We start from the raw sequence: 1,153,433 nt of genomic DNA, 5'->3' as shown, positions 1-1,153,433 counted from the left end.
GCCAAGAATGCTGTTTTTGTTTCAGGCCCTCCAGATCGTGGACAGAGTGGAATGTTTTGGAAAGTGGCAGAGGGACATTATGAAGTTTGTCTGGCAGGGCAAAAAGCCCCGAATAAAATTTAAAATATTAACTGATGCAAAGGAAAGAGGGGGATTTGCCCTGCCGGACCTAAGGCTGTATTATGAAGCTGCATCCTTCTGCTGGATGAAAGACTGGTTTCTGTTAGAAAACACTGATGTCCTAGATCTGGAAGGGTTTAACAATGCTTTTGGGTGGCATGCATATTTGTGGTACGACAAGGTAAAGCTTCACAAGCTATTTAAAAACCATATTGTAAGGAAATCTCTGTTTAATGTCTGGATTAAATACAAGGACTTATTCGAAAACAAGACCCCGAGGTGGCTATCACCGATGGAGGCTAAGGCCATAAAAATACTCAATATGGGGGGTGGCTGGGCAAAATATTGCGAAATAATAGAAAAAGTAGGTGACACTTGGAGGCTGCAGAGTTTTGAAAAATTGAAAGGAAAGGTGCGAGACTGGTTTCATTATGCCCAAATTCTAGAGATCTTTAAAAAAGATAAAAAAATTGGCTTCCAGGTGGAAAAATCAAAACTAGAGTCAGAACTACTTGAACCTAAGACGAAAGTGCTTTCAAGAATGTACAACTTGTTGCTTAAATGGAACACTCAAGATGAGTTAGTTAAATCAGCCATGATAAAATGGGCACAAGATATTGGATACAACATTATGTTTGAAGACTGGGAAAGGTTATGGACCACCGGTATGAAATTTACGGCATGTAGTGCCTTAAAAGAAAACATTATGAAAATGATGTACAGGTGGTACATGACCCCAGTCAAACTTGCAAAGATATACCATTTGTCCGATAATAAATGTTGGAAATGCAAAGAGGCTGAAGGAACGTTCTTTCACCTCTGGTGGACATGCCCGAGGGTGAGGGCCTTTTGGGAAATGATTTACAACGAATTGAAAAAGGTATTTAGGTATACCTTTCAGAAGAAACCAGAGGCCTTCCTCCTGGGCATTGTGGGCCAGAGAGTGTTAAAGAAAGATAGAACTTTCTTTTTATATGCAACTACAGCAGCAAGAATCCTCTTAGCTAAATACTGGAAGGCACAGGAGTTACCCACACTGGAAGAGTGGCACACGCAACTGATGGACTATATGGAACTGGCTGAAATGACCGGCAGAATTCGAGATCTGGGAGAAGAGGCAGTGGAAGAGGATTGGAGAAAATTTAAAGACTATTTACAAAAACACTATAAGATATTTGAATGTTGAGAATTTGCTAAGTTCTGAAAAAAACATGCTTCAATATTGAAATTTGGACATGATTGTGACCGAGTTATGATTGAGAAAAGTTTAAATTTTAAAGCAATTAATTAGATGTAAATACAAAAACACACGAAACAAGGTAATAATTTGCTATTTAACTTTATTCTAAAAAACACAGGGACGGAGGAGGTGGGGAAGTCCAGAGGATAATGAAAAAAGATTTGGAAAAATGAATTTTTCTTCTGTTTCTGTCTGTTCTCTTTTTTCTTTCTGTAAAACAGCTTTTGTTGGATTATTCATGATGTATTTTGACCTTGGAAAACAAAGCAATAAAAAATATTTATAAAAAAAAATAAAAACAAGGTGCTGTACCTTATGCAATGCTATTCATATTCTCACAAAGTGGTCTATCTGGCACAGCATAAGTATCTTTCTTCTGCGACATGTGTAGTCTTAGAAAAATAGAGGAGGAGGCAGCAGCCTAACCACGTAACTGAACTAAGGCTTTGCGCTGGGAATGCAGGATGAAATGTGTCCCGCTGTGCACAAAACTGCATTCATTTATGGTGCTTTGATCCTTCCTTTGCTGTCTATATTTGAAAAGTTCAGGGTTACATTGAGCTGGATGTCTGGTCACGGTGATCAAGAGACTTTCTGCAGTCAAGAAGATGGCTAGCTGGCTCTTCTCCCAGGGTTAGAGAAATTGAGAAGGCTGCCTGCTTTTCACAATGAATCGAATCAGAGTGGCTCAGACTTGCCACTCAGCAAGCGCCAACATGACTGCAGTTATGTAGCTGTTTGAAAAATGAGGCTGGGTCTCCCTATTTCTTTGCAACAAGTTTCACCTTCACCATGTCTGTTGGGATAATCTGGATCTCAAATGAGAGACCATCTTGGTCAGCTATGGTAAGCTGCTTGAAATTGCAGAGCAGAGAAACTATTCATCCAGGCCCCAGGATGTTCAGTCATGCCGGATGAAAAGGAGACTAACATTGACTATGAATCATAGAATCATAGAATCATAGAGTTGGAATAGACCACAAGGGCCATCGAGTCCAACCCTCTGCCAAGCAGGAAACACCATCAGAGCACTACTGACATATGGTTGCCAAGCCTCTGCTTGAGTTACCTTAGGTTATACCTTATGTATAACTGCAAGTTAAGCTGGTCATCTGTGATTTCTTGCACACAACCATGATGAGAAATTAAGCTTGTGCACATCCTCCACATTTTGAACAGAAGAGAACATGTTGTAGGCAGCAAGGGGTGACTTTCCCTGCTTTGACTGGACTGGCAGCTACAACCTTTTCAAATGAAAGTGGACTTTTAGCATAGCCATTCAGGCACTATTTTCCTCCAGTTTAAACTATGGTAGCATGTACTATGTGGGACCACCAGTGAAAAGCATCCCAGAACCACAACTGTTGCAAAATGCAGGATTGTATCCAACTGAGTCCTGAAATTAATGAGTCTAGGTCAATTCCTTTCATTTCAATGGGTCTACTCTGAGTAGTACCAATATTAGATACAGCCTACAGTGACTAGGGTGTTGATTTGAGTCAGATGTTTTGACCGAAATGTGCCTGTTTCATTTTATTTTGCTGGTTGCAAGTTTCTTTGTGGACTCAACTCAAGATGTTGTAACAAGCTTTAAATCCATAAACAACTTGGGACCTGGGTCTCTTAAGAACCCCTCTTTTCCATACGCTCTACTCATCATCAGAAGCTCTGTTTCAGATTCTGCAACTTAGGGGGGGGGGGGATAGGTTTAACAGAGGAAGAACTTTTCCTGTAGTGGCCTTTAACCCATGGAATGCTCTGCCAGACTCCTTCTCTTTACAGTAGGGGTATCCAATGTGATGGACTTCAGAAGTTCTTGGACTCCAATTTCCATCTTTGATACTTGTTGGAACTAAAGTGGAATATAGTTATTTTTAAAACAAACCAATTAGACCTCCATGGCATAGGTGTAAGTTCTCATAGGTGAGAATGTGGGATCAATATTTATCTTGGTCCTCCTTCTACAACTGGCGGATCAGATCCGAAAACCAGGTCATAGCCTGATCTAAGGTGGGTTGCAACATCAGCACTATCACCATACAAATGGGTCCCTAATGGGTTTCAAGTCTGAAAAGGTTAAGGCTGCTGTTCTATATTAGAGGAATCATACTGCTGGCTTTTGGAACAGAGCTGTTACTATGATTGATGAGATTATCTTTATGAATTTCTTTCATCATTTAGATGAAAAAATAATCTATGAATTCTTAAATAGGATTGTGTCTTGGGATACACAAAATGCGATAGATTCTCAATGTATAAAATTAAATCCCTACTTTGCTCTAGATAGTGCTGTCCTTGATTCAGGCTTTTGCCATTAAAATTAGAATCACACTGTAAAGGTAACAATTAAATTATACTGCATGTAAAATGTTCCCACATTTCAAGTGATTTGCATTTTAAATAGTGATGCAGGATTGCTTCATAAACGGACTACACTCACATTTGGACCGTTGCTGTTTTGTTCTGTAAATAGAAAATCAAATTTGCTATGGAACCTAAAAGAAAAGCAGACATTTATAGCAAGGGATAGCTTGAGAAGTACTGTTTAAAACTGACCTTTTAAATACAACACACAATTTCACTTGGAAGCAGCTTCTTCTTGTTGTTTAGTCATTTAGTCGTGTCCGGCTCTTCATGACCCCATGGACCAGAGCAAACCAGGCACTCTTGTCTTCCACTGCCTCCTGCAGTTTGGTCAAATTCATGTTGGTTACTTCGAGAACACTGTCCAATCATCTCATCCTCTGTCGTCCCTTTCTCCTTGTACCCTCCATCTTTCCCAACATCAGGGTCTTTTCCAGGGAGTCTTCTCTTCTCATGAGGTGGCCAAAGTATTGGAGCCTCAGCTTCAGGACCTGTCCTTCCAGTGAGCACTCAGGGCTAATTTCCTTAAGAATGGATCGGTTTGATCGGTTTGCAGTCCATGGGACTCTCAATAGTCTCCTCCAGCACCATAATTCAAAAGCATCTAGGAAAGAAGCTGTTGTTGTTTAGTCGTTTAGTCGTGTCCGACTCTTCGTGACCCCATAGACCAGAGCACGCCAGGCACTCCTGTCTTCCACTGCCTCCCGCAGTTTGGTCAGACTCATGTTTGTAACTTCGAGGATACTGTCCAACCATCTCGTCCTCTGTCGTCCCCTTCTCCTTGTGCCCTCAATCTTTCCCAACATCAGAGTCTTTTCCAGGGAGTCTTCTCTTCTCATGAGGTGGCCAAAGTATTGGAGCCTCAGCTTCAGGATCTGTCCTTCCAGTGAGCACTCAGGGCTGATTTTCTTAAGAATGGATAGGTTTGATCTTCTTGCAGTCCATGGGACTCTCAAGAGTCTTCTCCAGCACCATAATTCAAAAGCATCAAGCAGCTAGGTTCCTGCAATTGTTTTAGGACTTGATTTGGTACTAACTGATGCCTCTTTTCGAGTTAGTAGTGGGATATGATATATACTTTAAAACTATCTGCTTAATTCCAAATTATGTTATATAGGATAGTTGAGTTTAAATTTATGAGGACAAAGAACAGTTTTGGCCCAACACAATCTATGTCTTGAACACAAGCACATTGGGCTGCCTCTGAAGATGGTTTGGACATTTCAGCTGGTGCAGAAATCACTGGCCATGTTGTTCATTGGGGCAAGATGGGTTGATCACTTAAGAGCTAAAACAGTTTTACATGGCCCAAATAACTGTGAATCTGTTCTGCCCATCTTGTATCAGGCACCAAGTGCTATAAACTCTGACAAAATAAAGAAGGGACTTAAGTTTAAGGTGGTAATACTTGTTTTCCTATTCTTCCTATCATATGACATGCCCCCCCTTTATGCAGCCTGCCCTACAGCTTATCTCTTTTGCACAGATCTAGGCATGGGATGGGGTGTCTCTCATTTGTCATTTTTTTGCAATGTTAAGCTCATTTACACATCGGTTTGTTTTACTATTATATTTTATTATTTTTAAAAAAGGTTCTGGTGAAAATTCACCAGTATTTTAGTGTAAATTTCTCAAAATATGTACATCTTTGTATGCATTTTTGCCTAATATATACAATTTTGCGAAGCAATTCCCCTCTAACATAAAGCTTAGTTTCACTAATAGGCACTTTATTATCTGCATTTTTGTACATCTTATTTATCTGGAGTAGTGCATTGCAGAATTTGAAGAAGAGCAAATTTTAAAGGAAGGGTGCATTTTTGTTCGTTTATTGTTTCAGAAGATGTAAATAAGGTAGGTTTGATTTAAATGTTAAATGTGACCCGAATTGATTTTTCTTCCCCACTCCTGGGTAAGAGAGACAATTTCCACCCCTCCTATCTGCATCAGACCCTGTTCCCTTCCAAACCTGCTCTTGGGACAAGGTCTTCCACAACTGAGTAAAACTGGGCTCAGGTTGCTGACCTAGGAGGGGAGAAGTAGTGGAATTCAGGAATTCTAGCACCAGTTTCCTACAACAACAAAAATAACAACACAAACATTCAGGGCAGCACTATTTAAAAGGCTGGTGATTAATCACCACAGACATTCTTAAATTAGTAGATAACACTGGATAAGCCAGTGCTTAAACCACTTTAAACCCATTGATCTGAATCTCAGCAAACTGGCTTTAATAATTTGTGGACTGAGCTGTTTACTTTGCTAAACTATTTGATGGTTTTAGAAGCATAGTTCTTTAAATAAATACAATTTTCCATGAACCATTTTAACCACTGGAGGGCAATGGCACATTGCAGTTTGTTAGAATGAAACATTTCTCTATATAGAAGGGATACAATTCTTAAATTTGTGCCTATTTTTTTCTCCTTTTAAACTGTATCTATCTAATATAGGAAAGATGAAAATATCTTAAAAGATGTTGAAGTAAGTAGCTATTTTAAAAGCTGGAAGGGGGGGGGGGAAACATCTCTTTTTAAAAAAATGAATTTAGCTTCCAATCCAAGTGGCAGCATACTACAGTCTTTGAAACTCAATGACAATGGATTTTCTTTTCTTTTCTTTTTTGGCATTTCCACTCATTAAAAACTATGTCAAAATGATGGATTAATTTGTGGGCACTTTATGTCCTTGGTATAATCTTCGTCAAAAGGATGAAGTATTGGAATTATAATGCCTTTTGTAGTGCATGAATTATGTAAGCACGCTAGGAGAACTTTGACTCTTTTGGGTGGGGGGGAACGATACCCAAAAAAATTGGCCTGGTGTGTGTGTGTGAGTGCTTATGCACACAGTTTTTGAATGTCATGGCACACAGAGTTGCAAAAAAATGATCATAATGAGAAAAAGGAGTAAAATAATTAATCATAGCAAGGCAATATGGATGAAACATACAAACCAAAGGAAGCCTCATCCCAAATTAGACCATTGCTCCATATAGCTCAGTATTGTTCATTCTGATTGGCATAAACTCTTCTGGGTTTCACGTGGGGTCTTTCCAAATCCTACCTGGAAATGACAGGGATTGGACCTTGATACATTTTAATTTTAGGAATGTACTCTGTCTACAATCCACGACTTCCAGGATTAGCAAGGAGAGGAAGCTGGCGTGATCCTGACATCAGTGTACTTTTGTTATTTTAATCAGATGTAGAGATTGATGAATCTGTTGAACTTTCTTTCTTTCAGTTTCTCATTTTCAGCTCAGATTGCTGAATTTTCACTTTGGCTTTTCATTTTTAAAAGAAAAAGCACAAAACATCATCATTATAGTGCACACTTCTCTAAATATGCATATTTTATATGCAAATTTCTTCAAGAAAAAAATTCAAATATACTGCATTTGTAACCTTTGTTGTTGTTGGAGAACTGAATCATATAATTTAGAGAACTGCAGATTTTGAAGGATAGGTGTGTTTCAGTTCGCATATTGTTTTGGGAAATGTGAATTAGGCAGAATTTCAACTTGTAGAATGGAATGTGTAGTTTCCCCAAAGTAAAGCATATTCAGAGATTATGAGCTGGAATGTCATTCCTGCAAGCTTTCGCTGGTGTGTGTGGCAAAAGGATCCCAAATGAGAGGACTAGTTTTGCTGTGTGGAAAATCAATAAAAAGGTTAGTGAGGTGGCAGATAGTTGTGATATAATGCCGATTCCTCTTTAAATGTTACTAGTTATGTTGCATAGCTAAACTATGGAACTTACTCCCACAGGAGGCAGTGATGGCCACCAACTTATATGGCTTTAAAAGAGGATGAGACAAATTCATGGAGGACAGGGCTGTCAATGGCTACTAGCCATATTGGCGGCAGCAATGCTTCTGAGCACTTTTGTGCTCAAATCCTGCTTGAAGGTTTCCCATAGGCATCTGATGAGCCACTGTGAGAATGGGATGCTGGACAAGATGGGCCATTGTTCTGATCCAGCAGGCTCTACTTACGTTCGTATGTTTCTCTTGTTCTGGTGCCTCCCTACTTGTCATTGTCATTTCTACCTTCAGAACACCTCTGGAACAGTGTCACTTCATTATAAGCCTATGATGACCCTCATGTGAAAATGCCTGCTTGGTAGCAGCAGCTTCTGAGGCCAGGGTTACCAATAGTGTGCTTATGAGTGCAATGGTGTCCATGAGGACTTCCCCTGGCACCAGTGAAGTGCCTGAGTTCTTCTACCAGCCCCCAGTCATGGTGAATACAGTTTTCTCCTGTGGAAAACAGGTGTGGCTGGCCCATTAGCACAAATGTGGCACTGACCCATCAACTTCAGTCTGGCCTCAGACATCACCCAGCAGCCTTCCTGCCTACTTACAACCGGTCCGCTGGGTGGCACTGTTTGACAGCTTCCTCATTCTCAGTGTTGTCCCTGCAGAACTCGGCAGTGAGAAGGAGGAGAAGAACTGGAATTAGTTGGCTCTGCTTATCATTGTTGTTCCCAGTAGTGATGTATGGAAGTGAGAGCTGGACCACAAAGAAGGCTGATCGCCGAAGAATTGATGCTTTTGAATTATGGTGCTGGAGGAGACTCTTGAGAGTCCCATGGACTGCAAAAAGATCAAACCTATCAATTCTTAAGGAAATCAGCCCTGAGTGCTCACTGGAAGGACAGATCCTGAAGCTGAGGCTCCAACACTTTGGCCACCTCATGAGAAGAGAAGACACCCTGGAAAAGACCCTGATTTTGGGAAAGATGGAGGGCACAAGGAGAAGGGGACGACAGAGGACGAGATGGCTGGACAGTGTTCTTGAAGCTACCAACATGAGTTTGACCAAACTGCGAGAGGCAGTGGAAGACAGGAGTGCCTAGCGTGCTCTGGTCCATGGGGTCACGAAGAGTCGGACACCACTAAACGACTAAACAACAATCATTGTTGGCAGCTCCACCTACTTGCCTCCATGTGTTCTGCCCTATCAGTCTCAAGGGACACCAGCCACCACTACTGAAAAGTTCTACGAACTAAAGGAGAAAGTTTAAAGTGACATTCCTGTGATATACAGTGGTACCTCGGGTTACAGATGTTTTTGGTTAAAGACGTTTCAGGTTACAGACTCCGCTAACCCAGAAATAGTACCTTGGGTTAAGAACTTTGCTTCAGGATGAGAACAGAAATCGTGCAGCGGCGGGGCAGCGGGAGGCCCCATTAGCTAAAGTGGTACCTCAGGTTGAGAACAGTTTCAGGTTAAGAACAGACCTCCAGAACGAATTAAGTTCTTAACCCGAGGTACCACTGTAATTGCAAGTAATTATATATCATTAAAAAAAAAATATTTGTACTATTTCTTTTTAAAAATGAAAATATTTATAAAATAAATGAAAATATAGATGTGGCATCATTCTGTAGAAATGACTGAAGATTGTTTGTGATCACTTCAGTGGAACAGAGGGGGAAACACTACGTATTTTCCTATTTGTTTTAAGGTGGTGAACTGTCTGGTCAAAGCCATCCCCGCTTCAATGGGCACCATGTCACTAACCTGATCTATACCTGATACAGAAAGCCTGCTGAGACCTGACATTGTCATCTGCCATGACGACAGGAAGAAAATCATAAAGGCTGACATCACCATGCCCTTTGAGAACAGAAAAAACTATGAAAACTATGAAAGAAGCCAGTGAATGTAAGCTCCACAAAGATGCCATAATGACAAGCTCACTCTGGGGAGAGGAGTTTGACATCTCTATCAACCATCTCCTTGTCAGCCCCTAGGAAGCTGGGACCACAGTGAGCCCTTACTGAGAGCTTGGGGCAGGGATAAATGCTGTGCTGAACTCATGTACAAACTGATGATGATAGACACCATCCGGTGGTCCTGGCACATATATGTGGAACATATAACAGGCCACTGCCAGTATGAGGAGCCTCCCTAACCCCTGGGAGGCACAAAGAGTCCACCCCCAGAATTGCCATAAGGATGGATCATCAAGACCTGGAATAAATGGTTTGCTTTTCTAACCCAGAGAAGAGGCTTTGCAACAAGTGAACAAACACGGTGAACAAATTATGAAGGTAAGCAAACCTCTTCCTTAAGCTTTTGTAGGCAGCTGCTTCTTTTTTCTTCTTCTTCTTTTTTTAAAAACAAATCAGCTTGCTGGATTGAAAGCACAGAACAATGTACACACACACACACACACACACACACACACACACATATCTTGGATAAATATCCAAGGTAACAGAATGAAATAGCAGTAGTAATAGTATGCTTATTTTAAGTAAATTCATTGGCTTGTTGTGGAAGCTGTTAACAAACAAGTGCATGAGATGAAAATATGAAATAATGAGAGAGAGTTTTGCTTCTGAAGATGAGGATAAAAATGCTTCAATATTTATAGATGACAAAAACCATTTAAAACAGATGCAAGTAAGAGTGGAATAATGAGGATTTTGATGGGTCCATAACACAGCTTCTGTATCATAAATGATGAAGAATCAAACTGTCTATAAGACTCGGAAGACAACTCTCAGTGTGTCATTGATGAATGATGAGAAAAAAGGAAGACAAAGAGAAGTCTTGATGCATAGAATAACGATGTCTCCGGGTCTCTAGTACACTCATCTTGGAGCTGCCAAATACACAGAGAATAATAAATTGGGTGGAAGGTGGATAGATAGATCTTGTAGGTTTCATAAACTAGGAGGAAGCTGGTGCAGTTAGTAATTTTACCAAAGGCAAGAATGTGACCCAGCTGGTTGAAACATCAAGGGTGCATGGTATAGGTTTAACAGATAAATCTCAAAGGAAAGATACTACATTTTACAATCACTTGGGGTTGGGGAAACCTGCAGCTGTTTTGATGCTTGTTGGAATGACAGCAGATGATGCTTATAAAGTCAACATTCTATATCTGCCTTTACATTGATTCCAAACACTAGACACACATCCGTCTGGGGAAGAGGTAAAGCTGTATTCTTACAGGGACCATCAAGAAGTTTCAATAAAACATCATTCATTCTTTGTGGCTAGAGAAAAGTTTGTTACAAGAGAAAACTTTCTAGCTGCTGACTGCATAGCACTGTACAGATCAGATCCAGCACCCATCTCTGGTGGTAGAAGTGCAAGAAATGGTGTTCTGCCACCGCTGCCGCCACAAATGGAATGCCTCCCTCTTGCTGGCGAGCAGGAGGTATTTCTGTGCTCACTGCAGCCCCCCAGGGTGGAGAAAATGATTGTCAATGCATTGAGGGACATCCTGCTTCTCTCCAAACTTGGCAAAAGACAGGGTGTTCTTGTGTGTAGTGTTGTCATTTCTCTCCCCTCGCCCTCTGGGCAATGTCTTAAGAACTGCCCCCTCTCTCGTTGAACTTGGCACACAGCCCTGGCCCTCTTCCCCTTGGGGTGGAGAAGACAAGGCACAAAGCTTTGAGGAGCACCCCAGCTATTGCAACACCAGAAGTGGGGGAAGGCAGGGCATGGGGTTTTCAGAGAACAGCACATTCCCATTTTGTCTCAGATAGCAAAACAGGATGGGTCACCCTGATATAGATCTTAGTCTACATGCCTACATATACATATTTCCTTATGTATATTTCCTTATGCATGTGCCTGGAATGCACATTTTGCCTAAATCTTTGAATGTATTTTAAAACATTAATCAGACACTAGCAAGACCCCTGGTCCAATCTCTAGATTGTTTACATGGGTGCAAAGCTTTTCTGAGTGTGCTCAAAGGCACATTCAGAATTCTTAGAGTACAGTAGACACCATCGCTGCTGGGGGCACATGCTCATTCAAAAAGGGCTCCTTTGGGCACTGCCGCTCACAAAACACCCATTTTATGGAACCTAATAATGAGATTGGGGCTGGCGTGCAACTGTAATAATTGCAAACTGATGCAAAAATGTGAAGAACTGAAGACTGGAAGCGTGAGGAATGAGCGAAAGCAAAATTGACAGATTCATCCCTCTCTACTGTTAGCCAGCTTAGCATGATGCTGGCAGCCATGGAGTGCCTTGCTGGAGCTGCCACCATTCACTTTATCTTTTGTCTGAAGTGCAAAAACTTCCCACCAAGCAGCTTCCAGCAATAGAGGCTCCAGTGGTCTGGTAACAGTGCTATCCAGAGCAGCAAAGAGCTGGTTTGGCTGTGGAATGTACAGCCAGGTGTATCCCACAGCAGCAGAAGTTGGAGCAGTGATGGTGTGGGTGGACATTTGACAGTGGCAAGGGGTTCAGGCAGGCATCCACCCATCCCAGTCAAGCTCCTGAGAGAAATTTAGTGTGCCTAAGGTTTAAAAAATGACATGAAAAGAAAATGGGTTGGACTGAAAGAGGGGGAAAGAAGCATCAGCAAAACTCTGCTTGAAACTCAGGAGATGTGTAAAATTGTACTAAAGGTAAAGGTTAAGGGGCCCCTCACCATTAGGTCCAGTTGTGGCCGACTCTGGGGTTGCGGCGCTCATCTCACTTTATTGGCCGAGGGAGCTGGCGTACAGCTTCCGGGTCATGTGGCCAGCATGACTAAGCCGCTTCTGGAGAACCAGAGCAGCGCACAGAAACGCCATTTACCTTCCCACCAGAGTGGTACCTATTTATCTACTTCCACTTTTACGTGCTTTCGAACTGCTAGGTTGGCAGGAGCAGGGACCGAGCAACGGGATCTCACCCCGTTGCGGGGATTCGAACCACCGACCTTCTGATCGGCAAGCCCCAGGCTCCGTGGTTTAACCCACAGCGCCACCCGCGTCCCTACTCAGGAGATGTGTAAAATTGTACTAGTCTCAATCAAACTATTGAATATCAGTTAACAATTACAGTTTTTAACCTGTATATTTATTTTGCATGAATGCTCCAAATTTCATTACACTTGTCCATGCAAAGTCTACTATACTATTTCCTATTTATTTTATTTTAATAATTTATTATTTGTTAAAATTGCATACCACCCTATACCCATAGATCTCAGGGTGGTTCACAACATAAAATTACAAATTAACTGAAATTACAAATTCATAATAAATTATTCATTATCAGCTGAAGCAATTCAGAAGACTCAAGGATCTGTAGGTGCTTCACATTTGCCATACATTTTGCTTTGCATGGCCAGGCGTGACAACCCCAGCCTCCAGGGATCACAAGAAAGGAATAAAGACTCTGACATGTGTTATGGAATTAAAATTAGGCCACAACTTTATTTAAACTTCTGAATGTAGGAAGACCTTAGCTTAGGCCCTGGGCCTGTATCCCTCCCAGCCCCCCAACCTGGGGAACTGGGGTAAATGGGATATGAGGGTGCTCTGTGAGACGTAAGTGTAGCATGCAGCCAAGCCCATATCCCCACACGTAGGGTAGTTCACTGATGACCTTTCAGTGTATGGCCAGTGATACCCATATATATATAACCCCTTTAAGAGGGGACCCTGGAATCACCGCTGCAGGTGGGTGAATCGTCACTTCACGCCCATGCCCCCCATTATAGGGAAGAAAAGACTAAAAGATTCCACCCAAGGCCAAAAGCGCCAAAGTTGTGAAGCATTGCTAGAGGGAAGACAAAACCTGCCAATGCAGGAAAATTTATTCCTGATCCTTCAATAGCAACCAGCCAAAGACCACAGCAGTGCCTGCTAAACAGGAAGAAAAAGTTAACCTGCAAACAAGAACACTTTCAACAAAGGGAGGGTAGGGAGGGTGAATCTCCAGAGCCGACTGGCTGTTGTCGGCTCCACCCCCTATTTATAAATGGGGCTGGCCCCACCTCCCAGCAAAAAACTTGATTACTGAGGCTGGGTGTGAACCTCCAAATAATAACACTGAGAAGCAAGCCAGCCCCCTATTTCTAGTAAGTTCCCTGGGAACTGTAGCCCCACGTGTGATCCCGCAAAGGGCACCCACATATAAAGTGTGAGTGCTCATTAGGACAACATTTTGGGGACATATTTAGCTTATTAAGTTTTCTAACCCTGTTTTGGCACATCTTGGGATGTCCATCCTGACACTTGGGCATGACTATATCTCAGTGAATGGTCTCTATCCAATATCTGCTTTAATATCATGAGCAAGCACAAAAGAGGAAGATTTCCCTTTCTTGAAAATTAGATTGCTTACTAAGACACTACTGTTAAGAAATCCTGTGAATCACAACTGAGAAATAATAGCTAAGATAATATATGGTTTATATTCATTTGTACCAAATACCACAACAGTTTGATAGCATTTCCCCACCCTGCTTCAATAATGTTTTGGAAGTATCTGTTTCACCATTTCCAGTTGCTTTGATCCACAGCTATAATTTTCCAACATTGCGAGTCAATATCTTTTCCTCCTAAAAATGTCTTAACAGAAAACAGAACACTGAAGATTCAGTTTGAACACACACATACATACAGAATCACAAGCATGCACTACAATCATAGTTAACTGCACAACGCTGCTTTCAACCTAATGGGGATATCTTTGCTAAACCTTAAAGGTAAAGGTAAAGGGACCCCTGACCATTAGGTCCAGTCTTGACCAACTCTGGGGTTGCGGCGCTCATCTCGCTTTATTGGCCAAGGGAGCTGGCGTACAGCTTCTGGGTCATGTGGCCAGCAGGACTAAGCCACTTCTGCGAACCAGAGCAGCGCACGGAAACGCCGTTTACCTTCCCGCCAGAGCGGTACCTATTTATCTACTTGCACTTTGATGTGCTTTTGAACTTCTAGGTTGGCAGGAGCAGGGACTGTGCAACGGGAGCTCACCCCATTGCGGGGATTCGAACCGCTGATCTGCTGATCAGCAAGCCCTAGGCTCTGTGGTTTAACCCACAGCGCCACCCGCATCCCCTTGCCAAACCTTGGGTTCCCCTAAAAAAGACTGTAGTATTGCCCAGAGGAGGAGGCAACGGCAGGTGGGTCCTAATGGGCCAAAACTGAGAGGCAGTTGTTGTTGTTGTTGTTTGGTCGTTTAGTCGTGTCTGACTCTTCTTGATCCCATGGACCAGAGCGCGCCAGGCACTCCTGTCTTCCACTGCCTCCCACATTTTGGTCAAACTCATGCTGGTAGCCTCGAGAACACTGCCCAACCATCTCGTCCTCTGTTGTCCCCTTCTCCTCTTTCCCAACATCAGGGTCTTTTCCAGGGAGTCTTCTCTTCTCATGAGGTGGCCAAAGTATTGGAGTCTCAGCTTCAGGATCTGTCCTTCCAGTGAGCACTCAGGGCTGATTTCCTTAAGAATGTCTAGGTTTGATCTTCTTGCAGTCCATGGGACTCTCAAGAGTTTCCTCCAGCACCATAATTCAAAAGCATCAATTCTTCAGCGATCAGCCTTCTTTATGGTCCAGCTTTCACTTCCATACATCACTACTGGGAAAACCATAGCTTTAACTATCCGGACCTTTGTCGTCAAGGTGATATCTTTGCTTTTTAAGATGCTGTCTAGGTTACCCACATTTTATTAGGCGGCACCTCACTTCATGCCAATTCTTGTGCCCTCCATCCCTCCCTAGGCTGTATGGGCTTTTCTACTTGCCTATTTATGGGAGCTGAGTAGGAATTTTTGAGGAGCCCCAAATTGGACTAGGAACTCTTCTTTTTGCCTACTCCATACTCCAGTGAATTTTCTTGTTCTGGAGTGAAGTAATTTCTAATTAGTATAATTGGCTGATAGTCTGGACAGCAATATATTTAACAAGTTTTTTTGGGGGGGTATCTATGGCATTATTGGGTTTGTGGCACTTGGGTCACCCATTAGCAGCTTGGCCCACGCATCTGGGTGAATGCGAAACTGGTCAACTTCCATTCCTAAGACTACCATTGCAAGGAGGAATAATTGCTTCCAATCCCTTGTGGCTGGGCCACAGAATGAGCCTGTAGACATGCCTAGAAGTGGGAAAAGAAACTCATCCCTCCTACGTTAGGGAACTTCCCTGCCCAGATTATGTATTGTTTCAGTTGATCTGGTTAATTCAATTGCAGATCCTCCAAAGCCTTATATTAAATAAAATAACATCTTTCCCTCTGGGTTTGAGGTCACCTGAGCCTTCTTTGAGGTGTGATGGCAATGGCCAGCCATATCCTCAATGCAGGTGCAAAGACCCCAGCAGTTTCATTTTCTTTAAGAAATAGCCCACCTTGCACCAAAGATGCAGAGTTGAGTCATCTACTGCTACCTGAGCTAGCTAATATTTGTTTTGTAAATAAAAGGGCCATAGCTCCATGGTAGAGCCTCTGCCTTGCATGCAGAAGTTCCTTAGTTCAATCCCTGGCATCTCCAGACAGGAAGAGACCACCATATCCAAACCCCTGCCAGCAAATGTAAAGAATACTGAGCAAGAAAGACCAATATAGGCAGCTTTCTATGTTTCTATAGGTAGCGCACGCGCACACAGACACACCTTTTTAAAAGCATTGAAAGCACTGTACAAATACGGAGAGTTTAAAATATATGAGACCCTTTTCAAAAATGTGCATTTAAATAATGTTGTTGAGTAGGGATGAATGAATACATTTCCAGCCAGAGTTGTCCCCCCCCCCCATAAATCCATTCTATCCCATTTCCACATTAATCTGATTTTTAAAAATCACGTTATGGTGTACAGTCACTTCCTGGAAGCATTTTCAAAAGCATTTTTACTGCATAGCTGGCTACGGAGTTCTAAGCAGCTTACAACATTTTTAAAAGTACAGTATGAACCCACATGCTGCTTGATCCATTGATTATGCAGCTTAATTCACAACTCAGAATTCTGATCCATGCTTGGGTCCTAAGGGAGAAGAATGGGTAAGTTCCCTGCAAAATGTGGAGTGAACCAGGATTCTCCTCAACTCTAATTGTAATAATGGGTGTTTTAGGCATTTATTACTGTTAGCAGTAGTGGTGGTAGTACATAGAAGAATGCTTCCAAGACCAGTTATACATTTTTTTATGTTCTTATCAAGGGAAAATAAACCATTAAAAAGGAAGAAAGCATAGGACACATATGCAGCAATACAGGCGAGTTATTATTGGGAGCATTTGATGGAATTTGATTTAAAGTACCCTATTAATTATAATTAATAATTCAAAATATTCTAAACTCATACATCCCCGCTGAGCTACTTGACAAGCCAAACAAGCAATTAACACGGAATAAGTTAACTGTAATGAAGGAAGCTAACCTAATAAGATTGTTTTAAAAAATAGAAATGGCATTGAAATTTGAGCTCAAATTTCTCAGGACACTTTAAAATAAAAAGATGAAACATTTCTTTCTCTGTCTTAGAAAAGAAGCTCACAGTGTCATTTTCTCTCTCTAAATATTCTGCATTATATACTGTTTGATTGACTAATAAAAATCCTGACTGAAATTGAGAATGTTCTGCATTTTTGGTGTGTGGCGGCCATCATTTCTCTCCTCCCTCCCTCCCTCCCTCTCTCTCTCTCTCTCTCTCTCTCTCTCTCTCTAACACACACACACACTGGAATGACACTATGACTGCATTCAGAGAGCAGAGCACCTGGTTTCATCCTTGTGATGTTTCATTGCGTGCTCATTTCCACATTTTATGTGATCTTTCATATGATGTAAAATCCACTTCTGGGAATCTAGTAGAATCTAGTAGAAGTTTAGTGGTGACTTCCATGTTAATTGCTTCCAGAAAAATGTCTGTTTGCAACCCCATTAATCTGGAAAACCACAGGCGTTTTAAGATGACAAAACTTGGGGCAGTGTACTGGCAGACGATTCTTTAGCTCAGCATGCCAGTACATTGATCAAAAAGCCACAATTCCAGAACAATATTAGGCATTGCAGTGTAAAAGGAACGTTGAAAGCCAGGACAAAAGTGCTAGCGTTATTACCAGTAAAACTAACAAACTAAACCCAATGTCTGAATGTAATCTTTGGCTGAGACATTGTGGAGAATACAAAATGGTGGCCAGACTGCCAACACAGTTGCTGCTGCACCTTGCAGGGAGGGATGGGCAAATATGTCAATTTTTGTGTATCTTTGTTTTTCATGGAAGAGAAATTGTTCCATTCCATAAGAGACTGTGAAACAAGAGACTTAAGTTATGGGGTCAGAGAAAGTGAGAGAATGAAAATGCATTTCCAAATGCTCCTCAACATCACAATTATGCCCAGTGTTAGAGCATTTCACTTGAATGCAGACGGTCTGAGGTTCCCTGGTGTTTCCAGGTAGGACTGGGGAAAGTTCATGCCCGAATCCCTGGAGAAATGCTGTGAGTCAGAGCAACTAGTGACCTGACTCTGGATAAGGTAGCTTCCCATGTTTCTACATTCCAGCCTATGGCCCCATCTATTTTATACTGTACATTTAAAGTAGTATCATACCACTTTAGACTGTCATAGCTTCGTCTGAAGAATCCTGGGAACTGTAGCTAGTTAAGAGTGCTGAGAATAGTTAGGAGACCCCCTAGTCCCCTCACACACCTGCAATTCCCCTTTCCATGGAACTCTGGGAATTTTAGCTCTGACAGGGAATGTGCACAAGAGCTAGGTCTGTTATTGCTTCATTTGTTTTGGTTTCTTCCTTTTTCTCCCTTCTTTTCTTTTCATTCTTCTTGTATTGCTAATGGCATTACTCCACCTGTAACCAAAGGCCTTCTAAAATACATTAAATTCAAACAAGATATGTGCAATCTTCTCACTTGGTTGTTAAGCATCTTAAAAAGAAAACTGCATTTGCTTTCACTTATGGTTATTAAACATGTCAACCTGTGTTACATAACAGTTCTTTGAAGTACTCTGAGTTAGGTATGTCAAATTGCTTCGGCTCATCCATTACAAATGCAATGCGCAAGCTTCATACATCATGGAAACGAAAGGTGGCATTTAATCTTAACAGCAGTTCTGAAGTGTGGGGATGAAACGGAACAACTGTTTAACGCACCCAAACAAGATTTGGATGCTTTTGCTGTGCACACTTGGGGCTGGCTCATATTGCCAACAGCCCTCATACAATTGCCTCTGAGAACCTCTGGGGCCAATGTCCACGAAGCAGTCCTGATATATGTGCTGATATTAGGGTGGGCACTTATGCATAACCAGGGGGAAAGAAAAAGATTAAATGCATTGCCAAAAAAGAGAAGAGAAAATAGGAGGGCAATTTGCATAACATTTGCATGCACTGATTTATTGCATAGATTTCAATTTAGAAATAATTACTGTACTTTAAACAGAAACATAATACATCTCCACTGTGGTGGGGGAGACTGTGATCAGTTGACCTGTGTGCTCACTGACTCTGCAGTCTAGGTGCTAACTGTTACACTTATTATTTTCCCTTCTGGTGTGATCAGTGAAAGAAACCTTGCCCCACCCCCCACCCACAGGAGGAGGAGGAGGAGGAGGAGGAGAAGAAGAAGAAGAAGAAGAAGAAGAAGAAGAAGAAGAAGAAGAAGAAGAGAAAGAAGAAGAGGAAGAAGAATTAATGCCCCCCCCCCCCAGCAACATTCACTATTTGTGTTGTGGCATATGTTTCCAATAATATCTTCAGCCTCGGGTGGTTAACCTTTCTTAGCATCTCCCTCTCTGTCCTCCATCAAGGCAAATGAGAATCATAAGCAGAGTTCAAGGACATATTCCAACCATTCCAACACATTCTGCACGTGTCATCTAGGATCCTGAGAGCCAGACAGAGAAGACTAGAGGGCCACATTTGGCCCCCACTCCTGCGATTCCCCAATATTGCTTTAACCAAAAGTACAAATACATTTTTAATGTTTAACACAGTGCAAGAAAAGTGATTGCAGGGAAAGTATACAGTTAAGGAGAATAAACATTTCTGCAATTTGTTACCTGGTAGTGAGGCAGTGATCCTTGGTATGAGGGTAGGACAATTACCGGGATATTTTCCTTTATGAAATACTGTAGGATATGTGATCATTTACCAGGGGGCAGGTATCTGGAAAGTGCATACTATCCAGTGTTAATGAAGACCACAGGAGCATATGAAATTGCCCACCCTAGATGGTGAAAGATAATATCCATCTACTTTATTATGCACAGAAAAGTAGTTAGATTTCACATAAAATACCCTAGTGCTGTTTACTAAAAGAGTTCTACTTGACCTTTCTTTGTTCGTTCTTCTCTGTTCTTATATGTGCAGTTACATAAAATTCCCAGTGGGTTGAAATTACAAAGAATCACCACTTCCAAAAGGCTTTGCTGCTTCTTAACTGCTTTCACAGGGGGAAAGAGATGTTATTGTTAAACACAATCAAACTGAACTATAGTCTGAATACACATGCACACACACACACATACAGACTTCCACTTCTTGCTAAATGCAAAGTTTGGGGTTGTATTAAGCAATTAAGTAGTGCAGAGGGGGAGAAATCCTTTTACTTCTAAGCTGGAAATGTAACAAAGCATTAGCGTGAAACAAACCTTTTTAGTAACAAAATAGACCCTTTATTGCTGCAACAGCCAACCCTCTCATTTCTCCTGCTGAGACAGTGAATATTTGTCGCCCACCACGAGCCTTACCTGTGTTTGACAATGTTTTGCAATGTTATTGGTTCATAACTGGAAATAGGAGTCTATACATAACATTCCTATAGGATTTCAAGAGGCTCTGTTCAATGGCAGTTTTGCAGGCTGCAGTCTCATTTAAATCTTAAGTAAAAGCAGACATTTCATTTAAGCTTTTCTCCGTCTCTAGCAACACTAGAGCTCAGCAAAGTCAAATGAAGTTGAACATTAGAAGATTAAAGATGGACAGAATAAAGTATTTCTTCACACAGCACATACTTAAACTATAGAATTCTCCCTCACAAGATGGAGTAATGGTCACCAACTTGGGTGTCTTTAAAAGAGGATTAGACTATTAGTCACAATGGCTATGTTCTACCTCCACTGCTAGAAGCGTGGGACATTATTACAGTCAAACCAACAGTTCATGTTTTGCCAGATAGACACATGAACCTCCTTTGTCTGCCTTGACAGGAAGCTGTAATACTACATATTTCCATCCTGTCTTTCTTCACCATGCCTCTAATATGACCCCCCATGGGCTCTAGGAGGGCAAATCTGGACCCAGCTGAGAGCTGGGGGAGAGATGATGCACGTGGGCCATAATTCAACATTAAGAATGCTGTCCAAAGCATGTGGAAAAAATCAGATGCGTTCTAGAGTCTATTTAATGATGTGTGTATAATCTTATATTTAAAATAAACAATAAACTGAAAGTTAATTTTCTAAATATTTCTGTCATTTTTGCCCAGCCTGACAGAAGTAAAAGTTATTAAGAACGTAACACAAGTTAAAGGTTAAGTACTGAAACCCGGGGGTGGGGGGGACTGACTAGATGGACAGGACCACTCCATAAAGCAGGGGTGGGGAACACGCGGCCCTGAAATCCTCTTTCACAGGCCACACATCTTACTGGCTCTGCTTCATGCCTTCCTTGAATGCTTCTGGTCAGCTGGAATATGCAGCTGAAGTGTGATAATGCCTCTTGCTTGTCTGGATGCAGAGGTGTGTACATATGTGTAGAAACAGCTGGTTACTACATAGCTAGAATGTACCTTTTTTCCAAAGGGAAAGGCTACATTTGTTGCTCCACCCACTTTTGCCTCTGGCCCCACCCACCACTGGCATATGGCTGTGGAAATATTTCCTATGAACGAATGCTGTCTTTGAGTTGAAAAATCACCCCATTCTGGCCACCATTTAAATATAAGTAGGTAGGATAGAGCTTCTTGGGATTTTTTCTGAATTCCACCCCTAGAATCATAGAATCATAGAATCCTAGAGTTGGAAGGGTCCCCCCACGATGCAGCCTAGAATAGCATTAGCTTTTTAATTTCCTTTTTTTTCTTTTTTCTTTCTTTTTTGTTGCTACATTGCACTGTTGACTGCTGTCTGAAGGGAGAACTGAACATGGGTATGCTGGCTTAGACATGTGGACTTGGCTGGCAGAGACCAGTTTTCTTTCAGTTTCATCAAAAGGCCCAACATACTCAGGATAGTGTAATTTGGCAAATCTCCTACTTTTTTATAGTTTTAAATTAGAATTACTAACTGGGAGAGATGCTTCTAAAAAGAGTGTAATCTTGCTAGCAGTGCAGGTGTTCATGCAAACTAATAATGAGACCATTACAAAATAAATATAAAAATCCTGAAACAAACAGACTGTTCTGCAAATTACCACCTTGATGCATAAGGGAAATATGCATGGGAAGGGAAATTAGCAGTTTAGGTTAAATTTAAATGATCTCAAAAAACCAGGAATAGATTAGCAGATGAGTCTGTGGAATAAGAACAAAAATCAAAGGCTGCACTAGATCACAAAGCAAATGAGCAAAACGAAGAAAGAAAATGGATGAGCATCCTTTAGTTTAATCAAGGCATACAATTATACCAGTCAAAGCCTCCATCCTCAGCTTAGCCGCTTCAGCTGAGCCCTGTGGGGGGAAAGCTGGCGGAAGCCCTGAAAAGAGTGTTCTGCATGTGTAGTGATGGAGAACTGAATTGCATCCTTCTGTATAGGATTACCTGTAAAACTTAAAGTTATACAGAGGTACAAAATAGGCATAATTCATATGTGTGAGTCGCATTAGCATGCAATGTCACATACCCTTCTTGCCATTCATGATTATGAATAGTCAAAGCATATATCCATTTATTTATTGTCCATCCCTTCCAGTTTTTAAATTGGCCAAAGTGGCAGGATACTAAATCAACATTTGCGATCTAGCCCAGGAAACAGGTATCTTTGGCAACAAAGCAAAATGCCAATTGAATTACCGCCCTTCAAAAATCATTTCTACTGAAATGAATGTGTTAGGTAATAGCATGTTAGACACATTGTTTGTGTGGCCCTGAAGAGTGGGATCTGCATTCAAGTTATCTCTCCAAAGATTTGGGAATATTTTAGGCAATGCTGTCACTAAACAGTAACACAGAGGCAAGCAAGCAGGCAGACAGACAGGGACACACACACACACACACACACACACACACACTGTCCAATGAGACATCTCAGATAGTGCTTAGAACTTATTGCAAAACAGTATAACAAAATTTGGTGTCAGCATGTTTTAGGTGGATATGAAATGACTCCGATCCCCGTGTTAACCCACCTTCCGAACAGCTAGTATCTCCTGTCATCCTTCATTAACATTCTCCTTTCTCCCCTGTATCTTATTTGCTCAGATTGTTTCTATATAGTGTTAAGTTCTCCCCCGTATAAATTTGAAAGGATAGGTTGCTTTCAATATTGCTTATCCTCTGACTGCATCACTTCAGACTATGCTTCTGTCAGGTTGTTCAATCCAGGTAGGGCTGGGCTACAATGGTACTTGGGTGGCAAGTTTCTCTGGGAAGTGGAAAGTGCTTCAGTGAAGGAGAATAGCACTCGTGAGGAATGTATAGAACTTGGAAAGGGTTGTAGCTCAATAGTAATGAACATGCTTTGCATGCAGGAAGTTCCAAGGTAAATCCAGCACCTTCAGGATTCACTGAGAAAGACCCTTGCAGTGGTTGGTTTTTTTATTTGTTTTTCGGGGGGGGACGCAGGGGTACACATACCCCTAAACATTTTGTGAATCTAACAGGACAAGAAAATATATATATATATTTAAAAAATAGTTTCTTCTCTAGCACGATGAATCGTCAGTTCTGTTGCTACCCGCGATAGTGGCCTCATTTCCTGTCAGGTGTTTCCTGAGTCTCATATAGAAGCAAGCTTTTCATGGTGAGTGTTTAATGGCGATGGACACCAACAGCAAGCAGAGGAATTGGGAAGATGTTAGTGCACACAACCTCATGCAAATGTGGAAGTTACTGTGAGCTGTCATCTATGTAATATGAGGTAATGCATGTTCTTTGTACTTTTGTCCGTTTACTGTATTTATTTCCCCCGATTTGAACAATAAAATGGTGATTTTCTTGAGTCAAAATGAGAGTACCTCTAAACATTCTTTTAGAAAAAAAGCACTGCTTGTCTGTAAATCTGAAGAACTATTGCCAGTCAGTTTTGACCAGGGGTCAGAAAAGTTTTTGTGACTTGGGCCAGTTCACAGTCCTGTAGACGCCATGCCACCAGAGTGCATGCGCACGCATGCACAAACGCTATTTCCGGTGCTCCTTCCAATGCGGAGGAGGTGTGCACAGCTTCCCATTGGCTGCAGGAGCTTCCTGCAGCCAATGGGAAGCTGGTCAGCATCGCAGAAGGTGGTTCCCGCTCTGCTCCACACTGGTTTAGCAAGGCGCATGGGAGCTGACCGAGCTGGCAGCGGGGGTCCATGGGCCAGTTAAACAACCCCTATGGGCTGCTTGTGGCCCATGGGCCTTAGGTTGCCGACCCCTGGTTTTGACAGTACTAGGTGGACCCATTTTCTGCCTTGGTATAAGGCTGCTTCCTATCTTCTTGTTTTTGCTCTCATGAGAACAGCCTTCTTCCATTCATGGAGCAAGTACATTGGATCCCACCCAGTGACTAACATTTATATTCCTAAGTGATTTTTTCCCTTCACTTTTAAAATTTAAAGCTGTGGTCTGAAAACATTTCTTCCAGAACTTCTTGTCTGCAACAGTGGATGTTGCCATTTTGTACATTGTAAAGATATCCATGTCTGACAAATGAGCACAAATTATTACCTAGTTTCCCTAGTCCCTGTAACAGACCAACAAATATTTCTACCACCTGCAGTCTGAAATTATACAGATGCAGGAATTTTTTGCCAAAAGTGCCCCCCCCCATGCGAATGAATAGATAAGCATTCAGACTCATACCTAATAACTTGTCCATTACAAAGTTATGGATGTAGGGCTGTTTTATGTTCTCTTCTCTGTATACAGTGACAGGTGGAAGAATGTAAAAATAAAGTCATACACAGGTCTGGGTATTTTTTTGGGGGAGACTAATGTATTAGAATTCTCATTAGGCTGTTAAGACCACACAGCATATGGGAAATGGGTTATGATGTGATTAAGATACTATGGCAGTTTAATTTCATTTTTTCTCTATTTAATCAAGCCTTTTACTAGGTATAAATTGTATTTTACATACTACGAGGTACCTGCTTTGAAGTGGGAAGATCACTTAATTCACCAGGCAACTTATTTAATTAAACACTGCAGTAGTCTTTGCTTGAATTTCATTGGGGTACTTACGAGAGAGAACAACTCAAAGGGGAGCAATTACTCCTCATTAAAATTTTCCCCCTAGATTTTGGGGCTCTGAATAATGTGGTCTTATTTGCTGAGCAGCACCAGTGTGCCACAATCTGCTACCCATCCATTTTTTGTTATCCAGACAAGAGCACTTGTGCATCGCTACCGCTTTCAGTTAATTCTGTTCATTCGTGTATCCCTCCCCATCACCACACACACACACAAATCAGTTTATCAAAGCATACAAGCATGGGAAAACTTTGATAAAACACAATGCAAAAAGGAATATTGAGGTTCTGATGGAAAATATTTGTTTATTTTTCCCCCCATTGGGGCTTGTCAATTGTACATTTGGCCAGCCCAGATGCATAAAGCAACAAGAGTATCAATGGATACTTAGCCACAATGGCTATGTTCTGCCTCCACTGTTGCTGTGAACTGGGAATTCTTGAAATATTCAAAGCATACAAGGTAGCAGCATTTGCTTCCCCTATTTTTAAAAACAAGCTAGAAGCTGTCTCTTATCCTAAGACGTCCCCCAACCCCCCCAACCCCACATTCAAGTATCTCCCCAAAAAATGCTTTATATTTTTGCTTTTTGCTCCTCTCCAGTTTTTGAAGAAAAGTTTCATGATGGAACTTTCAACTTAGCTCTTATTGGAAGAAGGCGGACCAGAACCACAGAGGAGAGCAAATCCATTGTGCAATAACAGAATGGAAAATTACTATCATCACCAAAATCACATTTACCGTATATTCCGCCTTTCCTCCAAGTAGCTCAGCATGGCATACATGGTTCTCCCCTTTCCATTATTGACACGAGTATCTGTGAGGCTGGTTAGATTGAGGGCTTATCCATAGTTCTGTTTACCCAGCTGCTTGTCCCCAGAAAAAACCCAATCTTTAGTGCTGAATTGGAGCAAATATCAGATGGGTTTTGTCCATATTGACATTTCCTCTAATTTAGAACTGAAGAGCATGCTTTCCTGGGGAAAGCAGTGGGGCAAAGGCAAAACTGCTCTGACCCATGCCTAGAGAGCATGGGAAAAGCAGAAAACCACTCAGACCCATAATTTCTAAGCATGGCACAAGCAGAAGTGTGAGTGAGCCCTGAGAGCCAGTGACTGGCTCAAGTTTATCCGGTGACTGAGTTTGAATCTGAACCCTGGTCTTCTAGGTTTCAGACCAACACTCTAACCACTACACCGCACTGGCTCTCTTTACTTATCCCTAGAAATTAGTTATAGTTTTCTTCAGAAATGAGATGGACATCGCTGAGCCAAACGACTAAAAATGCAATTTATATGCTTTCAATGAAAATGATTTTGTACCATAGTCTATACAGAATAATAGAAGGAGTCATGGTGAAGCAAGACTGGCTAGTGAATACATGCAAGTCTCCAGAAAGCAAATCCTTTAATAAACTATGAAGATTATTAGGCCACACCGACTTCAGTGGTTTCCACTCTGTTGATTCAGTCCCATTTAAGAATTTGCAAAACATGGTTTTAATTATACTATGATAGTTGTTACTGCATGAGCAGTTTACTTTCAACAAATGAAAGATTTTGAAAGGCAGTGGTTTAAGCTGCTTAGAGAACCCACACATCCAGATTTAGCTGCTAATTTAATTTCTCATTGATTTCATACACAGAGAGTGATTGAAACATTTCTTCAAGAGCTAATTCTGTAACACTTAGGAAGCTACACACATACCAAATTCATTCTATGCAAGAGACATTCAGATTTTTTAAAATGAGGGTCTCATAAGTATTTATCAACGTAGTGTGGAAGACTGTGCCTGTCAAGTCTGCTCTCCAGATAGTAACTGGTGGTGGGCATCTTCAAGTCCAACCTCTCTGCTCTTTTGGTTTGCACTAGCCTTGTGTCATACACCCATTCAAATAGATGACTCTATCAAATAGAGGACTGTTATTTATACTGTAGGGCACACAGGGTGGTAGACACAACCAGGGAAAACTTCTGTATGCTCACTCCCTTTCATGGGTTGGGCTGAACATTGTCTGAACCATACTTGCATTGTTTCTCAATGCCAGCACAGTTCAATCATTGTCACTACCTTCCAAGGAGGCTTGCTGGTCTGGAGTCCAGTGTCCAAGGGATATGCAATGCTTTTGCAACTTGCACAAAATGCAGTGTTGATTGAGTCTTTCTTGAGCTCAGTCTCTTCAGAAAACTGATCTGTCCTGCTTTATCGTCACTGCTCATGACAGCAAATGTCATTGGGAAAGATTTTTCCACCACTGAATGCATTCTATAATGGCTTCAGTCCAAATGTTCATAAGCTGCTATAATGATACGATTCAGTGACTTAAATCCAAGCTGAATTTGATTGTGGATTATTCTATCATTAGGTCAGGCCTTCCCAACTTAGGATCAACTAAGCAGAACACAGCTCAAAAGACAAGTACTGAGTCTGCTAGGGCCTTGACAAATCTTTTATTATTTATCTATCTATCCCAACTTTCCTCTGAGGAGTTCAAGGCATCTGACATATTTCTCTCTCCCTGCCTTATTTTATCCTTAGACTGTGAGGTAGCTTAGTTGAAAGAAAACGTTCACACCAAGATCAGTCAGAAAGCTTCATGGCCGAAGATAGATCTGTAGCTGGATCTGCTACACAATTACTCTGTGACACCAAAGACAAGTTTATCATGCACAAGAAAAGTGTAGCAATACATTTTCACGTGTGTGCACTCATTATAACCATATCCCCAAGGACAATCCAGTTGTGTTTAGTTGTGTTGATCAATTAAACAACTCTTTCCCCAAAAAACATTGTGTGTTGGAAGTAAGATCCATTGAACTCAGTGGTGCTTACTTCTTACTGCAGAGGTTCAACATATAAAACACATTAAGCTTTGTCCAAAGATCTTCAGCAAGCTGAAATGCAACCGTTAACTGTTAATTAGAAATGCAAACCATATTGAAATGAAAAGTCACCATTTAAAAAAACTGCTAGTGTGCCCATGAGGCAGCATGAGGCAGACACCTCCAGTGGCAGATCTGGCCTCCGGGGAGCATACCCCTTGCTGCTTTCTGAGCTTGTTGGTGACCTACTCCTCCTTCTCTGCTGCCACCCACTGTTGCTTGCCGCCACCTGTTCCTCTCTGACCTTCTTTTACTCCCCTGCCACCTTCAGCATGTGTGTGTGAGGGTGCAGAGTATGTGGAGGTGATGTCAACAGTGGGGCTGTGAAGGAGGAGGAGGAGGCAGGGTTGGCATTTTCTGTTTTGCCTCAAGTGGCAAAATGCCCCAGGCTGGTCCTGCTATATTCTAATAACAAGGAAAGCTGAAAGCCATAATATCACCCCATTAGCTGCCAGAGCTTTTGAATTCCATCAGTTTCCCTGGCACTCCAGCAGATGACATAATCACTCCTGCTCTGAAGAAAAAGAAGAAGAAGAAGAAGAAGAAGAAGAAGAAGAAGAAGAAGAAGAAGAAGAAGAAGAAGAAGAAGAAATAAGGACTAGACCGTTACTTTTCTACTAAGCCACTTCCCAAGAATGGCTGTCATTTAGACCTGCATTTCACAAAGTGGAAAGATGTTATGCAGATGGTGAAGGATTGGTTATTGTTCTTTAATAGGTGTACTTTACAAAATAATAATCCATTTTTTGGGTGGTGGATATCCAATTGACATAGCTCAGTTCATATAATTGTTTTGAAATAAATACACACACACACACACACACACACACACACTACTTTACAATGTGCTTTACACATCATTTTATTTCACACTCAAGCATGCAACTTTTTCACAGCATCCACTTGTCACAGACTGGCATTTTTCCCACCCCTTTCATGAGATGCCTGGGATTGAACCTGGAACGTTCTGCATGTAAAGCAGATGCTCTACAACTAAGCTACAATACTTCCCCAAACTTTGGAAATCAGACCATTGGTCCATCTAGCTTAATATTGTGTATATTGACTGACAACCGCACTCCAGGGTTTCATATGGAAGACATTCCCAGCTCTACCTTGAGCTGCCAGAGATTGAACTTGGGACCTCTGCATGAAAAACAATATGATCTATTAAAAACTTACAGAAAACCACAACCAAAAGAGCATGGCACCTGCCCCCTCATTAAAGGCAGCCAGTTCCCCAAAGCCTGTTGGAACAATATATTCACCTACTGGCAGAAGGACAGTAAGGAGGGAACCAGCCTAACTTCTCTAGGGAAGGAGTTTCAAAGTCTTGAAGCAGTCACTGATAAGGCCCTTTCCCACATCCCTACCAAGCCTTTGAGGGTGTTGGGATTTAGAGAAGGGTTTTCCCCAAAGATCTTAGAACCCAAGCAGGTTCATATGAGGGAATACAGTCTATTAGCTAGCAAAAAATGCACTCAAACTGCAAAACCTCCGAGTGAATTAACACACATCAGGATAAAATATCTAAAACCCAGTTTAGAAATGTTATGCAGAAAAAACATCACTTGTGAAATACTGCTGTAAGTTCAGACAAATTGTCTTAGTGGATCCCATGAAAGGAAGACCCTTTTTTAGTTTCCCACCCACACTTAATCCTTCCTTCTAAAATGCTTTTTGCTAACACATTCATCTTCACAAGCTTTCTCCCCTCTCTGTGGTTAGTCCTTTTCACTGCAAAATTTATGTGTTTCTTCCTAATGCAGTTTCTTTCTGCTCCTTATCTTATTACCCTGCCAGAAAATAGGGGCGGGACTCTGGAGGAAGACTAATTGATCACTATTAAGAGGGTTTTCAAGAATTAACCACTATATACATGGAAAAGAAAACTAGAATTAAACAACAAACATTTCATAGCTTCACATGCTATAGATTTTTTTACATCCTCAGAATTGTAGAGATGGGGGAGAAATTCAGTTCATTTCGGAATTAAATGTAAATCTACCTAATGCTCATTTTCTGAAACACTATGTGAAATGAAACTGCCTTGCCCTTCAAAATTAACACTTATCTGAATGTTGTAATGCAGCCAAGTAATATGCATGAAAATACATATGCTGGGATGAAATGTGCATTAAAATGCATATCATAGAGGAAATTACATACAAAATGCATTTTTAGGTAATATTGCTTTCCAAAAATGTATTTATTAAACAAAATTGCTTTAAAATGTTATATTAGGAGAAATTTACACTAATGATGATAAATTCATGAAGACTTTTTTTTAAACCAAAAAAAATCTGTGGTGGAAATGTGAAAAACTGAAGATTGGATAAATGAGAAACTAAGATAAATCTAAAATGACAAAAAGTCCTCCCTACAAAATGGTGTGTTAACGAAAACAATGGGCCTTTTCTTCCTGTAATGTTAAGAAGCATTTCCCTCCACCCAACGCTGAAAGCTTGTTTTTTAAAAAGCAGCAACTCATAAAACTACTCTGGCAAATAACAATAAGTCTATGTCACTGCAAGTCCTGTCATTGAACAAACCTTTAAAAACATTACCGTAATGGCTCTGAAATAGGAATGGTTGAGGAATTTCATTTATGTGAATCATGATGTGAAGGCTCTTCTAATTTAGTATCTACCTCCCCAAAAAATCTTGTTTAGTATTGTTTTTAATCAATAGTCTGGCATGGACCCATGACAGGGCCATATTGGTGGTGGTTCCGTTAATGGAATGCCATCCCTGGTGAGGTGTAATAGTCTCTCTTGTTGTTAATGTTCAGGAAGAACTTAAAACGACATTGATGCTTACACAAGCATTTAATGGCTAGAAGATACTGTTCCTGGAAACCTTGAAATTATTAGTTCTTTGTGATTGCTATAAAATGTTTTTGTTTTTAATTGTGTAAACCTGTTTTACTTTTACTTGTTACTGTATTGTTCTAACATTCTTGTGTTTGCAACCTCCTGTCATGCTTTAGGATAGAAATTTAATAAATAAATAAATTCTAAATATGAAATTTGTTTTGTTATGCTTTTTCTTCTTCTTTTTAACAAAGTTTTATGTAAAGTTAAATGAAATAAATAAATGTGTGTCAATAAGCCACATTTCCCAAACTAATGTGTGGATCAGAACATAATTATTCTTCAGAGTTCATGCATCTTCAAATTGTGTGATACAATTCTTGGTTCAAAAAACACAAAACATGTTGCGACAAGAAACACATTTAACTACACTTGTTGCATTCCTATACTGTAAGTATGCCCTATTAAGTTCAGTTGGATTGCACTGTGACAAGCTAGTTTTGAACACTTGAAATTGAACTTTAGGTATCTAGTCTTCCTCCTGTGCTGCTCAATTCACCTTTGTTAACTAGCGGCAGACATACGTAATTGCTGAAGTAACTCTTTTTTTCCCCCATTGCAGAAATTGGCAGAGTTGACTAATTTCATTGCCCATCAAAGTTTACTTTGCATTGGCAGCATCCCGTTTTTCTTGGCCTTCATTTACAGTTTAATAGGGTCAGGGTGGCATTAATAGCTCTTTAGATGTGCTGCACAATTTCTGTAATTAATGTGTCTGAATGCCACATTATTACCAAATGAATACTGTTTAAAACGCAGTGAACCTTGGAGTAGAATGGAAGTCTGAAAAAGTGGGACTCTGCTGACATATGACTGCTTATAATCACACACACACACACACACACACACACACACACAATTCCATGATTATTTATTCTGGTCTAAACATCCACATCTCAAACAAATCACCAGGCTCCTCCACACATCATGCTGTTCTTTACCTTACCTTAACAAGTATGTGTACCATTTCAGTTTTGGATTAAGAGGATGAGGTTGATAACTAGATTAGAAGTTTCAAGGACACACCAAGTGATTTACAGCATTAACAGAATAATGATACTATTTAAAGATATCTAGTATATTTTAAGAGCATTGCATTGTATGATTGCACCGAAGGAGCAATCTGTAACTGGGAGTGGAGGGGCTGACTGGAGCAGTGGGGTCACTTCCATATCCCAAGGCCTACTGCTCTCACCACCAGAGTGGAAGTTTTCATGATGATGATGATGATGATGATGATGATGCAAACCACAAGTTTGTGCAGCACAGAGGCCTAGATCAGTCCAATTTCCAGTAGTAAGATCAGCTTAGGATCCAGTGGTCCAGCTCTGCCCCTTCCATCTTCACTACATGCACTCAATAAATATGGTCATTGGGGGTGGAATTGGATAAAGTTCTGTAAACACACATACCTATTGCTGGCATGGCGTTGTATGCAATTACAGTGGTACCTTGTTACTTGAACGGCTTGGCTTCCAAACAAATCAGCTCCCGAAAGTCACAAACGTGGAAGTAAGTGTTCCAGTTTGCAAACTTTTTTGGAAGCCGAATGTCCGACGCACCTTCCATTTGAGTGCAGTAAGCTCCTGCAGCCAATCGGAAGCCACGCCTTGGTTTTCGAACGGCTCCAGGAGTCAAACAGACTCCTGGAACGGATTAAGTTCGAGAACCAAGGTACCACTGTAAGTCATTGCATAAGCAGAACACTTGATGGAATTTCTCCTTTTTCCCATCCCTCCAGGACAGATTTTGGGATGGAAACGGGGAAAGGCATGGGAGGAGGCATTGTGCTGTGTGAGTGGATGTTATCCTGCCAAGCCTAAGAGTGGCCTCTCTTTGAAGGTCTGTAGCTCATCTGCCCTGCATGCTGAAGGGCCCAGGTTTAATCCCAGGCATCTCCAGGTAGAGTTGGTAGACTCTGGTAGAAATCCAGAAAAGCCACTGCTAGTCAGTGTAGCCAATGGGTCTGATTTAGTATATGGCAGCTTCCAATGGTCTGATGTTCGATAATTTAGAGGGATTTGACCTATGGTAGATGGAGAGATGAAATAGACCTAAAGTTCCAAGGAAAGGAACATGCACCTATTCCAGAATTAATCTATTAAATTCTCCTGGTGATACTGGATTTCAGGAGGAGTGGAGTATAGAACAGAATGAGCCTATGGATCAGTAAAGGGACAGTATGGTGGCAACCTTCCAATTCCTGAACAACCATGCAGGGAATCATAAACAGATGAAGTCCCTTCCCCTGATAATAATATAAAAATGCCGATATTTTGCTTTTCCCACCTCCCATCTACTCCCTCTCCAATTCCCATCTGGATTGCCTTCTGAAGTCTAAACTTCCACTGAGTGTTAGGGCAATTCAGAGAAGCAGGCGTCTGCTGTTTGCAGTACTTGACATCATCCAAAGAATGCATTAAAGCACTTTATACAAAGAGACAGGCAGCAGAGCCAGAAAGAGAGGCACTGCAGATATAAACCGACATTCCACATTTTATGAAGTGACAAAAGGAAATGGAGGCTGAGTAAAATTTAATAAATAAATAAACAAATCACCAGACAACTCAGGCAATTTCAGAAGATCACCCGTTTCACAGCAAATAAGATTATTTTGGCTTCTGTTGTTGCTGCTGTTGGCAGAGGGAATAACAGTTTGTCATTGTTCTTTGCTGGTAAAGCATCCTGGAAAAAATGAAAATGGGTGGAAAGCATCCTTCTACCAAATCACTAATGCTGTTGACGGGCGTGTCCACCCACCCACCATACCCCAAAGGAATACACTGCAGCACAGTTATTACGTCTGTTAAAACGTGCCCTTGGGGGGGGGGGTGATCCATCCAAAATGTGGGCTTACCAAATCCAATTGCTTATATGCAGTTATGTGTGGCTGCTGTTGCCTTTATGCAGGTAACAACATAAAGTAGGGGAATGGATTCAGTTCAGGTCACATTCTAGTTCGAACAAACCTAATTCTCACTTCCTGAAACAATACGCAAACTGAAACACAGCCATCCATTGAAACCCACACATCCCCAAAGTTTGCAATGCCTTTCTCCAATACTCTCCATTTCTGCCTCGTAGGAGGAGCTATCTGACGTGTTTCCCTTGTGTGGGCATCCAAGAAAGCTGCAGAGTGTGAATCGCTTAGTTGCATGATGAAATAACCTCTGCATGTCACCCATGAGAATTTCACCAGATGTTTATCTCCCCTTTGATAATGTTCTATGGCAATTTCATATAATGACAAAGAAAGAGAGAAGGTGTGTGTTTTCCTACTAACAGGAATACAGAAAACTGCCTTATGACAAGTTGGACCATTGCCAGAACTAACTCAGTGTTGTCTGCACTGACAGGCAGTGGCTCTGTTATTTCAGAAAGGACTCATTTCCTTGAAGATGGTTGGACCAGAGACCTTCTGAATGTCTACCACTGAGATGCAGGGCCCTTTCCCTCAATCTATAACATGAATTGGGGGAAACTGAAGTAACTGGAAGTTTCACCAAACTATATAAAGTATGCTGTAAACCTGGGCGAGGCATAGACTTAACAGCCTGCAGAACAATATAGGAATGGTACGTGAAAATCCACTTATTCCTACCTTCCAATGATATATTATAATACTGTTTAAAAACATGTATTAAAATTAAATGGAATTTCTAGTAAAGGAGACTCAATGAAATGAAAGGCATCAATAGAGGGAGCACTTGTAATATCTAAGTTTAAGGATTTTTTAAAGGGGGTGGGGGGAGGATCACACATACCATTTTCCAACAGTGTCAAAGCTATGACTTAGGGTGTGATGGGCAAATTACTCAATAGCCCTCCAAGGGAAATTGTTTTACTATCCATCTTGCTTTTTTCAGTTCTACTGTGTCTTATACATTATGAATTTAGTGGACATCATTTGATTTACTTCTATTTATGGAAAAATCTGAATCCCACTCTTCATTAACAGGCTCCCAGGGCAACTAACAGTCAGTGAAAACAGTAAAACAAATAAAACAAAATAATACAACAGCAAAAAAAAAAAAAAAAAGGATCAAAGGAGCAGAAGTTAAAGCATACACGCACACACATTAGCAGCACGAAGCTGGAATAAAAACAAATTCATCTACCATTTCAAAAGGCCTGGGGATAGAGAGAAAAAATGTCTTCATGCAGCAACAAAAAGACTTAAGACTGGGGGCGTTGTTGTTGTTGTGGTTTTTACTATGGGCCAAATTCCCTGCTGGATAACAATTTGAGGGCTCATGTCCATAGCAGATGGGCCCAGAGGATGGAGCGATGATTGTAAGTTTTACCTCTGTACAGTAGAGTAGTTTTTACATGCACTCATAAGCATGTACCCCTTTCTATCACATCCAGGCAAGTAAGAGACAACATGAGAGTTAAAGGACACATTCTAGCCAGGAAAAACAGTCAGGGTGTAAAGCAGGGCCAGTGAGATGTGTAGCCTGGGGAAAATTCTGAGGATCAGTAGAAAAAGTTGGAGGACCACATTAAGCCCCTGAGCCTAAGGATCACACTCCTGACTTAAGAGCAGGACTGTGGCACAGTGGCATAGCATGGGTTGCCAGTATCTGGGGCAAGTCAAATAGACTGGAACAAAGGGGCAATAGCTTGGCAACCTACCCGAGTGACAGCCACGGTGTCAGGAGCATCCTACTCTCGTGTAGGACCCTGGCAGAGACACATGCCCGACTGGCATGTCCTTTCCCTCCTGGTTGATCGTTTGGGAGCTTCAAAAGCTTTCTTCTGCCCGAACATCACAGTGACTAATGCCAAAAAGCATTAGCACACTTAGGGATCTGCAGAGTATTCACAGTTTGCGTAACAGAACTCAGTAGCTCAGTATTTTGGCTAATCTACATTATTTACATATAATACACTCAGAGCATTCTGACTTAGCTCCTGCCTCTTTCTCATCAGACAGCAAAGAGAGAAAAGAACAAAGGACAATAGTCCCACTTCACGGAACACAGTAACACAAACATCCTGTCTCCGTCACTTCCTACACTGTAGAATGAAAACATACACTGTCATGTGATAGACAACAATCTCAGGACTGATGATGCAATCACAGAGCAGGAATCCTTAACACATGGTGCCCCCTGAGTGTTGAGCATGGCGGAAAGCAGGATAGGAGATTGGTCTTGAGTGGGTATCTTTCTAAAGTCCATGCAGAGGGCCCTCTAGCAACCAGCCATCACCTAGATTTGCTCCACAGTCCACCCGCACAAACATTGGGAGGTTTTCTGTGTGATGGAGAGGGCACAATATTTGTAATTTATTATAACTACTACTTTTTTCTTTTGAATTTTTTTGCTCTTAATAATTTTGTGCCCAGGGCAACTGCTACTCCACTGCTTTTTTAAACTTTCTTGGTGAGAGCATTATGAAGACCAAGCTCCCCTAGACAAAAAAGCCCCTGTGACAGTTGCCAGCCACCTAATCTCAGAAGGGGGAAAGCTGCCAATGATTTTCTCAATCCATGGGCAATCCCACATATGGGGAAATGTGGTATTTTATGTACTCAGGTCTCAATTTACATAGGGCTTTAAAGGGGCTACTAGCATTTGAAAGTGTTGGAAACAGATTTTTTTGGTGTCTTTATATTGTAAACTGCCCTGTGATCTTTGAATGAAAGGCAGTACAGTGGTACCTCAGGTTACACACGCTTCAGGTTACATACACTTCAGGTTACAGACTATGGTAACCAAGAAATAGTGCTTCAGGTTAAGAACTTTGCTTCAGGATGAAAACAGAAATTGGGCTCTGGCTGTGCGGCAGCAGCAGGAGGCCCCATTAGCTAAAGTAGTACTTCAGGTTAAGAACAGTTTCAGGTTAAGAATGGACCTCCAGAACGAATTAAGTACCTAACCCGAGGTACCACTGTATAGAAATTTAATAAACAAACAAATTGGTCTTGTCCTAGTTTCTGTAGAAATAGACCAGTAGCAACAGATATTTCAAAGCCAGCAGGATGCATTCCCTCTACCTCAAAGATAGCTTTCAACCTGACAGCCATGTACATTCCTTACTCTAATTTCATGGGTGTCAGGGCAGGGGAAATGAAAAGGGAGTGGTCGTAAGTGAAATTAAAAGAAAAGTGGGAGAGATAGATGAAAAAAGAGAAAGACAGAGGTGGCAGAAAGAGAGAAAGAGAGAAAAAGATTGCCCCACCCACATTAGCTCCAGCCTCCCTATTGTTGACATCGGTCCCAATTCTTGTGGGATAGTGCCATGCCCTGAAGGACTGGTTTCAAAGTTTAGGGTGCTGATACAAGCAGCTCTGTCACCAGAGGCACAAGTCACACAACACCATAGAGCTACTATATCATGCCTCTTTGAACAAACATGTCTTAGTCACAGCTCTCTGTGTCTACCTGTCTGGTAACCTCCCAATTAGATGACTGCAATGTGTTGTATATTGTATATATGTGTTGCCTCTGAAGATTCATTGGAAACTGACATTAAGGCAGTCACTTTCACTATACTGTTTTAAATGTCTGCTGAATACATTCCTCTCTCAACAAGTTGGGGGCTACTCCAATTCTCCCTGTGTAAGGGAATGTCTTCTGTGGCACTACCAAACCTACAGAGGTTGGAAGGGGTAAATTTCCCTCCCTGCTCCCACCATCATTTAAATGTTGTATTGTAAACTGCCCTGTGATCTTCAGATGAAGGGCAGTATAGACATGTAAATAAAACAAATAAATGAAATGAAATGTTGCCAGGTTTTGGTAGGGGTTATGAATATGGATGAAATTGCAATGAGTGTGAATGAAACAAAGCAGTGTGCTAGGAAATGTATGATTTTGTTAAATTGAAGTGTGAATTTAATTGAGTATAATATAAAATGATTGAAGTTATAAGTAATATCTGAAGGAAATTACCCCGTAATGTTATAAATGTGTAAATGCTTGACCTGTGTCAATGTATTGCAACCCACTGAGTTTTATAGTCACTCCTCCTACCTGTTTGAACTAAGAATATTCCTCCTCACAGTTATAGATGGGAAGACATGCATAGACATTTAGATCATGCATTGATATGAATGCTTTATCTGACTTGGTATTATTGTGATATTCGGTTGATGGCAAATTCACTGTGTGAATGCTGAGGATCACGGCCTTTGCACACATCATACGAAATTCCCGGAGCGGAGATAGTGCTGGTAAAAATATTTGCCTAATTAAGGACACACTATAAACCCTTCCTTATTATAATGTGCCAACTAAGTGGCATACCAAGTCAATGACTATAAAGCATATTATGTCTTGCATTTGCGATTGATGTAATTATGTACACTGATTGTGACAATTGTTGTTTCATTTCATCCTTATGAATGCAGCTGTGGCTACTTCTCGCCACAGCAGGGGCTTACCCCAACCAGCTGACTGCATTTTTCAATCTGAATTAGCAAGTGACCACAAACCTCCATAGAGGACAATGCCACGACTCTTTCCGAGTGTGAAAGCCCTGCATTGTAACATACTCATTGCATCCTAAGCTCTAAATGGTACTTGCATTTGGGCAAAGGGTTTATCTGGCAAAAAGTTGCATTTGTCTGTTGCTTGGAATCAACCAGTGTGTACTGCTGTATGGTATGCTGTTTTGCAATGTTTGTCAGGGAAGAAGTGCCACTAGGCAAAATGTTAATGTATGGAATAGGGATAGGGATATCCCCCAGATAGGGAAACTAGGGGGGGGGGGGAGATGCAGGAAGGGGACCATTTTATAGTGTTTTCTATATTAAGTTGATTTGCACACACATGATAAAAAGTTTGATTGTGTGCATACAATTTCACTTGCGCTACATGTATCTGGGGCCAGTTACCAACAACACGGTTAAAAATACATATATAGCTATATGTTTATCTTTTTAAAAAAAGAAATGCAGCTTAATCAAAGAAAGGGATGGAATGAATTTATGAACATATGCCAAAAAAATTAAACTGATCTGCCCATGCCTACTGGGATGGAACCATTGCAGAACCCCATTGCAGCCCCCAGCACCATGACAGAAACTAAAATCAAAGTTACTCAGCTTCATCTCTTCCCATCTAACCTTCAGAATGAATACTTTGTCTTATCTCAAGTGACACGTCAAAAAAATCAATATCAACATGTAATGTGGTATGATATGGTAGGATTTAATTTGTCTATCTGATAAGAGATGAGAGCAACATACTTTTTTTTCCATTTTCCCTCACAATTTTCTACACACACACACCTGATGAGTTTAAGATCTGAAAGCCCAAAACGGTAAGTTTATCCTATTCATAAAATTTGTAGGGCCTTTTCCCCTGACCTGGTATTTATCTAATTGCACAGAAAGCATCTTAGCAGGGGCATCAGGTGGTGACCTTCTTGCTAAGAAGTCACACAGAAACTTCTGTCCTGTGGATTTAATATGGTGGCAGCAGGAAATTTGAGGCCATTGTTAATAGCAACTAACAGAAACACATGAAAAAAGCCTCTGGCACTCATGACGCAGATCAGAAAGCACAAACATTGTATTAGCCCAGCTCTGTTTACAGCTGGTTTCTGTCACAGTCCTTATTATTTATCTTGTGTGCCTGAGAGAGTTCTGCAACTGAATGTTAGCTGCCACCTCAAAGCACTATGGGTATTTTCACAACTGTTGGGAGGTCTACAATAAATGAGAAAAGTTGCTATTTCAAATTGGATCTGTTGATGTCTCCAAATCCAGTATCTGGGAGAAGGAAAACATCAGGAAAAATAAATTTATCCTTTTGGTGAGGGACTGTAGTTGACTGGTAGGCAGAGTGTGTACTTTGTTTGCAAAAGGTTATTATAGGTTCAATTAATGGCATCTATAGTTGAAAGCATCATGTACCAGATGATGAGAAAGTCCCCTTTTTGCAACTCTAGAGAGCTGCTGTTAGTCAAAATAGACAGAACTGGGAGAAATGGACAGCTAGTCTTTCCTATTTTCAGACAGCTTCCTATATTAATTTACAAGACCCTTAACAAGGGTCCTGGATAACCTTGCCCAATCACTTAGATATTAGGGGAAGTCTCTGTTATTGGCTCCCCATGGGTCTGATGTTCAGCATGTATCCACCATAAGCTGTGCATTCGGTATCGCAGGCCCAGTTCTGTGATACCCTTCCCAAGTGAGATCAGATAGGCCTCTTCCTATTTGAACTTCAACTGCATGATGAACAACTTTCTATTTCAGCAGGCATTTTAAGTATTCTGTATCTATGGTTCATTCTAATTGACTTCCCTACACAATGCTCTGGGCCTAATGCCATTTTAAGGCATTGTGGGACGTTTAAAGAGTGGCTAGGCAAAGCTACCCAGGGCCAATTGGAGCACTGCCACAGCTGGCAGAAAATCATGGCAGGGTCCACTGACAGATGGTGGGACTCACCAGAGGACACTTTTCTGTAAATCCTCAGGGCACCCTCAAACCCAGCCCTGCATATGATCTCAGTGTTATATGAAGTCATATTGTAAGACAGAAAACAGAGATCTTGAGTTGTATGAATCCCAATATACATGCATTGAATTTTGGATATTAGTATAGCATCAAGATGCATTTCACACAAAAGTCATGTGTCAGGCTGCAGCGTGAAGTAGATAGTTCAGAAATCAGCAATGCAAACCAAATGCTACATTGCTGTGGGGGTGGAACTGAGTGAGAAGAAAATTGATCTGTGATAGGATCTGAAACAGCCGATGATCACTGTGTGAAACCCAGGACAAAATAAATGGAACCTTCAGAAGAAACTGTATCAGATCATTCAAGCCTGTGATGTGACACAGGCAGAATTGATAATATGAGGTGTTAAACGATGAGCTAATCCAGGGGAATTAAACCCTGTGTGCTTGTGTGCAGATATTGCAGAGAGAACAGATGTTCCATTGCTTATATTACCTATATATGTACTCTTTATGAATTCTCATTATTAACAGACCAAAATCTACACATCACAATGAGCAGCACAAATGTGGTGGGTGGGTGTTTGTGTGTGTGGCCTTTGCATTTTTGAATTCAAATGGGGAAAGGAATAGATATTCATGCCTAGATAATGGGAAATCCATACACTTACTGGAGACATATTAGAGCAATTCACAGACCTGATTTTTTAAAAAAGAAATATTCATTGCAATCCTTTCATATTTTATTAAGCCTTCACCTCTTGAGCATCACTAAATGAAAAGTCTGCTTAAGATTTAGATTTAGGCTCATACTGCCCAGTTCCCTTTACCTCACTTCTGCTTCCACTGAAAACCAATGGAGAAATAAGTGGGGAGTCCTACTTTTCTTCCTTGCCTAAGGATACCTTTGCTAAGGCTGGATATAAACTGGAGATACATGGATCAAATCTGCACTCATTCACAAAGCTGTTTCTCCTTCTCCTTCAGTTAAGGTTATCAGTTGCAATTTTTAATGCAGTTTGGCCTAACAAGTACATTTCTGCCAGGAATTTCCCCCGATATAAAGTAGTTTTGTATATTCTTTTCACTAATATCGGCATTTTTCTGCACACTATTCAATTGTAGAACTGCATCACAAAATCTGGAGAAATGTGAATTTCCAAGGATAGCTGTGTTTCAGTTTGCTGATTGGTTCAGGAAGTGCAAAGAACCGTATTTTTCGCTCCATAAGACACACTTTTCCTCCTAAAAAGTAAGGGGAAATGTCTGTGTGTCTTATGGACTGAATGCATGTTCCCTGGAGCTGAATTTTCCAGGGGCAAAAAGCAGATCATGCTCCCCCCCTCTTTTTTTGAAAGAGGGAAGGGGGTGTTCAAACAAAGCCGCTGATCAGCAAGTGATTGGGAGGGGAGATAAGGGAATCTAGCAATAAAGGAGGCTACCTGGGAGCGGGGAGGTAAAAGCACATGGATCCTCAGGATTTTTGCATTGGCTCACCCCAAATTCACCATCAGATCACATAGCATGTCCATGGCTACAGCCTGCACCAAAAAAAACAACAAAAAAACCCCCCACGCATCCATTGTTCCGTGGGGCCACATTGGCACAAAAACGTGGTTACAAAGCACGGATCCACATGGATCCTCAGGATTTTTGCATTGGGCTACCCCAAACTCACCATCAAATCACATATCACGTCTGTGGCCGCAGCATGAACCAAAAAAATCATACATCCACTGTTTCATTCAGAATATTTTTTTTCTTGTTTTCCGCCTCCAAAAACTAGGTGCGTCTTATGGTCAGTTGCATCTTATGGAGTGAAAAATGTGGTAAGTAGGTTTCCATGTGCCTTGGACAAATATCTCCCACATCTGTAGCCCTGAGCTCTTTGGAGCAGGATTGGAATAAAAATATGATCATTATCTGGAGCTGATATTGCAATATACCATCTAGAAATTGTGGTTGTTTATCCCCCCCCCCCTTTTCCTGAAGTGATAGGACAACCATGTTCTTTTGCAGAACAGTTTTCTTTAAAGAAGAGAGTGCTGGAAAAGGGGTTGGGGTTGGGGGGCTTGCTAAACAGCTTAGAGGTTTTGCTACAATCAAGAGGTATATAAAATTAGTTAAATAAAATAAATAAATCTTTTATTATTCATCTAGTTTTTGCTTCTCTTATAATTCCACAGATGCTTCACTTGGCGTCGTGCTGATGCCACACAATTCTCCTGGCTCAGCTCTATGGCAAGAGTGTGTCTCATAACCCTGCTCAATATGCTGGTCAATGATTTATTAAAACTGAATGCAAATTATGTAAACTTATCACAGAGTCATCGTTAAGCCCTCTGCTTTCTTTTTTTCAAATAAATCTACCAAGAAAATTATTTCAGCAATTTACGGCGAACATAAAGTGAAAAAACCACACACAACTGAATAAAACTGATCACAGCAGAAGTACTGAATGGTAAAAACAGCTGTTACTATAAATACAGTGTAAACACCTTAGCAAAAATGTCCTACTGGGACAATAAAAGCAATATACTGTGAGGAAGATTGCTCACTACCCCTGTAACATAGATGCAATAAGCGCTTTAATTTTATAAAGTTAAAATGACAGCAAAGTGGTCTGGAACAACTTGCAATTACAGATCTGATACTCTCCTTCTGTACAATTACAACAAATTCATTTTACTCTTTATGTATATAGCAATTTCTATGCCACCCTTCAAATGCTGTGCCCTATTCAGGATGGCTTAATCTACAATATGTTTTGGAAAACGGTCAGTCTGTCTATCTTTCTATCTTCTGTATGCCGAGATGCCTCCTAACATATTATCACCCAATTTGGTGTGACAGTTCCTGGAGAAGCAAGTTTTAGATTGAAGAATGAGTTTTGGTCTGCACACAGGTCCTACTATCTGAATGCTCGTTATCTGAAATTTCAGTTATCCGAACACAAAGAGTTACACCCAAAGCTTGCTACACAAATGGCTGATTCAGATATCCAAGCAGTTGGAGTTTGCCCACTTCCTTATTTTGTGTTTTGCTGGTTGGTGCCAGACATTTTGGGTAGAAACCAGGGAGGGAGGGAGGAACTGAGGGAGGGAGGGAGATCGGACAAATCAGGGAGCAGGAGAGATCAGACACAGAGAACAGTTTTTCCTTTGTTTGTCTTTTGCTGGTTGACTGCAGCAATTTGGGGTGGAAACCATGAAGGGAGGGAGGGAGATTGAACAAATCATGAATGAGAAGCATCCCCATAGGAAATAATAGAAATCACCAGCTCATTATGTGAACGCTTGCCTAACCAATGATTTCCTGGGGACACATTCTACTCAGATAGCAAGACGTGTGTGTATATTTGGATACTGTTAGAAGCCATTTTGAAACAAGATGGTGGATCAAACCACTCCAAACTGCACTGTATATAAGTGTTTCTACCAGTCAGACTATTTAAATGTACATACAGTGGTACCTCGGGTTAAGTACTTAATTCGTTCTGGAGGTCTGTTCTTAACCTGAAACTGTTCTCAACCTGAGGCACCACTTTAGCTAATGGGGCCTCCCGCTGCCGCCGCTGCACAATTTCTGTTTTCATCCTGAAGCAAAGTTCTTAACCTGAGGTACTATTTCTGGGTTAGCGGAGTCTGTAACCTGAAGCATATGTAATCTGAAGCATATGTAACCCGAGGTACCACTGTATATACTTCAGCTTGGTTTACTGCAGTCTTTCAGTTCCCATCCTTAGCAACAGGCTGCCTCAAGGGTGCAATTCTATGCTCCCTTAAATTGGGGCTTGTACTATTAGGATCAGTAACACTTGCTTTTGAATGGACACATGTGGGATTGCTGTGTGGACATCTACCTGCATCAGTTTCATTGCTCAAATGACATTTGGCTTTAATATTTGTCTTTTGGAAGTGACATTGTGTTACACTTTGCAAGAAAAGCAACTAATTAAAAATAATAAATAATACTCTCTAGCATATAGTTTAAATATCATATAATAACAGCTATTTAGGTTTTTTTTTTTTCCTTATTGCCTTTCTCTTGGCAGTTGCTGGCATATACAATACTACTCCATGAGCTTTGAAGAAAAAAAATTAGTCCTGGACAGATTTCAAAGAACATTTGAGAAAAGCTCCAAAAGCCTAATTGGAAAGAAGGTCAGTCTTCTTTAGTTTGCTTCATTAGGGTGCCAGGAAAAAAACCTATAAGATTATTTAAAGACTGGGGAGAGAAAAAAGACTAAATATTTACAGGGGGACATTTCCTTTGAATGTATAAAAAAGCAAGTCAAAGCTGTACATGCATTCATCTTCATAAAAAAATACTTTGCACATGTTTCCCATGTATGTTGGTCAATTTTGGATGTTTGGTCAGTTTAATATATGTTTATTTATTCCTTATTCAACTATTTCATAAAATTTACACAACACTTGATTTTTTAAAAATGAAAAGACCTCAAGTAGTTGTAGTAGTTCTTCCTCCTGGATCTGAATGAGATTCTGGCTCTTTGGTAGCCCTTTGGAGACAAGCATTAACTGAAATCATAGGCATCAAATAGGGTTATGCTACCTAGCCAACAGTACATATATCTGACCAAACCCCCACTGTCGGCACATTTATTTAACCATTCATGATATTTATCCTATGTAAAAGGGATCCCCTACAAGGGCATACTTCCATGCAATCAGAAACCCAGAGCCATTGATGCTCCCAATCATGTGGAAGCCCATATGCACATTCAACTGAATACGCAGATGCTGGGAAGCTATTGCATCAGTGGAACAGCTGAGTGAACAAGTGAAAGGTTTAATTTGAAAAGTGCTAGATTTCCCCTGGAATGCTTCCCTGGAATGCTCCAAAAGTTCTTATCTTCAAGCAGATATAGAATTCAATTTGATTCAGTTTGTTTTTAAGAATTATCCTACCTTATTTGCATTTCTGAAACAATACTGGAACTGAAAGCCGGGCTCCCTTTGAATTTCACACTTGCCCAAATTGTGCAGTGCAGCTCTCTGGTCGAATGTACCAAGATGCATATACTATGGTAAAGTGTGCATAAAAATGAACATATTGGGGAAATGATTGTATTAGGCAAAATTCCATATAAAGGCGGAGAAATAAGCACTAAGGGACTTCCGGGTTATCGCCATCGCCTAATGGCGGATTCCCTCCGAGCTCCGGAGGGAATCAGCTCAGCAGGGGTTGGGTCCTGCCGCGGCGGCGACGCGGGGACCCCTAGAAACCACAGGCACGAAAGCCTGTGGACTTGGTGACTCAGTGGGCACCTTTGCGCCCCCCGACCCGCGAAGGAGCCTTTTTAAAGGCTACGGAACGGGGGACGGGGAGCGGCACGGTGCTGAGAGTCCTCTGCTTCCCCTGCTGAGTGAAGCCGCATGCCATGGACGGAGAGCGCTGACTTCTTCCTTTGAACATCTGGATTAAAAGTAACAACCCGTGAGTAATACGGAAATTGGACTTAAAAGGGAATTATTATTTTTCCGGATTTGGAATGAACGGGGTAGGCGCAAAGAGGAAGTCCGTCTCCCTGCCTTGTAAACAACTTAAAACAAGGACTAGCTAACTAAGGTTGAGAGAATATCTTCTTCTTCACTGGATAAAAGTTATTAATTTCACGATTTGGCAGTATAAGTAACGTGCTGGAGGATAAGAGTTGTTTTTGAGAGTTGAAGTGCAACCCCCCCGGGATCCGGGAGTGATCCGCGAGAGAGCCTGTTCAAGAGACACAGAAGATTTTGACAGCTGTCAAATTAGCTGTCAAAGTTGGGAAAGAAAGAGAACATTGTTTCTGTTGTCTCTGCTGGATATATTTGTTACAATTTGGTTATAAACTATTGGAAACAAGGAAGAATTGATACAAACTAACTTGACTTTTGGTTTTTGAACTAGAAGGAATACTAAGTAACCAGAATCCCTCTAGAGGGGGTTCTGGGACATTACAATGGCTGCAAGTGGAAAAATACTGATGGAGCTAAACAGGACTTTCTTTCTCCTGGGAAAGTTACAGGAACAAAACGATGTTTTGGCTATAAGGGTCAAAACACTGAATGAAACAGCAAACAAATTCACTGAATCTGGAAGGGACTTGACTTGCAGCGGAACAAAAAGTTTTTGTAACTGAACAGGAAAAGAAATTTGAGAAATTTGAGAAAGTGGGAAAAGAAATATATGATGATCTGGAGAGTAAGGAAGGAGGAGCAACAATGCCGCAGATGAAGGAAAGCCAGAGGCCTGTCAAGAAGGGTATAAAGGAAAATAAGAACTGGATGATGAAAATTTGGTTTGAATTGGAGAATGAAGAATGGAGAGATCTCCTTATGTGGAGATCTGAAGACTCTTGGATTACAAATCTGATCAAGATGGAAGTTGGAGCTTTTGGGACATTTGGACTTAAAAGGATTAAGAAACAAGATTTGAGCTCCACTTTTAAATATGGAGATCTGGCTGGAAGAAAAACGGACATTACTGAGACAGAGCTTCTCCGAGATTTGGTGTTTGATATAAAGGACTATAAAAAAAACCGGCAGAGAGGAACTGAGAGAGAATTACGAGCCTCGGACGTGAGGTCTCCAGGCTGACTGCAGATAGACTGATGGACATTTGAGGGGGATCAAAACCGGGAAAGGGGGGGGTGGGGATTGGGAATCCAAAGGGTGTATAATTATATTTTGATCTTTTTTATTTTATTTTGTTAGGGGTATTAAAATGGGGAATTCGTGGAAGGGTATTGGGGTCGACCTTAGAAAAAGACTTTAAGAATGGGTACTGAGGTACAAAGATTGATGTTTATAAGTTAAAATTGGTTATATAAAATGAACTAAATATAATAATGAACTTACAATAAGGTCAAAATTTGGGGATAAGAACTTGTTGAACTAATAATTGGAATTGGAATACAAGAGAGGGAGGTGTGGGGAAGTCATGGAAATATGTTATTGAAAATAAGGTTGTAAACGGGGAATGTTTTTGTTTTTGTTTTTAATCTTTTTTGTCTTTTCTTTTTCTTTCTTTTTTGGGGGGGGATTTTTGGAAAATTTTAATAAACATTTTTGAGGAAAAAAAGAGAGAAATAAGCACTAAAACACTACTGAGTTGTCATGAGGACTTTCCCATTTCATAGCAGACTACTGGGAAATGTTGAGAACTGGAACATTCCCCTCCCCAAGGATGCACACCTGGCAAGATCATCATCTGTTTTAGGCTCCATTGTTGGTATTGGTCTGTCTCGGGACACAATGGAGGAGTATGCATTTGGGGGAAAATCTGTTGCCTGCTATGGCTGTAGGGACCGATGCGGGAGAGACATGCTTTGTTGCAGCTGGGGCAGATGAAGGTGTCCAGTTGCACTGTTACAGATGCACTATGGCTTCTCTTTGCACTCCTCCCAGCAGTCATTGCTCAACTGGTTGCTGCTATGAAAACATGACTTAACTATCTGTTTCCAGGCACTTGTTGTCCTTGGAGATCCTGCAATCTTCCATTTTGTGAATGTGACCAAACCACTGTAGATATCACTGAGACAAGAGTGCTAACATGCTGGGAATGTGGGCTTGAGAGAGCACATAATCATTTGGAATACTATCCTGCCATGTGATCCCCCAAATCCTCCTGATGCAGTGCCTATGGAAGGCATTGATCTGTCACTTCTGATGGTTGTGGGTTACCCATGACTCACTTCCATAAAACAGCATGCTCAGCACACAAGCCTGGTAGCCCTTCATCTTGGTATTGGACTATGTTCACATATCACATTCTCCCATGCCCTTTTGGAGAGGTGAGCCATTGCCATAGCTGCCTTGCCAATAACTCCTAGTCTATGACTCCATGCATGCAATTTTTTTTCTTTGCAAAAGAAAAAAAAAGAGGGAAATGTGTCTGCAGAGGGAGAAGACTCTACATTGATTTCCAAGTGAAAATAAGTTTCTTCAGCCACCCAACATTTGATTTTCTTATCATTCTTGTTTCGTTTCATCCCCCCCCCCCCAGCTATCAGTGTCAACATACTATAGACTTTTGATAGTGGAATCCACCTACATGAGTTTCCATCTAAAGGTCCCAGCTGGGGTGCTACATATATTTAATACTTTATTAATGTTTTCAAAATTCATTTCCTGTATTCCTGCTGAGGAAGAAAAGAAAACATGCAAGGGAGCATTTTTGCAGACTATTAAAAATGAGGCTACAATGAAGCCAAAGTATCCAATTTTTGCTTTCAAATTTTGTAAGCTAGGTATATAAAAAAGCAACTGATTACTTTGTGCAAGTGCCCTAATCCCTACCACCACCACCCCCAATATATTATCCCTATCTTGAATACACTACTATAGTTATAATGGCCTAAAGAAAAGGCAGGTTCTTTATGTAAGGGAAAAACTATGGGTTCACTTATCTTTTTTCTGGAAGATACTTTCTTGTTTGAGATGGTCAAGGAATTTGATGTGTCTAAATTCCAAAGCAGATACACCTGATCTGCACCTTCCAGTGGATGTGGCTCTGATTCAGAATCTGCACTCCTTTGGACAAGATTGTTTGAGCGATGACTCTTTCTTTCTTTCTTTCTTTCTTTCTTTCTTTCTTTCTTTCTTTCCCAACTGGAGCAGGTAGAGTATGTGTGAGCCCAGCCATGTATATTATAACACTGGGCAACAATTTTTTACTTTTTGAATGTTGTCTAGATTTCTACAACTGCTTTGGGGTATTTTTGCACTGCTGAATTAGGAAATGGCATCCGTTTCTCTCCATCAGGTCAGGTTTTTGTGCTATGTTGATTTGAAAAAAAACCAGATCTTGTGACAAAATCGTTTACATTTTTGTGGCATTATCAGCTGATTTTTGTCAACACATATCATCCTAAATATGTTTTTAAGGGGAAAAAATGTTTTTCCAACAACATATATTGATTACCTGATAGAAACATTGATTACTGTAAACTGAATGGTGGGCATTGATAAAGGTAAGTACGCGTAAATTGCATGTTGCTTCACCATTTTTCAAACTTCAGGGTTTGAACTCCCGTTTCTTGGAACTCCTGGAATGCTCAGCGGCAGGGAGGTCTCTCTTCAGAGTCCAACAGTAGTCAGCCATCATGACTGCGTCCCAGCGACCCTGATACCTGGTCTCCATCTCTTTCATGTCCTGATGGAATCTCTCCCCCTGCTCGTCACTCATTGAACCCAAGTTCTCAGGAAACCAGTCCATATGTGAAAATAGGTAGTGCATCTTGACGCTCATGTTGCAGCCCAGGTTTCTGAAAGCAGTCAGCATGTTGTTGACAAGTTCTGCGTAGTTTCTGGCCTTATTGTTGCCAAGAAAGTTCTTCACTACCAGAACAAATGCCTTCCACGCTTCCAGTTCCACTTCGTTCATTGAGTTTCCAAACTCTGGATCTCTGATGAGCTGACGGATCTGAGGACCGTCAAAGATGCCAGCTTTCAACTTCTCCATGGTCAATCCTGGAAAAGCCTGGCACAAGTAAGTGAAGCAGTCACCATCCTTGTCCAGAGCCTTGGTGAACTGCTTGATTAAGCCGAGCTTGATGTGCAGCGGTGGGAAGAGTATTCTGTCTCTGTCCACCAGAGGGTCATTGATGACGTTCCTTTCTTTGCAAGGCACCAATTCCTCCCGCACAGGTCAGTCCTTCATGTAATGCTGAGCACAGTCCCTACTATGCCACATGCACAGAAAACATGGGTACTTGGTGAAGCCAGACTGTTGTCCCAACAAAAAGTTCACCATCTTCAGGTCAACACAAATAAACCACTTATGCTGATCATAACAAATTTTCTCCAGCACATACTTCACCGCTTCATAGTTCTCCTTCAGTGTAGTCGAGTGAGCCAGGGGTATAGAGGCAAACTGGTTTCCGTTGTGTAGCAGAACACATTTCAGTGATCGCTTGCTGCTGTCAATGAACAGTCTCCAATCTTTGGGTTCGTACTGTGGCACTCCAAGCTTGAACAGAAGCTGCACAATATCTGCACAGTACACCAAGTCCTTCTCTTCCGAGAAAAAACAGAGGTACTCTTGATGCCTGTTGCGGAAGAAGCTGATGCGAGCACTGTCAGAGAGGAAGTTTTTTCCCTTTAATCTGGATGCCAACAGTTCGGCAGAGTCCTTTGACAAGCTGAGGTCACAAACTAGATCATTCAACTCCTTTTGGGAAAATGGATGTGGAGCATCATCTTCAAGAACCACTTCTTCTTCTTCATGTCCTTCAACACTGGGGGCATCTTCGTCACTAATGTCAGGAAGTTCTCTGAAGATAGGCACTGGAATTTCATCACAATGAGCTCAGGACGACGTGCTGATTGAAGATCAGGATACTTGAGGCTGCTCTGGTTCTTTCTGTTGATCCCAGTCACATTAACAGAGCAGAAGTAGCAGTCAGTGACATGGTTTGTCAGCTCCCTCCAAACCATGGGAATTCCAAAGTTCAGACTCCTCTTGCCATTGGTCCACCCACGTAGAGCCTTGATGCATGCCTTGCACACCATGTGTGGCACCCAAGCTTTATCCTGGTCACCAAGTTTAATACCAAAATAACTTTATGCTTTGCCGCACCAATTTATGGAAGATTTCGAGGTTTTATGACTTCAAACTGATCCCTTTTCGACATAATCACCCAGAACTATCTGACCTGAATACTTCTTGTCATTAAAATAATCATTTCCAATCAAAACAATTATTCAACATGGCATTTTACCCCCACCAACTTCTTCTAAAATGCTCCACACAAGCATACATGTGAACAAAAACGTAAAAAAATGACATGTGGCCATAGCTCAAAAACTTGACCTGATTGAGCAAAACCAATGTGATTTTTTGATTCAGCACATCAGATTCATCCTAAATCATCTGAAAAAACGCAGACAACAATTTTTTTGTTGACCAGTGTAATCTTTCTACTTGCTACGTTGTACAAGGGAAACAATGAGACTAAGGAGGAAGCTGACAGGCAGTGTCAACCTTTGGAAGGTGGTTGTAAGTAAGAAGGCAGGCAGGCGGGCGCTGGCATAGAGCATGCTGATATTTGTGGGGCAATGCCCCATTAGCATTGCATGTAGAGCAGAGAATTTATCTGAAGTGCTCACAACAATTATTATATACAGGGTGAGTAGAATTTAATGGGTGAGATTCATCATACCACAGTTTACAGTGCAGATGGACAAATCAGCGTACAAAAACAAAGCAAAACTCCAAATCACCCATTCCTGGCATCAGCACCCCACCCCACAGTGGCTGGGTCTTTCTCTAAATTATAATAAAGTAGCACCAACCAAGAGGCAGAGATGGGACTGCAGAGCCTCTCCACAGAATTTACTAGCAGACCAGCTCCACCAGTCTTCTCCCTCAAGTAGCTATTCCAGCAGGCTATAGGGCGAAAAGTCCTCCCATCACTCTTAATTTCTGAAAACAGTACATGAACTAAAACAAAAACAAAAAAACCCTGGCCTTTGTAAACAGCACTGCTCTGAATGATGCAACAACAACAATAAAATGTATACAGTAGGAATAGTTTGCACAAAATGCCTTTATTAGTACAAACTAGTATGCAAAAATGCATTATATTAGGGGAAATTGCTTGCATTTAAAAAAAAAATACATGCAAAATGTGTATCTTTAGAAAAATCTGCACAAATATGCTAAGAAATTTTCAAGAGCTCTTAATTACTACACATTTGCTGCTTGATCTGCAGCAATGAATAAGGACTAGGGCTTGCCTCCACATCCCCAATATATTAACTACTGCCCCGTCATCTGAGAAAATATGGTTGGGTTCCTGCTTTTGCTTTTATTGCAACAACAAAAGCATCAGCAAAGCAAATTTTGATGTGCAGAACTAAACTGAAGCAAAACATGTGCACCATCTCATTATTAAACGGCGATGGATTGGCATAGTTCACGGAGCAGAAGAGGTCTAGTTGCTGGCAGCAATTGCCAATTAGGCATCAGCTAAGAATAATTGTGTGTAATTGAACTTTATAAAGTAAAAGACTGTAAAGAAAGGGAAGCAAAGACATTTTGAGGTTGACATTTTGGGGTTAGGGGGCAATAAGATTAGAGAAGAAGCAGCTCTCTCTATATTCGCTATAACCTGGTGAGAGAGAGAGAGAGAGCGCTCTGTGATAGAGCATAAGCATAGCATGCATGAAGTCTCACATTCAATCTCTGACATCCCCACTTTAAAGGATAAGGTAGAAGCTCTGGGGAACAATGTCTCATTACAGTAGACTAGATTGGGAACATGGGAATCTGGTCCACTAGTCCATCTAGCTCAGTATTGTCTACACCAGAGATGGGATATTAGTCATGCTGGCTAGGGCTGATGGGAGTAGGAGTCTAGCAACATCTGAAGGACCACAAGTTATTCATCCCTGGTTGAACTCAGTGATAGAGCACATACTGTATATTACACAGGTAGCCTGTCTAAATGCTGTCAGTGTAGACAGTACTGAGCAAGATGAACCAATATTATAACTTGGTATAAGGTGACATTTCTGTGTATCAGCAACTTGTCATTTGCACCTTTGATAATTCTGAAAGAGAAACAAGTGTCTCCAGTCACATGCAGGGCTAAGAAAAACTTCCCTGGAAACTGTGGGGAATGGGAGGCTATTGAAACTAAAGAACAGATTGTAAGGGAGGGGGGCAGATCTTTGAAGACAGGAAATGGGAGAGCAGTTGCTTCTGTTTTAGGAACCTAGAAATGACAGCATGTGATAACAAGCTCTAAATGGGGGCCATATGCTTTAGGGATGCAATAGGTTCCTTTTCTCTCAGATATCACAGCAGTATCTTAATAATTTTTGCTCCTGCATCTATTCACACACAATCACACACTAAGTATAGTCAAAGATCCCAGCTGGAAAAAAACAACAACCTAGAAGCCGAAGAGCTGGAAAGGAAATGCATTTACCAAAATTTGCTGGATAGAATTCCAAAGAATAATCTCTGGGCCACAGGAAAAGGTAGCACAGTAGAGTGGAGTGAGTGTAGGCAAGAGATAAGTATCTGTCTGCCCCAGAAAGGAATGCCTCTTTTAATATAATGTGAACTTTGTAGCTTTGTAAGTTCTTTAAAAGAATTAAGCATAAAAATATACTGCCTGATTAATTGGGGCAGATGTTTAATGTATCATAGGAACATAGGAAGCTATGTCAGATTATTGGTCCATACACTGACTGGCAGCAGTTCTCCAGGATTTCAGGCAGGAGTCTCTCACAGATCAAGATACTGGGATTGAATCTGGGATCTTCTGCTTGCAAGGCAGATTCTCTGGCCTTCCCTGAGGCTATGGCCTTCCCTGAAACTGTTATCAAAATGCCTTCAATTGATTAATACACTAAATGTTTGCAAACAGTAACCTGATTGATTGCTATTTAAACAAAAGCAATAATACTCAATAGTCATGAAGGCTGTAATTGGACATTTTTATATTCAGTGCTTTATAAACCAAGATGAAAGATTGAGAGATCAAATTCTCATTTTGCCCTTTTAAAAATTAGGAACAAGGACATGCTAGGTACATTAGTATTCAGTAATCCTCTCCTGATTAATTGAAAATGGGATCGGAGCCAGATTCAGCTTGTGAGCAAGGCATGGGTTTTGTCCAAGCTCCCTCCATGGCAGCAGTGGTCAGCTGTAAGCTGCCATTTTAAATTCCCCACATTCCCCCGGAATACTGGCATGCCTTAGGAAATTTAAATTATGTATGTCTGTAGGGGGCAGGCAGGACTCAACATTGATGGCCCCTGATGGCCCAAGAGTGCTAGGGAGTGATGCTCAATGGGGTACTTTACTATTTATTTATTATTTATATATCACTTAATGATAAAATAGCCATTTAAGCTGCATGCAATGTATAAAATCCTGTTGCACAAAAATTAAAATTATGAACAACCATAATTAAAATGCACAAGAAAACAATCCCATGGAAACATTAAAATATGATTAAATGTAATTTCTACAGACTGCCTTCTCTCATTATACCTCTCTTGACTCTAATCTACATAGCAAAAGCAATGGTAGTGCTATTCCCACCCCCCACCCTTAGTATTCTCCAAATAGGAGCTATTCATGTCAAAGTATACATAGATAGCTTCAAAGTTAATAGTTCAGGTAATGAGTGCAAAACCATTGAAAATATGACCTTCAATGCCTTGGGGCTATAGCCAATCCAATGATGTCTTTTGTTTCACAGTAATCACCCTTGACAGTACATACTTCTGTAGTGCCATTAAAGTATCTCTTCATCATTTTATTAAACTTTTATAAAATGCTCACAAAGAGCAACTCTGCAAAGAGTAACCTCAAAACTCTAGCAAGATTACAATTATGCAGATGCATACTGGCAAGGAACAAAATCCATTGGCAGCCAATGGACTTTAATTAAGATTTGCTCCAAGGTTTTGCTCATCATTTCTCTTCCAAATTTAAACTAAATCTATATTTTAATATATAAAGCTAATTGCTCAGGATCTAAATGGACTTAAATATTGAATTTCAATTAACACTTGTAAAAAAAGATATGAGACATTTCCTCTCCCTTTTTTGGTCTTTTGAGTCTTGGCAACCCCTCCCCCCCAAATCAGCACATTGGGAGGGGGGACGGCACAGGAACAGTGCTAATGAGCACATTATCGTTTTGCTCATATTAATTACTGCTATTCTTCTTGCTTTAACTTCAAAGTATTTTTAAAAACATCAATCGTAATTAATTCAAAAGGCCACTACAATTCATCTTTTAAAAGGCCAAAAAATAGCATTCTGGAGCCGAGTTCAGCCCGCAAGGAGATATTTGCATTGGCGCATGTTGTGCAATTTATTAAAAATAGCATCTTTGCCATTCATGTTCTCACAATTTTATGAGTTGCCATCATGAAACTATAGCATGTGGGACTGGGTATGAGCATTTCTGTACAAGTAAAAATTTGTTGGTTCCTAGGAAGACCAAAGGGACACGGGTGGCGCTGTGGGTTAAACCACAGAGCCTAGGACTTGCCGATCAGAAGGTCGGCGGTTCGAATCCCCGTGATGGGGTGAGCTCCTATTGCTAGGTCCCTGCTTCTGCCAACCTAGCAGTTTGAAAGCACGTCAATGTGCAAGTAGATAAATAGGTACCACTCTGGTGGGAAGCTAAACGGCGTTTCTGTGCGCTGCTCTGGTTCACCAGAAGTGGCTTAGTCATACTGGCCACATGACCCGGAAGCTGTACGCCGGCTCCCTCGGCCAATAAAGTGAGATGAGCGCCGCAACCTCAGAGTCAGCCACAACTGGACCTAATAGTCAGGGGTCCCTTTACCTTTACCTAGGAAGACCAAGTCAGACCATTGGTCCAGTATTTTCTGCACTGAAGTATAGAAATAGAATTTTAGAGTTGGGAGAGATCCCAAGAGTCATCTAGTCTAACCCCCTCTAATGCAGATATCACAGCTAAAATATCTCTGCAGGATAGCCATCTAGCCTCTATTTAAATATCACCAAAAAAGGAGAGTCTACCACCTTCTGAGGTAGCCTGTTCCACTGTCAAACAGCTGTTACTGTTGAAAAGCTCTTCCTAATGTTCAGTTGAAATCTCCTTTCTTGTGATTTGAATCCATTGTTTTCAGTCCTCTTTTCACAATTCCAGGCAGGGTTTTTTCTCAGCTCTACGTGGAGATGCCAGAGGTTGAATCCGGGACATTCTGCATGCAAAGCAAATGCTCTACTATGAAGCTACAGGTTTTTCCCCAATGAAGGAAGTGGGATCCCACAGGCTGCAGCACTGCTGTTCTCTGCATGCTGTATTTCACATAGAGCAGGTCGGAAGAATGCTGTTGCACTCAGGTTTGGCTTGTGGGCTTCCCACGGGTATCTGGTTGTCCACTGTGAGAACAGGATGCTGAAGAAGATGGGACATTGGTCTGATCCAGCAAGCTGTTCTTGTGTTCTTAAGTGTGTGTGATTTTGTATTTGCATGTCCCTGAGCAGTTCTGGAATGTGTCCCCTGAAGGTTTTCTATCTTAAAGATCCACACTGCTATCTTTGCAGTCTGTTCAATGCCTTCCTGTATTCAAGGTGCATGGTGTGTTTGCACAGGTGTTCTGTTGTTTATATGGACATCTCACATCATGTCTCCTGAGAGGTAGCTTCCGATACAGCATGAAATTTCATATTCTCAGGATTTTATTTTAGCAAGCTAAACTTGAAACACAGGTGCTCTTTGTTTGTTTTAATTCAAGACAATGGAAAGTATTTACTTCCATATTTCAAATGACCTGCTGTGTGTGCTGTGGGAGTTTTGCGCTTGTTTCACACAGATCTGAGTCCTTGCATAATGTTATGAGACTTAGGGAGAGGAAATAGGCAGAATGTTAGGTCCTTCTAACCCCTGGATCCAGCAAGTGCTAAAGTATAAGCCAGGCAAGCTTCCTATGTTGAGGTGATCACCTGGGTGATGGGCAATTAAGAGTACAAAGGAAAGGTTTTTTGTGTGCAAGACAGTAAGTGGGTGAAGCCCCTCCCTCAACTCAGATAATTAGAAGAACAAAGCTGAGTTGAGAGTTGAGAGTTTGCAGTAATTTGACCTAGAAGCAAAGCAGCAAGTTGAAGAGAGAGTCGGAGCAATGTTTCATTCATATTTGAACCCAAGGTTACAGCTATGGGGTAAGCAAGACCCTTTTGGAGTATTAATGCTGTGACACCCCCCCCCATCAAAGGCTCAGGTTATATATTTGTGTAAATAAACCATATATCATAAGGACATCACAGTCACAGCTGTGCCTCATTTCTAAAAGGAAACACAAACCCTGGGTAAGCACCTGGAACCCCTGAAATCCTGCACCACTCGCAGATTAGGTCGGTGTGCCATCTAGGAGGGATTTTGAAACATTGGCAGCCTACTTTAGTATCGATATCTGGGGTGCAAATTAATTGGAAAGACATGATTGGCACAGCTCTGACTCATCTAAAACATGAATTACTTTTGATGATTTGTTTCTATAAACAAATAGGTTTAAAGAGATGTGATTCAACAAGTTATGATGATGGAGATGATAGTGATGATGGAAAAGAATGAACTTAGGACTGAGCTATGGCACACGTGGTAGCAGATATGAAATTTCCACATCAGTATGGCCCCTCTGCAAAAAACAACAACAACTATTTCTTAGTGTAGTTGCATAAAAAGCAAATGAACTCTTAGTCACTCCATTCTTCATTTGATGAAACTTCGATAGCTACAACAGTACCATCCACATACAAGACAAAGGGAGATATAAGGAGGCTTGAGGGACCTTCAGTGTTTGTAGAAGTATTAAGACTTTCATGGGGAAAATCCTAAGGGGAAGGATTCCCAGGAGAGCAAATCAGGACTAAACATGTTCAGCAGTCACAGCTCATTGTGCATTAGAGGGGAAATCAAATAACAAGGAGGAAATTGAATAACATAACCTGAAAATGAGCATGACTAGCGGGACAAAATTTTGAACAAGACCATGCCACACTACAACACAGCAAACTACAACATTTTGTTGCATATCTCACTTGTCTTCATTTACCATCAAAATATAAAAATGATATTTTAAAAGAATTTCCCTTGCATGAACTCTGATCATTCAAATTTGTTGCAGAATGGTTGCAAAGACCAATAATTTGTATGAGTGGTTAAGTTGCATAGGCTTTGCTCTTTGCTAATGTTAGACTTTCTTCTTTTATGGCAACACTAACATTCTAGGCCATCACAGTAATATTTTGTATTGGAAAAGGAAAAAAGGCACATGACGCATAGCAATTTCTGGGTATCAGAGAGCATCTAAATCAGACTTTGACCAGATAACCCTTAAAAAAATACTACCATAGCTTTTGATCTGGAACCTGTCTTCTGGTGGCTGAGAGTGTCCACTACTAGCTTCACATAGTTTTTAGACCTTTGCAGTTGAGTGGAAGGGCAAAAAAAGAGGGGTTCATGCATAATCAAGTCAAGTCCAGCTTGTTTTCAGGATGCTTCTGTGCCCATCTTAACACTGCTCATCAGAATTCAAACAGTGATACTCACAGCCCCCTTAGCAGAAACTAGACTAATTACAGTTCAATTTTACAGATGTTTCTTAGACACAAGCCTCACTGTGTTCAGTCGGGTTCACTCCCTAGAAGGGAGGGAAGAGAATTTCAATTCAGTTCACATTTAAAATAAAACCTACCTAATTCATACTTACCTAAACAATACGTGAACTTAAACAAAGCCACCTTTGAAATTTGCATTTGTATGAATATTGAAAGCAGATTTCCAGCCAAATAATGTATACAAAAATGCATATACTACATTAAAGTGTGCATAAACATGCCTATAGGCATATGGGCATATATAGGCATATGGCAATATTCATGAAAATAACATGCAAAAATGTGCTATATAATGGAATGCTGTGTTGAAAAAGTGTGTATATGCAGCAAAATTGTATATACACATGTGTATATTGGAAGAAAAATGCACTAAAATGCAGATGAATTTTCATGAGGTTTTTTTAAGAAAAGAATTTGCAAATTAATGTGGAAATGCTGATATCTGAAGTCTAAGATTAGAAAAATGAAAAACTGAGGGAAACCAAAATTGACAGTTTTGTCCATCTGTACTTGCCAGAGAATGTGATTAGGGGACTTCTTGGGAGGAGCTTATCAAGGTTGGTCACAGCTCTCAGGAGTTCCTGATAGAGTTCTAAAAGTTGCTATTAAGTGGTGTTCAACAGCAGATTCATTTATCCACCGTCTTATTTCTGCAGTCAGAGATAACAGAAGATTAATCTCCATAAACTCTGGAGTGTATTGACGATAATGAGGGATATAGAGAATGTGATTAGGATTCTAGCCTTTCAATGAAATGCTATTCAGAAGTAGTAGTCAATGTTCAATGGGACTAAGTATACATAGGATTGTAGCTTTAGTCTGTAAAAAGGACTAATCTTCAAATCATTTTAAAACACCTTGTAGTTGAGGTTTCCATGGGCAACATTTCTTTTGTTCTTTCCTTCCAATAAACCTTAAAGACAGTTTGACAAAATTCCATTAAAAAAAATAATCCTGCAAAACTAAAAAAAATAAATAAATAGCTGACTGCTTTGTGATTTTAGTTGGTCTGTATCAGGATATTTTATTATACTTTTCCAGTTAATGAAATAATGTGATCAAGATCAGGTTCTTCTACTTTGTGTGCTGATTATAATTTCCTATTAATAGTTACCAATTAGATTTTTTTATACAAAGAAATAAACACAACAGATGCTTTGCAGATGGACACACCTATTTCCCCCCTCTTTCAATACAACAAAATGTCACAATGCATTTGTCAAGATCTGAATACCTTATGCAAATATAAAGAGTGGGCAGGTGCAAGAACATTATAAAAAGTCAGTTACTCATAACCTCTCTCTTCCATGTAAAAATTCTTGCCTTAACAGTATTTCACACACTTTTGTTTGAGCCTTCTGAACACCTTCTGTATGCAGCAAATAAATTTGGCCTTGTGGTTGTATGTGAAACATTTTCCTCTGGAAAAGTAGTTTCTTTTTCTCTGTGCTCATCATTACAAAAAAATAATAATCAATTTACTTGTTTTCTTCTTTGGTGAGACCAGCAAGTGTTTTTGACAACAAAGGACAGAAACTGATTACAGCAGACATTCTGAATGGCCAGAGAGATAGTGAAATAGTTGCATAATAAATAACTTTTTTAGAGATATGCAAGCACAAGCCTCAATCATAGGTCTGCTCTTTAAATGAACTTTCCTCATGTCAAAACAACAAGAAACAATGAAAAACATAGCTGAATGCTAACGACACAGAACAGCATCACCTATTCCTTTCTCTTTCTCCCCTCCTTCTCTCCCACATACACCTGCAGTGCTCAAATTATGGTGAGAGAATTAGTGGTACCCAAATAAAACCCACTAGCCTGAAGCCCACCAATTTTAGCCAAAATTTACTTCTGCAGTCTTCTACAAACAGTAGCTAATGTAGAGAATGGGCTCCTCTGTTCTTTGTATTTAATACCCATGTTTTGCTTATTTATGTACGTGGATAGATGAAATTTATTTCTCCCTCTCTCATAACACTAGAAGTCATTGTCATCCAATGAAGCTGAATGCTGGAAGATTCAGGACAGATAAGGGAAAATAGTTTTTCACACATTACATAGTTATATTATAGAATTCATTCCCACAGGAGGCTGTAATGGTTGTCAACTAGGATAGTTTTTAAAAAAGACCAGACACATTTATGGAGGACAAATCCATCAGTGGCTAATACAGTGGTACCTTGGGTTAAGAACTTAATTCATTCTGGAGGTCCGTTCTTAACCTGAAACTGTTCTTAACCTGAGGTACCACTTTAGCTAATGGGGCGTCTTGTTGCCGCCACACTATTTCTGTTCTCCTGAAGCAAAGTTCTTAACCCAAGGTACTATTTCTGGGTTAGCGGTGTTAGGATATTTCCGTTCCACCTTAAGAGGGAGCAGGCTTTGAGAGTCACAGAGTCTGCGCATGTCCTAGTCACAGGATGTTTATGCTTGCTGTTTCCTTTCGATTTCAGTCGGTCAGAGACACTGACACAGAACGGTCATGTTTTCTCTTTGTTCTGTTCAACGCTAAATAAAGTCTGTAAATTATGCTCTCTTCTACGGTGCAAGCTTTCTGGCTGTGGTTCTGCTGATAAAGAACAGTGTGCACAAGCCTGGAATGTGGCAATCTATTTCTGAGGCTTCGTGTCGCTAACCGCTGGATCTGCCTGGCTACGGGAGATCGATGGAAGTCCGGCAGCCGGCTTGGGGCCATGATGGACTATATCTCCCTGGCAGTTTCCCAACAACAAGGTTATGGGCCCAGATTCACAGCACCTACAGGAGAGTAAAGCTGCAACAGACTGCGTTTGAGAGGTATGTGAAAAGCGAAAGCAGCGAGAGCGGAGGCTTTTCTGTTTACCTCAACAAGGAGCCTTTGAACTCCGGCAAGGCTTAATTGGCCTGGGAGCCAAGCCAGGGAGTTCGTGATTAATGGGCTGCCGAGATAATAAGTCTTTGAAGGCATAAAGACTTGGGCTCACGTAAAGACCTGAGATGGATCTTTTACAATCCTCAGAAGTAGCTCCGTGTCCACCGAAGTTACATGGGCAGAATTATGAAACCTGGGCAAAATGGTGTGAGAGTTTGCTGCGTCAGTTTAGGGTGTGGCATACCGTGAGTGAGGCCCCCCCAGTTCCTCTGACAGAGAGATGGAAAGCCGTTGATTCGAAGGCGATTGACGTAATAGTCTTATCCGTATCTCTTGAGGAAATTAAGACGCTGGCTGGCAACACCACTGCACGTGGAATGTGGTATGCTTTGATGAAAGCTCACAACTCAGTTGTCCCAGCCCAGAGTTTGACTGCATCGGAGGTCCAAGCTGTTTCCCAGAATACGAGTGAATGCAGGGATGCTGAGGGCACCGGTTGCAAGCTGCAGGGGGAGCTGACCGTCACGTCATCCCAGGCAGCATTCCAGCCTCCAGAGGGAGCCAAGGAGTCGGCAGCTGAGAGCTCTGGTTCTCGTGAGAACCAAGGTCATCGCCTTTGCAGAGGCCGGAAAGGCAAAGGTAAACAGGCGTCTGCAGATGGCCAGGAGCGAAGGGAGGGTGAAGAGCCCACGCCAGTGGAAAACAATGCTTTGTTAGCTGGCACTGCTTCACCAAAGGCTAAAGGCACGTCTGCTGACCAGAAGCAGGGGGGCAAGCTGCAAAAGCCCACGCCAGTGGAAGACAAGGCTATGTCTGCTGGCACAGCTTCACCAAAGGCTAAAGGCACGTCTGCTGGCCAGGAGCAGCAGGGGGGCAAGCTGCAAAAGCCCAAGTCAGTGGAAAACAAGGGTTTGCTTGCTGTAAAGACTGCTCCAACAGCCAAAGGCAGGTTTATTATCGATTCAGGTGCCAGCCGCCATATTTCTAAGGATCGCCACCTGTTTATCTCCTTCAAGCCTCAGGAAGGTGAGATCCACCTGGCTGATGGAAGGACGTTGCAAATTGCAGGAGAAGGGACTGTGAAACTTGCAAGTTTGCACACAACCATCAGCGGGGTACTATATGTTCCTGGAGCTGCAAGCAATTTATTGAGCGTCCCGCAGCTTACTGGACGTGGTTTTCAGATTTCCTTCAAGAGGAGCGTCTGTGTCATCAGTAAAGGCAAAGAGGACTATTTGCATGCAAAGTTTATGGATGGTTTGTTCCATATAACTTATGATGACACTGCTGTTGTATCTAATGCTGATTCTTGTTGTGTTGCACAAACTAACAAAGTTCTTCATGCAGGTTGCATTCATGAAGCGCATCGAAGGTTTGGTCACCTCTCTTGGAAGGCACTGGCCAAGATGCCAGAGGTGGTTGAGGGTTTGAACATCAAACCCTGTAAATTTCACATGAAATGTGTATCTTGTGCAGAGAACAAGGTGAAGGTTGCTCCAAAAGGCAAGGAGTCTAGCAGGCAGGCTTCCAAACCCTACCAGCTAGTGCATGTGGACCTGGTTGGGCCACTTACGCCCTCTTTAGGAGGAGCAAGGTTCTTCATGGTTCTAATTGATTCTTTTTCTAGGTACATTCATGTGTTTATGCTCGAGCAGAAATCGCAAGCGTTTCCGAAGTTTAAGGCATTCTGTGCTTGGTTGGAGAATGTGCACGGTAAACGTATTTCCTGTCTTTTTACCGATCGGGGCGGGGAATTCACTTCTCAGCAGTTTGAAGCTTTCCTGACTGAGAAGGGAATCCAGCATGACATGTCAACCCCCAGATCGCCATGGATGAATGGGCTTGCGGAGAGAGCAAATCAAACATTGCTGCAAGGAATGAAAACCTTGTTGCATGATGCCAATCTCCCTGATAAGTTTTGGGGGGAGGCTTTAGGGAATCTGGTTTACTCCGTTAATCGCAGATTGTCATCACCCATTGGTTGTACCCCCTATGAGAAGATGTTTGGCAAGAAACCCAACACCAAACACATGAGAATTTTTGGTTCTGACATGTGGGTACGCACCCCACAAACCAACAAGCTTGGGAAGCGTGGGGCACATGGTTTGTTCATGGGGTACGAAAAAGGTGCATACAGGGTATGGATGACTGACTCTAAATCCATTAAGTTCACAAGGAGTGTTGAGTACAATCCAAAGTGGGGGGAAAATGTGGGAATTTTCCAGAGTTACCCAGAGGAGGATGAAGGTGATATCAAGCAAGCAGCTAAAGCTGAGGAAGCTGCTGAGGATGATGAGGATGATGATGATGATGATGATGATGATGATCAGAGTTCGGATTCCAGTTCAGTGGGCGGCGCGGCTGCTGGTGTCAGTGACAGTGATGACACAGCAGACTACCAGAGTGCAAAGGCCTCAGTCAGACCATCTGATGTGTCTGACAATGAACTGGAAGAACCACTGTTCACCATTGGTCATTTTTCTCCTAAGAAAGAGGAGATGAGTCCAGAAGACTTGCGTCTAGTACGCAGGTCTGAAAGGGCGACCAAAGGCAGACCTCCAAAGAGATTTGCTGATGAGTTTGCTGAGACTGCAACTGTTGTTCTTAGTAGCTCAGAGAAGGTGTGGGAACCTTCAAGCTTCAAAGAGGTTCAGGAGTTAACCTCTAAAGATGCTGAGCCTTGGCTAAATGCCATGAAGGCTGAAGTTGATTCCTTGAACAGGAACCAAACTTGGGAGCTGGTACCGGTAGTCCCAGGTATGAGACTGGTTGGCAGCAAATGGGTCTTCAAGGCTAAGACAGACCAGAATGGCAAGGTAGTCAGACACAAAGCCAGATTGGTTGCCAGAGGTTTTTCACAGGTACCAGGACAGGATTACCACGAGACCTACTCACCCACCGTCAAATATGAGAGCATTCGGCTGATGCTCAAGATCGCTGCGGAGGAGAAACTGCATGTTTCCCACCACGACATTAATACAGCTTTTTTGTACGGGATTTTGAACGAAGAGCTGTTTATGCTTCCACCTGATGGGATGCAGATACAGAAGGGAATGGTCTGTAAACTGCGGAAATCCTTATATGGTCTCAAGCAGAGTGCCAGGTGTTGGAACACAAAACTCACTGAAACGTTGCTTTCTCTAGGTTTTCACCAGGGCAAAGCTGATCCATGTGTGTTTGTCAAGGAGGAGGGGCAAAACAAACTGTATTGTTTATGTTTTGTTGATGATCTTCTGATGTTTTGGAAGAATCAGGCTTTCTACCAAAGCACCCTAGCTCAGCTGAAGGAGCACTTTGACATGAAGGATCTTGGTGAGGTATCCAACTATCTTTCTCTGCAGGTGGAGAAGGACCAAGCAGGTAATTTTCTGGTACACCAAACACAGAAAATTGCTGATGTATTAACCAGGTTGAATTTGGTTGATGCAAACCCAGCAGACACACCGATGGTGACAGGTTACCAGGTAGACAGTACTGCTGAAGCGTTTTCTGACACAACGCTGTACAGATGCATTCTAGGCAAGCTGAATTTCATTGCCAGATGTTCAAGACCTGACATAGCTGTAAGCTGTAATCTGCTTAGCAGACATGCCAACAATCCTACGGTTCAGGATTGGAAAGCTCTGAAGCGCATAGCCCGCTATTTGAAAGGGACTATGCACTACAGGCTGAGGTTCACCAGTCAGAAGACTGGAGGTCTTGAAATCTTTGCAGATGCAAGTTTTGGAAGTGACACCACAGATGGTACAAGCACTTCTGGAGTATGCTACATGTACAACCACTGCCTGTTTGACTGGTTGTGCAAGAAGCAAACAACAGTGAGCCTAAGTTCCTGTGAAGCAGAACTCAATGCTCTGTCATTTTCACTCATGGATTGTGAATGGTTGATGCAACTGTTTAAGGACATCGGGGTTTCTGTGAAATGTCCTATACAAGTGTATCAAGACAATAGATCGTGTTTGGCTTTGCTGAACTCCGAGAGTTGCAAGCAAAGAACCAAGTACTTGCAGATTAAGCTACATCGTGCAAGAGAGTGTATTCAGAAAGGACTGATTCGGGTGTCCTACATGGCAGGAAATGAAATTCCTGCTGATCTGTTGTCTAAGGTTGTTAACAAAGAACAACTTAAGGTTTATGTACAAAGGTTGCAATTGAGTGAACCACAGGTACTGCAGGTTACACGGAAAGGGGGAGGATGTTAGGATATTTCCGTTCCACCTTAAGAGGGAGCAGGCTTTGAGAGTCACAGAGTCTGCGCATGTCCTAGTCACAGGATGTTTATGCTTGCTGTTTCCTTTCGATTTCAGTCGGTCAGAGACACTGACACAGAACGGTCATGTTTTCTCTTTGTTCTGTTCAACGCTAAATAAAGTCTGTAAATTATGCTCTCTTCTACGGTGCAAGCTTTCTGGCTGTGGTTCTGCTGATAAAGAACAGTGTGCACAAGCCTGGAATGTGGCAATCTATTTCTGAGGCTTCGTGTCGCTAACTGCTGGATCTGCCTGGCTACGGGAGATCGATGGAAGTCCGGCAGCCGGCTTGGGGCCATGATGGACTATATCTCCCTGGCAGTTTCCCAACAAGCGGAGTCTTTAACCCGAAGCGTCTGTAACCTGAAGCATCTGTAACCTGAGGTACCACTGTATCTACAATGGCTATGATCTGTCTCCACAGTTGGAGACAGTAATGCTTTTGAATACCAGTTGCTCAAAGCTGCAGGAGGGGAGAGTATTTCTGTGCTTACGCCCTGCTTGCATAGGTTTCCCATGGGCATCTGGTTGGCCACCGTATAAACAGGATACTGGACATTTTTATAGACAGGACAGGACTGGAGAACTGCATTGCAAATTTTGGCATAGATCAAATTTCAGAGGATGGCTGTGTTTCAGTTTGTGTTTCTTTTAGAAAGTGCAAATTTGGTAGATTCACTTTTAAATGCCAAGTACAACAAATGGCCTTCTTCATTGTGACTTTTGGACATCTCAAAGAGTGAGAGGGCTTTTACATCTTCCTTTGATTCTCTTCCCATCGAGTCCACATGCAGACTGAAATGTTGTCCCTGTTCTACTGAGTTACATCCAGATATCCAAGTTCTACTTTTCACCCCACTGTGGTTTGCAAAGTGTACTCCATCAATCACCTATTTGGTCTACTTGCCAATGTTTCAGAATAGCATTCATTTCCCTTGATTAAATAATACATGCAGCCTCTTCAATGCAATATGTTGTCTTCAGTGGTTGCCAAATTTCCTAAGATATAATTCAGTTAATTGTGGCTTCAAGCAACTTCCAACTGAGCCAAAATGTCCATATACAATTCCCAAACAGAGCACCATTAACATACATTGGATTATCACTGATAATTCATTGTAGTATTACTTTATCAGAGCTGAGGGCAAAACAGGGCTAGAATCCTACTTATGACTGATAACTTTTAATAAAATGACCCTTAACAAGTCCAAACAAAAGTGTAACTCTATTTGGTACAGATTGTGTTGAACCCTTTCTCTCACGTATCTAATTTGAGAATGAAAAAGGGAATGCACTTTGGGCTTCACTTTTAGTCTTTGTGGAACAATGCAGAGTGATGCAGGGCTTTAAATAAACAAGCAAAAGCCAAAAAAGCAAAATGAAAATGAAAAACCATTGGCTGAAACAGAAGATTAAGTAAAGCAAATGGAAAGTCTTCCTGGAGGTTTCAGAGAATTTTCTCTTGACCTATGTTATTAACTGGTGGGTTCCATTTCATACCTTTCCATTGATGTGGAGGAACAGGGGAATGAAATTATTGCCATTGCTTGAAATACACATGGCACAATAGCGAGTCTCCCTATGTTAATGTTCTTTGAATGTATTCTAAGTAGGTGCAAATCTCATACTGAGTTCCAATTCACACAGAGAGAAATAATGTAGATAAACATATGGGTGCTTTAGCTCTGATTACAAGTGATGCAGAACTTGTAGAAGGGAGGAAAAGTGACTGCTCTTCTTCTGTGCTTTCAATAGCCCTAAATACTGACAATGAAAAGAGAGCTACTGATTAACTACTGATATTAGCAATTAAATTGACTATGCACATGCTGAAGGCACAAATTGTTATTTAACAAGAGTTATATATCACATAATCAACAAAAGCCTCTAAGCAGTTCACATAAAACAATATAAAATGTACATATAAAAATACCAATAAAATCAAACTCTGCAAACAAGTGAATGTAACATTTCGCAAAACCAGCCGCATCGTCATATCTATCTCATAAAATGGCATATGATTTTGTACTCTTTGTTGAACATTGCTATAGTTACACAGTATTTAAAAAGCAACATAAGCAAATGCTGTGCAATGACACAATTTTTCTTTTCTTTTACAATTTAATCTTTAATATAGCCAATTCCGCAGTGGATTCTTCTCTGCCTTTTAAAACTTCTTTGATCTGACATGGCACCATTGGTTATGATATAACTCTAGGCTACACCTCAGTATCTCATTCCACATGTGAGTGTTGAAGAAGACAGGGGCTTCATTTATTTTGATTTATTTGAAATGAGGCATCGTTTCAGGAGAAAAGATAAAGAGGGAAAAATGTCCGTGCTATACAAGTGAAAACAGAAGGCCAAACAGCATCTCACTGGAAATAATTAAGAGCTTTTGAGACTCTAGGACAGGGGTGGGAAACTAGATCTGCCCCCATTTCCCTCCACCCACCCACAGCTGATGTCACAACTGCTGATGTCACAATGTCAGGTGACCTGCTTTACTTTGTGTGTATAATTTTGAAAACAAACTGCACAAGGGATAGTCACAGCAATTTGCAGGCAGGAACAATCAACTGATTTGTGGTGCTTGCAAAGCTGTGTCCCTCTGCAAGTTCCAGTGATCATAACAAATCCTGTTTTCAGCCCAGCCATGGCTTTGCCTGCCCCACACCTCATGCCATGTATTAATAAGCAGACCTATGGACTGAAAGTTATCCATCACTGCTCTGGGTATATAAAGAACTTGGGGGGTTGTTCTGATCTCCCCATGGCTGGAGTAAGTAGGAAAGATGGAAAGGACAGTACAACAGATGGGACCAGAGACATCATTCCTAAAGCAAGACTTGCAATTCCCAACCCTTTCTGCAAAGCTATTGAAAATATTATTCCTATAGCCCATCATGCAGCCATCACTCTGATCATAGCATGGGAACATTACTCTTCTTAACCAATGACCTCTGAACATCTTGTAAGGTGAGCCTCCATCATGACTCATTGTTTTTAATATTCATAGGAAGTGAAACTATAGTATTGATTAGCTATTTTCATCTTCTCTGCATTAATCATGAATGCATTTGGAATGGATCATAAATGCAATTCCCCCTAATATCAGACTTGGTGGTCCTGTGCCAATGAGCAGGGTGGAAAATGAAGCCACCCATATGCCCAATAACTCCCTGGGCATGGAAAAAATATATAGAGGCTCCCTCACACACAAAAATGCTCTTCTGATGAGGGATGTGCATGGTGCACAAAGCATTCTGATAGGAATAGGAAACAGCTCATCAATATTTCTAATTTTGATCTAATTTTGTGTATTTAAAATGAGTGTATTTGAATTGATCATCAATTCCCCCTAATATCAAACCTGGTGAACATGTGCCAAGTAGGGCAGTGAATGGGATGATCTACACCTCCAAACAACAACAACAACACAACCCCTAGGCATGGAGAAAAGGAAGGGCACTCCCCCACACCTCTAAAAGAAACTCTTCTGCTGAGTTGAGAAAGGGGTGTAGTTCAGTGATACAGCATTTCCAGATAGGGCTGGGGAAGACTCCTGTCTGAAATCCTGGAGAGCTTTCCTTGTGTAGACAGTACTGAGCTAGATTCACCAATGGTCTGACTCAGCACAAGGCAGTTAGCTTCCCATGTTCCTTGTAGATGTACATGGTGCATGAAGACATCTAACAGGAATACAGAAGATTAGAAATTGCTTGCTTGTTTAAAAGCAATGTGATATTTTGTTTTTTGCAACATTTATTTGTAACTATTTAAAGACTGTTCTGCAGGAAAGCTTTGAAACTCATTCTTGTGGTGGAGAGCAAATTCATTTCTGCTCTGCACAAGGTCCAGATCAGGGATTCTGGTTGCAGTGACTAACACACTTTGAGGTCTTAGTGAATAGCTAAGTGAATATGTCAACCCAGTGTATGGCAGCTGTGAAAAAGACAAATTCCATGCTAGGGAACATTAGGAAAGGAATTGAAAATACAACTGCCAGTATCATGGTGCCATTGTACAAATCTATGGTGTGGCCTCGCTTGGAACTTTTCCATGTTCTGAATCTTATGGAATGTAATTCCTTTATATTTTAAATTATTTGTTTTCTATCTCTGGTAATTCTTATTCATTTTGTATGATTTTTGTGTGTTTTCCCATTGCAGAAGGGCAGTGGTCTTTTCAGCTGTGCACATGCATAATCTGCAGGCAATTCTTCAATTAGATGTGCTTGGATGAATTGATTTGATGCTAAATTACACTTTCTCAGGCTGAGAGAAATTGATAACCATCTATTATGTCTGTGAATTTCCATCTATACCAATCTGTTTCTTTCCTTTCAATTTTGTGTACATTTTTTAAAGAACTCAGATAATATTATTCACTTGACTTTACAAGTGCCTTGTTTTCCACCTTGTTTAGTGTTCAATGAAAATAGAGGTATAGCTAAACATGGGTAATCCCACACAATAACCAACACATTCTCTGAGTACCGATCCTTATGAGGCCTTATGCAGTAGCATCATTCACATACAGTGTCTGGCCATATGCTTCCATCAAACCCACCCCCAGCAAGTCATACAAGCAACAACCCCTTCCTATTGTGGCCTTTCTCCACAACTACTGGTATTCAGTGATCTGCAGCCTGTCAACATGGTGGTTCAATCCGACATCACAACTGGCAGCTGCTGATGACCCAACCTCACTGAATGTTGAGGCATGATCAGATGGTCCCAGCTTAGATCAGATACATCCAGAGTGATTCAGGGCTGTCAAAAAGGGGGAGCATTAGGTAGCAAGGAGAGAGGAGAAGAATGAGAAACAGAATGCCTGTGTCTCCTTCCCCTTCTCCCGACTTAATGTTTAATAAGCACACAAAACCTAATATTTTAGGTGTTTTCAAATGTGCTAGATCATGACTGTATCAGCCTGAGGTCATCCCATGTTGGATCAGTGCCACTCAAAGCACTGAATGATTTCCCAAATCAGGTTGGGGTGTGCGCACAGCCTGAGCAATTACTAAGTTGCTCCTTCCTGTATTAGTCAAGTTTATCATTTGGACCACATCCCATATTCTTAAAATCCAGTCTTCAAGTGTTAGAGCATTAATTTTTTTCCTAGTTAATGCTGCATGAGCAGATGCTACTAGATGTATTTTAATATCCCTGTCATCTAAGAAGACTAGATCTTTTATAAAACTGTAGAATTATAACTGGGGGCTCTGCTGGTGAGTCATACTCTGTTATACTCCCTATTTCTCTTACAATGGTTGTCCAGAAAGTTCTTACTTTGTATCACCCACACACCCAAACCCAAATAAGCTGTATATTGTCATACATTGATTTATGGACCAGCCACTACACCTGTCATGGGCCCCATGAAGATGTCACAGAGGGGATGGTGGGATCGTGAGGAGGAATAGGATAAGTTCTTGGAGTTAGAGCCTGAGCTGGATACAGGAAGTGGCCAAAAACTCTGTCTCTGGGAAGCATCTTTCTCTGGGAAGGGAGGCAGTAGTTTAGGGAATAGGGGCGTAGATCCAAGGGAGAGACAAAGCAGAGGGGGCAGAAAGTGTTCCACCCCCATGACATTGAACACCCCTGGTTAGACACCTCCTACTGTAGAGCTGCCACAGATTCCTCCTTTAGGGAAGGAGACACGTTAAACTGGATTCTGAAAAGGCACCAGCATTGCCTCCCTCTTCAAGGTTTAAGAAAGGGAGGGAAGGTATTTCCATCAGAATTGTGGGAGGAGAATAGAAGGTATTCATTTTCTTCTCCCTGAAATCTCCCTTGTGCTTCTCAAGTGACTGGGAAATAGCTAAGAGGGGTTAATGTAGGGTTGAACTGAAGGGGGAAAGGCTCCTTTGGAGGAAGGGTGGGATATAAGAATAAATTAATGATCTGTATTTCGAGTTGTCCCTTTTGCCTGCTTCTTGGTGTGTGGGGGAGGTGGATGTTTTGGGCCATGTGAGATTAGGCAGTAGGTCAGCAGCAACCTGGGAGCACAGATTGCACACTTCTGAATTTGCTGGAATTTGCTGGAATTTGCTGCCAAGGAGTGTGGTGGAGTCTCCTTCTTTGGAGGTCTTTAAGCAGAGGCTTGACAACCATATGTCAGGAGTGCTCTGATGGTGTTTCCTGCTTGGCAGGGGGTTGGACTCGATGGCCCTTGTGGTCTCTTCCAACTCTATGATTCTATGATTCTATGAAGAAGAAATAGAAAAAAGGCAAGTTTCCTAGAGACTATGCATAGTGACTGGTGAATGTGCATATTGCCCAAAGGATGTACAACATACAGCCGAGATATGGACATATAGCTTTTAGTTGATTTTAATTATTTATTAAATATTTTAAATTGCTGTTGTTGTTTTTTACTGTTTTCACTGATCATTTTATTGTTTTATTCTTTTGTAAACCACTTTGAGGTTTGTTTGTTTGTTTGTTTGGTTGGTTTGGTTGTTTGTTTGTTTGTTTGTTTTACAATCAAGTAGTCTGTATTAATTTTATGAAATACATGAATTAAAAAAATTCCTAAAGCCTGGTAGAGATTATGCATAATGGCCAGAGAATGTACAAAATTCGGCTGAGATAAGCAATTCTCCAAGCCTGCTGGGGATTATGTATTGACTGGCAAATTTGCATAATTCCCTGTTCATGGAAGGATTATGTGTACATTTTCCATGAGGCCTGGTGAATGTGCATTAGGAATGGTTATTATGCACATTAACTACTCAGATTACATTCCCTTTCTGACACACACAAATACACATATATCCACTTAAAAAGGTTGTTTGTTTAAGGTTTTTAATAGCCATCAGAAAGATGACAGAGACAACAGTATTATGGAGCAGAACAATCTTTGGAGTTCTATCCCTTGTCAGGATGGACTGTTTGTATGATTTTAAGATGAAACCTCCCTTTCCCAATTACTATGGTTTCTAAATGTCTACCACTGTATAATTTAGAGGATTTAAAAATGGTTTAAAATGTATCACAAAAGATCTTCCTTGACATTTTAATGAGCAATTTCTAAATTATGATGATGGTAATAAAACTTTTTAATGCCCCCTGGGAGAGAATTATGGTTACTTTCTTTCTTTACAAAAAAGAAAATTGTTTCAATACTGTTTTCTTGTGGATTATTTTAAAAAACCACATTTGCCTCCAAAACTCTTTTGCATGTGAGCGTATTAAAAATATCAAGAGGAACAATGCTGTCAAAATAAATTTATTTCAGTGCAGTAGGAAAGGCATTGCTTAGGTGTAAAAGAAGTTTTAAAATACGAATTGTTCACATTTTACATTGCTTGTATAGCTTTAAGAGCTGAAGTAGAGTCAGCGATGGAGAATTGGAGACATCACTCTAAACCAGAGTGTAGACTAGGCTTCTTCACCCTCAGCTTGACCACAACTCCCATAATTCCTAACCAGGTTAGCCAATGTATAGGAATGGTAGAAATTGCAATCCGACAACATTTTATCACTAACATAGCAGCTTCACCCCACCAATCAATAATACTTCTACTGGTTGCTACCCAAATGTTAGCTTGTTTCTGCATCTGTTGGGGTGTGTGTTTGTGACTTGTGTTACATATGTGATTGTGTGTAGCCAGAACTGTCTTTGTTTGGGGTTCAGTTTCTCCCATGAGTCTCAAGCAGAGTGGGAGTAGATGGTAGTTGTATTAGAAATAAGGCCTCATGTTGTGCACAGCCTGCCATTTTACTTGCTACAGCTGCTGAGGTTAATTTTGAACCGTGTGATAACGGAGTGCAAGGCAATTAATTATTTCCCCCTCCCTTTTAACTTAAAATAACAAGCTTTGACTTAAAGAACACAACACTTCCTTGGTTTTTAAAACAAGATGAGATGAAATATTGCAAAGTAAATTAATGCAGTACATGGTAGATGGGGCAAAGCTCTTAGCAATCAGTGGTGCCTAAACAGTGAGAAGTTGCAATGTGCAATGAGCAAGGTTTGGGCAGTTTAAGATGTTGCAAGGACAGCCATATTTTTCCCTTGTCAATTCCTGGAGAGTATGGAGGAGGCGAGAAGCTAACAAATTCTCTTGACTTGAATTTGCTTGCAAAAGTAATAATAATGAACTTTTGTGCACTCTTTATGAGGCTTTCTTCACCTTTTCCAATTATGCAAGTTGATGGATTTAGCCGTTTCAGAGGGGCAAAAAGGTGGGAAAGTACTGGATTTAACAGCCTGATACTTCAAATGGAAGGCTAGGGAGGAATTTCAACCCCCGCTGACATTTCTATCAATCTCTCGTTCTCTGGCCAATCAGCTATCTGCACTGCTCAGCCAATTCCAAGCCAATGCTATGGCCAGGTGGTCTTTCCTAGCAACTTCTAGGGCACCCCCAGGCAAATTGACTGTCCCCCTTCAGTCTAGCCAATCAAGGAACAAAGGGTTGCTCCAGATAAGTGTGTACCAGACCACAGTCTTAAAGGTGCTGGCACTGTGTGTGTGTATGTGTGTGCATGCGTGCGCATACACCCACGCCCCACATATATATGAATGAGAAAATTCCTGTATGCAAAGATTCAGTACTCTATGGTGAGAAAACCCCAAGAGAGATTTAAGGTCACAAAATATGCAGCAAAGTAAAGCATGGAAATATAGGTTAATAGGGCTTTACAATATGGCCTTCCAAGTGAGTTCCAAAATTACCCTCTTCACCCAGCATAGGAAGTTTGGTAAGTTAAGAAATTGTTTACTTACAAATTCTCCAAGGGTCACATGTGTTTCAGAAAAGCAATAAAATACAGCTTTCTAACAAAGTGGTAGAAGTTCCTAGATCATTAGTGTAGGAGCTCAAGCATGGCTGCTGAGAACCATAGGGCTGAGCTGGAGAAACCAGCTCAGACCTCTTCACACACTGAGTTTCTCAGGTAGACTGGGTTGGAACATGAAGCTTGATTACCTATTTCCTCACAAGGTAAGGGAGCCAAGCCTGACAGGACAGCTTACTCTCTGGCTGTAACCCATTCATGCATTAATTAGACTTAAGTATGTTATCCCACAAAAAGCCTTTGCAGGACTGTTAACAAGAATCTCCATAAGCCTTACTGTATTAAATGAAAATAAAACTTCTCTTCCAGTCCGTTTTTCTTCTTGTTGTCTCCTTTCCTACTTGCAACTCCTGTTGACATACAGTCTCAAAATTTCAATTCTTGAGGTCTCCAGGTTGGGATGGGAAGCCCCATGTCTGAACCTCTGGAGAGCCGCTGGTAGAATCTACACACACACACAACACAAAAATGTTCTGCAAATGCTTTTTAAAAGCATTTTTTAAAAATACATTGAATTTTCCATAAGGCTCACCATCACATTCACATTGTATATTGCACTTAAAACACACTTAAAACTTTTTATTTGCAGCTGTATATCAGTCGTTGGTGGCAATGGATGAACAAATGGTATAACTCAGTATAATGCAACTTTCACTACTCTAAAATATCCTTTCTCAGAGCCAAGTTTCCTATTTGATCTATGTGACTAAAAAAATCACAAGGTGCATGAGCTCATTCATTGTTCCTTCTCAGCAAGGAGACTACAGAAACCTGTTGAGGTTGATCAGCCATAGAACTCTTGGCATGGGAGACTCCCCTACAACCGGCATTTTGTCATTTAACTTTAGCACCATGCCAAATGAGGGATTTTAAGAATGTGCAGTATTATGATTATGATTATTCAAATCTTCTTCAGGGGTACAAGTGATCCAGTGGTGGGTAGCCTAATTGCATGGCTGAGGCAATATTGATTGCTATGTTTTATGGTGCCAATTAATCTCAAGCTCTTTTAACCAATGAGTATGTCAATATTTATGATTGTATGTCTTTGCATTAAACGGGGAGGATGGTGGGAGCAACCTGATTAAGCATCAGCAGTTCTGTGGCTTCTCTACATTTGTACATGATCTCTCTCTCTCTCTCTCTCTCTCTCTCTCTCTCTCAATATCATACACCTAGCCAGAAAAGCTGCCCATGAGGACCTCTTTATTTGCTGTCAACTTTCTCCCCTTGATGAGGGATAATGTGAGCTCTTTTCTACTGACCTTTACAGTAAGTAGTCACGTTGACTGCTGAACACTGATACATTTGCTCCATTACCTAGAAAGGTTTTAGCTTAAAGCATTGCCCTTGCTTCCTCTGCTGAAGAAGGGAAAAGTCTTTTGAAACAAATGACTGATCACATACTCCAACTTAAAGATTTTTCAGTCTTTGGTCTGAAACACTCTTTCAGTCTCGTCAAGCAAGTATTTGAAGCCTATAATTAAATGTTGTTTAAAAATATTCTGTACCTTTGGGAGCTAAAATTATTTTAATATATGGGATTTGTGTATGTGTGTGTGTGTTTAACTCACAGCGATAATTTTGCTTTAAAAAGTAATAATAATCAGGCGTTCTGTTAAGTTCACAGCCATGCATTCAATATTGCCTCAGCCAAATGACTGCTATCCTGAAAACCAGCCCACATATATGTAGAATCATCAAAGAAATAACAATAAAGTTTTTTTTTAAAAAAAATGTAGGACTATTTCTCAGGGAGGAAGTCAAAATCCCCCATACATTTAGGAAGTGTGTGGCCTACTTAGCTTGTTTTGAATTAAATACAAAATAAAAAAAAATAGATGAGGTAGTTTAAGCTACTTCCCGCAAGCTGAAAAAGTTAAGAGAGCAGCTTAGAAGGTGCAGGTCAGGCCACAAGGCACACACAGCTCTTTCCTCTACCATTTTCCCACTGTTCCCCACTGCCTAGCCCCAAATCTTCATTTTGAGACATTCTGTCTCATTCTTCCTAATGGTAGGGCTTGAACTGGTCAACTGGCAAATGAGAAGTTGCCCAAGAGGTATCAGCATTATTGGAGACACCTCAGGAACAGTCTCCCATTCCTCAGTGGAAAGCACCAGGTGAAAAAAGGCATTTAAAAAAAAATGCTCTATGCCACTACTACCAATATAAGAATGCCTTTCATTGTTGTAGTGGAAGGAAATTTAATTTCAGGTGTATCAATAAGTTAAAAAAAATTATCAGGGCACTAAGTCTGTATTTAAACACACAAGTTTTTTTTCTCCCAGGTTTACAAGCTTTAGGAATATTTTAACAACACTTCCTTTTTAGCTGAGGTCAAAGCTTAAATTTGCAACTTCCAAATCCTCTTGCATTAGTGGAAATGCTAAAGAAAAGCTTGCCAATTGTGGGACCTTTGCTGAACACAGGCAGCTCTGACTGCAGATAGTTTTAAGAGCTAAGTGATAGGACTGTTTGTCTCAGGATGCAAACTATAATGCAGCTATTAGTGATATGAAATACTAGCTATTAGTATAATCCAGAGGTAGCTGCTTTAATCTTCTTAGCAAAAGGCCACTGTTATTCATTAAGGCCAGAATGTGGAGAGAAGATCTAGATTATACTTATATGAAATGATTAAATATTCATTTCATTTTATGTATATAAAGCTAAAAGAATGCCCCATTTTACTCCATTATTACCTCTAACCTCCTAAAGCAATTTTAAAACTATATTATTCACAAGATACATAACTATAAGTAGAAAAGTTGGTATAGCACAGTTGGGGTGTGTGGGTATAGAAGATTTCTACCCTACAGAGATGTAGGGGACGCGTTCCCTTCTGGGCAATTTTCTGGATATCACTTGCATGTGGTGGGAGGGTCGGATGCAAAATGGATGGAGCAACAAATATAAATGCTACCTTTGCTAAATTAGCTTAGTTTCTACACATGTCCCTTTCTATTCTCAATCCAGGAAGCAATATGCATGAGGAAGACTTCAGATGCAAAATGTATGGTAAAATGATTGTCTTTATTACATATAACACATTAAAAAATCTGCACAAACCAGTTAACCATAACAGCTAGATCAAAGGAGTCTGGGCAGGTGAGTGATCTAATAAGGAGGGACCTGATCCCTCACATCTCTTGTTTGCAACCCCAATCTGTGGCCACATGGTAAAGAATTTAGAGGAAATTCTCCTTCACTGCTGTGTGAACCTTGGGTATGTGGCCCTGACACACATTCCCTGGCCACACTGTCCAGTATTCACTATACGTACAGGGACCCTCCAGGACAGAGAAAGTAGAAAGGGACTAAATTGCGCCTTTAACCCAACATTGCCTCAGGTGCTTCATCCATCAGTCCTTAAAATTCTCTCATCTACCCAGACTAAATGCTAATTAAATCCAATTCACAAAGCACAACTGCAATAGAAGGCCAGCCAACAGTCTGAAGTAGGTAAAACAGAGGAGTCCAAAGGGACAATCATGGATGTTATGTACTGAAGTTCTCACCCTGGGCCAGCAGGGGGATATTGTAGATAGTTTTCACTCAGGTCCACATATGCAAATAAGGGATTGAAAGTGACGTTCAGTGATTGGATAGTTACAGAAAGTTGTTACAGTTGCGCTGTACTGGAGCTCTATATAAGCAGGCTGGCGGAACCCTTCAGTTCAGTTCTGTTCTGGCCTGTGAATAAACAAGAGCTGTTTGAAGAATTGCTGTGTCGTCTGATATGTTCACCCACAACTTAACACTGGACTTGCCCACAAAATACTTCTCAGTCCCTACAAGGGGCAACTACTGTATGTTGAGAGCTGCAGTCTTAAACATGCTTATCAGGGAGTAAGTATTAATGCACTCAATGAGGCTTACATCTAAGTAGACATGTGTAGGTTGCCTGGGGAAACATCTACCCATGTTGTAAGGAAAATCAATGACTTCTAATAATCAGTGTACCTCAAAGATTCAACACTAACAGAATCACATGTCAAAAATCATTTTAATGCAAGTTCACTAAAGGTAACTTGACAAAGAAGATTAATTATGCCCTGTTTTGTTCCAGTTTAATTAAAGTCTGGGTGTATTCTGTGTTAATGTCTGCTATTCATTGTTTTCTTTTATTGTTTGATCTCAGAAGTTGTTATTACATCTAATTTAGGCATTTCCAATTAACTCCCGATCATTCTCCCTATTTTCAGATACAATGATTTCATGGTCTTTAAGCCATTCTGTGGTGTTCCATTCTTATTCAAGAACATATAAAAGATTGGTTTAAAATGTTAGCTGTGTGTCAAGCTCTTATTTTACAGCTGAACACTACATTTCACCATCTTTTTCTGCTTGACAGTTCTCTTTTAGCAAGCAGTACCAGAATCCTTTCATAATAGGCTTTTAGAGCCTTTCCCCAACCTGTAGGAAAGTCTATTAGATTGTCTTTCTACTGACTTAATGAGCTGAAGCACAGGTTTTGGGGTTTTTTTTTAATTATAAAAAAAGCAAAGCATTCCACAGCTCAGTCATAGACTTCCTCCTGGTAAACAAAGCAGGAGAAGAGACATGCAAATAAAGCCAGATTCAGCAAGAAATCTGAATTTCAAACATGCTGTACTTAAAACTTTTCCCTGCTGAGCACAGGATGCTCTGGGATGCATTAGAAATTCTAATTCCGGGAGGAGAGCTAATTCAAAAAAAAATCTGCTATAGTTCATAGATGCATAATCCTTCCTGTGCTACAAAAAACATGTAAATTAAAGCCTGTCATTTCCCATGTGGCTCATATCAGCTATGTAACAGCCTTTATTTTCTTATTTTAGTGTGACATATTTATTAATTTAAAGCAGGGGTGGCTAACCTATGCTCTCCAGGTGTTGTTAGGCTTCAGCTTCCATTAACCTCGACCAGTCTGGTAACCAGGTAAGGGTAAATTAGAGAGGGAATCAATGCAAAAATATAGATTTCAAAAGTGCACTGAAACTGAATTATTGGCCCAAAGCTCTTAAAACTCACAGCTGTTAAAGCAAAATTATGTTTGATTGATTTAGCATTTTCTCCTCAGCCATGCATAGCACCATGTAGTTCCATTTTCCCCATTAATGATAATGCTATTCTTATCTAAGAGGGAGCAACACTTCCTCTACACCTAGAGTGGCCATTCTGGTGCCCCATCATATGTTGCTGCACTTCAAATCCCATCAGCATTAACCAGCATAGCCAATGGTGAAGAATGATAGATGTTTTAGTCAGGAAGGAACTACCTTAGCTACCTTGGCCTACAGTCTGGTTCATGCATACAAATTCACCCACCTACCTACCTCATTTTGCCACACACCACACAGCAGCTATTTTGTGACTAGCAGCCATGACAGTCTCAAAATCCCTAATGTGTTCATTGGCCAAAAAAGCTTGGCAGTCCCTGATCTCCTTTATTTCAGAAGGGGCCCAGCTCATTCAATAATGTAGGCTGAGGGCCTTGTCCTGGTGGCAAGACACTGTCCCCCACACCAATAGGTGTTTGTTGTGTGTGGAGCCCAGCCCCAGCTTAGTATATGAATGAGTTTAGAACTCAGATCTACAACTTGAAGGTGCGTAGACTCCTTATAAATGGTCAGGGACCCTGCTTTGTCTACAAGGTGTATGTACTCAAGTTCTGTACAGAGGTTACTGAATTCAGGCAGGGTCCCCCCACCCCCCCTGAAGTTCTCACCTGTCCATGTGTTAATTCCACCCTGTTGGTTGTCTGAATAAGACTCTAGTTGTCTGACTGGGGAGACCCCATTGTAGAAGCCATTCTGGTTCTGCTTCAGCAAGTCTTAGTCTTCTACAGGCTTGGTAATTGTATCTTCAACAATACTTTCCAGTATGTTTCCCCAAACAGGCATTATGCTAACCTGCCTGTAATTTCCAGTAACACCCCCTGATCTCCTTTTTTTCTTCATTTTTTAAACTGTGTAACATTGGCCACTCTCATGTTCTCAGGGATAAAGGTTTGTCTTGGGGACAAATTGCATATTTTTGTTAGAATATCGGCAATTTCACAACTGAATTCTTTAAGAACTCGCAGGTGGATGCCATATGGGACTGGTGATATTGACAGATTGATCAATTGTCTATAAGGCCTGGAACTTTACTTCTTCTCACTCTTAGTTGCCTCAGTTCCTCAGAATCCCTATGTGTGAAATTTAGTTCTGGCAGAGGTATCATTCCACTATCCTCTTCTGTGAAGACAGACACAAATAATATATCCAGCTTCTCTACAATCACTTCTTTTTTCCATTGACAAGGATGTTCTTTGATAACTTTGCTTCCATTGTCACCCAAAGGTCCAACTACCTTCCTAGCCAGTCTCCTGCTACTAACGAATTCGATTCTTATTATTTGTTGTTGCTGTTTTTTATGTTACTAGCAATTTTCTCCTCAAATACCTTACTTCCATTTAGAAAATACAAAGCTGAGAGCAATTGAAAAATTGCATTATTCTCATGAATTAGGCTTACCTGAGCTGTTCTAACCTTCATGACAGTTTTGGAAATACTAAACTGAACAGATGGTGGTAGTTTTACACAATCACCTCAGAACAGATTTTGACACAGTATCCTATTGTTTAATCAGTGGTGTATGAAACGTTTAGCAGAAACATCAAGCAGCTCTAGAGTCTTTAGTCTTTTTTCATCAACAAAGCTATAGAAAAATATATTAGGGAAAGATTGACTAAATATATATTTCTAGTGAATTTGAAGCAGTTATAAAAAGTGATATTGATTACTCTTTCAGACATTAGACCAATGATGCAGTCTTCAAATATACTCTCACAGTGAAGTACTATGCAAGTCTACTCAGAAGAAACTGCCAGCTGTCTTCAATGGGACTCACAGTGTAATCCTAACTTTATCTACTCAGAAGTAGGGATGAATGAATTTCTCTTTTGGTTTCTCATTTTTCCAATCTTAAATTCAGTCCTCCACATGTAGTCTTCATGAAAATTGGTCAGCATTTTTCTCCTTATAAACCATTTTAGTATATAGTTCTAATTTGCATATTTTGCCTAATAGTTTCTTTTTTTTCTTTATTGAATTTGTATGACTGCTCTACATCTGAAGACCACAGGGCAGCTGACAATATTCAAAATAAAAAATGAGAACAGAAAATACATAATAAAACAAAAGCAAACCAATAACCACTAGCATTTTTAAGAAGGCCATAGAATGTTAATTAGTCAAAGGCCTGGTTATAGCGAAATGTTTTCCCCAAGCACCTAAAGATATGTAATGAAGGTGCTAGGCAAGCCTCCCTGGGGAGAGCATTCCACAAACAGGGAGTCACCACAGAAAAGACACATTCTTGTGTTGCCACCCTCTGGACTTCTTGTGGAGGAGATATACAGAGAAGGGCCTCTGATGATGATTGCAGGCTCCAGTTCAACTCATATAATACATGTTGTATATTTTTGAGATTCATTTTAATTAATGATATGCCTTTAAAAAATAAAAATAAAAAATGTACACTGCTTATAAATCTGAGATTAAGTTGTATATAAATAGCTCAGGGGATGCAGGTGGCACTGTGGTCTAAACCACTAAGCCTCTTAGCCTTGCTGATTGGAAGGTTGGCAGTTTGAATCCCTGCAATGGGGTGAGCTCCCATTGCTCTGTCCCAGCTCCTGCCAACCTAGCAGTTTGAAAGCACACCAGTGCAAGTAGATAAAAAGGCACCACTATGGTGGGAAGGTAAATGACATTTCTGTGCCTTCTGGCACTCATCAAAGTTCTCCATGTGCCCATAGCGGTTTAGTCATGCTGGCCACATGACCCAAAAAGCGATCTGTGGGCAAACACCGGCTCACTTGGCCTGAAGTGAGGTGAGGGGCGCACCTATGACTGGACTTAACTGTCCAGGGGTCCTTTACCTTTTTTAACCTTTTAAATAGTTCAATCAATCAATCAATCAATCAATAAAGGCATGCATATATTCATTCCAACACTAGTAAAGCAAAACCACATAGGCTCTGATATGGTAGGAGTAGGTAAAATGCCATCCCAGTACTAACTGTGTACTAGTAATACCAGATCATCACATCTGACATAAGTGGATGTAGCAAGAGTGAAATAGTTTGTTCCCATCATGGAAAGGTGGCAGGAACTTTTCTTGCGGCTGTTTCCACTTCTGTCTTCTGCAAGCTGTTCAATAATAAGTTTTTTATCACCAAATTCACATTATGTTTATTCCTGTAATATATCTTAACTTCAAGTGTAGCTGTGGTTAATTGCTAATCCATATTCACTGAACAGAACAAATGAGGGCAGGAAAAGTGGCGGTTTCATGTTCTGTCTCATCAAATGTGTGAACTTATGGTCTCCCCTTCCCCCCTCTTTTGAACTGAGACATTGACGTGGCTTCTTATCCACCAATTTAGGAAACCCTTCAGGAACGATAGTAGCATTTTTAAGAGTGAGGTTAGGAGGCAGAGTTTTCAAAGACGGAGATGAATCATATTAGAGAACGTAGTTGCTGACTGGGTATGCTGCTTATTCGTTAATGTTTTCATTTTCTCTCTCTCTCCCTTAAATGTTCTCTAATGGTAATTTAGTAATTGCATTATGAGCTTTAACCTCAACCTGACTTTCTTCTGCTAGAGAAGCAGTTCTAATGAGGACCTCCAGCTGTGATGTATGACCTACTGTGGAATTGGGTGCAAAGAAGGTAGATGAGGAGCTACGAGTAGATTTCTCAGTGATTTGTAGAAGATTAAAAAAAAATGGCTCTGACTCCCAGCTGTTTAACAATAATGACAAAAAATAAATAAATTTCCCACATTAAATCAGGCTAGGAAAATGTAGGCAGTAATCAGATGTGGAGTTTTATGTGGATAGACTTCATACGCAGTTCAGTTATGGTATTAAAAACCAAATCCTAAGCTCAGAAAGTGTTCAAATGCATCTGTGTGTGTGTGTGTGTGTGCACGCACGCACGCACGCACGCGCACACACACTAGTAGATCTTGGATTTCAGGTAAAACAAACAAACAGGACATCCAACAAGCCTGCCATTTGTCCATCTGAAATTATTATTATGAAATGTGCTCTTCTAAGTAGCTAATCAGCACAACCACAGTTATTCAGTACTAGCCAACATGTATTAAAATGTCGCTACTCATTGTGGTGGTTGCTGCTGCTGTTACTAAGAATGTAAGATGATAAGAAGAGCCCAATTGGATCAGAAAATGTCTCTATCTTGTTGCAATGATTGAAGAAAATCATTCTTTGTGAATTCCATCAGAAATTCATGGAGGAGGCGGCTATCAATGGCTACAAGGCACAATGGCTATGTTGTATCTCCACTATTAGATGTAGTATTCCTCTGAAGACAAATTACCGGGGATCATAGGTATGTGGAATGCTCTTGTACTGAGATCATGCCTTCAGTCTTCCCATAGGCCTCAGTTTAGCCACTGTGAGAAGAGGCCGCTGGACTAGATGGGCATTTGGTCTGATCCAGAAGACTCTTCTAATGTTCTTATCTAATTTCTGCATTAATCTGCAACTAATCCACATACCAATAATCATATTTAATAGATATTTTTGGACATTCAGCCAAAGTATGCATTTCTAAGACTTCACTCTTAAAGGAGAAATGAAGAGAGAACAAATTGTGGTCGAATTGCCACATTCAATAAATTACAGGTTGAATGAATTTGCTTTCCAAATTGTGCATTTTTATTTTTAAAAGTTTTTACATGCCCTTGGGGCCTTGGTGGGAGAATCACAAAGAGGAGCACAAAACATGAAAGATTACTGCATTCTGCGGTAAGCTTGGCTAGCCCAGAGTGATCCAGTACTGTCAGGCATCATCAAGGAAGCAGGAGAGGCAAACATTAGGCTGGAAACTGTGAAAAAGCTGAGAGAGGGGGACCTACTGTACTTGACTGGCCATGTCTTCTGAAAAGACAGTAGGGGTTCTTGCCCCATCTGCTTCCTCCCAGGCCTCACCTGCCTTTCATCCCCACAAGTAGAATAGCACAGAATGGAATCTGTTTACCAGCAGATAAGCAGAGGATTCAATCCTCCCTGATGCAGATTGCTGCTCATTTGCAAGGAGTTTATCTGCAGGGAAAGAGTTTATCTGCAGGGAAAGCAGTCACAAACAAGCAGAACCATGCAGAATGGAATCTCCTTCTTACCAGATTCCATCCTTTGGAGAGCTATTTTAGGGGACAAGGATTCAGGTTGCTGCTTACTTTTTCAGGGTTTCACTGCAGGGAAGCAACCCACAGGATAAAACTCTCCTGCTTCCAGTAGGGAGAGGGCAGCATCCCCTCCTTCCCCTTTGACCATAAACCCTTATTAGAGTTTTTTAAAAAAACCCTACTTAAACATTAGCCCCTCACCTTGTATATACAAAGTGGGGTAGGTGGACCCCAGTGTTGCACAGGATTTCCCTGGCTGATCCAGGGCCACCACATTCTGGGTTGTTTGCACAAATCTAGCCAACACTTTTCACTTTAAAAGGCTACCCCCCAAAAAAAACAACAACAAACAAACAAACCTTTTTTGGATTGGAGTATATTTGTTTTGAAAGCCAATTGGCAATTTTAATTCTGCATGCCCCCCAATTATATAAATAAATGTTAGGAAAGGTGCTAGGGGTGTCAAAAAGCCAAGAAGCAAGCTTCCTTTTATCTATGTTGGGTGAGAGCCATTTTGCTCAGTTCTGTTTGCAGTCTTCTCAGCTGCAGTCCTCTTTGTACAAATATCCCTCATTAGTGGCTATCAGGAGACAGTGCACTTGCCAGCATTAACTGTGGCTTTGGGCGGCATGTGCTTCTAGGTCATAACATTAAAAAAGAAAAGTAGAAAAGTACTGAGACTGTACATCAGTACCAGAATCTGCCTCTTAGGGAACCTGGAAGGATTTCTGGGATTGCATCAATTAAAACATGTGATGCCCTTGGTAGTTCCCTGGAAGGATGAATGTGAATTCTGTTGCCTGGCTAATTTGGAGGAGGCAATTGCAGGCAGGAATGCTGAGCAGTGAAGATAAACAGGGCTCCAAAATGGGTAGTTAATATTTTTTTCTGGGAAGTTCAAGCCTGGAGATTAAGATATCCAGCTCCCTCAACTGTTCCTCATAAGCAGGCTTCCTCAACCTCAGCCCTCCAGATGTCTTAAGACTACAATTCCCATCATCCCTGACTACTGGTCCTGCTAGCTAGGGATCATGGGAGTTGTAGGCTAAAAACATCTGGAGGGCCAAGGTTGAGGAAGCCTGCTCATAAGGCTTGATTTCTAGGTCTTTTTCATCTTGGTTGCCCTCCTCTACACACATTCCAACTACTCAATATCTTCTTGCACACACTGATTTTTTCCCAGGAAAGCATGCAGCCTTCTTGACATTTAGCCCCATGAAACTCAGCAAGACCTACTTCCAAGGAAGCATGCAAAGACTAAAGCTGCATAAAGGTAAAGGGACCCCTGACCATTAGGTCCAGTTGTTGCTGACTCTGGGGTTGCGGCACTCATCTCGCTTTATTGGACAAGGGAGCTGGCGTACAGCTTCTGGGTCATGTGGCCAGCATGACTAAGCCACTTCTGGTGAACCAGAGGAGCACACCTTCCCGCTGGAGTAGTACCTATTTATCTATTTGCACTTTGACGTGCTTTCAGACTGCTAGGTTGGCAGGAGCAGGGACCGAGCAATGGGAGCTCACCCCATCATGGGGATTCAAACCGCCGACCATCTGATCAGCAAGTCCTAGGCTCTGTGGTTTAACCCACAGTGCCACCTGTGTCCCTAAAGCTGCTTAACATATGCCTAAATTCCTAACACTGAAATTGCACAATGCATTTTTTTAACCCAATGGAAATCCAGATTATTCTACCCTGTGCCTGCTAACTTGTGTGTAAAAGATGCAGCACAGAAAGCACACAAACAGAAGCCAGTGTCCTATTTGTATATATGTGAAATATGTCCAAGGAAAATGGATCCATTTCTATATGTGCTACACTGACCTTGATTGGAGTTATTGGTACAATGAAACTCTTACTATATAATAGCAATGAGCCACCAACACATTAAAAAAAAGATCACAGTACATTTATTGCACAGTCCGATTGCAGCATGTTGTCAACACAAAGGAAATTGCCATGTCCACATCTAGATTTAGTATGTCAATTTGCACACCATCTAATTTCATAGATTCACTCATGCATACCCACATGCAAAGCCGTTTCTGAGTTTCAACATAAAGCAAATTTAAAAACAAAACAAAAAAATTAACTCGACTACATTTCCTGGTGCTCTTGGACTAATGTAAGAGGAAGGGTAATTACATAATACATCTTGTATGTCCATGACAAGGTACACATGAGGTGCCAAAGGCAAAGGGACTCTGATGAAGCGCAGATCCTTGGAGCGAGAACACAAATGGCCAGCTTCCATTGAAGATGGCTATTTCACAGGAAACCATTCCATCCATTAGGAAACCCGCAGGGGAAAAGAATGGTACAGGCTACAGCTGAATACTTGCAGCGGAACAGCTTTTAATGTATTTGCTCAAAGGCATGCTAGAGATTTAAACTGGTCTTTCTCCATTCATTTTTCTACAATTTGCTTAAGCAAAACTTGATGAAGCAAGCCAGTTATAGCACAGCCATTCACTCAATGTCAGCTCCAGATTTTGGGTGGCCCAAGTGGACGGGAGAGGTGTCCTTGTGGCTTCTGTCCCTTAGTAGGAATACCTCCTCGTTACCATCACCACTTGCCCTCTCCAGCCTGGTCCAATCCACACCACATCCCAGCAGGTGTTTGAAGGGAAAGGAAGGCTCATGCTTCTCCTAGTCTCTGCATGCTTTGAAGGAGGTCAAAGAGGAGGGGTAGCATTAGACCCCCTGATGGGATGTGGGCCTCAACAGATCCCTGATGATGCCAACTTCTGATGCTTGGCCTGAAATTCACATTTCAGTTATATTATCCCCAAAATGAAATGTAGGGTTTCTGAAGTTACTGGATTCCTACGATTTATCCCTAAAATGTTATCAGTATGGCATTTGTTGCACATCCTTACCATTTAATTCTATGTATAATTTGCTCTGATTCATATAATATTTAGAATTGTTTTTCTTTTTAAAAAGAGATAGAACTAGAAGTCAACTTGCACAGTAAGTCCTGGAGGCTGGCTACTGAGGGTTATATCTAGCGAAGTTCCACTCAAAGTAAGCCCATTGAAATTAGAGGACCTAACTTAGCTGTGGCCATTAATTTTAATGAATCTGATCTCTGTAAGGCTTATTTGGATACAACCCGGGGTACCTGGGCTTGGTGTGCTCACTGATTTTCTGCTTGAGGGAAGTGTGTCCTTTTAGCTTAAAAAATCCAACAAAACAAAACTGTACCTGATTTCAGTGACAGAAACATGTCACTGGGGGGAAAGTGGCGGGGGGACAACTTTCAGTTAGCCTCCCCACTTTCCTATGTTTATGAGAAAACTCAGATGAAGACAACATGAGGTTTCCAGGAAACTCAGGCACCCAGGAAGGCTGCTAGCCACACTGGAGGGATGATTTGTAGAATGAAAGAAAGGACACCTACAAACACCCCTTGATCACCGTGATAGTAAGGCGAATGCAACAAAAACCCTGCACCACCAGCTTTTCCCTTTCCTTTCATATTTTTGGAATGCTATTTACTTTTGGTTAATTGCTGGAGAACAGTTGGATGTGCAGGGGGAAATTTTGGTATAGCACTGCATATGAAAAAGTCAGGCCAACCCCCCCCCCCCAATAATGTTTAAGCTGGCAAATAAAAATAATGTCAAGAGGTCATGGACAGTTACATGCCATTCCCTCCTATATGCAAAACTTTTATCTTCTTTTTTGGGCATGCACACAAGATGTTGAGATTCTGCATACATACTTTTCCGCATGAAATATAAATAGGTCAGAGTCATTTCTTCACTTAAGTGAATCTCACTGTTGTATGTCACAGAGGTAACAGAGAATATACACCAAATAAATGGAGGTGAGAAATGAAATTATGTGAAACTAATAATGCTGGTGAGACATGTTTTGTGATAGCTGAAGATCAGTCAGAGTTATTCTTTTTGCATCAAGGCTAGCAGCAACAGCTTAAGTGGGAACACAAATTTAGTTGGGTTTTTTTTGGATGAGATGATAGAATTTTTTTTTTTATAGTTGAAGTATGTGAGGTAGAACTTAAACCTTTGTGTGGATGAGGAATGGGGAACACTTCTCAGCCCAAGGACCACTTTCAGTCATGGGCAACCTACCAGGGGGCACAGTCCATTGGTGGGAGGAACAAAAGGGAAATGTGGGTGTGATGGATGTGACTTTTAAACTCTCCACAGTAGGCTACATTTCAACCACAAGTCTGAGGGCTCTATGTACAGAAACACTTCATCCTCCATTCAGACAAGCAAGAGGCATCATCAGAGTTCAAAGACGCATTCCAGGCATTCAAAAGCACTCAAGGAGAGTGTGAAGCTGGACTGCTGAGGGATTTGGCTTTGGGAGAGGAAGGAGCTAGGGTGAGGTCTGGGAAGAGACCTGGGAGGACTGAAGGGCCACATTTAGCCCCCAACCTTTTTCTAAACCCTAGGTACTTTCAAAATGGATGTGGCTTTTCAGTTAGTAATTGCCATCATCCTTATTCACCTACATTGACAGTAAAAAGTTCTAGGAGAGTAGGCCAGGCCTATCTGACCAGCTGCATCTTTTCAGGAAAAGGTATGCGGGCAGATGCCTTTAGATGCAGGAGGTGGGGTACCCCTTTTCAAGCAACCTTCCCTGCCCAACCTGTCCTCCTTCCCCCCTGACACCCAGCTGTCCTTCCTGTCCATCCCTTGCCCTCTCAAGCAGAACCTCACAGGGTCATGTGGGGTTTAGGGTGCTCCTTAGCAAGCTGCTTCCCCATAGGGAAGCTGTCTGTGAAGGATCAGCCTGCAGGATTGATCCTTGCCTCCCGCACCCTAGGTTGGGAGGTGGTAAATGAGACACAGTATCTCCTTCCCCACACCACCTGACCATATATTTAATTAAACATGACCCCCCACCTCCCAAACTGAGCTTGGGCAGGATCTATGGCAGATGGTCTCCAGTTGGGTCAGGCCAACCTGGGATCCCTGGATTGGAGGACCAGGTTGCTAGGGCAGTCTATAGCCCTAATTTTCAGTCATCTACATGCCTTCCCTTGTGGTTCTATGTTTAAAAATTAATTGACTCCAAAATTTCTGCATTGAGACAACAAATTAATTGATGAATGTATCTAACATATGTCAGCTACTTAGGACATTATGCAGAAATTCCCACCACCACCCCCAGAAATATTGAAGCAAGCACATTAACACTGTATTTATCTGATAATTTGGAATTACAATCATTTACAAAGCAACTGCAGGGAAAGCAATATGCTTTGTATAAGACTTGACAGCAACCAGTGACTTATCCACCTGCACAATTATAGATAATAGATTGACTTCAACCATCTCCTGTAACTCAACATGCTCCATAAACTGATTAAAAGGATTCAGATTAGATAGACTGAAGTTTCTGAAGCAGCAATGCCAATGAAATATAGAAGAAACAAGATAATCTGGTTTCATGCCAATTAATAGTTCATCAAGCTTAACAAGCATATTTATAAAATGTTGATGGTTGGTTGGCTTATATAAAATCAAAGATAATCTTAAGGAAACGTGTTTTGTACCACAACGATTTCTTTTAAGAACAAATATTAACATAAGTATGCATGATTCATTTGGCAAATAGCATCTTTAACATGTATATGTAGCCTACCCTCCAAAATGAATGCAAATATAGAATAAAAAGACTTAGGGAAGCCTTGAAAATGTATGGTGGCCCTTCCAATGCTTGGCATCCTCCCTGCGTCTGCATCCCAAAGTAGGTCCTCATCTCTCCACCTAGTCTGTTTCAAAGGGTTGTTGTTGCTACCACTGTTGTGACAACTTCCCAAAGCTCCTTGAAACCAAAGTGGGATTTAATGCACGAAGAGAGCCCTCAAAAATGTGTAAAATCAGTATTTTCACTACTGCTAATCCATTGCACTTTTCACACCTATCGAAAACATTTGCAGAAATGCAGCCCACTCATTTTTATACTGTCTTTGTCCCTCTTTTCAATGTTACTTTTCTAATACGTTTCCCAAGGACATTTGTATACGCTGGACAGCTATGCTTAATGCTTTCATCTTCTGTGAGGTTACAAAGCACAGCGATCCATCTCTCACACAGTTATGGTATAACAATATTCACCTACCAGTCAATTTTACTGATTCACATTGAAAAGCTTAAGTTTTATTAGGCTCAGGAACAATTTTGATACAACTGTTGAAGTCAGATTCTTATTTAATCAGGGTCAGAGCCAAGATGCAGGTTCTATACAACTGAAAGTGTGTGTGTCGTGGGGATTCGAACCGCCAACCTTCCGATCGGCAAGCCGTAGGCTCAGTGCTTTAGACCACAGCGCCACCCACATCCCATAAATTTGATTTAGTTTGCATTTAAAGGCTAACATATCTAATTTGCACTTTCTGAAATGATACACAAACAGAAACATAGCAATCCTTCGAAATTTGCACTGAATTTTGCAATCTTGTTTCCCAGACAAGAGTTTTAATCTTTCCATCAGCATCTCCATAAGATGGATGCCATTTTGTTTTTCTTCTGATGACTCCATGGTTATGGAATTCCCTTCCAATGGACCTGCATAGCATTTCTGTGTTGCATTGTTTTTAGATGGTTCTGAAGACCGTTTTTGTTTTAATAAAGTTGATGGTTTAGAAATATTCTTATAAATAAAAACTGGAAAAAATTATTGGTCTTCTAGACATGATGTTTATTAGCTGAGTGGCATGATGGTCTGGTGGGATTAAGTTTACCACCAGCCCTGTTAAAATAGATAAATAGAGATGGTAGCTTCAAGTTTTTATTTTTTTATTTTAAAAATGTGGCATTGATCTTTTCATCTTTTCTAAGCTGATTAGGATGGGTATTTGCACAGAAAAGCACTCTGAAACATTTTAAACAAATAAACTAAAAATAAAACACTCCTATTCAGCCTTCAATAATTCATGCAGGCTAGATTTCCACACTTTGCTCTTCTGATTCCTTTCTATATTCAATAAGAGGGTGAACTTTCTCATGCTTCCATTCTGGAATTTATGTATATATTCTCATTTCATATTGAAGCATTTTATATTTATGTTGACTTTCAACTGCAGGAATATCTCCCACTGTTTGTCCTCATTTCTCACCCGTCAGCACATTTCACCTTGGTCTTGATTTTCTTTTTCTACCAGGTCATCGATTAAGTAAAGCATTCTGAACTGTCTTCGTATTGATCAGCATGTTACTCTACTAGACCCCTGCTCCCTTCTATGCTGAACCAAGTTCACTTATAGGCATTTGCTTTAATAACCAAGTCTGTCCATTAATTCACTCAAGCAACTCAGCAGCACCCATGACATGTTGACTTCCCCTTATGCGAGATGGATCAGATTTCCCCAAAGATGAAGAGAATGATGTGTCATCTTCTAAGGTTTCATTAAAAAAAAGAACATCAGCACTGCAAAATGTTTTCCACTGAAGAAAAAGAAACATCTAATGTACACTCAGTTCCAATTAGTGAGGAATCAGAAGCGTTATGGGAAGAGACCTGATGCTTGTCTTTGGAAAGAAGCTGCCTACAAGAACATAAGAAGGGAGTTGCTGGATAACATAAGAACATAAGAAGGGAGGCTGCTGTTGCTTTGCCGGTGAGTCTTGGGGAGGACCGCTCCCCCTTAAAGCCCATTTTCCACCTTGGGCCTAGGGGCGGGCCCCATACTCCACCACAGCATATAAGGCTCCAAGGAGGACTCGGGACATTGCTGCTGCTGCTTTGCCGTGAGTTTGTGGGGAGGACCGCTCCCCCTGGAAGCCCTTTTTGCACCTTGGGCCTGGGGGTGGGCCCCATACTCCACCACAGCATATAAGGCTCCAAGGAGGCCCAGGACATTGCTGCTGTTGCTTTGCCGGTGAGTCTTGGGGAGGACCGCTCCCCGTGGAAGCCCTTTTTCCACCTTGGGCCTAGGGGCGGGCCCCATACTCACCTCTGCAGCCTATGGGGCTCCAGGGAGGCCTCGGGTGTGTGGGGTGGGGTGGGTGTTTAGTTGGGTGTGAGAATTTGTTTAATTTAATTATGTTGTGTTTGTAACTTTGTTTTTTGTTTTTATACTTTTATTGTTCTGTTAGTTTGTTTTCTGTATAGGTTTTAATTTGATTTTAAGGGGAGGGGTTAGGGCTGCCCAGGAGTGGGTCCCAGCAAACAAAATGGCTGGGGCAGGTTCCACAGGGGGGCAAACGATCTCAGTGATCATGGGTAGGAGGAGGAGTTACGCTAAGACCAGACATGTCATTACCGAGGAAGCAGGCTTAGTCGTTGTCTGAGGACTATCCCTGCCTCCAGGTCTGGTCCTGACCGGACAGATACTGGAATCAGCAAGGGATACCCACACGACCTGAAGCTGCTGCTGTGCAATGCCAGGTCAATGATCCATAAAACCATTGTGATCCATGATTTGATCGTGGATGGAGGATTTGACCTGGCATGTGTAACAGAAACTTGGTTGGATGAAGCAGATGGACCTGTCCTTGCCGCTGCTTGTCCACCAGGTTTCTCTTACGCACAGCAACCCAGGCCTTGTGGGCGGGGAGGGGGGTTGCAGTGATTTTTAGGAAGTCATTAGTTTGCACCAGGCGTTCTATTGGAAAGACCCAGTTCTCTGAGTGCATGTTCTGGAATTTGGGCAATAGGGGCAGTACAGGATTCCTATTGGTGTAACAACCTCTCCGCTGCACCAAGGATTCCCTGCCTGAGCTGCTTCAGGTCGTGGCAGATGTCCTCCTGGAGACACCTAGTTTGGTTGTCCTAGGGGATTTTAACATCCATGCTGACACGACCTTACAAGGGGCCGCTTGGAACTTCGTGGAAAGCAGGGCCTCCATGGGGCTGTCCCTGAATAAGTCTGGCCCAACTCATAGCCACGGGCATGCCTTAGACCTGGTGTTCACCTCTATGGATGTTGGTGATCTGACACTAAGTAAAAGCGAAACCAAAGAAGTGCCATGGTCAGATCAATTCCTGGTGCAACTGGACTTCTCCATGACCCTTCCCCTCTGCAGGGAGGTGGGACCGATTCAGATGGTCCGCCCCCGCCACTTAATGGATCCAAATGGTTTCCAGAGAGTGGTAGGGGATGTTTTATCCCATGTTGATGGCCTTTCAGCTGATTCCCTGGTGGCCCGCTGAATGTGGAGTTAACCAGGGCTATTGACTGTTTGGCTCCAAAGCGCCCTCTCCGATTGCATGGGGCCCAGAAAGCCCCATGGTTTTCCATGGATCTGAGGGCAATGAAACAATCGTTGAGATGGCTAGAGCGCCGGTGGCGGATAGCCCATTCTGAATCTGACCGGACACGGGTTAGAGCTCAATGTCGAGCCAACCAAGTGGCGATAGCGACAGCAAAGAAGACTTTCTTCACCACCTCTATTGCATCTGTGGAAAACAGCAGCAGGAGACTCTTTCAGGTGGTTCGCAATTTAGTGGAACCACCTGCTCCATCAGGGCCCAGTACGGGCCACATGATCTCCTGCAATGACTTTGCAAAGTTTTTTGCAGATAAAGTCGCTCAGATTCGAGAAGAGGTAGACTCCACCGTGGGAGCAGGGCCGGGGCGGGAGAGTGCTAGTGTCCTGTTTAGTCAAGTTGTGTGGGATCAATTCCAATCTGTTACCCCCGAGGATGTGGACAGGCTGCTTGGACGAGTGAAACCAACCACTTGTCTCCTTGATCCTTGCCCATCCTGGCTTATAAAAGCTAGCCGGGAAGGACTGGGCGATAGGCCTCGTGGGGTGGTGAATGCTTCCCTCCGTGAGGGAGCCTTCCCAGACCTGCTGAAAGAGGCGGTTATTAAACCGCTTCTTAAAAAAACCATCTTTAGATGCGGCCACGATGGCCAACTATCACCCAGTCTCAAATCTTCCATTCTTGGGCAAGGTGATTGAGCGAGTGGTTGCTAAGCAACTCCAGGCACGCCTGGAAGAAGCGGACCATTTGGATCCCTTCCAATTTGGATCTGGCCTCATCATGGGACTGAAACTGCCTTGGTCGCACTGGTTGATGATCTCTGGCGGGCTAGGGACAAAGGTGAGAGCTGTTTCCTAGTTCTGCTGGATCTCTCAGCGGCGTTTGATACCATCAACCATAACATCCTTCTGGACCGTCTTGAGGGGCTGGGAGCTGGGGGCACTGTCATACAGTGGTTCCGCTCCTTCCTCCTGGACCGTGTTCAGAAAGTGGTGGTGGGGGATGAGAGTTCAGACCCCTGGGCTCTCACTTGTGGGGTGCCTCAGGGTTTTGTCCTCTCCCCCATGCTTTTCAACATCTACATGAAGCCGCTGGGAGAGATCATCAGGGAAATACAATAAATATATCCATAGTTTGGATTAATGTGACCAAGGCTGCTCTGCAAATGCTAACTGTTGATGGGCCACTTCAAGGCCTCTGCTCTTCTTTCTTGAAATTATTATTTTTTAAACCATACATGAACTTGGCAAAGCATGAAACAGAAGACTTATTTCTGTGAAGGTGGGTGCATGGCCACTGTGGATACAACCTGAATTCCTATCTGGCTGACCCCCCCCCCAAAAAATAAAAAAAACCCCAGCACCAGTTTTGATTAACATATGTTAAACAGTTTGGACCACGTCATAAATGTGTGGTTAAGTCATAGAACTACAGCAAATCTGTTCGCTTGCTAATTGAGTATATCAGCATATGCTGATATAAGTACAAAATAATCAAAACTGCACATTAGTCCAGGAACTGTAGGTCAGCTCAGTTTGTATTGGAGTTAACAAAGGCCAAATTTCACTGTAGCAGAAAGAAAGAATTGCCAGTGGTTCTCAAATGTTTTTCTCTGGGCCACACTTTCATAATAAAAATTTGCTCACATCACACTGATTACTTTATTGATAAGAAATACATTTGAAAAGAAAAAAAGAAAAGAAAAGAAACAACTCCTGCTTGTGCTTGATTAATAAGGCCTCTTCTCCTTCTGGAGGGGAGGTGTTGTGGGCGGGAGACGACTCCCGTGTCACGCAGGGGGCGTTAAGCCCCCCGCCCCATCCACATGGCTGGCGCGCCACGCCCCCCCCAGTTGAGCACCCAATCGGGCGGCTTGGTGGGGGCGTGGAACACAGAACATGGAAACTTTAGAATATGATCACGGGTCATCCAGAAAGTATAAAACAATGCAGTGATTTATAAGAACATAAATCACTTCCAAAATATAATATTGGTTGGGTTTTTGGGTTTTTTTGGTGCACCATTCCTGGAGGTACTGCAATCCCAGATCGATGCATGGAGTGGATGGAGCAAGCCCCTATTCCATCTCCCAATTCCAAAAATCCATTTAATATATAGTTCTCAAATAGAGGACATATCAGATATTAAACTGATAAGAACAGATACTACACTTGATCCTAGCCAAAAGGCCGAGAAGTGATCCAAAATATAATATTGATTATCCTTGAATCTTCCTCCTGCACTGCCACACCAGTGTGGTGTGCAGCACCCTTTGAGAACTCCTGGGCTATGCAATATATGAGGTAGATGCCTCTGAGGGCTTATCTTGTCCCATTGCTTACCCTCAGGGAAAACCACCCTTTACTGCTCAATCGGAGCAAATGACAATTCTGTGGATAGTCGTCTATTCCAATTTACAGTGGTGCCTCGGGTGACGCTGCCTCCGGCTTACGTAACCCTCGCCTTGAGACCAGCGCAAACCCAGAAGTACCGAAACGGGTTACTTCCGGGTTCATGCCGTTCATGCACACACAGAAGCGTTAAATCATGTATGCATGTGCACAGACACGACCCTTTGGGTTGCATCATTTTGGGGTTGTGGCGGGGCCCAGAACGGATCCCCACCGTAACCCAAGGTTCCACTATATTGCTACAGTGACCGCTACCCGCATAAAACCGGGGGCGCCCTTTGCGTGGAAGCGTGCAGCCCCTAGATCCGGAGCGGCTCCAACAGCATAGGCTTGGCTTTGCCTTCCCTCAGGTGGGATACCTGGAGGTCTCCGCCTACCTCAGTCAGTTGTCCAATCCCACCTGGGGGAAGCATTGCCAAGGAGACCAGGCCAGGTAGGGGAGGGATCACCTGCCCACACAATAGAGGGAGGATCTTACCTGGGAATCCTCAGGTCTCTTAATATGCACTCATATTTTTATGCAGGAGCAGCTCTATTTTAAAAACAAGCAGGCAAACTGAGAATAGAACCCAGATCTGGCAACAAGAGCACCATTTATGGCCTATATAATTCTAACACTTACCTCAGGCATAGGCAAACTCGGCCCTCCAGATGTTTTGGGACTACAATTCCCATCATCCCTGACCACTGGTCCTGTTAGCTAGGGATCATGGGCGTTGTAGTTCCAAAACATCTGGAGGGCCGAGTTTGTCTGCCTTACCTGTTAATATATGAAACATGCTGTCCACCCAGCTACTTAGGATTTGCCATTAAATACATTCCTATCTTAATTATCCAGTGCATGACACAATTGGAAACTATATCTTCTAGGGTAAAACGAGAATGTCTGCATCTGACCTGGTAGTTATAGCACTACTATCAGTATTATAAATGTGGTTTACTAACTAGCACAGATTGGCTTTCAGGAAAAATAATTTCCTTGCACCATTTTCTATTGCTTGCCAGGTATCGTATTCTTCTCACTTTTGTGTAGCTGATTTTATGAAATGGAAAGATTTGCTGTCTACTGCAGCAATAGAAATCATATTACAGAAGGCAGAATGCAGTTAAACAGTGGCTCAATTACTTTAAAATGACTGAGCTACCTTCAGTGATGCGATGAGGCTAATATATTTCTTACTTCCACAGGATCTTTAATAGTAGGGCTGTGCACACACTACCCAATCCAATTTGTGGCTCTGCTCTGTAAATCCAGATCAGACCCAATCTGATCTGGACTGATCTGCACCCATTCCAACCCCGCCCAGATCCAGATCATGTATCAGAAATAGCAAATTGCTTTGACTTGCATTGCAAAATAAAAATGTCTATAAGTTTCTTCTTCTTCTTTTCTCATGCTGCCACCCTCTGGACCTCTTTTGGAGGGGCACATGAAGAAGAGCCACAGATGATAATCACGGGATCTGGGGTGGTTAATATGGGGAGAGGAGGTCCTTGAGGTATTGAAGTCCTAGGCTTTATAGGTCAAATCCAGCACTTTTCATTGGATCCAGAAACTAATTGGGTCGCATTCAGTGTTATATGCTCAAACCCTCTTGCCCAAGTAAGCAATCTGGCCACTAAATTCTGCACCAGCTGAAGTTTCTGAACTGTCTTCAGAGGCAGCTTCAGAGGCTTAAATTTCATTTTACTAGTCCAACGAGTATCTTGAAACTTCTGGAGAAGCAGTATTGTTTGGCTCAGACAGGAGAGAATGGATTTTTCTCATACCAGGCTACCAGGTGAACAAGTCAAAATGTTAATGTCTGCATGCAGGAAGAACATAGAGAAACCCTTGAAAGAGAAGTTGAAAGTAGAATTGTTTTTATTTACCAAGCCTGGAATGCTAGCTTAGTTTTGGAAGCTTCAGTTCTGGAAGTGCCCCTGTCTTATTTCCATATCTTGTATATGGCATCTTCAGATGGGGTTCCAAAATAATCAGATGGGGGTCTAAAATAAGTATGAAACTCAGAAGAACATCTCCTGTTCAATGTAAATGGGATCATTCTGGCCCTCCAGATGATGTTGGGCTATGACTGACATAATCCCTGGCCACTGGCCATGTTGGGTGGGGCTGATGGGAGTTATAGGCCAACAACATTGGTTGTGGGGAGACAAAGGTTTTCTATGCCTGGTGTAGCCAACACTGACTCAATTATCTCACTCTGCGTAGGGCAGCTTTCTATGCTTCCTAATAAGACTGATGCAAAGCAGCCGGTACTTAACACTGTGCATGCCTAAAACTTCATCTTGGTGAGGAGCACAAATGTTAAAGATTAAACAGGCAAATGTTTGGAAATGCTTATTAACCTGCCTGAAGCAGCAGCAAAGCAGGAGCTGAGCGGTGCCACAATTAAACTGTCATCCACCCTGATCTTTAAACTGACCATGATTAATGGTCCAATATAAGCACACTTAATTAATTCTACTCAATTTGCATTTTTGAAATAAAGAAAAGAATTTAGATTAATTTTTTTTTGCTTACAAATAAAATGCAAAATGTTCTGCGGTAAAGACATTTTGAAAACCTTTCTACCGTTTCTTTTAACTGACTGCTACATAATAGATCAGGGATGGATGAACATTTCCAGCCTGAGGGCCACATTCCATTCTAGGCAAATTTCCAAGGGCCACATGTCAGTGGTGTTGGGGGGGGCAGATGCAAACGTGGACAGAGCAAGGAATGCAAATTTTACTTTTTTAAAGTAGACTAGTTCCTACACACATTTGCACATCCCCTTCATCTAGGTGAGCAAATGCATTAAAGGACGCATTCTGACCAATCAAAACACCAAGGGTGGAAAGCAGGGTCAGTGAGGGGTGTGACCTGGAGAAGATTTTGAGGGCCAGAGAGAGAGAGAGAAAAGCCTAGAGGGATCCATTCAGCCCCTGGACCAGAAACTTCCCAGCCATGTGATAAGTGAATCCAGCAAGCCTTGATTTGTATTGGAGAAGCTGATAAAGAGCAAAAGTGCAGGAAGTCTGACAAAACCAATTCTTCACAAATTAAAATCAACCACTCCACCTTCATTGTGTCTTATGTTTGCTGGATGTGTTGATGTCACTCTGTACCTTGCTTTTCTCCTAATTCTCCTTTTCCGTAGTAGCTATTTTCCTCTCTCCTTTGCAGTGGCAATGCACAGGGAGGTTCTCATTGGCACTGGTCACATGAAGGGATCTCAGAGAGTTCCAGCAAAACCAGGAGCAGAAGTGACCTTGGGCCACTTATTCATCCCACATCAGGAATGGATATCAATCTAATGAATACAATCAGTATTCCTGCTGTAGTTGTTGGTTTCAGTTTGCAAATGATACATAACCACATGTTATTTGATTCTGACCCCCACCCCAACACACACTTTGCATTGAGTTTCCTTTGCAGTGAGATGAATAGGATGAGATGATGTAATGATAGTGTAATTAATGACAAAATAATTTGGTAGAATTTCTCTGTAGCAGAGAGAGGAACAAAATCATTTTTTGTGAAAATGAAAGGCAGTTCAGTAGCCTTAATGCTAGTCTTAATATTGAAGTATTGTGAGCCACTGAAGTTTGTATTTTAAGCCATGGACATTTGAACACCAACAGCACACATGTTTTCTCAAAAATAAGCCCACTGAATTCAAAAGGATGTGCGCACAGGTAAATGACTGCAACCTAAGTCTGTTATTTGCTGAAAGATTCTATAGGCCTTACTCCCCACTGCCCAAACTCAGGATTGCAAAACCTGATGCATAATTTCAGCCTGTACTCTGGAATGAAGGAATGCTGAATCTGCTTTCACATTCCTGATCCAATTTCAGATTGGGAAGGGAGATTTTGCAGCAGAAATGTATTTTGTATGCAAGGCACAATTGTAGTTATTAATTGTTGCGATAACTTTTTTTTTAAAAAAGTGGACTGGGTGACTGTTCTACCTTTGAAAACAAGCATGGTTTTAATAAGAAAATCATTCAGTTAAAAGCACAAACTTCCAAAGTTCTTGCTGTAGATGTAATTCTGTAATTTTATCAGACAAGAAATCTACTTCTGAAAGAAATGACTGCATATTATTGTTTCTGGTACAGATTGATTCTCTTCTTCACATGAAAATTAGAGTCAGGAGATAAAAGAAAAGAAGCTTTAATGGAAACACATGTTTCTCATTCTTTTAAATAGTCCTCTTCAGATTTCTGCCCAGTTATGATTGATACATTCTACATTCTTCCACCACTCAATTTGCTGGCACGCAACAGCATTAGCTGATGCAAATGCTGTAGCCTAATCTTTGATTCATCCAAAGGGAACATGTTATAATATTTGATTGACCTGAGGACAAAAGTAGATGCTATGAGAGACACAAAGAAGATTATGGCACAGAGGAAGCAAGGGTAACAGGGCATAAATGCCATAGTGCACCTCCATATGCACAACCAGACACCTTAATCTGCCTCAGCTGCAAGAAACCATGTCTTTCCCATATTGGTCTCTACAGCCACAGCAGGTGCTTTAACTCCAAGCGTTTGACTTCACTTGCAAAGGCACACTCTTCCATCATCTCCTGAGACAGATGGATGCAGTGGCACCATCTAGAGGAGGCCATGGGGCCAAGGGCCCCCCAAAAAATCAAGGAAGGGGGCAGGCCCCTTCAAGATTAAGTGGCAAGCATGCACACATTCTGCAAGAGAGACGTCAGCACATCAAATGTGTACACATCAAACGACCCTGGCCCCCTCATTGTGGGGACAAGCCAGCGCACTTGGATGGGAGGATAGATGTGGTTAAATGCAGTTTCATGGACTTAGGAGCTGTATCTAATCTTCTCTATCCATTAGTGCTCAGCAGTTTAAAGGTTCTACAACAAAGAAATCCATTTCAACAGTTGCACTACTATTAGTTCAGGGCGAAACAAGGAAATATCCGGAAACCTTGTTCTACCCATCCTAGCTGCCTGAGCCAACCTGCTTGTGTCTACTACCTATGCTAGCAAGCCTCATCAGCTGGATTGTCTGTGACATTCCAAGGACCTTTCCTTAACCACATTTGAGGACTGTTTAATATATGAACTCAAACAAGAATGTATTAAGAAAGGAAGAAATATATCTGCATTGGATTTAATTAAATAGGTTATATACCTTGCTTAAGGATTGCATATGGTGCACATCCTGGACTTGATTCTTATGTTAGGAAGTAACCAGTAAAGAAATTTGTTACAAACATTACCATTCAGCCTGTTGCACTCTATATGTTGTAACTATTGCATCTGCGTAACAAGGTATTTTATTTGTTTTGACTACTATTAGTCCTCAACTGCAAGATGCAGTTTCCATTTAAATTTGAACCCAATTTTCACTTTTTGAAACAACATGCAAACCAAAACACAGCTAACCTTTACAATTCCTCATATTTTGCAATGCATCTCTCTAGTCATTTGTGCTAAAAGGCATATATTATGGCAAAATATGCATTTAAATGCATGTGGGTTAAACCACAAAGCTTAGGACTTGCTGAACAGAAGGTCGGTGGTTCGAATACCTGTGACAGGGTGAGCTCCTGTTGCTCGGTCCCTGTTCCTGCCAACCTAGCAGTTCAAAAGCACGTCAAAGGGCAAGTAGATAAACAGGTACCACTCCGGTGGGAAGGTAAACAGCGTTTCCGTGCACTGCTCTAGTTCGCCAGAAGTGGCTTAGTCATGCTGGCCACATGACCCGGAAGCTGTACGCTGGATCCCTCAGCCAATGAAGCGAGATGAGCGCTGCAACCCCAGAGTCGGTCACAACTGGACCTAATGGTCAGGGGTCCTTTTACCTTTACCTTATTGATTTAAAAACATACAAATGCATTATGCTAGAGTGTCTCTCCTCTCCTCACCACCCACCCCACCCCTGATTTTGATGGTGCCAAGTGGAGCCAACCCCAGGTAATATGAAACTGTTTTGAATTGGTTCACATAAATACTAGATTGGCCATAAAATTGATTTGGGGGTCTGAGATTTGTTCAGACCAGATGCACCCTAGAGGTTGTGTGCTTAATATCTGTATCTTCCAATGGATTGTTATGCAAACAAAAAATAAAGTATGATGTTCTCTCCATAATTTTTCTCTTAATGGTAATTTTGGCATGCTATCTGGCAGATATTAACCCACGTACAAAAAGCTAGGGAGTTCTATTTTTCTGATTCCAAGTGAGCAGTTAAATCCAGGTGGCACAGATTATGTGTAAGTATAGTATTATGGGGGTTGCCAATGAGAAATGTGCCTTTTGTTGCAATCCATAAGTTGTTATCATTTGACTCCCAAATGGCAACTCAAACGGTAAACAAACAACTGTTCCCCCGTGTCTCCCCTGGAGTCTGCAGAGTCTCAGCCATTGATTTCAATCCAGGTGGTAGGCAGCATGATAAATATGGGTTCTCTCCACATGATTACTGACACAAGACCCTCCCACAGAGAAGAAAACCTGCCGTGTTTTGCTGATTCCGATATTGAAGACCACACAGTTATATACAGAAGATTGTATTATTATTATTTGTCTGGGAGAGATTTTGTCTGTAGCTTCTGATAGAAGTGGTGCACTGTCCTATGTCAGCTAACAGACTAACCTGTGAAACAGGAAGCCCCTGGTTCAAATCTCACCTCTCTATCATAGATGCATTAGCTAATATTATATCCCTTAGAAAGAAAATTAAAAGAGATTATATACCGGTATTCTAAATAAAACTAGCCATTTTGAAGGAAAGCAACAGCAATTAAAAGGCATCATTTATCAAGAATGCTGTATCTTTTCCAGATGTTACCAATAAACGTTTAGCTCCAATAAAAAATTACACTCTTGGCAAAAATTACTAGAAATACACACACACACACACACACACACACACACACACAGACTATGTTGGGGACAGAGTAGTACCTCTGGTTGGGGACGTGTCATGGTTCTCACCCTGTATTCAGTTCTCCCCTGTGGCTCCTGGTATCTGTGAGCATGCAACAGTGGCTACACCCCAGGAAATGGCTTTGACTGGCCGGCTAAACCAGGTGAGGGGAGCCAATGGGTCTCAAATCCTTAGTGAGTTAGGGACAAGCTCTGGCAGATTGAGTGGACGAGACCAATAGTGGGTCCAACAGTCAAGAAGGTGGTTTCTATATGTGCTGAAGAAGGGGCAGCTGGGGCTCATCAACCTGGGAAGGTATGAGAATCCTGGACATAAACCCATATTTGTGCCCTGCAATACAGATTCTTTAAACTTGGTAGTCAATGAAGCTGCTAAGTGTTGTCTGGAAGCAACTAGATTCTTCAGTTTGGTTGAACAGAGCTATAACCCTTTCTCTGTATCAACTCAGTGCTGGCAAATTCTAGCTTGCCATGTATCAAACATAGGCACAACTATTAAACCATTGAGCAAAATAAGATGGAAATGTCAGACTGATGCTTTGAAACCACTGAGATGTTATCTTGGTTGTATATATATGATGCTTTAATAGAGATCTTTGATGACACAAGCCTAAAAGGTTTATCTGGAAATATTTCCTGAATTGAAGCGAAGACCCTTGCTGATACAATTTGTAAGTTCAAGTATGTAGTATCCCTTGTTACATGGTACATCTTTTTTGAAGTCAATCCTACAAGCAAAGGGAGATTCTAACAGCTACAACAATATAATTCCCTATTTGGTTTCTATCCTATTTGGTTTGATATATACTGTACCAACAGAAAAGCTACTGGAGTGTACTTACAGCCTCCAAGAATTACTCTCTGTTAATTCTCTTCAAACTCTCAGCAGCTTTCAATAGCATCATCCATGGTATCCTTCTGGAACAGTAGTCTGAGTTTGGAGTGGGTGACACCACATTGAGGTCTTACTTGGATGGTCACTCCCAGAGTGTAATGCTTGGGGAGTGCTGTTCAGCCCTGTGGAACCTTCAATGTGGAGTTCCTCAGGGTTCAAGTTTATCCCCTATGCTGTTTAATGAAACCACTGCGTGGGATTATCTGGAGCTTTGGAGTATGCTGTCAGCAATATGCTGTTGACACATAGCTCTACTACTCCTTTACATCTGCAGATCTAGCAGTGGATGTCCTGGATCATTGTCTTGCCTCTGTAACAGACTGGATGAGAGCCAGAAAACTGAAACTCAATCCAGATAAGGCTGAGGCACTGTTAGTGTGTGGTTCCCTAGATTATATGTAAGTAAATAAGCTTTATTGTACTAGCCAAAGGCCAGGACAAAACTATCCAAACACTATATATATGAAAAGAAATACCCTAGACCAGGGGGATGGGAGGTTGCTTTCTCTTGATAGGGTTACAGTCCCTCTGAAGGAGTAGGTACATAGGTTGGGGGTACTTCTGGACCCTTTGCTGTCACTTGAGGCTCAGTTGGCCTCAGTGGTGCAGAGTGCCTTCCATCAGCTTCAGCTGGTGGCCCAGCTGCACTCCTATCCGGACAGGGACAGTCTAATAAATGTTGTCTATGTTCTGGTTAGATTACTGCTACACATAATATGTAGGGCTGCCTCTGTATTTTTCCAATTTTAGTATATGTGCTGCCAAAGCGAGCACTATGTAGGGCTGCCTCTGAACATGGTTTGGAAACTTCATCTGGTGTAGAATTTAGTGGCCAGGTTGCTCACAAGAGCAAGACAGTTTAATCATATTACAACAATCCTGGTTTGGCTGTATTGGCTGTCAATTAGTTGATGGGCCCATAAACTATATAAAGCCCTAAAAAGCTCAGTACTGCAATATCTCAAGGACTGCCTCTCCCAATATACCTCCCAACCCATACCTGCTATCATCATCTGAGTCCCTTCTTTGTGTGCCTCCTCCATAAGACGTCCATATGGTGGCAACATGAGAACAGGCCATTTCTGTGGAGGATCCCTATTTGTGGAATGCCCTCCCAAGAGAGGCTTGCCTGGCACCTTCATCACGTATCTTCTGTTTCTCTTCAACCAGTTATTTGGCTGATTAACATTCTGTGACATTTAAAATGTTTTTGTGGGAGTTGGGTTATTGGTTTAGTTTTGTTTTATTATATATTTTGTATTCTGATCTTGTATTTTTCTGTTTTGAACCACCCTGGAATCTTCAGTTGAAGAGAGGTATACAAACCATAATAATAATAATAATAATAATAATAATAATAATAATAATAATAATACTGTAATAAAGAATGAACTGTTATCCGTTTTTGCAGATATTTTGCAGATGTCTAGAATTCACCAGACACAAATACCAAGTAATGCAAGATACTTAGCAAATGACAATGTTCTATAGTGCCAGTTGTGGTATAAGGTTATTCTTAACAAGGAGAAACATATGTTCAGTGGGCTAAAAAAATCTATTCAAATAAACACATCCTAATACCGCTGATGGTATAAAAATAGCAAACAGGTGTTTGTTAACTTCAGAAGCTCTTAAGTCAGTCTCTCTCTCTCTCTCTCTCTCTCTCTCTCTCTCTCTCTTACACACACACACACACACACACACACACACACAAAATAAGTAACTGGAAAAACCAGACAGTATATAACTTAAATTTATGATACAAGTTATACTAGGATCTCTCCAAATCAAATGTTATGTGTTTACCATGTACAGTATAGTCTGATGAGTATCCATGGGTTTATACTCTGTGTCAGCCTTCCTCATCCTGGCACCCTCCAAAACATAGGCAGGGGAAGGCTGGGGAAGGCTGATCTACATGATGCCAGGAGTCCCTCCAGTCTTGCAGCCAACACCCATCCAGTCATTGAAATATCTGCAAAAGGAACCTTGCAGGCTTATAGCTTCCACAGCTTGTTCAGTCTAAAGTAATGGTGGAGGTTGTCATATTTATGGATGGGATGCGGGTGGTGCTGTGGTCTAAACCACTGAGCCTCTTGGGCTGGCCGATTGAAAGGTCAGCAGTTTGAATCTCCATTACAGGGTGAGCTCCCATTGCTCTGTCCCAGCTCCTGCCAACCTAGCTGTTTGAAAGCACACCAGTGCAAGTAGATAAATAGACACTGCTGCGTCAGAAAGGTAAACAGCGTTTCCGTGCACTCTGGCTTCCATCACGGCGTCCTGTTGCACCAGAAGCGATTTTGTCATGCTGGCCACATGACCCAGAAAGCTGTCTGTGGACGAGCACTGGCCTGAAAGCAAGATAAGTGCTGCACCCCATAGTCACCTTTGACTGGATTTAACCGTCCAAGGGTCCTTTACCTTTACCTTTTTACCCATATTTATTTCTCAGAGTTGGATAGATAGGATCATTCTTGGCAAAGGCTATACAGATCAATTGACTAAACTTAACATAACGAGACTCCTTTGGTCTTAAGGGTACCAGCAGGAGGCCTTAAAATCCCTAGGTCTATGGGTAAATCAATATGGCTGACTAAAGAGCAGCCAACCAATTGGATTATGTCTTTCTAAAATGAAACCTTTCCGAAGATCCTCTCAAGAAGCTTCCCCTCCCGCTGAAACTGTATTTTATCAGTTGCTTCTATTACTCTTATCCATTATTCATATGCTTTTTCTTTCTTTCTTTTTTCTGTTGTCCAATTACTATTTCAATGTGGTTCAATAAGTGTTCATTTCCTTTTGGACATTTTCCCATTTAGTGCAGAAAGCATGTATAGCTATTACCCCCCCCCCCTAAAGTATGTTGTTAAAAATTCTATTTATATGAATATTTTATATGGGTATTCTGTTTCTGTAAAAATGGGCAATATGAAATCTGACTTTATTGTATTCAGTATTTTTACCTTTCAGGATGACTTATTTTATTACATATCTGGCTGTTTAAAGGAGACAGTAGAAAAACATGTCAAACACACACAACTTTTACAAGCCTTCTCAAACTTAGTGTTCTTCTGATGCTTTGGACTACATCTCTATCACACCTGATCATTGACCATTCTGGCTGGAGCTGATGGGCATTCTAGTCAAAAATGTTTGGAGGGCACCTAGTTGGTTTTCACCAATCTCAGAGATCTTTCCGAAGTCCCTTTTGCCTCCAAATGTTCAGAGAAACTGGTTCAGAGAGTCCTGGCTAAGTGGCGACGAAAGGTCTTCCTGCACCTAGTCTGACATTCTAGTCACTGCAGCTGGCATAGACCTAGCATAGCCCTTACAATAGTTAAAATGCCACATGATGATCTTAAAAAGAAGTGGTGTTTTATTGGACCTGGAATTACAGTATTGCCGCAACACATTAACCCTTGTTATTACATTTCAGAACCTTCAAGGTTAATTACATTTTCATAAAAGTGTGCCATATTCAGTGGGCTATTGGAATTCAGCTGTTTGCAAATGATCCCTAAGCTCTACATATTTCTACACATTGTTCATATCTGTGCAGTGAAATTCTGCATTTTGGAAGATCTTCTCATAATAGGAAAGGTTGCTAGCAATCAATAAATGTGAAAGAGTAATCAAAAGCACTGAAGGATAAAATTGCAAATCCAGGGTCCAACCGCATGGCTAGGAACAGGATTAAACCTTTGCAGATAGACTACGAGGCAGCCTTCCCCTTTAAAATTAATTTTCACAGGCAGAGCCAACCTAGAATGTGTAAACCATTAGCTTCCCTGTATACAGCACTTACATTAGCCACATGAGCTATTTTGATTACCAATAAATATGTTCTTTTAACCTCATGCTTGCTAGTATTTCAGGGTGTTCTTCAAATATTCATGAGCACAAAATTGTTATTTAAAAACAAGAAAAAGTAACCTGCAAACAACTCTGTATTATTAATAGAACCAAAATCTTCTAAAAACTTGAGAGAAGACATGCTTTTTCCTTTTCTTTCTTTACTATGTGGACAAATGGGACAACATATCCATTGTAATTCAGTTCATGTTAAACTAGGAAGTTCTGTGCAAAATGTCTGCTGAACTGGATTGCTCCACAGTATTGCAGTTTTAAGGGATGCGGGTGGCGCTGTGGTCTAAACCACTGACCCTCTTGGGCTTGCCAATCAGAAGGTCAGCGGTTCGAATCCCTGCGATGGGGTGAGCTTCTGTTGCTGAGTCCCAGCTCTTGCCAACCTAGCAGTTTGAAAGCACGCCAAAAAAGTGCACGTAGATAAATAGGTACTGCTCCAGCGAGAAGGCAAATGGTGTTTCCATGTGCTGCTCTGGTTTCAGTGTTCCATTGCACCAGAAGCGGGTTAGTCATGCTGGACACATGACCTGGAAAAACTGTCTGCAGACAAACGCTGGCTCCCTCAGCCAGTAAGGCGAGATGAGCACCGCAACCCGAGTCGTCTGCGACTGGACTTAACTGTCAGGGATCCTTTACCTTTTTTATTGCAGTTTTAAGACTGCTCAGAGTCAGACCTTGCCTAGTGCTTCAAGTGCTACCAGCATGGTCCTTGTGATATCTGAACCATCCAACATTGAAAGGGATTCAGAGGGGCTTCCTGCCACTACAACTGAACCCTCATCCACGGCTGCGCCCATGACACAGTGGCAGTGATGAGGATGTGGCATTAGTGGTGAGGGTGGGGGCACTTAGGTGGGGCTGGTAGCAACACAACAGGGTGCTGCCATGGGCCATTGAATAGGCAGGGTGGGAGCTGGATCTGCCACCTGAGGCAAATCGCTTCAGCCTGCTTCATGCAAGTGCTGGCAGCCTTGCCTCTCTTTCTGGGATCTGGCATTGGACCAGAATATACTTCGTAGGATGAAGAAGCTTCCTCTAAAGTTCCCTCTTCATATAAATGGAATTTCTCTGGATCTAACAAATTATGTCCTTCAGTTCTGCGAATGTATCTTGTGTCATACTGTACGAGTAGAACCACAAAAAAAAAATTGTTTCACCAGTAAACAAACCTTGTATTTAGCAACTTACCTGGTAACTGTAGGTGATCAGGAATTTCTAACATGGGCACAGAACCTATTGGTATCTTAGCAGCTGAATAATAATAAAATGCATCTTAGTAACTTTTGTGTGCTTATTAACAAGGCTATAGTAGGCTATTCAGCTTTGAAGGCAGATATTAGTTTTCTTGGAAACAGGAACTATGCATCAGTGGGTCTGAAAAACTGAAGGAACAATGAGCTTTTATAATATATATTTTTGTTCTGGGGTGAACAGAACAAGGGAACAGAAAATAAGGAGGGTAGCCAGTCACCCTAGCAATGAGCAACAGCTGTTGTTAAATTGTGAGCTTTTGATTCAGCCTCACAAAAGACCTTATATTGAAATTTATATGGCTTTCACATTTGTTTCAATTTCAAAGCTCAGTTGATTCATTTAATGAATCAATCATAAGGTTTTAATTAGTAGATAGCCATAAATCTGAGTGGTACCATAGATTTCTTTAGCTGTAAAGAAAAACTGCTTGAGAGGGGTTTATTGATTGATTGATTGATTGATTGATCTTATATTTGCACTCAGGTGCCTCAAGGTGACTTACAGCATAAAAATGAAAATAGCAAAGATGTTAAAATAAGATAAAACCTGTAATAAACAAAAACTAAAATACTCATTCCCATTTCACTTAAAGGATGAGCACAACAAAGGCCACTGAGATATCTAGCCACGCTCCAAATTGAAAACCATAACCCTGAGTAAATATGAATGTTTTTGTTTGGTGCCTAAAAGCAGACAGTGACGGCTGTAAGCTTGCTTTATGAGGCTAGCTTGGCTTATTGCCTAAAATAACTTTACAAGTAATTCATACTTTAACAGGTGAATTGACATGGATAAAATGAAATGCATACATCAGTTATCAAATGATGGTGATGGTGGTAATGATGATGATAATGCTGATATCAGAGAGGACAGTTGTCTCCCTGATTTGTCTAGTTATTAGAACAGTTAGAATTACATAAAAGTCAAGTAGACTCCCACCCTCATATTTTCTTTTTGGGAGTCTGGGTTTTACCTTTCTCTCTGGACCTAAAACACAGAAGTGTGCAAAATTTCCCAGATGTATTTTGCTAATCTTATTGAAATTATTTATCAAAAAACAGAATCATAGAATTGTACAGTTGGAAGGGGCCCAAAGGGTCATGTAGTTCAACTATGCACCAGTGTGCAGTGTGGTGTAGCCAGTGTGGTGTAGTGGTAAAGAGCGGCAGTCTCGTAATCTGGGGAACCGGGTTCGCGTCCTCGCTCCTCCACATGCAGCTGCTGGGTGACCTTGGGCCAGTCACACTTCTTTGAAGTCTCTCAGCCCCACTCACCTCACAGAGTGTTTGTTGTGGGGGAGGAAGGGAAAGGAGAATGTTAGCCACTTTGAGACTCCTTAAAAGGGGAGTGAAAGGCGGGATATCAAATCCAAACTCTTCTTCTTCTTCTTCCCTGAATGTGAGTTAGTACATTTATCTTCAATTTCCCTTTTGGGAAACTTTAGCAAAATAGTAAGAACAGCAAAAACTTATCCCATTTATACACATTAAAATTTTACATATTAAAATCTCCATCCCCTAAAAAGAATCAACTCTCAAATTTCAGGTGAAATTTGGTAGCTCATCCTCTTCAAATGTGTATCCTTTGGTACCATTTTTAAAAATTTCTATTTTAATCACTTTGAAGACTCATGTGAACAGCAAGAATGAAACATTCTTACAGCTCAGATGACAGCATAGCAAAGGAGCTAGCCATGTTTCAAGACCAATTTCCGTCAAAAAATAGAATACAATACCCCCCCACACACACACACAGTTGCCCACATGCAATACAAACAACAAGACAAGCACATTACTACTCTAGATATCGATAGTCAGAAATTTTATGAATTCCCATTTTTTCCTTATTCACTCCATTGAAATACATTAAGTATGTGAGTTGTCTATGGAATGCTTTTTCAAGACATACAGTCTGGCACTCTCTTCATTTTTACAGAGATCAAATCATAATCCTGTGCTGTTCCCCCTTACAAAAAAAGATCATCCATATTTTTAATGTATCGTGCATTTTTCTTCATTTGAGCTTTCAAAAATAAAATTTAGAAAATGGCAGGCACTATTTGTTTTCTTATTACCCTAGCTTTACCATGCTTTTCGAAAGGTCAATTAGAAGACAACTTCAATGGTCCATGAGGCACTGTAATTTATGCATACCTCTAACTGGGAAACGTTCCAAGCAGAATTTTAAAGATTCTTCCCCCCTTCTCTCAACTTGAATTATTTCTCTCAACTTGAATTATTTCAATTGCAACGCTTGTTGGCTAAGTCTACCCCTTTTGATTTGCAAAGATCTGAACTCTTTTATAAAAATCCCATTCTGCTAGAGCCAAATGCATGCTTCTTCATACTGTATAATATTTCTGTAAAGAAAATGTTGGCACACTGTAATTTGCATGACTGCTGATAGGTACTGCTGCAAAACGCAGCATGAAGACAAACAGAGGGTCTCTGTCTATTACCTTGGCCTGCCAGGGGTGGAGGAAATAAAGATCTGACCCTCCAGCCAGTAAACATTCCGCACCCCTGCTGTAATATATAGGGAAAGTGGGTTTGGGTGAGCTGTAAGACAGGAGGGGGGTTGGTGAGGTCGAGGGTGGCATGTGGGGTTGGCAAGCAATATGAGCAGTGGAAACAATGCTTAGTATCATATATTTGTGGAGGTAGGTACTTCAGAAGAGTAACAAAGGGTTTAATGCTATAGGTTAGTGGCAGTGCTTTTCTTCCTGGGGGGATGCAGGGGTATGCATACCCCTAAACATTTTGCAAATCTTTATACTTTTGTCCATTTACTGTATTTATTTGTCCCAATTTGAATTATAAAATGGTGATTTTCTTGAGTCAAAATGTGGGTACCCCTACACTTTTTTTTTAAAAGCACTGGTTAGTGGTTCCTGAATTGATTGGCTCAAAGTCACCCAATGCGTGTCATGGCTGAGTGGGGATTCAAACTCTGGTCTTCCAGGATATAGTCCAACTGTCTAACCACTACACCATACATTGAAAACACATGCCTTCACCAAAAGAATCCTGGGAGTTGTTGTTCACCAGAGCTACATTTCCCTGCACCCTTAACAAGTTACAGTTCCTAGGATTATTTGGGGGAAGTCATGAACTTTAAATGTGCCTTAAATGTATGGTGTGTACACAGATTGAATCACAACTGCTCTTCAATGTTTCCTCAACTGAGGCTCGTTCAACACAAAACTTGTGGCTCTTATCTTGATTGTAATTCTGTAAGTTTCTTATTTCCCAATGAAGTCAATGAGAGTTAAGAAGCCAAAGAGAAAGCAACAGGGAAACCGTGTGTGTGTGTGTGTGTGTGTGTGTGTGTGTTGCCTTTCTACTGTACAGTTCAACAGCCACTTACTTGAGCCAATTGTTAACATTTCTACATTTTCTTTTGTCGCTTTGTCATGTATTATTGCACTCTGACTACGTGTAATTTAATCACCCTGCATTCCTTTAAAGTCATTTCTTAAAAGGCGTATATTCTTTCTCTCAACTGGAGGTACATCACTATCACCCCACTCTTCTTTACTACATGGTGCAAGATAAGGCTGAGTATTTGGAAATTGCTGGCATGCTGCACTGATTCTTAGCTGTGAGGTAACAGCATGCCTTGTTGGTATGTTTATTCTCTTGGTTAACAAAAGCAGTTCTGTTTTATATTGCCTTTACAATATCCTCAGCATGATCACTATTACTGTTTTAATGCACATAAAAAGACAAATATCCTATAAAGGTTGCGCAGTAATTCGTTACTGAAATTTCATTATATTAGGATTCAATAGTTTTATTTCTTCAAAGCGATACATTCTTAACTATCAAGTGCTCCCTATTATTAAACGCATTTGTGAGTTGATTAATTTTTTTAAGACATTACCTGTCCCCTAATCTGTGCAAAAAACCATGAACACCTGCTCTTTGCAAGCCATGTGGTGGGGAGAGGCAAATTTGATGCATAGTAACACAAACTCTATGTGGATATTTTGACGAACACATGGAGCAAGGTAATCCAATTTGTGCAATCTCCCAGCTTTTGACCTCCACATGTTCATATCTGAAGAAAGGAGCAGATGTTTTGTATTAGTTTTATTTGATTTGATTCCATTTATGTAGCTCCTTATAAAACAAATTACAGCAGTTTAACAATAAAATTATCAGCAGAAATAACATATAATTATCTTGATTCATTTCAAGATGGATGACCTTTATTGGGAGAATAACAGGGGGAAAGCCACCCTATTTTCTAAGTTGATATTTTCATGGCTTTTGATACCATTGACCATAATCCTTCTGAAACCAACTTAGTGGGAGTGGTATTGGAGGCACTGTTTTGCAGTGCTCCCAATACTATCTGCAGGATTGGTTTCACAGAATAGCATTGGGTGATTGTCTTTCAGCCCCATGGCAGTTGTTCAGTGGGGTGCTGCAGAGTACTATCTTGTACCCAATGCTGTTTACCTCGTATATGAACCATTTGGGACAAGGTGTCATCAGTATGCTGATGATATCCACCCCTACTTCATTGTAACATCTGAATTAGAAGAGGCTGTGCAAGTCATGAACCAATGCCTAGACTTGGTGGTAGAGTGGATGAGGGCCAATGAATTGTCTCTGATTTCTAGCAAGAAAGATGTGCTGTAGGTGGGTGGTTCCCGAGTCCAGCCTATTGGTCACTTGTGTGCATTAGAAGGGGTTGTTCTCTCCTGAAAGAGCTAGTCTGTAGTCTGAGGGTGCTTCTGGGTCCATCTTTGTGGCTAGAGGTCTAGGTGACCTCAACAGTTAGGAATGTCAACTGGTAAGATAGATATTGTCAGTTCTGGATGGGAATCGCTTGAGTACTGTCATCCATTCACCGGTAACTTCCAGGCTGGATTAGTGCAATGCACTCTATTTGCCCTTGAGGTTGGTCGGTCCAGAAGCTGCAGATGGTGCAAAATGCAGTGGCTTGACTGCTCACTGGGACAGGATATTGCCAACACATTGATTTTCTATTGAAAGAATTGCACTGGCTGTCAATTTGCTGGCACAGCTTCCTTGCCCTAAAGGATGGATGGGGAACATTCTTCAGCCTGAGGGCTATATTCTCAACTAGGAAAACTTATGAAAGTTGCATGGGAGTGGTGGGTGGGGTTAGAGGCAATGGGTGTAAATTTTAACTTTATAAGTAAGATTCTTTTCACACATGCCAACACACTGCTCTGTGTCCAGGGAAACAAGAGGCATTATCCAAGTTCAATGGCACATTCCAGCCAAGCAAAAACACAAAGGGTTCGAGCAGAGTGAGTTGGGGTGGCCTGGGGAGAGCTCTGAGGGACAAGCAGAGAAGTTTGGAGAGCCACATCCAACCCCTGGCTCTGACGTTCCACAGCTCTGTCCTCAAGGAAACACCAGGAGGGGCTTTAACAAAACCACCAATGAGTTCTGAAGGTTTCTTTCTTTCTTTTTTTAAAAATGACTTTTATCAGCCTTTAACTAGAACACTTTAAGGGTGTCAAGGATGGTAAATTCAGTGAGTAACCCTCAAATTCCAAGTTTCCTGAATCAGCAGAAAAAGATATGACAGCGCTGACCTGTAAATCCTTTTATCAGTTCATAGCCAGCAAGCTGTTAAGATAGAGAATTAAATGGGCTGCGGTTTCATCAGTTCTAGCACAACTCCTGATTTTTGATTGGAAGGATGTGAGGACGGCGAGCACATTCCCGTCTCCCTTGCATGGTCCCTGCACTTCTTTCTAAAGATGAAAATATAATGAGGGCCTGAAAGTTAATTAAACTCTCGTACAAGGACAGGGATGAGAAAATGAATCAAAAATGCTGTTGCAGTGCTCTGAGCAATATTCCTCCTTTTTTATTATGACAGTGTACTGTACATATGGCTCTGGGACCTGCTGATGTTACATTGTTATTGCACAGTGTTTTATTGACAATAAAATTGCCAGGATGTCTTAGACATAAAAAGGTCAAATAAATATTACTCCCCTCCCTGTTTGTTACCTTCTCCTACAATATACAAGTGAGTGCACATGCAGGGCCAGTTCACACATGTACTGGCTGATGAACATGTGGCCCTCCAGATGCAGGTGGATTCCAACTCCTATTGGCTCCAGCTAGATTGTCCAGTGGTGAGAGGTGAAGCCCAACAACAACTGTAAGGCCACCTGTTTCCTTCCTATCTATCATCTATTTATTTATTTATCTATCTTTCTATCTTTAGAATTGATGCTTTTGAATTATGGTGCTGGAGGAGACTCTTGGGAGTCCCATGGACTGCAAGAAGATCAAACCTATGCATTCTTAAGGAAATCAGCCCTGAGTGCTCACTGGAAGGACAGATCGTGAAGCTGAGGCTCCAATACTTTGGCCACCTCATGAGAAGAGAAGACTCCCTGGAAAAGACCCTGATGTTGGGAAAGATGGAGGGCACAAGGAGAAGGGGACGACAGAGGATGAGATGGTTGGACAGTGTTCTCGAAGGTACCAGCATGAGTTTGACCAAACTGCGGGAGGCAGTGGAAGACAGAAGTGCCTGGTGTGCTCTGGTCCATGGGGTCATGAAGAGTCGGACACGACTAAACGACTAAACAACAACAATCTTTATTACGATTATGATTACATTGATATCTCATCTTTCCTTCAACGTGGCATCATGGTTTCCCCCATTATATCTTCACGACAACCCAGTGAGGTAGGTTAGGCTGAGAGACAGTGATTAGCCCAAGGTCACTGAGTGAGCTTCATTGCAGTCCTACAGAACAATCCTAATCAAAACTGTTGAGAAATAAATCCTATTGAATTCAATCCAGCTTGTTTCCAGCCAGGTAGGTGGCGATAGGATTGCATCATCTATGAATTATTTAACTGTTAAATGTGGCTGTATTTTATTCAACCTTGTAAGCCACCTTAGGAGCCCTTTTGTGGGAAATGTAGGATCAACAGAAAGGTAGAGGGAGAAAAGGAGTGAGAGGGTGTTTTGCATAGGCTCTCTGTGTAAGGCCCAAACTGTCAAATGTCCTTGCCAATACACCCTAGATAAAAGACTCAAGAGAAAGACTAATGATGGAAAAGTCATATTTATTCAAATAGGACAATAGAGGTTCTTCCAAACAATAACCAGATTATTGCTGGTGGGATTGAATTAGTGTAGGAGGGAAGCATCTGTGGCTCCCCAGCCAAGGATTCCTCTCTCTGGTTTCTACTGGGAGGGAATCCCATAAATCTGAACTCACTACACTGAAAGCTCTTCATTCACATGAGTTGTGCTTCTGGTCCATGGGAGAATGTGCCCCCCACCATTGTCTCAGTGATTGGCTTCAGACATATGGGTTAAAGTTGTTCAAGGCTTTGTACAAGAACCTTAAACTGTGTTTGGTAGCAGATGGGAAGCCAGTGCAGGTGTTGGTGGTAGAATGTATTGGCAGTAGACTGCATGTGGAATTGAGGGGAAGACATCTTGATCTGGTCCTGGTGTCAGCTGATTCACTTTTATCTGATGTGAAGGCTCATTTTTTATTTTGTGTTATTTTTTGAATTCTCTGCTTCTTCCATACAGAGCATCCAATGCCCCACTCCAGTGGTCCTTAATCTCTCCCTCCCTTGGTGAAACACTTAATTTCCCTCTCCCATCCTTTCAAGTTGCTTCCACCTGTTCTGTCTTTTTAGCACCTAATCTTTTTCACTCTGTTCAAGTCACTTCCTCTTGCTCTGTCTTTTGAGCTCTAATCATCACCACTCACCAAATACGTTCTGTCCTGCACACTTTCTGGATGGAACTTCCAGATTTTTAGAATGATAGAACAGCCATGGCACACACCATTCACAGCTGCTGCTCCTGCCATTCTTCATAGACACAGAACAGACCACTTGAGTGAAGCTGAAATACCACAGTTTGGGAGTCCCTGTCCTACTCTTATATCTAGCAAATAACTACCCAGTGCACCTACTAAACATTACCAGGTTATCTCAGGGATCATGAGAAAGATAACAACATTGACCTTTCACACAGTGTATATAAGATGTCCTAGCAAAGCCCGACGGTCTACAAATCAGACATTTTTGAATTTAGAAGCAGGTAGGGGATATAAATTAATTTTGCATGCATGTATGAGAAGCAAGAACTAACAGATAACAGAATCTTTTGGTCGGTGCGTGCCTGGGCTGGATTTCTCTGACATTGTTGAGGGGAAAGGTTCAATATCCTATTAACAGTTATCTCTGCTATCAGGCCTCTGAAGATTTCTAATCAGATGGTGTTTGCCTGCATGTTTTTTCTTTAGGTACATTTCTTTAAAACCTTAAATAGAACTTCATTGAAATATCTTACATGATACTTGGAGAATATAAGAAATTACCTGGATGTTATTTTGTGTACAAATTTATAAAGCAATAAATAATATCTTTAAAGAATGCAAATAATATTTTTTTGAAAATGTACACATATGCATGCATCACATCTAACAGTTCAATTCACACCCCCCCTATATCCTGAGAATTATCAGACTCTCACATGGTCCTGTGCTTGCATGCATGCTTGAATTAAAGCAGGGGTGAGAAACAGTTTTTCAGACCACATTCCCTCTGGGAAACCTTTCAAGAGCCACATGCCAGTGGCTAGCAGGGCTGGAGGCAAAAGTAGGCAGAGCAAATGATGTACATTTTACCAATGTGCAATATACTAGCTTCTACACACATTCACATGCCTTGCTCTACCATCCATTCAGGCAAGAGTTCAAGGACAATTCCAACCAAGCAAAAATACTCAAAGAAGTTGTAAATCAGAGCTGGTAAAATGTGTGGCCTGAGGAGATGGGAATGTTAAGGATAGTAGGAAAGGGTATATTGAATAAGTATTATCCTTCCTTCTCTCACTCTAGTAAGTGATGTAGCAGAGCAGATTCCCCTCAATATAGCTGGAAGCTAGTTTGCATATTCATTTGAATCTCTTAGTTAAGATTATTTCCTGGTGTTCCCTTTAATCCCTCTTAAAAGAATAAAGGCACAAGAGTCTTTCTGAGTAAAGTAACAAAAAGTTTACTCACATTTCAGTTCATGATTTGATCCCTGAAAAGCAGGCTTTACTTAGTGGTTACATAAAGAAACTGAGTTCATCTCATATGGAGACTGAACTCATGTGCTGCTGGCTGAGAGCCAGCAGACAGCAAAATTACATTAAGATAACAAAATGGCTGCAGGAGAGCAGCATGGCAGCAAAAGATCAACAAGACAATAGAAAGACGAAACTAGACTGAGAAAATGGTTGCATGACTCGGCTCTATTATAGAGTCAGCCAGAGCCACGCCCATCTCCCAGATCACATGCAGGGGGAGGAAACTCCAGACAAGTGGAACAGGAAGTGCCCACTCTAGGGAAATTAGGAATGTTGGGGGGAGTCTGGGGAGCGCAGATAGAGAGACCTGGATGGTTTCCCATCCCTGAATTAAACTTGCTGATTTAACCTGAAGTGAAATTTGAAACAAATTTATTATGATCAGTTCAGTTGAATTATTCGATCCTCAGGAGTTCAGGAACCATAACCCAGCAGCAGAGTACATGCTTTTCATGCAGGAGGTCCGAAGTTCAATCCCCAGCAGCCGTAGATTTGAATGCCTCCTGTCTGAAATCCTAGAAAGCCCCTGTGCCAGTCAGTTCAGAAAATACTGAGCTAGATATACCCATTACCCATGGTCTCCCTCGTGGTCTCAAAGCAGCATCCCACAATTAAGGCACCACCATGAAAAATGCCTTTTCTTTGGTAACCAACCCTCATACCTCATTTGGCAGGGATAACCACAGAAGGGCCTCTGATGGAGATCTTAAGTTCTGGGTAGACTTTTCTCACCCGGTCCTGGTAATATTTTGACTGTTTGCTTATTGAATAGCATTATAAATTGCTCAATATTTAAAGACTATCTAAGACACATACAATATATCAAAAAGAATATCATTAAAACAAAAATACGACCAATACAACCATAGTACAGAAGCCTCTAAAAACAAAGCAGGTGCCAATCTTATAGGTCAGGGAAAGCCTGGGGAATAAGCTATACAAGGTGTGGCCGGAAAGTTTGGTGAATGGTCACAGAAATCAGACAGCGAGAAATAGTCAAACTTACATACCTTACAGGCCTTCAAAGTAGGACCCCTCTGATACAATGCACTATTGACAATGTTCACAGAACTGTTGAAAAATTATGGAGAAGTTCTCTTATCATACTGCTTTCAGTTCCCACGTCACCGCAGCTTGGACGTGTGTTGGAAAATCTGTGCCATTTCAGTGCAGATTTCAGTTTTGGAAAAAGAAACAAATCCGGTGGAGCCAGATCGGGAGGAGGGTGGGACAACTCAGAAACTTCAGTTATGATTTCATGTGGAATATGCAATTCTTCCGCCCTCATTCAGACAGACAAACACCGATCCCGCATCAATAACTCATGAATTCTGTTGACATTTGCCGCCATTCTGCTCGTCAACGGTCTGCCAGACCGAGGGTCATCGTTGATGGTTTGCCACACTTCACAGAAATGTTTAAACCACTCATACACTGTCTTTCAAGTTACAGCTTCATCTCCATACACAATTGTGAGCATTTTGTGGGTTTCCGGTGCCGATTGTATGTTCAAATATTGCTCGCTGTCCGATTTCTGTGAACATTCACCAAACTTTCCGGTCACACCTTGTATATAGCATTTGAAACAATAGGTGACTGCTGCTTTGTGTATGGCAGAAGCAACAGCATTCCACAGAATAGGGACAACTGCAGAAAATGTCCATGCTTAGGTCATTTTCCTATTACATGTCCTATAAGATCCAGTGTAGTATAGTGTAATATAGGATCGGATAGGTTAGAGTGTTGAACTAGGACTTAGGAGACCAGGGTTTAAATCCCCACTCAGCCATGAAGCTCACTGCATGACCTTGAGCCATTCACTGCCCCTCAGCCTAACTTACCTCACAGGATTGTTGGGGGGGGGGGTTAAATGAGGAGAAGGAGAACCATGTAAGATACTTGGAGCTCCTTGGGAAATAAGCTGGGATATAAATGCATGATATAAATAAAATAAATATATTCTGTAGGATGTGGCACCATGAATAGAATTCCCCCAGGTGATCTAAGAGATCTTATGGGCCAATACACAGGAAGGTGGCCTTTCATCTAACCTGGTCCCAAGTTGCCCAGGGCTTTATGTGTTAACATCAAGTTCAAAAAGAGTGTGCTTTCCAACAATTGCTTGGGTGACCTTTGATTTTGTATTACCGGCAGCTTTCTGTTCTATTTGCCTATGGCCCTATATTTAAGCAAAAGGATGTGTTTCCATACATAATCACCTGAGTTTCATTTGAATATTTCTCCCAAGATCATTGACTGCTCTCACTGTATGAGGTTTTCTGCTTCAAATTTAGTGCTGACTCCAGCAGAGCATAAAATAGATTTGAAGACAATAAAAAATGCACTGCCTTATTTCCCCAAGGCATGTACTATATGATGGTTCTTCAGCAAAACTAATTTTATAAGGAGAGACAAGCAACAAAGGTAATCTCCAAGTACAACAATTTATCTATTGTTTTCTAAGTTATTTTACTAAATATTGATTGACTCTCTTGTTTGGTAGGCTTTTGCCATACATGCTACAATGAAGTTGTGGGAGTTTAAAAAAACATATAAATACTCATACTTTTTATTTGTAAGGGCTTAACAGACAAAATTCATTCCAGTCAAACTGGCGTGCTGTCCTAGCTTTCACTAGCCCCACCTTTAAAAGTGGGGATGGTTCATTTAATTGAAACCAACATGTCTACAAACACAGAATAAAGTCATTTCAGAATATGGGAATGACCCCAGTTGTTTCTAACGGGCCAGAGGTATTTGATCTCTATCTTACTAATTAGTGTGGCTCAGTAATGACTATGCCTGACTGCTACCTGGAGCACTATTTTCGTACTGGTGCACTCTGTGAGCAATCAATGACCAATGAATTGAGGATACACTGGGCTCAAAATAGGTTAAAACACATTTAATGACATCACCCACAGATCTGTTTTCACTTTTCTTGAGCTCTTCAAATAGCCCACCAGCTTAACTCCCCATACCGTCAATACAGCCAGTTCCCAGCTGATTTTTGTTTCATTTTTTTACTTCATCTTGGATGAATATATTTTGTCATTTTCTTTGTGATTATTGGTTACACATCTACCCTTTTCTTCCTACAAATAACTTAGTTTGGGTGAAGGACCAAAGCTCAGTGTTAGAGCAGCATTTCATGAAAATGGAGAAACTCTCCTATGTGATTTTTTTTACAGAGAATCATAGGATTATAGAAATCAAAGGGTCCTCTAGCCCCCTGCAATGCAGGAATCTCAACCAAAGCATCCACGACAGATGACCAGCCAACCTCTGCTTTAAAACCTCCAATGAAGGAGGCACCTTCTGAGGGAGTCTGTTCTATTGTTGGGCAGCTCTTACTATCAGAAAGTTCTTCCTGATGTTTAGTTGGACTCTTTTTTCATCTAACTTGAATCCAACCCTCTAGAGCAGGAGAAAACAAGCTTGATCCATCTTTCATATGAAAGCCCTAGGGATAGCTGAAGATGGCAGTGTTTGGTTGTGGGCATCCCAGTCACTGTTATCAGGCATGACCTGCAGGTGTTGGGGGTGCCCTTTGGCCTACGGACACATGGGGTGAACATTGACCAATGGGGCCAATGTTGGGCTCTTACAGCCAAGGTCCACAGAGCAGGGAGGGAGGAATCTTAGGAAACCTAGCTGCGTGTCAATGAACACCTGCCCGGACTTAATTTGATTTGGTTACATTGGTTGAATTGGACTAGTTAATTTGTTATGTGGATCCTAAAGTTGTTATATTTAATAAATATAACCTATTTATCCACAATTGCTTGACTTGACTCTTCTTCCTGATGTGCTGGCAATATTGCAGCATTTGTTCTTACTTGAGCTTTGACACTCTAGTCACACCCCAACCCATCACTGGAGGCTGACACAAGCCAGGGCGAGTGCAAGGATACACCACAAAACACAAAGCGCACACTGGAATAATAAAGGAAAGACAATCCAAAATCTCAATGGCCCCTGAATTATTATTTTTTTGAAACCAGCAAAACATCTAAATTCTTTTGTGAAGAAAAAGGTGAATGAGGCCTTGATTTCTATTGACCCTGAAGAAGCAGCTTAGCCAGGTCAGGGAATGGAGTTTATGAAAAGTGACTGCAACAGATGCTGTGCTTCCAAAGGTGATTTATAGATAGCTCTCCAGTTAATGACTTAATTTACTCTGTATAAAGAGCAGGTCTCCAAAGCGCTTGCGGTCAGGTGGACATCCTCCCTTACTTCTTCGTTTGAGTAATTAAAAGGAAAGGAGAGAAGCGGATGTCAAAAACCTCGGAGCAAAGTGAAAGAAGTCACAGAGTTCCAATTCCCTTGGTGAAGAAGAGCAGGGGAAAGTAATGACTTGGTGTGACCCAATTTTGCATAGGGCTTGTTTCCTCCTGAAGCACTCTTTTTCTTTAGCATTTCCCACACATTTATAGTTAGCAGGGCTTATTTGTTCTGAGGTTTGCTGGCAACAATTCCCTTTTCTGGCTATTTCCTTTTGATGTTTTGTTTTCTCTTTTTAAAGTATTTCAGCAAACCAAAACAGTAGCAGCACCAGGGGGTATGGGGGCAGGGGGCACACAAACAGAAACATCCATTTCAAGGGAGCAGAGATATTTCATGTGTTGGATTTCTGAGGAAGAAATAACCGTGCATTTCACATCAGTTTTCCCATCCGAAATGTATTTTCTTTGAAGTCATGTTGATTTTTTATTTATTTTTTAGTTGAAGACGCTTAATGTTTCAGTTGTTGATTATCTAGCAAACTTAAGGTAGTGCTATTCAAATAAAAGGAAAAAGTTATGTGTTCTGTTTTTGTCAGTTGTGTGTGTGTGTGTGTGTGTGTGAGAGAGAGAGAGAGAGAGAGAGAGAGATTACCAAAATCAGAAAAAGAGCTTGCAAATACATGCAAAGCATAAAAAATTTGTACACATGAATTCCAACCTAAGGCTTCAGCTGAAACCATTTGCCCTGTGAGGAGGAAGAAGAGGGTGAGTGAGGCAGACAAAGGAACTAAGTTAATTGTATATACAGGTAATGAATGATTAACGTGTGGTCTAGAAGTGACCTAGAAACAACACTCGGCACATCTTGAAAAGGGCATAGCAGGAGTATAACAGCGGTGGGGTGTAACAGGGTGGGGCATGTTTATACACACAAAATGGTCATTGACTGTAGAAAGCCCACAAAAACAGAACAAAACAAAAAGTCGAAGCAGTTCATATTGAATTTGTTCTCCTTTCCCCCCATTTTTTAAAGCCTATCACTTTTCAAAGGCTCATGGGGAAAGGTTGAATTCCAGTGAACTGTTAGTGGTGCTTGCCAGCAGACAAAATACTGTTGAAAAGCTTGCAGCTTGTAGACCTGCATGAATTCAGCTCTGACCTGGAAGAAGGCTTGGAGATCAAGTGTGTTGTGGAGTTTAGAGTGTTGGACTAGGACCTGGGAGACCAGTATTCAAGTCCTATCTCATCCACGAAGCTCAATAAGATGACGCTGGGCCAGCACTCTGGCCTAACCCGTGGAGAGGGAGAGAACTAAGTCTGGCACCTTGAGCTCCTTGGAGAAAAGGTGGAATGCAAATCTTATAAATAAATATAGAAATACATAATTGCCTGCGTAGGAGCCTTTTCACAGGTACAATAATGTCCGCCTACTCACAAATGAACCCAGATGATTGGGTTCAATTTCAGGCTTATGGTACAAAATCATACGTACTAATTAAAAAGCTTTGTCAAAACATATGCATGTGCAATTCATAAAAATACTTATGTGCAGACTTTTTTTTATGGGGATGGGGGAAGATGATGGAAAATTATGACCACCAGCTGCTGGTTCTTGGTGGAACAACTGCTAATGTTCCTGCTGCAAATCAGGTAGCCATGGCAATGCATGGCTTGTAGCGGCATGTGTTAACCCAGAAGGTAGTGGTTTCAGCATCCTGTTTGCCTCTTTCTCCACCACCCTGCATTTCATCTGAAAGTTCGCTTTGGATAACTGTTTATTCAGGCCAAAAGGCTTCTTTTTAAGGCTTAGAACTTTGGACAAGCCCAATGAAATCCCAAGCCTTGGAAAATGGAGAATTGTGAAATATTTTGTTGGAAGCCACCCAGAGTGGCTGGGGAAACCCAGCCAGATGAGTGGGGTATAAGTAAATAATAATAATAATAATAATAATAATAATAATAATAATAATAATAATAATAATAATTAACAACCAAACAGTATATAAATTTCATTAAATAATTAAATGAAATCCCCAACCTTGTTGAAAGAGTATGGGGAAGCTCCCTACCCTGAATGCTCCTTTGGAGGCTCACATACAGCAGTGGGTTGGGAACCTCAGGCTTAGTACCTGCCAGATTTCTATATCTAGACTTTGGGACTCACCCCAGATCTCACCCCTCACCACCATTGCTTCACATATCCCTTGAGGACATTCAGTTTGAAGGAGATTTTGGATGCCCTGTAGGCCATTTGGAAAACCTGGTCATACAGCATCCTTTATCAATTTGTGTCTTTTAAACAAGGCACAACTTTGCATTTGTGAGTATGAGAACACACTGTGCCCTGGATGTTTGCAGCTGTTTCACCTTAACAGCACATTAAGATATTTTCATTTTATTTACTGCTACATAAAGGAAGCACCAAGGACATTCAATAGTGAATCTGTTGCTAAAAGATGTAAGAATAATAGTAATTGAAATCAGCAGCATGAAAACCATGGGAGGCTCAGTGCTTTAGTGGTTTGTCTTAAGTTGATATTACCCAGTGCAAGGTGCTAATGCATTTTGAATGAATGTTAATGGGACTCCAGCAATTGTGGCAATCTATTTAAATTAAAAGGGGGAACTTCTCCAGGTTCCTCTGCAGCTTGAATAAGAGTAATACTGACTTCAGGGGTGATGGTGCATATGAATTATCTACCTACAGTATAACATGCTTGCCATTTCTGGGGTAGTTTTGTTATATTCAGCTCACAGCCTGCTGTGCAACATATCATGCACTAATTGGTGAATTCAATTGCAAGAATTGTTTATGAATATGTCAACAGGCAGTCAGCACCCAAGTCATAGATTTGGGAATTGTGAAATGAGTTTTGATCATTGTCAGCTTTAATTGATTTGGATGGTTTGAAGGTAAACCTTGTATGCAGATAGGCTGTATTTGGATATAAATATTTATGCAGTGCATTATTATTTCATGGGAAGAATTGTGTGGCATTTTGGGAAGGGTGTCTTCACACGTAAATATATGCAAAATCTTCTAGGAATCAAAGAGCCTAGGTGAGATGAGAACAAAGGAATGTGCCTAAAGCCAGGTCAGATGATTGTTCATGTAACCTGGTATAGCCTACTCTGACATTGGGATGTAGAAAAGATTTGGTTTGGTCTCTGTTTTAAGAGCATCAGAAGATCCTGCTGGATCAGGCCAATGGTCCATGTAGTTCAGCATCTTGTCAACACAGTGGATAACCAGATGCTGTTGGAAAGCTCAAAAGTAGAACCTGAGTACAACAGCACTCTCCCCACTTGTGATTCCCAGAAACTGGTATGCAGAGGCATACTGCCTCCAACAGCAGATGTAGAATATTGCCATTGTGGGTGTGTTGAGAATTGTGTTGGAAAAATGGAGACATACTGGTTAAGAGAAATCAGCTGAAGCAGAAATGCTGGGACAAGCTAGAGTGGGGACACTGGCAACTGGGTGACATGGGAGCTGTTAGAAGCAATTATGTATGCATCAGGCTGCTTGTCGAGAACTATAAAAGTATGCATATAACCTGTAAGTGGGGTCTCTTGTCTGCACTGCAAGTTGGATGAGAAACAATCCTTGTACAAAAATAAATCTTTTTCTTCTTCTTTGCTGCCCATTGCCTGATTATTGGTCTCCACTAGATGTGAAACGTCAAAGTAGAGAGATCCAAGCTAGTTGCTTTATTTTCAATGAATTTGTCTGATCCTCTTCTGAAGCATTAAAAATGCACAATAACCCCACAAAACTGCCAACACGTTAAAAAACAACAACACAATGGCAAAGATCCATTTATCCTGCTGAGAAAACTGTAACAACAAATATGTCTTCAAATGTTTCCAGAAAATACAGATACAGTTATATCTCAATAGGAATGTTATTTCACGGAACTGGGAAAACGATGCTGAAAGAGTTACTGCAGGGTGAGCTTCCAAAATCTTTGGAAGTTTCAAAGCAGACATTTTCTGATAGACTGCAGGAATCTATTGAGTATATAGGAGATAAGGCAGTCTCTTAAGTAACCAGGTCCCAAGCTGTATAAAGCCTTCTTCTGTGAATGAATTCCATAATTTACTTCATTTTGTCAGTCCTGAATCTTTCAACATCATGCTTCATTAGATGTCACCATTTATGAATCAAAGTCATGGTAGAATAATGAACCAGATCCTTAGTTGCTTGGGATCAATGTGTCCAGGGCTTTTTTTCAGGTGGAACTCACCAGAACTCAGTTCTGGCACCTCTCAGGTGTGCACCATTGTCATTATAAGAGGACAAGGGAGGTGTTCATGGTGAGTTCTGGCACATCTTTTTCTAGAAAAATAGTACTGAATATGCCCCAATACAAATATAAGTTTGCAGTACAGTGGAAAGTCGTTCTTAATAGTTTGGTAAAAGAAATGGCTTGTTATTAAATGTGTAAGTGCCTTGTGTTAAGATGGGACACCTCTTTAACTGACTCAATGCCCTCACTCTCAAAATTGGTATAAGCAACAATCTTTTATGCTGTTACTCCCATTTCCTTATTTCTTCTGAAGAGTCCAATAAAAAACCATTCTTGCAACAAGAAGGTGATTTCACTTCTTGGGTACATGAGTGCATGTGCAGAAATTAGCCTACTGTGCATTAATTGCTTCACCCACTTTTGCCTCTGGCCCCAACCACAGCCTATAGCTTTCAGAAACTAATGTGGTAACCGGGGTGAAAAAGGTTTCCTAGTGCTATGCTGTAGTAATGTCCAAGGTACCAGGCAGGGGTAGAAAGATGAAGGGAGAAGTATGCCAGAGCAGCACCAGATGGATAAAAATGTTGAGCAGATGTGAGAAAGAACCTAGGTTCTCATGGAACACCATGGAGTTTCCAATAATCAGCTATTATTTATTTAATGCATTTTTGCCTAGTAATCTGGTTGCTGACTTTGGGGCTAGTTATAGTTTCCAAGTTGACTTCCAGGGCAGCCCTATATAGAGTGAGCTGCAATAATCCAGTCTGGAAGCTACCAAAGCATGGAATACAATGACTATGAGTACAGTTTAGGAGTTAGCAGTTTGGGAGATGCCAGTCTGCGTACGTGAAGAATGTGTTTGGTAGTGTTTGTGTGTTTCCTTGTTAAAACCAAGGCTTTGGGTAATGGTTTGCTCCCTCAACTTCACAAAATCCCCTTTCTAGCCACACTAGTAAACTTTTTGCATTTCTTTAAGCAATGATTTTCTGTCATGTTTCAGTGTTTTCTATCATCTTTCTCTTATTATAGGATTTTCAGATACAGACTATAATTTACTGATATTGATGTGTTTATTTTCTCAATTGTATGTATGCTTTTAGGACCAAGAAATGGTGTATTTTATATAAGTCTCCCTCTAAACTTACGTGGCCTAGCATATCACAGTCAGGATGGATTTTTAATTTGGATCCTGTGGTCAAAAGTGCATTCTTGAGCTGCGTTGGGACAAGGGATAGGATTTTCTGAAAATATTGATGTCTTGATATCCTCAATGTTTTCCCGCCCCCTCTAATTCTCATCTCATTGAGCTTGACAAAAAGTAAGTTGTTTTTACCAATTGATAAAAGTGTGAACCATTCTTACATCTCTCTCTCTCTCTCTCTCTCTCTCTCTCTCTCTCTCTCTCTCTCTCTCTCTCTCACACACACACACACACACACACACACACACACGTATTATGTATAAATGTTCTCCTACTATCCTAATATAACCAACAAAAAATAGATATATACAATACCTAGAACTGTGTAAAAATGCATGGGGTTTGACATATTATGGGTTCTGACCAATGTTAGGTCCTTTCCACACTTACAATTTATAGTGGTATAGGTGCTGTTTGATCTGACTTTTTAAACCATGAGTTTGCAGCTAATTATCTGCACCTTTGGTCACATGTCACTGTTATTAGACAGTGACTAAGGGGTTTCCCGTTCCATACTAATGGCGGATTGTACCCAAAATGAGAAATGTTCCATGTCTGGAATCACACACACCCTACATACGCTTACATTCCTCAAGCCAGTAAATGTCAGAGTTATCGACAGGAACATGAGGTAGCCATAGTTTTTAAAGTGTGCAGCTGCTTTCATCTGCTGCTTTGAAAACTGTGTTCTGGAGTATAACATTCATGATAAGGGCTTGCTCTGGAACAACAACAAAATGGTGTCAAAACTCTCAACAAATTTATCTGTTTGTTTCTAGGCATATTCTAGTAATGGATAAAAATTCTATCTATACAGTGAACCAAGATCACCAATTTACAAGAAATAAGCCATTTTTATTAGCACTGTAATCTCCAGAATCCTCTCAGAAATATATTTTTGTAATCTTTTAATTTCTTGGAGACGTCTTAACATAATAATTCAGTACATAAGCGATGTCCCTGGACATGGCAGCCTAACACAGCAGCACAGTGACTTATCCGTTTTTCTCCCATGAATTCTGAAACAAGTCACTTTTTTTTCCATGGCTTTCATTATTTTCTTAAAGGAGTGTTGTTTGAAGATAATAATCTCTTACTACTTAAGCCTCCCCTGAGGCCCCATTTCAATGATTTTTCTTATTCACATAATCCTCCATCAAAGCTTCATTTTATTTGAAGAGGCAGATGTGATCATCATTGCAAATTTAAATCCCATTATGCCAGTCTGATGGTGTTCAGTCCAAATAAAATAATAAAATAAAATAAAATAAATGCTTAGTACTGGAAGATGCGGGCGATTGATACTCATCCTTAGATCGAACTGATCTCTAATGAGTTAAAATTATTCGTAAATCCAGTGAGAGCAATCAAAAGGGTATTGACGGAAGTTTAGGATGCTGAATAGTACAGGCTTCTTAAGCAATCACACAACATAACCTGTTTATTGGGTGTACTTGGAAAGTTCAGGCCAAGAGCTGCAGGAATTCTGTCTCTGAACAGACTGCTTGACACACATATGAACTTCTGTTGTGAATTACAGCAAGACCCATATCATTCAGTATCCAGTTACCACAAGGGTCAACATTGATACCAAAATCCAGCATCGCCTGAGCTCTGCGAGTGCGGCTTTCTCCCGATTGAAGTGCAGAGTGTTTGAGGACATTTGCAGGGAAACCAAAATGCTTGTTTACAAAGCTATTGTACTACCAACCTTCAGGGGCAAAGGAAGGCGTCGTGACACCTGGGGCGGTCACCATGGTGTAGGGCGCATGTGCGGCATCACTACATATGAAGCATGCGCTGTATGTAGCGACGCCACACATGCACTGTATAGCGGTTTGCTGGTGCCACTCTAGCGCTGTACGGATGGTGCCGGGATCCCTCTGGCGCCACTACAGCTGCGAACGGAGGATCCTCTGTTTGCGGATGCAGCTGCAAGCAGAGGATCCCGGCACTGTCTGTAGGGTGCTGGAGTGGCACCGCCGGCAAACCACTAAGTACAGCGCATGTGTGACATTGCTACATACAGCGCATGTGTGCGACACTGCACATGCACTGTACTTAGTGGTTTGCTGCCGGTGCTGGGATCCTCTGCTTGCAGCTGCAGTCACGAAGAGAGGATCCTCCAAAGGCAGCTAAGGCGGCACAATGTCTGCTCGCACTGCCACGAGCCCCCGTAGGGTGACTTCTTGTCACCCCCGCAGGCATGGAACCCGGGGCATACCACCCCCACGCGCCCCCCCATTGGGACACCACTGCCAACCTTACTGTATGCTTGTGAAACATGGACCACTTACAAACGCCATCTCCAACTTCTCGAAAGATTCCATCAATGGTGTCTCCAAAAAATCTTACACATCACTTGGGAAGACAGGCGAACTAATATCAGTGTACTGGATGAAGCAAAGATCACCAGTGTTGAAGCAATGGTTCTTCAACATCAACTTTGTTGGACTGGTCATGTTGTGCGGATGCCTGATGATCGTCTTCCAAAGCAACTACTCTATTCTGAACTTAAAAATGGAAAGCGTAATGCTGGTGGTCAACAAAAGAGGTTTAAAGACTGTCTCAAGGCAAATCTTAAAAAATGTAGTATAAACACTGACAACTGGGAAACACTGGCCTGCGAGCACTCCAGTTGGAGAACAGCCTTTACCAAAGGTGTCATGGACTTTGAAGACACTCAAACTCAGGACCCAAGGGAAAAACGTGCTAAGAGAAAGGCTAAGAGAAATCCACACCGTGATCAACTCCTGTTCGGGAACTAATGTCTCCACTGTGGAAGGACGTGTGGGTCCAGAATTGGCCTCCACAGTCACTTATGAACTCATTGTTAAAACCGTGTTTATGGAAGACAATCTTACTCGGCTACGAGTGATCGCCAAAGAAGAAGAAGACCCACAATGGCCAAGCAGGTACCCCTATCCCCACCCTTCAATCTGGCTGACTGTTTGGTGCATCATCACCATACAGGTGCATCAAGGCATTCACTACTGCAGTTCATTGCGTTTTCCCTGCTGTAGTCAAAACTAAATGTCAGCCAAGCAATGCCAATACATCCGAGATCAGAGCTTTTGGAATTGGTGAAGACAAGAAGCTCCCATGGCCAGTCATGAGATATACCCCATCAACCTTGCATTTGACAGGTCAACTCCTAGTTTCATACTACTTGAAGGGACAGGCAAGTGGATGCTGTGCAGATCAGGAAGTAGAGGTGTTCAGGATAGGGGGCACTTTTTCAAGGAGGCATTAACCTGAACTTCTGGCCACATCCATGCCTTCAAGCCAGCATGCTTGGATGAGACAAGCATAAATTCATGCTCTCAAGCATTTTTTTGTATATTACAGGGGTGAGTCTAAGAATGTGATTTCCCCCACCTACAATCTGAAGTGGTACAATCAATTATATCACCCAAGAATGCTTCACATATCACGTTGTGATGTGTTTCGTATACAACAGGCCTCTGACATAATTTCTGCTTCACTCCAGAGACTGGCTGTCCACAACCTAAATTCATGAGCAGCCTGTATTTTGCCATTTAAATTATTCATGCATTAGTTCATTTACCAGTGGTGGCATTAAAAAGAAAGAAAGAAAGAACTTTAACAACCTCTAGATACTTTACTTGTGGTCTATGCATTTGGGAATATACCACCACAACTGGCTTCATTATCTATGCTACTTCACTGAAAAGAAAATGGGAATTAAAAGGTAATAGCCTGACACATTTTTGAGATTTGCCTTCAAAACCACAGCATATTTCATTAGTTCCACTCGTGTTCTTTGGTGCAGTGTTTGGAGGATCTTATAATGAAGTTTTCAGCTCTTGCTTCTGCTAAATATGCTTTAGTGTTAAGCATAATGCTAAACCTGATATGTGAAAATCAAATCAATTCTGCAGCTGAGAACATCAGCAGAAAGGGAAGAGGCATGGAGATTCTTTTAATGGCTAGAAAACACACACAAAAGGGATAATATCTCAGTGACAGAAGTAATGCATTAAAATGAATTTCAGGAGGCATTGATAGCAATATCTATTTGCAACTCTCTTTCTCTCTCTCTCCCTCTCTCTCTCTCTCTCTCTCTCTCTCTCTCACACACACACACACAGAGAGAGAGAGAGAGAGAGAGAGAGAGAGAGAGATTGCAGCACAATGAAGTCTGTGTCATGGCCAACATTAAAACCAACTCCCACATGCAACATCAAGCATCACACTTAAGAAATGGGATGGGGGTGTTGGGGGTTGGAGTGGTTGTAGGGTTGATGGTAGCAAAAGCAGGTATTGGGGTGGAGTGGCGTTACTACACTACTTTCCCAGCTGGTGGTTTCCTGTTGCTTACTGAGACGAAGAGGTGGCAGCAGCAAGGAAATCAGTGAAGTGCAAATGCACCAGCGGAGCCCCCCAGAGCTCCTGCCATTGTATTTGCACCACACTTCCCAATTTTCAAGATGTGGTACTACATGTCCTTGCTGATTAGTAACATACATTTTATTAATTCCAAATCATTTTGTAATAGTGCTCCACTCAAATGTCCTAAAGGTACATTTCTGGAATTATTTGGAACATCCTAACCAGGAGGTCTCAATAGCTAGACACCAAATTATCTCTAAGACATTTACTTCTAATGCCAAAGGCCTTCCAGCAGTAATTGGTGGTTAAATCTGTTTCAAGGATATCGGATATCCTTGAATCATCTGGCACACTTGTGTGCCTCCTCCATGAGAGGTCCAGAGGGTGGCAACATGAGAACGGGCCTTTTCAGCAGTGGCTCCCAGTTTGTGGAATGCTCTGACCAAGGAAGGCATCAGGCATAAACATTCCTTAGCTCCTAGGCCTTTGGCTAATTAAACAATCTACTGCATTTTAAACTTTGTGTGTGCGGGGTTTTTAGTTTTTGGTTTGCTACTATGTTATGTATTTTTGTGTTTTTTCTGTTGTAAACTTCCCTGTGATCCTTGAATGAAGTGTTATAGAAATTTAATAAATCATAATAATAAGGCCCATGAGGACACCAATGCCAGCTCTGCTCCCAGTAATCTCATCTCCACCCACATGACCCCTGACCTTATGGTGTTGAGAAGGAGGGTCTAAGCCAGCCTTTCTCAACCTGTAGGTCCCCAGATGTTGTTGGACTGCAACTCCCATCACCCCTAGCTAGCAAGGCCAGAGCTCAGGGATGATGGGAGTTGTAGTCCAACAATATCTGGGGACCCACAGGTTGAGAACCACTGTAAGCACATTCTAAGGAGGCTTCTGATAGTTTTCAGCTGAACATGCTTAGCATCCCCTTTGAGATATTCCTGTTCTACATAGGAAGGTAGGGCAGCCAGAGTTGGCATGTGCAGGGAAATTGGGGGTCAGGTTAGTACACATGGAGGCATGGACTCCATGGCCCCTAGTCATTCTGGCATTCTCTGCTTAGCCATATGTCCTGACTAGGACTCATACATTATAATAATCATACAGATAATAGCTTTTTGTATTCCATATGCAGCTGAATTCTTCCTTCCTTCAGAATACATTCACCTAACTCTAATACCATCTTATGCTGGAAATTCTAGGAAGTCAAATCTGCTCTCAGGAGAAAAGATCACTTCCCTATCAGACTCTTATATCTGGGGACATCTGTAGACACTGGGATTCTTCCTCGTCCCCCCTCCCCCCCCCCAAAAAAAATGATTCCAAATTTCTGAATCAAAGTATTCATTGTTTATCACCTGAGAATACTGGAATGCTTGTTTTAAAAAAATAAAAACAAACAAACAAGCCAATTATTTGAAATGTTTCTAAACTTGCAGTTCATCAAACTCAGTGTTGCATTTTTGTCTGATTTTATGACAAATCAGCAGGCATGTTGTTGTTTAGTTTGTGTCAAAATATTCACAGGGAGTTTGTAAAGCTATAGGCTCTACATATTCTATATCCGTGGAGGCACTCACTGAATTATAATTATGAATGCATTAGAATATATAGCACCAATAAAGTCTTGGTGACTGGGATTCATTATGGAAATAGAGGAAATGAACTGCTATGTAAAAAATTGGAAGTGGATTTCTTTATTTATATATATAAAAAATTCTATATTGTTGGATCACAACACATCAGTGTACAATGTGAAAGTACAAAACACAATTAAAATATTAACAACAACAACAACAACAACAACAACAACATTAATAAAATGATCATTAAGGTGACTGGCTAAACAAAAATAATATTAAACAGCTGGAAAGATCTGTCAGCATAAAAAGATCTGGAAGAGATGCTTGAAAGTTAAAAGTAGGGATGCCTTCTAAATCTATGTGATGATGTTTGTGGAATATTGATTGTGATGCCACAAAGCTAATGCTCATGGGAGCGGAATCCTCTTCTTGTTGCAAGAATTATTTGTAATTTATTACTTCAGAAGAAATAAGGAAAAGAGAAGAAGAGACTAAAAGTTTGTTGTTTATACCAATATTGAGAGTAAGTAGTTAGCAATTTGGGGGGGGGGGCACATTAAGTCAATTAAAAAGGTTTCCTCTCTTGACACAAGGCACTTATGCATTTAATATCAAGTTATTTCATTTATTAAACTGTTAAGAAAATCTTTCCCCTTCACTGCAAGCTCTGCCTTTGCATCCAGGCACACTGATCTGAAGTACGGTAACTCAGGATCTGGTTCATTATTCTACCAGGGCTTTGATTCACAAATGGTTTAAAAGCATACATTTCAGAATCAATTATCTAATTGCTCTTGCTGTTAGCTTGGATTGATTTGTATTTTGTAACTGAAGGCAAGCAAGCACTTTCTGTGTGTTTCTGATACTTTATTAGGGGTAGGGGGAGATAAATTGCTGTATAAAGCCTGCAGAGGAAAATTCAAGAGAAGAGGGTCTTGTCCAAAATGAAGCATCAGGGTTGACAGAGAGGCTCAAGAATTTCCTGGGGTTCAGTGCTCGACTGATTCATTGCCACCACTCTCTCTCTCACCCACCCCCTGCCCCAAATGCTGAAATGTCATATTAACTTGGATAAAAACAGTGCTGGCACCAGGGAAACAAAATTGTGGTGGGACACAGAAGAGACAAACTATATTTTGAGGTGAGTAAGTTGTGTCACATATATGGTCTCTGAAAAAAGACAGCATATGTGAATGACAGGAGCTCAGTAATGGGAAGAGCAAGTGGGGTGGCCAGCTCCTTGTTTGGAGAGGGTCTTTTTTCCCTGCCCCCTACGGTGCCACCCATGGATGAATTATTTATTTAACTCATGAGAAGGATCTGCAGCAAAGCAAATAAAATAAGGATACACGCAGGCACCATCAAAACGCAGGAGTTTTGGAGAAAGTGTTCCCTTTTGCTTCCACCTAGGTGAAGCCACCATAGCTCAAGGAGTCAACCTGGCGGAGCACATCAGCACCCAACTATTAAAAGTGCAGCAGCAGGAATCATCCATTGGCAACTCAGGGGTTAATCCTGTTAGTGTGAAAGTAAGCTAGCCAAGAATGGGGCCGGTGGAGGTGTTGCTTAGCAACCAAGCAGAGTGGCAGGATGTCTACTGAGGTACTACAGTGCTATGATTGGCTGTGTAATTCTGAGAGTGGAAAACCTGGGTGTGGCATGCACTCATAGGAAACTGCAGGAGGGGAGATTGTTGTTGTACACAGGTGCTGTTTGTGGGTTTTCCCTTGTCATCTAGTTGCCACTGTGAGAACAGGATGGCAGTTTAGATGGGCCATTGGCCAGATCCAGCAGGGCTTTCTTTTGTTCTTCTCAGTGCATGAGGAAATAATCCTCCAGTTGAGATAAAAAGCTAACTAACTTAGATGGTCCATGAAAAGAAACATTAAGATGACTACATTTCAGAAAACTGTAAAGTACTAATGAAGAGAAGCCAGCATATATATATTTTGGTTAAAAATAATCTAAATTAAAATGGAAAGCACTTGAAAATTATTGTAGAGTCTCAGGGAAATGTATTAGCAATCAAAATGCAAACCTTCAGAACCTGAATAGTGTATGGTGAAAGTATTGCAATCGCTATAATTTTATCTGATGGAAAATGGTAATATATTCCTTGGTACAGAACTAAAGCATTTTGAAATCCATTCAGGGATAGAATCTTTGTTAAATAATATTAGCTAGTATTAACATAATTAAAATGAACCCTTTGAAATGGTAGGCAGCTCATAAGTTGAGTAGTAACATAATTAGTTGAAGATGAGTGACTGATTTGAGACAAGAAATTCTATTTGCTATAAACTACAATTCCCTAGAATTATATGCATATATATAATCAAGGAATACGAAAACTAAGATGAAATATATGTCTCAAATAGATCTCCATTTTTCCTCAAATGTCATAACCACTGTGCAAAAGTTGTATTCTGAGACTTGAATGAACTAACTCGCAATCTGTGACAGACTGAACTTATTAAGCTAGCATGGACTGTGAGCATGTTGGTGTGAAAGTCTTCTTTCTGGAGGGATATCAGAAACCTTTGCATGTCTCCCTGTGTTCTGTACTTGGACCAATGCTTTTCAAGTTGTTTATAAATCATCTGGAGTCAATGGAGAGCAGTGAGGTGGCCAAGTTTTCAAATAACACCAAATTGTTCAGGGTGGTAAAAACAAAACAGGATTGCATGGAGCTCCAAAAAGATTTTGTTAAGTTGTGGGTGAACATATCAGACGACACAGCGATTCTTCAAACAGCTCTTGTTTATTCACAGGCCAGAACAGAACTGAACTAAAGGGTTCAGCCAGCCTGCTTATATAGAGCTCCACTAGAACGCAACAGTAAAAAAATTCTGTAACTATCCAATCACTGAATGTCACTTTCAATTCCTTATTTGCATAAGTGGACCTGAGTGAAAACTATCAACAGTATCCCCCTGCTGGCCCAGGGTGAGAACTTCAGTACATAACAGATTTCTCCAAGTTCTATGAGCTAAGCATAAAAATGGAAATGCAGGTTTTAAGTTTAAAGAAAAGGCAAATAGGGTGGAGCATGGTAGAGGTGGATAACATTATGCAGGGTGTGGAGGAAGTGCTAGAATCCAGGCCCATCCAATGCTGTAAGATTGAGAACAGATGAAAGATCAATGGAAATGTCAACTCATTGTGGGGGGAAATGGTGATTCCAATGCTATGGAGCATTAGAAAAGGGACTGGAAATGAACCTGCCAATATCATAAAGCTGTTGTACATAATACTGCTAATTTATGGTGCAGCCCCACTTAGAATGTTCTGTGCAGAAGATGGAAACCAAGATGATCAAGAAATGGGAGAGGTTTATGACACTCACACCTCCTTCCCATTGGCATATAGCTGGTAACTACAAAAACAGAATTTTGAACTCATTTGGCCTTTATTCTGTTCCCACAGGTCTCTTCCTATGTTCTTAGTTCTCTTGGTTAATGCATAACGTGTGTGTGCGGATGTGTGTGCACGCTGTATAGGTTCTGACACTTGTTGTCAGGAATCCAGACCACAAAAGCAAATAAAACAATCAGCCACAATGTCCTGTACAACAGACGTGATACACACTGAACTATGATAAATCTTCTACAAAGCTCCAAACAAAACAGGAGATCATCATCAAACAACAGTTGCTCACAAGTACTCTTGCACTAGCTCAAAGCTAGTAAACCACTCCCTCCAAATCTTTTCTGGTCTGCCCAGAGCAAATATTTATTGATGAATTCAAATTAATCAACTAGGAGTCCTTGTTGAAGTCTGACCTGCCAATTCGTATTTGCTGCTCATCAAAGGACAATCAGTGATGTAGGCCAGGCTAACTTCTTTGGTAGGATCTTCTTTAGACTTGGGGTCACAAGTGGGAAGGGAACATGGACCAGGGCCATATTATGAATATACTCTGGCCCCAGATTATTTAGGGCTTGATGTCTCAAAGCTACTGAAAATATGAATGACGTTTTTGCTTAATTGTGCAACAGATTGCCTGATCAGCTAGCTCATCCTTTCCCCTCTACTATTACGGATGTGGCATCAATATTCTCTGTGGGTGGAATTGTGGTATATTTGGAGGGAGTCCCCAATTGGCCTTTGAGAATCTTCGCACTGTTGAATAATTTTTGAGTCTGAACACTTGACTTCTTCCGCATTTAGACCAGGCAGGTGAGGGAATAACTGGATTGTTAAAAACCTGAGGTGTTATTGTGTTAAGGTACCCTTTAGTCACCTCCCACTGCCTTTAGCTTGGAGTTGTGGGGTCTCTGAGTGTGCCTTTTAGGTTTGGTATGCACACCTTGCTAAACATTGAGGACAATGTGTGTGTATCAGGTTCTCATACCCAATTTCCACATAGCAAGGAGGGACTGTTTAGTTCCAGTCCTTTGCTGCATGGCCACAGCTTGTAGCTGTAAACATGCCCAAGATATGGGAGAAATGAGATCCTTTCTTATTATATAAACCCATCTGCTTGAACTCCTATGATTTGGTTAATTAGTTTTGCAGATCTTCTTATTTGTTGCTTTTAATAAATATAGACATTTTACCAATAATTTTGCATCTTAAGTCTTCCTTATGGATGTTCTGGCAAATGTGCAATTTTTGAAATGGAAGAGAATTTCATGAATATTCATGATGTCCATATGAAGAACCACAAACATCCAGTTGATATATCTCCTACCCCTTCCCTGAACATACAAGGAGAGAGGGGTGGCAGTGGCTGGCAATAATAGCTTCAAATCAGCTACCTGATCAAGCTACTCAGTTGCAACACTGAATATTCAGGTTTCACAATGGGAATTGAAGAGCATAGCCGATCATGACAAGTGAAGGAAGAGCTGTGGAGAGGGAATTATGAAAACTTGCAGTAATGTATCCTGAGTATTCTTAAAAGGCAAGGCTCAGTCTGTGTTTTTAATTTTTTAAAAAACATTAACTTCCAGCTCAACTGGAGTTTTAGGCAAAAGGAAACTTTCACACCCCTCCCCTTTTATCCTAACTTTTGTCCCTCACCCACAGAGAAATGCTTGCAGAAGAAGGTGGCATGCATTTTCAGTGTTATCTGCTGGATTACAGGGTCCTCATTCTCTTCCCCCGAGATCCCCTGTGGCAACAAAAACAAAGCATCTCTCTCACTTAAATGGGGGGGGGGGGGATGATTAAAGCTATCCTAAACACAGTGCCACTTCTGTGGGTCTATTGCTGCAGGCCTTCCTCCTAGTGATAGAATTATGTGAGTGCCTTCGTTGAACAAGTATTTGCCCTTTATCAAATGGACACTTGTGCCTTTCTGCACTATGGAGATAGCCAAAAATATATTGGGAAACTCCTCAGTTCTAATGAAGGGTTTTTGTTTTGTATACTGCAATGCTCTGAATTTGCTAGAGGTTTTGAAATGGTTGTGGGGTGAGGGCTCATTATTGATGAAGGGGATGAAGGGGAACATTTGGCTGTGTTGCATTGTTCTTTTGTCTTGTCTATAGGAACAAAATTGGTGAGGGGACAATGCAACTTATTCTCCTCTCCATAGTTCTGCATTTGGTATGAAATATCAGTTGCACAGTCTCTAGGGCTGTACATTTGTTTTCAAGTGAATGAAGAATTGTCATGAAGGAGGGCCATCCAGTTCCGTTTTCATCTATTCCAAAATTAATGCAAGAAGCACTGCATTGTTAACCATGAACACATTTTCCATTGCTCACATGTCTCCATTCATCCCATTCATTCCTCTTAGATTAGGACTGACAACCCTCAGGCCCAGGGCCTGAATGCGACCTTCCATGCCTCCATATCTTAATTTTGGGAATCTCCCCAAGCCAGACCCCTTGAATGGCTGGAATGTGTCCTCTGAACTATGACCATGTGCTCTTCTAGTGAGTTTCCCCAGTCAAGAACAGGACATGTTGGGAAACTGTGTACGTGCAGCTACTCACACAGAGTCAATTAAGGTTTGGCAGACAGCCAGAAGGTCATGTGAAGCAGTAAGTCTGCCTGGTGATAACAGAGGCATGGAGACAGCTCCCTGATTGGTCAAGCTCTCTCAAGGGAGTGATAATTAATGGCCTACTAACTGGAATGTGTTAGTTCAGTGTTTGGAGTTCAGCGGTTCAGAATTCTGTGTCAGTGTAGGAGTTGTGAGTCATGTATGAGAGAGCTAGCTAAAAATCCGTGTTCTGTTCCTGTAAATAGTCCACTGTATATAATAAACACCTAACTACAAGTTCCTGGTTCCTACTTCATCTATCCTGTCTGCAGCCAAGTCGCCAATTGCTTCCGTGGATTCTGCGTATACTCTGCTAGGTCTGGCTAAGGTCCTGCAACTAGTCAGAAAGTTGCAAAACACCAATAGGTTTTGCCAATAGGACATTCTGCTAATTCCCCCTTCTCCAGCACCTCTGTTTCCCCTGAATTCAGCCTCAATATATTGGTCCACATCCAGTCCATTACCACCTTCAGACACTAATTTGAGATGTTTAATTCCTAAACATACCCTGCCCCCAGTTTTGGTATTTCAGTAGCCTGTGACCATGGCATGGACTGGTGTAATATTATTTTTTTCCTATCCAATTTGTATCTATTATGACTTTTGTGTTGTAGGATCATAGTCCCATTCAAAAGGTCCATATTCTGGGAGATTCCAATAATATCCATCATCACAGTATTTATGCGTGCTCCGTTTTGTTTTTCTGCACACTTGCATATGATCAATTTCACTATGGTTTTCTGTACCACACAGTAATAGAAGCAATTCCCTATGCTGATTTGGATTCACTCAAGGGAGTAAAAAAGAAACAAAGAAATAAAATCACATTTATTTGAATGATACAGAAGGCTGCTGTGGGTTAAAACAGTGCTTACAACCAGTACAAACAGCTAGTCTCTGTGAAATTTCATCCTAAATTGAAAAGCATATTCCTGCAGACTTAGTTGTGGAATTTCTGTCTAAATTGCCGGGTAATTTTCTCCGCTCTCAGTGAGCTATATAATCAAAGATGGTCAAAACACGGTGCTAGGAAGCATAATGGAAAATGCATTCAGCAGAACTACAGCTCCCTGAGCCTCAAGCTGTTTCACTGGGTCAGGAATTAAAATGACATATTTATAGACTGAGGTTTAGCTGCTTGAAAAGGCAGTGCAAGAGGCCCTCAGTACCCTTTCTCAATAGATGCAGATGGTCTGTGTCAAAATAATTTGCACAAACTGTAATCCACAAAGCAATTATTCCAGGGCACTCATGTTTAAACAGATTTGCATTTCCATTCATTGCAAGTTGATCTGATGTTTTTCCATTCAGTGGTATCAAAATCGTAACCCATGTTCTGCCTGACACAGGAGTCCTGTTGGGATAGTATGTGGTTGTGTGTTCCTGAGTCTGTAAGTTAGCTAGATGACCTGTTCCCAATGGGATTGCTCTCTGCATAAGAGAACAGGTGCAGCCTGAGGATGCTTCCTTTTTTCTTTCTTTTTTACTCAAAAAGTAAAAGCCAGGACACCCCAAAGGTTGTTGAGCTTTTACAAACCCTAAAGTTGTTGAGATTTTTTTACAATGCCATAAGAATGTGAATATTCAATTGACTTGTCTAATATCCACCTTATGGGAATTCCCCCTTTGAAATCCCAGTAATGTCCAGGAAAATCCAGATGTATGGCAGCCCTGTCTAGATTCTGCTTCGTTGCAGGAAGCTCAAGTACTTGCAGTGGTTGTGAGTGCCATTTGACAACTTTGTTCACCAGATATAGTTGGCCCTGGATAGAGATAGCCATTTTATAGTGATCCAAGCTCTGATCACACTGACTTAGATAACTGCATTGTGCTTTGTGTAAGATTACCCCTGGATAAAATTTAGAAATTCTAGCTAGTACAAAACGTGGTAGCCAAGTTGTTAAGTGGATCAACCAGTTGCAGCTGCTACCCCAGATCTGATGGAGACACACTTGCTGCTAGTGTTTCCAGTCTGAATTGAAGGTGTTGGTGATGACCCAAAGCTTGTTCATATGTTACCCTGAACATAGGTACAAATTGTCCCAACACATGCAAAAGTGCTTGTGTGGAATAGTGAAGACTTGTTGTTTTCTACTGCTCAACTAATGTGTACAGAGACTGAACACTCGATGAATTTAATGTGTGAACAGTCTTGAATGATTTGGAACCTGAATACTTGTGTCTAGAATATTGCTTTGTATACAAACGTTTTCAGGTTCAATACCTGGTATATCCAGGAGAGTATGGGGAAGACTGCTGCTAGAAACTCTCGAGAAACTCTGCCACTCATGATTAATAGCACTAAGCTGGATGGACTGATGGTCTGACCAAATCTAAGATAGTTTCCTGTGTTCCTGTGGGGAAAACAAATTCCACATTTTGAGGACTTTGAATGGCATTGCATTAGTGCAAATTGAATGATCAGTTTCAGAGTCCTTCAGAAACAGAAGCATTGACTGTGCATGTATAGATTTAATCTTTAAGTTTTGAAAGCTGCGTATCTTTTCTGTATTCCACCCCCAAATTTGTATATCATATTTAATTTATTTTTTTCTGGTTTTCTTTGCTGTGAAGTGGGGGGATAGAATGCAAAACTCAGTGGAACTCAGGATACAGATGAAAAAAGAGAATCTGATTAATCATAGTGAAAGGAATCATTTCAAGCTTTGCTTACAGGTAGAACTCTAGGAAAAGAGGATAGTGGAACATTAGAGGTGGCAGCACATCAGCTCCTTTGATGCAAACATGAAGAAGAAATTCCCCAGCAACATGGGTTAAAAATAGCCAGCTTTAATTACACCCAAAAAATATTTGTCATTAATAGATATATTTACATACAAATTTCATTGCTGCTAATTGGAGTGGGGCTATTTTAGATGCTACATGTTTTGACATTTAAAAGGTTGGTGCTGTTTAGAATACCTCTTTTTTATAATTGCAAGAAGCTGTTTCAGATTGTGCAGTCGTGTTGATTAATGAACACCTGGGGGATGGTGGAGGAGATCATGACACATTCCTATAGTCTGAGCCTGATTGCTTAATTAAAGATGAGCTTGACAGGAAACCTGGGCTCCATGCCTATAAAGGATACAAGATCACAGAATGAAGGTATACTTGCCTGTTCTAAATTTCCATTCATTATTTAAAGAGCATGTTTCTCACCCTTAGCCAGGGAGATCCATGTCAAAGCCACCACTACATCCAGAGCCATGTTGGCTTCCTGCAGCCAAAGAGGAAGCTGGTGTGCCTGTGTACATCTTTTTTCATTTTATTTTCTTCTGTGCCCCTCTCCACCCCCAAAATCCCTCCTCTCATTGACTGCAATGGCAGAGCATGAAATATGTCAGCTCAGAGGCTGGTGTTTTTCTGGGGCTTCTTTGTCTTTTTTTTTTTAAATAATTTTTATTAACCGACCAATCAAATCAAATCAAATCACATGACATAAATTCCGAATTACAAAGCCAAATTTTAATTTTTTTGTTGGGGGGACCCATATTTCAAGTTTCGAAGGGGATTCCAATCATCTTCTTGCTGCTGCGTTAATATCCACAAATCTGTCCAAATAATGTTCATAATTCAATCCAGTCCTATCTTGCTGTTCTCATATCTCGTCTTGTTTGTATATTTTCCTTTTTTTCTTTATGATCTCTTCTGATAATCTCCTTAAGCAGGTAAACACCAGTTGTAATCCTGTGTGAATTTTCCGTTCGTCCAATCATCATGTCGAGATGGTTTCCATATATGATCACTTTCATAAATAAAGCACTCTTTCCATCATCAGTCTCGCACATCTGTCGCCTTCTTTAGTCCCTCTGAGGAGGCTCACCCACAATATGAAAACAGATCTGTTCCTTCTCCCAGATGTAAGTCTTTCGACAGAACTTGCCAAAATGGTGACGCTATTTTTTGCTGCGTCATTCCAAAGCTCTTATACTTTCCACAGTTTTCTTAAAACATGCTTTGTTTAGAAAATTATCTCCACAGTCTTAAATCCTCAGCTTAAGTCATTTAAACGGCATTTCTGACTTGTGACTTGTGGGGGGGGGATTTTTAGTTAATCACATAGAGAAAAGAAATGAAAGTCCCCCCCCCATCCAGCCCTGTTGCCGAACATACCAAGCCTTGGTGTGTCTTCTCATGATTTATTCCTGTTCCTCCGACCCGTCTTGTTTCTCAGAGATCTCTTCGGTTAGCAGTCTTTACTCCCCCTTCTTCCTTGAAATATGTGCATTAGCTTCCTCCTAATTATTTCTTTTGAAGTTGCTGCAGCTAGAGGCACGAATCAGAGACAGCGTCCAGGAGCGCCGAAGTCCGCACAAGGGCCCCCACCCCCTCAAATTCAGGGGTGGTATAGGGCACAGCATGCAAGGGCAGTCCCCCCCCCACTTGGGGGGGGGGCGGGAGGCTGTTTACTCCCATCACAGCCTCTAAATTACCTCATGTGGGTCAGAGAGATGTTATTGTCAGCCATCTTCCGATGCACCCCTAGTGCCCCCCCCCGGGGCTTCTTTGTCAGCAGACTTGGGATCCTACAGATACACAGGTTCCCCTGAGACTCTTTTGACACATGTCATTCCCGCCCCCACTACTCAGAGCACCAGTAGCAGGTCAGCAACAATGGTAGAGGATTATAATTTCAGCAAAGTCTTTAAAGGGAATTCTACATTTCATTGTAGGATTAATTTCTGTCCCACCGCCACCTGACTTGTTGGCTTTTAGATGTCAGGCTAAAATTCAGTGCAAAGTACATATTATAGGCAGGATCCTATGAAAATTAAGCCATTTTCAACCCTGTTTATTTCAGTGAAAGAGATTACATAAGTATTTGAGTTCCTTATTGACATAAAAGAGAATCAAATGTGACCAGTGGATTGTATGGCACGTCTTTTATCAATATTTACACCTTTAATGTCATAATTCTATGGAATCAATAGAAATTTTCCACTGCCTTCTATAAAGCCATGACAACTGAACCCAAAGAAACCAATTTGTTTATTCTTCCAGTGAGCACTGCTACTGCTTAATAATAATATTTTTTGCAGTGTTACTTTTTAACAATGTGAAACTGTAAGGTTTTTCTATGTCTAATTTAATTGCACCAATAGCCACTTATTAAATTAAACAACAGGTTCTTATTGTAAGAAATGTAGGTTCAGGTGACTTACTAGATAGTAAATATCTGAACATGGATCCAGGTAGTAATGGTATAATCATTTGCTAATTGCTCTATGACTACATTTACCTTTGGCTGTCAAAATGAAAATGGTATCCTAATTAAATCTCAAATAATTGTGTTCTTTTATCATGATAGCTTGTGCTCAACTGCATGGAAAATCAAGGCAAGTTAATTGCTTCCAAGTGTAAACCAGCTGACTCTGGTCACTATAGGAAGAACTGGTGAAAGAGAGATAAAAACAAGACTCACCACCCATTGCAAGAAGTTATATTTAAGGTTGAGCCAAAATACTATGCAGACTACATGGGTTTTGCAATCTCGCTCCCTAGAAAATGTGGGGTTTGACATCACTCTCCCCCAAAGCCATCCCCCCCCCCCACAGTTTCATTTATTCTGTGGCTGGTCACTGCCATGATGAACTGTGCATTTTTTGTGTGCAAAGGCCATAGCTCAATAGTAGATTATTCATTTTTTGTACAGAATATTCCAAGCTGAATCTTCAGGTAGTGTTGGGAATGTCTCTGACTACCGGTCAGTGTACAGTACAGACAATATTCAACCAGACAGACCAGTGGTCAGACTCTATGTGAAGCAACTTCCTATGCAAGAATGGGGAATTACCCAGGTGCATATGCAATTTGGGGACACTACTATTTTTCAGTACTATGTCCTGCACCACAACATAAGGAGACAGAGAAGCGTTTTCACCTTGTCAAGCAATTGTTTTCTCTGGCAGCACAACACTGGAATATCAAAATGGCAACAATCATTGTAGCTCTGAACAGGCACAGAGGGGAAATAATTTTGAAAGTAAATGGCAGAAGGGGGGTTGCCAAACCAAAATACCATACCCCATTTTTTTAAGAAGCACAAAATTCAAGTAGGAGTGGGCTTCAGGTGGGGGGGGGGGACAAAAACAGGAGGAAAGTGGGAGTGATTTAACTGCCCTTTTCTATGCCTGAGCTCCTCAATTTTAAGCTCAGAACTTTTAGCTCAACACTAGTACAAAAAGTACATTGCGAAAAATGGGGTGCAGCCTCTCAGCAAGCAAGCAAGGCTGCAAATTCTAAAGATTTGCTTTGGCTCAGGTCTATATTTGCAACTGCCAGATACTTCCAATCAACTTTGGGTGCTCTCTCAGCCCATGGGCAATGTAATGTAGGAATTGAATGAACATCCATCATTGGCTCATGTTGCTGATAATGTTTTGAATTTCCCCACCAGTCTCATTTAGAAGCCCATCATAATGTTTCCTACGTAACGGAAATGGATGTGAACCTAATGGTATAAATGGCAGGACCCCGGGGAAGCACTAAGTGTGCAGTAAAGCTTTTCTACCTGGAGCTTGCAACTGCTTTCTCCATTCCAAGGGGCTATCCCTAAAGATATATACGTTTCCCCTCTGAGATGCACTGGCACTCAAACTCTTATTTTTTACATTTTCTTTCCTCTTCAGTTTCAAGACTAATGGATGTTTGCATTCCAGATCCCATCTGGGAATACCTGATGGTGTGTGCAACTGCTAATGCTCAGCCCTTGGAAACTCTGAGCTCTGATATGCTCACATGTGGAAATTGAACTTCTTCTGCTGTTCTTGTTTCTTTCTGCTATGAGAATTAAGTTCTATTGTCTTCCAAATTCACCTGCATTAGCCTTCAAGAATAAGTTCAGAAAATAAGGCTGGAATGAGTTCCACTGCATTGAATAATTAGGGAGAGAGAAATCTGTTGATTCAGATTTCTCTAAGTTCATCGTATTTCCTATATTAATTTCAGTTTGCCACATTTCCACATATGTTTTCTTTCTTTCTTTCTTTCTTTCTTTCTTTCTTTCTTTCTTTCTTTCTTTCTTTCAAATATATATCAGCATTTATTGTGCACTTGTCCTAATATATTTTTGCATGGAATTCTGCTGAATACATTTCGTTTTTCTTAGTGGTAAGCTAACAAACATAATCTGGGACAGGAAAGATAAACAACAGGATAAATAGTGAAAAGTGAAGGGTTTTTTAAATTTCTCATTGGAATGAAAGAATGCAATATGCAGTCAGTCCACATGTATTATTAAGGAAGATTCAGACAGAAAAATAGAGATTTCTTTCAAAGTGTGAAATCCATTTGATCTAATTGATTTGACTGTGACTCATTAATCTTTAATTATAATAGTAAATTGATAGATTATGTTTAATTGCAGATAAATATTTATACATTATATATACATCACACACACACACAATCTATCAATTTGCTACATGATATTACCTGAAATGTATACTTATTGAGAGATAATTTTATATATTTAACTTTAAAAATTCAAAAGAATAATATTGCATCTCTGTGTTATTTTAAACTAATATATGCATTTTATGCAACGTTTTCCCCAAATACAGGAATTTTTGTAAATGTAAAAATGAATAATAAAATTCAGAAAAATGAGATTTTCTAAGGATAGCTGTACTTCAGTATGTTAGTAGTTTCAGAAAGTGCAAATTTGGTATGCCCACATTAAAATCTGAAAGAAGCAGAATTCTGTCCCCTGTATCCCTAGAGATAGTGAGCTTGCCACCACTATTGCTTACATGGTCTTTATTGCTAACAGACGAGAAAGAAACACTGAGATATGGTTGCTACTGTAGCCCTACTCTTTTTCTTAAAATAATGTGAAAAGTGGGGGTTTGCAGCAGAGATCACTTTCTAGCTCTGTAGGTTCTTTGTGCATTTGGGGGGGGGGGGGGTCTGGTTTTCCAGGATTCTACAGTCACAACCACACCATACATTTAAAGCATATTTATACCACTTTAACAGTCAGGGCTTCTCCCACTGAATGCCTGGAACTGTTGTTTACTACAATTCCCAGTATTCTTTGCAGGGAGGGACCATGGCTGCGAAAGTAGTATAAGAGTACTTTAAATGTATGTTGTGGGTGTGACCTAAATCATGTGGAGAGCCTACATGTGCTTGCCTTTTCAGAAGTTATCCATAAAACTCATGGATCAAGCGGGAACAAGCATGTTAGCTTTGTCTGCTATTCCCACCACACTCCCTGAGTTGCAGAGACAACTTCTGAACTGGGGAGCCTGGTCTCTGATGCAAATGTATCTAAAGCAAACACTTAAAACATTGAAAATTGTGCATCTAAAATGCATCTGTAAACCTGATGGGAAGACCAAGTTGGCAGAGGATGTAAAGTATAGACACAGCATAAACTGTGTGTGAATTTATAACATGTTTCTGTTCTTAGTTTATGGTTGGTTTTTATTGGTTAAAAATGTTTTAAATAGTTGTTTTCAATTGTTTTTACTGATAATCTTCTTGTTTTATTCCAATTTGAGGGAATTATTATTATCATTATTACCATTCAGGGCTGTGTAAATTTTATGAAATAAATCAGTAAAGAGGACATGTGATTCCCAACACAAAATTTGCATCTTGTTGGTTCTACAATGTGTGTAAAGCAGCAGCACTCTAATTCCATCATTCGAAACCGTAGCTGAATTCAAGGTTTGTGTGTTTTCATCATTAATGGCTCATTTAATGGACTAACCAAAAGAGCAGGATCCAATTTGCCAGTGCAGACTCCATTGCCCTTAATTAGTTACCTCCATTCTCCATAACCAGTTAACTAAATTGCCCTCTTTACTTCTCTTTCGTCTCCGCTCCTGTCCGAGAACAATACTCATTTTACAACATGTCTGAGTTACCCGTTAAGAAAGTAAGCACTGATGTAACCTTTAATGAACTGGGCGCTGCTATGCTGCTAAAATAATGTGTCTTTCTGCTCCCCTGAATACATATCCTTTCACTCAAATCTTAGTTAAATCAGGAAAATGTTTGAAGTTGCTTTATTTTTCCCAGACAATAATTTGAAAAGCTCCCACTTCTCTTTATTTCTAGAACTGCCACTGAACTCATTCTTCTTACCCTTCATCCACTCTGACTCATTCTCCTCTCTGTTCCCTAATGGCTTTCTGTTGGCCTATCCCTGAGTAATGTACCATTTTTGAAATGATTCACGACAGCACATTTTTAGTGTTTCTTTTTGTTTTTAAGCCAAAAAAGAAAAATGGGCTGCATTTCACTCTGGGCCGATAGGGGTGCAGGGCAGTGAGACGCAGATGGACCTTCAGCCATGGCTAGAGATGGATGAGAAATTCAACAGTTTGCATTTAAAGCCTACCTAATTCATGCTTTCTGAAACTATGCAAGAACTGAAATGCAGTCATCCCATGAAATTTGATGAATTTTGCGATGCAATTCTTCAGCCAAATAATGTGTACAAAATGCATATATTAGTGAAAATAACATTCAGAAATGATTTCTATTAGGGAAAATTGTTCTGCAAAAATTGTTTATTAGGCAAAGTTGCATACAACCCTGTATATTAGTAGAAATCTGCGCTAAGATACTAATTTTTAAAAAATTGCAAACTGATGTGGAAATGCAGAGAATCAAACAGAAGATTAAAAACAAATGAGAAACTGAAATTGACGGAATCACCCATCCATAGCACTCTGCTTAATGAGCTGCTCCAGGCAACTTCCTAGTCCCATAATGAATGCAAAAAGGCTGGTATCCCACTCATTCAACTTTAAATAGCCATGCCTTCCCCGAAAGAATCCTGGAAAGTGTAGTTTGTTGAAGGTGCTAAGAGTTGTTAGGAGACCCTTATTCCCCACACAGAGCTACAATTACAGCATTCCCTGAGAAGAGGAACTGATCATTAAACTATTGTGGAATTGCACCTCTGGGAGTGGAACAAGGGTCTCTTAACAACCCTCATCCTCCTCAACAAGCTATAGTTCCCAAGATTCTTTGAGGGGAGCCATGATTGTTTAAGGTTGTATAATAGAGCTTCAAATGTATAGTGAAGACTGGGGCTACAGGAAACTGAAACTGACATATTTGTTCATCCCTATTCAGAAGTAAGCCCCCTTGAGTTCAGTTATGCTTACTTCCAGGTAAGTGGGTATAGGATTGCAGCCTGTGTGTGTTTTTCATCAGTGCACTCCATTCTGTGGAGGGAAAACCTCGTTTGAACTAGTTCTGAGCAGAAACCTAAATCACACAGACATTGTAAATAATTTAGAAAAATGTGCATGCTTGGAAGAATTGGTACAGGTGGACTTTCCTCCTGGGTTTTGCACTCACTGATGCTCAAGGCAATTCAATATCACAGGAGAGAGCTGGTTACCCTTTTGCAGCTGAAAAAACACAAATTATAGCATTTTTTTAATACTGAAAGAGCACCGTGTGCTTGCTGTTTTATCACCAGTGTTTCATTCCTTCAGCCAATTGCTACAGGCCAATTCTGTGTAGTGAGTGATTCTTCCTCTCTCCTGGCTCTTTTCGAGCAAAGTTATTAATCTAGGAAAAGAAATGAGAGTAAACTGAAGTTTACTAAGCGAGAGACGAAGCTGGTGTAGCAAAGCCTAGAGGAGAAGGAGGAGGAGGAGGGAAAGGAGGAGAAGGAGGGTGTGTGAAGATGTGTGTGTGCATGTATGACAGCTAGGATAGCTCAGTCGGTAGAGCATGAGACTCTTTATCTCAGGGTCACAGGTTCAAGCTCCACCATGTTGGGCAAAATATTCCTGCATTGCAGGGGGTTGGATCCAAATAGTCTCCAGTATACTCTGTGCCTCTATGGATACTGGAAAGACTTGTTTCATGCTTTCATTCTGTTCCCAGACTTACCTGTCCTTGCTTTCGAAGTAAAACTGTTCAGTGGTGACATCAGGACAGGACTTTTTGACAGAAGTCCAGGGCCTCACTCATAATTTCCAGATCAGGCCAAAGGCCCATCTAGTCTAGTGTCCTGTTTGTACTGCAGCCAACCAGATGCCAATGGGAAACACAAAAGCAGGACCTTAGTACAATAGCACTCTCCCAACTTGTGATTCCCAGCAACTGGTATTCAGAGGCATTTGTTGTTGTTGTTTAGTCGTTTAGTCGTGTCCGACTCTTCGTGACCCCATGGACCAGAGCACGCCAGGCACTCCTGTCTTCCACTGCATCCCACAGTTTGGTCAGACTTACATTTGTAGCTTCGAGAACACTGTCCAACCATCTCGTCCTCTGTTGTCTCCTTCTCCTTGTGCCCTCCATCTTTCCCAACATCAGGTTCTTTTCCAGGGAGTCTTCTCTTCTCATGAGGTGGCCAAAGTATTGGAGTCTCAGCTTCATGATCTGTCCTTCCAGTGAGCACTCAGGGCTGATTTCCTTAAGAATGGATACGTTTGATCTTCTTGCAGTCCATGGGACTCTCAAGAGTCTTCTCCAGCACCATAATTCAAAAGCCTCAATTCTTCAGCGATCAGCCTTCTTTATGGTCCAGCTCTCACTTCTTTATGGTCCAGCTTCTCACTTCACCCCTTCATGGATCACTGCCTTGCCGTGGCGAAGGGGCTTGAATAACTCAGAGAAGCTATGAGCTATGCTGTGCAGGGCCACCCAAGATGGACAGGTCATAGTGGAGAGTTTTGACCAAACGTGATCCACCTGGAGCAGGAACTGGCAAGCCACTCCAGTATCCCTGCCAAGAAAACTCCATGGACAAAGGCAACAGGCATTCAGAGGCATACTGCCTCCGATAGTGGCAGCCATCATAGAGCCATTTATACCCTTATGTTTTATTAATTTTATTCTTAACCTATATTAAGCTTATCCAAATTGGTAGCTGCTAATGCATCTAGTGGGGACAAGTTCCATAGTGTAAAGAAATACTATCTCTTGACTATCCTCAATCTTCCAATAACCAGTGTCACAGGGTGACCCTGCATTCTAGTATTATGAAAGCATGAGGAGGGGAAAAACTTTATCTGTCTATCTGCTTTTTCCACACCATAAATAATTCTCCACACTCTTCAGAATGAGCAAGCAGGCCCTGAAGCAAGATAATGGCTACCACATTTTGAAGAAAGTGAAGAAATTGAAGTAATACACATTCAATATCTAAATTGCCCACTCTCCAATAAGAAAAGTCCACAATCTGAGAAGTACCGGTAAGTCACATAATGTACATTAGCACCTAAAGAAAGTATGTATATGTACAGCCATTATATCCCAAACCTAAAACTGCCGAACTGCACTACTGAGTGCATTGGGAATTATTGGTTGTTCCAATGTAATTGGTGATGCATTTTTAAGATGTAGGTGGTTATTCAACATGCAAACAGGAGAAGGAACTGAAAGCTGTTGTGTACTGTGTATGCTCAACTTCCATAATTTTAGAACGATAATTCAAGAGGCGGTGTGAACCTACAGCACATTAAAGAAACAGAGCAAAGGAAATCTACTTATCCATAATGCAAATTCTTTGACCTGTTCTTCTGTACCAGCAATGGGGAAGCATTTTCAACTCATGGGCCACATTATCTCCTTTGCACCATGAGCCACTGGCAATTGGGGCTAGAAGGAAAAGTGAGAAGAGCAATGAATGCTGTGGCCCGGGGAGGAGATGTGGCCATGGTAGTCCTGTGGGCCAGCTAGAGAGAGGACCTGCAGTTCCTTACACCTGCTATAATGCAACTATTTACTCAAAGCAACACCTCTCTCTGTGTGTTGTCTTCATTGCTGACTTCAGTCCATTATTTTAATCTCCAAGTACATGTGCAGCCATCATAAATTACACACTTTTCTCCTATAGCAGGGTGGATGGGAACTTTGTTAACTTAGCAGTAACATAATCCTGTTTTATTATGGCCTGTTCTTTCAAGGTTTATAAGCACTACTGAGAATACTTCTCTTTGAAGGTAAACAAATTCCTCACATGGACTTTTCTTACTCAGGCATTAGTGTTGCTTGGATACAGCTGGCATTATTCAGCAAACCAACAGCAAAGGCTGTCAGTGAGGCCATTTTGTTTCCCTGATTTATAAATGCATTATCTGTAAAACAAACAGCTCAGCCTTTTGCATGAACAAACCCCAGAGACAAACAAAATGTCACCTAATTAGCTTTTTACAATAGGTCCTGCTTTTCACTATTTTTCACATAACCGACAGGCACTTAACAACTTATAGCAGTTGTCAGCTCTTAACTATTAATTCATTTTAATAATAATACTCTACCAGTAACCTAATATAACTGGTAGCTTGTCTCCTACAATCAATTATTTCCAATTTCTATTGTGTGTTAATGCTGCAAAATATGAAGTGTTTCAGGATTCTAACATCCATTCAAAGATCAGGGAGCAGGCTTTTGTCTAGGTTTAGATACAATTGGACATCATTTTGAATCAATTGGACATCAATTGGATACAATTGGACATCATTTTGGTGAACTGAACCCTTCACAGCTAAACTTTTTAACCACTGGTGTCAAATCTTTTGGTGTATAAATTTTACCAAATAAATAAAATTACTTGGCTGGAGAACTGCACTACAAAAAATTTGTGTGAATTTCAAAGGAGGTTGTTTCCTGATTCATGTGCTGCTTAAGAAGGTGTGAATCAGATAGGTTCACCTTTAACTGCAAACTGAATTGAATTTCTCTCCCATTTCTACCCAAACATTTGCTTTCCCTCCATGTATTCACCTTACATCTTTTCAGATCAGGTGCCAGGGATCTTCAGATCTGCAACTTTTTTGTGTTCTCACATTGCTTACAATTTCAAACACAATCTGTGGCAATCACAGTAAAAAATATCATAGTACTTCAGTAATTTGGTACATTCCTGGATTTCTTATTTTTTTTCAAACAACAACAACAACTCACTACACAAATCTATGGGATACTTCAAAATGCAAAAACAGGTATTTCTCACACCAACAGCTAGGAACATATTTCTCAAGAGATGCTTTGTTGTAATCAAAGAGCTTTTTGTATCAAAAGAAAAGGTATCTACTTTCCTTTACCTAGCAGTTGTCATCTTTCTTAGAGTGGCTTACTTCTTCTCAGTCATTGCTCTTGAACATTTAGACAGAAAATGATCATGGAGATAGTTTGCTCATGTATTTTACTTTTTGTTAGAATAGTGCTAATGTTGCTGGAATGTTTTCAAACATCGAACTCATTTTAGAAACCATTTTATTTAAACCTGTGTTTTTCTCAATTTGTCAGTGTAGTATAAGCTTGCTTGCAAAGTATACCACACACCTCATATCATCTAATTGTGTAGCTATACTGAGTCAGGCCATTGGTCCATTTAACTCAGTATTGTCTTAACAGAGTGGCAGCAGTTCTCCAGGATTTCAGATTGAAGTCTCTCCCAGCCCTACTTTGAGATGGCAGGAATTGAACCTGGGATCTTCTGGACACAAAGCAGATAATGTATTAATTTTATATCCCTCCCTCCCTCCCTCCCTCCCTCCCTCCCTCCCTCCAAAAGGAGCCCTGGCTACCTTGAGCCATAGCTCAGTGTGTTCTCACAGTATACAGAGGGCATAGAAGAGCATTGGAGTGTGATGACAAGGAAGAAAATAGCAATTGGAAAAGAGTGGTAAAATGGAACTCACAACAAATGAAAAGAGTGCTGAGAGAAAGCAAAGGTCCCAGCCTCTAGTCTTAGGACACATGCTGCAGCTACACTACCGAAGCCATGCTGGGAACAACATGTATGCTGTCTTCAAGTCCATGATAAAAGAAAGTATTGTGAATTCCCTTTAAAATGTATTAAGTAAATAACAGCTATGGGTACGAATTCAAAATGACATGTTAAATGACTGTCCTGGGGGGGGGGGGAAACATGAATATGCATCACATTCTAGCCCTAGGATAGCCAGCCTGCTACTCTTCAGATGTTTTGGACTACAAATCCCATCATCCCTAATCACTGGCCTTCAGGCTGATGCTGATAGAGCTGTAGTCCAAATTGTTTGGAGGACACTAGCTGGCTACCCCTCTGCTAGTCAATAGTTCCTCACTACCACAGTCTTCCTAACACATTGGTTTTCAGCAAGCTGATCTCATCACCATTTCTTTTTGCCATAGTTTGAGGTGTTTTTCCCCCTTCCTTCTTCCTAAGAAGGACTAAGATTTATAGAGAAAGAAAAAATAAGTGACAATGGGAGAAGTCGGAGAAAACAAGAGGAGAAAGATAGATTTTTTTTTTTCATTGATTTACTGGAGGATTTCTATTCCACTTTTCCAGCTCAAAATGACTTATCAAAGTGGAGAACAATACTTTAAAAAAGCACACCCCAAAATGCATTGGACCATCAAAGCAAAAAATATAAATTGAATTCAGCTGCATTATCTTAACAGCAGGGAGATTTAATGCAAACCAGACTAAACTGCATCACAGTTAAAGGTCAAAAGACTGCTTAAATGTGAGGGGGGATTTGCTGGGCAATGCTCCCAGCTCTGATTATTCAATTGCTGTGCCATCCACTTTGCTACCTGAGCGGCTTTTTCACAAAAGGAGTAAGGTCTCAGACACGCGGTTAAGATCCCTCCGGCATTTGTGGGATTGAAAAGCCATCAGGGATATCCCAAAGCTGTCAGGGGTGGTCCAGAATTCCTGAGCCAATATACTATAGCTGTGGTAGCCTTGTTGATTTATAGGCATCTATAGCCTATGCGTCACCTTGTGGGGCTCTTAGTTTAGATAATTAATGAATATAATTTTTATATTCCACAAGAAATATATTTGGCACTTTAGAGCAGCAGATCCCTACCCTGAGACGCTTACAATGAGGAGGGTGGAAGAGATAGTGGAGGGCAAAGACTAAGATTATTATTCTCTATGTTCTATGTTTGTTGGTTCATTTGTCCCTTGTAATTGTGGTGGTAGGGTCCTTTCCTGGGAGGTGTGTGTGTGTGTGTGTGTGTGTGTGTGTAAATTCCACATGTCTTTCAGGTGCAGGGGTTGTTGAAAAAACATGGGTGGTTTTCTTTTCTTAAAAATAAAAATAAAGCAAGCTAAGTTGATATTTTAAGCAGCTGTGGCTGCTAAGCCCTTTACAAATGACAGATAAAAGGTCTCTCAAAGCAATATCACATGATGATCTTTCCTTGACCTTCCTGGGGGGAAAGAGACTGGGGTCAGGCATTCAGAATCCTTAACTGCCTGAAGCAAATGTCTATCCATAACTTGGGTAGATCTGGGCCTCTCCATCACTTGGAATTCCTTCAGATCATGCCCGTTTTCCCAAGCCACACCCCCAACCACCCCTGCTCCACACCCTCCCTGTGTGCTTTTGCCTAACTGGATTTTGTCATTGAACTATGATAATGCCTCTCGCTTACCTAGGAGGATGAAAAGGTGCATGTGTGTAAACCTATTCTTTGTCATGGCTGGAATGTAGCCAACTGTAAGTTCCTCAACCCTGCCCTAGGTGGACCCTGAAAATAGATCAAAACATGCAGACCCATCTCATCTCATTTATGTTTACTCTGAAAAAGGCATTCTTGAGTTTAGTGGGGCTTACTCCCAAATAAGATTACAGACTCAGTGGAGGGTTCGTGTAAATACTGTGTGAACATTCAGCTGAGTTGTGCTATATATTATCATTAAAATTATCTAGCTGTACCACTATTTAATGTCTTATTCCAAGCACATTTCTGAGTTTGAGGCTGTTTTGGTTGGTAACTGGTTACTCCACACACACCCACACCCACCCACACCCACACACACCCCAGTTCTCATTGAGAACTAATCACATCTTGCCTTGGTAATTGTACAACTCCCTTTCTGTTACCTTGGCTCATCTGCTGTATTTTCTGAGTTCTGATATCCAATTCATTTCATCTCTAACTCATGTTAGGAACAAATCCCCTGTCAATAAAGGCTTGCTTTTGTTTATAACCTCTCAGGCTGCAAAGTCCTCCCAGCAGCGACCTCCTTTCCTTTCAAAAAGCGTTTTGTCAGAATTCTCCATTGCCCCCTCACTGGCAGATTGCTCTTCCCTTGTCAGTAGGCTCACCTCTTTCCATGTCTCTTAATCAGACACAAAGCAGGCTGAGTGCTGTGTGGCTTTGCTACCGAACCATGCCGTTATATGTTCCCCTCACCCCTCTTCTTTCAGGCAACAGTGCTGAGCCCATCTGTGAACTGCTGGCATATGTGAATATTATAGCACCCTGTGTATCTTTTTTTAATCTTTACACTTGGAAGAAATCCGTTAATTTGTGAAAGAAGAATTTAAAATTAAAGCTGTTAACACGTGGGGGGCAATCCCACCTGCTGAACAAGAAGAACAAGAAAGAGAAGGGGGAGTCTTTAAACATATTGCATGGCATTTGATTTCTGTTTTTGATTGATTTAGGCCTTTGTGTTCTTTCCCGCTGATAGCTTGCTGTCTCCAAACATGTTCTTTTTCTTTTTCTCAACCAACCAGATGCTTTACAGATGATTGCTAGGATCACCTAGGCCTAAGTATTGAGAGTCCTCTCCTACCACCTGACCATATTAAAGAGAAATATAGGGGCCAAATGCTTATAGCTGCTCAACAATACCTACTGGGGTGACTAACCTGTGGCTGCTACAGGAATTGTGGGACTCCAACTGTTGTCAGCTCCAGCCAGCATAGCCAATGGAGATGGAGGGTGGGCATACTCAATCACAACACCAGGAACACAGTAGGATGTGCATGGCTCCAAACCCAGAAGCAGTCCCAGAATGTCATAAGGACGTCATGAAAGAAGTGGAATGGAGCTGAACAAGGGTGGAGCACACTTACGTGTTCTCCACCGACGTGTGGGTGGGCGGGGTCTGGAATGGTACATGGAAAATGTATCCTTCTACAGCTACATGCTACCTTAAAATTTGTTGCTGCTTTTCTCCTCCCCCAGTCCTGTTGCTGTTGATCTATCAGGAATTAAGCCATGGTTTTGCTTAGCATTGCATCCAAAACTGGGGCCACAGTTTGCCTCATCTAAACCATATGCTATAGCTTGTTCTCAGCTTACCACTCATGCTTTGTTTGAGGAAGACAAAACATAAGCCCTGGTTTGGACGTACCATTATGTGTGAATCAGGGCAATGTGGCCCACTGCTGTATTTAAATTCCTGTGCTTATAACTATGATGAGCTATATTTTCTTAATCTTATTAGATAAATGTTGTATTTCACAGCACTGTGTTACTTTGTAATGCAGATCTAACAAGTCTTAACATGTAAAATAAATCAATAGTGACATTCTAATGAGACAAAAATAAGTTATCCAAATTCCTTTGAATTGTGCTTTTAAAAACACTAACTTAGCTTTTCTGATTTTAAAAAAGCACATTTATGAGCTTTGTCATTAAGGATAGGCAAATCTGTCACTTTGCTTTCTCTCTGTTTGCGTGCTGAGGTCCCCCAAATCATCCCTACCCCAATAACTCACACATCACACATAATTTTTGTTTAAGGTTTTTGGCATAATTTTTGGCCACAACTTTTATTATCATACAAAATTGTGAGTGGTTGCGTAGGCATTGGTTATGACTAGCTATCCCCCCCGCCTTGGGGGATAGCACTGACTCCCGGATTCCAGCGTAAGTCAGTGTGGAGGAACAAGCAGGGCAACTGGGGCTGCGTTACAGACCCTTCAGTTCCTCCCTGCATGCGCCTTGGGGTCTTACACGGCCCGCACCCGATTCCAGGGGTTTGGACAAGGGAATGGTAAGTCCCAGAATTCCTTTAACGGAATTCCCATTCCGCAGCAGCATTGGAGGGGTAGGCACAGCCAATCCATACCCCTCCACCAACCAATTTAACCAATGCCTAACCGCCAACCTTACAAGTTGTGACGATTTGCTATGTAGTAGGCAAAACCCAATTGGCACACACTAATCAGCCAAAAGGAAAAATTCCTACTAGGCCCCCGCACCAAGGCGGACGACCCCATGACAGGCAATAGCAAGGTCAGAGCGAAGCCCAACAAGGGAGGGCGGGCGGGTGATCCGGTGTCCACAGCGAAAGAGAAAGGAACAAGCTGTGGACCCAGTATAAATAACCTCTGACTCCACCCCTTAATTGGCAACATCAAATTTACCCCAGTAACAACCATCACCAATCCATTCAAATTCCCTTGCAACAGCCTGGCTGGCAACTGAGGATGTTTTGTCTGGCCCCATCCGCAACACGTGCTCTCTCTTTAATGAGAACACGCTTTCTTGTTTTTCCAGTTTTGAGATCAGTTCTTCAAATTTGCACATCAATTTGCACTTTTTAGCAAAAATAAAATAATAGGCCCTTGTGGAATCCATTCACATTTATTCTCTGCCTCCCAAAAAGTGTTATTTCTGCCACCAGGCTTTTCAGTGAGCTGGCAAAAAGAAGGAAGGAAGGAAGGAAGGAAGGGCATCATTTTTGTCAACCGGCCTTCAAAGCCTGTGGTCTGAATTTGCAGAAAAAAATCAGAGCACTGCTGTGAGGTCACTGTATTTTAGGTCACTTGTTTCAGCGAGGAAGCTTGTTATCTAATAGCCAAGCCCTTCTTGTTTGTCTTCTAAGCGAAATCCAGCTGTGATGTTCCTTGGAAGCGCATCATATTTATAAAATAAACAGGTAAATGAACAGCATAGGCATTTAGCTCATTTGAATCCTTGTTCTCAGGATGTGAAAGACTTTGACTCTGTCAGCAATATGTAGTGCTTTGCTGCTGAAGTCAATGCCCAGATGTGTGTATGTGTGCATGTATCTATATCTATATTAGGAGTGCATTGCATCTGCTTTTCTGAAAAAAATTCTGATCTGTTTTTGAGTCACTCCACTTTGTTCTGTCTTTCAGGTGCCAAGTTTATTTCATAAAACAAAACTCTGTGTCTTCCACTCTAGTATATATTTTAGAAAGTGGCTTGTTCATCTGTTTGTCCATTTTTTTTCTTATACATTCAGATGCCTCTTGAGATATTGTCAAACTTGGCCCAAGGGTTCCCAGAGCTTTGGCAGCAGACTTTGCCACCATTTGGATGCAAAATGTCAGACTAAAACATCTTTTTGATATGACCTGCCCATGTTTTGGCCTCCTCTCCAGATATCATCACCAAAATTTTCACTAGGATTCCCAAGGTAGGGGTAGTAATCTCAATCACTATTTAGATGCAAGGTGCCATTTTGAATCAAGATGGCAAACTAAAATGTTACTTTGGCATGACTTCACCCGATTTTTGTTGTGATGGGTCCAAACTCACAAATTTGAGGATGTATTTAAAAAAGCAAAATATATTTTTATTTCTTAAAAAAAACCATTGGCAGCACAGGGGACTTGCTACTAGTTGGCTATCAGATCCTCAAGAGGGCCCTAACCTGTGGTTGCTCAGATGTTGTTGGACTCCAACGCCCATTAGCCTGATCCAGCTGTTCAGCCCCATCTAGAATGCTACAAATTAGGCACCACTATTTTTGGCAGAATGATTATGGGCCAGTCAGTCCCCAAGTTGTATGATGAGGCACAGTGGGAAATGTGTGCTGAACAATTTTTTCTAACCATGTTAGATTGTATAGGAATGACCCCTGCTCATTTTCCCTGCTCTCTGCAGCTGACAACATCTGAAGAGTCACGGGTTAGCAACCCCCTGACACTGAAGGAGGAGTCAAGACCAGGACCAAAATCAGTTCAGAACTTAATGTTTTAGTGATGTGCCTTTGTGCATTGTTAAAACATTTGTTCAATAACATTCATTTGGGTCTGAATAGAGAAAATGGTTTCCTTTCCACTGCACGTATCAGTTAACTCATCACACAAGCCTGATCGTTTTATCACCTAGCATTCCCATTTTAAATCTACACTGTCCTTATTTTGCCTATACTATCTCTAACTGAATTGCCATTAACAGTTGATTGATTAGTCACAGAGGATTATACCTTATGCATATGATAAAGTTGACTTTAGTTCAGGAAAGCTTATGCCATAGTCAAATTATATAGACTTTATGGTGCTGCAACTCTTTGGTGGTTTTCATTTTTTTTGTTGGGGGGGGGGTTGCAACAACAATGAAAACATAGTGCTGATTGCTGCTTTCCCCCCAATGTTTACCAGAGCATATCTATGCACAGATAAATGCAGAAGTAAAATTTAAAAAATTAAAAAGTGCAAACAAACTGGAGGAACTCGATAGTGAGGCAAACCCTACAAATTCTTCTAGTCAGTAGTGGCTGATGTGATGGGGCAGTATCATTCACCTGATACTGGCATCACTGCTGCTTACCTGGATGGCATAGTGGCAGGGCAGTGGCAAGTTCATGGATGCCCTGGCAGGAGCACTGGATTGGCATCTGCACTGGCTCAACCTCTCTGTCACCTGGCCCCACCCTATTCAGGAACTCTTCAGTGATGTTATGGCTGCCAGGAGAGAGGCTCCACAGCTCTGACCACCATATTGATTGCTCCTGCTCCTAAGTTAAAGCAAAATCCCAGGGGAATTGAGAATAGGCAGAGTGAACTGGAGAAACAATAGCATCATGGAGCAAGCAAAATCCTGATTCGCAATATTGCGGTTACAACTGTGCAGAGCCAGTCACATGTATCATCTACTGGCATAGTAAATCAAGCATGCTCACAGTCCCACAATTGCATATATATGGGAAGCTAGTGAGGGAAACTATAATAAAGCATATTGCTTTATGTGGATGGATGTACAATCATTTCTTCATGTGGCTTCACCTCCTTCATCAGGGATGGATACCTCAGACAGACCCAGGGACAGTCCTAAGTCACAAACCCCATTTCCCAACCCACACACCTCATTGGTTCTGCTTCACACCCCACTTTTTTTTGCCTGGCTGGTACTCCTTGAACTCTAATGATGCCTCTTGCTTGTCTGGGTGGAAGATAGTGAGGTGTGTTTATAGAAACTAGCCAGCTGTACAAAGGTACATTTGTCGATCCACCCACTATTACCTCTGTCCCTTCTCATCACTGGCAGGTAACCCTCAGGAATGTTGCCTAGAAAGGAATGTTCCCCACTGCGGCTGAAATATATTTCCCACCCCTGCTCTATCATTATGAGTTTATAAGCTGGCAGCTTGCCACAGAAGTTCTCCTGAATCCTCTGAAGTAATCCTGTTTTTTAAAGAGACCATTGTATTGATTCTGTGCATTTTATTTAGGAATTTAGCACCCGTGTGCAAATTTAATTTGTTCAAACTAATATTGGCCTTTCATTTGAATTTCCTTATGGTTAATCATACATTTATTTCCCTTGTTATTTTCGCTATATTTTCTAAACATCTGTCTCATTAAGTGAGCTTTTGGCCACCAACTTGCTGAAATCCCTGCTGAGGACACAATGCTTCTGGAGGACTATGTAATTCTACCCACTGTGTAAATGAAAGATTAACATAATTTTGGTTTCTTGTGTGGCTATAGTTTGCTGCTTTTGAACAATGTAGTTTAATATCCTCAGAACATTTAATTAGCTGAAAGAGCCTGCCGTGCTGCAACGACATATGATTCTTGGACTCAGCATTGCACAGCTGAATTTGATGACATTTCTTCCATAGCATACACTGATTTATTAAGGGATGTGATTGGCGCTGTGGTCTAAACCACTGAGCCTCTTGGGCTTGCTGATCAAAAGGTCTGCAGTTTGAATCCACGTGATGGGGTGAGCTCACATTGCTCTGACCCAGTTTCTGCCAACCTAGCAGTTTGGAAGCATACCCATGCAAGTAGATAAATAGGTACTGCTGGGGTGGGAAGGTAAATGGCATTTCTATGTGCTCTGGCACTCGTCATGGTCCTCTGTGTTCCAGAAGCAGTTTCGCCATGCTGGTCACATGACCCGGAAAGCTGTCTGTGGACAAACACCGGCTCCCTCGGCCTGAAGCAAGATGAGCGCCACACCCCATAGTTGCCTTTGACTGGACTTAACAGTCCAGAGGTCATTTACCTTTACCTTTACTGATGTACTATAACCTAGAATGTGTGTGCCTGTATGTGTGTTTGTGTGTGTAAAATACTTAATTGTATTTTATTATTCATTTAAGCTATTTATATGCCACTTTAATTACCAAGCTTCAAAGCAGTGCATGTAAAAGCATAAAACTGATATTGCTATGAAGTGAAAACATCCTTAAAATGCCTCTTGAGATAGAAATGTCTTTGTCAAGAACCTGAAGTTCAACGGCATGAAGTATGAATCTTGTCACAGAAAAGGAAAGAACTATTTAGTCTCTGGCTGATTATTTCCTCATTCTCTTATTTTGTTTAAGGTAATGGAGAAACTCACGAGGTAATGTCGCCTCATTCAGGTACCAGAGCCAGCAAAGTTTGTTGGACAACATTGTTGATCTCAGTATAGAAATAAAGTTCTGGAGCTGTGCTACTCTGCGTTCTCGCTCTACTGCATCACTGCATGAAACTTCATAAAAGTTGGCATCAACAGTCCTTAGATGCAAGAACACAGGGATTTCCAGTGGCTGAGAGGAATGTATCTGTGCAAGCTGTATTACCAGCTTAACACCACATTATTATTATTTTTTAAAAGAAAAACTAGTGGTTTTTCTTTGTGTGCATATGTAAAAGCATATGCATGCCTTAGGCATCTTTCTTTTTAGATATTAATTGTTTGACCTTGTCTGTACCATCTTAAATTCAGCTGGATAATTATTCTATGTGATATTTTTAATTCTTCATATTTTTAAACAAATAGCTTGGAAAAAAATCCATTATCTCCCTCCCCCCTCCAACACTGCTTAACAATTATGGATATGACTCATACACATCAACCTTTCAAATATCTTGTCATAAAATAAAGGTCAACCCATGAAATAGTTTAACAAGAAGTGCTTAAGGAATATAAAGGAATAATGTTGTATCTTCCATTAGAGTTTTATCTTTAAATGCTCAGAACTTATTATTAAAGTTAATTTTCAGATGACTGTTTTTTAAAAATGTCTATTTTTGACCTGATTATCTATCCCACAAGGCTTAAACTAAATGATGAACGGGGGGGGGGGGGCTTTATGATGTACTCTAAAAAGTTTATGGCACTGTTGTAATTTTAATCAGTAGCTATCAATCATCAATATGAGATAAGTTCTATGGGTTTTATACACTAGTATTTTATAATCTTGGCTCTGACTTTCAGTATCTGAATATTCTGGTATTCTGCAAAATGGAATAGAATTCGATATAGAGAATATCATTTCATCTGCATTTTGGGGGGGAAGCCACCTAATTTTCCAGACTCACCAGACTCATGCAACTATCAGAACATGTTTAGCCCTCCTAGTTCCCACTTCTCTGAATTTTGCAATATCATTCTTGGTTCAAAAAGTATACTAAAATCTGTGTTCTTAAAATGGATATTTTAGGGTAAAGGTAAAGCGACCCCTGACCATTAGGTCCAGTCGCGGACGACTCTGGGGTTGAGGTGCTCATCTCGCTTTATTGGCCAAGGGAGCCAGCATACAGCTTCTGGGTCATGTGGCCAGCATGACTAAGCCGCTATTGGCGAACCAGAGCAGCACACGGAAATGCCGTTTACCTTCCTGCCAGACGGCTACCTATTTATCTACTTGCACTTTTTGGCATGCTTTCAAACTGCTAGGTTGGCAGGAGCAGGGACCGAGGAACAGGAGCTCACCCCGTCACGGGGATTCAAACCGCTGACCTTCTGATTGGCAAGCTCTAGGCTCTGTGGTTTAGACTACAGTGCCACCCACGTCCCTTATTTTTTATTTTAGGATAAACTATGATTTAAAATGTGCATGTTGAGATAAAATATTGTTTGAATATGATTTGAATTTGGGTATGGGCTCTCTCTTTTTAATTGCAAAAGATCAGTGCATAAATAGGCTGGAACAGACATGAATAAAGGCATGTGAAACTGACAAGGCTAGATTTAGACTGACTCTGTCTATCCTGAAAAAAAATGCACAATAAAAATGACACCAAATCAATCCAGCATTAATCATTTGTACATAATTCATTAATGCAGTAGATTTGACTTTGAAAGGATACGTAGTCTTATGAGGAATGGTTGAGGGAGATGGGTATGAGGGAGTTGGGCCTTTGAAAAGAGGAGACTGAGAGGAGATATGATAGCCATCTTCAACTATCTAAAAGGCTGTCACATGAAAGATGGAGCATGCTTGTTTTCTCCTGCTCCAGAGGGTAGGATGCAAACCAATGTCTTTAAGTTACAAGAAAGATTCTGCCTAAACATCAGGAAGGACTTTATTACAGTAAAAGCTGTTCAGCAGTGGAATAAGAGTCCACAAGAGGTAGTGGACTCTCCTTCCTTGGTGGTTTTTAAGCAGAGGTTGGATAGCTACCTGTAGTGGATACTTTAGCTGAGATTCCTGCATTGCAGGGGGTTGGACTAGATGACCCACAGGTCCCTTCCAACTCTACAATTCTGTGATTCTATTCTATGACACACACACCCCCCCATTGTGTCCTGCATGATTGATGGCTGGAAGAGGTTGGCGTCTGTCCTGTGCACACCCAGCCAAGGAAGACAATTTAAGCAAGAATGCGTTCAGAATAATTACACTGAAAGTATATGCGAAGATGAACCCTCAATTTAATAAGCAGCATATTAGTTTTAGTTTTGAATCAGTCTAGGGGAGGCTGGTGGAAGAAAGCCATAAAATGATCCAGAATTATTTTACTCAATGGCTCTTATTGCTTTAAAACATAAACCTTTCAATAAGACTAATGATACAAGGTACACAAGTTCCTCTTTTAGGTAAAAGATGTCAGTGTAAGCAACATTTATGAGACAGAATCCAAGGGATTTCTTATATGTATATAATTTGCGGCACCGCTGCACTCCTCTTGGTTCATAAATCTGCAAAATGTAATTCTGGAGGGTCATACTGTCTCTTCAGAAAGATCATTGCTGCTGCTTGTGCTGAAGTAAATCATTAAGAAGAAGCTAGAAGTGAGCGGCACTGGGGTGGAAGCATCAGCTGAGAAGATTTCTTACCTCCTTGAATTCTGGGGGCAAAAACCAACATCCTTAGGAGATTTTGTGGTTATGTCCTGAAAAGCTTTCTGGAAATCTACATCACCATACCCATCTCCTATATGGAGATTTTCATAATTTAAAAAGTGAAAGCAAATGAGAGTTAAGAACAGCACTATAGCAGGATTAGTGACAAAATAAAAACATAAACAATAGGCCCAACAGAGCATTATGATTTACATATTTATTACTTCTTTTATTTATTTCTATTCTGCCTTTTTATTGGCTAAAATGGCTTTAAAAGCAAATTATTCTCCTGTAGATCATTTTTTGTCTGCTCATCCATATTTTTTACTAAATTTTTAGTTTTACTTTTGTTTATTTTAAGTCCTACAACTTACCTCATGGCTTAGATTAGACAGGCTGCCTTCCTGTTGAACACATTGTAAGAAAGGTTTCTGTTTTTATGATCAATAATAATTGAACTTATTATGCTTTTTAAAATTAATTTATATAATTTAGAAACTTTGACAATAAAGTGGTATGTTGCTGTTGTTGTCATCTGTTTATCACGAGAGACAATGGTAGAGTTCATCTTTGGGGGGAGAAGTCAAGCTGTGAAGAGATATAGCGCCTGCTGTGGCTGTAGAGACTGATACAATAGAGATATGTTTTGTTGCAGCGGGGCAGATGAAGGCGTCCGGTTGTGCTGATGCAGATGCACGATGCTGATACTTCTCTGTGCAGAAATAACAGAGCTGACTGACTGATTCATTGGACTTCTTACTTGTCATTCACCATAATGTCTCAAGGCAGGTTAAAGCAATAAAATACGCAGTTATATTGAAAAGTTAAAACAGTTATGATTGTGAAAACAAATAAAACTGTTCAACTTGCTAAGGCCCAGTTTAGTTAAAAGTAAATATATGTGTGTGGGTCTGAAGAAAAGAAACTTCAAATGCTGTTTACAAATGTGTAGGGGTGAGGATGAAATCACAATTAAATGCTCTTTCCATTCACAATTTCTGAAACAATATGAATGCCAAAACACAGCCATTGTTTGAAACTCGCACTTCTCCTGATTTTTCAGTGCAGTACTCCAGCCAAATAATGTGTTCAGAAATGCATATTCTAGGGTAAGTGTGCATAACAATGCATATATTGGTGAAACTAACATTGAAAATGCATTATAATAGGGGAAATTCCTTTGCGAAACTGTACATATTATGCAAAATTGCATACAAAGATGTCTGTGTCAAAATAAATTTGTTTAAAATGCAATTTAATTTTCATCAGGATTATTTTTTTAAAGAAATCTGCAAACAAATGTCAAAATGTGGAGAATTGAATTTAAGATTGGAAAAATGAAAGAAAGAGAGAAACTGCAATTTAGAAATTTCCCCATCTCTAGACAAGTTGGGGGGGGGGAAATGAATGAATTATACATTTCTTAGATATTTTGCTTCAACAGGAACCATCTAAATTGGTTTTGCTTTAAATTTAAATTCTTTCCAGATTTACCATATGCAATATTTTGGATAAATATTACAACTGATTAATTCCCATCTTAAAAAGAGGAAGCCAGAAATGTCTTAGAAACTGTTGCCCCCAAATAGTAGCCAACACATAAGCAGTAGAAGGCACATTATTGACTATAATGAAATATATTGGAGGTCCATCAGTGACATACCAAATGACTGAGAATTGTGGCCAGTCAATATAGAATAGCTTCCAAGGATTCTAGATCCACAAAACACAACAAACAGCCCCAACCATGAGTTCAGTCAATGAGATTAGCATTGACTTAAAGACTAGTACTTCAACCTAACTGGCTTTTTCTTCCAGGCTGCTAGTTTTCAGTTTAAGAGCTCAGCAGCAAAAGTAAGACTTTCCCCCCATTTCTGAGAAGTGTGGATGGGAAGAGTGACTAGTATTTCTGACAGTGAGGCTGTCATCATAAAAATTAGGTTATAATGAATATGGGCTACAAGAGAAGGCTGGGGAGGAAGCCCCATCTGTTCATCTCTGTGTTACAGCATTAAAGGGAGCAGATGGACACAAACGATGCCAAGATTGGGGCTAAGAGAGACGTGCAGCTTTGCAGTTTTATCCCTTGGTAGAGAGACCCCTATTGTCAACTCTTAATCCCCTACACACAACTCAGTGTAAAGCTATCCTACCTCAGTGTTAAGTGGAGGAATTGGAGAACATTCTTAATGCTAGTACTTTATAATTGCACATTCCCTTGATAATTTGGGTTGCCTCACTACAGAAGCTGGCACCAGCACTAAAGCAGATTATTCCAGATTATTTCTCTGTGTGTTTTTCCTCAATCTGAGTAGAGATGAAACACACTTGAAAAAATTCCATGTTTAATACTCCAAATGTCTTGGATGTTTTCCCAAGCAGGATTTGTCTCCAGTTGTTCTTTAGGCCAGATCCACTGGCAATTTGGGGATATAGTAAAATCCTCTGAGATCTTCTTCCAAAATGAGGTAGTGGAAACTATTTAGAATGGATATTCAGAGATTTGAGAGGGCAAGAGAATTAGGGATTTGTAGAACCATTTGGAGACTTTCATTAGCTAGATGAAAATTTGCTTTTACTTTCCTTAAAGAATTCACTTCACATTGTATTTTAAGGTCAAATTTGATAGCAAGTCACATATCATATATATCATTTTAATACAGCTATTGCACAATATAATATCCATACAGCAAATTTATGTGCTGTATGGAAAATGAATTTCCCCTAAAATAGACCCAAATTTTTTGTATATGAGATTCCCCTGCCACAGCAAATGTGTTCATGGAAATGGTAAATGTCATATGGTAGTGAGTGTCATAGGGGATAGATTTGTTCAGTTCACATTTTAATGTGAAACTACCTAATTTGCATTTGCTGGATCAATATACAAACCAAAATGTAGTTACCCTTCAAAATATGTTCTCCTCTGAATTTTGTGACACAGTTCTCCAAACAAACAAAAGAGCCCACGGTTAGGTCAATTCAGTCTTATCTAGGGTTAGTTCAACTGAATGCATACATCTGTAATAATACAAAGGCATCTAATAGGAGAGAATGAGAAAAAAGAAACTTTTTACAGTCACTTTACATGTGATCGGTCAGACCATCAGTGTATCTAACCTGCTTTGTTCTTCACTTAGGTGGGTTATTCAGTTACATATCTCTTCCAACTGAAAATATGTCACATGGTCTCTATTCCAAAAGCATCTTCCCTGAAATCTAACTTCCATTGTTTCCTCCCCTGTTCTCTGAGTACATTGCTGAGTGCACACTTAGCGATGCAATCTGCATGACTGACTCAGCCTGCATTGAGCCACTGCTCTTAGCAACAGCCAGAAAAGATAAGGGAGAGCCTATCAACCCGTTCTTCACCCCTTTCTAACAAACTGTTTGCTAAAGGCAGCAGGGATTGGTGTGCAATGTTTCTTATTTGACCTCCCATCACCACTGTTGCTGTGGCATACGAGGAGGAGTGGGGCAGCAGAAGGCTCAGTGTGATGAAAGGGCACCAGCAGGAGTGCTGGATTGGTTCTGCCAGGGCATTTGCCTTGCTGCTGCATCACCCTGCCCCCTCCTGTTACATCACAGTGGCATCAGTGATGGGAGATGAGGGAAGCAGCAGCACCTTGCCAACCACTCCTGCCTCAACGAGCTAGGACCACCTGAATGCTGTAGAAGGAAGGGGAAGCAGTGGAGATAAAACCTTCTGCTCTCACCACTTTAATGCAGCTCAAGCACTGCACAGCTTCTTTGTTTCCCCCCTAAGAGCTTTGCTTTCCCTACTGTTGAAAGTGACTACAGTAGCAACTGTGTTGTTTGTTTGCTTGCTTCATAAAATTTATGCACCACTTGCTTGTAAAAAAAAAGTGCTTTACAAAAAGATAAATCAATAAAACCGAAAAAAATTACAGTCATACTTTAAAACACACAACATTTAAAAAGATTAAAACTACCTTAACTTTATAAGTATCTAGGTAGGCTTGCCTAAACAAGACTGTTTTAAGCAAGTGCCAAAGAAGAGTACAGTGAATACGCCTTCTTGATCTCAATAAGCAGGGAGTTCCAAAGTACAGGTGCTACCAAACCAAATTATCGAGTTCTTACAAATGTGGAATGGGTACAGTGGCGTAGCGTGGGTTGTCAGCACCCGGGGCAAGGCAAGTAATTTGCGCCCCCTAACCCGTGGATTTTAGCACTCGAGTGCGAGTGCGCCCCCCCCCCAGATGTTGCACCCGGTGCGGCCGGCCCCCCCCCTGCACCCCCCACGCTACGCCACTGAATGGGTATCAATCCCACTTAGTTGCTGTTTTGTATCCTCCACAACGTCCCCAGACCCAGCAGAGTTCCCTTCAGAGGTCCTCATTTCAGTACAGGGTTTTTCAGAAGGATCCTGCATTGGTCTGGACAAGCCCTGAACCCATCCAAACTGCCCCCCTTAATCTTAATCCCATGCACACCTCTTAAATTAAACATTTGCCTGGTTTAAAGGAGAGCTTATTGAGCACATTCATTTTAAGAATATTGCTGTATTCCTTCTTTTTCCATTGCTATCCAAATGTTTGATGTGTTCTCCTTTTCTCCATTTGCACTGCTGATCTATGTGATTGGAAGGAAGTCTTATTCTTTAAGTGGCACTGAAAAGATAGTCTCTTTTGTTGAAAGGTTTATGGGATAACAAGCAGATAAATGTCACCCAGAGAGTTTACTGAAATATCCATGTTCCTCCTCTCTCTACTGACATGTCTCGTGTAGCCAGTGAAATACAACACTGCCCATCGCAGTTCCTGGCTGCTACATCCTAATGAATGCACACAGAAAAAAATGATCCACAATACATTAAGATCCCTTAGCATATTTTGGCCTGGTTTTTTTGTATTAGCCCTCAGTTCTGTATACTTTATGCCTAACCTAAAATAGTGGCGTATACCAAGTACTAGAAAGTAGCAATTTGCAGGTGTTCACAACTGCAGGGAGGCTTCTAAGTGCATCACCCTCCAGAAGCTGGTGCATGCACCTTGCGGTTACCATCCTTATCCCCAAATTTAAGCTCATACATGTTCACCTCAAAATGCCTGGATAGGATTACTATCCAATTCACCCTTCTCAATGGTTCAAAAGAAACGTTTCCTGATGGGAGGAGACAGCCCAGTGACAGCAACAGTCGCATACCCTCAAACTTTTCAGAAGGGCAAATCAGGGAGGCCCCCCCCCCCATTATGCCACTGCCGCCCACACCACCCTTCCCCACGCCTTCCCACCTTACCTTTTCTGGCTTGTGCCATGGCAACCTGAGGCCTCCCCACATGGCACCAACAGTGTCCCCTCTCTCTCTGCCATGGCCTCCATCTCCACTTCCAATGTTGAGGCCGCTGTCATACTTCCAGAAGCTGGCACTGCACTTCTGGAAGCCAGTGTTTGGATAAGTGTGGCATCCGCTTCTGGAAGTATGGTGGTGGTAGTGGCGGAGGCCACAGAGGAGGAAGACAAGGAAGAGGAGGGAGCCCAAACTGGACACCTGGGCTTGTGATCAGAAGCTGGGGTGGCTTCTGTCAATCTGGGATTTTGCACTTAAAATGGGGCACTAATAATAATAATAAAAATGACTTTTATTTATACCCCACCCATCTGGCTGGGTTTCCCCAGCTACTCTGAGCTGCTTCCAACAAAATATTAAAATACAATAGTCTATTAAACATTAAAAGCTTCCCTAAACAGGGCTGCCTTCAAATGTCTTCCAAAAGTCTGGTAGTTGTTTTTCTCTTTGACATCTGGTAGGAAGGCGTTCCACAGGGCGGGTGCCACTACGGAGAAGGCCCTCTGCCTGATTCCCTGTAACTTGGCTTCTCGCAGCGAGGGAACTGCCAGAAGGCCCTGGGTGCTGGACCTCAGTGTCCAGGCAGAATGATGGGGGTGGAGACGCTCCTTCAGGTATACTGGATGAGGCCATTTAGGGCTTTAAAGGTCAGCACCAACACTTTGAATTGTGCTCGGAAACGTACTGGGAGCCAATGTAGATCTTTCAAGACCGGTGTTATGTGGTCTTGGTGGCCGCTCCCAGTCACCAGTCTAGCTGCTGCATTCTGGATTAGTTGTAGTTTCCAGGTCACCTTCAAAGGTAGCCCCACATAGAGTGCATTGCAGTAGTCCAAGCGGGAGATAACTAGAGCATGCACCACTCTGGCGAGACAGTCTGAGGGCAGATAGGGTCTCAGCCTGCGTACCAGATGGAGCTGGTAAACAGCTGCCCTGGACACAGAATTGAACTGTGACTCCATGGACAGCTGTGAGTCCAAAATGACTCCCAGGCTGCACACCTGGTACTTCAGGGGCACAGTTACCCCATTCAGGACCAGGGAGTCCTCCACACCTGCCTGCCTTCTGTCCCCCAAAAACAGTACTTCTGTCTTTTCAGGATTCAACCTCAATCTGTTAGCCACCATCCACCCTCCAACCACCTCCAGACACTCACACAGGACCTTCACCGCCTTCACTGGTTCTGATTTGAAAGAGAGGTAGACCTGGGTATCATCTGCATACTGATGAACACCCAGCCCAAACCCCCTGATGATCTCTCCCAGTGGCTGCACCACTGTTAAGAAGGAAGGATCCTTCTTAAAGGAAGGAGCTGCGTCCATTTGCATTAATCATTTAAAGCAGTAACATACCACTTTAAACATTCATGGCTTCTGTCATAGAATCCTGGGATCTGTAGTTTGGCAAGGGTGCTGAGCCATGTTAGGAGACTCCTTTTCCCCTAAGAGAGCTACACCTCTCAGAGTGGTTTAACAATCCACATCTCTTCCCAGGAACTCTGGAAGTTATAGCTCGGTGGAAGGAATGGTGGTCTCCTAACCAGCAAAGGGGCAGGGAGGCAAGTGGAAAAAAACAAACCCAGACATGCCATCCTTCAGCAGAGCTCTATTCCCACATCTTCCACTGAGGGAGCTTGTTGGCATTGCTGCTGCAGGTTGACAGACAAAGGAAGAGGCCCGAGGCAGCTGGTGTACCAGAGAAAGGGAGATTCTGCTGAAGCAGTGGTGGTGAAGAAGGGCTTGTGTACACTTACACAGTAGTAAATCCCATTGAAATCACTTGGGGCTTACTTCTGAGAAGATATGTGCAGGATTGCACTGCTAATTAGATTTGTGCAGATTCCAGAAGCCAGCACAGTAAAGAGGTTTTGGCTTTGATCCTGCAGTTGGTTGGGAAGGAGGGCACTTGCTTCCGTGGGAATCTATACAGGGAAGAATGAACATCTCTGAATATCTTCTCCTTTAGAGTTGTCTATGCAGTTCAGGTATTCATTTGCAAGCATAATATATTCAAAATTCAGATGAGATGGTCTGTGTCACGAGCAGAGTGAGGGGGAGACAGGTATCCAAGTGACTGATTGCTAAAAATCCACCTCAAGAGCTGTATGATTACAACAATATGGAAAATGGCAACACCTTTGTAACATGTTTTATTTCAGCTAAAAATAACAAAATCCTGCATCTGTGTGTGTGCATTTACAGCAAAAAAAACATGGAGGCAAATCAGCACCTTGCAACTCACTACTGAATATATTCATTACTGCACAACCCCTTGCCTGAGACTGTGTGACATAAATAAAGCTGCCCAAGGCTTCTGTTTTCCCATTGAGCCTTCTAGAATTTAAAGATGGCTTTCTGAGTCTGTGAACTGGGAAGGGGTAATTTCAGCCATACCCCAATTTGCATTAAAATCAGTACATGCAGTAATAATTCAGTTACATACGAAGGAGTCTAAGGATCCATGCTGCTAAGAATCGTTGACATGTATGAAATTCTCACAGTTAGGGATGTAGGAGGATTTGATTCAGTTCAAATTTAAAAGCAGATCTACCTAATCTGCACTTTCCAAAACAATATGAGAACCAAAACACAGTGCTCTTTTGAAATTGCCTAATTTTATAATGCAGTTTTCCAGCAATACAAATGCATAAATGTGAATCAAATGTGCATAAAAATACATATAATATGGATAAAATGTACATATAATGCATATGTTAGCCTAAATAACATACAAAAATACATTAATTTAGGGGAAATTGCTTTGCAGAAATGTGTGCTATGCAAAAATGTGTATATTAGGAGAAAATGCTGATGAATTCAAAGGGCTGGACCTCATTGGGGAGGAGGGATTATGCTGTCTATGGCCATGCTACCCTGAACATGCCAGATCATGTCTGATCTTGGAAGCTAAGCAGGGTCAGGCCTGGCTAGTACCTGGATGGGAAAGAGGGCATATGCGGACCTGCCAGTGGAAGTGGCTGAGCAAGAGTTGGAGTCAGAGGGGCAGGACAAAATCTTGTCACCAAGAACCACGTGCCTCCTCCATAGGTTAAATCGATGCCCTTGTCTGATGCAGCTGGAATTTGCCTGGGCAGCGGTCACTTTAAAAGGTGGGCAGAGGGCATGACAATAGTCCAGACATCTTTGAAGCTTCCATTTGGTTTTAAATCTCTTGCCTTGTTTGTGTATCTTGGAATCATGATGCTGTGCTGGCAACTGAGCCTCTTATTGGCCAGAATAAAGGCATCTTTCTAACTCACTGTGGTTTGGGATGGCAACCTGACACCTGGAACCTTTGCATTTATTTTTAGCTATTACATTTCTATATTGCCTCTTTGTCCAAGGAGCTGAAGGTGGTGTACTCAGTTTTCCTCCTCCTTTTATCTTCATAACAAGCCTGTGAGGTAGTTTAGGCTGAGAGGCAGGGACTGGCACCAGATAGGCTTCGTGGTTGAGTGAGGAATCAAACCCTGGTCTCTCAGATAATAGTCCAACACTCTAGCCATTATGCCACACTGGTCCTCTGCACAGCAAATGCTCTATCATGGAGCTATATCCTTCCACAGAACCCACTCTGAAAAATCATGGAAGGGGCCTGGCATGAGATGTCAAGCTGCTAAAAATATGGAAGTTGGGATGCGTACAGTTTGGCACAGTCTTGCTCTTTTGCTATGTTTTCTGCATATGCATGATTGTCAAATAAGGAGCTAAAGACTAGATAAATGTATCCGACAGGGAAGGAGGGTGGATTTGATGGTAATACACCCCTGAATTTTTAATGCAATAGTTTATTCTCTGGAACTCATGAGAAAAGGCATTTTTGCGTCCCCCACCCCACCCTTGTCCCTATAGCTGATTGTGGGAACTAAGCTCTCTTTTTTGCATTTTTTCCCTGAGTGTGTTAATACAAGATCACTGGACACTGACTGAAGCTTTTAAATGCAAATTCTTCAAATTGCTGAAGTAGGAAAGGCTTTCTTCTGCTCTCAGTTAATCAGAATAAGGCTCATCCCCTCCTCAGCTTCTTCTATCAGGAAAGTCAAATGGTTCAAGTTAATGTGCCCTTGGCATATGCAATGTGCTGAGCACTCTTACTGAAATAACATGGAGTTTAGAGACATAAATATTCATAGTCAAAGTTACTGTTGATTTTATCACTGCAAATTGTCTTATCCTGCTGCTACAGGACATGACTACAAGAACTATCCAAATGCTGCTTCAGAAAGCATTATGGGGGGATGGGGGGAGAAGAGATTATGAATGCTACAGATTTGCTAGATACAGAAAACGGATGTGAGTTAAGGCACCGAAATGTCTGGTAAAGAGGCTGTATGAAAGCATCTCGTAGCCTTCTTAGAGCAAATGGTGTCCTAGTTTATGCTTTCAATCTGCCTTATCCCACAAAGAAGCAGTGTGTGTGATGGGACAGAGGGAAGAGCACAAACAAACATTTTTTAAAAAAAGTTTACTCTTGTTTATTTACACAAACACAAACACACACACACACCACTTGATGGTCAACGTGGTTTATGAAGAGAATAATACAATACAATTTTCAGTAACAACAGCTGAAAAACAGCTATTTAGAAAATTAATAGTCAATAGTCATGGAGTTCCATATATTGGTTTCTTACAATGCAGAATGGCTATTTTGTGGCACCTGTGAGAGTTGACATTCTGCAGATAGAAGAAATCAAGCGGGCATATATGGGGTAAGGCAATCTTGCAGGTACACTGGTCCCAAGTTGTAAAGCGCTTTATATGCTAATATCTTGAATGGCCTAGTAGCAAATTGGCAACCAGTTCAGATCTCTGAGCACAGGTAGTACATGCCAACATGGTCTAACTCTTGTCGCCAATCCTGCCACAGCAATCAACACTAACTGATTGGTTAGGTTGTGTTTATTGAATTTGTATGTTGCTTCCCATTAAAATGTCCAAAGAAATTTACAAGCAAGTAAATAAGACAAAAATGTGCAAGAGATTGTTTAAAAAATAAAATAAAAAGCTATTTCCTATTTATTTCTTAGTGTCATTTCACAGAATTGTGTATTAGTGCAAATCTGTAATTGTGCAATTGAGTAATAATAATAATATTTAAAAAAAAAAATTAAGGAAGGGGGGTAGTTACCACTATTCATGGATGCATTGTCCAAAAGAAAGCTTTGCAGAAGTGTGTTTGCATACGACTGAATCTTCGCTGAACATACTAGTTTCATATTTACTGCCACCTCTGCTTGATTAGCATAATAAATAGGATGCTACATTAATCAATGAGTGACTCCAATGCAGTCTTGCTAATGTCCTTGCACTCAATAGATCTTGTCTGTTATTCCTTTGGATGCAGACTCCCATGTCAGACAAATTAAATGGAAAAGAACAACAACCAGAAAAATGTGATGGATGTAGACTGAACAATGCCAGTTTGGGCGTGTACTTCTAATTTCGCTAAGTATTATTTCCTCACTTCACCCACACCTTCAGGGATGTAATTCACCCAATTGTTGGGACTTCAATTCTTTCCTTATTTCATTTAATAAAGCCTTTGTCTTGCCTGACTTCATGAAGAGATGTTAGCCTTAAATCAGATTGACTTTACCCTACCCAATTTACATATGCTGAAGAAATAAAAGCCTTTTCGAGAGTTGCCAAGGGCCTTCCAGCAGCCTCAAAAGAGTATTAAGACCTTGAGTTTAATGTGAACTGCCTCTGACACAAAACACAAAGCTTCCCTTCCGAATGCTAATGGATTCATGTACAACGAGGTATTCTCTGCAAGTTTTAAAAGCAAATGATGCTTCATTCGTTCAGAGCCTTGCCAAGACCACAAGGCTACGAAGCCTCGCTTTTTCCCATTCAGTAGCAGAACTTGTTCATCTTTGTGGCCATAGGCTAGTGAGAATTTTTCTTTGGTTTATATTATTAACTGACCTGATTAGCACTTCCAGGATGGATATGAACATTGTTGTTGTTTAGCCATTTAGTCGTGTTCGACTCTTCGTGACCCCATGGACCAGAGCTTGCCAGCACTACTGTCTTCCACTGCCTCCCGCAGTTTGGTCAGACTCATGTTTGTAGCTTCGAGAACACTGTCCAACCATCTCGTCCTCTGTCGTCCCCTTCTCCTTGTGCCCTCAATCTTTCCCAACATCAGGGTCGTTTCCAGGGAATCTTCTCATGAGGACACAGTTACCCACTGGTTTATACATGGCTGGGAACACATCAAAAGCATGTCTTAGGTTAAAAAAATCGAACTGGATATGGAATAACTGATTGGTTCAAAATTGAGAAAGAAGTACGACAAGGCTGTATATTGTCTCCCTGCTTATTTAACTTATATGCAGAATTCATCATGTGAAAGGTTGGACTGGATGAATCCCAAATTGGATTTAAGATATCAACAACCTCAGATATGCAGATGACACAACCTTGATGGCAAAAAGTGAGGAGGAATTAAAGAACCCTTTAGTGAGGGTGAAAGAGGAGAGTGCAAAATATGGTCTGAAGCTCAACATCAAAAAAACTAAGATCATGGCCACTGGTCCCTCCTGGCAAATAGAAGGGGAAGAAATGGAGGCAGTGAGAGATTTTACTTTTTTGGGTTCCATGATCACTGCAGATGGTGACAGCAGACACGAAATTAAAAGACGCCTGTTTCTTGGGCGAAAAGCAATGACAAATCTAGACAGCATCTTAAAAAGCAGAGATAGCACCTTGCCAACAAAGGTCTGTATAGTTAAAGTCATGGTTTTCCCAGTAGTGATGTATGGAAGTGAGAGTTAGACCATAAAGAAGGCTGATCGCTGAAGAATTGATGCTTTTGAATTATGGTGCTGGAGGAGACTCTTGAGAGTCCCATGGACTGCAAGAAGATCGAACCTATCCATTCCAAAAGAAATCAGCCCTGACTGGAAAGACAGATCGTAAAGCTGAGGCTCCAATACTTTGGCCACCTCATGAGAAGAGAAGACTCCCTGGAAAAGACCTGATGTTGGGAAAGATGGAGGGCACAAGGAGAAGGGGACAACAGAGGGCGAGATGGCTGGACAGTGTTCTTGAAGTTACAAACATGAGTCTGACCAAACTGCGGGAAGCAGAGGAAGACAGGCGTGCCTGGCATGCTCTGGTCCATGGGGTAATGAATAGTCGGACACGACTAAACAATAACAAGGTTAAAAAATACATACAAAAATGTGCATGTTACAAAAATGCATATTTTGTGGAAAAATACATTTTAAAAATGCAAATGTTGTTGTTGTTGTTGTTGTTGTTGTTGTTGTTGTTGTTGTTGTTGTTGTTGTTGCGTGTCAAGGTCCCCAGGTCCACCCGAATAACTCACACATCACACAGAAATTTTTTGGCATAATTTTGGCCACAACTTTATTAAAATACAAATTTGTGAGTGGTAGCGTAGGCATTGGTTGCGACTATCTGCCCCCACCATGGGGGACAGACTGACATTCCGCACGATGCGAAAGTCAGAATAGGGGAATACACTTGGGGGTTACGCGGAACAGGGAACCTGCCCTCACCCCAAATGCAACCAGGAGCTCATTCCTATGGCCCGAGCCCCCTTGACAGAGTGGACAAGCAATAGTTAGCTCCCAATTCCTTTAACAGAATCCCTTGCAGCAGCAGCATTAGAGGGGCAGGCACAGCCAATCCATGCCCCTCAACCAACCAAACCATAAACCAATGCCTAACCACAAACCTTACAAGTTGTGACGATTTGCTACGCAGTATGCAAAAACCAAATGGCCCCAGCCAATCAGCCAGATGGACAAAATTCCTACCAGGCCCCCGCTCCAAAGCAGACGACCCCATGACAGGCATAGCAAGGTCAAAGCGAACAACCCTATTCTAGGGAGGGAAGGACGGGCAATCCGATGCACGGGCGAAAAGAGGAAGCCCTAGCCTCGTGCAAGGAGTTTTAGTATTTCTGGCTGCCAATCAATAAATGGCAACATTAACTTCTTCCCAACAACAAGGGAAGCCCCCATCGCATCAGTGGCCATCGATCAATTAGCCCGCCCCCCCAACTTTGGAGTGTCCTGGCGGCCCCCAACGCAACACGTGCTCTCCATGAAGGAGAACACGCTTTGTTGTTGTTGTTGTTGTTGTGTGTTATTAGTCACATATTCCTAAGGTATTTGAAGCCCCAGGCAGTGTCTGACATTCCTTGCTAGTATATGTGTAGAAATTGAGACTGTATGGAATAGCAATGGATGTAATTAAATAGGCACATTAATAACAATTTTATATTACTTTGAGTGGGGAGAGGATGGAACTGGGAAATGAGGAGTAAAGCTAATTACCAAAAGGAGCCAATGTAATTAATGAGAATTTCCAGTGAAGGAATCTCAAATTCAAAGTCATTACATCTTAATAGCACATTTAAGTGCACATGCAGTGCAGTGGGAGTCAAATGTAAACAGCCTCTTGTTGTTATCCACTGAAAGATTTGCTTCTCAGCAGCAGAAGAAAGGGACATTTGCTGCTGATGACAAGACACACTAATTTCTGACCATCCATCTCATTGACTTTATCAAAATTGCCAAGCTAATGAGCCTTATTTATAAACATCAGTCCTATTAAACTTCATTTGCATTCAGAGATGTTTGCAGGATCAGTAAATACACAGAAGGTGTAGGCTATATTCTCCTATGACCCTGATTAGTCAACCATCAATCTGATGGTTTTAAATACTCAAGAAAGAGGATTGCTGGATGAGAAATATATAAAAGGATACACAATGAAATGGCTTTGCATGGTCTGGGAGTGCCAAAATATTGCATAAAATCTTGGAATGGCACCTGGTGTCCAAACATTGATTAAGACCACAGCCCCCACCTCAGGAACCCTATGTTGAGTTTGGCTACAATATCACAAGACAGAGCTGAACCTATGTGAAAAAAATGAGCAAATGAAACCAAAGAGATGTTTCAGTCTGCCATCTTGATTCAAAATGGTGCCCAGTGTCCGAATGATTAAAAAGTCTGCTGCCCCACTTCAACAACCCTTGTGCCAAGTTTGGTGATGATATCTCAAGAAGCGTCCAAACTTTTGCCAAAAACAAAAAACCATGCCAAAGTGATATTTGGTCTGCCATCTTGACTCAAAATGGTGCCTGGTGTCCAAACATTAACAAAGACTACCACCCCCAACTTCAGGAGTGCTAACTTGAAAACAATATTTAGGGGAACATAAGCCCTGCGCAATGTAATAGTGGCATATGCACATCATTTGAATGACAATGCCCATCAACTGGAAGCGGAGTTGTACCACTCAAATATTTTATTTGGGGGACTGAAGTGACCTCAACCCCTAAGAGTTGACTCCTATGTCCACCTGGGTAACCCTCATGTCTTGTCATTGGTGCTAACGTGAATAAAATATGGGGGGGGCATGTAAGACCTGCCTCACAAGGTGTTGGACACACACACCATTTGAATGTCAATGCTGAGCAATTTGGGGGGTGGCCCCCTCAAATATTTTATTTGGGGGACTGAAGGTACCTTGGCCCCTAGGTGTTGGCTTCTATGTGCCTTGGCAACCCTTGAGAGGCGTCTGAACATGTAGAAAACAAAGAGATAATTGCTTTACAAAATATATAGTAGATAATCCCAAATTATTATTATTTTAAATTCCAAAGCAGCAAGCTGGAAAAATCACACACACACACACACACACACACACACACACACATAACTGAACAACTAACAGCTCCAAAGCAGTCAGCAAAATAATGTTGTTTTCCCTAATACACTCTAATGTTTAACTTTCCTTGTTTTCTGGTTACAAAAGTTGCTGGACAGATGCCACAAGCATCTCTCAAGCAGTAAATGATGGATGATTAGTTTCAATGGGAAACACTTTGGATATCAGTTATTCTCCTACTTGCTGCCTTATTTTCTAAATTCAGTAGAGTGAATATATATATTTGACCCTTTTCTATCATGTGACTTGAATATTTGATTTGTGATGAGCAAAGTCCCCATCTCTCTGATTCGATTCAGAAGTGAGCTCAATGAAAGAGTTATTAAGCAAACCAGGTAATAGGTTTATTTATCCTGAGTCCAAATCTGAGTCCAAATTGCATGCAATCACTCTGACAATGATATCACTTGGGACCAAGCACTTAACCTTCACACACACCCCATGAAACATCCCCAGGTTTTCTTAGGCCTTCCCACTTACTTTGCCTGGCCACAGTGAATTCTGACAGTAGCAGCAAGAGAAGTATATCTCCTTGGCATCTTCTGGTGCATTGCTACAGCTTCACGCTAGGTGTCAGTGGGCATGGGAAATGACATTTCCCCCAGGGCACCTGACATTGATACAAATAACATAGGTGTCCTAGTGAAATTATATTTTTCCAGGTTCAGTGACTCCTGGGAGGCTTGAAACATTCAAGGGCAAAGGAAGAAAAGGTGATGTGAACTAGTTTCCATACTTCTGCTTCCTTCATGTTTGAGGTCACTGCAACTTTCAGGTAAATTCATAGTTACTTGTTGATGGGCAGAGCATTTCTTCTCTGTCTTGCATAACAGCTCTTACATTGTTATGCTCAAGTAAGGTGTGTAAAAGATATGTTTACTGTGCATAAAATACGATGTTTGAGTGTATTGTGTATGGAATTTGGTAGAAGCTTGCATTTGCAGAGAAATGTCACAAGCGCAGAAGGTGTTTGTGCAGCTAAAGCTGCAAAGAGGGTAGAGTTTGTGTTTTAATGTTATGTTAATTGATGACTCATAACTGGGAGTCTGGGTCTCTCTCAGAAGCTGCCAGCATATGAAGCAAGCAATTTGCTTATCTGAATCTGTCTCTGGAACCAGAAAGAGAATAGTTATTGGACTATACAGGCAGCAACTGTTCTAGGCACGTCCAATATGTGCACAACCATGACAGTGTGCATTGCACCAAACCCAGAAGTGACCCAAAAACATCACAAAAATGTCACAAAAAGGAGTGGAATGGGGTGCTTGTAGGCTTTTTCAATGGTGTTTCAAATATACGTGATTTCACTTAAATGTGCAGTGCCTTGGAATGTAGCCCCACATAATTTGGGAATAGCCTGCATTGCGTGACCAGGCGGAGTCCCCCCCCCTCCGGCCCCCAGTAACCACCAGAATGAATAATGACCCATGACAATATGTTATGGAATTAAAATTTTGGCCACAACTTTATTAAACTTTCAAATATAGGAAGACCTTGGCTTAGGCATTGGGTGTGTATCCTTCCCAGCCCCGCAGCTGGGGGAACTGGGGCTCCTCAGGGTGAATGGTGTATGGAAGGTGCACTGCAAGATGCATGCGTACGCAGGCAGCCCACCCCATATCCCCACACACAGGGTATTTCACTGGCAACCTTTCAGTGTATGGCCAGAGACACCTATTTACAACCCCTTTAAGAAGACACCCCAGAATCGCTGCCGCTGGAGGGGGGGTGAGTCACCACATCACGCCCCCACAAAAAAAAAAAATAGGAAAGAAAAGACTAAAGGATTCCACCCAAGGCCTTAAACTGCCAAAGTTGTGACAAATTGCTATGGGGAAGACAAAACCTGCCAATGCAGGAAAATTTATTCCTGTCTCTTCAACAGCAACCAGTCAAAAGACTGTAGCAGCACCCGCTAAACAGGAAGACAAAGGTTAACCTGCAAAAAGAACATTAAACTAAGGGATGGTTGGCCGGGTGAAGCTCCTGAGCCAACTGCCTGGCTGCTGCCGGCTCTACCTCCTATTTATGAGACTGGCCCCACCTCCAGCAGCGCTAAATGACTAACTAAGGTTTGGCGGGAACCTCCAAAGAATAGCACTGAGAGGCAGGCCAGCCCAACCAGCCACTAGGTCCCTAGGAGCCCGAGGTGCCACGCGTGATCCCGCAAAGGGCACCCACAGTGTAAGATGTGAGCGCTCATTAGAAAATAAGAACTTAAAGAAAACTGGACTGTATTGCAAGTTGTTTAAGAGCAATGTGTTGATTGTATTTACAATTTTTTGTAACAAGTTTAAAGACAGCAGTAAAACTTTGGCACTCTTTCCTTGGTGTGGAGAGCTTATTGATTCATACTGTGCACAAGATCCAAATCAGAGAATTCCACTTGCATAACTCTAAAAAGGTGGCCATTAGAAGCCACCATGATTTGTATATCAAACCAAGAAATGGTTATGTTTTATGACATCACTATATTTGACAGCTATGATGACACAAAGATTTGTGTTCTAGAATAGCCCATGTGTTGTATGTATGAAGGGGGTTCAATGTAAATAACAGGAAGCTGGAGTGTGCTACTAACCTCATCCCCAGCCAGTGGCGGACCTACATTTTGAGGGCCCTGAAGTTTGAACTGTTATAGGGGGCCCTTCGCAAGGGCTGGATAACCACTTTTTTCTTTTCCGTAGGGTTATTCCACAACAGATCACCACATTTTTCCCCCCTTAAAATGTAGCTACTACATCTCAGATTTTGACTAAAACTGCTCTACTGAATTATCACATTTTAGTCCTACTCCACAACATCCATGCATTGAGCAAGGGCATCTTAAAAGGGACAACTATACACTATCAGGCAAGATTTTGCTCTGTCCTTAATCACTAAAGCATTGACAAGAACCGCAAAGCATATTTTTAGTAGCACAATTTAACTTACTATTTGTCATGTTACTGCCTCCTACCATGGGTTAAATGTCTTCTAATTCACTTGCATTGCTAATTTAAATGCCCTGTGTATACTAGGGTGTAATTACATTGATTCAATAGAAATGCCAGAGGCAGCAAATTATCTAGCTATTAATCATTGTGCATATTCTAAAATACTGGCCTGCACAATATACACTGATGGCTAAAAGAGAATGTCTTCCAAAGAGAGCAGAAAGTTAAAAGCAAAGAATACAAATCCGTTTATGTGCTTTCAGGGAAAATAGAGGGTGAATGCTCTGGTGTGCACTGTGTAATGTATAACGCCAATCTCTCTGCACCACTGGTGGAATTCAAGGATTTGTTTATAGTTTAACTGACATTGCTGTGTGTTGGAAGCTAAGTGGTTTTATCTTGTTGACCTGTAAGACGTTCTTGAGTTAATTCACATATTATGGGAAGAATTATCACACCTCATGCCACTAGTGGGGAATCTCTGGACCATAGGCCTAATTTGACTTGTCAAAGGTCTCATTTTGGCCCACAAGGCTGGTTTTCCCCAAGCCAGATCCACCTGCCCAAAGGAACCATCAGGAGTGTCAAGTGAATTCTCAATTGTTCCATGACAAACGGGGATCACTGTCAGTGTCTATCAGCTGATAGACACTGATAGCAAACACTTTTCAAGTTGCCCATTATCAGGTATGGTTTGGATTCAAATCACACCTCAAAATTGACATTTTCCCTCTGCAAACCTGCTTTGCAGACAGCTTTTCCCATCTGCAGAGGAAAGGTGCCAGCTTTCAGGCACAAAAAGAATCCCAACTGTGCCTGCTAATAGAGAAAATGGGACTGTCAGAACCAATCAGTGCTGACAAGGAGCCCTTTGTCACCTGATGCAATGATGTCAGGTGACTGACAGGTGAGCAGTCCTGCCCACCTGTCAAAGTGGGCTGCAGGAGTAGGAAAGGATAGGATCTGGCTTACTGCCCGGGACCAGTTTCTCATTTCTGTTTAAAACCATCATTTTCAACTCTGTGTTCCTCCATCACCGCTTTACTCAAACCTCTGCTATTGATTTAGCAAAAGCTAGATATTATAGAAAGATACACATTTTTCTATTAACAAATATTGATACAAACAAGCTTTTCAAACTAGCAATTACATGCTTTTCCAGGCTTGCTACAAAGAATGTGATTAGAGGTGTGGTATCATGGGCATCAAGGCAGTCCCCAAGCCCAATACTGTGAATGCTGGTTAGCCATCATAGCAACAGATGGAGTGCAGGGCTCCAAACTGGGGCTGCTTTGAAGGGCAGTCTGATCAATCATATGGTTTTTGTGCTTTGAGACACATGGGAAGGACTCTTTGCCATAGCTGGAATTTTGCATTAGGAATGACTGAGTGCTGCAGATACCTGGTTGGCCAGAAAAAAGTAAATAGAAATGTTTGCAGAATTTCCTGGAAGTCAAAAAATGGAAAGACTACATGGCTTTGAGATGTGTGGGGAATTTTTTAATTACTTGACAATCTCCTTGGGAGGGCTCTGCCCCTATTGTCTGAGGGAACCAGGTTCTGCTGAGTCAGGGGCTTTTGGATCTCTGTTTGGTTGTCTCATGTGGTGAACCAGTGACCTATAGGTGATAACCTTCTCAGTGAGGAACCTTCTAGGGTTGGACTCAGTTCATCAACTGAAGCTGGCCATTGGATCTTTCCAAGCAGGAAGGAATAAAAGAGCTTCCTATTCAATGTGAGCTTTGCTTTAGTTCTTCCACACTCTGAGAGTAGACAATTTTGTTCGGGCCGTCTGATAATGGCTTTTCCCACAAGCCTTGCCCCACCCTCCAGCCCTAGGAGCCTTCATAGGGAAGCTGTTTCCAGAGGAAAAACTGTGAAGGATGAGAGACTGGCTTTCCCAGTGCTGCCCTACCTCCAGCCCAAGTAACCTTCAGAAGGGAGTTGCTGCCACAGGCATTATGTGTTTATGTATTTTAATGAGCTGAATAAAGTGAAAGATTATGAGTTATGGGGATGTGGAGTGTGTGTGTGTTTGAATTCCACAGTGCTAAGCTTATTTTTTAGTTTGATACTTTGTTAAAGGTGTTTTATATATTATGAACACAGTAGTACTTTGTGGATCCTGTTATACAATTTTTGTTGCAATTGTGCAGCTTAGCTGCTTCTTATTGTTTTGTTAATAGCGTTTTATAAATTCTAATTGTTTTACTGATGATTTGTAAGTTTTTTATTGATGATTTGTTAATGGTTCTATATGATTTATATTGTATTTGTTATGTTCTATTACATTATTGTTATTTATTTGTATTAAAGTGGCATTCTTGTATTCTTGGTATATCTATAATGATTCTAGGCCTGGGACATTTTGCTGCTGCTAGTGGTTAGTTCCACTCCCAAGTAAATGTTTGAGAATTTGTACTGCCCTTGGGGACCATGGGTGAAATCACACACACTCACAAACACACAACCAGTTTCTCTGTCCACAACTAGGTGGAACATGTGGAGAGATCGTTTGCACACAGCTTGAGTTTGCACTTGGGAAGCCACTTCTGCATTTATCTGTTTTCTCCTTACAGTGAATGGACTAACAACAAGGGATATAATTCAGGCTTCCTCAGCCTCGGCCTTCCAAATGTTTTTTGGCCTACAACTCCCATGATCCCTAGCTAGCAGGACCAGTGGTCAGGGATGATGGGAATTGTAGTCTCAAAAACATCGGGAGGGCCAAGGTTGAGGAAGCCTGGGGTATATAAATGCAACAACAGTTGGATGACATCCCCAATGGAACTTTTTTTCTTACTTAATTGAAAGGAGGGGTTTATGGCTCTCTGTAGAATGTTATTTGTTTATGCATTAATTATTAGTAAGTTGCCTTGCATAATAGTGCTGTGGTAAGGAAGCCCTACAATATTTAAAACAGCTAAAATAGATAGGGGGAAGTGCTTATGAAAAACTGATAGATATTATGACCTTTGGTCCTCCCTGCCCCAGTCCTGTGCTGTTAATCATGTGAAAGCAATCTCCAAGCATATCACTCATGTATTTTGTTTTTGCTGTTGATGTTTCCTAGAAGTAGCTCCCATGGGTTTCCATATCAATCACATTTCAATCACTCATCATGGCCCTGACAAGTAAAGAGAACCTTTTGCTTATGTAGCATACATAAAACCTCCAAGTAATACTCATCTGTGAAGAATGCTATGATTAACTCGGCTGTGATTGAAACTCTTATATGGGCTGTTGCCAGATGGTGTAGTCTTAATATATTATCAGAGTACTGTTCATGCTGGCCAGTCCAACATTAATGTATCATGTAAGCCATAATCCTGCCGGCCATTACTATGTTAATGCAACACTTAGTATCATTTGTTTGATTCATTGATATTGCAAGAGCTACCAGGAACCCATTATAAAGAGCCGAAGTCCCTGTATTTCATCACGAATAAAAAGCACTTTTTCCGTAGAGAAAATTGTTGGAGCTACAATAAAAAAATGACAAATCTATGGTGCAAAATTGGATGGTATGAATAAATGGCATCACTTTAGGGGTGCTTCTAAAATTGTATTTATCTGCTCCAGATCTTGAGTTCAGAATTACCTGGTCTTGTTTGAAAAGAAAACATAATACATTAGGCACCCTCTACTGTTTTGTTTTGTTTTTAATGTCTGAATCTTGTAAAACATGCTATGCATGCACAGTTAGCTCCTTTCAATTCATTCAGTCTGCTTTTGCCTTCTGCAGCCTTCTATATTTCTAACTATATTCCCCCTCCACATTTTATCATTGTGCACCTGCACATGGGTAATGTGGAGAAAGAGAAAATAAAACATGAACAGAAAGCTTCTATAAATCAAGCATCCTCCTCTTCAGGTATTAATTTTAGAAATCTCTTAGATCAGGGATGGGAAATCTGTTGCTGAACTACAACTCCTATCACTCTTGACTGTTGAACTACAACTCCTATTACCCTTGACCATTGGCCATGCTGGATGAGGCTGATGGCAGTTGAAAATCATGGTTCAGCAGGCTCCGCCATAAGAGGAGGAGTGGCATGTATCAGAGCCCTTAACTGTGATGGTAGTAAGCATAGGAGAACTGGTGGCTTCACTGATGGTTTGGGAAGAAGGAAATAGAAGAGAACAGCTGAAGCAAACTCTGTGAAAGAGGTCTTAATCGAGTTGGGAGATAGTGGTTTGTGGGGTGTGATGCTACAGTCAGAATCTTTTGCTTCCTTTCACTTGGAATACTCAGTCTAAGTCTAAGGCAAGGTTTACCAAAACTTTCTTTGGGAAGGGAGGATTTGTTTTTAAAAAGTTGGGGGGAGATGCTACTTAACTTACTGGGCTTTGCTAGGAACTGTGGCTGTCAGGAAGTTGTGGAGAATGTTGACCATACTTTGCAAAATTCATTGGGATTGATGTGACCTTGCAGGACTGTGAATCAGTATGGGGATTTTTTAAGGTGAAAAAGCTGGAAAACAATGGAAAACTCTTGTTTGTGTTGTAAGGCTAAATAAAGTAAGACACAGCCCACTCCTAAAATTTCCGGGACATTTCTTCCTTTTTCTTACATGATTTCTTGGGAGGGTTTCATTTTGTTTCCTACCCATCAAATGGTGAAAAAAGCAAAAGAGATAAAACATCTCTGGTTAAATCTGTTACTCTGCATCTCCACTGATGCACACATGCGCACATGCATATACACAAAAACAATATGCACATTCCAAAGGGATATTCATATATTAGCATCCAAAATGTATTCATCAATTAATTTAATATAAAAGTTATGGTAATTTATAATCAAAAGAAGATCCTACATGGAATGCCACAGTCATAAGGGTAAATAATTCTGTGCTTTCCATCGCACAGAGTTACTTAAACAGCAGGGTTAGGCAATAATGTTTGTTATGATTATGTTTCCATTAACCACCCACAGATGTTCCCAGATGGGTTTTTATAAATTCTAAGACATGATTGTTGGCAGAGATCAGTCGGCAAGCATAGTAACATTTCACCATGGGTATCCCATAAGTGCCCAAGTTCCCGCAGCAACCATGACCTCTTCATTCTGGTGTTTCTTGCAGTTTTCAACGCAGCAATGTTACACAAGAGGCTAATCTATTTACATGGTGGTATCATTTCATGGGTAAATTTGCTCAACTTGACAGAGAAGCAATAGCATAAACAGCAATATCCATTAAATTATGCCCTATCAAACTTTAACTAGGGATTGTTATAACCACAAAGTCTTGCGGCATCTTAAAAACTAACAGATTTATGATAGTATAAACTTTTGTGCATGAAAGTCCACTTCATCAGATGCATGGAGTGCTATTCCCTGTTGGCTATGCTTACTGAAAAGGAAGGGGAATGGGAGGTGCAAACACTGGCAAACAAATGACCATGACCATGAAATGCAGAGAGTATCATGTGGCTGTTTTTGCTCCTACACAAATTATATTTTTTAAAAGCACACACACAATTTGCACTCCTATAGAAGCTGTTTTTAAAAATGGGAAAGCAAGGGGGGAGAAGATAAACATAATTCATTGGTTTTAAAGTATAACTTAACAACTCTGCCATTGCAAAGGTGTGAAACTGCACAGTTTCAGAATAATGAAATTGTGAAATATGGAGAGCGAGGGAGTGGTTGGGCTGCAATCATATTGTGTCTGCAAGGGTATCCCAGGGGGTCATAAGATGTTTGGGAACTTTAGCTCCATTGGTGGACACACACCCACCCACCCTTGAAGAAGGATATCTGATCTCATGAGCTCCAATGTTGGTAGGGGTATGCAGAGGGAAAGGATCCATGGCCATCCCATTCCCTTGACACTCTCTAACATCTGGAGGGGTGTGGAACCTATGACCCACTAGATGTTGCTATATTATAGGCTGTATCCCATGTTAATCCAACTCAGAGTAGACCCACTGGAATAAATGGGATTGTTTAATGAATTTCAGTAGGTCTACTCTGGGTAAACCTACTGAAATTCATTAAACATGCCCAGGTCTACTCTGGGTAACCAGTAGTGATGTATGGAAGTGAGAGCTGGACAATAAAGAAGGCTGATTGCCGAAGAATTGATGCTTTTGAATTATGGTGCTGGAGGAGACTCTTGAGAGTCCCATGGACTGCAAGAAGATCAAACCTCTCCATTCTTAAGGAAATCAGCCCTGAGTGCTCACTGGAACGACAGATCGTGAAGCTGAGGCTCCAATACTTTGGCCACCTCATGAGAAGAGAAGACTCCCTGGAAAAGTCCCTGATGTTGGGAAAGATGGAGGGCACAAGGAGAAGGGGACGACAGAGGACGGAATGGTTGGATAGTGTTCGCGAAGCTATCAGCATGAGTTTGACCAAACTGCGGGAGGCAGTGGAAGACAGGAGTGCCTGGCGTGCTCTGGTCCATGGGGTCACGAAGAGTCGGACACGGCTAAATGACTAAACAACAACAACAACTCTGGGTAAAACTTTGTTAGTGCAAAACTACAATTTCCATCCTCCCAGAGTATTGGCTATGCAGGTTGGGGCAGAAAGGAATGCTGCAACATCTGAAGGGCCACAGCTTCCTAGCCCCTGGAATAGGTGACCTTCCCATTCTATGATTCAGTGTGTGTTATAGGATCACAGCCTTTTCATTTATTGATGTGCTCTTGACTTGGTGTTACAAAGAGTATGCAAAATAAATAAGATGCCATTATCAAGTTTCTGTTCCTGTCCTCAAAATTGTGTTGCCTTTGTATCTAATAATGAAGACGGGCGATGGAAAGCAGCAGGTAATCTTCATTTGGTGCAATAGAGGTCAGCAATTAATCCGAATATAAAGCGTTCCTCTTTCTATGGCATTCAAGCTTGCACATCAATGAGGTCTTCATAAAAAGAGAACAGAACAATAGTTTGACAGTTAACGCTTTTCTTAACGATTGGCACTAAAGCAGTGTTTCTGATTAGATTCTTTGCTAATTGCTCTCTGCTACTCCTATTGGGTGGTGTGTGTTGTGTGGGTTTTCTTTTCTAGCAAACCACGCAAACATTTATAGACAACCAGTGTTGTTTTCAAGACGCTTCTAAAATGCTTGATACCTGTTAAGTTCAACTGAGAACAGATTAAAACCTCCAAGGCTGCTTCTGTGAATTTTAAAAAGGGTACCTTTTTGTTAGAATGTCAAGGGCTGTGCAATAAAAGTGAATGGAAAGTGCCTAGTGCGAATAACACTATTTTGCGCTTTCTCTAGTAATGATATCACAGTTACATAATTGTAGCCATTCTATGCTTGCATAGCCAAAAAAAGAGGTAGTTTTGCCAAAGGAAAATGTGAAGTCTAATGTCCTCTATCCATTCTATTTCTTAGGCGAGGTATCATAGTTGAGGCATGCACAACGTCTTAATCTAATTTCTGGCATGGCACATGTACGCACACACAAACATCCTAAACAGAAATGGAGGGAAGAGAGGCTTTGTGGGGTAAATGGGCAACTGCTTCATTAATTTAGAAGAACTGCAGTGAGTACAAACATGTTAGCAAGGGGCTAACCACCGTTTAGTGCAGGTCCCAAACCTCAGGTTACCTCTCCTGCTGTCTACCACCATGGATTCAAGCCACAAGCCATTTTGCTTACTGGTCTAGGGTTCTCCCCAGCTGCTCACCTTAAAGGTATGTTGGGGAGGCAGCAGGCCACCCCATGGCAGAACAGCTGGACAGCTGACACATGCTATGAGGCCTGGTGATGCCCATGACACAGCAAGGTCTTGCGAGGGCCACCCCTGCCATGAGGGCCAGCCCCTCAAGATTGGGGGGCAAAACCCATCGCAAAAAACTGGGGGGGGGGGGGGCTGAAGACACCTCAGCCCTGTGGAGTTGGCGTCTATGCCACCAGGTTAGACTTGTTTAGCTGACTTGTTAGCTGTTTAAAAAAAGTTATTTGACTGATTTGGAGGCAAAGCCATGACAGGCAGATAGGCAGGACTAGGTAAAGCTACGTGGGCCGATGTAAAGGCAGATATGCAGACTGAGAGTTGATCACCTGAAGGTTGCAAACAGCACAGGCAGTCTGATAGTTTCTTGGTCTTTGCAGTAAACATGAATTACTTGATTAAGAAGGGATGTAGGTTAGTGGTAGAGCATCTATTTCACATGCAGGAAGGTCCCAGGAACAATCCCTGGTATTTCTATGCAGGACACCCCTTTCTCTCCTCCATCTCAGGCTGCCAGGGGGAGGGGACACATTGGACAGAGGTCCAGACTGACTACTTGAAGTATTTGGGGATGAGGTTGAGGGCCATAAAGATTTAGGCGGAAGGCCACAAGTTGCCAACCTGTGCTTCATTGGGCCAGCTGACACTTTTCAGAAATGAACTAGACCTGGTCCCATCCAATCAGAGAGGAGAGCAGTCCAGTGGCTAAAGCTGTGATGCTTAGGTGTGGCTGCCAAAGTCTCTGGTTCAATAGACGACAACACTTCCCACTGTTATTGGTGTAGTCAATGCTCTGCACACAACAACAGGCTTCTGTTTGTGCAATGGAACTTTTGTTCCCTGCAGCCCCCTATGCACCTTCAAAATCTGTGCCAGGGAGTTGGGGTACACTCCGGAGCAGATTCTGGGGGCGTACGGGGAAAGGAGCCGAAGAGGAAGTCTTGCTTCATGAGTGGAACTCTCTTATCAGCATTGGTTAAAACCCATAGAGCTTTTGGCCTATTAAACATTCATATGTGGCATATTAAACATTCACATGTACCATTAGCTCTTGGAACCTTCATAATATGCCCTTTTACGAACTACCTAACCATTGTATACTAACCAGTATCACAGGGCTTTTACCCCTTTTTTAATTCCAATGTAGGACAATCAATCTTACAGGAAACCACTCTTCTGAATCTGTGCAGGCTTGCTATAAAGACCTATTATGTCAATCTCTATTGTAAGTTAACACACAATACATAGTGAACAGCTTGCAGGAAATCTGCTAAAACTATGGGGGTATATATTGATTGAGAGACAGAAGGCAGGCTAGTATGTTTTCTGTCTTCTTATAAAAGGAGTCAGACAGGAAAAGCTTTCCCACAGCTGACCTTCCCCCAAGACAGAGAACTTTCAATAACCTTCTTATATTATTAGTACATGTGAGGCGAGCCAATTGTTTTCAGAAACACCAGCCATCAAAAAGAAGTGCCACATTTTGGGGAAATTAAACTGAAGGAAAAAGCTCCTTTGCTGGAGATGCAGCCTGAATCAAAGACCTGCCAAATAAATGTCCATAAGGAGAGGGACTCCAGGCATCCACCAAAATTTCTGCCTGCATTTCTCAGCTATCTTCCACAATTATCTGCTTAATTAAAGAATAATCAATAATTAGCCATCACCAAGACAGATGAGAGATTTTAAGGCTACAAATCAGAAAAGGGCCTAGTTTTAAGAGTCCAAGATCCTAACTGAAAAAAGAGAAATAGAAATAAAACAGTGGGCACAAATTAAAATGGTAACAACTCAAAGCAATGTTTATTAGTTTCCCCAGTTTTTTTAAAAAATATTATTATTGCTATATAAAATGGGTGCACAAAATATATGCATATGTTATTAATGTTGTGAACTGCCCTTTACATTGTGAACCGCCCTGAGATAGGTGGTATACAAATTAAGTAAATAAATAAATATTGTTAATATGAACAAGAAATTCTGCATATTCAATATATAAACCACTTACATAACTTGCTAATTTATATATTGTTCATTTATCACCTTTAAAATCACACTATTTTCCCCTACATTCAAATAAGTGTGTTTGTGTGTTAACACATTATCATATACATAAATGATGACTATATATAATTTTTGTTGTTATCTATTTTTCCCAACGCTATTGAAATTGTGTGTGAATGTATGCTATATTTAAGTGTACATCCATATTTATATTTGTAGGTGCATATTTTAGTGATATGATATTGTTATATCACATTACATCTTTTGCTTTGTTATTATATTTCACCTGGGAGTATATAATGGGTGCATTCAGAATATTGTGTTAGTTTTCCTGATTATGATGCTGGTGCTTCTGTCGTGCTTGATAGCATACCTTTTGCACTGAGCAGGCACTGAGTCCTAGGGAGCTCAGGATCCTAATGGCTCAGCTGGCTGCCAAAGAACAAGGACTCTTCCGGAGTAAAGGAATACTTATGAATAAGGTACTGCTCAAGAGGAAACCAAATCAGGATGGAACACGGATGGCTCACAGCTGTGTTCTAGGTAGAGCTCTGAAGATTCAGCTTCAAGAGTCTTCAGTTCCAGGCACAGGGTGCTGGAACAACATATTTGTATGAGTTTCCTGGTGTGTCACCTAGTTGCTCATGAGCTCTCCTGTGTTTCAACTTCATTAGTCATATTGCCCCGGCTTCAAACTGCTCCTTGACCATGCTTCTTCTGCTACCCCTCTGTTTGGACTTTGGAGTGCTGTAAATCTGTGATTCTAGGTCGTCCCCTGCTAACTCTTAGCTACTCTGCCAGTGTACCAACTGGAGCAGGACACTGGACATGTGTACTCAAATCTAGACTTGAACTGTAAATTCAGCAATCAAGGGTTAGTGGAGGTGAAGACTGGGGGTGAGGAATGGGGCAGCAGCCAAAAGATGGGCTTGAAGAGGTACTGTTGTTGTGAGCACAAAAGATCAGAATTTATATTTATTCTGTTTGCCCATTACAGGATGCAATACTGCACGTTTGCATTCCCTTCTGTGCCCAGTGCCATGTACACTTGATCTCAGGGTATGAATAGGGGTTCTGGTTCGAGCTCTCTGACTCCCTTATAAACTTACAAAGTGTGTTCTCATTAAAAGAGAGCATGTGTTGCGGTGGGGGCCAGTCAAGACACCCCTCTGTTGCCAGGCAGTTTGGGATGGTATGGCTGGTACCATTTGGTTTTTGCCTACTGCATAGCAAATCGTCACAACTTGTAAGGTTGCAGTTAGGCATTGGTTAAAATTGGTTGGAGAAGGGGTAAGGGTTGGCTGGGCCTGCCCCTCCAATGCTGCTGCTGCAAGGGAATACCATTAAAGGAATTCAGGGGCTTGCCATCCTTTCGTCCAAACCCCTGGAATCAGGTTCAGGCCGCGTAAGCCCCTGGGAGCATGCGGGGAGAAGCTGAGGGCCTGTGGCGCAACTCCAGTTCTCCCCAACATTGTTTCCCCTCACTGACTTTCGCTGGAATCCGGAAGTCAGTTCTGTCCTCAGGCGGGGGGACAGATAGTCCTAACCAATGCCTAAGCAACCACTCACATCCATGTATGTTAATAAAGTTGTGGCCAAAATTATGCCAAAAACCTTAAACAAAAATTCTGTGTGAAGTGTGTGTTATTGGGGTGGGGATGTCTTGGGGACCTTGACACACAACAGTTTCTGCAGAAATACTTTCTATATTTAGGGGAAGCAGTGCAAATTCCACATGCATTTGTTTGCATTTCTATATGTTTTGTGGCAAGATTTATTGGGTGGTATTCAACTATGTCATACTCAGAGTAGACCCATTGAGATGAATGAACCTACATTTGTCATGTCCATTCATTTCAGTGGGTCTATGCTAGAAGTGAATACCACCCATAGAAGGGAAATGGATGGATTTGCCCTAATGTTCCAAACAGAGTTTCAAATCTAATTGATAATTACATCATTATGAATTCCTTGAATGAACAGATGGGATGCTTCTTGATGCTAATAGCACTATAACTATGTAACACCTTTAAGTCCGTGGAGAGGTCTACAAGTCTGCCACCCAGCAAGAGAACAGATGGACATACCTTGCCTGCAAAACTGCTTCCTTTATTAAGGCTCACCTCTGTCTTTAAAAAGGCCAGATATCCTACTGTAAAAACATCTGGAGGACATTACATAGTACCTCCCCTTGTGCAGCCATTCCTGACATTAAATTTCATAGAACACAGGTTTGTAAATAAACCATGTTATGCTTTTCATTTCCTTTTCTGTCCTTAATATTCATAGAGATAAAACTGGTGCATGCACATATTGTCATTGCGTTGACACAATGTTTACTAGTTGCGAAAATTGTATAAAAGGCTTGGAGATTTCTTTGTCTGGGGCAGTGCCTTTGGGTTCTGACCTGGAGGTACCAACCTACTGCAATATAATTAACTAATTGATTAATTGATTAAAGTATTACCTACTGGATGCCTTGTCTATCTGTGGTCTTGCCTATTCATTTAAGTTAACTAAAATTTAAGATAACTACATAGGATGTGCTGCTTTTCCATGACAGTGGAAATTTTAAAATGGCAGACAGTTCGCTGCCATCTGCCTGAGATTGCAACAGCATCTGTCCTTATAAGCCCAATGGGTGCTTGTGGGGACAGCAGACAGGATTTCCAGGTAGCCCAAGCCTTTAGAATGATCCTGAACTTCTTTTAACCAAAGCTTCTTTGTCTCCTGGAATGAAAAGACATTCATTCTTCATATACCTTCTTTCTTCTTTCAGGAGTTTTGCAAAAAAATTCTGGGGCTAAAAGCTGATGAGTCATGGCTCAAATAAAGCCCTCCCTCTATTCTTATGAAGCTTGGTACATTTCACAAAAAAGGAATAACTCTCTGACCTCTTCTGCAGTGGAGTGATAGATTGTCCTTGCTAAAATTATTACCATTAAGAGCAGAACAGAATGCAGTTTGATATGATTGATGCCTCCTTTTCCTGTTTAGCAGAAGGCTGTCAAGAGCACTAGCTCTGCGACTGCAGGTGGTCAGTCAGCTATTATTTGCTGGCAAGAATCCCTGTCAGAAGTGCTTGCAAAACTGTTATAGCAATCAGCTTTGTTTCCATTAAGATGAGCTCATTACTTTCTTTTGCCTTCCCATCAGTGTTGGAATGATTCATGGAACACAAAGCAAAATACCTCAGAGCAGAGATAAGATTTTGGGGAGCACGACCAATTTGGTTGCATGGGGCACAGAGCCTTGAGGGTGTTGCTGGGGACACCACAACTATGATTCAGAATGGAGCGACAGAGGCAGAGGGGTGCCAAATGTTGTCATTGCACAGAGCGCTGCTGAAATTAGAGACCCCAAGGTCTGCCACTGCTCAGAGCTGCCCTGGATCATTGTTCTGAGACATATTCTATTCTGAAGTTCCATCCACTGCCCTTTGCAAATAGAACCCCAAAAGCTCAGCAGAAGTGTTAAACGTATATCCAGTTATGTGGCTTGCAAATTGCAAAACAGAAGTTGGACTTGATCATTGGAAGAAGGAATTTGGTGAAGTTTCCATTATTGCAGAAATGGGGAACATCTGGCCCTCCAGATGTTGCTGGACTACAACTCCCACATACCTCAGCCAGCATGGCTAATGGTCAGAGATGATGGGAGTTTTAGTATAACAACATCTGGATTTGGTCCAAGCTGGTGAAAAGTCCTATGGAAGTCCATAAAATAAACATGTATTTTCATGCAAACTTGTGCCTCTGCCACTGAAGAAGTGCAAACTGAGCAAATGTTATAACATAACATTCCAGTTATAAGATAAACAGATTTCTTTTTACCTTCTTTGATATGAATAGTAAACTAATTAGTTTCGGTAGCAAGCTTTTGCATGTTTATTTCCTGTTTAATAAAAGCTGATGCAGCGGTCATTAGCGTCTTCGAAGACACTTGGTTTAATATGCAAGGCACACAAAAATTAACATAGTAATTATGCTAGAACAAACAGGAAACAAAATGCCTAAATGCATTTAACTGATTAAATAATTCCATTGCTTATGTTGTCCCTCCATCTCTCACAGATGGTTGCAATATTTCCTAATGTGCACCATATTTTCTAAACACGAACGGTGATGCCAGCATAGATTCTTGCTTTCTTTCTCACACAGATATATATCGAAATGTGACCCTGAGAAAATGTCATCTAGGATTGTTGCTATGTTAGTGACAATAGGAATGGTGGTGACTGTGGTGTTGTATTGTCTAGTGTTTCACGAGATGCTGTCACACAAAAAGGTTAATAAGATAACATAATAAGCATTACAATAACCCTTTCTTGAAACACATTTTGCGACTGGAAATATGCAAAGTTTTAAAGTTAGACAGAAATTATCACCCACTAAGAACAAAAATTTATTGTGATACCTTTCCATTCTCTTTAGCATCATTCTTCCTAAAATATACTCTCTAAATGCTTAACTGGTTCTAATCTGATGACCAATATGTGGTGCTGTGCAAGGAAGTTAGAGGTTGTATGTACAAAAACGTTGATTATAGTTTACTCCTTCCAATGTGACATCTGTGCTCTCTTTAAATCCTACATGGTGTCAGAATGGAGACTACCTACGTAAGTCTCTGACGGCCTCACAAAACAGAAAGCGGGAAACAGATGAACACTCAAGGAATTCTAGAAAGCCCACTTTTTGCAGCCAGTGTTTATTACTGCTACAAGTAACAGGCAATGAAGAAGCCTAGAGCTGAGAGAGCCTGTAGGAAGATTCAACTGCTGCAGCTACAGAGAGCATGCTGCTACTTCAGGAAAGGAAAAGGAAAAAGAGAGGAGACTGCAAATTATACAATAGATTCTGGAATCTTAAGCACTACAGACTAGGCCACCTTCTTGAAAAATCTATTTCCGTTTTCCAGCAGGTTAATTTAATAGCTAAACTAACACCAGCATAACAATTAAGATAAGTGCCTTATTGGATTGTCGTACAATCATAGCCATTAAGAATGTACTCGCATAACTATCTAGTTTTGTGGTTAAATATATTGGATCAGCAGGTGCACTTAAGTCAGATATATTTGTTCCTAATAGTTCTGTCTTACAAGGTGTTGAGTGAATTGTAATTTCCTTCTCTGCTTCTCCCTCCTCCCCTTCTCCATTCTTTCACAAGCCAGTCACAGGCACAATTAGTGATGCTCAGGATGTGTCCCTTATTTCAGCAGAGATTTCTATTTTGTCCCTTATATTTCATGCTTTCAAACATTCACATAAAGTTTGTAGAGTCCCTCAGATAGCCTTGCTTTTCTAAACCACTTCTTGTCCCCATCCCTGAAAATGCTGTTGGAAATATTATAGCAGCCCATGAATGGTTAATTTTACCTGTTGAAATGCATGTGCAATATCAATTACTGGAACAGGAATTGCATGAATTGCCTTGGAAGAGTGCCTGAATTTCCAGTTTATTCGACATGGGAAAGACGGGAGTATTGACTGGAGACTCTCAGAGCATATAGCTCCCAAATTGAACCATATTCATTGGTTGGTTTCAGTTCAAGGTGTTGGCTCTGACTTTTAAAGCCCTAAATGGTTTAGGAATAGGCTCTTTCAATACTTGCCTTTCCCTGCATGAAAACACCCACGTACTCAGGTCTTTCTTAGAGACTCTGCTCTCTGTTCCTTTGCTATTTGAGGTGCTGTTGGTAGTATGGTAGGCATGTGCCATACTGTAAAGGGGGCAGTTCTGTACTTGAATAAATCCTTTGTTTAAAGGGACATCTGGTCCAAGTCCAGTTTAAAGATGAAAAACCAGAAGAAGGCCATGAACTGGATGGAGAAACTTTTTCAGCCCAAGGTCCACATTCTAAGGGTTGTGTGCAAATGGTGGGCAGAGCCAGAGGTAGAAAGAAGGGAGTGGAGCCATGGATGTAACTCTTTTGGTCAAATAGGCTACATTTGAGCCATGCAAAGCAACAACAGGATGCACCCGTCCATCTAGAAAGATCCATTATCATAGTTCTAGGATACATTCCAGCCACTCAAAAGCACTCATGGGGGACACAGAGCAAGGCTAGAGAGTTGTGTAGCCTGTGGAGAGTCCTGATGGAGATGGATGGTCAGATGGAGAGGCTTCCAGGCCTTGGAGTTGTCCACCAGCTGTTAGGACCTGGCCAGTGGGCAGAGCAGGTGTGTGGGTCACCCAATCACAGTCTTCCCCACTATGGTGAGATGCACTCTTATTAAAGGGCTTGAGCCTTCCCCTTCAGTTAAAGCAAATAGTCACTATTAGCCCACCATTAGAAGCCTTAATATTCTAAACCTTATTAAAATGCAGCTACTGAGCCATAGCTTGAAACTTGGCAAACATGAGCTACCTGTTGAGATCTACAAATATCCCACAGTGCAAAAAAAGCTTCCAACTGACATATCAACCCTTTCTAGTCCAATTTTCAGATATGCCTATCATATATTTCTTCTCAATTTTGGTGAAAACACTTGCTATACTTTATTCAGGCTTTTTGAGGAAAAAGTTTGGAAAAGCTCTGAGTAGTGGTTTAAGAGTTATTAAGGTTCTCCAGTCCTACTAAACTTTGTAGGCAATTAGTGAGCAATTAGTGGCATACTATGATATGTGACAGATTAATTTTGCTTTGTTTATTAGACTAAAATGTTCATGGTGAGAGACACCTAGTAAAAGCTACGTGAAACTATTCCTTAAGCTATGGAATATAACTGTGTAGCGCAGTGGTTGGACTAGGGGGTTGCCAATATTTTTGAAACATGGGTCACATTTGGAAACTTGGGAGACCATTGTGGGCACTGCAGAAACTCACATCACACAAACACATACTCACTAGCCATACATACCACACAACTACACACACACATAATCATACAACCGCCCACATAACATGCAACCTACACACACTTACTGCAATGGCACCTACAACTATACATAAAACCCACAAAAACACAACCACACACCAGGAGCTTTTGTTTGGCCCTTTATCCACTGGCCTTGAGACTTGAGACTAAGATATCTCATCCATGCATCCACATGTTCACATCTGATGGGGCAAGTGGACTATGTGCAAAAAACTTGTTTCAGCTCAGCCATCGTGTTAAATTTTCATATTGATGATTTCCATGAAGGACCATTTTGAAGGACACAATCCCAGTGTGCATTCTGAGCTCTTTCCGTGCTGTGGAGAATGATAGCATGTGCTGAATGTTAGAATTGCTTCCAATTCAGTTTAAATTCAAACATTTCGATATATAGGTCACTGTTGAAATGTCTTAATTTCCAACTGTTCTTCTCTTCCTTTTGCAATGCTGCACAACTGCTTGCAATTCTAGAGTTCAACCCCTCTTCAAAAGATTAAACATTTTTATTACCACTTCATTATTTATTCAAATCATTAAATTAATGTTGTATGCTAATGTTTTTATTAGTACCATTTATTTTGCAAATGCACTTGTATTTTTCTTCTGTGATTTCATGCCCGGGCAAATACAAAGTCTTTTATTACTATTACTATTATTATTTGCCAAGATATATAGGAAAATATTGTAGGGTGCTTTAATGAGAATCAGTCTAAAAAAAAAAAAAGCTTACTGATATAGTTGATAGCTGAAACAAGTGGAAACATTTACAGGCATTCCGCAAGGTTGGATAGCATGGGAGATGACGTGGAGGGCTATAGGAGGAAGCATCAATCTTCTTTCTACTTAGGGAAGCCTCTCTTGAATTCCAGCCTCTTCTGCAAATGGAAGGAACCCTTCCAGTTATGGAAGGACAAATTCATTTGCAGAAGACCTGTGCTAGATCCAACCCCTACTTTGGACTCTGAAATATATTTTGGATATGGTGTCTGGCAGAAATGAATCTATTTTCCCCTAACATTTTGGTTTATGGGGATTGAATTTCTCCAGCCAAGCAATGTGTCCAAAAATACACACACACACACACACACACACACACACACACACACACGGGGAAAAGGAGTGGGGTAGGGGCTCAAAACATGAAGTGGTCACAGAATCTATAACTCTGGACTTACTGCTTTTTATTTTATTTTGTTTTTTAATTTTATTTTATTAAAAAAACCAACCACCTTGTATATCTATAAGCAATACCCATAAAAGTTACAAAGTACAAAACATAATGGGGAAAACCTGTAGCTCAGTGGCTTTGTGTGCAGAAAGATCCAGGTTCAATCTCCAACACGGTTGGGTAAGGATGGTAATGTCTCATCTGAAACCCTCCACAGCTGCTGCCAGTCAGTGTAAGCAATACTGAACTAGATTATGGTCTGATTAAATATAATAAAACTTCATCTGTTCCTAAAGTATAAAGCAGGCTTCCTCAAACTTGGCCCTCCAGATGTTTTTTGGCCTACAACTCCCATGATCCCTAGCTAGCAGGACCAGTGGTCAGGGATGATGGAAACTGTAGTCTCAAAACATCTGGAGGGCCGGGTTTGAGGAAGCCTGGTATAAAGGCTGTAGCTCAGTTGGGTAGGACTGGAAAAGACTCCTTTCCAAAAACATAGCGAGCCACAGCCAATTAGTATAGATAATAAGGAATTTGATGGACCAATGATCTGATTCAGTGTAAAGAAGCTTCCCATGTTCCAAATGTAACATTTTGTTCCATCTTTTGCCTGTTCAGTCTACACCACTCATTATGTATATGAGTGCTATTCTTTTGTGTCGATGTTAGCCTCTTACATATAGGCTTCTGTAATATGCCAGAGGTAGAACTTTTATGTTAGTTCCATTGAAATTTCTTGATGGCCTCATAAAACTCTAAATGTTAAAGGAACAATATTAATAAGTCATCTACCTCCTTTTGTGCTCACATATATTTCTTGGCAGTAAAATGATATTGCATTGCACCATCTGTGCAGAGCACAATTTCAATGCTGGTTGTGGGTCACTTATAATGTTCCTTTAACCAAAAGGGGGAAAAACTGTCTAAGTTACAATGGGAGTGTTGAAATCTTTGTGTGCTTTTCTAGAATTTAAGGAGCTCATATTAACTGCGAGCAGTTTGTTCATGCTGCAGAATCAAGGGGAAATACTGTTTCTTGTAATATACAGTGGTACCTCAGGTTACAGACACTTCAGGTTACAGACTCCACTAACCCAGAAATAGTACCTCGGGTTAAGAACTTTGCTTCAGGATGAGAACAGAAATCACGCGGTGGCGGCAGCGGGACGCCCCATTAGCTAAAGTGGTACCTCAGGTTAAGAACAGTTTCAGGTTAAGAACAGACCTCTGGAACGAATTAAGTTCTTAACCCGAGGTACCACTGTATTGCTTCAAGCTACATATGGAAGGGGAGATAAGGATCAGCATCACCCTGGGAACTGTAGTTTGTTAAAGGGAAAGAGAGTTGTTAGGAGACCCCTCACAGAGCTACAATTCCCAGAGTTCCCTGGGAAGAGGCGTTTAGTGTTCAGTCACTTTGAGGATTATAGCTCTATGAGGGGATGGGGGGGGTGTCTCCTAACAACTCTCATCAACCTTAACAATCTGCAGTTCCCAGGATGCATTGTGGGACTCCATGACTGCTCAAAGTGAAATGATACTTCTTTAAATTTAAGGTATTTATGGGATTTCATAAACCTTTCCACACCTAAAATGCTTTGCACAAGGAAATAAAGAGACAAGACACAAAGATTAGATGAATGGGGCCCTATTCATTTATTTATAAACATAGCACAGGGGAACCAAGTTGCAGAATCCAACTAAGAATCATCTTCTTTGTGACTGGTTTTTCAAGGTGATCTTTGGTGAATTTGTTTTCCCTCCCTTTTTTTAAACCAGGGATCAGTATTGTTTTGAAGCGTTTTCCATCTACATGTGAACAGCATGACTACATTCATGTTGTTCTCCACAACCAAATTCAGGGAATGACCTGTACAAGGCACACATGCAGTATGTTTTTTTTGTGAGTTTGCAATATTGACCACTTCACCTTAAAAATTGGAAGGGGGGGGAGAAAAAAATACCCGAATATAAGCCACTCCATTCCTTGCTGCTCCTGGCTGCATGCTGGGGGGGGGGGGGGAGCCGTGCTGAGTTGCCAGCAGCCTTTTCCCTTTCCTTCACTCTTTCCTTTCCTGGCCTTGGGGGAGAGAATGGGGGACTGCATGTGGGGCAGGTGCCGCTTTGCTGCTCTCCTGCCCCACGCTCCTGGCTGCATACCGCTAGGTTGTGAATATAAGCCACACTTTAATATTTCATGGTCGGAATTTGGGGGGGAAGTGAGGCTTATATCCAGGCCAATACAGTATGTCAATACTATACCATACTTCTGGAGGATTCTGGTGATGGTTTCACAAATGTTTTCTCCGTGTGTCTGTCAGTTGGCACAAAGCATGAAAAATGTTCCTTCACTTCTCTATTGAAGCACTACTGGAAAATAATGCATAGGTGATCTGCATGAGAAACATGGTATAGAGTCAACAACAAGAGAAAGTGCTTTGCTTCTTTAATCGGGATGATATTCTTTTTTCATTCCACATTAGCTCAATCAGTCCACTACATATCTGTGAGGAAATGTATAAAACATGACTCTTCCTTTTATTTCCATGATTTCTCAAGTGCTCCTCAGAAAAGGATCAAACTTCACAATAAATTCCAATGTTTCAAGGTAATTTCAATTCTTGGATGGTTCTGGTGGCCACTGTAGAGTGGAAGTCTTCTTTCTAAAATAAATAAAATAGTAATAACAGTATGCTTCTGTATTTAATTCCAGTGCTGGATTTCTTCAGACATCCAGCTTTGAAAATGTTCCTTCATTGTGTTTGTTGTGTTCTTTAAAATCCAGGCCATAATACAGTTTTGGTGTGCAATGCTGTTTTCATGCTCCTTGATTTCCTTTCTTCACGTCCTCCCCCCCCCCTGCAATTTTGAGAAACGTCCTTCACATCCCCCCCCCCCTTTCCTGGATAAGTGGGGGGGGGGAATGCAGACAAAAGAGAAAACATTTCATGTTGTCACAAAATAAAACAGCCACTCCTGATTATTTTTCTGCCCGTTTCCTAATAGTTGCTCACATGTAGAGGGTGACAAATAGCGCATTGGTTTTAAATAAACTCATGCTGAAGCTTCAAATTTTCCATCAAAATTCTGAAAGTATTCAGGCCCTTTGCTGATGCAGAATTTCTGGAGTTCATTTAGCAGGATCTCTGTCCACATAAGAAAGGATAACAAGGATGAGATATTGTACTAGTAGATTAGACTCAGGAATACCATCTTCAATGGTTTTGGAATTTGTGAGTTCTGGGCCACCAACACATAACATTCCTTCTTCCACTGAGGCTCAGATACAACTACTTAATTGCTATCTCCATACCTCTTCTCTCCTTGGAATTAAGAATCCACATGCTCTCCTGCTGGTTGTATCCGGCTAGAATTGTTTACTCTCTTCTCTCTGCTGGTCCCATCTAGTTAGAACTGTTCTCTCAATTTTAATTAGTGTTCTCATTGGAGAAGAGAGGGAACAGTTTTAGCTTCTCTCTCTTCTCTTTGCTGGTAGCGTCAATTTCCGATTTTGTGGCCAATTAAAATGGCCATTTATAAGTCATTTATAATTGTGCAATGAAGGGAGTAGAGACCTGAAGGGCACTCTGGTAGGTCTCTTTGGGCACACTGATACCTCTAGACCAGGAGTAGTCAACATTTTTATACCTACTGCCCACTAATGCATCTTTCTTGATGGTAAAATCTCCTTACTGCCCATCAGTTCTGCAGTAACATGTGCCATAGAACCCCCTACCAACCACCTGGAATACTGAAGTGCCCACTAGTGGGCGGTAGGGACCAGGTTGACTACCCCTGCTCTAGACATTGCACTGATGACCCCGTTGTGTATATGGGGTCAGCCTTGGTTAGAGTGTTGGACTGAGACTTGGGGTATACAACTTCTAGTCCTCACTCAGCCTCCAAGTTCACTAGATGACTTCGGGCCATTTACTGATTCTCAGCCAAACCAACCTCAGAGGGCTTTTGTGAGGATTAAATGGAGAAAAGGAGGATGGGGTAAACTGCCTTGGGTTCCTTGGAGGAAAAGTAGGGGGGTATAAATATAATAATAGAAACATAATCCCATGGTTGGCTGAGTTACTGCTAATAGCACTGCCTGCGACAGCTGATTAACAGGTAGCCATGGTTTTGGGAAAATGGCATTATGCCAAATCAGACTCCCTGGAGTGCCAAGATTGACCTGAGGACTAAATGTTCCCCATCACATATCTGTTCTAATACTGATTGCTCTGCCAAGTTGTGGTTCCCCAGGGTTTTATCTCCTAACTAATCTGCCATAGATGCTTTAGCTGAGATTCATGCATTGCATGGGTGTCGGACTCGATGACCCTTGGGATCCCTTCCAACCCTATAATTCTATGATTCTATTATTTAACTGGAGGTGGCAAGACTTGAGCCCAGAAGCAAAGCATGTCCTGAACCACTGACCTATGGGGCTACTGAGATATGACGCTGATACCTAGGTCTAGAGTCATAAATGCCCTATCAATGAGGCTAATAAATGTTGTTCCTTTTATGTCTTCTTAAAAATAATAATGATGATAAAGCTTGGTGAAGAGTTAACTGTTTAATTTTGTAATGGAATGTTCCCTTACATTTCCTTTTTAAACCAAACCAAACATCAACAACAAAAACCAATATATATTTTAGTACAATTGATACATAGCAGCTGTTTTTTTTGAAAAGGATAGGAAAGTAAAATCTTATCTACCTTTTAAAAAACCTGGCCTATCAATTTATTTTTTTATTTTTTGCGGGATAAAATGTTAAAGAACTGAAATTTTCATGGACATATTATCCTAGTGAAGATTATTCTTTTATTGTGATTTTTATAGAGCTTTTATCACATCCAACTTTTATATCAAATAATTAATTTGCATTAAACATCTGCAGTGTTAAGCACATAAAAAGTGCCCACCACTTTTATAATATACATAGAACCTTCTGCAATGTGGGAACATTTTGATGCACATATATAGATATCCCTTTAAATTATACAGTACACTTAACACTTTCCCTTACAGTTGATATTCCCAAATCATAAGAGCTTGGGGCCTTTCAACAAATGGAACCACTCAGACAAGCAAGTGCCTAACTCTTCCTTTGCTGTACAGCTGCTGCAATGTTCAAATGGGATCTTGGGGACCTAAGAGATCTGTGGGGGACCTCAGGTCTGCAGGTTGAATATGGCCCTTCAAGACACCCTATCTGGCCCTTGGAACTGTTTCCTGACCACACTCCTCAGCCACACTCCCTACTTGTCTTGCTTCACACCCTCTTTGAGTACTTTTGCCCAATTGTGATGTATCCTTGCTCTCTGATAATGACTCTTGCTTGCCTCTATGGAAGATAGGGAAGGGTGTGAGAGTGTGTGTGGAAACCAGCCTAGTGTACTAAGATAAAATTCACATTCATTGCTATACCCACTTTTGCCTCTACCCTTGTCCACCCATAGTATGTACCCCCTAGAAACCATTTTGAGCCTGTGCAGTGGGCTTGTGCTAGACTTCTCTGCACTCTCCAAGGCTGCCTTATACTCAGTATGGTCTACACAGACTGACAGTTGTTCTGTTATGGTTTCTGTCAAGACTCTTTGTAAGCCCTGTGTGGAGTGCAAAGGGACTGAACCTGGGACTGGTTGGGAGCACCGTATCACTGATCCATGACACTTCCCTTGGAAAAAATCGTTGAGGATATGGATCTTTTGGGACAAATGCATGTTGGGTTGAATTGAAGCCAGGTGTCAGTAAAGGTATGCTAGCATATCAGAATGGGATACCAAGTGCTGTGAAAAACAGGGATATCACTGCGTCACTGCAATCAAAGTGTTCACAACTGAAATGCATGTGACTGTATGTATCGACCAACATCTATACAACCATGTTCCAAGAGCAGGAATTCAGTTCAGGTTTGATATTTCATTTGCTTTTGCTTGCGTGACATATGTGGGGGTGGTAAGACAGGAAGTTCCATCTTTTCCTCAGAGAACAGGTGACATCCCTATATTCAGCAATAGGTACACACACAAATTATGCTCCTTCAAGAATCACTTCTTATGCAGAACCCCCTCCCTCTCCAACAGTCTTGCAGAGGGCTGGCATCTGTACATGTGCTACCTATGAAGGAACAACATTAAGGAACCTATGAAGGAACAACATAACCTAAACTAGTTAATATTGATTTGTTTTGCCTTAGTTATAAATATTCTTTTAAGTGGTTTTCTGAATAACAAGCCACCAAAGTAATTTTGTATGAAATACAGTTGTATAGAGCCATAGAGATGGAACCAACAGTACTTTCCAGATTTGCAATTCAAATGACTTATCTGACAAATACTCAAATTGGAATTTGCTCCATGTGAATCTATGCAATTAGTTTATTTCAAGTTTGCTGCTGATCTTTTATATTACGCCTAAGGTCATGATTTTTAAAAGTAACCATTTCTGGTCTTGAGAGTAATGAAAACAGTCAATGGTTTGGAAAATATTAATGTGGAGTTGTTTCTTGTATGTGCATATTGATAGATTTAACTTAATTTTTATCACTTGATTACATTGGCTATCTCACAGTTTACATGTTTGAACTGATTCTGTCGACAATAATTGTGTTTGAATTATAAAAGGTGAATGCATGAGATATTATGTCTTGATCACACTTCTAAATGAGTCTACAGGGATTCATCAATGGTTTTCCTCAAGCCTTCATGGAATTTGGATTCATTATCAGTCTGATAAACGCCAGCATCCCGGGTCAGGACATTACCAGCACTCCATGCTTCATCTTGAAGTGATAGACAATTTTGTCTACCTGGGCTCCACCAGAACCAGTAACCTTTCCATCAGTGCTAAACTGGACAGGCATATTGGCAAGGCAGCTACGGTAATGGTTCACCTTTCCAAAAGGGTATGGAAGAATGTAGTGCTAATGACCAATACCAAGATGAAGGTCTAGCAGGCTTGCATGCTGAGCATGCTGAGTCATGGGCAACTTACACCAGCCAGGAGCCTATTGGCAGACCTTCTCTGCATTACCAAGTTTTCTACAAACATGACACGACGGTTGGCAACATCAACCATGCTGTCCTGGAACCCCTTGCAGATTATCATAGTGCCTGGAGACAGACAGACAGTTTTTGTTTCCACAACAGTAGAGAACTAATGACTGCTGGGAGGACCACAGAGGGGGGGGAAACACTTGGAACATCTGCAGCAGCACAATTGGATGCCTTCATCTTCCCCAGCTGCAATGAAATCTATCTCTCCCATATTGGTCTCTGCAGCTGCAGCAGACGTTGTAACTCTCCAATGGTTTGACTCTTACCCCCAAAGTCTCACTTTTCCATTATCTCCTGAGATGAATGCCAACAGGAACAGGATTTGTGCATTCAGAAATGATTGCAGCCAAAGTCATTCCACTATTGCTTTAAAAAGATAAAGAAAAGAAAAAACCTCTCCTTCGTACTGACATAGTATATCTTCTCTCTATGATATGCTCCTTGGAGAATTTCTGAAGGAAGAAGGATCTAAAGTAAAGACTTTAAAATGCTGGTTGTCATTTCCCAGGTCACAAAGCCTTTTAACACAACAAATGCTGGTTCTCTTAAAAGAGTGCCTTAGAACATTCTGAGTCAGAGAATAGATCTGATACATCAAAGATGGCCTTGGCTCTCTATTCCTTTTGTAGCTTCAACAAGCCCAAAGTCTCTGTGCTCTTAATCTCAGCTCCCTTCCTCATACAAATCCTTCATTGACCTTTGGCAAGTGTTGCCACCACCATAGTTAACTCTTGAAGGACAAATGATTTTAGCAGATCACTGAATGGATAGGAAGAGAGCAGATTTTTTCATAAATGCATGTTTAGTGCATTGCTTTTACTACCACCTTTTTACTCCACCCAAGGCTGAGCCTAGAAATTACACCCAATATCTCCCCACCCACCTCTTTTTGTATGACAAATTTCCTCACCTTTTTCACTGGTGCCAGCATTTCAGGATAGCTGCATTTCAGTTCACATACAGTGGCACCTCGGGTTAAGTACTTAATTCGTTCCGGAGGTCCGTTCTTAACCTGAAACTGTTCTTAACCTGAAGCACCACTTTAGCTCATGGGGCCTCCCGCTGCCGCCGCGCCGCCGGGGCACGATTTCTGTTCTCATCCTGAAGCAAAGTTCTTAACCTGAAGCACTATTTCTGGGTTAGCGGAGTATGTAACCTGAAGCATATGTAACCTGAGGTACCACTGTATTGGCTCAATGAGTGTGAATTAGGTCCCCCCCCCCATTAAAATGCATCCTCATCCCTACTGTCCCCATTTGGTTGACCAGGAAATGAATAGTCACAGGGGTCTTAACCCCATGCTAGAAATAACATTCTGCTCTAGCAACCAGGATCCCTGATGCCGCAGAACCAAGAGAAATGTAACTCAGCAAGAGGAAGAAAAGGCACTGGTTAAATGCACTGAATGTAGTGGGAATTGTTTCTGAATACAAGCATACCTCAGAGATATTCTGGGTTTGGTTCCAGACCACTGCAATAAAGTGAGTCGCACTTTTTTGGGGGGGGATGGGATTCCCAGTGCATATAAAAGTTATGTTTACACTATACTTTTGTCTATTAAGCCAGCTCCCTGTAGCTGCAGGGACAGGAGGGGGAAACCCCAGCTCCAGCCCTAGCCAGCTCCAACCCATGGCTAGAAGTGCCTTTATGGAACAGCAAAAGCAATACATTTCTGAAATTTAATTTTTGTTTATTGCGTCCCTATTTTTGGCATTAAGGAATGGAATGAGATTACATGCACTCCCCAATCTAAGGTGCAAATGGAATGAATCAAAAATATCATGGTTGACATGTTCCCACTTGTTAAGTCTTCCCAGCTGGATCCTCCATTTTTTAATTATGTCTTAACACAATTTCCTCACCTAAGTTTTTATTCATTTCGCTATGGTTTCACCTAATCTAAAATTCCCATAGTTTTACTACTTGGAACATTTGATAAACTGTGACCTTTTCCCCCATTGCATGTTATTACTTCTCGATGTGGAAACATCTGTAACATAAAGCAATTAAAAGCCCATGTGACTTGATAGCCACTGCCTCACTCCTCCCCCTCCTGGCACACCACTGTGATCACAGTGATGAGAGGTCAGGTGAGCAGAACCACCCTGCCGGCTACTGCCGCTTGGTCCTGCACTTCCAAAAGCACATGAGAGCAGACAAGAGCTGTGAACTGCTCCCAGGATAATACAAGCAGTGCCTATTGCTTCAGAGGACCCCAGAAGCACTGCAAAAGACCAGAATTTCTGGGAGAGTGCTTTGCTCACCTTTATCTGCCCCAACTACCCTTAGGAAAAAGTCATATCTAAATTCTTGAACATGGAGAGTGCTTGACCTCCTGATCAAGTGATGGGGAAGGGGTGCCATTTTCACAGGACGGATGGCTGAGCAGCATTGGGGTGCATATCTGTGCATGTGTGTGTTGGTCTCTGTGCGCGGCTTTTTCTGTGTTAAGTTTTTCTGTGTGTTTGCGTGAATGGGGTAAGTTTTGGCATTGCCATCTTTGGGCCTACCCATTATCAATATGCAGCCACCAACCACTTGTATTTTATATGCAGAAGGCTCCAGGTTCAGTCTCCATCGTCTACAGGTAACACTGGGAAAGACCCCATCTGCAACCTTAGAGGCTTTGCAGTCAGTGTGGACAGTGCTGAGCTATGTGGACCATTGTTCTGACACTGTGTAAGTCAGCTTCCTGCGAAACACAGCCCTTGAAGGGGGGGGGGAGTACTTGAAGTGCCTTTAATGCTCAATATTTTTACAATTTGTCTCTCGCTGCTGCGTCCATTAAGTGTTAAAAACATTAACAAGCTGAAGCACCACAACAACACACAGAATGAAGCAAAAAGCTGCCATTATTTTTTTGAACATTCTGCCTTCTTGCCAGGTCGAGACATCCAGCTGTTAAGGTTTGTGCTCATTATAGTTATCTGCAATAACATTCATCATGTTATGGTAATCAGATTAGATAGGTAGGTGTAGGTGATAAGTGCAGGACTGAGCATAATCAAAATAAATGAACCTCTCCACTTAATGAAAAATATTTCTTGAACTGGGGGGGAAAGCTCTCCAAGAACAAAATTAAAAGCCTGAAATTAGGCACAATCAAGGAATGGTGTGGTTTTGTCGACACTCTCTTTATTTCTAGGTAATGATGTTTAAAATTACAAATGTCCGTAATTTGCAAAGCTTTTAAGGTTGCCATCATGAAGTTGCTGTTTTTCTCCCCTAAGTGTGCACTTATATCTGTTATATTTATATCAATGTGTCTATAAATATGTACATTTAGAGCTAAACTCTGTGCTATGCAGGAGACCCAAGCTTTTCTTTTTCCCTTTTAAAAACTGAAATACAGTCTCTTCAAATCTGACCAATTTTTATTTTTTTTAAATGGGTAGGGGAACTTAACTCTCCTTCCATTTTTCAAAGACCACATTGCTTCCAGCAATGGTGGGGAGAATACAGGGCCTGAATGTCTCATGAAAATGTTGTGGAGAGGGTAGGTGGACAAAGAAGAGGAACAGGAAGGGCTTGGGGGACTGGAAGAGGGCAACTCCAAGGAAGGTCCTAGCAAGTTGGGGGATAAGAACATGGGAACCCTAGGATGACTCTGACCCAGGGGAGGGTCCTAGAAGATTGGGAGGTGAGGATCTGGATTCAGGGTAGGGGGGTCTAGTGACCTGTCGGAGGAACGGCTCACTTCTGTGGTACCGGGCACCTCAAGCAATATGTCACCAGCTGTGGAGGTGCCTTGCCAAATGCAAGATGGCTCTTTTCCAATTAGATTCAGAAGCAATACAAACAAAAGTAGGTGAGAAGGTTAAAGATTTTATTCCATACAGCAAGCAAACTATACATTACCAAGCAAGCACTTCAATCTGCCATGGAGAAGCCCTGAAGGAGTGGCGAAGTGTCCCCCAGATAGTCTTGGTGCACAACTCTATGGCCGATAGACTGTGCTGAGCTTCTGCCTGACATGCCCCTAAACCAGATGTTTTATAGACCTGGGTCCTGTTAGGATAATGTAGGCTCGACTACGAGGTGTTCTACATCAAAAGACAAAAAGCCAGGCCATACATCAAAGGCTTTCCTGACCAGTGTCATCAACACATCAAAGACCTTATTACAAGGAATATAGAAAACAATAAAACACAGATAGGAGAGTTAGGTAGGTAACCAGAGACAGGAAGAGTTGACCATGTCAGATCATTATCCCCTTGAAATTTCAATAATCTTCTGCATTATCCACACCACAGGAGGTGGCACTGGTGGCTTCTTCTGTCAGTGAAGAGTCTCCACCTTCAGGGATAAGTCTGGCTGTGAGTTGGCTATGTGAACTCGACCTTCATCTTCAAGGATGTGGAGGCTAAAGTGCTGGAGTGAGCAGACCAGTCATGCCAAGCTTTGAGGGAGGAGTTCCTGTTTCCTTTACCCAGTCCTGAGGTTCAAGATGTCAACTGTGTGAAGACGCCACAGCGCCACCCACATCCCATCTGTAGTACCCATAATATTATGCTCATTGACAAGCAGGGACAGAGAAAGGGGGTGCGGTGGGGGCGGATCACCCCGGGTGTCACCAGTGGGGGGGGTTGACAAAATGGTGGTGGCACACACCGCAGGGCCTACAGTACGCCCGAGCCAGGCATCTCTCCTGGGAGTGACGCAGTGGCTTCGGTGCCCACAGGCTCCGCACTGCCACAAATGGTCCGTCTCCCGCCTCTCCCTCAGCAGTAGGGTGGCTGAGTGGAAGGAAGCAGGCAGACTCCTCGGAGGTCCTGCGGAGTATCCTGCCCTGGCTGGCCCAGCCCCATGGTGCAGGGGACATGCACCACCCAAGGTGCCTGATCGGCTTACTCCACCGCTGTTGACAGGTCAACATTCTTATATGCTATGGAATGAACATTATGAAATTTTTAAGGCTCATAGGGTGTTTATTAAGTAGAAAGTGCCTATCATACATATGTTATATAAATAAATGAAAACAGACAAATGGATTTCTTGTCAATTCATAGCATTCATTTCTACCCACTTTTTCTTCAACTCTGCTTCTGAAAACTGGGTTTGTGAAATAGATATTCTACTTTAGACTGATCACGAAAATTTGGCATACAGATCAAATTTCCTTCTAGGCATAGTTTGGGTGAGACAATATAAATGAATGTCATAATCCTCTAATGTCTACGATCCCCATATGCATAATTGCTTATGTAATGGAACCTTATGGTGGCACATACTGATAAATTGCAAGGGCATTGTTTGAAATCTTAATGCTGAAATAGCTGTATGCAGGGAGCTCAAAGTAGATCATGAAATTATTTTTCTAATGCTAACTTATCACCAATGTGGTTCTTGGTTTAAATAATGGGGTGCTTAGGGGTTGTTTTTTATGTGAAAGTTAAGCAAACAAGAAACATCATGTTTGAAAAGAATAAATGCATCAGAGAGTCAAATTCCCTAGCTTGCCATCTTTGGTGGCAGGTATATGTGGAAATTCACCAGTCAGGTTAAGTAAAAACCCTTAGGTACCTTTTAGGGTAAATGGCTTAGTCAGAGACGTGTGTGAGAGAGAAAGGGGGGGGGGAGAGAGATTTTCCATGCAGTTATTGACATAAGCATATACAAAATGCAGTAAGAATGATGAGTGTAACAAATAAAAAAATAGAAACAGAAAATGAGAATACAGAGGGGAGGAGGAAACCAGGAAACAACTGAGAATGCAATGCTACATACAATGCTACATACTAGCACCTATCCCATAAGAAGAAAAAGTTGAGTCAATTTAGTTCTCAATAAAGTCTCACCACATATTTATCTGCAAAGCAGGGGGTTTAGTTGCCTGTGCAGTTGAGTTAAAATAGGAGAAAAACTTATACCATGTCAAATTGAAGTGGTCTGTTTTTGACAAACTGTTAACTCTCCGTTTGTGTGTCAGGTGTTTTGACAATGCCACATCCCATACTTTTGCCATTCTTCTTGGGAAGGAGGATTCCCGATGGGAAAGCCTCTCCTCCTCACGGAGGGGAGGGGTTGTGAGCGGGAACCGTGCCATGCCCCCCCCCCCAGGTGGCCAGCCAATCGGGTGAAGGCTTGGGGGCAGGGTTTAGCCGCTGAAGGGGTGGAGTCACGCTCTGTTGTTTTATCCAATGCCTCAGCCACTACCTCTCACATGCTGTAATCAATAAAGTTGTGGTCTTTTTTAGCCCATTAACCTAATATACTGTGTCCATGTGTCTTTCTTATCCTCAAGCGGGTGGCGGGTCCTTGAATCACAAACTGCTTACATTCTGGCTATGGCAAGAAGCATTAACACAAAAGATTTATGCATGATTTTCTATACTAAGAGATAAGAGGAAGTATAAGTGAGTTGAACTATATCATGGTTCAGACTCACATGCTCTAAATAACAGCTTTACACACACTATAACTTCAAAGCATATTCAAAGTGGATTCTTTCCTTGGAATAATTCTGGGCACTCTAGTTTTTCTGAGGGTTGCCACATATTGCAAATCTGTAAGGGGTAAACTACAGTGTCCAGATTTTTTTTTTTTTTTGGGGGGGTGTTATTTGGATGTGCTCTAAATGTTTGCTTTGTATACAGCCAGGATCACAATTTACTTGTGTTTCCTTAACCTTTATTGAGTACACGGTGGAAGCTGCTCAGAGATGAACTGGGCAGTCATCTCCCCACCTTCCCACACACAATGAAGCCCTTCTCAAAGTGTTCAGCTACCTCCTCAAGCAGTGTTGGGTGGGAGAGAAAACCTTTCCCTCCTCATCTTTCCTGGGACTTGCCTAGTTCTTAGAATTTGTCTATCCCATGCCTATGCCCCAACATTTTCCCAATATTCAAAAGAGGCCAAATTCATACCATCCTAAAACTGACCAAATAAACCCCTCCTTCAAATGTTCAACAGAAATACCCTACAAGTGCAAATAGTCTTCAGGGTGAGACAAAGGGGCGCAGAAACCACAGGGACAATGGGTGGAAGAGCAATAAAACTCTGTCAAGTTTTATGCAAACTATATATCTTTGTGCCATAAATCACCAGCATCATCAGTGATTGTGATTAATATTAAATAATATCAATACTATCACCAATACTATCACATTACTGATTGGTGATCACTGCGCTCTTCAGCAGAGGGCCTTCTGCAGATACCATCTCATTCCATTCTGTAGGAATCAGGCCTTTAATATGGGGGCAGCTACACATCTCTATTGCCCTTTCAGTGCCCATTGGAGACCTTCCTTTTCCAACAACACTTTTAAGTGGATATTCTTATCCCAGTCTGCATTTGTATTTTGTATTGGATTTGAAATTGTGTATAACGTGTTTGTGCAAATATGTGTGTGTGTGTGTGTGTGTATGTCTATGTATATTTAAATATATATGTTTGTGTGTGTGTGTATTTTATAGAAAGTGATTCATAAATGCATCAAAAATCCTAACAAACATTGCTTCCTCCTGTCCCTTTCAACAATTTTGCATTCTCTTACATGCATCCTACAATTGGCTGCTGCTGCTTCAACAGAAATCAGTCTGCATGGGATAAAAATAAAATAAAGAGTTTGCAAAGTATTCTCAACTAGTAGGACAAAAAGAATAAGCTGTAATCATCTTCAAATCACCGTTTTCATTCGTAAATGCTATGCACCTCCTTTTGTTATGGTAAAGAGTAAAATCCTGGCAAGCCAATATGCAAGATTTCTGTATTCATAACAGCATCTGCAAAGATGTTGGAGCCATTTGTTAAAGTCAAGTCAGCAAAAGGACCACCTGGAGGAAGGCAATACAAAGACGCAGGAAGAAGTGGAAAATATTGCAGCATTTGGGGCTGGCAAACATTATTGCATCTGTTCCCCCACTCCTGCATATACATTTATTGAATACTTTTGTGACATCTTTAAGTGAATTATGGCCCCAATAATTTCTAAAATTGTTGGTTGACAATGAACTTGGATCTTAAAAAACAACTGTATTACAACGTTGTTGTACTTGACAAATAAATTGAAATGGATTTTGAATACTGTTGCTACTGAATTTTGTCCAAATGAAGATTTGGAGGTGAACTTGGAGGCTTGGAAGGATTTTCGGGATGCAGAAAAAGAGCTATGATAAGCCTAGCACAATTTCTCGAGGGAGATCCTTCAGTGCATGAATTAAGGCTGTCAGATTCAACTGCAGAAACATCATCTATTTGGCCCTGGTGCTTTAGAAGAGGTGTGTGAAACATTTATCCCTCCAGATGCTGCTAAACTACAGCTCCCACCATCCCTAATCAGTGACCTTGCTTTCTAGGGCAGATGGGAGTTGTAGTTCAGTAGCACATGAGGTGACAAAGGCTCCCAACAGTTGCTTTCAAATAAATTCATTATGGAGGGCTGTGGATGTCTCGTCCTCACTGGTGTCTTGAATCTTGATAGGGTATGAAACTCATTTATTCATATGGAGGGGCTTCATTCATTTAAAAACAAGTGGAACTGAATGGAGCCCATTTGGCTCCATTTCCATTCATTCCAAAATCAATTAACATAGAAGCCATTTGGGGTGGAGCTTACCATTCTCTGGCTTTAGTATAACCAGAGCTGTTGTGAGTGGCAGCCACCTTGTGATTTACCATCAGTGTTCTGGCCATGGCATGGTTCTCGGGCATCCTTGGAAAGATGCCAGCCATCACTCTCCCCAGAGAAAATCACATGCCTCCTGGAAGGCTGCAGAATACAGACCACAGGAGGGATGGTTTGAGGTTGAAAGGACACTCCCCAAATCTCTTGTCCATTCCAAAATTAAGGCAAGCATGACTAAAGCCCCCCACTCATGAAAATTTTACTGATCTGATAATTTCCTAATGAAATTTCTTTTCTGATTTATTGAGAGAGAATGGTTGGGGAATGGTGGGGGACAAAAAAGGAATTTTCACTAATTATTACTGCCAACAGCAGCATAGCGTCAAGAATTTTAGTCCCCTGCTCCAATTGACTTTGAAAAACACACCCATGAGTAAAATTAAGGAAAATCCAGGGGCAGAAAGTCAATCTGAATAATGCCAGATTCTCCATGGCATGTCTTTTTTGGATGTAAACAATAATGACACAACATGATATGTGCAGCTTGGCCCCCCTGTGAGACAATTACAAACAGCACATTTTTTGACATGTTGTACCATATGTTGGAAACATTTGCTTTCCTCAAGCAAGGCGTCTGACCTGATCCCTGCCATGAAACAGCACCAAGGGTAGAAGTCTGGTGTCATTTGAATATCAAGAGACCTAAGATATATATTAAATGAAGCAGTTGACAACTTCAAGTAAAATGTAATCTCATTTTTCCCCTTCATCTGGTCAATAATAAATGAGTTTTAGAGCTTAAATCAAGACACAAAGGGTTTCTCATGGTACATTATTGATAGAGCACACTTAGTCTAACAACATTTTTCCAAGGGAAAAAATGTATTATTTACTGCCTCTGTTAATACAAAGCCCAACATAAATAAATAGATTGCCTTTATCTTTTAAAGGAAGAAATCACTTTGAATATTCTGTAGGGTGTATTTTAGGAAGGTTGCAGAAGAGAATTACATTTTTTAAAACCTGATTTACTACCCTAATAACTGAAATACGGAGTTTGGCTTTCTGTTTGTGTGTTTGCTTTCTACACTTGGCAGTCAAATGTAGCTCTTGATATGGTCTCAGTGTCAATAATGGATGCAGCAAGTAACAAGCAAGGTTGCTTTTTGCAAAGCACTGGGAAAAAAATACATTTCTTTGTTGTAAGAAAATTATCTGGACATTGTAGTAGAAATTGCAATCGTCAGATATAGTGTTATGAAAGTGCATTGGCAGGATTTCTTGAAATAAACCACAGATATCGATACACTTACACTTGAATATTATTTTCTTTGTGGCTTCCTCTTATTTTCTAATAATGACTTTGCAGGGTGGGTCAGACACAAACCATGTTTAAATGACACAGTTATTGTCATCTCCATGCCTACATCTGCACCTCTAGAAATATGTATTGATTTGTTTTGGATGTTGTATGTGATGTCAATAAAGGTTTTACGATATAAGCTCTTACTCTTACATCAGAAACAGGAAACTGGTCCTTGGATCTGTCCTCAGGCCACACATTCTCCAAAACCATGCCCATTACAGTTCTTCCTTTGCATACTCCTTGTTTTTGCTTGGCTGGAATCTGACCTTGAAGTTAGCTGAGGTTTCTTGTCTGTCTGTCTGGAGGCTAGAGAGGGATATGTGAGTATGAAAAAAGCAGTCCAATGTTCAAAAGTAAGATTCACATTGATTGTTCCTCCCACTTGTTCTTCTGTCCTTGCCCAGCACTGGAATGTGCCCCCCCAACAGTTTGCCTAGAGGAGAATTTGGCCTTTGGGCTAAAAAAAGGTCCCCCGACCCCTAAATAATGTGATATATCTTTGGGTCTGGTTCACATTTTTTAAAAAAGCTTCATAATTCATACTTTTTGGACTGAAGAAGAGTTTGGATTTGATATCCCGCTTTATCACTACCCGAAGGAGTCTCAAAGCCGCTAACAATCTCCTTTCCCTTCCTCCCCCACAACAAACACTCTGTGAGGTGAGTGGGGCTGAGATACTTCAAAGAAGTGTGACTAGCCCAAGGTGACCCAGCAGCTGCATGTGGAGGAGCGGGGAATCGAACCCAGTTCACCAGATTATGAGTCCACCGCTCTTAACCACTACACCACACTGGCACTCTGAAGTGCAGCTATCCTTTGAAATTCACACTTCTCTAAATTTGGTAATGCTGTTTTTCTACTTCAACAACAGCAGCAGCAGTGTCAACAGCAAAACTGTGTAAGCATGCATATATTAGAGAAAATTGTGTGAAAGCAAGATATAGTCAATGAAAATGACAATAATGCACTGTACTGGGAAAAACAGCTAGCAAACTTTTATATTAGGCAAAAATTCATATAAAATACAGTGATCCCTTGGTTAACAACCATAATCCGTTCCGGAGGTCTGTTTGTAAACCAAAACAGGTTGTAACCCAAGGTGTGCTTTCGCCAATGGGGCCTCCCCCAAAAAATTGTTCGTAACCCCCCCCCCAAAAGGGTTATAGTCCAAAAAAAGGTTGCAAACTGGGACACATACTTCTGGGTTTGACGTGTTTGTTATCCAAAATGTAAGCATACCAAGACGTATGCAAACCAAGGTACCAATGTATGAATATTAGATGAATTGTGCATTAAAATGCTGGTAAATTATTGTGGGTCCTTTTAATAAAAAAATCACAAACTGATGCGAAATTGTGGCAAACTGAAAATTGGAAAAATGAGAAACTGAGAGAAACTGAAAATGACAGATTTATCCATCCCTAATCTTAATTCCCTCCCCCACCCCTGATTTTTACAGTCCAAAACCCCCTTTAACCCAGCCATCAATTCCTCCCCACATGTGCCTCTACATTTGCCACCCTAGTGCTCTCCATATATTTTGAAATATAGCACACATGCTGATGGGCTGATGAGAGTTGTAGCCCAAAACATCTGGAAAGCACCAAGCTGGCAAACACTGCTCAAGAGACATAGGAGCAGCCATGGGGATTGTATCAACTGCAGCACTATAGATCCTTTTCCAAGTGCAGTTCTGTTTTTGCTAGTGAGGTGGATAACACATGGAGGTATGTCCTCCTCAGTGGTGGTACCCTATTTTCAGAATACCTCTATAGAAAGGTTTGACAGGTCTGTTATTTAGATAGTCTTTTTTTAAAATCAGCAAGGCTTTGTAATGGAAAACTAAAGCTGCTATGGGTGCTCTCTTCTGGCTTATACGACATGGTTTCATTTCAGGTTGTTTGCTGCATTGTTATAATTGTGGGTTGTGTGCTTTTTTGTGGGTGTTTTTTGGTATATTTATGCTTTACTGCTGTATTGATAATACCGCGAGCCATTCTTTAATACCTTACATATTTTAAAAAAAAAATCTGATATAGAATATTACACACATGCATTTAAGGGAGTTATAGAATTTGAAGGATGCACTTTGTATTACTCCATATTTACCTTCTAGGATTTGAGTGTTTGATTTACTTGCATATCTATTCCCAATTGTCAGTGCGGGCAAACCTTTCAAAACTCTCTTCCAAAGTGTGTACAATAAATATCAATCTTCTCTTTCTACAATCACATATAATGTTTGCTGGGTCTCCAAAGACATTCCCATACTTTCCTAGCCTGCTTTCACTACTATATTTCCCCCCAAGTTGCTGCAATACTGAGCAAGTAAATCTACCATTATTTGTAGAACATTTCACCCCATCAGATAGCTGCCTTTACTGTGCACAATAGGTAGGAATATACACTCAAACAGGGATTTGGTCATTCCTGTATTAAGCATTGCACCATTTTTGATCTAACCATTGTTCAACTTGGTTTTTTTTTTTATTATTTTCTTCAGCTTCCCAAGGAGCAATGCAGTTTTCTCCAGACTAAAGAGAGCTCACAGAAGCAATTGTGTCATTCATACTCAGCATCTCACCATTCCAAGGTTAGATTAAAGCTGCAGCAGTTCTTTCTCCTGAGAATGCTCCAGAGCATTCAGGAACCCATTGGATTCCCGAAATCTTCAAGGACAGACCATATTATGGGTCCCCCACCTTTACAAAGGAAAACTGCCACTGTAAAGCCAAAACTCACCAGAAAGTGGTCTGACAGAAGTAAGCCATGTCCTGTGTGCGTGTCTGGAGGCGCTTGGAGGATGGATGGCGTCTAACAGATTGAGGTTGAATTCTGACAAGGCAGAAGTACTTTTCTTGGGGGGCAGGGTGTGGGCGGATGTGAGGGACTCCCTGGTCCTGAATATGATAATTGTGCCACTGAAGGACCAGGTGTGGAGCCTGGGAGTCATTTTGGACTCACAGCTGTCCATGGAGTCATAGTTCAATTCTGGGTCTAGGGCAGCTGTCTACCAGCTCCATTTGGTATGCCCTACATGTTTGTAGACCAGGGGTTGTTAGCCTCATCCCTACCATCCACTAGTTGGTGTTTCAGGATTCTAGGTGAGCAGTAGGGGGTTCTACTGCACAAGTTGAATCCTCCTCCATCAAGCACTGGTGGGCGGTAAGGAAATTTTACCATCAAGAAAGATGCATTAGTGGCGGTAGGTATAAAAAGGTTGACTACCCCTGCTGTAGACTGTCTCGCCAGAGTGGTTATCTGTTTATCTCCCACTTACATTACTGCAATGTGCTCTATGTGAGGCTAACTTTGAAGGTGACTTGGAAACTACAACTAATCCAAAATGTAGCAGCTAGACTGGTGACTGGGAGTGGCTGCCGAGACCATATAATACCAGTCCTAAAGGATCTTCACTGACTCCCAGTACTTTTCAGAGCACAATTCAAAATGTTGGTACTGACCTTTAAAGTCCTAAATGGCCTTGATGCAGTATACCTGAAGGAGCATCTCCACCTCCATCATTCCGCCCAGACACTGAGGTCTACTTCTGGCAGTTCCCTCACTGCAAGAAGTACAGTTACAGGGAACCAGGGAAGGGGCCTTCTCAGCAGTGGAACGCCATCCCGTCAGATGTCAGGGAAATAAAGAATTACACAACTTTTAGAAAACATCTGAAGGCAGCCCTGTTTAGGGAAGTTTTAAATGTCTGACATTTTATTATTTTTTAATATTTTGCTGGAAGCCACCCAGTGTGGCTGAGGAAACCCAGCCAGATGGGTGGGGTATAAAAAATTAAATTAATTATTATTATTATTATTATTATTATTAAGTTACGTGGATAGAGCGACAGTCCTTATCATATCTCTCCTACAGTCCTGAAAATATGAATCTGCCTGATACTGAACCATCTAGTCCAGGGATGTTTATGCTGAATAGGAGCACCTCTCCAAGACTTCAGGTAAAGGTATTCCACAGTTCAGCTTTTAAAAATACTTTTAACTGGATTTTCCAGGAATTGAACGTGGATCCTTCTATGTGCAAAGCAAATGCCCTGTCATCATAGCTTTCTATAGTCACATTATCCTATCTTGTGGGAGAACATACATACATGAACATTGAGATCTTCTTCAGAAGCCTGTCTCTGGGTAATCCCACCAAGTGAAATGGGGTGGGTGCATACCAAGGAAAGGGCCTTCTCAGTGGTGACTCCCTGGTTGTGGAATGCTTCTTCAGAAAGGCTCACCTCACACCTTCTTCATGATAATTCTGTTGCTAGGTGGACTTTTTTTAAAAAATAAAATAAAAACCTCACGGCTTTTGGTTGTTTTATGAAATTGTTGCTTTGTGACATTGGGTTTTAACTGTTGTTGTTTTCAGTTTGCAACCAGCCCAGTGAATAGTGTTGGGGGTGTGAGAGATATGTCGTGCGGGTTATGGGATGGAGTAGTTCCTTGCTGTGATGCATTGTTGCAGTTGCTGCCATACACATGGTCCCCCTCACAGAACTGGAGTGGGAGGTCAGTCCTGGGGTGGGGGGTCAGTTTGGGTATGGCTTGTGTTTCAGGAGGCTGGGTTGTTTATGAAGAGGGGTCAGGGTTAGGCAGTGTGGTTTACGGCTGAACAAGGTGTGTGAGGGAGTTGGGTTGTGAGAGAGTTGCAGTAGAGTAGACACATTCATGTATGTGAGGTGTGTGGCCCACCAGGTTTCAGGATTCCCAGTGTGCCGAAAGACCCTAAACATTTGGTGACCTCTTAACTAACCACTGCACCACAGCGGAGTGGGCATGCATGTGTGCATGATTATGAGTTGTGGCCTCCCAGGAGAGTTTCTCAGGATTCCAGATGTGCCTTCCAGAGTTGATGAGTCCTCATCTAACCACTGCACCACACTGTGATCTTTCATAACTAAAGGAATAGCCATTGTACATAGCATCCACTAGGTGGCTTCCTCTGCAAACACCTCATTCCTGGCAAAGCATTGGCTTCATTTTTGCATCCAGTCATGGTTAACACTGTTTTCCAGTACAGTATTTGTTTTCCAAAAGCATTAATGGGGCAATGAAACCTTAATAGCTTTTGAACCACTGATCGGAACTTCACCAGACGGAGGCAAGAAACCTGAATAATGTGAATCTGTAGGTTTTGGGGTTTTTTAAACCAAAATTGGAAAATAATTATCTGATAATTTTTATGAATGACAGAAAATAAAGGGGCTAGTATCCATTTCAAGCACTTTTTCACTTACTGGATAAACTTGAGTTTTAGCACTTTCATAGATCTCATCAATTGATCACTATGTCAATTTTCAAGTTATTACCCCAGCAGATGTCAATTTTATAAACTATATAATTTTAAGGTTCACGGGACCTCATGTTCTCCTATAATGGGGTGGTAGCCAGCTCAGTGTAGAGCCACTGAAATCAATTCTCCGACTATGACAAACTTTGAATGTCACCTCAAATAAATTAATTTTTTTCCTTAGAAGATAGATAGAAAAGGCTGGCTCTAGCAAGCCTAAAGCTCTCTTTATGTGTGCTTAATTGACAGGCACTTCTTGACACCCACGAGCTTTTCAGCTAGTTAGTACTAAAACCCTGGCTGCCTTCAGAGTTATCTAAATGGATAAATGTGGGTCTGTTAATATCAAATCATATCCCATTATATTTACAGGGATAAGTAGGACATGGATGGATGGCTGCTGCAGCTTAAGAACTCCATTATGTTTCGGTATGCTTATTGGTGGTTAAAATGTTAATGGGTAGCATTCTGAAATGGCTCTTGCAAAGCTAAGGAAATCTACTTGACATGTGGGTTGCTGGGGAGGGGAGGAGCTGGGGGGGAAAACAAATAAACTAATTTAGGCCTTGCCTCATTAATCAGATGTGCCTACAGCTAAGAAAGTGTCACCTAAGTATGCTTTTGCTTTTTGCTGTATACTGCTGATGAAGATACTGACATACAAAAGAGCAGTAATTGGATTTCTGATTGTAGGCAGTGGTGTATTTCTTTAAAAAAAAAACACCACAAAGCAATGAATTAGAATGTGCATTTTGACTGACCTTCGGGAAGAATGCCTACGGCATTTCCCCTGTGGTAGCTGTCATACAATACAAATTAGCTATACAATCCACTTTGCTAAACTGTTTGCAGTTGTATGCTGCCCCCCAGAAATGCTTTCTAAAACTACTTGCCACGTTATATCAATCTGGGGGCTCTGGTCTTGTTCATCCCTAAGACAGAGGTGGGGAACATGTGGCTTTCTAGCTGTTGCTGAACTCCAGCTTCCACCAGACTCGGACACCACAGTCAAAGGGAAGGGAAGCAGAGAAGCAGGACATGTGGGTGATGAAAAAGTTTCCATGTTCTTTGGAAAGGTAGAAAATGGTGGGTTCTCTGTTGGTGGAGCATGCTAGTAGTGCTGCCCCTCACACATAGCAGAGAAGATTGGGAGTTTAGATTGCACACAAATTTGTAGCTCTGAAACACACAACCCACAATATTTCCTCTATTTTTCTTCTCTTATCTTTTATTCACAAAATCATATAGAAAGGCAAAACAATGGTGGTCATATTGCTTGTATATTGGGTTGTCATATTTCAAAAAGTGAAAATCCGGACAGAAAAGTTGTCGAGCTTCTTTAGGCAAAATTGTTGAACTTGGGGGGGGGGGGCGCAAAGCTGTTGAGGTTTTTTAAGTTTTGCACAAAGTTCTTGAGTTTTTTAAAATGGGAAATTGGCAAAACTGGCACTGCCATACTTACAGATTTTCCTGGACATTTGAACAATTTCCGCCCAGACACTGCTGTTGACTTCAGTATTTCAGATATGTCCGGGGAATTCCGGACATATGGCAACCGAATTGGAAGGTGGTTCATCTGTAGATCATAACCAGGCAGGACAAGGCAGAGAAGCCCAGATGTACACATTCAGCCTCTACGCATAAGGTTCCCCATCAATAGAACCATAGATTTGGAGGGTTAGGAGGGACCCCAAGGGATAGCTAGTTCAACTGCCTAAAAACACCTTGTCTTAGGACAGGCAGGCAGGGATAGCAGGGTCAAGGCTAACAATATACAACAGACTTCTAAGCTTTATATCATGAAGTGTTTCCAAATTACAGTTGATAGACTAGCCTTTGGTATCACATTTCTAGGCCTGAATGGTTATGAAATATTAAGAAAGGGTAGAAGAAACTTTACAACCTGTCCTCTTTGAAAACCAAAGATACCTTGCCGACAATTTGAATAAAACATTTGTAGGTGCTGCAAGGGAAATTCTCAGTGGAATGCGAATCAGCCTTTCAACAAACATTAATGGAGGAAAAGTGAGACTGAGATTATTATGAAGTGCTAAAAGCACTGCCTGGCAGTTTAGATAAACAAAAATTAGAGCCCCCACAAATAACAGCTGAGAAGACTGACATTTCCTATGCTTTTAGGAGATGCTAAATTAAGAAGGCAAAATCCTAAGCAAGAGGAATCAACTAAGGATGTGTCATAGAAAGGCAAGGTTTTCTGTTTTCTCTTGAAGTGTTTGAAGATAATCAAGACAAATTTGTTCACAGTTGTTTTCAACACTGAGTGCAAATCAGAAACCAGAGCTATGTGAATGAACTCATGGGGCACAGCTACACTGAAACTGGTTTGATTGTATTTTCCCTATGGAAACTCAAATGAGAATTACAGGTTTATGTTGCTGGTGAAGAATTATTTGTAGAGTATTAACCTTTTTCACAGATTTGCAGTTTCCAGGGATCCTTGGCTGAGAGCCGTAGAAGTAGGGTTGCAATCTTAAGTCCCTAAGGAGCTTTCCAAGTAAGCATTTATAAGGATGGCACTTGGAAGTCAGTTTTACTGCAGGGATTGGGTTGGTTTTCAGCTGCTGTGCCAGATGCTTGGGTCTCCCAACCCTCATGGGCCATTTTGACAGTCAGGCAAGGCCACCCAACTGTCAATCACTTGATGCTGCCAGGTGAAATAGTTTGCATTCAGCTAACTTCTACTCAAAGTAGACCATTTAGCATAGTCATGTTCATTAACTTCAATGGGTCTGCTCTGAGTAGGAGTAGCATTGAATTCCACTTGGTGTTTTCAGCTAATCACTGGTGCTTCCAAATCCATGTGCTTTTGCACATGGTGATCTTCTGAAACAAAGTGATATAGCCCACACTTCCTGGAATGGTGTGCAAACCTTAGCATATGCATCCACAAGCTTTTGCAATCCCCAAATGCTCTGATGTAGCTGTCAGCTCAAAATACAAATAAAAGTGTGTTTGAAACACTTATTTTGAAGAAAAAAGTACTTTTAGAAATGTGTGGTTTGAGATGTAACACATTTTAAAATATGCATTTAAAGACATACTTCAGTTTCAAATGCAGGTTATTTTTTATTTTTGTTTTAGAGCTGATTAATGTGGAAACAGGACAGAACAGACTTACAGGTGAGCACACATGAAAGTGGCCTGAAGGCAAATTAGACTGAGTCATCCAACCCTAAAGGTAAAGGTACCCCTGCCCGTACGGGCCAGTCTTGCCAGACTCTAGGGTTGTGCGCCCATCTCACTCAAGAGGCCGGGGGCCAGCGCTGTCCGGAGACACTTCCAGGTCACGTGGCCAGCATGACATCGCTGCTCTGGCGAGCCAGAGCCGCACATGGAAACGCTGTTTACCTTCCCGCTAGTAAGCGGTCCCTATTTATCTACTTGCACCCGGGGGTGCTTTCGAACTGCTAGGTTGGCTGGCGCTGGGACCGAGCAGCGGGAGCGCACCCCGCTGCAGGGATTCGAACCGCCGACCTTTCGATCGGCAAGCCCTAGGCGCTGAGGCTTTTACCCACAGCGCCACCCGCGTCCCAACCCTACAGTTGCCTAAATTTTGCAGACATATTTTAAATTTGTAACTTGGACACCAGACTGTCATTTTTCCAGTGCTGCATGGGGAAGGCATGGAACATCCTTTCATCAAATGTCTGGTCAGGTGCTCCCTGGGTAGGAGTGGGGATGGTTTGGTGTGGAAGTCACTGCCATGCATATGCATTAGCAAAGCCAGTTGGTAGACATGCCAGCCTCCCTGCCAGCTCCTGCCTCCCATTTCCATCCCACTAAGCATCAGGCGACTTGGGATAGCGTTGGGATAGCAGGTGAGCACCACTGCCCTACTACAGCATCCATTGCTTTCTGGGATGTTTCTGACCCACAAGCAGAGTTGTGTGTGTATATCACTTAATATAATGAAAATCAATAAGCAATAAAAACATGAGAATATTCAATAAAACATCCTAAAAGCCAGTTAAAACTAAGACAAAAGCAAAACACCACTGCATTTCACAAGCAAAGCTGATAAAACAAATAAGGTATTTGCAACGCCAAGAGAAAGAAGACATGCTCTGGGTGAAGTTCCTTCAGGCCTGTTCCAAGACCTTTTGTTGTCTGAGATGAAGCACAAGATGGCAGCCTCTCCCATTCCATGGACAAAAGGCAATTGGATTAGCAGTTGAAACTTATTCTGCTGGCAATGGGACAGCATCCTCCACTGCATCTAAGGTCAGCAGGTTGCCTTGTGGGTGCAAGGCTGGCCACATGACACACACAATGACCTGTTTGATCCCCACCTGGCAGCATTTGCCTCCTAAAGTGGGTGCCTCACTCTGACTTATAGTAGGGCTGGGCCTGGACCACTTCATGAAAAATGAGGTCTCTAACATCCTAGCATCCATTCTTCTCTATAGCAGAAGGGAGGGTAAACTTACTTCTGCTATGCAGAGGGAATTAATTGCATTCTTCTGCTTTGGTTTCACAAACTTGTGTAAAGCAAGATTTGAGATTTCATGGCACAGAATTAATGTAATTTACTAGTCATGCAGCTGCACAGTAAAGGCCTGGAATTCCTGTCCATTAAAAGGTTGATAACCCTCCTAGGAACTCATGGGGGGGGGGGGTTTTAAAGCAGTGAAACTTTGAAATGTGGCAGGGGATTCTGGACTTTGAAAGCCAACCTGCAGTACTCTGAACAGGTGACTGTCTTCTCTCTGGGATAACTGAAGCAACACATGATCAGTGAGTGACAGCAATTAAGCATTCCCTTTTTGCAAAAGCTATTATTTGGCATTCATTTTATGTCTTTTGCAATCTTGTGTGACAGATCCCAGCTTGATGTCTACATGCCAATCACTCCTTCTCTTTAATTAGGTTTGCATACAAACCAAGCAAACTTGAGGAGAACCTTCCTTGCATTTATGAATTCTTGAGGTGTATAAAATGTTTACATCACATTTATTGATATAGCTCTGCTGGGTATACTTAAAGTAATGCTCAATTTCCTCCTCTTTAGTGCAGAAATAATAGACCTGATCACAGCTGAGAGCTTCATCGGCTGTTATGGGATAAGGTGAGATATTTATTTGTGCCTGGAGACATTTGGAGGTCTTGTGAGACAGTGCGACCAGCTTTTGTTTTGTGTTTGAAGAGAATTTTTAAATATTTTCTCAGAATGAAGAATGTTTTCTCAGTAAATATTTCCCTAATGATATGGCGCCAAACACTGAAGTGGATATATATATATATATATAGCAGATTCCTCAAAAAGAAACAGGTGCATGGGCCAAGAATTAGTAGTTTTAGAGGTGAGCAAACCATCTTAATGGAACAATCTCTTGATTGCATGAGGGATCTTCTCTGTTCAAATGGTCTACCACCATGGGGAATTTGTATGTCCTCCACATGCTGTTGGTCTACAAATCCCATTAACTTTGACTATGGGTCAGGTTGGCTGGAGCTGATGGGAGCTGGAATCTGAATAGTTGGTTCCCTAACTCTATCCATAATGACTTCCTCATTTGCTTGGGGTGTTTATGCATATGTGAACTAACTTGTCAACTTTACTGAAAAATAGATGGGGAGGCCCTTGCGATCCACCAGAGCATGCATGAGACACTGGATCCGTGTGTTCATGTATGCCAGGAATTCCAGGAACTTGATCTAGAAACAATGCAGGCTGATGAAAGGTAACAGTAACAGAAAAGAATAAGCATATGCTACAACAGCTCCTGTGATTAGTTAGCAGTAGGGTGCCTTGGGATAGACTGTGCCTGGCGGGAAGGGCTGCAGCTCAGCAGTAGAGCATCTGCTTTGAATGAAGATTCAAACTCAGCATTGGGCTGAGAAATATTCCCTGTCTGAAACACCGGAGAACTACTACCATTCATTGTAGACAACACTGGACTAGATGGATCAGTGGTCTGAGTTGGAATAAGGCACCATCCTACGGTTCTGAATGCCAGGTACTGGCCTGCCGCTGTCCTTAGCCAGACAATCCCATCTGCTCTTCCAAGCAACAGGCAGTTAGAAAGAAATCACTGTGGATTGTGCATGACCACCCCCTGTCTCGTCTGCACAGAAGTAGGAAAGGACATGGTGTTTGCGCCATAGAATGGATTCTTCAGGCCCTCTTCTTGCATCAAAGGGGAAATTATTTGCCCCTATACCCTCATGTATGGATCTGTCAATTTCAGAAAGTTATATTCGACCATTGAAATTAGCGAGCCTGAGCTAGTCATGTCCATTAACTTCAGTGAGTCTACTTTAAATAGGACTTGGTTTATCACAGTTTCTCATTTTTCTAGTCTTACATTCAGTTTGCAATTATTTTTATTTTTTTAAAGCCCTCATGAAAATTTAGGAGCATTTCAGTGCACGTTCATTCTTATTTACACATTCTTGTTTGCAATTTTGCCATATATACAAATCACTGCAAGGGATTTTTACTAATATAATGCATTTTTATAAGTTATTTGCACAAACACACTGCATTTTAATGCACATTTCCATTCAGCACATATATTTTCTACACCTTATTTGGAGAAGTGCAAATTTTGAAGCGTGTCTCTCTTTCACTTTGAATATTGTTTCTGAAAGTGCAAATTAGGTTGGTTTGCAATTAACATTCAAAATGAAGCAAATTTCCTTTCCTCCTTGTCAGGCCTTCTGCCAGAAGCAGAAGAAAATCAAAAAACTGGTGATGTTCAGAGATTTGAAACCAACAGAAAAAAGAATATATTGTGTAATCTCCTGAGAAGTTTCTACCTGATGAGCCATGGAACTGAAAAATCTCCCAACGAAGTTTCCCAGAATCATTTCCTTTGATTGTATTCCAGTTTTAATTAGGTTCTTAGCATATGCATGCAATGCACTTGAAGGCAGGTCATGGCAGGAGACAGGTTTTAAACAAAAGGAACTCGGAGATCAACAGTGAACACAGCTATTATTCTTTGGCAGGAGGTTCATCCTTTCTTCTCTCCCTTTTGTCTTTGTTTCACCCCTTAGCAAGTAACAAAGGAAAGTGGGTGAGAGAGAGAGAGAGAGTGAAAGAGAGAAATAGTGTTGATGGAGATGCTTCATAAGTGACACAGTTGCTGGGGATTTAGGATTAAGCCATGAATTTACATAATGTCAGATAGTTACAACAAACGGAGGCAGATTAAATTCTGAACTCAAAAAAGCTACCCCAAAGTTGTTGTGATTCAGCTTCTGAAATGAACATCATGGCTGTATTATAACAGATTTGGAATGTGTTGTTGTTGTTGTTGTTGTTGCAACTCGCTCTTCAGCAACACAGATAGTAGAGTGGGTTACAAAAAAACAACAACAAGCAACCAAATCATCAAGTAACAATGATGCCAACAAAAATAGACCACCAAACAGATACAATTTATAAAATATACCAGACTTAACATTTCTCAAGTTAGAAAACTTTAAATACCTCGGAAAAGAAAAGCAAAGTATATCAACCTGGTACAAAAATAACACAATCAGCACTGGTCATACCTGAAAGATAGGCAGGGGTGACTTCTGCTCTGTGGACAGAATCAGGCCTGCCAGAGGTGCTAATGTGGCCTTTGAAGCCATTTTCCCTCAGCTTCATCCACTTGCCCAACAACTGACATCACACTGGAACAACTGGGAACATTAGAGTGCAAACAAGGCTTGTACTCACCATATTTTGAAATTGGGGAAAAACACACCTTTCTGGGACCAGCTCCTCTTGGAAACATCTGATCATATATATTTAGAGGTCACTAAATCTAAGCAGTGTAGATAATATAACAGTTGATAAATACAGCTAAAATCCTCAAAAACAATTAATAAAAATTTACTTATATAAGAAGCAATTATTTTTTTAAAAAAACACCACACACATTAAGATCATTAAAACTTTTAAAATAAATATGGGTAACTAAATTGTATGAGCTGTATCCACTGTTAGTTCTATGCAGGATAGACCCATTGAAATTAATAAAGCTATGTTGGTCATGTCCATTAACTTCAACGGGTCTCCTTTGTGCATTGGATACTGTCAACCTACATATTAGTATTGGGAGGATACTGAATAACATCTAAGGTCTATTTTTGGATACCTGCAAGGTGATATTGTAATCGTGTGGGGAGAAGGAAGCTATGTATTTTTAAGAGCATTTGTTGTACTTTTTTTTTTAAGTACAGGGTTATTGCTATATACAGGAACAGAGACTTTATTTTTAAGCAAAAGAATTTGTGCCTTCGGCATGCATTGCCACTTCTAGGGGCCCATTGACTTCCTTATCACAATCATCACTGAAGATGCAGGGCTGATAAGTGGGCTGGAGGTAGAAGTGCTTCTGAGACACAATCCCAAGGAATCTCAAACAGGGTGGGCAAACAGTCTCCCTGCTTTCCCTAAATAATGCACCTGCTCTGGCTGATTCCTGCTACCTGTGTCAGAAAACAGGCTCTCCCTCTAGAGAAACCCTAGTATCTTCTAGCTAAGAAGTTTCCAGGTGCTCAGTTAGGCTGCCAATTGGACAATTATTCTTCCAATATAGCTTTTCCTCATTAGTTTGCAACTCTATTTCCCAGGTGCTGTGAAGAAGGCTTTCAAAACACACCCTGACAGAATAATGCTTAAACACTTGGCAAATTTAGGAAAGACAAATCGCCCCCTCCCCCTTTTCACTTCAGAGCCCAGTACATTATGCAAGGAAACCTACCCATGTTACTCCACACTGCTTCACTGCCATTTGAGTAGGCTTCTGCCATACAAGATACTTGGCAGTATCACAGTTGGCAAGGTAATCTTATATTATTGAGACATCCATCTTCCAACTAATTGTTACCCCTTCTTCTCAATAAGCACAAATTTGAGGCTGGGGCTTGGTTTAAGGAAAATACATCTCTATAGTTCCTAGTCTGCTCTAGCACATGACTTTGTTGCAAAACACTGTTGAATCTCTGTTTTTCCTAGGCTTAATGACAACAACTTATTTGGCTTGCTGTGAAGGAGTTGAAGCCCACAGGATTAGATTTAAGGGTCCCTCTGTTGGTGAAAAGCTACAGCAGTAATTGTTCCATCAGGAATCCCTCCAACTTGGGTCACATCCACACTGCAAATTTAAATTACAATTAACACACATTTAAAACACATGACTCACCCCAAATAATTCTGGGAACTGTGGCTTACCCTTCGTAGAACTACAAACCCTGGCACACTTAACAAGCTACCATTTCCATATTTCATCTGTGTGTGTTGGGGGGGGGGTAGGCAGCCTGGGTGGCAGAGTAGCTAGCTAGTGCTTACAATCAAGGGTGCCAACTTGAATAAAATATAGGAGGGGGAATAAGCCCCGCTTCACATATTTGACTACAAGATGTGGCACACACACCATTTGAATGGCAATACCCATCAACTTAGTGGGGAGCCCCCTCAAATCTTTTATTGGGTGGTCCAAAGGGACCTCAGACCCTAGGAGTTGGCTCCTAGGCAACTCTTTCACTTTCCGCAGCAGGACTTTGGCTTTGCTGTGCTTCTTCAGGAAAGCTGTTTTCTCCAAGGGCATTCATGAACCCAGACACCCACCCACACCTCCATGTGGTGTTTTCATGTTCTCATCACTTGCTGCATTTGCTTACAAAGCTCAGTGGTGCTCATTAACATTCACTGGATCTTTCTTCATGTTCCATACTGCTGCCTACAATTAGTGCATGCAATAACGTGCAATGTACAGGAGGTGTCATTCTGTTCAAACAGACGTATTGGGAGACAAGGGACATTTCAAGGGAAAATTTAGTTGCCATGCCTTAATTTGCATGCTAATTCTTTATGCAGATGGAACCAAGTTATTTCATTTCATTTCAATGAAAGATGATGTACAAGTGAATATGAAGAGTGTCCTGCTTAACCTTCTGATATTTTGAAATCAAGAGCACCAAGTTCTTGGGGTATAGGGCATGAACTATCTGTTCATGAATCCAGTCTACCATAGTTTGGGTTGAATTGAGATTTAGTTTTAGGTTACAATCCTAAAGCCATTTAGGAAGGTGCCTTCTACTGAGCCAGACTATTGGACAATCAGTGGTCCAACACTATCGTCTACACTCACTGATTCATGGCCACTGGGCCCATCACCTCCTGGCAAATAGAAGGGGAAGAAATGGAGGCAGTGAGAGATTTTACTTTCTTGGGCTCCCTGATCACTGCAGATGGCAACAGCAGTCACGAAATTAAAAGACGCCTGCTCCTTGGGAGAAAGGCAATGGCAAACCTAGACAGCATCTTAAAAAGCAGAGACATCACCTTGCCAACAAAGGTCCGTATAGTTAAAGCCATGGTTTTCCCAGTAGTGATGTATGGAAGTGAAAGCTGGACCATAAAGAAGGCTGATCGCCAAAGAATTGATGCTTTTGAACTATGGTGCTGGAGGAGACTCTTGAGAGTCCCATGGACTGCAAGAAGATCAAACGCATCCATTCTTAAGGAAATTAGCCCTGAGTGCTCACTGGAAGGACAGATCATGAAGCTGAGACTCCAATACTTTGGCCACCTCATGAGAAGAGAAGACTCCCTGGAAAAGACTCTGATGTTGGGAAAGATTGAGGGCACAAGAAGAAGGGGATGACAGAGGATGAGATGGTTGGACAGTGTTCTCGAAGCTACAAACATGAGTCTGACCAAACTGCAGGAGGCAGTAGAAGACAGAAGTGCCTGGTGTGCTCTGGTCCATGGGGTCACGAAGAGTCGGACACGACTAAATGACTAAACAACAACAACACTCACTGATAGTGGTTGAAGACTGAACCCAGGACCTTCCAGATGCTCTACCACTTAACCAAATTTAAACAGATTTACATCTCTGTAGACATAGTTAGGATTTTACTGTAAGACTCCAATCAGACTTTTAAGATCACTTGGAAAGCTCTCTGCACTGACCCATGTAGCCTGCAAAATATTAACTATATTGCTGCTGTTTTTAATTTGTAGATTAGAGTTGCACCATCAGTGCTATTTAGCAAATGGTATGTTAGTGATTGTGAGCAAATCCATCCATGTAGATTCATTATCTTGCATGACAGTAAAAACCATAACAAACAAACAAAAATCCTTCCAGTAGCACCTTAAAGACCAACTAAGTTAGTTCTTGGTATGAGCTTCCGTGTGCATGCACACTTCTTCAGAATTTTGTTTTGTTTTGACTATGGCAGACCAACACGGCTACCTATCTGTAACAGTAAAAACCATGCATGTGAATCATGTACCAAAGTCATGAAATGGGTGACCAATGTAATAAAAATAGGCTAATCGGGATGCATTCGAAATGGCTGTGACGCAATGCTTTAGGTGAAATTCATTTGTAACTGCAGACTAGGTGTAGGGAGCCTGTTTTTGTTTAAATAATAGTAATTTGGGGTAGAAATTAGACAAAAGTGACTTATGAGTAAGGATGGGGCATAATTTTAGTTCAGTTTATATTTAAAGCAAAACCTATCTAATTCACACTTCCCAAAACAATATGTGAGCCAAAAAGCAGCCATCCTTTGAAATTCACACTTCTCTGAATTTTGCAGTGCAGGTCTCCAACCAAGAAATGTGTACAAAGATGCATTCACTAGGGTAAAACGTGCATTAAAATACATATTTATGTTAGTGAAAACAACTTTCAATGTGCATTATTTTAAGCAAAACTTATATTAGGAAAAGTGATACTAAAATGATAACCAATTTTCATGAGGACTTTTTAAAATGCAAAGTGATGTAGAAATGTGGATAACTGAATTTAAATTGGGGTGGGGAGTGAGAAACTGAGAGAAAACAAAATTAACAGGTTCCCCACTCCTATTTATGAGTTAATACATACTAAATGACCCAGACCAGAAATAAACTGCTCCATCTACCCCTAATCTTACTCGACTGCATCCAGTGCTAGTTCTACTCAGAGTAGATTCAACACATTTAACTTCAGTTCATTAATTTCAACAGGACTTCTCTGAGTAGGACTAGCATTGGATACCCAGACTGGAAACCTCTGAGTGAAATTTGACAACCACTTGACTTTCATATGTTGGTGCCACATTCAAATGAGAAAGCAGAAACTTGAAATCCCTTCAAACATGTTGTCCCATGTGACATTAAATCTTTTATCTCTATGTTAGCATCTACATTGATTACTTAGGGAGTTTGATGCTCTCTCATATTCAAATTATGAGAGATTCCTCTTTGAAAGGAAAATTAAAAGTGAGTTTCTGAAATTTATCGAAGGAAGGGGATACAGCGACAAGAGTCCCTCACAGAGTCATTATGTTTATATTATTTTGCATTCTCATTACAATCACTGTCAAAATAATAGGTTTGCATTTGTGTTATGTTCTCATTACAACCTTGAATGAGGCATCAGAATGTTAATGTCTCATATATTCAAAGAATTAGAGCAGCCTGCTGCTTCGCGTTGACCTTTTCAGTATTCTGTAAATGGAGGCTGCTATCCTCCCCCATCCCACCCCAATTCTATATTTACAACTACTCTTTTCACCTTCATTAATTGGTGGGGAAGAGGAAAGGACCAGCCAATGAAAGCACTATATTCAGTAAAGGTCAGACCAGCACAATGCAATCATTGTTATTGCAAATAATAACCCCACCCAATAATTTTGTTTTGGTTATGAACATTTGTCAAGTTAATAAAAGCAATATTGATGCAATAATTTTGATACACAATTATAAAACAACAAAAAACTAATGTCGTACAAAATCTCTCCCCCCCCATACACACATCCTTTTTTATTGTACTCTTTATCATGGTGTCAGGATTAGATGGCAATTAAACACTGATATAAAATTAATTAACTGTAATTATACATATGTGTAAAAGTGTCTGCTTCCTTTCCCCTATTTCTGATTTTCCATTTTTGTGTGGATATGTGTCCGTGCAAAGGTTTGAATCCCAATTTCATCTCCAATGGTCCACTTGGATGCTGGACAGTCCCATCCTACTTCTTGCAGCCATGAGACAGCCTATTAAAAAAGGAGGCTTAATAAACCTTCCATGGTCCATTATGCATGTTCGGTGGGGTACAATCAGCTGGACTGGTGATAGGAATTGCTGAGTACTGCACATAAAACAATGAACAGTGTTTCCTAACACCTTTATGGTCTTCAGCAGCTTCTCACAAAGTCCTGATCATCACAACAGGTGGTCAGCTAAGCCATTACAGCATCTCAGTGAAGAAGCTTCAAGACTACTTCCATCCAGACTGGCCAGAACAGAGTATAGAAGAGGTTCTTTTTTCAGTGGAAATGACCTCTGTCCCTGTTTTAAGCTAGATTTAGCATAGCTCTCTGGAATGTGTCTCCTCCATGTTCCTTTCATTCTGCAAAGGACATTTCTGCTCTCTCTTCGGAGGGCCTGATCTGCTCATAACTATACTCCTACCTTAAAGGATAGACAGAACACTGAACAGGAATACTGAGCAATAGGATGGAGAAAATGTGTATGTCTCTTTCCATCCCTTCACCAGTGACAATACTTACCTTGTATCTTATCAGTTATTTTCTCATGCCTTTTCAAAAATCAGGTTTATAAAATACAGATCTAAGGATACATTTAAGCAGCACACTTTATATACAAACACCAAAACGTAACAGACATTCACATCTTACTATAGGTCTAAAAGACTGAATTTCCAGTCAACTTCTTTGTCATTTTTTATAAAGACTTAATTACTGTGTCACGGTTTTGCTTATCAGAAAGCACTGAAAGCTTTAATTACTTTGTACTTCGGTTGGTTTTGAATGCATGCAAAATTTAACTGTTTCCCCAGAAGCAAATAAAGTCCACATTTATTATGTTACATAAAAGTTATGGAATGATTTAGAATAATTAAGTTAAAGGCTGCCTTATTCGGGGTTCCACTTATTTAAATGGTGCATAAAATTAATTTCAGAAATTTAATTCTTATTAAAATTGAGTATTAGGCAGAAGAAGAGTTGTGTGTGTGTGTGTGTGTGTGTGTGAGAGAGAGAGAGAGAGAGAGAGAGAGAGAGAGAGAGAGAGAGAGAGAGAAAGCGCATCTCATCCTTTGTTCTCTGTTTCATGTGATTCTTAATTATTCCTCAGGAACACCTATTTCTCTTGCTAGTCCACCCTACTTAGAGTCAGTTTGGCCTTTTTATTTTAATTTTAAAAAGCAAAATAAGTCATAGGGTCGTTGGTCAAGTGTACAGAGTAGAGATGAGGAATATTAATCACATTTTAATACAAACCTATCCAATTCACACTTCCCAAACCAATATGTGAACACAACTATTCTACAAAATACACAGTTATCCTGCTTTTTAAAAAAGATATATTAGGAAAAATATGTACACAAAATATGTACATTAGTAAAAGCAAGGAACAAAAAATAGTCTTCACGAAATAAATGAGCCTAAGTTAAGCATACAGTGGTACCTCGGGTTAAGTACTTAATTTGTTCTGGAGGTCCGTTCTTAACCTGAAACTGTTCTTAACCTGAAGCACCACTTTAGCTAATGGGGCCTCCTGCTGCTGCCGCGCCACCGGAGCACGATTTCTGTTCTCATCCTGAAGCAAAGTTCTTAACCTGAAGCACTATTTCTGGGTTAGCAGAGTCTGTAACCTGAAGCGTATGTAACCCGAGGTACCACTGTATTCATTAAACTCAATGGATCTACTCTGCCTAGCGCTTAGTGGCACACCATCAGAAAGGTTGTATCCAATGTTAGTCCTACACAGAGTAGGCCCATTGAAATTAATTGAAAGGGCTAATTTAGGCTTATGAATTTCATTGGGTCTATTTTGAGTAGAATTAAGATTGAATATAACCAAATGTATGTATTAGGGGGGGAAATTGCATGAAAATGCATGACTTTTTGTGTGGACTCTTTCAAAACAGATCACAAACTGATGAGGAAATGGGGCAAACTGAATTGAAGTCGGGGGGTGTGAGAAACTGAGAAAACTCAATATTTTCTGGTATGTCCAGCCCTAGTATTATTTAGATCAAGGGAAGTAATAGTGCCACTGTATTCTGCTCTGGTCAGACCTCACCTGGAGTACTGTGTCCAGTTCTGGGCACCACAGTTCAAGAAGGACACTGACAAACAGGAATGTGTCCAGAGGAGGGCAACCAAAATGGTCAAAGGCCTGGAAACGATGCCTTATGAGGAACGGCTAAGGGAGCTGGGCATGTTTAGCCTGGAGAAGAGGAGGTTAAGGGGTGATATGATAGCCATGTTCAAATATATAAAAGGATGTCATATAGAGGAGGGAGAAAGGTTGTTTTCTGCTGCTCCAGAGAAGCGGACACGGAGCAATGGATCCAAACTACAAGAAAGAAGATTCCACCTAAACATTAGGAAGAACTTCCTGACAGTAAGAGCTGTTCGACAGTGGAATTTGCTGCCAAGGAGTGTGGTGGAGTCTCCTTCTTTGGAGGTCTTTAAGCAAAGGCTTGACAACCATATGTCAGGAGTGCTCTGATGGTGTTTCCTGCTTGGCAGGGGGTTGGACTCAATGGCCCTTGTGGTCTATTCCAACTCTATGATTCTATGAGTACAAAGCATATTCTCCTTTAGATCAATGTGTAGCTCAGGAGTGGAAAACAGAAAGTGCAATCATTGATTATCCACAGCTCATGAATGTCATAATAAGAATTATTTTAATTAGCACTGGGGGAAATGACTCTCGGCTCAGTTTAGAATGTGCTTGGAATTTGGCTTGCTTGGAGAGACCTTTTAAAGAAAAAAAAGCTCACATGTTCTCTGCTCATAATTTTGACACATGCATGCTGATATACTATGAACGTTAATCACTGCTGGGGCAGTGTTGGAGAAGAACTCCTTGGGGAAACATTATTTGCTTCATAATACATCCAAGCATTATGAGCCAGACACATTCATATTGTAAACCAAGTCATTATGAACTTCGTCAGCACAACTAATCATTAGAGTGTTTGCAATGATCCCTAATGCCCAATGAAAAGCCTAGCCTTGTGATGAGTGTCTAACACTGTGTAGGATCAGATTGTTTATCCAACTTGGTTGACTTCAACATGTAGAAATGGCCAAGCATCAGAGCATAAGTTGACAAAAGTAGGGTAGAAACTTTGCCTTCCTGTCTGTAATTACACAGTGACTGTATGTTACAAATTGATGCTGACAGTATTCACATGGTTGAGTAGGACTTAAATGAGGAATCAGTCAGACTGTTGAAGGTTAAACTATTCTGATTTTCTTTAATGAAGGTAGTATGTCCCATTTGTATTTATGCACCCACAGGCCCTATTCAGCGCTCACCCCCTTGCCATCAGAAGGGGAGAATCCTGGTGACCCCATGTGTTCTTGCCTGTCACAGCGGTATATTGACAGTGCAGAATATATCTGTCTGTCTTCTCAACCGGGTGTTATTAATTAATATCTTGCTGCCTAATTAGATTTCTTTTTCCCCTTCTCATTTGAATTTGATCTCTCAAGCACACCGTCACATTGTCGACATGCACTGTGTTCCAGAGGAGCAGAACATCTGGTAGCATATTAAGTTACTGTAGGGAAGTCAACTTTCCTGGGAGGCTCAGCACATTCAATGTGACTGCTACAAACTTTGTGAGGTGTCAGAATTTCAATCAGGCGTACAATTTGCATATAACCAGAAAATGTGGAGGAAACATGTCCAATGCTGTTGAACATCAGTGGGGAAAACATCCGTTATGCACACTGGGGAAGAGTTCTCCCCTGTAGGATTCATCTGAATGAAAAAAGCATGAATGTGATATCATGGAATTAAATTTCGGAATGCAGGTCAGGATGAAAGGCTCCTCCCATTCAATTGATTTGTTCAAAATGTTTCCACGAGAGCCTATAGGGCATGCATACAAAAATCTGAAGCTTACATTGAAAAACTGGTACTTCATTCCAATAAAGTGCAATAATTTAAAACTGAAGTTTGAAACATTTCACAGTTCAACAACACACTAAAATTAAAGATCAAATCTTTAAATAAGGAGCAATAGCAGCTCTTAAAACTCAGATATTCAGCTCAGCATCTCAGCTCAATATAAACTGGATTTCAAGGCCAGATTATGGGGGGCATCACTGAAAAGGGGGTCCATAAGCAGAGCCTAGGAGCTATTCCTAAGGCTTGGCAAGGTTGATACAGGTTAAGGAAGGCCTATAGATGAAGGCCAGTCCCTATACCCACTTAGGGGTTTAAAATGTAATATAAGCATTTCAAGTTTGTTCCAAAATGCACTGACACCCCCTGTGCAATATATCAATTTTCAAGTTTGGATTTGATATCCCGCCTTTCACTCCCTTTAAAGAGTCTCAAAGTGGCTAACATTCTCCTTTCCCTTCCTCCCCCACAACAAACACTCTGTGAGGTGAGTGGGGCTGAGAGACTTCAAAGAAGTGTGACTGGCCCAAGGTCACCCAGCAGCTGCATGTGGAGGAGCGGAGACGCGAACCCGGTTTCCCAGATTACGAGACTACCACTCTTAACCACTACACCACACTGGCTCTTCAATAAGTTATCTTCTGTGCTACAGGAAGTTTCCAAATAGGGTTCCCAATGTCCTCTTCTTCCAGGACACATCCTCTTTTTCACGGGTATGTAAAATGAAAGTTGTCATAGCGATCCATTGTCAAAAGTAGAAGTCTGCAAATGCTCCCTCTTTTTTTCTCTTCAAAATATGGCAACCTTACAAAGGGAGCCCCACGTAGAGTGCATTGCGTGGTCTAGTTTGGATATATCTGAACAGCTGTCTCTGAATAGGATCACAGCCGGTATATCACGCCCAGACAATAAAAGGCATATTTAGACACTACCACCTGCACCATCACAGATAAGGCTGACTTCAAGAGAATTCCCAGTATTTGAACGTGGTCCTTCTGGTGGAATGCAACCCCTTTCAAGACCTGTCACCCCATAGGGGAAAAACATCAGGATAGTACACACTTCCTTCTATGGGGCAGATAGCACTTTTTAGGGAAAGATTTTCATCAAAACAGCATAGGGAAAGGGTTAACCATCCTGCCCCAGTGTTGTGGTTCAGATCCAAATGACCCCTGCCCTGTGGATGTGATTCCTTTGGGTTATTTAAAAATCCCCGAAGGAGATTCATTCGCAGTTCTGCTGTTTGTCTGGCCTTGTGATCATAATCTTGGCCTGCTCTTGTCCCTCCACAAAATTTAATTCTATAATGTGGTTGTTGTTGTTTTGGTCATTAGAAGATGGCAAAGAACATATTTACTCTACCAATATTTTATGGTCTAGCACTAAACTAATCTATGTTCCCTTTAAATAAAGCTGCAAGGTGCTTTTTTTTTTTTTTTTTTTTTTGCATCTTGCCGTTGCTCAATTTTAGTCCAGAAAGCAGATGCAGAGAGAAGAACATTAAGGAACCACCCATGTGGATATGTTTAGCTGAATAATGAGAAAAGTATGCAAATAGTTGGTTAATGTTTGCACTCAACTTTATCCATGTTTTCTTTTTAAGTCCTACATATGGAAACTCTTTGAAGTAATAGTGACAAAATTAATTGCTTGATCAAAATACATGCACAGAGTACACATGCAAGGGAAGAGAGAACATGATCTGGTAGCCACATAAATCCTTTTATGTCTTGCTAATTTCAGTTGAAGAGTTAAGCCTAGGGTTTTAGGATGAGGAGATTTATTTCAGTTCACATTTAAAGGTGAACCTACCTAATTCACACTTCGAGCTGAACATTGAAATCCCAGCTTCTCTGAATTTTGTATGCCGATCTCCAACCAAGCTGTGTTTACAAAAAAATCTATATACTACGGTGAAATATAAATATAAATGCATATATTGAGTGTATGTTGCAAAAATGCATGATATTTGGAAGAAACTGCTTTGCAGAAGTGTGTATATTAGGCAACATTGCATACAAAGATGTGTATACTCTATTCTGTCTTAGATTCCAACAGTAGTCAGACTACTGTTTCCAGTTCTGGGCACTACAGTTTAAGGAAGATATTTACAAGCTGGAACATGTACAGAGGAGGGTGACCAGGATGATTAAAGGTCTGGAAACCAAGCCTTATGAGGAACAGTTGAGGGAGTTTGATATATCTAGCCTGGAGAAGAGAAGCCTAAGAGATGATATCACAGCCACCTTCAAATATCTGAAGGGCTGTCACATGGAAGCTTCTTTTCTACTGCTCTAAAGAGTAGGACCTGAACCAATGGATTCAAGTCACAAGAAAGGAAATTCTGACTTAACATTAGGAAGAACTTTCTAATGGTAAGAGATGTCGGATAGTGGTAAGGTGGTGGAATCTCCTTCACTGAAGGTTTTTAAACAGAGGTTGGATGGTCACATTTCAGGGATTCGTTAGCTGTAATTCCCGCATTGCAGGTAATTGTGTTAGATGACCCCTGAGGTCACTGCCAGCTCTACAATTCTATGATCCTATGTATTGTAGAAGAAATTTACTCTGAAATGTTAGTGAATTTTGATGCGGACTTTTTTCTTTCTTTCTTTTGAATTGTAGACTGATGGGGAATTATGGAGAACTGAACAGATTCTCAGAAAATGAGATATGGAAATTGACAGATTTGTACATCCCTACTTAAGCATATGGTTAAACTGTTTCCACAGAAATGTGCAGGAAATCCAGGAAGGCCATTGATCCTTGTAACTCAGCATTTCTGATGGACGTAATTTTCAGCCTAAACTGGAGATGCCAATGAATGGACCTAGGGCTCTCCTGCATGTAAAGCATGCACCACTGACTTACAGTCTTAGGCCACTTGAGAATGAAAAATGTTTCACATCAACATGATTGTGGCCATAATTCATTTCCAGCAATTTATAATGCAACTTGGAAAATGTGAAGGGGAAATCTTTATAAAGGGTACAACAAATAAGCTGAGTAACAGCGGAAGGTGCCTTTTCTCGCCTGGCAAGATTAAACACGTGCTTATGGATACACAGCATCTGACCTTACAACAGCCATTCTTGTAAATGTTACTGAGATGCTAATATTGTTTCAATTAAATAAAAATTAAAGCTCAGAAAATATCACAAAAGGGTAATCTAATATTTGATCATTAATAGGCTTATGCAAAGGAATATTTGCACAAGCATTTTCAGAAATGGTCAATTCCAATGTTTTATTCTGCTTTTCATGCCTTTTCTTTTTCGGCTTTTCCCTGTCAGGGGTTTTACATTTTCTTGGTCTATAATTTTCAGGGAGTTTTTGAGAAGTTGGGGGGGGGGGAACCAAAGGTGCACCCAAATGACAACCAGTGTGTACTAAACAAACAAACAAACAAACAAACAAACAAACAGGCCTAATCCAGGCATAGGCAAACTTGGCCCTCCAGATGTTTTGGGACTACAACTCCCATCATCCCTAGCTAACAGGACCAATGGTCAGGGATGATGGGAATTGTAGTCCCAAAACATCTAGAGGGCTGAGTTTGCCTATGCCTGGCCTAATCAATCCTAAAGAGCCCATACTGATCAAAAGGAAAACAAAGGGGAAGGGCCACCATTTATAGGCAACTCATTCCCTCAACTCTGTTGGTCAGTCTCAGCCATGTGAGTGGCCCCTTGGAATGAAGTCATGTGAGTTTATGCTTGGGAATGATGTTAACTCTTGGGTTTGTCAGTTAAATGACATCAGAATATCCCAGGAACTGCTCCATCCATGCCTTTGCCACACTATGCTGGTGCCACACCACCCTGGTTTCTTGCTAGACTTCCTGCCTGCAACTACCATCCCTTGTTCCTTTGCTGACTTTACCTGCCTGGCAGAGGAAACTATCAGTGCATAAATTGTCATTTGTCTGTTAGCTGGCAGATAATTTGTTTTAAAAGAATTGCAAAGTTCAAGACACAGAATTCCAGCTGTTTTGCCTTTCTTATTACTGTTTCCTGTCAATTCCAATCATTAATTGTCCCTCTGGAAGTACTGCTGGCATTGCTTTGCTTGAGCCAGAAAAAGTTTTGAAAAGAACTTTCAGCTCAGTCCTAATTTTGGAAAGATGAGAATTAATTATTGGGGTGGTCCTGCACTTCCCATTTATGTTGCCTTACAATTGAGATTGCAAAAGGGATCCTTGTTTCAAAGAAACTGGTTTTCTAAACTTTGTAAAATACTAACAGTGTGACGAGCTTTAGAATTAAGATAGCAATGTAGTAACCTCTGAATTGTTTTGCTGAGCTTCCCAATTGTAAAATGTGCTTGGAAAATTATGAGACTAGACATATTAGTTTACAGGTCCCAGTGCTTAAGTGCACATACATCCCATGAAGATAAGTTGCCTTCAATGTTGTCAACAAAGTAACCGGGTAATTTTGAAAATAGACATTACAGATGATTTATGGTATTTACCAACTTTCATAAATTCACCAGAAAATGCTTTTGTTTCATGTTTTTTTATTGCTTTTTTATAGACCTATGTAGATATCAAAATTTGATGCAGACATAAAAATGTCAAGGAAAGCAAGGGGCATAAGGGAGTCCTCAGATCTTAAATTATTAACTTTTCAATCTTGCAGGTATATGATAACCCTAAATTACATGCTAAAGCTCACAAGAAGGAAAAGAGACATTTCATAAAACAGAAATGTATACTATCTACCTGCAGATCCTTGTTTCTTTAAAGTGGACATCCTGAATGCATTGAGAAGGTTGCGGGGGGGGGGGGGGGCAGGGGAAGCAACAATAAGAATAAAGTAGAAGTGGTAGAATCAGATTAAATTTGTAGGCATAGTAGCATCTTCTGATGTGATAAATTCCACAAAATTTTAGAAGGATGGCTACAGTTGTTTTCATTTAAGTATAGCCTTTACAATTCTGGAGTGTTTTTTTTTGTTTTGTTTTTTTTTAAAGACAATTCACTTAATCTCTTCTATTGCTTTATGGGCAATTTGTAGGAATTTATATGGAAATGGCAAACATCACAGAGGTCCGTCTATTTTTGTTTGTTTGTTTTTCAAGGGAGGGGAAACTGCTAAATCACAAAAGAAACAAACCTTGGGACTTTGGGACTAGACACCTTTAAAATTGGGCTAGACATTTTTAAAGTGCATTTTTGAGGATGAAGAAAAACTAAAAGAAATTCATTTATTGCCATGTGTGTTTGTGGGTAATGATTTTATACAAACATTGGATGCATTGTAGAGGTGTTACTAGGAAATTAACCTGCCAAATTTCAGAAGGAGGGGTACAGGAGCTAAGGTGTTATGATGAATGTTGGGAGGGATCAGCTTTAGGCCTGTGCTCTGTTCAATTGGCACTGAAAGTCACAAAAAGTTACTGCAAATATTATTTGACAGAAGTGGATGTGTAAGAATGTGGCAGAGGCAGAAGAGCTTGAATGTCCAGCATTTTCCCGAGCAAACACTACTAAAAGAATTACTAACATTACATATTGTAAAATGTTTTTAAAAAATGAGCGATCAAACTTCCCAGTTTCTCCTTTAGCATACAAGCTAGAATAAATAATAATATCTTTCTCAAATTGTCTTTGCTGCTAGTATCGGAATCTATGGCACTATATGTGCATCAAATCTCAGCTTTCTAGGTCAAGTGGAAGGACCCATACTATTTTGATGCTCCATCGAGGGAATTGATGAATGAGGCTCAACCATCTTGATAAAGATAATTGTTCTCATTATCTGTTACAAAACAAAGAAACCCCAAAGCACAAAGATTGGCTTCTAGCTACCCCATGTGGGAGCACACACATTGTCCCCAAGTTACACAAATACATTTGCAGCTACGCTGATTTGATTCGTGATTTTTGGCCAACTGCAAACCAGGTGTCTGCCTCTGGGATATGATATTTTTTAAAAGAAAGATTGGCTCAATCAAACCAATTAAAATCTAGGCAAAGCAGAAAATTGCATGTTTATCTATTCTGTTGCAGAGCAGGTTCCATCTGCCTGCAGACTTCATTCAGGCGACCTCTGTGTGGGCATGTGTCATATTTTTTTTTAATATACATTGCATCGAGGCAGTGTCCATTTCGACTACATCGAATTGTCTCCATCCCCACCTCCTTTGGATTCAGCCAGGGGTTTTCGAGCATTATGAAAACCCAGTGATTGTTTGTTGGAACACATCCTGCCACAATTTATTCAGTTGAAAATCCATTTTTCATCTATGACTTGGACAAAAGAAGGCATGTCAAAATGAACCAAGAAACACATCAACCAGTCATTTTGAAACAATGCAGGATGTATACAAATGGGAGAGAGAGAGAGAGAGAGAGAGCCTGCTCATCTGTATGCCCTGTCCTTTTTATCCAAGATGTTTGAGAACTGGCTTGGTTTCCCCTTTCTCATTCAATGGGCCCTGTGCCATTTTGCCACCTGAAACAAAATGTGCTCCCTCCATGCTGGGGCCAACACTCTTAAAAGTCATGTTGTATTACTCAAACACTAGCTTCTGCCTTCATACTGTATATCCCACTACCACCACAATGCCCTGGGTGCAAAAGGTGGGACTCTGTTACAATGTTTTAGTTTATCATGAATTTAGTTCGTAACACAGCTTTCTGTATATAGCATCTAAGCGGGACTATTTGAACAGGGGCAGGCAGGTCAGGAGATATGGAGCAGGTGTACAATACATTGTTTTGTTGCCCCACTATTTTGTTGCAACCTACCCAGTACAGGATTAGCCAGTTGCAATCAGGGCTGAGTAGGATTTTTTTAGGCATCCCTGATTAGCACCTTGGGATGACTCCTCCCACCTTGCCTGCCTATTCTGCACTGTTCTGGAGTGTATAATTATTTTAGCTTAATTTGCTGTTACAGTGGTGCCTCGCAAGACGAAATTAATCCGTTCCGCGAGTCTCTTCGTCTTGTGGTTTTTTCGTCTTGCGAAGCACGGCTATTAGCGGCTTAGCGGCTATTAACGGCTTAGCGGCTTTAAGAAAAAGGAAACAAACTTGCAAGAACTTGCAAGACGTTTCGTCTTGCGAAGCAAGCCCATAGGGAAATTCGTCTTGCGGAACGACTCAAAAAACGGAAAACCCTTTCGTCTAGCGAGTTTTTCGTCTTGCGAGGCATTCGTCTTGCGGGGCACCACTGTACTGGAGAGCATCAAGTTGGCTATCCTTGATCTTGTCTAAAATGGGAAAAAAATAGATGCCTGTAACTATGCAATGGAAAAGCAAAGTATTGTTTATTTTTTATCCTATTTTTGATGTCACCATGCAAATCCTAAAGTAGAAAGTTCCCCTTGCACTTCAGTGATTTTTTAAAATGTTTCTTTATCTGACAATAGTTGCTGTTGTTAATAGCCAAGAGAATTGCAGGCAAAGTGTAAGAAATAATGCATGGGTTTCTTGCATGTACCAGTTAATCTTATGTCTTGTGGGGAAAGCAGCGTCTTAACCCTTTTATAACTCAAAGTCTAAGAAGACTGCCACTTAAGTTTGTACTATGTTTTGACTCCACAGTTTCTTTTGGCTGAAATCCTATGCGTATTTACATAGAAGTATGTCTCACTGAACTCAATGGAGCTTACCCCTGAGTAGACATGTATAACTCATTGCTCTGTCAGTTTACAATGGCCATATTCACACCCTCTGCTCTCTTCCCTCGTTTTCAAAGACTTTTTAAAAAAATGCTGTCTACCTTAGCTCTTCTATGCCAGATTTCTGCCTAAAGCAAAATTGTAAGGCTGATTTATAAATACATTGATGAATCCAGCTGCAAACGTCTTGTGTAATTTAATATGCAAAAACTAATCTGACTCATGCATGTCGACAGCCTTCCCTGGGTTACCAGCAAGTCAGTCAGCTTTAAGTTTTGATTTTCCTTCTGCTTTAAAGTCTCCTCTCCTGAAGGAGCAAGACTTATGCCCTGAAGCTAAATAGGTTTGGCATAGATCTATACACCTTATATTTCCACTTATCTCTCGAGCTGGCTCTCCAACTGACTTAGCTCCCTTAAAATAATATGTGTGTTTTCCCAGAAAGATACATATAAAATAATATCATGGGTAGTTTCTTAGAGCAAAGGGAATCTGTAATATTTCTTATATGTTATGAAGGGATGGGAAAGTAAATTGGATAATGTTTCATTGGAAGAAATGTTATCATTCCTTCACAGGGGACAATAGAATGGGTCTCTCCCTTGGAAAGCATTGACATTGCCTTGAAATCAATTGTGATGGCACCACCACAATCCTAAAACATTTAGCATTTTTATCCCTGTTAGCTTGGTAAATTCTTCATGTTTAAAGCTAATAATGTGTAGTAGCATGACTAATATCATCCTTTAATTGGATATCTCTCTTCTTTTTGACAGTAGAGAATGAAAATCCTTGAACATCTTATTTAGTTTGTATTAGCAAATATGGAAGTTGCACAGAGATATGGTGAGTTTACATGTTGCTGTCATTAAACATTTCCCAGTGCATTCCAGATATATTTCGGCATGTTGAACAATCTGCTTCCACATGAGCTTGCTGCAAGAGACAGGGCTTTTTCAGCGGTAGCACCTGACTTTAGAACCACCACCTTAGGAAAGTTGGCCTCGAATCGTAGACAGTGTCACTTAGGTGACAAAGACTGTCTTGTTTTCTCAAGCTTTCAATGAATAGCAGTTGCTTTTACACCTTTATAGGGTTTTGCTGGACATAAGAAGAGTCTGCTGGACCAGTGGAAGTCTGTTTCCAGAAACAGAAGACATTCCTGTATGAGAAATGGCTTCCAGCTTTCCCTAACTAGACATCTCTAAGCTCACAATTTGCAGGCCTCCCTTCCCCTTTCTACAGCCTGGCAGAGTATCATGCTTGGTTGAGATTCAGCCTGATCAGCCTTTCTTGAATCAGGTACCTTTGGGCTATGTGACTCCCTGGTATGCCAGTCCACAAACCTCAAGGAAGAAGGAAGGAAGAAGTCTTAATCCCAGCTACAGCCATTGCCTATGTATAATCTGTACCTTTGTCAGTGATCTTCCTGTTTCCCAGTTTGATCCTCAGATGGGCATGTTTTAACAAGTTATCCCCTTAACTCTCAAACTACATCAGGATTTTTATTACCGGTATATACATATACATAAACTAGTCCATTATACATATACTAGTCCATTTCATTCACCTCTATATTTTTTAACTGTCTAAAATGCATATTCCAGGCACACCCACCAATCCATGCAGATATTCATACTGAGCATACATAAAAAGCTCATGCTTCCATCAAGACAGACTGAATGTCTGCAAAGCAAAATCACAGATGTCTGTGTAACCACACATGCTGACTGTATAAGCACAGAGATTAGAGTTCCACAATATTTCTTCCTCTATAAAAGGTAAAGGTAAAGGTACCCCTGCCCGTACGGGCCAGTCTTGACAGACTCTGGGGTTGTGCGCCCATCTCACTCAAGAGGCCGGGGGCCAGCGCTGTCCGCAGACACTTCCGGGTCACGTGGCCAGCGTGACAAAGCTGCATCTGGCGAGCCAGCGCAGCACACGGAACGCTGTTTACCTTCCCGCTGGTAAGCGGTCCCTATTTATCTACTTGCACCCGGGGGTGCTTTCGAGCTGCTAGGTTGGCAGGTGCTGGGACCGAGCAGCGGGAGCGCACCCCACCGCGGGGATTCGAACCGCCGACCTTTCAATCGGCAAGCCCTAGGCGCTGAGGCTTTTACCCACAGTGCCACCCGCGTCCCTTCTTCTTCCTATATACATTTTCCCATATAGATACAAAAATGTAAGGCTGTCATTCCACTGTCCCCACTGAATGATTTGTAGTACCTCATCACAATCTCGGTTTGTGTTTTATATTTCAGTTGCTATATATTTTAATTTGCCATGCAAATTTGCTAAATTGCAACTCACTTCTTGTAATCTGTAGATTTGTTATAGTTTTACTTAGACTGTCTTAATGATCCGGGTGGCAGGTGATGTTTCACAGTTGCCTATGCAGTGATGGCTGCCATCTTCCTAGTTGGAAGCAATCTATTCACGTCTCTTGATTAAAATGTTTGGCTCCAGGTGACTTGTCCTCTGTCAGGAATGCAAACCAGACTTGTTTATTTCTGTTCTTTCTGACCTTCTTGGCATCATGATACGTGTGGGAGTAAACAAATAGTAAAATCCAACTTTGGTAAAGAAAGTCAGCAGAATTTTGACTCTTCGGTACATAAACAGCTTTGTTGAGTGAGACTGTACAGCTGTACAATGTTGCACTTGTGGTAGAATTGCACTTCAGAGTCCACCAAATAACAACTTTCCATGGAGTATTTTAAATCAACTTGACTTCAGGAAGTACATGAAGTAAACAATACACCTGCCTCAGGTTTTTCTCTCTTTTATTGCAGAAAAGTGAATATGGAAAAAGTGCAAGAGGAAAAACTGAGCTGCTCAGGAAATATCAGACTCCCATTGCTTTCAACAGAACATGCAGAGGAGAATTCCCTCATAGATTGTGTCCCAAATCAGATGTGTGACAGATTTGGAAGTAGCCTACCATGTGATACAGCTCTTTCAGGGCTTTGTTACTTACTGCAAAAAAAGGGAAATAACATATCTGAGTGCTTTCTGAATTTCTAAAAATTCCCTACACTTGATAAAACTGAAATACATTGTAATATTATTTATCCTCTGTTAATCACTGTAGAAATATAGTGTGCTGCCTTATATCAGGGCAGACCACTGGTTCATATAACTCAGTGTTGTCTACTCTGAATGGCAGCACCTTTGTACAGTTTCAAGCAGTTGACAATCCCAGCCCTACTTTGAGATGCTGAGAATGGAACCTGGGACTGTTTGCACACAAGGCAGATGCTGTACCACTGAGCTATATAGTCTTTCCTGTAAAATAAGTATGTACATGTGTAACAATGCATTTAAAAAAGTAAAGAAAATCAGAAACTCATTAAACTTTGAAAGAGAGAAGAGAAAGGGATAACAGACTCATGTTCTTAAGAAAGAAGCTGAAGAAGGCAGAAGCTGAAATGTTTTGCTTCAGCACTTTTGTCTATCTACCTGTATATCTTCCTGATTCCCATTTGCAGTCTGAAGTGCTGTAGGCCAGTAACCTTATGGCCATTTATCAGATATGCTTTTGTAGACTAGGAACACACAAATCAACAAAAATCCTAATGATTTGTATAGTTCCATTTCTAAATCCTACTGAAATCAATGTTGGAATTCCGGCTCCGTGATTGCAGTCATGGGTTCTTTGTCTTTCACATGACGGTATGTTTTGACTCCATAGAGTGGGAAGTGACAGAGGCAGGATGTTTGTGTTACTGTGTTCCATGAAGTGGGACTATTGTCCTTTGTTCTTTTTCTCTGTGGTGTCTGATGCTAGAGAGAGAGGGAGCCATGTTGCAGTGCTCCGTGTGTGTTTATATGTAAATAAAATAGATTAGCCAAAATGCTGAGTTGCTGAGGTCTGTCATGCAAACTGTGAACACTCTGTGGATCCCTAAAGTGTGCCAGTGTCTGTTGGCATCAGTCGCTGTGATGTTCGGGCTGAAGAAAGCTTTTGAAGCTCCTGAACAATTGACCAGGAGGGAGAGAACATGCCAGTTGAGTATGTGTCTCTGCCAGGGTCCTACTAGAGTGTAGGACGAGCTCCTGACAATCAACACCACTGATTTCAGCAGGATTTAGAGATTGATGAATTTGCACTTGGTCTCTCATCACTTCATTACTTGTTGAATCATAACTGAACTACTGTCTTGCAAAAGTTAGAAAAGTCAGGATATTAAAAGATACCTTCATTTTGGTTTGCCTAATTTGGAGTGGGGAAAATACACGCTAGGTAGATTTTGAATTTTCTCCACAATAACTATCTATCCAGGGAGGGGGAATCAGAAACAAGATTTTGTCACTCTGAAAAACACAGTGTAAGAAATCACATTCAAACTTTCATGTCTACCCTTTTCCTGTTTATAAGGAATGAAAAATTGTTCCGACAGGGACAACGCTACAATCTCTTCAAGGCTTGCTCTCCATCACTTATGTTTTGCCAGACTTGTCAGTATAAACATGAATGTGTCTGACATTAATGGGACATTGTTCCATGTGAAAAGAATCTCTGCATGCGAAAGGGATGGCTTCCTGAGTTCAAAAGAAAGTGAAAAACTGAAGAAAGTGATGATGGTGGGAGAGATATCGAGAATATCTGTTCTTGAGACTGTTAGATATTTCCTGCCATTTGCCACAAAATTTCATTGAACTGCATAATTCAAATACTTCACTAGTTAACAAGGAGGAACCTTTTTATGAACCTGAAATTCTCCTCCTAGAATCAGAACTTGCATGACCTCCATTCGACCACTCCAGTCTGGGGAATTAGTACTGTTGCAGATGCCACATAATATTCATTCTGCACTTGCAAGAAATCAATCTTTTAGTGTGGCAGCACCTATACTTTGGAACTCCCTGCTTATTGACACCCAGCAGCAGCCGTTACTGTACACCTTTTGGCATCTGCTTAAAACTGTTTTGTTTAGGGAAGCCTAACAGACATGTAGAATGCTGATATGTGTTTTAACCTTTTTGCTTACTGCTGCTTTTAATTATTTCTTAATAATTTTTAAATATTTGTTTTTACCTGAGCTTTATGGATAATTTAAATATTTTAAATATATTTTTTTTAAAAAATATATATTTTTAAAAAACAATTACAATCAAGTGGCTACCCAAACTCTGTTTAAAAGCCTCCAATGAAGGAGAGACCACCACCTTCTGTCACACAGATCTTAATGTCATAAAGTTCCTCCTAATGTTTAGTTGGAATATCAATTCTTGTGATTTGAATCTATTGGTTCGGTTCCATCTCCCATGTGGCAGTTAGATATATGAAGATGGCCATCGTATCACCTCATGCTTTTAACTTATCCTGGAAACCAGCAATAAAGAAGCTAGATGTGTCTTAATTTGATATGCTACCAAATCCAAACTATTATTATGCCAGTGATGCAAAACCTGGCCAGCTGTTGGTGCCCATTATGCTTAGATTCAATTTCAATCAAGAAACTGAACCTGCATTTTCTGTCCCAAATGCAGCAGGCCAGTTCTGGTCTTCCCATTTCTTCTCTTTGATCTATTTCTTCCTAGTTGAAGCCTTATACGCTTCCTCTCCAAGTGCAAAGTATGAGACATTCTGTCTTATGACTAATCTTTTGGTTGGAGGCCAGGGTTGTGCGAGTCATAAGTAATAGCCCCCATTAATCTGCTTTGACAACTAACTACAGCAGTCAATCATGTTTTCCATCTGCCCATCTGGAATAGTCTGTGTCAACTCATGGTTCACCTTCAGAGATGAGTCTGGATATTATTACAAATTACCACAATAGTCTAGTCCCATTGTTTTAGCTCCCTGCCATCTTCAGTCTCAGTTTCTCTGGCACATAAAAATTATTTGTCAGACAGCAGGGTAGACACTCATCAATAGCTTTTTGAGGTGGATGGAATTAAGTTTTACTTAGAGTAGAATCACTTAATCTAATAAACATTACTCATTTAAGTCCATCAATGTCAATGAACCTACTATGAGTAAAACTAGTTGAATACCACCCTATGCAACAGGATAAACCAGGTGCATAGATAATGAAATCTAGCATAGAAATGTAACACAATAACAGATGGCACAATTTTGTTCTTGTCTATTCAGAAGTGAGGCCCACTGAGTTCAAATGGACTCATTCCACAATGGTGTGTATAAGGTTGCACATTAAGACTTTAGTCTTATGCACACTTACTTGGAATTATAGGATTTGCTCTGTAAGAAATTCATTTTGATATCGCACATCTAACAGATATTTGGAGCATGATTCCGTGCATGTCTACTCAGAAGCAAGCACCATGGAGTTCCCTGGGACTTATTCTCATTGGAGAATACCTGATGGTGCAGTGCTGCATCACATGCTCTGCAGGCAAACAGTTTGAGTTTTAATCACCAGCATCTCTAGGTAGGGCTGGGAAAGAGTCTTATCTGAAACCCCAGAGAGCTGCTCCCAGTTCTTGGAGATGAAACTTTCAGATACCTGTGTATATAGAACTGCAACTATCAGCCTGGACACTTAGACACCATTTCATTTGAAACAATGTTTTGCCCAGTAACTGCTATTTTTTTGCTGTAATCCTAAACCCATTTACCACAGAGAAAGCTTCATTGAATTAAATGGGACTTAGTTTTGAGCAGACCTGGTTAGAATTGCTCTGTGGGAATCCCCCCCCCCACCTCAAAAGTTCAGAGCTTTTAGTTTACAATAAAGTTATATATGTGTCTTTTTTGTTTTTATATTTTCTATCTGGCCTGTGCAGCATTGCTAATTTTTGAATTATGGCACTATGTTGTTTATAATTGTTACAGCAACCAGCAAGTGTCCAGGAAATATGCAAATAAATAAAACTGGCAACTTGATTTAAAAGGACAATTTGAACTAGCCTTTTATCTTGGTAGCTTATGTCAGCTTGCTTTATCCACTCTTCTGGATTCAGAATACTGAGTAACTGTTCCACAGCACATGCTTGGAGGGGAAGTACTCAATGAAGTGTGCTCCATGAACTTTTAAAGTGGACAAATGATTTCAGTGTAAGGCTGAAGTCCAATACACATTTACTCTTAAGTAACTCAGCAGGACTTCCTTCTTATTATTCATAAATAAGATCATACTGTTAGGTTGAAAACTGGTAGGGATGGCAAAGTGGACTTAAAGACAACACCATGGTTGCAGGAACAGAAAAACCCACAACTGGTTCCATCCCATTTCTGACACAACTTCCAAAGTTTGTTGCCTTGATGCCTTGTCCATTAGATGCTGATCAGGATCAGGACTTCCTGCTACTGTCCTGCACAGTTCTCTTGTCAAATCTTGTCAGTATCCAATTGATGTAGCCTTTGGATTCAACAAATAACATAAGCATAAAACTGTGAAACATATATATCTAAAGAAAAATCACTGTACAAGCAAACCGGTATATCAAATGACGAAGACTGAATGTTTGTTTCTTTGTAGCTACATGCAGAACTAGGCACTAATTCATAGACTAGCAACCTGCTCCCTTATTATTTATAGTTGTTAGACCATTTAAGGATTTCAGTCTTGAAGCAGATAAACAGCTTTAATATGGTGTCTTCTGCTCTTGTTGTCACTCATAAGAATAATAAGAAAAGTGACTCAAACAATGGAATGCCCCTCTTAGCTTTCAACATCTGGTCATCAATGTGCAAAGATAAGAATAAGTGACATTGTTAGTGAATCAGACTTTGAATGTTTCAACATTATTAAAATGTTGCATCAATATTCATGCAGTATGAATCTGGAACCATTTTGCCTTATGGCTTGGTTTTCTTTAAAATATATAGGCGTTTAGAGTCTATTGCAGTGGTCTTTTCCTTTAACAAAAAGGGAGGGGGCTGTTTGTTAGTAACACTGAATAGTTATGAGATATTAAAAAATAAAGAACCACAAGAAATGCTCTTAAGATATATTACCATTTTGAATTTTAACCTTGAACACATCCACCCAACAGCAAGTGAACCTTGCTATAAATCTCACTACTCATCACTGAAAAATCTCCCCCCCTCCTCACCACCAAAACCCCCACCCCACATTACCAAATTTACTATATTTATAAATCTGTAGCAAAGCACAGATTTGGATATATTTCTATTGATGGACAAAGGTCGTAGTTCAGCAGCAGAGCACATGCTTTCCATGCACCAGGTCCCAGGTTCACTTCCTGGTGCCTCCAGGTAGGACAGAGACTCCAGCCTGATACTCTGGAGAGCCATTGTCAGTCACTGCCCCAGTTTCCTATGTTCCTATCTTTAAGGAGGTTCCCTATGTAATATAAGAATTACTTCCTTTTAAAAAGGAAAAGAAGTAGACAGAAACAAACAGTACAACCAACTGAAAATTTTGCAGTGCAGCTCAAAATGAATAGCCCATATATTTACCATGTGGCTGTCCTGAGCACAATAAAACAGCTGAAAGCTTGAGGAATGACTGCCACGTTTCCCTGTTCTGGGGAGAGCAATAAACATTATTGAGCACAACTGAGAGGGAAACAGTAAAACCAAATGCAGATTTCTAGCCCATAGCCTGCTGACCACATTGTCCTTCCCAAGGTGAGTAGCAGAGTAGAAGGAAAAATCTGTTCCTGAAGCATCTTCTTCCATTGCATGTGGATTTCTTTGTGTCAGGATGCACACGTGTACATGTAAAACAGCATAGCAGACTCGAGCTTCATGGGGTACAGAAGAACATGAGGTTGGGTTTTAAGCACATACACACTCATCCCTCCATGGTGTGGAGCCATTTTCAATTATCTGCTGACCACACCCTAATATCAGAACATTCAGTTGAATGCATACAGCTTATGAACATAAGATACTTCCAGTGTAGGCTGGTCCATTAGAGCAGGCGAGGCTCTGCCTTCAGCCATTCCCACCTCCTTATCTCCTTATTTCCATCCAGCCTAGGGTGTGGCACTAGCTGTCAGCCTCCTCCTCTTTAGTCTTAGTATTGCTTTTGTGGAATTCAAACTGGAGGAGGATGGCGACAAAAGCAGAGTTCATTGGCTCCACTTATCATTGACTGTAGGTCTGCCAGGTATTTGCTCCACTCCACCTACTGTTGGACTCCCTGTCTCATGCCCTACCAGGCCTAATGAGCACAAGACTCCACTAGGTACTTCCATGTGATGACATGTTAGAGGTCCCTTTCATGTATTCATCTGACGTGTCAGGGGTGTGGTCAGAGGGTCACACCAATGTTAGTGTTCCTCCCCTCTCTCATATGTTCAGTAAACCTGTGATTGTGAGGAGGTTTTCTGTGAAGGGCTTTGTACAACAGGCAAAGTGTGTGGCAAAGTATTCCATATACCAGGAGGCAGAAAGAAAGGTCACAAATCAGACATCATGGAGAGATTTGGAGTTCTTAGTTCATTGACCTGTTCCCTGCTTGTCTGGTCCATTTCCATCTTTATTGCTTGGACAAGATTTAGTTTTGGCAATGCATAGTTTTTGCTGTAAATCTGTGCTATGTTCTTGCATTTTTAATGTTCAGCTGTCAATGGATTGTTTAATTCTATTGTATATTTATCAATGTGACATCATTGGGGATGTCACTAATGTGACTATCATTAGTTTATTATTTATATGACTATTTACATTTTTAATGTCTTATTAGTGTTAGTGAACTATGTATTTTGATATTTTGATGTTGGGAGCTGGCTTGAAAAGGTGGCATACAGATAAGCAATGATGATGCTATTTGGATGAGCCTTGAAGGGATGGGAGTGCATGGAGATTTGCAGTGGCAGCTATTAATGTTAGTCTGAAAGTCAGACAATCCACAAATTCAACCAAATGCTGGGTTCTGAGAGTCTTCCTCATCCCCCTTCTCAACCTCCCTCCTTCCCCAAGGGACTCAGAGACACATACACATACACAACATAAAGGAAAAGAAAATTCAAAACAAAGTTGTTTGGCATCCATCTGTCTCAGGAGACAATGGAGGAGTGTGCCTTTGGGTGTAAAGACAAACCATTGGATAATTATGTCTGCTGTGACTGTAGAGGCTAAAACAGGAGAGACATGTTTTGTTGCAGCTGGGGCACATGAAGGCATCTGGTTGTGCTGATGCAAGTGTACCATGGCATTTCTTCTTTCTGTGCTCCTCTCAGCAGTAATAAAAATTAAAACAAAAACCTTCAAACAAAAATATCAGAGCTAAAACCCTTCAACTATATATATATATATAGAGAGAGAGAGAGAGAGAGAGAGCGCCACATAGAATAAAGAATGTTTTTGCCGCTTGCCTAAATGCCATCAGAGGAGTTTGAAAATCATCATATGAATGGGGGAGATATATATGCTTGTGAAGTACAAGTGACATTTCCTGATGTGTATAATTATTTAGAGCTGTGTACACACTGAAACATACACAAAGGGATTAATTTGTGTATATCACAGGTGTGTAACATTTACCAGATTTGGAGGCTACTACTGAATTTCAGGTGCAGATTTATATGGCAGACCCATTTTCATTTCATCTGTCATATTTTATATTACAGCACTCTGAAATTCTAGATTTACAACTCAAGGCATTGACTGTTGAATTATAGGTGGCAAAATAAAGGTAGCTTTCTTTTACAAATGATGATTTAAGGAACACTTTGAAGCACCATTGAGCTTGATTGCTGACAGTATATCTTATTAATGAAATTCCACAAGCTGCCACACTAATTATAACTTTTTCATAGACTGAATATGACCATCCAGAATCATTTCCTGTTGCTTAATCTACATGAATCACAATTAGAGCAGCAACCAGTCTTCCATGAGGGGGTGCAGAGAAGTTAGGATATCTAGAAATGGCTAGCTAAGAACTTGAAGCCCAGGGGAGCAGCCATTTTGAGAATATAGAACTATAGAGGTAATGTCCTTTATCTGCAACCAGAATGCAACCACAGAACCACTGAGTGATGGCTATCTCATCTCTATTTTAATACTTCCAGCGAAGGAGAGCTGACCATTTCCCAAGGCAATCTGATCCACAGCTCATTCTGTTAGACTCTCCTAGTGTTAAGCCAAAATCTTCTTCACAGTGATTTCCATCTATTGATTTTTATCCTACCCTGCAGAGCCAAAGAAAACAGGCCTGCTCTGTGTTCCATCAAAACCTCTCCCCCCCCCCAGCAAAACACCCCCTGAAATTTCTTGTACATTTTACCCAACATTGATTCTCCAGATTCTGCCCTAGAATTTTATCATGGGTGAAACAGATTTCAGCATTGTTGCATATGTGAAAAGCAGTATACAGTCCCAGTAGTCGAATGCAGCCCTCCACACCTCTGTCTCCGAGACTGCCTAAGCCACGCCTCTTTCTGTGGCCAAACATCCCTCTTTTCAGGCCTTATTGCTCACTGGCCTGCTCCATATCCTCTCCAAGTTCTTTTGCCTCTTGTTTGCCTGAAAGAAGAATAGAAGTCTGCCTGCCTATCTCTCAGACTCTGAGTTTTCAACTATAGCCTACTGCACAATGGTAAGAGTTACAGCTGTTGCTCCACCTACATTTGCCTCTATCCTCACCCACCATTAGTACATGGCACCCAGATGGTTGCCCAGGAGGGAATATGGCCCTCTAGAACATGAACCTCCTAAAATGTGATCCTTCTTCTTTAGAACGGCATTTCTTAAGTCTTTGTGGAGTTTAAATTCAATTACAGCACACAGATCTTTGTGATTATGGCAGTGTTCTGTCATTAAGATAATAGCAGAATGGCACACCATTGTTGTGACTACTGAAATGACACCAAATTGTCTCACTTTGAAATCTGATCAATTGTCCTGTGCTTCCTGTACAATGATAGCACCCAACAACCCAGTTTGTTTTGATTATCATGCTTAAGGCAATTAACAGGAGATAATGAACCTGTCACAGACAAATATGCAAACAACTGAATATGTTGTGAAGCAATGAGAATGAGGAACATACTGGCTGGAATCTAGAATATGCATGCAGTGTTATTATTGTAATGTGAACCCCCAGGTCTCAACTGGTGGTAGTGGTGTACCACTTCATGTGTATGGACCGTACCACTTTAGACTGTAGGTTGGGATTGGCATGTTCCTGCAAACAAAATCATTGCCTGCACATGAAGAACTTGGTGCTGCAAGTTGATGCCACAACTAATTAAGCCCTGGCCACTTCTTGACTTTAAGCCCACAACCACTCAAACACATGAATGAGGTTCTAATCTAATTCTGAAGTATCCCAAGCTCGAGAACAAGAATGTAGTGCCTCTGGTGCTTCAGATTTTGTTGGATCCCAACTCCTACAAGCCCCAACCAGCATGAACAATGGTCAGGGGTGATGGGAGTCAGAGTTCAGCAGCATTGGGGATTGGCACAGCTTTCCTGTACTTCTTGAAGTGGGTGCCTCTATTGTAGTGGCTTTGCTGTATCCACTGAACTTCACATGCAACGCCTTCCCTGAGACTGAAGTGAATCTCAATTTCACGTGAAACACTCTTTATTGTCCCACATGCAACTTTGAGTTCCAGTGCTCATCCCTAACTCCCCACGCCCCAATGAATCTCATGCTCTGCTAATGCAGTTCCCCAAATGCATTTAAAAGAGAGAGAAAATCAATCTCAATATCACATTGTCGTCCTTAAGGTCAGAATAAATTTCACTAGAAAGTTTACACCATCTGTGTGGAAGGGAGTGGAAGACACCATCAATAATGCAACCATGAGAGAGAGAGAGAGAGAGAGAGAGAGAGAGAGAGAGAGAGAGAGAGTTGAAGCAATTTCTGCTCTGAGAGATGCTTCTTCTCTTCCCTTTGATTGGTTATTATTTGATCTCTTCTATAATAAACAGTTTCCTGTTACTGCATTTCCCAGAAACATTGAGTCATCCCTTCTATAGCATCTGCAAATGGAAAAAGATGAATTGCTCTTCGCTATCCCCTACCTTTGCCACACAAAAACTCTCACGCACACATCAAGCTGGCATTATCCAGAGAGCATTTTAATAATGGGCTTTCTTCTCCTGTAAACATGTTCTAAAACCTTATTGATCTGCATCCCACTGCTATATCTCTCCCCCCCCCCCAGTGATCAAGCCCATCTCTCTCTCTCTCTCTCTCTCTCTCTCTCTCTCTCTCTCTCACACACACACACACACACACACACACACGAGAGAGAGAGAGAGAGAGAAAGAGAGACAGACAGACAGACAGACAGACAGACAGAAGGGGGAGGGAGCTGACACATTAATTCAAACAGGACTCTGTGGTTTGTGCCCTGATACTATGTTTCAGTCCTCAAAGCAGCTGCGTGGTAGAATCTGTTCTACTGACTGTGTAACAGGTTGGTATTTTAAACCTGTGGAACCTGAAGCTGACATCTCTCCCCAACTAACTACAGCAGAAAGTAATTGCTGAGGCCATTGCTGTGATAGTATAAGGACTTATATATTGGCATGCTTGTTGTGTTATTGGGGTCCATGATCATGAGCAGGCTTCTAAGCATCTCCTATTGGTATTTTTACAAAGCAGTTTGGCAACTGAAAGACCATAAGGACAGCCTCACAGTGACTAACCCGATTCCTGTGGAAAGCCCCATGGCAGGACATAAGTACAATTGCATTCTCCCCACCTGTGATCCTCAGAAACTGTTATTCAGGGGCAGAGGAAGGGGGTGCAGTTGGTGTGGTCCCCCCAGGTGTCACCACTGGGGGAGGGATGACAAAATGCCGGGCGACACTCACCGTGGGGCCTGCAGTGCGCCCGAGCCATGTGTCTCTCCTGGGAGAGACACGGTGGCTAGGGTGCACACAGGCTCCACACTGCCCAAACGGTCTGCCTGTTGCTTCCTCCCCTCCCCCCAGCTGTAGTGGGAGGAGGCAGGCAAACTCCAGAGGCCCCAGGCGCCTGAGCGGCTTCCTCCACTGCTGCTGTTATCCATACTGGATCTGATGGTGGAGGTAGAGCATAGTCATCACAGCTAGCTGTGAGTAGCCACTGTTACCCTTATGAATTTGTCTAATCCTCTTTTAATGTCATATAATTTGGTGGTCATCATCTTGGGGGACTGAATTCCAAAGTTTAACCATGTGATTATTTTCTTTTATCTGTTCTGAATATTCCAACATTCATCAGCTTTATCAGATGGTCCCAAGTTCTAGTTTTACGGAAGAGAGAAGCTGTTCCATTCCCTTGATCATTTGATGGGTAGCTCAATTGGTAGCACTTAATCTCAGGGTCCTGGGTTTGAGCCTCATGTTGGGTGAAAGATTCTTCCATTGCCAGGAGTGGGGCTAGATAACCCTCGTGGTCCCTTCCAACTCTACAAGTCTGTGATTCTGTGATTATGGTTGCTCTTTTCTTAACTTTGGGGGGGGGGTTCTTTTTTGAAAAGTTGTGTCCCCAGGTATAGACGAAACCAGGCCAATGTTCACTACATTGCACCATGGCACTATGACATACAAATTGTGATCCTTGGTTGACTGGAATCTAGGATGCATAATATAGGGAGAAACAGTATTGTGCCAAAACAGCAGCAGAGAGACGACAGCCATTGCAAACAATGATGAGAAAGCTAGGATGTGAGGAAATCAATCCTGAGCTGGGAGATAGGCAAGTTATGTGGGATGTAATCCATTGGTGCAGTCAAAAGCAAAATTCCTTATTTCCCTAGAGTGGGCACAGGCAGGGGGACATCCAGTCAATGTAACTTCTTGTTCCACTGGATCTTCTCCCCCTGCATGTGACCTGGGAGATAGGTATGGCTGACTCCACAAAAGAGCCGAGTCACACAGACATTTTGCCAGTCTTTTTTTTTTCTTGTCTTGTTTGCTGTTCTTTTGCTGCCATGCTGCTCTCCTGCAGCCATTTTGTATTCTTACTGTAATTTTGCTGTCTGCTGGCTCTCAGCCAGCAGCACATGAGTTCAGGCTCCATATGAGATCAATTCACTGTTTATTGTGTAACTACCCAGTAAAGCCTACATTTCAGGGATCTTTTCGTGAACTGAAATGTGAGTAAACTTTTTGTTACTTTACTCAGAAAGACTCTTGTGTCTTTATTCTTTTGAGAGGGATCAAAGGGGACACCAGGAATAAATTTAACTAAGAGATTCAAATGAACCTGCAAACTAGCTTCCAGGTATATTGAGGAGGATTTGCTCTGCTACATCACTCACTAGCATGAGAGAAGGAAGGATAATACTTATCCAATATATCCTTCCCTACTATCCTTAACATTCCCACAGGTTACATGATCTGGATGGAGACGCTCTCCCCCTGAAGGAGCAAGTGTGTACCTTGCAGGTACTCTTAGATACATCTTTGTCACTAGATACCCTCGAGGGATGCGGGTGGCACTGTGGGTTAAACCACAGAGCCTAGGACTTGCCGATCAGAAGGTCGGCAGTTTGAATCCCCGTGACAGAGTGAGCTCCCGTTGCTCAGTCCGAGCTCCTGCCAACCTAGCAGTTCGAAAGCACATGAAAGTGCAAGTAGATAAATAGGTACCACTCTGGCGGGAAGGTAAACGGCGTTTCCGTGTGCTGCTCTGGTTCACCAGAAGCGGCTTAGTCATGCTGGCCACATGACCTGGAAGCTGTACGCCGGCTCCCTTGGCCAATAAAGTGAGATGAGCGCCGCAACCCCAGAGTCGGCCACGCTGGACCTAATGGTCAGGGGTCCCTTTACCTTTACCTTTACCCTCTGTGCCCTTTTACGAGCTCCATCTGGTTCACTAAATATGGCTGTTCCTGGACAGGGATAGCCAGACTACAGTAGTCCATGCATTGGTAACATTAAAACTGGATTACAGTAATGTGCTTTATGTGGGGCTGCCCCTAGATCTGCTTTGGAGGCTTCAGTTGGTGTAGAATGTGGTAGCCAGATGTCTGATGGAAGCATCTAGCCAAGAACATGTGGCATCATTATTTAAAAAAAAGGCTGTGCCAGCAGCCCGTCTATGACTGAGCCACATTCAAGATGCTTACATTGATATACAAAGCACTGAACAAGTTAGGTCCAGGGTACCTCAAGGATCTTCTGAACCCTTATATCCCAGTTTGATCACTCAGATCACCTGCAGGACCATCACTGGTGGTCATTCTTGAGCTGATAAGGCTCATTTGATAGTAACAAGAAATAGAGCTTTCAGTGTCATTGTCCCAGTATTGTGGAAGACTCTGCCAACAGAAATTAAGCAGGCACCTTCTGTTTCAATATCCACTGGAAATGTTCCTTTTCCTCCAAACCTATGCAGGCAAATCTTTCCACAATGGTAAATTGATGCCTGTTTTTATCTTTTATGTAGTTTTAGCAGTATGGTTTTATGTATTTTTGTTGTAAACCACTTTGGCACTTTTTAAATGACATAGTGGTGAATAAATATTTTTTTATAAATAAGATAAACAAAAATAAATAAGAAATATTTCTTGCTAAATCAATGTTATTATTTTACTGTTTTTACTTAGCTTCATGAAATACCGTAATCTGCGTTGGCTTTTTCTTTTTAACTGAAACTGATGAGGATATGTGATGGATTGAATTATGATTTTTAAAAAATTAGAAACAGAGGGAACAGAAACTAACAGATATGTACATTCCTACATGTTAGTGAGGTTTGGAGACAGATTTGGGTTATGAATGCCAATATGCAAATCATCCCAATCTCTGAAGGGTGCAAGATTCCAGGGGTTCCAGGAACTTACCCAGGGTTCGGTTTCCTCGGAATGAGGAATAGCAGAGACTGTGGTGTATTTGTGATATATGGTTTATTTTCACATTTATACTACCTGAGCCCATGATGGAGGGACTCAGAGCATTAACACCCCAAGAATGTCTTGCTTCTCTCATAACCATAACCTTGAATTCCAAAAGAAATCAAGCATGGCTCTGTCTCTTAGCTGCCCACCCTGCAGCTTGCAGCTTTTAGCTTGTACACACAACTCAACTCTTTGTCTTTCTAATCAACAGACAGCAGAGGAGGGGAGGCACCCATTTGTCCTCTGGCAACGAGCCATTTCCTTTGTTACCTTAACAACCCATACTTAGGCTATTACCTCACCAAGACATTAGCCTATTCCAGCAATTGAATGCATTCTGGATTTAGGAATCAGAAAGGGGATCAGGCATAGATCCTAACCCCAGAAACTCACAACAGTACTTTAGGGCTAAGATTTTCAAACTTTATAGCGCAACTGTGCGATTACAGGTGAAATGTAAGATTAAAAGAAACTATCTATTAAATCTCTGCTGGTGCTTCATGCCCTGTGTAAACGGTAAATAAAACACCTGATTTTACTTTCTGATACCTTATATTTGACCTTGAACAAAGTTCTTGCTTGCAGGCAGATTTCATCTTAATATGTTATGTGGCAGAATAATGACGCTTTCTAGGGAGAAAATATGTGCTTGAAGAATAGAAATAATTTGCCAGTAACTTACCTTGTTATTGTGCCCTCAGCAGTATCTTAAACATTGCTGTGTTCATCTGTATTTGTGATGGTTGGTGTAAACATAGGTGACTGCATGGGGTCTGAGGTAGTGTTCTGTCTTAGAGCATTCCTATACAATTTGATAAACATAGACTTTTGGAATGATACAGTCAAAATGAAGGGATGGGGCATAAAAAGAGCAAGAGACGGGAAGAGGAAACAATGAATGATCCAGTCTGTGCTTTAAAACATCACTCTGTAGATGAAGGAAGAATGATATGACTATTTTAATAAATAAAAAAGAACTGCAGTTAACTATGCCCCAGTTCACAAATTTGTTGGATAGATGATCCAATTCACCCCTCACTGAAATTATTACATATGTAATTGGCATGTCCACTTTTTCAGGCCAATGACTCATCTAGTCCAATTTTCTGTTCTCAAAGTGGCCAACCAGATGCCTATGGGAAGCCAACCTGAGTGTGATAGTTCTCTCCCTGCTTGTTATTCCCAAAACTGGTATCCCGAAACATCTAGTGGAGGTAGAACATAAGGTTGTGTCCGATGTTGCTTCTGCTGACCATAGACCCATTGGGAGACAGTCAACATCGTAGTTGTTCCATCAATACAAGCATTTTTACCTCCCACACAGAACAATCTCTCCTCTTGTTTCTACCACATGTTGTTCTGGAGGTTCTCCTGACCACTCAGAGCCAACTGGAGGAGGTATGGAGCAGGGACAGGGGTGGTGAAGTCACATTGCAGTAGTGGGACTCATTGTGTCAGCAATGCTGGTGCACCCATGTACTTTAATCCAACCCTCTGCCATTATAAATTTAAGTCTATTATTTCAGTTGATCTACTCTGGGTAGAACTTAGTTGAATATAACCCTCAGTCATCTTAGCTAGCAAGTGGTTACTGATACGTTTGTCCTCTGTAAAAGAATCCTATTTTAAAAACATTTAAGTTAATTGTCATCACTACTTATGGTGGGAGTGAATTCCAGAGTTTAACTGTGCTGTGTTGAGAAGTGCAATCGTACCTTGGAAGTCAAATGGAATCTGTTCTGGAAGTCTGTTCGACCTCCAAAACGTTTGGAATCCACAGAAGCCCTGCTGGACATTCGGGTACCAAAGAATATTCGCAAACTGCAACACTCACTTCTGGGTTTGTGGTGTTCAGGAGTCAAAATGTTCGACTTGCAAGGTATTTGGGATCCCAGATACGACTGTACTTCCTTTTGCTTTTCCCAAATGTTTCAACATTCAGCTTCTTTTGCTTGCCCCAACCACTTCTCTCTATCCAGGTTTCTTCACACCATGCCTAAATTTATATACCTCTGTTGTGTTGTCTCTTATGTGCTCCCCCCACGCCTAAATTAAAAAGCCTCAGATGTTTCAACCTTTCCTCATTGCTCCAACCGCTTGATCATTTTGGTTCCCCTTTTGGTTGCATAATCTTAAAATGTTTGCCATTTGAATTGGTTCCAAAAGCAACCACCCCCACCCCCTGCATCAGCAGCTCTCCCATCTACTCATCCCACACTCTGACATGCATGACCACGCATGTGACCTCAGTGAAAGAACTGACAACTAGCCAAACAGACAGATGGTAAGTGATGCAGAAGGGGAAGAAAAGCCACTGGCGTTTATCTGACCTCTCTGGAATCATCACAACTTGATGCTGCTGACGCCTGGTTAATCGGTGATTTATAAAATTGTTCCCGTTATAGCTCAAAAGGTGCCAGTTCCAGAGAATTTTGCCTGTGAGAATTTGGCTTCTGCTTCAATTCCATTTTGAGACAGAATACATGCATAAAATGGACTTTGTTTTGGGTTAGGTGGCTTAGGGAAGAGATGGGCAGAAGTAGATTGGAATCTACTGGTGGACATCTGGGTGACTTAAAGGTAAAGGTAAAGGTACCCCTGCCCATACGGGCCAGTCTTGACAGACTCTGGGGTTGTGCGCCCATCTCACTTAAGAGGCCAGGGGCCAGCGCTGTCCGCAGACACTTCCGGGTCACGTGGCCAGCGTGACAAAGCTGCATCTGGCGAGCCAGCGCAGCACACGGAAACGCCATTTACCTTCCCGCCAGTAAGCGGTCCCTATTTATCTACTTGCACCTGGGGGTGCTTTCGAACTGCTAGGTTGGCAGGCGCTGGGACCGAGCAACGGGAGCGCACCCCGCCACGGGGATTCGAACCACCGACCTTTCGATCGGCAAGCCCTAGGCGCTGAGGCTTAAAAAAGATTCATAATTTCCAGCTCTAGGGATCAGGGAGAAATTGGATTTAGTTTACATTTCAGTGTGAACCTTCCTAATTTGCACTTCCTGAAGCAATTATGTGAATTGAAAAACATCTATGATTTTAAATTCTCATGTTTCCATTAATTTGTTAAGTCCATTAATTTCAGTGGGTCTACTCTGAGTATCACTAGCATTGAATACGGAATATAACAATAGAGCCAGCCCTGGGTGGGCGTGGGTGTGATTGTTTAAGGCTGACATCTACCCATGACTGACTTAGAGAGGCAAGTTCTAGGGAACATTTTTGTATGAACACCCCCCCCCCCCAAAAAAAAATTCCAGTTTGAAGGCAAATTGGTCTCCAGCATGAATCATGGCAGCTGTAAGTGCATAACCATACTCTAAATTTGAGCTGGATTAATAGTCATTTTGGTTGGTGTTTTTGAAACAGGATCCCTGATCAGGAGCTTGTGTAGAGTAGAAAAGAATTTGCTCTCCATCACAAAGAATGTTTCAAAGCTTTATTGCAGAACAGTCTTAAGATAGTTACAAATAATTGCAACAAGATACAAAGTAACAAATAAATGTTACAAGATACAAAGTGACCCCTTGCTCTTAAACCAACAAACACTGTAATCCTGTCTGGTTTAAGTCGTTAATACTGATCAGTAACTTTCCTCGCTCTCTCCCAGAGAGACATCTATCCAAGCATCTTGCCTCATCATCATCCTGGAGTTTAGCCTCTCCTCCAACATGTTGGGAGCTCCCTCTCCTGACATGAGTTCTCAGGTTTCATCTTCCTTCTGACAGAGAGACCACTTGGATCTCTAGCAACAAGTCATCAATTAGCCTAAACCCTCAAACAGGAAACATCCACCTTTTTCTGCAGAATTTGCTAGAGAAAAACCTCCTAGCTAGTGATTCAAAAACAGTGCATGCAAGCATAACTTTTATGTTACGTTATTTTTATGTATATTTAACTATTCTACCTCCTGTAGGAAACTCTGGGAATTGTAGTTTGGGCCCACCAGGAATCTACTTATTTATTTAAATTTATTTATTAAGTGGTTTCCCATCTCACCCTTCTTATTTTTTTGTTCAGGATGGAATTAGAAGCAAAAAAATCCAATCATCAAAGAGGGTTCAGAAATATAAAAAACTAGCACAATCAATAAAAACCTATCAGCATAAAAAAAAACCCCACCCCAAAATCCTCATTCAGTAAAAGCAGCAGATAAAAGCAGTATAAAATTAATTCCAACCAGGATTAAGTATGAATTAAAATGCCCAGGAGAATAAAAACTAGAATTCCCCATAGTCTTTGGGAGAAGCCCTGATAGTTAAGTTGGCATAAAATGTATATGAGCATGTAATGCAGAAATATACTGGTGCTGCAGAATTATCTCCTAAGGTGCATAAGCCTACTATAAAACAGCATTTCATTAATCTTGCATTTTATTTCTCGGATTATTCCAAAGTTAAGGAGTTCTCTTTGCCACTTTAAAATCACAGGAGACTTGTATGTAATAAGCATCCTTAAATCCCCCCACCCCCATCAAAAGCCTCCATATAACTGTTAATAGCTTTATTTCAAGAGGTTGGACAGTCCAGTATTGTTAAATTAAACAAGACAGCTATCATATGCACTTGGTAGTAAATCTCATTAAACTTGGCAGTAGGGTTTTTCAGTAAAGTTGCATAGTTCCTGCTGTAAAATTCAAATCACTCCATATTTACTCAAAATGCTTCAGAAAACACTGATACCTTCAGGCAATTAAAAAATGCCCTTAATCAAAGGGGGGGGACATTACTCAAGCACAATAAAGGAAAGAATAACAACTAAAAAGAAATGAATGACTAGCTATCTTCAGCTAAGATATCATTCAGACCTCCTTTTGTGCTGTATTTTCCAGACACAACTCTTTGCTTTCCAAGTCCATGTCAGAGTTGTTGTGGTTTTTGTGGTTGTCCTGCTGCTTTCCCTGGGAAAACCTGCTGTTACTGCTGAATTGGAACAAACAACAATTGGGTTTTCTGCATGTTATTTGCTTCCGGGGGGGGGGGGGGGGACTGTTTCAAACTTGGAATCTGCTTTCAGGCCTAGACATTTTTATATAGCTGTGCATGGTGCTTCACAAACAGGGTGCAGGGTGCTTCACAAACACCTTTCCTTTAGGAGAGTGAGTTGTGGAGCTTCCCTTCCATGCCCAATTAACCCCTCTCCTCAACAGGTTATCCTTCAGGGTCCAGGAAAGGCTCTCCTTAAGGAAAACCTTTGCAGAACCTCACTACCACCCCCAAGATCACCCACTCCCCTCCACAGCTGTTATCCTATGGCATCCAGGTAAGGCTCTGCAAGTAGATATCCTTCACCCACCCACCTCAGAATCAACAGTTGTGATCAAGGTGTCTCCCCTGCCAGGTGTGTATTGTTGTGAAGTTGATGGAGTACGCAGAATTAGACAAACTAACGGGGAGAATTCGGAACCGGCAAGACCAAAGATTTACCGAAGACTGGAATAATTTTACAGGGTATATCGAAAATATATGTGAAGGACAATTAACATTTGTAGGCTTTCAAGAAGCTCTGTGATAATAATGGAAATAAATATTGTTTTATAATAATTGTTAAGATGAATATGGTTTAAAAAAAACCCAATACAGATGGAAGAAATGTGAATAATTGTGATAATGTGGAAATTTCCAGATAGACTGAAGGAAGTCTGAAAGTGGAAAGATTAGAATTGGATGTATATTTTGAACGGAATGTTTTTCCTTTATTGTTATTGTGATGGGATAATGAGCTGCTTGTGCGTAAATTCGCAGTCCCTCAGAGTTTGTTCAAGCCCACAAACTTCTGTCTGTGACAGAGCCCCTCAGACATGGCTGCTCTAATCACTTGCAGATTCCGACAGTGGTTGCTTTCGGAATCGTTTCCAGCATAAAAGCTCCTTAACGGAAACACGTCTTCTGGACTCACGGCGTGACAGTTTCCGGCGAGGAGTGGGTCTCCCTATGGGAGCTTCAGATACCCCCCCACTGCTCTCGCTGGAAGAGTCCCTGAGCCCTCCCCCCTGCTCGCTTTCCCTCGGAGATCCACCTCTCCCCTTGCTAGTTCCTGCTTCAGCTGCTGAGTCTCTCCCAGCCTGCGTGACCCCTTCCACCAGAGACCCACCTCTCCCTCTGCTGGTTCCTGCTTCCGCTGCTGAGTCTCTCCCAGCCTGCGTGATCCCTTTCACCACCGGTTCCTCCGATGGCAGTTCCCTGACATCCACCTCCCCTCCAGGGCCCCCTTCACCCCCTCCCGTTCCCTCTCCTCTGGGTGGTGAGGAGGTAAAACCCTGAAAAGACTCCTCTTCATCTTCAGACGTCTCGAACATTTCCCTCCATCGGTCTCCGTTCTGGCTCGCTGACTCCTCCTCCTCCTCGGAATCTGTGAACCCCTCCAACTCCTCTTCTTCGTCGGTGGTGGCAAAGTATTCCCTCCTGAACCTCGCCACTGGCTGAGGTTTACTTGGGAACCTCTGATGAAAAGTTTCTATTAAAACCTCGTCATTGACATCCTCCGCCATGACCCAGGTGTTTTCCGACTCCGGTTCCCCTTCCCACATTACCAAATACTCTACTTGATCTCCCTTCCACCTGGAATCGAGGATCTCCGCTACATGGTAGCTTTGTTCCCTTTCCTCCATTGCTGGTCCCCGAGTCACCCTCCCTTCTCTGTCCCCTTTATACGGTGACAGCAACGACCTGTGGAAAACTGAGTGCAGCTTCATGTGGTTCGGTAACCGGAGTCTGAAAGCCACTGGGTTGACCTGTTGCATGACTTCAAATGGGCCCAGTCTTTTGGGTCTTAACTTCTTACAACCCCCTTTGAAGGGTAACCCTTTGGTTGACAGCCACACCTGGTCCCCCACCCTAATGGTTTCACCTTCTCTTCGGTTTTTGTCTGCCTGCCTCTTATATTCCTCCTTGGCCCTGTCTAAATTTAGCTGTAGCTGGCGATGGATCGCTTCCATTTCTTCTACGAACTGTTCGGCAGCTGGAACACTCCATCTCTCCCCCTCCCCTCCTGGGAAAGCCCTGGGATGACACCCGTAATTAGCCAAAAAGGGGCTCATCCCCGTGGACACGTTCTCTGCATTGTTGTAGGCAAATTCCGCCAACGCCAGCTTCTCCACCCAATCATTCTCTCTGTCATTGACATAACACCTCAAATATTGCTGGAGGATGCCATTGGCTCTTTCTGCCTGCCCGTTGGTTTTAGGATGCCGGGCAGTCGAAAAATTGACCTCTACATGCAGTAAGCTCATGAGCTTCCTCCAGAACCTGGAAGTAAATTGTTTCCCTCGGTCTGAAACCACCCTCAAGGGGGCGCCATGCAACCTAAACACATTTTCTACAAACAATTTAGCTGTTTCTTCTGCCGTGACAGCATGTGAGCAGGCTATAAAGTGGGCCATTTTGGTTAACAGGTCTACCACAACCATGATGGCTGTTTTCCCTCTGGACTTTGGCAGATCAGTCATAAAATCTATTGCCACTGCTTCCCATGGTCTTTTAGGTGTGGGTAGCGGTTCTAATAACCCTGCCGGCGCCCGCCTCTCCCCTTTGGCTCGCTGGCATTGGTCACACCCTCTCACATACTCCCGCACATCTTCCCTGACCTTGGGCCACCAAAATTCCCTGGTAACCAGCCACATGGTTTTGTGTTGCCCAAAATGCCCTGCTGTGGGGCTATCGTGCAGCTGCTTGAGTACCTTCTCTCTCAAATCTCCTTCAGGTATATATAACGCTCCCTTGTAATACAACGCCCCGTTTTTCTCCTCAAAACCTCCGGGTTTGTCTCCCTCCCTCCTGAGACCCCTGAGTTTGTCCTGGGCGTATTCATCATTCTCCGTTCCCTCTACCAGTTCTCTTTGCCCCACCAATGCCGCCACACACACCCAGCGGTCCTCTGGAATGACATGTCTTTCTTCGGGTGCTCCCTCCCCCTCCAAATATTCAGGTTTGCGTGAGAGAGCGTCCGCCCTAACGTTCTCTGGGCCTGGCACGTAACAAATCTCAAAGTTAAATTTGGAGAACTCCTGAGCCCATCTCAACTGCCGTTGGTTGAGCACTCGTGCCGTTCTCCAATACTCTAGATTCTTGTGGTCAGTGCACACTTGCACCTTATGTTGTGCGCCAATTAGCAGGTGCCTCCATTTCCGGAAGGCCTCATGAATAGCAAGAAGTTCTCGGTCATACACCGTGTAATTCCTCTCGGATTTGTTCAGTTTCCGCGAAAAAAAGGCACACGGTCTCCACTCTGACTCCTCCTTCCCTGGCTGCAGAAGAAGCACAGCCCCTATGGCTCTGTCTGATGCGTCTGTTTCGACCCTCATCTTTTTTTGTAAGTCCACATGCAGAAGTTGCTCCTCCGAGGCGAAGGCCCTTTTCAGTTCCTCAAAGGCTCGCTCCGCCTCCTCAGTCCAAACGAATTTCTTTTTACTGCTGAGACAGTCCGTAATGGGCGCCGTCAGGTGGGCAAAGTTTCGAATGAACTTACGATAAAAGTTCCCAAACCCTAGGAACCTCTGCACATCCTTCTTTGTTTTGGGTGTTTTCCATTCCAGCACTGCCTGGACCTTGCCGGGGTCCATGGCCAATCCCTTGTCTGACAGGTGGTACCCCAGAAACTCCACCTCCTTGGTATGAAACTGACACTTCTCCAGTTTCACCCACAGCCGGTTGGCCTGCAGCCTGCTCAACACTTCTCTGACGTCTCTTACATGCTGCTCCTCATTCTCAGAGTACACCAACACGTCATCTAGGAAGGCCACACAATTCTTGTACAGCAAAGGCCCCAGTACGTGGTTCATAAAAGCTTGGAAGCACGCGGACCCTGCTTGTAATCCAAATGGCATAACTAAATATTCAAATGCCCCTAAAGGGGTGAACATGGTGGTTTTCCATTCATCCCCTTTCCTTATACGTATCAGATTGTACGCCCCCCTTAGGTCCAGCTTTGTAAAAATCTTTCCCTTCCGTACCCTGGTCAAAATGTCATCAATCCTGGGCATTGGAAAGGCCAAAGGTTCTGACACTGCGTTTAACCCCCTGAAGTCACACACCAGTCTCGGCTTATCCGTGTTTCCCCCCCCCACAAAAAACACTGGGCTACCTCCCACCGCTCTGGACTCTCTGATGAAACCTCTCTTCAGGTTCTTGTCAATGAACTCCCTTAGCTCCTGCATTTCTCTGTCTGACATGGCGTACAACTTGCCTACAGGAAGCTGTGCCCCAGGGAGTAAATTGATTTGACAGTCAAAGGGTCTATGCGGGGGTAGTTGGTCAGCTTCCTTCTCGCTGAACACGTCGCTGAGATCTGCGTATTGTCGTGGTACCTTCACTTTCTCCATTACTTCCGTCCCTGCTAGGGTGGCATGGACCCCTGCTGAACCCTTTCCCCCTTTGCAGTGTTCTAAGCAATGTGCTGAACTAAAGGAAACCACTCTCTGATGCCAGCTCACCAGCGGATCATGTAACGCTAGCCAGCTCATCCCCAAAATAATAGGGGCTCCTCCCAAGGTGGCCACATTAAAAGCTATCAGTTCGGTGTGCCTTGCCACCTTCATTATCATTGGGACGGTCTGCAAGCTGACTTCTCCTCCCAACAACTCCCTGCCATCGATCGTGGTCACCTGCAGGGGGTTGCTTAAAGGGATAGTCTGTATCTGGTGTTCGGCTGCAAACTCCTTGCTTATGAAATTGCAGGAGCTGCCTGAATCCAACAGCGCCTTTGTCTTTAAGGGGTATCTGTTTTGCAGCTCTAGCGACACTTCTATCACTAAGGCAGGTTTAGGAGGTTCTGGCGTGGGCACTTTCACTGCTCTTTGGCCTGGTTGCTGTGCCCCGACGGTGGCAACCAGGCGTTGGCTTTTACTTGCTCCGGTTTCTCCTCCTCTCTACCCTCAACAGCTCCCACCATCCCTTGCCATTCCTTCCTCTGGGGGCAGACTCTGGCAAAGTGACCTGGCTGTTGGCAGAGATAGCATTTCCGGGCGCCTTTTCCCTCCTTCTTTCCCCCTTCACTGGGCTTTGAAACTGCGCGCGCGCGCGCTGTTTTGATTTCCATCGGCTCTGCCGGCGGGAAAGTTGTTTCTGGAATGTCTGGAATGCAGAACTCCTTCCAACGTTCCCCCTTCCCTTCCCGCCTCTCCAAAGCTCTCGCCTCCTGGCGCGCTCCTATGGTCAGCGCAGATTTGCTCAGCTGATCCATAGAATCCGCCCTGGGACCCCTGGCCAGTTCATCTTTCACCACCGGAGCCAGACCTTCTTCAAAAAGCATCTGAATGGGTTCCGCCGATAAGTCCCACCCCAATCTGTGAACCAGCATGGTGAACTCAGTCCAGTACTCACGGACAGATCGGCTCCCCTGTTTGCAAGCCATGAGCTGCCTGCGCACCACTCCCTGCTCAATATCGCTGGAAAACATCAGATCCATGGCACGAAAGAACTTCATTGTGTCCTTTAGGACGGCACTATTCGTTGCCATCATGGGTCTCACCCAATCCCGTGCTCCCTTTTCAAGATGCCCAATCACGAAAGCCACTCGTGATTCCTCGTCAGGGAATTCATCAAACTGCACATTGAGGGCATATTGCATCTCTGTTCTAAAGGCATGGTAGTCCTTGGGGTCCCCCCCAAACTTCTGCACCAATCCTGGTACCTTTCTGGGGAACTGGGTGCCTTTTCCCCTTTTGTCTGCATCCTGCGCCCTTCTCTCCTCAAGCCTTGCCGTCTGCAGCGCTAGCTGGATCTCCAACGCCCGGTAGCTCTCCTCCAGGCTTGGCCCTGCTCCAGCCCCTGCCTGCCCAGTGCCGGCTGGGTCGCTCATGATGCCTTCTCCTGCACAAACAGCTTACAAAGACTGTCGGAATGCTGTGATGGGATAATGAGCTGCTTGTGCGTAAATTCGCAGTCCCTCAGAGTTTGTTCAAGCCCACAAACTTCTGTCTGTGACAGAGCCCCTTAGACATGGCTGCTCTAATCACTTGCAGATTCCGACAGTGGTTGCTTTCGGAATCGTTTCCAGCATAAAAGCTCCTTAACGGAAACACGTCTTCTGGACTCACGGCGTGACAGTTTCCGGCGAGGAGTGGGTCTCCCTATGGGAGCTTCAGATACCCCCCCACTGCTCTCGCTGGAAGAGTCCCTGAGCCCTCCCCCCTGCTCGCTTTCCCTCGGAGATCCACCTCTCCCCTTGCTAGTTCCTGCTTCAGCTGCTGAGTCTCTCCCAGCCTGCGTGACCCCTTCCACCAGAGACCCACCTCTCCCTCTGCTGGTTCCTGCTTCCGCTGCTGAGTCTCTCCCAGCCTGCGTGATCCCTTTCACCACCGGTTCCTCCGATGGCAGTTCCCTGACAGTTATATTTGAAAAAAATTATAAATAACAAAAAAAAAGAAAGAATCAACAGTTGTGGTGGATCTTGCGATCTCAGTTTCCAGCAGCACCCTGTGCTACACCAAAATTTGCCTCCCCCCATGTCTTGCGCGGGATGCGGGTGGCGCTGTGGGTAAAACCTCAGTGCCTAGGACTTGCCGATCGTATGGTCGGCAGTTCGAATCCCCACGGCGGGGTGAGCTCCCTTCATTCGGTCCCAGCTCCTGCCCACCTAGCAGTTCGAAAGCACCCTTAAGTGCAAGTAGATAAATAGGTACCACTTTATAGCGGGAAGGTAAACGGCATTTCCGTGTGCTGCGCTGGTGCTGGCTCGCCAGAGCAGCTTCGTCATGCTGGCCACGTGACCCGGAAGTGTCTCCGGACAGCGCTGGCCCCCGGCCTCTTAAGAGTGATGGGCGCGCAACGCCAGAGTCGGACACGACTGGCCCGTACGGGCAGGGGTACCTTTACCTTTTATGTCTTGCGCTCCATTCTAAATCATTCTTGCAGTGTCACCTGCAGCGCCTCCAAGGCTCCACACCCAGTGCAACAGAACCAGTTGCTCTCTCCTAAATTTATCTCTGTCAAGAGCTGTGAAGTGGAGGAGGCAATCCTACAGGCCCTGAGTGAGGTTCCGCAAATGGCATTTGTTAAAGAAAGCAGCTTGTGGAGCTTCAACCCCTCCCAGATTGACTTTTCAACTATTGGTTGGGTCCTCTGTGCATGCGTGATGCTTCACAAGCACCTTTCCTTTGAGAAAGCGTGTTCTCCCTAACAGAGAGCACTTGTTGTGGTGGGGTCTAGCAGGCCACCCCACTGTTGCTGGGTAGATCTGTCTGGATGGCCACAGGCAGTCATTGGGCAATTGAGTTGTTGGGGAGATTTCAATGTTGCCAATTTGGGGGTGGGACACAAAGGTTTTAAATACAGGACACGCAGCTTTGGGCGTTCTCTTTTGCTGTGTGCAATGCATCACCCACCTACCCTCCCTGAACTGGGGATCTTATCGCTTTGACCTTGCTATGCCTGTCATGGGGTTGTCTGCTTTTGGGGCAGGGGCCTGGTAGGAATTTTGTCCATTTGGCTGATTGGCTGGTGCAATTTGGTTTTTGGTTTTTGCCTACTGCGTAGCAAATCGTCACAACTTGTAAGGTTTGAGGTTAGGCATTGGTTAAAAAATTGGTTGGTGGAGGGGTACGTGCCTACCCCTCCAATGCTGGTGCTGCAAGGGAATTCAGTTAAAGGAATCCAGGGGCTTGCCATGCTTTCATCCAAATCCCTGGCATCCGGTTTGGGCCGCGCAAGCCCCTGAGAGCATGCTGGGAGAGGTGAGGGTCTGTTCCCCAGCTTCATTTATCCCCAATATTGTTTTCCCTGACTGGCTTCCGCTGGAATCCGGAAGTCAGTTCTGTCCCTGGGGCAAGGACAGATAGTCGTAACCAATGCCTATTCAACCACTCACATTTGTGTATTTAAATAAAGTTGTGGCCAAAATTATGCCAAAAACCATAAACAAAAATTTTGTGTGAAGTGTGAGTTATTGGGGTGGCTTGGGGACCTCGACACACAAAACTGCTTGCAGAGCATCACACACACACACTCCAGGATCAATCCCTCTGCTCATCAACCCTTGATAGGAGGGGCATTCCTGCAGCATGTAGGGAATGTTCTGCAAACGGCTTTCTCAAAGGAAAGCTGCTTCCAGAGCATCATTCCCACCTTTCACACTGCAGTACCTACTGGTGTGAATAAAATTTAGCGCGGCATGGCAGTGTGAAAGGAACATTAGAAAACGGGACAGAAGCACTATCCTCTTAATCAGTAAAGCTAACACAATAACCCCCATGTGTGAATGCTGCCTGAGTTCAATACTGGAAGGCAGTGATCTTGCTTAAATTGTTGCCTTGAGTTACCTCACTTTGTCCCCTCGACAAGTGTGTTTCTTTCTCAATTTTGATCAAAGGTTCGAGTTGGAGCTCAACAAAGCTCCCTGGGTTTGCTTTCCCCTTGTTGCTTAGTTTTACATATATTACTTCTAACAAGTTTAGCTGTTAAGCTCTTGCATAATACATTGGGAGCTCGGAATGAGAATGCCATTCCTTATTTTCTGTGGAAGATACTTAATCAAAAGTGACCCACAATTTCAAGCATGAATGCATAACATCTCATTATTAACCACTAGCTGAGACATTATATGGCAGGCCCACTATGGACTAGGATGTAACCGATGCATTCAAGGGAAGCCACTTGCTCGGCAGCTGAGGTTGCATTGAGTTCTGTCATTTGGTTTGATGCAGGTAACCTGGCGATATAGGAAGCATTCTTCTTTCCACCACCCACCCACAATTTCTTTTCCTTGTCATGCATATTTGTATACCTTTGTTTCAGTTTCAAACCAGTCTATTCAGTTTCTCCCCATAGTGCCATGAGAATCAATACAGCAGCTCTATGGGTATAGCTATTGGTTTTCCCCCCCTGATTTCTGTACCATTGAGAGAGCCAGGCAGAGGAGGCAGCTCTAGACAGTTACTACCTCTGTTCATGTGATATATCCATGGACATGAATGTGAGGACAGGGGGATAGGAATCATGCAGGCAGGCCTCACTCCTGACTAAAGATCTAGATAGAGCTTGGTACCACAAATACTACTCTCTCTGTGTCTGGGAGAACTTGTTGAATGAATTCTATTTATTTGATGCAATGAATAAAATAGATTTCAGGAACCCTAGACTGGAGATAAATAGTTACAAAGGTGTATCTACCTGCAATACTTAGTTGCAAAGTAATTATACCAATACCATTTTCAAAAATAATGGTGCTGTTAAAGATGGAAGATGGGTAATGAGAGATGGCATATTTTAAATCTGCCAGCTGTTAATTGGGAGCCATTTACCAGAACCAGATAAAAATTCTCCTCCCCCATGCCCTCCAGAGACACTTTAGCCCTTTGCTGCTCAACTTTCAGCCCAAGACATTTCATGCAGATTCACATCTTTTTGTGACGTTTCTTTATTTAACTCCTGTAGCATGAATCAAGGGAAGATTTCATACATTGTGATATCCGGATTTTCCTCCCATAAAGTTTGAGGGGAGGTTAGATGACATTGGCTATTTATTGAGCCTTCATTTGATTTGTTTACAGGGAGGTTAGATGAGCTTGTGTTATGGAAATCTTACCCCACACTTTTCCAGTGCATTTTCCCATCACTTTCCTGATCGCAAAAAAGGGAGTGGGGTGGATTTGTTGTGCAGGAGCTCCAAATCAATTTTAACTGTGCAATTTGTCAGTATGTGATTTAGTCCCTCTGGAAAATAGCACCAGTCTGGAAGTGCCCGTGAAGTAGAAATAGACTAATTCATCCATTCCTAATTGAGTCCCAGGATCTACCTTTCATTCTTTAGGGATTTTACAGAGAAAACTTCTGACCAATCATGAAGAAATGCATCTCCTTCCCTCCTGTTCTGGACATGAGAGGGGGGAGGGGAGACAACACCTATAAATAAAGTACCTCCAGGTTTTATTGGGCTTTTGTGAAAACCTATGAATTACTGGCCAAATGTGGAATGCTGTTCCCTTGGCCCAACAACAGTCAGCCATGCAAATTGCTAATATGGAACCTACAAGTCAGCACTGTGGGATTTTCCTACAGAGATGCAAAATCAATGCAGGCCTCTGTAAATATGTGCTGCCATGGCAATAAAACCGCAAGCAGTATTGATACAAATGTGGATCATAATTATACAAGGCTTGTGTCTCAGCTCCCTTAATCCCCATGCTCTAACAAAATCATTTCAAACAATCCACACTTTGAATTGAGGTTAAAGCCAGCTGAATGTTGTTTTTCCAGGACCCAAACCACCACCCTCCCCATATAGTATAATGATTCTAGTGAATGGAAGGATTATCGTTTTTAAAACCTTTTGATTGTGACTGTCTCAAGTTTTTAAAAATCAGACTCCTTGACAGACTTGAGAGTTCCATTATAAGAACATTTCTTATAAAGACTGCATTCTTGGGGTTCAAAAGTTTGATTGCTTTCTTCTGAATTTGTAAATGTGTTTCAGATAAAAAAACCAGCTTCATCATCTCTCTCAAAACTATGTTTATGTCAGGAAGATATTTCTTTCTTTTCCCTTGCCTTCTGCTTTGTATCTGTAAATCTATATCTTACAGCCTGTCCAATGCGATTGCGAGATGCAAAGACAAATTGTCAAAAGTCAACACTCGAAGAACAAATGGCACCCAAGTGCTGATAATGGGCCATTTGCAGCAGTGTCAGATAGAACTCAGCTCTTTAACCCTTAGGCATATGGTGAAACAGCTTGGATACCAAGCCAGCTGAGGAATAGCTAAATACTTTCAATTTTTAATCACAACAATGTTGTGTGACCATTTTGCTAAGGCAATTTTGCTAAGGCAAATCAAGTCCCATTTTGGGATGGTTGCCAAGACTTTGATGAGTCTTTTATCAGTAACAGGATCCTGTCCTTCTAGCCAGCTCTTCACCTCTCCTTTCACCCTAGTCTTCTCCATAAGTTTCAGTTTATAACACTCTCATCAGGAACCATGACACTACAATGGTTAGTAGAAAGCCAATGATACTATCTGTGCCAAATAAACATTGTCGACTACTTCACATTGGAATGCCCCTTCCCACCATGTCGAGAAGCCTCTGGCTACTTGTAGCAGCTATCCATTTTGACAATTGTGGCAGATGGAGAGCTTACTTACCCTCCTTGGCAGCAATAAGGCCAGCAGTGAAGAAATATGCAATCTAAGAACATCAGAAGAGTCTGCAGTATCAGGCTAATGGCCTGTCTAGTCCAGTATTCTGTTCTCACAACAGCTAACCAAATGCCTATGGGAAGCCCAAAAGCAGAACCCGAGCTCAATCACACTCTTCCCACTCAAGATTCCCAGCAACTGGGGCAGGTCCTGATGTTGCTTTGCTTGCCTCCCTTGCTCTCTTCTTCCTCCACATACGGCCTACTTCATAAATCCGCATCAGCCTTCAACCTCTCTGACCATTTGGGTCAGATTTTACTAGAATTTGATGTAACTTTGACATGCAGCATGACTTGCAGTGATTTTGATGGTATATTGGCTGTCTCTGAGTGCAGATTCAGGTCACTGAGCCTGAGCTTCCACAACCAATGCCCAGTAGATAAGTTCTATGCGTATGATAATATTTTATTCTCTTTTAAATGCGCATTTTACACTTGACTTTCTTTAGTAATGTTTTCTTTTGCTTTTTGGGGTAAACTTTGCTGTGTTAAATGTGCATTCTGTAGCTGACCTCCTTTGAAATGTTTTGTTTCGAAATATTTAAGATAATATTTTGTTTCCTGTTAATTATGTTGCCTTGAATGTAAACTTTGATGTTTTAATGTGCTGTCAATCGCTTTGAGATTCCCCCCCCCCTAAAAATATAAAGTGGCATAAACATAAAATGAATAAGAAAATTGAATCAGAACTTCGACACCAATCATTTAGAACCTCTGCTTTGTTTTACCACTAGCTCAAACGCTGATATTTGTCTAGAAACAGTTTCCTATATTAGCCTGTTGTTCAAAAAGGCCATGGTACCAGTATACTTCCCAGTTTATTCCTCAAGACCGCTTCTAAAATGAGAATTATATTATTGTAAAAAAATCAAACAAATGGTTTAGTCCCTTGTTGTCTCACACACTGGCATTTGATTCCCATTTGTAACAACTTAGCCACTGAGGAATCTTCTTCAGTTTTCTCATTTATAAAATCAATCATAATAAAAGTGACTCAGGTGTATAGTGAATATATATTAATAAAATAGGGACAATTAGTTGCCCATTATCCCTTGAGGGGCTTTTTACAGCTCTGTTAATTAGTGTTTACAAAGTACCTTAGCCTACATAGATTAAGACATCATCCAAGTGTAGAGTGTTCTATTAGGCTTCCATCTTCTACATACGTTTGAAGGTGTGATCCTGAGGATGGGATAGAAATTTGATGCAGTTCACATTTAAATATGAGCCTATGTAATGAACTCTTTTCAAAACAATATGTGAACTGAAATGTAGACATCCCATGAAATTCAAACTTTTTTGAATTTTGCAATGCAGTACTCCAGCTAAGTAATGTATATATAAAAAACTGCCTATGCTTAGGTAAAGTGTGGATTAAACATTTGTATAGAAATATTCATTATATATTATATTTGGGGGAAAATGTGTATATTAAGCAAAATTGCACATACAACTGTGTATATTGGGGGAAATGTCCGTTAAAACACTGGTGACTTTGCGTGAAAAGTATTTTAATTAAAAAATGCAAACTGGTGTGCTTATGAGGAAAATTGAATTTAAGACTGGAAAAATTAGAAACTGAGAAAAGCCAGAATTGACAGATTTGCGTATACCAAAGTGAGCTCCACTGAACACCATTGGACTTAACGTCTGAATAGCCATGCATATGATTGCATAGTTAGTTACTCCAAAAGAACACGAGGACTTCCATAGAGTATAAAATGTAATCTGCTCACAGTGGGATGTATCATGTGAAGAAGAAGAAAATCTCACTGAAAGGGTAAAGCACTTTTTAAAGAAATGTTTGAGTTATACTATTCATCTGTTGAGAATTTGGACAGTACATCAATAAGTGGACACAGCAGGAAAAACTAATCTCACTGAGAATTGTGTCTCATGAAAGCTTGAAAACTGTCACTGTAATAAAGAACTCACTGGGAGAATAACCACCCTTGCTTATTGCAGTGGGGAATAGGATGGGTGAACTAAGATGACTTATCCTATTTAAAAGGAAAACATGGGTTTTTAATCTTTCTTTTCAGATGTTTGTTCTTGCTATGGCCACCTCATCTTTCTTTTCATAATCCTCTGTCAGGAATCAGAAGCAGTATCTTAGACTGATTAGAAAATCCTGAAAGTAATTTGCATGCATTAAATTAGGTGTTTACAGGGTTCAACCTAATTTAAAGCCCTCTGAAATGACTATCTGCAAAGCCTTCTTTGTGCATTCAAAACAATGTTTGTGAGCAGGAAGTGGGCACATGTGCTGAAGCTTCTGGAGTCTGAAGCTTCTCAATATATTCAGCAAACAATGGTTGCCTCCAATAGAGGATGGCCTAGTAGGGCAAATGGGGTGCTGCCCCGCCAACTTTCATACAACCTGTTGAGAGGTTGGCCTTGGTGGCTGCCTGCCTCCTCCTTTGGCTCAGTGATGTCCTTGTAGAACTCAGCAGAGAGTAGGATGGGGAAAGAACTAGAATGAGTTGGCTCTGCCTGTCATTGTCTCTGGAGCCACCTACTGTTGGGCCTCACTGTCTTCTGCCCTTTCAAGTCCAATGGACACCAGCCTCCACTTGTTACCTCTAGGAAGGCCTTGTATAAACACTTCCTGACCATCCTGCAAGACACTCATAGTAGTGCCTTATGCTCCAGAGGTTCACCTTATATCCACTAAGAGTATCTGCCCTTTGGAATGCACACCCAATGAACATTAGGCAGGCACCTATAATATTGGTATTTCAACACCTACTGGTACTTAAAACTCATAGGCTTTCCCTGAGGATTGGTCCAGCTATGTTTGATGTATTAAGCTACTCTAATAATTTGTGATGCATATTTTGTATTGTTTTATAAATGCAGTTTTATTGTTGCTCTTATGCTGCACACACACCCACACACACCCAATACATAAAATAAAGAAATGTGTTTGAATACATGCACTTGATCACACAGTGTTCCTGATTGCCAGCAGGCTTCTAGGAAAGTTACCTGCTTAGAACACATGAAGAGGGCTTAAGAAAATCAACATGATCCATTTTAATCATGAATGAGACATCCTCGGCTATATTTTTGAGTCCACCCCTCAAAAAATAAAAATCTTTAAATGTGGAAAGTTTACAAAGGTAATGGAGGTACAACCCCAAAAGAGGACTAAGAATATAAGTCAAATCAAAAAAAAAAATTCCTTCCAGTAGCACCTTAAAGACCAACTAAGTTAGTTCTTGGTATGAGCTTTCGTGTGCATGCACACTTCTTCAGATACCACACTTCTTCAGATACCTTCAGATGGTATCTGAAGTGTGCATGCACACGAAAGCTCATACCAAGAACTAACTTAGTTGGTCTTTAAGGTGCTACTGGAAGGAATTTTTTTTGTTTTGACTATGGCAGACCAACACGGCTACCTATCTGTAACTAAGAATATAAGAACGCTGATGGATTAGACAATGTGTAGCCAACATGGTGCTTCTAGATGTTGTTGGGTATATCTTCCATCAGCCCAGGCAGCATAGCCAGTGTCAGGGACTATAGGAACTGTAGTCCATCAACATCTGGAGGACACTGTGTTGTCTCTCCATGGATTAGGCTGAAAGTCCATCTGGTCCAGCAACCTGTTTCACATAGTGGCCAGCTGGATGCTTCTAGGAATTCCAGCAGCAGAGCTGGAAGGAAACAGCCCTTCTTGCTATTGCCTCCCTTCCTCCTCCCCCTCATACATAACTGGTGTGCATAACTATCTTTCATGGATTTACAAAATTCCCCTTTAAAAAGATCTGAAATGGAAGAAGTGGTCATGACCCACATCTTGTAGTACCAAATTCCATCAACTGTATTACATGAAGAAGAAGAAACACATAGGAACAAGAAAGCTTCCTTATGTTGACCATCTAGTTCAGTATTGTCTACATTGACTGGCAGTATCTGTCCAGGGCTTCAGGTTGGACACTTATCCAGCCCTGACCGCAGATGCCAGGAATGGAATCAGGGACCATTGGACAGCCCTGAGTTGGTTCCAAGATTATGAGAAGGAGGGTCTGGGTGTGAATGCGGGTCATTTTTTCTACATCAACTAAAATTGCATACACCTAATAATATTTCTCTTTCTCTTTCCCCCTCTTCTAAGGGCAGCTCCATGCTTGACTGGTGTCCTGAACAAAGTGCCTCTGGCAGAACTCCTCTTATGTTGATGGGTTCCTTCATACACACCTGGCCATGGTAGAAGCACCCATGGTGCCCCAAATATGGTGGGAGCTACCATTTTCCCTAGGATGTCCAACATAATGTTGCAGTAAGATGTTCTGGGAAAATTCAATTTCAATATGCAGACTCAGCCAGGTCCTGCTGCAATGTTTGCAGTTGGCCTAGTATGTCAAGTGCTGAAGTCCCCCTCTCTCCTTCCCTCCCTCCCTGCCCTGTCGTTTCCCATCCCACCATTTATTTCTTATTTCAGAAACAAGTGTTCATGCCTATAAATAGCAAGGAATATGCTATTTACATAACAAACAAGTAAATAATAAATGTGGAACCATATAAATGGGGACCAAAGTACCACCAGAAACCCCCAAAGGGGGGACTTTTCTAAGGTAGCGCTGCAGCGACATAATTTATCCCTTAGGCATGCCTGAAGGATGACTAAGGTCAGCTATTTTCTTTTGTGTATTGTGTAGAAAATGGAAGTAAGCAGTGTTTAAAGAGTACTTGAGAAAGTTATGGCAGTTTTCACCAATGTGGCGCTCTGCAGATTTTTTGGACTGCAATTCCCAGCCAGAACTGAAATGGTAGTCCAAAACATGTTTGGAGAGCTCTATGTTGGTGAAGGCTAAGTTATTAAGTCTGCAATCCTCTCTCTATATTGACCTGGGAGTAAGTACCACTGGATCCAGTAGACGTCTCAGGTGGAATCTACACAAATATATATAAAAAAAACAACGCTGTGAAAATGCTTTTTAAAAAAATGTTTTGAAAAATACATTGAATCTGGCATAGCTCACTGTTGCCATCTGGTGTCACATTTGTATAGCGCACTTTACAATACATTTAAAATACTTTATTTGCAGCTGTATTGCTGAGTCCTCAGTAGATATGTTTAAGTTTGCACTGCACAATAAGTGCGGGAATTTATGATCTTCCCTATTTACTGTTTTCATACATCAGGTTTCTTTCATTGTTACCAAGCTGTTTTATAGCTGTTCTTTGCTGATGCCTTTAGCATAGTTTTTGTTGTTGTTGTTTTCACTTCCTTAAATGTACTTGTTAGAAGGACAAGGTAAAAATATCTCAAATACATGCCAAAAACCACATGTCAAAAATACCCATATACCAAATATGAGAAACCAGAATAGCATCCAAAAATGGTTTGGACTTCCTGTTACAATAATAAAAAAATGTCGTCTGCAAAATTTCATCTCAGCCATAGACTCAACTGTGGATGTTCCTAGAATACTCTTCATCTGAAATTCTCCCTAAAGTCTGCAGTTCCAAATTGTATACTATTTTTTAAAAGGTGGATGGGGTCATATTTGGAACTCATCATAGGTGCAAATCACAAAATGGACACTGTAGGGGCATGGCATCAACACAAAATGGTTGCCACTTTCCAAAGAGCGGAAACAGCCACAAAGTGATATTAACTGGCACATCAGAAGAAGGAAAAGTACCTACATCAGCTGCCACCATACTCACTCACAGTGAGAAACTATTTGCACCATTTCTTTCAGAACAGGTGGGTGCATGTCGAATCCTGGAATCCTATGAAATGTAAGCATGTTTTATGTAAAAGTGAAAACTGAGCAGAAAACAGCAAGCAGTCTCCCAGGCATCGTGGATTTTTGAAATACTATTTACTGAAACCTTTTGTGGGTGCCAGAGCAGGTTCTGGTGGGGACATAATCACTGAGGAATTATTTCTTGTTGTGTTGTACCAAGCCTCCCACATGCAATTTCCAGCTTTAATGCCTTTTGCTTCATTCATATCCCAGCCATCCTCTCAAAACAGCCATAGGGTGAGTCAGGTGGGCTCATCATGGCCTAAACTGTCATACTATCAGTGCAGCCATACTGCAACTCCTTCTTTTGCATTGCTGTTCCGGAATGGCTATGAAAACACCCCATGGCACAGTTATATGCATACCTAAGTGCTGGCAGAGCAAATTTCAGGGTCAGGCTATTGCTCTACTAATGACTAGCAGAATAATATTAGAACCATTACTAATAGCCCCAGCAATTTATCCATTAAAATGTCAACAACAAAACTTTTAAGATGTTTCTCCTTGCGGGAGAATGGTCTGCTGGAGACATTTAATTGGCAATGTTGCTTCAGGTTGTGATTAAAGTATCAAAGTGATACAAACAATTAAGTTTTGCTTGACTTTATAGCACTGACTTGTACACACTGAGTCCATATTAATGGACAGTTACAGCTCCTACCTCAGATATATAATTATGCAATGCCCATCTTCAGCTGTAATAATCAAAACTGTGCAAAGTGCTAGCATAAGAGGATAATACCTTTCTCCTGGGTTGAATGTTTTGAAGAGATGTACTCCTCCCACACATTACTCAATGGTTACCAAGTAACAATAGTTTGATCAGATATTTCTAAAGGTTTTTTCTTTAAAAGGGGCCAACATGCTTCAATAACCTCTCCAAAATGAAAATGAAGCCTGTGCACTTGCAGCCTTCTTAAAAATGTTTCAGTTATTAATGAGCAAAAAAAAGTTTAAAAACAGAACTTAACAATTGGATAAGTTACTAACTGGCTAAACTACCAAAGCTTTTTTTTAAAAAAAGTAAACATAATTTAGAGATATAAGTGATTTGGCTTCGGTATGAGGTGATTTACAAATCAGTCAGCCTGCCTGATACCTACCTAGGATTGCCCTTTGATAGATATCAAATATGAGCAGCCTTCAGAACGGCAGCCCTCAGCCCCCAACAGCTTATGGGTGGAAACACTTCCCCTAGAATCCCTTTAACAGGATACCCCAACTTCCTGTAGGAGGAAGGCAAAGCTGTACAACACCCTCTCTGATACCTTAGTAAGAATCCTACCCAATGCCACTGGCCTTGTTATTAGCAGTCCTACCCAATGCATTGTCTCCTAAAGTTGTGGTAGGCAAAGAAAAGGCAGGTACCACCACCATCACCCCAACCAACCAATTTGTCTCGAGAAGACCCTGGACAATATAGCAGTGAACTGTAAGGGAGATGCACAGATCTAAATAGAGACTATTATTTGTGGCATGACACCCTTTTTTTGCTTGTATTTATTTTTGATACAGATTTGTACAATGGCTAGTAAAATAAAGTTATTTGGATTGGATTGTTCTATTCTAAGCACTTTTAAGCAGCTTCCTTCATTCCTATACTTCCTGGAAAAGAAAGTTCTGTAATTCCATTCCACTTCCAAGTGGAACCATCTTGTCATCTTGGAGTGATGGTGTATTGTGTCAAGATGTATTTTATTCTGTGATTCCCCCACCCAATGTTTTCCTCATATAAAACCAATCAGCCTCCCTTCTCAAGTAAGTCAATTTGCATTGGAGAAGTGTAGCTGTCCACCTTCAAACCAGACTGCTATCGTGAAGCTTCTGAAAATATCTCATACAAATACCAAAGCTTTTGTCATCTTGATTTCCCGTGACAAAATGTGACACTGAATCATCATCAACCTTCTATGATGCCACTGTCAGCATTGTGTCAGTTGGTTTGTGATGCACTCCTGCTCAGGAGGTGTGATGTGATTCTGACTCTCTGCAAAATGTCATTCTTTCACAATTCTAATTTTAATAGGCAAGTGAAGAAATAAGAAAGGCATGATGAAGTTCGGCAAGAATTCTCTTTAAGGACCATGTCATTTGAATAGAAATGAACTAACTGTATTATGAAGGAAGGAGCCATGCTTGACATATTGCAAAATGAAACTGCTCACACTTGTATGACATTGGGCCCATTAAAATGTTCTCTCAGAGGAATGAATGAAGTTTGATTTTGGCTGACAAGAAAACAGAATTTTCATGGAGAGGGTCCCCCTCATTAAATTAGGGGTATTTAAGACATTCCTCCCATTTTGTTACTTTGTTTTTTTGTTAATAAGCTCTGGTTTTGCTTCATAATATATGTCATAAAATCACGTTCATTTCATAAACATTCCATTTTACAAATATGGAATTTCCTCCCACAAAATGCTGTGATGACCACCAACTTGGATAGCTTTAAAAGTCATGGATGATCAGGCTTTCAGCAGCTATTAACCACGATGGCAATGTCCTCCCTCCACTGTTGGACACAGTGTACCTCTGAATGCCAGTTGTAGGGAATCAGAGGTAAGGAGAATGCTGCTGCACTCAGGATTTGTTTGTGGTCTTTCCATAGACGTCTAGTTGGCCACTGTATGAACAGGATGCAGAATTAGGTGGTCTGATCCACCAGACTCTTATACACATTCATTTGAATGGTCTTACTTTTTTGTAATTCCCCCCAAAAACATTTCTGTGGGTTTTTGTAGTGTAAGTGGTGGCAGCAGCATTTCTCAACCCTACTTTTGGCTGCCATTTTACCTCCTCAGCAGGCTACACTCCCCAGCATGCTACAATTATGTGGGGAGTTTCTAGATCACGATGTGGAGGCTCCCAGCAGTGCTGCAGTGTACCGGAGTAATGTTTACCAGCAAGAAAAACACACCACCCTTGGCTACCTTACACTAATACAGCAAATGCAAAACCCTGCGCTCAGTGAATTCTAAAGAAATTCCAAGGAAAATAAAACAAAACTCCTTCTCAGAGAAAGCAAGCAAGCTTTAGAGAAACTGAAGGATAGATTTCAGTGCAGCACTAGATGCATCAGGCAACAGATGCTCCAATGGCCAAGAGGAGGTAACACACTGGCTTTGTATGAACTAATCCTCCTAAACCACATAGTCCGAGGGGGGGGGGGGCAAATTTCAAGGGAAGAACACCAAAGGTTTCAGGAGGATGCTGGCATACATACAACAGCTTCCATCTGATAGACAAGTAAGGTCTTCCACCATGAGTTCAGTGCCTTTGCCCTGTATGTGGATGAGCTGGTGGTACAGATGGCCAGAAATTTACAAAGGTGTTCACAATGATGCCCTATTTGTATTTTATTAACCTTTGAGTCACGGCTATGAAACTTGAAGCAAACATGACAGCATTAGCAGTTCTTTTCTCCCACTCAATTTATTTTTGAACTTTCTGTGACCTGCCATGTGACGTGTCTTTGTATCCCTGTGGCTGATATTAGTCATGGTTGGTTTAGGGTTCACCACACATTGAGGATGTTGTATTTACCTTCTAGGTGAGTGTATAAAAATAAAGATCCACTGATTTTTGTTGAAGTGACTTTTAATAACTCTCCTGTGGCTGCAATCCTATACATGTCTATTTGGGAGCAAGTCTCGGTGAATGTAATACAGCTTACTTCTGAGTAGTCCTTACAGGATTATACTCTAGGTTTATGTTAACTGAACATTCTTTACTTTTTTCTTTTCTTTTCTTTTCTTTTTTTGGTTGGGAAATTAGGTGATATTGGCTATTTCTTTGTGGAGAGGCTAGATGATGTTGCATCAAAGCAAGTGTTATCCTACATTTTCCAGTGCATTTTCCTCACTGCAAAAAGTCCTGCCTCTCAAGGAAGTGGGTTTGTTGTACAAGAGCACCAAAGCAGCTTTAATTGCATAACATAAATTTGTGGGTTTGTAATTGAATCCCATCTGGAAAGAGATATAGTCTGGAAGTGCCCTTAATCTGCTTCCCTTGCAGAGCAAATATCACCTTGTGGTGTGATTTTGATTGGGAATATAACATGAGAGGAAAGGGCTAAACACCTCAAACACCAACAATGCCTCTATGATTTTCAAAGCAGCCGCTGGCGATTGCTAATTAGAAGGCTTTTAATCACAGTTATCCGGCTTCATTTCTAACTTGACCCTAAGTAAGCTCTACAAGAAGGTGAAAAACAGAAAGTTAAGGGAAATAACATATCTTGAAAGTAGCAAAATAACAGGATGGTAGATAAAGGAAGCGAGATTAAGAATAATTGATTTGCAACTAGGTGACAAAATAAAGAGCAGGTGGGTATCTGCCTTATAAAAACAATGCTAACAGTCTTACTTACTCACTTATTTCATAAAATTTATAAACCATTTGATTGTTAAAAGAACCCTCAATGTTGTTTACAAAGTGAATAGAACAATAAAATTGCCAGGAAAAATGCCTATAAAAAACTCTCTGTAAATCATTCAAAACCTAAAATCAACAATAAACTAAAAACAGATTAAAAAATACATCTTGGAATAACAATCCCATGCTGAAAACTGTCTCCAACCCCCTCCCCTTGAAATGTATATGGCAACTTTATTTGAGATTCTACTCTATGAAGAGGGGCAAGGGAACTTCATTTCAAGTGTAGCAAATCACCAATGAAATGGAGTGCTGCACATTTAAATCTAAATGATTTATCCATTTTCATAATGTCATAAGAATTTGCTTTGATTCCCGTAGTGCAATGCTCAACATATTAAATGTTCTTGAGGAATTACTGTCACCAGTTTATATTTTATCAGATTTGAATGGCTGTTCAAGAGTTCATCTTCCACAATAGCACAGTGTGGAATTGCATTAATATGTGAGATGTGATATTGCATTATGACGAGTAATGCACAACACCGTAATTCTTCTTTATGTTCATCTTTGTGTGTGTGATAGCTTGTCTACACCATGGCATAAAGTTAGTGAGCCTGAAATAACATTTACTTATTATAAATCCAAAATGATTTTGTTACGAATGGGAATCAGCTATGATTTGTAGAACATCCTTGAAACTTAGTTTTCTTTTTGCTCCATTTACCCAACAATCCTATGCTTTTTAGGAGGGCATCCCAGGTGCCAGCATCATATCTCCTGAAATATCCAATGTGAACGTCAGTAAGACCTGCACTAGTATCTGCAACTTCCATGCTGGGGAGGCTGGTTCATGGGGGCAAATGGAGCATTGCCTCATCAACGCCAGTCTGCCATCAACCAGCCCTCACCTGCCTTTCTTCTTACAATCAGCCCAGCAGTTTGGCCCTGGCTGCCAGCTTCCTCCTTCATAATATCATTTTTGCCCTTGAAGAATTCAGGGAGAAGAATGGGGACAACACTAGATTTATTTTCCTCTGCTTCTCATTGGCCTCTCCACCTTCTGCCCTACCAATCCCAATGGGCAGCAGCCACCAGTGGGAAGAGAACTTACTATCATTGACCTTCCCTTGTCTGCTGTCAGCCTTTTCTGGAAGATTGATGAGGGAGGCGAATCATCTAGCCTGGTGATAAGACTCCTCCTCTCTGAATTGTCTTATGCCAGGCTGCTGAGACTGCCATGATGACTGAGAGTTAATTAGCACAACAACAGAAGTATATAAATGGAAAGGTGACTCTCTCACTAAGACAAGTGCTGCTGCCACTGGCGGAGGCAAAAACAACCATAGCAGTTGAGGGCAAACTCATTGGCTGGAGGGCAGTTGGAAATCTGTACATGATAAGCACCATGGGGGCATCAGTGGTCATCAACAAATAACAACACCCAACTTGAAATGAACACCCATTCATATTGTGTTGTCATTTCAAGCCTCCACCCATTACACTCAATGCAGAACAGCAGCTGTCTCACCTGGACCATAGGATTGCAGTGACATTTAGCAGCTGCCCAGATAATGAGAATGTTGACCTCAACTTTAGGGGTGTTATTCACATTGCCCCATGGTCTTGGCTTTTTGGGTTTTATTTTACAGTGTGTGCCATCTTGTTAGATTGACATTAATACCTGAAGAGCTGGATAATATATTTCTCCCCCCTCTTGCTTGGATAGAATCAAATATTAAGTACCACTTGTAGAACTGATGCTTATCTGCTGGGATTTCCCCAGAGCCCCGTGAAACTTCAATTTCCTAAGGGCACGTTTCTATCATGTGGTCCTCCTGGGCAGAAACAATTTTATACTCTCACAACAAGAGAACCCAAAAGTTGCTGTTTTAGCCTAAGAAACTAGGGCAAAGAGAAGGAATGAGCAAGAAAGTCTGGCATATAATTGTGTCTAGTAGGCAAATCTAAATATAAAATTGCAATAAATATATCCATGAAACAACATGTTTGTGTGTGTGCTGGGGGCGAGGGAGAAGAGCCAAGCCAAATCAAATTAATATCTATAGTGGTGAATATAAGATAAATCCAATACTGTATTCCATTTGCACCAGAAGTGAGATAGCGAGAGCTATGCCACAGCTACACTGGTGGAATGGCTGTCATACCTTATGAGTACACAGGCTGGGAGGGGGAAACACAAAACACACAGTTATAGGTTCATGGGGATATTCGGGAGGGACAAGGAAGGACATTGGATTCACATTTAAAGGCAAATTTAGCTCATTTTCACTTTCTCCAAATTTTGCTGTGCAGTTCTCCAGCTAAGTGATGTGTACAAAAATGCACGCAGTAGGGCAAAGTGTGCATTTAAATGCATATATTTGTGAAATTAACATTTAAAATATTTGGTGTACTGTGTCCAATTCTGGGCACTACAGTTTAAGAAGGATATTGACTGGCTGGAATGCAGAGGAGGGAGACCAAGATGATAAAAGGTCTCAAAACCAAGCCTTATGAGGAACAGTTGAAGGAGTTGGGTATGTTTAGCCTGCAGAAGAGAGTACTGAGAAGTGATATGATAACAGTTTTCAAATATTTGAAGGTCTTCCACATGGAAGCAAGCTTGTTTTCTGGTGCTCCAGAAGGTAGGACCCAAACCAATGGATTCAAATTACAAGTAACAAGATTCCAACTAAACATTAGGAAGAACTTCCTGACATTAAGGCAGTGGAATGGACTGCCTTGGAAGGTGGTGCTCCGGTTCAATGGAGGTTATTAAAAGGAGGCTGGATAGTCATTTATCTTTAGCTGTGATTCTTGCATTGTAGGGGTTTGAACTAGTTGATCCTTATGGTCCCAACTCTACAATTCTTTGATTCTATGAATACATTATATTAGGGAAAATGTTTACAAAATATGTGTGTATTATGAGGAATCTGCACTAGAATGCAGAAGAATTTTCATGAGGACTTTAAAAAATTTCCCTGCAAACTAATGCAGAGATTCAAACTTCAGAATGGAAAAATGAGAAACTGGGGAAAACCAAAACCAGTATATTTACCCATCCATAGCCTGGATGTTGTCTCAGGATCAATTTTTTAACAGGAAAATGTCTGTGTGAAGTGATAAAACCCAACACTTTCCTTAAAATAACAAACAGAAAGCTTTTCGACTGTCTAATAAGAGTTCAGAAGGAATTTGTTCAGTCCATTTTCAGACTGACCCAATTCTATGCTCCCTAATTTGCTTTCAGAAAGCAACTCCAAGTCCAACCACTTCTCCAGATTTTGCAAGGCAGTTTCAGCGCGCAAAAAGAGTGCAGAAAATATGCATATCATGTTTTAAAACTGCATTCATAGAGCATGTTTTGTGGAAAGTGTGCTGTTAAAAGTGTGATCACATTTATGCAATTCAACTGCAGACTTTTCATGCATTCCTTAAAAAAAAAATCTGCACAAAACTGGATAGGAAGGGCATTTGATGGAGTGTCTGTGAATCTATAATAGGATGGATCCATCCCTAGAGGCAGCCCTGTTGTGGCACAGCAACTCCTTTTAGATGGCACAATGAGGCAGGGATTGGTAAAGATGGGAACTGTTGTCTGAATGGTGCTGCAAAACATTTTAAAGTGCTGCCTCTGTTGGGGAAGGGTACTCAAGGCACAAAATGACTTCAGCATATGTGATTGACATCTTACCTCTCACACATAACATAATAGTGAAGGGATATGGCAGTGCCAACAGCAGAAACAAAGGGAATGAAAACAAGTCTATTTTCCATGAGGTGTTTGGCATGCTATCCCCATATGCAGCCACCCCTCTCCAATCTGCCACTACAGGTGTGCTGCTAGTCTTGTGTAACAGACAACATGAATTTTCACTCAGGTTTCTTGTGCAGTAAAAGTGTTTTATATACCATTATCCATGACTAAATATCAAATCAGGGAAAGATGGTCAGTTAAAAAATGATTAGGAGTGCTCCATCTTTTCTTTGAAAAGGAGATGAGATTCCCCTCATGCCATAAACCTGAAATGAAATTCTTTTTTCCCCTTTTTTTTAAAGGAACATTTGGTTTAATCTTCTGAAAAGGAAGTATGCAGAAAAAGCATTGTGGCTTTCAGATCAGAGCCCTCTCCTCACTGGATGCAGCCCTCAAATGCCAATCCCTTTTGTCGTTCCTCTATATATGCTCATAACCAAATTGGTTCCTTTAGTTCTATTAGATATTTCCTTTTGATATTTTGTTATTGCATTTTATGATGGCTTGCATATTCCAGGGAAGCAAACCACCGTAGTTGAAAATGTCAAAATGCATCAACATGAATTATGCTAAAGTCATGATTCTCTGTAGGCATTAGAATGAAAATTAGACACACTCGGGCATTAAGTCAGAAATAATTGAAACCTAGAATTATTCACTTAGCTGGCTGAATTCATAAAATTTAATCTGTTCTTTTCTTTATTATGGACCACTGACAAAATGGGGTAAAGCATGGGGGAGTTTGATAGCCATGAAGCAAGGTTTTCAGAATGAAAAATAGCACTTTCTTTCTATGTGTATATTTTTCTTCTTCTTGAGATGAATATCAAAGCCTCATTGCCTCCAGGTCAATGGTAATTGTTTTAAATGGGATATGAGCAGCATCAATAACCTAAATAGAGTACTTTTTTTCTCCAATCATTGCATTTTGGGCAGATCTGGGTACTGAAATTTGCACCCAGCTTGTTGCACCTCAGTAGTCTTGAAGCCAATAAAATTGTTTTACTGGCATTACATTTCCTTTCATGTTTTAGGGAAGGGATAGATAGAGCTAGATAGATCAGGGTGGTCCAGCATGTGGCATGCAAGGCCCTGTTTGGTTGCCCTTCCTACTAAGTGGGTGCTTGGATTGCAACCTAAAAGTTAGCCCATTGAACTTGGCAGACTCTCATTGCCGGTCATTGACATGCACTTGAGTGTCAAGTTTGCCCCAAGTGATTGTGCAATCTATCTCCCCCATATTTTTTCCTATGGTCTAAAATCCTGGGTGGGAAAGTAGCTGCTTGGCAGCTCCCTCACAGCCTTGCAGCTACTTGGTGGCCTGCAACAGTGGCCATGGTGGTGGAGGCGGTGGTAGCCAAGGCAGCAGGAGTGGGAACACCACAGAAATTGAGGTCAGGGATTGAGTGGGACCTGGCCCGCCTCCTCTGCCAAATCTGGACTGGCCCAGTTTGGTTCTCTCCCTCTACAGTTTGTTTTGTGGTTTGTGCTTTGATTGGTCCAATGCAGTGGCACTCTTAGTCTGAGAGGTTGAACTGCCCTGAGATAGATAAAGGTAAAGGGACCCCTGACCACTAGGTCCAGTCATGACCGACTCTGGGGTTGCAGCACTCATCTTGCTTTATTGGCCGAGGGAGCCAGTGTACAGCTTCCGGGTCATGTGGCCAGCAGGACTAAGCCACTTCTGGCAAACCAGAGCAGTGCACGGAAATGCCGTTTACCTTCCCGCTGGAGCCAGTGTGGTGTAGTGGTTAAGAGCGGAAGTCTCGTAATCTGGGGAACCAGGTTCGCGTCTCCGCTCCTCCACATGCAGCTGCTGGGTGACCTTGGGCCAGTCACACTTCTTTGAAGTCTCTCAGCCCCACTCACCTCACAGAGTGTTTGTTGTGGGGGAGGAAGGGAAAGGAGAGTGTTAGCCGCTTTGAGACTCCTTAAAGGGAGTGAAAGGCGGGGTATCAAATCCAAACTCTTTTTCTTGTTCTTCAGCTGTACCTATTTATCTACTTGCACTTGACGTGCTTTCAAACTGCTAGGTTGGCAGGAGCAGGGACTAAGCAACGGGAGCTCACCCTGTTGCAGGGCCACCCGCATCCCTCTGAGATAGATAGATAGCTACATATACAGACAAACCAATATGGCTGTGGCAGTACATGAATATATACCAGGGGTGGGCAAGAATATTTTCCAACACACCCATGAACAAGATTCAAGAGACAAAAGGAATGGTGAAAAAGCTATATTTAGTAAGTAAAGCAATAGAAGAGCTACAAAACCAATTAACCAAATTATGAAAGTACAGGGAGGTGGGTTTCACTGAACATCTATGTCTGGGACCAGCTGGATGAGGAGGAGTGGTAAGAGCCACCAGCCCAAGAGCACTTCAGCAAGGGCTCCAAAGATGACACCTTAGAGCCCGGAGCCTGGTGGTGGGACACTGAGGAGCAACCAGCAGAATGAATGAGCTGGGAGCTGATAGAAGCCGGAGACTTGCAGGGTCAGGAGAAGGAGAGCCTTCCAGGACAGGATCAGAAGCTGAGAGTCACAGTATGTGTGTAAACAGTTCCAATCTAACCCCCCCTGCTCCAGGAAAGTCCTGCACATTGCTGAGCAATGAGGCAGACAGACCCAGAGGAGGAGCAAACTCCCTCAACACAGACTTCGTCTGCTTGGGAGGTATCCAGAGTGAGAGACTAGAGGGGAAGGACATTCCTAGAACTTAGTTTCAGCAATGCCATCATTGAGTTAAGGCAAACATTGCTGTGCTGTTGTTTTCTGCTAATAAAAAGCTAATTGCATTCCATGCCTTCCATGCATGTGCCTGCCCTATGGATGATGGTGTTGAAGAAGAAGAAGAAGAAGAAGAAGAAGAAGAAGAAGAAGAAGAAGAAGAAGAAGAAGAAGAAGAAGAAGAAGAAGAATTTATTATTTGTACCCCGCCCATCTGGCTGGGTTTCCCCAGCCACTCTGGGCAGCTTCCAACATAGATTAAAAATACATTAAAATGTTACACATTAAAAACTTCCCTTCAGATGTCTTCTAAATGTCAGGTAGTTGTTTATCTCTTTGACATCTGATGGGAGGGCGTTCCACAGGGTGGGCGCCACTACTGAGAAGGCCCTCTGTAGAAAGCGACTCAGGAGTGCCATTAACTCCATAATACCTCAGGATGTCTGCCAACTACGTTCTAAAAGTCCTGCCTGCACTGAATACCAAACAAACCTATAGCAAAAGGCCAAAGGGTCATGTTCATTTCAGTTATATTCAGAGTAGACCCACTGAAATTCATGAACTCAAGCTAGTCACGTCAATAAATTCAGCAGGTATACTCTGAGCAGAATGGGTGTTAATGGTTGAGGTATTTATTAAAACATGTATTTTATGAATGAAGCAAAATGTTGCTCTCAAATTTGCTACCCCACGTTCAAGTGATGGGGGAGGTATTTTGGTGGTTGTTTGAGAGGCACAATGTTTAGGAGGACAGGGGTATGGTAAGTTTAACAGTTTTGAAACTGCCATCTTTGCTGGCTGCAAATGCAATGCTGCCAGCATGGTTCTTTTCCAGAGCAAACCTGGAGCAATAGCAGCAGCACTCAGTCTCCACTGTGGCACCCACCTTCTCACTTCTGTATAGTCTAAACTGTTTAGGCCTCTAACAACCCACATTGCAGCCTTTTCTCAGGGAGGAGGCAAAAGGCCACCCCTGTCTAATTGGTTGAACCATTTTGTTGTTGAGGGGTGAACTTAATTAAACGTCTATATTATACTGCCCCATTGTATAATGAATCAAGCAATAACAAGCTGTATTAAAATAGTGTATCTGCATATCTTTCACTGAACTGCCTGTTACTTAAGACCACATTTTATCCAATTAACCACTGGAAAAGTTAATTTATTGGAGTGACTTGAATCATGAATATGATTCATTACCATTTTACTGAGATAATTAAATAATTTGAAAATGAGGATTAATAAATCATTAAAGCAACTTAAGTTTCAATTAGCATTATAGGTGTAAATATTTTAGCAAGTAATTGGAGCCTGATTAGTATGTTTCAAGATATAGCTGTTTTGATATCAATCAAAGCTTTAGATTTTGCTTACAAATTTAACACGCAAAGACTGAAAGGGGAAATGTAATTTTGCTTTATTGAATGAAAAGACAGCAGATCCTTTCCACTTCTTAGCTGAGAGATACTTCTAGCCAATATTGGGCATTATTATTATTTATTGCATTTATTGGATTGGATCTTGACAATAGGATAAAACAGCTGCCTCTACAGCAGTGCAGAGTCGCTTGTTATTTTGACTGGTTGCCAATTTCTAAGCTTTATTTTCCATTTCATTTCCCCCAAGGGAATATTGTTAAAATATTATCAATATTTTATTCCTATAAAAAAGGTGCTGTCTGTATAAGATCCCCTTACAGTTAGCTTACTCCCAGTTAATCAAAAGTCAAAATAGCTTCCAGTCAATAGCTTTTATGTGAATAAGGGTATAATCACAATACCAGCATAAGGCTAGCTGAAGGACTGTTGGATGTGGAATAATGCCACTCTGCCAGCTGGGATGGCATGCAAGTAGACCCCACCTGCACCCGGAATGGCCCAATGGATTGCAATTGAAAGAATGGAATACTCAGCATAAAAATGTCTCCCACCCCTCCTCTAAAGCACAGGTGGGGAACCCTTTTCAGCACAAGGACCACCCTTGTCATTAGACAACCTTTGGGGGGGGCACCTGATAACTATGGCCAAACACATACAACCTTCCATCTGGGTAAGGAAGAGATACCATCATAGCTCAAGGACATATTTCATCCAAGTATAAAATCACTAGAGCAGGGCATGAAGAAGGGCCAGTGATGGGTGTGTCCCGGGAAGGTGTGTATTGGGGGCAGTTTAAAGAACTGGAGAGAAAGAGGCCTAAATGGCATAACAGAAGAAGAGGAGGAGAAAGAGTTTGGACTTGACATCCCGCCTTTCACTCCCCTTAAGGAGTCTCAAAGTGGCTCACAATCTCCTTTCCCTTCCTCCTTTCCCACAACAAACACTCTGTGGGGTGAGTGAGGCTGAGAGACTTCAGAGAAGTGTGACTAGCCCAAGGTCACCCAGCAGCTGCATGTGGAGGAGTGGGGATGCGAACCCGGTTCACCAGATTACGAGTCTACTGCTCTTAACCACTACATCACACAGACACCAATAGTGGGTCTGTTGGTTATAGATTAGTATGAGGGATTTGGGGGGGGGGATCAGTCCAGGTGATACCCCTGGATCCCTTCCAAGCCTGTGATGCTCTATTTCACAAGGGCTTGAAACTAGTAAAAGAGGTTGATGAACTGGTTAGACCTGTTTCTTTGTAAGACAAGGACCTTATCTGGCACTCTGTGTGTGTGTGTGTGTGTGTGTGTGTGTGCGCGCGCACACACACACACACACACACAGCCCTTAGTATGTTTGCATTCCTTCTCTTGGTGCTTGGTGGGGTTGCTCGTGTGACACTTTTCCATACATTTAAAATCACTTATTGTTCCTTTGGCAGGGTTTGTTAAATTCCATTAGATTCATTAGCTTTTCTAAAGAGCATTGTTCTGTGAAAAAAGCTGAAACAGCTGCCCTGTGTTATTTTGTTATTGCTTTAATTTACTCAGAATTTTGCTTTGAAACTCCAGCTGTCAGATATTGGAGGGGTCTGCAAAACAACCATCGATGTAAAAACTTATTTTAAACCTGATTATTCCTATAACTGCAATTGGGGGGGGCGGGAGGTGAGTAAGATGAACAAGTGTGTATTATCTCGTAGTTCCCCTCATCTCCTTTAAAGGGTAATTGACTGTAACCTAAATAGTAGGGTCTATGTGTACCCCAAATAAAGAAAACAGGAAGAGCCTCCTGAATCAGGCCAATGACCCATCTAGTTCAGCTTCCTGTTCTCACAGTGGCAAAACAGAAGCTGGTGGTAGATCCTCAAGCAGGATCTGAGCACAAAAGCATTCTCATGTCCTTTGATCTCCAACAACTGCTGTCCAGAAGGATTGCTGCTTCCACCTGTAAAGGCTGAGCATAGCCATCATGGCTAGTAGCCATTGACACTCCCCTCCTCCATTAATTTGTCTAATCTTCTTTTAAAGCCATCCAAATTGGTGGATGTCTCTTGTGGAAGCAAGACCCATAGTTCAACTATGTACGGTGTGAAGTGGCGGAGCAAGCCAATCGGGCCCCTGGGGTGATGTGTGTGCCAGCTGGCCATGGGGGTGGGGCCACCCACCCACGGGGGCACCGTGGGCATCTGAGGAGTCTGCCTGCCTCCTCCCACTCAGCTGCCCTACAGCTGAGGGGCAGGCAATGGGCGCACCATTTGGGTAGCACAGAGCCTGTGGACGCTCAAGCCACTGCGTCACTCCCAGGAGACACGCATGGCTCAGGCGCGCTGCAGGCCCCGTGGTGAGTGCCGCCCACCATTTTGTCACCCCCCTCAGTGGGGACACCTGGGGCAGACCACATCTACCACACATCCCTTGCTACGCCCCTGACTGTGTGAATAAGTAATTTCTTTTATCTGTCCTGAATCTTCCAGCATTTAGCGTCACTGAATGTCCATGAGTGTAAGGCATAATTTTATAAACTCCTATCATGCAGGAAGTGAAATGGGATTACATGGAGCATAATCTCACGTTCCTGAGTCATATTGTGCAATGAACAAAGCACATCAAGCACTGCAGGGGGCTTCCAACCTTCCAAGTAGCCCTGTTGCCCTGGTTTTTCCAAAAACCTAAATGCTCCTACACCCGCAGTATAGTTTTCTTTTCTGGGAAACAAATCAAGCTGATTAGGAAAATACCCAAACTCAAAAACAGAGGAGCTATAGAGGTGTGTGGAGCAATGTGGGGGGATCTTTCATCATGATCAGAAGTGGATTTAGGGCAGCATGACTGGTTCCACAGTGGGCGCTGGGTCTAGGAGGTGCCTCAGGGTGTCACAACCATGACATAGTGAATTGAGCAGAATGGACTAAAGTCCACTCCTGGTTTTGATGGTTTAGTTTTCAATCAAAGTGATATATTTTCTGAGAACAATCCAATCTTGCTTGTCAATATCCTTCTTAAACTGTGGCACCCAGAACTGGACACAATACTCCAGGTGTGGTCTGACCAAGGTGGAACAGAGCGGGACTTGACCTGGACACTATATTTATGTTGATACAGCATAGAACAGCATTAGCTGTTGACTCATGTTCAGCTTGTGGTCTGCTATGATCCCTAAATCCTACCCTCTTTTCCCTCAGATGAAATTGCTCAATAGAAGACATTTGAATGAGCTAAGCTTTCCCATTCCCATAGGATTGCTTACTTTATCCTCTGTCCAGAATAATTGGAAAGAGTTATCATCTGAGTTCAGGGCCACATTCTGGCGGGGGGGGGGGCATCCATTTTGTGAAGAAGGCCATTGAGAGGTGTTGCCTGAGTGTGACGTAGGGAGAGATCTGAGGAACATAGAAAAAGGGCTGTAATTAGTTCCCATAACTGAGACTCTCTGCTCTGTAACAATATTCTCTGCAGCAAAATTAAAAGCATATTATTTATATTTTCCATATTTCTTAAAACTATGGACTCACACAAAGAAAATGCAGGTGTTTGCAAGTAATTAGTATAATTAATCGTTATATTAGAATTCACAGATGGAATGAAGTGTGCTTTTTTTATAACCCTTAGGCCATCCAATCAAAGGACATAATAAACATGGCCACTGGACAGGTGACAAGCCAGGAGGCACAAATAGGCAGTCAGAAATACCTTTGGGAATCATCTCTGCACTGAAATGTGAAGAAACTCTACTGTTTGCCAAGATATTTGATATAGAAACCTCACCAATTAATACATTTATAGTTTGAAAATCTGCCACCCTATTGGTGGCTATGAATGAACGAGCCAATGTTTCTTCTTCTGCTATATAAATTGTTTGCAAATTATATAGCAAGAAGTTTTGGGTTAATTTTTGGAAGATGTTTTCATCCATACATTTGTTGATACCATAATATGTATGGGAAGAATGTCATTTTGGGATCTTTCAGATGGCTCATCCTCATTTTCTCTCTTTGGAGTTTTCACTTGGGCATATGGTTAATGTTTTCAACCAGCTTAACTTAACCTTTCAGTGGTTTTATATAATATCAGTCTTCCTCTCAGCCAACTATTTCAAGTTTACTAGGGAAAGCCATCAAAGCTTTCAGTTATCAAATGCCTGCGTAAACTGGAATGATTTTAAATTCCTCCTGAAAGTCAATAGTGGTGTACAAGTAAAAAGAATCAATAAAACCAACCCCCAACCTCCTAACACACTATTTCCATTAAATGCATTAAAAATACATAAAATGCATAAAAAAATTATCCTCAATGAGCACCTTATCTATCTGGATGAGCCTGTAGCAACAGAAAAAGTTTAAGCATCTGGCAAAACACCTAGAATGTCAGAACCCATCTACTCTCAGAAGGTAATGTGGTTCACAGGACCAGTGCTATTGTACTAAAGAACAGAATGGACAACTGTAGTCACTGACATGTTTTGAGCATCAGGCAAGTACTTATATTCCCCCACCCTAGGGCTTTTGATAGACTGCAATACTTAGTCTTCTTACTAGTGTGCTGCCAAATTTTCCAGTGATTGTTATGGGGGTAGTTTTATTCTGTGCTATGGTGTGATGTGTTCATGTTATGTTTTAAATATGTTGCAAGCTGCTTGGAGACTTTTGGGTAACAAGTGACTTTTTGTAACAAGTCTAACTTACAAACAACATCTATCTTGCTTTCAGGCTGTCTGCCTTCTGCCCCACCAACCTCAATGGGCACAAGTCACCACTGATGAGGAGGACTGCATTTCCCCCCCCCTCAGAGTTTTATTTGGATCTAGCTAGGGGGGGGGGGACCACTTCCTCTGGCCTGAGAAGACAAAGGCAACAGACTGAAAAAGCTCTGTATAGCCTTTACTGAAATAAAACTTAAAGTTGGTTTGGAAGGCACAAACTTCATAGTTCCATCCTCTACAGAACAGAAGGCATACTACTGCAAACATTCTGCCCACCAAATTTTGGAGGGTAATAGGGTCGACAATTTTAATTGTGTGAGAAATTTGAATGACCAACTAAGGCTTGCTTGACGCTATAATAATCCACTCCACATTTTTAAAACAGATGCTTTCAAGGACAGAATTTCAAAATATCACGTCCTTCAGGAATAAGATGTTGGGGAGAGCTAGCCACCTCTCAGCAAGCATGCCTTAAGCCTGAGAGCCTTAGCTAACCAAAAATGTGCCAAGCATAAATTGAGAGACTGCCTGCTCAGTTAGTTAAACGGTGTGATATAGTGCAGTGTGGATCAAATATAATACCTTTAACATTACTGGAAGCCAATAGACAGCTAAATTGGATCTTAAGGAATTGATTCCCTCAAGTATCGATAATATAACCTTCAAAAATAGACTCCTTTCTATCCCCTGCTGTCTTTCACCATCACATAAGGCCATTTAGTTACTGTATTTCATCCATGAAAACAGATAGATTGAAAATAAATGCTCATCACTTAAAGCAGTTTTGACCTTATTGGGTACACTTCCCTTAGACTTCTGAGTCATGATTGAGAGACAAAATTTCTTCTGAATAATTTTGGGTTTTGAAAATGTACAGCAAAAAGAAGAAGGCTACACACATAAACACATTTACTAGATAATAAGACCCACTGAATGCAATGGAGCAACAATGGAATCCTGTGCATGTCTACTAAGAAGCAAGTTCCATTGAGTTCACTTACATGAACACTTACTCCCAGGTTCACGGGTATAGGATTAAAACCTAACTTGCAGAAGTCTTGCTTGTTGGTTATTTAATATATTTTAATCCCACTTTTCAAACAATTATTGTCTCCCAAGGCAACTCAGATCATCTTCTTCTTTTTAATTACAATTAGGGTTAGAAACTCAAAAGACAAGACACAAGAAAAAGGGAGTGGGTGAAGGCACTTTAGATCACCTGTAGATTCAGAAGTAGCTGTGTAGTGGGGCAGCGCTGCTGAATTGTCCTGACACCAGCATTGCTACCCACCATAAGCATGCTATGAGGGTCGGGCAGGATGCTAGTAAGGTTGCAGCTGCATGGGTGCACCAGTTGAGTTCAGCAGTATAGTGTAGTCCAGATCTTGCTGCCATCCTCCCGTGCCATTCTGTCCTGGTGTGCTACAGGGTCATCAGTTTCAGGAGGGTGGCTCTGTGGAACTGCCCCACCATGCTAGCCACTCCTGTGGCAATGGGGCTTCTTTGCCTTTTTTTTACTGATAAGTCTTGTAATGTTAAAGATCTGCAGCCTCCTTCTCACATTTCTTCTTATCCTCACTTACCAATATCTGTCATGTTCTTGGTTTCTTTCCTCTCCCTCTAACTTCTCATCAATACACAGTCTGGAATGGTAAAGGTCAAAACTCTCATTTTGACAAAGGTCACATGAAACTGGACTTGAGTTTCCTTTAATTGATATGTCCAGCTTGTTCATGATACCATGATTTTGGGGGAATAAACGTAATATTGCTTCTATTGTATATATCAACACGTGAAACAGGCATAGGATTTTAGATTGTGTGATTCCAAGCACCCTTAATATGCATATAGCCTGTAAATAAATAGTTTGTTGTACATTATTTTCTGCCTTTTAAATGAAGAGGTAAGTAGTGGTAGGCATAGCATACTCTTATTGTATCCTAGCATTAAACATGGAATAATAAATGCCAGCTTTCTCTTCAGTGTATCAGATGATACATACAGGTTGCTCCCATATGTATGGTTGGGGGAGCATGAGGGAGCACCTTTCTACCTGCACATCGTATGTTTCTACTGTATGTTCCACTGCATATGCCACCATGTATCCATATGTATATGTAACGTTCAAGTGTGGTGCACATCAGATACAGGAAAACAGTGGCCTCCAGATATTGTTGGACTCCAGCTCTCATCAATTCCAGCCAGTCTGCCCAACAGCGGGAGACAATGGGAGTTGTGACTGAGCAACTTCTGGAGCTGCCTCAACCATGGTGTAAAAATGTAAAAGCCAATGTTCATGGGCACAAAAACACACCATCCTCTTCCTCAGCACTCAAAAAACAATGGTGCAATCTTAGTTTCCAACTATCCCTTTTTACCACTGACAAAATGCTGTGACACAGGCTTAGACATGGTCCTGTGTACACAGAAGGAAGCACCACACTGTTGAGTTCGACCCACTCTCAGGTAAGTTTGTGGCCCAAATGATCTGCAGCCCAGCCCTTTCTTTTTAGCCAATATAAAAGCTCGTGATTATGTTTGAATTTGGTAACATGCTCACCTTTCAGGGATTAATCGTCTCAAGTAGTTGAGAGGGCTCCTTATAAATAGTAAATTAAGGGTAAAATGCTGCAACAGTCATGGATACTTAATTGCCATTGATACCAGTGGGGCTTTTTCATCTGCTGGATTAGCACCTAAATGGATGTGTATAATAAAAATGTATTCCTGGGAGATGCCTGGATTTTATTTTCTTCTTTTAAAAATACACTCACAGTACTTTGTTTCTGCAGTGGTTATAAATGGCACCATTCCAGCCTAAGATAAACACAAAAGAAAGATTATTTAAGACACTCATTAGTGTCATGATTAAACTGGTGCATCCAGCCACTTGTATATTTATCATGTAGCCCTGCTCACTTGAGCTATGCATATGCATGACAGTCAAATTTGTTGTTTTATTTTGTATGTTTGTTTTAAATAAAGATCTAATCAATTTCCTTCTCAAACGGGCTAAGAAAAGGGTCACTCTTCTCTAACCCTCTGCCAGCCACATTGATTGTCAGATTATATAGCTCTGCTCTTTAATGACACCAGCTAGAATTAGACCTTTCAAGTTGTGTCACGTTGTATTAGGCCTTTGGCTATAAATGCAGCCTTAAAGGAGAAGAGGAAAATAAAATAAAAAATAGCAACCCAGAGCAAGCCAATGCCTATCAAAGCAGATCATAATGTGTTATATATACTTCAATAGATGACATATTCTCAGTCTGTTCAATTTCTCTTTCTCTCTTTTTTAAACTTGCTGCACTGTTATAAATAAATGTTCATTTTTCTAATATCTTGAGCTGATAAAAGGGCTGTGACTTAAAGATAGGGCACCTCCTTTGCTTTCAGAAGTCTCAAATCCAGGCCTTTGCATTTCTAGATATGGCCTGTTTGAAACCCTGGAGTGCAACTGGCTGCATTCACATGACAGTTTATTCCATTTTTGTGACTTTCCCCTAACTGTTAAGTTCTGCATTATATTTAAACTTCACCACCATGCAAAGCCACCTCATGCAACTATAGTGGAACATAATTCCAGTTCAGTGCTCATTTCTGTGTCACCTGCCACCGTTAAAAAAATCCATTTGCAAATAATATGAAAATGAATACTAAACTTCCACCGTAGTTCCCCAATTTTCACTATACTGAACAAGATGGGCCAAGGAAGATTTTTATGTCCATAGGAGGGGGTTGATGCTTTGTAGATTCCATTTACCATACATTTGAAACTCAGGCACCTTGCCATGCAAGGCAAAAGTTCACGTTTCCTCTTTTCCGCATGACCCAGAAGCTCCGTAAGGAGGCGTCGCTCACACGAGAATGTTTCTTGCCATTCTCAGAGACTGCTCAGCTGTCCTTTCCAAGTTCTCTGGGTGTTCTGTGTGAAGGATGGGCCCCAATCTGAATATGTACCATCTAAGCCAGTCATGACCTTAGTTCCAAGTCAGCACAGTAGCAGATGAAAGTCATTTAGTCTCATGATGTTCAGTGGCTTATGCAGGAAATTGGCAGTTTCAGGTGTAAACATCATAAAAAATGTAACAACACAGTTGGCAGCTGAGGATTAAACTGACATGGAAACTAAATTGCTATTTCATCCCACAAGGTGATCTTTCTGGAAGGAAATAAAAAGGGTTCTTGGACTGTCTGCTCCTCTTCTTAAAGGCTTCATCTCCATTTATTTCAATCTAGGAGATTTTTCCTAAAGCCTGTTTTTTCTTTCTCACTTTCTTTTAAGGGGATCTTTGCTTGAGTTATAGTGCAGCTCTGCAGTTGCCAGTGCCAACAAAGTGGTTCTCTGATAATGCAACAGCTGCCTGCATCTTCCCAGGCTCCATGCATAATAACATCTGGAGTCAACAGCTCCTAGAGATCATGAGAGGATGGCAACGGTTCAATACTGCTGCTTGTGGTTATGATACTATACATCTAAGGATGGGAGAATTTGTAAATTTCACTTCCTCTCAGTTTTTCATTTGTTCAGCCTTAAGTTCTGTTCTCCACATTTCCAAATAAGTCTGTTTTTTTTTAAAAAAACAACAACAACAACAACAACAAAGTCCTATTGAAAATTAATCAGCATCTTAGTATAAATTTATTATAAGGTACATGTGTGTGTGCAATTTTGCTTAATATACACAGTTCAGCAATGCAATGCTCCCTAATATGATGTATATTGGGATCTTCTTTTCCCTGCTATATGCATTTTAATGAATACTTAAAGCTAGTATATGTATTTTCACACATATTTCGTGGCTGGAGAACTGCATTGCAAAATTCAAAGAAGAGTGAATTTCAGAGGGTGGCTGTGCTTTGGTTCGCATATTGCTTCAGAAATTGCAAATTAGGTATGTTCATCTTTAAATGTGAACTGAATTGAATTTCTTCCCTGTCCCTATATACAGCAGGCAACAAAACTATGCAAAATTAATACTGGGCAGACACATTTGCTCTATTGTTTACAGTGCCTGCTCACTAAAAATGTTTTAAAATTGTAACGCCTATTCAAGCATGTAATTTTAGCATATATGTTTATTTTAAAGCTGCTGATTTCATTTATGTATTGATAAAGTTTTTGTCAAATGTATTTACACTTTGTTAATTTTTGCATGATTTGGTCTAGTACAGTGGCACCTCGGTTTACGAACTTAATCCGTTCTGGAAGTCCATTCTTAAACCGAAAACGTTCTTAAACGGAGGCATGCTTTCCCTAATGAGGCCTCCCACTGCTGGTGCCCTTCCACTGTTTGGATTCCATTCTTATACAGAGGTAAAGTTCACAAACTGGGACCCTATTTCCAGTTTTGCAGAGTTCGTTCACCAAATCGTTCATAAACAGGGCTATTCTTAAACCAAGGTACCACTGTACTGCCATGCAGTGGATGAGAGTTACATTGTTGTTGATAAGAGATTGCATTGAGATCTTTATTATTTTTGTCATTAATTCATCCATTTTAATTATTGTTTTATAATGGCTTTCAAGTGTTATAATATTCATATAACCATACTGAGTTGTCATGCTGGTTTTTCAATATATGTTTTGAAATGATCTAGTATTCCATATTTATTTGAATGGTGTATTGATTTGCATTTTTTTTTCTGTTGTAGATGCTTTAAGCATCGTTTTATGAGAAAGTGCCATATAAATTTGAGTAAGAAATAAACATATGATTTCATTGGTAAGTTGATGAACATTTATTACTACTGCCGTGGCACACAATGTTAAAAACAGTTTTAAACATCTTGAACTCACTAAAACAAGGTGCGTCATAAAAATGTAAATTACTTACAGACTTCAGTCCAGTGGGAGAGTATTTTTTTGTTAAAATAAATAAATCAAAAACCATTATCAATACTGTGTGTGTATAAAGCTTGAAATAGATTTATAATTATTTGGTGACAGGAGTTCAGCACCCTGCATAGAATACATTTATGCAAAATTTTCTTTATTTTGCATTATTTAATAAATATACAACCAATGTTTCAGGAGAAACCTCCCTGCAAAGTGGCAGACAAAAACCACCCTCCAAAGAAACCCTACTCACCAAAACAATGCAAAATGACATTTTTTAAAAAATAAAATGTCCCAGTTCCAGAAATATAAATACTTGGCACAAAAACTGGATATTCAGCTCAGGTTAGATCACATCCTAAAGGTGCAAGAGAAGATAGGGAAGGAAATTGCAGGATGTTCTCCACCTGGAATCCCTTTAATGTCTTTCTGGTGCCAGGTGAAGACATTATTTCCTTTGGCCTTTAATTTATGTGGTGCTTTAGTACTGTTTCAACTTTGTCTTTTCTCCCATTTATCCTCCAGTACTGAGTTTTAATTTACTTAATGTGGCAGAATTTCGTTCGTCTGCTCTCTGTTTCTAAAATGTCCCATTTTCGCCTGGTAGATGTGTTTTGTTTGCTGCATTCTGTTGTCTCCTAACATTGTACAGTGGTACCTCTGGTTGTGAACGGGATCCATTCCGGAGCCCCGTTCGCAACCTGAACAGAACGCAACCCACGTCTGCATGTGCGCAGGTCGCTATTCACCACTTCTGCGCATCTGCATGACGTCATTTTGCATGCGCGAGCAGCGAAACCCAGAAGTAACCCATTCCGTTACTTCCGGGTCGCCACGGGACACAACCTGAAAAGATTTAACCCAAAGTGTCTTTAACCTGAGGTATGTCTGGTAATTGTAATGCCATGGTTATAAGGGACTCCTATGCCTTCAAGAGCTAAACTTGTCCAGGAAGGTAAATCCCATATTAAAGACACACCCAGTGTCCAGAATATTGAACTGAAATTCTTGAAGAAAGATCTCACCAGCAGGAATAGAAGGAGTCGGTCTATCTTTGAATTTTACACTTCTTTTTTTTTTATAAATTTTGGTACAATTTGATGTCACATTTTGTATTGTTCCCATATTTTACATTAGTCCAGGAGATCTACCAAGGCCACCTGTCTATCTATCTATCTATCTATCTATCTATCTATCTATCTATCATCTATCAATAAATGGACTAAATGTTATTCTCCTCCATATCTAGCTGTTGCTGCTTGTTGGTAGCAAAACATTCCTTATGAAAATGGCAATATGGACGGTGTTAAAATGCCTCCTATATTTTCCATCATGTTGGTGGAAAGATTCAAAGCTGGAAAGATTCAAAGCTTACCAGTATGAAGAAGAACACATATTGCAAAAGAAATTAAAGTTATCACTTGGGTGAGATACATAGAGGCAATGTGAGCATCACAGTATGTGCAGCAAAAGACTTCTGAGAGGCAAGGTATAAAAATACAGAGTCATTTCATTATCCACACAACTTCATGGTTTTGTTTTCCTTTGTTTAATCTGCTTCATCTGTTTTTAGTGAGAGTGTGGGGAGAGGAACAAGAGTTGCCATTTCACCTTAATGAGAAAAAAGAGTTGCATGTTAGACGATTAAGAGCTAATCAAAATTCCTTTTCAGCAACACTTGGAATAGTAAAGGAGATTTACTTCTTTATAATGATAAAATGATACTACGAGCAAGGGAACAGAACTCCCAAGAGCATCTGGAATGCCATCATGCATCAATAATCGGACATGCGTTTGAATGATGACTCATATAGCCTGTGCTGTATACCTTACATGAATTGCAGATGTATACAACAATAATTTCATTGTATGCTAATTATCTTTTGCCAATTTTGAGACAGTTCAATTTCCCTCTTCTTATATGCTGCACACTGCATTTCCTTGAGAAAGCATAAAACTTGTGTTGAGAGGTGATGCTCTTCGATATTGCCTTATCTCATACAGATGAATGGCTCCCCCCAGGTTTCATTTTCTTTGGCAAGCAGAGAGAAAGACATAATAATTCTGCAGCAGTGTTTTTCTTTTCTCCATCTAGCTTGCTTTAACAGGATATCAGTAGATGTCATGCCTAGCTCTGCTCTGGGGCCCGGTACCTAGTGTAGGATATGGAATCCACAGAGGACAAACCAGACACGCCATAGGCCAAGGACCTTCAGAAACAGGCAGAAGGGCCCTGAATCCAATGTGGATGATCCTTTTGAAGGACCCTATAGGCTGATATCCAGTAAAGGACCCCTGGAACTGTCAAAGGAGGAGGCAGAGACACCCCACCAGTTTCTGAGAGCTCTGGCACTAAAAGCTCCAGGTATAAGTTGAAGAAAGACTTGACATTGTGTGTCTATGGACCTGGAGACACTAGTTTGCTCACATTTAATGGGTCTGTTCATGAGAAAGCAATCTCTTCAATGTCAGCAGTTGTGATTTAGGAAACCAAGGCATATAGAGCCTCCCTCTTGAGCCTTCCAGTTGCTGGATACAACAGGTCTCTTCCTTGCTTCTAGTTCACCAAGCGGTCCAGACACTAGCATATTTTGCTGCAACTGGTTGAATATGGTTGTCATTTTATGCAGATGAAATAAAGTTATACCACTTATTAAAAAATGTCTCCTTTTTATTTACCCTTGGTTCAATGTTAATTTGGGGGTTAATTCGTTTTCTTGTTTTCTTTAATAAAAATTAATTATCATCATCAACAATAAATCTATATCTAAAGCATGTGCACACGCACACACAATTTCAAATCCAGTATAGATGAAGACTGGGATAAAAATCTCCACTTAAAATGTCCTGTTGAAAAAGGAAGCTCTTCAACAGGTGCTGAAAAGACAGCAGAGGTGGTGTTGACCTGATATGTAATGGGACAGAGTTCCAAATGGTAGGTTCTGCCATGCTATAGGGATTCAGGGCAACTGACTACAGCCGAGGAGCCTCCTGTATTTGGGGAGACTCTGACACATTTTGTAATTCAGGAAAACCAGTATTCCAACATGCACAGGAGGCTCTGAAAGCAAAGGAGTTTTCCCCACCGCACCTTTGAACAGTGAGGTCAACAGAAATGGAGGAAAAAACTAGTGCACACCCCACCCCCAGTGTCTATTTCTGAATAGGGCCTATGTGTGTGTTTGTGTTTCCCCCCAAATACTAATACTACTAAGGATTAATGAAGCGCTTTTAATTACTCACAGTTTACACACATCATTTCAGCAATCATTACGCAGCCCTGATGATTATGTATTCTATACTCTCCCAAACAACAGGAGTCCAGGGGCCATGGTGCTTTGTTTCACTTCCTTTAGACAAGAGATCACTGGAGACTTTACAAGATCTCTGCAATGCTTGCTTTGTTTACCAAACATGCAAGCAGAGCATAAGTGAAAGCAAAACAGGTCCCTCCTACATGGCAAATTCAGGCAGACTGCCAGACTCTCTTTCCCCACACATCATTTCAGATAATAGCTAGAAACACATACATGTACTCTCTCTCTCTCTCTTACACACACACACACACACACACACACACACACACACACACTTGTTCCCTCCTATCAGCTCGTGGGTTTTTCCTCTCATGAGAAAACTCAGAAATCCCCAGCTCTCAAGAGACCATTTAATACTCATTGGCTCTGCTTTGATGAAATAGCAAGCCACTATATTTGCTATATTAACTTGTATACTAGGCCTAACAAAGGAATGGACCACAATACCTCAAGGATATCCTCTTCCCATATTAACCAACCCAGACCCTGCAATTATCGTCTGAGACCCTTCTTTGTGTGCCCCCTACATGAGAGGCCTGGAGGGCAACAACACAAGAATGGGCCTTTTCTGCAGGGGCTAACCATTTGTGAAATGCTGCTCTTCCCAAGGAGGCTTGTCTGGCATCTTTGTTACATATGTTTAGGCACCAGGCAAAACCATTCCTCTTCTCTCATGCATTTGGCTAAGTAAATAATCTATGGCCATTTAAACTGTGTGTATATGGGGGGGGGTGTATTGTTTTTGTATGTTCCTGAGGTAAGTATTTTTGTGTTTTTATATTGTAAACTGCCCTGTGATACTCAGATGAAGAGTGGGATTGGAATTTAAAAACAAATAAAAATGAAATGAAATGAAAAATGGTAACCCAATAACCATAGCTGCATTAAGTTTACAAGGCTGATAAGGATGATTGGTAATGACTTGTCTAAGCTCATGGCACATGATTCATAACAAAGAGTGGCTAGCCAGGTAAGTATTCAGACACCTAGCCATCCCCAGGTTGAGAGCCACTGCTACATCCCCCAAATCCAAAGCTCTCAAGCCTGTTTTGCTCAAATGAATCTAGAGTAATGTGCAGAAGGAAAGGGAGCATTGGACTCATTTTTCTGAAGCCCAGTCGTGTATATGGTAACCTAAATATCTGCTATCATGAAACCACATTTCCTCCCACTTTGCTAACTTAAAAATCAAGATGTAACACAAGCTACTCATCCTAGGGGGAACAATGGCTTTTAATTGTACCCTGTCAGGTCATTCAGTTTATCTTTACTTGAAAATCTGTATATACTACTGACCCTGTTGATTGAGTTCTCACTCTAAGAGTAATAATTCCCATTCTATAAACATTGGGGAAAGAAAAAAAAAGAAGATAAAAAGGAAGGGTATGGATATTTGGGGCTCCAGCTACTATTACGTGAATGATATTGTTAAAACATGGAAATTATTTTCTAAGAGATTTCCTTTTAAATTCTAAAATCTGTTCTAAGGACAATCTATTGGCTTTGTAGGACTTTGTTTTCAGAGTTCAAGAGCACCATAAAGAGAGAGGCAAGTGAGGAAGAGTCCCTGAAGCCATTAGAAACAGCTTCTGAAAAACTGCAAAAACTGTTGGGGGTAAGGTCTCTTTCAAAATCCATTTGTCAGGAGCTCCTGTGGTAAAGCATCAACACAAATGTCTGATTAACAAGGAATTAAAGGCCTTCCTCTGTTTCTTGAGTGTTTTAAAACGATGATAAAACGATCCATGCAAATATAAGAGCAACACATAACTTTAAATAGCCATCACCTATGTGCAAACCTTCAGAATTCTAGATGAAGGGATTATTCATGAAACAATTGATGATTATTGCACAAATTGATCTTTCTATTCTGGATTTTATTAGCCCAATGCTCTGAATGTATACTTAAGGAATGGCACAAAATGAGAAATGAATTTTTGAAGTTATCCATGTCCATCTCAGCATGTAGTTGTCAAATTCTGAGCCCTTTCTATTTTGTTCCATTTTGTTTTCTTTCTGAGATGGAATTTTAAATATTTATTTAGGCATTTTTATCTGTTGCAGACTACTTACAATATATACTGTATTTTGTCTTTTTGAGCAGGATTGAACTCCCACTAAATCTAAACTGTGTGAATGCATGTCCAACCCAGGGTGGGGAGTGGGGTGAAAGCTAATTTCCACAGATAAGCATGCTTTTATGGTTGGATTGAATTTTAATATAACAAACTGAGGGTAGAGAATTCTTCATATATTTAAAGCCCTTTTTGGTATCTGGGGTGGTGATCCTTGAGCCCAGGAGGCTAAACATTGCCCTCTAGGCCTCTCTACCTGGCCCTTTGTAATCTCCCCAGGCACAGCCTTCACCAACCCTACTTTATACCCTTCCTGAGCATTTTTCCCTGACTGGAACATTCCCTTGAATTCTGATAATGCCTCTTGCTTCCTTAGATGCACCCCTTAGAGAGGGGTGTGTGAGTGTGTGTAGAAACTAGCCAGCTGTAGAAAGTTTAAATTTGCATTTGCTGCTCCACCCTTGTTAGCTTCTGGTCACACCCATTACTAGCAAATGGCTCGTTGAAGGCTGCCCAGAAGGGAATGTGACTCTCAGGCTGAAAAAGATCCCCCATTGTTGTCCTAGATCAAAAATCTGCTCAAGGACTAACACAAAGATTGACTCTGATTTGTAGCATCTAACATGAATTGCCAATAACAGTGACCATAACTGATTACTGAATGACATAGCTGGTTTTATAGTACTTTTTTAATGCTGATAGCACAGTGAGAAGCCAACTGTAGTCTAGGGACATCTTGTCATGACAGCTGGCTTTAGACAGGAGATCCAGACATGTCTGGCACAGCTGCCCTTGGAACACCAACATTCCTGCCATATCTGATGTCTATTCCTGAAATATCACATTTATTTTGTTTACGTGACGAAAGATGGACGTAGGGGAGCAAGTTTTCATGCAAACTGCTACTGGATATTTGCATGAAGAGATAGGCCATCATTTATGCACTGATGTGTGTCTGCATGTCTGTGTTAATATGCATAACTCATTGAAGATGCACAGGCTTTTGAGTGATTGATCTGGAATCTTATTTGTTCTTTCCCCATCTTTTTGTTAATGGGCCTTCATTCTTTAAAGCAGGAACCTGCAATCTAAAGATTGCATGTGGCCCAAGGCCTAATTTCATACACGTGAAAAGGAAAGGGGGAATGGAAGACTAGGGAATGGCAGAAAGAGGGGGAAAAGAGCTGTCCTACCCGCTATTGTATTGAGTCCCACCCAACACTGTCTCTAGCCTCTGTCCACTTCCTTCATGAGAGATTACTCTCAAGGGAATGCAGCTCTTGATGAAGGAGAAGTGTTCCCTTACACCTACTTTAAAGGAACCATAAAAGCAGCTCCCTGCATTCTTTAAAGAAGAAATAACCATGAATGTGAATAAAGGGCATTGTTCCAATATTGTTTAAAGGGTTGTTGTTTTTTCTAATTCTGTAATGTAATATAAACCCAGTGGGGAGGAATACTTCTGGTCGAGATGAATGCTTCACCTCTTTTCACTGGAATGTATGGATGGGGAATAAATTGGATTCAGTTCACATTTAAAGATGAACCTGTGTAATTTGCACTTTCCAAAATAATAAGCGAACAGAAACACAGCACATCTATTGAACTCTGTCCTTCTCTGAATTTTGCAATACAGTTCTCTAGCCATGTAATGCATACAGAAATGTATATACTAGGGCAACGGGTGCATGTTGTTGTTGTTTAGTCATTTAGTCGTGTCCGACTCTTCGTGACCCCATGGACCAGAGCACGCCAGGCACTCCTGTCTTCCACTGCCTCCCACAGTTTGGTCAAACTCATGCTGGTAGCTTCGAGAACACTATCCAACCATCTCGTCCTCTGTCATCCCCTTCTCCTTGTGCCCTCCATTTTCCCCAACATCAGGGTCTTTTCCAGGGAGTCTTCTCTTCTCATGAGGTGGCCAAAGTATTGGAGCCTCAGCTTCAGGATCTATCCTTCCAGTGAGCTCTCAGGGCTGATTTCCTTCAGAATGGATAGGTTTGATCTTCTTGCAGTCCATGGGACTCTCAAGAGTCTCCTCCAGCACCATAATTCAAAAGCATCAATTCTTCGGTGATCAAAGGTATATATAGTGAAATAACACAAAACGTATAATTTTTTTTTAATAAAACACATTTTAATAGGGAAAGTTGTTTTGCAAAAATATGTATGTCAGTCAAGATTGCATACAATTTGTGTACTAGGGGAAATTCACAGTAAAAGGCTGATGAACTTTCATGAAGACTTTTTAAGTGTGTGCATGAGTGTAAATGTGGAGAACTTAAGTTAGGAATGGGGGGAAATGAGAAACTGAGAGAAAACAGAATTGTCAGATTGGCACATCCTCACTGCTAGGTTATTTTATGTGCCATTGTTACAACACACATTTCACTCATCCGTTCCCTAAGAGAGTGGACTACAATAGCATTACGTAGAGAAGGAGGAGAAAGAGAGGAAAGATTTACCCTTTAAGTTTTTCTTCCTCCATCTCAAATAAATAAATAAATAAATAAATATCTGGACCAGATCCTTACATCTGCATTTCTAAATTACATATCAGATTAAACTGAATGGATGAATATTCATTCATATTACTAAGATGGGATGACCAACACATACAAAAACATAAAAAACCCGCTGCCTTGGTTGCTGCTGATTCTCAATGCTTCTCAGCTATTAATATGTGCAAATGTAGTCAGCCCATTATATTTCAGATCATAAATCCTATTGTTGGAATGACACCAACTACTGAGCAAAGACTTACTGCAAACAACAGTTAAATGTGTTATTTTTCTCTCTCTCCTGTTTGCTGTTTCAGTCGGGTTTTCTCTTCTTTTTCAAGTGCCTGCAGCTTCAGTTTGAGGTGAAGAATCCTGATGAGACAGTGTCTGATTATTTCAAGAATCAAAGACTCCACCTGATTCATAGTTTGAAGGGACTGAATGAAAATTCTCAGCCAAGCACATCCTACTGGGACTCAGGAATGCAACTCATCTTTATATTCTGTCTTCCTCCTGAGCCATTCATATTTCTTTCAGGTGAAGTTTTCGAGTGGCATAAACAGAAAAATGCACATGTTTCCCTAGACACAAGCTTTAAACTAAGATTTGTTTTCAGTTAGTTGCATGCTATACACACATATATATATATATATATATATATATATATATATATATATAATGATAAAGGTTTTAAAATTAAATCAGATGAAACTGAAGAAATAACAGAAAGAGGAAACTTTCAGAATTCTATCAGCTGTAACAGTGACCTCTAGTGACTACAGCATTGATTAGAGGTCTTTTGTGCACAAGTTAATTCTAATTTAAGACAAATGATCTTACACCTGCAAATAAATAAATAAATAAATAAATAAATAAATAAATAGTATGTTTTCAAAAGAATAACTTTTTGACTTGTATCCCTTTGGACTAGAAAACATGAGGATCTAGTAACTAGTAACTTTCTTGTTAAATATTCACTACTTCTTAAGGGCAACTGCAGTGCATGCTTAATATTTGTGTTGTGGTCCACAAAATAAATTAGGCATGATTAATGACTTCCTTTCATGCATTGTGTGCAATACAGATAACTCGGCCTTTGACATGCTACACATGTTCGCTCTGCATTGCATGCAAACGTTCCCAGGTTCACAAGAAGAGTAGCTCTGCTGTGTCAGAAGAAAATACCTATATCAGGTGTAGGAAAACATCTTTAAGCTGAGGACCACATTCCCTCATTACAGCCCTCTGGGGGGCACTTTACCAGTAGTGGGTAGAGTTAGAGGCAAAATTGGTTGGGACAACAGGTGTAACTCCTTCCCATGTTCAATAGTCTACATTCTAGCCATGAAACACACACATACACACACACACACACACACACACACACGTAGAGATCAAGCCAGAGACATTATTACAATTCAAGAGCACATTCAAGCCAGTTCACGGGATCATTTACGGAAAGCCATGACTGTGAAAGTGAGATAAAGGTAAAGGTACCCCTGCCCGTACGGGCCAGTCGTGTCCGACTCTAGGGTGGTGCGCCCATCTCACTTAAGAGGCCGGGGGCCAGCGCTGTCCGAAGACACTTCCGGGTCACGTGGCCAGCGTGACAAGCTGCATCTGGCGAGCCAGCACAGCACACGGAAACGCCGTTTACCTTCCCGCTAGTAAGCGGTCCCTATTTATCTACTTGCACCCAAGGGTGCTTTCGAACTGCTAGGTTGGCAGGCGCTGGGACCGAGCAGCAGGAGCGCACCCCGCCGCGGGGATTCGAACCACCAACCTGACGATCGGCAAGTCCTAGGCGCTGAGGTTTTACCCACAGCGCCACCCGCGTCCCGAAAGTGAGATAACAGTGCTTAAAATGTAAGGTTTAGATGTGGTCTAAGACTAAACTATAATGCAGCTATTGGGAAGGAGGGAATGCTTCTCATGAAGACCTAGTGAGGAATAACGAACAATGTTTTGAGAACGAACTAACAGTAGCTACTGCCCCTTGGGTGGCAGGGAAAAATTGAGAGGGCTCCGGAAGTGTAAATAGTTGTGTAGATTATGAAATTTCAGCAGGCTACAGCTGCTAAAGTTACCTTTTCTGGTCCAAGGATGTCATCATGAGCAATGCCAGAGGAGGGGCAAGGACAATCCAAACATGGAACTTACCCCCACACTTACCCCCCCCCCAACTGTTGGACTCCTGTCATTAACATATACTCTCCCCCCCCCCCGCCCGAGAACAACTTGCTCACCTTCTCCCTATGCTTTTCCTCTTCTGTGCCTCCCACAGATTCCCCCCCCCCCGGTGTCACCACTGCGTGTGGCCTGAAAGCACTTGAGGCCACCCTCTTTTGAAGCTAATCGAGTCTGAGTCTTGTCAGTGCTTGGATGAGTGAACACATGGGAGCCACGTGGATGTCACTTAGGATTCCATGATGGAAGGCAAAGAAGGGTATAAATGTTTGAAAATTAAATAAATCTTAAAGCTCCAGAGCACTGCCTTCTTTTTCTTTCTTTGGTTATAAATATTTTTTATTAATTTTTTCATAACAAATTTCAATTTAAACATATCATTCACCTTCACATTTAGGATTCTCAGAATCCCTTGACTTACCTGGTTTTTGTTATCAATCCCTTTTCCTTCAGTTTATCCTATTTTATCTAATTTGTTAGAAATACTATTTACCATTTTTCCATTGCATTTTGCACATTGCAAGTGTTACTCTACCCCTGCCAAAGTTTTAGTTGTTTACAGTGTTGTCTTAAATACATTATATATTTTTTCCCATTCCTTCTTGAATTTCTGCTCTTCCTGGTCTCTGATTTTCCCAGTCAATTTCGCCATTTAGACATAGTCCATTATCTTCATCAGCCACTCCTTTCTGGTTGCAAAGCACTTCGTTCTTTTTCATCTGGCACCCTAACTGGCCATGCCAGATGGGTCTGATTAAGGCTGCCCTCACAGGTGCGAAAACATGGTATCAGCTCAGATCTCATGAGGGTGATGAATAGGGCAGGAGTGTCAAGGTGAGAATGTTGAATATTGCGAACAGTGGAGATTTGCTTTACAAAACCATTGTTTGTAATCTTTGACAGCAGCATCACTAAAAATGAATACCTTCTCTTTCTAAAAATCAGGGGGAAACAATATAATACACTATTATAGTAAAATTGCATGGTCCTACTTTTGAGTATTCTTGCTTGTACTTCCCAAGATATATCATCCGGTCCTCAGACTAGTTCAGGTGGATTACTTAGACAGAAATAGCTCAGTCCAATTGAAATCCATGGAATTTGTGAAATAGATATTTTATTCACGAGGCACTGTGCAATACAAATCAACTTCTTAAAATGGAAAACTGACATTCTTTGCATATCCTTTTCATCACTGGTCTCATTTAAAAAAGAAAGAAAGAAAGAAAACACGGCACCTCATCATAGCTGTCTCATACAACTGCCCATATGTTACTTTTATTTTGAGACAAGGTGTTATTTTCATTGATTACTAGTTGTGGTTCCAAAAAAATAAGTCCTCAGCATAAATAAAATAGCTGTGCCTGCTTTAATAATTAACCATTCATGCTTTAAAGTTTTGCAACTAGTATTTGTCTTCTTGCAAACATATTAGACACCTCTGAAGATGCCCAACAAATAGGATATGTGCCTTTTCTTCGGTGTATGCCCTACTGAACTCTTTGAAGTGTAGGCCACATCTGCACCATAAGAACATAAGAAGACCTTGCTAGATTAGGTCAATTGCTTATCTAGTCCAGCATCCTGTTCTCACAGTGACTGATCAGATGCCTGTGGGAAAGCAGCAAGCAGAATTCAAGTGCAAGGGCACTCTTCCCTCGTGTGGTTTCAGCAAATGGTATTCATTGCTGCCTCCAAGTGATGGCTACTAACCATCATAGCCAGGAGCCACTGGTAGCCCTCTCCTCTACGAATTTGTTTAATAATCTTTTTAATCCATCCAAGTTAGTGGCCATCACTGCCTCCTCTGGGAGCAAGTTCCATAGTTTAGCTCTGCCATACATTTAAAGTGCTATTACACCACTTTAACAGTCATGGCTTCCTCCAAATATCTTGGGAACTGTAAGGATGCCAAGAGTGATTAAAAGACCCTTATTCGCCTCACAGAGATTAATAGTTTGACTACTAGAATAGCTTTGTGAGGGGACTAGGGGTTTCCTAACAACCCTCAGCATGCTAAGCAAACTACAATTCCCAGGATACTTTTGGTGTGTGTGTGTGTGTGTGTCTGGCAAGTATAGACTTTTAAAGTGTTTATTGTATTGTGTTGTGTTGTATGGATGTGGTCTAATTTCTCAGTAGACTTACGCAGGATTGTGGGGTTAGGAAGCAGAATTAGGGAGTAAAAAGAACAGGCTAAGATTATTATTATTTTTATTTATTTATTTATTTAGGAAAATGAGAAAATGAGAGAAAACAAAACAGACAAATTTACCTATCCTTTATTTACACAATGTCAGGATGACGGGTCCTAGGTTCTGCTAGTTTCAGGAGGAGCTTAGCTGTAGAGCATCTGCTTTGCACACAGAACAAACCAGGTTTAAATCAATAGAAGGATATTGACAAGCTGGAATGGGCGCAGTGGAGGATGATTAAAATGATAAAGGGACTGGAAACCAAGACGTGCAAGGAAAGGTCGAAGGAGTTGAGCATGTTTAGCCAAGGAAAGAGAAGACTGAGAAGTGATATAATACCCATCTTCAACTATCTGAAAGGCTGCCACATAGAAGATGCAGCAAGTTCAATTTCTGCTGCTCCAGACAGTAGGGCCCACACCAATGTATTCAAATTACAAGAAATGAGCTTCTAACTAGACATTAGGAGAAACTTTCTAATGGTAAGAGCTGGACTATCTTGGAAGATGGTGGACCTTTTGAGGTTTTTAAACTGAGGCTAGATGACCACCTGTCGAGGATTATTTAGCTGTGATAACTTATAATGATCTGACTTATTATAAGGCAGCTTCCAATTTTCCTTGGATAAAGGTTTTTTTGGTCATTGTGATTGCACACTTGAACCTGAAATAGTATAGCTCAGGCTTATCACCACAATGAGAAGTTGGCTTCTTTCTGCCAGGATCTATTTTCAATTGCCTTTACTTTTCAAAAGCTTTTTAGATCTGAGAAGCCCTTCTTGAGCCTCAACTACTGAATTAAAGCTCCTAAATGACAGATTGATTTTTGTGGAATGCGATAAGTCAATTGTCAGTTATTAAACATAGAAAGCTTAATAATTGAACCTGTCAGGGTTCCGAGGTTTCCAAGGATACTGTAGGAGCTAAGCTGGTTCAAATGTGCAAGGGCTTGTAGTTCTGGAAGAGGAAATAAATAAATAAACGAGGAAGTGTGCCATTTTAAATCACTGGGATTTTAAACATAATTTTGCAGGATCAATACAAGGATTTATGTAAAAAACATACCTCATGTAAAACAAAACATTCAGGTTGTAGAAGTGAAGCTTTTTCCAGCTCAAACTCCACCTTTTCCTCTGTGCAATCTTCCAGGGGCCACATACCAGTGATGGGTGAAGCCAGAGGTAAAAGTGACCGGAGCTATTAAGGTGAATTTCACACCCAAACATCTGTCTCTATCGTCCATCCAGGCAAACATGAAACATTGTTAGAATTCAAGAATACATTCCAGCCAGGCAAAAAACAGGAGGATGCAATCAAGGGCAGTGAGTGGTGTGTAATATACATACTAGTTCTTGAAGTGCTGGTTTTATTAAGTAAAAAACAAAACTAAACTTTTTTTTCCATTCTCAGATTTGAAATTATCTTCTCCAGTCTCGCAGGAAAGAGGCAAGTGGCTGCTAAGAAAATCACAACCTTCTATTATAATCTTTCTTTGAATCCAAACTGCATTAGGAGATGGTCACTGTGCTGCTTGGCGTTTGAGATATATTTGTATGCGTTAAATTTTATGGAAATGGAGTCTGGATCCTTTTAAGCCTCTGATGTTTCTGCAAGAAGGGTGAGGATGACATGGTTTAAATTTATCTCCTTCTCTCTCTTTGCTGATTTTATGTTTGGTTTGGCCCAAGGTTTTCCTAATTTATTGGACAGATGAATTGACCTTACTGAGTTTCTTGGATGTTTCCTTTTAACTTGATGTTGAAAACCCCCTTGTGGTATTGATTTTTTGATGATTCAGTGTCTGGTAGACTAAGAGAGCTGGTAGGTTTGGAAGCTTATGTCACTTTTGAATCCCATCCAGGCAGTATGGTTAGCCATGCATGAAAAGAGATGACTACTTGATTTAAGATTTTGGGAAGGCCTTCTTTGAGCTCAAGCTATTTTTACTGAACAGTATAAAATGATTGCATCATGTACTTTGTGTTTTATATTATCCTAATTTTATTATCATCAGCAAATTTTACTTTGTTCTTTTGAGAATGATCGCTAAAGGCAATCACATTTGCCAAATATTACGGCATCTTCTGAGAGTATTCAAGTGAAGTTTAATATTGCCCTCTCCAAAACCACCACGCAATGAGGACCATATTTCCCTGTTTTAACTTTAAATGTAAGGATAGCCATTGAGCTCTTCTTCTCTGTTGCTGTCGCTTCTTTCTGAACCTTGAAATTCCACCACCATCTGCTATTCAACCGAATGGTAAGAAACTGCTCAGCAGCAAAGAAAGGGCAAAGAAAGAGAGGGCAATATTAAACCTCACTTGAATACTCTCAGAAGAAAGTGGAAGTGTGTGTCAGGAGTGCGTGCAGGAGCCAGGCCCTGTGACCAGTAGGGCTTCGCAGGACTGGGGCCTTCCTAAGTTTGTTCTGGAGAGGCAAGGCACGGGTGCACAGGTGAGGCCCCTTGGTAACTCACTGCACCTGGTGGCAAGAGCTGGGAAGGGATAGAAGGTTAGCATTTCCCTTTGGCTCCTTGCCACAGCAACATGTTTTCTGCCTTGCTGCGTTTGGCTTCTTGCTTCCTGATCCTCGGACTCCTGGCTTCTGGACTCTCGTTCCTGCTCCCACCCCGCCATCTTGCTCCCAGTCCCGACATCCTCAGCCAGGGCTTCGATTGCCCATAGACTGGAGCATGACAGTGTGGCTGAATCCATTGCTGTCAGTCTTGGACCCTGTGGGAATTTCATCCAGGGGAGAGGCTTGGGACCTCACAGAGAGCCCTAGTATACCTGAAGCATTCATTAAGACACTTGAGTTACCCACTCAAATACCTTGCCTAGGGCACTGGATGAATCCATGCACCACACTGTGTGGCTCCCATAATGCTGTGGGATACACTCCTAGCTCCCCAGACACTAAGTTGAAGGCAGGCAATATGAGAGGTACAGAATTGGCAAAGGGGTGCTTGTCTGGCTGCAAGAAGTCCTCAGAACCAGACGTCTCCTTCAGAGGAAGGGCCTACTCAGAATGAGAAAGCAGCAGTAATCAGTAAAGATTAGTAAAGGAAATGTCTGACTTCACTAGTATATGTCAGACCAGTCTCTCTGACATTTGCTGGCACAACAACTCCTAACACATTGTTTTTCAAGTGATAGGTTGGGACCCAATAGTGGATTGTGACCCATTAGTGGGTTCCGACCTGTTCAAGGTGGGTCACAACAAGAACACTAACACCATTCAAATATATGGTAAAAGATGAGTAAATGGGTCCCCAAATGCATGTTTGGGGGAAAAGTGGTCCTTGTATATAAGAAGGTTAGAGATCCCTGCCCTAATAGACATTTCACTTGGGCAGCCTGGGTTCCAGGGTCTTTCCTGGTGCTGGTTTGACTACAGATCCCCATTTTCTACTTGATCCCAATGGGACCTGCCTCTGTGGTTGTCTCCAGCATTGGCACATTGTGCCATTGTTCCACCTTTTGCACTGTTCTACCCTTTCTTTGGTCTCTGCCTGATTGAGCTCTGTTGCAAGAAACCAATGTGAAAGAGGATGAGATAAATTAATGGAGTATAGCTTCTGACCAGGAAGGGTACATAGGACCTCCATGTTCAGAGTCGGTATAGCATGGAATAACAATTGCTTAGAAGCAATAGGCAGGGAAGGGGTATTAATTTCCTTATTTCCTTAGTGGTATTAATAGAAGTGTCTGTTATCTCACTATAGGAAAGAGATTTCTGGTCTAGAAGATCTGAACTGTTTTGCCCACATCCATTTTTGTACCAGTCTGCTTTTTCATAGTCATTTCTAAGTCTAATTTTGCCGTTCTAATGAGTAAGTCTGGTCTTGCACAGTGACTTTCTTCACATCTAGCTATTTTGCTGGACAGGGACGTGGGTGGCGCTGTGGGTAAAAGCCTCAGCGCCTAGGGCTTGCCAATCGAAAGGTCGGTGGCTCGAATCCCCGCGGCGGGGTGCGCTCCCGTTGCTCGGTCCCAGCGCCTGCCAACCTAGCAGTTCGAAAGCACCCTCGGGTGCAAGTAGATAAATAGGGACCGCTTACTAGCGGGAAGATAAACGGTGTTTCCGTGTGCGGCTCTGGCTCGCCAGAGCAGCAATGTCACGCTGGCCACGTGACCTGGAAGTGTCTCCGGACAGCGCTGGCCCCCGGCCTCTTAAGTGAGATGGGCGCACAACCCTAGAGTCTGTCAAGACTGGCCCGTACGGGCAGGGATACCTTTACCTATTTTGCTGGACCGCAGCCCAGGAATGGAGGTGGTGGTGGTGAGATTTTAACTGGACCCAGAGAGTCAAGGCAAGTAAGTGGAAAGGAGAACTGAAGCACAATTGTAGATCATAGTTGATTCCCACCCCCTTCTGCAAACTTTTATCTTTATAGTGTTTCCAGATTCATCTTCTGTAGAGTTACATCCAGTGCTCCCCCCCAAAAAAAATGTTTAGGGGTACTCTCATTTTACTACTCATATTGAAATACTGCCCCTCAATGAGGCCAAACTTAGATTCACAAAATGTTTAGGGGTATGCGTACCCCTGTTCTCCCCCCCCCCCCGATAAAAGGACTGCTTACATCACTCTGTAGTGACACTGCCAAGTTATAGCTGATCCAACCTCAATGTTGAAAAATGCAATTGCATCTGGAGTAGAGATGTATGTAAAATTTCTTAATTTTATTTCCCATTCATGACCTGAACTTTAGTAAGAAGGCATAATTTGAAATAGAATGCAAAACCCATCCTAATTGTATTTTTATCCCAAGATTCACAACTGCAGGATGGGATAGCGACACAATGGGTTATGCATATATCCTGTGTTTTGAAAATGTGTTGTGTTTATTTATCCGGAACCCACCCAGACCCAGAAGCTCAAGGATGTGTGTGTGTGTGTGTGTGTGTATGTGTGTATGTGTGTGTGTGTGTGTGTGTGTGTGTGTGTGTGTAATCCTGGTCGAACTAAAAGAACACCAAGGTAACAAACGATAATGTAAAATAATATTAAGAGGGAAGGCATGTTCCCATGCACATAAAAATGTTGGGCTGTCATTACACTGTAGTCGTACCACCTTCATTATGACGAAAGGCAGCCATGCATGTGTATGAGCAAGCTGCAATGGTGGCAAACCCTCTAGGTGAGCTGTTTAATGGAGAAGAAATGTGATTCACATAAAAATATATATACAAATTAAAAAATCAACACACACACACACACACACACACTAAAAATAGCCCCGGTTTAAAGTAGTTTAAAACCCAGGCCACAATACTCTCAATACAGCACAATTTGAAAAACATTTAGACCACCCACTGTCAATTATCAGAATGACATCAAGCAATAATAATTATGATAATGATGGTTTTATTATTGATACACAGCCCATCTGTCTAGGTTTCCCCAGCCACTCTGGGCAGCTCCCAACAGAACATTAAAAACAGAATAAAACTTCAAACATTAAAACTTCCCTAAACAGGGCTGCCTTCAATGACCCATGCTTGACTGTGCAGTTTGAAATCAAACCTTGTGAGCAAAGGCACAGTGTTGTGCCAACTACCAGCTGACTGGGATTTGAATAGTTTCATGTGTAGGGTTTTGCAAGTATCACCAATCAGCAGACCAGGATGCCTGCAAACTGCCTTTGTGACAAGCTGTATCTTTACCTGACTCACATCTGAAATCCCATATGACCATAGCTGTTAATGTTTCCCTTTTCTTGCGATGAATCCTATTGGGAATAAGGGAATTTCCCTTTAAAAAAAGGGAAACATTGACAGCTATGCATATGACATCAAGCCACATGTACAGTGCCGGATTTACATATTAGCTAAACAAGCTATAGCTTAGCCCCCCCCCAAAAAAAAAAAATTAAAGGAAAAAAACAAACCTGGGTGTACATTTTCAAAATATAAGGTAAAAAACAAATAAAATAAAACCTACTTACAGTTAGAGCTTAATAATTATTTCACTATTAATATACTTCTTCTTAATTGTATTTCAATTCAACAATTACTTTGATAAAATACATATTTTGTTATGGGCAAATGGCTTTAGATACCTACTAGGTCCATAACTTACCATATAGTATATATTCAACACAAAAAAAAAACAGTAACAATTTGTTGTTGACAAAGGACAGTAGCTTAGGGCCTCATCCAACCTAAATCCGGCCCTGCATGTGTGGCTTTGCCAAATGTCCTCATGGGCCAAATGGTGAGGCCTGGTGGACCTAATTAGACCCAAAGGCTGGAGGTTTCCCATGCCTGGATGAGAGCTTGCAGTTCTAAGAGGCACAATGTCCTTCTCCATCTGCCTTGCCAGTTGTCTCACATTCCTTTGCATGCTAGTAAAGAACCCCTGAATGGAATGGGAATTACCTCTGGATGAGAAAAGAGACATAGCAGCTTTACTTATACTCTGAGGGAGTGATTTGTTTCCTTTATACCTGAACCCACACAACTCACTGGGGTCATCAGCTGCTTAGGCTGACCTCTGAGACATGAGCTCCATTTAATAAGATGACAGAAATGGTGCTGGAAATTCTTCATGTCTCTATTTTGTTTTGTTTTGTTTTGTGCCAGGCAGGCACTGAACGAAACCCAGATCTGAAGGTTATACTTGCTAACCCAAATGTCAAGATCTGTGTGAACACCCCTGCTAAAGAGCTGGCATTTTTGCTTTTTGCCTTCTCAAGAGCAATCTGGATATTTGACAGCCAGAGCACAGCTGCTCTTTATCCCACTCACCAGACCTATTTAGATTTGAACACCAGATTGCAGCCACTTGCTTATTGTCTCAAAAAGCTGATAAAAGACAAAACGTCGGGAAATGTTAATATAGTAGCTTGACATTTTCCTTAAACCGCCCCCCCCACACACAAATCTTGTACAAAGTATTTTGTTAAACTTGGATGGAAAGTTGTTATTTTTCTTTAATGGATTTCAATTAAGAGAAATATACTCAAAGTGATTGTTCCAAAGGATTAATCACTGCCACTTCTACCTTTGAAAATGGGGAAAACAACAAATTTCCATTGCTTCTTGGTTTTTTCTTCCAGTATTTTTAATGTATTTTAGTCTACCTTGCAGATAGTCATTAGAAGCCCAGATTGAAATATTTCAATTCAATATGCAAATTTCTGCCATCTCCAGCACTCCATGTGCTTTTCGTCTTGCAGAGGGAAAGCGGGAACTGTCCTGTATTTTCCTCCTGCAAAGAGGAAATCTAGTGTTTTTCTGTGTGTTTAAATAAGACAATGGCATGAAGGGAAAGGTTTGTTCTCTCTCTCACCATTTGGCTTATCTTGGCATCATCCTAATATATCCTTCTTCCTCTTCTTTTTAAAAAAGTAATATGTCTGCATAAGATGTCATTCGGTTCTGCCAGTATTTGCCTTGAAACTGTGGGCAGTATCCTGCTAGTGTGAGCACAATATACTCCAGAAGGTTGAGGGGAAACCCACAACAGGGTGTTGGGGGGGGGGGAGAAGAAAGGGAGGGGAAGTTCTGTTGCTCAGCTGATAGAGTTTGTACTAGTGAACCTGTTTAGGTAGATACTGCCCTGTATCTGTAGTGTATTGAAACAGCCTGATCTGTTTAGGATTGGCTCTGTTTCATTCTGATTTGATTCATTATTTGGGTCTGGATCTGATTTACTAAATCCGAAGCTCTGTTTTGTCCCAGATAACTATGATGTGGAATCTGAAATGGCTATACCTTTTCCTCAACAGTGGCTGAAACTTGCAAACAAAAGGAGTCCCTCCAGAGTGGATTAAGTCTGGCAAACGTCAGGCAGCTCTAACAGTTTTTCTTTAGAAAATAATCTTGTACAAAAAGTATCTAACTTCTTACTTTCTACCTGAATTGGACGCAAATTGCAGACTTGGTGTCACATATGAGGGAATTTCAGAATAGCTGGAGCAGTTTCTCTGGTAAGGGTAGACTTTACTGTTTTGGAGTAGAAAATAGAAACATTTTTGCCCTCTAGATTTTTTGGGGTGGGGTGGGGAAGAGGAACAGTTTGAAAACTGGGGGCACGAGGGAGGTAGTCTGCCAAAATTCTGAAAAATAGGTCCAAGGGCTGGAGTGCTAGGCTCTTTTACCTTGTTATAAAATATTGTCACATAGTTTTCTTGTTTTTCCTAACAGTAAGTATCCTCTGTGAAGAAAAGATAGAGACAGCTGAATTTCAATTGTCTGCTAGGAAAAATAATGATAAAAAGGAAGCAAACCACAATTTACATTTTGCTTTCACAAACTTTAGAAATATTTAATGGGAAGAAAAAGAAACAACACAACCCCTGACCACCTTGCAATAAGGTAAGCTCAACATGATCCCCACCAAAATCCCAAAGAAATTCTAAAGCAGAAGGTTGTTTCAGAGAGGAATAAAACTTTCAAGAAACTGGAGGGCAGGATTTGGCACTGCATTGCACTTCTCCACATGCTCCATCAAGATGTTAAAAACTGACAGTGAGTATATGAGGATGAACAGGATATGTAGGTAAGCTCAAAACATAAATAGACCAGAAGGAAAGTAATCAAAGACATTTGGCATATCCAGACTTCAAAATTTAGGTCAAATGTTCAGCACATTTATTTTTACCCATTACATATTTTGGAGCTAATTGCTTGGCAGGCATATTAAACTTTTAATGTGAAGCACTTTCCAAAGTTCAGCAAGGGCTTGGCCACCAATTGATTCATTCTGACAGGGTGTAAGTGCCCTGTTTAATCAAGGAAATAAGTACTTGTGTTTCTCGTACTATTATCTTCTACTAGAAAGTTGAAGGATTCCGCAGGGTTTTTAAAGGTATACATAATTTACCCCAATAATGAAGCTATTTGCATTAGAGGACTGGAAATAATGTGGCAAGACACAAGGTATGGGGTAAAACTTGGGCCGCCTTATTAAATATAACGTAAGATCATAATGGACTTATGCAACTGCATGGGGTGTGTGTGAAATCATGTGCAGGAAATAATCCCAAGCCCTTGATGATCTCTCCCAGTAGCTTCGTATAAATGTTAAAAAGCAAAATGCATTATATTAAGGTAAGCTTGCAGATATGTCTATAAATAAGCAAAATTTCATATAGAATTTGCACATTAGCAGAAATTTGCACTAAAATGCTGAGGAATTTTCATGAGTACTTAAAGGGGGGGGGATGCAAACTGGTGATGTGAAAATATGGAGAACTGAATTTGTTGTTGTTTAGTTGTTTAGTCGTGTCCGACTCTTCATGACCCCATGGACCAGAGCACACCAGGCACTTCTGTCTTCCACTGTCTCCCGCAGTTTGGTCAAACTCATGCTGGTAGCTTTGAGAACACTGTCCAACCATCTCGTCCTCTGTCATCCCCTTCTCCTTGTGCCCTCCATCTTTCCCAACATCAGGATCTTTTCCAGGGAGTCTTCTCTTCTCATGTAACTGAATTTAGGATTGAAAAAAACGAGAAACCGAGAGAAACTGAGATTAGCAGATACTCCCATTCCTAGTCTTGAATTTCAAGTCTCCTCCCCAAAGCAACAAGAGCCCTCTCTGGGGATTCTGATTAGGCTTTGCTTTATCACTGACATACTACTTTTCTAAGTGCAAGAAACAGCACAGCGGGTGAAGTCACGGTGGAGAGGATAATAGAATCACGTGAAGCCCCATATGCAGGCAAGGTTACCACCTCAGTGATGACTACACCTTCATCCTCAATTATAGAAGACAATATACCCACGATACTATGGGATTATATTTTTATGCATTTGTGGGTGTCAGAGTCTCCTAAATTCCTGGAATCAGCAAGGTCAGTCAGGCTAGTTTCCTGTTGAGGCAATCACCTTGGGGGGTGATCCACTAAGAGAACAACAGAAAGGTAATGGGCCATTGTGAAAGCAAAAGAAGGGGGCTTTGTGCCACATGGCAAATGGGTGAGACCCCTCCTCCAGCTCTTAGATAGTTAGAGGACAAAGCCAGAGTTTGAAGCAGAATTTTAGATTTTTAGGAGAAGAAAGGTTGCAGGCTGACAAAGGCAGCAGGCAGATCACAATGTTTGATTTCCATTTGAATCCAAGGCTGTGGCTATGGGAGAAACAAGGCCCTTTTGGGGTGTTGATGCTGTGAACCCCTCAATTGCAGGCTCAGGTTGTATATATGGGTAAGTAAATCATATATAATAAAGACACCACATTCTCCGCTGTGCTTCATTCCCAAAAGGATACATGAACCCTGAGCGGGTGTCTGGAATTGCAGGAATTTCGCACCCCTTGGAGACTGGGGTGGCATGTAACAATCTTTTTTTTTAAAAAAAAGATACACTTTAAAGGACACTTTCTGTTTCCCTATCATTGTCAGTGGAAATCTGCCAACCTCTGTCTTTAAATTCTACCGTTTAAAAAAATATATAGAAAGTTTCCCCCACCTCGGTTGCCTGGAAACAGTGATAACATGTGAAAGAATGTTGCTGAGCTGCTGTCAGGATTGCCTTTTTATTACAGTAATTTTATAAATGGATTAGCTGAGGAAATAGCTTCAGCCTTTATGCAAGCAGCCAATAGAAGCAGGCCTGATTCCAGTTGGTTAATCTCCACAAACCAGCCTTGCTGTCCTGAGAGTTGCCACCTGCAGGGTGAAACCCCTGCCCACAAACAGGGCAAGAAATGATGTCAGTTTCTCCAATGTTTCCAAACGTTATTCACTGAGCAATAGGGGCAATATTCTTTGAGCCATCAAATTGGCTTGATGACGCCCCTCAAACAAGAGGAAGCTGGCTGAGGTATAAATTTTATTTATACCCTTGCAGTTTTATTCAACTGCCTGAGTCTCATCACTCCCTTCCAAAGGAGTCCATTTCACTGTCAAACAGCTCTTGCTGTCAGAAAGTTCTTCCTGATGTTTAGTTGGAATCACCTTTCTTGTACTTGAAGCCATTGGTTCGAGTCTTACCCTTCTGGAGCAGGAGTAAACAAGCTTGCTTTTTTCTTCCATGTGACAACCCTGTCATCTCTCCTCTCAGTCTGCTCTTTTACAGAATAAACATACCCAGCTCTTTCAACCCCTCCTCTTAAGGCTTGGTTTCCAGACTCTTGATCATCTTGGTCACCCTCCTCTGCACACATCCCAGTTTGTCAATATCCTTCTTATATTGTGATGCCCAGGACTGTACACAGGACTCCAAGTGAGGTCTGATCAAGGCAGAATAGAGTAGCACTATTACTTCCCTTGATCTGGACTCTATACTTCTGTTGATGCAGCCTAGAATAGCATTAGCATTTTATTTTTTTTACTGCTGCTGCGTCTCATTGTAGATTCATGTCAATCTTGAGTTAATCTTAAGACCCCCAAGTAGATTTCTTCATGAAGAAGAATGCTACACCGGAATTTGCTACACCAGAATTTGCTTCAGTTTAGTGGAGAATCCAGTAACAGAGAGCACAATAGTATAGTGGCTCACTTAAATCATGAGTAGGGAACCTGTGGACCTTGACCACAGGTTCCTCATTGCCCTGACTTAGATTAAATTGGGGTTTAATGGGTGAGGGATATTTTTAAAATGCTATTTTATTTCAAGTCCCTGTGTCCCAAACATTGCTGTGACCTTAATCAGAAAAAATACCCATCATTTTTGTTAAGTTGCTGGGAGAACACAGTCATACGTCCCACTGCAAATGTTCTAAAAACAATGGCAAAATAGTAGTGTTACTTTAAAAGAGGGGGAGGGAACTGTTTTCATTAAACAAGTTAGTTACCATCTACATATATCGATTCTGTTAAAGAGAGGCACAGAACAACATATTTCCCATAACTGGATTCTTTTATTTTTGCACTTTTAAGCAGAACTTGGCAAGCTAGAGCTCCATACATGTCCCCCACAAAAATAGTCTTGGCCAGCTGTATAAGCTGAAATTGATCCTTCACAGGGCCAAGCTGCATATTCCTTAACCACTGAGGTTTTGAATGCAGAAATGGTGTATGATTTGACTACAGAAAATTATGGATTTGCTTGATTTTCGAAATGAGTGATTTTTATTGTTTTTGGCAAGTACTGCTTACATAACCTAAAGATTGCAAATATATAACCTTTATCAACATTAATTCTCTGTCCACATAAAATGACATATCTCCATTTCTATACAAGCCAAAGTTTTAGACTTACATATGTGGGGCAGTTTTTCCTCTATTTTTTCTTCTTCTAGAAGTTAGAAACATTAGGGCTGTGCCAATCATCTCCAATCTGCCCCATGGCTCAGATCCAGGGGGCACAGTTTAACCCTGCTATTTGTGAAAATAGCATGCAAAATACATCATATTAGGCAAAAATGCCATGCAAAAATGAAAATTGCACTAAAATGCTACTGAATTTTCACAAGGACTTTTTATTATTAAAAAAAAAACTGGTGTAGAAATGTGAAGGACTTAACTTAATACTGCAAAGATGAAAAAAATGAGAGAAATCGAAATTGGCATATCCACCCACCCCTGACCTTCTGCGTTGGCAGGTTCCTGACCCCATGCCTGTTTGGCTGGTTAATACTTAGCCTCTTTTCCTCTTCATGCTAGCATAGGCGATTTCGTACCAATGATCTCTTACCTAGTCACACTGTCATTCTCCTCTTCCCTTTGTGTTACTCATAAAATAAGATTTAATTAGGTTAGATTCCACTGTACTTGCTAGGACAGACCAAGAAATAGACTGTAATGGGAATCATTTTTGGTTCATGCAATTTTTCTTAGTAATGGGTGTTCTGTGCCTCACTTAGAACTACTCAGGGTAGAGAGGGAGTAAAATCAATTAGGCAATTATGGTTGGGAGACAGGATTTTCATCATAACGTGCAAAGTTACAGTACGTTGTGAATTCACAGTGAGTCCTGTAATGGTATTCAGAACCAAAGACAGTACTGTGGTACCTTGGGTTACATACACTTCAGGTTACAGATTCTGCTAACCCAGAAATAGTGCTTCAGGTTAAGAACTTTGCTTCAGGATGAGAACAGAAATCGTGCTCCGGTGGCACAGGAGGCCCCATTAGCTAAAGTGGTGCTTCAGGTTAAGAACAGTTTCAGGTTAAGTATGGATTTCCGGAACGAATTAAGTACTTAACCCAAGGTCCACTGTATGACTGCAGAAAGCTTGAAGATCAGAAGAATGATGCTAATTGTCTATCTACAGATTGGAAGTAGTTTGGGGGCCTAGTTGCAGTAAGCCCAAGCTCACTGGGCTGGGGCAGAGGGAGCAATAAAAGACAGGCCAACCTTTCTGGAATAGGAATGGCTACAACTTCAATGCATAAAGGCTTTGGCTTAGGCACTGGGTATGTATCCTGGCTCGGCCAACCTTGTTGCTGGCTGACAACTTCATCAGGGTTAATCCTCAATTAAGGATCCCCATATGGTGAACATCAAATATGGGCAACCCCTCCAGGACACCAATTGGGGAGTTCCATGGCCTGTTAGCCCCCACCCCTCATCCAGTATGGGGAAATGGACAGGATCCTTCCCCTTGGATCCCTTTACCAGGGTATCCTGATACTTTGATCTAGAGAAGAGGTGGGAAAGGCTCCATCCCACTATGTTGTTATTCAGTCCTAGAAGAAACCTGGCTGAAAAGGAGATGTTAACCTGCAAGCACCGCAACACAAAGGCCCATAACAACCTGGTAATTCAATCCAAGCATGAAGACTGTGGGGCCAGTACCCCTGACTGAATTGTCTTACCATAATTGCACCCTGGAACTCTTTGACCCAGATATGTACCGCTACTAAAATGGGAAAGAATTCCAGAAAGGTGAGCTCACAGCTGATCCTTGCATGCATCCAATGGACAGGCCATTCAGCTCATTAAACAAGCTAACAAAAAATGCTTTGATTTTCCCTTAACTAGGCTGCATCAAATCAAAGTGGGTAACCTAAAGTATAAGTAGCAAGAGAGAATCTTCTGTATTTGAGGAAGACGTGGGGGTGCTGGAATGCTGATAAGCACATATTGTTTCATATGGAGCATTATGGTAACCAAATCAAAACACCTTGCTTTCCCCCCCCTTTTTAAGTATAGTAACATCTTGTACTGGGGTGCAAGATGAGAGCAACTCTTTAAATCTTTGTGGTTTGACTTGCCAGGAAGCACACATGACTATCTTTGATGAGCTCACAGCTCCAATATAACAAACAGCTATCTGTTAAACAATGCAATCACCTGTTTCAGATTAGGAGCGGATGGAAACCTTGGAGTTTCATATAAAAGAAGTCAGTTGCTCTGTCTTAGCAACACAATCCTTAGTTTGATCCTTACATGTGGCTTTTTTATTAAATGCATTAATCTTCAATAATGTCTGTGCAAAGGAGACAGATAATCCGTAATGAAAAGGCCTGTTCTTAGGATCAGTTGAACGAAAGGTATTGGATTTGCATTAAGAAGGAAAATGTCTGTTTTGCATTGCTGCTATTATCTTTTGAGAAGGCTGGTTTGACTGAATTTTTATACTCTTGCTAAATTTCACCTATCCTTAGTCCTCTTTCAAAGTGTGTTGTGTGTTCACAAAGGTAAGCTTAAGATTGTTTAGTTAAATGTTCTGGCTTTTGCCTTCCTCAATAGCATAGCTGTGGCTCCAAATGAATGCCAAAAGCCAGGCGGATAGCTTTGAGAACACTCAGAATGGAAGCATTCCAGAGGAAGTGGCATGTGCAAGAGAGTTATCTTGCTGTTGTTTTAAAAAAGTAATATCAAAGGACAAGAAAGAAGATGACTTGAAATGGTTGGGGAAGGGTCAGGTGGGAGCATTAGGCCAATCACGATGCGGAAGAAGCCAGGATTTATAAGCTGGCTCCACCTCGCACTCCACTGTTCTCTTTGAAGTGCTCTCCCTATGCAGTATGGTCTTTGCTAGTTGCCCATTTGGGGTCTGGGTGAGAATTTTGGGAAGAATCCCCTGACTGGTCTTTGGACTCCTCTTTTTCACCACCTCCATACTGCTGGCAGTCCTGTCCTTGGAGTGACTATTATTATTATTATTATTATTATTATTATTATTATTATTATTATTTTAATTGTCTTTCAGACCAGGTAGGAAAGATAAGTTAGGATCTTGGGGTAATTCCCTGAGGCGCTATTAGGTTAAGGGTTCTCTTTGTCACCCTATGCTGCCTTGGCGTTGAGGTGAGCTTTTGGCTTGGCAGGTGTACCAGGGTGAACGCCAACCCAGCAAGGCCACGGTGCATTTGAAAGGGTCACATGCCCAAGGTTCTTACAGCAAGGAGAAACAATTCTTTTGGATCCTTTGTTGCAGGGCCACAGGTGGAGCCTGCAAAGACCACAGACTAATCCAAGAGCGGTGGGGGTTGCCACATGGCATGGTTGCTGGAGAGCTGAGAGAGGCAATTAGCCTACATGGTCAGCTGACGTCAGAATTTGCCTCAGCCAAATTTCACCTATACATAGTCCTCTTTCCAAGTATGTTTTGTTGCCAACTACGCCAATTATAGCACCAAGACTCCTTCTCTCACACAGTGGCTAATTCCCCCACATAATCTGCAATGTATTCATCAAGCAGCAAGAGCTACAGCATATACCATGAGATGCGTTCTGAACCCTTTGTGATTGGTATAGATTATTTCTTGACCAATAAACTCTGCAGAGGCAACAGAAACCATTTTTTCCCTTTAAAAAACAAAAGCAAAACTATGTTCATGAGACTTCTGGAGCAAAGATATAAGATGGACCTGTGGCATTATGCCTATGTCTTATTTCATTCTGTTTAATTCCACATGCAATTCCTGCACCTATCTATTATTGCTTTTCTACTGTCTGCACTAAATTTCAGCCTGACCTTTAATGCTCGCAGTGTTGATTGTGTCTCTGCAACCTTCATTTTTGCAGAATTCAATAAAGCGCTTCTTTCCCCGAGAAAAAAAGTGCGTCCTATGTAGTGGGAGCAGCTGGCAAAGTGTCAGTGCACTGGGCCTGCCAATGTTCGCTGCATTCCATTGTTTCAAATAATAATAATCATAAAACCTTCCTGCCATTTGCAAAGGGAGCATTCCAAAGAAATGAAAAGTGGATGGAGGAAAAAGCATGCTGGATCTCACAAACCACAGCTCAATAATAAGTGGCAAAAGGAGGTGGTGCATCACAATGCATAGTCAAATGGTGAAAACTGGATTCACAAGAGGAATGGAGGGACACCTACTGGGATGGCTTCAAAAGAACCTTAGATAAGCTCATGGAGGAATAGCTTAATGATTAATATAAAGATATAGGACTGTTTTGTTTTATTAATTCATTTAAGTATCCCTATACTATCCTTCAATATTTTCAGAATAGCTTTAATATAAAACAATAAAATAGAGGACCAAATACATGCTAAAACAACAAAGACATAAAAGCAATATAAAACAATAAGCAGTCCAGACAATTATTTGGAGTTTATAGACTTAGGGGAGAGGAAGTCTTCACCCGACATCAGAATGATATGTATTATTTTTATTTATTAAATTTACATACCACCATTCATCACAAGGTTCAGGGAGGTTCTCAGAATAAAATACAAGATAAAAACTCGAGTAAATTATTAAAACTGAAACAACAGAACAATAACCGCCCTTCCAACAGACACATTTGAAAGGCTGTAGAAAGCAGGAGTCATAGGAACTATCTTGGGGAGGAGACCTGTCTACAGAGAAGATCCTTTACCCAATCACTACTCACTTCACCTCAGATGGTGAGGGAACCTCCCCAAATTACTTCAATACAGGCTGATATAGCGTGTGAGTTTCTCTCTTTCTGAGAGGAGAGGGGACTTATTCGAATGTGTTCTGAAAATTATTGGAGCACATTTCATAGCATACCCTTGATATGCTAAACAAAGAAATATTGGCTAGTGTCAGAGTTTGTGCACCTGTCTTCTTGTACCTGACACCTTTTCAGGAATAAGGAAGTCATTGAAATGAATTCAAGTTCTTTCCATACCCTGAACCTTCACTGTTTAGGCTGCCTTCTTTTGGCAAAAACAATGGATTTTTTTCACAGACAAAACAAAACCTCTTTTATAGGTAAAATACAGAGGCAATCCATCACCAAAGGAAGCCCATCAGAGAGAGGTCTGCAGGAAAAATTGCACAGTATTCCGAGGACTACCCACCTTAATTTAGTTGTAGAGCTGAACATTTTCTGTTGCATGAAAAATCAAAAGGAGACAGCCATTCTTGTTTCTGAAAATCAAGCTAGTAAATTGTATTTGCAAGCTAAAAATAACTCCATCCACTACATCAAAGTGCAGTCATTAAAAAGCTGAGTCAATGTACAGAAAGAAAATAAGAAGAAAAGATTTTATTCTGGGAAAACTGAGAGGTGCTAGAGATACTAATTGTATAATAAATGAATACTATATTCTGATAGTATAGATTAATAAGCAAGTTCAAGAACAGCAGTTTTGTACAGCAGAATCAAAGCCATTTCATTTCCTTTCCCCAATGACAACTGCTTTTGCTTCTGTTTCAAAGCAATTCAACAAGCTGCACAACTATTTTCACCAGGATCAGGATTTAATGGAACTTTATAGAATCTGACAACCTGTTCTATTAGTTTCAGTGAGCCAAATATAAGTATTTGTGGATTGGGCTGCAAGCTTGATCATGTACACTCACTTTTTTTTTGGGGGGGAGCCATAATGGATCAGATCAAATGTCCAGCTGACTACCAATTAGCTACTGGACTAAGTTCAAGATTCTGGTATTGGCATACAAAGCCCTGTGCAGTTTAGGACTAGGATACCTAAAGGATTGTATCATCCCTTATCTATCCAATCAACCATTGAACCCTACAGGTGAAGACCTCCTGCAGATACCCTCTTCTCAGAAGGTCTGTTCCAGACCACACAATCAGGTCTTTTGTGTTGTAGCCTCTACCCTTTTCATTGCCTCTCATTAAAGATTAGACAGGTGCCATTTCTGTTTTCTGTTTTGTGCCTACTGAAGACCTTCCTCTTCCAACAAGCCTTTTATGTAGAGACCTTTCGAAAGCTGCATCTATATTGGAATAGTTTTTATATTATTTGGAAGTTTTAATTGTTTTAGCATTGGGGTGCTGTGCTGCTCTGCATTCCTTTGGGAGGAAGGGTGGGATCTAAATTTAATTAAGCAAGAATCACTTATGATTATCTAGCATGATGTTTCCAAAATTGGCAAATCAGATACTGTTCTGTCTTCCACTTGATGAAGAGCTCGAACTCAGGTTGTGGTTTGTATCAAAATCTTTAATGCTCAGATGATGTGATATGTAGGCAAAAAGCAGTCCAAAGTCACAGGAGGTGTTACACATGGATGATACAAGTGATGGTAGTTGACCCCCTTCTTTGAAAACATTCTAATGAAATATTGGAGGGAACTGCAATTTAAACCCTGGAACGCAATGCATGCAAGAAGACTTATAAGTTAACAATTAATGTTTGTGTGTGAGAGAGACAACAATCTTACACTTGGGCAAATATAATTGTTTTTGTTGTTTAAACAAGAACCTTCTCTGTTTAAAAATCCGCACAGATTATTCCTTTTTAAAATGCTTGCTTTAAATAGGCCTTGACTAAGTTTGATGAGCCAATCTGAATCTCACGATCCTTGCCCCAACCCTGTTCTCCTTGATAGCTTGTGCTGATTAAAATTGCTCAGAATAGCACAATTTCCAGAAACATTACCGATGTGAGGGTCCCATAATGACTGCAACAAGAGATGCTTGTGTGTCCCTTTTGCTGAAACCCTGTCATTACCATTAGGTTCATGAAATGAATGATAAAGCTAGGATGGTAAGCGCTCTCTCATGGTTTCTTAATTCCATGTCATGTAAAAAATTCTGTTTATATTTCGAAATGAAGAAAGGGCAAGTTACTGGGTTGGTTAATTCTTTCTCCCACAAGGATCCTCCATCCATCTGACTAACCATTAGTCATGCAACATCCACCAGACATGAGTGGGGAAGGAGCTCTATAGCATTTTTGCAGATGCAGCCTCCATATAGCTACAGCTTTTCATACATGTTGGGCTTATCCACTCTTACCTTTTGCACTCCTCTTTCCAGGCAGAAGTCTGCACTTTAATGCTCTGTTTCTGAGTTTTCAAACCCCCTGCCTACCACTGACCTATCTGCCATAGAGCTAGCCCCAACAACTCTCTTTCATGTCCAGCTCATCTTTTTTCCAATTGTTTTCCAAGCTAATGTTTTCAGTGAATGAATGCAATGGAGAGCAGGATCACAGATGCAGGCCAGGCCCTCTACATTTCTGTATTGAACTACCTCAAAGGGGTTCCTACACGTGTCACTGTTTACTAAAATAATATTTAAATTATGGTAATACCATATTTTTCGTTCCACAAGGCACACTTTTTTCTTCTTAAAACTAAGGGGAAATGTCTGTGCATCTTAAGGAGCGAATGTGTGGTCCCTGGGGCTGGGGGGGGGGGGGGACCCGGGCTTCCCCAGCCCCGCAAGCTCCGGGAGCGGCGGCAAGGCTGTGCGCAACCTTGCCGTCGCTCCCAGACCTGTTCTGGGGACTGGGGTCAGGGGAAGCTCGGGCCCCAGCCCCGCGGCTAAAAACCAAGCCAAGGCAGCGAGCGGGATCCATCAACCCGGGCTTCCCCTGACAGCCCCAGAAGCTGTTTGGGGCTCGGGGGGGATAAGATTTTTTTTCTTGATCCCCCCCCCCTAAAAACTAGGCCTTATGGTCTGGTGCGCCTTATGGAGTGAAAAATACGGTAATTACAGAATTCTATGCATGTAAAATCTTTTATCCTCCTTTTGCAGTTGGGCGGAGGGGGGGGGGTAGTTGATGCATTTTGTCTTTTGGGGTGAAATGTTAGTGGCCACCCTGGATTCCAGATATGTATGCTGTCAGCCACATCTTTTCTGTGGCTGTGTTTCAAATGGATCAGTGGAGCATTGACTGTAGCAAACAAACATATACACACAGGCTATTACCAGGTTCTTTTAGTTAAACTGGTGCCAGCAATCTGAGTGGGTGCACTTTAAGTGAGATTCAAATGAGGTCTGAAGAAGTTCAGTGTTACCTTTTCCTTAACAAAATGGCTTTGACAGAGAGGTTGGCAGTTCCAACCAACCTAAGTGTAGGAGAACCATTCTTTCCTTGGAGATGTCTCCCTCTCTTTCTTCCAACTGCCTTGGTTGATCTGGTTGGCTAGGGACAGAGGTAAAAACTGTTTCCTAGTTCTGATGGATCTCTCAGCTGCCTTTAATACCATTGACCATGACATCCTTCAGGACGGTCTAGCTGGGAGCTAGAGGCACTGTTATGCAATGGTTCCGCTCCTTCCTCCTGGGCCGTGTCCAGAAAGTAGTGAATGTTCAGCCCCCTGGGCTCTCACTTGTGGGGTGAATCAGGGCTTCGTCTTCTCCCCCATGCTTTTTAACATCTACATGAAGCTGCTAGGAGAGATCATCAAGGCGTTTGGGCTGGGTGTTCATCAGTATGCAGATGATACCCAACTCTACCTCGCCTTCAGATCAGAACCAGTGAGGGCAGAGAAGGTCCTTTGTGAGTGGCTGGAAGTGGTTGGCAGATGGATGGCAGCTAACAGATTGAGGTTAAATCCTGACAAAACAGAAGTACTGTTTTTGAGGGATAGGGTGTGTGCATGTGCATGTGAGGGACTCCCTGGTCCTGAACAGGGTAACCATGCCCCTGGAAGACCAGGTGTGCAGCCTGGGAGTCATTTTGGACTCACAGCTGTTGATGGAGGCACAGGTCAATTCTGTGTCCAGGACAGCTGTCTACCAGCTCCATCTGGTACTCAGGCTGAGACCCTACTTGCCCACAGACTATCTCGCCCGAGTGGTGCATGCCCTGCTATCTCCCGCTTGGACTACTGCAATGTGCTCTACATGAGGCTACTTTTGAAGGTGACTTGGAAACTTCAACTAACCAAGAATGCAGAAGCTAGACTGGTGACTGGGAGTGACTGCCAGGACCATATAATACCAGTCCTAAAGGATCTTCACTGGCTCTCAATACATTTCTGAGCACAATTCAGAGTGTTGGTGCTGACCTTTAAAGCCCTAAACAGCCTTGGCCCAGTATAACTGAAGGAGCATCTCCACCCCCATCGCTCAGCCACTCCTCCGAGAGTCTTCTGCTGGTTCTCTCACTATGAGAAGTGAAGTTACAGGGAACCAGGCAGAGGGCACTCTTGGTAATGGCACTCTCTCTGTGGAATGCCCTCCCTTCAGACATCAAGACAGCCTTATCTCTTATCATCTATCCTTTCTGAGAAATGCAGAATAATTAGGGACTTCCGGGTTGGTGCGATCTGGAAATGGCGGATTCCCTCCGAGCTCCGGGGGGAATCGGCTCCACTGAGGACGGGTCTCGCCGCGCCGGCGACGCAGGGACCCTCAGAAACCGCAGGCGCTGAAGCCTGCGGACAGGAGGACTCGGTGGGCATCTTAAGCGCCTCCCCCCGACCCCTAAAAAGGGTACGGAGGGTGGCGCGGTGCTGAGAGTCGATCGACACCTCGGTGGAGCGAAGCCGCAAGCCATGACCAGAGAGCGCTGACTTTCTACCCTAAAATTTGGACTGAAAAAGAGGAACCCGTGAGTAAAAGGGAATTTGGTTTAAAGAAAAGATTTCCTTGAATTTGAGACGACCGGGGGGTGTGCTAAAAGGGAGTCCGCACCCCCTCTAACTACAGAAAATTTTAAGCAAGGACGGGAGAACTAAGGCGGAGAGGTATTTTTATCTTTATAAAAGAATCAAACTTCCGCGATTTACTAAAAGAAGTGTTGTGCTGGAGAGGAGTTTGAAAGTTGGGAATTTTTCCGTGAAATCCCCCCCCCCTGGCCAGGGGGAGTCCCGAATTTGAGCCTGTTGGAGAGGAAAAAGGAGCTTGACAGCTGTCAAAAGAGCTGTCAAAAGGACAGACCTAATTAAAAGTGTATGACATCTTTCTGAAATTAAAGTATCAGAAACTGTAATAAAGTATTGGAAATCCGAAAGAAAGAAACAAAATAAGATTTGGACTGGTGGAAAAGTATACAAAGTAACCAGAATCCCTCTAGGGGGATTCTTGAGTAATTACAATGGCTGCAGAGGGAAAATTGCTGGCAGAGATAGAGAGGATGTCTTTTCTCGTGGGAATATTGCAGAAGCAGAGTTCGAATATGAGCAAACAACTTATGACCTTGACTTCTGGAATAAGCAACTCTGCTGAATGCATGAATGACCTAACAGGAAAGGAATCTGCAGCTGTAACAGAAGGGACACTTCAAGAGTTGGAGGAAAGTGAGAAAATAGAGGACAAATCACAGACGGGAAATATTAAGCAAAAGTCTACAATGCCGGAACACAAAGAAGAAGATTGCTGGGATACATGGATTACAACACTGCAGAAGATGTTAAAGAGGAAGGAGGGGGCCCCTGAAACACTTGGAGTACAGGAACTAATAAGAAACAAGAAATATGGTTGGGGCACCTCCTTTGAATATGAAAGACTGGTTGGTTTGTGGCAGCAGTGGTTACCAAGTATCCTGGTGGGAAGAGAAACTGGAGTGATGGAGACTGGATGGATTCGAGACCTGATGAACAAGAAGAGTGATTTCCAACAAAATCGACGAAGAGGAACGGAAAGGGACTTAAAGGCCTCGGACATCAGAAACCCAGGCTAAATATTAATGATGACTTTTATTTGGAAAGGGACCAGAACTGGGGCAGGGGGAGGGGGAAGCAGAATGGTAGGAAGGTTCATGAACTTGGGGTTGTGTCAAGGAGGTCTTTACCAAATATGAAAATGGAGAATCTGTGGAGGGGAAATTGGGCCGACCTTAGGAAAGAATCTATATGTTTATAAGAAATGGGATTAAGAGAAATGGGACAAACTAGGAGGAGATACAGTAAAAAATTTATATGTTAATTTATGGAGGAGGAATTTGAACTTGCTGAGCCAATTATTGAAGTAGGGATGTATGAAGGGGGGTGGGGGGGAGTCCAGGGAACAAGGTTAAAGAAATGTGATTCTTGATTTTTGTTGGTAAAAAATGTGAAAATCTAATAAAAATTATTTAAAAAAAAAAAAAAAGAGAAATGCAGAATAATTACTATCTAAAAATAAATAAATGCTTTTTTCATGTCATGCTTGTTTGTGAAAAGCAACCAAACAACTGGAATAAGTTAGATTTCTTGCTAAGGCTGCATTTGCATCATGAACACTCACATTCTGCAACAGTACCCTTTAACTTTCAATTATTTTGAGTAAAATTATAAAACGCAAATATTTTTCTCCAAGTGAACTTCAACTGAAATGTCAAATGAAGTTTTTTTTTAAAAAAGCTTGTAATTTTTGAAAGCAGTTGTCTATGTGAATGAATATCAATTTACTTTCAGCTGAGGTAAAACCATGTGATTGACGGGCCCTGATTAAAAGTGGGACCAATAAAATAAAATTAGGTCCCCCCCCCATCTATTGGTTTTAGAAATCACTACTTGAAAGAAAGCACTTACCATTAAAGGCATGGATTCATTATATCTAACCATTTCTCAACCCAAATGTGAAATAGCATCCTGAAATCCTGGCTTTGTAAAGCATTCTTATATGCCTGGGTGGTAAAATAGTCTAATGTTCCCATTCATGTTTGCATAATTGCATGGATCTGTATTACTGAGTGGGATTCTTTTTTGTTCATAGATGATTTTGCTTTGTGTGTGGCCACTTTCCATTACATCACCATTTCCTGTGTATTTTGTACAGAGACAACAATCATGTGACATATGAGCTCAGTTATCACAGAATAAAATAGTATTCCAGCTATCAATAGCCCAATTGCTATTGTATGGGATAGTTCTACCTTCACATCTTTGAATGGAGAATGTGGCTGTATCTAGTGATGTAGCCGCCACACATGCAACTGTATGGATCAGGCATCCCCAAACTCGGCCCTCCAGATGTTTTTGGACTACAATTCCCATCATCCCTGACCACTAGTCCTGTTAGCTAGGGATGATGGGAGTTATAGTCCCAAACCATCTGGAGGGCCGAGTTTCGGGATGCCTGATGTGGATAAATGTTTTGAACCCTAATTGTGCAGGGCTCCAGGTTGTGCAAAAGCCTTCACATATATGTTACAGAAGATTGCACTCTTCATATCCTAGATAACTTAGTGCATCCCTGTTTCCTGCACCTCTGTTGATGAACATGTGAGTAATGATGCAGAAATAGGGCAAATGTTTCCAATAATATTCATGTGCAGTCAAATGCATATCCTCTAACATTTCAAAGACTTGCAGCACAATCTGAACCATGTATGCCCAGGAGAAAGTCGTATTGAATTCAATGGGATGTATTCCCAGGTAAGTGAGGTTAGGATTGCAATCTAAAATAGGACATGCTTGGAGCATCAGGATTATCATACTTTATGACTCACAAAAAAGCTTACTGTTAATATTGCAGAATGCTTTTCACTACCTCCCTTGATTCCCTGATTATGGCATACTGCCATTTATATTAGTTTCGCTCTTTTATTATGATGTTTTATTTTAAATGCTACACAACACCCTGAGAAATGCATATTAGAAGGTGGGGTAACAGTTCTCAAATAAGTGAATAAAAAATAAAAGTCAAGGAACAGAAATCAGAATATAGGGATTGTCCCTTGTAAATAGAGATAGATGGTGGATACAATTCAATGCCCTTTAAATGAGAGTCATACTACTGAATGTATATATTACAGATGAAAATAAACTAGAGCTGAGCTAAAAAAAAATCCAGAAGACATTCTTCTGAGATTTCTGAGGGGTTTTTGTTCTTTTTTGTATCCAACTAGAAAAGGCCACTTTGCGGAATTGTATTTGAATATCCTCCACCATTGAATAATTGAATAATTGTATTTGGAGGATATTTGAATATCCTCCACCATTTTTATTACTGTTGTTATTATTGATGGCTGTCTTTCCCTCCCTCAGTGTTCAGGAATGATACCAGATCTGGGGCACTGTGGAACATGTAAGATGCTGACCAGGCTGGTTAAACAGTTAAAATTTAATTTAAAACAAAACTGTTAGGAAAAAAATAAGGAAGCTGTGCTTCTGTCACTACTAATGTGAACATGGGCATCTCTCACTGAGGGAGGAGCAGGGAGACAAGCTCCTTGCAAACAAGGAGCTCATCCCCCACGTGCTTCTCATTGCTGGACTTTTGTCATTAATATATACTTTAAAAAAAATAATTCAGAGATGTTAGTATGTGGGGCTCAAGTTCCCCACCAAGAAATATACTTTACCCCGTCTGTGCTCCCCTCATTTTTATGGTGCCACCACTGCTGGCAAATCGCCCTCCTCCCAGTTTTAAACTGTTGGAGTTTTTCTCCTGTCTGGAGAAAATTGGTTAAATGGTTCCCCCCCCCCCGCCCGAATGGCATTTCTCTAGGATTCAGACAGTATTGCATAGCAGAGACACGGGTGATGGGGAAGAGCCTGTCCATGCCAGGGATTATGCTGAACTAAGGATACGTAGGAAGCTTTGTCGCATATATGGGCATCCAGGCTGGTTGGATAGCATGACATTTCTCAGGGGTGCTCTGTGTGCACATCCCTAAAAGAAGCCGTTGGGAAGCTTTGGGAAGGAAACTTTTTTTATCTATTTGCAAATTAGAAACTTGTAAGAGAATGTAAAGTAGTCAGAGAGCTGAAAATACACCACATCTTGCGACAAAGGGAATACCCCCAGAGAACTCAGTGTGTTTCCTATTGGCTTGCAACTGATTGCACACTTGAATAGGAGTCTGATTATAAAAGATGCAAATTATAGTTATTTATTGTGTGGAGTTCAGTTGCTGTGGGACCATGAAAGACTGATGAAAGGAGCCTAAGCTTTAATTTTTATTTTTGGTCCTCATCTGGAGCATTTGAATTGTTCAGGCTTGCCACTTACGTGGCCACAGAAACAGCATGAAAAGCTTACATAAGGCTCTCATTTTTTATATAGTATAAAGCAACAGGAACCTTCTTCGTTCAGTAAATTGGAAGGGTAGGGTTTTTTTGTCATTGCTTTATTTTATAAATTGGTTCACTGCTATCATCATCATCATCACTTAAAACATTTCCCTGGAAATTTTTAAAATATTGGGTGGGGATCCAAGTGTGTAATTTAAAACATTATCACACTAAATATATCATTTCCAATGCACACACATTTTTAATTCTTTATGATGCAAGTGGTTTTCTTGGCCAGTCTCTTTGCTTGGTTATTTATGCATCTAATAATGAAAAAGGGTCTTTGCCATGAAAGACAAGAAAATAAATATATTTTGTTATTGTGGGAGTGACATGAGAATGAATAATGCCAGCTTTCAACTTAACAGTGGTCAAGGAGGGAGTGAAGTATCTCAACAGTAAACTGCACCTAGCCTATATGCACTCATTCTGAAGTCCCAAAAGGGTTTCTTGTGTACAGTTCTCTCTCCACATTCCAGAGGAACCCTAATTTCCCAGGTCTTGTTTGTGTGTGTATTCCACTTATGTCCACACTTTCCTCCAAGGAACTCAGAACTACACAAGGTTCTCCCACACATTTTCCATGCCACAACTTTGTTGTAGGTTAGGCTGAAATAGAGTGGTCATTATCCATTGTTTGTCCTGTTCAGAATAGACCCATGGAAGTTAATGGGCATGAAGAACTTTGGTCCACATCAGTTTTTGCACTTTTTTAAAGTCCTCATGAAAACCCACCAGCATTTCAATGTGAATTTCACCTAAAATATATATTTTAATGGAATTTTGCCTAATATACACATTCATGCTAAACAACTCCCCCTAATATAATGCACATTTCTAGGTTATATCTGTGGTATATGTATTTCTGTGAACCATTTCTTCTGCTGTATACATTTTTTCAAAGAAGTGGGTTCACATACTACTGTTTTCCCATTGCTACTGTGCCCCCAAAAGAAAAGTCTATATCTAACAGCATTCACTCTGAAGTTTTAAAATACACATACTTTCACGTATGACATGGACAGCAACACATTATGCATTTGCTAGGTAACATTGGAATAACACAAGTGTTTCCTGCATTTATTGGTGTGTGCTGATCCATCCTAACAGTTTACCCTAAAATAGTTAGCTATTCTGTTTGCGTATTGGGCTTCCATTCAGTTTATGTTTCAGGTATCATTTTTGCCTTTTGAATAAGCACTGTTAGACTTTTTATTTGCAGCTTAGTGTTTTACTCTTGGACAGGTGCACACACATCACTGCCACAACCACAAACGGCTGCCTCATCTTGTTGTTGCTCAGCAGCCACTGGTTTGGCCTTCTGCTGGGAGAATCTGTCCTCAGGCTTCTTACCCTCAATATATTCTCACTTCAGAATTCAAAAAGCATTAAATTTCTAGCAAATGCCTTCTTTTTTCAGTATTCATGAATCTCCAGATGGTGAACTCATTTGCACAAAACTTTATCTTGTAAGGCATGTCACCAATTGTGTTATGTAAACCGCCGATGTGTTTGAAAAGCATTCATTTGCATTTATTTTGTCATATCCACAAATGCCAGGGTTTGCAAGGTTTAAAACTGTGTGTTTTTTAAGTGACTAAAACTTGGAAGTTATGCTGAGCCTGCATGAGAGCTGAAGCAGACAGTATGAGAAGCAATGGAACTTGAAGGACTCGCCTCTAGGCAGTGAAGCAGAATCTAGAGGAAGGGCACTATAAGGCTTGCCTGGAGAACTAGGTCAAAGTGGGTGAGCAACTATCAGCTCATGATTGACCTGCTTTATACCCACCAGGAAAGCTCTTGATTTCAACCTCAGACCTTAATAGTCTTCTGCGTCTGCTGGGTGCATTTGAAAAAGCATCCTTTACATAAATGGTGTTGCATCTGCAAATGCCAGTGTCAGAGTTTCCCTTAATGTCTAGGAATACAATGCAAGAGTTCCTTTTAAGGAACTTGTATCCAGACACACAAGTTTTGTGCTCTTCATTCTTTCTCTCTGACACCTGTTGTTGTTTTTTAAATGAAGTGGGAGGTGGACATGGGAGAGTGCAAGCAGTTAGCCTTGTCTAGGGTACAAAATAGTCTGAGAATGTTACTGGGAGGCTTTGTGAGTGGGTGGCTTCCAGATTTGTGAGAAAGTCCAGTTGCTGTCCTTGATAGGTTGCACTTCCTCTGAAGGAGTATTGGTGGTACTCATGGAACTATTGTTGTCACTTGAGGCATCACCATCGACTGGCATGCCAGCTATGCCTCTTCCTAGGCAGGGACAACCTGTGTATACATTGGTAACCTCAATATTGGGTTTCTGCAATGCACTGTATGTGGGGCTGATCTTTGGTCTGCTCCATAAACTTCAGCAAGTGCAGAATCCTAGTCATCTCCAGAAGCATGGATCAAGAGTTATATACATTTACCTGGGAATATATCCCACTGATCTCAGTTGAGCTTAATTCTGAATAAACAAGCATGGGGTTGCAGGAACTACATCAGTTGATATATTGTGGCAGCTTGTATACAAAATTATTTAAACTGTGCTGGTTAACAGATAAATGGTTAAACAACAAAAAATGGATCATTTGACAGCTCAGAATTCACATATTTATTCATTTAATTTCTCTCTCTCTCTCTCTCTCTCTCTCACACACACACACACACACACACACAATGGTATCCCACACATACACAGATGTTTGTCCTCTTATCAAACAAACAAACAAGTGGAGAAGCAGGGAGGAGGGGCTGGCAGGAATCCAATGGATGCCTACAACATTCTAACATCATGCTTCATTTAATTATTGCACCATTTTAGCTGAAGGGAAGCCAGAATGGATTTTCTTATAGGAAAGATAATATCTATTGGCTTCTTGTTTAAAAAAAGAAAGGACGGAAGAAAGTAAAATGTGCTAAGGGCTAAGAGCATTATTGAAATTCTAAAGAGAGAATCTGCAGGAGCTTGAAGCTTTGGGCTTGTTATTGGGTGCCTACATTTGGGCATCCTGACACTCCATAATTGAAATTCATTGCTCGACCTTTAGTCTATAAAAATGTTGCACTTGTCATTATCACTGACTGCTTGCTCTATTCTCTTGTCACTCCCTCGGCCAGCTTAAACCATCTCAGATGAAATAGCCTATTTCATGTCAGACCCCTGAGTTTGCCACTGCTAAAGCGGTAGGTAAAGTGTTGTTTAGCAATGTGCTGAAGTGGTAGGATGGCTCTGAAGACATTGCAGAGGGGCAAGTCTCTCTCTTGCTTGGAACATAATGACTTTGTCTTGGAGTCGGCATTGAAGATGCATTACTAGAATTTGGTTTGATAATTGGATTTTAATTTTTACTTCCCCATTTCAGTTGATGCTCTGCAAGGAGCGTAACGAATGCAATGTGGGTATGCCAACTATATAAGACCTGGGTGTGAATATCTGCCGTTGTATACCAGGATTGCTTTCACACTGGACATATAATGCAGAACAACCATGCTTTGTTCACTTAGTTTTTATGGCGCATTTCCACAATGTGGTGAAGAAAGCTTTCTCTTTCCATGTTTTCTCAGTTCATCTTCTGTCATTCCCAACCTGAGCCCCCCAAAGCCAACATTCTTTAACTCAACAGAATAGCTGTGCAATTTCCCCAGGAACAGGTGACCTTCTGGTCTGTATCAATAAGGTACTGCAGCTGTCCCTAATGGCACTAGAAGTCTAAAATTTGGGCCACCTCATACTCTTCTTCTCCATCTATCATCACTGATGGCAGTGGCCCAGAAACTCTGTACGGATGTTCAGGTGTGGTGGGGGTCAGGTGGAAATAGTGAAACACCCAGTGGAGGCAAGCAAAGCTGGAAAGTTGTGGAGTTGAGTTGGGCTTCGTTTTGGACTTATCACAGGTGACGCACATCTAATTTGTGACTAGAGTGCCCAATAGAAGGTAACAAGTAAATAGCCAAACTTGATTTTCCATCAGTTTTGACTTCCTTTTTACGTTCTGTAATGGTTTGGGATTTGTCCTTTTGAAGACTTTGATCACCTCCCAAAATTTGCTTCTCTCAAATTCTTTCTTTTCCCTTCCAATTTAGCGTGAAGCGATTTCAATTCTCTTATAGAGGATGGAATAGCAAAAATAAAACAGAGGGGAAAGTGTGATGAGGGAAAGCAGCGGGTAATGGCAGGGAGCCTTACATTTGTATTTATGATGGCAAGCTGTAGCACAGAAGATAACTGAAGGTTATGAAGATGATGTTAAGAGCTGAGTTTAAATTTTGTTAACTTGAATAAGATTATCTCAACATCTGTGTTCCTTTGGATTTTTGGCAAAAAGAACCCCACAAGTAAAATCTTGTGCATACGTTCACACTCTGAAACATCTGTGCATAAAGTTCTCAAAATAGTATCTTGTATAAGGGAGGAGTTTGGGTAATTGTTGTGATCTGTATTTTATTACTTTGGAGGTATCCAAAGGGACTCTTTCCAAATCTTTCGTGAGTTGACTGGCATTGTTGTTTTTTGTTTGTTTAGTTTAAAACCTGCTAGGTTACCAAACTCCTTTATTTCTTCCAGAACTGCTGCTGGTACACATTCTAGTGCATTTTCCAAATTTTTAGATGTATTCTTTAGATTTGCCAGTTGCTGTACTCTCTTGGATGTAACGGAGGTTGTACTTTGGCTTGAGCTTGACTGTTTATTTAGGCCAAATATCATGTATTCATGGCTTCCATTGGAGGATGACATGATCTGGATTACATATGCTTCTGGGTAATATACCCTCCATAGGAAATTATATAGATGTTTGAGGTTGTGAGGGACTTCAAAAAATGTGCCATTGACAGAACAATACAAATGACCAGGGGTGTTTGAGGAATTCATCCTCTGCACTTTCCAAGCAAAATGACCACTGCACCCCACAACTGATATGTGGTTCTGAAAACAGTAACCTTTGGATTTTCATCACTCTAAATTTTGTGTCACTGTTTTTTGCCCCCCAAAATGTACCAATGCATATTAGAAATGCATATTTGCAACATAAATAAATAGGCCCCAATGTTTTAAAAAACATTCAAAAGACTTATTTAAATATGAATTTTCATGTAGGATTTTGATTATTTGTTTTTTAAAAATCACAGAATAATGTGGATGAGATGGATTTATGAATGAAAAACTTGCATAAATGCTCATTGACCAGAAATAGACTGATCCATTCATCCCTACACACAATCGCTTGTATTTTGAAGATATGGCTTCATGGTAGATCTTTACTGATGCCTCAGTTTGATCCTCAGACCCTTCAAAAGTAATTGTGCATTTGTACAAGTGTGCCACTTTTCAGTTTATATCTAGAACTAGTTATAAGGAAAGTTGCACATTTCACAGTGGGCAAAATTTGATTTAGTACTGGAGGGGAAGAAGCTGATTGGCAAACTTGTGTTATTTGAATCAGTATTCCTTTTGGCAGTTCAGAATGGAGAATTCAAAGGGAGGCATACATATATACAAAGACAGTAGCATTTGGGAATCCAATAAAGAACACAGTTAGATACTGTACCTGAGCATTAATCACAGCAGAGCAGATCCTGGGGTGATCATCCAGGCAACATCTGACTGTAATTGATATACAATGTGAATAAATATCCCTTTGAATACACACAAATTTGAGTCAATTCAGCAACACTGTATGAAATTTCCAAGTCCTTGAGTCCTTCGCAATGGGATTGTTTGCAGTGTTTATTGAATCATTCTGAAATCCCAGTGATATGAAACTATATTTAGGCCAATGTATGTGAGTTGCTATAATCTTAAATACTAAGAACATAAGAGCTGTTACTTGAGGCTCAGGTAACCTCAGGGGCACATTGTAATTTATTTCAGCTTCTGCTTGGTGCCCCAGCTGCAGCCCTATCTGGACAGGGATAGCATAACTTCTGTTGACTATGTTCTCATAACCACTAAGTGATATTATACTGCCTCTGAAGACAGTTCAGAAACTTCAGCTGGTGCAGAATTTGGTGGCCTTGTTTCTCACAAGGGCAAGATGGTTTGAGCATACAATGCCAATCCTGGCCGGATTGTGCTGACTGTCAAGTAGTTTCTGGGCCCACTTCAAAGTGCTGGTTTTGACCTATAAAGCCTTAAATGGCTCAGGACCGTGATGCCTCAAGTACCACCTTTTCCCATGTGAACCAATACAGACCCTGTGATCATCATCACCTGAGATCGTCCATGTGCCCCTCCATAAGAGGTCTGGAGGGTGGCAAGAAGAGAATGGGCCTTTTCTGTGGTGGTTTCTGGCTTATGGAATGCTCCACCCACAGAAACTCACCAGGCACCTTCATTGTTGTTGTTGTTTAGTCATTTAGTCGTGTCCGACTCTTTGTGACCCCATGGACCAGAGCACGCCCTCCTGTCTTCCACTGCCTCCCGCAGTTTGGTCAAACTCATGCTGGTAGCTTCAAGAACACTATCCAACCATCTCGTCCTCTGTCCTCCCCTTCTCCTTGTGCCCTCCATCTTTCCCAACATCAGGTTCTTTTCCAGGGAGTCTTCTCTTCTCATGAGGTGGCCAAAATATTGGAGCCTCAGCTTCAGGATCTGTCCTTCCACTGAGCACTCAGGGCTGATTTCCTTAAGAATGGATAGGTTTGATCTTCTTGCAGTCCATGGGACTCTCAAGAGTCTCTTCCAGCACCATAATTCAAAAGCATCAATTCTTCGGCGATCAGCCTACTTTATGGTTCAGCTCTCACTTCCATACATCACTACTGGGAAAACTACTGGGCACCTTCATTACACATCCTTAACTGCCAGGCAAAAACATTCCTTTTCTCCCAGTTCTTTGGCTATTTAAACAACCTATGGTGTTTCAAATTGAAGGGTGGGGGCTTGTTACTATGCTATGTATTTCTGTGTTTTGTTTTGCAAGCTGCACTGTAATCCTCAGATCATCATCATCATCAGAAGTAGTAATAATAATCTAGCTCAGTATTGTCCATACACACTAGCAGTGGCTCATCACAGTTTCAGACAGGGGTTTCTCACGGACTTATCTGGAGGTACTGGGGACAGGATCTGGGACCTTTTGTACCCAAATCCTATGCTGTACCACACAGCCATGCCTGTTCTCTGCATTTTACAGTAAAATGGTGTGGGTGCATATAGTTCAACTTTCCTTCATTGCAGTCCTGATCCAGGTCATTAACCCACTCCTGCTGTGCAGCTGCTAAGGGGGGCAAAATACTCAGTTGATGTAGAACCATAGAGTTGGAAATTACCTCAAAAGTCATCTAGTCCAAACCCCTGCTGAGACAGGAAATCCATGGCCACAACCACTGCAGGTGGCCACTCAACCTCTATCAAACGTCTAATGAAAGTGATGCCACAGACTTGGAAGGCATTCTGTTCTGCTGCCAAACAGCTTTTATCATCAATAGGTTGTTTCCTAAGTTTAGTAAAAATTCCCCTTTCTTGTAACTTTTAGCTTGCTCTGCTTGCTTCCGAATACCACTTGCTGGAAACTTCAGGAATGGAGGGTGCTCTTGTGCTTGGATCTTTTTTTGTGGATTTCCCACAGGCATCTGGGTGGCCACTGTGAGAAAAGGATGCTGGACTAAATGGGCCATTGGCCTGATCCAGCAGGCTCTTCTTCCTTTTTTCGGTTGAGATTCCACCATCTGGAGCAAGAGAAAATATTTGCTCCATCATCTTAGTTTAATGTCTGAACTAATTTGGTCCTAACTCGCAATCCTCCCCCCTTTTTTTCATATAGGGTTTGCCAATCACCATCCCACTACAAGTGAATTGCCTATTCAGGAAGCTGCCCACATTCATTAAGGAGCATTAACATTATTTATCAGTTTCCAGTTCTTAATCAGACATCACTTTGAAGCTAAACCATAATGATAGACTTATTCATGGCAGTCAGAGAGCAAACTTTCAACACTAATGTATAAACACACAGAGAGAGATAGCCTATCAATTATTGTTGTTTTGGGGAAACAATATAAAATAAATAATTGAATACAAATGCAGGTTTTTATTTAATTCATGGTTTTCTTTCTCGTTTGTTGTTTATTCACTGTGTTTGATGCTTTTATGATACGGTGGCCATTTCCTTGAAAGGGAAGGCTGCAAAATCAATCTGTTTTCTTTATCCAATTAAATTCTCTTCAGAGTAAACCCATTGAAATTAATGGATAGGACTAATTTCACTCCATTAATTTCAGTAGGTCTACTCTGAAAAGAATTTAGTTGGCTACAACCCTATGTGTTCTCAAACAGAAGCAGCCTGAGAAAGAAGTATTGTGATCCTTGAAAGCATGACCTTGAAAGAATTGTTTAAAAGCTTCTGTTAGCTTCCAGCTTTATTGCAGATTTCTGGTATAAATGCTCTATTTACACTGCTAAGCAAACAGACGATCCATCATAGACATCTGTATGATATACAGTACAATCCACAGAGGGTAGTGAGCACTTCATAATTTATAAACTGGGCAGCCACAACTGTGATTCTGAAAATTTAATTCATATTTTGAATTAGTTGTAAATTAGATATATGCATAGTCACATCAGTGCTGCTTCTTTTCTTCTGTACTGTTTTTGTTAATGTGCAAAAAGCATCAATGTGTGAAAGGGATATAGTGTGTGTACTGCAGGAGAATCAGAATGAGAGAGCAAATTCATAGAAAAATATAGGTTTGCATCCAATGGTGTTGCTTAGCTGAGATTAAGACTTCTGTCAATAGTATTGGGGGTGGTGTAGAATTTCTTAAATATTCCCCCTACAACTGCACCCTCCTAAACCTGTTCTGGAGGGTTCACAATCCCTCTGTAGAAGTTTAGGGGTGTGGGGGTTACAGGGGTAGGGAGACTTTCTGAAAATTGCTTTCCTTCCAGTTCTGCTGATGGAAGCCTTACCATCAGCTGAACAACATTGTTGGCTATTATTATTATTATTATTATTATTATTATTATTATTAAAATTTGTACACTGGCCTTCATCCAAAGATCACAGGGTGGTTCACAACCTCAAAATACAAAATACATAATAAACAAAGATGAACCAATAAACCCCCTCCAACAAGCACATTTTTAAAAAAACAACAACAAAAAACACCACAGAATGTTAAACAGCAAAATGCCTGGTTGAAGAGAAATGCCCCCCCCCCCCCGGGAAAGCATTCCATAAACCCAGAGAAACAGACCCGCTCACTCCCTGTTCTAATACTCTTTGTCTAATACTCAATATCTTTTTTTGCAGCATGTAATGCATGTGTGAAGAAGTTGTGGAAAACTTTAAATTCCTACCAAGTTTTGAATTGCTTGGATAAGTGGAATGTGTGATCAAATGCAATGTGGTTTTATGCCAAATGCTGTATATCACCTTTGCTCTGTAAGTTTTAGAGCAGATGTAGTTTTCCAGCCATGTTCCATTTAACACAGTGAAAAGTGCCAGAAGTAATTCGTCATCTCACTATATGATTGGCCATGTTGTTTCCTGCCCCCCTTTGGTCTTTGAATGGTATATAGCACCTGAGGTTTGGCTGTTACCCCAGGGCCTCTAAACAACTGCTATATCTTCACTGAAGTCCACAACTCATTTAAGCCAGTGTGTACATGGATTGAAGCCAATGTATTGCTCCTCTCCATCATTTGGTGTGTTACTACATACACTGAAGGATATACAATAGCAGCCACACTATCAGCACAGCTAATAGCCATACCTTTTCTTAAGGGTCTTAAGGGAGTTGTGGCTTGCAGTCAGTATCCAATTACACTGCACAACAAATTTTGACAAAAGTCCTGCCTCTGAGATAAAAGTAGGCATTTCTTATAGATTTCGAGGTGCTGAAGACAAATATAAAACGCAAATGGAAAATTGGCTACTGTTTCTTAGAGAACCACAATAATCGAGGAATACAGACCTGTAACATGTACCGGTAAAAGCCAGCTTCTACATCTGAGGCCACTTTGCCTGTTCCTTGTATCAGGATCCTCTCTGGAGAGCGTCCAACAATAGTCAGCCAACATGGAAGTGGATCCATCATTGAAATTCCCTAATGAAATTGTTCACCGTGCTCATCACTAACCACACCACAGTTGTCGAGGAAGAAATGCAAATAGGGATGGAGAAAGTGGGTCTTTAAGGACATTTTGCGGCTAAGTTTGTGATACAGAGACAATGTGTCCTCAACCAGTTTTCTGCCCTGACATTCCCAAGGAAGATAGTTAACAGCATTGTTAAAGAACATTAAACTTGCTCTTTAATTTTCGCTGTGCTGGGTCAAGGGAATTTGTCAGCCAGGTACTTGAAAGCTGATGCAGTCCAGTCTAAGGCTTTTACGTAGTATTTCACCAGACCGAGTTTGATGTGTAGGGGACGTTGTAGGATATTGTGTGTTCCTGTCAGTGCTGGGGGTTGCACATTCTTCTCTGTGACCTTCAGATATTTCCCCTGGGGCCAGTCTCTTTCACTGTAGTGCAAAGTCTTTGCTCAGCTGCCTCATTCACATAAAAAACAGCAGTACTTCCTATATCTGAAATACAGATCCATCAACACAGACACACTACTTTCAAGTCACCACAGAGATGCCAGCCATACTTACTGTACTGAAGACAGTCTAACACCATGGTTCCCAATGTGGGGCACATTCCCCACAGGGGGGCAGTTTGATTTTTAAGGGGGGCAATTCAAGAATGAGTTATTAACATTGAATGACCTTTTAGGCTCCATCCATGTGGATAGGAGTTTACTTTTTGAATAATAAGAATTATACACCGGGGGGGGGGGGGGGCATCAGGATTTTAGAGATGCTTAGGTGGGGCATGGTCAGAAAAAGGTTGGGAACCACTGGTCTAACAGCTGCTTTAGGTTCTTGTAAGGTTCTTTCATGTAGACTGTATGTCCAAATCAAATAAAATGGATGGAAGTCTGTTTCCAGTATGCACCAACTCTGCCTTGAGACTCATAGACTTTGAGGAGTCTATGAATAGCCACCATTCTTGTGGGTCATGTGTGATTCTGAGGATATTCATCAGGCCATCCACATCACAGCAGAACACAAAGCCATCTTCCTTTCTGAAGTAAGGCGCAAACGGCTCCTGATGAGAGTGAAACAAAGTCAGACCTTGAGAATATTCCATTGTTGAAGTCTTGATCCCAGTACCTATGCTAATCTGTCAGAAATAAACTGGAAAACCCGAATTGCTACCTTAAACCTTGCTTGTTCTGGCCAGTGAATATCAGTTTCCCCAGCTTTCAGGTAGATGACATCATCATCATTGTTCTTGCTCTCCACTACACCACTGGTGGCTGTCAGAACTGCAGCTTGCAGCATCTTATTAACAGTAAAATATCTGCAGACTATGGAGCAGCCTAACCCGCTGAGGTTGAATATGCACTGGTTGAATACACAAGCGCAGGTCATCTGAGTGCTCAAAATGAAGTATATATGGGTATGTATGAATATTACTGTGGAACCTTGTTCAGCCCAAGGGCCACATTCCCTTCTGTGCAACCATTTGAGGGCCACATTCCAATGGTGGGTAGCACCAGAGGTAAAAGTGGGTGGAGCAACAAACTTAAATTTCATCTAAGTAAACTATGTTAGTTTGTACACATATTCACACACCCAAGCAACACACATTATCATAGTTCAATGACTCAGCACATCTAGAAAAATATATTCAGGGTTCAAAACAGGACCTCTGCAGAAGGTGAAAAGAGTTATAAAGACCAGATAGAAGCCAGCCCTGATATAGACTCCGATTGCTCTGAGGCTGGTGGATGCTTTTTGATTTTGCTTTATGATTGCTAGCTGCTCTGAAAGTTATTGTTGAAGGACAGGACTTATGCTTACAAGGCAAAAATAAATAAGGCTGCAATCCAAACCCCTCTTATGTGGAACTAAATCAGTAGGATGTACTACTGAGTAGACATGGCTAGTATTGCAGTATAAGCCTTATTCTTATAGTAAGTTCATTGCAGCAGACACTGCCTTCTTTTAATATAGATCTATTATTTGCCAACTCTGGGATTTAATTGCTGCTGTTTTACTACCATGTTATATGCATGTAGAAAGAATATGTATGCCTTGTGAAACACAGTAATTTATTTACTGAAAGGTCTGCACTAACAGATTTCAATTAATTCTACAGTTTAAAGCAAGAGATAAGAAATACTATTAAAGCCTTAGCTCTTTGTGACAGTGAAATCCACTCCTGATATGGACAACGCCCTGTCCACCACTGTAAAACAGTGCTGTCTCCTAAAGCTCCTATCAATGAATATTGTTTTCTGTCATCACAATTTCAGCATGAAATATGAAAGTTCAATTTCCTCTTCATTTCCTTTTAATAAAACTTCTGTTCATTTCATTTCTGAAAAGAGATTGGATCTAAATTACTTTGACTTCTTCTGGCCTAACTTTTGTAAATGTTACTAAAAAGAATCTGAAATCCTTTAAAACCCCACTGTGGAGATTAAGGACTCTGTTTTGATATCTCCTTCTCCCCCCTCCCAGTTATGTGCCTAATATCTCTTTCTGTCCAGATCTGTTATACTCATGGATGGCTGTATTGATTGCAAAAGATCATCCAAAGGAAGCATACCATTATTATGGTGCTCTGATAATTCCCTCCATAAATTACTTTTAAAACATGACTTGACAGATAGAAGAAGCTCTCCTGTGAGTGGAGCTGAGACAAATGGTGAGATATAGTTATAGGTGAGACAAATAGGGAAAGAGAGGGAACATTCAGATACCCTGGTTGTGGAACTCCTTCTAAATAGAAACTTGCTGCTTAGCCCTGAGTTTGTACCCGATGTGGAATCCTTAGAGGACAAACCAGACATTCCACAGGTTGAGAACCTTGAGGATCAGGCAGGATCCCCAAATTTAATGCTGAGAACCCGTTTGTATGAAGGAAGAGGAGATGATAGTAAAGGGCTTAAAGGCTCAGGCTGCAATTCTAACCCCATCATTGAATTAAGCAGGACTTATTTCTGTATAGACATGGCTAGAATTGCACTGTAGCTCTGTTTAGGGGCAGCACATGTCTGGTTCAATGCTGAAGACAATCATCAAGGGATGTCTATCTCCATCAAATCATGTTTATTGGCTTCTGAGGGGCATCTAACTGACTTCTCATTGAGACTGAATATTGCACTAGCTTGACCCATGCTTTGGTAATGATTTTGGATGACTTTTGAATACTATTTTCACAAATAGATTCTTTTTATGTACAATTTCCCATAATATATGCATTTTTGTAAACAATATTTGTTTTGGAGAACCGCACCACAAATTTCAGATAAATGCCATTTTTGAAGGCTAGCTATGCCTTTTTGTGTGTGTTTTATTGGAAAGTGGAAACTTGGTACATGTACCTTTAAGTGTGAACTTTACTGTATTCCCCACCCGTTGCTACACGTGGCGTAGATAGATGGTGCCCTGTGTCCTATTTAATTTGTCTTCACTATTTTTTGGGGTGCCTATTTTGATTCCTGTTTTGGTTCCTCAGTAATGCTCTAACCTCACCAGAGGTGGGATGGTAGCACTATTGTTTCCTTTCTATGTTGTATTGTACCCAAGTTGGTTGCCCTGGGTCTTGTGGAGGGAGCAGAGTACATCATCGTATTTGGAGGATCAATAGCAGCTCACATTGTCTCTCCTGTCTCCGGTACTCTCCCTTTCATTGTGATAAGTTGCAGGGAGGGGAAATACAGGCAGGATTGATAGGTGAAGGCAGCCAAATTGGAAAGTGGAGAACCTGAGGTAGTGATGTGGATTTAGGACTGCAAACAGTTTGCATTCTTAGCTGGCCTGTATATGTTCCCTGCTGGAGTGAAGGGCAGTTAAATGTTTAATGCCCTTTCATTTCTCCAGGAGCACTTCTGAATTCTTCTGCTTTGCCAAGTTTCATCTAAGACTATGTGTTTATGATAACAAGCAGTGGTTCCCTATAAAAATAGGTGGCACTGTATGTGGGAGAAAATGCTTTGAGTTAATAATATGATATATGATTTTAAATTCAGCACAAATATTCTTTACATATGCCACCCACTCTCTATTATAGTACGGTGTTTGTGCAGGCTCAAACCCTGAAATATCCAGCCACGTTGAACAACACAACATCTTTGCAAGGATGTAATTATGGTGGCATTCTCCCTCCCTGCGATTCTCTTGTGTACAAAGAAGCAAGTGAGATGGGAACAATATCCCATATCTAATTTCCAGTGTGTAATTGAGAAATGTACCCATAATTTTCTTTTGTTCCTTGTTGGCAAAATATTACAGAAACCTTCTTCTGACAGACTTGGTTAAAATAAAAAAGCAAAGGAAGACTTCTGACCTCAATTTCACTTATTATAATAAATCAATTTCAAGCTCATTTGTGCTTAATCTCCACTGGAAATTTACATTACCCAATCAGAACCGAACAAGTCCCACAGGGTAGATCTAGTGTCACATAAAAATTCAACTGGAAACTCATATAATAAATCAGCAGAAGAAGGTTTGCATATACGAAGATGTTAAGCCCATCTAAATTCTATTAAAAACCTCTAAATCCCATTTCAGACAGAACAAGAAAGAAACCTTGTAGATGAAGCATTCCTGAGAGAGTCCTCCGAAACCACACATGCAAACATTTAATCACTGGAAAGGTCTTTGTGCACCTAAAAGGAGGTAATTTGTTGTTGGTGCACATAATAAATTGGAAGTTTGAACCTTTGGATCGGCATTAGGTGCAGCAAGTGCAGCCAATCAAGGATGCCCTGGCCATCACTGCTACATATTTAGTTAAGAGGCTTTCTGCTTTAGAGAAAAGAGGAGAGTAAGAGGAGACATTGTAGAGGTGCATAGTGTAGAGAAAGTGGACAGAGAAAAAATCCCCCCTCTCTCACAAGAACTTGGAAACATCCAACCAAGCTGAATTGTTGGAAGATTCAGGGCAGACAAAAAGATGGAATTTGCTCTTACAAGAAGCAGTGCTGGTCACCAACATGGAAGAGATTAACGAGGATTAGACAAATTCACAGATGGAAATGGCATGTTTTTCTTTCATTAAGCACATGCTGCATGCATTTGTGTGAGAAGAAAACATCACATGAAACCCTTACTCAGCGCTCACCTGTTGGACTTCCTTCTCACACAACTGTGCACAGTGGGTAGTAATCAATGGTAGTCCTACCCAGAGTACACCCATATCATTTAATTGGCATGGCTAACTTAGGCTCATTAATTCCAGTGGGTCTACTCTGAGTAGAACGTGGTTGAATACAGGCCAGGTAATGAAAGGAAATGGCATAACATTGAGGGATGAGTCAAAAAACATAGCCCCACTTTTTGTTGTACAGTATGCATTTACACCCTGCACATGAGTAACACATGAACAGGGCTTGCATTTTAGCAATGCAGTTGGATGGGTGGGTGGGTGGGCGGGAATAATAAAATTATTATTGTTGCTCACTCCTATCCATGGCTAAATGAATGCTGGATGGTGATTTATAATTTTTCAATGCCTCCCTGGTGCCATATGATGGAGACAAGGGCAGAGCTATTGTGTTGTCAACATATTGATGGCATCACGATTTAACCTCTGGGTGACCTTTCACAGAGATTTCATGAAGATGTGGTTCATTCCTTCCTCTCATTGGGGAAGGGCTGTAGCTCAGTGATAGAGTTTCAGTCTCTGGCACCTCAAGGTAAGGCTGGGTATAAACTCTGTCTGGATTTCCAGACAGCTGCTGCCAGTCAGAGTAGACAATACTGACAGTATTTTGGGTAACCTCACCCTTAGGACTTCAGGCTTTTGCATTAAATGTCTTGGGCATAAATAAACACTCTAACATTTTATTTATATAAATATGAAATATCAATGCATGATTAAAAAATAAAATCTCTCTCATTTTAGAATACCATACAGTGGTGCCTCGCAAGACGAAATTAATTCGTTCCGCAAGTTTTTTCTTCTTGCGAGTTTTTCGTCTTGCGATGCACGGTTTCCCATAGGAATGCATTGAAAATCAATTAATGCGTTCCTATGGAAACCGACTTCAGACCAGGTCCGGGGTCAATCTGTCCCCCGACCTCTTCTGAAGGCTGGGGGGGGGGAGTCTTTGCTCCCCCCCCCCACGGCAGCATTTTAAAATCGCCCCGGACAGCGGAGGACTTCTCCGCTGTCCGGGGCGATTTAAAAGCCCTTCCAGGAAGGCAGCCAGGGGGGACAAAGATTTTCGCCCCCCGCCAGCCTTCCCCTCTTTTGAAGCAAGGGGCGGCAACGGGGAGAAGATCGCTTCTCCCCTTTGCCGCCCCTTGCTTCAAAAGGGGTCCGGGGGGAGAGAGAGGAAGGCGCGCGCCTTTCCCTCTGTCCCCTCTTTTGAAGCAAGGGGCGGCAACGGGGAGAAGATCGCTTCTCCCCTTTGCCGCCCCTTGCTTCAAAAGGGGTCCGGGGGGAGAGAGAGGAAGGCGCGCGCCTTTCCCTCTGTCCCCTCTTTTGAAGCAAGGGGCGGCAACGGGGAGAAGATCGCTTCTCCCCTTTGCCGCCCCTTGCTTCAAAAGGGGTCCGGGGGGAGAGAGAGGAAGGCGCGCGCCTTTCCCTCTGTCCCCTCTTTTGAAGCAAGGGGCGGCAACGGGGAGAAGATCGCTTCTCCGCGTTGCCGCCCCTTGCTTCAAAAGAGGTCCGGGGAGAAAGGGGAAGACGCCAGCATTTTAAAAAACCTCGGGACAGCGGGGGACTTCTCCGCTGTCCGGGGCGAATTTAAAATGCTGGCGGGCGGCAGCGAAGCCTTCGCTGCCGCCCGCCAGCATTTTAAAAAACCTCGGGACAAAGGAGAAGTCCCCCGCTGTCCCGGGGTTTTTTTAAATGCTGCTGGGCGGCAGCGCTGCCGCCCGGCAGCATTTTAAAATCGCCCCGGACAGCGGAGAAGTCCTCCGCTGTCCCGGGGTTTTTTAAAAACCTCTCCGCCCCCCGCCAGGCTTCAGAGCAGCCTTCCGAAGCCTGGCGGTGGGAGGAGGTCCGAGGACAGTGGGCAAGACGCCCTGTCCCGGAGATTTCCCTATGGGCTTTCGTCTTGCGAAGGAAGCCCATAGGGAAATTCGTTTTGCGAAGCGTCTCCAAAACGGAAAAACCTTTCGTCTAGCGGGTTTTCCGTCTTGCGAGGCGTTCGTCTTGCGGGGTACCACTGTATTAGCTTAAGAAAAGGAGGCCTGCTTAGCTTTTGAAGACTCCCTCTCCCTTGGTAAGTCAAGTTTTTCTAGTGCTTCTGTTTCATTTATACACTTGCCATATTCTCTCTCTCTCTCCCCCTGCCCTGCTCTCTCTTCGCTTGCAAAATAGACGCATCACACACAAAAGAGCAGATGTCTCCGTGAGTTGGAATAAGAGAAACTGTACTGAATGGAATATATTTGTTTCGGGAAAATCTGTTCTTGTCTGCTGATACTTATCACTCATATTACCAGTATCTAATATGGGTACATGGTGTGTGAACTCTATAGAATATCTCATCTAATTACCATTTGATTTTCATGCAAATGAACTGAAACCAAAGAAAAGGGAGAAAAAGAAACAAGCACAAATTAAAGGTTCTTCCCCCTCCCCAATTTTCTTTCTTCTTTCTACCCTATTGTGAAATCTACTAATTCTTCCTTTTTATTAGAAAGAGCAGAGTTAAGATCAGATCCCCATTTTAGGCTGATTTATTTACAGGACAGCTATTTTGTTAACTTGGCAATAAGCGATGATAAAAGGAAGTGAGTTACTGTAAACTCTAATCTGGAAATGTTATAATACACCCCCTTTTCTTTTTATCTCCTGCAGTGAGCCCAAGCCTGCTTGAGTTGATAAGAAATTCTGTTTATCACAGTGTTTTGACATTGTGTTGTGAAATATACAGCTGCATAAATATTCCAGAGATTTTTATTTTTATTGTTTTGATTTGGTGCAGATAATATTCCATACAAATAACCATCTTTTAGTGCAGTTTAATTATCAACCCAACATTCTTTGAATAACAAAGGATTGTGTGCCATCCCTCCTTTAATTTGGAAATAGCAAAAATTATGGGATGCAAGGGCTTCCAAGTAGTTCCAAGATTCTGTGGTGTAAGAGATCAGCTACAGCTGTAGTACAAAGAGGCCCAAGACTCCCATAATTGCATCTGGTGTTGTGTCTTCTCTCCCACCACCAAAATTGCCTCTTTCACAAAGCTAATAAATGTTTAAAAGCCATTTCTTTGAATTACTTAGTTCAATGTGTCTGCAGCTAAATCACCCGAATGAGGCTGATGTATTACAAACTCCTACAGCTTTCCCAAGCCCTCTCAAGTGTTCATGTTAAGTCAACCTGAGAGGTGGGACCATAGAGATGAGTGTGATAGCAATGCCTCCTTCCCCTTCCCCATACTCATCATCCTTAATGGCTTATCGCCGCCCTGATTTTTGAGAGTTCTAAAAAGCCAGGTGAGCCTCCCTGAGGACAGGAGGCTACCCACTTCAGACAATGACCTTCTCCGACTCCCTCTTTGCCTACTTAAAAGGAAAACCTGAATAGGGCTCCAGTGTCCTACTTTGTATTGTGGTGGGAAAGTTGATTAGTCTCCAGTTCATGGCCTGTGGGCATAGGTTGCACCCTGCTATGTTGAAGACAAGCAGGTTTGCGTCTGGTCGGTGCCTGGATGGGTGACCATTGGGAAAGGCCATGTATGACACCTTGAGTTCCATGATGATGGCAGGATAAAAATAATAAAATGCATAAACAAATGGTGATTCTTTTTCAGACATACGGTTAGTGACTTTTAAAAAATGGTGTGTGTGTGTGTGTGTTTGTGTGCTGAGGTCCCCAAGACACCCCTACCCAATAACTCACACATCACACATTATTTTTGTTTAAGGTTTTTGGCATAATTTTGGCCACAACTTTATTATCATACAAATTGTGAGTGGTTGCTTAGGCATTGGTTATGACTAGCTGTCCCCCCCCCCTCCGCCTTGGGGGACAGCACTGACTCCTGTGAGTCAGTGCGGAGGAACAAGATCAGGGTCAGCTGGAGCTGTGACACAGACCCTCAGCTACTCCCCGCATGCTCCTTGAAGCTTACGCGGCCCGCACCCTGCACCAAGGGTTTGGATGAAGGGGATGGTAAGCTCCAGAATTCCTTTAACGGAATACCCGTGCAGCGGCAGCATTGGAGGGGCAGGCACAGCCAATCCATACCCCTCCACCAACCAATTTAACCAATGCCTAACCGCCAACCTTACAAGTTGTGACGATTTGCTACACAGTAGGCAAAACCCAATTGGCACACACTAATCAGCCAAAAGGAAAAATTCCTACCAGGCCCCCGCACCAATGTGGACGACCCCATGACAGGCATAGCAAGGTCAGAGCAAAGCCCAATCAAGGGAGGGCGGGCGGGAGATCCAGTGTCCACAGCAAAAGAGAAAGGAACAAGCTGTGGACCTAGCTTAAATAACCTCTGATCCCACCCCTAAAATTGGCAACATCAATTTTACCCGAGTAACTCCATCCACCAATCTGGTCCAAGCCCTTGAACCTAACCTGCCTGACAACCATGAGGGTGTCTTGTTCGGCCCCATCCGCAACCCGTGCTCTCCTTTAATGAGAACACGCTTTGATAGCAGAATGAAAAACTTTATGAGACATTTACGTATGTGTACATTTGCACATATACAGAATCTGTTGTACTTGGCTTTCATTCATGTCTGACAGTCCATTCAATAAGCAAAAGTGTCCACCCTGAAATGTATCAAAAACACATGAAGAGTCTATTAGGCACAATCTGAAGTAGACGTTAATATTAATATGTCAGAAAGCAATGCTGTGCATTTCTCCCTCCAACACACACTTCCCCAAAGCTGCTAATAAACTTCCAGAAGGATGGTACTTCCTGTAGATTGGGATGAGGCAGCACCAGCACATCCTGTTTCACCACTTGAGGCAAAATGGGAAGTGCCACCCCCACCCTGCCATTGCTGCCCCACCACCTACCCACCCTGCTGCCTCTGCCACCACTGGGAAAGTACTGCCGGCATTCGCACCAATTTCCGGCAAGATCTCAGAAGTGAATGGCTTCTTTGGATCATGAAAGGAAACCTTTCAATATGATCCACTGAAACCCTTTGAGGAATAACATTTGTTCCACATAGCATCATGACTACCTTCATAATCCATTATTGTCTGAAGGAGCGTCTCCATTCCCATCGTTCTGCCCGGACACTGAGGTCCAGCGCCGAGGGCCTTCTGGTGGTTCCCTCACTGCGAGAAGCCAAGTTACAGGGAACCAGGTAGAGGGCCTTTTTGGTGGTGGTGCCCGCTCTGTGGAATGCCCTCCCACCAGATGTCAAAGAGAAAAACAGCTACCAGCCTTTTAGAAGACATCTGAAGGCAGCCCTGTTTAGGGAAGCTTTTAATGTTTGACGGACTATTGCATTTTAGTATTTTGTTGGAAGCCACCCAGAGTGGCTGGGGAGGCCCAGCCAGATGGGTGGGGTATAAATAATAAATTATTATTATTATTATTGTCTTTAAGCCCTGTTTTCCAGTAACCATGGCTATCTTGCTCCTTTCAAATGTACAGTTGAGAAATTGTTTGGAACAGTTTTTCTTTCTTTCTTTACTAGGGTCAGTTACCCCTGCTTGCCCCAGCCCTGCAAAACCCGTCTCCTCACAGCTTGGCCAATGCCCCCTCCCTGTGCTTCCCCTGTCGCTGCTGCCACTAGCAAGGGGAGGAGAATGAAAGGGAGAACGCAGGCTTCCTTCTCTCCTCATTTTCAACAGCAGGGGTAGGGGCAATCAGGGGAGACAAATTTTATCCCCTTCATTCCTTTCCCTGCTGACAATGTGCTGCAATAATGCTTAATCTGCCTGCCGGCCTTCTTGCCCAAGGTTGTGCATGTGCATTTGGTCACCAGCATTCTGACAGATGAGTGCAGTTATAGTATAGACCTGACCTCCTATAAAAATCATGGTGGTTTACAGCAACATCAAAACTCATTTTAAAACAACGTTTACACCTGCTCAACACTAATGTCTTGAGCTGAAATAGCCTTTGGAGCAGGTCCGGCAATTGGTATAACTATAGTTTCTTGAATGAAAGGCCATAACCATGGCCTGTGAAGCCAGTTTGAACAATGGTTTCTAATTCTGTTTTCCTCCTAGCTTGTTTACTGAGGTTTGACATCACACCAAACGATAGCAGTTTTTAAGTCTGAAAGATGGAAAGGACCATTAACATTTTCTGAATCACGGTTTGGCATGATGTCTAAGTTGAGCTAAAATGTTTTCCAGAGCTAATTGCCTTAAAATTATCACAAAAAGCAAGTCTGTTAATGGCACTTTATCATTCGTTATGGTTCTAGCCTGCTCCAGTTAAGGACAACATACACTTGCCAAAGACCTTGAACATTATCCAGACTTGGAATGAAAGAGGTAAAAGAGAATTATTCATTGTTTGAGACTAAAGTTAATATTTGTCATCTTATTCATTCAACGGAGCAAGGCATAATTCCCTGTTTCCAGTAGTTTTAAATTGTTTCATCACAGGGACGTACTTTAATTGAGAAATTTGCTCAGTATTTGCTGGGTTATTAAATCCCAGATATTCTGAAGAGTGCTGGAAAGGGGCTATCTAAAACTAATACACGACTGCACTTTGGTTTTGCTCCATCTGTTCCATTTCTTTATTACTGCCACACACACACACACACACAGAGAGAGAGAGAGAGAGAGAGAGAGATAAATTCAGAGAGAGAGAGAGAGAGAGAGAGATTATCGTGATGATAAAGCACCAGAAGTAAAAGTGTTTAATAAAAGCACCAATTATTGGCTTGGATCAGTGTGTCAGCAGAATATTAGTGCATAAAAGAAAATAACTTCATGTCAACTTAAAAAAAAAAAAGTATGACATTATGCAGCCCAGGTTAAGCATGCTAAACCCAATTATTCCAATAGGAGAGATTAATGGAATGCTAAACTCTCCCACAAAAATGTGTGTGACACAAATGTGCTTTGTTGGTAGTGGGCCCTATTTATCTGACACTTTATCAGGCTAGTCCTAGGATACCCAGCAGCCTGTGAGAAATAGCTAGCCAGTTCTGTCTGCAGTAAAACATAGATATTGAGAAGCTAGAGCTCCTGATCAAGTACAATAGCTAGACAGGTTTATTTGAATTTTAATGGGGAACTGATGATATGCTGAAAGACAACTAATAAAAATATTCAATGGGGGATGAGAAACAATCGCCAATATTAGATGTCTGTACAAAACATTTGGGAATGTAGATCATAAATGATCTGCAAAGTGCATGAGAAATGTTGCTAATCTTATTTAAAAAGAACTCTTTATGAATATTCTTTAAATTCCACTGTTCTCTGCCTGCAAAAAAGTAATCAAAATTCATTTCCAATTTAATTTTAGGTGGGATTTCAGTGAATACCACATTAGAAATATTATCAGGTTTCATACCTCCCTGAATATGATGGTGCAAAAGGAGGGGAAAGAGAAAATGAAAAATAATACATGCAGTGGGACAATTTTTTGCCTTGGGATTTTAAAATGGGGAAGCTTCAGTCTCTTTGAGGCATTGGTAATACTCTTTGTTGAAGCCTCAAAACAGTCCCTCTTGATTGTTGCTTTTCAAGAAGCAAATATGAGCATCTTTACCCAGCCTCCCACCTCGAGGATTTTAGGTACCTTATTACTATTACAATGTGTGAGCATCCATTTCTCTACTACTACTCTGCATCTTTTATCTCACATTTCATCACTTAGGGACCCTACTATGGAGAGGCAGTGATCTTCTAGTGATAATGATTTCTGTTGTTATGATAATCCACTGCATTTTCAGAAACTCCTGATGCCTTTTTAATATCATCTGGGATGTCCAGAGAGTGCGAACCTTTCATTATGCCATTATCGATGTGCAAAAAGCTGGAACATTTTGCTGTAAGAATTTAAAAGTTCAGTTTTGATGGTCACAGTAATGAATATAGTTTTTTTGGTGATTAACTGCATCCTACCAGAATCCGGAACAAATGTTTCCGAGTCTTTATAACACTCACAATAATTGTGGGTATGCAATGCTGCATATAGCTCTGAACTAACAGAATGCAAAAATATTTTTTCCCTGTTACATCTCCCACACCCAAAGCTATGCAACTTCTGAAATCTGGGGGGGGGGGGGGGACCAAGGGTGGTCCATCTCATTTTGCCACCTGAGGCAAATCAGGAATTGCCACCTCTTTCTCCCCCCTGCCGTGCCCCACTTCTGCCACCGAGCCAAGCTGGGCTGCTCCTTAAAGTGTTGCCGATTGGCTCCCTGTGCCAGGAAGCGGGTAACCAAGGGGTGACAGGAATGCCCTGGCTCTTACCGACCTCTGTGAGAGCCAGGGTGCTCTTCAAAGTGTTGCTGAGCAGCTCCCAAGGCCCTGGATCTCACCGAACACATGGGCCACAATGTTACATGCTGCAATGCCTCTTTCTCAGTGGCAGAAAGTGGTCTTGCACTTCTGCCACCTGAGGAGGGTGCTTCAAGGCGCATCATGGACGGAGACAGCTCTGAGTAAAACCTAAGCTAAAAGGTTATGACTCTTCTGGAATTTTAAGATGATACAATGTTCTAGTTAGGTGTATTTCAAACCAAATGGTGTATTTCAAATGGCGACAGCAGTCATGAAATTAAAAGACACCTGCTTCTTGGGAGAAAAACAGTGACAAACCTAAACAGCATCTTAAAAAGCAGAGACAGCACCTTGCCAAGAAAGGTCTGTATAGTTAAAGCTATGGTTTTCTCAGTAGTGATGTATGGAAGTGAGAGCTAGACCATAAAGAAGGCTGATCACCGAAGAATTGATGCTTTTGAATTATGGTGCTGGAAGAGACTCTTGAGAGTCCCATGGAATGCAAGAAGATCAAACCTATCCAATCTTAAGGAAATCAGCCCTGAGTGCTCACTGGAAGGACAGATCGTGAAGCTGAGGCTCCAATACTTTGGCCACCTCATGAGAAGAGAAGACTCCCTGGAAAAGACCCTGATGTTGGGAAAGATTGAGGGCACAAGGAGAAGGGGACGACAGAGGACGAAATGGCTGGACAGTGTTCTCGAAGCTACCAGCATGAGTTTGACCAAACTGCAGGAGGCAGTGGAAGACAGGAGTGCCTGGCATGCTCTGGTCCATGGGGTCATGAAGAGTCGGACATGACTAAACGACTAAACAACAACATTTTAAACCAAAATCTGAAAAGCATTCGATTTGATGTGTGCTATTAAATTATTGTGTTACATCTTTTAAAAATGTTGCTGAATTAGAATATGTTGCAGCAAGTGAATACTGAAATTGGTGCTACGTTGTAGCTAGTGATGGATATTTGCAGCTTTGGAATTTATTGTATCCAAATAAACATGACCTCATTCAATGTATTTATCTGTAACAGGAGTCACTTGTTCACTCAATTAGCACAGGCTTGGTATTAACTCTTGGACAGCGCAGGAGGCAAAGGGAACAATTTGTAAGCCAGCTCATATTTTGCTTTTGAAGCCAGTTAACTAATCAGCCTAACAGAAAGTGAACTAAGATAAATGGAAGCCATTTTATTATGTAGAAAACCGAACATGAAGATAAATTCTGCACATTTTGCTTCATTTCATCCAAAGTTATCATTGTCATAATTGCTTCTGAACAGTCAAGGTGCTCTTCATAAGAGCCGATATGTTAGGGGCACTTTAAACTGTCCTGCTGGGCCAGTTTCTGGGTGTGTTTGTTCGTTCTTCCATTTCTATCCATATATTGTAATGTGCTTATTTATTCAAAAGGAAAATGAATAAATAAATCTCTGCCATATATAAACACTAATTTGGCTGATGCCATATGTGTATTTCCTTACAGGGAGTGTGACCAAACTAGAAGACAGCCAATTGATTCTTCCATTGTCCTTCCCATCAACTTGAATTAGAGACATTGGTCCATCTAGCTTTGTATTGTTTACACTGCCTGGCAGTGACTTTCCAGGATTTCAGAAAAGGAACATTTTGAGATCTATCTGGCGATTGAACCTGGGACCTTCTGCATGCAACACAAATATTATGCCATTGAGATACCGCCCTCCTTTTAATTGTTAATGGAAATGGGGCAACATTACAGACTGGGAGGCCTAAACTTGACTACTGTCAAGGTAATCCAGAATCCCTGGCCTGGTCCAGGGGAGGTTGATCCATTGGGACTAATGGGTTGCTTCCCCATCAACTTCAGTCTGCCCTCAGCTAGCCCCCACTTGTCTGCCTTTTTACTTAAAATGATCTCAGGGGTGTCCCTGGCTGCCAGCTTCCTCCTCCTTACTCTCAGTTTTGTCCTTGCAGAACTCAGCAGGGAGAAAGGGTACATAATTAACTGGCTCCATCTACCATTGGCCTCCACTCTACCAGTAGCAATGATAAATTGAGATGACTCAGAAACATCAGTTGGTCCAAAATGCAGCAGCCAGATCTCTGGCTGAGGTTGTGTTTAGATCTCACAGAGGAGGCAAGGGGAGGGTGAAGGATCAAGACTTTTTCTTGGCCTGATAATTGCTACTGATAATTGATAATGCCAATAAATGATAATTGGACAGTTACATCTAAACTGGGGCTGTTACAGTCTTTGACATTGTGTTGGCTCAGCCTGCATTGCCATAAGCATTTATATGCTATTTCAGGAGCTCTTAGAAGCACAACATCAAGAGTCTTAAAGAGAAAATACATGCTCCATCCATCAGCCCTTTCTTTTTATTTTACATGGAGAAAGCCTGATGAAGGGTTGTCTGCTTTGATTTTTGAATTCCCAGGCCTTTGTCTATTTTCCCCCCTAAAGAGGCTTACTTGAAATGTTACCTAAATGTAGCTTTTGATGCTTAATTTCCTTCAAAATATCTCCTACGAAAGAACATCAAAAGGCCTCCTTCCCTTTGTAACCTCAGTGACAAGTTTTCAGAGCTGAACGAAATGCTATTCTTTAAAAAAAAAGGTGTGCATTACTCATTAAAACCAAGTGAGCTCTAGCATACAAAATGGGTTACTGCAAGGATCATTTGCTGCCCAGACTTACAAATTACTCAATGGGAAAAGATGTTCATGGGATGCCGTTGCTGGGTCCCAAGAGCAGCACTGTATTTAGGGATGAGGGGGTGTTGGAAGCCATCTGTAATAGTTCACCAGACTTAGTCAGCATGATATAGTGGTTGGATAAGGGACCTGCAGATTGAGTTGAACTACAAATGGGCTAAATGGAGCTAATGGGAATTGGAGTTCAACAAGCAACTGGAGGCTTCCCATCTTGTGTTGATCTAGAATTGCAGAGACTGAAACCCACATTCAACCACTGAACTCAGTGGCTTAATATCTCTTGGCCTAACCTACCTCACAGGGTTGTTGTGAGGACAAAGACATACGCTGAGTTCCTGGTATGTAGTGTGGAGTGCAACTATGGTTAATAATGCTCATCAAAAACTTTTCAGTCCCTTGATTTCTCTTGAGTGACAATTTCAAACCTCACTATGAAATTTTACAAGATGAAATTTCAAGGGGTAGTTGCAGCCTTATCAGCTTTACTGAGGGTTCATCCACACTTCCTCTTGCTTTCTAGGCACTTGTCCAACCAGTTTTCCATTTGGCCCACCACTTTCCCCAGGAAAACCTGCTCTTTACTGCTGAATGTGTGCAAACGTTAACCTGCGGAAAACCTGATTGACATTTGCTCCAATTCAGGGCTCACCCACACTTACCCTTTGCCCAGCACTTTCTAGGCGCATGCCTATACTTTCCTGATCCATGTCTGAGCCACTTTCCTCAGGAAAAACTGCTCTTTAACACTGAATCAGAAGAAAAGTCAAGTTGGGTTTTCTGAAGATTGTCGTTTGCACCAATTCAGTGGTAAAGAGTAAGTTTTTTTGTGGGAGAAAACACTAAGAGGGGGGTAAAAACAATGGAACAGGGAGCTTTACAGCATGTACCTGTGTCTAGTGATGTGAGCAAAAGTCAGTGTGGATGAGCCTTCAATGGTAAAGATCGAGTTTACCCAGGGGGAAGCAGTGGGGCAAGTGAAAGTATGGATGAGCTCTAAGTGAATGGAGTTTCTTCACTCCCCAAATTTCATAATACATATATATGTACAGTGGTGCCCCACAAGACGAATGCCTCGCAAGACGAAAAACTCGCTAGACGAAAGGGTTTTTCGTTTTTTGAGTCGTTCCGCAAGACGAATTTCCCTATGGGCTTGCTTCGCAAGACGAAACGTCTTGCGAGTTCTTGCGAGTTTGTTTCCTTTTTCTTAAAGCCGCTAAGCCGTTAATAGCCACTAAGCCGCTAAGCCGTTAATAGCCGCTAAGCCGCTAATAGCCGTGCTTCGCAAGACGAAAAAACCGCAAGACGAAGAGACTCGCGGAACGGATTAATTTCGTCTTGCGAGTCACCACTGTATTTTGTCTGTGTGTACGTATGTTAAGTTGCCCTTCATCCTTATGGCTCCCAGGGCAGTAAACAAAGGGCATGAGCAATGCTTCATACAACAGTAAAATAAAGTGATACAAAACAAATGATCAAATGAAACAAATTTCATAAAGATAAATAAACCAAGGCAGCTGACAGATCAACAGATTTAATGCTTAATGTTCGGGGGGGGGGGGGGAGTTTTAACCTGATGCCAGAAAGATTTTAGAGAAGGTACCAGTCATACTCTATTGCACAGGTAGCCAAATTGGTGTCCTGCACGTATTCCTGAGTTACAATTCCCATCATGCTGTGGTTTGAATCCAGAACTGGCCTTGATGGCTGGGGCTGATGGGCGTTGAATTTCAACAGCCAGGGCACCATCACAGAAAAGGTATCAAGCTTTGATAAGAAGCACCTCTCAGTCACTATGCATCTTCACTATTAAACTGCATCAATGTATTCTTTAGGTTCGAGGTAGTGATGTGTGGCAGTTGTCCTGATAAATAATTGTGGCTGGATCTACACTGATTTGGAAAAAAAATGCTAAAAAAGTAATACACTTCTCAATGCAATTTCCCATTGATGACGGATTGCTGCTCTACAGTCACATACTCTGGTGTCACATTTTTATAATGTATTTTTAACCTTTTAACTGACCAGTGTGGATTAGTCTTGTTTCTTCCTTCGTAAGTTCTCAAGTCCAACAAGAACACTCAACATCAACATTGAAAATGAAAACATGTTAGGAGAATTCAGTGGCAAATCTAACATGGTGAAGACTGATGAGATGTTGTGGCCCAGGACACAGAGTGCGATTATTGGGTCATATGGGGAAATGGGACATTGCCCTACCAGCCTCAGTCTGTCCATAGTCAGTCCTTGCTCCCACCAATTGCTGCCTTCTTAATTACAACCAGTCTGGAGAGGTGCCTGTCAGTTTTCTTGTCTTTGACTTAAGTTTTGCCTTGCAGAACTCAACAGGGAAGAGGATGAGCACCAAAGTAGAATTAGTTGACTCTTCCTGACATTGACTTGGGTCCTGCTTAAAGTTGACCTCCCTCCCTTCCACCTTGCCAGTGGCAATAAGAACCGGCCACTACTAACTGTGAACATGCAAGGGGTGGAAGGCAATGCATACAACAATTTTTTCAAAGGGAGTGTGTGGACACTTGCATACCAGTCATGCACATAGAAAAATCTGTTCTGAGCAGCCTGTTTTTGAGTTAATGTCTTCATGTGGACACGGTCACAGTGTAAGCTGAACTCATGCTGAGTGCTTTTGCAATTATGCCCTAATTATAGTTCATCTTTCTAATTTTAAAAAGTAGATTGCTGCTTCTATATCATTAAAGCCTTGTGGTGATATGCAGAAAATAAACTGCATTATTAGCTTGGAATGGTTTGAGTGTGAAAACATTAAATTGTTGCTTGTGACTTGAACCTGAAGAGTGATTTTAATCAAATACCATCCTTTAAAGAGAGACAGTCGGGGGGGGGGGGGTCTGTTTAGCATTTAAAGAAACATCCTAATTGGGTGACACCTTGTTCCTAAGACTAGGAGCAATTTATTATACTGACTCTGTAAGCAAAGATTGTATTACAGTTAATCTTATCAAATTCTAGTTGATCTTTAATGACAGTGGCTGTTTATCATAATTATTATAAAGTGTCTTGGCTAATAAAACTTGAGGAAATGTATGGGAATTCTTGCTCAATCCAATGGTAGACTTATTTATGAACAGCTTCCCTGGTAAAAGTCAGCCCCTGAATCTAATGCCACAGCTGTTAATGGTCTTTCAGTGTTTTCAAGTACAATAAAACAACATTTTTCAAGAATTTACAATCCAGCAATTGGGAATAAGCTGAAGGCTAAACAGATCTTAAATCATTCCAACTTGGAAGTAATTTTGAAGCCAAATTTGCATAAACTGTTCATTGCTTTCCCCCCCATCTCAGTTTCGGAGCTAGGATGCTGGATCAGTAATTGAAATGGCTTCATTCCCCCCCGCCCCGTCCCCAAATCAGCATTTGAAAGCAATTAGAATATGACACATAGCAATTGCCTTTACTGACTTGGGGCAATGTTGTCCATTATAATTTAAGAGAATTATTTGCTACTTTGGAAAATGGATTTCTATTTGGATCACAAGTTCCAAAGATGTGGGCAGATGCCAAATTAACTGTGAACTGTTATGGAAAGGGAAGTGTTTCTTTGAATTAACTTTTTGTGTCATTTTCATATTGCCCTCATTGATGACAAAATAGCCAACTCCTTTTCTCAATCAGTGTCATGCAATATCTCCATTTGTAAATTGAATAAATATTGGAGGGAGGGAGGCAGAGAGAATCTCCAAATTCTGAACTGGAATGCCTTTGAACTACAATTGTGCATCCGAAGAGGAGGATGTGTCACCCATAGAAGTCCACTCTCATAAATAGGGAGGAACAGACATTTACCTGTCCATTCTTCTTGTCTTCTGTTGCTCTACCCTGCATTTCCAACATTCTTTTTGCAATCAAGGCATGCATATTTTGCCACCATGTTTAATTCTTCAGTTCTATTTTATGCCCCCCTCTCACCACCAATCTTCACATACATATTGATAAAACTAATATAGATCCAATTCACTGGATTATTATTATTTTTTAGAAAAAAACTGAATTATATTTGAAAAGAGTTCCTATAATTTCTAGGTAAACTAAACATAAAATTCTCTTCCCCCCCCATCAAATTTTGGATGATTTTTAATTTTATTCTGTTTTAATTTTAATTCATGTAATTATTAATTCATAATTTTAATTGCACTTACCTTTGTGTTTGATTGTGGTTGCTGCATTTATTAATTTTACCTTTCTGAAAAGTGATGGTGGTACTTAAGTTTAAATATCATAATTGTTCAGGAAAATGAGTGAAACAATGTTTTACATCACACGGTTTTTGTGTTCTGATGGGCTTTTTGTTTTTTATTTTAGCAGAGAAGCTTATAAAATTCTTAAGAAATTCTGGAAAAAAAATTCCAAGGACCATTTGTGTGAACATATTGAACTTGAATGAATGACTTGAACAGCAATAGAATTCATTATTTTCTAGAGGTAGCAAACATGAGCTAGGCTTAATTCCATTTTCAAGGGAGTGGACTGGAAAATGAACTAATTCCCTTGGAAAACAAACTTTCCAAACACCGGAGAAAGCATTGCAAAAAGCCATCCTGATATGCCTCTGTGCTTCACTCAAAAAGGATCTTCATACAACCAAAAGATGATATACAACCAGAAAAGAATGCATTTGCGGCTGCTGCGGCTGTGTTTTATCATTGCACATACATTGCACATATACAGATCCCATATGATAGTGAAGAGGGGGACACAGAGCTTCCTTCATCTTATTCTGAAGGGCTCTGGAGCCAAATGATAGACAGCAGCAGGGAGAGTGCAGGGTGATTCAGAAAAAGATCCAGCGCCGAGGGCCTTCTGGCGGTTCCCTCATTGCGAGAAGTAAGGTTACAGGGAACCAGGCAGAGGGCCTTCTCGGTAGTGGCTCCTGCCCTGTGGAACGCCCTCCCAGCAGATGTCAAAGCAATAAACAACTATTTTACTTTTAGAAGTCATCTGAAGGCAGCCCTCTTTAGGGAAGTTTTTAATGTTTGATGCTGTACTGTTTTTAATATTCAGTTGGAAGCCGCCCAGAGTGGCTGGGGAAACCCAGCCAGATGGGCGGGGTATAAATAATAAATTATTATTATTATTATTATTATTATGTGTGCATTGGAATGTATGGGGTGATGAAAATGAACTCAATGAACTGAAAACTATAGCAAATGTTATAGGGGGTGTGCAACAGCTCTGTGTACAGCACAGATAATGAGGTAAGGTATTCTAAAGTAAGACACAAACATCTGTTCCTCCTATTATAAGGGATTGTGAAGGAAAACAATCCCTTTTACTTCCCCCACACACCCCCCCATATATATTTATTTGCAATTGGGTAGGCTTAATCCACCATGGAGGGACTCATATGCCCGTAAATTTCACCCAGTTTACAGATCCCATATGATAGTGAAGAGGGGGACACAGAGCTTCCTTCATCTTATTCTGAAGGGCTCTGGAGCCAAATGATAGACAGCAGCAGGGAGAGTGCAGGGTGATTCAGAAAAAGACTGAACTTTACAAAAACCAAACCAAACCAAACAGATGCAGTATCTGTGCACAGCCAAAAATATACATGAAAGAAATAATGGAGGATTCATAATGAACTGATAATTCAGAACACCACATAATTCCTAGTTCCAAAATCTAGGGAGAATAGATTTGTCAGATCAGGAGCACCTGAGACCCTGAGATTTCAAACCTGAGACCTAGGGGCAGCCCCTGGTGGTGTCATGGGGCGGGGGCTGGTGATATTATGGAGATGGACCCTCAGGACAGGTTAATTGGGAGCAAAAGAGGGCAGACTCTCTCAGCGTGTCTAGGACAGGGGTCAGCAACCTTTTTCAGCTGTGGGCTGGTCCACCATCCCTCAGAGCATGTGGTGGGCTGGACTATATTTTGGAAAAAAAATTGAATGAATTCCTATGCCCCACAAATAACCCAGAGATGCATTTTAAATAAAAGTACACATTCTACTCATGTAAAAACACCAGACAGGCCCCCAAAATAACCAAGAAATGCATTTTAAATAAAAGGACACATTCTACTCATGTAAAAACACGCTGATTCCCAGACTGCCCATTGGCTGGATTGAGAAGGCGATTGGGCCGCATCCGGCCCACAGGCCTTAGGTTGCCTACCCCTGGTCTAGGATAAATTTTGCAGTATATATGGCACTCATATATATGACACTTACTCTTGTCTGCCCAGAGATGGAAGCCCTCCACTTTCAGACAAACTTAGGGAGGTGATGTCAGACCTGGAGGTCTGGCAACCCTAGGAAGAAAAGGCAAGTCTGGCCTGTGCATTCCTTTCTGCATTAATGAAAGATTTTCTGCAGCACACAGCCGTTCTGGCTTGTTTCACACTGCAACTTTGGGATGCAGCCATTTCATTCTCATCTCAACACTCCCTGAATCTCATATTCCCCATTTTTGCATCCACCAGAGGAGAAAATATGGTTTAACTTTCTCTGTATCAAAGCAAAATGCACTCGCTTAACTTGTTAAAGTAATTGTCTTGCAATGATTGATCAAGTCATGTCAAGATAATAAGGTTTTTATGGCCCCAAGCAGGCGTAAATCTAATTTGGGGAGGGATTTTGATCTCACTGTTGCTGCTTTATCACTTTTAATTTCAACATTTTGATTTGAATTTGCTCGGCAAAATCCAATACACCTTCAATTGGCAGTTCAAGACGCTGCTGAATGCTCTTTTCTTTTCTTTTTTACACTACATTTTCTTGTGTCAACATCATGTTTTAAATCATGTTATCACTACTGTGAACAAATCCAATTAAGGAGTTATTCTGCCAGTCTATTACAGGATGGAATTGCTCAGTATAATTCCCTCAACATGGTAAAACCTATCCCTTAAAAAAATATAAGCAGTATATTTTGACCTGGATCAAAACTAGTTGGAATTTTAATCATTTAGAAACAGGTCATTCCCTAGACTTTACCTGTGAGCGCTAGGGAGGCTGATCCATTAGCACAATGCCCCAACAATCTTGGTCTACCCGATCTTCCTGCCTTCACCATTACAATCAGTCCATGAGGTGAAACTGGCTGTAAGCTTCTTCCTCCTTAGTCTCAATATTGTCCTTGTAGAACTGAGACAGGATGCAGGTTGATACACAAACCTATTTAGCTGGCTATGCTTGTCATTGGCTCCAATTACATCTACTGTTGCCTTTTCTTTCTTCTGCCTACTGGTCTCAATAGGCACCAGCCACCACTCTGTGAAGAAATATCCTGTAGCGCTATATATTGCCTTTAGAGATACTAAGACTTTGCTAATGTTGATCTGCTCCAGAGCCACCCGCCAACCCACATCCGTAGAAACACCATCGTACCTTCAGGACGTGGGTGGCGCTGTGGTCTAAACCACTGAGCCTCTTGGGCTTGCCAATCAGAAGGTCAGCGATCGAATCCCCATGATGGGGTGAGCTCCCATTGTTCTGTCCCAGCTCTTGCCAACCTAGCAGTTTGAACACACGCCAAAAAGTAGATAAATAGGTACCACTCCGGCGGGAAGGTAAGCAGCATTTCCATGTGCTCTGGCTTCCATTACGGTGTTCCATTGCATCAGAAGTGGTTTAGTCATGCTGGCCACATGACCAGGAAAGCTGTCTGTGGACAAACACCAGCTCCCTTGGCCTGAAAGCAAGTTGAGCGCCGCAACCCCATAGTCGCCTTTGACTGGACTTAACTGTCCAGGGGTCCTTTACCTTTTTTTTAAATCTTCATAATCCTTACAAAGGTTATAACCACTGATTAATATTATATAGCTTAGAGGCTGATCTAAAGAGCAATGGGTCTAAGGTCCTTCACCCTTGATTTATTGCATTCTGATAGATAGATCTCTAGAAGGTCAGGTGATTTTTTTAATCAATCAAAGTACTCCTTCTAAGTAGGGCAAAAGGAGTCTTCTAAAATCTTCTAGAAACCTTGACTTTCCTTTTCTCCCTACCTTTTCATACTGTATTACTGATAAATGATATTGTGGGTTCAGGTGCTGATGGGTTGTATGATAACACCATATCATTCCCATTCTGTGCAGCTGCCTTGTCTGTATTCTTCTGGGATAGTGCTGGACATGCTGTTTACATTAAAATCAAACTTGTGGGTGGACATATATCAGAGAAAGATGATGCACTGGAGAGAGCCAAGATTTCGAGCCTTCACTCTCCTACATTATTTTAATTTTGTGTAAAATCTGAATCCCGCAACAGGGCTTAATACTCTCTTGAAACTATGATTCTATGCAAACCTGGAGAAAAAATTGTTACATTCACGTATTTTTCCTTGTCTTTGCACAGTGTGCTGAACAGAATTGGAGCACTGGATTTGTGGTGGCAGTATTTTATTGCTATATTGTTCCATCAATCTATTTATAGAGCATCCCCATAATACTGCACAGTGACCTTTAACGTTGCACTATTTTTGTTTGTTTCTTCTTCATTTTTGTAGAACATGCCTATTATCAAATTGCTTCCAGACAGCTTCTGTCCAGGCCTGTGTGGCTTTGTGCATGTGTGTGTACATGCACGGCCTATATTCTTGCTGATTATTTTTGTTCCTTAATCTTATTACTTTAGACTTCTGTATGGCTGAACTGAATAAGCTACTTACCAGCCTCTAAGCTGAATGTATCCAGATCATTTTGAACGTATTTGCTCAACTCCTTTGTATTTGCTTTATCCCCTTTCCTTAATTTTGTGTCACAGGCAAATTTAGGTCAGGAAATTACAAAGTAAAGATAGATGGTTCTAATTCTGCCCTCTGCTTAACACTCTCCTGAAATGATATTTGCTCACAAAGGTGGCTCCCTGTTCTTCAAACTACCATGCATCTCCCCCATCAAAACACACTCACTCACAAATCACTTCCTCCTCAATACAGCATAGCTAAATCGATCTTTAGAGATCTGTGGCTCTGACTGACTGAACAGTCATTACTGGCATACAGCAAAGAAAATCCTGATAGAGGATTATAAACAAAAATTATTGTGGAGACAATAGCCCTAGTCACATGACTCTCATCACATGATTCTAACCAGGCATGAGGCATGGAAAGCAGAGGCAGAGGTGGCAGGGAATGAAATCGGGATTCCCCTCTGATATTTATACAGTTATATCACACATTTTCCCCTAAAATAATCTCCAGGCAGGTCACAACATATCACAGCATATGAAATTGCATGCACCCATCAAAAATTATTTACAATATCTACAATTCACAGTCTAAAATTCCATATATACAGTCCCACATCTGCCATGCTCCAAAGCATAGGCCAATGCAGTTTGTGCAAAAGGAAAAGAAATTATTCCCCCCCCCCCATTATTAAAAGCTAAGCCAATGCCACTTCTAGTCTAATACTGGGGCAGGAGAGCATATTTCAGAAATGGAGTGCTGCTATCAAGAAGGCTCAATCATCTTCTGGTGACACTCCCCCCCCCCCCCCCGTTTCGTATGGGACGGAATAATTAAAAGGGCCTCATATATTACTCTGACTGAAAGTGCAGCAATAGTGTTTTTCTGTATCTTGACAAGAAATTTTATTCAGTTCACATTTAAAGGTGAACTTGCCTAATTTGCACTGGTCCAAAACAATACACAAACAAGCACATCTCTCTTTCAAATTTCTCTGAATTTTTCAATGCAGCTCTGCAATACAGTTCTCTGAATTTTGCAATGCAGTCCAGTGATGCACACAATTCCCCCCCCCCCCTTTTTTTCACTGGTGGCATGCAGAAATGTGACAATTCTTCCTCTCTCCAACCTGCCTCCAAATTAGATGATGTGTGGTGGTTGAGAGAGCACCTATCAGTTCTCCCCTCTCTGCTCACAGTCCCTTGGTTCAATTGCCAGGCAAGCCCATGCAATTGGGGAAACCAGACCAGACATTCAGGAAAGGGCCACATCTCAGTGGCCGGTCCAGAGCTTTGCACACAGAAAGTTCCAAGTACAATTTCTGGCATCTCAGGGAAACATTGGTTCTGGAGAGCTGCTGCCTATCTGTGTGGATGATACTAACAAGGTTATAAGAAAACTTTATATATTCCTGTGCTATTCTCCCTCTTCTTTTAACCTCCCTTTACTGACGCACAGATTCTTGGGAAGGCTGCAGAGTTCAGATAATTGAGGAGATGATTTGTGGAATGAAAGAAAGGACACTAACAAAAATTCTCCCATCTACCTCACAAGTAACACAATCATATTGCGAGCATTCCACTCATGAGAATCCCTTCTATGTTTTCTTTACTCTTTGAACGTTTTAATCCAGTTTATTTTACTATTAACTGATAAATGGCAAAAGAAGAAGAAATGCAGGGTTCTATTTTATTTTGGGCACAGCTCTCAACCTAACCACAACATGACAGTGGCACTCAGATTGGTCCATCATTTGGGCCCTGAAGCTTGTAAATGTCCAATGATAAGCAGGTGTCTTTTATTTCCTCCACTGGAGTCTGCTGGCAAACAAAATATAGCTCAGGCATGAGGAGACCAAACTTGGTTTCCAAAGGAGTGTTTTGGGAGAAAGGATGATGAAACGGGCTCCTCTGTCAGAGGAGAAATGGTGTCTATAGCAGGGTGCAGGAGACACACAGACAGTGAGGGACCATCGTCTCCACACTACTGAAAGGCGAAATATCTTACCGTACAATACAATTTCTGACAAACTCTTAAATAACCTTTACTTGTATATCTCTCTAGTGTGTGTGGGGTTTTTTTCCTAAAGATGAAAATCTGTTAAGAGCTCCAGTCCCAAAGAAATGTAAATATAGCACATTCACTCCTGACATTTCAAAGAACTTCTGCCCCACAAGCAGCGACAGCCATCCTCTATCAGGCTCCCTGTCAGCCATGTTGATTAAAGTTGATAAACACTGTAAGCCACTTGGGGAGGGAGGAAGTTGAAAGGATACCAAAAAAAGGTAACTTGCTTGAAAGAGACCATATTTCTGGAGAAAGACAGGGCTAAAGGATGGGGGAAGGGAAATAACCACACGGCCGGGATGCTTGTTCCTTCTACATCAATGCAGCAAATTCCCTGCTTTCATAAATGTTCTTTGTGAGCTTTTTTTCTTTTTTGTACAAACCTTAGTTGAATAGCTTTGTCAAGTGCACTTAACTGCAATGGTAGCATGATTGCATCAAACAGTGCAGTTCAACAAAACTAGCTCCATTTCAGTATGTTCATAAGCAGTTACAGTATCTCAGGAAGATAGTCCAATACGAATGCCGATACATAGAGGTAAAGCATCAGGGATATGGAGGGAAACAAAGGGCACTTCCAGATGGTTTCTGATTTGCAGGCATACCAGTAAATGCAGGTTGCACCATTGGCAGCTGGTAGCCCCTGGACCTGCTGGGGCAGATTATATCCAAGGAAGCCATGTCTGTTGGGGAAGAATAAGGTCACACAGATGTAACAAAGGGTGGAGCAGACCCCAGAGCACTGCAATTGTTTACATACTTATTTTGCTAACTAAACTGAAATGTGTCCAACCTTGTTTTAGAAGCGGTCCCTGCTATGACAGTTTTTAGCATGGATTAGTGTCACAATAACCACACATTACTCAGAAGTAAGCCCCCACTAAATTCCATGGGGAAGACTCACAGACAGGACTGGAGCCTGGATTGGTTAGTCTTAAGGGGCCACACAGAACTGTTAGCAAAATCCACCCAACTGTAAACTTTCAGCCCTACAAACAATGATTATTCCACCCCGACAACTGTGAAGATGCTGTGGGGAGGAAAGATTTACAAAGTTGGGGGGAGTTGGGGAGACGGAGCCTGAGGATGCTTAGGAGGAACAGGCAGGGAGAGAGAGATTAAAGATTACAACAAACAAGCAAAGTGCTTGCCACCCCCCACAATACACACACTTCTAGCCCCTTTAAGAGGGAACAAAATCAATTAAAAACTAAATTCCTTCTACTACAAGGGTGACTCGTTTTCTCCTTCTACAAAGTGTTCTGTGAGAGAAATTCTCTGCAGGCTCAAAAGACTTACAACCACAGGAAGACTGCATGGTTCTGATTGGCTTAGCATGGACTGATTGACCTAGGCTGGGCAGCGAGAACTGATGGGATCTCACTGATCACTGCAGGCAACTATGTATGAAAAAGCTCCAACATGCCTTTTCTTCCTGCTTGCATGCTTCCCAAACCCACTAATCTGCTGCTCCTTCCTTCCCCATATGAGCCTGCCAACTCATTAGATGTGTCTCACCAAAGTCTGATATGTAGCTGTTTGGGCAGAGGGTTTTTTTCAGCCAGAACTCACCAGAACTCAATTCTAGCACCTCCCAGGTGGGTCCCATTGCCGTTTTAAGAGTTGTTCATGGTGAGTCCCAGCACCTCTTTTTTCCAGAAAAATAGCACTGTGTTTGGGGCCAGGGAAATAACCTTCTAAATCTCCTGACACATAGGCTCCACACTGTGGAAGTTCACCATGAATACATGAGAAGCCAGAAGATGCCATGTGATGGTGGAGGAGTGTTCTTGAGTTGCTTTTCCAGACCCAAGTACAGTGGTACCTCGGATTACATAAGCTTCAGGTTACATACGCTTCAGGTTACAGACTCCGCTAACCCAGAAATAGTACCTCGGGTTAAGAACTTTGCTTCAGGATGAGAACAGAAATCGTGCTCCAGCAGTGTGGCAGCAGCAGGAGGTCTCATTAGCTAAAGTGGTGCTTCAGGTTAAGAACAGTTTCAGGTTAAGTACGGACCTCCGGAACGAATTAAGTACTTAACCCGAGGTACCACTGTAAAGGACTGGAGAAGGCCAGACTGATGGGCATATTAGCACATCAATAAAAGTCTTCGCTGTCGTGAACACTTGACAGAATGGCAGGTTAGGGATGGTTTTAAATAAATAAAATAAAATGCTTCAGTGCCCTTTCAGGTACCATTACATTCCCAAATATGGTAATTTCTTTCTCAGGAAACCTCCATTAAGCAGCTTAATGCTTATGTTGCCTTTGCTGGCCTAGGAGGCAAAAATATGAGTGTCAGCTCTATACAGAAATAAATGTGTCTGGTTGTCATTGATTCTGCATGGTGCATGTGGAGGAGAAGGGAAATGATTTACTCTCAAACCTTCCCATGATTTCATAATGAAGATGAATGAGTCCCTAGTTTTCTCTTGCCTATTGATTCTTTCTTCTTCCATTGGCTTTTAAAACTGTTGTTTCATTTTAAAATACTGTTTTAAAACAGGTGCATATTAATATTCAGGCATATGTAACATCCTTTCTAGCTATTTCCAATCATTCTTAATTTCTACCTGCTGTTTTGTTCCGAAGTCAGTGACAGGGAAAACCCTTCATGTCCCATGTAGGAACTGGCCGGCTATATTTTCCTGAAACTCACAAGAGGTCCAAGTAGCCACAGCTGGATACCAATAGGAGAACACAAAATAAAAGCAGAACAATCAATTTGTAGACTCATTTAGAACTGGAGGTTATAAGGAAAATGATCAGAGCTCATAGGCACTTACCATACCTGTTGATGGACAAGAATCATGTATCATTCTACTGTTTCACCCCCTGGAGTTTGCTAGCATTATCCCCAGACCTGAGGCTTTTATTGATCCTGCAAGTGCATGCCTCTTAAAATGATTCTTTTCCATTCCATTTTTTGAAAGTACAAGAAATTAGCAACCCATTGGCTGAATGCTGTCCTCCATACCTCACCCATTAGATCTTGGAACTATCCCCTGGCCAAATCCTCATTCTCTTGGTCATTCCCCCTGCTTTTCCCAGATGCTGCCCCTCGCTGCTCCTGCTTTGTGACTTCCTTAGATGGTTTTGCTAGACTGGATTATGCCCCTGAAATGTGATAATGGCTCTTGCTTGGAAGACGGACAGTTGTGTCTATGTGGGACAGAAATATTTGGCTTCCATGAGCTGGAATACTGCCTACTGTCCAATAGTAAAACATAAGAAGATCCTGCTGGATCGAGCCTATGGCCCAGAGACCAGCTCCCTATTCTCACAGTGGCCAAGAGAAACCCACAAGCAGAACCCAAGTACCTAAGATTCACAGCAACTGGTATTCAGGGACATACTCTCCAACAGAGGAGGTAGAACATAGCAATCATGACTAACCGCCTCTGATAGCCTTATCTTCGGGCATTTGTCTAATCTTCTTTTAAAGTCATTCAAGTTGGTTAATTTAACTACATGTTGGGGGAGAAGATAAGGTTACATATGCTGTTCTGCTCACCTTTGCTTATGACCCAACCCACATTTGCCTCAGACCATGTCTACCATTGGCATGCGGCCCCCAAAATGTCACCCACAAAACATGGCCTTCAGTCTGAAAAAAATGCCCCATGCCAGACTTAATGGAATGAAGGCTTACCTCGTTCAATATTGATTCAATTGACAAGCAAAATGACCTTGAAATGCTGGGGATGTCTGTGGAATATTTGTGCAGGGTTTGTTTGGTTGGTTTTTGTTTGTTTGTTGTCCTCTTTACAGAAACTTAGATTTCATCCATAGGTCACAAACCAGTGAATGCAATCTGTACTTTCTGCTTCTGTGTTGCTTCAGTAGCACATACGCAAACAAGGGCACTGACCTGCCCTCCCCCATTGCAGGAGTGCATCACATGACGTGTCAGATTACATGTCATGTGACATGCCCTGCCCCCACCTAGCGTAAGAGCACTCACGCCCCAGACTGGGATGTGTGGGTGTGCTGCCTCCATAATGCTGCCATTCACATGGTGAGAGGAGAATGGAGAGCAGGTCTCCATGCTCAGCATCCTCTTTCCCACATGGCATCGGCAGTGAGGAAGTAGAACGGGATCACAGGATTTTACATTAGCCCTGCCCCTTCCTTGAAAGGGGGGGGGCTGAAGACCCCTCAGCCCCCCCACCTGGCGCAGCGGTATGCTGATGTCTGCTCCTTCTGCTGATCTTAGGGCTTGGGTCAGAGTTCCTTCAGCCGCTTTTATCCTCATTTCATACGAATATGAAACCTAACTCTCACACACATGCAAGCACACAAAATCAGCCCTCTTTTCAAACAACCCCTATTCATTTTCATCATATCATCATGTGACAATAGGACTAAGACTCCCCTCTTTTGCCAAGTAACTGAAACCTACTTTAATGTACCACCATACATTTTATTTTCTTTCTGCTTATCTCTTCAAGCGGACTTTCTCTCTCTCTCTCTCTCTCTCTCTCTCTCTCTCTCTCTGTGCGTTACAGTGTTTTTCCCCCAATTTATTTTGATAGAAGCGGTGAATCATCATGTGCTGTCACCCTGTTTACTCCTCACTGTTAAGGTCAGCAATCAAGATTTCATGTCATTGGTAGCTGGCTAGTATTGATACTTCCAGCATCTCATGCAGATCCTGCACACTGACTGATAATATTTCTTCCTTCTGCTAGCACAGATATGTCAATTGAAAGGAAAGGACAAACAAGCTAGCAGTCTTGACATCGGTCTATGATTTAACTTGCAGTTATATTTCCATCCTAAATTCATTTTACAAGACACACACATGTGTCTGTGAGACACACACACACACACAGCATGATTCTAAGCATTTTTCCTGGGGGGGGGGGAGTTCAATTTCCTCGGTGTAATTTAACCATGTCAACTCAGAAGTTGTTAGCATCCAACAATGAGGTGTGCCTTTAGGGGTGAAGTCAAACCACTGTATTAGTAGCAACAAAATGGCCTCCCCAGAGGGTAAGCCTGGGTAGTGTAGGAAGGTCCTGGGCTGTCCAGACAACAAGACCACCACCCCCTCTCAAAGGTTAAAGCATGTTAAATGTCTGTGGTATTAACTCTTATCTGTTTTAGAATGATAATGCTAAAGCTGAAAGTAATTAAGGTAGACTAAGTAGGGATGGCGGGGAAATTTGACTCAGTCTACATTTAAGGCTGAATCTATCAAATTCTCACATTAGGAAACAATCTGAGAACCACAGCCATTCAAATTCGTACTTATCTGAATTTTGTGATGCAGTTCTCCAGCCAAACAATTGCTACAAAAACACACTTTATTTGGTAAAAGTGTGGATTAATTTGAATATATTAGTGAAAATAACACACAAATGCATTTTATTAAATTGCTTGCACAAATGTCAGAATTCATACCCCCAAAATGTGTTTATTTGGAAAAAAAATTGCACTAAAATGCTGATGAATTATCAAACAACAGCACAAAATGCTGCAGAAACGTGGGAAACTGAATTTAGGATTGGAGAAATGAGAAACTGAGAGAACAAATCACTGACAAATCATTCCATCCTTAGGTCTTACCTTGTCCCATGGTTGTCATGCACTGAAATATTGATGGGCACATCCATACGTTTGCCTAGAAATGCAGAGTTAGGCTAAACTTAATATTTTCACATATAGTTTATTGAACTTAACAACAGCTTATTGGAATGGTTTGAATGCAGAAGGTCCCAGTGTCAACCCTGGTATTTACCTGTTTTGTGTTTTGTTTTTAAGGAAGAAGTTCAGGTGCAGGTAATAGGAAATAAGTCTGTCGGAGACTAAGGAGAGCATTTGCCAGACGGCGCACAAGGAGCTGTTGGCTAGAATGATGTGGCCTATTTTAAAACACTTCCCCATGTTTCTTACCTCACTTTGTCTCCTGTTTTAAAGCTGATTAAAATATGCCAGGCAGGGATGGCTGAATCTGTCAATTTTGCTCATCAGTTGGGCCCCCCGATTAACCCATTTGAAACTGGCATTCAGGCAAGAAATCCTTTCCTGAGATTGTGCTGGCCAGGGGAATTTCCAAGCAGGTAGCAAGCATGTGCAAGCTGATTGCCGGGATGGCGGCAGAGAGTGAGGTACTGCAACTGCCACCCACTTGGAAAGGGTGAGTGTCCAGTTTTTCCCTACGTTTTCATGAATGTTCATTAGCATTTCAGTGCAAAAATTGATCTTAACATAGACATTTTAGTATGCCATATTCTCTATTGTACACAGTTTTGCAAACCAGCTTCCCCTAACAGAAAGCATTTTTGAATGTCATCTTCACTAATATTCACATTTTTACATACACTTTAGCTAGTAGATTAAAAAGCAGAAGAGTACGAACTTCAAAGGATGGCTGCATTTTGGTGTGCATAGTGTATTGGAAATTGCTAATGAGGAAGGCTTGCCTTTAAGTGCATCCTTATGCCTCATCCTTATGCCAGATGCGGATACACATGTATCAAATAACTGTACCACCTCAGAATTTCAGTCATGCTCACCTGAAATGTGCACGCTACACTTCCCTTTGCAGCTCTGTGCAGATGTCCACTTTATACAGAAGGGAGGGATTGGGATTGCTCACGCAGGCTCTGTCCTTTGAATGTTCACACATTCCGTGTCCCTGCATTCAAATTCTCATTTCTACTAGTGGAGGAAAGGTTAGAACACAGCACTATTTTGTAAAATGGCTTATACATCTAGGGACCTAATATGTTCCATAGCCCTATTCAGGTATTTTACTTCTGCGTTTAAGAAGAGAGAATGAGAATGAACGCATTTGCTTCCCTCCCCTTTGGTGCCATTTTTGTCATTTGCCATGAGTTGGAGGGATAGTTTCTTTTCTAAGTGTGAAGGCTCCCCACTCAATGTAGACCTCTGGACAACTGGGGAAAGTTATGGTGGGAAGACCTTTTCAGCTCAAGGGCCATATTCCCTTCTGGAAAACTTTTCAGAGACCATAAATCAGTGTGTGGAGTCAGAAGCAAAAGCAAGCAGAGCACTAAATGTGGTTCCCCATCCCTGCTCTATAGCAGAGATGTGTAGAGAGGCTCTATGCTGTGAAAATTATCCCTTGAATTTGTGAGGGGTTGTGCTGGTGAGGAGATGAAGGACAATTATCCTTGCTCTTTTCCCTCCCTCCATGTTGATTATTCACAGAATCAAGAAACCTGCATAGGGCTTGTAACTTCCACCTTTGAAGTAAATGATTCTGTATACAGATCCCCTGTGCAAATGGGATCTCAGATGCATGGACATTCCTGCACTTCCAAGTTTCTAGTGTTCATTTCTATATTTCTGTGCAGAGTTTTTGTGGTAACTTAATATGTTTGACACGCAGTGATTTTGAGATGGAGAAAACTAAAAAGTAATAAGTAAACAACCCCAATATTCTTTTAATATGTATATTTTGCCACTTCATAGACACAAAAATTCCCCAATAATTCCCCCCCCCCAATATATATGGATCTCAATAAAGTTTCAGATACGTAGATAAAAGCTGCCAATCTAATCATTCCTAAGATGATATGCATAAAGGACAAAGGATCCATCGTATGAACACTGATGAGTAAAGCAGATCAGATTAAAGAATAAATGTTTGGTTCTTATCTCTTAGACTTGCTGAAATCTGGGCTTATCTGCCAAGAGACAGCTATATTTGTTCTTCAAAATCCAAACATCTGTTTTCAGGCAATGTTTTCTTTTTCTTTTTTTATTAACCTTCCTCACAACCCAGCGTCTGTGCAGCAATTCTGTTCAGAGCGCCAAAGATTTTTATACATATAACTTTGCAAGAGAAATTGCCTTGATAGCAACTTGGCATGGATGAATGGGAACATGAAAGCAGAGAATAGATGAAGCAAGCTTTGGGTGTAAAATGACATTCCACATCATCTAGTCCTTCCGTATTTACAGAAGAGATGTCCATCCATCACCTTCCTCCCATTATCAGACGTGTCCTTCAAAATAAAACTTTTGAATTGAAGTTCACATTGCTTCTAGTGGAAGCACAGGAAGCTACTTTGTCAGAGAGATGGGATCTAAATAAGCCTGGAAGGATGAGTCTACTTCTGTTCTGTGTCAATTTAGCATGTGTTCATTCATAAATCCAATGCATTCACCCAATTATACAGGTATTCTTGTTGACCACATGCTAGGTGTACGCAGGCCCGGAGGCAAAAGTGGCTGGAGTTACAGATGTCACTTGTACAATAGGCTACATTCCAGTCATAAATGTGTCAGAGATTATATGCACCATCCTCCATCCAGGCCAACAAGAGGCATTTGCAGTTCCCACCCATCTGGCCAGGCCTCCCCAGCTTCCAACAGGATATTAAAAATAGGATAAAACATCAAACATTAAAAACTTGCCTAAACAGTGCTGCCTTCAGATGTATTCTACAAGTCAGATGCTTGTCTATTTCCTTGACATCTGGTGGGAGGGCTTTCCACAGGGCAGGCACCACTACTGAGAAGGCCCTCTACCCACTACCACCAAGGAGGGCTAGTGAAGGGAATGGCCTGGGAAGGGCACACAGATAGGCCTGAGTTTGGACCCCAGGCCTGGGTTTCCCCACTTGCTACATATACCAATGGCCCCTCATGATCCTCTTGCCCGTATGAAGACAAACAAGTTTTATTTTATTTATTTCTTCTTTTAAAAATTGCTGGAAGGAAAACCATTTCCCCCCTCCCCTCAGATGGAGGGCATCATTTCTAGTGCTGCAAGTGAATGTCAGGAATAATGAAATGCTGCCAAGGGAGAGTAAGTTATAGCAGGTTGTCTCCAATTAACTGATAAAGAGCAAGGTCACAATATCGAAAAGCTAGTTCCAGGAAATTCCTACTTACAAACCTATCCCTAAAGTGGATTAACCTTTTCTCTGTAATTTGATAGGTTAGCTGCTGTTGCTCAGAAAGAAGAAATGGCTTGAGGAATACACCTCTTCAGTACAGGGTGCTCTTTCAGCTTAGGAACATTAATTTGTTGGTTTAACCCCTATATCACTTGGTGCTATCAGATAAATCCACCAATGTTTACCCACATAGAAGTGGGACCCCCTGATATATGTGCAGGGCAATCTCAAAGCACTTTACAGAAGGGGGATCAAATCTGGGGTGAACCCTGCTCTAGAAGGTGTCTTTACTTTTGATGAAGAAAATCAACCATAACTTACCAACTGCATTGGACATGGAATCATTAGAACATATAACACTATCAGTTCACTGAATTTTCTAGCAGCTGAAAGTATATTCATAGAGGTTAATTAGTATTTTCAACTGCATTCCCTTCTGGGCAAGATTTGGGAGGCCACATCCCAGTGATGGGCAGAGCCAGAAACAAAACTAAGTGAAGAAACCAAAGTAAATTTCACCTTGGTATAGTAGGCTAGTTTCTGAACACAAAAAGGTCTTCATCCTTAATCTAGGCAAGTGAGAGGCAGAATCAGAGTTCGACACATTCTAGCCAGAGTCAGTGAGGTGTGGAACCTGGGCAGATGAATGTGACTTGGGGAAAGTTAAGAGGACCAGACAGAGAATTCTGGAGGGTCACAGTTGGCTCCCAGCCCGAGGTTGCCTACACCTGTTCAAATCAATCTTACAAGCCTATCTTAATTCAAACCCAAACAATTTTGCATCTGCAAAAACTTCAGAGAGGGTTGAAATTTTCATGTCTTTGGTGTAATGATTGCCCCTCATCTGGAAGTGGATTTATTGCAGTAGGCTATTTTAAAAAGAAAAGAAATTCAACTATGAAGGAGCTGAGGATAATCTCAGTGAAAAGGCATTTGGTTCCCTCTTCAACAGAAGAGCATGCTCTTTGGTGCCAAGTGTACTCTTTGCACTTTGGGTGGACAGAAGCTTTCATTCTTGCACACAGCATCCTGCTTGCCAAGATTAAGGACAGTTGGGAGGGTCGGGAAGAAGAAGAAAGAAATATCACCAGTACTTCAGTTCTACTCCCTGCTCCTTCCCAGAGTGAGATTCATTTTCAATTATGGCAATTAGCAAAGAAGAAATTAAGGGAAATGGGAGGAGAATTCATCAGAATAGTTTTTAAAAGAGCATAAAAGAGTGGTGCTAAATCAGGCCAAAGGTGCATAAACTTCAGAGTCCTGCTCTCCTACACTGACCAGCTAGATGCCATGAACAAGGTATGAGGGCAAAAATAACCAATGTCCATTGTTGTTCTCAGCAACTGGGCAAGCTCCAAGTGGACTATTGAAGGAGCTGCCCTTGAAGTTGGTCCAGAAATGCAGCTAGTTGAAAGGAAATTTTCTAATCCTAAAAAAGAGCCATACTGGTTGTCAGTTGTTTCCCAGGCCCAATTTGAGGTGTTTTCTTTGACTTTTAAAGTCCTAAAAAGGCCTGGGACCCAAATATCTGCAAGAACACATTTCATAACAACCTGTCAGTGCTTTGAAATCAGCAGGTGAGGTCCTCTTGGCAGTCCCTACGCAGGGTGAAGTATGTGGTTTGGGAGGCTTGGAAAGGGACTAGTCAATGGCTGCTCCTTGCATGTTGGGCTCCCTGGTGCCCCTGGCTCTTTATCTTTATATCAGGAAAGGATAACCTTTCTGGAAGCACTCTTTCCCCCAGATCAGATCCAACAGGTGACCATGCCTAGGCCAGAAGAAGAGGGCAGTTCCTGCCCCACAAGTGCTTCCATCAGGCAACTGACTTGATTAAATCTGCCACAACACATGAAGAGAGCTCTAGTTTAAGAAGATTTCAGGGGATGCAGGGCAGAATGAACCCTTAGAACAATAAAATAATGTAACAAGGTAAATCTATTCATCCCTAATATAATCTGTACAATTTGCATAAACCAGAGATCTGACCTTCTATCATTTCTTCACATACAGGGATGGGTTACTGTGCTCTGAACAGGAGAATTTTAATGAAGCTCCCTTTGTTTCCACCTCTCTGCTTTGACTGCGCGATAATCGCTCATCAAGCATATTTTAGGCTTTATTGAGTTCAAGAACATTGCAAGTTTTATTTCTCTTGATGAAGAATTTGATGCCCTTTAAGACACCCACACTGCTAGTTTAGAGGGGAGGGGGGAGGGAGAGAGAGACAGGAAGTGACTCCAAAATTGTGAAAGCTTCTAAATAGATGTAAATCTAACAAGAGGGTGAGCAGATGGAGCACCTCTGCATTTTAACACCTCTTCCCCGGCATGTTATAGAATTATTCTTCCACTCTGTCTAAAGAGCCCTTAATATGCTTCCTCTGTTCATAAAAGAGGTTCACTGCCAAAAGAAGAGATCAGCTGGATCAGACCAGATGCCTATCTTGTGCAGAATCCTGCTTCCCACAGTGGGCAACCAGGTGTCTCTGGGAAGCCCATGAGCAAGGCATGATAACTGTTGCTCCTTCTTGCAGTTGCTCCCCAACACCTTTCAGAGCTACCTCACTGAAACAGCAGAAGCACAGCACCACATACATATGTGCCATATACTCCACAGTCTGATAAGTGATTCGCCCACGGTAGGGGCTAGTTTTGCCCACACCTAGGTATTTCTCTGTCTCCAGTCTTCCATTTCTTCTGAGGTAAAGCAGCTTTTCTTGTATCCTTCCCCCCTTTTTTCTGCTTCCCTCTTGTGCCACTTCCTCGTTCCTTTACTCTGCTCATTATATTATTATTTTTTTGTACCCTCTGGATTCCACTCAACATTCCAAGGCGTCTTCATCCATGTTTTTGCCCCATCTCCCTACTTCACCCATCCAATCTTCTGGTCAGGCCAACAGAGGGACAGTGTACAGAATGGTTCCCTCACATCATGTTCTCTTGACTTACGCATTGAGGACATAATTTTCTCCTGAAAGTTGAACCCTGCTTGATCATTCTACCCATTTTCAAGGGAAACTATGGAACGTGCAAAGCACGCTGCAGTGGTCTGAACATAGGGCACACTTTGTTCCCAGATCTTGCTCATATAAAACCTGTATGTGGCCCATAATCATACCCATAATAAGTGAAGCTGTAATTTGGGGTGAGAACTCAGTAACTTGTTAGAACTTAGGTATACTTTGGCAGTTTTTTGTAAAAGGATCACCTCAACTGACCTTCTTGACAGGAGGTGCTGGTTGCCCAGTGAGTTATTAGTTGTGAGATTAGTCTAGAGGTTGCCTGTGGGTTTTTAATAGTGTAAAAATATTATGGATTATGCTGGAGATTTATGATTTAATACATTTTTACTGTCAAAGACGTCACATTTTAGGGGTGTGGCCTATATTCAGAGATGGCTTATAGTCATACCAATCTGAATGCAAAAAGAGCATCTATAAGCATGATCCCAATACCTTCTCTGAAGGGTCAGTATAATCATAAATTCAGAAGTAAACATATTTTCAGAAATGATTGAATGGATTTAGTTTGTGCTTCAAGCAAATCCTGATCTACATCATGCCCAAGGCTTGAGATAACATGTTCCCTCCTGTCCCTAAGTACATTACACCCCCCTTTCACTTCCTGGTTTAATCTAACCATTGTTTGCTGTACAAACTAGAGAAACTATGAATTGTGGAAGTTAGCTTGGAATCTGAACTGGAAACTACAATTTGAGGCTGAGAAACAGTGAAAGCATGGTTTTGCATTATATGTGAACCAAATCACTGCAGAATTTCAATCATTATGGTTAGGCTGCAGTGTAGCATCATTATGATACTTCATGCTTTGTTTTTTATGATATTTTTAATCTTTCATTGTTTAAAATTTTGTTCTGATTTTATTAACACACACACTGTATTTTAATCATTATTAGTTATACTCATGGTTAAATTCATACCTATCCTTTTGATTTAACGATGTCCAATGTGACTAAAAGGAATAAATTACAAATACAATAAAAATAATAAAATACAATAAATCAGCAATAAAATACTTAAAAACAAAATCTATGAAAACAAGGCAGGTAAAACACACCAATGTAATCTATAAAAGACACATGAAATTCAGGGTTGTTGTTTTTTAAAGGTTAAACACCAACCCATTGTCGCTATGCTTATTATTCAAACCTGCAGTTGTGCAGGACTGAACTGATCTTCATTTGAAGAAGATTCACTTATTCCAACTTTGGTTTTTACAAAAATAAAAAATAAAAAAATGTGTTGCTTGTTCCCAGTATCACCATGGAAATATATATTTTAGGAAAGCACCAACAGCATTCAGATACTATTCGCTGTTATTAAGGAACACATAATATATTGCATGGTGATGACTCATAATGCATCATCCAATGTAAACCCTTTTAATTGAATGAAATTCTTCTTGTGCAACAGCACAATTAACAAACAAACAGTGGAACCTCTTTCAAAGCTGTGCTGACTGGCTTAATGATGTATATAATCTCCACATCATATCAGGCTCTGAAAGGCTTCATAACTCTTACAGAGAGAGACAGGTCAAATCCACTCAAAAGGAAAAGCTTAAATCTTCTTGTAGATCATCCAGAGCAAAAATAAGTGGGCTTATGTACAAAATTACTGTTAGACAAGATTATAAATTGTAGTATATTTTACTTGTTGTATTACATGCTAATACATAGTTGTATTACATAGTTTAAAAGCTGCTGCTTATAAACATACATTATTCTGAAAATGGGGCTAATCTTTCTTTCAGGAAGAACATAGACAGTGAGTTATCATTTAGAAACTGTGCAATTTTGCCTGGGGAATTCAGAGTTCAAATCCCATTGTTGACTATGGAGCTCACTGGTATGACCTTAAGGCTAATCACACACTTCCTCAGCCAAATACAATCACACATAATTGTTGCGAAAGTAAAGTTGGGTAAACCACACCCATGTGAAGCCTATCCTGGTATTGCTGAAGGAAAGCTGAGGTACAGATTTAATTATGATATTGGTGATGGTGATCGATATGTGAAAGATATATGCTTAATGTGCATAACAGGTAATGTTTGTATGCATTGAAATTTTTTAAAAAATAAAATAAACTTATGCAAAGGTTTGTGTTTGCAAAGAGATTTGCATTGGTAAATGTGGCAGCAAGGAGAGTGTTTAGAGCTAATTGATTACTCATCCCTGCAAACCTGAGACCTCAGTGTCTTTGTCATTTGATGGAGCTGGCAGTAGTGCAAATTTCTTATGATGTCTCTTGGGCTAGAGAGAGGAAAGTTTACTGAGACAGGACCACATTGCTTGCTGTTTAAAAGCAATGTGTTATTTTGTATTTTTGCAATGCTTCGTAATGCTTATTTGGTGTCTTTATGGTATTTTGTTTTATTTACACATATATACAGTCTGAGCATAGGATGTAGGGACTCACAGCATTAACATCCCAAAGGATCTTGCTTCTCCATTACTCACAGCTTGGGATCCTGCACAGAACAAGCATGCCTCTGTGTCTCCAATTTCCAGTCTGCTTCCAGCTCAGGCTACTGTTCTCCTACTGAGCAGTTAACTGGGAGGCAGGAGAGGAACACCCATTTGTTCTATTTCACAAAGCAACTTCTTTGCTTATGTTAATTGTTGTGCTTAACTAGTCAGCCATGGCTATTACCTAGACAAAGGAACTGGTTTGCCAAGCTTGCTCTGATACATTCTATCCCTACAGATATAGGACTCCAATAATTGGAAGGGACTCAGGGCATCATCCAGACTGGCAGCACCAAACACATAACAATATATTACGAGTAATGTGAGTTAATGTGCATAAAAATGGTCATTGTGCACATTCACCATACCTTATGAATGTGTTCATATTCTGTCTAAAAAAGAGAGAATTGTGCACTTTTCCCAGTCAGCATACATAATATCCAACAAGACTTGGAGAATGTACATACCTCTGCATCATCTTGTACATTCTCCAGCCTTTTTTATTTACAGGAACACTTTTGCAAACAATACACGTTGATTTTTTAAACACTCACTCACAAATGTGGACACCAGCCAGAATCCTAAAATGGACTTTCCCCTTGTCTTTGCAATAGATTATTTCCATGCAGCAATGGATGATTATATTGGTCTCAAGCTATTTGTACAACACACAATATATGAAATACTGTCACATGGTTACAAATTGGCATGGAAGCACAGAACATCATAAATCTTTTGAATAACAGAAACCAGATGAACTTCCTTCTCTGGGAATAGTTTTAAAATACGAAGTTACAGTCTGAGTCAATTTGGAACAAAGGAAGAATTTTTAGGCAGAATTTTCTCGGAAAGAGACTATTTAATAAGCTGTTAAGTAAGGGGAGAATACAGAGGAGAGCAAAGGCAAAACAGCTGTTTAAATGTAGTGCAGAATTGCTAAAGTGAAATAGGCAGCCTTAGTTTATATCTGTTTACTCAGAACTAAGTCCAACTAAACCATTATTTACCAGCATCCTCATTCCTGGCATTACACAGGAATTCTAACAGTGCAATACAAACCCAATATCTGCTGGGATGAGCGAGTTTGGAATTAGTGGATTTCCAGCTGTGCTGGCTGAGCAAGGACTCAGCTGGGACCATGCCAGCTGAATTATCTCACCACAGCTCAGCTGGATATATGCCAATATAAATCCACTAACTGTGAAAAGTGGGAACCTACCTGGCAACAGCATCTTCATGAGTGAAGGTAGGGGTGGTTGTGCCTTTTCCTCCCAGCCTTTCATTCCCACCCCTTGAAGCAGCACAATGCAGAATCAAATTATTCCCAGCTGGTAAGTGGGAGGATTCAATCTTGCATGTTGACAGTTGTGTGCAGAGAAGCCTCTCATAAAGGAGCAGGTGGTTCAGTGTTTGGTGTGCACGGAAGTCCACAACAAATGAAGGTGTAGCGGGCTTGTTTTACTTAGTAAATGTTGTACCTGCATACATAACACAGATATGATAAGGTGTTTTCCTAAGTTCCTAAACACAAACACAATACACAAAGAATTGCTTGAAGAAGTCTGCTCTCTCTGAGCCCAGAGAGGGTTTTAGCTTTCAGAGTACATGCTTAGAAAAATCCAGTTGCCAAAGTCCTGCAACAACACAGTTCTTCAGTTTACTAGTCTTCAGATTTTTCAACTTCTCTCCAACAAGTCTTGCCTCAAAGTCTCACCACTTGTCTCCGCAATTTCCTCCCAATACATCTCCAAATATCTCCACACAGGAATGCTGTAATGTGATCTTCTTCCCTAGGCCAACATTATGTGCCAAGCCAAAGATAAGGAAATCATGCACACTCTGCAACCTGCATCTTAGAAAAAACAATTATAACTGGTTGATGGAGATTAAATGCTTTCCTAAACAGGATCTTTACAGAATCAAACCACCATCTCTCACTTTGGGGTGGGGCACAGGAGATGCAGCATTTCCTCCTCCACTCTCTGGACCATATGTTAAAAAGGAGTTTGAAAAGCTCTTAGTCTCACCTCTTATGAGGGCAGGCAGGTATGCCTTGCTTCAGGATAGAAGGAGGGATTTGTTCAATGCCCTAGTAAATACATCTTAACCATTAGGAGACTGCTCAGCTTGGCAGCAAAAACAATATCCTCTCAGTTTACAAATAGATTATCAATGGCACTTGCAGTCATTTACAATGAATTGACAACCTTTCTTCATTTGCACTCAGTGGAATATCATACATGAGACTCCTGAAGCTAGATCCTCAAATAAATCTGACAAGCATATGCAAACATATGTGCCAATTTAAGAAGGATCCTTGGAGTGCATGTGTGTAGGTGTGCATGTGCTGAATGGGAACTATTAACTTGAGGCTGCAATCTTATGTACACTTAGGTAAAGGGCAAAGGGACCCCTGACCATTAGGTCCAGTCGTGACCGACTCTGGGGTTGCGACACTCATCTCACTTTATTGGCCGAGGGAGCTGGTGTACAGCTTCCAAGTCACATAGCCAGCATGACTAAGTCGCTTCTGGCAAACCAGAGCAGCACACGGAAACGCCGTTTGCCTTCTCACTGGAGTGGTACCTATTTATCTACTTGCACTTTGATGTGCTTTCAAACTGCTAGGTTGGCAGGAGCTGGGACCGAGCAACGGGAGCTCACCCCGTCGCGGGGATTCGAACCGCTGACCTTCTGATTGGCAAGTCCTAGGCTCTGTGGTTTAACCCACAGCGCCACCCGCATCCCCTTATGTACACTTACCTGGGAGTAAAAGGGCCCTTTAATTCAGCAGGACTTACTTCTAAGTAGACATGCATTGCCTTGCACTGTGAGCCAACAATGGAATCTCTATTTTCTTATTCCATAATGAATTGAAAGAGATTCAACTAGGAACGTAAAGAAGAGAGATGGTGATGCAACCTGAATCCTTGTCCTTTGAAATATTAGAGTATCACCACATGTCTGCTATTGGAAGATTGACTTGAGTAGTATTATTTTTAACGCCAAACTCCTAAAACCATATCATCTCAGCTTTCTTCCGCCTGTGTAGTTTCATTCCTTTTATGGTAAGGCATAATACTGTGAACATATGGAGCAGCTGAACTCCTGCCAAACATTTAAACGGCAAGGTTATAAATATACAGACATACAAGGCAATCCCTCCCCCATCCTTAATGTATAGTTCTGCAAGCTTTAGCCAAAACAGGCTCTCAGTCAAAAGATATAAGTTGTTCAGTCATTAGCTTTATAGATTTATAGAGTGCTTGGGGTGCCTTGCTCTAATGAAACAGAAGCAGTTGTGAGTTAACAAAATTCAAGAGAAAAATGTAGACTCACTGTGGAGGGGAGAGATCAGGGAATACAGAGGCAGCACATTCTGGGGAAATGCATACTTTCCTTTCCTTTCCTTTCCTTTCCTTTCCTTTCCTTTCCTTTCCTTTCCTTTCCTTTCCTTTCCTGTTCTGGTCTCCATATTTTTTTGCATGTACTGTGGCATCTATTTGCAAATAGAGGACAGGATTCAAAATTCTATTTTGCTCTGATATTGCCTCTATGTATCAGATTATCCCATTATGGGACAATGAAACATGTAAGGGTGGAGCAGGAATAGCCAACATGGTGGTCTCCAGATGTTGTTGGACAGTTCAAAGTGCTTTCCTTATTTCCTGGTCTGTACTCCAAGGTCTGATTGAAGTGCCTCAAGCCCAGTGCACCCCAAGTCACTTGGGCCTTCTGCAGGGATGGTTAAATATGTCCATTTTTTTTTCCATCCATACTTGCACATCAGTTTGTGAATTTATCCTACACTAAACATTTTTACAGTGGTACCTCGGGTTACATCCGCTTCAGGTTACATACGCTTCAGGTTATAGACTCCGCTAACCCAGAAAGCGTACCTCAGGTTAAGAACTTTGCTTCAGGATGAGAACAGAAAACGTGCTCCGGTGGTGCGGTGGCAGCAGGAGACCCCATTAGCTAAAGTGGTGCTTCAGGTTAAGAACAGTTTCAGGTTAAGAACAGACCTCCGGAACGAATTAAGTACTTAACCTGAGGTACCACTGTATATGCAATTTTGTCTAAAATACACATTTTTGCCAAAGCAATTTCCCCTGATATAATTCATTTTTGTAAGTTGTTTTCATGGATATGTGCATTTAATATGCACACTTTAGCATATGTGCTTTGTACAAATGGAAAACTACACTACAAAATTTGGGTAAGTGAAAATTTCAAAGAACAGTTGTGATTCAACTCACATAGTCTTCCATAAATGTGAACTGAATTGAATTTCTCCAGTCTCCTGTCCCTGAATTAGACCCTGATGCTCAGCCTAGCAGCTCTTATTGTTAGGCAATTAAGTAGTGACATGTCTGCATTGACCTAATGTCTGCCATTATATCCCAATGACCTATGGCATCCTGGATATCAAGGCTTAGAAAGGTGATAGTCCCTGATATCTCTTTTAGGTTACTTTTCTATAACTGCGCTCCAGGTTCATAGGTCAATTATTTGCTCCTCATACAGGCTTGCTTGTTTCTGGTAATGTTATAATAGGTGGTGACATACAGATGGAATATGTATTTATCAAGCAGTGCATTTAGCTTAGTGAACCCAAAGGCCAGGCCACATACTTTCGCTCACTAAATGCATTCTGCTATTTTAGCCATCAGACTTTGTGATTAGACTAAATCAAAATCCTGTGAACATAAGGCTCACACACACACACACACACACACACACACACACACACACATATATATATAATTAGCAGAAGGTGCTAAAGACAGAGGCAGTCAATGTTTGATGTTGTTCCTTATCTTCTGTGAATGGCTTAGCATTTAGGTGTCGCTTGCTGATAATACTGCATATTGCATGTGCAAAAACCTAGGCCCTACAGATGCTGCTGAACTACATCTCCCATTAGACTCAGCAAGCATGGGCTGTTTTCAAGATGGATGGGAACTGTTGTCCAACAACCTCTGGAATGCCAGTGGTTTCCCACCCCTGTGATTACAAGTGTTGTCAATGGCTGGTTCGATTAATAAGACATCAGTAGGTCAAGGGAAAATAATTTTTTTAATGAGTGAGTTTAAAAGTTGTAAGCTGCTTTGAGAACTTTCACTCTCTTGGCATTTGTGCCTCCCATTTAATCAATTGGTGTGAACTAGAACATACCCAATAGAGGCAGTGAGCAACATTTCATGTGTATCCTGGTAAGAACTGTTCCAACTTTGCCTTATTTCTAACTAGTCAAGCTCCCCCAGGCTTTGTGGTGGCTCAGCCTCCACAGCTGGTTAGGTGCAGGGGCCCTCTGTGTCTTGCAGAAGGAATTTGGGGTTATGTGATCCCTGAAGACCCAATATCCCTCTGTACTGTCTCACTGACCACTGACACAGCCTGCTCCTCTGTAACATTTGATTTGAGAGTGCCAGGTCTTTCCCTGGGCAGGTTCCCTCAGTCTCAGGAACCATTATGCCAAATTTGGTGACCATATCTTAAGAAGTGTCCAAATGTATAGAGGATAGATGGACAGACAAACAACTTTCTAATATAGATATAGATAAACATTAACTGAGAGGAACAGAAGTATAAACTGAAATTCAGTTTTGGTCTTCTTGTCCAATGAATCAAATAACTGTGTTGTTTATGTTCTTTCTCATTTCTCTTAAAGTTGAATTAAAAGCTCAGTGAGCAAATTTTCCAGCCCTGCAAACAGAAAGTCATCATAGAATAGATGGTCTTGGAAATAACCTTTGGAATGTTTTCATTTAGACAGACTTACTATTTCAGAGCTGGAACAACACACATACATTACTAAAAAAAAATCAACTAATTGCATACTGCTATCATTTGTTCACTATTGAGCCTGTTTCAATGGAAATGAGACACACATTTTCCTTTCCTTCTGTTTCTTGGACCAGGTATTGGGCTGTTTATTAATGGTTCTTTTGTTTTAATGGAGTGACTGTGTAAGCTCAGTGGAAATCAGACTTGATAGCCAAGCAACAACTGTTTGGATAGGAACATTTGACTCCCCAAATAAACTTGGTGACTGAAAGCCAACTTCTTTGGAATGATTGTGGCTGTTGTAAAACAGCTGTGAGCCAAATAAACTGTTTGCTCCAGTAAAAATCTACATGCTGTTCATTAATACAGAATGGCTACATGGGTTATTAGAAGGCTCTGCAAATATGCAAAATTAATCATTTTGGCATAACGCATTTCACTCCTGCAATAAAACCTACAGCAATGTTATCTGGAAGAGGGAATGCCACTCATGAGCCTATCATGAAGCTCTTGTCATCATCCTGTCTGGATGAGTTCCCATTTGGGAAGACTGAAAAGCCTGAGTCTAAGATTATCTATCCATGGGACTCTGGTTTGCGTGGAATCCTGCCATCTTTTCTGTTTCTGAAAATGTAATTGCAACTTAATTATATTACAGGGGTTTGCCTTGGTTAAATCAGCCCCAGCTCTGCTGAAAAGGATTTGCAACTAGGGGTTATCTTAGTGGCTATGTGTGTGTTTGTGTGTGCACGCTCATGTACTTGGTATAGGGATGTACAAGTACATTGATGCCCTGCAGTGGGCAGGGGATGGAGAAACCTCCCATATATTGACCTATTCATGTACCCATTAATGTATGTGCAGATTTCATCCGCTCATTCTGTCTCTTAGAAAGAAGAAGAAGAAGAAGAAGAAGAAGAAGAAGAAGAAGAAGAAGAAGAAGAAGAAGATGGAAGATACCCTGAGAGGTCATTCAGACCAACCAACTCATCTCTTCACACAGAGATAATTAAACAGCTTTCTAAACTTTAACACATGTCTTACCTCATACCAAAAAGAGTAGTAGTCAAATAGCCAAACCTGACCAAATTCAAAGAATGGTATGACGGATGCATGCTTTGTGATAGCTAAGCATTGATTCTCATCACAGTTTGCAACTACCTATGAAATTGCTCAATTCTGCTATGAAGGCTTTTGGGGGTTCATAGATTTGGTCTTTCTTAGGAAATATTTTGTTCAGTTTCATTACAAATGTTTGTTTGAGGTGGAAGTTTATTTAGACTTAAACAGTAAGTTTATCATTTTGTTTATTAATATAAGCCATTATGGGATTCCTATGGATTAAACAGCCCAGCCAAAATATGGTTACCAGCACACTAGTCAGAAGAGAATAAACTGCAATTTTGAGGCTAGGCAGCTTAATTACTTGCAAATTACTTGCAACTGTTTTGTAAGGGGTAGTTGTTCTGTGCCCAGTTTGTAGTTTAAAAGACCCTCTAAGACAGGCTTCCTCAACCTTGGCACTCCTGATGTTTTGAGACTACAATTCCCATCATCCCTGACCACTGGTCCTGCTAGCTAGGGATCATGGGAGTTATAGGCCAAAAACATCTGGAGGGCCAAGGCTGAGGAAGCCTGCTCTAAGACCTTGCCTTGATAAAGAAAGGCTTGGTAGCTAAATAGATGCTATATGAAAATGGTTTTTAAAACACCCCTTTGAGGGACTGGGAGTAGCACACTGTGAAGACGGTGTCAGTATTGCCCTAGCATTCTCAATTCAGCCTGATAAAACATGAGAAAAGGTCATCAAGGAATATGGCAGCAGCAGCAGCAGCAAATAATAATAATAATAATAATCACAGGGAGGAAGGGCAAGGAGAAAAAGATGTTGAGTTCACAGGGGCATATAGGAGGAGGCGGCTCTTTGTTTAGTGTACAACAGCAGGGATTATCCAGTTTGTGACTTAAGGGGTTACGTCTGTTATTGATCAGGATGACAGCAGACTCTGAATTCTAGTTAGTTGGGAGTTAGCTGTCAGTGAGAAAGAGGTTTGAGATTTGACAGGTAAAGGAGTTGGAGGGGAAACAGTGTTCTGAAGGAGTTTTCCCTTGTGTAGGCTTGTAAATGAGACAAAACCTCTGTTTATTTCTTCACATGTTATGCACTGTTTTTGTTCAGCTTACTTCAGTGAAGTATTATCAGTTTCCTAGACACTGTCATTTGCTTGATTCCAGTCACTCTGTGAACAATCTTTGCCCAGTGAAGCTGCTGGAGCAAGATATACTAATTGAGAGCAAGGAAAGCAGAGAGGAAGAATGTGTAGACAAAGAATGTATAGACAAAGCAGAGAGTCAGCCATGAAAGAGATAGCTGAGGGATGAAGTCTGGGGTTATGAAATTCAGTGGTGAGCAGTGAAAAGCAGAAAGAAGTTCTAAGGGCTGTTGTTTATCACAAAAGGTATTGTGTGATATGAACCTCCCAGGCAGGAACTGGAGTAAGCTGCCATTCTGTGTCTCCACGGCCCCCTGGAGTAGAAGGTGTGTTACAGAGAACAAGAGTCCTAATAATCACCCATATTTGCACATTTATTCTGCAGCAGTTTGCTCAGCTACATTACTGTATGAGTCACCATGAATAAAATATGTTGCATTTGAGAACAAGAGAAAAGGTTGGAAAGAAAAGGGACAAAGGCATTCTGGACCTTCATTGTTTCTAGAAGTCCTCCTGGGAATCCTTTTGTATAACTTGGCAAGCATCTAGCTGGAAATGCAACTGTAAAAAATGGCACTGTGAGAAATTCTAAATTTAGGCTACTTTCATGCTTCTCTCTAAAATGTAGGCCAAAGTGACTCTACGGAAAACTGACACCACATCTCTGTAGAAACCATTCATAAGATTACCACAACCCGGTCACACGAACTGTGCTTCAGTGTATTGCTAATAGTCGTAAGGATATGAAATCCACGGGGGAACTTAATGCTAACAAACAGATTGGTTTCTGTGGGGAAAGTGCAAGGTCAGCTAGGCATGGAGTAAAATCTTACAGGGAGCCCAGGGACATGATGTGATACAGAAATTTGGCAAGAAGGGAAAAGACTGAGGGAATGGGAAGAGGGCACAATAACATTGGCTGCTAAGGGTGGTAACATGGTCTCCCCAGCCCAATTTCTCTTCCCATAAATAGAGTGGAGAATTGAAGAGACTATTTTGCACTCATCTACAGTACAGCCACTTTAGCATTCCCATTGTTAATAGAAACATTTTTTTCTTATTTTCTTCAAAAAAAATTCATAATGTTTTGAGACGACTGGGGATCTCCAGAGTCTTTTCAATATTCCACTAGGCAAAATGCCAGACTGTTATTCCAATGTAGTCTCACCACATTCTGAATCCTACTGGGTCTGCTCAGAGGAAAGTCTCACTGAGTTCTATAGCGATGCCACCCCGGGTTAGTATCCTATGCATGTCTTGTCCCACTAAGCTATGCTCAGGTAAGCATGTATAGGATTGTGGCTATAAGGGGCAATTTAGAAGCATTAAATTAATTACTGACCTTAACTTCTATGGGAAATATGTTCAGCTCTTTTATTTTAAGAGACAGATATGATATAATCTTTTGAAACCAGTAATATCTTCAGTTCATCTAGTTCAGTGGATAATTTGGGGTTTCTGTTTCTTTAAAATGACATTGTAAGTATTTTTGCTCATTTAAAAGTTTCCCAATTTCCTGCAAAAATACATGTCTCACATAGGACTGAATATTCTCTGACCTTGAAATGTCCTTAGCTAAAACTACTGTCAAGTGAAGATTTAGATATCAGAGAAATTAATAAGGAAGTTTTCAGGGTAGGAACCAGATGTTTATATATAAATAAAAGAGTTATCCTGTTGCTAGGTACCTTCAGTGATTCTCAGAATTTTAAACAGTTTTGTTTCCAGTGCTTTCATTCATGGTAATTGTCACCCATCAATCACAGAACATGAATAATACTGTACCTACAATATGGTGCATGCTAAATAAATGTTTTGCACAGGTCACAGTGATATCCTGGCCATCATGTCTGATGATTTCATTCATTTCAGTGCAAGGAGAAAACTGTAGGTGGAGTAATAATGATTTAGAAGTGGTGGTTTCTGAAACAATTCTTGAAACAGAGATGTGCACGCAATTTCCCATCCTGAGATGAAGCAATCCTGATCTCATGCAACTCTATCAAGATGTTTTGGAGGTTATAACTCCTCTTTTGTAGACCCTCTAAATGGGTACTCATGAAGTGGTAAAAAGTAATTATCTAGCCTTAGGGGTGATAGAGAAATTCAGTTCAGTTAGTGCTTTGATGAGCACCTACCTAATTCGCATTTCCCAAAAAATCTGTGAAACGAAACACAGTTCAGTATTCACACTTTCAAATTTTGTGATGCCATTCTATAACCAAATAATGTGCATAAAAATGTGAGTATTGGGTGCGCATAAAGTGCACGTATATACAAAACTACATTATATAAGAGTAAACTGCTTTGCACAAATGTGTATATTAGGGAAGACTGCATACAAAAACATGTATAAGGAGAAATTAGCACACACACAAAAGGCAACTTATATGGACATGAGTTCCTAAAGAAAGGTGGGGTATAAATAAAAAGGAGGAAGAGGAGGAGGAGGAGGAGGAGGAGGAGGAGAAGGAGGAGGAGGAGGAGGAGGAGGAGGAGGAGGAGGAGGACTTAAAGATTAGGAAAAATTAGAACCTGACAGAAATTTGAGTTCGTCTATCCCCATCTCATCTATATATTTTCACTATTCACACTAAAGTTGAGTGGAAACCTGTGAAATGGCTCTGGCTTCCAATTAGCTTGCCATTCAACATGATGATTTCTGTTTTAGTCTTCCTAAGTTGCTAAAACTTTTCTTTAAAACTCTATAAGGTTCTGCCTGTGGAGCAGTTATTATAGCCTAATGAAATTGAAAGCTAATGGTAGATTCTTACTGTGAAAATATTCATTTCTACAACATTAAGAGTATGGAGCACTATAACACTGTGTTCCACATTTTGTGCAGATAAAGAATGACTGTTTCCATTCTGTTGTCTATAAATTTAACAGATTGTTTTTGACTCGGGACCAGAAAACAGATGTTTGTTGAGATGTATTTTTTTAGAAAGCACTTTCAGATTGTTGCTGAAACATCTTTTAAATCTGTTTTACAATAATTCTGTCTATCCCTCTATCTCTGAATCCACACACACCCTTTTAAAATCTAGTCTTGCCAGCATTTTTAAATACCAGCGGGTCAGAAGAACCTGGGGTGCAGTTACTCAAGAGTAACTCTATTTCTTAACTAAAAGTGCTGTGACAGAAATAGTTTGCAGAATGTACCCTTTGTCTGTTACCAGCACCTCATTAAGATTGCAGAATCTCTTTCTTTATGACAACTAGTACATTATGATCAATCATTTTCAACTCAGTTGACATTTTGTGATGCAGTGTCAAAAAAACAAAAAAAAACCTATTTTGGTTGACTCAAAAGCTTCATTCATATTTTCCCCTCCCCTAGTCATTAGCACAATTAGTTTGCTTTGAATTCATCATCAAGGGAAGTTGCCATAATCACAGTCCAAAGAGCCCCACAGAGCATGAATTCCACACAAATTTAACAGATATCTGCCTTGAATAGCAGAAAAATAGAAGCAAAAAAACTTCATTCTCTCTCGAGGGACACACTAGATTCCATGTGACTTTTTCAGTTTGCTTAGTCACCTGGGAACAGACAAGAGGATGATACAATACTGCAAGAACTGCGCTAGACTATACTATTTTGTGTATAATTAGTCTGAAGCCAAGGCTAAAGGGAGCAGACTGCTGAAGACATCCCCTGGGGTCTGGTTACACAGCCTCATTGAGCTTTAACTCTCTGTTTTCTCCCTGCATAAATGAAATTGAAGCACTCTTTTCATGAACTCCAAAACCACCTTCCAGATTGCTAATGAATAAACATGAGGTGAGATTTAAATTTGAGGCTCTGCCCCTGACCTACACATGTGCCCATTATAACACCTGTTGGAGAATCTCTACAAGTACATTCAGAGCGAGCTCTTTCTGTGATTTGCCCCCCGGAAAAATGGAATTTCCAAACTCATGGAGAGAGCCCTCTGTGTATTCAACCGTACACACTCTATATAACTCTGGCCCTCCACAGATAATGTAATAGAAGTGTGTGTGTGTGTGTGTGTGTGTGTGTGTGTCAGGATGGAGCATGTCCCTGTGATCCCACTACCCTTCCAACATGCAACCTTTTAGGACAGAGGTGACAATGTCACAGCTCAGATCTGGCCATGGACTGGCAGCCCCTGCAACCTTGTCTCCCAATGTGATTGGAAGATAAATCCCTACCTCTGAATTTTAAAGAGCAATCTCTAAAGACCAGGTGTAGTGTTTTATCTTCCAATTGGGAGATAAAAGACCCCCACTTTAGAGATCTCTGAAGAGCAATCAGAATGATCTTTCCTCTCTGGTCTCAAGGAATGAGCACCACAGCACTGAGATAAGCCCTCCAATCCTGGCTGTTCTTTGCAGAGGAACTCTAAAGAGCAATCGGAAGGTGAGTCTTTTATCTCTGATCCCAGCACTAAGCACCACAGCACTGGGATTGAAGATAAGCCTGGTGCTTGCTCCTTAAGAGCAAAAAGCAGTGTTTCCTTCCACCCGCATCCCTATGCTTATCTGCCCTACATAAAATGTCCATTCGCTTTCAGAGTAAATCTAGAGATGGAAGTTGGCAGTAGCTGTCTGTTAAGGTGGAACTGGATCTGGAAGAATAAAGGGAAGCAGAACTATGAAACAAACTGGAGAGAAGCCTCTTTAATCGCATCCTCTTGATGCGGAGCATGCCAGAGATTCCTGGGAGTTTTACAGCTGTATCTATTGATGCATGGCAGTAGATTCTAGTTGCATACCAGGATTTCTCCTTTCTCACCTCTCTCTGCATGCTGGCCAAATTTATTCCAGAGGATCCCCCAAAGCACTTGCAGCAGATTCTGAGGGCATGAGGGGGGTGCATGGGAGAGGAGAGGTGGGAGGAGTTCTGCTGCACAATTGAAACTCTCTTGCATGAGCAGAGCAGCAGCACCGGATGCACCACTGAATACCCACCTTCCAGCATGAGGGCACTACAGTCTAATGTGACCATTGTCAAACAATGAAAGCAGGGAAGTAGAATACTTAGCTCAGTAGTGTCTGCATAGCTGGGCTAGTGGAGTAAAGGGATCCAACAAACCTTTGTAGCTTTCCTTCCTCCTCCTCCTCCTTCTTGTTTAGTCATTTAGTCATGTCCGACTCTTCATGACCCCATGGACCAGAGCACGTCAGGCACTCCTGTCTTCCACTGCCTCCCGCAGTTTGGTCAAACTCATGTTCATAGCTTTGAGAACACCGTCCAACCATCTCGTCCTCTGTTGTCCCCTTCTCCTTGTGCCCTCAATCTTTCCCAACATCAGGGTCTTTTCCAGGGAGTCTTCTCATGAGGTGGCTAAAGTATTGGAGCCTCAGCTTCAGGATCTGGCCTTCCAGTGAGCACTCAGGGCTGATTTCCTTAAGAATGGATAGGTTTGATCTTCTTGCAGTCCACGGGACTCTCAAGAGTCTCCTCCAGCACCATAATTTCTTCTTGTACAGTATTTACTCCATAAAACAGGCAGAGACTTGCTTGGACTCTTAATAGGCCTGTGCCACTTTACAGTGTGTGTTCTTGGGAGAAGAGAGCTGTCCAGCAACTCCAGATTGGCTGACAGGTCACTCTCCTGTGCCAGTGAGTACCTGCAATATGTTGCAACATTGATTATGCTCCCCTCCCAAATTAGAAATGTATCCAGTCTCACCAATTTGGGCACCCCACTTTTATGGGCAATGAATTGGCCCAGTAAAGTTAGAATGAGTATTTTTGGCTTGACCTTAATTTTTACATCAATAGGGACACAGAGAAAGGGTTGGCCAAACTATTAGGCAGAGTGAGGCAGCCACCCCAGATAGCAGGTTTGAGGTGTTGTCAAAAGACAGTGAATTGATAGTTATTTAATATGTAAGTGTCATTTTTGCTGCCAGGTATGGGAGATGTTTAGGGGTTTTCCATTATGTTTGGCTGGCCTGAGGTGAAGAACAAGATGGCACCCTCTCCCAAAGCACACACAGAAGCCAATTGGACAGGTTGTTGACTCTTACTCCAATTCTAGTGAAAGGGCAATACCTCCATTCCACTTAAAGGCAGTCGGCTAGCATAGGTAGTACAAGGTATGACACTCATGACACTCACAACTCTGTCTACTCCCTGCACCACAGCATTTGTTGCCTGAGGCAGCTGCTTCATAGGACCGACCCTGGCTGAGGCAGAACAGACCACAAAATACAACCCCACTGGTCTTTTGCAATATGCACCCTGACATGGAGAAAATAAGACACAATTTGCTGCTTCACCTTAGGCTGCAAAATGCTTTAGAATGGCCCTGTTGAGTTCCTTGCACATTACCTGTCAGGAGTATCAAAGCAGACGAAGCTGCTAACAACCAGATTAACTTAGTTGAGTACATTTAATGAGTTGAGTAAATTTGTCATTTTTGCAAGAAGGTGACTCACAGGGGAAAGATGGGCAGGGGTGGGTGGGATGAAGTAAATCGTATCCTCCCAGTGTTAATTGTAATTCAAATGAGATTCAACCCACTCCTCTCCCATCTATTTACTTCCATGCTCCAATCCACTATATGGAGGCTGCAAATTGTCGACTCTTGGAATGGGTGATGCCTGTGAAACAGCAGATGGTAAAATATGGACAGTCTTTCAAGCAATACACTTTTATTACAATGCTTTAAAACTCAGCAGGTCTTTAGAGGAAGTCATGAAGGCAAGGTGGCTTTGGGGCGGAAGTGTGTGTGTGTGTGTGTGTGTGTCCAATTAAAAACACACCCACATTGCCTTTTATTTCAATTGCTTTGCTTTTCTCTCCCACCACTGAATGAATCAATGTAGCATACTTACTGGTGTCCTCACACAATTTCTTTTACAAAAAGAAACCCTGTTTCCCCAGCCGTTTTGATACTTCTGGGATGGTTTGCCTTGATCCAGGCATGCATATTGGTGTTCTCAAGGGAAACCTTTTTTTCCCTCTAGAACTTGATCTTAAAAGGATTCACCCTGGCTCTTCTTTAAATTAGTGTTTTAATATCAGTATGCAAAAACTTTCATCTGCTACCCGGGTTCCTTATTAGACTGCAAAAAAAATCTGAGTTTTTAATTAGCATTTCCTCAGTGAACTAAACCCACTGAGATTACTACACTTAGTAAAATTTAATTAACTTGACAAAAGATCCTAATTGTTTTCTTGCCACTGGTCTTTTTGTCAGACTAAAAATAATACTCTCCCAATTAGGCAGCTACAACCATTCTCCTCTTCTTTGGTTGCCCTACTTTTTCTTTTCTTTTGTATTAAAGAATAAGTTAATAATCTTTTTATACAAGAAAGGACCATTTTTGTTTTCTTGGAGTTAGTGTTTCTTCAGCCCAAGGCTGATAGTAGTGATAAGAACTTGCTATTAAGAACTTGCCATTGTTCTGCCCGGACACAGAGGTCCAGCGCCAAGGGCCTTCTCTGATGGTTCCCTCACTGCAAGAAGAGAAGTTACAGGGAACCAGGCAGAGGGCCTTCTCAGTAGTGGTGCCCACGCTGTTGAACACCCCCCCCCCATCAGATGTCAAGGAAATAAACAACTATCTGACTTTTAGAAGACTTCTGAAGGCAGCCCTGTATAGGGCAGCTTTTAACATTTGATGAATTATTGTACTTAGATATTTTGCTGGAAGCCACCCAGAGTGGCTGGAGAAACCCAGCCAAATGGGTGGGGTATAAATGATGATGATGATGATGATGATGATGATGAAGACACCTTTTTAACAAGTCATTCTGGAGCCCTCTTGTTTGAAGTAGTTTGAACCTTGATTTTTAAAAGTTCACATAATAAGCAAACAAAAATCATCTGTTTAATCACTTACATAAGAACATGCTGGATCAGGGCAATGGCTGACCTAGTTCAGTATGCTGTTCTGATATGTGTCTATGGGAAACCTGCAAGAAGGTCCTGAGTGATTCCCAGGAACAAGTATTAAGAAGCCTAATGCCTCCAAAAAAACAAACAAAAACACACACACACGTGTGTGTGTGTTCTCAAGGGTGTTCTCAAGGGAGTAAAGGTAAAGGGACCCCTGACCATTAGGTCCAGTCACAGAAGACTCTGGGGTTGTGCGCTTATCTTGCTTTATTGGCCGAGGGAGCCGGCGTACAGCTTCCAAGTCATGTGGCCGGCATGACTAAGCCACTTCTGGCGAACCAGAGCAGCGCATGGAAACACTGTTTATCTTCCCGCTGGAGTGGTACCTATTTATCTACTTGCACTTTGATGTGCTTTCGAACTGCTAGGTTGGCAGGAGCTGGGACCGAGCAACGGGAGCTCACCCCGTCATGGGGATTCAAACTGCCGACCTTCCGATCAGCAAGCCCAAGAGGCTCAGTGGTTTAGACCACAGTGCCACCTGCGTCTCAAGGGAGAGTTGTTCTAAAACGATCACTTTAGCTCTTCTTTAAATTATTGTTTTAATATTGGTATAGGGAAAAAATCATCTGCTACCTAAGTTCCTTTTTAGACTGCAAAATATAAATAAATAAACCTGAGTTATAAAATAACTTAGATATTGTTCAGAGTTACATCATTTGGTGCAGAGTCCTTAAGGAATGATTTCCACTGACATTTGCTCTACTAGTCTAAGCTAGGGTTCAGTTCTCTCTAGCATGTGTGTGGGAGTCCCATTCTCCTTTTGAGAGCCCCTTCAAACTTCTGAGGGTGGCAGAACTCTTAAGAGGGCCCTCTCTGCTGATTCTAGAAACTGAGATTATCTATACAAAAGAAGGCAGTCTTTCTGATATGTGTGGCCTGATTGAAAGAAAGTGATCTGTGCATTCATTGTAGATTGCAAAGATACCATTAAGCCAAAGCATGCCCGGTGTAAACTACTACACACATTGTTACTACCTGCATTTGTGATCCTATTATGTGTCCCACTGAAAATAATGCCATGTGCATAGATAGCTTGCACAATCAAATGTATCACCAATTTACACTTGGGGTTTTTGCTATGTGCAAGGAAGCCTGCTTCCACATAAAGATCACCTTCTCTGGATCAGTATGGCTATAAATAATACACATGCAACATTCTTCCAAGTCTGAAATCGAATATATATTTTTAAAGAGTTATCCAAGTGCATTAAAGTAGTTACTTGACTTGGATTAGAAGCTTATAGTGTGTGCATTCCCCATATAGGAAATAAATGTTCCTTTCAGAAAATTACAGGGATCAATACCTTAAAGGTCAACGGAATGGCTGATGTGTTCAAATTTTAGTATATTGTCTGTCACTGACTAATGAAAAGTGACTGGGATCATTTGTCACATATATTGTGATAGTAATCATGGTTTCTGAACCTAGAACGCAGTTCTAGAAATATATAGAGATGTATTTCATCCCCAAATTTAGGGGGGGGGGGGCAGGACAGGCTCATTTTCTCTCTTTTTTATCAGTTCTTTTATTTCCAGCATTCAGGCATTCTGTTTCCAAGATCCTTTGCTAATATGGCCAAAACTGCACTACCCACACAGAAAAGGAATGTATTGAGATGCTTCAGGGATTTCAAAGTTTTCAGGAGTACAAAAACAAATATTCATTTATTATATTGATAACTCAATATTGATGCCCTTCAAGGAGCTTGAGGTGGCATACATAGTTCTCCTCCTCCTCCCTTTATCATCACAACAACCCTGTGAAGTAGGTTCGGCTAAGAGTTGGCGACTGGTCCAAAGTCAGCCAAGTCAGCTTCATGGCTAAGTAGGGATTGGAACTCTAGTCTCCTGGGTCTTATCCCAACTGTACCATGTAGTTGGCAAAATGGCCAATTTGGCAGCTTGGAGAACAAGCAGCTGGCCCACTGCAACCTGTCATAGACCCATTTGCCTTCAGCAAACAAGCAAACCCTGTAATTTAGAGGAAGCAAAAACCCATTTACTGAGAATAAACCTGTCCACATATGCCATGAAAGAGTCTTGCTTATGATTTATTTTGTATTCCACTATCAGAGATAAAGGATTGTAGCTTTAGATAGCAACTTTGAAATACTAGGTGATAAAAGACACAACACAGTATTGATATTGGCAGCTGACTCGTTGCCAGTGTTATACTCATTAGGGCATTCTTTAGTTTATTTTTTGTCTTTCCGCCTAAGAAAATAATAGCAAATTTGAAGGCACTGAAAATGTATTTTTAGAGTGGGGTTTATATTTGAGGCTCAGTTTCTAATACTCTTGTGCTATATAAACATGTAGATTTTTCTGAGTATATTGCTGTAAATAAAACAGAATGTCACCAGCATCACAGGGTGAAGAGCTACTTCTCTCTCCTCACATCTTCTCTGTCCAGAATCATGTTTGATCTTGCCACGCTGCTCTAAATTCTAGCTGTAAAAATAAATTGATGGTGGCTAGGGTTTACTTCACGCTTCATCCAGTGCCCTCAAGCCTTCCAATTTAGCCTTTGTGACCTTTTAAGCTGTCTAAAACATCAGACAATATAGAATTTTCTTTTAAGATTAATTAATTTAGCCTTGCAAGATACAGGCAGCTTCACATTGCTTCAGACAAAGCGGTGTGTGTGTTGGTGTGTATTGGAGAAACCATAGAGAATGGTCTAGTTTTCCCTGGGGTGTCCTAGCAAACTGTATCTGGGCTCTGCAGCTTCATATTTAATGTACTGTTCCTCAATATCACCACCAACACTACCCCTCCCCCACAAAAAACCCTACATAAGAAAAAACTATCTACATGTTATTAGGGAGATGGACCCACTTTGCTTGCCAAACTAAGGGCTGTTTTATGTGCAGGGAATGGGTGAACATTTGATAATGTAGTACACACACACAATAGGAATGGTGTAGAATTTGACTCTATTTGCATTTAAAGGCAAAGCTAACAATATGTGAACCAAAACACAGCCATCCTTTGAATCCTGTACTTCTCTGAATTTCACAATGCAGTTTTCCAACTAAGTAATGTGTATAGAAAAACACGTTTGTGTAAAATGTGCATTAAAACACACATACTACTGAATATTCCACACATAACTGTGTTACTTTACAGAAAAAGGCTTTGAAAAATTGTCCAGGTTCGGAGAAATTGACACAAAAATCCTGATGAATTTTCATGAGAAAATAAGGATTGAACTTTACTGGAAAGAGTGAGAAACTGAGAAAACTATATTCACAGATTAGTCCACCCCTAACACACTCATATACATGTTTACAATAGTACAGTCATCAGTTATTACTTCAGTGCAAACCTAGCCAAAGTCTCTGTGTCTGACACTCTCCTGTGTACCAATAGGGAATTCATTCTTTGAGTGCTGGTCCTTCTGGTTAGGGGAAAGTGACATGAAACTGATGTCTCCCAAACCACATCCAGAAACCCCTACCCACCCACAAAGAAACCCAGATGACAAGGAGTCCTTCAGGGTCTTTTACAGGAGTTGGATTTTCTTGCAGAACAAAAAGCTATTGTTTGAGTACATTATTCCTGAATACAAACTTAAAAATGATGATGGGTGGCAACATGCCAAAAAAATCCAGAAAACCCCCAGCAACTGTACCACAATATGGGTGTATTAAGCCTACAACTTTTATTATTTTTTGTCATTTCTGCATAGCTTGGGTTTTCTCTGTGCATGTTAATATGTACCCATGGCCCTACTTACTACTACTACTACTACTACTAATAATAATAATAATAATAATATAGGTGGAGATGACGTGCTGGCAATTTCATCAATCTTTCTGGAAAGAAACTTCTGGGAAACTTAAGAAAAAAACTTTTCCAAAATAACTGTGAAGACGGTAGCCATGAAGACACAGTAATTGTTGTAATGGAGCCAAAACCACCTACTTCTCATTATTATCTACCTGTGAATCCTGATAGCGTGATTGGATCCAGTCCTACTTACTATACATCATTTCCATATCCTATTTTTTTTTGCACATTCAAATCTAATCATTTTCCAAAATGAGGTATTTTGAGCGGAACATATTTCATTTTAAAATTACACATCATTTATAAAGAATTTTAAGAGGAAAACTTTGCTCTGAAGGATATGTAATGGTTTCATAATGTTCTCCTTTTTGAACAGACATCCTATAAGAGAGAGAGAGAGAGAGAGAGAACACTAGCTCATGTCAGCTTGGTAAAAAAATTGAATCACTTCTTATTTGTAGTGTAGTTCCTACATTAAATCACTGTATAATACTTCTTCTTCAGTCATTCAGAGAAGAGACCCAACCATAAGAACATAAGAAGAGTCTGCTGGATCAGGCCAATGACCCACCTAGTCCAGCATCTTGTTCTTCAAGAGGCCCATTGGAAGTCTGCAAGCAGGACTGAGCACAACAACAGTCTTCCCACTTATGATTCCAAGGCACACCACCACTGACGCTGGAGATAATATAGACACCTATCTCTGACATGGGAAGCAGAACATTGCCATTGTGTCTAGTAGCCTCATCTTCCATTAACTTCTCTAATGCTACACTACATCTTGTGGGAATTACTACATCTTGCGGGAATGAATTCCATAGTTCATGTTGTATGAAAAAAATATCTTCATTTGTTGGCCCTGAATATTCAAGCAGTCAGTTTTGTTAGGTGTACCCAAAGCCCCATATTAGTGGTAGAGTACATACGGAAGATAGGGAATGGCCGTAGCTCAGTGGTAGAGCATCTGCTTTGCATGCAAAGGCCCCAGTTCAGGACTGGGAGAGGCTATTGTCTGAAATCCTGAACAGCCACTGCTAGAAGTTGTAATTATTGCTCTAGATGGACCAATGGGCTGACTCATTATAAGGCATATTCCTATGCTCCATTTGTGGCATCTCAAGTTAAAGAGATGTGGGGAGCAGGATGGGAAAAGATTGCTGCCTCAGACTTTGGTGAGATCTCACATTGGGTGAAATCAGGTCAGTATGTTAGAGGTGTTTAAAATGATGCATGACGTGGGGGAAAGCTGACAGAGATAAGTGTTTCTCCCTCTCATAAATAAACACTAAAACTTCAGTCATCCAATTAAACTTGATTGACAGGAGATTCAGGGTAGAACAAAGAAAGGACTTCCTCACATAATGCGTAATTAATTTTGTGGAATCTGCTGCTGCAAGATACTTTCAAAGGGCATTCAGACAAATTCACAAGCGAGGCATACAACAAAAACATGTTGGGTACATCAGGGGAAGGAATCAAGAATGAAACTGCTACTATCACAATGCTATTATGCAAGTCTGTGATGTGACCACACTTAGAATGCTGTGTGTCCAGGTCACTGCACCTTATAAAGCACAACATAGAGCTGGAAAAGTGCTGCAAGAGGCAGCCAGAAGCCTAAAGAACCTGGATCAGTCCAATAGTTCATTATTTTATCCCAATGGGGGACCAGTAGATTGTAGGACATGTCTGAAGAACTGGTAATATTCTAAGCCAAATGCAACTCATCACCCATATACTTCACCACATCTAGGGTCTCAGTAAGCAGCCTGATGGAATGAGCGGTTTGGCTGAAATTTCCATACAGATCCAGATAATTTCCAATGAAAGTACAACCTTCCCTTGCTTCTAAGTCCAAGGGAAGCAGACAGAAGAAGAAACGCCAGTGCAGGAGACTCACCAGTACCCTGGTGGGTCATTGTGCATAACTGCATTTGCCTTAGGGAGTCTCAAGTTGTATGGGCCTGGTCTGTGATCTCCTGAGAGCAGAGAGTGTCTCATATCATCTGATAGATGTGATTGGTGTAAGAATCCCAGTGTCAGTGGAAGGGAACATGATTACCCAACCCTGATCCACTGGCTCTGTTGCATGAATTTCAGCAGGTGATTGCAGTTTGAAATACGACAGTAGTAACTGCAGGACACCAGGAACTGGAAATCCACCAGGGGTCTCTTCCTCTCTCCCCTCTCCATAAAATCCAGCCTACTGCATCATTTTAATTTCCCATAAAATGCCCATGGAGTTACTTTTGGGGGAATTAAAACAGTGGATAGGCTCAGCTGATGGTTAACGTTCAGGCTGTGGCTCAGTGTTCTGTTTGCCCACTGCCATGCATGACTACTAGGTAAGAACCCAGTAACAGAGAACTAAAATAAATTTTGCAAAGGACCCTGTCAAACTTGGAGCAGGACCCAAATAGCAGTGTAAAGTTGGAATAGTCCAGTAAATCTGTACTCCATAGCAGACTTGAAAGGAGGCTCCAATGACACCAGTGGGACTAAGAATTCATCTACACATAGAAGATATGACAAACAATAACCAGATCATGTAAGTAGAAGCATTCAGGTTTGAATTAACAACTAGGACGGAAGCATCCATCCACTCTGCTGGGCATGTGAACAGCCACTTGACTCCCCAGTCAATGATTGGGATAAGATTATCCCCCCTTGCTAAGCAGGGGCAAAAATTTGCCCCCCCCCGCATTGGGGCGTGGCATCATTTGACATCACATCTGACGTCATGCACCCCTCAGCATGTCCCATCCCCCACCCCTTGCATGAGTGTTCGCCCATGGCAGTGGCGGGTAGGCAGTGTGGTCCCAGTGGCAGCGGGCTGTGGGAATAGTGGCTACCTCAATACTGGAGGGAGGGACTCAACCCCCTACCCACAAATATTGAGGGGACTGAAGCCCCTTCCTCCCCCTATAGTTTGTGCTCCTGTTGCTAAGTGAGCCTTGGGTATGTAAACCCAACATGTGTACCCAGACCATTCACCAAGGTGTGCACATCTGGCCCAAAGGGCATTCCCAAGGACCTCATAAACTGAAGGCTGTGGAAAGAGGCATGAGTGTGCCCTGAACCCAACAGTGCCTCAGGGAGCCTGCCAATTAAGTTTTGACACAGCTAATCCAAAGGATGAAGTTTCACCGATAACAAAACTGTTCCAATTTACTCCAAATGATGAACTCTTTCTGAAAAGGGATGCTTATATAATATTTAACCAGCCTTTCTCACTGAAAGCCCAAACAGATTTCTCTATGAATGCAGCCTAGATGTTAATCCCCCGTGGCACCAATTTCCTTTCACTTTAATGGTGCACCATAAAGTTTTTGCCAATCATAAGCATTTTCTTAAAAGCCTGGAAATGCAAATTAATAGTTTGCTAGTGAACCCAAACTGATGTAGGAGAGAAGCAGATGCCATATTAAAAAAGATACTGATGGAGAATGTTAAACTCAATTTAAAAAGTAGCAATGCAATTAAGGAAAAGGGAAATGCTGAATGAAGGTAATTGGTGAAGAAGATTATGTTTCTCAAATCTTGCACATTCTGTGGAGAATTTGTAAGTACTTCTCATTGATCAATAAAGATCAGTTCTTTTACAGCTGAAGGATATTAAGGAAGGATCTATAAAACAGATAAGTTTGAGGAAAATGGAACTAAAGGTTAGTTCCAGATCACCCACTTATTAAGCACTCATCCTGGTTTGTCTGTGGAAAGGATATAGAACCCTTGAGTGTTTATTGAGAATTCATTCTTATTTTTGCAGGCAATTTTGTGGGGTTATACAACATTGCATCAAGCAATTGTCATCTCAACTTTTCCAGTGCATTCCCTTATCACTTTCTTTGTTGCAAAACATCTCTTCCTCCCCTTTGAAAGTTGGTTTGATCGCAAGTCCTCTGTAATTGCACAACCTGAATTTGTTGGAATGTGATTGAATCCCACCTGCAAAATAGCAACAGTTTGGAAGCAGCCAGTGTAGAGACTGTAACCAACACATATGCAATGGCCTGTTGTTGTTGTTTTCTGTGTTCACTTTAGACATTACACATTTGGGAGTGGACCATTGCTCAGGAGAGCATGTGCTTCCAGAAGGTCCTAGGTTCGATACATAGTTTATCCAGTTGAAAAGTACTTTAGGTAGAAGATTTCTAAGGCCTTGGCTAGCTACTGCCAGTCATAATAGACTGAGAGATACTGAGATTGGCAGATACATAGATCCCAAGTGGGGACAGCCTAGAGGGGAAAAATAAGGGCTGATGGACAAATTGGGGGCTGGGGTGGCACAGTATAAATGTATTGTTGAGAATGGAAAAGGGAAGCCCTCTGAAGGCAATTAGTTCAGATTTCTGGAAGAAATGGAGCAGGAAGAGCCAAAATGATGGATCAGTGGAAGGATAAGTGATGGAAAAGCAGGGTATAAATCCTCTACGTACTTACAGATATAAACTAGGGCTGTGCAACCACTATGGATGAATTCCAAATTTCAAACTGAATCAGACACTGAATTCAAGATTCATCAAAAGTGGTTGCACAACCCTGAGATATATGGAGGGAAGGGAGCCATATGAAGGCAATCAGTTCTTACTTCTGGCAAGATTGATCTATCCCTCCTCCCACAGCCTACTGCAGGAGAAGAAAGAAGATGGAAATTGTCAGAAAGTGAGTACCACCACACACTTGCAGCTCTGGTCCTGCTCACATTTGACTCTGGCCCTAGACAAAACTGTCCCAAGCCCTGAATATCACTAGCATTCAGTCTTCAACAGAATAAAGTTCCTTACCCCTGGAGCAGGCCATACTTGAAAGAATGGGCTGGGAGTCTGGCTCACTACAAGGTAGTTTCTTAAGTCAGTGTGCCCCTAAGAATTGTGCTCCTAAATGGCCACCTACAATATGAATGCAGCAAGTATGCTGCTATGTATTATTGACTTTAATCTATTTCATTATGTATAGCTTTTACTTTGTTTGTAATCTGCCTTTGAGGCCATTGGTGAGAAGACAATGTATAAATCATGGACCTACATGAGATGTGTGTCTTCCGGGTAGCACTCCCAGGTGAATCATATACTAGGGGAACTGTTCTCATTCACATGGCTATGATTTCTCTAGGATGCGTGGGGAAGCTGTGGCCCTCTCAATGTTGCTGGACTCCATCTCCGATCAGCATCAGCCCACCTTGCCAGTGGTCAGGAATGATGGGAGTTAATATCTAGCCATGTCTGGCAGGTGACAGGTTCCCCAACCCTGGCCTAGGAAGTCCTGAATACTTCAGACAAGCACTTGTGTCTACTGTCAAGTTACACTCACCCCTGCCAATAATACAAAGATAGCTAGAATTTGCTTGATCTGACAGGCTTACTGGAAGTCGTTTACATCCCTGATACATGCAGATGTGAGGGGGTATGATTTATAATGCAGGTCTTTCAAAATAGCTTCCAGACAGGAAGAGGGCCTTGATTTATTTGTCCTATATAAATGGTTTCCTGGAAACAGAATTGTGTTATGTGTGCATGAGAGCAAAATGTTTGAAAGAGGGCTTGGGATTCTGGTTGTTGTCTTCCTTCCAGCTGACTCATGCCAAAAAGGCAATTTTCAAAAGGGGCTGAGGTTAGCTACAACTCTCCTCTTGCTGCAGGATGTTGTCATGGCAAAGGGATTCCATGGATATGTACTGAAGACAGAAGGGAAAGCATAGCCAAAGTGTAGTCTCCAGGCTGAGGGACAGTAGCGCTGGCTACAGATGGCAATGATTAACAACAGGGGGAAGATAATGCCTGGTTAGATGAGCAACCAGAATGATCCAGCATGCTGATTTTTATGTCCTTATGGTTTACTGCTGTAGCAGCCATTGCCCAGCATTTTAAAAAATAAAATAAAAGGCCTATAACCTCTTCGCTTCTTTGACCTTCCAAAGAAACAGTGTTCATAGAGGCATGTGAATTTATGCACCATATGGGATTCTACATTGTGCAACAGGGTCCCACATTATCATGGTCTATACATGCAGTAGATGAGGGCACAGAAACCTGACATGGTAGAGGTTTACTTCAGGAGGCTATTAAGGGATGCTAGTTGTTGTTTTTCAGGTCCTTCCATATGAAAATAAGCCATCCTGAAAATAGCACATGTGGAAGAAGGAAGCACCACACAAGCTGGCTCCTGAGACCCCGGGGAGTTGCTGTCAGTCAGAGTACATAATATTGTGCTAGATGGACTAACAGTCTGACGTGGCATAAGGCAGTTTCCTATAAACCTGGGGAATGAAGAGGATTGCTTATAATTACTGACTTCTGGCATATCTTTCTGCATTGTCAACATGTTTTCAAATCTAATGGGTGGGAAACAAGGTAGATTCTAATTCCGAATGAGATTATTCACATCAGGGAAAAGGCAAGCCTATTCATTTTGAAGATTATATTTATATTTATCTCTTTCAGTGCTCCTCATTTGTTTTGAGGTGGGGCATCGAAGAAAATAATGTCATCGATACCCTTGGCTCTGTATCCACAGAGGCATGACCCTCTTCTCCTAAGCTGATTTCTTGGAGGCAGTGACGTTGTTGTGATGGTACTTCCCAATGTAAACTGAAATTGCATATTTCAATCTCCAGGCTCCTTCTGAGACATAAATGTTTAATTCTCAATCTAGTCATCAGTCATGTTAGTTGATCTATGGAAAGTTATCTCGCCATCGAAAAGCTCCCTCTCGCTCCCTCCAGATGTATTAAGGGTATACAGGAGGCTTCTAAGGAGCTGATGTCAGAACAGGTCTGTTGATTAATGGGTCCCTAGGACATTCTGACACCTTTGTATGGATCGGAAAGATAAGAGACAGCGAGAGTCTGCCAGAGTGCATTGCTTTATAGCACGGAGCCAAAAGGTTAGAAGCATTGTAGAATTCCAGAGAGAAACATTAGACATAGAGTTTCCTCTGGGGCAGGATAATGGCCTGCAAAGGCTACCAATAGAGTGAAAGATCATTTTGTAGTACTCAAGCAAAAACCAGAGACAAGACAGATGATGCTAAAGGGTGAGAGTAAAAACAAGAATAAAGAATCCACAGAGAAATGAAGCTTAACATATGTCAGGAATGGGGGTGGGGTGCTTTCCTGAGTTCCCTGAAAGTATGCCTTAATCTATCAATAGTGAGAAGCAAGGTTAGCTGTAAAAAATGACACATTTTCGAATATAAAACTGGGATGAGGACCTGTGGTTCTCCAGATTACAGGTGAACGCCAGATCCCACCATCCCTGACCATTGGCCATGCTGGCTGAGGCTGATGGGAGTTTGTAGTCCTTAAGGTACCCTGCTCTTGCCTTTAGAGTGGCTATTTTAAGGGAAAAGGTTTGTGTTGATAGTAAGTTAAACCATTCATTGCGGCAAATTTTTATTTGACAGAAGGCCTAGTTTTAATAATTATTTTAACTGTGTGATTTGTTTTGTTTTATGTATCTTACTTTGCAGTGCTTTTAGCTACACAAACAAATATATAGATGAATAAATATTCAGAATAAGGTAGCTTCATGTGTAACAACTGTACCAAACTACTTACTCAAGTTTTGAGCCATAAATGGAGGCTTTTAAGGTGCTTGACCCTGTCCTACATAGAATTTCTGCTGTTTTCACCAGGAAGCAAAACAGGGGTGCTTATCAAAACCTTGGTAGGTTGCCAGGTAGGTTGCCAGGCTAGTGGCAGAACTGACATCATGTCAGCACTCCATTAGAGAGCTGCTGAGGGCCCAGCACACCATAAGTTCACAGCAGAAGTCACAAATACAAAATTCCTCATACATTCCTATTCACAGTGCAACCAAGCATTAAACACTAGGTACCGTATTTTTTTGCTCTATAAGACTCACTTTTTCCCTCCTAAAAACTAAGGGGAAATGTGTGTGCGTCTTATGGAGTGAATGCAGGCTGCGCAGCTATCCCAGAAGCCAAAACAGCAAGAGGGATTGCTGCTTTCACTGCACAGCAATCCCTCTTGCTGTTCTGGCTTCTGGGATTCAGAATATTTTTTTCCTTGTTTTCCTCCTCCAAAAACTAGGTGCGTCTTGTGGTCTGGGTGCGTCTTATAGAGCGAAAAATATGGTAAGTTTGTATTCAGAGTAAAGTAGAATGGAATCTCTTTTTTATCGATGGGTGAGAAATTTGATTCAATTCACATTTAAAGGTGAACTTTACAAATTTGCACTTTCCAAAACAATAGGCAAACCAAAACACAGACATCCTTCAAAATTTGACTTTTTCTGATTTGCTCATTTGTATCATATTCACAGTTAACTGGGTGTGTCCCGTTGAATTAAATGGGGGTTATTGCTTAGTATACATATGTAGAATTGTCCCCACTGGCAGTAACCATCTGCTTGTTGCAAGGCTGTTCCTAGATAATGAGATGATGATACTTTATCAAGACAAATAATTTTAAGCTTCAGGACCAATTATATCATATGGATTTTTTTTTATTAAAAAACCCCATTATGTTCAGTGGAGACCAGTCCAATAAGGCAAATGGGACACCCTCTCAACATTAAACTGCCCTAAACCTATTCTACCTGCCTGACATCCTTCTTTCAACCTTCTTGGGTCAAGGGGAGTAGCTGCCAGCTTTCCTCTCTTTAGCCTATTTGTTGCCCTTATGGTATTCAACAGGGAGGAGGATGGGGATAAAACTATAAGTAGTTGCTTCTGCCTGTCATGAGTTCTGCCTTTGCATATCACTGGCTCGGATTCCACCTGCAGGTGGGCTTCTTGCCTTCCACCCAGCCAGTCCTTTTGGGCACCAGCCACCACTGATTACATTCATGAAATAAACTGTAAGATTCAGTGACACTTGGCTGGTGCTGTGGTTCTTTTACAAGACAATCTTTCTGGTATGGAAAACACCTATGAAGCTACATTTTGATCTAAGTTTGGAAATAAAGGGGGAAAGCTAATTAGTTTTAATTGGGTCAGCCCAGGTAGGCTGATTGCCATAATTGACATCACCTAATGAGCATCCCGAGGGATTGTTCTTCAGGATGCACCAGGTGAAAGTGGGAAGCTTTTTGGTCTCTCACAAAGGAAGAAGGGCAGCTTTACACTAAGGTGAGCATAACATCCAGGGAATATGTGTATGAGGGAGCATTCAAAAGCTCAGTGCAGAAAGCTTAGGGGAAATACAAGACAGTGTGTTGGAAGGGGATTGTGGATTAAGTTGAAGAAGTTTTGGTCAAGAGGCAAATACATGAGAAAGCATCAGGGGATTTGAAAGTTCTGTGTCAAACCTGCAGCTTGCTGGGCTTAATAAAAGCTGAATTATCTGCAGTGAAGATGTGTTAGGTGTGCACAATATTTGTTGCTTTTTTAACATTGATATTGACGAGCTTTCAGATGGCAGCCACCTGTAAGATGCTGCCAGTGCGTTACAGCCTGTTTAATAAGCACTCACCCCAATTTGCTTGTGCAGAGCTTACACAAAGGTTAGACTATGGTCTTTATTTAGCCAATTTGTTTACAGGGAGGCTGCAACCCTGGGCTCCTTCAGGAGAAAGGGTAGGATATAAATTGAATAAGTCTGCATCTGTGTTGGAATTGTGTGTTTTTTTAGATTTTTAAATTGTTTTATCTGTTGTGTGTTTCCTACCATCCTGCAGGACGAAGGGTGGTAAATAATAATAATAATGTGTTAGGGAGGGGTAGTACTTCTAGTAGGGAACATGCCATGCTCATTCTGGGGTAGTTTGTCCACCTTTGGTCCCCTCCCTGCACTCAGCTCTCACCTGTGGCTCCTAGAAGCTGTCACTATGCGACAGCAGCCACACCCTGGGAACAGCTTCAACTGACCAGCTAAACCAGGTGAGAGTAGCCAATGGGCCTGAAACCCTTGGTGAGTTAGGGACTTCCACTGCATGCAAAGACAGGCTTCTGTGGATCGAGCAGATGAGACCAATCATGGGTCCCATGGTGAAGAAGGCAGTTTCTGCATGTGCTGTAGGGGGAAGTGAAGGGCTGGTGGGGCTCATCAACCTGGGAAGGTAGCCCATCTAGGAGAAGGAAAACTCTGATCCTAAACCTCCACTGAGAGCTGGGCCAGAATGTGCTTCCCCTCAAGTTTTGCATCTCCTTTATTCAGTCCACAAAGTTTAGTTGACAGAGGTTTAGTTAGTGAGTTTTGGGGACTGTGTACATCCATACACACAACTCCATGGCTCTGACCTGACCTGGAAAACACTTGATTCAGCCCTGAATAAATGTTTTTCAGTGAACATTTAATTAGGGTTATTTTTATATACCATCTTGACTCAAAATGGTCCCTGGCATCAAAAGGTATATGCAGATTGCCGCTTCCACCTATTGTTGCTAGGTTTGGTGACAATCTCTCAAGAGGCATCCAAGTTGGATCTGTCACACCAAAAATCAGGTGAAGTCATGCCAACATTGCATTTCAGACTGCCATCTTTATTCAAAATAGCATCCATCTTCCCAACATTGATGAAAGCCACTGCTCCCACCTCAGGAACCCTCCTGCAAAGTTTAGTGATGATATCTCAGGAGGCATCTGAAGAGAACAGAGAGCAAACATAAAAACCATTTTCCAGAATATATGCTAGATACTTGTATAATAATAATAATTGATAATTGATTATTGATACCCCCCCCAATCTGGCTGGGTTTCCCCAGACACTCTGGGCGGCTTCCAACAAAACATTAAAATACACTAATTCATGAAATATCAAAAGCTTCCATAAACAGGGCTGCCTTCAGATGTCTTCTAAAAGTCTGGTAGTTGTTGTTCTCTTTGACATCTGGTGGGAGGGCATTCCACAGACTGGGTGCCACTACCGAGAAGGCCCTCTGCCTGGTTCCCTGTAACTTGGCTTCTCGCAGTGAAGGAACTGCCAGAAGGCCCTCGGCTCTGGACCTCAGTGTCCAGGTAGACCAATGGGGGTGGAGACACTCCTTTAGGTATAGTGGACCGAGGCCGTTTAGGGCTTTAAAGGTCAGCAGCAACACTTTGAATTGTGCTTGGCCAATTGTGTATGGCCCATAAAACCCATAGTCTTCACCCATAAGCATACTTATTGCCCATGAATTCAAAATAACAGCTGCCCTTGGCAGAACAGTTTTGTAGAACTTTGATCAGCCCCATTAAGCATGACCAATGGCCGTGATGGGAGTCATAGTTAACAATAACTGGCAGACACCATGTTGGCTACACCTTTTGTACATTTGCATTATGAGTTTCAGCTGCCGATTTCCTGGCCTGGACAACACTAATCACCTCTGGCCCCATCAGAATGATGAATGGCTTCCCCCAGACCCTGAAATCTTCACTACTACTTGGGCCTGGCAGATGCTATCAGTGTAAGCTACTTTTTTTTAAAAAAAAAAGGCTTGTGTCGGTCTTGGGTTGTTTGTAGCTCCAGTGTTCAGCCAATTATCAATGTTCTCTATCTCAAGCACAAAATAATCCCAAGACATAACTTTCAATTTAATTACATCCTCTTTCACATATTTCAATGACATTTTCCAGATCACCGGAATATCCGGGCTGTGCAAAAATATGAAAAGCCAATAGTTCAGTGTGCATGATTTCCATGTTATTGAAATCAAAAGCATATGTTTTTCCTTGTGGGATGCTCTCATTTTACATTGCAGGGCATGGTAGACATACTCTCACACACTCATAGGAATGTATTTTCACCCCCTTGAGTTTTTGTTTTTAAAGCAGCTCCAGCCCTCATTTGCTCCATATGCACAAAACCCTCACTCAATTAAGAATGGTTTCATGTCAGCAGAGAATCTCTGAGAATCAGGTTGCAGCTCACACCTAACTTAATGACCCACCTGGAAAAGAAATCCCAGATTGTCAAAGAAAAAGCTGCCAATCTAAGCAAGGAGAAACCAAGTGCTATGGCAGGGAGCTATTTGCAATCGTCGGATTAACAGAAGCAATGACCTTTACACACTCCAGAAGAATCCATATGGGCCCCAGAGCACAACAACACTTCGTCAAGCAAAATATCTCAGTCGTATCTAACATGGGAGGAATATCTAATTCTGCAGTCAGCACTGGAACAAACCTGGCATGAAAATCCTGAGCTTTAGCCACCCCTTCGTTACTAAAAGAGCCACCAAGATTTGTGGTATCCAAGCAGCATTGTTTTCCAGGATTCTTCCTCTCTCTTTTTTGAACAAAATGTTCGCTTAAAATGTTGGCCTATCAGTTTTTGAGGATGGAAAACAGATGGGCTACAGTCAATTCCATCAAGAATCCAAATTAAATCCATTGGCTTGTTTTTAGTTTGAATTAATGAAAGTTGAATAATATGCACTGGCAGCCTGTGAAGCTTCTATGATTTCTGGCAGTGTAAGATCACAGTGCATTAAATCCACATATAGCCAACCTCATCCCTGGTGTAATTTCACTGACTTCAAAGAAGTAACCACAGGGATGAGTTTGGCCTGTTGAATTCCACCCACCCACCCACTTCCGTACTATTTTATTACAAGCTGTCAAGGCCCACTTGAGCCACGTATATTGTGATATTGCACTTTGACAACACTACATTTAAACAAGGGTATGGACTGTTTCACACATGCATGCCCCCTTGATTTTCTTTTCCTGCATATAGTGACTTCCAGTTGAATGTGCAAAAACCATAGATGACACTGTAGACTTACACTTTTCACTGAGCATAGGTACAAGCTGTCACTACACACGTACTCAAGTGCTTGTGTGACAGAGTGTGCACCTGTTGATTTGTACACAGATGATAACTTGTTGATCATTAAATGTGAATAACTGCACAAGTGTACAGCTCAAATATTTGTGTAAGCATTTATATAAAATGTACACCCGTGGAATGTAACTTGTGAACCCCCTTCTGCTTGCAATAGTAGAAGAGTTCCATCTGTAACCTACCAGAGCAAATTCAAGGTCTCACCATTGGTATACAATGTCATTAACAACTTGGGACCAGTTTCCTTGAGGGGTCAGCTTTACCTCTGTGTGCTTACTTGACTGCTTCAGTCTCTTGAACTTGCACTCTTGCAATTATCATATTAGGTTTGCTCTACACCTGTAACTCGAAGCTACAAACATGAGCCTGACCAAACTGCGGGAGGCGGTGGAAGACAGGAGTGCCTGGCGTGCTCTGGTCCATGGGGTCACGAAGAGTCGGACACGACTAAACGACTAAACAACAACAACACACCTGTAAAGTGTGGCAGCGTCTGCACTCTGGAATGCTGTTAATATTAGCCAAACACCCTCAGTGTGTAGACACTGGCTAAAAAACATTTTTGTTTTGGCGAGCCTTTCTAGATGTATAAGAAGACAGATAGATAGATAGATTAGATAGTATATATATTCTATCTCCTTAAATATACTGATTTTTATTATTTTATTTGTATACTAAGAATTCAAAACTGAAGCAGTATTTTTGCAAAGTCTGCAACTCCTCATCCAGAGTCAGTTTTTATTTGTCTGAGGTTATTCCAGTGTAAAAATCACATTTTATAAATATTTATCTCTTCCTCTTCTCTTGGTCTTACAGATCCACAGTGTCACTTTATTAAAATAATTTATGCTGGGCACATTTTTCATTACTCACTCTATTTTATTCATATCCTTCCTTTGCTTTTAATGAAGGGGGGAACTTGAGTTGGCTTAAATGAGGTCTGCAGGCAATGATCCATCCAGAGACAGACCAGATCCAGGGCTGGTGAGGTGCAACAAGATGGTTGCATCATGTACCTTCAGGAAATGAAAGAAATTGTGTGGCAGGTAAAAGCGGCATAGGAAGGGGACAGAGTGCTTGCAGGGCCTTCTTGGTAGTGGAGATCCTATGCTCCATGGGAAAAGGTGGGGGGAGCTGCAGATTGACTGCAGTGGCTCTCAAGGGTGCACATATCCTTTGTCTACCTGGAGCTTCCCCCATTTGGCTACTGCCTTGCTCCATCCCAGTGAGCATAGCAGTACCACAGGGAGGTTGCCAGTGCCACTCCACCTCATCCCTCCAGGTGTGGGGATATATCAGAGGCTTTGGGGGAGGGATATGACAAGGTGGCCGAGGGTGTCACCTTCACTCCATTTTCATTTTCACTTAAAGCAAAGCTAAGCTGAAGGCAGCATCTTATTGCCTAGAAATGTTGTCTACATCATCAGCTCTGGTCTTCCTTTTCAAGTGAACAGTGGCTGCAGCCAAGCTCTGCTTGGGGTGAATCATAGATCAGAGTTGGAATGCAACCCTGAGGACCATCTAGGAATATGCAGCTGGGACCTTGGTGTTATCAGCGCCATGCTCTAACCAACTGAGCTTGCAAACAAAGTGGTGCCTTAGCTTTCTTTTAAGGAAAAAACAGGAATGGCATTGGGGGTGGAGAGAGAGAGAGAGAGAGAGAGAGAGAGAGAGAGAGAGAGAGAGAGAGAGAGAGAGCCCTCAACTACCTTACTAACCCCTTACTAAGCAACTAACCCCCTCATCCAAAAGTGGAATGACTTTCACCCTCAGCCAATGGCTTGACAACTTCTGGGAGGGTTTTTTGCCCCTCCACAGAAGTGCTGGATGGAGTGGGAGAACCTCAGCCATATAACTTATTCCACAGCTAGTTTAATCTCCATTCCCTAAATATGCTTTTCGTTTGTTCTTCATGGCCAGTTAGTCTCTGACACCTTTGGAAAGGATGTTAGTGAAGATGCCAGCTTTGATTATGATTTTGGAGGAGAGTCCTTTTCAGTTCTCATAACATAAGTATCAGACATCAGGTGGCTACAGCTTTGACATATTAGTGAACTGAAATTAATAAATATTAGGAAGTTAGCTGAAGAAGCAACCGGGCTAAAGCCATTTCCAGCAACCCCGTTTTAATTCAAAGGTGAAGCCAACCAGCCAAACAAAAAATAATCCTTAAGAATACAAAAGCCCTGCTGGATCAGGCCAAGAGCCAATCTTGTACAACCTTCTGTTTCCACAGAGGGCAAACAAATGCCTATCAGATGACAACAAGCAAAACATGAGTGCAACAATGGTCTCCCTTACACAAAAGGATGTCAGCTAAGTCAACAACCCATGGAAAACGTCATCGTCCCCCCACCAGAAATGGAGAAAGAAGGAATTTGGATCAACACTAGCCAGCTACAAAACTTACTCTGATAAGTAAGTCAAAATAAAAATATAAAATGATTTTTTTAAATGTAAGATGAGCATGAGCTAAATATGCATATACTTGATTGATTACTATGTGCCTACTTTCCTGGTAATTGGGAATGGTGGTGCAGAGGCTGAGAAGTTGCATTTGATAGATCAGGGTTTGGGAATCTGATGTAGGTGCCAAATGCAGCCCCCTAGCTCAAGGAATGTGTCCTTGAACTTCAATAATGCCCCTGTCTTGCCTGGTGAGCTCTGGCTAGCACTAGTGGTGGCGGCGGCAGCAGTAGCAACAGCTCTGCTTTGATCAATATCATGCAACTGGGAGATAAGCTCCTAAATCACCCCAGACATAGTGTTGCTGATGGGTATTGTGGGAAATAAAAATGGTGGCTCCCAAACTCGTCCACTTGGGAGCCCAGGGCAAGCATCTGCGGTGGGCTGTGCCCATGTTGGCTGTGGTGTGTTGATGCCAAGTCTGAGCATTAGCTACTTAAATTGAATATCATCCTTATTGGATCATCTGAGTGAGCAATCTAGTCTAGTGACCTGTATGTTAACCAGGGTGTAAGAGTGTCCCAGATCTCTGATTGCAGTGGTAACTAATCGAATCAGGTTCAGCTTTTCTCTTTGGGCACGAGATTCACCTTCAGTCAGTTGTAAAAAAAAAGCAAAGCCTGTTTTTCCCAGAACACTTTTAAGCGATCCTTCCGATAAGAGTTGACAGGCCGTCGTGCGGATGTAGTCAGCATGTATCTTAAGTGGTGAGAAAGAGCTCACAATAAATAATGTATTTGATGAATGTAGCTTCATTTTCTGCCCAGCTATGCGATATGACGTGACAAAAGAGCTAAGCACAGGAAAGGAGGATGTGGATGACACAGTGGAGATGTGTGCTAATGAAGCTCTTTTAAGCCCTAGTCAACTACAAAGAAACACATTTCGTTTTCCAACATAAGGAAGTGAATGCTAGTGATGTTACCGATGTTGGCTGGGAATACAAATCTTCTGATGGTCTCCTCTGCTCCTAGGTGAGTATCACAGAATTAGAATTGAGATTCTAATGCCCTTGCGTTTGCAGTGGGATTAGAAAATGGCTCCTAATTCAGCCTGGAATTAGTCAAACTATTTTCCAGTTCTTTAGGAAACTAACTCAGCTAGCCAAACCTAAATCTGAATTAAGCACACCTGGGCATGGAATAATTTGTTAGTTTCCATCCTAAATCCAGTTTCCCACATTTCTGCAGCAATGCATATTAAGAATAAATCCTAATGCAAATTCATTGTTTTAGTGCCATTTTTTCCTAATACATTTTAAGCTGTTTTGACTAACATACAGTGGTACCTCGGGATAAGAACTTAATTCGTTCTGGAGGTCCATTCTTAACCTGAAACTGTTCTTAACCTGAGGTACCACTTTAGCTAATGGGGCCTTCTGCTGCTGCCGTGCCACAGCCACACGATTTCTGTTCTCATCCTGTAACAAAGTTCTTAACCCGAGGTACTAGTTCTGGGTTAGCGGAGTCTGTAACCTGAAGCGTCTGTAACCTGAAGCGTCTGTAACCTGAAGTGTCTGTAACGCGAGGTACCACTGTACACAGTTTTGCAAGCCATTTCCCACAATACAATGCATTTTATGCACACTTTCCCCTAAAATATAGATTTTGCTACACATTGCATAAAAAAACAGCATTGAAAAAATCAAAGAAGTGCAAGTTTTGAAGAAAAGTTGTGTTTTGGTTCTATAAGTGGGAACTGGTTAGTTTCTCATTAAAACTGAGTTTCTCCCCCACCCCAGAGACCAACCCAGGGTGTTTTCCCATCACTAGAAACCACTATTTGCTGTTTGACATCTGTTCTTTTTCTTTACAAAAGTCGGTGGGAATTTTTCTCCCTCTCTCTATAATATTCAAGTTCAGTAGCCTTCTGGTATTTATCCATACACTTCACATTGTGTAGAGGAAGAAGTGGGCCTCCCTATCACCACGCATGAATTGTGTGTGGGGGGAAATTCTGGCAGCAAGAAGCCCACACTAGTGTAGAACATCTGTTTGGCATGCAGAAGACCCCAGATTAGATTCCTAGCATGTATAGGTAGGCCTGGGAATACTTCCTGTCCAAAACTCTGGAGGGCTGCTGCCTGTCACTGCAGACAATAATAGAATAAGCTCTCCTTATAATTAGGATTTAGGAGGAATGGAATACAGAGTACAGTGATCCAGAGTCACAGTAATGCAATGGATCTGAGAAATTTTCATAGAGAAACGTGTTCATGGAATAAGCAACAACTCTCAAGTGTTAAATCAAAGCAGAAAATAACTATGTCTAATTTCCAATATTTAGAAAGGCGCTTAGGGTGCAACCTTAGGGCTCCTGGAAGGGTGTCCCAGGGGGCAGAGGATATGATGGACCTCACTTTCTGTGGGCAGAGAGGGAGGTCTGCAGTAGAAACCCTTCAGTCATTGGTGTTGGAAAGCTCAACTTCTGTGATTGTTCAGCTGGCAGGATGATAAGGGCAAAATGTGGGGCAGATGGGGAAGGACTCAAAGCTCTCCAGACTCACTCTTGAAATGGAAGCAACTACCCTAGCTCCAGTTATTTTAACTGCTATTGGATGATGATGATGATTTTAAAAAAGAAGTGAGGTTTCCCCTACCCCAGAACACACACACACTTTTCTACCTGGCTGTTGTGAGCTTGGCAGGGCTTAGGAAATGGTAGTTCCTCTGCCCATTTGCTCTCCCTGTTTTAAACATGAGCATTTCTTACACTGAGTACTGATCATCTTTCTCTCTCTCTTCCGTATCAGAGAATAGTGTATGTTATGTTTCTAAGAGTACAAAAATTTGCCAACAACATGCATGATATGCAGGTCATTGTGATGCTGTGATATGGGAGACTTGAAAAGCTACTTTCATTTTGTCTCATGAAATCATCCTTTCTCTTTGAGAGGCTTGCAAAACCAAAGCCAAACTCATTACAATGCAATGGATATGCGCGAGCCTCTTATTTCCAGCTATGGTAAAAGCCTTATCAGCCCACAGAGCTTATTGCTATCTTGCTGCAGATGACGTCTGCTTGAATCACCATTTATTTTGGATTAATTTGCACTGATTTTCATTGTCTGTATTCTCAGGTAACGAAAGGGGCCTCTTTAAAGTGCCCTGGCTAGTGAGTTGCTCCCATGCAAGTCAGGATCCATATAAAAGCTTCCTTCCATTTCTGATAGTTCAGGTAGGAACTGCAACGAAATGTTACAGTGTGCAATGTTCTTGTTCAGGATTCCAGTCAATCAGCCATACCATTTTCCAGCACGGTCCATTCCATTTCGTTCCTCTCCCCACTGCCTGCCACATTTCATTCCTCCCTCATTCCACGCCCAACAAGCATATAGTCCCTATTGGACTGTTTTTGTCCCCATCTACATATTTTTTGTACTTCATCAAGCCTGTAGGGATTCCACAAGGCTGCTGATCAATGGTGGCTGGTGACCACTGAATGGAAGGCAGGGAAATCAACAGTAGGTGGTACGAGAGTCAATGACAAGCAGAAAAAAATAATTCTAATTTTCATAGAATTACAGAGTTGGAAAAGACCATGAGGATCATCTAGTCCAGCTCCCTGCAATGAAGGGATATTTTGCTTGACATGAAGCTGGAAGCCACAACCTGGAGATTAAGGGTCTCATGCTCTCCTAACTGAGCTATCCCTCAGGTCTAGATGATGGACTATTTCACTGTCCCCATCTTACTCCTCCTTGCTAATTCTATAAGGGGGAAAGGAGACTAAGGAGGATGGCAACCAATGACATCCCCTGGACTGGTAAGAAGACAGGCAGATGGGGACTGGCTGAGAAGAGACAGAAGTTGGTGGGGCAATGCCCCATTAAACCTAATGGACTCTATGGCAACTGCTACCTCCCTCTCATGGATATTTCTGTTTTTGGCACATAAAGGTCCACACTTGTAGAAGCAGTGGTTGTCAACCTTTAGGACCCCTTGGCATATTTACAGAGGAAAGAAACCATTATGAGCCCCAAACACAGACACACGCACCCCAGACCAAGCATGCACCACAGCCAAATCTATTAGCCACACCAGAATGCTTCTTTCAACCCTAATTTCAGTTGGGTAGATGGTGGGAGGAGATCATGGAGGCATCAATAAAGACCCATTGGTGCCAGAGTAGCAATTCTTGGTGTATAGAACATTTAGCATATCCTGCAAGTAACTCTTTTCCCCCTGAAAGGTCAGGAATAGCTTGTATCCTGCATGAAGCACAGTAGCAGAGGAAATGGAAGCCTTTACACAGACCCAGACTGCTAGAGAAGGAACCACATGAAGTGGGCAGCCTTCATGTGGGGAAAGGAAGTCTTAGCCTTAAATTCAAACCGAAAGATAAAAGGAAACATGAATGATTCCTGCTGGTCATTGTTGAGATGACAGCAAGTAGTCCACAGAACTCTGGAACGTATTAACAATATTATTGGTGAGTGTGTTCTAACATTTTAGCAAGTATTTCAGTGATTTTGTAGGTTAAGGAAGACAGGAATCTTCCTTATACTGAGTCAAATCATTGTTTTGTGTAGCACTTGTCTATACTGACAGGCGCAACTTTCTGGAGCTTCAGACATGAAGATTTCAGCTCTGACTAGAGATGCTGGGGGGGTTGAATTTGGGACCACAGCTACTGCCTTTCCCCTAGATAGTATCATCACAAACGTGCCTTTTGATTTTGAATTTTTAAAAAGGGGGTTCCTACAAACAGATTTGTTTTCTGACAGCTAAATTTAAAAAAGACAAAACTAGCCGGGAAAGTAAATTTATTTCCAACCTTATAAGTGAGAAAGAGAGAGAACCACAGACAAAAGAAAACCCCCAAATATTTAAAATTATGAAAAAGTAATTGACAATACTTGTTTCCCTTAAAAATTAAACAGAAGCATATAGAAAAGGTGTTACATTTTTGCCTAACAATGCAGTAAAAAGTACATTATCAAGTAGTGAAAATTATGATGAAGATTATTGTCATTTTGAAGATAAAGGTGGAAATGACAACTTAACAGCAAGTTCACTTTTCCTCTATATGTTAATATAAATTGCGAGCTTTCAAAATTTTAATTCATATCACGGAAATGTGCAAATCTAGCAAAATAGTCTTTGGATTATAAAAATAGGAAAATAATAATAACAATAATCAAAGAACTCTGAACTAAGGGTGTGAAAGTATATAGAATGTGCATTCTGTTAAAATGTAGTATTGAAATAGGACATGATATAGTAGTTACATTTTTTTCCTTACACTCAAGCCTACTAGTGGGGCATCTACTAATCTTAGACCTTTAATGGCAAAAGACAACTATACTGAAGTGATTAAATTTAAATCAACATCTTTAAGTTAAAACAAAAAGTACCATAAGCAATGCAGCTCTCGCCAATATTGGCACTCTTCACTGCCAACTGAAGACAGAAGCAGCATTTATCCCCCTGTCCAATCTCCTGTGGGACATTAAAAATGGGCTTTGCTGATGATATGGTTGTTTTCTATATTACATTTTCAGACCTCTGACCTTCCCCTACCGGCTATCTAAAATCTAGCTTGCTTACATTTGTTTCCAGATGTTAAACAAATAGATGAACATAATCTGGTCTGTTGTCTGAACTAATCCAGAACTAATCTATAGTCCCTTTTAAAAATTGATTAAATCAATACATTGAAAATATTAAATAAAAAAAGCTATATATTTATTTTTCATTGTTTTATATTCTAAATGTTGAAGCAGCAATACCTGCCTGGCGAACTAAAATAAACAACTACTAAAATATCAAAGCACTAATTAATATATTTCTTAGGTAGAAGTTGGGTAGAAAATTGTTAGTGGGCATGCACCCCCAAATTGGGTCAGGCTGAGATTTAAGTCTCTTGCAGTCCACAGAAGGCTAAAATGGATAGTCAGCTTAAAAAGCACTGAGTAAATTATAAGTACAGTGCATGCCTGCACATTTATAAAGTCATTTGTAAGACTGTCAAGAGGAAAGATAAATGCATATAACAGGGCAAAAATACTTAGGAAAACTGAACTGAATCCAGAGCTGACTCATTTTGCATTTAAGGTGCTACTGCATTCTTGGAGTAGCTGCCAGCTTGCCAGTATTTCGCTAAAAAACAACTTGTAATTGATTTTAAATAATCACTTAACAAGACAACTTGAACTACAAACGCATAATAAATAGGGCTATTAAAAGGTCAAATGGGTAGTGAGGGGAGATATACATATGTAAATGGGCATTAGAAACAACACTTTCCCTTTAAATTTTTAATAAACAAAACCAGAAGTAAAAAAAGAATCATTTTTTTTATTTCAAAGTCTGCTTCATATATTGAAGCACATATTAAAGCAACAGTACAATGTTCATAAAATATAAGTGTGATGTAACATTTCTTACATGTCAGAATACTGATATTTGTATGTATACTAAAAATAAGAACTTTAAAATTGTACAAATAGATACATTTAAAAATGACATAGAAATAGGGCGCCTCTCACTGCAACAAGACAGAGTTTTATATCTGGCACGTATTAGATTAAGATGAAAGTATAAGCAAAAAGATTTACAAGAGTCAGCAGAAACAAGTCGGATGCTCAAGAGACATTATAATTGTACATTGTCCTGTACATACATCATATGTGTTTAAGCTGGCTGAATATTATATATTTCAAGTTTAAAAATGCACTACATACGGAGTGTCCATAGTTTAAGGCGAAATTACAGCTCAGAACTGTTATCCTTTCTAATTTGTGGAAGCTTCTTTGACATAAAAGACTTAGTTGTTCATCATACATACAAAGATTGCCCGATTGTAGGATGAGTTTTTTATTTTTATTTTTAAAAAAGAGTTTCCCTTGACTTAAATATTTTGTATTTCACAAGTGGTTATTTTTGTCCCCCTTCTAGTGAAGTTGATAACCAACTCCTATATTTGCCTTTTGCATGAAAAGGTTCTTCACAGTATTTACCACTTTTTCTTAACATCCGTTTTTAATTTAAGGACTCTCCTGAACCCCACCAAACCAAAAATGCTTTATACGAACCTTTTCTTGTTTTATTTTAAAAAAATACCTGCTTACATTTCCTCTGATTTCTTTTTCTCAGAACATTAGACACAGTTCTTAAGGCCAAATTTTAACTTTATTGTTAAGAATCGTCTTCAAAAGTGTCTTTGGAGCCATATAAGTCTGCTAGTTTCTTAAAACGAGGTCCCCAATTTTGTAGATAGTCATAGTCCAAATCGGAATCTGTCGTTGCTGACTCCAACGAGCTAAGTGAACCAGCCACTGAGCCTCTTCCTTCATAGCCATAGATCTGGATAGAGTCATAGGGAGGAGCTGTTGGGTCATTGTCTGCTTCTTGTATTCTTGTGTTGATAAAGTCATCAACATCAACACTGTTTGGAGCAGGCCGAAGCCCTGGCCGTGGCATGTACTGGTACTCCGGCTTTATGTCTTTGCGAGGAATAAATCCATTGATGCCGTCGGGGTTTTGCAAAGTAGCAATGTCAAAAGCTTCAGTGTCTTCTTCCCCGCCACCTTCATCATCATAAGTAATGATATTCTCTCGAACGTCTTCTTCTTCAAAAACAATAAGAGGCTCTTTCTTCTGACGTTTAAGTGTTACAAATAACACTACAATCACTGATGGAGGAAATGAGAAGGTTATTATTATTATTATTATTACTAAAAAGCAAGTGAAAGAAACAATCTTCCTGTGCACTGGGCAAATCTTAGAATAACAGGCAGAAATACTGGGTTGAATCCAAAGATTCCATTCCATTCACATAATGAGCTTCTGTTCTAAGAAAGTGAGTTCTGCTTATGGAAGGCCTTCTTTTGTCCTTCCATTCACAGAATTCTTCTACGCATGAAAAGCCTTTCTGTGAATAGAACAAAACTTTTGGATCTAATCCATTTTGAACAGAGATGTGCAGAGCTCACTGCAGGGTGAATTTGTATTTTAACAGGTTAATTTCCCATATGCCTGCTGGATGTCTGGAACACAATCTGAGCTCCTTTCTGGGTTTGGAACACACCAGGCACTGACACTCTGATCTGGTGCCTATATGAGCCCTCTCCATCAAGGGGATGGTGGAACTCCTGAGATTATGCTGGGAAATCTTGAGACTCTAGACACTAAAGGCACAAGGTGCCTGCTTGGCACTACAAAAAAACGGGGTTCACCAAGATGTGGCTGCTGTGCTGTGCTCAGTTTGGTGTATACTGAGTTCAACATATTTTTGTAGGATCACACACCGTATTTCGATGGAGAAGGGAGAAGGAGGAAAAGCAAGAAAAGGGAGAGGAAAATAAATGTTAAGATTTCCTTACCTAACAAAATGACAATACAAGCAAGGATGGCAATTAAAGCTCCAGTGCTAAGTCCGGCATTGAGGACGTAGGCTTCTGGGTTGCAAGAGAGTAATACTCCATTTCCATCACAACCACACACCCGGATTGTGAGTATGTTGGTACTGCTCTGAGGCGGGTTCCCACCATCACTTATCACGATGGGCAGAGAATACAAATCCTTTGTCTGCCGGTTGAAGCTTGTGCGTTTCGCATAAACACTTGCTGTGTTATCTGTTGTAAATAAGATAATGATCATTATAAGGCTTCTTCCAGCACCAACCCCTTTGTAAAAAGAATTTGCATTTGCCCTTTTGTCCAAAATAAACACAGAACTTCGGTCCTAATGGCATGACAACATTTTAACATTATGTCTTCTGCATATTGTCGTGCTCTCATCATTTCAGTTATTTGAGAATAAAATGCAGTGGTGAAAAGAACAGAAAGTGGGTGAAGAAAATAAAACACATAACTTCGCTCATGATATTATGGACACACCCATTTATGAGTATTGATTACTGCACAGAGCTTGTAAAATGTGAGGCATGCATCCCTAAATGGCAGGGGTATGAAAGAGACACATACCAAGAACATGGATAGGTAAATCTGTCAATTTTGGTTCCTTTCAATTTCTATTTCCTTTCCACATTTCCACATCCATTTGTGAATTTATCTTACTTTGCACATTTTGAAATTCAATTTTTCTAGTACACACATTTTTGTAAAGCAATTTTCCATAATACAAGGCATTTATAAATGTTATATTCAAAAATATGTGCATTTTTGTGCACATTACTTGGCATGAGAACTGCAGTGAAAAAAGAGAGAAGCAGGGATCTTGAAGGGTGGTTCTGTTTTCACATTGTTTGAGACAGTGCAAATTAGTTACATTTGCCTCTGAATCAACTTTCTGCCCCATCCCTAGTCAAAAATCACATGCACAATGTTAGGAAGCGCCAGTCAGTCATTTTCAGGCAGAAAATACGTGTCCCTCCTTTGTAAGTCCTTTAATACATAGTTAAGGGGGGGAGTAGTATAATACTTGGAGGCTCATCCCTGCCCTACACATGTTCACACTCTGTGCAATTTAAAAAGCTGGAAAGGTTGGATTTGCAAAGATGTGGAGCAAGTCCCATCTGTCTACAGCTGCATGCAAGTAGCCTCAAAAAAATGCACATAGATCAGAGAAGAGGCATATTTATTTTAATCGTTTATATGCTGTTTTTAAAAACAAAACTTTACTCAGGGCATCTTCCAATCAGCAGAATAAAAATCTCTTAAATATGATAAGTATATTTAGAAACAAACAAAAACAAAACAAACAAATAAAAGTCATATACAACAATCCCAAATAAGCAGAATGAAACTATTTCTAATCCTGATGGGGGAGAAAATAATGTTACAATTTAAATAGGCAATAATACCAGTTTAAATATCCAGCTCCTAATTTGACCAAAGGCACACGGGCAAAATAATCTTTAACATATGTTCCATAGATATGGGGTCACCACTGAAAAAGCCCTGTGAGCAAGGCATCAGTGGCTGATCTTAAACCCTGGGCAGAGTCAGGCAATCCTTCAAGTAACCAGATCACAAACTCTTCATGGTTCTACAGGTTAAAATCATTACTTTAAACTGCACAGGGACAGCTCCTTCTTGTTTGATCACCTTTTTACCATGTGAGCATCTATACTGTGAGGTTTTTTTAAAACCACAATATTTGATGGTGGCCACTAGATGGCTTTACAAGACATTTACAAATGATGGACATGATGGATACCCCCAGGATCAGAGGCAGTATGTCTCCATATACTAGTGATTGGGGTAGGAGTGAGCTTTGTCCTGTTTGGGACTTCCCAGATGGAGGCAACTCTGCTTTGCTTTGCTTTAATAATAATAATAATAATTTATTATTTATACCCCGCCCATCTGGCTGGGTTTCCCCAGCCACTCTGGGCGGCTTCCAACTGAATATTAAAAACAGTACAGCATCAAACATTAAAAACTTCCCTAAAGAGGGCTGCCTTCAGATGACTTCTAAAAGTAAAATAGTTGTTTATTGCTTTGACATCTGCTGGGAGGGCGTTCCACAGGGCAGGAGCCACTACCGAGAAGGCCCTCTGCCTGGTTCCCTGTAACCTTACTTCTCGCAATGAGGGAACCGCCAGAAGGCCCTCGGCGCTGGATCTCAGTGTCCGGGCTGAACGATGGGGGTGGAGACGCTCCTTTAGCAACTCTGAGAAATTAGATGCTGGACTAGACAGGCTTTTGGTCTGATCCAGCAGTGCCTATACTTGCTGAAGCTTCTGGTTCACCTTTAAAGGCAGACTCACAAAAAGTACATTTCAGTAGACTACAGTGGTACCTCGGGTTAAGAACTTAATTCGTTCTGGAGGTCTGTTCTTAACCTGAAACTGTTCTTAACCTGAGGTACCACTTAGCTAATGGGGCCTTCTGCTGCCACCGCACCGCTGCCACATGATTTCTGTTCTCATCCTGAAGCAAAGTTCTTAACCCAATGTACTATTTCTGGGTTAGCAGAGTCTGTAACCTGAAATGTCTAACATGAAGCATCTGTAACCTGAAGTAGCATTGTATTCTGTATGTGATCCCCCTCCAATGTCCATTGGCTCACCCCACATTTGTATCTATAGTTTGCATGTCATTTAGGAAATGTACCTCATTTCAAAACATACATTACTAGGTACTCTCTACCACATCAGATTATTTATCATCTACCCTCTAGTATTCTCTACCTTTATTGGAAGGGTTTCAGGCAGGGGGTCTTTTCCATCACATACCTGATTTCTTTAACTGGAGATGCCAGGGATTTAATTGGGGCTTTCTGTGGAATAGAATCTCCACCTCTTCCTAATACATTCTTTGCTTTTGCTGAGAAACAGAATAGGTGTGGGGAATAGGTGTTGCTGAACTACAACTCCCATCATCCCGGTCATTTGCCATGTTTGCTAGTGCTGATAGGAGTTCTAGATCAGCAACATTTGGTGGGCCAAAAGTTCTCCACCCCTGACCTGGAGAATCTGAGGGTATTATTTTAAGGGTGCCTCATTGGCTGAGAGCTCATCCCTTATTTAGAGAAGCCATCCCAGTTTCTGATTTGATCCCAGAATGTCCCACTTTTCCTTAGGATGACTCTATTTTCATTGGAGAAATGTTGAAGGGTATGGAGTTATTTGACCCCCAAGCCATTTTAAGGCAATCCTGTATAGGGAAGTTTTTTTAACGTTTAATGTTTTATTGTGTTTTTATCTATGTTGGAAGCCACCCAGAGAGGCTGGGGCAACCCAGTAAGATATGTGGGGTATAAATAGTAAAATTATCATTATGGAATGGGATGTCCCTATTTTCATTGGAGGGTATGCATCAAAGCACTTAAATTTAAATCACCATTTCATGCATATCCCACTGAATAAATGGAACCTTTCAGACTGCATGGCAGTCTGCAGAACTATACCCTGAATTTAAGCTATGGTGTTGTCTTTTAAGTCATAGTAGTCAAAATGAAAATGACTCATGTGTTATGGCTAAATGGAGCTAAATGCCTACCTAAATTTAGCTGTCAAAATAAATATTTTCCCTCTTTATATTTTCAGTGTATTGCCTTTGGCAGACATCATAGTATTCAAGCACTTGAAAGAAATGGCATTTATTCAGACATAATGTCACTGGGCATAATTCCAATAAAGCCAGTCCTGGAACTAAATTTGGCTCAACAAAGAAGCTAATTCGTAATGCTATCATTTCCTCAGACTTTATTTACTGTTTAAAAGAGGTGGGTCCAAGCCAAATATTACTGTAATTTTTTCCCACCCTGGACATGTGATTGTAATCAGATGTGGTAAGTTTATCAGTACCAGGATAAATATCTGTGGATTCATTCTTTAAAAGAGGGCTGCTAACAGTATGATTTCCTTTTTTCCCTTTTCAAAGGCCATGAAATCCTTATATGCGTACACAGGGGGGAAATAGCAATTCTAAATTTCATGGTTGTGTACTGCAAAAGGCATGTGATCCGCACAAACAAGCATAAGTAGATCAAGCATAAGTAACCTGCAGCCGTCCAGTTGTTGTAGGGCTCCAACTCCAGTCAGCAAGTACATGTATTACTCCAAGGTCTATAATAATCTTAATTCTTGCATCCTCTAGAATCATGAAGTTGCCCCTACTTTTATTATCCACTCTGAATGTACTGTGGGAGAAGAGCAGGGGGGACGGGGAAATCCATTCCAAACAACTTCAAACTCCATTAATGTTGTTTTTCTTTCAAAAGCACCAGCAGGTTGCTGCTATCTCCTGATCCGATCCTTCTTCATAGATTGGTTGCAGTTCTTTTATATGTTTATGGTATTTCCAGAAAGACTTATTTCCTCCTCTTTGATGCTCCTCTAGACACCTTGGGAAAAAGTCTGTGGGTTTGTTTATTCATTGAAATGCCCTTTCTTTTTCATTTTAAGCAAGTCAAAGAAAGTTTGGTATAGATTATTGAATTTTACCACCTGCTGTACAGCAAACCAAATATCATTGACTGTACTCCAACAACAACAACAAAATGCATCAAAAAGAAAGCTCTCCCGAGGTCAGTAAGATAAGAGTGTGGTGGCCTGGGCATGCATGGAAGTCCACAGCTTGGGGGTGGCAGCTTTAGCACATTCACATCTAGGGTCCACTTCACAATTATCATTCCGTGTTGCAGAAGTGGTCATTGTTGTTCACGTATGTCAGGATTCTTACAGTGGTTAGATGGACATCTGGATGTGGTTGGATGCAATTATCTGTTAACACTTCTGAAATGTCTAGTTGTAGGCTAGGAATGATGCAGTAGTGGCTTCATAAGAGCAAAGCCATCATCATCTTCATAAAGCATTTCCATAGCGTAGCTGAATTCCACACTAAAGTTGTTCAATTAACATGGTGCAATTCATACTTATTCATTCTTTTCCATTTGTTTTCTCTTCTCTTCTTTTCTAGCTTTTGTGTGAATAATTGCCTTCATGCCAGGTAATGGAAGAAGGTAGGACTAGATCTAATGAGCTTACAAGAGCCAAACTTTCGGATGAACTTCTTGCTGGTAAGACCAATAAAGCAACGCCCTAGACAGGTGATTGGCTTTTCCTTGATGGAAGTCTTCAAGTAGAGGCTGAATTGGGGATCCAATGCATTAGTGATGCTCTAGCTCTAGGTTTCCACATTGCAACTAGAAGCCAACAAGGACTCCTCCAATTGTACACTTCTATGAATTTTGCCACTAAACAAATTAGGCCACATTGATAAAAGTCAAAAACCATAGACAATTTATTATGGTACAGTTCTCTAACCATCCTTAAAAGCCTTCCAAAGGAATTCACATGCTTGGTCTGTGTATGAAACAGCATCATATAATACTCTTTGTTTTTTATATAAAAAATATATATAATGCTTGGAAATCATTTAATGACTGTTTCTATAATATATTGTGGGTTTGTGTCTGAATAGAGTACTCACTGTTCCAGGAGAACCTCAACATTATTTGTTTATTTTTTGTTGTTTGTAACAGAACAGCAACTCTACATAGTGCTAGGACTTGCTACCCAGGCAAGACTAATGTTCCAACAGTTTACACCAGATACCTTTAGGTCAAAGAATACCCCTCTCTCTCTCTCTCTCTCTCTCTCTCTCTCTCTCTCTCTCTCATACACACACACACACACACACACACACACACACACACACACAATATACACAGAGGGGAAAAGAGAAAGAGAGCATTTTGCTCATAAGAGTATGCCCATCTAATCCAGGATCCTGTTCCCTTAGTGTCCATTCAGATGTCCATGAGAATCCAACAAGCAGAATTCAAGTGCAACAGTTCTTTCCTCTTCTGCAACTCCCACAAACTGGTGTTCAGAGGCACTCTGCCTCTTACAGTGCAGGCAGAATATAGCCACTGTGGCTTTTGTCATTCTTTCCTATTGATAAGCATCCCCCCACCTCCACCCCAGTATGGAATGGTGTATGTCCACTCCTGAAGGGTTTGATGGCTGAAGATGGTTATGTACACATTAGATTCCTGAAAAGCTGCAAGACACTTCTGCTGCATGGCAGAGACCCATGCAAGATGACATTATTGTTATTTGTTCCTTCTTGCAGCATTCCTGGACATACATTTAAGACACAGGGCTAAAACCACGTTTTTTCTCATGTAAGCATGCTGACCATTAAAGGCTAAAGGGGCACTGCTACTGCAGTGGAATTTCTGCTACCCATTATCAGTGAGGCCAGTGTCATGTACACAAGAATATGGCCTGTCCGTAAAACTGGTAAGAACCAGATAAGGAAAAACCTAAGAGCGCAAGAAGGGATCTGCATGTACAACAACAACAATGTGTGTACAAGGATTGTGTCTGGATGAGAGATGGTGAGGAAAGGGGATGGCAGAAGGTGGCTGGGAAGAGGATGAAAAAGCCAAGGTGATGCATGTTTTGTCTGTACAGTGTGTGTCCTAATGGAAAGTCCTTGCAGACTCTACCCTGTACAGTGGTGCCTCGCAAGACGAAAAGAATCCGTTCCGCGATTCTCTTCGTCTAGCGGTTTTTTCGTCTTGCGAAGCAACCCCATTAGTGGCTAAGAGGATTAGCGCTGTTAGCAATTTAGCGGCTTTGCGGCTATTAAAGGATTAGCGGCTAAGCTGCTAAAAGGCTATTAGTGGCTTAGCGCCTTTGAAAAAGGGGGGGAAAGCGGGGGGGGGGGAAATGGCGAGACTCGCAACACGTTTTCGTCTTGCGAAGCAAGCCCATAGGGAAATTCGTCTTGCGAAGCGCATCGCAAACGGAAAACCCTTTCGTCTAGCGGGTTTTCCGTCTTGCGAGGCATTCGTCTTGTGGGGCACCACTGTAGTACATTATTGAATAAAGTCTGACTGATTGGGAATTGGGTATGAGTCTGCATACTTGAACCCCAAAGAGGAAATTTCCGCCACAGTAGAAGGGAGTTCATTTTTGTATGAAGAATCCGTTTCAACTGACTTTTAATGCTGTGCCTCTGATCTTCCTGCAATACTGGTACATTCGGTCCCAAACTGTCATGGGAATTAAAAATGATACCAGATGTATAGAGAGAGTGTGAAGTAAGAAGATGGTTGTCTATTAATATGATGCAATGTGAGTAAACACCCTGAATGAAAGCAGTGTTGTGCTTTATCACAGCATGAAATTACCCATTATCCCATGCTTTCTATAGAACCAAGCTGGGCTTGAGAAAGCCAGTAACGCCACTGACTATTAACAGGATGTAAAATGTGACTTTTTTATTATTTCAATATGTAATTACTTTTGGGAAACGAGTAGAAACTCTATTAAATGATCATTATAGGATGGTATTCACTTTAAAAGTTCTGGCAGGGGCCTAAACATAGGAGTTTTCATTAACTGGTTTTGCAGTTAATAAAGCCATTTTTCTTTTAAAGTAGTGAATTCCTTAAGAGTGTGGAGGCATGATACAAAGATTACTCTGATTTACAAATGGCGGGAGGGGAGAAGGAGAAATTTTAAGTTATTTGACTTGCAAATCGCAAGACATTCTGTCACCGGGGAAAAAAGGTTACTCGCTAGAAGTCTTTAGAATTCCTGCTATTCACTTTGACTCTCTAGCTTAACCTTTTAAAAATACATGCACATACAAAGAATTAAATTAACTACACTGTCGGTCCCCCCCTCCCGCACACACACACTCATGAAAATGACATGAATATATTAAAGAATTTATCATTTAGCTGGAGAATTGGTAAAGTAAATGAAAAGCTCATACCGCCCCTCCAATCCAGATAAATTCAATTGACTTAAATTGTTGAGGAGTTTTGTTTTTGGTTTTTTTTAAAAAAAAACCAAACTGCCAGAGTGCTGTCTGCTAAAGCTACTCAGTTGAACAGATTATCAAGTATCTGTGCTAGGAATGTTATTCAATTTACTGCTTGTTTTGATTGAAAACAATGAAAAAAAAGAAAACTAGTGGTGCCAGTCCAGAGAATGAATAGCAGCTTGACACAGGTTAGCTGTAGTTCAGTTAATACATGACCCAACTAATGGTCCACGCCTCCCATAAACAACCCAGACATTAAGTGATTATTTGGATGGAAGCCAGTTTTTAAAATCTATAACTTCTAATGGGATACTTGCCATTAAACATCCCAAAGGCAACGCTAAATGAAAAAGTTGGACCAAGGTACAAGAGTTCATAACTACATAGTTGAAGGTAGTTGAATATGGTCTTGCCCCTTATACACTCAAAAGATCACTGCACTCTGAAGGGGGAAGGGTCTCGGGAAGATACCATCTCATCAGGAGGTTCCTTCTGTACAGTATAGGAATTGGGCCCTTAGGATGCTGATGTTTATGTGTGTGTGTATGAAATAGCTTTGAGGTGTTTATGGGGTATGAGTTGTAAGAGATCAAGAAAATAAAAGTAAAAAGAAGATGGGGACCTCCTAGACTCTCTACCTATTATAGGTCCCACCAGCCTGCCTTGAGAGAAGTCATAGCTTAGCAACATATTTAGCATTCTTGTGGCCCCATGTTCAGTCCCTTTCCCTTGTATTTCCACTAGCTGCCTCGGGAAGCAGGATTGGTGTCAGTGGTTCCTGAGATGCTGTGTACCCTGATGTGATACAGTGTAATTGTACACTGTAGGAACAGATTTATTGTTTTATAGATTTTTATTTACATTGCTTTTATTGTTTCAGGGTTTGAAGCAGTTTTTAAAAATATGGGGGGTATTTTAATAAATAAATATGTTCTAAATTAGGGTTTATGCTTTTCTCTTCCTCTTTAACTGCTTTAACATAAACAAAAAAAATTCCTTCCAGTGGCACCTTAAAGACCAACTAAGTTAGTTCTTGGTATGAGCTTTCGTGTGCATGCACACTTCTTCAGATACCTTTAACATATGCTTTAACATAGTTAGTCCTTCCCTCTATTTCCTATAAATGGCTTCCCTCTATAAATGGCTCAGGATCTAGAATCATAGGGTTGGAAGGGACGCCATGAATCATCTTGTCTCAACCCCTGCTGTGCAGGAATACGCACCCATGACCTTGTGACCATGCAATTTTTTAAATATAAGAAGTACAGGTGTGTGCATGGGGAGGGATGACTGTGGTTGACCCCATAACACATGAGGAAGCTTAAATCTCCTTCCCAAACTTTGATCCTGGTAAAAAACCCAATTGCCATCCATGTGCAGCAATTAGGATAAGGAAAATGAAACTTCCAACTGGTGCTAGATTCCCAGAATTTCCCACCACACCAGTGATAATAACAATAATAACAATAGTGGAAAGAATTGCATAAGAACATAAAAGAAGAGCCCTGTTGTATCAGGCCAAAGGCTCAAGTCCAACATTCTGTTCACACAGGGACTAACCAGATGCCTTTGGGTAACCCTTAAACAAAACCTGAGCCCAACAGCACTCTCCCCACCTGTGATACCTAACTAGTATTCAGAAGCACACTGCTTCTGACAGTGAAGGTAGAACACAGCCACCATAGCTGGCAGCCATTGAAAGCCTTATCTGTCATGAATTTATCCAATCCTCTTTTCATCATTGCCTCTTCTGCCTTTTATCATTTTTTTTCTTTTAAAATTAATCCTCCCTCCTATTGGAAACAACAGACCATTCTCCTACAATCTGATAGTAAGGTAAAGGGACCCCTGACCATTAGGTCCAGTCGTGACCAACTCTGCGGTTGGTCTCGCTTTATTGGCCGAGGGAGCCGGCATACAGCTTCCGGGCCATGTGGCCAGCATGACTAAGCCGCTTCTGGCGAACCACAGCAGTGCATGGAAACCCCGTTTACCTTCCTGCCAGAAGCACTTTGACGTGCTTTCAAATGGCTAGGTTGGCGGGAGCAGGGACCGAGCAACGGGAGCTCACCCCGTCGCGGGGATTCAAACCGCCGACCTTCTGATCAGCAAGTCCTAGGCTCTGTGGTTTAACCCACAGCACCACCCTCACGCCACCCACGTCCCTCTGATAGGCCCTAGCAATCTGATAGGCCCCAATCTAATAGGCCCCAGCAAATCAGAAGGCTGCCATGTGACCATTTTATTTGTGTTACCAGCCAGTGTCATACTTAGCCTGCTAAGGTGCTGGGTGTCGCCTGTACATCACACAGCTGGGGGGAAGACGAGCTGCCCATGGGGGTGGGGCACCCTGCATGCAGCCTCTCCTCCCCCTCAGGGCAGGAGACGTGTGGCTCAGCCACGCTGCAGGCCCCCGCGGTAAGTGCTGGCCCCTGCTGTGTGGCAACTAGTGCCAGCCGTGTTTCATTAGATTTGTTGACTGAACTAAAAAGTTTTGTGAGCCCATTTTAAAAAAAATCTTTTTTTCTTTTCTTTTGGTCATTTTGTCACCCTCCTCACTGATAACACCCGGGGCGGCCCACACCCCCTTCCTCTGCCACTGTTACCAGCTCAGAGATGACGTGCTAGCAGATGTTCCTGAAATCGCTACAGCACTTGCAATCCCACGGCATTAATCTTATAGATTCTATATTACATGTATTTATTAGGATAAATGCTGGTGGTGATGCACTAAAGGAATGCCTCAGAAAACATTATTTTCACATTTCACCCCACTGCCCATCCTTTGCAAGAAGTCTCAGGCGGGCATGGATAACTAAAGTGTTACAGTATGGCATGATAAGAATAATTAGTTTGCTCCTGTCTTCACAAACCTCGGTTATCTCGGAGAGTAAAATTAGGCTTCTGGATCATATCAGGTGGCAACCCAAAGATAAATCTTGGGCCATTAGCTGCATCATCCTTGTCCTCTGCAGTAATTGTTATTAATGGCTGTAAAAGAAAGGCTCTTGTGAGCATGCAATGCATCTAAAAAGTCATTCTTCTTCCCATCCCACCAAATTGGCTCTTGAGTGAAAATTGTGCAGCTTCCTTTAGGGTGCAATATTTTAGGCCCAGCACATCTTGCATCATAAGAATGTAAGCAGAGCCCTGATGTATCAGGTCAAAGTCCTTTCCTGTCTAGCAACCAATTTCACAAAGAGGCCCACAAGCAAGGTGCATGGGCAACTTTCTTCCTGCACTGTTGCTTCCCAGAAATTGGTTGTTCAGTGGCATTCAGCCTCTGAACCTGGATGCAAAATGCAGCCATCATTGCTTGTAGCCATTGATAGACTTTCCCTCCACGAATCTGGCCTAGACCCTTTTAAAGGGGAAAAGGCTACAACTCAGTGGTAGAACATCTGCTTTGCATGCAGAATGTCCCATGTCCAATCTCTGGCATCTCCAGATAGAGCTGGGAAAAAACTTTTTGTGAAACCTGGAGAACCATTGCCAGTCAATTTAGACAATACTGAGCTAGAACGAGCTGTGATCTGGTATAAAACAGCTCTCTATATTCTGAAAGGGGGATGTGTGTGCTATAATTTTAACTACCTTGAAAAATATGAATAAAACTTAACCTGAAATATTAACCTCTAAAAAAAAAGCCCTCAGATAGGCAATATTGGCTCTTCTAAGAAACTTGGCAACAAGTTCTTTCCAAAGGGGATAATTTATGAGCTTCAAGTCTGGTATTAGAATACATTAGAGATGCCCTCTGTTTTTGAGAACAGGATATTAACCCCCCAGAAGCCAAACCTATGTTAAACTGAATTTTCTTTGCGACTCTGCACTTAAGAAAAATGAACATCCTCATTTAATCTCTCCCACCCACAAATGAGAGGTTTGTGTAGCAGAGGTTACCTCACTGGTCTGTGGTTTCTCACAAACAACTGTTTCATGGGAAGACGCAAGTTTTGGAGCATTGTCATTTACATCAAGGACCTTGATCGCTACTGGAACTTTGGCTTCCTGGTGCCGATTATCTACAGCAGTTATTTAGAAGGGAAAAAGTCACAACATGGGGTAAAAACACAAGAAACAAAGTTAGCTGCCCCACCCACACAAATCCTATCCTTGACCACTGATATCAGGAGTAGAGTAGTAAATCTCTTTTCCTGCCTTTCCCCAAAACCAAAAAGCCCTTTGGCTCCTTTAAGACTAATAAGTTTTCTTAAGGCATATGTTTACATAGACTAACATAAAAACATAATTTCTCAGGAGTCTCTCTCTCTCTATGTCTATATATCTGGGCACTGGTGAAATAGCCATAGTGTTAGCCTGGACATTCAATTCCCTGCAGAGCCACAAAGCATATTTGATGAGTTTTCTGCTGCAACCTAACCAACTTCAAAGAGCAGATAAAAACAAATTTAACAATAATTCTACCTGGGAATCAAGGAATGCATTAATTCAGGTTGTTAGTCAGGATGTGGAGGTCACCCAACTCTCACAAGTTCAGAATGTCCCATTAGCAGGAACTGTTGGTGAGGAGGGATGGTGCTGTGCACTGGGCCTCCTACCACCAAAGTTGCTGCCAGTTATTAGGACAGGAGCAAACTGGTGGGTGATCAGTGGTTTGTGGGCATATCAGCCCACACAGTGCTGAGCTCCTCACTGACATGCCCCTCTCCTAGTAAGCAGCAGTGACTCCATTGCTGGGAGGTCAGGTGCACAGTGCTGTTCCCTTCTCACTGACCACTCCTGCCCTTCAGGAGACATCAATAGGCAACAAGATCTGAATGGGATTAATGATTCTCGGGAGAAACAAAAGTTTGCCCATTCCCCCCTCCCTAGAGTTTCCATAAATTAGGAAGCTTTTCTTTTTTTATGTTTGTATACATAAAACAGCTCTTCTGTTCATGTGAGACTGTATTGGAGCAGAATATATACAGGTCAGGTAAAGGTAAAGGGACCCCTGACCATTAGGTCCAGTCGCGGACGACTCTGGGGTTGCGGTGCTCATCTCGCTTTATTGGCCGAGAGAGCCGGCATACAGCTTTCAGGTCATGTGGCCAGCATGACTAAGCCGCTTCTGGCGAACCAGAGCAGCGCACGGAAATGCCGTTTACCTTCCCACCGGAGTGGTACCTATTTATCTACTTGCACTTTGACATCCTTTCGAACTGCTAGGTTGGCAGGAGCAGAGACCAAGCAATGGGAGCTCACTCCGTTGTGGGGATTCGAACCGCTGACCTTCTGATCGGCAAACCTTAGGCTCTGTGGTTTAGACCACAGTGCCACCCACAACCCAAAATACAGGTCAACTGGGTTCTAATTAGAGCTATATGCAAATGGCCTCTTAATCTCAAATTTATGCCCTATTCTATGCCCAATAAGCACTCTGGCCCAAGGTTTTGTCCAGTATCTTCTCTATGTGATGGGCTCATGGGAAAAAGCTGCCCCATGAGTCCTTGCTGCAGAGTGGAGGGGAAGCCAGTATAAGGCTGCTTCCCCTGGAGCTCAGAGCCATTTTGCTTTGATAGCTTCCCACCTGCCCACCCTCGGGTTAGAGCCTTCACTGAGCAATTTTGGGTCGCTGGTTGACAGGGCCGGAAAGGAATTTTTCTCTCTCAATCTACTACAGTGGTACCTCTGGTTACGAACTTAAACCATTCTTATCCTGAGGTGTGCTTTCACTAATGGGGTCTACCGCTGCGCGCACGCCTTTGGCACAATTTTCCCTTGCATCCCAGGACAAAGTTCACAACCAGGAGCAGCTACTTCCGGGTTAGCGGAGCTCGTAACCCAAAGCGTGCATAACCAGAAGTGTTCGTAACCAGAGGTACCACTGTATTGGCACTTGGTCAGGGTTTACTTCACCTTAGTGAAATTACGACTTCCCTTTGTTTGTATGAGGGCGGAAATGGCATTGGTCAGGATCAACATAGTACAGGGGTCCCCCCATAAGGTGCCTGAGGGGAGGATTGACTATGACAAACCCAAGCGGAGGTTCGGTATCTGCCTGGTTGGAATCTGCACCCTGGTCCCCCAGTGAGACCTTACTTGCTTGGCTTGCACCACGGCAAGGTTCAACACTGGCTGACTCCCATCATACCGGTTTGGAGCGATCCAAACCCAGTGGATGCATTCTATCAACATGAGCTTGTGGAATAATGAACTGATCCTGGAACCCAATGCCATGCCAACCCTTGCCCTGCCTGATGCTGTCAATAAAGATTTGGCCTGATTTGGTTGTACAGTCTGGCTCTCATGGGTCACATAATGCACCTGCCTGGGCAATCATGGACAAAGAAACTGGATAACATTTCACTGAATTTCTCTAAGGGTAAGTTATCCAGCATTTTCTTGTGGGTTAAGGCTCCCCGTTAGTACATTTTCTTTCTCCCCCATTAAGAACGCTCCTCAAAGTTCATTTCTTGCCATAGGCACCAACTCCTATGGCTGAAGCAGTTTCAGCCCCCCAAATATATATATTTTAGGGGGCTGCCCCCCTTAATATTCAGAGGACATTGCACAACGTCACACATGCAACATCAGGATGTCACACAATGTCGCATCACATTCCAATCCTCTTGAAAAGCTGGCACCTCTGTTTCTTTTTGCGCTGGTAGACTGGCTACAATTTTGCATCCTCCACAATGCACAGACCTAAGATGACCAACATGCACACACTACAAAATGGTGAACAGTATCAAGAAAGAACTCTGCAGGAGTTGGGGGGGGAGGGAATCTCAGAACTTTTCTTAGAAAAGTCTTCCAATAAATTGGCTCAAAATTTACCTGAAATGTACCTTAAATTTTGCTCAAAATGGAGACTGTGGCATTTTAATATAATTTATACAAAAAGTATATATAACTGTTTGATGAATACTTACGGAGTTCATATGCAAACACTGAGATATTATGCCAGGCCATTTCTTCCCTATCCAGTTTCTTTGTGGTTGTAATTGAACCATCTTCTGCGCTGATACTGAAATATCTGTCGAGGTCAGTGTGACGATCAATTATATAACTAAAAGGGGATGCAAATGAAGTAATTAGAGAATTATTCAATTCATTTAGTGTCTCCTAGACAGTGTACCACTTATTATTATTATTATTATTATTATTATTTGGGGGGGGGGTTGTTTGGAGGCACTCTGCTTAGCAAGATAAAAAAACAACTAAATCACCAGCATCAAAATGGATTTCCTTTTCTAATACCTACATGAGCACCATTTTTCATATCAGTCTTTTAGCAGAAAGAATCACTTACAAGTGTAGAGCTATGCATTGCCAGAGATACAGGTGGCCTATTGGTGCATTCTGAATCATGTGATTACAATTGTGTGAAGCAGGAGGCATGTTACTTCAGGGATGCAACTGTTGGCTCCACATCTACCACTGAAACACATTATGGCTCCTTTGCTACCATTTCCATAGGTTGAGGGAATGCCTGAATAATGGACCCTCCTCTATGTACATAGCCACCCCATATTATTTGGAATCTGTGCAACCAGGGTGCCACATTACAGTGGGAACCTACATGAATAAAGCAGATTCCTCTCTTCAAACCTTCACCCAGTATGTGGACAACACGATGATATGAACAGTGCCCCTGTTCCCCCATTTCATATGACGATGATCATGTGATTTAGAACACCCAAATAAGATTAGCATAACTATTGGACTGGAAGCACCAAATGCCTCTTCCATCCATTTGTTTGTTGTGTTCTCTACAAACCCCACATGCTGTTTAGCAACACTCAATCCTGTGACATGACAAATGCTTTGGGTTCTCTTGTCACCTGCTCCACATCATTGTTTACCACTAGTGGAGTTGAGGAAATCAATGATGTGATGACATGACCTCATGGAGGTGTTATTTCGTGTTTTAGCACTTGGGTGAGAGCTGGACAATGGGGTGTGCCATTTTCAGCTGAACCCCAACCCCAATAATGTGTGTTTCCATGCTTAACTATATTGTGTGAAAAGTGAATATATTCCTCAAAGGTGGATATATTGGGTGGTATCCAATGCTAGTTCTACTTAAAATAGATCCATTTAAGTTAATTGACATGACTAACTTGAGTTTATTAATTTCAATGGGTTTGCTCTGAATAGGACTTATTTGGATGCAACCCATTTTCCCCCACATATGTTTTCAAATTTCCCATGAAGTCATTTTGGAAACAACCAGTGTCAGCTTAATTTACATCATTTTATGCTTCATGGTTTGCCAGTTTATTGAAACATTGCTAGTTCATTAACTGTACATTTATCTATACAGCCTCTTTATTAGCTAAGATAACTGTGTTAAGGTCTTGGGAAACTGTATGCACTCTGACTCCATAGTCTTGGACATTGCAGTTGGCATCTGAACAAGTTGGATATAAAAAGCATAATAAAACCGAAACTTTTATGGAATCTGGCATCTCTTTTGAAACTGTTATTATAGCATAAAACAGATGTGCCCTTTATAGTTAACATTGGTACAATGTATGTAGTGTGATGTTATGGAAGGCTGCAATTGCCTGGCTTGTTATGCCATTATGATCAGATTGCAGATCTTGGCTGCACTGAGCACCACATCCCCGAGTTATTTTTCAAAGCACCCCCTGGGTAGGTGGTTACTTTCCAGTTGCAAGAATTAATGAAATTGGGGCACAGATTTTTCTTTTCTGGCCCAGATTCTTGTTGATTTGGGGGGGGGGGACCAGAGAAGGCAGAGAGGAGAGACTCAAACAAGACAATGGAAATATATACAACATGGCTTTACAGGTTTTTAAATTGCCATTTGGGGGATTTCCATAAGGGCATCACTGAAACCATCCTTCCCATTTTGCAAGCATACCTTATAAGGCTGTTTTTTGCATCAGGGTCTTTGGCATGAACCCTCCCAACTGGAGCACCAGGGCCCAAATTCTCTTCTACTTCCAGAATATAAGATGGTGCTAAAAATATTGGTGGCTCATCAGCATCCTCCACATTAATTTTCACGGTTACAGTATCCTTGAATGGTCCATTGCTGATGAATTTTGGGTCAATGTGTATATTGGCTGCCTCTACCTTCAAGCTGTAGGTCCTTTTGGTTTCATAATCAAGATGCTGAAAAAGACAGAAACATGGCATATTAGAATCAGTGCTATGGCAATTTTTACAGAAGTCAAGTGTGTGTGTGTGTGCGTACACAGAGTCACAAACAAAAAGATTCCTATGCATGCACAATTTTTCAGAATTTGCAAATCAGAGCTTAAAGGAATGAAGAAGCAAGGACCCATGATATTATAATATTGAATATGGATATTTGAAATAACCTATCAACATTAAAAGTTAATATAAAAGGTAGCAAGGTTGAGGCTGGGGGCTCAGGGCTGACCAAGAGATTAACACCCCAGCATTTCCAGCATTCTTTAGCTTGCTCTCCCTAAGGACAACAATTTTCCTTAATATAATTCATTTTAATGCTTTTTCATGACTATATGCAGTTTTGTAGAAGTTTTGCTTGGAAAACTGCATTGCAAAATTTGGAGAAGTGCAAATCTCCAAGGATGACTGTGTTTTGGTTTGCGTATTGTTTCAGCAAACACAGACTACATCAAATTTCTCCTCATTCCTAGTACTGATATCCACTTATTTCTGCCCAGGTTTAATCCTGCTTGGAAATCTGTTCTCACAGTGGCCAACCTGATGGCCACGAGAAGCCCACAAGCAGAGGTTGAGAGCAACAGCATGCTCCCCATCTGTGATTCTCAGCAACTGCTATTCAGAGGCATACTGCCTCTGGCAGTGAAAATATAAGATGGTCACCATTGCTTGTAGCCACTGATAGCCATATACTCCATGAGTTTGTCCAATCCTCTTTTAAAGCCATGCAAGTTGGTGGCCTCTTAGGACATCCTGAGAAGCAGTCGGCCCAAGTAAAGTATACTGGGAAACCAGTTTGCAGTGTTGGTTAAAAGTTTGTCATTAATGACACTGAGCATAGCTACTTTCATTTGGGATTTAGCATTATTAGATGTTCAGATTGATTTCAGCAGTGACATCAGCTGTACAATAAAAGAATTCATTTTTGAATTGCAAGCAGAAACCAGATAAGTGGCTTAGGCTGGTTGAATCTCTTGATGGGAATATAATGCCGTTCAGCCTAGGCTTCCTTTCTTCCCATCTCCCCCTTTCTTTCTCTCAGCACTGAATGCATTTGGAAGGAATATTGACAGCAGAAATTAAGTTTTCATCAGAAAAGCAGGCACAAAAAGAAATCTCTTGTAATTTTCACATTATCCGAAAATTCACACCGTACTGCCAACTTGAAAATGAATGCTTGATTATAACCAAAGCAATCCTATCATTTATTTCCAAGTTAATACGCAACAGGCTTTGAAGAACGAATGGTGTTGATTTCTCAAGTGGAAGATCAGTAAAAGAAGAATGTACTTTCTTCACTTTAAAAAGATGTTAAGAAGCTTCTATGCATCAATGCTTTCTTCTCATAATCTCTTTCCTTCCATTCTGGCTCCAGGCATTAGCAGATAACAGTAAAATGGGATGCTGGAAGTTAATCATAGCTTCATAAACAAATTATCCAAAACTGCATTTGCTGTGATTTTCTTACCATGAGCAATAATCTATGGCTATTATAGTTTCTGCAAGGCATGGGAAGAAAATGAAGTATATTATCCATTAACAGGAATGAAAGGATCGCATTGCTTACCTTCTTAAGCTTCACAACCCCTTCCTGAGTCTCGTAATCGGTTGTAATTTCAAACATCTCTATACCGTCTCCATCAATAATGTTGTAAGTTACTAAGCCATTTTCTCCAATATCTGGATCTTTGGCCTTCACTCTTCCAGCTTCCTCCCCTGGGATGGCTGCTTCTGATATTGACATCTGATAAACACCTAGGCAAATAGCATTTATTAATAAATGAGCCATTATTAGTTTCTTTGCGTACATTCTTTTCACTTGCTTAATCTATATGTGCAAAAGGCAGCACAGAAAGTGCTAAAACTCAAGTCATCTCAAAGAGCAGAAGTAGTCAATGTACTGTCCTCCAATGGACTGCCATATGCCACAGCCAGCATGGCTTATGGTCAGGGGTGATCAGAATCCCACAGCATCTGGAAATAACTTCTGTATGTTGGGCACTTCTGTATAGACCTACTGACAGTCTACCTGCCGCTACTCATTTTCCTCTGCAATGCACAGCTACATGAAAGTGTTGAGTGTACTTAAGAATGCAGTTTCAGATCACATGGTTTGATGGTGAACTGGAAGTGCCCTCCATAACACATTCAATAATCCTCCCAAATGCATAGGAATTATTTGGCAGACGTTCAGGGCTTTCTTGGTAGACATGTCAAAACAGATTAAATCTAGTGTAATGCAACAATATTATAACCCACACCAGCCCTAAACAGGCAGAGCATGATGACAACAACCTTAAAAACCTTTGGTGCTTCCCAAAGGTATTGTGATTTAGAGTACCCATTACCCACAAACTACATGTTCCATCTGACCTCCAACCTTCATTCTGGCCTCACGAAACCTCAAGGAGTTGGGATGGGTGCTTAGACATGTCTGGCTTCTACACGATCGTTTACTCGTGAATCCCATTCCTGCACCTAAGGTGGGAGCGTATTTGCCGTCACCCAGCTCTCTCTAAAATGAGGCCTGATGACCAATAGGGAAACGGGGGGAGATTGGCTTTATAAGCCTTCTCCTCCCACATTGTCTTGCTCCTTGTGAATTTGCAGCGCCCTCCCTCCTTCCCTCTCTCCTTATGGTGGTCATTTGTTGAAGGGACTGAATAGGGATGTTTGTGGGGGGAGGCCTTAGGATCCCTCTATTTTTTGCGGTGGGCACTGAGTACAGAAAGATAAGGAAGTGGAAGAGAAAATCGTAGGGGAAGTGAGACATTATTGGGTTAAGGGATCTACCAGTGTTTTACACCTGACAGGGTTGGAGAGTTTCCCTTAGGCCTGGCATGTGTATTTTAGGTGAATGCTCAACAACAGTGAATCAGTGGGCATGTTGGCTCCATACCCAAGGCTCACCAAGCAAGGATGGAATTATTTCCTCCCCAACTTTTACATAATGACTTCATTGTCTGTGACCTGCTCACCAGTTGTTATATTTATGTGCAGTGGATTAGCAGACCAACTGGAAGGTTGACCCTCGTGGTAAGGCTTAGCACAGATTGTCAGCTGCCCAGAGAGGAATTTAAAATGGAACCCATTTGCAGTGTTACTACCAGTGCTAATTTGCATTTGAAAAAAACACAGTGCATTTGAGCTATACTTCACTTGCCTTCTTTGCTATTTTTTGCCACCATATTTTCAGACTTAAAAATGCAACAGTAAGGTCTGGAGCTAATTTTTCTTAAAATTGGGATATAAAATCATCAATGTGCTTGCCATTTTATTGAGTTCCAAAGGCAAGAATGATGAGCCAAAGAGCTTACCGCCTAAATCCCTGCCCATTAATAAATACTCTCACTGCATTATTTACAGTAGGCAGACAACTACACTACATTATTTTCAGCATGTGCTAAAACCTTTTCTGTTCCAGAAAACCTAGCTAAGTATGCAAGTTTGGCATGTAATCTGATTTTAGTAGGCATATATGTTTTCAAATTACTGATTTTGTTTTATATTTATATTTCTAATGTTCTTGAAAAGAACCCCCCTCCCTGAGTTTTGCTTAGCCCTTATGAATATATTCAAGTCCAATGAGGTATGCTTTCCAATTGGAGATGAAGATTAAGAAGCTAGCTCTTATTAAGGTTTGTTGTTTGTTTGTTTGTTTGTTTGGTTAAGTAAATTGTTATCCTACCCCTCAGTACAAGTTCTGTCAGCACAGCTGACACAACCAACAATATACCCTTGTCCTTGCTGTCCTCAAAACAACCCTGTGAGGTAAATTAGAATGAGAGAGAGATAGTGATTTTCCCAAGCTTCATAGCTGAGGGGGGATTTGAACCAACATCCCACTGGTTCTAATCTGGTACACTAACCACTACAGCACACTGCATTTCGAGAATTTATTTCCAACAATCCTGACAAGAGCCTGTAAACTACACCTCATTCACCTGTAAACCAATTATAGAAAATTACCTTCCAATTATGCATGTCTTAATCTCAGTCACGAGCACTATAAGACCATGCAGAATATATTGTGACACGAAGGCTGTAATTTATGCTGCAGGTGTTACTGCAGAAATCCAGAGAAAATTACATTAAAAACAAATCACAGAACAACCTTCAACTCCCAGGGTGGTTTCAGAACATTTATTCACACCTTCTTTTTGTGTGCATTTCAAAGAAGGACAGGGCCCAAAAATTATGTTTGCACACTTCATTTTTGACATGCCATACTTTGAGCATAGATATTCACAATCCAAACCAACATCCTAACCCTCAAAAAACTTAAGAAATCAGGGCCTCCAAAAGTCAGATAATTCACAGAAAAACAGCTGATGTAATTGTTGTGCATCACTGGGACAGAAATGAAATCTAAACAGAGATTGCTTTTAAGAACAGTGTCCTTGTCAGTTTCACAGTGTGCACAAACTCATAAATATACAATCTGGAAGAAGTGAGATTCCATTTCTTTCATCCCTCTCTTGTTACAATGGATATTTCCCCCCTCTCAAGTATATTTTTATTGCTTTCATCCAGTGCAGTCTCAACTGTCTCATTTAACAGGTTTTTCCAGTGCTTTCCACAAAAGTCTTTGCCACATCCCATTGATCTCAGTGGGAGTATGTTTTTAAAACATCATTGTCCGGTATGTTTTGAAAGTGAGACACAAAGCACAAAACCTCCCCCTGGGTTTTAATCTTGCCTTTGAGGTGGAAAAAAACAACAATTCACTGTGAGTCACTAGGAAGTGGTTTAATCCTTTTATGAATAAGCTTGCCTCCCCCCTTTTTAAAGAGGGTGTCTTGATAATGACTCCTAAACTCAATTTGATATAGATGTGTCTGCATATTTAAGGGTGAGGCAGAGGAGCTCAAGTGATACTGATAAATTCTGCCTAAGCTACCAGGCCAGATTCAAAGTATTAGCACTAACATACAAGCCCTAAACAGCTTGGTACCCAAGTGCTTAAAAGAGTGCTTTCCCCACTATCATGTATATTGGGCCCTGAGATCAGTCATGGAGGCCCAGTGGGTCTTCTCAGTGTTTGTTCCCTGGTGGAATGCCCTTCTTAGTGAGGTGTGTCAGTCTCACTCACCATTAACTTTTAGAACAGATGTCCTAAACCATTCTGATTTACCCAGGGACATGATGGCTTAAAGTCATGTCCCTGGTAAACCGGAAATAATTAGTTTGAAAGCAGAGGATTTTTTTAAAAATGAGTTTTAAACTGTTTTTAGAATGCCATTTTTAATTGGTTTTGGATTGGTCTGCAATGATCCCAGAAACTCTTACCTAAATGTAGTCCCCATTAAGATCAATGAGATTTTACTTTTGAGTAGACTTTATAGGACTGCACATAGGCAGGATGGCCAAGATACCCAGCTGACATTCCATGTGTGCTTTGATAGTGATTTTCTGAATACCTAACCCACTGCATTATTCTTAAGAAGGCTTGCAACACCAACTTCAGAGTCTGTGCACTATTGAATACTGCTTGCTAAAAGGGAACAGCAAGGGAAATAGATCCCTAAATGGCTACCATCCATGGCGGCTATAAGGAACCTCCTAGTTCATAGGTTGTATGCCACCAAATACTAGTGACTTGTGTGTGTGTTTGTGTAGCAACAGTGGGGAAAAGGTATTGCTTGTGGGTTATCCAGAATCATCTCACTGACCATGAGAAAGAGGGTGATGCTGGACTGCACAGGCCAGACATAGGCAAACTCTGGCCCTCCAGATGTTTGGGACTACAATTCCCATCATCCCTAGCCAACAGGCCAGTGGCCAGGGATGATGGGAATTGTAGTCCCAAACATCTGGAGGGCCAGAGTTTGCCTATGCCTGGCATAGGCCTTTGGTATGATTCAACAGGGATCTTCTGATGCTCTTTACTTACTCTGCGGGAACTTTGGCGGGTTGTCATTGACATCAGTAAGTGTAATTGTCACTTTGGTTGTCCCTGAGAGCCCTCCCATGTGTCCTCCCATGTCCTTTGCTTGTATGACAACATGGTATTCTTCCTTTGCTTCTCTGTCCATGTTGGGAAGGGCAGTTCTAATAATACCTGCAGGTAAAAGACAGAAGGAGGGTTCAGAAAACATCTACTCTACACTGAGAACCATACATATTCAGATGCATCAGCACTGGTCCAGATTCCTCATAGCTAGCAACTGCCAGCAAGGGGAGAATGAGCCCAACATGGGCTGGGTAATATTCAGCTGTTCAGATCCTATCCCTTGCATCAGGAGATTTTGGTGAGAGATTGTGACTGGTATGTCCAGCACAAGATATTATGGGCTGTCCTGTGAATCCGCTAGATGAAATAGCGGAAGAACGTTGCCTCAGGAGAGTGAGGAAAATTCTCAGGGATGAGTCACACCCTGGTCGGCACTTTATTGATCACCTCCCCTCAGGCAGAAGATATAGAAGCATGATTAGTCACACCAACAGGGTAAAGAACAGCTTCTATCCGTGAGCTGTTAGGCTACTGAATGAAAAAATAACAACAGGGCAACTGACTTTTGGGTTTGGTGGGTGTATGTCAGTAAACGAGGAGAGTTAAGACTAAGAGAGCTGAGTGGGGGGTACTCATGTAATCTCACTGTATACAAGTTGTACAGGTGACAATAAAGTATTTCAATGTCAATTTCTGTGCCAACAATTTCTCATTTCCCAGCTATTCTGCACCAGTTATGAGAAAATAGATTGTATTTGAAGATTACGAAAGGGGAGAGAAAAAATTCAGAAAAATTATGCTGGGTGGGCTACTATCAAGGTGGCCAAGAGGTGTATGTGACTGTCCTTTCTTTCACCCTACAAATCATCTCTCTAGAGGCCTGTACTCTCCCATGATCTAGACTTCCCTTTAAAATAAAACCAGTGACCACACTGAACTCATGTACTCAGTAGCAAGCCTGCCTGGCTTACGATACTTCAAATAAAGCTCAGGGGAAGACATTATCAGGTAATTTATCCCATGGGGATTTTTTGATATCAGGAAGAATAGGCATCTGGGAAAGCTGCAGAATGCTGGAGAAATGTTTAATGGGAGCACACACACACCCATAGCGACCTGAATATGATAAATCAAATCCAGTGCCCACAAAAAATATTTTAAAAAAGATTGAGTGCCCTGAGAAAGAGGGAGAAAAAATGGAAGTTTCTTTTGTGAAGAAAGAAAACTTTTGAGAAACTGGAAGTCATATATAAACAGCTCTAAACATGATACTAGGGAAGAACAATGATGAAGCCAGGATATGCTATCGGAATAATCCTGGTTAAATATAGACACGCTTTCTGTTCCTGTTCTAAATTTGAGTACAGACTTTATTAGAGTACAGTTCTCCATTCAAGAAACACCAAGTACATCTTTAAAATTAAGGAAGTCTGTTAAGAATACATATTTAAAAGTGACTTTTCATGTAGATTTTTATTTAATTTATATATTCAGTATTTTAAGAAAGCAACTCCAAAAATAAATGTGGAAATGGGATAGACAGAGGTGAAGACATGCAGAAGTGTTACGGACTAGGAAAAATACAGGTCTGCACATCCCAAGCATTTGGCAGGCTAAAATACATTGTTAATAGACGGCTTTTGCTTGGTGAATTGCGTGTTGCACAACCATTGTCTGGAGCCAGTTGTTGATATGAAATGTCAGACTGTATCTACAACTGAAAAGTAATGGTGCTGTCAAAGTTTGTAACTAGGTGGTTCAGAATATGAATGTGCCTCTCTCACAATGCTTGAATGTGTTACAAATCAAATGACATTTCCCCTCAGAGATTCTTCTATAGCTCTATAGCAAAATCAGACTGCACATATTCAAAAATGTTTTTAGTTTGGATTTTTAGTCTAAGTCCAGGACACTAATTACTGCTCAGTCAGAACTAAGCAAATGCTCCCAATGGCAGATTTTAAGGTTCCTATAGACAGGCTCCTATAAATTACAAAGATAAATCACATGGTCTTTGGTAATAGGAAGAAGTATTCCCCCCCCCCCATTGTTGGTACTTCATCCTTTCTTCTAAAGCAGCCTTCCCCAGCCTGGTTATCACTAGGTGTTTTGGATGCCCATCACATGTAGTCAGTGGTCAATGATTATGGAATCTGTGGTTGAAAGCTCCTGGGAATACAGGATACTATCTTACACTGAGTCAGACCATTAGTCCATGTAGCTCAGTCTGGAAGCGACTCTCCAGGGCTTCAGACAGAGGACATTCAGAGTCCTGTCTGGAGGTGTTGTTTGTTGTTGTTTAGTCGTTTAGTCATGCCCGACTCTTTGAGACCCCATGGACCAGAGCACACCAGGCACTCCTCTCTTCCATTGCCTCCCACAGTTTGGTCAAACTCATGTTAGTAGCTTCGAGAACACTGTCCAACCATCTTGTCCTCTGTGGTCCCCTTCTCCTTGTGCCCTCAATCCTTCCCAGCATCAGGGTCTTTTCCAGGGAGTCGTCTCTTCTCATGAGGTGGCCAAAGTATTGGAGGCTCAGCTTCAGGATCTGCCCTTCCAGTGAGCACTCAGGGCTGATTGCCTTAAGAATGGATAGGTTTGATCTTCTTGCAGTCCATGGGACTCTCTGGAGGTACCAGGGGTTTAATCTGGGGCTTTCTACATGCAAAGCAGATGTGCTACCACTGTTCTATGCCATTATGTTGGTGCAGCTGTTAAAGGGTATCAGGATTTGCCACAGCAATATAAAGAATGATAGACATGCCCATTCTTTAAAAAAAATGAATTAGTATCTGGATTTTCATTTATGCTCAGGTCTGATCACCATATTTCCAGATTTGTAAAGATGCATTGCTCCGGTTACCCTTGGGAGTGCAGGAAGCACCTTTCTCTTGTAGCAAAAAAGAATTGCTCACCTGTCTGTGCTTCCACAGAAAAGTACGGCTGACCTTCAAGGATGCTGTAAACAAGTTTGGCACTATTTCCATAGGTGGGATCATCAGCATCTGAGGCAGTCACCTGAATAACAGATGTACCTGGAAACAGAAAGGTGTGGTGATACATTTCAGGATTTAAGTAAGCATGTTAAAGCTATAAATGTCAGATTTAAGCATGGAGAACATTTTCAAAATTCATTTTTATTTAAAAAACAAAACTAAATGATTGGGAGATTATGTACTAATTAAGCACTGGAAAACTCCAAATTCTCTAGATGAGGTCTTATTAGTGAACCACCACTGGTTACCCACCAGCTGTGGTATGGGAAATCTCTGTCCAATGAATTATTTGAATTACACTGTTCAGTAAATTATATTGAATCACCTTTTACCTCATTGACAATTGCTTAATATTACTATTTGGGGTGTTTATTAGAGGCTCCCTCTCATAAAAACAACATTTCATGGTATCTGGCAATTATATGTATAGTAATTGCTGGATTGACTTCTCTTTGACATGAGGTTTAGAACCTAAAATTGGCAATTTCTGCTCCCACTGGTGCTTTCATCAGAATTCTCTGACATCCCTAGTCAAGACACAAGTTTACTCATGGATGGGGACGCGGGTGGCACTGTGGGTTAAAGCCTCAGCGCCTAGGACTTGCCAATCAAAAGGTCGGCAGTTCAAATCCCCGCGGCGGGGTGCGCTCCCGTTGCTCGGTCCCAGCGCCTGCCAACCTAGCAGTTCGAAAGCACCCCCGGGTGCAAGTAGATAAATAGGGACCGCTTACTAGCGGGAAGGTAAACGGTGTTCCGTGTGCTGCGCTGGCTTGCCAGATGCAGCTTGTCACACTGGCCACGTGACCCGGAAGTGTCTGCGGACAGCGCTGGCTCCCGGCCTATAGAGTGAGATGAGCGCACAAACCTAGAGTCTGTCAAGACTGGCCCGTACGGGCAGGGGTACCTTTACCATTATCCTATTTGTGAAAAATACGCATGAATTAAAATTTCATGTCCTAAGCGTAAACCATAATTGATGATCAGGTCAATAGCGATTTTCCTAGAAATTCATTTGTCAGCCTGAGAACTAATTGTTATTTCAAGTTTTCTGTTACTTACCTACATTAGACCTCTCTGGTACATTGGCATGGTAGTTTTCATGTAAAAATTCAGGGGGGTTGTCATTGATATCTTGAACTTTCACAATGAATTCTGAGGGTGGTTCCAGAGGTCGGTTGGTATTCCTGTCCACAGCTTGTGCCGTTAATGTGTACTGAGCTCTTTCTTCCCGATCCAGTGTCTTTGTTGCATGGATGTTCCCTGATTTGTCATCAATGACAAAAATGATTCCCGCTCCTTCACCTGAGAGAATGTATTTTATGTTCCCGTCACCAGAATCGATGTCCGAATGAAGCTGCAAAATGCAAGATATACACACATATTGTTTTCAAAGCCAAGAAAATGTTAAGTACATAAGAGCTTTGATGGATGAGGCTGAAAGCCTACCTAGTCCAGCATTCTGTTCTCAGAGTGAACAACTAGATGCTTCTGGGAAGTCTGCAAACAGGACAGGAGTGCAAAAGCAGTTCCAACAGCTGGTATTCAGCTACATGTTGCCTCTGATACTGGAGATAATACTGCCATTGTGATCAGGAGTCACTGATAGCGTTACCCTCCATGTTTTTTCTTCTTCTCCTAATCCCTTTCTCCTAATCCCTGTATTGGGAAGTTTTTAATGTTTGATGTTTCATTATGTTTTTATACATGTTGGAAGCTGCCCAGAGTAGCTGGGGCAACCCACAAACATGAGTGGGGTATAAATAAGAAAATTATTACTGTCATTATTACTATTACTACTCCTACTATTACTATTATTATTATTATTTGAAGATGCTTTTTATCAACACACTGACTTGAACATATTAATGACATTTCTGGGGTTCCCAGATTTCTATTGTAAATTTATTGGGCTGAAACCAGATATGTACTCAGAATTTATTTATTTCCAGAAACTGATTTTCCGTAGCACGGGCAGAGAGTCTGATAACCCAATGCGTCTTTCTATGGCCCCCTTGGGACTCTCCCTAGGCTACACCAGAGAGAGAGAGAGAGAGAGGTAAAACCTTAACCCTTAGCCCACCACTGCCATGTGGCCTCAGAAAGGTTTGCCCAGAAGGGAATCCTAGGCTGAAGAAAGGTTCTACACTCCTGTTCTATGATGCTTTGGGGCATCTCTGTCATGGATATAATGAGCAAGTAATTTTAAATAGCCTGAAGAAAGAATCCACAAAGTGAATTAAGGATTAGTTCAAAATGTACTTGGGATTTTTTTTGGGGGGGGGCAATGTGGAAAGTAAAACCGATTATTAGTTGTTGAGATTAAGAGGCAAAAGCAGAGTATCTTTTATGAAAGGTGTTATATTCATCAGATACTTTTTTTAATCTGAACTTTTTAAAAAATGAGATATGTGAAGCATGGGGCTGCAAAAAATGAACCACCCATTGGCTTCCACCTCATTTCCAATTTCTCAGCTACTTAATGCCCATTGTGATATTTTAATGAATGGCACTAAAGCAATTAAAGTATAAAATGAAATCGGAGCCCCACTTGCCTTCCTTCACTTTCATAATGCTTATAGGCATTGGCTCTGTGAATTGATATGAAAAAAGTAATGTATAAGACTGGGAACCATCTTCGCTTCCTCAAATGTTCAAGCTGGTACAATAGTGAAGAATTGTCACTCAGTGTGGTTAATCCGTTCCTGCTGTTTAATGCTGGTGCAGGTCCTTTGATGTAAGCAGGGCAGCTTACATCATTCTGTTATAACTTGGAAAAATAGGTTGCATTCTGGGTAAGAGCAAATGCAGGCTGCAACCCAAGTATGAACACAGTTTTCTTCTATCAAGGATGACTTTTTAAAGTCTGGTTCTACTGCTTTTGTGATAGAGAAGTCATCTGAGTGCTCTGTCATGTGAGTTGCCACACAAATGTTGATCATCCATCATGCTCATACACACGAAGAACCTTCCCCTGGAAAGGGGAATACAGACAAGCAGAGAAAGACTGAGGAAGGACTATCACTCAATGGTGGGTTGGCTGCTTTGCATGCAGAAGGTTCTAGGTTCAATCCAGGGGTAAATTTAGGATGGGTCAATTTCAGTTAATTTCCGTTTCTCTCATTTTTTCAACTGAAATGCATCAATGGGCATATTTAAATTTAAAAAGATTTTACAAAGATTTGTCACCATTTTAACACACACTTTTCCAAACAGGGGTGCCAACTTGAATAAAATATGCAGGGGGCAGGAAGTCCCGCCCCACATAATTGATCACATGACACAGTGTATGCCTATGATTTGAATGGCAGTGTCCATCAATTTTGGGGGCCCCACACCCTCAAATATTTATTGGGGGGACCAAAGACCACTCAAACCGCAGGAATTGGCTCTTATGTTGCCAAATATGTACATTTTTGTATGTGGTTTTGCCAAATATACAGCGTTTTGCAAGCAATTTTACTTGCTATGGTGCACTTCTGCATGTTATTTTCGCCAATATATGCATTGTTGTGTACTCTTTCCTCTAATGGACACATTATTTGGTTAGAGGACTGCATTACAAAATACAAAGATGTGCACATTTCAAAAGATAGCTCTGTCTCTGGAGGATATGGTCCTTGGGACTCTGATGCAAGGCTGGCCCAGCTATGAGGCAAGGTGAGGCAACCGCCTCAGGCAGCAGAATATATAGGGGCAGCAGATAATGGGAACTACATCCAACAACATCTGGAGGACCACAGATTTATAGAATTGCAGCTTAATAGTTCCTAAAGAGGTAAAATGCAACAACTGATAAAGAATAAAGGCTTTCTTACCCTTCCCACTAAAACAGGATCAGGTCCCGTATACTCCTCTATTACAAAGAACTGGTTCCATACCCATCCTCTTTTTGAACGGTGGAGAACTTGCCCTTCCTTTCCTTTTTCATGATGACCATGGAGTGATGGCCTGAAATGATTCAATTTCCCGATCTCTATTGCAAGGCTGAAGCACAGCATTCCCAGGCAGATAAGGGTAGCATGTAAACAGTTGTCCACCTTCATTTTTGGTTAATGTATAGGCACCAGAGTATCCACAAATCTAACACTTCTTCTCACAGGGCCACCAGAAGAGTAAAAAGAAATAATATAATCCTCTTGAAATTTCAGGTGTACTTTTCCATAAATGAGATGTAAACACTCCTTAAGCGCATCACTTTAATTCTGGATAGATTCCCAAATTATTTCCTAGAGGGAGGAAAGAGAGAAAAAGAAAGAGGGTGAGAAATGCAAGCTAATTTCCCCCATTTCGAATATGTCATGTGAAGCAAGTTAGCATGGCCAATGTGTCATACATTACAATGACATTCCTCTATTTGGAGTGTTGCCTGGTTCAGAGCTGTTTTAAAGATAAAGAGCCTTAAGAAAGGAGAGATAGACTCTTGTAGATGCCCATCAACTGTTAGGAAACTAAGCAGACACACAAAGTAACCTGGTCATCCTCTTCCTTACTATGGTGAGATGCATTGCATATCTATTTAAATTACAGTAATTATTTCTCAGTGTGCATATATACATACATATTAAGATGCATGATTTTATGCACATCTATGCCTTCTTTTTTGATGATGTATATCTTTTCTCTCTTTCGATTGCAAGATAATAAATGAAATCGGGTAGAATAGGAAAAGAATATTATAATACTTCTTTAAAATTGCAGGTATGCGTTCTAATTATAATGAATGATTTCTTTCCCTGTACTAGACTCACCGGGTTATTAGAAACATTTGCAGTTAGTTTCATGATTATTGAAGAGTGGAGTTTGCTTCTGTTTTTGTTTGTTTTTTCTACTAAGAGCGTAGAAAGCTGCCACAGAAAACAGTCCGAACATTGGCCCATCTAGCTCATCATTGTTTACTCTGATTGGCAATGGTTCTCCAGGGATTCAGGCAGAAACCTTTCCCAGCCCTACCTGGACACACCAAGGATTGATGCTGGGACCTTTTGCAAGCAAGGCAGATGCTATTGTCTGTATCAAATGTGCATGACCTAATGTCAGCATTTGCTTTCACCACTTCTCAGTACCTTTTCAAAATGCAAGCATCCAGAGTTAAGAGTTAAGGCTGCAGAACCATGATATCAACTCACCAAGTAGAGTGCATAGAAAGTCATATATACAGTGGTACCTCGGGTTACATACGCTTCAGGTTACATATGCTTCAGGTTACACATTCCGCTAACCCAGAAATAGGGCTTCAGGTTAAGAACTTTGCTTCAGGATAAGAACAGAAATCGGGCTCCAGCGGCGCGGTGGCAGCAGGAGGCCCCATTAGCTAAAGTGGTGCTTTAGGTTAAGAACAGTTTCAGGTTAAGAACAGACCTCCGGAACGAATTAAGTACTTAACCCGAGTTACCACTGTATATGCATATTTATAACACATAGAAGCAAGCAAAGCCAAATATCAACCCACTACTGCCCTTTCCACTTTCACCAGATTACTTTCCAACAAGAATAAAACATTAGCACCCACCCTTTACTGAGTTGCTTTTCACTCCAGTCACACACTCAGCATGTAAAACCCAAATATCAAAGAATGTGACTGGATGACAATACATAGCTGGTGAACTACAGTCAATTTGGTTGAGCACAAGAGCAAGCCTTCTCCTTACACGATCCACATGAGAAAGGTGACTAAATAGGACTATATTGGGGAAGGTCCACATCAAAACTCCTCCCAAGTTTCCTCCAGCCACCACAAGGGAGTATTTCAGGGCATGTGAAAGTACATACAAAGGGAAGCTTTGGGTGTTCTGCTTCATTATCTTTGTTTGATTGGGGAGAGATATAAGAGGAAATTAAAAGAGGACAAATGAAACGTACAAGTGAATTTTCTTCCACAGACCATTAATTTTAAATGATGCTGTCAACAAATGGGTTTAAGAAAATCATCAAATATTTCCAATAACAGCCAAGATGTAGTATAACTTTATTACTGGGATTATTATGTAATTACCAAGAAACTCTTTAGAATAATAGAAAAGATGTGTGGATATATGAAAGTGTTTACTATCAGTTGTTCAGGCATGAAGAACCAAACACAAAACATTAACCACATATCTAAGCCATTATCCTTAATTTACTAATTAGGGCTTAATGTGGTAATTGCCTGCAATCCCTTTCTTTGTAAATCTCTCTCTGTTGGGTAAGGAATGGGCCAGAATCTTTTCAAGTCCTGTTGTATCTGGTCTTGTTGACATGACAACAGTACCCTAGGGTTTCTTTCTAGCATGGAACACAGAGGTTTTCAGTCTGGAGAAAGCACACGGGGGTTATTTTCAGCTGACCTACAGAGAAGTGCAATTCCTGTCGGTTTACCTCACCAACTATCTGGGTTTTGCAAACATTTCTATCAAATATCTGGGCAAGAAAACACACCTTATGGGAGCATAGAAAGTTGCCTTACTCAGAGTTTGCCCACTCATCCAGCTAGCCCAAGATATTTTATACTTAATAGAAGTATGGATGCTGAAAGAAACTATTTTTGTGAATTCTAAAACTAGCTGAGCTGATCCACACTTTCCAGAATAATGGGCACAATAGAAATTAGTTATCCAGTGGCTTGCACACATCTATGATGTTCTAGTGCACCTATAAATTCATTCATATATATATATGAAAAATGCATGATTTGAGATAAAATATGTATTTAAGTAAGAATTTTCATCCTAGTTTGTTTAAGCATATTCATGGAGAAACAGAACAGGCTTATGAACAGAAGCATGGCATGTGACACTGACTTGAAAAGAAAATGCTTAGGCTTTATCTAACTGGAATGGCTTTCCGGGGTTTCAAACAGGTTTCCTTCCCATCCCAACTTTGAGATGACTCTGGAACCTTTACATGCTCTATCACTGAGCTGTATCCTTTTCAACAGCAGGTTTATGTAAGAGGAGCTGGACCTGGTCCAATTAGACTTACAGACATCTAAGGACAAAAGCACGTGGATCTATGTTTTCATCAAAAGACATGACCTATAGTTCGATGGACCATGGATGAGCACTGCGATCCAGACTTCATGTGTCAAAATCTGCCCTGATGCATGGATCCTTCTTGCAGGATTGACACGATGTTTCAGTGGGAGTATTTGCCTGTACAAGGAAAGCATTTTTCTATTGTTGTTGTTTTTGTTCGTTACTATATTATGTATTTTTATTTTTTTATAATCTAAGCTACCTTGTGGTCCTTGGATGTAGGGTTGTATGGAAATTTAAACAACAACAAATACTGGTTAAGCGATTGGATTGTATCTTAAAACAATCGATGCATAAATTATTCTAAGTTGTGGAGAGCTGGCCCAATTTTGATTGCTACTATAGAAGTAGGATCCAGCTGAAATACTGATCAAATGTGTGCTGGAAGAGCATGCAACTAACTTGAATGAACTTTCCTTTGTTCCTAAGAGCTCAGGGTGGCTTTTTAAAACTGAACATACACAATAAATGGTAAAAGAAATATTAACATATAAGCTGTCAAGGTTAAATCCCCTAAAACTTTGCAAAATCTTTTCCTGTTTCCTTCCTATTCAATAAATTTCTTTCCCCCCCATGTTTCAAATGTTCCATCTTAAATTTCCGTAGAGGGGGTGGAAATTATAACAAATGAATCACAGACAAAAACCCAAAGAGGCAAGTGGGATTATTATTTGATGACAAGGCTAGAGTCTAGGAAACCACGTCTGACCAATGGTATTCAAGCATGCTCTCTATATAGCAAATATAATCCCAGTAGGACAAAAAAAGTTTCCAGTGACTGCCTTTATTTCAAACACCATGTGCTGAAGCTCAATAGACTAAACAGTCCCTTAGATTTGTCTAACCACCATGTCTGCATGATACATTAAAATAGCAGCTGTTCTGTGGGGATATGTATTTAACAAGACAGATTTCTAGAGTGTGCTATATAATGACATTATGATGGATAGCGTAATTCTGAGACAGTTTGCAGAAATAAGGGAAGTGGGATTTTCTGGCAAACAGACAGAACAAATAACTGAACCTCGTATGTAGCTGGATAAATAACTGAGTGGGAAGTGCACAGAAGACGCAGACCTTCTTCTTCATGCTTATTGGGTTTGTACCAATGGAAGGTTGCCAGACCTCCATTTAGATGTTTTGGCTGCCCATAAAATTGTTACACAGCTGGATGGCCATTCCTTTGATAGTCAAAATGCTGGTGAGAAGCTCAGAACACCCTGGTAATGTATTTTGCTGTGTTTGAATAAAATATCCACTAGAGAATTGATGGGAAACCATTGGCCCTCCAATGACTACCATCATCCCCAAGCACGCTGGCTTGCCCTCATGACTGAAGGGACCGAGGCTGCATGATGTGTGTACAATGTACGCACACACTCCAGAGAATGCTGACATCACTTGCGCATGCTGCAAGGTAGTGCTGGTGTGCCCTGCGGCATGCGCGACTGACATCAGTACTCCCCATGACATGCGTGCATGGCTGCCACAGAATTTTGAGGGAACCCAATTCCTTCCTTGAAAATGGGGAAAGCTTGGGCCCCTGCCCCCCCCCCCCAATGCACCCCTGATCATCCCTGACCACTTGTCATATGTAATGGGGCTTATGGCAATGCCAGACTTTGGGGTTTAAAATTTCAGCAGCACCCTGCACAACACCAAAACTCGGTGTCCCTCCGCTTATTGCCTTCCATTGTTCATCATTGTTGCCCTCTTGACTCGGCACCCGGTGCAGGCAAACCTGTCATACTCCCTAAATCCACCTCTGCTGATGGGAGTTGGAGACTGGAGGTTCACCACCTCTACACTAGGACTTTGGGGAAGTGGCACCTGATCTCAGGGATGGAAACATGGGTGGGTGGGTGTGGATGTGGGTGTGTGAGAGAGAGGGTGGTGGTGGTAAAAAGTCATAAAGCAGTTTGGAAGAGGCAGAAAGTGAATGGTGAATTGGCTGAAGGCAAAAGTTACCTAGAGGATTCAGAGAGTCTAGGGATCTAACACTGGGTAGTTTACCTTCTGCTTGTAAGAACATCTGCAGTTTTCCACTACTGTTTTTCACCACACTTGTGCATTTTAAAATAATTATTACAAAAACGTTTTCAGTGTTCTCCACCAAAGAATATCCAGCCTGGTAGCACTGCCTTTCGAACTCCCCAACAGTGTGTGAAATGGGAAGCATGCAACAATACAGCATAGTATGGGTGGGAAACGTCAGGTCTAATGGCCAAATACAGCCTTTCAGGTCTCACTATCTGATCCTCACAACTCTTCTCTGGCCATACCCCTCTCCCCAAGCCACTCCCTCTCCCCAGTCCTTCTTCACACATATGTTTTTGCCTGTCTGGAATGTATCTTTAAACTATGATAATGCCTCTTGCTTGTCTGGCTGGAGGATAGAAATTAGCCTACTGTAGAGAGGTAAAATTTACATTCATTGCTCTTCCCACTTCTGCCTCTTGCCCCATCAACCGCAGGTATTCCCTTGGCCCCCACTGGAAGCTTGCCCAGAAATGAATGTAGCCCTTAAACTGAAAAAGAGGGAGATGGGTTGAGGAATGGGAATGGTAGGTGATAATAGTTCAGAGAGATAATTTTTCCAGGATTGGTTTGTAGGCCATATCAACATGGTCCCCTGTAGCTGTCATTAATGAGCTCTTTCTAGAGCTCTCAGAGTGTGTGATTTCAAAAGCAATACATTTACTGCTGTACAATCTTAAATTCTGAAGTAAACCTGGCTGAGTTAAATGGAGCTTATTCCCAGGAAAATGGGTGGAGAATTGCAGCTTTACAATGTAATCCTATGAATCCTATTCATTGGGTGGCATTCCTACTCAGAATAGACATATTGAAATTAATGGATATGACTAACTCAATGTTCACTTATTTCAGTGAGTCCAATGGGTTACTTACTTCCCAGGTAAGTGTGTGCAGAACTGCAATGTAAGTGAATTAATTAAAAGCAGATGTTATTGAATACTGAGGATCTCATCCAGATATATATTTTACATATATTCAACAGTGCCTAGATAAACGACACTATTCCACTGAAGCTCACTGCACTTCAGCATAAACCGTTGTCTTTGTTCCTATCATCTGTCTCAGCGAACTGAAATATTATGGAAAGGTGTTTAAGTACGCTTACCTCCCGCTGAGAATTTTCATGAGATAAAGTAAAAACTGGGGCTTCAATCAGCTTAGCTATTACCAGATTTACATTTCCCTGCTAATTTAAGAATTATTTTACACTTCAAGAAACCTCAGCTTGCATGGAGGCTATATCTACTTACCCAGTGAACTCAGTGTGGCTTGATTCTGAGAAGACATGTAAAAAAAAAAAAATGGTTGTGACTAAGTTGCTCAAGTATGTAGTTAGCTGAAGCCAGTATGGGGAATCAGTGGCACTCCAGCTTCCACCATTCCTGGCAACTGGCCATGCTGGCTGAGGCTGATGGGAGCTAGGTGTTCAACAACACCTGGAGGGACATAGGTTCCCCCCTCTTTTAAAAAATAAACCTTCAGTAACAGATTAAGGACACTTTGGGGGCTGTTTCTATTGTGTTTCACATGAGAAAACATAATATGGCACTAATGTGTTAATGGGTTTTTGTTACCTTGTTTTTGCATAGAAGCTCTCTTCTGTGACCTAATAACCTGAAGTTTCCTATCTCCAGTTTCTAATGGATACTTTAAATGCAGGTTGTTTGAGCTGGGAATATGTGTGCCTGTGTGTCTGTAGTGTGTGTGCATGTGTATTTGCCAATTCCTCCCACCCTGTCCACAGCTGCCCCCTCTGCCTCCCAATCTGCTTCAGAAGTGAAAGCAGCATGGAGGGCTGTAGGAGAAAGGGGAAATATGTAAAAAGCAACCTCCTTCCCTTATTCATTAACAGAAATGGCTATGAGAATCATAATGATGTTAGTAGTGATGTAATCCCATTGATTATCAGATAAGAATCATGACAACTATAGTCTGTTAAGGGAACTGTAGGTCTGCAAGGGGGAAACTATAGTTCCAGGATTCTTGAGGGAAAGTCTCATGCTTTATATGTGCATTGAGTCCTCTTTAAACGTATGGAGTGGCCCTGAATTGTACATAAAATGTCGGGGGGGGGTGGGGGTTGTGGAGTGAGACTGTTACATGAAAAGTCATTTCTTAACTCTGTAGCTGGGGCTTGACGAAAGACCAATTTTGCAAGATGGATTCAAGGCAGGGGGAGAATTAAGTGGGTTAGCACAAAGAAGCAAAAAGGGAATTGACTGGATGGAGTGCATGACCCAAATTTTCAGTTTATCCTGTGCTACTATGGGTAGCTAGAAATCAAAGCAAACACGTCCATGAAATAACTGAAATGTGGAAAATCAAGCATTTGAGTGCCCAAGAGTCACACCCTACCTGCTGCTTAGAGCTTCTCCTAACAACAGGGTGCTCTTTGCTGCTTCAGACCACAATATAATTGTGTGAGTCTAATATGCTCTGCATAAACCTCTGTACGTAAATCTTTGAAGGGATTAGAGTCTTATTCTTTTAATACTCTCCCTTTTACCTTGAAGAACTCTTGGGGCAGCTTTAAAAATTACATTCTGTGCGAAGTTATGAATGAAAATTTTAATCCCTTGCATTTAAGAATTATCTCTCTTGGCTTGGTATTGGATAAACATTTAAATCTGGTAAACTCCAACTGTTCCTAAAAATAGCTTTTCATACTGTAGTTGCTTTCTCCCTGTGGTCGGTTGGATATTTTGTATATAGAACTGATAGAATAAAGGCTGATTTGAATAAAGTAAAGTGGTACCTCTGGTTACAAATGCTTCTGGTTACGAACGCTTCAGGTTACGAGCTCCGCTAACCCGGAAGTAGCTGCTCCTGGTTGCAAACTTTGCCCCAGGATGCGAACAGAAATCACATGCCAGAGGCGCACGCGCAGCAGGAGGCCCTATTAGCAAAAACGCGCCTAAGGATATGAATGGTTTCAGCTTAAGAACGGAACTCCAGAATGAATTAAGTTCGTAACCAGAGGTATCACTGTACTACGCTTCCAAATATGAGAAGCATCTTGCAAACGATGTCTATGAGTACCAACTAGGGCTGCCAACTAATGAAGAATGTTTTGTTGCTTAATTGCCAGCCTACTGACCAGTCTTTAACGATGGATGGATGGATGGATGGATGGATGGATGGATGGATGGATTAAGTACTTAGTTAAATGCAAATGTATTTGCATATTAACAAACCCTCAATATATACTCTTTAGAAATACCGGAGAAAGTGTGGAGAGCTTAATTTGAAAAACAAAATTTATCATTTGCTGTGAGACTACTTTTACTATTGTCTTTTAAATTCTTATTCCAGTAGCACCTCAAAAACCCCTGAAAACCCCTATCTCATAATTTGACTATCTACTTAGCTTAAAATTTCCCTCCACCAATCAACCAAACATTTGGTTGATTCGTATGCTGGTCAAACTAATTAAAGATTAGAAACTGCCCAGGTTCTATCCAAGTTTCACATATGTCTTTGAAAATTCCAGAGGGTCACTGGATGGTTTCAAACTCAATGAACCAGGCTGGAGTGCAGTGCAGTACATTCTGAGTACTTGAGTTCTATCCCTCTTTCCCTGCTCTTACCAGACTACAAATCCCAGTAAGGTATCTTTCTGTGGACCATAAGGGAGATGGAGAGAACTGAAGAAGCATGGAGGGAGAGAACAGAGTGATTTCTCACTTGCAAGAGTAGCAGATCTGTGGCAAGCAAGCAAGCAAGGCTATGTGGTTGTAGGGGTTGAGTGGTTGAGTGCGTGTGCATAAATCCAGAGGATACACTGTGGTTTGTGACAGGCACCTCTGCCTGGCCCCACCTATTTACAAAAGTCTAATTTTTTTGCCCAGTATTTCTACCCTAAGACAAAAGCTGTGTTTTTGTCCTGTGTTTCAATTTAAATTGTGATATTTTACTTTCTAAATTTGCATTTACGCATATTAATAGTTTAACAGAGGTGTCATAGAAATTCTTTTTCTCTAGTTTTGGTTTCATTTTCAAGCACGCACAGTATCTAGTGAGGGCACAATTTGAAAGTACAAACAAACTGAATGATTTCAAAATAGGAGAGAGAGAGCGACTAAAAGGATTGGGAAATGAAAAATGGTTGCAAACTGAGTTTTACATTCTTCAACTGCCCCGGGGAGATGCACTTGAGATAAATGTGACATAGACTGTCTATTTTTAAGCACACACTCAGCAGGAATAGGAAAACAACCAGCATAAGAAAAGGAATCTTACTAAGGAACACAATGATTGATAGTATCATTTGACATAATGACTATGCTCTTGGAGGAGTTTACTTTAAATAATAATTGTATACTTGTGCGACTTGGAGCTAAGTGGAAAATTCATAATTTACCGTGTGCTCAAAATCCAATATCGCCCTAGCCTTTGCCCATTCCTATAGCCTTTTTTCTATTATATAAGTGAGTGGTTGTAGATGGGGCCCTGAGGGAGAAATAACCTAAGTCAAGAAGCTGCCAATTATTATATGTCGCATTCACATTATAAGCCAGTTCTGAGTGCTTTTCATTTACAAGAGGGCTTGTGTGTAAGGAGGTTAAAATTAACCTTAGACCTTTTCTTTTTGTTTGCAGGTTTATGCAGAAAAAAGTCTATAAAAAATTCCAGCCCCAATAGCAGCCTAATTTCAACATGCAACAGAATTTGCATGCTTTAGATCTAAACTAGTACAGAGCAAAAGGAGGCAGACTTTGCTTTCATTATATATATATATATATATATATATATATATATATATATATATATAAAACTGTTTGGAGCCATTTCTTCATTTATTTTCATTTGGAACATTTATTTTTAATTTTGTTTCAGAATTAGAGTGGGGGGGAGACACAAGAAGTGATGAAGAAGAAAAAATTGTGTGTGTGCAAGCATATCAAACATATACAGTGGTACCTCGGGTTACAGACGCTTCAGGTTACAGACACTTCAGGTTACAGACTCCGCTAACCCAGAAATAGTACTTCGGGTTAAGAACTTTGCTTCATGATGAGAACAGAAATCGTGCAGCAGCGGCGCGGCAGCAGCGGCGCGGCAGCAGCAGGAGGCCCCATTAGCTAAAGCGGTGCTTCAGGTTAAGAACAGTTTCAGGTTAAGAACAGACCTCCAGGATGAATTACGCTCTTAACCCATGGTACCACTGTATAACCTTCCAAATTATAGCCTTTTCAACAAAGTCTTTTAAAGGGAGCTTGTTATTTTTATCCCATTCTTCATCTATATTGTATTTGAAATTGTTTTCATTAATTATATATGTATATCACTTCTAGCTGTTTCATTGGAAATGATTCATAAACAAGAATAAACAAATAATCCAATGGCACAGACACACAACTGCCACTGACCCTGGGGCTTGTTGGTGGTTCCTTTTTCGAATGAAATTTCTAACTTTGCTTTCCAATGGAGATGCTCAGAGGGGCTAAGAAAGCAGCTAAAAAAAAAAAGCCAATAATCTTATCTTTAAAAACAAATGAATAGATGCCACAATACAGCACAAGAGCATTAAAAATAGCATTAGCAAAGATTCAAAAGAGACAGAATTTACAAATAAATAACCTTACAGGGCAAAATAATCTAGGGATGGGAAATGGAACTCTGGGGGTCCATGATTTAATGTTTATGCAAACATATATAGGGTGAACAGTCATTAAGACTGGAAGAGAAAATAGGAAGAGAGAAACCCAAACTGTAAGATATTTGTCTGTTTTTCATAGAATTAATAGCTTATTGTCTTCAGAATACTAATAAACAAGATGATGATCTAACCACTAGTTTCTGAAATTGGTTGACATTGACCCCTCAGGATGAATAGGGCTGGGGTGGGGTTTGAAAAGGGCCCAGGATGGAAAATACATTTGTGAAATACAGAGAGAAAACTTTAATTAGGAACTGCGATCCTCAGAAATAAAGGCTATGGGCGTGTACAGTGTGTTCCCACTCCCAGTGAGGAACCTTCACAATACAACACTATTCTCTTCTTCTTTACACATGGTAATTTTTAGTAATGAAGATTGGTGACTGAAAAATGTTGATTACATATTGGTGTTTCTTGACTTTATTTCACTTACATTCCTAAGAATTTGGGTTGGTGCTGATGACAACTTTATAAGCTCAATAAGGGGTCAATGAACAAAGAAATTTTGGAAACCCCTAACCCCTACTTCTTGAGGCCAGAAATTGCAGACTGCAGCTGAATCCCCTGACTTGGAACTGACTGTCTTGATCAAAAGGTGCCGAAAGTCTATTTAAAAACCCCAAAGATCTTGGATTAATCAAATAGTACCAAAAGTATCCTGCAGATTTGAATTAGGAGCAGTTTCATTCACTGAATGGGCTAGAGCATCACTTTGCATAATTGGGATCTGCAAATTCTACTTTTCAATTGCTTCTGGAGTAATTATGTAATAGGAGAGGTTGCTGCCATTCTGAGTCCTGACCCCCTTCTTTCCAAGATAACCATAAAGAAACAGCAGTTAAACTACACAGAACTATCTTTCTGCTGTGAAAATTGTTCAAGGGGCAAGAGGCTCTATGCATCTCCCATTTTCTCTGAGCTGTACAGCAACAGTCCTTTATACTATGTAGTCCCTTGTACTACAGGAGCGGGGGGAACTTTTTCAGTCCACATTCCTTTCTGGGCAACCTTCCAAGGGTCTCATATCAGTGGTGTGCAAGACCAGAGCCAAAAGTAGGTGAAGCAATGAATGCAAATATTGCCTCTGTACAGTAATAATAATAATAATAATAATAATAATAATAATAATAATAATAATAATAATTTATTTTCCAAGCCACTCTGGGCAGCTCCCAACAGAATATAAATATAAATATTAATAATAAGTGATAAAACATCAAACATTAAAAGCTTCCCTAAATAGGGCTGCCTTCAGATGTCTTGTAAAAGTCAGATTATTGTTTATTTCCTTGACATCTGATGGGAGGGTGTTCCACAGGGCGGGCACCACTACTGAGAAGGCCCTCTGCCTAGTTCCCTGTAACTTTGCTTCTCGCAGTGAGGGAACCGCCAGAAGGCCCTCAGCGCTGGACCTCAGTGTCCGGGCAGAATGATGGGGGTGGAGACACTCCTTCAGGTATACTGGGTTGAGGTCGTTTAGGGATTTAAAGGTCAGCACCAACACTTTGAATTGTGCTTAGAAACATTTCTAGTTTCTACACACACTCATACACCTCTCTCTAGCCTTCATCCTAACAAGCAAGAGGCATTATCAGAGCATATTATTATGACACATTCCAGCCAACCAAAACAAAACAAAACATTCAAGGAGGGTCTGAAGTAGTGCCAGAGAGTGGTATGATCGAGGGAGAGGATGTGTGGCATGTGGAGAGTTTCAAGGATCATTTAAAGAGGCCTCACACATGGACAAGGTGGCAACAAAAGACTGGAGAGGAATGCTACACACCATGGACACCATTTAGTTAGCATGAAGCACTTTTAAATCACTTGATCACCATGAGAGGGGATTAAGCACATGCCTAAATCTCCCATTAACCATACCCCATGGATTTAGATATGAAACAGCTAGATACTGGCAATGTCATGCTATAAAGAAAAAAACCCCACATGCATCATTTTCATATGTGTGAAGATGTGCCAAGATTGCTAAAGTAAACACATGCAGAATGTTTACCTATTAAGTGCAGATTAATTAAACTCTGTGAGAATTAATTGGTTCTCCACAGTCAGGTTAGGCAACCTTTTAAAGATCACACAGCTTGCACATTTTGGATTTTGAAAAGTGCAGCTCTCCTCATCAGCCAAAGCAAAGATACGATTATCATGATCACCTTCTTTGGAGGAAGCTACCGGTAATTCTATAGGAGGGGGGCATATGTTTGCAAAGGTTACAAACAAAAGCGAGCAACTGAAGGGGTCTAGTGATATTATAACTGTTTGACTGTTTTGTTTTGTTTCTAGACATCTGCTGAAGAAGAGTGCTGTTTGATCCATGGGTCTTTCTTGTGACAATCAGAAGGTGTCACCCAAAATATAATGCTGCTCTACAAAACTATGGTGTGACCACATTTGGAAAACTACAGTATATACAGATCTGGTTGCCGTACCTCAGAAAAGATATTGTAGAGTTGGAAAAGGTTCAGTAAAGGGCAACCAAAATGACTGATGTGGTGGAGCAACCCCCTTGTAAAGAAAGGTTGCCACATTTGGGATTTATTGGTTTAGAGAAAAGCTGAGAAAGAGACAATATGGTAAAAGTTTATAAAGTATGCATAGCATGGAGAAAAAGGATAGAGATTATTTTGCCCCTCCCCACTCATTACACTAGAACTCGTGGACATTCAATGAAGCTGAATTTTGGAAGATTCAAGGCAGATAAAAGAAAGTACTTCTTCATGAACTACATTGTTAAACTGTGGAACTTAAATCCACAGGGGGCAATGATGGCCGCCAACTTAGATGGCTTTAAAAGAGGATTGGTCAAATGCATGCAGGAGAAAGCTAACAATGGCAACTAGCTATAATGGCTATGCTTTGTCTCCACAGTTGGGGGAAGTCATGTATTGAATAGCAGTTGCTGAAGAGTACAGAAGGAAAGAGTGTTCCTTTTGAGAGATGCTGTTTGAAAGTTCCCCACAGGCATCTACGTTGGCCACTAGATGGGACTTTCCTTATGTTTTTATGAAATATATTTGATTATTCCCTTTGTACCCCACCTTTCCTCTATGGACCTCAAGAAAACATTATTTTTATTTAAATATGAAGTGCACTTTCATAAAGAATATTGCAAGGTGGCATACAACTTAAAAACACACACACAAAAAACAACAAAATAATGTAAAAGCTAATTGGCAAAGAATCTTAAGTTTGAAAGGCTTGTCTGAATAATGCACCTTGAAGTAGACATCGAAAAACAAGTGGATATGACTCCTGTTGAACCTCTATTGGCAAGAAGTTCCACAGCGCATGGCTCATCACACTAAAGGCTTGGTCCTTCGTGAAGGCCAGCCAAACCTTAGGAGAAGGGGGATCACCAAAAGTGCCCCATCCAAAGATCTCAGCAGTTGAGGTGGATCATAAGAAATCAGATGGCATTTACAGCGCTTTGGGACCAAGTTATTCAAGGCTTTGTGAATTAACACAAGAACCTTGAGCCTGGCCCGACTGCAATTTGGTACTCTCAGCAAAGGAGTAACATGTAGCCAGTAGCCTGCTCTTTTGAGAAGTATGGCCACTTCATTCTGAATTAGCTGCAGCTTTTGGACCGGATGCTGTTTTATAGTTATCAAGCATTGAGGTTACCAATGTCTGGACCACTGTGGTCCAGGAATAAGTGCAGCTGGCATACCATCTGAAGCTGGTGGAAGGCACTGCTGGCCATAGAAGTCACTTGGGCTCTCCTCCTACCCAATTTATCTTCACAATAACCCTATGAGGTAGATTAGGCTGGGAGACAGTGACTGGCCCAAGGTGACCCAAGATTTAAACCCTGGTCTCATGGGTCCTACATGAACATTGTAACAACTGCATCACACTGTATGAGTAAATCATGTCCCCCCCACTACCTTATGCCCAGTGGGTGGGGAGAGCTATGGGCAACCCCTCCATATCTGTACAAGCTATTTTTAAAAAAACAACTAAAAAACTACCACGTGTAACTGTATTTAAAGACACCTTTGTTAATCCTTCACCGATGATTAATTTCTTTACAGGGGATTCAGAAGATAAAATGAGCTGAGTGTCAACAATTCTTGGCAAGCTCTGGAGCTCTTTAATCAGTTCATTTCCATCCTAGGATAAGTGATCATATAATTATATAGCTGGCATGTAGCACAATACAGGATACAGGATGCAAGAATCACAACTATGCAATTCTTGAAAGTTAACCATCCAACCTTCTCAAAAAACATCAACAACTTCCAATGAAGGAGAGTCCACCAACTTCTGACATGGTCCTCTTCAACTGTCAAAGAGCTCTAGCAAGTTCATTCTAATGTTTTCTCTGAATCTCCTTGTTGTAATTTTGATCCATTAGTTTGCTTTCTACTCTCTGGAGCAGCAGCTCTAAGTCTTCTCTTCTTCAGGCTAAACACACTAACTTCCTCAACTGTTCCCCATAAAACTTGCTTCCCAGACCATTTATCATCCTGGTTGCTCTCGTCTGCACATGTTCCAGCCTTCTTTAACTGTGGTGCCCACAGAACTGGACACAGAACTCAGAACTGATGCCTTTCATTGTACTGAATTTGCAGTTGTGGAAACAATTATTCAGAAATATGTCAACTCAGAACAGAAATATTGTTTTTCTGGGCCCAGTGCAAACCTATAAACACAGCTCTGCTCTTAAAAACATCCAATAACCTCACTGTTGTTTTGAAAAATTGGATAACTGCTTGGCTTCCTTTTTGCTTTATTGAATGTGCATTGTTGAAGTGCCTGGTTGGAAAGGTCATACTACATATTTTGCTCAATGCACAGTGTGCTGTTACATCTCATGTTTATTTTATTTTTTATTAAATATGTATAATTCCCTATACCCAAGGGTCTCATTTTTCTTCTTCATTATTTCAGAGATATTTGATGTGGCCAAGCCAGAAGTTGTGGACAACAAATCCCATTGGCCGCCAGCTAACAGTCAGCAGCCAAAGGTTATGGGTGTGGGATTCTACAACATTTGGAGGGTGTGTCACATTGACTGCCTCTGCCTTAAGTACAAATGTGGAAGGACAGTTGTTATAGAGACTTCAGTGCACAGTGGCATGAGACTTGTCCCTTATCTCCTGACCTGTGACATGCCAACAATCTTGCCACCCATAAATCTCCAAGGAACGTTTTTACTAACCCTGGTAGCCATGATGGTGGCCATTTGGTGGTGATGGCTGTGTGGCTGGAAAGAGAAATGATGAACCTTTCCTCCTGATGCACTGCTGTCCTGATAGGTAACAATCCCTCCCCCCACTTGTTATTTAGTAAGGAAGAAAGGGAGAAATAGCGGTATGGTACGCATTAAGCATAAGTGCGCAGTTTGACCTTGATTTTCTATCCACAGCCAAACATAGCCAAGATTACTGCTGCTTTAGACAGTCAACACAAACATGTTGTTTTGTTTTTTTGTCCTTTTGTAATTCAAAACAGTGTTCTGAAACATCTAGCTGGCATATTCAAAGCCACATATTTCCATACCTCGAGACACAAGGAGGGAAACTGGATTAATTTATCACTTAAAGGTGAACCTACCTACCTTGCACTTTCTGAAACATGTGAACCGAAACAGAGCCCCCCATGGAAATCTGCACTTCTCTGAATTTTTCTGTGCCAAGTAATGTGCACCAAAATGATAAACCATGCATAAAAATGCATATATTAGCAATAATAACAAGCAGATGCATTGTATTATTCCAACAGGCTTTTGAGCGCTGACTGATTTTAAGGAAAGGGCTGATGCTGTGTTGTTTTTATTGTAATTATCTGTATGTTTTAATACAGATAATTACAATAAACACACATACATGTTTTAATTCTTTTTTAAAAAGATTTCTCTCCCCCCCCCCCCATGTTTTCAGCTGTTCCCATTCTATCTGTAAGCCACCTTGATTCCCTGTGAGGGGAAAGGCAGGATATAATAATAAAATAATAATAATAATAATAATAATAATAATAATAATAATAATAATAATAGCACAATACTAAGGAGAATGGTTTTGCAAAAGTGTGCATGGTAGGCAAATTTGCACATAAAATTTCCATGCAGTGGTACCTTGGGTTACAGACACTTCAGGTTACAGACGCTTCAGGTTACAGACTCCGCTAACCCAGAAATAGTACCTCGGGTTAAGAACTTTGCTTCAGGTGAGAACAGAAATTGTGTGGCGGCGGGGCAGAGGGAGGCCTCATTACCTAAAGTGGTACTTCAGGTTAAGAACAGTTTCATGTTAAGAACGGATCTCCAGAACAAATTAAGTTCTTAACTCGAGGTACCACTGTATGGGGATAAATGCTGGTGAATTTTCCTGAGGTCCTAAAAAATGGAAACTCATGTAGAAATGTGGAGAAGTGAACTTTAAATTGGAAAAAGGGTGGTTGGTGGGTGGGAAGAAACTGAAATTGATCCATGATAGATGTGGCTCACTGTTCAGAATATTGCATTTTCTGTTGCAGCACTTCTTGACTGGCTTCCTCTTCTGCCTGGTTGTAACAAACTTCACTAAATTTTACAAGCACTGGATACCCCATATAGATGCACTGACAGAGTATACCCTCAATTCTGCCACATAACCCTTTCCGCCATCTCAGTACTGGGCTTGTATCCTGGACCAAGATCCTTGAGTCTAGATAATGTGCCCATTTCCCACCCAACCACCATTGCTTGAGTTCTGACCCAAGCCCATCAGAGACATCAACATGCTGATTCTTACAACCGCCAGGGACCTGGGACCCAAGAGTGCAACATTTCTCTGCAGCAAGCCCATTTTATTGATGAAATATAACCATATATCCTTTGAGGGGGCAGGGGAGACAATGGCTTAGTACAGGGTCACAAACAATCAGGGAAGGAGTGTGATACTCGGCAGGCAAACGTCTTGAACTGGCTACTGTTGGATCGTTTTGTTTATGCTTCAAGAAAGCAGCAGAAGCAGCAGTCGTGGTTGGCTGTGCTGCACTACAGCATAACAGAATCTTTGTTCAGCTCTGCTTGATGCCATTTAAACATTGTGATTCATTGAATGGGAGGCTGCTTCCTGTAAGGGTGTCTTTTCTCCTGTGTTTACAGGCTAGTGGGGGCAGGCAGTGGGGAAGGAGAGAAAAACCAGCCCCATTGAAAAATAAAAATGGGGGGGGGGGGGGGAGAATAGAGGAGAGGAAGATTATTAAAGATTAATACAACCTCTGGAAGTTGAAAAAGGTCATTGAACCAAACCATGTGTCTTCCCTGTGTATAATAGTGGCAGCAGACAAAAATAAGGCAAAAATTAGATTTTAATTGATGAAAACCATTTATGCATCCACTGTTGCAGTTGGAGAATATACTCTTGTGATGTGCAATTAAACAAAGCAACTGAAGATGGCAGTGGTTGAGATTGGTGGTGGAGTGGGAAAACATAGCAATATTTCAGTATGAACATAGGGACATGGGAGAAGTTTGATTCAGTTTGCATTTAAAGGTGAATCTTTCTGCTTCTCATGTGTATTTGTTTATTCATTTGGAGTATTTACTTTGACTTCCCCTGGGGATGCCCAAGCACCTACGCACATAACCTGGTCAGCAGACTGAGCAGGAACACAGGTCACCCCAAAATGGTGAAATGTTATGCCTTAAATTATTTCTCTGTTGGCACACTTATTTCATTTTATATGCAAATCTGTGTCCTTTTGTCTTCGTTTTTCGATAGGCAATTTCCTCTTCCATAAGCAGGCATCCTACTAGGCAAGCTACCCACTGGGCAGTCCTATAGAGGCAGGTGGCAAAAATGGGCATTTTATTGAGCACTTGAGCAGCCACCAAGCACATCTGGCTGGCAGCTTGGTGGATCCTAGATTATGCAGGCTTGCTTTTGTCACTGTTAACAAAGATTTTCTCCTTATGCTCATAGCAAGCATTTGAAACCTGGTCTCTGCCAAATTTGTTGCAAACGGCTCTTCATTAGCAGACAGAGGGAAAGAGAGAGATCATTTTTATTCAGGTATGTGAAAGGCAGAAGGCTGCTACAGGGTAGTCATAATCTGTTATTGTTTCTCTCCAACTTTGTGCTATTTTTTCATTTTCTTTTTAATGAACTGTCCAGTCTGGTTTAGCAATGGGAACTATGATGGAGCTGCAATATAAATGGCTTATTCAGTGCATTTGTTTTCATTGCTATTATTATTGTTGCTGCTGCTGCTATTATTATTATTAATTTAAAAAAACCCTTTCCCACCCGCCCAGCACCAGAGTATAATTGAACAGCATGGAGAGTGCTTGCAAAGGCAAGTTGTCAGGGGTGAAGCATATCCTATATCGGAAATGCATTCTTGACACCACCACACCCAATTATAAATTCTCCTTCAGATTTGAGTTGTACGAAGGCAAACCATGTAGGGAAAAGGATTCAGGGCCATGTATTTTTGACTCCACGGACCAGATCATTAGTGAAATTAGCTTTGCGGGCCAAATTTGACAGGAGGGCAAGGTCACCCACTAGTAAATCCCATGGCACCACATTGAAGTCAGGTGTAAGGTGCTTTGCAGCTTCAAAAGGCTGCTTTTCTCCATATAATGTTGCCAGAGAACTGTCTTTTCTAAGAACATGTGAGAACTGCCTTTTCTAACAACATTTCTGCCATCATCCCCCACCCCAGTAACTTCCTCCCAGCGCTTGGGTCAGAGGGCAGTCAAACATTTCTATTCAGTCAAGCTTCTGTGCCCTAGTTATTTGGACTGCTGTGAGTTTTACAGCTTTCTATAGTTAGTTCATATTTTATGCTGTTTTACTGTGCCACACTGATCTCCTGAGGGCCAAAGAGCAAGATATAAATAATTTTAAATAAATGAATAAATAAAACATTCTTTCTAAGTAACATGGTATCTACACTATTTCCTTGCATACCCAAAGCTAATGAACTCAGAAAATTGACATGTGCTGCCTTCTTTTGATCTCAATTTATGATACTTACGTATATTATTATATTTTCCCTCTGTGATGCAAGCTGCTAAAACCCTTATTTATATGCAAAGAGGCACATACTTTAGAAATTGCTACCACATTCTGGGATTGCTAATACTTCTGATTAGCAATTCATCTATGCAACCCTGAAAAATTGTCTAAATAATTAGTAAATTAATAGAGGCATAATAAGGCTCATCTAGGGAAATCAGCAAAGCTGTTCTCTGGGCTTGTGCACTCTTTACCCTAAAATAAGGTTGCTCTCTGTCCTCACATTGCAGCAGAGGTATGCTGCATCTATGCCCACTCCCACCCTGGTAGAGTTTCAATTGCCTATAAGTTTTAGGAAAGCACATAAAACCCCAGGCCTGGGGACAGAATGCAGCCCTCTGTGCCCTACTCCTGCCAAGACTACACCCTTCAATGAGCCTGCTTTTGCCTGGTTGAGTATTTTCCCTGGTCTGGAACATGTCATCGAACTATGATCATGCCTCTTGCTTGCCTGGATAAGGAGAGAGATGTGTGCATATTGAACTCTCTCTGTATTATTGGAAGAAAGATAAGAGCCCTACCTGCTCACATTTTCCTCTAGCTCGTCTCACCACTGGATTTGTGACCTTGAGATGAGTGCTCATAAGAGATTAGGCCTCAATAGGATAGGATAAGATAAAATAAAATAAAATAAAATAAAATAAAATAAAAATTCCCTCCTCTAATCCAAAAGAACATACTGCAGTGACATTTTTCTACAACGTATCAAGGATCCCAAACACACATTCATTTAGAACATAAGAAGATCCCTGCTGGATCAGACCAGTGGCCTGTCTATTCCAGCATCCTGTTCTTTCCAGTGGGAAGCTCACAAACACACCAAACCTGCTGTACCTGGAACTGGAAGTGAGAGTGCAGCTGACTGCAGAATGGATGTGGGCAGCCTGAAGAAGCACTATCTACATCGGTGCCTGCCTAGAATGAAAGACTAGGGTGATGTCATCCATTTCCAGGGACCTTCTTTGTGAGTCTTTTTTTAAATGTAAAAGTTTTGTGTTTGCTTGGGCTGAGAGCCGGGGGCGGGTGTGTGTGTGTGGAGAGCTGGGTGACAGCCAGGAAGTTGAGACAGTGCATGTGTCAGCAGGAGAACGAACTGAGATTAGTGTGCATTAGTAACTTTGTATTAAATGTAACTTTTAATTTAATCTAACATGCTACATTAAATGTTACATTGCATTAATGTAACCTTTTTATATGTATTTTTTGGGGGGGAAATGTTCCTGCTTTAGTTTCCATACATCACTTAGATATATATGTTTCAGAAGATTATATGTTATATATTTTATACCAGGGGCCAGCAAACTTTTTCAGCAGGGGACCGGTCCACTGGACTATACTCTGAAAGAAAAAACAGGAACGAATTCCTATGCCCCACAAATATCCCAGAAATGCATTTTAAAGAAAAGCACACATTCTACTCATGTAAAAACACACTGATTCCCGGACCGTCCGTGGGCCAGATTTAGAAGGCAATTGGACCAGATCTGGGCCCCGGGCCTTAGTTTGCCTACCCATGTTATACACACACACACACACACAGGTTTTAGAACAGCTTGGTTTCTGAACAACTTGGAAATAGAACACTGCAAACCTGGAAGTAGGTGTTCCGGTTTGTGAACTTTGCCTTGGAAGCTGAACATGTTCCGCTTCCTGTTGAGTGTGTTCTGTTTGTAAATTGAGTCCCTGCTGCTAATCAGAGGCTTCCTGTTGAGTCTGTTGGCTGTTGCGTCCCAAGCACCCACGCAACACAGAGGTGATATTTGGAGCTTTGGCTTTTGCAAAAAAAAGAATGCATTTTTGTTTGTGTGGCTTTTTCGTTGTTGTTTTTTTACTATGACTTGTTTTTTGTTTTATGGGACTGACTTGTGACTGTGGCTTGTGACTTCATTTTTGTGACTTGTTTTTGTGACCAGTTCTGTAATTTTTGTGACTTGTTTTTGTGACTGTGTGGAACCCTGTTCAGCTATTGATTGATTGATTGATTATCTGACTGCAGAAATGGATGAAAGACCCCCAGCCAAACAATGACTATCATCAGTGCACGTAAGAAAAAAACATCTACAATACTCTTATTTATTTTATAGTACAGTATATTGATTATTGCTTTCATTTTATGGATCAATGGTCTTGTTAGATAGTAAAATTCATGTTAAATTGCTGTTTTATGGGTTGTTTTTTTAAAAGTCTGGAGCAGATTAATCCATTTTGGATTACTTTCTATGGGAAAGCATGCCTTGGTTTTAGAATGCTTTGGTTTTGGAACAGACTTCCAGAACAGATTAAGTTTGGGAACCAAGGTACCACTGTACGCATATACACACACTTACATTTTTGTATTTTAAATAGTATGAATAAATAAAGCAGGACCTGAGTGAAACAGCACTCTCTCCTTTGGCTTTCACCAACTGATACATGTGATGACTTGATTACATTAGCATTTTCTGAATGAACCATCACAAATTAAACACTGCAAATAGAGCATGCTCAAGTGGGAACCACAACAAAAGTGTGGAGTGCTGCTGCTCAAGATGTCAGCCGCTATATTCCAGCCCCCTCTACTGCCCCCCCCTGCAACTGTCACACATCATTCAATGTCCACTGAGAATATACATCTTCATAGGTCTGTTTTTTGGAGGGAGAGGTTTCTTCCCACCCACTTAGGCTTGTTTTTGTTTTACATCCCTAAATATTTTGGACCTTCAAACCACAGGGTTTCCCAAAGTCATAGAATTGTAGAGTTGGAAGGGACCCTGACGATCATCTGCTTCAACCCCCTGCAATGCAGGAATATGCAGCTGTTCCATATACCTCCTTCTTGTACTATTTTGCCACATAAAGCAATATCACCCCTAACTAAGCATTGGAAACACAATGAGTTATATTAGGCATAGGCAAGCTGTAATGCTGAATGTCTGAGCAGACTGCATAAAAATGTAGTGTTAGAGACAATATAACTCAGGCATAGGCCAACTCGGCCCTTCAGATGTTTTGGGACTACAACTCCCATCATCACTAGCTAACAGGACCAGTGGTCAGGGATGATGGGAGTTGTAATCCCAAAACATCTGGAGGGCCGAGTTGGCCTATGCCTGAGTTATATTGTCTCTAACACTACATTTTTATGCAGTCTGCTCAGACATTCAGCATTACACATTAAAAAAATAATACGTAGCACTGTGATGAAAAATCGAGACATACATCTCTATAGGAAATGACCCAAGTACAAGGGCAGCCAAAAGTTAAATGATATCCTCCAATCTACCACTTAGTAGATTCCAATTTCCTTCTACCAAATTGTCTCTATGGACTGATTCATTAAATGAGACCTGCACTTACTTAAAATATGAATCAGAAAGTAATTACTGTGATTTATAAAACAATCTTCATTTATACAAGCAGGTCATCCCATTGCTGACCATGGAAACCACATACACAAACATCTGAACTGTAGCCTACAGCCAGAATTCTAAGATTGAGTATGCACCCTAGAGATTTGTATGCTCAGTCAAGGATTCTTCCATAGTATTTCCAGCAACAGCACCTACTAGGCTAAATTGCCCTCAAGACCCACCTAGAGTGTTGGATTTGGGGAAAGAAGAGTCCAACAAAGTTGAAACAATCAAATAAGGCCAAGCTGAGCCTCACTATAGTCACCAGTTGATGGAACATTTCTATCTGCTATTTTTCATTTTTGCCTCAGCAATCATAACCATTTTTGTATATTTCACCTTTGACTGCTCTTTGATGATTTAGATACAGAAACAGGAAATTTACATTCTTGAGTGAGCACAGCAGGAACGAAATCATTTCAGGGGAGAACAAAATATGAAGTGAAACAGAGAATGTAAATGCCATATGGACACCCAGGTTTACATGACAATCAACAGAAGTGGTGCTTGTTTGTTCTTCTTTGCAGGAAGACAATTGAAATTCTTAATAGAGTGGACACCTAAAATCAACCAGCAGGGAGTCTTCTCTCAGAAATTATTATAGGCATGGCAGCTTCCTCTGTATTTCAAATTCAAAGCACCTACAAAAATCAATGGGACACTTCTCAAAACTGGATGCTGCTTGACTCAGACTCCCCCCCCCCCCCCCCCGTTCTTGACAAGTCTAAACAACTTCCATCCTTCACACTTTCTCTCGCTTCCTTTAAGAAATTGGATCAGGCCAAAGGCCCATCCGGTTTGTACAACAGGAGAGTCTTAATCCCAGGGTCATAGGTTTGAGCCTCACGTTTGGCAAAATATATACTGCCCTCCATCCATAGATCTTGGGGCAGTTCACACTGGGGATACCCGGGTGCCTTTGAGCTGAAAAGGAAGACCTGGATGCAGCAGTACTCTTCCCCGCTTGTGATTCCTAGCAACCGGTCTTCAAAGACATACTGCTTCCAACACTGGAGATAGAACATAAATAACCATTGGGACTAGACAACTGCCTTATCGTCCATGAATTCGTCTCATCTTATTTTAAAGCCACCCAAGGTGTTTGACATCATCATGACGTCTTGTGAGAGCAAATTCCATAGTTTAATGATGTGTTGGGTGAATAAGTATTCTGAATTTCACAACATTCAATTTCATCGGGTGGCCCCTGGTTCTAGTGAGAAAGGGATAAAAAAGCAGCTATCTATTTAGATTCTCTACATCATGCATGATCTTGCACATCTCTAGCATGTTTCCCCTTACTTGCTCCCTCCCCTAAACTATAATGCTCCAATGTCATAACCATTGCCTCTTTGACCATTTACCAGTTCTGTAATATCCTTTTTGAGATGCTGCACCCTGGGCTATACACAGTATTCCACATGTTGCTGCACTATAGATTTTTAGAACTGGATTATGATATTGGCAGCTTTATTTCAATCCCTTTCCTAATAATCCCTAACATGGATTTTGCCTTTTTCGCAGCTGCCACACACTGGGTCAACATCTTCATTGGGTTTCTCACCAAACTCCCAAAGTCTTAGTCTTGCTCTGTCAGCTCAAATCCAATTAGCATATATTTGAAATTAGGATTTTTGAAAAAGTAACTGTTCTTAAGGAACTCAAAAACTGTAGCTGTTCCTGATAAAAAGTTATTGCCTTGTGGTGGCTCTTGGATGTTGTCTCCATAATTTCACCACAATTTCGTGATGGATGTACATGTACCTATAGAAACCTGATAATCTCCTGCTGTTCCTCACGTATTGACATTTCAAGGTTGTGATCATGCTTCATGAGCTCCCCTGCTGACTAAAATAGATTCTCAACAAGGCCACCGAGGCAAAAGAAAAAAGAAAAATGAATTTATAGCTACAGCTTTGAGTGATGGGGGCACAAAACTTACAATTATCCTTCTATTTTTCCATTGTAACTTCAGGAAATGGACCTTTGTTTACCAAATTAGTAAGCACTCCTCTTACGCCACACTTCCAAAATTAGGATTTCTAGAAGCTCATTCCCCAGCCTCTTTTCCTCAGTTAAGACAGGTGGAAGAAAAGTATGGGGTGGAGGTAGTTAAAACAAAAATGAAACAAAAAACTAAAACCCACAGGCCTAAGCACACATATGTGGAGACTGACACACTATCGCTCCTGCAAGCATACACATATACGCACATTAGCAAAAGGGAAACATTCTCCAGCTTTCACAGCTTTGAGTTTGTCATTAAATGTGTTCAACGACCCCAAGATATCGTAGTTTAAAAAAGGGATAGGGATTCTTTTTCACGGAAAGTGCCACATTCCTTCCTTAATAGCCTTCTGGGGGCCAAATGCCAGTGGCAGGTGTGGCTAGAGGCAAAAGTTGGCAGAGCAGCACTGTGAATTTGTACAGCAGCCCTTTGCACGTTAGGCCAATTTCTACACACACACACACAAAGCTCATCTCTCTACCCACCATCCATGCAAGGAAGAAGCACCGGCAGAGTTCGCAGACGCGTTCCAGCCAGGCAAAATTACTCAAGCAGGGTACAAAGGAAGCCTGGTGAGGGATGTAACCTAGGTAGAGTCCCAGGCACCACACAGAGAGACTTGAAGTGCTGTACTTTCCCCTTAGATGACACATAGATGTCATTGCCAAATTAAATTGATCACTGTCTGTTTAAGCATCAAATCAATGTTACTAACTCTCGAGACTAATTGCTGCAGTCTACCTTAACTGGCAAATGAATGTCACATACGCTGTCCTGTATTGAGGGTTTTTCTTTTTCTTTTTTTAAAGCGATGTCACAGCACACAGGGCATTTAGCTGCCAGAAATAAGATTATCAACACTCAAGGACATTTTGAGCAGAAATGAAGCAGCTGTCAAGCAGAACATTGCTACCCTGCCTGTAAAACAATATGAATGAGTCAGCTAAGCACTAAGCTGTAATGTCATAGGCCTAAGCACTGTATTATGAGCATTGTAATTCAGTTGGGAACTTAACATCAGATGCAGCTAAGAAGGCTGTTACTGGCATGATATCTATTACAGCCAATGCAGAAAAATGTTCGGGGCAAGTTAAAATGTGAAAATTCTTATGTTTCAACAGCATGCATATTCAGTGACAGAAAAACAGGAAACATGAATCTACAGAGTCTCAGGTGGTAAAATAAAAATAAATAACCAACACAACTGAAGAGAGAATAGCTGCAAAACAGTGAGAACAGTAGAGATGTGAAATTCCTTATTAGCCTATTTGCTTCACACTCCAGCGCTGCTCTCCAGATTTTAGGCTGGAACAGTGAGGGGAAAAAACCACACTGACTGATCACATGTAGCGATTCACAAATCTATCAACTGTAGTTTTGCTTAGTTTTCAAATCTTACGTTCAGTTCCCCACATTTTCTCATCAGTTTAAGAATACTAGTCCTCATGAAAATTCATCAGCATTTTAGTGCAAATTTCTCCTAATATACACATTTTTGTATGCAATTTCCCCTAATTTACATTTTTTTGTGAAGCAATTTCCGTGATATAATGCATTTTAAATGACATTTTCACTAATATATATATTTCCTTGCACAATATACCAGAGTGTATCTATTTCTGTACCCATTACTTGGCTGGAAGACTGCATTGCAAAATTTGAAGAAGTCCATATTTCAAAGGATGCCTGTGTTTGGGTTCACGTATTAACTTTTCCTTTTTCCCCTTTTTTTGGCGTTACCTTCACATATTATTTTGGGAAATGCAAAATAGATTGGTTTGCCTTTAAATGTGAACTGAATCAAATTCCTCCTCTATCCACAGGCACATGTGAACAGCAGAGCTATTACAGTTTTGAAATGAGTTGCACTCCATGAAGTAGTTAATGATGAGCCGATGAAATAATGAGATGAAAATAAGCTCCGAAGATAAGCCTTACAGTCAGGAAACTGGGAAATATTTGGGTCACACACAAGAACCATCACTATGGATTAAAACCACAACTGGTTATCAACAAACTCAAAATGTAGTAACTGCATATCAAGTACAAAACATATACAAAGACTAACAAGCTATCTCAAGTCTATGGTCCATTCTAGCTCAGAGGCGGAGAACCTTTTTCACTTCAAGGTTTGCACTTCCTTCTCTGGGCAACCCTTTGGAGGCCACATGCCAGTGATGGGACCAGAGGCAAAAGTGGGCAGATCAATGAATACAAACTGTACCTTCACACAGGAGGCTAGTTTCTATATATACTCACACACCACTCTCTATCCTCCATCCAGGCAAGCAAGAGAAATTAATCGGTGTTTAAGGATGTAGTCCATCCTGGCAAAAACAGTCAAGAGCGGTAGAAAGCGGTGCCAGTGAGGAACGTGGCTGGGGAAGGACCCGAGGGTGGCCCTAGCACCTAAATGTGAGGTGCCTCACCCCTGGTCTAGCTCAACACTATTTCTAACAACAATAGCAACCAAAAACTTCAAAGAGATTAAAATAATAATAATTATAAAAGAAAAGAAACCTCAAGGAGATTCATGGTTCAGCACTGATGGAGGTACTCCCCCACTTTTTTTTAGGAAGTGCTGGCATAGCTTGCACTTTTTTGTGCTTTGAGTGAGGTGACTGTAGTTCTGACTATTCTTCTGCAACCACTTTCCTACAACCACTCTTCTTGTACAACCACTCACAATTTCGTAGCGCCCTGACAGCTCCCTAACCACTTCCTTGCAGCACCATAGGCACCATACTTTAATGCAGAAATACTGTAGGTCACAGTGAAGGCAGGACCAGCAGTGCACAATTTTAAAGGCATATTGGCCCTAACTGGGAAAGCTTCATTGGTATTGGCCTGCATGCTTCCCAATTAGTAGTAAGCTATTGCAGTCACATTCCAACAGAGCAGGGAAGGCTGCTGAATACACACTGAGTGGGATGCTGCTGGGATGAAATTGGTGTGCGCCATTTTGATTCACAGCTGTGCCTATCTTTAGATGAGGGTGCCAGTCATGCCATGTTTGGGCACTCTTTCTCTAATGTGATTCCAACAACAGTAAACCAAAGTTATTTGTCTGGTCACAGACAGTAAAAAACATCAATACCGTACATTTTCTAGTATACACTAAACTGAAATATGCTGGGCTCATATAAAATAAGGACAGAAACCAACCAAGTTACAATTTATTCAGCAAAATCCTTTGCAGGAAGGGGGAAAAAAGAAAAGAAATTTAGCAACTATTTCCATTACTATTTTCTTTGTGTCAGTAGGCCAAAGTTATCCAAATGCATACAAATGAACATGTATTAATCTTCTTTGATTACCATCATGTGAGAGAAGCACACAGGTGCTCTTAATAGGGAAGTCATCAGAATCATGAAGGGTTTCCATATAAGAAATAAATGGAAACTACATCTCTCTCTCTGGAAAAAATAGTATTCCATCCGTGCTTGAAGAGCAAGCTGTTGTGATCAGGCATCTTACCTTCAACCACTGGAAACCCATTGCCAATTGAAGTAGCATATTCCACCCATTTCAGCAAGTCAGCAGTCCCAGTGAAGAGTCAAGTTCTGTGATGCCAACGTATCCAGTATCCCAATTCTATCTGGAAAAGAAAAGAGGGGTGGAGTTCAGTTGAAATTCAGAATGGCAATACAGGCTAAATAAAAGAATAAATAAAGTCTTTAAAGCATTCCCCCTTTCCTGGGACCCTGGGGAATTCTGAAGGAGAGAAGAGCCTCTCGACATCAATATTTAAAAGTAACCAGTACAGACATATTATTGGGGGGTGGAGTGGGAATGTTCCCATAAATGAAGTGCTGGAGGCCGTGTCAATATCCCACAGGTTGTTCTCTTTCCTTTCGAGACAAAACAGAGTATCATGAAAGAAAATGGGCTCTGGAATCATTACCATGTGTAAGAGACACTGTTGCAAAAGTAACAGCTAGAGTCTTGTCGCAGCAGCCAATTAGAAAATTCTGCTGGCTAAGGCCTTTCGAAGCACTGTGAGGTAAATTAGAAAGGGAAGAGAAAGAGAAACAGGCTTGATCTTCAGTGTGTGGACTGGATACCTATACAGATGCTTGAGAGTGAATGTAGTGTTGTAGTTAGAATTCAGAACTTAGTTCCATGGAGATGTGGGCTCAAACCCCAATTTAGGATGAGATTAAAGTCCTAGCCAGGTGTTCTTTGCTAATCGGCATTATGGAGAGGGAATGCAGAAGTGCAACTTCAGGACCTATTTTCTTTCTTTCTGAGTGATGATGTCATGGTCCAAACTGCCCGGCTAATTGACCCATCCTCCTTGCTCCAGCAAGTGAATAAGATGAGAATGAAATTTCCAGTTTGGTTCATGGCAGTTTAGCATAGTAGAAGTCAGAGAAGAAGAAAACCAAGCAGAGGTTGGATACCTTCTTCCAGTGGTTTTCTTTCTTCCTTTCTTCCTGGGGGTACTCAATGGAATAAGACATGGCAGAAGTAGCCACTGTGGAATCCTTCAAATATTGTTGGACTCAGCTCCCATTACCCTGAGTCAGAATGGGCAATGGATTATGAGAACTGTGGTTGGATATTATCTGTAGAGCTATCCCTGGGACAGGGAGTTCCATAGCCTGGGAACTACAGCTGAGGAGGTCGTGTCCCATATACCCACCAGTCACACTTCTGATGGTGGTAGAATGCAGAGGATTAAAGTATGGAGGAAAGTTTATTCAGCCCTGAATAACAGCAGCAGCAGCAGCAACTATTATTATTATTATTATTAGGATCCTATTATAGAATTGTAAAGACAGAAGGGACATGATCTAGTCCAATCCTATGCAATGCAGGAATCCTGACCACAGCCATTCCTGGGTGGGCTCGAACCACCAACCTTCTGGTTAACAGCCAGACACACTGATCCATTGTCCCACAGGCTATATGCAAGATTTCAGATGACTTACTTCCCCACTGGCTCACAAGAAGATAGATAGATAGATAGATTCTCAGCGAGGGATAGATAGATAGATAGATAGATAGATAGATAGATAGATAGATAGATATGCATATATTTGCATTGGCATCAGAGTTTTTGAATTCTGACATCCCTACTATAATGTGTCATGGGTTTATATCCTGCCTTGGACCTTTGTAACTTGTACATTACAGGAAACAATCAATTATGATCCCCCACAAAGGTGGTAAACATGGGAAACTTAAACTGAAAGCTGTATTTTTCTCTCCCAGGGTATTCAAATGGATGCATTATGCATTTTGTCAGTTTCAGGCAGAAATGCCGACTAGCTGATACTTCTTAAGTTATATTTCTTAGGAATAACTCATTAAGAAGAATTATACTTATCTTTTATAACATATTATGGATTAGCATATTTGTCATAAGACAGAACCACGGGCATTGATTATGATTTCCAAGCAACAGATGGAAAATCCATAACAGCCATTTTTGGATTTATTTTTTGACAGGCCAGCTTATTTATTCCAATTTCAGGTTGCAGTGTTCAAAGTTAAAATGCAACAATCAAGGGGAGGGGTGGTGGAAAATATCATCAATAACTCATCACCAATAAACATGTAATTTGAATGGAATTGATATAATGGTACTTTTAGCCCAACTCATAACAAGATTATTATTTTTTCCTCTTTTTAAGTAAGGCATTTATTGAGGAGTTGGTTTATACTGAGTGGCAACCGTAGGGATTTGGAAACTGTTGGTACTTTGGATGCAAAGAAACGAGGTGTCCAAAAAACCAGCCCATTGTCCCTGTAGTAATTACTTCACAGTGCCTGATGCTAAATGGACAGTCCTGGGTCCCAAGAACCAGCTGAATCCTGTATTGTCCTTGCATGATAAAAAGATTAGAGGCTGAAAAGCAGAGGAACTGAATCTCACAGCTTCTTAGACTGCACAGTGAAAAGACCATTGTAACATCCTCATAAATCCTCAGCTCCCTGGGCTCTTGACAACTAAAGCAATGGACAATAGAATTCTTGTGTTCAACAAAACAATCATTGTCTGCCAAAGGGCTTATCTGCTTAATTTACAAATGTCTTTCATTGTCCCCAAATAATTCCCTATTAGAAAAAAACACCCTATGACGAGGAGAACTAAATAAATATTTGCAGATTTGTAGTATGTTTGCCACCATGACTGCATCAATAGTAACAATAAGAACAAGAACTATAACAAAATATGAGACCATTGCAGTTTCCTTTTCTCAGGCTCACATTTATCATTACTGTATATGCCAGGTGTACATGCATTAACGTGGCACATCACTCTCAGTTTTAGGGTGCTTTCAGATGGGTATTGGTTGTGAGACTGACGGTCCTGATGTTTCCTTTTTTCTTTTTTGCTGCATCTTCAAATGCCATTGGCAACAAAATGCTACTGACATTTTTTCCTCGTTTAATTGAGATGTACCCTTTCCAGGGAAAATCCAGTGAGTAAAAAAAAAGGGGGGGGGGACTGGTAAATAGGTAAGTTTAAAACACTTTTAAAGTTTGAAATAAGAGCATTGTTTGTTTGTTTTTTAAAAAAAGGAAAGCGAGAGAATTCTTAAATATTTAATAAAAGCCTATCAGAAGTTCAGACTAATGTTGATGAATGATATTTAATTCAAATATCCAGTTTCAATGTACAATAAGCAAGCAATAGGCAATAAAATAATTCCCCAGACACTCATACCTATCACTTTTTAAAAACAAATTTTCACATTGTGTGATACCTTAAGCAAGAGAAGCCTTGCAAATTCTTATATGCCTTGACACACAACTGAATCCACAATTTTACCAATTTCCCCCTTCCTTTTTAAAATCTGCCCCCTGCAATTTATTAAATATTCAGGGCCATGTTCTTGCTTTAGTTTTGCAAATCTCAACAAAACCATTGGGCTGCTTCCAAGCTTGGTGGCAGCAAACTAATTACTTTCAGATGGGCTTGGCTGGGTTGAACAGACCCAGGGCTCAATGAATATTCCCCCAGACTGTCGATTACAATGGTCAAGGCTGACCTATGTCAATTCTGGGTCAGACAAAATGCATTGTAATTGAGGCCCTGATGCATTTTGACCTGACCATAACAGATCAGCCAAGGAACTCCCTGGGCAAATACAACAGGAGCCATTTTTCTAAATCGGGGCTAAGAAACCTGTGGCAAACAGAAAGGGAAAGCTTTGGCCCAGTAGTGGCTAGTTTAATCCCAAAGGGATTAAAGTGGTATGATACTGCTTTAAATGCATGGTGCAGAAGAGGCCTAGGAGAGAAAGGGGAAAATGTATTTGACACTTCTAGTTACTAGACTTGTCTGAATCCACATAAGCTTCATTCAGCAGAATAAAAATCTATGGCACCTCACAGTTCTCAGATTCTTCAAACATTATTTCAGCCATTGTCAAATATATGTCCCAGCCCATCTTTCAATGTGCATACTTATCTATAGTAAAAAACAAACATACAAATCTGTATCCACATTGCATTTTAGAGTTCTCCTTTAACTTTCTGCACATTTTAATGCTTCAATCCTTTCAGAGAGAAAAGAATGTCGGCTTTTGACATACAGCAATATCAGTCAGGGGATGGTGCTTTTTGTGTAAACAATTTGCTCTTTGCCATGGCAGAACTGTTTCTATAAAGAAGGAATATATAAACATTGACTCAACCATTTTCAAGTCTGTCTCCAGTACCTCTTTAAGATGGTACTTTAGGAGCTGCACCCTGGTTCACACTGCTCACCAACCCCCCACCATTCCCCTCAAACAAAACAGCCAGTTTTGACACGGAAAAAATAGCAAAGATGTGTACAATACAGAAGCTGACACCTGAAACCTAACACAGCAGAGCCTTTCCCAACTACTTTATCGCTGTACTCAAACCTTCCTTTAAGCTGCCACTTCCCCCCTCCACTGTCTACTAAAACCACTGCCATTGTTTAAAATCACCACTTTCCGTATTTCAGTTTTTCTCCAATCCTGCTTCATTCAAACATCTGCTGTTGTTTAAAACCAACATTTTCCACTCAGTGTTTCCCTATCCACGGTCATTGGCCATGCTAGTGGGGCAAGTGGAGTTGGAGTCCAACAGCATTTGGAGGGCCACAAGTTTTAGATTAGTCCTGAAGACCTTCCTCCAGCCACCTTTTGAAATGGAATGTGGTTTTAAAAATGGCTGTTGGCTGTGAGTTTATTGCTGTGTACTGCCTTAACTGTTTCCATTTATGATGTGGTGTTCTGCATTATTTAGTGGTCTTGGCTGATGTCTTTTCAACTCGTTTTCCTAGATCTATTTTATTTGTTTTTCATTTGATGTATTTAATTTTTCACTTTGTAAGCCTGTGTGTGTGTGTGTGTGTGTGTGTGTGTGTGTGTGTGTGTGTAGAAAAGCAACAGAGAAATAATGAATTGACTAATCCCCTCACCCCTGTGCATGCACACGTCATTTACAAACAGTCAGGAATCTCTTGGGACATGGAGTTGTATCCAGTTAAGTTGTACTTGGAATAGTAATGGATCAAAGTTAGTCAAGTTATTAATTTCAGTGGGTCAACTCTGTATAGAAGCCTGCATTGGATACAACTCATTGACCCTGGCTTATTTCACAGTCAACTGAGTCACAGGTGTAGGTCAGGGCAGCCACTTAAGCATCATCAAAAGAGGATAAAAACAATTTGCATTAAAATTGCAAATGCTGACACACACACACACACACACACACACACAATTTTTAAATAGAAATATATCTCGTCATACTTGGGGAAACCCTGACAAGGTGACCTGTGTGCAGCGATGCTGTTAGGGCTGAACTTTGGGATATGAGCCCCTTGTCCCTCTCAACAGAATGAACAAGAGCCCACCAAATGCACCAGAGCTATCTTAATACATTCTGAAGTTTGTGAAGCATATGGAGGAGTGAATCTATCTTTGGTCTTTCTCTGTTTCTCGTTTTTCTAATCTTATATTCAGTTCTTGACATTTCTATCCCTGTTTGCAGGTTTAATTGTTTTTTTAAAGTCCTCATGAAAGAATGTTGGGCATAAATACAGACATTTCAGGGTGGTGAGGTTTTGTGGGGGGAGGAGTAAAAGTAGCAAAAAAACACACCCCTATTTTTGAAAATCCACAATATTGTTGCAATTTAAGCTGACACAGAGAAATGTTTTTTTTAAGAGCATTCTTCACTGAGCAATCCACCCAGACCAGCCTAGAGCCCTTTCCTGGTGAGTCACTGCCAGCTCAGTCCCTGAAACAAATCATATTAGCCTTACGTTGAACCTACTGCCTGATATTTTTAAACTGGACATGCCAAGATTAAACTTGGGATGCTCTGAATGCAAAGGATGTGCTGTATCTTCCTTGTCTGGAATTGCCAGGATTGGACCTGGGACCCTCTTTGCATAAAGCATGCCCTCTGCCATTTAGCTACAGACCATTTCCCTTAACGTGCAGTGATCAAATGCTGAGGAATCAAAGGGTGTTGACATGAGTGAACCAGGCTCACCCAAATAGGCAGGCTTTCCTCATGACAACCATGTGAATCAGCCCCCAGATATACAAGTGCCTTGATGACCCTTAAAGGGAAGGGCTCCTTGGTGGAGTGTCCCAATATTGGCTGAATGTTTCTTGCCTTTCTTTCCCTCCAAAATTCCTCTTTAACAGACTGTTTCCTCTCTCCCTCTCTGGTTCTCTCTCCTCCTTCCAGGGTTGTGTCACACTTCCACAGTCATTAAGTGGTTGTTAAAATGAGCTGCAGAGGATGTACATATCTGCCTTTCTGTTATATTTAATTATGTGGCCAATGCAAGGCATCCAATTGCCTTCCTTATGCAAAAGTATTAGGTAGGACTCGTTAGTTTGATTAACAGCACAATGTTTAATGTGAGGCCTTTGTTAAATGGAGATTGCTTTGCAGTCCTTCTAGATATTTATTCCTATGCTCTCTTCTTGAATGCTGATGCCTTCTGACAGGAGAAGATATTCATGGGAGCAAATTCCTGGCAGGCTGAAGAGGCAAAGGGATGTGGTATGCAAGCAACTGGTCCCAGCAATCAGTTATGGTAGATACCTCATCAAGAGCTAATCTAAAGATTCAGGGTATTTTTGATAGGATTTGAAGCATGCAGTAGAATTTTGAATTGAGGCTGCCTTTAAAGTGTGCCTCTCGGGGATGCTAGAGAAAAGAAGATTTATACTAGTTAATCCTGATAGAAATAAAAAAAAAAAGAGGAACAATAAGCATTTCCAAATTGGTTTGGGATAACAATATGCCCAAGCCAAAATTGATTCTAAGATGATCATTTCTGTTGATACATTTGTAATGAATCCATATTAGAGCAGTGTGTCTTAGAAAACAAACAAAAGCTGCAAATAATAGAGAAACTAAAAAGATTATGCATGTTTACCAGGCTGAACTGAGTAAACAAAAAGTTTCAAAGGGATCTTTGCTGTAGCAGAGAAATGAGAAGCCGATTTCCCCAGACCTCATCTGTACAAAGCTCCAAAGACTTGTTCACAATGAAGCAATACTTTGTGCCCTGCAGATATTGCTGAACGCCAACTCCCATAAGGCCCAACCAGCAGTGCCAATTGTCAGGGATGCTGATGCTGAGAGTTGTAGTCCATTAACATCAGGAAGACCACAGGATCCCCCAGTCCTGCCATAAGTTCTTCTAAAGATGGTTAAAACATGGTTTTGTTTGTCAAGGGCATGCTGGTGGCAGATAACTCACAGACTGAAAATAAAAGTCTCTTATGGCTCTAGGATTTGGGATTGGGGATTGAGCAAGCTGCCTCCTCCCTTAATACTCCCCACTGCCATTGCTGCTAACTGCTCAAGCAGTGGCAGAGGCAGAGCTTCATGCTCCGGCACTGGGGTAGGAGAACAGGTGGGGGTTTGGCTGATGCGCCACCCGCAGGGGTGTGGCATGCATCCCGGGGCATGGCGCACCTCCTGCAGGGGCATGGCGTGCATCCTGGGGGTGTGGTGTGCTGCCCGCAGGGGCATGGTGCACCGCCTGGGGGCATGGCACCCAGCGCAGGGGGGCAGCCACTATGGCACCCCACCGGGATCATGGTGCTGGGGGTGGTGCACTCCCCCCGCCCTCCTCTTCCTCTGCCAGTGTGCTCAACAACACAAATAAAAGGCTGTTGAAGGTGCGACAGCAGCTACTGCTCCTTTGCTGCCATCACAGCTCACTCGGACCAGAAAAATGAGTAAACCAGTAGGTGGCAAATGTGGAAGGGAGTAGCAGCAAGACCAAGGGAAGTCACTGGAACGGCTGCCAAGGTATGGGCCTCAGCAGGTGTCCAAACATGCTGGCTTTTTCCAAAGTAAGTCCACAATGCTTGGGGTTCCCAGGCTGTTCAACAATATTTGCTGGATATGCCAGCCTGATGGGCAGCTATGTTGATCAAGGAAGCTAATGTGCTTGGTTTTGGATTCATTATTATTGTTTGGGGTGGGAGTTGTTTGAAGGTGAAATATGCAAGCAGAATCTGACAGATAAGAATGACTTAAAGTTTAAACATGTAGCAGCAACAGTAACATCTGTTGCCAAGCCTATCAAGACCTTCCAAAAGGATTGCTAAATTGTCCCAACAGTCAATCAGACAGAAGCTGGCCAGTGAGCCAGAGGTGTGTCTGAAAAGCACTTAAACAACAAGGCTAGAGAGATCTAGCCAATTGTAACCGCTGCAATTTCCATAAAACAATGTCTGTTGCCCACCACGACTGTGAAGCCAACTATGCTTGCAATACGGAACAGCAGCAGCGATCATTACTTGGTAGATTATAAATAAAAACTTGTTTACTGAAATTTAGCTGGTTTTCTCCCACAATGTGTTGGGTGCTGTTGTTCTGTCAGAATGATTCAGCACTCAAAATAGCAAAACCCAAAATTCCCTCTTCCTGCTATTAATGCTAGTTCACAGAGTAAAATGATGCATAAATACCAGTTACTGCATTGCCTACATTTTTACAAGGCATAGCTAAATGGAAGGGAAGCTGTAGGGTTGGGTTCCCACCCTGTGGCTTCAAGACATGTTCCCCTATTGCCTCACTCAGACCTCATCTGTACTAGCAGCTGAAGGAGGTGGCAGTGGTGAAGCTCAATGGTGTATCATCTGCTTTGCATGCAGAAAGTCCCATGCATTGACTCCTCCAGCTAAGGTTAAAAAAGACCCCTGCTTTGAAAACCTAGAAAGCCACTGCAAGTCACCAGATTGTAGTGGCAGTAATGGGAATTATTTTTAAGTGCTCTCCCATGTGCTAAACCTCCTGCAAATTTACTGGCTAGCCCATCAGGGGGTCAGGGCCGATCCCTGTTCACTCCCTGCTGAACTAGTTTTTAAGCTACTAAGTGTCTTATTTTAATGTAGAGGAGTTTTAAATGAAACAGTCTATTATACTACATCAGAATTCGCCTGCCTCATTACTCTCTCATTCTTTTGTATCTATAGAGCAGTTCTTCAGTAACACTCTCCCTCTGGAATCAGTGTCTCTACTTGCAGAATTCTGGGTCCGAGCCTAGACATACTGCAGAATGAGAAAAGAATGAAACTGAGGGGTGGACTATACCACTTCAGATGATAAGAGGGGAGGGGAATTTCACTTTTGAATAGTTCCCGATATCTTTGGAAGTAGAAAACATACATACATAGGATCAAACCTCTCCCTGCTATGCTAGTTTTCTATCTTACAGGAATCTCTAACATAGGGGAGTATTTCAAATGGGTATCTTCTTATCCCAGTATATTTCTCTGCACAACTGGTTACCACTACATTTCCAGCACAATTTAAGGCCTTGGCTACATTTCCAGCACAATTTAAGGCCTATAAAGTCATAAATGGTTTAGGACCAAGATGGCTGAAGAGATGACCTGTCCACATACAAACTGGCTGCCCATTTGTAACGGGATGCCCTGCTCCCAGCTGATGGCAATAAGATGTCCATTACAATCAGTACTCCAGTTAGCCTTCTCTGGAGTGATGCCCTGCTTGTTAAGCTGCCTCCCCTAGGAAATGTGATGGGTTCCCTCATTACTGACATTGAGAAGGACTGTTAAGACCTATCAGTTCACTTGCAACCTCAGTTTACTGTAGTCCTTCAGTGCCACCTTGTTTCAGCTCTACTCTATTTTGTGAAGTTTGTCTATTTTTACTGGTCACTGTATATCACAGGGGGTGGTTTTTAAGTTGATGTTGTGAAGTACCCTGCTGGTGCCAGGCCTGTACTATGTGCAAGACTGTTATGCCCTACTTATTTCATTGAATGAAACTGAAGCAGTAGCAGTATGCATGAGGAGGGTGGAGTGGCCACAGCATCCTCCCAGTGCTTCTGGCACTGCCACTAGCTGGAAGAGGGGTAGGGTGGGGTGGAGTGGGATGAGGTGAAGTGAGGTGAGGTGGCCCAAAGGCAGGGGGCCTCCAGCTTGGTGGAGTTGACTGTCTCACAGATGTGAACACACATGTGGGGCTACCATCATCATCCTAGCCCCTTTGCCTGGCAAATGATGTGCCACCACAGGGAATTCCAGCCCCTTTGTGTGTCACTGCTGCATCTAAGCACACCCTTATCTTCCCTATTGACATCAATGGATCATAACATTTATTTGGTTGGCTCATGGAGCTGTATAGCTGTTGCCAATAATTCGGAAGCAGCAGCTGAGAACTAATAATATGGCCCAGCAGAGTGCTTTGCCTAAATCTAACGTTGATAGATATGGAAAACAAGCCATATTATTAACTGATAATGATGCTGCAGGAGCAGCAAAAATAACATGCACAGAATAAAATAACTTGCTGAAGCTTCAGTAGGGAAACAGCAGTAAAGAACTGAAGTCAGCAGATGATAAGGCTCCACTCTAAAGTGGATAAAGCAGTCCGGTTGCTAGCAAATTAAAAATAACCCTTAAATTCTCAAAGAATTCCATGAGGGATGTTAGTCACACACTTCTCATTGATTTTAATTTAAGTTCCAGAGAAGTTCAGTAAAGCTGGTGTCTCCAGTGATCCTTTGTAGAACAAACAATTGGCAGTTTAATAAGTCATGATTTCTAAATCACATGCCTACGCAGGCTGTCTCTAATGAAGACTTAGGAGCAAAGCAAGGTAGAACTGGAAGGAGAGGCAGGGAGAAAAGGATTGAAAAGATGCCAACATATTGACCATGATCAAAGTTAATAGTTATGACTCAACATTCATTTCATTATCACAGCTACATTTTATTGAACCTTTTAGTTATTATTTTCATCATTATTTAGGAAGCAAAATGATAATAATAGTAATAATGAAATTTCTGGTGCCACTGAAGTCTGAGGTGAGGGAGTGGACTTTCAGAGAGAGGGCTTTCTTAGTGGTAGGAACCCAGGTGTGGAACACTCTGCTCATGGCGGGTTCCCTGAAATTCACTTCCTTGTGCTTTCGAAGCTAGGCAATGACTTTTCACTCCCTCCCCCAGCTTTTAAGATACAATTTTGGATGGCTCCCCATAATAGATGGCTACTCCAGGAGGAAGTAATGTTTCTCAATATCAGCTGCTAGAAACCATAGGAGGGGGGAGTGTTATTGTGCTTGAATCCTGCTTGCAGGTTTCCCAGGTGCATCTGGTTGGCCACTGCAAGAACAGGATACTGGACTAGGTGGCCCAATGCCCTGACCCAGCAGGCTTTTCTTCCATTTGGATGACTGGTTTAGCAAACATTCATCCCGATTTGTTTGCACAAAGCTTGTGAGAAGGTTATAGTAGGTGGCACCAGAGCCAGTGACAAGCAGAGCCAACTTATTTTGGCTTTGCCCCCATCCTCCTGCTGAGTTCTACAAAGGCAATGCTGAGGAGGAGGGGGGAGCTGACTATCAGTACAACCTCTGGACTACTTGTAAGTAAAAATGCAGGCAGGTGGGGGCTGGCTGAGAGCAGGGAGATGTTGGTCAGGCAATGCCACATTCACCCAGCCTCCACTAGGCACTGGGTGCGGTGAAATGAGTGTATTTTGGATCTGGATGATCTACCGTATGTCTGTGGAATGCCCAATTTGCACCACCACAACTGGTGGAACACCACCAATAAGATATTTGTGCTGGTGGAGCTTTCCACCACTAATCCAAGGGTGGTTATGTGTTTTTATTTGCCAGTAGTCCTCCCTCTTCAAAGGCACTTAAGCTGTTTCTTGAGGCTCTTTCCATTTTTCTAAAACATTCTCATTCTCTTCACCTTGAGGCAGTAAAAAAAAGGGCAGTGACTAAAAACAGCTTTAGTGAAATCTCTTATCTCACAGATGTAATCCTGGGGCATAGAAATCCAAGTAAAACCCATTGGAACGTTCATTCTGAAAACACACTAGGATGCCATTGTTTCGTTCCTTGCTGGGAATGTGGAAAGTAAATCCTGACACGGCAGTGAAGCTCTCTAGCCAAAGTCCAGGTAAGTATGGGCTTGCTCCCTTGACACATAATTGTCATGAAGAGAACAAACAAAAGGGCTGTGGACAACATTTGTATTTTGAGGGAATGCATACCACTTAGTTTGGGGGCAAATTTATGTTTTTGTTATTTCATTTCATTGGGTTGTATCCAATTAAGTTCTAACCAAAGCTGACCCATTGGAAGCCATTGTGACTTAATGGTAAGAGTGTCAGACTAGGACCCGGGAGACCAAGGTTCAAATCCCCACTCAGCTGTGAAGTTCACTGGGTGACCTTGGGCTAGTCACTGCCTCTCAGCCTAACCTACTTCATCACAAGTTTGTGGTGGGGATAAAATGAGGATGAGGGAAACAATGTATGCCACCTTGAGCTCCTTGGAGGAAGGGAGGGAAATAAAGTACACATGCTGCCAACATGTGAATATTGTTGGCAGAGCGCATATAAGCATGCCACGCTCTGTTACACCTCACCTCCATTATATCCTCGTCCTTCCCTCTTCTGGGTCCAGAAGGACCTACTACACATTGGCGATCACATGTCATTTGGACGTGCCTAATATTAAAATCAGGGGCGTGGGTGGCGCTGTGGTCTAAACCACTGAGCCTAGGGCTTGCCGATCGGAGGGTCGGCGGTTCAAATCCCCACAACGGGATGAGCTCCCATTGCTCGGTCCCAGTTCCTGCTAATCTAGCAGTTTGAAAGCACGTCAAAGTGCAAGTAGATAAATAGGTACCGCTCCGGCGGGAAGGTAAATGGTGTTTCTGTGCGCTGCTCTGGTTTCACCAGACGCGGCTTCATCATGCTGCCCACATGACCTGGAAAAACTGGCCACATGACCTGGAAAAACGCCGGCTCCCTTTGCCAGTAAAGTGAGATGAGCGCCACAACCCCAGAGTCATTTGTGACTGGACTTAACTGTCAGGGGTCCTTTACCTTTACCTTTTAATATTAAAATAAAGTAAGTGGACATTTCTAACTTAGGTTTCAATAGTAATACTCTGAGCAAAAGTTATTTGAACACAATCTCCTCTGAATATAACATGCCTTCATAAGTATTTTATCTACCCACCTTACTTGTATATTCATTCAGAATGGAGCAATTTCAAACAAACAATTTGGAAATAAGCTACAGGCAGTATTTTTTTGACAACAAATCCCCTCATAAAGATGTTGCTTCATTTGAAAAGTTATGGGCATCAATAAATGTAATAGCTGACTTCAAACATTTTGTAGAGATTAAACTGGTAAATAATGTTCACAGGAATGTGGATAGAAGCATCTATTACTACACATTTTCCAAAAGAAATAAAAAAGTAATTTTCTTTCCAGAGAAGAAGCGGTTCATAATTTCATAACAATAAGCTATTTGTGTTGTTTTGTGCAGAGATATTACTAGTCCTTATCATTTTGTCTCCATATTAAAAACATAACTTAAAAGGGTAATCATTAAATTAAATCATCATAATATTCCATTTCGTTTATTACACCATCTTAAATGTGTTTTATTAACTAGTTATCACTTTGACTGAAGTATATGCCCTTGGTAATAAAATGTGTTCTTATTTATTTACCATATTTGTGTCTCATTGCTCTCCCAAGGGTTTAAGAAGAGCCGAAGGTTGTTTAATATTCGTAGAATCACAGAGTTGGAAGGTACCTCAAGAATCACCCATTGCAACTCCTTACTGATGGAGGAAATTTACTGCTCCTTTATTCTTGGTGGGTGCTCATCCAACCCCAAATTCTCTAATAAAGGAGAGTCCACCCTCCCCATACCACAAGCTGTCTGTTCCACAGTCCAAGAACTCATGCCATCAGGAAATTCTTCCTTCTGCTTAGTGGAATCCCCTTTCTTGCAATTTGAACCCTTTGACTCAGGTCTTACCATCTGGAGCAACAGAAACAAAACACATTTGCTCATCTATGTGGCAGATATTTGTAGGTCTCTATAATATGACCGCTTAAAGCACTATGCAGCCCACGACCCACGTACTTATGGGACCACCTCTTCTGGTATGCCCCGCGGAGGACCTTAAGGTCCACAAATGACAACACTTTGGAGGTCCCAAGTCGCAAGGTGGTTAGATTGGTCTCAACTAGGGCCAGGGCCTTTTCAGTACTGGCCTCAACTTGGCAAAACGCTCTGTCACAAGAGACTAGGGCCCTGCGGGACTTGACATCTTTCTGCAGGGCCTGCAAGACAGAGCTGTTCCACCTGCCCTTTGGTTTGGAGTCAGTCTGACCCTTATGTTTCCCTCCCCTTATGGTTTTGATCTATGGACTACTATTAAAATGAGGCTGCAATTTAAATTGTATTTTAACCGGTATTTTAAATTGGTCCCCCCATTATGTTTTTATTGTAATTTTACTGGCATTAGTCGTTCTGAGCCCTGCTCTTTCTTTCTCTTTCTCTTTCTTTCTTTCTTTCTTTCTTTCTTTCTTATTACCATATGCTATCATATCTTCTCCAAAAATACCCAGAGCCATCAACATTTCCTCATAGGATATGGTTTCCAAGCCACTCACCATCTTTGGCCTCTTCTGCACTACACATTGAAAGCAGCAACGTGCCCCTTTAAATAGCCATGACTCCCATCAAAGATTCCTGAGAACTGTAGTGTGTTCGGGGCGCATAGCATGGTTAAGAGACTCCCTCACAGAGCTAGGAGTCCCAGCATTCCTGGGAAGAGGGATTGACTGTTTAACCACCTTAGGGGAATAGGGTTTTTTTCACAACTCTCAACACCTTTAATGAGCTAAAGCTCCCAGGATTCTTTGGAGAAAAGCCATGGATGTTTCAAGTGGCATTATACTGCTTTAAATGTACCATATAGTGCAAATGGGGCTTCTGTTGTCCTCCTCTGGATAACAAGCCTTTGAGGAGGGTTTGGCTGAGAGAGAGGAATTGGACCAAGGTCACCCATTGTACATTTGATGGCTGAACAGAAATTAGAATCCAGTCTTCCTAGCCTCAAACCAATATTTATTCTATAATGGCTCTTACACTAACACAACACACCCGATTCAGTTCAAGTTGAACATCTTTACATCTCACTAATTTTTTCAGTGATGGTGATTTACAATCCCCACTCACCTACTGCAAACAATGGGACACAGAAATCTTGATTAACTTTGGTGAGAACACACACGTATCAAAGAATGACACAGACATTTGGAAGGAAAACAGCAAAGTTTGATTCATATTTACAAACAAAACCCCCAAATCATTTACTTTTAACTCAGCTAACAGACATCTTTCTCTTGTTGTTCATTATCTCTTACCGCTCTGAAATGGAATGCCTTGATCTCCAACAAGATAATGAATCAATACAAACTACAGGTGTTCTCTTTTCTTGCTTTGATAACTCTTTTTCATATAATTATTGAAATGTAACTGCTTCCACAGTATGCTCAAAATTCAAAGATCAAACTCATGTTTTGAGCAAGATTTTATTCATACCCACTAATCATAGAATGTATTTGTGCTTGTTTGAAGAGTAGTACTGAAGAGCAATCTGTATGCTAAGGCATCACTGCGCTCTTTGGGTGTCTGGCACATTTGGAATTTTGAAGAAGCATTGTGGGTGCCTTTCACAAAATTTCTGGGGTGTTTTTTTGGGTGTTTTTTTTTTGATAAAATGCCCATTGTTGTGGTGTGGCATAACAAAAAATGGCTACCACATCTGAAAGAGTGGGAAAAGAGACCACATAATAATGCAGGCATGCAGCCCCCATAGGGGAAAAGTGTATACATCAGCTGTGCTGATGCCTGCTCACAGAAAAGCTTTTTGCCCCTTCACTCTGTTCAGAAAAGGGAAGGTGAGTGTCCAGTAATAGCACTGAATGAAAGGTGGGCATGTTTAAGGAGGTGTGTTCAGTGTAGGAGAGGCTGAGCCAGTGCAAAGAGGAACTGAACAGGAAGAGCAAATGGTTTCTTGTGCATAGTGGATTTCAGGGGGAATATTTTAGACGCTGCCTATGACACCTATAGGAGGTACAGGTGGACGTATTGATCAGCGCTACATTAGCAAACCCTATGAATCATAGAATCATAGAATCATAGAGTTGGAATAGACCACAAGGGCCATCGAGTCCAACCCCCTGCCAAGCAGGAAACACCATCAGAGCACTCCTGACATATGGTTGTCAAGCCTCTGCTTAAAGACCTCCAAAGAAGGAGACTCCACCACACTCCCTGGCAGCAAATTCCACTGTCGAACAGCTCTTACTGTCAGGAATTTCTTCCTAATGTTTAGGTGGAATCTTCTTTCTTGTAGTTTGGATCCATTGCTCCGTGTCCGCTTCTCTGGAGCAGCAGAAAACAACCTTTCTCCCTCCTCTATATGACATCCTTTTACAGTGGTGCCCCGCAAGACGAATGCCCCGCAAGACGGAAAACCCGCTAGACGAAAGGATTTTCCGTTTTGGAGGTGCTTCGCAAAACGAATTTCCTATGGGCTTGCTTCGCAAGACGAAAATGTCTTGCGAGTTCCTGCAGGGTTTTTTCCCTCCCCCCCCCTTTTCCCCAAGCCGCTAAGCCACTTAACAGCTGATCCGCTAAGCCACTTAGCAGCTGATCGCTAAGCCGCTTAGCAGCTGATTCGCTAAGCCGCTTAACAGCTGATCCGCTAAGCCGCTTATCAGTTGATCCGCTAAGCCGCTAAGCCGCTTATCAGCTGATCCGCTAAGCCGCTTAACAGCTGATCCGCTGAGCCGCTTATCAGCTGATCTGCTAAGCCACTAAACCGCTTATCAGCTGATCCGCTAAGCCGCTTAACAGCTGATCCGCTAAGCCACTAAGCCGCTTAACAGCTGATCGCTAAACCACTTATCAGCTGATCCGCTAAGCCGCTTAACAGCTGATCCGCTAAGCTGCTTATCAGCTGATCTGCTAAGCCGCTAAGCCGCTTATTAGCTGATCCGCTAAGCCGCTAATGGGCTTGCTTCGCAAGACAAAAAAACCGCAAGACGAAGAGACTCGCGGAACGGATTCTTTTCGTCTTGCGAGGCACCACTGTATATATTTGTGTTTTTTTTTTAAATATTTTTTATTGCTTTGCTTTCCAGGTTCAAAGTACAATGTCAATACATCGTCGATAACACAACCAAAGCTTTTTTTTTTTTAACAAAATAAGAAAAAACAAAAAAGAATACACTTTTCCAGGCCTTTTTTTCCATCATCAACTGGACTTCCCCACCTCCTCCATCCCTGCATTCTTTACAATAAAAGTCAACAGCAAATTAATACCTTGTTTCATGTGTTTTTGTAATTTCATCTAAGTATTTACTCTAAGGGTTAAACTTTTCTCAGACATAACTTAGTTTCAATCATTTCCGAATCTCAATACTGAAGCATGTTTTTCTCAAAACTTAGCAAATTCTCAACATTCATATAACTTAAAATGTTTTTGTAAATAGTCCTTAAATTTTTTCCAGTCCTCTTCCACTGCCTCTTCTCCCAGGTCTCGGATTCTGCCGGTCATTTCAGCCAATTCCATGTAGTCCATCAGTTGCGTGTGCCATTCTTCCAGTGTGGGTAACTCCTGTGCCTTCCAGTATTTGGCTATAAGAATTCTTGCTGAAGAGAACCTCCTCTTCTCCAGGCTAAACATGCCCAGCTCCCTTAGTCGTTCCTCATAAGGCATCGTTTCCAGGCCTTTGACCATTTTGGTTGCCCTCCTCTGGACACGTTCCAGTTTGTCAGTGTCCTTCTTGAACTGTGGTGCCCAGAACTGGACACAGTACTCCAGGTGAGGTCTGACCAGAGCAGAATACAGTGGCACTATTACTTCCCTTGATCTAAATGCTATACTTCTATTGATGCAGCCCAGAATTGCATTGGCTTTTTTAGCTGCCGCGTCACACTGTTGGCTCATGTCAAGTTTGTGGTCAACCAAGACTCCTAGATCCTTTTCACGTGTACTGCTCTCAAGCCAGGTGTCACCCATCTTGTATTTGTGCCTCTCATTTTTTTTGCCCAAGTGCAATACTTTACATTTCTCCCTGTTAAAGTTCATCTTGTTTGTTTTGGCCCAGTTCTCTAATCTGTCAAGGTCGTTTTGAAGTGTGATCCTGTCCTCTGGGGTGTTAGCCACACCCCACACCCCCCAGTTTGGTGTCATCTGCAAATTTGATCAGGATGCCCTTGAGTCCATCATCCAAGTCGTTGATAAAGATGTTGAATAAGACCGGGCCCAAGACAGAACCCTGTGGCACCCCACTAGTCACTCTTCTCCAGGATGAAGAGGAACCATTGATGAGCACCCTTTGGGTTCGGTCAGTCAGCCAGTTACAAATCCACTGAGTGGTAGCATAGTCAAGACCATGCTTTTGCAGAATTAAAGTGTCAGCCACCAAAGCAAGCAGTGTTCACGTAATGAACACTATGGTTTTCTTTCTAACTTTGTGTGTGTATATATTCTTACTTTATTTCCACAATTCTATTACAGCTCATTCGGAAAATGACCATTTAACTTGTCATAATCATCTGCCTTAATAATGAAAAAGTTAATTCAAAGCACTAATTTTTTAAAAACAAACAAACAAACCTGGAAGTAAAATACATTTCTCAGTCCTCACTATTTTTTTAAAAAAAGAACGAAACTTCAAGAAAATAGCTACCTTTTCAGGTGTTTTAGCACATTCCTGCTTTAGCACATCCAGCTACACACATGGCTAGATTTAGCAGAAATTAGCCACAATTAAATCCCACTGAAATCAATGGGACTTTAGGTGGTTGCAACTAAGCTGTGTGCTCCAATGATTTAGTTTAATTAAAGCCAATAATAATAAAAAGACAGAAACATCTCACAAATAATTTCTTAGCAATAATAAACCCAGCTATTATCCACTCCACTCAGTTAAGTCAATTTCATTTGCCCATTCTCCTATGCAAAACAAACCACATTCACTCAAAATATCCAAATATGTACAACCCACAAAGCAGAAAGTTTTGGAGCAAAATATAGTAATGTCACAATACACTCAATTTCCACATTGATTCACATCTGTCATGTTTCAGCTAACCAACATGAGAAAAGTTACAGATGGGTAGCCGTGTTGGTCTGCCATAGGAATTTTTTTTGTTTCAACATGAGAAAAGTTGCTTCAAATGCACACTGCAATTCCAAACCTTTTTACTTAGAAGTAAGCCACATTCCGTTCACATTGAGTAGTTGGTGGGTATGGTGGGGGAGGAGTAAAGTTGGAGATTGTAACCATCTAACCATCACATGCACCAGTATCCATTATCCCCCAATATCCCTCACATTCTTTGCTTAACATCCAACTGGGAGAAGGATTGTGGTTAACTTGGATAGTGTAGTAGTAAGTAAGTAAGTAAGTAAGTAAGTAAATAAATAAATAAATAATAGTACCCCACCCATCTGACTGGGCTGCCCCAGTCACTCTGGGTGGCTTCCAGCATATATAAAAACCATAATAAAGCATGACATATTAAAAGGCTTCCCTATACAGGGCTGCCTTCAAATGTCTTCTAAAGGTTCACAAATCTGATTCCCTCCTATAGATCGGCATGGCTACCTGCATTGTTAACTACTACTATGACTGTAAGACATGCTTTCCAGCATGAACTGTGCCAAACTATATATTGCCTATCCACTGTAATGTATTTCAAAGGCACTCAAACCACTCACCCTCCATTTCACACATACACATATACACACACACACCATGATTGTGAAAGTTTTTGGCATTCATATGGTTAATTCTCAGCTAGATAAAGTTTTTTCCCCCATTTAGTTAACATCATTGCTGAACTAGCGATATCCCCTATCCAGTTCCTCTATTCTGTCCTATATAGCTGGGTGGGGCAGAGGAAGATAAACAAGCCCAGACTTCAGGGCAGGAAATAACAGTCAGCCTGTTTCCAGGTGTCTCATAGCAATTTTTGAGGGGGATAGAAATATTTCCCCCAAAATGTTTTTGTTCAGTGCCTTTGTCTCATGCACTTGCTCGCTGCTTCAGCACCAGTCCTCATCTCCTCACCCCCCTTCCTGCACTCTCCTTCTTCTTGTCTAACTCAATTGATGATGCAGGAGAATGGCAGTGAGCACCTTCAATGTGGGATTGATCGGGAGTAATTGATCGGGCGTAATAAAGCATGTTCAAACACAACAGAAAAGTGCAAGAGAGCCGGCTGTAATGTCTGTTTTGTGGGTGGCAAGAAGAGACTGAGATATGATTGCCTGAAATCTCTTGTTCGTGCGTCCTTAATATTGGCAGATCAGAGGAGCTAACATATAATCAAGTTGCTCTCCACTCTCTCTGAACTCAGGGCTGCTCTTAAAGTGCATTCGAAAACTGCAGCTGGTGCAAAACACAGCAACCAGAATGTTTTTCTGGTGTGACCATTTCAGGCCATGCTATGCCAGCCTTTCATCAATTGCACTTGCTTCCAATTAGTTTCTGAGCTCTGCTCAAGGTATTCGTCCTTGCCTATAAGCCCTGTATCAGGGGAACCTGCGGTCCTCTGAATATCATTCAACTCCACTTCCATAAGCTCTATTCCAGCATAGGCATGGATGATGGAATGATGGAAAGTGGAGTCCAACAACACCCCTTGTCCTATACAGTTTAGGACCAGGGTAGTTCTTTCCATATGAGCTGGCCTAATAAGTTACAATTAGAGGCCCTGACGTCTGTCCCACCACCAAACAGGATGATGAAATGATGAAAATGTTGCAGAATTTGCCCGAAGGAAGATATTGAAAAGGCATGACACAGAGTCTCTTTTTACCTCTAGACTGTTTCTTACTCAAACTTGACAATGATACTCAATGGTCCAGACTGAAGACTTCCTGCACCCAAAAATATTGGAAGGAATGCTTATCTGGCTGTTCAGATATAGACACCAATGCAAATATTTAGGTTCATGTTGTACAAAAGTTGTCCTGTCTTGATCAAGAAGTTAGTCCATGTGTCCCATATCAAACTTTAGAGGACAAGATCACTGCTACTTCAGCCCTTTGGTGAATTTACTTTGAAGATACAGCACACCCTTATGCCTTGCCAACAGAAGTTCCCCAGTATATGAACTAAATAAAAATAAAATAAAATAAATGTGCCTGAGGATCAGCTCAGGTTTTAGTAATTATGCAGCACATAATGGAAAATGTTGGAAAGGCTTTATCTTGATCATTCAGCAATAGGCATTCTTCTGACATCTCCTCGGGTTTAATACCTCTTTAATATTCGTGCATAAATAATTCAAATCTTCTTCATTAACCTTCCTGGCAGCTGCCACTGTCAAGATCCCCAAGAGGCTATGAGAGCTTCCCTTCTTCAGAAGATGACAGCATTAGATCTAAGCTTGTTGCATATTATTATTATTATTATTATTATTATTATTATTATTAGCATCAGCATTGTTTGCAAATGGAAATGCAGAAGGACACTTCTTAAAAATCAAAACCAGGAGCACTTCGTTCACTGCTGGGGAACCTGTGGCTCTCCAGATGTTGTTGGTCTCCAACTCTCCTTAATCCCAACCCACACGGAGCAGTCAAGAAGTTGGTAGCTGTAGTACAATGTCTAGAGGGTCACAGCTTCCTCACCTTTGAGCTAAATTGCACATGAAAGGTAAGCAAAGTATTTGGGGCGTGTTATGTGCAGGTTACAGTTTGTGCCAAAGTTACAATTTGTGATGAGCAGCCAAGAGCAGAAGACAGCAGGGCTAGGCAGTTGGTCATTTACCAAATAGTAACCCATTACAATATGAGAATAATCATTTTTGCAAATATGCTATATATATATATAATGAAATAAGAATTTTATCTCTCTACTGCTGTGGCTTTCCAAGGTTTCAGGCAGGGGGCATCCTCAGCTCTATCTGAAGATGCCTGGAATTGAAACTTGTTCTTTCTGCTTGCAAAGCAGACATTCTACGCAGAGTTCTGTCTTCCCCCCGCCACAGATAGGTTCATTAGAACAGAGGTTTGGCAGGAACCTCAAAGGGCTGTGATGTGGGGAGGCAGACCAGGAACTTGTCTCGGGGATCAGGGTGCTGCTCACGGCCATGCAAAGGGCGTCTCCAGTTGATGGGAGAGCGGTCCTTCTATCACCAAACTATGCCCTAACAAGTTATGGAGGTACTGCACACACAATTGGGAAGCTTCTTGTTGTTTTAAATCAGCCACCTGGTTCAGGATATCATGATACAAATAAGATATGGTAAGTCAGTTGATAGTTTCCTTTAGGGATTAACTTTCAATTCCAAAGGAAATATGCAGGCTAGCAGGCCCGAACAGACTCCTGATGTAAGCATTGATTCTGCCTTTATCCTGTTTCAATTCAGGAAACATACCAATCTTCAGCATTTAATAGGTTTTCAGGGAGCTGTTGGTTTTAAATCAGAGGAGGATCAAGGATATGGCTTGCAATGCTTATTCTGGAGGAACACAGAGAAATGAAATGTCATGTAACTAAACGAAGCGCTGCAGATCTTTGTAGGACAATTCATATACAGTCTTCGCAGCACACAATTAGATTTCATATAAATGGCTATGGGCAAACAAGGGATGCTCTGTCTTCTCAATCTAGTGACACAGATGGAAGAGTTGTTTTGTGTTCTCCGATCAAGCAACACCAGCAAGCAGCAGCAGCAGCAGCTAACAACAGCTCTGGCATTTGTGGGGTATCTTTTTTTATTTTAATGGTGCTGTCTCTGGACTCGCAAGCTCGCTTAGATTTGCTGTGCTTCAGTGAATGCAGGTCAGGCAGCCATGTGAAATGTGCTCCCAATCTGTTTGTGACAACGGTAAATTTCAAAAACAAAGGCGGTGAGGAGGGAACCAAGAACATCTTGCACAGTCAGTAAGACCCAGCTCAGGAAACCAAATTTTACAGCTGCTTTTTGTGGCCATGGTTTGTGTTCATCATCCAAGAATAAGCATCCTGTTCTCACAGTGGCCAGCCAGATGCCTGTGGGAAACCTGCAGGCAGAATTTGGGCACAAGAGCGATCTCCCCTTCTGTGGTTTCCAGCAACAGGCATTCAGAAGCCCTGCTGCTTCCAACTGTGGAGGCAGATCATAGCCATCATGGCTAGTAGTCATTGATATCTCTTTGTTCCATGGATGTGTCTAATTCTCTTTTTAAGGTAGGCAGGGTAGAAGTTGGTGAAGCAACATATGTGGCTCTTATCTTTGTGCCATAGACGGCATTCCAGCCATGCAAAAGTCTGAGGTGTTTGCGCGGGTACACACACAGAGGCAGAGAGAGATCTCCTTCATCCATGCAGGCAATAGACACAATCACAGCTTGAAGACAAAGTCCATCTAGGGAAAAGCACCCAAGGGTGTCATGGAGCAGGCCCCCAGATCCAAGGTTCGCTGCCTTGCTATATCTGTTCCACATGGATAGCTGGTTGTGTGGTGGCACTGCCAGCTACATTGTTAAGTTGCAGACATATTAGAATTTGGGGCTTAATTGTGTGACCAGTAGTTATGGAATGCCATATCCCCATGAGATACGACTGTCAGTTGCACAACTTTAAGCAGCTACCGCATGGCTGAGGGTTTTTTGAGAACATCCATACTTCAGGAATAAATAGATCAGCTCCAGGCTAACAGTGTAATACCATAAAGAGTGGCTATGCTACAAAATAAACAGCCTGTGGAAAATAGATTTTTCTAACATCCTTCAGTTATATTAATCAATAGCAACAGTAAGTACACCATTTTCAGATATAATCATTTTCAAGATGACAGCATCCCTTTAAGTCAGCAGCACTTGCTTAAAGAAAAGAGCTGTGTATGTTTGAATCCAAGAGCAAATTTGCACATACTGCAGCTCTAAAATATTTAAATGACCATCGCTCGATCTTTGCAATTAGTTCCTGTTATCTGTCACATTACAGGATGCAGCCTGTTAAGTCATTCCGCTTCTCAATTACAGCCTTAGATTAAACTCTTGGTCTTCTCACCCACAGACATTTAGCAACTAGAGAGGCCAAAAAATAAATAAATATCTAGTTATTTCTAATTGGGACAGGAGGTAGTACATCTGGGCACTCCCCTGATCTCTGTTGCTCTAGAGCCCAGAACAGCATCTAATGGGCTTACGTTGGATTTTGGTTGAATGTTAGGAAATTGCTAGATGATAAGGACATCAGAAGCTTCCTTCCACTAACTCAAACCATTGGTCCATCTAGCTCAGTGACGTCACATGCACTATGTGCAGGCGTGTATGGATGTTGCAAGTCCGTGTTGTGGTGGCCGGTGGTAGCTGCTCCTCTTCTTCCTCCTCTCCACAGCCAGCAAGGCACCCCTTTCTGTGGAGAGAGGCTCTGCCTCTGTGTCTGAGCCCCACTCCCCGAAAAGGGTGCCTTGCTGGCAGTGGCAGAGAGCAGACGGGGTATGGCTGGCATGCATCCTGGGGGGCGTGGCACCCAGCGAGGGGGGAGCAGCCATGATGGCACCCCACCGAGATCGTGGTGCTAGGGGTGGTGCGCTCCCCCGCTCCCCTCTTCCTCCGCCAGTGCTCACCAGCTGGCTGCGGAGGGCAGAGCTGAAATGCTTCTCTCTTGAAAGCAGCACCACTGCTGCCTGCTGGCTTTTCTCATTGACTTTGTGGGTGCCCAGCCCACACACTTATATTGTTGTGGGTGTCCAAGCACCCACGGCCCCCAGGAGTTGGCTTCTATGCTGGGGAATGAAACTGGGACCTTCGACATGCAAAGCAGATGCTCTACCACTGAGCTGTAGGCTCTCCCCAAAGAGCAGTTTCATCATCATTTTATTTGTATGCCACCTCTCCATCGTTAACTCAAGGTGGCTTACAAAATAAAGGTATTTAGATAATTATGAACATTGCAAAATTATTTATAAACATTAAGCAAAACACTTCAAAAAGTACACAACCAAACTCAACAATTCCCACATAAACCATAAGATCTAAAACTAAAGATATACAAATAACAACAGCAACAGCAACAACCCTCCCTAAACAATACCCCAGCCCAACAGTCTGTTCTGCAGCTGCAGCTTTTGTAGCTGAAGTCAGTCATCGCCCCTCCCTCCCAGCCCATGTGGGAAAAGGCCTGCAAGGAAGGGAGCAGGTACCCCAGGACTCACAGCCAATATTGTCTCCATCTTTTCAGTTTGACAACTGACCCAAATATTTAGAAGGGTGGTGGTGGGTATCACTTCAACCAGGGACTGCACAACCATCGCTTGGGGATGCTTTAAGTCTGGCTCTACTACATCAAGCAGTTGGATTAGATAGTCTACAAGGATCCCTCTGACTGAATTTATGATCCTCAGCTGTCTTAAGGACTCTTGTTTTCTGTCCATTCACATTCACTTTCCTCCCTTTTACTCTATTCCTCCTGCACCCATTTATTCAGCACACCTGGCTTAGAACACTCAGTGTGTTGCATTTTCTTTTTGACCATCACTGTATCTTACCTCTCCTTCCATAGGATATTGTGTGTAAGAGCTAATTCTATGGGGATAAGCCATAACCTAGCTGTGGAGCTCAGGATTTGCATGCAGAAGATCCCAGATTTAATTCCCAGCAGCTCCAATTGTAGAGAGGAGCTGGTGTGTCTTCCCATTGGCATTCATCCAATAGTGGTGCATGTGCTGAGCTGGAGCTGTCTTCCATCCCAACACAAGTATCCTTGCTGCTTTTCTGAACAGGTCTGGGCTGGAGCAGTGGCAAGGTCTGGCCACATGGTCACAAAGGCATGAACAATACTGCTAAGCCAGAGCTGCTGATGTTGCAACCACAGGTCCCAAACCTCATTGCTGCCCTACCCCAGCCCTGTCCAGGCAATCATCAGCACCACCATTGTGGGGAAAGTGGCTCTGCCCAACCTCATGTGCCACTACTGCTGCTATTCTTTTCCCTGTTCCAGTAAAACAAGTTAGCAATGCCAAAATCATCATCTAGAGAAGGAGCCATAGCTCAGCTGATGAAAATCTGCTTTACATATAAATGGTCCTAGTTTCAGTCCCTGGCTTCTCCTATTTTAAAATGATTTAGTATTAGTTGATTACCCTCTGACTAGAGTGCTTCTGCTACCCAGAGTAGGCACCATTGGGCTAGAACAGCCTTCCCTAAACTTGTGCCCCCCAGATGTGTTGGACCCTGACTCCCGTGACCATTAGCAATGCTGCATGTGGCAGATGGGGGTTGTATTTCAAAAGATCTGGAGGGCACCAGGTTGAAGAAATATGGGCTGGGTGGATGGCCAAATTGTCTAGCATAGTATAAACAAATCCCATTCCAGAATCCCAGCAGTTTATCCAATGCTAGTCAGAGCCTGTCTCACCCCTCTGTGACATTGGGAAAGATCAGGCAATCACCCCAGGTGCTTCACCACCAGCAGAAGCAAATTGGTGCATTCTTAATGGAAATAAATGCAATGTAGTATCTACTGAAGCAATAGTGTAGACTAAAAAAAAAAAAAAAATGGTGGAGAAATTAAGTTCCCTTCCATTTTATATAGGTAGACACACTTTGGAATTCAAGAGGTAATTCCATATCCTTATTGTTAGTTTTAAATTAGAAATGACCAGACATTTCATTCTCCTTTGGATCCACTTGCAATGCAATTATGGTGCTATTTTCAAACCAAAGAAATGGAAGAACATTCTTGGGTCACCATTTTATTTATGAAATGTAATAGCAGGAGATGGTAAAAACAACATAATTCTCTTGGAAAGCTCAGTTCAGTAAAGCTTGTTTCACCTTAAGGCTTAGTTCATAAAAGCTTGTTCAGAGCACAGTTTGGAGGAGCTGAAATCACGCCAAGCCTTTCAGGCTTGCTTAGAAATGCAGGCTCTATAAACTCAAACCTCCTGGTTAGATTTAGTAGATATCATCTGCCTCAAAGCCCCTGTATTCTGCGTTTCTTCCTGCCACATTATTTCTAAACTATGGCATTGCTGGAAAGATCCCAGAAGCTTTTTGAAAAGGAATGGGCTTGCCTGGGACAAATGAGAGAGAGCACGGAGAGGTTGCTAGATAATTTCAGAGGCCTGCAGCCCTCTAGAAGGGGAGGAAATTGTAATGGAAAAAGGGCATATCTATTTTCATTGGTAAAGATTATAACTAAATGTGGACAGAGAAATAGGCTGCTGCATTGCCTTATCCAGCATTCCTTTTCTTAGCTCTGAACTTTATGGCAGACAATAGGCTCGTGATCAATACTCTTTCAGGGCCATTGGTTATTCCAACCCTTTGGAATGTCTGTCACTCACCACATGCCTCTGGGGGTGCTAAAGGAAGCCATTTTGAAGTGTTCAGTCTTGGCAGAAAGACCAAGGATGAATCTGAACGTGTGAGAAAGACTGAATTTAAAATCTACCATCTTTGTGGTTGCATAATCTTTATTCAATGCATGAAGTGTTATTCTAAGTGGGTAGGTATGCTAGAGTATTTAATACCCCAAGTAAAGAAAGGAGAAAGGTAAATATCTGTGCTTTGTTTTCTTTTACAAAGAGAGGTCAAAACAATGTGTATGAGTGAAGTGGAGGGGGAAGAAGGAGAAGCGAAAGAAAGAAAGAAAGAAAGATTCTGCCAATAATATTTTGAGAGTATTAGCTGCTGTGTGCATAATCTATCTATATGGGAAGAATGGCAACAGAGGAGGAATAATCACCTGTTGGATTGCATTGCTTAAATGGCATCTCTAAACACAGCTTTGAGCTGGCTGGTTTGAAGAAACAGCTAGGAGCTGTAAAGTTTGCTGTTGTTTCAAGACTAAAGACTAGTATTTCAGTACTGCTTATTCCAACCCTCCAGCATTTTGCAACTGAAAATAGAGACATGCATGTAACACTCTGATTCTGAGCCCAAAGATTACTACATGAAACCCTCTCCCAGCCAAACACACACACTATTACACATTGCACTATTTATCTATTGCTGGAAGCTCTGCATTATTTAACTATTGGATTTCTTTAGCGTGCAACACACTGCAATCATTTAAAAGTGAAGGGAATGCTTGTTTTGGGGTGCTAAAGATATACCTGAAGTGGGAACACACACACAATTGCCCTATAATCACGGGCGGAGGAAGGGGGTTATGGTAGTGGTGGTCTGCCCTGGGTGTCACGACTGAGGGGGGTGACAAAATGCTGGGCGGCACTCACCGCGAGGCCTGCAGCACGCCTGAGCCACGCATCTCTCCTGGGAGAGACACAGTGGCTTGGGCGCGCACAGGCTCCAAGCTCTCAAACGGTCCGCCCGCCGCTTCACCCTCAGCTGTAGTGGGAGGAGGCAGGCAGACTCCTCGGAGGCCCCATGGAGCATCCTGCCCTGGCTCGCCCCACCCTGGGCATAGGGCACACATGCCGCCCCAGGCGCCCAATCGACTTGCTCCACCACTGCCTATAATAAGTTATCAATGCTTCTAAATATACCCCAACAGCTGCAGGGCATGGAATGGCAGGTTAGTGTTTTGCACCGTGCCCTAGTGTTCATGTGATCAAGAGGGGCAATTTAACTCTATTTTCTCTGCTATGGTGCTGATTGCAAAGTGCCCCAAATAACGCTAATAGGGAATTACCAGCTGGTGCAAACATCACCTTCAGAGGAACACTTTTTGTTAGAACAGCAGCAGGAGAAGAAAGCTATAACTATTTAAAAAAAATACTGGTCTTCAAAAATATGTCAGGGAGCAGTGCATCATATGTAAAACCACAATACAAAACACGAAGAAAAATATTATAAAACAATAAATGAAAAATTAATAAGAATTGGCATAATGCATGGGTAAGGCAATGGGGTGCCCTCCTGATGTTGTTTGTTGTATTGGCTGAGGCTGATGGGAGTTAGACTCCAACAGAATCTGGAGGGCAGCACATTGGTGACTCCTGCCCTGTTACCTCTTAAAATGCCACAAAAACTCTAGTTGTAGCAGATACAATGAAACATTCAAATAAGAACCATGGGAACCAAATAAGGTTTAAAACCCCCTTTAAATCCTGAACTGGTTAGAGCCAGCCATAGAGAAGGAGCCATCATGGAGGATCCACATCTGCTGTGATCCCAATATTTGTCATAACCCTCTGATATATTATTTGCATTTAAAAACAACAACACTGATCTTCATATCAAATGCGAGTTTGCATTAAACACAATATCTACTTTGATTTTTACCCTAAAATCCAGACTGTACCTGGCAAATTAGGACAGTTTGAGAGAATGCTGCATGGGAGACAGTCCCCTCAACTTTAAAAAAACAGCTATAAGAGAAACCAGAACTTTCTCATCACAATAAAACTAACAGTGCAATCTTAAGTGTGTCTACTAATAACTAAGCCCTATTAAATTCAATGGGGCTTACTTCTAGGAAAGTGGGGTTAGGATTGCAACCTAAGCCTGTAAAATGGTGTTCTCAGTCATCTTGTTTGGCAGGAAAGGAAGCATAAAATAGTTTTGGGTGCCTCTCTCTCTCCCCCCCCCCCCGTTTCTTCTTAATCACACCCTTTTCCACTCTAAGGAGCACCCCATCCAAGCACTCTCATCCATATAAATCGAAGAGGGAGGAAAACAAACAACCGCAAAAAGGTGCATACACAACAAAACAAATCTTGTTCTTACCCACTAAATTATATTTGAAAAACTGACTGCAGTCCTCCTCCATTTCTTTCATACACCATTACGCTGTCAAGAATCATAAATGCCCACTTCTAAGTGCACCGTACATTTGTGACAGCAAGATGCCTAGAAGGGATTTCAATTATTTCAACCAAAAGAAGGACGACTGAACAAAATGTACAAATCTTGTGAGTGCCACATTGGGAAACTATTTGAGCATGGGTAAAACTGCAGATCCCAAACACATATCCCTCTCTTCGGAATTGTCTACGAAGTGTGTGAATAAGAACATAAGCAGAGCCCTGTTGGATCAAGCTAAAGGCCTGTCTAGTCCAGCATCATATTCTCTTGATGGCCTATCTGAAACCCACAAGGAGGAGATGAGTGGACTGGATTGTTGCTGGACTAGATTGGGTGGAGCTCCCTGCTTGGCCAGGAAATAGATTAGGTGACCACGGGCCACTTATTTCCTTACTCTCAGCTAAAGCTACTGTACTACAGTTACAGGATTCTTGTGAGGGTTAAAGGGGATAAATCATGTACAACTTGAAGGCAGGATGCACAATAAATGCATGAATCTCTCTATATAGATTAAAATTTATTATATGCTTATATTTTGTTTTTATTTCATGATGAACTTCAAAGCAATATACACATAATTATTTCATCCAGGACCTAGCCTGATTTGGACCTGCTTAGCTTCAGCAAATTGCCAGCTAACCAAATGTTTGTTGCCATCGACAAACCGTTAAAGAAAAGTTAAAATATGAAGCAATACAAAATAACAGCCTCAGTAGAACCAATTCTTAATACCTCAGGGTGACAAGTTAGAAACAATCATACACACTCTGAGACAAACAGCAACATTCAGATACATTGTACCTATTTAGTAATATATTTATTTGACCTATTCTGTGCTACGTCAGATGCCTTTAGAGCAGACAGGGAGAACCTGTGGCTCTCCAGATGTTGTTGGACTTCCATCAGCCACAACCAGCATGGCCAATGGTCAAGGATGAAAAGAGCTGGAGTTCAAAAGGAACAGGAGATTCCATTGGTTCCCTATCACTGCAGTAGACTGGGCACCAGGAATTTACCCATGTGTGCTTGGAACACATTATACTTTTCTTTGGCTGGCAATTTGAAAGACACAGCAGGCAGTTTTTCAATTTCTCTAAAAAGCAGTAAGAGAGAGAGAGAGAGAGAGAGAGAGAGAAGGCTAACTAAAGTTCAATGTTCTTATGTATATCTTCACTAATACACAAATGCATATAGCAAATCTTGGACTCTTGCTGGATTTGTGATTATCTGCAGACTTCGGGCACCCAGGCCCATGGATGGATTATGCTGATCTGTACATGTAGCACTTTCATCCAGGACAGATATTATCAAGATTTTGCATTTTACTTAACTGTAGTGGAAAAGTCTGCCTAAAGTCTTGTTAAGTGCTTGTTATCTTTTAAAAAAGAGAGTTTGACCCTAGTAAGGAAAGCTAGACAAGGGAATTTATATATGTGGTCTTTTGGTTTTATTCTTACTTGTATAAAAAGGGGAAATGAAGGGAATTGACAGGTGAGCGAAGTACAGTTTCCTGAAACTATGGGCACATCTCTACTAGACATCCAAAGCATCATTCTACCCTGTTAACAGTCATGGCTTCTCTCCCTGCCCCCCAAAAAAAGAATACTAGGAACTGTGGTTTGTTAAAAGTGCTGAGGGGTTAGGAGACCCTCTTCGCCTCACAGAGCTGCAATTCCCAGAGTTCCCTGGGAAGAGGAACCTGCTTTTTAAACCACTCAGGAAATTGTTATTCTGTCAGGGCAATAAGGGCTTCCTAATTATTCTTAACACTCTGAACAATCAACAGTCCTTCTTTTGGGATAAGCTATGACTATTAAAAATGGCATGATGGTGCTTTAAATGTATAGTGCAGATGGGGCCTAAGATAATAACTAGCCTGGATAATGAGGAATTGTTTTTGCCTCATGCCCAAAGGAAGACCATGCTGTCACCAGGAAAATTTCTGTGGGGGAAGTCTTCCCTAATTGGGGAGCCACCTTGAACAGGCTCATTCTTAATGGTGCCACTGATGCTTATACTTTCAGTCTGATCCACCAGAACTCTTACTATGTTCTTACAAAAAAAGGGGGCTGATGATCTGCACTTGCTCGGTTTCCACATTTTATTTTTATTAGCAACTTATTTCTTCATAGCATTAACAGATGCCAATCACGCTAGACCCTGAGGTTTGGAGAAAACATCTACTTTCATATGATAAGATGAGGTAGGCAGAACAGAAAAGGGAAGGTTCATCTCACTGAGACCCACATGGAAAATTTAGCACCATATATAATAAATGTAAACCTTGCACTCTTCAACACTTTGATTATAGTCTACGCACACAATGTATTTTTAAAAACCCACTCTGCTGCTTTTTAAAACATTAAAGGGGAAATTATGCAAATGTTAACACATTAGATTGATTAGGTTGGGATGAAACCTTTTCTACTTTATTTTATATTTTAAGAGAAGAGTCACAATTACAATGATTGAGAAAGTGGGATGTTAATGAAGCATGCTATTGCTAATCAATGCTTCCCCCTCGGGTGCTGGTGGGGGCTCAGCCCAGTCACCCTCAAGGCTAACCATTCACCCCACTACACATCTCTTGATACAGTGTATTTAGGAATCTCTAAATACTCTTATAATGATAATAATTTCTGCTTAAGTCAACTGTAGTTGACAAATGGAAACTAGGGCTGAAGAAAGGCCTCCCAGAATTCTTCATGGGCAGTGAGGTTGAAGTTGAGGGGATCGTTCTGGATATTCTTGGGAGGTAACATTCTGAGCTCTCGTTCTTCGGTCCCAGCTCCTGCCCACCTAGCAGTTCAAAAGCACGTCAAAGTGCAAGTAGATGAATAGGTACCAGGAAGGTAAATGGCGTTTCCGTGTGCTGCTCTGGTTCATCAGAAGCGGCTTAGTCATGCTGGCCACATGACCTGGAAGCTGTCTGAGGACAAATGCCATCTCCCTCAGCCTATAGAGCGAGACGAGCACGCAACCCCAGAGTTGGACCTAACGGTCAGAGGTACCTTTACCTTTACCTAACATTCTCCAACAGCCTTTCTCTGGAAAGTATCTTCTCAGGAATTCTGTTCATTTAATGCTGGTAATGGATGGTACAGAAATTCAGATCAGTTCATATTTAAAGGTGAATCTACCTAATTCACACTTTCCAAAAAAATATGCAAACTGAACACAGCCATCCTTTGAAATACACCCTTCTCTTTTTGCTCCCCAGCCAAGTATTGTTTACAAAAATGCATATACTCAGGTAGCTGGAAGAGGAAGGGGAATGGAATGCAGTAGTCTCTGGAAGGGTATGGCTGGCTAGAAGCACTCAACACTGCAATGTTTTATTGAAGGTCCCACTTGTAAGAATAACATCACATTTACATAGCACACTACAAAACCTTATGCCTGTTATTTTATCACTAACACAGTGATAAAGTCAGAAGTTCACTACTTCCTTGATTCCTTCATGCCTTTCCAAAGTCCCATCTTTTTGCCATAAAGAATTCCTCAACCCCCCATTCCCATCTTACTTCTGCATTCCATAACAAATAACAGTTTGAATCATAGTAATTCTACCATATCTCTCTCTCTCTCTCTCTCTCTCTCTCTCTCTCTCTCTCTCTCACACACACACACACACACACACACACACAAAATTATTTTACATGAAGCCTTCTTAATAACAGAAATCTGGCCCATTGGTCTCAGTTTAGAGATAAATGAGTGCAGGTGGAGACAGCCTAATGAGTTCATTTATGCTGAGTATGTTCTGACTTTGTTTTCATTTCCAGAGAGCCATTTTTTACTGCACATAGTAACATTTATATTCTATGACCAATGGCGTACCTCCTGCAACTTCCGATGTCTAGTCCATGCTGAGATATATAAACACAAGACCCCAGGTGTCCTCTGTAAAGCAGCCCCACTAAGTGCACTTGTTTGTTTGTGTGTGTGTGTATGCTTGACAGGCATGGATCAGAAAAGAAAAAGAAAAATTACCTTTCCTCATTCCAAGAAACAACACCTCAGTTCCATATAAGTTACATAGCGTTATGAAGAGATGGGTGAAATGGGAGAAAACCAGCAGGGGCGGGGAGGTGAAGACTGAGATCTTACCTGGGCAAATAGCTTCCTCCAACCAAACTAACCCCCCACCAAAAAAACCCCCCATATTTCTTCTTCCTACATATAAAAGCACACAGAGTGATATCCAACTCAGTCAGTCTGAAAGCCACAATGGGACCACATGCCACGGGTGGGCAGGACCAGAGGGGAAAGTGGGAGTAGGAACTAGTGTACATTTTACTTTTGTACAGAAGACAAGTTTGCATTCACACACCCCTATATATTTCATCCTGACAAGCAAGAGGCATTGTTAGAGTTCAAGGCAATATCAGAGTTCAGGGGCACATTCCAGCCAGCAAAACCACTCCAGAATGCAAAGCAAGATCAGTGAGTGGGGTGGTCTTAGGAGAGTTTCAAGGGCCAGACAGAGATCTGGAGGGCCACACATGGTCCCTGGGCCTGAGGTTCCTCACCCATTCATTAAGTCATTCTCATAAAAGATACATTATTACTTCAGATCACTGATCTCAGTGGGTCTACTATGAGCATTACTAACGTTTAATGTCACCTATAAAGAAGGCTGATCGCCGAAGAATTGATGCTTTTGAATTATGGTGCTGGAGAAGACTCTTGAGAGTCCCATGGACTGCAAGAAGATCAAACACATCCATTCTTAAGGAAATCAGCCCTGAGTGCTCACTGGAAGGACAGATCATGAAGCTGAGGCTCCAGTACTTTGGCCACCTCATGAGAAGAGAAGACTCCCTGGAGAAGACACTGATGCTGGGAAAGATGGAGGGCACAAGGAGAAGGGGGTGACAGAGGACGAGATGGTTGGATAGTGTTTTCGAGGTTACCAGCATGAGTTTGACCAAACTGCGGGAGGTAGTGGAGGACAGAGGTGCCTGGCATGCTCTGGTCCATGGGGTCACGAAGAGTCGGACACGACTAAACGACTAAACAACAACAACAACATAATAAATATGGGTTGGGGCCAAGCTGTTGCAGGTGTTTGAAATACAAGATGGTCTGAAAACCTCCATGGAAGGAACAATCACAGGTTTCCTTTTCAACCTCCAGCAAAGCAGCTTTCAAAGTTCTGGCCATAGGCAAAGGCCTCTGTCTCATCTTTTTGTATTTATCCTTATTCACATTTCTACTATCTAGTTGATTATTTCCAGCAAGCCTCATTTCTGGTCCAATTTGATCGAAAAATTAAACTTCTATTAGTGCAATTTCTCATATACGCAAGCGTGCAGATTGCATGTTTAATACCATCCATTTCAAAAATCTCTTTTGGTGTAAAACGTAGCCCTATACATGGAGGAGGTAGGGCAGCAATATTATTTGAGCTCAACCCAGCTTTCAAATGGCTCGATCAGATTTGCCTGTACCTTGGTGCAGCTATTAAATTAACTAGGAATTCTAGAGAGGTAGCCATGTTCTTAACTAGAATAAATCTGATTAAATTAAGTAGAATAATTCCAATTATGATTAGAATATGGAAGAATTCAGTATCATTTTTGCTTTTCTTAAAAAATGCCTTATTCCTGAAATACACTGCTTCATCTCTTTAAGGTTCTCTTCTCCTGTGCTTAATGGCAGGGGAGAACTATTATATCTATATAATTGGACTTTCCAGGCATGCAGGTATATACAATACATTAAGCTGCCAAGGTGGCAGAGTAGAATTACTTGCAAAATGCATAAAGGCTTTGAGCTGTGGGGCTGACTATACATATTTGAAACTTGAAGCCGATCTCCCTAGCCCCTTTATAACTGGCATTATTTTTTCTTATTTTTATTCTTAATCCTATATTTTGGAACTATTCCAGGTCCCATCTCTTTCTTCTACCCTTGGATTTTAAAACTAGGTAGCAATCTTGCTGCGGGAAACAGAGAAGTCGGTAGGAAATCTCAGGCATGGTGGCCCAATCTGGTCCTTGGGACTGTTCCTGAACATGCCCTCTCCCCAGGTCCCACCACTCACTGGCCCTGCTCTGTGTCCTCCTGGAGTATTTCTTCCACCTTGTATGTGTTCTTGAACACCTATTGCTTGCCTTATTGGAGTGGGTTTATAGACACTTCTGTGCAGCCAGTGAGAGCCCCGTCCATCATTCCAACCACTTTCCCCTTAGGTTCTGCCCACAATGGGAATGTGGCCATGGAAAGGTTCCCCATAAAGAAATGTGGCCCTCTGTCTGGAAAAAATGTGGCCCTCTGTCTGGCTGCCTTATAAGAGTGGGCCTCAAGTCAGGGACTCTGGATGCTGAACTGCAATTCTTACAGCCCAAGGAATAGACTCCGCCTAGCCTAGAAAACTGGCCCTGTGTCTGTAATCAGACCTAGGGTTACTTTACAAGGGGCAGCTTCTGTTGGAATGGCTGTGCAGCTGAATTCCAGTCTAAAGATAAAAGCTTCTAAGAAGGGATAGTAGGAACTAAAATTTCCTATCAAAAGTTTGCAGCTGACCAGGAGACTATGGTGAGCTATACTGATTTCCCATCCTCCATTACAGTTATTTGTGAATATCTATACAGGGCTTTTTTTAGCCGGATCTCACAGAAACTAAGTTCTGGCATCTCTCTTGTGCAGTGTTTTTTTTTCTTTTTCTGGGGGGATGCAGGGGTACGCATACCTCTAAACATTCTGTGAATCTTTGCACTTGTCCATTTATTGCATTTATTTTTCCTGATATGAACTATAAAATGGTGATTTTCTTGAGTCAAAATGAGAGTCCCCCTAAACATTTTTTTAGAAAAAAGCACTGCTCTTGTGGGCACCATTGCCATTATAAGAGAACAAGGGAGGTGAGGCATTCATGGTTAGTTCAGGCACCTCTCCCCCCCCCCCCCTTACAAATATAGCACTGTTTATCAATCTTGTTAGCATATGCACATTTGATGCAAAACATTATCTTCTTGACAACGAGCAAGAGGTCATCCTACACAGAGCCTCCTTCAATCACAAAATGGAATAAAGTTCTAGAACATTAGCCCACATGTTTGCTAGGCAACTTATTTATAATAATTCATATTTCTCATTTCATTTTTCTCACTGCCCTCTTGACAAAGCCAGCCCTCTGGTCCACCAAGGCTTCTGCCACAATGAATGGGTTTGAATCTGCAAAACTGTATCTCTATCCTGCCATACATCTGTTCATATTTCAGGCATGGTGACTTGTGGCCCAGTGTGCAAGTGGACTCCCAACACTGAGCATTCTGTGTCTATGGACCACAATAAAGCTGTGTGTGTGTGTGTGTGTGTGTGTGTGTGTGTGTGTGTGTAAAACTCCCAACATGAAGCACTGCCTTTGAGTTGATGTTGGGTGACCTGAAAGCTGTGTCTGTGATGTTTGGTCTGTGACACAGTTAAAGCACACACCTCACCAGTTGACGTTGCATTGAGCCATTAAATGTACAGAATGAATAAGTCAGCATTTCAGACGGCCCAACCAAGGAAGTGTGGCCAGTGAAAGACTTTAGCCCGCTTCTGAATTGCAGTGTTGTGCCAAGAAGAAGAAAACAGGGATCCCTCAAAGTGATACTTCATCATAGATCTGACCTCACTGTCGTCCACCCCCACCCCCATTTGTTTACAGGGCCCACTCGCTACATTTGCAACAAATTGGGAGGAGGGCTCTTAGCTCAGTGGTAGAGCACCTGCTCTGCATGTAGGAAGTCCCAGCTTCTCCACGAGATTACTTAACCCTGCTAAAATCCATACACACAGATTTTTTTTTGCTATTGAAGCCCAGGATCCCTCCCAAAACAATTAAGTATTTCGATAAACCCTTTTGCAGGAGTTGAAAGAAGCTGCATTTCACTCCTTGGAGAATGTGAGGTGACTAAATCAGCATTTACTTAAATTGCACTCCTTTCCCCCAGCTAAATCCTGTTGATTGTAACCCATACAGTTCTTTATCATGGGGCAGCCACCATCAGAGAGTATGTTTTATTGCTGGCTCAACCCTTACAACCAAATTAGTTCAGCTTACTTGAGATGCTGAATTTCTTAATTGGAAGTGTGTATGTGTTGTGGGGAGATTGTTCAGAGTTTCTTTACTGCTCCAGTTTGTAAATAGCTCAACATTTGCAGTGTACATTTGATGGGCTCCAAGATGGTGGGACCCAAATCATATGCAAGTACCATTGTCTATACGTGTCAAAACATATGAAAGGTTTTGGGCTGACTAGGTCACAGACTGAGTTCCATAAACCCCTGCAGTTCTACCACTGGGCTACTGCCATTCTCCATTGCCTGGTCCTTTTAAAACTGGAAATGTCAGGGTCTGAACCCTGTGACCACCTTGCAGGCAAAGCATGGGCTCTGTCACTGAGCTCTTGTCCCTCCTCTGGGCAATTTCTCCCTGGCCAATAAAACCTGGCCTCAGTTATATCACTAATGCAGGGACTGCAGCCTGGGCTGCAGCATAGAGGATAGCCTCACAGCTAGCCACGCTTGGGGAGATGCTTTCTATGCAGGAGAGAAAACGATTGAAGGTATTTGTGGGGCTGATCCCTACTTCTTCGTTCATCCGAGAATCCGGGGTGACAGAATTCCAGAAGTTTGCAGAGAACTGGTAGTATGCGGCTGAAGGTAACACTAGAAAGACCGACTAGAAAGATGTTAATCCTGACAAACTGCCTGAGCATTAGCCTGAACCACAGAGAGATTGAATTCCGTCTCCCCTGAGAGGGCAAGCAATGCCGGTGGTAACAAAACAGCTTTTCACAGTGGCCTAAAAAGCAGATGGGCCACAAGCAAGGACATACAGAAGAGCACCAGCGCCCTCTAGTGCACACAAGGCCCGGCTCTTAGGGAAACAAATTGCTAAATATAGACAGGGCTACAGATTCCCTGCTAATACCGCCTGAAGGCATGGAGGGTCTAGGTCTAGCAATACCTTCCAAAAACACAAGGCCCTTTATTAAAAGCAACTATGGTAGGATTCATAAACAAAGCAGGCACAGTAAAAATTAGATTTAAAAGTGCTTTTAACCCTTGGTGTACATGGAAGTAAAACGTGTTGGGTTTTTTTGCTATGCTTTCTGGAGATTAGCTTTCAAGGGACAATATCCTTGATGAAATCATGAGGACTCTGTCACTCTCACAGTGCAATCTTATGCATGCCTGCTCAGAAACTAGTCCCATAGATAGAACTCCCAGTGTACATAGGATTGCAGCTTCTGATAATTTTTAGGCTTCTGTATTTCCTTTGTCATTTACAGCCTGACCCTATGCATGTTTGTTTGTTTGAATGAACTAGATGCTACCCTTTGCACAAGCCACAGGACAGTTCACAACAAAATCAAATCACATAAAACAAATCACATGTTTACCCAGAAGTTAGTTCCACTAAGCTTGGTGGGACTTACTTTCCAGAACATTATTTAGGATTGTAGCCTTAATAGAGGTTGATGTTTAAATTTGGGATATTTTGCCCCACCAATAGGCACACTCATCCATTTCATTTTAATTTGGCTATGGCACTCCAGTATTGATCAACTAATCCATAGTATTATTGCAGCCTAAAAATCCTATGGGGGTTTGTCTCACTCAGGAATCCATGGGCATCCAAAGGAATTGTTCACTGAGGCTGGAAATGAAAAGTAAAAGAAGATCAAACAGTGGGATTTTTAAAGCTCAGTGGTATAAACACCAGAGAGGTCGTGTGAAGTGTGAATTAACAGGCATCTGATTCGACACCAAACTGGCTGTTGTTCTTTTTTCTTAAATGACCAAAGAACCAATGGCATTTGTTTAGGTGAAAACATGATTTTCTTTGTCAAAAGCTCTTGGGTCAAGGGCCCCACGTACAATTCATTTACGGTAATTGTTTTGAAAATAGAAGACAATGGGTTTTTGTTTTTTGTTTCTTAAAAACACCTGAATTCTTGGCATTTCCAGAAACTAAAATTCGTTTCATTGTCTTTTCTTTTGTTTTTATTTAAATGTGTTTCTTTTTAATAAATAAATAAAATAAATAAATCTGCAAATCCGTTGCAATTTCACAAAATCTTGTTGCTGAGTTACAAAGTTCCTCTTTCTACAAGATCCATATTCAACGAGTGGAACTGTTTTACAAGAATTGGGGGGGGGGGATCCTCTCCATTTAATTTATCTTATTTGGTCAAACCGCATTTGTTTGCAAGAGTGCAGTTCTATGTATATTTGATCAGAAGTAATTCCCGTTGGATTCGATGGGCCTTATTTCTCAGGGAAGTGTGTATAAAAATGCAGCCTAAGTTGCCTGGACTCTAAACACGATTCATTAGCGAGGAAGTAGCCCCTCCTATTAGGCTGATGTTAATCATGCTTTGTCAGACAAATGGGGGGAAATACATGGTATTATCAGGTGAAGAAGAAAAAAATCCCAAGATCCACCATCCTCTGTCACCCTTCTATATGCATCCCATCTTCCATATATAATTCCACAACATAAATCATTGCACTTTGTCAGATTATCTATCCACAGACCTCACCCCACCCACCAACGAGAGATCAACTATCAACACTGCAAAGGGAATTTCTTTGCTTCGCTCTTGACAGAGCTTATTGTAATAGTTCCTATGCTAATGAACTCACCCAAATGTGCAAACTTTGTGCATTTCTTTTCTGCAAAGTCAGAACTGACGAGAAGCCTATAAATAGCACATCCCTATCACCCTTTTCCTCTGGTTGCATTATCAGAGGATTGGGTTTTAAATATAAATTATATAAAGCAGAACTGCAACAAGGAAACATCCATCATATGGGTTTTCTTGGGGGCATAGAGGTCTTTGTTTGGTTTTTTTTTAAGCCTGCAGACTGAAATTCTTCCTTCTCTAACTTTATTTGTTCTCAAGAAGCAGCAAGGCAAAATGTTTTCAAACTGTGGTCAATTTTACATTTCCTGGGGTGCAGCACCTTTTAAAATGTGCTGAAACAGCCTTCTGGGATTGGAAACAAAAGAAGAACTCTTCCAGGCATTAAGGTCTACTTTACTGCCTTACCATGAAATGTGCTGATGCAATGCTACAGGACCGTGGCGTGCAAGCAAACAGCTTTTATCATCATCACCATCATATTCTGGAGCTTGGAATAATCCTAAGAGTGACATAACTTGCATCTGAAATCCCCAAAGGTGGCAGTCACCAAGGCAAACTTCGGCTTAATTGTTGCAGAGAACTTGCTTTGTTGACAAATCTTAACTGAATCTGAGAAGAGGCCAAGTGTTTCAGATCTACCTCCTAATGAGCATTGCATGTTTTCCAAACTCTGACGAAACAGCTTCTAAACCAGAGAAGTGGATACACGAAGCGGGGAAAATACGTACACAAAAAGCCAAGGAAGAAATCCCTCTCCAGCTCATGGCTCAGCCTACCTGAGTACAGTAGGTCTATTGCAGCCTTATTACTTTGCAGTTTCATTATTAAGCCATTAAAATTATTTGATTCCTTAACAGTGGGTCAATGGCCCGTGAAATTCTTATTGTGTCATCAAAATGAATCAACAGGAATCATGTCTTTCCTAGCTGAACTCTGAGCCATGGGGATGTGAAAGAGAAAAGAAGAAAAACACCACTTATCCTTTCCCAAATTAAAGGTTGCTGTTTCGCCTGAACTACTGACCTGCATTTTGCTAAAGGGATTCCTTTGTCCTCACAGAGCAAAGAACTCAGTCACATCACTGAGACCTGCCCTTTCTATTTTATTTTGCAAAAGCAACTGTACCAAATACATATAATAAAGGATATCCCCCCATTCCTTGCTCTGTGCCAACTTGGCACCTCTCTGCTTGGGTACTGGCCCAATAAATATTTAAAGGCACTGATGATAAATGGGCATCACTCCAGAAAGGTAAAGTTGCTTGCCTGGTGATGTCAGATTGTGAGATGGGCTCTGGGGAGGATTCCACAGGAAGAGGGTTCTTATTCAAAAAGTGACCGTTATGTAGATGGACTGGCAGCCTCAAAGCCTGATTTATTTCACCTTCCCTGGGGCTGAGATTACCTATACATCAGCCAAAGAGCATAACGGTTTTCCAGTCAAGCCACATCACCACTCTCTCGCTCCCTCTCCACGGGTACCTTGTGAATGCTGCTGCAAGATGCGAGCGGTTGGCCAAACAAACAACGACAAAAACTCTCTCTGGTAACAACCATGCATCTTCGGAAAGGGAATCTCTGGGATAATGTTTTGAAAGGGGTCTCCTTCCCCACAATTCTTCTACACACACACACACACACACACACAGTCGACTGCTTTCCGCCGCCGTCGCCGCCCCCCCCCCAAAACACCGCCGAAGGCTCCAGAAGTAACCCAGAGTTAATCACAGTTCCTATCGACCCACTTTATCTCCCCCCCCGCAAAAAAAGAACATTTGCCAATGCATGCGATAGAGCGATATTTGTAAAGAATTTGTAAAGACATGAGAGACGTTTGCACAAAACATAACGAGAGAGATAAAACCTCAAAGATTTGAGGCTGGGGTGCTGTCTAGATTTGAGGGAGAGGAGAACCCGTGAGACTCCCGTTGCCGTTTCTTGTGCAATGTCCCCCTGCCCGCAGAGCCTCGATTTGTACTGATCTGATTGCCTCAAATTGATGCTCAGCAAGCCAGCTATGGCATTTTGCTCTGGGGTAGCCAGCTGCGCTGCTGGGCTGCTCCGGAGGTTCTGCTTGGGGGGAAAACAACAACACCCATATGGCTCTATCTCCACGCACTTTCACAGCCAGCTAGAGATAAGAGGAGCCCAAACAACCCAGAGATCTTGCCTGTCTAGGTGTCTGATCTGCGTGCATAATTTCTTTCTCTCCCCCCCCCCACTCCCCGCCGCCAGCTACAAACCAACGATCAGCCCTCCAAGCTTCGCCTTTGGCTTCAGGTCAGTTTCCAGCCACCCCCGGGCTTCCAAATCCTTTCCTTGCCCCCCCCCTCCCCGCGCCGCCCCTGCAATCTCAGATGCCTCGATGGCAGAGGAAACTCTGCGCCCCCATCAAACCCCCTCTTTCCAGCAGCTTCCACTTTGCAGATCTTCACCCTACCAGCCCTCAGCCCTTTCCTGATAACCTCCTCCCCCCGCAAAAAAATATCTCCATGGATGCAGCAAAGAGCATCGCTCCAATTAAGAATATAAGAAGTGCCCCCCCCCCCAAAAAAAAATAATCTAGGACAGGCGGAGGCAGGAGGAGAGTCAGCTCTTACCTGCGAGTCCGGCTGCCTGCTTCTCCCTGGGTCACCTCTGGCAAGAGGAAAGCGAGCCGAGGCAAGTCCCATTCACAACTAGAGGCGCAGGAGGAGCAGCGGCAGCAGCAGCAGCATCCCCAGCCAATTCCACTCCACTGGCAACGGCGGCTGAATGAGGCTTCGAGCTAGTGGAAGGAATTAGAAACAGGAGAGAGTGAGTGAGTGAGTGAGAGAGAGAGACAGAGAGGAGGGAGGCAAAGGGGGAGGGAGGGGAGAGAGCAGGGAGGGGGAAGGAGGGAGGGTGGAGGCAGGCAGGATGAAGAAGAGGAAAAGCTAGAGGCTCTGACTTGTCCTCTTTTGGCAGAAAGGGACGGCAAGGCCTCAGATCTTTCCCTTTCCATGGGGCTTCCCTGAAAAGGCAGTGCAGGCTCTGGGAAAAGGCGTTCTTTGCATTTGGGGAAATGCTCACTCTTTAGGAACATGGGACGTTTTATGTACCCAGTCAGAGCACTGGTGCATCTGGTTGAGGAATGGTCTATGTACTGACTGACAAGCGGCTCTCTGGGGTTACTGGAAGGAGAGCTTCTCAGCCTTACCTACAGACCCTGGGGATTGGACATGAGACCTTCTGCTTGCTGAGCAGATGCTCTGCCACAGAGCAGCGGAGAAGCAGGAGTGGATCAGGATGTCGTCGGCCACACAACAAAGCGGGAGCGGAGGCCCTGCTCATTTTTCTTTTCTCCTCCTTTTTGGGAAGCCTCCTTTTCTCTATCCTAAGCCCAGATGCACAAAGGATGGAGGTGGTGTTTCCACTGGGTCAAGCATGTGCAATCTGTGCACGTTCAGAAGCAACTCCCACTCTAGCCAACCTGCAAATAGCCACCTTCACAATGCATGAGATGGACCATTTAATTCAGTGATATAGTGTGCATGCATGGTAGGCAGAAGATTCAAGGCTCAATGTCTCCGATCTCAAAGCAGGGGTGAAAATGACCCCCAACTGAAACTCTGTAAAGTCGCTTCCAGTCCATGCAGACCAGGAATGAGAACCTGTGGCCCACCAAATACTGCTGGGGTAATAAAACTCCCATCATCCCTCACCATTGGTCTGACCATTGACCATTGGGCTGGGGCTTTTAGTGTCCCACAACACCTGAAGAGCTGAGGGTTTCCTCTCTCTCATGTAGACAAACCTTGAGTTACGACAAATGGTCTGACTTGGCTGGCATTATCGTATGTTTCTAGTCTCCTGCTTTCTTGGAAATGGGACAGGATGGACTCTCCAATGCATGCAGATGAATCTTCAGTGGGGTGATGGCTAGCATGAAGGAGTCACCTCTTCCAGAATATTAAGTATGGGAACCAATGCATGTTCCATGACACTGTTGCTATGACTCCCCACCCCACCCCCCAAAAAGAACACACCCACATGCTAAATGTCGACTGGCAGTTTAGCAACCATCCTCCATCTTCACACGGGATGAAGTAGAAATTTTTTAAAAAGGAAAAGCCAGGATAGTGCAGTGTTTTCTTTTCCAGAAGGCTCCGGGCACAATATTGCTTACTCCAGTTCCAGTGTGGTCCCACCACTAGGGTTTGATGTTGAGTACACATGATGCTAGCCACAGACCGTAGTATTCCTTGAGAAAAGTTCCTGCTTGATGCGCTTTCCCTCAAACCAGCTCCCATTTTCTGATTAGGAAACAGAAGCTGCAGTGAAGCAGAGGTGTGTACATTTCAGGCAGCCATTGCACATGCGCTGATGACAATGTATGCACTGATGACAATTTAAATCTGGTAATTGGGTGAAGACATCTCTCTCCTCTTTCTGGTATGAATAGCACGATTAAAAAATTTGCTTGAAACATTGCAGTGGTGTTGCAGGGGGCGGGGGGGGGGCACAACTTAATGTATTTCAAGCCACTAATGTGTACATAATTTTATTTTTCTGAGAAGTTTTTTCTTTCATAAGTGACACACAGACATCACTTTTAAAGTATTGAGAACTAAGAAACAGACTGATATTTTGAGACAGACTGAATTAAAATGAAGAAGCATTCACCCATACCATTCATCTTCCTGGAACCATAGAACTCAGCAGCAGAGCAGATATGCCACCAGGCACTGCTGATCATGTAGTTGGGTTCCAAGTTATTTGCATATAATGTCTGAGAATATCCTTGTCAGAACACAGGTGAAAGGGGGTGTGATATAGACACATGGGCGGGGGGGGGGGAGGTTGCAGTTTGTTGACTCTGCTAAAACAGTTCCTTGTATTCTCCCTTTAACACACCATTCAAAAATACAAATCTCCTGTTCACATACATATGATCAGACACTCTTATCACAAAATGTCCCTTCTGATTTAGATAAGAAACCAAAGCAAGAAAAGGCAAAGATCCTAAGGAACCTTAGGAGCCAAGGCCACTAGCAACAGCCCCTTCTTCCACTCTAATGAGAGGGGGAGTCCTGGAACAGCAGGGCAGCTGAGCAAGTTGAACCAGTGGGAGAAGGCATCCTGAGCTGATACAGTGGTGCCTCGCAAGACGAAATTAATTCGTTCCGCGAGTTTTGTCGTCTTGCGATTTTTTTTGTCTTGCGAAGCACGGTGTCGGGAAAGTTTTGGAAAAGCTTCAGAAACCTCAAAAAGCTTTAAAAACCTCAAAAAAGGCTACCACACCGCGTTCTATGAGTTGCTCCTCGAAGTCAAGTCGCAACTGTATTAACGGTGTTAAGAAAAAGGAAACAAACTTGCAAGACGTTTCTGTCTTGCAAAGCAAGCCCATAGGGAAAATCGTCTTGCGAAGCAGCTCAAAAAACAAAAAACCCTTTCGTCTAGCGAGTTTTTTGTCTTGCGAGGCATTCGTCTTGCGAGGTACCACTGTAAATGATGTGTTAGCAACATTTCAAATAAACTAATTTGCTGGTGGCACAATCTCTTCCCCTGTCATTCAGAAGTACATAACATCAAGTTCAACAGGGCTTACTCCCAGGAAAATGGCTAATAGAATTGTTGCCGGAGTTTGTATTTCAGGATTTCTTCCCAGAGTTTGGAGTGAACAAGAGAACAAAGAATGGAGTACTGTGGCAGAACACTACAAACAATAAAGCAAGGGAGAAAGAAAGTAGAGGGAGAATTTACTGAAGCACAGCATTGCATCCAAAAGCAAACAAACCTGATTGCACCCTCACATACAATCATCCTAAGATTGCTTCGTTCGCAGAGCTGTGGCCATGTCAGCAGGGACAAGAAGATACAGATAGAATTGAAGGCACTTAAAGGTTCTGCAAGCGCAATTTATTTCTAGAATTAATTTTAATCTCACTTAGTTAACTCAAAATTTTGTTGACCAGACTGCCTTGGCAGGAGAGAAACACTCCTTTGTTAGAGGCTTTAAAGCAGAAAACGAATGGCCATCTATTAGGGATGCTATAGATTTCTTGCGTCAGGAGTGGGTTGGACTAGATGACCTGTGAGGTGCCCCCCAGCTCCTATGATTCTTTGAAATTAGGGTGGAATGCAGGGTGTCAACACACAGTGGGATGTTGGACAGATTCTCCTGTACAAATCTGCTCAAGCCTTGTGATCATCTGTGGAGGCCCTGTATATAGTTCCACGTGTAAGATCAGCAATATTGGTGTGGGCATGAGAGACCAACGGTGGCTTCAGTATCTGTGGAATTCACTCCCCAGATATTTGTGTAGGAACAGACTTTATAATGGGTCTTTTAAAAACACTGGTGTCAGGTTGCACTTTTTTTGTTAAGGATTTATAGCGTTGCTGGTCTGAAACTATTTTAAGTTATTTTAGTTCACTGCAATGATGTGTTGCTGACCTCTGATTTTTTTCAGAGTGCAGTTTTTTTAAAAAATAAAAATAAAAAAATGAACGGTGACATTGTATTCTATAGTGTGTTTTTTTTTATGTAATCTGCTTTGTGAGGGCTTTGTCCTAGCAGATGGCCTAGAAAAACTTAAATAAATAGAACAAGGAGACTCTAACAATCACTATGCATCAGTGAGTTCAGCAGATATCTCCCATGTGCTTTCACAGCTTCCTCCATTGCCTTAAGGACTAGAAACTTCACCAGCTTAGGAAAAAAAGCAATGGCTTTAGAAATTCTACATATTGGGAGTGAGCTCCCAGGTTCTGCATGAGCAACATGCCAGTTGTAATTTGGAACTCTAGATGTCCTGGATTCAGTGTCTTTTGGCTGTGATGGAAATATTAGGATATAATGAGAGAGGGGGAGAAGAACAGAACATACCCAAGAACATTATAGATATAAACAGATATGGGAGGTCCAGATGGTTATTCTTTAAATGAGAGGAATGTGCTTAGGGGAGTTTGCTGGGAAATAAAGGAATGTGTCTGTAAAGCAGTTTTTATGAATGTGAAGAGGGAAGAACTTTACTTTAATCGGAGCTGGTCAGTCAAAGCTTTGGAATATGTGTCCAGGCTCTGCAATGGCTCCTAAAAAAAACAAGATTATTCACAAGGCTGCTTGAATATTTCTGCCTTATTGAAAGCAGATAGTGTCTGATGCTTTTCAATCTGATGCCACTGAAATCCAAATGAGTTCTCCCATAACCTCAGTACAAACTAGATTACACACACACACACACACACACACACACACACACACCAACCTTAGGCAAAGCCCCATTTCTCAGTGCCAAAAATGAAATAAAATAAACATTCCAAAGTAGTCAGAGGATGGAATAAATTATTCAAATCAAAGACATTTGCATGCATACATCCAATCTGCAGCCGTATTCTGATTTGAGGATTTTGTCCTCAGGATGAAGGGCTGTGCAAGGGAGACAGGAGCAGCGTTGGAGAAGTGAGTCAAACATGAGGAAAGAGAACAAAAAGCTGTGTTCCCATCATGCCCCTCTGGTAACTGGGGAAGGGCAGTGGCTTAGTGGTAAGGGCTGGGAGAGACTCCATTGTCTGAAATCTTAGAGAGCTGTTGCCAGTTAGTGTGGACAGTCCTGGGGCAAATAGACCAATGGACTGATTCAGTATAAGGCAGCTTCCTCTGTCCCTGATTTTCAAAGAAGGCACTGCTTCCAGATGAATGCACAGCTTATGGCAGAAGTTGGTTGAAGAAGCTCCTTGTAACATTCAAAGGAGAAGTCTTTGTATGTCCATTATGGTGGAAGTGCAAACTTCCAAACAGACAGGCTACACAGAAGACAGCAAATGAATTGTGCAATCTCAGATTTTGCTCCTGCCCCCAAAGCACTGCCAGGTGACTGTGGAAGCAACTTGGCTGATGAAGCTTTGTAATACATTTTGAAGCTGCTCTGAATGCTGAGCATTTAGGCAGCATTGCCATTAAAAAAAAAGAAAAGGATTTCCCCTTTGTTAACCATAAGACGTAGCTACTTAGAAACCTGTGTTTCTCATGATATATGAGAACTTCTACATGTCTTGTTCTAGTAAACTTCAGTGTACAACACAAATATCCGCTTTATAGAAGTTTTTTTGCTGTCGTTGACATCAGCCAAGGGTGCTTTCTTAACAGTTATTGATTGATTGCATTTATATTTCTGACAAGGCACCCAAGGTGCTTTTCAGTATTATAATAAATATTACAATAAATATAAAGCAGACAAAGTATTCTCAGGACAGTTTCCGGAATGAGCTTCCAGACCTACTCTTCCTCACTTCCTGCTTTCTCTCAGAGCACACACAAAGTTTTAAGTACCCCCAGTGTGTTTGTGGGGCTTCTCTCAGACCACCAATGGTATTTTCAGGAGCTGGTAACTACCTGGGCCTCCCACTCGTATTACCCATGTGCTAAGTTTGTACCACCATGGCATGAAGAGGTTTTTTCACTGGATTTCCCTAAGCTATGGGCATCCCTTTCCTTGGAGACTCGCCAAAGTTAGATCCTACAGGTTGTAGCCAACAAAGTTCAACTCAAAGCAGACCTATTGAAGTTAATGAATCACAGTTAGTCATACTCATTAACTTCAATAGGCCTTTTTTTTTTTTTTTTTTTTTTTGCAGCCTCCTTCCCGTTCTCATCATGTGTTCTGCATTTAGAGCAAACACGTTTAACAAAATATGGGACTGTCTTGTTTAAGCTGTTATGACTCCCAGTCCCATACAGGTTTGTGCCTCAAACCAAATGGGCCATTTATAGAAAGTTTCTTGATGACACAAAGCTAATTCCATTGTCTCCCAGGCCTACTAATATTGCTTCCAGTGAGTTTCACTGCTGAGTGGAACTAATGAGAGATCAGCAAAAACAGAGTCCAGGGACTACAGGAGGGGAAGGGGCACCATTCCAGTGCTAGAGCCTTTCATGCAGATAGACCCATATTTAGCTCCAACTGTTTAGATGCTGAGGAGCTACATGGTTTTCTTAAAACTGATTTCCCACTCCATTATTCTAAGAGCAAACACATTCTCTAAGTGATGATTGTCATATAGCCAAAAGAACACAATTCCATGTATGCTTAGAATTCACTTTAGGCCTTGCCACTGAATGCAGGAAAATCTGTAGTGGAACTAGGTAGGGAGGCATTGGGGGCAGGCCTTGTGTGCAGTTCCCTGCTCTCTACCCCATTTTAAGCCAACACACATTCATCCCAAATGCATTAATAGGACTAGCGTGTATCCACATTAGGGAAGTAAGGAAGCACAATCTTCAGTTCCCCATTGTACTCATTGCATGCCACACCATTTCCATTTCCAGGGCAGTTCATCTTCCATCAGAAACCATGTTATTTGTCTCACTGTCCACTGTAGCTAAATTACATAAGGTACATAATTTATGTAATTATTATGTAACTTACGTAAGTCAAATAGTTATTGTTTCATTCCATGTGATCCCTGCATTGCATGGGGTGGGACTTCATGAGCCTTGGGGTCTCTTGCAACTCTCCAATTATATGATTCCACTCCATACATTTCAGTGCAAAGGAAACAATGCAAATGGGGGAGGGGTAGCACAATCCATCACGTATTGCCTGTTGATTAAAAGCAGCAACAGCAGCAAATACTGATCTTATTCACTGGATTGATTTCCATTCTGGATATGGGCCAGATAAACAGATACCAGCAATTTCTCCTCCCATTTCTGTTTTCTTTAAAGTACTCTACCATCCCCAATCCACATTACCCTATTTCCCACTGGGTATGAATGCAGGTACGTATATGAACACACATAGCCATCCAGATTTAAATTCAGCTAGTCACATGTAACAAACATAATAAGAGACGGGACAGGGAGACAGAAGAAATGCCAAAGCTAACCCAATAGAATTGCACACAGTACAGAAAGCAGCACCTGCTTAATATGCTTAAGTCAAAACCCATTTATTGATGAATTAATGAAACCTTTCATTATACATTTCAAAAGGCATGTTAACAAATGAATACAATAACATTTGATGGGGCGCTAGCGATTGGTCAGAGTTTGCTTCAGCTTCCTAGGCTGGAATCTCAAAGGCAGAATCTAATCAGGTGTCTTCCCTATTACATTTGTCTTGTCATCTCCACTTTCTAAAGGAGTTATAAGTTTGAGGATACAACCCAGGAGATGATACTCAAGCAAAATTTCATTTCAAAATCAATAGACTCTGCTTGAAGAGATGCTTCATGTATGTCCAGCTGAATCAACAATATTCACAAAAACTAAAATACAAACTGACCCGTATTTTGGAACTTGAAAAGCACCAATGCTGATGAAATGTTTCAGCACAATAGAGGTCATGCGATGTGCCTTTCCACAAATGCTATCAAGAAAGCAACTGTCAGGGGTTCAGGAGCAGAGGCGAGGGCAAGGGAGGAAACAGAGAGCGAGGGGGAGGAGTCCGAAGAAAGGATGAGTGATGACGACGACCCGAGATCTCCGAGTCTTTCCAGTGAATCGGAAGATTCACAGAAAGGGGCGCCAGTGGCCAGAGCAAAGGGGGGGCCTAGGGGGACACCCCAGGAGGAAGGGACCAGCGGGGGTTCAGAGGGCAGCAGTTGGAAATCGGGGCCAGCGTCCCCACCAGAGTGCAGTGGAGAGGAAGGACGTCAGGGATCGAGCCCTGGCAGCTCGCAGCAGGGAGGAGGGCATGAGTCAGGAGTGACCACGCCCCCATCGGGGAGCGAAGAAACGGTCAAGCGGAAAGTGGAAGGCTGGGCGCGCGCGCCAAGTTCAAATGCACAGGAAGGCGGTGCAGTAAGCAGCCCGGAAAGGGAGCCAGGTCCTAAAGCCCGACGCAAGGAGACAGGAGGGTCCGGGGGGTCAGCGTCAGAGGAGTCCCGGAGGGAGGAGACCACGGGGGGCAGAGGGACCCAGAGAAGGACGGTCAGGCGGAAAAGGTGGAGTAAGGCGAGGATATTAAGTTGGTGTACGAGGGGCGGAGATTCAGACGGAGCTTCGCCGGTCTAGCCATAAGACGTAGAGTTGCACGCAGCAGCTTGGAAATGGAAACTGTAACTCAATAAAGACTTTTATAAAGCGAACGCTGGCTAGCGTGATCCTCTGTGAGCTGGGATCGGGGAGCAGCTCTGACAGTAAGCTCCGTCTCTCTCTCTCATTTCTGTGGGCATCGAAAGCCTAGCGGAGAGGAGAGAAGGCTGGTGCCTACTCGAGAGCTCACGAACGGCAGACAAGATGACGGCCGAACAACAGATAGCGGATCTCAGAGAAGCAGTGACACAACTGAATGCCGAGGTACTTGCATCCAGGAAGAGAGAGGAGGACGCAGCTGCCGCCTACAGAGATCTCCAGGTCAGATTGGAAATGTTTACGAAGCAAGGGCAACTGACACCCAGACCGGAGGGGATTGGGTTGGGGAGACGAGCAGGCGGTCTAGTCTCTCACTTCGATGGGACTTTGCAACAGTACCCCAACTTTAGAGCAGATGTAAAGTGTGCACTGCAACTGCTGGAAAAGGACTTTAGAGATGAGCAAGAGAAGGTGGGGTTTATCATGTCCCATTTGCATGGAGATGCTAAAGCATGGCTGCGCAATTTGTGGAGAGATAAGGATCCGGCGCTCCAAAATGTGGATGCCTTCATTAAAGCGATGGATGGGTGCTTCTTATCAAGCATAGACGTGGATCTTGCCCGGAAGGAGGTGCATGGACTTAAGCAGGGGAGGGCCAGTGTACGGCAGTATCATGCCCGCTTTTTTGCATTGGTCAGTGCCCTGGAATGGGACAGAGATTCGGCGCCAGTCAGAGACCTGTTTTGGCAAGGCTTGAGCGGCCCGGTTAAGGACGAAATTGCGAGGGGGGAGAGACCCCGGAGCACGCAGGAGATCGTTCAGAGGGCGCTCGCAGTTGGGGTCCGTCTGGAGGAACGTCCTTGGGGCAAGGACGAAGGGCGCGGAGGGCGCGAACCAGCCAGAGGCTACTCCTTCGTTCCCAGAGAAGCAGCGCGTGCGCAATCCACGCCTCCGCCAGGAGGAGGAGCGGAACCTATGGAGGTTGGCGGTGCAAGGGCTCAGTCAGCAACCAGAGCCCTAGCACCGGGAGCAGTGAAAGCAAAGCCTCCTAGAGGGAACCGGAAGTGCTACATCTGCGACAATCCCCAGCACATGGCGAAAGAGTGTCCCCAGAGGCTCCACAAGCACACTGCAGCCTCAGCAATGGTAACTGCAGCGACTCAGCAAGGAGAACCACAGCAGGGAAACGAAGGAGTCTGGCTGGAGACAGAGGCACTGGGGCCCAGCCAGACGTGTCAGTGAAGCAGTCCCCAGAGATGTTGCAACCCACGGACCCCCTCCCGCCCAAACCAGTAGTGCGGCTCACCGCATCGCTCCAACTACCCAATGGACTCACCATGGACGTGCCAATCACTATTGACTCAGGAAGCAATGCGGACTTTATAGGGCAAGACTTTGTCGACCAGCACGATATACAGTTGCTGCCTGCCACACTGCCCCTGCAGGTAGTCACGGTGGATGGCAGGGAGCTGCTCGGGAGGCAAGTCGTGAAGCAAACGCCACCAATGGTGATGCGACTTGGGAACCACAGGGAAGTCATCAGCTTCAATGTCACTCAATTATCGGACACGCCCATTGTACTGGGCATGAGTTGGCTGGACAAGCACAGCCAGGCGATGGCGTGGAATCAGAGGCAGCTGACTTTCGGCTCTTCCTATTGTGCTGAACACTGCATCCTGCCCCAGCAGGAGGGAGAGGAAGAGGAGTCACAGCTGCAGCTTGGGACGCTGCAAGCTGTTCCCCACAAGTACGCAGACTTTTTGGAGGTTTTCTGCGAGAAGGAGGCGGACAAGCTACCCCCCCACAGACCATACGACTGCAAGATCGACCTCCTACCAGGGGCGGCGTTGCCAAAGGGGAAACTGTACTCCATGTCTGAGGACGAACTACAGGACCTCAAGGAGTTCATAGATCACAATCTGGAGCGCGGTTTCATCCGAGAGTCCAAGGCAGTGGGGGGCAGTCCGGTATTCTTTGTCAAGAAGAAAAACACGCCCCAAAAAAGGCTCGTGGTGGACTATCGGATTTTGAACGCTGTGACCAAGCCATCGGACTTCCCCATGCCCAGGATCGACGACCTCCTCGCGACGGTGCGCAAAGGACGCGTCTTCACCAAGTTGGACCTCCGAGGGGCGTACAACCTCATTCGTATGCGGGAGGGCGACGAGTGGAAGACGGCCATGTTCACGCCCCTGGGCACCTACGAATACAGAGTTATGCCTTTTGGATTACAAAATGGCTCCCACTGCTTTCAAGCTTTTATGCATCACGTCTTGGCAGGGCTGCTCTACAAGAAGTGTGTCTGTTTCCTAGATGACATACTCATCTTTTCTGAATCGCAGCACGATCACGACAGAGACGTCAAAGAAGTGCTGAGCAGACTACAGCAGCATAGGCTCTACGCCAAGCTGGAAAAATGCCAGTTCGACGTGTCGGAGGTGGACTTCCTGGGCTACAGGTTGTCAGACAAAGGGCTCGCAATGGACAGCGCCAAGGTTCGCGTGGTTTTGGATTGGAAAAGTCCGCGCAACCGGAAGGAGGTCCAGCGGTTTGTGGGCTTTGCGAACTTCTATCGCAAGTTCATCAAGGGGTTCGCGATGCAGACGGCGGCCATCACGGACACGCTCAGCTCCAAGAAGAAGAAATTCATCTGGACGGCGCAAGCAGAGCAGTCCTTTCAGGCACTCAAGCGTCTCTTCGCGTCAGAGGAGCAGCTACTACACGTCAACCCCAGCAGACCAATGAGGGTGGAGACGGACGCTTCAGACAGAGCCGTAGGAGCAGTTCTGTTGCAGCAAGACCCGCAGGAGGCTTGGAGGCCGGGAGCGTTCTACTCCAGGAAGCTCACCAAGTCAGAACAGAACTACACCATCTGGGACAGGGAGTTGTTAGCCATTCATGCAGCCTTCAAGGCGTGGAGGCACTTCCTGATCGGAGCCAAGCACACAGTGCAGGTCCGCACGGACCACAAGAATCTGGAGCACTGGCGCACGGCGAGGTTCCTGAACCAGAGGCAAATACGTTGGGCAGAGTTCTTTGCGGACTTCGACTTCCGTATAGAGTATGTCCCGGGGGACACCAACATCATGGCGGACGCCCTCTCCCGTAAACCGCAGTACCTCGAAGAGGCGACGCCAGCGGCGGCCATGCATATCTTCGCACCGGCAGCGTGGGCGTGCGCTTCGGCGACTGTTGACCTGGAGGCGGCACGACGTGCATTGCGGGACGACTCTTTCGCGCGAGCAAAGATGGCAGAGGCGCACAGGGGCACGGCGGCGACCGACGAGTTCCAGGTTCACGATGGATTACTCCTCCGTAAAGGGGCCATCTACGTGCCAGGGGACGATCTTCGCGCCAAGGTACTGCAGCAGTTGCACGACGCGCCCACTGCCGGGCACTTTGGCACAGAGAAGACGATAGAATTAGTCGCCAGAGACTTCTGGTGGCCCAGAATGAGAGGAGAAGTCGCGGACTACGTGGCGAGGTGCGACACCTGCCAGAGGGCCAAACCAGTACACAGACCGCCGGCGGGACTGCTGGAACCTCTGCAAACCCCGTTCGAACCATGGGAGAGAGTGGCCCTGGACTTTGTCACGGATCTGCCCAGCTCGAGGGGCAAAACGGCAGTGCTAGTGGTGGTGGACTTGTTCTCCAAGATGTCACATTTAATTCCGTGTGCGAAGGTGGCCACGGCGGAACAAACCGCCAAACTGTTCATAGATCACGTGTTCAAGGTTCACGGTCTGCCGCGGTCTATACTGTCTGACAGGGGGTGGCAGTTCATCTCGAACTTCTGGCAGAAACTGATGGGCTTCCTGAACGTCAAGATCAACCTGGCTTCGGCTAGACACCCGCAGACCAACGGGCAAGCGGAGCGGGTCAATGCCATCATGCAGCAGTACCTGAGATGCTACGCAAATCAACAGCCTGCGACGTGGGTGGACTACCTGCCGCTCGCCGAGTTCGCCTACAACAACACGAAACACGTGTCCACAGGGGTGACGCCGTTCTTCGCCAACAACGGAAGGCACCCCAGAACCTTCCCGGGACTGGAAAGAATGGGGGAAGGGGAGCTGCAGACAGCAGACACGTTCGCGTCAGAGTTGCAAGAGGTCCACGATCAACTTCGGCGGCACCTGGAGCTGGCTAAACACGCATACAAGGTGCAAGCGGACAAACACAGGAGAGTCGGCGAAGAGATCCAGGTGGGAGACTGGGTCTGGTTGGCAGCCGAAGCAGTGCCGGCCAGGTCATTAGCGAAGAAGAAACTAGGGCATAAACAACTAGGGCCCTACCAAGTCGAAGAACAGATCAACCCGGTGGCTTTCAGGCTGATGCTTCCGGAGGGTTCCAGAATGCATCCGGTGTTCCACAGGTCGGTACTCACTCCCTACAAGACACCTCACAGGTTTCAGGAACCAGGAACGGCTCTGAGTCCGCTACGAGAGGGAACCGAACAAGGGGGAGTGACACAAGAGGAGTCCATCAATGAGGTCACAGAGATTTTGGACTCTAGATGGGGAGAAGAGGGAGTAGAATACCTCCTCGCCAAGGAGGGCTTCCCGGCCAGTGCCAACAGCTGGGTGCCAGGCTACGCCTTGGAGGAACCTCTGCTCAAGGACGAGTTTCACGCCCTTTTCCGACACAGGCCCATGCCAGCAGACTTTTTCGACGATTGGCTTTTCACACCGACGCTTTCAGCCAGCACTTTCCACGGGTTCGACTCGGACGAGGAACCGACAATGGACACGCGTTCCCCGGAGGGGTCGCCCTCGGGATCTGCCTCAGAGCCCTCGTATTGGTGGGACGATAGACCAGAGGAGCAGTGGCGCAGGAAGTGGCTGGAGGTTCCAGGTCGAGCGACGGACCCGGGAACGACTGAGGCGGAGACGGACGTGGACATGTTCGGGGAGGACCTGGGCTTCGAGCACGGCGGCACAGAGATGGAAGCGGAGGTGACCGCTGTCGACGAGCGCAGGGAGGAAGAATCGGAAGTCTTCAGTTGGAGGCCCGCCAAGGGAAGCGAACTGTATCCGGCATTCGTCCCCATGACTCGGCAGCACCCAGCTCCCGCACCGGAAGGAGGGGAGGGGGGAAAGGGGGGCTTCGAGGGGGGGATGGATGTCAGGGGTTCAGGAGCAGAGGCGAGGGCAAGGGAGGAAACAGAGAGCGAGGGGGAGGAGTCCGAAGAAAGGATGAGTGATGACGACGACCCGAGATCTCCGAGTCTTTCCAGTGAATCGGAAGATTCACAGAAAGGGGCGCCAGTGGCCAGAGCAAAGGGGGGGCCTAGGGGGACACCCCAGGAGGAAGGGACCAGCGGGGGTTCAGAGGGCAGCAGTTGGAAATCGGGGCCAGCGTCCCCACCAGAGCGCAGTGGAGAGGAAGGACGTCAGGGATCGAGCCCTGGCAGCTCGCAGCAGGGAGGAGGGCATGAGTCAGGAGTGACCACGCCCCCATCGGGGAGCGAAGAAACGGTCAAGCGGAAAGTGGAAGGCTGGGCGCGCGCGCCAAGTTCAAATGCACAGGAAGGCGGCGCAGTAAGCAGCCCGGAAAGGGAGCCAGGTCCTAAAGCCCGACGCAAGGAGACAGGAGGGTCCGGGGGGTCAGCGTCAGAGGAGTCCCGGAAGGAGGAGACCACGGGGGGCAGAGGGACCCAGAGAAGGACGGTCAGGCGGAAAAGGTGGAGTAAGGCGAGGATATTAAGTTGGTGTACGAGGGGCGGAGATTCAGACGGAGCTTTGCCGGTCTAGCCATAAGACGTAGAGTTGCACGCAGCAGCTTGGAAATGGAAACTGTAACTCAATAAAGACTTTTATAAAGCGAACGCTGGCTAGCGTGATCCTCTGTGAGCTGGGATCGGGGAGCAGCTCTGACAGCAACAAATAAAAAATGCTTTCCTAAAAATATATTATATATTATGAAATAGCCAATTGTGTTAGCATTACAAACTGCACCTAGGTTCATAGCTAGAAATTGATCTGCCATCTTGCCAAGACCATGTGACAACCTCAACAACCTGGGGTGCCCAGGCCAAGGAGCATGTCCCATCATCTCCTGATAACCATTAATGGTCTGAGAGAACTACCTGAGCAGATACTCTCCTACATTCCCTGGGGCAATGACCTGTGTGACTTGAGGGAAGGCAGAAGTGAGGGAGCCCAGGCCAGAATGCACACATGGCATTGGCCCCTGATGAAACCTTCTATAGCAGCCTTTCTCAACATTTGGTCCCCTTATGTTCTTGAACTACAACTCCCATTATCCCTAGATACCAGGACCAGTGGTCAGGGATGATGGGGGTTGTAATCCAACTGTTGGTTTCTGCTTTCCTTCACTGTGCAGCGAAAGGGCTTGTCACGAGACAGGTGTTTACATTCCACAGTCTGTACTGTTGGAGTTTCTCACGGGAAAGGGAGACTGGATGTGACATACACTGGTTTCCTGTTTTTCACTGTGTGATTCTCTCCAAGCTGTCGAGGAGAGAGGATGCAGAGGCAAGATGTCTTTCTGTAATATATCTGCTTTGAACTGTAAATAAAGCAATACTGAGTATGTAGTACGTACTCCTCATCCTTCCGCTGGGCACGGAACTCTGCTTTACACCAACACGTGGTTATGGGCTCCAGAGGTCGGATCGGAGTGCCGGCAAAGGATCGGAATGCAGAGGGACAGATCGGATTGGAATCTGCTCTGCGCGTAAAAGTGATTGATGAGGTATGTACTACTGCTCCGGGCAGCCTGCCAGCTTCTAGTTAATGGCTTTATGGCTGGACTTTGAACTTTTAAAGCCGTTTTGCCGGGAATAGGCAAGAGGCTCCCAGGCACAAGTTACTATGCTGGGGAAATCGAAAGTAACTTTTAAGAGCGCCTTTGGAATAAGGCAGCTGCAGCAGTGACGCAGCAAGATTTAAAGCAGCATATATGACGCTGAAGGCTACTGCCAGAGTCATGATGGCCCTTCAGGATGCTTGTAGGATTCCTAAGCTCAACAAGAAAAATTATGTGGACTGGGTTTTGTATGCAGAGGCAATTCTGCGGAAAGAGGGTTTGTTTGAGGTGATTACAGAAACCCCCCCAGCTCCAGTTACAGATGCATGGAAAGCTAAGGATTCCAAAGCACGGGGAACACTTACATTGATAGTATCCCCAGAAGAGCTCTGTCTATTGCGTGATAAGACCTCAGCCAGAGAAATTTGGGAATCTTTGAGAGAGGCTCACTTAAGGACAGAAGCTGGATCTACTATGTTTTACTTCAACAAGCTGCATAATATGGCTCTTGCTGAAGGTGGAGATGTGCGTTTACATCTGATGGAGATGCAAAATCTGAGACATGAGCTGCAACAGAGAGGACTCAACTTTCCAGAGGCTGTGTATTCTTTCATGATACTACAATCTTTGGGTTCAGGTTGGGAGTCTGTTGCAACCCAGATTGCTGTGCAGCCAACAGCTCAGCTGACAGTGGACTATGTTACTGCCGTGGTTTTAAATGAAGCAGATCGCCGGGGTGCTAGCTGCATGGGCAAGGGGGAGTCTTCACAGACGTCATCCCATAGTGCAGTGGAACCACCAGATGGCGCCAAAGCTTTGAAGGCAGTGAAATGCTACTCGTGTGGACGTCTAGGCCATATGAAGAGGGAATGCAGATATCCCAAGGCCAAGACAGAGCAGCGCAGCGAAAGCTCATCGCGCGGAAAAGGCCGAGGCAAAGGCAAAGGTCCGGTGTCTAGGACAACGCAGCACAAGGCTATGGTTTCACGCTTCACTCCAAAGGTTGCAGAGGTCCAGAAGAAGTCTAGATCTTTCTTCGTTGTTGATTCGGCGGCGACCCACCACATGTGCAACGATAAGAGACTGTTTGTGTCTTTTACACCGCAGGAAGGTGCGATTCACCAGGCGGATGACCACACTATTCCCAGTAAAGGCTACGGAACTGTTGTTCTTCACAGTTTGGACTTATCAATACAGAATGTCCTTTACGTGCCAGATTCCAAACATAATCTACTCAGCGTTGGACAGCTGAATGAGCGGAACATTGACGTGTCCTTCAAGAACAAGAAGTGCATCATCACAAAGAAAAATGACTATGTACTGCATGCTGAATATGTTGATCGTTTGTTTGTTTTGTATTATGATGATGTTGTGCAGGATGACACTTGTTGCATTGCAGGTTCTAACAAAAGTTTGCATGCAGAATGTATTCATGATTTTCATCGAAAATTTGGTCATTTGCATTTTGAGGCAGTATCTAAAATGCCTGCCTTGGTTGAAGGTATGACTATTAAACCCTGCAAGTACCACATGAAGTGCAAAGCATGCGCAGCAAACAAGGTGAAAATGGCTGCGAAAGGTAAGGTGTCTAGTAGGCAAGCTACGGAACCATACCAAATTGTTCATGCTGATTTGGTTGGACCACTATCGCCCTCTTTGGGTGGAAATAGGTACTTCATGGTTCTCATTGACGCATTTTCTAGATATATTTTTGTGTACAATCTCAAGCAGAAATCAGAGGCTTTTCCTAGGTTCAAGGAATTCTGTGCTTGGTTGGAAAATGTGCATGGTAAGAAGATAAAGACTCTTTTCAGTGATCGCGGGGGAGAATTCACTTCTCAGCAGTTTGAAGCTTTTCTGACTGAGAAAGGAATTCAACACGATTTGTCTAGTCCTCGCTCGCCATGGCAGAATGGACTTGCGGAACGGGCAAATCAGACATTGCTTCAAGGGTTAAAAACCTTGCTGCATGATGCCAATCTTCCAGAGAGTTATTGGGCCGAATCTCTCTCGTGTTTTGTTTACAGTTACAATCGCAGGTTATCTTCAGCGATTGGTTGTACCCCCTATGAAAAGATGTTTGGCAAGAAGCCATACATCAAACACATGAAAATTTTTGGTTCTGACATGTGGGTTCATTCACCACAAAACTCCAAGTTAGACAAGCGTGGTTTGCATGGTATCTTTCTAGGTTATCAGAAAGGGTCTTACAGAATAATGATGACTGACTCTAAGACAATTAAGCTCACGAGAAGTGTTGAGTACAATGCAAAGTGGGGGGAGAATGTGGGAATTTTCCAATGTTATCCTGATGACGGTGATGAGACTGAGGATAGTCAAAAGCAACCACAACAACCCACACCCACTGATGAAGGTTCTGAGTCTGAATCTGAAACTGAATCGGGTGATTCAGAGGATTTCAAGAGTGCGAAAGCCTCTATGCGACCCTCTGAAAGCTCTGATCAAGAATTGGAGGAACCATTGTTCACAATAGGTCGTTTTTCTCCTAAGAAGGAAGAGGAGAGTGTTGAAGACTTAAGGCTCATTCGTAGGTCACAGAGAGCCACAAAGGGCAAACCTCCAAAGAGATTTGCTGATGAATTTGCTACGATAGCAGTAACAGCTGTTAAAAGCTCCAAGAAGGTATTTGAACCTTCAAGTTTCCAAGAAATCCAGGGTTTGGATTCAAAGGAAGCTGAGCCATGGTTAAATGCCATGAAGGCTGAACTTGATTCCTTGGAAAGGAACAAAACTTGGGAACTAGTTCCGGTAGTTCCAGGAATGAAACTGCTTGGAAGCAAATGGGTCTTCAAAGCGAAGACAGATCAAAATGGCAAGATAGTCAGACACAAAGCCAGATTGGTAGCCAGAGGTTTTGCACAGGTACCAGGTGAAGACTATCACGAGACCTACTCACCCACAGTGAGGTATGAAAGCATTAGGCTTATGCTCAAGCTAGCTGCAGAGGAAAATCTACACATTAGTCACCATGATATTAATACAGCTTTTCTGTACGGATCTCTGGATGAATCACTTTATATGCTTCCACCTGATGGCGTACAGGTAAAACAGGGATTTGTTTGTGCTCTGAAGAAATCCCTTTATGGTCTCAAACAGAGTGCACGGTGTTGGCACACAAAACTCACTGAAGTATTGTTTTCTCTAGGTTTTCAACAAGGGAAAGCTGATCCATGTGTATTTGTCAAAGAGGAGGGGCAAAAGAAACTGTACTGTTTGTTTTATGTTGATGATTTATTATTCTTTTGGAAAGATGTCGCAATGTACAATAACGCCCTAGCTCAACTGAAAGAGCACTTTGACATGAAAGATCTTGGTGAGGTAAACAACTACCTATCTCTGGAAATAGAGAGAGATCAAGATGGTAACATTCTAGTACACCAGTCACGGAAAATTGCTGATGTGTTAAGCAAACTAAACCTGATGGATGCTAACCCTGTAGACACACCGATGACAACAGGTTATCAGGTAGATGACACTGAAGAAGCATTTTCTGACACTACACTGTACAGAAGTGTGCTAGGCAAGCTAAACTTCATTGCCAGATGTTCAAGACCAGACATTGCTGTTAGCTGTAATTTGCTAAGCAGACAAGTCAACAATCCAAGGCAAGTCAAGGATTGGAAAGCTCTGAAACGCATAGCGCGGTATTTGAAAGGCACTATGCATTACAGACTGAGATTTAACAATCAGAAGTCTGGTGGTCTTGAGATATTTGCAGATGCAAGTTTTGGAAGTGACACTGCAGACAGGAAAAGTACGTCTGGAGTTTGCTACATGTACAATCAAGGTCTGTTTGATTGGTCATGCAGGAAGCAAACAACAGTTAGCTTAAGTACTTGTGAAGCTGAACTGAATGCACTGTCTTATTCACTTAAAGATTGTGAATGGTTGTTACAATTGTGCAAAGATATGAGAATTCCTGTCAAATGTCCAATCCAGGTTTACCAGGACAACAAAGCATGTTTGGCTTTGCTGAAGTCTGAAGGTTGTAAGCAAAGCACGAAGCACTTGCAATTAAAGTTGCAGCATGCTAGGGAATGTATTCAGAAGGGACTCGTAACGGTGTCCTATATGCCAGGTAATGAAATTCCTGCTGATGTATTGTCCAAGATTGTATCAAGGGATCAACACTGTACCTATGTGCAGAAGTTGGGTTTGTACTGATGTTGTACGAACACGCTGCCCAGTGATGTTCACAGAAAGGGGGAGGATGTTGGTTTCTGCTTTCCTTCACTGTGCAGCGAAAGGGCTTGTCACGAGACAGGTGTTTACATTCCACAGTCTGTACTGTTGGAGTTTCTCACGGGAAAGGGAGACTGGATGTGACGTACACTGGTTTCCTGTTTTTCACTGTGTGATTCTCTCCAAGCTGTCGAGGAGAGAGGATGCAGAGGCAAGATGTCTTTCTGTAATATATCTGCTTTGAACTGTAAATAAAGCAATACTGAGTATGTAGTACGTACTCCTCATCCTTCCGCTGGGCACGGAACTCTGCTTTACACCAACACCAACAACATCTGGTGACCCAAGTTTGAGAAAGGTTGCTTTACAGGCTGAGGTGCCTTTCAGAGTAGCCCCTCCTACACCTGCCACAACCCCAGAATCAAATTCCTATTCTTTGAGATGAAGACAAGGCCTCGGAAACAGGAAAGGCTTGCAGAATCTGTTCCAGAAGCACTTCCACCAAACAAGTGCCCCTTCAGCCTGAGGATGTAATGTTGCTGCCCTCAGACTCAGAGGACTTTGATGCAGAGATCCCAGTGAGACTGATGCAGAAGGCTGGGGTCCTTTAATTGAAAAGGCACCTTTCAGTGGGGGTGTGGCAAGAAAATGGGATGCAGCAGCTGTTCTATATAAGGCTCAGACTCAGTTGGTTGCATGCTGAAGCAGTATTAGAACCCTACTGTACAACAAGTGCAGCCTGAATTTGGCCTCCCCTGCATTGCACCCAACCCAAGTCTTGTTTTGCCTAAGATCACAGCATAAGGCTGCTTATGAAAGATCTGTGTAAGCTAAGGGATAGCAGAAGTGAGGAAGCCCAGGCCTGGATCATGCATAACTCCAGTTCCCCTGGCAGAACCACCACCAACCTGATGTCCTGAACAGCAAGTCAGTATATCATGTCCAAAGTTCCAATTCCGAGGGTCAATTCACACAAGCAAAGCCCAAAGGTCAGGAAACAAGGTTGAGGGCCAATCCAAGTAGCCAAGTCCAAAGTCCAGTAAAATCAGAATACAGTCCAAAGTCAAGCCCGAAGCAGAGTCCTGTGGAGGTCTAGGAGTATCCGAGTCAATATCCATCAATATGGGCAGTTAAGTAGACACAGCACCTCAGCTCTGCAGCCTTTTTATACTTTGCCTGCTGATTGCAGCATCTGGGCTTGCTGAGGCATGTGACCCTCACCTGTTACAAGCCTACTCCACACACCTCCTCCCAGAGCTAGTGAGCCCCACCTGGCCAGCTAAGGAGCTTGGCTGTGAGCTCTTGCCTGTCTCAGCCTCTTGGAGCACCCTGCCCACTGCTTCTTGTGCTTCAGATCCCTCCATGTTTGTGGAGACAGGGGCCCCTATGGCTCTGGTGATGGACCCTGTGGCTCCAGTTCCTATGCACTGATGCCCATCCCCTCATCTTCCTCCATCACCCCAACCTCTCCTTCCCCATCCCAGTCCTGGCTACACCCCTCATTGGGATCCTCTTCCTCCTCCCCATTGTCCTGCCAGTTCATGACACCTGAAAGAAGTGTTGGGACATACCCTCCATTTATGAAAATTCATTAGCATTTTTGTGTGGTTTTTTCCTGTTCACATCTCCATATGCCATTTTACCTTAACACACATTTTTGCAAAGCAGTCTTTTCTAATGCATTATTTTCACTAATATGTGCATTGTTACACTTTAACCTAGTATATTCATTTATTTCTTGCATTTACAACCTGCCTTTCCTCCAAGGATCTCAAAGCGGCATACGTAGTCCTCCTGCTCCCCAATTTATCACCACAACAACCCTGTGAGGTGTGTTAAGCTGAATATAAGTGACTGTCCCAATGTCACCCAGTGAGTTGCATGGCCATGTGGGGATTTGAACCTTGGTGCAACATTCTAACTACTACCCCACACTGGCTCTCATATGTATACATTGTTGTACATTAGCTAGCAAACTTTGTCCCAAAATCTGGAGAAGCACAAATTTAAGGATGGCTATATTCACTTCAGACCTTATTTCAGAAAGTGGTGTTCAGATTTGCCTTTAAATGTGAACTGAACTGAATTTCTTCCCCATTCCTACAAGGTTCAACTTTTTAATGGGAATCTTTTTACATTACATTTCCTCTCTTGATGGTTCTGTTCTTCCATCAATGCCCTAAGCATAACTAAGGAATAGCTTGCAGTAATTTAGGATCTCCTAGGTTTCAGTAATGCCTGCAACCTATATCCAGTTCAGTGTACCCCTAGCAAAAGAGAGGAAGGAAAACCTACATTGCCCTCCAGCAAAAAAGTTTGCCCAGATGCCCCAGATTCTCTCATGTACTGTTGGAGTGACATACGTTTCAGACATAAACACAGGAAGTTTATACATAGTTTCGACATTATGCAACCATATCTGTCTATATGCTTAAAGTTAGGAACATCTGTGATAACAGATTTGCAAGACTTAAAGAGAAAAGAGGTTGCCAGTTCTGTGCTTTGACATTTGCTCATTTCAGAGATTATTTTAAAGATCCACTGCTCGCTTCCCAAGTTAACACTGTTTATCTATATATATTTAAAATGAAATAAAACAAACAAACCAACATCTGACTGTGTTCTAACAGATGAAAGCCTCAAGGTAGCTGATTTTCCATTTTTTAATCACTGTTCTGTGATACATATAATTTTCCTTGTATTTTTGTAGCTGATTTTTATGTGTAATGTTTACTTTGATGCGAAAGAGGATGTGATATTCAGCTGTTAATTGTGTTTTCTAGAATGTAGATGGTCTCTTTTTGTTGTTGTTTAGTTGTGGTTTATTTAAGATATTTCAGCAGCAGCAACATATTCATTCATTCAATTTCACAGGGGGGAAATAAAGATTTCTATACCTATGTTTTATATAAGTGTATATTTACTGGGCTGGGGAAGCTGGGGGCTTCCAGATGTTCAACTCCAAATCCCATCAGTCTTAGCCAGAATGGCCAATGATCAGGGATAATGGAAGTTGTAATCCAGCTTCTTAAAGAAGCCCACAGGTTCCTGAGTGGTTCCCAAAACGCCTCACAGTTTTCATTGTTCACTTTCCTCAACAACAGCAACATTGTTGTTACAATTCCCTACTTTCACACATAGGAGAAGTGAGGCTGAGAAGTGAGACAGTGACTATTCCAAGGCCACAGGATAATTCTAATGAGCCCATGAAAGAAGCAGAATGTGACTGCAGACAGAAGTTTTGCTGCCTGAGGCAAATATGGGTTCCCACTCCATGTACAGAAAAAGCCAACTGGACTGGTCACTGAATCCTATTTCTACTTCTACTTCCATTACACCTGAGGGTAACAGGGTAGCATAGGGAAAGCCACATGGCACATGCAGTTCTGTCCTCCAACCTCTTGCTACTGATACCCATCCCCTTTATTCACCACCTGAGGTAGTAATCTACCTCTACCTGATGTTAGGGCTGGCTCTGACTGAGAATAGTCCTGGCAGACCACGTGAGTGCAAAGGGTTGTCAAGGGGAAATGGTTGGTGCACTGTGATGGCCAGAGAAAATGAGATGCCATTAGATTGCCTGGTGTGTTTACCCAAATACAGCTGCAGGAACCTCCAAACTTGATAAGAATGGTGGTGAAGGAAAGGGTGAGCACTTTCCTGTGCCATTTCCAAATTTAAATCTACTCCCTCCCTCCCTCCCTCCCTCCCTCCCTCCCTCTTGAAAGCTGCTATTAGATCCATAGCAGAGAAAAGATGCACAGCATAGGTACCCCAGTTCTGCTACCACTATGGGTCTAATAATAACAGGGGAAAAGAGTTCAATCAGTTGCATCTTAGTGAGCCATGGGATAGAAAGCTGCCTGAAATGTTTTTTATTATGATTCCACGAGTACAAGGGCTAAAGTGAAACTAAACATTCAGGGAGAGGCATGAAATATCACTGAGAGGATTGGGGCCCTACACAACCTTCCTTGTCTACTGCTGCACCTCTGCACCTTTGGGTGGTGAACTATTTCCTTTACATTTTCCTTCTTTAAAACTGCTTCTAAATTCTTGTGTTTGCATGTGATGTGTAGCTAACCATCCAGAAAAAAAGTGCTTTAATGGTAGGAAGCACTATTAGGCCCAGCTGCTATGAAATCACAAAGACAAATAATGGATTTCTCCCCCCCCCTTTTTTTTTTTTAAAGGGAAGTGTATTTGGAAAGATAAAATTTATTCCTTGGCTTTAAAAGTTACAACATGTGACCTTGGTTTCAGAGAACAATCTGTAGGTGGGGGTAAGGATGGAAGCAGAAAAAGAGGCAGAGGACGAAGTAGGAGGGTCCTTTTTAAAGGAGTGTTATATGTGGGGTGGCGGGGCAGAGAGACAATGCGGTAATGCAAAATATTTCTCAACTAACAAATCTCATCACACAAGCATCACCTTTTTCTCCTTCTGATTTTACTCTAAAGGCCTTTAGATTTGTAGCAAAATGAAGTGAGCGATGGCCATATGGGGAGAGGGGAAATGTTTGGGTGAGTCACTGATCTGTATCATGTCCGGCACTCCAGCTCTTCCCCAAGCTAGCCCAAGGGCAAATGGTAGACATGTGGCCTCACTCCAATACAACAGTCAGTCAGTTCATTTTCATGCTAAGATACTCTGCATTTGTCTTGAATAAACAGCATGCTTAGACTAAAGCAAGGAAGCAAGGGAATGAAAGAGGATGCTGTGGGAATTCGCAGAACAAAGAAATCTAGGGTGCACATATAAGATCATAGCATTTTGAACTGGATGAAGGATGCCAGAATAACTACTAACCACTGATCCACTTTTCACATTCTCTACGGGCAAAACTAGACACGATGTTATTTATGTAGATACAATGTGATTAGTGGCCAAGGAGAGGCAAGGGGCCTTAGGATCACAGGGAATGGAAACATAAGTAGCTGCTTTAAACTGAGTCAGGCCAATGGTCCATTTAGTTCAGAATTGTCTACACCGACTAGCAGTAGCTCTCCAGGATTTCAGCCATATCTGGGGATGCCGGGGTTTGAACCTGGGACTGTCTGCATGAAAAACAGCTGATGTGCCACTGAGCTGTAGCCCTTCTACCTCCACAACAGGAAGAGAGAGCTTAAATACCCCACACACACACCAATACAATGGTCCCAGCAAAAATCTCACCCCCTCCTAAGCATGCCATTTGCATCAGCAGTAAAGCATTATTTGGTTCCAACTGAAGTTTTGCTCCCAATACAAACTGCAGCCTCAGGAGGACAATTTTCATCAGGAGTATGGCACATGAAAAGTATAAACTCTCCCATTCTGTTGTGCCCTGTCCTCCTGTGCTGCTCACCCTATTAATGGATATGTTTCACATTTTGAACAATGTGAACATTAAGCACATTCATATTATATCTAGTTTGGCTCTGATACTATGGAGAATCTTGTTCTGTTTCAGGAGTGGGCGGGCCCTCAGGCCCAGGGGACAAATACAGCTCTGCAGGCCTTTCTGTTTGGCCCTTGAAACTCTGAAAGCACTGCATAAGTAAAGCAGGCTGCCCACTGTAGACCTGCTGTATGGAGGGTATATGGAACTACAATGTATGGAAGGTGGTGGGGAATGTAGTAGAATTGTCAAGGACAGGGACTGCGTCCCTGCTCTTCTTCCTCACATGATGTGGAGCACTGAATTAGGAACAGGAAAAGAGGCCTGACCAGGACACCAACTCAGAGACTGCAGAGCCACTGTTGGAAAAGCTGGGTCTATTTCCTGTCTCTGAGGTTCATACAGGTAATTAGGAGCTCACTGAACCTAAGAGCAGCAGCTGGGTCCACAACATGAGGACCCATAAAAGCAGAGCTAGGACTCGGACAACACATTCTACCTGGCCTGAGGAACCCAGTGTCCCCAATACTCCAGCACATGGAGTGCCCCAGGCAAAAGTGTTATGGTCAAGCCAAAAGGGTTGGCTCTTTGAGAGTCTGCAGTTCTCAAAGGGGACAGAGCCTCAAACTCTGTTATTAAATGTTCCATTGTGGCCTTATAGCTACAGAATTGGGGCCTAAGTGCAATTGTAATCCACTGTTGTATATTATGTTAACACAGCTGCTCATGCTCAATGGGACAGTTGAGGCGGGGGGTAGTCTCCATTCTGGGTAACTTGCTCATTACCTCAAAACAGTTTGGATGAGGCATGTTGTCCCCTTTCTCTAAGGTCCTAAACCCTGAAAAAGAGGTTAGTTGTGAGGTTTCCTGAATTTTTTTAATGAGTTATGAACTTCCCCAACACCACAACCTCATTGTATGTTGCTGTTTTATGTTATAAAAAGGTGTAAGTCTTAGTTCCTGAGTGCCAATCCATTTGAGAGCTTCTGTGAAACTGAGGTGAATGAGAAGAGGCCATTTTCTCTCCAGCTAACATTCTCTCTAATTGGACTAACATAAAGTTGGGGAAGGGAATGTGTATCACCCAGGAGAAACAGGAAGGAATCTGGCATGAAAATACATTTTAATATTTGTGTGCAAAGGTAAAGGGAAATAAAAGGGCTTCACCTTTGGTATCTGAAACTAGAAAATAAAATCTAATTCATGTAATTCTTAATCCAACACATTGGAGAAGAGATTGAATGTTTATAGGGACCTTGCTCATATGTGGTGGGGGTGTCCTAAGGTACAAGTATTTTGAAGAATGTTACAAAATGATAGGCAACCCACATTTTAACAAAGCAGTGAAAAACAGAAGAGAAACTGTATATGAATGGTGTAATTATACCTGTCAAATTGCTCTACCAGAGAAATTAATGAAACACATCGTAGCAATAAGGTACATAGGATATGGAAATGAGTTTGTATGGTTTTCATACTATTATCATCACTAGTAGCCCTTGATAGGCATACAGAACATAAGAGCCATGCTGTATCAGGCCATGGGGTCATGTAGTCCAGTGTCCTATTCTTATATTGGCCAACCAGATGCCTGTAAGCAGGAATTGAGTGCAGTAGCTCCCTCTCACCTTGTTTATCCACAGCTGGCATTCATGGTACACTCTGGAACTAACTGCAGGGATAGAATGAAAATATCATTTTGTTCATATGACAAGAAAATTAGTCATTTACTGAAATTGCATTGTGTCTCTGATATGATAATTCAACTAAATAAATAGTTTTAAAAAGAAGAATCAGTTCACTTGCAAACCTCACTGGAGCTCTCTGTAGTGCTGAAACAACTGCCCTGCCTTTCTGTGCCTCATCAGCTTCAACTTGGGACCAGAACAGGTCACCATGAGTGGAAGAAATGTAACCTTCTTCCACACTTTAACCATTCAGATTGTGAACCAACTAAGTCCATATTTGCACCATACACTGAAAGCACCATGATGCCACTTTTACAAATGTGGTTTCACCCAAAGCATCCTAAGGAACTCTATTCAGGGTGCTGAGAGTTGTTAGGAGACTCCTATTCCCACCACAGAGCTAAAATTCTCAGAGTTCCCTGGGAAAAGGGATTGCATATTAAACCACTCTCAGATTTGTAGCTCTATTGAGGGGAAAGGGGTATCTCCTAACAACTCTTGGCACCATTAACAAACTACAGGTCCCAGGATTATTTGGGGGGGGGGGAGCCATGATCATGTAAGTGGTATAATAGTGATTTAAATGAAAAGTGTGATTGTGGCCTAAGTCAATGTTGTGATTCCTTCTGTCTTACCTGAGATCAGGAAAGGAAAAAAGAGAGACGAAAGTACATTTTTTCAGATAGCGCCTGTTATTAAAAAACCAAACTGGCGAAGGTCCAAGTTTTAGATGGCATGGCTGATTTGTAGCAATATCTTTCTTATATTGATAAGCTGGTATAATTTTTTTTTAAAAAACATAACTGCTGAAGGATTAAAAACAAAACCTGAAGTGGTATGTTGTATGGTGGACCTCATAAACTTTTTAATGCATCACTGCTCTTGATAATGGGCTTTTAGAGACATGGGTCATAAAGCTAGATTTCCTATTTAGATAAGGTATTATTTAGTGTTAGAAACTTGAGCTTCATTCGTTCCTGACATTGCACTTTTTTAAATATATATATATATATATGTTTCTTAACTGAATGTTGTACATGATGTGTGACCTTAACACTTTGTTTCATTTTAATCCTTGGGGAATTTATTTAGTGTTTTGGGGGGTTTTGAAAACTAAAAAGAAACAGTTTGCCATGTGGCACATAGTTAAAACTATGGGACTTGCTATTGCAAGATGTAGTGATGGCTACTAAGCTGAACAGTTTTGAAGGGAGTACGACAAAGTCATGGAGATATCATTGACTAATAGCCGTGACAACTACATTGAACCTCCAGTCTGCCTCCGAATACCAATTGCCAGGGATTTCAAATGAGAGAGTTATATTTGGCTCATGTCCTGTTTATGAGCTTTCCACAGGCATCTGGTTGGTGTTTTGAGAAAGAGAGTGCTGGACTAGATAGGCTTTTGGTCTGGTCCCACGGGGCTATTGTTATGTTCTTATTTTGAATATACATATGCCACTCTGTAACTAAGTTTTCAAGTCTGTTTGCAAGAAGACTAAAAACAAATTGCTGATCTGTTCAGTATTTGAAATAAAAAAACATCAAGGTTCAGTGTGGAGTAGTGATTAGACCTGGGATTAGACCTGGATTAGGAACTGGGAGACCAGGGTACAAATCTGCACTCGGCCATGAAGTTCACTGGGTGACCCTGGGCCAGTCACCATCTTTCAATGTAACCTAATTCATAGGAATGGGATAAATGGAAAGGGAGAGAACAATGTAGTGCCTGTGGAAACAGTGGGAGAAAAATGTAATCATAATAATCATAATCATATAAATATGAGTGAAAGAATAATGTCAAATATAAGGTAAAAAGGTAAAGGGCCTGATCAGAGATATAGATTTTTCCAAAGCTTGTTATACACCCCTAACAAAGCTGCAGCTGTCAGGTGCACTGGGCAGGGCGGGGTGCTATCCTGTTGCCTACATGGAAGTAAAAAACGGTAAAGGTAAAGGACCCCTGGGTGGTTACGTCCAGTCAAAGGCGACTCTGGGGTGTGGCGCTCATCTTGCTTTTCAGGTCGAGGGAGCCAGCGTTTGTCCACAGACAGCTTTCTGGGTCATGTGGCCAGCATGACTAAACTGCTTCTAGCATATGGAAATGCCATTTACCTTCCCGCCACAGCAGTACCTATTTATCTACTTACACTGATGTGCTTTCGAACTGCTGGGTTGGCAGAAGCTGGGACAGAGCAACAGGAGCTCACCCCGTTGCACGGATTTGAACCACTGACCTTCTGATTGGCAAGCCCAGGAGGCTCTGTGTTTAGACTACAGCACCACCCATGTCCCTTTTTCTCAAATATAAACAAGAGATTATCATCCTTCTCTGTCAGTGATACCAGCTGGATCTACCTGGTGGTAGAGGGCAGCACAGGAGTGCTCCCAGCAGCACCAAGTGACTTGATGTAGCTGCTGTTTTCATTTCCTGCAATGCTCCTAATATATTGTAGGCAACCAGCCCCTAAGGGCAAGGGTGGTCATCAGCAGGGTTGGCATCAACCTTGAAGAAGGTATGGTGGAGGTGAATTGCTGCTCACCTAGCTCTCAAATAATCCTGACAAGCTACTGGGTATTTTGCAGAGGGTAACTTTTTATAAGGGAAGTGTGGTGTCGCTGGAATCCCCTGTTATGGAAACTCTGGATCTAATTTCTCTCTAATCCAAATGTCACTTCTATTGTACAGCCTGTGCTATATAATTAATAGCTTTGCTTATTCGAGCACATAACAAAGGGATGTTTAAAAACCTCCCCGTTTCTTCTTAGCTCCATTCTGTGTGGGCTTTTCTTTTTTGAAAGGGAAAAAAAAACCCAGCCTCTACTTTTCCCCAGAAGCAGATTCCAGCCACATTTTGTGCTGTCTTTGCGTTACATCTGATTTCAGGTTGCAAAGGGCCCCAAACGTGTGCAAAATAGATTTATGAGAGAAGGATGCTGCTGCTAACCCTTTTGTACTGATGAACACCAGGCAGTCACGCTTATCTGGCACAAAGATCTTTCTTCATTTAATGCCCACAGCTTGAGACAGTCAATCATGCCCAGCATGCACCTGAAGCGTTTCAGGTTCGGTTTTTATTATTATTTGTGATTTTTGTGTGTGCAGCCTTCGTGCCATTGGCCGCCACTATGAGTCAATAGCTACTTATCTGCCCATCCAAGGCCATAATCAGAGGCACTGTTATTGTTGCTGTATGAATAGCCATTTTGCACCAATCCCAGAGGTCACACACTGTCCCAATTGTAGCCCTCTGCCTGTCAGGAAACAATTATAAATGGAACTGCTCCTCTGCAAAGCAAAATAATAATGATAAAAAGCTGAAGCCTTTAACTGTGCATTTTCATTTGAATTTGCAAAGGAGGGAAATAATCTTTTATGATATGCTAATGTACAGTAGCAATATTTCACATGCTGTGCAGCCCCCCACAAATTTACTAATAATAGTGCATCCATTGTCGGTGAAAGAGGCTGACTCCCAGGTAAGCCGGGTGATAGGAATACAGCCTAAATTCTGACAAATACAATGGGAATTATTCTCTAGGGAGTGGCTTTAGGAGCACAGATTAAGTATACCTTTCAACATGGCTCAGATGAAAATAAGGACATTTGTGAAACTGACTGGCTTGAACAAACAAATGGATTCCACAAGCTCCCCTCTCCCCCCATGTGACCCCTTGTAGACTCTGCAGGACCCACTCCACCTTCAGCTTCCTCGTGATTTTGCAGCTAGGGCCGCCATTGCTGGGAGAGAGAAATGTGCCACTTCCCTGAGAATGGAGGAAGGCCATGAAGTGGCTGGTTGGGGAAGAGTCCTGCCCACAAACTTTGGTGTTGGACCAGCTTGCAATGAAGGGGCTGTGACCTGCCTTTCTCAGTGCCCCCACTTTTTCTCCCTGAGTCCTCATAGTGCTTTGTAAGAGGCAATGTAGTCCCATCCCTGCAAGCTTACATTGGAGAGTAAAGGAGAAGGCTTTATTGTTTTGTGTTCTTTTCCCTCAATATCCTTCTTGTTGGCTGCTGAAAAGCATCAAGCTCTGAGGGAATGGAATGGAAAAATCCAAGACCCCCAGCTTCAGTCCTCCTCACCCTGGTTACTCCACTGTTTTATCTACTTATTCCCCTCCTCCATTACAAATGCATCTTGTGGGTTGCTGTTGTACACAAATATTTAAAAAGGTGGGTGAGTGAAGCCAATCTCTCACTGGTGGAAAGGAAAACCATTTAAAGTTTGTTTTGTTAGTTTTTAAAATTGGAAAAAAGTTGATAGTTTCTCTCTCTCTCTCTCCCTCCCCCCCACCCCATCCTTGCCTCCCAAGCCTTGTGTGATGTGACTTTTATTTCTCTGTCCCTCCTGGGGTCTGGGTGGCTCATTGCTGCTGCTGCTGCTGTTAGAAGCAGCAGAGGGTGTTTTTTCATCTACTTCCATGTTTCCTGGACACTTTTCTATTTCAAGAGGTTTCCTTTTTGCAGGGGTGGGGGGAGGCAGAATGGAGTGAGGTGGGGTTGGGGGTGTTGTTTTTCCAAGGCACTGCTTTACACAACCATTTTTAACTACTGCCCGGGCGAAACAACACAGAGGCGTGGGAGAAGTGTAATGGCTGGGCAAGCCCCTTCTCCCTCACCTGAAGAAAGCGGGAAAAGGAGGGGCTTGACTGGCTTTGGGCAGGGGGTGTGAGGGCTCTGACAAGGTCCTAGAGTCCACCTGTCTTCTTCCCAAAGCCTAGTAAGTACTAACTAGGCTTTGGGGAGGAACCACCGTACCTCCTTCTCAATGCTGTTGCCCCAGTACAGTGGTACCTCGGGTTAAGTACTTAATTCGTTCCAGAGGTCCATATTAACCTGAAACTATTCTTAACCTGATATGCCAAAAAATCCCGTGGGGTGTTATATGCAGCCTTTATCGATCTAAAGGCTGCTTTCGATTCAATTCCACGTGTAAGACTCTGGGATAAATTGAGCACATCAAGTATAGACAAAAGACTATTATTTCTGATCAGCTGTTTATATAAAGACACGGTGCTGCATGTAAGAACTTCGTTAAATGGCCATCTTATAGGACCAGTTCCTGTCAGTAAGGGGGTCAAGCAAGGTTGCATCCTGGCCCCAGTTCTATTCAACATCTACATCAATGATATGGTTAACTGTTTGTCATCTCCGGACTTCCACGCCCCCAAACTGGCTGACAAAGCAATATCAGTGCTTTTGTACGCTGACGATGCGATACTCCTATCTCGAACAAGAATAGGCTTAAATAGGCTCATAGGTGAATTCTCAGCATACTGTAGGAGAGAGCAACTTGCAATAAACTATCAGAAAACCAAAATTATGGTTTTTGCAAGGAAACACAGACAGTACAGCTGGAGGATGGATAACCAGACAATTGAACAAGTCAAAGCCTTCAAATATCTGGGTATCGTTTTCCAGTCGACCGGGTCCTGGGATGTCCATCAAAAATGTGCCAAAGAAAAAGCAGCTCAAAGTATCAAGATGCTGTCCCGCTTCTTCTACACGAAGGGGGGCAGATACATCCCAGCAGCCCTTGAAGTTTTTCAAGCAAAACCTCTGGCGCAGTTACTGTACGGGGCGCAAATCTGGACGGGGAACCACTGCTCCAGTCTTGAAACTGTCCAGTCTAAATTTCTAAGGCAGATATTCGGCGTCCCCTCCTGTGTTCCAAACGCAGCATTACGACTCGAGGCCTGCCTTCCATCTGTGGAAACTCGGACCTGGCAGAGAACATTCAACTATTGGCTTCGTCTTAATCTGAATCCACCTGGTCTACTGCCTCTAGTAATGCAAGACCCTCACAAAAGCAAGTGGTTCAAAACTGTGCATCAAAAACTCCTTACATGCGGTCTACACTCACAGTCCCTACTATCAATGGGCCTCACTAAAGCAAAGAGTCTAATAGGCCAGCGCCTGAAAGACATTGAACGACAAAACAACCTGACTATCTTAAAGAAACTGTGCCCATGGTATACCTACTTTCCCCCTTCTCATTTTGACTCTCCAGCTTCATATTTGTCTAAACTAACCATCCCAAAATACAGACGTGCCTTTACATTGGCTAGATGGGATGTTCTTCCCTCTGCTGTACTCGAAGGTCGTTACCAAAAGACTCCATTTGAAAAACGACTCTGCCCATGTGGAGATGGTAACACGGAAACAGTGTCCCACGTCCTTCTTTCTTGCCCCCTTTACAAAGACCTAAGGAATGAGATTATTACCCCACTCATTCTCTCCAACCCCGGCCGTTCACCAGACATTACACTGTATTTTCTATTATCTGATACGGATAGTCAGATAACAGAGAAGGTCGCGAGGTACATCGAGAGAGCTGCGAAATTGAGGGCCACCATCTGAGTGACAGACTTGTTCACCCGACGGACCTCCTTTTGCCTGTTCTTTTTTTCCTTTTATCCCTATTTTCACTTTTAACTCTTGTACAGCTGTGGCCTGTTGGCTTTGCTAATAAAGTTTTGATTTGAATCTATTCTTAACCTGAAGCACCACTTTAGCTAATGGGGCCTCCTGCTGCCGCCATGCCGCCGGAGCCCAATTTCTGTTCTTATCCTGAAGCACTATTTCTGGGTTAGCGGAGTCTGTAACCTGAAGCGTAAGTAACCTGAAGCGTATGTAACCCGAGGTACCACTGTAGCTGCTTCTGCAACCCCCGTCCGCTGGCCAGGAAAAATTGTGGCATCCCAGGAGCAAGGCAGAAACTGTAGAAGCTTAACTAATTCCGTGGCTGTCCCAGCCAAATCGGGACTGTTGAGGGGTATGGTAAGTTTCCATGAGGATGGGGGTTGTATCTGAATTCTGCCATGGTCTAAATTAGGTGTGATATTGCTAAAGTTAGGCACTTTAAGTCACATTGATTTGATTTCAATATTAAGCATTTAACTACAAGCTTGCATTTCTCCTACTGAGATCAATGGGGTGTGCAGCTCAAATCTATGAACGCCTCTCATTTTTCCAATCTTCAGTTCACTCCTCCACACCAGGTTGCAGTTTGCAATTTGCTGCTTGCATCTCCTTCCTTCCGAATAGCCCACCCCTTGACAACCATTGATCACTCTGAGCCAATCCATTCTGACTTGCAGCGATTTGTGGCTGTGTTTACCCCAGACCTCAAATATCCCTGATTTGTCTCAGGGCTTGGCCAAATCCTGTGCTCTAGGATACATAGATCTGAGCTTCACAAAAAGGGAGCGGGGCAGGACAGTCTCTGTCTCTCTCACTTACTCATGTTTGTGAGTGAGTGAGTGAGTGAGTGTGTATGTATGTGTGTGTGTGTGTTCTTTCTCTCGCTCTGTGTGTGTGTGTGTGTTCGCGCACGCGCAAGAGTTAATCTGAAGAGGGAGGGAGACCCTCTACTACAGTGGTACCTCGGGTTACATATGCTTCAGGTTACATACGCTTCAGGTTACAGACTCCACTAACCCAGAAATAGTGCTTCAGGTTAAGAACTTTGCTTCAGGATGATGACAGAAATCGTGCTCCGGCAGCGCAGCAGCAGCAGGAGGCCTCATTAGCTAAAGTGGTGCTTCAGGTTAAGAACAGTTTCAGGTTAAGTATGGACCTCCAGAACGAATTAAGTTCTTAACTCAAGGTACCACTGTATATCAATTCCATTGAGCTTTAAGCAAATATGTCTTCTTTGGGGTCCTGCCTTACAAATACATAGAATAAGATTATGAGCAATAATAAACTACTGTACTTTATTTATTTTTCCAAACATGCATGACAAATCACTATAGAAGAAATCATAAAATAAAACACTTAGTTTATATAGTAATTAATTTATTAAAATATAGGGAAACAAACTACACACACACTGAAGAGGGAATCATGTAAACTGCGAAACTTAATGCCAAAAAATTGAAATGCAAGAAGTATTGCCTGTGACTTTTGTCTGTAAAGCTCCAAATATTTACAAGAAATGCAGTAACCAAATGATAGCAAGCAGCAACTGACAATCAGCCAATCTTCGTAGGTTGGCCCTGCTAATTTAACACCCACAGCAGGATAGAAAACCTTGGCTCTGATTGGGCCCTAAACAAATAAATAAAGTTATGCCTCAAAGTGGTTCTTTTCTTGTTCTGGAACATGAGGATATTTCTATCATGATGCAAAGCACATTTTCTTGATGCTGGGAAGGGACAGTATCTGTGACTAATAAACCACTGATGTGATGGGCCAGCATGGAAAGTCTGCCTCGGTGCCAACACTGGCAAACAAAATGTTTGGGGATTTGTTAAGTACTGTGTGCTGCTGAGCAATTGTTGTGGTGGCATCTAATTTCTGAGTAAAAACAAAATGATGAATCAGAGAGCTGATGGATTTAGCCTCTCCTATCATGTTTTCATTACTAAATGAAATCTCGGAGTTTGCACACATAGACAGCACTTGATTTTTTCATGGAGGTACTGAGCATTTCATGACAAGTTCATTATTTACCCAGACATTCTTCTTTAATTCTTAGTATCGTGTTGCTTCTTGTATCATCATTATCATCATCACCACCACCATCAACAGCAGTTAAGAAGTAACTATACCATATAAATATCTGCTAAGTCACCTAATGAGCTGATAGCTGAGCCTGGTATGATTTTGTTTTCCCATTTCTTTGAAATTCAGGACAAATCATTGTTTTGACTTATCAGACAATGTCAAGATATCAAAAGTAGAAAGTTTATGGATGTTAGAAAATGGTACAACACCTAAGAACATGGTGTTCTAAACTGCTTGCTTCTTTCCTTCTTTCTTTCAGATGAATAATAACAATATTTATACCAAAACAAAAAAAAATTCCTTCCAGTAGCACCTTAAAGACCAACTAAGTTAGTTCTTGGTATGAGCTTTCGTGTGCATGCACACTTCTTCAGATACACTGGAAATAACACTGTGTATCTGAAGAAGTGTGCATGCACACGAAAGCTCATACCAAGAACTAACTTAGTTGGTCTTTAAGGTGCTACTGGAAGGAATTTTGTTTTGTTTTGACTATGGCAGACCAACACGGCTACCTATCTGTAACTGGAAATATTTATACCAGTTGAGTGTTAATGCAGGTACAAAATCACAGTTCAGAACAAAATGCAGTAATAATATATTCAGTCTGCCTTATTGTAATACCTTTGTAGATAAAGTAGCTGTCAGAATGCTTCACAAACATTGTTTTAGCCAAAAGAGGGTAAAGGTATAGATATTTGTAGATTCCCCATTAAAGAGAAAGGAGAAAAATAAAGACATTTGTTTTCCCCATAGTGGCTCTGAACTCAAAGCACAGACTGAAGGCAAAAGAGCACAATGCAATTCAGAAACAGATAAGGTTTTTTTTTTAAGTGCACAGATATAGACACAAGGTGAATTTTGGGGGAAACACACATCTGTAATCTATACATATACACACACTACATGCATGCATATATTCCTTATTGCTGGAAAGCAAATATTGAAGGATAAAAAAGTTAATTTACATTTTCCACCTTATTTAAAAGGTCAATTAAATCATTTTAAATTTATTTTCTTATATATATGTAAATTAGAAATTGGCTTGTGAATATTTCATGCTGACATGAGTTGGTTACTCTGAGTTTCCATGGATATTAATAAGCAAAGATCAGGATCTCAGACAGCAAGAGGATATTAGAACAAGGTTAAACATGATCTTCAACAGAGTCATCCCTCGAGATCCATGCTTTTTCAATTTGCAAGATTTTACAACTGTGGGAGAGTTGGATGCATTTCAAGTGCTGTTGCTGTTGGTTTTTAAAAAGAAAAAAAGAAAGAAAAGCATTTACAGCTGCCAAAAGGACCTGTTTTAGGGATCTGAAAAGTTGGCAGGCGAACATCAGAGTGCAACGGAATGAATACACCAGTGAGATAAAAGGTAATCTGTTCCAAATGTAAGGAATGCTGAAAAGATATGAGAAACTTCACTTTGTTCTCCAGTGTGTATGTTTCATTGACACTTACTTATTAGATATGTTTATGGCAGCTTGTCTTTTAAGTCCTGATTCCACAAAAACACTTAAGCATATGCTTCTCTGTAAAGTGTAAAACCAGAAATAAGCATTTCTGTGTGATTCCCAAGTGAAGCTCCCAGGTGATTATTAAGGGGAAGGTGGCTCGAGGAACCAAATGGCTGACCTGGAATCAGACTAGGTAGTTTGATGAATGGTTGAAGGAGCTGGGTGTGCTTAGTCTGGAGAAGACATGGTGGGGGTGGAAGACACAATAGACCTCTTCAAATATCCTGAAGGGCTCTCACATGCAATACAGGAAAAGAAGAAGAAGCTGCCTTACACTGTATCAGACCCATCAGTTCATCTAGCTCAATATTGCCTTTGCATTGACTGGAAGTGGCTCTCCACAGTTTCAATCAGGGAGCATTCCTGGCCCTACCTAAACATTCTGGAGACAGAACCTTTCGCATGCTGTTCCAGAGGACAAGGCTATGAATAATGGGTGGAAATTGCAAGGAATCATATTTCAGTGAAACATCTGAGGAAACTTCCTGCTGGTTATAACTGTTTGACAGTGGAAGAGACTTCTTCAGGAAGTGGTGAGTTCTCTTGCACTGACATAAGCTGGGCAAACTTCTGTCTGGTTACTGTAGCTGCAAGATTCCTGCACAGCAAACAGGAGGTTGGACTAGGTGACCCCAAACTCCCCCCTACTACAGTGGTACCTCGGGTTAAGTACTGAATTCGTTCCGAAGGTCCGTTCTTAACCTGAAACTGTTCTTAACCTGAAGCACCACTTTAGCTAATGGGGCCTCCTGCTGCTGCCGCACCACCGGAGCACAATTTCTGATCTCATCCTGAAGCAAAGTTCTTAACCCAAGGTACTATTTCTGGGTTAGCGGGGTCTGTAACGTGAAGCGTACGTAACCTGAAGTGTATGTAACCCGAGGTACCACTGTACTAGAATTCTATGATATCTGTGATGTTTAGGACCTCCTTCTTTATGGGAAGAGCCGTAGCTCAGTGGTAGAGCATCTACTTTGTATGCAGAAACTTCCAGGTCCAACCCCTGGCATCTCCTGGTAGGCTGGGGTATAACTCCACCTGAAACCCTGGAGAGCCACTTCCAGACAGTGTAGACAATACTGTTGGGGAGATGGGTCAAAGGCCTAACTCAGAATAAGGCAGCTTCCTAAACTCCTACTTTGAGATACTTCCATCCTTCTCTTCAGCAGCCAAGGCTCTCAGATCAGCTTACCTCAAACTAATAAAACTAATGCCAGCAATAAACCTATAAGAATCCATTTTCAAAAGCCAATGAAGTAAGCACAATAAATATGCAACATTATAAAAAGGCTTTGTTTCCAGTAATCCAAAGTATTGATCAACCTGAGCATATAAAAAATAAATAAATACAAAAATGGAAATCAGACCAGGTACATGGTCTGGCAGTACTCCATGATCCATCTCTGTCATTTGAAGTTCAAGTAACCTCTGGGGCCAGGAGTGCTTTTTAGCAGCTCTGTCTGGTACACCAGCTTCAACCATTCTTGACTGTGACAATCTGGCCACAGTGGTCTATGCACTGGTAACCTCAAGACTTGATTACTGCAATGAGATATATGTGAGGCTGCCCTCCGCTCTGGTCTAGAAGAATGCAGTGGCCAGACTGCTCACAGGAACAGCTTCGTGGTACTTGTGTTAAATCTCAAAGCCCTAAACAACTTAAGGGCCATCTGGTCCCATATGCCCCACCCTGATCGTGGTAATCCTCTGATGGGGCACTTTTGGTGGTTCCCAATGCCCCTGAGGTTTGGAAGGCCTCCATTAGGGACTGAACCTTTGATGTGGCAAGAACTCCCTACTTGTAGAGACCTGGCAGGAACCCTCCCTGTCTTTTTTTCACATGTCTTCTAGAAATTGCACTGTTTAACCAGGGCTTAACAATATGATTTTCTCTTTTTAACCAACCTGTTTCTACAAAAATGTTAATATTTTTGGCGTACATTTGAAATACCACAGATGTACACTTTAAAAAATAATTAATATTTTTACCATAGTAAACATGTGGAGCATGAAACAAACAGTCCTTCGATAACACAAACCAAACATGGATAACAGCACAATCAAATCTGAGAGCAAATTTCAACTTCTTCATCATGCAGTGCCAACCATGTGTGGAGATTGATGAGAACGGTTAAGGGAAGTTCTATTAGAGGCAGAATGATGTTGGAGATAACAAGGTTACCACACCATTATGCATTTTCCGCATGAAAGGCCATATAAGCCTCATTGACCATCAAAATACTGTGTCTGTAATCAAAGTCCTTGAAAGCAAATAGTAGTGCGGGGGGATACAGTGTTTCTTAAATGAGAAAGACAGCACTGGCTAGAAAATGATATATAATCAGAATACAGGGGTGTCAAACCTTTTCTTATTCCTGGCAACTGTGGCATTCCTTAATTTTTTTTGTGTGGGGGAATGCATGAGGCTAGAATGTAAAACAGGTGAAATCAGAGCTAAAAATGGGGAAGGGTCCCAGCTCAGAGGTAGAATATCTGTGTGGGTTGCAGAAAATCCCAGGTTCAGTCCTCAGCATCTTCATGTAGAGCTGGAAAATACTTTTATCTAAAATCGTGGATAATTGTTGAGTCCATCTGTGTAGCCAGTATTGAGCTAGATGGACCAATGATCTGTCTTGGTATAAGGCAGCTTCCTAAGTACCCCTTTCTTTTTCTACCATCCTTTTTTTGTCTCCCGCTCCCCCTCATTCTCTGCCACTACCTTTCCCAGGTTTTATTCCCACGCCAATTAAATTAGCCTGTGGTCCACGTGCTGCTCAAGGGCCACAGGTTCCTGCAGGAAAGTCGTGAGCATGTAAAACAGGAGACGTGTGGGGTTCGTTCGGAGAGGAATGCTTAATAGCTCAGATAAGAAGGCATGGCAAAACCTGCCTGATTCAGCATGCCAACTGAAAAGAGTAGCATTAAAAGTGTTCTGAAGGCTTTGCATACTCAATGAACTATACCCTCAGAAATGAAACACACTTAATCCAAATGTCAAATGCATGTTTGCATGGAATAGAATGGGAAAAAGCCATTATCTAAAGAGCACAAAAGAGGAGGGGGGGGAGGCTTTTAAAACCTCTGATTTTTAAAGCCTTTAATAAACTATGCTGATCATAGACATCATGTCCTGCACTATACCCATTTGCAATCTCTTGGATCAATAGGTTGCCATCCAGGGGGTGCCCAAGAATTTGGGAATGTTGAGTTGGGTTTTTTAAGAACATAATACAAGCCTGCTGGATCAAGGTGATTCCCCATCTAGCCAGCATCATGTTCTCATAGAGGCTGACCAGATGCCTTTGGAAAGCCTGCAAGCTACGCATGAGTACAACAGCAAGTCTGCCCTCCTGCCATTCCCAGGTATTCAGAGGCACTATGCCTCTGACAGCAAGGTTTGAACATAGCCATTGTGACTAGTAGCCATTTATAGCCTCATTGTCCATGAATTAGTCTAATCCTCTTTTAAAGCTATATTTGCCCATTTCCCGTGTTCACTCTTTCTTTCTTTTTCTTTCTTTCTTTGGTACATATTTTCAAGTTGCATTTTAGCACACCCAGTATCTACCTCCATGCAATGGTTTACAACATTGTCAATATAATAACAATACACTAGAGCCAAATTATTGAAATCACAACAAAGGAACGAAACAACAGCATGAAAAATTAAAGCAGCAAGTTAAAAATAGCTCTTAAATATAGGAGCCATAAAATGCAGACCGGGATAAATCGTGAAAGGCCAACAGAGAGAGGGATATACCTAGCACTTTGGATAAGGTTTTCTAGATATATGGGGCCAGCACAGAAAAGGCCCCATCTCTGATATTTGCCAACCTAACGTTCTCATGTGGTGAACCAGATGTCAATCTTAGAGCCCAAGGAGGTTCATGGCAGTCCTTCAGGCAACCTGGGCCCAGACAATTTGGGGCTTTAAAGATTCATGCCAGCACCTTAAATGAAATTTTGGAAATGAAAAGCTAGCTAATCTAAGTGGTACAGGGTCAGTGAAATATGGTTTGACTACAGTGGTGCCCCACAAGACGAACGCCTCGCAAGACGGAAAACCCGCTAGACGAAAGGGTTTTCCGTTTTGGAGGCGCTTCGCAAAACGAATTTCCCTATGGGCTTGCTTCGCAAGACGACAGCCCATAGGGAAATCTCCGGGACAGCGGGGAAGCGCAGCGCGTCTTCCCCACTGTCCTCGGACCTCCACCCGCCGCCCGGCTTCGGAAGGCTCCTCCAAAGCCGGGCGGCGGAGCGGGAACACCTCCCCCTGCCGCCCGGCTTCGGAACGATGCTCCGAAGCCGGGCGGCGGGGAGGGAACGTCTCCCCCCGCCGCCCGGCTTTGGAACGATGCTCCGAAGCCGGGCGGCGGGGAGGGAACGCCTCCCCCTGCCGCCCGGCTTCGGAACAATGTTCCGAAGCCGGGCGGCGGGGCCGCGAAGCCTGGGCGCGCTGATCTCAGCGCGCGCAGGCTTCGGCATGCTGGCAACTCTCCGCAAGCAGCCGGAGCGCTCCCGCTGCTTGCGGAGAGGTCCGCGAAGCCTGTCCAGGACAGCTTTTGAAGGCGGGGGGGGGGAGCAAAGACTTTTGCCCCCCGCCCGCCTTCAGAAGAGGTCCTGGACCTCTTCTGAAGGCGGGCGGGGGGCGAAAGTCTTTGCTCCCCCCTGCCTGCCTTCCCGGGAGAGCGGAGAAAGGCAGCGCGTTTCTCCGCTGTCCCGGACGGCTTTTGAAGGCAGGTGGGGGGAGCAAAGACTTTTGCCCCCCGCCCGCCTTCAGAAGAGGTCCTGGACCTCTTCTGAAGGCGGGCGGGGGGCAAAAGTCTTTGTCCCCCCTGCCTGCCTTCCCGGGGGCTTTTAAATCGCCCCGGACAGCGGAGATGTCCTCCGCTGTCCCGGGCGATTTTAAAATGCCGCCCGCCAGCATTTTAAGATCGCCCCGGACGGCGGAGAAGTCCTCCGCTGTCCCGGGGTTTTTTAAAATGCTGGGGGTGGGAAGAAAAGCCCTTGTCCCCCCCCCCCAGCCTTCAGAAGAGGTCGGGGGACAGACTGTCCCCGGACCTGGTCTGAAGGCGGTTTCCATAGGAACGCATTAATTGATTTTCAATGCATTCCTATGGGAAACTGTGCATCGCAAGACGAAAAACTCGCAAGACGAAGAGACTTGCGGAACGAATTAATTTCGTCTTGTGAGGCACCACTGTACCTAGCTCATACAGGAATTCTGGCTGCCATATTCTGCACCAATTGAAGCTTCTGGGGCATCATTAAGTGCTGCCCTACATAGAGTGCATTACAGTAAGCCTGTCTAAATGTAACCAATGTATGTGCCAGCGAGGTGAAATATGCCTTCTTATTTTTATATACGCGCCCCCCACAAATACATACTGGTTACAAAGTGTCTTTTTTATAATATACTAAGATAAAGCAGCTACTTAGTCTAAAAAAGAAAAAAAGACAAGAGAATGAGACACCTAAAAAAAGAGAAAGTGAGAGACAGGACAGAGAGCCAGAGTCATTTTACTCTCTATATTTCTTTAGTTTTTTCTTCTTCTTTCTTTCCCTTTTCTCTCGAAATAGGCCTTCACTAGACAAGGCCACAGTTGGCAAAACAACCAAAGCTGAAGGAAATATTCTTTAAAATCCTAAAGAACCAGACTATTCTTAGGCCTTGGCCTTTCAAGACCAGTGTATTAGATCTGCTAAGAATGCCATCTTGACTTTTTAAAATGGAACCTGTCCTGACAGCAAGATATGTAGAAAAATTCCTCAGTGGTTGTCCACAGGAATTCCCTGCCTGTGAAGAGCCAACAAAGCCTTCCTGATGTCAACATACCAAGAAGTTTCAACAGAAGTTGCAGGCATCACCTTTTTTTTTTTAATCAGGTACTGTGTAAAAAGAAACATTTGAACATGTTCTTTGCAAGGATACATGAACATTGTACCTATATTGAGAGAACAGCATCTTTTCATGAACAACAAACTTCCTCATTTACAGTTTACAGGGGTCAGCAAACTTTTTCAGCAGAGGGTCGGTCCACTGTCCCTCAGACCTTGTGGGGGGCCGGACTATATTTTGAAAAATAATAATGTGCAAATTCCTATTCCCCACAAATAACCCAGAGATGCATTTTAAATAAAAGGACACATTCTACTCATGTAGAATCATGCTGATTCCCGGACCATCCACGGGCCGGATTTAGAAGGTGATTGGGCTGGATCCGGCCCCTGGGCCTTAGTTTGTCTACCCATGATTTACACAATACACTGAAGCACTGAAGGAAGATGCAAAAGCAACTGTCTATCTTCTTATCACCACTTCTTAGTAACATAAGAACTCACTTTGAGGTTTTGATGAGTCTCCTGGGACTTTCTTAGTGGTGAGAGAGACTCTGTTGGTGATTCCTGTTAACGTGCAAACCCGCCTCAGGCCTGTCGCTTGTCTGTTTGATGTGGTATAGCACTTAAGAGGTGACTTTTTCTAATCATTCCAGGTTTTGCATGCCAAATATTTCATTTGCATTCACTATCTTTGGGGGCAGTACAGGGGCAAGGATTGGTGGAAGGTAAAAAAGAAGGTGAAGAAACCAGCTTTTGCAGAGTATATGCTAGAAAGCAGGAGCTATAGCTGAAGGAAGAAGTGAGTGGAAAATAGCAGGAGGGAAATACAGATAACAATTGTTGATGGGACAGTAATTTGATCCAGTCTACATTTTAATGCAAGGCTTACATAATTTGCATGTCCCATAACAATACATAAATAAATTATTTCAAATTGCACTTCTCCACCCCCCAAATGGGTACAAAATCTGCATATTTGCATATAACAGCATGCACAAAAAAGACTTACATTAGTGAAAATTATGTACAAAAATACATTATATTAGGTAAAAATGCTTGGAAAATGTGTTTATTAGGCAAAATTGCATGCATGAAGCCACCAACATTTAGTGGAACACTGCTGATACTGCCTACTGCAGCCACTGTCACCCAGGTAAGCTTCCCAAGGTAGCCTCTGTACGGTACTTTGGCAAGGGCCCCCTGAAACCTGGAGGCAGCCCTGATGGAAGTACATACAGACCTGAAAAGGGTGGCACAGGAGAAAGAAGAGTGGAGGGTGGTAGAGCATCTGGGTTACATGCAGAAGTTCCCAGGTTTAATCCCCAACATCTCTAAGTAGAGCTGGGAGAGATTCCTGGTCTGAAATCCTGGGGAAGCACTGCCAGTCAGTGTAGACAGTACTCAGCTAGATGGAGCAATAGTCTGACTCAGTAGATGGCAGCTTCCTCTGTTCTTATGGATTGTAACAAATGAGAGACGTCCTTTCTCATAATGACAGCTGCTATAACTACCACCAGGGCTTACTCAGCTGCTGAACATACACACTGAGAAAGGAGATTGGGATCGTGAAAGCGGGAATGAACTGAGTATCTCTAAATCAAAAGATTGCACATGCTGGGCGGTGGCGGAGTGATACTGAAGAAGCTCAAATGTGTGTTGGTTTGTCAATCACCCCCCATTATCCTGCAGAACATCAGGAGGCACAAACTGTAGCGAGTTTAATTGAGCAATCAGACCCATAGCACCACATTGACTGATTGCCAGGTTCACAGCCCTCCTGCTGATGCTAGATCAGCCGCCAAGCTCGCAACTGATACCATGAGACAGATCCACTTGCACGAAGGCACCAATTCATATAACATGATAACAAAAAGCAATGCACTCTATGCAGCATCTTTCTCCTCACTATTTTGAGTGTTGCACAGAATATATCAAGAAATCTGAGCTGAGAAAGTGATTATTTAATTGACTCAACCTGCATAAACTTACATATGAAAATCCATGGCCTAAAACTGCATGGCTGGGTCCAACTAAATCAGATTCAGAGTAGACCCACTGAAATCAAGTTTAGAATTTGGGCTGCAATCCTAAACCCACTTCCTACCAGCAGGAAGCCCATTGAATTGAATGGGACATGCTTCTGACCAGACATGGTTAGGATTGCAAGACAATTAACTTTAGGTATTAGTCATCTCCATTACTTTCAATGGGTCTATTGTGAGTATGAATTATGTATTTATTGGATTTACATACTGCCTTCCTGCCAAGGTGGTTTATAATTTAAACACTAAAACAAATACATTATACAAAACAAAGTCCCCTCAGGCTAACTGGGAGTTGTCATGTGCGCTTCCTGGCCTGGAGACAACCCATACATTGGGTGATACCCATTGTTAATCATACTCAGAGTAAGCCTATTTAAATCAATAACTTCAGTTCATTGTTTTCAGTAGGTCTACTCAGACTATTAGTTGGCTATTACCCTTTGCTTTTAGATGGTGCATGTAAGTGCTGCACTAGGTATTGTATTACAAAAGGCATGCGCAGATGCCAAAAATCGCTTCTGCGCAGACGTCAGAAATCGCGGGAGCGGGTGTTCACACACACTCGCACACACAATCCAGCCCACGAAGGGAACTCCACTGCAGAGAACTGGCCCAGGTGAGGTAAACCTTGCTGACCCCTGCTTTAGAGGATCCAGGTTAAAATCTCCCACAGAGCCTCTTAAAACAGGATTGGGGAAAAAATTTCAGCCCCAGAGCTGCATTCCTTTCTGATCAACCTATCAGAAGCCACATGCTAGAAGTAGGTGGGACCAGAGAGCATAGCTATCAACGTTTCCCTTTTTTAAAGGGAAATTCCCTTATTCTGAATAGGATTCCTCACAAGAAAAGGGAAAAGTTGACAGCTATGCCAGAGAGGGAACAGGGAGGAGCAATGAATGTGCATTTTTACCTTGGTACGGAAGGCCAGTTTCTATGTAAGACATCTTTCTCCATCCAAACAAGCATGACGCATTATCAGGGTTCACTTTGCTGTCAGGTGAACACATTCACAAAGGATGCAAAACATGGCTGATGGGGAACATGATTTGGGAGGGGGGTGGCCTGGGGTGAGTCCCCAAGGGCCAGTTACAGAGGTCAGCAAACTTTTTCAGCAGTGGGCCGGTCCACTGTCCCTCAGACCTTGTGGGGTGCCCGACTATATTTTTGGGGGGAGGGGGGAATGAATGAATCCCTATGCCCCACAAATAACCCAGAGATGCATTGTAAATAAAAGCACACATTCTACTCATGTAAAAACATGCTGATTCCTAGACCATCCGTGGGCCAGATTTAGAAGGCGATTGGGCCGGATCCAGCCCCCAGGCCTTAGTTTGCCTACCCATGATTTAGCCCCTCGGCCTGAGATCTGCCATCCCTTAGAAATGATCTGAAGTAGTGGGACTGCAAATAGTTGCTGCCAGCCAAAATGTTCTAAGCTAGTAGGGCAATGATCTGGCTCTGTATGAGACAATTTGATATGTGGACTGAGTGGAGAATCCAACATGGTGACCAGTGTGTCAGCAGTGCCTCACACGCTAACCTGGGATGCATCAAGAGTGTGATTTCTCACAGAATTCAGCCTGAAACAACATATTTTACAAATGGGCAATGCAGTTATAGGGACCCTGGGAGTAAGTTCCATTCAACACAAGAAGGACCTACTTCTGAGGTGACCTGTCTAGGTTTCTACGGCTAATTTTCCACTCAGACACTCTACCACTACCAATCTGTGTGCATGTCTCAAAAGAAATGAATAAAAATACCCTAATTTAATTTTCTTCCTCCTCACCCCTCAAATAATTAAATGTTCAGAGAAGCTCAAATGCCTGACTGGGGAATACATTTGAAAAGAAGTAAAAAGAGTGTGTTTGTGTGTGTGGATGTGCGTGTGATGTGGCAAGTAATGCATGTATTTTTTTTAAGTTGTTTCATTCAAAGCCTGAATTGCTTTAAAGAACCCAAATTATGACACTGAAGTGACCTACAAAATAATAAACACGCTATATCCAAATCAGAAGATGAGAGAAACTGAGGTAAAATTGAAGATAGGAAGATTCATAGAGAAGGGAGAAGTTTTTAAAAAAGGGTCTGGCAATCCACATCTACTCAATGGAGAAACCGAAGGAAATGGTTTAACGTTAAAAGTCTAAGTGAGTTGGAGAGGTTTTATCCTGGAGTCTCCCTGCAGATTTCAAAGGAGGAACAGGAAAGTCAAACTTTCTAAATTAAAAGAAAGTAAAATTAATGTGAAATGGCAAAGTTCTCTGCTTGATTTAGGGCTTCCTGTGCTGATCATTAATTCTAATCCACTTGGTCTTTGGGAGGATATTTGTTCTATAAACACCAGGTTACGAAAGAGTCCATGACGTTCACTCAGTAACCTCAGAAAAATCCACGCCTATGGCAGGTGAACACTGGCTTCATTTTATTTCTACCTCCATTTACAACACAGGAGTTAAATTAATAGCATGCATGAAAACAGCAACATAGGGTAAAATTATATAGAGGTACCAACAATAAAATCATTAAAAAAAAATCTTTGCAGAATATGAAGGCATATAACATAAGGGGCTGAGTGGAGTTCTTGGGAAAGAGAATTCCACATGAGTAGTCCCACCACAGAAAAGACCCTGTCCCTAGTACTTGCCAACCTGATTGACTTTAGTGGTGTGCTTAGGGCCTCTGAAGCTAATTTGTGGGCCCAGGAATGCTCATATAGGTATAGGTTGTCATTCAATTTCAAAAAAAAGTAGACCAACCTACATATACTCCAGTGGTAAAGTATGAATCTTATCAAAGTTCTTTTCTTCCTTCAAAGTTCAAAGAGCTAGTGTGGTGTAGTGGTTAAGAGCGGTAGTCCTGTAATCTGGTGAACCAGAATCTTGTCTCTGCTCCTCCACATGCATTTGCTGGGTGACCTTGGGCTAGTCACACTTCTTTGAAGTCTCTCAGCCTCACTCACCTCACAGAGTGTTTGTTGTGGGAGAGGAAGGGAAAAGGAGATTGTTAGCCACTTTGAGACTCCTTAGGGTAGTGATAAAGCAGGATATCAAATCCAAACTCTTCTTTTTCCTCTTCTTCTACTTGGATGGGACAAGTAGGGGCATGCCAGTTTTGGGTGGCAACCCTTCATCCGTTCTACTGGATGCTGCCACAGTCATGGATTCAAAGCAAATAAGTTCTATGATTAGTGGAAGATGTGAAGAAAAGATTATGTGTCTAGAACTGCTCTAAACATTTGAGACCAGTTGGTCCACTGACTCCAGCTCTCACAGTGGCCAGCCAGATGCCTTTGGGAAGCACGCAAGCAGGACCTGGGCACAACAGCTCCTCCCCACTTGTGATTCCCAACAACTGACATTCAGGGGAACATGGCTTCTGACAGTGGAAGTAGATCATAGCTGTTGTGACTAGTAGCCACTGATGGCCCCCTCCTCCATGGTTTTGCCTCATCCCCATTTAAAGCCATGCCAGGTGATGACCATCACTACTCAGTCAAAGGTGAAGGTGAGCAGGAGATTCCACGTCAAGCAGAATACGCTTTTTAAAATGAGAACGTACACTTCTTTTTAGCCTGATTTCTTCTTCAGGAAAGAAAGAAAAAAGAAAAAAAATTGATCCAGATAGTTAATCATCGGCAAGAGCACACAGATGACCCAAAGATATTCCTGAAGCTAGCAGAAACATGACTATGTATAATTCAAACAAATGAGGATGAAGGGTAAGTTTAAGTAAACTGAAAATTGGCAAGACACTGTTAATTCTATCTACATTTCTACCTCTTCCTTGCTCTTGCTCTCCCTCCCCCACCTTTTTCTCTTTCTGCTTTTCGCTATTGCTCTCATTTAACCTTCAGATACTCAGCAGTATTAAATATGTTAAGTCAACAGCTTGGTACATAATCCGTTTTTCTCCCCTCTTTTGTTTTACCCTCAGTGCTTCTTTCACATCCTAGAAATGATGGTCTTTATGCTTCTAGCATATTAAGAATCAACTCATTGTTTGTAGCGGTTATTGTTACTGCACCTGCACTAATTAATTTTATTAATTGGATGTGGGACTTTTTTTTTGGGGGGGGGGGTGTTAAAGGGATGGCTCTAGGCATCAATTCCAGCTTCATTTATCGGCCCTCCTCAGGATTCAATTGTTCATCGCTCAACTGGAGCAATGCTTTGTGTTCCTCATTTCACATTAAGTGAAGGAAAGCCACACAATCCCCTGGCCTTAAAAGAAGGTGTATAGAAGCCCACAAGACCATCTCAGTAGAGGCTGGTCCATCTGGATTAATGAGGCATTGCCCCATCAATCTCCCACCTGCCCTCAGCAAGACCACACCTGCCTGTCTTCTTACACACAACTAGTCCAGAGGGTGGCATTGCCTGTCATCTGCCTCCACCTTAGTCTCAAGAGAAGGAGGATGATGATGGGGGATTAAACTAGAATTAATTGGTTTTGCCTGGGTTGACTCTACTGTTGGTCTCCTTGCACTTTGCCCTCCCTACCTTAAAGGGCACCAGCCACCATTCTGCAATCTATTTGCACTCACTGCCATCTCACAGGCTAGTCTGAACCACTGTTGCCATGCTCCTCTCAAGCTCACATGTTCAATGGCTGTCTGAAGGAGTTTTACATGTGTGTAGGATGTACATGTGTAGAGCTCCTCCATGAGAGGGAGAACTAACCAAGGCCCCTCTTCATATGGAAGAGCTGTACCCACAGCAGTGTGTGGCAGTTTTGGACAGGGCTATCCATGTAGCCACACATACAGGGGAGTCCCTGAGGAGGTATTTTCATGCTAACCTCTGTGAAGTTGCATTGACTGGAAGGATTCAGTGCAGAAGCCCTTTTGCAGTCTTTCAAGGTTTCACACAATTAGTGTATACATGAGAGGAAGAAAGCCCTACACAAATCCAGCGTGGAGTCCCTAAGCTGGTGGGTGGAGCCTTGTATGCCTCCTTCCAGCAACTCCTGCAGACAAGCTGGTGTCAAACATATTGCTCTCATTTCCCTTGGACCACATCAGCGGTGCCAAGAGAGGGGTCTTGTGATCTGGACAGCCCAGAACCTCTACATACACGCCCAGGCTTGTGCTCCAGGGTGGTCACTTCAGTGCAGCTAACACAGTGGCTTGACTTCATCCTTGAAGGTGCACTCCATTGTCTCTCAAGACAGATGGTTGCATGTCAAGGCCACAGTCCACTCCCTGGGTAATAAAGGCACAATGACACATGAATTAAGTTTAAATGTTAATAGGCAAATTTTGGCCACAACTTTATTGAATACAGAATGTGAGCGGTATTGGCTTAGGCATTGGAATACAAAACTATAACTGACTCCTGCCCGCCTTGCAGGGAGTCTGGTAAGGGTAACCACCCGAAGAGGGAGGCAAGATAGGCGAAAACTCATGCAACGGGAAAGACAGAAAGATGGGTGAGAACAGAAAGGGAAGGAGAAGAAGGGAGAGAACGGAACAATAAGGCAAAGAATAGCAAGAACGGAACGAGAAGGAAAAGAAGGGTGGTAGGAATTGACGGAACAGGCAAACGAGGCCAAAGCGAGAGGCAATGAAAAGGAGGCCAGCATAACTCTGCAAAGCTCCATGCTCCATGTTATGTGGCTCAAGGCGAAGAAGGCTCCCAGTGTCAGGCCATGGTTTAAATTGGCCCCATGGCCACGCCCCCATGCTCCCATTGGAGCACCTCCCTGGGGTGACTGTGGTGCCATACCCCAGCGCGGTGCAGAACACCGCTCCATGCTAAAGAGGGGGTGTCCTGCTCCCACTGTGCAACCCAGCCCCTCAATTAAGAGGATCCGATATGTCAACAACCAACCAGAGGGGAAGAACAGGGAGGTAGTTTCTTGCCCTGTCTCCTCAGTTCAGTCCACCATTGCACTGGAGAAATAGATAGAAGTAGTGAAGAACATACTCAATGCCTGTAAGCTCTTTACCTTGACTGGGCAGGACTGTAAATTGCATGCAGAGACTATCAGGATTGAGCAGCCCCCCACCCCCAACCTTCTCTATCATTATTGTGGAGTGTGGTGGTGGAGCCCAGAGAATCCACACTTCAGTTAGGTCAGGGCAAGAGGTGGGTCCCTACAGCACTTTCCTGCCTACTTTGTGATTGACACATGAAGGAGGCTAGAATCCTTAATTCTCCTGTGACCCAGTTTCACTATCTCTTAAGTAAGCATTGTGTTTGTTTTCAATGCAGCATTGTTATGGAACAGTTCTTCGGTTTTAAGGGCTTGAAGAATATCAGGAATTCTTTCCTCTAAAGTCAAGTGGGATAGTAACAGCATTGCACCAGCACAGTTGCAGCCCATTAGAAACACTTAACATTTTGCTTAACATTTTGTATATTTGAAAATTGCTGTCCCTGACTCATAATGAAGTGGTGGCGGGGGAGGGATCGCAAGAGACTCTTTCTCTTTTTTTTCAACTACAGGATTGCAATAACATGTTTTTGAGAACATACTCCAGAAGAAAAGATGATTATTTCCAGCCATGTATAAATGTAGTCATTTCCCTAAGAAAATTAAATAAAACTGTCTAGAAAATCCTTTTGTATAGTCCAAGGTGTCTTTTTCACGATCCAGCAGGGTAGAAAAATGAGCTGTCAGGGTGGGTCAAGATATAAGGTGTAGGCAGCAGGACTTAAGGAAGAAGCTTTCAGCTTTGCCACAAACCCAGTGGAGGATAGTCCATTTGGATGAATGGATGGTTATCCCCCCACAACCTCAATCTGCCCTCAGTCAGCTCTCACCTGCCAGCCTTCTTACCTATCCAGTCCAGGGCATGGCAGCACTGCCTGCCAGCTTCCTCCACCTTTTGTGGTGTAGTGGTTAAGGGCGGTAGTGCAATCTGGGAAACCAGGTTCGCGTCTCCGCTCCTCCACATGTAGCTGCTGGGTGACCTTGGGCCAGTCACACTTCTCTGAAGTCTCTCAGCCCCACTCACCTTACAGAGTGTTTGTTGTGGGGGAGAAAGGGAAAGGAGAATGTTAGCCGCTTTGAGACTCCTTAGGGTAGTGATAAAGCGGGATATCAAATCCAAACTCTTCTTCTTCTTCTTCTTTGTCTCAGTGTTGCCACCGTAGACCTCAGCAGCGCGGAGAATGGAAACAAAACTAGAATTTGATGACCTTGTCTCCACAACTGTTGGACTCTCTGCCTTCTGCCTTACCCGTCCCAATGGGCCCAAGTCACTGCTGTTCAGAAGTATGCTCTGAAAATGCGATGACACAATTTTCCCTCCTTCTTGTCAGTGAGTACTGTGCATGGTGCTTTAAATAGTACAAGAGAACAGTGTAACTGAGAAGCTCATTTCAGCTGGAACTCTGCATGTGTCCTGAGATTATGTGTTCACTTAGCCTTTGCTATGAGCAGTGGGTGTGGTGCTATTGCCAAGAATCAAAGAGAGTTATGCTACTTCAAGCTCACTCCACCAATCAAAGGGAGCAATAGTAGTCTCTGTCTTATAGTGTCTCCTTAGTAACTGCTGTGCAGGGGAATTTCCTCAGAATAACAGATGTGCATGATGAGACTCTGCATTATGTCAGTGAAAAAAATGCTTATTAAGCCTCCCATCCCCCCAATCCTCACCCTGTTTAATACAAGGAAATGCCCTCATTAAGCTGTTTAAGAACTCTAGGAAAGTCACAATAAGGTAATATTGGTAGTATTATTTATTTTATTTAGTATTGGTAGTATTATTTATTACATTTGTAAACTGTCCTTCATTCTTAGAGCATTTCACAACATTAAAAAAAGATTAAAAAATACATACTAAAAATAAGAACCTCCCCCCCCAAAAAAAATAACCTCTCCCCACTTCCCACTCCCTCCTACAAACAGATTTAAAAGGTCATAGGATGTTAATTAGCCAAAGACCTGATTGAAGAGAAACATTTTCACCTGGCACCTAAAGGGGTCTAAAGAAGGTGTCAGGTGAATCTCCCTGGGGAGAGCATCCCACAAATGGGGAGCCACTGCAGACAAGGCCCTTTCTTGGGTTTTCACCCTCCAGACCTCTCATGGAGGAGGCACATGAAGAAGGGCCTCAAATGATGATCACAGGCTCCAGGTAGGTTCATATGGAGAGAGGCGAGCCTTGAGGTATTGTGGTCCTGAGCCATTTAAAGCTTTATTGGTCAAAATCAGTACTTTCAGTTGGGTCAAGCTGGCAGCCAGTGCAGTCAGACCAGGATTGGCGTGATATCCTCAAACCGTCTTGCCCTGATGACTTACCAGGCTACTGAATTCTGCACCAGCTGCAGTTTCTGAACCGTCTTCAGAGACAGCCCTTTGAGGGATGATGGGAGTCCAGCAAAATGGAGACAGAGTGTGTGCAACTTATTCCCCAGCTCTGCAAGAGAGGAAAGAAGCCGCCTTCCTCTTCAGACTTCCATCGTTTTACTTCACATTGTTTTGCTGCTTTTTGTGTTCCTAGTTAGCTATTACATGCACAAATATATTCAGAAACTGAGATGTATATGCAATCTGCATATTATTACGTTTAATACAGGAAGGATCAGTACAATTCTTTTTGCTTTCAATGCTTTGTTGTTGTTGTTGCTTTATCTGTTTCATACAAGGGCTGTCCACTACAAAAACCAATGCAAATTAAATCAGCAAAGAAGCTGCTTCTTCCAGCCTTCTGGCAAAAATAAATAAATATCAGTAATAATAATAAATGCGAACATATACTATTTTATCCCTATCTTAATGCAACATCAAAGCCTAGATTCTCTGCCATCGGCTTAAAGAAAGAAGAAATCTATCTTCCTGGAGTCTTGTGTTTTTCCTGAGATGTTAGCCCAGTCTTAATCAGTAAAACAGATGCATTGGACATGTGGACACCAGTGGAGCAGCTTTCAAGTAACCACATAAAAGCACTTCATTTTTCTGCTTGTCCTGTGTTATATTTTATAATTTCGTTGAAGGGAAAAAGAAATATGAATGCTGATAAGAGCATACCAAAAATATGAGGCTCCTTTTTATTATCTGGTTGACCACTGTGGAAACAGAATGCAAAACTGGATAGGCCTCATCCAGCAGATCTTTTGTGTTACTTTGATCCCCCCCCCCATTCTTCTTATCCCTCACATATCCAGCTCATTATCTGATCGTCCCTAATAGTTGTTGGGTGTAAGCGGAGGGTCATTAAATTTTGTTCATGGACAGAAGCAGGAGGACAAACCAATCAGTTTTTTGAAGAAAGAGAATGCCCCCCCCACTCTGTGCTGAGTTTGCTGGATGCATATTACTGAAACCATATTCATGTCTAACTCAGAAGTAACCCCTATTAAGTCAATGGGACGTATTCCAGGTGAGCTGATCTAGCAGCCACTGCAATCTGGTAGCTCTAGATGATATCATTGGTCATGCTGGCTTGGGCTGATGGGAGGTATAGTCGAAAATGTCTAGAGGGCATCAGTTTGAGTAAAGCTGCTATATATAGCTTAAACATGTTTTTTATGGATTATTGGGTATATATAAATATTTCATGCATTTATTTCAAAATTATGCTGCATTAAAAAAATTGCTAAAATAAACTCATGCATTATTATGCTTAAAATACTCAAACCCATTTACAAAAGCAGAAAATATCCCAGTATAAAGGCGAGCCAAAATAAGATAGCTCTAGTCAAAAACCCTTTGAAAAATAATAATATTGGCTTGTGTGAGTGAGAACACTAACAAACGGGTGGAAATGTGTTCTTGCAGGAGGTCATGTAGTTCAGCAATTTCAAACTCTGGACTTATTATAGAGTGGTAGGGATGGGCAGAAGGCAGTTTACTGGGAGATCTCCATGTGACTTTCAGTAGATGACAAGGATTCTGACACCCAATCACTGAACAGTACTAACTGCAAAAATATTTCTGTCTTCCACTTGTAAACTAGGCTGCTGAGATGAAGAAAGGTGGAAGGAGCCAAGGGTAGATTTTGGAGTGAAGGAACTGGGAGTTCAGTTCTGATTCTGAAAACAAAATCTTTTCCTGAGCATGTGCTCAGATGCCCCCAGTTCCTTCATTCTATGTTACACATTCGATGTTACTACAACTCCCATCAGCCCCAACCACTTGTAGTCCAAAACAGCTGGACAGATGCTTTACAGGCAGTCAGATGCAAGCCCCCACTGAATTCAATGGTGCCCATTCCCAGGTAACTATACTTAGATATATAGTAATACAATCCTAGTCCACAGCATTACCTAATAACCTAGTTATTGCACTATGCAGTACTGGTGCTATTTGTGGGTCAACACAGCTGTCTGCATTTCTGGACACTCTGTGTGTGTCATTATGAGAACTTGCTTAAAAATCTGCCACTACACCACTGGCACCAGAATCATCATAGCTCAAGCACCAGGCTGAACAGACAAAAGCTTTATTTCTAAGCTCTCTTTCCAATACAGAGAGATGCATAAGTTGTGGTTCCCTTTTAGGCTTAAAAGAGAGAAAAGATTGCTATCATCAAATAACAAAGCCAAAACCCATCAGTACACACCCATGGATGAGATTAGATATGTTTTTAGGTCGCAAGCCTGCTAATGCTCCCAGCATTCCTTGTCTAGGAATGTTTGTTAATTTGAACTCCCTTCCCTTGCTGCCTTTCTTTAATCTCCCAACCAGCTGTCTCCCATAAAAAGATATTTCTGTTTTTAGTTACAAATCTGTTTAGAGATAAAAACTCAGCCATAAATACACAACCACATGCATAGAATTATTTTTTGGTTGTTGTGTTTTTTTGTTTTGCTGACAATTGAAAATCAAGTCCAGATGAAAAATATTAAAAGTTTGTTTGGGAATATAAAATGCAGTTTGCATAGCTAAAAGAGAGACGAGCAAAGTTTTCTCAACAGCCAGCGTTTTCAGTATGGTGCCAGCTTTTAAAGATCTATCTCTTATCAGGAAGGCTTCAGTTCGAGAGTTCATGGCAATCATATACAAGAGTTTTCCAACCTAAAGTGGTACATATTGCTTGCTAAGCAAAATGTTTGAATGAGCAAAAGAAACTAAATTTGCCATTTAAAAAAATCTGTATAGAATCCAATTTGAAATGAAGTTTACGGAAAGTTTCCTTTGGAGGTGTCCACCCAGAGTTATAAGAACTTTGGAAGCTGTCTTCTGCCCTCTTAGTCTCTAGGGTAGTTGCTGCCTTATCTCTAGTCTTCTCTGGCCACCTCAGGTTTCCTTATTAGAAACAAGGTCCTCGTCTGTACTTCTCTCTCCATCTTCAGCTATATGTACCTGCCTGGATGGATTTGGCCTCTGCACATGACTTTGGTTTGTACATAAGAAGAGCCCTGCTGGAGCACACCAAAGGCCCATCTCACCCAGCACCCTCTTCTCACAGTGGCCAGACATTTGGGAGGCCCACAGGCAGGACCTGAGAGCAACAGCACATGTCCAACTTGTGATTCCCAGCATCAGGTACCTCCAACACTGGAGGTAGAACATAGTCAAATAGGCATAGTAGCCACTGACAGCCCTATCCTCCATGAGGTGGCAATGGGCTAAATATGGGCCAATAAATTGAATCTTTAAAAGACAGGGCTGTTATGTGTCCTAGGTTCTTACATTTGGGTGGTTGGGAGGCTGTCCTGAAGTGGGTTGCGCTCCCCTGGAAAGGAGTAGGTCACTGTTGTCTGCACTGACTGGCAGCAGAGCACCTGAATTTCAGAGAGGGGAAATTTCTAGCCGCACCTGAACCTGGGACCTTCTGCATGCAAAGCAGAAGCTCTACCGCTGAATATTGTAATTTATTCAAATTTAAGCAGTAAAGTTTGGCTGTAATCCACTGAACAATACACTCTACCATGTTCTTTATGCTGCAAGTACCTTGAGCTAAACACTGTTCGCCCAAATATTTGGCTGTAAATCATCTGAGTTCATTCTAGCAAAGAAATGTTTACTTCAGCGTATTTGACAATGGGGGAAAAACCCCAGCGAACTTACTTGTTATAGAAAACAGATAATCATGCTATGAAAGCAGCTTTCTGGTATTCAGTTTCTTGGAGAAGGAGTCCAAAACCATGTTGCGCCCATCCGATGCTAACATTTGCCAGAGGATCTGTTTTTATTTATCCAGAGCCTGTCCAAGATGTTTAACTGCCCGAAGCAAAGGACAGGATGGCACCCTTCAAGCATTATAAAGAGTCAACTGGATTTGCATTAGCCTATTGCTTCAATACTGGCAACAGGGCAGTGTTGAGTTGATGGTGGCAAGCTCACTTAGGGGACACAGAGTAAGCTGCATGGCTCACATCGTTCTTCCCTGCAACACTTGCTGCTGCTGCTTCTGCTGCTTCCCATCACCCAGCATCTGGTGCCTGAGGCAGCTGCCTTACTCTGCTTAATGGTAGGACTGACCATGCATTAATCCAAGGGTCAGCAACCTTTTTCAGCCATGGGCCGGTCCACAGTCCCTCAGACTATGTGGTGGGCCAGACTATATTTTGGAGGGGGGAGAGAGAACGAATTCCTATGCCCCACAAATAACCCAGAGATGCATTTTAAATAAAAGGACACGTACTACTCATGTAAAAACACACTGATTCCTGGATCATCCGTGGGCTGGATTGAGAAGGTGATTGGGCCACATCTGGCCCCCGGGCCTCAGGTTGCCTACCCCTGCATTAATCTATCATAGTAATCTTCACCTCTCAGGGAGCAACGTACATAGAAATTTCAGAAATCCTCTGAAATCCTCATAAAGTCCCCTTAGAAGCAAGTCCCCCTGTGCTCAATAGCACTTACTCCCTTGTAAGTGCACTTTAGTCCAAGCAGGGACATGATTTTCTAACTGAGCTGCATTCCCGTAACTGTGAGGAATTAAGTTATTCTGTCTTGAATGTTCCTGCCATTTAGACACCTAAGCGATAGGTGCCACAGAGATAAAGAAGGAGACGCAGGCAGAAGGGAAGGATGAAAGGATAATGTTGAGGGTCAGGAGCAATTTCCTTCCTCTCCATTTTACTGCTTGGGGAATTCTCCCCTGAGGTGAAAGAATTTGCCCTTTGCTTCCCAGTCTGCTTCGTCACCCTGTATATCGATATTTCCCGACAGAAGCACTGTTGTTTGTTGGTGTGTCTGGGGAGAAAGAGGCCAGAGAAATCAAAGCAAAATAAATAAATAAATAAACCACAAGTCCCTGTGGTGTAATGTTTCAGCCTTGAGGAAGAGGTACAATTAAGTGAACATGAAAGATTCCAGGCAGCGACAATCTCCTCCATCTCTCCCCCTTTCAGACTGGATGACTTAAGGTAGGTTTGGCAACCCACATCTGTCACAAAAGTGATGTCATGGGTCTATCTGTGACAGGCACCATGGGTCTGTTACACTCTTAAGATTGCTTAACCGCTAAACACCTCACCAGAGAACAAGGCAGAAGCATCAGTCAAAGTGAAAAAGTAACACAGAGGATCTTTTGGACACGGAGTGGGCCACTTGCAAGGAGCAAGCGGAAGGAAGGCTAAAACAGAGAGAGTATAAGATGCTGGATTTCCACTACCAAACCCATTGGGCATGCTGGGTGGAACTGATGGCGGTTTATTAATTTATTTTGAACAGTTGCACCATACACTCCCAGAGTGGCTGGCACAGAATAAATTAGAACAGTATAAACAACATAACAGAAAAGGGCAATCCCTGTCTTAATGTCACTTCAGGGCTTTTTTTGGGGGGTGTATGCACAAAAACACTTGAAATGAACAACAATACTTCACATTTATATATTACTTTACTTACTTATTTAGAGCATTTCCCTTCAGCTGAAAAATCATTCCAAAAGCAGGCAACATGTAGATCATACACTCACCAATCCCTGCCTTCAGGCATATAATCTAAAGATAACATGCAAGGGAAAAGGGACACACAGAGAGAAGGAAAATGTAAAACTCTGGCACCAACTCTAATAATTACAGTGGTACCTCGGGTTACATACGTTTCAGGTTACATACGCTTCAGGTTACAGACTCCGCTAACCCAGAAATAGTGCTTCAGGTTAAGAACTTTGCTTCAGGATGAGAACAGAAATCGTGCTCTGGCAGTGCAGCGGCAGCAGGAGGCCCCATTAGCTAAAGTGGTGCTTCAGGTTAGAACAGTTTCAGGTTAAGAACGGATCTCTGGAACAAATTAAGTACTTAACCTGAGGTGCTGCTGTACCAGCTGCTGTTGAAACAGTTCAGTCTCTTCCACTTCATGGTCCTAGACCTAGACACTATGCCACTCCAACTGTTAGTGCACACACAAGCATTTCATGTGCAGCAGCTTGCCAAGTGATTTGTGTGATTTCCTCCATGACTTTCTTTTTCTTAACTGTTTGTGTTGGTGTGGAAAAAATTGCCTGACCTGCTGGGTTGGCATAAGAGGGCATTACAGCATGGCCTTCAGGAGGACCACTGCAAAACCCCAGAGCCCTAGAGCATGGGAAACTGCTTTACACTGAGTCAAACCACTGGTACATCTGGCTCAGTACCATCTATTTTGACTGGCAGCTGCTTTCCTGAGTTTCAGACAGGAATTTATTTCCAGTCCTAAGTGGAGATGTCAGGAATTGAACCTTGAACCTTCTGTATGCATGGTAGATGCTAAGCTACATCCCTTCCCCAAGGTTTTATAACACTAAGAAAAAAGAAAGGACGTTGAAGCTGGATATAAAATAGCATCTTATGTGCCCAGGATGTTTCCTTATACTATGTCAGATGATTGTTCCATCTGGCTCAGTATTGTCTACACTCTACATTGACTGACAGCAGCTGTCCAGGATTTCAGGCAATGAGTTCTCTTCCAGGCTGACCTGGAGATGCTGGGTATTGAAACTGGTACCTTCTGAGAACAAAGGAAATGTTCTTACCACTGAGCTATGGCCCTTCCCCTATTGAGTAATGACCTTTCCTACAGTGTGCCACCTTCTCCTCCTTGCTGCTGCTGTCTGTTCATCTGCCTGCACTGAGTCTACAAGCAGCAACAAGAAAGAGGAGAAGCAGCCTTGCCCTCTCCTTCAGAGCAGCTACCAGTACAAGGAGGCAACTGAATGAATAGCAGTGAAGAGGGCCAGTCCTACTATTTGGCAAAATCGCCTCGTTTTGACTGGGACAGCATTCCATCTCAGCCTTTCCTCCTGGGCCTGATTTTTCTTGAGATGTTTTCATCTATTGTTCATCCTGACTAGTTACATATTTTTTGTTACTGTTAGAGTGAATTATATTTTTTTTTCTTTTTTGACTTGTTAGCTTTCTTGAGCATGGTTTAACTATGGAAAGGTGGCATACAAATAAATGATGGTGATGATGAAAATGTCTTGGGCTAAGCCTGATGGTAAAGTGGGACAGTTGCAGGACAGCATCTTGCCTAAGCTCCCCCTCCCCCCCAAAAAAATCCTTTTACAGCTGCACTCCATTGCAAGGGGTTGTGCATAGAACCTCATCATATGACTGTTTGTGGGGCCTGGTAGCACATGCAGCAACTGAAATCAGCCAAAAATTGTGCACTCTCTCTACAATGTAACAGCCTCTGGGAAGTCAGATGAGCAATCAGAGTGATAGGAAAAGCAATAATACAGAATGGTCAGGCGTCTGCAAACTGAATTGAATATCCGCAAATGTTTTTCACAGCATGCCAGTAGTTACGAGATCAGACACCTGGCTAGTAAATTACCAGACTCTGATTTTGTCAAAGACCTATTTGTGTGCACTTGACAAATTAGGAGAAACAATCCAGAAATTCCCCTATAAAGGGACTTGCTCCTCAAATCTTTCTTTTTTAGCTATGTCATTGGAAGTTTAGAAAGGAGAGGGGAAAGATTTTTGAAGGGCAGCTTGCTAGACAGAGCTTGTGTTAGAAGAATTGGATGCTTTCTATCAGCTGTTGTCAGAGAAAAACTTTCTGCATTGTTGGCTGTGGTTAGCATTAAATTAAGAGTGTTTCCCATACTGCAGTGGTTGTCCATTACAGTAACCCTAACAAAGACCACAGATAGCTTCCCTAAAATCACACACCCCATGACACGGTAATAGCTATCAAGTGAGAAGGTGAGGTTTGTTCTAGCTAAATGTATTCTTTCAATGGGTTCTGATAGCTAGAATGCATTTATTCAATAAGCCATGAGGTTTTTTGTTGCTAATAACTACTAGAAAGATGTCAGCCCAGGGAAAGAATTGTGTTCTGACAGCAGTTTAATGTGGAAGAATTGTTCCCTGCTTGAGGGGAGTGGATTGTTTTGTATTATATAAAAATACATTTTGCATGTCATTTTGTTTGGAGAGTATGGAGTTAACCTGCTAAACCTGACCTGTGTGTGGCTCAAATCGGAAGGTGTGGTAATCTGCCAGTGTCTGGTTTTTGTGGGCAGGTTCAAGATGTTAGAGTGGAGATGCCAGGCCAGTTGTAAGCCTTAGACTCTAGGAATAGTGTGGATAAGGAAAAACTGGATTGCTTTTTAAAACTTAATGCTTTTTTTACTGTATTACCTCTCTTGATAGGATATGCTGGTTTTCCATTAATCCTTTCCCCTAAGTACTATTTCTATTATTTTAAGTTAACTTTTAATTTTAATGCATAAAACCTTGTAGTCTCTATTATTTAATATGCCATCCCATGTCTAAGCCAAACACAATGCTACTTTGAGGTATTCTTGAGGAGACAAAATGAAATGGGGGAGTGCACAAGCCCAAGGTCAATTTACCTATTGATAAATCATAGTTTATTGTTACATCCAATTACCAATACATTTATTACCAAGCAAAAATATTTGAATGCTGCAATGTCTCTTAGACTCGCTGTGATTGTTAGTTCTGTTTCATTTGTCAATTTTTTGAAGGAAGAAAACTGCTTTGGTGAATGGTGTGATTTTGTATTTTATACACTGTAGTTTAGTTTATTAGTTGGTTGGCTGTTATAAACAAGTATCCAATTGAGACCTGTGCCCTTTTAGAGCAGCATATGAACAAAGCTGGGACGCGGGTGGCGCTGTGGGTTAAACCACAGGGCCTAGGACTTGCCGATCAAAAGGTTGGCGGCTCCAATCCCTGCAACGAGGTGAGCTCCTGTTGCTCAGTCCCTGCTCCTGCCAACCTAGCAGTTGAAAAGCACATCAGAGTGCAAGTAGATAAATAGGTACCGCTCTGGCGGGAAGGTAAACGGCGTTTCTGTGCGCTGCTCTGGTTCACCAGAAGCAGCTTAGTCATGCTGGCCACATGACCCAGAAGCTGTATGCTGGCTCCCTCGGCCAATAAAGCGAGATGAGTGCCACAACCCCAGAGTCAGCCACGACTGGACCTAATGGTCAGGGGTCCCTTTACCTTTACCTATAAACAAAGCTATTGTATTGAAGACCATTCTCAATATTTCCCAAGATCTTTGGAGAGGCTCATGCTACAAGTGGTATAAATGGCACAAGCTACAAGTGGTAGAAGCTTTACAAAAACCACAAAGCACATGCAGAAGCTGCGCGTGCAGCCCTTTGGACCCAGGCGAGGGAAAGTCTGCTGAAACGCACAATGAAATGGACTTCTAGCATCATTTTTTTCTTCCTTTCCTCCAGCCCCAATTGACTCTGTACTGTGCCAGCAGCTCTTTCTTCTACTACTCACTTAGAATACAGTACACTCCAGGCAGCACGGAAGGCACTTCTACAGGTCATTGCTATTAAAGGATGTTACCTTCCGTCATTAGCCGGAGAGTCCCCAGGTCAGCTCCTGCGTTATGAAATGTTAGTACTGCCAGGTGTTCTGATACTGCAGTCATAAATAGGTCAAGCAAAATGTCACTGATATGATTGTGTGTGAGAGAGAGATTGAGACAGGAATAATGCTGTGAGAATGCAAGATAAAAGGTAGAAAACTGCTGCTAATGACCATATCTTGTTGTTATTTTTTGGAAAGCTGAAATTGAAATAAAAATGTACATGCCACTTGACCCTGCTCTCCAAGTGTGTGTGTTTGTGTGTGTGTTTTAGAGCTGTGTGCAAATGGCTTTTTTATGTGTGAGAAACTGGGAGGGGGCGGGGAGACCATTTCACTAACTCTCGAAATTCTCCAGCAGCTTTTCGGGGATGGCAATAGCATGGCTTCTTTCTCTACTCACCCCAAGAATTGTCTCTTAATTTTGCAGAAGCAACTGTGTTGATAGCCTGGCCACCATTTTGCATCCTCATCAGTTTCCTAGCCCTAGCATCAATTTGGTGGGGAATGGTGGCTATCTCTCTCACACACACACACACAAGAGAGAGAGAGAGAGAGAGAGAGAGAGAGAGAGACCATTTCTACATGGAGGGGGGATTTACAAAGTGGTCTCCACCCCCCACCCCCCGGGGATATGAAAAAGAAAAGAAAAAATCCTTCTGAGAAATTTCATAGTATGTGTCTGGTTCCCACTGAGACTTCTCAGGAGAAATGAGCTTGCTCAGGGCCACAGACCAATGTAAAAGGGAATAGAAATGGGAACCCTCCCTATTTAGAAGCCTTATGCACCTCCAAAACGGTTTGATTGCTCCCTATGCATTGTATGCAAATGGTGATCTCCAACTCCTCCCCCCCCCCTTTTAATTGTCACTTGAACATCAAGAGAGAAAAGGGAATAACAATTTCCTCCTCTCTTGTGATCATGGTGTACTTTGTTACTTTCCAACACTTCTAATGGTCTAGAGGTAACTCAAAATGCATGATAAATGCCCTGTACTAAAAGCTGTGTCCCATTTGTTTCAGCATAATGATGGCTATACTCTTCTTTTTAAAGAACATTTTCCATTCTACAGCTGCCAAATAGTAAGAGGAAATGACTGGCACATTATTATAGGATGAAGATCATTCTGATGGTGTCAAGGATGTGTTAGGATTTACATTACGAACACTATGCCTTAATGGCTTTCCAACTTTGGCTAGATGAATTTACTCTTGTTGGATATTCAAATAAGACTTGTTGCATACTTCATATAATCCAAATGTCACTATTTATAAAGGATAGTCCTTATTTTCTGGAACCTGTCCCTCACTCTCTGTAACTATTTGAGCAGATGTTGATGAAGCCTATGCTGAGACCAAGATTGGCTGTGAGTCCTGGAAGACCTGCTCCCTGCCTTGCAGACTTTCCCCCATCTGGGCTGACTGACTCCAGCTACCAAAATTGGGACTCCTGAAGAGGCCAGAAACCATATTAGCTGTGAGTCCTGGAAGACAGCTTAGAACTCTGCTGCCTTGCGGCTAAACTCATTCATGAGAAATGCTCTGGGATTAACCCCTGAGGAATAATCTGTATCCCTTGTCTTGCAGGACATATTTAGGAGAAGTAAAGGCCAACGAGTAAGCCCTACACAAATCCAGAGTGGAGTTCCTAAGGCGGTTGGATGGTGCCTTGTATGCCTATTTCCAGCAACTCTCACAGCCAATTCGGTGCCAAATGTATTGTTTTGCTTTCCTTTGCACCACATCAGCAAGGCCAAGAGGGTGGTCCTGTCGTCTAGGCAGCCCAGGACCTCTATACACACTGCCCTGGTTTGTGCCCCACAGAGGTCACTTCAGTGCTGCTAACACAGCAAAAAACCAACTTGGGAGATGGCAGTTCCACGTTATAAGCTCAACCTGATTGGCACAAGGTACAAGCACTACAAGTTGCCTTTGTTGGTGGGAAGGTCATTGTGTCTCACTAGTCAGCTACTGCCTGCCTTAAGCTGGGCAGCTGCCAGTTAGTAAAGTGCTGACCAGCTACTGTCCACCTGCTTCAACGGGTGTTTGGAGTGCAGAGGATCATTCGACAAGCAGACTAAACTATTACACCAGGCAATAAAGAAAAGAAACAAACCATCTTGTGCTTAACATGCTCAAATGTCAGGAACATGTGTCCTGGCTTGTCCACTGACCTGTTGCAGGTCAACAACTCATGGAAGGTGGCCATCATTGCTAGCAGGACCAGTGGTCAGAGACAAAGGGAGTTGTAGTCCAACAGCATCTGAGGAGCTAAGGTTGAGAAATGCTGGTCTAGACAATAATTTTCTGGGTGGTAATTGGACGTATCTTATTTCTTGCACACATCATGCAAATGCATAAGCATGTACACTACAGCCCCTTTCATATATGACCTACCCCTGGCCAGATCCATTCCTTGTACTGTACTGTACAAAATCTCTGTGTAGTCTAAATACAGAATATTGATTTGATGTATATAAGCTGCTGCTGAAAACCAATGGTTGAAATGTTTCCAGGTATTATATAGAGTGATTGTTATGACTGGATAATGTTGCGGCACAGCAGTTTTTACCAGAGGTGTTTTCGGACAATAATTGAATATTTGGTGTGTCACCAATGTAATTGCTTCTGTAAAATATGTCTGTAAAAATAAAACATTTCTCATGGCATGGTTTAATGTAATCTAGGTCTTCAGCACAATAATACGGTAGGATGTCAGGAATGTCTGTCTAAGGTTTAATGCAGCAAGAACAAAGAATCACTATGCAATATCTAGATTTTGATCAACATGACCACGATTAATCTTCTTTAAAGTGTGTGTCTGTGCACAATGAAATATTTGATGATGGTTTGCTAGGAATCAGGAGTAAGGAGGGTGCTATTTTGCTCAGGTCCTGCTTTTAGGCTCCCATATGCATCTGCTTGGCACTGTGAGAAAAGGATGCCAGACCAGATGGACCTTTGTTTTATCCTGTAGGGCTCTCCTTATGAGGTAATGAGTGAGAAATGCTAATGAGCTGCCTATCTCTTCACCAGCAATGCCAGATTTCCCACCTTTCTTACTTTCAGAGATCCTGTGATAAACAGGAAGTCATTTCTACTGTGAACAAGCAGGAGGCTCCTTATCTAATCCTAATTGCCTCTCTTTGGAGCACCAAATGGGCAAGTTTGGTGCACACCTTAGAGATCTTTCTTTGGTGTCACAAAAGTTGTGATACATCTGTGAATTCCACAAAAATGTTTCCAATGCATAGAGAGTAGTGTTCTTCAGTAACATTTTACAACCAGCATCCCATCCCAAATGTTCGCTTGACATGGATCCATTATGTATGTATTTTAAAATGCTATCATGTATTGATTTAACTGCCAATTATTTCAGTTTCTACCAGTCTTTATATTCTTAGCTGAATCTAGTGCAACCCTATACACTTCTACACCAAAGTTAGCACACATGATACAGATCTGGTTGCCAGAGAGACTTTTTATCAGAAATGAGGAGCATTCAATGCTTCTTTATTCCAGCATCCCAGGTGTGTAGCAAAGTTGACTGACCAAACCCAAAGAGTGCTCACTAACTGTTCCACATCATCCTGGAAAAAAGTGATAAGTGGGGCGTGGCAAGGCAACATCCTGGGTCTGATGTTGTTCAAAGTCTGTATAAATGACTTGGATGAAGGAATTGAAGTGATGCTCATCAAATTTGCAGTTGACACCAAGTTGAGAGGGGTAGGCAATGCTGCAGAAGACAGAATCAGGATTTAAGATTACCTTAACAGATTGGAGAATTGGATCCAAACTAGCAAAATGTATTTCAATAGGGACAAATGTAAGGTTCCACACTTAGGCAGGAAGAACCAGCTGCACAAATACAAGATAGGAAACGCGTGACTTGCCAGTAATACATATGAAGAAGATCTAGGGGTCTTAGTAGACCACAAACCGCAGTGTGATGCACCAGCAAAACAGCTAACGCTATTCTAGGCTGCATGCACAGAAGTATAGCATCCAGATCAAGGAAAGTCTTAGTACCTCTTGTGAAATCAAAACCCTGCTAGATCAGTCCAAACGCACATGTAGTCCAGCATCCTGACTTCACAGTAATCAGCCAGTTATCTCTCAGATGACTGCAAGCAAGACCTGAGTGCAACAAACACTCTCCCCAGATTTGATTTCCAGAAACTGGTTTTCAGTAAGACACTGTATCCAAACATGGTGGGAAAACATAACCTAGTAGCCTCTGATAGCTGTGTCCTCCATAAATTTGTCTAAACCTTTTTTAAGGCCACCCATGTTTGTGGCCATTACTACAAGTTGTGGGATCAAATTCCATTGTTTAACTATGGAGTGTGTGAAAAAAAGTGCTTCTTTTTGTCTGCCTTGACTGGATTCCATATGTTTTCATTGTACGTTCCCACTGTAAGAATATAGTGTCACAAGCAGTAGATGTGCCAGAGCATGGAACAAATTCAACCCCAAAAAGTCAGCCAAGAAACAAAGGGAATAAAACTATAGTTCCAGTGTCTCTAAAAAAACACCCTTGACTTGATCACAAATTCTTTCACACCCTAAATATGACAATCGGATTCAGGCTCAGGCTCAAAACCAAGAGCAGAAACAACAAACCCATTCAATGAGTCCTCCTAAGGGATGCAGTTTTGGACTGCAATTCCACGGCATCCATTTATTCTCTTTAGTTTGGATCGAGGCAGGTTTTGCTTTGTTTTGAAAAGCCTATTTTCTTCCAAGGGTATATTCATTCCCCTTCCTTCCTCGTGACAGATTTTTGTGCAATATTCACAAGGGAAAGCGAGCATCGGAGGCAGAGTCAATCTTTCAAAGCCATTATGTTCCCGTGAATTTAAAAATTATGCAAAGCATGTTCGCCCAGCTTCTAATTTAGACTTATGTTCCTACATGCAAATCCTCAGTAGAAATGTATGAATGTACAAGTCAGTTATTCGCATGGAGTGAGTACATCCAACATTTGTAGCCCAGGAGTTAATTTACTTAATGTCCCACCAGGGAAGGTGCATATTCCTCCTCCTGGAACTTGTGACTTTTCCTTTTTTTTTTTTAAAGGAGATGCATTGCACCCTATAAAGATCCACAAGATTAGAGTTTCCATCTGTAGTTAAAGCAGCCTAGTCTACTGGGGGGGGGGGAGAGAAGGCTTTCTTTCTTTCTTTTCCAAATCTTCTGAGACAGAAACCTCAACACATTTCAGTTTTGAAATGACTTTTAGCTGAATGGGCATGTTTAGCAACAGCACCACATGCTTAAAAATGCAATGAAGCATAATGACTTTGTAACTATAGGGAAGATTTTAGGGCAGATGGTTCAGAAACCATAGCCCCTTTGGGTGTTTGCCTGAACGTACAAAGGTTAAAAGTGTGTAGAGTGTCAGAGGCACACATGCCAACCTCACCCTCAGTGCTTCCCACACTCCTGAAGTGTAGGCTCTTTTTAGACCTTCACACCTTGACTGTGAAGGTTTAAAGGGGCTCCTAAGTATGGGTGACTGAACATCCTTCATTGTGTACTTACTTTGTGTTTCTAAGTGTATTTACTTGGTTGCACAAAGAAGCCCAATTCAGATCTTTGCACTCAATGTCTGAAGTCTGATATGCAAACAAAAGCCATTAGGGGTGGAGCTCTGCCCATTTAATCCTCAGATGTGCAGGCAAGTATCTTAAGTTTCTTCTGTTATGAGTTTCAAAGCTATTCAAGCCTCTAATTCTGGGAAATAGCCAAACTACTGTCCTGGTGAGGTGGTGGTGGATTAAGGGGCTCAGTGCAAGGTGGCAAATGGGTGGGCCCCCCTCCCTCAACAGAAAAAGCCAGAGTTGGGAACAGAGGTGGCAGTGATGTGACCTAAAAGTAAAGCAACAAGCTAGAGAGAGTCAGAAGTTTGAAAGCAATATTTGATTTCTGTTTAAATCCAAGGCTGCAGCTACGGGGAAAAACAAGACCCTTTGGGGTGCTGGTGCTGTGAATCCCTCCACTTTAGGTCTAGGTTGTAAATATATGTATATAAACCATATATCATAAAGACGCCACAGTCTCCACTGTGCCTTATTTCCAAAAGGAAACACAAATGCTTGGTAAGTGCCTGGAACCCCTGGAATCTCACACTGTTTAGGGATTGGGGCAACAATCCATAACTGTTATATATCCCTGACTTTGTGGGCAAGAACAGCAGCAGTGGTGGTTAGATTAAGAGGCAAAATGAAGGCCTTTAAGGCTTTGAAAGAATGATTCCTCTAAAATCAATCATGCACAACATTACTCCATATAGATGGTTGGATGGATGGATGGATGGATGGGGTAGAGACAGTGAGGTGGAGGGAGGGATGTCAATTCCTCCCCTCCCCCGATCCTGCTGTTGTTCTTGACAACAAGGGTATTCAAAGTCTTGAGTGATGGGGAAGGCATTGAGGGCAATAGAGGTTAGGTTGAGTGACCGTTTCTTTTTGTGGGGGAAGGAATTTGAGATAAAAAACAATCTAATCCAAGGAGCAGTTTAGAGGATTTAACTACACACACACACACACACACACAGAGAGAGAGAGAGAGAGAGAGAGAGAGAGAGAGAGGGAGAGAGATTGACAAGGAAAATATACAGAGTTTTGGAACAGCAAAGCATATCTGGTGATAACAAAGCAAGTTAGGTAATAAAAATATACCAGTTTCTTTCTCAGAGTGCTCCTCGGTGCAAGTTGTGAGGTGGATGTTTCTCCTCTATTGATCCCCCACCCCGTGTCCACACATTGTATGCAGCCCCCCACCGCCACCACCTTCACCAAACCCAGATTTACCACTTCTGAGGGGAAATCTAGAAAGTTTGTTTTTTAAAAAAGCAAAACACTTCTTGCTAATGGGCTATTGGCAACAACTGAACGACCCCCTCCTCTCAGAAAATCTGGAAGTCCTCTGCCTCTGTGACATCTGCCAAGATACCACATATGTTGAGTTCATCCATCCTGCACTACCAGAAAAATGGGATATTTAATGAAAAGATTTCTATGAGACACAAAGCCAGATTAAAGTCAACTTGTCAGAGGTAAGAAGAATTCAGGTGTGTGATAAAGCACTTTAAAACCTAGGAGCCTACCTGGTACTTTATTATAACTTACTGAGAACCATAGTATTTTCTCAAAGATGTGTTCTCTTTTTCTTCTTGATCATCCAATCTCAAGTCATACTTACTTTAAAAAGTGTTAAAGTTTTTTTGAATAGAATAATAATAATAATAATAATAATAATAATAATAATAATAATAATAATAATGTAAGCTTTTTATTGTTTTCAATATTGTTTTTCATGCCGTAAACTGCCCCGGGTCTCAAACCCTAGATGAGTTAGGAACTTCCTCTGCATGAGAAGACAGATTCCAGTGGATTGAGCTAATGAGACCAACAGTGGGTCCAATGGTCGAGAAAGCGGTTTCTGCATGTGCTGTAGAGGGAAGTGAGGGAAATATGGGGCTCATCAAACTAGGAAGTCAGCCCATCCAGGAGAAGGAAAACCTAAACCTCTGCTGCTTTGCGGGATATCTTTGGGAGAAGAAAAGGCAAAGGAATACACCCTACATAAATCCAGAGTGCAGTCCTTAAGACAGTTGGGTGGTGCCTTGTACACCTCCTTCTAGCAACTCCTTGATTCAAGCTGGTGCCGAATTTATTGCTCTATTTACCTTTGGACCACATCAGTGAGGCTGAGAAAGAAGTCCTGTTGTCTGGGCAACCCAGAACCTCCATAGACACTGCCCAGGCTTGAACCCTGGGGAGGTCACTTCGGTGCTGCTAACATAGAGGTTTGACTTCACCCCTGGAGCCACACCCCATTGTCTCTTGAGACAAATGAATGCCAACGATCTGGTTGGTTGGAGAATTGCATCACAGAAGTGTGAATAAGTGTGGATTTTGAAGGTCAGCTGTGGTTTGGTTCTCATATTGTTTCAGAAAGTGGAAATTGATAAATCCAGCTTTAAATGAGAACTGAATCAAATTTCTTATTCATCCTGATTTCCATCTATGGGGTTCAACATTAGTCATACTCAAAATAGACTCATTAAAATTAATGGACATGTTAATTTCATTGGGTTTGCTTTGAGGTGGACCTAACTGATTTCTACCCTAAGGGCCCAGCAAGGTAACACTAAAGTTAACAACAACACAACACAAAACACAAACACAAACTTAACAGGCAAAGCCTTGAAGCAAGAAGCCACTATTCAGATTTTCATGTAGTAGTCTATTACTAGTATTGACCTGGAGGCATTCTTCTGTACAAGAGGAAGGCATATTGGCTTCAGAGTTAACATAATCTCTGGCCTTCCTCAAACAGATTCTGTGATTTGCTGCGCTGCATTTTTTATATACTTCGCTGCAAAGATGAGAAATCCGGAAGAGCAACTTCTTAGCCCCTGATAGATTTTTACACTGCAATGGACCACAGATTCGATTGGAATTCCAGTCCCAGGAGTGCAAACTTGGTACTTTATTCATGTAATAGACCAGCTCTTCATTATCAATTATTCATCAGCGAGGTGAAATTGGAGGAGAGAAAGAAAGTGCATGATCCTGTATTTCAGTGCCATGTATTTAGCAGATGGACAGAAGAGTTCAATGCAAGCTCAGATGAGCAAGTGAAGTATGGTCAGCCCTCTCTCCGTAGGCCTCCTTGGACAACAGTCTAACATAATGTGGGTTCACCCTCCGAGGACTGGTTAACTGAAGAGACATTAAAAATGTATTGTTCTCTTCTCAGTACAAGGGTCTGCTTTCTGCCTACATCTGCAAAGAAACAGTAATGATAGAAAGGCACACTAATGGTACTGGTACAAGTTTCTGAGTTGCTATACTTAGAAGTTATGTTAGAAGGATGCTAGCTTGAATGGCTATATGCCCAATTTAACAGAGTAACCCTCTACTTGAATGGTTGTTTGAGGGTAGTCCTCTTTTTGAAAGCCTTTTTGAAGGTTCTAGAGAGGTGAAACCACTGCTTGCACAGCCCTGCCACACATGATGGTGAGGTAGAAGGTGAGGGACCAGACAGTAGCTGTGCTATCTTGGGGTTGGTGCAATGACCGGGCTTGGATCAAGCCCAATGCCAACATATTATGGCAATGAAGACAGCTTGAGATTAAATGGATCCTGGGCCAGCTCAGATCTTCTCCACTCCCAGAACATCATGTTTCAGGGATTTCTACCAGTGGGCATCTTGCCAGTGGCACTTTTGTCCACCTATACATTTGGCAGGCAGATGGACACCTCTGCCCAATCCAAAAAAAATACAAGCCCAGTGTGGTGCAAAGAGGGTTTGGATTGTGCCATTACAAAGGAAAATGCCCAGCAAAATTAAAGAATGCAGTATATAAAGAACCTGTAAAACAGATAAAACATCAAAATCCATAAAATAGGATTCCACTCAAAAGCAATTCCACTCACTCAATACTTGCACTTATTCCACATCAACTACAGCAGACAATTAATGGCAAATGGCAGAAAGCAGCATTTCAGGAAAAGACATCAGCACAAGACACTTCTGTGCACAAGGTAAGATGGACAGGTAATCTACTTTCTTATGTTCCTAAGGCTTTGGAAATGGGGGCCTATCAAAAGAGGAAGGAAGTCATATTATAACAAAACAGAATAAGCCCTAGTGGCAAGAATTGTAGAGATTTGGTAAGCCATAGCCTGCTCCATCAGGCATGTGAAGTGAGACTATCAACAGGCAAACCAATGATGTTGGCTATGAGAATGCTTCCAAATCACTGCCTTTCCTTCTTCACATGGAACCTTCTTAGAAGCAGAACACCAATGCAGGGACCCCACCTCTTTCTTCAGATGCTTCTCCCATGAAATCTTGGGCTTAACCACTCCCTCCTTGTCCAACAACCAAGATTTAGTAGAGGTGGCCATGGGCCTCAAGAGTCATGTTATATGTGCGTACTTTTAAGCATTCCAATTTGCTTCTCTGTGCTCTTTCTGATTCAGTCTGTCTAACAGCTTCCAAGCCACTCTATCAAAAGAAGCTCTGCAATTCCCCATTCACTATAATGGAAAATCTAACTTTTTTCCATCTTCTTCATCCACTTGTTTGGCAAAGTGGATGAAATTTTCAGGCACAGGACCCCCTCCCCAGCAGATTAAGCCTGCCAAATTGCAAAGAGATACAGACAGTAGCTTAAAATTCTCAAGAATTTGAGAAAAAATTGAGAAGTTTTGCTGAATTCCAGGGTAGATTGTGCATTCCACATCTTAACTGTCTTGTAACACAAGGAAGGTGGAATGTATCCTTAATATTCTGCATGAACGGAAATGTTTCTTTCTGTGTTTCTGTCTCTCCTTAGTGTTTACAATCTTCCGATATCTGGAGTTAGTTATTGGCTCATTCCTCTAGCATAGATGGGGGGCATTTAGCCTCTATGGATGCCCACATTGACTGAAACATCCATGCAATGTTGAGTCAATACGCTTAAAATGATGGGATACAGAAAATCACAGGATTTAGATAACCGCTAACTGCTATTGAATCGAGCCCTGGAAGATTAGGAGACATTTGCTTTTAATTACTTTCTCACAGCATTCAGGGAAACAAAAGACAGGCAGAAACGCCGAGGCCTCTTGCATTTTCCAGCTCTCCAAATTTCCATATATTGAGTCACCATTGGAAGGGAAGGAGAAACTCAAGTTCTAGCGTTTGAGAGCAGTCGTCAGAATATTTGCGAACACCTGTCATTTGACATTTCTGTTGGTGGTGGGGAAAAATAAATATGGAAATCATGCTAATGACATGTAAATGAAATGCAGCCTCCGTGCTCAATGATATTTCCCTCCTCTAGCCCTTTCTGCTGAATAGCTTGCCCATGTACGTTTGTTGTCTTATTTCTATGGCTGTCAGATAATTTGCGTTGATTAATCTTGTCTTTCAAAGGATGTAATTGATTATATCAAAATTTAAATTAACCCAAATATGCTTGCTTGCTTGAAATGTGACCCAAACTGGATTAAAGATGCCTTTGAGAGGGACTGAAGAAAATGTGGGATAATTCACAACCTAATATGCAGAGGCTACCACTTATAGTGAAAGGAAAACAACACCTTTGATGATTTGATTTTTTTCTTTCCTCGTTTTGGGGAAGGGCCATAGCTCAGTGTAGAGTACGGTACACATTCTGCATTCAGAAGCTAGCCTAAGTTTAGCCCAAGCTCATGTTTGAAGTGCTTGCCAGTCAGTGTAGAAAATACTAACCTAGATAGACTAAGATTCAGGTAGGTAGCCGTGTTGGTCTGACGCCATTGAAATAAATAAATAAAATTTAAAAATGTCCTGTAGCACCTTAGAGACCAACTAAGTTTGTACTGGGTATAAGCTTTCGTGTGCACGCACACTTCTTCAGATACACTGAAACAAAAGTCACCAGACCCTTATATATAGTGGGAGCGTGGGGTGGGTTTTTTCTCAGAAGGGTAGTGGGAGATGGGTGGTTGACTCAATGGGTATGGTAAACCTGTTGACGACTGTTAATGACTGCAATTAGTCCTACAGGAAAAAGCAAGGGATAGTATGCAGATGACCAAAAATAGCCAAATTGAAAACTATGGAGAGACCTGGTCTGAACAGAGATATTGGGTTCTTGTCTCATTACATATGCTAAAGCTATTTATTTATTTCAACTAGACAGACTAATTAAAAAATCTTCCCATGCTCCTGTAGCTTATGAAAGTTTAGCACACCAGAACCGAAGCAGCCTAAAAGCAGAAAGCCTTTAGTCAAAGCCCTGCACAGGGCCAGAGAATGCACCCAGCACCCAGCACCCACATTCACATTCATTTAAAGCACTATTATACTACTTTAACAGTCATGGCTCTCCACGCTGGGAAATGTAGTTTCTTAAGAGTGCTGAGAGTTGTTAAAGGTAAAGGTAAAGGACCCCTGACAGTTAAGTCCAGTCGCAGACGACTCTGGGGTTGTGGCGCTCATCTTGCTTTACAGGCCGAGGGAGGTGGTGTTTGTCCTCAGACAGTTTTTCCAAGTCATGTGGCCAGCATGACTAAGCTGCTTCTGGCACAACGGAACACCAAAACCAGAGCAGTGCACAGAAATTCTGTTTACCTTCCCACCGGAGCGGTACCTATTTATCTACTTGCACTTTGACGTGCTTTCGAACTGTTAGGTTGGCAGGAGCTGGGACTGAGCAACGGGAGCTCAACCCATCACAGGAATTTGAACCACCAACTTTCTGATCGGCAAGCCCAAGAGGCTCAGTGGTTTAGACCACAGCGCCACCCGCGAATTCTTAGGAGGCATTCATTCCCCTCACAGAGCTATAAATTGCAGAGTTCCCGGGAAAGAAGAATTGTTCAACCACTCAGGAATTGTAGCTCTGTGATAGGGCTCTCTTAATGCTCAGCATCCTCAGCAGGACTCTTTGGGGAACCAATGACTGTTTAAAGTGACCTGATACTGCTTTAAATGTATAGTGCGGAGGTGGCCACACGAAAAGTCCAAGTGTGTCAGAGTCATTCAAATGCGTGAGGTTGTGGTATGGTGTGTGTGTGTGTGTGTGTGTGTGTGTGTGTTTAGGGGGAATGTGTGGGAAGAAAAATGTTGCAAACCTCAGAACAGAACATTACAAATTATTGCCTGGGGTTAAAATACATTTCAGTGTAATTCCATCCAAAGTGTTTCACACTGTCAGATGCATTTTACATCCACAATATCTCACTAGTTAAGCTTAATAATTTTAATGTGTCAGGCTGGGCTTGAACAAAAGGGCAGCTGGCCTCACGTTTGGCTAGCACAGGAAGAAGAGGACTATTATTCATTATTAAATAACTGCAAGGCTGACATGATATTTTGCTTCCTCATGAGGATGGTTGGTGGTCCATGTTTTCATAATGACCTTGTTCTAACTTAAATTGCTTGGCAAAAGCACACTTAATTCAATTATATGGAGCTTTAGAACAGCCTTAAATGTTATTTTGGCTCACTGTGCAAGTGACACAGAGTCTTTGGAGAATAAGGATAACAGGATGAATTTTAGCACTTTACCTTTATTTCATCTACAACTGTCAAGGGACTGATTGTGGTGATCTTTGAACTATTTTTTTGTCCTTACATACTAGTCAAAGAAAATGGAAAACCTTAATCATTCTTGAGTCAAACCTGTGGGCAAACACTGTAGCTCAGTCATAAAACACAAGCCACAGATTCCAGGTTCAATCCTGGAATTTCCGGTAGGATTTGGAAGTAGTCCCAATTGTAATCCTGAAAAACCACTGCTGCCAGTAATTGTTGTCCAGCCTTTCCTGGCCTGGTTCTCTCCAGAAATGCATCTCCTATTATTCATTATCTGTCAGGGCTGGCTCAGATGCAGGTCAGCACTCAAGCACAGAAACGAGCAGGAAGTTTAATTCTTTATTCAAGAAAACAGAATCTTCAAGGCAGGAGCAGCTTGCATAGCACAGTTGCCAGGACTGACTGTTCCTGCTTCCTACATCCCCTTAAGACCTCTCTTCCTCTGGAGTTTGCCCACGTAGACATAAACTATGGCAGGAGGGAACTCTTGCTTGTTGTTCAGCCACATGCATAGCTCTTTGTCTCCCTGGAGATAAGCAGGGAGAGGAGCCTAACACAATAGAAGAGGCAAGTTCCTGGGAAGCTTCATGTGCTGAGTCTGAACTGTTTTCTGCCCTTGGCTCTTCCCTCTTACTCATGCCTGTTGCTTCTTCAGTGGCCCACCATTCCTCCCCCCACTTCATCTCCTGACCTGTCCTCAGTTTTTCAATACCATTCCCCGTCCTCTGAACCTTGCTTCTCTGAGGCTTCCCTAGGGGGTTCACTAGCTCCAACCACTCCTTGTCATTCAGCCAGTCCCTGACATCTTTAGCAATCCTAGCATGGGTTGGTGGGTGGTGGGTGTTGCAGTCCAAAACTTCTGGAGGGCACTGGGTTGGAGAAGACTGCTCTTGTTGAACTTGCTAAGCTAGATGGTCCAATTGTCTGTGTGATGGCCTGGGAATCTGATTCAGAGGCTGAACCTGAGGAATCCCAGCCTGCACAGGAGTCCCCGCCTCCAGGGGACTGAATCTGAAGGGCCCTCACCTGTGCCAGATCCTCAGGAGCAGACACCAGCTGAATTCACTCTGGTTCCGGAGGTGATCGAGGACCCACTGCCTGCAGGTGCTCCTCTCCCAGCCCTGTCAGGGGAAGGTGAGGTTGCCTCTGGGTCCAGTAACCCTCCAGCCTCTCCTGAGCTGCAGAGGCTCAGGGCAGAGAGGCGGAGGGAACTAAGTTCTCTCAGGAGGAGTGCTCGCCTCCAGGCCAGGGGAGGCGAGGCACCTGTGGACCGGGGCCGCCCTAGGCCTCAGAGGAGATAAAGGCCAGTCAGCCCAGTCCCAGGTTGCGGGAGCAACGTCGTTGGAAACCTGTTCCTGCCAGCACCCTGACCTGCTCTCCTGAGTTCCTGACCACGCCCGACTCCTTGCTTTGGACCTCACTTTGCCCCTGATGGACAGCCTCCCTACCTAGGAGCAGACTTAGACCACACCGCACAGTAACCCCCCCCCGCCCCCGGACCAGCACAGTCTGGCTCAGTATATGGCATTTTCCTATGTGGTTATTGATGTTTGCTTGTCCCTAATCTGGACCAGTGCCTTTCTGTGTCTGAAATTCACAAGGGGAAGGAAGCTCCAGAGTTTTCTTTCATTGATTCCCCCCCACCCTATTTCTCTCTCTCTCTCTTTCTCTCTTGTCTACACCCACATTCAGAATTGCACCAGAAATCTTTATTAATGAAGAAAACAAAAGAAAATCCTGCCCCTGGTGTGTGAAAATGCTTGATACATCAGATTATACAGATACAGATACAAATATACAGATATAGATTAGGAACTCATCATGAGGTTTGGATTTCTGGTGGGGAAGTTGATGGCAGTTCTGCTGTTAAACACAGCAGAGATTTGGCGGCATAGAAACTATGGATAAATAATGTAATGCCTATTCCATATGTACGAGCATGTGTATGTTTGAACCAGCCCATCTGCTCCCTTGCAAGCAGAAGTGAAACAACATAAAGTGTAGCTGCCGATTCATTTCTTCTTCCTTTTACCAAGGCCATGACCTTTAAATAAAGAAAGGAAGCAGAAGAAAGATGGAGAAATACTTTTAAAACTGCCATACTATCCCCTGGAAATTTGTCTGGAAAGGATGGGAAACCAGAAATTGCATCTGTAAAGCATAAGTCAGGCTGTCAGATTCTGATTACTTGTAGCCAATGATCATTAGAATACGAGTCCAAAAATAACAAGAAGATAATACAAACTCAATCTAACAGGAAGTTTTCAGAACTGCAAGTGATCGACACTTAAAATTGTAAAGTTCCCTATATAATAAAGATATTTATAAAAAATCTCCCGAGGAGTCAACATTATTTTGGGTTTTTTGTTTTTTTAAAGTAGCACATAACTTTCTGCTAGTGCATATAAATCTGCTTGTGGCAATTGTAAAATATAAAATTATTTATAAGGAGAGAAAAAAGGTAAATTCAGGAAGATGAGATGGGCTTCCATCTTGCTGTTACCATAGCTCATTCTCTGGCTGACATGATAAAATTTAATCCTTTTCATTTTCTTAAGTCACCTTTGCCATTGTGTCTATCATCCTGGCTCTTTAAAACTATAGTCTTACTATGCCTTTGGAAAAATAGCTTAGAATACAACTTTAGTGCTCTCCAGTGGCTCCCCAAATGCTATTGAGACTCCAAGTCTCATCAGTCCTAGCAGGTTGGGGATGGTGGGAGGTATAGGGCAGGTTTCCATCATACATTCAACACACATCCAGTGCATATTTTAAGCACATGTCTTCCCCCAAAGAATCCTGCTAACTATAGTTTCCCATTCACAGAGCTACAATTCCCAGTACCCTTAACCAGCTAGCATTTTTTTGAAGGAAATATTGTTGGATGTATTTTAAATGTATGGCATGGATCTGCCCATAGTCCAGAAACACCTGGAGGGCACAAGTCTCCCACTCTTCATTTGGTGGAATGGCTGGCATGTTACTGTACTTAGGCTGTGAATACATTGTCCCTTTATGGCACATCTGGAGCACATTTTTCCCTTCGAAGAATTCCGAGCACTGTAGTTTGTTAAGGGTGCTGGAACTCTCATTCTGTGAAGGAAAAACTACATTGCCCAGAATTCCTTTGAGAGACAAAATGTGCTTTGAGTGTATATGCGGCCATATTTTCAGCCACTTCACATGCTTTTCTTTCAGAATGTATGCATGTGGATGCACTGAAGCCTATTTGCAACACTCCAAAAGCTCCAGCAGGGTCCTATAAGTGTGACCTTGCTTAGTAGGACAGTCCTATTCTCTTGTTTGACTTCTTTAGGCGTAGGAAATACTAACCAGAAATCACCCAGATCCAATTCAAAACAAAAGGAGCTGACCAACTACATGTTTATAGATCTGCCTCGCCCACTCTTAACCAGCAATAGTGTAAAGTTTTCCACCCAGATAGCTACATCCTTTGGGAAACCCACTTAACCTCATAAGAGCACAGGTGCTTAATATTTTCATGTCATGCCTCATAACGATTGTCCTCTCGCAGATCTGGAGGCAGCCTTCCTGTTATCTAAGGCTTCTTGCAAGTCCCCCTCTTCCCCCCGTTGCTGCCCTGGTGTTCTAAGCAGTGTTTGGAGGCTGGGTCTCATATCCACTATTTAAAATTTTCTGCCTTGTGCTCAATGGAGAATTTCTGGGAAATTGAAATGGGGTTTCCAATACACAGCTGTCTGGCAATTTTGGGATCTCACCTGCTCCCTGCTGTTGCCATTAGTGCCAGATAAGACCCTAGGAGGAAGGCCACTGATGGTGGAGGGGACCCATCGGAGTGTGCAGTACTTAGCTGACCTTGCCCTTCCTTCTACACAACTGAGAAGATCTTGCCTTAGTCCTGAACTCTTCATGATAATGGCCATATTCTGGTTCCTTGGTTATTTTTTCATACATATTAAAGAAGGGGAATTTATGTCAACTGATGCAGAGGAAATATCCATCAGTTTTACCACTCTCCATAGACATCTGCTGTATACAGCTCCCTCATTAACTTAGGTCCTCTTTTCTACACACTTGAATAGAATCTTGCATTTTATTTTTGTGGTTGTGAACTGGAAAATATGTAAGAGCAAGTCACTTCTACAGTACAATGAATCACTGTCTCATGGTATGATCTGAAGGCATGTGAGGGTTACCAATAGGTCTGTGCACATACTCCTCTGACCTACAGAGAGTGTGCTGGGGAAGCAGTTTTCTGCAGCCTGCAGGACAATATCCTCCACTCACTAGCAGAGGGTTCAGACCTGCTCAGTTTGACTGTGTGTGTGTGTGTGTGTGTTTTCTTTTGCTAGGAACAGGGACACACAGTCAAACATCATTCATTCTGCTTGAAGCCCTACCCCCTGACAACCTTGGATAACCATAAGAGGCCTGACCTGATCTGGGACAATTTAGGGCTGTCTCAACAAACTGGATCAAAGCCCAGATCACCCTGAATCAAACAAATTTGGTGTGGAATTTGCCACTTTGTGTGAAGCTAATGATGTCTGGGTCTGGGTGGACACTGCCTGGACACCACACGTGTGCCTCCTTTGGGTTCTATGATAGAAGAAATGTGGGATGTAATGGTAAGACAATACATTTTAAAACACAGCTCACCTATTCCTACTGATCCTAAGGAGAGAACCAACATTTCAGAGCACTGGATTGAGAAAGGAGTTCTTTTTTTCATTATTAGACCTTATTAATGTATACTTAATTGTAATTATACATCAAAAACTCAAACAAATAAAAAACTGCTTATATGCAATGCATGAAATAAATTATAAATCAAATTAAATACATCATTGATCAAACATTCCAGTAATTATGTAGCAGCCAATTCAGGTTTTAATATATTGAACGGTTCATTCATTATTAGGCTAACATTAAAAAAGATAGTCTAATTAAATCTGGATGCCTGTATAGTGTCTGTTTCTTTATATAAATTCTAGCACCTATGATCTTAAATTGCGATAATTATTTTTTTGCTTCTGTTATTGCAAAAAAACTCTCCCACTATCCTAATGTCCCTCCCAAAGCAATTTTAAAACGTAAGATATTAAACATCAATATTCTTTGCCAGATGTTGTTTTCCCATTCTTTAGGTAAAGTACTTTTCTGTTATCTGGCCACTAAGATCCCAGCTGGAAGCAGCATATTGGCAATACGTAGTTTCTTTTACTTTTGTTTGCAAGCAAACTTCCCAGCTTCTCTGATCTTTGGGCCCAGCTGTAATTTAGATTCCAGAGGAAGGTGATCTGTAGTGCTTCTTAGAGTTTCCTGTAGTGACTCCTTTTTGACATTGCCCTCTTAAAAGGCTTATGGCTTTACTGGGCCAAATTCAAGGTTTTACTGTTACCATATAAAGCCATTAACAACTTGTGGTTCACTTGAGGAATCACCTTATTGCTCCTTGCATGCCCACTTGACCACTTCAATCTGTGGACCTGGCACTATGGCAGGTGCCACATAATAATCATCCTGCATTCATCTTTTAAAGTGAAATTGATCTTTCCGTGTGGTGGTACCCATGCTTTGGAAGTCCCTGACTTTTCAGACCAGGCAGAAACCTCTTTTCCAGTGTCTGCTAAAAACATTTCTGTTCAGGCAAGCCTATACAGACATGCAGAAGTCAACAAATGTATTAATAATTTTAGCTTATTGTATATTTGAATAAGCAGCAGAAAGTGACAGGATCCTGACCCACAGCTCTGTCTGGATAACTATGAACATTAACTTAAAATGTGAGGATGCTAGGACACTTAGAAGTAAAATCATGCCAGGGAATTTAGGAATTCTGATTAGCAATTAGATGGGCTGAAGGAAGTCAGGATGCCAAATCTTTAATTAGGATAAGAGATAATGTTTGATTGCTTTGTCAATGCAATTTTTATAATGCTACTCTTAGGTAAATGTTAATCTGTGTTGTTTTCTAAGTTGTTATATTTCTATATTACATTTTCATTTATGTTGCTATGTTCCCCCCCCAACTCTATAATACAATAAATTGTTTTATTTTGTTCAACTATAATCACAAGTTTCTGTGGTATTATGGTTTATGCATTATTCCCTGACCTCATTTGCTAATGAGCAAATTCAAACTTTTTGTAGATCACCAAATTGTCACCAGCCAGCAAGGCCAATAGACAGGCATTATGAGAATTGTAGTTCAATGGCATCTGGAAGCTCACAGATTTGACGACCATGACCTACATTTCATGTGGGGTACGGGTGGTGCTGTGGTCTAAACCACTGAGCTTCTTGGGCTTGCTGATCAGAAAGTCAGTGGTTTGAATGCCTGTGACAGGGTGAGCTCCCGTTGCTCTGTCCCAGCTCCTGCCAACCTAGCAGTTCAAAAGCACACCAGTGCAAGTAGACAAATAGGTACTGCTGTGGCAGGAAGGTAAACACTGTTTCTGTGCGCTCTGGCTTCTATAATGGTGTTTTGTTGCGCCAGAAGTGGTTTAGTCATGCTGGCCCCATGACCCAGAAAGCTGTCTGTGGACAAACGCCGGCACCCTTGGCCTGAAAGCGAGATGAGTGCTGCAACCTCATAGTCGCCTTTGACTGGACTTAACCGTACGGGGTCCTTTACCTTTTACCTTTTTTTTTACATTTCATGAACACCTATCCATGGGACATCCAAGGAACACACATAATGGTAGTCTGTAAGGAGTAGCTTCCATTAATGAATGAGATATAAATGGAATGTAAAGCCTGAAACAGTTAGCATACTTTTGACAAGCAAGCGGTTGATATAGATAGGGGTGAAAACTGTGTCAGTTCACCTTTAGAGATGAACACACCTAATTCACACTTTCCGCAAAAATACGCGAAGCAAAGCACAGCCATTCTCCAACATTTGCCACATGTCCAAATATTCCAGTACAGTTCTCCAGCCATGTAATGTGTGCAAATCTGCATATACTCAGGAAAAGTGTGCGTGAAAATGCAAATATTAGTAAAAACCACATTAAAATGTGTCATAATGCAGTGCTTTGGGTGCAGTTCAGGGATGGGCTTGGCAAGGGATACAAAAATGAGAAATTCCATGCATCAAGGAGAGATTGGTTTAAGCATCTAAGTTAGGGTAGGTGAATGCCATTAAGAGTCACACCTGTTGCTCTGCCCATTTTCCCTCTGACTATGCCCATATTTGGCTCTGGCCCCATCCACTGCTGGCATGTGGCCACTGGAAAGCTGCTGATAAGGGAATGTGGCTGTCAGACTGAAAAGAATTTCCTACCCTAGCTTCACAGCATAGCTGCTTAAGAAAATAGTGAGGCTTGCAACCCTAAGCAAAACTGCCTCATACTGCAGGGGTGGGGAACCTATAGTCTTCCAGATGTTGGCTGCCAACTTCCATCATTCCAGGCCATTTGCCATACTAGCTGGGACTGTTATGGCAACCCTGTTATACTGAGTTAGGTCATTGGTCTCTCATTGGCTCAGAACTATATACACTGACTGGTAGTATTTCTCCAGGATTTCAGGCAGGGGTCTTTCCCAGCCAGACACAATTCAGGACCTTTGGCATGCAACAGATGTGCTCTACCACTGAGCTTCTGCCCTTTCCTATTTCCAGGGTGAGCTTCCCAGCAACATTTAATCAAAACATGATGACTTCGGAGCTGTCCACTGTGAGAAAAATACAAGCTGTTTCATGGGACGTATCTCAACTAGAGGACAGAGAAAGACCACGGAAATAAAGCAGATACCAGAATTTAAACCTGGGGTGCTGTGCAAGCAAGGCATGTGCTCTGACACTGTATTACAGCCACCTTCCTAATTAAGTACTAGTGGGTCCTTTAAGGCCCTGGTATGGGATATCATAGTGCCACAATGAGACTAAAAAAATGCAATTCCAATGCACATCTACTATGTCCCACTGAGGTTTGATTTGGCTTACCCATTAGGTAAGTATGTATAGGATTGCAGCCTAAGATCTTTTAGTCCTGATTCAGATCTTAATGTAATATTACCATGTGTTTATGTTGTGAGAATGAGCCACACCAAGCCTTGGCCTTTTGTGTTCTCTTCTCTCACCTGATTGTTCATGCTCACAGGGAGGAGATCAAAAGCTTCTGCTCTTCAGCAAACCAGTTTCTCATGACAGCTGATCCAAGGGAACTGTGGTTTGTTTACACTATGGTTTGAGAACAAATCTACATCTGAAATCGCAACTTGATCCTGGCGTGTTCCCAGTAACCAGTGTCCCACGTTTGGACATCATGAAGAATTGTGGTTAGCTGGGCTGTGCTCAGACCCTGTGATCCACACAGGGCAATCTGGGGGCCACCTCCCTCACTCCAGAACCAGCCCTAAAACAATGCGGGTGGGTGTGCTAATGTCTAAACAGTGTTTCTTAAGCCCCTAATTAAACATACAGTCAAGAGTGTGGTGGAGAAAGGAGATGAGATGTTTCCTTCTCCCACTTCTAACTGAGAACAGGAGGATTCGACCCTGCTGGGTGTTGCTCCATTACAAGAAGCCCCTCATGAAGGAGCAGCAACTGGTAAACATAGGATTCTAACCTCTGTGGTGCTGCTTCAGGGGGCAAGGCATCATCAGAAAGACAAAGAGGCTGGACAGGAAGCAAAGGCATCCACCCCTACTATCTCTCAGGTAGACACAACCAGTCAGGTAGGTCACTCCTACTCTCCTTGGCCTTTTCATGCTTTCTCCCCCTTCCTACACAATGCCAGCCTTTCCCTTCTGCCTGATGTCTTTCCCAGATTGCTCTGGGACATCCATCCAGCAGCAAGCTGGGGCTGTTTCAGTCAAATTCGATTGATGTCCAGATCCTCCACCCCCCAGAATTAGGCCAATTTGGTTCAAGACAAATTGAGTGCACCTAGCAGTTAGTTTAAAAGCAGAGGCAGATGCTTTTAATAACCTTCTGTGGCATGCAAAAACAAAACAAAACCAAAAAAAAAAACAAAAACAGAGGAGAAAAAGTAAAAAGTGAGGTTTGTGCAGATCATTCACACAGTGACAAAGCATAATTTACTGTTGCATCTGAACTGAGCCTTGCAGAAAACCCCCAGAACTCTCACAACACTGAAATTCTAAGCATTTTTCTGGAAGAGGCTCTGTAGGTGCTAATGGAAGTAACTCCCACCTAAAGTTCTGGCCAACAATATTAAGGAATGTTTATTTTTTGAAATCCATATTCATTCATGGGCGTATTTCCAGTGGACCTACTACCAATTGGAGCCTTTCATAAACCCCCATGCAAAGCTCTTGATTCTAGGAATGTACCAGCTAACATTGTTACACTACAGTTAAGGAGGACGTGAACCATGTAGCCTGGGGTTAAATCCAAACGCATGATTGTAAAACAGTGCAGTCTTGAATTTAATTCCTGTCTTTCCCCACAGGAGCCTATTGCGCTGCTTTCAGAAGTCAGGGAGGAAATAATTATCCAAATTTTTAAGTTGAGCTGTTTTCATTTGACTCTCTATTTTACTGCTCAAACTCTAAACAGAATTTTGATGACAAAGCTGCCCGAGACCACGAGATTGGAGCTCTTTGAAATATCAATTATTTTACTTGTAGTTGGGTTGGAGTTCTTTGTACGGCCTTGGCTGTGAAATTGTGCCCTAGAGCTCTCTGTGGCAATTCCCCCTGGGTCTAAGTGCTGTTCAGAAGCCTGACAATTGAGGAATAAATTACCTCAAAGGGCATCATTAATCAAAGTTACTTTTTTCCAGTCATACAATTAGCTCTCGCCCGTTTCAAATAAACTCCTGTTGTTCGTGAAGTTTGTTTTTTTAAGCACGCGCACACGCTCTGGACAATAACTGGAGGCACTTTGCAAAAGCCATTCCAACTCAATCCAGAAATGGCAAATAAAGGCACTTGAGGAATTTCGCTCATATAATGATGCAAATGTGCACAGCAGTGATAAGAAGGTTGGAGAGTTAAGTGAAGGGGAGCAGGGTAGAGGTGGAATCAAATATCTTGTTTCTGTGAAGTCGGCAGCTCCAATCTTCTGAATTATGGTTGAAGTATAAAAAGGTGTATGCTTTTCCCTCTTGGGGAGTCTTTATATATATGAAATGGGTGGCACATAAGCAACTTGAAATAATATTATAGATGTGTTTTGTCAGGTTTTGTTCCTATATTAGCAGAGAAGAACTACCAGTAAAGTGCATAGCCTGTTCATACATCCCAAGGTTGTGCATCTGATCTCCAAGAGGTGTGAGATTTCAGGGGTTCCAGGCACTTACCCAGGGTTTATGTGTGATGGCCTTGGAATCAGATTCAGAGGCTGAACCTGAGGAATCCCAGCCTGCACAGGAGTCCCCGCCTCCAGGGCTGGCTGAGCAGGGCTGGGGCTTGAACCTGAAGAGCCCTCACCTGTGCCGGATCCTCAGGAGCAGACACCAGCTGAAGCCGCTCTGGCTCCGGAGGTGATCGAGGACCCATTGCCTGCAGGTGCATCTCTCTCAGCCCTGTTAGGGGAAGGTGAGGTTGCCTCTGGGTCCAGTAACCCTCCAGCCTCTCCGGAGCTGCAGAGGCTCAGGGCAGAGAGGCGGAGGGAACTAAGTTCTCTCAGGAGGAGTGCTCGCCTTAAGGCCAGGAGAGGCGAATCACCTGTGGGCCAGGACCGCCCTAGGCCTCAGAGGAGATAAAGGCCAGTCAGCCCAGTCCCAGGTTGTGGGAGTAACATAGTTGGAAACCTGTTCCTGCCAGCACCCTGACCTGCTCTTCCAGAGTTCCTGACCACGCCCGGCTCCTTGCCTTGGACCCCGCTTTGCCCTTGACGGACAGCTTCCAGACCCTCAACCCAGGACCGGACTCAGACCACGCCGCACGGTAACACCCCCCCCCCCCCCGGGACCAGCACATTGTGTTTCTTTTGGAAATGAGGCACAGCTGAGACTGTGGTGTCTTTATGATATATGGTTTATTTACACATACCTACAACCTGAGCCTATGATGTAGGATAATAGCTATTCTTCTCGTCTTCATTAAGCTTGATGAGTCTTCCCCCAGGCAATCTCCTGAATGGGAAAGCTGCCTTGGCCTGTAGTTTGACACTGCTAAATTCAGTGTCTGTCACTCAGGAATTAGAGGGGAGGCAGGAATTAATATACACACTTTTGCAAAGCACTGTTCCATAATATAATACAATTTTGTATGTTACTTTCATGAACATAGGCATTTTTATGCACACTTTACACTGGAACGTGCATTTTTGTACATGTTACTTATGGAGAGCTGCACTGCAAAATTTGGAGAAGTGCAAATTTACATATTACTTTACTTCATGGATGAGTCTGTGGTCCTTGATATGCTCCAACTTCCATCAGCCCCAGCTAGTTTGGCCAGTGGGCATTGGCCAGGAATGATGGGAGCAGCAGTCCAGCAACATCACATATTTTCCATCCCCACTTGCTTGCTTCAGCTTACTTTGTATGGAATAGTGATAGAGAAAAGGGGGAGGTGGCTCATTTAGAGTTAACAAATGCAGCTTGTACCTTGACAAAAACAACTACCTCATTTCTGAAAAACTAGAATTGGAGCCACATAATTAGCTAAAAATACCCGGTTCTCAGCACTTCCAACTAACTAAGGAGATTTTTTCCCCTATTTAATAACATTACTGAGAATATGGAAACTGTACTCTAATTACTTGCTGGCTAGTATACAAACAAGACAGAGAACATATTTTTGCCAGATCTATCACAATTCTCAGAGAGGCTCCCCAGCTCCCAATAAATTGTCTTCCTTGACATCTTTTTATCTTTCATCATGGAAATATACTCCAATTATATTATACTGCATGAAGATTGAATTCCCCTTCAGCAGTACCAGTAAATTTTCGGCACACGATGGAAGTTGTGAGCTCTCCAGAAGTTCCTAGCAATTTACAAAAGAATTTGGCACCATATAACTTCCAAGTGCCTTTGTCGCCTTTTATCGACAATGAAATCCATTCCATGATGTGAACTTTGGGATACGGTAGAAAAAAACCTGATCGTTCACTCATCAAATGCCTGGGTAAACAAGCATTTCTTTTTTAAATATTCCTTTTGAACATCAGTAATGAGGTAGACAGACACACCAGATTAGGAAGGGCATTCCACAGGCTGGGAACCACCATCAAGGAAGTCTTGTAATAGATCAATGCCAAGTGGGCAGCACTCAGCGATGGCACCACCAGCAGTGCCTCTCTTGCTGATCAGGGTGCCCAAGATGGTTGATTCTATCACACTCAACCTGATCTATTCCAAAGTGACCTTTGAGCCTAAGGAGAGAAAGACTACTACAGTCCTCTGGTCGTAGACCAAGAACAGCAAACCTTATTTGCATTTTACCACAAACATACCATATTGGCCCGATATAAGCAGCACCCGAATATAAGCCGCACCTTTAAAATTGGAGGGGGGGGGAAGGAAAAAATATATATCCGAATATAAGCCTCTCCATTCCTCGCTGCTCCTGGCTGCATACTGGGCGGTGGGGGGGAGCCGTGCTGCATTGCCAGCGGCTTTTCCCCTTCCTCACTCTCTCCCTTCCTGGCCTTGGGGGAGGAGACGGGCAACTACACACTCCTGGTGCTGTTTGCCCCACGCTCCTGGTTACATATTGTAAGGTCGCAAATATAAGCCGCACTTTAACTTTTCATGGTCAGAATTTTGGGGGAAAGTGTGGCTTATATTCAGGCCAATATGGTACATGCATCAGCACCTCAGAACATATCCACTTCATCTGGTCAGTATACTACAGTCACTTTGTGGTTCAAGGTCCCTTTTAAAATTATCTCACATTTCTGAGGTGATGTTGTAATTACAGTGACTTTCATGCTATGTTCCAGGTAACTTGGAACTCGACTGTAGTTCCTCAGTGACAGGGTCAGGAATGGCAACTTTATTTTCTTGTATGTTAAGTCACCCACTATCAACAATATTCTACCATGTGATGGACATGTACTGCAGTACAGTGGTACCTCGGGTTACATACGCTTCAGGTTACATACGCTTCAGGTTACAGACTCCGCTAACCGAGAAATAGTGCTTCAGGTTAAGAACTTTGCTTCAGGATGAGAACAGAAATCGTGCTCCGGCGGTGTGGTAGCAGCAGGAGGCCCCATTAGCTAAAGTGGTGCTTCAGGTTAAGAACAGTTTCAGGTTAAGTACGGACCTCCAGAACGAATTAAGTACTTAACCCGAGGTACCACTGTACAGGGGCAGGCAGACTTCAGCATCTCAGGATCTGATTGGATGTTTACTCAAATGTTTACTCCATGAACTGGAGCTAAATGCAAACATATTGTGAGTCCATAAATTATAGTTTAATACCAGAACTGAGCTCACAGTCCAGTTGCACAAAATCCACTCCTAGTGTCCCACCCACATCCCAAGTTTTCACAACTCAGCAACTTAATTTAGAAGAGGGGAAAAATATTGATTCAAACAGTATCACCTGTAAGTTTCCAAAAAGTAGCTAGTGGGATTATAACAAAAGGTAACCGGGTGCCAGCCCTTCTCTGGCACCCCTGTGAGTGTAATACTGCTCAGTCGCAATACCAGCTCTGTAGCCAAGATTTGTGATTTTTGAACCGCTCACTTGACAGCCTCTGGACATTTCTGCTTCTTCATTTTGCATTTGACTCCCTTTCTTAATTAGGACTTGCAATGAAGTATGAATGAATGCTCTGGCTGTCTGGCAACAAAGGTATGCTGGCACTTACTTCCCTGCTGTTACGAACACCTGTGCTAGAAGCATGTCGACATGACACAGAACCGCAACGTGAAAAATGGTTAAAAGTGAGAATATGTTAGAGGGAGAAAACATCATTCTCATCATCACATTTCACATCTACAATGCACTTAATTCTCAGAAGGCTCCTCATAATAATTAGCTGTGGCTGTGGGTTATTGACACAACTTTTTCCTCATCTCCCCTTGCTAGAAAAAAGAACAAAAGGTGCCAGTTTGACTGTAGAGCAATTGGAAAAGAAGATAGCAAAACACCTCCTCATATATTCATCCATCTTTCTGTCATCTACAGGACTGCTCTTCTCCCAGGAGTCCATTCCCAACCGCTTCCTGCCAACTACTTTGAAATGTCTTCAAGTGACAAGGCTTCTACCATCCGCAAGAGCATTTTGCAGTCCCCAAAGTCTGATGTCTGGTTTGATTAAAGATTTGCTAACCATCAGCCGCACTGACGCTGGGTAGTTTAATGGTGAGAACATTGGACTTGGTCCTGAATTCTAATCTGTCTCCTTGTGCTGGTCTTTTCTTTCCAGAACTCCTTTGCACATATAATTCATCCCCTGTGCAGAAGATATGGCATCTGTGTGCTGTGCTTTTTGGAGACTGGGAGGTGACATGATAAACCCATCAATGCTCCCATTGTTTGCGTTCTGCTCTGCTCACTTGTCAGAAGTGTTTTTAAAGCATTACAGATGTAGGATGTTGTGTGAATCACAGCATGTGGTTCTGACATGTATGCACATATGTCTATTATGTCTACAGCTGGGTGAAGAATGTCAGTGGGGGGACACCCCTCCCCAATATGAATCACTCTGGAATGATGCTATTTCATGATGTAGCATTATTCCATCTGAACCATGGTGGGAGACATGCTGTCAGAGGCAGTATACCTCTGGGTAAAGTTGCTGGGAAACTCCTGGGGATATTGCTGCTGTGCTTATGTATTCCTTGTGGGCTGGTTTTGGAAGATGACACCCTTCATTTAGTATGAAAGGCCTGAGAAGGTTTTGTGTTTAGCATTCAAAGAAGGAGAGATAGATAAGCCCTCTGCTGATGCACGGAGTGAATAATAATAATAATAATAATAATTATTATTATTATTATTATTATTATTATTATTATTATTATTATTATTATTATTTCTATCCTGCCCATCTGGCTGGGTTTCCCCAGCCACTCTGGGCGGCTTTCAACAGAACATTAAAAACAGAATAAAACGTCAAACATTAAAAACTTCCCTAAACAGAGCTGCCTTCAGATGTCTTCTAAAAGTCAGATAGTTGTTTATTTCCTTGACATCTGATAGAAGGGCATTCCACAGGGCAGGTGCCACTACCGAGAAGGCCCCCTGCCTGGTTCCGTGTAACAACAATAATAATTTTTTATTTCTAATAATAATAATAATAATTTATTATTTCTATAATAAATAATCAAGACACCAAGAAGGAAATGGACTACCCACCATCCTTACTCCCAACCTCCATACATTCCTTCACAGGTCTGAATAGAACCATGCATATATGAATTGTGCTTTGATGTGCTCTCTCCATACAATAAAAGATTATTATAGTGAGGTGACTCTGATAAGGATAAAGTTTGTTGTTTGGGGGGACTTCCAGAGGGACTTCTACAACCCCAGCTGTGGCTTGGTGAGCCCTTTTTTCTAGCTGTGACTGATTTAGCAGCTCACCGCTGAAACAGAGAAGCATAGTCATTGTCATTCATGCTTTGGCAACATCTTTATCAGATGGCTGTTATGTGCTCTGTATGTGTCCTTGAAGACTGTTTAGAAACTACAATGAGTTCAGAAGATGCTGTCCATCTTTTGACTGAGGCAAGCCAGCAAGCACCCCTGTTTTCCAACAACTGTACTGGTTGCGTGTTGTCCACCCAATTCCCTGAGGATTAAATAACAAGACAGTTCACAGTATATTGGTTTTATGGGATCAAAAAAGGCCACAACTTTATTGGTTACAGGTGTGAAGGATTTGGCCACAGGCATTGGGTTAAGCAGCTGGGTATACCACTCTAGCCCATCTGCTGGCAGTGTCTCTAATCGTAGAGCCAAGTGGTTCTAGCTGGAAGAGTGGTATGGCCCTAGCCCCTGTCTGGATGCCAGACAGGAGCCACTCATCCCAGATACTTTTAACAGGATGCCCTTACCTATGGAGAGGCAGACGGAGGCTACAACCTCACCTCCAACCAAGATCTGGGCATGGGGCCAAGTGCCGCCATTGTCCAGTTGGTCCTGTGCCCAAAGAAATGCTCTCCAAGTCCTGCCGCCATTGGCAGCAGGTGGACGATCTGGCCTACCATTAGCCAGTTCACAAAGGGAGGCCAGGGCCCTGCCCACAAAGCCACATATCGCAAAAGGCAAATGGACCTTCCAGTAGACTTGAGGTACTGGTTTTAAGTTACATATGAAGCCCTGAACTGCCAGGGTACAGACTCAAAGTATATCAAGAATTATGCCATCCGATAGTAGCCCTACCCCAAGGAAATACTTTCCAAGGGATGTGGATTAAGTCCACCCTTGGCTGTTTTCTAAGAAAAACATATTTGATTTGACTGGATATTGAAACCAGTTGATAATCGTCTGCTGTCCGGCCCTGCTCAACTATGCTTTTTCAGTCATGTTGTGTGGGTTTCAGCATTTTATTATCTGTTATTTGTTCTAAACTTCTTTGTAAAGTGTTGTATAAATATTGTAAATGAATAAATATGTATGGCTTACTAAATCTGATGCTTCAAGTGACATTGTGTGGGAGGAAATTTGCTTTCTAAGCACAAACTGCTCTGAAGTTTAAGGGGTAAGCTGTTAGTGGTTAAAATGCTGGATTGTGCTGAGGGGGAGCCAGGTTCAAATCCTACTCAGCTACTGCTGACCTTGGACTAGTTGCACTCTCTTATCCTACCTGAGGGGGTTGTTGTGATGATAAAATTGGTAGCAGGGAGTCACTGCTTTGGGTCCTTGGAAGAAGGCTAAAGTGAACATAATAAGTAAATAAAACAGGGGAAATGAAAGTTCCCATATATAGTGCCTCCCCCAAACACACACACACTCCATTATTGATTTGGCAACGCAGCTTTGTATATTATGTTCACTTCCAAATCACCTGTTCATTGAGCACTCAACCTGATTTGTTTGAAAAAGTTTGTAGGGAGGTTATATGATATCCCCTGTTTATTTAGCATTCATTCTGAGTTTGCAAGGAGATTATACAATATTGCATCAACCCATTGTTATACCATACTTTCCAGTGCCTTTCCCTTTAATTTTCTTCACTACAAAAAGTCTGATTTTTTTGGGGGGGGCAGGTATTTTAGCACAAGAGCACAAGATTCACTTTAAAATTAATAAATGAAATTAATAAATTGCACAGCCTGAATTTACTGATATGCAGTTGAATTCCACTTGTAGGAAGGCACCTAAGATGATGTTAGTGCTGACATCTCTGGATTTTATGATGCTAACATACACACTATAAATGTTAGGTGCATGACCTCCATACACCATATATAAAGAAAATAAATGCACCATTGAAATGACACTAAGGCAGCAAGGGAGCTGTTTTTCTGTGGTCAGGAGGACATGGGGAGAAATCTTCATTCTGCAGAGATGGGTGATTGACAGCCCGGGTCAAACTGCACTGTGTAGGAAAGGACACTGGTCCAGAGAGTGGTGGGAGATTTGCACCACTTGATTGTGAGCAGCCCTACATGAATGTGGACCAACTTTGCAAAGTCAAGGGAGGCCAGAAAAACTGAGTGACATTTTCAGCAATTGAAATACCTCTCTCGCGCCCCTCCTCCAGCTTTGTTATACTGTCCCTGTTCTCCAAGTGCCGTTGAGTCAGCACTGGAGTTTGAGATTAAAGGTAGCAGCTACATCCAGCTTTAGCACAAGGTCACAGTTCAAGGCTCCGGAAAAGAGGAAAAGGTATTTTAAGCAGAAAAGTCTGACAAAAGAGACCCAACAGAAGAAATAATAGGTGTGCTGGGGATTCTAATAGTCTATGACCCTGTGCGATCTATCAGATAAGTAGGATTTGACTCTCAGGCACCAAGTTATGATCCTATCTCTGTCCTGGTGTCGGAGAAGTGAATGCCATTCCTTCTCAGTTCCCTGGGTATAGAATGGGATCAGCTAACATCTTCATGTTAATTAAGGTGTGAATGCAGGAATGAATATGGCCTATAATCATACACAGTTGGAGTAAGAAAAAGTGGCTCATGGGGTAGAACCACTACAATAACTTCCTGGCAGGTGGGCTTAGGGGCAGGAGGGAGGTCAGTAAAGTGCTGATGCTGGAAGGGCTGCAACAAAATGGTGGGAAGGGACTGCCCTCATCCCCATTGCAGAAATACTATTCCACTCCTGCTTAGGAAATTATTCAGTGGGTTGTGTGAGGATGAATTAGGTGCTATCCACTCTTACCCTGTTTCTTTCTCCAGAATGCACCCACTAGTGACTTTAGGCCTACTTGAGTCATCTCCCTAAACCTAAACATTGAATAGCAATATCCTCGGTTCATGAAATCCTGGAACATAAGGGTGGTGCCTGATATTCCTATTAATCACTCAGGCATCCTAGAAAACAACATGTCTCAGGGTCCTTGGTGCATGGATATTGTTATTTTGGTGATTTTTGGTACCAATCTTGAGCAATGGAGGCTTCACGAAGAGATTCCCCCCAACCGTGCCACTGAGATGTATGTTATGTAGGAAAAGAAGTGAGTGAGAGAGAGAAAGTTTAGAACAGGGATAGCTGCTCCTCTGCTGAGCTGCAACCTTTCCCCATTGGCCATGCTGGCTGGGCCTGATGTGGGTTGTAATCCAACAACATTGACTATCCCTGGCTTAGAAGCTTACAGTGGGAGGCAGTGAGGCTCTATCACAAACCCTATGAGGTCACAAGGAGCAGTATATTTTCAGGTGGGGATAAGGGGGGATGCTTCCTTTAGCCAAGCCAAATTGAGATGGTGGGGTTTCATCCGTTACTAACCTAGACAGACAAATGAGACAATCCTAAATTGTGTTGTGGGGGCAGGGGAAACTGAAAGGTTTTGTTGAGGCAGAAGAGCACTTTAAATATCTTCAGAAGAACCAAAACAACATAAAAAGGATCCCATCAGTTTTATGATGTACTTTTGCTCTTAATGTGGAAAGAATATATCTTCCAGTCTTTTTGTTCATTATTCTGACAGGCACAATGCTCTCTTTTTTTTAATCAAATGGAAGGAGGATGGAAATGAAAGTCAACTTTAAAATAAAAATAAACTAGAGGCAGACATCAGCCTGTGAGCAGAGAGTTCTGGTAGGCGGAAGTGGGGTGGGCAAGGAGGTCAAATTAAAGCAGAATAGCAAGACAAGCCTTTTTTCTTGGAATTTTTTTTACAAAGGATTCTATGGAGCGTTCAGGTCTGCACTAAATAACAGGAAGATTACAGGGCTGTATGAAATAAAGCCGCCACATCAGATAAACTCATCCTATGTAGAGAAGCCAGTTGCTTGCTCCTCACTCTTTGTCACACTCTAGCGTGACCCAGAAAAAATGCTCAGAGTCAGGGCATGAAGACCAACCAAGTGAGTATTTTGTACATTTATATATGTCCAACTTGTTTTCCAAGGAAAATCAAGGCAGATAACAATAACATTACAAACTGTGCCCAATATGATAAAGCACAAATTTAACCCCCCTAAAAAAAAACCATTATTTTATCAACCTTTAAAAAGCAGGTTTTCACCAAGCACCTGAAAGAATACAATGAAAGAGAGTGGTGTCTCTTGCTTGGCAGAGCAAACTGCAGGGTGGGTGCCAGAACAGAAAAAGGACCTAACCCTGGTTGCGACTGGTAGGGATGGAGGATGACTCTAATTAAATGGGACATATACCGGTACATAGAATTTTGTGGTTTCAACAAGATCAAGCTTTGCTCACATGACACCACCTCTTTCATCAAGTGACCATTCATGTCCAAATTGCTTATGCATTGTTTAAAAACCTACTAATTAAAACCTAATTATTATTTTTTAAAGCCCCAGCTAATTACATGCAGAAAACACACACACACACACACATACTTAGAGAGGAAGTCTGGGAATTAGGTATGCATCCTGTTCTGTGAGGGGTTGTACTCCCCCTGAAGGACCAAGTTCATTGTTTGGGAGCACTCCTTGATACCAACTTGCCACTGGGGCCTCAAATGGCTTCAGTGTTGTAGGAGAGCTTATGCCCATCTTAGACTGGTTCTCCAGCTAGGGCCATTCCTGAATCTATGGTACAGTCTGGCCTTCACACTCTAGTGACCTCCAGCTTGGATTACTATAGGAAACCTGGAGCGCATATGCAAATAATAATCCATATAATACGAAAGAATTGCATGTCTTTTTAGTGAAACTTGTTTTTTTAAAAAATGCACTTGCCAAGATCAAGTTGTTGTTGTTTAGTCGTTTAGTCGTGTCTGACTCTTCGTGACCCCATGGACCAGAGCATGCCAGGCACTCCTGTCTTCCACTGCCTCCCACAGTTTGGTCAAACTCATGTTGGTAGCTTCGAGGACACTGTCCAACCATCTCGTCCTCTGTCGTCCCCTTCTCCTTGTGCCCTCAATCTTTCCCAACATGAGGGTCTTTTCCAGGGAGTCTTCTCTTCTCATGAGGTGGCCAAAGTATTGGAGCCTCAGCTTCAGGATCTGTCCTTCCAGTGAGCACTCAGGGCTGATTTCCTGAAGAATGGTAATTGGGAAAACAAAATCTGTGCAGATATGCTTGACATGGAGATTAAAAATATAAATGAATCTATCCCTAGACACCAGCCCCACCTCACTAGCTCATAGGATCTGGAGCAGAGTCTCAGATGATGTGGGAAGGGGCTTACAGAAAAAGGCAGTCCTGAAAATATCCATGTCCCATGGATAGAAAGTATCCATGTCCCAAGGGCTTTCGACAGTAATGCAGTACCAGCTCCTTGAATTGTACCTGGAAACTAATTGGCTATCCTTGCAAATAACAAAGGACTAGTGTGATGGAGTCAAATTGCAGGGCATTGATCAGCACCATTCAGAATTTTTAAAATATGATCTGCCTTTTAAATTATCCACAAATACTTCAGTGTGGCATGTGATTTACATTGCTAAGTAATCCAGAATGCAAGTGAGGTGGCCTGACCTAGCAGGTGACTTGAGTATGATGGCTGCCTCGGCATCAAGTGATAATCTTCAGGAGTGAGGAACCTATCCTAGATCAAGTCCTGCAGGTAAACCTTTTCAAGCCACCTGCAAATAAAGTACTGCTCGCTGAAGGTAGCTCATGGACCAAATATCCTTGGATGGGCAAATCATCCCAAATAAGTCTCAGTAGCCTCCATCTACAGAGTTTGCAACACACTTCACTTTGTAAAGTTGACCAATGAGATTGAAAGTTTAATTAAAATCTGTAGAGGTTGATCTTCTTAATTAAATAAAATGGTCTATTTGTGTACTAAATGCTTGCAAAGTCAGCTCATTGATGGGACATCCATATTTGATTCCCCAAGCTATGTGTCTGTTTCTGTCTTGAATACATAAATAGTTAGCAATCCTGTACAACACTTTTATGTACTGCAGCCCGGTTAATTGGAAAAGGTGTGATTTGTACTAATTGAATATGACCATGGCTAAATAGTAATATCAATACCTCAGTTTCTGCCCCTAATCAATCACAGAGTTTCATATGGAAGTGGCTCAGCTAAGGATGAGCAAAACTAGGTATGGACAAATCAGTTTAATTCTGATTTGTGTCATTTTCAAATGGGATTGCAAATTAGTCCATTTGCTTCCATTTCCATACTAATTTGTGGTTTTATTTTATTTTTTTAAATCTCCATGGCTGATGAAGTGAAAGTGGAAGGAACCAGGGGGAAGCATGACACTAACCCCATTCTAGTGTTTATAGGAATAAAGAATATACCTTCTACTGAGTCAGATCAGAGGCTTATCTACATTGACTGGCAGCTGCTCCCCATGGTTTTAGACTGGGGATTACCCACATTGCAGATTGAACCCGGGACCTTGTGCATGCAAGGCAGGTGTTTTATCACTGAGCAAAGACCCTTCTTGGATACACAAAGGGCAAAAGTGTGTTGAGGTGCACAGTAGTGTGGGCAGAAGGCAATGGCGATGCATGTGCCCCCACCCCCCTGCACACTTTTGCAATTGAAAGTCCAAGCTGAACACATGGAAGGAATTCAAGTCATCTTGGATACTGTGATAGCAAAGGATGTAAAAATTCAGCATAGTCAAAATGTTTTATTCTGGACTTTAGGAAAACTGCTTTCATACAGCTCAGATTAAAATCCATAGCAAGAAATTCTGAAAGAATTCAGGAGAAATGGGAGATCCAAAAAAAATGAAACACAACAGGAATTGGGTACCTCTATCATAAGGGCCAAAAATGGCCGCCAGGCCTCTCTACGTGACCCTCACCCTTCATGTCACACACCCTTCCAAAGCCACACCTACTCTCCCCAGGTCACACTAACCCTACTGTGTGCTCTCCTTGAGTCCCTTTGTCTGACTGGAATATTTCCATGTGCCGAGGTTGTGTGTGTGTGAAAACCTCAGATTTTTGTATGACTTTTTTGTACTGTACAAAAAAAACCCTATTGCTTCACTCACCATTGTCTCTGCATCCCCCCCCCCAAGGGTATTTGCCCCCTTCAGGGTTGCACAAGAGGAGAAAATTGCCCTTTGTCTGAAAAAGGTCCCTCTTCTGTGTACTAACAACATGATCCCACATTATCACAAGAAGGAAATATGGGAGAGAACTAACTCTAACTCAGACCTTTTAAAACAAGCAAACTTGGCAAAAACATTTGTTGGGATGTTGTTCTTTTTTCTTTCCCAAACTACAAGTCAATGAGTTTACTATGGTGCACAGCATAGTGAAATATTCCAAAATCAAACCAAGGATGTGGTGTCAAGAAATCTTCTCCCTTGTATAAACTTTTATTTGAGAAAACCACTGTGTTTTTTTATTCTAAAATGTTAACTTTGGCTTGGAGAACTAAGCTCCCCAGTTGAAGAGGGGAAATCCCAAAAGATTTGGGTGGAGGTGTTGTGTCCCCAATTCTTTATTGTTTTGTGTTCCCAATTCTTTATTGTTTTCAAAAAGAAAACTCTTGTCAAGCAGTTAAACTTACCTCACTGGATCAGTTTACACTGGTGTGGGATGTATTACTGTAAAACGTTACACTGAGTGGACCAAAAAACAAACAAAAAACTACCTCCACATGTAATGTTTCATTGATGTTCATATAATGTTGATGCTCTCAGAAGTGGGAGGCTGCTTGCTTGAATGTTTTGCCATGAACAAATATTCCCCGTATAGAGAAAATGAGAATGTCAGGATTTGTTGGCCCCCTGCTCAATGGCATATTAATTTTCCATGAGTATGTAGGCATTTGTTCCATAGGAGAGCACTGGCTATCAGTTGATAGTGTGTAATGTCTCAACTGGTCCATAGTTTCCCAGATTTCTCACCCCACCATCCATTCCAGGTGCACGGTTAACTCTGTCACTAGATGAAAATCGAGCAGCTGTTCAACCAAATGTGCTTCCCTGCTCATGCTGTGAAGCTCCATAGATGGGGATTATGTTTTGTTTGAAAGCAGTTAGATGTTGTTAATATGCAAAATGTTGCTGGCACATGTTTCTTTTCTTGCAAAATATGTATACCATGGGGATTTCCAGCCATTTGTTCTTAAGACACCTAAAGTGTGCACAGAAAAGGGCTATAGAGGTTAACAAAGTTACAAATGTGACGTAGTGGTGGGAGTGAGGGTATGAATCAGGGGGTGTATTAGGTATGGGTGTGCCCCAGATTCAGCCAAAGCCCAAAGCCTAAACTAAATGAGGACAATTTGGAGGACTCTGGGTTCAATCAAGTCTGGTGGAGATAGCCCCAAATCACCATGTCAGGCCACCTGGAACGATCTAGGGCTTTCAGGATGTTGGATGTTGGCAGCTGCCCCAATGCATTCTACCACAGAAACACATTGTTGAAGCAAAGCTCAGCAGCAATGATCCTCCACTCAGGATTCAGTATTGTGGGGGGCAGGGTGCTCCTTCACAAGAGCCTTTCCCCAAGGGAAGGTGCTTGTAAAGAAGCATCCCATGGAATCATGAGTTTGGTTAGGGAAGGGGGCTGTGCACAGCCCTAGTGTCAGGGCAAATGGGCATGGCTGTCCCTATAGGGTTTCTGGTGATGCTGGCAACACAAAGATCCCTTGCCATCTTCAACACAGTGGTGACAGCTGCAGTCTGCTGGAGAGCTGGGTACGGGGGCAAAAACGGCTTGCTGTGCTAGACCCTAAGAGTAGACTCTGGGATAATACATAGGGTTTTGTTTTTTTGTTTTTGTTGGGAGGTAGAATTGTTGCCATTATTGATTGTTGTGTGTGTTTTTATTTTGTATCTTGATTCATGTGGAAATTGTTCAATTTGGTTGTGTGTTTTGGATGTTTTATCTGTTGTTTATGACTACAGTGGTACCTCGGATTACAAACACCTTGGATTACAAACACTCCGGGTTACAGACTCCACTAACCCGGAAGTAGTACCTCGGGTTAAGAACTTTACCTCAGGATGAGAACAGAAATCGTGCACTGGCAACGCAGTGGCAGCCGGAGGCCCCATTAGCTAAAGTGGTACCTCAGGTTAAGAACAGTTTCAGGTTAAAAACGAAACTCTGGAACGAATTAAGTTCATAACCAGAAGTACCACTGTACTTTTGTTTTGAGTTGTGTAACTTTTTCATGTTGTAAGCTGCCTTGAGCATGGTTTTAACTGTGGAAAGAAAGCATACAAATAAAATGATGTGTGTATGTAAGCTTCCTGCTCAGTCTCCACTCTGTTGGTGGATACGGTTTCTTTCTTTCTTTCTTTCTTTCTTTCTTTCTTTCTTTCTTTCTTTCTTTCTTTCTTTCTTTCTTTCTTTCTTCTTTTTTCCCCTTCCTACTTATGCTAATTAGGAGCAGGCATGCTCTAATGACTACACTTATGATTAAAAACAAATGTCAGAGCAAGATTCTTTCTATCACGTCAAACAGGAATTCTTCCCCCCTGCCGTCACCAGATGCTTCAAGAGGTAGTAGGTAGTAGGCATTATAATAAAAGTCCCATACCCCAACACAAGGCTCCACCCTGCCAACACTACAATGGCCTCTGTCTATATTGGTTTCATTACATTTCACAGAATCATAGAATCATAGAGTTGGAATAGACCACAAGGGCCATCGAGTCCAACCCCCCTGCCAAGCAGGAAACACCATCAGAGCACTCCTGACATATGGTTGTCAAGCCTCTGCTTAAAGACCTCCAAAGAAGGAGACTCCACCACACTCCTTGGCAGCAAATTCCACTGTTGAACAGCTCTTACTGTCAGGAAGTTCTTCCTAATGTTTAGGTACAGAAGGGGGGCATCACTCCCTGATGAGGAATCTGACCCGTAAGAGACCTGCTCAGTTTTTTTAAAAAAAAGGTTTGATTACCGTCACCTACTCTTTCCAGCAGCTTTTATCTTTATTTATTGCCTAGAAACATTTGGACCAACTTATCTGGTGTTTATACTAAATGTTCCCCCATTCCTAACCTTTCTTAGCACTTCCCCCAGCCCCCACAAGGGTTGCCCTCCTGTATCCATTCCATCAATTCATTATTGACCAAGGTTGGGAGGAAAGACTAGATATAAAATGGTGTTTTTCAAAACAGGACTTTCTCTTTGCTATCCCCAAAATTAATCACTATGTCATATGATATCTTCCATGCAGCTATTTGAGTGTCGAGGCCCTGTGGCCACTCCGTTCCCTAAGGATTAAATAACTAGACAGCACACAGTTTATTGGTTTTCAGGATCAAATAAGGCCACAACTTTATTGGTTACAGATGTGAAGGATTTGACCATAGACATTGGGATAAGCAACTGTCTGCTGGCAGTGCCACTAAGGGTAAAGCCAACTGGAAGGGACGCCCTATGACCTATGTCAAATTGGTGCATATCCCAAGTGGTCTCCATTGGAGGAGTGCTATGACCCTAGTGGTATGATCCGGGCGTTGGACAGGAGCCACACCTCCCAAATCTTTTCAACAGGATACCCTTACCCATGGAGAGGAAGGCAGAAGCTGCAACCTCCCCTCCAACCAAGATCTAAGCTTACACAATGCCCATCCGCCTTACAAGGTTGTGACGATTGCTATGAGGTAGACAAAAACCAAACGGCTGGTGCCAGTTTGCCAGATGGGAAAATTCCTGCCTGGCTCTGAATACGGTGACCAAAATTGTCCTCAGCAAGGTTGTACCACCCTCAAACAACCATAAATTGAGGGAGGGTGGGTGAGAGAACTGGCACAGAGAAAGAGAGGCTGAAAGGCAAGTTTGATCTGAATATATCCTGGCCCTGGGCGCACAGCCAAGTGCCACCATTGTGCATTTGGTCCCGTGCCCAGGGGAATGCCCTCAAATTCCTGCCATCATTGGCTGATTTGGCAGCAGGCAGATGATCCAACCTGCCATTCACAGGGAGGCCCAGGGCCCAGCTGCAAAGCTGCCTGCCCGAGAAGGGAAAATGGACTTAACGGAGACACAGTTGTCATGTTTATTCTTATATTATTTTCCCCCCAGAGAGTTAAATACTACTCCTGGAATTGTTGCCAAGATGGAATGGCAGTCACAGAAAAGTGGCTTCCTTGCAATTTGGTCCCCTGTTGCTTTATTCATCATATGTAAGTGTTTTTCTAGAAAGTAGATCCCATTGAACTCAGTAGGTCTATTTCTTTGATTGTCTCCACTACCCGTTCATAAAGAACTCTTGTGTTTTGCACATGTCTGTCTTCCTCCAAAACAGAGACCATATTGATGTGGTGGTGGGGAGACATGCCCCATAATTTGTGAAGCAAAGAGTGAGTGCTTATTTTGGCATGAGTACACAGGTCAGCAGACCAATGCATACAATGACATCTTGACTCATGTATTGCAGCAAAATAAACACTCATGTCACTCAGAAGTGACATAATTTCCTATGTAGAAATAATGGATTGTATCCAACTAGCTACTTTCCAAAATAGACCTATTGAAATTAATTGATCTAAGTTAGTCATGTCCATTTTTTTCAACGGATCTACTCTGAGGATAAGCTCCCAAAGTTTTGTGTGAAGTGGCTCCGATAAATTAAGCATAATTTAAACGATTCCATACTGTTGCCCAAACCAAGAATAGGGCCAATTTTCATACATCTCTGTCTCACCACTAGGGATGGGGAAGTAATTTGGTTCTTTTCATACATGAAATTCTGTCAACCTATCTAACTCACAGTTCTCAAAACCATACACAAATTGAAACAAACCTATCCTTTGAAAATTGCATGTCTCTGAATTTCGTGGTGTAGTTCTCTGAACCCCAAATATGTATAAATATGTGCAGTGCTTTTTTCTGGGGGATACACAGCGGTATGCATACCCCTAAACATTTTGTGAATCTTTGTACTTTTGTCCATTTACTGTATTTATTTTTCCTGATTAGAACTATAAAATGGTGATTTTCTTGAGTCAAAATGAGAATACACCTAAATGTTTTTTTTAGAAAAAAAGAACTGAATATGTTTATATTAGGAAACATGTATTAAAAGGCATATATTAGTGAAAACAACAGACCAAAATGCATGTCATTGTTTGCAAATGAAAACAATAGGCAAATCTGCTTGCAAAATAATGAAGATATTATATTAGGAATTCTGTTGTTTTTTAATTGCAAACTTCTGCAGAAATCTGGCAAACTGAATTTAAGACTGGGGGGGAAACGATAAAGTGAGAGAAACTGAAACTGACAGACTTGTGTATTCTGACTCACAACACAACATGCACAATCCTAAGCAGCTAATTATAGCATGCCTTTGGGGCTGAAGAAAACATTACAGATGATGATGATGATGATGCAGTTACAATCACTTCCACAGCTGACAAGACAGTTAGCAGAACAGGCCTGGATCAACTCTGCAGACATCCCTTCCCTTCCTGTAAACAACTTTAATAATCTAACAGGCAAGATCACCAACTGGCCATCTGTCTTAGTTAAAAGTGGAGATTCCCCAGTCAACTTTTTTATCACATGCTAGTTCCGTCCCTTTGATGGAGATGAAGGTCCTCTGGACAAATGTTTTCAGACTGCAAGAGATAATGTAACATAAACAACCTGGGCCAGCTCAACCTCAAAGCATCTCAAAGCGCCCCTTAAGGAAGCCATTGGTTTCTGATACTGCTTTGTTACCCACCAGCTGCAGAATAGGTATTCTAATATTAGGGTAAGTGATACCGGTTTGAACTATTGGCTAGCTCACTACAGAAAACAATTGTCACTCATTAGGAATTAATGTACGGTATTCATCTTGCTTTCCCAATTCATTTCCAGTTTTCACTCTTTTGGTAGATCTTGTTTCTGTTGCATAGCCTTCTGGCCTCTCTTTGTAGTAGCTGCAGCAAAATGTAAAGAGCTCCTGTCCATGGAGCATGGGTTTCCATTCCCCTCACAACAACCAGCCCCATTGCACACCCACTGAGATGGTCTGGTTTTTATAGGACTGTTTTTCATAAAATGAAATGAAAAGCAGCTTTTAGGATTTTTTAAAATAAAAGTTTCCCCCTTGTTTCCTTTTAGAAACCACAGGGTTCCCCAGGCTGATCTCCATTGGAGGTTTTTAAGCAGAGGTTGAACAGCCATTTGCAGGGGGTTATTTAACTTGTGATTCCTGCATCGCAGGGTGTTCCAACTCTACAACTGATTCTATGATTCCATGGTTGATGCCATTTTGGCTCCAAGATAAGCTATGGGAGAATGAGCTAGTGTTAGTATCTAGAATATCCTCCCTGCTCCTTTGGTCAGCGCACCCACACCCCCACCCCATCTGAGATTAACACCCATTTATTTTACGAATTGAGCTCCTGCCCATTAAAGCTCATGCAACAATAAGACTTCATTGTTTTTGCTACTCTCTTAATAGTTCTGCATGTACAATTGATTGTGCTGGCTGGGGCTGATGGGAGTTGTAGCACAAAAGATCAACCCCCCAAAAAATTCTAGTCCAAAATATCATTGGACCATTGTTATCAGAATTGAAACCCATAAGGAGAGGAGGCTTATCCCTTCCCTCCCCAGCTGCGGCTCCACACTACATCTTAAACTTAATATGTTGCTTGACCATGGGGGCTGCCATGTTGAAACTGGAATAGTGCCAAAAGTCCATCTAACATTGGATCCCTACCTAGAATTTGAGATTATGTTGATGAGGAAGTATGTGTTATTTGTTGTTGTCGTATCCTAACTTCTACTCAGAGTAGACACATTGAAATTAATGGGCCTTAGTCATGCACATTAACTTCAATGGGTCTGCTTTGAGGAGAACCAGCAATAGATAAGACGGGTTGTTGTTCTCAGCAAATATCAAATTCACAAATGTCCCTGTGCTTTTGGGTGACAGAGAAAGGGACTGTAAGTCCATTCCCTTAACAAAATGGCTACATTTTCTTAACTTAAATACTTTTAAATGAATAAATAAAGCAATTCAGTCTTTCCTCATCTGTTTTAAAATCCATTTTGTTGACTTTTCATAGAAATTAAAATGAGTGTAACCAACAGAAAGTGGCATTTGTTCATACTGTGGGAATAGAGATATGCTATTTGTCCAGAAGACAACCTGAAAGCTTTTCGTGTGTGTCTCATTTCCATGTACTTGGTAAGCATGAAAGTGAAGGATTATCAGTGCCAACCAGAGGCAGGTGCAGTGAAGGCAGACAGCGGGTGTGAGTTTCACCATATAACCGTGACAATTAGGTATGATCCTGGCCGGTAATTCTTTGCTTGCTGTAAAGTGGTTGGTATATGACTTTTTATTTATTTTTTGCCAGGGAACACTGGACTAATGTTTACCAGGGCCTTGAAAGTCAGCTACAGATTTATTTTCACTTTGGACTTTCCAAGCCCAAGTGACTTTCGTTCTTTCACTGTAAACCACAAATCAGTAACTAAAAATGGCCTTCCCTCTAATTTCAGAAATGGGAACATAATTTGACATCCCCTGGCTGTTCCTGAGGGATCCTCAAGTAGCAGGAATGGCATGATTCCTGACAGATTCTTGAGAGAACATGACATAATTCCTAAAAGAATCACTGCTAACAACACTGATCAAATGAGATCTTCAAGGACCCTGGATGAGAATTTCAGTATGGAGTGTTTTACTCTACCTGTCAACCAGGACAGGGGTGGGTGTAATGTTTGTGTGGAAAGCAACATAAACCCCAAGGCAGGAAGATTAAGGATCAAACTGAAGGTGAAACTACACATTACTTTTCATAAGTGGCATTTAATACAGTAAGTGGCATTAATAAGTGGCTATGCCGCTTTCACCCCTTAAATAACTCACAGCTTTCCTCTCTCCCCCCAAGTTGTTTTCAGAACCAAAACCCAATAAGGAGAGGTTTATCCCTTCCCTCTTCAGCTGTGACCCCCCCCCAAAAAAACCCCCCCACCCCTCATGAGGCAATAACACCTGGTAAATAAGGTCCCAATTATGCCAGTTTTTAAAAACTAATTCTCATAGCTGAATGAGTGGGAAATATCTGAGCTGGGGGGTTGCAGCAGAGAAGGGAAAGGAAAATACATGCTGTGTATTTGAAAAGAATCACTCCACCCAGCAGCTGCATTTAATTTAAGAAAAGTAAGATGCATCACTGCATGCTACACATTAAGCATAACCTCTCATTTGACCTTGGTGGCTGCCATGTTTGACAGTTGTTGAAACTGTAATAGTCTTGAGAGTCCATCCATCCAACACTGGATCCCAACCTATGATTTGAGATTGGGTTGACTAGCAAGTTTATGTTATTTTTGTTGTTAGTAAAAGCTCCAAAACAGCAGTAATCTACATTTAGGGAAGGTCATAAAAACCCACATCCAATTTAAATGGGTGAGGAGAAATGTGGTTACGTACAATAAGACTGAACATTGATTAAAGATTGGGGGCTAACATTTCTATTACTGTGGGGTGGGTGGGTTCCCATTTGGTTAAAGCTAAGTGCACTTCCAGACCACTGCTATATTTAAGCAGGATTCCATCACACATTGGTAAATTCAACTTGTACAACCAAAAGCTGATTTGGTGCTTTTGTGCAAAAAATCTGCTTCTGCTCCACCCCCCCCCAAATAATAATAATAATAATAATAATAATAATAATAATCAGGCAATTTGTTTTAATAAAAGAAATAACATTTGCTTGATGCAACATCATTTACCCCTCCCTCAAACAGAGTCCAAAAATTGCTCAGTGAATAGCTAACATCCTCTAAGTTCCTTACAAACTTTATTCAGACACATCAAGATGAATGCTCAATAAAATGGTCATAAGGAAGCAGCCACCATCATTGTCAACATATAACTGACAAGGTGTTCTTTGTTGTATCAAGTCATTTTTTAAAATGCATAGATTGAGATTTTAGTAATGTGTAAATGCATTTGCATTCATCAACTATAATCCTTTAGATGCTGATAGCCCTACTTCGTTATACCCTCCCCTTCCTACACCACACACACACACACACACACACACACACACACACATCATTCTAATATCTTCATGGATTTGTCTGTAATAGCTTTTCTATCCTTGTCTTGCCATTATGCTGCAGAGCTGCTCCGTTTATATATATATGCTCTTTACTTTGGTTCATTGCCTACACATTGATTATTTCACATTTGTCTACATTAGATGCTAAACAGTATTTTCCACTTACTGAATTTGCCACCTGAAAGAATGAAATCCATTTGAATTTGGCTGGCTTCCACTCCCCCCTCCCACCCCACCGTCCCAATTTTGTTATTTCTTATATATTTAATTTGGTTGATGTTAACAATCCATCATCTGAACCATCTGTATGCTTTGTTTAGTTTTTTTGCCATTTGTCATCACGGAGATCAGCCTCATCATTTTCTGAGCCTGCCATTATGCAATGTTTTTTCAGCCTTTGTTGTGCAAAATCTTGCAGACATCCTGCTCTGAATCCTTCTGTGATAGTGGAGGGAGAGAGACTAGAACCAGACCTTGCATACAAGCACAGTCCAAATCCCTCTCTTCCTCCAGGAGAACAGTTTCTGATTCCAATATGGGGAGGGGAATTCATTTAGGTACCACACAGGGATAGGGAACCTGAGGCCCTTTGGATGTTGCTGGGGGCTACAGCTCCCTCATCTCTAACCATCACTCAGACTGACTGGGGGTGATGGAAATTGGAGTCCAACAACATCTGGAGGGCTGTGAAAGGTCATGGAAATGCTGGAACAAGATTGCACAAGAGCAGTGAAGTTTGAGAGTACCTTTTATCATTTGTAACACATATAGCCATGGTATACCAGCTGATACTAGCTTGATACAGTTAATGCAGCAGTTGAATGTGGAAGGATCCCATAGGATAGGGATGGGGGACTTATGTCACTCCAGATGTTGTTAAGATTCTAGCTCCCATCAGCCCCAGCCAGGGTGGCCAATGGTCAAGGGATGATAGGAGCCAAATCATTAACTTGACCATTTCAGTTGCAAAACTAGATTCTTAACCTAGCCAGCGCCCCATTGTACTAGAAAGTAAAAGCAAAACATCATGCTCTACAGAGGCCTCATTCTCTTCTGCTTTTATTTCTCAGTTCTCCATTTTTATGGGCCAATTACCCCCTTTTTATCACCAGTAAAATGAAAGAGTGTATCAACTAACTTTATGTTACATTACAAAAAGAACTGCAGCTTTAATGAATCTGAAATTTTACTTGGGAAAAAGAATTTGAGTAAATAGAGTACCATGCTATTTAAAGAAATCATAAAATACAGACTGAAAATATGCAAATCTCTTAGGCAGAAAGTCCACTGGCCTGTGCAATAGTGCTGTTTAAGGGATCCCACTGTGGCCCAAATCTTGAGAAAGCCTCACTTAAGTTTCCTTGAAATTTGTGCAATCTATGTGAGTAAGGAAGAATGAGAGCTATTTACAAATTATCTAAAGAGTCAACAAAATGAACTGGACTCCTTGGCAGGGTTTGAATAAACATACACGAATTTATTGGCTGACAACATGATAGACAGATAATGTAAGGATATGTACAAGTTTATAACATGCAGAGAATAACATGTGTTGAGAAATCAGAGAGAGGAGCTGAGGGAAATCTTTGTGGGGGAGGGAGGGGTGGGGGGTAGGGGAAAAGGGGGGAAATGATGAATATGATACGTTGTGAAATTTTTTTTTGCTGGAATTGTTAATTAAAAATGTTTTAAAAAACAAACAAAGCTCAGAGTAGTGCAAATTTAGAAGGACAGCTTTGTTTCGGTTCAGATATTGGTCCCCCATCCAGTTTGAAATTGCCGTACCTGACCCTGCTTAGCTTTGCAAAGATGCTAGCAGTTTTATTGCTGCACCACTAGGAGGCGACTTGTAGTTCTGTTTCCTTCCAGGGCTGTTTTAAAACATGTTGCTGCCCAAGGTGGCCAAGGACAATACAGTGGTACCTCGGGTTAAGAACTTAATTCATTCTGGAGGTCTGTTCTTAACCTGAAACTGTTCTTAACCTGAGGTACCACTTTAGCTAATGGGGCCTGCCGCTGCCGCCGCACCACAGCCACACGATTTCTGTTCTCATCCTGAAGCAAAGTTCTTAACCCGAGGTACTATTTCTGGGTTAGCGGAGTCTATAACCTGAAGCGTCTGTAAACCTGAGATACCACTGTATGTCCCTTTCCTACTCCATATTCAAGAGCTGACCATGAATCTTAGTTCAACATTGCTTTGCATGTTGGTTTTTTGATGAGTGATGGGCAAATTTCCTTTCACTCTTGCAAAACTAAATGTACTCCTCACCTGCCACTCCCCACAAACCCAGGAAATAACTTGGTTAATTCCAAACACCATTCTGAGAAAATGCCAGGACCTAAGAATGCCAAACATATATATAGCTTTCAGTACTAGAGTGACCCAACACAGTGGAATTCTTTCTAGAAAACGCAGTGGGTTTGAAACAGGTGCATAATGAGAAAATCCATTCTCCTGTGATTTACTGAAGCCATGAACAATGTTTCAAAGAGTTCGAGGGAGCAATGTTAGCCACTTTATCCATATAGTATTCTTAAAAAAAAAAAGGAAAAATACCTGATATATTTCTGTAGAGCTTATTTCTAACTTATTGCACAACACTCCTGTATCATATTTTCCCCTGGATAGCAGACACAGAAAATGGTCTGTGTTTTCAGAACAGTGTTTGGCCTTCAGCAAGATGTTTCATTTTGCTGCAGAAGAGGCCATTCTAATTTTTCAGGAAGAGAGACTGATGGTGACTCACAGGCTTTCCCATTTCTTTAGGTTTTGTTAACGGCCTTCTCCAAATCTATGAACATAGGAAGAAGCCTTGCTGGATCATGCAAAATACTCAGCTAGACCAATATCCTGTTTTCAGAGTGGGCGACCAGATGCCTATGGGAAGCCTTCATGCAGGACCTGAATGAAACAGCATTCTCCCCACTTGTTCATTGTAAGGAATGATTGTACAGTATCTCACATGCATCCAGCCCCTAACTTTGGATGTAGAAGACAGTCATTATGTCCTATATATGTGATGGGGGGGGGCAGGGTGTCACAACAATACAGCACATGTGCACTTATTATTCACTCAAGGTTAACAGAAATAAATAAGTTCACATCAGAGTTCTTAAGAAGAACCCACTGGATAATTTGAGAGTTATTTTTATTTTTATTCATTATGTTCAGAGTTGTATTTATTATATACAGCTTGATTATAATTAAACCCTTTTTTAAAAAAAAGTAAAACATGAAACATGACGACTATCAATAAAAACAGTTAAAACATGTATCAAAAGCATTCAAAAGATAATCATAGGATAAGACAAATCTATGTTGTGACCACCCTTGGAATGCTTTGTTCTCTTCTGGTTTCATCACACTAAAAAGGAAAAGGTTTAGTAAAGAGAAACCAAAATTATGAAGGAACTAGGTCAACATACGCATTATTACATTTGGGGCTTTTAGTTTCTTTTAAAAAAAATCAAATGAGGGTAGGGCATGATGGAGGTCCATGGGATGGAGAAAATGTATAGGCAGAGGTCCGTCCCCCCCCCCACCTCATAATTCTAGAATTTGGGGGCATCCAATGAAGCTGAATTTTGGAAGATGCAAGTCAGGGAAAAGAAAGTATGTCTTCAAACAGTGCATAGTTAAAGCATGGAATTCATGCTCATAAGATGTGGTGATGACCACCAACTTGGATAGCTTTAAAGAGAGACTTAGACAAGTCATGGAAGATAGGACTGCCAATAGTTACCAATCCTGATGGCTATCTATGTTTGGAATCATGTGGAGAGAGTTCTGCCGCACTCATGTCCTACTTCCCAGAGGCATATGGTTGGCCACTGTGAAAACTGTATGCTGGACTAGATGGGATTTTGTTCTGTGCAGCAGGGCTTGTCTTGTGTTGTCTGGTACATATGCAAAGAGCCCAAGAGAACATACACACGCCTGGAAAAAGACTTGTTCAGTTCAAGTGATACAGATTTACACAAATTATTATTTTTCTCTTATCAAGCAAGTGGATATAAATATGTGTGAACTAGCAGATACTGGATACAGTCAAGAGCAAATAATATAACAGCGTTTCCTGTTAAAATTGTCGTGGTAATTTTGAAAATTATACTGTGGCTAACTAAAACCGTGTGTGTGTGTGTGTGTGTGTGTATTCCTCTAAAAGAAAGACCATATTCAGGGAAGCCTGTAACTGCTGATATGGTGAAAAAGATGTATTGCATGAACTGGCCCTGAGATCACTTATATTCCAACAATAAGAAGCTCTTGACAGCAAGTGTATAGAATAATTTGCAGATGTCATCAGCTCCCTGGTTGCCAAGTCTTTTTTGGAAGGGGAATATGAATTGACTGAGAAATTCTGTTTTTCAATGCAAAAGCTAAGTGTGTATTAGCTTAAATTTTCTTTGCTGTATTTCTCTGACACTTACATTTATATCAGTGTGTAATAAATAAAGCAAGCACAAAGCGAGGTTGAGGTGAATATATCAAAGCTTGTCAGAGAAATTACTTTCTTTCTCCCCACTCGCATTTATACTTATTTGAACGGCCTACGAGCATTATACCGAAAAGAATAATATATTCATTCACTCCTTAGCACAGAGGGTATCAAAACACTTCCAGCATTATTTCCACATTGGACATCTTTCATCATTTTTAAAACTAATGACTAAATTTTGTAATGGATATGTTGCATTTGACTTCATAGACACTAGGCATTTGACAACAGTATCTAGAGAAGGTTTCTTCTTCTTCTTCTTCTTCTTCTTCTTCTTCTTCAACAACAGAGATAAGGTGCACCAGACACAAATTGAGAATTACTTCACAACAGGAATGTGCAGGCTTCCCAGAGGCATCTGGTTGACCACTACTGTGAGAAGAGGATGCTGGTTTAGTTAGACTTTTGGCCTGATCATGCACAGATACTGATAATATGTGGTGCTCAAAGAGGGCAGGGAATGATGCCGATGTGTTAGATGACAAAGCTGTGCATGTTATCTGCCCTGTGCTCTGTGTGAGGGAGGGGGGCGGGTGTCACTGTTTTTTCCCCTCAGAGTAGAGGCATTGAATTTAATGGACCTTAAATAAGTTATGTTCATTAATTTCAATGCGTTTATACTGAGTAAAATTAGTATTAGACACAGCCCTCTCTTTTATTAACTGCAGTGTTGTGTGTGTGTGTGTGTGTGTGTGTGTGTGTATCACAAATATCTTCACAAAAAGGTAATATTTAAATAATATTTTAAACATATTTTTTCTAAACTGCAAAGGCCAATGAATTTTATTATTAGTGTTACTTTTTTTGAATACTTGCCCACTATTTACTATAAGGTCCCAGGTTCAACACTATGATAATTGATTCCCCCCCCCCCCCAGAACAATATACAATCAGATCAGAAGAACAGGGTGGGTCCTAAAGCATATTTCTTAGGGAAAGGGATGTGTCTTCAGCACACACACACACACACACACAAGCAAACAAATACATACCCTATACAATGAAGCTACCAGACAAACATGTCTTCTCCTGCTCGCCCCCCACCAAAAACAAACAAACAAACAAACAAATCTTCTGAACAATCCTTTGGTCTAGGAGGTGCAGAGCAGGTCAGTTCAATATTGGAGTTCACACAGACCACATTCCTAAACATTCCTATGACAAAGAGTGCATTACCATGGCAAAATCATCATGTGCAGCAGCTTCGAATAAGAATGAAAGGCAAATCAACTTTTCAGCTTCCCACAACCACAACTGAGGGTGGGGGAAGGAATAGCTTGCTCTTCAGACAACTGACATGTGGGATGCATCAAGAGTAAAATACTTCCCTTCCCTTCCTGCTTTGCTCTACATAAGGACAAGCCATTACTTGAAAGATTGGCTGAGTGTATATGCACTTAGTCTGCCTCCAAACATTTCCGTTCAAGCATGCCAGAGAATAAACTTTTAATGGTTCTTATATGAAAGGACTTTAATTATTATTTTTTTATAAGAGAGTGTCCCTCCAGGGATGCGTAAACAATTCTGTTTAGTATAACTGCTCCATATTCCACAGGTACCAGATTCAGTGGCTCAGCTAAGTCACTAAACTCTAGAATTGTGCTTCCCTACCTCCACTGCAACATCCATGAAATTCAAAACAGTGAAGGGTGATCTTAGTTCTATCTAAGAGGTACAGGAGAATGCAGTTGAGTCTGCATTTATTTTTAGTGAATCAACTTGATTCACATTCCCAAATATGCAGATTGGGATTCAGATAGCTGTCAAATTGTGCATTCTTAGAATTTTGGGGTGCAGTTCTTGGTTTAAACAAAGGTGTATAAAAATGCACATTTTAGAAATGAGTGCAAAATGCATATTTTAGAGGTGAATGTGTACAATTTCAGAGTGATTTTTGGTGTGTGTTTTTGGTTCAGAAAACAGGATGGGACTGACTTAAGAGTGAACATGTGTAAGACTTATTGGAATATGATTTAACCAACCCTTGTTACAGCTATTCTTGAAATGATGGAAGGGAAAGAGAAAAATAATATGAAAGGGAAATTCCCACTCCTTCCCCCTTCTTCTTACTGAATGTAGCTTAACAAAGTGCTACTGTGTAAGGAAAGAAAACTGTGAGTTTAAAATATTTTCTTGCCAAGGAAATTGCACCTTAGATAAAACAATGTAGGAGGGATGGATAGAAATCTGAGAAAGAATCACCTTGCTTGGTGTAGATTTTCAGGTACTTCACATTGGTGTAAAAGATAATCTGCAGTTGTAGCTGTACAACTAACACAGTTGTGGTTTACTTTGAACTGTCAGTTCTCTAAGGCAACTGATGTGCTGGATAAAGATGCTGCTTCTCCTTACAGATGTGGAAGTCATGTATTGAAACAGACCTCTTTCTGCTGATGTGGAGGCTTGGTAGAATTTGCATGCTTTTGTATTTATTTCAAAGAACCTGGTTCAGTTTCTTGGCATGGGATACAAGAATATGAAAGGGACTGAGGAACGTTGGAGTGGCTTGTCAATGCCAGGGAGTGTCAACACAGTGACCTCCAGTTGTTGCAGGTGGGAAGAGCCAGAGGGAAAATTGGGTAGAGTAATGAATACGAGGGGCACGCGGGTGGCGCTGTGGGTAAAACCTCAGCGCCTAGGACTTGCCGACCGCATGGTCAGCGGTTCGAATCCCCACGGCGGGGTGAGCTCCCATCATTCAGTCCCAGCTCCTGCCCACCTAGCAGTTCGAAAGCACCCTTAAGTGCAAGTAGATAAATAGGTACCGCTTTCTACCGGGAAGGTAAACAGCGTTTCCGTGTGCTGCGCTGGTGCAGGCTCGCCAGAGCTGCTTCATCACGCTGGCCACGTGACCCGGAAGTGTCCTCGGACAGCGCTGGCCCCCAGCCTCTTAAGCGAGATGGGCGCGCAACCCCAGAGTCGGTCACGACTGGCCCGTACGGGCAGGGGTACCTTTACCTTTAATGAATATGAATGTTACCTTTATGCAATAGGCTAGTTTTTATGTGCGCACATACAACCCACACATTTCTCTATCCTCCAAGGAAGCAAGAGGCATTGTCAGAGTTCAAGGACATATTCCAGCCAGGTATAAACCCTCAAGAGGGTGCAAAGCAAGGCCAGTGACAGGTGTGGCTTGGGGAGACAGGTATGGTTGAGCCAGGGGGATGGCCCAAGAAGAGTCCTATGGCCCAGATAAGGAGTTCTGGGGGGCTGCACAGTTCTCCATCCCTACCTTAGTCAGTTGATGACACTGGACTTAGTTGTATCTATGGAAGACAAGCAGCCAAACCTCAGTTAGCATGAGAAGGGGCTAAGCCAATAAACCTGTATTGCTGATACAGTCAAACCTTGGTTGTTGAACATTATCCATTCCAGAAGCCTGTTCAGCTTTTGAAATGCTTGACAACTAAGGCGCGGCTTCTGATTGGTTGCAGGAGCTTCCTGCACTCAAGCAGAAGCCACGTCAGATGTTCAGCTTCCGAAAAACGCTCAAAAACCGGAACACTTACTTTTGGGAGCCAAAACGTTACAAAACAGAAGCATTTGGGAACCGAGGTTTGCCTGTAAGCAGAAACTCAGACCACAAAAATAAAATTGGTAGAGAGGGCTCTGTGTGTGATGTCATTTCCTCTCCTCTCCTCGACTTGAAGGAGTATATGGTACTTCCTGTTCCTCTCTCTCTCTTCCTTGGACCAGCCATGAGGGCAGTTCATGCACATGGCTGAAGCTGGCTAAACTGTAAAAAGGTAAAGGACCCCAAGAGTTAAGTCCAGTCGTGAACGACTCTGGGGTTGCGGTGCTCATCTTGCTTTACTGGCCGAGGAAGCCAATGTTTGTCCACAGACAGTTTTTCTGGGTCATGTGGCCAGCATGAAACCAGAGCAGCACACAGAAACACCATTTACCTTCCCGCTGGTGTGGTACCTTTATATCTACTTGCACTTTGAAGTGCTGTTGAACTGCTAGGTTGGCAGGAGGCTATACTGTATATAGAAGTAATTTGACTTCATAGTTTTTACTTCTGACATTGCTGTGAACCAATGCAAGACTATAAGTAAGCAAATTATATTTTAAAACTTACTTCCCAGGTTGTTGCCTGATACTTTATTAAGTGGCGTAAGAATGGGGAGCCAACTAACTTCACAGCTGGAGTTGCTCAAAACAAGGCTTTACAGCTTAATTCCCATGCTTTTAATTTTGCTGCCAAGGGTGGGCTTTTGAAACAGTTCAAACCACACACATGGGCACCTGGAGGGATAAATTGCAATTAATATGTCCTCCCCTACCCATTAAAAACTATCCCAGAGTATGGGGGGAGTCAGGTGTTTTCACGTTCCTGTTCTTATTTAAGACAAACAAACTTAATGTAAGGATTCCAGATTTCTGTGGCACTGGGTATGTCAGATTTCTTTCCCAGTATGGCCATCACATCTCCAGCCTCAGGCACACCTGGTATTTAGCTGAAAACCCCAGGCATCAGTACTCCACCCCCAGTCCTCATGTATCTCAGAGTGAGAATTCTTAGAGGACTTCATGTCTGACTTCCACCTCACACCTCCCTTTTAAAGATTTTTTTTTTTTAACTGCTCTTTTAGCTATTGCAAATAACAACTTGGCAGAAAGCAGGCACACATTCTTTCATAAAAAGACAAACAAGAATTCCTAGAGGGAAAGTTAACCATGTCTGTAGCTCAGGTTGCGAGCACAAGTCATTTAGACTCGGCAGGTTTTCTACTACATCAAGTGAAACGGCATTGGAAAGCCATGTAGCCACCTACGAAACAGCTGTTATTCTTTCTGTCGAGCATTACAGGAGTCCTTTTTTGCAAGAAGGAACATCCAAGGGAACACTGCAGTGTGTCACTTCTGCCTGCCAACCTGAGAAAATAACTCATTCCATGGAGCAGGACCAAAGGGTGCCTGGAGCTTCCTTTTGCACTTGGTGAAGTGATAAATAAATCAGAAGCGCTTTTGCAGAGAGCAGAACCACCAACTGTATATTCAACGTGTTGCCTTCCGTGTCTCTCCTGCTACGAGTGTCAGAAACACACAAGATAATATAATAGACACTTTATCCCATGGAGAACCTGGAAGTTAATGCAATCACTCTCTATCTCTATATATAATCAAAATGTCATCATGCAACCCCTGTTGAAGAATTTCTAGGGCTGCATCACAATTCTAGGTTTGCATTAAGTCAGGGTGGGTTGGGGAGCAAAAGCAAAGGGAGGTTGCACAACTGCCATGACCACGGCATGGAAGCCACAGGGGAGGAACAATGGGGGAGGGCTGTTATGTTTTAAAACAATGGCAGAAGGTTGAATGAAGCAGGGGTGGAGGAAACAAAGGAAAACTGAAGTTTTAAATGGCAACAGTTTGAGTAACTACCTTTATACACATGAATATTTTAGGGCATCACATTCTTTATCTTACTCACATGAGGCAGCTGAGGAATGGAAGAGAGTGGTGTTTAAGCACAGCAAGAAGGGAGGAACAATGAAAGCAGGAAAGTGGCTGTTTTAAACAACAGCAGAAGTGAGGCGAAGAGACCTTGGAAAATAGTGGCGATTTCAGAAATGGCAGAGGTTTGAGTAGAGTGAGCAGGGTGTGGCATGTTGGGGAGTGGAAGTTTAAAACAAGATTTGAGTACAGTGAGAAGGCTGTTTGGAAAGGCTTTGTTGTGTTAGATTTCTAGTGTTGGATTCTGTGTTGCATGGCGAGTTTCCACTCCCCCCCCCCAGTGGAAATAAAGACACACGACACAGATATTTAAGGTTATTGGGCTAAATATGTCCATAACTTTATTGGTTACAGGTGATGAGCTGTATTGGCTTAGGCATTGGTCCTAACCGACTATCCGGCTTCAGCCTGTTTGCTTGAAGTCCAGGAAGGGTTAACCACCAGTAGGGGGAGTCCTGCTGATGCACATCAACTAGGAACTCCCCCGGGGTTACCGCTCGGGGGTGTGCCTTAGGCCCTCACCTCCATAGGCTTTGGACAGGGCCGCACCCCCCGGAATCCTTTATCGGACTACCCTTCAATATGCGGGGGAGGTGATGGCGCTTCCTCCCCCCCTTCCATCTACATAACAATACCAATACCAATGCCTAACCGTCAATACCAAGGAAGTTGTGACGATTTGCTACGAGGCAGGCGAAAAACCAAGTGGCTGGTGCCAATTTGCCAAGTGGAAAAAAATCCTACCAGGCCCCTTAACGGCGACCAACTGAGGTCCATAGCAAGGTCAAAGACGAAAACCTTAAAGGGTGGGAGAGTGGGAAACCAGAGCAGTTGGAAGCGGCAAAGAGGGAGATCCCCGACCGCCCCTGCGTTAAATGGAGCAGGCCATGCCACACAGGCCAGCCGATTGGCTGGCCAGGGGATGACGCGGCTGGGATTCCCTCAATCATGCGGAGGCTGACAGACAGCCCCTGTGCGCATGGTGGGAGGGTGAAGCCCGCAACCCCACCTCCTTTCTAAGTCGGAAGTGGTTTTGTAATCATCTCTGCTGTTTCTCCTTGTTTTAATTGATATGTTTTTAAAGAAAACTTCATTGTCCTTTCATCCCTGCTTTATTTAAATATCTACTGTTGTTTAACACCACCATTTTTCTCTCAGTCTTCCTCTGGCTTAGTTAGGTCCATTCATTGTAATAGATCTGGTCTGAGTAAATTTAGCTAAATGATGCACCACATCCACCCACCCACCCACAATGCAATGAGTTGTTTCCAATCCTAGGCCAATGAAAGGACCCATTAAAATTAATGGGCATGACTAACTCGGGTCCATTCATTTCAATGGGGCTATTCTGTATATGACTTAATTGGCTACAACCATCTATAGATACTAGGAGATATTTATAAATTGCCCAGATTGACATTGGAAACAAATGCTTTCCCAAAAAAAACTCTCATACCATATAAATTTATGTAATTAAAACAATGTTAATTAATAATTGACAGTATCCCAGCTCTTCTACTATAGTCAATAAAGTTTTGTCAATTTATCAAGAATTTATTTTATCTTTGCCTGATTTCTTTTAAACTAAGAAAGTGTGTCAGTTTAGCCAGAGCTAAATATAATAGACACATTTTTTTACACTTTGAGTGGTTGGTGTTTTCGTTCCTGCACACCCACGCATCCTGCCTCTCCACTGTTGTCTAGAAATGGATAAAGCAGTCTATTTCTAGTCTGGGCTACTTTCACACGTGTTCAATCTATATTGATACTGTCCCATTTTGAATTAATTTGGTTTTTTTTTAAGTCTGCATGAAAATTTGCATATTTTAAGGGGGGGCTGGGGAACATCTGGCACACAGGCTAAACACAGCCCTCCAGGTCTCTCTATTGGACATCTCCCCAAGCCAGACTCCTGAGTGGGCCTTTTCCACACCTTCCTTGAATGCATTTGCCTTGCTGGAATGTCACTAACTGTAATCAGACATCTTGTGGGGTGGGGTGTAGAAACCTCTGGCTTTTGTGTGACCTGCCAGCTGTACAATAAGTCACACCTTTTGCCCCAAGCACTTTGCTTTTGACCCTTCTCACCACTACTCCTGGCCCCACCCACCAGTGGCATTCAGACCCCCCTCCCTCACCATGGAAGGTTGTCCACACGGGAAGGAAACCTTCAGGCTGAGAAGTGTTCCCTGCTCCTGGTTTAAAACAAATTTACAGATGCATTTTCTAAATAAATAAATAAAATCTCAATGTGTTTTGAGCTGAGAATTGTGCCGGACCATTCAGAAAGTGCACAAGCTGGTCAAAAACCAGGTTTCCAACTGTACCTTAGCCGAGGGAGTGCAGATCATGTTAGTTCATATCAGAAGACTGGATTCTTCAGGTATCCCTAGTGTTGACACTACTTAGGGTGACAATGCCTGGCCAGTGGAAGGAAATGTCATGAAAGATGTTTCAGAAAGGGATGGGTCAAACACTCCACCCAACTGAAGATTGGTGTTGTTGAAGTGTTTGGGGCAGAAGAACCCTGAAATGTAGATACACTGAAAAGGTCCATAGCTCAGTGGCAGAGCATAGGTTGTGCATACAGAAGGCTCCATGTTTAATACAAGGCATCACCAGGTTAGCTTGGGAAGGTCCTCTTTCAGAAAGCATGAAAAGTCATTGCCAGGCAGAGTGTAGACAATACTGAGTCAGGAGGGGGTGGGCGTTCAGAAGGGACATTTCACTAGAGCAGAAGTGGTAGACAGAGGTGGAGCAAGGTGGGTGTGGCGCGTTCCATGTTCAGTGGATGGGGGTGACATTCCACCCCCAGCATGCGCAACTCCCAAGTCTACAGCGAGCTGGGGAAAGGGGGGAGCTGCAAAGCGGTGCGCAAGGCAAGCCTACCTGCTAGTCCTCGGCTGCGCGTGGCTTTGCAGCTCCAGCTTTCTCAGAGCTGCAGCCGTGAGCAGAGAATCCCGCTGCCATCTGTACGCTGCTCAAGTGATGCCATCAGCAAACCACCCGTTGGCACATGCACGGCACGTAGCAACATTGGACATGTGCCATATGTATGCCGCACACACATGCACCGCCGGGCAGTTTGCCCAGCCCTCCGACATCCTGCACTGGGTGCAGGTTAGCCTTCCTTCGCCCCTGGTGGAAGAACAGCAGTATGAAGCTGACCAATGAGGCGACTGCATCATGTGTACTGATACCTCTTTTCCAGTGGCCCTTTTCAGAAAATGCTACCAGATACACTATGTGCAGCTATTATAGTCAGATGCTTAGGTGCATCTGGGTGGAATCAGTACTTTCCCATTTGTGGTCTATTCTTGTTTAAGGAAACCTTTAGAAAAACCAAAAAGTATTTCTCTAGCTTCCGGGCTGATTCATCCATTCATGAGAAGCTGTAAAAGACATTCAAGCCGTGATCACATTAAAAAAGATACCAGGAGCCTCATGCCCAAATTCTAGTTTTAGAAGGTTCAAGAGAAGTATGCCTAAATCTGGAAGGATGGAGCTTGCTTTTATTTAGGGTCCCAATTTGGTGTGATGGTCAGAGTGACAGACTAAGACTATGGAAACAGGTTCAAATTCTTGTTCAGCCATGAATCTTACATGAGCTTGAGCCAATCATGACAGCCTAACCTACCTCACAGGGTGTTATGATGATCTTTTAGTGGTGGCAGGAAAACAATGTATGAAGCTGCCTTAAGGCAGAGTATAACTATAATAAATGAATGAATGTGTCAGTCACCATATAAAATGAAGTAACAATTAAATGTTGTATGGAAAATAGAAGGTTTGTGCAAGTAGAAAATTGGTCTAGGCAAATTCTCCTCCTTCTTCAAAGAAGCCTGTTATTTCCTTTAATTCGTCAGCATTTATCATGCATGCAAAAAGCATCTTTGGTGCCAGTTACGCTCTATAGATTTGATGTTTGATTATATAGCTGTGACTTGGAGGGGATGAAATCTATCTGCCTGTCTGCCTGTCCATCCATCCATCCATCCATCCATCCATCCATCCATCCATCTATAATTTCTGAACAATAAACAGGTACTGCAGGCTGTGGAAGTGAACACAGAGCCTTGAGAATTCTTTCTTAAATAGCTCAAAAAGATCTATCATTCTCCCCACACTTTATTTTAGTCAGAAATCCAGTGGTTCCGCTCCTTCCTCCTGGGCCGTGTTCAGAAAGTGGTGGTGGGGGATGAGTGTTCAGACCCCTGGGCTCTCACTTGTGGGGTGCCTCAGGGTTCTGTCCTCTCCCCCATGCTTTTCAACATCTACATGAAGCCGCTGGGAGAGATCATCAGGGGATTTGGGCTGGGTGTTCATCAGTATGCGGATGATACCCAGCTCTACCTCTCTTTCAAATCAGAACCAGTGAAGGCAGTGAAGGTCCTGTGTGAGTGCCTGGAGGTGGTTGGAGGTTGGATGGCGGTTAACAGATTAAGGTTGAATCCTGACAAGACAGAAGTACTGTTTTTGGGGGACAGGAGGCGGGCAGGTGTGGAGGATTCCCTGGTCCTGAATGGGGTAACTGTGCCCCTGAAGGACCAGGTGCGCAGCCTGGGAGTCATTTTGGACTCACAGCTGTCCATGGAGGCACAGGTCAAATCCGTGTCCAGGGCAGCTGTTTACCAGCTCCATCTGGTACGCAGGCTGAGACCCTATCTGCCTGTGGACTGCCTCGCCAGAGTGGTGCATGCTCTGGTTATCTCCCGCTTGGATTACTGCAATGTGCTCTACGTGGGGCTACCTTTGAAGGTGACCCAGAAACTACAACTAATCCAGAACGCGGCAGCTAGACTGGTGACTGGGAGCGGCCGCAGAGACCACATAACACCGGTCTTGAAAGACCTACATTGGCTCCCAGTACGTTTCCGAGCACAATTCAAAGTGTTGGTGCTGACCTTTAAAGCCCTAAACGGCCTCGGCCCAGTATATCTGAAGGAGCGTCTCCACCCCCATCGTTCTACCCGGACACTGAGGTCCAGCACTGAGGGCCTTCTGGCGGCTCCCTCACTGTGAGAAGCCAAGTTACAGGGAACCAGGCAGAGGGCCTTCTCAGTAGTGGCGCCTTCCCTGTGGAACACCCTCCCACCAGATGTCAAAGAGAACAACAACTACCAGGCTTTTAGAAGACATCTGAAGGCAGCCCTGTTTCGGGAAGCTTTTAATGTTTGATGTATTATAGTATTTTAATATTCTTTTGGAAGCCGCCCAGAGTGGCTGGGGAAGCCCAGCCAGATGGGCGGGGTATAAATAAATTATTATTATTATTATTATTATTATTATTATTATTATTATTATTATTATTATTAACTCTGGAAAGGCGACACACAAATAAATGATTGATAATGCTGATGATGCTTAGAACCCTGTAATGCATCTCTTGAACTCTGATAATGCCACTTGTTCACCTACATGGAGGATTGAGAGGGGTGAGTGAATATCTGTGTGACATGGCCCTACTGCACAACAATAAATTTTACCTTGGTTATTCCACCCACTTTTGCTAGGCCCCCACTCACCCTTGGCATCCGGCCCTCAGAAGGTTGGTCCTCTGGCTAAAAAGGGTTCTCCACCACTGTTCCAGCTGGAGATTGAACTTAGACCTTCCAAATGAAAAGTGTGTGCTGTACAACAGGTCTCACATGTCCTCTGCTAGATTTGATGTGGCAGCACAAGGTCACCCCGTTGGCTGTGTGCTTGTTTAATTGTCATGTGTGAAAATATATTTGCATAGCATTCCATGAAAAGAACATTGTCCTCTGGCTTTTGTGATGAATGTGTTGGTGCTAAAGATTGGCATGAAGGATAGTACTATAAATAAGCTTCTAATAAGGTTAGACTATAATTGTTTTATTGACACAGGGCTGATGGATATGACTCGAAGGTGTAAACAAATCTAGAAATTATTAGGGATGATTGCCCCACAGATGAGAAATTAATTCTTTCTAAATGAGCTGTTGTGATATGAAAGAGATGTGAAGTCATGCAGCTGGGGGGGGGGCTGAATCAGTACACATGCATGGTCTTCATGCTGTATTGATTGAATGGAGATTGGTTTAGGTATTTTTTGTTGTAATAAAAATAAATAAATGTGCCATTAGCCAGTGAAGGTGAAAATTAAAGAATTCAATTCTACCAAGTAAAAAACTAAACACAATGTGCAGCTGGAACATCTAGAAAGATGGAGAATTAATAGGCTGCTTGAGAAATGCTCACCACCACTACATGTGGGGAATTTGATGATTTGGTACCTTGCCAACAAATATGCCCACCCAGTAGGGTGTGTGTGTGTGCGTGCGTGCGTGCGTGCACGTGTTTGCTAATCTACAACATTCTCTGACTCTCTTAGGCCTCCTCAATATAGTCATAAAAAAGTAAAAGACCTCTGGACGGTTAAGTCCAGTCAAAGGAGACTATGGGGCTGCAGCGCTCATCTTGCTTTCAGACTGAGGGAACCAGCATTTGTCCATAGAAAGCTTTCTGGGTCATGTGGCCAGCATGACTAAACCGCTTCTGGTGCAATGGAGCACCGTGACAAAAACCAGAGTGCACGAAAACACCGTTTACCCTCCTGCCACAGCAGTACCTATTTACCTACTTGCACTGGCATGCTTTCGAACTGCTAGGTTGGCTGGAGCTGGGACGGAGTGGTCATATTTGTATGTCATACTATGCCAAACTATGGCTTGGTGGCACAGACTGGAGAAAGAGAGGTGCAGCTGGAGGATGAGAGGTGTGCAGGGGCCAAAGAAAGAACTGTGGGTGGAGGTGTCCTATTTGCCATCCTTTGGATACTTTAAGAAACTCCCCAAAGTAAATACGCTGCTTTTGGAATTGGGTGTGTGCAGTGCAGCCGACTGAGAGCTGAAGGGGATACAGCTAAGGGCAGCCTGAGGAAACTCCATCAACCTTGACAAATAGCCATACAATCGAGCCTAGAGTGAGGGATGAGGGAGGTACTAGCAGGTTCCAATAATTCAATTCATTATGAGATTCTTGTGGGCGATTTGTGAATTTGAGCCTTGGGTGAGAGCTAGGAGGCTGAGAGGTGGAGGTCTGGTGGCTGAAGAGCTGCGTAGTGAAATTCCAGTTACAACCACCACCACCATTTTCCCAAAATGCCTCAAGACCCCACATTGGTGGTCCCACATCTGGCCAATCTAGTTTTTAAAGAGAAAACCTTTAAAAAAAAAGTTTGTTATGCCTACATAGTATCTGCCTGCTTTAAACAAGCATCTCAAGTAGGGATGAAAGGGAAGTTCAATTCCATGTGCATTTTAATGTGAACCTGAAATGCAGTTTCTGAAACAAGGTGCAAACTGAAATGCAGCCAAAAGAATGTACAAAAATGTGTATATTAGAGGAAAACAATATAGAAGAAGAAGAAGAAGAAGAAGAAGAAGAAGAAGAAGAAGAAGAAGAAGAAGAAGAAGAATTCTTATACCCCACCCATCTGACTGGGTTGCCCCAGCCACTCCAGGCAGCTTTCAACAAAAACACAGGAGGAAAAACAACCACCATTTAAAGCTTACTGAAACAGGGCTGTCTTCAGATGTCTATGAAAAATTATACAGTTGTTTAACTTTTTGACATCTGCCGGAGGGCATTCCACAGGATGGGTGTGAATACCAAAAAGGCCTTCTGTCTGGTTCCCTGGAGTTTCAATTCTTGCAGTGAGGGAATCGCCAGAAGGCCCTTGGAGCTGGACCTCAGTGCCCAGGCTGAATGATGAGGTTGGAGACGCTCCTTCAGGTATATATAACTGGAAAAAAATTACCAGTACATTAAAGAGGAAAGTGTTTGCAAAACTGTGCATTAGGTGAAATGCACAAAAATGTTGATGTTTTTGTGATGGCTTTGTGTGTGTGTGTGTGTGTGTGTGTGTGTGTGTGTGTGTGTGTTTTAAAAAAATGCAAACAGATACAGAGCTATGGAGAATTGAACTCAAGAGTAGGAGCGAAATGAGAAACACAGAAACCAAAAGTGACTAATTCAGCCTGCTACATAAAATCTAGATATGAAAGGATATCACAAAATGCTACCATGAATTTGTTTGTACATAGCATACTTGCTTTGCCACTGAGCTGATGTTGCCATTTCACTGAAATAAATAAAATTGCTTTGTGTTCCCCCACCCCTTGCACACCCATGAGCATTAGGACTTAGTCGAAGACAGTTTACTTGAAAACCTTTCTGATGAACTTCTTATGTACTCCAGCTTTTATATGGTGTTTCCAAGTGTTCAAATTGCTTCAAATTGCATTATATTGTAGAAAACCCTATGATAACCCTAGAATATAGATCAGTGTTATTATCACCATATTGCAGATGGAGTGACTGAGGCTGAGAGAGAGTGGCTTGCTGGTCAAAAACAAGGAATTTCTTGGCTCACACAATAATTGCTCAGCCATTATGCTGTACCAGCTGCCAAATGTACAACTGTGACAAATATATATGTTAAGCAGATTGGAAGCTGCATTTACAAATAGTGTTAAAATAGCAGCATTCCTTAGCAATGACTGCAGCCCCCTACCCTGGCCAACTGTTTTTTTGTCAGCAACTACAGAGCTAGCTGCAAACCATCACAGAGTCTTGGTAGCCAAGGCAAAAAAGTTGTTCTTTCCAGGTTCCTGGACATCCAGGGGGCAATGCAAGGGGGAACAGTTCTCCTTTAATTGTTGAGACATAATCCAGATTCTCAGTTTTTATATATATAAACTTTATAGCATTTGTAGAACCTGAAATATGAAGCAAAATCTGCAAGCTCATTCATTCATAATTTTATTTGTATGCTGCTTTCGCCCACACAAAAATTGCGCTCAAAGTGCCTTACAAACAAGAAAATAAGGCATTTCAAAATCAAACAATACAAAAACAATTTCAAAATAAAAGAACAACACAGTAGGAAACATAACATACCAAAAGCAACATTTCAGCACGATTAATACAACATGGTTACACTAACAACACCCATCAGCAAAAATAACAAGAGCCTTGATAGGTTTACCTTGGTCCTACAAACAGTTCCTCTCCTGCAGCAGCTTCTTAATAGGCTTGTAAAGGCAAGGAGTGGGGCAGCTGGGAACACCTCTTCCAGGATGTTACTGTTTTGTTTCTTAAGAAACGACTCACATTTCAATTTTTTTGGCCATTGAACGTGGTCATAGCAATATCCAGCATTCAGGAAATCAGGATCTAGCCAAATTGATAAAGGCTAGAATGAAATACCCATAATCTAGACTTGGTTTCTAAGCCTTCCCATTGTGCCTGCAAGCTCCTTTTGGGCCCAGTCATGTCTCATCTTCATCTTGTCCTGCACCTGGTGCCAGGTGTTGGGCAGGTGGTTGTGGTGGCTCAGCCAAATCAGCCCTGCAGGCTGAATGGGGAGGCTCCCCAGGCTTAAATAGGCCCATGGACTAGAGCAGGCATCCCCAACCTTCGGCCCTCCAGATGTTTTGGACTACAATTCCCATCATCCCTGAACACTGGTCCTGTTAGCTAGGGATCATGGGGGTTGTAGGCCAAAACATCTGGAGGGCCACAGGTTCAGGATGCCTGGACTAGAGATTCCCCACCACTAGTGTATCTGGCACTGATAAAAGAAAATCAAGTATTTGGTCAAGTAGCAGGATTTAAGCTGAATAAGCAAAAAAACTAAAGTACTGGAGAAAAATCTAACAGTTGTTGAAAGAGAGAGGTTTCAGAGTGAAACTGGATTAACTGTGGCAAAGAAAGTGAAATATGTGGGGATTAATTTGACATTAAGAATGTGAACTTATTTAAAGACAATTATGGCAAATGCTGGACAGAAGTAAAGAAGGATCTAGAAATATGGTCAAATTTGAGACTTTCCTTGTTAGGCCGAATTGCTGTTATCAAGATGAACGTTTTGCCTAGAATGTTATTTTTGTTTCAAGCATTACAGATTGTGGACAAAATGGACTGTTTCAGGAAGTGGCAGAAAGATATATCTAAATTTGTCTGGCAGGGCAAAAAGCCCAGAATAAAATTTAAGATATTAACTGATGTAAAAGAAAGAGGGGGGTTTGCCCTGCCGGACTTAAAATTGTATTATGAATCAGCAGCTTTCTGCTGGTTGAAAGACTGGCTACTTCTTGAGAATACAGACATTTTGGATTTGGAAGGGTTTGACAATAGATTCGGTTGGCATGCATATATATGGTATGACAAGGTAAAAACTCATAAAGGTTTTAAAAACCATATTGTTAGGAAAGCACTATATAATGTTTGGATTCGTTATAAAGATCTGTTGGAAAATAAAACCCCAAGGTGGCTGTCGCCAATGGAAGCCAAGGAGGTGAAAAAACTAAATACGGAATCTAAATGGCCAAGATATGGAGAAATCTTAGAACAAGAGAGTGACAAAGTGAAATTACAGAGCTATGAGAAATTGAAATCTAAAGTACGAGATTGGCTCCATTATTTTCAAATAATGGAGGTGTATAAACAAGACAGGAAAATTGGCTTCCAGGTGGAGAGATCAAAATTAGAAACAGAACTGTTAGAACCCAATACTAAGAATTTGTCAAGAATGTATAACTTGTTGCTGGAATGGAATACACAAGATGAAACAGTTAAATCGGCTATGATTAAGTGGGCACAAGACATTGGTCATAATATCATGTTTGCTGACTGGGAACAGTTATGGACCACCGGTATAAAGTTTACGGCATGTAATGCCTTAAGAGAGAATATTATGAAAATGATTTACAGGTGGTACATGACCCCAGTCAAGCTTGCTAAAATTTATCATCTGCCCAATAACAAATGCTGGAAATGTAATGAAACTGAAGGTACTTTCTATCACCTTTGGTGGACATGCCCGAAGATTAAGGCCTTCTGGGAAATGATCTATAATGAAATAAAGAAGGTACTTAAATGTACCTTTTACAAGAAACCAGAGGCTTTTCTCCTGGGCATGGTCGGCCAATTGGTGTTAAAGAGAGACAGGACATTTTTTATGTATGCAACTACAGCAGCAAGGGTTCTCATAGCAAAGTATTGGAAGACACAAGAACTACCCACGCTGGAAGAATGGCAGACAAAGGTGATTGACTACATGGGACTGGCTGAGATGACTGGCAGAATCCGTGACCAAGGAAAAGAGGCGGTGGAGGAAGATTGGAAGAAATTTAAAGTCTATCTTAAGAATTGTTATAAAATTAATGAGTGCTAAAATGTCAAGGGTAGGGAAAAAAGAGGATTACAGCTGTAAACGATTAGGTAAGAGAGGAGGGGAAAAAGAAATAAGTAATTAGTTAAATTAAGTGAGGATTTGCTGAAGAAATTTTGAAACAGGGATGCAGAAAGGGGAGGTATGGGGAAGTCGGAGAAGTAAGATTTATGAAAAGAAGGTTTTGAAATTATACGTGTTTATGTGTTTGTTTGTTTGTTTGTTTGTTTGTGTATTGTGTAATGTATTGTGTTTAATATATGTTGGAAAATTAATAAATATATATATTTTTAAAAAAAGATAAAAGAAAATGAAATGCAATTGGGAAGGGGTCAGCAAAATTAATGATAGAAGCAGTGGGGTTAATGAAGGGTTGGAGAAGATGAAGGGAGCCAGGGAAAGAAATTAGAATTTCAACAGTGAGTGGGATTATGTTGCATGGATAGCAGGTCCATCTGTAGATGGGCAACAATACAGAAGTGGATTGAGAACCAGTGGAGGGGTAGACCTAGAACAGATGTTTCTTGCAGGCCAGGTCTACCCAGGCCTCACCTCTGCTTAGTCACCAGATCTACCAGAAATTGTTGACCAATTCTCTGCTAGTTATGCATTATTTATTTATTTATTTATTTATTTATTTATTTATTTATTTATTTATTTATTTATTGTATCTGCTTTACCCTCCTGAAAAATTACTGTGAATGCTTATGAAGTGTCTGTTCCTCCCGGCCAATTTGGCTGATGCTCAGCAGAGTTGCTCAGAATGCAGCTGTCAAAAATCAACTGGTGGCCTTTCCCACTTCCCTTCTGTGGAATAAAATGTGGTTGGGGACATGTTGCCTGCCCAAAATTCAGTTCACTCCCTTGTGCCAAGACTGCTTCTTCAAGACACTGGTGTCGGTCCCTGGGCCGGCACAGAGGTGTGGACTTCAATGCTAGCAGACTTTCATTTCCTATCAATTAGCCACGAAGCTGGACAGACAATGGCTCATCATAACAATATGTTATTATGAACGTTTGGTGTAATACATTAAGGAATTAAGGCTAAAAATAGGAGCAATACTAAAGGATAATGATGGAAGAGCTGAATTTGCATGGCGGTTGAGAGAAGCGAAGTCTGCTATCATGTATGGATGTCAGCCCCAAGAAAAGATGTCTCAAAGCAGAAATGGTAGCAAAGGCTTAAGACTCTTCAATGTGTCCACTGGAGTTACAAACCATTTCAAGCATTATTTAAACATTGTTATTTCGGCAAACATGCCAGCCTGTGATAAGCTTCTGTGCTGTACCACATCAAAATGCAGATTGGTGCTGAATGCATAAGAGGGGCTTCATAGAGGTAACAGTTCATTAAGCCTCAGAGGAATTTAAATTGCAAACCCTTAAAAAAAGAGGAAGGAGGATTTGTAATGTGTTCTCCCTTTAATCATGTGATTTGCACAACATAGGGGCAGTTATAATTTCGTGAGGGTGTCTGAGAACCATCAGGATATTATTCTGTAGCTGCTTCATTTAATCTAATTGTTTCCATTTAGGCAATTTTCATGTGTTTTAATCTGTTTAATGATCACCTCTGAGTTGATTTACTGTGGCTGAATCTATAGAGTACCTGTACATGATTTGCACTACTAGAGGCTCAAGCTCAGTGTTGTAAGTGATAAAAGGTGGAGGAACTCCAGTCAATATAACACAGTTTCATAGTTTCAGATCCTATAAATCATACTTTTTTATTGGTGTAGTAATGTTAGGACTTGTCAAATTGCGAGGAGGGGTGTCAATAAGGCTCAGGTCATGGAAAGCTTAGAGGACATATCAGTAAGGAAGCTAGAATTTTTCTTTTATTGTCCCTCTCCAACAAGAAAAGAATAGCAAGACAAAATGAAATCAAATGCCACCAAAGTCTTTTCTGTAAGTTATTCATATTTATTTTGTTTATTTCAAAGCATGTATAAACCACTTAGTATTTTAAAAATCTCTAAGTGGCATGCAATATAAAAAAGCAAACATCATTAAGACAAAAGTACAACATAAAACCAATAAAATAGTTGTATAAAAACACATAAAAGATACACTTTTATGTGTTCTTATACTGATAGAGAGAGAGAGGCAGGGTGGGGTGGGGTTCAAACACATGAAAACAGAATCCAATCTTTTGGGTCAGGAAAAGCCTAGGAAAAAATATCACTCTTTATAAGACATCTGAAGCTACTAACGGTGTTTCACATATGGCAGAGGAAAGGGCATTCCATAGGGTTAACAACAAAAAATACCCAGTTTGGGGTCACCACCCTAAGATATTCTGTTCTGTGCCACAAATAGAATTTCCGCAGATCATAGAATTGTAGAGTTGGAAGGGACTCATAGGGTCATCTAGTCCAACCCCCTGCAATGCAGGAATCTCAGCTAAAGCATTCATGACTAACAGCCAAGTAAGATCTAAGTCAGGGGTAGGCAACCTAAGGCCTGTGGGCCGGATGCAGCCCAATCGCCTTCTCAGTCCGGCCCACGGACAGTCTGGGAATCAGCATGTTTTTACATGAGTAGAATGTGTGCTTTTATTTAAAATGCATCTCTGGGTAATTTGTGGGGCATAGGAAATCATTCATTATTTTTTCCCAAAATATAGTCCGGCCCACTACATGGTCTAAAGGGCGGTGGACCGGCCCATAGCTGAAAAAGGTTGCTGACCCCTGATCTAAGTGATCTTACTGGTATGTACAGGGGCAGATGGTCTACCAGGTAACCTGGTCCCAAGTTGTCCAGGCCTTAATATATTAACAGGAAGACCTTGAATTTGGCCTGGAAGGATGCATCAAAGCATGAGGTTACTAACAGAAGAATCACAGAGGCTAAGGGGCATAAAAGGGCAATGCAGATACTCAGACCATTGGGCCACCGGACACCTCCAGGGCAGAGGCCCTTTTCAGAACTGCCACCAAATGTACAATTATTTATATTTGTTTTATTATTATTTGTATTTGCATTTGTAACCCGCCCTTAAGAAAATTGAAAGCTGTCTTATCAGACCATTGGTCCATCAACTTCTTTAGTGGCCTTCCAGGGATTCAGACAGGGCTGGCTCCTGGCCCTACATAGAGATGCCAGAAATTGAACCCGGGACCTTCTGTGTGTATGTAACACATGCTATACCCCTGAGCTAGGGCTTTCAACAAATGGTGCCAGGACAGGTTTGCTAGAGATACTTCCAGGGATTGAACCTGCTTCTCTCTATTCAGAAAGCACATGCTATAGTCTCTCTTACATATTATTCATTACATTCTAGATAACGTCATCATCTGAAATGTGTGTAGGTGGCAGAACCAACCCCCATCTACCATGGCAAAATTCAGATCTGAATCTGGAGAAAACATCTGCACCCACCCCACCCCGCCTCCCGATGATTGTGTACTTTCCCATGTCAGAAGGGGAATGAGGAAGAGGAAGAGGAGGAAAGCTGCGTCTCTGAATGATTTGGAAACCTTTGATAGAATTATGGGCAGGTGATAGGGAGCAATCAGCAAATATATTCGGAATGAGCCAGAGAGACTTAGCTATTAGCAGATAATGAGATCACGGAGTTCAGGCTATAAAACGTAAGATAATGAGACTGGAAAATAAATATACTGTAGGTATTAGAACCTCCAGCCTGTGTAACACGAACATAAAAGCAGTTCCAGAATTGCACCATGAACATAACATTATAATGAAAATATGCAACCATATTTTGTTATGCAGCCATGTAACAAATAGCTCCATAGACTAGATGAACAAACTATTAGATGTTTACTATAGATGGAGGCAACGAAAGGCTTTTCCCACCAAGCTGCCCTATGTGATGATTCCGTCAGCATCCATTTTTTATTTATTTCCTTGTTTTCCCATGAAAGAATCTTGCAGTTGCAGCAGCAATACAGTAAAGCAATTTTATTATAGGGTTATAGAAATACCAACAACAACAATCCATGAAGCATTAAGACACAAATGACTCACAACAGAGAAGAATAAAACCCATTCCAAAGATCTGGTCAGTTAGTTCATTTACTTAATTCCTGCAAAGCAGAAGTCCTTTGGAGAGGTAGGAAGTAGAGATGAGCCTCATAGTTTCTCATTTGTACACATTACTTGACTGGAGAACTACATTGCAAAATTCAGTGATGTGTGAATTTTGAATGATGGCTGTGTTTTGGTTTGCATATTTTTTTTTGAAAAAGTGTAAAGTATGTAGGTTTGCCTTTAAATAGGAATTACATAGAATTTATTCCTTGTCCCTACCCCGGGCAGAGATAAAATTTCCAGCCCCATATTTATACGACGTAAGGCATGGGGCAGATGGGTGCGGCTTGCAGGAAACAGGCTCATGGGCCAAATCAATCTGGGCTTAATCTGGCCCGCAAACCAGAGGTTCCTCCTGCATGTGTGCTACATGCTCCAACATCTTCTCCAGTTGGATATTTCACATTTGAGGCAATAAGCAGTATTTTTAAAATAAGGAAGAAAGGAGAAGCCCTCATTACCAGCATATGGGTTACACCGTAATCACATAAATCTCAGTTCCTCTCATGGCAGATTCATAAGAGGAAGACGTAATGACAGCTACTACAGAAGAGAGCTAAGTTAGGATGGATAGGAGGGAAGCTAGCAGAAAAATGTCCTTCCTGATGGGCAATGAGCAATTATTTGGCAACCTACTGAGATATTGTGTGGGGAAACCAGTCTTAATTACCGACGTCTAGCTTATACATTCATTGATAGGAGGTCATACAAAAGTATTAGAAGGTTTTATTTTATTTTATTTTTTTGCATCAGATAGGGAGGCAGAGAATCGCCAATATAATAAATTTGTATTAATGGCATTTAAGATCAGTAAATTAAATGTTTCAGTTCCAGGGTCTTCAAGTGTCATGACATTAATGCAGACTTCCCCAACCTGGGGCCTTCTAGATATTTGGGACTCCCATCAGTCTAGTTGTAGTCCAAAAAGTTTAGAAGGCACCATCTTGGGGAAGGTTGCCTTAATGCTTTTCCATTGCTTGGAAATTTGTTGAGATTGTTTTACGTTTCCAGTTTGTAAGATTATTTTAATTCTTATATTTACGTAGTGGAATATTGTTGTGAAATATTTCATGGACATGCCATTTTTATCTATTCATCATTTTTTTATGGATAACCTTGCGAAGTTGTTGTTGTTGTTTAGTCGTGTAGTCGTGTCTGACTCTTCATGACCCCATGGACCAGAGCATGCCAGGCACTTCTGTCTTCCACTGCCTCCTGCAGTTTGGTCAAACTCATGCTGGTGGCTTCGAGACACTGTCCAACCATCTCTCTTGTCCCCTTCTCCTTGTGCCCTCCATCTTTCCCAACATCAGGGTCTTTTCCAGGGAGTCTTCTCTTCTCATGAGGTGGCCAAAGTATTGGAGCCTCAGCTTCACAATCTGTCCTTCCAGTGAGCACTCAGGGCTGATTTCCTTAAGAATGGATAGGTTTGATCTTCTTGCAGTCCATGGGACTCTCCTCCAGCACCATAATTCAAAAGCATCAATTCTTCGGCGATCAGCCTTCTTTATGGTCCAGCTCTCACTTCCATACATCACTACTGGGGAAACCATAGCTTTAACTATACAGACCTTTGTTGGCAAGGTGATGTCTCTACTTTTTAAGATGCTGTCTAGGTTTGTCATTCCTTTTCTCCCAAGAAGCAGGCGTCTTTTAATTTCATGGCTGCTGTCACCATCTGCAGTGATCACGGAGCCCAAGAAAGTAAAATCTTTCACTGCCCCATTTGCGAAGTAGGTTACCTCAATTTCTGTTCCCAGTTTCGAAAGTTGCCCTTCCTCAAAGCTTTGTTTCACAGACTAAGCTGATCTCATGAGAGTTGGAGTTTCCCCTCCTTCTGCCTTACTCTTCTTCCTGTCACACCCATGCCCACTCATAGAATCATAGACTTTGAAGGGATCCTGAGGATCATCTAGTCCAACCTCCTGCAATGCAGGAAATACAACCAAGAGCACTTTGCAAATCCATTATGTTTTGTATGGTTATGGAGGTGGTTGTCGGCACAATTATGTTTGCCCTGACATGTGGGTGGCGGTGGGCATGGCTAACCTGCAGAGCCCTGCAAACTCCTCATGTGCTTTTTCAAATTGCAGATGTGGAGTGGTAGTTATGCAAATATTCTTCCTGAAGAGATAGGACTACAGCTCACCATAAGAAATGTTTGACCAGTTTAGATGTTTATAGAAAGCGACCTTTAATTGAGAATAGATCTATAAACAATTATGTGTCATAATAACTCAATGGACTTCTGTGCATACATACTTTGGAATCCCCGCTCCTGGGGACAGCCCCAAGGAGATAGCCATTCATTGCTCATAAGTTGCCAGAGAGGAAAGGGTCTTTGGGGAAGGGCTGTAGATCAGAGGTAGAGCATCTGTTTTGGAGACAATCACAGATTCAGTCCCTGGAATCTCCAGGTAGGACAGGGAGAGTCTGCAGCCTGAGAGTCACTGCTAGTCAATGTAGACTATACTGAGCTAGATGGAGTAATGGTCTGACTCAATAGAAGGCAGGTTCCTATGTTCTTCCTTGAGGGATCTGATGTTCATTGTAAAGTTACAGCTGTAGGAAACTGCATGGATGCCAGCAGGGCTGGCCCAATACATTTTGCAGCCTGGGATGAAGGACAAGATGTCCTGCTGCTCATCTGCCCCCTTTCCATTCCACATACAGAAGTCAACTAGACTAGTGGTGCAATAGTATCCTCTACTGCATGCGAGGCAGCAGGGCAGTTAAGCGAGGACAGGACTGGCTGTGAAGGCTTAGAAGAGGCAACCAAAGGATTGCTGCAGTTTCCCCAACATCTGCTGCCTGAAGTGACTGCCTCATTTTGCCTAATAGTAGGGCAGGCCATGGATGCCAGTGGGGTTTAATGGATTGAATTGCACTGCACAGCTGCAGTATTATGCCTACTTCCTCTGTAGTAGGTTGTAATGAACTCAGTGCTGTTTACTTCCAAGGAAACATGCACAGTATTCATCTGACTGATTGCAACACAATTTGGCCCACCAGTTTAAAATCTTTAAAGTAAGTTTTTGTATGAGTGTATGTTTGTGTAATAAACACACAGCTCTTAAAATTGTTCATTTCCCCACTATTCAATTCCGCAGAACCTAATCAGCAATAAGAGGTCAATTTTAAAACTTTGCTTGTCAGCAAAAGGGATTTGTTTTGCATTTATGAATGGGTAATAAGCCTGCATCTCACAATGATTAATGGTTATTAGCCTTCCAAAGCTTATTCGGGTACCTGAGCATCCCCTTGTCTGTTAGTTTCTATGAGTGAGTTCAAGTGCTTTATTGCGCAAAGGTCTTCCATCTGTCTCTCAACTGCTTGCCATGAAGACACAATAATTAAAACTTTGGAATAATTAAAAATAAATTAATTATATGGCTGCATATGAACGATGTTGGAATTGGTTAAAAAAAGGAACTGCTAAAAATAATACTTCCACTATGGGTAATGATATGAAACAATCTCAAATACCAAGTGCTGATCGACAGACACAGGACCCTGTGTGGGTAGCTTAACGAAAAAGACAAAGACATTCCCGAGGTTAAAACCACTTAAGCAGCCCTCCTTCCACTCAATTCAGTCAAGAGAGGTTCACATGTCAATGTTATTCACATGATAAGGGCCTTTATTGTTAGATTGTATATGTAGCTATTGCTACATGAATCAGTGTATCATTTACAAAAGGAACTTTAAACACTTAACAGTTTTATTGTGGCATATGTTGTGGCATGCAGCCCACAACCAGATACATAGATGTTTAATATAAAAGCCTGCCCGATATTGAGCCAGGCCACAGGTCCATTTAGACCAGGGGTGTCCAACTTCCAAGAGACTGCGATCTACTCCCACTATAAATAAACTGGCAGTGATCTGAAATCTTGCAGTAGATCACAATCAGCCTGTTGGACACCCCTGATTTAGAGAGTTATATAGTTGCATAGTTATACAGTTATACAGTTTTAGAATTATATACATTTTAGCTTTACAGTGGTACCTTGGTTCTAAAACACTGTGGTACTCAAACAACTTGGAACCCAAACACTGCAAAAATGAGTGTTCCAGTTTGCGAACATTTTTTGGAAGCTGAACATGCTTCATTTTGAGTGTTACACTTCTGTTTTGAGTGTTACACTGAAGTCTGTCTGTTTTTGCTATTTATTTTGTGTTTTTGTTTTTGCGGCTTTTTTGTTTTGTTTTTGTGACTGTGTGGAACCCAGTTCAGCTACTGATTGATTGATTGATTGATTGATTGTGTGACTGCAGTACATTGTTTATTGCTGTCATTTTATGGATCAATGGTCTCGTTAGATAGTAAAATTCATGTTAAATAGCTGTTTTAGGGGTTGTTTTTAAAAGTCTGGAACGGATTAATTCATTTTGCATTACTTTCTATGGGAAAGCGCGCCTTGGTTTTGGAACGGATTTCCAGAACGGATTAAGTTTGAGAACCAAGGAAATGCCATGGAAAGTTCTTCTGTGTTTTCCTGGGCTTATGTATCTGCCAACTGAGGTTTAGGGAAGCCTGGTCCTAAAGCCCTTGTTTTGTACATAGAACGTCTCGGGTACAATTCTCAATTGAAATAATTTAAGGTAACAGAACTGAGAAAGACTCTGAAGCCACTTCCAGTCAACAGTAGACTAGATAATATCAATCTAGACCAAGCTTCTCCAACTGCTGCCTTCTAGACAGCACAGGAAGGAAAAGTACGCTGGGTTCTGGTCCTCCCTGGATGCTTCCGATAGTCATCAGGCTGGCCACTGTGAGAATAGGATGCTGGACTAGGAATCTCTTTTTGAGCATTCGTCCTAATTTCTTTTCAGGGAGATTAGACCACACTGGCTATTTAATGAACTTACACTGTTTCTGGAGATGCTATGTGTAGTGAGGTAGGATTGAGTTGGATACACTCTTACGTATATTATTGGTGCATTTTAGGTTCTTTTTACTCTAGGTTTTTAATGTTCAATTTTGTGAGTTACTTTGAGCTCACTTTTCTGAAAAAGGGAAGAAATAATAATAATACACTCCCACCCTTACCCTCTCTCGCATTACCTAGGGGTTTTGTTTTTTTGACACCTATCCTGGCAGTGTTTGTTGACTTCTCACACTGTCAGGCAACCTCTTAAAAATTACCTTGTACAAAGGGCAAACTTTTGGCTCAAGCAAGATTCAAAAGCCAAGGGTCAAGTACCACTGAAGAAGCCAGAAATTTATAGGAGTGTATCCTCCTATATGAATAGGATTCCAGGTGAATGGAAATCAGTGCTCAAAAGGCTTTCAGTTTAACATAGTACAAATATATTGTCCTTCTTTGAAGGGTAGAAGAAGGAAGAAAACCACAAGAGTGTGCGGTGATCTTCCGGTCTTGTAAATCCATGCATTAGAGAAGCATATTTTCAAAACCTGGCATGGATAGTTCAAGGCTAAAGTATGAATGAGCTCCCATTAATTAGCAAGGATTGCAGAATCGGGGCAGCTCTGTGCAATGTCAGCATCTCCCATAAAAGAAAACGGCAGGGTCACATTCTTCAATTCTTCTATTCTCCTCTGAAAATTCTCAGCATGAGAAAAGCTGCCTTAACCTGAACTTTATTAATGAGACATCCATTTAGTTCTTGTCAATGCTAAGGTCATATGTGTTCTGCGTGTGAGAGTCAGGCATGCTAATGGGACAAGCACTTGCGTCATGTCCAACTAGACACTTCCCTATTAATGAACTAATTACATAGTATTGTCAATACTCTCCCCTCCTTTCTCCCCCACCACTTTCAATCTTTTTTTTAATTATTATTTGAAATGCAGACAGCCCCAAACATCTGCTAATCTCTGTCTGTTCATTATCAGGAGGGGGGTGGGCAGGTACGGCAGACACTTGAAGTCACTGCTGTTATGTTAACCAACCACAATTCAGTAGCCAATGCAAAGAAACCCTGCTAGCATTTTTCTCCAGAGTGGTACATCCAATCCTATGCTCAGGTTATCTTTTTAAATGAGCAAGCCATTCATGCAAGCATATTGTTGCTTCTAATAGAGAATTAGGATGATTGAGCACCTAACGGGCCTTTCAGCACTGGTTACTGTTTGAGCCAACATTTTTCAACAGTAAATTTGTAGCTGATTATTATCTGCACATTTGATCATGTGATGCTGTTATTAGAGAGCTGGTGGAGGGTTTCCCTTTTCACGCTAATGGTGGGTTGTGCCCAAATTGAGAAAATTTCATGGCTGTAGTCACACCCATTATATACAGTGGTACCTTGGTTCTCCAACTTAATCCCTTCTGGAAGTCCATTCCAAAACCTAAGCGTTCCAAAACCAAGGTGTGCTTTCACATAGAAAGTAATGCAAAATGGATTAATCCATCCCAGACTTTTAAAAACAACCCCTAAAACAGCAAATTAACATGAATTTTACTGTCTAAAAGGGACGCGGGTGGCACTGTGGGTAAAAGCCTCAGCACCTAGGGCTTGCCGATTGAAAGGTCGGCGGTTCGAATCCCCGCGGCGGGGTGCTTTCCCGTTGCTCGGTCCCAGAGCCTGCCAACCTAGCAGTTCGAAAGCACCTCCAGGTGCAAGTAGATAAATAGGGACCGCTTACTGGCGGGAAGGTAAACGGCGTTTCCGTGTGCTGCGCTGGCTCGCCAGATGCAGCTTTGTCACGCAGGCCACATGACCCGGAAGTGTCTCTGGACAGCGCTGGCCCCCAGCCTCTTGAGTGAGATGGGCGCACAACCCTAGAGTCTGTCAAGACTGGCCCGTACGGGCAGGGGTACCTTTACCTTTACCTTTATTACTGTCTAAAGAGACCATTGATCCATAAAATGAAAGCAATAAACAATGTACTGCAATCACACAATCAACCAGTAGCTGAACTGGGTTCCACACAGTCACAAAAACAAAAAAAAGAGGCACAAAAACAGAAACTCAAAATAAATAGCAAAAACAGACAGACTTAGGTGTAACACTCAAAACAGAAGTGTAACACTCAAAATGGAGCATGTTTAGCCTCCAAAAAATGTTCGCAAACTGGAACACTCATTTTTGCAGTGTTTGGGTTCCAAGTTGTTTGAGAACTAAGGTACCACTGTACCTTCTTATGCCTCCAGCTGGTAAATGTTATGAGCATGCACACAGGGGTAGCACTTTCACATCATTTTGGCATATATATATATATATATATATATATATATTTGCTTTCGTAGATTTTCACGGGTACAGGAATGCAGGTTTTGGTGTCCTCGGGTATATCCCACTTTTCCTCCAGAGAGCTCAAGGTGGTCTTCCCTTCCTCTCCATTTTCACAACAACCCTTTGAGTTATGTTAGGCTGAGAGTGAGTGAGTAAGATCACCCAGTGAGTTTCACAGCTGAGTGGGAATTTTAATCCTGGTCTCCTAGGTCCTAGGTTGATGCTATAACCACTATACCACACTGGCTCTCATTGTGCAGTATTCCAGAATTCTTATCTTGTTGGACTGCAGGAGATAAGGAAATATGTGTCTACCTGAGGCATGACAGATCTGGTTATTGTGATGACATCTTGTCTGTAGCTAATGACTGCTCTCATGGGCAGTACTTTGACTCAGCACCATCTCTGTCTGCCATCTCTCTCCTTTGAACTGAGCTCATGAAGCAAAAAATCTTGATGGTCAAAGAGAAGTGGCAGCAAACAGATATCACCCAAACACCCCCACCAGCCCAACCCCCTCTGCACAGAAACTGGAATGATGCTTATACATATGCCACACAAATGAAAATTAGAGGATCTATTCCGGATCTCTCACAAAGTCAGAATTTTTGCAGTAGAAAAAGAGGGTTTTTCTCTGGTGCATTATTCCAGAACATGAGATGAATAATGACACCATCTGGCAACATGCCGAAAAATCCAAACAAACAGTGGGGAGTGCAGAAAGGTTCTCAGTCTGGAAATAAAACAGGTCCACCCAAAAATATACTATTGGTTTCTATATAGTTGCAGAATCCCTGTGTACACAGGAAAGGTTTCGGATCCACAATGACAACCAGTCTGGCTCGACCAGTCATGGAAGTGGGTCCTCAGACTACATTTCTCACAGGTTCTCTCTAACCTTGGGTGGAAGTGTGACCCAAGAGTTCAAAGGCAAAGTTTTATATAGGCATACAGAGACAGCACCCAGCTTTAATACAACTCACACTTTAGCTCAAGCAGCATGAATCCAAATGAGCTAGGCACATCAGGGGGAAATACTCCTTTGGATCTGGCATAAATTCACAAAAGAACCCTAACAGATAATTTTAATAGTTTCTAAAGTTTAAGAGAGCACAAGCAAAGAAGCAGAAAGGTGCTTTAAGAAAAGAAAAGTTTTTAGAAAACTAGCTAAGCCAGGGTAGCATGCACTGGCACAAAGGTTTATGCTCCCAAGCAACTCTGCATCTTTGATGGGGAGAGGGCACACTCCATTTTTTGAAGCATTCAAATTTGTAAGGACTCTTGAGCCAGGTGAGCACTGATTAGCCTGTTACAGAAGTTGCACATAGCCCAGACAATGGCCACAGCACATTTTGGCTAGAGGAGGAAGCGAACAAGGTAGCAACATCAAGGAGATGGAGGCAATCAAAATGTTAGCTTCTGTTGAAGTCCCTCAACTTTCTTGCCAGGTGAGAAGCTTGTGTACAGGAGAGGAAACATACCCTCTTCACTTATACATGACTAGAGAAACTTGGTAATTTTAAAGGAGCAGGCTGGGGTAGGGCAGAAGTGCACACATACAGAAGTATATATGTTTGTATATTGTGTTAGCTTCACATTGAAATTAATGGAGCGGAATAACATAATGACAACATAATTTTGTTCAATTCATGTAATTAATTATGTAAGTTTTGTTATTTGCCACAGTGGACAGTGCGACAAATAATGCAGTTTCTGGCAGAAGACAAACTGCAGTGGAACTGGAACTAGTGCTTTATGCGACGAATACAAGGCAGAATAGAAAATGATGCCTTCTTATGTCCCTGCTGCTCACTTAGAACCAGAAGGTTAAGCTCATTTTCTGCTTTGCAGATAAATCCTCACAAGGCTACATCATCCCCTCTCAAGAAAGCCACTGGCTCACTGACTCACCATCTTCAGACAAGGGGGATGAAAGGGTGCTCACCTACCAGTGTTGCTCTGGCCCCTTCTTTAATAATTTTCTAGCAAACTGTAAAAACATGTTTATTTCCGTTTCACCAAGCCTTTGGGCTGACTTAAATTTATTGTTTTCACCCATGAGTTCTGTTTGCTGCTGGCTTTGTAAGAAAAAAAGATGTAACTCTCTGTTTGTATTGTTATATTGTGTGTGTGTGTACATACACACATAGAGAAGTGTCCTATAAAATAGGAAAAATACATGTAATAAACAAAGCAAAGTGTCTGCTGAATCTGCTACTTAGGCACTAACTGTTGATGGACAACTTCAAAGGACAATGCTCTCTCTTCTTAAGCTCTTTTTATCTATAAACTGGTCTTTGAATAGACAGCTTTTCAAACTGAGGATTCTTTCAGATGGAGGCTGTCCTCTGTAAGGCAGGATACACGTCCACCCTGACAAGTACCTAAAACCAATGGGGAGAAGCACCCAGGGTAGTGGGTACCATTTGCATCACTGGAATTTAGATGAGGCCTATGTCAGGCTTACAGCATGCTGGAAGATATTTTTGCCATTAATCCTGCTGTTAGTTTGACAAGGCAATTTCATCTTTCCCTTACCAATCCTCCTGTATGACACCTGCACAGAGACAGGTTGCTTGGAGTTCTCAGGATTTCTGCATAATTGGCTAATGAAACCATCTGTAATTCAGCGCTTGTTAAGTGAAATTCATTCCTGCTTGACTCCCCAAATAAGCCTTATGATTGTAGAGACACGAGCAGAACAGCTGCGAGGGAGGAGGGAGGAGAGTTTTCCAAGACCTCATGCTGTTGATTCTGAATCTGGCTATGCCAAATCTTGGGCGTGTTCAGGTGAAATCTATGGGGCTTATTTCCAGGTAAACATAGTCAGGACAGAGCTGTCAATGTGTTGCTGGTATTTAATTAAGGAGCACCTTTTTTTGTCTATTATCACATTGATTTTTACCAAATAACTATAATAAGTAAATATTAAAAGATTTTAAAACTCTGATTACGATGTTTCATCTAATATGTTCTGGTTCTGTTCAAAGATTTAAAAAACAAACAAATAAACAGAGAATCCTGCCTGAAATCCAACAGAAATAATACAAAGGAAAAAGAAATGGGAAAGAAAAATAAAGAAAAAATAAGCAGTCTCAGGCACCTAATCTTCAAGCAGAGGTGGAGATCTATAGCCCTCCAAATCTTGTTGGACTCCAGCCCCATCATGCCTGACTATTTTTTATATTTGCTGGAGCTAGTGATGGACAAATCTTTCATTTTGGTGTCTACCAGTTTCTTATTTTTCCAATCTCAAATTCATTTTGCCCCACTTCTGCAAAGTGCACATGAAAACATGCATTTGTGCACATGTTTCTAAAAATCCACATTTTGTTCATAATTTTGACAATTTTTGCAAGCAATTTTCCTGGATATAACACATGCATGCATGTACTCCCCCCCCCCCCCAATATATACTGTTACATGCCACCCCAATCTCTGAGCTGTGTGAGATTACAGGAGTTCCAGGCTCTTACCCAGGGTTAGTGTTTCCTTCGGAATGAGGCACAGCAGAGACTGAGTCGTTTTTATGGCCTATTGTTTATTTACCCATGCATACAACCTGAGTCTACGATGGAAGGGTTCACAGCATTAGCACCCCAAAAGGGTTGTGCTTCTCCCATAGCTGCTGCCTTGGATTTAAAGAGGAATCAAGCATGGGTCTGGCTTTCCAGTTTGCTGCTTTTCGCTTCTAGCTCACATAACTCTCTGGCCTTTGCTTTCCTAACTACCAGCCATATTTCTTCTGGGACTGAGCCATTTTCTTTGTTCCCTTAATGACCCATTAACCAGGCTATCACCTTATCAGAAAGCTAGCCTGGCTATTCCAGGAATTAGAAGGGGGCCCAGGCATGCAGTCTTCAGCATATGCACCGCCGGGGTGCAAAGATCCTCCCAGCGCCCCCAAATTTAGTTTAGCCCTCAAATTAACTTTTATTATGCTGATGTCAGACACCATGCCTACGCCTTATCTCTTGTTTATGAAAGAAGGGAGGGAAAAGAAACAAAAGGGTCCTGCTGTGGGGCAGTTCCAGGAGGGGTCAGTGAGGCTCCAGTGCCCAGCACCAGCCAGCAGGCGGCCAGCAGCAGAGCAGCCAGGGCCCTCCTTTGAGCTGCCCCATTCATGCAAAGCTCCAGGCAGCTCCGGCAGGGCGGTGTGGCGATCTAAGCTGGTGGGCGCCCAAGAGGGGTGCACGGAGCTCAAGGGGGCGGCCAGGAGCCAGGAAGGGTGCTATGTTTGGGAGGATGGGGGGTGGCCGGCAAGTTGGATCCGGGCATCCCCCTTGGCATGCCAGCCAGTGAGCAGGTCGGCAGGAGGCAAGGCGGCAAGTTGGGAGTAGGTCCGTTGAGAGCGGCTGGGCGGGGGACAGGCGGAGGGCTCCCAGAGAGCCCTAGTCCCCTGGCGGCCTCCTGTCAGTCAGTTGCCAGCGGGCATCTACGAAGCTGGCAGCTCCTGCTTCATGGTTTCAGTTTGTTCACCTCCAGCTCACGCAAAGGAAAAAAGAGGAATGGGGGGTGTGCAGACACCAGGGGTGGGTGGGGAGGAGAGCGGTCTTTTTTGTGTGTGAATGACAAGCAATGCTGCTGGCGCGGCACGTCTTTGGTAAATGAGCGCACAAAGTCGAAAGTCCTTTTGTTTTTCTAGCTTCATCAAAATTATTTATCATTTCATAACAGGTAGATAGTTAAGAGCTTAGGCAGCTCCAGCGGTTGGCGCCAGGTGCCCCCCAGAACTCAGCGCCCGGGTGCCCCTGCACCCCTTGCACCCCCAGGTAAAGACGGCCCTGCATGCAGCCTACCCACCCTCCCACCGCTCTGCTCTATGCATATTCCATAGGATTGCAACCTAGGATTTCTGTTTGAAACCATTACGCATTGTTTCCAGTTGCTGCAGTCCCCACTGTAAGCAGCACAATATTGAGCTAGATGGACCAACAGTCTAATTCAGTATAAGGCAGTTCCCTAAGTTCCTATGATCAGTTTTGGTTCTAGTTGCCATACTAATTTCTCTCAAAGCTTGTGCTGTAGCACAAGTCCAGGACCTTGCATTTAGACATAGTTGGCCGGTTTTTCTTGTAACATAGCTCAGACTTCAGCTACCTTCAGTTGCTGCCAGGTAAGCCTGAGGGAGTCTATTAATAGAGGAAGCCAACAGAGGTAATATGGCTTAGGGTAGGAATGGGGAACTTGTGGTCCTCCAGACATTAGAATCATAGAATTGGAGAGTTGTAAGGGACTCTGAGAATCATCTAGTCCAACCCCCAGCAATGCAGCTGTTCCATATGACGATCGAACCTGCAACCTTGGCATTATCAGCACCATGCTCTAACCAACTGAGCTATCCATGCACTAAACACTGTTGGATTAAAACTCCCTTCATCCCCAGTTAGAATTGTCAATTGACAGGGATTAAATAATTACTTAATTGTTAAATTTCTATCTTGTTTTTATGCCCAAAGGAGCCCAAGGTGCCAAATAGCAATGTGCTGAAACAACACAATTAAATATTATTATTATTTAAATAAAAACAATTAGTATCTAAAAACATGTAAAACTGTCACATACAGTCACATAATTTCAAGGTTGCCAAGTTAATAATGATGGAGACAGACACAGCTCACTAGGGAGGGCATTCTACAAACTTGGAACCACCACCAAAGATGTTCTGTCACATGTTAAAGGATAGTGCTCAGTGGCAGAATCACCCATGGAGCCTCATCTTTTGACTGATATGGTAGATGATTTGGGGAGAACTTGAACAACATTTTGAGGTTCACAGGTCCTCACCTCTGGCCTAAGAAATACTCAGATCTGAAATGAGACCTTTTCTGAAAGCACTTGGGAAGCTGAGGTAGAGGCTCTGGGACAGATATCCAAGACAACAGTTTTATGAAACGGAAAATATAGTATACAGAGCAGAGGAATAAACTCTACTGCAACAATAATTGTAGTTTTCCCCATGGCCTTTCTGGCAGGTTTCATTGCACTCTCTTAACTGTATGACATGTTGCTATTTATTCTGCATTAAAAAAAAAAAAAGTCCTTTCCAGAGGGATTTCTTCTGATAGGTATGCTTTAAAAGGCACCATTCAGTGTGCCAGCTGTGCAGGAATTTCTCAGGTGGGAATGACTAGAGGAGGTTTTCCCATGCAATCTGTCCACACTACTTCTGCAGACAGGATAAACCGTGCAGAAATTAATGGAGGGTATCCCACACCATTTGTATATATAAATGCTGAATGGGGAAATGTTTTGCAACAACACCGTCAGACTTGTGTTGGTAAACCTCAGGTCAATAGGGAATCTAGTAGACCTATGGTACAATTGTTGTAAGTCTATTTGCAACAGCAGCCTCATGCAGTATTTCAAGGGTTGATCTTAAGCTTGCATTAGAATAAAAGAACTTTGCTGTATGTCCCCAGATCTTTCTGTGAAATTGCCTCTACCAGGACACAACATGCATTCATAATACACATCTGGTCTAGGTGAGCTGCAACCCAGTTCAAAGGATACCTTTTATAGGATATGCAAATATGGAATATAAAGCACTCGGTGGAGTGTGCTTACTTGAATGTCAATTACCACATGCTGCTTTTGCAGAGAAATATTCATAAACATGGAATCTGTAGAGGGATGCAGCACATATAAACTATTGTTTAATAATAACTATGGTTTAATAATAACTACTACCTTTTTTAAACTACTATGAAAACCACAAATTACCAAACAGAAAAAAGGATGTTCCCTTAATTGAGTGCTCTTTCAGTCATAATTGCAATATACAACAAAAGGGACCCATTTCTGGTATAGTCCATCACCATTTCTGCTGTATCAATCTAGTTAATTTGTCCATTTCAGCAAGTGAAAATACTGCCTTCAACCACTCCACAGTGTGGGCAGTGGACCATTAGATTTCCAGTGTTTTGCAGCAATAATCTTAGCAGCCACTAACAGATTTTCAATCACAACGTGACGATCCTGTGCATGTCTTTTAAAAAATGAATCATAACAGAATCCAATCTTGACTTTAAACTCTTTAACCAAGGACACACTCATCATAAAACTTTAAATTTAGAAGGCGCCCTACAGGTCATTTCCTGTCCTCCCAGAGGCCAACTAGATGACCCAGGTGGAATCGACACATGTATAAAAATCATTCTGAAAATGCTTTTTTAAAAAGAGTTTTTAAAAATACATTGAATTTTCCATAAGGCTCACCATCACCATCTAGTGTCACATTGTATATTGCACTTGAAACACACTTAAAACGTTTTATTTGACCCTTTGTGTATGGCTATCAGGAACACTTACAAGTGTCTTTTGATCGAAGGCAATACATTTCAACAGTATGCATCCCTAACTTGGTTCCCATCATATGTTTTGGACCATGACTGCTATCTTTGCTTAGCATTGGCTATGCTATCAGGGCTGATGGGATTTGTTGTCCAAAACATCTAGAAAGCACCAGTTTGGGGAAGTCTGGTATAGACACAGCCGTTGAAAATGTGCATTTGATCCTCATCAATCCCCATGCTTTATTGTAGTCTTTGATCTACCCTCAGTCCCAACCTTGTACAGTGGTACCTCGGGTTAAGTACTTAATTTGTTCCAGAGGTCCGTTCTTAACCTGAAACTGTTCTTAACCTGAAGCACCACTTTAGCTAATGGGGCCTCCTGCTGCTGCTGCGCAGCCGGAGCACAATTTCTGTTCTCATCCTGAAGCAAAGTTCTTAACCCGAGGTACTATTTCTGGGTTAGCGGAGTCTGTAACCTAAAGCGTATGTAACCTGAAGCGTATGTAATCCGAAGTACCGCTGTACCCCTACTGGAAAATGTGAATGCAAGGCACTGATGGAGGAGTCATCTAGCAGAAACACAAAGTGGCAGCGCTCAATCAGCTGACTTCAAGGCCTGGTCTGCTTCCATCAAGACTTATCTAACACCAAGCTTTGGTCCTGAAGCCAGTTCATCAGAGAGTACCCAGCCCTTGTAACCTTCTGCTTCCTTAAATTGTGTTACCTGCTTCAGAAACTTTTGGTCTTTGACCCTTGCTTAACACTTGTTTGGCACTCTTTGCTTCTGGCACCACTAAACTGTTACCTTCTTCTTCGACCAAATATTATATTTAGCTGTGCAAATGTGTGTATGTGGAGGGGGGGGTCTTGTTAGAAGATAAGGAGCTTTCTGGATCAGACCAATAGCCCATCTAGGCCAGTGTCCTGCTCCTGAAATGGCTAACAGATGCCATTTGGGAGCCTGAAAAGAGGACCCCAGGGCAACCTCACCTGTGATTCCCAGCAACTGGAATTTTGAGGCATATTGCCTCCAACAGTGCTAGCCCTCTCCTAAAGCCATGCTAATTCCTGGCTATCACTAATTCTTGTGGGAGCTTGTAGTGTGATTGCATCCCCAGAACAATCAATGGCTGGGAAAGTAGGTCTGGAAAATAATACAGGGATAGTAGGTTTAGCATTCCTTCTTTCTGTGTCACTATCCCAGTTGCTTTTACGTCTTTTTAAAAGAACATCTGGAGATCTTGTCACAAATCTCTCACATCACATCTGTTTCCTTGGCACTTGAATTCCTTTTTGCTCAACATGGTTGGACAACCAGGTTTTGCCTCCCTATGCAACTCATTCCTGAAACAAGGAGCTTAGCATTGGGATTCCATTCATGCAAAGCCAATTTATTTCTAAATATAAATCAACAGCAAGGTGGTTCATCAGCCCCTTAAGTTTCATTAAGATACCATCCTTATTAACTTGTAATTTAGTGTATGTTAAATTACACCTCTCTTCCTCCCTACCTCTTGCTATTTTGAAGTTGGTTTTGTTTAGGGTACTCCCACCTCCAGAGAATAATACTTCACAGAGGTAATAAAAGCATCTTGTGCCTGTTGATTTTGGGTTTCCATGACAGAGGATGTTATTAGATAATGTCTTAGTCCTAGAGGTTGGTGCAATCTAATTTCATTATCCTAAATTATGCATGCATTTTCAGCTAAATGTTCTCTTCCAAAGGAACTGCTTAATCTATAGTGTTTGGCTTGTTTTAATACTATTCTGTAGGCGACATTTCTTGCTGAAATATTGTGAATGGAAAGAGGCCTTTAACTCTGTGAAGTTTTTTTTTTGGCAAATATCTGTGTGCTAGCACTAATTTTCTTCCTCTCGGAGATAAAGTGGTTTCCTGCAACCTCTTAATGTATAATGTATCTTGGGTAAACTCAGGGAGCCAGCCTTCAGAATTAAATAAAAAGGGCAGAAACTACTTGAAGGTAATCTCTCTTTTTTGTTTTGTTTTTTAATATAACCCATGAGAGAGGTAGTAAAATATGAAAGCCTACTACAATCTCCATTATCCACAGCCCATGCTTCTTTTTTTGTTTTGTTTTCAGGCTACTGTAGCTCATGCTTTCTCATTTTATAGATTAAAAAAACCAACCCCTGTATTTTGCTAAATGATTTGGATTTATTTTACCTTCTTCCAGCAAAGGAATGTTTCATTTTATGGATCCTGATTTAGCACAATGTTTCAGCACAAGATTATTCGTAAACTGGAAGGTCTTAATCTAGGAGGAATGGTCCATTAGTGCAATTGGGACACTACTTCACTAGCCCCAGTCTGTCCCCAGAGAGCCCTCACCTACCTGCCTTCTTAATTACATCTAGCCCAGTGGATGGTACTAGCGCGTAAAATTTATTGGACAGGACACACAGAGAAGAGGGCTTTCAGGTGTTTGATGTCAGGGTTTCAGCAGTTTTATATGGTGGTCCTTAAATTGGTGGGGTATTTATAGGTCAAAGCTGGGCTCAAAAACAGATGGGCAGCATTCCTGCTACTTCAGGGGAAATGTAAATCCATGTAGAAAACAAGTTTCACTTTACCCATTGGGACTGAGGAACCATCTTCTAATGAGGATCTCTATTTTATCTGGATTGAACTTCAGTTTGCTAGCCCACATTCAGACACCAGATCTGCACATCAATCACCACATCTGCCTGTGATGTAAAGGAGAATCAGTTTCAGGTTAAGAATGGACCACCAGAATGAATTAAGTTCTTAACCCAAGGTACCACTGTATCATCAACTTGCAGATGACAAGGCATTCCATTTTTTAAAAAAATATTTTTTATTAATTTTTTCATTAATAACAATCCAATGGAGGCCACATTAATATCATGCCAAATCACAATACAATAAAAAAAGCCAATTAATCAGTTCCAGATTCAATGTTTTTGGATGACTTCCCTTGTTCCGGTTATCTGGAGTTGATGTTAATCCTTGGTCCTGTTCCAGTTCTCTTAATTAGTACAAATTCCACAGTTCCGATCTTAATCCTTTGTTTTAGCAACCACTGGTGTGATGACTTTTGTTCGTATTTAATAAATCCATATTCATTAACTTGCAGAGGGAATTTATATCCTGTAGTTTCTGTGTGAAATATTTGTTTACCTTCTTCTTTTATTTCATGTTGTAATCAATCAATTTTCTTCAACATTGCCCCTCCTTCAAAAACTCCTTTCTAAGTACACCACAACTGCATTTTGCCTCTACAAAACTGAAAGCATTCTAGCGTCCGGCCACAACTCCTGGCTTACTTCCAGCACTTTACTCCTTTACTCCTTTCCAACCTTCTAACGAACTGGTGTCTTGCCAAAACCATAATAAATGAAAATTAGAGTTCTGTTTAGTAGGCAAATCATAACAGTATTTCACACAGTCTATTCTTTCAAGTACTCCTTAAAGAAATTTATAGGTTCTTGTTGAATCCCTCTTGCATTTTATATATAGTTATAGTGCATTCAGTGAAGGCTTGCAGAATCATAGCACATCAAATATAATGTAAAAAGGGACCAAAGGCTCCCCTTCACTTACGTAGTGTTCCAATTACGATAGCAAGAGTCCTCTCCAGATCAAAACCTTGGCACTCTGTACCTGATTCATTTAGCAGGTTATCTTTCTCCTTCATCCAGAACACGTCTGTTTCTTAAGTCCAAATTCAGATCCCTCTTAAAAGAAACAGAAGTACCTCCACTCATGGTGAACACATTGAGGAGTTTCCAATACGTACAGTGCTATGCGTACAGTCTAGTTTTGCTGCTACAAGTGCACCATGGTATTTCTTTTCTCTGCACTCCTCCCAGAGGTTATGCCTCCTCTGGTCACTGCTGTGGATACACAAACTGTCTGGCTCCAGGCACTCCAGTTCCTTCATCTGCAAGGAACTCCCATACAGCAGGATTAATGTTGCCAGCCTTCATGACTCGTTTGCTGACACCTTTGTAAAGCAGAGCTTGTCTTCCAGCAGTTCTTGTGCCTGAAGCCAGCTCCCTGTAAAGCATCCTTGGGGAGCCTACTCTCTTCCATGCAGTGTACATGACCAAAACAGGGTAGACATTAATGAGCTAGAGAATGCAGACTTAGGAGATCACAACTTTGTTTGAGACTTTGTCCTGGCGCTTGATGCCCAAAATCTTCCTGAGGCAGTACATATGGAAGGCATTGAGGCGTTGCTCCTGGTGGGTGTAAGTTGCCCATGACTCACTTCTATATAGAAAACAGAGTGGAGCCAGCTCATTCCATTAAATTGCAGAGGGCCTATTTTAAGAGGTACATGGGTGAAATTGGGGGGTGGAGAATCAATATCACCCACCCAGGGAGTGACTTTTTTCTTCTTTGGTGATTTCCCCCCACTCCCACCAAAATTAATGGAGCAGTTTGTTCCTTATTCAGCTTGGGTAAAGGCTCAAGAGATACCGTGTAATTTTCGCAGTATCTCAGATTAGTTCAGAAAAGTCCCATTTTTAATTAGCAATATCAATTAATTAAAATTATTTGGGGTTTTTTCTTTTAAAAAGTCTGAATTAATTTGAGAGTAGCTTGAGGAAATTTTCTTCTCCACTGATGGTACATATGAAACAAACATGTCAGGAAACAAGTTGTATGTTCAATATTTTCCGCTCTGATATGTTAGTTAATAAACCCCACCCCTGAGGGGAGCATTCAAACATGATCTTCCACCAGCAGGTTGAAGTAATCCAGCCCAGCAAGTATTGCAAATTACATGATTCTCTTACACGTTTAGATGAGTTCTAAAAACCACTTAATGCTAAGCTACTGTGAGTGATATGAAATCTCTTCTCATGGGTAGTTCCATTGTGGTACCAGATATGAAATAACAATACCCTTTAAAATTGTATATTGTGCTATATACAGAAAAGTGACTGATGTCATGGTCTCCACCAATACTGGCTGAATACGTAGGCTGGATAAATGTGGATGCAGGTACAGCATTTTAGTCACTCATAATGCTGAGAAATGAACAAATACCTCTACTATCAAATAAAGTCGAGTCCCAACCAGTAGTTTTCATCTTAGCAATCCAAATATTTCATGGTTTGCTAAATGTTTGTATCCAGCTTTACGCTGTATGTTATTTCCTTTTCCATCTTTGTTGGTAGTAATTATTATAAAATCATTTCAGAAAAGATAGAGTTCCATTGGGCTTTGTTAAATGGCATTACATTAGAAACATTTGCAGCCTTAAAAGCCTCCCCCCCCCCATTGGATTTCCAGCAGTGGAATGTAGGTATAATGTAGAGAAAGGTTACATATTTGAATGCTATTCAAAAATTCAATTCTTCTGTTTCCTCTCTTTCTCTATTCACTTTTGGTGAATATGATGTGTCCACTAGGAAGCAGTAATATGAGATAATTGAAGTCACCTATAGATATATCTAGGGGACGCGGGTGGCGCTGTGGGTAAAAGCCTCAGCGCCTAGGGCTTGCCGATCGAAAGGTCAGCGGTTCGAATCCCTGCGGCGGGGTGCGCTCCCGTTGCTCGGTCCCAGCGCCTGTCAACCTAGCAGTTCGAAAGCACCCCCAGGTGCAAGTAGATAAATAGGGACCGCTTACTGGCGGGAAGGTAAACGGCGTTTCCGTGTGCTGCGCTGGCTCGCCAGATGCAGCTTTGTCACGCTGGCCACGTGACCCGGAAGTGTCTCCGGACAGCGCTGGCCCCTGGCCTCTTAAGTGAGATGGGCGCACAACCCCAGAGTCTGTCAAGACTGGCCCGTACGGGCAGGGGTACCTTTACCTTTACCTTTATAGATATATCTATACTGACTTGTTTGTTTTTGTTTTTTGGGAGTATTTCCACCCAGGATGAATCATGCTCATTAAAATTCAAGACACAGGAAAATTGGGGGTGGCCAAATGTTCAGGGACAAACATCTTTAGCATGGAAGAATGCAGTTGTTTACTATCACAGAGCCAAGCTGATTTGGTTGTGTGGAGACTTCATTGTCAAATGCTGAGACTTTAAACGAAGTCAAGTTTAAGAGGCTCAATATCTTTATAAAACAATAAATAAAAGTTTCTATTATTCTATCAGGACAATCAAGGAATCGAAACAATAAACTTAAATATTTGCAATCCAGCACCTGAAAACTGACACTCTCAGTAAAACCTAATCATGTAAAACTTGACTTTAGTAATGACCAAAAAAAAAAAAAAAAAAAAAAGGAGTTAGAGGCCCCTCATAATCTGAGGTCCTAAACTGTAGCTTCCTTAGTTTATGGATTAATCCAGCACTGCTTCACTATGCTGTATGTTTAACTTGCGTGTCTTCTGCTGCATAGCTCCCTTTGCCAGGACTGTGCCCTCCAACTTTGCTTTCTTAAACCACCCACTTTTATTGCTTTCAAATCACTCTTCAAAACCTACTTCTCCTACAAAGGAAACCCCTGAGGGAGATTCCCATTAGCCTTTCATGTACTCCCCTGCTCTGGCTCCAGCCCTCTCTGTAAAAGCTGTCTCGTACAACTAACCCTGTAGTTTTGGAGGGAAAACAATTTTACTTCTCCTCAGTGATTTGTGTGACAGGCCAAACGCCTACACAGAGGCAGGGCCCAAGAGGCAGCACTCATAGATTTTCTTCATGAAATTTCCCTCTGTGCACATAAGAATGTTCCCTTTCTGAAACAGAATTTCCCTCCAGACATATTAGGGTTATCAGAGCAAATTTTATGTATTAGAACCAGCAAAATAAGTTTTCAATGTAAGGCAAGCGGCATCAAGTCATGCACATAAAGAGTAGTTTTCTTTCTTGATGTATGTTAGAGGTACTATGCAGGTACTAGATTTTAGGAAGAAGAGCTATCTCAAAGCCAGCAAGACTAGGCAGCTACTTTCTTCCTATTGAATATCATTCCCTTACACCATGAACACTCTTGACAGCAGGGTGGACAAGGGCGGGGTTGTTGTTTTTTTAAGAGAATGAAAGAAAGGGGGTTATTATTTTGTTTCACAAAGATGTGTATATTAGGCAAAATTTCATACAAAGATGTGTATATCAGAATAAATTTGCATGAAATTTTTCATGAGTACTTGTTTATTAACAAATTAGCACGCTGTGGAAATGTGAAGAACAGAACTTAAGATTATGGGGTGGAGGAACGAAAAACCAAGAGAAACCTAAATTGACAAATTTGCCAAATCGTAGCTGGTCATTAACTTCCCTGTGTAAATTATGTACAAGGAAGGCTCAAAGTAGTCTCTGAGATGCAGTTGGGTGTTCAGGCATCAATGGCTGTTTACTGTAATGCACGTGATTCCCTTCTGTTTGTTGCATCATGCAAAAAAAATCAACATCTAATAGAATTGGAGAGATGCCAGGTCATTAGATGGAGATTCTGAGTAGGAGACGCTGGACTACTAAGCAAACATCATGTGTTTTTATTACAGCTGATCAGACAGTTCTGCAATAACGTATTTTCCTACACGGTAAAAAGCACAGCCAGGCAGGCCATCTGAGTCCTCTAAGCTTTTAATTCATAGCGGTCCAGCAGGGAATGAGTGTTTTGACATATAATGGGTTATTATCAGATCCAACTCCCCTCCTTTCTCTTTTGATCCTCCCTACAATCTGTAACTTCAGAGCAGAATCAGTTATGCTATAAGCAAACAACACACTGGGAGCATTTCAGAAATTCCTCTTTCTAATGAAAATATTTCAGTCTCAATCTAAATGAAATCGTGAGCCCAAGAGTCTTGAGCAGAGAAGAGCAAGTGCCTTTCTCCTGGAGGAATGGTAGCATGAAATGTAGAAATGAAAGATTATGTATGCATTGGTTTGCTTCTGATAAGAAGCAACATTATGTTGTCATTTCAGCATCAACGTTGTCATCTCTACATTGTCATTGTACTTGGTCCAGTGAAGAGAGCTACTTATTTTAAGTCCAGAAGAGCTGAGGACCAGCTTCCTATGTCCCATCATGGTTTTTTCTTGTCAGCTGAGGGGGGGGGGGATCTAGTTAGTGCATTCTACACAGGCAGTACATCAGATTGTTCTGAAAGCCGAACCTGATCAGGGACATCCAGGCTTAGGTCAAAGATTGCCTCAGGTTGAATTGGGCTGCCCAGAGTAATCTGATGTTGCCAGGGTGTCGGTTGGGAAGGATGCAGGAATCTGCTTCATTAGTGTGTTTCCTGCAGTGAACATGCTGAGGAACTTAATCCTCTACTTACTAACTGGTCAGTAAAGGATTCAGTCCCATAAGTTGCAGGTTGCTCCTTCACAAGTGTCTTCCCCATTGCATTGCACTCTCCTGAACTCAGTGGTGGGGGAAGGAGACATAGTGTCTCCCTATTACCACTCCCCCCTTGAACATTGGTCCTAATTCCATTTGGACTTTAGTACCATCACCAAATTATTTGAGGCCAGAATATTGGGTGTTCCCTGGGTCAGCCTAGGTGATGGTCAGGGAGGGGGCTGTGCTATAGTGCACAAATCAGCCACCTGACTTTGGGCTATGTCACATAGGAGTGGGAAGAGGGACCTTTAGCACCATTGGGCAAAAGAAGGTATAGAGGGTGAGATTTGCTGGAATTCCTGGAGGCTACAGATGATGAGTGATGTTGACAGGCTCACTTATATTGTCCTCAGAATGTGGTGCAGCTATGGACAATATGGGGAATGCTGCAAGTTGGTCCACCTCTTTTCAGTAACCTTAACAAGTGTCACAGAACTTAGTAAGAGATTTTATTCTGAGTAAACATGCAGACATTTGGGAAGCATAAGGCCTCACTTGCCTTCCTAGCAACTGCATTCACTACTGCACATGTACAAAGTTGTTTGTAATTATTATCTTTTGTGAGTTGCTGGGGACAGAGTAATCCAAGCTATTAAATACATTTTATAACCAAGTCAGTAGAAACATTTATTTCCATTTTGATTCAGCTTTGATGCATGATGATATGCATATTACATGTGTATTAGCATACACAGCTAGGGGAGTTCCCTCTGCACACACATTTCTGCCCAGCTGTCATAATCATAGGCTCTTTTTTAATAATAATAATAAATGCTGCTTTGATCTCTACTGGTTCATGCTGTTCCTAGGGAGCACAAGCTACCCAAGAGTGTTTCCCACCTGCTCTGTGTAGGAGACAAACTGAATTGAACCCATACAGGTGGCATAGAAACATCCAAGGGGAGTTTTGAACTGTTCACTGTGCTAGAAATAACACAAACAGGAATAAAGAGTTATAAATAGCAACATGGGGAGTCATAAAAATGCTGGGCATCATACTTTAGAGGCTTCATCAAATCTGTTTTTAAAAGAACAGGATTCCAACTGGGTTTGACAGGTGTTGGGTCAAGACAGTGACATCCTTCAAAGTCCACAACTATGCCTCAAGCTTGGGCTAGTTTCCTGTGGTGTGCTGCCTTTCTCTGCACAAATTGAGCAGAAATGAGGAACCTGTGGCCTTCTAGATATCCTTGGACTCCCAACTCCCATGACCTCCAGTCTGCTTGTTTGATGGTCAAGGATCATAAGAGTTGGGGTTCAACAACTCTCCTCAATGTCCCACTACCAATCTCCTGGCTCTGGGCCCCCTTCCTCTGGGATTTCCCTTGCGCTGGGGGGGGGGGGGGTGGTCCCCGGCTGGTGCCTGCCACCATGCTTAATCATCCAGCCAGTCCCTAACAGTACATGGCATTCACAGCTCCAGCCCCTCCCTACAGCAGCTCCCCATTCTGCCTCATTGGAGGGCCAGCTGTGGCCATTATTCACCCTTCAGCCAAAGGTTCCAGGGTTGATCACAGCAATTTAAAATACAATCCAAGTGGTTTAAAACAAGTCACAGGAAAAGGGTGAATCCTGAAAATATATCTCTCATGTGTCAGAGGCTAAAGAGGCATGTCATCAGTATATGATGGAATCCATATGCTGCACATGTGTTTGTGGGGGAAATCCACCACTTAGGGGCTAACACAGAGGATGCCTTCCCCCAGGCCACCACTCCACGAGTTTCTGAGGGTGGTGAAGCTACCTAGGGAGGTCCCTTCTGCTGATCTTAAGGCGAGAGAGAAAGAAGGAGGCATCTTTTCACATATCTGTGGCCTAAGCTTTTTAGGACTTTAAACACTAGCATAAGCACCTTGAATTGGGCCCAGAAACAAACATAGTGTTGGATTAGGGGAGACAGCAGTGTGAGCAGGGCCAGTTCCAAGTCTGAGGGACCCTCAGTAAAGCACCACATCAACTGCAGTCGTTTAGGAGCTGCCTATAAAATTCCCTGCAGAGTTGCGTCACTCTCTGGCAATCTAGGGAATTTAAAGGGCAGTTCACAGACCCAGCTGCCTATTGCTGATCGTAGCCGGGAATAATTTAAGTGGGGTGCAGGGCAGGTGTCAGAATGGACACTGCCAGAGCACTGCCGGGGGTGTTGTGTGATGATGTCAGGCCCACCCTGGGAGTGCCCTTGAGCCTACTTGTGTTATTTCCCCAGTTTAGCTGTAAAGCATCAACTAAAGATGGGTTGTCATTACTGCAAAGCTCTTCTGTGCACTAGAAAATGCAATAGAAATGAAATATTTCTCCTGAGGATGCATCAGATGATTCAGACTTTGTAGAAAAGTTGAAATTTATTCTTTCCTGCCTAAACCCTTTCAAATATGCATGCCACCAATATGTTCCAAATTCAATGAGTGGGTTTAATTCTTAATTAAGTTGGATCTTTCCATTTGTTCTAGAGATTTTGACAATAGAATACTCAGATTTATTTTATTTTATTTTATTATTTTGTGCGGTGCTGCGCAGATGGAAACCCAGATGCAAGCTGTGTACTGTGATCTAAATCTTTATCAGATGGCCTAATCTGGCTAGATAATTTGCATAGACTTTACTTTAAAAGGAGAGACAGACCCACTTCTTTAGCGCATCTACAATGACGGGGCAGCTTTCCAATTCTGAGTCTGCAGAGCTCATGTTTAAAGCTCATCTCACTTTTTGCAGATTAAAACTGCAGCAGCCTCAAAAGTGACTCAAAGTGACTGAAGAGCAAGACATGGGGAGAGGAAGACAAAATTTCAATGTTTGGCAAAGCACTGGAAAAAGCACAGCTATATCTGTGACTTGGTCATTGAACTAGTTCAATGAATAGCACTGCAGTTTTTCTGCTTCATTGCAAGCACAACAGTTTCTGACAAATCCTTTTATATCTTGAATTGGAAAAGAGAAAGAGGGAGGGGGCAGAGTGGCTGTGTGTTCATGGAAGGATTTTGACATAGTTTCTTAAAATTCCATCAAAGCCACAGTATACTTTGCTTTCCTTCTAATTCAAAATAGCTGTTAGTAAATTATAAATCTGCTCCACTCATTAAAAAAAACCCCCAAAAACACCCAGTCCTGATTTAAAGGAGTTATAAATCTACAAATGAGTATAGTGGGCATGGAGTATTGTCTTTTTTTATCCTTGCCTATTAGTAAAAATAGGCCTGATAGCCAAAGGCTTCCAAGACCATGTATTTCATAAATATATATAGTGGATAATTTGTGCAAGGATTAGTAATGAACACACACAACATATATTTGAAAACAGAAACATTCCTCAAGGTTTCTTAGCATTCCACAAAGCAGAGCTTTTCAAATTCTGACTTAGAGGGCCTAGATTCTCTCACACCTTGGCAATTTGGAGGATACTATATGCATGGCGTTTTTCCAGCGTAGCATAATCTTCGTGGAGTGGGGGAACACAAACACATACATGCATACATTCATATACACACATACACAAGTATATACCCCAAATAGGAATGTGCACAATTTCCATGCAAAATGACACATGGGGGAAATGGGCAAACAGTTGTTTTAACTTACATAGAATCTCTCTGGAAAAGAATAATGTTGCATGTGAAATGGCCTCTCTATGGATCCATGAGCATCCTTTTGTTTGCCCTAAAAAAGGCTCAGTCTGCATTCCAGCCATCATGGGCAAAGGGGCAATGTTTTGTGTGATCCAAGTGAGCATACACAAAATGCTCACAGAGGCTCAAAATGCATGCAGCTGCCTCTGCTGAAACCAGCATCTTTCCCAGCCCACTTCAGGGTCCTTTACCTGGGACAGACTTACCTGGGGCAGAAAAAGGGGCGGCAACAGTGGCAGAGATGGTGGCAAGGATGCTTGGAGTATCCATTTCTCTAATGTCCCAGCATCCACTCAATGGGAAGTGGAGATGGGAAAGAAATTCAACTCAGTTCACATTTAAAGACAAACCTACATCATCCACATTTTTTGAAACCAGAACAAAAACACAACCATCCTTCAAAATTCATGTTTTCACACAAGGAGTGGGAAGCTTTAGGATTTTAATGCGGTGGGGAGTGGTAGGGAGGTTGGTGAGCAGAGTGAGTAGGGGCACATTCAGCAATTTTTTGCTACACTCTTCAGCCATAGCTCTCAAAAGGCTTCTATGGGAAGCCTTTATGAAAGGAATGGCAGCTGATTCAGCTATGCATTTTTTGTGAGTCGCAGCTGGATGAGGAGCTTGGTATGTATGGAATTCTTAAGCTTAGGAATTTTGGCCACCCAAAATAAAACCCAAAAAGAACTCAATGTGTTCTTATCTGGGAAGATAATATTAGCACAGCATTTGAAGGCAATGTGAATCATACGCGAGCTATGAGACGTCTACATTTTCTAATTAAATTTCAGCCAGAGAGTCTGAAGGCGAAAAATGAAAAAAAAAAGTTTGTGTGTGACACTCTTTAAATAACTGCCATGTCTGTTGTCATTTTGGGTTGAGCCTGACACAGGAGTGTGTCTCAGAGACTTGCAAGTTTTCAGGATGTCTGACAGTGAGTGATTCTGGCTAAAGAAGACAAATTCCAGACACTGGTGAGTGTTGTATTTTGTGGCAATTTGTGTTATCAGCCCATCTGCCAAAAGGGTCCTCAGTTTTCTAATTATCTTAAGAATGTGCCAGTGATCCTGCTGAACCTTTTAAGGTTATGGAATGCCAGAATGTCACAAAATCATTTAAGGTGGCCCCTAAATGATGGGAGTTGTGTTTGGATGCTTGGGATTTATGGGTGGAGAGAGTCATGGGTGGCATTGGAAAGAAAAGGGGTTATTATTATCATCTGGCCTTCACCATGAGGCCCCAGTGTGGGTTAGAACTATTTGAAAAATAAAATATTGATATCAGTGAAAGCAAATTTTAGAACTTGGTCCCCATCTAAAACAGTTTTGCAGAATGGAGAGCACTCTCCTCCACAAGGGCAGGCTGGCTGGCAGTGCTCTCTCGCTCTCTCTCTCTTTTTCCCCACCTTTCCTCTAAGGAGCTCAAGGTGGTCTCATGGTTCCAAGGGCAGAATTGTTAAGTTCACCTTTAAATGAGAACTGAATCAAATTTCTCCCCAATCCCTATGTAGAAAATTGTCAAATAGGTAGGTAGGTAGGTAGGTAGGTAGATAGATGATAGATAGATATAGATAGATAGATAGATGATAGATAGATGATAGATAGATAGATAGATAGATAGATAGATAGATAGATGATAGATAGATAGGTATAGATAGATGATAGATAGATAGATAAATGATAGATAGATAGACAGATGATAGATAGATAGATAGATAGATAGATAGATAGATAGATAGATGATAGATAGATAGATATAGATAGATGATAGATAGATGATAGATAGATAGATAGATAGATAGATGATAGATAGATGATAGATAGATAGATAGATAGATAGATAGATAGATGATAGATAGATAGATATAGATAGATAGATGATAGATATAGATAGATAGATGATAGATAGATAGATATAGATAGATAGATGATAGATATAGATAGATAGATGATAGATAGATAGATAGATAGATAGATAGATAGATAGATAGATGATAGGTAGGTAGGTAGATGATTGATAGATAGATAGATAGATAGATAGATAGAGATAGATAGATAGATAGATAGATAGATAGATGATAAATGTTGTATGAACATCCCCCTTCCCTGAGGGAAATTTCTCTAGCTATGTTCTTACTTCTTAGATTTCTTTCAGCCGCCTTCTGATGTTTTGCCTCAGAACGTTCCCAGATTTGCTTCCATTTTCTCTTTTGGTGAGAAAGTGATGAGCCTGACAAACTTTGGCAGTCAACTCCTTTTGGCTTCCGCAAAAGTCTTCAAGTGGTACTCCTGAGGAGGAACCTTGACATTTACTTTGGATTTCACTTTAGGCAAGATTTTGGTATTGATTCTGCTTAGGACCAATGGTTATTTTCCCTGGACTGTGACTGAAACAGTAGTAAGGATAGTGTGTGGTGTGCTTGCATCTGCACACTAAAAGATCACTAGATGTTTTTCATTATTTTTTTAAAACATCATTTAGATAAATTTAAATACTCGTTCATTTAAAAAAACCTCTAAGCAGAGATTTTTATTACTTCACCCCCAAATCCACTTGCAACCTAGCTAACCTCCAAAATTGTGGGACAAAATTTGAGGTGGTATTCTGGCATATAATTATTACCTGCTGTTCAAAATTTAGTATATTGATCTAAAAGCGACAGTTCCATAACACAACATGTAATGCAGTGTGAAAGGCTTCTTAGAATTGATACAGAAGGGCTAGCATAATAACCAGGAAAACTAACACAACAATCCTCACCTCTGAATGCACCCCATAATCAACAAACAGCAAAATCATCATAATCCATCAAATTCCTGGAAGATGAGATAAGTTCTTACCTGGAACCGAATGGATAGTAATGATGGTGCCAGACAAACATTACTGTGGATGGCATTTCACATGGAGCAATCAACAAATGAAAAGGCCATTTCCCATGCCACTACCCTCTGAACTTCTGTCAGAGTTGTCACTATCTATTCTGTACAATAAGGATCTGTACAGTTCTTCAGCTTACACTGGTTTCTGTTTGACCAAATAGCTGACAAATACCACACCATCTACATTGCTGACTTTCTGACTTTCTGGCTTGAACAGAGACCCATCCGAGGGAAGCAAAGGTACTTAAATTTCATCCTGGGAGCTGGAGTGTTATTCCCTTTGTAATTAGATGAAGCCCCTTGTCCTTTGTGATCTAGTGACAGAGCCTTGCAAGGCAGCCCATCTTATTATATAATAAATCTGTGATGGTGTCCTCAGTTATCACACTTCCGCTATGTAAGAAGTCCATGGAAGTGACTAACACCACATGCTTGTCCCAATCAGGTGTTCAAGCAAAGATGCAAGGGCTCAAACTGGGAAAGGAAGGAGGGTTGTGTATGAGTTGGGTTTACCATGGTAGTAGCAACAGTCCTCTTTGTTTTGATTTAAAGGGGGGGGGAGTTTAATCAATAAATAAAGCTCCTAACATTGAAGTCAAGGTTTGATCATCCCTGACTTCCTCATTTCTCAGTGCTCTTAAAATAGTTCCTTGGACATTAAACATTTTGTAAACTATTGGATCTTGCCAACATACTATAGGGCAAGGTTGGTAGATCTCAGATTAGTAGAATTTAGCTTGAGTGAACCATTCAACACAAACACCTTAATGGATGAACATATTCCATTACCAGGCATAAGAGACAGACAGTTTAAGAGAGCCGACAATGTTCAGCCCTGAGATAATATGGCTCTGGGCCAAGAAAGGAATCCAGCTTCATCAGAGAATTTATGGTGAGCTTTCTTAACACATAATTTTTGTGTGTGTTTCCATTAGACTATTTTAAGCATTAACTTCAAATTTGTTCATGCTTAAGGGATTTTGCCTGCGTGTGAATTAAGAGGGGACATTTTTTTAAAAAAAAAAGATTATTGAACTGCACTACCGCAAGGGGAAGAATTTCTGCTAAAAACTGAAAGGCAGATAACATGGACATTTCCTGGGTTTTAAAATCAAATCAACTTGTGCGGCACTACACAAAACCACTCAGACCATGATTTGTCCTCATTTACTTTAGTGGAGTGGTTACCTTGGTGTTGAGTAGGAGAAGCGTTTGGTTTAATTCAGTGATGGCCAAACTTGGCCCTCCAGCTGCTTTGGGACTACAACTCCCATCATCCGTAACTAACAGGACCAGCGGCCAGGGATGATGGGAACTGTAGTCCCAAAACAGCTGGAGGGCCGAGTTTGGCCATCACTGGTTTAATTGATTGGTTTGGAACACAACATACTAATTTCACCATGTGATACAACTTCTTCCATTTTTTTCCTATCTTCACAGCTACAAGGAATACGGAAATGCCTCCAAAAAGAACTGAGGCATTTACATACGGTTTAATCTGGCATGAGATGTCAATGGGCATGGCAAATCCAATTGAGACAATTGGTTCAGCAAGGGAAGCTTGAGAAATTCAATAATTGTGAATTCCTGTGCAAACTGACTTAATCTGTACCTCCTGCAGTTTTGACTGGTCCTGAATGTCCTGGTGCAGTTCTCACAGACATAATATGTTCCAAAAAGGTTTGTTGGGGGGGAAATAAATTTGGAAATGTTTATTTTGAAAGAAAATTAAAATAGGCTTTGAATCTATTCAAATGCAAATTTTCATACAGCTCTTAAAAAGAAACAAATGTATTAATGCAGAAATAGGATGGAATGTATTTATGTACAAACACACGTGGAAGTGGAAAAGACTTTGCCTATTGCTAACTTAAATTGGTGGCAGCGATTCCAGGTAAGACAACACAAACTGTTACTATTCACCATGACAACTTCCTATTGGTTAATCACTGACTCTGTTACACACACACACACACACACACACACACACACACACACACACTTATTTTTAAATTTGGTTTATTATTACTGACATAGTTTAATGTAAAGACATGTTTTGGTTGATGCTGTTTCTCAATATTGTATATTTGTTGGAGAAACACACACAATAAAATAGCCAATTAGCAATATAGGGATGGAGTAGAACCTTTAACGATGCAAAAAATGCAGGTGGAAACAAATGATTCTTCCTGTGAAAATAAGAGTATTGCAGGAATATTGTCATCTGTGAAATATCGGAGGATATAAAATCCCACCAATCTGGATATATATCAACCAGCTCTGTGAAGTTGCAACAATAGCTGCATTAAATCCCTTAGCAGTGTGCTCCACTGAAGTAGCATTGCTACCATTTATTTATACCCAGCCTTTCCACTATAAAAGCCCTCAAGGTAACTAACAAATGCAACTAAAAGCAACATCAAAGACATCTCATATCAATGTCAAGGAGACTATTTAAAAAAAAAAAATAGAGCAATCAAACCTGCATAGAAGAGCAGCAGAGAACAAAAGTTGTTAATATAAGAGTGGGAAACATGTGGTGCTGGGCTGCAGCTCCCATCACCGCTGACCATTGGCCAGCAGAGGTGGGGCTTATAGGAGTTGGTATCTTAACAACAACTGAAAGGCCACCGGTTCCCCACTTCTGCATTGGAGCCATGCTCAGGCAAAAAGGATTAACTTTGCCTGACATCCAAGAAAGAGCAATAAGAGGAGTTCGCATTGCTTTGTGGTGCACTATCACAGAAGAGGTTTTCTAACGGGCAGCCACAAACCTAAATTCTAGATGGGAGTATCTACAGCAGAGCCTCAGCAGAAGACACAGTGCAAGACACTGTGGGGATGAGGGACAAAGTGGAATTGCAAGAAGAAAGCTGGAGGACACAAGGCCTGTTGTCTCTACTCCATCAACAATAATTAAATTCAAGTACACACAAATTATTTCCAAGGAGCCTTGGCAACTGCAATCCGCAAAGGGAACAAACCCTAATTGGCTGGGATCACTCCACAAAGGAGAAGTGCTTCAAGAACATCTCTATAGCAGCAGCAGAACTGCTAAAGGTTAACTGAAGGAATTCTCCCTCCCTACATTGTTTCCTACAGATGTGGGAATAGAAAAAGCATTTTTGAGAGCCTTAATGTAATTAAGCTGTTTTCGTTTGTTAAGCAACAGGTGAAGTGTGCAATTGTTTGTTCTCACAGTGTTTTTATTTTAGTTTATTTTCAGATAGTTTAAAATGCACTTTTGCATCCACTGGACATCTTATAAAATCTCCAAAAGAACATTTTGGCTTTTAGTATCCTTAGTTATACTTTCCTGTTAATTCTAAAATATTTGATTCTGAATGTCACGTGGTAACTTTCAGCAGATTATGAGACTATGATCTCAGGTCATTTTTGTAAAAAGTGAGACAAACTACTGGGTCCGTGCTAATAACTGCTTCTAATTGATCGTTATTCTGCTTTCATGTCCATGCATGGTTTAATATCAATACCCTTTGACCCACCAAGAAATTGTTATATAACTGCATTCTCACAATTTGGAGATAAAGCACCCAAACTTACAAGTGGAGAGAGAGTCTGAAGCTGAACACTTTGATTTAAAACCTAGCAACTCAGATACAAAGCAGAAATTACAGGGCTTTTTTTGTTAAGAGAGAAATGAAAGTTAAGATGAAGCAATAAAGACATACAACATAGCAAAGCATATGGAAATTATTCATTGCACTATTATGGAAAACGTTTCCCCACCCTGCAAAAAAGACTGCATACAATATGGTTCTTAAAAAGTATAGATGACAAACTGGGGTGTTGTCTCCCCCCCCCCCTTCTATTCATTTGCATTTTCTGATTATAATGGATTTTCCAGTAGTGTGTTCTGTGATTTAGCACAGATTTACAGTGAGGCAATTTTGCTTCAGTTATATCTATGAAGGAGATACAATTTAGCCATCTGAAGGAGAACTTCAATAGAAGAAGGAAGAAAGCCAAATAGGAGTCATCAAAGCAGAGGGGCTTTAAGGAGCTGCTTTTTTCTCCCATAAGAGGGCATGCATCAAATCCCACATTCTCCTGTCACATTTGTAGTTTTTGTGAGATGCCATTCAGGTCTCTTAGGCCCCACCCAGACTGGTCTCTATTGCCTGCCTCTCCAAGTCTCTGTTGCCCCAGCCAACCTAGAGATGCACAATGCTAGAAAAGAACAATGGCAACAGACAGAAGTAGGGCATAAGAAGAAATTGAGTGCAACAGCGCACTCCCTGCCTGAGATTCCCAACAACCGGTCTTTAGGAGCAGACTGCCTTTGCCAGTGGAGGCGGAACATAGCATGAAAGATTCACGAAGAACCAAAGGTTTCTAGCAACACAGTTTGAGAAGACTATAGCCCAAGATATAGACGCCTGCTCCTTGGGAGAAAGGCGATGGCAAACCTAGACAGCATCTTAAAAAGCAGAGACATCACCTTGCCAACAAAGGTCCGTATAGTTAAAGCCATGGTTTTCCCAGTAGTGATGTATGGAAGTGAGAGTTGGACCATAAAGAAGGCTGATCGCTGAAGAATTGATGCTTTTGAATTATGGTGCTGGAGGAGACTCTTGAGAGTCCCATAGACTGCAAGAAGATCAAACGTATCCATTCTTAAGGAAATCAGCCCTGAGTGCTCACTGGAAGGACAGGTCCTGAAGCTGAGGCTCCAATACTTTGGCCACCTCATGAGAAGAGAAGACTCCCTGGAAAAGACCCTGATGTTGGGGAAGATGGAGGGCACAAGGAGAAAAGACGAGAGAGGATGAGATGGTTGGACAGTGTTCTCGAAGCTACAAACATGAGTCTGACCAAACTGCGGGAGGCAGTGGAAGACAGGAGTGCCTGGCATGCTCTGGTCCATGGGGTCACGAAGAGTCGGACACGACTAAACGACTAAACAACAGCAACAACATAGCCCAAGATAATGGGGGGGGGGTGAATATTGCTAAAGTCACATAGAGCTTTTTGTTAATTCGGTTCAGCGTATTGTTCAACTGAAAAGATTCTTAACTTGGTCCTCCCACACAGTAACTATCACCACTAAAGCTGGATCTGGTCTGTACATCCATGTTGACGGTTTGTGTGACACTTCCAGAAGTGGGCCTACACTGAGTTAATAGTTCTGCAGTTCAGTGGTAGAGTACATGCTTTGCTGCAATGGAGAAGGGCTGTAGCTCAGTCATATAACTTCTATGTTGCATTCAGAAGGTCCAAGGTTCAATCCCTGGCTTCTCCAGGTAGGGCTGAGAAAGTCTCCTGTCCAAAATCCTGGAAAGCCACTGCCATACAGAATGTCAGGGACTGGTCTGGACAGGAGAGATGGGAAGATTTTCAGGGTGTTGTTGGGAATGGATGAGGATGTCCAACGTCTCCTATGTGTGGAGACATGGATCTCTTGTCTTGCAACCAGATGACTGAATAAAAAGCCATAAAATACGAACTGTTTGTTCTTCTTGCCTCTGAGACTAACGGGGAAAGAGAGGATACTCCATGCCTGACACAGTTTAGACAATACTGAGCTAGATGGACCAGTGGTCTGACTCAGTATATGACAGCATCCTTTGCTGCAATGGAGAAGGTACCAGCAAGTTATTCTTACAGCTGCTGTGCAGCATATACTATAGTCTTTAAAACTTTGCTTTTCTCTGAGTTTTCCAGACATCAAAACCAATTTCACATTGACTAAGTTCACAAAGGAAATGAACAAGAAAGCTTTGGGATTGTTTGTGTCATTTGAAAGTGAAGACCCCTGTGACTAAAATTAACAAGACAGAGGCTCCTTTGCCATCATAAAGCATTTAGATTTGCTTAGCTTCCATTTTGATTAAAATGCCTCATGACAGCTTTATAGTATTAATTTCCAATTCACATACATACTCTACTTTTAAATGTTTTCTTTGCAATATAAATCACATTTGCTCGCATTGCACCAGCCAAATACACAAAGGCACAGATAGATGGTTCGAATGGATCCTAAATCGCAAACATACTGTAACTGATCATGATTACCCATTGATTATTCATGGTGATGGAAGGGAGCGTTCTGGATCCAGCATGGTGTTAGAAAAATGGACCAATAAAGGTAAATGACATTTAATTAAATGCTTTCTAAAGACAGTTTTCCCATTAGCCATGGAAAAACCTAATGAGATACTATGTGTGGTAACAATAATATTAATCTCATTAATCAGCTTCAGCAATCTTTTCATGTCAGCACTGGTTCAACACGTGTTGTTCATCTTTTAATGTAGGCTGGCCAAGCTGTGGCCCTCCACATGATGCTGTATCATCCCTGACCATCATCTGTGACTACTGGCCACACTGGCAGGAATTGACAGGAGTTGTAGTTCAGCTGTCTCTGGAGAGACCACCCCTGCTTTAATGCCTTCAGCATGAAGTAGTAATTCACATGTGTAAAACCAGACACCACAGATAGCACTGCCATATCACCCTGTTTCAGTCCTCAGCCAGTGCCTTTCAGCAGAGTCAAGTCACATAATTTAGCTGCAAGTCGTCAAGGGATGGAAATTAACATACATGCATGATGTGCATGCATGTATGTGAGGGAGCATTTTAGAAATCTAGGGATGAAGATTTCATTTTTAAAATAATAATACAGCTAAAATACAAGTAATTAAATAACAACCCTATTAAAAGAATAGCACTGAAAACACTCGAAACTATTTAAAAGTAGGTAAAGGGACCCCTGACCATTAGTCGCGGATGACTCTGGGGTTGTGGCGCTCATCTTGCTTTATTGGCTGAGGGAGCCAGTGTACAGCTTCCGGGTCATGTGGCCAGCATGACTAAGTCACGTCTGGCAAACCAGAGCAGTGCACTGCTGGAGCGATACCTGTTTATCTACTTGCACTTTTATATGCTTTCAAACTGCTAGGTTGGCAGGAGCAGGGACTGAGCAACGGGAGCTCACAACGTCGCGGGGATTCGAACTGCCGACCTTCTGATTGGCAAGCCCTAGGCTCTGTGGTTTAACCCACAGAGCACATAAAGAAAAGCATAGTGACCACTGTTAGGCACCATCATATGAAGACAAGTCATGGTGGGCATATCTGGCAGGAGGTGTGGGCAGCAGGAGCACTCTAATAAGTACTGGGAGGCTGGGAGCCACTTTCCCTCATGGCCAGCAAGGTAGCATTGTAATTCTCAGATCCAGCCACCTGTTACGGATTTTTCTAAGACTTTTATTAAAGAACTGCAATGTTTCAAAAAGGCTCATTTTCTTCCTACAGCATCATGAATACTGGGCTTTTAGGTTTTTCCAATTACTTTCTCAGACAACAAGACATAACTCTGGAAAAAAAAACCTTTTTACTTTCTCTGGAAGTGATTAGAATTTAGGCACATCCTCCTCTATAAGTCAGGTGTAAGTCTGTAAGTCAGAATGAACTAGTTATTATATGATTCCAATTCCCTTTTGGCATTACGCTGAGTTGGGTGGCTGAAATTCAGACCGGCTTGTCACTTGCTGTGATGTTCAGATACGGGGGGGTGGGAGTGGGAATGAAATGAAATTGGGAACCTTGGTCTGGTCTGCAGAGCATGGATTTGGTTGTCCTTAGTGGAGCAGGATGGGGTGGAGCAAAATCAAACGAGTCTCTCCCAAAAAGAAAATGAATTTTGTGTGAGAAAAAGGGATCCACTGGAGGGTACCCTTTTCACTCTTAAAACAGGGGTGGGAAAAGGTTTTTTAAACTGTTCTGGACAATCTTCCTAGGGCCACTTGCCAGCAGTGGACAGAGTAAAATACAAAAAAACAAACATGCAGGTTAGGTTTGCACAGTAGGCACATTTCTACATACACATGGGTGCCAATACATTTTTGCTGTGGATGCCCGGCCTCTGGACCCTCCCCAACCATAGCATGCCATGCACCGCTGACCGTTGTTGTTGTTTAGTCGTTTAGTCGTGTCCGACTCTTCGTGACCCCATGGACCAGAGCACACCAGGCACTTCTGTCTTCCACTGCCTCCCACAGTTTGGTCAAACTCCTGTTTGTAGCTTTGAGAACACTATCCAAACATCTCGTCCTCTGTCGTCCCCTTCTCCTTGTGCCCTCAATCTTCCCCAACATCAGGGTCTTTTCCAGGGAGTCTTCTCTTCTCATGAAGTGGCCAGAGTATTGGAGCCTCAGCTTCAGGACCTGTCCTTCCAGTGAGCACTCAGGGCTGATTTCCTTAAGAATGGATAGGTTTGATCTTCTTGCAGTCCATGGGACTCTCAAGAGTCTCCTCCAGCACCATAATTCAAAAGCATCAATTCTTCGGCGATCAGCCTTCTTTATGGTCCAACTCTCACTTCCATACATCACTACTGGGAAAACCATAGCTTTAACTATACGGACCTTTGTTGGCAAGGTGATGTCTCTGCTTTTTATGATGCTGTCTAGGTTTGTCATTGCTTTTCTCCCAAGAAGCAGGCGTCTTTTAATTTTGTGGCTGCTGTCACCATCTGCAGTGATCATGGAGCCCAAGAAAGTAAAATCTTTCACTGCCTCCATTTCTTCCCCTTCTATTTGCCAGGAGGTGATGGGACCAGTGGCCATGATCGACCACCCTGTAAAAAGCGGCAGAAAAAAAGAACACCTATATTTTAGAGAGCAAAAAGTTTCCTGAAAATGAGGTCTAGGGTTTGGTCCCAGGAATAGCTGTGACTTTCTATGACCTAATAAGAGGGGTGGCTAACTATAGCCTTTCTAATATTTTTGGACCATCAGTCCTGACCGTTGGTCATGCTGGCTGGGAATGACGGCAGAGGTGTTGGAGCCCGACAAGAAGTGGAGGAAGACTACAGGTTAACCAACCCTGCCCTATAACCTTTTCTTGCAAGGAGTTGTGGTTCTATAACCCTCCATTCCAGCCCTCGCCTCCCTTAGAGAAGCTTAGTTTCAGATGTTTCCTCCAGCAGTGAAATAAAATTTGTTTTGTAAAATAATAATGATGATCAAATTATAAATTAAAGAATTTCATTACATCTCAAGAAGCCGCTCTTTCAGATCAGACCTGAAATGATAATGTGTGTTTACTTGTCATGGCGCTCTACTGATCTGAAACTTTTATTTAATATTTCTTCTGTTGGAAATTAGCATCATAACTGCAGGATTTATATTTGCAAAACAGGAACTAAATTTTAATAATCAAGGTATGAATATATACCTTGGGTTGAAGGTGCCTTACTTGTGACAGGGCAATATTGGCTTTGAAAGCAAAGGTCCCTGAACTAATATGTTGACATATCAACAGAAGTCGCATAAATGCATCCCTTGCTGATGGCACATTATGCTGTCTTGACAGTCATAGCTATTCTTTAGTGCTAGTTTCTTTGTTCTGCATTTTCACTCTCCCAAATCCTTAACAAAAAGTAAGAGACTTTCATTATCCTGATGATAGAAGACTGATGAGAAATAATTTAGTGAAGAGTTTCAATTTGGGAGTGGGGGCAGTCCTTATGTCTAAAGACTTTGGGGGAAATCTCCAGCTGTTCCTAAGACACAGATCCCTATTTACATATAAATAGAAATGTACACACCCATACAACCATGTGCATATGCACCCCAAATTGATCCTCACAAAATGAAATGTGCAGGCTTAGATCCCCCTTAATCTAATTGATTCTGCTGCTATTTACACAGTTCTGTCATCGGTAACTTCCTTGCAGCCGTGTGTAAAGATAAAAAAACCTTTAAAATCTGTCAGAAGAAGGTAGTGACAAGGAATAGTGAAATCCAGGCTTGGAAAACCAGCTGGGAAAAGTGACTTTCTTCCTGTTGTCAAATGTCAAACCAATTCTCTCCACTTTCCTTAATGTAAGTATGTATGCCCATAACTACTTACTTACAAAGCCTATCAAAGAGGAGAGACATTTCAAAGAAATTTTCATGGGTGTGGTGCAAGGTTTTTGTAATGTTTACAGTGGTACCTCGGGTTACATATGATTCAGGTTACATACGCTTCAGGTTACAGACTCCGCTAACCCAGAAATAGTACCTCGGGTTAAGAACTTTGCTTCAGGATGAGAACAGAAATTGTGCAGTGGCGACGCGGCAGCAGCGGGAAGCCCCATTAGCTAAAGTGGTGCTTCAGGTTAAGAACAGTTTCAGGTTAAGAACGGACCTCTGGAACGAATTAAGTATGTAACCAGAGGTACCACTGTACTTTGTTTTTAAGGTAGGCTATGAAGTGCTGGAGAAATGTTTGCTGGAAAGAAAGAAACACCCCTCATTTGTACACCAGAATACACACTCACAGCCCAACATTCTGAAGAAATTTGAAAGGAATTTCAAAGCTCTCCGAGAATGAAGTAGACAAATGGAAGTCACTTTTACTGGGGAAGAAATCTTTTGAGAAATTGGAGGACAAGTTTTGGCACAGCACTGGTCTGTTCCAGCCTACATTCCTTTTTACCAGACTGCCTAGGAATTGAATCAGGGACCTTGAGCATACAAAACATGTGCTTTGCCACTGAGCTATGATCCTCTCTCATTATTCCACATGGATGCATGCAATTAATGGTCTGTTGTCACCAAAGATGGAAAAAAGAGCTCTGGATTTTAGAGAAACTTGAAGAATAATGAATAGCGCGCGCGCTCTCTCTCTCTCTCTCTCTCTCTCTCTCTCTCTCTCTATATATATATATATATATATATATATGCAGCCATTGCCAGTCACTGTTGACTATACTGAGCTAGATAGACCAATGTTCTGATTTGGTATATCGAAGATTCCTATGTTCTCATGTTTTTATGCATTTGGGATAAGTATTGTTATTATTGATTTCATTTAGGAATCAGTTCCCATGAGGCATCCCAAAATGATTTACATTATAATAAAATATATAAAACAGTTTCATGTATAAATGCACACAAACAATTGCATATAGAAAAAGAACTTTATTAAAACAATATAAAATTATAGTATGATCACAAGGTCAAACCCTGGAATTCTGCCTATCACATTGAAGCAATGTTCTCAACACTTATGATAGCAGAAGCCCCCAGAATTAAAACTGGAAGAACAATTCAATATTACACGCCAAAAGATTTACTTTACAGAGTACCCATACTCACAGGTGAATTCAAAGGACAGGAGATTTTCCTTTGTGTTTTGTGTTTTTGGGAGAGAGGGAGTAAAAACAATGAATTTCAGAGATCGAGGATGTTCAACCTCCAGTCAACTGGTGAACTACTTCTTCCATACTTTGAACGTCCTGGAATGAGACTATTTCATTACATTAGTGGTCATTTTGAAGCACTTTCCAATGGGAAAATGGCAGCTGTCAGTTTGGCCACTGAACTATAGCCCTTCCCCATCCTACCTACCTCAAGGTATGTTCTGTAGCCCTTGTGGGGGCAAGGGAAAGAAAAGCAGGATGAGTTAAAGCAGAGGCAGGGAAGACCTCTATTCTGCTCACCAAAATTTGAATGTGGCTGCACCACTATGGAAGCAGCAGTGGCGTAGTGTGGGTTGTCAGCACCCGGGGCAAGGCAAGTAATTTGCGCCCCCTAACCCGTGGATTTGCGCCCCCTAACCCGTGGATTTGCGCCCCCTAACCTGTGGATTTGCCCTAAGCCCAGATGTTGCGCCCGGTGCGGCCGGCCCCCCCTGCACCCCCCACGCTACGCCACTGGGAAGCAGCCCATTTGAATTTTTTGCAACAACCCTGCTTGGGACTGCTGTTCAGAATGTCTAGCATTGTGACTATCACAGGCACCTCTCACATGTATTTTGCAATGTGATTAGTTAGGAGTGACACGGCTTCAGCCTCACCAACATGCCTGCTCCATTATTTGAAAGTTGCTTTGGGTTAGTGTAGAATCTCCTGCTTCCTTCTGCAATGCCCCTGTCATGGTGTCACATTTAATTTTGCTATGCAAGTGGGATCTGCCCTTCAGCTATGCATTGCGTTGGTGTATAGGCACCAGCTATACAGTGGATTTGCATATACACCTAATTATCTCCTCATCAATGTGTCTGTTATGTATAATTAAAGCTGTATATTTTAAAAGTGTTTTTCAAGACTGATGTTAATTATATTTGGTTACATTTTTCACAATTACTGTTAGTTACATTATATCTGAAGATAAATACATGCCAATATTTGGCAAGCTCTCATCCTGGTAAATGACATATTGTGCAATTATATATTGTGGGAAGTTTACTCAGCTCTGATTATTACCTGCTAATATTACTTAGGTTTGCTGTATTTACCTGTAGGTTGCCTTTAGGAGTTTATAAAAGAGAGAGGGTGATCATCTGTTGTTTGCGACCTGAGGGTTGAATAAAGTGTCTGGCACAAAAGCCAAGTTGAACTGGGGCCATTTTGTTTAAGCTTAAACCAGTAAAAAACCTGCGGATGGAAACAACTGTGGCAGATCATTTTCACCTGAGGCAAACTGCAGCCACTATGGTGACCAAAAACTCCTAGCTGCAGGAAATAGAGGCATGGCTGTACTGCCTATCCCTTCCCCAGCCTATACTATGAAAGAAAGTGGGTGTTGCTGAATCACCCCTCACAGGGCCTATAGCTCCAGGCAGATTTGGTAGGTTGTCCTCAAAAGTATCCCCCCATCCTGACTCAGGGTTGCATAGCCCAGGGGGCAAGTCTTAAGACCAGCTCACCACCCTGAATGCTTCCTGGGGGGCAGGGGGTCACCTGGCTGAAACTTCTCCCCTTCTTTCACCTAATTTCCAAAAGTGGTCAGATTAATGTATGTAGCTCTTCACTCACTCCATCTTCCTTGGTTGGTAGGAAAGCAGCATTTTGTGGTCCATCAGGTGTCAAAATGTCTTGGGCTGGCCCTGGCTGTACCACTAAATGTCAGGTGTAATCTGTGTGGGCTTCCAAGAGGTGGTTGGCCAGCCTCTGTGGGAATCAAATTATGTTTATTAGTCTTTCCTGCTCCAAAAAGATTAACTTATTAGTTATTATTAGTCTTTCCTCCCCCAAAAAGAATGCTTGCAAAACAAGCATTAAGAACAGCCAAATACCACAAATTTGTATGCTTCTTTGTTTGCATCTGAAAAGAGCTGTGATTTTGTTGACTACATGCTTCTAAAATGGAATGTTTGCAAATGGGATGTTTGTTTAGGAGGGTGTGGATGACAATTTTGCAAAAAATGCCCCCCCCAATACTTCCCTATGAGTGACTGGAGACATTAATGTATATTTCATTTCAGTTTGTTACTGTATGTGAAAGCAGCAGGAACAAAGTTGTCCTGTATTCAGTACTTTATGTAATGTGCAGATATCCTATGATGTTGCAGTCAAGGAAAGCCAGTATACTTTAACACATATACATTCAGGCGAGAGCTATGGAAATACTTATTTTAGGGGGGGAAATGTGCTCATTAATGTTAATAGGAATGTATGAGGACTGAGCAAAAGACTGAATAAACTCAAGGTATTTGTTTATCAGCACAGGGCTTTCGTTTGTACTTAAACTCTTCTCTGTAGTCTTAAGTGTTTTCTTTTGGGGAGGAAGAAAGAAAAGGAGAGCTTGAATGTTCCTTTCTCGGAACTCAAATGAAGAAATTTCTCAATAATTAATGAGCATATATTTTAAAATGTCACATTGAACTTTAGAGGGACACTTATGGTGATGAGAGGGGAGCTAATGTATACTTGTGTTCTCCAAATCTATGAAGGCCCAAAAGGGGTACATAAAACACGCCATGTGTTTTAAGAACACAGGCTAGCTCCACTCTACCAAAAAGTAGGAATTGGGGAGAAAAATGCTTTGATTCACATTGTACCTCTTCCCAGCACACACCTTTCACCAGCCCTATTTCACACTCACATTCAGAGTTGTTCCTCATGTTAAGAATGTGTCCTTGAACTCTGTTAATGGAGTATAGAGAGGTGTGGGTAGAAACTAGCCCATTGTACAAAGGTAACATTCACATGGATTGTTTGGTCTCCTTTGTCTCTGGCTCTGCCCACCACTACCATGTGGTCCCCAGAATGTTGCCCAGAAGAGAATGTGGCCTTCTGGCTGAAAAACATTCCCTGCCCCTGGTCTACACAGATGCTCAGATCTAAAATAGTTTTTAATTCAGCCCTGCTGAATTTAATTAAGGAAATCCTTTCCTTTCAATATCTAAAACATAAATACCATATACTAGGTGACTTTGGAGAAATCTAAATTATTTTCTTGGCTGATATTTTCTTGGCTTCTTTATGAAGCACACAAACACTGTTTCTGGAGGGCTTTCTTTATCTTTCAAGATATCTGTTGCAAATTCGCCCCACCAGGAGATGGTCAATACCAAAATGACAAATCTTTTGTTTGAAAGGTGGGTGGGGACCATTTATGTATTGCTGTGGTTACCTAACCTTGCTATTTCCTTCACCCCAGATTTTTGGGAAGCAGTATTGGGTACTCCATTGATTTTAAATAAAGCTGTAACACCAGATTGTTATCCCCTGCCTGCAGCTGAGATGATAGTGGGTATATGAGATTATGTGCTATCAAGTAACATGGATAAAAATAAAATAAAGAGATTTCTTTTTATTCTCAGCGATCCCAGCAATTCAGAAGAACCTTAAATACTTCCATTACAAGTTGAGAATTACTATTTATTTCCCACATATACATTTTTGCACTGCTATCCACATGGTTCTATTTTCAGAACTGTAAGATTCCAGCTAAACACCAGGAAGAACTTTCTGAAAGTAAGAGCTGTGTGACAGTGGAACAGACTCCCACAAGAGGTGGTGGACTCCCTTTCCCTGGTTTAAGCAGAGGTTGGGTGGCCATCTGTCATGGATGCTCTAGCTGAGATTTCTGCATTGCAGGGAGTTGGACTAGATGATTCTTGGTACCCTTCGAATTCTACAATTCTATGATAATTTACCATAATCATGTATCTTTGTTGACATTCTTTCTCTTTTGAGTGACAGCGAGAGGAGATAAACTTAACCAATAGAATAGAGGTGAGGAACCTGTGGACTTCCAGATGTTGCTAGACTCATTTCTAATTCTTTTTTATTCTTGATCATGGCAAGGCTAGCTAGCTAGAGTGGATGGGAGTGTCACAGGTTCCCAAACCTTGGTTCTACATCAGGAACAGGAAAACTCTGGCCTTCCAGATATTGTTGGACTCCAGTTTCCATCATCCTTGACCACTGGCCATGCATTCAGTGTAGGAGAAGCTGTGACAGTACAAACAGAGTAGGATTTCTTAGGTGATATTGATTGAGGCTTTATGTGGGTGCCAGAGGAGGTACTACCAGGTACAGTCATACCTCGGGTTATGAATGCTGCGGGTTGCATGTTTTCAGGTTGCGGACCATGCTGAACCCAGAAGTTATTTCTGGGTTTTGGTGCTCACACATGCACAGAAGACAAAATGACATCACATGCATGTGCAGAAGTGCTGAATAGCGTCACACGCGTGCGCAGATGCGGCGCTTCAGGCTGTGAATGCTGTGGGTTGTGAACATGCCTCCCGCACGGATCACGTTCGCAACCGGAGGTATGACTGTACACTGGAGCCTGTGAGCAAGGCATTGGGACCCTAGATCTATACTGGCTGGCAGCAGTCCTCTAGGGTCACAGGCAGAGGTTATTTCCATTGCCACCTCCTTGCTCATTTTACTGGAGATGCTAAGTTTTGAACCTGAGGCATTCTGCATGCAAAGCATGTACACTACCACTGAGTTATGGTCCCTCCTCACAGATATGGTCCTACTGGGAGGGGAAGACTTCAAAGCAGAGCTGGAGTTGATCAGAGAACAAAGCGTATCTGCCCTACCAACTGCTGTTCTATTTCTCCTTAGATGTCCTTGACTCATGCTTTTCGAGTACAGTAGTTACATGGAAGATAATAGCAATACATATGTGAATGTTGCTGTTCATGTGGCTGCCTCTCTGGAGAGTGGATGCATTAGCAAGCAGTTCAGCCTCACCTTGCGAAAGAACAGGAAGAAACTCCGTTGGCTGATTATACCTTAGAGTCCTAAGCAAACTCTTGTATTTTCCAGCCTCATGTTGAGTGCAATTCTTGCTCACAGGGTCACTCTTATCACTCTTTCAAGGGCAGTTCTGCTGTTTTCTGCAGGGCACAGTAACATAATGAAAGCAAAGGCAGATGTTACCAGAGATGTGAGGTTGTGTGGTTCTAACATAAAAGAGTAACAGCCTCAGCATGATAGCACTGCCTGAAATGATAAACTCATTTCCCTTGGCGTGGTGTTGTCCTAAGAGGCAGTGCACTGGGAGAGATATGCAAGTCTCCTTCTAGTTCATTTGGCTGATTGTTGCCTTTGCTTCTTTGAGCTATACATTGCTTACCAGGCAGTAAGTGCATGGAACAAATAAAAGGCTCTTCTATCAATGCCTGTTGCGCAGTTGGGGTAGGATGGTGACCATGGCCTTATTGCAGGGGTGGGGGACTTCAGGCCTGGAGGCTAAATGCAGCCTCCTCCCCAACCTCTTTGTCTGGCCCTGAGAACTCTCTCCCTCTCTCTTTCTGCTTCGTACCCTGAGTGTTGAACTCTGATCATGCTTGATAGAAAAGGGTGTGTGAGTTTGTGTAGAAACTAGCCTACTGTAGGAAGGTAAAATTCACACCCGCATTCTGCCCACGTACAACTGTGGCATGCCTTAAGTGCATTGGAAGAATGGTGGGGAATTCAATCAGTTGAGAAATAGGTTTTATAGATAATGCTATAATGATCTTTGTTTACATGGGCGATAAACCTGTGGTTGTTTCAAGCTTTTCCTCGCTATTTGTCTCACAGCCAATTCATACCAATTATATTTGACCTGATTGCCATGATGCAGTTTGAACACTTACCTTTCATCCGCACTTTCCAGGCAGAGTTCACGCTTTAAAGCTTTGTGTCCCAGCACTCTTTTTGTTTTTTTGCTCTGCCGCTTTCCTCACTCAAGCCTGCTCTTTGCCGCTGATTTGGAGCAAATGGCAATCCACTTGAAACTTGAATTGCCATTTGTTGCGCTTCAGCTTTAAAGATTGGTTTTTTGCGGCAAAAGCTCTGGGGTGAAAGTAGAGCACTCGGACACAGGGCAAAAGGTAATTGCTACTTAGTTATTTTACAAAACAGATCCATGCACAAACTAAATTGGTAATTCTGGATGTGCAATGATGAAATAGAGATGAATCAAGATCCCCAGTTCAATCTGTGACTCTCGCTATCCATCAGCTTGAGTCTTTAATATGGGATTCATTCAGAGACGGAGGTTATTTAAGGAGTTGTGAGCCTGGGAAAAGTGATCATGGTCACACACACCCCCCACACACTTTTTTTGATGTAGTATGTAAGAATAGTATCATAATGGTGTTTTTATAGTATAACCCTATACATGTCTTCTCAGAAGGAAGTACTGGAAGGTACAGTGGTATTTATTTCCAGATAAATATGTATAGGGTGCAGCCTTATTTGTTTGTATGTGTGTGTATTTTTAAACTAGGCAACTTTTATTATGAACAGTTTTATTAAAATGATCATGGTCTATTAAATATTTTAAAGCTTTTTAGAAAAAAAAAACCCCTATATTTTATTCATCATCACCATTATGAACATAGATATTGAACTCACATAGCAGCATGTTGAGTTATTTTTTTATACAGCTATCTAACTGTGGCTGGTATATCACCACGTCTCGTGTTAAAATATTTAAATATCCATTTAATTATTTTTTGCATTTAGAAAGAAGGCGAAAGGGAAGAAAATGTACCTTCCATGCTTTTAATGAAGACTTATTCATGTATTCACAAGGACAGCGGTACTTACACATACACATATTATATTTTATGTATGTGGATATAAATAAGAGAAGGATGCACTTTTAAAAATAAATAAATAAATAAATAAAGCATATGGGTTCAGTAGGCTCCATTATTTCCTTTCTAAAACCACTTTGTCTCAGTGCTGCAGGAGTCACCAATCTTTTGGGGCCCGTGCACACACTTGGAATTTTGAGAAAGTGCTGTGGGCACCAATTACAAAATGGCAGCTAAAGGGGTGTGGCGTGACACAAAATGGATGCCACATCTAAAGAGTAGTAAAAGAGACAAAGGCACAATGTGGTGCAAGCATGTCCCCTCCGCCCACCATACATCCATGGTGGGAGAGGGAAGAATCTGCATCAACTACTTTCACACTGGTTCACAGACATAAACTTTTTGCATCTCTTCTCTCTTCATAACAGATGGGAGAGTGGGTATCTTATCCTGGCATTCAGTGAAATGTGGGCATGTTTAAAGGTTGTATCCAAAGTAGGAGAGGCTGAGCTAGTGCAAACAGGAACTGACAAGGAAGAGCAAACAGTCTCTTGTTCATTCTAGATTGTTTTCTCTGATGGCAGCAGTTTTCTAAAATTTCAGGCAGAAGCTTTTTGCTTTTTTCTGCAGTCCCTCCCCCAAGCCTGCCTAGTGGAGATACTTTGGAATTTTTTTTAACTATACTAGGGACTTTCTGTGTGAGAAGCGAGTGTTTTGCTGTGGGGCTTCTGTGTGAGTTTAAACACACTCAGTTCCTTCAATTTGGTTGTTTCCTGTTTTTACATGGGCTTAAGTTAACTCAGGACAGGAATCATATAAAATCAGTCTGAGGCCTATCTGGGATTCAGTTGAACTCTTTCATGAACCAAGAAAACAGAATTATCCTGGTTATCCTGTCCATGTGCTGCGGTTGACTCTCTCAATAAACGTACACATGCCCCATGTTGCACACGCTGCAAATTATTGTATGGCTGCTATTGGCAAATCTTATAGTGAAGCATACAGGCTTCTGAGGGCCCATAGGCAAGATGACCAAAGGAAACCACGCATAACAACTGAATGATACTGCTCTTAACTGAACATTCTGGTAGCTGCTTGCATGCTCAGAGTTGGTAAGTGAACAGGCAGTGATAGCCAGGAAGGAGCAGCATCAGGACCAGCAGGTTCCAGGGATGAACAATGCCCTCATCCCTGCAAGGGCGTGGGCCTTGACAATAGCCCATCAGTGCCAACCCCAGCTGCCAGCCTCAAACACAAAGATTCAGAGATGCATTTACTTCTGATGCCACACATTTAAATTAATGTATACAATGGAGTTCAGGAGGTCACACTCATGGCAGAGTGTGCATGTTCAAAGTGGCTCCCAGAAGTCTCAGTTTATTTATGACACTCGCACGCTGAGCTCTTTTTCATCTTCAGCATCCAGGCTCCTTTCCCTGCCTCGTCTATTAACTTTGCCCTCTGGCTTCAATCTACAAACTAGTCTTGTCTGTTGTTTGCAAAGCTGGCATTTCATCCCCTAGGCAACTGGGTCAACACAACACACCTTATTCCAGATAGAGAAGAAGGGACAATATAAGTGGTGTTTCTTATGGTTGTTGTTGTGTTGTTGTTGTTTGGAAATACCATACAAACACTGTTTGGATTTCAGGTGGATTAATTCATTCAGTGTCTTCTAAAACTTGACCAAAGAAGCAATCAAGCCAAGTCACTTAAGTGAGTAAAAGTGCTGGCCATTTTCTAAGGCTGTCTTGCTCAAGGTAAGTATCTGCAGAATTAGCCAATCCAAACAATTTACAAGAATTTCTTTTTGTGTCCACAATACTGTCTTTGGACTTGCTATAAAATAGCCTCATTTCCATCGACATTCCTATTGTTGTGATGGGAGTTTCTATATTCTCCCTGGTCTAAAGTCTTACCAACCATCTTTATTTCTGCCCAGACCCTCCAAGTGTCCCTGATTTAGAGAAGCAGTCCTGGTTTCTGATTGGAGCCTGCAATGTCCCGCTTTTCCTTAGGACATCCCTATTTTTATCAGAGAAATGTTGACAGGTAGTTCCATTTTGTTGTATGAGTCAAAACACCCTCCCTGTAATTTATACTCCTAGACCTAGTAATAGTGCAGTGAATTTTGGAATTCAGAACACTAGAGATGAGGGAGAAAATGGATCCAATTTGCCTTTAAAGGTCAGGTAATGTGGACAAAAATGCAAATGCTGGGTTTAGGTATGCATAAAAATGCATATATTGGTGAAAACAAGGCAGAGAAATGCATTATATTTGGAAAAGGTACCTCTTAAAATGTGTATATGCAGAGAAGTTTGCATTAAAATGCCGATATATTGCAATGAGGACTTTAAAAAAGGATTGGCAAGGTAAGGTGGAGCACTGAACTTAAGACTGACAAAATGAGAAACTGAGAGAAACTAAAACTGACAGTTTTTTTTATCATCCCTCATTATGATCTCTACTCATTCCCTTCCTTTTCACCCTCCCCATTTCATTGTATGCGATTAAAATCACATGAACTATGCAAGACAAACACACCCGCCCACCCTTTGGCTGAAATTGAAAGCAACTCTTTAATTTACTCTCCATCTTCACATGGCTCTCCTTTCTTTTAAATTCCAAGAGAGGACTTGGAAGCCACTTTCTCTCTCTAGGGTTTCTGACCAAAATCCTTCCCCCTGCAATATGAAAGCAATGCAAGAGGCTTGTGGTGTGCTTTGCTGAGGGACCCTTCTTTGTTTCTTTCTTTCTTTTCTGTTTACCTTGGTAGAAGCCAATGAGCTGTAGAGCAGCCTCATTCCCTGTCCATTCTACAGAGACCACTTGTATGCTGGGAAACTTTGGAGAAGCCACAGAAAGAGCTTTGTGGGCCAGAAGAACAAAGAGGTCATAAGTCAGCCTGAAAACTGTAAACAAAGCACAAAAGTGTCATTGAATTGAATTGGCAGCTGCCACCATGGTTGAAAGTTGCGTGTTGAGTTCCGCAGTGCCACCCCCAAAAAATTCACACAGCACACGTTCATTTTTGTTTAAGGTTTTTGGCATAATTTTTGGCCACAACTTTATTAAAATACAGAAAATGTGAGTGGTTGCTTAGGCATTGGTTATGACTATCTGTCCTTGCCCCCGAGGACAGAGCTGAAACTTCCGGGCACCACCGGAAGCCAGCGTGGGAAACAAGTGTTGGGGAGAAATGAGGCTGGGAATTCAGTCCAACACCTCTCACCCTCATGTTCCGGTGGGGCTTGCACGGCCCAAGCCCGGCACCACGGACAAGGACGAAAGAATGGCAAGCCCCTGGATTCCTTTAACGGAATTCCCATTCGCATCATTTGGAGGGATAGGCACCTTACCCCTCCAAGCACCAATTTAACCAATGCCTAACCGCCAACCTTACAAGTTGTGACGATTTGCTAAGCAGTAGGCAAAACCCAAAGGCACACACTAATCAGCCAGATGGGAAAATTCCTACTGGGCCCCCGCACCAATGCGAACGACCCCATGACAGGCAGAGCAAGGTCAAATGAACCCAAGAACCACCCTAAAAAAAGGGAGGGGGGCGGGTGATCCGATGCAAAACGGCCAAGAGGACGTCCCCTAGTCCTACTCCTCAATTTATAGACTCTGACTCCTCCTCCAAAATAGCAACACCGAAAAATCCCCAGCAACCCAATTTAACCCCCTACCAGCTTGGGTTCTCCAAATTTGCCTAATCATGATGGTGGCCTGCTCCCCAACCGCAACACGTGCTCTCTGCTAGTGAGAACACGCTTTGCGTGTTGAGTTCCGCAGTGCCACCCCCAAAAAATTCACACAGCACACGTTCATTTTTGTTTAAGGTTTTTGGCATAATTTTTGGCCACAACTTTATTAAAATACAGAAAATGTGAGTGGTTGCTTAGGCATTGGTTATGACTATCTGTCCTTGCCCCCGAGGACAGAGCTGAAACTTCCGGGCACCACCGGAAGCCAGCGTGGGAAACAAGTGTTGGGGAGAAATGAGGCTGGGAATTCAGTCCAACACCTCTCACCCTCATGTTCCGGTGGGGCTTGCACGGCCCAAGCCCGGCACCACGGACAAGGACGAAAGAATGGCAAGCCCCTGGATTCCTTTAACGGAATTCCCATTCGCATCATTTGGAGGGATAGGCACCTTACCCCTCCAAGCACCAATTTAACCAATGCCTAACCGCCATGGAGCCCACAGCTCACCGCCAAACCACTCACAGCCCCAGCCAAGACCTCAGCTTGACCACCACCGCACCTAACCAAGCCTCATTCCCTGAAGCAGAAAGGTGCACACCATCAGCTCGGAAAAAGGATGGCCTCTGAAAAAGAATCTCGGGGTGGGAAATCGCATCTCCACCCAGCTCCCGAACCTTTTTGGCCACCGCAGAATTGATGCGTTTTCTGGCCCTTTCAATGGCAGCCGGGCAACGACTGCCCCTCCAAACGCAGTGTTGCAAAAGCTTTGACCAAAAAATTCTCGCTGTTGGCACCATTGCCCGCAGCATCTCCATGTCTCTCAATATTGCAGCACGTATCAGGATGAAAAATCACATCTCCGCCCAGCTCCACGATCTTTTCGACACTGCAGAGTTAATGCGTTTTCTGGCTCTCTCAGTGGCGGCTGGGCAACGACTGCCCTACCAAGCGCGCCGTTGTAGCAGCCTTGACCAAAATATTTTAGCTGTTGGCACCATTGCCCGCAGCGCCTCCAAGTCCGAAAAAATTGCAGCACGTAGGGAAAAACAGTCCATAGAAACCAGGTCGTTCTCACCCAGCTGCACCACAATGGCCGATGGGGGTCCTTCCCATAGCAACTGCCTCCGAATCTGAGGCAGGAGCTCCGACCAGCGCATTCCCCGTCTGGAAGCCAAGACAACTGAATATGCGGAGGAAGGCCGAGACCTGGACCCATTCCCTACTGCCGTGCTGCGACACCAGCCCAGTGGATGATGCTGTGTAAGATAAAACAGCAAAATTGTCAGACACCAATAATGTTAACGAACATAACCTTTGAATGCATTTGATTTCCAACGACCTGTATTTTATTTCCACTGCCTTATTAACACGCTTTCCGGCCTTCTCGGTGGTAGTTTGTCTAGGCATTGGTGCCCAACTAGCTGCACCTGACCTCAGCAGGGCAGCCCTGACGACTGGGCCCCACCATATCGTCAGTACCAGCAAACATTGTGGGGGAGCAATGCATCCCAAGGCAATCACATCCCGCCAGGTGTCATTCCCCATAGGGGAAAGATGCACCCCATCTGCCCTAAAGAGGGGAACAGCCTTGAAGAAAAATAGCAGGGTGCAATATTACAGAACCACGTAAAGCAATGACCTATTTTATTTGTGTATTTATTATTATTATTATTATTATTTTATTTTATTTTTTACTTTATTTATTTTATTCTATTGTCCACCGCCTTATTAACATGCTTTCTGGCCTGCTTGGTGGTAGTTTGTCTAGGCATTGGTTCCCGACTAGCTGCACCTGACCTCAGCAGGGCAGCACTGACGACAGGGCTCCACCATATCGTCAATACAAATAAATAGCGTGGGGGAGCAATGAACCAGGATGAGACTCAAGCTCACCCCCAAATGCTCTCAGGGACTCTTGCGTGGCCCTACCCCTTGAAAGGGGTCGACAAAAGCATGGCGAATCCTTGGATTCCCTTAATGGAATATCTTTGCACATTGGAGGGGACAGGTGCTCCAACCTCCCCTCCAGACCACCTTGAACCAATGCCTTGAATTGTTTTGAGTCCAGGGAGAGCTGCCATCAACTCAATCCAAGCCCTCTTGCATGCAGGAATGCAAACTTATGCTGGAGGAAGACAGCAAACATTCTCGCCCAGCTGTACCACCAGCACTGCGGGAGGACCTGCACAGGTCACACTCAACTGCACCAAAGGAAGGATCTCCTCCCAAAGCATTCCCCATCTAGACATCCAGTATAGGTTCACATGGGCAGGAAGACTGAGATGGCGCCCCAGTCCAGACTCGTCAGCGCGCTTGCCAGCCCAGTGTACAATGCTGTGGCCCAAATGTGCACAGCTGCTCCTATGAAAAAAGGAAATAACAGACAAGCATCAGCACAGACATCATTGTGACACTTCCTGATATAACCCTTGTCAGCGTCAGACTTCCAATGACCCGTATTCACAATCCTGTCTACTGACACGCCCCCAGTGTGCAGCCTTTGCAGCAGCACCTAATCGTAAGGAATGAGGCGTTCAGCGGTAAGCAAGCCGCAGGCCGTAATAACTGGTGCACGACGTAAGCACATTGATGCCTGGCTAACGGGAACCCATTTTCATGCACTAGGAGCAGGCCAGCCCCCAGGGAATAAAAAGCCAAATATTCTGTTATCCATAACTGGGCAAGGGCCCTCCTCACCTGTGGCGGGAAGCCTGATTGTGGCACTCCTGCCCACTAAGTCTGTTTTAGAGTTCCCAACTCTAATGACACGCTCCGAAGGATAAGGAAAAGTCCTGAAGCAATAAGCCTCCGGACTCTCAGCCCCGTGCTGGCTCCAACAACCATTTTCCCAACCCTCAGTGCGAAAATGCAATGGACTACTGAAAGGAGTCTCGCCTTGATCTTTAACCAGCAGACAAGTTTTTACTTGTTGCAGATACTGCATAGGTAAAAATTGACTGACTTCCTGCCCACTGTCCTATGAGGTTGGAGCCTATTCCAACCTTCCAAGGCCCTGCGCCCTACAAACTTTATACAAGGGTCTCTGAAAAATAAAGCTTCAGTGTACCAGACATTGCAGCGGACTGAATTCTGATAGTTATAACCGCATGCCCAATCTGCAGCAGGTGGACCAAACACTGCTGGATCTGCTCAGAGGATGGGGGCTAATTCATCTGAATGGCCGAGAACTGCCAGCTTAAGGCTAAGAAATCCATCCAGGCCTTCCCATAAGAGGTAAAAGCAGAAGGGGAAATGGAAGCTGCTGCTCTCTGTAATCACTAATTGTTGTCAATCAATCAATCAATCAACCTTTATTGCATTAGCATACAGCCATAGCAAGGATAAGACAAAAAATGCTAGAGACAAGCAACCAATCAAAAATTCAAAGCGATATTACTGGCGTTATGACATTTAAATACCCTAAGACAATAATGTAAAGATTTAGTTGCCAGCGCCGAGAATCTAAAATGCAGGTGTGTATAAAGCATATAATGGCCCAAAATAGGCTCGGTACATTAGGTTAAAAGGTAGGAAGAGAATTAAAACAGGTCCAGGTCAAAATGTTGTTGTCAAAATGCCACAGGTGGTCTGGAAAAGGCTGGCAATAGCTGAGCCTGGAGCCCAGGATCTGAAGCACTTCATCTGAAAATCGGATAGAGTGTCAGCGACAATATTAGAGGATCCCGTAATTTGGAGAGTAGAAAGCACAATATTAAACCTTAAGTGGCGCAGCTCGAAAGCATAAGTGGAGGGGCGGAGACTGTGCTAGAGCGTGAGGACTGTTTTGCCAAGACGCTCACCACTACCTGGTTATCAGACCAAAAGCAGATCCAATGGTCACTGAACTCTTCGGGCCACATGTGAATTGCTACAATGGGGAAAACTCAAGAAAAGTTATGTCACATGATTGCCTCACCACACCAGGCTTGAGGCCATAGCTTTGCACACCAGCAGCCCTTGAAATAAAAACCAAAGGGCAAAGATCCAGCAGCACCAGCATGAACCTGAAAATCCCTGTGCGGGTTCAAGGTATCCTGCCATGGCGAACTACTATTGCATACATTCAGGAATTGCTACCATCGCCTAATATCTGCCTTCACCACACTTGGTAGGCATACACAAAGGTAAGGGGACCTCAGGCCGCAGGCAGCCTGGCCTAGTGGGAAGATTAATTAAGTGACCCAGCAAGATCGGATCTGATGAAGCATCACTTGCTACAGAGGAAGTATTACAAAATAACTTCCTTCAAGGCAGACAGCTTCTCCATAGGCAAGTGGTATGTTTTAGCAACGATATCCAACTGGATCCCTAAATAAAATGGGAATATGGGCAAAAGGTATTGAGCTATTGCTTGCCAGCTTCCAGCCCCCGCTTGGGCAGGGGGCATCTTGTGCTGCCATCATGATAAGTAGACTTACAGGGCCGACGCTGGCCAGAACCCCTAAAGAAGTCCCGACAAAGCTGCCGCCAAGCCAGCTTCCTTTTCAGACACACACCCTGTGCAATGCAAAAAAACACACACTCCGTGCAGTGCACAGACTCTCCCTGCAATGCAACTACACACTCAGTGCAATGCAACTACACACTCCGTGCAATGCAAAAAACACGCTCTGTGCAATGCAACTACACACTCCGTTCAATGCAAAAAAAACACGCTCTGTGCAATGCAACTACACACCCCGTGCAATGCAAAACACACTCCCTGGAATGCACACACCCTCCATGCAATGCAACTAAACTCCATGCAATGCAACTACACTCCATGCAATGCAACTACACCCTCCGTGCACTGCACACACCCTCCGTTCAATGCAATTACATACTCTGTGCAATGCACACACACTCTGTGCAATGCAAAAACACACTCTGTGCAAAGCAACTACACCCTCCATGCCATGCACACACCCTCCGTGCAATGCAACTACACACTCCGTGCAATGCGCGCACACACACACACACAGTGCAATGCAACCACACCTTCCGTACAATGCAATAAGCCACTTTGTGCAATGCAACAAGCCACTACGTACAATGCAACAACACACTTCGTGCAATGCAACTACACATTCCGTGCAATGCACACACCCTCCATGCAAGGCACACACCCTCCGTGCAATGCAACTGCAAATCTCTCACGCAATGCAATACAATTGCAGCCCGTGCAGCGCCATGCTCTGCAACGCACAGAGCAAACTGCAATCCGGGCACGCAAAGGTGCTTTCTCCCACTTGCATATTGCAATTTGGCGCCCGTTACATCCCTCGCAGTGAGGTAACCACCAAAAGGACCTAAGTGTCCAGGTAGAGCAATGGGGGAGCATGCAGCTGTCCCATACAGGGACCAATCCTGCAACCTAAGCATTACCGGCACTATGCGCTGACCCAGTGAAACCAATGCTTCATGGACCACATGGGGACACTATTCAGGCCGAAAACGCTTCCAGGCCATCAAATTCTAGGGCAAAGCCCTATGATCACCTGCTAGGCCAGGCATAAATGATTTCAGTGAAATAGCAGAGTTAAGCTAGCCCACAGCTTGTCCAGGTACCCCTGCTTGCCCTTTTAGAGGGAAGCACCCCTTCAAGAAACCCAAAGTTCTTTTATCACAAATGGGCCGAACTACCCAGCAACAGAATAGCCCAAAAGGAGCAGTTTATTTTGTTTTGTTATAACAATGGCTAAGAGGGGGATATGAACCCTGTCTCCCAGGTCCTAGTCCTACACTTTAGCCACTAAGCCACAATGGCTCATCTCTAAAATGGCAGTCGCCACTATCAGGGCAAAACAAACTTAAAGAAAATAAACTTGTTCAGAAACAGCATAGTTCAAGAGCATATACAGAGTGCTCATAGTCCTTGGAGGCACAGGGAGCCTCTGGGGCCCTCTGTCTGCCTCAGATAAACATTAGCAGCAACTGGGCCTGCAAGCAGATACATTCCTATAGCAAGAATGTCATAGCAATATTAAAAGAACTCAAATTAGTGCTCCCTGGGGAAAACCTTTTTGCGAAAGAAAGCCCCTAACGGGGGCTCCCTCCCTATTGGGAAAGGCAAGCCACAGATACAGGGGGAATCTTCCCACTGGGCAGGGTAAAGGGGGTGGGGTGGGAAATCAAACAGGAAAAGGGGGAAATTAAATTATTTAAGGGACTAGAGAGGATTAAAAAGAAAGGGGAAATAAAGAAATAAAGAAATGTAACCAGACAATGAGAAGATTGTCCAAGTGCTCCATGTGATCCGATGCAAAACGGCCAAGAGGACGTCCCCTAGTCCTACTCCTCAATTTATAGACTCTGACTCCTCCTCCAAAATAGCAACACCGAAAAATCCCCAGCAACCCAATTTAACCCCCTACCAGCTTGGGTTCTCCAAATTTGCCTAATCATGATGGTGGCCTGCTCCCCAACCGCAACACGTGCTCTCTGCTAGTGAGAACACGCTTTATTGTAACAGAGGTCACCTCTGCATAGCAGGAAAAATAGAGTGGTAGCTTTTCAGTACATACACATATAGGGCCCTGCTCAGTTGTTTATACTGGTGTATACCAAATGTCTGAGCAGGCTTCTGAGAATGGACCAGGAAGACTATAGGCATGTTGGTCATACATGATGTACAACCTACATCTACAATTGCACACTGGTCTCCTTTAGATTGATTCAATTAACTCTCTTAGACCCATCAACAAAAACACTTTCAGTTTCACCAGTCACATTAAGGTTTCCCATGTTCACTCAAGATCCAAAATGCCCAGAAATTGCAGCTGTTAGGGGCTATGTCCTTATTAGACACATCAGAGAGACTTTAGTTGTGATTCCTGCATTGCAGTGGGTCAGAGTAGATGACCTTTGTGGTCCCACTGTGGTTAGGCAGTGGTGCTCCTTATATCTGAGGCACTACTGCTTACTGGGAGGGAGAGGGGGAGGCAGGGAGGTCAGCATGGGGCAAAGGTGGCAGCAGAGCTACTGCTCCCAACCTATCTAGAACTGAGCCCAGGCCAGCAGCTTACTGATCAGAATATTTCTCGTTCTCCTCTCATACTGCTTCTGGTTGGCTCTAGCAAATCTTAGAAGAAATTATGGCACATCCCATATAGATGCAATACAATAAAGATTTATTGCTCGTAGCTGTGAGCCATTGAAACTATTACACATGAAATGTCTCTTGACACAAACACGCAGCATGAGCAAATACGCTTCCTGTTTAAGATGAGAACAATCCACGGAGATGTAGTGAACTAATTTTGCATAAATATCCACAAACAGATTACCCTCATTTTTTATCATGGTAATGGGCTGGCCCAAGACGCTTTGCTGCCTGAGGCAAATGACAAGGTAGCACCCTCCCCTTTCCATGTACAGATTGGATGGAGAGCTGAATCGTCCTTCAGCAAAGGTGTCAAGACGAGCTCCAATGAACCCAAGGGCTCCAGTGCACCCAAGGGCAGCAGGCTAACTGAAGGCATGCAGGGCATGTGGTGCACACAACTCGCTCCCACTATTGCCAACCCCTCAAAATTTGCTCCCTGAGGCAGCTTCCTCTCATTGCCTAATGGTAGGGCCAGCTCTGGGGCTGGAATGTATTTTTCTTCTCCTGTAACACCTCTTACATCCCTGGAAGGGGGACAGATAAGATCTTGTGAGGGCATGTAGGAACTAACTTCCCATGCAAAGGTAAACTTAACATTCAGTGCTTCACCACCTCCGGCCCCTCCCACCCCTGGCAAGTGGCCCCCACATGACTGAGGCTTGACAACCATATGTCAGGAGTGCTCTGATGGTGTTTCCTGCTTGGCAGGGGGTTGGACTCGATGGCCCTTGTGGTCTATTCCAACTCTATGATTCTATGATTCTATGATTCTATGACTGCTGAGATGGGAATGTGGCCCTTGAGTTGAAAAAGATTTCCCCACCCCTAACTACACGATAAATTAACTGAATCTAAAAAAGCCCATTCCCATTAATTGCCACTGTTCTCTCCTCATTATGTCTAAATAAGCCTATATTGTGCATAACCATCCCTGACCATGGGACATGAGAGAGAAATTGTCTATCGAGGAGAATGGCAGTCAGTGGATGCTGTTTGATAAGAGGCCAAGAACTACTTGCCCCTGCCTAGCCATCTCATTCCAGACCTACAAATGTGTTTCCTTTACCTCCTTGAAAACAATACTTCAGGCAAATGGGCAGTATGCATGTTTATTATACCTTAATAATACACTTGTATGATTTAAAGGCTTATGATCCTGAACTCAAACTGAAACAGAATGCAATATCCACTTCACCCTCTGGCTTTCCTTTCCTTTCGGGGGGGGGGGGGCATTGCATTTTTTCAGTGCAAATTACCACACTTGTTTCTGTCTCCATTTCAGCTCCGACTTTGTTTAAATATTAATGTGCACTTCTTTGGGATATCAACACAATGGTGTTGAAAGAGCCCAGACAATTAGGATTAAGCTACCTAAGGGTACTGTCATGGTCACATGGTGCTTTGGCATGCATTTCATTATGCTCATTTCACTGCTGCTGAGTGCCAGATTATTGTGCTCCAGCGGTTCCTGTTTTCTGTTACCAGCCTTGAGTAGTCATAGAATGTCACAGACTGGCTGGATGCAGAGGAATGGCGGGGGGAACCAGCTGGGGAACTTCCAAGGGAAGAAATATCAGAGCCTAGGAATTGGTGAGGGAACAATGTTGGCTGGTCAAATGGAGAAGAGGGGGCAGACTGGGAGGAAGAGGTGTCAGAAGCTGAAGAGGTAACAGGGTTTAGTGAGCAGGAAGAGTCTGTGACAGAGAGCAGTACAGAAGCAGAGGCAGAAGCAGATACTGGCAAGGAGGGGGTCAAGAGGCTGAGATAAGTCAGGCTGATGAAGAATCCAGGTTGTCTCCCCCTGCTGCTGAGATTTATTGCTGACCTGCTCCTGACACAGAACCACTGTAGAGTTGCAAGGTTCCACAATGATCATTTAGCTCAACCCCCTGCAATGCAGGAATTACCGCTGAATAATCCCTTACAGTTGGCCATCCAGCTTCTGCTTAAAAACCCGGTAGCTCTTACAGTCAAAGTCCTTCCCAATGTTTAGTCCAAGTCAATTAATCATTTTTTATTGCATATAGCCAAAGGCCTTTACAATGGAGAATAAAAGGAAACTTTCATCTAAAACCATACACATGACCTGTAGCAGTTTACAACATGAAAAGAAATTTGCAACATTAAGACTTAAGATTGGAGTGCATTCACATAGCTGGAACTGAGCGTCTTGGCTGCCAGAGCAAATTTGACTATCTGATGTGTAATATATAGATGGTTATCTGCTAGGAATTCCAACTGTCACTTCCTGTACAGATCAACCTGGAAGCTAATTAAGAATTGGCAATATAAATCTTCCTCTGGGCATTGTATACAGGGGGCAAGTCAGCAGGTAGTCTGTGATGTCCTCTTCCTGATTGCATCCATGTACATTGTATACTGTACATTTACGATCCATATGGGGAATTCCCAGGATCTCCCCTCTAAATATGCTGAGGCAATCTGTTGAAATCTTAGTTATACAAAGGTCCTGTGTAGTTGTGGGAAGGTCAGAGTCTCAAGGTAATGGGGATTTGAGTGTTTGATCTTAATTTGGGGGTACCAAGTAGAGTAGCAGGCAGCAAAGATGGCTGCTCTGTCTTGGTTGGCATCCTGATCAAAAACCCAATTTCTGGTATGTCCCACAGAGGAACTTACGGTCTTCAAACAAAAACATCCTGAAGGTCCCAGGCCACAGAGAGGTTAGACTGGCCTCAACTAGAGCCAGGGTTTTTTCGGCTGTGGCTCCAATCTGGTGGAACGCTCTGTCACAAGAGACTAGGGCCCTGCGGGACTTGACATCTTTCTGGAGGGCCTGCAAGACAGAGCTGTTCCACCAGGCCTTTGGTCAGGGCACAGCCTGACTCCCTCCTTTGGCAATCTTCACAGAACTTCAGCCTAATGGTTGCCATCAATTTGAGTTGAATTAATTTTAATGAAATGATTTTAGAATGTTGTATTATTTTATTGTTGTTAGCCGCCCTGAGCCCGGCTTTGGCTGGGGAGGGCGGGATATAAATAAAATTTATTATTATTATTATTATTATTATTATTATTATTATTATTATTATTATTTTAAGGTCACATAGGCTAAGGGCTAAGTAGCTCTCCATTTGGAGATTATAAGCACCAAGCTTATCATGGCACTTTTGTGCCCAGCCCTCTGTCTGTCCCTAGTTGCTCTAACCAGCAGAGCTTAGTAAGAGTATGATCCTCAAAGGCATTTTGCCTACGTCAGTATCCCAGATAGGCTAGATCAATTCTGCCTGCTAGCAAGGGAAGGCCTAACTTGGCTCTGAGGTGGGCTGCCGGTGTCCTGTAAGGAAGCCCCAAAATCTGCCTCATATTTTGTAGGACCTCAATTTCAGATTTGACACCAATTCTCCATATCTCAGTCCCATAGAGCATTTGGGTGATGATTTTCGAGACAAAGATCTTAATAGCTGGGTTGATTAACTGTCTGCCCTTTGAATGGAAGAAACTATATAGCTGCCCAGCTTGCTCACATCTTCCATGTGACAGCCCCTTAGATATTTAAAGATGACTATCATATCACTTCTCAGCCACACAGTCGTCACTCAGTCATCATCAATTTATCTATATAACACATTTTCCCACAAGCTTTGAAATGATGCTTTCTTGGCCCAGGGTGCATTGGATCCCAAGCTAGCCCCACTGCCATCACATGATGGCAACAGGTATGATCCAGGAACACCTGCTGCACCAAATCCAGGCAGGAACAACCATCTGCCTGTACCACCTCCAGCCACTGTCACAGTAAGACTGAGGATGCAGCGGTGGCCCCATCCATTCATAAAACTTCACTGGGTTTGGGGCAAATGTGTTCTATAGCATACACCTGTAGGATTGCAGCAAGTGTCCATCATTCAAAAAGTTTTATGGCAAACTCCAACTTTGCACTTCCTGACAATGCGGCACATCAGTATCCTTTTCATATTTTGTACTTTTTTTGTTTTGTTTTTTGTTCCTCAAACGCTGTGGCAAACACAACCCTATAAATATGTGACATGACTAAATGATGAAACAGCAGCTTCCTGCTGAAATTTTAAAGCGAGACAGGCATTGTTTTAGCTGAGGAAGCCATTTACAGACCAGCTGTTCCCGCTGAAAAGAGGTGGCAACAATCAGCAGAAAAGGAGAACTGCTTTCTCGGTACATATTGAAATTAGTGTTATTTCCCTCTCCCTCCCTCGGCTTGGATGACGGAGACAAAAGCTTTTACTCCTAAGTAATAATGAGGAACGTAATAACAGCAAAAAGCCTCACTTTAATGAAAGGCATCAATGTTTCCTTATCTGATCTATGCACTTAGGTAGGGGGGGGGGGAAGTTGTCAGGTTGGTTACACAGAGGAGTCTGGTTCTTTATATAGGATCATAATGCTCACACAAAAGCCTCAGTTCCCACCTACAAAAGATATACAAAGTTATTAACTGCAAGGGGGATGTAGAGTAAGAAGTTCACATGATTCTTTGCTCCTTCCCCAAACACCTGGAAGTATGTTTCAAAATGTCATATAGCCTTTAGATTAGATTACTGCAATGCTACTTGAGGCTGTCTTTGAAGACAGCTTGAAATTGCAGCGAGTGCAAAATTTGGTGGCCAGTTTCTTGACTGGGACCAGGTGGTCTAAGCATATCACACTGATTCTGCATTGGCCATCAGTTGGTTTCTGGGCTCACTTCAAAAGTGCTGCTTCTGACCTATAAAGCCTTATGAAGCTTAGGACCTCAGTACCCTAAGAACTTCCTCTATCTGTATGTACCTGCCCGGACCTAATTACAGTGGTACCTCAGGTTACGTACGCTTCAGGTTACATACGCTTCAGGTTACAGACTATGCTAACCCAGAAATATTACCTCGGGTAAAGAAGTTTGCTTCAGGATGAGAACAGAAATTGTGCAGCGGTGGCGCAGCTGCAGCAGGAGGCCCCATTAGCTAAAGTGGTGCTTCAGGTTAATAACACTTTCAGGTTAAGAACAGACCTCCGGAATGAATTAAGTTCTTAATCCGAGGTACCACTGTATTATAATCTGAAGCTCATCTCCATGTGCTTCTGCTATGGGGAGGAGCCAGGGGAGGAGCAAAAGGTCCAAACCATATAAAGGACTATAACAGTGGTGGTCTCTTGACTGTGGAATGCTTCCTCTAAGGAAATGCCAACATTGTCCATTTCTGGCTCTAAGCAAAGGGATTCCTGTATGCCCAGGCATTTGGATCTTAATTTAGATTGTACTTCAGTATGATTTATGTCTTGTTTCCAGTGCTCATCTTGGATAGGATTTGTCCTTCATACTCTTGTTGAATGAATGTCCTTAGTAATTTGTACGTCTTATTTGTTCTTTGTTTCTGGTTCCTAAATGTTTGGTATGTCTACAGTATTTTGGAAATCTACAATATTTCGAAACACTTTGGTAAAAAGCAATGATTATGGCAATGGTGATAATGATGATGGATAGTAGTAGTAGTAGTAGTAGTAGTAGTAATAATTTATTATCTATACCCGCCCATCTGGCTGGGTTTCCCCAGCCACACTGGGTGGCTTCCAACAAAGTATTAAAATACAGTGGTCTATTAAACATTAAAAGCTTCCTTAAACAGGGCTGCCTTCAGATGTCTTCTAAAAGTCTGGTAGTTGTTCTTCTCTTTGACTTCTGGAGGGAGGGCATTCCACAGGGCGGGTGCCACTACCTCTGCCTGGTTCCCTGTAACTTGGCTTCTCGCAGTGAGGGAACCACCAGAAGGCCCTAGGCGCTGGACCTCAGTGTCCGGGCAAAACGATAGGGGTGGAGACGCTCCTTTAGGTATCCTGGACCGAGGCCGTTTAGGGCTTTAAAGGTCAGCACCAACACTTTGAATTGTGCTTGGAAACATACTGTTAGTAGTAGACAGTATACCGGACCTCTACAGTTTGACCTCTGAGTACTTCCAGATGGCTCCCTAGGGAATATTCCTGACCCCTCCCTGAATTTTCACTTCTCATGAATAAATGCCTATTCAAACCCTCTTACTTGTGGAGGTAATGAAATATATAAAGGTGAAAGTTTTCCCAATTGCTCACTGTGAATTAAACCCCCACCTCCCAAAATTCTGGCCAATTAGTAGAAAGGCACTAGGATGTGACAACCACTAGATCAGGGATTGGGAATGTTTAGCCCTGCAGTTGTTCTTGAACTGCAACGCCCACTATCTCTGACCATTGATTATGTTTACTAATGGGAGTTGGAGCCACACAACATCTTGGGGGCCACAAGTTCCCAATCCCTACTGAAGGACCTCTTGTGAAAATGTTAGACTTTTAACATTTTAGCAGCGTGCAATGACTTTAAATACAACAGGCTCCTGAGTTTATATCCAGACTAATCTGCAATGCTTCTCTCACCAAAAACATTTACTTTAGATGTCTTACATGCGTATACGGAATAGGAAATAGTGAATTCCAGTAACAGAATGTTGAGAAACTGGAGGTGGATAACAGATAGGGTTCTGCCCTCATGATTATTCAAAACACTTTAGAATATTAAAACATCATAATTGCAATAGCCAATTTAGCACTACTAATTTGCACTGTTCATTCTTGTATACATTAAGCATACTAATGATTCTGATAGTATATTTGTCATATTTTGCATACCAAAAAATAAAATAAAAAGTCAGACACATGAACTAGACATAACTAATATCTGTCCTTAGGGAAGGGTATAAAATGCATGTTGCCATATTAACAATGTTGGTTCCATTGCCCCAGGCAATCAATTCAGAATTATTTGATTAAAAAAAGCATTGCATTAGCATTGCATTCTCAAGCTGCCTCCTATTATCATTTTCCTGTTGCTTACTATAATGGCAATCAGTATCAACTCTCATTATTCCAAGCAAAGAGTATAGTCATTTTCATCTTAATGATTGAAGTGATACACCTCTATGGGGACCAATTTTGCTCTACTCGTTTAAGTTATAATGTTTTCATTGTTAATACTTGATAGAGTGCTCCTGTAGCCTTCAAGGTTTCCTTGACTCTCCTTGAAAATATCCTGGATTTGCTTTTGCTTTTTCTAAGAAAGTATCAGTGCTCCACTACTTCATACCTAACCTCTTAACAGCAGCTAGAAATTGCATACAAACTTGCTGGGAAACATCACAGCTGGAAGCTGTGTACAGACTTACTGGAAAATATCACAAGTGTCACCAGTCATGGAACGGCTAAAATAGAGCTGGGAAATTCCTTTATTAACCAAGTTATCACAATGTTTTATTGACAAATAAATATTAATATGCTTTGGAACAATAATTTTCAAGACAAGTTACAACCATTTGTTTCCCTTTCAGCATTAATAGTTAAGGATATATGTATATTATCTGTACTGTTATATTTTCTGTAATGTGTGTGTGGTTTAATATTGAAGCCAAGTTGGCCAACATTCATATTTTTAATCTGAAGTGCAGTTGGCAAGAGCACATGAAACCACATTTAAATTAATACAGTGAAATAAGAACCATCTTTAAAAAACAGGGGAAGCAGATAAAAAGCACCAACTGTCACAAACCTAAAGCAGACTGGTAGTCTCCCAGAACATAAACATATTCTAACAATGCTAGTATAACAGCAAGGAAAAGATACAGAAAGTATCTGGAGAGAACTAATCCCCAAAGCACCACCAGCTCCACAAAGCTGCAAAGATCACCACCTTATTTTGCAGAGCTATCAACAACAAATTCAGATTTCACCCAGATGTTAGCTTCAAATACTCCTTCTAATTGTCTAGTTAGCCATCTGTAATCAATAGGCACATCAGGAATAGAATCATGGTTGAACTGCAGAATTAGAAGTAGTGTCATTTTTATTGTGCCTCTAGTGAGATTCTAATGCGATTTTAATAAAAATCTAATTGAAGGTAATGCCATGTGAATTGATTGTTCAGGGGATGCATTGCACAGTTTATCACGTCTATAAGAATGCTTTGCAATTAACTCAAAACTGCAGAGCAATAATGTAATTCTGTTCTTAGCAACTCTTAAAGCTCTTCAAATATGTTTAAACAGTTCATTTAAATTACAATAACATATAAAATGCCTTTAATGTTAAATACTAATGAAAAGCTAATCAATATTTGTTAAGTATTCCAATTAATTGAGCAATCCAATTTCTGCTACTTCTGAAGCTATTTAAATACCCAAATGCATACTTAATAATACTTAATAATCAATTATATATTACTTTAATTCATTACAAATATATGTATTAAGGCAAGTGCATTTGGACCAGGTTTTACCAGTGAATGACCTATGACCTCTCTCTTGAATTATAAATTAAGCTCAGCACATATAATCAGATTGAAAGCAAATGATTTTTTTTTTTTTAAAAAAAAAAGTTTTTCACCCTCTCCTCTCTTTTTTCTTCCTCCTGGGGTGATCTGGTATTTCAAGAAATAACAAGTTTTACAACTTGAAAAGACTGACAAAGTGATACACCTCCATACATAGGCTTCTGTATGAAAGAAGCTTGCCCACCATTTATATCTAAGCAGCAGCTGATCTCTATCTAGGACTGCATCTTTTGCAATGACCATCCAGTTTTAGTTTCTCCTGGTTCTTGCAGATCCCGAAAGTGACAGCTGCAAATAGTTTGGCGATATAAGGTTTTCTTCAATTAAGTTCTCCTCAGTGTAGACCCATTGAAATTAATAACCTTAAATGAGTTCTGTCCTTTAATTGTGCAATGGGTCTACTCTTGCATATGACTATCATGGGATTCAACCTATATTGTCTCTTTAAAAAATCATTTATGAATTGCTTCCCATGAAACACTGTGAAGCTATCAACAATTAAAACGTAAACATTTTCAGTTATTTAGATTAAGCAGATAAAATGGGATAAAAATCTTCACTCAAAAGATCTCATGGGAGGGTGAAGTCTTCAAGAGGCCAATTCTTTATGAAATTGAATGCATGTTTGTACTTAATTTTGCAGACCTTTTGTAATTGTAATTCTGTAGACCTTTTATTAAAATTTGGACTTATCCTCCACTTTCATTTGAAGGCATTGTTCGTTAATTTAATTTTTTTATTAAAAAAACCTCCACCAAACAAAACTTAGTTTGATATCCTAATAACTGTACTGAAATGGTGGGCTATTCCTGGGCCAGTCTTTCACCATTATGAAACATATTTCACCACCTCCTTGTTTGACACATAGTTATCCTTGGAGAAAGCAAGAAAACCCATCATGCAGTGAAGATACAGTTTGGTGGGTTTATGGTCACAGCAGCTACAGTGAAGTTCAGTCATCATTCACCATTTTTACAGCAGTACGCATGGTGGTGTAAAACAACAACAGCAATATAATACAAGACAGTGTAAGATCTATCATAAACTTGGCAGCCAGAGAGCCAATAGATAGAGCAAAACAGAAGCACATGAAATAAAGCCTGCTTGAAGGTGTGCAGTGACGGGGCCAGGTGCTCCTGTATTGGGAGGCCATCCCTAATCCTGGATTGCCACAGTGACAAAGGCTCATTCTTTGTTACCTAGTCCCTTACTTAAAACAGAAGCAAGACTTGAAGAATGTCCTCAGTTTTGCAACAAACTTCCATGGTAAGTTTATATTGTAGCTCATTGGGATCCCAGCGCCTTAATTTGAGACTGGAAGCAAACAGGTAACCAGTGAAGCCACTGGAGGATTAGTGTCATGTTATCTGAATGAGCATGATCAGAACCCTCACAGCTGCATTCTGGATCAGTTGACGCTTCCAGGCTGTCTTCAGGAGAAGCCCCACATTAAGTGCATTGTTTTAATCTAATCTGGAGGTGAAGGAAAAATATGATGGCATGGAAAGAGGTAGCTGTGGTCAAAAGCTAAAGAGGAAGGCCTAAGCAGGAAGGGCTATATATGCCACCTGGTGAAACAATTTTGAATTATTTCAAAGCTGATTGAAGTTTCTGTTCCAGATCAAAGGAATTTCAGTTCTAGTCTTGTGGGGAGCAAACATTGCAACACAAGTTGTAAAAGGTATTAAATCTAATACATTTTCTAATCTAATGCTATCTAAATCTAGATAGTAAAAGTGAAGAAGACCACTTGCCTCCTTGACCCACGCCTTCAAAATTAACATGTTAGCAATGGCAATTTTGAATATTTGGTGATGTTGCAAATCTGGGCGCCTACCACATTAAATTTAGTTTGTCATATTCTATGGGTTAAATGACTAATGATGGGAGCATGTTCTTATTCACAAAAGCGGCTGCTGGGAAGTGTGTTGTCCTAAGATATACCTTCCTGTCGGTGGAACTGACAGCCATGAAATGATGGAATCAGGTTCTTGTCCTTCAGTGTTGCTTACAGTTAAAGCTGTCACACACTTTTGAAAACAGGCTGTCAAAGAAAGAGCCCTCATTCTGACACAATGTGGAAAGCAAGTACTTGGAAATGTCTTAGACTGTCGGCACTGTTAAATGTTGCTGCAATTGGGTGTATTTAGGTGGGGGGAATCTCACTTCCAGATTTATTTCCCTTCCTTTCAAGATTTATTTTTAAAGTTTGTGGGACATTTCATGCAACGTTTGCTTGCCCTCCCCCAAATCAATAGGCCTAGCTATTATAGCAGCCTTTCTCTGTCCTAGTGCCCTCCAAATAATGTGGACTGAAATTCCCATCAGCACCCAACAATGTGAGCCATTGCCAGGGATTGCACTAGGTTGGGAGAAAGCTGTTTTAGAAGAATGAGTGTAATATCGGCTTCCCCCTGGACTACACTTCAGGAATTGAACCATGCAGCTTAAACACAAGCTGAAAGTGTGAATGTTTGGGAGGTTGTGGCCTCCCACAACCCTCCAAACTTTATTCACAACAGTGATGTGATATTGCAAAAATGTATCCTATTGCCACATGGTTCCATAAGTTACGTTTTTTACAATACTGTTCAGTGTTTCCCAAACTTGGGTCTCCAGCTCTTTTTGGACTGCAACTCCCATCATTCCAACCTGGCAAGACGAGTGGTCAGGGATGATGGGAACTGTAGTCCAAAAACAGCTGGAGACCCGTGTTTGGGAAACCTTGCTGTAGATGAAATATTTAGAAGATTCAGTGGCCAGAAGAACATTGGATACCAGGTACAGATGACAATATGGAGGATGGTGGTAGGATAACTGTGGTTGAGAAAGTAATGCCCAACTATGTTAGAACAGTTCTGTGATGATCAAACATGCAACAGGCTTCCTGCCGCCCATCTAAGCTGGTTCCCATTATTCAGCAGATGCCTGGTAAGATACAACAGAATGGCTGTTGGGAACAGTCCTGCATGTTAAATAACAGAATGTTCAGTCATGCACAGCAGTTACTTGGCTTCTCAGCATTGGGTAGCTTGCAGCCGAATGTGTGAACTGATTGCAGTTAAAAGCATTGGGTCCAACATGATGTGAAAACTCTGTTTTATTTCATATGCAATTCTGATTTACAAACATATCAGATTATGTAGCAGTCTTTGAGAGTTGACCACACATGTGTGATCCAGCCCTGAATATCTTCTGAATTCATCACACCAGGGCAGAATGTTAACTACAGACTCAGTGTAGAGCTGAAAACATTAAGTTTGATTTACCAGCAGAACTCAAAGACACACTTAGAACAAAAGCAAATTTACTGCTACAACATCCTTGATAAGTGACCATTCAGCTTCTGTTTTTTAAAAAAATCCAATGAAGGGTTGTAGCTCAGTAGTAGAGTATCTGCTTTGTATGCAGTAGCCCAGATTCAATCACCAGAATCTTCAGGTATGATTGGGAATGTCCTCAGTCTGAAAACCTGGAGTGCTACTGCAAGCTCAATACTAAGTAAGATGAACAAATCATCTGATAAAGCAGCTCCCAAAACGCAGCCATCCTTCAACATTTGCGCTTCTCTGAATTTTGCAATGCCGTTTTCCAGCAAAGTAATTGTTATAAAAATGCATATACTGGTATAAAGTATGCATAAAGATGTATCTATTAGTGAAAATGAGATAGGGGGAAAATGCATTACATTCAAGAAAATTGGTTTGCAAAAAAACTGCATAGAAAAAATGTGTCTATTAAGAGAATTTTGCACTAAAATGCTGATGAATTTTCATGAGGACTCATTAAAAAAAATGCAAGCTGATGTGGGAAACTTCTTTTAAGAGTGAAAAAAATGAGAAGCTTGAAAATGACACGGGTGCCCATTGGTACCTGTACCAGCCGACCCTTGTTTTGAGATCTGCAGGGCAAGCCAGCTTTGTGGTGCCTTCAGTGAATGGGGCCTAGAGGGGTCACCACACAAGATGGGTGTCTTGCCTATGAAATGCCTTCCCTGCTGAGATCAGAACACTCCCCATGTTATATGCCTATAGGTGACAACTCAAGGCCTACTTGTCTGACATATTTTTGGCACATAATTAGAGTGGCATCACTTGTTGTCTTGTCTGCTATAGTCTGTACTGTTAATTTATTTTAAATGCTGTACCTTGTTAGCCATCCAAGACCCAGGAAGGCTAGAACATAAGAAATAAAACAACAGCAAAAACAAACAACATTTTTAAAAAAACTGCTGCCAGTTTTCACCTGCTCTTTTATGCCTGTTATTCATTTACTTATTTCATTTTTACCTGAAGAACAGAAGGATTTCCTTGACCACAAGGGAAAGCCTAAGGAAAGCAAAGGAGAGTGAAGGCAAAATAGAAGGAAAGGATCAGACCAGACCAGAACATATAGTAGAAGCATGGGGACATAAGAAGTTGCCTTGTACTGGACCAGACCATTGGTCCATCTAAAGTTTGCACCGTCAGCAGTTCCTCAGGGACTCTTTCCAGCCCTACCTAGAGGTGTCACATGTTGAATCCGGAAATGCTGGCATGCAAAGCATGTTATCTACCACTGAGTTACAGACTTCCAAGGGAAGGAGGGAAGGTACGATAACACGTCTAAGTTCATGACAATCTCATCTACACTGACCTCCAACAGCAGGGTCTCCTTTAGTTCACTGTCTCATTTTAGCACTTGCATAGGAGTTATAGGATTCTCTAGTGGCTTCATGTAATGCATTTCTTTTTTTCTTAGAAGGTCACCCTCTGATGGGAGAAAGGTGTCCTGGCAATGCTCAATTACTGTCAGAGTTCCCTCACTTGATTCACAGTCCTTAGCGCCTGTCAGTCAGCTCTATTACACCAAACAGAAAAGTGTCCCACAGAATTTGCTGGGCAATAGTGCGGCCTGTGACTAAGCCCATACTAACCCAATCAATTCTGGTGCATTATTTGTTGCAAGGCTGCATTACTATTCTGATTTCCCTTCTTCTCATTATTGGAATTCCTATCCCACTCTTCCTCCCAAAGGAGTCCAAGGTGGCAAACAACAAAGTACTAGAACAGCACAATTAAAAATAAAGTTGGTAAAAAACATTTAAAAGCAATCACATATCCTCATTATCACTGGCATGCTATTTTTATTGCTATATTATTTATTCATGACGTAGAAGTGAAACAGGTTTCCCTTTTCTAAAAGCAAGGCTTCATAAATCCATTATTCTGTACTTTAAAAAAAACAACAACAAAAACCACCAACTCCTGCTAATGCCAAACCAACATTTATCAAAAGTGTGGGTTTTTTTAGATCTGCAGAAGAGAAAAAGCGGGGCAGAATGTTGTAATTGTTTGAGAACACTTTGGAATACGGTTACTATTGAAATCAGGCAGACACTCATAATTCTGATGTTTCACTGCCTGTGGAAGAGCTTTCTGTTTCAGCTAGCATTTTTAGAGAATTAATTTGATTCAGACTTAGTTATTTGTTCTGCATTCTATCATTTTATTATGTTCTAATGATTTTACTGTACACTGCCATGATTACTATTTTTTGAATGAAGAAACCTCCTGTTCTCAGTTGGCAGGTAGGAGGAGATGCAGAAGCCCTAATTAAACATTAATAGCCTGCCCACAAACTAATTTGGGACAAGATCTGGGATGAGTGGTCCCCAGATTGATCCAAAGTGGGTCGGCCTAATTGTGACCTTCTGTTTCAGGGCTATGGGACAATGGGAGGGGGGCATATCAAAGACCTAGTGAATACCAACCATATTTGTTACTTGGTTTTTCATTTCAGCTCAGACAAAGTATACATGATTTTATTATATATGATAAACATTCATTCACAAGGAGCTGGATAACAAATTCATGGTTGTGGCCGTCAGATGTTACAAGAACAGAACAATCTTTTTTTAGATCATCCTAAAGGATGTAGATCTGACCTTCAGCTTCAAGGAGTTGTCCATGCATCCAGGTGCTAAACTGGTTAAACACTTGGTATGTAAGGGAAGCTAAAAATCAATACAACATTTAACCAGAAACCAGCGTAGCATAGCAAACACAGGAACAATGTGCTGACGGGCAAGCATCTCCACACCACTGGAAGTCAATTTAGAACAGTCATGGGTAAACAAGAAAAAAGAAAAAGAAATAGAGAATTGCAGTCATCAATCCCAGAGTAGAAAAAGGCTTGAATCGGAACCTCGGCATCAGCAGGAGACAGCAAATACTGCAACCAGGAAGCTGTGCTTCTTAGATGGTAATGAGAAACCTCGGAGACTTTAGTTATGTGAAACCTGAAAGCAGAGTCTAATATGAGCTCAAGCTTGCTATTAGCTGACCTCCATGTAAACTGCAGCCCATCAAAGTCCACTGGTGAAGGGGACAGAGGGGGAAATGGGCTCTGCAGAGAATGGAATAGTGCGGAGATCAAATTATCATGACCTTTGTCTCACTAAAAAGGCGCTCTGTAAGCAATTGTGATGCACTGAGTTCTCTCTATTCCAGAAACAAAAGATGCAAACACAGAGACACTCAAAGTTTAAAAGATTGTGCTAAAAGTCAGACCCATGCAAAGCTTGTCTGAAGCCTGTCACAGGAGTCTTGTTAGAATAAACTTATAAAGATTTATTTTTAATGCAGCCTGTCCCTGGCAGGCCCCCCCCAAGGGACTTAGCCCTCCAAGGCCCAGGGCAAGGGTACCCAGCTGCCCCCCCCACCTGCACCTGCTAAAAATTACTCAGAACTGTGGCAGGCAGGGGCAACATTAATGGCTCAGGGGGAAAATGTAGCAGTCAAAAATCTCTCCCAGCCTCCACTCCTAGACTTGGAAGACAAGGACAGTTTTGATGTATTATTTTTATAAATAGATAAACAAACAAACAAACAAATTATCTGCAACCTAAACAGTCAAATTCAGAGGATTTGGGCAAGTGAGAATCTGTATAAATCTGGTGGGAACATGCTCCTCTAGTCTCCTGGGCGTGTTTACAGCCACAGTCTGTAAGAAATGGAAGCAATTTTCCCCTTCCTTGCTAGGTGAGCCTTGCGTATGTGAAACCAGCAGAAAACTCTGCAAATGCACAAGGGTTTGTACAAAAGCCCAGTTCTTAGATCAGTCAGACACAGTGGAATCCTAGTCATGTCTCCTCAAAATTAAGTCACATGGATCTCAATGGAGCTTACCCCTTGGAAAAATTGGACAGGGTTGAAACCTAAATCTCACAGAGGAACAGATGTGCAGCCCCATTCCCACATTTTTCATTTTCCCCTTGGTCAAATAAACAGTGTAGGAGAACACACAAAATTCGACCCCCAGACCGGTGTTATGTAGGCATTTAAAGCCAGATTCATTGGAGGACTGCTCCTTGAGCCAGAGGAGTCAGGCAAGGCCACATTCTCTGGCCTGAATGGTCAGTGAGTGTAATATGCCTCCTCTTCCTCTAAGTCTCTCTCTGAGTCTGACGGAAGAACATGTACCTGGGATATTTTGCATGAAAAGCATATGCTGTTCCATTGAGTTATGGAAAGAAGAATATCTACCTATCTGCATGATATATCAGTGGAATTATGAGATGTATGTATATATTTCAACAATACACACACAGCTTAACACTTTGATCACTAGGCAGTGCACAAAAAGTTGAAAAAGATAGGCAAAATTAATTAAAACTAACCATAAAAATATATTTTAATAAAAAGCTCACTTAAAATGACTGCTGGAAGTCCAAATAAGAGGAAGCTTGTATGATCTCAGTTTGGAAAGAGTTCCACAGAATTGGGTCCATGATTTTGGATGTATGGCTTCTGGTGGATATGAGTTGTGCAAGCCATGAGGCATCACTAACAGTGACTCCCCTAAAGATTTCAGTAATAAGGCAAGGTTGGAAATAATAAAGGATATCAAGTCAGATTGTTCCCAAGTCTCCACTGACTGGCATGGCTCTGCAGGGTTTCAGATAAAGGAGTCTCTCCCAGCCCTCCCAGGAGATGCTGCAGATTGAACCTGAGATCTTCTGCATGCAAAGCAAATACTCTGCCACTGAGCTGTGGCCATTTCCCTAAGGAATCAGGCAGTTCTTAAAGTACCCTGGACCCAAGTTATTAAGCACCCTGTTAATTCATGCATTGAGTCTTGAGCTTGGCCCAGTAGCATATGGGCAGTCAGTTTTACCCCCAGAGTTATGTGCTGGCAGTCAGTAGTCTGCCCCCACCAACAGTCTAGCCGCAGCATTTTGCACCAGCTGAACAGGCTTCTATGACAGCATTGAAAGAGATCTTCATTCCAGATTAGCATCTCCTTATGTAGTTACATTCTTTCTAATTTGATGTTACATTTATCAAAATTTGTCAGTGCAGACAAGCATCCCCCCATGTAAAACAATGATTTTAACAGAAGCAGGTATGATATGCTGCTCCTCATATTGTGGCATGGAACAAAACGCTTACTAAAATTCTGATCAGACTCCCAACTTTAATGGCTCCTCATAAAATACAAAGGGGACCAAGAGAAAAGGGAGGGAGGAGGGAAAGGCATCTGGAGAAATTGTCATTCCTGCGAAAGTGACATCTGGATCAGCATTTTGCAGTCTTCTATACTGCTAAATGCCTTGCTGTATTATGCGCCAGATTCATTAGTACGAATTAGGCTCTGTTCGCATTATGGTATGTAATCAATTATATTAGATAGGGAATATCTTCTGCATAATTCTGAGTTATAATATCCTTGCTGCCTGGACTGTGGGGAAGTTCATAAATTGACATTGTTGAGTTTGCAGGCATCTGAGATGGGATCACATATTCTTGCTCCAGTCTGCCTCTCTCTTGCTCTGTACTGGATAATTAGTTCTGAAGGAAATAAGGCTGCAAGGCAGACATGGCCAGATTACTGAAGCTGGGGGCTACAATATTGGGTGATCATTTAGCAGAATCAGCACTAAGGAAGGGAAGTAGGATGGTGCCCATTGGCATCCACACATTGATTATTCCCATGTGTACAGAGTCTACATATGCATAGCAGGTGAGCATGCAGTCTAATACCTTGCATTTTGTACAATAGTAGTTCACACAGAGAGCACATATGTGCATACAGTTTGCACAGGTCTAGGGTGTTTTGTATGTGCACACACAATGAAAGCAACGTACTGGGCTAGATGGACAGCTGGAATGACCAAACCCCAGGGTGTTCACCAAGGATTCCTCATCATCCTGGAGGGAAAGTGACAAGTGGGGTGCCCAAATAATCCTGGGAACTTCAGTTTGCCCTCACAGGGCTACCATTTCCAATACCCTTAACAAACTTCAGTTCCCTAAAGTCTTGGGAGTAGGAATGAAAAGTGCTTCAGATCCATTGTGCGCATGTAGCATGAATGTTTTCTAAAGCTGTTAAATTTGCCAATGGCTTTGACAGCAACAGCAGAACACTAGGCTCCCCCTACTTTCCCAGAAACATTCTGAAATGGACACTAGCTGGATTCCCTCCCAGGTGTACTCCAGCAAGGAAGAACAGGGCGGGTCAGCTCTCCATTGTCATTGTCAGGCTGCCTGGGACACTAGCAAAGCCAGCATCTTTGAAAACAGATGTCTAAAAGGGCAAAACTAAAAGAAGGGAAACATAAGAAGCCCCTGCCAGCCACAATTGTATGCCCCACTCCCAGAATCACGACTTCCAAACTGGAACTCAGATGGTTGCTCCTAATGGGTTCCATTTCACCCCATCCATAGTATCACTCCTTTGTGATGATTAACAGAGAGACAAAGAGAGAGAGATTGCTACCATTTTTTTTCTTGGTGTACTTTTTTAAGCAACTTAAGCAACTGAGCATTTTCTGGGGAAAGCACCTCGGCCCCCTACCTCAAAAGGAAATTCTTTTATTTAGAAGTCTCTCAAGAGGATCTACCTAAGATTTGCCACAGTTTGCTATCTTTTCAGTGACCCATACCTAATGAGCAGCATGGCACCACTTAGCAACCACACACACTGACAGCATCATTTCTGCAAATTAGAACATCCTTGTTGGCAACCTCAGGGAAGAAGCCAATGGAGTCGGAAGGCAAACACTCTTCCCACTCCTAACTGCTTCTCAACATTTCTGTGTAGGGAAAAGAGTGTGAGAAGAACCACAGGTAGCTTGTCAGGTGAGACTTTTGCATACTCCTTCTGTGGTATTGCACAAACACCTGAATTTAGTGATCAGAGGACTTTATACATTCTCTGCCCCCTCCCTGCCTTCCCCTCTTTGATTCTGGTTGAACTGAGAAAATTTCCCCAGCTAATTCCAGCATTTCGGACAGTTGTGGTATGGTACATCTTCTAGCTCCTTTAGTTCTTTTGCACCCAGTTTGTTACCCATCAACAATTCTGATGTGTGGAAATAAGCATTAATAAAAACTCAGTCTGGATGAGACTATATGTGTGATTGCAATTTTTTAAACTGATTACATGTGGACTCTTGCACATTAGTGATGCACACACACATTAGGAAAGGAATTGAAAGTAGTACCTCCATTGTGAGGCTGCATTTGGAAGCCTTTGAGGTTGTCCCACCTCAAAAGGGATATTTTAAAGTTGAAAAAAGTTCAGAAAAAAAGAAATCAAAATTATCAAGGAGGTGGAGTCAAGGCTTTTTTCAGCCAGAACCCACTCAAACTCAGTTCTCAGGTGGGGGCCATTGCAACTTTAAGAGAACAAGGAAGGCTTTCATGATGAGTTCCGGCGCCTCTTTTTCTAGAAAAATAGCACTGCATGTAGTCATTCCCCAGTGAGGAAGATTACATTATTTAGTCTAGAGAAAAGACACATAAGAGGCAATGTGATTGAAGTGTATATGCGTGGCATGAAAAAGGGGGATAAAGGAAAGGTCTTCCTTCCTCTCTCATAATGCTAGAACTCTTGGACATCCACAAGTGACTCTGGAGAGCTACTGAAATCATAATGAGATATGTTTTGATTTAAAAATCACTTGGCTTGGTCCCTAAATCTCTATTATCATGAGTGGGTCTCCAAAAGCAAGCAGAAGGTGACATACATTCTGGTGGCCAACCCTTCAGATATTGCTTGATTTCCAGTTTCTTTGAGCCCCAGCCAGCCTGGTCAGTGATGATGGGAGTTGTAGTCTATCAACTTTTGGAGGATCACTGCATCATAAAAATGCAGACATGAAGAAATGAAGGTGACTTATGTTGAGTCACATTATTGGTCCACCTAGGTCAGTAATTGTCTACACTAACTGACAATAGCCATCCAGGATTTCAGATGGCAATCTTTCCCAGAGCTACCTAGAGATGCCAGGAAATGAACCTGGGGCCATCTGCATGCAAAGTGTGTGCTCTTATCACTGAGCTATGGACCCCTCCTGTGCTCGCCTGTCTGAATAAATCTGTCTTTTAGGAAGGCTCTTGTGAATTTCCATGGCTCGAGTGAGAGTTGTTAGTGGGGGAATATGGAACAAAACGATAGGGCTTTTCTCAGAACACTGGAGTTTCTTAGGATTACTGGACCGTGGTGTGATGTGACAAGTATCTGCCACATACAATTCACTTTCTTCCCTACACTCGCTCTGGAGAGGGAATTGTGTATGCAACATGGTGATTTGTTTTGCCTTACATTGGCGGTATCATTTAAATAGGCTCATGTGGCAATACAGAAGGCACCATCTTCCAAAACAAAGGAAAGAAAAAGAGAACCATGTATGTCACAGAAGAAATGTCAACCCATAGTTTCCAGTTCACCTTAAAACTTTAGGAGGACAAAGCTAGATTTTAAATGAATTAATGATTTTAGTGATTTTCTTGATTTTTGTCTACCTGGGTTCCACTATAACCAGCAACCTCTCCATCGATGGTGGGCAAGGCAGGTACAGCAATGGCTCAGCTCTCCGAAAGGGTATGGGAGAATGTGATGCTAAAGTCCAACGCCAAGATGAAGATCTACCAGGCTTGTGTGTTGAGCATGCTGCTTTATGGAAGTGAGTAATGGGCATCTTACCCATTACAGCAACACCTCCTAATGCCTTTTACATGCACTGCATCAGGAAGATTTTGGGTATCACATGGCAGGACAGAGTTTCAAAGATGCACTCTCCCAAGCCCACATTCCCAGCATGTTTTCACTCCTGTCTCCATGACATTTATGCTGGCTTGGTCATGTTCACAGAGTGGAAGATGGCAGTATCTGCAAGGACATGCTATATGGGAAGCTGACTTCAAGCACCAGGCCCATTGACAAACCATCTCTGCATTATAAAGATGTCTGCAAACATGACATGAAGGCTGGCAACATCAACCCAGCTGTGTGGCAATACCTTGCAAATGACTGCGGTGCCTGGAGACAGATAGTCAGGTTGTGCACAGCAGTGACCAGAGAAGGAATGACTGCTGGGAGGAGCGCAGAGAGAAGAAACACAATGGAACATCTGCAGCAGCACAACTGGATGCCTTCATCTGCCTCAGCTGAAACCAAACATGTCTCTCCCCTATTGGTCCCTACAGCCACATCAGGCGCTGCAACCTTCCAACAGTTTGACTTCACCCCCAAAGCGCACTCCTCCACTGTCTCCCGAGACAGACAGATGCCATAATACCAGCAACACCATAATACAAATAATAATAATAATAATAATAATAATAATAATAATAATAAGCTCATGAAAGTTCATAATCATTTTAGTATGCATTTATCTTAATACACATATTTTTGCAAGCAGTTTTTAGTTACTATAATGCATTTTTAATGCTATATATTTTGTATGCAATTCTATACACACTGTCTCCCAATATAGTGCACGTAATTTGGTTGGAGAATGGCATGGAAGAATTCCAAGAAGCACAGCTTTTGAAGAACAGCTTCATTTCAGTTTACATATACTTTTGGGAACTAGACTGGGAAGACTTGGGTGTGTGTTTGCTGGAAGGAAAGCATAGTGCTAATGTGCTCCAGGTGATTGCCATCACTGCAATCATCTGCTTTTCCACCAGGTACATAGGTGAAGAGCTGCCTAAGGCAGCTCCTTGGCAATGTGCCAAGTGTGATGCTATTTAACACTGCACTTGGAGTTGATTCAGAGTCTCAGAGCCTCTCTGCTAGCTCTGCCAGCAGCAAGTTACAGTACTTAGTGCATACCCAGGCCATTGAGACCAAGCTCCTGCAGTCACCGCCCACCATAAACCACCATTGGCAGCAACAGCAGCAGATGTTCTATGTTTCAGACAATATTTTATTCTCTGCCAAATTATGCTGTTTCAAATGTGTATTCTATATTTGGGCACCTTCAGTAATGTCTTATTTTGAAATCTTTAAGATAATATTTTAGTTTCCTGTTAACTGTGTTGCTTTTAATGCACACTTTATGCTTTATATTTGCTTTTTTCCTAGAATGGCTTATTTTGGATTGTATTGTTTGATGCTTTAAGGTAGGCTGTAAACCACTGAGATTTCCTCCATCAAAATATAAAGCAGTGTAGGAATAATAAATAGTATGCTCACATTCATTAGGTAGGTTCTTATTAAAATGTGAACTGAACCAAATTTCTCCCCCTTCCCTTATGTTTCTCAACTCAGGACCAAGTTTTGGTAGATGGTAAGCTTGTTTGTCCACAGTCACTGATGAGTGACGGAAGATGCAGTGAAAATTTGCCAATTCGCTCATGATTTGAAAGAACAACATCATAATATTGGATAATAGAGGGGATACTGCTGTTAATTAAACAGACGACAGGTATTTAAATGAGGCAGACACATGGACAGCCTGCATTCCTGCAGTCTGAACAACAGAACTTTTTCTCAAAAAAAGAAAAGGAAAACATTGTAACTGCTGCCAGTCAGACAAGACAACTTGCAGACATCGTCTGGAATACGAATGGCACTGCACAATAGGCAGAAGCTTTGTAGAAAGTACATTTTCCTCGTCTCCTGTTGCAATGTCATCTCCGTTAACAGATGGCAAAATGCCATTAGAACAGGGAGATGTCAAGAAACAATAGTGTCAGCAGCTGTATTAACAGCTAAGCGATGATCAAGACTTTGCTTTGGAAGTTGACGAGGGAATCTCAAAATAATCCCAGCCACTCATGAAGAGCCGCAGAGAAATAAAGTTGCTGCCCACAGACACTTTTGTCCAGTCTGCCGGTTACTTTTCTGAAATGATCCAAGCCTATTTTCCACCTGGAGGAGTGGAATCAGACACTGATCTCAGCACCTATTAGCTCTGTGTATCTGTCTCCACCTTTAAATCAGGGGTGGGAAATGTTGGTTCAAGGGTTAAAAAATAAATAAAAAAGACATAGAAAGGAAAATTCCTGAATGCCAAGATCCAAGTATGGGGCAAGTACTCTTGGTGAAAGAACCTCAGCACAGATTTAAAATCACAAAACAAGGAGGCTACGAACTTTGAGTTGGGTAGGCTGTTGTACCTGGAGGTCAAATTGATATTTCGCTGCCTTCAGCAACCAGTGCTTTGTACGAGAAAGTATACAGGCAATTTCCCTCACTTTATCATTTCCACCCATTTTATAATGAGATATCCTCAAAGTTGTTGCTTTGAGGCATCAAATACAGTTTATGGTCTGAGATGGTAATCTGTAATCCTAACTAGAATATTCATGAATTGTGAAATGTCATTCTCGTCCCCATCGGCTGTAGAAAACTACTCCATTAAAAACAATTGTAATATTGGGCAGAGCTTGCCCCATACTAAATGGGAACCAGGCAAATTACAGAAAGGAATACAGAGGTCTGTTATTTCATTACCCCATCAAGTATGACAATTGACAGTGCAATCCGCTACAGCAGGGGTGTGGGGTCTTCTTAAACTTTAGGACCACATTCCCTTCCAGGTGACCTCTGTGTAGTAGAAAATGTGCAAGAAAAATCTAGGAGGTGTAGGTTTGGCCTTAAGCAGCAAACCCTTCTTGCGAGTCCTTGCAAGAGCACTCCTGCCCTTGGGGGTGGCAGCTGGGGCTTGATTACCCAGATTAGGAGCTCTAATCGTCGAAGGTGGTGGCTACGGAGACATCCAGCCCTGCTTGGTTGAGGCAGGTACAAATGGTGCAGGGCAACGTAGTCAAGTAGGGTGAACATGATAGACCAAATGCTGCTGAGGCTCCCTATGACTGGATCTGGTGCTGTATGTGAAGTGAAGGTCTGGTGAGGGAATTGTGTCTTTGGACTTGTTCCTTTGGGGATTAATTCTCAGTGTAAGAGGGTTTTTATTGCTGTGTAAGGTGGTTTACTGTTTGAAGCGTTTTTCTGTTGCTGTTTGAGGAAGTTTTCTTATTCTGTTCAAATAAAAACATCTTTTCCCTCATATATTGACTACCAAAGATACTTTAAGGAACCTGCAGTGTTAACTGGCAAAACACTCTGGGAGGTTGGGTACGTGCTAGTGGTGAGCGGGGCCAGAACAGCAGCATTAAAAGCCGTTTTCTTAATAACAATCAGTTCCTCAAAAGTCTGTCAGAATAAAATGATACTCACCTGCTGGCAAAAAGAAACAAGGAAGGAACCAGTCTAGCTTCTCTAGAAAAGGAGTTCCAAAGTCTGGAAGCAGCCACTGAGAAGGCCCTCTTCTGCATCCTCACCAAATGTACCAGTGAGGGTGATGGAACTGAGGGAAGGACCTCCCCTGAAGTTCTTAGAGTCCAGGCAGGTTCATGTGGAAGAATATGGTCCTTCAGATAGCCTGGACCTAAGCCTGTTTCTCATTCCTTTCCCCCTGTGCTTTGTGTGTCTTAGATGTTAAGTTGGTACTTAAAACTACACTGATTGCAGTAAGCAACACACACACACACTGGGCTGCACTTAATTTAATGGGTTGAAATTATGGTCCAAAATTGCCAGTAGCAATATACAATAAATTCTTACCTATTCTGGGGATGACTTGTAGTTCAGTGGTACAGGATGAGATTTACATGTACAATGTACCCGGGTCAATTCCTAGTGTCTCCAGTTAAAAGACCATGTGGGCCATCAATATGAAACCTTTTTCAGCAGTACAGACCAGGAGCAGCCAATGTGATGCTCTCCAGATATTGTTGGACTACAGCTCGCATCATTCAATGTGGCTGGAGCAAATGGGAGTTGCAGTCTAACAGCATATGGAGGGTACTGCCTTGGCTAGCTCTGATGCAGGCCTTACTGAACTGGTTAAGCAAATACCTCTGCCATTACCAAGACTCTTAAGCAGCATCATAGATTCATATTCAGTGATTATTATTACCAATTTCTATTGATCCAATGGCATTGCATTGCTGGGGTGTGCTAGAAAACCTCTGCTGGCATTATTATAAATCAAGAGCCTGAAGAAATATTTCTTTTTTTAAAGAAAACAAAAGGGGAAAGTCAATTTCCCCCTTCTCTAATCTGTTACAGTTTTTACGAGTCAAGTCAATAAATCTTGGAATTCAGCAGAGCATATTTCTGTGTTTTGTTATTATTACCTCATCTGGTCACCTAGGGTGAATGTCATCCTTTCGATTGCAATATTTCTATCGATTGCTTTCCTGTCCTCTGCTTAATGGTCACACATCTGTGACTTGTTTCTTGGTTCTTTAAAGTCATAACGTACCTCAGTACTAATCGATCCTGACAAGCAAGAGAAGCAAACTAATAATGTGACCTCCAAGTTTAAAAATCTCTCTCTTACATTAAAGTTGCAGCTGTGTTCAAGGCAGTAGGAGAAACAACATTAATGCAGCCTAATGAAAGTGGGTGTGAGCCAAGCCCAGCTTTGCTATACATAATGGTGGAAAGGGTTTGACACACCAGCATATATGTGCTTACAAGGAAATATTTCACTGTTATGGAGCCTATGCCCATCCAGATGTTGTTTTATTCTAAGCAACCTAACCAACTCAGTCCAGTGAAACCTGGAGGCCGCAGTCTTCTTGCCCTTGAACTGTACCAAGTACTGGTACCAGCTGTGGTAGTCCTCCAGATGTTGTACTTATAATGCTCATCATCCCTGACTATTGGCTGTGCTGGCTGAGGCTGAGAGCAGCAATAGTCCAATGTCAGGAGGGTGCCACGTTTACTTGCTGTGTGATGGGTCATCACGTTATCATGGAACGAAACAGTGTGTCAGCATTCCAGGGGTAGTTCACCCTGTTTTTAAGGTGGATTAACATCTGACTTGATAAAAGGCGGGCTCCTATGTACTCTTTCATCAGAAGATCATGACTGGATATGGCATATTTGCAACGATCTATATACAAAGCTCATTGGTTCTGCCAAGCAAGAACAGAGTCATGTTTCATATCCACAAGGGAAAGCTTATAACTTGTAACATCCTTGCCCACCTTCTTGCAGATCATCCCCAATAGCAATCTCCAGAATTGTGTTTTTAATCTGTTGCCTCTCACCTCTGTTCTCAGCATTTAAAAAATATATATTTCCCAGGAGGGAGACTGATAGAAAATCACTAATATGTTGCTTGCTGAATCCCCCTGCCCTTTCTAGGAACACCGCCAATAGTAAGTAGTGAAACACACTTAGAAACTTACAGATAATGGTATTGATCATCTTTCTGTGTGGCTCAGTGTATATCGCTCTGCCTCTTAAGTAACAATATTTCACCACAGAAGCATTTAAGCTCTTCTGCTCCTTCAAATTCTTGTGAATTGACTCAATAGCAGATGAATAGCTAATGGGGGAAATAGACTGAAAAGATTATTTCTGCAAAACTATCAGGACCATTTCCACCCTCCATTTCCATGTGAAAATAAATAGAATGTGATGAATGTTCCATAATTTTTATTTTTTATTTTTTTAAAAGTACACACATACTCAAAGCCAGCATTGGAGTACATCTTAGCAGTAATCATGGGAGAATAAGCCTTAGCAGAGACTGAAACAGCTCTTAAATATCTGTAACATAAACATTTTTACTTTCTTAGAAAGTTCCCATTAACAATGCTAAAGTTGCTGTTAATTATCAGCCACACAGCTAGTAATAGCATATTGTAAGAGAACAACACTTCCAGTTTGAGCATATATGATTCTGTTATGCATCCTGGGAGTGGGATTAGGGGGCCTTAGTTATGATAGCTACTTATGCGTCACCCCAAAATTGGAAATCAACCAACAAGAAAAAGAAAGAGGGGCATGGGTTTGCATAATATTTGACTATATTAATATTTATATTTCTTAGCCATCCTTCACCAGGAGGTCCCAGGGCAGATTATAACCATTTTAAAATACAATATTAAAAGCAGGTAAAAATATATTACAGGAGGGGGGACAGAGACTAGGGTGGGTTCTAAAATATATATCTTAGGTGACAAATTCCAGGATAAAGAGGGACATGCATAATGAACATGCCAAATCCAGCTCTGTGGGGAGGGATTTCCATGGCTTAGGGGATGCTACAGTGAATGCCTTCTTCTGAACCACCACCTCAAACTTCTGAGAGCAATATAACTACCTTCTGAAGATCCAGAAGGGACTGTAGGGAAGGAGTTGGTCTTTCCAAGTTGAAGCAAGGGGTGGAAGCGGCATATGCCCCGGGGGGCAGCAGAATTACCAACCAGCTGGAAAGCAGTGTGGATGCAGAGTAGTGAGCCACATCATATGGGGTGTACTGGGGGTGTACAATGGCACAAACAATGGATAGTGCGAGTGGGCATGGAATTCATCATTAGTAGTGGTAATATCATTGCTTTGTTGTTGTTGCTGCTGCTGCTGCTGCTATTGTAAATAGCTATGTTGGCAGTCTGGCCACCATTCTGCATCCTCCCCAATGCTCTGGACGTAGCTGTCTGAGGTTTGGTGGGTAAGACATGGACTTCTCTGTTGTGGCATCCTCACTGAATAATGCTGTCTCTGCAGAAGCCTGTCAGACCCTATCACTGCTCAGTTTTCATTGCTTGGTGGCTTTTTGTGTGTGAAGACTTTGGTGAGTGTATAAAATTAAATGGTGCTTTTGACCTTTTGCTGTAGGATAGTGGGCTAGGTGGAGACGTTGCCTGTTGTTTCCTTTTTCACCCATCAAACACCCACAAACCAACTATTGTATTGTAGCCATTTTTATATACAAATGTCATAAAATTCATATGCAAAAACTGTGTATTGTTTTATAATTTCTTCTTTTATGTAAGTTAATTTTTCATTTTTTAAAAAGATGTCAAGAAATGTTGATATGCCACTACGACTACTAAGTACTGGCTCCAATGGGTTTATTGGGTGGAGAAGGTTCATGGACACCATGATTTCAGTGTCCCCTCTGAGCCCCATTATCACTACTGTCACTGCCTCCCATTCGCTTTTCACACAACCAGCCACAAGGAGAGTAGGTTGCATGCATCTCCGCTTTCCTGCTCAGGGAGGTCAGGTTGTCCCTCTCCCCATCTGGAACAAGAAACCCGCCCTCCCTGCCCTACGTGATGTTCTGACTAGCAATAGAAGCTTATCTTAGAAAAGCTCTGAAATTATATCAAGGAAGCCTATAATGCAGAGCCATCTGTCTTGAGTGAAGGCCAGTGCTGGATGAAATTGATGGATCTATAACCAATAATATTTCACTCAGTTGGGCTCCTGCTGCCGGTGCCACAGTGATAATCTCCTCCCCTTATGTCAGCTGCAGGAATGTGTGGTATTTAATGAAGTATGGCTCAATCACAAGCACATCAACTGCAGGGAAAGGGTGGCTGGGCTGTCAGCATTTGCTGCTGCTCAACAATGTGGAAACTGAGAGGGGGGGGGATGAAGAGGGACTCTCTTATATATGTTGCAGGCCAGAGCATGGTGTGTGTGATCGTGATCTTAAAACATATTTGATGTGACCTCACCCATTATTCCGATGACCTGTGTAATCAACATGAAACCCTGGAATGTTTGAGAAATGTGTCCCAGTTCAGTGCATCATTAAGACATATTCTTGAGCGAATGTATCTTCAGATCACTTAATTCTCTGACAATATCAAGGAGTCAAGCATAGGTTGGTGGGGATAGGGATGGTGTAGGGGGAACAACCACTGAAGAATCAGGGGCTGTTGAGTCACATCAGCTTGTGACAATGACATGATGCTTATTTCAGCAGTTCAGGATTCATTGCCAGTCCACCATTTAGAAAGTGACTGATGATCCTGATGGGTGCAATTAATACACCTTTCCTGCCTATATGAGCAAGGACTGCTGAGTCATAACTGAATTAACCTTAGCTGTCACTGAGTGCATAAATAAGACCCTCCCATGTGCAAAGGCTCCCCTAAGCAATGTGAGCCTTTTGTGCACTCACATGAACACCTGAGATCCTGCTTGTGTCTAGCCACTGCTAGAGATACAGAAGGTGAGACTACAAGGCACACGTTTCTCAGTGGTGGTGTTATAGTCTCTCCTAAGTGGCATGTTAGGCTATCAGTTCTCCTTAACAAGAATTCAACAAGACCTTGGGCTTAATTCTGGGTGGTTTTGTGATTTAACTATTTATTTGTGGGAGGTAGGCATACTTGGTGTTTTTGCAAGTTTGTCAGGGGAGGAAGGTGGTGGTGTGGGCTTCTTTGAGTGTTAATGATTGTGTTTTCTAAGGACTAGGGATGGAAAGATCTGTCAATTCTGGTTCTCTCAGTTTCACATTTAGCCAATCTTAAATTAAGTTCTCCACATTCTGCAGCAATTTGATTAAAAAAAAATCCTCATGAAAATTCATCAGAATTTTATTGCAAATCGTGTGAATTAATGAATAGTAAATAACTATGGATTACTGTTTTACTATATGACCACAGCAGAGAGACATAGAGGTATTTTTATTAAATAAAAATATGGTGTTTGGGTTTTCTTAAAGTCCAATCATTTTAGCAGTCATTCAAAATTTTGTTTTTGTTTTAAACCCACCAACTCTCCTTTCAGATTGTAAAGAGTATCAATGGGAGAAGGACCCCTTCTGCTGATTAATTTAAAGCACTTGTTCATTAACTGTCTGACAGTTCTGACAATTAACGGTTTGGGTTGCACTGTCCTCATGTAGCAATATTCCCAGTTGGACTGTCCTGCTGTTTACAATGGGTACTACAATTAGAAGAAGCCCCAGGCAAAGTTATAATTTTCTAGCCAGCAATAAAACTGTGAGATTAACAATGGTTCTGCATAATTACTATTTCCCAGCAGAACCTTGATATTTATTTATTTATTAAAAAAATGTCTTTAGCACACTCAAAAGAGTATATAGCAGCCATTTCATTACCTCTTATCTTGGCAGACCAATATTAGGTCCATATTAAATTCACATATGTTAACTGCCCTAAAAGGGCATCAAGGAAGAAAAACACACAGACCAATTCCAGCCTGCCTTCAACATATAATTTCATATGTCCTTTTATGATCAAACAATGCTCTGTGAAACAAATATTTAAAACTTATCTTTCAAATAGAACTGCCCTGATAAGAATGATTTGTAAACCTTTAATGAATTCACCTCAATTAGCCTTTAATTAAGTAGCTCATTAAAATCTTATTTGAATACTGCTCCAAAACCGAGGGGCAACCAACCTTACTTTGCTGTTATAACAGAACAGGCAGCCAATAAAGTTAAAATTAAACAGTTTCTGAACAGGATAGAAGTCTGATGGTTAGTCCAATAACATTTAGAGTCCCAAGTTTGAAGAACAATGAGCTAGGGCACAGATGTCATACAGTATACTGGTCCAGCCTGTTTGACCATGCCCAAGCAGGGGAAGAGCTATGGCTCAGTGGTAAATCATGTCCTAAATTCAATCCCCAGCATCTCCAGGTATCACTGGGAGAGACACATTCATGAAACTATGGAGAGCTGTTGCCTGCCAATGCTGGACTATATGGACTAATGGTATTACTTGGTATAAAGCAGCTTCCTATGTCCTGCTTTCCTGCAGTTTCACATAGCAAGAAAAGTTCAGTAATGGTGGTCAAACTATTTTAGCAAAAATTGTCTACCACTTACCATAACCATTATTACAGATGATGATGATTTCTTATATCCCTGTTCACCCTGTCTGCATTCAACTTTCTTTCACCATACATGGGGTAGTTGCCTGAGATGACCAGAAAGGCTTACAGGAAACTTGGCAAGGAAACTTTTCTACACTGGAAAAGAATTAGAATAGAATCATAGAGTTGGAATAGACCACAAGGGCCATCGAGTCCAACCCCCTGCCAAGCAGGAAACACCATCAGAGCACTCCTGACATATGGTTGTCAAGCCTCTGCTTAAAGACCTCCAAAGAAGGAGACTCCACCACACTCCTTGGCAGCAAATTCCACTGTCGAACAGCTCTTACTGTCAGGAAGTTCTTCCTAATGTTTAGGTGGAATCTTCTTTCTTGTAGTTTGGATCCATTGCTCCGTGTCCGCTTCTCTGGAGCAGCAGAAAACAACCTTTCTCCCTCCTCTATATGACATCCTTTTATATATTTGAACATGACTATCATATCACCCCTTAACCTCCTCTTCTCCAGGCTAAACATGCCCAGCTCCCTTAGCCGTTCCTCATAAGGCATCGTTTCCAGGCCTTTGACCATTTTGGTTGCCCTCCTCTGGACACGTTCCAGTTTGTCAGTGTCCTTCTTGAACTGTGGTGTCCAGAACTGGACACAGTACTCCAGGTGATGTCTGACCAGAGCAGAATACAGTGGCACTATTACTTCCCTTGATCTAGATGCTATACTCCTATTGATGCAGCCCAGAATTGCATTGGCTTTTTTAGCTGCCGCGTCACACTGTTGGCTCATGTCAAGTTTGTGGTCAACCAAGACTCCTAGATCCTTTTCACATGTACTGCTCTCAAGCCAGGTGTCCCCCATGTTGTATTTGTGCATCTCATTTTTTTCGCCCAAGTGTAATACTTTACATTTCTCCCTGTTAAAGTTCATCTTGTTTGTTTTGGCCCAGTTCTCTAATCTGTCGAGGTCGTTTTGAAGTGTGATCCTGTCCTCTGGGGTGTTAGCCACCCCTCCCAGTTTGGTGTCATCTGCAAATTTGATCAGGATGCCCTTGAGTCCATCATCCAAGTCGTTGATGAAGATGTTGAATAAGACCGGGCCCAAGACAGAACCCTGTGGCACCCCACTAGACACTCTTCTTTCAGCCAATCAATGTTGTCAAAGAGCTATTCATGGGAAAGTAGACTAGAACTAAAATCAGCTGCCTATGAACTACATATATGTCCTATATGTCTACACAGAAATAGGGATGGAAGGATCCGTCAATTTCAGTTTTCTCACATTCACATTTTCCCAGTCTTAAATTCAGTTCTTCACATTTTGTAATGATTTGCAGTGCTTTGGAGGTGGGGCTCATGAAAATTTATCAGCATTTTACTGCAATTTTCTCCTGATAAACATATTTTATATGAAGTTTTGACTAATGTACCCATTTTTGTAAGCAATTTCCCATGATATGCATTCTTGTATGCTTTTTTAAACAATATATTCATTTTTATGCACACTTTCCACTACCATATGGATGTATGTAAGCTTCGGTTTATTGTGGAACTACATCGCAAAATTCAGATAAGTGCAAATTTCAAACAACAGCTATATTTCATTTCATATATTGTTTTGGAAAGTGCAAATTTGATAGATTCAACTTTGAATTTCCCCTCCATTTCTACTAAAAAAAAAAAATACTCATGGTGAATAGAATTTCTTCTCCATCCCTAGTCAGAGAGAAACATGCACAGAGAGTAAGTTCAGGACTGCAGCATAAGTAGGTTTAACTTCCCAACTTCTGTTTGCCATCTTATAATGAGAAATAATAATAAAACAGTCACAAAATGGCATTTCTCTGGGTTTGCATTCTAAAATGACACATTGCTGCCTGTGTGACTGAATTCCATTTCCAGAAGGGAATTACACAGAAAACAACATTTCCTCTTTCCCTCAGATCATTCAGAAGCAAATGTGTATGTAATGAATCTGGCTTTCTTATGAGTATAAATGTGTAGTTGAAACCTGTACATGTTTACATGAAATGAGGTCCCACTGTGGCCTTACTACACTGCAACCTTCTGCTTACATTTGGGAGCAAGCCCTCTTGAACTAAGCAAGATTCACCCCTGAGTAAAGATACTCAGTGTATTGGGTTGTAAGTTTTTTAAAACAATGTTTCAATACAACAGGAAAGAGAATCAATATAGATCCGGCACTACCTGCATAATTCTGCTCCAAATACCTGTAGGGTGGTATGACAGAACAAGGGGAAATTGTGGCAAAAACCATTATGAATTTTAGCTCAGCCACTCATCGTATCAGAGCATTCTTTCATAGGCCGAATCTCAGATATATCAGGAAGAGAAACATGGACCCTGTTGTTGTTTTTTGCAACTTTGCCCATTATAGACATTTTTTGCTAAGAAATTTTACCCAATACAATGTATTTTTATAATTTATTTCCGCTAGTGGGTACATTTTTATGCACATTCTGCCCTAGCACATGCATTTTTGTACGGGTTACTCAGCTGGAGAACTGCATTGCAAAATTTGGAGAAGTGTGAATTTCGAAGGAAGGCTGTGCAGACCTGGAGATTCCTGCATTTTTTTCAGAAAGTGCACATTTAGTAGGTTAACCTTTCAATGCACATTTATTGAATTTCTCCCCCATCCTTACCTGGAAGTCTCATCATATAGGAGCTCTTCAAGGAATATGTGAGGATTAAGAAAGATTGTTGTCATTGGTCCCACATACTTATGTGGCTCCTGGTCATGTCTCTGGCAGCAGAATGAATATATAGTGTAAGCAGAGATTCCTCACAATGCATTTTCTGTGGGTGGTATCCAATCAAGTTCTACTCAGAGTAGAAAGTAATGGACCTAAGTTAGTTTTGTTCATTAATTTCATTGGATCGACTCTCTGTAGAACAACCATGTGATGCATCCTCTTGTGACTATTTGCAGTGTGGGGTGGAAACATGAAGCCTATGGCAATCTATGTATTCTCAGTTCTATGTGACTCCTGCATCACAGGGGTTCGTGTAGATGACCCTTGGGGTCCCTTCCAACTCTACAGTTCTATGATTCTATCATCATCATCACTTTTAATTTGCATATCGTCTTTCTGCCTTACAATACTCAAGGCGGTTTACAAGCTGAAGAAACAAAGAATGTACACCTTATAACAATCTAATGCAATACAAAAATGTGATAATAAACATAGCTTTAAAATAAACAACCTACATCAAATAAAATAACATTCAACAATCATTAGAATAGTATAGAATAATGATATCAGCATATAAAAATTAAACAGAAATACACTCTTAACAATTACAATAAATAATTTCTAAACTACAGTCAATAAAACAATGGTGCATAAAATAATACAATACAAATTGAGAAGTAGAGACTGGAGGGTGGGGCAAGGCAGTTGGAAGAAGGCCTTGCCTGATGGAGTCTCTCCCCTCACAGTTCTTCCTCCAGGCACAGCTTCCTTATGAGGAGGGTAATTTCAGAAGCATCCTGAAACCAAAAGGAAACTATAGTCATCCCAATGTCAGTGCAACAATGCTTTCTCCACTCCAGTCATGCACAGGAACATGGTAGAGTTGCAAACCTCAGTTTTAAGTAGTGAGAGAAAGATCAACCCTCAGTACATTGGTTTGTTGCTAATGCCTCATTTGAAATCACCCTAGCCTAAAATTGATTTGTAAAGGATCAACATCTCATTTAAAATAGGCTAATATGTATCATTCGGTCATTGCAATGTGACCTTAAACTCCATTTAAGGCCCCAGTGCACTGCCAGATTTATGCAAAGAAGACCTAAGTGCAAATGAGGATAGAATACACACACACATACATGTTGATTCCGTAAGATGTCAGAATCTGCTAGCAGTTACTAATGTACAGCATTATTTCTTTCAGTGAGGTGTAAATTATTGCATATTTGGTGTTAATCTGATTTATGCAGCTCTGCTTCCTAATTCTAAAACTTATTTGGCACCTCATCAATGGACATTGCCATTTGAGGTTTATTCAGTGAGCTGAAGCTGTGTTGTTTATTAATGAGGTTCCTTGCATCTGCAAAAAGTTCAAAATGTCTGTCACCTGAGATTGTAGATGTGACCTTGAAAATGCCTTTACACCAAAGAATTTTCATAGCCAACAATATGACTTGATAACCAATGCTCAGACTCAATTTAAAACTCATGTATGATTAGCACCGAAAACCAGTGAAATTGCATTACGTAAACAAGAGTCTGGAGGGGCTGTGAAGCTAGGGCTGCCTTTCCCAGCCTGGTGCCTTTTAGATGTCTCAGACTATAACTCCCATCAGAATGGTGTAGTATGGGAGTTGTTGTCCAAAACATTTGGAGGACAGGTTGGCAAAGGGTGGACTTTGGGAATGTTGATGTGATCACTGGTGTCGCCAGTTTCTGGAGGATGAGTATTGGGATCATATGGAAAAAATAACACAGTAAGAGTTTTCAAAATACTCTTTAGCTTTATTGCATAGAAAATTGACATTACTCCCCTTGACTATGGCTAGGATGGAGAACTGTAGGGGCTGGAAAACATCTGATGGATATTCATTGCAGGCAGTGCTATTTTTCTAGAAAAGGAGTTGCCAGAACTCACCATGAAGCCCTCAAGAGAGTAGTAATGGCGCCCACCTGAGAGGTGCCAAAACAGAATTCCCGCTGACAAAAAGGCCCTGACTCCAGGGATGGTATACAAGGATTTGGAGCATGCATAAATACATTATCAAGAGGATTACAGCATCTAGCATCTTATTTAGATATTTATAACCTATGTAAATGTTGGTATGAAGAGCCATGTAAGACCTTTAGGAGGGATGCTTTGGTATCAGTAAGATCCATGGTGTATTAGAAAGTCATGAATGAACTACAATATTGTCTTGCATAATCACTTCAACTGTGTAAAAATCCTGAATGATGAGAATAGCCATGTTGAGGTTATATGACTGTTTTGGGTTCAGAACTTGGGTATTATGTTAATGTGCTTTCATCTTTAAGGCAGTTAATCCTTTTGGGAGGTATTGTATGGGATAATTTCTTCCTGGTTCTAGTCTAGGTACAATGTGGCCCAGGGGAGTTTAGTGTACTACAGGCAGGGAACACAACATGCCATACAGATAAGGTTCAGGATTCTTCAAATTCTAGAAGATTTGCCTTTGCATTGCCCTTCTTGGAATATACTTTGGGAAGGACTGTAGCTCAGTGATGAAGCTTATGCCCTGCAAGCAGAAGGTTCTATGTTCAATCCCCAGCATCTCAAGGTGGGAAAGACATGTCTGAACCCCTGCCAACTTCCTATGTTCTGTGGCTTGGAGAAATATGTGTGCTGTATATCAAAACAAAGAACACATCCACTTCTTTGACTAAAGAACAATGAAGTAGAGATGTAAGCCCTGAACGGACACTCATGCCTATACCTGTTAGGGTGGGGGATTAGGATGGTACCCACATTTCCTGCTTCCAGCCTCTATATGTATATCTGAATCCAAGTTGAAGTTGTCTATTCATAGGTTCTGGATGGATATAGAATCAAGTCACCCACATAAGTATCTACATATATATGCTGTGTTCAGATCTTATCTGAACACATGGAGGTTTGGCGCAGACATACCAGGTGTATTACTGATTTATATTCTGTACAAAGGCAATTTCTTCTCTGCACACATGCAACCCCCCTCCTACAGAGCCATATTCACAAAAATATGCTATTCAGGGCTATAGAGAAAACATTCAAGACCTCATGCAGTTTAGAGCTTTTTAAGCCATTTATATTTAGGCTGCATACACATGGCATTTTATTCTACACTCAACGGAGACTGTGTTTATTGTTTTCTACTTAGTCCACACACAATCTAGATCTATTGCATATTTTTTTGCAGCAGAAAAGCGCCTCTCAAGAAACTGATTTCATTTCAAAAATAAAAGTTCATTGTATAGTGATCCTGCATTACTCTGCAGTGTGTCCATTTGAAGACAGATTTAGGCAATGTGGAGATGTATTCAAACCTGTCAGATTATGTTGGAGGTGGACGTATATTGAGATGACAATCACTTCTTCCTTCTTCATTCACCTGGGCCATTTGTAAGGAGGAAAAGGCATGGATCACTTAATAAAGGGGAGGATTTTCAAATGGGAATCCACACCTGCTCTTGTGGGTGGCAGGATCTAGAATCAATCGAGATTGAGAGCAGCATGTTGACAGCAAGCACAAATGATTTTAGATTTGAAAAGAAGTACATTTTTGTACTACAAACAGGTTAGTGTGTATGCAGCTTCTAATTACCATTCTAGTCAAATTATGGTTTTCCCCCTAGTGAAACAGACCCACAGTAATACCTAATAAATTTATGAAATTTTATCTAGACTGATGGGTGGCCAATTTGCTGAGGGTTAAAAAAAACAGCATACCCATCAAATTATATTTGTGTAGCTCTGACTGATATGCTCTCACACATGATTGTTAAACAATGTGAATTTATCCTGCACAATATAATGCATTGCAGTGATCTGTTCTGCCAATGGCTCCCTCTTCCATACCTTCCAGTTTAGTGCACTCTAACACAACTGGGAGACTGAGATGCTCCTTCTCATGCATTAAAAGCACGTGCAAAGGGATCATGGAAACATGGGGACTAGTCATAGAATTCTAGAGTTGGAAGTTCAACCCCCTGCAATGCAGGAATCTCAACTAAAGAATCCATGACAGATGACTATCCATCCTCTGCTTAAAAACCTCCAATGAAGACGACCATCTTTCGAGGGAGTCTGTTCCACTGTCAACAGCTCGTAGCATCAGAATGGTTCTCCTCTTTAGTTGGGATCTCCTTTCTTGTAACTTGAATCTGTTGGCTTGGATTCTACCCTCTAGAGCAGGAGAAAACAAGCTTGCTCCATCTTCCATGTTCCAGTCCTTTAAATACTCAAAGATTGCTGTCATATCTCCTCTGTCTCTTCTTCTCCAGCCTAAACATACTCAACTCCCTCAACTGTTCCTCATAAGGCTTGGTTTCCAGACCCTTTATTATTGTAGTTGCCCTTCTCTGCCCACCTCCTGCTTTTCAATAGCTTTCTTTAATTGTGGTGCCCAGAACAGAACACAGGTGTGGTACTGTTACTTCCCTTGAGCTGGACACTATGTTTCTGTTGATGCAGCCTATAATATTAGTAGCTTTTTTGCTGCTGCATCACATTGTGGACTCATGTTAAGTTTGTGGCTACTAAGACCCCTTGATCATTTTCCCGAGTACTACTGGCAAGTCAGGTCTCCCACATCTTAGATGTGCAGGTGGTTCTTCCTGCCTAAAGACAGAACCTGACATTTCTTCCTATTGAAATTTATTTTGCTAGTTTTGGCCAAGTTCTCCAATCTGCTAAGGTCATCTTGAATCCTGATTCTGTCTTCTGCGGCATTAGCTACTCTTCCCAGTTTGGTGTCATCTGCAAATTTGATGATAATTCCCTTGATTTCTTCATGCTAGTTATTTATAAATAAATTGAACAACAATGGGTCCAGGACAGTCCCCACATTCTATCGGCACTGTACCCTTTGTACCCCTTCCATTGTCCGAGGCAACAGATGGGACTTTAGGGGGCAGGTGAAACACTTGTATACTATTGGTAGGTCTGTTTTTGAGATATACATGAGAACCAATCTTTATATCAATTTCTTGTATCTACAAGAATCTTTCCTCTCCACTGTGGATACTCTGGCATGAATACTGAAGAGAAAGAAAAATTTGCAGAAGCCTTAACATGTTAGAACTGGAGCTCCACCTGCCCTGCACATTAAAAAAAGGATCATAAAACTTTCAATAGTCCTGTCGTGCCACACCTCCAATAATTATAGGAACTGTAGTTTGTTAAGTGTACTGACAGTAGTTCAGGGCGCCACTAATCTCTACACAGAGCTACAGTTCCCGGAATTCCCTGGGAAGAATTGTTGATTGTTAAACCACTCTGAAAATTTCAACTCCCATCTCAAAGATCCATTTATATTATTAAAGATGCAGTCCTAATCCCAATCACCTGAGAGTAAGCCCCATTGAATTCAATCGGACTTACTTCTTATTAGGCATGGTTAGGATTGTACCTTAACCTCCATATGGAAGCACCCAAAGAGATGTCACAATCAACTGTATTACAAAAGGAAAGCTTCCTAAAAGAGGAGTGCTGTTTTTGTGACTAATATCACAAATAAAACAGAACAGAATTGTCTGTGACAGGAAACACAGTTTTGGGGGAATGATAATTCTTAAAGTCTTTATGGTGATTCAGAAGAAAATAACTACAATAGATCTATTGCAGTGTGTCAGTTTTGATGCATGTAAACATTAAGCCCCTTAATTTTAAACATCTTATCAGGCCTGTATCAAATGGATTTAATAATGCCTCCTTGAGATATACTCCTAATTTCTCTTGCATATTAATGCACCTCTTGATATTTACAATTTTATCTGTCTGCCTCAAGGAGTGGAACATTATTCTCTCTCCCCACCCCCTGCTTCAAAACTGAAGTCATTTGGTCCATTAATAGCATATCCAACACCCAAAATGAAAGCATTGCTGCCATCCCACATTGTTTCTAAGGGCTTTATGCCACTGGGGGAGCCTAAGCAGTGCTTCCATCCCACCATACCTGGAATTCATGGGATTAGAATTGACACATAAAGGTTACTGGATGCTGGATTACAGGAGAATGTGTGGGTTGCTCCTCAGGCAAAACCTCTGAGAAATGTTGAGGGCATGTCAAAAGAGCTTCAGTAAGAGCAGTGAAATTTCCGAGGATGGTTCAACACATCCCTCCAGGAGTGTTATGTTCTTCTAGCTATACACATCACAGCAGAAATAATATAACTGAGACCCTTGTACAGAGCAAAGTACATTTTTAAATACCAGCAATTTAGTAAGATCTCATAACAAAGAAGAGCATAAGGGAAGTATTTTAAAGTGTAATAAAAATGTGGGGTTTCAACAAACAGAAATATTGTTTATTTACTTACATTTATACCCCATATTTCTTCCATCATGGGGTCTAAGGCAACATGCATGTGTTTGCAGATGGACAGCCATCCAGTCAATGACCAGACACAGGCCTTCTAAGCTTTAGCAAGGTGGTAATCTGATGTGCCTTTTAGACCATACCATGGGACGTTTCCCTACATTTATTTATTACTTCTCTTCCAGAACTAGCAAAGTTAACAGTTTATTGTGCTTTATTGTACATGACATGGAGTGAGTCACAGGGTCATTTTGTCATTTTCCATCTATCTCTAGGTTTCTCTTGGTCCATGAGATTTGTAAGAAGTGGAGCTGTCCCAAATGTTGCCTGCAGCACACTGAAGAGCTCTGGGTCATGTTATCAAATCATAAGAATTGGTGGTTTGGAGTTAACTCATTGGAATCAAAGCACTCCAGAAAGGCGTCCTATATGTCATTGCGAACTGAAAGGTACAACTAAAGTGAATACCATTTGCATTCACTGGGTTGGTTTCTGTTCCAGACATGGGACGAATAAGCGAACATTGGCAATTTCTGGTCCCATTTCCATTTCCATCCGAATTCTCCAGCATTCCTATGGGGTAAGAGGTTTAGGAAGGCAGCCTCAATGATGTGGACTCTCCTTTGCTGTTGTTGCTGTTTAAAACAGTTTAAGCTTAAATTCCTATTTCACAATAGGGCTATTTTGGGCCTAATGATTCTTGGAAGTTTGGCTCAGGATGCATTTTTGTATGGGTGTTTTCAATTTTTAACCTCCCCCACCATTCCCCCCTGCTGCTCTGTGGTATCTCTGTGGTATATATCCGTCTCCTGCGGTATCCTTGTGCTTTCCCTTGTAAACCAAGGCAACCAAAATTGAACCTGCCATGTACTAATGAAGATAAGAATGTATGGCTGAGGAGACTAAATAGTTTTCCTCCACAAGGAGATTTTCATCACATTTTTCATTTCGGAACAGCCCACCTACAATCTGAAAAATAATTAGATGCGCACCTAAGCCTTTTTTTAAAAGAAAGAATCTCATAGAATCCTTATTAATAACACTTTCTTGGGTTTGTTTATGAGATTAATGAGGTTCAATCATTTTATTGATCAGGAGGGAGTGGAAAAAAACACCACTGCAGAGAAAATCATATAGATAGAGATTTGTCTGGGGAGCAGTTCAGGCATTATTAAGCCTGAACTCTCTTCCTGACTTGTTTGTATTTATGTACTGTGTGTTGCATGTCGAGGTCCTCAAGCCACCCCCCAAATAACTCACAATGCACACTTAATTTTTATTTAAGGTTTTTGGCATAATTTTGGCCACAACTTTATTTAAATACAAAACCGTGAGTGGTTGTTTAGGCATTGGTTAAGACTATCTGTCCCCCTGCCTGGGGACAGAACTGACTTCCGGGCACCACCAAAAGACAGTGCGGGGGAAAGCAAGTCGGGGAGAAATGGAGCTGAGTCACAGACCCTCAATTCTCATCCACATGCTCCCCGGAGGCTTGCCGGCCCTAGTCCCATTCCAGCGATTGGACGAAAAGATGGCAAGCCCCAGGATTCCTTTAATGGAATTCCCTTTCCGCAGCAACGATGGAGGGGCAGGCCCAGCCTATCCTAACCCCCCCTCCACCAATTTATAACCAATGCCTAACTGCAACCTTACAAGTTGTGATGATTTGCTACGCAGTAGGCAAAAACCAAATGGCCCAGCCAATCAGCCAGATGGACAAAATTCCTACCAGGCCCCTGCCCCAACGGCAGACGACCCCATGACAGGCATAGCACGGTCAATGCAACAGCCCCTTACTCAAGGGCGGGTGGGCAGGTGATCCGTTGCACGCAGCAAAGAGAAAGCTCCAGTGTGAGAGCCAGTGTGGTGTAGTGGTTAAGAGCGGTAGTCACGTAATCTGGGCAACCGGGTTCGCGTCTCTGCTCCTCCACATGCAGCTGCTGGGTGACCTTGGGCCAGTCACACTTCTTTGAAGTCTCTCAGCCCCACTCACCTCACAGAGTGTTTGTTGTGGGGGAGGAAGGGAAAGGAGATTGTTAGCCGCCTTGAGACTCCTGAAGGGGAGTGAAAGGCGGGATATCAAATCCAAACTCTTCTTCTTCTTCTTCTTCCAGGCTGCGTGCAGAGTATTTAAACATTTTACCCCTCCCACCAAAATTGCAACATAACTTTTACCCCAGCAACCCAGTGAACCAATCACTGCCCCAGGCCATCTTTAGAGACCCTGCCTGGTAACAGAGGGGTGGCTCAGCAGACCCCACCGCAACACGTGCTCTCCATGAAGGAGAACACGCTTTTCACAAATCAGACAATTCCAGATTTTCCACACAACGTTGGTGCAAGATATGGAAGCCCACCTGATTCACAGAGTGAATATTGTGTGGCTCTTGGCCCCATTTTCAAGAGCTGTCTGCAAAGAAGCAGTTCAGACATCTGGCAAAAGCTATCTCTCCTTTTCTAGGCAGCCTGTTTGGCATGAAGGAAGTGGGGTGTTTGTGCAAAAGAGAAGCGTAAGGAGGAGCAGGGGAAGGGAATGACTTCTATTTTTGTCTCTGTCGCCATCAGCTGCTGACTTAGGCTCTGCCACTGGAAAGTTCAGATGAGTCTAAGAAGGAGGAAGGTAATGAGCAGTGGTTATAAGTAAGAAGCAGGCAGGCAGGGCTGGTTGAGGGCATATGTCTCATTCACCCTAATGGACCAACTTCCATTGGATGTTTGACAGGAAAATAACCAAGGCACAGAGAGCCAGCATGGTGTAGTGGTTAAGACCGGTGGACTTGTAATCTGGTGAACTGGGTTTGTGTCCCTGCTCCTCCACATGCAGCTGCTGGGTAACCTTGGGCTAGTCACACTTCTCTGAAGTCTCTCAGCCTCACTTACCTCATAGAGTGTTTGTTGTGGGGGAGGAAGGGAAAGGAGATTGTGAGCCGCTTTGAGACTCCTTAAGGGCAGTGAAAGGTGGGATATCAAGTCCAAACTCCTCCTCCTCCTCCTCTTCTTCTTCTTCTTCTTCTTCATCATCATCATAGCACGGGTACTAAACAGGTAACCCTATGCAGTGCGAAACTGGCACTGTTAGAGGTGCCACATTAGATTTGTTCCACATTTGTAAGAAATAGATCTCTTTAGTTGTGGCCGCACCTACAATTTGGAACAATTTGTAGAATGTTGGTGCAGATTTTCATCTGTTTTTAGCTTATTGCTGGTTTTAATTTTAAAATGTTTGGGTTCCATTTAGCCAAGTGTTACTCAGGGTGGACCCACTGAAATTAATGGTCCCAAGTTATTTATATATAGGACTTTGAGTAGGTCTCCTCTGATTAAGAATATCACTCTTCATGTCTATTGCCAAAAATATTTAGCAGATCACCTGCAGTTCACATATAAATATGAAACTAGCAAAGGTGAGTGTCACCTTTCCTATTGGTCAGTGAGTCCTCTCCTTTTTTTTTTCACTTTCAGAATTTAACAATAACCTGAAATACCATAGGAAAATATGCTTTGGTGGAAGGATTTTTTTTTATTATTAAATATTATTTGTGAGTTACTGTTATATATATTCCATTATTTTATTCTCCGCCACACTTTCTTCCTGGAGTTTGTCTGTGGCAAGATAGTTTTACAAATTGTGCAGCCCAGCAGTCGTTTCACACTTTCATATGTTTGCTAATGATTACTTGAAGGATTAGGTTTCCATCCAGTGCTGCATCTGTCTTCATTTAGAAGAGGCTCTTTGATTGCTTCAATTTCTATGGTTTGAATATGATTTCGCTTTGCAGGAGGTGGAGGCAACAAGGGAATGCAGATTTCTTAAGGTCCCTTGGCTTATTCAGGAGGAGTACTAATCAAGTTGGAAAGCAAGACAACTTTTCTCGACTTCAGAAAAAACTCCTCAGCCACAATAGCAAGCCATGGCTTCCTGCTATATGATGAGATTTGGGGTCATGTATTTTAGGGGTAGCAAATGTTTTTCAGCAGGAAGGCCCCATTCACTTCCAAAGGCAGCCTTTTGAGGGTTAGTGGTGGGTGGGACTAGAGGCAAATATGGGAGGAGCAACAAATGTAAATTTTATCTTTGTACAGTAGACTAGTTTCTGCACACACTCAAATACAAGCAAGAGACATTATCAGAGTTTAAGGACACATACCAGCCAGGCAAAAACACTTGGGATGTAAAGCAGGGCCAGTGAGGACTTGGGACAATTCTGAGGGACAGACAAGGAGCTTGGAGGGCCATATTTGACCCCTGGGCCTGAGGTTCCCACTCCAATTTTTTCCTGCATGTTTCATTCTCATGACAATAGGATGGGAAAATTAGTTTCATGGTCCATCGCTCTATCATAGGGAATCTGCTTTGTATGCAGAAGGTCCCAGATTCAATTCCAGTTAGGGCTGGGAGAGTACCCTGGAGAGTTGCTGCTAGTCAGTGTATAAAATGATGAGCTAGATGAACCAATGGTCTAACTCTGTATAAGGCAGTTTTCTATTTTCCTAAGGTCCTGGTGTCACTTTAAAAAACTGAGATGCATCAGGCTGTCAATATGATCACTCCTGAATGCCCTCTCTAGTGACGTGGGGGCCACAGTGCTCTTTAGTATTCTTGAAAGCTGTGGGTGATGAAATAGGCAGGATGACAACAAGAACACAAGTGGTATAGGACTCAGCATGAAGCTAACCAACTTCGCATCAAAGCACGCAGTTGTTGTTGTTATTATTATTATTATTATTATTATTATTATTATTATTATTATTGATTGATTTCTGGTTCTCTCTAAGTTCCCAATACAGTGGTACCTCGGGTTGCAAACACTTCAGGTTACAGACTCCGCTAACCCAGAAATAGTACCTCGGGTTAAGAACTTTGCTTCAGGATGAGAACAGAAATCACGCAATGGCGGTGCAGTGGCAGCAGGAGGCCCCATTAGCTAAAGTGGTACCTCAGGTTAAGAACAGTTTCAGGTTAAGAGCAGACCTTCAGAATGAATTAAGTTCTTAACCCAAGGTACCACTGTAGAGGAATTTATACAGCTTAGCGGTTACCACAGAAAATGCCCTTTCCTGGGACATCAGCTCATGAACCTGTGAGGGCCGTGGAACTATCCAGAGGGCACCCTCTGCCCATCTCAACATTGAGAGGGTCTGCGGGCAAAACCTGAAGCTGCCATGTTATTCACCAGTTGCAACCTCTCTGAACCATCTTCACATTTTGATCCATGGAGCACACATTACAAGAGTTCATTCTGGACATAGGCCCCTGGGACCCTGGGTACCTGAGCACCCACAAAATTCCCCATGAAGGGGCCAGGTGCCCACAAATTTCAGTGCCAGGGCCATGCACACTGCATGGCACCCATGGCCCTGGGCACCCACAGTTGCAGGGCCAAGTTGACACTCCTGATTCTGGAGTTATCAGAGCATGGATTACAGTAGCCAAGTCATCTCTGTGAGTGAGGACAGTGTGGAGGGCTTATTTTGCTGCCTCCATTACATCCTCAAGTTGCCATCCAGCAGGGCTGTTCAGGGCTGTTAGGAACTTGTTAACATTTGTTCCAGTGAATGAAGTGCTGGGACTGTCAGAAGCCTGCTTTTGCAAAGCAAGTTGAGTGTAAAATACTTCATCTGCACAATCTTAACACCCATCTTGCTTCAGAATCCTTACATGTCTGTAATGTACTGCCTGGTCTTGCTTTGTGGGATTAGTTTGAGTTGTTGTGGCCTGAGGATGTGGACAAAGTGATTGAAGCATTATGGCGGGACACATGTTCTATTCATCCTTGCCTCTCTGGGCTGATAAGAGCCATTTTTGACCAGGTGGCTCCAGGGTGTGGTAAACACCTTGTTGTGACTTCCTGCATTACATTTAATGAACAAACCAATCTGCCCACAAACGTGCCTCCATTTAGAAACATCTATTTTTCCTCTTTTAACTTTTTCCCATTAACATCATTCATGAGTGCTATATAGTTGAAAAGCTTGCTCACACATTGCAGAATATGCTGCAATGGTTTTGTGCAGCTATTGTTGACCTTCATGTCAACTAGCAGGAAGGCTGGAAGACTTTCTGATCTCACAGTGAAAGTGACAAAGAGGACCAGCTGCATGTGTGCAACACTTCATATCTTCAGTTATAGCCAACCTCTTGTGACCTTAAATGTCCTAGAAGGGCAGTCCTTATGCATAGCATGAAATGTTAGTCTGACTGTTGAATGAAGAGAGCGCTTAACCAGGTCAGTTACTTTGCCACATGAGTCAAACATCTGATAGGTGCCTCAACACTGTTATCACTCTTACAACTCCTTTTCTATTTTAGTTATCCATTTTCTCAAAGATGGGAAAGGAGAAATTGCTAGAAAGGTGAGAAACCTACACACACACACTTTTTTTCAGCTTTACTGTGTGTGTGTGTGTGTGTGTGTGTGTGTGTGTGTGTGTGTGTTTGTCACAGTCAGCTATATCTCTAAACAATGCTGACTGTGAATTTAAAAGACTAGTCCAGAGCTCTCACTGGATAAAATAATGTTTAGTTAAACACCTCTACACACTTGTATCTCTGTACATATGTGGGTACTGTGCAGAATATCCGATGACTTGATAGCAGTGGCAGTTGGGAGCAGCAAGTGTGATTCAGGCTCATAGTTTCCCCACTGTTCATTGATCACTGATGTTGCTGACAGAATAAGGCCCCACCTGCACTATACATTTAACGCACCATTACACCATTTTAAATAGCCAGGGCTTTCCCCAAAGAATCCTGAGAACTGTAGTTTGTAATCGTGTTGAGAGTTGTTAGGAGACCACGCTTCCCTCACAGAGCTACAATTCCTGGAGTGGTTTAACAGTCAATGCTACTTCTCAGGGAACTCTGTTGTTAAAACAAATGACCAACATCAAAACTATATTTTATTTCCCTAATTTTTACACCGCAACTAAAATGGACTCCAGTAACAATCCAGTCAGTGGTGCAGTTTGGCAATTTTTTTACTCTGGACTTAATGGCTTTTTTTTTTTTGAGGGGGGGGGTGCTTATTAGATGGTGATGTTTATTGCTTCACTTACTTCAAAAATGTGGTAAGTCAGCCTAGCTGTGTTTCAGGGCTTTCCTACTCATTCTGCTGCAGAATCCAGGTTGTTGTTGTTTTTTTTTAAAAAAAATCCGAGTCCTACCCATTGTAATTGGACACACCATTTAGGTCACAGCTACATCTTTCATTAAAGAAACATTGTACCACAGTAAAGTAATGGGTACCCACAAAGCATGCTGGGAACTGCAGTTCACGCCATAGAGCTAGAGTTTCCTGGGAAGAGGAATTGATTGCTACACCACCCTGGGAATTGTAGTTCTGTGAGGGGTATCCTTACAACACCTAGAACCCTTAACAAACTACACTGCACAGGATTATTTGGGGAAGCCATGACTGTTAAAGTGGCATAGTCATCCTTTAAACATAAGCTGCAGATGTGGTCTCCATCAAGTAAACCTCTATCTGAATTAATCACCATCAATTATATTCCGTTTAAAGCACACAGCTATATTAGATACAGATGGTGTTTCTCTTGACATTCCTATTCACAATTGGAGACAGCACTTCTCAGGGTATATAGCTCTTTTCAGTTCAGAGGCTAGAATTCAGAATATACAAGGTCTGAAGTACTTTCACATTCCTCAGAGAGACGTTCAAAAGCAGGACATCACTCACATGAGACAATCCCTGAGGATGAAAAGAATAATATACAGCTGATGCCCAAATTGTCAAACCTATAAAATGGGGAAGGGGAAATACACATTTTTGAGGGTTCACCCGAGAGCAAAGCAAGTATAATTTTATGATTAACTGTAAGTTTAAATCCACAATGGAGATATATATTGTATGAAAAGAAAACACTCTGTAGCTTTTAATATTCCTGTGATATTTTCCCCCACAAGGGAACTAATGAACACCCCCTTTGCCGCCCAACTAGTCCTAAACTCTAAGATGTTGAGTAAGTAAAAATATCTGAGACGTTTGCTAGCTTGCTTGATACAGTTTCTGAAAAGTTCCCTTTTGTCTGCTTCGTTTCCTTTCCTGGAGATTTCACCCACTGCTGCAGGGGGAAAATGGTGTTATTTCAGCTGGATCTCATTTAAGGAGTCTTGTTGTAAATTCTGCAGAAACCTCAAACAAATATGAGAAAATGGCCAGTGAGGGTTAGCCAAAGAAAAGGAGGTGAGCGGGATGGCAGGAAGAGAAAAATAGAAGAATAATTTCAGCCACTCTGCTTTGTTTCTCGCAATAATAATAATATCATAGAATTGCTTGATTCTCCAAAGCCACAATAAACCTTGAGTAAATAACAACCCACCACCGTTATTTTTTAATATAAAGGATTAATTACATTCTGCCCAAAATGCCAGAAGTCTGGTTTTGATCCAGCTCAAAATATGTATGGCCTTCTGAGCCACTGAAATGGAGGAAATCTGCCCAGATTAGCTCTTTTTAAAAAATTGCTAATTTATACAGAAGAAAGGTCACTGGTTTAAGTTGCCCAGATGCAGAGTTGCAGTGGAGCCAACAAGCTGTATGTAATATTGGGGAATGGAAAATGCATAGAGCGCCACAATTCTCCTAATAAAAAATGTTTTTCTTCCATTCAGAGAATCCTTTCCTGTAATCTAAAACGCTGACAGTTGAGTGTCAATGGGATTGTAGCCAAAATGGGCCCACTGAAAAAAGAAGAACATGCTGGGGGGGGGACCTCAAGGTTTGTAGAAGAACAAAAAGAGTGGGGGGGGACAAAAGGCTGAAAAGCAAGCAAACCCAAAAACAACGCATTGAGGACTGAGAATGCTCAGTAGAGTGTTGATTGCCAGTTTGGAAAAGCAGAACAACAAACACACACAAATTAAAAACATTTATAAACAATCAAATGTCCCCACAGCTAGATAAGTTCAAGGTTACCAAGAACAATGTATTTCAGTCATCCAATACTCAGGTGAACAGGAATGCTTTTTGATTTCACCTTTGTTTTAATAATGATGGGGGGAGACAGACAGCAGCCCAGAGGGCATTCCATAATAACGTTGAACAATGGCCACCCTACACTCACACTGAGATCACCAACAACCTTGTTTTAGTTTTTAGAAACTGAAAAGACTGAGAAATAATTGTTGAAAATGGAACCCCATCGAGTATTCACTCTGTACAGTGAATGTGGTGTGTCCCCAGATATTGTTGGACTGCAACTTGCATCAGCACTAATGCGCATGACCAATGGTCAGGGATGATGGGAATGGTGGTCCAGAAGCATCTAGACGGCCCCAGGGTTGCTACCCCTGCTCTATATATACCCCACAGTTATGCTAAAAAGCTCTTGAGCCACAGAGGACACCCATCCTGTTTTTTTGAGCATCACTGTCCCCAGTGGCCTCCAGTGACATGGATGGATGCAAATAAAAATACACAAAGCATAATTTTATTTTACTTTGTTTCTTTTTCCAGACAAATATTGTCTCCTAAAGCAGCACACATCAATTAAACAAAGTTAGGTGACGTGCTCTGCCTTGGGGGATGTCAAAGGATTCCATTAGAAATGGAAACAGGAACAGAAATCACCACAATTTGCTTGTTCATCCAAGGTCAAGAACAGTCCTCATGCAAGGAAATATGTGTGGTATTGTTTGTCTGTAAGCGATATGTAAATAATTCTGTTATTTTTGGCATTGTTTTTGATGTCTCCATTCCACTGAAATGCATAGAATTTGTTTCCATAATTAATTATTTTAGTTTCGGACATACTGGATAGCAAGATGAACAACACAGGTTTTAGTGAAAGCCAAACTGCAGGCTAGTAGAATGGAAACAATGGTAACTGCTATGAACACAAAATGGGATGGAAACCACCCCCTCCTTACATCCTTATCTGATTGCTAATTCCCAGAGCAGTTAAACCATTAATCCCTCTTCCCAGGAAATTCTGGGAATTCTAGCTCTTTGAAGGGAATAGGGAACGCCTAACAACTCTCAGCATTCTTAACACAGTTCAGAGGATACTTTGGAGAAAGCCAGGACTGTTTAAGACTGGTATACAGTACTAGTGCTTCAAATGTATAGTACATACAGTGCCTCAGTTCCATGGAATTCAGGAACTCATCGGTGCCATTGCCCCCACATCCCATTCTACTCTGGACTCTTCATTCCACCTTGGGAGCAACATTGCTCTCTCTCCACTGAAATGTTTATCATTTAATTAACAGATGTTTCACAACTGCTAATAAAAATGCCCAGCCCTCTTTTTGAACATCTGTTTTCTTTGTGTTTCCCACATATGACATAGTAGACATAACACGCTACACAAGTCACAAAAAACCTCCAAATGTCGTCTCTTTGTGTTCCAGCATACTGTGGTGGTCTCTTCTTTCATTCTGTTTTTTTTAAAAAAAATATTTTTTATTGCGTTTCTTTTCATAGTTTTGTACATTCCAAATAGTACAGAAGAAACCAAATACAAGAAACACTTTTTTGATTTTTTTTTTAACAAAAGAAAAAGAAAAAACCTTAATAAAGTTATAGATATATAAACATTCCACTTTCTGTAAATCCCCATTGGACTTCCCCACACCTTCCAAATCTGCGTTCTTTGTAATAACAATATCAGCAATTTGTTACCTTATTTCAAACCTTGTTACAACTTTCAGTTATTATGTCTCCGTATTCAATATGTTGTATCTCAATTTTGATACCTTTTAAAATAAACATAATATGTTTGGTTCACTTATCTTCTTTTCTCATTTGTGACTTATTTTACCATTTGCTTAATCATATTTGCTAAAGCATAACATTTCCAATAACATGCACTATCTTAAGATTCATACAACTTATAATATTTTTGCAAATAGTCTTTAAATTTTTTCCAATCCCCCTCAACTGATTCTTCATCCAAATCTCGGATTCTGCCGGTCATTTCAGCTAGTTCCATGTAGTCCATCAACTGCGTCTGCCATTCCTCCAACGTGGGTAAATCTTGTGTCTTCCAATTCTTTGCAATGAGTATTCTTGCTGCTGTGCTAGCATACATGAACAAAGTTCTATCTTTCTTTGACACTTTCTGGTCTACCATGCCCAGCAGGAAGGCCTCTGGTTTCTTAGGGAAGGTATACCTAAATACCTTTTTCAATTCATTGTAAATCATTTCCCAGAAGGCCTTCACTTTTGGGCAGGTCCACCAGAGATGAAAAAATGTCCCTTCTGCCTCCTTACATTTCCAACATTTATTATCAGACAGGTGATATATCTTAGCTAGCTTGACTGGGGTCATGTACCACCGGTATATCATTTTCATAATGTTTTCTTTCAGGGCACTACATGCCGTGAATTTTATTCCGGTGTTCCATAACCTTTCCCAGTCTTCAAACATAATGTTATGTCCCACATCCTGTGCCCATTTTATCATGGCAGATTTAACTGTCTCATCCTGTGTATTCCACTTAAGCAGCAAGTTATACATTCTCGATAGTATCTTAGTTTTTGGTTCTAGTAGTTCTGTCTCCAATTTCGATTTTTCCACTTGGAAACCAACTTTTTTATCCATCTTAAAAACCTCTTGAATTTGAGCATAATGTAACCAGTCTCGCACCTTATTTTTTAGTTTGTCTTGGCTCTGCAGCTTCCAATTGTCTCCAATTTTTTCAATTATTTCCCAATATTTCGGCCATTGGGCCTCCATATTGGGCCTTTTTCGAGCCTTGGCCTCCATCGGTGATAGCCACCTCGGGGTTTTACTCTCTAATAAGTCTTTGTATTTCATCCAGACTGCAAAAATTGCTTTTCTTACAATATGGTTTTTAAACAATTTATGAACTTTAACCTTGTCGTACCATAGGTATGCATGCCAGCCAAAAGCATTATCAAATCCTTCCAGATCTAGGTCATCAGTGTTTTCTAACAAGAACCAATCTTTCAACCAGCAGAAGGCTGCAGATTCATAATATAACCTCAAGTCCGGCAGGGCAAACCCCCCTCTTTCTTTCGAGTCAGTTAATATTTTAAACTTTATTCGGGGCTTTTTGCCCTGCCAGACAAACTTAGATATGTCCTTCTGCCATTTTCCGAAGCATTCCACTCTGTCCACGATCTGTAGGGTTTGGAATAAAAATAACATTTTCGGCAGTACATTCATTTTTATAGCTGCAACTATAACTTTCCTAACAAGGAAAGTTTCAATCTTGACCAAATTTCTAAATCCTTTTTAATTTCCAGCCAACATTTTTCATAATTATCTTTAAATAAATTCAAGTTTTTGGAAGACAAATAAATCCCTAGGTATTTCACTTTTTTAACCACACTTAATTCTGTTTCTCTCTGGAACCCCTCTGTTTCTGTAGATGTCAAATTTTTGGTCAAAACCTTAGTTTTTTGTTTGTTCAGCTTAAATCCCGCAACCCGACCAAACTCTGCTATAAGTTCTAACACTCTTTTTGTACTGGGTTCTGGCTCCTGTAATGTCAAAACTAAGTCGTCTGCAAAAGCTTTCAATTTATATTGTTTCACTCCGACCTCTATCCCTTGTACCAACCGGTCCTCCCTAATCATGTTCAGCAGCACGTCCAGGACTGATATAAATAAGAGAGGGGATAGAGGACACCCTTGTCGTGTTCCTTTTTCAATTTTAAACTCTTCTGTCACCACATTATTAACTATCAGTTTAGCTTTTTGCTCTGAATAGATTGCCTCTATTCCATTCTCAAACCCCCGTCCCACTCCCATCCCTTCCAGATTTTTTTTCATAAACATCCAAGAAATGTTGTCAAAGGCCTTCTCCGCATCAATAAAAATTAACACTGCTCTTGTATTAAGGTTAGTTTGCAAGAGTTCCAAAATGTCAATAATGTTTCTAGTGTTTTCATATAAATGTCTACCAGGGAGAAAGCCTGCTTGGTCCTTGTGAATTACTTCATTTAGGACCTTTTTAAGTCTACTTGCCAAAATGTCTGCAAATATTTTGTAATCCACATTCAGGAGTGAGATGGGACGGTAGTTCTTGAGCTGGGTCTTTTCAGATTCTGACTTAGGTATCAATGTGATGAAAGCTTCCTTCCATGTTTCTGGTGCCCTCTTCCCATCCATAATCTGGTTGCATACCTCCAACAAAGGTTGTATCAAATAGTCCTTCAGAGTCTTATAATATTTGGAGGTAAGCCCATCCGGGCCTGGAGATTTGCCTAGCTGCATACTTTGAATGGCACGTTCCATTTCCTGTGAAGTTATTTTAGAGTTCAAGATTGATCTTTTGTCTTGAGTTATTTTTGGTAATCCATTTGTCTTTAAGAATTGGTCTATCTCAAATTCTTTCTGAGGCCCCTGTGCATCAAGTTCTTTAAAATATCTGTGGAAACACTTCATAATTTCTTCTGGTTTCTGAACCATTCTCCCTTCAATCTCTAGATTTGTAACTGTGTTTAACTTTTGTCTTTTTTTCAGCTGCCAAGCTAGCAGCTTTCCACATTTATTTGCTGATTCAAACGATCTTTGCTTCATCTGTTTAATTTTCCATTCGATTTCTTGATTTATCAATTTAGAATATTGTGCTTGATGGAATTTGATTTCTCTCAGCACTTCTTTTGACTTTGGGTTGGTTCTCAATTTTTTCTCTCCCTGATGAATCTTCTCCATTATTTTGTCCTTCTTTCCATTCCAGAGCTTTTTCTTGATTGAGTTTTGTTGTATAAGAAACCCTCTCATGACAGCTTTGCTAGCGTCCCAGATCATTCTTTTTTCTACTGTAGTGTTCAAATTTATCTCAAAGTAGTCCTTTAACGTTTTTTGGGCCTTTTTCACAATCTCTTGATCTCTTAAAAGGGTGTCATTCATCCTCCATCTGAAGGAACCGGTTTGAGTAAGTCTGAATTCTAATTTCAAAGCGTTGTGGTCGGAGCATGTTTTGGGGCAGATTTCCACCTTTCTGGTCTTGGGTGCCAGCCCTCTAGACATCCAAATTTGGTCGATCCTTGTCCAGGACAGGTGGGCCTCAGAGAAGAAAGTTCCTTCTTTACCTAGGGGGTTCTTTGTCCTCCATATGTCAATCAGATCCAAATTGTCAATCAGTTCAAAAAAGGTTTTCGGCAGTCTGCCATCAGATGTTAGATTTTGATTTTGAGACTTATCCATATGTGTAGACACCACTCCATTCATATCTCCCATCATTATGATGTTGTTGTAGTCCAAATAGTCCAGCATAGTCTCATGCAGCTTCTTGAAAAATTCTGATTTCCCGTCGTTTGGCGCATATATTCCTAATATCAAAATTTTTTCTCCTTGTGTCTGAATTTCAATCGCCAGAATTCTTCCTTGTTCATCTTTAAATACAAATTTTGGTGCCAGGTTCTCCTTGGCATATATCACCATGCCTCTTTTCTTGACCTTGTCTGATGAGATAAATTCTTGGCCTAGTCTTTTGTTGACTAAGACTTTCCTGTGGAGCCTGGTCACATGAGTTTCTTGTAAACAAATAATGTCCAATTGTTCTTTCTTCAATATGTGAAATATTTTCCTTCTTTTTTCCGGGGAATTTCCGCCGTTTATATTCCAACTGAGTAGCTGCAGAGACATCCTGTACTATTTTGTTGCACCTAGAGTGGTGTATCTTCTTTGTCCTCTGATCCCGAGGGTGTTGGGACTCGTCTGCCTCCAGGCGGTATCCCAGATTGTGGTAGAGGCCAATGTGTTGCTGCTTCTTTTTGGAGATCTCCGTGGTCGTGCAGGAACTTTTGTAAGTCCTCTGGAGTTCTTATTTTTACCTTCTTCTGCTTATAAGTAAATGATAATCCTTGTGGAAACTCCCACCTGTAACGAATTGTGTTGAGTCTCAACAATCTTGCCAGTTCTGAGTAGGTGGCTCTCAAGTCCAATAACTGTTTTGGTATATCTCTGTAAATTTCGACCCTTCTGTCCTGTATCTCCAGTGAATTTGGAGTGAATTTGCAAAGTGTAGGCCTAATATTTTGTCTCTCTCTTCCCTTGATCTCAAAATTATCAGACAATCTCTGGATCTGTCCTTCCTTACCAATCTTCCCAGTCGAAAAGCTGAAACTATTTTAAAATCACTTTCTTCCTTTATGTCCCAGAATTTCTGTTGTCAAGAATCCAATCAAATCTTCTTGTTCAATTTCTGGAACTGCCCTCAATCTGAGGTTATTCTGACGATTTTTCAGTTCCACCATAGAAAGATAGGCTTGCTGTTCACCAATTTGTTTGTGCAGAGGCTTGACTTCTCCTTTAACTTCCTCGACCTCTTTTTTAGCTGCCGTTGCTATTTGAATAGCTTCCCCAGCTAAATTACGGTTTTCTTCTGTTGCTCCTTGCAATTTTTCAATTGCTTGTGTATGCTGGGAAACCTGGTCAGTCAATTTCTGGATCGAAGATGTAGCTTGGTCAATTTTTAGTGATTGGTTGTCAGCCTTTTGATTTAAAGCTGCCAATTGCTCCAAAATTTGTTTCAGAACTCCCTCAGATCCTCCTGCTGCCATATCTTCCTCTGCAGGATTTTTGGGCTTTTCGGCTTCTGCCTTTTGTTCGCCCAGCACAGCTGGGACCGAAGATCTGTGTCCCTGAATCAAAGTTGTTTGTACAAGCTGTGCCTGCTTTTTTTCTTTTTCCTTCTCCTTAGCTTCCTTTGCTTTGGCTGCTCTTGTCTTTCCTGTACCACTCATCAGTCAATGTTCAAGGTCAAATTATTGTTGTCCCATGGGAAAGACAGATCCAGTTTAAAAACAATCCAATGAGAGAGAATAAACATAAAGCAGTTCCCAGGCCTTTATATTTCCACAATCCTCTAGGGGGAGTGCCACCAAAGTTCAGAAAGAAGAAGGCAACTTTTCCGCCATTAAAGTCCCTGTTATGTTAAAAAAACACAATAGTCCCAGAACAGTAATAAAAGAAAAAGTCCTGCAGAGTGTTTTTAACTTTTAACAAAGTTTCAGAAAGGTGCCTGTAACTTGTATCCAATCCAACTTGTTTAAGCTCAAAAGTATCACTTACATCTCTAAAAGTTTGTAACAGTTCCGCAGTTAAACAGTTTCCCCTCCGGCAGCCCGACGATTTGGAATTTAACTTTCAATAGCCCCCAACCGAGGGGGGTCAGTCCAGTTTTTCTTTTAAAAATTTACTCACAAGAAAGTCTGTCTTTCCTCTTTAGCAGTCACTTCTGAAAGTGCATGAAAGTCCCTCTTTAGCGCTTCCCTTTTCAGCTGCTTTCCGCTTCTCAGGTCCTTTGCTTTGATCTTAAAAGCAGTACCGGAAGGCGGACTTCCTTTTTATCGTCTCCCGGTTTCAGCCAATTTAAAGCAAAATTTGTTCCCCGCATTTAACGTCCTTACTCACGGGTTTGTTGTTTCAGCCAGATCTTTTAAGGAAGAAAGGTCGACGCTCATCTGTGACAGCCGCGCGGCTTCGCTTCCGCAGAAAGAGCGATGAACTCACAGCACCGCTACCCCTCCTTCACTCCGGAGCCCCTTACGGGGTTCCTTCCGTGATTTCAGGGTCGCTCCAGGTGCCCGCCGAGTCCCACGGCCACGGGCTCACTCTGCCCGTGGTTTTTCTTAGTGGGTCGTCGCTGTGCCGTAGCGAACCGACCCTTTCCTGTGGAGCCCCTCTTCAGAGATCGAAGAGGACCGCCATCACAGTTTCGCGCCGCCTCCGGAATGGTGTAGTATGGGAGTTGTTGTCCAAAACATTTGGAGGACAGGTTGCCAAAGGGTGGACTTTGGGAATGTTGATGTGTTCACTGGTGTCGCCAGTTTCTGGAGGTTGAGTATTGGGATCATATGGAAAAAATAACACAGTAAGAGTTTTCAAAATACTCTTTAGCTTTATTGCATAGAAAATTGACATTAATCCCCTTGGCTATGGCTAGGATGGAGAACTGTAGGGGCTGGAAAACACCTGATGGATATTCATTGCAGGCAGTGCTATTTTTCTAGAAAAGGAGTTGCCAGAACTCACCATGAAGGCCTCAAGAGAGTAGTAATGGTGCCCACCTGAGAGGTGCCAAAACAGAATTCCCGCTGACCAAAAGGCCCTGACTCCAGGGATGGTATACAAGGATTTGGAGCATGCATAAATACATTATCGAGAGGATTACAGCATCTAGCATCTTATTTAGATATTTATAACCTATGTAAATGTTGGTATGAAGAGCCATGTAAGACCTTTAGGAGGGATGTTTTGGTATAAGTAAGATCCATGGTGTATTAGAAAGTCATGAATGAACTACAATATTGTCTTGCATAATCACTTCAACTGTGTAAAAATCCTGAATGATGAGAATAGCCATGTTGAGGTTATATGACTGTTTTGGGTTCAGAACTTGGGTATTATGTTAATGTGCTTTCATCTTTAAGGCAGTTAATCCTTTTGGGAGGTATTGTATGGGATAATTTCTTCCTGGTTCTAGTCTAGGTACAATGTGGCCCAGGGGAGTTTAGTGTACCACAGGCAGGGAACACAACATGCCATACAGATAAGGTTCAGGATTCTTCAAATTCTGGAAGATTTGCCTTTGCATTGCCCTTTTTGGAATATACTTTGGGAAGGACTGTAGCTCAGTGATGAAGTTTATGCCCTGCAAGCAGAAGGTTCTATGTTCAATCCCCAGCATCTCAAGGTGGGAAAGACATGTCTGAACCCCTGCCAACTTCCTATGTTCTGTAGCTTGGAGAAATATGTGTGCTGTATATCAAAACAAAGAACTCACATCCACTTCTTTGCCTAAAGAACAATGAAGTAGAGATGTGAGCCCTGAACGGACACTCATGCCTATACCTATTAGGGTGGGGGATTAGGATGGTACCCACATTTCCTGCTTCCAGCCTCTATATGTATATCTGAATCCAAGTTGAAGTTGTCTATTCATAGGTTCTGGATGGATATAGAATCAAGTCACCCACATAAGTATCTACATATATATGCTGTGTTCAGATCTTATCTGAACACATGGAGGTTTGGCGTAGACATACCAGGTGTATTACTGATTTATATTCTGTACAAAGGCAATTTCTTCTCTGCACACATGCAACCCCCCTCCTACAGAGCCATATTCACAAAAATATGCTATTCAGGGCTATAGAGAAAACATTCAAGACCTCATGCAGTTTAGAGCTTTTTAAGCCATTTATATTTAGGCTGCACACACATGGCATTTTATTCTACACTCAACGGAGACTGTGTTTATTGTTTTCTACTTAGTCCACACACAATCTAGATCTATTGCATATTTTTTGCAGCAGAAAAGCACCTCTCGAGAAACTGATTTCATTTCAAAAATAAAAGTTCATTGTCTAGTGATCCTGCATTACTCTGCAGTGTGTCCATTTGAAGACAGATGTAGGCAATGTGGAGATGTATTCAAACCTGTCAGATTATGTTGGAGGTGGACGTATATTGAGATGACAATCACTTCTTCCTTCTTCCTTCACCTGGGCCATTTGTAAGGAGAAAAAGGCATGGATCACTTAATAAAGGGGAGGATTTTCAAATGGGAATCCACACCTGCTCTTGTGGGTGGCAGGATCTAGAATCAATCGAGATTGAGAGCAGCATGTTGACAGCAAGCACAAATGATTTCAGATTTGAAAAGAAGTACATTTTTGTACTACAAACAGGTTAGTGTGTATGCAGATTCTAATTACCATTCTAGTCAAATTATGGTTTTCCCCCTAGTGAAACAGACCCACCGTAATACCTAATAAATTTATGAAATTTATATAGACTGATGGGTGGCCAATTTGCTGAGGTTTCAAAAAAACAGCATACCCATCAAATTATATTTGTGTAGCTCTGACTGATATGCTCTCACACATGATTGTTAAACAATGTGAATTTATCCTGCACAATATAATGCATTGCAGTGATCTGTTCTGTCAATGGCTCCCTCTTCCATACCTTCCAGTTTAGTGCACTCTAACACAACTGGGAGACTGAGATGCTCCCTCTCATGCATTAAAAGCACGTGCAAAGGGATCATGGAAACATGGGGACTAGTCATAGAATCATAGAATTCTAGAGTTGGAAGTTCAACCCCCTGCAATGCAGGAATTTCAACTAAAGAATCCATGACAGATGACTATCCATCCATGCTTAAAAACCTCCAATGAACACGACCACCTTTCGAGGGAGTCTGTTCCACTGTCAACAGCTCGTACCATCAGAATGGTTCTCCTCTTTAGTTGGGATCTCCTTTCTTGTAACTTGAATCTGTTGGCTTGGATTCTGCCCTCTGGAGCAGGAGAAAACAAGCTTGCTCCATCTTCCATGTTCCAGTCCTTTAAATACTCAAAGATTGCTGTCATATCTCCTCTGTCTCTTCTTCTCCAGCCTAAACATACTCAACTCCCTCAACTGTTCCTCATAAGGCTTGGTTTCCAGACCCTTTATTATTGTAGTTGCCCTTCTCTGCCCACCTCCTGCTTTTCAATAGCTTTCTTTAATTGTGGTGCCCAGAACAGAACACAGTAATCCAGGTGTGGTACTGTTACTTCCCTTGAGTTGGACACTATGTTTCTGTTGATGCAGCCTATAATATCAGTAGCTTTTTTGCTGCTGCATCACATTGTGGACTCATGTTAAGTTTGTGGCCTACTAAGACCCCTTGATCATTTTCCCGAGTACTACTGGCAAGGCAGGTCTCCCACATCTTAGATGTGCAGGTGGTTCTGCCTAAATTCTTTCATTCTGGAGGACAATTAAGAGTCCAGTCCTTTAGCAAAAGGCATTCTGACAAGGGGGGAGGAATTGTCTTCATTCTGCCCCTGCCCCCTAGCATCACCTGAATTTTATTGTTGATCTCACAAAAGTCCTATGTGGCCTTTTAAAAGGCTCAGGTGAAGAGGAGAGGGCATGGGTGTTCACCCTGGCTGACCCTCTGACCTATTCCCATCAGGATTTGTAGCCTTGATCATGCAGTGTTCTAAACTGCATTGTGTACCTAAACCACATATATAGAAGGGCACCACCCTGCTACAGACCTTCTCCTTCTTCCAAATTTTGTGCACAGCAATGTGCAATGGGAGTTTGCCATTGATCTCTCTCGCCCTGACCTAGCCACTGTGATCCACGCGACGGTCACCTCCAGACTGGATTATTGTAACTCGCTCTACGTGGGGCTGCCCTTGAGACTGACCCAGAAACTCCAGCGGGTGCAGAATGCCGTGGCGAGACTCCTTATGGGGTCTTCGCTGCAAGATCACATTCATCCGGTACTATACCAGTTGCACTGGCTCCCAGTGGAGTACAGGATCAGGTTTAAGGTGCTGGTTTTAACCTTTAAAGCCCTATACGGCCTAGGACCCTCATACCTACGGGACCGCCTCTCCTGGTATGCCCCACAGAGGAACCTACGGTCTGCAAATAAAAACATCCTGAAGGTCCCAGGCCACAGAGAGGTTAGGCTGGCCTCAACTAGAGCCAGGGCTTTCTCGGCTGCGGCTCCAATCTGGTGGAACGCTCTGTCACAAGAGACTAGGGCCCTGCGGGACCTGACATCTTTCCGCAGGGCCTGCAAGACAGAGTTGTTCCACCAGGCCTTTGGTCAGGGCACAGCCTGACTCCCTCCTCTGGCAACCTGCACAGAATTTTGCTTAACGGTTGCCATTAATTTGATTTTAATTAATTTTTATAATGAAATGTTTTTAGAATGTTGGATTATTTGATTGTTTGATTATTTGATTGTTGTTAGCTGCCCTGAGCCCGGCTTCGGCTGGGGAGGGCGGGATATAAATAAAATTTATTATTATTATTATTATTATTATTATTATTATTATTATTATTTCCATTTCCTTCTGTTCAGTGAGTGGGATGTGCTAGGAACATTAAAAGAACCCAAGTGGATCTGGCCAAAGGCTCACCTTGTTATCACAGTGGCCAACCAGATGCTTCTGGGAAGACTGAAAGCCAGATATGCGAGAAACAATTCACTCTCCACTTTCGATTCCCAGCATACTACTACTGACAGAGAGCCATCAATGTGGTCTTCCACAAGTTGGGGGTCCTCTTTTAAGGTTCTAAATTGAGTTAAGAACATTCATGAATATGAGAAGTCTCCCTGCTTCAGAAGTTCACCCTCCAACTCATGGAAGTTGATGATTAATGGGGATAGAGTGTCCATGCTTGTTTGCATGTGTGCCTGTGTCAAGATTCTTCCTGCGAAGTATCTTACCAATGCAAGTGACATCAATAAAACACTGTACAGAATGAGTTGTGATGCAATCATGTGCAAAAATCACACTGATGCCTTTTTTGCAGTGTGTAATCAGTATAAGGTAAAGGTAAAGGTACCCCTGCCCGTACGGGCCAGTCTTGACAGACTCTGGGGTTGTGCGCCCATCTCACTCAAGAGGCCAGGGGCCAGCGCTGTCTGGAGACACTTCCAGGTCACGTGGCCAGCGTGACAAAGCTGCATCTGGCAGGCCAGCGCAGTACACGGAGCGCCGTTTACCTTCCCCCTGGTAAGCGGTCCCTATTTATCTACTTGCACCCGGGGGTGCTTTCGAACTGCTAGGTTGGCAGGCGCTGGGACCGAGCAGCAGGAGCGCACCCCGCTGCGGGGATTCGAACCGCCGACCTTTCGATCGGCAAGCCCTAGGTGCTGAGGCTTTTACCCACAGCGCCACCCGCTGTGTCAGTATACACATTATACAGTATGTGTCAGTATACACATATGCAATGAACTGACAGGACTAAAAGATGCAAAGTATATAAAAAAAACAAGGGGTGCAAAGGGAGAAATCCATTCATCTCTAGTCACACTGTGTTGTCTGATTGACCAGCCTATTAATTTCAGTAACTGAAAAAGATAATCCTCCACACATGGTTGCAGTTGGAGGGAGGGCTGTGTGTGATTCGAACAAGAAAGCAGCACATCAGCTAATGTATCTTAACTGCAGATAATGTTCTGCTTTAACTGAAACAGGATGATTCTTAGATTTCAAAAGACAGGATTTTGGAAAAGTTATTCTTCCACTTTTTTAATAAATAAAGATTAAAGAGCAGCCTTGAAGCTGAAAAGAACGATGGGTTCCTTCCCTTAGCAGACTGGATAAAAAGTATTTGTATATTTTGGCTTCTAGTAGTCGAACTAGAATTGCTATATAAACGTCAGCTGGAACTGAGAGAGCCAACAACTTGGCCTCCCCTTCCCTACATCTAAATTCTTATTATTGCCAGACCAAACTACCCCACCCCCTTTCTGAATGCAACTTTTAAGAATGGCTTCATTGTAAAAAAAAAGGGGGGGGCGAGAAATTAACTCAGTTTTCCAATGGGAAGGCTATAATCTGGCAACAGCTGTTTATAGTTAACTGCAACCCATGGTTAAAGCTTTTAAAGTCTGCTTCTTGTTTAGCTGGCTTGCAAATGGTGTGTGTGCATGTGTGTGCATGTATGAGTGAGAGAGAAGTGGGTGGCAGTTTGAGAGGCAGGTTAACCCCTTATTGGATCTTAACAACACAAGGCCATTTAAGCAAGGACAGGGGGGTGGGAAATCCTCCATGGCTGACGTGGCAAAGAATTCTAGCCAGCATCTGTGAATGAGAAGTCTCTCCCCTTTGTTTTCCTGGCTTGAAAGTTAGAGACTAATGAGTGGTGAACATTTCTTGAAGCAAATCAGCAGAAACATTGCCAGAACCATTTATATAAGCCCACATACACAGCATGCATCTCCTACGCTCTTGGGTTAAAATATGAACATAAGAAGAAATTTCTGGGTAGCTCTCTCCTTCTATCCAATTCTTTGGGAGAGGGGGATGTTTGCTTCAAAGTATTATTTGCTTGCACTTGGAATTTCTTTGTTTTCCCCAGGTTCTCCTTTTGTAGAATGAGGTGTGAGGATAGTGAGAAGGAGATCTTTTGACAGTAGTTGAGTGTTAGTGATCATCTTTTATGCCTGACAACTCCACAATGGCAAGACAAATGACTAGTCCAATCTGTTACATACCGTTGGGCTGCATTTCAAGGGTCCATTTAAAAAAGAAGTTGAGATGAAGAGAGAATGAAGCTATTGCTGTAAATAGAAAGTTTGGCTAATGCGAGACAGCAAAGCGGCTCAAGAAAGGAAAGGGGGGGAAGGTTTTATGTGCAAACTAATTATTCTACTGGGTCAGCCAAGCCTCCAGGAAATAAGTTTGCAGTACAGCTGGCCACAGTTGTCCAGGGAACACATACTTAGCTAATCTATCGGCAAGCATGCCATTTTGTATTTTTGTGTTTTTTTAAAATGATGTGTAAGCGTATTTTGGAAGTGTTTTAATTCATACCAAGTGGAAAATATTACTTGAGCTAGAGAAGTTACATATTCACTTGCATTTTTGTGTTTCAGAGAAGACTTACTATTTCAGGGAAATATTCATAACTGAAATACTGTAAACTGGGGAAAAGAAGAAGGAGGAGGAGGAGGAGGAGGAGGAGGAGGAGGAGGAGGAGGAGGAGGAGGAATGATATCAGTGGTGGCTGCACAATGGCACTGGTAGGACAGAAGGCAGGGAACCCAAACAGTAAGTGGAGCCTAAGTCAGGGACAGGCAGAGCAAACTCATTCCAGTTTTGTCCCTATCTTTCTCTCTCCAAGGGTAAAGTTGAGACTGTGGAGGAGGAAGCTGAAAGCCAGTCAGCTGGCACATAACATGGCAGCTAGGTTGCTTATGATGGCAAAATACCACCAGCATATAGCACCCTGTTTGTGGGATTTGTGGGATGGCTCCCTACTGAAGGGAACAGAGGCAGTAGTGTGTGGAGGAAACAGAATATCATGGGAGGTGTGCTATCTTCCAGGTGCAAAGATTCACAATATAATGGAGAAGTCGCCAAGTCTTATAAAGCCCACTGACCACTATCCCTTCTTTCTGATTCATGTTGGTACAAATAATACTGCCACAATAGCCTGCAACACATAGCAAGGGACTATGAGATACTGGGAAGGGAGCTGAAGAGACTTGGGGCACTCCTTTCATCACTCCTTCCTGTTGAAGGTCGTGGCCCAAGAAGAGAAAGGAAAATACTTGAGATAAACCACTGGCTGTGCAGGTGGTGTCATCAGAAAGGATTCGGCTTCTTGGATCATGGTCTCCGCTTCCTTGAGGTAGCACTTCTGGTGAGAGATGCATCTCACAGCAGTTGGCAAGAATGTGTTTGCCAAGAGTCTTGAGAATCTGATAAGGATAGCATTAAACTAGATCTTGAAGGGGAGGGAGAAAATAATACGAAGAACAAAAGAGCACCTGGCACTGGGGATAGTAGCTCCATTGATGCACAGGAAACTGAGGTGGTGCTCCAGAAACCTGCTAAAGAGCAAGAAAATAAAGGAAGGAAGCAGCTGCAGGAAACAACTCATGGTTTCAGTTGTCTCTACACAAATGCACAGAGTAGGAGAAACAAACAAGATGAACTGGAGCTTTTAATACAGGATGGCAAATATGACCTGGTAGGCATTACTGAAACCTGGTGGAACGAGACTCATGACTGGAATGTAGGAATTGAGGGGTATATCCTGTTCAAAAGGAATAGACCCAACAGGAAGGGAGGAGGAGTAGCATTATATATAAAGGATGTATACACTTGTGAAGAAATCCATGACCTGGAGCATGAAAAGCAGATTGAGAGTGTATGGGTAAAAATTGTAGGAGAGATAAAAAACAGTGACCTTACTGTGGGTGTCTGCTATAGAATTCCAAATCAGATTGGAGACTTGGATGATGCCTTACTAGAGCAGATTACCAAACATTCAAAAAGGAGAGAAATAGTAATCATGGGGGACTTCAACTTCCCCAATATCTGTTGGGACTCAAACTCTGCCAAGAGTGTAAGGTCTGACAAATTCCTCTATTGCCTTTCTGATAATTTCATTTCTCAGAAAGTGGCAGAACTAACAAGGGGATCAATCTATCTTGGACCTGGTCCTCACCAATAGGGAGGAACTGATGGATGAAGTGCAAGTGCTTGGAAACTTTGGAGGAAGTTATCATGCTCTCCTGGGTTTCAGGATACAGAGGCAAGGGAAAACTGAGTGTAGTCAGACACACACTCTGGACTTTAAGAAGGCCAATGTTGAAAAGCTGAAGGAGTTACTGGGTGTGATCTTATGAGGAGCATTGGAAGGAGCTTGGTATGTCTAGCCTGGAAAAGAGGAGACTGAGAGGAGATATGATAGCCATCTTCAAATATCTTAAGGGCTGTCACATGGAGAAGGGAGCAGAGCATGCTTGTTTTCTCTGGAGGGTAGTACTTGAACCAATGGCTTCAAATTGCAAGAAAGGAGATTCTGACTAAACATTCAGAAAAACTTTCTGACAATAAGAGCTGTTCAGCAGTAGAACAGATGCCCAGGAGAGGTGGTGGACTTTTCTTTCTTATAGGTTTTTAAGCAGAGGTTGGATGGCCATCTGTCATGGATGCTTTAGCTAAGATTCCTGCATTGCAGGGGGTTGGACTAGATAACCCATAGGGACCCTTCCAACTCTAAGATTCTATGATTCTACAATCCCTTATATACCCAGCAAATCCTTGCAGTCTGTGAGAAAGTTTCTCCTGCAATTCTGTGGTCGTCTCAGTACATGCTAAATAGGTTGCCCCCCCCCAATGTCCCTAAGTTGACCTACACTAACTTATGTACCATTTCAAGCATTACATTTATCCTTTGGTGGTGGTGGGGACGTATTGTACTGTAAATAACCAAGTTCAGCTCCAGCATTTTCCCCCCCCAACATAGCAATTGTGTTTAATGAGCAGCACTCCATTGTCTTGCTTCACATGCACAAATCTAAACTCAATTCAGCTGGCTAAGTCTTCAATGAAGCATTGCATTTATGGGAGGAGACAGCCTATAAAAAGGCAACTGATTGCAGCAATTAGAATATCTTGATGACACCATCAGCTGAAAGAAAACAACAGCAACTCCATTTGCCCCAACTAGGGGGTTCCGGGTTGTTCTTTGGAACTCGTGTCAAGCCTAACATACAAATTAAGGGGTTGAAAGGCATGCTCAGTTACCATGGTTACATGTAGGAAAATGTCAGCTGCAGTACTGGAGTAAATGTACGAATGAAAACTCCTGACATGTGTACAGACAAGAATTATTCCAGCCCATGGATTCTGGAAAATGAAAATCATCTGGAGAAATTAAATAGTTATCATGTTCACTTAGCAGCGCCCCCTTCTCAGCTTAGGTGTAAAATTGCCCCGTTAATCGGTGACAGCAGCATTCATGAAGCTGAAGAACAGAAAGTTGAATTGCCCGTCTTCCTGTCACAGGAACACAGGAAGCTGTCTTATAGTTAGTGAGGCCATTGGCTCAGTATCTAGCTCAGTATCATCTACACTGACTTGCAGCAGCTCTTGCAGGGAGTACTTCCCTGTCCCACCCGGAAATGCTGCAGGCTGGACCTAGGCCCTCTTGCATGCAAAGCAAATGTTCCAGTCTTGAACTATGCCCCTTCCCCCAATGTGTTTTCGAACTTGGGTAATGCCTCTTGCTTGCCTTGATCTGCTCAAGTTTTGTTCCCACCAGCACCAAAGAAAGATACAGCTTCTACCGCAGAAAGACGTTTCAATGCTTTTTATGCTGAAAGAACTGATTTCAGTGAGATGTTTCTTTCTGCAATATAGTTGGAGAAACGAGAATCTGCTTGTATATGACATCTCTTATCTTCTTTCAACAAAATGTGAATCTTCCCAGCTGTGATGAATTCAATTTGAGAATTAAAATATTGAAGAAGGGGGGGGGGGGAAAGCAGACAGTGTATGAGTGTGTACAGAAACAAGCCTTCTGTAGGAAGGTAACATGTAAATCCATTGCTCCACCCACCTTTGTCTCTGTTCCTCTTCCACTGGCATATGGCCCTATTTATTTGTTTGCTAGTTTATTTCATTTATAGCTCACCTATTCTTTAAGGAGCTCAAGGTGTTGTTCATTGTTCTCTTGCTACTCATTTAATCCCCTGCTGGGTATGTTAGACTGAGAGGCAGTCACTGGCCCAAGGTCACCCAGAGAGCTTCATGGCTGAGTGGGGATTGTCACTGGTTGATGGTTGTTTGCAGTCCAAGGTGTCCAGATTCTTAAGGAGTACCACTGCCATTATCAAGGCAGCAGAGATCATGCCCTCATGTGGCGAAGCATTAACCACACTCTGGACTAGGGGTCAGCAAACTTTTTCAGCAGGGGGCTGGTCCACTGTCCCTCAGACCATGTGGGGGGCCAGACTATATTTCTTTTTTTGGGGGGGGATAATTGAATTCTTATGCCCCACAAATAACCCAGAGACGCATTTTAAATAAAAGGATACATTCTACTCATGTAAAAACACGCTGCTTCCCAGACCGTCCGCAGGCTGGATTTGGAAAACTATTGGGCCTGCCCATGCTCTGGACCTAACCAGTTGGGCCCCCTCTGATAGATTTAATAAGCCAGAAGGGATAGGAGTTAAGAGAGCACATGGTCAGGCATATTGCAACAAGCAGCTTGTCCACATCAGTTGACTGTATGAACTGAAATTGATTCCACATCATCAATCTTGACATTAGATACTTCAACTGGAGCTGCAACAACTGCAGAATCAAGTACACTCCAAAGTGATAACAAAGTTATAATAAATGCAGAAGGCACATCCCATACTGTAAGGAGGAAGATGATAAGTCCACTTCTCCCTCCCCTCCTTGGCGGACCTTGAGGTCTCAAATTTCAGTGACCTCCTGTTTGATGCCAAAATTTGGAACTCCTGCCACCTCTAACACTCCACTCTAAATCCTAGTTGTGACATCCCCTGTGGTATCCCCAAGGCTGCAAGCCCAGTGTCATTGATCCAGTCGCACTCTCCTAAATCCAGCTCTGCTCCCTTTGTCTCTCAGTCAAGGGGAATGCCATGAAACCAAAGTTCCTTTCTACCAGTTTCTCACTCCTGGTGCAAGTTACATGTGTGTCTCCCACAGTGCCTGCCTCAGGCCTGTGCAGGGTGAGGGCAGCCAGGTAAACTTGCCTTGGAGGGTTAAGTTGACCAGGACCCCCCATCAGGGATCAATTGCTTTTTTGTTTGAGTTTATAACCTTATTCTATCAAGACTCCTACCCCAGGCCTCAGACAAGCTCTGCACAGGCCTTCCTGGCCTACAATTCCATATTCTGAGTGACAGTGGTGGGTGCCCCTGCCTCTGTAACCCCCCGCCCAAAGTGTCAGCCCTTTGGCATTAGCCCCCTTTGGGGATGGCCCTGCCAGGATCAACCCCACTGCTTGCAGAAGAGCCTGTTCTCATAGCAAGGCAGGCTCTGGATCCCATCCACAGCCAGCTGTGTTCACTCAGCCTAGAATCAAACAGTACCCCACATTGCAATCAGCACAAGTGCTTTCTTACCCACAGGCAGATATTTCATAGGACAAACTGATGTAAACAAAAAAGCACACCGACTCTTGCTGCCTAGGAGAGCAGACCAAGCAGGGGTCAGGAAGGTGCCAACCAACCCCTTGCTTAGTCCTTGGTAGGTTTGCTCCCAGTGCTGAAATGGTGAGTACTTTGTGGTCTTTTGAAAAGTATTCCCAAGCTGGTGGTAGCCTAATACAGATGAAATAAATTGCCCTAAATAAAAATTGAAACAGTGTGGTCCCCTCCATTCTTGTGCTCCCAGTTTCTCAACACCTGTCCCACCTAGCTTTTGGAGGGTGTTGTGCCCAAGTGCCTTCCAAACCCTGGAGTTGGTACTGTGTAAGGACACACACAGAGCTTCCTTTGAAAGTCTAATTGTGAGATAATATCCTTCTCCCTGTTGCCTTTAACTATGTCTGGAGTAAATCCAAAATAATAATAATAAAAAGATTGATTCCATGACTTTTGCCAGTGTAGCAGAGAAATGAGTTAGGCCCCAGTTGCTCGTGATTAATGTATAAATGTGCAAGAGATTAGTAATGCAATTGAAATCACAGGGTTGTGGGCTACAGGAATGCAGCTCCATCATTCTTGCCCCTACAGTCTTAAGTGACAAAAATAATTTCAAAGGCATATGAAAAATGTTAGAAAAAGTTTAAAGCAGATGCCAATTGAGAGAAGGGTAATGTGTTACATCACCTTCAAGTTTGTTCGGATTTTATACAGCAGTATACATTTAGATGGGAATGTAGGGCTGGCCCCTACCATTAGGCAGAGTGAGGCAAGCGCCTCAGGTGGCAGATGCTGGAGGGAGGGCAAGCAGAAGCCATGAAGTTTTGGAGAACAGAGCTGGGTGGGTCAGGCAGCTTGCCCTTTGTCCCCTTAGCTAGCTGCCCTCAAGTGCCATGGACCACACTGTTTGGTCACCAGTGTTGAGATCACATTCAACTGCAAGTCTGGTTGGCTTATCTATGAGTAATGAGAGGAAGCATCTTGACCTTTGCATCAGGTAGGAAACAGTTGTGGTCTGGACCAGCCTGTTCCATCCAATTTAGCAGCACTCATGTATATCAGTGGTTCCCAACCTTTCTCCCCCCATGGACCACTTGAAAATTGCTGAGAGTGTTGGCGGACCACTTAATGGTTTTTCTGCCTGCTGTAGCAATTGTAAAGTGCTGTGCTAGATGCTGTATGGTTTTTAATTGGATTTTACTGCTTCTTTTATTTCTTATATATTATATTGAATATAATGAAATACAGTTTGAGGAATAAAAGAAGCAATCAAAATGCAATTAAAAATCAATATGAATATTTAATATGATGGATGTGCCATCTCTTGTCTTCAACCACAACTCCATAGACATACCACCCCAGAATATGGTTCATGGACCACTGGTGGTCTGCAGACCACACTTTATACGGAAGCATATGAATTTGTTTATTTTTATGTATATTCTGCTTTGGTGTTTGGACTGAAACAACCAGAGAGAGAGAGATGATAGATGATAGATAGATGATAGATAGATAGATGATAGATAGATAGATAGATAGATAGATAGATAGATGATAGATAGATAGATAGATGATAGATAGATAGATAGATAGATAGATAGATAGATAGATAGATAGATAGATGATAGATAGATAGATAGATAGATGATAGATAGATGATAGATGATAGATAGATAGATAGATAGATAGATGATAGATATAGATAGAGAGATAGAGAGATAGATAGATAGATAGATAGATAGATGATAGATAGATATCCCAGCCATATTGCCATTGGGAGGGTGTCATTGGAAGCAGTGTCCTAAGCATATTCTGATTTCCCCCCTCCAAGAGATTCCAGTACCCTGCCATGATGGAAAGTTTTTTTTTTAAAAAAAGTTTAATATTTTATTATGTTTTTATATATGTTGGAAGCTGCCCAGAGTGGCTGGGGCAACCCAGTAAGATGTGTGGGGTATGAATAGTAAAATTATCATTATGGAATGGGATGTCCCTATTTTCATCGGAGAAATGCTGGAGGGTATGGAACTGGCATTTGTGGTTTCATTGACATGGGGAGAAAATGGAAGAGAATCTGTTCCCACACAGAAAGAGCAGAAGGGGAAATGCTATATCAGAGCCTCTGCTGTTGTTTCTTCACAGCCACCTACCACAACCACCTACCTCTCCTGTTGTTTCTTCACAGCCACCTACCAGTAGGACTGCTCTCTGAAATTGTTATTGTTAGTTTTAATACAAAATGTGCAAACAACTTACAGCAATTATTAAAAATAAAATACACAATGCTAAACATTAATGAAACAATAAATAATAAAAGCAGATGATTTTTAAAAGGCAGGAGACATAAAAAGCAGCAAACAGCCCCCGAGGGGCTAAAATCATAGACTAAGGTTGCAGTCTGAACCCTAATTACCAGTGCATTAAATAGGGGCTTGCATCTGAGTAGACATGATTAGGAGTGTCAAATGACATGTGATGGTAATGAGAGAGAGAGAGAGAGAGAGAGAGAGAGAGAGAGAGAGAGAGTCCTCAAGGACATGGGGGTCCTTTCAGAGAGACTGGGGGTCCAATCTTGATCATGAGCCTGTGGTAGGGATGGGGGGGGGCGTTCAGCACAGATATGCTTCAGTCACATATTGGGGATGAAGGAAGAGAAAATTGAACCAAAAGAAGCAAATGCTGCAGAAAATTGCCCATGTCCCAGTGCCAGCATTAATTTAAGAAATTCTTCTCATTAAACTGGAATACATGAGGAGAGGAACCAAGGATAGACCAAACCGATGGAATAGCACAGGAACGGAATGCAGGTGTCTATTCATCCCTAATTTTCTTTAAAACCAATCATCCTATTTTGGACCTGTGTCACTAGCCTGATTCACTTGTTCTTTCTCTATCCCCCTTCCCGTTCTTCAATTTCCATGCAACACCCATTCCGTTTCCTCCTATTTCCACATCAGTGGAAATGTTTTAGCTGTTTTTAATTGATCTTAAATATACTTTTATTTTTATTATATTGTTTTATCATGTAAATCCTGGGCTCCTTTGGGAGAAACGGCAGGATATAAATGTAATTGTTGTTGTTGTTACACCAAGCCCACAACTTATCCACATTTAACTTGTGTGCATTCAGGTTTACGTGTGTGAGAAAATAAAAATAAAAAGTGGGTGGGATGTGGGTGGGGTTCCAGAAAAAATAACTTTGGCTGTTCCACTTGCCATTGTACCCAGTGTGTTTTGATAATTTTGGCTTTAGGCACAATCCCTGGAATGTAACCCCAACCTAAATTGTGGGCTTACTGCATTCTGATTGTTTTTTAAAATGGGGGGTTTAGAATGTATACAATATATTTTCTCTCAAGTTTCTCTACATTTCTCAATGTAGTTATTCACAAAATACACATTATTTAAAATGGGTTGAAGTCATGCCAAAATCAGATTTTGGTATGCCATCTTAATACAAAATGGTGGCTAGCAGCCCAGCTTTAATGACAACCACTGCTCCAGTGTGGTGTAGTGGTTAAGAACGGTGGACTTGTAATCTGGGGAACCGGGTCCACGTCCCCACTCCTCCACATGCAGCTGCTGGGTGACCTTCGGCCAGTCACACTTCTTTGAAGTCTCTCAGCCTCACTCACCTCACAGAGTGTTTGCTGTGGGGGAGGAAGGGAAAGGAGATTGTTAGCCGCTTTGAGACTCCTTAGGGTAGTGATAAAGCGGGATATCAAATCCAAACTCCTCCTCTTCTTCCAACCTCAGGAACCCTTGGGCCAAGTATGGCAATGATATCTTGGGAGGCAGCTGAACCTATAGAGAGCTGATAGGCAGACAGGGAGAGAAATCGCTTTCCAAAATATATACAGTAGATGGATTACTGGTGGATTAGGTCAGTTATTATTGGAATTCATGAAGAACAAATCCTCAAGCATCCCCACTGGGGACTGTCATCGCTTCAAAGGCCAGGAGCCCTCCAAGAGTGGGACCCAGATGCTCTGCATCACACCCCTTAGATGATAAGTTGTAGAATCCCATCACAGTGATGCCAGCTTAGTAAGCAATTTTAGATTCATGGATGAAAAATGGAATAGAACTATTGGCGCACAGCTGACTCCCATTCTAATAAGTGCTTATTAAGACGTGGGCAGCCTTTCAATTATTTTAACATTATTATAGTGCATTTGTATTTATGAAACTCAGTTGTGTCTGTAGTATTAAGTGACGTTTCTGCTAGCAACCCACTGAGCAGCATTACCAAAATGAAATGCCGAGTCTAATAACATTCATGGGCCTTATCATGCAATTAGCATAACTGTAGGAGATCATGCAAGTGGAATGATATTGCAGCTGACCCATTATCAAGGCAATGATATTTTACATGGAAATGAAATAAATCTGGGGCCCACAGACAGCAGGAGGGGGAGTGTAATTGTTTGTTTGCAGAGAAGGAAAAGACAGAACCCAGAAACGAAGGCATGTTTGCTGTACAAATAAGACAATAAATGAGTTCTAGTTTTAAAAGAATGGAACAGCGGCCCTTATTTGTCACTCAAATTCCGGAACTGCTCTAAAGTAGAAATGACAAAGGGTACAAACAAAATGTTTCAGGTTTATAATACAGTATGAGTCCCCTGTTCCCTGAGGTCTATTGTATCAGATAAGGTAAAGATAAAGGTACCCCTGCCCGTACGGGCCAGTCTTGCCAGACTCTAGGGTTGTGCGCTCATCTCACTCTATAGGCCGGGAGCCAGCGCTGTCCGCAGACATTTCCGGGTCACGTGGCCAGCGTGACAAGCTGCATCTGGCGAGCCAGCGCAGCACACGGAACGCCGTTTACCTTCCCGCTGGTAAGCGGTCCCTATTTATCTACTTGCACCCGGGGGTGCTTTCGAACTGCTAGGTTGGCAGGAGCTGGGACCAAACAATGGGAGCTCACCCCGCCGCGGGGATTCGAACTGCCGACCATGCGATCGGCAAGTCCTAGGCACTGAGGTTTTACCCACAGCGCCACCCGCGTCCCTATTGTATCAGATACTATTGCTCAAACAGATAGAAATATCATATCCTTTGATAATGAATGGCGATGATGTGGCCTAACTCAGATTCTGCTTTGTAGATTATTATCAATGAGAGATTACTGGTGTTTTCTTGATATAAACCCATGGTCCAGACTTGGCTTGCCATGGGTTCAAACTTGCCCCATGAGGCTGGTTTCCTTAATCATAGATACAGGTATCTGAAGAAGTGTGCATGCACACGAAAGCTCATACCAATAACAAACTTAGTTGGTCTCTAAGGTGCTACTGGAAGGAATGACCACCTGCCCCACATACGAGCCAAAGGATTTTCCCTCCCTTGATATAAAGGCTGAATACCCTCATAGGCAAATTTCTAGGGACAATTTGTCAGTGGTGAGCAAGGTCTCAAAGTTAGAGTGGATAAAGCTTTTGTAAAGAAGAAGAAGAAGAAGAAGAAGAAGAAGAAGAAGAAGAAGAAGAAGAAGAAGAAGAAGAAGAAGAAGAAGAAGCTACATTTCCAGCATACAAAGTGAGAGGCTTCTATGCAAACCCACAGGACTGGCCCACCCATGAGACAAGGTGAGGCAATCACCTCAAATGGCAGGATCCACAGGTGGTTGCAATGGCCATGGAACACTTATTGGATCTGCCACCTTCACGGCAGCCCCACCCCCACCCCACATGTCACCTCTATAGCAGCCTCTTGGTGAAAAGGAGGAGCTGCTGGTCTCCTCCTACCCTTGTTCCCAATGTAGATATTTATTCATTTATTTCATAATATTCATATACTGCTTGTTTGTAGGGGGGGAAACCCACAAAGCAGTTTACAAAAAAGATAAAACAATAAATTTATTGAACATATACAACCATAATTATAAAGATGGTTAAAACCACAATAAGAATAGACTCAAATAAATTGTAACCCTTTGATTTCCCCCTTTGTTCCTGGTGTAGAACTTCACTCACACCTTGTTCCCTGGCTGGAGATGCCATTTTGTGGTTCACCTCAGATGCCAAAATGTCTGGGGCTGGCCCAGCACACCCACATCTGTTTCCATTCAGGCATGCAAGAGGCATTACCACAGTTCAAGGACACATTCCAGCTGGGGGAAAGCACTCAAGAAGGAGTAGAGCAGGACCAGTGATGGGCATGGTCTGGGATGGGGCATGTCTTGGAAAGAATCCTAAGGGGTGGCTCAAGAAGCTTGTCACACTTACATAATTCAGACACCACTAGTGTAAAAGTTTGTCAGAGCTGAACAAGCAACCCCCGTGGAAAACAGCAGCCAAACATCTTCACAGTCCAGGAATTGACAGTTGAGGGTCAGAGTCAGAGGACACATTCACACCGTACATTTAAAGTATTATGATACCACTTTAAGCACTCCTGACTGTAGAGAGAAGCCCTGTATATGGAAGCTGGTTTATTATATTTTTATATATGCTGTGGCAACCCAGTCAGATGGGTGGGGTACAAATAATAAAGTAGTAGTAGTAGTATTGTTTGTTAAGGATGCTGACAGTTGTTAGTAGACCCCTATTCCATTCCCAGAGTTACAATTCCAGAGTGGTTTAGCATTCAATCCCTCTTCACCTGGAACTCTTGTTTGTCTTGGGATTCCTCCAAGCTATAGCTTGGACTGTTCTCTGTATGACACAAACAATTCCCAGTTCTAGCCCTGGAGTACCTCTTAAGAACATGGCTGCTGCTGTGCCATATTGTATCACCATTGTTAAGCCAAAGAAAAGCCATGCCGTGACAGATCTCTTTGCCTGATTGGTACAAATAAACTGTTGGGTGAGCTCAGACACCTGAATCCCATATTCAAACCAGACATAGCTTTTCCTGTTGTGTCAAGCTTTTACCGCTGACCTGGGTGAAGAGAAACAGTTAACACCAGACACCAAGCTCTTGCTTTCTAATAAATAAGCCAAATACATATTTTAACTCACAAGTCAGACACATAAGTTTAACTTTAGGTTGTTGTTCTTTAAAGCAAAGAAAAATGCAACATATTTCATTCCAATCACACTTACCAGAAATTATATATTAGTTAGGGATTTCAGTTTTGATAAGATGTCTGGGTACTTCCTATCCAAATATGCTTCTTAAAATGGCAATTCTTTATATTTGCTCTATCCCAATTATTTTAGTTATTTAATATGTTTATATATTGCTTAATACAAAGACAGTCTCTAAGCAGTGTACAAATATTACCAATATTATTTTTGCCTTGAAGATAATTTTCATTAAGCTTCAGTTTTGTTGTATTAATTATAAACAAACTAAAACATGAAAGAGACAGGCAATAATGATTAGGAATAAATGTTACCTTATTGTTAAAGAAGAATATAAAAGGGGGAAATTGCTGGTATTAAGGTGAGATTTTCTTTTTATGTATAATTCTCTGGTTGTGTGATAGCAGATCTGATAGGCCATTAAGACATTTATAAGCGATAATTGTTTCTATAAGCCATAATTATGGCATGCCTTGCTATTACATATCATCAGTGTTGTGATGCTATATGATTAAGAACTAATTCATTTTGTATTCTGTAACTCATTGAATAGTAAAGAAAATAACTTTTCATCAGCCTGGCTTTAGAAAATATTTTTTAATAAATAGTCTGGATGTGCCTGATTTTCAGATAAAGAGAAAACACTCATCTGATGGAAACAGTTGGTCTAATAAACTAATACAGTTAAATAAAAGGAGGTCTATGACTTTTCAAAGTACGGGAGTATAAATTAGGGAATTCTTAGGCAAGGCTTAATCTGCTAACATGTTCTTTTCAGGTACCTTTCAGATCTGGACTCCAGCCTCCCATCAGTGCCAGCCAGCATGGCCAATAATCTGGGATGGTTGGAGGTGAGGGCACCATCTTGGGAAAAGCTGGCATATGTTATTGACAGCATATTTAATTATAGACCTGATTGTACCATTGAAGAGCTGCAGGTGATCTCTGATAGCAAGTAATGAACAAAGAGGGACTCAAGGAATCTCACTTCTTGGGGTACTCCTACTCGAGCATTTCTGTTTGACAGAAAAAAATTCCCATCCCCACCAAAATACCTAGTTGGACAATTGCAGAATCCTGAAAAAATCCATAGGAAAGGCTTTGGAGGGCTGAACTATCATGCACTGGCCTTGGTAAAAAGATTTGTAATGAAAAACAAATTGCAGTCAAACTTAAGATAGAAAGTTCAACACACTTCTTTTCCAGATTGTGCATTTACTATATCTCCCCCACATTTCCTTTAGAAAAATTATAAGGAACTACTACCACTTCCATTAAGTAACTTAGGTCTACATATTCTTCCAAATGTTGATTTTCAACACTGCTCAAATCAATATTGACCTTCTTTCTGAAGTGCTAATAAAATGCAGTTAATGCCATTATAGTGGGGAAGATCATCAGTTCCATACAATCTAAGGGGCAAGGGGCAAGCAAACATGGAAAATAAGAATCTCTCTATATGAAACCTCTTGAGATTAGGCAAGAGAAAAGAAAAGAAACCTCAAATACATCTGCATCCACAAATCACTATTTGCCCGAACTCCGCATCATCCACACAAAATATTGATATCAAGGGAGCTTTTCTTGGGAACAAGTGGTGCTTTCTTCAGAGCAGTTTGCACAGCAGTGTAACTATATTGCAAGAACTGCAATTATCCAGCCTTCATTATTTTGTAGTATACCCACTGATCTCAAAAAACCCTTTGTTATATATATGTGCAAACTGAGGTATAAGCATCACCAGCTGAGAGAAATCCTGCAATGAAAAACACATGTCTATGGAAACAAAGCCTATTGCTCCTCATTATACAGAAGCTTATATAATAGTCCAAAATGTGAAAATAACCTCATGAATTGCAATAACGCCCTTGTGGGATTCCACTATTCAGATGCAGTCGAATCTCAGTTCATATTTTCCGAGCTGCCCCTTTGTTCGACTCGGGTGGCCTGGGGCAAGCTAACAGCAAGGAAACTTTCCCAGGTTAGGGTGAAAAATGGAGTGTTTGTTAATGTTAAGGTTGTTGCTGATGTAACAGACCACGTCCGGGGACTGCGTTTGGAGGGGAAGAGGGTGGAAATTGCTAGGAGTAGAGAATGCTGGGTGTGGAATTGGAAGGAGCATGGAATGACAGTTTCAGTGCTGGCAGGAACTTGTCCCATTGGCAGTTGGACAGGGTGTCCATGGGCCCTAATTTACAGTCCTCTGTTCAAAGGATCTTAGAGGGCACTCCTCCATCTGATGGGCTGCTTCATCAAAGTCTGGTTTGCAGATAAAGAGTTCTAGAGAAATGTATCTGGCAACCTCCTCTCAGAGATAAGACTATAGCTTGGTTTTAATGCACATTCCCCACAAGCAGAAGGTCCCAGATTCCATGGTTGGCATCACCACTTAAAAGGATCAAGTAGCAAATAATCTACTGACTTGTGCTGGCTACAGAGAGTTTTGCTCAGTGCTTCCCAAGTGTCAGCTGATTGTCAGCACTGGAGAACAGTATTAAAAACTGAGATATGTTTTTAACCCACTTGCGGAGATAACTTGGAGGTGAATGAAAAGGAAAATGAGTAATGACAAGGACTGAGAAGAGGGACTGAAAATATCATTGTAAATATGAAAGCAGCAGAAATATTCGAGGATTGGACTCCTGCCGATCAAGAAGCATGGGTACCTCCCACAAAAAATCTACAATTGGGAAATAATTGGATTCTATGATGTGTATTGTTATAATTTGGATTAATTGGTTTGATATGTTTAATTTGGAAAATGGAAACTTAATAAAAATTATTTTTTTTAAAAAAAAGAAGAAACTGAGATATGAAAGATAGGAGCTAAATGGCACCTTAAACCTAGGTGATGTGTGCAACAACAGAATGTCTCGACATGCTTTTTTGTAACAAGAATACAAAGCTGAAAATGAATGAAGTGCAGCTAAAATATTATGTTCATTTTTCACATGGTCTAGACTCTAGTGCTTCCCCCACCCAGCCCCCTAATATCCTTAAGAGGGTCTCTTCCCCAGTCTTCAGAGAGTAGCTGGAAGTGGGGAGGCAGAAAAAGGTCCTCCTTTCTTTCCACTCTGCAGTTTTAATCTGAAATCTTAGGCGCAGTACTGCGCCCAGAGCTCAGAAACTGCTTGCACTAATAAAATTCCCTGTAGCAAAAGGCACCTGGAACAATAGGAGTTTCAAACACTGCTGGAGAAACCCTAGGCCACTGCTTCACAAGTGGTGACAATCAGCTGATTGTTGGTGCTAGGAGAGCACTGCACAGACTTTTGTGACTGCACAGTTTGCTTTCAAACTGTGTAGGCAAAAATGCTTCAATTGGCACTATCCACCTGCCAAACTTAGCCTAAGGGTATATGTGGAGATAATTGTCAGGCCTGCTGGGCAGTTCCAGTAACCCCCCACCCGGCCCACATGCCCCTGTTTCTGCTTGGTTGCAGGGCATTGTGATGCTTAGAATAACTTCTCTGGTTTGTAAATGTGGCCACAGAACCCCACCTCCAATTCTGAACCTTGTTCTCCTCCGTAATTAGGAGGTCCCACTTGAGCTTAGTGAGGCTTACTTCTGAGTAAGCATATATAAGGTCACACTTTTTGAACACTCTTGTCTTGTTAAAATAAGGTTTTGCTTTTGATCTTGAAACATGTCTTTTGTGAATGTTGTAAATGTGACGAGAGCTACATTTTAAAGCAAATATACCTTGCAGTCAATGTAATGTTGACTTTCACTTAATGTTGACAAAGTATGCAAAGTGATTTTAAAATTCAGAGCAAAAATTGATTGGCTAATTCATGCTTGTCTAAAGGTGTCTTATCTCTGCTTTAGTTGCTACATTGCTAGTTTTCAAAAATCTGAAATTATTTTACATGCCCAACCTATTTCACCAGATTTCAGAACTAAGAAACTGGCAATACAACAGAACAATCAATAATATTATACCTTGTAACTCTGCAAACTTTCTTTTGCTGTCTGTTTTTACAGCACTGCTTTACTATCACAATCCTTCCAAAGCATCCATTTTAGGGATTGAGATGTATTTGTTGGCAAAATACAAGAGCAAAAGGCTTAAGGAAGGGATCTAACAGAATTAAATGTTTGGCAATTCAGCATTCAGCAGAAAGCTGAAGCAAGGTGCAACATAATCCTTTGTAGCTTACACAACATGTAATTAATCAAGAATTAGGTTTAATACTGTTCTTTGCCATTGAAGTGTTTGGCCCAGAAGCTTTAGAGGGACAGCTGTTCTCAGCTAGATTTGAATTTAGATATCCACTTTCTGCCTGTAATAGCAAAGCATGGGGTGACAATTGTGTTTGTTGACTGCTGGATTCAAGCTCCACAATGATACTGGTAAGTTTCAGACTAATTTAGAAGATCCTGTACAACTCATTGGAAGAATATCAGTCCCACTCTTGCAGGAGGATCCATTTGGTCTCAGGGGAATGATTCTCAAGGAGAAGGGGCTGAGCGGTGGACCCAGTGTCTAAGAAAGCAGGGGGTTGGAATGTACTGCTCCCCTGAGCCCTTCCTCTTCGTAATTTTGCTGCACCATCACTCTCTTCCTATATGCAGCACTGACTGTTAGTGGGAATTTTTTTTTGGGGGGGGGGGATTCCTTGATTGGCCTTTAAGTGCCTTCCTGTTGTCAGCTAGTCCAAAATGCTGGGAATAATCTGAGTGGCATTCTGGGTTTCATGGATTAGTTGGTCATTGAGCACTGAGTTCAGGCAGGTGAAGTAGTTGGGGAGAAAATCTTTAGGTTTTATTGAATTAAGGGTAGCCCTTGGGGACATGCCAGTGCTTTGTTCTTGCTGGGACTTTGGGGCGGGTTGTCCTTTAGGCCTGGCATTTTGGGCGAATTCTGGACAACAGGACCCAAGGCTCATTGAGTCATCACCTTCTCATCTTTTGTTGGGGAGTTGTAGTCTGTGACTGTAGCACATGCCCAGGGGTCTGGAGGAATGCTTTCCTACCAGAGTTATATAAATTCCTCACCTGTCTTTGTTATCTGATTAATTTGTTGTTGTTTTTTGTAGTTCCTTCAAGTTGTTCTATTAATAAATACTACCATCATCCCAATGTCTGGTCTCATAAGTCTTTTTTTGTGAGTGTAGGTATCAAGGAGAAAAAATGAGTTGCACAAAATGACAGCCCCCAAAGCAACACACCTTGAGGAGAGTAAAATAAAAAGGTGTCAGACACTTTTGGATTCATTATTATCACACGCATACAAGAGAGAGCTAGTTTAGTGAGTGGTTAGAGCACTGGAATAGGAGCTGGGGAACCATGGTTCAAATCCCCACTTAACCATGATGCTGATTGGGGAACTTGGGTCAGTCACTGCCTCCCAGCCTAACCTAACTCATAAGGTTGTTGTGGGGATTAACTGAGGAGGGGGAGAATCATGTACACCACTCTGAGCTCCTAGGAGGAAAACATGGGATATAAATGCTGTATTACAGTTTCCAGGTGTGGCTATGGCCAAACAAACATTTGTGAGCCTTTGTCTTATCACTTAAAAATAATTTTGGGTTCTGCTCTTAAAGAGCATCTCACATCCAAATTGATTAATTAAACTCCTGTCCAGAGAGGTGTCCACTACCTCCTCAAAGAGAAAACACACACACACACACACACACACACACACACACACACAGAGCATTTCAGTTCCTATATCCAAGCACAATCAGATAGGTTTGCATTGAAATTAAAACCAAACTGAATTTCTACCCTATCCTTATTTATAACCTTTTTCGGGCATGTACTTTCCATGTCGAGGGGAAACATTGTTCCAGCCAGTTATTTTATAGCACAAAAGGCAAGCGGGAAACATGACCTGATGTTTTAAATTATACTCCTAGGTATAAATAGTCATTCTACTTTGTTGCGAACCAAAGTTTAATTGCTTCAGCCATCAATTACAGGGTGCGCTCTAGTTCAGGAAGTGCATGAAATACATAATAAACTTGGTTTAAGTCAATGATTTCAAATTGCCTCCCCCCACCCAATGGTTCAAAATTACTGTTTTAAGTTGCCATGGGGCAATTCTAGGTGGGGGCAAGGGAGGGCTTTATTTTGTAAATGGGTTGTGCAGATTTGCTTTTTCTGTGTACATGACTGGCACATTTATTTGTTATTTACTGAATATATTTCTATCTCGCTTTCTCTAGCACTGGTATTCAAGGTGGTTTACAACAAAATAAAAACAATCTAGTTAAAAACGATAATTAAAACACATTCCAGCATATTTTAAACCAGCAATTAAAATATGATTTTCCTTGAAATTATAATTTAGCTTCCAATGCAGTCCCATCCCGCTACTTTAATATTCATTACTATTTTGCTGCTGCTATCCACACCCATAGGCAGAGCTAGAATGTGCCCTTGATGGAGGTTTCTTTAGTCCCTTCACTCGGTCCATTCTCCCCTGCCATGCACTGCCTTTATCAATAGTGTGCATGCCTGCTGATATTTCTGTATCTGTGTCACAAGGATGGGCAAATCTGACAGGCTGGGTTTCTCATATCTCCAGTTTTAAGTTGAACTGACCACATTTCCACACCAATTGGCATTAAAAAAAAAGAAGAAGTCTTCATGAAAATTAACTTCCATGTTCATGTGAATTCCTCCTAATATGCTTTTTTTTTTTTTTGGCAAAATAATCTCCCCTAATATAATGCATTTTTGTATGCTGATTTCACTAACATGTACATTTTAGGCACACTTTCCCCCAGTATATGCATTTTTATACACATTACTTAGCTGAAGAAATGCATTCCAAAATTGAGAGAATAGTGAATTTCGAACATTGGCTTCTGTTTCGGAAATTGTGAATTAAATTAAATTAAATTTCTGCCTCATGCCTACCTGTGTGTACATATGTACCTTTAAAGAAAAGGCCTGGAAAGGTGGGGCCCTGACTGACTTCAGCTTCCAAAGCCGAGGCTGCTTATTTTTTTACTCATTTAATTTCCCATGCTTAGGGGAAAGCTGGATTGGCATTTACATTATGACTATGTCATACGGATTGAGCAAGAAAGTTGTGTGTATGTGTAGCTCTAATTCCATAATAAGCTCCTGTCTGGAAGCATCCACATTTTAAGTCAATTCACCTAGGGTGACAAAGGTTTAGAATCAATAGCGCAAGATTGAGTCACACATATTTGAGCAGGTGACATTCTCCCTCAGTTTTAATTCTCAGTGTATTGGGAAGGAAGAACAAAGAATTCAACTTTCAATTTTCGTTTTAACAATGAATTGAGAGGATTGTTATTACCCTGCATTTTTCTTATTTGGTTACCTTGACTATCTTCTCCCTTTGCAAATCCATTTGCACGATTTGGCTGTGTGCTTACTGACTTGCTCATTGCTTGCCACTTTTTTTAAAAAAAACGTAGGAAGCTTCCTATTCCACCTGCTGACAAAAATCCATGTTGAAATGAGTAGCTCTTGCCTACAGGTGTATCAACAAAAGGAAACATACACATTGCATGGTGCCAAAAACATTACCAGACAAAAGTAGTTATTTGAGTGAGTGCATTTCATTTGCAGAGCCTACAATGTAATGTTTGCTCAACAGCTGACATTTTAATAGGAAGGATTACATGCCCATTACTTCCCTTCAAGCAGTTCCATTTCCACTGCCACAGCCATCAGGCATCCTGGTGTGCAGCACACCTCTGACTTCCTTTAAATTCTTCTTCATAACACACCTTTTCCATAAAGCCTTCTCAGTCCCATGTCCTGCTGTAACTCAGCCTGTAACTGATAGAACAGTGCATCCAGTGTGGGCAAATCCTGGATCTTGAACTGAATCAGGCCAATCTGAGGCAATCTAGGATTTGCTTGGAATGGGCTGAGGCAGCCCTGGTTTGCCCTGAGTCAGATCAACCCAGAGTGAGCTGGAGCTGTCAAGAAAAAAGGAGGGAATGGAGGAGGAGGCAATTCAGATGAGACTCTCTGCCCATCCTCATCTCTATCTGACCCTAGGGCTGTGCAAGGTCCTCAGTTTGGTTCAGGCCTTGGATTGTTTCAGACTCAGAGCAATCCAACTGAATCAGGACCTGATCAAGATAACTGAATCAGGCACTGAACTGAATTAGGGGGATTGGAGAAGGAATCCGTTTTAAATTGATTTGTACATTTAATTTGGTGGTTCCCACCAAATCAAGCTTTACCCACATAGAACTGTGTCTTTCATTGCCTTATGTCCAAGCCACCTATGCACTGTCAAGTTTTGTTATTGTTTTAAAAAGCCCAAATAATTATGTGCACAAATGTGTGTGTCTGTGTGTTTTTGTGTTTTTGTGGTGTGTGTGTCTGTGTCTGTGTCTCTCTCTCTCTCTCTCTCTCTCTGTGTGTGTGTGTGTGTGTGTGTGTGTGTGTGTGCTGTAGCCAAGCCCAATGCAGTGCTATATTTCTACAGCATTTTTATGAGTATTATTTATATTTGTATACATTTTTGGATTTATCTGTTTATGTGCTGGGTATGTTAGGAAACGGGACGCGGGTGGCACTGTGGGTAAAACCTCAGCGCCTAGGACTTGCCGATCGCATGGTCGGTGGTTCGAATCCCCGCGGCAGGGTGCACTCCCGCTGCTCGGTCACAGCGCCTGCCAACCTAGCAGTTCGAAAGCACCCCCGGGTGCAAGTAGATAAATAGGGACCGCTTACCAGCGGGAAGGTAAACGGCGTTTCCATGTGCTGCTCTGGCTCGCCAGAGCAGCTTTGTCACGCTGGCCACGTGACCCGGAAGTGTCTGCGGACAGCGCTGGCTCCCAGCCTCTAGAGTGAGATGAGCGCACAACCCTAGAGTCTATCAAGACTGGCCCGTACAGGCAGGGGTACCTTTACCTTTCCCTTTATGTTAGGAAATATAGAGTGCATATGCAAGCAATGCATTTAATAATATACTGTATATAATAAATCATGAATTGTTTCTTTTTTATCAGAGCAGGCAAATAAAACCCTCACTTGTCACCAAAATCAAGGAATAAGATGTGAACTAGAAAAAAAATTCATTTGGATAAGCTCAACATAAAGATTGTTAGGGGGGAAATATCCCTATATGCAGGTGAAACAATGAACTATTCTTCTATTTGTTTGCTCTGTCTTCATTTCCCCTTCCACTGGTATTTCCCTGTTAATATTGTGGTTCGAGGACCCGATCCCCGCAAAGTGGAATGAATACACAAGGACATGTGATATAAGGTTAATGGGCAAGAAAAGGCCACAACTTTATTGATTATAGCAAGTGAAAAGGTATTGGCTTAGGCATTGGATTACGTCAGCTGACTCCACCCCCTCAGAGAGGGGTGAGTCTAAAACAGGGGGGTTTATTCACCAGTAGGTGGAGCCTGTTGATGCTAATCCAACTATAAGCTCTCCCCTGATGTCACCGAGGGTCGTGCCATGGCCTCCTGCCACGCAGGCATCGGACAGAATACACGACCGCCGGATTCCTTTAACGGAATACCCAAAAATTGAAGGCGTAGGCAATGGCCACACCTAGCCCTTCGACACACCACAACACATTATTCCAATGCCTAACCTACCCACCAATACCACAAAAGTTGTGACGATTGCTACGAGGTAGGCGAAAAATCCAAAAAGCCTAATGCCAAATGGAAAAATTCCTACCAGGCCCCCCAGACAGGGCGACCAACCTAAGGTCCATAGCAAGGCCAAAGAAAACTGAGACCCTGAGCTCTAAGGGAGTGGAGGGTGGGTGACTCGCGACGGGACGACGAAGAGTGAGGCCGGGGGGGCTGGCGCAGCAGCAATTTAGGCTGCTGTACACGCCCCCTTGGAGGCACCTGGTTGGGTGCCTGCCGGTGGGCGTGGGCACCAGCCAGGTGAGTGGGAGGCAGGAGGCTAATGCCCCCTGCTTGAGGCGGAGCTCGGCTCCCACCCACAACCACTCCCCTCTCTTCCAGGAGCAGAGTCTTTGTCTAAAGAGTGTCAATGGTTAAGTATGTCTCCTATGAGGAAAAAAGTTGTTTCAATATATTACCTTGCTCATTTCACCTGATGTATTCTAGAAGGAGTTCTATATCCCTGCCTAGTTATCTCTTTTCTAAGTTGAAGTCTCCTAGCTACTTCTCCTCTGTTTTTTTGTTCATCTCTATGTCTTTTCCATTTCTTTTACATCCTCATTATAACAGGGAGCTGGAAACTAAACACGGCAAATTTATGCAGTGACATTGTGACATTTTCTGTCACAGTGTCACTCATCCCACTGTTAACACTCCCTAAGACTCTACCTCTGACTGCAGCGGTCAAGAATCTATGACAACTGTAAGATTGGTTTCTTGAGCAGTGAAAGTTAATTTAGAGCCCTACAACTTGGTACAGAGACCTTAGATTACTTTTCTGAATGCATCAAGCTATGCCTATCACAACTGTCATTCATCTGCCATTTGACCTATCATGAAAAAGAACATAAATAATCTCCTAATATTAAAATGATACTTCACACTGCCCTGTTTACCTTTTGTATTATTCCATCACTCATTGATCCACCAAGTAACCTTGGATGACATCCCAGGGCTATTTCATTTTGAACCAAGGGTCTACTTTCTGTAGATTCAACTCGCTGTGTTACCTAGATCACATTGATCAACTGTGCCCAGTTCCATGAGATCTCAAGGTTTATAGAGGATATCCACTGGTGCACCTTCAGGACCTTGGAGAGCTCCCAGGGTCCTGCTGGTGCAGCTTTACAAGTCATCTTCATAAGCATCTTGCTCCAACTGAAGCCCTATATACATTTTCTGGATCTGGACCACAGCCTCCTTCCCAGAGGAGCTGACTGGCTGTTAAAATATCCCTACCTTATTCATTTGAACCCACCCGGATTTTGTAATCATAATCTGAGACCCTTCTTTGTGTGGTCCCTCCATGGACGGTCAGGAGGGTGGCAATATGAGAGCAGGCCTTTGCAGAGGTGGCTACCTGCTTGTGGAATGCTCTCCCCAGCGAGGCTCACTTGTTGCCATCATTACACATTTTAGGTGCCAGGAAAATCCTTTCTTTTTTGACAGGCCTTTGGTTTTAAATTGTCTATGAGTAACTTAGAGGTTTTATCCAGTTTTTAAATATTGAATATTTATATTTTTTCTTTGCTTTCTCTTTTAAAAGGTTTTAATGTTTGTGGAAATAGCATACAAAAAAATCAGTATATTAGGAAAAGTTGCTTGCTAAACTGTGCACGTTAGTCAACACTGCAGACAAAATGTATTTATTATGATAAATCTGCACTATAATACTAAAGAATATCTGCAGAAATGAGAGAACTGAGATTGACACATCCTTTCATCCTTACTCGAGAGCAAGGCATTGTGGTGCAAGCCATCCCTGGGTTGTTGCTCCCACCACCATGGGTTGTTGCTCCCATACAAGTGGGATTTGCAACAAAATGTTGCAGCATAGGGTCCTCATGGTTCAGAATTCCAGTCACTCTATTCTCCTGCACCACGCTATCTCAATTTACATGCTAACCCCACAATTACTAGTCAGTATCCCATTCTTACTGGACATGTTCAGACCTACTGAGACTCAGGTTTTCTCTTAAAAAATTTTTTTTTCAACTTAGCTGCTACCTTACTTTTATGAGTGGATGATGCCACTGTATGGTCTTCCTGGTTAAAAGGACAAATTAAATACATAAATGCCGTTATACTACCTGTATAACAAAGACATCTCAGTACTGGATTGACATATAAATCTTTGTTCTGTTCTGTTCTGTTTCACTTTGCTTTGAGGGAATTGTTATTATTCATAAGGATAAAATGTAACATTGTTCACTTGTAACCCAATAATAATAATTAATAAATAAATAAATAAATAAATAAGAGAATAAAACTAGCTTTATTCACACATATTGTGTTTTGCTCTCATGGCTAGTAACTAAGTTATGCTGAACTTAGCTAATTCTGATTTGCATTGTAAAATCCTTACAGTTTAAAACACATGTGCAAAAGTACCCATTTCCGAAACAGAAAGCTAAACAACCCTCTGACCTGATTGCCAACAGTTACAAACTCTGTTGTCAGATCATCTTCAGATGCTGCCCTTGAAAGAAAGCAAAGGAAGGAAGCATAATCAGATCTGGATTAATTATTTACCCCATTAACCTCTAGTAATTTATAACAAGCTATCATTAACACTTTGAGTCAATAACTGTTGTCTGTACACTTCCAGTCCCATGTTCGCGGTGTCCTCGAGCTTCAGAGAGAATGTGCTGATTAATTGAGCATTCAAAGGAGTAACGATATTTATAAAACAACACCCTTGACATTCTGTTAGGTGGTCATCTTTTGTTGATTTTAGTAACTTTGGTAATGTTTAGTATATATGCTGATTTCATTCCATAACAGAGCTAGAGCAAAAAAGTGGGAAATATTTTCAGATCTCTCTTCCCCTACCCCATAAAGCATTTATTTGTTAGCAGCTTTTCCCATATGTATGGCCCTTTAAAAGTACAAGAGGAGAGGTCCCTGGCTGAAGGAGCTTCCAATGTAAAATTTGATGTGGGAGAAACTACAGAGGAAGGGGATAAAAGGGAAGGGGAGAAGGGAGAGGGAAAACCTCTGGTCCTCCAAACGTTTAATCTTGTATTTTGATACTGTTGTAAATTTGTCCCCTACCCCACAGGACCATATGATGAATTGTTGGTAAGAACTCCTAGTAGTAGTAGTAGTAGTAGTAGTAGTAGTAGTAAAAGTAGTAGTAGTCATAGTAATACCATTTAAACAAAATACCTGATGCACAATGAAAATGAGAGCTTTTGGAGGTTTGTATGAGTTCTCATCCTTTAAATGGTTTTAATAAGGTTTCTGTGAAGGGATTAGTTCTCTAGGCCCACTAACCTAAGCAGCAAAAGTTATTAATTAAAATCAACTTATTGTGTATCATGTTAAATGAAGGACTGCTATGCACCAATCGGTGACTGTGCTATAAACATCAGCAAAGACCTCTAGAGCAATTTCTTGATAGATGGATTTACATATTAGTGGAGTAAATTTAGCATACACTGGTGCTCTGTGTTCCGGAGGACTGAGGTGCTAGGGGAAGAGCCCCATCAATCCATCTATGTTATGAACTATATTGTCAATTGGTAAAACAAGTGGTGCATACAAATTGATGCTTGTGCAAACCTCTCTCTTTTATTCCCCTGTGATGGAAGGGAACTTCAGAATACAAGCAATTTTTTTTTAATGAAATATAACAGCCAGCTAGTCGATTTATGTGCCAGTTAAGCTGCAGTCATTAGCCTTACTTAGGCACTGGAGAGAGAGCATGTACACCAGCACCACTGCCTCCATTCCTGGATTTTCTTTGTAGAGAATGGAAAGGTTTGAAGAGAGATTCTAGTCCCATGTGCGTTTGTCTGAACATACTTACAACCTTCCTTTCAACCACTAACTTTGGCCCAGAGGAAACTGCTTTACATTGCTCCATGTAGCTCAGTACAGTGGTACCTCGGTTTAAGAACAGCCCTGTTTACAAACTATTCGGTTTACGAACTCTGCAAAACCCTCTTTGTGGGTTTAGGCAGCAGGCATTCCTGGTCCAACTTGGGACCTTCTGCTCCACCACTGAGCTATGGCTCTTCCCTGCTAACCTTGATTACACAGAGTTCCCAGTCAGGGGGTAGTGATAATGATGTTCAGCCAAGCACACTTACCAAGTAGCCCTTTGGCTATCCCTCTCAATGCCTGTGGAAGCAGGCCAATGGGCCTTCTAGTCTTATATCAAAGGGTTTAGGGAGGCCCTGGTGCGTTACTACCAGTAATACTACCCTGATAGTGTTATACACTGCCTCTCAGTTTGCCTGCATGGTTTAGAGAATGCTTGCATTGCACATCAACATTTTTTCCCCTTTCTAAAAGCATCTAGATAAATAGCTGTTCTTTATATAGCTTCATTGTATAGTGTTACATTGCATGGCAACCTCTATTTCCTATTAGCACTTTGCAGCTGCTTTGAAATTAACGTGACCAACAGGAATAGAACTTTTCTGACTCTTGTATTATGCCCTTGGCTTGACTGTCCTCTCTTCTATAGCATTATGTTAGGCTTTCAATCAAATCCTGCTACAATTTGGTACTTATGCCTTAATCTTCCACTGAGGGAAAACATGATAGCACAATTTCCCCTGGCATATACCTTTGGAAAATCTTCAAATTATGGGTTCAAAATATGTTCTTTAAAAATTCAAGGTTTCCACAACAATGATACATCATAATGAGTCAAATTCAGGATGTGCTTTTAAAGCTTTGCATGAACTGAATTTAGATATTTTGTATCCCTGCTCCTTTAATTAACATTGTTGTTGTTGTTGTTGTTGTTGTTGTTGTTGTTGTTGTTGTTGTTGTTATACCCAAACTCCCCAGTAATTTTTTGTAACATGTCCATACAATTTCTATAAAGAAAATGAATTTAATGGTCCATCAGTTCCGCCACATATATAGAATCATTGAATCACAGAATTCTAGAGTTGGAAGGGACCCTGAGGGTCATATAGCACTACCTCCAGCAAAATGAGGTGTGTGTGTGTGTGCGCGTGCGCACACACACACACACACACACACACACGTGCACACACACACACACACACACACATACACACACAATTTGAGCTGCAAACTTCAATTGGTTTCATCAAAATAATAAACCAATTAAAGCTTTATTTCAGTTATTAACTGGTGAGAAGACATATTTCCAGACTATTTGGGTATAGGTGTATCCCTGTGAATAGGGAATTAATATAACGAGGAATGAATCTGAGTGGGTTGTAACCAATGCTAGTCCTGCTCAGAGTAGACTCATTGAAAATGGCTACCATAACTAACTTAGGTTCATTAATTTCAATGGGTTTGCTCTGAATAGAACCTAGATAAGACTCATTACTTTTTCTTCCTCTTTGTGATAGCAATACGTGATAGTAATATGTTGGTAGGGGTAGGGAAGCCTGCAACACTCATGGCGCATGCCATTTCTGACATGAGACCTTTTAGTCTCTGTACTGTAATTTGAAAATCATTCAACAATTTCATGAACGATTCAAGTTGACTTAATGCATGGCCAATGGTCACGGATAATGGGAGATAAACTCCAGCAACATTTGGAGGGCCACAGGCTCCCCATCCCTGCAGTAGAGACTAACTTAGCCTCCTCCCCAAGCCTGAGCAAATAAAAATGTGTAATGAATGCATCTGAAATGCTTTGAGTATTTGTAACTGCTGAACAAATCTCTTGTTATTTGTTACTGCCGTGGTGGAGTTCAAGAACACTTGATTATCAGTATTAAAATGTGATCATTTCAAAAGTTGTGAAAAGGGGGGTTCAGACTTCCAATATTTTGCAATTTGTGGCCCCCTGTTCCCAGCCATTGTTGATCTGAACATTTCCTGCTTCAGTGGCATTTTTTTGCATCTGAATTGAAAGAATGTTGTGTACACCCTTTCCCAAAAACTTGTTGGTCTGAGCCTGGTTTTGAAAACTGTTACAGAATTACCTCCCCCCCCCAGCGTATAACACCCCCCCGTGTATAAGACGCCCACTATTTCTGGGCACTCAAATTAAAGAAAATTGAATAAATTTTGGGGGAGGATTGCCCAGAGTTGTGGAGCTTTTTTGGGGGGGAATGCATATAATCACTAACCCGACTGATAAAGGTAAAGGACCCCTGAACATTAGGTCCAGTCGTGACCGACTCTGGGGTTGCGGTGCTCATCTCACTTTATTGGCCAAGGGAGCCGGCGTACAGCTTCCGGGTCATGTGGCCAGCATGACTAAGCCGCTTCTGGTGAACCAGAGTAGCGCACGGAAACACCGTTTACCTTCCCGCCGGAGCGGTGCCTATTTATCTACTTGCACTTTGGCGTGCTTTTGAACTGCTAGGTTGGCAGGAGCAGGGACCGAGCAACGGGAGCTCACCCCGTCGTGGGGATTCAAACTGCCGACCTTCTGATCGGCAAGTCCTAGGCTCTGTGGTTTAACCCACAGCGCCACCTGCATCCCAACCTGACTGATAAACGCTGACAATTGCTCAACAACAGCAGCCAGCAATCACATGCCCAATAGCTACAGCGGCAGCCAATCCACAGCCGCCCTTGCCGCAGCAACCAATCACCCACCCAGTTCCCACAGCAGCAGCCAATCCAAAGCAGCCCTTGCCGTAGCCAACAATCACCAACCAAAGCACCATTGACAAGCTGCAGCTCGCAGCTGCAACCAATCACCTGTCCCCCGCTATGCACTATCTGTGTATAAGACAACCCCCATTTTTAAACATCATTTCAGAGTTAAAAAACCTCGTCTTGTACATGGAAAAGTATGGCGAAAAGATTCCACTTTTGTAAACACTTTGCTCTGTGTGTTAATGTGAGTGTCAACAAGGTTTATAATCTTGCTCAGCTAAGTGAACTGACTTAATTTGCTCCTCCTTGAGCAATGCAGAGATCACAATATAATTAATTACCATTTGGGTTTTGAACTTCTTCAAATTTTGTGATACATTTCTTGTGTACATTTTGAAACAAAACACATTTTAAACACATGTGTACATTGAGAGAGATGAATTATGTTTTTAAAACATATTTTGTGATAATATGCATATATATGAGTACAACTGAATGCAACTTTGAGTGTGGATCCCCCCCCATCATAAATTAATGTAGAAATTGGACAGATTTACAAATGAGCACATGAGAAGTTGACATTGGAAGTGACTGGTGTGTCCATCCCTAGTGCAAATACTGTATACCAGCTGAGAATGGTGCGAAAGCAACATCCATTTCTGGATTGGAAGACGTTGACCAAAGAAGTCCAAGCATTGGTGACTTCCAGATGGGATTCCTGCAGTGTACTCCATGTGAAGCTTCCCTTATGCTTGATTTGGAACATGCAACTACTGCAAAAAGTTGAAGGCATGAGTCCTTGTCAGCATATAACACTTCTCATCAAAGATCTGTACTCGGTGATTTGTTACTTTTCCATGTTCAGTATGTTAGATTTGGTATATAAAGCCCTTAATGGCTTATCTTACCTCATAAGTGCCTACTCAACCTGTGGAACTTGCACTGTTGCAGGTGCCACACAGTACTTGGCCAGCACTTGTAATGTGTCAGCACATACCCTTTGGAACTCCCTGTCGATTGACAATAGCTAAGTGCTTTCACTGCACTCCTTTCAGACCTCCTTAAAACATTTTTCTTTAGGCAAGCCTAGCCAGACATGTAGAAGGTAGCTTCACTTTATTTCTTTTTAGCTACTGTGCTGATTTTAGTCAACTTCGAATACCTATTTTCATCTGCTTTATGTCAACAATTTTAATGTTTTAATATAATTTTTGTAAACTTCTCAGAGGTCTTTGCATTTTGTTAAATAAATAAAGTACTGAAAACATGAAAGTACTGCTTTAAAGCCCATTTACTCTACGCTAATGCACATAAATACCTGGATTTTTAAAAAATCAAGTGATTCCCTCTGAACATTCTTTTGAGTGCCAACCCCCCCCCCCAACGCACACACAAATAGACATGAAAGTAATCACAAAACTTTATTGTCCAAGTTCAGTTCAGGACTAGTAAATGATCCTATAATTGCATGATATAGCCCACTTCACATATTCTGGGGCCAAACCCCAGAAAACATTGAGTTTTAGCTCAGCCCAAGTCATGACTGGGAAAACATACAATGCTAAATGCTAGAGAAATACTGTAATGCAGCTTAAATCAAACATTCCGACCCTGTAACCTACAGTTATCCTAATCTCCTGTGGAAAGCCCCTACATCTTAGGTTAGTCATTTTCCCCTTCTAAACAACCTCCAATTCTCTAACCACTTCAGAAAGCTATATTTCTGTGCATCATTTATTTTTCCTCTTCCTCTTCTCAAAGAGATTATGACTACCCCACTTTAGAAGAAAAGAGGAAATTATACAGTCACATGCAGTTATTATGGCAAAATCTTTGGTTTACGGAAGCATCTATTTACGGCCCCTAGCTCGAACCAAAGTCTGACATTTCCTTCAGGGAATGATAGTTTCCTTTAATAGAAATCAACTGTAGTGGTCGTAACAGGAAACTGTAATTCTCTTCTGTACTGTAATACTTGTTAGTTTTCAATGTCTCTTCATCATACGTGTTATCTATAAACTGGGCTATATATTAAAGTATAATTAAAATGAGAAACGGTGATATAAAATTTTTGAGTTTAGGATTAGCCGGTTGCAACATAAAAGACCACCCAGAGCCTTGTGCCTGAGAATTCAAATACTGTGCTTTTCCTAAAGAAATAACAGATGTCCCATCTGCAGCATGCATTTAAAGCAGTATCATATCACTTTAAACAGTCATGGTCCCCCCCCCCCCCACACAAAGAATTGTGGGAACTGTAGATTGTTAAGGGTGCTGTTGGGGGACCCCTATTCTCCTCATAGAGCTACAATTCCCAAAGCAACCTGGGAAGAGAGATTGACTATTAAACTACTCTGGAAACTGTAGCTCTGTGATGGGACCAGAGGGTCTCCTAACAACTCTTGTAGTGCTTTTCAAACATAAGGGAAGTATCAAGCACTCTGAAATTATCTTCTAATTCCCGGAGTGTTAATGCCCCTGAGGAGGGGAAGGAGAAGAGAAGTTTGCCTCAGAATTGTTCCCTATCATATTATCTCATATTCACAGTGGTGCCATTGGGGTGGGACTTTGGGGCAGATGCCTAGGACCCTGTTCAGCAGAATGAGCAGGATTACCCCCAACCCACATAGGACCGTTATGTCTAGAGACTAATGGTAACCAACTGCTTCTCTTTTGCTTTTGGTATTCACTGGTGAACAAATGAAAAATGGCTCCTCAGCTGTGAGGTTACATGAAGTTCTGCTGTGCAGCAGTGGGTGGATAATGAAATGCTAACCAGAGCTAACAAGGCACTCTGTCTGGAGAGCACTAAACTGCCCGTTTGCCCCTTTTCAAGCCTAACGATGCCAGCTGTTCTTAATGAAGCTAGAATCTTAAGTTGCTTTGCACTGTTTTAGTCTATTTGGAGAACAGAAAACACAAACCATCTGAATAAACATATTCCATTCAAATTAGAGGCCTATACTGTGGCCATCTTTAACTTTTTGTGAGGCGGAAGGGCAAATATGTGTTATTCTTCCTGATTCAGAGCAGCTGGTGTTAAATCTCTGCAATATAGAGTGAGCCCTTTTGATGAGATGATTATATATGGAGGGATGTAATGGGAATATGAAATTGTAAGAAGCGATGGGCAAAGCTTTCAATTTCAGCTTCTCTCCCTTTTCTTCTTTCTCGTATCTTAAATTCAGTTCTCCACATTTCCACATCAGGGTGCTTTTTTTTTTTTTAAGAAGTACTCATAAAAAATCATCAGCATATTTGTGCAAATTTCTCTTAATACACTCCCTTTCTACGCAACTTTGTCCAATAAATATACTTGCAAAAAAAAAAATCCCCCAATAGAATACATTTATTGTATGTTATTTTCTGTGTGTGTGTGTGTGTGTGTGTGTGTGTGTGTGTGTGTGTGTGTGTATCGGTATATACATCTGCATGCACTTTACCCTAGTGTATACATTTTTGTGCACATAATTTGGCTGGAGAAGAGCACTGCAAAATTCAGAGAATTTTGAAGGATTGCTGCGTTTCAGTTTGTGTGTAATGCTTCAGAAAGGTAAAATTAAGTAGGTATGCTCAAATCAAGCAATGTAAAAGTTCAAACACTGGGGGTGGGACTGCTTGGGAATGGGAAAGGAAGAAAGAAGTCTCAGAATTCCAGGCATGTATAATGCCCTAACATTACGCAGAGGAAAGCAACTGTCTCAGGCAGCACTGTATGGGTTGTGATGGGGCAGTGGTGGCAATTATCCCAAGCCATTCCTCTTAAGCCCCCCCCCCCCCAGGCCACAGGACACAGCTGTGTGTGCCATATTGCCTGCCCCAAACCTTGTAGATTAGCCTGCTACTATGATTCAGCTTGCCGTCTGGCTGGCTTCTGTGCATTAAATGGGAGGGCTGTCATAGGCTCCTATGACAGTCCTCCCTTTGGTGTACAGAAGCCAGCCAGCCAGCAAGCTGAACCTGCTGGATCATGCCTATGGCCCATCTACTCCAGTATCCTGAATCAAGTACCTAAAGGGGGCCTGAAAGCAGGGCCTTACTGCAATAGCCCTATCCTCACTTGTGAGTCCCAGCAACTGATATTCAGAAGCATCCTGCCTCCAACAGTGGAGGGAGAACATAGACATTGTGGCTAGTCGCCTTATCCTTCACGAATTGGTCTGATTCTCTTTGAAGGCCATCAAAGTTTGTGGCCCTTGCTACTCCTTGTGGGAGCAAATTCCATTGTTTAATTATGTCTTTTGTCTCAGGCAGAAAAAAAAAATGCCTTGGATCAGCCTCAGATCTCTCTGTCTTTCATATATTTTGGATTAATGGTAGACACCACTAAGAAGCTGCACACATGTGTTTCATTACATGTACACAACCATGACCCTCAACCTATTGCGTGAAACATATGGAGAAACAGATGTAGGCTACCACTTCAAAACATGATGATGAACACTCTTAAGCCACAACAGCAGGCGGTCCCTCTCCCCCCTTATAGCGTCTCACGGATGCTAAAGACCATTATTTTTACCCACCGACTGTGCTCCCTATGTCCTTGTGTTTGGGGGCTCTGAGTATATAGAACATGAACCTGTGGTCCTCCAGATGCTGTTGGGCTCCATCTCTGACTCTATTCTATGAACTCCCATTAGACCCAAACCGGCATGGCCAATGGTCAGAAGAAGAAGAAGAAGAAGAAGAAGAAGAAGAAGAAGAAGAAGAAGAAGAAGAAGAAGAGGAGGAGGAGGAGGAGGAGGAGGAGTTTGGATTTGATATCCCGCTTTATCACTACCCGAAGGAGTCTCAAAGAGGCTAATATTCTCCTTTCCCTTCCTCCCCCACAACAAAAACTCTGTGAGGTGAGTGGGGCTGAGAGACTTCAAAGAAGTGTGACTGGCCCAAGGTCACCCAGCAGCTGCATGTGGAGGAGCGGAGACGTGAACCCGGTTCCCCAGATTATGAGTCTAGAGCCTCAACTAGAGCCAGGGCCTTCTCGGCTGCAGCTCCAATCTGGTGGAATGCTCTGTCACAAGAGACTAGGGCCCTGCGGGACCTGACATCTTTCCGCAGGGCCTGCAAGACAGAGTTGTTCCACCAGGCCTTTGGTCAGGGCGCAGCCTGACTCCCTCCTCTGGCAACCTGCACAGTATTTTGGTTGCCATCAATTTGATTTTAATTAATTTTTATAATGAAATATTTTAGAATGTGTGATTATTCAACTATTTGGTTATTTGATTGTTGTTAGCCGCCCTGAGCCCAGCTTCGGCTGGGGAGGGCGGGATATAAATAAAATTTATTATTATTATTATTATTCTTAACCACTACACCACACTGGCTCTAGCCAGTGATGATGGGAGTTGTAGTCTAACAATATTTGGAGGGCCACATTGTCGCGAATTCCTCATGGCGCTTTAGCAGAATGCTCAGAGTCCCAGGTTCTTTAGTGCAGTATTATTTATTGTGAGCAATATATATATATAAATATCTACAGAAGCAGTTCATATAATCAGACAGAGTACCTGGCTGCACCTTGAGGCAAAAGAAGACTCCACACTCATCCAATCACATTACATACAGCCAATCACATTACTGCTGAGTCATTCTGACCCAGCACTTCCTCAAAATCTTCTCTACCTGCAGCCTGATCCTGTGTGCATAGCTCTAGCTGAGAGGTTAAAAGAAACAGATTTGCAAGCTCCAGTATGTTTTACAACCTATTCTTTCTTTCTTTATTTGTTTGCTTAACTCATTAATTGCCTTATACAAAGATGGATCTAGACACATCAAAGAAGCGTTTCAGTTTAAAGCCTTGTAAATTTAAGCAGGGAAAACAGGTAGAGAAGAACGGGCCTCTATGTTGCCATCTGGTGGCACAATGTTATATCGCACATATAACATATATAAATCGCTTTTTCTTTAGCAGTCTAGCTGCATCTCAACACTCAATTATGCATAAAATTTAACTGCAACAATGGATGACATTCAGTGATGTGCACCTGTTTGTGCAATGGAGATCCATTTATGCAATGCAACCTCTGACTAATCTCCTCCTCCGCCAGCCTCCCATATGCATCCAAAATCTGCTTCAGAGGTCCCAAAACATGCAGAGCTGATGATTGGGTGCACATGGGCTGCAAGGGGGGGGGGGGAATTGCATTGCATCAGTAGACACTTCCTTGTGCTACGTTGGATCTCATGACATCAGTCCACCTCAAAGGATCATCCAAATAATTCTCAATACATTAATCCACAACCTCCCAGTCACCATAAAATCAGCCAACTCACAAATCCTGCCCAACAGCAGTGATGAAATCACTGCAATCAAATGCCTATTGGATTCTGTGATTGTAAGCGATAGTTGTTTGCCTATTCCTAAGTAAATCTTAGAAACTAAATAACTTACATGGGGGGAAAAGTATTTTGCGATACCTTTAGTTTCTTCCTGATAAATATGCATTCAGAACTGGTCAGAGGAAACTTTTAGAACTCCATTGCCCTTCCACAATGCCCGCAAGGCATGCTGTCAGTAATGTGATTTTACTGTACCATCTCCTTGGAATGCTGTACATTTTTATACTTTTTAAGGTGAACACTTACTGTCACTTTAAAGATTACATATCGTGGAAGTGTTCTTATTCAGTGATTTCCCAGGCACCCTGAGCATTTGCATTGCTCGAGGTGGTTTCTACTTTGAAGAACTTTAAAATCACAGAGGAGCTGTCCCTTACAAAGATTTTTACATCACTGGGTAACTGCTCTCCCTTTGAGAGTTTTCATGTTATTGTGCAATTCCCCCTTTGAAGATTTACATAGTGATGAAGGAGAGCCTTTGAAGATGGAGTCATTACCAGGGTAGGAATAACCTTTTTTAAATATAAAAAAGAGGATAAACCCCCAGAAAAGTTTCCATCATTAGACTACCCATCCATGAAAAGCTCCTCTAATAATTAATTATTCAAAACAAAAATATCTCACAGCACTTTTTTGTTCTAGAGAAGCGTATGTAGAATGATGCAAATCCAATGATGTGGATCAATCCAACCACAACTTGGTGGCCCAGATTAAACCACCAGGATGTATTGAATACTTCCAGTTCATAAGAGCACCAACTCATGGGGACCGAGCTGTTTTGGCTCCCACAATAGCTTTTGGGCGGTGCTACCCCCCCCCCCCAATGTTGAGGGGGTCATAGTCATGAACGACTCTGGGGTTGCGGTGCTCATCTCACTTTACTGGCTGAGGGAGCTGACGTTTGTCCAGAGACAGTTTTTCGGGTCATGTGGCCAGCATGACTAAGTCGCTTCTGGTGAAACCAGAGCCGTTTACCTTCCTGCCGGAGCGGTACCTATTTATCTACTTGCACTTTGACGTGCTTTCAAACTGCTAGGTTGGCAGGAGCTGGGACCGAGCAACGGGAGCTCACCCCATCGTGGGAATCAAACCACCGACCTTCTGATCGGCAAGTCCTAGGCTCAGTGGTTTAGACCACAGTGCCACCCACGTCCCTTAAACACTCATGGATTCCCCCAAATAATTCTAGAAGCTGTAGCTTGAGAGTTGTTATGGGACCTGTATTCTCCCTCACACAGCTACAATTCCCAGAGTGATTTAACAATCACTCCTCCCAGGGAACTCTGGGACATGTACCTCTGTGAGGGTCAGAGACAATATGCTTCTGAATACCAGTTGTTGGGAATCACAAGTGGGGAGAGTGATATTGTTCCCTGCTTGTGGGCCTCCCATGTGGTTGGCAATGTGAAAATAGGATGCTAGACTAGATAGGCCATTGCTCTGATCCAGAAGGGCTCTTCTTATGCTTTTATATTCTTAGGATAAGAGGGAGTCCCAGGAACCTTTGCATCACTACTTAAGAATACTTACTTTGGTGTCCACAGTATGGGGAATGCATGGACAGGAACAAGTGGCTTTGAGATTTTTAGGAAAACTATATTTAAAAAATCTGACATTTCACTTGGTTGGATTAAGCCCTGGTTGCCCTAATGGCCCAGCCTCAGCTGACTTTAATCAGGGAGTAGAAGAATTGAAGAGTGGAAACAACACAGTAAATAAAAATTCTAGAATTCAAAGAGGGCATTTCATCATATGAAATCACATTTCAAAGGCATCCTTTCAGTTATCTATGTAAACTAATAACTTGGGGGGCCCTCAGCCACATAGGGGCCTAGTTTTGCCCAAACTGTGAGTATCTATAAAATCCACCACTGGGTAGAGGAGAGAAACAGAATGACAAGAATGAAGAAAGAAAAAAGAGAAGGGGGGGGGGGGAGAGACTCAGAAAACGTAAGGAAGAAAAACGAATGTGCTAGAGTCCATTTAATGTCACAGCTACCATGGCTACATCACCACATTTGTCCATAACATTATGGTATAATGATTTGCCAGGGTAATATTTAAGCTTACATCATAGCCAATATAATTTATAGAACTTGCTTTTTGCTTTCTAATGATGCTCTAATGTTAAATCCACATGGTTTTCATTCCATGTACAGAATCTGCAAGCATTTCTAAAAAGTCAAGGCCAGACATCATTTCCAGTAAAAATATATACCTTTCAGTGCTGTGGAACTTGATTTTGACATTTCGCATGTGGCAGCTAATGCCTGCAGTAAATTTTGATCACTGTTTCAAAAACAGAAATCTGTCATCACATCTTAAGATTGTCCAAATGCAAAAACCAGATGCCCAGTTCTCAAAGATGTTTAGGCGGCAATCCTGTGCCCAGTTACCTGGAAGTAGATCCCATTGAACTGAATGGGGTTGACACCTGGATAGACATTGTGCTGTTCATGGTTATGCAATCCACCACCCCCCCCCCCAAAAAAACCACTCTATAAAAGAAAGGTACTTCTTAAAGTTATAATGACTTTTATCTTAGGCCATACACTTCATTTCAACCTAAAGCTTTTAATTTACTAATGTGTTTTTTATTGTAACCCCACCCTCTGTCAAGTCCTGGACACTACTCTTTGAACAATCAGAAGTAAGGAAACATCCTCAAATAGGTGTTTTGATTTTTGTAAAAAAAAAAAAAAGATTTTAATGAAATACAAAAGAACGAGCAATATCTCTCTCTTTTTTGTTCAGATTATAAAGTCTTTTGGTTACGTTCAGTGCAAGACAATATGGTATCCAGAGGTAGGAGGAGAGAGTAGAAGGGACAGGGTGGGTGATAAACTTACACACCTTCTTTTTTTTTTTTGTCTTTCCATCCTTGCACACAGACCATGCTAATCTTCCCTACTACATTCCAATGTTCATATATGCACTGCCAAAGCGAGTACTCAGAAGAGTACTCAGAAGATGGCAAAACAAAGGCAGCCCTGGCTTTTGAGGAGAAGAAGAAGAAAGTTCTTCTGGGGGTTCTTGCGATGGATGACCTCATTCCAAATTGAGCTGGGGAGAGTGTGTCCTTCACTACTAGCCATTCGCAAAGCAGGGGAATGCATTGTATTTTATCCTACGGCCTTTATCAATGTTTCTCTGTTCTGTCTGAGAATCACACAAGGAGAAGAGATTCGTGACTCTGAATATGGGTCATCAGCCTTCTGCACATCATTTAATCCAGCACAGCTAGCGAAAAAATGGCCATGCATCCCCATACTCATTTTTAGAGCCAGATATTTTAAAAGACATATTGAGAGCTGGTACTTGAAGTTAGTCAGGCCTTAGCCCTTTCCCATCCTTCTATTGAATATTCTGCCGCTAAATGTGAAAGGTGTGGAGACTTCCTTTAGAAATAACTTTGTTTGAGTAGAAAGCAGTAAGAGTCGAACAAAAGATGTATTGACTGAGCAGAGAGCGTTTGCCCTTCTGGGTCTCAAGAGGGGTGGGGTTACAAATGAAGTGAAATACAATCTTTGTGTTAAATTCTTACAATGATTTTTTCCATATCAAAGATTCCATCTGAATAAATTTAGTGCTGGGGTGTGTGTGGAATAACACTTTTAAAAAAAAAAAAAAAGTGCAGCTGAAATCGCTTTAGTACTGCAACATCCCTCAGTGCCTCTAAGAATAATTTCCTGAATTTTTCCAAGTGCTTCCTATTGCAATACAGTGGTACCTCGGGTTACATACGCTTCAGGTTACATACGCTTCAGGTTACAGGCTCCGCTAACCCAGAAATAGTGCTTCAGGTTAAGAACTTTGCTTCAGGATAAGAACAGAAATTGGGCTCCGGCGGTGCGGCGGCAGCAGGAGGCCCCATTAGCTAAAGTGGTGCTTCAGGTTAAGAACAGTTTCAGGTTAAGAACAGACCTCCGGAATGAATTAAGTACTTAACCTGAGGTACCACTGTACAAAGGGAGCGATTTGTACAGGGTGATGGGGATTCCTTTGCACTAATTATTTGCATTGATTAACAGGGAGAAGTTGAAGCTGTGGGGATGAATTGTTTTCAAGTAAGTCCTGGCAGACCTCAGCAAAACCATTTCAGCCCATCATTTCTTTTAAACATTTCTAAACTGCTCATCTAAATGAATCACAGAATGAAGACCATGATTAACTCCAAAAACAAGACAATATAAAAATGTAGGGTGGTATTCAGCATTAGTCCTACGCCAAGTAGATCCATAAATATTAATAACTATTAGGTTCATTAATTTCAGTGGGTCAACTCTAAGTAGGAGTTATTTGAACGCAACCCATAATCCATTGTTAGGCAGCAGAAACTAAATGCACATACACATAAACACACACAGCTAAAACCAAAAGGCTAATCACACAAAATATAACACATTTTAAAATGCCTGGGCAGATGAAAAAGTTTTATTCTGGTGGCAAAAATGCTGTAATGTCCACACACCCAGAAAGAAGACTCAAGAAGCAAGGAAGGGATAGAAAATGATAGATTTATGAAATATATCAAATAGAACATCTGCAACATGATTAGCCAAGTTCAGAAAGTTTGGGCAGCTGTGGTTCTATATGAATCCGGCTGGAATACATCCCTCCAGTCCTCTGGGCATGTTTCTAGCTGCAGCATGTGACTGACTTCCCAGCCAAGGAGTGGCAGACTCTCCAAGAATCCCTAATTTCCAGGGACAGTCCCAGATTTGCAGAAGCTGTCCAAGATTCTGAGTTGCAAACTGAGACAGGAGCTGCTCCAATCAGCCTTGTGTGGGAGGGGCTTATCCTCTATATCCCTGACTCTGTGTGATTTGCTGTTCAGAAGTCCCAAAGAAAGCGGATTTCCTGAGGGAGGGTCCTGTCAGTGCATTGTGCAGGAAAACCCAGGGACAAGCAAGAGGGCTGGCTTTTCACCACTCCTCTCTCTTCCCCTCAGCAGCGCTCCCTTGCACCAGTCACACTGTCCTAGATCTGCCTCTGCAGGAACCACAGCTAAAGAATCCCTGACCATTGGCCATTAAACTTCTGTCGAAAAACTATAATGAGCAGACTGCCACTTTCCAGTCAATGCATGGGGTTGGTTACGTGTGTGTGTGTGTGTGTTTCAGCAAAACATGCTAAGATTCTCAGGGGACTAAATCCTTTTCAAGATACCATGACTGGCTGGCTCAGTAGGCAGAATAGCCCTCTTATTTCCCACATGCATGTGGAAGGTGCATCACTATGATTTCCAGTGAAGCTGGGGAATGAAGCTTCAACTTTGCACGGCCGCTTATCTCTCTGCTATGAGCAGCAAATGCTAAGCAAATCAGCAAACTAGATGTGAAACTCTTGGATTTGCATAATTTATACAGACACACCATTTGAATGTTTAGTGTGCCGAAGAGTGGGCTGCCTAGGAGAGACATTATTTCTGGCCTCACAGAAATGGTAGGATATACACCGACAAAACAAGGAGACCCGGCTATCTCACTTCATGCAGAGTGCTCCAAACTGCTTTCCATTCTACTTTGCATCCTTTAACATAGCCTGTCATTATCACATAGGAAGCTACTTTATATTGAGTCAGGCTGTTGGTCCATCTAGCTCAGTACTGACTGACTGGGAGCAACTTTCCAGAGTTTCAGACAGGGGATAATTCCAGCCCTATCTAGACTAGGACCTTCTATATGCATGCAGATGTTCTACCACTGAGCTACGACTTTTCCTCTTGTAAATTTTGGGTTGCATGTGTGTAGGATGCTTTAGCTTTAGGTATGGAAGGACCAGTCTGTTTCTGGCTTGTGTAGCTTCCACCTGTTTTCATTCTGACCTGTTTCCACATTAAACTGCAAATTCTTCACCCTTCCAAAAGCTCACCTTAAAAAAAAAAATCTGCATAAGAAGTCAGCTTAAAATGCACATTTAAACACATATTTTTGTAAGTATTTTCTCCCCAAACAAGCATTTGTAAATCTATTTTGTTATTTCTTTGCACTTCTAACGTTACTCAGTACTGAGGTCAAAAGAATGATGGATTGCTATGTTCCAGTTTCCACAATAGTCTGGGGAAAGTGTGGATCAGGTCAGGTCTTATTAGCACTTACAAAGACTGAATTCCTCAAGCCACTCTATTTGGCATATATGTCCCATTTCAATCAGGGCACAGCACAAACCAATCATAAATATTACATTCAATCATCCTAATCAAAAACGCCAATTCTTGTTTTCATGGTTTGAGCAGCAAGCAACCAGTTCAATGGCACATGTCCACTCTCTACAGAGACTAATGGCATATTATGCATTTTTGCTGCTATCACTCACCCTCATCTCACAGTCAGGATGCATTGTGCACTTTCCAGCCCATTATTTGTTCCCAAAGCCTGAGATAACTGATGGGATGCTTCACTGGTTCTTAAAGTTATTCATAATGATACATGTATGTTTTGAAATGCAATGATACTGAAATGCTGAAGTAGGCAGCCCTTCCCCACAATATCTATCAAAGTGAAAACTATCTGACACTGCAGTCTATACATTACTGGCGATTATAGGAAATTGACTTCTTAAACGATATGGCAGCTGCAGACACGACTGAGGTTAATTTCATCTCTTAATGAGCCTATTTGCAACCCATCCCTTCAGAAGCTGCATGGCTATACTCTGTTTAGCAACAAGAAAATCCAAATTGTCGCTCTCACAGAGGTTAAATACAAGTGTGTGTGTGTGTGTGTGTGTGTGTGTGTGTGTGTGTGTGCATATAAGCACATACAAGGGACTATCACTCAATTTTAAAAAGCTTAGGCTGAAATTGTAAAAGGAGAAGGGAGAGATAACTGAGGGCAATTGAACTGCTGGATCCACTGACCTAATGGGGCTTATAAAAGCACAGAATCATAGAGTTGGAAGGCAACTCAAGGGTCATCCAGTCTAGCCCCTGCAACACAGGAATCACAGCAGGGAATTATGCTAACAGCGGAGAGGGGAAAAGGGGAGGAGGGGAAACCGCTGCATCAGCAACTGCTTCCTAGTTTGGGGGTGTGTCAGGGGGCTGGGAACAGTAACGGCGGAACCCTCTCTGGTACCTGAGGTGGGACACCGATGGGCAGGGCAAACCGCCTGGTGGCACACACACAACGTCCATACGGAGTGCGCACCCGCAACATCCTGTATGGACTGTGCACGTGTGGCATCCCGTACGGAGTGTGCACGTGCAGCAGCCTGTACGGTCACCATGCGAGAGGCAGCCCATATGGACGCCCGTATGGATGGCACACGAGAGCGGCAGCCCATATGGATGCCGCGCAAGTGGCGCCCATATTGACTGTGCGTGCCCTCAGCTGCTCTACAGCTGGGGGGAGGCCATCTTGTCACCTCCCCCAGAGTGGCACCCTGGTCAGACCGCCCCCTCTGCCCCCCACTTTGTACGCCCCTGGTTGGGAAGGCTATGGCCCCTGCCCCAGCAAGCCTTACTTTTGGTCCAACCAATGTTGAGCTCTGAAGACAATGGGCCAAGGAGGCACCCAATGTCCATATCTCCTTTTTTTAGATACTCTCTCTTCAGAGGGAGAGGGAGATCTGATGATTCCCATGGCCTGTAGGATGACCACTCAGGAACCAACACACCCATAAAGAAGACCCAAGATGCAGGAATGGGGAAATGGTTAGATTTATTGAACATAACTGTAGAAGATCTGAAAAAACAAATTATAAAAGTGCAGGGTTTGAATTCATTGCTGGACAAGATGACATTTGGGATCCCCCTTCCAACTCTACAATTCTATTACTCCCATTGGGCTCTAGTGCCCATGTGGTCTCAAACTCCCTGCCCTTGGGAGAGACCATCTCAAGTATTCTCGCTAAGGGATGGGGTGGGGGGCTAATTTGTCCCTGCTGCTGAGCAGGAACTGTGTTTTAGTGGGCTAGGCTGGGTTGCTCCCCCTTAGTTTTTCCTTTTAAAAGAATGATTTTGGAAATCTTGGCATCTCCTTCTTGCTGCCATTTTGGCAAAAGAGTATCAGGCTGTCTCCTGTGAACACCAGGAACGGAATATATAAGACGATGCATGGAAGAGATAGAGAATATACCTTTTCAGAGCTATCTACACAGGTGTCGTGTTTTGTTCCTTCTGGTCTTGAATCTTTTGTGTGCTGTGCACCTCAATAGGAATAATGAATTTGGTCTGATGCTGAGCTAGTGATAGCAGCAAACTGCAGGACTTCAAGTGGTGATTGTTTAGCCGATGCAGACTGCAGAGTCGGAATCATTCTGGGAAGGGAGGAATACATTCAAGCGGCTGAATTACCTCTTGCATTGAAGGGAAGGTTATCTGTGTTAGTCAGGGCTGAGGCACAGCTTAACAAACTATTACAGAATGGTATCTTTGATTCTAAATTAAATGTCAAGCATAGTTACACAATGGCAAGCTGGCCCAGTTGTCTGGGGGGGGGGGAATGAAAAAGTGCCCTGCATTGCATAAGTAATGTAAAAGGAAAAGAATGTCTTCTGGAGAAGGCATGAAATGACTGTGTTCTGACTAAAGAAGTGACAGGAGAGGGAAGCCACAAATAATGGGCAGAGAGTGGTTAAGAATGTGGGACAGAGAGAAGGGACTCTTGCACTGAAATTGCCGCTCTGTAGTAAAGCTTACCAGGTCTCAGCAGGCATGATATTCTCAGCATAAGTGACTTCACAGGGTTGTTGCAAGAAGAAAAACGAGGGAGGGGAAAACCTACAGACCCTTCACATTTTACGCAGACTTCACTAACAGAATTGCAACTCTGAGTGCTTGACCAAAAAGAGAGAGAAAAGAATAAAATGAATAAAAGTGGGTGGGACAACATTGCTTGCTGGGGTGTTTCCCTTCACAACCTTGCCTGCCAGGGTTTTTTTTTCCAGAGTTCTTAAGCTCTCCAACTTGCTTTCTAGGCTCCGGGAGGCTCTTGTGAGAGACCACACAGCCCCAATCACGGGAAATCTTCAGCAGAGGGGGTGGTTCCTGGGGTAGTTTGGCTTTGCATCATTTTGCTTTTTACGTGCAGACCCCCAGAAAGTAACACACATGTAAGTAACCCTGAGGTGGCAGAGGCAGAGCAGGGTGGTTTAGGTGGCAGTGACAGCAGCAACAAGGCAGGGCGGCCACCCCTGTCTAAATCATAGCTGTCAACGTTTCCCTTTTTTTAAGGGAAATTTCCTTATTCCAAATAGGATTCCTCACAAGAAAAGGGAAAAGTTGACAGCTATGGTCTAAATACATACCTAAATCCCCTCTCCAAAGTCAACAGCATACAAGATCTGTGTATGGGTTAATGTATGGGTTAATGGGTTGCCTCCATTTTTGTATTTATTATATATCTTGTATTTTTTTATATTGTAGTTCTATGAACCACCCTGAGATCTACGAGTATAGGGTGGTATTCAAATTTAAATAGTAGTAGTAGTAGTAATCATTATTATCATCATCATCAATATCTTCATACACACCTGCAGTTTGATCTTCATCTGCTGAAGTTATAGCTCTTTTGTTTTTGTTTTTTCTACTTCTTTTTTTTTTTTTTTTTTTTTTTTTGGTCTTCCAAACAAAGACAGATGGATACTGTCCATCTCAATGCCCTAGAGGAAAATGTCCTGCTGGTTCCTTGAAAAGTACTGCTCTGAAAAAGAACAGATTTATGGAGGTGTCAGAGATGTTGTGTGTTTCTTTCCCATAATTCAGTGCTTCTGTACTAGAAAGAAGAGCTTTTTTCTTTAAAAAATAATAATAATGAAAAGTTGAAATGGCTCTCTTGTATGCACACAGTGCATACAGAATGTCCAGGTGCCAACTAGTGATATTTGACACATTAGTTATTTACTAGAAGGATGACTACACCAAAAAAATTGAGATATTTAACACTCAACACACTAAGTTGCACCATGATTCAGATTCTAAGTTTGAGAAAAGGGTTGCAGAACCTGTAGCTCTCCAGATGTGGATGAACTCCAGTTCCCATCAGCCCTAGCCATTAGGGTCAATGGTAAGGGATTATGGGAGCAGAGCCCAGCAACATCTGAAGGCCACAGTTTTCCCATTCCTGTTTTAGAATCCACAGCAGGCATCCCCAAACTCAGCCCTCCAACTGTTTTTGGACTACAACTCCCATCATCCCTACCTAACAGGACCAGTGGTCAGGGATGATGGGAATTGTAGTCCCAAAACAGCTGGAGGGCTGAGTTTGGGGATGCCTGCTGTGGATTCTAAAACAAGTATGCTGTGAGTGTTGGATTTTCAATTGAGTAAATAGGATGGAGAAAACAAAGGTAAAGATGGCTCATTGGCTTTTGCTGTTATGAAGACTCTTTGCTCTGCATGGGGACAGCCCCTTTTCTTCCTGGTTTCCCTACTTATTTATTTACTGCTTAATAGATTAAAATATCTCCAAATAGTGTACAACAAGCTAAAACAACAACAAATTACACAGTAATTTTGTTGTTGTTGTTGTTGTTGTTGTTGTTGTTGTTGTTGTTGTTGTTGTTGTTGTTATTCCGCCCTTCATCTGAGAATCACAGGGCAGTTTACAATATAAGAACACAAAACTGCATAACACAGTAACTTACAAAAGCAATACGCACCCATTTTAAAAGGGAATAGATTGTTTAATTAGCCAAAGGCCTGGGAGAAGAGAAATGTTTTTGCCTGACGCCTATATATATATGTATTAACCTTTAATACAAGTTACTAGCAAATGAATATTAATATAATTTATTTCTTCTGACACACTTCCCCACCCAACCCCTCTCAGATTCCTGATTCTCATTCAGGATTATACCTATCCACCCCAACTCTGTTTGGACCCCAAGCGAAACTCACAGATCACTCTCAAAATCTCTCAACAAAGAGGGTTTATGGGTTTAATGGCGCTTCCTCAGGCTGCCCACAGCCATGTTCCAATCAGCACTCAAATCAGCTGTACTGCACACACCCAGTTCCAGGCTACAGCAGGTTTGGGCTGGTGGGTTCCCTGGGTGGGGGAGAGACAGTCCAATGGGTGGCAGATAGGACACCCCTCCACCCACAGTCCTTTCTCTGGCCTCTGTACACTGTACTTGTATTCTTTCAGCTTCAATCTTCTAGTGACACAACTACACACAATTTTAGGTGTAAGGTGAATAAAAGACAGATCCCTCCTTCAAGCATCTTAAAATAATAGAACTGGTGCTGCTGCCAATACTCAAAATTAGTCAAATTTTAATAATTCCCAGATGTATAATGAGCCCTGACTTCAAGTCAATGAATTTTAATATTTTTGTCATTCAAAAAGAGATTGATTATGAGTTAATCAGTAGAAGAACATAAAATATAAATTACGACCAGGATGGAAGGAGTCTTTGAAAACCTTGTATTAAAATGCCTAGGCAGACTGGTATGAACAACTTGCCAAGATGTCTCCTTGGCATAGCTCAGCTCAGTCTTAGAGGAAAAGGTGAGTGTGAGCTTGAATCCCCACTGAGGCCACCTACAAGCCTGTGGATTGTACCATACCTTTGCCACCATGGACCACAGCTGGACTCATGGGAATGTCCTGCCATCCCACACCTCAACTGAGGCAGATCATACATTCTCATAATGCTTCTACTGTTGACGTTACAGTGGTACCTCTGGTTCCGGACACGATCCATTCCGGGGTGCCATTCGCACCCCAAAAAGTCCATAAATAGAGTGGTGCTTCTGCGCATGTGCAAAGTGTGATAGAGCGCTTCTGCGCATGTGTGAACAGCACAGAACGCTTCTGCACGTGTACACATGGCAAAACCTGGAAATAAACACTTCCGGGTTTGCCGCGTTCTTAACCCGAAAGAACGCAACATGAAGCATTCGCAAGAAGAGGTATGACTGCATTCCATGCCTATCTACAATGATCCTTCTGCCATAGGACGTAACAGAAAACAAGTAATGAGCAAAACCACTGAGTTCAACCTATTTACAATCACAAGTAAGACCAAAGATCTTTGGTAGAGCATCTACTTTGTATACAGAAGGTCCCATTTCATTCCCCGGCATCTCTAGGTAGGCCTGGAAAAGTCTCCTCCTCTGACAGTTAGGATAGACAATACTGAGCTAGATGGACCAATTGTCTGGCTCAATACAGGACAGCTTCTTGCGTTCCTATGACTTAATATCCCCAGATCTCACGCCAAAGACGGCAAAGCTGTTGGAATTTTGTAGCATATGGATTTTAAAGCCTCTATTAATTTGCACTGGTTTTTAAAATGATGAAAACATTTAACACACCTGTCATTTATCACACATTGTGCTATTAACACATTCAGCTAAATACGAATTAATTAGTAGTGGCTTTCTTCAAAAAACAGCTGGGTTGGTTAGCCATGGACAATGGGTCCCTGAGTCTTCATTAACTTTCATTGCTGTCTCTGATGGATTTGTTCTCACAATTCATAGATGACAAACCTCCTCTCGCCTCCTCTCTCCTTAAGAAATAACTTCTTGTTCAACAAGGATGTGCAAGCAGATGTTGATCTGTTGCTGACTCGTCTGCTCGTGTTTTCTAATTGAAGCCACATAGCTGTGAATATTTTTACAAGCCTAAGGTTGGTTATTCAGTTTCCTGGAGAGAAAAAAATGTTAATAGCCCTACTCTTTCACCCCATTTATTCTGGACACTTGAGAAGAAGAAAAGGTTGTAGTGCTAAGATTTGCCATGCATGGTTTCAGCTGTTTCCTATTTCCTCTGAGTATTATAGAGTTCACCTTGGGGTGTACTTGAATTTGCCTAATTGGCTAAGGGCAAGTCAAAACCACAGGCTTAAACTAGTTGAAGTGTCACCACTGGGGATTGTAAGAATGTGGGAAGCTCTCTGATCACTACTGCCCATACTGGCAGGCAGCACCTACCCTGGGTGTCAAGCACAGAGTATTTCCAGCCCTACCTGAAGATGCCAGGAATTAAACTTGATACCTTTTGTATATAAAGCAGATTCTTTACCACTGAGCCATAGCCCTTTGAGGCAACTTGGAAGATGCAGAAAAAGACCGAGCAAACTAATAGCTCCAGAATTCCTTGGGGAAGCCATGGTAGTCAAACATTTAAATAGGCAGTGTAGACATGTTACTTAAGAGCTTACAGCCATGCTGGATCAGAAGAAATGCCAATCTTGCCCAACATCCTGGTTCCTACAGTCCTTATGGAGAACCCACAGGCACAGAATGAGTATAATCCCTCTCCCTCATTTGATTTAAATCAGTAGGTCAAACAACTGAAGTTTTAATTACAGATAGAACTCTTCCTACCAATGAGGGAGAATGAGATTCAAGGGCATTCCACCGTGCAGATGAGCATCATGAAGCTACCTCTCTTCCCCATTACAAATCTGATTCCCTTCTTTCTGGATCCTGGACTCAAAACAAGTAGGGTTTGTTTGTTTTTTGAATTTCAGAGTGCAAGTACTTTATTTATTTATTTATCAGTCAATACACTTAATTGTCACAACCTCTGAGCGATTTCCACAAAACAGAAAATATGCATTAATATTGATGATAAAATCAGATGTCAAAAACAGATCAGCTTAAAATTGTTCAAAATAAAATCAGCACTTTTAAGAATATACACTATAAAACAAGAATACCTATTGAAATGTGTGCCAAAGGTCCGTGTCCGAGGAGTCTTGCTTAAACAGCAAAGTTTTTAGCTGGTGCAGAAAACAGCACAGCTAAGTTATCCATGGGCAGGGAATTCCAAAGCATATGTGCTGCCCCAGTGAAAGATGGATTCCTTGCAACTGTGGAATGAACATTATAGGGCATTATGATCTCCCTTCTACCAAGTAACAACCATTGGCCTTTCAATCAAAGTAACAGCCCTCTTTAGGTATTTGTCTACAGTGCACATAAAAAGGGGAGAAGAGGGAGAAGCAGGCTAGCTTTTTCCTGCCACTGTCCCCATCACTCTCCATGTGACGAAGGGTGCAAGTCTGCATCTGGAAGCCCCTATAAACATGGAGGTTCCCTATGTGGTGTAGAAACCTGATTTTCCAGGGATCTGCATCATGTGGGGAGCCTACACAAATATAGCAGGCCATCCACTGCAGACAATCAGGGAACCAGCAGTAGTGGTCAGCAATGTAGCGGTGCTTACCTGACCTCACATCACCAGCGTTCCTGCCAGGAGGGGAAGGGGTGAGGTGGCAATGAGGGTGGCACAGTAAAAATGAACCTGTAGAGCCCACCTGGTGGTCCCATTTGCAATGCACTGACCTCATCATCACTTCAACCCTGCTCTATACCCCCCTGCAGTGATGTTGTTGATGGAGGGTCAGGTAACTGCCCCCCACCTACCACTGAGTGGTGGGAGGAAAGCTATCATGCTCACCAATGCGCCCCCTCCTTGAGTGTTCACTGAATACAAATGCTCAAAGAGAGGTGTAATGTTCCTTATAGCCATACCTTCCAGGATGCTGATGGGGTTTGAACTTGTTCTTGAGCTATTTCCAATAGTTTCATTCTTTCTAATATCTCAGAAGCCAAACTTGACAAAGTACAAAGCACATTGGAGCTAGCTCCAAGCTATGCTGGGTAGTTATCTCCTGCTGAAGTGGTTTTGATAACATGCAAATTTATTTAGATTTAATTGGCTAATCAATTAGAAGCTGGATGGTTAATGAACTAAGAGTCTTTAGTCAATCAATAGGCCTAATTACATTGTCTCTCTTTATCCATTACCTGCCCTCACTGAATTAAGTAATATTTCAAAAGGTGCTTTGAGAAACCGAGGTCATCAGCCACGTGGTGCTGCATAAATAGAAAGCAGTATTTCATTACATCAATATCTGCTTTCGTTCTGGGGGGAAATATAATGATGTTTTTGGAACCTAATAGAGTCCAGTCTTTACAGAGGACAGACTTTATTCCCTGTTAGGTTCAGACCTTTCAGCAGCTCCCTTGGTAATAATTTCTGACATTGGAAATAGCTCCTAGGTATTTATATAGGTAATCCTGTTTCTGCCGATAGCCTTGGCTGCCGAGACAATTTTGTAAGAAAATGTTCAGCAGTTTGTTCAAGACCTTGTATGCTGGCAACATTGATACATTTTTATTCCTTCCCAAATTTTGTGACATGGCCGATCACTGATTTACGTCAGAGGAAGTGATTGTCTCAGGTGTTATAAGGATGGAGTCATTTTAGTCAAGCCCCCAGGCCTGTGCTCAACCATTTACTTTGGGCAGAAACACTACAGGTATATCAATATCCTACTGGGATGTAGTTTTTTAAATTTATATGTCTATGCAGAATCCAGCCATTCTCACCTGAGAGCAACTCATATTTGTCCCCATCAGCCTACACTCAATCCCTCACCCTAACAAACAAAAACACGCAACTCTGCCACATCTGTTTCACCAATCGATTCAAAGTCAGGCAACATTTACACAAGCATAATGAAGTAATAGAGTTCTAACATGAAAGAATGGACTGTACCACTTTAGGCTGCCATTGCCAGAATGCATTCCTAAATGCTCCCCTGGGCAAACAATAACAGCAACAACAACAAAAACACCTCTCACCAGGAAGAGAAGCTTAATGCTTCACTTTTCAGCTGTCTCTGACTGCTGCTTTCAAGCTTGTTTTTCAGGGCTAGGGATTGAGAGAAAATTGATTCAGATCACATTTAATGGCACCTCATCACCCTTTTTGAAACAATCTGAAATGGAGCCATCCTTCAAAATTTGCACTTTTCTGAATTTTGCAGTGCAGTGCAAAAATTTTCAGGGTTGGTGAGAAAGTGCCTCTTTAGACCTAATGGACCAGCCATTGCTGCTTTAAAGTTTGTCCCATGTTGTACTGAACTCTGTTGGCTTACCACAGGTATTGGAGATTTTTATTTTATTTTATTTTAAAAATATTTAATCTGTTGATGTGTAAACCTGCCTTTAGTGAGGGGATTAGACGGCTTCTTTGGGGCCCATCAAAACACGTTTCTCACTAACTACATTGTCCATAGTATCAGCAAGAGGGCAAGAACGAGAAGGAGAGAGAGAAATCAAAGGCAAGGGAGGGAGACAAGGCTCCCCAACAGAGCATACATCCCTGTAAATAAGTGGATTTCAAAGGAGGAAAGATAAAGCCTTAGCTGTTTAAGTTGAAAGTCAAAGCTGAATATACAGTTAAGTCAAGCAAGGAAAGCTCTTTATTTATTTATTTTTCCTTGCTAAGGAACACAAACTCAGCCTGAATTAAGCTTTCGTATCAAAGCCCTTCCTGAACGCTCACAAGATTAATTTTCACATTTACTAGCGCCGCTCCTTAAATGTTGTATTTGAGATTAAAGTACACTGATGAGGCTGACACCACTAAATGTAGGCAGGCAGCTCTTCTTTTGTTGCATTTTTGGGGCTCATCATTCCTGGTTTTAGCTACCTGTCAAGTGTGTTGTACTTAAACACAGGGATGACCCAAGACGATTTGTTGCTAAAGGGCAAAGAGTTTCCTCCCCATTGTCCTGCCTCCCATCCAACATAGGCAGACAAAGGCTCTTATGTGCAAGTAAGAAAAAGATCTTTATGCAGGCAAGTAACGGTACAGGCTTGGCAGCAGACACAGGGTTCAAAGGTCATGATCCAGGAGTTCAGGCAAGATGTTCAGAATTACACAGAAGCCATGGTGATGTCTCAACAGTTTCCACACCCTGCCTGCCAAGCTTTTAAAGATGAGGGGTGACACATTCACTTATGAGACTTGCTTGTTTTGCAGGCTTGCAAATTCACACTCCTCCACGATTTGTGGTAGAGCTCCCATCTGCAAAGGTGCTGCCTGGTTCTAGGCAATAATATTTCACCCTCCTGTTCAGGCTACCTCATTCACTACTGTCTCCTGAATTTCCTGCCCACAGCCCTCCCCAGCCTCCACTGAGAGTCTCCACTGTGCCTGGAGGTTGTGAGAAGGAGCCAGCATCCCTGGAGTGCCTGTGGGTGGGGCACAATGGGAAGAGCCCCCCTCATCCAACAACAGTTCATGTCAATTAGCGGCTCTCCCTGTTTCTTCTTCCTCCACCTCTTGGATCAGAGTCTGACAATCCAAGCCCAACCCTGATAGTGCTGTGAGGCTCATGACACCCGCTCCCATCACACCGTCTGGTTCAAGGCTTCCTATGACGGCTGCCTCCAGAGCCAGCCCAGCAAGGAGGCAGGGTCAGGCAGCCACCTCATGCAGCACCCAAGAGAGGTGGCCCCAAGGAGGAAGAGGAACCTGGCTCCCTGATGCTGCTTTACATGGTGGGGCTGCCATAGTGGCTGTGTAAAGGGGCAGCAGAAGTGGGACTGTGACTTCTTTTTCTCCAGGTGCTGCCCCTTTATGAGCAGCCTTGGCAAATAGGCTTATCATGAGGCAAAGTGAGGCAGCCAGGTCCAGCCCAATATATTTTGGCACCTGAGGTAAACAAAAAAATGTTCCCTCTTCCACCATGCAACCTGATTGGAACATTTTCATGTTTGTACAGTACCAAGCACTCCCTAGCAATAATAATAATGAAGATATTTTTTGCATTTATACTGGTGTGGGACTGTGGGGAAGTGCAAATAAGTCTGGAAATATGAGAAACTGAGAGACACCGAAACTGACATATTTGTCTATTCCTAGCTGCAGTTGTTATGAAGACCCCTGCCTGAGACTGCTGCTGCCAACTGGAATAAATCATACTGAACTGGGATAGATAGCCAAGATAATCTGACTTTGTACATGGCAGCTTCCTAACCAAGTGCCCTGAAGCCTAATGGAAACCATGTTGTTTGGGAGGTCCTCAAATACAGGAGTATCCACTGACTCCCCATCTGTCCCCCTTGTGGGTCGAAACAGCATCATACAATTCAGTTTAGATAGCTTTCCATATCTCAGTTTCAAACCAAACCAACAATGCTTTTAAAAAAAACCCTATTACAATTTGCTTTTTTACCAAGTGCCTGTGTTAAAATAGAAGAATTTTTCATCTCTCCATTGGACTGAGATTTTAAATTCAACAGCCATTCAGAAAAGAACGTAGAACAATATATTTCAAATTCTCTTGAAAAAGTCCTACATCTGTATTAGGAGCGAGAAAACGAGGGGGGAGACGACAGAACAGAACGGTGACATTTTCAAAGAGATCTTCCACAGCTATATTATCTTTTCAGTTCGACATATTAAATTCATCCTGAATCTCTGACCTTGTTCGGGAGCCAGAGCTGGAAATGAATATACGGATAGTCAAATAATCAACATTCTTGCTTGCAAGTGCGACAGAATGAACAGATACGGCATGTGATTTACATAAAGCACAACCAGTTACTTTGGTCTTGAACTTTTCATGAGTGAAAGACATAATTTAAAATGTGATCATGAATGGCTTATAATTAATGTGATATAAAGAGGTCATTGAAATTGATTAAGAGACATTGTATGAAAATGAAGATGCAGCGCTCTTTGAAAATGCTCAGAGGTTCACACAAGTGTGCAGTATTTTTAAGCTTCCTGTGCCAGTATTCCACAAACACCAGAGTAATGACTGTCCCCGGGTAGTTTCCCATCCATCTGTTGAGATTATAAGTCCAGGAACAGAATAAACGCTCCTGTCATTAATGTTAGGCTTATACATTAAAAAGAAACTAGTTAGATCAGTTTCCAGTTCTCAGAGGTGGTTTACATAAATGTAAACTGCATTAAAAATTCTTTGTTGCCCTACCTTTTAAAATAATTATTCTATTCTGCTGAATGCAAAGGATGCAAAAAAAAAAAAGGTCAAATAAAATGATCAGGGAGTAGAAGCATTTTCCCTAGAAGCACAGATGAAATCATTTGGATCTTTTTAGCTTAGAAAAAAATAAAACCTCAAAGGGATGGAAGTCTGGAGAAAGTGGAGAGAGTTTCTCTCCTTCTCCCAAGTAGACTTGGGAGGGTCATCCGATGAAATTGATTAGCAATAGATTAACATCCGATATATATTTCCACGGAATTGTAATTCATTTATTGGATTCATTTCCACAAGATGTGATAATAGTTTAGCTATACAGTGGTACCTCAGGTTATATACACTTCAGGTTACAGACTCCGCTAACCCAGAAATAGTACCTCAGGTTAAGAACTTTGCTTCAGGATGAGAACAGAAATCGTGTTCTGGCTGCGCGGCGGCAGCAGGATGCCCCATTAGCTAAAGTGGTGCTTCAGGTTAAGAACAGTTTCAGGTTAAGTACGGACCTCCGGAACGAATTAAGTACTTAACCCGAGGTACCACTGTATTTAAAAAGAAAAGAAAAGAAATTCATGGAGAAGAGGCATATCAATGGCTTTTACTTATTCTGGGGAAGTATCTGATTAGCACATGTGGGAATCAGAATGCTGGGTAACATGAGCCTTTGTTCTGATCCAACAAGACTCTTATCGTGTGGTTCACTTCCAGATTTTTCTAAAATTCATTCATTTGTTTCTTTGTATATTTAATTTGTATGCCACGCTTCATCCAAAGATCTTAAAGCAGTTCACAGCATAAAAACACAGAATAAAACCACAATGTACATAATAAAAACAAGAACAACACAAAACAATAATCATTCTAGAGAAATGTTGATATGCTTTTAGGGGTGTGCAAAAGGAAAAGAATCAAAAAGAGGCTACTTGGAATGGATTCAGGGTTTGTCCAAGCAAAAGTGGACTATTTCTGAAGCACCCCAAAACAGTGACCACCAAAGTACTTCGAAGTCCTTTGGGATGTTTTAAAAAAAACCAACCCGTTTCTCCTGAAACTTGCCTTGTAAGGAAGGTACAGTTACAGTAGCACATATAGGGTGTGGGAAACTGGGGCAGGGTGCTAAACAAGTATCAGCAACTCCCATTTATGTTTTGAGGCACTGCGTATGTCAGCAGGCTGCGCATAAACCTGTCCCACTCCCTTCCGTTCTGCCCCGCCCTGTTCTGCCCCTGCCCCTCCCCCTTCCGGTGCCGAAAATTGAATGCACGTCAGCAATCACATGCATGCCAACCACACTCAACTTGGGAGTTGCCAGTATGCTCACTGAGTGTTCGCTGAGTGTTGAAAGGGGGGAACGAGTGTGTGAGAGTGTGGAATGGAGTATCTAGAAGGAGGCCAGGGCATGACTGGTCAGCTAGAACCATTGTAAAATGGGATGTGGGATGTAAAACTGCAGTCAAGTACAACATTCCTACAGTGGACATGTTAGGGGATGTTTTGTACCACTCAGGAGAAGACTTTCTGTTTCCTCCTGAGCTGGGACAGACTTTCACTACATGTGACTTGAAGAGGGCGTGTGGTCTGTTGTACTAGCACGAGGGACCACATGGCCTCCATGTTCTGATCAGTGTGTGTTCTCCATTTTGTATGTTGCTGTGTTTTTGGAGAAGTGACTGCTTAGTCATAGTCACCTGGGACTAACTTCTTTATGGAATAGTTCTAGTTGTTATGTAACCTAAGTCTGCCTTCAGGGATATGTCTGTGAATCTGAATGAATCTGTGAGTAAACTACTTTTATATTAACGTTAATCAGATTCTTGTGTTTATTCTTTTTAAGAGGGATTAGAAGGGATTTTACTAGGAAGGAATCTTTAATAGTAAGACTCAGATGAATCAGCAACTAGCTGATCGCTGCGTAATTTAAAAAGGGGGATGTTTGGAACTCTGCTAGAATATGGAACTTGCTAGTGCAAGTTAGGAAGGATATCATTAAATAATATATCCTCTCCTTCCTCCCTAATCATCCCCACAAACTTCAGTACACAAAAGTAATAGGTAAGTAATGGATGCACCCTTCAGTTGTCCAGCTATTTGTACTCCGCATAGTTATTCATTGATTCATTCATAAATATACAGTTCTATGCAGTTCTATGAAGAGCTCCTACCACTGTACAGCTGCCACGCTTTTCACGAACTTCCACGATGCTGACCTTCCAATGACTCAGTGCTACATGGACCCCCCCTTCAATTATTTCAAGTCCTCTCATCAGAATGTAGTAAGCTAAAGAGGTTTTATGTGATGAAGGGCAGTCTCAAAGCAGAATAAATAGATGAAAGCCTAAGCCAGCCTTTCTAAAACTTGTTTAGAAATATTTGTGCAGTTCAAAAATATCAAAAGTATTGAACGTTCATGTATTCAGCACTAGAAAATCAGGAGAAAACACAAACGCAATCACATTAGCTGAGTGAATCTGACTCTTGTTCAACAGAGGCAGTGAACATTACAACCCCAAAGCTTTAAACAGCCATACCATACTGGGATATTGCCAGAAGATATTGTTTTTGCAAAGTATCTCATGATTATCAGTACATATTATCCCTCGGTAAGGGGAAAAACCAAACCCTTGGCAGATGTGAGGCTATATTAGGTCTCGCAATTCTACTTCTCTCATGACCTGCCTTTTATTGGCTAAAGATGGTGAGTTAAGTCTGTCTCCAAGATGGCTATAAAAAATATAATGTTTCAATTTCTCATGGCTCCCATGTTCATTAAAGCCTTCTCTTTTTTCTCCAGCAATCTGCCTCGCTTGCAAAGGGCATTAGAAATAAAGATTGTATTTCAGCTGAAGACAGAGCGAGCACAAAAGCTCCCCTAATTACGTTACTAATTACTTGAATAGTCCTCCATTTGACAGTATAATTACACCAAAGGAGGGTGAAATGTCTCCATTACCAGGGAAAGAACTGGAATTTGTTTTCATTCCAGAATTCATAGACTATGAAGCTGGATGTATAAACTTCACATGAACTCCAAAGGGCAGACAAACTTTCTAAAAATAGCTATTTTTCAAACACATGTCTTGTAGAAAAAAATAATAATTTGTGAAACATGTGCTTTTCATTAAACCCATCAGACATCTGAGCTCCAGGACCTGTTCACCTCCAACCTCTATGCTTGATTTTCACTGCTGTTCATTACAGATATTGCCCTCCTGCGTTTCGCCCATTTATAAACCATGACTGATCCAATGGGATCCTAACATTTTCAGTACATGCATCAGACAAAAAAGCATTTAATGACTTGCTAGGGATGAGGAAGAAAATGGATTTTATTTGTATGTCCATGAGAAACTACCCAGTTTGCACTTCTCAAACCAATCCATGAACCAAGACACAATTATCCTTCAAAATTCAAGCTCCTCTGATTTTTGTCATGCAGTTCTCCAGCCAAATAACATGTACAAAATGCATACACTGGGGAAAGCTGCACATAAAAAAGGAATAGCCACACATACAATAGTGAAAACAATATGCAATAAATGTTTTATTTGGGGGGGGATGCTTGCACAAATGTGTATATTTCTAAAAATAAAATCATCTATTTAGTGAAATTCCCACTAAAATGCTGGTGAATTTTCATGAGGATTTTTTAAAATCCTCACAGATTGCTGCAGAAATGTGGAGAGCTGAATTTAATATTGGAAAAATAAGAAAAACAGAAAAACAGAAATCCATCCCTATAACTGGCACATAATTAGCATGTTCCCCCCACCAAGGGTACGGCAACTAATTCATGATGAATTCAACTCTAGCTCTCTTTTCTTAATGAATTTTGATATATTTTGCAAAATTAGCAACTCCTTCCTAAAACTCTGGAGAATTCCTGCCTGTCAGTTTGGGCAATACTAGAAAACTCATGTAACTTCTTACACAGCTTCGTATACCTCCTGAATAGGAGAACTGAAGCCCCACATTAGTAAAGTCCTGTTCAGCCTCCTTCTGGCTTTGGGGGTAGATAGGTGAGCTATTAATAGCATCTAGGCCAGGGGTGAGGAAGTGGAATCCAGCCAATCTGACAGCTTGGTGGGGGATACAGAGCAAAGTCTCAGAACCTAATTTGGGGAGTTTTATACTCCTGGCATCCTTGGGCAACTGCCATGGCCCCTTATTGCTTGAGCAGGGCCTGCTTCTAACGCTTGAAGTGCTTTTTGACTGGTCTAGCTGCCCAGTTTAATTTTTCCAAAATGTCTCTAGTGCAGTATCACTCAAGGGTAGTATGGGAATGCAGCTAGCCTCAGCCACTTGGTGCTTTTTGTAATGTTGCTCAGAGCATTGCTGCCTAATAAGCCCAAGGCGGGCACAGAAGTGGAAGAGGGGTCCACAAGAGGTCACTTAGATTTTTGTGCAGCTACGATCCTTAGCCAAACAATGGCTTTTCCGTGTCTGCGCTTGAATGCTGTGTTTATGTGGCTTCTCAGCTTATACTACACGTTGCCACATTTTCAAGCTCAGTGTTGCATCTATTTTATTTCAATGATTTCTGTATTGCTTACTTAAAAAGGTAAAGGTGCCCCTGACTGTTAGGTCCAGTCGCGGATGACTCTGGGGTTGCGCGCTCATCTCACTCTGTATGCCAAGGGAGCCGGCGTTTGTCCGCAGACAGCTTCCGGGTCATGTGGCCAGCATATCTAAGCTGCTTCTGGCAAACCAGAGCAGCGCACGAAAATGCCGTTTACCTTCCCACCGGAGCGGTACCTATTTATCTACTCGCACTTTGAGGTGTTTTCGAACTGCTAGGTGGGCAGGAGCTGGGACTGAACAACGGGAGCTCACCCTGTCGCAGAGATTTGAGCCACCAACCTTCTGATTGGCAAGCCCTAGGCTCTGTGGTTTAGACCACAGCACCAACCGTATCCCTATATTGCTTACTTACAATAGCCTAAAGCAAACAACAACAACAAAACTCAGTACAAAAAATTTGTTATAATTATAAAATCAGAATTCAGTTAAATGCTGGCTGGAATAAAAAAAAAATATGCTCCAGTATGCACTGGAAGTTCAACAGGGAGAAAACCTGTTTTGCCTCAACTGGCAGGGAGTTCCATAAAATCGGGTCCACAATACAGAATGTGCAGTGCCTGGTTAATACAAGACTTGCATCTGAGCCATGGGGGACCACAAACAGTGACTCATGTGAAGACCTCAATGACTGAGCAGGGATAGAATAATGTACTTTTAAGGGAAATTGCCCCAAACGACACTGCCAACCTGGGTTTCCATACATTTTTAGCAATTTCCGTCCAGATACTACTTTGACTACACTGTTCCATATATGTCTGGAAAATTTTGACATTTGGCAACCCTAGGATAGTGGAACCTTTGGCCTTCTGTATGTTGTGGAACTACAAGTTCCGCCAGCCATAGAATGAATGGCCAATGGCCAGGGAAACTGGGAGTTGTAGTTCAGCAACATCTGAAGGGCCAAAGGTCCCCCACACTCGTAATAATGGACATAGTCTATAAAGGCGTTAGGGAATGTCAAGATGATACATGCAATATTTAGTACTTGGTGGAATCACAGGATGTGTGGACTCTACATGGCTCTGATGTGAAAACCCACTTTGGAATAGTAGTTCCAGGCAGCAGCATTAAGCTACATCATAAACCACAAATCAGCAACATTTGCACACACAAGAATTTTACCTATTTTTCACCAGCCAAACAGCAAAGCTGCCTCCAAAACTGCTGCAATATACCAAATTCCATGTGAATGCCCCACTGAAGCAGGACTATTATTAAGAATCTGTTTTACATTAGTAGCAGGATCTCCAACCCACTTACATTTTTCTCCTGCTGAGCTGACAACCTCCATCAACACCGGCCTGTCTGCACATCTAACATCAGGAAACACCTAACATAGCTATAATAAATTCAAGCCTTTAGACTCCATCCTGCCCAGCGGCATATAAATCAGATTCAAACTTTTGAACTGTGTTTATTTTTTCACCGGGGGAAAAAAACCCCTCCTCTTATTTGTTCAGATATGCAATGACTGACCAAATTGAAATACTAGAAAAATACAGCCTGCTTTGAAGAGAGTCCAGCATAAGGCACTGAAACATATCTGGCTATTACTAAGAAAATGGATACACATCTCAGGAATTTGTACCAATGATTTTAAATTAAATATGATTTGCTTTCTAAGCATGGGATCTAAGAGTTTATTGTTCCATTCTTGGAGGAACACAGGAGGAATATTTTTGCCACAGTGCAGCAAAAATGGGAGGCATCTAGCAAGAGTTGTTCCATAGTGTCTGCCCCTAAATAACAGAATGACAAAATGTTTAAATGAATGCTGCAGACGAGAGGAGGACATCTGTGCCTTAGTAAAAATACTACAACAGACCAGTCATCAAAAATATCTGGAGGGCTCCCATCAACCACAGCGGAGGCTGATGCAGGTTGTAGTCCAAAGTGTCTGGAGGGCACCAGATTGGTAAATGGGATCATCTTAATAGATGGTCCTGGTTGCGGGCAGGCTCTCAACCTGGTTCCCCCCACCCAGGGCTATTGCCCAATCATGTCAAAGGGTGATAGTGGGGGGAAGTATAAAAGCAACAGCGCGACATGTGCATGCCTCCTGCTTCGCGCTGCTGAACACCCGCCCACCCTCCCTTTAATTTAGATCCTTTGGCCTTGCTTTGGACTTTGGTTGGTAGCCTGGCTTGAGTCAGGGGCCAGGTAAATTTTTCCATTTGGCAAACTGGCACGGGCCACTTGGTTTTTGCCTACCTCTTAGCAATCGTCACAGCTTTGTAAGGTTTGGCGGTTAGGCATTGGCTTATGGTGAATGCAGGAGGGGAGGTCGGCCATCGCCTGCCCCTCCAGTTTCAAGGGTATTCCGTTAAAGGAAGCCGGGGCCTGGTTCCTGTCTGAAGTCCACTTGAAGGGTGAGGGTCATGCCAGGCCTCCGGGAACACCAGGGGAGATGCAGGTGGGTTCCCCCGAAGCAAATTCCCTTTGGGTGGTTTACCCTTACAGACTTCCTACAAAGGGGACAGGAGTCAGATATAGTCTTGCCAATGCCTAAGCCAATACAGTGGTGCCTCGCAAGACGAAATTAATCCGTTCCGCGAGTCTCTTCGTCTTGCGAAGCACGGCTATTAGCGGCTTAGCGGCTTAGCGGCTATTAGCGGCTTAGTGGCTTAGCGGTTATTAACGGCTTAGTGGCTTTAAGAAAAAGGAAACAAACTCGCAAGAACTCGCAAGACGTTTCGTCTTGCGAAGCAAGCCCATAGGGAAATTCGTCTTGCGGAATGACTCAAAAAATGGAAAACCCTTTCGTCTAGCGAGTTTTTCGTCTTGCGAGGCATTCGTCTTGCGGGGCACCACTGTACCACTCTCATTCCTGTAGTCAATAAAGCTGTGGCCAAATTTTTGCCCTTAAACAAAACCTTTAAAAACCTTAAACAAAATATCCGTGTCCATGTGAATTTATTTATCCTAATGGGGGGGGGGGGTCGGCTTGAGGGTCTTGCCATGCAAAGGCTGCAACAGACATTTTCCAACATGCACACTGTTTGAGGCTTTTTAATAGGGAAGTTTATGTTTATATCTGTCCGGTGATCAGTTGACTGAAAGCTAGACAAATTTATATCCAATTAAGGTCTACTCACAGTAAACCCATTGACAGTAATGAGCATGACTAACTTGGCCCCATTAATTCCTGAACAAGAATAGCATTGGCTGCCATCCAAAAGCTCAGCCAGTAGAGCACAAGACTCTTAATTTCAGGGCAGTGGGTTCGAGACCCACGTTAGGCAAAAGGTTCCTGCATTGCAAGAGCCACATGGTCCCTTCAAACACTACAGTTCTCTGATTCTCTGACCCTCCCACACACCGGTTGTAGGAACAGATGGAGCTCAAATGGGAAATGGACAAAACTGACTACAAGTGGAGAATGTTCAATGCATAAAACAATATAGCAACAGGCCATTGCAGTCTTCAAATGCCACCTATGGGGAGTAAAACAGATGTGCCTTAAAGGGGAAGGGCCATAGCTCAGTGGTAGAGCACATGTTTTGCATGCAAAATGGCCCAGGTTCAATTCCTGGCATCTCCAGGAAGGGTTAGAAGAAATTCATGTCTGAACCCCTGGAATGCCTCTGACACTTACTGTTGACTATACTAGGCAAGATGGACCAATGGTCTGACTCAGTAGAAAGCAGATTCCTACAATACTATCAAACACTTTGAATAACTAATTTGGAAACTGTACAATGAGAGAAGGGGGGAATTTAATGTGGTGTCACACAAGTTGCGATTTAAACATAGAACATAAGGTAACTGAGGCTGCTGTGCTTCTGAATTTTTTTTTAAAAAAAAGCTATATGAAAAGGCATATTCAAAGATTTTCCTGCCGTTCTGAATCACTGTGTCATGTACTCTCCCGAGGATTCTGCACTGTACAAGGTGGAACCTCTTTAAAAATGGCGTCAGCGTTATAGCATGAGACGCCAGGTAATTTGTAATTGCAAGTGACTTAGAAAAGTCACAGGGGACTTTATCCAATTCAGTAATTATTCCTTTCTACTGAGCCCTGGTCTTTCACTGTTTCAGATCAGTAGGGGTTGGCCTTGTAGTGAATACTTTGCGGTAACTTAATTATATCAGATTCAATTCCTGATAAAGGCGCTGCCTTATGCTTCCAAACAGGGACATTGCAAATACACAAACAATTATAAAAAAGTTACATTATTAGATTGAGAAGTTATTAGGTTCCCACCACCTCTATTTATGTAAGAATCCCATAACTGCCTATTTTAAGTAAGCCCCTCTGAAATCAGCGGGACTTTTTGCTGCATAGGTATGTATAGAATTGCACGGTTGATCAGAAATGTGGTGAATTAGAGACTGCTCGTGAAAAGATTTGCATGTGCTCTTTTGAAATCAAGTATGGGCTGTTGGTTTTAATTCCTCTCATTAAGCATTTGTTTTCATTTCATTTCAGCCAGTCATCCTTATCAGCTGAGTCCATTACCATTTGATACCCAAACCAGAGGAGTTTTTGTTTTATTTTTAAATCTGCATTCTGTCAAGATCCAGTTGCTTCTAATTTATTGCAGTGAACCCTGGGCAACAAGATCCTCAAGGTTTCCTCTCCTAATGCACACCACCTGGTTTCTGTTAGGCTTAAGGTAGACAAGGACATTAGGTCATGTCACTCTGCACGTTGTAAAAACAACCATTTTAGAAGGTGGCAGGCTTGCATGTGAAGTGAGACAAAAGCTTCCACTGTGCCTTGACACCCTAGAAGTTCCACAGGGTTTCAATTAAATACAGATTGAATAAATAGGTATTCCTGTGACTTGGGTTTTAACTTCTCTCTTTCTTCATCATGCCATGAAAAATTCCAGGACTGGAGGAGGGGGATAAACTCTTTAAAAAAAGAAAAGAAAAAAAAGAATGAGAAACCTTTCTGTATGGGCCCAGGAGACAAGAAGCCAAAAATATAGCTGGTTATGTCAAATCAGCATAAAATACGTACACCAGAGAATTTGAAAGATCAGTAGCAAGCCTAAAAATATATATATAAAATTATTACGGATGGACAGGTGTCACTCTGTTTCCTATTTATGTCCATTTTGCATAGCTTGTTCATTCCATCCTCTTTCTGCATTAATCTGCTTTTTTTTAAAAAAAGGAATTTCATATGAAAGTTTGTATTTATAATTATTTTATATCAAGAGACACATTTCCAGGCCTTCTTTACCCTGAAAAACACATAGCGTGTTCTCCAATAAATGAGAGCACGTGTTGCGGTGTGGGCCGCCGGGCCAGCCCTCTTGTTGCCAGGCAGGTTAATAGTTGTTGCCTGGCATTGTGATTGGATAACCGGGTTGCTGGGGAAAATTGTATGCTGCAAATTGGGTGGGTGGGACCATAGTCTTTAAATATTGGTGCACTCTGGTTTCTCTTTCTCTTTGCAGAGTGCATCGGATCACCCGCCCGCCCGCCCTCTTTTCCGGTTGACCTTGCTTTGCCTGTCATGGGGTCGTCTACCTTGGCGCAGGGGCCTAGTAGGAATTTTGCCATTTGGTGATTGGCTGGGCCATTTTGTTTTTGCCTACTACTCAGCAATTTGTCACAACTTGTAAGGTTGCGGTTAGGCATTGGTTATAATATGCTGGTGGTGGAGGGGTCAGGATATGCTGTGCCTGCCCCTCCTATTGCGCTGAAGGGTATTCCATTAAAGGAATCCTGGGGCTTGCCACGATTTCGTCCTATCCCTGTCATGTGATCAGGGCCGTCCAATCCCTGTCATGGGACCAGGGCCGGCAAGCCTTCGGGGAGCTGCTGGGGTGAGCAGCGTGGGTCCAACGCTTAGCTCAAATGACCCCCAATTTTGACTTTCCCTTCTACTGGCTACCGATCGGACCTCGGGATGTCAGTTCTGTCCCAGGTGGGGGGACAGATAGTCATAACTAATGTCTAAACAACCACTCACTGATTTTGTATTTTAATAAAGTTGTGGCCAAAATAGTGCCCAAAAACCAAAACTAAAATTACGTGTTATGTGTGAAGTTATTTGAGGGGTGGCCTGGGGACCTAAACACGCAACTTGTAATGCATTTCTCTACATTATTTGAGCCAAGAACTTTATCACAAATTTCAGACAAAAGCAAAAATTTGAAAAGATGAGTATGTCCTGACCCACTCACTGCTCCAGGAAGTTCTGTTCAGACTATTTCTCATTAGAAATGAAAGCTGTATAAAAGCTTCAGCTGGTCCAAAATGATGTGGACAGACTGCTGACTGGGACCGGTTACAGAGAACACTTTACTCCTCTTTAAAAACAAACAAACAAACAAACAAACAAACTTCATTGTCTACTAGGCCACTTCCTAAATCCAGAGATTCCCTATGCAATCCATGTAGCTAGTGTTCCTGTTTGCGTTTTGAAAGGACGGGGACTCTCTGGGTTTAAGAAGAGAAGTAGTGAAGGAGAACACCACATAAACGAGGAAGAATTAAAGGAGTCACAAGGGGTACACAACCCCCATTAAGCTTAGGTATGGATGAGCCTTTAGTCAAGAATATTAGTGAGACACTTGGGAAGTGTCAGTTCATACTGGCATTTGCAAGCACGTCTAGTTTTAAGAGTTACTGCTTTAAAGGCTTATAAAGACCTTGTCTCAAAGTACATCCATTTTTAAATTACTGAAAGAAAACAAAATGTGCATCATTGTTATTTTTGCTATTTATCATTTGCCAGCTATGTGATGCTGACAATCCCTTTTGAATTTTAAGGATTAAGAATGCCAGAGGGCATTACATTAACATTATGTCTGGGTTCCCTCTCCGCCTACTCTTGTCAAAACAAAAAAACTGAGAAATCTGTCACAGAGAGATAGAAAAATTGAAGAAATCTAATTAGTGCTATATGTTTGGAAACTATTGCCAACAAAATCTGTTGGTTTAAGTCATATTATGGAACAAAGACGTTTATATTGTTTAATTATGATTAGATCCTGAGTTGGGAATATTCCAGTCTGCTCCTCATATTACCAAAAACATAATTTCCACAATCTTGAAAAACATCTCTTGTTCTTGCCATGATAGACGTGAATATTATAATTCTATTATTTTTAATGTATTTTCAGATGTGTGACTGCTACAGAGGCTCAAATAAAGTATTATCCCCTGGACAATAGACGATATGCTGCAAGAGCCAATGGAAGAAAATGAATTTCATTAGAATAATCACAATATAAAGGACTCAGCTTCATGCCCCGTGACAGTCATTTTCTCTCAATGGGGAATCCTCTTCGTATTGACTTTTCTGATAAGTAAAGTCTGCTGCAACTTTTCCACGTATTGCAAAAGGATTGCAGGAGGGTTTCTGTGAGGGGTGAATCCATTGCTGCAGGCTACACAGCCTGCAAATTTCACCCACTTCTTTCATGAAGAAAAAAAAGTTATAGCCATTAAAAAGAAATCCCAGTAAGTGAGGGAAACAAAGGAAATTCAAATTGCTAAACTGAATTGTGCAGCCTCTGAATTGGTCAAAGCTGAACTGGACTGTTTTCCAAAGCACTTAATCAGGTGGGGCAAAGCAAATCCTGTAGTCAGTGCACACTCCTGCCACATACAATCTTCTATGTGACAATAGAAGGTGGTGCTTCTTCCCCAGTCCCCATTCTGACTGTGCCAAAGAGATTATTGAACCTTCATTTGCCATAGGGCTAAAGCAGGATGGGGTATCAGATCCAAATAATAGTTTCTCTGTGCAATTTAGATTTGCACCTGAAATCCAGCAGGGAATAAACATAACCCCCTGTGTCCAGTAGGGTTGATTGATGTATTGAGACATTGTCCAAAATTGGTTTGAAGTCCACATCATGGTAACGGGTTCATAATATTCAACATGGCGATATATCATGAATCACAATGTTTGTGTGTAATATGTAAAATAACAACGTGGGGGAAACCATGAAGCTGGTTGTCACTTCTCTCGTGATTGCTGCTGCCCCTGTTGCTCTGTACTGTAGAATAACAGTTGTAAGAATGTTACAATGGGAAAATTACAGCAAACATATTGTATTCCGTCCCAGATAACTTTAGCAATTCTCCCCATTTAACCAAAATTCAGAAAGTAAATCTGCTTGCCAGGTTGGATGGAGCTGCTATCTTCCTGGCTTTTGGGTAGCTGTTGCTTACTGGGGGGTGGGGGGTGGAGTAGATAGTGGGGAGGTTGGCACAGTACAGACACACCAGTGAAATTCATCTAATTTGAATTCCAGTGTGAACTGGCCTGATCCACATCTTCCAGTCTACTATGAAGAACATAATTATTTTTCAAATTTCATTGTACCAAGATGTGTCAAAAATGCATATTTTAGAATTAAATATAAATGTTCATGCAGGTTTTTAAAATAAAAAAATTGCAGCAGAAATAGGACAAAACAAATGCACAAGAACATGCATGAAATAGATGCAGCTCAGGAAACAGACTGAGATGTTCGTGACTAACTAGAGTAGGAAGACAAAATTAAAGCCCGGGATGAAGTAGGTTACCATAAAGGAGATTAAGCGCCATATGCAAGTCTTCTCTGTTCATTTCGTTCGAGAGTTAGCATGTCTCTAAATGAAGCTTTCTAGATGTTTATGTTGGTTTTCAAACTGTTTATGAAACCCCAGCCTTGAAGGTTTACAGATGGAACAGTAAAACTTCGCAGTGGTGTTGGCCTTTCGTTTGCTTTTCTTCAACATCCACTTTCCCTCCCCCAGTTGCCTTTAAAACACCAATCTGGGCCAAGAATTGGGAAGCCATTTATTATTGTGCTTGCTGCCAAATAGTTTCAGCATGAAAATAAGCCCTGTCATGGCCAAAGATAATACCAGACCTCCTCCAGGTACAACTGGCCACACTTATTAAAACAAAGCCAGGCTTTAGCTTGGAATCTGATGAAAAAGAACACCAGGTGTCCGTTACTTAGTTTTATGGGGGTGGGGGATATGAATGCCCTAACAAATAATCTGTCCTCAGCATGGGGATCAAGCTCTTGCTTCATCCTTCTCTTTCCCTTCTGTTGTGAAGACGGCTGACCTGACCACCCACAGCTTCACTGCGCAACTCTTGGAGTGTGTGCACGTGTACACATGTGCTCACATGTGATAGATGCTGCCAGATCAGCATCATGTTGAGAATGATCCTGTCATTTTAACTGATTCTCGGTTTGTTTCTGAGCTCAGGTCAAGGGGCTGGCTGGGACCTTTGAAGTCCTAAATGGTCTGGGACAATATCATATCAGGAACCACATTCCCTTCCCAGCACCGCCATGGGAACCCTTGTTGAACTATATGAAATAGTGGGCCATCAGGAGAGGAGGCGTGGCTTGGGGATAGTTATGAAGGCCTGGAGAGGAACATTGGGCCTGAGGTTTCCCAACTTTGTTCTAAAAGCGTTGCTTTATTACATACGGCCAATCAGAGGAGCATGAATGGCAAATCCCAACCGACATATGTTAGGCTTTTGAAAGGCCTCCTTGAATTACTTAAATGTAGCTGAATTTTATGATCCTAGTATTTGGTATTTGGTATTTTGCATGGTTGTTAGCTACAAGCTTTTTAATGAAAGGGTTTTCGGAGGACAAATAAAGAGAAGGAGGGAGGCAGGGAGGGTTCATTCCTCTAACAACCTTGCCATTGAAACAGGCCTTTGAGGTAGACATCCAGGGCTCCATGAAGCAGAATGAGGAGGGCTGACTGACCACATCTGTACACCAGATTTGGCCAAAGCCTTGGCCCATAAGTAAAGTGTACCAAAATGGACAGATCTGATAAGCAGCTGGATTGGGTTGAGACAGCTCTGGATTGCCCTGGGTTGGTTCAACCCCTTTTGCAGTGAATGGAGGCTGTCGAAAGGTGGGGTGGTTGGGTGCAGGGGAAGAAAGAAGAGCAGGTAGCAACCTTTGCAATGAGAAGCACAAAGTTGCTGTTTTAGTTTTGCAAAAGGGCTTTCAAACAGCCCCACATTGCAATTTGGCTATGCATACCTGTTCCCAGCACCACTGATACCCAGCTCTCTGGTTTCTCCCCCCCCCCTTTTCCTCAGATGCAACAAATGGGCACATTAATTTCACTCAAGCATATCTTATATTTTGTTACCTAAAAGCACCACTTATGCTTTGAAGCTGTTTTTCAACTGTTTTGCGGGCTTTTATTGCTGGTTCTCCTAAGCAGATAAAACAAGCCAACATTACGTGGGTATCTACTGTTGAAGGAAAGAGACATGAAAAGGTCATTGTCTTGTGTGGTATTCAGTTCATTAAACGTGCAATTTCTTTTATTTTTAAAGAGGAAAGCTGCCATCTACTCCATAGCAGAGATTTGATTTGTTGCTGCTGCTGTTCTTTTTAAACGTGCTCCTATCTGCCACGACAACAATAGCAGTTCCAGTGAAATAAGTGGTGGGCTCCAAATCCCATGTGAAAGATCAACAAGATACCACTTAATATATAAAAAATATCTCTAAGCAGTGTACAAAAAACTGAAGCAACAACAGACAACTTAAACAGAATATTGCAAAAAAAATGCAGTTACATATAAAAACAAAAACGTAACACCAGTTTTTTTTTTCAAGGTCCTGCTTCAAATGCAGATTAAAAAGGTAAGGTAAAGGTACCCCTGCCCGTACGGGCCAGTCTTGACAGACTCTAGGGTTGTGTGCCCATCTCACTCAAGAGGCCGGGGGCCAGCGCTGTCCAGAGACACTTCCGGGTCACGTGGCCAGCGTGACATCGCTGCTCTGGCGAGCCAGAGCCGCACACGGAAACGCCGTTTACCTTCCCGCTAGTAAGCGGTCCCTATTTATCTACTTGCACCCGGGAGTGCTTTTGAACTGCTAGGTTGGCAGGCGCTGGGACCGAACAACGGGAGCGCACCCCGCCGCGGGGATTCGAACCGCCGACCTTTCGATCGGCAAGCCCTAGGCGCTGAGGCTTTTACCCACAGCGCCACCCGCGTCCCCAAATGCAGATTAAGTGAAAGTAAAATTGCAGATCCCTTCCCATATTTTGACTTGGGTATGAAATAAGTTACATTATCAGCTTCTACCAGAAACTCTTTTCAGGTTCTGTTCATTTAGGATTTGTGTTCTACACTGGAAGGCAGTGCAAAGGGTACCTAAGAATGCTAATGCTATGGCTTGGTAATATGTAAAAGCAATACTTGTGCCTAGTAATGAGTCTGTTAGAAGAACACAATGAATCTTGTAACAGTAACTTAAGGATAACCAAGTCAGGAAAAAGCATCAGTGTCAATTCATCTGAGAGTGTTTGGATAGAATCCAAATAATATGCTTTTAAAAGGGGAGCTTATAATAATAATAGGTATTTGTATTCTACATGCATCTCAGACTCTGGGGAACAGAAAATGTCTAGATTACTAATTGGTTTAACTAATGATTGACATCATTAAGGTGATAATGGTCTGGAAACCAAGCCTTATGAGAAATGATTGTGGGAGTTGGGTATGTTTAGCCTGGAGAAGAGAAGACTGAGAAGTGATATGATCTCCATTGTCTAAAATCTGAAGGGCTGTCACATGGAAGATGGAGCAAGCTTGTTTTCTCGTGCTCCAAAGCATAGGACCCGCAACACTGGATTCAAATTCCAACTAAACATTGAGGAGATTCCCCATGAGTTTATGGATTTCTTCTTCTTCCTTTCTTTTTAAGTCCTAGTGAAAATTAATCAACAGATCAGGATAAAAGCATTCCTTAATTCTTATGTGGACAAAAGTGCACATTTTTGTATGCAAATTTGACTAATATACACATGTTTGCAAAGCAATGTGTATGCTTTTCATATGTTATTTTCACTAATATATGCATTTTTATGCACATTTTACTGTAGTACATGCATTTTGTGCATACTACTTGGTTGGGGGGGGGGGGACACGGGTGGTGCTGTGGGTTAAACCACAGAGCCTAGGGCTTGCCGACCAGAAGGTCAGCAGTACAAATCCCCGTGACGGGGTGAGCTCCCGTTGGTCAGTCCCTGCTCCTGCCAACCTAGCAGTTTGAAATGATGTCAAAGTGCAAGTAGATAAATAGGTACCGCTCCAGTGGGAAGGTAAACGGCGTTTCCGTGTGCTGCTCTGGTTCGCCAGAAGCGGCTTAGTCATGCTGGCCACATGACCCAGAAGCTGTATGCCGGCTCCCATGGCCAATAAAGTGAGATGAGCACTGCAACCCCAGAGTCAGCCACAACTGGACCTAATGGTCAGGGGTCCCTTTACCTTTACCTTTTACTTGGTTGGGGAGCAGCATTGCAAAATTCAGAGAAATGCTAATTTTGAAGGATGGCTATGTTTCAGAAATTGCAAAACAGGTAGATTCACCTATAAATGTAAAGTGAATCAAATTTCTCCCTCGTCCCTACTTATGGATCCATCCATCCCAAGCAACTCGTTGGCTATGCATGTCTTAAAGAAAAAGCAGAGAGCAATATTCCTCTATAGGATGGAGAAATATAACCAGTGTAGAATTTGTTCTACAACTGGATTTAGTTTTCATAATGCTATAGCTGTAAAATGTCCTCTTTCAAAGGGGGGGGGGCTGGGGGGCTGCAGAGATTGCAGTTGTAATGGTATATTGAGAATGGATTCATTTTGCAATGTTACACTATCCTCATTAAATCATTGATTAATCTCTCCCACTTTCTGTTCTTTTTATGGTCTTTTGCAATAAAACGATCATCATCATGAACTTTTAATTTGTATTATATCATGTAAGTTATGGTGCCATGCCATTGAGGTTTTACAGTTCAAGCTTCAGAATTATGACACACATACATTAAGGTTTTATTTTGTCCTGCCATCTTAATTTGCTTTATAAAGATAGGGGGTGCAAAAGAGCCCCTTGAGATAGATGCCATTTATGATCAAAAATGTCACTGTCGTATGCTGGATTTCTAATTCAGTTCATAGAGTATTTTGTTCACCAGGGAATCAGCTAAATGCTTAACATTATTCCACCACTATTGCTACTTGCATGAAGAATAAATTTAAATTTAAACTGCTGTTTTAGGTATTTTAGAATATGCAGGCACTTAATAGATGGTCTTGTTTGGTTTTTTTTTAAAAAAAATTACCTCAAATACCTTACCATTCACTTGAAGAGGGAAGGGAGGCAGCTACAAATATTTAGGAATTACTGTTAGTTCCACACTGTCTGAATTGCAGCTCAGAAATCGTAATGATCTCATACATTTCTAATTAATGGCAAAATATGTGTTGCCATGTAATTTCCTCCGCCTTAAATTCCACCAGTTACATTGAAGGATTCTGTTCTGTTCTCTGTATGATATCCAGACCCCGCCTAAGAGACCCTGAAGTGCTGCTGACAGCCAGTGTGCACAGTACAGAGTCAGATGGGCCAATGGTCTGATTCAGTATAAGGAAGTATCCTGTTTTCCTTTTTTTTTTTATAAATAATTTTTATTAATTTTCCAAACATGTAATGAAAACAAACAATAAAACAAAACAAAACATACCAACAAATAAACATGTATAATTTCATAAATTCATTTTTCTTCACCTTATTTCCCGGACCTCCCCATACCTCCCTTTTTCTGCATCCTTGTTTTTCCCTTTTAACAGCAACCCTCCATTTAATTAATTAACTCATCTTCATTGTAATTCCCTTCAATTTATGATATACAGCTACAATTCTCTGTTTCTTAACACCATAGCATCTCAACACTCCTCAATGTTACAACAGTTTTTAAGGTATATTTTAAATTTCTTCCAGTCTTCTTCCACTGTCTCTCTCCCCTGGTCACGGATTCTGCCGGCCATCTCTGCCATTCCCATGTAGTCAATCACCTTCACTTGCCATTCTTCCAGAGTGGGTAGCTGCTGCATCTTCCAATACTTTGCGAGAAGAATTCTTGCTGCTGTGGTTGCATACATAAAGAAAGTTCTATCCTTCCTTGACACCAATTGGCCCACCATGCCCAGGAGAAAAGCCTCTGGCTTCTTAGGAAATGTCCATTTAAGGACCTTTTTAATTTCATTATAGATCATTTCCCAATAGGCTTTAATCCTCGGGCAGGTCCACCAAAGGTGATAGAAAGTACCTTCAGTCTCATTACATTTCCAACATTTATTATTGGGCAAATGATAAATTTTTGCAAGTTTGACTGGGGTCATATACCATCTGTAAATCATTTTCATTATGTTTTCTCTTAAAGCATTACAAGCCGTAAATCTAACACCAGTGTTCCATAACCTTTCCCAGTCCTCAAACATAATGTCAGGAAGTATCCTGTTTTCCTATGCTGTGGTCACACTGAATCTTCTGTTCTACCACAAACAGGTGCCTTCTCTTCCATGTGTTGAAATACAGAGAATATAAAATATATCCCAAAGGACTGTTGGGGGGAAATAACAGCAAAAGGGTAATCAATAAATGCTGGCATGAAGATTAATGATTACCAGGTACTGAGGAGCAACAGTACAAGAGGGCTATATAGCCTTTATATCTTGCTTGTGGGCTTCATGGAGACAGAATCAAAGCTTCAGTTTTCCAAGGTCTCCCTAGAACAGGGATCAGCAAACTTTTTCAGCAGGGGGGCCAGTCCACTGTCCCTCAGACCTGGGGGGGGGGGGGGCTGGACTATATTTTTTTTGGGGGGTGAACGAATTCCTATGCCCCACAAATAACCCAGAGATGGATTTTAAATAAAAGGACACATTCTCCTCATGTAAAAACATGCTGATTCCAGGACCATTCGCAGGCCGGATTTAGGCGGCGATTGAAGAAGAAGAAGAAGAGTTTGGATTTGATATCCCGCCTTTCACTCTCCTTCAGGAATCTCAAAGCGGCTAACAATCTCCTTTCCCTTCCTCCCCCACAACAAACACTCTGTGAGGTGAGTGGGGCTGAGAGACTTCAAAGAAGTGTGACTGGCCCAAGGTCACCCAGCAGCTGCATGTGGAGGAGTGGAGAGGCGAACTCGGTTACCCAGATTACGTGACTACTGCTCTTAACCACTACACCACACTGGCCCCTGGGCCTTAGTTTGCCTACCCATGCTCTAGAACAACTCCATCCATCTCCCACTGCTGGTCCTTACACTCGGAACTGCCAGCGTGACACCGGTTTCTATCTTTTTAAAAAAGTCACTACCAGAAAAATAACCATAGCATGCCATAATAGGCATGTCACAGCAGAGGAGGGCCTGAAGAAATTCTCCCCAAGTTCCAGGGTTAAAGGATGCTCTCCCCAAAACTGTATCATTCTGTGTTGTCAGAGGGAGATGAGGGAGCAGACCGGGAGTGGGCATCAGCTGCTGAAGAATCCATGAAGGCTCCCCCTCCTGCTGCGATTAGCTCTCCTCCCCCCCTGGTTTCCCAAAACACAGAGAGAAATGGAGAGGGTGGAGCAATGAGAGACAAGATGATGGAGCCTAGGACTGCAGGGATGCATCACATTAGCAGCTTGAAACACAGTGAGGTCATTTCCCCCACAATGAGGTCATTTCAAGCTGTGTTTGCATGATGTTGTTCATATCAGAGTAAGGGCAGATAATTATTCAGCCAACACACATAATGTTTTGGGTTTTTCTGACCCTGGAGACACACACACTCATGTGCCTCCATGCTCATCTGCACATGCAGATGACCTGTCAGGACATTTTCACATCACTGTACTCCACTTCTGGTTTTCTGGTCACTCTGAAGCGGCTTTGAGAAAAGAATGTGTCAGAAAGCAGTACAGTGGTACCTCAGATTAAGTACTTAATTCGTTCCGAAGGTCCGTTCTTAACCTGAAACTGTTCTTAACCTGAAGCACCACTTTAGCTAATGGGGCCTCCCGCTGCTGCCGCGCCGCCGGAGCACGATTTCTGTTCTCATCCTGAAGCAAAGTTCGTAACCCGAGGTACTATTTCTGGGTTAGCGAAGTCTGTAAACTGAAGTGTCTGTAACCTGAAGCGTATGTAACCCGAGGTACCACTGTATTTGTTAGGATTGATATGGAGTGTGGCTACATGTGAACACAGCTTAGAAAACCAGCAGCAGGAGGACACTGGATGTGGAGAAAACAGTAATGTGAACATACCTTAAAACTCACAAGCCTATTCATGTCGACTCAGAAGTAAGCCCCACAGAGTTAAATGGAAGTAAATGTACATAAGACTTCACCTTTAATAAAAAGGTTTCATTGTCTTACAGCATGCTAAGAGAAAAGAAAATACATCAGCAGTGCCCAAGGTCAGCACAGGATAATGAAAGGTTTGCAGTGGCCAAAGATAATCAGCCACGGGGTGCTTTCAAGCTTGTTGTGTATTTTACCTCTAACTTACATTTTATTGAATGCATTTTTCAAGTGCTGTGTTTCTAACTGATCCTGTTGGGAGGAGGAGATGGACTGGCTATAAGCTTAACTACTACTACTACTTTTTAAAATTGAGGTTTAGAAATATTTACCCAAGTAATTATAGCAAATTGGTACATAGAAGGGTTAGTCTCCTTTCATTTTGCTTGGAGGGCTTGGCTGAATTTGGCTCAGTGTTTTAGCCAAATCCTTCAAGGAAAATTAAAGCTGCAAGAGTTTTTTTTATTATTATTATTGGGGGGGGGATGGTTAAGAATTGTAGCAAGGGGGGCTTCTTTCTTTCTCCTGCTTTTCTCCAGCTTTTCTATAATTTCGCTTCCTTTTTTAATTCTTGCTAAAACTGGCTGGTTTAGTGTGTTATGTGTGTGTTTTCAGGAATAATTTCAAGAAAAGGAAGAAAATAGAAAAGAAAGGTAATAAGCTCCCCACAAAAACACAATAGTACAATCCATTTCCCAGAAAAGGGAATTGAAAATGCCCCTCTCCCAAGTCACCTCCTGCAAATGGGGTGGTAAATGGATGGCTAGCTGTTTCAGCCAACCCCAAACATTCTTCCTAATTGATTCCTCAGCTGTCTTTCTTGATATGAGGGGCAACCACCCAGAGACTGTGTGCCAGTGAAGGGTGTGGCTAAAGTGGGTGTGGACAGGCAAACCAGCCTCTTAATCTTCCATTCCAGCCAGATAAAATCACTAGAGGATGATGCAGAGCAATGCCAACAAGAGATTTGGCCTGGGTAGAGTCATGAAAGCCAGATAGAGAGGCCTGGAAGGCTGCAATCAGCCCACAGACCTAAGGGTCACCATCCTAGTTTATATAGACAACCATCTCCAATATTGTCCCATTTATTGTTGTATTTATTTCCCACCTTTCCATCAAGGAGCTCAAGCTGCACCCCATATTCTCTCAGAACAACCCTGTGATGTAGGTGAGGCTGAGAATCATTGACTGGCCCAAGGTCGCATCCAGCAAGCTTCATGGCTGAGTGGGGATTTGATCCAAGGTCTCCTTTGTCCATGTCTGTACTTGGAAGCCATTGTTGAAAATTGGATAAAAAATATGGAGCTAATAATAATCAACAATGGACAAACTCCCTCAGTTTCATTTGGAATGCTAAGCCGAACTATTTTAATGTTTTTTTTAAAAAAAAAAATGTTCAATGCTTGCAAGCCTAACTCCAAACATTCATAAACCCCACCATGCACCAAACAATGTCACAAGCGCAGGATTTGAAATTATCGCTGCCTGTAACCATACACTTTCAAAACATTCTGTGGGTTATGACCTTGTTTTCTGAAGGAGCTCCACAGCTTTTGAATTTTTGTTCTCAGGGCCCAGAGTGAGGAACCTCAAGTCTAGGAAGCAAATGTGGCCCTCAATGCCTCCCTATCTATACTTCCATATTTTCCCCACATTATGGCCCACTTTCCAGGCCACCTCGTTCCTCACAAGACCTGGCTCATGCCCTCCTCAAGTGCTTTCGCCTGGCTGGAATCTGTCCCTGAGCTGCGATAATGTCTCTTGCTTGTATGGGGGAGGATGGAGGAGCATATGGGTAGAAACCTCTGGCTTTGTGGAACTGGGATGCAGCCCACTCTTCAAAGGTAAGCGTCACATCCTTTGCTCCATCCACTTTGCCTCCTGCCTCACCTGCTGCTTCCCTGCAGCCCACAGAAGATTGTCTACCACGGAATGCGATCCTGGGCCTAGGGATGCAGCATACTGTCAGTTCCCATGCTGACATTCCTTAAAGAAAGGGCTTTCTCCATTTCATTGCTCCTTGCACTCCACAAAACAAACCACAATTTGTTTTGTTTGTTTGTTTTGATGACAGTTCTTTACGTAATTAACCTCAGCATGTTTTCCTTTCATATTGGCTCTAGAGGCGGATGCATCTCATCCCCTCAGGGGGATAAAAAGATGCTTGGCATGGCTACCTTGGCTGGCCGGGGGGGGGGGTGGCACCTCTACATCTCTGATGCTCAGGCAGAGACAAGAAGAACTGAGAGCTGAGTAAACTTCTGGGGCTGGGGGGTGGGCAAATACAGTCACAGTGCAAACCTAAAATGCCTGCTCAGAAGTGTCACTGAATTCAGTGGCACTGACTCCTAGGTAAGTATACGACTCTAGCATTAAATATAAAATAGATGGATAAATAAATCTTATGTCTCCCATTATATATTTGCCTAAGACTGTCATCACATAGCAGTTTGCTTAGCCACCCGCAGATGGCACTGTGAAATACAGCATGATGGCAGCCTTCTGAGAGTTGCTGGGCCAATGCAACAGTGGCAGAGGGGGGAGGTGGTGGCAGGTGGCCCAGGTGAACCAATGGTGCCATTTCAGCCGAAGTAGCAGAGAGCAAGGAGGAAGGAAGCAGCAGCCAGTGGGAGAGTAGGACAGGAGCTGAGAAGATACCCTGTCCTGTCTTGAGTGTTCCTCCGTAGCTTCCTGGGGCACCAACCTTCCTGCATCTCTAACCTCTTTTTGTTTTGTTCTTATGTGTCCTCATGCCTAGCATTAGGATGGCTTAGGTTGCTTTAGCCTGCAACAATCCAACCTCCCCATATGTGGGAAGAAGTCCAATTTAATTCAATAGGACTTAGTTCCAAGTCAACATTGTTAGGGCTGCTCTGCAAGACTTCAAATGCCGATGCACTACTTCACCCCACAAATGCTAATATGAAACAGTAGCAGAAACTGTGAATGCACAACTGCATGCAAGAATCTTTGCACACTGTAGAAGAAATGGCTCGCATCAAACAGAGGAACACCGGAAGGCGTCAAAAATTTGCAGGGGATTCGAAATATGTGGGAAACTCCAGATAATAGGACCTGTTCCAGTGGGAGCCTTGGAGAAAAGAACAAAGCAACTGCCTTGCGTGAACACAGAGTCAAAACCCAATTTTATGTATGAGATTTACAGGGTAATCCTATGCATGTTTACTCAGAAGCTTCACTGGGTTCAATGGAGTTTCCATCCAAGTAATGTAATGAAACTTCAATAACATTATTCATTTCATAATATTTGCAGATTTGAAGGTGGGGGGGATTCTGGGTCAACAATTGCTGCTCACATCTGCATGAAGTATATCTGGGCCTGACAACAAGCGCATGTATGAACAGTGGCAAACCTGTTTCTGTTTCCATCAGAATTCCCTGGTGTTCCTACCTGGGGTAGGTAGGTTCCCCACTCCTCCTCAACCAACATTTCTATACTTTCTGTCAGGCTCTAGCAAGGTGGAAACATCAGATCACTATTTGCAATGTCCTCAAAACGGAACACCCCCAGCATGGCTGATGCAGAGAATAAACCTCTTCCTGAAAATGATGTAAAACTATCACAGGCCTTGACTTAACTGTGCAGGAAATATAGAGTTTATGTGGGGGCGGGGGCATTGTTCCAGGCTTTGAAATGTTTTACAAGAAGTGGGATATCAGATACCACTTAGTCCTTTGGTACTATTTTTCTTCTTTAAAAAATGTTGCATTATGTAGAAACGTGGGCAGCTACTGTGCAATGGTATCTCTGAAATGACGGCACTGCATTCAGTAAGGCTTACTCTAAGGCAGTGGTAGAAAAAGTAGTGACCATAGGCAGGAGTGGCGAATCTTGGGTCCTTCAGATGTTGCTGAACTACAGCTTCTGTCTGACCTAGAAGGCATTGCCAATGTTCAAGGGTGGTGTGGGAAGATGGGAGTTAAGAATCATAGAATCATAGAATCATAGAGTTGGAAGAGACCACAAGGGCCATCGAGTCCAACCCCCTGCCAAGCAGGAAACACCATCAGAGCACTCCTGACATATGGTTGTCAAGCCTCTGCTTAAAGACCTCCAAAGAAGGAGACTCCACCACACTCCTTGGCAGCAAATTCCACTGTCGAACAGCTCTTACTGTCAGGAAGTTCTTCCTAATGTTTAGGTGGAATCTTCTTTCTTGTAGTTTGGATCCATTGCTCCGTGTCCGCTTCTCTGGAGCAGCAGAAAACAGCCTTTCTCCCTCCTCTATGTGACATCCTTTTATATATTTGAACATGGCTATCATATCACCCCTTAACCTCCTCTTCTCCAGGCTAAACATGCCCAGCTCCCTTAGCCGTTCCTCGTAAGGCATCATTTCCAGGCCTTTGACCATTTTGGTTGCCCTCCTCTGGACACGTTCCAGTTTGTCAGTGTCCTTCTTGAACTGTGGTGCCCAGAACTGGACACAGTACTCCAGGTGAGGTCTGACCAGAGCAGAATACAGTGGCACTATTACTTCCCTCGATCTAGATGCTATACTCCTATTGATGAGGCCCAGAATTGCATTGGCTTTTTTAGCTGCCGCGTCACACTGTTGGCTCATGTCAAGTTTGTGGTCAATCAAGACTCCTAGATCCTTTTCACATGTACTGCTCTCAAGCCAGGTGTCACCCATCTTGTATTTGTGCCTCTCATTTTTTTTGCCCAAGTGCAATACTTTACATTTCTCCCTGTTAAAATTCATCTTGTTTGTTTTGGCCCAGTTCTCTAATCTGTCAAGGTCGTTTTGAAGTGTGATCCTGTCCTCTGGGGTGTTAGCCACCCCTCCCAGTTTGGTGTCATCTGCAAATTTGATCAGGATGCCCTTGAGTCCATCATCCAAGTCGTTGATAAAGATGTTGAATAAGACCTGGCCCAAGACAGAACCCTGTGGCACCCCACTAGTCACTCTTCTCCAGGATGAAGAGGAACCATTGATGAGCACCCTTTGGGTTCGGTCAGTCAGCCAGTTACAAATCCACTGAGTGGTAGCATAGTCAAGACCGCATTTTACCAGCTTCTTTACAAGAATATCATGGGGCACCTTGTCAAATGCCTTGCTGAAATCAAGGTAGACTACATCCACTGCGTTCCCTTCATCTACCAGGCTTGTAATTCTGTCAAAAAACGAGATCAGGTTAGTCTGACATGACTTATTTTTCAGAAATCCATGCTGACTATTGGTGATCACAGCATTCCTTTCTAGGTGCTCACAGACTGTTTGCTTAATGATCTGCTCCAGAATCTTCCCTGGTATTGATGTCAGACTGACTGGGCGGTAATTATTTGGGTCCTCTCTTTTCCCCTTTTTGAAAATAGGGACAACATTTGCCCTCCTCCAGTCTGCCGGGACTTCGCCTGTTCTCCAGGAATTCTCAAAGATGACTGCCAGTGGTTCTGAAATCACATCTGCCAGTTCTTTTAATACTCTTGGATGCAGTTCAGCTGGCCCTGGAGACTTGAATACATCTAGACTAGCCAAGTATTCTTGTACTATCTCCTTAGTTATTCTGGGCTGTGTTTCCTCTGCTGAATCATTTGCTCCAAATTCTTCAGGTCGGGCATTGTTTTCTTTATCGGAGAAGACTGAGGCAAAGAAGGCATTGAGGAGTTCAGCCCTTTCTGTGTCCCCTGTTTGCATTTCACCATCTTCTCCTCTGAGTGACCCCACGGTTTCTTTGTTCTTCCTTTTGCTACGAACATACCCATAAAAGCCTTTTTTGTTGCTTTTAACCTCTCTAGCAAGCCTGAGTTCATTTTGTGCTTTAGCTTTTCTGACTTTGTGTCTACACGTGCTGGCTATTTGTTTGAATTCCTCTTTGATGGTTCCCCCCTTTTCCATTTTTTGTACACATCCTTTTTTAATCTTAACTCAGTTAAAAATTCTTTAGATAGCCACCCTGGCTTCTTTAGGCACCTTCCATGTTTCCGTCTCATTGGTATTGCCTGAAGTTGTGCTTTTACTATCTCCCTCTTAACAAACTCCCAGCCATCTTGAACTCCCTTTCCTTTTAGTATTACTGTCCATGGGATCTCACCCAGCACTTCCCTAAGCTTTATGAAGTCGGCTTTCTTAAAGTCGAGAAATTGAGTCCTAGTATGCTTGGCTGCTCCTTTCCGCTGTATAGTAAACTTCAGAAGAGCATGATCACTCGCGCCTAATGATCCTTCCACTTCTACCCCACTAACCAGGTCATCAACATTGGTTAGGACCAGATCTAAAATGGCTGTTCCTCTTGTTGCTTCTCCCACTTTCTGGACAGTGAAGTTGTCTGCAAGGGCAGTGAGGAATCTGTTTGACCTTATGCTCTTGGCTGAGTTTGACATCCAACAAATATCTGGGTAATTGAAGTCCCCCATTACTACTATCTCCCTTCCTTTTGCAAGCTTGGCCATCTGTTCCAGGAAGGCATCATCTATGTCCTCCGTTTGGCTTGGGGATCTATAGTAAACTCCCACAATGAGGTCACTGTTATTCTTCTCTCCCTTAATTTTCACCCAAATGCTCTCACTTTGGCTTTGAGGTTCTAAATCTTGGATCTCTTCACAGGTATACACATCCCTGACATATAACGCCACTCCTCCTCCTTTCTTGTCTGGTCTGTTTCTTTGAAATAGATTGTATCCCTCCATTATTACATTCCAATCGTGGGATTTATCCCACCAGGTTTCAGTGATTCCTATTATGTCATATTTAGTTTGCTGTACCAGGAGCTCAAGCTCATCTTGTTTATTTCCCATGCTTTGCGCATTAGTGTACAGACATTGAAGTCCATTAATCATTCCCCCGTGTCTCTTATTTAAGGATTTTTTCCTCCCACCACTAGGTCTGCATGCTCTTTGCTCCATTCGGTCTATGACATTTGGATGATCATCTTCATCAATTGATAGACTCCTACCTTCAGGAGCACTGTCTCCCTCCCCCACATTAGTCAGTTTAAAGTCCTCCTGATGAGGTTTCTGAGATTTTTTGCAAAAACATTCCTCCCAACCGTTGTGAGGTGCAGCCCATCGCTTGCCAGAAGTCCATCTTCAAGAAACTGCATTCCGTGATCTAAGAATCCAAACCGTTCCTGTTTGCACCATTTGCGAAGCCAGTTGTTCACTTCCACTATTTTTCCCTCTCTCCCTGGGCCACGTCGTTCAACTGGGAGGACAGATGAGATGACAATTTGTGCATTTAATTGCTTCAATTTCCTGCCCAGAGCCTCGTAATCTCTTTTGATCTTCTGGAGGCTATTGCTTGCAGTGTCATTGGTTCCCACATGAACCAAGAGGAAGAGACAGAGAGGACCAAAGAACCCTGGGAGCTGTAGTTTGTTAAAGGTACTGAGAGTTATTAGGAGACCCCTCTTCCCCTTAGAGTTACAGTTCCTGAGTTTCTTGGGGGAGGGACTGATTGTTTAAATCATTCTGGGGACTGAAGTTCTAGAAGGGGTATCCTAACAACTCTCAGCACATGGAACAAACTACAGTTCCCATGATTCTTTGGGGGAAGCTAAGACTGCTGAAGCACTATAAAGCAGATATGGCCCAAGTGAGCTAAAGAGAGCTTTCGGAGTAAAAAAAAAAAAAGTGGGTTAATTGAGGAGGCCTTTTACTTACTCTCTCTCTTGCGCGCGCTCTCTCTCTCTCTCTCTCTCTCTCTCTCTCTCTCACACACACACACACACACACTATAAATTTCAATTTGTGTACCTCCTAAATGGTAGCTCAGGCTTACACTTGATCAGATACAACAAAAGGTCCCATTGACTTGCAATTGCAAATTGACACTAAGACTCTGCTCTGGACATTCTTGGCTCTCTCCTTGTTTTTTGTTTTTATTGACTCTCTTCCACTCCAGTTGCCTGGATTACTCACTCCAGACATCATTTGGTATCTGATATTGTGTGGTGCCCTCTAAAGCCCTCATGTACACCTTGACCTAAATCACTGCATCTCTGCAGTTCATCCTGAATAAATCTTTCCCTTGACCTCACAACAATACAAATTTAGCTCTTTCATATCCCCTGTTCTTGCCCTCTTTGCTCTTTCCAGCTGGCTTTTCCCATCTTTTTTTTATCTCAACTTGGCATTAACTTTAGAAAACAATTCCTCCCTTTCTTGTTAAAGAGACCATGTGTGTGTGTATGTGTACGGCTAACCCTATTTGCATTTGTAAATTACAACAGGACTCTGTCATTAGAGATAATTTGAGGAAAAAACTAAATTTACATGAAATTAAACACAGAATTAATAAATTGCATTACTGTTGGTTATGCCAGTTGTCTCAAAGGTAGCTTTAGAATAGAATTAGACACATTTAAGGAGGGTAGTTCAATGTCTAGTAGACTTTGACCACTGGAAACACTAGTAGAAAGGTAGATGTGTGTCTGTGTATAAACAAAGGATTGAATGCCATGGTGACTGGTGGCCATTGGAACTGGTAAGTTGGAAGGAAGGAAGAGCAGTAGGAGGTGGAGCCAGAATCAATGGCAGGCAGAAACATCTAAATCTAGTTTGGTCCCCATCCTCTTCCTCCCTGCTGACTGAGACAAAGTAAGAGGAAGCTGACAGTCAGTGCCAGTCCCTGGACTGGCTATAAGTAAGAATGCATGCAGGTGGGACTTGCTGAGAACAGACTAAGGTTGATGGGGTGTTGCCCAATCCACCATACTGGACCAGCTACCACTGACTGGAAGAAAGGGACATATTAAATTACTCCATTGATACTCACACTCTTCCCTGGCAGTGCTGCCCTGAAGTTTTGGATCACAACTCCCATTAGCTCCAGCCAGCACAGCCATGGCTGAGACTGATGGGAGTTATAGTTCAAAGCATTTGGAGTGCATTAGGCTGTCAAGGCTGCTTTAGCAGGGTGGTAGGTCTGAGCAAATCTTTTTGAAAGTCCAGGAGCCAATCATGCATTGTAAGAAGTTCTTTCTTCTCCAGTCAAATACTGCGCCCATCATTAAAACAAAACATGCTAATAAAAAATGCTAATTCTAACAAAACATTAGCTTGCCTCTAATGCATGAGGCACAAAGATGGTCAGAAATCCAAAAATGAGTTTTGTGGTTAATGGGGAGGGGGCATCTACAGTTCTAACATGAATTTAATGGCTTTCATCACCCAGTTATGGCACAATTTTTGACATTACTCTAGCACAAAATTATGTCTTGTTATGTTGCTGGGACTCATTAGACATAAATCATGTGATGCCTTTGCCAGATAGATAAAGAGGCAAGCGTGTCTCCTGCAATCATTTTTTTGTAAGTACTACCTGTACCTTTTGGCTGGCGTGAGATGATGACTGTAGACGGGTGCCCTGTTTATTGTTTGTTGCACTTTGCCCAGGGAACATGAGCCTGCTGCACTTTTCATTGCTTTTTACTCTGCCGCGTATTAAAAGGACAAACTTCCCCTCTCTGACACATGTATTGTCTGGCAGAACAAAAGATCTGCCATGGCAGAACCAGCCACCGTCTGTGGAGGATAAACAAATAAATGTACTCACTTATGTGTCTGTCACTTTTATGAGTTGCTCCGAGAGGTGCATCCCTCACCGCTTTCCTGCACCTTTTAGTTAAATCCCTGTCGGCATCTTATTATCGCCGCCGCCACCCTTCACCTTTTGAAGTGGCTGCAGCGGGCTGCAGAATTAAAAGGTTCATTTTCTGGGCCCTTCCTATGGATTCCGTTGTTTTGATGGCAACTAGTCAGGCCTGCAAGCCCACGGCAACTTGCAGCGAGCAACAGGCACATCGCACGGGGGTAGCGATTAATCTCCTCTCAGGCACACAGGTGACATTTCTATTGTCAAGACATAAACCAGTGTAGCTTGCAGAGAAATAAGCAGGCTCTTCAGCAAGGATAATATGTTACACAGACAGCATTCAGTGCCAAAGAGTCTTCTTTTCTTTTCTCTTACTGGTAATGTTTAATAGTAATTGCCAAAAGCTACTGTTTATGGAGGGCATGAATGCATTTGCTGAATATAAACAGTTCTGCTCCAGAGACCAATCTCCATTCCTTTCCAAGAAATTTGCCTGTGACACTTCCCTGGGGAGCTAAACCTGACACTTGTGAGGCTGTGTGCGCACACAAAATAATTAGGTGACCAAGGTAGAAGTTGCTTTACCATTCTGTGGGTACAAACCAGGTCATGAAGAGTTGGGGAAGAACCAAGGATCAGTAGTAGAGCACATGCTTCGCATGCAGAATGTGCCACACTGCAGTGACTTCAAAAATGCTTCTGCCTTTGTGGGAAATGGTAGGTGGGTGGCGCCAGTTTATAGGATCTTTTTGTGTATGTTGCATTGTTTGGGCATAGAACTATTTAGGGGTAACATGATGTGGTGAGAAAAGTTTTTCTCCCTGTCATCATACTTGAATTCATGCTCATCCAATGAAGCTGAATGCGGGAAAATTCAGGACAGACAAAAATAAATAACTTTTTCACACAGAGCATAGATAAACTATGGAATTTATTCCCCAAAGACGTAGTGATGACTACCAACTTGAATGGCTTTAGAAGAGAAGTAGACAGGATGGGGCCATCCATGGCCACTAGCTGCCATCTTCAATGTCAGAGGTAGGCTATATTATTTCTAGTAGCAAAGGTGGCATGACTCTGAATACCAGTTGCTGAGAATTGCTGGACATTACAGGTGGTGTGAGTGCTTTTGGGCTTAGGTCCAAACATTTCTATAGCTAGTGTAGGCTTCTCATAGGCCACTGTGAGAACAGGATACTGGACTAGCTGGGTCTTTAGCCTGGTCCACAGGGGTCCCAGAACTTCTGCCCCTCTTTCCTTTTAACATATTTGTAAGAACAAAACACCTTTGCTTACACAGCAGCTTTCCTGCCAAAAACCAGCCCCAAAATTTGTTTTTATATATAAACCTGCAGATTTGTGCCCTGAGTCTTTTAAAGACCTGGCAATGTCTCCACAAGGCATGCTCTCTCTGCTTTCTAGCTTCATGCTTTCTGAGATTCAGTTCAAAGCTGAAACACGTGGAGTAAAGTGGAATCATCATTCCATAAACCAATAATCAGAAACACCTGAAAGCAGTTATAAACCATCACTTCAATCAAGCAGATTGCTCATCTGGTTTGTAGCGGTGCCATCCAAGCAGCACTTATTTACCAGTAAATTATTAAGGTGCAAAGTCCATAAATCTTAGAAAGGGTGAGGAAGGGCTGTGGCTCAGCAGTAGAGAACCTGCTATGCATGCAAATAGCTCCAGGTTCCATTCCTCACATTTCAGTTTAGGGCTTGGAGATACCCCTGCCTGAAAAACCTGGATAACAACTGCCAGGCAGTGTAGAAAGTACTGACCTAGATGCTCTGAGTCAGTCAGAAGAAGGCAGCTTCCCATGAGGAGTCACAGGTGGGAGCTGAGTGGAGACCAAAGGAGGACAAACTACCCCAGAAGGAGCATGACATGTCCCCCACCAGAGATACCACCCCTCTCTTAACATCCCATACACAAGAAACAAACACACATACAGTGGTACCCTGGGTCACAAACACTTCAGGTTACAGACTCTGCTAACCCGGAAGTAGCACCTCGGGTTAAGAACTTTACTTCAGGATGAGAACAAAATCGCACAGTAGCAGTGGGAGACCCCATTAGCTAAAGTGGTATCTCAGGTTAAGAACAGTTTCAGGTTAAGAATGGACCTCCAGAATGAATTAAGTTCTTAACCAGAGGTACCACTGTATAATTAATTACAAACATTTTACTGGGTGGGCATTGAGATGTATAATGAATGTAGAGTATTTTTGGTCAGAACTCCAGCAGAATGGAAACAGTGCTGCATGCATCAAACAAAGGGCAGAATATATACCAATATTTCCTTACATGTCTACACAGGTTGCTACTCCTTGAGGTGGGGGTTTTTCCATTCATATAATTTCATTTCATTTCATTAAATTTATATTCCACCCTTCCTCTCAAAGGAGTCTGGGTAGCCCAACATAGCAGCCATCCCAAATAAATGGCATTTTGCTCATTTACCTCGCCATTTGCTTGGAATCACAGCTACTAGTTCCGTACAGGTAGAATATCTATTCACAAAAGAATAATGGCAATTCTTTTTCATGAGACACTTTAAAACCCTCCTGCTGTGCCATCGATAAAGGCGTGAAAAGCTTCTCTATGGGGAGATATTGTAAAACAACCCTTTATGTATGATTATAACGCAGATTAATGCTGTGCATTAATCCAGGTTCAGGCGCTTGCTGTTTGCGAGAGCACTCTGCGGTTTGCCAAACAACCAGTCATAAATGCTACTGCTCAATATTACTCCCAATGACATTTGAGCAATATCCTCCTCCTGCTTTCTTTCATAGCCCTTTAGGAATTTGTCCTGCTTCATTGTATAACGGCCTTGGAGAGCAGGAAATTAGAGGTGGGAATACAAAAGGACAAAGTAATCCTGCTTGCGGTGTCAAATTAGAAGATACAGTGCAGTGAAAGAATGCCATGTCCTCCTCCCCTCTCCACCCCCTCCCAACTCAGACACTACAGTTGTTAATCCAGTACAGAAAGAATAGAAATCACTCTTAGGGGTTGGTGTGTTTACCAAACAGCTACTTTCAAAGCCCCTTTAGTAGGGACAAGCAATTCCCTGTTCTCCAAGAACAGCCTAATGCATAATGCATAAGGTTATGGGGAGGGGGGAGTGTATTCATGAGGGTGGCTTGGCTTCCATCAAAAAGAGAACAGTGAGAAATTATGATAGAACAATTTTCATTTCTGCCACATTGTTTTTATAGTACATTCATGCCTGGGAATTGGAGGCTTTGGAGTCTGGTCTGCTGTAGATGTTGTGGGGCCTGTCGCTATTTTCTCGCTGACAGTGACACTAAAAACAACAGCACCCCAAAACAAAAACAAAATAAACACACGCCTGGAGATAGTTGTGGAATGCAAGTTGAATCCCTGCCTGTCCACTTTTGCTGTGTTACAAAAGAAAGAAAGAAACAGTTTAGGGAATGTTGTGTGTGGGGGGGGGGAGCAAATACATTCTGCAGCTGGCATAGGATGGTGTCAACAGAAATGGAGCTTCATGGTCCCCTATTGAAGAACCTCACATTGTGTATGATGATGTGCGATGATGCGGCTGAGCAGTGGCAAAGGCAGGTAGAAAGCAAGGAAAGCTTTAGTAAACCTGCCAAGTAAATATTTCTAAAAGAATCCTTGGCCATCTCTTAATAACTTTCTGTGAGCATATTGAGAATAAACAAATAAAAGGAAGTGCGGTCTTTTCCCCCATTTCCATTTCATTTTTTTTTTTTACAAATTATCTCCCCTAGTGGCTTTCATCTGATCAAACATTGGAGTCTTCTTAACAGCTGGCTTCATTTTCTCCTTTACCTGTAAGAGCAAAGGCATGGTAAAATCAGCAGCATATTGGAATTCCCTGGTACAATTAGCAAGCAAAAAGACTTTGTGTAATGTATAGGCTGTTTGTTTTTTATGGAAATTAGAGGGATAGATTGTGCAAACAACATCAAGTGTCTCTTATCTTTGGGTGAGCCATTAGACCTGCAATCCTACGTGCACCTACTCAGGAGGAAGACCCATTTGGATGTAGCCGTGATGCTTCAGAGTAGAAATGCCTATGTAACCCACGCTGTTATTCTTATTATTAAGGGCAGGAGAATACATTGCAAAACCAATAGAAGGTCTATTCAGCTGACCTTTCATCCTCTTTTCCCCACACTACTGGAGTACTATACTGGAGTATAGTAGTGATGTATGTACTGGAGTATAGTAGTGATGTATGGAAGTAAGAGCTGGACCATAAGGAAGGCTGATCGCCGAAGAATTGATGCTTTTGAATTAGGGTGCTGGAGGAGACACTTGAGAGTCCCATGGACTGCAAGAAGATCAAACCTCTCCATTCTTAAGGAAATCAGCCCTGAGTGCTCACTGGAAGGACAGATCATGAAGCTGAGGCTACAATACTTTGGCCACCTCATGAGAAGAGAAGACTCCCTGGAAAAGACCCTGATGTTGGGAAAGATGGAGGGCACAAGGAGAAGGGGACAACAGAGGACGAGATGGTTGGATAGTGTTCTCAAAGCTACCAGCATGAGTTTGACCAAACTGCGGGAGGCAGTGGAAGACAGAAGTGCCTGGTGTGCTCTGGTCCATGGGGTCACAAAGAGTCGGACACGACTAAACGACTAAACAACAACAACACTGGAGTACACCTAGTAACCTGCTTTTCAGGGAAAATTCCAGAAAGTCAGTTTGAAAGATGAGGCAGAGGGGCTGTTCCACAGGAGTTTGGATGAGACCTGGGTGTTGTTTTGAGCCTGTTTTCAGCCACTGCAGTTTCTCCAGGTTCCATGTTGTGTGATGCAGCAGAGAAGGCTTGAAAGGAAATGTAAACTTTATCTTGATCAGAACATGTGCTTCGAATGTTGAAATCTCTTGAACTGCTACTTCTTCAAAGTGTTTTTCTTCTCTTTTGTCTAGTGGAGCCCCAGGGCTGCTAAAGATGCGGTATACCCTGCTTGATGTATATTCAGTGAGCAATAATTATATATACAGTAGAAACATATATTTAGTTTATAAATTATTTGCTGCTGGTGTTTTCTTCATTAGATAGGCTAGCGCAAGCATGGATGGAGGGACCACTTTGCAGATCAGACTGAACCTGCGAACTGCTGGTGATTTGTGGCTACATATAGGATTGCATTGAGTGGAGAGCAAGTTGACTAAAGATAGTTGTAAACCTGCTGTCTGTTTCAGGGTGTTCCGGACATCTAGGTTAAACCATGATAAATTAATTTTCAGACATTGTACCAAACCAGCCAGCTGAGAGAGTTTGAAAATGCTATTCTCAGCAGTTTCCATGCACTTCGTGCTAGGATCTTCGTGACAATTTCATCAAACTATTTTCATTTCACTTCTCAGCCCAAAAGCTGCAGCCATCTGCTCTTGACCCTACCAATCAGGATCTTGGGCTAGTGTGTCATCAGGATTCACTAATATTAATTTCCTCACTGAATGATAAGGGAAAGAATGCTAAGATTTTGTCTAGTATATTAAGGGTACACTAGAACAAGATTGTAAAAGTAAGTTGCAAGGAATAACAAAGTACTAGAATGGTTCATGAGGCATAATAGATTAATTCATAATTATATAGAAATCCAAAGAAACTAAAGATACCTTAATTAAAGATCTAGTAATTTGCCACAGCTTTACACAACATTACAGTCATTAAACATCAGGAGTGGTGAACCAGAAACAAACTCAAGTGTTGTATGATTGCACACTGTGTCCAATCTAATTTTTCAGCTAATTTTAGTAGCTCATGAGATGTTTAGCCAACTGAATACAGTTTGCTTTTGCTTGTTTCAAATCATTTTGGATACTGCAGAGCCCTATGGTAAGGGAAACAATGGGATAAAATTGCAACCTAATTATCACTGGTTGTATGCTCTATAATGTACTTGTATAAAATCAGGTGTGATGTAAAGATATTGTAATAGTGAGTTAGTTCAGTGTTTCACTGCCGGGAAAAGCATGAGTTCTCCAACTTACAGCTTGTGTCTCACCTGTTTTGGCCTTGATAAACAGCTGTCCCTCCTCAGAAACTCTCTTTCTTTCTGGTTACATCCAGGAGCAGAACTGGTGACCACCTCCAGGCCAGAACAGGGGAACTACATTGGTACCTCGGGTTAAGAACTTAATTCGTTCCGGAGGTCCGTTCTTAACCTGAAACTGTTCTTAACCTGAAGCACCACTTTAGCTAATGGGGCCTCCTGCTGCTGCCGTGCCGCCGGAGCCCGATTTCTGTTCTTATCCTGAAGCAAAGTATTTAACCTGAAGCACTATTTCTGGGTTAGCAGAGTGTGTAACCCAAAGCGTATGTAACCTGAAGCGTATGTAACCCAAGGTACCACTGTACTACCACACAGTTCTTCATGTGAGACAGCAGGCTTGATGGCAACTATAATGTCTCCCATTTCTTAGTGGTCATACAAATTACTTGTGGGGATGAGTTCCTCATTTTTTTTCCAGATCAGTTCTCCATATTTACGCATCAGTTTGCAATTAAAGGGAAAAAAATTCTCATGTAAATTTATCTACTTTTTATTTCAATTTTTTCCTGTAACATTCTGTATGCACTTTTACCCAATATGATACATTTTTGTACACTATATTCAATAATCTATGCATTTTTATGCCCATGTCTACATGACATATGTATTTTATGCATGTTGTTTCACTGAATACTTGCATTTCAAGATTTGGAGCATTACAAATTTAGAAGGGTGGGCGTGCTTTGGTTCACATCCAGTTTCAGAAAGTGAATTTGGTAAGTTCACCTTTAAAAGAGAAGTGAATTGGATTTCTCCCTCATTTCTAATAATAGCTGTGGATTTTATTTATTTATTCAGAAATGTACATGTTAAATATCTATTTTCTTCCATTTTAATTCTATTTTACATTCTGTAATTTGGGATTCTTTATTTTACTTTAACGAAATTTATGTATTGCTAAATTGTGAAAAAATAACCACTTCTAAGCAGTCTGCTAAAATTTTAAAATTATCAATCAAAACAGTAAAAAAGCAATTAAAACATTTTAAAATAATTGAAAATAATGGTAAAAGAAATTTAAATGTGCCAACATTTATGTGCTTGAATAAATATTTTCCTTATTTTTCTATTCTCTCTCTCCCCCCCCCCCCCATTCCTTCTTTTTCTATTCCTTTTTCCCCATTTCCATCCCAATCCAGTCAGCCCTAGGAGGAAAACCTGTACCCTGGATGTCTGAATACCAGCTTCCTTGCCTTTCAAAAGACGTTTCATGAGCATAGGCCCCTGAGGAAAGGAACAATGCCTTTTGGTGGATGTTTTACAAGGCTAGACTATTGCGGAAAAGACACAATTCTGAAGGCTGGTCAGATTGTTTGCTCAATGGCTTGCTCACCTCATTTGGAAGGCTTTGGAAGGGGTTCCCTAGTGAACGGAGCTATGCAGACACTTACCTGCAGGCTTCTAAGAGATAAAGAAATTATCTCTACTGAGAGGAGCAGATGAGAACTTCAGTAAGGTCAGGTTAATACAGTAAGAGAACAGCAGAAAATTGAATTGTTTCTGATCAATGCAGGGCATATGCTGAGAAGACCAGAATAAGCTGGGAGCTTAAAAGGACATGAAGGCAGCTGTAATCTAACAGGCATTATTCAGGCTTTGTCCAACAAGAGGATCAGAATTCAGAAGTCATCTGATCTTGGAAACGTCAGGCTCCAGACAGACAATCAAGTTCTGGAATTAGTGGAGAGAGAGAGAGAGAGGAGAAGTGAAAAAAGCAGCTGCATCATCCAAACCAGGTAGGAGTCCAATTCCAGAGTAGCAGAGGCCAGATGCAGCCACACAGAGGAAGCAAACATGAGAACATAAGAAGATCCTGTCGGAGCAGGCCAATGCCCCATCTAGTCCAGCATCTAGTCCAGCATCCTATACTCACCATGGCCAGCCAGACTCTCTGGGAAGCCTGCAAGCAGAACCTGAGTACAACAGTGCCCTTCCCACTTGCAATGTCCAGTGACTGGTATTCCAAGTTGTTCTCACTCCAACCGTGGAGGTATAACATAGCTTTGTCCTTCCTGAATTTGTTTAATCTGCTTTTTGAATTATCAAAATGGATGGCTATCACTATCTTTCGTGGGAGAAAAATTCAATTTCTTTGCACTGTGCAAAGAAATCATTTGTTTGGTCTGTCTTGATTGAATATTCTGACATTCAGCTTCATTGCAAGTCCCCGGATTCTAGTACTATTAGAGAAGAAAAACTTATCTCTATCCACTTTCTCCAAACCATGCAGTCTTATACAGTCCCTCCCCACTTACTTATCTCTTTTTATCCCCTATACTAGAATGCCTGAAATGTTAATTTAGTTGATCCACCCCCTTGATCATCTTGGTTGCCCTTTTCTGAACCTTTGCCAACTATACAATGTGCTTTTTGAACTGAAGCAAGCAGAACTGTACACAGTATTACATACCCTCCAACATTTCTGTGATGAAAATGGGGACGTCCTATTCCATAATTATAATTTTACTATTTATACCCCACACATCTTATTGGGTTACTGCCACTCTGGGCAGCTTCCAGTTTTGTACACAGTTTTGTATGTGTAATTTTTGTCTAATGCACAATTTTTTTGTAAGCACTTCTCCCTTTTATAAGGCATTTTTGTATGTTATTTTCTCTAATATATGCATTTTTATGTACACTTTACCTAGTGTATGCATTTTTGGACAGATTATCTGGTTTGGAGAACTGCAGAACTCAGAGAAGTATGAATTTGAAGGATAACAAAAAGTAATTTGTACAATTTTACTAGGAAAAAAGGTTCATATAAATGTTAAATAAACACACAAATGTATATTAGAGAAAACTGATTTGCAAAAATGAGGCAGTTAGGCAAAATTTCATATGGAAATGTGTACATTCGGAGAAATTTGCCCTGAAATGCTGAGGAATTTTCATGGGCTCTCTCATGATGAAGCAATGCAGAGAATTAAACTTAGGTTTGGAAAAATGAGAAACTGAAATTGGCAAGTTCACCCAGCTTTAGTTACGGAACATGTTTGTAAACTGCACTGTGTCCCCTAAGCTAGCCTTCTGCCCTCCTATATAGTGGAAGATGCGGCCACATTGCCAGTCTTAGAGTACACTGAGACTTTTGTCATGTGGAATTGGGGGAAGAATCTAGTCAGCAACATTTTTTGGGCTCACCCTGCTCCCTGACTGCTAAGGTTGGGGAGCTTCCATGACTTGTGCCCATATATCAACAGCACTGTTCCACCAGACTTTTCTTTTAAGTGGGCCTTAGTGGCCTTTTTTGCAAAACTCACTCTGAAGTGTGATTAATATCCAGGACTTAGACCAATCAGAGAAAAACTTTCAGATTTCATGCTATTTGTTTAGCTGTTCAAGAAAAGGTTCTCTCTCTCATCAAACATGCAAATTTTGACACTTCTGCTCAACTCTGTGATTCAGCAGGGACAACGAACTGTTAACAGAAGTCGCAAAGGAAAGCAGAGTCCTTCCATCTTCACAGTAAGTTGAAATGTGGTCAGACGAGATAGAGGAAAATAAACTTAAGGATGGAGGACAAAGGAATTCAGGTCAAGATAATAAAAGAACATGTCAGAGGATATCTGGTATACTTCAGTGAACTCAAGTCATCAGAGGCTGATGCAGTGAACCCAAAGATTCTGAAGAACATGGCTGAATAAGGTCAGGTCACTGGGTGTGGTTTTTTTCCTGGTGGGTGACATATGAGAGACAGGAAGAGCTGAATTTTATTTTATAAAAAACCCCAGTGTTACTTCCGAGCAGAAAGAATGTCCTTCTGGTGGTCTGGGATGGTCCTCTACATTGGGTGCCCAGCTGTTGGGAAGCAAAGCATCTTCAAAATCCTCAAGCAGCTCCTTCTTCTTGAAGTTCAGTTAACATTCTGCCTTCAGCAGAGAATGCCAATTTTGTGCTGCAGGTTGAGCAGGTTGAGTTGTTGTTTTTTTGTCTTCCCTTAGCACCAGTTCTTTGATCAGTGTCTCAGGGCTGAGCACTGTCAATCCAAGAACCAGTACGGAACAGATTTGATCATTCTGACTTGATTGCTTCAAGCTAGGAATGAAATATTTCCCACAATGTGTAACTTGATTCCTCGTGGATGCAGCATGCAGCCCCCAAGGCAACCTTCCCCACCTTATGCCTTCCAGATTAAAAAATCTTATGACTCTCATCAGCCCCAGGCCCCCAGCATGGCCAGTTGTCAGGGAGAATGGAAGTGGTGGTCTAAAACATCTAGAGGACACCAAGCTGGGGAAAACAACAAGGTGCTGTATTTGATCACATGCCTTATGCAGTGGAGAGTCATGGTTCAGTTCCTAGAATCTACCAGTTTGTTGTTGTTGTTTAGTCATTTAGTCATGTCCGACTCTTCGTGACCCCATGGACCAGAGCATGCCAGGCACTATTGTCTTCCACTGCCTCCCGCAGTTTGGTCAAACTCATGCTGGTAGCTTCAAGAACAGTGTCCAACCATCTCGTCCTCTGTCGTCCCCTTCTCCTTGTGCCCTCCATCTTTCCCAACATCAGGGTCTTTTCCAGGGAGTCTTCTCTTCTCATGAGGTGGCCAAAGTATTGGAGCCTCAGCTTCATGATCTGTCCTTCCAGTGAGCACTCAGGGCTGATTTCCTCAAGAATGGATTGGTTTGATCTTCTTGCAGTACATGGGACTCTCAAGAGTCTCCTCCAGCACCATAATTCAAAAGCATCAATTCTTCGGCGATCAGCCTTCTTTATGGTCCAGCTCTCACTTCCATACCTCACTATTGGGAAAACCATAGCTTTAACTATACGGGCCTTTGTTGGCAAGGTGATGTCTCTGCTTTTTAAGATGCTGTCTAGGTTTGTCATTGCTTTTCTCCCAAGAAGCAGGCGTCTTTTAATTTTGTGACTGCTGTCACCATCTGCAGTGATCATGGAGCCCAAGAAAGTTAAATCTCTCACTGCCTCCATTTCTTCCCCTTCTATTTGCCAGGAGGTGATGGGACCAGTGGCCATAATCTTAGGTTTTTTGATGTTGATCTACAGGTTAGGCTTTCTCAAAATTCAGATGAGAAGAATGGGCATGGACACAACCTCAGAGGCAATTTAGCCAAAAAGCTCTTTTGTATTATCTATTAATATATCATTTTTTTTCAGTGGGCCTACTATTATAGCACACACTGGGAGTACAATAAGGACCACAAAAGATCACAATACTTAAAATAAATTCCTAGAAGTCTTAGTACTCATTTACTCCTCAATTTCAGCAACAATGTATGCTTCCTGTTAACCACTCTCCAGAGGAAATCATAGAACAGGGGTGCCCTGGTGGTCCTCCAGATATTGCTAGACTGAAACTCCCATCCTCACTGACCATGCTGAGTGGGCTGATGGAAGCTAGAGTCACCACATTGGAAGTCACCACTGGCTATCTCTGTCACAGAAGAAGCCAAACGTTATTGTTCCTCATAGTGGTGGCACAAAATTGGGGAACAGGGAGAAGACCCTAAAACATTTTGTTAAAAAATCTCTTCAAGTACTTGGCAGAATGTGTCCACTGAAGAAACTCAGAGATTATCATGTTCCTTATAATGTATGGACAGCTAATCTATGAATATATAATTTAACTGAGGTGAGCTGTTTACTGTTTAAGATTCAAATAGTTCTTCCCCACAAAGCCTGATCTCCAGAGCAAGAACTCTGTGAAAAAGATACTTTAGACCCCTCTAAACATAAACTTCATGGAGCATTTGCAGTTCAATGTTCTGCTCCCTTCTGGAATTAAAAGGTTGTACCCCAGTTTGCATGTGCACAGTCTTGAATCGCTCACCAGATTGTCTCTTCTTGATGCCCCCTCACAATTTATTGTATTTATTTACCACTTATATATAAAAAACCCTCTAAGTGTTTACATGATGAATAGAAATGATATGTAAGAAAATACCAAGTAGACATAAATTTTTATTTTTTTAAAAAAAGATAAAAATCAGCAGTTTTAAAACAAATATGCATAAGAAAATTATATATGTAAGGAGGTGCATTCAAAGTACACAAGGGCCACTGAAGTTATTTTGGCACTTGAGCCAGAAAATATCTCAACTGTGCCTTTCCTCCTCCAGTAAAAAGATGCAATAATAATAGCAGTGTGCTGTCCTTTCATGAGGGCAACTCAGCTGCTGAGGCAGCTGCCTCAGTCTCCTTAATGGTAGGGCCAGCCTATGAAAATAATCCCCAAAGAACATACAATGACCTCATGCTGGCAACATCATCTTTTTTTAGAAAGGGATGTTTTCCCTTATGAAATGCCAACAGGTTTCTTCCTATGAACTCTTATCCTTCACATCAACTAATGCTCCCTGCTGTAATCATTTGGCTTTAAATATTTAATTTAGAAGACTTCCCCTGGTTTTTATTCTTAAGATAAATATTATCACAGCAGTTATTTATAAATACAGTTCCAACAGCCTTTTTAAAATGCGCTCTGGTTTTGCATCTTTGCCATCAATGTTAATGTGCAATAACCCATTTAATTACTGTAGCAACATTTGTGTTAACCGATGCAAGTGTCTCTTTAAGGCAGCGGCCAGATTCATTCTTGAAGAGAAAGTAAGTACGTTAGGGAATGGGGAGCAACATAAAGCCATTACCATGGTTTCTGTCATCACGTTCAGCTGTCTCTGATAGCCTGTGACATCTGCGACATCTGTCATGTCGGCTGGGGAAAACAATCTTAGTGTCCTCTTTCATGCAATGCTTTTCTCCTCACTGAAAAATGCTAAGTTGAAGGAAGAAGTGGAAATACCTGAAGAGCAAAGGTTAGGAAGCATATTCCAGGCTAGGAGATGTATGTAACTAAGTTCTACTCAGAGTAGACTTGTTGAAATTAATAAACCTAATTTAGCCACATATTGAATTCCACACTGGGGCTGCATACATAGAGCCAGTGTGGTGTAGTGGTTAAGAGCGATAGACTCATAATCTGGGGAACCGGGTTTGTGTCTCCGCTCCTCCACATGCAGCTGCTGGGTGACCTTGGGCCAGTCACACTTCTCTGAAGTCTCTCAGCCCCACTCACCTCACAGAGTGTTTGTTGTGGGGGAGGAAGGGAAAGGAGAATGTTAACCACTTTGAGACTCCTTCGGGTAGTGATAAAGCGGGATATCAAATCCAAACTCCTCCTCCTCCTCTTCTTCTTCTTCTTCTTCTTCTTCTTCTTCTTCTTCTTCTTCTTCTTCTAATGAGACGTATATTTAAAGCTTCCATAATTTTGGAAAAGGGCACCTAGGAGCAATCTTGTCAAGAGGCCCCACCCTCTTTTTGTCTCACTGTTCCACAGTGCAAACAGAGCTTTGGCAGAAGTGCTGATCACATCAGCTAGAAACTCTCTTGGAACATTCAGGAAACCCTAAGTCTCCATGGGAAGACTATCTTAATTAGCTCCACAAGCTTTGCAGAAGGGATATCCTCACTATCAAATTAAACCACTCCAGGTTTAATGGTTCATTCATGACATATTAAACCCCCCATCATTTCCCTGTAGGATAGACCAGACCAAGGTCTATCACCTGCTCCATAGGTTTGGCCTTTGAAATACTGAGAGAGCCACATGGATGTCATTGAGGCCATGACGTCCCAAGCTGGCATTGCGGCAGTGGCCTCAGCATGGATGTTGAATTCCCCCAACACAACAGGGGAGAGGTTCTCCAATGCCACATCTGAGACCACATCAGTGAATCCAGTCAAGGATGTTGTTGGAAAGCTGGGTGGGAGTTATACCAACAGCAACCCTATTCAGGCGGCAAATCAAGAACAGGCCATCAAATCTGGTAACAGGGCAAGGAAGATTGAACTTTCATGAATGACAGAGAATATTCTCCACCTGCCACTTCAGTCTGGGTTGGTGGCTGCATTTTATACCTGGTTCTGGAAGCAGATCTGGGTCAAAAGTTGCAAAATTTACTCTGTGCAGTAAGTTGTGATTATTGTACAATGATCTTATTTTTTTAAAAGAGAGAGAGAGTGCGCGCATTATATATGAAAACAAACCATATGTGTAGTTAAATACGGGTGTTAGTCAAAGCTCCCCATACAAAGTTCACTACTCACTCTTCTCAATGAAGTTAGATGACTCTGCACATCTACAATAGGTTTGCACATATTCATTTAAGCATTAAAAATATACACATATAGTAATATAAGAAAGCATCACATACTGCATATTGTCCATCTATTTCAGTCTTCCAGGATCTCAGGGGTATTTTCGATCACCTGTTCTTTGATCCCTTTAACTGGAAATGCCAAGGATTGAATTAGGCTTGAGTCAAAATGTCAGGGGCTGAAGTATTCTCCAAAATATTCTTCCAGACTACTTTCACATCATCAAAGCATGTTCATTTCTCCCCTTGACAGGTGCTTTGGCATTTTTAAAGAAAGCTCTTGCTGACTGCATGATCCAGCCAACCGGGTAACAGTGCGATGACATCATGCTGGCACATAGCCATTCAGATTTTGCTACATGCTGACATAACAAACCCAAATCAAAGCTTGAACAATGCTTCCTTCCCTAACTCTGAATAGGGAAACATTTCGGGGTACCCAAATTATCATTGAAAGGGGAGGACAATGTTTTCAGATGTGATTTTTTTTTTAATGTGCTCTGACCCATTTTGGTTCAGGCTTGCACTGAACCCAAGATCTTCCTCATGCAAAAATGTTCTTGTCACTTAATAATGCTTCCCTTCCATGATCAACATTAGATTATGGCACATGAGTTGAACCACATTCAATTTCAGGTTCTTTAAAAAAAAATCAATTTCTCATTTAATATTTTTGATATTAGTAGTTTAGAAACCCTCTCTCTGCTAACATGAGGACTATAATCTCACCATGTATCTTAGTGGAGGCTGGAGTTCCTTGCAAATGAGGCCCCCCAAGTCCTTTAAGGGTTTCAAACTGGTCATCCCTGTCTGCTGGCATCTGTCCGTCTCGAGAGACAATAGAGTACACCTTCAAGGGTGAAGCCAAACTGTTAGAGAATCACAGTGTCTGCTGCCTCCCATGTTGCTTTTGCTGCGTTGCTGTCTGGGGGCACGCCTTGGCAGTGTGTATGGAGATGTTGCGCTGCTGATGGGGTTCAGAGGAAAGCAGAGCAATATATTTGGCACCAGTTTGGCTGCAGGAGTTGCTGGAGATGATGCATTAGGGACTCCACTCTAGATTTGTGTAGACTTTACTCCTTGGCCTTTTCTTCTCCTGAAGATGCCCCACAAGGCAGTGGGTATTGGTTTTTCCTCAGGGTTTACTCCTGAAACCTTTCTCATGCATGAATATAGCCACAAGGCAGTGGAGGTTTAGGATCAGAGTTTTCCTTCTCCTAGATGGACTACCTTCCCAGGTTGAAAAGCCCCACCTGCCTCTCATTTTACACGCAGTGGTTCTCAACTTGTGGGCCCCCAGATGTTGTTGGACTACAACTCCCATCATCCCTGAGCTCTGGCCTTGCTAGCTAGGGGTGATGGGAGTTGTAGTTCAACAACATCTGGGGACCCACAGGTTGAGAAAGGCTGCTCTACAGCATGTGCAGTAAGCACCTTCTTGAGTGTTGGACCCATATTGGTCTCGTTCACTCAATCCACCAGAGCCTGTCTTCACATGCAGGGGAAGTCCCTAATTCATCAAGCATTTCAGACCCATTGGCGACCATCACCTGGTTTAGCCAATCAGTGGAAGCTGTTTCCAAGGTGTGGCTCCTGTCGCATGCTGACAGCTTCTAGGAGCCGCAGGTGAGAGCTGAGTGCAGACAGAGGACCAAAGGTGGACAAGCTACCCCAGAAGGAGCATGGTGTGGCCCTCACCAGAGGTACTACCCCTCCCCTAACACTTCTGACCATCCTAGTACTTTCGTATTACTATGAGGCTTGTGAGCTCTGTGTCTTGCTTTTACTCAGGTATATTTAATAAATCTCTGAATCTTTTATGACATGGTGCTTCATTCTGTGACCTAGTTACCTGAGTTGGCTTTCACTTGGTGCTTTGGTTCTTCCCAGGAGTCAAATATTTGCCATGCATAGTTCCCGGAAATAGCTAGCATATGCATTGCCAACTCTCCATTTTAATTACATATGTTTGACAGCGTATTAAAAAATGGCAAGATAAATACAAATTTTGAGCGTGTTCTTTGGGGAAAGTTTACAAATGGAGAACATTTCTGTACTGAAAGTAGTCAGCGTACAGCTACAGGGCAAAATATTTGATGTGCAATCACTCAAGTGAAAGTTAGCACCGGCCAGATTTGCTGATTGGTTATGATTAATCAAGTGGCCACCAGCAGTTTCCTCCTTTTAAGAACAAAATTATTCTCATTCATTTCCTACAATGCCAACTTTGAGTAGCTGAAATAAGTAATTGATTAGGAGGGCAGTTGCTTTCATGCCTGGCTGGCATCTGGTTGGCCACCTATGTTGGAAACAGGATTTCAGACTAGGGCTGCATTTAGAGTTGGGGCTTATTCCATTAGCTTTCCTGGTTATAGTGCTAGTGTTTCTGTCCGGATCTCTAACATTTCTTTTACATTGCAGTACCTATTGTGTTATGGAACTGAGGTCTTTTGATCAATATACTGCCATGTCACAGTAAATTTTAAATGGCAGGAAAGAATAGTATGCCGGAATACCATTCCAGATGTGAAATAACAACACAAAGCTCCCATGATTTTCCAAGGCAATGGGGTTTTTTTTTTTCCTGTGGGGAAAATATGGAAATGAGCACTAAAGTTCCACTAGATTTCCTGAAATGGCTTTAATGTCACATGCAGGATCACATAAAAGGCAGAGACAATCAGGTAAGGAAACATCAGAAAAAAGGAATAAAGTGATGTCTGAATGCAGTTTAGATAAGGGATGGGGATCCTGCAGCCCTACAGATGTTCCTGGATTCCAGCCCTCAGCAGCCCCACCCAGCACTGTCAATACTTTGGGATGATTAGAGGAGTTGTTTACCATCAGCTGAAGGCCTATAAGTTTCCCATCCATAGCCTGGGTGGGTCCAACAGTACTCTCATTTTGTTCATATAGTTACCCAAATATCTAGAAGTTGTTAGCATGGAAAAGCTGTTTGAGCCTTGCAAGTTAAAATTTTTATACTCACTCAAACAAGATAAAAGTCTAATAAAACAGATCTTTCTAGAATTGTTGTTGTTGTTTAGTCGTTTAGTCATGTCCGACTCCTCGTGACCCCATGGACCAGAGCACGCCAGGCACTCCTGTCTTCTACTGCCTCCCGCAGTTTGGTCAGACTCATGTTTGTAGCTTCGAGAACACTATCCAACCATCTTGTCCTCTGTCGTCCCCTTCTCCTTGTGCCCTCCATCTTTCCCAACATCAGGGTCTTTTCCAGGGAGTCTTCTTTTCTCATGAGGTGGCCAAAGTATTGTAGCCTCAGCTTCAGGATCTGTCCTTCCAGTGAGCACTCAGGGCTGATTTCCTTAAGAATGGATAAGTTTGATCTTCTTGCAGTCCATGGGACTCTCAAGAGTCTCCTCCAGCACCCTAATTCAAAAGCATCAATTCTTCGGCGATCAGCCTTCTTTATGGTCCAGAATTAAAAAGCCCCATATACCTAATCAAGAATTCAACCCATAAACTGAGACTCCCTAAATTCTCCTTTCTGTGCCTCCTCATGCTATGTTAAATGCCATTAAATGCCATTGCAGGTGGTCTCTTAACTTCCCAGAACATCTTCTGAGAGATGCAAAGGACAGTAGATGAGAACAACCTGTGGTGAGAGAGGCCATGCAAAGGTCAGAGGTTTCCACACTCAAGGGACTGTGGAGCAGGTCTGGAGAGCAGGTGTGGCCTAAGGGCCGGATAGGCAGGCATGGAGAGCCACATTCAGCTTCCAGGTCTGGTGTTTTCCACCCCCCTACAATATAGGCCCCACTCTCATTCTTCCTGGGACAGTCATAAGCACTCTGCAGAAGATGTTAGAAAATATAGCAAAGACTCTAAGGTGGTAAATCAGCAGGTAACAAAGGCTTTGTGCTTTCCTTCTCAAAGAAGGATAGCAGTGCAGCATTGAAGAGATGAGCAGCAGGGATTCAGCAATGGACCAAGTAACAGAAGGGATAGTTGTATGTTTTTCAACCACTTAATTCTATGCAACTCTTACTTCAGACACCCGGCATGCATGCATGAATGAAAGAATATTGTATTTGCATGTTGGCACTCCCTATGCATACAGATGTACACTCGGGGGGGGGGGGGGACTCTTCTGATGTTGCAGGAGCATAGTGGTGGGGTGCAGCAGGCCCCCTCTACACATTCATCAATATGTGGAGAGGGTCAAGTGTACCCCTCTAACATCTTCACAACCTGTATGTTACAGCTAATGCCTAAATGAAACTGAACTGAAAAAGATGCATAATCTCAAAGGTTTTGATTGATATAATTTTCATGGGAGGTTAACTCAATTCCAGTGGAATATTTTTACATTTGCTTTCTAAATTTTCTTGCTACTTTCTTGCTTCTTTCCACAGGCCTTCAGGGCTGAGAAGGCAGCGGACATAAACAAAATACATTACTACCTCAGCTAAATATGAAACAATTTGCTATCTCCCTCTCTCTCTCCCCCCCCCCCAACGTCAGAGGTGGTAGGAAGTCCTATTTTGTCTGATCCTGCCAAATATTTTGCTCCACACACACCCTTTCCCCCCAAAAAGCATGATATAAATAGTTAAGTATTTTGTTTTCCATTTCAATTACTTTCTGAAGCTTTTAGTGCTTCCAATAACTATGTGAGTGATGAATTGGCATAAATAAAATTTTCGCTTCGTGCTGTGTGATAGCCAGCTCCAGCTCCCAAGAGCAAGCTAGCTCATGGGCCGCCAGTGTTTGATCGCACACTCATTGAACACTAAAATCTCCCTGGCTGAAATTCTCACGGGAGGCAGGATTGGGGCCGTCACATCCATTCACTCTCCTGCTTAGCTTTCTAGTAACGTTTGGCAGATGCCTCCCCGGGGAATGCAGCGTTCCAAGTGGTAAGAGCTTTCAGTGCTGTGATTAAGATTAATAACCTTGTGGGCACACATTTTCACACAGTGGCTTTATTTTAGAAAGACATAACCAGATGTGCCTTCACTACCGCTCTGATTCTGTCCTCAGTGCTTATTTCAACTCTAGCACACACACAATTTGGAAATACAGATACATCCTCATCTGTGCATGGGGGGAAAAACCCCCACCACAAATGTATTGACGATCTACCGGCCCAGTCCCCATTGTACTTCCGACAAAAAAAGGGGAGAGCTTCATTTATTAAATATATTTCCAGCATCTTCATGTAAATTGCAAACACTCTATGTACACATCTCAGCAGAACATGACTGTGGCACAAAGGCTGTTCTTCTGCATTCATTTGCTTGATATTTATCTCATCTAATATGTAAATTAAGATGCTGCAGCAGTCATTAGCATGAGCTAATGTTTCCTTTAAGCTAAGAGAAATCTCTAGCTGATGCAGAGTGGAAGAAATAACTGTACCCATCTCTAGAGCTAATGACGGTCTTATCGGCTTTTCCTTTGTTGTGAACTGGAGAATGAGCACATAAAAAGAAGAGAGAAAGTTACATGAATAAAAAATGGAAGGGAAACGCTTTTTCAGCCCAAAGACCACATTCCTTTTTGAGCAATCTTCCTGGAGTCACATGCCAGTTGTGGTGGGAAGGTTCAGAGTCAAAAGTGGGCAGAGAAACAAATGTATATTGTACCTTTGTACAGTAGGGTAGTTAATACAGAGACCCACACATCCCTCTCTGTGCTCCGTCCAGGGCAAGCAAGAAGCAATATCGGGAGTTCAGGGAAAGATTCCAGCCAGACAAAAACACTCAAGGTGGGAGAATCCTGAAGGCCAGCTAAAGAAGTCTGGAGGGCCAAACAGTGAGGCCTATTATATAGCCATATTTTCTATTAAAATACAAGGCTACAACCTGGGTAATAATTTCCATTTAGCTACTTTCTTTTTCTGGGCAGGTAGGGGGCAAGTATTCCTTAAGGCAGGCATTTAACTGGAAATGGCACCATATTCATAAGCAGACCTATACCTTGCTGACAACCAATGAAGGAGGATTCAAGTAGCTTCGAGTAAAATACCTCAGAAACGAGGAAATGTTCCATGGGTTGCCTGCTTGGTGGGCAGTGGGGAGGGAGGCAGGAAGGGAAAGACTCTGAGTGTGTGTGGTTTTATATTTTAAAACTCCACTTAAATCACAGCACCTTCATGACCACAGGAATAAAACAGAGTTGGATTCTGCTTCCTGATGCTAAGCACCTTTATTTGGGAATAAGCACCATTTTGTTGGCTAATACATTTTTAAAGCAAAACTAATAAAATGAGCATCTGTAACTATGTACATGCCTGGCTGGCTGCCATTTGACTCTAAAAATCTTGTTTATCTTTTTTAAGGACAATCTTGCAACCAGCATCAGCCATAGGTAAAGGTAAAGGTACCCCTGCCCATACGGGCCAGTCTTGACAGACTCTGGGGTTGTGCGCCCATCTCACTCTATAGGCCGGGGGCCAGCGCTGTCCGGAGACACTTCCGGGTCACGTGGCCAGCGTGACAAAGCTGCATCTGGCGAGCCAGCGCAGCACACGGAATGCTGTTTACCTTCCCGCCAGTAAGCGGTCCCTATTTATCTACTTGCACCCGAAGGTGCTTTCGAACTGCTAGGTTGGCAGGCGCTGGGACCGAACGACGGGAGCGCACCCCGCCGCGGGGATTCGAACCGCCGACCTTTCGATCTGCAAGTCCTAGGTGCTGAGGCTTTAACCCACAGCGCCACCCGCGTCCCTGCATCAGCCATACTGGACTGCAAAAATGCCCATGCCAGCCAAGGTGCTGGTGGAAATGTGTTTGCTACTGTCTCCATCATCTGCTGCTCTTTGGGTGGCCATTTAAGGGCTTTCTGGGCTGTGAGGTTTTAGATTTGTCCCCAAAGCACTGCCCTAGCTGTACCATTGTTAGTGCCACAGCCTTTCCAGAGACCCCTCCAGACATCCATTTTAACTGTGCATTCATGATTATATGTTCTCATTATGGTTCTGCTTTCAACACCATTTGCCCCTGCTAAAGTTTTGGGGGCAGACATACTGTTTTATTTCCAATTGGTTCCCTGGTCTCTTGCTGAAATCCTGTAGCTTTTCATACCACAAATGATCTGGGGTTGATGTTTGCTTTTGTTTTGTCCTGCTTTTGTTGTGCACAAGAGTGTTTCTCCTGATGACAGTAATGTGATAACACCGGGGAAGCATCACAAAACAACTATTAAATTAGAATGGTGTGTGGAGGGCCTGGCATAAATCCACTACTAATGCACTATTATTACAATAATGCACTATTATTGCATCAATGACACGCTGCAGAATAAACCCTCCCCAAAACCTAAAACCCAACCAGTCTGAAGCCTCACTCACCCACCCCTATATTTTCCTTTCAATGCCAACATGATCCACAGGTTTATTGGGAAAGAAAATCTTGCTGTTCTGCTAAAGGAGGATGGCTTTGCATTGCTTATTAAATCCGTGTGAAATCCAGTACTGTCTGCAATTATCTCCTTTGATTTGTAATTTGGTTTGGAATGCCTGCTTCTCACCTGGGAACTTTCTTTTTTCTTTTTTTCTTTTTTTTTTTTTTTTGAACCTTGCAGCTCTTGGCAGATTCCTAAGGACCACAAAGCTGAAGCTGTTGCTGCTGCTAAGGACCTTGGTTGATTTCCATAAAGTCGCTAATCATGTCAAGTGTCACTCGTGTTGGCAAACTCGAGAGTTCCCAGGGATGAATGTAGAGGGAATAGGGAGGTCAGCGGGAAGAAAGAAAAATGTTAACTCACTAAAGTGAAGGGAAACAAGAGAACAAAAGGTCGCAGCTATCTGTTACCTTTGGGCCACACTAATTAGACATGGAAGTTAGTCTGCCATTGATTGTGTAGGATGTAGTGGGGAGTTTAAGTTGGGGCATTTGGAAGACATCAGGAGCACAGGTGGGAACTGCCACTGGTCCCAGGGAAGAGCAAAGAAAGACAGAAATTGTTGAGAGAGACAAGGCGGTTTGTGTGAGCTGCAGTTGAGATCTTGATTGATTGTGCATGCGCGCGCACACACACACACACACGCACACACACACACAAAACCACTAGAGATGGGGGAGAAATTGGATTCAGTTTGTATTTTATTCCAAAACAATACAGAAACAGAAGCATAGCCATCCTTCAAAATTCTCACTTGTCAGAATTTTGCAGTGACATTCTCCAGCCAAGTAAAGTGTACAAAAATCATATCCTGGAGCAAACTGTGCAAAGTGTGTGTATTGGTTAAAACAGCATAAAAATGAATTATATTAGAGCAAGTTGGTTTACAAAAATGTGTATGCAAAATTGTTTAGAAAAATGTGTATACGAGGAGAAGTTTGCACTCAAATGCTGTCGAATTTTCATAAGGACTCTATAAAAAATTGCATTCTTATGTGGAAATGTGTGGAGGTGAACTTAACATTGGGAAAATAAAAAACAGGGAAACTGAAATTGACAGACTTGCCGATCCTGAGTTGATTCATGTACATGTGTTTGAATATAAAACATGAGAAGCATAAGAAGAGGCCGCTCATGAGGCCAATGGCTCATGTCATCCAGCATCCTGCTCTCACAGCGTCCAACCAGATGCCTGAGGGAAAGATGTGCAGAGAAATCTTATGCATACTTACTTGGAAGCATTTCTCACTGTCTACCTCTACATGACGACCTAGTGTCTCTGGGAACAGTATACCATAGCCAGGACACCACCATCACCACAAAGGCCACCCCAAAATGGTGCCCCTCTCCCCACCTGGGAAGAAGGAGTGAGGAAAGATCTACATCAGGGATAAGGGAGGCTGCCCCGGTGAATCCTGCCACATGAGGTAGTTACCTCAACTTGCCTCATGTGCGGACTGGCCCTGCTGACAGAGTTGATAGGTATACAGTGATGGGACTGGTGCTCATTGGGACTGGTAGGGTTGAAGGCAGGGAGACCAGCACTAGGTGGAGCCAGAGCCAATGAGAGGCAGAATCACTGAGTGCAAAATTTTAGTTTTGTCCTCTTCATCCTCCCTTATATCAGATTAGCACTGAGAGAAAAGAGGAGGAAGCTGACAGGCGGTGCTGTCCCCCTGGGAATATTGTAAGCTGGAAGGTGGAGATTGGTGGAGGGGAGAATGAGGTTGGGACACGGGTGGCGCTGTGGTCTAAAACACTGAGCCTCTTGGGCTTGCTGATCAGAAGGTCGGCGGTTCAAATCCTTGTGATGGGGTGAGCGCCTGTTACTCGGTCCCAGCTCTTGCCAACCTAGCAGCTTGAAAGCATGACAAAAAGTGCAAGTAGATAAATAGGTACCGCTCCGGCGGGAAGGTAAACGGTGTTTCCATGCGCTGCTCTGGTTTCAGTATTCCGTTGTGCCAGAAGCGGCGTAGTCATGCAGGCCACATGACCCAGAAAAACTGTCTGCGGACAAACGCTGGCTCCCTCGGCCTGTAAAGCGAGATGAGCGCCCCAACCCCAGAGTCATCTGCGACTGGACTTGACTGTAAGGGGTCCTTTACCTTTTTTTTTAGAATGAGGTTGGTGAGACAGAGCCCTATTCACCCTAATGGACTAACCTCTGCTACAGAGATAAGGAGCGACAGACAAGTGGGAGTGAGATTAAGTAAGTAGTCCTGGGAAATGGGTGAAACTCTAAATGTTAGACTGAAGAAAGAAACCATATTTTAAAAACCACCACATATAGTATGGGGGCTGAACTATTTAATTTATTATTTTTCCCTCCTGCCCTTCTTCTAAAGATGCTTTATCCTTGCAGCAAAATATACAGATTATCGAGGTTCAAGGCTGAGCAGAGATTTGAAACTTGGACATTTAAACTTAACCCTCTAATCACTACCCTGTGCTTTCTTTCAGATGGTGCTAATTAAAAGCCATGACCATGTTTGTAAAGAGACTAAAAAATAAATAAATCCCAGAATGAAGTTTTTATCAAAGTAATTGGACTGCATAACTTAAGGCTGGGTTGGGATATGTGCAAGTCTCTCCGTACCGACCAAAATTCTAAAACACCCCGAGAATGAGGCAGAAAAATTGAAGCCCCTTTCGTGGGGGAAGGAAACTCTTAGAGGAATTGGAGGAGAGATTTCAGCACAGCTCTAGCTTGGATGCTGTTGTGATAGTTAAGAAATTGGAGACTCATGAAGGCATAAGCATCCCACTGGCACAACAGGCAATATATTTCTGAACTTGAATTTGTACTGATGTCAAGGTAATTATTTTTGGCTTAGTGTTCCCAGAATCTAAAGAGTAGGATGTCAGGTTTAGCCATCTATGTAAAATAGGATCTCACTTTGCACTGTTTCCGTATATGACTGTGAAGCAGAACTAATATATTTTAACTGATAAATACATCAAAGGGAGTATGTCTGAAGCAATAAACAGTTCCTATGGTTGGGGGGCTATTTATGCACTACAGGAGAGTGTAGTTTTGGGTTGGTGTTGTTTTTTTAAGCAGAGCTTTGATGTAGCTATCATGGTTATAACGAAAGTAGTAGCTGGATTTTATTGCTGTTTAAACATCTCTAGATTCATGACAGAGGCACTACAGGGTCTCAGTGGTTGCATTCACCTCGCTCTGAAGACCTGTTTGCCCTCTTCCACAGCAGAGAACCATTACTGGAGTTGGCATGACATGGAGCTGCAGAATGAGCAAATGATTTTGTTTGTGGGCAGACTCATCAACTCAGATGTACCCACAAAAGTCTGCCTTTGGGGGCTACTAGTTTTTCATACTCATCTCTGCTGTGGCTCAGAGTATACAGGATGGTCTTTTCATGGGCAGAGATGGAGAAGAATGTTCTGGGTCCCTGTGTTGACAGACCTGGAGTTTGATTTTGAGTGGTTGAGAGTCTTCCCATAGCCTTTTGATGCAAACATCACCACAAAATGTATGGAAGAAATGGGTAGCACCTGTGCTCTGGGACACCTTGTTGATTGCCATTATAAAACACCACTGTTTTTAGATGCCTGCTGAAAACTTGTCCTATATAGCAAGCTTATCCAGACACATTATTAGCAATATGATAGAAGTTTTTAAAATTAGGCATGGCATGGAGAAAGTGGCTAGAGAAAGTTTTTCTCCCTTTCTCATAGCACCAGAACTCATGGACACCCAAAGAAACGGAATGCTGGAAGATGCAGGACGGATAATAGAAAGCATTTCATGCAGCACATGGCTAAACTATAGAACCCACTCCCCCAGGAGGCAGGGATGGCCACCTACTTGGATGGCTTCAAAAGAGAATTACATAAATTCATAGAAGTGAAAGCTATCAGTGGCTACTAGCCACGATGGTGTCAGGCTTGAGGGATTCTATCCTCCCCCAGCAGCATCAAGGAAGAAGTAAGAAAGTTCATATTTATGGTTTTATTTAGTTCTCATTGTGCAAGAATCCAGTCCTTAACTCCATAGTGACGTTGCTCACTCTGAGCTCCTCCCCTTCTTTCCCCAGCAACAGCCTGTGGCCCTATGGGTGGCCTCAGGAGTCAAATGGCTTTGAGCCCTTTGCTCTTGAATTTGCTTTCCAAGGACGTCTCTGCTGGCAATTCTCTCCCTTCCCCCCTCCTAACATAACACCTCATAACTTGGCAGCTCTGCGTTCTGCTGCAGTTCAATCCTGTCTCCTTCTTCTCTTGAAACTACTGGGGAGGAGAGGCGATACCCCCACTCCTCCTCCTCCGAGGGAAGCAAAGGAGAAGGAGGGGGAGCTTCCCAGCCTTCCCCTTCAGCCTTCCCAGTTCAGTCCCTGACAAATGGCTATTTTCAGCCTCCATAGTTGGAGGCAGTAATGCTTCCAAATACCAGTTGCTGGAGACCACAGGAGGGGAGACTGCTCTTGCACTCAGGTCCTGCTAGTGCATTTCCCATTGCCATCTAGTTGGCCACTGTGAGAACAGGATGCTGGACCAGATGGGCCATTGGCCTAATCCAGCAACCTCTTCATATTTTTTGCTAGCATTCCTTGCTAGTATTTTCGTGGTGGTGGTGGTGTTTGTGTGTGTTTGTGTGTTTTAAAGAGATTAACAGAAAAGAACTCAAGTAACAAGCAAGAATATTTTGCTCACTGGATTTTTTTATTTTAAAATAATGGATTTTTATTGAATCTTTTACAGTTCATGGCATGTTGCTGCCTGTATTTTGATCTTCAGCCTTTGGTGAACAGAATGTAAAAGAAAAAGAAGAAGAAAGCATGCATACAGTTTAGCTTTGGAAGGTCAAATTGATTTTGCAACACTAAAATGAAATTGAATTTCTGTACATTTATTTGCAAATCAGCTTTCTTAACCTATGGTACGAGATTGGTCACAGGGAAAGAGAGGTGGGGAAATGCAATATATATTCAGAGCAACTTTGCACTTTAGACCAAAAAGCCAAATGCACCATCACTAATATGAATCTGGCTGGTGGTGCTTTTTGTAATCACTGAAAGAGAAACTGGCACACCTTGTCCCGTGACCAAATGTTCTGAGGCAGGGAAAGCTTTCACATCTAACTGTGGGGATGGATGTGTGAGTCCAAACATTAAAAAATACAGAATCATAAGACTGTAGAGTTGGAATGTACCCCTAGTTCAACGCCTTGCAATGCAGGAATAAGTTGCTTTATACTGAGTCAGACCATTCGTCTGCCATCGTGTCAGCATCCATACTTTACCGCTTTGCTGTTATTTCTTTCCCCAACAGTCCTTTGGGAAATATTTTATAGTCTCTATATTTCAGGACATGGAAGATAGGGTACCTGTTTATGGTAGAACACAAAGCTCAGAACAAACATAGTCCAGAAAGCAGCCTTATATTGAGTCGTAGCATTGGTCAATCTAAACTCGGTATTGTCTATACTGAGTGGCAGCTCTTTTCAGGATTTCAGATGGCAGTCTCTACCAGCTCTACTGAGAAATGCCAGGGACTAAACTGGAGAGCTTCTGTATGGAGAAAGGAACTGCTCTACCACTGAGCTATGGCACTTCCTCTAAAGGGAAGTTTTAAAAAGTTAAAAGGGAAGTTTCCTAAAACAATGCATTTGTCCCTTTAAAGTGTTGCAGCTACAAATGTGTGAATCTGTCATTCTTGCTCAACTGGGCAACCTTGGCTCAGTCACTCTGCCTATCAGCCTAATCTACCCCATGTGATGATAAACACAACCTCATATACTCTATTCTAAGTTCCCCAAGTGAAAAAAGGTATGGGTTCCATGTAATAATTAAGCCAATGCAGTTATTGATTTGAGACTTTGACTAAGGAATGCAAACACATCATGAGAACAGGTGATACATTGTTCTAGCCTTATATCCTTTGGTAAAAAATAAATGATAACATTGAAAAATAATTAGACACATTGATGGCTTTAGAGAATGTATAAAATAAGTTAGAACTGACTGGTCTGATTCTTGTTAAAGGAGAAGTTACAACTTTCTTCCACAAAAGACCTATCGAAGAATATTTCCTCTTTCACTCGCTGTGACCAATCCCTTATAAGTCAGCCACATGGCTGTCTACCCATCCCTCAATGGTTATCACCTCTCACGTTCGGGATTCTCCTTATTCAAAGCCTGGATGCAGCTGTTCCTCATCAGGCCCCCTTGTGCTTTGTACCATAAGGGCCCTAATTAAAATCACTTTTCAGCTGCCGCATGAGGTGGGTGGAGCTTTTCCTCTTCCTCTCAGTCTTCCACATTTCCAGCGCTTCAATGCTTTCGTGAGACGTACGGCAGCACTCATTGTTCCTTTTTATGATGATGTCGAACAGAAGTTTGTGTAAAACATCCAGGAGCTTTTATTGGCTGAGTTGGATTTGTTCTTTGTAATAACTTAACTACTGTATTCAGACTTGAATGCATTTGAAAGCTGCAACAAGAGACGTGGGTAGGAGAGAGCTGCTATTAGCATCTGCTACATGCCATTTCCCTAGCTTTATCTTCCTAAATGTTATTGTTAAACATGTCGCCCCTTCCTACCCCCCCCCCAAAAAAAATCATTTTCCCAAAGTTGATGTGCACCTTTTAATTCCACTGGGAGGAACGCCTATGTTTTCCTACCTTTCTAAAGCCTTTTCTGCCCCTCCCCAACGCACATCTTTGTTTAAGGTTTTTTAAAATCCTGATTTATGAAAATCTGAAAGAGTGAATTAAATGGCTTGCTTATTACTATTGTCCCTTTGTGTCATCATCTTACTGAATATGCTTGACTAAATTATAAGGTATTTCAGAAATATTTATGTTGATTGCTTTGTTATATACAACTGCTAACAGATATTGGGAATTATAGCATAATGTTAATTTATCTACTATATATTTTGGAAAGTCGCTTGTCTGTTTGTTTTCTATAGGTTTGGATGCTCCTTATTGTTGCCAAACTTGGTGTGAAGGTTCCCAGAAACTGCATTTTGGTAGATAGGCGAGATGGATGTACTATCTAAAGATAGTGCTAGGTTTCTGCGAGGGTAGAAGTAGCTCCAGTATTTTATTTATATTTAATCTTCTTTTTTTAGTGAGGATTCTTCAGGATCAAAAGGCAGGCTAGCACCAGCAAAATGGAATATGTCTGAACCCTCTGGACTTCCTATGAGTACATTTTCAACAGCATCTTTCCAAGGACAATGCCAGTGACCTTCTCTCATGCACTACCAGCAGCCCAAAATGAACTATGAAGCAAAATTATATTAAACCCTCAGCAATCTTAATTGTTTTCATTTGCCTCTGTTCACTTTGAAATTCTAAGGATTAAAAAAAAAGACATCCGAATAAGCTAAGAATAATAGAGTTTTAAAAAGCTTAGCAGCAGGGCTTATTTTCACTTCTGAGCTAAAAATGCTTTAACACCAGATGATGGGGGGGAAAGCTCTGTGCTTCTGATTTCAGACATAATACCTACAGCAGTGCTTTGCAAAATGTGAATGGGGCCTCCTGGAATTGTCAGTGGAAATGTGAGCTTTCCCATGAGGCACAGAGTCCTCCTAGAATATGAATTGATTTGGGTCAGAAGAGTGACACTGAGCTAACCTCCATCATCTTTCGAATTTAAGAATCCCTGGAGTGGAATGTCAGTTTCGGCACTCTATCTTTCTCTTCGTTATGAGAAAATCCTTCTGGATTTAGAGTGGCCACTTACATACTATCAACAACAAAAGAAGAGACAGGTTTGCATAAAACATGTGTATGCTAATTTATGTGTGTAGATGCAGATTTAGAAATAATGACTATAATTAAAATGAAAATACAACCCGCCTTACCTGAGTGGAGAAGCCTCTCACCACACGACCTGTGTGCTTTGGCTCAGTCTACTGTCTAGGTCCTAACTTTTGATGGACAACTTCAAGGTCCCTGCTCTCCCTTCTGAATGTTATTCTACTTTCAGTTTAGATCAGGATAATCCTCCAAACAGAGGCGTGCCCTCTGTAAAGTAGAAAACGTGGCCACCCTTTCTGAGCTCACTTCAGTACTATGCTTGACAAACTGAATTATTTTCTTAAAAATTATAAGCATCCTCTCTCTTCTGAAACCAGAAAATCGGGCTGGAACATGAGAGATACTCTTCTTTCTGATGGTCCTCAGCCTCCGGAACTCCCTGTTCCAAGAGACCCATCTGGCTTTCATATTAGTATCTTTTCAGTGTCTTCTTAAGACTTTTTCCTGTGCAGGCAGACAATTATCTTGGCCAAATGCAGCCCTCTAGCTACATATTCTAGCCTGCTGGGGACTGTTGCTTTTGTGCTTGAAAACAAACAAGCCCAGCTTTATCGAGTCTCTGTGGTCATCAGACATGGCCAGCGGACAACACTCTGCTTAGTGGATCACAAGATGTGCTGGCCTGCCTTCATGTTTTGCAAAGAAAAGGATGGCCAGTTTTAATTTCTGCTTGATGTTTTATGTAAATAATGTTAACTAAAAACCAGTTTTCAAAAGCAGAAAACCCTTTAAAGGCATTTGCAGCTTCTGTTACCCAAATCCTCATGCATATTCCTATCCCTGTTCCCAAGAATTTCCTCCCGAGGTCCACACATTGCCCTTGATGTCAGTGGCAGCACTGCATGCAAATTGAACGCAAAAGCACAGCTGTTAATATTGCAAGTTGCTTCCCCCCCCTCCAAGCTGCGCAAGTAGGTATTCCTCCCCCCCCCATACTTTGCTATAAATTCATGGGGGAAACTATGAAATTTACCATCTTGCCCTGAGATATCTATAAATGTATGATAGTTTTTACAATTCATAACGTAAAAAATGCGAATGATTTACTGCATTCTGCAATAACCACCAACAACCAAGGATGTTAGTGGTGTGCTCTCCATGCACAACATGCCATAAATAATGTTAGCATGAGTCATTATCATGTAGCTATAAAAATGCCTGCCCAGCCCCTTAGAGACAGGCCTCTGGTGACGAAAGGGAGTAGACCGTCCAAATGCCTTGCATATTTGGTAAGTGGTTTTCTAGCCTGGCTCTTTGGCCCTCTTTCTCCCTGCCCCATAAATGCTATTTCCAGAAGCTACACTGAGACTTTTAACAAAAGGACATTTGGGCTGCAGTCCTAGGCACACTTACTTGGGAACAAGGACTGTGGAACTTTGTTGAACATGCATCCAAATAGGGATAGAGGAGTAATTCAATTAAATTTGCATTCAAAGGTGAATCTATCAAATCTGCATTTTGGGGAGGTGGGGTGGGATATGAGAACCAAAACACAGTCATCCTTCAAAATTCACACTTATCCAAATTTTGCAGTGCAGTTCTCTAACCAAACCATGTTTACAAAAAGGTATATATTAGAGGGAAAATGTGCCCCAAATTGAATATACAGTAGTACCTCGGGTTACATACGCTTCAGGTTACATACGCTTCAGGTTACAGACTCTGCTAACCCAGAAATAGAGCTTCAGGTTAAGAACAGAAATCGTGCTCCGGCAGCGCGGCGGCAGCAGGAGGCCCCATTAGCTAAAGTGGTGCTTCAGGTTAAGAACAGTTTCAGATTAAGAACAGACCTCCAGAACGAATTAAGTACTTAACCCGGGGTACCACTGTATTAGTGAAAATAACATGCAAAAATGCATTATATAATGTTAAATTTGCACTAAAATGCTGAAGAATTTTCATGAGCATTAAAAAAACAAACCCTCAAATTGCTGAACAAATGTAGGAAAGTGAATTGAAGTTGGGAAAAATGATAAATAGAGGGAACAAAAAAAAATCCATCCTTACTTCCAGGTAGGGGGCCACCTGCCAGTGGTATGCAGGCCAGAAGCAAAAGGGGGTGGGGCAATGAATGCGAATCTTCTTTTACTGTAGGCTAGTTTCTTTGACCAAACTGTGGGAGGCAGTGAGAGACAAGAGTGCCTGGCGAGCTCTGGTCCATGGGTCACAAAGAGTCGGACAGGACTAAACGATTAAACAACAAACAAGTTTCTACATACTCTCCTACACCTATTTTTGTCCTCCATCCAGACCATCAAGAGGCATTATCAGAGTTTAAGGACACATTTCAGCCAGGCAAAAACACTGGAAGAAGGTGTGAGCAGGTGACTGCATAACCTTGCTGCAGGTTATGGCCTGTGGAGAGCTGAGAGGGCCAGAAAGAGCACCTGGAAAAAACAAACATGGACAGATCTGTCCATCTTACATGTATATGTGTGTGTGTCTATGCCCTTTTAGTTTCTGCTGCAGGACAAATGTGGCTATGACCAAATGAGATTCAATGCAATTCAATGCAATTGGGGAAAGGACATAGCTCAAAAGGAGAACATCTGTTTGGTACAGGAAAGTCTCAGGTTCAATCTCCGGCATCTTCAGGTAGAGCTGGGGACACTCCTGTCTGAAACCCAGGACCAGCAATACCATTAGGCAGAGTAAGGAAACAATCTCAGGTGGTGGACACTGGGTGCAACAACCATTCAACCCTTCCTTCTGAACCCTCTAGCCATTTCCCTCCGCTGGAGATCAGAATGATTTCCACTACATGTCGGTTAAACACCCTCTTGAGTAGTCTGCTGGCTTACATTGCACTAGAGGATGCCATTCCACCACAATTCACAGCCCCGGCCCACCCATGAGGCCAGGTGCACCAACCGCCTCAGGTGACAAAATGTCTTAGGATGGCCCTGACCATTTAAGTAACAAGATTTAACTGCCAACCCACTTAGCTTATGTATATGCAATGGGCTGCTGGTGCTGGTACCATCTTGTCCTTTGCCTCAAGCAGCAAAATGTCTTCGGCCGGCCCTACTGAAACCTTGGAGAGCAGCTGCCAGCTAGATCATCAGTTGTCTGACTTGGCATCAGTCAGCTTCCTATGTTCTCAGTTCATGCTTCTGGGACCTCCACACCATCTCCAAATTTTATGGCACATTTCTGGGGTAAAAGGCGAAAGATTTATACGATCTGAAGAGAAACCAGAGTATGCACATTTCTAGAGTATGGAACATCTTTTAGAAATCTGACTGCTGAGCAGCAAGGCTAAATAATGTACAGCAGGTGCTGATTAGAATAATAAATGACACAAAATGATGCCTGGCGTATAAAGGAAATTTTGTTCCTACCATTGTCAGCGGAATAATTGCACTTCTCAAAGCTCCAAAATAAGGGTAATTCCAGCTGCATGGCAGTAAACAAAAACCTCCCCACTCCTTTCACTTAATATTCTTTTCTCTCTCCTTTGCCCTATTCCTCAGCTTCCGTATTATTATCTCCTTCTGCATTTTGAAATAATGATCAAGTGTCATTACTGATTAACACATTTATTTTTTTACAAAAGCCACTCAAAGAACCAAAGGGAATCTCCCAAAGGTGCATGATATAAAGAAGGACAACCCCCATCTCCCAATTATTTGCATCTGCAGAAAGAATAAGTTATTCCATTGTCTTCTCCTTTGAAACTATCATGCTTCAGCCTTTTGCAAGCTTCCAGTCAGATTCCATTAATCATAGCTGATCTGGTCAGAATGATTTGCTTTATCTTTGGGTCCCCCCCCCCCCCCCCCAGCACAGATTGTGGACTAATTGATGGGGGCAGCCTGGGCCTGTCCTCTCCTTACAGAAAGAAGCTGTGGTGGTGCAGATACTTGAGAGATATGTCCCTGTGCTTGCTTGATAGTTTTGCCTCCTTTCTAGGCCACTGAGTAGGAAATAATAAGACACCTAGGGTGTGTACACATTACCGGTGGTAGAGCTCAGTGAAGTTGTCCCCCCATCTCAGTGTGTTTTACAGTGCTTTCCCTCCTCTCTGTTTATATCAACATGCTCAGTAAGTGTCAGATTCATTTCTCTTTGTGTTTACACCAGGAGGCATTGACAGGGCAGGGATGTCTTTACCCTATGCAAATATTTTTACACCTTGGCTAGAAATGAATTAGGAATGGCTGTCAGTGTGAAGCTGCTTTGAGAAACAATGCATCAAACAGCAGTATTTTGCAACAAAGTACTAACAGCTCTGTTGCTGGCAGCAGCCAGGCTAGAAAACCCATTCTGTGCCCAATAACCGGTGCTGTGGCCCATTGATTACAGCAAAATACTGGGCAAGGCTTCGCTGTGTGATGGGATCATGGGGAAAAGCTGTCCCATGAACCCATGCTGCAGAGGAGAGGGGAAGCCTATATAAGGCTGCTTCTCCTGGAACTCACATCCATTTTGCTTTGAGAGCTTCCTGCTGATCCACCCTCGGGTTAGAGCCTTCACTGAGCAATTTTGGGTCACTGGTTGACAGGGCTGAAAATGATTCCCCCCCCCCCAACCTGATTGGCACTCAGTTTGCAGGTTGGTGGGTTTCGCCTTTCCCTCAGTGAAATTATGGCTTTCCTTTGTTAGGCAGAAGAAAATTGTTTGTATGAGGGTGGAATTGGTTTTGGGCACGATCACATAGTATACGGGGGCCCATAAGGGGCTTGAGATATGGATTGACCATGGCAAACCCAAGCGTGGGTTCGGTATCTGCCTGGTTGGAATTTGCACCCTGGCTCCCCAGTGAGACCTTGCTTGCTTGGCTTGTACCACAGCAAGGTTCAACACTGGCCAGCTCCTGTCATACAGGTTTGGAGTGAACCAAACCCAGTGAATCCATTCTGTCATCATGGGACTTGTGGAACGATGAACTGATCCGAATGCCATGCCAACCCTTGCCCTGCCTGCTGCTGTCAATAAAGGTTTGGCCTGATTTGGTTGTACGGTCTAGTTATTTTGCTGCTGTCATGGGTCACATTATGCATCTGCCTGGACAAATAGCAAGTTATTGGAAATCAAAGGGATTTACCGTAAAGGGCTAGCTCAACAGAAAATGGGATGCAGCAATTCTGGAATGTCTAGCATATCACAACCGATTGGTTAGGGACCTTGCCAAAAAAAGACAAATTTAATATTGTGTGGTGGTCATTCATAACATATGCTAACACCAATGAATACTCATTGCAACCTCTATTGAGTCAGTTGTATTATGCAACATTTACCATCCCTCTGTGGTCTCAAGAGTGGCTAACTCTCCTCATATTTGTTGATACCAGAGTTCCCTGTGAAGAAGGAACGCCCACTAGTTGTCCACCCTGCCAGAGAAAAACAATCCCTGAAATGTACAAATATAAGAGCATCAGCCCCGGTGGGATCAGGCCAGAGGCTGAACAGGAAGTTCTAGGAGGAGGCAACCAGATGCCAACGGGAAGCCTGCCAGCAGGATTTGTGTGGAACATCCTTCTCCCCACTTGCAATTCCCAGCAGATTCAGAGGCACAAAGCGAAGGTTCAGCCTTTAAAAATATATATATTAATGCCCTTGATTAGACTTGGCTTTTGTCTGGCTGTACCCAGGATCTCTGGTTAGATCCTGCAAAGAAAAGAAATTGTGAACATTCAAAAGGGTGATAGAATTTCTGGATGAAAGAAAAACTGTATTTGCTATAGAAAATGGGGGGGGCAGAGATACACTTATTATGTGTGGTTTGATAACACATAATATCCTTGTGGAAGAGTTATCAGCAATTCCTAATGCTGCCATTTCTGCTCTCCTGACAGTGGCCACAAGGGAGGCAAAAGAAACCTTGCTTGTGTTATAAATTCTATAGGCGCAAGACAAAGAAAACTGACAGCAGCTATGTTGTGACCCTTGTATTAATAAGATCCAGAAAGTGGAGAAGCTTGTAGACATGCAGTCAGGAAAAAAGAGAACAATTAACATGTCTTTGTTGATCTCAGGCTACCCCTTCGCCACCACTAAGCAAGATCTGAATCTTCAAAGATGCTGATTAAACGACCACAAATTCTGGAACTGGAATGAGTTACTTGATACTAATCTTTCCTTCTTTCTCCTTCTCAAAGACAACATGTCATCACAATTCTGGAACGCTGCACAGTCAGGGGAACTGATGGCAATCAAGCATCAGAAGCTGCCTATTAAATCAAAGGAGGGCTGTGCTCATCACTGGAGGAGCCTAATAAAGGTGATTTCTTTTGTTTGGGGTTTTGCTGCAATTGAATCCTAGAATAAAGGAAAGGGAGCAAAGGAGACTTACCTAAAGCAGAAGCCTCCGACGCCTCCATAGCAAATCATATCCTAATCTCCATTTGTGTGACATATTTCATTCCCCTTAGACTAAGCAGTAGCCTGGGATAACTATGAAAATCGTTTTGATTAAATATGATGCTTTATGCCCCCAACAGTCATGAGGTACCCGATTAAAAAGTGTGTGTGTACCTATATATCCATATCTTCCATACATACACTTCCCTCCACCCTCTCCTGAAAGGCCTAAATCCTATAATACTTTATAAAGATCTTATTATACAGCGACTAAGCTCTCTCTTTTTCTCTCTTCCTCTTCTTCTTCCTCTCCCCCTGCCCTCTCTCTCCTGACCACTTTCATCTTATTCAGTTTGATTAAGGTCACTGGGGTAAAGTTGTTCCTGGTGTAATCCTATGGACAACAGAAGAGCTGCATCTCAGATCAGTTAGGCACACTGAGCCAATATTTGGTGCCCTACCTTTGTCAAAAATAAAATGATAATGTCCCCTTTTATGGTTGGACCCTGCATATCAGCATCCCATAATAAGATAAAACCAGATTCTATTACTTCAGAGGTCAAATAATTTGTACCTACTAGGGCTGTGTAAAAGATTCAGATGAATTCCAAATCTATAACCAAAGTGGAGCTGCTTCTGGCTGAATGTGATTGTATGAAATGATCTGGGATCTCTCTGAATTGCCCCAACACAAAATGGGGATCTTAAAAGTGCCGAAGAGATTCAGATGTTAAAAAGCCACCAGAAACATTGTGTCTGCAAAACTGAAACCTTTTACACTTAACTCTCCGTATAAGGAAAACACCAGGGTAGAACTGTACACACAAAACAAATGTACAACAACATGTTCTGCTGTAATCCAAATCCCATGTGTATTTTCCAGAAAAAAATAAATAATCAGGTATCAAATTAGTGATAGGCATCTGTTCCTCCACTCAGATAGCACTGAGCCAAAAGTTTTTTGTAAATCGGTTTTGGATAGGGGGAAATGCCATTGGAAATAAGAAGATGGATTGTTAATCAGCTGAAAGTTCCAGGTGTGACAGCACCACACTCACACACACAACTTTGGGCAATACAGGACTTACTAGTTTATGGTTGATCTGAGTTGGAGAGAGGTAGTCAATGTGCTTCTCTCATGAAAATGATGGACTACAACTCCCATCAGCACCATAAGGGATTATGGGATTTTGACTCAAACAACACCAGGAGGACACTATGTTGCCTGCCCTTGGAATAGGGATGTGTTGGTTCCCATTCCTAAATTGGGCTTGGGGAAGGAACTTGTTTTGCATGCTCTGCGTTATTTCATTGTTTGGGTGCACCACTTGGTTTTATCCAGCCTTAAGTCTTTTATGATAGATAGGTCACAATGGCCAGATTCAAAGTGGATTCCGGGGAATGAGAGATATGACTGACTTTGGTGAGCATCATGAAGCATCAGGGCAGTGAAGAGGGAACTTACTGGTTCAAGGGGATCTGGGCTAGGGAATGCCACCTCCCTTGGGCTTTGATGACCTTATTGACTCCTAGACTTACTTCTCTTCGCAGTTCTATGCATCACTGCCAGTTCTTGAGAGGGATAGGAGTGGGGAGCTCAGCATGGTGTCGGTGCAGTGGAAGGAAAGTTAGATTGGCTTTGTTGCCATGTGCACACATCACAGAACTCCTCATACATCTCAGGAATTGGCAACAATGTTCAGTATTGAGAAAGCAGGTGAAGAACACCTGTGCCACTCCACCAACCACTCCTAGGATAGGGTGGTCAGTCACCCACATAAAGTGAGCAGCAGGTAATGCAGTATTCTAGCTCTCACCTTGGTATCAATAATACCTGCACTTTGTCAAGGGAGATGGGCTTTAACTAATTAAGAATGTTGCGGATCAGGCACTGACATTAATAAAGTCATGGCTCATAGTTCAACCTATTTACAGTTTCTCATTTCCAGGGATGTGGGAATGAAAGTATTTAAACAAACGAATCTGCCAGCATCATGCTGACTTTGTCCCAGAGCTCTCAGAACCAGACATAACAGGTTGCTCGTCCCATTTCTGCTTGTATACTCTGCATTCCTCTGTTTTCATTCTATTAATAATAAAGCAGTGTCACAGATAATTAAAAAGAAACCCAGTCCCAATATTTATTAAAGAATAAAAATATGATCTTTGGGGAAAGCTGTCACATACAATAAAGCCACACTATCTGCCTAGAGTTACAGTCATTTTTTAAAAAAACTGTTAAGTCTAGAGGAAGAAATCTAGTGAAATGCTGTTAAATTAATTGCTGCTCTACAAGGGAAGCTTTAAAATGCTGTAATTAATTGACCTACTGCTTGAGACAATTTTCATATAGTTAACAACCACTCTTGCAAGAGAGGAGAGTGACAGCTTTCTTTCATTTGGAAAGAAAGAAGGAGAGTAGAGAGGGGACCAGAAGCATGGAACAGTGTTAATCATTTAACATTTTTTTATCCTGCATGTTGATGCACTTTCTAATTATTCCCTCTTTGATAGAAAGATTGTAAAAAAGAGAAAACAAATCAAAATAGTGCAACAACATAGTCTATTTTTTCATCACCATACATTATTTTTCAGAAAAGCTCTAAATTTACACCATATGCAGAAGAAATTCATAATGATTATTACTCAGGACGGAAGATATAGACATTGTGTATTGGGTGAAATTAGGATGCAACTTAATTTTTTTACAGCAGGGGTGGGGAATCTCAGCCCTTCATGCCTTTTAGCTGGCCCTTGAAATTCTCCCAAGGATTGCCATATTTCAAAAAAATGATTTTTTTAAAGGAAATTCACCACAAAAGAATCAACACTTCTGACATGGGTTGCCATATGCCCTGGTTTTCCTGGACATTTTTAAACCAATTTTTGGAAATTCAGCCTGGGTGCTATTTCCAACAGACAAATCCTGGATATATCCAGAAGATTCCAGATGTATGGCAGCCCTCCCCAAGGCCATTTTGTCAAACTAGCCCAAGGTAGTTTGTTTTTGGCTGGCAGGAATGTCATTGGATTCTGATAATGCTTCTTGCTTGTCTGGATGGAGGATAGGGATGGGGTGGGGAGTGAGAAGGTAAAAGTTATTCTGCTGTACAAATGTAAAATTCACATTCATAAGGCCCACTTTTGCCTTTAGCTCTACTCATCATTGGCATGTGGCACTGAGACAATTGCCCAGAAGGGGATGCAGCCCTCAGTTATTGTAAGAAGAGCACTGATCTCAGGTAAGAGAAGTTACAAGGTAAAGCTTGGCCACATGAGATGATAGCTCTGGTGTTACTTCAGCAATCATCAAACTGACCCTGAGTCATATATAGCAGCAGCTGAAACATCCATCTTGCTAGCCCCACTGTCACTGGAAGGTGGCTTGCCAGCTTGCTCCATCATTCTTCTCCTTTGACAGAGCAGGGGAGATTGTGGTCTCAAAGGGGCCTCTGTGATGTAGTCCTCTGTGTCGGTGGCACTACAACCACAGGGTGGAAGGACACTGGCACCACAGGCTCTTCTGGTGGAAGTGCTTTTGGGAGCTGGGCCTATGAGCCCTTCTGCTCCAGAGTTCTCACCCTCATTCTCTGAAGAATACAAATCAAATTCCAGCTTATCCTGCCAAAGGTTTTGGTTGCCAAAGGCCATGGTTCTTTCGGATTTGAAGGCAATAAGCATACTTATGGATGGAGGCTATAGGTTTTATTGGTTACACAGAAAGCATTGGACATTAAGAACCACAGCAGACCTCCATCGAGCCTAATTAGACTAAGCAAGGCAGACTACTGAGATCTTACGCTATACATGAAGAGCAGATGTTCTACCACTGAGCTATGGCCCTTCCCAATAAGAGGTGTGTGTGTGAAAGATAGAGAGAGAGTGTGAAGCTGCCTTACACTGAGTCAGACCATTGGTCCTTCTAGCTCAGTATTGTACACAATGACTGGCAGCAACTCGCAGTCTTACTTGGAGATACCAGGGATTGAAACTGGGACCTCCTGCCATTGAGCTGACTCCTCAAGTAAGGAGTGCTTGTTTGTGGCAGGAGAGGTGGAGCAATATTGCCTCTCCCTCTCCAAATCATGCTGCACATGTGTGTGCATGCAAAACGAACTGAAATCACATGTCCATCTGAAAATGGTACAGCTACCATTATATGGCATTGCAATTGTATGAGTATACAAAGCTATCACTGTGCCCATATCATCTTCTTTCAAATATGAATAATTGTGTTTTGTACTATGCTTAGTTTTTGGGTTTTCATCTGCCTCCTTCCCTTCCCCACCCCATTTTTTTTTCATGTTGCAGCTATCCACATCCCACTGAATAGCAACCCCCACCCTCATCCAAAAAAATAATCTGAATGGCTTTTGTTTGCACTATGCATTTGCATGTAATGGATTCTGCTTAGGTTGATTGGAAAAGTGTAATTAAAGGAGCTTTATTTAATGTGGAAATCTGGGTTTTCTGCTCTACTGGATGAGATTACATAACAAAGGAAGAACTGTGGCTGAAATTGCTCTGGCAAAAAGAAAATCAGTTTGGCCAGCACACATCAAAGAAGATATCTTTTGGCAATGGTTCAGACAAAGGAAAATAAAACGTCAAGAGAATTTGGTTTGCAGCTAAATGGTATGTATAATTAAAGAATCTGGAAACACAAACCTCATAGTATCCCCTTGGCATAAGGTCCATGTCCCTTTATATAGGCTTGCAATGAGAAAGATTCACTAGCCGACAGGGATGGGGCAGAATTTTGATTCAGTTTGCATTGAAAGGCAAGCTGATCTAATTTGCACTTTTGATGTGAACATGTATTAAGGAAAACCAAACCGTAACACTTTCCAAAACAATATGCAAACCTGATGGCAACCATCCTTCAAAATGTGCATCTCTCTAAAGTTTGCAATGTGGTTCTCCAGTCAAGTACTGTGTTCAAAAATGCATCTACTAGGATAACACACATACTAGAAATGCACATATTTGTGAAGCTAACATACAAAATGCATTATATGTGGGGAAATTGATTTGCTGGGTGGGGGGGGAGCAATTAGAAAAAACTGCATATAAATGGATATAGAGAAATTTGCACTAAAATTGTGATTAATTTTCATGAGTACTTAAAAGAAGAAAGTGCAAACTGATGAGGAAATGTGGCAAACCAAATTTAAGATTGGGAAAATGAGAAATTGAAATGGGCAGATTTGCCAATGAACGTTGAGAATTGGCGCCCGTGACAGGTTCCCATTCTGCATACATGGTGGCTGTCAGCTTTCAGAACCAAAAAAAGATCTCCACTGTTAATCATGCTAACCATCCACTTAGCAAATGGAAACAAGAATCATTAGTACATTGCCATTTGGAGAGATAATAGATATATCTTCTGCATAATATTCATTAAATGGGCTATGCAAAAAAAAGAAGAAGACGAAATACATTGTTGCATTAATCAGAAGAGAAATAGCTAAACCCGGCATTGTATTCCTCAATTCATGTACGACTGCTTAAGCTGATTACAAGAAAATCTAACGGACTGAATATTTTTCATCTGAAGGTTAAATTCTCAATTAATTTTCCAGCATGTTGCCGTCTCTAGTAAGTGCTGCTGCTAATTGCACTAAAACAATAGCATTCTCTGTTTGAAAGGGAGTGTGTGGATTCCAGACACTGTCAGAGATCTAATGGGCCCAGAAGTGTTTCAGTGCATATAAGAATTGCTCTATAAAGCCACAATCCAAATTCCCAACGCCACTTGCTTTTAAAAGATGGCTTGTGTGGTAAGAGAGCTGTTTATTGTACATTTTCTTCTTTTTAAAACTTGAATTCAGAGCTTTAAATGACTGCTATTTACAATAATTTCTGACAAACCCTTTCTATGAAAATTACTGTGTACTGAAGCCATTCTTCTTTCTTGGAGTACAACAGAAATATGATTTCTAAAGCATTTTTCCAGTTCAAAACAATCAGGAATAGGAGCAAAAAAAAGTGTTATGTTATTTACTGGTCAGGGGTGTATTTTTGTTTTATTGAAATACTTCCCGTTTTCAGTTAACAACTGTTAAAGCAAGAGTCATATTGAGAACAGAATCTCATGAGACCATTTTCATTGACTGCACCACTTAAGGGTTATAGGCAGGGGGTTGCCATGTTTGAAATCCAGCATGCTTTGATTGACATAGAAAACTAGCAGGCATTATAATAATATATTAATGAAATAATATAATATAAACACTGTGTTTGATTGTGGCCACATTTTTAACCTACCTGAAGAGAGATGCTGTTGTTTAAAATTAAAGATCATAATTTTGGGGGGAAATAAATAAAACAATTGTGTGTGTGTGTGTGTTGATGTTTTCTTAGTCTTCTTAAGCATATTTTTAACTTTAACAGCTTGGAAAATTATGACGGCTAGTGGGGCAAAATATGAAAGGATCAATAAAATAGTATCAAAATACATTTTAGTCATCTTCTTGTGAGCTGGTACATTTGGACATGAACATTTTGATATGCAATACTTACGTTTATAATTTATTTTATTATATTTTTAATACATAACAACATTTAATTTTGTATCATCAATGCCATTCCTGATATATGCTACAAGTTTGAAATAAGTCATATATCTATATCTATCTATCATCTATCATCTATCATCTATCATCTATCTATCTCTATCTATCATCTATCTATCTGTCTATCTATCTATCTATACACACATAAATATCACATAAAATAGACTATATATACACAATATAGTGTATATATATTCAGGCTGAATAAGGTCCCCCACCCTGGTACAGTGAATATAGGTGTTCAAATAATAATAATAATAACACAGTGGGAATAAGTCCTAGTTTGCAAAAGAAAGGCAGGAAGTATGGTGAGCCGGTTGGGACTATGAAGAACATAATGGTCAAGATCCAAAGAAATGAATTATATACCAAATTCTATACCAAAGAAATGAATTTATTCCCCCTAGGAAGATTTAGAGTTTGGTTTCTCCAAAAAGCAGCTCTCCAAGCTGCATGGCATACATCAAAATAGAGTTCTAAATGTCATTTTTAATATGGCACTGGAAACTTTAAATGATAAAAAGTATTTTTTTAAAAAAATGCCATAAGGAATGTGAAGCTCTCGGGTGCAAATCTTTAGATTCTGGCCAAGGAATGGAAAGGAGGAGCAGAAAATTAAACAAAGCACTGGAACAAGCATAATGTTAGAGTTGTGATTTCACGTGAAAATTTCAAAATTAATTTTCTTGCTGACAGTAAACATCACTGTAATTCACATTAATTTGGGGCATTCGTTTGTCTCAGACTAGCCAATCATGGAAACAAGTGACAGAGCATCATGATTTCCAAAAGGGTAGCAAAATATTAGTCTACTTTGCCTGAAGCCTTTTTACAGATTAAACAAACACTGCTATAAATGCTATCTGGGAATCAAGTAGCATGCGTAAAATTCATGGTGGTGATTCTTAAATGAAGCCATTTTCATGCATTTGAAATGATGTCAAACTCTTATACAGGATTACACTAACTCATCTGCAAGATGAAATATACAGCCAATACCTTTTTTTAATATAGTTTAACATCTTCTTCTGGATTGCAATCCCTCCTTAGTTATGTTTCCCAACCAACTCACCCAAAAGCAAGGCACAGATGAATAAAAGGTTATGGATTAATTCAGACAAATATATGAGAGAGCATCTTCTTCCACCACTGACTGACCTGTGCAATACATTAAGCAGAAGAGGTCTCGTGCATTGCCCTGGTCATAACAGAGACTAGAAGCATAGGAGCCAACTCCTACTGGCTGAGGTCCCTTCAGCTGCCCCATAAAATATTTGAGGAGGCTGATCCCCCAAAAGGTTTCTGGGCATTGCCATTCAAATGGTGTCCACGCACCACATCTTGTGATTGATTTCAGCAAGGCATTTGACAAGGTGCCCCATGATATTCTTGTAAAGAAGCTGGTAAAATGCGGACTTGACTATGCTACCACTCAGTGGATTTGTAACTGGCTGACTGACCGAACCCAAAGGGTGCTCATCAATGGTTCCTCTTCATCCTGGAGAAGAGTGACTAGTGGGGTGCCACAGGGTTCTGTCTTGGGCCCGGTCTTATTCAACATCTTTATCAACGACTTGGATGATGGACTCAAGGGCATCCTGATCAAATTTGCAGATGACACCAAACTGGGAGGGGTGGCTAACACCCCAGAGGACAGGATCACACTTCAAAACGACCTTGACAGATTAGAGAACTGGGCCAAAACAAACAAGATGAATTTTAACAGGGAGAAATGTAAAGTATTGCACTTGGGCAAAAAAAATGAGAGGCACAAATACAAGATGGGTGACACCTGGCTTGAGAGCAGTACATGTGAAAAGGATCTAGGAGTCTTGGTTGACCACAAACTTGACATGAGCCAACAGTGTGACGCGGCAGCTAAAAAAGCCAATGCAATTCTGGGCTGCATCAATAGGAGTATAGCATCTAGATCAAGGGAAGTAATAGTGCCACTGTATTCTGCTCTGGTCAGACCTCACCTGGAGTACTGTGTCCAGTTCTGGGCACCACAGTTTAAGAAGGACACTGACAAACTGGAACGTGTCCAGAGGAGGGCAACCAAAATGGTCAAAGGCCTGGAAACGATGCCTTACGAGGAACGGCTAAGGGAGCTGGGCATGTTTAGCCTGGAGAAGAGGAGGTTAAGGGGTGATATGATAGCCATGTTCAAATATATAAAAGGATGTCATATAGAGGAGGGAGAAAGGTTGTTTTCTGCTGCTCCAGAGAAGCGGACACGGAGCAATGGATCCAAACTACAAGAAAGAAGATTCCACCTAAACATTAGGAAGAACTTCCTGACAGTAAGAGCTGTTCGACAGTGGAATTTGCTGCCAAGGAGTGTGGTGGAGTCTCCTTCTTTGGAGGTCTTTAAGCAGAGGCTTGACAACCATATGTCAGGAGTGCTCTGATGGTGTTTCCTGCTTAGCAGGGGGTTGGACTCGATGGCCCTTGTGGTCTCTTCCAACTCTATGATTCTATGATTCTATGATTCTATGATTATGTGGCATGGGGCACCCCTGACTAGGAGGGTGATGGCATGAGATAGTAAATTCTTGGTGTTTGACCCACAACTGCTCACACCCTTCCAAGTGATTTTCAGTCTGCCCCCACTGTAGCAATATTTATGAAAAGGCTAAAGAGATTTTTATTTGGCCAGGCAATTGATCCATGAAGCAATTTTTTTCTTCCTGGGGGGTGGGGCGGGGGGATTACAGATACAATGGTCTCTGCCTATCCTATTTGATTTGATTTTGTGGTTTTAGTGTTGTTTTACTGACATATTGTGGTTTTATTATTTTTGGTGTTCATTGTCCTGTGCTCCAGACTGGAGGAAGTTTGGGACAGAAAATATTCAATAAATCTATAAATCTCGAGTTAAGGTTGTTTGTGTTCCACAGTGCTTCTTCCAGAAGAAGTTCTATACTTGCCTGTAAATTTTGTCTGGGGTAGGTGACAGAAAATTCTACAATAGGTAGCATGTTGTTCGTAAACCTCCATTCATCTCACAACAGCACTCTTAAACTATTCTAACTGAAACTTTTCTCACATTGTAAATGACATAAACACATTATTGTGAGTTATAAAAGAGCCTGCATGGAGGAACGTTCCAAGATAGGTAAAGATTCTAAAGGGGGTGATAAATCGATGGAGAAATGCACAGCACAGTGGAAATTGCTCTTCAGCAATTTGGACCAGAAGGCTAGAAAGATTTTACTCCAAGCAGAGACTTTTATAGCAGTATTAAAGCATGTCCAGCTGTCATTGGATGGCCCCGCTCCTTGTGGCCTCAAAGACAGAGATAACATGGCCTGCCAATTGTGTTAGGAGAGTTTTTCATCCTGAGGGCCACATTCGTCATGGGCAAACTCCCAGGGGCTGCGTGCCTGTGGTGGGTGGGGCCAGAGGAAAACTGGGAGGAGCAACAGACTTGACTCTTTGTAGAGTAGGTCACATGAAAGCCAGACGTTTCTACAGGCACATCACTTCAGCTGCAAGAGGCGCTACATAGTTCAAGGACATATTCCAGCCAGGGAAAAGCAATAAAAGAGGGCTGCAGAGGGATGTGGTATGGGGAGAATCCCAAGAGCCTTACAGAGAGGTTTAGAGGGCTGTATTTATCACAAACACCCCAGACTGAGGTTCCTCTTCAGCCTTCCAAAGAATGGTTTCCAGTCCTAGCAAAGATTTCATTAAAACTTTGGCTAGGTCTCTAAAGATTATGCTTATTCCATGCTACTAGGTGCCAACATGGGAAGCAGGGGTGTAATACCGGCAACTTTCAAGATGTGTGTTGTTTTGTGTGATTGTGGGCATTTCCCTCCTAAGGCATAGATAGTATCAAAACAAGGTTTACTTTCTTTTTCTGTAGTATATACTTTTTGAATATTTTTTGGACATACTCTTCCTCTAAAGTACACATTTTTGTGCATTTTTCAATGCATCCCCCCTAACATGAACACATTTTTGTGTCCATATTTAATTGAAACTGCAAGTTCCTGCATTTTCCCTGATACAAGACAATCCTGGAGGAATGAAAGGCTCGATGAGGGTGGGAACTGAACTGGCCCATGATCACAACTTAAGCCATTACAATCAGAAACAGAAGCACTAATCAATGGAGAAGCGGTTTTTGAAAACTCACAAAAGAGAAATAATCAAAACCATTAAAAATGCAATCACTTCCAACTGGCTGTGCCTTTGTTTGCCTTTGCTTCTCCCGTTGACCAGGTAGACTGTGCTGAGAGAAAGCAGGCAAGTCAACAGACAACAAGGAAGACTCACTCACTGATATCATCTTGCCCAAGTGTTCCCCAAAACCTGAATCTGGTACCAAATTAGACCCCTCCTCTGCTGCCTATCCACTTTTAACTGGCATGTAACTCCAGCAGCATAAAAGCAATTTACTTTCCAGACACTGTGCTTGGCCATCTCATTGATTAGAGCTTCCTAATTATTTTCAAGTGATGTTTAATGGAAGAAAATACTTTCAGGATTAGATTTGTCTCATTAGCAACATGTAGCATTTCAATTAAGCCCATTCACTGTATCACCAACCATACATTTTTCTCAACCGCTGCTTCTCACTTCAGCCCTCCATTCCATTTTGACCAGCTTCTCATTGCTGTGCTTCTGTGCATTTTAATTGAAGGATTTCTTAAAGCTGGATGGTTTGACACATGTACTTTATGAGATTTTATAAAATAAAAATAAAAAATAGAGGGGAGAGAGAAAGAGATAAATGCTATTGGAAGCAAAGTGGAAAGAAAAGTCATCTGGAGGTGAGAATAGAAAAAACTGCAGGGGTACGAATGATGCACGGAGCTCTCTAAGGAAAGAAAATTTGTTCATGGTGCACTTCGCAGTGTGAATCATGCTGTTTTTCAGATAAGCTGCAAAATAAAGTTTAGCAGGGCATGTTGTTTTACAAGTTGATGATGATCTTTAGGGCCGTGTGAACTTTGAGTGCAAACAATCTTCTGGCTTTGATTTGAAAACCTTTCCTTTTATTTTGCTTCGCTGTTGCATAAGATGTAACTCCTACCTCTCATTTGGGGATTTATTTATTATTGTAAGATACTCAAGGTCCTGCTTCTTTTCTGAACCCCCACTTTTTGCCCACAGACATTTTCCACCCATAATCTTCAATGCCAGCCCTCTTGTAGGCACACCCATCCACATGTTTTGCATCCTTCCACATAGAATGCCTGGAAGAAAATGAAAAGGAATACTTAAATAATTCCCAGGATGATGTGTTCAATTTTGCAAGAAAATTAGATGTTTCCTCATTGTAATTTCGAATCCCCGCAGCGGGGTGCACTCCCGTTGCTTGGTCCCAGCGCCTGCCAACCTAGCAGTTCGAAAGCACCCCCGGGTGCAAGTAGATAAATAGGGACCGCTTACTAGCGGGAAGGTAAACGGCGTTTCCGTGTGCTGCGCTGGCTCGCCAGATGCAGCTTGTCATGCTGGCCACGTGACCCGGAAGTGTCAGCGGACAGCGCTGGCCCCCGGCCTCTTAAGTGAGATGGGCGCACAACCCTAGAGTCGGACACGACTGGCCCGTACGGGCAGGGGTACCTTTACCTTTTACATTGTAACTTATTTACATTCAAATTTTATTTTTGCTTCTCTAGGCTCAAATGTCCATTCAAGGTCACATACAATATATTGAAACCCATTATTATTTTTAATATTATTTGTTATATTTGCCTATTGCTTTTTACAAAAATCTCAAAGCAACTTCCAGATCATTAACATAGAAAATCCACAACACAGAATAAAACACAATAATAAGGATATTCATCCAGCAAGAATAAAAAGGGCAAATTCTACCCCACTAAAAATAAGCAACCAAAACACACATTGTGGTTGCTAATTCCATTTTTAACATTGGATGTGTTAGGTCATTACCTTTCCTTCTGAAATGGTGGGTGTGTAGAGAGTACAAAAGAGAAAAACAACAGCTAGAGTATGTAGGAACATAGCAGTCATAGCTGTCAACGTTTCCCTTTTTAAAAGGGAAATTCCCTTATTCCGAATAGGATTCCTCGCAAGAAAAGGGAAAAGTTGCCAGCTATGATAGCAGTGATGGCTGATCCATTAGGGCAAGTGGGGTGCTTCCCCACCAACATCAGTCTTCCCTCAGCCAACCCCCAGCCCATGCCTTGTTACTTACATCCAGTCCAGGTGGTGACACCGGCTGTCAGATCCCTCCTCTGTAAGTCTCAAAGTTGCAATTAGGCAGGTGTATGGAGAGAAAGAAACAGAATTGTTTGGTTCTGCCTATCAATCACTCTGGATTCACTTCCTGTTGACTTCATTATCTTCTGTCTTACCAGCCTCAGTGGACACCAGCCACCTGTGGAACATAGGAATCTGCCTTATGCCAAGTTAGCCAATTGGTCCCTATAGCTCAGTGTTGTCTAGATTGACCACCAGCAGCCCCCCAGGGTTTCACACTGGGATGTTTCCAGCCCTACCAGGAGATGTCACTGAAAACTGAACCTGGGACCTTCTGTATGCAAAGTAGATGCTTTACCATTGAGCCACACCCTTTCTCTGTAGAAAACTATGCCTATTTGAGAACATAAGTGCAAAAACTATGCATATCAAGTTACTAGAACTACCTCTTTATTTTTAACAGTGCTAAAAAAAAATTTTTTTTTACTAGCATCCAAGTGTCAGTGCAAACAATAAATATTGCAGACGGCTAAATGATTCACATGGGCTCAGCGTTCTCTTGAAGACAGCAGCTCATGCCTACGAAATAATTCCAGTGCTGCCTGTGTGTATTCTAAAGCCAAGGAAAATGGAGTTTAAGCCTCCATTTTGGCTCCTCTCCAGGTTTCCAATATCAAATAACTTGAGTTCAGTTTAATGCTATGCTTTCAGGATTACCTCAGGATATTTGATTTAATGGCAAACTTCTCGGGCGCAACTCTCTGCCGTCTTTTTTTTTTTTTCCCCTTTGGAAAGGAGAAAGTTAGGAGGACCTATTTTATTTTTAATTAATTTTATGGGGTGTCATGTTCAAGGTCTTGCACCTTGGTAGCTTTCCATGTATTCATAAGTGTTGTGCTTTAAATGGTCTCCGTAGTGAATCGTTTACTGACTTTCCCTCCATTGTCTTCTCTTTCTGTTAATTCTTTGGCACAACCTTGAAGGTTGCAAACTTCCTTTATGTGTGCATCTGTGTCTTTTGTCAAAGTCTACTAATGCGATGCAACATGACACATCAGTGCATTCATTAAAGCCACAGAGCAAACTCAAGGTTTCTTTCCCTTCCTGTTATGGTTAACAAGGTGCTCTATATTGCATTTTAATCTTGCTCATCTCTTGCCCTGCCCCTTGGCCATTGTGATTAGTGCCGAAAACACAATCCAGAATCGATCATTTGCAGTTTGCCTTATAGTGCTGGGGTCCCAGGGTCACATTCCCTTCTGTGCAACCACCTGAGGGCCACATATGCCAGCAGTGTGTTCATCCAGAGGTAACACTGGCTGGAGCAACCAATGTATAAAACATATACTGTACATATATTGCACAGTAGGGTAGGTTCCTGGGGGACGTGGGTGGCGCTGTGGGTAAAACCTCAGCGCCTAGGACTTGCCGATTGCATGGTCGGCGGTTCAAATCCCCGTGGCGGGGTGTGCTCCCGTCGGTCGGTCCCAGCACCTGCCAACCTAGCAGTTCGAAAGCACCTCCGGGTGCAAGTAGATAAATAGGGACCGCTTACCAGCGGGAAGGTAAACGGCGTTCCGTGTGCTGCGCTGGCTCGCCAGATGCAGCTTGTCACGCTGGCCACGTGACCCGGAAGTGTCTGCGGACAGCGCTGGCTCCCGGCCTATAGAGTGAGATGAGAGCGCAACCCTAGAGTCTGGCAAGACTGGCCCGTACGGGCAGGGGTACCTTTACCTTTAGCTTAGGGTAGGTTCTAGACACACACACACACCCCTCTCTGTGCTCTGTCTAGGCAAGCAAGAGGCATTATCATAGTTCAATGACACATCCCAGCCAAACAAAAGCAGCAAAGAAGCGTGTGAATCAGGGCCAATGTGGGGTGTGGCTGGTGAGAGGGTGTGCAAGGAGAGTCCCAAGAGCCAGAAAGAGAAGCTTGGGGATTGCATTTGACCCTCAGGCGTGAGGTTCTCCACCCTTACTTTTGTAAATAAATTACTAATGGAAGCTGCCTTGTGCTGGGTGAGACCATTGGTAATTCTAGAGCCCTATTGCCTACAGTGCCTCTCTCCAAGGTTTGCAGCTGGAGTCTTTCCCTGTGCCCAAGGTTCCTTTTGGACCTTATACACTCAAGTTTTATTGTCAATAACTGAGCTGAGGTCCCTCCTTACATAACCAGCAGCCCTTTCTTGAGTTACACTGAGTCAAATGGCTCAGTGTAGCTCAAGAAAGGGCTGGCCATGTAAGTCAGAAGGCTCAGGTGGTGAACTGTGGGGGGCAGAAGATTGCATGCCTCTAGAGCTAGCCGCTGGACAACCCATCCACCTTATCATTACTTCTATCACTCACCCCCTACTCTTCTTCTTGCTGCTCCTCTTTTCTCCTTCACTCTGAGGAAAGGGTGTGATCTATTATGGGATTGGTCACCAAGAGAATCCCAAGTACCATCCTCACTTCCCTGTGGTGGCAGCAAGTTACTTTAAAAAAACAACAACTTGTGACAGGGGCAGGGAATAAAAGAAGCAGTGGTTGAAGAGGAGGATGAAGAGGAAAAGCAGAAGTGTCAGGGAGGAGGAGAAAGTCGTGGAGAGCAGGGGGAGGTGGCATAGTCTACTCAACTTAGGTGGCGCCATGTACAGCACCAGCTCTACTTTCCCCAATATGCACTAGATGGCTGCCGTGTGTTTTAATCAACCAATTAATATGTTACAAATTGGAAAAGTTTACAGCAAAGTTTACAGGGATGGGAACCTGTGAGTCTTCAGATGTTGCAGAACTACAACTCCCACCATTCCTGATCATTGGCCATGCTGGCTGGGACTGATGGGAATTGGAGTCTAGCTGCTTCTGAGGGGCCAAAGGCTCCTCATTCCAGGCTTTACACAATGTGCAATTCCCATAGTGGGAATTGTAGCTTTGTTAGGACAATAGGGGTCTCCCAACAACTTTCAGCACCTTTAACTACAATTCCCAGGCTTCTTTGGGAGGAAGCCGTGCCTGTACAATCATACCGCTTTAAATGCATAGCGCAGATGGTGCCTAAGTTTATATAGTTGCCTTTTTTATTGCATTCCTCCATGCACACCTGGTATGTATTTGCCAGATTGGAAGTCAATCACATATGGAAATAAATACCCTCTTCTGTTCATAACTTTTCAGGAGAGAGGTTTTGGGCTTCCAATACACATAGAAAGCAGAGCACCAGCTCTGTGTGTGTGTGTGTGTGTGTGTGTGTGTGTGTGCCTAGCCTGCTTTTCCTTCTTGTTCTCCTTTTGATAGGGTGCTGCAAAATTTATAAGCCGTATATGAGGCTATGTTAAGGGTTTCCTCTGTAGTTTATGATTCTATTACAATTGAGACTTCACATACGCCATAATCCTCTATTTGATAGACTTGGCCAGCTGTACACCTTAATCAAAGAGGCATATATGACATTCAGGAGTGTGCTTAGAATTTGAGTGCAGTGGTTGGGGGACAGAGACAAAGAAAAAAAAGCTGGAGATTTGAAGACTGCATCCGCAATAAAATACTGAAACAATAGGACTCTGGCGATGTTCTGTCAGGGTTAAAATGATATGTGAAAGAAGCACCTGGCTTGACAGTAGTACATGTGAAAAGGATCTAGGAGTCTTAGTAGACCACAAACTTAACATGAGTCAACAGCATAATGCAGCAGGAAGAAAACGGTAATACTATTCTTGGTTGTATCAACAGAAGTATAGTGTACAGATCAGTGGAAGTAATGCCACCACTCTAGACTGCCTTGGTCTGACCACACTTGGAACAATGTGTCCAGTTCTGAGCATTACAGTTTAAGAAGGATATTGACAAACTGGAACATGTGCAGAGGAGGGCAACCAAGATGATCAAGGGTTTGGAAACCATGCTTTATGAGCGACAGTCAAGGGAGTAGGATATGTTTAGCCTGGAGTAGAGAAGACTGAGAGGTGATATGCTAGCCCCCTTCAAAGATCTGAAGGGCTGTCATGTGGAAGATGGATCAAGCTTGGTTTTTTCCTGCTCCAAGAGTGTAGGACCTGAACCAATGAATTCAAATGACAAGAAAGGAGGTTCTGACTAAACATTAGAATTTTTAGATGGTAAGATATGTTCTACGGTGGAATAAGCTGTCTCGGAAGGTAGTAGAGACTTCTTCACTGATAGCTTTTAAATGGAGGTTGGATTGCCATCTGACAGTGACATTAGCAAGGGGGTGGAGTATGATAGCTGTATATACAACAATAGACTCATAGAAATGTAGAGTTGGATGGAATCTTGAAGGTCACCTAGGCAAAGCATGTCTTTCTAACTGCTCACAGTTCAACCATTTAATTATCTGTTCTGGGACATTTCCTGGCATCGACGTCAAGCTGACTGGTCAGTTGTTACCTGGGTCTTCTCTCCCCACCACCACCTTTTTGAAAATGGGCACAACATTTGCCCACCTCCAGACTGCACGGACTTCGCTTGTTCTTCTAAAATTCTCGCAACAACTCTGTGAGGCAGGTTAGACAGAGTAGCCCAAAGTCACCCAGTTAGCTTCATGGCTGAGGGGGGATTTGAACCTGGTGTCCCAGATCCTAGTCTGACCCTCATACTTAGGAGTTGGGAACTGTTGGTCCACCATACGTTGTTGAACTATGTCTCCCATCAGCCCCAGCATGCATGGCCATTGGCGAATGGGCATGGGGTATTGGGATTTGTAGCTCAGGAACACCTGTAGGGTCAAAGGTTCCCTACATCTTCTCTAACCACTACATACACTGGCTATTGACCGGAATACATCAGATCGAACATGCAGAAATTGGGTGGCTGTGAATCCCATGTTACAAAGAACAGTGTTTTGTTTGATGGGGTCTCAGAGGACAAAGATCTATTTGACAGAGCCCTCTATTTGAAGTATTGTCTGCTTCGAGTCCAATTTAAAGTAAGCAACTCTCAGAAAGGAGAGCAGTTGCTTTGAATTTTCCCACCAACAGCTAGCAACTGGACAGCAAATTTAGCAGACACAAAGGTCAGGGGGGCACAGTCTTCTCCAGTATGACAAGATGTTTTATATTTCTAACAAAATTGTAGCTGCAATTTCTAAGCTTACATCTGTATATGAGAATATGCAAATTTTAGGCAAATTATTGCCCTCTCTCTTGACGATGTGTAAATGTCCACCTTGTATGACAAAGGGGCCCTGCTCTCCCTTTAAGGTACTCAGATTCTCATGCAATTTAGGGCATGAGTTGGTTGGTTGATTTGGCACCTCACTGCTGCAACTGGCACCTACATTTATGCTTTGGAAGGCTGCCGAGGCGATACTTTAGCCAGGAACTGAAACGTGTGGGTCAGTGGCTCTCTGCCTAATGCAGCCTCACTTTATTGGTGCACTGTAAAAATGACTGGGGTCATTCTGTTAAAAAAAAAAAAAGCCCAAATTGATACCAAGTTTATTTTCTCCTGGAAACTGCTATAAAACACATAAAACAATGTGAAATAAATCTATCCTTTCCTGCAAAGCAGTATGTTGCTTTTTGAACGCCAGCTTTATGTAGCAACATGACATCTACTCATCAACAATATTTTAGGAGCTCGTTGAAATAATGAAATAGCTTCCATTAGATCCATTAAATTTTTTATAAATTATACCTGCAGTTTGGTCCATTAAAGTGAGAAGTGATGAGTTGCTCTTAGAATATCAGTTAGACCTTCCCAGAGAACATTTAATTATTCCATTCAAAAGTTTGTTTATTTTATTTTTATTTTTATTATTTTGCATAGCTCTGTATACTTCTACTTAGTTCTTTAATCTGAATGAGTGTGGCTCTTTCTTATAGACCTTTGAGCAACCTTTTATCTGTTGAAGGCCACATTAAGGGAAAACCTGCCACGGGCCCCATGGCAACAGTCGTGACATGATAGCAGGAGACAGAACCTAAAATGACAGATGTGTTCTGGATTAGGAGTAGGATTGCAGAGGCAACCCTTCATGGGCTATGCAGTCAGAGACGGTGAGACTCAGTTTGCACAAACTATGGTTTAGCATGACTATGTGAGTTCCCAGAGAGGCTGCTGAGTCCCTCCCACAGTCCTTCAGCTGCTGCACCAACCAGGGTTATGTCATGGTTTGGCTCAACCCATCATCTCCTCCAGACAAACCATATGCTGTAAACTAAGAACAAACTTTCAGATTTTTGGACCCATCGCCACCAGCCAACGTGGCCAATGATCAGGTATGATGGGGGTTGTAGTCCAAAACACCAGGTTAGGAAAGTTTGGCCTATGGTGATGCATTCCAACCTTCTCCTTTCAGGGACTGGCTGGGTGAGAAACAGTGGCCTGTCCAAGCACCCTCCAGGCACAACTCAGAGGAAGAAGACTTAGACCCAGGAGAGTGGTAGTAGGATGCTGGAGACCAGTAGGAGGAGGGAACAAGCTGGGAGGTGGTAGAAGCAGGAAGCATGAGTGAGCATGGGGAGTCAGAAGAAGAAAGCCATTCAAGGACAGTGGGGTTGCTGAGGGTCTCATTGTGAGCACAGACTCTGAAAGAGAGGACAGAGAGGAGCCAGGGACTGTTTCAGTTTCACAGCAATGGGCTGGTCACTCTAGAGCAGGAGTTCTCAACCTGTGGGTCCCCAGATGTTGTTGGACTACAACTCCCATCATCCCTGAGCTCTGGCCTTGCTAGCTAGGGGTGATGGGAGTTGTAGTCCAACATCTGGGGACCCACAGGTTGAGAACTCCTGCTCTAGAGCGAGCTCTCCTCCCCTCACACTGAGAACACGAAGAGCATTGCACATTGCTAAGCAATGAACCAGACATGCCCAGAGGGGGGTCCCTCCTTCTCTCTGTAGCTTACACCTGCCTGCGAGGTTTAGTCTATTTGAACTCTGTTGTGTTCTGACTTTTTTAAATGAAAAAGTTGGTTGTACTTTGAGTCTCAATCTTCCCTCTGACCTGTGCCTTCCTCGCAGCCCTGACATTCCCCTCTTACCAACCCAGGAAAATGCTGAAGAAACGGACCAAGAGTACATCCATCCACTTTAGCTAGCCTTAAATTTCCATTTCCACAAGTTTCTTTCAATACATCCAAGTGAACAAATAGGGTAATTATAATCTATTAAGAAATGTGCTTGCAAAACATTATTGGCTAATTCATTTTTCTTTTCTTTTTTATAGGCAATCAAGTGAGAAACTAGAAATAATTTAATATATTATTGTAAGGTTAGTCGCACTCCCATAAACAGTTGTACAGAAGACTGCAAAATCAATTGCAGAAATAAACGCATTTGCAATTAAAGTTTAGAAGAGTATGTAAAACAAGCTCTTTTACTCCTCACAACTCTTTAAATCAAACTGACTCACGCTATGGGTAAGGAGAGAAACCTTCATTTGTCCTCAATGGTGGGTTTGGCCTCAGATATGTTATTCCCCAGCCTGCCCCCCTGCCTAGGTAGAGTCTGGGGAAAGTCTGAGGGAAATGCTATTTTTGCATGTTTCAATCATCCTTTAGAATATGGTAGTTAATGAAGTGCCCTCCACATGTTGCTGAACTCCCATAAAGTCCAGCCAGGGTTGGGTGAATTTCTCAATTTCAGTTTGTCTGAGTCCACATTTTTTGAATATTCAGTTACCTATATTTTCACACCAGTTAGCTTTAACAAACAAACAAACCAGTCCTCTCAACAATTTAGCAGCATTTTATGTGAATTTCTTATGTCAACATTTTTATATGCAATTCCCAGTAACATACACATTTTTGCAAAGTACTTTCCTACAATACAATGCATTTCAGTATGTTATTTTCACCACTATGTGCATTTTATACCCTTTTTTCTTTTTAAGCACTGCTTGGATGGCCAACTGAATTGCAAAATTTGGCAAAGTGCAAATTTTGAAGGATGTCTGTGCATTGTTTCAGGAAGTGAAAATGAGATATGTTAACCTTTACAAGTGAAGTAAATTGAATCCACCACCCACATTCCTAAGCATGGTCAATCATCAGAGCTGATGGGAGTTGTGGTCCACATCATCTGCAGCAGCTCCAACTGCTCTAGAAAATCTGATGACCCTTGGGGTCCCTTGCAACTCTACAGTTCTGTGATTCTTGGTCTTTATGACTGATATCTTTTTTAAAAATTCTCACCTTAGTTAACTTAAACACAGCAGAGTTGTTGTGGAACAGAGGAGTACTCAAGCCGCAATGCCAAGGGCTACTGTTGCTGATTCATGAGCTCTGGGACTGGGATCAAGCTTGAGGAGATACACAGGGGAACCAATTGAACTGCTGTTTTTCCTTAGCAGCTTGTTGGACCAGGCCAACCCTTCCCCCAATTCCCTTTCATTTCCCCCCAATAAGTTTCCAGCAAAGAGGAGGTGGTACTTATCAATGAGAATGCCTGGAAGAGAAAGTTGCCACTGTAATTTTTAAAAAGTGTCAATCACGTCAAGCTTCTATTCTCCCCAGGATAAACACAGATCTATCAGAATAATGGTGGGTTTGGTATTTTGTCTGCTGTGTTTACAGAGTACATGTGTCATTCTTAGCTTATCTGATAAAGGTTACTGCTAGGAACAAGGTTAGCTGTCCAGAGACAGAGGGAAGAGTTATGCTGAAAATAGAACAAATGAAAAATTAGAATTCAGAATAAGTCTCATTATTGTGACAATGATATTTTTTTTATTCGTACATCTTTTTAGGCTGATACTTTTCATAGCATAAAACCACTTCCGCCTGAAAAAGAAAACTCTGATTACAAGAAAGTACAAGTCTTGAGCCAAAGCTCAAAATTACTCAGATTAAAATGTTCCTCAAACAAGCCTATTTCAAAACTCCTATGGGGTCAAAAATCTCTATTTGCTGCATTATTTTACTGTCTATTGCAGTCCTTTCACACACACACACACACACACACACACACAATTTTAAAAGCTTTTAAAAGCTTTTATTTCTTCCCCCTTTAAATCTGAGCCATGTAGTCTTTTAGACACTATTCTGTGCAAAAAATATCTACCATTTTTTCAAGTTCTACAGACAGAAGTCAAGGCTAAAGTCAATACAACCTATTTAATCATTATGAATCTATTTGTTACATTTCTATCCCAATTTTTCTCCAAGGAGTTCAAGGTGGCTTACATGTGTCTACCCCTCATCGTTTGACCCCACAACAACGCTTTGAGGTAGGGTAGGTTGAGTCACTAACTGGCCACAATGAGCTTCATGGCTGAGGATTTGAACCCAGGTCTCCCAAGTCCTAGTCCGACACACTAACCACTATACCACGCTGGCTTTCTACACTTAGGGAGACTCACAGGAGTGTTATTCATATGACAAGTTGAACTGCTGATTAAAAAATACTTGCAACTTAAGGGATATAGGTGGCACTGAGGAAAAGATGCCGCAGTACAGAGTGCTTTGTTTCCATGTGTTTGCCAGCCAGCCATGCCTTCTTTCAGGATACTCCAATCCATTCCTCCCTAGTTTACCACCACCACTCCAAAACCGTTCTTTGCCAAATGTGCATGTTCAGTTCTCACTGGGTTCAGTTTTGGTCCACCCCTCCCCCACCAGCAAAGAATGTTTGTACTTTGTCAAATCCCCCAAGTTTGTGATTATCATTCATTTGTGTGTAGATGATATCATTTTGGCAACATAACTATCCACGTTTCGTTAATGTGTCTGCTATTAGCATATGAGTTTTACACAGGAAGAGTGCAAATGTGCACGCAGACATACAAAGTTTACAGAGTCCCTGATGAGCCATCTTGCCTGGCTGATGGGGGGCAGGACAGCCTTTCAACAACTCTATGATGTAGGTCATTATTACTATCTTATTCTACAGGTGGAAGTCAGAAGCTGAGAAATAGTGCCTTGCCAAAGGCAACTTAGCAAGTTCTTGTCAGAGGTAAGAGGAAATGAACCCAGGACACATTTAGCTCATAGCAGACGTCTCTTTGTGTACAGCTGCTGTAGAACTCTACAGCAGTTAAAATAGTACAAAAAAGAAGTATAATGGAAATCTCTCTGCTAATATACTAACATTAGGAGTTTAGGATGCAATGTAATTTTAAAGATAAAATTTAAAGTACTGGATTTATGGCATATATGACTTAGTACTTCTGGTTTTTGTGTCATTAACAGCCAATCTATATTATGCTCAGTTGCATAATACAAACATCCTTGGGACTATACCATTCCAGGTTGTGGGACTGCATAATTAAATGTTCTTCCACATCAAAACCACACAGAGCTAGCCTGACTGGGAGAAGGTTCTAGGCTCCTTTTCCTCCATGACCTGCTGTAGTTTCTACATTCAGAAATGGTCAACCCCCCCCCCATGTGGTTCAAAATTCAGTGTGCCATCTGTAGTTTGAAACTATAGAGCCTTACGAACTCTCTACTGCATTATTTATCTGGACACGAAGATTGACTTTGTATACACCATCCATGAACACAACCTCATAAGCAACAATGACACCCCAATGTGATGAGAGCACCAGGAGATATAGATTGTAGGCTATATATAGAATGCAAATACATTTAAGCACTCTTGGCAGTTTTGCTTTGTCCTTACTGTGCAAAGACAAGAAAAGGCACGGCTTGCACCACCCCTTTCCTATAGCCCCTGTGCTAACAAATAACTGTGAGGGTTGGCTAATGCAAACTACTGCAGCAATGGAGCCTTAGAAACCATGGATGCCATCAGGCGATAATGCCCCATCTATATGGTTCAGTAAGGCCAGTTCCTGGGATTTATGTAAACCCTTTTGAAATGAACGTAGGAGTAGTTGTTGGCTTGTGTTTCATGTTATGTTAGTGTTATAGGTATATCACAGCAGCAGCAGCAGCCCACTCATATATGCTACTCCACAACCTCCGACCAGTAGTGAAATCACAGGACGACTTTGGAGCCACAGCTTAGACTCTAATCCTAGCCATGTCTGTGGATAAATAGATCTTAATTCTATGGGGCTTACCCCCACTGGCGGAGGAAGAGGGGGCGGGGGGAGCACACCACCCCCAGCAGCACGATCCTGGTGGGGTTCCATTGCAGCTGCCCCCCACCCCACACTGGGCGCCCCACCCCCAGGACATGCGCCACGCCCCTTTGGGTGGTGCACCCCACCCTTGGGCCATGTGCCAGCCCCACCCCTGCCTGCTCTCCGCCCCAGGTGCCAGAGCATGAAGCTCCGCCACTGCTTACCTCCAGTTTAGTGGGGTCAGGATTGCAGCCTCCTCCTTTCTTTTTAAGAAGTCAAAACAATCCTTTACCATCTTTTCAAATCCACCCCTCCCGAAAAGACGATATTGGGGGAGAATTTTCATCATCTCATCTACAAGCGCGGGGGGGAAATCTCCAGTCCAGCGCTAACATGAATGACCTTAATATGAGCTCATTTAAAACATTTGGTACAGCTGGATGGAGGGGGAGGAGACACAGCTCACCAGACTTCTGTTTTGCTATGTCTGTTGCTGGGACTGCAAAACCAGAAGGTGCATCAGGCACTTGTGGGAGATCTTTATCTTTCCACCCGAGTCTCCTGTTTTAATAACTCTATTGTTTCATTGCACATTTTGCCTATAGATATTAATACATAAATGTTTCCTTATACAATTGTGTATTTTAGCTATAGAAGTTCATATTTCGCTGCTGCTGTGACTTTATGCTTGCAAACTGTTTAGAGGCCTATTTGGGTAGGAAGCGCTGGTGTACTGGAATTTATGCAATTCATTCTTTTCCATTGTTTTTAATGTAGTTCCTAAAACTATTTCTGCAGAGAGGGCTAGTGGTGGATGTTCCAGTCGAAGAAGCAATTGGTAAATATTTCAGCACCGGTGTCTTGCTAGTTAAAAGTGCTGCAGAGGCAAATAGCCATCAGAAGTGACATGAAGGCAATGGAATCAATCAGGCTTACTACCCTAGGCAAGCTCAGAGGCAGTGCCAGTGATCTGAGCTGAAACAATGAAGTTTTGTGACTAGAATATTACTGATTTAAACTGCCCAGGGAGCTCTTGTGGGCTTCTGTTGCCAGTAATCCAATATAAGTTTTACTGGCTCATTACTGCCAATTAGATTAGCCTTTTACTTTAAATACATTATTGAGAGCTGACAGTGAACAATGCAAACTTTTACAAAGTGGAGCATTAATTAGGTGTCTCACTCTTTGTAAACCTCTCATTTTGAAGGGGGCTCAAATAGTCCCATTTTCTCTCATTTCAGAAAAGCATTGCAGTAACAACACAATCACTGTTGTAGCAGAAGAAAAACATTTGATTTAAGTTACTCTTTCAAATTGCCTCTTCTTGCTTAAAAATCCTCTTTGGGAATGTAGGATGGACTAAACTGGCCGGGGGGGGGGGGGAGAATTAAAAGGTTATGTCATGTTAGCTTAGGTTCTAAATAGATGCACACATTCTTAAATCAAATGATGTTCTTTTTTTAAATGTCTCTTGGGAAACTGGGCATGCCAAGTTGGGCATGCCAAATCTATTCTTTACGGAAACAGTATTTTGTAATGTTGGTAGTGCCATCTCTCTCACACTCGCTCCCCCACTAAGGGTCAAACTACTCATTATTCTTTGGGAGTGTCTTTGTGGTATAGCATAAAGAAAGTTCTGTGTTCAAAACTTCTCAGTAGCAAGTGATGTGACAGACTTCTGACTTAGACCATTGCTTGTTTTATTGGGGCTTGGGTTATTCAACGAAAGAGGTCAATTGAGTGGGGGAAACTCAGGTCCAGTCAGGTTAGTCCATGTATGTCATGTTAAATTCAGGCCAAGACAAATGGGTTCCCTACAGCAGATTCTGATGAGCAGCGATCAGGACCATAGACAGCTCCAAAGCATCCTGTTAGCTGAACTGTAGAAATATATGTTTATAATATATTGAAAAACAATTTTTAAAATTCTATTTAAAAACAAACAAAAAAGAAATATTTGGTGCCTCAGGTAGAGCTTGACCTTCCAGTTACTCCACCTCCCCGGGACTCACTACCATCTTTAAAGGGCCTGTGGCTGATCCTGCAGTCATATGCTCCTGCATGGCTGTGGAGCAGAAGAAGCTACAGGTAAGTTCTCCCCCAGAATCTGAGGACCATGGGACAGCTACATCCTCAGACTAGGATGGTGTAAAAGGGGATGGTGAAGGTTCCTTCCAGAGAGGGGGACCCATAATTCTTCCAAATTTGAATTCTATTTGAAGCAATGCTGGGACTTGGATGCAAGGGACATGACATTAGAGAGCCAGTGGTAGCTGGATAAATAGTCTCATCTACTTTGCATGCAGAAACCCCAAGGTTCAATCCATGGCATCTCCAGGTAGGGCTTGGAGAGAATGCTGGCTCAATTACTGGATAGCCACTGCCAGTCGGACAATATTGAGCTAGATGGACCAATGTTCTGACTCACAATAAGGCAGCTTCCTGTGTCCCTATGTTGCATGATTTATTTATTAATTTTTTTTAAAAAAAAGCAAAGTAATATGTATACTAATCTGGAGACAAAGTTCTTTTGCACTTTTTAAAATGCAATTTTATTTCCATGAGCGACTCGGGGCGGGGGGGGGGGGAGGTGAGTTATAAATTTGAAAAAGCAAATAAATGTTCCTTAAAATCACTTCTTCCTACCATATACCATCCCATCACCTATGCTGAAAGCAAATCCCAAAAACTTGGATAGGGTGTTTTCCCCCCTTTTTTCTCTCTCTCTCCCTCCCTCCCTCCCTCCACACCCCCCCCCCCGTCTCCCTCTCTCTCTCACACACACAAAAAAATTTAAGCTCTCAATTAATACACTTCTAGGCTGCAAATCTTATCATGCTTATCTTAATTAACCTGCAAAAAAAAAAAAACCTTGCAAAGAGCTTTGTTTTAGATCATCTAACAGTTCAGCTCTTGAATCGCTTATCCAGCACGTCCAAGTTCATATAAGATTCTTTAGCAAAGAATTCACTGCTTCGTAAGACTACAGATAACACTAACTTGTGCATCAGCAAAATGTGGTGATGAATACTTGTTATGCTGCTTTGATTTAAGTGGATATTTTATGCACACATTCATGTTTTAATGTCCTTTCTCCTGGCTGGAATCTTCAGGAGCAGATGAGGTGGGGGGAAGTCACATACAATTTGCAAAAGTCCCCCACATCAATATGATCCACATTTTCAAGCTTAACACAGTGAGGTTTTGTTTTTGTTTTTCATTTTTTAAGCAGAATAAAAAGTTAGAGGAACAACAACTTCCCACCCCTGCAAATAATCCCTAAAGGTATAAAGTCTGCTGACGTTTTACATGCCAGGCCACAGCCACTAGAGGATTCCTATAAAAAGTGTTTATATGTTTTCTTTGTCATTCCCATAATTATGAACTCCAGAGCCTGCAAGTCACTCACCAGGGGATGCTATAGACTGTCTGCCTGCAAGGAGTCATTTTTTTAAAGTTGAGTTTAGGCTGGGAAAAGTTTAATAATGACTCATTAAAGTGGGGTTATAAAACGGAGGTGGTAAGAGAGCAGTAAAGCACAAGTAGGAGGAAAATAATGGGAGTGTGATGAAGAGCTACATTGCATTGCAGTGCAGAGTAGATTGGGTACTTTAAGGCTCATTCCAATTGTTTACTGAGGAAGTTTTTTTATTTTTAAAAAAATCACTGTTAATTGCAGATGGATGCAGAGTGCATAAGTAACAGTGGTTGTCCTGAGGTGTGTATGTTTATAGATAATTACTTCCAGTATTGCACTGTCACATATAGAAATTATATACTCTTTCCAGCCCAAGGTCTGCACTGATGGTCAACCACCCTTCCAAGGGTCACATGCCAGCAGGGGCCAATTTATATGCAGTTACACAATCTCTCTATCTCATGAACATACAGCAAACACAGACATACACACAACCAACATTTCCAGCTCTCTCCATTGGGGTGGCAGTGGTGTGGGCATAAAGCGTGTTCTCCCTCATGGAGAGCACGTGTTGCGGTGGGGTTTACCAGGCCACCCCTCTGTTGCCAGGCAGGATTCCTATGGAAGCCTGTGGCTACGATTGGATGGGTTGCTGGGGTAAATTCTATGTTGCAATTTGGTGCGAGGGATCGAATGTTTTAAATCCTGTGCTCGCAGCCTGAGCGTTCTCTTTCGCTGCAAGCTACGGATTACCCACCCACCCGCCCTAATTTTATGGTTTGCGTTGACCTTGCTATGCCTGTCATGGGGTCGTCTGCCGTTGGGGCAGGGGCCTGGTAGGAGTTTTGTCCATCTGGCCGACTGGCTAGGCCATTTGGTTTTTGCCTACTGCGTAGCAAATCGTCACAACTTGTAAGGTTGCAGTTAGGCATTGGTTATCAATTGGTTGGAGGAGGGGTTAGGATTGGCTGGGCCTGCCCCCCCCCCATGGTTGCTGTGGAAAGGGAAATTCCGTTAAAGGAATCCAGGGGCTTGCCATCTTTTCATCTGAATCCCTGGAATGGAGCTAGGGCCGGCAAGCCCTGGGAAGCATGCGAGGAGAGGTGAGGGTCTGTGACTCAGCTCCATTTCTCCCCAATATTATTGTTCCCTTACTGGCTTTCGGTGGTGGCCGGAAGTCAGTTCTGTCCCCAGGCGGGGGGACAGATAGTCTTAACCAATGCCTAAGCAACCACTCACATTTATGTATTTCAATAAAGTTGTGGCCAAAATTATGCCAAAAACCTTAAACAAAAATTATGTGTGTGTTGTGAGTTATTTGAGGGGTAGCTTGGGGACCTCGACACGCAACTGGAAATGTTGCTTTTTACTTTAAGCAGGTAATTCTTGACTAATTCAGGAAAGAGACATTAGCTGAGGAAACAATTGCATTAAAAAGGTGCATATTTGTACATTTTAATACATTTTCTGAAACAAAAATACCTGCTAATTGTATTTCTTTCTCCTCCTCAATTTATTTGAATTCTCCCATGAAGCTGCTTCCACGTGCAAAACATTCAACAATAATTTTCCTGTCTTTATGCATCAGTACTAGGGAGCCTGTGGCTCTCCAGATGTTGTGGGACTATAACTCTCATAATTTCTGGCGACAGGGTAAAGTGGCTGGGGCTGCTGGGTACTGGGGTCCAGCAGTTTATGGAGGGCCACAGGTCCCCCACCCCCATTGTACACTGTGCAGAATGTAGTTACCACAGTGAGCTCATTTACCAGTGTTGCTAGCATTACAAAGATTTCCATGGAAACAGATTCTAAAAACCCATTATTATGGCATGCATTTTGGATCAATGGTTACAGAACAGAGAATTATGAGGAGAAAACATATTCCTGCTCAGATGTGGTCAATAGACTTCACAGCACTATCTAAAGGAAACACACAAATGCTAGGGAGAAGTGGCATTTTGCAGCATTGATTTTACTTAAAGGACAGGAACACATATCCATGACTGTATTGGATGCTCATTTACCATGTGAAAGTCTATGCTTTTGTGTGCGTTATGGTGCTCCCACCACCTATGCAAACATATACTTGAAGCACTCATTTCTACTACTCTGAAAAGTAACACATCACCCAAAAGCTCACCATGTTCTGAAATAGTATATTCTACCTGTTACACATGTATCTGAAAAGAGAAGATTGGGATGTGAGGCTTATCATGCCAGTGTTGCAAAATGGTTAGTGTTCCAGACTAAGGCCTGTGAAACCAAGGTTCAAATCCCTATTTAGTCATGAAGTTCACTGACCAATCTTGGACCAATTACAGTGGTACCTCACAAGACGAATGCCTCGCAAGACGGAAAACTCGCAAGACGAAAGGGTTTTTTGTTTTTTGAGCTGCTTCGCAAGACGATTTTCCCTATGGGCTTGCTTCGCAAGACGGAAACGTCTTGCAAGTTTGTTTCCTTTTTCTTAACACCGTTAATACAGTTGCGACTTGACTTCGAGGAGCAACTCATAGCACGCGGTGTGGTAGCCTTTTTTGAGGTTTTTGAAGACTTTGGTGATTTTTGAAGCTTTTCCAAAACTTTTCCGACACCGTGCTTCGCAAGACGAAAAAAATCGCAAGACGACAAAACTTGCGGAATGAATTAATTTCGTCTTGCGAGGCACCACTGTATTAACTCTCAACCTATCCGACCTCACACGGTTGTTCTGAGGATAATAGAGTGGGAAAGCCATATACGCCACCTTTACCCTTTTCTGGGGAGAGGAGAAGGGTGCGATATAAATGCCATAAATTAAAAAATCCACTCAGTGAATTAAGCATGACGGAGTGCATTTTTGAAACCGATCTTACAAAACAACCCTGTGCATAGAAGAAAGTTCCATTCAGTACGTATGGGACATATGCTCAGATCAAGTGCATATAGTATATGGGGTCTGCATAATGTTGCCCTTCCAGCTGCACTTCTATGGGACCTCTAGGGTGTTGCTATTTATGGACCTTAAGGTCCTCCATGGGGCATACCGGGAGAGGCGGTCCCATAGGTACGAAGGTCCTAGGCCGTGAAGGACTTTAAAGGTCAAAACCAGCACCTTAAATCTGACCCTGTACTCCACCGGGAGCCAGTGCAGCTGGAAAAGCACTGGGTGAATATGCTCCCATGGCAGAGACCCTGTGAGGAGCCTCACTGCAGCATTCTGCACATTCTGGAGTTTCTGGGACAGCTTCAAGGGCAGCCCTGCGTAGAGCGAATTACAGTAGTCAAGCCTGGAGGTGACCGTCGCATGGATCACTGTGGCCAAATCAGGGCGGGAAAGGTAAGGGACCAACTGCGGTGAAGGTGGGAAAATGTCATCTTGGCTGTTGCTGTAACCTGCGCCTCCCTGGAAAGGGAGGCGTCAAGGATTACACCCAAACTCTTAACGGAAGGCAATGGCAGTAATTGGGCCCCCGCAAGAGAAGGGAGTTGGTCCCTCATCCCCACACCATCCCGACCCAGCCAGAGGACCTCTGTCTTCGAAGGATTTAGTTTCAATAGGCTCCCATGAAACCATCCAGCCACAGCTTCCAAGTATCTGGTCAATGTGCCCGGGGCCGAGTCGGTGTGGCCATCCACCTCTGTTGTTAACCTTGTGTTGCTTCAGACTGCAGAGGAGATTGCATGTTTGAATATTCCTAAATATTAGAATCTAGAATGTACTAGAAGATGAAAGTAACCTAGACCTTTTTGGTTTTCCATCTGTAGGGTTTTAAAAAGAGAGAAAGAGAGAACGTCTGATCATGATTTCCTGCTTTCAGTCCAAATTGTCCAGAAACATTTTACCAACATGATGAGCTATTTGTCTAGACTGGGCCTTGTGAAATACAATTGGCCTATGGTCACTTTAGTAATCACAAGCCAAGTTTGTCCTTCCTTGAACTGAGAAAATAATGTCCAAGCCAAAAGAGCAGAGGCAGAGGAGGTGGCAGCTGGCTACTTAGTACCACCTGCAAGGTTAGTGCTGGGGATCACATTTCCCATCTGTCTCATGAACACAGAAAACAGATATTTTACATCCAAACTATCCTGACAGATTTCCCCTTTTATGGCTGAACGGAAAGCCAAATCACCACTTCAGCCGATACTCTTTTTTAAAAAAAACACAGCAACTGTAGCTTTTTTAAAAAAAGATTCTTAATGAATCAATATGGGGGTGATACAAAGGATCTCCCTCCCCTTGACCCCATACAGAGAAACTTGGATAACATCAATATCTCCTGGGAGTTCAAATTATAGAAGAAGCTCCCCATCATCTCCAAAATTTAGAGCAAATTGTACTCACATTTGTGTCATCAGAGAAATTGTGCTGTGAGATTTAACAGGGCTGCTATGAAAGCAGCCTCCAAAACACGAAAGACAATTAAATTCTGTGTGTTTACAAGTGGAAATCTGCTGTAAATAACCATGTCAATTGGATCCTACTGTGAGAAGCTTGGATCGGAATATCGATATGCAGTGACTGTGAAGAAAAAGAACAGGGGAGGAACTGGTGGAAAGAACTTATGGAAAAGAGTAGGAAGGGGGGATAGGCTCAACTGAGTTCTAGAAATAATGTTCAAGCTAGATCTGCAAAATTAATTTGCTTCCTAAATTTCACCTCTAGATTTTTCTTTGTGAATGTTATTACCAAATAGATGGTGATTGTTATTGTTGTTATCATTATTATTACAATGATTGTAATTGTTGTTACAATTGTTATTATTACCCACCCTTCACCCTAAGATTCTAGGGCAGGTTAATCCCCACTTGTTGGCTGTCAAACAAGGGGTAAACTCTGTTTGCTTTGACTGTGGGCACCTGTTAGAATTAATGAATCATAGAGTTGGAAGGGACCCCAAGGATCCCCTAGACAAACCCCCTGCTACACAGGAATCTCAGCTAAAGCATCCATGACAGGCCATCCAACCTCTGCTTAGAAACCTCCAATGAAGAAGAGTCTACAACCTCCCAAGGGAGTCCATTCCACTGTCAAACAGCTCTTACTGTCAGAAAGTTCTTCCTGGTGTTTTGTTAGAATCTCCTTTCTTGTAACAAGGAAGTCATTGGTTCAAGCCCTACCCTCCAGAGCAGGATGAAACAAGTTTGCTCCTTACTTCAAACATTCCACATCTAAACCCAACTTGAAATTTCACAATCTAAGATTTGAATGGAAAAACTGGGGATTTTCATGCCATTTGCAACTGGCTTCAAGATAGTGGGGCATGTGTTGGTACACATCAGGAAATTAGGGCAACAGAATAGACGCTGAATAGAAACTGTGGGATGGATAAAAAATATACAGAGGACATCACGGGGAAATGGACCTTAAGTCCTATGTTTATATGACATTCTTTACAAAGCATCTGTGATTTCTCTGTGCACTCTGTTCTCATTGCTTAAGATAAGCAAAGTTGGAAATGTTTTCAATAAATTCTCCGCTCGGCTCTATTTGACTAGGAGTGGCTGGAAAACTGTCCTTCATTAGCAATGGCACCAGAGTTTCATAGCTATTAAAGTAAATATTTGCATAATTCCCATAGTATTAAACAATGACATTTCAACCTGAATTTTGAATTGTCCCACCGGTGTCTTGTATGTGAAAATAACACTTAGGCAAGAGACTATTCCACCACCACAACAGACACATTTCAGGAATATTCTAAAAGCAGCTCGGTAGCTAAGTTTAAACCCAACTTTTTCAAGTTGGCTTCAGGTTTGATTCTAATTTCTCTCTACTCATCAGTCCTTCCCATCACGATGGCTTGTCATAACTGCCTGAGTGCTGCCTCTAGTTGTCCTAGGTGTGGTTGAAGGGAAGGGCAGAAGTTCTCCTCTTTCCTCTCCAGCACCACAAGGCAGCAAATAGTTCCTGAAGAAAACATGGCTTAAAGAGATGGCAAAGAGCACAGATTGGAGGAGAATTTTTCTCCAGTTTGGATAGAAATCTGAACCAGAGAATAATTTGGGAGCTGTTGATATTCGCCCTTTAGTTGAACTGCGTATTATCAGTTGGGTACTTGTGAGCATGGTGCTCACTGGCATAAAGTTATAACTACTTCCATTATCTGATAGATGTCGATCTATTTACTTGAAATATTTCTATCCTGGCTACAAACAAGTAGTTCTGTAGGCTGCTTATGGAATATAAGACATCAAAGTTAGATATAAATTACACAGAGAATAGTCAGTCTCTGCTTGCTTGAATGCTTTCTAACTAGACAATAAAAGGTAAAGGTACCCCTGACCGTACGGGCCAGTCTTGCCAGACTCTAGGGTTGTGCGCTCATCTCACTCTATAGGCCGGGAGCCAGCGCTGTCCACAGACACTTCCGGGTCACGTGGCCAGCGTGACAAGCTGCATCTGGCGAGCCAGCGCAGCACACTGAACGCCGTTTACCTTCCCTCTGGTAAGCGGTCCCTATTTATCTACTTGCACCCGAAGGTGCTTTCGAACTGCTAGGTTGGCAGGTGCTGGGACCGAGCAACGGGAGCACACCCCGCCACAGGGATTCGAACCACCGACCTTTCAATCGGCAAGTCCTAGACGCTGAGGCTTTAACCCACAGCGCCACCCGTGTCCCAGACAATACTAGACAATACTTGACATCAAAATTTGCAAAAGATAACACCAATGTGAAGTTTTGGAGGGAAATTTATTTGAGATTAAAGCTGGTGTATGCTATTCTTGGAGCACCGTTGCCCTGTTTAAATAACCCATTAATAATCACAATATCAATATTTCTTGTGTAAATACATCCATCTTCTCCTCCCCCCAATATTGTGTGAAAAAGTTCAAACAAACCTCAATTTACAGCATATTTACACTTGCACTAATATATGAATTCTAGCTATTGGAAATTTCATTTTCCTTTTATTCCCCCCAACACACTTTGAATAGCTGCAGCAGCAATTACTTAACAATCTTTACTAAAGAGGCTTCATTTCAAAAAGCAATGAACTAAGGCAAAAGCCTATTATTTACCAACCAATTCAGCAATAAATATAGATAAGAAAAGACTGCTTGGCTGATGATCATTTATGATTACAACTCAGCTATAAAAGCAGATGCCATTCAAAAAAGAGAGAGAGAGCATCCCGTTTCGCTGTGTGGCTCCAGGTCTTGCGGAAGAGCAGGCAGAGCCAGAAGCCAAACCCTTGAAGGGTAATCAAATGTGATTGAGTTTGAAAAGCAATACATTACCTGGAGGAGGTGAAAGTTCAGGTGGCTCATTCATGCATCAGAGGAAGGCTTGCTCAGACAAAAGAGGCATCTGCATTAGAAAAAGAGGCTGCATTTCGAGTCTTACTGGCTTGGCTTTGGCAAGATGATCTTGAGCATTTCTAAACTGGATCCGCATAATAACTAACATCTCAAAAGTGGAGATGACTACTACTTTTGAAACATCTCACCCTTTTCACCCAAAGTTTAAAAGGTTCAGACCCTGGGTGTCAAAGAGGAGACAAAACTGATGTCAGGATTTCTCTTTATTTAACAGGCTTTTTACACCACTTCTAAGCAGTTTATGCAAAATGTAAATTAACTTTACTAGTAAAATAAACAAACAAGCCTACCCCCCCCCCCCAATGATAAATAAAATCAGCAGTTTTTAAAACATACATTACGAAGGTTGGGCTTTGGGCAAGGCAAGATGGCAACTGCCATGGGCTTGGTTGAGCTGTCTCCATTTTATAGGTGTTAAAGTATTGGTCTCTTTCATAGAGACAGTCTGCTTTGGCCAATATAAACAGCAGGAGGGCATTGAATTAAGCATGAAGAGGATGGTGAAAAGGGGACACAAGGATTCTACCAGCAATGGGCAGGCATGGTGACTGAGATTCCAGTTTAATTCACTATATTTATCCATACACATTTTGTTTGTCATGCTATGATGCGCTTCAGTGGCACAATTTAATCCCTTCCAAGTCCAGGACAGTTCTGAACATGGTAAATCAGGTGTTACTCCAATTCCCAGCCATGCCTGGCACAGATGCCACGGATGAGACGGGAGCTAAACTCACAGTAAATTGAGATTAATGTTTGGTGTGGTGCCAGCTGAGGGAGGTTTTAGCATGTTTTATATGCGCCTGTAGGGAAAATATGAAACAGCCTTTTCTCTTTTAATTCTGTCAATCACAATTCTACTCGGTGGAGACTAACAGAGCTGTTCCACAGAAACCAAGCTGGCTGCTCTGCTCAAGGGGAAAAAATAACACATCTCATTGCTATTGAAAGAAACTTCAGCATGTTGAAAGTTTTTGTTTTCTTATGCATTTTTTTCTTCACCAGTGCAAGCCACTACCCAAGTCTGAGGAAGAACTTATGAAGAGCCTTGTTGGTTCAAATGAAAGGCCTAATTAATTGAGCATTAATAGTTTCCACAGAAGCCAACCAGATGGGAGGCCCACTAGCTGCCCATGAGCATTCTCCCATATATGTTCCCCAGCAACTTGTATTTAGAACCATGCTTCCCCTGATCCTGAACAAAGCATGCAGCCTTTATAGCTAGGAACCACTGATAGCCTTGTTCTCCATGAAATTGTCTAGACCCTTTGAAAAGTCATCTGACTGATGGGCATCACTACATCTTCTGGTAGCAAATTCCATACTTTTCTATGTGGTCCATTGTTTCCTGTCCTTTATCTCCACCTTTCAGCTTCACTGCAGGACCCTTCATTAAGTAGGGGAACTTCTCTTTATACACTCTCTCCATGCCATGTAAAATTTTACATTCCTCTATCAAGCCCCTTCCCATTTACCCTTCACTTCGTTGGACAGCCAAGGCCACAGTGCAACCTGCAGGGATGTAAGCAGGCATTGATCTTCATTCAGTCCTGTTTTCGTCCCATGCAGTCCTGTTTTTGCAACTTTGCAGTTCAGCTTCTGGCAAAAAAAACAACAACCTGCATTATTTGCTTCACTGTCTGCATAATTTTACACAATTACTTACACAGTTGTTTCACACCATTCATTCCAATGCAAAGAAAGCACAATCCAAATGGAGGGGGAGTCGTGATTATGAATCATTTGCAGACTAAAAAAACCAAGCACCACAAATATTAATTGTATTCAATAGATTGATTTTCCATTCCAAATATGGGATGAGTAAGTGAAGATTGGTAATTTACACTCCTGTTTCTGACAGCATTCTCTGATATCCCTAGCGACTCAGAAGCTTGGGGAGTCCCTGATCTGACTTGCGAAGGATGTGATCTGGCATGGAAATATGACAGCCTTCCCTGGATCACCACGATTCATTTCTTAGTTCCACTATCCCCACTTCACATGGCTGTTTTTTAAGGGACATGCCTGTCACTCATCGATCAGGTCCATTGGACTTACAACCCTGTTCGGAGTTCAAACAGATTGCAGTCTCAGATAACAACATCCAACTAACCAGAATTCATGCTATATTTATACGGCAACTGAGGTGGGTGGTGGGTTAGGGATTTGACTGTTGTCTCTATTTTAGTACTGCATACCACAGAACAAAGGCACCATTTCATGTATTTTTAAAAATGGCAAGCTGCCACCCCCTGTGTTGTCAGAAGCCCTAGCCCTGTCTTGCTAACAAATAAAATCCCAGGCCTTGCTTTGCCTGAAATGAGATATTCATGTATACTCAATTCAGGCAGGATAATGCCCCTCCAGCCAAATGGCTTTCAGTTTCTTCCTCATGAAATTTAAATGGCTCTGCGACCCCCATGCTAGGCCAGCCTACACATTCACAAACAGCCAGATTAAAAATCAAAGCCTAGGTAGGGTTTTTTGTTTTTGTTTTTGTTTTGTTAAAAGTAATGCTACGGTTTTCCCTTGCATGACAATATTTTGCGCTGCTCAGGATAGACTCTTAACACGTGTGGGAGGAAAATTGCAAAGTTATTTCTCCTATAGACAGGATGATATATTTCCTAATGAGCAGCTTTCAGCAAGAGGCCTACTCTGGGTTTTTTAAATGGCATTTAACCCAGAATGTTCAACAATGTGTGTGTATGTGTGTGCCTAAATCTTCTTAAAACAGGCTTCCGTTGCTGGGGTTTAGTAATCACCGAGGGATGTTTATGATAACAACTCACTCAGTAATTAAAACTGAATGCGGTGGCTGTTCATGAATGCCCAGACTTCACGATGGCTGAGAACAATTAGCAATGGATACTCAAGCCACACTAATTACACTGAGCTTGCAATCAACATTTTTGAATAGCATGTTTTTATGTGAAATTCGCTTTGTCTCCATGTAGGATTCTGGGACTATGTGTTTGGTTCTCTCGAGGCTCTTTACACTGAGAGACTTGGAAAGTTTTGTGTGTTTTTTCCCAGCTTTACTGTTGCATTCTTAACAAACAAACTCCAAGGCTTAATGGAATTGCACCAGGATGTCAAAACCAGAAAGCAAATGTAGAATAAGCCTTAAACAGAATCTTAAAGTGACTACCCCCTAAGTATCCAATGAATCCTGCTTATTCTAATGCCCCGTGGGACAGAACATATAAATGGCTGCATTCATGCAAATTCTAAAATGTCCAGAATATTTCAAAGGGTCTTTCTAAACAAGAACATATGGCAGAGTTTCCAGAAACTTTCCAATTTAGGGATTGGAACTGGGATTCTCTAGGAAGGCAGTTCCAAAGAAGTGGAGCTGCTATCAAGTCTCCATCCTCTCACCGTCTCTACTCTGGTGGCATTTAGTAACATTTCAGTCCTTCAGAAGATGGGGAGAGGGGGTCAAACTAGGAAAGGGGTATATATTCATAAGCCTCCCCTCTCAACATCCTTGCATACACTGGCCTCATTTTCTCCTCTCTCAACCTTCATGCATTCCATGACAAAGCCAGCAGGAATATTCTAACCATATTCTGCTCAAGGCAGAGCACTGATTGGGAACACTGATTGCACTGTGCTGCTGATTGTGGGAAGGATTCAGCTGCAATGCAGTCAGGTCTTTGCTTTGAACTCACCAAGGACAGGAGAGGAGAGATGGACTTGCGGGCGGCACATGATGCACCCATGCCATGACACAATACGAGCTCTCCAGGATGCTGTTGAACACTGAAAGAGGGCTACTGAGTTGTGTATTTCTCATTTGCTGCACCAAAAAATGCATTGGGGCTGGCAACACAGCCAATGAAAACTGTGGGTGGTAGCTAACTAAGTTCTACTCAGAGTGGACCCATTCAAATTAATGGCTATGGTTAACTTAGATACATTAATTCCAGCAGGTCTATGTAGAATATAACTTAGTTGGATACAACCCTCTATTTCTAGATGAAATGAGCAAGCTTTTTCTAAGCCCATTTTTTTTCTCTGGAGCAGGCAAACTGATGAAGTGAACTTCATGGTTGAGGAGAGATTTGAACTCTGGTCTTGGTCTGACACTCTTAGTTCTATGCTGCATTGGCTGTTATGATGAGGCCAATGATATGAAATGGAGAGCTGGTCCCCCTCTGGTCTGCTGGATGTTCACTATGTCCATAGCAGGAGAGACAATGGTAGAACTGGGCTTGACTCTGCACCTGTTACTGGATTCTTCTTAAGTCAGGAGTAGTCAACATGGTGCTCACAATGTGGTTGGACAACAGCTCTCAGCAGCCTCTGCCAGCATGGGAAATGATCAGGGATTATGGAAGTTGTAGTCAAGAACGTATGGAGAACACTGTTACTCCTATACTTTGGGTTACTCCTGTCTTATGTCACTTCAGGAAAGACCACCGTCCTCCTATATTTTTATGAAACTGCATGAGATACATTTTTTTTAGCCTTGGCAAGCCATTTATCTGAGTAAGAAAAGGCTTCTGAAAGCACAAGTTTTAATCATTTCCAAATTGACCTCACTTATTTTTCGGGAATTGAAATTAGCTTCCACCAGAAATAAATTTAGCTTCTTACTAGCATTTTTTAAAAAGTTATTATTAGCTCACTATAATTTTACCATAAATATATTATTATAAATAAAATTATTATGAAGTTATAGGCTGATCAGGAAAGACTCTGAAAATTTATATTGATTTGAAAACATTCAATTATGATACGGATAAGTGGCTCTCTAGACTACTCTGAAGCCAGTGAGAGTGAGGCTACTTTAAATGTTTAGTATAATATAATCCAAATAGCTACAAACTACATTTAATGAAATTCTCCAGAATGGAAACAGCCTATTGACTCCTAAAGCTATTTCATAATGGGCTCTCACTATCCATACAACACTGCACCATAACGATGATTAAAAAGCCATCTGGGACTCAGCAACCATAAGCAGCTGTCCTCCGAGGCCAAGTCATCTGACCCAAGTAGAAAAATATATAAATCCTTCTAAAGAATAAGACCACTGTCAACCCATTGAGCAGAGGAAGTGCATTTTCTAAGGAGTAAACTTCATAGAGCTCAGTGGTACTTGCTGCTGAGAAAACCTGCTTGGATTGTACTGTGCATTTCAGAGTCAGAGGTGTGGAGCCACTGAAGGATTAAGTTATTTCCCCAAAAGAAATATGTGAATCTGTATTATTCAGATGTACAATAAATCCAAATGTTAGCTGATATCTTCCTTTCTGTAGCATATCTCCAGCAGTGGCGTAGCGTGGGTTGTCAGCACCCGGGGCAAGGCAAGTAATTTGCACCCCCTAACCCGTGGATTTGCACCCCCTAACCCGTGGATTTGCGCACCCTAACCCTAACCCCCAGATGTTGTGCCCGGTGCGGCTGCCCCCCCCCTGCACCCCCCACACTACGCCACTGATCTCCAGCCATGGGCCAGGTCTACAAACTTGCAGTGCACCAAACCAGACCTTATCCATCAGTCATCTGTTGTGGCCTATCAGATACTTGACAAGACCACCATTTTTGAAGCCACAGCAAACTAAGCAGCTTTTTGAGCTTCCTGCAGCCCCAGTACATCCAAGCTTCCCTTTGATTTGTGGTTCATAAGCAAGCAGACCTGTTCCACAGAAGAGTTTTAAGCTGCTTCTGTTGTATTGTTTAAAAATATATATATATTTCTTACTCCGTCTATCAGCTGTGCAGTAACAATAACAAGCAATCTCACAACCACACCCCATACCAGAGAGGCCATTTGCACACAGTTTTGCACTGATAAATTTTCTAACCAAAGCTTTTCCCCGGGTTATTAGCTTTTAATGTGCCACGAACTTTGATATGGTGAAGGAGAGGGCGGAATTGTTCAGGAATCCACCTTCACCCTGAAATGATGGTGGTTCCAGGCCTGGCAGATCAGGGTTTTGTTTTTGCTTTCTGAATCTGTAGACTGAATTGACCATTCTCACAGGAAAGAATGTAAAGATCCATGCATGAATGTGATTGACATGCCAGGGCCAGATTTTTCATTAGGCAGAGTAAGACAGCTGCCCCCCAAAAAACAGTTTTGGGTTTCCTGAAAGGATAGCAAATGGTCTCTTCCTTTATTTATTACTGTTAGATTTTTACTGCTAGGGAAATGGAAAGGCAGTTGTGTGGTTTTCTGCACCAGACACAGCTGTTTATGTACCTTGAGTTGTGAGGCTTGAACTGATGGGGCAATTCCACCTCAGGGAGCAAAATGTCTTAGACCAGACTTGTGGAATGTGGCAGTCGGCTTTAAGTACCTGAGTACCACTAATACAGTAGTAATCAATAAATCTATGTACATATTTAAAACATGGAATTCCTGAAAAATGTCCCAGAGACACATCACGTGGAAATTTTCTTCTAAAGCAACTCTCCATATGCATTGACTGGGTCATACCTGGGGCTGCCGTACATCTGGATTTTCCTGGACTTTACCGGTTTTCAAAGGCGGAATTGACGTCCAGGGGGGATTTCCAAAAGACTGGATCTTAGGCAAGTCAATTGAAAAATTGTGTTTTTTGGTGTGTGTTTTTTTGGGGGACTCAATAATTTTGGGGGTGTCCTTGTTTTTACTTTTTGAAATATGTTATACCTCTTTAACTAAACATCTTTTCTAGAGCACAAATATACCAGTCTGTTGATCCATACTGCACTTCAAGATTGCCATATTCAATTTCTGTTGAAATACTGCCTTTTCCCTTTGGTATTTGACAAGCTTTTTTCATTCAGCCTTTGTCCCAGAGGCTTAGGTATTAAAACAGAATGGGCAATGCAATGTATGCATGTATGTCAACAGCAAGGAAGACTTACAGAGCTTTATAAATCATGTGGACTGCTAGCAAAGTCTTGATTTAAAAAAAGGGAGAACCATGATTGTAGTTCTATGGAGCTTTTGTCGTGTATCTCAGCTCAACATTATTTGCAGTTTGACTGTACAATGAACAAAGCTTGCTAGTGTGCAAGGAAGCTCACGTATACACTGAGACACAGTATTACTAAATGAGATAAGGTGTTTCTGCAAAACATTCACATTCATATTTTCAATTAGCTGTATTTTGCAAACTGGAAATGAGAAGCGGAGACCTATGAAATTTAATTGAAAGGACTCAATGCTATAGTCCATATGTAGCCTTTAGCTTACTTTTCTGCAGATGGTAACATGGGGGGAAATGGATGGCAGAAAGAGAGGAAATGGGGGAAAGGGAGAGGGAGGATGGGATGGGATGGGATAAAAAGTAAAAAGGGGTGGTGCCAACATCCTTTGGCTCTGCCTCCACCCATTTTGGGGTATAACCTCCTGATGTTGTGAATCAAATCTTAGATTTTCATAAAGCTGGCCCCAAACCATGTCATGTTCATGGGTTGTTGTTGTTGTTTTTAGTAAATCAATACTGTTATTATGATCTAAGCCAAAGGATCGTGAACAGTACTAAAGAAAGCATCCCTAACTTGTCAAGTGAGTGATTTTGACAGTGTAGTGCCCCCTTTTTTTGGGGGGGGGGAACCAAACAAACACCATCCTTTCTTGAGGAATGTCGACATCAATTTACAAACTCATGTTCTCAATTGACACAATCCATTCTTGGTAATCTAATTGGTCATGTGTCACTCCCATCCCATTGGCTGTATCTCCCATGGGACTGATTCAGGAAGCATTGTCCTCACTTACAACTGCTTTCATGTGCCTTCAATGACATCACCATACACACACACACACACACACACACACACACACACACATTTAATTGGCTACTTAATTGTCTTACCATCTATGATCCCTCCTTGACTGCAGTCAACTATGAGCTAATCCAGAAAGGGAAAAGAACAAACCCAAAGGAAAACATGTTGCGTAATAGCAGCCAGGACAAGTCAAACAGAATCAAAATAAAGAAGGTCTTTGTTTCATAACACCAAAACTGTGTTGTTGTTTTTAACTTGCAATTTGAAACTGGAAAACATAATTGCAGTTCAGCTTTTTGAGTTTCATCATTTTGTTTCATTTCATTTCATTTAATGTGCCTTTCCAGATTAAGCATGTTATTCTAAATCCTTAAAGTCACTATAAAGGACCATTACTCCACCACTGCTAATTAGCAGGATTCTAGGAAAGGTTTTTTTTTACAGTTTAAACCAAACCTTACCTGGCCTTTCCTACTAATTCCTTATCAGCATTCTGTACATCCCAGGGCTGAGCTCATATTGCTTTGTTCTACTTAAAGGAACCATGCCAATCAAATGTCCCAAAAGAATATGGTCGGGTGTGTGTGTGTGTGTGTGTGTGTGTGTGTGTGTGTGTTGAAGAAAACCTAGTAAAATGAGAAAACTGTAATACAGGGCAAGAGAAATAGCCTCAGCATTTTAATCTCTCCTGTACAGTGGTATAATATCAGAGTGGTATAATACCTTAGCATTAAATGATAGATCTTTGTTAGGAAAACACCTACTCCCTGAAAGAGTGCTTGCAATACAATGTGCTGAAATTCTGCCTCTTTTCAGTGGTGGATCTTGGAGTCTCAAAATTCAGCAGTTTCCCGTGTGATGCCAAAATTCAGTGCCCCCACATCTCATGCCACATTCTAAATAATAATTGTGGTTTCCCCCTGCAGCGCTCCTAAGGCTCCATGCCCAGTGCCGCCAAACCGGTTGCATTCCCCCTGCATCTGCCTCTGCTCCTTTAGACTTGCCAGCTGGCCCTGGAGATCCTGCCTGTACCTTGGAAGAATTTGACATATTTGTTATGGCTGTCTCACCAGTTCCTTCCCAAACCTTCTTTCCTACCTTCTGTGAACCCTCCTTTGCCAAGATAATCTCCTGGATGAAACACTGCATTGTTGTAGTCATAGAATGGGAGACATAGTGGCTTTGGCTACTTCTGACAATTAAGACATGAATCTCCTGGTTGACATCTTGTACTCCTTAATCCACCTTCCCAATTCAGAAGTCAATGAGAGATGTGTGAGCAACCTCTGCTTCAAAACTGGACATCCTCCTCGCACTCTGCCCTTTCATGCACCTACGGCCAAGGCTCAGCCCTGAGTGATTGGCTTATCTTGACAGGTAGGAACCCTAGACTCAAATCAGGGGCCCTATAGATTCACCCACTGAGGATTTTTTTGGGGGGAGGGCAGCTTATTCAGACCTATTTCTGCTTCTATGACAAAACTATAGAACCTGAAATGTCATCAGGAGGCAATTGCAGAGGCCAGGAACTCATCAGGTTTCATTCACAATGGTCTTATATGTTGCTATACCTTGGGGATTATGGGGGCTGTAATTCCCTTGACCCTTGGATGCTTCTGATATACTGCACATGCTTAGCGATATCTAAAACATTTGAGAAACCTAAGGACTTACATAAGAACATTAGAACAGCCCTGATGGATGAGGCCAATGACAAAGCTGAAAATAGGCATCCATAGCTACAGAGGCAACCTGGGCCTCAAGTGACAAGGTTGGCACAAAGAGTACCTCCAAACAATGTACCTGCTCCTTCAGTATGAGTGCAACCCCATCCTTATCTTCTCAGTACAAAAGCCAGCCACCCACAAGGAATCTTGCCTTCCCAGGGTTCAGACACAGCATATCATTCCTCATCAGATACATCGTTCACGCATAGCAGCCACATCTTAGGCCTTCATTAAACTTCACCTTGCACTCATCCTGGCCAGATAGGACCCTGATGCCCCACCTCTGATAAGGAATGCAAAGCATTGGAGGCACATGCTTCAGCCATGCTTCCAGGCCCCATCACATTCCCAAATATATCACTGTGAATTCAATAGAACTGATTCAAAATGGGTTCAGTTTTAACCTGAATTAATTTAGGGCATCCAATGTAAGATGCTCTCCAAGGTAACTGGAATAAGTATCCCCATTCCAAATCAGATAGTGGGCATCAGCCTACTGTTAGCTGTAATCTATTGACAAAACGCCAGAAATCTTTATACAAAAATATTCTCCCTTTGTAGAAGCTTTTATTCTTTTGCATGAAAGTCGGGTGTTCCAGGAACTTGGACTCATATGTATGCCCTTCACGTTGTGTTTTTAAATAAAGTTCTTCAGAGTGACACGGTTGTACAGTCTGGAGTTTTGCCAGATGAAGCTTCATTGATCTTTTAGTCAACCTCTGTTTATTCAGCACCTGATATTCTGGACAGTTGTGAAGGAGAATAGAAAGAGCCATAAGCAGGGAAGTGGATTTATTTGTAGAACTGTCCTAACGGAGAAGTCTCAAGGGACACCAGAGTAAGAGATGAGTTTCCGACAGCAGGAGCAAAAATGGCTAAACCGTTTCCAGACATCTCCTCTGTGGACTCGAATGAATTTCTCAGTTTTCAAAAGGAGTACCGTATCTGATAGGCGTGTACACTGGTCACAACAATCCGATCTGTGTCTCTAACTTTGGAAAGTGGCCAAGTCCTAAGGGTCAGATAGGGATGTCTGGAGAACTGCATTTGGCCCCTGAGTGTGATATTCCCAACCCCTGCAAAAGGGGGGTTGTACATAGGGCCAGCCTACTCTTACTCAATACTACTGCACTGCCACATTCTGACTCATAGAATGTAGCATTGTAGAATTGGAAGGTACCCCCAAAGGTACCTCATCTAATCCCCTACAATGCAGGAATCACAGCTAAAGAATCTGTCAGTTCCAACCTCTGCTTAAAAAGCTCCCATCAAGGATAGTCCACCACCTTCCAAAGTAGTCCATTCCACTGCTGAACAGTTCAGTAGACTCTATAGCAGAATTCCCAGGGCAACCAGAATCTCCCCCATTCCACTGGAGCAAAAAATTGCTGGAGTGGATCAGGGCCCTTTACCTGAAGAGGCACCTTTTAATAAAAGCAGAGCTTACAATTGAGACAGACCTGATATTCCTATATAAGGCTGCCTATTGCTCAAGAGTTCTTTTCAACAGAGGACAGCCCAGGGCTTCAAATGTCCCTGGTATAGCATATCTCTGGAGAAGTGTGGAAAGTTAAAAAGGCAGCCCTTGGGATCATAGTAGGAAATCAAGATGGCTGCTGCCTAGTCACTCAGTGCCAAGTGTTATAAAAAAAATAAAAAAGGGGGAATTGGTGGTGGGCACTGTTGGGGTGTGATACATCATTTTAATTATATTGCAGAAGCAGGTTTTTAAAAACAACAGCCATGTTTCTTAATTTGAATATCATATCTGCTTGAAGATGCACAAAGCCCTCCCCCCCCCACCTAGAATTTTCTTGTGAACAGGTCAGACCCAAGGGTCTTGTGTTTTCAGCTGGATCCTATTCCCTTGAAAGGAAGTTGGTTAAACAGGGATGGCAAGAATGTATGGTGTTTAAGCAACATCCCTTTGCACGCCATCTCCATTCCTAGCAGGAAGTGGCTGCCAAGCTGCCCTCAAGCATAGCGCTGGAGCTGTGGTCTGTCAAACACAGCAGGCTCAGCATATTATGTCTCTAGTGGGCTGTGGTCCGAAGCAGATGATTAATCTGTCAGGTCTTACTGGAATGCTTAGGAAACCTGGCTGGCAAAGGCAAGAAGAAAGGTCAGAGCGTAAATTACACTTGCAGTGGGTTTAAAGCAGCCCCGTATATTAACCAAGCTATTCCCAAGTGAACACCTCCCTGCTTCCCTTGCACTTAACACTTTCCCTCTAATTTGATCACAAAAACGTCTCTAATGGAGATGCAGCTTATTATTATGACTCAGCCTTTCTTTACTGTGCTTGTTTTTTGGCCTAGAGGATAGATGAATAGATGGGTAGATGATGGATAGAATCCAGCCAGTGTTAAGCATGTTTAAGTTCTACTGATTTCATTTAGAAATTTAAGTAGGTGGTGAAATTTTACCCCAAAGTATGAATGAGATCACTGAAACATCCGGTCCAATATTGTCTATCCTGACTGGCAGAAAATCTCCTGGATTTGTGACACTGGTCTTTCCCAGGAGTGCTGCCCGATCCTTTCAGCTAGAGCTTGAACTTGGAACCTTCTGCTTGTGAACTGTGTGTTTTGCATGTGAGCCACAACCAAGGCATGAGGAAGAACCTCAAGAGCCACAATTCTGAAGTGGAGCACTTCAACCAGTTTGTCCAGACTAGGGCTGGAGGAGAAATTTGATACAGGTCTCATTTAAACCCAAATCTCTCAAATGCACAATTTCCAAAATAATACGCAAAACAAAATTGGCACTTATCCAAATTTGACAAAGAATTTCGGAAACCAAACACTGTTTACAAAAATGCATATGTTAGGGGAAAGATTCGTGGTGCGACCTTGGCGCTAAGCTTCCTTCTGAATGGTGCTCACCACAAATGTATAATTCCCAGAATGCTTTGCCATGTCATCTCATTACTATTTTCCAGAAAGATTTCAGGACTTAAAAAAGTTTGCTGTACTTGCTGTTCTTGACACACACAAAAAGACGCAGTACCCACCAAGTGCTGCATTTTCTAGTGAAATTTCACTGCAGGTTCTCAGACCTACTGTGTTTAAAACAGTCAAACAGAAATTACCATAATTTCAAGGCAAGGGGAGGGAGATAAAAACACTGATGACATTTTTAAAAATATATATATATGAAAGAGCACGAAATGGTAAGAACAGTTTTGACTCAGCCTCATATTAATACGCAACCTTACAAGACGGCGCTTCCTAGCACTTACTTTACAGGTTCTAATTACATTTCCATCTAAACTTCTCCTGAAAAGAATATCTCCTGTGTATCCGACTGTGGGATTTGCAATGCTAATGAAGTCAACACCTGGCACAGTGCACAGCTGACACGACTCCCATCTTCTCTCCCCACCACACATATTTTTGTCGTCTTCTTTTGTCAGATTTCAAATCTGTTGCTGTTTCATCTTAGTCTAAAACAGGAGCGGGGAACTTCAGGGCTGAAGGCCAAAGGTAGCACCCCTGGCTTCTCTTACATGGCCTTCTGGATTCTCCCAAGGCCATGCACCTGCCCAAGTAACATCCCTCACCCTTCCTGATTTTCTTGTGGCTTTTTGCACAGCTGTAATGTGTCATTGAACTCTGATAATGCCTCTTTCTCACTTGGAAGGGGGATGGGGGGGTATGTCTTTCTGTGTGTGGAAACTAGCCCACTGAGTAAAAACCCCAACAAAGATGATTTGACGCATGTTACAGCACATAACCGTGCCTACTGAATTGTCATGAAAGCAGCGAGGGGGGGCACCCTTGAGTAACCACCCAGCAGAGTTCTTCAAAGTGATCAATAAGCTGTTGGCACCTACAGTGGTGCCCCGCAAGACGAATGCCTCGCAAGACGGAAAACCCGCTAGACGAAAGGGTTTTCCGTTTTGGAGGTACTTCACAAAACGAATTTCCTATGGGCTTGCTTCGCAAGACGAAAATGTCTTGCGAGTTCCTGCAGGTTTTTTTTCCTCCCCCCCTTTTTTCCCAAGCCGCTAAGCCGCTTATCAGCTGATCCGCTAAGCCGCTTAACAGCTGATCGCTAAGCCGCTTATCAGCTGATCCGCTAAGCCGCTTAACAGCTGATCCGCTAAGCCGCTAAGCCGCTTATCAGCTGATCCGCTAAGCCGCTAAGCTGCTTATCAGCTGATCCGCTAAGCCGCTAAGCCGCTTATCAGCTGACCCGCTAAGCCTGCTAAACCGCTAATAGCGCTAATCCGCTAAGCCACTAATGGGCTTGCTTCGCAAGACGAAAAAACCGCAAGACGAAGAGACTCGCGGAACGGATTCTTTTCGTCTTGCGAGGCACCACTGTATATTGGTTGGATAGGGTCTGGGACAACTCAGAGAACCTCTCTGAATTGCTTACTGGGCACTTTTGAGACAAAACTGTTTGTCTCCATTGTGAACTAGTTCAAGCAGCTCCGAGTGAGCTTTGTGCTTTGTGGGATCAGATTCCATTTTTGCAGCCTGGTGGCATGGACAAGGTGCTTGCAAGTATATGCCCAACAGCATGCTCTGTTGACCCTTGCCCTTCATGCCCGATAAAGGCTAGCTGGGGATATGACTCTGCGTGTTCAAAGTGTGGTGAACGGGGCGGTGCCTGCCCCCTTGATATTGCAGCCACTCGGGGGGGGGGGCACCCTGGACCCAACAGAATTTAACAAGTACTGCCCAGTTGAATTTATTGCTTGACAAGATCGCGATGGAGTGCCTGCATGATTTAGCACGAAAGAGTGGGTTTTCGGGGGAAGGCAAAACTGCTCAGATCAGACCTGTGCCTAGAAAGCACAAGACAAGCAGAAAATTGCTCAGACAAGTAGAAATGTGGATGAACCCTCACATCTAGAGATAGTTTCACAAGGTCTGGTCAATGGTTAAAGATGATGGGAGTTATATTCCAACAACAGCTGGAGGGCCACAGATTTCCCAACCCTACTTTATAGTCCCTCTTGATCAAAGCTATCCAATGGCCAATCTCTGGGTGGGCAGAGCAGCTCTAAAATCTTATTGCCCCAGACCCATGGGTTTCCAGTTTAAGCCTCATTTGGAGGACAATTTCAATTCTGTTCACACTTCATAGAATCATAGGGTTGGAAGGGACTCTGAGGGTCATCTAGTCCAACCCCCTGCAATGCAAGGATCTCAAAACACCGTTACCCATCCAATTTGAAACCATAGTGGACCCTGCTTAGCTTTGCAACTGTGCTAGCAGTTTTATTGCCGCACCACTTAATTCCCACTTTCCAAAGCAATATATGAATCGACACACAGCCACCTTTCAACATTTTTACTTCTCTGAATTTTGAAATGCAGTTTGCCTGCCAAGGGATGTGCACAAAGATGCACATGCAAAGGTGAAGTGTGAATACAAATGCATGAATTAGCAAAAATAACACGTAAAATGCATTGTATTAGGGAACTTGCTTTGCAAAAATGTTAGAAAAATTGAATGCATTTTTATGGAGTATTTTTTTTTGTAAAGGAAGGAAGGGGGAAAAGAACTTGCAAACTGATGTAGAAATGTGGGGAACTGAAGACTGAAAAAAATGAGAGAAACAAAAACTGATATAGTCACCTCCTCACAATGTCAGGTCGTGATCATACCAATTTCAGGATTTCCCCTGCCTTCTAACACATTTAAGAATTGGGGCCAAAGTCTTCCAGGTACAGCCATTTATGTTACAGGAGGGTATGGCTCTTCTGAAATTAGCCACAGGTCCATTGCCTGAAATATACTTTTTGGAACTAGATGATTCAAGCCAAAAAACATCAGAAAGCGAAGTCAAGATCTATTTTAGACCTGAAGTATTGGAAGAGAGTGAGTCATAAATGTTGGGAAAATGCATGAGATAATAATTGTAAATTGTTTAGATATATCATGGTTGGTGGGCAGAACCATCAAAACAAGACGTATTGTCACAAACGTGTTATTAAGAATGTGGGGGAGAACCTAGAATTTTCTTTAAGAGCCATTAGAAAATCTCCAACAATGCTGAAGCTGGGGTTTTTGAAATACCACCATCCATCTTTCCTAATTATTTGCTCTCTTTGCATGTCACTTTCCCCATCTGTTAGTATTTCACATCTAAGCAGATAAAAATATTCTCTACATGTTATATATGCAAAACTGAGAATATGATTTAGATCTCCCAGAAAACTGTTAAGGAATTCCCCTACCTCCATTTTATTTATTTTTTTTAGGAGGGGGGCACTTCTTTCTCAAACACCTTTTTGGATTCGAAGAGTAGAACAATGAATTTTATAAGCTCAAAGGCTCTCATTGGGGTGTATGGGGAGCTAGGGGAGGGGTAGTACCTCTGACGGGGGACATGTCAGGCCCCTTCTGGGGTAGTAATAATAATAATTTATTATTTATACCCTGCCCATCTGGCTGGGCTTCCCCAGCCACTCTGGGCGGCTTCCAACAAAATATTAAAATACAGTAATGCATCAAACATTAAAAGCTTCCCTAAACAGGGCTGCCTCAGATGTCTTCATCTAGTTCATCCAACTTTTTTCCCACCCTGCATTCAGGTCTCACCTGTGGCTTTTAGAGGCTGTCAGCTTGCGACAGCGACCACACCCTGGGAATGGTTCTGACTACACCAGGTGAGGGTAGCAGATTGTGGCGTTTGCCCATCCTTTTGAAAATGTCTGTACAGGGGGAAAGAAAGAGTTAATAGGCAGACCAATAGAAAAGCCAGAGGCAGAGCCTACCTGTTTATAAAAGGGTTTGGAAAAGGGAGTTGGGAAAGCAGTTGGCAGACAGATGGAAATAGAGAGACAGTTAGTGCAGTTGGTTCTTGTGTGAGGGGAGGTAGAAGAGTTAGAGACAGAATAAAATAAGACTAAGAGGGTAAAGGGTAACAGCGTTTCGAATGCATTAAAGTTTATTTGTGTTTGCAGTAAACTACAATCTTCATTGTTAACTTAAGAACCTGACTGAGACTAACTGGGGAGCACCTGGTGGGTGGCAGCGGATTAGTGGTGTACGGGTCAATAGTCCGTGAGATGACCGGGGGCTCCGTATGAACGCCACACAGATGAATCGCAATCCCTCAGCGAAGACAGGCTCCAGTGGATTGAGCAGACAGACCAACAGTGGATCCAGTGCTCAAGAAGGCGGTTTCTGCATGTGTTATAGGAAGAAGTGATGGGCAGATGGGGCTCATCAACCTGGGGAGAAAAAATATCCCACCTTGCAAGACATTTTGGGGAGAAGAAAAACCAAGGAGTAAACCCTACACAAATGCAGAGTTGAGTCCCCAAGATAGTGGAATGGTGTTGTGGTGCTCATCTTGCTTTTCATGCCAAGGGAGCCAGCATTTGTCCACAGACAGCTTTCCGGGTCATGTGGCTAGCATGACTAAACCGCTTCTAGTGCAATGGAGCCAGAGCACATGGAAACGCCGTTTACCTTCCCGCCGCAGCGGTATCTATTTATCTACTTGCACTAGTGTGCTTTCGAACTGCTAGGTTGTCACAAGCTGGGACAGAGCAACGGGAGCTCACCCCGTCATGGCAATTTGAATTGCCAACCTTCTGACTGGCAAGCTCAAGGGGCTCAGTGGTTTAGACCACAGCGCCACCCTGCGTGCCTCCTTCTGACAACTCCTGCAGCCAAGCTGGTGCCAAACGTATTGCTCTGCTTTCATTTGCAGCACAAATCAGCCAGCCCGAGGGAGGGGCCTTGTCATCTGGGCAGCCTAAAACCTCCATACACACTGCCCAGCCTTGTGCCCAAGAGAGGTCACTGCAAACACAACGGTTTGATTTCACCTCCGAAGATGCACTCCATTGTCTTTTAAGCCAGACGGATGCCAACAACAGAGCTCTCACCTTGATTGTTTCATGAAAAACATTGTTTTATCTTTGTGACCATGTTATGTTATTCCTTTGTGTCAAAGATAAAGGAAAGCTAGGGATTTAGTATATGAATAATTTTCTTTCTTTCTTTTTAAACTTCCTTTCCTTTACCCACAGGTTTCAGTGAGAGTCCTGCCGCTTTTATTTCCCCCCCACATTTGATTAAGAAATAAATATGATGTGCTGCCTTTTGTAGTTGAGTGAAGAGCTTTTGAAATGTGGAACCTTGCTGGTGCTTAAGGAAATGAAAGTTGTGTAAGGATCGTAAGAGAGGTTTGATTTCAAAACGTAATGAGAGAAGAAAAGCACCTTGCAGGTTGAACTGACAGATGAATTAGCTCTTTAGGAGTCTCATTTTGAAGGTTTGATCAAAGTGATATGGACCACAAAGTTATGCAGTATGCTGGCTGTCGAGGCAAGTGCGGTGATCCATGCAAGCAGAGGCTTCCCCGCTCTCTTCAGTGTTGCGAAATGAGTTGGGAATATTTTCTGGTTGCTAGAGGGATGTTTTCAAATTTCTTCTCCAAAATTTCCCCCCAGATTTTGAGGCTCCAAATTACCTAGTCTTGTTTTCAAATTGGAATGGATGCATTATTATGGTTCTTACACACATTTGGGATGTGGGTGGCACTGTGGGTTAAACCACAGAGCCTAGGACCTGCCTATCAGAAGGTCAGTGGTTCGAATCCCCATGACGGGGTGGTCTCCCGTTGCTCGGTCCCTGCTCCTGTCAACCTAGCAGTTCGGAAGCACACCAGTTCAAGTAGATAGATAGATACTGCTGCGGCAGGAAAGTAAATGGCGTTTCTGTGCACTTTGGTTTCCATCACAGTGTTCTGTTGCGCCAGAAGCATGCTGGCCACATGACCCAGAAAGCTGTCTGTGGACAAATGGTGGCTCTCTTGGCCTGGAACAAGATGGACGCCGCAACCCCATTACTGGACTTAACTGTCCAGGGGTCCTTTACCTTTACCTAATTCAGAACTAGAAATGGTTTTAAACAAACAAAGAAAATGACTTTACACGAGGGAAATGATAATTTTCCTTTAAAAATAGGAGCCAAGCAACACGCCCAAAATGCTGTTAATTAGGCACAGCAGCAGCAACAAGAGCAACCAGCCACAACAACCAGCCACAACGGCCAGCATAAAACACTGCCACAACAGCAACCATCACCAACAACACATCTTCATGTCAGATCTATTTTGGCCCTTATTTGGAATGAATCTGCATATCATGTTTAACCTTGGACTTGACACAATTCAACTTTGGACATATGAAATTCAGGAAAAGAGACAGAGAAGTTGGACTATCTGATCGAACTGGAGCCAAACCTAAGTCTTAAGCCTGTTGGGATTTGTCTGGTTCTTTACTGGGAGGAAAATGTGAATAAAGGTTATATTGTAGTAGAAGGGAAAAATCTTGAGCTGTTTTTACTTAAAATGTGTACATTTAGCAAGACAAGGCAGACATATAAACAGTGTGTTCCTGCATCCTAAATGTCTAGACAGTGCAGAAAATGTTAATAATTGGAGAAATGTTTTAATGGGCCTTTTCCCTCCTAAGGAGAACATAACATGTCAGGGTTGAAAGTGCCAGCATTGCAACTATCGTATTGCTTGAACTTGATGCAAGTGATTTCCTATCCAAGTCTTGAAATATAAGTCCTGAAGTTATAAGGGAATAAGCTTCCAAAAATCTCTCAAGTTATGGTTAGCAAGACCTCTGAGTTAAACAACTGAGAGGTGTGAAATCCATGCATCCTTTTAGTTTTGCACTGTTTTTCTACACGACATACATTTTAAAATACAGTGGTACCTCGGGTTACAAACTTAATTCGTTCCAGAGGTCCTTTCTTAACCCGAAACTGTTCTTAACCTGAGGCACGCTTTCGCTAATGGGGCCTCCTGCTGCTGCCGCGCCGCCAGAGCGTGATTTCCGTTCTCATCCTGGTTCAAAGTTCACAACCCATAGCAACTACTTCTGGGTTAGCAGAGTTTGTAACCCGAAGCATTTGTAACCCGAAGTGTTTGTAACCCGAGGTACCACTGTAGTCACTTTTTTGCATTTCGTACCAAGCTGCCTTTACAACAGGGGTGGGAAACCTTTTCATTCCAAGGGTTGCATCCCTTCGCTGGGAGCTTTATGGGAGCCGTATGGCCAAAAAGTAGGTAGAGGAATGGAGGTGACTCACCTTTTCCCAGTTGGATACATTTATTATTTTAAAGCTGAACAAAAGTATACTTAGTTTTTCATTTATGATACGAAATCCTTGTTCCTTTTAATTTGATCAGAGATTGAACATTAAACCCATTACTGCAATGCAGCAAGATTACCAAGCTGCTGCTTGGTAGCCCAGAGAACCTAAACTCATTACAGTTTTCCTTAGCTTACATATTGTTAGGGACTTTCATAATACATACCAGGATACCTTATCCTTGGGGTCCCTTTCCAATTCAACAATTCTGTGATTCTGTGAACATGAAGAGATGTGCTCATAAAATCCAGTCTTTGCCTTAGCAATCAAGCTATCTGGAAATTTCCACTTTCTTTGTCTAGTTGGTTGGTTTCAGGTACATATTCCAAAAAACAAAAGATGTCCCAGAGGGAGGGTTGCATGAAGCATTTCCTTATTTCACCCTTCTGAAGTACATTCCAAGAGAACTTACCTCAGAGGATGAATTCCCTTGTTCTATCTCTTCCAGCCCAACAAGCCCTACCTCTCTTGGGGTATGTGTGAAAAGCAACCCTTCCAGCTCTGCCCCAAATCTCAAATGGCACTTTGGCTCCCAAGTCCCAAGCCTTCATACTACCTTTCAATTCCCTGATGTTCCCTTCAAGCTATGTGATCCCTCTTCTACCTTTAAGTTACCTCTCCATATCTCCTTTTATATGACAGCCTTAGGAATGTAGAAGTGAATATTCTATTGGCTGCATTGCTCTTTCTGAGCCATATATTTGCTTTGTTTACTTTCGGCACAACTGAGGTGCACCTTGTGTTGACACTACATGTCACTCAGTTCTTTTTCGACGCATTTGCCAAAGGGACTAAGTTGAAGCCATTGGTTGACTGCTCTCCTGTTGCTCCAACCACATCAGGTCAGGGCCACCCTACCATTAGGCAAAGTGAAGCAACCACCTCAGATAGCAGATGCTGGGAAAGAGTGAAAACAGACTCCTAGCTGTTCTCCCTAAGTACCAAGGCCACTCACCTCTGTTGGAGATCATAGTCATGCATACAAAGAACTACTGAAATAACAACTAAATATGGGGAACATATGGGTCAAACTGAATATATTATGATGCTCACTTATGAAATGAGTCGAGTTGCAGCCATCCTGTCCCTTGGCATCATGGATAATGGCCACTGATGGTAGGTCCTCTATTAATGACTGCTGAAGTCAACTGAAAAGACTCCTGTGATTTAATTTGACATTTTGAGCAGCCCATTAATGTTCAGAAAGGTCAAGATCAACCTGGTGTCTCTCCGTCCCTTGGTTGTACTTGTCTTCCATTGTATGAAACCATCCTGTCCCCCATGAATTGTCTGCACATAGGACATTTTTATCTGGACAATGGGTTGCAATGAATCTCTGCTTGCTCAGGGATTCATTTTTCTCACATTTCCATCAGCTATGATGCTGCTGTCACAAGGGTGAGTTGTAATAAATTGTTAAAAATAGACCCCCATCTTTCCATCAGCCGTCTCCAGGGTAGCTTACATACACAATTTCAAGAATACAAGAACAAAATACAAAATAAATCAAGCTAGAACCAAGCATAAAAGCAGTGTGTTATAAGCACAATATCACAAAGAGTCACATAATTAAATCCATGGCAAAGGTGCTGGATAATGTGGCTGGTTTTGCCTGGTATCTGAACGAGGGGTGAGCAATCTGCAGCCCCATAGCCCCCATGGATCTGTGACCCCTGACTTCAATTTAGGGAGGTGGAAGACCTGACAGTGTGAAGCAGGGGCAGTGGGGACTGCAGACAGGGGAGGGTTCCAAAGGCAGCGGTGGAGTGTGTGCTACTGCCATCCGGGGTGGACACACGGCACACAGAGCATGCAGGGGGCTAGGCACAGAGGCAGCCTGCTGCGGCTGCACCAGCCCCACCTCCCCCAATGCCAAGCCACTGTCCGAAGGCTAGATGAAAGGCCTGGAAGATTACATTTGGCCTTCATTTCTGAGGTTCTCCAACCCTGATCTACTGACATCTAGGCAGGGTAGATCCAGAAATTGGTCTCTTAGTCATATGAAGTGGAGCTGCCAAGTTGTAAGCTTTTGTTCAGGTGAAATGAAGAAGGAGGAGGAGGAGGAGGAGGTGTGGTCCTGGAAACCTCAGTACATTTCAAAGATACACATATTTTGGCCCACTTCTGACCCCCATGTTTGGGGTTTATGACCAGATCATGAACAAATGAGTCATGTGTGCATTGTGGGCAACAAAAGACATGATGTTCCAGCACTGGATGAAAAAGTTATTGGCCTTTCGTAAAACAAGGAATTAGCAATTTGCACTCCCTGTCCTTATCTGAACTGGCAGTATATTGACAAAAGTGCAAAGAAGAAAAATATGTGAACATTAGCTCAGCTTTTCTTGAGACTTTGACATTGCAGTCGGCAGGGTAGTTTGTTTTTCTTTCCAATTTATATGGTCAAAACATCTCATCCATGTTGTTTACTTTTGTAAGTCAGTGGTAGAGCATCTGCTTGGCATACAGAAGTTCCCAAGTTCATTCCCTATCATTTCCAGGTAGAAATGGGAAAGATACCTTTGTCAAGATCCCAGAGAGCCACTTCCAGTCATTGTAGACAATAGTGAGGTAGATGGACCAAGGGTTTGACTCAGTGTAAGGCCACTACTAATATGTATTTTTGTTTGAATGTCGCTTTATTTGATTCATTCAAAGCATCCTAATAAAAACCCCTTAAGGTCTGTTTAACACACACACATGTACAACATACTCTAGAAGTTAATTTGTGGAATGTTCAAGTCAAACACTTTAAAAAATGAAAGGGGATTTTTTTGGAGCATTCCACTTGAACACTGAAGCAGCTGATCTGCACCCTGCGTCTAACACCCTTCCAGTTCACATCCTTACCTCAAGAAAGGAGAGAGCAACTGGAGACCACACAAATGGAACAGGCAGCTCCATCTACTCCAGGAGACGCCATCTGCCATATATCCCTTGACCGCAATTGACAAAAGTGCTGCTGAGATCCCGGGGTCACTGGTTGCAGATGGGAATCATGGGGTGTGCCAGCTATGCAATCTCCAGCTACAATCTTTGAGAATCCCAGAACACCTCACCTGGGCTGCATGGAGCTGGCATTTTGCAGCCAAGGATCAAGGGGCTAGCAAGCTCCACAATTCACAGCTATAAATACTTGAGAGCACTGTGTGGCATCTCTCACAGAGACCACATGGCACCATAATCTCCACTGCAATCTTTGTAGACTGCAAGCAGAGACCATGGATCATTGCAACTGCTCCTAGGCTGCTCTGAACTGACACAAGCTAAGTGTGGGGCAGTCAGCTGCAGCTGTTGGTGTTTGGGCTGTCACATAGTCTGAATTATTTGGGACTCCATGAAGCCTCTCCTGGACAGTTGAGGATCATGTCACTGGGAAATCCTCAATTTCTGTCTGCAAATGTTTGTGGAGGTGGAGTGTGAGAACCAAATCAAAGCAAACTCAAAGGGGATGTTCACCTTGAACTGGGACCTCTAATTTGTGCGTGGGTGTTCATGTCTGCCACCCAGGAATGCAGTGTTAGAATATTTGTGTGTATGTGTATTGGATTCAAACCTCTTCCTCCAACTGGAGCATTTCTTCCCCTGCAGATGTCTGTAGGGATGGGGGGAATGTTCCATCTGAAGGAAGTAGCGCAAGACACCTTCCTAAACCACTTGGATGTTTGTTTTTACAATCAAGCAGTATATAAATTTTATAAAATAAACATAGGGCTAATTTATCTGCAGAATGGAAAATGGTGTGTTTGGAAGGAATGTATGTGATTCAAACCATTCCCTTGAAACAAACTCTGAAGGGACTCCTTATAAAGGCTGATCAAAGGTTTCCTCTCAGTACCAATCAACTGATACTGAAAGCACACCTTCAAAGGATTTTTCTGTAACCATGGATCAGCTGTGACCTCCTTTGATGGGCAGGTGAATGGTCCCACTTACCTATCAAAATTGGCCTGCAAGGAGTGGGGGCTTGCTGGCTGGATCCAGTTCCCCACCACTAATTTAGCTTAACACTTTTATGCTCTCATGGATGGGGAAAGACTTCATTTGGGCCAATATTCACAATGGACTGACCCAAGCCAACCCTCCCAAACTTTCTTGTGTATTAGAATGGAGCTCTCTGTCAAATTCTGCACTTCTCCAGATTTTACAATGCCATTTTGGTGCACAAAACATATGCTCAAAAGTATGTGCAAAGTGTAGAAAATGTATATTTTAAGGATAAATGTATTGTAAACCACTGAAAATGTGCAGGCAAAACAGAAATGGGGCAGAATTAGGCCACAGAATTCTCCTCAGGTAGAATTCTTTTCCTATCCCATCCCCTGATATCCTTTAACTGTGGATGCCTAGAGTGGAATCCCATAATGTAGCCACTGAAGCTTTGCAACAATGACTAGAAACTCAGCCTCTGAGATTTTACCACACGCTTTCAAATATACCTTGAAAAACTTGAGAACTAGATACTCTGCTCATTACTAAACAAAAACAAAACAGACTAGAAGAGAAACCCCACAAGAAGAAAGAGCTGAAAGAAACAACTCAGCAAATATTCCCTGCTGACGGAACTGTGACTTCTTCTTTTCTATTGCCCTGTGAACTACCACTGTCAACAATATTAGTTCCATTGACTTTAAAGTACCCCGAAAATATTCTGTCGTGCTTTATTACCTTGACAATAATTGTATGGTACCTCAGCAACAAACTGTGTCAGTACACACCTCATTTGAATTTCTCGGAGGGGCTTTCCGTGCCTGCCTTTCTGTTTGCATTCTCTCCAGACCTCTGCTAATTCATATTTTATGCCTGCTGCAAGATTCCATTATCAATTTAAGTTTAAAAAATGTCACACAAAATGGCAAAGAGGATCATAAAACTGAATCCATTCAGCTCACGTTACAATTTGCCTTCTTTCCAAGAGCGGTCCTATGGAGATCATTCATCTCTGAGGTTTCACACACCATCAAGTCAGGAATGAGCTAAAAGGGTGTGTGTTGCTTTTTATGAGCATTTTCTGTAGGTGCAAGAAGTTCCCTTTCAGAAACCTTCCAGGGACTGTGACAAAAGTGTTTTCCCATTCAGAGTTAAAGCAATCAGGAATCCCCCTTGACTGGCTTTGATAGGAGTCCAGGAAATGTGATACTCATCCACAGTCACTTTTGTTTGCCTTCAGTGATATAGTCACACACACAAAACATCCTTTCCTACATAACACTGTGATTATTATTTACACTACAAGTGGCTTCATGCTCCCTGACTGGATGAGGGTCATGCAGCAAAGGAGAAAGAAGTTACATCCAAGTGGAGGGAATGTATCAAAGCAGTAACATATCAAAGGAACAAAAGCTGTGAGTGAGTGTGAAAAAAGTAAAAGTTCTTCAATTGGAAAAAAAGTTTAGAGGAACATTATCTTGCATTCCCAAAATACTGATTTTGTCCCCAAACTGTTGAATATTTTATTGACTTGAAATATTGACATAATTTGTTTTGCAGTTTTCATAGGACTGTTAGTTTTAGGTTATTTACATAACATTTATTGTTAACTAAAATTGCTATTATGCATTCAATAGCTTTACTTTTAGCACTGGATGAAAATACCCATTTAGTACTGAACAAAGAAAACTCATTTGTAGGTGCTGAACTGAAGGACATTTTGGTGAGAGATTTTTGGGGAGGGAGTTCTTTAAAGGTTGTTTTTAAGACACTGGGCATGTCACTGTGTTGGCAGTAGTGGTCTTTTTTAAAAGAAAAGAAAAACCACATTACTTTTTAACACCGTGGCCTCTTTTTTAATGGCTGCTAGTTGACACCCCCCTTTATTTTTACCCAGCATGCCACAGAACCTAGCAACATCACAGGGCAATCAGGGGAGTGGTGGCTGCTACAGGTGGGCTACCAACCCAACCCCTTAAAAACACTGTATTCTAATTACAACTGGGGCATTGGAGGTGGGGAGAATAGCCTTAAAGAGTTTTGGCAAGACAAACATATTTAAGCACTACATGCAGCACTGGCCACCACTAACAAGGCCTCCCCCCCCCCAAAAAAACCCCAGGATTTCTCCTCATCCTTACCTCATAGCACAAAAGCCCACTTTTGTCCCCAAGAACTCCTTAAAACCTCTCCCCTGAAATCTCCCCCCTTTTCCGAGCTCCAAGTTCTCATTTGAGAACTTTCTGATAGTTGTACATAATGCTGCAACTTTTATAAATAAATGCAACTTGTATAAAGCCAATACTGAAACAACTTGTTAAATGGATATTAATCACAGCTCTAAATAAAGTTATAAACAATGATGGAAGGATTTCTAAGTTTCAGATTTCATACAGGCGCCACTGTTGCGGTTTCTACCTCTTTCAAAAGTCACTTCTGCATTCCAGTCCAAGAAAGATGCCTGGGAGGCTGCAAAGTGTCTTGTGGCTGCAAGTGAAACACCTAAATCAAGAGCTCAGCAACCTTGCTCATTTAAAAACAGGAAGCGTGTTCAATGGCCAGGGATGGTGGGAGTTGTAGTTCTGGTGCATCTGGAGGGCTAAAGGTTCCATAAACCTGCTTTAAAACTAAGCAACCACCCCAAAAAAGGGAGGGGGAAAGAATTGAAGGAGAGCCCTGTTAGATCAGGCCAAAGGCTCACCTAGTCTTGCATCCTGTTCCTCACACTGGCCAGCCGTATGCCCATGGGAAACCTGCAAGCAGGTCCTCGGCACCACAACACTCTCCCCATCTGTGATTCCCAGCAACTGATATTCAGAGGCATTCTGCCTCGGACAGTGGAGGTAGAGCATAGCCATTAAGCACTGAAAGCCATAAGGAATTTGCTTGACTTCTGGGTGTGTTTTATTCCCTCTACCCAATCAGTGAAATAAGCTTAAACATACTCATCTACTTTCTGCAGTGATGTAGGCTTCTATGCATTGAGTGAGTGTCCAGCAGTACTATGATTATTGCTGGTTATACTTGAGTTACTATTCCAATATATGCTTTCTTTTCCCTGCTGACTGCTCTCCCCCCCCCCTTTCTACAAACAAACAACAAAAATTCTTTTGCTGGCACCTTCTGCCTTTCCCATTTCGATAAATGAAACCCCTACTGTCTCTAATGCCAGTTTCCATTCAAGCCACTTTGCAGGTCCTGAGTGCGGCTTACATGACTTGATGGCCTCCCTCGCCTAGTTCCGTCCCCTGCATGCTACTTCTGTCTGCCTCTTTCACCCTCTTTTCCTTGCTGTGATCATGACACAACTGCATTCTCTCTCTCTCTCTCTCTCTCTCTCTCTCTCTGACACACACACACACAAATTGCTTTCAAAACCAATACTTTTGCTTCCTTTTGTGCTTAAAGTAATTATAACCTACTTCCCTCTCTCATTTACCAGCACAGCATTCCTCTTGTTTATTGGAGCCTGTATTGCTATGTTCATCACCACAGCAGCAGTGCAATTTGACACTCCACCCAGACCTTTGGTTTCCCCTTGCAGCTTCAGTCCTGTTATTCATCGTAGGGATGATTGCTTTGGCTTCTTGCATGGGAGAGCAGTAACCAAAAAACAAAAACAAAAAACCTTCAGGAACAGTGCTAGAGAGCTCCATACCCAGAAAGAGAATAAGGGTATCTATAATGCCGTTGTTTTTGACTTTGCTCTGGTGCAAATTCAGGCCAGACAGGAAGACTTCTTTCTGCCTGAAGGCTACATTGCCCTCTGGGGGCCACATGCAAGTGGTGGCCAAAATAGGTGGTGCATCTGCTTTTAAAATGAATGTTGCTTTTTGCACCAGGCTAGTTTCAACACACACACTCTCTCCCTCTATCCAGGAAGCAAGTGTCATTATCAGAGTTCAAGGACGCATTCCAGGCAGGCAAAAACACTAAATAAGGGTGTGAAACAAGGGCAGTGAGGAGCATGGCCCAGGGAGAGACGGTGCGGCCTGAGGAGAGACCCAAGAGGCCTGGTGGCCACGTTTGACATCCAGAGTTGAGGTTCACCACCACAGCCTTTAGGAATCCCTCCAATGGCAGCTTTTTTCTTGATAGTTGCATAGAGGTTAAAGAAGCCTTACCATGACATAGCATGAGATAGCCATCTTAGGCAGGAAATGGTAAGGAATAAGAATGGTGGTAATGTGTTAGAGCAGTGTTTCCCAACTGGTGTTCCGCGGCACACTAGTGTGCCGCGAGACGTTGCCTGGTGTGCCGCGAGATGTTGCCTGGAGGGAGGCGGGCGAGACGGGCGGCGAGAGGCGGGGCGGCGGCGGCGAGGAGAGGCCGCCCAGCACGGGGCTCTCGCCGTCTGCCTGCCTGGCTGCCTGCGTGGCGCTGACGTCACGGGGCTGTAACGTGCCCCACATAGGCACACGCGGGGCGGCGAGCGAGCTCCCTCCCACATCCCATCGCTGCTCGCTTCGGCCGGCCTACTGGGCTGTCGCAGGCGGAAGGCCTGCGCATGCGCGAGGTTTTCGCGCCTTCGGGATTCCCTTCACGCCTTCCTCCTCCCGGGTCCTTGAGAGCGCGGGAAGCGGCAGCGCGAGACCGGCGTTGAGCCTGGTAGGTATTGCGCTTGCCAAGGCAGTCATTTGGGAAATGAAAACTTGCAAAGCAAGCAACCAGTTCAATCTGAAGTACGTGTATGCTTAATATCCTGTATCTGAAACCTGTTCTGCCCCCTCCCCCACACTTGGTGCCATTTTCATCTACACATGCAGCAGAGTAAGTTGACCCAGAATAGTGCCAATTCAGATGGCAGATGGGAGAATGACAGTGCTGAATGCTTTCCCATGTAGAACAGTCCCTGCAAATAAAAACCTAGCATATTTGGAAGAGGGATGCTAGCCTAACCATTACCTTCTATGCTGTTACTATTTTTTAATTTTTTTTTTACATAAGTAAAAAGTGACCTTTCCCCATCTGGCATGGTGGTGTGCCTCGAGATTTTTTTCATGAAACAAGTGTGCCTTTGCCCAAAAAAGGTTGGGAAACACTGTGTTAGAGGACAAAACTGTGTGCCTTCTGTGGCCTGCCCTGCACCCTGTAAACTAGACTGCCACCTTCAGGTATAGCAGAGTAGATTGTTCCATCATCAGTCTGATCAGCTTCTGTACTTGTAACCTGGGCAAGGACACTTTCCTGTCCTTTGTGCCTCAGGCGGCAAAATATCTTAGGCTAGCCCAGCACATTGGCACTAGGCTGACCAAAGCCCAAAGCACAAGCTGACCACAGGAAGGCTCAAACATGGTTCCATGCTAGATATTCAATGTGGCTTCAAGCTAGAGTGACTGCAGGAAATGGAATCGCAATGCTATAGGCACCAACACAGTCATGTCAAAAGAGAACAAATAAAAGGTAGACAAAAGAGTAAGCAGAAGGGAGACAGAGGAATCCCTGAAACTTTGGTTGGAGAAGGGGGAAGGCAGTTGACCTAAAGAGCTTTAAAAATACAACCCTATTGAACTGCTTAGTCTAATTCCATTTACGCATGCAAATAATAGAATCCCGAACTGGCCATTTGGTGAAACTCATTGGTGGGAGATTTAGGACAGACAATAAGAAGTACTTTTTCACCTAGCATTCAGTTAGCTGCATGCTGTTGCAAGATGGACAATTGTCACTAGCTTGGAGGGTTGTAAAAGGAGATTAGATGAATTCATAAAAGATGTCAATGGCTGCAAGTCATGATGGTCATATGCTGCCTCAAAGTGCTGAGGTTGCCTCTGAATTTCCCATCACTGGGGAACAGGTGTGGATTATTGCGCTTGTGTCCTGCTTGTGGGCTTCCCAAAGGCATTAGTTTGCCCACTGTGAGAAAAAGGATGTGGGACTAGAAAAATCTTTGGTCTGGTCCAGAAGGACTCATCTTAGAGTTTCTAGTAGTTGAATGCAGATCATATGTTGATAAAAAGCCAGTCAATTCATAAATACATTTTCATAGCTCTGCCTAAAAACCTGGTACGATGAATACCTTATTAATGAACTTTCATACACTAACAATAATTGATAGATCTCATCCATATTAACAAAATTTTATATGTGGCAGTCTTCCAGTACATCCCCAAATGTGCCTCTGGGGTCAAAGAATGTTGTCAGAAAACCCAAAGCTCATACGATTTCAGGTGCCATAAGAATCACCATGAGAAATGATCAAAAGATGTTTGAAGTAAGTCATTTCCAGGAGCTAATATGTTAAAGTAGTTGCTATGAATGAATTGGTGGGTTTTTAAAAAAGTTTGGCCAACCAACTTGATCAAACTACATATTTCTACAGTCTGGAATATCTACTTTCACTCTGCTTCTTTATATCTGTTTGCATCTCTGGGCTGATTAATACTTTTCTCTAAACAAGTATAGATGGAAGAAAGGAAATCTAATGAGAATCTTTCAATAGGATCTGATAAAAAAAAATTCAGCTGGAACATGAATGGATCAGCACATTCTTACCAATTTAAAAAGTTCCAATTACCACTACCTAATCTTCACCTCTCAGAGTAAAGGGGGAAAGTGTTAGAGACTTCCTCAGTAGATCATCAAGAGAACTTTCATCCATAACAAACAGAAGTGATCAGTTTTATCTAAGTCTGTAAGGGTTACTCCTAACCAAGAACACTCTTTAGAAATCACACACACAAACATAGCACAAACATCTCTTGCTGCAATCTCTCAAGAATGTCAGCTTTTCAACAAAAAAAAGGTCTCTTAGAATTTCTCGCTCATTTCTTCTGGGACTTGAAAACACACAGGGCTAATAGAGCCATGAAACCATAGCAACTTCGGATACACCACATGAGAGCAACTTATGAATGAAATCTCTATATGTGCTAAGTTAATTAAGTAGGAAAAGTACACAAGACATGGTACCACAGCTGCTAGTTCTGAGAGACAATGTAAAGAATGGAAAGAGAAATATAATGGGGAGGACAATAGCCCAGTCATGACACTGCCTACAATATTTATTGGAATTTTTGATGCTTTTAATTGTGAAATGTTTTGAGAATCCAAAAGGGTTATTAAGTGGGGTGAAAATAATACCGATAAGGGCTTATCCACACTTTCTTTTGTGCTGCATTTTTAGGCACAGTTCTGGGATTTCTTTACCAGCTGAAGTTTCCGAACAGTCTTCAGAGGCAGCCCCACATATAATGCACTACAGTAATCTAACCTAGCAGTTACCAGAGCATAATTGTCCCTCTACACCTTTGAAGCCTTTCCCAACCAGATGGCCCCCATAAGTTTTGGAATACCATCAGTCTCAGCAAAAAGGGAATGCTATACTACTTACTGCTCTAGCATGACATCCATTCCCACAACTCATATCTCGGTCACAGGGCTGGGGACCTGTGGCCTTTCAGATGTTTCAGACTATAACTTCCATCATGTCCAGCCATCATGGCCAGGAGTCAGGCATAATGGAAGTTGTAGTTCAATGTCATCTGGAGGGCCACCTGTTCCCCAATCCTACTACACTAGAAAAGAACATATAGAGAAGATGAATACACAGAATGGTTTGTGGGTTCATATCCCAATTCCATTATGAAACTCAACTGTGTGACTCTCAGCCTAGCCTAACACACTGAGTTGTTATAAGAATGAAATGGGAGGAGAAAGACGATTTTTTTTAATGTCAGTAAATAAAGTCAGCAAAAGTTGAGTAGACAGCAAGAACCTCCAGTGATTTTGGACGGGCTACAACTTGGTCTTAAATTATTTCTTTATTGTAGACATCTATCACAATTGGTAGCAACATCTCTCTGAAGGTTTAACCATTGTCAGAAAGTCCGCATGTGTTTTCACAAATTAAAATGAAAAAAGGAGCCTGGAAAAAATACTTTTAATTAACACTGATTAAAATTTAAAGCATGAAGCAGGGACATGAATATGAATTATAATTGTTATGGGGGACCAAAAAAAGCATTCTTTGCCAAACACAGCATCACTTTTTTCCCTTTTTTCTTTTTTTTGAAAATCATTATGCGGCAAATACATACCGCAGAGTAAAGGACATGAAAGTAACCTCTTTTAGTTGTTATGCGTTCCTAATTCAATTAAATGGGAACAAAACTAAAAAGAGGGATTACACTTGCAAAACCACTTAGCATTGCTAGTGGGAGCCTGCTGGAGACCATTTGCTTACACAGAAATTTTCAGTGATTCCTTATCAGTCCTCTTCATATCTGAAATAATAGCAAAATCCACAAAGGCAACATTCCAAGCCACCAACTATTTTTCAATCCTATGACTTGAGGAATCTGACAACATGATCACCTTTCTTTAAGGTGACCATTGGCAATGGCAATTCCACCAGTATATCAAATCTGCAATGGCCTATGGCAACAAGCTATAAATATTTATTTAACTGATATATCAAAAGTACAAAAGTGTCTATGACTAGGTATCAATGAATTTGTCAATTTCCATTTCTCCCAGGATCCATTTTTTTCAGTCATAGGTTCATTTCTCCACATTGCCACGTCAGTTTCAGAATCCTTTTTTTTAACAAAAAGCTCTCATGAAAATTAATCAGCAACATATTGAGAATTTATCCTAATTTACACATTTTAATGTGATTTCCCCTGCTATAATGCATTTATGTATTTATTTACATTAATACATGTATTTCTTTTCACACTTCATCCTAGTGTGTGCTTTTTGCACTTTGTTTCTTTGGAGAACAGCATCAAAAATTTGAGGAAGTGCAAGTTGAGTAAGATAGCTGGGTATCAGTTTGAGTATAATTTTGGGATGTGTGAATTAGGTACGTTCACATTGAAATTTGAACCAAGCCATCCCCCATCCAGTACCTAGTAGAGATTAGGTATGGCCCAGGGGACATGAGCCTCACACATATGTATTCTTCATGGCCATCTAAACAGAACTTCACTGGGTAGAAGCTGTGTGTTAGCCACAAAGATAAGTGTGTCAGAGAAATAATCACATTTTATCTGAAACAAAGGGAAGGGTTTCTTCCACACTGGGCATTTGATGTGGAATAGCCATGATTTGCTCACTCCCTTTTTACGGAACATCTGCAGGATGTGGCGAGCAAGACTTTTCCTTCCCTGTTCATCCCCCATTTTTTTTGAGAGCTCAAAAAAAAAAATCTGACTTATTCTGCATAATGAAACAGCTGTACTATTTCCATAGGTGTTGATGAGATATCACACAGCTATTCTGGACTATGTGCACCATTAATGTGCTCTAGCCATTTCTCTCTCTATGGTCTGCTGTTTCTCTCTGGAAATAGACTCTTACCACTTTCACCCTGCCCTTTAAAAATAGCATTTTCTTTATATCCTTTTCTTTTCTCCCCTCCCTATATTGCGGCAGGGGAATTGTGGTTGTGCAGTCAACTCCCCCCTGGCCGCGACCCCACTATTTTCCCAAATAAAATTGTGTGTGTGTGTGTGTGTGTGTGTGCGCGCACACACACACACACACACACAATATTTGAGACTGAGGAGAAAGGGGACTGATCATTTAGCGACATCATGCTATTTGGATTCCAGGAGTCCAGAGCAGAGCAAGCCTCTGCTTCCTAATTGGTGCCTCTGCAGCTGCAGCTTTAATGCCAGCTTTAATCTCGTTGTTTAACCAAAGGAAACTGTAAACTGGCCGTGTATTGCCATTAACAGAGGCTACATGTCAAGGAATGAGATGGCTGTGCTAAGCATAATGTATGCAGCCGAGCTTCTAACAAGTTGTTTCTGGCCTCTTGGAGAACAATATGTTGCCGTCTCCCCTCCCCTTCTCCCCGCCAATCCCCTCCCTCTCCCCCCCCCGCCCCTTTGCAAATGTCTGTCCTTTTACCGCTCATTCACTGAAGGCATTTGTCTGCTGCAGAAATCGAGGCTGACAGGGAAGGTCATTGTGACCAATTGTAAGTCTCAGCATACAAATGTGCCTTTTAGCTGTTGGCTCTGCAAACAGTGACCGTGTCATATTATTGATAAATCCTTGAAAAGGCTCTAATGTATCTTCATTTCAAGAGATGTTGCGGGTGGGGCTGGGGAGAAAAAGAGAACCAACCTCAAAATGAGCACCTTCAAGGTTGCTCTGAGAAAAGGAAAAAAGAGAGCAAGTGAGGCAAAGTATTCGAGAGAGAGCGAAGCAGGAGAAAGTTGCCATTCTCCTGAAGATTAAAAGATAATAACGCTTCTATCAGAACCACTCGGCTACACTGTATTGATCTCATCAGGGAGGCCACCGCAGGTCTAATACGAACAGAGCCATTTTGGAATTAATCACGGGGGGTTTATTATGGTTCATAGGGCTTCTCATTCAAATGGCGTTGTTTGCAATATTTATGGCCTAGATTGGTTGCCATTATTAAGTGTGAACGTGCCACATGGAGATGGGCCCGCTGAGTTTCCAACACAAAGCCATTTTTCAAAAGTAAATCTTATCTAAACTATGCACAAAAAGCCAATTACTTTTTGATTTACATTTTAATTTCACATTCTTTGCTCTACTCCCCCCGCTCCACGTCTGTACAGATGCTTCTCTCAATCATTTTGTTTGGATTAACAGGGGATAGCATGAAGGCCACGATCCCTTCACATCTTTAAGCAGACCATGCTAATGCACATAGATTTAAGGGTGGGGGAAGAACACCTTTTTCCTTACCAAAAAGAATATATATATATATATATATATATATATATATATATATATATGGTGAAATCTGAGCTGTAATTTCTCTGCTGGAGAAGCAAATGAAGGAAGGTAAGAAATACAATCTCCCGGGAAGGTTATTGACCATCTGCTGAGCTGGAAGATAAAATTGCACCATTAGGGATTCCATTTGGGGAGCGAAGTAGGCATTTTGCTGTGTCGTTATCGTCCCCCCTGGGTCAGCCACAGTTAATTGCTGTTTAAGTTTCACATTCTCTCCTTCCCTCTTTTTACTCACTTTGTTTATGCCAAAATCTATCAGACTCCCCTTGTCATTCCTCCAAAAGAATTTGCTGCTCATATGAACTCTGCTGAAAAATCAGCTTTCCAAATCAAAACCCCACAATTCCTTTCCTCTTAGAAATTCAGGCTTTCTGGAAAACAAGGTGATAGCTGTCTGAGAAAGCAAAGTGGACTGTACCACTTCCAGGATGGCTTTTTTTACTTACTAGAAAATATGATTTGCTGGTTGTGCTGGTTTATAGAGCAGCTTCCTCTAGTACATGCTTTTTCTCTGGACCTTCCTGTCAGCAGTGATGATATAGTGAAAGAAAGCTTTTTACCATTAATGCAGTGGGGGGGGGGCACCAGAGACAGCCCAGCCATTAGGCAGGGTGAAGCTGCAGTGTCAGGAGGCAAAAGCACCCTGGCAGCACACCCAGAGGTGCCGCACCACTTCTGCCAGCAGCAGAGAAGCACCACTGCCAGCAGCACCCATTTCGGGCAAGATCGCATACATTTTGAGTGAGATCTCACCTGAAATTAGCATGAACTTGCCCAAAATCAGGACCATCGGCAGTGCCGCTTCTCCACCAGTGGCAGATGCAACAAGGTGCATGGCAGCAGCAGGAACAGGTAGCTGACGGCATTGCAACGTAGCACTTCCTGTTCCACCTCAAGCAGCAAAACGAAACACACTGCCCCTATTTAGCACCATCTATGGCATGTTACATCACCTTGCAGAGACATCACCTTGCCAACAAAGGTCCGTATACTTAAAGCCATGGTTTTCCCAGTAGTGATGTATGGAAGTGAGAGCTGGACCATAAAGAAGGCTGATCGCCGAAGAATTGATGCTTTTGAATTATGGTGCTGCAGGAGACTCTTGAGAGTCCCATGGACTGCAAGAAGATCAAACCTATCCATTCTTAGGGAAATCAGCCCTGAGTGCTCACTGGAAGGACAGATCCTGAAGCTGAGGCTCCAATACTTTGGGCACCTCATGAGAAGAGAAGACACCCTGGAAAAGACCCTGATGTTGGGAAAGATGGAGGGCACAAGGAGAAGGGGACGACAGAGGACGAGATGGTTGGACAGTGTTCTCGAAGCTACAAACATGAGTCTGACCAAACTGCGGGAGGCAGTGGAAGACAGGAGTGCCTGGCGTGCTCTGGTCCATGGGGTCACGAAGAGTCGGACACGACTAAACGACTAAACAACAACATGGCATGTTACAGTTTATCGCAGGACAGGTCTCTTTTCCAAGGAGCCTAAGAGTCATGAGAATGAACAGGTTCTAAACTGGGGCCACATCCATACCATACATTTAAAGCCCTACTACACCACCTGGACAGTCATGTCTTTCCCTAAAATATCCTATCAGTTGTTGTTAAGGTTGCTGAGAGTTTCTCGGAGACCCTTATTCTACCCACAGGGCTACAATTCCTATAGTTTCATGGGAAGAGAGATTGATTGTTAAACCTCTGAGAATTGTAGCTCTGTGGTGGAATTAGGAATCTCTTAACAACTCAGCATCCTTAACAAACTACGCTTCCTAGAACCCTTGTGGAGAAGCCGTGAGTGTTTAAAATGGTATAATACTGCTTTAAATGTATGCTGCAGATATGGCCTGGCTTACATTTGTTGTATGGATATGACCACTAGACCTTCTGCCTATATGTGTCTACTCCATCCCATCTAGCTGGAATCCATTGTCATAGCAAATGAGTCACATTTTCTGAATTTTCCAAGTATTTATATTTCATTTTGTTGTCCTCTGAATTACGATATAGCTGTTAGCTGTCATTACTCCAGTATAAAAGCATGCCCCGGGCATGTGAATCACCCATTAGGATTAATGGGGCTGTGGCTGCATATTCAAAATGCCAATGTCCTAAAATAATGATGGTGATGATGATGGGTTACAGATCGCCACACCCTTTCATTATGATTAGTTTTGGCATTTCATCAATTCCATTCCAGTAATGACTATCCAGTGTATGGCACTGCAGCTGTGACAAAAGTTTATGGCTCATCTAATTTTTGGAGGTTTCACGCACATGATCAGACACATAGATACTTACTTTACAATGTAAAGATTCCTCTGAATTATTATACTGTACCTAAAAAATTTTTAAGCAAAGGCAGCACTGGCAACAGCGCAACAGCAAGCTGGTGACCCAAATCATAGAATCATAGAATCATAGAGTTGGAAGAGACCACAAGGGCCATCGAGTCCAACCCCCTGCCAAGCAGGAAACACCATCAGAGCACTCCTGACATATGGCTGTCAAGCCTCTGCTTAAAGACCTCCAAAGAAGGAGACTCCACCACACTCCTTGGCAGCAAATTCCACTGTCGAAATAATCAATCCATTTGCTTTGCTAGCCTATTCAGATCTATTCAGACTATTCAGTCACAAATTTCCCATAAATGTGACCAAGAATTTTCAGAGATTTACAATAAGAAAGGCAAAGAATTGGAGTTCGCATTTGATTCATAAGGGCGCACTAAGAAATTCAGTAAGCTGCAGAAATCAATCAATTTCAACCAGACAAAGATTTCCAGATGTCTGTGAGATGGAGAGGAGGGCTATAAAGTTTGGTCTGAGGTCATGGCTTGGAGACCAGACATAGCTGGATTCTCACATTCTTGTGGGTCTGAGAGTGAGCTGATGAGAGGAAGGAAATGACCTTGTCTCACATTATGTCTCATTTCACATGAGATCTTAGACTCTAACCTACATCTCAGCCTGATTTACCCTGTGTTAACAGTGGGGAACTTACAGCCCTTGGGTCCCAATTTGGCCCACAAGGTCATTTCCCCCAAACCACACTGACATCATCTGTTGGCCAAGGAAGGATATAGCTACAAAAGAACAATCAGGAGCTTAAAGTGAGCTCTCCACTTCTCCTTTGAAAAGTGATCACAGCTGATCAGCAGTGGCAGGTGGAACCATGTTGTTGTTGTTGTTTAGTCGTGTCTGACTCTTCGTGACCCCATGGACCAGAGCACGCCAGGCACTTCTGTCTTCCACTGCCTCCCGCAGTTTAGTCAAACTCATGCTGGTAGCTTCGAGAACACTATCCAACCATCTCGTCCTCTGTCGTCCCCTTCTCCTTGTGCCCTCCATCTTTGCCAACACCAGGGTCTTTTCCAGGGAGTCTTCTCTTCTCATGAGGTGGCCAAAGTATTGGAGTCTCAGCTTCACAATCTGTCCTTCCAGTGAGCACTCAGGGCTGATTTCCTTAAGAATGGATAGGTTTGATCTTCTTGCAGTCCATGGGACTCTCAAGAGTCTCCTCCAGACCATAATTCAAAAGCATCAATTCTTCAGCGAGCAGCCTTCTTTATGGTCCAGCTCTCACTTCCATACATCACTACTGGGAAAACCATAGCTTTAACTATACGGACCTTTGTTGGCAAGGTGATGTCTCTGCTTTTTAAGATGCGGTCTAGGTTTGTCATTGCTTTTCTCCCAAGAAGCAGGCGTCTTTTAATTTCGTGGCTGCTGTCACCATCTGCAGTGATCATGGAGCCCAAGAAAGTAAGATCTTCAAGGATCACTGCCTTGCCGTGGTGAAGGGGCTTGAATAACTCAGAGAAGCTATGAACTATGCCGAGCAGGGCACCCAAAATGGACAGGTCATAGTGGAGAGTTTTGACCAAATGTGATCCACCTGGAGGAGGAACTGACAAGCCACTCCAGTATTCCTGCCAAGAAAACTCCATGGACAAAGACAACAGGTGGAACCATAGAGATCTGCTATACTAGGAAGTTCTCTAGTGCATCTGAGGGGGCTCTGTTTTGAAGCAGTTTGCATTGAAGTGGTTTGCTAAAACAGAGTGTTTGTTCCCTCTGCAGGGGGCCAACAGTCTCCTTCCTTCATTCTCCCTTCCCTGAAGACTGTGCTGCAAATGATAGGCTATTTTTACAATGCAGGAGTCACCCAATAACAGAAAATTCAGAACCACACATTTTAAAATGGAGAGACAGCTGTCCATAGTATCTCAAAAAATAACCCCACAATGTTTTTTGTTGTTTTCTCCAGTTCTTTCTTTTACACTATAATAAAAAAATAAAATAAAGGTTCAGTATGATAGATAGATCTGGTATTATGCCTAACTGATGGCAGTAATCTATAATTATTCCAATCTTTAAAAAGGGTGACAAAAAGCTGCCGTCCAACTATCGGCCAATAAGTCTACTGTCAAACATTGGGAAATTGTACGCCAAACATCTGTTAAATAAACTAACTACTTTGCTTGATGAGAATAACATCATAGGTCCAGAGCAGTGCAAATTTCTCCTAATGTATGCATTTTTATATGCAGTGTTGCCTAATACTGTACACACAAGTCCACAAACCATTTCCCCCATATACAATGCATTTTGTAGGTTACTTTCACCAATATATCAATTTAAATGTGCATTTTAGTATATGTAATTGTGTACACATCACTGCAATGAACTGCAATGCAAAAATTCAGAGAAGTGTGAATTTCAAAGGATGGCTATGCTGCAGTTAACTCTGTATCAGAAAGTGCAAATTAGGTAGATTAATCTTTAAATGTGGACTGATTCAGATTTCTCCCTCATCACTAGGAAGGGAAATGTTGCTTATATTCTGGACCCAGAACCGGGGTTCCCAATCAAAGGGTGGGGTTGTATTCAACTAACTATAACTAGAGTGCACCCATTGAAATTTATGTCCATTACCAACTTACGTCCATTAAATTCAATGTTTCCACTCTGAATACAAGTTGGTTGGTTACAACCTAGGGGTTCTAACAATGTTCAGTTTAATGTGGTTAGATTTTCCTTGCAGACATTAGTGCTAAACATGCACAGGTAAGGGGTGGAAGGTGAGGTCAGCACATCCCCCCCAATCCACTTTGAGATCTCTAACATTTGTTTAACTACCTGAAGAGCTGAATTGGTAGATGGATTATTGCAGCAGCACACAAGGATGCATGTAAAGAAGGATCCTTTTGCCTTCTGGCTGCCAACTGAAGTTTTATTTACTGCAAGATTTGCAGATAGTACTTTCAAAAATTGCACTCCTTATTTGTATACTCCATGTGGGTACTGGTTAGGGAATGTTCTGATGGCCCTGGTGGCAACTGAGTTAGAAAATGTGTGTGGCTCTTATTACTTTTTTATCTTCTCAGAACTGCTGAAAGCATAGCTCCTGACAACACTGCAAGTGCAAAAATGCATTTTGGGAAATCCCCACAGTAGAGGCAGTCACACATGAAATGGCAACCTTTCAACTTGCATCAGTTTAACGGCCAGCTGAGAAGTTCTAAACTTACCCAAAGTGAGATGGGGGAGGGGGAAACTGGGTTCTGTCTTTATAATTGAAGAGCCATGCATGTAAATCTGCTCAAAAGAACAACATTTTTCAGGAGTTTGAACAAACATGTGAGAGAATAAACTGGAGAGGTTGAGGTGGCATGCATCCAAGCTCTCCCCCCATCTTATTGTTAGATATATGGGTGGTATTCAACTAAGTTTTACTCAGAATAGACCAAGGAAATTAACAGCCCCAACTTAGTTATGTTCATTAATTTCAGTGGGTCTACTTACAATGAGTAAATAAAGTTGAATACCACCCTGTGTTTACAGTTGTACCCGGTGAAATGAGTAGGTAATAACTTACATTGTGAGATAGGTCAGATAGGATATTTATTTATTAGACTCCGTAGGCCCCATCTACACTAAAGCATCATCATACCACTTTAAAGGACCATGGCTTTCCCCGAATTCTGGTAGTTGCAGTTAGTTAAGAATGCTGACCATGATTAGGGGACCCCTCTTCCCCTCAAAAAGGGGGCTAAAATTCTCAGAGTGGTTTAACAATCCATCCCTCTTCCCAGGGAACTCTGTGAATGGGGAAAGGAGGAGAGGGGTCTCTTAAGAACTCTCCACACACATATCAAACACCTTATGATTCTTGGCACCCAAGAGTGATACCTCCCCTCCATGTCTTCATGTAACAATGGACTAGGCTAGGTCACTGGAGGAGAACCTCTAACCTGCAGACAAGCAGCAGCCCTTCAGCCCCTGCTATCTTTCCATTCCTTTCCCCTTTCCCTAGGCTACAGCCCTCTCCACACTCTCTAATACTTTTTGCCTGGCTTGAATTGCAGGCTCTAGCCCCACCCACTATCACTGCCATCTGAACCACAGAAGGTTGTCCACTGCTAGGGTTGCCATACATCTGGAACTGCCAGGACATAGCCGGCAATCGGTTGTTGGAAACTGTGTCCAGGCGGAAATTGCTTAAATGTTCGGGGAAACCCGGACATATGGCAACCCTTGTCGGCAGTGTCATTTTTGGCGATTTCCCTTAAAAATCTTAAATTTTTAAAGAGTTTTTGCACACACACACACCTGCACAAAAAAGCTCTTGTGTCTGGATTTTCATTTTTTGAAATATGGCAACCCTATCCACTGTAAATGTGGCCCTCAGACAAGAAAAGTTCCTTCATCCCTGAGCTAAAAGCTGTTAAGAGTAGCACAACTGAGACACCTCTATGGGAGACTCTGTAGCTATATATACTGTATATATTAAAGGATTAAATATCCATTTGTCTTTGTGTGAGAAGTCAACGTGTGAAGCTAATATTGCTAGGCCTCTAGCCATCCTCAATTCAAAACATGTCTCTGAAAAATTAGCTGCCAGCTGAAGAGTTAAGGATGCTTTATATTACTAGAGTGCTGTTATTCACTAATCCCATATGGAAAAAAGTTTGTGGCCATAAGTATAAACCTGTAAGCACAACAATGCTGCCTTCTTATAACTTAAAGACCTTTACATGTGTTTAGAAATAGGCCTAAATGATGAAAAGTCTGAGGAGCACTTAAATGGTTTCTTAAGTGCTCCAACAATCCTATTTGGTTTTTGAGTTTAAGGAAAACTATTGTCTGCTGCTTACTCACCCACTTATAAATGAATTAATCAACAGTAATTTACAAGGATTGAGAACTGAAGGGTTGTAAGAAGTCTGAAGGAAAGTGGTCACAACCTTTTTTATTTTTTTCAGTCACAGGGAAAAGTTAATGAAATTTTAACTAGTGCTGTACAGTGATACTTAGGGTTAAGAACTTAATTCGTTCTGGAGGTCCATTCTTAACCTGAAACTGTTCTTAACCTGAGGTACCACTTCAGCTAATGGGGCCTCCCACTAGCACCGCACCGCCACCACCCAATTTCTGTTCTCATCCTGAAGCAAAGTTCTTAACCCGAGGTACTATTTCTGGGTTAGCAGAGTCTGTAACCTGAAGTGTCTGCAACCTAAAGCATCAGTAACCCAAGGTACCACTGTATAGTGATGGAGGAAATGCCACCATTTGAAAAAGAACAAAGGGTTTACTTTAAAACTGTAGAGAATTGTTTTGCCATAACTAGATAAGCAACATTTCTTTATTTATTTCTGACTTCCTTCTTCACATTTTCAATTCTCTCATTCTATTCGATTAAATATGTATTTCCCAGATGAGTCAATTGCATCAGGTACATGTATGTAATCCCCTGCCCATTATTTATTTGTTGCTTTTGTCTTATTTTGTATCAGTTTCTCTTTTTTATATATTGTATTGCAGTACTGAAAACCTTAATAAAAATGATTACAGCAAAAAATGTGCACCTGGCAAATTTCCCCTTCTCTGTCAGTTGTGCATTGAGAGAGAGATTTTATCTCAGTCCTACTCAGAGTCAACCCACTGAAATGAATGAACCTAAGTTGATCAAGTTTATTAATTTCAGTGCATCTGCTCTGTGTCGAACTTTGATAACACCCCTTTGCAAGAAAGAAAGAAAAGAAAATCAAAGAGGAAGTAGGAAATGATTCCTATGTATAGACACAAAATTCAGAAGTGATAGAAATGCAATGCTTCTCACCATAGTAGGGAAAGCACCAGGGAGCATGTGTGCTTGCTCACTCTGCTGATCAGATATTTCTAACTGTTGATGGGAGACTTCAAGACTCCTGCTTTCCCTTCTTATGATTTCTAAGCTTTACACCAGGCCTGGATTGGAATAGCCCTCAAACAGAGGACACTTTCAAATTCAAACAAGGACTGTCCTCTGTTAAGTAGGATACACGGCCACATTATCTGTTTGCATAACTGAGCCCCACCACTGAATCATTGCTCTGCACAGGCAGATGAGGGCATGCTTGTGCTTGAATGGACTTTAAAATAATTTCATAGTAGGTGATGTATCTCATAGGCTTCTCACACATCGAAAGTAATACTCAACTTCTTGGGCCCTAGGAAGTAATGAAAAGAAGAAGAAAGTGAATCTCAGCATGTGCAGAAGCTATGAAGCTTTGCAGCATGGAGTGAGCAGGAGGCTATGAGGATTTGATTGATCCATAAGGAGGAGATATTTATGGATCAATTCCCCTGCCCTGGGGTGAACTCAAAAAGGTGGCACTTTTGTGTCATGCCAAGACATACCTTTTTAAAACATTCATTCATTTCAATAATGAAATACCATGATGTATGTATCTCAATGTGAAATGATGATGGTTATTTTAGGAAACTTAAGCTGTGCACTGAAAATGTCCAGAATTCTGAAAGAATTTTTATCACTAAATCCCACCAGCATAAATCTCCAACAGACTTTTAAACGTGTAAATTAAGTTACAGATGGGTAGCCGTGTTGGTCTGCCATAGTCAAAACAAAAAAAATTCCTTCCAGTAGCACCTTAAAGACCAACTAAGTTAGTTCTTGGTATGAGCTTTCGTGTGCATGCACACTTCTTCAGATACACTGTACACTGTGTATCTGAAGAAGTGTGCATGCACACGAAAGCTCATACCAAGAACTAACTTAGTTGGTCTTTAAGGTGCTACTGGAAGGAATTTTTTTTGTGTAAATTAAGGAGAGCTTATTTACTCACATAAATGTGTTCAAGAACACGTTCTAGCCTGGCAAAAGCACTCAATAGGGATGTGGACCAGGGCCATAGTATGGTCTGGTCCATGGAGGAGGCATCGGCTGTGGACAGTCCTAAGGGCCAAGCAGAGAAACAGGTAAACTAGCTGAAGCAAAAGATACAGGTGCTCTCAGGTGTTAAGGTCAACTAAACCCTCCTTCCCCTATGCAATAGCTCTACCATCATCAGAAGCTAAGGGAGGGTGGCAGCCCAGAAGAGGGCATTCTCTGTGGCAACCCCTAAGTTGTGGAATTCCCTCCCTTCAGAGGCACACCTAGCAACTTCACTTTACAGTTTTCACTCCTGATGCTGTAATTTGTCTTTACTGTTTTTAATTCTGAATTTTATTTTGTTATAACCTGTCCTGGCACCTGCTGATGAAGGATGGGTAACTTCAAAAAATATTAATATCAATTAGCATATTCGTGTTTGCTCTGTTAATTTGATGAAAATGAAGGCAAACTGGCTTTTTATTAAAATCCCTGCTTCCCGTTCTGGTCACATCAACCAACTATATTACCTGGACATCTAATGAAGCTCTGGGGCATTTCCTTCCTCCCTCCCCCCTCCCAGTTGCCCTCACTGTTGCTTCAATGGCTATTGGTATAATAAAGCACAGCCACTGCTGCTATCTAACACAAAACTAGCAGAGAGATGTGATTTGAGCAGACCGATTTTCTGTTCGTGTGGGAAGGTGACAAATGGCAAGGCATAGAATCAGCTAATGAGTAATTGAGATAATCGAAGAAATTTGGTGTCAGGCCAGAGAATCCATGTATCACTACTGTACCCAAAAGCGAGGCTGAAGAATGTTGAGAAATATCAATGATGTTGTGCTGCTATTCGCCGCCCGTCCCCCCCCCCCAGCTTTACATGCAATACTTCAGTGGCAGTGATTGAAAAATGCCACCTCTGAAAGGCAATAGGCCTTGGATTTATATATTTTGGAATGGCCATCATAAAAAGGTACCCATTGAACCTGTGATTCTAAGGCTATGCCAGTGTTTGTCAGCCTTAGAGTTGATTACACTCATTTTCTGTTTTAGCCCAAAGCACATTTTTATGGGATCCTCCTCCGTAGATGTTCTCTGACACAATCTGCTCTTGGTTATTGAAGTTGCTGAGCATGTTTATAGCAGTGGAATTAAGGAAATGGAATTATGATAATAAAATCTGCTTTCCCTACATGACCTGTTTTATTCAATACCACTATCTGTATCAAACAGAGAAACTCAGAGCAAGGTATCTTCTCTGTGGGGATGACTTCAATGGGTTGCAAGTGCTCCCCAAAAATATCATCTTCAGGCTTTCTTGGGTGTAATGGATTATCTTGACCATTTCAATCCAGCTCCTAGCACTGACATTTTGGCACAGAAACTGCGATATTCACCTTGATGGATGGCCTATTTTTCTCTTCAATCTTGCCAGGGTTTTTGTTATCCTCAGCCATGATATTCTTCTGTGGGGATGTGATTGAGGGGGACATAATTATATTGCAATTCCTCCCCTACCTGTAGAGGCAGCACCTGAAAGCAGTACTATGAATTTTAGCTTCACCTCCATGACACTTGTATCATGAGGGAGAGGGTCCTATAGGATTCACTGAATGTTCTTCAACTGCTGGGTAAGGCCATCAAAGTTAGATGAGGGTATGAGGGTGCTGAACTGGTGCCTGAATGTAGTAATGGGCAGGAGGGGGACCAATAAATTGAACATGAGTCCTGATAAGATGGAGGCACTGTTGGTAGATGGTTCTATGGACCACCAAAGTGGCTTGGGCATAGTTGCATGGTCCATGACAGAGTAGGTACACAGCTTGGAGGTACTCTTAGAATCTTAGATCCAGCTATGTCGCTAGAGATTTTGGTGGCCTTAAGTGACTTTTACAAGCTTCAAGGGGCTGCCCATGAAGACAATGCAGAAGCTTTAGTTGGTGCAGGCCAGGGCTGCAACTGCTAGACATATGTGGATAATGATAATTTCTAAAGAACTTCATTGAAAGCCTTTTTACTTCCATGCCCAATTCAAGGTGATGGTGCAGACCTCCAAAGCCCTAATGGCTTGAGGCACAGCAAGGAGTCCCTCTTCCTATACCAGCTAGTCTGTGCTTTAAGGTCTTCTGCTGAGGCCCTTCTTTGCAGACTGTCTTAGTCAAAGGTGCTCAGGGGAGAAGAATTATTCACCTTTTGGAGTATGAAACATTTTCAAAGAAAATGTTGGCCTGATGCCCACACTGCAATTTTTTCACCACCAGGATAAAACATTTCAACCCACACAGGCATTTTAAATCATTATGGCTTCATCTTATTATTTTTAATGAAAATATTTTGAAGGGTTTTACTTCTTCTTTCATTTAATTGTATTAATGAATATCAATGGATTGCATGCTGTGGGAAGAAGAATGATAAATAAATGTTTTATATAAACAAATTAAAATGACCTAGTCATTTCCAGACTGTCACTATTTTGCAGGAGCAATTCAACTGCATACAAACCAATTTAGGTTTCTGCAATTAAAACAGCACTCTTGCAAAAGAAAAGAAAAACCCTACTTTTTAAAAAAGGACTTTTGCATTAAGAAAATTAATGGTACAATGTGCTAGAAAGTGTGGGGTAACAATTGATTGATGAAAAGTCATATATACACAAAGAAATCAGGATGAATGCTCAATAAAGAGTGCACATTGTATAACCTCCACAGAAGCCTTATGCAAACAAATGAGGATGCATGATCAATAAAGAGGTGACACTGTAGTACCACCATGCAAACTTTGTGCAAACAAATCAAAATGCATGCCCAATACTGAGCAGACATTGTATGGCATCCATGCAAACTTTCTGCAAACAGATTGACTGAACGCTGTAGCCCCTGCTCCCCATTCCCTTGAGCTTTTGGCAACAGTATATTAAGGTCCTCTAAAATGTTGGTTAATCTTTGATTCCCAAATCATGGCCTCTGTCTTTCCTTTGCTTCCTCACACTAGTTTTTAGGGGAGCCACCCTTGTTTGTCTTAAAAAACAATTGGTGGAGGGAAATTCCCATTCATTTAAGGATCGCCTTTTTCAAACACTATTTATTTCAAGAAGGGGAGTTAGTGCAGTCAATTAGTTTTTATGTTCATGAATCCAAGCAAAAGTGTGACCAAGAAAGCTGTATTTTGAATTTCACACTGTGATGTTTTATCGTTTGAAAAATGCTGCCTCCAAAAGGCAATAGGCCTTAGATTTATACAATGTTTCATCAGTGAAAAATGCAGCATCCGAGAGGCAGCGGACCTTAGATTTGCATGACCAATTTTATATCTAGAAAATCTAATCACCTTTCCATCATTAGATTTTCTAGATATAAAATTGGTCATGCAGTGAACAGTTCATGCATAGCAACATTGTAACACATTATAGGGTAGAATTCAAAATGCAAGTTTCCAGAAATTCATCCTGCTGCTCTTCATTTCAATGCCTAGCCCATGCCCTACCCCACTGCCCTCAATCCCTTCCTACTTGCAATGTCTACTGTCTTTTGTTGATGGTTCTTTATCTCTAGACTGGGCTTGAACTGGCCAACCCTGCAAACAGAAGACTCTTTTTCAAATACAACAGGGGTGGAGAATCCCATAACACGCGAACTTGGGGATATCCAATGAAGCTGGAAGATTTAGGACAGAGAAAAGAAAATTCTTAGCTACATAGTTAAAACTATGGAATGCTGCCACAGGAGGCAGTGATTGCCACCAACTTGGATAGCATTAAAAGGGGATTAGAAAAATTCATGAAATACAAAGCTGCCAGTGGGTTTGATCCATGACGGCTATGCTCTACTTCCACAGCTGGAGGCAGCGATGCTTCTGAAAACCCATTGCTGGAAACTGCAGGAGAGAGTGACCAGGGTCAGCCACTATGAGAACAAGATGCTCAACTAGATGGCAAAGTGGCTTAAACCAGCAGGGCTATTCCTATTTTCTTGTATTTCACCAACAAAGGTGAATACCCACATATTTGTAGTGAATTATTATGCCATAACTCTGTGTGCAGTGTCAACGTTTTGTGTGGAATTTCTCCAGTCATCTGGAGATTATAAACCTGCTATTTGCCCTGTTTTCATGTTTTCCCCTTCTGAGAAGGAATTTGAATAGGAAAGCAAAATGTGGGCATATTTATTTCTCTCAGTTATATAAATCCGAGGGACTGAATGTTTTCCACTGAGCCAGTGTACTGGTCAGTAAGAATCTCTGCCAGCATCTCTGAATGGCATCCGTTCAATGGCAAAGCCTGCCAAAACCTAACAGCCGACAACATCTAATTTCTGAGCATATTATAGGGTTACGTCTCTGACCAATTTTACTCTTATTACACGTTTAGATTGAATCTGCTCTCTCATTCTGAGCCGATGATGAAAACTAAACTCTCCATATGCTTAATTGCTGCCATAATGGGAACATCAAAGTGTGCACTGGGTTTGGTATGACAATTGCTGTTTATGGAATCGTTCCCTTATTCCCCATAATGTTTTTTTGGTAAACCGATGGCTGTTGTTCTTCCCCCCTGATCTTTACGCATATCCATTGAATTTGGCAGGGTGGGAAGTGCAAAAGAACTGTTCATTAAATGCCCCTGGCCTTAAAAAGTGCAGCTGGATATAAAAGTAAGCCAAAGAAGGTAATGTAATGAGGTGAAATACAAACATACTCTTGTTGGTATGTCCAGAAAAGTGGGTAAGTTCCCAGTTATTGTGAATTTATGTGCTCCAAAATCTTTACAGAAGAGTTGGGCACTTTGCTCAAAGTATCTGAGATCTAGTCTACCCATGAAGCTGAATGAGGTTATGGAGTTGTGTTGAGTGGACCACTTTGGATCATGGGAGTGTGTGTGGAACACATAGGATTCCACTTCACTCTACCCTTGGAAGCCTTGTACAGAAAAAAAAAGCATGGTACATGGGGGTTGCCATCTCCCCTTCCCCATACAATTATTCAGGAAATGGACTGCATTTGTAGAGTCACTTCCTATGAGAGTTTTCACCTTCTGTGGCAGGAAATTATCTACTTTACCTATTTAGATATTTTATTCTTCAGTGCACTGGGAGAGTTAGCAACAAGCTGGAGTTTAGAGTAGGAATAAGCAACCTGTGGCCCTTCAGACATTGTCGGACTACAACTCCCATTGACCATGCTGACTGTGGTTAGAGCTGGTACCAAAAAGGCAACAGAGATGCTTCCTGTCTAATATTCAAGGAGATGGGATTCCAAAGGGGAGGTGTCACAGTACTAAAGGCCTGATTCCTACACTGTGTGGAATAGACCTCCTGATAAGATGGTATCTGCAGAAGGCCCTCACCTGCAGAGCACAATGGTTGATCGGGTATATAATGGGTGCAGCAACCTTTTAGGGTATCCTGGTCCCAAGATGTAAAGGGCTTTATAGACCAAATCTGGCAACTTGAACTAGTAGCTAACTGCTAGAACATGTAATTCAACAAAACAAAAACGTAGCATGCATAGAGGAATGGATGAGCAAAGCAGCTGTCAGAGTTCATCATAAGTTAACCGGCCACTCCATGGTGAGAACCCAAGGTTAGCTCCTACACACAAATACTTTTCAGAGTTGCACTTTCCTATCTGATTATGTCACCATTTATAGGCAGCAGCATTCTGCAGTCATGTGATATATAAAATGCTCCAGCCTTTCAATGCAGCCTTGAACTGTCAAATACCAATCATGATAGATAGATCTCCAGCATGCCAGGAGGTAAGTGTGTTAATTATTTATAAAAGGGTCTACAGGCTCTACAAGCACTCAGGCGTGCATTAAACTTGGTCTGAGGAATTACAGGGAGTCGGTTTTTCTATTGATTTGGTCACAAAAGAGTTACTAAAGGAGAAAACGTATAGCCTTTTTAGTGGAAAGGTAATGGCAGCTGACGTGAAATGATGCTATACAACTATCTCCAAGCTACTTACAACATTCTCTTTATTGCCCTTGCTTACATAATTTAGCAATGCCTCCAAGTGATAAATTGACATTTAAGCGGAAAGTGAAAATTAGTTGCTTGGGTAAAAAAAAGAAAGAAAGGTGGAGATTTTTAACCTTCCTTCTGATTGGGCTGATAAAGCACAATCACATTATTGATTATTATTCCATTCATACTACAGTTTTCAGCATCTGAAGTTCAGTTCTCACTAGCTGATCTTGCTCTAACACTGACAGAAGATGCTATTGAACTTTTCTTGATGACAAGCTTTTTACCATCACCATACCACACATGTGACAGGTATCCTGCGTTTCCCACACCTGTCAGCCTACCTATTCCCACACTGGCCTCCTCCTCCTCCTCTGGTTAAAGTTAAAGAGATTTCACAGTGGTGTGTGCATGTATATTACCTAGGGAAGGGTGGCTCTGAGCAATTTTGGGTTCTCCTCATCCTCTATATTATTGATTATTATTTATATCCTGCCTTTTCTTTAGTCTGGGACTCAAGATGGCCTACAAAGCTAAAACAGAACAAGCTAAAAACACAGAAAAGGCAATCATTAAAATGTGATGGTGCGGGAGAGACCAGTTTAATAATATCTTCCAATCATTCTCAATGGTGGCACAGCTTCTTTCTTTCTGTTCATTCCCCACAATACCCAGATCATAACATTATTCTAGGTTGTTCTGGGGAAATGCATGCACAAAGTGGTGGTGAATATTTGGAGAATCTTCAGCAGATGTCCATCTTTTGGGGAGGCTTGACAAAGGAAATTCTCAGAAATTTTCTCAGAATTATGAGAAATTTCAACTCAGCTCTACAGTCACTATTACATCCTTTCCAACCCATGTTCAACTTTTAATGGAACAAAAATCCACAGCAACCATCTCTTTCATTGCTAACTCCCCAGTATTTTGTTTTTGTCACTACATCCCCCCCCCCCGATCCTTAAATCCTAATTCATCCATAAATTGGGAATGTTATGCAGATATTTATGAATCATGAAATTTGAAAGGATGGCTATAAATTCAATTTTTTATCCCCCAAATGGAAGTTTCTCTTGAAATTTTGTCCTTTGAATCTTCCCCCCTCTCTACTACAATCTACCACTAGAGCTTAAATTGGCAAAACTCACAGCTCAAGGGCAGCTATAAAACACCCCTTGTGACCACTCTCTCATTTTTAATAGATTTTCAGTTTTATATCAGTGACATTTATATATGCCAAGACTGAACATGCTCATTATGAGTGTTTATTAAACAAAAAGGCTACTAGTGGTATGGTGATTAATCAGTCAGTGTTGATTGAAATCCTTGATGAAATGAAGCACGAGCTGTTTGAAAAATAATTGAATGGAATCATATAATCCATGAATCATCTCCGGAATGCACATTTATTAAAGCAGAATTCATCACTAAGGTATTTTGTCAAGCAGGTTTTGGTACCCTTGGGAGATTTTACTAGTGGATAAAAAAAACCCCGCCAGATGTTGCTATATCTAAACTGAAAAGAACAGACATCAATTAAATATAAAGTGCAGCTGTGTAATATTCTAAAGACTTCTGATGTGTGAACTTATTGAGGAATAAAATCAAACAAGCATTTACAGCAGATAGAGATCTGAAATTCAACAGCAGTAGCATTCCAATTAACATTGCCCCTCTGTGGTAAGTGGGGGCAGATGACCCCCCCACCAGCATTGAAAAAATGTATAGAGATGTTGTTGCATGGGGTGGGTGGACTAGCCTCCCCACTGCTGATGCATGCAGCAGACATGTACTATTGCATGCACATGGTAGTGCCACACACAAGGCAGACCCTGGGGGAAAAATCAGAGATGATATTATTGTACATATCATTTGCATCGTGCGCCATTGTGCTATCAGTGGCTACTAGTCACTGTGCCAAATCACCCCCATTATCAGAAGGAGTACTCCCCCACCACAAGGCACTCTTGGGTGAGGGAGGGGGGTGTCTTGCCAATCATCTCCCATTGCTCGTTGGCTTGGAGGATTAGTTGATTTGGGGTCTCACCCTACCAAATGCTAAGCAGCAGAGGAAGCTTCTCATCAGCTTGAAGTCAGAGTAATGTTGCCCATGTTAGGGAGCAGGGGCTCTGAAACACATACACACACACACCCAATCGCACACACATTTCTTTGTCCATGGAAGGGCAGCAATGCTGCAATATTGCTGCATATGATCATTTTACAATCAATTTGCAATGTAGTTATTTGCACAGGTGTCCATACTGCCAATGTGAAGGGGGAAATATCATGGCAGTGAACAGGATAAAATCAGCAATAAAATTGCATTCATAATACAAGTACAAAATAAAGCGCAGATCAATAGATCAGCTCAATTAGGCAACGTAGCTAGATCACTCTTACATTGATTACCCCTCAAGGAAGCCTGACCAAACAGAGGAGATTTAAGCAGGCATCTAATTGCCAATACTGTAGGTGCAGTTCAGGTGTAGAGAACCTTTGGCCTTCCATATGCCACTAAACTACAACTCCCATCAGCCCTAAGGATTATGGTCAGTGGCCAACATTTGAAGGTCCAAGGTTTTCCAACACAAAGTGTAGTTAATGAAGCTATTACTTTTTACCACACTGTTTGTCTTGCGGGGAGGGGGTGTCACCACAGGTGTAGTGGAGAACCAAATTTTCCTGACTGTGGGGCAACGGGGGGGGGACCTACTATATATGGCCATGATAATCTATATCTGGACCATGATAACCCATCACAAACCACTCAGTGACTGGTCAAAGAGAAAGGCTTTAACCTTGTACAGAAAATATGGTATTACACCTACATTTTAAAGTTACAGTGTGTAGCCACATAGCCCACATTAAAGACACACTATTGTGTCTCTGTGTTTTCAACCACTTCAAGAGCCAGACATTCCAGATGTCCCAGAAATGTCATTGTATATCAGAACCTTCAATTGATTCATCATCTGTTTCCTGCATTTTTCACCTTTTCTTATATGTAAATGAGACAGAGCATTAGCATGAGGAGGGGTTTAATGGTCTATTAGCAGAACATAATTGACCATAAGGGGAAATTATGGCTAGTTTTGAGACATACGTGTTTTAATAGGACAATATCCTCCTATGTAATCGCTTCATTTGTCTTCCAGGTAAGACAAATAATTAGAAAGGTCATGTCAGAGGATCAGATCCATGCCAGATTAATTATGGCCAGTGGTGGGGCTTGGAACAAGGAGCAGATGATGAAGGGAAGGCAAGAGGGGGCAAGCGGAACATTCCGGGTGCACATGAAAAAAACTTTATGCAAAGTAGTTTAATTTCTAAAACTACAAATGCTTAATTTTTCAAGCCTACATAGTTTGCTTACTTATTTGTTTGAGCTCCGGGTGCAGTACAATTTGAAACAACCAACAAAACACAATGCAGGATGCAAACAATTCAAGCCAAGAATAAGAAGGAATGCGATTTCCCCAATCAGCCTTGCAGAGGTTCTTCAGAGTCCTCTTTTTGAATAGGGGTGAAGGGAGACCCAGAGAGCAGGCACAGCCATGATGTGCACCCTGCCATGTTAGCTTAGTCTTAGGAAATGAACATTTTTTAAATGTGCAGACATGGAGAAACATTTCCTTACAGTGGGAGCAACCTTATTCATACAAATTATGGCATTTACCTCTTGGGAATGGGATGGGAAGACATGCATTTCAACTACAATGAATGTCGTTTGTGTGTGTGTGTGTGTGTGTGTGTGTGTGTGTGTGTGTCCCTTTAAACAAGCACTTTGTAATCTATTACTATTACTACTTAGTGTTACTGCTGCTGATTATTTTCCTATCTTGCTGGGAACACATACTGGAAGATGCTGTATTTTTAGTGAATTCAGGATGTGTCATTTATATTTAAAATATCTATAAGCAGCTGGGAATCAAGCAGGGGAAATGATCGCATTTTGCTCAGCTGAAGATAAATGTTTGCCACTTTAGAACTTCAGGAGGGATGACATTTTGTCAGACTCCCATGCCAGATTGTTATGACGCCGGCTCCGATCTAACTGCAGCTACATAATGCTCCTAAGTGATGAATGTAAGAAGAGGGTTAGAAATAGCAAAAAAAGAAGAAAGGAAGCAAACTTATTCGGAGAGAGAGAGAGAAATGTACGGTGCAATTCTATCTAAATTTATCTATTCTACTTTACAGCAAAAGAAAAAGGGAGGAAGCATATACGTACGGTGGGAAAACACTACCAACTCTGTGTCCTGTATGAGTTTCTCATAGGCGTCTGTGACCACTGACAGAAACCAGATACTGGGCTAAATAGTCCTTGGATCTGATTCTTATTTTCTTTTTGTTAGCTAAGTCCTTTAAGTAATGCAGAGTCCAGAGAGAAAAATCCTGATAACACTTTACTGATCAAAATGGAACTAAAACAGTATAATTTAAGGAGAAAGGAACAGAGATTTTGTTTTTCTGTATTCAGGCCTTGTGCATAGCAGGGAGATGTCTAAACACACATACAGAGGGGAAAAACTCCCTCAGAACTACAGAGCCAATCAGAGCACATGCTACCTCAGTGAAGATCGTGCCACTTTGCCTGGTTGCTAAGCAGCACTGCCATTTGTCCCCCTCTTGGGAAGTTGTCTCAAAATCTTAACAATATTAACTCAGGTCACAGCATGATCTCTGCTGTTTTACTTCCAGGCACACCAAAGCTAAACTAATATTGCCTTGTTATGAGTGTCCTGGAGTCATCTGACTGGCGACTGTTAGAATACAGATGCTAGATTAGGTGGACCCCTGATCTGATCCAACAAGACATTTCTTTTAAAATTATAGACTTGCAGAATTGGAAGGGATCCCCCACAAATCATCTAGTTCAACCCCCTGTCAATGAAAACAATCCACTGTGACAGAACACTTGATAGTTGACCATCCAGCCCCTGCTTAAGTATTTGCAACAAAGGAGAATCCACCACTTTCTGAGGCAGTCTGCTCCACTACCAAACAGCTTTTATCATCCAAAAGTCCCCCTCTCTTGCCGCGGGTGCACACACACACAAACACACAATGTTCAGTCTAAATTATCTAACTTGTAATTTGAACACATTGGGTTTCGGTTCTACCTTCTGAAGCACATGCTATTTATCACCCGGTTCATAGGCTGAGGCTTTGTTACTGGCGACTTCCATTGTGATTGAAAATCCTGCAAAGGCTGCAGGCTTTGCAATCTTCTCTTCCATCTATTGCATATACGCTCCCAACATAAAATGAAAACTTTTTTATTCATATTTATTGTCTTTGCAAATATTGCTAGCAAAGGACTTGCTCCCTCCTGAAAACTGTCAATACCCCTTTTTTGCCATTGTGTATTCTGCTGTGCAAAGGCGATATAGATATATACAGCTATAGTTATGCAGTGTCAGACATGAAGCATCAATTCTAAATAAACATGAGGTCACAGAGCTCAAGACTCAGAAAGCCATTATAGAAAATTGCAGCCTTTGACTGATTCCAAAATCCCAAAGCTCACATAAAAGCTCCAGCCTTATAATTAAAAGTGGGTCAGCTTAAAAAGGGACCATTCTTATCAGCTACCTGCCAACTCTACCTCAGTGGGTGGTGGACTCCCAGATGCAGCCCACAAGCTTTTCCCACTGCTGGCTGGGAATTCACAAACTGGAAGAAGGGGGGAAAGAGCTTTCTGCTGCCACCAGTGATGGCAGAACTAGATATAATTGGCTTAAGTCAGGGGTCAGCAACCTTTTTCAGCCATGGGTCGGTCCACCGTCCCTCAGACCATGTGGTGGGCCGGACTATTTTTTGGGTGGGGGGGTGGGGAATGAACGAATTCCTATGCCCCACAAATAACCCAGAGATGCATTTTAAATAAAAGGACACATTCTCCTCATGTAAAAACACGCTGATTCCTGGACCATCTGTGGGCTGGATTGAGAAGGCAATTGGGCCGCATCCGGCCCCCGGGCCTTAGGCTGCCTACCCCTGGCTTAAGTTATAGCCTACTGGAGCTATAGGGAACCATAGCTCAGAGGTAGAAGATTCACTTTGCACACAGAAGGTTCTGGGTTCAATCCTTGGCATCTCCAGGTTTGAAACCTATGCATCATGCATTCTGTTATTCATTTTTTTAATTACAATTTTGGGGTAACTATTGTCTATCTGCCACTTTCCACAACTTTCAGGTCCTTCATCTATCACTCTCCTTCACCCCAATACTTCTTGGGTCCATATACGCTGACTTTTGGGTGGCATTTTATCCACTTTAACTTGCTTTTATGGGGAGAGATTACCCTGGTCTCATTCACTGGCCAGGGAGAAGTGGCAGCTGCAGAGAGCTTGCTTTCGCCACCCTGCCAGAAGTAACACACTGTGGCCATGGCTCAGTGATAGAGGATGCAGAAGGTCCCGGCTTCAACCCCCAGAATCTTCAGGTAGCGCTGAGAATGTGACCTGTTTGAAATCCTGAACAATAACTACCAATCATCATGGACAATGCTGAACCAGGTAAACCTAGTGTCTAACTCAGTATAAGGCAGTGTCTTATGCTTAAACTACCCAAAGTCCTGAGGCTGCAGAGCTGAAAGGAAACACTCTGGCCCCATCCATTGGCCAGAGGATTAAAGACTGCCGACTTGTGTAGTTTTGATGTGTTTTTGATATTGCAATGTTCCTGCAAGCCACCAAGAGAATCATTTGATTGAAAGCCAGGGGTACTAAATAAATAAATTTTGCTTCATATTTATGTTCTTCATGCAAAAAAGGGGGGTGAGCAGGACCTAGGCATGCATCACCCAAACAGCTTAAATAACTTACCCACTGGTTTTAAGGTTGCTGCAGGATCGCCAGCTTGACAAGTGGCTCATACAAACAGTGTCACCCACATGCTAGAAGCTGTGCAAGAGCCTCATTCTGTGTGCTAGTCACCACTGCCAGTCTGTTAAAATGTCACATTCACAGCCACAAGTTAAATCCATTCCTCATCATGATTATGTACGGTTCATTGCTATATAATGAGCTGATCAAACTGTTTGTCTCGCTTCATATTCCTCGCTGTCTAATGCTTTCAATAATTATTTATATTCCAATAGGCAATCAGGAATTCTAGAGTTTCTCAATACCCCTTCTGCTTTTATTTGGGGATGTGGAGATAAAGAGCTGCTGTTGATTCTGTTTCCACAACTTATCTGATGGCTTGAGTGCATGCAGGTGGATTATTATTATTATTATTATTATTATTATTAATCTGCATTCTTCAAAATAGGTTTAACTTTTGCTTGGATTGTGTTTGTTTGTTTTGGTGAGTTACTAGAGTCTGTACCTCCACTCACTCTGGTCATCATTCTCTTTGCCAGTCCGCCAACATTAAACCCTTAGACCTTCCCCCTCCCACCCCATGCAACTCCTAAGCTCCCTTTTCCCTTTTCCAGCCCCATTTCTGAAGTAACTTATCTCCTCTTTCTGCAGCCCTGCTTTGCACTCCCATGTCTGTTTTTTGTCGTCCTCCTCTTGTGCTACCCTGCTGCACACAAACCACCCCATGGCAACCTCCTGCATTTTCTTTCTTCCAAACTTTGCAACTACTAAGCACCCTTCAAACCCATTCCCGTTCCTCCTACTCCCCCTTTTTTGCAACCCCTTTGGACCCCCATTTTTACCTTCATTCCTCTTTTTCCTCCACCCTATTACTTCTATTTCAACTCTCCTTGCACACAGATCACCCCAATTTCACACACCATCATCACCTTCCCCTAGCTCTTCCTACTCCTTTTTTCAGCTCCTGTCTGCCTACATACCACTTCCATTGCCACGCCTGCTCCTCTCTCCTCCTCCTTTGCACACTGTCCTGAACCCCTGGCCTACCTGGCAGCAAGTCAGTATGCCAAGTCCAAAGTTCAATTTCTGTGGGTTGATCCATGCAAGCAAAGTCCAAAGGTCCGGAAACAAGGTTCAGGGTCAATCCAAGTAGCCAAGTCCAAAGTCCAGCAGTCAGGATACACTCTAGAGTCAATCCTGAAGCACAGTTCTGTGGAGGTCCAGGAGCCTCCAAGTCAAGGTCCATCAGCATTGATATTTAAGCAGACACAGCACCTCAGTTCTGCTACCCTTTTATACATGGTGATTGCAGCATCCAGGCTTGATGAGGCATGTGACCCTCACCTGATCCAAGCCTACCCCAGCTGAGAAAACACACACCTCCCCCCCCCCAGCTAGTGAGCTCCACCTGGCCAGCTAGGGAGCTGGGTTGTGGTCCTTGCCTGTCTCAGCCTCTTGGAGCGCCCCACCCACTGCTCCCTATGCCTCAAGGTGCTATATTTGTGGAGAAAGGGGCTCCTCTGGCTCTGGTGATGGACCCTGTGGCTCTGGTTCCTGTGCACTGTCCCTCATCCCCTCATCATTCTCTGTCGCCCCATTAGTATTTCCTATACCAACCTCTCCTTTTCCCATCCCCAGCTTGTCCCAGTGTTTCCCAGTCCTGGCTACACCCCTTTCTGGGGTCCTCTTCCTCCTTCATCTGGACACACACCATACTGATTTATGTTACTGTATTTTTGAGGTGAATAGAATCTTAAGAGCAAGACAATCATGCTTGTTTAATTACAGAATGTTCAGTTCAGTTGATGGATGTTGGACATGTATGTATTTGAATGCTACTAAATATTGCTTGTAAATGAGTATAATGCATCTGGGAGAAGTTTAAAACAACCCTTTCCTCCCCACCTTTCAGTGTATCTCTCTTCTCACTGTACTCAAACAATGGCAGAAGGTTGAGTAAAGTGGGGGTGGAGGGTAACTGAGAAAAGAAAATGTGATTTTAAACAACAGTATGGATTTGAGTAAAGCAGTCATCTCTAGTACCTGGGACACTGGGTGATGCGCAGGGCAGGGTTTCCACACAACAAAGTCAATATCAAAGGCTGTTGCCTAGCAGATCACATCAAACACTATATAGCTTTATTTAGAGGTTGCTCCCCATGCTGTAAGCCTTCCAAAGAGAGCTTACCTCTCACATAAATGTAGCCCCCCCCCCTGCATACCATTATGGGAGATCATGAATGTAATTCATTTGCTATTATGTAGGAAGATGGCAAGTGTCATTTACCGTACATTGAAAATAATGCTGTAGCGTGTGCCTCTATGCAGAGCAAATCTGAATGTCTCCCCCATATGTATCTTCAAAATACATTATCTTTTAAAGAATTACCTTTGATTCTATATTTCCTCCCAAAGTACTTTCATTTTCATACTACTGAAACACTGCTGACATTTAGAGAGACCTTTACAGAAATGATATACATAGATATCTTTACTGATATGCATAGGATAAGAAGTAGTGTGGAGTAGTTCCCCCACCCTCACCATCGTGACAACAGCATTTAAAGTAGGCCTAGCGCTCCTGTTAGGCAGAAGCTCCCTGGCTGTATCCTTCTGGTGGAAGACAGAAGCTCTGTTTTCCCCTTTGTCTTGTGTTGAGCCTGGAGAAATGGAACAAAATCCAATCACATAGAACAAGGCAATTAAGAATGAAGAGTCAAGGGTGGATTAAGGGAGGTCAATTTTCAATAGCGGTAACATTGCCTCCTCTTAGATCAGCCATACAAGTTCATATATACCAGGCCCTTTCCCCACGTAGCTGCAGCACTGTAGGAACTGCCTTTCTATGATACCATTTTAGTTGGCATACATGTTTGAATGATCCAGCCAATTGCAGACCATTTTGCCATGCAATTGGCATCGTCCCTTCCAACTAAGTGCCAACCACTTGAGGGAAAACTCAGCCTGCCTCTTTGGTTGCATCAGACATATACAACCCACTGTCATCTGGCTTTGCCTCACTAGAAAGCACTCACAGCACTGCTGTGAAGTGATGCTTTCTTAATTCAGAAAACCTTTCTAAATCCAAAGATTGGTCCAAGACACTTTGCGGCCAGAAGCGACGGGCAATATGGTGCCTTCTTCTTTCCACATACAGAAGCCAATTGGACTGGCAGTTCAATCTTCCTTTAATACTAGCAACAGCACAGCGTCTTCCACAGCACCTGGGGGCAGCAGAGTGTCTTTTGCAGATGCCCACCCTCTTGAAGTGTGGGCGAGGTTTTACCCTCAGTTCTTGTTCTCAAAGTCTACTTTTTTAAAAGTAAAAATTAATTGTGAGATTATTTTCATTTGCCTTAATCACTGTAGTGGATAATTGTTGGGAAAACGTGTAATTAATTGATGCAACAGTTTGACATTAAGACACAATTGACAAAAAGCTTTGTAGACATTTTCATCTGAAGACATGGAATGAAGTAATTAATCCCTCATTAGTTCTGAATGCTTTCAAATGCTTTGGAATATGTCTGCATTTAGTGCTTAATCTTTAAGATAATATATCTTCTACTGGTGTAAACTACAGAAGGTAATAATAATAATAATATTAATTTCTGAGTTTTGATTTTTTAAAATTAATTATTTGACATCCTCCAAATGTTGCTGGACTCCAACTCACATCAGTCCCAGTCAGAATGGTCAATGATTAGAGATGTTGAGAGTTGGAGTCCAGTGACAACTGAAAGGCACCATATTGGTCAACCCTGTACCTTCGTTGGAACCTTCATTCCAACCTTCATTGGAAGATTTGAAACAGAGGCTGGATGGCTATCTGTCATGGATTCTTTAGCTGAGATTCCTGTATTGCAGGGAGTTGGACTAGATGACCCCCTTCCAGCTCCATGATTCTCTGAAACCAGCATGAACAGTAGAAAATGTTAATGTTTTCCTTCACACCTTTTCTGATCCCATTAATTATCAGCCCCCTCCCCGCCAACACAACTGATTCAATTTGCATTTTTTAATTAAAAAACACACACAATAACTTGCGTCTTAAATGTAAAGGTCTATTAACATAATGTATTGATTGCCCCTGATTATACTGAATGTGCAGATCAGTTCTTATTCCCTAAGCACCTTAATCCCATCACCATAAGATTTTCTGAGCTACACTGAAGATGCCCATTTGTTCAACTAAGAATCAGGATTTGATATGATGTTTCAATATATTTCTCCTAGAAATGTCCCAGTGTAGGGAAAAAAGTGCTTTGCTTCAGACCCCTGAAGGTATCAGATGGTTTGAAGGAGCTCATTTGATGTTGAATGACAAGCACTTTCATAGGCAAGGACAGTTGAAGAAAATGGAGATGCGAAAAAAAAGGAGAGATTTTTCAAGAATTTACAAAGAATAGCCTTTTACGAGTGAGAGCAATAGGGTCAAGGGGAATTGGGAAATAAATGACACTTTGCAGGATCTGCTCCCCATTGTATGCAATGTTGGGGGGAAAAACTTTGGAGAGGGCTTTGACTTACTCTCTTACACAGGATAAACTTTGGTCTCATGGAAATACTTTAACGTCAGGCATCCATAGTCTTGCACATCTTAACTATCTGAGTTCCCTGGTGCCCCGTGAAGTCCCTTTTAATGTGAGCAAGGGCAGATTCAGCTTTGCAACCTTTCTCTTGAATGCTCACATTTTAACCACTCCTTTGTTCTTAAAATGCTTTCATTCTCAGCCTCAAATCATCCAATTGTATTCTACTGAAAATGATACTGTACTTAGGTTTTGCACTATGCATATAGGTTGCATGTGCATTCTTTATTTCTCTACAACTTTGGGGTTTACCTGCTAAATGTTTTACCAATTTATCTGGCCTACTTATTGGGATCTTTTCTGATCTGATATCTCTGAACTTTGCTAAAGTGTGCTGCATTTGGAAATTCTGGAAATATTCGTAGGTGAGTAATGGAAATAATGTCTGATATCAAACCATGAAAATGTCTTTAGATGTAAAGGCACATATCAAACATAATTTGGCAGGGGATATATGTCTCCCTGGCTTACTTATTTACTTGGCCACACTGTGAAGTTAGTATTACTGCCAAACAAAAGTAATAATGGACTTCTATTAAATGTCTGTAATAGAGACGTGTGGAACATCACTCAGAGATTTCTCTAGTCTTGCTGAAACATTTTTTTTACATCCTAGATGATCCGTGGGTGGGTGGATTGCTCCAACTCTCATTCTATAAGTCTTTTTTTTCCCCTTCTCTTTAGCACACCTACATGTAAATGCATGGACATGGGCATTAAGGCTCTATGAAATTCCAACTCTGCCATTTCACATACTACGGCTGCAGAAGCATATTTTGAGCAGATGATATAACCAGTTCTAGGACAATTATGTTTTGCAAATATGTTTTTACCCCAAAGAACAAATTCTTCAGGCTTTTAAATCAATGGAAGATTGTGTATTTATTATAATTTCCTTTTTATGACCCAAGCCTGGTATTGCTGAATAAGTTTATGAAACTATGTTTGCAAAAGTTCTTTTACATTAAATGACTGTGGCTGCAGGCCAAATCCTTGATGTACTGTGCTTGTGTGTGTGTGGATGGCACAAAAATATCTCTATTCTCAACCTAAACAAAGCTCTGTGAGTGTGATGGCCTGGAATTCGGACTCGGAGGCTGAACCTGAGGAATCCCAGCCTTCACAGGAGTCCCCGCCTCCAGAACCAGCTGAACCAGGGCTGGGGCTTGAGCCTGAAGGGTCCTCACCTTTGCTGGATCCTCAGGTGCAGGCACCAGCTGAGTCTGCTCTGGCTCCTGAGATGATGGAGGACCCATTGTCTGCAGGTGCTCCACTCTCAGCCCTGTCAGGGGAAGCTGAGGTTGCCTCTGGGTCCGGTAACCCTCCAGCCTCTCCTGAGCTGCAGAGGCTCAGAGCAGAGAGGCGGAGGGAACTAAGTTCCCGCAGGAGGAGTGCTCACCTCCAGGCCAGGAGAGGCGAGTCACCTGTGGACCGGGGCCGCCCTATGCCTCGGGGCAGATAAAAGCCAGCCAGCCCCAGTCCCAGGTTGCGGGAGCAACATTGTTGGTAGCCTATTCCTGCCTGCGCCCTGTCCTGCTCTTCTGCCAGAGTTCCTGACCTCACCTGACTCCCTGCCTTGGACCCAGCTTCAGTTTGATGGACAGCCTCCACACCGCACCCTCGACCTCTGACTAGACCCGGACCTTGCCGCACGGTTAACCCTCAGGACCAGCACAGTGAGCTTCCACCTACAAAAAGATGCTGGGATTCTCTCCTCTGCTACAAAGTCCCCCAAAGTAGGGTGGAGAGGGAGTAAGCCAGCCTAGGGTCCACTGGTTGCCAACCCAGCCCCACTGCCATCACTGGGTGGCATTGGACCCAAACCCTGTGCCAACTCCAGGTTGGTATAGGACAGAGCAGGGATTTGCTGGCTTTCACGCCACAGCCAGTGGTGTGAATGAAATTTAATACAACATGGCAAAAAGCCACAGTGCCATAATGAAACAAGTAATGCAGTGTAAAAGGAACATTAGAAACAGAGACAGAAGTGCTATCATTATAGCCAGGAAAACTAATGCAGTAATTCCCATATCTGAAAGCACCCAATACTTTGTTTTTGTATGAGTTGAGGCTTATGAATCAGACAATGTTTTTGTTTTGAAACTTGCTGAAATCAAATAAAAATACTCCCAGTATTATTATTTTTAATCAATGGAAAATAAACAATTGCAGAATGGGTCAGCCTTCCTCAGCCTGCTTCCCAGATGTTTTGAACTAAAACTCATCAGGGCCAATGTTCAAGGCTAAAGAAAACTGCAGTCTAAAACATCTGGAGGGTGCCAGCTTGGGGAAAGCAGTTAGGTAAGAAAGATTAAGGCAGGTATGCTTCTGCAACTTCTTATGGCATCTTCTAGCAGAAGCAAGCCAAAGCAGGAGTGTGAGGAGCCCTGGAACAAGCAAGTCACTGATATGAGAGATTATATTGAGGACTTCAACAGGCTTGCACACCATACAGCTAGGAATGTAAATGCCACTTGTGTTAGATCATAATCACTGCCTGCCATCAATAATGGGTAAACATTCACACAGTGTAATAAAATTGAACGCTAACCAGAATAGCCATCAATTAAGGGAGTAACTTCCCTATATAATGGCAAATTAATTTTAACAAAATATCATACTGCACATTTGATGTTCAGGCTTGGTTTGAAAGGGTCATAAATAAGGTGGCCTTGTGAGCTACTTTCCAGAGAGCAGTCCTCTGTTGAAAGGCTTCCTGGTGTACATCTGGTTGAAAGATAAATAACTCTTAGAATGGGGATAAAAGTCCTTGGAGCGGCTTCATCAAGAGTGAGCACATAAGCAGCCTCTGCTTGCTGCTGAAAAAAGAAAGGGGCAAACAAGAGTGGCCATGTACCCAACTTGACAAGAACCATCCTCTGTTTGAAGGACTCACAGACTACAGTCTGAAGGAGACCTGTTTGAAAGACAGCCTGATCCAAATCCAGTTTGAAGAACCCTAGGAAGCGAAAGCAGGGACCTTTAAGCTGCCCACTAACTGTTAGCACCCGGAGGACAGACTGCAAAGGTGCAAATGTTGCCCGTGGTCACAGTGTACCCCCCTATGGTGAAATGTATTGTATTTCTATTTCAGGTACAGTAACAATGCAAATGTAATGTAAATAATGAAATGTAATAATATAATAATGAAAATAATGAAAATAATGAAAATAATGAAAAGCCAATATGGCTTTTCAGTATGAATTTTTCCTAACAAACACATATTTGCATGCAATACTGACAAAAATACATATCTTTACAAGCAATTTCTCTTAATATAATATATATATTTGTATCCTATTTTCATATATGTGCATTAATATCTACACTTTTGCAATAGTATGTTTATTTTTGTAAACATAATAGACTTTGTGTCTATTATCATGTGCAAATCTGTGTCCTCTTTTTGACCTCATTTTTGGTGATGCATTTCCTCTGTTTTGGTGAGGGGTAAGTGACCAACTCAAACATCAAGCCCAGCAGGACAAATGGCACGTAATTTTGATGGTGCAAGTTCCATCAAAATAAAGCTCATGAGATGACTTTCAAGTGGCATGTTTCTACCACTCTAAAGGAAAGCAAATGGAAGGGAACCTATTACTGTATTACACCACATTTTTAGTGAAACGGCAAAGTTTTGATATGCCATTGTGAGAACTCAACTTGCTCACAGAGTTCAGGTTGTGTGTACGAAGCTACCATGCATGATGCCAGATCACTGGGCTACTTATCCCAGTACTATATATTCTACACAGAAACAGTTGCAAAAATTCATTTTCCCCTGCTGCAAATATTCATAGACATTCATCAAGATTTTTGGCAATGTCAATTTCATTTCCTTCAGCTTCTGACTTAAAATGAGTCTTCAATTATCCACAATTCTGCATCAATCTGAGAATTTTAAAAATAAAAATCCTCACAAAAATTCTACAGCTTTTCAGTGTGAATTTTTCCTAACAAACACATATTTGCATGCAATACTGACAAAAATACATATCTTTACAAGCAATTTCTCTTAATATAATATATTTTTTGTATCCTATTTTCACATATATGCATTACTAGCTACACTTTTGCAATAGTATGTTTATTTTTTAAAAAACATTGGTTGGAGAACTGCATCACAATATTCGGGTCACTATGAATATTTAAGGATGGTTGTGCTTCAGGGGTGAAGAAGGTACAGAGAAAGATTGATTGCATGAGCTGTCTTCTGTTCACACAGTCATTGGATACCATCTGGTTATATTCCAGCTACTTTTTCTAATATCCATATAAAACAAATAAATAAAAACTTCCTCTTCACATACACCTTCAAAACATACTAGATGTCATGAATTGGCTGGTTCTGAGACATAGGAAGCATTGGGCAGGGTGCTCCAGGAGGCTGAGGCAGGCAAGGCCCATAGCATGTTTTCTGACCCTGGACTTTGGATTTTGGACAATGAACTTTGGATTTTACTTGTGTGGATTGAACCCTGGTCTTTGAACTTTGGACTTGACATACTGACTTGCTGCCAGGTAAGCCAGGGGTTCAGGACACTAGAATATATTCTCTCTGATGTCCTGAGACAACTTTATTATATATCCTCTTTTCTGTTTGAAACTCAAACTTAAACTGAAAAGTAGTTATAAATCTAGACTGTTGTTATTGCTGTTGTTATGTTCAATAGCTAAGTTTTGAAGTTTTTACAATTTTTCTTTAGGACGAATTCTCCCTCAAAAAGGAATGCAGATATTACACACACACACACACACACACACACACACACACACACACCAAGGAAGATTAATCCTGTTCATCTTATTCCTGAGCTCACTGTAGGCTAGGATATTGTTGCCTACACTTACATCACTGTATCTGTGTGTATCCCTTGGCATTCTCTAGAGCAGTGTTTCCCAACCTTGTGCCTCCAGATGTTTTTGGCCTACAACTCCCATCATCCCTGACTAGCAAGACCAGTGGCAAGGGATGATGGGAATTGTAGGCCAAAAACAGCTGGAGGCACAAGGTTGGGAAACACTGCTCTAGAGTCTAACTTCTCCAGGATCTATATTGAAATCTGGATAATCTGTTGCTGATACAACTGGTGATTTTGGAGGTCTTAACTAAGCTTTATATCTAGCCATATTTTTAATAAGTTAGAGAAAAGAAGTTATTTTGGCTGTTGAACAATGATTTGTCCACAATATTGTTGTTGCTACATGATTACATTTATTCTCAGTACATGCGGGGGGAGGTTTGTGGGGAGTGACTGAGCTGGGAAAGTATGCTTGTGGATTCACTATATTAACAAGCAAATATTCCCTGTATGTGGTCCGCACAAGTAGCTCTTTCCTATGAGCTAAAAATGATAGGCAAATAAGCATCTGATTCTAATGTGTCAGAGTGCCTCAACCTGGAGCCAGTAAAAGGCTTTCCCACCCCACCCCACCTTGTATCCTAGACTGTAGCCACACTGGATCCAATGAGACACCAAGAATGGTGGCCAATCCTAGACCAGTGTTTCCCAACCTTGTGCCTCCAGCTGTTTTTGGACTACAATTCCCATCATCCCTTGCCACTGGTCTTGCTAGTCAGGGATGATGGGAGTTGTAGTTCAAAAACAGCTGGAGGCACAAGGTTGGGAAACACTGTCCTAGACACATATATATGAGTAAGTAGAACTTTATAGTCTATATGGATTTCCCTGCATTAGCAAGACTCATATCTGCAGTTATTTGTAATTATATATCGTGTACTTATGTTATACCAATATTTCTGTAGAATACACATCTGAAGAATACTACATTGTGTGAATTATTGGTAGCAATATAAATTATGGACATGTGGTTTGTCTCATTCCTCAGTGGTCCACCTCTTCCACAGCTGGTTGCATTAGTTAAGAGTAAGTACAAAATGCCACTGTTCACTCTTAAGGACACTTAACATCCTTTTTAACTCAGCATATGGTGCATAAGAAAAGAGTACAGAGCACAGCAGAATATCAAATTAAGATGACACAGAGGCCAAAAAGCCTGATGTGCAAACATATGGAATCAACAACTAAGCCTTGATGTCTGAAGATGGACTTTTTGCATTTCAGACTAACAATTACCAGAGCTGAATTTAATATTTTCAATGGCGGCGAAGTCAGGAGTTCCTTCCATTGTCCCCTCCCCTCTTCATTTTTGCCAATGTGATTTTATTATGACTTCCCCAGATTTGAATTGTGATGTTAGATTTAGAAGGAAAATTTCTAAATCTGGAGTACCAGCTGGATGGGGAAACCTATGACTCTCTATATACCGTTGGACTCCAGCTCCCATCAGGCCTAGTAGTGGCATGGCCAATTGTCAGGAATCATGGAAGTTGTAATGAGTGCAGCAACATCTGGGAGGGATGCATAGGTTCCCCACTCCTGGTGTAACCAATTGGATTTGGTAACGTACTGTACATCACAACAACATCACCTTTAAAGCTGATCAATGATAATTAAGAAGCAGGAGTGTTTAGCAGCCAGTAAGGAGACCCGCTTTGTGTTTACATCCTGGTTTAATTAAACCACTCTGGTCTCTTACATTCAAAACATAATTCAATGTCAGTTTATGAAATTCAAATTGTGGTTTAAGATCCTGGTTAGTGAATTGTCATTAAACTACAGTTCCCCATTTTTGAAAATGCACCCTAACTTGAAGTTTAGGACACATCCACACCATACTGCTCTATCAAATGACTTTCTCCAAAGCATCATGGGGAGTGTAGTTTAAGGCTTCTTGAGAGTTGTTAGGAGACCCATATTCCCTTGACAGAGCTACAATTTCCAGAGTTCCTTGGGAAGAGCGATTGACTGATAAACCAGTTTTGGAATGCTTGGGAACAGAGGAGGAAAGGGAATGGGAAATCAGGGAATTGAGTATGCAAACCAGGTTGATTTTTCCAATGTCCATTATAACTGGAGTGGGGAACCTCTGATATCGGGGCCAAATATGGCTCTCCGGTTCACTGTGTCTGGCTCTCAGGAGTCTCCCCAGCGATGACATAGCCTTCATCAATCCTGCCCTGCTTGCTGCTGCTGGAAAATGTGACCCTGAATTCTTGCTTTACTTTGCCTTTCACACATCACTGGTATGCAGCCTGCAGAAGATTCCCCATGAATAAATGTGGCCCTCAGGCTAAGTAGGCTTCTACTGCTGCTCTATGTACAACCCCGGAATTCTGAATAGCTTCAAGTATTTCATGTTTGGTGATTTGACATTGCGATAAAAAGCCAGTCCCCCCAAAAAATATTACTTGTGGAATCTAATTCAACTTTCAAACAAAACTTGAGCTGCTCTAGCAGGCAAGAAAACCTGCAAAATTATTTGTTATACCTGCCAAACATGATATACATTCACAACTGAGGTATTGCACATAAATCACTGAAAAATTACATCTCACTTTGCTATACAGTTGTATTTGCATTTTCTTTACAAAAACATTAGATGTTTTGTTTATGTTGGTTCCCAGCAGGGAAGCTTATGTTTAAAATGTGCATGTCAAATGAGTTTGCAAATGATTCAAGAAGCTAAAGGAAATTACAGTCACACCATGTATTTGTGTTTTGCCCCCAAATTGTACAGTTAAGAACCTCTGGGGTGCTTGAGCATTGATTGTGGCTGACCATTACATGACCCAGCATGAGGATATAGCTCACCAAGCATAATCACTCTACCAATTCTTCTAAAACAGCATTTCTGATGCTTAAGATTTTCAACACAAAGCATTTTTTGGAAATTTTCAAACTGTGTCCCGAAGCAGCCACAAGTGAGGTGCCACAGGGTTCTGTCCTGGGCCTGTTATTGTTCATTGTCTCTGTAAATGACTTGGACAAAGGAACTGAGGGGATGCTCATCAAATTTGCAGATGACACGTCACCTTATACCTAAAGACTCCAAGAAGATGGCTGGGATGTCAGTTCCAGTTGTGAGATCAGGCAACCCTATCTTGATGACACCAGAGAAGCTTCAAGACCAGAGTGCACTAGCATATCGGATTCCAGTTCCAATTCAATAGTGTTTCCTGCATTTAAGGGGTTTGGACTAGATGACCCTTGGGGTCCCTTCCAACTCTACAATTCTATGATTCAGAAAGCATCTCCCCATAATCCCAGAACCACACCTGGGTGGTAGAGCTTGTTCCAAATTTAGAAGACTTATTGGCAAAAAAATACCAAAAGAAAAAAAAACCAGCATAGAGGGCAATATCCACACTTACACCTCTGCAGGCTTTTAGGTGACTTCAGAAAGTGGACAGCATCAGTGAGTTGCACATCACTTTAAATTCCTTGCAATGCTCTAAAGTAGCATCATTCCAAAGCATTGCAGGGAATTCTAAAAGGCAGCTACTGGCCACATTAAGTAATATTCAACCACAGTGAAGTGGGCAGGCAGGTAAAGCCAATAGCAGCAGGCACCAGCACCAAAGGACTTTCCAAATGGATTCTGGTGTTACTAGGTGGCAAACATCTCTCCCTTGAGCAGGGGTGGGGAACTTGTGGTCTTCCAGATATTGATGGACTAGAGTTCCCATTGGCCCTGACCATGCTGTCTAAGCTTGATGGGTCCAGCAATATCTGGAGGGCAACAGGTTCAACATCCCCACTTTTGAGTATAATAGGTTAGGATTTTACATAACCGATGCTGGTTAGTGTGATTAGTATAAATCACATGAGATGTCTGAGAAGGGTGTGGGAACGGAAGACTGTCTTATCTCTTCCGTCTGAGAGTGTTATTGGACTGTACTTTCGCTTTTGCTGTATGCTTTCTGTTTTCTGCCAGAGTTTGGAGAACACAGACGTGATTATGGATTCTCCGTATATATTGTGACTAAAACGTAGTTTAGATCTACAGATGTCTCTATCTTCTTGCTGTGTGATGCCAGAAGACTTGTGTGCACTTTTCATATGAGAAGTGTCGCAGAGGGGCACCCTGGAGTGAAGGGACATGCCATTCCAGAGACGTGCCTACTGGGAGACGCTCAGAGGTTCCGGGGTCTGCCATCCCCCCAGGAGCATTGACCCTCAACATAATAATGGTGTTTCTGGTTCCAATTGCTGTGGATCATAATATTTGTATTTAGGAACAGAATATCTCTCTCTCTCTCTCTCTCTCTCTCTCACACACACACACACACACACACACACACACTTAAAAAAGCAACTGCCAACAACACACAAATGTGCAACAGCTAAATCATGTCAGTTTCAACATCAGGTACAAGTGAGAAAACACTGTTTTTCTTTCGCTTTTAAAAAACTGATTATTTTTCAAAGTAACGAAAACCTGATGTGATTTTTTTTTTTTTTAATGCTTTCCGCCTTTATACACCTGACTACACTGGCTGCCGCTTTCTCAAAGAAACATCTGTTCGTCGACATCTAGAATTGTAGTCTACAAGCATAAATACTGATTATGTCAAGGAAAGTAGAGGAGCAAACTAGTAAGATTCCTCTTAGAGAGTGTCTTTTGGACAATGATACACAATTTCAAATGACATTTTTGCATCCTGCTATCAAAATGAAAATGCCAGTAAAATACACCTCCTTTTTGTTTTCTATTTCAGTTATCCACAGTTTCTACACAACTGAAATGGCTGCAGCTTTGGAGGCAGTGTTAAGATGTACAAGAGAGGAAAGTTTAATGGGTAGGTTTTTCTCATTGCATGGGGGAGAAAACTTTTGCATTTACCATCACTAGGAGATTTCCCTGACATTTCAGCAAAATTTCACCCTAAATTGACAAGCTTTCCTTCTGAGATTTTCTTCTTTTATTCTCCAGGATGGTTCATTTGTTTGCTAGGCATCCTGGCAAAGAAGGGTGAAGCTCATTCCTGATCTGGTTACATGCTTCTTCAGATTTCACAATGCAGTTTCAGTACACATAAATATGTATTTTATGATAAAATGCATACTTTACAGAAAAAGTATGAAAAGCTTTGAAAAATACTTATTGTAGGGAATATGCATAAAAATGTTCTTGGAAAACGAAAGAAAAGACAAAAGTTCTAGTCAATGAATCGATTTGGAAATTGAATTAAGGAGAGACAAGTCCCACAAACTTTGGCCTGCCACCTTCCTCTTGTTTACAGCTGAAGAGCAAATTTCTGAAGTGGGGTCCTCCTGTGCATATAGAGGCTCTGCATTGCAGAAATTTGCAACTCGTGGAGAGCTGTAAACAAGGCTTATAAATAGAACATTGAAATGGGGAAGAATCCTTGGCAGTGTGCACCCATTCACACTTGCAGAATTTGCATCATGTGTAGCCAGTGAATAACCAAATAGGGCTAAAACATGGGAGGGGAGTTGGTTGAAGGCGAAACATTCTGAGCAGAAGCTGCAATGATTTAATTGAGGTACCTGATAAGAAAATAGCTATCCATTCCTCCCCACACACCCCAAAAGCTGAGCATCTATTCTAACAGCAATGGCTTGCATTCCCCACCCCCACAACATCTGTAGAGCATTACCCTTCTCAACATTCTCTGAGGAAATGGATTCCTGATTTTAAAAGTCAGTAGTGTATCTAGGACATACAATAGTCCTACCCAACCTGATGCCCACCTGATTTTGTTGTTTCACAACTCCCATCATCCTTTGCCAATTGCCATGTTATCTGGGGCTGATGGATGTTATAGAGACTATCTTGGCTATAAGTCCTGGAAGACCTGCTCCCTGCCTTGCAGGTCTTTGCCACATGGCCTGGGAGAGTTGGGTCCTGGCTGACCCCAACTACAAAAGCTGAGACTATTGAACAGAGACTTGGGCTGGGGCAGAGGCATAGCATGGGGTAGTGGGGGTGGCAGCCATGACCCTGGGTGCAATTTTGTGAGGGGGCGCAAACAGGCACCCCCACAGCAGGCTCCCGCAATGGAGCCTGGCTCCACCCTGGGTCAGGCCTGACCCGGGGGAGGAAAAGCAGAAGAGTGGATGGCAACACTGCTGCCCACCTTCCTTGGACACATCTCACCCGGCGGCGGAGAGTAGGCAGCAACTTCCTCACCCCTCTCCTCTCCTGGACTGTGTGGCACACAGGAGGGTGTCCTCCATGTCCTGCCCCCTTGGGGGAATGCCCTGCATACCTGCCCTGGGCAGTATGGGCATACGCTTTGCTCCTGGGCTGGGGTATTGTTTGGGGAGGTTTCGTTGGGGGGTGTTGTTGTTGCTGCTACTGTTATTCACATTTTTTGTATCTTTGTTTTAGATTTTATGATTTAAGTAAAAATTGGTTGTGTACTTTTTTTTAATTTTGCCTTTGTTATGTTTATAAGTATGTAATTCTTTTCATGTTGTAAGCCACCTTGTGCATGGTTTTGATTAAGAAAAGGTGTCACACAAATAAAAGGATGGATGGATAGATGTAGCCTAACAACATCTGAAGAATACCAGATTGCAGAAGGATGCTATAGACAAGAACCTCTATTAATGGAGAGTCCACAACATTTTAGGAAATTGAGTCAACTAATTAGCACATTAAATGTATTTATCTGGCCATATCTGGCTTATCTTTTTGACATTAACTGATGGGCTTTTCAATGGTCTACTCCTGTGTTAGCATCGGGCTGCCTTTGCTTTTGAGTTTGAAAGAGCAGTAAGAACAATTTGGTTGTTATCCAGCATGGGTTTTATGGATTTGTCCACTCCTGTTGAGCTAAAAAAGCACCTGTGTTCAAGCCATCACTGCTGGAGGTGCAGCATAGGTAGTTGATGGCACTTTCCTCCTATGCCAGCAGAATCTTCGATGATGCTAAGTGTGTGAACCCTGAGCAAAAGTGCCCTGAACTGGCCAGAGCTCACAGTATCCAATTTTATTCTCAAGATGAAAAGGGCTGGAATGGAATGCTCAGAAGAGCTGGAGCACACTCTTGACAATTGACAGCTGACAGAGATGTATCGATCAGGCACAAGGTACAAGGCTTCGGGATCCTGTAATTAAAAGGGCAGAGAGTCTTAGCTGTGCTCATCAGAGAAGACAGAAGCCCCTGTTTTAATAAGACATTTCCAAACTGCTGTATAGCGAGCTGGTTTTGCTTTCCCCAGAACTCAGCCCTGAAATGTTCTTTCCTTGCGCACTCAGGTTCTGTTCACAAATGGTTTAGGTTTTTAAGCACATCTGTGCAGAGAAAGCAGAGATGAAGAAATTGTCTATAGTCTTTTGAAAATGTTCCTTGCTGTTTTGAGGTTACTGATCTTCATTTGGTATCTTGCCTGCAGAATTTGTCCTAATTAATTGAGTATTGCAATTCTGATATTTACACTATTGCAAACATGGACTGCAGCTGTTTTCTCTTTATCTCTCATTTGCATTGGAACTAAATGAGTTAATCCATGTTAGACTCCTTGTTCAATAATATAACCCCATCACTGGCCTTTTCAAGGTAAACATCCCGCCAGCTGTCACCAGCTCCAGCATCTTTGTCTGACTTTCTGGTTCTTTTCATTTCTACTACTGTCAAATTAGCGGCATTTCAGTATGGTTTGTTTGAAGTGCATTCACACTCACATGCACACATGCAAGCAAGCAAGCAAGCAAGCACAAAGCTGAGACCGGCTGATCATTTATTTTATTAAAAAGCCATGCTTATCTTATCTTAGAAGCTGTCATGGTAGACACATTTCTTTCTAGCATTTCAGAATCAGAAGACCCCCAGGGCGTTTCAAAGAGGTGTGATGACTGATGGGGCAAGGGAAATTTGATCATGTCCTCCGTGAACCGGACACCCACGTCTTTGTATCAGAGAATTCCCCCAAGAGCGTCAATGAAAATGGAATAGAAGTCAAAATACATTTTTCCAGCTCTTGTCACCAAGAGTTGGATTCTTAAAAAAATAATAAAAAAAATCAGTCATTATATATGGAGAAGACATAACACAGTGGCAGAGCACATGATCTGCCTGCAGAAGGTACCACAAACATAGGGCATGAAAAGCTGTCATTGGTCTATGTAGCTGCCAATCCTGAGCAAATAGTCTGAACTGCTATATGACATCTTCCATTGCTTATATATAGCATGAAATCACGTTATCGAATTACACTGAGATGCTACCAAGCTGTTTTCAAATTACGGACGGGCATTTTTAGAATAATAAATATGAGTTTACAAATTTTATCAGATATTAGGGAATATGGGAATGAAACTAAATTTTTGGAAATTTCTTCAGTGAGAGTTCTTAAAAAGAGGTTTCTGGGTGTGAGGAATTCAGATCTGTTTTGTTTTTTTTTGTGATTGGACAGTATTTAGCTTGGTGAGTTTACATTTGATGAAGAATCACATAAACTGCTTTCAGAAAACCTGACCTTGCCTGACCTTGCCTCTGAATCAAATTTTGGACCTGAACTGATTTCCTGTACTTGACCCTGGCTGGTTTGGACTGCATTGCACCTTCAACCTTGCTCTCTGTGGGAAGTGTTTTGATAAAGGGCTTATGCCTTATGGAACTGGGAACCTAGCTCATGAGGGAACACAGGGGGTGTGATGGAAGGGTTAAATTTATCCACTCAGTCATGAATTTCACTGGGTGTCCTTGGGATGGTCACCATTTCTCAGCCTAACCTCTTTAATAGGGTTGCTGTAAGCATAAAATGGGGAAAGGGAAGAATTATGTACACCATCCTGAATTCCTTGGAGGAAAAGTGTGAAATAAATATATTCATTCTTGATGTTCTTTCCTTGAAGGAGCATTGAAAGACAACCTACTATAGACCAAGGATTCATTCTGGTATTCATTCATGTAAGGATCTCTAGATATTTGGCAGATCTTCACACTGGGCAAGATTTCAAGTCCTATCTTGCCAAAATAGCTTTTGGAGTGGTTGTAAGTCAAAAGGGGAACTCACATCGATTTGAGAAAGTCTGTATGTTTTTCTACAATAAATTTCTTAAATCTTTATATATGTGGAGAGCATATAATAAATGGAAACTGTGAGACTATGTGCCTACAAATGATCTCACCTCCCTGCCACAGATGTTTACAGAAGCGCAAACTGAAAAATAATGAACTAAGACACAATTATCTTTGAAGCTGAATTTATAGCATCCACCTTGTACATTCAGGGGAATTGTCTCCCAAAGCTCATTTTGGCAGGATCCCTAAATAAGTTTTCAAATTGATTTTAATTCTATCCTATCATGAGATGATTCATTACTGTACACATCCATTCACTGAAGTACAGCCCATTCAAATATTTGTAGGCTTCATGCAAATACTTTAGGGAAATCGGGTACTTGATTTCATTTTATTCATGCACAAGCATAGAGGCAAAGCTAATTATATTTTCAAATTTGCATGTCTTTTGACCTAATCTGTTCACTTTAACTGAATTCCACGAGAACTAACTATGCCAGAAAATGGCCATTTTAAACAGTATTTTTATTGCTCACATGTAGCTTGACATGTGTCCGCCAGCCCCATTTAAACAGTTCCATTTAACACATTTGCTTGCAGAACAGCCCAGCAGGGAATTAGTTGGAGAGCTATTATAAGGAATGCAGAGCCTTACAACACACACACAAAAAGGAAATACCACCTTAACTATTATGGCTCTGTCTCCAAAAGCATCGTGGTAATTGTAATTTGGTAAAGTGTTGAGAATTCTGTTAGCAATCTCTATCTACTCCCACCCCACAGGCTTTGTGTGCTTCCTATTAGAGGACACTTTAGAAGGAGCATTGCTGCTGAGGATCAGTAGGAAAATGTGTAACATTTAGAGCAGTGGTTCCAAATTAGCTGAGTACTGCGGACACCCTGTTTTTCAAAAGCCGAGCCATGGACCTCCTATGTTTGAAAAGCTTGATATCTTTGTGGTAGTTTTTGTTATGTGAATGGTGTCATGGACCTCCTGGGTGGGTTATGCAGAACCCTTGGGGTCTGCAAACCACCAATTGGGTATCATTGATTTAGAGGTTTTTAGTTTAGAGAAAAGACAAGTAAAGGTGGGGTGAGGAAAATAATTGCACATAAATAATAATTGCACATAAAGTGCATATATTGGTCAAATAACTTACAAAAATATTAGGAGGGAAATGCTTTGCATATGAGGTAAAATTGGACACAAGCGTGTATTTTAGGAGAAATCTGCCAATGAATTTTCATGAGGATTCTTTTTTCTTAATGCAAACAGATGTAGAAATACAAAAAAAAAGAAGAATTTAAGATTGGGGGGAAATGAGAAACAGAGAGAAACAAATGACAGATTCACTCATCCCTAGTGAAGGCCACCAACACGGACAGATTTAAAAGAGGCTGAGACAAATTCATGGAAGTAAAGCCAAGAGGGTTTGTTCCACTGCTTCCACTGTTGGGAGACCGCATGCCTCAGAATACCAGCCATTGGGAATAGCACTGTTGCACTCAGTTCCTAACTGCAGACTTTTCAGACACGTGGTTGGCCACTGTGAAAACAAGATGCTGGACTAGTTTGGCCACTGGGCAGACCCAGTAGCACTCTTCTTAGGTCCCTCTGCATGTGAGGGTTTCTTGCAGTGCACACAGAGTAGCATACTAGAGCTGCATGCATTTGGCAAGCTAGGGTTGTGCCAATAAAAAATAAAAAATCTTTCCCAACCAGTCACTGAGTGGGCAATATCATACACTTGGCTTGGGAGATCTTTAGGTTGTTGTTTTGTTTCTGTTTTTTTACTAGAACCCTAAGATCCACTAACAAAAAGAGAGAGATCAAGTACTAAGGAATGTTGAGCCCATGAATGTTCTTTGTGCACTATAACTCATAGTCCTTCCCCACAAAAATCCACTCCTGGTTGCTTCCATTTCCAGCATACTTCATTTCAGCAATACAGTTTTAAAGGAGGGCGCATTTGTTGCTGTTGTTAAACAAATTAGGAATCAGAATTTCTTGCCCATCTCCTTCAAATACTCCAGAGATCTATAATAGATCCTGATCTGCCTTCAGCCTGTCCCTGGTATAGCTGAATAGTAACCACCCTACAACCAGTCGCTGTAAAAGTATTAACAGCACCCACACCATTTCCAATTGCTTCTCATCCTTTCATGTCTGAAAAACAAACATATACTGGATAGGGAAACGGAAATGCCTCTCTGGCTTATTTCCGCCCCTAGCTCTCTCCCATGAGTAGCAATGGGAGTTTATAACACAGGTATCAAGTTGATTGAAAAAAGACAATTGTTGATATCCAGTACTTGCTAATAGGGAAAGATATACATTAATATGGTTTTTGCACATTGGTATAAACAATAAAAAAAATCCATACATGGGTGTCCTTCCAGCAAACAACAAACAATTGCCAAGTTTCTTGCAGCACACCTACCTGAAAGAACTAATGTGTCATGAGGCACCCTAAATGGAGATTGTTCTAGAAGGCTTTTTCAATTTTCAAATGGTTTTAAAAAGCACATCAGTGTACAATAAAACTCAGCTGGAAATGGATTTAGAAAGTTGCTACCACTGTGATAGTGCCTGGTACAATGTTGACTTTTTAATTGGCAACTGTATATAGTAATACTCAAAAATTATGATAATCATGGTGATTAAAGTATTAGTTGATTTTTGCCAAGCAAGACTAGTTATTTAAATAGAAGATTACATCCCTGTATGAAGGGGGGGTGCAAGAGGTTTGTATCTTTTGTGGGGGAAATGTGACTATTCATCATGAATGGATAACCTGTGGCCTTTCAGATGAAGTTGAACTACAGTTCCCACCATTCCTGACCATTGGTCAAGATGACTGGAGATGATACGATATGGAATCCAAGAACACTCAGAACACTGCAGGTTCCCTATCTAAGATGTAAACAATAGTAGGAATTTGATGGGAAAATGTTTATCCAATACACACCTTTAGCCAAGGAATGGATCCCGCAAGGCACCCACTTCAGAAAACATAGCCCCAGGGTTGCAAAAAGTTTTAATGTACTCAGAAATAAACCATACTAACTTCAGTAGGACATACTTCCAAGTCAACTTTCACAGGACTTGAGCTTTGGTGTTGTGGCACACACTACAGGTAAATTTCCCAAGCTTTTAGAAGTTCAAGATTTAGCATTTACCCAGATTTGTTTCTTTTGGAGGAAAGGTCAATGGAGACTGGGGACAGACAAATCAGTCAATTTTGGTTTCTCCCCATTGATCATTCCCCCCCCCCCCAATCTTAAATTAATTTTTCCTCATTTCTTTTCATGAAAATGTGTTAACATTTTAGTGGAAATTTCTCCAAAGAAATACATTTCTGTGCAGTTTTGATAAAAACACATATTTTTGCTAGCTATCTGGCATGCTTTAAAGCATTTTGTATGTTGTTTCTCCTAATGTATGCATTTTTATTTACACATTTTTCTAATATATGCATTCTATACATATTGTCTGGTTAGAAAACTGGATTGAGAAATTCAGAGAAGCTTGAATGATAGCTGTGTTTTGGTAGGCATACTGAAATAGGTTGGTTTTCATTAAAATGCAAATGTAGTAAAATTTCTTTCACATCCCTACAATGCTTAAGATGTTCTCATGACTTTGAGCTTATTTACAAATATACAATTTGAACATTGGTTTAGCACTCCTAAAAGCAGTTATCTCATGTAAAATCCCTAAGGAGATGCACTCGGAGATAATTGGAGTCTTCCAGAGCTCAAAGCTCACTCTCTCTGCTTCTTTCTCAAACAGCAGCTTCAATGGGGGCTATGTTCAACTAACTGAGTCTGGCTCAAGCCCAGTGACTTTGCTGTAACATGGGGTTGCTAAGGGAATGCTCTCTAGATGTTTTTAGATTACAGCTTTCATCAGCTCCAACCATCATAACCAGTGATCAAAGGTGATGGTGGTTGTATTCCAACAACTTCTGGAAGGCATCATGTTGGCTTCCCTTGCTTCAACTCATTATAGAAAAGATCAAGAAATGCCAATGGACCCAAACCACAAAGGCTTCAGTTTCCAACTCCTCTTTTTAAGAGGGATAGACTAGGAGCCTAAAGAGGCACAAAGAAACCAACCAACAACTAAGCAAATAAAAGGAGAAACTATCAATCTGTTTATACAGCTTTGCAATTTCTAAGCTTGTTCCACTGGGATGTGTGTACAGTGCACTGTAAGCACATACAGATGAGAGTCACCTGGTCACTTTGTATACAGCCACATATCTTGTGATCGACCAATCTGGAAGTCACACACTGTAACCATTAAGAATGAGGATAACCACCACCCTCATAGAATCAATAAGCATCTGGAGTTCAAAGCGTTATTACATTTTCAATTTCTGTCCTAGTGAAAGAATGTGATCTCTCACCCTCTGGGTTTCCAAAAGCCATTACAATAAATCAAAATCCAAGGCATGCCAATGTAACATGAAAGGACCAAGGATGATTCCTCCCCCCCCCCCTTTTTTTTTTTTACAGGAGGCAAACTCAGACTCTTCCATTTCCTGTTAAAAGTTGTTTCTGTTGCCACTCAAAAAGAAAATCTGCAGGTGGATGGAAAACGTACTTAGTTTGAACACAATGCACATCTGCGTTCCCAGAAGTGAAACTTGACAAATAAGCAAACCAAGACTTCATGTTTATTTCAAAAATGTTAATGGCATTTTAAATATGCTTCTACAAATGTGTGTGTATGATGACAGATGCAAGCAGGCTTGATCCTTAGATGACTTCAATTGGAATATCATGGGCATTCATGATCCTCTCTGTCTCGCCTTCCTTTCTTTTCTGCTTGGACACTTTCATAGGAGGAGGGAGTTCAAATTGTGTGTTTGAATTAGCATATTGTCACTTTCTTCCAGCTGAAATTTACTAAGAGAAAGGGTGGGCAAGGTTGTCATTTTTCCAGTCTTACATTTATTACTCTACATTTTCACACCAGTTTTCTATTTTTATTTTTTTAAAAAAAATCTTATGAAAATTCAGCAGCATACTGCAAATTTCTTCTGCTATACACATCACATTCAAATTTGCCTTACATTATTGCAGAGCTTTTGCTCCTTATGTAATTAATTTTGTTGTGCTCTTTTCACTAATATATGAGTGTTTATGCATTCTTCACCCAGTATATACATTTTTGTACAATTGCTTGGATGGTGATCTGCATTAGGGAGTTCAGAGAACTGTAAATTTCAAAGGGTCACTGCATTTTGGTTCATGAATTGTTTTGGAAAGCGTGAGTTAGCTAACTTGGCCTATCAATGTGAACTGAATCAAATTTCTTCCCTTTCTCTACTCATGAGTTATGAAAAGCAGCATTTTTCATTAAGCTCTGCCCTTATACATGGCTTTAGCATTCCTTTCAAGTATGTCAAATGTAAAACAAGGTTTCCTTGAAGGATCACTCAGATATAGCTAACACAAAATCAGTCAGACTTTTCAAAAGGTATCAGGGCCATTCATCTCTTCCATATTCAGAACTTGACCACATTTTGGAAGAACTAAACTATTCATGCCTCCCTTTGTTGAGCATCTTAAACCTTAGTCCTGAGAGCACGAAAATATGACCCGCCCACCCCAAAAAAGCATAGCTCATGTCACAAACCAAATGACAAGCTGAAAATAAAAGCTTCCATATTTTTGATGATTTTGTGAGTACCGTTGCCTTCTAAACTGGTGCTGGTAATCTAGACACCTCCTTATTGCTTCCATAGATAGCGGAAATATTATTTCCCTCGTGTGTTTGGGGGAGAATGAGAGACTAGAAGCCCTAATGTGAACAGTACAGCAAAACTGTATCAGTATTGTTGGACTGTATTCAGGGGTGGGTTTTAATGTTGTGCGATACAGGCATCCAATGCATCCTGTTACACTTGTAGAAATTAGTATGATACTACTGTGTATGAATCATGCAGATAGATATTCAACTTGTATACATTTTAAGACAGGGGAAAAAATCTTAAAGTAAATTGGCTGGAGGGAGGGGGGAGGCCACTGTTCTGTACCGGCGTTACTGACATGAATATTTCATAATCCCCAATAATGTTTACTTTGTAACATGATGGGTTTAATCTGTCTTCCCACTAGGAGGCTGTTATCTTCCATAATATGTTTGTTCCCTCAGGATCTCATCTTATCAAAGATTTCATCTCATTCTTAACCTTCAGGCCAGCTGTTGCATTTTCATTACAGGCAGCTCTTTGTTCTCGTCGACTCTCCTCCATCTAAAATATCAATCAAGGATCCTCTGATCAGCCGGTCCAGATGGCAGGAATTGTTCATGTAGGTCTGTTGGAAAAGATATGTTACATTGATACCCAAACGGAATCTGGCGAAAAGGGATAAAGTTGCTACTAAAAGTATATTTCCAGCACTTTGAACTACCAGTGGGATAGTCAACACATATCTTGAAAGATGCCTCAGGAGGTAGCCTTACAGCACTGATCTTGATTTCTTTCCTTCGGCTTCTATTAGAAGCAATAACATTTGTTTTAAAAATAAAATACATGTAGATCAGCCTTCACCAACCTGGTGTCCTCTAAACATGTTGGACTACAACTCCCAACAGCTCCAGACAGCACAGGAGGCTGATGGGAGTTGTAGTCCCAAACATCTGGATGACATCAGGTTGGCAAAACACACTGGAGCTGCAAGCAAATAGCTTCTCAAAATTCTGCAGCACATTTCTGGGCAGAGAATTGGGGTTGAGGGGGGCTTTCAATCCCACTTGCTTTCAGACTACCCTTGAAGACTGTCACTCAGACAGGCCACTGCTCTTTTATCCTAGTTAATGTAATTTTGTATGTTGAATACAACCTTGCTGTGTTTTTAAAGAAAAGTCTGTAATTATTATTATTATTTTCAAAATCACCCCTTCATCAGCTTCCTCTGTACAGTACACTTAAAATATTTTAAAGCCCCGTTATCACCTTATCCACGTGAAAGAACAAAGAGAGAATGTCAGTTCTATGGTACTGAAATCATCCTGAGGCTGTGCTCCCAGCATTCCCTATCCACTAGGTCCCTGGTCACACTGTCTTTGTGACTTAAGAAGTCACTTTTGGTCAGAGAAATTCCCTAACATTTAGCCTTTCCATGCTCATCCTCTGCCCTATTTCTTCCCCAGGCACTTTCCATTTACCTGCACTCATTTGCTGGCCTTTCACTTCTCTAGCTTTGAATGTTAACTCAGGTCCCACAAGATTTCTCTTGATAGCTTCCCGAGGGTCTGCTGAACTCATCAGGTCAGCCTTGCTTTGAACCACTGTCTCTCCTGCAGCCTCTTGCCTGGTTCATAATTTCCCCAGGGAAAACTGACCCACTTCTAAACTTAACCTCTTAAACAGGCACTGGGAAAAGTATACAAATTATTCTATTTATAAGCAAGTTTATACCACTGCTGACAGCGAAAAGGCTGATAAAATGCACCACACATAACTTGATTTCATATATAGGATATATATATATATTCCGCTGTTGTGCTGACAACAAGTAATCCCACCAGGATTGCAGCACAGATTGTGCAAAACCCAAGGGAGAGCTTGTGAGATTTACATGCTAGCGAAAGAAAACGCTACTAGCTGGCAAGAATGACTTGGAAGTGTCATGATTACCTGGATGATTAATTCAAATTTATAACTCAGTTTTGTCATTCAGTCCTTATAGAAGACTGGGCTATCAATGACCACTAACTATGATTAACCTGATCTAACAGGGCTCTTCTTATGTTAAAAAATAAACATATAAATATCTACTTGCTGCAATTGTTGAGTGAAAACCAAATGTTGTTGTTTAGTCGTTTAGTCGTGTCCGACTCTTCGTGACCCCATGGACCAGAGCACGCCAGGCACTCCTGTCTTCAAAACCAAATACATTCCATATTTTTAAAGATTATCACAGAATACAATGCTGTTTGGTAGGTTAGAACCACGTACAACAGGACCTTCCCTCTTACTCTAATACAAGATACCATACTCATTTCTGCCCACATCTTGAGGATGTTCTAATCTAAACAGAAGGCTTCGGGGTTGCTTACTCTGTTGCTGATTTCTGTCCATTTTTTTAAAAAAAATGGGTTTCTTATTTGGTTTCTATACTATCTGCTATCTCCAGGATGCTGACTTGTATTCTTTGTTGTGGAGTTATTGTTTCATTAATTAGTTGTTGCAAGACACCATACAGCACAAAATAATCTAGATGCATATAATGAAATAGACATTGATATAAGTTCCCACCCCGGCCTCCAGTTGAGGTTACAACCAATTGAGTCCTACTGGGAGTAGAACCATTGAAAGTAATAAGCCTAAATTGGCCATGTCCATTAACTTTAATAGGTCTACTGTGAGTAGGGCTAGCATTGGATACTAGCCCAGAACTCAAAAGGAAGACCCCCAATATGAAATTGTTGGAAGCAGTATTTTCAAGCATACATAATTCAATTCATTTAGGACTCAGTCAAGACATGGCTACCAGCCTCCACATGGCAGGCAGTGTGCTTTCGAATACTAGTTTCTGGAAACCACAGAAGGGAAGAGTGCTCTTGTGCTTGGGTCCTGCTTGCAGGCTTTCCAGAGGCATCTAGTTGGCCATTATGAGAACACGATATTGGACTAGATGGATCTTTGGCCTGATCCAGCAGGATCTTCTTATGTTCTTAAGCATCTCTCTCACACAGCAAGTGTTAAACTAGCATAATGAAACTGGGAATATTGGGTTGTTGTCTGTTATACTGCTGTTCTGAATAGTGACTGTGCTTATCTTGTATATATTTCAGCTTTTCATTGAAATGTGGCATACTGTATGACTTGCATTTCACGGTCTTTTGATCTACTCAGCTATTAATCTGTATCCATCTTTCCAATGAGAATAACCCTTCTTGCATTTGATGAAGTGAACATTAGTCCATGAAGGTTTTGCCACAATGAATCTGTTAGTCATTAATGAGCAAAAGATTCTTGTGCTTGTTGTGAGATTAACATAGCTGAGTTAAGTTTTCAAATGTTTAATCCAGCAATTTTATCCTAAGAATTCTTTAATTAAGTAACAGGCATTTTTTTAATAATATGCACCCAGGGTCTCTAACCTTTTTGGGTCTGTGGACACATTTGCAAACCAGAGAAACAGTTGTGGGCAGCACATAGACACTGCAACTAAGCACACATCTCAACCTATTATGTTGGATTCAACAGAATGCTTTCTTTCAAATCTAATTTTGGAGTGGGACAGGACCCTGTGTCAAGGAAGACCTCTGTGGGTGAATAGGCACCCATGGGCATAACCTTTAGGACATGTGATATAGACGAATGCATTGCCTGCATCTAGCTTTTGTAGTTCTTTTGCAATTGAAATATATGTTTGCTGTTCTGCATTTTAAAAAAGAATAAATGTTTTCTAACCATGTCCCCTTTGTCTAAATTTGAAATTGTCTTACTTAGGCTCAAGCCCCACTGAAGTCTGAATGGATTTTAACTCCAAATGGACATGTATAAGATCGTGCTGTAAGACTTCAGAAATGCATGATGCATTGTTTCACAACTGAAAAATGAGCAGCATGTAAGATTTGCTGTGAAATAAGTTTAATTATTTCCTCCTTCCCACTTTCCAATTCCATCCCTCCATAATATAATTAAACTCTTCCGGCCAACCTACTGTTTCAGGTAGACTCAACAAATGGACTGATGGCATAATTAAAGTGACTCATATACAATTTAAATGGAGCAGATCGCACTGAGTACTATTTTGTGCCCAGTAAAGATAATAGAACAAAGAGGAATGTGTAGAAAGTTTTGTTTTGTTTCCAAAAAGCCAATTTTATAACAGAATTGCTGGAAGCCATCTTTCATTGAGAAGATCATAAATGTATAAGAGAAGCTCATTGGGAGAAATTACTGAGGGAGAAATGACATTGCTAGATATCAGTTGTGTTTCCATCAGAATATTTAGAAATACAGAAAAGACTTCCCTAAGTCATTACTCTAAAATAAATGTTGATTGCTGTACTTAGAATATTTGTTTTATTTATAAAATATTTTTTTCTGTATCTTACTGTGCATGATCTCAGGGCAGGTCACATCTATTTAAAACATACAATACAAATGAAACAAATAGAATACACTTTGAAATGCAGGCATCCTCCATCTATTAAAAGCATAATTGTGAATAGCTCTGGAATAGAATCATAGAATCATAGAGTTGGAATAGACCACAAGGGCCATCGAGTCCAACCCCCTGCCAAGCAGGAAACACCATCAGAGCACTCCTGACATATGGTTGTCAAGCCTCTGCTTAAAGACCTCCAAAGAAGGAGACTCCACCACACTCCTTGGCAGCAAATTCCACTGTCGAACAGCTCTTACTGTCAGGAAGTTCTTCCTAATGTTTAGGTGGAATCTTCTTTCTTGTGGTTTGGCTCCATTGCTCCGTGTCCGCTTCTCTGGAGCAGCAGAAAACAACCTTTCTCCCTCCTCTATATGACATCCTTTTATATATTTGAACATGGCTATCATATCACCCCTTAACCTCCTCTTCTCCAGGCTAAACATGCCCAGCTCCCTTAGCCGTTCCTCATAAGAATGTCAGGTGTTTCCTGACCCAGGAACCATCTGGGCTCCATAACACTATAGAAGGTGCTCAGAATTACCATGGACCTTTCTTATGTGGCCATTCCACAATTAGTCTTGAGCCTTGACAGGGGCTCCAGATGTATTAACTGGAAGACCTTAAGAACATTAAGAAGCCATTAGAATTCCATAAGTCTCTGGGGGTGGGCATTCTTAAATATGCCCCTTGCAAGCACTAAAAGTGCTATGGTCAGACCAAGCCAACCATTAAAAGGTAGCTCTATCAACCAGCTGACCAGTTGAAGCTTGGCTAGTCAGAATAGAGAGAAAGAATCAGGAAGGATAAATGTTTCGAAAGGGTTGGCATTCGGTCTCTGACCCTAGAGGCAGAACGTAGCCATCATGACTAGCAGCCATCATGACTAGCAGCCATTGATAGCCTTATGAAAGCTTAAGATAAGGAAAGCATCCAGGACACTTACAGAGGTTCTGTCATGAAGTAGGCCTCAGGTCAGAGTGGCAGCAGAGCCGGGGGGTACACTTGTGAATAAGTAGGTTCTGTAGAGTCCCTAGAGCAGGGATAACGATCGCATGGAAATGGAAACAAATGATTTTGAACATGCAGCCTGTCAGAGTGGAGCTGCTGAATGCATAATCCTGTAGGCCTGTAAAAGTGTTTGCATGCAAAACACCCATTTCACATGGTCTGTCCTGAATTATTTCAAGGAAAGAGTGTTAATAATAGAAGGGGCTTGAAATGTCTAAACTGTGCAGGGAAGATCAAATGCCCGGGAACATCTGCCAATCAATTCAAAGGGTGAAAATCTACCTGCCCAGTGGCTAAAGAAGCTGACCCTGGCAAACTCGAGAGTGTTGTTTTCTTTGCTTCAGAAGTACTTTGTACTATTTTGCCTGAGTTTCCCTTGACATTCTGACAGTGCTTCAACAGTCTTTTCACCCTCAAAATAAAGAGCATCATTATCGCTGCACAATATTGAATGCTCAAATATTTATTGACTCCAAGATCCTGGTTTTAATAAGCTGTTTATTAATATTTCAACTCTGTTATATATAATCAGCAAGGAAGTATCAGAGTAATAAAGCAATTCTATCATCAGCAAGAAACATTTCAATAAACCAGAATCAAAACATCACAGGAATAAGAAATACTGATGATATTAAAAGGAGGGTGATAACAGTGTTTGTTTATGGTGTCACTAATGAACATAAGAAGCATTGTATTGCCTTAGACTGGCCTTCCCCAGTTTGATGCCTTCTGAAAGTTCTGAATTCCGAGTCTGTCCCAGAGATCATGGCTAATAGTCAGGGATAACAACAATTGTAGCCCCAAACATCTGGAAAGTACCACGTTGGAAAGGGCTGCCTTAGATTGCAAGTCTATGCATGTGTCTTGTTTATTTATGTATTTATTTCATGGTGTTTATATACACCCCAACCAGCCCTACTTACCCAGGTCAATTCCGGGGGGGGGGGGTTATATCTTTATCCTTGGTAAACTATTGTTGCTGCTGTTATTATTGCCTAGCACACATTTCTGTGTGAACTTCTGTTGCGGTACTCAGGTTGCAGAACTCCTTCTCTAGAAAGGCTCGTTTGGCCTTAGGATGGCATTTATGCCTCCTATTGCCAAAAACATACCACAAATTTGCACAATATATAATGTGCTAATGCATATAGATGCACATTTAGAAATAACTACTATAATTTAAATAGAAATACAATATACCTCATCCTAGTGGGGAAGATTTTGACCACAGATGATCAGTCTCCAGGTGATAACAGTTAATGAGCATATTCAGTGCTGTGCACTTTGGGTTTTGTAATGCAGCCAGCACAACAATGCATATAAATGTATAAAAATACTTATGTGTTAGTACATATAAAATTGCACTGAAGAAATATAGTACTGCAATGGGTTTGAAACATATGTATATATACAGAGAGGGAGAGGGAGAGAGTGTAATTTTGCCTATAGTTACTCAGACTTCTTTTCTAACAATACATGAGCAACTCAGATAACTGAGCGTGCAATGCAGCAGGGGGTCCAATGTGGGCACCTGGTCAGAACTAACTAGCAAATCCCACATAAAAATGATTCGTCCTCCATCCTTACTGATTGCTTCCATTTGGGGGAATATATTTAAAATGTATTCTCCATCATTCCTCTTATCTATTCAATAAAAATATTTACTGGTTCCACCGGGAGGTCATATCCAATTATTATTACTTTTTATGAGTTTTACCCAAGACTATTTCCAAATTTTCAGCAATCTTCTTGCAGCTGTGGCAGATCTGCTTGTAACCAGCTACAGAAATGGAAAGACCTCCAGCCAAACACAGCACAGCCTTCACAATGTTGTTAATCCACTTTCAGTTCTCTTCTCTTCCATTTCTGGATTGAAATATGTATTTAAACATGTAATAGGTAAGGATGAAATCGTTGGGAAACACATGCAAAATGAACACTTGCCATAAATACACAGTGAAGATGAGCAAAAGACAGTAAAAACGCCATGCCTTCTTCATTCAATAGGACATTTTTCAAGGACAATGGGTTGTAAATTTGTTGTATACAACACAGCTTTACCAATTGGTCAGTTACTTGATAAATGTATAGCCTGCTTCTCCAAAGCTGAAAAAGAGACAGGAAATTTCAGCAGTAATCAAGAGCAATTTAGAAACCAAGTTGAAAAACACAACAGAAGTGAAATGTTTTTACTTGACATTGAAGACTCAACAAAGGTATTACCCAGCATCACTCCCTCAGGAGAGAATTAAGGAGACCTGACACCTGAGCACCCACTGATTTAATCCTGAAACAAAGTCTATCCATAAGATCTTAAGAAGGATCACAGGGGATCCTCTGACAATAAAAGCCACAAGTCATAAACATAGCATTGGAAGTGTCCATGGAATGTATATTTTTTCAAGCAATGATAATCACAAGACATAATGATATCATAAGCAATTGGCTTGAGCACGAGAAGACCACCTGGGTAAAGCTATAATCATCCCGTAACCAGAACTGTAGAGCAGTGACCCTCCAAACATATGGAGACAACAGCCTTGTTGTGGAGAAGAGACTAGCAATTTCTCTCTCTGTCAGGGGACATCGTAGTAGGGACAAAGGAAGAGTCAGACCATTGCTCCATCCAGTATTGTCTACACTGACAGTCCGTGGCTCTGAAGGAGTATACAAAGGGGAAGTTGCCTAGAGATGCCAGGGATTGAACTTGGGACCTTCTGCATTCAAAGCAGATGCTCTGCCCAATGGGGATAGCATGCCTATTTGTTTGCTGTAAACCTGGTGTGCATGAACTTTACCTGCCATTAATTTTAGCTGGTGCTCTGTAGGAGGAGGGGCTACAGCAGTCTCCCTGCTTATCCTTCTATTTTGCCCTGGTTTGTTTGTTTTTAATGCCATTTTGTTCCTTTGCATGTATGTACATTCTTCCACCGATGGCCACTCTAATTACAGACAGCCCTGCAGATAATTTTGTGGGTGGTTGATCTATTTTCTTTTCTCTTTTTTAAGGCATAGTGTATACTCTTAAACTAGAATGTTATTTAAGAATTAACTGGGCTCTTATAGTGACACTGTGCACTGCGTAATTGAGTCAAAATCGCTATTCTGCACAGTCTGCCATCACTATGTAATTAGTACTCAGCCAGCCTCTTCTGGCAACACACATTTCTTGCCCTCTTACTGCAGGGTCAGGCTGTGTAAGTGCCCCTTAAAAACAAAGACAGCGTTTCTCCTTTGATTTCCATTTAAAAGTAACAGATCAGCAGACCCTTGGGTGAAAAACACACCGAAAGGGAAGAGAAGCAGAGGAGGAGAAGGATGAAGCGATCAAAGAATCCTGATGAACACACGGAAATGGGCTAAACAGTCTCAAATCTCCATCCCACTATGCATTTCTGTCCGTGAGAAGCGTCCTCAATATCTCCCCTCCCGGCCCTCCCTTCTTTATCAGCCAATGCAAACTGTTTCCCCAAAGCAGTTCCAGCTTTGGGCTTAAGCCTAGGAACCCAATTGCTGTCCGGAGCTATTTCAAATGTTTGCCTCCATTGTCAATTTTCCATTTATGGAAGAAATTGAATGCTGGCTTCAGGCCATAATGAGACTCCCTGATTGTTAAGTCTCATCAGTTTTTCTCCCCAGTAATTCCATTCTCTCGTATTTTGCTATCTTCTCCTATAATCTTAAAGGCAGAAACAGGCTTAGGAAAAGGAATACTACAGAAGGTCATTCAGGTGTGTTTTTTTCAAGTTGTTTTTTTTTAAAAAAAGCATGGTTGTCACGACTAGGGATGGGCAAATGTGTAAGTCTCCATTTCTCTCATATTTTCCATATCCACATTTCTGAGTCAGTTTGCATTTAGTAATAATAATAAAAAAGTCCTCAAGAAAATTCATCAGCATTTCAGTGTGATTTTTCTTCTAATATATACATTTCTGTACTTAAGCAATTTTGCCTTTTATGCACATTTTTACAAAGCAATTTCCCTTTTAGAATGGATATTTGTATGATATTTTCACTGCCATAGAATTTTTTTTACACATTTAGCAAGAGCTAAAGGATTATAGGAGCAGCCAGGATGACTGTGGAGCAGCTTCCGATTTCTACCACACTTGTCATAGACTCCAACCCAAATTCTTAGTAATGCAAATGAAATAAAAGATATCTCAATCTATAATCAATATTTATTGATCACCAATCACCATCGTTAGGAATAAAAAAACATGTTTAAAAAAGGAATACTGTGGATTTGAGGAATCATCTCATTAAACACAGAGTTCCCTAATTGGCAAGGGAGGTGCACTCTGCACATGCCTATAGCCTTAATTTCTTAAGCTCATAGTTCCAACTTAATTTTTTTACATTATACTTTGTTAACCTATTTTCTGCTCCAGGTCCTTTCTGACCTTTTAAAAAAATATTCCTAGGACTTTATTCATCCCCTGAACATTCCCATCAGCCCAAAGGGGTCAATATGGACTGCTTTTGGAAACCTTGTGCTAGTGTGTGGTATAGCTGACCAGGATGAAGGTGGCTCTGAGCATGCATGTTAAACCTACACACCTTGCAGCACACAAAGCCACAGCAGCCTGCCAGTCACAGACTGCCTGACAAGCCCTTCTCTGAATACATTGTGTGCATTACCAAGAAGCCGGAAAAGAATATCAGTGCTGCTTTGGTGGGATATGTTCAGCCTTGTGCATAATGAAGTATGTAGTTTTGTGATCCTCCATAAATATACTCAGTTATTATTCCCTCTGCCTGCAAACAGAAGGAGGAGTAGGGGTGGGTAGAGTAAGTAGGTTAATTGACAATTTGGAAGTCTTGAATAATAAATATAAATAATTTGTGTGTGTGTTTGCTGTGTAGTCTTGACTTACATTATACCTGTGATGGGATTTTTTCCTCTGCTAATCATCTTGGCAAAAAAAAAATGTGATTGTTTGATGGTACCTTTATCAATTTCATCCATTTTAATGCAGGAGAAATACCTTACAACATATGGTAGATTCCTGGAAAGCTGTGGCCATGAATATTAGAAGCCCTTATTCAGGACAGGCCAAAACAACAATTTTAACATAAAGCAGGACATACGCTTTTCAGCTGCTTGCAGGCACAGTAGTTTTGAGAAAGTGATTCATTCGCTGATGCCTATGGACTGCTGATGAATTACATCCCCTTAGGAACTTATTCAATGAACTATTAACTTGTTGATCCAGGAGAAAGATCACTTTCAGAAATCAGTATCAAAAAGGGCAGCCATTTCTATATAATGTAACTACCAACCAATTTCAGCTGCACCTATATTAGGGTTGCCATATTTGTCTTTGCCCAGAATTGTTGAGTTGTGGGTTTTTTGCAAAATCACAGTGAATTTGAACGTTTTTGAGCTGTTTCTGAGGAAAATTAGCAAAAATGACACTGTTGACATGGGCTGTGATACGTCCGGATTTTCCCAGACTTTTTGGGGGGGGGGGGCTGCAATTTCCACCTGGACACTGCTTGCAGCTGCAGTATTCCAGATATGTCCAGGAAATTCCAGACGTCTGGAAACCCTAAAATTTCCTTTCATAGCTCTCTGCTTCTTTCTAGCTTTTAAAAATGGGCAAACAGTACGGAATTGATGGCTCATCCCCACATATCACTGGAATGAGACCCCTGGAAAGTGGTCCACAAGCAGGACATAGGAGCAATAGCCCTCTCTCGTTGTGGTTTCTAAGGGACTGGAATTCAGCTGCTGCCTTTGATCTTAGAGGCAGCATACAGTCACCGTAACAAGTAGCTACTGATAGCCATATCCTCCACAAATATGTCTAATCTAATATTACAGCTGTTTAAATTGATGGGTGCCACCAGATCTAGTGGTATCAATTTTCATGTTTAACTGTGTGTTCTGTACAGAAGTGCTTCCTTTGTCTGTCCTGGATTCACCTCTTTGCCCAAGGGCTCAACTCAAATTAAACTTTATTTTGGTCTACCAAGAAAGGATTCTAGTTTTGCTAGGTGTCTGACAGCATATAATTAGCCATGTGCATTCATCTCTCATAATCTCTAGTTTGTAGTTGGATCATTTTATCTCCACCATTTCCTCCCTGGAAAGCAGTGGAGAGGACGCAACCACGTAATATTTTTCATTACACACTGTTGACTATTCAGTTTTTTCCCCCTTCCTTTTTACTGTACAGTAATCTAAAATAAATCAGTTATGTATCTGTCAGCTTAATCTTCATTACAATCTATTATTGCAAAGGTTTCTACAATCTGACAGAAGATTTACTGGGTATAAAAGCCTGCCTGAGGGCAGAATGTAATTAGAGGAGGGACAGAATCAAAGTACACAGCGCTTGTTAGTCCTGCTAGAGAGGAAGATTTAAAAAATTCTCACCATCAGTAGAACCCATAAAAAAATCAATTTTTTCTAGCTTTGCAAGAACAGAGGGACCTGCATAACTGACATCCATTTACCACAGAGGAGGAAACAAAGCCAAGAATAACTAACTGCAAATGACATGAGCATGAGGTTAAGAAAGTCAAGAATCAAAATCAATAGACGGTATCCACATGTTTAGCCCCCTAAATCTCTCTCTTGCTATAAAAGCCACTTTCCAACATTCCATCCTGCGACCAAGAAAGCAAACCTAGGCTGCAAAATCTGAATAGCAGATTTTCAACGGGTGAGGTGACCAGAAGTACGAAACAAGATTATTTCCCACTCCCTTGCAGAGCTGGCCCTACCATTCGGCCAGGGGTGGGCAGATTTTTCAGGCAGATTTTTAGCTCACCAAACTCTTGCCCATTGTAACATTCTGTAAGATTTGGGTGGGTGGGTGTTTTTAGCCATCATTTTTTGTATTGTAGTTCTGCATTTCTGTGATGCGTACTCCCGCCAGCACCAGCCATCATGGCCAATGTTCAAGAATGATGAGAGTTGTGATTTGCCAACATTTACCTATCCTTGTGTTATGACCTACGGACAATGTAGAAATAAAACCGAACTGTACAAATCTGAAAGTCTGCCAGTTACTTGATGTCAAAGTCATCAAGTGATAGGCCATTATTCCAGAGGCTGAGAAAAGGTGTGTGAGTTGGGCCAGCTTAGAATTAAGACATTATAAGGAGAAAGTCTCTCAGCCCCACTCACCTCACAGAGTGTTTGTTGTGGGGGAGGAAGGGAAAGGAGAATGTTAGCTGCTTTGAGACTCCTTAAAGGGAGTGAAAGGCGGGATATCAAATCCAATACCGCAACAAAACGTTGCACTGTATTGCCAGTGCCTCTTGTTCAGGATTTCAACCAGTTTGAAACAGAAGCCTTGTAGGCTGTAGTTTAGGGACTACAGAGGACACATTTTCACCACACTCCTGAAACCTTTCTCCACAGTCCTATGAAGTTCTAAAAGACTTAGGACCACTTTTGGAGGTCAGACCTGAATCTGGATGCTTTATTACAATATAGCCAAGGAGTGTTTGACATGGGGAAGAGAATGTGAACCTTCTGGCATGCATCTCTGTCTTCTGCACACACTGAGTATATACTATAGGAAGTTAAAGGTCCAAACAGGCTAACCCCTTCTTCATTATTTCATTCCTCCCCATTAATGGACACCCTCAACATTCCACAACTCAGTTGTGCTCAACCATAGACTTTATTTCTCGCCTTAGTCTGCCCAGTGTCTAACTCATTCTCAGTAATGGCACCCGCCCTGTGGAACACCCTCCCACCAGATGTAAAGGAAATAAACAACTATCTGACTTTTAGAAGACATCTAAAGGCAGTATAGGGAAATCTTTAATGTCTGATGTTTTACAATTTTTAATATATGCTGTAGGCCTCCCAGAGTGGCTGGGGAAGCCCAACCAGTTGGACGGGATATAAATAATACATTATTATTATTATTATTATTATTATTATTATTATTATTAACTCCTTTGTTAAGTAACTGGTCCATAAAACAAAATGGAGAAAGTAGGATTTTAGCAGAGTTGTGAATGGGTACAAGCGTGTACCATTCTAAACAGAAATGGCATTGGCATTCAGTGTAAACTTTGGCATTCCCTCTGCAGATAAGGAGAATAATTATTCTAGATTTCTTATCTCCATGCCCTCAGCATTTCATAGGTCCTGGAAGCTCGCAGGCAGTTTTTGAGGTATTTTATGTCTTTAACTTACAAACCTCTAGACTTTTGTGTAACTAAGGGTTCCCCTGAGTATTCAGAAACCACTCCCTTATTTTTGGGTAGCTCTGCTTCACTTCCAAAGTGGCAGGCAGTCGACCACCCAAGTCTTCTATTAGAGGGAATGATGATGATAGATAGATAATGTCAGTTCCATTACCACTTTTTTCAACTGCACTTAGCTGGTTAATAACATCCAAAGTACCACTGCCTTTATTCAGCTGTTGTCTAGCATACTTAGTTGCAGCTCATTTAGTCCTACATACGTGATAATAAATGTAAACCACTTTCCACTTTAGTCTTCAAACTAGAAATTAAGGAATTGTTGCATACTCAGATCGTTTGTCACCTTGTTGCTGTTGTTTCAAAACTACAATATTCAGAAGATTTCAGTTTCATATCTTTTATACTTGACATCCCAATGTAGTTCTGTGTCTCTGAGTGGATCACAGTAACCTTAAAAATCTCCAGTTATGGCTAGTGATGGGAAGGAGTTTGATTCAGTTTGTGTTTAAAGGAGAACGTACCTAATTTGCATTTTTCAAAACAATATGTGAGCCAAACCCATCTTTTCAAATTCGCACCTCTCTGAATTTTGCAATGCAGTTCTCCTACAAAGTCATGTGTCCAAAACTCCACTTATTAGGGTAGTTTGTGCATATATAGATATATATAGTATAGGTAACACATGCAAATGCATTAGATTAAGAAATCTGCTTTGCAAAAGCGTTTAGCTTGTGCAAATTTGCATATTTTAGGAGAGATTCACATGGAAATGTTAATGATTTTCATGAGGACTTTTAAAAAATGCAACCTGATACGGAAATGTGGATAAATGTGGAGGTTGGAAAAATGAGAAATAAAACCAACATTGACAGAGGTGCGCATCCCTATTTTGACTATCATAGGCTCTGTGCCAGGCTTTTGTGGGCCCAAAAGGGTTTGTTACATATTTCCATCTTCTTGTAATCCACCCCAGGACCTTGTGCTGAAGGGCTAATAAGGAATCCAAATAACAATAACACCTATCTTTTCAGTGCTGGGTATCCGCCTGTAGATTGCTGCTCCCAGGAAGGAGGTTATTAGGCATAGTTGTGGCCTCTTGCTTGCTTGTCTTTTCATGGAGTGGGTTGTCTTTGACCTGCCTTTTTAGATATACTAAGGATGTGTTTTCATTTTGTTCTGGGTTTTTTAATACTTGGTTTCAATAATTGTATCATTTTGTAAGTCACTTTTGTAAGTCATGCTTAGTGGGGGGGGGGAAGCAACTAATAGATGCAATTAATAACAATTCACCATACTATTCCATAGACCCGGCTAGCTCTTGATCAGATCTCACTGCTTTTTCTTTTGAGGAAATTAATACTGGGAATCAGAGCTAAGTTTAGAACATGGAAGGGGGTTGAGGGAGTTGAAAGCATCCTTTGCATTTTCTATTCTGGTAACTAACATCTTCCAAGGAGATTTCACTTGCCCACCTTGCAGTTTTTCACTCTGTAATTTAATTATAGAAAGCTTGTCTTCTATTTCAAGCCAAGTCAAGGACAACCATCAAATCGAGGAGCAGAGCCAAGCTGGGCTGACTGAGCCTTTCTCTGGAATGTGTGGAATTGCTCCATGAGAGCCAAGGATTTTTTTTTCTTCTTCTTCTTCTGCAGAATCCTCTGAGATTTGACATGGGACTGATTTGATTCCCTCCCATTAACTAGATGAAGTATAAGCCAGAAAAGCAAATATTTGCTTAATGGTAGCTGACAGGCCATAAAATTAATGTGCGGCATATACACTGATAGAAGCTCAGAAGAGCATCTGATGCTTTTCACATGATCATATAGACATACTTTTATATTATGAAAGCTTTAATGCACATCGCAGTAAATGGTCTCCATATTAGAAATTAAGTAGGCCACAGCTAGACATATTTTTAACTTTAGACTGTACCATCATTTAGCCAACATTTCTATTAGAAGAAATGTAGAGGAATAGACTGCAGGTATATTAATTTCTCATTCATTATTATGTTTACTGCTCTTTCTCATCCTGCATGTGGAATGTAGTCCTAAACTACATTAAAAAACATTCTGCCTCAATGAATGAGAAAAAGGCATTGCAATTAAATACTGTTGAAGGGGACAAGACATCATGAGGTTACTTCCTCCCATTGAGCTTTTTCAAATCAATAAGCACAGGACACTAGGAAGACTGCAGAGTGATGGAGAAAACAGCTTCCAGAAGACTGCACTGTGTTATGTTCTTGAATATACTGGTGGCTCTTACTGTACAAAAAATGTCCACACAATAACTATTTTCATTAGAAGGCAGAGATCACAGGACTGTCACCCCTCTTTGCCTGAAGCTATTTTTCTTTGATCCATATATGTTTTGCATAAGTGGAAAAGCAATTCCAGTTACAGACCATTTCAAAAGATTCCTCAGGAGTGGCTTTTGGAGGGCATGTAGGGAGGAGGAGGAAGAGTCAGGAAAGTCCCACTGCATGAGCAAAGTTCCACTCATTTATTTCTTGCTCCAATTCATTGTCTTTGGACTTGTTACCTCCCTCAATGTATAATAAAATGCTCTCATAATGGAGGCCTATTATGTACAGCTCTATGAAGATACAGTGGTACCTCTGGTTAAGAACTTAATTCGTTCTGGAGGCTCGTTCTTAACCTGAAGCACCACTTTAGCTAATGGGGCCTCCCGCTGCCGCCATACCACGGCAGCGCAATTTCTGTTCTTATCCTGAAGCAAAGTTCTTAACCCAGGGTACTATTTCTGGGTTAGCGGAGTCTGTAACTTGAAGCGTCTGTAACCCGAGGTACCATTGTAAATGGGTACACAAGTGTGCAGCTTGATGCTGCTGGTGTCCCAGTAGACCCGATGGAATGACCTTGCTTCCCATGTGCTGCAGCCTGATGGAATGGTTGCTCCCAGGTGACAGCTGAGGCAGGTGCCTAATTGGGCTATTGTTTTAAGAGAGCCAATTGGGTACCTCTGCTTGCCATCTCTCTTTTTTTTCTCTCTCTCCCTGCTATAGCCTGCTATGTGACAGTTGAGGGAGGAGTTATTTTTTTCAGCAGAGATGATTGAGAAGCCCTGCTTGTCAACTCTCTTTCTCTATGTTGAAGCCAGATAGAATAGCTGCTGCCAGGTGACATGTGAAGAAGTGATGACCCAATGAAATTGAACCATTTGCCTTGCCAATGGAGTGGCCCAGTGATGTCTGTCCTTTTGCTGCAGCCTGATGGAAGAAATCATTCAAACTTCTACGTAGTGGCCTATATGTCCACACACATCCCCAACATGCATAGCAACTCAAATTATCTGTACCCTACAAAAATGAAGGGTCTGTGATGCAAATCTCGTGTCAGAGATATTGCTCTGACTCAAGTCAGACTTTAAAGGAAACAAAAAATATTAATCTTTTTATTTAAGGACTATTAAATGTATGCTACACCATTAGGGGAAAATTATTGACTTTATCTGCTGAAGGCAATTTGCTATAGCATTGAGAAGCTAAAGAGCCATATTATCTACAATAACAAAGTTTTTTAAAGCAGTAAACTTCAGTCCCATTATCAACCCTTCCAGTTCTTAATTACATACACAGGAGTATAATTAAGATTACCAAGAGCTTTTCTGACCTAGTGTATTTCTGATCTCTCCATCCTCATCCAACACACCATCAGTATAATAACTTGTTTGAAGATTTGTTGACCAAAGAAAATTGATGACCATGCTAGATGGGAAAAGCAAGGCCTTCTGTTGAGATCATCATAGGGTTAAGCTGCTTTAATTGTTTTTCTTCTTCTTCAGAGAATCCTGGGAATTACTGTTCTGCTAGGGGGAAAGCTGCAGGAACCCCTAACAGGAAATTCTTGTTAAATCAAGATTCTAGGATACTATGAGAGAAACCACAAGGATTAAGTTTACTTTGAATTCTTGGATAGGCCCAAGGGATTATTTTGTGATTGTTGCAATTAATGTACTCATCTCCTTTTAAACCATAGTCTCAAGACAATTTACACACAAAATAATTTAAAACAGTTAAAAACACAATAACAACAACAGACACACTTAAAACAAAAGGACACTCATGGTAAAGACCCATTTATTGTTTCCAGACAGTACAGATACTGTGTGCCTGCATATCTCAACAGGAATGCTATCCAGAGAATTGGGGGAGCCCCACTAAAAGCCCCACTCTGTGTTACTGTGGGCTTCAAAAATCTTTGCTTTCAGTTTCATATTTCTCCAATCTTAAATTTTGTTCTCCACAACAATTAGTGACTTTCTTTAACCTCATGAAAATTCATCAGCATTTAATTGTGACTACCTCTCAGTATATATTTTTGTATGCAGTTTGGACTAATATAGACATTTCCTCCAACAATCTATTCTAATATAATACAGTATTATAACAACAACAACAACAACAACAACAACAACAACAACAACAACAACAACAACAACAACAACAACAACGTTATTATACATACATTCTTGCACACATTGCCCTAATACACACAGGTCTCACTTCCAGAACATAATGAGTTCCCAAGAAATCATTTGTTAGGTAAGCTTTCCCCTAATGAGTTGACCATTTCCATTATTTCCTATGGAAATGTTTCTAATCCGTGATTTATCCAATCTCTCTCCCTCCCTCCATGATTTGTCTGAACTCTCCTGCTCCCTGATTGTCTGACTTCTCGCCATACCTCCTTCTACAGTTTCAGCCCAAAATGACTGCTGCCAACCAGCAAAACAAGGAAGGAAGTGGACAAACTCCAGCTGCTTGAATATCAGCCATTTGTGTAGCAAAACTATTCGTCTCATCCACTTAATTCACAGGAGTCTGTCTTCACATGCAGGGGAAGTCCTTAACTCTCTGGGGGTTTGAGACTCATCAGCTACCCTGTACAAGTTTGCTAAATCCCCTATTAAAGCCATCCAAGCCAGCAACTATCATCACATCTTGTGGCAAAAAGTTCTGTAAATCAACAGTTGTATTTTATGGAGCACTTTCTGTTGTGCCTCTGTGCTCCTTGTAGTACAGCCCTTTTGAATCCACTGCTCAGTTCTCTAATAAAATACATTTAAGCAACTTTATTTCATTCTGAAGAAGGGTCTTTGGAGAACTGAACACTGCATTCAGAGAAATGAATCCAATAATGGAAAACATCATACCTATGTTATCTATCTCTTTTCCCAGGTATAATAGGGTAGGACATACGAATATATGTTGCCCTCTTCTGGATTGTGCTGTAATTAACATGGGGAAATGCTCCATTGCTTTCTGCTCTGCTTCCATTTAGTGTGGGATAAAATGTTGTGTGTGTGTGTGTGCGTGTGTGTCCAGTTTTAAAAGCACCATTTGCTTTAATGGATTGTCATTTCCAGGTCACCTGAGGTCAATCTATATGAACAATGTTTTTGAGCTGCTCCTGTGTTATGTAATCAACCTAGGGCTGGTTGAGCCTCCAGCCATTTAATTTTCAGAGCCTGAATTTAGCTGACTGTAAACCTAGTGAAAAGCCAGCTTGCAGAAAGAGATTGGTTGCTACCAACGATGTAGCCGTACTTACTAAATGCCTAACTCTCTAAATCAATTAGGGTCAGAAAGAGAGAAAACTGAAAAGAGACGCTTGATTCTAAACAGCTTAAAGCTATCATTCTGCAAAGATTACTTCCTTCCCTCTTGAAAACATCTGCTTTTCTGGGGATAAGCAATACTCTTACCACCAGTTGTGCCAATACTTTCAATTTAGGGATGTTTCATCCAAATTTCTCTCTGGATTTTGGGATTAGAATCAGTTGGCCTTCTTGCCAAAGTGGAGCCAATGCATTTGGAATTCTCCTTTGTCTTTAAAGACAAGAGGAAAATACTTCCCAAATTTTGTATGAAGCACTGAGCCTATTGGGTTTTATATAGTTTTCAGTTCTTTAATCAGTATCTTACTCCTACCCCTCCTTGATGAAAAGCAAAGTCCTGATGTGAACTTGATGTGTCTTTGAAGCAGCTCTCCTGAATTTGATAACCCCATTGCCAATCACACATGCACACATCAGTGAGGCAAGGGATGAGGAACAATATGTGAAGGAACTGAAGGAACTCAGAGCTGGCAAACTGACTGTGCTTCAATTCCAGAATTAATTTTAGGAATTCTCTTAAATCTTCTGCTGGAAAATCCTCCAGCAGCACATGTGAGGATGCAGTGGAAATGAGCACTAGCTCCACCTCCCTTCATGTTGTTCTATAGTCACCTTCCAGTTTGAGTACGTTGTCACAGTATGGAGCTTTTTGTATCCATGAGGATTCCCTGTAGATTTGAGAACCACGATTCTTCAGAGTTCTAAAAGGCCAAGGGAACATCTGCAGAAACAACAAAAGAAGAGCCTGCTGGATTAGGCCAGTTATCCACTATGACCTCAAGGTCTCAATCCTGGTCAGTCTCCTCATCAGCATATTTTAAGAATCAGTGGCGTAGCGTGGGTTGTCAGCACCCGGGGCAAGGCAAGTAATTTGCGCCCCCTAACCCATGGATTTGCGCCCCCTAACCCGTAGATTTGCCCTAACCCCAGATGTTGCGCCCGGTGCGGCTGGCCCCCCCTGCACCCCCCACGCTACGCCACTGTTAAGAATACAAAAACCTAAGAAGAGCCAGCTGGATAAGTCCAGTCACCCATCTAGCCCAGCATCTTGTGCTCACAGTGGCCAGCCAGATGCCTGTGAGAGGACTGCAGCCAGGACCTGAGCACAACAGCACTCTTCCCTCTGGAAGCATCCAGCAACAAGTACTCAGAAGCATACTGCCTCCAGAAGTGGTGGTAGAACATAGCCATTAGCCTTTGTAGCCATTTATAACTTTATCCTCACTTAATTCCAAGTTGGTGGTCGTCATGCTCTCCTGTGGGAGTGAATTAGGTTATGCATGCACTGTGTGAATAAGTACATACTCTTATCTGTCCTGAAACTTCCAACATTCAGCTTCACCGGATGCCATGGGAAAGTTGCAAAAGGCTCCCTGCTGCAGACGTTCACCTTCCACCGACCTGTCCCTAATTTGTAATGACTGAAGAGGGGGATTAAGCTGGAATTTGGAAGGAGTGGTATACAAGAGAGAATCAGAGGCATGAAAAGGGAACATAAATGGGGAAATTCTCTCTCCTCTAACTTTACACAGATTTAGAGCTCAACTCTCCAAGGTCTCGGGTCTAAGGCTCTTAGACTCAGCCTGTGGCCTATTAAGTGAAGGTTCTAGGAGTCAGGCCTTTGGCGTCGTATCTGAAAAATAGCTGACTAGTCATTGATGCCCAGTTCAAAGGAAGCATCACTCATATGTGCTTACTTAATACAAGGGAACATGAACAGGGATACCATTAAAGCCTTCCGTAGAAGTGCAGTGCTCTTTTGGAAGTAACAATCTTGCATAGGCAAGATTCAACTGAAGAAAAATGTCTCATCAAACCTTGTATGTTTCTTAAGAAAATGAAAGACTTTTTAAAAAAAGCCTTTAATAGCTATCATAAAAAGGAAGGATAAAATTTGTGAAAGGCTAAAGCTGTCTTGCTGAGTGGAGATGATTGATGGTGGTATGCAATTCATAACAAACAGCTAAGTGAGCATTATATCCATGAGATGTTGCCCAGAATACTGCAATAGGCTAACTTTTGCAAAGACAATTAAAGTTGTCTTTGCAAAGGGTTGGCATTTTTTTCCAGGTCTGCTTGGTATATTTGTTAGATTATCAGACTAGGGAGATGATTTTGGACTCTCTCAGTCTTGCATCTTCCCATTCTTAAAATCATTCCACCCTATTTCTGCATCAATTTGTGCCTTTTTAAAAAAGAAAAAGAAAAACCTATGTGGAAATGAATACATTTTTCTGCACATTTCTCCAAAAGCAGTTTTCATGAGTAATGCATTTGTAATGTTATTTTCACAAATATATTAATTTTGTGCACACTTTCCCCTAATACATGCATTTCCACATGCACTTTTAATTGGAGAACTGCATTCATCATTAAGAAACAAACTTGATCAGTCTTTTAGTATGTATTTCTCCTAATAAACAAATTATGCATATTATTTTCACTGTATGTGTTCTAATGAACATTTCCCCCTAATTCACACATTTTTGTATGCATCTTTTGGTTGGAGAAATGCATTAGAAATGTGAATATCAAAGGATAGATGTGTTTCAAGAACTGCATTATTTGGAGAAGTGAGAAATAAGCTTATGCCTTTGTTGGTATCTGTCTGTCTTGAGAGACAGTGGAATGTGCCGCTGGGGGTGAAGTCAAACTTCTGCTTTAACAGCAGCAAAGTGACCTCCTCAGGACACAAGCCTGCGGAAGTCCTGGGCTGCCCAGATGACAAGACCCCCATCTCAGCCTTGCTGATGTGGTCCAACGGAAAGCAGAGCAATATGTTTGGCAACAGCTTAGCTGCAGGAGTCGCTGGAAGGAGGCATACAAGGTGCTGTCCAACTGTCTTAGGGACTCCACTCCGGATTTGCGTAGGGTTTACTCCTTATACTTTTCTTCTCCCAAATATATCCCACAAGGCAGCAGAGGCTTAGGACCAGAGATTTCCTTCTCCTACAAGGGCTACCTTCCAAGGTTGATAAGCCCCATCTGCCTCTCACTTTCATCTACAACACATGCAGAAACTGCCTTCTTGACCATTGGTCCCACTAGAAGTCCCTAACTCACCAAAGGTTTGAGAGCCATCAGCTACCCTCACCTGGTTTAGCAGCCAGTTGAAGCCGTTCCCAGGTTGTGGCTGCTATCACATGCTGGCAGCTTCTAGGAATCACAAGTGAGAGGTGAGTGCTGGGTGAATACCAAAGGTGAACAAACTACTCCAGAAGGAGCACAACATGTCCCCCATCAGAGGTACCACCCAAAATAAGGTAGGTTGGTAATAACATGCGAACTGAACCAAATGTCTCCCCCCTCCTTAGCCATGGAGTTTACTGGATTACCTTAAGCCACTGTTTCATTACTGCGTGTCCCAAATCCTGCCACTGAGTTTTTGTATATTTAGCTCCCCCCCCCCTTGACCAGACTAGTAAAAATAAATAAAAAAGAACTACCTCCAACTTATGCTAAAAATAGTTCCACCCGCTTTTTGCTTCTGGCCTTGCCTACCTACCACTGGTGTGCAGCCCTCATAAGTTGCTTGGGAGGGAATGTGGCAGTATTAGGGCTGCCTTTTTGCATACATCCCTGCCTGTTCTTTGAGCTCTGCTGGAGAAGCATTGCTAAAAAGCCCCTTATCACATCCATCTGGTGACCACAAGGAACGTGGCGTTTAGCATAGCAGCATAGTAGCACCGATATTGTTGAACGCAGCACCTAGTTTTAGATGACAGCTTAAACTGTCTTTATTTACGCACGCTTATCCTGCCATGTTGCCGCATTTTATGTTCTTCTTATCTTTGCCTTTTTATGTTTTTACTTTTGATTTTATGTGCTCTGCTTCGAGAACATTTTTGTCTTGATTCAGCAGTATAGGAATGAAATGAAGTAACACACATGTGTTTCCAGGCATGGTAATCATTTGCAAGGAGGAGGATTTTGTGTCTGAGAAATCCAGGCTAAACCTGTCCATGGAGGCCTGAAATGCCAACCCCTGGGAGGAAAAATACATACTTTCCAGGATGCAACTCTTAGCAAGATAAGCCTTGAGAGTACCCTACATTGCTCTTTCCCAAGGCGGGCTGGTGGGAATTTTATGTTGTGAACTGCCCTGAGACTAGCAGGTATAGGGCAGTATACAAATTTAATAAATAATAATAATAATAAAATCAAAGGTGTCTCCATGTGATTGTATCTCTCCTCTCTCTCTCTCTCTCTCTGTGTGTGTGTGTGTGTGTGTGTGTGTACCAATTTATTCAGTGTGCACATGTGTGGAGTATACTGGCAGTCTGGAAGGGGAAAATATGCACTATGATTTTGTTTTCTTCCTTTTTTTAAAAAAAGTACCATTTCTGACATTACTTTTGGAAATTCTCCCAGTTACACTGGAAGGGAAAAGGGGAGGAAGAAAGGGCAGCATGAAGCCACAGAATGATAACAGTATGTAATGAGGAAATTTGCCCATCCTCAAATGGGAGCAGAGGAAATAGCAGAAACGGGATGAGCTGTGAACCATTGCTTATGATTGCTGCAGCCTTTGCCCTCAAATTCTTGGCTGTGATTCACCTCTTTGCCTGCATCCTTCCTGCCTGGCTGCTCTTACCTCACAGTTGTTTTGGTCCTGATGAATATCCTTTCTGGACTGGATGCTGCTTAATCTCACTGCCTGGATTCTGCACAAGATGCTCATACATTGTTATGCCCTCGGTTGTGTTTCCCAAATGCCTTGCCATGCCTGTGAAAATTGAGCCAATGTCCAATGTAACTCATCATTCTCATCCTAAAATATTCTCAATTTAAAATAAAGGCGTCATTCAAAACATCTCTTGTTTCAGCGCTGTAAAGCTTAGCCACTCCTCCACCCAACCCAGTGGGTTTTGGCTGGGAATAAAGTTACACTAGGGAGGCAGGGCACAGATTGAATTGGCATTTGGATGCATATCAACTCAGCCCCAACACTGACCTTTTCCAGTTTCTGGTATCTCAAGATTAACTGGTTGCTTTGGGGCCAAATAAGGTACTTTATTTTTATTTCCTATCTATGTATTAGATATGTTGGCAGATTTTTCATCTCCTCTGCACCTATGAGCTGGGCTAAAGAGCAGTAAATTGTTCAGGTTAATTTGGTCACATTGGTCAGCCATTTTACTAGGTAGGGATGAGGTTAGGTAAGTACTCTTAGACAACTTGGTGAATGAATGGCAATTCCTGAGACTTGCTGATCTGGCCTGTGGGCAAAGGACAGATAGACCTTTAGCAGAGATAGACCAGAAAATGATTATTGTCCTTCAGCATATCATCTCTGGTTCACAATATTCCTGAGCAACAGCGCTGCTTTAATGTTCATGAATGGGAAGCGCCATAGCTCAGTGGTTACCAGAAGGTAACCTCTACTTTAGGTTTGCGGTGCAACAGCAGGCAGACAAGAGAAAGCTGAAGGATAAATGGCAATGTTAGCACTTGCTACTCTCTATACTCAACAAAGCAAACCTGCATTTTTGAGAAATGTGAAGTGATACGTCATGGCACAGTGTCAAAAGCTGCAGGCGCTGGATGAATGGGCTTAAGAAGGAAAAGTCCTAAGCAGAAAAGCAGACCTTCAATCCGCATATTATCTCTCGGCAATATAGAGAAGTGGTTTTTATTTTTTAAGAAAGGAGGGTGAAGAGCAATGTGGGGGAAGGAAATTAGGCTTCTCTGAGTAGGTAATTTAAGATTATAGTGTAAATTCAAGAAAATGATGATAAGGTTAAGCAGCTGGTATGACTCACTTAGAATATATGCACAGAGCTGGTTACTACATTGGGAAATGATGTTGTAACGTCTGAAAAGATAAAGAGGTTTATTCTGGAGATGGAGATGAAAAGGGATGGCCGGAAGGCAAACCATAAAAGGTGCATGTCACTGTTTTAGAATAAAAGAGCAGAAAAAGAAAGGAGTAAAGTGCCTCACATGGAGATGTTTAGAAGCACTGAAATTGCTGACCTATTGCTGCTGCTGCTGCTGCTGTTATAAAGTATTTAATATACCACTTTTTTTTTAACTTTCTTTTTGTGAGTGCAGTCCCCCACTACCACAAATTATGCAGTTGAGTTTCCTATATTTGGGGAAATCGCAGGGGTCAGCACACCCAAAGTGCAATGGATGAGCCACACGCTGGGAAAACCACCTTCAGGATCATGGTATCTCCCCTGCCAGGTAAGTATATACCACTTTTCATAAAGCAGTTTGAAGGTACGGGCCACAGAAGTCTGAACAGTCTCCCATCAATGGCAAACAAAAATGAATGGAATTGCAGAAGTGAATCAGTAACAAAATGGATCACTTAGTCGATTTTAAAGCAGACTCACTGAAATCAATTGGACTTGTAACAAACTTAAATCCCATTGATTTCAGTTGGTCTACACTAAAAGTATGAAGAGAAGTCGTGATCCAACCCAATGAATGTAATTCTTATGAGCAAGTAACAAAAGTACTTGAACTTTTAATAATGAAGAATATAACTAAATGGGGAAAGCCAGACGCAGGCAGTAGTTCCAAATTTGGAAAAAAAATCTAAGCTCTCCTCCTCCTTCTACTTGTGACAATTGATTCAAGGATGAATGAGAGCTGGAGAGAGGAGGTAGTGAATCTGGCTGGGGAGTTGAGTTTGAAAAGGGACTAAAAGCTCAAGAAGTGCCCTGCTGAATAAGACAAAATGCTCATCTATTCCAGCATCCTGTCATTACAGTGGCCAACCAGATACCTATGGGAAGCCCAGGAGCAGGACCTGAGTGCACCACCACTCTCTCCACTAGACGTTCCCACCAACTGGTATTCAGAAGCATACTGCCACTGGCTATCTCTCCCTCCCTCCTCTACCCATCAGACAGGACAGGACACTTGCTAACTATAAATAAATGTTGTATTTCAATGGGCCTCCAGGATAATGATTTTGTTCTTAATACTGTTTATAGGCAGCCTTGCTTCGCAGGGCGGCTTGGAACAAACAACATGATATCATATTTCACACGGGGGCATAAGTCCACCCTTTGAAAATGATGAGTAAACGCTTCTGTTTCATAACTTTACAAGTATGCAAACAAAATGATGCATACAAGGGAAGAAGCACACTGGCCTTTCATTTTTGAGCTGATGCGTCACCCAGCAAAGCAGAAGAGCTCTTGATTACTTTTATGAGTGCTGACACCCTAATGGAATGGACTTTCTAGGCAACCACTCTTTCAGATTAGCCTTTTTAAAGCATTTTGCTAATTGTTTTTCCCTCACTTGTATCAGCAGGAGAGCCAATTATAGCTCCGTCTTCATTTTATGATAACCTTCTTTTTCAATAGCGTCAGCCACCCTTTCACCTTTTCATTACCGAGATACGGCTTGAAGCTCAGGGATAGAAACAGGGCCAACGTTAAAAGTCCATTTTTCAAAAATGGGATTTTGCAGTCACTGCTCACCTTTTTCAATTTGATTTCACACACCTTTACACCTTGATACTTACTAAAGAATATAGTGCCTCCAACAGGAGCAAATTTAGGCATATATTTTGCGGTGCATAAATTTACTTTATTAGCCATACTTTTGCCTAACATTTGTTTGGCAAACCATGTCATTATGATGTTGATGTTTTCTTTGTGATACCAGTTTATGTTCTCTCTCCTTCTCTCTCTCTCTCTCTCTCATGGTAATTTCAAACAAATTCCTCTATGGCTGTCATGTGACCTAGCCCCAAAAGTACATTCAAATGAACATGTAAACAGGCCTTTAAACACAACGCTGTGAGCTGCTTTGATGGGTGGAGGGTTTTCATTCATGTGTGTGCCAAATTCACCTTGAGCAATCAGAATCCAGCACATTTTATCCAGCACTAACAGCACTGTTTCCTACTGCAAGCCTCCAGACTGAACTCTGTGTTTTAAGGGTGGCATATAGGCTGCAGTACCAACCTACCTGAGCCCTCTGTCAGCTGGCCCCTATGGGTCATTCCTGGTCCACTAGACCCTACAAGTCCTAGTCTCAGAGATTGTCTCCTGTAGAGATTTCTCATCAACAAGCAAGTTGCTTCTGCTATGGGGAAAGTCAGCCTAGTGCCCTCCAGATTGCAGAGAGGAATCAGTAACATTAGGGGAGAGAATAGCAGAAATAATTGGCAAAGAGATGTGACAAAGAGTTGGATGAACATGGTAGGGGAATGCATGTGAAATTTCATAGAATCATAGAACCATAGAGTTGAAACTGTAAAGTTGGAAGGAACCCCAGGGTTCATCTAGTCCTGCTAGGCAGGAATTAAACAATCCCTGACAGATGGCCATTTCATAGTCTTCTAAGAATGCTAAGCCACTTCCAAGATTCCATCATATTTGCATTTAATTGATAGCAATGGACTTTCAGCACATCCAAAATGTCACTGGCCATGACAACTGATTTTTTAAAACTATTATTATTATTTTTAAAAAGAAATTCTTCTGCACACATATGTGTGTGTGCATGTCACACCAATTACTGTTCTGAGTGAGAGTCTATGATTCCAGCAAAATAACGAAATAGGTGCTTTCAAAATGCAATGTGGTGGGTTTTATTTTTATTTTGGAAGTGTCTAGAGAAAACCAATATGCAAAAATAATTTAAAAGTAAGATAGCTGAGAGCCAGTTTATATAGGAGAGGAATGGAGACGTACTTTTTTAATACCAAGCTGTGAAAACAGCTAGGCTGGGTACCGATGTGAGTGTAATTAATAAATAACACTTGGAAGCAGAATGACATTCAGGGAGTTGATGGAGGGGGAGCAAAAGTCTAGCAGAGAATGAAAGAATGTAAGAGACAGCAGAGCACTGATAAAAATCATTCTCTAGAGTTGCTGATCTATGCAAACAATAAAAACATTATGGCATATGGGGTGGAATCTATATGGTGCCAGCACTAGCGATGGAGAATAAATGCAGTACACATTTAAAAGCAAATTCATTCATCTGGGAGATCGGGGGGGCGGGAGAGCTGGTCACAGCAGGAGGGGGAGATTTCCTGGATTCTTCAGCAGCCTGCTTCATCTCTGTCTCCTGGCACTCCTCCTCTCCTGCCTCTTATTCTGAACCCTTCTCTGTCCCTGTCACTTCCTGCTCTCTAAACCCCATTGTCTCTTCAGCTTCTGACACCTCCTCCTCCCAGTCTGCTCCCTCTTGCCCCTCTGACCACTCGTCGTCATCCCACCACCAATCCCCTGGCTCTGAGCCTTCTTCCCCTGGAGGTTCCCTTGGGGGTTCCCCAGCTGGTGCCTCCCACCACTCTTCTGCATCCAGCCAGTACATGATATCATGTCACATTTGCAGACATCTTTATAATGCAGAGTTGATCTACCAACAGGCCTAGTACCAGAAGTCAAGCACATCCTTGGGGTTCCTGCCATCTTCCATTCTGTGTACATGACCAAGCCAGTGTATACATCACTTAGACACAAGTGTGAACACTCTGAGAATATGAGCTTGGAAGAGCACATCTTTGTTTGAGACTCTATCCTGCCATGTGATGCTCAAAATCTTCCTGACACTGCACATATGGAAGGTATGGAGGTGTCACTCCTGGCCTGGTGGGTTTAAGTTGCCCATGACTCACTTCCATAAAGCAGTGTGCTCAACATGCAAGCCTAGTAGACATTCATCTTGGTATTGGTAATTAGCATCACATTTTCCCATACCCTTTTAGAGAGGTGAGCCATTGCTGTAGCTGCCTTGTCAATACCCTTGTCCAGCTCAGCATCAAAAGAAAGGTTACTGGTTATGGTAGCAGACAAAACTCTCTACTATGTAATGTGTGTGGTCACCAATGCTGATGCATGGAGTGCTGGCGGTGTCTTGACCCAAGATGTTGATCTTTGTCAGGCTGATTGTAAGGCTGAACTCACTGCAGGCTTGGGCAAATCAGCAGATGAATCTTTCTAGAGTTTCCTCAGAATGTGCTGTCAAGGCTGTGTCATCTGCAACAACATCTCACAGATAAGAACCTACCACACTTTTGTCTGGACATGTGCCAAGTTGAACAGAGCCACGTTGCTCCTTGAATGGAAGTACACACTGTTGTCAAGTTGAAGGCATATGAAAGCAACAGGGAGAAGACTATGCCAAAGAGTAAGGGTTGAGAACACAGCCCTGTTTCACACTGCTCTTTATAGAGAAGGTGTCAGACTGGACAGTGCTGCACATGTTCTTGTGGAAGGTCACAATCATATTGTGGAGCTAAGGTGGGCATCCTATCTTGTGGAGCAGTGTGAAGAGTCATGTCGGCTGATGAAGTCAAAGGCATTCATCAAGTCTATGAAGGCGATGTATAAGGAGCGTATCTGCTCTTGGCATTTCTCCTGCCGCTGATGCAGTGAGAAAATCATGTTAACTGTTCATCTTTGAGTTTTAAAGCCGCACTGTGACTCAGGATAGACTCTGTCAGTGAGTAACTGTAATCTGTTGGGAACTACATCGTGAAGGCTTTCTCCACAATTCTCAGCAGGGAGATTCCATGGTAGTTGTTACCGTCATGGCAGTCACTTTGTTCTTTTAGAGCAGGGGTCAACAAGCTTTTTCAGCTGTGGGCCGGTCCACCATCCCTCAGACCATGTGGTGGGCTGGACAATATTTTGGAGGGGAAATGAACAAGTTCCTATGCCCCACAAATAACCCAGTGATGCATTTTAAATAAAAGCACACATTCTACTCATGTAAAAGCACCAGGCAGGCCCCACAAATAACCCAGTGATGCATTTTAAATAAAAGGACACATTCTACTCATGTAAAAACATGCTGATACCCGGACCATCCATGGGCCGGATTGAGAAAGCGATTGGGCAGCATCCAGCCCCTGGGTCTTAGGTTGCCTACCCCTGTTGTAGAGGGTCACAATGCTGGAGTCGTCCATGTCTTGTGGCATGGGTCCTGTTTCCCAACACTTCGGGATAAGGGCCCAGAGAGCTTCTTCAAATAGTGCCCAGTTAAACTCCTACAAGAAATAGTGATGGCTGCCAACTTGGATGGCTTTAAAAGAGAATTAGACAAAATCACAGAGGGTATGGATTTCAGTAGCTACTCACTCTGGTGTCTATGTTGTACCTCCACCATTGGAGGCAGTATGCTGGGAATCACAAGTGGGGGGGGGAGGGCTGTTGCATTCAGGTCCTGCTTTCCCAAAGGCATGTCTTTGGCCACTATGAAAACAGCATGTTGGACTGGGAGAGGGGTGGCCACTGGCTTTTCTTCTGCTCTTATGGGAGTGAACTGGGAATTGAGTCACATATGAAGGAACTGTTTGTATATGCACTTCCTCATCCAGCTGGGAAATCACACACCAGCACTGTGCAGTAGCTTATGGATCAGCATGCCAGCTTATCACAGCACTGTAGAACCAGCCATGTAGAAACATACCCCCATGTCAGAAGTTAAGCACTGCTGTACCAATTAGATAGGTAGCATTGGAACAGAAACCTGTGCTTTCTACTTCTTGAGCCACAATTCAGCAACTCAAAAAGTGGAAAAACACCAAACAAGTTTTTTAAAAAATAATAATAAAAAAATCAGGCATGTTCTATTATTAATAAGGTGGTTGTAAGTCATCATGGTAATTAAATTTTCATTATACTTTAAAATTCCTTGTGACCCTAATGCTGTGCCTGTGATGCTGTTTTTGTCACTGCACTGTGAAAAACAGTGATAAATGTGAGCACAGTGTGAGAACATAATCAGGGATGCTAATTTGTTGTAAATGCTTTTAAACATTGTCTTTTGGTAATGTGCACTGGCAGCAAAATAGCGCAATGGGAGACTCATCAAGATTTAGACCACCGTTCTCCTGACTCTTTAGTTTTATTTGTTTCTAATTTACTATGATGCCCACTGCTTATTGCTAATATTCTTAGAGGGCGGAAACGGCCATGGATATTATTTGTAGCCTAATTAGATTATTTTCTCTCTGTGCCATTTTCTAATGCATGGAATGAGTGAAGTATACAGTACTATCAAAACTACTTAAAACCAGTCATGTTCATTCACACTGTCCAATGTAACACCTCTGGCAACGTAGCTTCTCAGTGACTACAAAGGTAGTCTGTTCTTTTGATGTCTTCCCCCTTCACAACTAGTGATGACACTGAAATTGGGAGCAAATTGAAGTTCAAGTTTCCCAAGTTAGTAATTCTCAGATATAATTTGAACTGGCTACTTTCTTCTACCACCGCCCCAGCTGTTATGGGTCCTTTCCTGACTCACACTGTGATCCTCACTGGCAGTGGTACTTGGCTGCCCATTGGGGCTGTTGACAGAAAACAGGGAGACCAACAGAAGGTGGCACCACAGCCAAGGGCAGGCACAGCTAGAGCCAATGACTGATCACAAAGGGAAGCCTTTCTTGCAATTTGCATTCAATAATAATAAAACATTTCCCTACACAAGCCCCAGGATGGATCTGGCTGAAATTTGGCACATCCCCTCTTTGGGGGATGGAGGGGTTGCCTGCAAATTTAATCCATCTACATGGGGGGGGGGAGAGTTGTAGATATTTTTAGATTTCCAATTATGGCAAGAAAAGAGAGCTTCCTATTTAACAGATCAGTTTAGGACCAGAATAAAGGAACAAACTGGAATGTTACACAATGGATCCAAAGCTTTCAATATGGGGCAGATGCTGATAGGAGGCAAATCAGTAGTCACTGCACACCCCTAGCATTCAGAACAGATATTCCCTACTTGCAGTCTGAAGAGTCTAGAGTCTATTTTGCCACTCATCTTTCTTGCACTTCATTTCCCTGCATGCTTAAACCAGGCATGACATATACCCCTCTTGTGCTCCTTTTTTTATTCTGCAATTTCATCACAATTAAAGAGAGAAAATATTTGTATAGCTTCAAGGTGTGTCCAGAGACAAAAACCCATTAATGTATTTGAAGTGTGCTTTGATAAGACCATAGTGTGATGTTAACAAAACATTATTGTCTGTGTACAAGACAAACAATGGCCTATTTGCCAATCCTCCACAAAGGCTCTTCAACTTGAGCAGAGATACATGGACATGGGAGCTTGCCAGAAAAGTTAATATTACTTGGCTACATTTACTCAGGGTGTGGGTGGGATGAGAGAGGGAATCTTCCACTGGCATATTCCGTAGACACAATATACATAGAAAGAAGATCCACTACATAAGATGGCACTGATCATCATTTCATCTTAAATGGAGAAAGGATGCCGAATGAAATTGATATCCCTGAACTGAAATGTAATTAAGATAAGGACGTAAGATGTTCTATCAGGCCCAGTCCAGTGCCCAGTTCTCACAGTGGCCAACCAGATGCCAACATGAAGCCTGCAAGCGGGAACTGAGTGCTACCATACTCTCCCTACTTACAGTTCCCAGGATCTGGTATTCAAAAGTGCACTGCCTCCAACAATGGATGTAGCCATCAGGGCTAAGTAGCCATTGGTAGTCTTACCCTCTGTATTTGTCTGTTATAATGAGGGCTGTTTTAATGAATCAAATCACTTTTCTGACCATTCAGAATCATTAGATGTTGAATTTTTGGAGGAGAGAAAGAATCTATAAGTCACAGAGCCCTTTCCCGGGCTAGTTCCAAAAGCATGGATGGTAGCATGGTGAAAATAGCTTGATTGTCACCACCATCCCTGCACCCACGTTTTTACTGGATTTGTATGAACATCCCACCAGACAATGCCCTTGCTGTGAAAATAGGGAGGGGTTGAAAGCCTGCCCTTATTTTCATTCCCAAAAATGTTGGAGGGTATTCTGTGGCTCACACACATCTATCAGCATTGCACGGGGTGATCACAAAATACCTGCATCATGACATCTGTATTGTTTTTCCTCTCCCTGGATTCAGAAGTACAGTATATAGGAGAGTTGGTGCAAATGTTTATGGTTTCCTTGTGCACAAAACATCTGAAGAACTTCAACGGAAGCTCAAATAATTTCTTGGGGAGTTTGACATATTCCTAAAAACACAACATTTTTTTTAAAAGGACTTGGGCTAAAGCACTAAAGCTAAATTCAGATTTGGGCTGAAGCACTGAAGCTAAGAGAATAAAGAAATTCATTGGCCTTCATGTCCACCTCTGAATTCAACATGCCTTAAGCTACCATTGAATCCTCCTCTAAGATTGAGGCAACCACCTCTTGCCAGCAGACTTAATGTCAGCAGTGATTATGATTTCAAATGGAAATGGTCTGGAACATCAACCTCCAGCCACTGACCCAGAGGCCAGAGCAGCATTTCCAGCCTTCCTTTGCCCTGGTCTCTCTGGTCGAGTTGCCAGAGACATGAAAGAAAATGACACTCAGCATTAAGCAGCAAAACAGCCATCGCTCCTTGCACAACCTATTCAAGCAGAAAATGAGATATAAGGCAGTTGGCGTCCTGCGTGTGCCAGAGAGAACAGTGTGGGTAAGGGAGGGGGGAATCCCATTCTACAAATTACTAGGAGCATTTTCTTGAAAGACTTTAAAAGCTTCTCTTGGGTTAGAATCACAGAATTACAGAGTTGGAAAGAACCTTGAAGGCAGCCTAGTCCAGCCCTGATGACCAAGGCTGTGTTTTCTCATCTATAATATTGATATTTTAACAATGCATAAAAAGAAGAAAACAGATAGGTATAAAGTGTAAAATAGACAAATATAAAATAAAATGAACATTGGGGATCTGAATAATCACATATCCTAAGTTTTTCTAATTCTTCAACACCCAATAAATGGAGAAGCTGACACATTTTTCCCTGTCTATTGCAGTCAGTAAGACATATAGCACAGCCAAAGGGATGAATTAATAATGGGTATTCTTTTGTAAAGATAGGTAATACAAATTACGGAAAAGATTACCTTCATATGTATTCATACCATTGTACATGGACTGTTGCTAGGCATTTTTGTCTAGTTCCCCCATTTTGTTGATTTTTATTAAATGTCCATTGTCTTTATAACTGCTTCCTTAAGTTCTTGTGTTGTACAGTGGTACCTCAGGTTAAGAACTTAATTCGTTCCAGAGGTCCGTTCTTAACCTGAAACTGTTCTTAACCTGAGACACTACTTTAGCTAATGGGGCCTCCCACTGCTGCCGCACCGCTGGAGCACATTTCTGTTCTCAACCTGAAGCAAAGTTCTTAACCCAAGGTACTATTTTTGAGTTAGCAGAGTCTGTAACCTGAAGCGTATGTAACCCGAGGTACCACTGTATTTGGTTTCTTTGGTTAAGGATCTCTCCTTTTACAGGTGGAGGCCAGCTGGATTTAAGTGCCCGAGGATCAGACCAGAGTGAAGTCTGCTGGCTCAGTCTAATCCACCTCTGGGGCGGAGCCAGCCAAGTGGCCTGCCAATGATTGGCCAGTTAGTGGGCAGGCTACAAGCCACTTCCCAGGCCAGCACAAAGCCCACTGTAGGGTTGCGCCAGCCTGTGAAAAAAACCCAATACCGCGTGCCTCACCAGATCATGGTGGGTGAGAGAGGCACTGTCCCACAAAGGTTCCTGAGCATCTACGGTACTTCCTTAAGTTATTGTGTTGCATTTGGTTTCTTTGGTTAACTATTTGTCCTTTTACTTTTATCCATAGTTTGGTAGAAAATATTCAGTGTGTGTGTGTGTGTGTGTGTGTGTGTGTGTGTGCATTAAAGTCTTAAAGCAAAAATTTTCAATTGTTGAAGAAGGCAGAAGCCAAAATGTTATACTCTAAGACTTCAATAACTATGTTACATTAGTCACTATAATAAACATATAGTCTTAGTATGCAATCTAACCCCAGTTAGATTGGGAGTAAGTGCTGCAGAATTTGATAGGATTTACTTTTTTCCCGACTAGATATTGTTAAGATTGTGCTGATATGTATCTACTATAAAGAAATGTGACAAATTATAACTGCACAATGTGCTGTCTCTTTCCTTCTGGAACTTCAGGGTGATGACCTGCAAAATTGCCAGTGCTGCTGGCTTCTGGGTACATCTAAGTGCAGCACTGTGGTATCTGACATAGAAAGCTACAAACCTATGATTTATATAAAAAATATATATAAAAACTTCAAGTGGATTTCCTCTTCTCAAGAAATTGAGATCCTCAAAGTGATGCTATTTTCTTATGGGTAGTTTAGGGTTTTGCTTCCCAAAATGTCAGCTTTCATCTTTATTTTATTTTTTTCTACTGGTGAGGAATGGAAGCCACAAAATTGTGGAGCCATGTCTAGAATATGAAAGACACACTGTGAGCTGACGTCTTTGAAGTCTCAGAGAGGATATAAACACCACATAATTAAGAAGCTACAAATGCAGTGGGATCTGGGAGGTCAGCATTCTACATTTTAAATATATATGTTCTTCAGATCTCATCTAATGTTCATAGAACAGGAGTGAGGAATATATATTTTTTTATTTATTGTCTTGTGGGCAGGCAAACTATTCATTTTGAATTTCCCAGTAAGTCCTACCAACAACAAATGATCTGGTTTCAGGCAGCCTGGCATTAGTTATCCATTTTCTGGTAACCTCTTAATTAGGTGACCGCAATGTGTCATATGTGGAGCTGCCTTTCAAAATGCTCCAGGAATTTACGCTGGTTCAAAACACAACAGCTAAAAGATTGCCAATAGGGAGTGGTCAGTATGAGCATATTCCACTGGTGCTTTGCCAGTTGTACTGCCTCCTGGTCTGTTTCTGCTCCCTTTGCCACAGAGATATAGATCACATAGTCCTCCAGAGGTGGTTGGACTACAGCATCCATCACTCCTGATTATTGGTTTTATGGGAGTTGGAGGACAATGACATCTGGAGGGCCACAAGTTCCCCATCCCTCCTTGCAGCTTTGGACCAGGTAACATTAAGGATCACCTCATGCAACTAGACCCAGAGGTCTTCATTGGAGGCCCTTATCCAAGTGCGCCTGCAAAGTGAGATGTGGTGAGTGGCCCCTGAAGAAAGGGCCATTCTAATTGTGTCTCCCTAACTTCAGAGTGCCCTCCCCAGAGCTGCTACCCTCTTTGATATTTTCACAGCACCAGATGAAGATCTTTTTTAAAAAGAAAACAATCTTCCAGACCTTTAATTTATTGCTCAGTTTAAACTTGTATCTCTCCCATGGGGCTGCCTACATTTTAATTTGTACTTTTATCTTGTCTTTTGGACTTCAGGTATTTTGTATTCTTCATCTTTTTATCTGTTCTGAGAACCAGGCTAAAGAATGGGATATAACACACAAAATAAATATGCAAACAAAAGTGGACATTGTGTGTCTGTGTCCTTTGTACACAAAAGCATATGTATACCTTCCCCTCATATGCACATATAAAGAAGACATATAAATTGAAAGGTCCAGGGATTTAATTTTTCTTGGAAGCCATATCTTCTTGCTTAAACTTAGGCTTCCTTATCCTCAATATGGGTCGTCTTACATGTTACAGAGAGGCAAGAAAGATACAAGTCTTGGCTTATCACAAAATATCCATACAAGAAGCAGCAGCTATAGTCAATCTCTGCTTCCTTACAAGTGCATCTATATCGGGGATGGGGAACCTGTGACCCAGCAGCAGTTACGGGAATCCAACCCCATCAACATATCCAAATGTTTAGGCATGTAGTGTAGTCCAACAACATTGGGAGGGTCACAAGTTCTCCTTCTAGATCTATGTGATATACAACTTCCTAAGCACCTACATTTACACTGTACTGTATATTTTTATGTAAAACCTTCAAGAACAGTGCAGGGCCAAAATCTCACCCCACCACCTCCCAGTTATTGAAAGTCTTTTTTCCTTCTTGCAGAGGCTTCTACATTTCTGCATCATTTTCATGGAACTTTAGAATCCCCTTATAATTTTTGCAAGTGTGGTGTTCTGAGTGTGGTGTTTTGAACTTACTTATCATGTTGAGATGACCAAGGTTGATGTGGGTGTTTTTTCTCTCCATTAAACATTTCCCCAGTGTTTTGCAGCATCCCCAACTGCCTGTGCTTCCTTGAAGTGTGGGCATCTGGGGAGACTGCAGAATGCAGACTACTGGTAAGATGATTTATAAAATTAAAGGAAATATATGCATAATCTTCAGCCACATCAAAAGCAATATATGCATGGCAAAAAACCATGCACCCCTACCATGAGAATTTGACAAAAATTGTCTCTTTTGACAATTTTCAAATGCAATTCATGTTTTCATTATTTAATTGAGAAGTGATGTGAGGGTGGGGTTTTTTTTGAACAATGCTACTTCTAGAGCGGGTGGCGCTGTGTGTTAAACCACAGAGCATAGGACTTCCAATCAGAAGGTCAGCAGTTCAAATCCCTGCAACGGGGTGAGCTCCCGTTGCTCGGTCACCACTCCTGCCAACCTAGCAGTTCGAAAGCACGAAGTGCAAGTAGATACATAGGTACCGCTCTGGCGGGAAGGTAAACGGCATTTCCGTGCGCTGCTCTGGTTCACCAGAAGCGGCTTAGTCATGCTGGCCACATGACCCGGAAGCTGTACGCCAGCTCCCTCGGCCAATAAAGTGAGATGAGCACCACAACCCCAGAGTCGTTCGCGACTGGACCTAACGGTCAGGGGTTCCTTTACCTTTTACCTTTACTTCTAGAGCAGGAATGGGCAACCTGTGACCCTCCAGATGTTTTGCATTATTACTCCCTTGAGTCATGGTCATTGGCCTTGAGTTGATGGGAATTGGGCTGCAACAACATCAGGAGACCCATAATTTGCCCATTCTAGAGCCAAATGGAAATACCCACTTCACAATTCCAAAGGCCTGTTCTCAGGCCATGAAATGGAAAGAGCTATTCACAGTTGCAATTGGCTGACAGCCACCATTATTTTTCCCCAGAATGCCACATTCTGAAGGGAAGTGAAGGGGAGGGGGAAGTTGGCCACCACCCAAATACAGCATCTGTCACTCAAGCAAAATAAATGTCCCTTTCCAGAAGATTCTGTTCAGTTACAGAATGCAAGAAAGAAGTATGTTTTCTTGTTGGGCTATTAATAGCATAACTTTAAAAAATGACAATGAGTTCTACAAATAACTGAAAACTACCGAATCAACAAGCCAGATTAAGTGATTCCAAGAATGGCTTGTACGTATTTCTTTGCTCCTATATACTATATTAGCATATATGTTATACGCAAGGGACTTTGCCTTACATAACAATATATCAGCCATACACTGCTGTGAAGGAAACAGGTCATTCAAATGAACTATGTACAGGAAGAAACTTCACCCACTCACAGAGTCACATTACCCAGAAGGACTCCTTTGAGGGTAATAAAATAGGTTTGCCGCAGTTCCTGTGGTGTCCTGCTTTAAAAATCACCATTAGGAAAATTGGCTGTAGCCTGCACAGGCTTGAGAATGAAGAACCTCTGCAGTGCTCTTTAGGACTGGAAATCAAAATTTGCAACTAAGTCTGTACTTGTCTCAGGGCATTCCAAGGTAGTCAAAGGAAATGCTTGAAGGCGCACCCTATTGGAAAACTCACTGGATATCACATCAGAGCAACTAATCGATGTCAGTGGTAGGCAACATGGTGCTCTCCGGAAGTTGTTCAACTGTAACACCCATTATTCCTCATCACTGGCCATGCTGGCTGGGACTTGGAATTGTAGGTCAACAACATCTGGAAGGGACTGCATTGGCAATCCCTGATCTAAACACGCACTGGGCTGGGTTGGATGATGTGAACTCCATTTACTCTGCTGGGTATAGGTGGAAGAGGGGAGAGGGAGAGAGTGTGCTTTACTTTCTTATCACTCCACATGACTGGTCCACATCCACTGGCCATGCATATGCAGTGGGATATGGGTGGGTGGGGTAACATTCCAGTAGTGAAAGCTAGATTTTCCCCTTTTTCATATCTTTTCAGACTTTATTTATTTGGACAATTTATATACCATACATATATATGGTGGTGTATCTAAGCAATTTACAACGTATCTCAGAACAACCTAAATAAAATCAAACACAAAAGAAGACCTGGAAAAAGTCCACATTATGGTCCCATTTACAATGCCCCCACTCCCGGGAGCAAGGCCCAATGTCAGAAGGTGAACTAACTAGAAAAGGCAAAAATGCTTGCAAAAATGAGCCTGTGAGGCAAAATTGCTTACAAAAATGTGTATATTAACAGAAATTAGACTCAAATGCTGATGAATTTTCATGATTGTTGTTTTTTAAGTTGTAATCATCGTCATCATTGCAAGCAGATAGTAATGTGGAGAACTGAGTTTAAGATTGGGGAAAGGAAAAATGGAGAGAAACTAAAATTGACAGATCTGCCTCTCCGAAAACATAGGTGAAGAAATGTTCAACCCAGGGAAGTCTGAGCAGTCAGATACATGTCAATTTACCCAGTGGAACCAAAGGATCCTAAATCCAAGCACGTCTTTTCAAAGAGATTGTGGAATTGGCTTAAAGATGCAAATGCCTTAGAAGTTCAAAGGTTATTGACTGCTTTCTGCATACATCAATTTTTTTGTAACCAATTTTGGATATTTTGATGGAGAGCAGTTCAAAGGTTTATTTCAGCTGTGATGCGCACTGTGGCTTTATATTGTCTCACTGAACTGATTATGCCTCTCCATCTTTGATTGGTGGCTTCCATGTTCTAAAACGGCATGGTAAGCATCAAAAGAAGTGAGTGTTTGCAAAACTAAAGCAGCAAAGCACTTTCTTCTTGAAACAGTCCACTTTCCTTATTCACATCTACCTCCCCCTCCCACACACATTTTAGGTGCTCAGGTAGCATAAATAATGCAATATTAATCATTAAAAAGTGTTGTTAGGAGACCCCCACTCCCTTCACAGAACTACAATTTCCAGAATGTCCTGGGGGAAGGGATTTACTGTTAAACTACTCCGGGAACTGTAAGCTCTGTAAGGGCAATAGGGGTCTCCTAACACCTATCAGCAGCCTTAACAAAGTACAACTTCCAGGATTCTTTGAAGGAAGCCATGGCTATTTAAAATGGTAAAATACTGCTTTAAAACTATAGTATAGGATGCGGGTGGCGCTGTGGTCTAAACCACTGAGCCTCTTGGGCTTGCCAATCAGAAGGTTGGTGGTTCTAATCCCCACGACGGAATGAGCTCCCATTGCTCCGTCCCAGCTCCTGCCAACCTAGCCGTTCGAAAGCACACCAGTGCAAGTAGATAAATAGGTACCATTGTGGCTGGAAGGTAAACAGCATTTCTGTGTGCTCTGGCTTCTGTCACAGTGTTCCGTTGCTCCAGAAGCAGTTTAGTCATGCTGGCCACATGACCTGGTAAGCTGTCTGCGGACAAACACCAGCTCTCTCGGCCTGAAAGCGAGATGAGTGCCGCAACCCCATAGTTGCCTTTGACTGGATGTAACCATCCAGGGGTCCTTTATCTTTTACCTTTACAGATGGGCTCTTAGTCCCAAGGTCATCCAATGAAGTTGAAGGTTGGGAGATGCAAGACAAGCAAAAGGAAGCGCTTATTCACACCAGACACTTAGTTAAACGATGGAATTTACTGCCACAAATTGTAGAGATGGCCACCAACTTCAATGGCTTTAGAAGGGAATTCAACAAATTCATGGAGGATAAGTCTACTATTCATGATGACTAGATCAAGTACAATGGTGCCTTGCAAGACGAAATTAATCCGTTCCGCGAGTCTCTTCGTCTTGCGGTTTTTTCGTCTTGCGAAGCACGGCTATTAGCGGCTTAGCAGCTATTAGCGGCTTAGCAGCTTAGCGGCTATTAACGGCTTAGCGGCTATTAACGGCTTAGCGGCTTAGCGGCTTTAAGAAAAAGGAAACAAACTCGCAAGAACTCGCAAGACGTTTTGTCTTGCGAAGCAAGCCCATAGGGAAATTCGTCTTGCGGAATGACTCAAAAAACGGAAAACCCTTTCGTCTAGCAAGTTTTTCGTCTTGCGAGGCATTCGTCTTGCAGGGCACCACTGTATCAGAGGCAGCATTCCTCTTGATATCTGTTGTTGGGGATCATTAGCAGGCAAGTGCTTTTCCATTCATGTCCTGCTTGTGAACTTCTCATAGGAATCTAGAACTAATGTGGGAAATGCTTAGCTAGACATGCCTTTAGTCTGATCCAGCAGGCCTGTTCTTTATGTACATGAAACATTTTATATAATAGATGATGAATCTAAAACTTCATTGGGCAAATTCCCTTTCCTTCATACGGTCTCAAAATCAACTTTTATACTCAGTCTTCCTTTTTTTAAATATTACAATGGTGTAATGCATTGCCATGACCTTTTCAGTATATCATCCGTTGATTGGGCAGCCATTTCACTGTTTCTTATGTTAATCCCAGAGTCCCACTGGGAACATACAAAATGGCAAAGATATTTCAAAAGTTTAAGATTAAAATGCCGCAACAGTGCTTCGGATGTTAAAAGTGGCAGTGCTTTTATTGGTTCCAATTAAAAATAAGAACTGTGGAAGAGGCAGGTGCCTCGTGTCATAATGATCCCACAATATAATATCGGTTTTCTTTATATATATAAAAAAGATTTATGCATAAAAAAGCACAGAGTATCCGTATTTCCATTGACCTTCATGGGGTTTGTTGCTTCTCAGCACATTAGGAAACCAATCCATCGATCACGGGTGGCAGGAAGCTTCAAATGAATGTGTCACCAATGTTACGGAAGCAAATGTGTATTAACGACACACTTATTGCAAAGGAAACATTTAGAGGGTGTCAATGGTTCTATGATCATGCATAATACTCCAGGTGTTAAAAAAATACTGACATACTGCTCTCCAGGGAAGGGTTGTATAAGGAAGTAGAAAATGTCAAATAAATGTATTCAATGAACTATCATGAAACAAATGGGGCAGGGGCTGCTCATTCTTGCTACAACTCTCATCATGCAAGAAGAAGAAGAAGAAGAAGAAGAGTTTGGATTTGATACCCCGCCTTTCACTCCCCTTCAGGAGTCTCAAAGTGGCTAACATTCTCCTTTCCCTTCCTCCCCCACAACAAACACTCTGTGAGGTGAGTGGGGCTGAGAGACTTCAAAGAAGTGTGACTGGCCCAAGGTCACCCAGCAGCTGCATGTGGAGGAGCGGAGACGCGAACCCGGTTCCCCAGATTACGAGACTACCGCTCTTAACCACCACACCACACTGGCTCCTGGGAGTTTTTCTACTGATAATGGGAGCTGCCCTGTTAGCTCCAAGGTACGGTAATTTGGCCTGAGGATTTGCAAAGCCACATCCTCCAGCATGACTATAAGGACATGTTTGCAGTTTGACAATTTTTATCTGTGGCTCCATCAGGGCCCCACTTAGCAGAATGAGTGCTAAGTGCAGGGGTGCCTTATCACATTTTATTTTTCAATTAAATTTCAATACTTTATTATTCTACATCCATCACAAATACGATTAGATCAAATATGTCTTTGAAAAACAAAACATGAAGATGATATAACATAATAATCCAGAAATTTGGGGCATATTACATTTATCGCTCTTTGAAGTAAGTGGAATTCTACATATTGCCATTTTGAAAGCCGTCCCTTATAAAGACCAGAGTCTAAAATTACTTCACAGAGGACTTAAAAGTAGCCTTAAAAGATAAGACATTTCCTGCCTTCAGGCTTACAATCTAAAAGACACAGCACAAAAGGAAAAGGGATTGGGAAAGAGGGAGGGAGGGAGGAGAGGGGGTGTGGCATGGGGAGAGAAGGAGGGAAAGAGGGAGGAAGGATAGGGGAGGGAGGGAGGGAAAGAGGAGGGAGGGAGGAGAGGGGGTGTGGCATGGGGAGAGAGGGAAAGTCTTGAGGGCCAAACAGGTCTGAAGTTCCTCACCACTGATATAGATAGTATTATTAATCAGAGAATTTCAAAAAAATTCCACCCATCAAATGAAAATTCAGATGCAAAGAGGGTAGAGAAGTGTTCTATAACATTTTTTTTTCCAGGGAATGGAAGCAACATAAAAAGAATGAAAGAAACCTTTGGGTCCTGCCAAGTAGGCATAGCTCCCAGTGAATGTCTGTTCATTTCCATGACTTGTAAATATCGCCTGAAAGTATACTGAAATGAAGATCACAGGGTTTTTAGACAGCTCCTCAAGTTTACAAAGAATGGGTGAGGTGGGTTGAAGCCATGGAGGCCAGCCCTATTCTTTGCTGCCAATGTACCCTGCAGCCATATGCACACTGGACACACATGAGAATGTGAGTTTATGATGAGGTCTTCCATGTATGAGTAATGAATCTCCATGTGTGGAGGACCTCTGTGCTTGTATGTTGATATGCATATAGACACTTCTCCAGGGCACCAAACAAGTGTAGGGTCACTGGGCATGACCCTTTCCCTTTAGTAAGGGGATTCTGTTGTCTGAACACTACTTATATATCCCGGAAGCTTGCACCCTTGTAAGGAGGGATTAACTTGTCTCCTGTTACATATAGGATGGGGACTTACTGAGGATTTTTTAGGTAGGGTTGCCATATGTAGGGGATTTTCCGGACACAGCTGGTTTCTGGGGGCCAGCATTTTGGTTTGGGGGGGGGGTTTAATTATGTTTTTGTGGGGCACACACATGCTCAGAAGGCACTGTGCCCCAGAACAGGAAGCAGGCACCAGGTGGCCTGGAGCAGGCTGCCGGGGGTCGTGCTAGGTTTGGTGCTGTTCCTGGCTGCCATCAGGCCTTGCACAGCCTTCCCAGGGCCGCGCTATGCCCTGTGTCGTTCACAGTGGTCGCCTGGTCTTACATGACGTTTCTAGGGCCACTCAGCTTCCCATCGTGAGCAGGAGGCTGAAGACAGCAATGGTAAGAGAGGGGAGAAGTAGGCGTGTGAGGAAGGGGTTAGCAGAAAGGAGGGGGTGAGCAAGGGAGATGTGGCGGGTGGGGGTACCCCGATGGGGGGTTGTCTTGGTTTTTGATCCTTTTTTAGGGAATTGCTACAAGCTGTCCTAGAGCCGCTTGTACAAATTCCAGGGAGCCAACAAAGCCTGGGCCTCGGGGTATTGTAGAAGTCCTGCTTTTCCATTCCAAGTGATTAGTGACATAGGGATTTTATGCATTGAATTTCCTTTAGCAGATTAGAAGAGCTAATGTTCTGCACGCAGAAGATGCCAGATTATATATCTAAGATTTGTGCTGTGGGAACTCATGAGCTAAGTAGGTCTGGGAGATGCCCCTGTCTTGGGGCCCTGAAGGAACAACTGCCAGTCAGTGTAGGCCATGGGTAGCCAACATGGTACCCTCCATATGTTGTGGACTCCAGCTTCCACCAGTGCCACCCAGCATGGCCAGTTGTCAGGGATTGTGGGAGTTGTAGTCCAAAGTATCTGGAGTGTACCACACTGGATATCTCTGGTGTAGATAACACTGATGCAGATGGACCAATGTCCTGAATACATGATAAGGCAACTTCAGATGCTCAAGGCCCAAGGAATGGCAACTCTCCACATTCAACTTTTAAACAAACTTGCTGAATTCAATAATTCACATTTTTTTTTTATTTTGTAATAGCGATTAAGTGCATTTTCATCAGGAACATTTTAAAACATGTTTCACTTTTCACAATATTAATGTTGACAGTGCTCCTTTATCAGTGTTTTAATTAACAACAGGTAAGGGAGCCCCAGCGAGGATGACATGCTGCTACTTCTCCTTGATTTAATGTCTGCTCTGGAGACTTTGCCTGCAACTCAAAGCTCAAATTGTCTTATCTTGTACATTTCTGCCTAGCATTTCTGCCTCATGTAATTGTCATTTTCACCGTCTGAAATATTTAAAAACACAGCACTGCTGCAGAACAACTGTCTGTTCTTGAGAGGCACATGGGAAGCTGGGTGCTTTTGATCAAAGACAAGATCCTAACTTGAAAGGAACACTTCACTGGCAAATACATTATACGGGGTTTTCTGGGTGTGTGGGTGTGTGTTGTAAATGAATGGGGCTATCTTGATTTTAAATACAGTGAAATTTGCATTGTGGCTATTGTCCATATTTTCAGACCTTAAGAAAACAGAAGAAAGAGCTCAAAAAGCCAATGAGTTATAAATTAGCCATTTGGACTATTGCATAAATTGAGCCCTTGAGTTCATGAGACACCATATATGGAAGCCTCTATATACCTGTAGTGTCCTTCATATGAAGTCTCCAGGTATATGAACGGCTATTCAATTCTTTCCTTCCCATATCTCCTGCATAGGATAAGCTGACCGCCATGCAATGCAAACACACATTACTCTCTCCTTTTCCAACTTAAGTAAACTCAAAGGGTATGACCCTGTTTAGCTGGCCATAGACATGGTGGGCTCATCTGCCCCTTGTCTTATTGCATGTTGAAGGGAAACGATATCCAGCTGGGTCCAGGAAGTAATACAATCATCTTTTTGGGGGCATGATGTCACCCTTATTAAAGAAGATGGTCACATGGTTACTCATGAAGAAACCTTATTTGAACCCAGAAGATCTGAATAACTATTGAATAATGCTAAATACTCCCTCCTTGGGGAAGATAAGCATCACTTAAGCGAGAGGTTCCCAGACAAGTTCAGGTACCCTTTGATGAGACTGTTTTTCTAGATTCATTTCAGCTGTGGTTTTGGCATACAAACTGTGTCGGTCCCTCTGTGAGATAACCTCTGTCAGGAGAGAGAAAGGAGGGATGACAGCCTTTTGATTCTTGGCAACTTTTGCTACCATCTAGCATGGTACCTTTCTAGAAAGGCTGTTTGAATTGAGTCTGGGGCATGGGGCTTCATGGCAGTCTTTCCATATGTAGTTGAATGGCCACTTCCATGATTAGACAGTGCTGCAGAATTTCTGTGCAATCCCATGACAATTATGTTTTGGGGTCCTGCAAAGTTCTGTGCTTTTTCATACCTGAAACTGCTGAGTGAAGTCATCCAGTGAATCTGAGGGCCCATCTGCATTATACACTTATAAGCAGTATCATACAATTGGCTTCCCTCAAAGAATCCTGGGAAATGTAGTTTGTTAAGGGGGATGAGAGTTGTTAGGAGACTCCGATTCCACACATAGAGCTACAGATCTGAGAATGCTTTAAGTCAATTCCTCTTCCCAGGGAACCTTGGGAATTGCAGCTTTGTGGGAAACCTCAGGTCAGGTCAGGGGCCAGACTGTGGACACCCAAACCTCACTTTCTGGCATTCTAACCCCCCTCAATTCACACCCCTCCCCCCAGGCCACCCCCTTACTGTGCTTACTTCATACCATAATACATATACACACACCTGGTTGGAATGTGTCATTGAACTCGAATAATGCCTCCTGTTTGTCTAGTTGGAGGCTAGAAAGTGTGTTTGTGTACAAAGGTAGATTATACATTTGTTGCTCCGCCCACTTTTTGCCTGGGCCCACCTGTCACTGATATGTGGCTCTTGGAAGGTTACTGGGAAGGGAACGTGGCCCTCAGGCTGCACACCCCTGATATGTTTTGCTTTTTCTGCAGTTTGAACCTAATTTTGTATATTGCCTAGTGAGCTTGTTGCATGAAGTGACTGAGAAATGCAAATGATAAACAAATATATATCCCTCAATTTTTATTATAAGTCATTAATGGATCTGCTGCATCCGTAGACCTGCGCATCTCTCTTTGAAATGCTATGCCTCTTGTTGTCTGGTTTTGATACTGAGATAAGAGCCTCTCATCTTCTCAAGTGCTGTTGCCTCAGTGACATAGCAATTGACTCTATGGAATGGGAAAGTTAAAAATATGCATGAAAGCAGTATTGGGCCTCATTTCTATAACTGTCTCACTAGTTACACACACATGATTTTGAGCATTCATGAAGAATTCAATGTCTGACATTCATTCAAACTCCCAGAATATATTTTTTTCAAAGGAAGAGAAACTGCTGAGACAACTTAAACATGCAGCAGAATGAAGTGGGAGAGTCATGAGGGGGCAAAATGGAGTGTTGCAATTGAGACTTCAGGCCAGCGTTGGAGGCTAGGGGACCCCCCTTAGAAACATAGAATTGTAGAGTTGGAAGAGCCCCTGAGGGTCATCTAGTCCAACCCCCTGAAATGTGGTAATCTCAACTAAAGCACCCATGCCATGTAGCCATGCAATATCTGCTTAAAAACCTTCAATGCAAGAGACTCCACAACCTTCCAAGGAAGTCCATTCCACTGTTTAACAGCTCTTACCATCAAAAAGGTATTCCTGATATTTAGTAGGCATCTCCTTTCTTATATATGGTTACTCATAAGTAAGGACATCAGAGAATTCCAAAGAAAACAAGAACAGGAGTGGAAATTGCTAATGTTCACTGATTCGTTCCATGTCTGGAATGGAAATCAATCTAGTGAATACAATCTGCATTTGCTGCTGCTGTTACTTTGAGTCCTCAAAGATTTAATTGATAACAATCCCTATTTGCATTGTGTTTCCTTTGCATTGAAATTAATGGGATGGAATGATGAAATGCCAATATAATTTATGCCAATTATTACATAAATAATGTAAGTTATATACTTTGACCACAGTGGGCAATGAGATTAATAAAATAGTTTTTTGGCAGAAGACGAACTGTGGAAGGTCGGAAACAGTGCTGCATGCATCAAATACAGCGTTGAATGAAAAACAATGTTTTCCCTCATTCATACTGATGAGTAATTGTATGTGAGAAGACAATGAACAGGGTCCTGGCTCAGCACACATCTAAAACCACCATCTTCCCCTACTTCACCTCCCGTAAACCACCATCCCCCAATAAAACCCTTTCTATGGCAAGAAAAGAGGGAGTCTGTGATGGCAAAGGCAGGCATTTCAGATTCACAGTGACATGGTACTTTCCTGCTGAGGAGGGCAGAGGAACTAAATGCCCCAGTGTTCCTGATGAGAATGTGATGTAGATTCCATCTCCTTCCACCAGGGGAGTTCTCTGCTTCCACCTTTGCTACTAGCACCTTCCCCTGGTCCTCCTGAGGTGTGCTTGGAGGTCCCAACTATTGAAAGTGCAACAGCAAATGTCAATCCACGTGCAACCTAAGGACTATTTCTATTGGTGCTAAAGTTAACTAGCTAAGAGAGGATGGGTGAAGTTGTTTAGCAAGCAGGCAGAGTGGCATGGTATTTACAAGAGTGGCATGTGCTCTGATTGACTGTGTAGTTCTGAATGAGGTTTTTCCCCCTGTATGTTTGATTGTATGTCTCTGCTATGTGCAAGGCCTGAAGTAAGAAAGACAAAACCTCTATGCTTCTTTCTCCTCAAATAATATGCTGTTTTCCATCTGGTTTCCTTAGTTAAGTGCTGCCAGGATTCCTTTTCTCTCTGGACTCCGTCTATGTTACGTTAACACTGGAAAGGAGAGGAAGGCAATTAAGGTGGCTTTTGAAGTGCCTGTGAATGTTTTGTGTGTGCTCATTTGGATCAATTTCCTTTTGATAGCAAAGCCTATTGGGGGCTATAAATGGATGTGCAAGCATCCCTCTCTGCCGTCATATCCTCTACAAACCATGGAACTAATTTTGCAGCTCTGCTTATACACACAAACATTTCCATCACCTCTAGATGGAATTGCAAAAGGAGAGCAGTGTCATTCAGCACTTGTACAAGCCCTGGGAGAGAGCAAGGAAAGGAAGACGGGATGAACAAGTGATTGGTACCATTAAATACATCATTGGCTACTGTGTCTGCTGCACCACACACATGGGCCTGACCCCTGGCTTGGGGAAGGACTGTACCTGGGTGGTGGAGCATCTGCTCTGCATGCATAAAGTCCCAAATTAAATTCCTGGCATCCAGATATGGCTGGAAGAAACCTCCGGTTGAAATCCCTGAGAGCTGCTGCCAGCCATTGCAGGCATTAGTGAGCTAGAGGGATCAATATTCTGATTCAGTATGAGGCAGCATCATGTGTTCCTGTTGTGCTTTGCCATGCCACACATACTGCAGCAAGGCAGGGACTAATTGGGAGCAGTCACCTGCCCATTTTACTTGCATCAGGCTTAGTGTGCATGCTTAGTATACATATATAAGGACATGCAATGTCCTTAATAAATAAACACTACAAATAAATTATTCATTGCCATGAATAAGAATTGGGCTATAAAAATACTAATAAGCCCATTCAAAGTTCCACAGTTCTGTCACCAGAAAACAACTATAAATTCAACTTTTAATAAAATGTGCTCTCCATCATTCTCTCCTCGTAAGACTTCTCGTGCTTCTTCTTTTTTACTATTATTATTGCAGTCTGTCTAATGAATTATCAGAATTCTGCTCAATAATCTATTGACAAGCATGCCAGGGTCAGTCCAGCATTTCTCTTTTATCTTTGCTGTCTCTTCCTGCAGGCAGCTCAGCCGATCACTAGATGCCAGAGAAATCACATGCGGCAGTTTCTAATATTGATGTTAAAAAAAAATTCTGGATACAATTGCATTCTTACCCTGTTCTGAAAACTTTTGTCTCTATGGGGCATGATTTGCATTCATTGCACCAGGTTGTTTCATGTGAAAGCAATCCTTGAGTAGTGGTGCTGAGAACCCAACTTTTTTTTTTAATAATATTTATTTTTTTTTAATATAGTTTTTATTAGATTTTCACATTTTTTACCAACAAAAATACATCAGAAATCACATTTCTTTAACCTTGTTCCCTGGACTCCCCCCACCCCCCTTCATACATCCCTACTTCCGTAATTGGCTCAGCAAGTTCAAATTTCTCCTCCTTAAGTGAACATATATATATTTTTTTTAATGTAACTCCTCCTAGTTTGCCCCATTTCTCCTAATCCCATTTCTTATAAACATTTAGATTCTTTCCTAAGGTCGGCCCAATTTCCCTTCCACAGATTCCCCATTTTTATATTAAGTAAAGTCCTCATTAACACAACCCAAAGTTCGTAGACATTCCTACCATTCTGCTTCCCCCTCCCCCTGCCCCAGTTCTGGTCCCTTTCCAAATAAAAGTCAACGTTGATATTTAGCCTGGGTTTCTGACGTCCGAGGCCTTTAAGTCCCTTTCCGTTCCTCTCCGTCGATTTTGTTGGAAATCTCTTTTATTGGTCATCAAATCTCGAATCAGTCCAGTCTCCATCACTCCAATTTTTCTTCCCACCAGGATACTTGGTAACCACTGCTGCCACAAACCAACCAGTCTTTCATATTCAAAGGAGGTGCCCCAATCATATTTCTTGTTTCTTATTAGTTCCTGTATTCCAAGTGTTTCAGGGGCCCCCTCCTTCCTCTTTAACATCTTTTGCAGAGTTGTAATCCATATATCCCAGCAATCTTCTTCTTTGTGTTCCGGCATTGTAGACTTTTGCTTGGTATTTTCCATCTGTGATTTGTCCTCTATTTGCTCACTTTCCTCCAATTCTTGAAATGTTCCTTCTGTTACAGCTGCAGATTCCTTTCCTGTTAGGTCATTCATGCATTCAGCAGAGTTGCTTATTCCAGAAGTCAAGGTCATAAGTTGTTTGTTCATAGTCGAACTCTGCTTCTGCAATATTCCCACGAGAAAAAACATCCTGTCTATCTCTGCCAGTAACTTCCCCTCTGCAGCCATTGTAATGACTCAAGAATCCCCCTAGAGGGATTCTAGTTACTTTGTATACTTTTCCACCAGTCCAAATCTTTTTTTTTTGTTTCTTTCTTTCTTTCAGATTTCCAATACTTTGTTACAATTTCTGATACTTTAATTTCAGAAAGATATCATGCACTTTTAATTTGGTCTGTCCCTTTGACAGCTCTTTTGACAGCTGTCAAAACTCCTTTTTCCTCTCCAACAGGCTCCAATTCGGGACTCCCCCTGATCAGGGGGGGGGGGGGGATTTCACGGAAAAATTCCCCAACTTTCAAACTCCTCTCCAGCACAACACTTCTTTTAATAAATCGCGGAAGTTAGATTCTTTTATAAAAGTAGAAATACCTCTCCGCCTTAGTTCTCCAGCCCTTGCTTAAAATTGTCTGTAATTAGAGGGGGTGCGGACTCCCTTTTAGCACACCCCCCGGTCGTCTCAAATTCAAGGAAATCTTTTCTTAAAGCCGAATTCCCTATTACTCACGGGATCTTCTTTTTCAGTCCAAATTTCAGGGTAGAAAGTCAGCGCTCTCTGGTCATGGCTCGCGGCTTCGCTCCACCGAGGTGTCGATCGACTCTCAGCACCACGCCACCCTCCGTACCCTTTTTGTGGGTCGGGGGGGCGCTTAAAGGTGCCCACCGAGTCCTCCAGTCCGCAGGCTTCAGCGCCTGCGGTTTCTGAGGGTCCCTGCGTCGCCGGCGCGGCAAGACCCGTCCTCAGTGGAGCCGATTCCCCCCGGAGCTCGGAGGGAATCCGCCATTTCCATATCGCGCCAACCCGGAAGTCTATTATTTTTAAACCTTACAAAAAAGAAAGAAGAAAAAAAGAAGAAGAAAACATACAATACAATATATAAACAATACACAACACAACATTAACACATTAAACAAAGCAAAAGCAAAAACAGTTCAAAAAACACACATCATACCATCTCAATATCCTCTCTTTCATTCCCTTGTTTCATCAACCTCCTCTCACCTCCCTTTTTGTATTCCATTTCTATTAATTGTTTCAGCAAATCCTTTCCATCTGTCTCTATTTTCTGTCATATGATTATCTTAACATATTTTAATCTTATTTTCCATTAAAATTATAATACTTATTTATGCTTAATTCCTTAAGGCATTTCTACTAAAGCCATATAATTTCCTTCCAACATTTTTCTAACATTCATTAATTTTACATTATTTCCATATATAGATTTTAAATTTTTTCCAATATTCTTCCGCCGTCTCTTCTCCCTGGTCTCGGATTCTGCCAGTCATTTTCGTCAATTCCATATAGTCCATCAACCTGGTGATCTTCTGTCCGAGGCTCTTAACTCTTTTCCAAGTCCCTTCTGCGAGTCTTCTTCATGTTTATACATGCACTTTACTTTGTCTTCTCCTGGTCTTGTTCTTATTTTCCTTCCTCTGATGTTGAAAAGTAAATCTTGAGGAAATCCCCACCTAGCAATGCTTTTATTCCTTCTCGACAAATCAGCCAGATCTCCATAGTTAAGACTAAAATTCACAAGGTATTTCCAGTCGTATTTCAAAGTTCCTCTAAGTCTGGCAGTCCCCACAACTCCAGTCTCCTCCTGGCCCAAGTCCCAAAAGTCAGTGAATCCCTGCATGAAGGGATCTATCCATCTTTCCTTCTCCAGTCCAAGCGGGGCTCCAATCCTCAAAGTCTGACTTTCTCTAGATTCCGTCATAAAAGGCATCCACTTATAGTCATCAAGTTGCATCTGTGAGGCTGGGGCTCTAACAACTTAGAGAAGCCAACTTTTCCTCTAACCTTTGTTGATCAGGTCAACTGGAAATAACTTTCCCTGCCACACTTAAGTATTCACACGAGAGCCAGTGTGGTGTAGTGGTTAAGAGCGGTAGTCTCGTAATCTGGGGAACCGGGTTCGCGTCTCCGCTCCTCCACATGCAGCTGCTGGGTGACCTTGGGCCGGTCACACTTCTTTGAAGTCTCTCAGCCCCACTCACCTCACAGAGTGTTTGTTGTGGGGGAGGAAGGGAAAGGAGAATGTTAGCCGCTTTGAGACTGCTGAAGGGGAGTGAAAGGCGGGATATCAAATCCAAACTCTTCCTCTTCTTCTTCTTAATTTAAGTCAGTCAGCCAGTCAGTCAGTCAGTCAGAGAAGAGGAGTAAGAAGAGGGAACAGCAACTTCTGAACACCTTGTCCTCTCCTTCAACAAGGTGGTGCAGATAAGGCCCAGCAGGAAATGTAAGTGAACGAACAGCAGCAAACATGGCAAAGGGAAGTAGAGGGCACCGTCCACGAAAAATTTGCTCGAGAGCTTCCCAAAACTTGGGATTTCAGATTATCCCCAAACCTCCTGGGTCAAAGCATGCATAACCTTATCATGGGGTGGGTGAAATTTTCAACCCAAGGGCCAGAGTCCAATCTTGATAGGAGATAAATAATTATACAGCTTCTAGAAGTCATCTGAAGGAAGTCCTGTGTAGGGAGGTTTTAAATGTTTGATGTTTTATTATGTTTTTTATATCTGTTAAAAGGTGCTCAGAGTGGCTGGAGCAACCTGGTCAGATGGGTGGGTACAAATCATAAAATTGTTGTTGTTGTTGTTTCTTCTGGGGGCCACATTCCAGTGGTGAATGGGATCAATAGTGGGCACAGCAACAAAAGCAAGTTTTATCCTTTGTTCAACAGGCTGGTTGCTACATATGCTCACACCCTCTGCCGTCAATCCTAGCAAGCGAGCGACATTTTTAGAGCCCATGTGTACATTCCAGCCAGGAAAAGAACTTATCAAGGAGAATACAATGAAGGTTTGGTGAGAGATGTGCTCTGGCGAGAATGCCAAGGGCCAGATAGAGGACTTCTGGGCCACATTTGCCCTCCCTAGCCCTATACAGCTACAGAAGAGTTAAAATCATTACCTCAAATAAGTCAGACAGTCACCACCTGACTTGCCCACCACAACTAGTACCATAGGTATGAAGCGGGAGGCTGGAATGGATATACATTCAATGCCTGGGCCAAAGTTCCACCAACATCTGTAATCAATAAAGTTGTGGCCATTTTGAATCCAGATTGTTGTCCGTTTGCATTTGTACTGTCACACCTCACATAGTATTAGGCCAGGGAGGGAGGGAGGCACTGGGACTGAGACTGTAACATTGCCTGTTTGGTCTTCCTGACCACTCTGGTTGTGGTTGTTGTTAAGTTGTGGGTGAACATATCAGACGACACAGCGATTCTTCAAACAACTCTTGTTTATTCAGAGGCCAGAACAGAACTGAGCTGAAGGGCTCAGTCAGCCTGCTTATATGGAGCTACAGTAGAACGTAACTGTAGCAACTTTATAAAACTATCCAATCACTGAACGTCACTTTCGATCCTTCATTTGCATAACTATCTACAGTATCCCCCTGCTGGCCTAGGGTGAGAACTTCAGTGCATAACAGTTGTTTTCTTCATATATATTTTTTTTGTCTCTTTGCCTCTTCATTGCCCTTATTTGACTCCTTGTTTCCCCTCTTTTCTTTCTTTTCTAAAATAAATAAATAAATTCCCTGGGCACACACCCTAATGAAATATGCTGTGCACACCTACAAACAACACAATGGCTGAAAGTTATTGTGGTCTCACTGTGACCACAATAACAAGCAATGAGCTTTCAGAGAAAGCAACCCATGCCACCAGAGGTCTATATATTAAACAGGCTTCCGCCTTCTCAATCCAGTTCATGCTTCTGATGAACTAAGTTGTTGCCTGTCAAAACTCTGGCCAAAATAAACTGGCTCAGCTGTAAATAGAAATCTATGTATATTCCAGTGTGAACTGATCGGATTTGCACCTCTAGGACTAATTTGCAAATTGGAACATAATTATCCTTCAGAATTTGCACTTCTCTGAATGTGTGATACACTTAGCTATGAAAGGAGTAACAAAATGAAAGCATACATTGAGATTAAATATTTATAAATGCATATTTTGTGGTAAAATGTTATTTAAATAGTAATTAAATATAATTTTTTTCATAAAGATATTTTGTGGGGAAATTTAGAAATTGAGATGGAAGTGGGATTGAAGTGAATTGTGAGTGCAACCTGCTACAACATTTGAGTTCTGCTTCCACATCAGTTTTCTGCTCATCAAGCTTCTTTGCTAGGTCATAAGGCTAGCTTGGTAGTAGTGAAAAACATATTGTCTGTCCTTTAAAGCACAATGCTAAACACTGTTCAAATATTGTTAATCTCCTTCAATTAATGACCTGCCTTTTTAAAACCCTTCTTAGATGGGGTTTGGGGAAATATGCAATCTTTTTTTCAATTGACTTTTAGGATATAGAAATGATGGTGTTCACATTTAGCTCCCTCTAGATCCCTTTTAATTCCTATACTGGACAACCTATCCTTCCTCCTTACAGTTAAATATGTATAATATAAACAATGGAAGACAGCAGAAATTTATAGAATTAAGGGTATTCTTCCTAATAGTAAACCTATTTCCATGTCTGCCCTAAAAGGGGGTGGGGGGTGGAAATATACTACATACATAGATTCAGTTAATTCAAATTACTACATTTGCTAAATCTTTAGCTTGTAAGGGGGATTGCTTACATTCTCTAACTACTTTTGAATCCTTATTTGCTGAAATATCTCTGAATTCTAAAGGCTTGGAATCCAGTATTTACAAATTTCTAATAAGACAGGCAATGTCAGACTGGTGAACATAAATGGGATCAAATTTGAGTAAATAATCCATTAAAAACTATATAGGATTCAAGAATCCACTTTAAAAATGACAGTTAGGTGGCATTAGACTCTAGTATGCCTTTCCAAAATCAATACAACTATCTCTCCACTGTGCTTGTGATGCTGTGATTCTGTTGGAACTTACATGCCTATGTGGTGAGAATGTGAAGTTTTATAAAGTTTTTGGGGAAAGGTTTTTACCATTATCTCGAAAATCATAGATCAATCACTAACACCAGATTGAGTCTTGGCCATGCTTTTGATAGAAAGCCATACAAATCCTAGAGTATCTCATAAGACACATGTCTTTCCATTACCGGCAGTGGCAGGAACATCAACAGTCAGTAAATGGAAATCTTGCTCACCTCCTTCTGTTGATTATAGGTGTCATAAAGTCTGGGATATAGGTCTCTGAGCTTCTCACATATCAAAGAAAAGTAACTATGGGAGAATCTAAATCAGATCATTTTTATGCCATCTGGTCTAAATTTTTGATATACATCAATACAACAGGGACAGAAAATAGACTCCCAGCAATCCAATTAAGTTTGTGGAGAAGTTATATTTTAGAAGAGTAGGGTAAAATGATTTCTCAGTGTCTTGTGACTATAATATGCATATTATAAATTAATGTAGCAAATTATTTTCCCCTTTCTTCATTCTGGTTTATTTTCCCTCTTATCCATTCTGGTTTCCCACCACCACCACCACCCAGTATGTTTGATGCTGGTTGTATTTTGTCCTTACTTTAAAAATTAATAAAGTTACTTTAAAAAATATTGTTAAACTTTCTGACAAGGTTTTGCAGAAATGAATGCACACCCTTTTGTTCCCTTTGATATGGCATACCTGCTTCTTATAGTTTATTTTTGTTCTTATAGAGCAGTAAATGCATATATCATCTTCCTGTGTACAGAAACATTCCATCAACTATTAGTGCAAGAATACATTTTTTTGTACCTTATTGCCTAGATAATAGAGTAAACCTTCCTGGCTCAGTGCAATCTCTAAAATACAAATTTGGCAAATTGCCCCCTAACCTTTGCAATGCAATTATCCCTTGTGTTGAACATGTATTGACTTTACTTTAGACATGTAGGAGACTTCCTTATCCTGAGTCAAAAGACCAGTCCATCTAGATCAGAATTGTCCATGCTGACTGGTAGCAGCTCACCAGGATTTCAGGAAAGAGACTTCTCCAGCCCTACCTAGAAATGTGGGATTGAGCCTGGGACCTTTTAAATGCTAAGCACATGCTCTTCCACTGAGCCACGGCCCTTCTCAATAATCTTCTGAATCCATATAGACCTCTGAATCAAGCATCAACACATCCAGTGTTGTGTCAAGTCACTGTTTGGTCAGCTATTAAAGTTTCAAGCATTTCCATACATTTCTAAAACCAGTTTTGACACAGAAGGAGCAGACTTTGCACTAAAAGAAATCAGATGCTCAAATCACACAAATCACTGGCTTTTTTTGAAGCACTGGGAAAGCGTTTCTTCTCTCTAGGGTAGCTGTCATTCCTTCCGCAACAGCCTGGCATTATAGCAACCTCCCACCCCTGCTCAGCTACCACCACTCAAAATGTATTTTCCAGCTAAAACAAAGAAATGCCCAAAATGTTGATCTCAGAACACAGGGCATGATGTTTTGCAGATGGGAGTACTTTCTTGCTTACTTAAATAGCCTGCTTTTCAGAAGAACCCCACAAAATAGTCTACATAGAAATATTAAAACAAATGTCATTAATTAAAACAATGTAATACAGCAGCAAAAAATGAGCCACAAGGGATTTGTAAAACAAGAAAGATGGTATTTAGAGTGTCCTGGTGGTGCTGGTGGTTAGAGAAGGGGGAGAACACCTTGGATGGAATATCAGGAGCTAGACGTTGGACAGCTCCCTAGAGTGTTCCAGCTCCCCTTATGGCAAAATGGTGCTCAGGTGGATCCTTGGTGGAGGCGCGGAAGGAGCGCTCATCTCAACTGACCACTGGGAGTTAGGTGGTGGGCATCTCTCCAGACTGTTCTGTCTTCCTTCTTGCTTCTCTCCCCAGAGTTCCACTCAAGGTCATCTGTTTTAATTATTTTTAATATTATGATCTTAAATTATTTCAACCATCTTGAGACCCCATGGTGAAGGGCACATAAAGAATCTTAATACAAACAACATTTGAAGAATAATAAAACAATAATCAGCACTTAAAGCATATTAAGGTTTAGAACATTTAAGTGTTGATTATTGTTTAAAATTTACACACTCCAACACACTCACTCATCCAAAGAAGAGATTATTTAAATGCTGAAATCAACTTGAAATACCTAGGTTAATTGCTGTGTTGTTTTTAAAGGTCTTCTTCATTGAGCAGTTGAAACTTAAAAGTGAGAGTTCCCTAGCTAGGGTCTGGCCCCAGAAATGGACCCCTCATATATCCATGCTAACTTAGTATCCACCCATATTGGGAGGCAGAGAAGGGCACCCTTATCAGGTGTGGCAGGGTTGTCTGGGAGGAGGGTGTCCTTTATGTTTTGGTGAAAGCCCTGAGGATCTCATGAGGCAGGGATGGGAAACGTGTGGCACCCTTATTAGACTACCAACTCCCATCAGCCCCAGCAAGCATGGTCAAAGATCAGGGATGAGGGGATGAGTCCGTTGACACTTTAAGAACTATAGGTTCCCCAGCCCTGATGGACTGAAGGTGTAGGTGAACGCTTGTGAACCACACCAAAATCCCCATTTAAACTGCATAATTGTAAATTCAGGAGTGGGGAAGGATAGTAGAAAGATGGGTTTCCAATTTTAAAAATATAATAATAACTAAAAATGTGACCTGGAGCAATTTTATTTTACTTTTACTTTTTGAACATTTGAGAGCTTGTATGAGCTGGACCATAAAGAAGGCTGATCACTGAAGAATTGATGCTTTTGAAATAGGTTGCTGGAGGAGACTCTTGAGAGGCTCATGGACTGCAAGAAGATCAAACCTATCCATTCTGAAGGAAATCAGCCCTGAGTGCTCACTGGAAGGACAGATCCTGAAGCTGAGACTCCAATACTTTGGCCACCTCATGAGAAGAGAAGACTCCCTGGGAAAGACCCTGATGTTGGGAAATATGGAGGGCACAAGGAGAAGGGGACGACAGAGGACGAGATGGTTGGACAGTGTTGTCGAAGCTACCAGCATGAGTTTGACTAAACTGCGGGAGGCAGTGGAAGACAGGAGTGCCTGGCGTGCTCTGGTCCATGGGGTCACGAAGAGTCGGACACGACTAAACGACTAAACAACAATAACAACATGGTTCCACCTGTCACTGCTGATCAGCTGTGATCATGAGGTCATGAAGAGTTGGACACGACTAAACAACTGAACAACAACAAAAATGAGGCACAAAGGAGATGAAACATGTGCATACATCTTGGAAAGGATGGCAGCATTAATTAATTCCTTTTAAGGGTAAGCAAGATGTCATCTGAGAACAGAATCATGTAGAAATGCAAGAAAATGTTAAAATGCAAAACAATCCCTACAATCAAGCTTTCAGAGTAATTGAGGATTTTGTATTTTGAGTTATTTTAGGGAAGGAGGGTAGGTTTCTATGTCACAAATCCAGACTTGTAAGAGCGTCGCTATCTCCCAAATGATTTTAATCAAGTGGCAGAGATGCAGAAGAAATGCTTTCAAGCAGGAGGAGTGCTTTTGGCAAGCAGATACATGGAACATATTGATATCGGTTCCTTTTGTGTGTGTACAGTTATCACTGTTGCATTTTTATTATTTCAAGACGTTTGCTTGCAAAAGCCCAGCATCAAGGCTATAACTTTCACAAATGGAAGAGACCATCTCTAAGCAGTGAGGGATATGTGTGATTACATTGTATCAAGCACATACATGTTGCCCCATAAAGATTTTAGGTCTGGGACATTGTGTAACGCGCAGAATGTTGTTGGCCAAGCTGCCAACACAGTCATTGTTGCAGTTGCTACAGTTTGAAGAGGCAGCATATGTGAGCATCCATGACAAGTAGGGAACCCTCCCCACCACACACACACACAAACATGGAACCACAACCCCCAGATTCCCAGTTTTCATTCAACACAAAGAATCAATTTCTAGCATTTGTAGAACCTGAGATACAAAGTGAAATGTGCAGGCACCGATTTTCTCATTTTTTCCTGTGAAATTAGCCTGCTATCCCCTTTCCATATCTTACTTTGAGACAATTTATGTACAGCTATCTCCAACCATCTATGCCACATCCAACATTGCTCAGAAGATTCCCCAACAATCAGGAGTTTGTTTGTTTATTTATTGTATAAATAAATATATCCCAAAGGTGCCCCAGGTGGCAAACACTTCAGTGCTAAATATACAATTAAAAAGAAAGTGCTGAATTTAAAAACTGCAGTAAAACATCTGAAGCGAATTTAAGAACAAATATAACCAAAATATGTCTATGGTTAGACCCACCAAAACAGAAAGGTTTTCAGCAGACGCTTAAAGGAAAGCAGTAGTGGTGGCTTCTTAATGTGAGCAGACGGGGAGTTCTGAAGAATAGGTGCTATTTCACTAAAGTAATGACTTCTCACAAACACAGAATGCCAGGTGGGTGGGTGTGGAGGTGTGGGTGTAAGAGATTACATCAAGAAAGAGGTTTGAAAGCCCAGCTATGCCCCACACTTGCGATTCCCTGGATCCTGCAAAAATGGTTGTAATTGCTTAGATCCATTTTTGCAGTGTATGTATATGTGTGTGTTGCAATAACTTCCACCATGGATTAGAATACTGTCTAACTTCAGTCTACTTAAGTTGTCGTCATAGCCATCAACTTGGAGGGCTTTGAAAGTCATTTAGACAATTTCCTGGAGAATAAGTCTTTCAGTGGCTGCTAGCCATGATGGTTCTGTCACCATCCAGCATTGCAGTTGGTGTGCTCCCCAGCAACTGGTCTTCAGAGGCATAAGTGAGAAGAACAGTAGCCCTGTCTTATTTGTGAGCATCCCAAAGGCATCTAGCCGGCCACTGTGAGGACAAGACCTCCTTGTCACTTTCCACTCAATATAATTCCCCACAATGATCTCATTGTTTGTCTTCTTCTTCTTTAATTAAATGCTTCTGCTTGCATCTTTGCTAAGACTGGAGATACTGAGAAGATGCCAAAAGCTGCCAATTATATTGTCTTATCAAATTTGCACAGGCTATTAAGTAGGTCAATTGTAAAAAGAAAAGATTAATGTCTTTGAATGTACGGAAGAAGCACCTAAACACACTGCTGACGGCTTACTCTGTCGAACAAGTTCTTTAATCTTTGGGAAGCTTAACGGAACTCATTAGGGAATTTAAAAGTGGAAAATAAACTTGGGTAATGAATGCTATATGGGTGATTATATTGCATTACTGAGTCCAGTTCACAAAAGCATTTTCACAGGCACTCTTTCTCCATATAAACTCTCCCAAGCCATGCTTGACAATGGTGTGCATAATCGATAGTCTTCTTTCTTTCTTTCTTTCTTTCTTTCTTTCTTTCTTTCTTTCTTTCTTTCCAACTCTTTTTCATTATTCCCATCCTTTCTTCTCTCATTTGGATACTTCTGTTTATTTGATTTTCACTTTATCACATGTATCAGTATAAAGGGGGTCTGGATATTAAAAGACTCATTAATATTTTTACTTGGCTTTTTAATCACTAATTTTAATGTTTTATTTTATATTTTTGTAAACCATTTAAGACTTTCCTTACAATTGAACAACATATATATTTTGTTAAATAAAAATAAATAAATCAAGAAGTTTGAAACAGTAAGGGTTGGGTTTTATTGAAAGGTAAGGGGGTGAATATATGTCTGATCAGCTCTGCTAAAACCAATGTAGTGGTTGGCAAGTATTTAATAAAACATAAGTAAAAATAGTAATAGACAGATACCAGCATGCATCAGACTATACACAGACAAACCTGGTAGCCACTTCTATGATCATTGCAATACTCCTTCCAGGCAGGATCAGTGATGGAAGACAGGGAAGGCACATTTTATTGACAGCAACAGAGATTTGCCTCACCCCAAAATAAGAACTTTCCAACTTTGTCTAAAGGAAAATAGGGGAAGTTGCCTTTCTGATCAAAAGAACTTACCAAAGAAGAGCAAAGATATTGATTTATTGAAAGATGGGATCCAGGACTGGCCCACGACATTTTGGTGCCTGAGGTGAACCACAAAATGGTCCCCCTCCCAACCAGGGGAGAAGGGGCAAGTGAAGATCTTCATTAGCATGGTGGGTGAAGATCTACATCAGAAACAAAGGGGTGAATCAAATCAACTTTACCCAATGGTGGGAAGCAAAGGCCTTCTCAGGAGACCCCAGAGGGCAGCCCCTGCCATTTCCTCCCTAGGGTGAGGGGAGACCAGCGGTGCCTCCTATTCACCAAGAGGCCACTGTAGAGGCGGCATTGGGTGAGGTGCAGGGACGCGGACTTATAAAAAATATTGGGGGGGCCCGGGAAAGCTCATGAATAATAAATAAGCTCATGAATATGCAAATAAAGTGGCGCCGCCTCCTCGTGAGCGAATAGGGGAGAGCGTGCTGCGCCTATTAATCAGCTCCAAAGGAAATTGGGTGGAGCTTTTGCTCGGGAGGGAGGGCAGGAGGCATGCAGCCCGCCCCTCCCTGTGCATTTTGGGCTGGGGGAGGGGCGGCGATGGCGCTCTGCTGGAGGGGCGCCGGAGATTATTGGGGGGGCGGAGCCCCCCCAAACGAATTTTTGAGGGGGCTCGGGCCCCCTCAAGCCCCATGGAGTCGGCGCCTATGGTGAGGTGTCAAGGATGTGGCAGGTCCAGCCTCCCAGGGGTGCACCACAACCGTCACTATGGCAGCAGAATGTGATGTATTCCTTGGAGGCCAGATCAGCTGCCCTCATGGCTGCTGCCACTCAAGGCCATCACCTCACCTTGCCTTATGGGTGGCTGGCCCTGATGGGCTACTTTTATAAATTTTTGAAAATCAAAGAAAATACTCCATATAAGTCATTTTTGCTTTTTTAACTGCTTTGATTAAGAGAAGAGCTTAATGTGTAGAACATGGACTATCATAGTCCCATAACCTGATTTTGTAATCTATAACTTATATAGGTACTTAGAAATCAGGTTTTTTATTTTGTTTTGCCTTACATACGGGAGAACTTCTTGCTCCCTTTAATTATGTTCCCCCTTTTCCTCATTTTCCTTTTTTCTCCTCTATTTTTTCAGTCTGTTTTCTTCTGCTCTTTCTTTAAGTATATATAATTTCAGATATATTTATAAAAAAATAATTTATACACAGTGATTTGCTCTTTACATGATTCTTCTCTTCAGAGACCACTTTTGTATATGTTAGTTTATTAAATTTCTGTCACTCAATTTTTCTCTTTTTCTTCCAGTACTTAAATTCACATAACTTTCCCCCATCGTTTATCAATATGGCTATAACATTCTAACAGATTGTTTCATAATATCAGCTTATATGACTTTGCTTAACAACCCCTCAGTTTTCTCTTCATTTATTTTTGGTTTTTTTACTAGATAGGTACTTTCACAAAGCAGTTATGAGACAATGCTATTCTATCTGAATCAACCACATGATGACATGGAAGTATATTTCTAAGCTGAAGAAGAGGAGATGAACAAGTAGCTCCTTATTCTTCAGGTGGGCACTAACCAAGTCTACACTATTAGGTATGGATGTTCCCCCTGACTTGGTGACAGCTCAGCTTCCACTTCTAAATCTGTATAAGGGCCTTATAGTGGAAGGGGTTGGAGTGCCATGACCCCTGAAGCACCCAGGTCTCCCCGCTTTGTTTATCTGTACATTTGACACAGCCTGCTCATATGTAATGTTTGCTTTGGGGAGCAGTGGTCCTCCTCTGAAAAGGATACCTCCAATGGGAACATGATAGTATCAAAAGAGGTATTCAGTGCAGTGCAGTTTTGACAGGTTCGGTCAGCCATCTTGAATTACAATTGCACCTAATCATAGCCAAGTATTACCCCAACCTGCTCCTTATTCTCAGGAATGAGTGTTCCAAATTTGGTGACAATATCTTCATAGAATTGACAGACACACAGAGAGACAAACAGACAACTTTCCAAAATATATAATAGACAAGAAGATGCTGTAGGGAGGATCTTAGCATAGACATGAACAAAAGAAAAAAAGAAAAAAGAGACACCGACCAAGACATTTTTTAAAAAGGAAGAAGTAGGAAATGTAGTAGGGAGTGTAGTCACACCTTAAATGAAACAGCAGGAGACCTTTGAAGAAAAGATCTTGGCACATGCAAAAGAAAGGACATCTGGTGTAGAAAAACAACAATATGGCAAAGGCTGATGCCTTAATGTCAGAAGAAGAAGGGGAAAGGCATTACATGCCAGCCGTCTGCCTTGTATTTCATTAAAGGTCAAGAAACCAATCGTGTTCCCCAAGCTGAACAATGCAATTAAGATCCAACCTATATACATAGCAGATTATATAATAAATATGTTCTGCAATATTCCTGAAATAGCAGATTACACAGTAAATATGTTCTGGGAATGTACCATTTCAGACTGCAGTAAGCTGAATGCTTCCCCTCCCCAATATGAAAGGCTCCATCCATATGTTTGGCACACATACTTTGCACACAGAGAGTCCCTGACACCTCCAGTTGAAAGTATCTGCCTGAAACCCTAGAGAACAACTGGCTGAGCAGACAACACTGGGCTAGATGGGGAAAAATAGCTGCCCTGGTTTAAAGCAGGTTCCTATGAAGTTGTGCAATCCAGGAACAGCTTTGCCAAATGATTAGCTGATCAGGGCTGAAGGACACCTCCAGATACTGCTGAACTACAACTCCCACCATCCTTAGCCATTGCCCATGCTTGCTAGGGCTGATGGGAGTTGTAATTCAACAGCATCCAGCCCTGAAGTGGTGGTAGGACATAGCCATTGTGGCTCATAGCTATTGATATTCTGCAGAGTAAAAACATACAAGCATAAGAAGAGTCTTGCTGGGTAAGTCCAAAGGTCCATCTAATCCTGCATCCTCTTGCCCACAGTGGCCAACCAGATACTTCCATGAACCTTATAAGTAGGGCATCAAGGCAGCATCCATTCTATGCTGTTGTCCCTCCCAGCAAACATTACTCAGTGGCATACTACCTCTGAAGCTGGAAGTAGCATACAGTCATCATAAATAGTAGCCATAAACAGATCTATCATCCATAAATATGTTTACTTATCTTTGAAAGTCATCTAAAAACTGGAGGCCATCAACACAACTTACAATGAAAGACTGTTTGTGTGTGTGTTTTATTATCTGTTCCTTCATCTCCTCCACCACCTCCAAAACTAGGATAATGATCATTTGACAAGAATATTGATCGTACTAACAGCATGCTAAGAAAGAAAAAAAGCAGAAGTCAGGACATAAATTTGATTTTTTTAGCAGAGCTAAACCTTAACAAAGCTCTCAGCCTATTTAAGCATGTGAAATTAGCTGAATGAATGAGAGTAACACAGCTGGTGGCTATTGTGGAAGGAAAAGCTCAATTGTTGGTAAGTTCAAACTGTGATGTTAAAGAAATAAACAACACAAAATCTGATGTTTTGGAAAATACTCAAGCCATGCTCAATCTATTTCCTTAAAAGGCATCTATGACTTTAATTATGACAATGGATTACTGGAGGAGGGAATGGAAGAAAGAAATTAAAAATACAGTTTGCATACTAGACATGTTTACTTAAGCCCACGCCTACGGATATGATATATCATGGATAGATGTAGATATAACAAACCAGCATAAAAGCAATTTAATAGTCAGTGACAGCAGAAGCCTCCCGCCCATCACTGCATGGGTCGCCATTACTCATTGGTCCCATAGGATATGAATAAAATGATTTCAACAGAGAAAGCTGACTTCTGAAAGCAATGGTCAACCTTTTAGTGCTCTCCCAACATTGCCAAAAACAACTCCCCGGGATTTACAATTATCAGAGCAGCTCCATTGCATGCCTACGCACAGTATAGATTTTTGCATAATACAAAATACCAACAATGGACAAGCTTCACAGCTTCTCTCCCTTTGTCCCATTTGATATCTAGGTAAAGTCACTGAGGACACAGTTGGTTCTGATTCTGACTGCATCTTTGACATTGCTTGCAGCCCCAGCTATTAGTAGCAATTTGACAAGAATATGCTGTAATCATTTCTCTCTTTTAATGGTACCATTCAAACAGAATTCTGAAGAATAGTACATTAACTCTCTTAGGCATCATGTAAAGAGATTTGTCAAAATTCGATTTGTACAAAATTCTCCTGAAGGGTAAAAAAAAAAAAAAAAAGGTGCAGAGAGAAAAGTTTTTTTACAGCCAAATAAAGCAACTTGATTAATCTCACTTTTCAATCAACCTGTAAAACAAAAAAAAAGACACTTGACTCAAACTGTTGGCAGAGTTAGACACATCTGATCAACTTGTTGGAAATCATTTTTATCAGTGCTGTGATGAATAAGATGAGCTTACCCAGGCAGGGAAAGGAGAGCAATCAGCTTGGTGCTGTTGGAACAAAGCACACTCCTCCCCCCCACCCCCACCCCCACCCATATCAGCACAGCTTGCTCCAGCAAAGAAATAACTGGGAACTTACAAGCTCCTGGATGCTCTTCCGTAGCTGTGCAAGTGCATGCCCCACAACAGGCATCACATATGATGTCAGGGTGGGGCAGGTGAGCATGGTTTAGAGAAAATGACTTCACAGGCCAAATGGGGAGGCCGGGGGGGGGGGATCTGGCCCATGGGCTGCAGGCTCCCCACCTCTGCCTCAGACAAAATGCTAGGTTAATGAAACAGGGCTCTTGTAACTCCAAATAATTCATATATGGACACTTTATAGTGGGATGCATAATGGGGCAGGGAATCACGGCAAAATGCCAAGAAGATAAATAAAGATGGCCTGAGACATTTAGCAGAGCATTCCTATACATGTCTAAAGATAAAGGTAAAGGACCCCTGACAGCTAAGTCCAGTCGCAGACAACTCTGGGGTTGCGGCGCTCATCTCACTTTACAGGCCGAGGGAGCTGGCGTTTGTCTGCAGACAGTTTTTCCAGGTCATGTGGCCAGCATGCCTAAGCCACTTCTGGCACAACAGAACACCAAAATCAGAGCAGCACATGGAAACGCCGTTTACCTTCCCACCAGAGCGGTACCTATTTATCTACTTGCACTTTTGGGCGTGCTTTCAAACTGCTAGGTTGGCAGGAGCAGGGATCGAGCAACGGGAGCTCACCCCGTCACGGGGAATCTAACCACCGACCTTCTGATCGGCACGCCCAAGAGGCTCAGTGGTTTTGGCCACAGCACCACCCGCATCCCCTTATACATGTCTACTCTCATTCAATTCAGTGGGACTTGCTCCACAGCCGAAAACGTAATAACGAGCAACTGCGTAGGATGCTGCTTGCATGCTTTCCCTTATACCGCCACAAGTAATAGGGTGAAAAACTTAGTTTTAAACATGAAAGCTAAACATTCAAAGAGGGGAGTCTTGAGAGGGCTGAGACTCCTGTGGCCAAGGCCCTGAGATCCAGCCTCCAGCTTCAATGAAAATGAAAGGAACCTTTAAGGCTTTGAGTGATGATGATGCCTGAATTTGCTTGTCACACAAACAACTAGCAGTGCATTGCAGTACATATGCTTGTTCTCTGTTATGAAGAACATTCTTGCTCAAATATCACACACTTTCTCCGGCTGGCTTATTTTCAACAATTAAAGTCAGCCCTACTGTTGTGAAATGTCAGCAGTGCAGCCACCCACGCTGGGCATCAACACCTCCTCCTCTTCTGTCTTGTCTCGCTCCTTTAGAGTAAGACACCAGCAACTAGTTCCCCCATTCTCACATTGCTAGAAAGGAAGGGGGAAAGGCAACAGCAAACTCAAACGCTTTTCACATTTGCACTCAGTTTCACTGGCACATGAAGTGTGATAAGCACATTATTGTCAGCAAAGGACATTGCTGTGTCCAAATGTTGAAAGCCACATAGAAGGCCTTTGCCCATCCATGCTTTCAATTTCTGACTGGTGGATCTGACCAAAGTCCAGTTAACTTGTCCTATTAATGCTTCAACCCCCACTAGGAATGGGTAAATCTGTCAATTTCAGTCTCTCTTGGTTTCTCTCCCTGCCTCCCAGTTTTAAATTAAGTTATTCACCATTTGTGTATCAGTTTGCATTTTTAAAAAAGTCTTGAAAATTCATCAGCACATTAGTTTGAATTTCCCCAAATATACGGTAAACCTTTTTGTATGCAATTTGGCCTAATACACACATTTTTGCAGAGCAGTAGCTCCTAACCTAATTTGCTTTTGTATGCTGTTTCTGCTAATATATGCATTTCCATACGCAATTTACCCTAGAATATGGATTTTTGTAATCATTCATTTGCTGAAGAACTGCATTGCAAAATTTGGAGAGGTGTTAATTTCAAGGAATGGGTTTCACCCCCTCCCTGACCCAATCTATAATTTGTAATTGTGTAACCTTTGAAATGGGACTTGGGTGGCACTGTGGTCTAAACCACTGAGCCTAGGGCTTGCTGGTCAGAAGGTAGGCGGTTCGAATCCCCAGAACGGGGTGAGCTCCCGTTGCTCGGTCCCTGCTCCTGCCAACCTAGCAGTTCGAAAGCACGTCAAAGTGCAAGTAGAGAAATAGGTACCGCTCTGGTGGGAAGGTAAACGGCATTTCCGTGCGCTGCTCTGGTTCACCAGAAGCGGCTTAGTCATGCTGGCCATATGACCCGGAAAAACTGTCTGCGGACAAACGTCGGCTCCCTCGGCCAGTAAAGCGAGATGAGTGCTGCAACCCCAGAGTCATTCGCAGCTGGACGTAACTGTCAGGGATCCTTTACCTTTACCTTTTTTAACCTTTGAAAGCATAAATTGCATTCATACCAAGTATAGTGTGGTCTGGTACAATTCCAAAGATGGAAAGAATTGTTGCATTTGTGGTATTCTTACACATGTTATCACTAGCTGCAGCAGTCCTCAGGCAATGATGCATGTGTAAGTGAGGTTCAAGTGCAAAGAAACCACCAAACTCACAGAAAGGCAGACTAGTCAGACTGTTCTCACTCCAGGTATTCCGCTCTCAAAAAGGGCAACTCTCAGTCAAAAAAATCTGACGCACCCAAAGATCCAAAAAAGAAAATAAAAGAAAATAAATAAAGGCAAGCTTAGCCTGTAAAATCAATTATTTATACAAAGTTTCATCTAGGAATATAAATGTCACCAAAAAACATCTATTCCGAAGCAATTATTTTAAAGCAGGGGTGAAAATGGGTAGTAAGATAAACGGCAGGCAACTCAGAGAATTTTCTTTTTTTAAAACCAGACACACAACTACAAAAAGCAACCAAGTGTAATTTATGAAGCAGCCGTCCTATGGGATCAAACCCCATTGAACACAGTGGGACTTACTTTAAAGTAAATATGCATCGGATCAAGCTGCAAGTTTGGGTACCTTGCTGCTTTTCTCAAATTATTCTTTTTTAAAGCCCATTCATTTCTATTCTATGCTACACAAGAGCTATTGCTCAAGCTCTGTTTTGATGGCATGCCATGTTTTCATATGAGGAAGGGAGAAAGCATTTAGCTTCCAGAGAGAAGTCTCAGACTTAAATAACACAAAACCAAAGACACTGTTGGCAGACTTCAGTCAAACAACTGCTGATTATTTTTTTATCACATGACATCTTGGGCTTAAATACTAATTAATTTGCCACCAGAAACCTGCTGTTAATCAGTTGCATTTTAACATACATTCTGAGTGACATTTAAATTATCAACTACACTGGGATTATCTGCACTCTTGCAAATTACCTCTTTATAAAAGTCAGAGTAAACATAATATGTGCAATGGAACCATTATTAATGTCCTGTTTACCCCCTGTGTTGTGCACTAGATTGTGGGATGTCTTTTTAGATTGTTTCAGTCTGCATGTTTCAATCCACAGTTACAGCAGTCAGAAAATGTCCAGGAACTAAGGATGCTAATTTCAACAGAGTGGTTTAACAATCATTCTCCTTTGACTGTAGCTCAATTGTAGCTCTCTGAGTTGAACAGGCGTCTCCTAACAACACTCAGCACCCATAAGAAACTACAGTTCCAAAGATCCTTTGTGAGAAGCCATGACTGTCTGAAGTCGTGTGATACTGGTTTAAATGTTCAGTGCAGATGGGACCTCACAGTCTCCCACCACTGTTGTGTGCCCCCCTGGAGCGGTGCCCACAAGGGAATGCCATGGATGCTTTTCTTGAGATCCCTGCATTGCAGGGGGTTAAACTAGATGACTTCTGGGGTACCCTGAAACTCTATAGTTCTATGTTTCTGTTATTCTATTAATATGGCTCCCAGGCTGGAAAAGGTTCCCCCTACCCCTGCCTTACAAAAGAAAAGTGAAACAAAAGTAGAAAGGCACCAATTTCTTACAGAAAGAAGAAGAAGGCAAAAAGGTGAAAAAAGGTAAGGAAGGCATGGAGCAGAAGCCTGGAGCCAAACTAAAAGAAAGAAAAAAGATCACACTAGGGAGAAAGAACATATTTTTAAAAGTGAGCTCATTCAGCCATAGGTTAATTTCCTTGGGGAGGGGATGGCATAGCACCAGTACTGGATGGATTCCAGAGAAAGTTAAAAATTGTGTCCAAACTCTGCCCTCAGAGGACTGCCAAGGGCACTGACTAGATGCATTTGGAGCTCCACATGTGTATCCATGAGGAAATGTTGACCTTTCATGGTGGGTGCGGGGGGGGGGGGGAGGGGGAGCTCCAGAACTTTCTGCTTTCCATTTGGGCAACTGCAGTTAAGCCTTTTATCATTTTAAAATCTAATCTATGCTTTGTATTTAAAAGTCCTCATTATGATGAATGCATTTGAAAAGGACATAGTCAACCTGTTCAGACAAGCCACTGATGCACAAAAACAGCAGCATTTTCCTGAAATGCAAGAGTTTGCCACTCTTCACAGTGGTGGGGGGACTTTTTTTCAACTTGAAGGCCACATTCCCTCCTGGGCAGCCTTTTAGGGGCTGCATGCCAGTGGCAGGCAGTGGCAGAGTCAAAAGTGGGTGGAGCAATGGATATACATTTTACTTGAGTACATTAGGCTGGATTCTACACACACTGAAAAATATATCTATCCTTCATCCAGGCAAGCCAGAGCCATTATAAGAGTTCAGGGACACATTCTAGCCAGGCAAAAACACTCAAGGAAGGCATGAAGCAAAGCTGGAGAAGGGTGTGTGGCCTGAGGAGAGTCCCGAGGGCCAAATAAATAGTCTTGTCAGGCTGTGTTCAGCCCCCAGGCCTGAGGTTCTCCACCCCTGAAATAACTGAGCTGCCATCACGACTTGTTCCCAAACCAGCTGCAGCTTACGGTATCTTACACACCTCAATTAAAATGATAAACACAGACTGCTGGTGATAAAAAAGAAGTAAATATAAACCAATGCTTCCCACTCTAATTGTATCTAAAATAAACCTTTTTGTAAACCTGATTCCTTTTCTTGTTATTATTTGTAACTCTTCAGAGAGGGTGTAATAGGGGCGGGGGGGGGGGAGCTAAGGTTGACACAATGGAGGGCAGACTAATCAAATCAAAATAGTCACAAATCACCAGCTTTAGCTTGCTAAATTCGGTTTCACACTTAAAGTATTACTTTCATTAAATTCCTCCCACACCCACACACGCCCAGTGGGAGATGCAATCAGCCGGCCAACTCTCATCCTTTCCCCTCTAAAGGGAGAAATTCTAATAGGTTCAGACCTGCTTAGATGGGAATGACTTCAAGGAACTGCCAGCCAATTGCATTTAAAATTGGAAAGAGCCACAAACCACGTACTTTTTCTGATGTTTTCTATTCCTCTTCCTACAATGTGCTTCTCCCTCCCCTTAAACAAAACACTATGTGTATGTGTTTATACAAGCTATTATTTTCTGATTCCTCTACTGTACTTAGCCAAATTATTTTCAAAGTTATCCACCTGACATTTCATTTTAAATAGAAAAGAGGCGTAGGAGGTGTGTGTGTTCTTTTCCCCCCAGTAGTTGTTCCAATTTTTCTTTTTTAGAAAAATCTTACTTAAAAACATCTAGATTATCTCCTCCATTAAAATAAAAACCAGTGCGTGCTGAAATTCTACATTTTCAGTATGAATGTCTCCCACCACCTGAATTAAACCTGAAGTCTTTATCAAGAGCAATAAAAGCACTATTGGTTTTATAGAAATCTGGAGAGTATGGCCAAAAATTCCCTTAAAGGAGGAGTAAGAAGAAACCAAAGCCTTCTGGCAGGGTATCTGGTCCAGACTGCAGGGCTATGCACCCAATCCAGCCGTATCCTGGACTCTGAACTGCACTAGGTTGACCCAGGATTTGATCAAATCTGGTTGCGGCAACCCTGGGTTGCCAAAGATCAGGTGTAGCCCAACAGGTGCTAGACTAGATGGGCTTTTATGAAAGAGCATAAGATGAGCATTTACATAAGAAGTGCCCTGCTGGATCAGGTCAAAGTGATAGTTTCGCCGTTGCTATTAGCTACCTTCAAAGTTATTTTATTGGATCAATTACTGTAATGAAAGAAGTGCCATGGTCAGATCACTTCCTGGTGCAACTGGACTTCTCTGCGACCCATCCCCTCTGCAGGGAGGTGGGACCGATTCGGATGGTCCGCCCCCGCCACTTAATGGATCCAAATGGTTTCCAGAGAGTGGTAGGGGATGCTCTATCCGATGTTGATGGCCTTTCAGCCGATTCCCTGGTGGCCCACTGGAATGTGGAGTTAACCAGGGCTATTGACTGTTTGGCTCCAAAGCGCCCTCTCCGATTGCATGGAGCCTGGACAGCCCCGTGGTTTTCCATGGATCTGAGGGCAATGAACCAATTGTTGAGATGGCTACAGCGCCGGTGGTGGATAACTCATTCCGAATCTGACCGGACACAGGTTAGAGCTCAACGTCGAGCCTACCAAGTGGCGATAGCGACGGCGAAGAGGACTTCCTTCGCCGCCTCTATTGCATCTGCAGAAAACAGCAGCAGGAGACTTTTTCAGGTGGTTCACAATTTAGCAGAACCACCTGCGACATCGGGGCCCAGTACAGGCCACATCATCTCCTGCAATGATTTTGCAAAGTTTTTTGCAGATAAAATCGCTCAGATTCGGGAAGAAGTAGACTCCACCGTGGGAGCAGGGCCAGGGCGGGAGAGTGCTAGAGTCCTGTCTAGTCAAGTTGTGTGGGATCAATTCCAATCTGTTACCTCCGAGGATGTGGACAGGCTGCTTGGACGAGTGAAGCCAACCACCTGTCTCCTGGATCCTTGCCCATCCTGACTTATAAAAGCTAGCCGGGAAGGACTGGGCGATGGGCTTCGTGGGGTGGTGAATGCTTCCCTCTGTGAGGGAGCCTTCCCAGACCCGCTGAAAGAGGCGGTTATTAAACCGCTTCTTAAAAAACCATCTTTAGATGCGGCCACGATGGCCAATTATCGCCCAGTCTCAAATCTTCCATTCTTGGGCAAGGTGATTGAGCGAGTGGTTGCTGAACAACTCCAGGCACGCCTGGAAGAAGCGGACCACTTGGATTCAGGCCTCATCATGGGACTGAAACTGCCTTGGTCGCACTGGTTGATGAGCTCCGGCGGGCTAGGGACAAAGGTGAGAGTTGTTTCCTAGTTCTGCTGGATCTCTCAGCAGCCTTTGATACCATCGACCATAACATCCTTCTGGACCGTCTTGAGGGGCTGGGAGCTGGGGGCACTGTCATACAGTGGTTCCGCTCCTTCCTCCTGGGCCGTGTTCAGAAAGTCGTGGTGGGGGATGAGTGTTCAGACCCCTGGGCTCTCACTTGTGGGGTGCCTCAGGGTTCTGTCCTCTCCCCCATGCTTTTCAACATTTACATGCAGCCACTGGGAGAGATCATCAGGAGGTTTGGGCTGGGTGTTCATCAGTATGCGGATGATACCCAGCTCTACCTCTCTTTTAAATCAGAACCAGTGAAGGCGGTGAAGGTCCTGTGTGAGTGTCTGGAAGCGGTTGGAGGATGGATGGCGGCTAACAGATTGAGGTTGAATCCTGACAAGACAGAAGTACTGTTTTGGGGGGACAGGAGGTGAGCAGGTGTGGAGGATTCCCTGGTCCTGAATGGGGTAACTGTGCCCCTGAAGGACCAGGTGCGCAGCCTGGGAGTCATTTTGGACTCACAGCTGTCCATGGAGGCACAGGTCAAATCTGTATCCAGGGCAGCTGTTTACCAGCTCCATCTGGTACGTAGGCTGAGACCCTATCTGCCTGCAGACTGTCTCGCCAGAGTGGTACATGCTCTGGTTATCTCCCGCTTGGACTACTGCAATGCGCTCTACGTGGGGCTACCTTTGAAGGTGACCCGGAAACTACAACTAATCCAGAATGCGGCAGCTAGACTGGTGACTGGGAGCGGCCGCCGAGACCATATAACACGGTCTTGAAAGACCTACATTGCCTCCCAGTATGTTTCCGAGCACAATTCAAAGTGTTGGTGCTGACCTTTAAAGCCCTAAACGGCCTTGGTCCAGTATATCTGAAGGAGCGTCTCCTCCCCCATTGTTCTGTCCAGCTCCGAGGGCCTTCTGGCGGTTCCCTCACTGCGAGAGGCCAAGTTACAGGGAACCAGGCAGAGGGCCTTCTCGGTAGTGGCGCCCGCCCTGTGGAACACCCTCCCATCAGATGTCAAAGCGATAAACATCTACCTGACATTCAGAAGACATCTGAAGGCAGCCCTGTTCAGGGACGTTTTTAATATGTGACATTTTAGTGTATCTTTCATCTTTGTTGGAAGCCGCCCAGAGTGGCTGGGGAAACCCAGCCAGATGGGCGGGGTACAAATAATAAATTATTATTATTATTATTATTATTATTATTATTATTATTATTATTATTAATGTGCCTGGCTGCCTTTCTAGGCTGTTTGGAAGCTGCAGTTAATTCAGAATATGGCAGCTAGACTTCTAACTTGGGCTGAGTACCATGCCAGACTGTTGCCAGTTGCCATGTGTTTCTGAGTCCGATTAACTATTGTTGTGTGTGTTGTTGTTTTTTTCCCCTTTTGGGTAAGCCACCCTTGGAGTTTCTGGTGCAGAGTGGCATAGGAGACCTCAGTGTCAGAACATCTACTTTGAACACAGAAGGTCCCAGGTTCAGTTCCCGGTATCCTCTGGCAGGCCTGGGCACTCTCCCATCTGAAACCCCAGAGAGCTGGCTGTCATGTTAAGAACTGCTGCAAGCAAAATCCCTAATTTGGGCCTTGTGTAGGGTAGAAAAGAATTTGCTATCCACCACGAAGAATGAACTTCAAGATTTACTGCAGAACAACCTTGAACTAGTTACAAATAAACATTACAAAGATACAAAGTTACACATTGCACTTAAACAAACCAGCCATGTGGTCCAGTCTTCTTTTTTGTCCTTAATGCAGTTCAGTAACCGTTCCTTTCTCTAGTATGCAAGTTTCTTGCTCATCATTACAGCGCTTAGCCACTACTCCTGCTACTGCTACTGCTGCTGGCTCCATCAACAGACAAAGAAGCTGAGCTCTCAGGTTTCATCTTCCTGCTAGGGTTGCTGTATTTCAAAAAGTTAAAACCAGGACACCCCGAAGGTTGTTGAGCTTTCCTCACCCTAAATTTCAGTGCATATAAACATTTACATTTTTTGCATATTAAATATGTATCTTTAACATGCCAGTAAGTGGTCTGTCTCAGTACAAGGCAACTTCCTATGCTCCATATCAATAAACAAAATAATAGGTTTTTAAATAATAAAATAAGTAAAACTGATATGGTATTGTCAGGCTCTGGTGCTACACTCAGCTCTGTTAAATAGCAACTCAAAACAAAAAAGGATGAGAAAGAAAATAGGGTCGCACACCTTTTATTTATGGATGTCATCAAATTATTTTGCTGAATCTCCAGCTCAACCCGGAAGCCTTATAATGCTGAAAAAGAGAAAAGAAACAGCAAAGATATAAAAATGTTCAACTATCCACATAATAGCCTTGAAAAATGTTCAGCTCTAAATATAATTGAAAGTTAAAAGTGAGGTTCTTCAGCAAGCAACACCTGTAGTTCACATACACAGATGTGGAAATCAGTTCTTTTATTTAAAAAACCCCACTCAGATTTAAAATCCTCTTCCATCTCTTAAAGTCCTGAAAATCAGGCTTACGGCTAAGAATAAAACAATGGTACTAAATACCTAGGCAGTTCCAGCTCTGACTTACGCCATGGGTATAATTAAGAGACCTGATGCAGCTATAAATGTGTTTGCTAGATTAACCCACACACTTGTAAGAAAGTTCAGAATTCAGCACCTAAATACCACATTGAATAGGCAATGCATCCCAAGTTGAAGAGGTAAACATATGTGCATTCTTCAAAAGTTGTATATCCAAACTCTGTAACTACTTCAGGCTATCTGATCATCCAGTTGTAAAAGCAGTGGTCAAGGCTGGCCAACACGTCAGTCCCCTGAACCTCAGTAATGAATGCTTCCTGTCTGCTCCAGTAAATAAAACTGGAGAGCCCATACAGACTAGTCTAGATTAAATTAAATCATTTTCATCCTCTTTTTCTGCCTCAAGGACTGACAATGCTCTTTTAAATTTTGGTGGGTTTTTTTTGAGGGGGTTATTGGGTTGTTGCTGCCTTTATTTTGATTATGTATTTTGTGGTTTTATATTTTTATTTTATTCTGTGAAACATCCTGAGACCTGTGGGTATAGGGCAGTCTATAAATTCAATAAATAAATATAAATAAACAAATAAATTTGAAAATGAAAATGAAATAAAGCAATGAGGACATAAGTAAAACATAATCATGACAAAAGCAAAACCTTGTGGCCTAAAGACAACCCCACCCTTAGACCAAAGTCATACAGAAACAAAATTGTTCTCTATAAGTGTCTAAAAAGAGATGGGGGCCCAATAACTCTCCAAGGAGAGTGGATTCTAGAATTATGGTGCCACCAGCGAAAAGGTCCCACCATGGGCACTCACACATTTGATCTCACATAAGAGCAGGACCACAAGCAATGCCTCAGATAGCTTAACTGGTGGGTGGGTAGGCTCAAAAGGGGACAGGAGATACCAGAGGTAACCTGGCCCCGAGCCATGTCCACATAGGAACACAAGAAGCTGCCTTATAATGAGTCAGACCATTGGTCCATCTAGCTCTGTGTTGTCTTCTCTAACTGGCAGGAGCTTTCCTGGACTTCAGACTTGAGATTTCCCCGGCTCTCCATGGAGATGCCACAGGTTGAACCTGGGGCCTTCTGCGTGCAAAGAAGATGCTCTACCACTGAGCTATGGTATTTCCCCATGAAGAAGCCCATTGCACAAATGGCACAGGAAAGAATAGAAGTCTTGGGCAGCTCTAGAGAAGAGCTAGAGAAGCTTTGGCCCAGGGTAAGGCAATGAACCCCTTCATGGATCACTGCCTTGCCGTGGCGAAGGGGCTTGAAGAAACTCAGAGAAGCTATGAACTATGCCGAGCAGGGCACACAAGACGAACAGGTCATAGTGGAGAGTTTTGACCAAACGTGATCCACCTGGAGGAGGAACCGGCAAGCCACTCCAGTATCCTTGCCAAGAAAACTCCATGGACAAAGACAACAGGCATATAAAAGTTATGACGCTGGAAGATGAGCCCCTCAGGTCGGAAGGCGTCCAACATGCTACTGGGGAAGAGCGGAGGGCAAGTACAAGTAGATCCAGAGCTGATGAAGTGGCTGGGCCAAAGCCGAAAGGACGCTCAGTTGCGGATATGCCTGGAAGCGAAAGGAAAGTCCAATGCTGTAAAGAAAAATATTGCATAGGAACCTGGAATGTAAGAACCATGAACCTGGGTAAGTTGGAGGTGGTCAAAAATGAGATGGCAAGAATAAATATTGACATCCTGGGCATCAGTGAACTAAAATGGACGGGAATGGGCGAATTCAGTTCGGATGACCATCACATCTACTACTGTGGGCAAGAAACCCGTAAAAGAAATGGAGTGGCCCTCATAGTCAACAAAAGAGTGGCGAAAGCTGTACTGGGATGCAATCTCAAAAATGATAGAATGATCTCGATACGAATCCAAGGCAGACCTTTTAACATCACAGTAATCCAAGTTTATGCACCAACTACTGGTGCTGAAGAAACTGAAATTGACCAATTCTATGAAGACTTACAACACCTTATAGAAGTGACACCAAAGAAGGATGTTCTTCACATTATAGGGGACTGGAATGCTAAAGTAGGGAATCAAGAGATAAAAGGAACAACTGGCAAGTTTGGCCTTGGAGATCAAAACGAAGCAGGGCAAAGGCTAATAGAGTTCTGTCAAGAGAACAAGCTGGTCATCACAAACACGCTTTTCCAACAACACAAGAGACGACTCTACACATGGACATCACCAGATGGGCAGCATCGAAATCAGATTGATTATATTCTCTGCAGCCAAAGATGGAGAAGCTCTATACAGTCAGCAAAAACAAGACCTGGAGCTGACTGTGGCTCAGATCATCAGCTTCTTATAGCAAAATTCAAGCTTAAACTGAAGAAAGTAGGAAAAACCACTGGGCCGGTAAGATACAATCTAAGTCAAATCCCTTATGAATACACAGTGGAAGTGACGAACAGGTTTAAGGATTTAGATTTGGTGGACAGAGTGCCTGAAGAACTATGGATGGAGGCTCGTAACATTGTACAGGAGGCAGCAACGAAAACCATCCCAATGAAAAGGAAATGCAAGAAAGCAAAGTGGCTGTCCAACGAGGCCTTACAAATAGCGGAGGAGAGAAGGCAAGCAAAATGCGAGGGAGATAGTGAAAGATACAGGAAATTGAATGCAGATTTCCAAAGAACAGCAAGGAGAGACAAGAAGGCCTTCTTAAACGAGCAATGCAAACAAATAGAGGAAAACAACAGAATGGGAAGAACCAGAGATCTGTTCAAGAAAATTGGAGATATGAAAGGAACATTTCGTACAAAGATTACCATAATAAAAGACAAAAGTGGAAAGGACCTAACAGAAGCAGAAGACATCAAGAAGAGGTGGCAAGAATACACAGAGGAACTATACCAGAAAGAAATGGATGCCTCGTACACCCCAGGCAGTGTGGTTGCTGACCTTGAGCCAGACATCCTGGAAAGTGAAGTCAAATGGGCCTTAGAAAGCACTGCAAATAACAAGGCCAGTGGAAGTGATGGTATTCCAGCTGAACTATTTAAAATTTTAAAAGATGATGCTGTTAAGGTGCTACACTCAATATGCCAGCAAATATGGAAAACTCAGCAGTGGCCAGAAGATTGGAGAAGATCAGTCTACATCCCAATCCCAAAGAAGGGCAGTGCCAAAGAATGCTCCAACTACCGCACAATTGCACTCATTTCACACGCTAGCAAGGTTATGCTTAAAATTCTACAAGGAAGGCTCAAGCAGTATGTGGATCGAGAACTCCCAGAAGTGCAAGCTGGATTTAGAAGAGGCAGAGGAACCAGAGACCAAATTGCAAACATGCGCTGGATTATGGAGAAAGCTAGAGAGTTCCAGAAAGACATCTACTTCTGCTTCATTGACTATGCAAAAGCCTTTGACTGTGTCGACCACAGCAAACTATGGCAAGTTCTTAAAGAAATGGGAGTGCCTGATCACCTCATCTGTCTCCTGAGAAATCTCTATGTGGGACAAGAAGCTACAGTTAGAACTGGATATGGAACAACTGATTGGTTCAAAATTGGGAAAGGAGTACGACAAGGCTGTATTTTGTCTCCCTGCTTATTTAATTTATATGCAGAATACATCATGCGAAAGGCTGGGCTGGATGAATCCCAAGCTGGAATTAAGATTGCCGGAAGAAATATCAACAACCTCAGATATGCAGATGACACAACCTTGATGGCAGAAAGTGAGGAGGAATTAAAGAACCTTTTAATGAGGGTGAAAGAGGAGAGCGCAAAATATGGTCTGAAGCTCAATATCAAAAAAACGAAGATCATGGCCACTGGTCCCATCACCTCCTGGCAAATAGAAGGGGAAGAAATGGAGGCAGTGAGAGATTTTACTTTCTTGGGCTCCATGATCACTGCAGATGGTGACAGCAGCCACGAAATTAAAAGACGCCTGCTTCTTGGGAGAAGGGCAATGACAGGCCTAGACAGCATCTTGAGAAGTAGAGATGTCACCTTGCCAACAAAGGTCCGTATAGTTAAAGCCATGGTTTTCCCAGTAGTGATGTATGGAAGTGAGAGCTGGACCATCAAGAAGGCTGATCGCCGAAGAATTGATGCTTTTGAATTATGGTGCTGGAGAAGACTCTTGAGAGTCCCATGGACGGCAAGAAGATCAAATGCATCCATTCTTAAGGAAATCAGACCTGAGTGCTCACTGGAAGGACAGATTGTGAAGCTGAGGCTCCAGTACTTTGGCCACCTCATGAGAAGAGAAGACTCCCTGGAGAAGACACTGATGCTGGGAAAGATGGAGGGCACAAGGAGAAGGGGGCGACAGAGGACGAGATGGTTGGATAGTGTTTTCGAGGTTACCAGCATGAGTTTGACCAAACTGCGGGAGGTAGTGGAGGACAGAGGTGCCTGGCGTGCTCTGGTCCATGGGGTCACGAAGAGTCGGACACGACTAAACGACTAAACAACAACAAAAGGCAATGAATCCAGACTGCCTGTCTTCCTTCCTTCCTTCCTTCCTTCCTGCACTGCAATGAACAGACTAACAGCAAAACCACCCCAAGCTTGAATGGGCTCCATATTTGTTCCTTCTCCAAAGAGTTTAAAATGTAAGTCAGGGGTAGCTGTTGGGGTTCAACTGACCATTACCCATACTGGTAGGCTTATAGGGAATGAAGTCCTACAGCATCCAGGGGGGTCATAGGTAGGCAACCCCTAATCTAAATTTAGACAGTGGGTGGTAGAAGAGAAAGACCAGGGAAGGATGGGAGAGAAGAGGGAATTGATTGCTGCTGACAAATGCAGTTGCATGGATTTAGTTATGGCTACAGATGAGGACTGTGGGACTACATTAACTGAATATGAAATTCCATTGCTCCTACCAAAGACACCCTGTTAACAACATCGCCCGCAGTTGATGTACAGTAATGTAACACTGTGTCAGGTTCCCTGACACGTTTTAAATTAAAATGAAGCAGATAGTTGCTTTGCATAGCAACCCCGATTCTGTTAACAAGCCACATATTGCTCCTGAAACCCAATTGTGTTTTTTTTTTTTTACAAAAAGCAGCCGTGACATTAATTCAAAGTGATTTGTAGGTACAGATGGGCACCTATGTAGATGCAAAGTGAGATAGACGTTGACCTTCCAACATCTCCATCAGATGTAAGCTGCTAACAAACCCACATGGGGTTCAGACATCTTAGGACACACTGATACCGTATGCAGATGTAACTGCACAGATTGTGCCGTGCTCATTCCAATTCAAAACCCAAATTAATTATCACAAATAATACATAAACATACATACCAATTACAAATTGACTAGATTCTTCTCCCAGCTGATGGTGTTGGGTACTGGAAGTAGCCTTAATAGGTAATCCTTTGCCCTGCACCCTGATCATCCAAATTAGGCCCTCTCCACTAGGGATGGGGAGGAATTCAAGTCAGTTTGTATTTAAAGATGATCATGTGCCCTTTCTGAAGCAATATATGAACTGAAACACATTGAACTTTCAACAGCTGCACTTCTCTGAATTCAGAAATGCAGTAATGTATACAAAAAAATGCATGTATTGGGCTGAAATGTGTATTAAAATACATGTCAGTGAAAATAAACACAGTAAAATAAACACAGTAAAAATGTGTTCCAGTAGGGAAATGTGTATTATAATGCTTTAATCATATGTGGTATAATATGCTTTTGAGACCTGTTTTTTTGCTTGCTTGTTTTTGGCTATAACTTGTATCTGGCTCACCAATTAAATTTGATGATGATGATGATGACGATGACAATGATGGCTAGGGAAAATTGCTTTGCAAAAATGTGTACATTGGGAGAAATTTACACTGAAACGCTGCTCCACTTTCATGATGACATTTTTTTAAAAAAAATAAATCACAAATTGATGCATAATTGTGATGCATGAGAATCTAAGAAAAAATAAAATTGACAATAAGTGGGGAAATGAGAGAGGTTTATAAAATTGTGTCTATTTAAAAAAAAATAAAAGATTTATTGTGAGAACTGCAGTTTTTCTCTCTCCCTTATTATTAAAACTTGGAGTCATTCAGTGAAAATGCTTGGCAGTAGATTCAGGACTACTGAAACTTCAGGTTTCAGCTTCAGGAACGACATCTTCGCAAAACAGTTGTAGAAGTCACTTCAGTAAGATATGGTTAGTTAGATGGCTTTCAAATGGTTAGTTAGATGACTTTCAAATGAGGTTAGACTGATGCATGGGGGGGAATCTATTGATGACTGCTAGTTGTGATAGCTAGGAGGGACGTGGGTGGTGCTGTGGTCTAAACCACTGAGCCTAGGGTTTGCCGATCAGAAGGTTGGTGGTTCGATTCCCCGCGACGGGGTGAGCTCCTGTTGCTCGGTCCCAGCTCCTGCCAACCTAGCAGTTCGAAAGCACATCAAAGTGCAAGTAGATAAATAGGTACCACTATGGTGGGAAGGTAAACAGCGTTTCCATGCACAGCTCTGGTTTGCCAGAAGTGGCTTAGTCATGCTGGCCACATAACCTGGAAGCTGCACGCCAGCTCCCTCGGCCAGTAAAGTGAGATGAGTGTCACAACCCCAGAGTCGTCCGTGACTGGACCATTAGGTCCAGTCAGGGGTCCCTTTACCTTTAAGTTGTGATAGCTATTTGTAACCCCAAGGTCCAGAGGCAGTATGCTAATGAATACTAGGGGTGTGCAAAAGTGTTGAACAAATTCTGAAACAAGAAATGAAGCAGAGCTTCTTTGGACAACTTCAGAGCTTATTCAAGACAAAGGGAACTCAAAAGCAATATGAGGCACTACAGAGATTCTAATATTTAAAAAACGTTGCAGAGAGTGTGCCTGCAAAAACAAAAAGCATTTCTTCCCAGGATTGCCATATAAGGAAAATGTACCAGTGGTGGAAAGCAGGAGGGAAAGATCTTTTAGGGCTGACAGGTCCAGCTTTCAGTCAGAGGGATGATTTTTACCAGAGCTCTCCAATCACAGTGCTTTGGGGAAGAAATGGTAAAGTATCACTTTGTTCTTGTCTGTTTTGTGCTCTGCTAGTGGTGCTTGCTTAGGAAATGTTAGCCAATCAAGTCTTTTGGCCTCTGTGCCGCATGCCCACACATTAAAATCAGAGCCACACTTGGTTTCTAAGATGTTTGGTGTCAATTGAGCACAACACAAGCTTGAAAGTGTTCCCCTGCCGCTCATCAAGATCCTGCCCCATCATTCTGATGTTTTCCACCTCTAAATGGCAAGACAGACCTATTTTCAAATCATGGAGATCTCAGCTCATACTTCAAACTGAACGAGTATTGATGGTTCTAGGTTCATCCTGTTCCCTCCTGACCCATTTCCTCCCCATCCTTCAAATACCCCACTGTGCTTTGCAAATGCAGACTTCACAAACAGCTATGAATGAGTTATGACTAATTCACTGCACATAGTGTTGAAAATCTACCCTAGAGCTACGAAATAATAATAAAACCCATGTATAATTGAGAAAGGGTTTAATCACTGAGATGCAAGAATCCACACCATTTAGAAGCTAGAAAATCGTTTGTTTGTTTGTTTGTTTGTTTGTTTGTTTGTTTGTTTGTTTGTAACTTGTGACATGGGGGAACAAAACAAAATCCCCAGTTGGGCAATACCTTTATCAGAAGCAACCAAAATGCTTCTGAATACCAGTTGCTGGAAACCAGAGGAGGGGGGTGCTGTTGCACTCAGGTCCTGCTTGTGGGCATCTGGTTGGTCACTGTAAGGACAGGACGCTAGACTAGATGGGCCACTAACCTGAGCCAGCCAGCTCTTCATACAGAAAAGCCAGTGTGGTATAGTGGTTAAAGCATTGGACTAAGACCTAGGAGACAAGAGTTCTAGGCCCTGCACAACCGTGAAGCTCATTGGGACACCATGGACCAGGCACTGTATCTCAGCCTAACCTACCTCAGAGGGTCAAATGGTTGACATCCATCTGTCTTAGGAGTTAGTGGAAGAGTGAACCTTTGGAGGTGAAGTCAAACCGTTTGAGAGTTACAGCACCTGCTGTGGCTGTAGAGGCCGATGTGGGAGATACATGTTTTGTTGCAGAACAGAGTGGTATGTTTTATGTAGTACCCCTTCGTGAAAGGTTGGGGACCTTTTCCAACCTGAGGGCGACATTCTATTCTGGGCAATCTTCCTGAGGACCACATGCCAGTGGTGGATGGGGCCAGATGCAAAATTTGCTAATAACAGGTGTATTTTCCTACCTTTGTACACTAGGCTACTTTCTACACTCAGATACCTCTCTATATCCTCCATCCGGACAAGCAAGAGTTCAAGGACACATTGTAGCTAGACAAAGCAAGGCAAGTGAAGCGTGGGACTTGGGAAAGTGTGTGTGGCCTCATGAGAGCTTCAAGGGTCAGACAGAGAACTGGAGGGCCACAGTTGACCTCCCCACCCCCAGGACTGAGGTTCTCATCAGGGCGTACTGGCGAATGCCTCTGATGGCAAAATAAGATCTGACTGCTAGTATGGTTGTCTTCCATTTGTGGTTTGAGGGAGGCACTTCTCCTTTACCTCATGCAACAAAGTACCTTGAGCAAGACCTGCTGTTTTCCATTTGGTAACTATTCAACAGTAATTAGTCAGCAATGTTTCTGAGATGCCCACATGGCTCCAAAAGAGGAGGGGGAGCAAAACAGGAGGAAAGAACACAGCCAACACCGTTTCTCATTTTTAATCTCTGCTAATAACAATAAAGTGGAACAACCCAGGGATGCTTAAAAGGATAATATTTGCTTTTCAATTACCATACTGACTGAAGCTACAGAAGTCACTTCACAACACTGGTTGCTCCCAATATTGTCTCTCCAAATACCCACTTGTCAAGGCAGTGGCCTCTTTCTGCATCGTGATGCTTAGAAAACAGAAACTGTAATTAAAACATTTATTAAGCCAAACAGTTCCCTGCCTCCCCAGTCTAGGGCTAGGAGGAAAAGGTGCAGCCTTGCTTTAAGGAGCAGAACAGCCTCAGGCAGGAGGTTTTATGAGGGTGGTGTGTGTGATTGGGCGACTGAAGAAATGAAGTATGCACAGCACAGTAACCTCACTCCCATGCTGGTGCCTCCCTCCGGCTTCATTTATTTTATAATGTACTAAGTGAAGCATTCGGTTTTTGTAGCATTTCTAATTTTCTGAACCCATTCTTAGGTTTTATCGAATCTTGAATGGTGTTTGAAGAGTCCTTAAGAATTCAAAATCATCCCTAGCGGAACAAACATCTAAGTTCAGCAATTATGCACTAAGATATTTCAGGTTATGATTATGCACAGTGCCTCTCTTAGTCCCATAGAAATAAACCTTTTATTGTTGTTTGTAATGTGCTCTTTTAGAACGAAGCTCAAAGAAACTCCACTTCTGCCTTCAGGCATAACTGCAGAGCTTTGAAAAGTTCCTCTAGTTCTTTGGGGAGAGGGAGAAGGATGGAGTTTATCAATTTCATATATTTCTATCTGACAATAAGGCCAAGGGTGAACTCACCAATTTCCCAACCCAAAGGATGGATTAATCCAGGGATAGCCAATATGCTGATGGAGAACAACACCCACGTTGGCTGGGGCTGATGAGAGCTGGAATCCAACAACATCTGAAGGGCAGCACTTTGGCTAGCTCTGGATTAATTCATTCGTTATAAAGGTTTTCTTCCTGACACTGTTGGAACTTCCTTTAATGAAGAACTTAAGAAGTTGTGCATTGGACTATTGATCTAGTGTTGTTGGTTTAGACTTAAGGAAGGTCCAGCATACTCCAACCAAGACCAATCAGATGTCCTTTCGAAGTTCACAAAAATGGCATGATAAATATTCTCAAGGACTTAACAAGCCTTCTAGACACAAATTCATCTGATTACATTTTTGTTTTGGCAGGCTTTCAGCATGACATCTGATTGCTTTTTAGCCTTCCAGTTTGTGGAGAGATAGTGGAGAGGCTACCAGCCTCCACCATGTCCCACTTTCAACCCAGCATGATGCAACACATCTAACCTGGAAGTGGAGCATAACGATAGTGGTACTTCCAGAAATGCTTGCCAGAGCACACTATACCTGCATAAGTGGTAGCTGTAACATGTTGGAATGTCACAAGAGAAGTTATCTGGATGAGGAAACCTTAAAACAGAGTGCTACAGGGTTGACACCCATCAGAAAAGCACAATATTTTTCAAGTGGTTTGGGATGTACAATGCTTTGGACATTTTCTAAGGGAGCACTCAAAGCCCAAGATCCACTGGGATGTGGGGTGTTAGGAATAGTGAATATCTGGCTGAGCCTAGGCTCAGTCATGGTTACACCAGCTAAAGTCTCCCATCCCAGTGTCAATCTTCCATCCTATCTCAGCCAAGGTTGGCATAAGCCCTGAAAAGGGGGTGTGGGGGCTTATCCTTATTCCAAACTCCTTTCAGCTTGGTCACATGACCTATTAACAAGCAGAAGTTACACTGACAAACAGTTTGGTATGGTTTTATAGAGTTTGTTTTCCCTCTACCAGGCTTAGGCATATTATTATTGTTGTTGTTGTTGTTGTTGTTATTATTATTATTATTATTATTATTATTATTATTATTACTACTCCACTCATCTGGCTGGGTTTCCCCAGCCACTCTGGGTGGCTCCCAACAGAATTAAAAGCACAATAAACCATCAAACATTAAAAACTTCCCTAAACAGGGCTGCCTTCAGATGTCTTCTAAAAGTCAGATAGTTGTTTATTTCTTTGACATCTGATGGGAGGGCATTCCACAGGGTGGGCAGCAATACCAAAAAGGCCCTCTGCCTGGTTCTCTGTAACCTCACTTTTTGCAGGGAAGGAACCACCATGTTAGGAATGAGCCAGCTCCCTGTGAAGATTTGCAGCCAACTGCAGAAAGCAGCCAGGAACAGAGTGGGTTAATTTTCACGCAAGATGAACAACAGAGAGAGCTAACTCTCCTGCCCCTTGGAACATCGGTTGATAAGGGAATGACTGCGAGTGGGCTGGAACCCAGCCAAACCTCTTGGGAAGTTCAATCAGGCGGGAACAGAGAAGGAAGTAGTTTGTCACACCAGGAAGAAGATGGAGCTGATCCAATCCCTCCTAAGAGTCGACTAAGGGGCGGGCTGTTAGACTGGAAACAAAGCAAGAGGCGCAAGGTTCACAAATTCAATATCTTCTGTAAAAACCAGAATCAGTCTTCAGAAGGGTCAACCTGATTAATGATGCTGGAAGCTATGTTACAGCCGTCCAAAGCTATCTATTTGTTTTTGCAATAAATTCTCCTTTTTAATTAATGACGTTTACTGTGTTATCAAGCCACGAACTTGAACGCATGACATGCCAGAAGGCCCTCGGAGCTGGACCTCAGTGTCCAGGCTGAATGATGGGAGTGGTTCCTTTAGGCATACTGGGCCAAGGCCATTCAGAAACCTACTGGGAGCCATTGAAAATCCTTTAGGACCGGTGTTATGTGGTCTCGGTGGCCACTCCCAGTCACCAGTCTAGCTGCCGCATTCTGGATTAGTTGCAGTTTCTGGGTCACCTTCAAAGGTATCCCCACGTAGAACGCATTGCAGTAGTCCAAGCAGGAGAGAGCATGCACCACTCTGGCGAGACAATCCACAGGAAGGTACTGTCTCAGCCTGCGTACCAGATGGAGCTGGTAGACAACAGCCCTGGACACAGAATTGACCTGCACCTCCATGGACAGCTGTGAGTCCAAAATGACTCCCAGGTTGTGCACTTGTTCCTTCAGGGGCACAGTTACCCCATTAAGCACCAGGGAGTCCTCTACACCCACTCACCCCCGTCCCCCCCAAAACAGTACTTCTGTCTTGTCAGGATTCAACCTCAATCTGTTAGCCACCATCCCTCCTCCAACTACCTCCAGAAACTCACACAGGACCTTCACAGCAGAAGTAGCCCTACTTCTGAAAAGAGTTTGCTGTAGAAGTAAACTTCTATACCAGCATAATTTACTGCCACATAAATTACACTGGCTTTCTAGGATTTGCAATACTCCGGCTGCTGAGTTCTAGGGGTTGGATCCAATGTCCATTAATTTCAAAGGATTTGTTGTTGTTTAGTCGTTTAGTTGTGTCCAGCTCTTCATGACCCCATGGACCAGAGCACGCCATTCAAAGGATTTACTCGAGAGTAAAACTAACAATGACTACAAAGCTATAAATCTATGCAGATATAATTGCCATGCCAACCTCTTTCAGCCCTGAGAATGCTTACCTGCCATCCATTTGCTATGCTGTGGAAAATCCAGCTTTATGTCATTTTAGATGTTCTTGTGCACCACAGCATTAAAAAGACCCCAAAAAATGTATGGGGGGAAATGTGTGTGCCGTTGATATATGAATCTCATTTTGATTTTCCTGCTAAGAAGATTTTAAAAGTTAAATCCAAAGGGTTATTTGAAACCTAGCTCCTGCATCAAGAGCAGCATGACACGATGAAGGACAAAGCAGAAGTTTTCACCAGGCAGATGCGGCACATATTTCCAGCAATGTCAGTAAATATATATCATAAGATGCTTCTTTAATGCATAGGTTGATTGTCGCTCTCCAGAACAGTCTTGCTTTCATCATTGTAATTTTTATGGGGATTCTGTTACTCTACTTCATTGCCATAATGTTTTATTATTGACATAACTTTGCTACAAAGCACAGTGCTGAGTTTTGCAGACCACAGGGGAGCATTACATTATACAACATCTTCTATCAGCAAATAAATAGGTTTCTTGCAAAACTTGCATTTGTTAATCTTTCTAGGACAGGGTCAAAGCATTAAGTGTGCTTTATTGACTCATTGTGGTTTCCTGACAACAACAACAAAAGATACCCCCAACACTAACACCCACCGCTGAGTCGTCACCCTGCCCCAATGCATGTTTTATACATTTTAAGTTGTCTCTTAACTGTTTCTTATCCATTGTTCCCTTCTCTATTCAGTCTCAGCCATTTTTGTTAACAGTACATGATCTGATATACGTCTACTCTGCTGATACACAGATTGGAATGCAATTATCCATTGGTTTTCACACTTCTCCAGATTTTGCAATGCAGTTCTCAGTTCAAAAAATATACTCAAATAGATAGTACAATGTGCGTTTTAGCTTAAGATGCATACAGATATGTACATTTTGTGGGAAAGGACCACATTAAAAATTAATGCTAATTTTGTGCATTTTTTCTAACTTGCAGATTCATGTGGAAATGGGACAGAAGAGTCATCTGTCCACTCATTCACCACCTACTTTGCTTCTGATTTCTCCCACTCTCATAGTTTCTTTATTCCAAAATTGCCAAAGGATGCCGGGAACTATCTAAGGAACACGAATGAAGAAAACTGCTTCTAGTCACACAAAGGCATTGAAAACTGTATTCAGTGTCGAAAAGGCCTCCAGATGTTACTGGACTTCAGTTCCCATCGCCCCTGGCTATTGGTCATGCAGGCTAAGGCTGATGAGAGTTGGAGTGCATCCCATTAACAAACTTTGGTATGGGAAGTGCTGAGCAAGATGGCCCAACTGGACTGCCTTGGTTCAGCTTCCTGTGTGAGTTTTGTGTTTCACTCCCATGAACAATTATGTTATTCTCACACTGCATGAAAACAGATTGATTTCTTGTCTGTTCAGTGATGCTTTGTGTTATGCTTTGTTTTCTTACTTTCTTGCTTCATCTAAAAATAGATGCTGGGATCTTTCACGTGCTTCAGAGACCTATTTCACCAATTGTTCATCTCTCAGGAGGACAGGAGGGCACGAAAGAGAGTTGCCCCTCTGCACAAAAGGAGCAATGTGCCCTGGAAATGGCAAATAGCAGCTCTTTTCTAGTCTTTTGTCATTCCTGCAGTCTCTTGAAAAAATTCATATCACTATAGTGCTTTGAGAATGTTGCGGAACAGACTGTCCCAATGCTACATCAAAGATCCTCTCCCATTGCTGCCATACATTTATCCTTTCTTTAAGCTTATGTAATATTTAAGAACATTAGGATTTAAGTACTAAGACTGAGCTAAAACAGCCTCCCAGAAATTCTCCATGCTATTTGTTGGCAGGAAAAATGGATTTAACCAAAGATTCTTGTAGAGGGAAGGAAAGTGAAATTATTCAACCATTTTGTCTCAGAACACGCTCTTCTGGGAAAGTCCAGCTTGCTTAATACTGAATTAAACTCTATTGTTCATTGATATTGGTGGATGAAGGAAGCTGCTCCAGAGCCCAGCAACCCCCCCTTGATGCAATCAAAAAACAATGGGAGGATGACATAGGCTATGAAATTAACCCCACCCAATGGACTAGAATGTGGACTAAACCTCCATTTATATTCATATCAGCGAAAAGAAGAGAACTCACTCTGAAAGTCACTTACAGATGGTACGTAACACCATGGAAACTGGTCTGATACATCCAGGAACCTCACCAAAATGCTGGAGAGGCTGTACTTCCACAGGCACATACCTCCGCATGTGTTGGGTATGCCCCAAAATCCATTTTCTGGATAGCAATCATGCAAGGAACAAGCAAATAGCTAAACAGGTACTAGAACTCACCCCAGAACTGGCCCTACTGACCATCTTCTAAGATAACAATGCCCACTCATGCTATAAAGAGCTCATATCCCACCTACTCTCAGCAGCCAGAAACATCATAGCCAGACACTGGAGGGACCTGTCAGGAATAAACAAGGATCACTAGTATCAAGTAGTATGGGAAACAGCCTTACTAGAAAAGCTAACTAATAGACTGAAATTAACACAGGACAAAAGACGAGGATGCCTTCACTCTAGTATGGCTCCCCTTTATCACATACACAGCCCAACAAGACAACAACACGAACCCACCGACAGCATACGAATCAATATGACTAACTTAATCCAACACGTGTGCCCCCCCACACACACAAACAAACAAATCCCACTGCAGCCAACCAAAGACAATCAACCACACTACCAAGGAAACATAACAAAAGAGAACCTACCCAAGTGATGCTGACCCAAACCCCCACACACATACACTAAGTAAAAGAACATAAGCTTTACCACCCCATCCCCTTTCTCCTGTCTCCCGCCCTCTTTCCTTCCCAACCCTATACTGCATATAACACCAGTGTCTCACAATAAATGTAACTGATCTGTAGAAAGCACAACCTGAAGAAAGAGACAATGCATGTGCTTTTGTAAACAAGGAAAATCTTTAATACAAAATAGTTTTTTTTAAAAAAAATACACTAGGGGTTAGCTAAGCCGGTGAATGCAGATCAGTTCCTTGGGGTGAAGTTAAGATCCTAGAAGGGGCTGGGAATGTTTTACTGGTAGTGTAAGACACACACTCCAGGTTCCGCCCAACTTGGGGGGAGGGTCCGGTGCATGTTTGTGATGTCATGGGAGGGGGCCGGCTGTGGCTGTGGGTAGGCCCCACGAGGCCCAACAGCCAAAAGAGTGTCATAGCTGCCAAACAGCTGTGAGTTTTGCCATTCCCTGTGAATCGAGGCATTGTGTTTACTGGGCTGCTATTTCCCCAACTTGCTAAACAGCTGAGCAACTCCAACACAATCAATGGATGCTCACATGTTCAACATTCACCTAAAGATTCACAACATGTCCAAGTTTACTGAATGCAGTCATATTGGCTGAGTGTTAGGAAGCAAAATTTGCAAACTTTTCTGTGTTGAAATAAATCCTCTCTCTCTCTCCTCAGAGAGATCAAACCATTAATAATGAGCTTATACATCAAATATATAAATATTCATAACATCTCCCATGGGTAAAAAGCCAATAAGTTCAGCAATGTGCAGGACACTATTTTCATTTATATTTAGAATATTGTGACTCTTACAGTCCCAGAGTTACAAGTACTTGCATTTTATGATTAGTGGCAGCTATTAAAAGTAGCGCTAACAAAGTATGTTTTGCAGAAATATACCACTCCCACCGGTGTGTAGGCTGAAGCTAAAATATGGAAACCTTTAAAAGCAGGGATAGCAAAAGGTAACAATTTAAACTATTTCCCAGAGGAAGCAAAAATGTACTTTTTCTAATGAAATAACTGGTTGTAGAAGAGAAAACAGGAAAGATACACAGTGATGCTGTAATGATGGTATATATTTATAATTGTTTTCTAATTGCAGGTACAATTTCCTTAGGGATTTTATTTCTGTGAATCTCAGGGCAATCCCTGCCTGATTAGCACCTCCTGGACTAATGACCTTCAGATTTCCTACTTACTTCTTGATCTGCAATATACTTCTGGGCTCAAGAAAGCGCTAACTTCAGTTACAAAATACACTTAGAAATGTCTACATTGAGATTATCTGATTTATATAATGCAACTGATTATGTTGGGTGTCAGAATGTCAGGCCCTCTGGTTCTCAAGTTCTGGCCCTTGGAACTATCCCAAGACCTGGGCACTATCTCCCCAGGCCACACACCCTCACAGACCTTGCTTCACACTCTAAGTGTTTTTGCCTGGCTGGAATGTGCCATTGAACTCTAATAATGCCTCTTGTTTTTTCTGCATTGGAGGACAGAGAAAGGTGTGAGAGAGCATGCGAAGAAATCAGCCTATTGTGCAAAGGTAAATTTTATTCTGATTCCTTTGTTCACTCTAGCATGTGACTCTTGGAGGGTTGCCCAGATGGGAATGTACCCTTTATATGACTAATGCCCCTCCTGTTTTAGAGTATGCACAACACTTATAGTGCATGGAGGCCCATTTCAAATGAGCTGTGGATGATATGCATGCAAAAGGTTCATCTCTGGAATCTCATCTGGAAAAGACTCTTCTCTACAATCCTCATGAACTTCTGCCAGCCAATGCAGACACTGAGCTGGTTGGACCGATAGTCTGGTGCTTCCTGTGCTTGAGATACTAGGCACATGCAATGGCATTTCAGTAAGCTCTTGTTAAAGTTGCTTTTAAATTGGATCCAAGTTATCAGGTGTTATGAGCACGGAAGAGGCTTCTATATTCTGTGATAGTGCTAATGGCACATTCTGACTACATAAGCAGCAAGCTTAAAAGAACTACAGCTGGTACAGCTGTCTTGCACTGGAGTCTGGTAGGTCCATGCAGCAATCACCAATGTGTCTTGGAAGATGGCGAGTTAACTTTCCTCTCCCTTTGGTATCGTCCACATCTTTGCCAGGCAGTCTTTGGGAAGGGCTATAACTCAGTGGTAGAGCATTTGTTTTGCATGAAGGATCCCCAGCATCTACAGGTAATGCTGGGAGAGACCTTTGTCTTAAACTCTAGAGAGCTGCTACCAGCCAGTAGGCTGAGCTAGATTGTACTGATAGCTCAGTACTGAGCTAGATTGACCTACGGTGTGACTTAGTATTAGGCAGCTTCCCCACTGTTCTCCACAAAAGCCAGAAGCAAAGTAACTGGGTCTATAGAGGGCCTCACTCTATATTAGTATTGAATGTGAGTGGAGAGAGAATATCCCCTGGTCTGCTCAAGCTTCTGCCTTCAACCCATCCAACATTTGGTTATCAGGCAGGGAGCTGGCCAATGCTATGACAGACCATTCCAGCAGCTTCCCACATATTAGACTCAGATTAGAACTGTGGCAGAGTAGGATTATCAATTGCACATGGAGCAGCAGATGCCCCCATTGCATACATTCAACTCCCAAACACATAGGAGCTGCATAAACAGTGATGGGAATATGCCAACAGGAGGTGGGTACAACAGGCTTAATCCCACTCTGCCTCTTATGGTAATCATGGTGGGAGGTGCAAAATGACTGAATATGGCTAGAGCAGGGGTCACAACATTTTGAGTCCTGTTGCTACATTTGGTTTTTGAATGAGCACCATGGGTGCCACTCCCTCTGGTCACTTCTGTCTTCCTGTCTGGAGATCAACCCTCACTTGAGACACACAGAGATAGAAAGCACACGAATCTACACTTTGCTTTTCCAATGGATCTTGGTAAAATCAGATGCAGTTAAATTAATCTGAGCCTTGAAAGGCACATAGAGCTGAAGAGAAAATGGAAACAAGTGTCACTCTTCCAACTTCCTCCTTCAGCTTTATGTACCGTATTTTTCTGGGTATAACACACCGCCGTGTATAACACGACCCCTGTTATTGGGGACTCCAAATAAAAAAATCCCCCATGTGCACTATCCATGTATAAGACGCCGCCCAATTTTAAACATGAAAAAATAGGGGGGGGGATATGGTCTTATACACAGAAAAATACGGTATATTTCAAAGGGGAAAGGGGTAACCATCCTTTCTGTCTCATTACCAATGGTAGTAAATGGTAAGGACTCAGAGGTTTTATAAGTGCCGGAGTGTCATTGTGTCCATAGGCATCATATTGGTGACCCCTGGGCTACTGTCTACCATGATTTCCCATTTCCAATACTTGCAGATCTTTTGCATAGGACCTTTTGTGAATCCTGTTCCATACCACTTACTATTATTATAGTATCATCTGGCCATGGCAGGAATTCCTTACGTAGCCACTGGAAAAAGTTGTACAACCTTATGTTAAAGATCTAATTAAGGCAATTCAAACTGATGCTCATTTGGAGTTTCTAAGAACTGAATAATTGCCATTGCCCTTGTCCCTGGCCATAAAATGTTAATGAAATATTTCCTATTGACTTTGACAAGCATAGGATCAAGGCCCGTATTAGCATTGGAGCAGATCCCCCCTCCTTAAAAAAAAAAGAAAAAGCATAAGGAATCCTTTTAAAAGATATTTCCATTTTAATGAAGTTTCTTAATCCTGAAAAGCACTTAACCCTAAGGGAGTAACTCAGTGACACATGGCTGATGGGAACAGCAAAAGCAGTTGACCTACTACCCACAGAACAATAGCTTGCCAATGAAATTAATCTCACTTATGAATGCCAAACTACAAGCAAATCATTTTCATTAAGCCAACAATGGGGAATATTGTAGGCAGCAAACAAAGCAAACCCAAAACATGTTGCTAAAGAAAAGGCTGGGTGATTTGATGCTGTCTAGAACAGTCTCCACTTTGTATTATGGCTTCTGTTTTCTTTTATAGGCAGATTTTACAAGGCAGTGTCTCAATGCTAAGCGTACTCAGGTTATGGGATTCATGAGCCAGTTATTGTTGGTGGTTTCTGAAGCTGCTGTTATCCCCACTGTCTTCAGCTGAGTGCAGGGCAGATTGACTTTAGCATGTTCCCCCTCTGCTCTGTATCGGGACAGCACTGTGTGAGTTTGGCTCCCTTGGGATGAAAAAGAACAGGACACACATAGTGTACTTTTTGTTATACAGTACTGTATTCACTTTCTTCACAGGAGCATAAATGGAGACAAATGTATGACAACAGTGATATAGGCCCCAGCCTACAACAGCTCTCCCAGGTCGAAAAAGAATGGTCTGTCAGAAGCCATAGAACCATTTTACATATACAGTCGTATCTTGGATCCTGAACACCTTGCAAGTAGAAGGTTTTGGCTCCCAAACGCCACAAAACCGGAAGTGAGTGTTCCAGTTTGTGAACATTCTTTGGAACCCGAATGTTCAACAGGGCTTCCACGGCTTCCGATTGGCTGCAGGAGCTTCCTGCAACCAATCAGAAGCCGTGCTTTGGTCTCTGAACATTTTTTAAGTCGAACGGACTTCTGGAACGGGTTCTGTTCAACTTCCAAGGTACGACTGTAATGTGGAAATTCAGTTCCCAGTGTTCTTTTACACTCTTGAGCAGGGCTGGGGAGCTTCAGGTCCAGGGCTCAAACATACCTTGCCTTATACATACTCTCACCAGCTCACATTCCCTCTCCTCAGGCCACAGCTTTCACTGGATCTGCTCTGCACCCCAAATCTCTGTGTCTGGCTCTGTCTCTGTGTTTCTGGAAACAGAAATTGACAGATTTGCCCATCCCTACTGGCAACATAGACCTGCATTCAGACCTGCACAATACTGGAAACCATGCCTATGAGATTCCTATAGACTACTGTGGGAAATCGGATGCTAGACTAGATCTGGTCTAATGATCCAGCAGGGTTCTTATTATGTTCTTGTTGGTTTCTACACCAGGAACAGCATAGTTGTTGCACCACATTAAAATCTATACAAATAGAAAGAAATGATGTTTCACCCACCGCTGCAAACCATACACAGATATCAAGCACACTTCTTGCCAAGCCATCACAATGTCTTTCAGCTTTAGTCAACAGGGATAATAAACTGGAATTGTGGATTTGAAAGAAATATAGACCGAAAAATTTAATGTGATGCAGAAAAGTTTTATGCATACATAGTTACAGTGAACTAGTTATGTGGGGCAGGGGTGGGAATCAACAGTTGGCATTCATATCATTTGTTCCCAAATAATAGGCTCACACACAAAAAGGTAACTTTTCTATGAAATATAATTAATAGTCCTTGGGCAAAAGTGAAGAGGTGGAATACTAATGGAAAATTTAATCTTGAGGATAAAAATGCTGAAAACATTTGAATATTTCACGAACACATATCCATTATTTAATATTCAGGACTAATTCAAGCCCCCCCCAAAAAAAAAAAAAGTTCAGTGTTCCATTTGTTTTCCATTTAAGTTGGTTCAGATATTATCTCGCAAACAGTGAGGGATTTTGGAGAGGATAAATGCAACCAATGTTGTCAAACGTATTGTGTGACTCTAGCCTTCCCTGTCTTAAGGGAGACTTTCATGAATCTGAGATTCCAAACAATGACTGGCATCCATGCAAGTCCTTGCCCAAACAAAAGGCATTTCTGCTCACACAATACTGTTCTCACTGATTTCCACAAGTTTCCTGTTGTGCTACACACCACCCTGTGCAACAGCTACCCCCATTTTGGAATGTTCTCCAAACTCCAGGTGAATGAACAGTGCTCTAGTTACACTTCCATGGATTCAACCCAAAACCTTTTCTTAACAGCAGATAACATGATGTTATTTTACATCAGCCTTTTGAAACCTGGTACCCTCTATTGGATTTGGACTACAACTCCCATCAACCTTAATTATTGACTATGCTGGCTGGGGTGATGGGACTTGTAGGCCATCTGAGGGGAGCTCAAGGTATCATACATGGTTCCCCCCTCCTCATTTTATCCCTAAAACAACCCTATGAAGTAGGCTGGGCTGAGAGGCAATGACTGCCTCGAGACCACCCAGTGAATTTCATGGCAGGGTGGGGATTTGAACCATGCCTCCCAGTTCCCAGTCCAAAACTCTAAGCACTACATCACACTGGCCAAGGTAATGGAATGGAAATCATACAAGCAAATACAAATACTGTTCTCTACTTTTTTCCAGTTGGCAAACGTTATGAAAATAATTAAGTTATTTTCTGCATTGTGTTTGATGTTTCCCTTCCATTGAAATGCATTGAAACTGATTCTATTGTTAATTACATCAGTGTTGGCCACTTGGATAGGAAGGTGAATAACACAGGTTTATGTGGCAGTTGAACTGTAGTGGAACAGAAACAGCTCTGACTGCAACATAGGATAGAAACCCCTGCCTCCTTACCTCCCTCCCTCCCTTTGTCTTGCAAATGTAACATCAGAAAGAACCCTCCATGACCCCTCTGGATCATGGACCACATGTACACAATCATCACATTACTTCTTCAAATATAATCACTATACAGTTGGATTGGCAGCTCAGTGTGTGAACTGACCATTTTTAGAAATAGCGTGTTGAACTCCATCTATGGTACTATTGCTACAATGGTCCATTGACACACACTCACATGTTGCCCCAGTGCTGGACAGAATAGGGAATCCAAGCTAATTCAGTCTCTATTGGCAGGGATGACGTTTGGGTGGAAAAGACCTCTCTCAAAAAGAATTTGCTAGATTATGAGACTAACTGGCTTGGAAGTAACCCGGACAAAAAAGGTATTGACCTGAAGGGAGGTATTGAAGGTGTTTTTTATTTCATTTTAATATACCATAGGGTGATGGCTACAGACTGCACAATGCATGCTCAGACATCTCCTAATAAATAGAAAAGGGCTAGGTGTGTTTTCCTGCAAACTAATCCTACAGCCCACAATGAGCACCTGACAGCCATCATAAGGGGAAAGAGGAGGAGAAATATTAGGAAAGAAACAACAGGACCGACGAACAAGATAAAAATAGATTAAAGAAAAAGAAATGGGAAGTATAACAGCTTTGCTGCAGGTGTGAATTGCTGTTCCTTGGTGTTACATCTCAGTAAACAGAGAAGATGCTTGGCAGAGTGTGACTGCTTTCCAATCAGGGGGAGCGACGTGCTGTGACTGGTAATGGGACGCTCTCTCAGCCTGCCTTTCAGAGGGCAAGAGGAGAGGGCAGCAGCAATGATTATAGGACAGATAGACCAGGAAAGGGATGCCCCATCACTCTACTAAGCCAGGAAATGCTAGCATTTCACAATACCTAATCATCATCAAAGCACTGTTTGTTTTGTATCTGCAGATACAGGGCCAAAACAGATGCGACATGGGAGGTCTAGGTTTGAATCTGTTCTGAAACTATTATAAATTCATGTGTTTGTCTGTAAGATTTCTTTCCCACCCTTCACCATACAGTCCCAGGGTGGGTTGCGATGCTAGAACACGCAATTATAAAAATAGATAAAGCCATTGCAGTTATAAAGCAAGCAAAAGAATTCCAAGTGGAGCAGAACAGTGCATTCCTTTGGGTGACTCCAAGGTGTAGTATTATAAAAGGGGGGAAATGTCACTTATCCATTTGCTGCACAACATAACTTTGCAAATCTCTGTCACAGGGATGGGGAACTTGTGGCACTTCAGATGCTGAAGGACTACAACTCCCATCATCCCTGATCAGTAGCCACACTAGCTGGGACTGATGGGAGCTAGAGTTCAACAACATAGGGAGGGCCACAAGTTCCCCAGCCTTTCTCTTTCATGTCCCCCCATTTAGTCAGTACAATGCAGCATGTGGACGTGAGCTGAATTTTAGTCAGAGCAGTGGCATTTATGGAGGAGCATTTCTCTGATCAAAGTGCTTCCTAAAACTACCATTTCCATGCCAAGGTAAGAGAGACAGATAGAGAGAGATTCCTGCAATTGTAATATGAAGTAGTACAGTCCTGGACAATTTGAGTAGCTCCATGCATATACATTGAAACTGTAATGTCTCCACATGCATTGCCCACAGCAATCGAGTAAGCCACCCGAGATCTGCTTAGAGTCAGACAAGTTTAGCACCAACGCCAACTTTTGCCTAAAGTCAAATCAGATTTGGAAATGCCTGCTTAGGCAAAGCTTCCAAAGACCATTACGTCAAAAGGTGCTTGAAGAAGAAAAGAAATGCAGACCAGTCCTAAACAGGCTGAACCCAATGCACACATGCACATAGAACACTTGAATTCTTTCAACTTTGGGACCAGCAGCTAAACTCAGCTGAAAACAATTGAAATTGACCGGCCTCCATAAGTTGCTGTATTTAGAGTTCAGTGCAGATGCAATACCTGAACACTTGTGGCGCAGGAACCAGGCTCAGCTGATAACCTGTGGTGGCAAAAATAAAAATGAGAACCCATTCCTGCTATAAATGAGCCATGTGACTACTACAAAACTGTTTTTTTCCTCCCTAAAAGAGAATAACTAGGCATTTGACCTTTTCAAAATCCAGCTGCGTACATATCCTAGTACACAAGCTACAGAAGACATTCTAGTTACAAGTAAGATTGACATCACTTATCTTTTCCAAACCCTGTTTTTTATTATTTACTGTCTCGTCTCCTTTGGAATTCATTGAACTGGAACATTTGATATAAGTTGGTAGTCCAGAAGCAAATTTTACATACTTATAAATAAAGGCTGCAAGGCTACCATTAAATTACACCCTCACTACCAAAAATTCCATTTTTTATTATTACTATTTTTCCTCCATGTGCTTTTTCGGATCATAAGAGACTTATTTTTATATATGAAACAGCCACAGAGGTAGTGATCAGAACTTGAAATTGACTCATCTCCTCCCATTATTCACAATAAAAAAGGGTCTAATATGAAAAACACCCTGTCTCTCTGGGGGCACCAGGGTTTAATTTACAAGCACTTTCTTCTCTTTCTCTTTCAAATGAAAGCAAAGGCAGCATCTACCCTGGTGATTAGGGAAATCTAGCTCATGATTTACAAACTATAATGTTGGCATTCTTCAAATAAATTGAGATATTTTAAAAAAGAAGGCTGAGACAATGCCACAAAAAGCTCATTGAACTCTTTTAAACTGAGCATTCTTTTAAGCTGTATGCACACTTTTTATATTTTTAGAATAACGTATTCAGAATATTAGACCCACAATAAGCACATCAACAGATAAATGATCCCAACCACTCAGAGCCACCAGCAAGCTGAAGTTATCATAAATAACTATGAAGAGGCACTGCATATCAGAGCAAGATATAAATAACAATGTTTTTTAAAAAAATATAACAACACTAAATTGACAATCTCATGAAAGAGGCGAGAATCACAATATGTATTATAATCAGAGCAGTGCATCCCATGTTAGTCCTACTCAGAGTAGACCTATTAATTTAAATGTGTCTACTTGAATACGACTTAGTTGGAAGCAAAGAAAAAAAGAGGCACAAAACCGCCAGGGTTGGCGGTTGGATAATCTAGTCCAACCCTCAATGCAAATATATGCAGCTGTCCCATATGGGGATCAAACTTGCAACCTTGGCATCATCAGCACCATGCTCTAACCAGCTGAGCTATCCAGGCTGAGTCCTTGTGAATAGGTCTACTTCACGGGTGAGAAACTAAAGTCCTGGGGGCAAACCAAATGCCAACAGGTTTTTCTGTCCAACCCTTGCAGTTCTCCTCAGGCCATACCCATTCCCCAAGCCACACCCCTCACTGACCCTGTCCCGCATTCTCCTTGAATGCTTTTCCTTGGCTGGAATGTGTCCTTGAACTGTGATGATGCGTTTCACTTGCCTGTATGAAAGATGGATGTGGATGTCTGTGTGTGTTTGTTTGTATATACCCCACAGTATTTTGCAAGGCTAGAACACAGCCTACTGTACAAAGATAATAGTCCCATCTGTTGCTCCACCCACTTTTGCCTCTGGTCACATGCACCACTGGTCACATGCATCCTTGGAAGGTTGCCCAGAAGGAAATGTAGACTTCAGGCTGCAAAAGGTTCCCCACCCTGCTCTACATAGTTAGTGACAGATTTCAGCGGAGTGCTACTGTAGATCAAAATTAATCTCTTCTCCAGATCGGATACAGACTCTCAGTACCCACAGATGCGATGTCATACAAACCTCTTTTCCGAGATTGCCACCCACCCACTCTTCAGAAATTTCTATCTTCTAAAAAGAAAAAGCAGTTCATAAACATATGGCTTGCTTTGCGTAGAACAATGAATCTCTGGTGTCATGCTAATTAAAAAGCCACTATTACATTACATCCTCAAGGGCTCATTTTATAATTTTTTAGGATTATAGCACATTGATTAATTTATACCCATTTTTAATCCCTTAGTATTTAATGAAGCCTAGGAACTTGGGAGCATGTGTGTATAATTTAGGTCTGAATAATTTTGTTACATTAGCCAGAAAGTTGAACCAGCAATTTCATTAGTGGATGTCGGAACATGGCCAAGGATGCCTACACAGCTTACATCAAGCTTATAATTTAGACTCAAAGAATCTCACATTTTCTCAACACAATGCAAATGTGTTGGATTCTGCCTTTGTTTAGTCAGCCTCTGCTGGCTCTAGGATAAGGGACAAGAATTATAAACTGGAAGAAATACCATCCATGCCTGGCACAAGGAATGCTCAAAACTTTCACTTGGTCCACACTTTTAAGGAAACCAGATTAAAAATGGACTAATAAGTGAATAACGGGGTGTGCTCCCGTTGTTCGGTCCCAGCGCCTGCCAACCTAGCAGTTCGAAAGCACCCCCGGGTGCAAGTAGATAAATAGGGACTGCTTACTAGCAGGAAGGTAAACGGTGTTTCCGTGTGCGGCTCTGGCTCGCCAGAGCAGCGATGTCACGCTGGCCACGTGACCCGGAAGTGTCTCCGGACAGCGCTGGGCCCTGGCCTCTTGAGTGAGATGGGTGCACAACCCTAGAGTCTGTCAAGACTGGCCCGTACGGGCAGGGGTACCTTTACCTTTACCTTTAATAAGTGAATTGTCAGGCAGCGACCCTTCAGTTTTTCCACTTCTCTGAATTTTGTGATACAGTTCTCAGCTCAAAATCATTTGCAAAATACACATATTTTGTTGCAATATACGCATATTTGGAGGTACAGTGCATAATGAAAAAATGTGTTGTCATTTTTAAAAGCAAAATGATGCCAGCATGGGATAGAGGAAACTTATGAATGAACACATGCAGAACAGACACGGCCAGAAATAAACTGTTCTGTCCAGACACTAGGGATGGGGGAGAAATTCTATTCAGTTCCCATTGAAATGTGAACCTACCTAAATTGCGCTTTCTGAAACAATAAGGGAACTGAAATGCATCCACCCTCTGAAATTCACACTTCACCAAATTTTGGATTGCAATTCTCCAGTTATGGAACATGGACAAAAATACATGAAAGGTATGCATTAAAATGCACATATTCATGCAAATAACATATGAAATTGCATTATCTTAGGGGAAATTTACAAAGATGTGTATATTAGGCAAAATTGCATACAAACATCTGTACAACAGTAAAATGCTGGTGAATTTTCTTGAGGACTTGTAAAGTTAAAAATCACAAACGGGTGTGCAAATGTGAAGAAATGTACTTAAGATTGGAAAAAACGAGAAACCCAGAGAATGGAAAGTAGAAAAATTTGCCAGTCCTTACTCTGGACCTCCAGCTTCAACCATAACTGTGGCATGTATATGCCTTGCATAATGTCAAGGAGATCTTCAGACCATATACAACGTCTTTGTTTTGCTCAGTTAATTGAAAGAGTCACTCCACCACCCACACCCTGCCTTGCCTACTTTTTAGGGACTTGGAATCATTTATCCTCTACAGTCATCCTGAATGCTGGCACTGCCATTTTATGGAAGTACATTTCAGTTTCCTTTCAGAGACCATGTGTGGTGCACAGCTCTTGCTAAGGACAGATAATTAATCAGCAGGCAGATTCCTCCCTGCAAAGGAGGTGGGCAGAAATAGCGTTATTTACTTGGACTCCCCACAATTACACTCATTTTCTAAATATTTTTGAAAAATTGATTGGCCTGTCATGTTTCCACTTCACACGGCAGAATATGATTACAGTATGATTAAGAGGCGCATTTTTCTTTGACAGTGAAGTGCACAGTTTGAAGAGAGCACTAATTATGGGCTCAGTTTCTTGGGAAGCTTAAATATAACACATCGAATGCTGTGACAGGGGCTTCATTGTAAGCCCTTTTAATTGCTGTCTCAATGAGCAACATGTAATTTGTGGTGTGTGCGCAGTTTAACGAAACAGATTCACTAGATTGTTCTTTCGTTTTCTAGCATTTGTAACGCGGGCTGGAATACACGGTACAAGCAGGATATGCTGGGATCATCACATTGGGACAGTGAGGTGAGGAGGTGTCAATGTGTTTTTCTGCCTGGAGATGGGTGGGAAGGGCCCTTCAGGCAATAGCAATAGTTTTGGCTTGGGATTGGCTGAGCAGTGGAAAGAGCCGATTAGCCAAAGAATGAGAGATTGACAGAAATGGCAGTTCAAATGGAAGGGAAGCAGGCATGTGGGGGAACGAACATATTGTGGTAATGGGAGGGTATTGTGGAGGAACATTAAAAAAAAATTCACCCTTTAATCTCCATGTGATGGGATACTCCCCCAGGTACCCTCCACTGTACCATAATATAGGGACAGCAAACATGGTAGCCTATAGCACCCATCATCCCTGGTCATTGGCCATGATGACTAGGGCTACCCCTACCATAATAAATCTGTTAGTCATTAAAGTGTCACAAGACTGTTGTTTTTGTAGCTTAAAAGTGATAGTTGGATTTTAAAAAATACTATCTAAAGTAGACAGTAGCCCAAACAAACTATTGTTTTGCTGCATTGTCTCTGACTATTTTTGTACATGACTTTAGCAACATTAGTGTTTCTTCCTGAAGGTTCCTGCATGTAGGTAGGATAGCTAAATGATTCATGACTTGCTGAATCAATAAAAGCAACCAGTGAAGCTGAAAATGCCTTTTGAAGTGAAGTATCCCAGGCTGTCTTTATAGTGCCTGCCTAAAGTTCAAAATAAGCAAGACATAAGGGAGATGGAGGATTAATTTCTGGAAAGCTTGACCTGCAGTCTGAGGCAGAATTTGCTGAGAAAGCAGTGTAAGTTAGATCAAGATCAGCCCTACCATTAGGCAAAGTGAGGCAGCCCCATACTTTTGCTCCTGAGCCCTGCAGCCATTGCCCTCAGTTGCTATATGGCATGTCCTGGAACCCTGCTGCCTCAGGTGTGGTGGAGCACACTATCCCATCACCAGTGCCTTCCTAAAGTAAATAAATAGTCCATCCGGTCAACTTCCACATTTGAAATGGGAGCACCTTCTTGTCCTTTGCCTCAGGTAGCAAAATCTATTTGGCCATCCCCAGTTTGACTGATGGATAAATGTTTGTGTCAACCAGGTACAGGGGCCTGGAGAGATGATGACATCTATCTGTGTAATTGCATATTAACATAGCATATCTCAGGGGGTAGAATAACTCCCAGTGGCAACGTCATTCTCCAAAGAAATCTGAATGCTGCCATCATATGTGCTTCAGCTTGTGAAGAAATAATGTTAGTCGCTGAAGCCCTTTTCAGACATTTAAAAAATTCACATGAGGACATACACTGCATAGGGGCCCTGCAGCCAACAAACTCCAAACCACAAAAAAGTCTACCACTTGCACGTCCAGATGGTCTATAGAGAGGGGTATATGAGCATGTGCAGAAAATAGCCTGTAGTTCAAAGATAAATTCTACATTGGTTGTTATATTAGCTTTAGTCTCCGTTCCCACACACCACTGGTTTGTGGCCATTAAAAGGTGGTGCAAAAGGGAATGTGGTCTTTTGGCTGAAAATGTTCCCTCTGCCCTGTGCTAGTCACAAGTGTTGTCATGCTTTACAGTTTATCCGCAGTCTTATATGTTCAGGCGTGAGATGCCAAGCCCCAGCCCCTTTGGTGTGTCACTTTCATCCTGTTTTAGAGCCTCCATAAGTTGGAGGGTGAAAATCTGAAGCAGGGAATCTCTTGTACTCACAGGCTCCCTATGCAGTCTAGAAGGCTGACTGCGCAAGGTGGAGATCAGGTTGGGGATCCTCCACAGGTATAAGATACTTCCTGCTTCTGACATTCAGGCCTGATTTTAAAGACTTACAGCCAGCAGGGAGGGGGTTAGCCAATTTCAGTGCATTTGTTATCTCAGTGATGCTAAACCTATGGCCCACCAAATATTGGTGGACTCCAACTCCCACCATCCTTGACCATTGGCCATGCTAGATGGGACTGCTGGGAGTCGGAGTTCAGTGACATTTGGAGGGTCACGGGTTCCCCACCCCTGCATCACTGTAGGATGTTTTTCAAAATCTGTTGAAAGCTACTCTGATGCAGTATTGGAAGAGTGGGTTATAATGCAAGCCCGTTATAATTTAAGCCCTGCCAGGATTCATTTTTATTGTGCATTCATGCTTGTGTTTGTACCTTCAAAAGTTTTGCAACTTCCTGCTGAACTCCCATATCTTTTTATACCACAAATTTTCTGCTTTATCCTTGTTCCACTTTTGATGCACTAAAGGCTCTCTGGATAAACAACAATATTGGTGCATTTGGATGTGAGAATTATTGTGTTATATTTCTGGGTTATAATGCTAGCACTTCTGGTTTCCGTTTACACTACCCACAAGTCACTCATGAAAACAGTGAGAAATATGCTGTATGGTGGAATATCACCCCAACTTTTATCATATGCCATGACGCACAAAAAGGGGGGGGGGATTACAATGCAAGACTGTGATTTTATGGGTTAATGTGGTTGCAAACAGATGCAGCTTTTACACTGTGTGAAATATCACGTGAAACATGGAAATTATCAGGCAAGGAAAATTGGGGAAATGTGGGTGGGGCTGGGAACTGTGGTCTGAATGCAGCCTTTGTTGTGCTAAAGCCCCTCCAAACAAAAATAATGTAATAGCTCTCAGGAAGCATGGCAGAACAAACTAAAGCAGAATAAATTCAACCACAGTTGCACTATTATTTAGTCCATAGCATGTTGCACCCACAACAAAGCATCAGTCTGGAGGGGCCCTCAGTGGCTGTGCTGGCTAGAGCTGTCATCCAAAACACCTGGAGGGCACGAGGTAGGGACTGATTTAAACAAACAAAACAGTTTCCAGCAATCTTAGTGACCTGTGGGCAACTTCTAATAGTCAGCAAAGGAAACTGACTCAGATTGAGGGTTTCCAACTTTTTGCTGGCCCCAGTCCATTGCCTTTCACAGCAACCCAACCTGAAGAAATTAAAGCAGGTGAGGCTTTGCCAGTAGTATCGATCCATGCCAAGAAAAGCACCTGCTATGTTTCTTTGTGTCAGGCTGCTGTTAAAAGTACAGAAGCAGAACTTTTTTTAAAAAAAAAAAGCCGTCTGGCAATCTTATTAAAATATTCTGTGATTCCCAGCTCACATAAACATGGGTTATTCCAAAATAACTTCTGAAAACTACTTCAGTTGCCAAGATGAAGGCTCATGTGTCTGGTGAGAATAGGCATCCCTTCTGGGTGTGTAAGTTCATCTTTCCCCCACCCCACCTCCAGTCCAATACAGTTAGGCACAGGTGTTGAAATGGTAGTCACTAACACTTTGGGCAGGATAAGTCCCACACAGAGAACAGAGGGAAGCTGGTTTCAGGGATTAGAAGCCTGGCATCCAGTTTAACTCTCCAAGCCTTGATTAAATTCTAACACCTACTGCGCCTAAGAATTTAGGGGAGTCTACAAACTCAGGAGGTCCCATCACCTCCTGGCAAATAGAAGGGGAAGAAATGGAGGCAGTGAGAGATTTTACTTTCTTGGGCTCCATGATCACTGCAGATGGTGGCAACAGTCACGAAATTAAAAGATGCCTGCTTCTTGGGAGAAAAGCGATGACAAACCTAGACAGCATCTTAAAAAGCAGAGACATCACCTTGCTGACAAAGGTTTGTATAAAGCTATGGTTTTCCCAGTAGTGATATATGGAAGTGAGAGCTGGACCATAAAGAAGGCTGATCGCCGAAGAATTGATGCTTTTGAATTATGGTGCTGGAGGAGACTCTTGCGAGTCCCATGGACTGTAAGAAGATCCAACCTATCCATTCTGAAGGAAATCAGCCCTGACTGCTCACTGTAAGGACAGGTCATGAAGCTGAGGCTCCAATACTTTGGCCACCTCATGAGAAGAGAAAACTCCCTGGAAAAGACCCTGATGCTGGGAAAGATGGAGGGCACAAGGAGAAGGGGATGACAGAGGACGAGATGGTGGGACAGTGTTCTCGAAGCTACGAACATGAGTTTGACCGAACTGCGGGAGGCAGTGGAAGACAGGAGTGCCTGGTGTGCTCTGGTACATGGGGTCACGAAGAGTCGGACATGACTAAACGACTAAACAACAACAAACTCAACACTACAAATGTTTATGTGTAATCACACTTACCAACAAATTGCACAACAATACCGAGCAATGATTTGCAGATATAAATGATGCTTTCTCTGCTTCAACAGACTCTTGAGAAGGGAATGATTCAGACATGCCCGCCGCATTCCTTGATGTTCCAACATTTGACTTCTCAGAGATTGCTGCTTGGCAGCTAAATAAATTAATCACATTCATCAGGCCCATCTTAGCATCTGTATTCAGTAACTGGGAGGGGAAGAGAAATGAATCCACCCACACTTGCTATCGGGGACATATATAAATACAGATAGCAAAGCATGACTAACCATTTACAAATGATCTCTTTGATCTCACAAGAATATGTCAACCCCTTCCTTCCTCAAAGCTCTTTTCTCCCATATAGTTTACACTCCCAATTTAGATGTGTGTGTATGTGTGTTAAAAAAATTGGTTTTATTTAAAGGAAATATAAAAAGGATAGACAGCGCTGAACTTTGAAGCCTGCATCTTCACTTGCATGGTGTGAACAAATTATTTAAGACAAATTATGGTGCTGTCAGGTTCATACTCCATGTTTTGAAATAAATGTTGTCATCTAATTATACAGGAGTTGGAGTTTGTTTAACAAAATTCCTCCAATCCTCCCCCCCCCCCATGTTGCCTCTCCTTGCTCCTTTGATTGCATTGAGGCACTTTAGGTTTCTTTGCCCTTTGTGGCATTTCATTGTACTGCTTAGTGGGATGCTTTTATCATATCTCTTCAGCCATATACCAAAGAGAGGGAAAGCATTGAAGTCTCAGCAGAGCCCTTGACAGTTTTCAATTAAAGAATCATTAAAAATCATAGATGTAAAAGAGATAAATAAAAACTTTCCACTAATGACTTTGACATTCTGAGGTTTGCAGGGAGGAAATATAAACAATCTCATGATCCAGAATTCCTCACTCCTGTTTTTAATCTGCAGATACTAATTTCCAACCCAAATGTCTCCAAGCTGGTTCTGCCTCAGGGGTGGGGAACCTGTGGCCCTCCAGATGTTTCCGGACTCCAATTTCTAGGAGCCTCAGCCAGAATGGTGAATGGTCTGGGGTGATGGGAGTCCAGCAGCATCTGCAAGACCATTGGTTCCCCATCCTGGTCTACTGCTCCTGCCATTCATGGCCTAGGATAGCCAAACCTTAGTAGTTCATGCTTAATTGATGTCCTCCCACCACCACCCATCTAGACTACTGCAATTTGTTCCATGTGGAGCTGCCCTTGAAGATGGTCCAGAAGCTGCAGCTAGTGAAGACTGTGGCTGCCAGGTTGATGAGTGGGGCAGCCTGATGGGAATATGTGTCACTGATGCTGAAGGCACAGCAATGATGAACCACTGCGCCCACTTCAAGGTGCTAGTACTTGTGTAAAAAAGTCCTAAAGGGGTTGGAACTCAAGTACCTAAAAGATTGCTTTCCCTGTTATCTTGGGCCTTACAAGAGCAGAAGAACAGAACCACCACAATGTGGTGCTCCCTGTACCCAACTCAGTCACCCCAGAAGGATACCATTTCTGATGGTATTGTAAGCTGATGAGAAATCAAGGAAGATTAACAGAGTCACATTCCCTTTGTCTCTCTCCTCAGGGCAATGAAGGCAGCTTCTGTACTGAAACCAGGCCTCAAATGCAGTTGAAATGGTCTAGAAAACCTGTCTCCCCCAAGAGGACCTGGATTTGGTTGGCAACCGCCCTCTTAAGAAAAAGTGGACATTTGCAACTGATCTAAAATTATTAGTATCATCCAGGTCTAAGGAGGGCTTTTTCTCCAAATTTTAAACTGCCAAACTCACACACAATTTCATAACCCAGCAAGTAAAGTTACTATTCAGGAAACAGTCACAGCTTTTGAAAATTATTAAGGGCTTTGTGTCAAACCTCAGGTTCCCATCCAGAGACACTTTAGGCAAGACTAGAGTGATAGATCCATTCACAGAGTTCAGACAGCAATCTCATAATCAAATAAAAAAGTGGGGAGGAATCAGTGAGAGCCTATCTATAGGTATTGATGGCCAGAAAATGGTTTGACAAGCTGAACAAGAAGGCAGGGGCCTCCTCTCTTTCTCTACCTATTGTTCACATGCCAGTTAACAGAGCACTCAAAATAGCACTTTGTTTAACCATTGTTTAAGAAGAAAACTTGCTGGAGTTTCATCCCTATAATTAGCACAGAAAGGAAAAAGAATGAGCACAGCTTTAAAAGCATTGGATGCAGAGAGGAAAATAAGTGATTGAAATTGCGACTCCTTAGCAAAGTTTTTTGTTTGTTTAGATTTTAAAGTGGAGTTTACCAGGATCCCTAGAAGGCTACCCTATTTCATTTTTAGTTATTTTTGCTTTGTTTGTGTTTTTATTCTGCAGAACAGAACCAGACTGAGATAGATTCCTTTTTGGGCCAGGGAGAGCTCAGGGCCACTGTTAAGAAGAACCCACCCCCAGATAACTCTCACCTATTTCAAAATGTTGACCATTCCTGACTAAAGCAATGGGAAGAGGGCTGTCACAGTGAACATTACGTACTCAACACATACCTGCGAGTGGGCCTCCCCAGTTCTTTAGGTTCCCTGTGAATGCTTTGCCCTTGGCTCAGTAGCTCAGGGAACAGGCTGTTCAGTCTGTTGGGTCAGGGAAATCAAAAACTGTTTCTGAGCAAGCTTGGTGGGGTAGGAGGAGGGGCTACCTGGTCAAGTTCAAAGGTCTGAGTTCTTTGGAGTGGCAGGTATCAGTTATGAAGAAAAACATAGCTGAATTTGCTTCCCAAAAGTGTAGTGGTAGCCACTGGCTTGGGTTGCTTTAGAGAGGAATTTGATGGCTATGTTTCGTTCTCCACTACTGAGAGCATTATAATTCTAAATACCAGTTGCTAGGACTGTCCTTCTTGCAGGCTTCTTTCCCAGCAGGTTGGCCAGTGTAAGAACAAGATGTTGGACTAGAAGAGCCTTTGGCTTGATCTGGCAGACCTCTTCTTATGTTCTTATGATGGTTGGTGTTGCCCAGAGTTGGCTTTTCACATAATGTACCAGTTGTGGTTGTTTATCACATTAAAATGTAGTGGCTAAGGAAATACCACAGGTCAGTGGCAGAGCACATGTGTTGCATGCTAAATGTCTGGGGGTTCAACCACTGGCACCTCCAGATAAAAGAAAGAATCAGGCATCTGATGATGTGAAAGACTCCTGCCCGAGGCCCTGGAGAATGGCTGCCTGTTAGATCCAGTAGCACTAAGCTGGATGGACAAATTGCCTGACCTGGCAGCTTCCCATAATCACAAGCTTCAAGTGAAATGTTACCTTCCCTCCCCATTAATCTTCACACAATCTCCTGTCGCTTGAGTAATCATATTGTGCCCGCAACTCTCAAATCCAATTTTATCTTCTTCTTCTTCTTTTTTCTTTTTTACTTCCGAGTGCTTTAATTGTGTTAATTGAGTCCTCTAACTATGGTTTATGGCTTAAAAACTACCACTGGGCTTTCATGAGATGAATTAATTGGATATATAAATCCATCTTCTCCTGTAGGAGGCAACTTCAACAACAACAAAACGGGCCAATGTTCAGCTGAAAACAACTCAGTGATTTCTCACTCGATCTGAAATATTTTTGTTTTATCCTCACTAGTGTGCAGAACCATTTGTCACTGGGCCTTTCATTTGCTTTGAGGTGAAAGGACTGACCCTTCTTCTATTAGTTTATTTAAATGCCACTGAACCTTTTCAAAGATGCTGCCCCATAAGTAATGCTACATTTACTGTAAATCAGACTTGGCAAAAACATAGCTGGCCTTCTCATTTTGTGAGATTAGCCCCCTAAAATGAGTCGTGTATCAAAGCATGGCCTGGTGTATTCTGGCACTTATCTGCTTCTCTATAGTCTAACCAGACCATGCATAGTGGGGATAGACAGGGAAAGGGAGCAGGTAGATAAGGGGGGGGGGTGAACTCCAAGAGAGTATAACAGAACAAGAGTAAGCATTGCCCAATGAAGTTCACACATTCAGCATATTCCAAGTCAGGGGTGAGGAATCTCAGGCCCCAGGGGTCAAATATGGTCCTCCAAGCCCTGTCTTTCTCAGAACCTACCTCACACCACACTCTCCCCAGGCCGTTCTGCTTACCAGTCCATGTTTCTCTTTATTTACTGCATCTGCATCCCACCTCTTCCTCCAAGGAGCTCATGTGGTTCTCCCCCTCCTTTTTTTAATCCCCGCAACAACCCTATGAGGTAAATTAGGCTGAGGGCACTGACTGGCCTAAGGCCACCCAGTGACCTTCATGGCCAAGTGGAGATTTGAACCCTTGTCTCCCAGGTCCTAGAAGCAAATGATATGGAAAAGAACAGCAAACTTGCACTATATTTCACTACAGTTCCAGAAGTGGTTTTCACGTTGTATGAAAGCTCAGATATAAAGTGGAACTTAACAGGGAGAAGTCCATTAAATTCTGGTGGATACCACTGTGTGTGTGCCCATGCGTGCCACTCTGGTGTGTGCATGGTGCCCACAACAGCTTCTCCAGTTCACAAATGTGCCCTCAGGTCCCAAAAAGGTTGGTGGCCCTGCCATAAGCTGAGAAGCTAAATGACATCGTGTAGATGAAGCCAAGCATTTTGTTTAGCTTTGTTTTGTTTTAAAATCACCATTTAGGAAACCATTAATCTTGCAGGATCTAAGCAAGCATTAGACACGCTTCGAAGAGATTTCTTTTATTTACTGCACTTAGAACTTTCCAAAGGCTAGAAGTCGCTTGCTTAAGGGCACAAAGTGTACACATGCTGGGAAACTGTGATCAGCATGATTCCCTGGCATATGTCCATGCTCTGCGCCGCCCTTGCTCACTTTATGCACTTACTGCAGCAAACAACCTGTGACAGCAGTGGAGCTGAGAGTGTGGTGCAAAGAATAAGTATCAGGGACAGACTCAAACTTAGCTAATTTGCATGTTCTGAAACCAGAACACAGCCAGTCACTGTCTTTCAGCCTAGCCTACCTAATAAGGTTGTTGTGGGGTTGAAATGAGGAGGAGAACCATGTATGCCATGATGGAAATACAAGAAATAAATAAATGAATAAATAAATCCTTAGAACTGTGCACTTCTCTGAATTTTGCACTGCAGTTCTCCAGACAAGTAATGTTTGCAGACGTGCATACTCTAGGATAAGTAGTGCTTAAATATACGTAGGCAAAAAAGTATACAAAAGCAGATTGTAGTAACAAAACCAATTTGCAAAAATATGTATATTCGGCAAAATTACATACAGAAATGTATGTGTTGGGGAGACACAACACACACTCAACAAATGTGGAGAAGTGAATTTAGGATTGGAAAAATGAGAAGCTGTGAGACACTGACAATGACATATTCACCCAGTGACTTCTCCCATACAAATAACAGCCACCACTGGGATGGATCTATACTGTGCAAGTTTCTTTCTGTTTTCTGCAAAATTAGTTTCATTATGTCCCTTTTGTGGGCTGACTTTTTTAAAAGACATTGTATGTACAAAAAAAAGATGGCTGACCCCAGAGGTACTTGGGGGCAGCTGTTGTTGTTGTTCTCTGTACAGTTTCCCCAGGAACAGACAGTACCTTATGACATATAGTCATTTCCTGGGAGCATTTTCAAGGAGAGATTTCAGTATGTGGCTACAGGGCTTAAACACAGCAGCTCAAACTGTTACAAAGAAGAAAGAGGCAGCCCTCAGACCACCTCACAAGTACAATATGGGCCCCTGTGCAGTTAGGTCTGTTGATTATGTGGCATTACCTGCAGATCAATGTTCCACTCTGTGCATGGGTCCAAGGGAAGCAAAATGATGAAGTTCACTTCAAAACGAAGAGCAATCTAGAATCCTCCCCATCTGCAGCCACTATAAACAATGGGGTTTAAGGGACATCCCAAATAATCTGAACATCCCACTGCTGCATCTTTCTGAAACATCCACATTCATAGAGACAATAGAAGGCAAAGCAAATATGTTTCCCTTTATCCCCTCCTTCTGTCTTCATTTTGCCAGCTTAACAATATCCCCCCTTAATATTACTTTATTGATCATGGGCTGCCACTATGGGAGAAAGACTGAAATTGCAATACTCAAACATAGACTTCATCATTCCTCCCTTTGGCCTTTCCTAATGCACTGCAAGTATTGCTGATTTGTTTTTCTGACAACTCGGTCCTTTGACCTTGAAACAGTGCATTTGCCACCACCGTTTATCCAAACCCGCCCTATTCAGAACCACTTCTCCTCGCTTGTTATTGCACTATTGAATGGCCCAAGTGCAGCCTGCTTAATTAGATGTAAGCAAGAATGCCGCTATTGAGATCCAACCTCAATCTCATCCATTTCTAGAGCCCGGCAGGTCAAGTGTAGATTAAACTCAAGAGCTGCTATAGCTTTTCTTATTATTTATTCAATAATGTCAAGTTTGGCGCTTCGGTGGGTAGATTACAAAGTCTTATTTCAAACTCCTCGCTCAGAGTCGGTAAGAGACCTGGAAGCTGGCCACCTTTCACATCGCACAAGAGGCACCAAAGTGATGCTGACACAAATATATCCATGCCCCCAGCTGAAATTGCAAATGTTTGCCAGTATGAAACCCGCTTTCAAGTTCAAAACTGAATAAACAATGCATGTCCCATTCCTTCACCTCAAAGGGAAATAAAACAAAATCTGGTGGAAAAAGAGGTCTGTGTCCATCCTGTTGGCTCGGTAGCAGGGACCTGTAGTGTTCCTCCTTGTCATGCAAATGAAATGTACTCGTCTAGATGCTTGTGTTGCTCAGGGCTTCCTTTGACATCATGCTCTGCTTTTCAGAGGGCTCCAAAAGGAGTTCAGGACCTGTACTCATGAATGCCACTAAAAAAAAAAAGCAGGCTGATTCTATCCGTTTTTGGATGTCATCCAGGGGTGCTTGCCATCTGAGGAGTGTGTGTGTGTGTGTGTGTGTGTGTGTGTGTGTGTGTGTGTGTAAAAAGGTATGGAAATAGACTCCAGGAAACCAAGTATATTTGTGCATTGACAGAAACATCTTCCCAGCAAATGCAAGTGCGTGCAACCATTTTATTATGATAGATGAATAATAAAATTCTTCTCTTTCCACAGGGTATGCAGACAAAGGCCCTCAGTCATAAAAGCACATATTTCACTGCATTCTGATTATTGGGCTCTTAATATAAAAAGAGGACACATTTGATGGCTTCCACCATAAATTGTCATGACTGGCTTTTGGTTCGTGAGCAGTTTCAAGTTGTTTGTATATCTTAGCTATAGACTAACAGCCTTCTGCTCCTCCAAGTCATGTGTTTCATTGTATCTTTCAGCTATAGAACTACAGTATTTGTTTCATTGCTGTGCTGTGAACTTTGTAGGCAGGAAATCTGAGACCACATCTGGAATGTTACATTTGATGAATATTTTAAGTGCAATATTTATCTGTGAACATCTGGTTTTAATAAGGGGAAATCCAAATCATGAATGTTCAATTCTTGTCTTGCCCCTATCCTGTACAACAGGGAATGGGCACCTGTGGCCCTGCAAATGGTGTTGGACTGCAGTTCCCATAATCCATGCTGACTATGTCTCATGGGGTTGAAGCCAACAACATATGGAGGGCCACGTATTAAGCACCCCTGCTATAGGGTCAGTTGGACTGGGAAGCACAGCAAATATTGTCTTCTAGGCAGCGACTGTGCATGTGTGTGAGGAATAGTGGGGCAGCTCTTGCTGTTCCTGGCATGCTACATACAACCACCTTCTCATGTTGCCTTGCATTCTCATGACTGCCTTGCCATGAATTGAGTAGGCAACACTCACCATCTGACCACTAACTGCTGATCTTTTTCCTGCAGCCATCATACACCGTGGTCTAAAGTGTAGTCCCTAAGATTCTAGCTCTTGTGGTTTTGGAAGATGCCTTGGAAATTAGTACAATGAAGTCCACAAGTGGCTCAGAGGTCTCAAAGGGTTTAGAGTGTGAGGTTGCAATTAATTCCACAATGACCTGTTCTTCTCCTGTAGCTGTTGTTATCTATTCCCTTATTCCTGTTGCCCACAGCTAGCTGATCTATGCATTCTTCCCTCTTTCCATTCCAACTATCCTTGCCAAAAAGAAAGAAATGCACAGGACCTAGACAACTGAATAAATCACACGAAACAAGAAAAAAGATTCAAATAGGCTTCATTTACACCATGCATTTGAAGGGCCCATTTTGGATTCTGACATTTGTGTTTGCACAGCCTCAGCCTAACGCACCATTTTCACATTGAGATGAAGTGTTTTATGCATGTTGATGTCACACACAAAAGCAGGACTGCAGGGACATTTTTCTCCCTGGAGACCCCTCTTTCTTTCAATCTTTTAACAAATGCTTTTGTTACCAAATGGAGACTAGCCCAGGTTTGTATTTAGAAGCAAATTTTCATCAGGGATGCAAATGTGTATATATTAGCTGGCAAGGAGGTTTACACAGCCTTAGTAATAAAGGGCAGGATCGTGGCGTTCTAGTGTGGGGTGTCTCAGTTTAGCATTCCATTTATTTGTAGAAGTCCTACAGAAGTTGATTGAGTGCTTGGGTCAAAGCAGCACTTGGAATATCACATTCTCCGATCATGAGTAAGAGTACTTGTCTAAACAATGTGAAACAGTCATATTTGGTCCTCCCCTATTGTAATTATAGTGCCTACACAGTAATTTTCCCGGTGTACTAACCTAGTAGGCAGCTATCTTTTATGCAAAAACACCAAAACAGTAAGAAAACTCAAACACCACCCTTCTCCTGAAAACATTAATTTGCCGCTCTGAAAAAAATAAACTTTCAAAAGAAAAAAAACCTCCTTCATACTAGCAGCAAGCTATTACATTTTAGGAAACTGAAAGTGCTTACCACTTTGTTTGAATTTATTCCATACTTTTTAAAATCCCATGTTTCTTCCAAAATATTGCCTCACTTTTATCATCACAACGATGTCGGCTGAACTGAGATATCCTGACTAGTTCAAGAATTCACAGAAAGTGAATGGCTGAGTGAGGGGTTGAACTCACTGTTCCCTGGACTGGATGCCTCTCTCTGAAGTTACATCTGCACATTTTAATACTCAATGCTTCACCCCAAATAATTATGGGAGCTGTAGTTTGTTAAGGATGCTGAGAGTTTTATGCATGATCACAGAATGGCAATTCTCAGAGTCAGAGCTGTCTTTACCTGGAGGTCCAAGGGGTGCAGGGGCACCCGGGCACCAAATTCGGAGGGGGGGCACCTGGCGCCAACCGCTGAAGCTGCCTAAGCTCATAACTATCTATCTGTTGTGAAATAATAAATAATTTTGATCAAGCTAGAAAAACAAAATGCATATATACCTAGGTATTACGGAAATGTATACCTACTGTTTCACTAAAGGACTTTTGACTTTGTGTGCTAATTTACCACATACACACCACACCAGCGGTGGCACTTGTCATTCACAATGGCAGCGCTTGTCAGACTCAACGACAGCACTTGTCAGTCTCAACGGCGCTGTGCAGGCGAAATTAACTAAATTTGGGGGCGCTGGACAGGTCTTTGCACCCCGGTGGCACATATGCTAAAGACAGCCCTGCCCAGAGTGAATTTACAGTCACAGAGCGGCAATTCCCAGAGTGAACTGACAGTCATAGAATTATAGAATTATAGAGTTAGAAGGGACCCCGAGGGTCATCTAGTCATTTCCTTTTCCCAGGGAACTCTGAAAATTGTAACTCTGTGAGACGATGGTGCAAACAAACCAGAAATAATGCAGGATTAGCTCTGCCAGTGTGTTCACACTGTGCTGGCTACCCTCCCACCTCACTCCCTTCCCTACCTGCTAGGAAGTCAGTATAGTCTGTCCCCCACACCATCCACTTCTAATTGCCATGCATTTTATTAGAAGGATTCACTGAACATATGGAAAGTAGCTCTTTGCTGCACCCATGACTGGAGGAAGGAACTCAGTGGATACCCTGGGAGGAAGGGGAAGATGTACCAACTCAAGTAGGGGTGGGCAACCTGTACCCTTCAGCTTAATTTCATGTAGTCATTGGCCTAATTTCAATACCCACTGCAAATAATCTGTTCAAACAAGAGTGATCTGTCTCTGCTGCAGTAGCCTGCTTGGTGGATGGGAATAGAGAGTGGGAGGGTCAGAAAAAGAAAGAGAGCAAGGAGTGGGAGAAAAAGAGAAGAGAGGGATTAGGGGGAGCAGAATTCACATGCACATTCAGAGAGATGGATAGGGTTGGGTTCTATTCTGTTGGGTTTTGTCCCCACCCACTGCTGGCAAGCGGCCTCCAAAAGATTATGCCCAAAAGAATAGTCCCAAAGAAGAAGAAATATTGCCTACCTGGGGGTGGTAGATCTGAGAGAAGACTCTTAAAACAAGACTGCTTTGGTACCTCACTCCTTCGCTCAAACTGGTGAGGCATTCATTTAAATAATTTCCCACATCTGGAGCATGTGTGAATCAGCCTATAGTGACAGCGATCATAGAAGAATGATGGTAATTATTTCAGAATAATGTGGAATGCAAAACTGTGTCATTTTGGGCTGGGTCACACATGCACATGCAGAGAGTTGTAGGGCCTAGAAAATCTCACCTGGGCTAATGAGACGTAGCTTCAAATCCCCAGTCAGCCATGGTACTCAATGGGTGGCCTCAGGCCAATCACACTCTTGCAGCCAACCTTATCCTGGGGCTGTTCTGAGGATAAAATGGAATTTAGACACTCAGGGGGCGGGGAAAGAAAACTGGGGCAAGGATTGGGAACACTCCAAGCTGCAATATTTTGTTGCAGCAGCACCCCTCCTTTGTTACTTTATACTTCTGCTGGTCTTCTGCAGTGAAAAATGAATTGAATCTTTGCATGCACATACCCAAGCATGTCCCATTTCCTCACTGCTTTGATGTTTGTTATGATTCTGACTGATTTGTTTGCTGCATATATTATCATTGTGCTGACCTGGAGTCATTATGGAAGTGATTGCCAGTTTGTTTCAAAAGTGAAGAACAAGATATCATTCATGTTGCAAACAAATCTGTCAGCTGCTTTTACTATACAGCCAGCCTGAGTTTCTACAGACTGTTTATCCCCCTCACTTTACCTTGGCAAATTTCATTATAATGTACAGAAACATTTGTGCGAGCTACAACGTTCATACTTAGTGGGATTGGGTCTCCCTCTACAGATGAATTGATAATTGCACTTCGATTTGCTGCTTATCGCTACACCATTAGTCAAATAGCCTTGATAATTCATTGATATCCTGCCAGCATTTTGTACTCGATTTGGCAAAATCATTATCCGCTTTATCACCGGGATCAGACATGCGCTCTTCATTCCCTTCTCTGAGAACCGATACCAGATTTCAGGCTGTCAGACACTTTCAAATGCCATTCCTCCTGATAATCGGTTTTACTCTGTTGCTCATTTTGGAAGGAAGCCATGTAGCACTGATATTTAACAATGTCCTGGGAAATGATAGGAATTTTTATTTTATTTTTGCTCTAGACACATTTGAAAATATGCAATATCCCTTCCAGTGGTGTAGGAAGGAAAAACATACATTGCAAGAACTTCGGATCAGGACAGAATTCCAGCTTTTTGGGATCTAGTAACTTGAATTTCATCCTAGAATTTCTTTCACTACATAAAAATGTGGATGAAGACAGATAGAGGGAGATAGAGGGAGACATGAGGTTGGATCCAGAGACGAGAAAATCTGTCAGTTACAGTTTCTCTCAGTGTCTCATTTTCCCAGTCTTATTCAAGTCTCCAAATTCCCATGTCTGTGTGCGAATTCTATTTGTAAGTCCTCATGGACATTAGCAATCATTTTAGGGTTAACTCTTCCTAATATACATATTTTTGCAATGTTCCCTAATATACATACATATGTATATATTATTTTCAGAAATATATGCAGTTTCATGCACACTTTATATGCATTTTTCTATGCACTTATTAGTTAGAGAATTGCACTGCAAATCTGCGAATTCCAGATGATGGAATTCAGGAATTGTGTAGGTAGGTTGTCCTTTAAATGCAGACCAAATCAATTTTCTCCCTTATTCCTAATCCAGATTTAGTCATGTTTAGAATAGTCCCATTTAAATCAACAAGACCTACTTCTTTAATTCCCATTGATTTCAATGGGGCTGCTCTGTGCATGACTAAGCTTGGCCCCAACTCACTGCTTTCACATGACAGGAAGCTAGAATGCAAAATTAATTCCTGTAAGAGATTAAGTCAGCTCCGCTTTTTAGAACTAAATGTACATTTAATTTCTAATTTAGCTCTCCTTCAATTATTTATTCCCACATACGCCTGTATAGCGCAGTGTTTTCACTCATGCAGATAACACATAAATAAACAACCAAAACTCTCTATAAATTAATCAGGTTATTTTTCCTGCAGAATGCAAAAGATGAGGGGAAAAGTATGAATAAAATTGTCATTCTGCCTTTATGTAGAAGCTTGCTGCTGTGGGGATATAATTTAAGGTTGTATCCAACTAGGTTCTACTCAGAGTAGACCCAGTGAAATTAATGAACTGAAGTTAGTCATGTGCATTAACTTTACTGGGTAACCTTAAGTGCTTCAAGTTAAATTAATTTGTTAGTTCTCAAGGGGCTCTTCCCTCTTTTTAATGCCCTTCTGGCCATTATAAATTTATTTGCTTTATTTATTTTGCAGATTTATAAACCACTTCACAGCCAGAAGCTATCAAAGCAGTGTCCAAAAGATAGAATGGGATAAAATTCCACAGATGCAGAATTTAAATACAAGTTAAGATATAATAGATACAGATATTAAATGCAAAGCTATAGGCTCATAAGCAAAATAAAAATGTTTCTGAAAAATTGTTCAGTTAACATCAGGACATTAAGCAACCTTCTAATATTCACTGGCAATTCCAGAGGGCTGGAACGGAAACACTAAAAGCCTAGTTTCTATTACAAACTAAGCTCACCTCTAGGTCCTATGGTACTCTCAGCAGTGTCCCATCTGAGAAGTGCAGTTGTCAGGCAGGAATATATGGGGAGAAGTGGTCCCACCTGTATTCTGAAGTGTTCCTGCCCATTGCCAACACACCAAAGAAGAGTTGAGACTATACATTCTAGAAGAAGGTTATATTTAATACATTGGAGGATCTGCAACAAACAAATTTAAACACAAGAAAAGAGAGAAGAGTGTGGGATGGAGCCAGTTAAAATAGCCTGGTTTCTACCTCATCCCTCGTGAGCTATTTGGTCCCCACATGCCGTAGCACGCTCTACTCTGGAATGAACCAACTCTCTATTCTTGTAGGAATGTAGGGTGGAAAATTCACTCAACCCTCAAAAGGAGGAATGGCATTCTCCCATCTTTTTTCTGTTCCCCTGTCCAGGCTGAGGAATTGCAGAGGAAGTTCTATGGTAAGACTAGTGCAGTGACTTGGGCAGTTGACAAGGCAAGTGTCCTTACATCCCTAACTTAAATATACATTTTCAAGTAAGACCAGTTTTAATACAGCTATAAATCTTATCTTTGTATCAGCCAGTCAATTACGTCAGGCTTCTTTGTTCAGAGACAGCCTTCCTACTTGATTAATTATGGGTATTAAGGACTAGCAATTTGTGGTATTTTGCCACTTCTGTGCCATGTTCAGCAATGAACGGAGTCGTGGTGCTTACAAGTGTAATTTAGGAATAAATTAGCATTATAATTACAAGTGCCGCCTAAAAGTCTTGATAGTGCTTTTAATATTTATGCTTGATAAATATTGCTCGATCCATCAGTTTATGCAGCACAAAGTGAAACTTAATGCAGGAAGGTTATTAACATAAAAATTAGCATAAAGAGGAGAAAACAAGACACAAAGGTAATCAAAAAATAACAGAGGTGGCTTCCCATTGTTCTCTCAGAGGACAGACTTTTACACCCGCAAAAAAACCCCTGTGTTCATGAAAGGAAATTTCAATTAATTATGAATTTCTATTATGTACCTAACACACAGTCACACTTTAAAAATTTCACCCTAAAATAGAGTTCTTTTCATTGTTATTCTATCCCTTGGCTAGTGTGTTTCACATTTTGTCATAACTATGAATGACCATCTCTCTCACATACTCTCTCTCTTTCTCATTTCTTGGGAAATATGAAAGAAAGAAAGAAAGAAAGAAAGAAAGAAAGAAAGAAAGAAAGAAAGAGAAGTTATTCCATTTAGACAATTTACTACTGATACTTACTGATAAGAATTGCCTACCAGGATCAGATACACTACCTACACTACCATTTTTTGTTTTCAAAAGCTGCTGGCCAGGGGCTTCAGAAAGCCATGCCTCAAAATGGTGGCCATTCCCAGCATCTGCTAAGTAGAGATATACTATCTTTGAAGATGAAGGCTCCATCTTCTTATCATGGCCAAGGCCCAGCACAAAGCATACTAGGGCAACTGCTGCTAATCAGTGTAGATCAGGGATCGCCAGCCTTTGGGGGCCTGGGTAAACATTTGGGAATCTAAGAGACAGGGGGAAAATAGAAAACAGTGATGCTTAGAAACACTTCCAAAAAAACAGGAAAAACACCAAGAAACTCTATTATTTTATTTTATTTTTATTATTAATTTGTATTGTTTTTGCTGTTTTGCTGCTTGCTGCCCTGGCTCCTTTGGGAGGAACAGCAGGATAACTAGTAAATTAATTAATTAGTAGTAGCAGTGACTTTTTTAAAATGAACATTTAAAAATAATAAAAAGTATAAATGACCTGAAACACACATGTATATGCATATGTGTGATCCAATTTCGCCCCACTCCCTTAAACAATAAGCAGAAAATTAATATCCAAAGGCTGGGGTGAATAATAATGTATTTACCTGGTGCATAAAAGCAAATAATGATGGTGCCCGGCATCCCTCCCTGGGGAGAGCATTCCATAACAAAACTATATTCCATAATTCCATAATTCACATACCCCAGAACAAATAAGGCACAGACCAAAACATCAAGCCAACTGCCAAACAAGGCCCCCATTTTTATTTTTTTAAAGTGGCAGGGCAGGAGGTTTGTTATTTGTCAAGGAAGGCATTTGAGAGCAGCATGGTGCCAAAAGTCAACACACTGGGGAAGCTAGGAGTAGCTAATATTGAGTTGGAAGAGTTAATGGCCTGACATGATATAGAAGAGCTTCCTATACTAAACAAGATGGCCTGAAATTCCTTGACAGTATACACCATGAAAAGCTGCCCTCCTCCCTCCCCTTCCAACTTTAATTGACCATATCTACTTTAGCATCGCCTATCAGAAGATCATTCTGGGGGCCCTGCTACTAATCCCTTGACAATATTCAGAAGAACTGCTAATTGCCAACTTAGACATTTTGCAGCAAAGATATAGTAACCTCAGAAACAGAGTTTTGTTTTTTTTAAAAATTAACAAGCATAATAATTGCACAGACACAACAGATGCTAATAACGATTTTAATTTCTGTGAGGAAAAATATTAAGATTTAAAAGCACTATAATAAAGAGGCCTAAGAACAGAACAAGAGGGTGGGGGAGCATCACTAGCATGAGACAATTTATGTTTGATCACAATCTGTAATTGAAAAAGAACCTTCACATACTGCAATAATCTTGAAAGTGGCTCCTGGAATATGAATCTGTTCCCCTAGTTATGTGATGCATCTACTTTCCCCTCACCCTCATTTCTGCTAATTGTCAAAGCTATTTGCAGCTAAGTATCATTTTCCTCTTTCACAGGGTTTTCGATGTCTCAGAAGTGTAAATGCAAAGTTACTAGCTGGGGTCACTAATGGCTTCCCTCACACCTGCCACAAGAATGGGGGTGCGACAGAAATTTCCATGGGCTTCTGGATGTTGATGGCATGTTTTTTTGTTCTGCTCTTGAATTATTGTTTCTCATGGAACAGCTGGGAAGATAACTGATGCTCCTTTTGTTTTGTTTTTGTGAACATTTTTAGATCACTTAACAGCTTTTAAATAAATAAATAAACAGTGTGCTATATATTAACTCTGTATCTTACTCTATAATAAAAATGGAGGGATGTTGTCCCACTGCTGTTTGCAGTAGCAGATGGCACTGCAAACTACAGCATGATGACAGAACAGCAGCAATGGAGGGTGATGGGGAGAGAAACAAAGATGGAGATTGGGGCGGGCAGGCACGCAAGCAAACAGATTGGTGGCCCAGGCAGGTATATAAGCAAGAGGGTGAGCAGCCAAAGAAGGTCAGAAGCTCAGGCAGGTTGGTAAGCAGCTGACCCAGGCAAACCATGGAGTGAGCAGGCAGCCTAGATAGGCAGGCTGCTTCAGGTGAGCTGCAGAAAAACAGGTTGGGGCAGCTCCCCAG

At 41.9% G+C, this 1,153,433-nt stretch overlaps 1 protein-coding gene, 1 long non-coding RNA gene, 2 other non-coding genes and 1 pseudogene across 5 annotated transcripts; 1 reads left to right on the top strand and 4 right to left on the bottom strand.

Annotated features, from left to right (window-relative positions):
- Nucleotides 1-95,429: 95,429 nt before the first annotated feature.
- On the bottom strand, nucleotides 95,430-95,620 carry LOC144328620 (U2 spliceosomal RNA). Its single transcript, XR_013393838.1, has one exon. It is a non-coding gene; the product is annotated as a U2 spliceosomal RNA (small nuclear RNA).
- A 344,403-nt stretch (nucleotides 95,621-440,023) lies between these two features.
- On the bottom strand, nucleotides 440,024-543,652 carry CDH11 (cadherin 11). 2 transcript variants are annotated; one of them, XM_028739652.2, is made up of 13 exons: nucleotides 543,459-543,652; nucleotides 500,633-500,753; nucleotides 471,836-472,246; nucleotides 469,080-469,374; nucleotides 467,940-468,059; nucleotides 464,965-465,132; nucleotides 460,639-460,826; nucleotides 458,779-459,032; nucleotides 456,821-456,957; nucleotides 453,846-453,967; nucleotides 452,816-452,933; nucleotides 442,071-442,322; nucleotides 440,024-441,380 (listed from the first exon to the last, which is right to left on the bottom strand). In XM_028739652.2, exons 3-13 carry the CDS (start codon nucleotides 472,061-472,063, stop codon nucleotides 440,884-440,886), a joined length of 2,379 nt encoding a protein of 792 aa, XP_028595485.1. In that variant the 5' UTR covers nucleotides 472,064-472,246; nucleotides 500,633-500,753; nucleotides 543,459-543,652; the 3' UTR covers nucleotides 440,024-440,883. The 2 variants fall into 2 exon arrangements, with proteins under 2 accessions (XP_028595485.1, XP_028595486.1); XM_028739653.2 differs by having other exon boundaries at nucleotides 500,633-500,749.
- A 14,569-nt stretch (nucleotides 543,653-558,221) lies between these two features.
- LOC144328424 (uncharacterized) lies at nucleotides 558,222-1,028,597 on the top strand. The gene is made up of 3 exons (XR_013393651.1): nucleotides 558,222-558,616; nucleotides 1,019,700-1,019,780; nucleotides 1,028,499-1,028,597. It is a non-coding gene; the product is annotated as an uncharacterized LOC144328424 (long non-coding RNA).
- On the bottom strand, nucleotides 833,129-833,240 carry LOC114603653 (U6 spliceosomal RNA). The gene has a single exon (XR_003708125.2). It is a non-coding gene; the product is annotated as a U6 spliceosomal RNA (small nuclear RNA).
- Nucleotides 1,028,598-1,054,991: 26,394 nt separating the features above from the next.
- LOC114603638 (U1 spliceosomal RNA) lies at nucleotides 1,054,992-1,055,143 on the bottom strand (annotated as a pseudogene).
- Nucleotides 1,055,144-1,153,433: the final 98,290 nt, after the last annotated feature.

Source organism: Podarcis muralis, chromosome 7 (genome assembly GCF_964188315.1).
Source record: "Podarcis muralis chromosome 7, rPodMur119.hap1.1, whole genome shotgun sequence".
NCBI lineage: Eukaryota > Metazoa > Chordata > Lepidosauria > Squamata > Lacertidae > Podarcis > Podarcis muralis.
Note: the sequence above shows the minus strand (reverse complement) of the source record. Positions and strands in the feature narration are given on the sequence as shown.

Coding starts and splice junctions, on each gene's coding strand:
- CDH11 (XM_028739652.2), bottom strand. CDS start 472,063: ATGAAGGTGGACAACTGTTTACATGCTACCCTTATCTGCCTGGGAATG. Junction 468,060..469,079: donor ACCAGAGAGGTCTAATGTAG/GTAAGTAACAGA, acceptor TTCTGTTTCCAG/GTACATCTGTTATTCAGGTG. Junction 460,827..464,964: donor CCCGCCAAAGTTCCCGCAGA/GTAAGTAAAGAG, acceptor CTATTTGCCTAG/GTGTTTATCAGATGTCAATA.